At 41.2% G+C, this 1008945-nt stretch overlaps 14 protein-coding genes and 2 long non-coding RNA genes across 62 annotated transcripts; 7 read left to right on the top strand and 9 right to left on the bottom strand.

Annotated features, from left to right (window-relative positions):
* Positions 1-4525: 4525 nt before the first annotated feature.
* Positions 4526-11019, bottom strand: BORCS6 (BLOC-1 related complex subunit 6). The gene is given in 2 exon segments (XM_030491165.1): positions 4526-10665; positions 10668-11019. Coding segments are annotated over 2 exon segments (1200 nt in total). The 5' UTR covers positions 10999-11019; the 3' UTR covers positions 4526-9796.
* PNRC1 (proline rich nuclear receptor coactivator 1) lies at positions 10845-13315 on the top strand. The gene is made up of 2 exons (XM_030491167.1): positions 10845-11482; positions 12135-13315. The coding sequence occupies exons 1-2, from the start codon at positions 11054-11056 to the stop codon at positions 12573-12575; spliced, it is 870 nt and encodes a 289-aa protein (XP_030347027.1). The 5' UTR covers positions 10845-11053; the 3' UTR covers positions 12576-13315.
* Positions 13316-34098: 20783 nt separating this feature from the next.
* On the top strand, positions 34099-49826 carry PM20D2 (peptidase M20 domain containing 2). Of its 6 annotated transcripts, none has more exons than XR_003991874.1 (8): positions 34103-34628; positions 34712-34860; positions 37528-37670; positions 40598-40752; positions 42061-42196; positions 43780-43915; positions 46346-46453; positions 47253-49826. XR_003991874.1 is itself a non-coding variant. In XM_030489792.1 (7 exons), the coding sequence occupies exons 1-7, from the start codon at positions 34167-34169 to the stop codon at positions 47453-47455; spliced, it is 1356 nt and encodes a 451-aa protein (XP_030345652.1). In that variant the 5' UTR covers positions 34099-34166; the 3' UTR covers positions 47456-49826. The 6 variants fall into 6 exon arrangements, 2 of the variants coding, with proteins under 2 accessions (XP_030345652.1, XP_030345653.1); XR_003991873.1 differs by having other exon boundaries at positions 44375-46453; XM_030489792.1 differs by lacking the exon at positions 43780-43915 and having other exon boundaries at positions 34099-34628.
* A 5574-nt stretch (positions 49827-55400) lies between these two features.
* On the bottom strand, positions 55401-83460 carry LOC115609481 (gamma-aminobutyric acid receptor subunit rho-1). The gene is made up of 10 exons (XM_030489794.1): positions 83339-83460; positions 69687-69740; positions 68118-68224; positions 66680-66747; positions 63184-63407; positions 60270-60352; positions 58951-59091; positions 58335-58487; positions 56657-56853; positions 55401-55847 (listed from the first exon to the last, which is right to left on the bottom strand). The coding sequence occupies exons 1-10, from the start codon at positions 83458-83460 to the stop codon at positions 55560-55562; spliced, it is 1437 nt and encodes a 478-aa protein (XP_030345654.1). The 3' UTR covers positions 55401-55559.
* Positions 83461-104088: 20628 nt separating this feature from the next.
* Positions 104089-129934, bottom strand: GABRR2 (gamma-aminobutyric acid type A receptor subunit rho2). Its single transcript, XM_030489791.1, has 9 exons — positions 129807-129934; positions 126529-126635; positions 119475-119542; positions 116949-117172; positions 114629-114711; positions 112919-113059; positions 112522-112674; positions 110999-111195; positions 104089-107291 (listed from the first exon to the last, which is right to left on the bottom strand). The coding sequence occupies exons 1-9, from the start codon at positions 129917-129919 to the stop codon at positions 106983-106985; spliced, it is 1395 nt and encodes a 464-aa protein (XP_030345651.1). The 5' UTR covers positions 129920-129934; the 3' UTR covers positions 104089-106982.
* A 617-nt stretch (positions 129935-130551) lies between these two features.
* On the bottom strand, positions 130552-158138 carry UBE2J1 (ubiquitin conjugating enzyme E2 J1). Of its 2 annotated transcripts, XM_030490180.1 has the most exons (8): positions 157941-158138; positions 148923-148996; positions 147343-147474; positions 146604-146688; positions 145020-145125; positions 142536-142665; positions 138527-138658; positions 130552-133068 (listed from the first exon to the last, which is right to left on the bottom strand). In XM_030490180.1, exons 1-8 carry the CDS (start codon positions 157969-157971, stop codon positions 132799-132801), a joined length of 960 nt encoding a protein of 319 aa, XP_030346040.1. In that variant the 5' UTR covers positions 157972-158138; the 3' UTR covers positions 130552-132798. The 2 variants fall into 2 exon arrangements, with proteins under 2 accessions (XP_030346040.1, XP_030346041.1); XM_030490181.1 differs by lacking the exon at positions 138527-138658 and having other exon boundaries at positions 131853-133068; positions 157941-158110.
* Positions 158139-168772: 10634 nt separating this feature from the next.
* Positions 168773-189532, bottom strand: RRAGD (Ras related GTP binding D). Its single transcript, XM_030489524.1, has 7 exons — positions 188794-189532; positions 181587-181882; positions 180973-181172; positions 179876-179990; positions 173991-174133; positions 172152-172300; positions 168773-170133 (listed from the first exon to the last, which is right to left on the bottom strand). The coding sequence occupies exons 1-7, from the start codon at positions 188939-188941 to the stop codon at positions 169982-169984; spliced, it is 1203 nt and encodes a 400-aa protein (XP_030345384.1). The 5' UTR covers positions 188942-189532; the 3' UTR covers positions 168773-169981.
* Positions 189533-192517: 2985 nt separating this feature from the next.
* On the top strand, positions 192518-288341 carry ANKRD6 (ankyrin repeat domain 6). Of its 14 annotated transcripts, XM_030489513.1 has the most exons (20): positions 193074-193413; positions 202966-203005; positions 237068-237250; positions 239447-239594; positions 252475-252731; positions 262810-262908; positions 265286-265624; positions 271089-271187; positions 271856-271954; positions 275458-275556; positions 276557-276655; positions 278393-278491; positions 278728-278805; positions 279343-279447; positions 279695-279835; positions 280202-280378; positions 282391-282543; positions 283119-283232; positions 284581-284923; positions 286068-288341. In XM_030489513.1, the coding sequence occupies exons 7-20, from the start codon at positions 265331-265333 to the stop codon at positions 286637-286639; spliced, it is 2472 nt and encodes an 823-aa protein (XP_030345373.1). In that variant the 5' UTR covers positions 193074-193413; positions 202966-203005; positions 237068-237250; positions 239447-239594; positions 252475-252731; positions 262810-262908; positions 265286-265330; the 3' UTR covers positions 286640-288341. The 14 variants fall into 14 exon arrangements, with proteins under 14 accessions (XP_030345382.1, XP_030345379.1, XP_030345378.1 ...); XM_030489518.1 differs by lacking the exons at positions 202966-203005; positions 237068-237250; positions 265286-265624 and adding exons at positions 192764-192855; positions 240312-240477 and having other exon boundaries at positions 193281-193413; XM_030489515.1 differs by lacking the exons at positions 202966-203005; positions 237068-237250; positions 239447-239594 and adding an exon at positions 192764-192855 and having other exon boundaries at positions 193281-193413; positions 279698-279835.
* A 2611-nt stretch (positions 288342-290952) lies between these two features.
* On the bottom strand, positions 290953-293385 carry LYRM2 (LYR motif containing 2). Of its 2 annotated transcripts, none has more exons than XM_030489506.1 (3): positions 293364-293385; positions 292284-292606; positions 290953-291361 (listed from the first exon to the last, which is right to left on the bottom strand). In XM_030489506.1, exons 1-3 carry the CDS (start codon positions 293368-293370, stop codon positions 291281-291283), a joined length of 411 nt encoding a protein of 136 aa, XP_030345366.1. In that variant the 5' UTR covers positions 293371-293385; the 3' UTR covers positions 290953-291280. The 2 variants fall into 2 exon arrangements, with proteins under 2 accessions (XP_030345366.1, XP_030345367.1); XM_030489507.1 differs by lacking the exon at positions 293364-293385 and adding an exon at positions 292822-292907 and having other exon boundaries at positions 292284-292424.
* A 541-nt stretch (positions 293386-293926) lies between these two features.
* Positions 293927-394009, bottom strand: MDN1 (midasin AAA ATPase 1). Of its 4 annotated transcripts, none has more exons than XM_030489502.1 (102): positions 393833-394009; positions 387869-388095; positions 387029-387253; positions 385356-385463; positions 385088-385280; positions 382937-383149; positions 381462-381593; positions 379736-379839; positions 377443-377557; positions 376092-376285; positions 374941-375022; positions 374145-374240; positions 373033-373145; positions 372332-372480; positions 372180-372240; positions 371421-371632; positions 369678-369781; positions 368558-368702; positions 367086-367182; positions 365387-365500; positions 364570-364717; positions 364275-364385; positions 363377-363528; positions 362712-362890; positions 362144-362352; positions 360907-361053; positions 359978-360119; positions 359716-359850; positions 359500-359638; positions 357707-357845; positions 357492-357622; positions 355869-356013; positions 354636-354765; positions 353862-354089; positions 352835-353032; positions 351199-351407; positions 350500-350622; positions 349276-349473; positions 349077-349184; positions 347685-347873; positions 346174-346263; positions 345811-346071; positions 345393-345663; positions 344615-344774; positions 344206-344322; positions 343154-343362; positions 342441-342586; positions 341563-341765; positions 340338-340558; positions 339210-339323; positions 338250-338382; positions 337481-337590; positions 336679-336812; positions 336061-336221; positions 335607-335727; positions 334290-334500; positions 333924-334155; positions 332661-332787; positions 331574-331744; positions 331214-331428; positions 330735-331116; positions 330444-330553; positions 328614-329310; positions 328077-328238; positions 327336-327609; positions 326104-326339; positions 325362-325457; positions 325064-325158; positions 324225-324349; positions 322913-323059; positions 322536-322645; positions 322041-322114; positions 321657-321852; positions 320015-320174; positions 319711-319857; positions 317662-317788; positions 316598-316703; positions 315368-315483; positions 313662-314141; positions 312892-313118; positions 312346-312492; positions 311945-312117; positions 311363-311524; positions 311093-311230; positions 310741-310882; positions 309661-309830; positions 309284-309427; positions 308440-308575; positions 307516-307838; positions 306426-306587; positions 305937-306038; positions 305575-305776; positions 304901-305074; positions 303237-303394; positions 301365-301454; positions 300540-300655; positions 299803-299977; positions 299081-299154; positions 298873-298987; positions 297837-297900; positions 295980-296122; positions 293927-294877 (listed from the first exon to the last, which is right to left on the bottom strand). In XM_030489502.1, the coding sequence occupies exons 1-102, from the start codon at positions 393932-393934 to the stop codon at positions 294689-294691; spliced, it is 16719 nt and encodes a 5572-aa protein (XP_030345362.1). In that variant the 5' UTR covers positions 393935-394009; the 3' UTR covers positions 293927-294688. The 4 variants fall into 4 exon arrangements, with proteins under 4 accessions (XP_030345362.1, XP_030345363.1, XP_030345364.1 ...); XM_030489503.1 differs by having other exon boundaries at positions 309661-309827; XM_030489504.1 differs by lacking the exon at positions 382937-383149.
* Positions 394010-394215: 206 nt separating this feature from the next.
* CASP8AP2 (caspase 8 associated protein 2) lies at positions 394216-418000 on the top strand. Of its 9 annotated transcripts, none has more exons than XM_030489488.1 (10): positions 394216-394730; positions 396296-396371; positions 397474-397554; positions 399445-399545; positions 400749-400823; positions 402050-402165; positions 404784-407299; positions 409820-412775; positions 413825-413924; positions 415268-418000. In XM_030489488.1, the coding sequence occupies exons 2-10, from the start codon at positions 396323-396325 to the stop codon at positions 415322-415324; spliced, it is 6051 nt and encodes a 2016-aa protein (XP_030345348.1). In that variant the 5' UTR covers positions 394216-394730; positions 396296-396322; the 3' UTR covers positions 415325-418000. The 9 variants fall into 9 exon arrangements, with proteins under 9 accessions (XP_030345348.1, XP_030345345.1, XP_030345346.1 ...); XM_030489485.1 differs by having other exon boundaries at positions 399427-399545; XM_030489486.1 differs by having other exon boundaries at positions 394216-394738; positions 399427-399545.
* A 297-nt stretch (positions 418001-418297) lies between these two features.
* On the top strand, positions 418298-431599 carry GJA10 (gap junction protein alpha 10). Its single transcript, XM_030490362.1, has 3 exons — positions 418298-419315; positions 422923-424282; positions 430250-431599. Exons 2-3 carry the CDS (start codon positions 422939-422941, stop codon positions 430286-430288), a joined length of 1383 nt encoding a protein of 460 aa, XP_030346222.1. The 5' UTR covers positions 418298-419315; positions 422923-422938; the 3' UTR covers positions 430289-431599.
* A 3930-nt stretch (positions 431600-435529) lies between these two features.
* Positions 435530-624193, bottom strand: BACH2 (BTB domain and CNC homolog 2). Of its 8 annotated transcripts, XM_030489499.2 has the most exons (9): positions 623486-624193; positions 581990-582076; positions 537931-538039; positions 519069-519221; positions 514771-514912; positions 483242-483496; positions 455168-456712; positions 445544-445750; positions 435530-439719 (listed from the first exon to the last, which is right to left on the bottom strand). In XM_030489499.2, exons 6-9 carry the CDS (start codon positions 483482-483484, stop codon positions 439240-439242), a joined length of 2475 nt encoding a protein of 824 aa, XP_030345359.1. In that variant the 5' UTR covers positions 483485-483496; positions 514771-514912; positions 519069-519221; positions 537931-538039; positions 581990-582076; positions 623486-624193; the 3' UTR covers positions 435530-439239. The 8 variants fall into 8 exon arrangements, with proteins under 8 accessions (XP_030345359.1, XP_030345355.1, XP_030345354.1 ...); XM_030489495.2 differs by lacking the exon at positions 514771-514912 and having other exon boundaries at positions 623486-624192; XM_030489494.2 differs by lacking the exon at positions 514771-514912 and having other exon boundaries at positions 537935-538039; positions 623486-624192.
* An 89740-nt stretch (positions 624194-713933) lies between these two features.
* On the bottom strand, positions 713934-761484 carry MAP3K7 (mitogen-activated protein kinase kinase kinase 7). Of its 9 annotated transcripts, XM_030489336.1 has the most exons (18): positions 760773-761484; positions 749867-749977; positions 748160-748225; positions 747218-747263; positions 746447-746585; positions 744995-745119; positions 743312-743440; positions 740238-740368; positions 739758-739839; positions 738418-738569; positions 737624-737783; positions 734972-735052; positions 728456-728523; positions 722702-722810; positions 720702-720788; positions 719810-719871; positions 719152-719267; positions 713934-717148 (listed from the first exon to the last, which is right to left on the bottom strand). In XM_030489336.1, exons 1-18 carry the CDS (start codon positions 760860-760862, stop codon positions 716968-716970), a joined length of 1935 nt encoding a protein of 644 aa, XP_030345196.1. In that variant the 5' UTR covers positions 760863-761484; the 3' UTR covers positions 713934-716967. The 9 variants fall into 9 exon arrangements, with proteins under 9 accessions (XP_030345196.1, XP_030345187.1, XP_030345189.1 ...); XM_030489327.1 differs by lacking the exon at positions 720702-720788; XM_030489328.1 differs by lacking the exon at positions 720702-720788 and having other exon boundaries at positions 716076-717148; positions 728456-728520; positions 760773-761455.
* A 94656-nt stretch (positions 761485-856140) lies between these two features.
* Positions 856141-859939, top strand: LOC115609307. Its single transcript, XR_003991805.1, has 4 exons — positions 856141-856293; positions 856607-856769; positions 856869-857052; positions 859776-859939. It is a non-coding gene; the product is annotated as an uncharacterized LOC115609307 (long non-coding RNA).
* Positions 859940-901662: 41723 nt separating this feature from the next.
* LOC115609305 lies at positions 901663-904537 on the top strand. Its single transcript, XR_003991804.1, has 2 exons — positions 901663-901777; positions 902695-904537. It is a non-coding gene; the product is annotated as an uncharacterized LOC115609305 (long non-coding RNA).
* The last annotated feature ends 104408 nt before the right edge of the window (positions 904538-1008945 follow it).

The raw sequence follows: 1008945 nt of genomic DNA, 5'->3' as shown, positions 1-1008945 counted from the left end.
GCTCTACAGAAAGTGCTGTTCAAAAATCCCTTTGGGGAGGAAAATCTCCACATAACCTTCCACGTACTGGGAGTTAGATCTGCTAAAATGAATTTAGTAGTGTATTTTTTACTATAATTGGATACTTTGTCAGAAACCTGCCATGTGACATGTTCTAAGGGGGAGACTTATATCAGCCTCCATGGACCGTGACTCAGGCCCTACCTATCCATGTCCTCAACACAGAGAATCAGAAAAACATGCCAACAAACAGTGGTACACAACAGCAGAGAGTCACAAATAGAACTAAAGTGATTTATTAAATGTAAATCGTTGAATGGTGATGCAGAGAGTCTCAAATGAGTATAAACAGTATGGACACGATGCTCATTATGCACAAGGGGATGCTGGTTTAAAATAGGAAGCCTGTTTTGACTGCATCTCAGATGGAAAATCTGATTACCACAGAGGGAGCAGCTAGAATGAAAAGACGAGGCAGTTTGTCCTGAAACACAGACCACTTCATTATTTTCTATTCTTCTCTACCCTGCAGTATGTATCAGCTTCAAAATGGGTAGAGCTGTTGCTAGGTAATGCTCTTTACCCGCTCGGTAGCTGAAGTTTCAGCCACACGGGGAAGAGTATTTATATATCTAACAGCATAAAATTAAAATCTAAGGCATTGTTTAATGACTGTTTCCAGTACATCCCTGCTGCTAGCTATGGGCCTCTTTCCTGGGAGCAACCCAACCACCAGCACAAGCAACGCGCTTTTGTAGGCTGTAGGTCAACATGATTTAAGTGGCAGCAGCTGCAAGCCCTCCCAGAGCACTCTCCTTATCTGAGATCAGGCTCGCACACCCTTTCTTCTGCCATGTTGATTCCTCCCCTGTGCTGAGCCTATGCGGGGGAACAAAGCAGGGAATCAGTGCGGACAGAAAGCAAACAAGCTTCCCCCTCCCTCTTTGCTGGGCTCAGCTGGGTCGAGTTCCTCGCTCTGGTTCATGCAGCTGCATAGGCAGGATGGATAAACTCAAGAGGGAAATGCAGTAGATGGTCAGGAAAAAACGGTGGGCAGGGCAGGGGCAGGAGAGGGGCTGTTCATGCTACCTTGACACATGCCTGGTATTGCCACCAAGTATCAAAACATAGCCTTGATTCCTCTTAGATTTGTGATCTATCAAGGATCTGAAGAAAATTTGGGTCAGCTTAATGTGTAAAGCTGAACTAATAAAAGTACACAACCAACATTATTAATTCAGATCTTGAAATAAACATTTCAGTCATAAGAGAAGAGAAAAAAAAAAAAAAGGCATGGGAATTTTATTGCTGTATCTTTTTTAAGATTTCCAATGTGGAAAAGACCAAAACAAAGTTAAAATTCAGGGCAGCTCTTGGAACCAGAGTCAGCAAACGCGAGTTACATCTACCGTTGTTCCTGCTCTAGCTAGGTTTTTTTCCATCTGTTACTGACACCCACTGTCAACATAAAGAAGCTTTTTTACCTTTGGGTGGCAAAACCACACGTACAAAAATTGGCAATTGCTTTCTCTTTTTTATGGGGTGTGAGCTACAAGGATGGTTCAATTACATTCATCATCTATTTAATGGTATTATTTTCTTCTACATGAACCATGGAATCCAAAAGCGTAATAAACAAATGTGTATCCAGTCTCGACAGTATTAATCACCTCAGAGATAAAGTAATCTGTCACTGAAGGAGACAGTGGCTGCAGTGAGTACTTGCCAGCTCCACAGATCCACACTGGCAGATCTCTGGCGGTACAGACAACCTTCCACCTAACCTATTTATTCCTTCGTACTTCTGGACAAGCAACCTGGAGCCAGGCTTGCAGAGTTCCCTGTGGGATCTCTGATCCTTTTCAGCCCTAGGGGCATGCCACTTCTGCAGCAGCTCACAGAAACACTCTCCTGCAGTGAGAATTCACTTTTAACCATGCCCACTACCAAACAGGTTTCCAAAATACAGCAAGTATTTCAGCCTGCTAGCACACTGGCTGTGCCAGCATGATGTATGCACAAACTGTTTTTGTTGATTTACTTTCCTAGAGGTAGCTTAAAACACCAGTGCAAAATGATCCACTAACCAGAAGGAAAGCTGGGAATGGAAAAACAGGCTCAGTTGTGGCACTCCCTGAAGGAACTGGTGAGAAATGAAAAGGGATCACAAGAAAAAAAAAAGCCTAATAAATAAAATTATGTAACAGAGAAACCTGTTGATATGACTCTCCTGAGCTTGCATCACCCAGCTCCCTTTTTACAGAAGTAATACGTAACATTAAAGATACACTATCTAGCAGGAAGCAGTGATGAGTCATGCTGCTAAAGGTATGTTGTGCAACAAGAAGTTGATTGCCTATGTTCAACATAGGAAAGGTTTTTTTCCAAAGTATTATACAAATGACTATCAGCAAGATATTTATAAATTAAAGTCTCGCTTACAGATTCGTAGAGAAACAAACACAGGTTTGTCTCAGTCCTTGTTTTGTCTGTTAGTGAAACGGGACTGTTTCTGAGACAAAGTGTTCATCCCTATCTGGAAGCGCAGCTCATGAATAACCAAGGACAAACACTATGTACATGCGATTTCACAACCCCAAATGCTGACGAATGAACGCTGCAACCAAAAATTTCTCCAGTGCTATGTAAATTCCAGTAGTCATCAACAAGTTACACAATTTTTCTGGTTTGTATTAACACATATGGGAAACATGTTCCTTGACTCCTACTTCACTGAATGTCCAATCAGTTACATCACTTACTTACGGTTCAGAGTGTAAGAAAGGACCCTGATGTTTGGCTGGGCTGAAGTCTTTGCAATCCTTGCTGATAGGTATTTTAATAATACTTATTAAGAACTACCTAGTTCACCATTATTAAAACTTAAATTTTAACAACTTTTAAGCTTGATTTTTTACAGCTATTCAACTCAGTACATCCCAACATTAATTTTTAACACATTTTAACACATAAGTAGAATTAGTCCTTTGGTTATGACTTGCATTTGTCCATTGACTGTGCATCACTGAGAGTAAGGGAACAAGAATCTTGTTAAAAAGGAATTTATTTGCCATACTAAATTATGTATATGAGAATTTTGGTGAACAAATGGGAGGAACTGGTTTGGCATATCCTGTACTCCTAATATTCAAGTCCATCCTTCTTTAGCACTGTTCTTTTCCAAGGTTTGTTGCAAGTAAGAAATATAACACATTCTATTAAGTTTTTTAATTTCCACATAAATATATACAGCCCTTCGTAAAGTCAGTGAGGGCCCTGTGTGTGCGCAAGCAAAAAGGCAGGCGGGGAGACCATAATCCCATTTAGCAGTAGCTTTACTCCAGTATTTACTTAATCTTTCTATGATTAAAAGGACAAACAACACAGTTTGCTTTGGTGTCTTGCACATATTTTACAAATATTGCATCACCTCACCATGTCACATGGTATTTGGTATTCTATAACCCCATCTTCAAGAGCCTGTGTAAGCAACAGCTGATTGATTGTCCCATCTCTGACCAGATACATCATAGCACACATAGTTATACTGGCATTATTTTGCAAGTAGTTTGCTCAGTTGTATTTGCATTTGTTGGCATATTATTAAAATAGATCAGAACCAAATAAGACAACTGAGCTTTCTTCTGTTATAGATGTTTAATTTTTCTGTAATGCTTTCTGTTTAGTGTAGTAAGTAGAAATCTACTCTGTGGTTTCTGACTTGCTGAGGGTTAATTTATAAATTCCTGAGGGTTAATTTATAAAACAGACAATTGGTGGTGCATATTCTGGATGCAAGGAGCACTGCAAAAGACAGCAGCATGGAAATCATAGCAAAAGAAAGCATAAGGTAATGTATGGAGATATTTTAAAGGATAAAGGAATGGGTGACATCAAAAGAGAATAGGCCAGGAAGGCAGCAGAAGCAAGCTTCAGCCAGGACTTGCAGACAACCATTTTGAATTTGAGGCAGAATAGGGATGGAAAACAACAAGGGCAGCTGAAAGAGGACATAACTGAGCCAAGTAAGAAGGCTGGTGTCTTAGTGGTATACCACCACTGATGTAGCAACTCATGCAACTGAACACAGAAGGTAAGTGGGATCAAATAATAATGCTGAGAACTGATGAGGTCCACAACAAGGTTTTCCCAGGGGAAAGGCGGTACAGCTGGTGGCTGTGGAAAACGGTGAGCAGGGGGGTGACACCGTTATAACCTTCCAGTTGCTCTCAGCAAACAAGAACAAGCTGATGACAGAGGAGCAGGAGAAATGAAAGGCTTGTAGTTGCACATCTCTTTCTTTAAAGAGGGAAGCAAAACCAAAGTAGATCCATATCATTAACTATAAATGGCAGGGAGGAAGAGTTTTGGAAAACGGAAAATCCCAGTGTTGCTCAGTGGTAAGAAACTCCCCTCCCCTTCCAGCTGAGGACACGTCACTGGAAAGTCCCGGCCTGGGAAAAAAAATCCACCAAGTAAACAAACTGCTTAGGCAGCGAAAACAGAAAGAGAACACAGCCAAATGTTCTGACTTTAAAGGACTTTATTTTCAGGTTAGCATTTCCTTGCATGGCAACAGCTCAAATTCAGACAAGAAGAATCTCATTAGAGTGAAAGTGGCTGGTAAATGTCACTCCTGATATTATGCCATAGACAGAAGACTAATTTATTAAAAAGCTAAGATTTCCACTTGGAATTTTTTGGATTTTCTGCTAGTGAGTCTCATCAAACAATCCCAGTGACAAACCAGGTACCCAGGATTATTACATCACTGTGAAGTTAGCAGTGATTGGCAAGTTTGCAGGGTTTTTTGCCCCTTCATTTACATGTACTTCTAGACAAGGAAGCTGAACTTAACAAAGTGCTTCCTAACCACTCGCTGGGCATGGCTCTTTGTCTCACAAGCAAGTTCAATGCTGGGAACTTTTCCAGCACTGCCCACAAAGAAAACAAGGAAAAACCGTGGTAGGTCACACCGAGACAAGAAATGCAGCTTGGACAAAATCCTGGGATCCTCCCCTCAGTAACTAGCATTTATGAAGATAAAAATATTGACATAAATTATTATCCTCCTTTGAAATAAATCAACTTTCAAGAAAAGGTACTTCATAGTAGTTACAGCAACATTAACTCGAATTCTGGAACCAATTACAGTGACAGCGCTTTCTAGCTGTAATCTAGGAAAACAATCAAGATAGATAGTTTTAACTCTGCTTTTCTGCTCTCCCAGTTAATGAATGTTGCTGCATCCTGACCAATGCACACAGCAGCCCAACCCTGCTAACAATAGATCCCAGTTTTGTGAGTGTTGTGTAGACTGCCCCATCTCCAACCCTATCGATACTATAACTAAAATGTAGTATTTCATTTTCTTAAACTCAGGTTCTCTTAAGTCTCACCAGGATTCAACACTACTGTGGAGGGCATCTCAAGCACATTATCCTCAACGGCCAGTATCTTATTTACGAAACTGCCAACCTATTTACATCCTTTCAGATTTGCAAAGAGGGATCAATCAGCGGTCTTGGGGGCAGAAGGGGAAGGGGCATTATGGCTTTTTAGTTTGGTTTGGGTTTTTTGCATTGCTTCTAATGTTTAGGAGGGAATCAGAACAGCAGGAAGCTCTGAAATTTTGATCCTTTATCATTTTTCCTGTTACAAGATAAGGGCCTAATGCTACAGTTGTCTTAACAGGGTGTAAGGTCAGGGCCCAAGGCCACTGATCACGTCTCTATTCCTGGAGCTCTGAATAGCAGATGCTGACGATGACAAAAGCCTTCCCCAGGCACCAAGCTGGAGCAGCAAACGTGAAATGCAGCTGAGTTTCAGTTCCAGCATCTGATGCAATACTGTGGTAAGCTTTCTAAAGGAGACGTCATGGATCTCTCTCTTCCATGTGTGCTCTTACATGCATGGCAGGAGGATCCAGGATATGTTTCCTGGACAGGGCCAGGAGACAATATTCACAAAAACGTACTAATTGGACCCAGTATCATTTTTAAAGGACTGTCCTTTTCTCAAAGCAATTTCCTTGCAATAAAAGCAGGTTGTGACAGTAACAAAAATACAATCTACTAATCCTTTAAAATTGTTCTCAGGTCTACACTCCAGTGTTGATCAGGACAAGGCATCTGACAGCAAGAACCTGTCTTATGTCAGATGACACCTATTGCAAGAGGCCTCTATCTTCAAGACCTTTCAGTTTCAGCTAACAAGGTTTGCTAGCATTGCTGATCTCCAACTCCTCTGGAAAGCTGCTGTTAACTTTAAAGCTTTTAAATTAAGGGTTTTGTCTTCTGGTAATACAGCCATACTATTTAAACCCATTTTAAAATAGTTGTGTGCTAAGAGGTATGCTCTTGGATTCAACTTGCATGCTGTACCTCATACCGGTAACTCAGCCAAGACCTTACTCATGGGTGTAAGTACCACCATAAATCTGGGCATTCCAGACAAGGACTTACATATTTTAGAGTCTGGCTGGCAGAAAGACACACACAAAGTTGATATATTTACTTACTGAATACCTGATGCAATTAAATAAGGTTGAAGAAAAGCCTTAAAGGTGAAATGTCAGTGATGTTCGTTCCTGCTTTGGGTGACTGATTGGGGTTTTTTTTCAGCTGCAGTAAGGTTTTATCTGGTAAAGCTCCTTTAAATAGCATGCATATGGAATTGATTCAGTCAGGGAACATAAAGCCTCATGAAAGAGGGAAGGAAAAAAAAAAAGTCGTGAATGAAGCAGAACCAAGCACTTCTTCATCAGAAAAAGGACTTTCATGGTCAGATCTGGCACTTTTCCTGAAGGAAAAGAAAATAAGAATAATCAAACTAACCTAATTCCTAACAGTCACTGGCGGTTATCAAAGCAGGGAGGTCATTCCTGGCACACAGCAAATTTTGTGTCTGGCTCTGCTTAGTGCTCTGCACATCATTTTATTTTGTTAGTTTTCTTCTTTGACCTTGCCCACCTTGCTACAATGAAAGTTCACTTGGCAGCTGACGAGGAAAAGAAGACCAATTGTAAAGCTGAGTGACTAAGCAAGAAAATACATGCAAACCGATCTGAAGGTCTTGGAAAACCCAAGCATGGGTTTACTCTGCTCAACGACAGGTTAAGCAAAAAAGGGTAAAAGAACCTGAAAGCTTTCACACTCAACATCCAGAAGTTGCAAGTGCCAAAATTAACAGCACAAGAAAGCCTGGACTAGGATCAAAAGGCAGTACAGAAGCTTCTCGCTGCAGAAGGACCAGGCAGCTATGTGGTAACACACCAGTATCGACTGCGGTGGCACAGAACAGGCTTGCATCATTTCAGCCATGCCTGCCCCAGGGATGGCAAACATAAAAGTCAGACACCTGGGAACAGGAGCCACTTCACCAACCTCAGGGAAGTCTGCCCTTCAAACAAGCTGAAGCATTCAGACAGATATTAAAAAACAAATTCAAACAGTGTAATTACTGCTTCCTTCATGCTTGTAATTCACTAGTCATCCCTTTTTCATCACATGAATGACATCACTGTCAGAAATTACTGCCTGAGGGCCTAGACTGAAACCGGCTCTGCAATCACATTAAAGTGTCTCTGTGCAGATGCAGGAGCAGAGTTTAAACTAGCTTTCAAATTATTTTACCAAATAAGAAGAGCAGTAATTAAGAAGTGAAGCACTTCAACAACAACTAATCGCTACCAATTGAAAACATAAAAGTAATCATTTTATTCTACAGACTTGACAATTTTAGCAGGGAATTAGCACTGAACACAGGTGACTAAATGAAACACTATTGAAAACCGACAGCGTACTGGAACACATCTGCTTTAAAGCTTCACCTCAGCCTGTGTGAATAAAGCATAGCTGTATGTGGCTGTACAAACAAGCTTGCCAGTATATTTCAACAATACGCACAAGTTAAGCAACATCAAACTTTGGTTTTCACTCAACATATACGAAACATACTTAGCAAAACTACTACATCTCCATGATAGAAAAGTTCAAACTTTCCCAAGAATAACACCCCAAAACTATTAAGAGTACAGCTGTTGCAGTGGTGTTAAGAAATCTTTAGTGTTTTCCTAGGCCCATGGGCAGGGGCACTTAAGTTCTCACTTTTCTCTCTCAGCTAATCTCTGTAAGACCTCTGGTCCCTTTCTGGAGCCACGGCTATGCCCCAGAAGACAGTACCACAAGAGCTGTGACCGTAAAGAGCGTGACCTTGGCACTGCCCACTTCCAGCCTTCTCCCGTTGGTAGGGCTGGAAGGTCACACATGAAATACATCTTGTGCTGAGGGAAACACACGGCCATATTGAGAAACCCAAAACAGGCCAGAGACTGGTATTATGCTAACCAGGGCGGCATAAAAACAAATTATTTTGTTACAATTCAATATCGTCTACAAGCAGAAGCACCGTCTATCACAGCATCCGCCCCTCACCCAGTGTTCCTCATGAGATTATGGTGGCGTAGCAGCTGCACCCATCGTAAACCTGTCTGCTCTGCAACCCAAAGTTACAAGACTTGAGTAGTATTTCTGGCTGCCTTTGCCCCAAGGTTTTTAGGAGCCACTGGTCACTGAAAGCACCACTATACATACATAAGATCACAGTGATCATTTCTCTGCTGAAATCTTGTTACAAGGACATTTGTGTCCTAAACGCCTTGCTAAGAGTATCATGTAAGAGGCTAGTTGCATAGGAACAATAGCGATCAGAGAATTTGGCTACTCTCAGGCCTCAGAGGAAACACTTACTGATACAGCAAGATCACTTCTGCATACAGTGATGCATATACAAAAGCTTCAAGTTATACATTCCCCCAAAGTACCCATTTTATGTCAGTCATACACCCCTGTCACATATTCATGTTCCTCATCTAATTAAATATATTCCCAACTGAAAAAAAAAACAAAGCCCTCAACAAGATCACAAGATCATTTCACAGTGATGCCATTTGAACTCTTACACTGTGAAAACTGTAGAGACTAACAGAGGCAAAGCACATTTTATCTGAGGGCTTTTATTTAGAACTTTGCATGTGGATTTGTTATCTGAATCTCACTTATATTCTATGGATTTTATATTCTCTGTAACCAAGTGTCTTTGTTATATATATTAAATTTCCTCTTCTCTTAAAACTGCGTCCTATAAGAGACAGCAGTGTTCTGTGTGCTCATGTGCTGTAACTGCACAAGGGAGAATTACTCACCAGGCACAAAGTCAATTACAAATAAGCACGTATGCCTGTAAGCAGCAAGCAAGTGTTCACAATCATTTCAAATCTGTTTAAAAAAAAAATATTACCAGCTGCTCTTCCTTAAGATTGGTTAGTTTTTCCTAGCCCTCAATAAATAGAAAGCATAAGGCATGTGGAATCCAAATTCTTTAATGGAGCTGAAGCTAAGCAGCACCGTCTGCCATTTACCCCGCGACTTCAACTGGGACCTTTTCCTTCATCAGTTGCAAAAATCTCACTTCCTCCAGATTAATACCAGCGAACTGGCGACGGATCTCGGCTGGTCACGTACGGGGCACAGAGGCAGACGAAGGCTGTACAGGTAGACAGCGGGCCCGGCGGCGGGGCTACCGGGGCGGGAGAGCGGCCGCCTGAGGGAAGGCCCTCGGCAGCCCCGGCAGGGCCGGGCAGCCACCGGGCCGGAAGCGCCAAACCCCGTCCAGCGCCCGGCGCAGGCCCAGCGGCCGCGCCACTAGCACAGCAAGGGCAGGCCCGGCGGTTCCTCGCTCAGCGTACCGGTGGCAGCGGAAGGGCGGCGGGGCGGCGACCCCCGCCCGAGCGGCGCTACTTGCAGAGCCCCTCCAGCCGCTCCAGAGTGCCCTTCATGTCGCGGATGCGCTTGGCCAGGGCGGGCACGGGCTGCATGGCGCGGTCCAGCTCCTCGCAGCGCGCCACCAGGGCGTACATGGCGCGGATGCTGAGGTCGGCTGCCTCGCCTAGGCTCTCCACGCCGTCACGGTAGGTCTGGATGCAGCCGACGCTGAGAGCCGTCAGGGCCTGCAGCCCGCAGTGCACGTTGCGCAGCAGCTCGTCCACCTGCGCCGCCACCTGCCCGGCCAGGGCCACCACGTCCTGCAGCGCCCCGGGGTCGATGGCGGGGATGGAGCCGCCGCCTCCTGCCGCCGCTGCCGCCGGGGGCTCGCCCCGCGGGGCGCCGCTCAGCCGGATCCGCCGCTCCAGATTGTTGGCTACGAACTGGGTGAGGCGCCCCTCGCGCAGCACCGTCCCCTCCAGCTCCAGGGCGCTCGCCAGCGTCGCCCGCCGCCCCTCCGGCAGCTGCTGCCGCGCCACCGCTGCTGCTCCGCCGCCGGCAGCCAGGCTCAACGCCTCCAGGCTGCGCTCGTCCCGTCTCCGCCCCGCCGCCTCGCTACCGGGTCCCTCCTGCGCCACGGCCGGGAGCCTGACCACCACGGGCCGCACCGCCGGCACCTCCATGGCGGGCGACGCGTGCCTGGTCGCCGGTGCGCCGCCGACCACTAGGGGGCGCACCACCGCCTATTTACGTCCCCCTGGATTGGCTGCGCGGCTCCCGGGGGCGTGGCCGAGGTTGTTTGTGTGCCGCCCGATTGGCCGGCGGCGCTCACAGGGAGAACCGCCCGTCCCGTCCCTGCGCTTCGCACTGCGGGCCCGTGACTCGGAGACTGGGGCGTGCCGCTGTTTGTGTCAGCTCCGATTGGGCTGCCTGCGGAAGCGGGCGTGGTCCCAAGTGTTTGTGTCGCTTCTGATTGGCAGAGGCGGGGCCAGAGAGGCGGCCGTTCCGCCGGGATTGGCGGAGCGCGGTAGAGGGGCGTGGCGCTCGCGCTCTGCTCGCATGGCGATTGGTGAGGTGTCGGAAGGGGGTGTGCCCTCTCGGGTAACAACACCGGGGCGCTGCTGGCTGCTCCTTTCACTCCCCCGCCATGTTCTCCTAGCAGCGGATCCGATTGCGCCACCATCTCAGCCCACAAAGCCCGGGCAGACACTCCCCAGCGACCCGACCCGCTCATCCCCTCCTGGGCTCGACCCCTCTCCCGGTACAGCTCTGGGTACCCACGTCCCACCATGGTCACCACGACGGCGCCGCCGCCCTTCCTGGCTCGGATCTCGGCAGGCACCGAAGACCCCAGGCGGCTGCCCTCCGCTCTTGTCCAGCGCCTCAGGCGAGGGGACAGCAACTGTGAGAACCAGCCTAGCTGCTGCCTGGCGGGCCCGGGGGGCAGCGCACGGCCCGCGCTGAGAAGAGTCCGGCGGAGGAAGGGGAAGATCCGGCCCAGCCCCGCGGGGCTCCTGCCCAGCCGCTACCAACAGTACCAACAGCATCGCGCCGGCCTGGGGAGAAGAACCCCGCTGGGCATGCACGGCGCGGGCGAACTTCGCGCTCCCCCTGCGCCAGCGGTCTCCGCCGCCCCTGGCGTGGTAACGGCCCCCGCAGAGGAGCCCCCCGCGCCCGCCCCCTCCAGACCCGCGCCCAGCAAACCCCTCAGGAAGGAGGTAAACACGGGGCACCGCTACTTCTGATCACTTCTTCTCCCCCTTCCCCCCGCCGCTTCTCCCGTACTCCGGGAGGCGGCTCTCCTGCCCGCCGGAGGGGGGTCAGGGGGCGGCTCGGCCCCTGCCTGCGTGTGGGGGGACGGGGGAGCGCGGGGACGGAGGGAGGGGGCAGAGAGTTTCCGTTACGCCCGCTCGGACGGGGCCCGGGAGGAGGGGGGCGGGGGGGGGGGGGAGTGAGGAAGCGCGGCCGGCGATTGGCTGGTCGGCGCCACCAATGGGCGGCCGCCGTTGCGCCCAGCAACAGCCGGATTTAGCCTGCTGGCCGCGCGCCCGCCGCCTCCTGCGCGCGCAGGGCGGGACGTGCGCGGGGCGCAGCGCCCCATGGCGGCTGCGGAGGGAAGAGAGGCGCTGAGCCGTTGCCGCCGGCGGACGGGGCTGTGGTGTCCGCGCCGCGGCCGTGGTAACGGAGGAGTTGTGCAAGGCGTGCAGCGGGGGGAGGCTCCTTGCCCCCCCTCCGCCTCTCCTGGGTGAGGCGGTCCCCAGAGCCGCCGGTGCTTGCGGCCGGCAGATGCCCCGGCGGCGGTGCTTTGTGTGGGGAGGTACCCCTTGAGGAGAGGGGTGGCGCCTTGACGCGAGTTCTTTGTCTCCGCAGTTCTTAAAGAACAAGATGGGAAAGACTGAGAAGGCTGCCATCCCCTACAGCCAGCCTGTTCACAGTTTACATCTGTGTGAACAACCAAAGATTAACAGGCAGAAGAGTAAATGTAACGTGCCGCTGGCAAAGATCACCTCGGCAAAAAAGATAGAGAACTTTTGGCAAGACTCTGTGTCGCCAGAAGCGATTCAGAAGCAGGAGAAAAAGCCACTTAAAAACACAGAGAACTTCAGAAATGCCAAGTCCAAGAAACCAATCACCCTAGCTGAAGCGAGCCAAAAAGAAAGTTACGCTGGGGCAAAATTCAGTGACCCGCCATCTCCCAGTGTCCTTCCAAAGCCCCCCAGCCACTGGGTGGGTGGCACAGCTGAACTGTCTGACCAAAACCGGGAGCTGATGGCAGTCCACTTGAAAACTCTCCTGAAAGTTCAAGCCTAGTTTCCAAGACCTCTTTGAATAATTGGCAAACTCAACTCCATCCAGGAAACTTTTACATGCCTTGTTGCAACTAAATTTGCAAAAGATTGTCAAGTCTTATAATCACATTTAAAAAAAAAAAAAATTCCTTGTATTATATTTTTTATGGTTGTGTAAATAGTGTATATCATGTATTATGTGTATATTCTTGTTCATACTTTGAGAGGTACATTTTAGTTTTGTTATGAAAGGATGTATTTTGCACTGCCTGAATGGTAGATGTCTTGTATATAAAATATGGACAATTTTAAGTGTGTTCTTGACACATGAAGACTTGACTTGATTTGCACAAGGTAATGAAAATTTTGGAAGGAGAGTACAGCTTTCTGATTCTAAGGTTCCAGATCAAATGTGAATGTTCATGCACTACTGACAATAGTTTTACATTCTGTGTCCCAGTCGATACCCAAACATGGAATTTTCATACAAATGTGAAGTTTTGCTCTCTGCTCTGGAAACGGTATCTGGAATTCCTGTTCATCTGTTTGTTTTTGAAATTAACTGGAATTTGACCAAAATTCCAACCCATCAATTTGAGCACTGCTGATTTCTTTAAAGAAGTAAAAAAAAAAAAAAAAACCCACAAAAAAAACCCAAAAAAACCCCCCAAACCCCCACACCAACAGAACATAGCAGAGCTTTCTGCCAAAAATCCAATTGGTTACTAAAAAATTAAATAAAACAATTTGGCCTCCCCTTAAGCATGTCTCTTTTTCTTTTGTGTGTGTGTGTGTGTGTCAATTCAAGTATGTGAGCTTAAAGTACTTGGTTGTCTTCTAGTGAACAGCAGGAATGTTTTGTCCTTGGCCTTTAACTGTGGAACTAATTAAGAGCTTTGGTAGGTCATTAAGAATTCCTTGTCTTTTTAAAAGATGTTTTCTTTGTGATACGTAATTTTAGCTTACTTACCGTTTTGTTTCTTGAGAATTCAGATTTTAAGGAAGTTGGGCAGTTGCACATTCAGATTCATGCTGTAGTGCTCCTAACTATTTTCATAGTGAGTGGTTATGACACCAGTTGGGACTGAAAGGTGGCACAGAAGGGTATGGATGGGGTAAGTTATACCTCATAATTTTCACCAGATCTGCCTCTTGCTAATAACTTGCTAATAAATTACATTCCTCTGATCTAAAATTTGTAAAGCATTGGACTGTAGCTCAGTCTGATGGGCATGTTGAGGAGAGAACACAGATTTGCAGTTATTCCACTAATCTAGTCTTCAAATAAGATTAATAAAGCAGGAAATATGTGGATTTTACCTAAGATAGTAAAATATTCTCTGGGCCCTAGTATTCTAAAAACAATACGTAGGAAGACAATGCCAGCAGCCGGGTTGCAGCTGAGGTGGTTCCTTACCCTAAGTGGTGTTTTCAGGGGTTTAGAATGAGCGATGTTGGTCATGTTTGTGCCATGTGCACTGCTGCTTCCAATCCATCACATCGCTTTGTTGGTCAAAAACTAAGGGACAACTTCTTTGCTTTGTTCATAGAAATTAATGATACAGGCAAAATTCTTCATTATAATGGTTTTAGGCTGTTTATGTTCTAAACTAAGAGTTTGTATGCAATTTTTGGTCCACCCCAAAGACGTCCACATTCACTGTCTTTCAGAACAGGTCTGTATTGATTAATGTTGGTGTGTGCTCAAGGTAGATCTGTGGTTTCACCAGCCCAGTTTGCTGCCTAATCTGAGTATCATGTAGCATGCCCTGGCATGTCTTCTAAGAACTATCAAACTCCCTCCTTATTAATAGTATTGGGGCACAAAAAAATTGTAGCGGGATCTCAGGATGGCTCGAGTCCCAGTTCGCTATATGTGGTATACGCTATGTTGATCTTCTGTTGTGCCTTTTATTTTTTTTCCCCGCTGAATGTCATCAGGCACAAAGGAAAATGCCTTTAGCAATTCCTTGTAGCTCTAGGCAGTGGTTACTTTTGTCAGCTGAACTTCTAATCTTGAATCTTGATAACTAGCTTGACAAGAGCTAGTTCCCATCAGCCATGCAGGTTGGCATTATCTAAAAGGCGGTATCCTTTTTTCCCCCGATTATTATCTCTCTAATCATCAGCCTCTTTTCTTTCATGCCCCATAGAGCTGACACCAAATTACGTAGTTCAAATGTTAACTCCGATCCTACAGAGTAACATACCTCTTTGTTTCTACCCTGATCTTCCAACACATCCGTGGGGATTGCAGAATTCATTAATATAAGTGCCAGTAGTTCTCGGCTCCTCAGTCAATTCTTTTAAAGCTGTTCAGATGAGACTTCTGAAGTCTTGAAAATCTAAAACTTCCCATACCTTCTTGGAACAGAAGGGTTTTCAGGGTAAGATAAACGTTTCATTGGCCTTTCCAAAGGGTGCAAACCCCTCCCTTACTTAGCTTACTTCTGGGTCAGTATCGCTCGTCCTGTGGTGACCTGGCAGAAGTGGTGGGGCACTTCACAGTTCCATTTTGAGATTCTTGGGTTGAGTCCCTTCCTGGCTAATGGGCTGGTGTATACAACTAGGCCTACATGCCACATACACTTCAGCAAGATTGCCTGAAAGTCAGGGCAGCGTCATCTCTTAGGACTGTATTCTGAAGCCAGTTTGTCACTTCCCATAATTATTTTCACTTTCAAGATTTCCTCCACTTTGACCAATTTCTCCTCCCAGTTCCCTGAAGGCAAGGCATTGTATTAGATGAGCATACTGTCGGTTGAGTTTAGAGCCAGTAAATGAATGAAAAACACGAGTGTCATGTTTGGAGGACTTCTTGCAATACAGCATGTAGTCTTCTGAAGTGGACAGCCCTTATGGAAGAGAATTAACAAGCTTAGTGGATGTGTTATCATCAGCTGGTCATGTGTCTGCTGTACAGCAATTAAATGAATTGCTTATTAAGTCTGACTTCAGTCAGGGTAAGGATACTGAACATGCTGCATTTTGGTTAGATAATGAAAATATTTTCCGTTTAAAACCTTCAGTGCAATGCTGTGAGAACTGCAGGGGAATCAGCTGTGTGAGTTAACTACCAGCTTACTTTTAAACAGTTAAATGTCATGTGGTGATGGTACTGAAAAATGAGCTTTCATGGAGCACAGAAATATCTGTTGTTGGGTTTTCATGCGTGGCTGAGTTTCAGCCCATCAGACAGCTCAGTTAATAACTCCTGGCTTGGTGCTCTACTGAAGCTGAAATGCTTCTGCCTCCCAGTGCAGCAGAAGCTAGAAATCCCACGTGCATTTGAACTCCGTTACACCAGAATCTCTGGAGAGATGCTGCTAAATTCTTGAGTAGTCTGTGTATGAGGTGGTAAATTTTTCCAAAAATCGAATTTTGTTTCATCTGATTAATATTTTGTCCAAGTAGTGTCATTTTAAGCAGTTGTCCTTATTTTCAGGGGGTACTTTTTAAGCTTTTACATTATAAAGCATTTGCTACCTGCCATGTTTCAGGATTTTTTTTTTCTGCTTTATCCAGTCTTAAGATCAAATATGAAGCCTATAGATTATATGAAGCCTAAAGATTATAGATTGGTTTTCATTGTAGTTTTAGAAATAAGTTTACTTTTATTTCTGCATAGAAAGTCTTACCACTTCCATCATGCAGTGAAACACATCCCTTATTTTCTTCTACAACTTCTTGTACTCTTTGAATTTTGATTTCAAAATGCATACTTCATTTTTTTTTTCATATCATATGTCTCTCTGACTGTTTAAGGGGAATTATCTTCTGTTGTAATTTCTAAGAAGTTTTTATGTTATGAATAGGCTTGTCCTTACCCTAAAGAGGCTAGGAGGTAAACAAGTAAGAGATGAAGATTGTAAAATGTTAACATTTACTGTGAAAATCTGATGATACCTTGTAGAACAGGAACCACGGTGTGAGATATTTTTGGTAGCAGGAAATACTTAGCTGCTGATTCAATAGAAAAGTCTAATAAAGGGAACATCCATCAATTAAGGAGAAATAAATTATCCAATAAAAAGACCTAACTACTGAAGTTGAGCAACAGAATGTTAGCAGCAGTGTAGAGAACTTTTTTGCATTAAGGGTACAGAAGAATGTTATCAAAGCAAAGACAGGAAGGCCAAGAATTCAGCTGAATTTGGAAAAAAAAATCCTGAGGAATTAATTTGCCCAGCGAACACGCCCTAGCAGAGGTATTTCTTCGCCTGTGTTGAAGTCAGCATTCCTCTCTACCCTTTTCTCCGTGAAGTGAGAAAACCTCAGTTGTTCAACCCCCAGGAAGCAGGCCTTTAGATGTTACAAAGCCCTGACTGTTGGAAGCGCTGCATTGGTACTTCTGTTTAACATTAGTTGGGTGACATTACTACAAGCTACACGTACTCAGGCTTGTGTGTGGCAGATGCGGTCGCTTAGTCCAAGTAGTTCATAAGCCCTTGTCTTCAGTTCAAGAATCACGCCAGTTATGTGCACTTATGCTGTAGGTTGGCACTGGTGAGCAAACTGGTGTGATTTCTGGAATCTATACCTGAAAGAGGAACTATTTGAGGATCAAGGACTTTTCTTGTATTTATAGGGCTTTGCTAAGTCTTTAGTTGTAGTTCAGTATATGGTTGTATGTCTTTCAAGAAGCGGTGTAATTGTCATTGCCATTTTGCCATTCTTAAGGTCATGAAGCATAAAGTTTTGAGGAGATGTGATTTCTATGAAAGATGTCATTTACTCCTTTAATGAAGCGGTGTGCTTTCATCAGGTAGGTCTATGAACCTTAATTTCAAATGTCCCTGTAAGTGGTGATGGCAGCGGCCATCAAAATACAATTTACTTTGTTTTTACTTCCCTGAAACAAGACCTAGAGCTTCATTCAGTAAAGGGCTTAGTAGATAAAGTCAGGCCTTTCTCTTGTTTTTTCTCATCACCTGAGTCTTGTGTTCTTTACTGCCTGGTGGCATAGCTGCATGAGAAAGAATAAAGTGAGCCCTTATTTAAAATAATATATAGCTTGAAATCTGTAATTTTCTTTTATATAAATATAAAGGAATCTTCTGTAAGTTGCATTCCTAACATCAGAATATTCAGAACTTGCATGTTGTCATATTTAGAATATCAACAGGTCATTAATGGCATAGGAATTAATGGCGTAGTAGATTGATAGACCTTGCCCAAATCTTAGACATTCTTTTTATGCCAGCACTGAATAAAGTGCTGATACATTTTTATGTCCTGTACTAGGAGTGATAAGATAAAAATAATTGATGAGACAGTTAGGAAAAAAACCCTGAAAAACAAGGTCAACTTAGAGGTAAGAGAGAAGCGAATAGATATCACCATTGAATTATGTGGGAAGGAATGAAACTGCAAGAAAAAATTACCTCCCTAGGTATCTGATGTTGCTGCAAATTTAGGGAATTTTAATGACTAGATGAAATGCAATTTGCTACCAGTTCTTGACTGGGACTATCTGGGGAAAGACAGTATGAGCTGGCAAGTCTTGTAACTGACTTTTTCTCTGTCTGATCAGTACCTATTATTCATTACTAAGAATTGTACCTTGGTACAGCATTCCTAATGGCTAGCACTGCTTTAGGTATCACCAAATCCTGCACAAGTGGTTACTTCTCTCAGGTTTCCGCAGGTTCTTAGAAGTGGTCAGGTGAAGTACGTACGTGAGTGATTGCAGCTTTTATGTTTTACAGCTGGAAAAACAGGCATACAGAAGTAAGCTGGCTTGCTTAAGATCACTCAGTAGATGCTTCACTAACCCAGGAAGAGAGCCACAGTTTCTGGAGCTGCAGCCAGGTTTTCCCTTTGCTAGTAAATGTGGTTGCTGTGTGACCTACAAGTCTTCGTCATCTCACTGTGTAGTATGTAAAATGGAATTAATATAATGTTTTGCTCTGAAATGTTTGGCATTTGTAGTCATTGATAGGGCTGGTAGGATAAATCAGGCTGCATTCAGGTTTTGTGTTATGTACAGTTTTATTACACAATAGCTTTAGTAATTTGCACGTGAAAGATGACTGTTACACTTTTCTCCACCCCTGCTTTTGACCCTTTGGTACGATATATAACCTATAGACACCACTGTCGTTTCCAGCTCATTCTCTCTGTCCTCTCCCCACAGCCAACAGTGGGGAAGGCTGATGGTAAAGAGTTTCTGCTTGTTGGCCACTGCTCTCCACTGCTGTGCAAACATGCTGCAGCCAGCAGCTGGCTGAGGGGGCCATGGGTGTGCACTGTACCCTCGTAGTCTTGTGAGTTTACATTTGCTTTATCTTTTGGCTCTCATTAGATCCTGGAAGACAGAAAGAGGCCTAGTCTCTCCCAAGAGAGAGGATCTTCATACAGCAGGACAGAAGGTGAAGTTCATGAGTGACCCAGTCTCTCTCTGCCACCAGCCAGTCCTTCTTAAGCAAATATCCCAAAAGTTTTAACATGGAACCAACAGTTTTCTCCCATTTTTGCCAAGGGTAGAATTTCAGATTTATAATAATAGAGATCAAATTCAACAGCAGCCATATGACTTCTTGCTGCAAGTAAGTTAACTTCCATAAAGAGAAAATGGCAACATAGGTGCCATTACTTTGTCCTCCACACAGGTAACTGTGATCAACTAACTATGCCTGTGCAGAATTAAATGCCTATTTTCACAACTTCTAATTTTCACTCCTTATTTTTCAATAATTTTTGTTTCTTTTCTTTCACTGTATGTTTTTTTCTGACTACCATGCTGTTCAAGATAAACGTCAAAGCTCTGGAGAGCCATAGCTGAGAATGAACAAGAATGAACAAGTAACATACTCATTGAAATTCCTGCCTTTAGGAAGTGTTGGGGTGAAGAGAGGGATCAGGAGAGAATCCCCAGTTCTGGTGACCCCCATCTGAATCACGCAGTCACCATCCTCTATAATCCTGTGAAATGTGCCAGAATTGATGGCAACATCTTGGTGTATTTCAGAGCATTCAGAGAAAGCAGCCTTCCAACAAAAGGTGGTTTTCCCTCCACTGCCCCAAAAGTAGCACCCAGTGGGAAGGCAACCTCCACACCTAAATATCCCTGAGATGAAACAGAAACTTATGTACAGGCAAGACAGGCTGGTTTTATTCCTTCCCCCTGTGGCAACACTGAAGAGTTAACCTGTATTGCTATTATAGCTTGCTGTTACTTGCACTCTTCCAAACTGTTGCATTTTTATACCATTTTTAACACAAACATGCCCTACTTTTCAAATACCGTGGTGACACAATGTGAAAATGCGGGGGGAAGGGTAAAAGTAATTTTAATCCAATCTTGCAGTCTTGATCCAAATGCCAGCTTAGTCACAATTTTCTTAGGAAGGGCTTCACTTACATTTAACATTACTGAGACGGTTGTGTGGGCTGAGCCCTGAGGACTGTGAAGGATGGTGCTTTCCCTCTGCGCAGATACTGAACAAGGTGAAGGAGCAGAAAACCAGTGTGTGATGACCAAAGGAAGGAGCTCTTTGCTCACTGAGAAACCTTTCTCCATGTTGTCTTCCTCAGTTCCATCCAGCTTCCTTGACCTCACCTTTTAAGGATCTCTAGGAAGTCTCCACCCTTCCCCAATTTCCTACTCCCAAGTCCCCCTCTTTTCAGAAATGCAAGGAATGTGTTCTACACACCCACTAGTGACCAGAAGCACCTTCGGTAATTTTTTGGTTCATTTCCAGAGAGCGTTGACACCACACAGACAAAGAAATGATGAGGAAAGAAAATAATTGAGAGAAAAAGTTAAAAAACTACATTACTACTAATATAAAAGATGAAATGCATCATGTGCATGTGCGATACAGAAGAACACTGGTACATTCGCTTTAACAGATGGAGTTACTGTGGCAGATTTCTTTAAAGCGTATGCTTTAAGTACGCATATGGAAATAACTTAAAGGTGGAAGTTGAGTAGCAGGGAAAGTGCAGTGCCAAGGCCTCGTAGGTCATAGGCTGAGTTCCCTCTAGTGGCTTGCTTTGGCATTTCGCAGGGGTGGCACAGAAAGGACCCGTTTCGGGAGCAGCAGGCCATCGCTCCTCACTACAGCCTTTCCCAGAACCCATGCTTATATAAGGGTCCCGGAGGGTATAATCACTGAGTAATTCCCGGTGAGGTCCTAATTGCAAGTTAATTTTAAGTGAGTTATGTAAACAGATTAAATCAATCCTTCCCTGTATTTATTTTTCATTAGTTCACGTGCAGGCAGAACCACCCTTAAAAATTTTCTATATCTCCTTTACTCTGCTGCTTCATTGAGTTGATGTCCACTGCTAATACTTACTGTTGCTAATACCTGTGTTAGGCAGAGGCTTTGTGAGATCCCAGTGAGTCAGAATAATCTATGGGATGTCATCAGGCAGTTTGGGGGAAAGGCTCTGCAGATGGAAAATGCAGCAAAAGTAGCAGCTTGAGTCTGTATTTGTGTTCAGTGTAATACACTTGTTTTAAGTGAACATCAGTCAGTAATTTAGTAGGACAAAATATTGTTGAATTATTGTTATACTGTTGCATTAGAACACTGAAAAGATAGCAAACAAGAAAGAATAGAAGAAAAACAGTTGATGTTTTGGGTTTTCTTCAGCTTGTGTTTTATCAAAAAGGCAGCTGGAAGATTAAGACAAAATGATTAGACAGGAAGCCTCCGTTTCTAAAAGAAAACATCCAGTGCACTTTTGGCAGATAGTGTAAAACACAGACTTATGACATATTAATTACTGTGTCCCTGGGGTTTTAAAAATACAGAAGAACATAATTCCTACTGTGAACTTATGAACTTTGGAGGAAATTGCAATAACTAGGAGTAAAACTGTATATTGTTGCTCTCCATCCTGTGTTTTTATCGTAGGATACAGTGTAGAATATGTCATAAATCGAGGGCCTAAAAGTTAGACACTTCTGTCTAAACCTCATCCTCAACAGTCATCAAAATTTCCGTAATACTTTTAACTGAAGAATAGTCCAATATTCCTTATTTATCACCAAAAATAATTATCCATTTGGTCAAAACCAAGCCGAGGTTAAGTACAAAACCTGCTACCGGCACAAATTCTTTCCCAGTGTTTGCCTTCTAATGCAACGTACTTTCAAAATACAGTTATAATATAATGAGGACACCATTCAGGAGTATGTAAAAGTGAGGAGTTCAGGTACATGCCAGGTTTCATTACAGCAAAATATGACTTTGTATGCATAAATGCATTTTTTAGTTACCTTTTTAAACAGCATTTGTATATGAGATGCCATATGGATACTGTGTTTTACCTGTGTGTTCACTTAACACAAGCTTTTTTTCACACCCTGTGAAACCAGCCTGACTATTCATCTAACCTGGATGGGCTAACTGAAGTTCAGAGCATGGATCAGGCTGGCCTTTTGCCAAGTTTGCTATTTTTTGGAATCACCAAAGCTTTTAACAGGTTTCTGGCAGTTCTGGAGGCACTCGTGACATCACTTCTATGTCACAGGCACTTAAACATCATTTAGGTACAGAACATAAGAAACAGAAGGGAACTTCAGTTTGTACTCTGATTCCTCACATGAACAATCTTAATGGAGTTCTTGCAGCATCACTGTGTCAGGCCAAATTTTCTCTTGCCAGTGGACAGACTTAAGTGTAAGTCCAAATTTAGAGTTCTGAGGACATCCCCTTCAAATGAAATACCAAGTATCAGTGAGATTCTTCATTGTATTCATTTGAAGACAGCAAATGGGTTATCATAAGGTTACTAACTCTCAAACAACTTTATAATCCATGATGTTTTATCCTCCTGAGAAATTTAACTATTTGAAATGGGTGTCAGTCATCTTCAGATGCCAGTCAATAACCACCTTCATGACAGAAACTGAGAGGTGGAGAAAAAGAGAGAATTTTGATGTTGTAACATTTCCTCACATCATGCTTTACTTTGAATGTCAGTGTGTTCCTTTGGGGAGACTGGGATGGAGGTCTCAGCACTGAAGAAGAAAATATTTTGTTCCTGAACTGAAGGACCATTGTCAGGAGCTTGAGCCTGGTTTTTCCACATACTTTGATTTTCCCTTAATGACTCGGACTGTGACTTTGTCTTTGATCAGTCTCTTGATCTACAGCATCTTGGAAGTGATCTGGAGTGCAACTGAGACTGGCTGTGAGAGTGTTGTCTAATCTCTGACTGGCAAAACAGATACAGTATTATTACAGCACTTCTTCAGTAAAGCTACAGTATTTTAATTGCAGAAATTACATCTTAGGCATGTATCTTTGAGCTATCTTGTTGATTCTGTGGAACAGTGTTCATATTTATCACTTTCCACTTTGAAATCTATTGAAGCATAAGGAGCTTGGTCTCATATCTATCTACCACACACCACCATTTTTCATATTTAACAATAGTTTCTGCATTCAAACTTCTGCAGTCTGACATCTCTGGATTTGTGCTACAAAATTAGTCGTGTGAAGAATAAAAAACATTGCTGTGAGTTGAGTGATATCATCAGCGAAATAAATGTAAGAAAACATTTGAGAGACTGTATTGCCCCTACCATCTCCTCAGAATAAATTAGGTACCGACATCTTTTGTGAATGCAGGCCTCTGTTCAAAGTGATTTCATAAGACCTTTTTTCATACATCCTGCATGCAAATAGAATATTCCTGTATAAGCACAGAACCTGCAGGAGATAAAAGCAGAGGAGGTAGGCAACAAATGAAAATTTAGGGCCATCTTAGCCACGAAGCTAAATAAAGCTTTGTTAATGATTTAATCCCTTACGACACTGGATGAGATAAATTCCCCCTTACCCTGGGACCTCTACTTCATGTCCAGACAGGTCTCCTGCCCCGGCCACTTCACAGTGTGGGTCTCCTGTCCAGACAGCAGGGCTTCTGCAGTGCCCAGGAGCGAGCATTCAAAGTGCTCAGAGAGGCACTTCCAAGAGAAAGCAAGTGCAAAAAATGCACACCATATGCAGTCAGTCTCAGAAGATGTCACTGTAAGGCCTCAGGCCTGACTCTATGGATACTTTCACACATGCTTATTCTTTCTATTAGTGAGTGGACTTACTGAGGTGACAACTCGTAACAAAATTAAGCACATACTGAACTTGTTTTCATGCTCAGGGCCTTAGCATGTTAACCAGGAAGTTACTAAAAATTTCTCCATAAACGCTATATATGCCTTTATGATTTTCATTCTCCACATATGTAGTTTGTATCCCACAATGAGCACTATGGAGACAAATGGGACAGATGGTGGTCACCCAATGGACAGGGGCAAGACCTGCCCTGTGAGAAGGCTGTGAAGAATCACAAAGAGATGTCACAGCTGTTGTAGGAAATTAGACATATATTTTTATGATATCTATGAGTTACTTGAGGAAATAATTTCGTCTTCTCCATTGAGGCAGATGTGTGGTTCCAAGGTGGGATATCTGAGGTGTTTCTCATGTAAGCTAAATAACAACACCATGGGGAGACCAGCAGGTCTATCTGCACTGGTTTTGCAATGTTTGGAGGTTTGGAAAGTGCATTTAGCACTCCAGAAAAATCACTTTGCTAAGGTTCACCATAGTAAAGTCTAATGCAAAGAGTAGTTCCCAATATCTGACCATGATGTAATCCAAGCTGGAAGGGACCTCAGGAGTCCTCCAGGCCATCCTGCTGTTCACAGCAGAGTCAGCTACAGTCTACTCAGGGTCAGTTCCAATCATCTGAAATGGAGTCTGGCAGAGGCTTGGATGACTGAGTGCCTTCAACCACTTCTTATCATACAGGATTCTCCCTGTCAGAGTTTAAATATAGCTCCATAATGCTAATGGTTTGGGAAAGCTTTGACATCAATCTGTCCCTGTTTTCTGCATGTTGAGTTAAAAGGTCTGAAAGATACAAAATGTTTAAGAATGAGCAGAAGGATTTAAGAAAATCACAATGGATCTTGTGCGGAGTGTTTTAATTCTGCAACTGCCATCTAAAAACAAATTGATATTTATCCTAGTGTCCCTTGGGAGGATTTGTCCCAGATTGGTGGGAAAGCATATCCTTATGTTACACACAGGCAGCCAAGCACATACTCTGTACTCATAATTGAACTGGATGTTTATACGGATTTAGATTGTAAAAATTTGAACAGATGAGAAAAAGCAAATGATCTATACTGGATAATTCATTTGTTACATTGTTTCACAAAGAGGATGCTCAGCAGGCTTAAGATAACCTATTCTGTTTGCCTGGTGGCAAACAGTAGTTCTGCATTAACTGCCCATAAAATCAAGTGGATACATGCTGGTACTGAGTTTCACAAGCATGTTACACAACAAGCAGAGCTCAGTAAATTACCTGACCTGTTCATACATTGTGTCTCACAGTATCACATTTTATCCAAGTTTAATTTTCCTTTATACTTTTGGAAGGATTTATGTGCTCTTTGTTTAAGGAAAGTTCTGGAAAAGGCCAGATATAATAGTGAAAATAGGTGGAATTTACAAAACAGCTAGTGAGGAGAGTGAGGACGCTTGATGTTACAGGAATAACACATTTTAGAGATTTCCCCATTGAAATTAGCAGTAGTACTAATAGATGGTGTATACCTTACAGTAACTGTAACAGGAGAGTGGAAAAATCTGACAATTACTTTTATGTCTGTGGTGCCAGTCGAAAGTACTGGGCTGGTTTTTTTTCTTTTGGAGAATGAAGTCATTTTTTCTTAAGTATCTATTAAAAGTAAAAAGCCATACTGTACAATCAATACCCAGCCTGACTCCAGCAACGATATTGCTTGGGTTGGAGATTTCATTTTGCTCTTTCAAGTCACTCAAACCTTGGACTTTTTGCCAATCTGCAAAGTAATCATGCTAGAGAGGCACCTGCTGCTAGGGAACCCAGATTAATATTACCGGCACATATAGAGTAGGCTACAGAACAGCCAGCACATACTAATGACGCCTGGGCTGTGAAGTCAGCTGGCAGCCTCCAGACACCCCATTGCCAGCCCCACAGCCACCGCAGCTTCCCACTACCAGCACAGGCAATCCTCGCCAGAGCAACTTTAGCCTCTCTTTATTTATTTATTTATTCCAAAGTAGGTCACTCTGTGCCATCTGTTCACACTTAAAAGCCACAGAAGTTTCCAGATTCCCTATGGTATCCTGCAGTTTAATGTGTATTTTTAATACGCTTTTGCTCTACCTAGCTGTTGTATGTAGTGAGACTACTAATCACAAGAGCTCATGCAATCAGGTAATGTTTTTAGCAACAGAGTGCAGGTCTCGGAGTCATATTCTAGAGGTGAGTGTAAGTGAGTGGGGAGGGAATGCAACAAGAAGGGTGTAATGTTTTTGCTGATGGTGAATCCTGGGCAACACTGTGTTCAGCAAAGAGGTGATCATGTCTGTCTGCCTACCGCCTCTCCAGCAGCCTTGTTGAAAGCTGAGGGAAGTGATCAGTCCCAGACATGGGTCTTGTCAATCTCCAGTTAAATTTGCTTCTTTTGTTCTCTAATGGTGAGCATGTGAAATAAAGAGCATTTCATGTCCACATGAATGCACAGCACCCTCAGCTCTTTCCCACATGCCTGTTCAGCAGGGATTACCCACACACTGCAAGGATGATTTTTATTATATTCTTTTAATAGTGCTCTTGACTTCAAGTGTTGACATTCATGGGCAGATTTCTGGAAAGGCGCATCTCTGCATGGGTGAATAGGGGATGCATCACTGGCATCACACACAAGTCCTAACAAGTGCCTTTGGTATGTGATACGGTAAGCAGCATTGCTAAGGAGAGGGGAGGTCACATGTGGTACAAAACATACATAAAACATACTACAGAGCACACAAGTATTTGTTGGTGCATGAATATTGTGCGTGAGAATGTAGGAGATGCACTTGCTAATTATAGGAACTGGCCCTGGCCACCTTTCTACTAACAGGATGCTGTTTGAGGTATAACCATCTTCCTTCTGCTAATGTTGAGCCACCTCTGCCTCTTGTTTCATGAAAAGATTTGGGACAGTAGAAACAGAGTCAAATCTCTGTAAAGTGTAATTGCACAGACCAGCTCTGAGATTTATAATAAACTAAGAGAAGGTAATAAGGTTACGAGGTACTTGAACAAATTGCAACTCAGGGTCTCTATGATGTGCCTAAAACCAAAGTAGCTTAACTCTAGGCAGCAACGAACAGGCTAGGGTAACTAAAGATCAAGCTCTCTCGGACTAGAAACAACTAGAACACATTACCTAGGTTTGCCAGATGTCACTGTGCAATGCATGACTTCACCTCAAAATCATTTTAACCATTAGTTGAAACAAAAATGGATTCGACTAGCTTGTTCAGTACTGCAGTTTGATCACAGCTGTTTGTGGTTCTCAGTACTTTTTCACAGGTTTCTGGATATACTGGATGTCCTAGTTTCCTTAGATTAAAAAAAATAAAAAGCCATATTGGTTCCATTTCACAGTGATTACTGTGCTCTGATATATACTCAAACAAATCTGCAAATTCACTATACTCGTAAACCTCTTCTTGTCATCAGTAAACCCTGGAGTATATGTGGCTAATGCAAATATACTTTGAGTTTACTTGAGGGTATGATACCACATAAATTAAATAAAGACTAAAAAATCATTGTGTGTTACAACGGCTATTGCCAGCGTGTTATTGCTTTATATATTCCCACTGTGAATAGATAAAATATGGGTTTGCAAATGTTTATTTTGAAATTAATATCCCAAGCAAATAATCATTATTAATGAACACCCGTAAGGCTTGTTGTGTTTGTATTTGCATGATTGGTACAAATCTGTTCAGTAATGGGAGCAAAAATAATGACTCTTTTTAATGTAATTTCCCAGGGTATTATGGAAAATGTCAACACTTAATACAAGTGTATTTATGATTATGCAATATATCATACTCCAGATTTTAAAAAATTAATAACAAAAAAGCTTTGGGGGTAAAGAGATTTGCAATTAGACACAGCAAGCTGCTGGTTTACTGTCTCAATAGCTCCTCAGTACCACTAAATCCACTACAAAGTACTTAATAGTAATTTGTGAGGCCTAACAGAAGTAATCCATTTAAGATTCCTGTGGACTGTAAATACATCATAATTTTGCTGTCTATCTGCAAAATAGTATACTCATATGGAACAAACTAGAGGCTTTCACATATTTTTTAATGAGACAAAAATCTCCATCTACAGTTAAATTGAAATTTGACAATAGAAAATTGAATATTGAATTGTTTGAGCGGTCATCTTCTGTCTGTTTAACCCACAGATAGATACTGTCTACGAACAAAGAGCTGTTATACTTCACAGACTCAATGGATTCAAAATAAAGACCTGTAAGAGCTGCAAAATACTTTCTTCCTCCAAGGGGATAAAAGAGCTGGGGCCTGACTGTGGTTCTGTTTGAATCAATAGCAGAATTAAACTTTATTTCCAACAGTATAGGATGTCACTGTATATAACTAGTGGCATACATATGTTAGTAAAGGGGCGTTTGAACATCAGGAAAGATCAGTTTGTTTTTTTCATTAGCACAGTCTAGTTTTCATTTTTCACTTATATTTGCATTATCATAAATATTGAAAATATTATCAATCACTTTTAAAATTGGCAGACGAGAGGAGCAGTTAAATGCATAGAGATTTGTGCTACACTTTTGCTTTCTCTTTAGCTCTTTAAAGATTTAACAGGGGGAACACTTGGTCTCATGAGTATGGAGATGTATTAACTCTCTTTTACAGGTAGTGGGGGGGAAGTTAGCAACGATGGGCAAAGAGCCTGCAGGTTTTGATCATTGTACACCTGCCTGTTTTCTGTGCCCTTGTTTTCTGTGCTGCACACAGCACAAGTGGTCCGTGAGTCAGCCAGCGAATGCACAGCAGGAAAGCCAGCAGTAACTGTTGATGTGCATGCTCCTGTCCCTCCTGAAGGTAAGGTAGCTTACTGCTCAGGCTGTAGAGAGGAGCTGGCATCAATAGAGGCTTAAGCTGTTCGCATCTTATGATCACTTCTTCCTTCCACTCTGGGCTATCTGTGTTTATTGCCCAGTTAGTAAGTCATGCTATGAAATCAATTGCTGAATTTATCTGACTTTAAGTGAGCAAAATCTGCCTTTTAGAGGGAGGAAGGAACTAGACATATAAGACACAACCAAATATAATATAACAAATAATACAACAATTAAACAAATATAACAAAAAAAGGCTCATAGTGTCAGTAATAGAGCTGGGTTAGCACCAAGTGTCTTGATGGGACATCTATGTGATCAAGCCCTTTTCAGCACGAATCTTTTCAAGCTGGATAACATTATGACCATAACGATGCTGCTACCACAGAAATGATACAAGTGTAACAATTGACCTACAGTCTAATGTGAAATACATGACCATATTAAAGTACGCACGTAAATTTAATGGTGTAAGAAATAAAAGAGCATAGTTGAGCCAGGATTTTTGTATTAGAGGAATGGGAGGGGTTCAAGGCATTTTTCTCCAAGATATGATGTCCAATATTTGATGCTTTTCTTGCGTCTAAGAAGTCTGAGTATCAAAGAGAGAGCAAGCAGTCAGTAAGTTTTGCATGTTAAGTTTTGGATATCAGTAACACCAGAGACTTAATTCTCTGTTTACATTCTGCAGTACAAACTTCAAGGAGCCCCATAATAGCTGATAACTTTTATGTAACTCTTCAGAGAGCCAAACCAAAGAAAGAAATGCGAGTTTATCCAGCCCTGTCTTTTAAACAGCTAGTTGCCTTAATTGGCAATGCTTAAATCAGGAAGTTTTCAATCTTTTCTTGGAGCTAACTGATGTTTCTTGTTTAAAAAAAAAGGCAAAAATACAGAATACAACTGAGCCCTCGCTGCATTCTTGCCACTTTCAGAGCACAGATGAAAATCTGCCCCAGATAGAAAAGCACTGTTTTGTTCAAGCAGTCTAAAGCTAGCAAAGCTCGTACCAGCCTCTGTGGGTAATGGCGCATGAAAGTGATTGTTTTGAAAATAACTGTGTCAGTTTAAAATATTACTGCCTCTCTCCCAGAGGATGCCACCCACATTGTGGAGTCAGCAGACTGAAAACACAGATAATTCTAAGGTGCTTCAGGAGAAAGCCCAGTGTTTAAAGCATAAAATGCCAAAGGGGTCGGGGCAGCTTGAGTTGAGCTCTTGGACTTTACACTGCAACAGCTCGGAGGCACTTAACGTCTCATTCTGCCATGAAAGGCAGGGCAAGCAGCTTTGGCAGGTACAAAGAACTGGGGGCAGTAATGTCTCAAATAGCCACAGCTGCCTTCTCAGTGAATGTATCTGAGCTCTAAGCACGGCTTTTACCTTGCCCTTTTGGGTTACAGGTTCACAGCGTTTGGACAAATGTTGAGGTCTTAACTGCTAGGTCAAATAGCTAACACACAGCTGGCAGAGAAAGGAAGGGGGAAAAGGTCCTGAGGAATAAACATTCTGTGTGAAAAAATTCAGATTTAATTCCAAGTTTTGTACATGATGTAACCAAATCTAAAGGGAACATTAAGCTCCTATTTTCTGACTCAGTCTGCTCTGGATAACAAAATTTTGCCCACACTATGATTAACTGTTAAGTGGTGGGAACAGTATGTCTACAGGGAGAAAGCTTTGCTTTTCTGAATCCACCTATCCTGCATTTCTTTTCCCTTTATAAGAAATGTACAAGACATAGTGGCATCCTTGAACCTTTCATGGTTAAAGAAGACAATACGCTTCAGTGACTTAGACCATTTCTCTTCCTGAGATCTTTAAAATTCTTCTGCTCTGTGACAATATTGATATTGTAATCTGATCAAAGAAGCCCTTATCACACGTTCTTTCTAAACATACAATCCACTTTTGTAGCATTTATATCTGGATACATACTTCCTAATATAAAGCTATTTGTAAACCAGACTGGAATGTTATTTTAGGCAAGCCAGTGTATAGCTCCTACACACAGCAACAGCCCACTTTTGTTTTTAATACTCACTGTGCTATTGTTTTTAAAGCTTTGGATTTTGGCTTGAAATCCAGGCCACCCTGAATTTAACAGTAAAACTTTCAACGAGTTCAGTCCGATTTGGATTTCAGCATAAATACCTAATGTTGCTAATGTGGGATGTGGTAAACTTGATCATCAAGTTTTTTATGGCCACAACAGATGTTCCTTCTTTTAGACCAATGGAAAGCTACCGAACCTCATCCACCCTCTAAAACAAAAATACAAGCATTTGTTTACAGCTTGATTCCAGGAATATGAATTGAACTAGCAGCTGTGAAGCTTGTTCTTGTTTACTTACAAATAAATATATGCACAATTCTTGCTTTTCCCAAAGAACCATGATGTTGTCTGAATGGTATTTACCCTATATAGTAACAGTATTTTTAACAGTCTAATACTGCATTATAATTTGTTTAGCACACTCAAAATACCAGCATAGTATTGCACAGTGATTTTTCCTCATCTACATGAGACAAACTGAAGCACATTCTCTTTTGTCTGCTCTATCCTGTAATGAACACCTCACACTTTTGCAAGAGGAAAGAGAGATTCCACATGTCACAGGGTCATTGTAAAACATTAGCATTCCCAGCATGGACACCTGCTGAACGTGTTGTATTTTATAGGTTTGGCATTTTTTAAAGTCAAACGCATTTTACACTCTAAAATATTGTACTTCAGAATGATCAGTTATACACAGATATTGGGAAAATTGGGATATAGCACAAATACATGTACAATACTAACCATAGAAAATTATCTTGTACACAGAGCATGCAAATTATCTGAGGTTCTGAAGTGGAATATACCAAAATAACATACCCATTATTACATTAACTGATGTTAGCACTAATTATGATACATATTACCAGTTTTCAAACATGCAAGTTGGAGCTGTCAAGCTGACATAAACTCTGTAATGCTTCTTTTTCTTTACATTATTGGATATCTTACTGATGCATGCTTCACAAATCCTCACGGCAGACAAAAAGGATTGAGAGTATATCCTAAAGGTTAGTTTCAAGTGATTAAGACTGTGGTCACGCAAGTAATTCAACACTCTGATTATCTGAGATGTCTCAGTCGGAAAAGAAAACAGCAAGCTGTGAGCAGATAACATAATCCCTAAAAGTAATTTCGCTGCTCCCCATGAGTGGTAAATTTTCCCTGGATGAGCCAGAGCTAAGTTTGTCTCACTTTTAGACGCCTGCATTCCTGTGCACTCCCTGCTCCTTCTTCAGCTCTTCAGACAAGCAGCTGGTTTTTTGGAGCCAGTTGCCGCAGTGCAATTTGCCCCGTGGCCAAGCCTTGCCACTCCTGTGCCCGTTAGCTCAGGCTCAGCTGTGGCTCTAAGACTCAACATCCTCAGCCATAATGACAAAGCAGCCTAAGCCAGTTCTAGACTAGAACCACTTTGGCTTTGCCCTTCATGTCACAGTCACCCTGGCCATGTGTTGGCATGTCCTCTGCAGTGCGCTGTGCTGACTGCTCTCATACAACCCCATGCAAAGCCATGTCAGTGATCTGGCAGAAAACTAACTCAGCCAAAAAAGCCCCTTGTTTTCAATTGTCAGATCACAAGCTGCATCGTATGGGGCATTCTTTTCATCTGGTGCAGGTGGAGTACAGACTGCACAAAAAGCACAGGAGAGGCAGGAGCAAGAAATAGAAAACTCTATAGTGAACAGTAGTGCCTCAGGGAGCCAGGTACTTAGGAAGAATAAAATGTGTGTGGTTTTTTTTTGCCCTCCTCACTATAACTTAGGGCAGGAGCCAGCTCTTCCCATGTGTCCAAAAGTTGTTGGGTTTGATGGATGCTTAGAGTGGTTCCCAAAGCACGCTGGCACTACCTTCAGGAACACCTTGCTTGCTCCAAAGGGCTTCCAGTCCTAGAAATCCTTCAGCAAACAGACCTGAACTACGTGACCCCTTTGCTGAGTATGTACTCCCTCAGCTGCTGGAAAATAAAAACTGCATGTACCCACATGGTAGTTGAAAGTTCAGCACATGTATTTTTGGGTGGATGGCTTTATTCCACTTGGAAGGATTCAGAGTAGAGGGAAAGAACTGGCCACAACCACAATACTTGCCAGAGTGGGTTACAAGAGTAAAAATAGCTTGTGACAAATATAAGGCATGGGAACCTGAACTCTGCTTGGACTGACCAAGAGGGTATAGGGTTTGGGTGCCACTAGGAAAAGAACCTCTCCCATCCTATGTGGAGAGGGGAAACCTGCAGTTTAGCAAAGCAAAGCACCTTCCAGGTGACAGAGAAGTCGTGGGGAAAGAGTACAGTGGATAAACCATGACTAAAATTAACAAAAAGTGAATTGCTGGTAATTAAATGGATACGGGAAAAACAGCAGAATTTGTCAGTTTGTTTCTGTTGACTTCAGGTATGGGTTAGTTAGATAGGCAAGGTCCCTGCTATCTGGCTTGTATCTAAAAACTCCCGCTGAGCACTTCACACCCATTCCAACTTCTGATAAACCATCAGCAGTGATACACGCACATTTTAGACAAATGCCCTGTTGCACAACAGCTTCGGGAAAACAAAACACAAAACCATGCATCCGATCATTATGAAAGCCAGCAAAACCACAGGCTGGTTGGACTTTTACTGGATTAGTGGCTGGACTTTTGTGGACAGAACCGTGTCCACAAGCCACGTGGCACACGGGCAGCAAGTCCAAGGCTTCCCTAGAGAGCTGAACTTTCTGCACTTGGATGGCGCAGAGGTTCAGCCCTCATGCTGTGCATGCAGTGCTGCAGGTGGCATCAGCTTTACCGTGCTTAAACGAATCACAGACTCCACTAGGTTGGAAAAGACCTTTAAGATCACCAAGTCCAGCCCTTACCCCAGGACTGCCAAGTCCACCACTAAACCATGTCGCTAACAAACAGCCTCATCTACACGTTTTGAACACTTCCAGGGACGGTGATTCCACCACTGCCCTGGGCAGCCTGTGCCAATGCCTGAGCACCCTCTCTGTGAAGACATTTTTCTTATTATCCAATCTAAGCCTCCCCTGGCGCAGCTTGAGGCCATTACCTCTTGTCCTATCGCTTGTTACTTGGGAGACGAGACTGACCCCACAAAGCAGGAAACAAAATCCAGGCTGAGAGGGCTTCTCGTTGAAAAAATGAAGGAGCTGATGGGGAAAATCGGGCGTTGGTATACAAGCCCTGCAGAGTTAAAGCAGATCTCGCACTTGAATGCGACCTCTGGAAACCGGCACACAGGGTGCAGGCTGAATTCAGCTTGGTTGATGGTAACGACATGTGTGTGCGAGACGCGCGCCGAGCCCGCGGCCACAGTACAACGACGAAAGGTGCGAAGCGCTCTCACGGCGGCCGCCAGTGCCCTCAGCACAGCCTGAGGCGGGCCCCGCCTCGGCGGGCCGCTGGGCGCGCTGGGACCAGTAGTTCTAGCGGAGCGCCGCCCGCGGGTCTTGCCGGGGTAACGAACTACGCTTCCCAGCGTGCCCCGCGGCGCGGAGGAGGCGATAAAAGGGGGCGGTGGATACGCGGGGCTGACGCCGGCGGGCAGGTCGGTCGCGGTGGGGGCCGGTGTTGCGGGCAGGTGCCTCTGGGGCCGCTCCCTCATGAGGCCGCAGGACCCGCCGCAGGGTGGCCCCGCCGCCGCCGCGCTGCCGGCGCTGGAGACGCTGAAGCAGCGGGCGTGCGAGAGCGTGGAGCTGAACGCGGCGCGGCTGGGCGAGCTGAGCCGCGACATCTGGAGCCGGCCCGAGCTGGCCTACGAGGAGCACCAGGCGCACGACACCATGACCCGCTTCTTCTCCAGCGGGGAGCTGCCCGGCGCCGCCTGGGCCGTGCAGCCGCGCTACAAGCTGGGCACGGCCTTCCGCGCAGAGTGGGGCACGGCCGCGCCCCAGGCACAGGGCCCGCGCCCGCTCCGCGTCGCCTTCCTCTGCGAGTACGACGCCTTGCCCGGCATCGGGCACGCCTGCGGGCACAACCTCATCGCCGAGGTGGGAGCCGCCGCCGCGCTGGGGCTGAAGGCCGCCCTGGAGAGCCTGCCGCAGCCGGCGCCCGCCGCCGTCCAGGTGAGAGCCCCGCCGGGCGCGGAGGCTGCGACCTCGGTCCCCGAGGGCCGGGCGGGCCCTGACTGTCTGCGTTTGTGCTGCAGATCACGGTGCTGGGCACGCCTGCGGAAGAGCAAGGAGGAGGCAAAATAGACCTGATAAACGCTGGAGCGTTTGATGGCCTGGATGTGGTTTTTATGGCACACCCCTCGCAAGAAAACGCAGCTTACCTGCCCGATGTGGCCGAGCACGAGTGAGTGAGTGAGCAGGGTCAGGTGGAACGGGCTCGCTTGTGACTAGTCTTTTCTCTCCTCCTTTAGTAAGGGAGCTGCTTTGGAAGGGGCTGAACGTAGGGCTGGGGACCTTGCAGGTGCCCTTCAGGTGAGCTAAGTGCTTGCAGTCAGCTAAGGAGCCAGGTTCTGGACACTCTGAGCCGTTCTTCCGAAGTGCAGTGTTCAGCTTAGTGTTAAAGATCCCTGACTGCACTGGGATAGTCTTGCATGTGTGCCAAAAATCCATTATTTCTTCTGATGTTTCTGGGTGTTTCTTTTTAAAAATATACTGTCTCAGCTGTTAAGGAAAAGGAAAAAAAAAAGTAACTGGAGGGAATCTCATGGATAATAGTTCCTTTATTTCTTGATCATCAAGTCATGTAGTCATCTATGCATTTTATTTTAATCAGTTTTGAAAGTGCTTCTGTTACTGCTAAGTTTTTATGGTAAAACAGGTGAGGTTAGGAACACTGAGTCTTCCTTACCCAGCTGTGTCTGTTACATTCCATCACTGTGTTTCTGAAGAGCCTTAACTGGTTATTGTAATCTCCTTCCAAGAGTTATCCTAACTTGCTTTTTGGTTACTGTACCGTAAGACTGTATAATTTTCAAAATGCAGTTTTCATTGATAGTTTTGTCTTTCTGTTCAACTCTTGCAATAGCCTTTTGAGTTTGATCTAGTAAGATTCAGAAATCTCCCTTCAAAGGTGATGAATGTGGGACTCTGCTGTAGAATTTAAGTCCTAGATAACCTTTAAACGGGAATATGGAGGCAGCATGGAATTGAAGTGCAGAGTGAAACAACTTACTACCTCCAAAAGCTTGGAATACTGAGTTTGTCATGATTTATGTAATTACGAGATTCCAAAGGTACAAAGGCTGTTTTGGTAGTTTGTAATTGGTCTTTAGTTGTTTCCGAGGAATTTACTCACTAAATTGCTAGTACTACTGTATCTGCAACCTCTGAAAGTTGGCTTGTGTCTGAAGTAAAATTAGCACAGTGGGGTAATTGTGGTGGTTACCTGCCAGAATTTGCTGATTCTTTTTTCCTTATCCTTCACTTAATCTGCCTATGTATTGTTGGTCAAACAGGATCTAGATTCTTCTGCTGATACTCTTAGACTGGCTTAGGGTGGTTTTGTTTTCACCAAAATCTGTTGGGTTTTTCTGAGAGTATGTGACATTTGTGTAGCAATAGAAGGACAAGAAAAGGAATGCTGAAAGAACTTTTTTTTTAAATAAGAAGCACAAGTTTCTTGTGAGGGGGGAAAAAAAATTGCAGCATGACTTTCTGCTTGACTTTGCTGCCTTCTCTCCCTTTTTATTGGAGAGTACCCAGGGATCTGTCCTGCTGCCTTTGTGAGTTGATTTGACAGATTGCAGTCTAATACTTGGGATTTTAATAGATAAGTTTTCTATCTTGATTTCATAATGATAATAAATTTTGAATAGATCTCATGCTTTACAGAATAGGATGTATGGATGTCTTGGAGGATGAGGAGGAATGGAAAAGGGCATACTTAATTTGGGTTGCAGGCAGTAGCAGGAGGTGTTTTCTGCTGCAACAGTGCACTCCATTGTGTCCCTCTTCGCTGTCCAGTGTTTAAGTTCTGGTATTAACACAGCATGGTTCACAGTGTGAGGGGTCAGATCAGGATAAGTGGCTAAGTTGGCATTTGTGCAAGAGAAGCAAGTTAGGCTGGTCCTCTCTGGCAAGAGACAAGTTGTGGGGAACTCTTTGAGCTTGAAGATGGATTTATTTTTTTATGTGAAAGACTGGGTATTGAGTACAAAGAGATTTAGTTAAAATCTCTGCTACTGGTAAAAACCTAGTAGTTGTGTGTTTGATAAATAGCAGTATCTTATGTAGTGATCAGTATTTAATATTTGCCTTTCATGTAAAAAGTTTTCATCTAATTTGAAATATTAAATTGTAGGGCTAATATAAATGGCCCTCAGATGAAGCAGAGCATGAATTCTTACTGTGTATGTTTAGGTGCAGTATTTTGACTTCTATGAGGTCGGAGGATAGCCTTTACATTAGATTTCTTTCCACCATCATTTTTGAGGTGTACAGGGAAAGAATATCTTTGCTGTAGCACAGTAATGTGTATTTTATACTAGTCTTTGCTTTTACTACACTTTTGGACCTTGACTTTTGTTATTTAGACATGGATATGTGATGTTATTAATGTACTTTTGCTGCCTTATATACTGTACACATATGTATGTTTGACAAGAATTAAGGCAACTTCTAATTTTGATTCAGAGAAAAGGGTTTGTTATCCTCTGAGAAAAATGTTAGTAACTTTAAGTCTCAGAACAGTCAGGCAGTATAAAAAAAAGTGTTGGAGAAATTTAGTATGTGAAGCCTGTACTTCTCAGGAAGAGGCTGTATATGGTGTATTACTGGTAACTTTTGCCCGATTGGCTCTTGGTGGTGTTACATGTCATTGGTTTTCTAGAAATCTTTCAGCATTTTCCTGTGCTCAGAGGTGCTTCAACTTTACACCAGTGTAGTGCCAGGCAAATTGTTTGGTGTTCTTCTGCACAAAACTTAAATATTTCTGTGAACAAAAGGAACTTTTTATTTTAGAGGGTTTTTTCAGTGAATGGAAAACAAATAAGCAATGCCTTTTATTTCCTAGCGTGACTGTGAAATACTATGGAAAAGCTTCTCATGCTGCTGCTTATCCTTGGGAAGGAGTTAATGCATTAGATGCTGCTGTTCTTGCATACAACAATCTGTCTGTTTTAAGACAGCAAATGAAACCGACCTGGAGAGTTCATGGTGAGATCTTCATTAAATCTAATGTCTAGCAAGTAAGAGCTTAGGCTGTTGAAATACTAACTTACAAAATCCCACAGTTGAAAGTATTGCACTATTGCACTATATTATTATAGTCACTTCAAGTATTACGAAATAGCACAATTTCTTTTAAATAGCTTTCTATCGCCTTTAAAATCATGTCAGTGTCCAGAACTAACTTCTGAAAATAGGTTTATAGGTCGGATTCCAAAGAGGACAGTGGTACCTAGGTAGATGCTGGGCAATTTTTAAGTCTTTGCACTTGGAAGTTGCAGTTCAGAAAGAAAAAAAAGAAGTGCTAAGTTTATCTTGGAACATGGCCTTGAATTCCTTAAAGTTAATGTACATGTTTTTGCAAAGGTGTAAGATTAAATGCTTCTGAAAAGGTGTTACTTACTGCATAATTTTTTAAGTAGACGTTCCATTAATTATATGATATTTATTGAAAGGGTGCAGTGGTTTAGAGTGACTGAAATTTATTTGCTGAAGTACAAAACCAAGTGATGGCAGAAACCTGTAGTTCTAGTTAGTAGCCCAATCAACTAGATGTTCACTGGATTCTAGTATTTAATATCTGTTAGACTTCAGAGTAGAAAAGTCTCTCTTGCAATTAGACATGTTAACCATTAAGCTTCACTTATACTCCTTCAGCATCACGCATTTCTTTTTGTACAGTGAGAAAGTTTCAGAAGTTGACATGGAAGCTGCCCTTCATCTGTAAACCCAGGTTTCCCTTATTGCACCCAACACAACTTTTTTCCAGGTTCAAATTAAGAAAGTTTGCCATTTCTGCAGGACTTCTGAATGTAGAACTGTTCATTTGGAATACTTGTTGTGAGCTTAAAACACATACAGAAGTTCTGAGCTAATAATTATGCCTCTTGGTGCTTGTGCTGTATAATACATGTGTGTATTTCTCTCCAGGATATCTGGATGGAGTCTGAAAGCCCTAGCTGTTTGCAATTCTGATGTGCAGCAATACCCAAATGAATCTCAGACAGCGGGCATAGCCTCTCTATCCTATTGCTTTGTAGGAAACAAGATACTTAATTATGAGTTCTGGTGTCTGAAAGCCATGTGTTGCAGGTTTAAGGCTGGAAATGCTGAGTCTTCTATTGAATCTAAGCATAAACCCCTAAATAATTTCTTCATAGTTTCTAAAAGATACATGGATAAGGTGGGCAAAAACTTAAGTATCTAAACAAGCCTCCTAGAGGTAACCCTTCCCAGAATACAGCAAAACTTAGATTACTGTGTCGATACATCTGCTGTCATAAACCTGGTTTTCAAACTGGAAATATTTTAAATACTTTTGGGAAGGTATAAGCAGCCAGGATGAGATTCAATTTTAGGGGTGCTTTCTTTACAACAGTGTGTTGAATATCTCATGTTATAGACTTCTTGTAACAGCAGTGGCTGACTGAAGTGATCCTAAAAATCTTAGTTTTAACCCACTAACAGAAACTGAAATAATTTCCATTACTTGAAGTCTGGAATTTCTAAGCCATGTTTTATGTACCTGAATATTTTTGGTTTGAGTTTGTCTGATACTTCATGAGTAAATGTTGCCCTCTTGAAATACAGGAATGTAGATTTCTTTTTCTATTTAAAAAGTTGTATTAAACAGGTTGTGGGGAAAAAAAAAAGTTCCATCTGGAACGGTAAACTGTGTGCTATTAGTAGTGTGCAGGCAGTCTACTTTTAAGCTGGTTAAGCTGCCCAGTCCATATTGCAGCTGCTTTGAAATGTAAGGGTAAACATACTCTTAGACTCTATCCAATTCCATTTACAAGTGAAAGTTATTTACTCATTGAGCTACTTGTTTTGAGAAAATGTTACATTTTCTCATGACAATGTGTCATGCAAATTTGCATGATTGCCTGCTAGTTCCTTTCCTGTGCTGTTCCTTCTGTTATGGACTAGTACTGATAGTGGTTTAAATCAGCACTTTGTTTACTTTTACTATATTTGAGAGTGGAAAAGTTTTACTTGAGAGGGAGTTCATAGTCTTTATAGCTTTCCTGCACCAAAAGTAAAGATTTGTTGGCCATTTGCCTCCTGATAGTACTGTTGTTTCAGGTTTCAGCAACATGCATCAGTAGCTTTGAGCAGTATTTCCATTTAAAGTAGATAGTTTCTCAGGTTCTACAGAAAACAAGTCTTACTCCACATATATAAATTGAGGGTAGGAGGCCAGGGAACCAAGCACCTGTTGAAAGCAACTAGCATTTATGTTAATGCATTGAAATCTAATGTTGAATTGAAGTCTACAATGTTTATTGTTGAAATATTTAGACTTTAAGGCTCTGACATAATTGAAACTATGTACTTGGCACATGTTTCATTGAGGGAATAGTTTCAGCTCAGACTTCACTCTGGAATAAAATACCTATATTATACGTTCCAATATTTCTGAAGAATTAGTACGAGGAATTTAATGAACGTTCTGTGCACTGCAGCATGCACATTGTTCCAGTATTGTTGAGCAGTGCAACTTACTGAATTTCTCTCCAAACTGGCAAAATAAGTTGGAAACCTTTAAAAGTTGGAATCAAAGATACCCTTTATAACCAAATTTTCTTTCAGTGGCAGCCATCTTGCTTTATGACTCTGCATTGCATTTCAGGGGATTAATTACAAATGGTAGTTTGGCTTTAAGGTTTATAACAGATGTCTAACCAAAGAATGCAATGAAATTGTGCTGAAAAACATATACATGTTCCACTTAATCTGATGGGATGAAGAAACTTTGTCCACATACTGTATTTTTGACATTCCTTTTATTTCATGCTCAGCTGATGTGATTTTTTTTGTTTATGTATTTAGTTCTTTAGCAAAGAGTTTCATGACAGGGCTGAAGATCAAGCAGCTGTAGTTAACACTGATAATGTGATTTTCCCTTTCTGCAGGTGTAATAAAAAATGGTGGTGTGAAACCTAACATCATTCCTTCTTACACTGAGCTGGAGTTCTACTTGCGTGCCCCTTCAATGAAAGATCTTTCTGTTCTGATAGAGAAGGTTGAGAACTGCTTCAAATCTGCAGCGCTGGCCACAGGATGCAGAGTAAGAATGTATTCATGGTCATGTGTTTAATATATGAAGATAAGGTAGGCCAGAATAGGAAGTTGAAGCTTAACAGCATTTGTCTGCACGGTGTTTAGCCGGAATATACTATTTGTTATTTTGTTGCTGTGTGTCCTGAAAGCAAGCTGTGGTTTATAAATAGAATGACACAGCATCATAGAAGAATCTAAGCTGGGAGAGACTTCTGGCGGTCATCTAGTCTAAGCTGCTGTTTGGAGGAGGACCAGTTAGAGCAGTTTGCTTGGTGCCATGTGGACTTCTTAGCATCTCCAAGGATGAAATCCCCCAACCTATCTCAAGTGCTCTACCCACCTCATGGTGAACAAGGTTCTTCCTGATGTTTATGCTGTGGTGACTGAGCACTGGAGCAGAGTTTGCCTGGAGAGATTTTAGTATTTCCATCCTTGGAGATATTCAAAAGCTGCCTTGATATGGTCCTGGGCAGCCAGCTCCAGGTGGCCCTGCTTGAGGAGGGGAGTCGGACAAGATGATGTCCAGAGGTGCTTTCCAGCTTCAACCGTTCTGTGATTCAGTTAGCAGTCTTACTTTTTTCTTTCAGTAAATGGAAGTGTCTCCTGTAGCTAGTTCCAGCAATATGATTACCTTGCAGTGTATTGCTAAGATACGTGGTTCTACCTGCTCTGTAGTTACAGGTTTGATTAATACAGCTGTGAAGAGAATGTCTGTGCTCATCAGAACAAATAGGTATGGTGTATATGAATCTGAATTAGTGAGATTTAAGGTCTATTTGAGGCATTGCATGCTGTTTACTAGTATGGCCCCTCCACTCTAGCTAGAAAAGGATTTCAGAAAGTTAAGATCTCTTTTGAAATTTGATGTTGATATGGGTTTTTTACATCTGTTTTCAAACTTCTTGCTGGTGTGAAGTCATTTATGAATAGGGCTGTAGTCACTGGACATGTTCTAAACAATAGTAAATTAAATTTAGTGAAAGCCTAAATTGATTTCTGAGTAGTTTAATAATACCTGCAGTGGAAATTATTAGTCAGTTACAGGCATTGCCTATTTTCGAAGATGATATCAGTGAAATTCATGCTTCTGAAATTTGGCTGTCTAGTGCAAGCTTGATAGAACACCAGCTGTGTTTTGATCAAGGGTAATACTTGGCAGAATGTTGAATTTTTGAAAGAAACTTAGCATTTATGTCTGGTTTGACAGGGGGTTAAAGTATTGATATGTACTTGCTTATTCTGGTCTTTAAATTGTTTACATTAAACTGGCTTGAGTTAGAGAAAAATTTCTAATAATACCAAGTTTTTCGTCTAGGTGGAAATAAAAGGTGGTGAAAATGATTACTACAACGTGCTTCCAAATAAGAGCCTGCAGAAAGTTTACAAGGAGAATGGAAAGAAGCTTGGAATAGAATTTATATCAGAAGACTGTATCTTGAATGGTTTGTCAGGTAACTCCATCTGGATTTTTTGTTACGACTTAAGCTTAAGTTGACCTACTCTTAAATGTATAAAAGAATGGGATAGAGCTAGGTTAAACACAACTTGGTCAGAGGAAAAAGCCAAATTAGAAAGTTGAAGCTCTGTAAAAGGATCATACCTCTGGCCTGTGTTTCTGTATTCGTTGTAGAAGTTAGGAAGCTTTCCCAACAGTAGTAATTTTCTGATAATATTTCTGAAAATATTTCAAATAAGAAACAGCTTGGTTGGGGGGAGATGTGGGAGGATGGAAAGCTAAGAACAGTCTTACTTGAGAGCATTGAGGATGTGTAATGAATTGCAGCCCGTTCTGTTGTTTTGAAATACAGGATCTTAGTTTGCAGTGAATGGAGATTGGACTTTGTTTTCATGAACGTTATTTAATAATATTTCCAAGCTTACATATAAACAAATTGGCTAGCATCTGAGTAATACTTGAGAGGGAGTTTTTGAAGAGACTTTAAGTGGAAGTTTAAGCATCTCAGTAACCCTAATTTAAACCTCTTTCCATTAACAGGTAATTTTGTGCCTCTAATTCAAGTTCATGAGTTCAACAGATTAGTTTTCCAAAGGGTACTGTTGAAGTAGGTGTTCACTTCAGGGTCTTGACTGTGTCTCAAACTATTTCACTTTCTTGATCTCTCAAAGCTATAGTAACAGGAATGTGAATTCTTGAAAGCTCAGGTGGGTTTCTCATTACCCATAACTTGTTTTTTTGGAATCTTTCTGCAGGAGTTCTATTGGAAGTCTTAACCTGCTGATGATATTTTATAATCTTCGCTACTGGTCATAACTGTATATATAAACATTTTTACTCCACTCATGTCAAAGGTTTTTCTCTTTGGTTAGAAGGAAAAGATTGCTCTCAGTAAAAAATTGTTACTCTAATTAGTTTGATTGCAGTACTAATCTTCTCTATATTAAATGCAGATTATATTTGGACAGTTGAGATCTTGGTGTTTGGGGACAGAGTTCTCTGTAAACTTTTTTCTTCCATGTGGTGTGACTAAGATTTACTACATTGCTCATTTAGCCTAAGAAAGGGGCTGAGGAATGTTACAATGTTTAGTGAAACTTTCTGGACCTCTGATAGTTGCTTCCTTCTAAACATTGATTTAAGGGTGAAGATGCTGAATACTGGTGATCTTGCATTCAGAGGGCTTCTAATGAACTTAGTACGGATACCTAATTGTAGTAGTGCCTTCATATGTAACTTACATGATATGCAAAATGTTAACTGTTAACTTGGTTAAACTGAAACTCCCCATGTGCCTGTCCTGTCCTTAAATTGCTTGTCAAATGTCAAAATGTGCTTGAGCAACCGCTTTTTTTCTCTCACCCTGCAGTAGGCTTTACTGAATTTTCTTTCCACAGCTGCTCCTCTGAATTTTTGCAGTGGGGCTTCAGGAGTGATAACAAAGCACAATCTCTAGAGACGTAGGAGTGGAATTTTGTATGCTACCCTTTTTGGGGGGGGGTTGAGTGTTTTGTCTCATCTTTTTCAAGACCTCTATTTCTGTTTAGTTTTCATATGGTTTTCAATGTTTTCTTTTAGGATATCAGTTTCTTCTGTTGAAAGGGAAGGAAGATAGCTCAGTTGCTTCTCCATGTCTGTGCAGCAGAAAAGTCGTTAACAGATGAGCATACTCGCTGCCACCTCTACATGGGTATTAGTATCGGTCTGCTCACAGGTATCGCTCTAGGCAGCTAAGCATCACAAAGAATTCCTTCAGTCCATCAAATCGTACTACATTATGTGTGCCTTGTGCACACTCCGCTCATTTGGCACACAGACATGATGATGTGAGATAATGTGAATCTGAGTTAGCTCTGACCAGGTGCCATAACCTGTTTCTCCTTCTGCTGCGAGGGTGGCTCAACTCCAGGGTATTGATAACCTCCCAAAGCAGATGGCTTAGTTTAGCATGCCTCAGTTGAGGTACCCACTCTTTTGATAACTTTATTTTTAGCATTCATGGGCTTCATTGGCTTCCTGTGAACAAGACTGATACAGATGATCTTAAGGAGCCAGTATATTTTGTAAATACCACTTTTGAAGTTTGAGGCTGTATATAAATGCTTCATAGAATCTTCTGCATTTTCCCTTCCATTCATGTTTGTGGTAATACTGACTTCCATTACATGCTCAGTGACTTGAAGAGGCTTCTGTGTCAGCTTCAGGATATATTTTTGAGAGGCTGGAACCTCACTACCTTTCTGTTGAAGATAGTGCACAAGTCTATATATTGCATTGATAACTGTGCAGTTATTTATGCCTCTAGAAGGAATACTGATTGGTACATCTCTAGCAAGCGTACAGTTCCAGATGTTTGTATGGAAACCACTGGAGTACCTGATGTTTTAAACATGGCACTAGGTTAATACCACCAAAGGTGTAACATTTTTTTCTGAAAGAAGGGAAGATTTGGCTGTCACATTTTTATGAAAAGCTGTGTGGATTTTGGCTTGGTAAGCTCTTCATCCTACTGGAAAATACCAAGTTTAAATCCTTTACATTCAGCAAAAGTAACTTGTGGACTAGTAGTAGATTGGATATGGATATAAATTTAAGTGGAATTACATGACCAAGAGCTGGGATGCACTGAGATTTCTAAGGCTTCATTTGCTGAATGAGAGCAGGGAAAAAGGCCAACAGAGTCTTTCCAGCAGTTCGTGTATTAGGACTCAGTAAAGCAAGTTTAGAACTTTGGCCTAGTCTGGAGTAGGCAGAACTTCTAGACTTCTGGCTTGTCTTTCCAGACTGTCCAAAGAATGAAACAGTAGTGTAGACTACTGAAAATTCAAATAACTTGTTGCTGTGCCAAGAGTTGCCTACTGAATTTGTGGGAAAAAATAATGGGTTTGGACAAGCATTGCTGCTTCCATTTATAGGCAGAGCAAAAAGCGAGCTAGTCTTGTCCTCTTTGATCACATAATGTAGGCTCTGTGGACTCACTTTTAATAACTGTATGCTTCCAAGTAAAATCTGTATTCTTCAATCATTTCATTACTGAATCTTAAGGCATTAGCAATATCTTCTCTCCTTAAAGTACCATGATACGGAGGCTACCTAATGTGTTGAAAATAACTTTGTATCTAAAGAAAGTGACTATATAATGCCATTGCTAAAGGAAAAAAAAATATCTTGCAGCTCTGATTGGCCTGAAAAAATGTTCAAGGAGATCTTAGTTGGTCATCCCTATTTTCCCCCACCATGAAACAATGCTTCTTTTGATATCTGAATTTCACAGTAATTGATATGTTGATTTCTCTATTTCTCTGGCTTCTAAATGTCATTCTAACAAACAGTGAGTGGGTTGCCTGTTTGGGTAAAAAAAAAAAAGGGGAGATGGGGATGCTTGCAAACTCTTCATGATTTACTATGAAGAATCTACTGCTTCTGGACGAAATCATTAGAAAAGGCAATACTGTGAGATAGGTACTATCACTAGCTAATACCAAAAATGCTAAGCATGAAAGCATTAAAATCTGCAGCATTGCTATCAAGAATTTTATGTCTATAAAGCACCTGCATCTTGTCTGGAGTTTAGTTCTGATCTTGTTATTTCAAGAGTGTTTGTGCTGCTGAGGTTTCCATAACTGAGAATAATCAAAAGGCACAGGAAGAAAACACTTATTCTCAATCTGGTTTTGTTTAAAGATAGATTGTTCCTACTTCAGAGTCCACTATCTAATGCTGAATATTTGCATACTGGTGAAAAGTGGGCTGTAGCAGGAAAATAGCTGAACTGCCTGAAACTCACAGGGTTTGTGGCTTTCATTGTTTCTGAATTAACAGCTTACTATCAGGAGATGCTTGATAAAAACTTAACAGTAAATGGAATAGGGACATGCTGGTAAATCTTCCGTGCAGTTCAGTAACTGATTATTGATCATAAGCACAGTGGAGAGCAGCATCTGAAGATTACTAGTTAGGGAAAATATCTTGGTGATGGGAGACTTTTGTATGGATGACTCACTAGAAATGCTTTTACTTTAGTATTTGGGGTAAAGGATATTCCATTTTAGATATGGGCTGGAGATAATATCTATCATACATCTTCTTGCAGCATTCAGAGCTCTTTAACATTTCATTAAGAAAATTTCTATGCTGCTTCTAGGTTCCACAGACTTTGGAAATGTTACATTTGTAGTCCCTGGGCTTCATCCTTATTTTTATATTGGCTCCGATGCACTGAACCATACTGAGCAGTACACAGAAGCTGCAGGTGAGTGGAAGCGAAAAGGGCTACAGGTTTGTATTTGGAACCCTTGTGCCTTGTAGGGGCTGGTTCCTAACTCTTCACTACAGCAAATCTGGAAATTATTTGAAGTTCCAGAGGATTAAAGCTTTCACATGCTTCTGTGGTATTCAAAGATACTATGTAGTAAATGTATAAAAGTGTAAGTACTAGATCTGAAAGTGGCTACATGTGAAACTGAGTTGCCTTCTTCAAGCATGGTGGGATCTGAGTTGAATGTGGACCCTGAAACAATTAACTTGGTGAACTGTAGAGTTGCAGAAAAAAGCTGACAAAATGTAGAATTTCTATTTTTGTGTTTAAAGCTAAATGTATATGGGAAGGATGACCACTCCTTGTACTAAAAGCCTGACTTAATATGCCATCTAGACAGAAGAAATTAGAATGATTATCCCTAGCACCATATTCAGAAGAGCTTCTAAACATGAGCCAAAAGGTGGAAGTAATTTTTACTCCTGAAGCACAATACTCTGGAATGTAATAGAGATAATAGTATAAAACTCTGCATTTTCTAAAAAGGAAAATGTGAACACTTACTTTTCTGATTTCAGTCTTAGTTGTTTATGTCAGTAGCAGAAAGTTAAGTACTTGCATGTGAAAATTTGTTTTGAGGCATCAGAAAATAGACATACTTCCTGCAAGTAGATTTTTAGGAAACTGTTCTTGCAATTGAAACTTGAAGATCTTATAGAATATGCCTTATGCTAGTGGTCTGTGTCTAATAGTAGTAGTCTAACCTGAAATTTCTCTTACTACTTTTCTGCAGGGTCACAGAATGCTCAGTTCTATGCTTTGCGCACAGCAAAAGCTTTGGCAATGACAGCACTGGATGTCATTTTCAAGCCAGGTCTTCTCGAAGAAGTCAGGGAAGACTTTAGACAGGTGAAGCTAAAAGAAGAGGGGCAGATAAACCCAGTAGAACCTAACAAAGAATCTGGAGTTGGCATAGGAGCATGTGCATCACATTAAACTTTATTCAACTTCTCTCAGTAGGATTGACTTCATGGAGATGCTGTATTTAAATCCCAGAAGGGGCTGGATAAACATGTAGCTGAAGAAATGTCGAATTTTTTGGGGAAGCTTTAGGAGAAGCAAATAGTATCATTGCTGTCAAAAATGTGCAATTTCATCTAGCTGTAATGTTTGCTGTATTCAATATGGGGATGAACTTTGGAGAGAGATGTCAAATATGTTGTCTTTAAATTGCGGTGTTGAATAAAAGATAGTGTTTAGATCCTAGTCAGTTATTTTCTATGTATTGTTAAAGTAATATCCTTTATAGGGGAAATACGACATCTACCTGGAAATGTTGGTTCTAAAATAAGCTCTGTTCACTTGGTAATTAAAGGCTGGATCAGATCTATGAAGCATTTCTATCTGGCCAGTCACTTTTTCTTGAGACAAGATAGAGGCTTAAAATCTGAGCTGATTTCACTGGAACGAAGGTTGTATGTTTGGAAGCTTGCCTGGTTTTGACAAGAGTAACTGCTAGCAATGGAGGAGAACCATTTGTATGTAAATGGCATCTATAAAGGTTGATTGTCCTGAAATGCATTGACCTGCCTCTTAACAGTTTTGGAGGTGTGGAGAAGTCATTGATCAACAAATTGGAAAGCAACTAAATGTTTATTTGTTTAACATGTTTAAACCACTGCAGAAAAATGCATGTGCTCCTTTTTTAAGTTGTACTCTAAGGCAGTACCAGTGTGCACACAAGGTGTTGCAGTAGCCTAACTCATCTGAAGGATCTGTATAAATCTACCTAACGCAATGGGAATCTTTTCCACAAAGTTGCATGCCTGGTACTGTGAAGCAGTAAATGAAGCTAACCTTGAACTGGTTGTGTGCAAACCACATAAGCTCTTGAGAAGTTTGCACTGAGGATTGCTTGTGCAGGAACTGGCTTCTCAAACCTGTTCGTTCCGATATCCCATAAGATAAGTAGATGCGTTAAGTTGTGCCAGTTGTCCTTCCTGTGTGTTAGTCTGTTTAAGCCTTGTTATTTTGCTTCCCAGAAACACTAATGTTGCAGCTTTTACCTAGGTTGGTGTTCTGTGTGTCCAAACGTTAGGAATTTTTTTCTAATTCAGTTTTTAAAGGATCACTTGAATACATAGAGAAGAAACTAATCTTTTGTTCAGATACAAATTGCTGAGTCAATGCACAGGCTGAGTGAAAAAGCAGCTTACTGGCTAACATTTTCCTAGGCATAGGTGTTACAGTAAGCTTTTGAAAAGAAGTCAGGCAAACTGTATTCCCCAGGAAGCTGGTTACCCAAAATGATTTCAGAAATGGTGTTTTTAACAGAACCAGTCTATAAATGGTGAACTCTAGAATTCTAATCAGAATTTATATTCTATTAATTTCTATATTCAATTTCTAATTTTGGAAAGAAACAGATTCCTTAGCTTAACTGTGCACTCCCTCTGCATTTCTGCACACTTATTAACATGGATCTCCAGCTGCTGTTTAAGAATTCTTTTAAGACTTTCCCTTCTTAGAGGGGAAAAAAGTATGACTATACGGCATCTATGTGTTGTGTAGACAACAATTTGACAGTTTTTAGACTTTCTGATACTTCAGCCTCTGTGCTTGTACTAATAGGATACAGACTGTCTGTCAAATGTATTAAATGTCTTTAGAAAAAGTAACTGCTTATCTAGGAACCAGAGGCACAGTTAAAGGGGTTTGTTTTGTATTACAAGCCAGTTAGTTGAAGAGTTGAGCATGACTGTAAGTACTCCAGGTTCCAAGATGATCCGTCCTTACACCAGTGTCCTTGCTTTCAGTAGCAGGCAGGTTTGTCAGATGAATACATGAAACAGGTGAGGGTTGGACTCTTGAGTTGTAGGTATGTCCAGAATCATAAGTTGGATACTAAATCCAGCTGAAATTTGGTCCAAGGTTTGTCAAAGGAACTTTCTCTGCAACTTTTAACTTAACTTGCCAGTTCTCAGACACAGTTACAGGTCATTAAGTTCTGTTGGGTTAACAAGCTGGTTTGTGAATTTCCTTAGCATAAGTGTCTTTTTATTTCCTTCTGCATGAACTGCTTACCTTCTTGCTTTGCTATTTTTAAGATGGAGTGGTGTGATCTTAGTGATTGCAATACATGCTGCATTGTTATTTCCTACAGGCTGATGTGTGTTACAGTCTTCTCAGGTCTCTTTGTCCAGACTAGCTGGCTGTTGGCTGCATCATGCCCAAGATCATTTAATTAAGCATTTCTGAATTAAAATCATGTCCTCATTTTGTTGTAATCATTGCTGGAATTAAAATGAAACTAAAGTGCTGATTAAAGATGAGTTGATACCAATAAAGCAATTTAATTGTCACTGAATTTTCTTGTCCTTTGATTAATACTGGGATGCTGCATGACTTCATTTGAATAGCGTGTTTGATTCCTTCCCCGGTTTGGTATGATTATGTAAGAACGAGGGTGTGTAAGCTTTCCATTTTGGTCTGCCATAGCGAGCAGGGTTTTTTGTGAGGGTCAATACTCTTCAAATACAATATTTAATGGTAGTCTTTATAATTGTAGGGCTGTTTTAACTATTAAAACATAGTGGAATCTATAGGATAATAGGAACGGTGCTTGGGAGGGCTCTCTGGAGGATCTCTGTGAGGCTAAACCTGGTCCAGCCTCCATCTTGAAGTGGGGTTGTCACCACTGCTAGGTCAGGTGAGCTTGGCTTCATTCGCTGGATTCTGGAAGCCTTCAAGGGTAGAGACTTTGGGCTTCCTCAGGCAAGTTGATTCTGATTTGCGTCTCAGAATGTTTGTTCTTTAGATCTAGAACTAAAGCAGTTTGGGACTTAATGTTAGGATTTTACTATCACAGTGATACTATATATGAGAGAAACTTAATTCCTGTGGGAATAAAACTTGATTTTTGGTAATTTGTACTCATAAATCTATGAAAATATCCAGCATGGTTTTTAAGTTACCCTAGCTGCAGTCTTCCCTAAGCTGCCTGTAACTTAAGAATATTGGAATATATGTCAAGAATAGTATTTTCAGCAATGAATCAAAATGTGTAGGTAATAAACTGTAATTGCTGAAATGGTTCTGAACAGCTGAATGTGAGTCACAGCTGTTTAAGGATGAGGTGATATGTCTAGACTTTGTGAACAACTTAAAGCCTCTGCCCTATCAAATACAGTGCTTCCTTACTTAATGTCTTTCCTAGAACTTGAGTAAAATATAGGCCTGGCTTAAAACAAAAAATAAACCATGAAATGGGATGAATTACTTTTCTTGAGGAGATTTGAAGGAGAGAAGTTGTAACCTGCTCAGTTGAGCTAGCTGGTGTAGAAGGGTCCAGCAGCCTTTCTTCAAACAGTAAATGGGAAGCAGCTTTATGTTCTTGTGGATCATACTTCTGTAATCAGTTTATTGCCATTGAATGCCCTGTACCTGATTACATTTCTTCACAGGAACAGTCTTGCACTGTGGCTGCAGAACCATAACACATTAGCTGTTGAAGTGAGTCTTTGGCTAGTATTCATTGAGTGATCTCATAACTTGCTAACAGCATTCTTCAAAACAGATTTTTATTTAGAGCAAAGTGTTAAGATTAAATAATTCTAAAATAAAAAAAGTCAGTCTACATGATTTCCTGTTTTTTCCCAAAGGATTACTATTTCCTGGTCCTGAAAGTAACAGCCATCCACAGGGCCTTTGTCCACCAGCCTGTCCGGTTGACTGTTGCTGGCACCTACATCTTGTTTTTATTAGCGAGCAAAGGTGCATCCCTCTAAAGAGTTATTACCCAAACTCTCTACTAAGAAAACGTTGGTAAGATTGCTGCAATTTTAGATTCCTTTAAGCACTGATGGAAGCCAAAAGTATCTGACAAACTCAGCAAGGATTTTTCTCAGCCACAACTGCATTTGAAAGTCCTTATTTAAAAATGCAGTGAGAAGCCAAATGCCTCAGTCTTAGGAAAAGATGAAGTCCACATGGCTGTGGATAGTCTTAACAGCTGTTTATGCAGTGCTATCACCTATGAGTGCTCTAGTGCACCTATACAAAGTAACCTTTTCAGCTGTTTAGTCTCAAAGGTAATGGTCAAATGTAATCACAGCCCATCTCCTAGCTTCTTAAGACCCTATTGAAGGATAAAAGCACACAAATGTAGTTCATGTTCATCAGAATTACACTCCTGGAGCCTTGTTTCATAACTATTTAATAAGTACTTAAAAGTCATCAGGAGTTGTAATTTTCCTTAGTTTTCCTGGTTTTTATATATACACTTTTGGTTCTTGGAGGCTGAAACACACTTCACACCCTACCTTTTGACTTTCATGTATTTGTTTCAGCGTCTGAACAGCCCTCGTGTTCAGACACTGAGCTACTTGTGTCCCATTGTGGGACCTGCAGTATGGGTGTCTCGCAGCTGCTTTTAATTTCTCTTTGCTGCTGATTCAGTGCTCCACCAACAACATATGAGCAAATGCAGGAGAGGGGAGTCCTGGGGGTTTGTACTTGCTCATCAGGGCTTGCAGGGAGTTTGGATCTGGTTTGTACTGAGAGAATCACTTTCTTGGGCATGCAGCATGGAGAGAGGGAGATGCCTGATGATGTGATTATTATGAGAATATCCTGTTACTGGGGAAGGAAAGACATCATTGATCTTTCTTCATGCCTTCTCACTATTCTAACACTGACTGAAATTCGCCTCCTTGCTGCTTCACCCTATCAGTAATTACCAGCATCCTTAAAGACTTTTAAAAGGCTCCAAAGCTCTTAATTGAGACGTGCTCACAGGCAGGTCTGGAGTCTGTCCATAATCCACAGAGACCTGCCAATACACTTCAACTTCTAAAAACAGGATCCTCCCAGGCTGGGCTTTGGGTTAATCTCCCAGAAATTGGTCTGAATCATATTGTGAAGTATTACCCTAAGCAAGAAGAAGGAGGGCTGTTACGTGCACAGTCTGGGGTGGAAAGCTTCATATCATCTTGTCAGTGACTTCGAGTTTGCACATGTGCTTCTTGACAGTGCCCTGTCTGTGGAATCCCAGGGCTCTACAGCCCTACCAGTATCACAGGAATTGGGGACATTTGGTGTTTGACCAGATCAGGTCCTGAGCAAAAACGCTTAATGTACATATATAATCAATCTCATGGAGATGAAAATACACAATGCTGTACAAATGTGAAGTTTTATTATGATTTTGAGTGCTTCTAGAAATAAACAAAACCAAACAAATCACTGATTCCTTGTGGATTTGTAAAGGAGCAGAGTTTGATGATTGGGTACAAAACCCATGCACTGGAAGGCTAAAAGACAAAAAGTGGTGTATGTAAATATGTTTAATGAGTACACTTGTTGATAGCAAACACTGCCTGTATATGACATATCCTGTACTTATAGAATACATCTATATACACATTTATATAAGACTGAAAAGGCACTAGAGTTTCCCAAAATAGAACACAAGTAAATTAACAATGTAAATCCAAACGTGGTGGTTGGGGAATCTGTTCAGGTTGGTGTGCTGGAAGCGAAACTTTGAAAATCACTTGGGAAGTTGGAAACCAGTCTCCCATTGGAAGCCATGGAGTTCAACACGCTAGCTCCCATTTTTATCTTCAGAATCGCCCTTATACACACACTGGTCAGATGCCAAATAACATACGTAGTATGAGATTAAGGAGTCTATAAAGGAATGTACAGTACTGCAGCAAACTACATAGCATTAAGCTTCTTATGAAGCTGGAGAGCTGACTATAAGATCTGGCACTCCTGTTCATGCTCTTCTTAAATTGTAGGAATAGATGGGTTTTTACAATACTGAGAATCTAAATGCATTCCTGTGCAAGTAGCGCCCGAGGAATCTTGGAGCTCTTTGTGGGGGAAGGCGCCATCGTAGCAAAGAATAAGGTAGGGTGGTCAGTCTTTCCTCTGCTTTCGCCAGAGTGACCTTGCTACCTTTGACTGAAACATTTATGGTTTAAGAAAATAGACTTTGTTTTAATTTATTGAAAAAATCTACTGAAGAATAATATGATATGAAGGAAACTAGATAAAATGAAACTAAGATAATGTGTGTATGTGGAAAAAAAAAAAACAGCTATGTAGAAATGAGTAATATACTATCTTATGGATGGCTGTGTCTTAATGGCTTTTAGCTTTTGTGATTTCATTGCCTTGCCTGTGGAGTGTAGGCTGTAAGGGCAAGATGAGCATAGGTCATTTTGCACATCATGATTTTAGCAGTTGTAAGAAAGGCTGCATATGTTTACATGATGTTTATTTACATAGGAAATTAAAGCAACAGCCAGCAGCGTTCAGGTAGCTGCAATGTCTGTGTCATGAGCCTGATGGCAGAGCGGCTGATCAGTCAGGCCAGGGCAAATCTCATGTCAGAAGATTCACCTTCCCTTTAGAGACACAACTGCTTTGGTCTGATTCTCAGAGCAGCTCCACCTGTAAGAGACAACAGCAGCTGCTGTGCAGGGAGTAATGGATTTGGTAATTGCATGCAAAAGTGTGCATGTGTTTAAAGTCCTGTTAATCCAAACCCTCAGTTAGCTTTGTGGATGTAGGTGTATAGCACGTGGCAGCAGACCAACTGAATGATCACACTTTCTGAGACACCTTTGGTGCTCCTCTTATTGTAAAGGCCCCTGATTCCATTCAACTGATTCTTGTGTTCCTGAACTATTTTATTACTTCTTCATTACAGATTTTGCCTTTTCCATACAAAGTATTTATACTGACTGGCTGCTCTGTAGAAACCATGATGGAGAGCTGGGACTTACTTAAGTCAATGACGAGAGCCCCCAGCTCCAGCTGTTCTCTTTGCTCCTGCCCTGGAAGATGCTGAGCCCACTTTAAGGGCACAGTGGGCTGCAGAGTGCCAGGGAGATGGATGCAGAGTGAAAGCAGAGTTGGTTACTTATACCTGGGTCTGCAGTAGAGCTGCTGCCTTGTGGTGGAAGCTCCTTTTTACTTCACTCTGAAGTTTTTGGCATGGTATCTTTAGTAACTCCAATATAAAGTCCTTTCTACCACTTTGTCACCTGTTGAGAACCTTTCTATTATGCTCTTACTAAAAATCAGATGAACTAGGCTTTTCCTGGAAGCAAATACTACTACTGGTGGCTTTACAGGCTGCAACAGGTTCTTGGGCTGTACAGACCAGTAATGCCCAGACTATCTCAGAGAAAAGAGGCTTCTCCTGGAGTAGTTTTGCTCTTTGTAGACACCTGGTTGTCTTCACTGGATCATATTGTAGAGACACCTGTTTCCTTTCCCAGGAAACTCAAGAGGAAAACTGCCACTGACCCAAATAAGCAGATCCAAGGAGAGCTTGTGTGTTTCCCAGAGGATTTGATTAGCGCTGTTCCTTAGTAAAAGTACATTGCAAGTCATACTTTAAAAAGATAGTCAAAACATCTTAGAAAGATTTCTTTGTTTTAAATATAATCAGGACAAAGCACAAGTCTGAAAGTATTCCTATGTGGGCTTGCCAGTGCAGTACTGTGAGAGCAGCATGCATTAAGCAGTGAAAGCAAGCTATAGCTAGCATTAACCTTGCCAAAGTGTTTTCCAGTACTGGATGTTTTGTGTTTGTAATGACCGTTTCTGACCTCATCCTGCAAACATGCAAGTATTTGCATATTCTTGCATTTACTGTTATTGAATGTGTAGAAGTCTGCTGAGTTGAAAGATGCATGCACTCACACACTCAGGTACTTAAAAAATTAGGATTTCAGGGGCACAAAATGGAGGATGCACTAAATATAAGCAACTGGCAATTATAGTCACTTATTAAAATAGTTTACAGTGGCCTGTGAGGCACAAGAAGGAACATAGCACAGCTTTAAGTAAGTATAAAACTTTAGATTGTATCACCTCTATTTTGCTGAAATGCACAATAACTTGCACAATTATTTATGCCACAAGTGAGTTTTATCTAATAAAAAAATTATCTAATAAAAAAATGCTGAAAAAAATCAATCTTCCTTCCACTTAAAACAATTCTCCATTTTCTCTGTTAGCCTGTGAGACTGTACTTTCATTGAATGTCACAACGCTTTGTGACTACAGGAGTTAGGTTTGTTTATGAAAAAATGGACCAGTATATCAAGTTAAATAGGATGTATGCACCAGGGAATATTATCCTGGAGTACTTGTCAATGGCATGAGTGTCGATCCGCATGCTGACGTATCTCTGGTTCTTCCTCCTGCCCGAGCCCCTCTCAGACCCCAGCGCCAGCTGCACCATCATTCGGTCTTGTTTGTCCCCGTTCTCAGACATGTAGTGCCCCAGTTCGTTCACATCCCCGTCGTTGTAACTGCCGTCCATCATCATGGGCCGGGGCTGAGGTAGGCTGCACGCACAGGGAAGCTGTGGACACAAGTGCGGGATGGCTTTTAGTAGTGACCAGCTATACACAGATATCCCTTTTCTCCTTACAGAAATAGAGGAGGAGAGAAGCCTGGGGAATTCTGGCTGCTGGAACACAAAAGGGAGAACTAGAGGATCAGCAGCTTTTTCCTTCTCCATTTTTGTGCCCGCAAGACACAGTGTAATCAGGGAGAGAGTGAGGCTGTCTGTGGAAAATCTCATTTGGCTTCATCCCAGATACCAGGGTGTAAATAAATGCTGGACCTGTACCTTGAATCTGAGAAAATCAGAGAAAAGGACAGAGAGAAATCACAAGGAGGAATGTGTGAGGCCTGCCCCATTTGAAGAGAAGAGCTTAGGCTGAAATTTTAGGTGGTTATAATTAAATGTAACAAAAGCAGAAGGGGAAAATTTGGACCATTGTGTAGGTTCAGACTGTGCCTGGAGAAAGGTTATATAAAGCACAAAATGCAGTATCCGTCTGGTGCTATTCACAGGTTTGGATCTTCGGTATAAAAAATCACTTACAGGTAAAATCCTAAAACCCATCCCATTTATACAGGTGGTAGAGGACTATATGGGGGGGGGTGGGGGTGTGCAACTAGCATCCTCAGACTCTAAAGAAAGAGCAGTGAGCTTGGGTAGGGTTGTCTATAACCTGGAATGCCTCACTGCTGGTGTCTTTTTGCTGCATTCTCCCCCGGCAGCTGGGAGCAGCACACTGTAGTTGCAGGCTTTTGGACATTCCCAGACATTTGCCATACCTTTTCGCAGGGGCATAAAGCTGCATCAGAGAGAGAAAACGTCACCTTGTCCCGCAGTTTCCTCTCTTTCCGCTCTTGCACCGTAGTCAGATAATTCACAGCCGCATATTCCAGCACCGAGAGGAAGACAAACACAAAACTGACCCACAGGTAAATGTCCACTGCTTTGATGTAGGAAACACGAGGCATGGAGGCATTCACCCCAGTGATGATTGTGGACATGGTCAGCACAGTGGTTATCCCTAGGAATACACCAGCAAAGAGACCATAAGACTCTTTCAAACCAGACTCTTTATCACAAATAGAGCTGTTGTTACAATCTCCTGACACCTGAATTTACCTTTGCAGTATTGTTTTTCACAGCTGGGTGACGGGTGTCACTGCCCGAGAGGGTCCAGGCAGCCCTGATTTCTAACTTGGGTTTTCTTGCCTTTTCGGTGAAAACAGCTCTAGTTCTGGTCTTGGGGTGTTGCCAGCCTGGTTCTTCGCTACACCACCAGGCTCCTACCACATGGCCAGGCAGCAGTGCTTTGACCATGTGCTGGCTGCACCCCATCTCCAGTTTCAGGACAGTCTGTCCCTGGAGGGGTACAAGTACATTGAGTTGGACTCAGTGCTCCTTATGGGTTCCTTCCAACTCAAGGTATTCTATGACTCTATGATTCTGAGTATCTCTTCTAGTTCAGCCCCTCCACAGCATGGGCACACATGAAGCCCATCTGCTGCTGCTACTGCTTCCACCAGTTTCTGCAGGCCTGTATTTTCCATCTGCTCCTAGGAAGTCCTGCTTTGCGGGAAGTCACTCACGCCTGGTCTGTGCCTTCCCCACAGCAAGAGCAGAGACTAATGGGGTCCAACAGGGCAACACTGCCCTGTGTTACACCGTGGGTGAGCACAACAAGCACATCAGCAAAGGCAAGAACCCCTGTAGTTCAGTGTTATCGCGGCTCTGAGGGGGGCTTTCTGTGGCCCTCTTATTTCAGTGGCTAATTATGTCATATTTATGATCCCTTTGAAAGTTGAAATGATGTATATAAGCATAAAGGACTGAATTCACAGAAGTATCTGGGTGCTAAAAAGTGCTGCTAAAGGCAGTGCCTATATCTTCCGAAAAGCCATAGCTCAAACCCTTATGCTGCTTTTAATGAGGTCTCAAGGCAATGGATGCTGTTTCTAAACACAGACATGGATAACTACCCCATTTACCATCTCTGTTATGCCTCTATATATCCTCTCCACTGAGGAATAGGATTTTAACAATAAATAAAATCTGAGGTGCGTGTTGCCTGGAGTAAGCAGAAACAAGCCTGGGTCTCAAAGTCTGCAAAAACAAAAACAGCACTTTGCTAAGGGCAAGGCACCTGCTTTGGAAGATTTATATCCATATCACAGTTCTGCTCCCATGGTGACTCCTCTGACATATGGCTTCATCTGTCTGAAAGATGTTGCAAAAGCTGAAATGTGAAGGATTCAGCTGAAAGCTGAATCCCTCACATTGCACTGTGCAAGCAGGGAAGGTAATTTGCCTGGTACTGCAGGGCAGATGGAGAGTTTGTACCAGGGCCAGTCCCCTGCATGGGGCACACATGTGTGGCATAGCTGATTTCCGTGCCACAAGGCAATGTGGGGGCAGTGCTTATCACAGGGGATTTCATCTTGATGGTCAAGACTGCAGCTGCAGCAATTGTCTCTCAGATCTGCTGACTGCAAGGTTGTTTTTTACCTAGAGGAACTCTGGCAGGAACTGCTCGTCGATCGATCCAGAAGGACACCCAGGACAACATGACCATGAGGGTGGCGGGGAAGTAGGTTTGGAGCAAGAAGAAGAAGATGTGTCGGCGTAAAGTGAAGTTTATATAGAGGCGATTGTACCACCCTGTGTAACAGAGAGAAGGAAAAAGAGAAGTCACACTGATATCAAAGTCATTTCAGTAAGGTGATATTGCATTAGGGGGATAGTGCCTCATTTGCTTTTAGAAAAACACTGTTAATGACCACAGATAATTGCAGAAAGGACTCCTTATGGAACCAGCTATAAAAGTCAAAGCATCTTTCAGGACCATAACTTCCAGAGAAGACAATATAACCTGTTCACTTGAAGAGTTTAATTCGCGTTAAGGCTTGGTGTGATCTTGAAGAAGGATTATCTTTCCAGACTATGTAACTATCAAGATAGAAGTCTGTGGCAGGGACAGCAGCCTCAGCATAGAAAAGAGGCAGGCCTCACGGGCCACAGGGAGAACTCCCAGTGGAATAATCCTCCATGTCCAAGGTCAAGAGGGACAGTTTGCACCCCTTCTTCCCCCAGCCCACTCTCTGTCAGACGCTCCGGTACCCACCTGTGCTGCTGTAAAAGGCAAGCTTTGTGGTGGTGTGAAACTCCTGGATCAGGAACTGGGAGAGTGATATCCTCTCATCTGTTTTTAGGGAATCGTTCCCGTTCTTCCAGTAGAGCATAAGGTCATCTTCAGTGTAGGCGTCTAGGGGAGCAAAGTGAACCGCAGTGCAGTACACTGAGCCAGCTGCTGTCACACCACAGCCCACTGTGTCCCCACACACCTTTCAGGCTACCTGTGAGGTTCTGGCTGAAAAGGCCAAATGCCACCACCTGAGAGCTGTGCCAATGGTTGGTATGTCTGTGGCAAGGAGTGGACTAGCTCCTTGTCACAGCCCTCAGGCCTCATGCCTGGTGCATCATAATTTCACACACATCATATAGAAGTCAGGTAACCCACCACATCAGAACTTGAGAAATTGTCCCTTCTAAACATCCTAAAACCAGAAGCAAAGGAAAGGAGCCTTAGAGGAACAATCTATTGATGGTCTGGGGTAACAGGAGGAACAATCTATCGATGGTCTGAGTCACGCAGGAGGAAAAATCTCGGGTAAAATTTCTGCCTGTGGTGCACACATGAACATTGCAGGTCTTGCTTTTGTAATATACGTGGAAATATAGTAATGTTAATCCTTTCAGATCTGTTTAGTAGCAGCTCTTCCCAGACAGGAAGAAAAAAAATCACACATAAATATTTTAAAACAGAATTAAGATTATAATTTCTTACTGCAATCCTAAGAAGGAGAAGAAAAAACCTACTAAAAAGTGAGAAGTTTAAAATGCTGCTGTTTGAAATCTAGCCAATTCATATGTGCATCATACCTGGGACAAAGGAGCTACATGTGGGTATAAGCTGCATTTGTCTCTAATAGGTGTATGAAATGTAAGAGAAAGGTGACTAGTGTCAGTGCCCCATCCTGGTTTCTGCACCACAGATGAGCAGATGAAGGGTGTAGGGCCATTTATTTATGTGCTTGAGGGCACCCAGGCAAGTGGATGCAGCTGGAGACTGCTGATGTGCAAGGGAAGTGGCCCAGGTCCCCTGGGGATGGGGTGGCAGCGGGGCAGCCTGGCTTTCAGGGACAGTGACAAGCTAGCGCTCACAGCTGGTTTGTCAAAGCAATGCATTGTTGCGAACACCACCTAATCTCAGTGAAAAAATATGGGCAAGGAGTTTTTCTTAGTGTTGAAGTGACTTTGGTGAGAGCTCCCCTGAATGGTACCAGCAATTTAATTGTTGGTATAATTATTGGTATAATTAAATACAGTTTGGGTGCCCGTGGGGTGCAGCCCTTGTCTCCCCTACACCTCTGCTTTACTTACAGCTTTCAATCTCCAGGGAACATGTCTGTGTGTCCAGGGGGAAGCGACTAAAATCCATGTTGCACATTGCCGTTACCGTAACTCTAGGAATAATAAAACCCACTCCATTAAAACCTTGTCTTCTTATGTGACTGTAAAATGATAAAGCCGTGAGTTTGGTTTTTTTTATTAACTATCTAGCCAGTAACAGTCCACTGCAAATAAACACCTTCCACTCAGCTAAAGACATTCTAATTTATTTAAAGCCATTTCTTCGTCGCAGCAAACCAGTGTTAGAAGAGGCAAGACTAGAAAGTTAGGCCATGGCAAATTGCTACTAGATGACAAAAATACTGGAGGAGAAAATGGGAAAGGGCAGAGAGGGCACTTCTTCCTCTTTGACTATCAGCAAACATCTGTCTGCAGAGATTTGTGCTTTCAACGGATGCTTTGTATGATAAAATAATTTCCTTTTTTTCAAAGCCATCCTAGTGGCATGAGGGATGCAGGTAGGTTTTTTTCTCTGCGCTCTCTGAATTTCCAGCTGCTCAGTGAGAATCCAGTGACCACACATGGGTATCAGCCACCAGAGGGCACAGGCAATACTGGAGCTCGTTTGCAACAAAGACCACTGAAATACTCTGCCCCATCAATCAAAAGCTCTGGTCTTGCTATAGTCTGATTATCTCATTTTTAACAGCATGATTTTGTGTTTGCACTGGAAGCACCCATAAATCTTGTCTCAACTGGCTTGAACTCCAGGGAAGTAAATGAAGATAGAAGTATCAGTCATTATGAAGAAAGAATTAATGAATTATAGCAGTGCTAATGGTAGACAGACATCTGTCACATAATGATAAAAACACAGTGTAACCCTTATGTTAGTAGTCCTGCAAGTGCGGACTCTCACTGATGTTGCTTTCCTATCATCTGGATAGTCTTTGAGTGAAAGTGCTTGGCTCAGACTTGTTGTTTAGGTGCCAGTGAGGTCTACAGTGGTTTCCAAGACAAGAGGAGACAAAGTCTGGTGAAGAACCTTAAAAAGGCAGACATCAAGGAAAAATATAATCTACAGGCAAAGGCATTCAGCAAAGGCAGGCAGGCAGCAATGACCCGGTTGCTCCTAAGGGGAGACCAGCATTCATACTTCCCCAGCATTCATCAAGCACTCCAACCTTCAGTTGCCACTGAATGAGATAATTAAACTCTGACAATTTGCTATTCAAGACGTTCACCACCATTTTTTAAAGGACAACTGTTTAAGCACAAGACTGAGTAGTTTCATCTTCTGTTCCCATCTTCTTTAGGCACTATAAAGGCTTGCTGCGCAGATGATTGGTATCATGCAGCAATATGTCATTTTATCGTCTTTTGTATTGTAGTAAGGACCTGAGCAAACTTTGTAAAGGACCAAGGAATACCTGAACCTTGTCTAATATGCTGAGTGAAGAAAAAGCTTTAATAAGGAGAAGGTAGACACTGTTCAGGCTTTGAACTCCAACGAACATGAAGATAAAAATGTCAGAGAACAAGAAAATTCTTGTCAAATTGATACCCCACAGGGAATCAAGGACTTATTTGCCTGCCTTCCTTTCATAAAATCATAAAACACCTCAGCAGGCTGGGAAGATGATCTCCTCACTTCATGGCAGGCTCAGCTCTACCTCTGCCGCTCCTAAGGTTGCTGCCTAAAATGCACTTAAAGATCTCCACAGCCTTCCCAAGCAATGTGTTTTGCAACCTTATCATTAGTTAAACCTATGTATGCATCTTGCTGATACTGACCTCCTATCAGTCAGATTTTCATTCTCTTTTGTCCTTCAGAATATATTATCTGTCATCTGATGCTTTGTTTATTTAGCATGTATTTTGCTACTCCATTGCTGCAGAGGCTGTTGACATTCTTGCATCTGAATATTGTAGAGCAATTTCCTCCCTAATAGGTTCTTAAGGGTCATTTGGCAAGACTTGTTTTCTAACTGGGTGGAGCTGCAGCCAAGAAAAACTGAAACACTGATTTTAGTTTCTCTTGGAGGCTGAAAAATGCTCCCACCTAGTATAAAAGTATGAAAGCTCTCCAAGTATGAAAGTGTTTGTTAGTTATCAGAAAGAAAAAATTCCTGCTTTAATAATGTTCAGACTTAGGTCAGCTATGTTCCTCTCAAAGCTGATCGACCAGTTGAAAAGGAAGGGAGAAAGCTGGGATTGGGATCACCCCTCAAACTAGACGACAAAACAAAGTTTACCCAAAATGTCCCCGTCGAGGAGCTTTCATGCATTTCACATGAAAAGCGAGCAAAAAGCAGAAAGAGCTGAAGTGTTTGGATTGCTTTAACCATACATGTGAATCACCTGGAGCCATATACCCTTGCTCTGAAGCTTGTCACTTCACATGCTGAAGGATGTTCTACGTGCTTTGTTGCTTATCATAAAGCTCAAGTTGTACTCAGTATAATTTATGTTTCTTCATAATTACCTGTAAGAATAGAAATTGCACATTTTGCTAGGCCCAGAGACTTTTTTGTATAGTGGATAACTGTAGCTGCATTGGACTTCTTTTTATCACCAGAAATTGCTCTTTTCCAGCCTTGCCTCTTCATCAGTGTGCCCCACAGCCCCCTGGTCCCCGGTGAGATGCCCCAAGGGGACTGCCACATCTGGCCACAGCTTTCTGACAGAAGGAGCAGGGATAAACATGCACAAAAGGCAAAGGGACACCGGTGAAAGCAGCAACATTGGCACTGAAATTGGCTTCCTGCGACAGGCGCTTAATGAACTTGCATAGGGACTCAGATGTCGGTGGATAGTCAGCACATTCATTCTTTTTTATGCTTTTTTTTAGTATGAAGTCATGCAAAAACACACTACAGGAATCAGTTAAATTACTTTCTCTCTCACTCCACTAATAGCTCCCATTGACTGAATGCAGCTTTACCTGAGGCTGTAAAGTACCTTCCCATCTGGCTGGACCCGCAGCATAACATTGTCTGTGGTGGTGTCGTGGATGAAAGAACGCTTGGAGTGGACAAAGAACATGTCAGGGACCCAGATCTTCTTCACCAGCCTGCCATCAAAGGTCATGCTTTGGTTGTTGGTGCTGGGGAAGGACAGTCTCTCATCTTTCCAGTAGTGCCTTAGGTAAAGCGTCATGGTGAAGTCCTGCAACGAACAGGCTTGTGTCACAGCATACACTTTATCGCAATAGCAGTGATTTCTCCTCTCTGGGACAAATCACGAGCTGAAGGAACATCCATCCCCTGAGCTGCAGGGGACACGACTAGCTGCAGCTTGTTTATTCCCCAAGTCAGACCAACTTACTGGATTCAGAAATCAGAGGCCATCCAGGCGGTGAATCCACCTCTGAAACGCAAACATTGCATTTTGATGTCTGCAGCCACTCCAGAGACCAAAAGGCAGACATGCTGAGGCAGCAGTAGGTGGAGAGTGCTGCCGACCACTTAATCCCACAATCCCATAGGATGCCGCATTTCTGGACCCAATTGTGAAGAAGCATTTGCTGCCTGCACTGCCCTTCATGCTGCTCCGGCAACTGCCATCCCCCAGGCAGCTGGAAGAGTGTGTTGTAATGAGAGCTCTTCCTCCAGCACTGAATTCTTTTTGACTTGGTATTTGACCAAAATAGTTTTTTCTGTGGTGTTTCTCCTCACACATTGTACTCTTAGATCTGAGGCATGCTCCTTCTCTTTGAGCTCTGTTGTATTTGGAGTCAGACCGCAGAGGCACGTACACTTGGGTTTGCCTTTTTCCTTGTTTCAAAGGAAGCCCCCACGTTTCTGAAGATAAGCTCACACACAAGTGTTTATAAGCACAATTTCTGTGTAGCATAATATATTGCTCATAAACTGAGGGAAGTGTCTAAGACTCACAAGTCAGCCCTGGTGTCTCAGGTAGAAGTCAGATGGGTTGGGGGTGTTGGGGTTTTTTTTAATTATTTGACATTTGAATTTTTTCTCTACAGCACTTTCCAAGCATTTTGAAATATGGGGGTTTGTGCAGTCTTTTTTCAGTAAAAGTGGTTTGTTAGTTGCAGCCTGTGCTATTGTTTTGCTAGAGGCCAATGTAATTCTTGGAAATGATTTATAAAGATTAAAAAAAAAAAAAAGTAAACCCCATGGATTGAGGAGGTTAAGCATTGAAATAAAGTAAAATTTAATAATAATTGAAAATGAAAAAAGAGAGAGGAATAAAACCCCAGAAAGACAAGTGATACACAATGCAATTGCTCACCACCCACAAATGGATACCCAGCCCGACCCGAGCAGCGATCTGGGCTTTCCGGGTGACTCCCCCCAGTTTATATACTGGGCATGACGTGCTGTGGTATGGAATAGCCCTTTGGCTAGTTTGGGTCAGGCGTCCTGTCTCTGCTTCCTCCTGGCTTCCCCTCCTCCCTGGCAGAGCATGAGACTGAGAAGTCCTTGATCAGGGTAAGCATTACTTAGCAACACCTAAATCATCAGTGTGTTATCAGCGTTGTTCTCAGACTAAAGCCAGAACACAGCACTGCATCATCTACTAGGAACAAAATCAACTCTATCCCAGCTGAAACCAGGACACAGAGCCTCTGGCCCATAGAAGATATTTATAACTTTTTAAATCTGATTTTTAACATCCTTATGAAATTTTAGAATGTCCTCAATTATTTTATCACTTTCTTGCAAATAGTCAGAAAGGAGGAGAAAAAAAGGAAGCATTGATATATTTAACTCCTTAAGCCTAAATTTAGTGCAGATTGAATATCTCTCTCTGTCACTGCTCTCTCTTCTTTAAAAAGCAAGCAATGGTCTTGCAAAAAACTATGGCCCTTTTCTATAAAGCTCCACGAGTTAAAATGAATTGATTCTGACAATATAAAGTCTTATCCATCATTATTTTGTGAACAGCCAAAATTGACCCAGAATGGTTTTTTTACCTGAGGCCATACAGTGTTTTTCCCATATTACTGGATGTTTGCAGCATGATGTGCAGGGGCAGTATTCAAAAACCAAGGGAAGTTGTTCAAAATCATAACACTTGCTTAAAAAAATGAGTGGGTTTGATGCTTTATTTTTACTTTAAAATCTTCAATGTTAAGTTCTTTCCCTTTGCAACTTCCAAAGATTTTCAGGGGCTCTCTGGCCACATTCACAAGCTTTCTCTTCAACCAGAAGGGCTTGGACTGTCCCAGGAGAGGTGAAATCTCAGAGTCCCCATGGCTGGCAGTCAGGATGCCAAGAGCACCAGAGACAGAAAGGACAACTGAAGGGCTCCCTGGGGCTAGTGGGAACGTGCACCCTTATGTGCCTCAGCATTGCAACCCTGATGTACCCTGCAAGTCATTGGTTGACTGTAGATACCCAGCTCACTCAAAAGCTGAAATAGCTGTTCCCCTTCTGTGCTCCTGCTCTTCTGCATAGGCTGTTGTTTATATGTCATGAATGCATGGAAAATCTTCCCATGGAAAACGTCCTGCAGAAATAACACCTTTGAGCAGTGTTTTGTGATAAAAAAGCCCCTCCAGCAAAAGTCATCAAGACCAAAATCTGCACCACTTTCAGAACCTTTGAAAACTGGCTGGTTTTACACTACTAATTGTATGGTAGGAAATGAAGAACAGAGACTCAGTACAGAATTTATCCTATGTAGAGACCAGCATTAGTCCTGCATGCCCCTCAAATCCTACTTCAATATTAGTGTGAAGATACAGTATACATATATACAAGATAGATATAGTAAGAATGGAATTCATATCAAAAACCTAATAACCAACAGAGCCTTATGCCGGTCCCCAGTACATGGCTGGGGTGATGTCATGGTATAGCTGAACCCAGGACAGGTGATAAAAGTGCTAATGGACCAGAGGCAAGTTCTGGAGAAACTTCTCCCCTAAGAGCTCATTCTGGCTGCCCTTTGAGAACAGGACTTAGCAGTCTGAATGAGTGCTGCCCTTGGGATGGCTACATGACGTCTGGTTGGGAGCCAGCTGGCCCCTGACCACCTCAGAACATGGCTGAAGTGAGCCTGTGTCTGCAGTATATCAAAGTTCTTTAAAACCAGCACATTAATTGGTCTTCTCAGAACTTTTAAATGTGTTATCACTTCTTCAGAAAATGTAAAAACCCAAATCCTTTGCGGCAGTCTTGGCGGTGTTGTATCATTTTGTCTTAGAGAAAAGAAAATGTCAGGTTTCTGCCTTCTGCTTAAAGGCAGATGAAATGGTAGCGTGAGGTCAATAGAAGTAATTGTCAGTAGATTCAGATCAAACATGAATCTGCCTCTCAAAGGCTGTGGAGTGTTCATCCTTGGAGGTACTCAAATCCCACAGACACAAACCCAGGCAGCCTGCTCTAGCTGGCCCTATTCTCAGCAGGGGTTTGGGCTAGGCAGTCTCCAGATGTCCCATCTGACCTTAGCTCTTCTGTGACTCTTACCATGTCCACCTCAGAAATGCTGTCCAGACTTTCAACTTGGACATCCACCCCAACAGGAATTGCAGGGCCTGGGGGGAAAAAATTAAAAGTTTGCAAAATACAAACCTGGTGAGACAAAGTAATCCTCTGGCTTTCATATCTTAGAGATAAAAATAGATGCTCAGTATGAAATAGAAATGACAGTAAACCAATCGGAAGTAGGAATGATTGGAATTCATAGCAAAAACCTAATAACAACCAAAATCAGCTATAAGGTTGACTTATTACCAACTTTGTCTTTTTATTGTGTCATCCTACATGTGTCCCTTAAAAATTTAAAAGCAGTTTTCATTGCTTTTAGCTCTAGCGCTCACAAGACACGTGCCTGGCTGAACATCCATTTACATGGACAGCAGTGTTGGCACAGCTAAGGGAATGTGGGAGAGTTACTCCAAATTTTTCCCTCACTTCTGCTTCCCTCTCTGGCTAATAACACCCCTGAGAGCTAGCTATTCTGTGTATTTGGCTTTCACATCACCCATTGCTCAGCTGTGGAAAAGACAGGGTGACAGGAGAGGATGTGTTGCAGGACACAGGCATGTGCCACTGAGCCTGGGGCTCCCCAGGATTCTGACTGTGACTCCATGTAATAGGGATTTTGGTCTTTTTTCCCCTCCTCAAGGCTTTAACTACCCCTTGTATGCTTCTGGCAATTACAGTAGGGGAGATCTGTCAAGACAAATAATACTCACATTAGCAGACTGCTATGAAACTGAAACCTTTTTAAATTAATTGAACATGCTGGTATTTGGTATATTGAGCATTTAGCACTAAAATCTTCTTCCATCAGAGTATATAATGGTATCCTGGATTTGAATGGCCATCTGTCAGCCAGAAAGGGTAGATAAATTACAACATTTCTCTAATCTGATGGGCTGAAACAAAATGTGTTCTCCTTCATCCATTTCCCTGAAAGCTTCGGTTGCTCCGCCACACAACCACAAAACTATGAGCAAGCATTAACACATGGCAGTAAAAATATTTGCTTTTGAGTTACAAATGAAGCGGCCACGTCAGTAGACATGGTAAGTTCTTTGATTATGCACACACACCACTGTGGTAAGGTGAAATCTTAGAATTTCCCATCATCCAGGAATAAACATAAGGTGTATTTGCAGATTTATATCAGAAGAAAGTGTCACTGAATACCAGGAATATTATATTGTCTGTAATCACATTTCCATGCCTTTGAGCACAGTAGTTGCTAATCCAAGGAAGAAGGCTATACCACTGCATCCCTGTAGTCCCAAGCACGTCATGAAGTCACAATGCAAAATGGCGAAAATTAGAGATGTAAAATGCTCTGCTTGTCAATCTGCTTGTTCACCTGAGTACGTGTTACAGTATAAAGAAGTGACAGTGTAAAACAGGAACAATGACAAATGTGCACCTTTCATACCTCCAAACCCTGGTCTCATGCTGAAGTCATGGTCATCTATTCGCAGCAGCTGCTCTGACTTTGTCAGGGGAGATTTGGTGATGTCAGGGCTTCGTTTTAGGATTAGGCTACCAGGAAGAGAGAAGCACAGCTGTGAGCCCTGAGCAGTGCCTGTGAGAAGTGTGTACCCGCCTCGCTCCATTACCCCTCAGACCATCTACCGCATAGACCATAATCATGCTATTGCTTGCGGTGGCTGACAGTGTGTCACTAGTAAATGATTCCTGCAGTCACCATACAGCTTAGGCACCTGTGGTAATTCCGGCACTGAGAAAACATTTGTTTGGTGACATTTTGTCTCTGTAAGATTATGCCTGCTTATAGCACAGTTTGGAGACAATCATTCAAGGTGTGGGCTGGAGGAACAGTGTGTGTGGGTCAGTGGCGAAATGGAAACAAGGGGAGGCATTTCTGACATTGAGTTGTGATGTGCCATGAGGCCAGGAATTAGGGAAACAATATACCAAATAAGCTACTGGCTGTTGCCCAGGAACAAAATGGAGACAGGCTGGGAACCAGGCCAGGAGGCAGGCCATCCCCTAACTTGGGATAAAATTATTAGCTCCTGCCCCAGATTTCTAACGAGGATAAAAAGGAGCATAAAGAGCCTGGGTCATTCCAGAAACTGTTGGAGTTGCACCAAATGCTGGGCAGAGGATGCTCTGCTTCTCCTCCACGTCCAAGGTGCAAAATGCTGTTCAACTCCCCCAGTGTTGGGCTGGAATGGTGGTGGCAGCAGCTTCTTGGTTGCTCCATCACGTAGGGGAAGTCTTGTTGCCCCCAGAGCAAGCTGCATGCGCCAGCCACTTGGGCAGCAGGAGGGCTCAGAAACAGGAGGAAAGGTTTTGCTGGTTTAAGAAAAGATGGCGGGGTCGGAGAGGCACTTGTCTGAACAAACACAAGACAAAACAGAAACAGATCAAATGAAAAAAAAGCAGCTTGATGGGCAATATGTTCCTGAGATAAAGCTTCTCCTAAATGAGACTGCTTTGCCATGCTGTACTTCTCACAGACTCTTGGGCAGTTGTACCACAAGAAGCCAATATAACAATTTCCTAACAAATACTTAAGAGGTGTTACCAGTGACTCCTCTCTCAAGCCCAGAGTTTTGTCTGGACTATGGAGTATCTTAGAAAGATGCTCAGTCTCAGTTTAATAATTCCTAGGAATAGCAAGTCGTCTACCTCCATTAGTGAGTTCTAGTCATGAATCAACCCTCAGGCATTTTAAAAGGTGTCACCACCTTCTGCTTTAGGCTTAATTTAGCCTCTGCAAGACCCATAGGCATTGTGAGCATATACTGGGGAAGATTAATACCCTGCTGAGGTGAGGGAGAGATATTAGCAGGTCACTGGCAAAACCTTTGTGAGCATGTGAGCAGGCTTGACTGTACTCAGGTGCTTTTTCCCTGGCAGTGGCAGAGGGACGAGCGATGTGACGGAGAGCCCGTGGGGGGGGGGCTCAGCTCTGCAGAAGGGATGCATGGAGGGAGGGCTGAGCAGGCAGCAGCCACCGGAGGGTCTCACCTACCTGCCTTGTTTGTGTCCCTCGCCGTGAGCCTCCCGTCGCTGCCGCTGCGGCCGGCTGCATGGAAACAACAGGAAAAGGGAGCGCTGAGACAGGCAGTCATGGGCGGGAGGCGAGGGCATCAGGAGGGAAGTGCAGCAGGAAGCAGTGGACCCCATGGTGTCACTTTCTGTCACATGTGTGAAATGGCTCTTACCTTTTTTTACTTTTTTACCAAAGACAAGTGTCAGTCGTGGCATGGCGGAGGGTGTGGAGGGGGAGACGGGCAGGGGGCTTGCGGCTGGACAGGGCATATGGAGGGGAGTGATGAATTTGGAGGGTGGGATGCCACTGTTTTTGACTGCCTGGCAAAGGACCCAGGAAGGCAGCTCGCCTCCCTCCTCCCACAGCCACGGCTGGCACCATCAGGGGCCCTGGAATGAGAACACGCTGCACCGGCCAGGGTGGGCTGCCCAGGAGCCTCTGCCAGTGGAGGGTACAGAGCTACATCCAGTCACCAGAGGTGGCTGCGTATGTTCATGAGAACAAAACCTCTTCAAAGTATTCTGGGGGGGGAAAAGTAAAAACCTTGTTTCTGGTTTCATACTGTCTCCCAGCTGGCTGCTAAGAAAACTCCTCTCTGGTGTTTGGCCAACATTTTACTTTATCGTTACAGGAAAGATTATTGCTTTTAGCAATGTAAATGCTAGCTTGAGCAAAAGTAACGTTTTAAATATTTAACAGTTCTAACTCATCTTTAATTAAAAGTTAAAAAAAATTAGCTTCTCTCTGTAATTAAAACTAACTCTAATCAACTCCACTAATGAGACTTTTTGCCCATTAACATACATTTCAAATCCCTCTGAAGATACAGGAGCAAAACTCCTTTTGTGTCACTACCTTGAGCACTTTTGAGCACCATCATCCCTTTGGTGAGCAGTGGCCAAACCCAGGCTATGCAGAATGATTTCTCCCGGGGCTGGGAATGCTCTAAAAGCCGATAGCACTGGAGGGAAATTCATCTTTCTGCTGCACAGAGAAGCAGACAAGCTCCGCATCTCCCAGACTAGGGGTGGGCACACTGGGCTGTATAATTGACTGAAGTGAAGCATTGGCCAAGTGAGATATTTTCTGCTCTTCCCAGAGGAAAGCTGGGAAGCCCACAGGCGGAACACATGGCCCTAGGCCATGCAGCAATATTGCTATTGCGAGGAGCAGCTTCTTTGGCACTCTTGGACCTGGGCATCATGCAGCAAAATGCACTTGCAAATGCAAAATGCACTTTCTGGAATCTTCTACCTTGTCAATATGCCCTTGGACTGCTGCTGACATGTCTCGCTGTCGCCTGCTTCTCATCCACTGTCTGTCAGGAAGTAATTTCGTGTGTTTCGGGGATAAGCAGATTCTGGCAACAAGCTGACCGACTTACATGACTTTAAAGTGCCCTAGTAAACTCTTGGCTGTTGAGGAATAACATTGGTATTCAAACAGGGATGAAGCAGGCGTGTTCTTGCCATTTCTAATTTTAATTTCTCTTTGTAGAGCTTATCTAATGCTTCATGTTGGCCCTGACCTTATCCTGCTGTTGAGGGAGCTTTCAAGGCATTGCCATCAAGGATTTGTGGCTAAATCCTCCCCATCCTCTGCACCCAGCAACCCCAGGTGGTTCCCCTTATTTCTTCCTGGTCATTCTCCATTGCCTCTAAACTTTATTTCCTTGTCACAAACCACGATAAATAAATCAGGGACTTTGACAGGCTTGAGAGGTGTACTTGTGCGAACCTCATGAAGTTCAATGAGGCCAAGTGCGAAGTCCTACATATAGGTCAGGGCAATCCCAAGCACAAATACAGGCTGGGCAGATAATGGGTTAAGAGCAGCCCTGAGGAGAAGGGTTTGGGGGTTTTGGTAGACGAGAAGCTCAACATGACCTGGCAGTGTGTGCTTGTGCCCAGAAAGCCATCAAAAGGAGCATAACCACCAGGCTGAGAGAGATGATTCTCCCCCTCTACTCTGCTCTTGTGAGACCCCATCTGCAGTACTGCATTCAGATCTGGAGCCCCCAGCATAAGAAGGACATGGACCTGTTGCAACTACATGATCTTTAAGGTCCATTCCAACCTAAATCATTCTATGATTCTATGACAAAATGCCCCCCACATTCCAGAGAGTGTGTTCAGTTTTGCTTTGGTTCATATCCTTCACTTATTTTTGCCAGTCCCATTCCCCTTGTCATAGCTCTGAGGTTACCAAGCCTTCCCCACTTTCCTGCCTCCTCCTGTGTCAGCAAAACATTCTTTACCTGTTGACAGTCATTCCCCAGTTACTGCCTTTTGAAGCCTCATTTCTTTCTATTCAATAAATAGCTTTTCTGGTCCAGTTCCTGGGGAGTGGTCAATGGCAGCGGGCTAAGTGGTCAATGGCAGCTCCATCATGGAGCCCATTAGCCTGCCCATTCAGGCTGTGAATCAATGGCATGCCACTACGACTTGCCCTCACACATCTGCTGTCCCTGAGTGTTTGTGGCAGCTGTACTCGGGAGATTCGGTCCAGGTATTGCTCACAGATTGCTCAGCGCAACTATTTGCCACTGCAGCCACACAGTGTGACAGTATCGCTCCTGCCTTTGCTGGGGTGACAGGCTGTCTTTAGAACTAACTGATAACTCCTGAGGTGAAGTACACTGAACAATGAACAACTTTTTTTCCTACTGCTATGTCAATATTTATCTCCCAACAGATACAGTGCCGAAAGGCATTTCATGGCTCATGAACTCACTGAGATGCTTTATGAAAAAGCAACAACTGGAGTGGCATTTATTTTATTCACAGTGCTTCCTGTGCATTGCTAGAGCATCAGCTCTCAGGCTGCTGATGGCAGCTGGGGTCATGCAACCTCTCCAAAGCCATCATTATTCCTCCAGGTCCCCCTCCCCACTGCTTCAAGGGATCATGAGATGCTTCTGCCCCAGAAGCTGAGTCTTGCTGGGACTGAGGGTGAATGAAGTGACTGAAGCTTTTTTTTTAAAGCCCAAGATTTATTATAGCGCTTATAGCCGCTCCAACAGCAAAAAGTGTTGCAGGGCTTCTCAGGACATGTGCTAGAGGAGTGTCAGGTCCACACTTCCAATGTGCACCAGAAAACCCACAGTATTCTCCGTCTTTAAAATAAGAGCTTCTGGAAGTAACCACAACAATTGTGAGAGAAGTCACTATCAATCTTAGCATTTTAGTTTGTAATTAGTTATGTAGCATACTCTTCCCACCTATAAATCATACCCTCTTTTCTCTATGGGAGGCGATATATCTGTAGTAGATGGTGACCTATTCTACACTCTTATTAGAATAATCTCATTAGGATCTGAGAACGTTTCTTCCTTAGGGAGTCAAATCAAGATACGGTTTCAGTTCTTCAGGAAAAAAACAAGATCTGATGTATTTTCCTCAAGAGAAAAGTGAAAGTAACTTGCTGAAGTAATGGAACCAGATTCACATGGTCTTTCCTGGGTCCAAGGGATGACATCCTTGAGGAGTTGTATTGGTGGGTTTGGCAAACTGGGCTAATACTATTATTATTATTATTATCATTATTATTATTATTATTATTATTATTAGCTTTCATGAAGTTCTTAGCCTGTCCTCTCCATCCCTTATGGTAATCTTAGGATGGCAGATCAGAGAAGAGATGTCAGAACAGATCCTGTCTCAGGAAATATCGTTGACATATGGCTGTGGCATAATCTCTGTCCCTTTGGTTACTTGCGTCATCAGCAATATTATGGCTGGGAGCTCTGGCAGCAACTGACTCCGAACCTCCACCCTGAGCAGAGGTGCCTGCCACCCCAGAAAGCTGACAACTGGGGTAGAGACACCCAGTGCCTGTTTACTCTTTGCTTATCTCATGCTTGGGTGATGCCTCCACCCCTCCTCTGGTGCAGAGGCTGTGGACTCTCTCCCCCCATGCTCTGAAACCGCCACATGCTTAACTTTGTAGGTACAAGCTCTGCAGCTCACACTGCATTGTGGTGCAGTGGATCCACAGCCTCTCCTGCCACTGACGCAAGGGAAGGGAGGGTGTGGAGCTTGCTGAGCCAGATGTCAGCAGGATTTTTAGTTGGAAAATAATGAAAATAATGAAAAGTTCCCCATCCCTGTCAGGTATGCCATGGTGCTCAGCTTGGGGGTCTCTCTTGCTAGATGGAAACTGCTGGGCTGCTTGCATGGTGCCTCCTGTCCTGCACCCACTGTGCTGCACAGCCTTCATGCCATGCTGGGCAGGAGATTGGCAGGAGATGTTTCCTCAATCTGCCCATAAAATTATGGCTAGTCAAGGCCCTGTTGAAAAGCTGCCCTTTTACCCAGCAACATGCACTGCAGGAGACAAGATCTGCTGTGTAACATACTCATTCCCAGGGATAATGTAGGATAGAAACACACTGATTTGTACTCAGATTGGGAGAGTTACAAAGTTGTGAGCTGTGAACAAGCCACTGAAAACTCAGGAAAATTAATCACAAAATGTATTTTATCTTGACATTTGGCAAGCCCTTGTTTACTTGTAATTATGTTGGGTCATGTGTCTTTATGATTAGCAGGTTTAAAGATGGTGAAGAAAGGTGACCCATTGCTATTGTAGGTGTTTAAATCTATGAAAGGAAACGGGGAAAGAGGGATATTTTTAATATTCACATCACAAAGTCTGAGAAACAGTGGGATTCAGAGCTGTTCTACCATCTGATTTTTGATTGCAACAGAAAATTCAATGTGAACTCCATTTTAATCCAGTAATACTTAAATATAGATCAATCTCAGAAGGCAAAACACGCAGGGGCAGCAGATGTCTATACACCCTTTACATTTTGCACTTTCTCTGTTCTTTGCCTGGGCATAAACACTGGCTAAGGAGAAAAAAAAAGAAACAAACCTACACATATAGATTGTTCTCAAAAATGCTGTGCCACCGGTGGTCTTGGCACTGTACCTGATCTTGCAAAAATGAAAGGCTCCCTGTGTGGCAGAAATCGCATACAATGGAGGTGAGTTTGTTGGGTTTTGCGTTATACAGGTTGAAAGGAAAGGTCAGAGGGAGCAGAAGGAGCATGACAGAGGTCCATCTTGCCAGCTGAGGAGGAGACAGGTGTGGTGCCAGGGCTCAGCTAAGTGAACTGGAGAAATGGGTGAAGGGAAGGGGAGCAGCTAATGGGGCAATGCAGAATGTGCTGGAGGGTTTCATGTCTGCCCCGGTCTTTGAAGAAAAGTTGACTTATAAGCAGATGTCAGCACAATGCAGTGCAGATCAGGGAAGGGCATGTTAAGGAATATTTAGATAAATTGGAGTTATTTTAAGTCAACAGAAGCTGATGGCGCTTCCCCAGGGGCAGAGGGAGCACCAGTTGTTACAGTCTCTGACCTGTAAGTGGGTAACTCTGAGGGCTCCTCACAGATGGGTGATGTCCCTGAGAGGGGGTGAGATGGAGCACAAAACCTGGTTTTAAGCAGGGGACAAAAGAAGGATGTTGGAGTTTTGATGTTTGGAAAGAAAATGGGACAAACTCACGATCCACTTGTCTGCTCCCCCCAGGGATAATGAGATTATAAAGATCACTCAACGCGAATCCTTGCAATAATTGACATCAAACCAGTCTAATGTCCTTTCTGACAGCGTAACTGGCCACCTTAGTGTAAGCAGGAGGAAAAGTAGATTTGAGTGAGGCTTTTAATATTCCATTACTAAACTAGGGAAATATGGTTCAGATGAAACTGTGACTTTGAACATGGTTGAAAGATCATGGTTAGAGTAACTGCCATTAGTTCATTTTTGAAAGACATTAAATGACATTTCACAAATTTCATCCTGGGAACTACTAGTCAATGTTTTCAATAATAATGCAGATGGCAGAATTATAAAACTCATGCATGGAAGAGGAACAGACATTTGGGTAGTAGGATCAGAATTCAAAGCAGCCTCAACACACTGGAGAAAAGGTTTGATGTCAAGAAGATGGATTTTAGTAAAAGAGAATACGAAGAACTGTATGGAGTACCAAGAAAGAGTTGTACAAATAGAGAATGGGGAATAACTAGCTAATTATAGAAACTGTGCTTTTCTTCCTTACTTACAGCAATGAAAGCTCTCTGTCTTTATAAGGACAATCAAAAACTTTAGCAACTAAGGAATTTGTCTGCACTACAAAAAATACAGAATTGCAACAATTCTGCTGTTGGGGCAATGTTAAGAAATATTCATGACACAGCACTAGAGGCAGATTTAAAATAAATGAAGTGAAGAGTTAAAAGTCACCAGGCTTTTACCCAGAAGAAAGCCAAGTAAGAAACTGTTGAACCAGCATTTAGATTGTCCTTGGTGTCGCAGGAGGGGAAGGTGACACCTTTCCACTTCTTTGGAAAAAATGCTCCAAGTGGACTCCTTGAAGCTACGGAGTGCTCCACCGGACAAATTAGCTACAAATATAGTAAAAACCACGAACAGTAAACAGCAGATAAATATATATTGAAGAAGAGTGAGAGGCAGTTTGACTTTCTTGAGGGATGTTATGCACTATAAATACAATAGAATTCTCTGAAAAGTTAATGACCTTGTAGATGAGATGACACAGATGACACAGAGCACCTCCATTTCCAAAAGTGTGTTGGCAGCTCCTTTCCAGAGACTTCTAAAGAAATCGAAGAGTCACAAAGACAGAAGTTCCCCGCATGTGAATAGTTACAAAATAAGAAACAGAGGAATAATTGGGAGTTTTCACTGTCAAAATCAGAACTATGGGTCGAGAATTACAACAGAATCTCATGATGCCAAGTGACTTCAGACAAATTCAGTGTTACTAAATTCAGAAAAGTGTACATTGCTTTGTATCTTTAAATTTTTCCATTGCACTTTCAATAATGACAGTCTCCAAATCAACTATTACTGCTTAGGAAGACTGTGTCAGTATCATTGTGGCTATTTCTTGGTAAACATCAGCTTAATGTTCCACAGTACTCAAAAAGGCAAACAGGAGGTTAGGTGTTACTGGGGGTGGAGCAGCAAACAGAACAGAAAGCATTTCAGTGCTATTAGTAGCGCCAAGGCATGTCCACATCTCACATATCCAATGCTCGTAGTTGGAAAAAACAGAGCAGAGCAGGAGGAGAGAGCGAGCTTGGCGGTGGGGAGGGCTTCAAGGCAGCCTGAGCCAGGCTCTCTGGGTGGGAAAGGAGACAACAGCCAAGTGGTATGGTGCAATGATACAAAATCAGGAGTGGCAAGGTGAAGGTGACAGGAACCTCTGGTTCAAGACTTTCCATAACACATGACAAAGAGAAGAAATTTGAAAGGAAGTACACAAACACGGTATGTCATCATGCTGTCATATTCACTCTCATCAAAAAGATTGCTAAAAGCTCAAGGGAGTTCGGAAGGTGGCTGGGCAGTTATTCGAAGAAAGACCAACAGGAACATTTCTGTTGTGAATCCAACCCCAAAACCAGAAAATCAAACAATTTATATGTACTCAGAAGGGAGGACACTGCCTTGCAGTATCCTTGGGTTTGGTTTAGTTTTAGGGGTTTTGTACGTGGTTTGTGTGTGTGTTTGTTTTGTTGGGCTTTTTGGTTGGTTGGTTTTGGGTTTTTTGGTTGGTTTTGTGTTTTGATTTTTTTTTTCTGGGCTGCAGATAGGATTTTGAAACCTGTTATGTCTCCTCATGCCAGGTCATAAAACACGTTGGAGTAATGGTGGGCTAGAAGACAATATGAAGCTGCTGGTCCTGAGCAAGTTACATAGTAGCAACATTGACTGGGTATTGTATCATCAGTGGGCCAGTAAAGTGGACCAGTACATGGGTGTATGAATGTAGCTGCAGAAGTACCAGTAGAGACTATGCTCTGCCATGAATCACCAGAGCAAAGATAGGAAGCTATGTGAAGTGTAAACCCAAAATAAGTTTTAGAAAGGATGAAAGGAGATGGGTGATACTGATGAAAGTAGAAAATATAATTTTCAAAGCATCTTCATTTGCAATGATAAGCAGAGAGAGGACGCTTTTGGTTAAGTTGTGAGAAAAAAACCCTCAAGATTTCCAAGAAAAGCTGTCCTGCGGAATTGAAGTTACTTGAAAGAACAACAGGGGTGGAAAGGCAAATGGGAGAAATAGCAAAGCAAAAATGAAAAATACGCTAATGTCTAACAGGATAAAGAAGACGGGCACTGTTGGACAGAAGAAAAGGATTTCTGGAAGGTGGAAGAAGAGCTAAGACAGACAGCAGCAACAGCTGCTGGAATATAGAAGGAAGTTACAGAATAATATAGAGTTAAAAGCAATAGGAAAAAACTTGGCAGAGCTGTGTGACAGGGGCAAGAGATTTGCTTAGGGGCAAGTAACCAAGGCAGGTGAAGAGAAAGGCAGAGAAAGTCAGGGACAACAAAAGAGAAACAGCAAATTGGAGAAGAGGAAGAACCTTGAATAGGGGAAAGAAAAGGAGTCAAGGAGATGGAGGTGAGAGGAGGAAAGGGAAAGGCAAGTTACCAACAGAGAAGATGGAGACACTCCAGTTGCACTGGCCTGAAGCCCACACTGGGCCTCTTGGTGTCCTGAGGCCCAGCACTGCTGGTACAAATGGTGTCAAGCCTCAGCACAAACTGCTGATCCTCAAAAGCAGTGCCTTGGGAGCTGCGGTGCTCCTGCATCGCTACTGATAATGTGCTCCTATGGGCAATGCTTTCAACGGGCATTTTACAGGCTTATTGTGCACTCTGAAGATCTGATCTAAAGACAGCTTGCGTTAGTAAGCTTTGTTCATACAAATAAATGCTTTCAGGGTCAATCCTGAAGATAAGATATGGCACCAAAACTCTAGGACAAGAGAATGGCTTAAGGGTTGCTGGGAGGTAAAGGAAGAAATCCTGTTAGGGATGAACTTATAAAGCCAGAGGAAGCATTAGGAGGGCAAGAAGATAGGAGCTGCCCTACTTGTAAGAGGCAGTCTCAGTGAGGATACCAGCACAGCCATGTATGGTTTACAGAGCTCAGATATCTCGCACACAATGTGGCCCGGGTATGGAGGAGCTGACAACACAGAACTCCTATCCAAATTCAGCAAAAGCAAGGGAAGGTAGCTAATATTGCCAATGTTCAGTATGAACCTGAACCTTTGAGAAAGGACCAGGAAGGAACCATGGCCATGATGATGCAGGGTGGTTCCTGTCACTTAGGAAGATTATCAGTACTTGTAATCACATCTGAAAATGCCATAAAGATCTTTGGCCATGAGAGAGACCCTGTGATAACAAGCGCAGGGCTTATTGTAGAGGATGTCATTCAGCTGCTGTGAAAGATAGCTCTTACTGATAGAAACATGGACAGGGAGCTCTAGAGGAGTGGAAAATGAGTTGCTGTTTGGAGACCAGAGTGAAGCAAAATGATTATAAAATGTCCAGGGAATGGTGGGACATGACTAAAAACATAAAGCGAGTCCCTTAGCTAAGATTAAACAAACATGATCTGTAGATCTTGTACAATGAAATCTCTTCTGCTGAGAGCTGTTTGTCTGAAAGGTGGTTATAATGCTGTCCAGGGAGATTTTAGTGTTAAAAGAGATTTTTTTCCCAGCAGTTAGCTCTGGCAGAACAACCTGGGCTCAGCTCCAGGCCAGTTCTTTCCCTATTGCTCATCCTCTCTAGCAGATTCTGCAAGTCTAATTAGCAACACAGGCTTTGGCATAACGATGTTGTAACCTTTAGTGACCCTTTGTATCCTTCTGGTGACCCCTGTGCAGCCTGGTGCGTTTCCATGAGCCTGAGCAGTTGGGAAAGCAGCAGACGGCCCTCTTACCAGTGCTCCAGATCTCAGCTCCTTCCTGTAGGAGTTTTGGCACTGTGGATGTAACAGGAGCACAAAGCTCTGCAAACCCTGCAGGATTTGCACATGGCTGACTGCAAACTGTGAGCAGGTCTGCAAGGTGAGGAAGGTTTTATTTTTATATTGCTGCTCTTTGAAGTGAAATTCCTTTGAGGCGATTTGCCCTGGAGATTAACAGAAATAAGTAGCTGAGTCTTTGACTGGCACACAGACATTTTTACAGTGAATTACAGTATTGGAGGTCTCCGAAATAAGTCCCATGTAATAAAGCTATCTACTTTGCTGTTTTCACTGTGGACTGTCTCATCCTAGAATGGCTGCCTTGGGGTACCTGCAGTGCCAAAAATTGTGACAGAGAAGACATCTGACCCTGCAGGTCCCCATTCATCCCACTCACCATATCAGCAGGAGTGCAAAGGCTGTGGGCTCTGCTGGATTTGAGCAGGTGAAAGGACAAGCCCTGGGGCTGAAAAGTGCAGAGTTTTAATTTGAGAGCGAGTGAGTCTCCTTGGAAGAAACTAACACTTGCAAAACACCACCACCCAAAGAAACAAGTTAAAAGCCTATATATTTCCTCTGCCAGCTGCACCATGAGGAGCAGGAGCAAAGCTGGACGCGTCTGTCAGGGACAGTGGGATGCTGGCAGCATACCCAAGGTGGCAGGTCTCTACAGCAGGTGCCTGTGCTGCCTGCCAGCACCAGTGGCTGGCACTGAGCCCTGGCAGTAGAGCAAGTGGATGGTTTTGTGCTCCTAAAGAGCTTCTGGGTGCGAATCAAGCCACCCTGAGCATCCTGTGGTGGTGTGGAGCCAGCCTTTTCCACTTTGAAGAGGTTTGCCCCAGCAATCTCAATGGAGGCCTGTGGCTCTCTTCAGAAGATAAAAGGCTGCAGTGAAGGGATGGTTTTCCATCCTGGTCCTTACCCCAGCCTTATGGAGCAAGAGATAATGGTGTTTAGAGAGGAGTAACTAAGTCAACTGCTATAACTTCTCCTGCATAATGGATATTCAGGACCGAGTGTTGAAGGGAGGGGAAACAGAGTCAATATAAAAATGTTTGGGAGCACCCTTCACTGCAAACTTTTTCTGATGTTATATAGCATCCCCTCTTGCTCTGTTTTCCTTCCAGGACCTGATTCTGTGGTGGGAAAAGGTATTGACTTCGACTTAAATGCAAAGCAACCATGCCTACTTCAAAACTGTCTTATATGATCATCATCTTAATGTATAGGCACCCACACATGAGACCAAAGAGGATTGGCTGTATCTCTAAAATGAGGTGTCTTGCCATACACAGATAACCTGTCATGTTGGGCAAACATGATCTCTCATTGCAGGGCTGCAAAGGAGACCATGACCACAATCCTAGGAGGCTGACAGGAGTAACTCTGTGTACAACACCTACATGAGGATCGTACAAATACTGCACTCTGTCCTGATGTCAATCTTGAAAAAGCAGTGAAGGGACAGAGGAAAACAAGAAAATGACTGAGCCAAAGCTTGGGAAACATCCTGAACTGAGAAATATAAGAAGCTTAACCTTCTGAATATATCTAAGCAGAGATGAAAAAGGGGCTTGATCCACCTGTAAATACATGGATGAAGAAGAGACAAGCTAGTATAGAACAGGAGCAAATGGGTGGAAGCTGAAATTAAAAAATACTTGTGATCCTATTCTGAGTTTATTTGACACTGAAGGTTATTATCATAAGTTAGAGAGTCAGCGTACAATTCATGCAGAAGGCTTTGTTGCTTGTGCTTAGCACAAAATCAGACAGATGACCATAATCTTCCTTCTTCACCTTACAAATCATAAGGCTGTTAAAACCATTGGTCTCTCACGGCCTAGCCCATCACAGGGAAAACTAAACACTGTACTGGGCACCATGCCGCTGATGGACAGCCCTGCAGCCACATGACAGCTTTGCTCCTCTCTCCTCGTCAGCCCTCCTCAGCATCTGTACTGCTCTACTGAGGCAGAAATAGGCCACAGATTACCTCCAAGGCCAGTGTGGGCACACTGGGAGGGAGGTGGGCCCAGCTTCTCAGGGCCACAACACCTCGAGGCTTTCTGATGGGTTTGTCCTGGCACAGCTATACTGTATATACAAAGCATGGGTGAAGAGGCAGTTCCTACATGAACTGAATAGGTATTTATTTTCTATTTTCACATATTTTTAACACTCTGCTGCTGTGACTTGTTCTACTGTCAACTTAATTGCACTGGCACTGTTAAGCGTTTGGTACAATGGGATTTTCTGTTAAAGATGCTAAACAAGAACATGGCTGTGTGTATGCATTCCTCTGCTGGACACTCTTCAGGTCAAATGGCAGTACCTTGCTTCTTACCACTTTATTTTGCTACAGCCAGCATATCACGTCTGCTGCCACTGTCATGAAGCCTCAGTGAAAATAGAGGTTTCATGGCTGTCTTGTATCCATACTGTCTCTGATAATGCCTGATCTGGGGGCTGATCATGAGCAGAGACACTGCATTCATTTTGTCAGTTTTACCTCCACGAAAGAGGTGTCACTGACAAAGCCATTTCCTATGTATGAAATGGCTCAGAGGTTTCATGGCTGTCTTGTATCCATACTGTCTCTGATAATGCCTGATCTGGGGGCTGATCATGAGCAGAGACACTGCATTCACTGTCAGTTTTACCTCCACGAAAGAGGTGTCACTGACAAAGCCATTTCCTATGTATGAAATGGCTCATGGACCCCCAGGCACCGACTGGGACACTGCAGTCACTCTGTAATGTAGCCCTGACTTGCTACAAGAGGCTACAGGAAAACAAAAAGGCGCTGCAGTTGCCATCCCTTCCACCTTTCAGTCATTTGTCCTGAAGGGTAACAGGAGTGGTTTGAATTCCTCAAGACTGTGACATTCCTGCATTTCCAACCCCATACACTTTACAGTATTGATGATGGCAGAGAGTCATTATAGAACAGAAACAGTGACTATAGCAAAGCAGAAACAGCATAGGTTCAGTCTGTCACAAACAGAAGTACACAGCATTCGAACAGAAAACTAAATGTGTCAGCTATATTCTCAAAAAAAGTCCAATGGATTTTTCCTCCAGATGCCCTTTTTGTTATGTGCCTGAATACAAAAATCCGTATGCAAAGTTCCAAATACTCAGCAAATAAAATATAAGTAATCAGAGATCAGTTGTAGCAAAAGACCTTCCTCAACCCAAAACCTCCTAAAATGGCTGTCTGCAGATAGTGAGAGCAAAATGTCACAGTCTTTGCATAAAAGAGAGAGAATAGAAATATTTTAAATAATTTTTAGTATGTTAAATCAATACTGAAAGCTCTTTTTGTTTCCTCTAATAACTGACCATAGCCTTGAAGTTTGCAGAAAGGCTTTAACTTTTTCCTCTCAAAAACTCTATAAAACAAATGGTATGGGAATAATAAAAGAAATTCTGAATGTTTTCTTTTGAGATCTCAAGTCAATCTAATCTTCAGTGAATGCAACAGTCCTCATGGACCTAAATTTCCTCTCCGCTTTCATGTAAATACTCTACCACATTTTAACCACAGTAAATATAAATGAATGCTTCTTTTTCTGCACCCTTTCAAACTTTTAGATACCTCACAAACCTATTTTTGGAGGGAGGAGAGCAATGATTTTCACTGTAGAAAATGCATTAAAAACATCCATTAGCAAAAACAGCAACAACAAATATTTTTGACAGAAAGATCGCAATCTGCAAATGCAAATTTTAATTATCTCTTAGCCATTATATCTTCACCTGAAATGTTACATTTGTCCATACTGTAGCTATCTGAATGTAACAAAATGAGACTTACCTGCCTTTTTTGTATACCTCATGTATTTCTTTTCCTGGTCTGTGGGCTCTGCATTCAGTGGATAAAACCCATCCCCACAACAGGAGGAAGATGCTAAAATGCATTTTATGGACAGTCAACATGTAACCTGAAGGTTCTGTATCCAGAAATAGTCCATACAAAAAGAAGAAAACCAAAATGTAGATCCTGTTCCTCTTTTTAAGACATTATCGGTCTGATCGTTCTTGGAAGGATGTTTACTCATACAAAAAAATCATCCTGCAGTATTTAATCTGGACAGTGGGGAAAGCAATTTCCACTAAACCTATAAATCCTTCTACGTCAGATGGCAGGGATTTTCTAGCAGTGTTGAATTCACGTATTCTCAGAGAACAATTATTTTTTGTCCAAACAGACTATTTTGTTAATTGGTTTAAATTGAACCCTTTTCAAGTACCTGTGGGGTATGGCATATATATATATTTCTGCCTGGTTAACCGAAGTAGTGAAGTCGGTCAGGCAGGTGTCATTAGTCAGACTCTAATCACGTAACTTATCTGTGTAGCAGTGCTGTTTGTTACAGACATTGCAATAGATTGAAAAGTGTTAATAAACATGTATCAGTTTCCAGCAAAAACTCATTTCCATTTAGCTCTACAAGCAGTGTTTTGATCCTGCGTGTTTCTCTACATTGTTATACAGTGGTACTGTGACTGGAGTGGTCAGTGCTTTCCTGACTTGCATCACGCACCTCACTGCTCTGCTGAGCAGGGTCTCTGGGAAGTATCCTAGTATGCAGAAGTGGTGGAGGACAGAATGGGCGAGATAGCTCTCCTCGCTGCACAGGGCTGTTTGGAGGGATGCTGCTAAATGAGAGCAGTACACAACAGAGCTGCGGGATCGCTTTGGGGCCTCGTGTGCTGGGTCACAAAACCCTCATTGGTGCTAAAGAAAATAAAACAGCATGGGCAAAAATACACAGTGGAGCCAGCCAGGGGCACTGCTCATCTCTTTGGAGCTCACCCCTGCATTACCTACAGCTCCATATTTACTCTCCCTCTCCTCTGCATCTCTGCAGCTCTGGTCCCACTTGTGCCTTACCATGGAGATATTGCCCCGCAGATGCCACCAGCCTTGTCTCTGCCTGTTACCTATGGATTTCTATTTTAGATCAGTGTGTCAAGTCACCTATCTCTATTCATGAAAGCCCTTTCTAAAAACCCTGGGGAGCAGATTTCTACCTGGTCTAAGCTGCTGTAGCTTTATTGACTTCAGTGAGCATTTACTACACTGCCTCGGGATCCACAGGAACAGCACATTGAGAGCCACTGAAATTTCATTCCACCAACCAAGATTTATCAGAAAGGATTAAGACAGATATAGCTGATCTTGTCTTCGGACCAAAAGTTAGTCTACACTACTTCTCGGTGTCACTTCCAGAACTATTTCTTCCTGATTCTTCCAGAGGAAAAACGGTGGAAATTTGGCATATGACAATTAGAACAAATGTGAAAAATTCAAATACTCAGGGGTGGGGAAAAAAAAAAAAAAAAAAAATTATAAAAGGTGTCTCTGTGCCTTATATATGAAAAAAGAAAAGAAAACAGAAAAAATGAACAAAATATGTTATTAAACATTGTCCTCAGGTTTTGCTTAATCTTGAGCTTGAGTAGGTGGAGAGTGAATTTTGCCTGCATCCTCCATGAGAACGACTGTATGTTAGAGAAATGGCACTATTTTCATTCAGAAAACAGAAGTCTTCTGGATACCAAACAAGAAAAGAATGAATAATTTGCAGGAAACAGTATTTTCAACAAGTTTGTATGTTTTTACAGTTTGTAACCCAGCTGTGAGCTGACTGATGTCTCCTTAAATGACTCTAATACTCAAGCTTATCAGCTGATACATCTGGGGGCAAGGTCCTAGGGATTTATGTAAAAATATTTTAAATGTTAGTTCTGTTTTAGTTTTATTTGGTTCAATGATCCCTCGGCATTTTTCCTGCTCACCCATCAAGTGAGTGTTCACAAATAGAAAATTAAAGATACCCTCTGCTTTCCAAATTCGCAACTAGTAATAACAGAAGTATTCTTAAGTAATAACAGAAGTATTCTAACCACACCTGGCAACATTCACCAGATCTCAGAGTAAATTTTAAAATGTGAGTTGAAATCTACAATATTGCTGACTTTCTAACTTTCCCTTGACTTTCCTAACTGTAATACCAGCTCTACAGGCAGGAGTCAGCCACCCAAATATAAAATGATTGTGCCAAATCCCTTGCAAACAGTCAGTAGCTGATCCATGAACAGATCAAGATGTCGGGTGGACTGTAAATATGAAGTCAAATGAGCAATGATGAGTTTCACAGTAGGAAAGACCAACTATGTCTTTTTTATGGCTGAAGCCATCTTTCCTGGAATGCTCTTGTGCTTGAAGGGGGATACCAGGTTTATTTGTGGTAGAGTAGGAGCTGAATGAAAATGATAATCCACAAGAAAAACCAGAAAACCCCCCACATCTCAGGCAGCTGAAACAAATGATATGGAACAGGAAAGGTAAAAAATGTAGAGTTCTTGCTCCAGCAGAAATGAATAAGGTTTGACTCCTTCGTGTTGGAAGGCAGCTGCCCCTGGCAGCCTCTCCCCAGGGATGTTGCCCCACGCTTATGCTCAGTTTAGGGGCCTGCTCAACACCCACCAGCTGGTGTTGCTTTCCCTGCTCCAAGGCTTTACCACTTGGTCACTTAGTTCCTCAGAGGAGTTCAATGGGACCTTGGGCTTTTACTTAGTTATTGAGGTTATATAAATGAGGTTTCCCAGGCTGCTTGAGACTAGAGTCCCATATTTCCTGGATTTTCATTAACAAAAGATGATAAGAAACCTTCATGAAAGTAAACATTTCATTCCATTTGACCCAACTGTATTATTATAATCTGTTAAATAAACAAGTTTTGAGCCAGCCAAAGATACATTTTTTCCATTTGACTACAGAAAACTCAACCGTTAGACCAGTTCCATTTATAACCCATCTATCTCCAAAATGAGGACATAGAAGCAAAAATAGACTTCTTCATTTTGCCTTTGAGTCAGCTGCATACTGAGGTGCTGAACTTGTAAGGAGCAGAAATCCAGTCTGAAGAAACAGCCACATAAACCACCAGCCACCATAGGAAACCAGGAGTACTTCCAGTGCCCAAGAGGACAAGGCACAATGCAGTGTAAGCATCTGCCACAGCAATAACTCCAGTCAAATCATGAACCAGGCCTTCTCTTGTTTAATTAATTACCCAAAGCTTCAAACAGAGCAGTAATACACAGTATAAACTGTGTAAATACACCTGTAGCTATAATCAGACTGCAGCAGCCACACATAAAAGAGCCCATAGAATTTACATTTTCTAATCTTTTCCAAATGGGTGTCTGCCTTTAAAAGCTTTTAATGTAAATGTGGATGAATATGTCACTGTACCTTTGATGTGATTTATGTTTACAGGAGCTGGAGGAGCATGTGTACATGTGTGCCTGATAGGACGCTGTTTGACTTCTGGAAAGTTATTTCCCCCATGCAGCTCTGTCTCCAGGACGCAGTGGTCAGATAGTTTTTTACTTTAGTGCCTTCAACCATGGGTGTTGTTAGAGACTTTAAAAATCAGGCTGAATGTGGAGTTAGTGGGGTTTCTGAATGTATTACTTGTGTCCCTTGTTAACAAGTATACTTCCATTCTTTGGGACTTTCACAGGAGATCCATTCTTGCCCTGTGTAAGGTGAAATATGTCACCTGGATCCTTCATGTTTGTTGCATATAGCACCATCTCCAAGGAGGATATTAGTACAGATGATTAAAAGAATTTAAACAACTTAGAGATAAGTGTCATATCCACTGAGTTTGACTATGATGGTGTCAGCAGAGCTGGTTGCTATTCATAGCACTCGTAGCTCTGGTCTTTGCATGACTTGAAAGCAAACTTTCCAGGAAGTTGAGAGGACGAGAGACGAGATTACACTGGGATGATTAAAACTAAAGGATCCCACACAGAAAGGGAAGGAAAACATTTCCTCTGCAGGCACAAGAGGCAAATACACTTTCCCAATCTGTAACTCGATGTACTGCGTTTGTGGAGAGCAGAGATCAGGAGCTGTTGGCAAGAGTGGGGAAGGGGAAATGTCCAAACAAGAATGTTTTAGTTTTCAATGTTAAAGATCAATGTATGTGCTGGCATAAGCGTGCACCAGGGTAGGAATCCTGCCACTTTATACTGGCCAAGGATTTTACTGCAAATAGCTTTTGTGCTTTGTTATCATATTTGTTTTTATGCCCCTGCTCCTCTCTGGCCTCTCTTGCACCCCTTGCTTATAATATTGCATCAGAGCAGATTCTTCGTGGCAAACCCTGGGACTTCTCCAAATAGTGATGAGGACATTGGTGGACCTCAAGAAATCATAAACACTACTGAATAATTAGATTTCCATGCAACATGAATGACAGGAAGAAGTGGCAATGAACCCATGACCCCAAGCCTTCTTATCACAGAATAAAAATCAGATAGAGGCAAGGCACTGCACATGTGCCTCTAAGCTGCTATAAATCCCTAAATGGATTGTGCACTGTATGAAAGGCAACGGAAATAGGGCAAGCCTGCACTGGACAGAAACCTGAAAGGCTACAGCAGGCAATGTGCTTGAGTGAATTGCAGTGCTTCAGGATGAATGCATTCAGCTGCTGTTTCTCGCTGCTGAAATGAATAACAATGCTACAGCACCCCAACCAGGCACATCTTTAATACCACTCCGGTTTCATTAGAGCTCTTTCCTCAGGGGTGTCTTTGTCCACGGAATGCTTCTTTTCTCCCCACAAGACGTGTCGTTGTGCTCGTGGAGACATATTTGAGTTCGGGAGTGTCTTTACGTGCCCTCACACTCTGCCTGAGAGATTATGTGGGTTGCGTGCTGAGCTGTGTCCTTTTCTTTCAGTCAGTTCTGCAATTCCCTGTGGCTGCGTTAGCTGGGCTGGGGGGCTTTGTGTGCTCTTGGCCATGGGGCACCGGACATTTTTACATGGATGTTGTGCTACTAAAACTGAGGAAAAAAAAAGATCTTTTAGAAGTACAGGATAAATGCAAGATAAAAAGACACCTTTAGAAGGATACTTCACTGCTAGCAGTTTAAGAGAGCTGAATTAAAATATTGAAACATGCATACGAGTGCCTAGTGCAGCCTGTTGGAAAGTATTTTTGTCTGCTACTAGCAGATATACTAGAGGAGGCAGAAATGGGATGCTATGGGTGTTAAGGATTCCCCTGACACTCCCCCATATGTTCTAATTCCCAGAGCACACAGTACACATTTACCAGGAGGGACTGCTCTCTTAAAGGGTGTGAGTTTAGCTCTGCTTGGAGATCCAGAACCAAATGGTATGAAAACATTCATGGATTGAAATTACGCTCTGTACATCCTGGATAGGGACTAATTTCACTCCGACTACTGGACTCTGGTCCTCAGCCCTCCTACCCAGACCTTTTTTCAGTAAGTACATTTCTTACACACACAATCCTAGCTAAAAAGGGCTTCCCAGTTTCCTCTACAGTTCTTGCAGTGCGTCTGCATCACTCCAAGGGGAATTTCACCACTAATACACTAAGGGCCCCTGCCTGTCAACCAAGAAATAATTCAAAATGCTTTTCAAAAGACAGCAACAAAATGGAAGGAAACAGGAGGGTGATGAGTCAGAAATTCTTATACGCAAACACTGAGACTCCAACAGGGCCACCTCGAGGCAAAAGCTAACACAGGTGTGAATAACAGCTACAGAACTGTCAATAGCAATTCAGAGAAGGCTGAAGTGCTTAATAAGAGAGTTGTTCTGCCAATATTCATAGGGGATTAAAGGAACAACTGGAGTAATTACAGCCCTCAGCCTGACACTGATCCCAGGCAAAATATTGGAATGGCTGATATGACACTCAATAAATAAAGAGTTAGAGGGTAATTTAATTAATGTCAATTAGCATGGCTTAAAAGAAAAAATAGATCTTTCCAAGCTAATCCTTTTTTGATTAATTTAAAATGTGTTTGCTGGAGGAAATGAAGCTATTCAGTTTGCTTCTGTAGGGTTTTTAATGTTGCACCACATGGCATTTTGATTAAGGAACTGCAATAATACAGTGTCAAGATAAAAATAAAGAAAATATTTGAAAACTGGATTAAAACTCCTCGTTGAATATGACTGTAAATGACAAATCTTCATCAGGTACTGCAAATATCTTCCTAAAGAGTCAGGTTCTTTTTCCTGTTCTATTCTAGTCAGTAGGGAAGAATAAAACACAGACTGCTTCCTGAATAAGCCTGCAGTGGCATGAAGATCAGAAAAACAGAAGAATCACTGACAAGGAGTAAATAGAGTATCATAGGGAAAGGTCCAGACACTAACGCTGTTTTTTGACTACAGCTTACTGCAAAACTATACAACTGTCAAGAATGTGGGTCTTAATTTTAGGATAAGGAGGAGAAATTCTGGACATAGATGGAGAATTTTCTTGGAAAATTAGCCAAACAGTGCCTTTCCATACCAAAAGTGGCCAAAATTTGCTAGGGAATATTGTAAGAGTATGAAGGTTATATTACTTCTGTACATGATGACACAGACTGCCTGAATCTTGAAAGCAAGAGTTCTCCTCTATCCAGCTAACTGGCAAGATAAAAATTTATTAAAACAGCTTTATTAAATCTGTTACAAGATTCAGTAGCTGGAAGACCCCAGAAGACAAATTTGAAATAGAAATACATTAATTTGGGTTTTTTTTTTCCTAACAGTAACTATGAAGTTTGTTTCTCTGCAAGTGTCAGTTTTAACTGAAGATAGTATGATTTTCTGAAGGAGACAGGCTAGTTCTCAGACAGGGATAATCTGGGGAAGTCCAATAGCCAGTGCTATTGGACTCATAAGGAAGAGCTGATTAGACAATCAAATAGTCAACAAGTCAGGCTCAGAACCATCAATTATTGGCACCAGATAATGTGGCAAAATCTAACAGTGCTTTTGAAAGACAAATTTGTTTGGCTCTGACAACCTTTGCTGAATTTGGCAGTGATAATTAACTTCAGAGGGCAGTATGTTACAACAGTTTTATTTAAGTATTGATCAAAAAGAGGTTCTTAAATAACAGATTATTATAATTTATATTTTTTAAAATAAAGACAAGCAAATACTGTGATATTCTCTCTTGGTAGATGTACTCTGAGGTATACAGTGGTTTTCAGTCAGCTGCTGCTTGGAATCACCCTGTTTGCTGGGTAGACCCACCACCAGCAAGCCACAAATGATCCGTTTGGCCAACTCCCACGGGACTCATACATTTCAAATATGGCTTCAGTATCACTTTTACCTTTTTCAGCTGAACACTAGGCACCTGTATAGCTTATCTTGGATTTAGTCAGGGATGAACACATGAACAGGACAACTGAGAGAAGCATTTTTGAGCTACATAGTCTACTAGGAGCTTCTGGATTATGTCTGAAGCACTCTGCACCTCCCAGAAGAGCTGGGGGACTCACCTGTCCAAATTCCTTACTTACAGCATAGACAGCTACATCAAGTCAGCCATCAGGGGCTGCTGGGGAAGGGTTTCTAGGAAACAGTACATCTTATCCGGATGTAGCTGTCTAAGCAGTCAGGTGCATTGCCTTCCAGCAGAGGCTGTCTCGCTCTTGAGGGCAGCAGCCCAGTGCAGCTGGCTGGTATGCAGAGAGCTGTGCCATGGGATCCTCCTCATGGGCTTGTGCGAATATTTTTCTAAGTGTGCAGAGTCAAAGATGTGATTCCTGTCAGCAAGTCCCACCTTTCTATTCTTATTTTGTTCTCAGCTTACAGGTTGAATGCCCATGGACAACCTGTCCCAATAGCTTCCTACATGTTTCCCCTCACTGGAGTCACTGCAACTTTTTACTTTTGGCACAAAGAAATCCAGAAGCTTTCATTTTCCTCTGTGAATATCCTGCAGCATCTCCAGCTCTGACAATTCTGAGATATTTCATGGTTTTGCACTAACATTGGAACATGACTCAGATCAGGGCAACTCTAATAACAATATTCCTTGAATTTCTGTGTTAAAATTATGGTAGTCTGACATTCGGATGTACTGAAGCTCTGTGTATTGTATATGGTCATTTGGAAAATTACTGGTTGGCTCCTTCTCCTTTGCTACTGATCTTCATCACTATAACACTGATGCATCAAGCAGCAATAAAAAACAAACTGAAAAGGTATTTTGAACTGCACAGAAACACACAAGGAAGAGAACAGCAAACAGGAGCCACAAATCTGTAACACGCAACTCTGATTTCAGTGGCCAACTTCTAAAAGCTGCTAGATGGGTTATCAAAGGTAAACTTGATTGACACAGTTTCCCCACCACAGCTGGTACTGTTTACTGCCTCTGGATCTCAAATTGCCTGCAGTGCTTCTAGGTCTTGAGATCTGTGATGAAACACAAATGCCACAGCAGACTATCTCTCCCTTAGGCTGTTGCTGGTAAGTGTAACCCTGCTGGCATTCACTTGTTTTGTCTTCCCCATGGCGGGGGGGGTTGGAATTAGATGATCTTTAAGGTCCCTTCCAACCCAAACCATTCTATGATCCTAGGATGATTTTGGACTGTTTTCTCAACCAGTTAGTTCCCTGTCAAGAATTCTTGTACTGGTACAGCTTGGATTTAAACTCTTTTAAAAAAAGTATTATTCTAACTGAAACGATTGCCTGCTTTATTGTCTCTGAGGTTCTTAATTTAGGAAAACATTCACTTGCTCAGTTTGTCTGACTGCTGTTGTTAATGTCTTTATACAAATAGTGGGCTGACTGCACAGCGAAGCACGTTGGGTATCGCCAACAGCTTAGCTTCTGTCCTTTGTCTGCAGATACCATATGGTGTAACATGGAAAGATGCAAGACTGTAATTAGTAGAACATTAGTCTGATAGGAATATTTATCTAAAATAAAATGCTAATAAGAGGTCTTGTTTTGCAGTAAGAGACTGCAAGTGTACAGGAATCAACAGATGATTATGTAGCATAGAAATCACTGCCATTAGCAAATGAGCAAGCTTAGTATGTCTGTAGAGCTTCTTGAGTAGTAGAGTTTCATGATTATTAGAACATCCTGTTGGTCTCTCTGCAGAATGAGGGGGTTCCTTGGGCCTCCTGAACATGCTGTCACCGTTACTGGGTAAAGCTGTGCGTCCTGCACTGACCTGGGAGCAGTGATTAAGCAGGGGACATCCAGCTCAGCCACGTCAGAGAGGCCTTGAACTGCCATGAGCAGAAACAGCATGGGAAGAACAGTGCCAGATGTTGAAAACGAAGGGGTACAGTGTTGGGGTTGTAATGTGACAGGTGAGCTGCATTACACAAAACCCCATTTTTTTTGTTTTGTCAACTTCCCCACATGGTTTCACTACTGTTTCTTCTTTTCCTTTCCAAACCAGGCCAATGGCAGTTATGTGAATCTGTGTACATCCCCCTAATGCGGTCACATGTGGGGGCCATTGAAAAGAGCCACTGGAGTGTATGAGCAAACACGAGGCACAGTGCGGGGAGGACCAGGGCACAAAAGGTCTGTCAGAAAGGTCTCAGCAGCTCAGTGGGGCAGAACAGATGGAAGAGGCAGTGTTTATCTTATATGGCTCTATATTCAGATAAAATAAACTGGATGTACACGTCTTTGCAAACACACTAGCAGACTGGTAAGAGTTTAAAACATATAAGATACACCTATAAAAGAGAAAAGCCTCCACAAAAGCACAGACATAATTAATAGTGGTTTTGCTATGGCCATGTTGGGTTCTCACATTGCTTTCTGCACATTTGTCCTCTTCCTGCATGTTTGTCCTCTTTAACCTCTCACAGCCAGCACCTTACCTTTCTAATTTAATCTGCTCTCATTTCATTGCACATTCAAGCCAAAGTACTCAGAAGCAAATAAGCCGTAGCAGCAGCAGGACAACACAGCCCTGGGCAGCTCTCTGTCCCCAAAGACAGACACATTGTCCCACATCTGGAGCCAGTGTTGCTGCCTTTTACTTGTGTATCACCTGGAACTGGCCTTTGGGCCCTCTGGGGATGAGACAGGATGGTAGGTGGGCCTTATAGCCAGCACCGAAGTCTATGGATGCTTCTGTCATTGCAGCCCGGGGAGCCTGCAGCCCAGGACTATCTGCAGTTTTCATTTCCATTGGGGTGCAGGGACATAGAGGATAAGGAAAAGAAAGGCGGCAGCAGCGCGGGCAGGCTCCCACCTGCTGGAGGCAAGCAGCTCCACAGCTACTTTTCCTGGCTGCCTGGCAAGAGGGCTCCCAGCGGATGGGGGCCTGGCAAGGATGTTCACACCGTGCAGCTCCAGCACCATCACCCAGGGACCAGGGTGAGTTGGGGAGGAGAGGTTTGGTGAGCAGCTCAGAGCTGGCTGCATGTTGGACATCCGGAGCAAGTCACGGCAGGAGTAGAAAGGGAAGGAGGCATAAAAGCAATACATAAAACTCTTCCTAAGGGCAGGAGTAATTTTTTTCCTGAAAAAACAAAACATGACCAGGAGACTCTGCTTTAGTACATGTGCGGTTTTGGAGGGTCTCGCTCATGCAATTTGGTGTATTGGGGGAGTTTACTCCAGCATGAAAAAGAGATTGTAAGCAGATGTGTATTTGTATCTGGAAAGAAACGACACCTTCTTGGTACTCCCTGGACAAGGGAGAAGACTGGGGAGGTCCCTCGTGGCCAATAAAACTGCCGAGAGTGGAGGAAGTGTGAAAAAATCCAGGTTGCTACAGACCAAAGCCACCCTAACACGTGGATAGCTGGAGACTTCAAGGGAGCCAGCTGAGCAGCTCCCGCAAGTGGTAAAACTCACCCAAAGATGAAAAAAAGCACCAAAATAAAATGTATCTATCCTTTCTTCCCCCTCCCTCTTCAAAAGGCATCACTCTAATTGTGGAAAGCTGCCTAGCATTAGTGGGTTTGTTTGTGGTTTTAGTTTGAATGGCTGTTTCACTGAACTCTCAGGAACTTGAAAACAGGCTCTGATTTCTTAGGCCAAATCCTTTCCCTCCCCTGTCGGGCAAGAGTGAATTTGTTATTGGAGGCTTGATACTAATAGCATGTGAATGGTTTATCCTTAAAGGAAAATAAAGGAATTTTTTCAGAGAACAGAGCTGATTGATTGATAGAGAGGGAGACAGTGGTTTGAGATGCTCTGGGCAAGGACCCAAAAAGCAGACTGTGAGCATGCGTAGTTGCAAGTTTATGAGTTTACAGCACAGCATGACGACGTTAGTCCAGAAACAGTCCAGGAAAAGCAGAAATCTGCTCTGGAAATTTAGCCCATGGTATCTAGGAGTACAACGGCTGAGTTTTGTGCTGAATATATAAAGCATAACATGTCTGGGAAAACAACTTGCCCTTGCCAAAAGAAAGAATATTCTAGTATCAGACTTAAGTTTTGATTTTAACAGGAAGAGAACGTTGCTTTTCCATGATCAAAAATGGAAATATGGCATGATTACAGTCAGCCATGGATTATAAACCTGCAAGCACTGCAGAAAATGGAGCTGCTTGTTTTTCCAAACACAGACAATTTCAAAGGGTGACCAAGAGACTTGGGGTGTCTCACTGGGTTACTGAGCGTACCCACCACTGTGAGTGAGTACTCCTTTATGGAGATACTCCGCTCCCCTCTGCGTGTGGTGTCAGAGGAAGACGACATTTCTTTTTGGCTGTTGCACTGGGTAAGAGGAGACTCTCTATGGGACAGACCTGATTTCCACTGCCAACAGTGCACTGCAGGTAGGAGCTTTATATTTCTGGCAGAGAAAAAAAAGAGTGCTATAAAAATATCTGGGAGCCCTGTGCAGAGCAGGGAGATGTGGAAGAACTGCCCCACATGCCTGTGAGGCCCCAATGCACACATTACCATCAGCAGTCTGTGCATGGTGTCATGCTACCACCCAGAGCTGAGCCCCGAGAACGCTGCTTCTCCAACACTTAAAAAATAAACCACAGGGGAAAAATACCACAACAGAGAAAAACCAAACCAAACCAAAACATAACCTCCTAGAATCATCTTCCCCTCTCCATTAAAATATTTCTGTCAGCTTTTTGAACGTTTTTCTTTTGTTCACTTCCTTATTTCCCTAGCTTCTTTGAATAGTAAGACTGAGCAAGGACATGAAATAAACCCAGAAAAATTACAAAGCAAACATTTCTAAAGCAGCATGGTTTGAGATAGAAAACGTTTGTGAACTATTTTTTAAGACCTGATTCTTTGAAAACCCCAAAATCCAAGAACATGTTGGGATTTCTGTGAGACATTGTCTGTTCTTTTTTGCCTTACTCTAGTGCCAGAGCAAATTAATAAATGGTTGTTATTAATTTCTACATGCTTTTTGCACATGGCTTCTGCAGCTTCGAGAGCTCATCTCTCCATTTAGTATTAGAGGCATTGTCCAGTATGCCAGAGCCTAAAAACCCATTAACAATCTCCAGGCTGGCATCTCTTTAACAGCAACTTCTTTCATAGCCCAGACAAAATATTAAAAAGCATTCACCATTCTTAAGAGATTATTAAGATGATCTAATGGGGCTGTTCCATCTCTGATGTCAATAATCAAATGTTTTCATCTCATTGCTCACTTTGTATTGGTGCCACAAAATCTTCTGTTGGTTATAAATGTGGCCTGTAATTTCCATTGCAGCACATGCAAAGTCACCCATGAGTAAAAAGCAGTTGAATTTTGCTTTGTACTGAGAAGCGTAAAGCTGCTCAAGGGCTTTACTGGTAAAAAACAGGTGTGTGAAAAAGGCTTAGAGAGGGGGTGATAACCGTTTTCTCTCAGTACCAAAGTCTCATTTGCACACCTGGGTACCATCAGCTGACAGCCCTTTGGTGGTCATGGACATCTGGAGATGTCTTCCCTGGGCAGCATTAGCCTGAGCAGCAGCCCCATGGTGTTCCTTTTCACCTCTCTCATCTGCCACAGTAGTTAGTTTAAGCCACAGAGCAGTTTGGCCAAGCTGCTGCATTGGCAGCACGATCCTCAGCAGTGGTGCCCCTGCTGTCCCATCCCCAGGACTCAGGATATAGAAAGCCTTTAGGGACAACGTCATGCTCCCAGACACGAGCACAGGGCTCTTCCAGGTCCCCTTAACATGAGTATACATGAACGTCAGTAACTCTAAGGAATCACTTACATAGAAATTTGCAGCATTCAGCTTCGTTCACGCAGCCTGCAAACCTCGCTCCAGCTGCACCGATTAGTTGCAAAGCTAATTACCTGCTGCGTCTCTTTTGAAGTGTCTGCCTATGACAGTATCTCTGCTGCCAGCCTTTCTCCCTGTTTGAAGCCCTTTGCTTGCACAGGACTTACTTTGTTCTCACACTTCTTAGAGATTTAATCTGCTTTCCACAGCTTGGCACCACTGTGGAAAAGCAAGGTGAAACGCGAAGGAGACGAAAGAAAACCCCAACATCTGAGAGATCCCATTTTGCCTCCTGAGGACCCATGCTGCTCGGGAGCCATGAGTCTCATGTCATCTCCCATTCACATGTCACAGCTTGTAGGGCTTCTCCTACTTCATATACATTTATTCTGTGCAAGTCAATATGCTGTAAAATATAAAATGCTCAAGTAAAATGGAACAATTCTTGTTTCAAGCCATAACTAAAATTCTTTCCAAATTTTTTGTGTGAGATCATCGGTAAATCAGTAGAAAGATTTCTATCAGATCATGGTAAAATTAAATATAGGAAAAAACCAGTCCTCACAAGTACAAATCACTTTCCTATATGTGAATCTGTTTTATCATATCTTAGGTCACAGGATAACCATGATTTTTCATCTGAACTCGTAATTATTGAGACTATTTATTGATGTTTCAGTGCATTTGGCCTTCCAGTGAGTTTTGGTTTTGACATCATGGCTTTGGGAGAATATCTCAGATCCTCTGCTGGGGTGGGTGAAGGTGCCTGCGTACATCACCCCTGCAAGGATGTATTCTGGCACAGCCTGGAGAGATGGTGTCACCTGCAGAGGAGCCCACGAGCCAGCTCCTAAATCCTAAATACCTCAAGGAATGTCTTAAGGGAGGGAAAGTGAGTCAGTGTGAAATGCATTGCTTTCCTGCAAGAGGAAATAAAGGTCCCAGGAGCCTCCTGATGGCTGCAAGGCTGAAAGCCTATGTGTGTGCATCCACCATGACACTGTCCGCTGGGATCTGGGCAGCTGTGCAGTCCCCTGCCAAAACCCCTGCTGCTTAAGCTGGGTTTAACCTCCTGCTTTTCACAGCCTGTTTCCTCGTGGCTGCTGGAGCGTGAGGGCTGAATACCCTGGCCCCACATGCAAACACAGCCCAATACACCTGCACCCCTGCTCCTTGCACCTTCCCAGGGAGAATCCGTGCAACCCAGCATGACCTGACACCCGCCAGCCAGCCCCAAGCACCCATGGCTGTGCCCAGGGAGTCAGCATCATCCCACCCAGATGTGGGGGCCCTGGCATTCCCGGGGCTGGACGAGGCCATCTCCTGGCACAGGATCCATGCAATGCTCCCTTCTGCCTCCCACTGCCTCCTCCGCCACACCTGCATCAGCAGGCTATGGTGCAACATATTGTACTCTTTAGAAAACAAGCTCAGTGCTCCTGGAATTAGGATCCGAGTGACGTTGCCTGAATCATAACCTTTAAAAAATAGCAGACTTTTTCTGTGGTCTATTTTTCCCTCAGTGGAACAAAGCCAGATTTAAAGGTCTGCTGTGGGTGGATGATTGCAACCCCTGATTCTCAGCCAGAAGCATTACATTACATAAAGAGTTTTTTCCTTCATTAGGAATTAATCTGTGCTAACCAACTGTCAACTGCTGGTTACGACCGTTTATTAACATGCTGCCCTCCCAGGACGAGGGTCATTTAGCTGACTTATTACATTAGATGTAATATGAAAATGCACTTATCCCACGCACACATGGGGCCCAGCTTTCCTCCTGCCTGCCCACGCGTGTGCTGGCGCAGGGGAGCGAGGGCAGGGCAGGGGTTCAGCCTTCCTCCTACCTCTCCGCTGCCCGGCTGCGGGACGTGGCTTCTGCTTATCAGATCCTCCCCACTGGAAAGCTGAGCTGATAAGAGACACGTCCTGTGGAAGTCCTGCTTTGGATTCTGCTTGGGGCATTATTTGCCACCATGGCAGGAACCAAAGTTTGCAGTGGTACAGAAGGCGTGGAAAAGCACTTGTATGCATTTATGGCATGCGTGAGTTTATCGATGATTAAGTCAGGAAATGGGTTTATTCTGCCGGGTAGAATTTTTGGAAACGTTCAAAACTGATCACTCTTGGGCTGCCAGGTAATCTGAGCACGTGTTATGGAAAAAATGGGGCTGTTGTTCATGGATGAGCAATCAGCTGTATGCAGTATAATGAGACATTTAATGAAATAACTGAAAAACATTAAAAAAAAATCAAATTCTAGTCTCAAACCATGCCACTTCTTCTGCAGAAGGAAATGGTGGGGGTGAACAGGGCTCATACATCTTGGTTGCATAAGGCTGCTGTTAGGCTTTCCTGTAAACAAACTGGGGGCTTCGAGGAGGGTCACAGGCAGAGTGGAGGTCACCTAGTCCACAGCAGTGAAGAGCAGAGGAAACCTGATATATATCTGCACAAACTTAGAAGCATAAACTTTCCTTCATATCTACTGCAGGTAACACAGGGCATTAACAGACCCAGGTCACAGCTAGGGACGTTCAGCCTGGCTACCAGAAAACACTTTCTAATTTTAAGGCTGGTTAGCCACTGGCATAAGCTGCCCAGGGAGGCTGTGGGGTTTGAGAGCATGCTGCACAAACATCTGTCAGAAGCGATTTAAGTGCAGTTGATGCTGTGTTTGATAGCAGAAGCTGGCTGCTGGCCTTCTTGCCAGGACCGTTTTGCTTGACTGCTGTGCCAGCATTCAACATGGTGGCCTTGTCCTGGTGGTGGGGGCATGCCCCAGGTCTACCATTCCTTGGCTAGCAAGTGTCAGTGTGGGACCTGGTCTGAGCCTCACTGAGACCTCACAGAGACCTGGCACATACCAGCACTCTGCCCAAGCACCCAGGGACTGAGCTCGTCAGCTTCACCCTCTCCAGCCTTCCCATCCCTTGAGAAACATTTTTCAGCCTCTTTTCCTCTCCTGCAGCTGCCCTCAGCTTGTTTCTGGGCATTTCCGATCTCGTCTTGCAGTATCATGGGGAGCAGAAACAAGGGTCAGGGTAGACACCAAAAGGTGGCTGAGGGGTGTCTGTTTGGCAGCAAGTGCGTGTGAAGTCTGCAGGAATTGCAGAGGCTAGGCTGCAAGATATGCGAAAGGTGCTCAAGGTGTTGAGGTGTGTCCAGGTTCAGGGAGGCAGCTGGGAAATGTCACCGGGGCAGTTTAATACCACAGTGCTGAGCAGAACTTGACAGCCAGCAGGGTGGGTAAGCCTGAAAGCTCATAAGATGTGAACATCAAGGCATTCAGCTCCATACAGGCTGAGCCAGGGACCAGGGCCATGCCTTGGAGCAGCCACAAGTCTTTGGGCTAGCCTCTGTCCTGGGAGCAGACGTGCCTGAAAGCAGCTGTGAGCATTTTAAGGGCTTAGATAGCAGCCCAGTAGCACTGGAAGGAGAGACTGAAACTCTGGATCTAAATTGTGTCCTGGGTGGCTGCTCCAGTCCTGGTGCACTGGTGGGTCTTCCTGAGGACCTGAACACACCAGGCAGCTGGGCCAGACCCCTCACAGCTGTGTGCTGTGCATCTGCACCATGTTTCTTGGTAGCTGATGTGAGGGTAAGCCTTGGATTTCTTTCTGAGGCTGATTCCTCCTCTGTCAAATCAAACAGATTTTTCTTTCTTTTTTTAATTTGTACCAGACTGTTTTACCTCCTCCCAGTTAAACTGCTTCAACTCACTGGTGTATCAGATTCACACGGTAAGGAAATGATCTTAGGGGCAGCGTTTGTACTTGTAAAACAGCCTCAATGATTTCTTCCCTTGGCAAAGCACCAGCACAAAGGTGGTTTGTACTGGAGCTGTTAGTCATTTATTTTCGTGGCTTTTTTCACCAGCTGAGACGTGGGAAGAATATCGACACGCCGTAATGTTTACATCAGCTGCCAGAGGACTAAGGAAGAGAAAGCACAAACACTGCCGCCACGACTGAAGAAAAGCTGGAGAAGTGAGGAGAGGATAATGGCTTGGCAAAATACTTCCTTTGGCACAGTCACAAAAATGCTTTGAAGCAAGGGCTCCTCCTCCTCCTCTCCTGGGCCACCACTTCAATGAAAGGAAGCTCTGATGTGACAGAAATCTGACAGGAAAATCCTGCAAACAGGCATCACATCTGCAAACCAGGGCACTGACCTCCCCCATGGACAAAACACACATGGAGAGCCCTCACCCCAGCCTCTGAGGAAGAGAAACATTTCCTTCAGTGTGCCATCCTGGGGACAGATCAGAGCTGTTTGGGGCAGGCCAACACTGACCCTACAAAGAAAGGGTCTCATGGAGGGACCAAGCCCTGAGGAAACATCCTTTGTCACCTTCCCTGGGGTGGCAATTTGCATCCGTGTCACCATCATGGCTGGGGTGATGGTTAGGGTGATGACCATCTGAGATGGTTAGTGTGTCCAGGTGTGGCCCAAGCCGGAGTTTCCTTTTCTCCCCACATAGTCTTACAAAGTCCTCCTCAGCACCACACCTGAGCACCTAACAATATGCATTAGATGCCAAGGCTTCTATCTGGTGCAAATGATATGGCCTTGTCTCCTTGCCTAACAGCTAAACAACTCTGCCTTTCCTGTTTTGTGGAATGGCAGCTCTCCTGAAACTCTAGATTAAAAAAGAGCAGTAATCTTACTTGGAGGCTGCTGCAATTACAGCCTGCGCTCAGCATTGAAGGTCTCCTCCCAGCCGTACCTATAAAAATGTGGTCATTATGCACCTTAATAAGAAAAGTTTAAAATTTCATGGTTGAAATTAATTTGGACCCTAATAAAAAGCCAGATAAAATGCAAAGAGCCAGGAGGCTAGAGTTTTACAGCCCTAATGTTCTGTCCCATTTCCCAAAATATATTTGTTCAAGTAATACAAACTGTCGTTACAATTAACTTGTCCTTTCATTTCCCCCTCTGAATTCCCTCTAAGCTAAACACACAATTTTCTTCTATAAATCTGCATGACAAGTAGAGCAGTAAAATCCTCTTCTTTTTTTTTTCCTCCACATCATTTATATGCATTTTGCGTGGATTGAGATGCCAAGCACTTTTCCTAAGCTAATTTCTGTGGTTGCAAGTGCACAAATCCACACTCGGACACCCCTACAAGACTTGTGAGAAAAGTCCAGTTTGGACAACTGGCCAAGATAAGTCTTATGCATTTTCTCAAAGGCAGGAAATCTTAAAAATCGGGCACCATATTATCTGTTAAGGGCTTTGCTGCTTGCTCCAAGGAGTGGGTCATGCAGGGCTGTTCTGGTTCCTGGGTCCCTTGCAAAGGGAGGGCTGGGGGATGCCTTTCGTAGCATGCCAGTGATATAGCCGCCATCTCTCCGGTGCTGGCAGGACAAGTTGGGAGGTGGGGGGACAGCTGGGGGCTGCACATGTCTCCTTGTGTTGGTGTGGAGGGGCCTCTGCCTGGTGTTTCTTTGCCCTGGGCTGCAACAGGCACGTGGCTCCCGCATGAAACCCTGGCTAAGGACCAGCTGATGACACCCATGGCCAGAACTGAACCCGAACCTCTAGCCAAAACAGCTATATCACCTGCACCGCACCACCCCTCATGACTGCCTCACGGCTGGTAGGGGTGCCAGCACTGCTGGCAGAGGATAGATTTTTCTTGCCCAAAATCAAGGAGTGCCACATGGTGAAGTGTGATGCCCAGGCACTGAGTGTCTGGGGACAGGGGGGTCCTCTAATCCTCGCCTCTGCAGCAGACTCTGCTCAGCCTGGCAGCCACCCCTGCCCCACCACAAGAATTGGACACTAACAGCAGCACCTTGCCCCCTGCTCATGCACAATGTCCCTCTCAACCCTTTGTGCTTCATCTGAAATGGTAATTCCTCTTGACCAGGAAAGTAATGGCCCTGATACATTATTTCAAATGTCATTTTTTGCAAAAGAATTAATCAGCTTAGTGTGAGACTGGATTACATTTTAATTTTAATAGTGCTAAAGTCTTGCTGTTTTTTAAATACATTTTTCTGTTCTTTAGATTTCAGCAGGGCAAAATCTCACTTAGTTAGACTGTACCTTGCTGTAATCTCTCCATTGTGGAAATCTGACAGACAATAGCCATTATTCAGTGGTCTGGGTATCAGCCTCACCCATGCACATTTACTTTAGTCCTGCATTGTCTGCATTAGGCATAATAGCGGAGATTGGGCAGCCGAGACCTCAGAGCCCTTTTATCTTCAATTGGTATGTGTGGAGAAAATCTTTTCAAAAGCACAAAGGGGGAATTATATGACAAGTTCTCATTTATAGTCAAATGGAGATTGAAATACATACCTGTCATTTGGGCTCTAGAAAATGTGCCCTTAAATGTAATTATTAAAATTTCTCCAGTTGTGGGCTGAAGTTTTCACAGGTTTCTGAAGCTTATAGCTGTAATTAACGGCTCAGTTTTCCCAACGAGCCTTGCATACTTCAAAGTACTTGCATGCTTCCACTACATTTCTTCCACCTTTTGAGATGCTTTTTATTTCAAATCAATTACAAATGAGGTGTTTATTCAAATCCTTTTTCCCTGGGCATTAGCTCATAGGTAACAGATCTCCAAACAGAATTAAAATACCATTTTAAAGTTCACACCATGAAATGGAGTCTTCTCCACCCTTTCCATCTGTTATTTTATTACCAGGTTTGATTGCAACCATCAGCACAGTGGATTGAACCTACTGTACAACAAGTTTAGCATCAGCCTTTCTCGCAAACTTTTCAACACTTCCTTTTCAGAAGGAGAATGTGAGAGAACCTGTAATTTTTGCCAATACCTTATTTCTTGGCTTTTGGCTAGCAGTAAGAGCCTTCTTTTTCTTACTTCAACATAGTAAGTCTTCTGGGCATAATAAATAGTAATTTATAGCCAATACATTACAATTTCACATATGTACAGTATTTAATATAGGTACATGTCCCAGTGTCTTCCTTTGTTATATGCTACCTGCATATATGTTATACATGTATGTATATATCTATACATGGAGTTGCTTTCTTTCAAAGACATGCTTTGGTTAGAAGTAGAAGTACAATGGAGCCAGATGCAGAATGAGCAGGGCCGACATTTTCCCTTTTCACAATTGGACCAGGTTATTCAGAGAAGGTGTATTCATCAGTGAGCTTTATCCAAATCCCTTGGGCGCTGAAAATCCTGTCCTTCAGTAGATTAATTGTCCAGATGCTTGAAGCTTCACAGAATTGGGTTGTACCCATCAAACAGTGTTCAGAGCCTAGCTTCAGGAACTATTTCTCTAAACATTTGTTGGATCTTGCAACTAGAAGGAAGGCAGTGCTCATGGAGTCTCTTGGAATCCAGGGAAGATGAAAGGTGAAATACATTCTCACCACAATGCTTCAAATATTTGTCCTAGCTTCATGCCTAGCCACTCTTCTTTCAATAAGCAGAAAAATACAATTCATATGCTGCCTGAAGGAGATGCCTTGGGTTTATTTGTAGCTATACTTTTCATCTATTGTTTTAATGAATAATAAGTGTAAGTAGTGCCTAAGAGAGAGAACATTCTTTTCCCTTTAATGGAAAAATACCCTCCTTGATGGTTTTATAGGCTGTATAATTGTGTCTGATAGAAACAGACATCAATCTCTATCAGCTATGCACAGATGCATATAAAGTGACAGGTAGCCTCTTCAAAAGATGTTCATTAGGTAACATTTAAACAACAGGCAGCTGAAAGCTATTAAAAAGACGATAGGATGTAAAGGACTGTCTTTGTCACCACATAACTTCTAAGGGAACAGGAAATGGAATAAAAACAAACTGCAAAGTAAACGCTAGGATATCTCCTTTTTTTATGCCAGGAGGCATTATTCATTGACAGTGCTCACTTTTTGGCTACATTTGTCTCTGGTTTAATATCATTATAATGTGGAGGAGATACACACTTTCTTCCAGCTGGGCTGATTCAGAGCACACATTGAAGAACTCATTGGTAACTTAGACAAAAACCTTTGAATTCCCACTGGCCGTTCTGCTCAGAAATCATAACCGTGCCACACACACATGCTAGTTAAGCAAGTTAAGCCCCTTGCACCTCATGAGGTAGGTAAATGTTATTGCTCCCCACTTTCCAGGTGGAGGAGATGAGGCACTGAAAGGTTAAATGGCACGTGCCATGGGTAATGCAGAAAGACTGGCAAAACTGGGGGCACAGGAACCCAGTTTCTCATTCCCCACATCAGCGACTTCATGGTGCAGTTCTGCTGCCTTCCCCCAGCAAAGGTCCTTTCCCTGCCATGTCCTGCTGCAGCGTTAGTTTGTTTTACACTGCTAATGCTGAAGAACACACACTGGTATGTCCAGGCTTTAACCTCTCTAAAGGGAAGTGGTCTATTTCTTTAATGCTTTTTTGTGTCTTTGGTATAGTGATCTTCACCTCTTGATGTGAGAAGTATCTGGGTTTCAGGTCCAAGAAGAGTGATGTGTGGTAAATGGACTGACCTAGTTGGCGGCTCAAAAGGATGGAAGTGGCAGGCTGGGATACAGGGCAATGCTTCCTTTCAGACACTGTTCTTCTATGGCTCCTCTTCTTGCCAGCGTATTCAGGGTTGTATTTTCTCACTTTTATGACCAGACAGACCTTCATTCATGTCAGTTATTATCATGGCTGATTAAAGGGCAACACAGTTGCTAATTTTAGATTCTCTCATCACTTTTTTTTCCAGTAAATCAGTGCAACCATCAGTGCAACCGTCCGACTTAGGCAGCAATATTTGAGGTACAAGGGAAAACCTGGGTATTGCTGACAGCCTGGCGTTGACACCCTCTACCATCTTCTACATCCATTGAGATACAGGACATAAGAATTACTGCTATGGTAAGCAGAAAGTTCCACATGCCAATAGTTACGGTTTTATTACTATTTTCGTTTGCTTTTCCTTTATTCATGTGAATTATATGAATCTACATGGCCCAATTCCAGTCAAATGTACAACTTAATCTTATCGTTGTGTCAGCTTCTAATCTCAGTCCTGGGTCTTCATGCTTCAGGCTCTGCCCACTCTTCTGAGTTTCAGCCTGATAACCAAATGTTTTGGTTAACATAATCTCTATCACAGCCAAAATGTCATGGTGTTTTCTAAAAACAAGGAGCACACAGACCTGGACATCGTTGTCTTGTTGCTATCATGTTTCTACATTTGGGTTTTGCTGTCAGTGTTGTCAGCAAAGGAAAGGAGGATATGACAGGATGAAAAACGGAATGCCAAGCACAGAAGATTGTTACAATGCTCTCCAGCAGCTTCAAAGGACTTACGCTGACCTTGGACCTCACAGTATTATTCTTGGCCATTTAATCTCTGACGTGCCTGTGTTTCTGCAGAGAGAGATTCTGGCAGACATCTCCCTCTCTTGATCCAAAATGAACAGAAGGAAAGTGTATTGATTGGGAGAGACACTATGGGATATACAGTTTCTTTGTGGGCTGCACTTTCCTCACAGGGATGAGCAAAACTCTTGAAAGCCACCAGTGCTGCCCTCAAAACTGTTTTCAGCTACTGGAGAGAGAAAATGGTGGTCCCAGAGATACTGCCCATTCACCTTGTGCTGACTGTACATGCTACACATCAGCTTCCCATCTCATTTTAGAGGGTGGATGCTACATATCACGTGCTGTGCTCAAGTTATATAGAGGACGCCTGTGTAAACCTCCCTGTTTTCATTTCCCATGTACCCTAGGAACCATCTTCTGTGAGTCTGCAGCCTTCTTTGCATCATCCTCACTCCTTAGTTCTAATCCAGAAAAATCATGACCACCAAATGAAACATATGACCTGCACTGTGTAACCAACCCAGCTGATCCTGGCCAGTAGACTGCCCAAATGGTATCGATTGAGATCCTATCTGGAGAAAGCAGAGTCTGGTCCCTAAAAGGAGGTCATCTTTAAAAAACAATGCCAAAGAAACATAAAAAAGCAGAGATTTGAAAAGGAAAGGCCTCATTTAGTTCCCTTATAGGACATGCACTGTCCAGACCTTCTCTTGCAAGTTGCATTTGTCTAACCTGTGACAGCCCATGTGAACACTGTCTCTGGTTGTCCATCGCACAGCAGGCAGCACCAGTGTGGCCGGCCCCAAAAGAACATAGAGCACCTTTGGGGTGAATGGTGAGCACATATTTTCAAGTATGAGAAATGACACGTCTCATAAAGCAAACAGGAGCTGGGGTGTGGATTGGAAAGCAACCAACACAGCAGGTTCCTCCGTGATGCCTGTGCATGGAGTTGCCTGCTGGAGGATGTGTCCTCCCCTTTACCCTCCGAAGAAGCAATAAAGTAGTCAGTCTTCTGGCTTCGCATCCAGATTAGGCTGAAAAAGAATGAACAAAAGAGAGTTCTGTAAATGTCTTCTGCATCAGTCACTGCAGTGCCAGCATGCTTAGCTAAAGACAGACCAATATATCAAATTGAAAAATATATAGGTGCCTGGAAATATTAATCTTGAGTATTTATCAATTGCATGAGTGTTCTGGATGATAAGCAAGCCCACATGGCCCTTCAGGCCTCTCTTCCTTGATGAATTAGATTCATTGCTCATAGCTAAGTGCACAACCATCTTTTCTTGTTTTTCTTCCTCTGGGACCATCTGGTTTCTTGTATATCCTGCCAGGCTGTTGGCATCAGATTCACTGTAGTTTCCATCCAGCATCATAGTTTTTGAATGAGGTATTCCACACGTACATGGAAACTAGGAACATAAACAAGAAATATAGCTGAACTTTGGAAGAACACATTAGCAACAGAAATTATGTCTTTTTATTAACATACGGCTTGTAAACAGTTGAGCTTGAAATTTTAGTTGAGATACTATAAGTTTCTCTTTAAACATTAAAGTCACTTGGGATTTTTTGCTTGTGTTCTGAAAGGAAGAAACATGGTTTAGCTACAGTGCTTGGACAAGCATCTTCAGAAAACGTTAGAAAATGCTTTAGCAGACATAAAAAATAGCTAGAAGGTTTTATTAGCTAGCTCTGTTCAGCCTTGCTGGCTTGAGATTCCTTATTCTGCAGTCTCTCTGTTTATAAACATTCAAGGACAAGATGCATATTTATCCATGGAAATGGCTTATCTAGTACATGTTATGGGGAAAAAAGGGCCAACTTCTAGTTTTGCAGGCACACGTTTTCTTTGTAAGTCTGATTTTAAACCAAGAAAAGGACCAAACTAAAAGCCTAATGTAAAATCCCAGTCCTGTTGAAGCTAATGTCAAAACTTGCATTGACTTCAGCATCACCAGCATGCATTCTAGAAATCTAAAAAAAAACCCCAATAAATACAGGTAGAATGTTGAATAGCAAATACTGTCTTCTACTGATTAAAATCTGCAGGCTTTCTGTCCCAGCAATAGGGATTATATATCTGCATATATGGATTCTAAAACCTCCTTCCTACTAGGAGCTCCTGCCTCTGATCCCCCAGAAGCTGCTTTCTTTACCAAATAATGCTTTGCCCCCAGTTCTCTCCTCCATCAGCTTTGATGTGTGGGTTTTCCAAGGACTTGTTTTCAAGGACAATTTCAGCTAAATTAATTAAATATATATATACACAGAAAAGTATATATCCTGAATATATAGATACAGATATAAAAATGTATATATGCCTGAACACGTAATATTTGGGATGGCACTGGAAAACTCCACACTCAAGGTTTTTTCTTCAACTTATTTAACCAACAGATCACATCATTTACTGAAAACCTGGAAATCAACTTAAGAATTGTTTTCTGTGTTCTAGTCATAACAAAATGATTTGGTATCAGCAGAGTGCATGCAGAAAAATATGACAAGTTTGCAGCCTATTTGCTCTACTTGTTAGACCCATCACTCCAGGAATTTCTTGGAGCACTCCGTGAGTACAGCTGAACATCACTTGGGTTCAAAGAGGTATTTTATGCTAAGCAGGTGTACCTCAAAAAATACCAAACTAAAACCAAAACCACCACAACACCAACACAGGGAAGAATTACATCAGGCTCTTTATCATCAGCTGATGACAATGATGACAGGTCCAGGAGATAGTAGGTGGGTGGGTGGAAGGGAAAGATGTTAACAGCAAGAAACTCATTGCTGCAGGACCCAGCAGAGAAAGAAATTCTGCAGATTTACTCCTAACCCCTAGGTCAAACTACTGTTCCTGTGGTTTCATGTATGTGTGATGACAGTAACCCGTATGAACAAGGGAGCCTAACATACTGGAAACCCACCTCCACAGACTCTTAAATCACCTCCATCTTCCCATAGGTGCATACGTGCAGAAGTATGCTACATAATTTCACCCTGCAGCAATTTTAGTCTATGTCTACACTAATAAATTAAACACTGCCAAAGAGCCTCCCTGGGCATGGGAACTCAGCTGACAATCCTATTAAGAGTGTCAGAATTGTCTCTGGCCTGAATGTCCAGGAACCAAAAAGTTCCCATGTACAATTTGGGAATAAGCACAGACCACAGACTATTTGCCACAGACAATTCACAGCAACCTCTCTGATTTTGAGGGAAAGAAGGTTTACTTTTAGATACTGAGGTTTTAGTTTAAATACTCCTTGGTCCCGGACACATTTAATTTTTCAATGTAGACATACATAGAGCCTTTCTCTGTGCAGCCTAACATATTCATATTAAGATTTTTGGGGTCTTTGATAGGGGAGTAGCATTGGCTGACAAGATCTACATTTACAGTGAGATATGTCTCTTTTGTTTCTTCAAGAGCACTCACCTACATTTTGCTTCAATCCTTTCAAACAATGCTGCTTATTATCTCTGTTCCCACTGTCACCACTGAGGATTAATATTGTCATATGTTGAAGACTGGATAGAATACTGTACCTTGTGTAGTAAAAAGGCATTTGCTGAATATAGGATTCAATGTCCAAGACTCAATAAAGGGCAGATTTGTGATACAAAAAACAAGCTATGCCACCACCGGATATGTGGAAAGGTTCCTGAAAACTCTGCAGAAGAGTAACACACCCTCTCAATTCATCCCTCCAATACAGTTAAAGACAAAGGAGAAGGGGGGTTGCCTATAAACACAAAATAAAAATGCAGGTTTATTCTAGGCAAGTCAAACTTAGAAAGGATGATTTTTGTTATTTCATGTGTACTGTCAAGACACCGTCTTCTTTGCACATGGGAAGTCTGAGCAGGGCTGGCTAAAAGGCCACAGACCACTGCTCGTGCTCAGCAAGTAAGACACACTTGGCCCACACTGCTTGCACAGAGCATTTCCACCTTGTGTTGCAGACAACTGCTGGGCCCTGGATGGGGACTAGGGTGGGGGCACAGATAAATCAAGCTACCCAGGACCTGTTGAAGTAGCTTTCCAGAATCACAGTTGTTGAGAAGGCCTTGGAGAGAGGTAAAATTATGTCACAGAGGTCTGTTGAATTTATTCCAATCACTTTTTACTATGTATCTAACTAAATTTTTGCTGAGATGTCAACTAGGAAAGGTACTGCGCTGATAGGTTGTCTATTCTGTACTTCACCAAAGTCACAGGAAGAAATGCAAGGGGAAAAGAAGGACTTGCAAAGCCAACAGAGTAGTTGAGAGAGGGAAATGCCAAATCGTATGAGAGTTGATGTCTGCATTGGCATTTATGAAAGGCTGATACCAAAAGTCGAAGGCAGTAGGTGACTAATGTTAACTGGGAACTAACGTGAGGAGTCCCTAACTGGAAGAAAGAAGCTTCAAAACATGGTGACATTCTGGGTCTGTGAGGACTTAAAAATTTTGGTCCCAAGCCTTAGTGTTAGTGTTCAGAAGGTGCTGGTGTTTAATTGCAATAAACAGGGGCTCACAGATCTGTAGGATAATGCAGGCTGGAAAGGACCTCAGGAGATCTCTAGGCCTATCTCCTGCTTACAGCAAAGCCAGGCTGCTCAGGGCTATATCTGGTCAGGTCTACTCCAAGAATGCAGGATAAGACCGATTATAGTACATTAAAAAGTACAAGCATAAACTTGGCTGAGTGTTGTTTGTGTTTGGTAACGGAGAACAACTCCACTATTACCTCCACTGGATTCAGTTTCCAGAGTAGAGCTGAATGTAGAAGGAGGAAATTAATTTGCTCTGAATAACACCTTTAGCTTTAAAATACAGGAATTGTAGCAGCTGCAGTGAAGTATCACATTTGATACTTTCCTCTGTTGTCATCCCCACACAGTTCCACGTTGCAGTCTTCCTCAGTTCAGATCACACTCTTCTTTCTCTGAAGTTTCTATGAAGACCTATGAGACCACCTCCTGTTTTTCTGATGTTAGCAGTTCAGTCTGAGGTGGAGTGGCCTAAGATCCAATTATATACACACTGATGTCAGTGTTTCCCATTTGTAGATACAAATATAAAGACCAGATCAACTGTAAGAAAAATAAATATGAACAAAAGTTCTTCTCACCCTTTCCCGCAGTTTCCTCTCCTTCCGTTCCTGCACCGTAGTCAGATAATTCACAGCCGCGTATTCCAGCACCGAGAGGAAGACAAACACAAAACTGACCCACAGGTAAACGTCCACTGCTTTGATGTAGGAAACACGAGGCATGGAGGCATTCACCCCAGTGATGATTGTGGACATGGTCAGCACAGTGGTTATCCCTGGAAAGAACCAAGAGAAATAAATGTTATGGACTGATACAGTCCATAAGGCTTTTGTCTCAAGAAAAACAAATGCTCTAAAAGATGTTAGATATGAAACAAATTTGTTCTGCCAACGCAGAACTGTTCCACTGCTTTCACTTCTCTGTGCAATGATGGGTTTAGTTTTGAGGAGAAATGGAGCAGCCATCATTTTGATAGGAACTACATTTAACTCCCTCCCTAACCTCTGGGGTTTTAGCACAGTGCTTAAGGTCAGGTCCGCTAAGACCAGTGGTGACAAGGACTCCTGTTTCCTATCTGTACCAATCTGTGTTACAGGCAGTGCTAGAAAGCAACCTGGTATTGGCTTTTGGTTACAGCTAAAGAGGATTTGATCTAAATCACTGATCTTAAAAGGGAAGTGCAATTAATGATAAAATGTTTTGCATGAAACCATGGAAAAACAAAGCATTATATTTTTACCTCTAGGAATATTTGTCTACAGTTCAAGCTGTGGGAATCAAAGTTTTGAACAACAGCTGTAGAATTATATATCTAGATGTGTCCATGTGTGTGGGTTTATAAACATCTATGTATGTATTTATGTTTATATACATATATGTGTGAGAACATGTATATACATACACATGTGTATGTGTATATATATTTAGACAAATAAAGATAAAATCCTGCAAAATAGTATATACTTTGGATCATCATGGAGAGAGAAATATTTACAAGTTCCAAAAGCCACTTAAATAGAGAAAACAGAACCAAAAAGCAACCATAGCTCCTTCAGCCATTTCAAAAGCGAGCACTGTAAACACAGCTACTGTTGTTCACCTTGCATGAGGATCTAATTTATTTTTTTAATAATGTCCACTGAACACATTTCTTTCAGTGGAGCAAGACTCTCGACTGCCTCTTCTCATGTGATTGCTCAATGCATAGCTCCCTAAGAGAGACAAATTTGTGGGCTAAAATACTGTATTATTTGCACTGTGAGTATTGGAAGCCTTACATACTAACATTCAGACATTTTTCCTATTACATTTTTGCCTTCCTCTAACCTATGCATGGAGTGATAAACGAATCAGCTCTTTTTATGCTCAGCTGAAAGATTTTCCTCCACTCCTGATGTAAACAAAGCTCCTCCTGATGGGCTTTAGATGTCCAGATATGCCGAGAGAGGCAGATTGGTGTTACATTATATTAATCATCAGATAATACAAACATGCGCTTGCCCAACATCTTTAACCATCAAAATGAACAGTTCCCTTTCCTGCCAAAACTGTCACATTCAAAGACTTTCACACAGTCATGTCTTGTTGCAGTTGTTCTCACCCAAAGAGACTCTGGCAGGAACTGCTCGTCGGTCGATCCAGAAGGACACCCAGGACAACATGACCATGAGGGTGGCAGGGAAGTAGGTTTGGAGCAAGAAGAAGAAGATGTGTCGGCGTAAAGTGAAGTTTATGTAGAGGCGATTGTACCAACCTTTGAGACAATAGAAAAGCCAGAATCAGTGAGAACAGCCTGGCTGGAAGGCACACAGAGGAAAGATCTTTCTATTGATCTGTTATTTCTAACGGGTAGCAAAAAGAGAAACTGATCTTTCAAAACATGTACTGTCCAGACCATGAAGACTACATTTCAGTGACATATAATTCCAAGAGCTCTCTAAGAAGTAGTTAATACAGCATTAGGCTTAGCAATAGCATTAAACAGAAAATGCCAATACCTGTGCTACTATAGAAAGCCAGTCTTGATGTAGTGTGGAATTTTTGTATCAAAAACTGAGACAAAGAAATCTTTTCATCGGTTTTCAGAGATTCATTCCCATTTTTCCAATACAGCATCAGATCTTCATCAGTGTAAGCATCTTAGGGAAAGAAGAAACACGATGTGACGTAACTTTAGCTTGGAGGGGGGAAAAAGTTAATAGATTCAGTTAAATTAACAAATACAAACGCAGAGAGTGGATTCAGACCAGCCCTGAGGAGGCAGCCTTGGGTGTGTTGGTTGACAAAAAGCTCAACGTGACTGGCAGTGTGCGCTTGCAGCCCAGAAATCCAACCACATGCTGGGCTGCATTTGATTTGCTGAGGTGAGTAACTCCAGAGCGCATGCCTTCAACACATCCCCTGTGGGGGATGGAACTAGATGATCTTAAGGTCCTTTCCAACCCTAACCTTCTATGATTTTATAAAAAGATGTGTGACCAGCAGGTTAAGGGAGATGATTCTCCCCCTCTACTCTGCTCTTGTGCTCTTGTGTTCAGCTCTGGGGCCCTCAACATAAGAAGCACATGGACCTGTTAGAGCGAGTCCAGAGGAGGGCCACAAAGATGCTCAGAGGGCTGGAGCACCTCTCCTATGGAGACAGGCTGAGAGAGCTGGGCTTGTTCAGCTTGGGGAGGAGCAGGCTCCAGGGAGACCTTAGAGCAGCCTTCCAGTACGTAAAGGAGCCTACAAGAAAGCTGTAGAGGGACTTTTTACAAGGCCATGTAGTAACAGGACTAGGGGTAATGTCTTTAAACTGAAACAGAGTAGATTTAGATTAGATACTAGGAAGAAATTCTTTACTGTGAGGGTGCTGAGGCGCTGGCACAGGGTGCCCTGAGAAGCTGTGGCTGCCCCATCCCTGGCAGTGTTCAAGGCCAGGTTGGATGGGGCTTTGAGCAACCCGGTCTAGTGAGAGGTGTCCCTGCCTGTGGCAGGGGGTTGGAACTAGAGGAGCTTTAAGGTCCCTTCCAACCCAAACCATTCTATGAGTCTGTGAAGTGCAAAAGGATGAGACGGTTGTTTGTAGAGGAAAATTTCAGTTAAATGGCTGGAAGTACCTCAAAACAACTAGATGTTAGTCTTGCCACACCCTGGAGAAAGTTTACAGAACAGCCACAAAAATCTTACTGCTTACATCACTTTCTCCATAGAACAATTCCTTGCCCAAGAAGCTGAGCCCAGGTCACAGTGTTTGCAGGATCAGAATTATACCGTACATAAACCACATTGGTGATGAAGTTTAGAGAATATCAATGATCGTTACAATCAACTGCGACATTTGTCTCACTTTCAAGTGACATTGTGGTACTTGAAAGCACCACCTTCCCAGCAGAAACAATGAACAGAGCAAAACTTCTCCCTCAGATTTCTCATCAGGAAGCTGCTGAGAACCAGTATATGTTGAACATTTCTATTGGTGGGTTTGAGGTTTTCTTTTTGAAGTGCCATTTCCTAAAATTAATGAAGGATGCTTTCTTTGCAAATTCATCTGTCTTGCAGCATAAGGGCTAGATATACAACACAGTAAGTCAATAGGAAGACTCTTAGTAACCCTGACGAACTGTCTTTACAGGCTCTAAAATAGACTGTGTTCTGAAATGTATCCAGTCTTTGTTTGTGCAGCCACCCATGGAGCACATTTAGCTAGAAACACAGGTACCACGTACAGCTTTCCAGCTCCAGAGAACACGTCTGAGAATCCAAAGGGAAGCGGCTGAAGTCCATGTTGCACATTGCTGTCACTGTGATCCTAGAAGTTGAAAATGAGAAAAGTTGGTTTCCATGAGGAGCAGTAAGGGAGAATGTTATCATAAAAAAAATTATTCTGCAGCTTTAAAGCCAGCAATTATGCCTAATGTTAGCATAAAAAGCCCAGGAAAATGCCCACCAATTCTCCAAGACCAAGCAAGATGTATTATGCAAAGAAACTCCAAAGGAAGCTGTAATTTCAATGTCTATCAAGGAACTTAAGCACTATCTTGGATATTAAAATAATATTAATGTCGGTACAGATACTTCCACTGTGTTTTATATCCCACTATTTCCTTACAAGGCAACAACATAAAATAACATCACCATTTATATTCAAGTTCTCTTATGATCACTTTAATCAAAGTTTCCTGATTTTCCCCATGTCTCAGTTCCTTCCGTAGTCACGACAACAATGATCCAAGCCTGAGGAACATGACCATCCTTATTGCAAGCCACAAAATTCATCTAGTATATACATTATTAAGGCAAAAGCAGTTTCTTTCAGTCCTTGAGCAAATTCTTTTAATCTGGGGGGTGTACTCCTGGGGCAAGAGGTTAAAATGGGTGCAGGTGTCTTTCAAAAGGTGAGATTTTTTTGCCTCCATTAAATTCGTGTCTTAGCTGAAGAGCTGCAGCATTATTGCTCCAGTTTTTAAATTAGTCCAGTTGTGCACAACGTTACATAAGTTTTCCAGTGGGTCAGTGAACTTTCTCTTGTGGACAGATTTGCAGTGGAGCTCCTGATTTAGTAGGGGCCAATCAGCTGTGAGTCATCGTTTCAGAGCCTGACATATGTATGTTGGCTGTGACCGTTTTTTAAATTCCTTGCAGATGTTGTCAAAGAACTTTTCTTTTTTGAACCTTCTTCTATTCAAGGAATTGTGATCCAAATCCTACTCTGACCTGCACACTCATCTCCCCCAAAAAGCACACACTGTTCATTTTGACTATAACACTAGAGCAAAATTTTGCCAGATGAATAAAACTTAAAGAAGCTTTTTGGGGATCTGCCCCAGAAGGCATTCTGTAGCAATGACCTCTCCTAGTTGTGCAGCATTTAAGCATCATATAACTCAGTCTCATTACAATGTACTATTTTCTTTCCTCAGGGTCACCTAAACTGTGGCATAAGCTGTGGTCATTAACAGTTTGTTAGTCAAGAACAGCATAGAAACTCAACTCATCAACAAGATATTCCTCAATCAGAGTACAGCATTCAGGTGGCCTTGAAAGCCCAACACACAAATGAGGAATGAAATGTCCCTCAGCCCAGTGCCATCCCCGTGCAGAGATCTCAAAACACCTGAGAGCATCCCATAACCACTGAATACCCATGCTTGGACAGCTGGATCATGTTCTGAGTGTCCTAAACACCACATGGCCCAAATACAATGTAGATTCTCATTCTCCTTGGATTTTACGTATCAAATTGTCCATTTAACTCTTGTGCAGTCAGCTGTGGTTAACTCACATCTTTGAAACTGGAGACTGGCCCACTTCTGGGGTTATATATACACACACACTTTATTAACCATAGGTGTACTTGCTAGTGGTGATTTTGTGGTAGTTTACTTCCTAGTGGTGATTTTGTGTTATTTTTGGTAATCTGTGATAAGGTAGAGAAGTTCAGAGGATTAAGCCTTCATGTCCTTGTGTATTACAGAGTCCTGCAAGCCCGCAGTCATGATCTGTGTACACCCACAGGTCAGGTAACCCTTCAGGTCATGACAGATGTGCCTCAAGATTCTTCCAACCAACAAATCTGCTAGAGAACCAGGGAGTATAGGGTGTCTTTAACAGTCATTTCAGTTTGGTAAATGTAAACCTTTACATCAACACGCAAATGCCAAAAAAAAGGAAAAAAAAGTGTTTCTAAACAGGAAGCAAAATAGGATAATTATAGAGGTCACCATCTGGTATATCATCAGCTTCCAGTTTAATCACACACTGACCTCAGGACGAACATTCCTGCTCGACTAAGCCCTCCTCTGACTGCAAACAGTTGGGGGGAATGCTTTCCCTGCGAGAAGATTATCCTGTAACTGCCCACAGCATGGTTTCTTGCAGCTTCCTCTGGAGCATTTGCACTGGACATGCTGGGAACAGGCCTCTGCGCCAGCGGTGGGAGTAGCAGGGTTGGCAGTAGCAGTCCTGGTGGTCACCAAAGCCATGCTGAAGGAGAATTGACAAGGAAGCCCTGGGGGATGCTCGGGAGCAGAAGGGCTGCACCATTACCTCATGCTGTAGAGGACGTGACCATCAGGGAACACACGCAGCATGATGTTGTCCGTGGTGGTATCGTGAGTGAAGGACCTTTTGGAATGCACAAAGAAGACATCAGGGACCCAGATCTTTTTCACCAGCCTGCCATCGAAGGTCATGCTCTTGTTGGTGGTGCTGGGAAATGAGAGACGTTCATCCTTCCAGTAGTGCCTTAAGTACAGAGTCATAGTGAAATCCTTCACAAAAAAGGAAGAGAACCAAAGGGAGGTCTGTCAGTGTTTCTTTCTCCATCCAGGAAACACCAGAAAGAAAACTCACTCCTACCAGGTAGATGAAATCCCTCCCCTCTAAATTTCTGTTTCTTTCTTGGTCTTTGGGATAGATTTTCCTGACAAAATAATTTCAGCCGAAACAAAACATAAACAGCCAATCAATGTATTACAGTACCCAGTAATGTTCAGTCCCAAAAGGAATATAAATAAGCCCCAAGAGAAGCACTGCCCTGCAGAAACAATTCTTCAGTCCTGGCAAAATTATCTTGAAGGACTATGATATCAATAGCATATTCAAAATTAGCTTAATGGTCAGGCTAAACACTATGCAATTTATCCCCAAAGGAACTAAATTGTTACAAAGACCAACTAAATGAGAGAACTGCTTTTCCTATGATACAAGTGTATAAATAAAGCTTCTTTTTAAGCTCATTGAGGGGGCAGGAGCTTCAGTCACACAAAGGAAAACATCTGTTAGTTGATCCCAATCTGGCAGCTGCTTGCTTTCAGAGCTGAATCTACTCTGTCATGCTGAGAGGTCAAATACACTTGTTTTCTTTATATTCCCAATTAAGCAAGTGGTTATGGGAGCCACAGCTGCCAAGTCCAGGCAGGCAGCAACACAGGCTGGGATTTCTTCCTAAACACACAACAACTGCTCTCTGAAACCAGATTTTGTTTTGTCAGTGACAAACCTTCGGTTAACCTGGCTCTCCATTTCAAAGGGCTGCCTGGCAACAGTCTCACATTGCCGATAGGTTTTCATGGATTTGTCAAAGAAGTCTCTATTGACGGCCCTCAGCTTGCTGCCCTGCAAGGAGCAGAGCAGGCCAGACACCTCCCTCTCTGACCAAGGCAGAAATACAGAAATATAATCCTAATAATAAAAGGAAAATAGAGAGAGGAATAAAACCCCGAAAAGACGAGTGATGCACAATACAACTGCTCACCACCAGCCGACTGATACCCAGCCCAACCCGAGTAGCGATCCAGCCTTCCAGGTGACTCCCCCCAGTTTCTATACTGGGCATGACGCGCTGTGGTATGGAACACCCCTTTGGCTAGTTTAGGTCAGATGTCCTGTCTCTGCTTCCTCCCGGCTTCCTGTGCCCCTCCTCACTGGCAGAGCATGAGACTGAAAAGTCCTCGAACAGGGTAAGTGCTACTGAGCAATAACTAAAACATCGGTGTGTTATCAGCGTTGTTCTCAGACTAAAGCCAGAACACAGCACTGCACCAGCTACTAGGAAGAAAATTAACTCTATCCCAGCTGAAACCAGGACAGGCAGGCAGCTGAAATGGCTCTGGGCAGCTCCATCATCAGAGAACAATGGGACAGGAACCAATGTGGCATCAGCCAGGCATCCCTTAGGAAATAAGATTTATAAGAAACTGAGAGAACGGCGGTACCTGCTGAAGCACAGCAACTGAGCATACACAGGTGCCCAGGCACTGCCTTGTGTGCATCTCCCAAAATCCTCTCTTTCAATATCCAGGCAGGATATTCTTGTTTTAATCAAGATGTTCACCACAGTAAAAACCATCAGCCTAAAGCTCTTCCTTTAAGTTTTCATGTTTTGTGTAGACTAGTCCCTCCCCTTGCTGAGAACACCTTGAAACCTGTTGAGGGTTAACAGCTGCATATGTTTGTTCCTCCTTTTTAATTAACAAAGAAATAAAGATACTAAGTCACAACTGAACTTAGTGCAAATTTCCCAAACAGCATCATTGGTGACTGAAACACCACTCTCCCACACCAAATTCCACGTTGGCAGAGGCAGTTCAGGCACTCACAAACCCTAGTGAAGTTACTGCCAGTGATGGAGAAGCTCCTTCTTGCTTATGTTGCCAACTGAATTTTCTAATGTGCCTCCCAGAAGCCTGCATTTTAAACAAATGGGCTCAACGGTTCCCTAAGGAAGAAAACTCTTGCAGTAGGTGTGGCTCATGTGAACTTCACCATATACCTTCAAACCTTCCTAGGCAGCTGTTTATATTTTTGGTTGTGATAGATCCTTCATAGCACTGATTATTCTTCCCGTTAAAGTCCCTTTTTCTTTCATACTTTTGATCCTTACCTGAAGATACAGAAATGAGCCTTGATCACCTGGTTTTATCAAGTATTTGGTTCTGACTATCAGCCTCTTTGAATTCGCCAAATGATGCCATTACTTTCATCCAACCAATAATTTGACACCCGAAGGTTTCAAGTGGAAGGGACTTTTTATGACTAGAAATAATTGAGACTTAAAAGAGGATTACATACCATGTCAACCTCAGAAATACTGTCCAAGCTTTCAACTTGCACATCCACCCCTACAGGAATTGCAGGGCCTGTAGAAGAATGAGATTGTTATATGTAAATAACTGTTCTTTTACATAATCTGTGTTTAATTAGCACTATCAGGTGGCATGCCAAACATTTCTGTACTTACGTTATACATTTCTGTCCATGATTCTTCATGTGGGGGCTGGTGGAAGAGTCAGTGAATAAATATGTAAGGCCCCTTTGAAACAGCTATCTTCCTGTTGGCATGTGCTGCAACGTTGACACTCTGCCCAGCTAATGCAGAGCTTGGATGAAATGTTTGCATATGTTTGTAAAAACCGAGCCATTCCACCATAAATTTTAGGCATTTATGAAAAAATTTAGCCCAAGAACACGGGACTGAGAAGAAGAAACTGCAAGAAATGAGCTCTTCCTTGGGGGCTTCTCGTTTCCTATCAACAAGGCAAGTTACATTAATCTTTGCAGAGCCCATCACCATATTGATTCATATGCCTCATTGATGATGTTATTACTTTTACATAGATTTAAAATTAGCAACAAAGAGTAAATAAGCAGAAAATAACCTATAATGAATGCACACTCCTCTATTACTAGAAACCCTGTATCAGAATTTCTCTGTAGAGTGCTGCTCAGCACCAGCTATACCAATTTAGGTGAGTGTTGTCTCCAGCAATGAAACCAAAACATGGCTAACCCAGCACCTTTAGATGACTTTTGTAGACTGTATAGCAGCTTTCAAGTACTTGAAGGGGGCCTACAGGAAAGCTAGTGAGGGACTTTTTACAAGGACATGTGGTAGGACAAGGGGTAATGGCTTTAAACTGAAACAGAGTAGATTTAGATGAGATATGAGGAAGAAATTCTTAATTATGAGGTTGGTGAGGCGCTGGCACAGGGTGCCCAGAGGAGCTGTGGCTGCCCCATCTCTGGCAGTGTTCAAGGCCAGGTTGGACAGCAGGGGGGTTGGAACTGGGTGATCTTTAAGGTCCCTTCCAACCCAAACCATTCTGTGATTCTATGACTCCTAGATGCTTACAAACACCCTTGTATCACATTCAGACACACAGTTCTGCACTTCATGCTTGAAAAAATGCCAGCGAACATCTGCTCATTCCTATTGCTGTCTTGGTGGCGTCTGTCCAAGCTGAAGGGTGTTTGCAGGAAGATTTGCTTGGGGAAAAATTCCAATTAAATAGCACTGGGATGTTTCTCAAGAGCCCAGAGACTTTGGTAGGATTTTTCACTCCCGCGACATAACCCTATCTCGCTCCCTTTCAGTGGCTTATTTATTATAAGGAATCAATGGAGGCCAATGAAATTCTCACCCTGTTAGTGTTCACTTCCCCTTCTTCCAGATATTCCCCAAAACTAAGAAAACTCACAAAACCCCAGTCAGCGCCCACTGATGAAATGCAAGACAGGTTGTTACAACCATGTCCAGCAGCGGGGCTGAGAAGTGCTGAAGTTTATTTTCTTCTTACACACAGGGTTTCATAACCCAGGTGTGCTTGTTCAGGCAGGCGAGAACAGTCCTCAGCCCCCTCCCCAAGCTACACGGGGAATGACTTTGAGCAAAGGGTGAAGCTGCATAGAGGAGCAGACTGAAATCACTGTGGGACCCTCTGTAAGACTGACCCACCAAAAATTAACCCAGCCAAAACCAGCAGCAGCAGCAATTGGGCTGTTTACTTCCAAGACGGTGACTTGAATCAGCCCAGGAAAAGACCTGTCAGGTGGCCAAGTATGTCAGCACAGCCAGAGGAGACAGGCAGGGAGGGGGGTGTCCGATCAGAGAGCCCTCTGCCTTTGGTGGCACCAGTTCAGCTCCTGGGACCTTAACCGCCTGGGGCTCCAGCTGCTTTGCCAAATTCCCCATCAAATTCCACTAGGGATGAGCAAACAAAAAACTCTTTACTGAGAGGAAGGTGTGAATGGGAAGGGAAAAGAAGGGAAAAGAACAGCCGAGATGTTATCTGACACACTGAATAGGCAGATAGAGCACAAGTAGCCTAGATTATAGACAAGTGGCCTAGATTATAGCATTAAATGTAAAAAAGCCCTCATCGGCTAGCTTTTCCTTGTCACAAACAATATTTTATCAATATTAGTTTTTTCTTCAGAGAGATCAGCTTGAAGAATTACAAGCAGCAAAAGACCTGAATACTGTAACACTGGAGAAATCTCAAAGTTCAGGCTCCTCTTCAGGATGTTCACTGCTGGATGGGAAGGTAAATGGATCCATGTGAAAGCTGTGGGTTTGGCTGAGAAGAGGAAGCAGTGCTGCTTTGCGCAAAGACTGCAGCCCAGCAGAGCTTTTCAGCTCATACTTCAAGGTATCTGAAAAGTGTCAGGCAAATTCATGCGATTATTCAAATTAAACCTGAGCTCAAGTATTTATAGATCATGGTCTAGAGAGAAAATGTATAACCTTCAACAGAAGTATTTCTTCCAGAAGCAGAAAACATGTCAACATCCATTATCTCCATCACTGTCATAGCGATATCTTGCAGAACACACATCCTAATTCATCAGGACCGATACAACCAGAAAACGAACCCTGCACTCTTAAAGAACTTCATAAAAGTCACAGAATTCCACTTGCAGCACAGAAATGAACCCACCAATAAACTATTCCCCTTGCGTCTCAGGTGCAGCACAGTGGCAGCTTCTAAGCAAGCTCAAGACACTTGCACAGTCATTAGTAAATTTGATGATACAGAAACTGGAAATAGAAAACAGGAGATTTTCCTTTTGAAGGAGATATTTATATTTGCATTTGAGAGAGGATTTAAGTGACCTGAAGCACAATCTGGGGCTGATGGGAGTGTTTGTGCTTTCTCTTTTATTAGGCAGTATGCGTTAGCCCCACAATTTCTGCATAAGATTTACCTGTGACATGATGGGGCACCCTTGCATCTTCTCACTGTAAAGGTACCGCCTGCCAAAACTGCATCAGTAAATTCCTGCATGTCAGTGTCCTTGCCTCAAATCAAACTGCGGTATTAAAAACATACTTAGGAACCAGCCTGTTACGGTGTTTGTGGGTTTATATGTCCTTATTCCTTTGCCAAGTTCACAACATGGTGTCCTGAGGATCAGCGGCAAGAGCACCCCCTCATTTCTCTTTCCCCTGCAGTAAGCTGCTCTATTTTGTGACAAACTTTTCAGAGAAAGCCATTACTCATTCAGCTTAGGTGCTGCACGTAGAAAAGATGTCATTCAGAATACCTTTAGAGAAGACCCACTTTGCATCTGCATTCAGTGGTTGTACAAGGAGAATAGACAGTCCCAGCAAGTCTCCATTTTGAGTGGGTTATGACACTGTGAAGACTTTGTGGCTTGTTTCTCCTTGCAAAAACTCCAGTTTGAATACCAAACTCTGCCCCAGGTTAAATAGGACATCTGGTCTGGGGATAACCCCTCCAGAGAACCCAGGAGGTTTCCACAAGTCCTGCTCAGGAATGACTGCATAAGGTGCCCAGCATTAAAGCTGGTCACATCCCAGTGTGTCTTGGCACCTAAACTCATCCACTGAGGAACAGCATGAAAGCTGCAAAGAGTGAATCAATTCCCAGACAGAAACAGGTATTGGATCCAAGCATGGTTTTTATTTTTAACAACGGAGCAGGCTTTGGAAGATAGGGAAGAGCGTGTACCGTGGAAATGCCTGGAGTCAGTTTTCCACTCCAGCTCTGAGACTAAACCTTTGTGACATCTCTCTATTTTTTCTCTTTGGCAGTGATTTCAAAGGCTCATTGTTTCCTCTGAGACAGTCTCTCTGTCCTCTTCATCTATCTTTGAAGGAGTGAGGCAGATGTAGGCCCTGAGATAAAAATATCTGTGTGGGAAACAAGCAGGTTTTTGAGACTTCTTTGCTGCCAGATATTTTGTGTGCACCCAGAGAGGCTTGTAAGTGTCCATAAGAGGCGGATCCTATCTGTAAGATCCCATGTCTACAAGCTGCAAAAGTCTTCAGTGTTTCTGCATGTATGTGTGTGTTTGTGTACATATTTCTTTTTTTAATGCATGTATATATGTTTAGGACCTGTTAGGTGTGGGTGGCTTCCAGGCAGCCACCACCAAGATGTGCTCATTAGCTGCCACATGACTGCAGAGAGCTTCCTTCCTGTGCATCTCACTGACGGCTGGTCATCCAGGGAGAAGCAAGCTTTATTCCGGCCCTTGATTCAAACACTAAGTGAACTACATATGCTCTGTTCACCCCAATATTCGTCCATCCTGACAAAAATACTGCCCAGAAAGGGCAGCAAGGACCAGCTGACGTTAGGCTATAAGGCTATGAAGAAATATAATAAAAGTGCAGCATTAGGCTGCTCCTCAACAAAGAAGATACAGCTATTTTAAGTATCAACTAAAGCTGCTTATTCACAGGCTCCCTGTAAAATATGAGATGTCATAGATTAAATGCTTAAAATGGATGTTTAAGGAAGGCAGCAAAACAAACATTTACATAATCTTTAAATATTAATATTTGTGAATAATACCTGAACATCTGCTAGCTAGAACAAGGTCACTGACATGGAGATAACTCCCTAAGGGTCAAAACAACTGCAGTCTATTTTAGCATATGGAGGCAACTTTGAACATCAGCAAAACAAAAAACTTTGTCATTACCACTGTACCCAATAGCCTGTCTCTAATGGGCTGAAAGCAGGCAAGACAGCCATGCTTACTGGGTTGTTAATAACACAGCTTACACAACATTTGCTTGCTCACTTGCAAACACACTTTTTCTTGAAAAACCCTTCACCTTTCTCTAATGTTTTCCTCCGTTTCAGCTTGCATAACCCCCGCCTGCTCTGTCCAGTGCTCACAGCTGTGCGGGGCTGGCAGCTTGCTGACTGTCCTCTGCCGACCAGCAAGAGTCACCATGGCCACCATAAAGCAGCTATAGACCCCATCCCCCTTTTAGCTTAAAGCTCAGTGGTGAAGTTGTGGGCTGGTCCGCCACAAATCTTGAAGGTTAACAGATGCCCATTATTACACTAGACTTGGGAACCCTCATATTTAGAGTACCGGGTTTCTTTGAAGTCTAATGTCATTCACAATTTCCTTATGGTATAATTTATGTTTTCCAGAGCTGAGCTGTCTTTTCCACCTGCACCATAACATCATGGGCCCAGTGAAACCACATGGGGCTAGAATCTCCGTTAGACTGTGTTCCTCAAGCTGCTCTCACAGGGCAGCGACCAGTTAGTCACACACATCCCACAGGTTCCTCCACTCTGCTTCTGCAGTACAAAAGCCTTTTCATCCTACGCAGATCAGACCACATCAGTTTGACTGGCACTGCCGCGGCTAAAAACTGGAAAGACTCACAGTGCATAGCAAATCACTGTGACTGCCTGAGGAATAACATTACAGAAGAGGATTGCCTCCTACCAGACTTTTGTTTCCTTTCCTTTATGTATTTTTCCACCAGGCTTATAATCTGTCTCTAAAACTACACTACACTGCACAGTTCTGCAGCTCTGCAAGACCCGTAGCACCAGAGCTATCGCTGTGCCTGTAACTCACGCTTTCCAAGGCTGGAGCCTCAACAAAGCCATAGTGTTCCTTATCTCATTCAACTCCAGCACGGCTTTGCTAATACCCCACCTTTGTCTCCGATAGCTCTGAAGATAGAGAGGTTTTGATCAAAAATTAAAGAAACACCGCATTTTTCCTTTATAAAGCCACCTTCTAATTGAAGGTTCTTAGAATATCTTTCAATAGTTTTTTGGCAGAGTGGTAACAGCTCCACCAAGAAGAGATCAGCACTTCCAGTCTGTCCATGTTGGGCATTCAGAAGCCATCAATCAAGCTCAAAAAACCTGAAGTTGGCTTTAAAAAATAAAATAAAATCTGAAAAGCTAACTCAGCACCCTCAACTTTAACATTTTGGGTGTCTGAGGTTTTTGAGCCATTTGCTTTGCAGCTTTTCTCTGCTACCTAGAGGACCAGCAATGTTCCCTCTCTGACACCAACACTGATTTCTGCCTGCTGAAGGAAAAGTCTGATCCCTTCCCTTTGGGATGAGCAGAGTTTGTCACTGACTTCACTGGCTGGGAAAACCATTTACTGTTAAAACCAACTCTGTTTAACCTAAAGTCACCAAGACAAATAAGTGGTGCTCTCTCTTAGAGCTGCCTATTTTTCTCTGCTTGCTCTATTCCCTCGCAATTTAATGACAAAACATGGTTTGGATGTCACCTTCAGTGAGACTAGTTTAGTAGTGATTGCCGTCTCATGACCTAGCAAGAGGCAAGTATTTGGGATTCTCCTCCTTCCCACTGCTATAATTTCCAAGCTGTGCATGGTCCTTCCCATTCAGTGCCTGCAACTACATGCAACGCATGCTTTATCTGTCCTTGGAGCTAGCTGGGATGATCTTCAGCACCAGAAACACCATCTCTCAGGAACACCAGCACCAGCCTTGCAGCAAGAAGTGAAAATGGTCAGAAGACAATGTGTTTGCAGCCAGGTTATTACATGATAGTGGCTCCTATCTGAACATAGAAGAATAAAGCCAAGAGAAAGTTACTTCTTCAAAAGCAGCCACAGGAGCTTCCCAGGCTGCTCTCTTTAAAGGCCATAGGGAGAGAAGGACAGAGAATCTACAGGATGGCAAGTAGTTCTTTACTTTGTAGTTTGATCGTATCGGCTGAAATGCTCATTGCAACATCCCAACGACAACGTTAAAACCTGCAGCCTGTTCATCTTCTCAACAGAGTGAAGGACTTACTGACACAACCTGAGCTCTGGGGAACACTAGCCAAAAGAAGAGCCAACTTCAGCAATAGGAAGGAGTGTAGGAGCTGTACAGAGCATGGAGGGCTTTGAAGTGAGGATGAGGCCTCTCTGAATTACCTTGAACATCTCCTAAAACCACCCAAGTCCTTTCCCTTCACACTGGTGCACCTGGCCAGAGGTTTGGTGTTTTTTTTCTCAATGAGATTATTTTTCATTGGCTAATAAGATTATTTTTAACTAGATGAGCATGAAATCAAGACAACCGTTTTATTCTCACCTCCAAAAGCCGGCCGCATGGTGAAGTCGTGGTCGTCGACTCTGAGAAGCTGCTCTGTCTTTCCTTTCCAGGTTTTGGTCATGTCACGGTTCCTCTTGTAGATGTGACTGCAAAAGACAGCAGTCGCGTTGGTCTGACAACTCTGTGCCTGAGCAGCACTCTGCAGCCAACCTCTGCTGGCCCGATTTTGCCTTGTGGGGCAGCCCCAGCGAGGAAGCAGAGTTGCTTCCGTATCAGCAGTTCATGTGCTTTGTCTTCTGACTTTAAGCAATGACAAACCCAGCCATTTCCCTCCACAGCAGCAGGAAAAAAGGGGTTTTATCTAAGGAAGGTGGCAAGATCTGCAACCCTTCACTTTTCTGAATACTAAGGGTGGAAAAATTCTAACTTTTTATTTGAGAGATTCTATGATAACAGTACAACAGGAATGACAAGAAGTTTAACCAACAATTCTGTTAGTTATGAGCCCCGGATTTCATGCACCATTTGTCAGCCTGTACATCAGCAGGAATGCCCTCAACTTCATACAAATAGGTGTCACTAATATCCTTCACCCAGTTTTGCAAAATAAATGACAGAGACTGTATCCCTGGAAAATGTGAAAAAAATGCTACCACCAAAGTACAAAGCCAGGAGCTGTTACTCAATGAGCACACTCCGATTTCCCACGCAAAGCCTGAGCTCTCCAGAGCGTAGCATGAAGCTGCACCAGGCAATGACCATGGCAATGATGCACAAGGGCAGTTGTTTCTTTAAGTCATACCTCAATTTGTAGAAGAGTTGTTATCAGTGAGGTGGGGGTTACAGGAGTAAGGGGAAATTAAACACGACAGTTTCTAACTAAGCAAGCATTACCCATTCAGCACACACAGTGAGGTACCACTCATAGAAAAAAATAACATGTTGCAGCTCAATATTAAGGTAGAACAAGGGGAGAAACTAAGGATGCACAGGCAGCACTTAACCTGGCACTTCTTAACTTGGGTTCATACCTCCACAGCCCTAACCTGCCTTTTGCCATATTCCTTTCCTATGCAGGCACAGGCTCAACAGCTTCTCTGTGTGCACTTGGCACAGCCCAGTCTCAGTGGCTGCAGGACCAGGTCTCCAAGCCTTCAATGCAGCATTCAAGTAATGAACTGCAGAACTGAAGATGTTCTGCACTTGCACAACCCAAGAGAGCTTCTTGAAATCAATATAAGTATCTTTAGATCAAGTTGCTGTATCACCTTAAAGGACACAAAATATCAAACTTATCTCATGTAGATTCCCAAACATAGAAATAAATTTTCTTGGCTAATACGTTTACTGTAAAATTTACTGTACTTTTTGTGGTAAGGCATCAAGAGAAATACTAGCAGAAAATGTGATGAAATTATTAAAAAGGACACTCTTTTCATTTCTTTTACAAGATTAAAAAAACAGCATAGGAACTGGTTTTGATTTCCTTTTACTAGAAGAGTCCACTATTTACTGCAGGTTTAGACACAACTATATTCTTCTTATATGTAACTGGGAATTTAAAATATCAATGTCACTTCTCCATACACATTTTTGTTTTGTTTTGTTTTGGTTTTTAATATCGCAGAATTCTCTGTGTTTAAAATGTCATTCATATTTCTTAGAATCGTAGAATGGTTTGGGTTGGAAAGGACCTTAAGATCATCTAGTTCCAACCCCCCTGCCATGGGCACGGATGTGCTAAAACTTGATTTCATACACTTTTAAAGAAGTATATTGCATAGGAAATGTGTATATATAAATAATGCTTGGGTATATATAAGGTACATAGTTTGTCAGATTCTACCTAGCTCTTCATTAAAGCCATTATTCCACAGGAAACCAAACAGTATCAGTTATTCTTTACAGTAAATTAATTTATAGAAATTATTTTAGCAGTGCTTTGACTTCCACTTTATCACAGCTTCATAAAAGTAACAGCACTGCAGAAACTGTAAATTATTTTCACAGTGTTTAAATGAAGTACAAAATATTCAAACAGTTTTAGCTCAGAGAATGGCATCATTTTGGGGCAAAGTCATGGTTAAAAGAATGATTTATACTATTTTGTTACGTCAAAGTAGATGAGCTCTACTACACGTGAATGGTTTGCAAGAAAATGCTACTGTTGAATCTCCTGCATTCCCCAGAACAGAGACTTGGAAAAAACTTCAGAGTTAAATCAAAGATCAGTAATGGCAATTCTGTGGAAATCAGTGGTAAAACTTCAGTTGGCTTTAGGATTTTGGGGATCAGGCTGTAGCTGTTTCAGCTTTATAACATTTACGTCACTAACAGCATATGCTACTGTAGATTCTCAATAAGTAGTATAAATCAGAGCACATTAAGTATTGCTTTCAATTATATCACAACATTTTGTTGCAAGATGTTCAAGTAACAACACTCCCTCTAAAAGTGTTGAGTATTAAACAAAACAAAAAACCCATAAAATAAATGAAAAGATGGAGGTTTACAGCCACAGTGAAGCCACTTAATAAGATGGATTAACCCAATTTTATTTTTGAGCCCTTCAAACAATGAGCAGTCTTGTAAGATATAACTGCAGCTGGATGACACAACTACAGAAAAGGATAACATACTCTGGACTGTCTGACAGGTTTGGAAGATTATCTTTCCTAATGTAAACTGCCGGTCAAATCTCAGTAATAGTAAATCTAATAAACTTTACTAAGACCTTTAACTCTTTCTTGCGTCTTTGCTGGACTTTAAAATGTAGTTCTTCAAAATGTATTTCTCATTTTACAATCCCAGGGTATCCTCCAGGGATTTCTTTGTTATTGATCAGTGACATACACGCTAACCATCATTCCCACCTCAGATTGTTAGACAATAACAGGCAATTTCAAGTGAAATAAGTAGCATGGATATTCCAGCAAGTAGGGTAAATAACGTGCTCATGAAACAGTGCTGAAACAATATGTAGATTTGAACATTGCTATTAATTGCAGTTCTCTGAATTCTCTCAGTAATTCACATATAGGGCTAAGAATATATTGACCACAGTCCACGCTGAAGTGGTCAACTCCTCTGCAAAAACCTGCCTCATTAAGAGTTAATTAACATTAGCATTAAATGTGTCCATTTACAGTTAAAACTGGTTATTCTATCCAGAGACTATTATAAAAGCATGATCCTTAAAGCTGTTTCCACATATGATGCATACAAAAAGACATGGACAGGGCAGATTTTCAAGTCTGTGTAGTAACGCATTTATAAAGCTGCAGGAAAAGAAACACAGGTGGTTTAATAACCCTTACCTTGCCCTCTGCACCTCCAGCTGGCTTGTCCACCTCCTCCTCCTGTGCTTTCTGCTTTCCACGAGAAGAACTAAGCAGAAGATTAATAAAAGCAGTTTTGCGAAATAAGGCATCCTGCTGGAAACAGGAGCCGGGCACTCTGCACTCCAGTAACCTCCTGCAGTACAAGTCCCCCTGGCTTTAAACATTGAATCAACTCTAATTCTGGCGTCGCGCGTTCGCCAGCGATCAGCAGCAGAAGTGCTGCCTTCCCGACGTGATGCTTTTGACAGGGTTTCAGGGGCTTCTCACTCACAGCTTTTCCCTCATCACTGCTTAACGATTGGCCATTACTCACGAAGTTTGCCTCACCAAACATTTCCACTGGGTCCTAAAGGATATTTACTAAAGCCGTTATATAAAAAAAAACCGCAATTCAGCATGCCGGCTTTTTGCTCAATCCCCTAATCTCAGGACAGGGCTATCCTCCTGTCAGACTGCAAAACCAGGCTGTCCCTGTCCACCAGGATTTCCAGATTTTCTGCTCCTCCACATGGAATCTTTTTCAACTGGAAAGCACACGTGCCAGATTTCAGACGTGTGCAACTGTAAGATGCATGTGCTTTGATGGTTTTATAGCAGTTCAGATTTTATTTTCTGATTCAGTCTGGCTTTTTATGCCATTGAAGATTGCTACCTTATTTACCATTAACTTTAAAAACACATAACCCCCGAAGTATCTATACATGCAATCGACTCTCTACAAAAAATTAAGTCACCATTAATGTTTATTTTTTCAAATAGGTATTTGCACAATCAGGCATTTTGACTTTTATTAGAGAAGATGGAAACAAAAAATGAAGTTACAAAGCAGTTTCTTTAATCACAAAGAGAAGGTTGTTTTCAAAAACTATGTAACATGTTTTCCTCATAGCCGCTTCAAAGGGTAATGCAGACTGCCTGTGGGTTTTGTGGCTTTACTAATAGCCAGTGTGTGGAAGAGGTACAAGAGCAAAAGTTCGCACGGCCCGGCAGCGGGGCTCTAGGAAAATAAAAGCACAATCAGAACAAAGCTTCCAGAGGAGCAAGTCAAAAGCCAGCACAACTGTCTCTTGCATCAGATCTCTTCCAGAGCTGTCTTCTGTGAGCCCAGGTTTGCAATACTTGAATAGAACGGGTATTCAAGCAACGTACCAATTAGGAAACACGGTACTTGCATTTTAGAGGCTACAGGCTCTGAAGAGGCATTTTGGGGGGCTTGGTGTGTTGGTTTTTGGGTTTTAATTTTTAATGAGATGAATATACAAATTAGATAAAAACATCAATATAAAATATATCAATATATTGACATCAAATTGTTCTGCAGCACAATGTGCAAGTAACCGCTGAACTGGTTGAACAAACTACATACTTTTGTCTGACCTTCTTTCTTAAGAAAACTCTTTTTGATTTTTGTTCCATTGTACCTGCAAACAAGATTATAAACGACGCACAAGAAGTGCTAAAGAAAGAACCTGGGTATTGTTTGGATTTTCTTTTTTCTTTTCCTCATTTCCACACCACTCTTAGACACACAGTGGGCTTTCCTGATTTTAGAAGTTGTTATAGCTACTTTAATGTTTCAAAACACCAGTACGCTCTATATTTAACAAAATAGTTTCTGCTAAGAAACAGGATAAGAATCTCACTTAAATCAGTGTTGTCATGTTTCACAGCAATGAAATGGAAGTTAGCTAAATTTCACTGTCTTTGAAATACACATGCTAGAATACATTTAAATCTGAACTATAATACAAGAGGAAAATTATCCCACTGATTGCTTTCTTCTGCTTCACTGCCAAAAGCTCTCAAAACCCAAACAATTGTAGGTCTATTGCTTGTATATGTGCTTTCACAGCATTCATGAATATTGCCAGTTCTTTTTTTCATAATCTAATAATAAGAAAGCCTTTGGGTCCAATATTCATTTTAGATTAAAAAAATAAAAACACAAACCACAAAAAACAAAACATTCGGGGAAAAAACAAAACACACACAAAATAGGCTATGTGCTACTTGAAACATATCTGAAGAGTGGCTTGAAACTGTTTATTACTACCAGGGTTTTAATAAATATTTCTTTTAAGCATGTTCATATATATGAGTTTAAGTATAATAATGTTCAAGTATTCTTTAGTAAATAAAACCACATATGAAACATTCAGTTCAACACTTTATGTATATTTCTGGTATAATTAAAAGACAATAACTCTGGGTAAATAATTATATTACATATTTATAACTATTGCAAGAATAGACATGTTTTATATAATCTTCAAATTTAAGAAAACAAGATATACATTTGAGAATATTAGAAGAGGACATTCAAATCTTGCAGAAGATTATCCAATCTTTCTTCCAAAAAATAAAAATCAAAATAATACAAGTAGCTTTCTGGCCTCTTCTTACTCCCCCTACAATCCTTTCCCCCTTTCGCACACACAAAACAGCATCACAACCAATTTGCATGTGTTCCCCCTCTAGAAATGTGTCATGGTAAATAAAAGTGGTTACAAAACTGTCTCCCATCTAAATGAAGAGTTCACTGGACACAAACACACAATAGTGTTTCATTTCGTAATTCCTTCTCCGCTGTCCAATCTTACACCTTAGACAACATGATTAATTGCATTTATGTTCCATAAAAAAAAAGTGAATCAACCACTTCTTTTAAGTTGTCTTTTTCTAGTTGATAAATTACTCAAATTGACTCCCCTCCCACATGCCTTAATGATACCATTCCACTGCCCTGTTTCTCCAAGTATCTAGTGGGCACTCAATTAATACTTGTTGTAGTTAAATGTCCAACTTTGCTTTTCTTACACGTAATGTATCTGTAGGTACATTAACATTCATAACGATTTAAGCGCAAATACAAAAAGTAATCTTTGTAAACAGTTCTCATGTCATACCAAATACCCAATACAGAATGTTCAATGAAGCATTCAAGTCACTGCTGTTACAACAAACCACCTTATAAGTCAAATATATACTCGTTAGCCAAACATATTCTACGAAATATAAGAGCTGCCAATGCAAAAGTCAGAAGGACAATCAGAACAGTTGATCCAGTGTGGTTCATGTTGACTCTTGGTTGCTGTACCCGATTAAAGTCAGTTGAAGATGGAGGCCGTCTCTGACTCTGCTGCTGGGCACGGCGCTGCCGAGGACTCATAGATGTGTTAGGGGACACAGAAGGAGTATGCTCTTGACTGGCTGCTGCACTGCTGTTCTGGGTTTCAGGCTAAAAAGGAAACATGGAGAGTTGTGAGGCAAGACACTGCATAAGATCGGCAAGGCACAAAATCATTAGGACTAAAACATACTCTTCAGATAATTGTTAATACTTGAAAGCCTGATAATACATGTCGCTAGTAATTACAAGATTGTTATAGACATCATTTTGTCCAAACACTGTCTTGAGAAGTCTATTTCAAGCTGCAAATTAGCAGTTTTAAGGACTTTCTTCTTTTAAAGGAAGAAAGTCTGTCAAACAGTACTTGAATTCTAGATTGTTTCCAAATCAAGAGATTTCAAGTATCTTTGTCTACAATTTGCTTAACTCTCTGCAGTTCAAGAAATCTTTAATAATCCTTCAGATAGTTCAGCCTCTGAGGATTTGTATTGTCACCTACACTGAAAGGGAAACAACTTGAGAGAAGTCCAGAGAACTGTAATTAAACACTGCTGCACTGCTTACTGTGGACAGCTGGGTCCAAAACTCTGTTGTCATCACCACCATCAACGTTGGAAAAACAAAACAAAAATCCTACATATTTTTGTACGTAGGACCTACACGATCCAGCAGGAATTTTTGAGTACTGTACTTGTTCATGCACATACCTATTGCCCTCTACTGGTCAAACACTGGTCTGCCATTATATGTAGTGAACAAAATAGACATTGGCAACTGATGTTCAGCTCAGGGAGAGTATTATTTAAAGCAAATAATTTTCCAGTTTGCAAGGTTGAAACTATGGGTTCCAACATTCCACCGTCCTAATCCTCCTTGCAATACTAAAAGGCTCATACTCCTGACATTTTAATATTAAAAACAGTGACGTAGCACAGTTGTTGGAAATAAAACATTTTGCCAAGGTTCAGTTTTAAAGTGTTTAGAAAATAGTAAGTCTGACAAAAAGTTGTTAATTTGAAGTCATCCTTTGACTTCTCAGAATAGTTTTCAGGTATTCCCTGCAACTATTTTCCAGTTAGCTTTCTCCCCCCTCCCTTCTTTTGAAAGATTATCATTACAGCAGGTAAAACTAGAATTCTGGACATTTCGTATTTACTTCCAAGCAAAAGCCTTTTAACAGATACGATATCCACAACCCTAAGTTCTCTTTTGGCCAGCTACTATATCCACAAAAGATATCCTTTCCACATGGCCAGATAGGGAATGTCCTCAACTGCGTACCAGACCTGTTGATCCACAAGTGAGTAAGTGGCACATGGTCCTATTGTGACTCTTCGGCCACATATTCTGCGTGCAAGAGAAGAAATCCAAATTTTCACCTAGTTAGTATTTAACTAGCCCAGGGAAGAGACCTTCTTTTCCTACCTCCTCATCATTACTATTACCCACTGTTTATCATCAGCGTAGAAGCACTGATGTAATTACTTGCTGCATTTGACAACTTGCCTGTTTACACAGGTTTCTTGCCTAAGCAAGCAAGCAGCTTGTGTAGCTTCAAAGAAAAATGTTATTTTATCAGCAGAGACAGCCAAGAACAACACCATGAGCAGCTTGCCGTGATTTCCACTACACTGCAGGAGAAAGTCATCCTGCTTCATACTGAGCCCACTTGGAAGCTCCTCATGCCAAGGAAAATAAAGACTTAGGGAAACTGAGCCTTTGACGAATGAAGTTCCTAGATTCATCTACGCTCCCATCTTTCAGAAGGGGAGAGGGAGAGAAGTTCATTCAGGAAGCAAAACCTGCAAAATTCAGCAGGCAAAATGTCGTTATTCTTAAAGCAGCTTTAGAAAAAGGAATAAAAAAGGAGTCTAGAAATATCCCTGATCCTTCACACTTACTAACGAAATTAGCACTGGCTGTCACACACCTGGGTTTCTTCCCAAAATTTTAAATTTAAAAATAAACCAGAAAGACCCTGTTCTGAATGACACATGGTGCCATACACTGACATGAATGAAATTGTGATTCAAGAGAAACCTCACTGACAATTGCAAGGCTTGAAATTCTTTTTTGGAGGCAATTACATATACACATCAGGACTGCAGAAGACTGACTGCTTCACGCAAAGCTGAGCTAACCCACTGCCTTGGCATTCCCAACATAACCAATGACAAAGTATTAGCAGACATGCAGAAGCAAGTTAGATAAAGAAGGAGTGATCACTGCCTGATATAAATTTGTGACAAGATGCTACTGTATCTTAAATCATAAGAATCACAGAATGGTTGAGGCTGGAAGGGATCACAGGAGATCATCTAGTCCAACCTCCCTGCTCAAGCAAGGTCACCTACAGCACATTACTCATGTCCAGATGGCTCTTGAATATCTCCAGGAAAGGAGACTTCACAACCTCTTTGGGCAACCTACTTCAGTATCTGTCACCCTCATAGTAAAGAAATTCTTCCTCATGTTCAGGTGCAACTTTCTGTGTTTTAGTTTACGCCCACTGCCTCTTGTCCTAACACCTGCCACCTGCCACAAGAGTCTGGCCTCATCCCCATAATAGATACATTTAGATTAAGATTTTTTTTGTTTGAAGACATAATTGTTAAGAATCCCAAAATGTAAAGAATCCCCAAAATTGACAGATGAACTGTATTATATGTTAAAAGAATTAAATAAAATCACAATCTTCTTGTCTTCACTCAGGCCAAGTTTTTAAATTCTCCTTAAGCAAAAATTTTGAGATTTGAGATTTTTAGACTAACACAAAACCTCACGACAACTTCCATCCAATTTTAAGTCATTTTCTGCCACACTATACTGAAAATGTTGGTGATGAGGGCTTAATAGACTAAAAATAATAATAATTCAGTCAGAGCTACATTGTAGCCACCTTTAGCATCTGATCTTTACAGTCACTGAATATGCACTTAATGTGCCACAGTATTTCTGCAGCTTCTGAAACTGCTAGGACTGGTAGAAACCTTTGCTTCAGGGACATCCAAGTTTGATGAATAAGGCTAGCTCAATAAAATGAACATATATTAGATTTAACAAAAAGTTCTATTGTATAACAAAACACAAGTAAGGAAATTTACTCAATGTTCAGCCTACTGAAGAACGGTAGCATTCACTGCATCACTGATGTCTGCAGGCCGTTATTTTAAAAATTTTGATTAGAATGCTGGAAGTACTAAATAATCATCTTAGAATGGATGTTTTAAAAATACAGAAGCTCTAGGAACTCAGAACCATATAAACCCTCTGGGTTACTGAAGCCTCTTTCAGTTATACTCACGATCTCAGAGAGACACAGAAATAAGACAGAAGGACCAATGAAATACTTGTTTGTCCATGTAACTTCCAACTGAAGAACAGCTGAAGTTTGACACAGCATGGCTTAACAGCTAACAAGAAAAATATCTTGAATTAATGAATCAAATGAATCAAAGTTGGGCTACGTACTCCTGAGTGCCAAGACATTTAAAATTGTTGCTGTAGTATTAGGAAACTTAAAACACAGCTTAATAGTGATAAAAGGAAATACTTTTTCACAATATTTCATTCAGAACATATGATCAAAAATAAAGGCTTCTATAAATCTCATGTATCAGAACATAGCCTCATTTTCTTACAGAAATGTCCCTCATCAGTTCAAGATTAGTTGACTTCAGTTACATTGTTTATTTCATTGCTCCTCATTATCACATTTCAGCCAGCCAATACATTAGTGCAGTATACACTGCTAAACAAGTGTTTTGAGGTTTAATGTATTCCCAGGTTATCAGAAAAAAAAGTCTAACCACAGTTTTTAGCTCATAACTTTATAATTCTTATCAATTATCAGCTTTATTCATCAACTATAACCACCAAGGTGGGACATCATTCCACACCAATACACTAAATGTAGGTTGTGACAGGGTGGTAGGATTCAACACTGGGTCTACTTCTGCCCTTTTTGTTCTCAAAGGGAATAAATTTCAAGTTCACAAGAGCAAATTTTCTACAGTAGCTTTTAATTAAAACACACATTTGTAGAGTAAGTGGTAAACACTTTATCCAAGAAATGGAAAAAACAGTTTTGATGTTGCCTGCATCCAACACTTGAAAGTTAGTAAGGTAGAATTAAGTCTTTACACAAGAACTAACCCAACAAACTGATTTTACACATGCAAGAAGCCAAGCTGAGTAGAAAGGATCTGAGGTTTGCATACATACTCTTTCATGCCTCTGGCCCCCTACTTTGAGAAGAGTTCTATTTACTTTCACATGAATAAGAACACAAAAATAGATCGCTCAAATTCTTTGAAGTAGTCTTTCCTGTTACACAATTCTTTATTCCACTGTGTGGCTTTAAGTTTTCACTCCCCAATGGCTCCAGAAAATACCTAACACTCAAAATGTGGCAGCTTAGAAACACAGGTATTGCTTCAAACTCAAATTAACAGTCATGAGTGTAACAATCTGCCCCCTTAAAACATGAATCTACTTTTCATCACTTGCAGTTTATCCCATATCTTTACACAAATTTACATGTTTAAATGTCTCATTTCACTTGGGACTGTTCTGCTGAAAATTAATCTTTAATTATTAAATCTGCATAATTGATTAAAAGACATTTCTTAGAAATTGTATTAAAAAAAAATAAATAAAAATCAGTCTCTTTCCTCAAGCAGATGCCAGCAATGCCTTGGTATTTTGGTTAGTTCTACTATATTAGCCAGGATTTGTAATAAGAAGAATAAAATAAAATGGTTTATTAAATCTTGAACAATCTGGAAAAATCCTTATTGTAGGAAAAAAGTACGCTATTAGCATGTTTATATTTCTACATAGCTAGAAAATATGTTGCAAACATGCAACAGATGGTCTGACGTTATTTGACGTGGTTTGGTTTTTAACCGATCTGCAGCCCCATCCTCTCTAAAAAAGACAGCTTAGCTGGGATTTGCCTGCAATTTAGCAGTGAATTTAGATTGCATTTGCCACAGTCATAACGGCAGCTGCCTTGGCCCACTACCAGGCTTTGGTCACTCCCGAAACCTTATGTAAGCCCTACACCTACCAATATTAAATCATAAGTGTCATACTTCAAATGGTAAGAATATTTTTGATTCACTTAAGAGGTTATAAAAAACAGGAAGATATTATTAATTAATATTTAAATGCTACAAATTATCACTGAAACATTTTTTGCCTCTGGCTAACAATTCTAGTCCAAAATCTTGTATTATGCAGATGGCAAATTATAGTGCTTCAGACACCATAATATTTTAATGAACTGTTAACCCATATATTAAAGGAACTACTGGGAACAAGAATTGCTAAAAGAGCATTATTTATTGTTTTAAGAGAAGGAAGCAAAGAGATCACTATTTCTAAAAGTGATTCAGCATACTATTTGCTAAAAGTTTACACATATAAAAGTATGCAGAAATTCTAAAAGAAAGAAGTACAAACTACATATTCTTGATGAAGCCTCCAATCAGCTTAATAGTACCAACTGCATGTTCAGACTACGCCAGAACTTGCAGTGATAAAGCTCAAAGACGGACCGTACCGTTGTACTTGTTGGATCCTGTAATGCTCTAGCTGCACCACCCTGCTGGGGCTCATGTGAAGCGGCAGAGTGGTTCAATCCTGATGTGTTTGAGGGTCCAGCATCAGACTTCCTGGATGAATTGACTTCTGCCTACAAGGAGTACACATGTAGGCTTCAGAGACAAGATCAAAATTGCTCCAAAAAGGTTTGGCTTATTTTGGAATGTGTATTTTAACATACAGAGAATATGAGACTTACTGAAATGCAATAATCAAGTACGCCAACTGCATTTCAATTACACACCAACAGGCTTTAGAAATTCTCTTTAGAAATAAGACTATAGATGCATAAGTTTCAGTAACAATTTTGTCTTCATGTAACAGGTATAACATTCAAGAAGCGCACAGATGTATAGAGTAAAAGAGAAAATTCTTTAGAAGATCCAGGACAACGTTATGCCAGAAGTAACACCATTTTTTAAACCTTCTGTTTCTCATGCCCCTAAATGAATGCTGACTACTACTGTTACAAGTGAACTAATATAGCCTGTTTCTCAGCAGGGCTAACTACTCTCTGGTAAGTGACAACTTAATGCGGCTATACTGGTTCCAGTGCTACAGTTGCCTGACAGCCAGAGCGGGCATACATACAGGGCACTACACTGTGTCAGGCAAAAGAAACAAAAAACCAAAACCACCCAAGTCCTGTAATACTGCTTTTGTGCACATTTATAAAATGTCTAATAAACATCAATTCCCAGAATTTACGTTTCATGCTTTTGGAAATTTGAGACAAGAGATCAGCAGTGAAGTGTAGAGGATCATGAAGAAACCTCTTGTTAAAACAATATATATGCCTGCAATAACCCCTTGGGAATAGAAAAGAACATGGCATCATAGTCCTCAACTGAAACACTTTTATATTTATACATTGAAAAAACCATGACCAGATTAATTTTTATCAGCAAATGTCTGATATGTCACCTTCCAAGTCATGTATCTGATCTCAATTTGTTATAAAGATGGCAATTTCAAATCTAACACCTGTCTTCAAATGCAGATATAAGTAGTGGTAGTAGTAGTAAGAAATACAAACAGTATATTAGGAAGCAAACAGTTATGGTGATAACAAGCTGATAAGATCACAATATAATAATATTCTTTCATGATTCTATTTTGTGTGAAATTAATACACATCAAGAAACTGGGAATTTATATCGAGAAGCCAAAAAATATGTCACTGAAACAACCTGAAGATTAAGTTTTAAAAACACAATCTGACAACACTGCTTTACTTTTGCACTTGACTATTCTAACTCTAACATGGGATAAGACAAGTTATGATTCAAATATGGACCAGCAATGAAGTGACACAGGATTATGAATAACTGAAGCTGGAATGGATCTCTAGATGTCACCTGGTCCAACTCCCTCATCAAAACAGAGTCATGTTCAGCCATCTCCAAAGCTGGAGATTCCACAGCTTTTCTGAATAGATCCAGCATCTGACAAGCTGCAGGGTGAATCTTCCTTTCTCATATCCTGTTGTACGTTCCCTCCCTGGAACCTGTGACCACTGCTTTTCATACTTCTGCTTTTTCCAAGAGTTCAATCTCTATAAAGCACATACACTACATTCATTTGATTTATTTTCGCTTATGAAAGTACTAAGTCTAGTGCGCCAGACTGAATTCAGACTAAAATTCAAGAAAATAGAGCACTTGAAAGTTCCCAAAACTCAGATATCCTTTTCTGTCACCCAGTCTATTTTCTTCAGCCTTTACCTGTGCTTCCAGAAAACTTGGAGACAACACAGTCATCAAGGGGGAAAAAAAAAATAAAAATCAATATATTTAAATGTAATAATGAGGGTAAGTGGAGAATTAGTTTCATGGCAAAATGTGCCTTGTGATGGCAACATGTAGGTAAACGATGTTGTTTTACAGTAATGCATATGCTATTAGCCATCTACCTTCCCTTTTTTGCTTTTAAGTGGAGTGGAGCACCCAAAGTGCAGAAAACAATTTGCAAGTCAATGTAAAGCTGATTTGAAAAAAGTAATTTTCTATTAACACAGTCAGGAACAAAGGTGAAGGCTCACAGAAGCAGGAAAACTATAATGAGGAAATGTGGTTTGTTATTTTTTCTGCTGAATTTCATATTCCTTCCTCAACAATACACATGGGGTTTTTTTAAAAGTTACTATTTTGCTTAAACGTGAAATGATTTCTCACAATCCCAGGATCATCTAGAAAAAGTTAGGAAATCTCTTCTTCACTAGCAGTGATTGCTAGTATGTTTGCTAGTAGAGAGGTGCTCTCAAATTATACACTCAACCAGCTATCTGATGTTAGAATTTACCCCATAAATTGACATGGAATATATCCAAATGATTCAAACCTTTTGTACTCCCGGCTAGTAATTCATACCAGTTTACTATAAACACATCAAATGAATGCCTCAGCCTAACATCAAACAAACAAACAATAATAAAGTCAAGCAAAGCAGAGAAGCAGGAAGCTTAAAAGAACCCAATCCCTAAAAATTAATTTGAGAAAGAGACAGAAGGTGCAACCAGAGGACAGAACTGATTCACCTTGTAAAAACCCCACAATGGACTGTAAAAGGCTGTAGAAACCTACGGTTTTTGTTCATTTTTCCTTTGCTTAGTGCTTGTAATTGGGATGTGGAATTAAATATGTGGATACATGGAATACACCAATATTCTTTAGAGATTGATGTCTCTAAGTCTTTCATTTTAAAACTGAAAAGGGTATGAAATGTAAGAATTCTTCCAAAAAAAAAAAAAAACCAAAACAAAACAAAACCAAAACCAAAAAAACAAAAAAAAAAACCAAACCAGAGAGAGAGAGAGAGAAGTATATACTCTAATATTTCTAGAATTTCTGTGATGAAGATTAACAGTTCTTAAGTACAAATACAGCTTTTAACCCTTATATATTGTGAAAAAAGCCAGGAGCAGGCAGTCCACTGCTTTTCCAAGTATCTCAACTTTAAAACTCTGTTTCCTCATCTTTGAGAATACTTTTGAGATGTTTTTACCATAAGCATTATTATATACAGACCCAACCATGTCAATGTGTCTAGATGTGAGATTGCACAGAAATATGTGGATCCTGCAAAACTGGCAGTAATGCTCAGTAGGAGGCAATCTTTACTCTCACGGCACACAGGAAAAATAAAAGTACTCTTTAGGACATTGTTAGGAGAGCATTGGTGATGTATTAGCACCCCTGACCTTAGTCAGTATCTATCCTGCACCAGTGCCACATTGTGATAATATATTTCACTGCAGTTCCCTGCCCTCATGCACAGCAGTCTTCCTTAGTGGCTGATTTAAGAGTTTAGTGGAAAACCCAGTGAAAAACAACCCTGTGCATGCAAGACATGCAATTTTCTAAGGCACGTATATGACTGAACAAACCTTACTTTCAGTGAAACACAAGCTATAGAACACATTTTTGGGTAACAGCAACTTCCATACCAGAGTTCAACTTTCAGTATCTTCAGCTGCAGAGTAGTTCAAAAGAATTTGCAATCATTTTTCAGTAGGAATATGTTTTATTCCTTCCATAAGCCAAAAGGGAAAAAAAAAAAAAAAAAAAAAAAGATCACAAAGGAAAAAAAAATTAGGTTAGCTTTGCCCAAAGTTTCCTAATACTTTTATGATAACACTAGTTCTGGAGAATATAATCAAGTTATTAGTGACTGAAAACAAGGAAGTAAAAGTGACATAGTTAGGCAGTTCTTGCCACTGAAATTAAAACTAACCAATTAGTGCTTGAGATGCACAATTTATTAACTGGTACATTGCAAAAGATCCACTTGTATTTTTCTCTTTCAGACTGTTCTAAAAAAACCCAGATTTCTGCAGAGTAACTGATGAAGCTTTATGAAATGATGAACGTTTCTGCAAGTTACAAGGCTTTTCCTCAATTATGTATTTTTTTATTTTTTTTTTTTTAATTCTACACAACAAAGATTAAAGTTTAAAACAGTGACTTCACCTTGAAGCTAATTTGTCTGGCAAGTTCTTTAGCCTCCTTGTCCGCCTGGCTTGACACTCTTCCGGATGTTAGTGGTAAGAGGGCTGTCTTCATAGATGTGCCACACATTTCACAACAGAAGTCTTGTGACCTGGCCACAAATGACACAGCTCAGAATAGAGTGTTCTCATTATGTTCTTGTGTGCTTGTCTGAACAAACTATTTGCAAAACAACCCACAAGCGGTGTCAAGAGTAGTTGCTTAAAAGCACTTCCCCCCATCCCAAATCATCATGGAAAAATACATTGAGAACTGTATCTATACATATCCTCTCATGTCATTTAGAAAAATATTTGCAATTTACTTACACATTGTCATTATCTATATTTATTAATAATTTGTTACCATTTTAAAACTTTGTATCTGCAGCAAATTAAAACTGTTAATTATCAAGATCTAACTATTATCACAAATATTAAATTTGACCCAGGAGCTTGCTCTTCAAATCCAGGAATTTCAGCTTCTGCAAGAGCATTACCTGTCCTTTCTTGCACACGTAATTTGTCTATAGGGCACACTACAGGCAGCTCTCCAAGCCAATAAGAAACCACACAGCCTTGATAGAACAGTATCAAAACCAACCCACCAAACTCTACCTCTCAGCAGGGTTTATTAGCTTTGACTCAGTGCCATGCTAACAGGGAAGCTGCAGCTTCTGATTGGCCCTGAGTACAGGCAGAATAAGCTCACATGTGCCTGCAAAATAAGGTACTGGTTACAATTTGGAATACACTAACTACGCTTACAAGATCAGGATATGGTCTTTCAAATACCTTCTCCTCCTCAGGTGGGAAAAGGAGAAAGACCAAATACCCCACAGGTCTAAGATTTAATTTAAGGATAATCACAGAATAGATGAGGTGAGGAGTGACCTCTGGAGATTATTTAGTCCAGCCTCCTTGCTCAAAGTGGGGACAAGCAAAACACATTGCTCAGGTCTGTTTACAGTTGTATTTTTAACACCTCCAAAGATAGATACTCCACCACCTCTCTGGGCAACCTGCGCTTTGACCATCTCCACAGTAAAAAAATGTGTTTTCTTGCACTGATCGAATTTTGTGGTTTGTTTGTGACCACTGCCTCTTGTCCTGTCACTGGATGCCACTCAGAAGAGCCTGGCTCTGCCTTCTCTACATGTTCCTTTCAGATATTTGTACAGATGGATGAGATCCCCTGAGCCTTCTCTTTTCCAGGCTGAACACTCCCAGCCCTCCTAGCCTCTCCTTATATGAAAGATGTTCCAGCTCCTCAATCACCTTCATGGAACTGCATTGGATTAGCTCCAGTGAATCCATATCTTTCTTGTACTCTGACCTGGACACAGCCCCAGCCTGAATCCAGCACTCAAGATGTCTCACCAGTGCTGAATACAGAGGAAAGATCACATCCCTCTACCTGCTGGCAATGCTCATCCTAATGCAGCCCAGGATTAGCCTTCTCTGCAGCAAGGGCACGTTTCTGCCTCATGACCACCTTGGTAACCACCAGGACCCCCAGATCCTCCCCTTCCAAGCTCCCTTCCAGCTGGTCGGTTGGTGTTATTCCTCCCCAGAGGCAGAATTTTGCTCTTTTCATTGAGGTTGAGATTCCTCCAGCCCGTTGAAATTCCTCTGGATGGCAGCACAACCTTCTGGTGCATCAACCACTCCTCCCAGATTTGTACCATCTGCAATCTTGCTGAGGGTGCACTCTACCCCATCCTCCAGGTCATTAATGACACTGAAAAGCACTGGCCCCAGTATCAGCCCCTGGAGCACACCAGCAGTGACTGGCCTGCAGCTGGATTTTGTGCTGCTTACCACAATCCTTTGAGCTAGGCAGTTCAGCCAGTTCCTAATCCACTTTACTGTCCCCACTTACCCAGGCTGTACTTCATGAGTTTCTTCTCTAAGAGGATGATAAGGAAGGCAACACCAGAAGCCCCTGTGCACTAAGTTAATCATTTCATCATAGTCACAAATCTAATTTTAAGTTAATTTCCTAAAAATCATTCAGAAGCGGTTGCTTCAGATTTTTTTGTTGCCGTTGTATTATTATTGCCTTAAGGGACATGATGCATCATTGTCTTGGTTGTTTTCTCCCCCACTTACACTTACTATTAATTTCAACATACTCATTTTCCCTCCATGCTGCAATTACTACTGTATCACAATGTTAATTACATCTCTAAGCCTGAATTTCAGATGAACCTCTAGCTTGATCACACAATGCTGGAAGGAACACAGTCCTCTCAAAGTATTTTGTTTGACCATAAGTTCCGAGTCTGCACAATGTTCAGAAAAAAAAAAAAAAATATATATATATACACACAGAAGGCAGAGAACTTTTTTTTATATTTGGAATAAATGCAAGAGAACAGACTGAAGCGACTTATTTTCTACTCAATGCTTAACGCTAAAAGAAAGTACAAATATAGGTACCTACAGTAACAAACTTACTACTTACTTCTTCGCAAGAGCTCTCCTTTCTTCTGGTGTGTAATCTAGAGATCCTATTGCTCCTTCACCTTTGGTTGGCATAAATCCAATAATGGCTAGTAAAGCTGTTCTTACTAAAATGGGAAAACAGAGATACACACAAGATTGGAGAAAAAACTGTTATGTCATCTCACCCTACACTCAATATAGAAAAGTTGCAGTTCTGTCTGCAAAACTTCATTTTGTCCAAGGGAGAAATCTGAATTTCACACAAGCACCTCTAGGGTTTTTTTGGTAATAGCAAGGCTTTGTTCATTTTTTAAACTTCACATTATATATGAAACGCTTTATTCTTCCATCAACCAACACAGAAAGGAAAAATTGTCACAAAAATATTGCATCAAGATTAGAGTTCCAGACTTTAAAAATGGGTTCTGAAGAAAAAATGGTAAGACAGAATTAAAATATAAATGGGGGGGGGAGGGGTGAAAGGGGGGAGAAAGAGAACAGGAGGATTCATAAGAGGGTTTTGGGGTTTTTTTTGGTGCATTTTCTTCTATTAGACATGAATTCTGTAATTTAGTGCTCACAAGCTCAGTGGTTTTCTTCTATGCAATGTACCACAGAATGTGTTCCTTTTATGTTATCATGCCAGGGAAGGAGCTTAAATACTAATAACAGCTCGTAACAGAACTGTCATCCAAAACATCTCTGACAATGTCTGGCCTTCAATTTTGTTTTATGTAGTCAGGAAATTTAAGAATTCAAGATACCCTGCGAGCAGATTTAGTAAAAAAGTATCACATGAAGATAAGTACCACAAAATAGAGATAGGGTGTTTACACCCCCTACTTAGAAGACAGTATCTTCTATTCTTTAAAAAAATCATAAGAGACTTTACAAAAGTTGAAGAGCGGTCTGAAAGAAAATTCCTAAGATCTTGTCAACATGTTTTAAATGTGCAACTGATATCCAAAGAAGTAACTGATGTACTGTACTCAGCAAAACTAAAATTACATAAACACAGAAATATTGCCTTGGATGAACTGTGCCAACTCTCCATTTCTATAACAATGAAACATAAAAAAAAAAGTCAAACGTAGAAACATTCAGTTATTCTGAACTCAGACAATGTGTTTTTCCTCTTGAGGCTTTCCTCAGAAGTACAGCATCAGAATTAAAAGCTGACCACACTCCCCTCATCAATATCCAAGCTGGTTTTAGTAATTATTCAAAAAGGGGGCAATTAGGATTTAAATCATCTTAATAAGAAAAATAAAACAAAACCAAAAACCAAAAAACAAACCCCAAAAACACACAACAAAACAAAACCAAAGAATATTTTAAGTAATCTGAGAATTCTTAATGCTTGTGCCTCCAAGTAAATAAGAGCTTAGCATCCCCCTCAGTTTTTCAGCCCTTTCACCCCACTGTCATTTAATATCATTCCCAAATCCTCCTGTGTCACTCTTTCATGACTTGAACACTCCCACACTTTCACTCCCTCAAAATCCATCTCCTTTTCCACTATAAACATTCTTTGTGAGGTTTTTTCAGTTTAAAGATCTAGCTGCTTGTTGGGGTTAACATTTTCCAAATAAGTGTTACTTACTACTCCATGAAGGCTGCCATGTTTCAGGATGATGCCCTGAGATGCTTAAACAAATTTTCTTCCCCACTTCAAACCTGCCATTGGCCTTCAAAGGAAGAAGGAGGATATAATAAAACATGCTGGAAGTTAGCTCTTGGGTTTTGATACAAGTTGTAAAAATCATGATTAAACAAATCGATATGCAAACAATACTTGATAATTACATTACTGCCAACCTCACAAAACTGGCATTCAGCTTTCTGAACAAATTCTGCCATCTGCCTCTATTTGTGCATGAAGAAACCCTTAACTGGTACCTCACATGGCCCAGTGCGACATGGTGGCTTGCCTGTCGCTCCTGTAACCCACATAAAACATGTGGGGAGCCTGAAAAGCTACAGCTCTATGAATCCACGCACAAATGGGGGCCTTTGCCCCAAACTATAGGTCTGCCTTCCTACATGTGACCAATGTCTCCAACAGAGACCAAGCAGGCCCATAGAGAGAACAGAAGATTACATAATGACATCAGCAATGTCATTACTCCTGAAGAAAACTTACATTTATTAGGTACAAAGCTATATGCAATTACAGAATACCAAAGTCACCCCGAAAGACTTCTGGTCATAAATTGGCAGCATTAACTGCACTAATCCACCTTTCTTACAAAAACTATCTTAAATTCCAAGAATCTCCCTCTCAGACACCTACAGGTAAACAGATGATGTAAAAAAGAAAAAAACCTAGTAAATATGCTTACCGTCAGCAAAATAATGCTGGGTGGTTTCATGGGATATTCAGGTGGTAGTACTATTCGCCCGTGGTAAAACCCTCCATCGAAATCTGAATCTGGAGGGCCTCTAACAGTAAAGTGCCATTCAAAAAGATTATCCTAAAACACCCCCAACCAAAGGGAGAAAACAAAATAAAAAAAAAAAAGAAAGAAAGAAGAGTATATCAAAGAAGAAGTAGACAACTAAACACCATCTTCTTGAACAAGGACAGGTTAAAGAAACAGTGCACAGCATAAATTCTAAGAAATCAAAATCAAATGAAAAGCAAGACAACCAACACAGTACTAAGATTCTGGTTAAGAGGATAAAATATTGTGAGTTTCTGTTAATTTTCTTACACAATGGCTTTATTGAAACCCCCAAATTCATTATTCAAGATCTTCATTCTAGTTGTGTTAATTATGACAGGAGTTTTATTACCCAACAGATGGAAAACAGAGTCAACTAAGGGAAAACTAGGTCTTTGCCCTAGTGAATGATAATTTCTGGGGAACTGAGGGAGACCCATTCAAGAAAGAACATTAACAATAGTCTCTCCAAAGCTCTTTCCATGCCCAAGTCAGCACTGGGACTTGACTAACAGCACAGGGACCCCAGAGAATTCCCATCCTCTTCTGCTTCTCCATAAACGATTTTGAAACAGCCTTACTGCACAACAGGTACACTGAAATTTTTGATAGTATTTCCATTGGACATGTAACTAACTTCTCTTTGAGCATTATTTCTCTGGAGTTTTGCTTTGTGTATCAGATCTCATGCTGCCCACACTGAATATTTACAAGCAGAACAACTCCTACTGTTAGGACAGGAGTGCAAATGAGGCTTGCTGTCAGTGAATGAGATCTCTCAACTAACGCTGAACACTGCTATCACAGGGCTGTGACTGCCAAGCTAGTTACAAGTTTTTCAGGGATGGGAGGTGTCAACATTTCCAGCATTTCCTTTCATCTGCTGCTGTTCTCTTCCCAGCAAGTCACTGTTCTAACCCAGAAATAAGACCTTCATGTAAGTTTCAAGTAATAGCATGAATTAAACCTTACATTTCTCCACAGGAAGGGGAAACACAAGGTGCAGTCAAAAACTAGTCAATAATAAAGTACATTCGGTAGCACCTATTTTCCATAAGCATAACACATTCCATATGTGCTATGCATTTCTATGAACAGTTAAGTCAACCCCCAAACTGAATATCACAGAACACTGCCTTTTTTATTATTCCAGGGAAATTAGAAGGGGTTTCTGCTTAAGCTTTTAGCCACCAGTCTGGTGGCAGTCTCAGGAAGCAGGAGGTGGAATAAACGTACTATAAATGTGCAATAAAATTACTCAGATGCAGTGTAAAACTGATATTATGTACTTTCACCAACAACCTGGAACTACAATATCATTCAAGTGGAATTTTGCTGCTAATTTCCATCACAGGAAAAGAACAGCTGAATCAATGTTAAAAGGTCTGCTAGTATTTAAATATGTACATTTTAAATGCATGTGCATACAGAGAACTTAGCCTAATTACAAGCTCTTGCAAATACATAGAGAAACAAACCTCCAAAGGCTGGGCATGATAATGATCTGTAGGATCCTTCAGTTCTGCAGCCTCCTTCATCAAACGTTTGACAGCTAAAAAAGAGAAAGTTTAAGACATGAAAATAAAGAAAAAAATTTACATGCATTGCATACAAAAATACATAAACAGTTCTCGAAGAGCTCATTTCAGCTAACTAATCTTTTCCAGCACATACCAGCTTCTGCACTGGAGTTATAATCCAAGACACAATACAAACTACTCACACTGAATAAATCTTAAGTGAGTTACACAAGCACAAAGTTATGAAACATATGTTGCATGGTCACAGAGTTTCTCAACAATGAACACTGGAGCTAAAGTAGTTTTACATTTACTGACACTCACAGAAAGGTTTGTACCCAGCCTACCAGCATAAAAGTGAGCACGGGTTCTTTGGCAGTGCACATCGGATTTGTCCCAAAAGAAACAGCCTTTTTACCACATAGCTCCAAGGCTGTACCCTGGGTGCTGAGTGCCAGCAGCTGGCAGGCAGAAACAGAGTCAAGAGTTTGCACTGAGAAGTAACAGAGACAGCAGCCAGGTGGGGACAACCACCAAACGGGCTCCTGTTAAGCAGAATTTTAAATGGAAGCAGTTTAAAGTATATGTTTTTGCAACATATTTTTGTATTTAATTGACAGTGATATTGTATGTATTTTTCCATAGCATTAGCTTATTATCAAGAAACCAGACTATAGATATCTTAAGCCAGCATAAAATGCTGAAAGAATATGAAATATCATTCCATTCTGAAAGCATGAAATACAGCAAAATATACAATTTAGCTTTAGTGTAACAGAAATAACTTGCTTAGAAGTAGTTTTCAGTATTAAGCAACCTAGGGTATCTTAAGAAAAAGAAGCACAAGTCTATGAAGAAAGGCTGAGAGGGGTAGGGTTGTTCAGCCTGGAGAATAGAAGGCTCCAGGGAGACTTTACTGGGGCCTTTCCATACTTATGAGGGGCTTCTAAGACAGAAGAGAGACTTTTTACTACAGCCTGTAGCGATAGGACAAGGGGCAACGGTTTTAAACTGAAAGAGGGTAGGTTTAGATTGGACATTAGGAAGAAATTTGTCACTATGAGGTTTGTGAGGCGCTGGCACAGGGTGCCCAGAGAAGCTGTGGCTGCCCCATCCCTGGCAGTGTTCAAGGCCAGGCTGGACGGGGCTTTGAGCAACCTGGTCTAGTGGAAGGTGACCCTGCCCATGGCAGGGGGTTGGAACTGGATGAGCTTTAAGGTCCCTTCCAACCCAAACCATTCTAGGATTCTGTTTCCACACTGCTGAAAAATGTCAGCTGACAGGATGCAAAGAACAGTCTGAACCAATGAAAGTTCATTCTGAGAATGTGTGATCCAGTGAAGAGATCATTAAACTGTTCCTTCTTAAAGCATAGCTGCAGCATTCATGAACACAGCCCCTTCTTTGGCTAGTGAAAACTGCAACAGATTAAAAAAAACCAACCCAAACCCACCACAATTCACAAAGTCTGCCTGCAACAAGTACATGACATTCTTTTCTAAACTTCATTAAAAAGAGCTTTGATGCAAAATACGGTATTTCAACCCACTTAAAATCACACTGAGTCATCTGAGTAAACATTCAGCAATGGCAATTCTGAAAAATAAGAACGGTTTGGGGCCATTCAAAATGATGAAATATGAACTGTCAATAAAGTCAGAAAGTATCATTAATTCAGCCAAAACAAATTTCAAATCAAGACATTATATTTTTCAAAGCCAGGTTTTAGAGACAAAATAATCAAGGTATTTTTTTATGTGGCATGACAGTCAGCAGGAAACATAACCATGCTTTCACAGGTACACTCGGCAACAATTTATCATAATGTTCACTGAAATCAGATACTGAGGAAATTGAGTTTCTGGGCTGACTCTGAAGAGTAAAACAGAGTTCCTGCCCTGGGAGTAGGTGTGGGAGCTCTCCACTTCTCTGGGGAGCAAAACAAAGAGCGGGTACTATGGGCCAGAGGCTCTGTCTGACAATCTGACTCCTATATTACACCAAATCTGTTGCAAAATGTGGATGTTAAAAATCTGAGAATCAAATTTAAAGCCACCAACTTGCCTAAGGATTGAGTGGTGGTGGTGGCATAACACAATTAATGAGCAAAATTTGTGTAATGTATGCATGTATGATTTGTAGATTTATTTCTGTCAAAAACTGTCCCCTGGTCAAATCCTACTTCTTATTAAAGTTTACCTTAAGCTATCCTGACATTTCTGTTTAACTCAACTGCTTCTCTTGGATAACAGCGGTAGAGGTGCGGTAGGTGACACTGAGATCAAGTTAGGAGGTTTCAGTTCAGCAAGGCTCAGCCCCTAATACTTCATCACACGAAGAGGCAGCATTTTGTGCACACAAAGATGACTGCAGGATCATCAGTGAAACAAATTCATATTTAAGTGATATGGGTTGTGTGTGACAGCATTTTCCTCAAATGGACACCAACCATTCCATTCTACCAATTTCCAGTTCTTCTGTTTGAAAAAGGACATATTAAACAAAGGAGCCCCAACCAGCTGGCATAAAGCTGGAGACCTCCTAATCTTTCCAAGTTGGCTTATCTGATCTGGAAAAAAAAGGAATAAATGAACTTGACAACTTTTACTGTTTCAGCAAATGCTTTGTGCTTTTTTCTTTTTTTAAATGGATGCTACTTCTTCTCCCCCCCCCCCCCCCTTTTTTTCCCCCTTCATTTTAAATAAGATTTAGAGGTCTACTAAGGAGAAATACAGAAAAAGTAGTAATTTTGTCCCCCATGGCTGACCAAAACAGCATAGGTAAGGATACAACTACTTATCGAATCCAGGTTTTCCAAGGAGTTAGTGAAACTCTTGCAAAGTTTCTCTGGGATAAAGGGGTTTATAACTACTCAGCCCACTTAAGCTATTAGTAAAATACAAGTCAAGTTCATTATGTGTTTGTCTATTAATAACACTACTATCTACAATTAGGAAAAATATTAGATAATAATATTAGAAAAATAAAAAGTTTGAAACCCCACGATGAATTTGAGATGAGCATCAAGGCCTTTCAATTAGATGACACATGTCATGGATGACACTTTGGGAAAGTCTTTTTTAAATCCAGCTGGCTTTGGGATTTCCCCCTTTGCTCAATACCCGACCACTGAGCCAAGAGTCTGTGACGCATGGTGGGTGTAACCACCAACAGATTTCAGAGCTCACAGTGCACAGGTCACCTGCTGAACCACCACCACCACCACCAGCAGCAGCTCTTGCAGCAGCCCAAAGCACCTGGGAACCCATTCAACCAAAGTGCCTGTATTTGCATTCAAAATAAAATCCCTAAATTTCACGTAAGGGGACAAATAACAGGGAATCACAGTCAGTCAGCAGTTCAACTACACAAAGACTGGACCATGCAATTTAAAATAAGTCAGGATTCAGTTATGTGTAAAGTACATATGATTTCTTGTAAGACAACACCGATGAGCTTTGACATTTTAAGTCAAAGAAAAGAACCAACTCTTTAAATGATGTGGTCACTAAAGCATGCAGGAAAACATTTAAAGCAAAGAGTCATAGTAGGGGCTTCAGCCAAAAGTACCCTGAAATATAAATTAAAATCTTTTAGCAGAATAGAGTGGCAAATGGTATCTATTCTAGAAATAAGCTCATGTTACCAGACTTTCAAGTGAGGTCCACATTACCAATGCTCTTCTCCTCCACCTCTGCATTCCTTGTGTTTATTCATTTTGCCCCACCTTTCTTCACCTTTCTGAGTTCACATCTGTCTTTAAATAGATTTTTGAGTTCCTGTATATATTTCTGTATGCCATTTCACAAAAATATGACTGTATTTTCATAAAATTTTGCATAGCAGTTTGCAGTCACTTAATCATCACCACATTTAAAGTTTCATTAGGACTGAGATACCTGATCTTTCAAACCATATGTCCTAGTCACATCCATCCAAAATAAAATCTCTGAAGACAGATGAAACTGCCAATTAGGCAGGCCCTTAAACCACTGATGAGGAGAACATACTACATATTCCGTTTCTTTAAAGCTTTTTTACAAAGCATTCCCTACTGCCTCTGTCTATGATGGGACAGTGGGCTATACTAATCTTTGCTCTAACAACTCAGCAACGGGGTATGTAGGAACAGTCATACTTGTAACAGACCATGCAAAGATTTCCAGAGTTTTCAGTCTTCTGGAACTAGGAAGCCAGCAGTGGAAGCAGCCCATAACACTACTGTTCCTTCCCATGCCACTAGTGACCACCTTACCAAACCTACATCCTCCAGCACTAGAGGAATGGGCAAAATCAAGAAGAGTTAAAACTTCGGTTTCGAGTGATCAGCATCATGATTTTAAAGACACCTCTATCAAAATCCATCATAGTTTCAGTATTCCAAATAACATAATCTGTGGAACACTGTTTCTCCATAGTAGGGAATCACTTTTCTGTCTAAATAAATGCAAATGGAGACAATGAAGTCCCTCATCACTCACTGCTTTTGTGATGTTTTCCACTAGTCAAGTTCCCATTTTATGCTGATCTCGTGTAACAAGACAAAACACTTGTTCTTACAAAACTGAAGCATATGATGGCAGAACTATACCAACTGCCTGGGCCAGCCATGGGTTCCAAAATTGCTTTTATTTTAAAATCTGGTTTGACAGTTCTTTTGACGTGGCCAAGGGCCTTTCTCAAGACCCACAAACCTCCTGAATAGCTGCTTTACATCTTAACAGCCTCACGTTATCCTTTTGGATGACCCACAAGCCTCCTGTAATCACATAAAGTATTCACAACTGTAAACAACCAACTCTTAATTAGTCCATTCTCTCTTTCCTCTTACTCTCAGAAATGACAGACCTTTAGTCCCCACTTCCCTCAGAGCAGCAGTAAGTACAGTACTCTTCCTGTAGTTAGAATTCAAAACAACTGTTCAGTCAACACAAAGGGAGATGATACTTACACATGTAAAGCATTTGTTGAATGTACCAAGATGTAACAATGTCTTTATCCTTAATCAATCTTTAACATCCACTCAACTTTTTATTTTTACAAAATCTATCTTTATTTCACCCATGGAAAGTACTAAGCAGCACAATACTTACTGGCTATTTCCTACTAACCATTTTTTAACAACAAAGAACTGACGCATTCTTGTTGACAAGGAACACTTCTTACTTGTATGGCGTGAAGAAGTAAGTATAGTTTGTAGGAAAGGCAGTAAATGTCCTGAAGATGACAGCCAAGAGGATCACAATCTCAGCACATTATGGGTCAAGATCCAAAAGCACTGTCCCTGGGCAGCAAACGCAGGACACGCATGCCATGCCTCCCTCCACATGCTCTCCCCAGACCTCCAGTGCCCTCACTAGTCAAATTCTAGGTGAGGAGGTCAGCTGAAAACAAAGAAAAAACCCTGCCCAAACCAAACTAAAACAGCACTGCTGTTCACGGGCTCTACGTGAGTCACTCTAAGTGGCTGTTGGCAGTTTTTCAGTAACGGTAATGTCCTACATGAAAGAGGGAAATTATTGCTACAAAACATTGACTACAAGATTTGGTGGCTGATCTTGCAGCAGGCTAAGGGTCACAGCTTTGGGGGAAAAAAGTAAAGAGATTATTCCAAATAGCTCTCTTACAAATTTCAGAAAATAGAGATGTTCCTGAAGCATGAAGAGGATGAAGTCTGTGCTTTAGTCAGCCAAGCTTTAATATTGATGGGAGAGGTTTATCAGCCATATGGTAGCAGGCTGATATACATTGACTAATCCATTTTGAAATCCTAAGACAGAAAATAGCTTGCCCTTTTACAAGTGCCAAAAATACAAATAAAAATATGAAGCAACAGCTTAAAAATCTTTGCCTTATTGAAGCAATACAAAGAAGCCTGAAGCGTGGAGTTTGAAAATTTCTTCCCTTCCAAAATTAATGGTCTTTTGGGGAAGAAATAAAAGACATTGATAGATGGTGTGAGGAGACGGCTTAAGGTGAATGTCACCGTACCTTCTTGCTCCCACAGAGGGTAACTGACAGAACCCATCAGCAGCTTAGCACACCACCCTCGCCAAGCCCAGACCTGCAGTGGTGACAACGTGTACCTACAGTAAACTGAGACTTGCCAAGGGCACCAGCTGTGCTGCTTCTCATCAACAGAGACACAGCGTGCAGGGGAACAACTTGCTTCGTGTTGTGGAGAGTTTCCATCTTTTAGATATGTTTGGCTGAACTAACATTAGCTGGAGAAAATGGAATAAGGAAGATGATGAATATATTGACTAGGAGCAATTAAAGCGGAAGAAAGCTGTGTAGGAACACTGCTCTTTATGTGGTCTGTTTGAAAGCACAGAGAGAGAAAGGCACTAGAGTGCCTAACTGATCCTCATCAATCTGGTATAGCACGCCTACTCACGCAAGAGGGATCCATGTAGCCATGTATAATCACAGAAGAACTTCAGCTCCTGTCATTGCTCTACAACAGAATTTGGCTTGAAAGGAAGATCAATAAAAGCACATGAGTCTTTTAACAAAATTTTCCAATTTAAAATGTGTTTTCCTCTATGATAAAGCCTAGTATAATCATTAAAACACCTTATACTAAAACTGAAAGTAGTATTTGCTCTTTCTACTGAGCAGACAAAAAGTCACCATCTGCAGAGTTTGCTTAAGCCCAAAAGCAGATTTGAACAGGAGAAGCTTCTTGCGCAGGTACAAAACAATGACTTTTTTCACTCTGTCTCAAGATAGCACATTCCAAATCCCTAAAGCTGACCAGGATCTAAAGGTTAGCAGCTTGATTCTTCCTCTATTCAAGTCAGAGCAACAGGAACAGGCACAAGGACAGCTACCAGTTCTAAAGCCTTTAGAGGGCTCAGTTACCAAAATAATCCCTTCAGTTCACAAACCACACAACCATTTGAAATTGGAAACATGGTGGGTTTGGCTCTGTGTATTTCTGTGTATTTACATCAATTAAAACCACCTTAATATCAGAATGCTCTAAATTTCCATCTTAAGCCTTCAGTTGAGTGGCAAGTGTAAGATACCATCATTAAACTGCACATGTAACCATAACAAGATAAAAATTTGTAAAACATATACAAAAATATGAAGTAATTGCATTTGCTTATCTACGTGGTTAGCAAGAAAAGTGCTGCACTAAAAGCAATGGCTATACATAATTACAGTCAACTCATTTTAGTGGACAACAACTGCTGAATAAACTATTTATTTTAAATTTTTTTGGTATTTATTCAATACCTCTCTGCCCATCTTTTTTTAATGAAAAATTTCATGCATATCGAGTATTGAAATGAGTGGTTTAAATCACGTTATAGAGACTTTAAAAGCGATTTAAATAATTTATAGATTTTCAGCATCCATATGGAAAGAAATAATTCAATACATTAATATGCTATAGAGCATGTTTAATTTGGGGAAGCAATATTGACCCACTACATGAATCATTCATCTTTGCCAAGTATGGTTCAATTTGATATGGAACAGCAGAGGTGCTGAAAACCAATTCCAGTAAAGGTAATGTTCTCTTTAAAACAAGGGGGACTAGTAACAACAGAGGGGCAGAACATTTCTAAATTAAACCACAAGTATTTGCCCTCTCCACCCAGAGCACTTGTCACACAGCACACCTCCACTATTTCCAATGACACGGCAAACCACACCTAGTGAGCATGTTCCTGTGGCCTTGTGAATTCACATATGCAACATGCCCAGCATGTCTCCCAAAACCAAACAAAAACCCCCAACAAAACAAAACCAAAAAAAGCTTCCTTTCTGATATATTAAACTACAACAAGTACATCATTTGCTTTGTGATCCTTCTTATCTTTCAGTTATGCAACCTGGGAGTGACGGCAAGGGACATAATTTAGCAATAGATACATCATCCATGAAGCATGTTTTGTAAATGAGCATGTCATTTACATATGTAAGGTGCAAGTCATCTTAACACTCAGTGTCTCCCCACCGCCCATGCTAGTAATAGAACAGCGTGATTAAAGAATAAAGCCACTATTCAACACAATAATATGAACGTGTTAATACCTACTTCCCAAAACTGGACTGGGGAAAAGCAGGGGCAGGACAGCGACCGCCATGCAAACCCAAGTGGTGCTTACAAGCTATGGAAGAGGGTTTACCTTTAGCAGCGACAGCGCGCAGCTCGCAGGACATGAAGCCCTGTACAGCTGGTGAGGGGCCATGGCTCCAACACAGCTGTATGGGACAGACCCAACCTGCCCTCAGTTTCTCTTCTCAGGAAGTAAAACCTTCCCTCCCAGTGCTATTTCTCAAGACATCTGCCACATTTTGAGGCATCTCTCTCACTTCAGGGATTCAACAGAAACTCCAGGAGTTATAAGGCATGAATTTTAACACTGAATCCCATAAACACACACACGTACATGTAAATGTAGTGTGTACAGTAACACGTAAAACAAACTTACGCAGCACAGACTAAGCTATCGTTGGCACTCTGTCCCCTCACAAGCACCTACTTGGAAAGGAGGCGATACCCAGGGGAACAGAGTACAGCCACCTGACAAGTTCAAAGGTTCTGCTTCCACGAACCAGCAGACAAGCCTGGCCACACGCACGCACACACAGCAGGTAGCCTGGGCAGGCTAAACCGAATCACAGCTCGCAGGGAGTTTCCAGTGCCATCGCACTGTGAAGCAGAAGCGACCCAGCCGGCCGCCGCCTGAGCGCCGCCACCCCTCCCACGGCCATCGCCGCGGCCCAGGGCCCCGTCCCTCCTCCGCACCGCCGCCTCGGCCCGGCGAGGCACCTGTGCCGCCGCGCCCCGGGAGGCGACGGCCGGCCCGCGAGCCCTCCGCGAGCAGCAGCGGCTCCGGGTCGGGCACAGCCGCCCGCCGCGAACGCGGAGGCCTGGACAGCCTGCAGGGCACAGCCGCGCACCCCCGCCCGGCCGCCGCCGCCCTAGCGCCCGCCGGGGCCTGCCGCGCCGCCTACCCGGGCTCTTGAGGTTGTACCGGGCCTCCATGGCAGCGGGCACCGCCACTCGCTCGCTCCTTCCGCAGCGTCTCCAGCAGCGGGGGCCGGGGCAGCGGATGGAGGAGGAGGAGAAAGGCCGGGCCCGGCCCAGCCCGCCTCGCCTCGGGAAACTCCCCTGACGTGGCAGCGGCGCCGGCGGCCCCGCCGTGACCGCGGAGGGAGGCACCTGCCGCGCCGGCACCGCCCCCGGGGCCTCGTCGTCCCGCCCCGCGGCCGGGGCTGGAGCGGACGGTGCAGCCGGCGTGTACCGGTGTGGTTGTATCGCTCAGGTTAAGATGCACAAGCCGCCCGCCCTTCTCTGTTGTAGTGTGGAAGCAGCAGCCAGTTTCCAGCAGCAATGGGTAACACTCGGGCCCCACGGCAGAACAGCGGCTCCGGCCGCAACCTCTTCCATGCCACAATGCCAGAGGAATACTTGTTTGTAGCTACACGTTTGGTTTCTTTGCCGCCTGGTTACAGCCACACTACACTTGGGATAGCACTTTTAAGAATTCGTAGTTAAGGAAATATGTAAATTATAGTGGTCTCAGCAGTCTCTGTTTCCCTTTAATTCAGTACAAGCTGTAAATAAGAATTATTGAGCTTTTATATTGTCTTCAACGATATAAGCTTGAAACTCTTGTCTCTACTCATGAATTCTTGTCTCTAGCTCCTTAATTTCATCTAAGTTACATTTATAGTCTTCCTAGTCATCTTTCAGAAATCATTTTTTCCATGCTTTGATATCTTTGTTCTCTTTTCCTTCTTTGATTGAACAGCAGCGGAAGACAGTTGTGACCAAAAACATTTCTTTCTTTCACCTCTTCATGTTATCAGAATTGCAAAACAAGGCATTACCCTTCCGTTGCCTATTCTGTTACATAGTGATGTTGTGGTAACGGCAATAAATAAATAAAGCAACTTTACTCCACCTTAATAAGTAGATGAATTTTCAAAGGGACAAAGTGATCTTCCTCCTAAGGAAGGAGCACTAATGCATCTTTCATCCTAGGACAAAGCACTAATGTAAAGCATAAGTAATGTATACAGCAGAAAGGAAGGGATGGCATCAGACCTTGGGGTTGCCTCTTGCACCAAAAGCACCCCAGGGAACATTTAATGCCCAACAATTCTTGATGACATCTCAGCATTTCTGGCTAACAAGGGCTGATCCGACCACTGGAGATGGTGAGCTGCAGGTGCTGGGTGTCATGTTTACAGGTATGTGGGTCATTCTTAGCAGGTATGTCCCATCTTTCCTCGTTTGCCAGAGCCATCATGCTGTGCAACAGGAGAAGGGCTATGGGACCATCTGTGATTAGGCCTTGCCCTTGCCCAAAGTAGGAGAGCAGTATCTTGCATTTGGAAATCTGGTTTTCCATGTAAAAAGTTCAGGGATCTATTTTGGTGGAAGATAGTTTTTAAAATGGTTATTATAATGTGAATAATGGCATGAATTGAGAAGTGATAGTTATTATGAACTAGTTAAGAGGAATGTGGAGTTCAGCTCTGGGCTGAACCTGGGCTCTGGCCTTTGACCCTGGCTGCTCTTGAAACGTCATTTTGTATATTGCAAGGAGGAAGCACCTGCAGTTAACATAAAACTTGGGCTTTTAGCTAGAAAAAGAAATAACGCAGTCACTGTCACTACAGAGCAGCTAAGCACTATAATAAGCTGGAAATAAGCTGAATAGAGTTAAATTGTAAGTAACTCAAATTCACTGATAGGAGGTACACATTTTCCCCATTTAATTAAGCTACGTTGTGGCCTGGCTGGGTGCTGGGGCCATCGCCTGGTGGAATTGTGCAGAGCTAGCAGTACAAGACCGCTTTCATTGCCAGCTGTATTGTTAGTTCAGCTCAGAGTGCAGGAGGTGAATGCTGCCAGGTGAAACCACCAATTCCTGTGAGGTAGTCAGTGTGCAGGTAGAAATCAGGATTAATTCCCAGGAGCAGGCACTGCAGAGCTCTTGCCCAGTCAGTGTTGCCAGTCCGGAGCAGCAGTCTTCCTCCTCTTCCTGCTTGTAGCCAGAAATGCCCTTTGGATTTGTGTTTTCATATGCCTTTTGTTTAGGCTTTTGCACGGAGAAGCCATTTTGTGCTAGACCTTGTGGGTTTTTTTTAAACCTAACGCCAAATATAGTAGCAAAATTGCAGTCAAATTGTACATGCTGGCAGCGCTTCATGTAGCTTGTGTATCCTGTCATATGATCTAACTTGGCGAAAAAATAAACATGCTCAGCTGAAGCATATAGAAACTGAAAGTTTGCCTGAACACTGCTGCAACAAAGGTTTATTTATGCCACACTGAGTCCTTGCAAAAAGGTTTTGTACAACTTCACCAAATTGGTTACAGGACAGCAAGAATCACCAGTTTTGACAACTCCAAATATTAAAAAATGTGTGGCTTTAGTAAATGTTTTACATTGAAGTAAGGATTCAGTTTGACAAAAAAAACCCCACTAAAAATTTCTATTTTTTTTTTTAATGTCTGTTTTCCTAGAAGGTGGTTTTGCTCATGTTTCTACATACTTTTCTGCAGATGTGGTACACTGATTTTTTTTTCTTTTGGATGAAAAGAGACTCTGATACAGCCACTTAGCTTCAGAGCAAGGGAGTGTATAGGCCCTCCTGTTGCAAATAATATTACAAAATTAATGACAATCGTAAAGTTTGATAAAATGCATAATTCTTCAATTGCAGCCATTTCTACTATGAAAGAGGCAAAATCAGGTAAACATATGGGCAGAATTCCATGTACAATTGCAGACTATGTATATACATTTCTGAGCCGATTACCAGAGGCTCACTTTATAGCTAACGGAGAGGACCAGGAGCTTTTACAGCAGAGTTCATCTTGGCTGGAATAGATGTTAGCTGTAGATCCAACAAATCATGCTTTAAAAGTTCCTGAATTTCTCTGTTAGTTGCAAAGCGGGATTATGCTCAGTCATCTGTGTTCTAGACTGTCCTAGTTATATATTTGCATATGCATGTATGGCTGAATTTGGTATATATAGCTCTCTATATCTGATACAAATGCATCATGCATTTCCCCTTAGTTTAAAACAAATGTTTCAGTTGATAGAGACTCTTGTTTTTACAGAAAGACTCTTGATGAACTAACTTTAAAGGTCCAAGAGGGGAGTTCAGCAGGTAGGATTTGGAATGGGAGTTCAAGCATGCAGAGTTGGAGGGATGGACACCAAGAAGCTTCCAGCAGGAGCCCCCAAAGAAGGGGTTACTGCAGAAACCTCCCCTTTCTCTTGAAGGCAGGACAACTGTGACACATGGGTTCAGTTTTTGCACTTGGGTCTGACATATCAGTGCGCATATTCTTGCAGATCTCAAGGAATTAAGCTAGGTAATGTGACATTAAACTGTTATATATTTCTCTGTGCAGGGCATATAATTGTGTGAGGTTAAGTGTTTTCCTAAAGTCAGTTCAGAGTGGGGTTTGTATGCTTTGTAGGCTGTCTCATAAACTCAGCTACAAATAATTTCTTCTAGAGAAGGCTTGAGATCACAAAAGCTTATGAAAATACAATAGTGCTTTGTACAAAGCTTTCACACCCTGCTTTCACCAATTCAGAAAATGTAGAGTGGTTTGCTTCATTTACAATGCTACCCTTTCAATAGAGACAGTTTGGCTGCAGAATTAAACTCTAATAGAATTAAGGAATCTAATATTAATATGCCTATATTGTCAGTGGGAACAGATATGACTCACTTGGAAGAGAAGTCATTATTGTGCTCATTGGTGACTAATACAGTCTCAGCTTTTAAAATCCTTTATGTGAATTCAGACCTGGTAAATCTGGATTCAACAAGCGCACCTCCTCCTCACCAATAAAAACAAGCGTGGCATTGTGTAACCGATGCCCTGTAGCAATTGCACAGATGCGTGGTGCTTCTCAGGAAAGCAATTACTGTCTTTTCTTCAAGCTTAGTTCTAAAGCAGCCGTCTCACAAAATGGGTGGCTTTGCCAGCTGACTTTTAATTAGTGCTATTTCAGAAATGGAAGAAAGAGAATGAGGGAAGAAGTTCCCTGACTGCTGTAACTGCCCAAGTGAGTGCCTGATCTGGACCATGAGTGCAGTTTGTGGGACATCTTGCAGCAATGCACATTATGTGAAGTCAAAATAAAGGTACGTATTTTTCACCTTTTTTATTCCCCTGAAGAATGTGAAGAGTCACGCCAGTCACTCGACTCACATCCCTCTGGCATCATTGTTGTAATGGTTCAGATGGTTCCTGGTTCAGAGGAAACGTGCCAAGGCGCAAGTCAGAGCTGACACAGCTGACCCAATGACAGCTGTTTGTGACTCTGGACTTCCCTGATCTAGTTACTCTATCTTTAGCAACTACATATAATGGCACGAGTTTTCTCTGGTGCATATTCTTCACCGTGCAAATTGCAGAGTGCTGGATAGTTGGAGAATGGTTTGTGAACTATTCCAATTAAAACTTTTTTTAGTTTTGCTCCTGTGCCACTATTTAGGGAGAAGATACCAGGCATGGCCTTTGACTCATGCAGCCAGTTTTTCATACTGCTCTCTTCAGGCCCCAGATTTTCTTTTCGGCACTTTTTGCTTATGTGAGCTGCTCCCCATGCCCCTTCACTTTAACTTACTCCCATCAGCTTCCTTCTGGCATGGGAGCATCTGCCTTCACAATTACATGAAAACCAGAGGGAAAGCAGTCAGGATTATGTCTGTTGGACTGCCATCAAGCAGTATTTCCGCCCCATACATTCCAAAAATATTACTCAGGACTCTAACGTGAACTTGCATGTACCTGCTTGTGTACAGCTGGTTGCATGCAGCTCATACTGAGTCAGCAATGGGAATAAAGGATTTATGAGCAGGCTCTTAATTTAAAGCCCCTCAAAAAATGTTTTACAATTGGTGTAAGGATGATTAAAGCTTACTGTGTTATTAACCAAGATATATTGAGTTACCAGTTGTCTCTGCCAGTCCCCTGTGGGTATCCGGGACACCCAGGAGTTTCTCGGATGGTTAGTGGAAATCTAGGGCTTGATTCACTTGCGCACACATAAACATCTGATGCCTTATGAGGTATCCTAAGGTAAGCCACACATCCATGTGGAGCAGAAAGGTATGATATGGAATACTGGTGCTGTTCTGAATGAAGCAGTAGTTGAAAGCCAAGTGGAGTGCCTGTAGCACCTTCAGTGATATGAGGGACCCATGTGGGCAACTGGACTAAACCCCTGATCACAGCACTTGAAGAGAGCACAGCGAGTGGCTCTGCTGACCCAACATGTCTATGCTATGGCAAACTGCATTGCTCTCTGGGCTTCAGCTGACCATATTGGCCAGTCTCCACTGCCTGCTGGCAAGTCACCTCCCTCTGCAGTTTTGGCTGCTTGGGCTCCACAGACCAGCCCTGGTAGGGTCCAGCCCCGTGCCTTGGTTCAGCACACTCAGGGCATCAGTACCCCATGAGAAAGGGCTGCACAGCAGAGCCAGGCAAGGTGTGGCAGAACCAGAGACAAGAGGTAGGCTTGTTGAGATGAGGTACAGGAGAAAAACACTAATGTGAAAAGGTACAAAATGGTGAAAGGAAAAAGCGGAGAGTCAGACGATGGCAGTTTGATGACACTGGCCAAATGAAGACTCACCTGATGTTTTGCAGGTGAAGGTGAGCATGTTGATGCTTAGTCTAGTAGCTTGTTAGTTAGCTTGTTAGCTCTATTAGCCAATAAATTAAATAAATTATTACTCTTAAATTGTGTATATCTGCTTGCAGGGTTTTTTTGTAGATCATAAAATGTATCAAGCAAAGTGACTCATGGGGTGCAGACTGGCAAGAGATGCAGGCTGCAGGGGATTTTTGTTTATTCTGAAAGAGAAGTAAAAGCTGTAAACAATTGTGCAGTCTGGTGTTGTCATAACTATTCATATTACAGATTTATAGCTTGGATTTTATGGGGACTATTAGTGTTAGCAATATAAAGATGGGAGAGGAGAAACAAATTAACTTCTCCCATCCTGAGGAACTTTTAAGGATGCACTCAGTTCATGAGAGCAGGAAGGTTTCGTGGGAGAGGGTGTGCTGAGGAAAGCAGGAAAGGCATTTGTGATCTGTCCAGAGAACACTAAATTTAAAGCCAACACTCAAGTTTCTGCATGAAAAGGCTTTATGAAGAATTGCAGAATTTGGAATGACGGCTTCTGCTTTAAAGAAAGAAAATGTGGAACTGAAATATGAAATTGCTAAAGGAACAGGACTGGAAACAGTGCTGAGCAAGCGGAACAGGACGGGTGGGGGTGAGCTGATTCGTGTGTGTCTGCTGCAGAGCTTGTATTCAGCACTTGGGATGTGAGACTAGACAGCATGATGAATGGCATACTGGCAGTCAAAAGAAGTTCAAGCAGCTGCGAAGGGAGTATTGAAAGAGAAGCAATTTGTGGATCAGACCATTTGGCTTGCCAGAGGATGATTCAGTCTTTGAAAAGGGCACTGCAGAATAGCAGAGTACGGTTCCACCTCTCAGTGCAGGGCCTAGAGACAAAGATGTTGGCCCCTGGGACCTTTTGATTTGGCTCAGTCCATTTGATTTGGCTTTGCAGGGTTTCCCAGAAGTCACACCCCTGTTCTCTCTGTATGCTGCTTTGAAAAAGGAGTTGAAACAGATTGTGTTTCCCACAGCTCAGATGGCTCTCGTTGTTATCAAAGTAGTCCCCAAAGCCGATGGGGATGTGCATGAACAGGGGAAAATGCAATCAGTAGTTGACTTAATGTCAAAACAAGTAGGAATTGTATCACAGATGTACACCTTTGAAGGGTACCCCTGCAAAGTGGATGGTGAGGCTTCTAGAAACCCCAGGAGTGATGGTTAAGGATTTTAACTTTATTGCAGACATCCGCCACTCTATCTGATCAGGCAGTTTTACCAGCAGCATTTGAGGAACCCCAGCTGCAGCACTGGGTGTGAAGGAGTCTGAAAGCATTACCGGCTCCCAAAGTGTCGGATGGTTGTTTTATCTGGAATAACAGAAAGTTGGGGAAGGACACGGTTCAGTGTACATACGCGCATCCTGTTGTGATAAACCCATCATTATTTCTTGGCCTGCACGTTGTGAAAGAAAGCAGCTTGGAATATACTATGAAATGTTCTGGCCTACACACTCGGCCGCTCTGTTTATTTATCTGTGTCTCTCATGTTTGCACTGATCTGTGAGGTGATTAATCCCAACCCTTCTCCATTTAGGCTAATGCATGTTTAGTTGTTGGGTTTGTGTTGTTTGTTTGTGGGTTTTTTGTTTTGTTTTATTTTACAAAGAAAGGACATCAGTGGTTTATTTCTCTGCCTTCTCGTACTCAGCAATTCTGAAATAAATAAACCTTCCTTCTCGTAGCCGCTCCTGCTATTATTAAGGAAAACATTCAGTAGAGTATCTCCTCTGACTAGTCCCCTGAAAATCTTACACCTTATCAAAACCATGTTAGTTTAGTCCAAGAGACATGGTGACAGACTGCTGCATTAAATCAATTTTTTTCCCTGGATGTATTTATATAAATGAATCTCTTATTTTAAAAAATGTTCTGGAGATGATGAACTGTTTAAAATCTGACTGCCAGCGTGAACTGTAACTTGAATATGAACACGCATTTTATGGTGGGCATACATACCAACATTACATAAATATGTTGCATCTTTTTAAGGATGTTAGTAGCATGTAAGGGATTTTATGCAAGTTAGCTGTTTTTGTACTCAGTATTTTTTCAGTAGCTTTTTGCTCAAGCCCTAGCCTGTAGCTCACAATGCTTATAAGCCAAAGAGAATAGGCTGGCATGAATCAAGGAGACTGGGTATCATCTGACCTGTTTACAACAGAACATGTACACAGAGATAGCAAAATGAGAAAGGTAACACAGAAAATATCAGGGAGAAAACAAATGAAAAGGAACAGTCTGTTAGAGTCTTTTTTAAATGTAGCCATTTGAAGATGGTGCATAAGCTAATAAGCAAATATTAATACAGTGGGAAATCAAGTGGGATGTCAACCATATGCCATCATATGAGAAGAGCCCAAAGAATTTCCCAACCAAGCTTATTTCTCATTTTCCACACAGCTGAAATGGGTGAAGTTGATGTGTTTGTCTGTAATGGAGTAAATTCATATGTGGCCATAGATAAGTATTTAGAATGTGAGTAAGAAATTTTGGTGTTCATGAACTGATTTCCCCATCAAACAGAACATAGATAAAGCTGCAGCAACAAAAATCACTATGTAATAATGTTATGCACATCATGCAGGACAAAAATGGGAAAACCTCAATTTAAGAAAAAAATATTCTGCAACGACTATTGCAAATGACAGGGACAGTAAGTATGTTATTAAAACAAACAGTTGCTACTGTATATGATGACATGTTAAGGGTTACTTTCGTTAATTCTTCAACTTAATCTGATGATCATATAAAAATGGAGGGAGTTTATAGGTTCTTTAAAATTTGTTTTAAAAATCCCCACAGTACTTTCAAAGAGTGAACCCCCTTAGTACAAAACTTTATCACAGGAGTGCAATTTCACATGCAAGAAAACCCAGAAGTTTTGTTTTAATGAGGAAAAAAGAATTGTTCCATTAGAAAACATGAGATCTCAAATAATCCATCTGAATTATGTTTTATCAGAGTAGTTTGCTCTTGTCAATTACACTGCCATGCTAATGCACAGAATTTCAGAAAGACATTCCAGCACTGTAACGTTTTTAATAGCCACGTTCCAGTGCATGCTCAAGGATGCATTTTAACTCTTCAAAGAATCCGTTATGTATTCTGGGCTGCTGCCTACTGAATTACTTACAGAGATTTCCTCAACTGCAAGTTGTTGGAACTACTGTTTTATAGTTATTCAGCGCCTGACTTTAAAGCATCTATGGGATACTACTAGTCTGGGTTTATTCTAAACCAGTGTTTTAAAGAGACATGGCTAGTTCAATAAAGGCGCCTACCATGTCTAGGCAACTCCGATGATAAATAAAAATGGAAACTCAGTAGGTCAGGTATTTTGGAAATACTGCACTGTTTGGGAATTGACTACAATTTCCAATTTCAAAAAAAGTATCTCAATGCTGCCTTGTCAGAATTGGCTCTTGTAGCATATGTGGTATTTCATCCCTTTAAAATAAAAACTAGAATCTCAATAGAATTTAAAAGAAAAATCAAGAGATTTGAAAGAATAGGTTCTTTAAAAAACCCCGGCCTTGCATGCCGCACTCGGTGCTCAATCACTTCAGATAGAATATGAGAATCTGAGGTTCCAATTAGAAAGTGATTACTCAGAAGTGAAACATGCGAGTCATCACCTAAACTGAAAATATCAAAGTTAAACAGTAAAACTAATGCATTCTTAATGTTCTTTCAGTGTTATAATTAAACGCATTTGAAACATAAGTGATCTGATAAAAATTGTGCTTACTCTGATAATATCCAATTAGAAATTTTTATATGCTAGCAAAAGTCACCTTCACTAAATTGTGTAACATAGTTTGTGCCAAATTCTGAAGGGGACTACAAGAACTAACTTCATTGTGTTAAAGAAGTTAATAGTCTCTAAATACAAGGGCATGCAAGACTACGTAGAACTCAGGCCAAATATATGCAAACTACATTCTTTAGTTATGATTCATATCATAGCCAGTATGATATCTTATTTAAAAAATAGTAATTTGGAAAAAAAAATTATGAAGTGTCTGGTCTAGCCTGGTAGGTGCTCTTTGTCTCAGTCACCTATACCTGAAGCAGTAAAGGGAGAAGGACATGTGACCCAATAGTGGGACTCAACAAAATGAAAGACAAATGTGGAGCCAGGAATTATGACAGTCCTTCAGTGAAGTTCTGTGGACTAGAGAGCTGTCTGAAGGTAGCTCTTACCCACCATTGCTCTGGTGAACTCTGAAGACTGCTTTGTGTTACTTTAACTGAGGCGTTGGTCAGAAGAGCTGTCCTCACCCAAGATGACAGGTGGTGACAGTGCCAAAAGGAATTTAAACTCTGTATTTTTGAAGCATTCTTCTTTGATTACAGCTACTATCATTACTGTTCACACTGACACAAGGACTGGTACTTTCCACTATTCTCAGTGTTTCTCACCTTCCTGTGCACCTAGAACTGCATTTCTGCATTACTTATCAAGTGAGTCTTGATGGGAGCTGAACTCCATCTACTGACTAGCACCTTTTTCTAAGAACTCCGCACGTATTCAATAGACTCATGCCAAAAGAGACGATCTCTTCAAAAAGATAAGTCATGTGCATCAGGCAGCAGTAAAGGGTTTGGAAACTACTGGTCTCCCTTTTAGCAGATATTTGTATAGAGAGCCTTTAGGATTCACGCCAACTGGCTCTCACAGCTCCTGTACTCAGTATATTTCTACAGCTTCAAGATGTGCCAATATATAAGCATACAGAAACTCTGCATTTGCATTCAAACTGCAATGGAATTTAGATATCCTTAGCCCAGGTTAAGCCCCTCCTTGTTCCACAGGAGCCAGCAGACACTGGGGGTCTTAACTCACTGACAGACATGCAGCATTATGCCTTACCTTAGCTAAGAGAAAACTTTCAAATTCCATCCACCCATCTGTCTCCAGAGCTATCTCAGCTAGGAGCACATCAGTTACGAATGAGTGAGGTATACCTCCCCTTACCTGTTTCTGGTGTATGGCAAGCTGCTTCCCATTTAGGTCAAGCTCTTCCCACACCCAAGAGCTGCCAACACCACTGGACCGCACATGCAATTGGTTTGTGGAAGGACTGGAGAAAAACAAGAGCTGCTCTTCTGACTAGAAACTATAATTTTGTATCATTAATTAAACAAAACCAGTGAATACAGAACTCGGAAAGCAAGTTTTACTTCTTTTAGGTTTGAGAGTGCTCTGCTGTCCTGGCTGATCCTGTGGTAAGTCTACCCATGTTCAGTATTAAAATAAAACGTAGTGACGTTCGCCGATTACTACAGCAGGTATTGTCCAGTCCTCGTTTTAATGGTCTCTTCTTGATTTCAATCACAGACGTACCCCTATTAGAGGGAATCAGAACCCAGCGCTCATATCTTTAGGGCTTCCTATCAGTACATCAGAACGTCAAGGTGGAAAAACATACAGATTCTTCACTGCGCCAAGTGCAGATGTGCAGGCTCTCAAAACAAACTTAGCAATGTAAATTCAGCCTTTCAGATAGGACACCCTCCTCTGAAACCTTATAAAAATACCAGTGCAACATAGAGCCATTTTACAAAACAAATATCTTTATAGAAAAGTATTTTAGTGGTATATGCTGAGGTAAATAATAAAAACAGACCCAACAGAGGGCATGACCAGTGTTATGGAGAACTCCGGATGAGATTTGGCCAAAAGGCTATTTGTTTTATAAAAGCTAATATTTACCTACCAGTTATGATCCCTGGTAAGGTGCTTATTGCTATAATACTTCAAAATTATTCTTCAGTTTACAAATTGAAAAATATACGAAATTAGATCTGTATGAATGTTAGGTATTAGCTGTCACAAATTTTAAAAGGCATTGTACCAAGTTTTCTTAATTGTTTACTAACCAATTTGATTGTAGCAGGTAAATAAACTACAGCATACATTTTACCTGACACCATGCATCAAAATCACCATAAAAACTAAGTTTGTCAAAGTCCAACTCCACAAGGAAAACATGAAAAAGTGCAAATTATGTACCCAGTATTTCTGTCACAGCTGTTTCTTCTTAATATGGCATGAAAAAGGTTTACAGCATATATTAAGAAAATTCTTACAAGTGTTCACCTCAATGCTTATATATACAACATTTGCTCAAAGTGCTCACTATATGAAAAAACTGATTGGATAAAAATATTAAACAGTGCTTTCTGAACGTTCAGGGAAAATTCATATAATACATCAGTCCCGTTTGTTTTCCTCTTCACTCAGTGCAAGGAGATGCAGAAGTCACATCAACTTCATGAAAACTCTGCTTGCCACATTGCCAGAAAACCTCAGTTACAGTGGCATTCTTGGTGTCCCATTGGGAGTGGGTCTTTTGTTTTTTTGCATGTGGCTTTGATGTTTTCGAGATCTTACTACTTTCATTCTTACTTCAAATACTTCTTGTATGGCTTTTCGAAAACAATGGAAATTGTAGTCTATTAATCCTACAGAGACATAAATATTTTTCATATTACTAAAGACATTTATACAAATTAGGTCATGAAAAAATTGCTTATGTTATGTTCTACATTTAGTGAAATATCACACTGGAGGTCATAATCAGTGAATTTTACAGGCATTTTTTCCTATGCTAAGCAAAAGCTTGTTTGATAAATATACATGATTTAGTGACCATTACAGTTCCATACTATGTCTGATATTAAATATACTTATTAGCCTTCAGGAAAAACAAACAGAAGTTCGCTGGCAGATAATGAAGTTTAACTTAATAAAGACCTTTGAAGAAGTGCTCAGCATCCAAGAAAAAAAATGAAATCTTTCATAGAATATGGTGTCATTTTGTAAATTTGCTTTACAGAATAACTGTGATAAAAGTAAGCAGCATCTAGTAATCAAAGGATTTAGTGCGAGGACTTTAGTGCGAGGTGTCCCTGCCCATGGCAGGGGGTTGGAACTAGATGATCTTAAGGTCCTTTCCAACCCTTACTATTCTATGATTCTATGATTTTAATTTTTGACAATGCATAAGCTTTGAAATGGATACTTGATAGAAATATTACCCAATAACAGCCAGCTATACTTCATATTACACTGTAATTGAAAAATAACAGGCATGCTGTTAGATTACGTATGTACATAACAGGCACATAACATTACCACGTGAGTGGGCTTAATGTGATCCCACAGAAAAGCTGTAAAGCCATACTGGTAGTCACTAGGAAGACTTACTGGGTGTTACAATTGTGTAACACTGCAATACAATTTTAGAATTTCAGTACTGAGCTTATGACCTCATTCAAGGTTAACGTTAAAGCTTTCTTAACTCAAATACTGATGTGGTTTTTACTTCAATTTCCCTAATAGGAGATGATACATATTTTAAGTGGTTTAATTCCACCATGTTACACTTTGATTTTTTTTTTTTCCAGGAAATATCTTCCCTCTTACCAGAGTTCAGCAAAATATTATGTGGAAGTCACCTGGCACCAAAAGTTAATCTGTATAATACCAGAACTGTACTGTTAAATAATACAGGCTACAGCATGAAGTGTCCCAAACTATGTACACACAACAACCTGATACAGTTTTGGACAAACCCTAATGGGTGTTTATTCAACATGGTGTCTTTTCTGAAACAGTGTTGTTAGTAGGCATGTTGAAGTAACACCTCTTAAAAAGAAAGTGACTGTGTCTAGCATTCATAGATAATAAAGGTGGTACAGGTACGAAAGAGAAATTTGACCAGTTGAAGTTCTATAAAATAAAAGCTAAATAGCCTGTCAAACAGCCATCAGCCATGGTGCAAGTACTGCATTCACACACCAACACTGACTGGTGAATTAGTATCACGAGATGGGGACACAGACCAGACGATCACTCACTCTTCCACTGCTCAGTTCTGGTCTCAGGGCATTTCTCTAACACCAGTAACTCGGAGCAAGCAGAATGATCACAAACTAAGCTTTCAGTATTGACCTTGGCCAGGGTCAGAGAGATAACCAAGAAATCTTACGCGTTTTAACTGCAAAATATGAAAGCCACCTAGGTACCAAACATGCAGCTTTTCTAAAGCCTCTTTTCAGAGATGAGAAAAGCAAGAACATATTTCTTTCTATCAGCCAGTTTCAATAATTTCGCCTTGGTTATGGCATGCAAGCTGTCCCAAATGTGCCTGCTGGCGCCCACAGGTACAAATCAACGTTAGCCAAGAAAAACTGACACATTCTCCTGTTGCAGATGGAAGCTTTACTGCACTGGATGTAAACTTTCATATGCTTTCATATTAGAAAGTTGTCAAATATGTTTATGATTTCATCTTATCTTAATGCCAGCACAAATACTTCATGCCTTTCAACATGTTATGTAAGCTCTATCAAACTATACTTACCTTTAATATTTGGGATACAGCTAGAGACTGTTATCAGCTAATGGCAACCACAGTTATTCATTAACTCACTAATATAAAGGAAAAGTAAAGCAATACCAGAAAAGGGAAAAATACCTTTTCTCTCGAAGCTTTCTTCTCTGACAAAACAAACAAGAGCAAGGAATTTTGTCACCTCTTTTAAATAAAGGACAGTTGTATTGTTCAGTTTTATGATTGCCATTGATTCTTTGTCGTAAGGAGTTCCAGTGCCATCATCTTTAAGCCTAAAGAACAATATTCAAACAAATGAACAAACAGGAAAAGATAAGCCACCAGATGACCTAACAGAAATACTCCCACATTGGCTCTTTCAGCAGATAATCTCAAACTTCATAGAATTCTCATTTTAACCTTTCAGGGAGACTCTTCTTCAAACTACACACAATGTAAACTAAGAAGACATAAAGATTAAATCATTTACCCTATCACACACCAAATCTTAGATTTGGGGCTAGATATCAGATTGTTTGATTGCCAAGTGCCTGAACTGGAGCCTTATTTTACCTTCTGTTAGTTACCAGACATTTACCGCAAGGTTCTCTTATCACTGTGCTGTATTACGCCTTTATCTAAAACCTGTGAACCATTAAGTCTGTACTGGTAATTCCACATCCAGTAACCTTGCTTGAACAGTGGCAGCTGACTGATAGTTTAAGCCATCATGAGACTTTCCTCATGAGATGTTGGCTTTTGCAACATCACATTGTGAAAAGAGATTTCTCCCTAACAGATGATGTGTCATGATGATCACTGTATTAGTTTTGTACGTTGTAATTTTACTCTCATTCCTGAATACACACACAGATCTTATCAAATGGGTTATCACCAACCTCCCAGAACAACTAGTATCAATAATATATTAATGTAGCAAGTTCCACAGATGCTCCAGGAACAGAGGACAAGAAATAAACTGTAGTACCATGTCTTTAGACTACAGCTAAAAACATGGCAAGGAGATTTCTGGTGATAAATGCTAAATGGTTACACAAAGACAGTGGCAAGGTGACATTTTGTTCTTGTACACTTACTGAAGTGACTCAAAAATCTGAAACACACAGTAGAATGTATAAACTTAAGAAATTTTAGAAAGCTAGTCAACAATTTGTTGTTCTTTTGAAGTTCTAATGCTTATTGCACAGCTGCACTAGGATTCTCCCTTGTACTCTCCAAGTGTGCAAGAAGTCTGTCAGTGGGTAAGACTGCAAGACTACCAAAGTCTAGCACATTTTAAGCATGCTGCAGTTTAGCCTCCAAGTCTAATGCATCTTAATGCACTACATCTTAATGTGTCCCTGCCTTTCCCAGGAGTAGCTCACATTACATTTGGCCAAGAGCCAAGCCATTTAAAACGTAACTTGCAAGCAGATGTACATGCTACCCCAGGAGATCTCCAGTTGCCAATGTATAAGGAAGGAAAACTGAAAATAAATAAATAAATCAATCAATCAATCAATCAAACCACAAAGGTCATGCAGGGAAAAGAGAAGAAAGAGAGAACTGAATGAAGAGTGAAGCAGCATTCTGAGGCTAGCAAGGGCCACTAGCTATTAAACAATGTGGCCCCACTTTATTTTTTAATGGGAGGCATCATTCTGTTGCCTTTGTCCCTGGGGAACAAAAACATAATGTTTCCTTTTTTTTAAGTGGGTTACTTCCCACTCCTTCCTCCGAATAAAAATATAACCATAAAAAGAGGATAGTGTTCACAAAAGAGGCTGGGCAGGGGAACGGTGCTTGTTGCTGGCAAGGGATCTGTTCCTCTAAGGCCTGCCGCTTCCTCCTTCTCTTCTGTCCTGACAAATTACTCTGGCAAATTACACCTTCTCATATTGTTTGTACCCACATCACTCTAATTTTGGGGCCATTCAGATTCTAGGTACAGAGTTTTGTGAAAAACATTAACAATTTACTTACCCATATATACAAGAAATGTCAATCACAACATCTATCATATCACAGCAGAGTTCGTACGTTTGCATATCCACTGGAGTACTGTCCGTTGCAATATAGATCTTACTGACTACATCAAATAAAAATGCTTTTTCAATCCCAGAATTCTATTTAAGAAAAGAAGAAAAAAGAATAAAATAGAAGCCATGTCTTCAAATGAATACCAAGCTTATTGGTTCCCCAAATTGCCTGTTACACAAAAAAGCTATGCTGAAGAAGTGGAAGTTAAACTGCAATCGAGCTCATTTTGAAAGAACTGTACATACAGCACTGCTATTTGTAGCAAACCTTGATGCTCACAAACCTTCCAAGTTTCTGCCTCTGAGCAGACATAACACCAACTTACACTCCTAAACTTCCCCTGTCTGGAAAACATCTGGAGAGATTACATTTATTTTCAGTGGAAAATGCAGGGGGGGTTGTAAATCTTCCAAGATCAAGCTTTAGGGTTTTTGACTGTAAAAATGGACATCAAAAGAGAGCTGTAGTTTAAAGGTATTCTAGCTGGACATGTAAGAAGATAGAAAGAAGGAAAAGAAAAAGTTGATGGACAAAGGCAGCAGTAGTGTTTGGGAACTAATTTCTCAAGGAAATTGAGAAATTGCCTCATCAGGGTCTGTAGCTGGTTTACTGTCTGACTCCTCAGAACCTCTTTTAGGATCACAGGAGCAAGCCCAATATTTTGATGGTGCTCTTTCAGTTTTCATGTAGCATTGGTGGTTAAGGGCATGCTTATAATGCTAAGGCTTGCTAATGTGATGACAGCTATGTTCCTGTCATCCTGCCAAGCTGATTAAGACTCTCTCCATACTGGAGATGTATCACATTCGCAGCTCTCAGAGGCTAGCCAGGAATGCCTGCTCATACTCTTTGCGTGGATAATGTGAGATGCCATCAGCCTCTGCTTCCTGGGGGAAAACAAAAAAAGAGGAAAAATGTGTACTGCTTAACTGGGAACAGCAGATTTGCTTGCTGATATCAAGGGATTGCACCTGGGCACCTGTCCCAGCATGAACACAAAGAGCAATTTCCCAGATTGCTAAATCTCAAGCTATAAAATGTGCTTCAGAATCCACTTACACAGGAAGAAAAGCAACTTTCTTCCATCAAACCAAATTTTCTCCATATATGGGCTTCCCTTTTTAATATGGTTTGGGACTGCTGCCAGAGCTACCAAAAAAACACACTGCAACCCCCTAACAAGTTTTAGTAGCTTTGGCTTCCTTTGTAGTTACAGAACTTTTCCTTTTTTCTGCTTTCTTTTCTAAGTCAACTATTCAACACACAGTTAAGAGACTAGTGTGACCCTCCCACTTTCCAAATTTCCTGAAATAGGTAGAAACATGTCAAAACTAGGTATACTATTGAACAATGGCCAGCAATATTTGGGGCATTTTCTTCTTAAAGAGGCTTAATTCTTCCACCATTGCACATACAGCTAAGGCTGGAAACATCCATCAATGACAACAGAGTATAGAGGTGAATTTCTTGCATTTCATTATAGAAAAGACTTCTTGAGTGGCGTATTTCAGTAAGTCTTTAGTAAAAAAAAAAAATATTCAAAACAAGTATACATTGTGGATATATTAGGTACATGGGCTGAAGCACATGATATACAAGAAAAGCCTCAGAGAACTGGCTTTTTTCAGCCTGGAGAAGGCTCGTTGCTATCTACAAATACCTAATGTAAGGGTGCTGAGAAAACAGAGCCAAACTCTTTTCAGAGCTACAGTGTTGAATGACAGGAGGCAAAAGGCACAAACTGGAATTCTGACATGATTAAAAAAAAAAATAAAAAATTAGCATTAGAGCTGTGAAGCACTGGGAGCATGCTGACCCAGTGCTTGTAGACTTTCCATCGTTGGAGATACACAAAGCCACAGCCATGAGCAACCTGCTCTAACTTGCCTGACTCTGAGCAGGAACTGACCTCTAAAAGTCCCTTGCAGCCTACATGGCTCTGCAAGTCTATGTTCTCTGAGCACCAAGAACAAAAATGTATGCATATGTATTTTGGTTATTCTGGCCATATACAATAGTTTTTAAATAATAATTCTGACAGCACCTCACATACTTCAAAAGCTGCTGTCAAATAAAATTAAGCACAAGATTCACCTGTAAATACAAGCATATAGCCGTAATTCATTGCCAAAATACATATTTGAAAATACAAGTCCTTTTAGACAAAAGAAGTTGGAACTCAAGCCCTGTGCTGTCATTCATGAGGGCTTAATTATAAAATTATGTATGATACAAAGAGAGAGATAGTGATAATTTCAGCTGTACAGGTAAGATGTAAATTATTAAGATGCCAGTGACAATATAGTAACATTTAACAATGAGAAGTGATTTTTCTATCTCAGAACTCCAGCTGCTACAGCCTGCCTGTATTTGCAGTGACAGTTTAAAAAGTTTTCATCTTGAGAGGTTATGCCTGCTGGTAAGGGCAGAGCTTGGTGTCTTAAACTATGCTCATTTTCAATTGAAATTAATACATCATGGTAGGACAGGCTGAGAAACTTACTTTTGTTGAATTTTGTATGGTGACAGAAACCTCTGTGAAAGGGTAGGATGGACTACCAGGAGTAGAAACCACTAAATTGTACTCACATGACTTCAAAGATTTAATTTGCCAGAGTTTTTAGTACAACTTCAACTGAAAAAGCAAAGGATTTGCCAGAATGTTTGTGAGGAAATTGCTCGAGGGAAAACAATACCAGTACAAACAGGTCATAAAAAAACAGGAAACAGTGGATAAAAAATACTCTTCAAAGAGATATTACAACATTAATGCTCAGTCAGGGAAAATGACAGTAAGAAATCAGCTGTTTCTGTTACTAGAGCAGGAGTGTTCCTTATTAGAGAAACAAAGGCCAACAGCTGCCTTATGCAATTGAATGAAACGCTGCCATTGATGTCAAGGAGAACAGGGTCAGAATAAGCACCAGTTATGTCTGACGCAACCCTACAGCTTGGAAAGAAGATGCAACATGTGCTAGAAGCTCTATCAATCACTCTGAAGCGATGTTAAGAGTACTCTATGGCTTATCTGAACCAAGACAGTCATTGCGGAAAATGTGTAGTGACTAGATGGGATTTTATTTTGGATGGGTAAAAACCATGACGTAGCTCAAATTCAAACCATGTTTCTCAACTATACTGGGTGTGGTAAAGTAGGCAGTTTCTATTCTTTAAATGGAATGGGTTCAGTAAAACTGGTAGCATTACTCCAATTCCTAGGTTAGGTAAATGGGCCTATCTTTTTCCTTCATGAAAGCCTTAAGAGTAAGCCAGAATTTGGCCCTAAAAAGTAATTTTTAAAAGACTTTACAGAACATCACCAGTTACTTACAGTTAGGAATGAAATTTGGACAGTTATTTTAACAGATCTTACAGCAAACAGCAGATTTCATGAATGAATTTTAATTTTAAATACTACGTTTGATTTTACATATTATTAGATTTAAATAATTAAACAAATCTGTACTTAATTTTATTGTTACCATGACAACTCATTGTTTGTTTTTAACACATACTTTTTAATGTTCCTCAAAAAAATAACCAACAACCCTAAAATTAAAATCCACATTCCTGTTTCACACAACTTCATTGCCTAGTAAGGTGACAGTAATTGAACAATAGACATCCTTCTATACGAAGTGATAAGAGTGTTAGTCAGGTGAGATTTACATGGGTTTTGAATGCCAGATCAACTACTATTTTATGATTTACAAGCATTTATGTTAAAGAATGTAGAAGCAGTATTATCACACTGATGGTTCCTCAAATGTACAAGCTAACACACTGTGGCACTACAAAGTTAGGCACAAACCTGCTGTGAACTCAAGAGTGATCACAGATCTATTTTTGTAACCATCAGCTTTTTGTGTTTCAAGTCTCCATGGCATAAATGAAAGCACATCCTCAGGAACATTGCTGCAAAACCCAAACTAGAACACCAATACACCCACACTGGCTTCCTGAGGTAAGGCATGACCAAAATCCATGTCAAGATTTGTTGTCACAAAGTTGCTAAAGTAAAGAGGTTCCCACTAACTAATTCTGGAGAATGATGTTTACTCTTCCTGTGGTGGCAAATAGTCATTCTACATCTCTTGTCTACGGATAGAAGATACTTGTAAAAACAGACAGCAAGACATAGTGATGCAGCTACACCTTGCTCTAGGTCATTAACAAACTGGACTTCGCTCTCTTTGGAGTTAAGAAGCAGTCTGAGACTCTTTCCCGTACCAAATAGGGCAAATAGTGTACCTCTCTCAGTTATTTGGACTGCCCATTCGTTTAAAAGACTTGCTCTTCCTCACAAATTACATCTGCTATTCTAGATATTATTGGATCTGGATGTTCAAGAAACACAAATAACTGTCATCAGTCATTCAGGAAGCAGCTTGTGTTTGATTCATCTCATCGTTTGGTACAAATTCTTCTTCAACTCCAAACTGTGAGGAGACCCCATACAGAGATCTGACTTGCAGTATGAGTGACTGGAGTGACTGGTGCAAGGAGGACTACCATTCAGGCAGCTTTCTCTTTAAGACTCTGTAGCATATTCAATATCAAATTGCTCCAGAACTGTTGTCATCACTCTTTTCATTACCTTACCATCCTAAGTTTGAGTTTGAGACTCAATGATAACTGCTATACAGTCCAGCCATTTTGGTACAAACAGATTTTTGTAACAAACTATTCAGTATGAAATAGCATAATTTGTTCTTCAATAGTAAAAGAGTAAGTTTTGGACAGATTTTCCTCTCATCCTAGCTCTCCCTTTCAGCAACACATCCAACTTTTTTCTCTCTCCGCTTTCACAGCCTACACTGAGAAACTGTGAAATCTAATTTTATCTTACAGGCTGTTGAATAATATTAAGTAAGTTCATTACATCAAAATCACAAAAAGGCACAACAAAATACCATGATTGGAAATTGGAGCTTGAGAAATTAATGCTAAATGAAAGGTGCAAAATTAGAATACTGTGAGAACGCATGCAGTTCAGGAAGCTGCTATGACCTGACTTAAGGACCACCAAAACAGAGAGTTCCTCCTTTTCACAACCTCCTGTGCTCCCCTTTGCTCATGACCACATGTTCCCAACTGTTATCTTGTGCCAAAGCAAGAGCATGTCTGACTCCTCCATGACCTGCTTTTAACTAAATTAAACAGTGCATTAGCGCGTGTCATAGTGACTCCACGAGGGATCTGGTGAGTGTCAGTCCCAGTATGAAGGACACGAAGGGATCACACATACAGGAACAGTGGAGCAACCAATTTACCTCCACAGTGATAACAAGCCACTAGGTACACAAAGCTTCCTTAACTGGCCTTCAGAGTAACTACAGAAGCGGTGAAAGTTGTGAAGAACTCTACCTCTAAAAATGTCAAGACAAGAGAAGGGGTAAACTTTGATACAAAGTACAATTAATTCTAGGAAGCACTACAGACAGCTCTACACAGGAAGTCAGACTAGATAATGTTAGATAATGTTCCTTTAGGAATTTATTTATCCAAATTTTAAGTACTACTTAAACAAATGCATGCAGCGCAGACCTTTGCAACATTCAGATTAATGTATGAGCAGAAAAGTGATGACTGCTAACCCACTTTATGTGATTCAGGAAATACTGGGAGTATCTCAGCAGCACAGCAACACTGTTTCACAGACAGGGAGGTGAGGCCAAGCGGCATGTGCGTGCATTTCAACTAAGTTCTGATAATTCCTCTGAGAGTTCACATTGCTCATTATCTCTGAGAAGGCAGTGAGCAGAGTATCTGAACATGCATGTTGGACATAGCCGGATCTACAGACAAAGTATATAACAAGTACTTACTGAAATAAAGATGTTAAGCAGGTTTTCCAGTGTTGGGAGCTGTGGAATCAGTTTCTGTACCACTTTGCTAAATGCTTCAAATATAGAATGATCATATATGCTTGTCAGATAAAAGCTGGAAAAAAACGTCACCACATTTTCCTTTTAGCCACATACTGTGAACATGATGTACCTTTCATAATATGAGTGAAATGAAATATTGTCAAACAGCAAGTGCCTACACTTTTGCAATTACCCCTTGTGATCAAAAATCATGTTATGATGAAAGCATAGGACTTCATCTCTGTTTAAGAAAAAAACAAACTAAACACTGCAAACTAGACCACCTTGATGTAGAACTTCATGATGCAACTCCCACCTTGGTTTTCTTATGAAAATATTTTTCAAATTGCAGGAGAGGAATATTACTGAATATGTCTGGTTTAGTATACTTTTTAAAAGCTGTGGACCCACTTATCAGTGCAACGATGCAGTCAAGTAGTTAAGAGCAGTAAAGAGCTAGCATGTTCACAGAGCAAGTCTCCCTTTTTAATATATTTGTACTTGGCTTTAAGTGCTAAGAAAGCCATGACAACTTGATGTCCTCTAGTTCCCAGTCTGCAGAAATCCATTAATTTTTCATTATTTGCTACAATAATCTGCTTTATCAGCAGACTTAAGGCAAAGATGCAGCACCTGTCTTCTCAAGTGGCTCCAAGCAGGCTGCAGCAGTAAGGACTAAAGACTGGGAGGGGATTGGGAGGCACAGAGGTTTCAAAGAAGGCAAAAGTAATGTAGGTGACGTATACACTCTACTGGCTGATGTTCTACTGGATGCTGCCACTGTCCAAGCAACTTATTTCAAGACAGCAGCTGCAGCAAAACTGGTAGGACTCTGGCATATTTGTCATCTGGTTTTAAGCATATCTCTCCATCTTTCTCTCCAAGACAGCAATCAGAAATAAGATACTTTGGTTCAGGTCAAATGCAATGTCTCTGCTTATCCTTTTCTTTCACATATCAAAAGCTTGTAGCCAGCTACTTTAAGAGAACAGAAAATGGTAACTTGTCAAATAAGCTGCTTTCTTTAGGATTCTCTGCACAGCAGCTTTTCTCACCTGAGGTGAATCTTCTCCAATCCAGCATCTGCAAGGTCATCATTTGCCCTTTGGTGAATATCTCTTTGCGTTTCAATCTTGTGATCATCAGATAAACCATCCACTTTATGGATAAAGATTTCAAAGTTGATATCTGGATTCACTTTATAGGCTCTGGTAACAGTAAGATGCAGCCGAGCTAATGCTTCCATATAATCATCCTAATGAAATAAAAAGAAAAGCTACAACTGTGGGAAAGTTCAAAAAAATATATATAAAACTTTACAATACTTACTTTTAGATAACGCTACAGTTCAACAACAGCTTAATTTTTTTATTTCTTGTAAGTAGAAGCCTGAGCCTACATCCAGCATGTGCACCAATCTCATGCTCTCAGCAATCAGAAATATGAGCAAGAACCTTGAGATGTTAAAGCAAATTAGTTAACTTTTGAACATACTGCAGAGAGAGATTAAAAATAACCAAGCAGCTCTCCAGACTCTAGTGAGTTTCTTTCAGTGTGTGTTTGTGATATAGGTTATTTATTTGTTTTGAAAAAAAATCTAGGCTTTCCAACCCATTTGTCTATTGCTGAAAGAAGAAAAGGAAAAGGTAGCTTAAAGCTCCTTTTTTACCTGAGAATCAATAACAAATATCAGTGCTCCAGTGCCTCTGAAAATCATCTCGTAGTCAAATGTAGGGTCAAAGAAGTCAATCTGCCCAGGAAAATCCCATATCTGAAAGTTGACAAAGGAGCTGTTGGAAACATCCTCTCTGCAGATCTTGTTTGTGCTCTCCAAGAAGAGAGTCTCATTCGGCGACATTTTGTGAAAGACAACTTTCTGAATGGAAGACTTCCCACTTCTTCTCAATCCCATGAGCAGGATTCTTGGCTTAACTTCAGTACTGAAGGGATCATTGAAATCCAAAACTGAATAAAACCACACAAGAAGAAAAGTAATATACTATGGCAATATAATTAGCAACTGCCAGATAAAATGCATTTGACATTTATTTTCATGACATTTTGACTTGGATGTATGCAAATGTTACCAATTTCTAAGCTTATGGAGCAGTGCTATCGGCATTTTAATTTGAATTATTTGCCCCTTTAGGCTATAGTATCAGAAAACCTACTTCTCCCTTGTAAGACAGAGACCGGAGAAGGCCTATTTGCTCAGTTTGTACGTGAAAAATGTGTTATCACACACAGATATCCTAAACCAGCCAATTTTACTTTAACACTATCCCATATACATTCTTCTTTAAAAGAGTATCATCTGTAACAAATACCCTTGTCAACTGATAGCTACATCACACTGCTGGAAGAAAGGAATGTTTGTGTTAGTTACATCTGTGTCATCTTCCTAAGGCTATATGAGGGCTTCCTTCCTCTTAAATAAATAAATAAATGAAGTAAGTAGATAAATCAACAAACCCCCACATCCCAGGAGCTATAGGAAGAGGACAACTTAACAGGCACACAATTCCTCCTTGTTGAGACTTACAACCCAGTACTGAGCTCACAAGGAGTCCTTTTCTAAGATGGTTAGGATTTCACCTGCTGTTGAATAATTTGCGTTATGATCTGTAGAAGTTTGTTTTCTAATAAATAAGATTACAGCATATCCTCTGCCTATTTGCAAAACAAAGGCCTGGGAACACAGTGACATCATTGTGTTACGTACCCCAGTTTGAAACTGGTATCACTAAACCAGAACATTTTCTAGTGCCGATGAAGTTATATTAGCATAAAGGTAGTTAAAGAAGTAAACTATACTGTTGTGTAAGGACATGAATGCATAGCTATCCCCACCTGTAAGCACACCGACTTCAGTTTCATGTATCTGTAGTAAAAACAGCTACAAGAGTCTAAATTGCTGCATTTAGTTGGCCTGTAACTTTGAAAAGTCCTTTGGCGCTGAGCTGAAAACGGTACTGCACATAGATGTAAAAAGCTTTCAAACACCTCTGTGATACCCTATGTGTGGTGTCAAACTCAAGCAATGCAAAAAACCTGAGTTGTCAATGAGCTGTCCATCTGCAGAGTGGTCAGGTTTAAAATACTGATTAGACAACAGGCTAAGCACACTAGCTGTCAGGCAGACCTTCTCCCACCCACTGCAGTAGAGACTTTTCAACATAATTCAGAGCACAACATCATTACACTTCTTTCTCTTTTTCTGCTGGGATAAATGTTGAATTAGACAAAAACAACACACATTAGTTCATATGCGTCCTTCCTGCACACGCCCTACATATGTTAAGTGATCAACTTCACACCAAATGTAGGAAAATCCAAAACAAGAAACCTCAGCAACAACAATTTGAACCTGTTAATTTATTACATAGCCTTATGGGCTAAAAAACATGGAAAGCTTGAAGGAATCCTTTACCTAGGGGCATGTTTTGTACCTCGGGGTGGTGATCACACGTGTCGTCTTGTGTTCCTCAAGCCTCACTCACCACTTTTAGAAACACAAGAGCAGCACATACCTGCCAGGAGGGCAGAGAACCTTGTCATAGTCTGTTTGTGCCTCCTGAGCTTCGGTTAGAGAATTAGGGCTTCTCAGCTGAAGGCCTTGCAGTGTTAGCATGAAACATCCCTTGGCACCATCTACTGGCTCCTGAGTGGTTATGCCACTCGGTGTGGGCCCATGTCACCACAGTGACTGACAGGAGTTGAAAACTCATTATCAGTGGGATCCTATCCATGCTACGTACATTTGAAAGGCCTTGACAGGTATTAGCACTTACTGTGCTCTTGTCAATTATCACACATGAAACACTGCCAGGCTGGAGCAGTGTGCAGATGAAACTCCAAGTGGAATAGCGATAGGTAACTCATAAGAATCTCATCCTCCTTACACAGTCATGGCCAACTTCTGCTGATCCACAGACAACACATTTAGGAAGCAATAAACTGCTGCTCTACTCTTCCTGTCAACCTCAACAGTGATAGTACCCTCCTGTGTCTGCAAGAAACGTGTCCACAATACTTCACACCTATAGAGGAATAGTAAACATCTGCTCTAGGCTGACATAACAATATTTTATGTTTGGTGGGTACAGTCTTGTCAATAAAGCAAACCAAAGGTAAAGGAATTAACAGTTTCCTCCACCCCACTCTCTTCTTCAATGCACAGTTTTTCCACAGCTGCCAAATGTATAGTCACAATTTCATTCCATATGTCATGCAATTTGCATTTTGGCTATAAGAAGGGAAAATAATTTATTCAAAGCTTTATAATAACTTTATAAAGGCAGGTGAAGAACAGTCTTCTGGTTGAACCCTTATTGCATGTTTCAAAAAACTGAAAACCCTCCCATTTGCTCTGTACACAGCAGATCTTGCGAAGTCTAATTTGCTGGGGATTTGCACTTTGTGTCCCCTTCCTCTCTCCACCACAATAACACCAACTTCCCCCTGTATGTCTTACAACATATCCTCCAAATAACAGATATGACATGCTGTGGCTGATCTGGAGCTCAACACATAGTGGTTGGTTAGTCTGTTCCTCAATGTAGTACACCAGTTTGCCAGCTGCTGCCACAGAGAATGCACACATCTGCTTGCCTGTCCCTCTGAGAACACTTCCATTTGGGACTCTCTTCTGAATGCCAGTTTTCCTAAAATTTGAGGGAATTTAATCATCTTTGAGACATCTTTCATTCAAATTTGGCTGAAGGTAGACACCAGTTTCCAAGAGACAACTTCAAGACAGGCTACCTACATAACTCCCTTTTCTTTAAAAAATATGCTGAAAACTCACACCTATCTCAAAATACATTCTAAATAACTTGGGCTTTTAACATCGTTGTTATGTTAAATTATTCCAGGCTGTAAGATCTTTATGGACTGTAGTATTTACTAGAAAGAAAATGTTTTATATATATTAAAGCAATACTAAAAAAACCCCAACAGTTGCAAGTGCAAACACAGTTACTGATGAGAATGAACACAACCTCTTCTGCTAGTAAGACTGTTATTTAGCTGTTGAAATCCTGCCAGTTCAAAAGACAGGCAAATGTAAATGAGTATCATCCAAACCTGACTAGATAGCAAGGCTGCTCTAGCAGTTTCCTCTGAGAGAGAGTTAAGAGATTACCTTATATGTAAAGGAATTGGACGATGCGCTGCCTGCCCACATTCCTTTGCAGAGTGCATGACAACTCCTCCTTTAATTTGCCACAGAAATGCCAGTAGATGTATCACTGCAACTTCCCAGACTAGGTTACTAAGTGAGATCATAATATGCTTAAGAGAAACATTAAACTCTCCTCTATTCTGTATATGGGAAAGATAATTTTCCCTGTTGTGAGATGAAATGCATTTCCTGCTTCATTCACTTTTGCAAAGAGCAAATGTTATAAAATGCCAGTTTCTAAGGCGTATCAACAGCCCTTCCTATTTCAACTTTTCTAAGCAGCCTTACTTGAAACTGCTGAAGAGTTGCAGAATTCTAAAGAACAGAAGTCATGGTGGTTAGAGGCTGCATCCTGGACTCTTCATTAGGGACTGTAGTGATACGACAAGGGGCAATGGGTTCAAACTTAAACAGGGGAAGTTTAGGTTAGATATAAGGAAGAAGTTCATTACAGTGAGGGTGGTGAAGCACTGGAATGGGTTGCCCAAGGAAGTTGTGAATGCTCCATCCCTGGCGGTGTTCAGGACCAGGATGGATGGAGTCTTGGGTGACATGGTTTAGTGCAAGGTGTCCCTGCCCATGGCAGGGGGGTTGGAACTAGATGATCTTAGGGTCCTTTCCAACCCTAACTATTCTATGATTCTGTGAAGTATTCACAAATTAAACGTAGCAAACCCAAAAGCACTTTCCCCACAGAGAAGCACTTGATTCCTTACAAAATTTCTATAATTGCAGTTGTGTCCTTGCTCAGGGAGTGCCATTTGCGTGCCTTGCAACATGCAGAAGAGCCCAGCTCCGAGGAGTTAATTGAGAACTGCACGTAGCAGTCCTGAGCTGTCTCACCAGAAAGCACAGTACACAATGAATATTTTAATATCTCCTTCATACTATTAGAGATATTAATTGATAACTAATTGATGCCCATCCTGAATTCCACATCAATCGCAATTAATTGTCAAAGCAGGGGACTATCAGTGCTTCACAGGCATGTGTGATGGGGATGCCACAGTGGAAGGTGCATTTGTAGATATCACCAGTTTTCAAACATCCAAATAAAGCATTGCAGTTCATCTGCTCAAGTGACTTCAAGACAAAAGAAATTATTTTGCTCATGTTACCATCTGTAAAGTAACAAGCCTCTAAGTCTAGTTTTAAACTAATACAGCTTAGTTTTGTTGTTTAGGGTTTTTTCCCACTAATACAATTATGTTATTTTTAAGTTTTAACCTTTTTGTGTAAAGGAGGATTGGCAGTCTCAAACTTTCCACTTGTGTACCTTTGAGCCCATTGATCTCCTAGCATTTCCAGTACTACTGTGACTGTGATATTTGCAGCACTTTGGAGTGCTGTCAAGACACATACAGTGAACATCTTCAATGCTAACTGATGGCCTGAGCCAAAAATGTTAACAGAAAAAGCTTATATGCAATCAAGAAAGCTGTTCAGCTACTATGGGTTCATAAACATTGCAGAAATACCTAGTGGAAGAAAATTCTTGTGGCTAAAGAAAAGACTCAGAACCAGAAGACCTGGTTCTGCTCTGCCACAAGTGCAGCACTCTGCAATGATATGTCTTAAAGCTACTTCCTCGAACACTCTGCAGAGGGTTTCCCCACTTCTGAATACTTTTTAATTGCATATATCAAAAACATGATTAGGCTTTACACGAACTTAAGCACTCTAAGGTCTCTGAATATGATCCTATGTGTAAAGAAAAAAAGATTAAGAAGAGGACAAGAGCCATGGGAGACAGGCTGGAGACAAGAGACCAGTATAGGGTGAGCGACGACCGGTACGAAGTTTTGAAATCTCCTGCATGCCTACAAGCACAAATTATGCTTTTACTTTTAAGCCTGGCTTCTCCCTTCACTTTCAACAGCCATGGATTGAAGCTGCTCTCCTCATGTTGCCCTTTCCATTGTTTCTTTGCAGAAAAGTGGAGGCTGTGGCACTGCATTTTGGACTACTTACTGTACAGAACCAGGAAGAGAGAGGACAAAAACTGGGAAAAGGAAAGCACCTTGCCCTGCAGCCCAGTCTTAAATACACAAAACACAGACCTAAATCCTAACACCCTCCATTAGATATGCTCTATGCTCCTTTCTCCAGAGAATTCAGAATGAAAGACAGGGGATCTGGGCTCTTAAAATGGACCTTTGTTTTAATCCTGTATTAAAAAAGGTCCCTGCATGCACTGTCTTCTCCTGCTATTCAGGGTGTAAATGTTTGTTTCTGTCATGTATGACAGTCTGGTGTCACTGTGAAGAAGCAACTGAAATTTTTAGCTTAGTCTTACAAAGTTCCTATTGAAAAATATCCAAATCAATTCCTCTGAGGACAGAATATGGATTACTTCTCTACAGAAAATGCTAAGTTAGTTTAGCACAAAAGGAATATGCTAAAAATATATTCTCTTTGCATCGGAATAAAGGCAATTCTTTAGCAGTTTCAAGTAAGGCTTTAATTAGTCTCAGCTACAGCTTTTACACCCTAGCATTCCCACAGCCTTTAACCAGGAAGGCTTATACTCAAAGCACTGACACCCCCCCCCCCCCAAACTGCATTAGTCAGGGTGATAACTCTCATGGCAGCTTGTAGGACTGGGCCATTAAGGAGAAGGGTTTTGCATGCTAATAAAAAAAGTAGCCTTAAAACATGTGGCCTTTTATTATGCTCTTATAGAAAAGCAATTCTTTTTCATCCTGAGATACTGAAAGTTCTCCTAGCTCCTTTGTGAAATACGTCTTAGAAGAATGAATTCAGACTCTGAATGAAAGCAACAGGCTCTGAGCTGGCATTGCCTATTTTTACTGAATGAGACTGCTTTTCCTGGTGAGCCTGTCCTTCCCAGCATCACCATCCGTGCTGACACAGCTATGCAGCGAGTAACGCTGTCCTCATACACACAGACAGACAGACAGACAGCAGACGTTTAGTGGAACCTGCCACTGTGGGGACAGACATTCACAGCTGCAGAGCAGCCCTGGACACGGAGCTGCGTGCTGCCACTGCCCTTTATAGCCTGACACCCAACCCCGCCACCTCCCTGGCATATTCCAGTCACTCCATCAGGCTGTGGCCGCTAAGAACGAGTAACTCTCACCCCAGACATGGAAAATACTGAAAGGAGGTTACCCGCACACGCACTGTATGCACTCCTTTTGCTTCCTCCTCCCTCTTTCCCAACCCTTCCTGATACCTGTCAGCCCTCACCCTGCTCCTGCCTCAGAGCTCCCTGCTCACCCTGACCCCACGGTCGCACCCTGTCCGCGTCCCGTCCCCTCCCATGGTCACCTCGCAGCATCCCCGCTCAGCCCGACCCCTCGCCCCGCTCACCCCCGGCCCCGCCGCGGCCCGCCCCGTCTCCCCCACACGGCTCTCCCTGGCTCGCCCTCGCCGTGCCCCCAGTCCCGCGGGGAGCCTTGCCTCCTCCCTGACCCACATCCGCAGGCAGACAGGCCCGACCCCCGGGAGCCCGACCTACCTCCCCCTCCCCGGCCGCTGCCCCGCTTCACCCGCATCTCCGCGCACGCGGGACCGGCCCTGCCCCACACCTCCCCTCCCCCCACACCCGCACCCGCTGCCCGTAGCTGCCCCGCAGCCCCCTCCGCGGCCGGGGGCAGCCCCACGGCGGCCGCGGCGCCGCTCCCCGCCCGCCGCTGGTGCCGGTGTGGTCGCCGCGGGTGGCACTCACACGCCTCATCGCCGCCGCTCTCCGCGTCGCCGTCCGAGAAGGACTCGGCCCCATCGGCGTAGCCCGCCAAGCCCACGATCTCCTCCTCCTCTTCCTCCTCCTCGTCCCCCTCTTCCTCCTCCTGCAGCTTCCTCGGCACCTGGCTCATGCCGGCCGCGCTCCCGGCGGGGCTCGGAGGGCCCCTGTGCCTCCGGGCAGGCTGGGGGCCGGGTGCCCAGGCACCGCGCTGCCGCCGCTCCCCGCCGCCGCTCCCCTCCCCCGCGCGGCGCAGCCTGCCGGCGGGGCGGGAACCGAGAGCAGCGGCGTGACCCGCGTCACCTGACGCGGCCGCTCACGGGCTGGTGGGGCCTCCGCGCTCGCCCAGGCCCGGTTCGCAGGCGCGGCCCCGCCGCCGGCAGGCAGAGCCCCGGGCACTGCGGTGCTCCCAGGCGGGCTTCGGGGCCTGCCGGGCGCCGCCGCTTCCCACCGCGGGCCTAGAGGCACCCGTGGGAGTGGCGCGCACACGGGACGCTGGCCCTGGCGTGCGGGGGGCGGGTGGGCGAGGGGAGCGGCGGCCTGCAGCACGGAACCTGCTGCTGGCGTGCTTGTGACCGGCAGCCCCCCCGCGGGGCCTCTGGGTCAGTCAAGCCGTGCGCCTCACCCCACACGGAGCCCGAAAGCGGCCGTAGGGGCCCTCCGGCATCGCCACACACGCGCCTCTGCCTCAGCATGGGCGAGACGGCGGGCCTCGGGCCAGCCCAGCTCACGGAGCCGCCGTGCCCGCTTGGCACTGCCTGTGGGCTGCCTGCCCCGTGCTCCTTCCGTGCCGACCGTGTGGTCCCATGCCCAGGCTCAAAATGCTAGGGCAGGCGCTAAACGGTGGGTGCTAACGTATTTGTAATGGGGGTGAGAGATTATTTCAGAAATAATAATCTGGATGAATGAGGAAGACTAAAGAAAACCGTAGGAGTAAACCTCGGAAGAGGATGGGGTTTTGAAGCCCCTGACAGGCTGAGGTGCGCTGGACTGCCTGCCATTGCTTCCTCCAGACCTGCACCGTGCAGACAGACCTTCTGCGCCTCAGCCAGGCCCCTTCTCAGGAACTTCCAGTGCTGCTGCTGTTGTCTTGCACCAGTCTAAGCACCAGAGCATGTGCATTAGTCACTGGCTGTTATCCCATGCTGCCCACTGTGGTGACTGGCAGATGAGTTCCTGATTCTCCAGCAGCACATTTTCTTCTGTTTCTGTTTCTCTCATACTACTTTGTCCTGTCCTGTCCTGTTCTCCCTCCCTGCATTCAGTGTAATGGTTGGGCTTACGTTTGGAGTCTCCACGTGTTTCCTGCAGGTGATTATTTTCCCACCTCTACACTGCATGATGGTCTTCTCATCAGCAGGCCTTCCAGGCTGCATTAACCCACTTGAGATAATGGAGGCATGCTTTTGTTCAGGAGAGGGAGGGGGAGAAATCCTCCTCTGGCATTCCACATAGTGACTGATCTACTAATATGCGAATTTACTGAAATGCTTTTCTTTATTCTCAACGGTTTGGAAGTTTTGCTCTTACAGATTAACAATGTACCAAAAGATTATGGGAAACATTTCAAAATTAAATCCCTTACAAGGAATTAGGACTTGAGTTTGGAGCAGGACGTTTTACCACTCATGTTTTCAGCATTGTGTCTTGGACCAGCCCTGGGGAGGGCTTTAGTCTGTTGAAAACTCCTTATGGAAAGAGGAGGAGAGTTTCCAGGTCTGTAATGAAGGACCATTCATCTCACTCACCGGCTGACCACATCTGTGCAGAAAGGGCTTAAGTTTCAAGGCCAGTTATGGGGAGTGCATCTTGCCTAGAAATGACTATCTGTATTAGTTTTCTTTTATGCGGAGAGGTATGAAACATCACCAGTGAGAGACAGAGACAGAATAATTTGGAGATACTTAACTAGTAAGTCAGGGTGTAGAAGCTCAGGAATGAAAGGACTGGTTACAGTGCAGCTCTTGCCACAACAGTGATGTCAGCAACCTCCTGCTTGACCACAGCTTTGGCTTCGAAGCCATGCAGACGCTAGGCCCATCGCCAGATAGGTTTTTAGAGTAGGGCTGAAGCGCTTCTGCCAAGCCCTTGGCAATATAATCTGTCACTGACTCTACATAAGCTTCAGGACTTGTTCCTCCTTTGTCCCTTTGCTACGAAGTTGTTCTCTGTCCCCTCTGCCTTTTTCTTCTTTCTTTTTCATCAGGTCATGTAACTTTTGAAGCCAGTTGCACATAATGAAACGGTACGCAGCCTTCAGTCACAGCATTTGTAGTAGGGGCAGGTAGGCAAGGGGGTGAGTCTTTGAATATGCGACATGTACAGTACTAGATGTGACTGGACTTTGTCTGTGGGGAACTGCGGTTCATAGACGTGACATACTTTCTGTTTCAGGTATCCAGGGAATCCCCTCATGAATTTCTCTTCCCAACGGTAAAAAATAAATCCAGAAGAATACAAAATTAGCTGTCAGGATTAAAAAAGGGAATTGTCCCACTGACATCCAGACAGTCACAGGAGCCTGCCAAGAAAGTGTTTTTCTGTAATGTGTTAACATCCTGTTTCTCAGTCGTAATGATCAAACATAGCCAACGCAGTCCTGCAAAAATTTACATATCTGGAACTTATTTAACATACAGCTGAACTGTTACACAAATACTTCAACTATACCAGAATTTTACACAGTACCAAGTAGAATAAAATTCCCATGAAGCAGGCCTATCCTGAACGTGGAAATGAGCAAAGACAATGATAATCTGTGAGGAACAAAAACATATTTTTAAGTATTTTAGCAGTTACATTCCAATTTCAGTAATGACACCAGACTTCAGACAAGTGCTGTAGTTCTGATAAAGCTACAAAGCTGTGCGGAGATCAGAGAGGTGTCAGAACACAAAATTCAGTCAGTAAATCTCTCCCGCAGAGCACCAAGGATTTTGATGTGAATCTATGGCGTGACGATCGCCACAGAATGATGAATACTGTAGTTTAGTGTAATACTGTAGTTTAGTGAAAAATGTGTAAGTAGAATCATCTGCAAAAAAAACATTCAAAAGAATGTATTTGTCGTGTAAGTAGGTGATACTTCAGTGTTTTGTCCGTGTAGGGCATCATCCTGAGAACGCCCCTGAGCCAGAGGGATGGCCTTTGGAAGCAACTTGCACTGGATCCAAGACACTATTTGTTGTAACATTAACTTCAACCAGTACTTTAATAAAGGCATTTTTATCGTTTCACTCACCCCGCTCGCACAAGCTCCTCTCTCCTGTACTGGTGTCTACAGATGGTCCATCTAGTTTGCCTCCCTACCAAACAAATTGGTGTTGGTGTGTGAATTGCCGACAAACACATGTAATTGCCCCAACACGCGCATGGCTTCGGTGAACCTAAGGGGTGGGTGAGTGCGGTGGTGAGCAGGCACAGCCAGCTTCTATGTCAGCCCTCTCTGACCTTCAGCCCAGGCTTCAGAGCCCGCTGCCTGCCTCCCTGCTGGAGGGCATCTGGTCTCCGCGACACTGGGTTTGCAGCCCTCCTGCTCCTACACAAACTATTACGAGCTTCCACAAGTAAGCTGTGAAGGACCTTCGGTTCAGAAGATCACCCAGCTCTCCAGGAGCCTCGCCACGGCCGCAGCCAGGCCTTTCCGACCAGCAGGGTAACTCGTCCCGCCCGAGGCGAGGCCGGTGGTCAAGACCATCCTCCGCGCCGGTGCCGGGCAGAGTGGCCGCGTTCCCACGCCTTCCCCGTTTCCTCGGTAGGGAGCGGCTGCGAAGGGGCCGAGCCGGACCTGCCCTGTCACGGCCCTTCGCCGGGTCGCAGGCGGGGCGGGCTGCCGGGGCGCTGTCCGCCCGCCCGCTCGCTCGCCGCGGCCGCTGGGTGTCGCCCTCGCAGCGGGCACGGCGGTGGCGGCGCCACCTCCGGGGCAGCCCAGCCCAGCCCAACCCGGCCCGGCCCGGCCCAGCCCGGCGGCGGAGGCGCCGTTGGAGACGGTCGGGCTGTGCCCGGCCCCGCGCCTGACGGGGAGCGTGTGCCGCGGGGGGAGCGCCGGTGAGCGGGGCGCCGCCGCCGAGCACGCGTGGGACTCCAGGCGCGAACCCACGCCCTCTCAGGGGGGCTGCGTGTGGCTGTGGTGGGGCGGGCGGGCGCGTCGTGGCGGGCGGCGGCGGGCTGGGGCCGGGGGCCGGGGGCCGCGGCGGGGCGGGGAGGTGGTCGCGGAGGTGGCGGGGCTGCAGGTGGGTACAGGCCTCGCAAAAGCAGCGCACGGTGCCCGAGTAATTAAAAGTGTTTCCCTGTTACGGCCCCGGAGTCGGGTCCGGGGAGGGACCCCCCGGGGAGAGACCTCCTCCCTTTCATGCACACACGAACTCTCCGGGCTGCCGCAATGATACAGGATCCTGTGCCTACGTAGGGGTTTAATTGCAGGTTTGAGGGTATAAACGAGGAGCCTTACCGCTCTTGTTCCAACTTTGAAGGCTGCGTCTGATGAGAAATGGACATCTGGCTCCAGGTCATCCTTCCCGATATTGACATCACCTGAAAACTCCACTGAAAATATTTCCAGTAGTTTGCTGCAAACACCAGCTCCCTCTGAAGACTCGACACCTTGTGAGTATAGACTGGCTGACGGGAGAGCTCTCTGGTTTTAGAAATCCATGGCTACAGTGTGTAATTGTTCTGCAGTGTTCATTTTATTGCAAGCATTAATAAAGGGCTTATCATGCCCTGGGGTGTTGTGTGCATTACAGCAGAGGCTGTAGACAGTGCTTTATTTTTCTTGAAAGGCATAACCAATATCTTTTATAATTATGTGTGAAGTGCTTATTTGGGTTTCTGTTTGATATTTCTGCAATAAACATGACCAAAAGGACATGTTGTTTTCTACTGAATACTGTTTTCTACTGAATACTTTTTATTCACAGGGAAAACACTGAGAGGGGTAGAAAGTGTCATGCTGGCAGGTGAATCAGTGAATCTTACCCCCAAATTAGTTGTTTAAATGAATGTCCTACCAATAGTAAAGAAGAAATCTATTGGAAAGATCAGTAAATCTGTCTCTGTTCAAAGATGGAAAAATGTAAGACTGAATTATTCTGCAGCATTAATTAGGCATGGTCTGGACCCTCTGTAGGACTGTTTAAGTGTATGGCATATTCTGAGGAGAACGTTATTTACTTTACTTGCTTGCTTTCAATGTGGCATGTCCAGGTGTGCAGCTAGTTTTACAATAACTTATTTTGGCATGCTCAAGTTCCAAGTGTTGTGTAATCTTCATTCTCTAGATACTTGGAAAACAAAGTGTTTCTGGAGATGTATGATTATGTGTAAGATCTGCAGTTGTGTTGCAGACCACAAGACGTGGCGTGCTTCAATGCAGAACTTCGTAATAATTTCTGAGCAGAAAATACTAGTTACATCTACTAGTGTACCAAAACTGCAGTTGGCTGGCTACATAACGTATCAGGCATCTACCTGCCTTTAGATTTCAGTGAGAGGTTAAGGGTACAAATCCTTATTTAGATGCCTGGTATGTAGATGATGTATGCCTGTTTGTGTCAGTGAGAACCTATTAGTCTGCCAGAGTGGATGGGAATTCTGTAACAGTAGTAATCTCATTGCTTCTTTCCCTGTTGTTTGTTTGAAAAGAAATTGTAATAAAATTCAAAAGTGGCTTTGTGATAGTGCTCAGCTGGGAAAGCTTTCAGTTTCCCCTATTTCTTGATACATACCCAGAGAGTGCTATCAACCTGATGTAGGAGGCTGGCTTTGAACATTAAAAATTAAATGATCAGTAAACGATTGGTAAAAATAAAGTGATCAACCTCCTGATCATCCATGTGCTTTTCTTCATGCTTTTTGCAGAGTTCTTTTCTTTTTTTGAGGAACAGAAACTGTGGGAAGCTGGATCCACAAATGGGGCTTCAGTGTTTGCTGATACCATGTAGTTGCAGCACCTGGATTAGCATCCTGCCCTGTCACAGGTGGCATGTTCTGGAGTTTGGACTGTCAAACTTATGATGTTCTTGGGCTTGACAAGATGAATGATATCTTAATAAGTCAGGTGCTTGTACGGTATGGTAATGAGCGATTGAGCCTCGAGCTGCGTTTCTCTACCTCTGACTTTGCCAGTGAGTCATTTAATGATGTAAGAAGGAAACCTTGCTGCCCCTTAGTCTCTGAGTCTGTTTAATAGGACTATCAATATCTATCTGCTGGATGGCAGGGGTAGCAGTGAATGTTTGTAAAGCACTTCTAGGTTCTTAAATTAATTATACTATCTGACAACTATGTTTTATTTATTTATTCTCATTAGTTTCAGATTTGCAATTCTTTTTCTCTCAACAGTTAGGACTTTGGATGCACTTCCAAAGAACTCATATGTTTTCTTAGAGATACATCAGTGCAACATGTCACTTAGTGGAAGTATTTTATTTAAAACCACAAATGAGGTACCATATTTCACTGGCAAGATCGGCCTAGGGAGATGTTTGTCAAAGACACACATGAGTTGTAATTGCTTTGGGCAAATAAATTAAAATAAGTAATTTTAGCTCATTTTGTTTATTAAGGAATGAAATATGTGACATCTTCAAAAATGATCCAACCAAAAGTAAAAAGTGTAGAGCTGCACTTTGGCAAGACTTCAGTCTGTAGCAGTGTAGCAAGGGGCTAATTTTCTTCCCTGCCTCTTGTCCAGCTGTTTTGACCCCCAAAATCTCCAGAATAATTTCTGAGTCCAATAATAGCAGATATTCTTGCATTCCATTGCTAGCTTGTGGACCCTCTAGGAAGATCTAGTTACTTCTGTCTTGACTACTCCATTCCCTGTTAGCAGATGCTGCTGAAGACCACTTTCTTACAGTATATTGATAGCAGTTTTGAGAGAGAAAAGTGAAATCCTGAAATCCCCTGCATCTTGCTGTGACCTTTCACTGAATTATGTGTGATGGCTTCTTTCTAGTTTTTTTCTCCTCCTCTTGTCTGTATTTGGTTTATCTCATGCTTCTATTTAAAAGAATATTGGGCTTGTGAAGGCAGGTGTTCAAAAGGTAGGAAGAGCCAGAATAAACATTTGTGAATTCCTGGCTTATTTGTTGCGTAGGTTTCAGATGCATGCGTGTCAGGATGTTCTCTGTACATTGCTTCCCTGGAGGACATGGTTATACATGCCACAGTGATGCTCTGTATCCAAGGTGGTGCTAGTTTGGCCGTAGAAGTATTTTTGCTGTTTTCTGTAAAACCCTTGAGGTCCGATTGCAGATGTACAGGTCTTGACAGTGAAGCAGGAAAAGATACTGTTGGTGTGCAGTAGTTCAATACCAGGGCAAAGAATGAATGATGCAATGCGTACGTGATAAAACAGTAATGAAATGGGTAAGCGTCAATTTAGGACTTGTTTTTGAGAAGTGTGTGACAAGTGAAACATTAAGGCTGCACAGGATTTTGAGGTTAACAGAAATCTAGCCCATTACTACTAATAGTTAATCTGGTATATTGAAAGAGGAAGATGTCCTGTGAAAACAGTCCTGTTGTGATAAATGAATCCATGTTGGGTGGCCTAACCAATACTGTACAACAACTTGAGTTCTTGGGTTATCTGGTTGTGGAGGGGTAGTCTTGGTAGCCTCAGTGATGTACTTCTGATGCAATACTAAGAGCGTAGCTAGCTCAGAATATGGTGCAGAACTGTAGATTGCTGGCTTGTTCTTGCACCGTTTTACTTTTGATCCTTTGTCAGTGATCCATGGGCACCATAGTGGGTTTGCCTTAAGAAAAATTTATTTGGCCTATACCAAAAGAGTCCAAGCTTTTTTCTTTCTCTCTTTATATATATTTTTTTTTTTTTTTTTTTTTAATCTTATGTTGTGATCCAAAGCATATTTTGGAGTACTCTTCATATCATGAAATCTTACCTCCTTCAAATCCTGGTTTAGAACAAGCTGCTTCTAACAGTCTATCCTTTACTTTCCCTTTCTCTGTCGTGACTTGCTTTCGTCTCCATCTGTTTTTGTGAAGTGAGCCGCTGAAGATAAAGTTTTTGGGTGCAAGACCTGGCATAGTGTTGGATGAAAGCATTTTCATTTGCAGTATGAAAAATGTATTTGGATTTGATGGAAATTAATTCTGTAAGGGTGTGTATCTTCATTGTGTCTGCATTGCAGTGGGACCATTTCCTCTTCCAGTTTGAGATGCCGATTGCTTTAAGCCAGTGAGGTTATTTTCTGTTACTTTTAACAGCATCTGCAATGTGACATCTTAACAAGACCTGTTGCTAGTCTATTTATATTGTGCTCATATACTTCAGAGTCAAAATTCCCCAAATTGTCTCAGATGGGTCAGTCACTGAGGAGATTGCCAGCTTTATAAAATAAAAAAGCACCATGAATGTGTGGTAATCATGTATCAGCTCAATATTTGAGTAACGTTTTAATAGTGATCACAGTGAATCATTTTAGGTACGTTTTACTTTTAATAAGAGTTTGATGTCTGTGTGTGTGCTATGGCTGCAAAAATTGCAGCTAGTTCAGAGTCTTGGGCAGGATGTGATCTTTTCACCATATCACTACTGTCTCAAATAATTGCACTAATATCTGCAAGGTATACCAATTGCTAAAGTCAGCTCATTGGTGTATTGTAAAGCTTACATATTAGTAGTTTTCCTTAATTTTCTTTCTGACCACTTTTGTGGTTAGACTGTGTCTGGCTAAAGTCTTCTGAGAGGATTTAGGGATGGGGGGACAGGGGTTGTCTTTATTCTGGCTGTGGAATTATCTGCCTGCCATCTGCAGTCTGTTACTGACATTATTGTTCTGGTTTAAATCCAGATTTTGTAAGTGCAGCACTTTCTTATCATTTTATCTTTTCCAGACTTTACAGCAGCTTCTGATTTCTTTCAAGTGTGGGTTTTTTTCATAGCTTTTCACAGCTTCTGTGTAAAATCAGGCCATGCTCTTTCCATGTGCTCTTTTTTTTCCCTCTAAGTAGAAGTGATATTGGTCTTAAATCTTTACATTCTTCCTCTTTTGTTATACTGTGATATAAGTTTAGCCTTTGACTAGCCCCCAGGATCTAAAGTTTGCATGTGTGGAAGCGCAAGAAGTTCAGATAGATTTCCGTTGGCAGCAAAACTGTTGTATCTGTGTTCAGTCTCTGTTCAGTGTCTTTTCATTGAAGAGTGATGGATGGTGGAGTTGCAAGCAGATGTCACAGCAGATTCTGACTAGCTTGTTTTTAAATTTCAGAGTAAGAATAAGATTAAATGTTATGCTTTAACTTGTATCATGTTATCATTTTTGTGCGCTGTCGTATGGTGCCCTACAGGTAAATAGAGTCTCTACCCCAAAAACTTGGTGGCATGGAAAAAGCTCAGAGGCGAGATGTAGTTGGAAATTGGTTTTCCTCCTGCCCCTGTGTCACGCTGCCTGCAATATCCACTTCTTTCACAGGTTTAGGTTCTCTTAGACATGCTGAAATCCAGTCTCTGGACTTGTTAGGTTTGTCGGATGCCCCCCTCTCCTCTCTCCTTGAAAAGAGATAGTGGAGGATCACATGTTCCAGCTATTGAACAAATATAAATTTGCTTCAGCACAGGAGATGGTACCCCAATTTTAATGTGTGATCATTTCTTCCTGAGGTGTGCTAGTTTCCTCCAGGAACAGATGTTCAGCATGGTTGAATACCCTGCATTAGTGCAGCTATGGTTTAAGTTTATAGATATGAATGCGAGACTAGTGTGAAGTAAGCTGAAGTGTGAATTTAAAATACAGTATTTTGTTACTGAACAATCAACTACTAAGTTGGATTCTTTAGTTTCACCTTGAGGTTAGGCTGAATCAGTTTGGAGAAGCCCAGGCTTAAGAAATCCTGACCTGGCATGCACCGGGTGAGGCCATCATCCATTTCACTTTCTCTGATGTCTTGATGGGCAAATGGAGATGCCTCTGCAGATGGATGGCTTAGCTACCAGTATGCCTTGTAAAGGAATAAAGGAGGACAGCTGGTAAATGAGGACAGCTCAGTGAACAGAGGGAGTTGGTGTTAGCTGGTTTAGTTGCTACTAGCCTCAAAATAAGCAAAAGCATATCTAATTTATTTATATTCTAATAAGATAAAGAGCTTTCAAAAACTTACCAAGTGATACAGATGCTTTTGACGTAGCTTGGAAAAACAGAGTACCTAACATTATCTGCTTCTCTGTGCAGCCGTCTTCATGAATCACATTATTTCGGTCAACTTAAAGGCAGGGAGAGGTGGACATCTCTCGCTGACTAGGACAGGTCTGTCCATCTGGGGAGATTTCTTTCAGTTCTTCTTGCATGGTGGCCAACAGCTAAGCAAGTCATATGCCTTCAGATATGATGGGCCTCATTTGGAGGTGTAGGTGAACACTTTCATGGTCAGTCTGGCTAATTCTCTCCATTACATTGGCTGCATTTTATTTGCAGGGAAAGATGGCATATATTCTCTTTAATGCTTTTTTACTCTTTTAGGGCATCCATGTCAGTGGCTCTCCCTGACATGGGTGCCCTGAAAGTCCTGAGGAGGGAATGTGAGCAAGTAGGAAAAAGGCTGAGGAAGCCAGAGGAGAAAGGCTAAGAAGATGACAGCTTGAAAATTGCTTCCCGAGAAGAGCCATTTCTTCTCACTTGTTTTGAGCCTGAGATCTGCTGGTTTAATCTGATGCTTTCTGGTGTTTCTCCAAACTGATTTCCCTCTATTTAATTATGTTCTGCCTTTGGTTGTCTTATGTTCTCCTTCCTTGAAACTTTTCTAGTTTTGCTAAATGTTTTCTGAGAAGAGAGGGACACAGTTATAACTTTCAGGATGCAATTGAACTTTTTAAACAGTCGAATAAAGGTGCTTTTGGTTGTATTCTCTGCAGTAATAATTTATATCACTCTCCCTGCTCTTTAACTGTGCTGATGCTTTCATAAGAACAAGGCACTATAAATCCAAAATCTCATTCCTGAATCATCCAGAGCCCATGATTATGCATATTGTTTTTTTGTGTTTTTTCCCACCATGATTACCAGTCTGTGTTTAAATGGTACTGAATTCTGCCATTTTAGAGGCTGGTTATTTGGTGTCATGAAGTCCTTCCATATCTCTTTGCAGTCAGCGCTTGCCTTTCTCCTTAATAATTTAGTGTTATTAGAAAGTTCTGTTGTTTAACTGTTGTAATCTTTACCTGCCCCCTCTGTGATTCATTAGTGGGTGTGTTGAATGCAGTATATTCCTTACACAGATCGTCATGGGACTGCAGGGTTAGTGGCCCTCCGCTATGAAGACAAAACGCTGTTTCGTTGTACAATTTATGTCCTGTCTAGCTGGTTCTCCACACAGATGAGGACTTTTCCTGGTTTTGTAATATTGATTTTTGAATTTTTTTTTTAAGCATCATTCATCCTTTTGGGGGAATCTTTGGGGACCAGACACGAGTTACCATGGCTTGAAGAATAACTTTACATCAGCAAAGCTGTGGTAACAGGCTGTGTGCAAACACACCACAAATGTGAAATAGCTTAATTTAAACCTCTTTCTTGTGTCCAGACAATCAGCATTCAGCTCTAACTAGGCTACATTACAATCAGATCCCAGCTTGCTTCATAAAATTTTAAGCTTCAGTATTCCGTTTGGGATTTAGTTTTGGTCAAATAGCATGCTGGGTGAATTTTTTTGACATGTCTCAAATAAAACTTCAGAGTGATTTCTGCTTCTGTTTCTTTCTACTTGTCAGACTAGGTTGACTATTTATACATTTAAGCAGTATCCAACCATTTCTCAATGAGAATTTTACATCTTGTTTATCTGGAAGCAAGATGGGATCCAACGTCCAAAGTGAATGGCAAAATAAAAGAGTGGTGTGAATTCTTGCACCAAGCAGCATGCCACACCAATGATTTGAAGCAGGTAGGTATAAGCTCTGGTCTCTGGCAGAGTTTCTTAACTGGAGGAAAAAAACCCCAAACTCCCAAACCCAACTATTTTTAAAAATTATGCCCTATTCCATTGCGTGCCTGCAGGAGTAACTTAAGTTGAAAAACACAAACCCCAACTTTTTTCTGACTCTTCCAGTTCCCCCTTATCCCTCCCCACCAACACTTGTGTTTGAGAAGTTTTAAAATCAAACTTCTGGCTTCCATAATCCATTAGTCTTTCAGAGAATCTGACCTTTCACATCTCTCTGCAGACACACAAATGAGGTTGTTGTCGCTTCAGTTATTAGAATCATATCGGGTTTTTCTTCTTTTTGTTTTTAATCCTCAAAGTGGAATAGTTGGCATGGAAGCTGGAAACATATTTTATTCAAAATCTAGCATCCAGAATTTGTATTTCAAGCTTTTAAGAATAATTGTATTTGCAATGCTGTATTACTGTGAATTTGCTTATGGTTTGTATGTGGGTTTGTACATCCAGCGAGTGTCTGAATATAATTACGTGGGATGAGCCAGTTTTGGTAACACACAGGCAAACCAAGAAAACAGGTAATGATGCATTCAGTAGAACCGAGCACAGCACTTCAAAAAGCAAACAACATTTTAAAAGTTTATTTGTTCTCCTTCTCATAATTTGAAATTAAGAAGCTCTCCTTGACTAAGCTGAAACAAGTGTTGAGCGACTCATTAGGCTGCGGTGTAAAGCCGGTTTACCTGACACCTCGTCTCAGTGTTTCCCAGAGATGGAGCAAAGAGTGTCGGTGAAACAGAGATCTCGCTCTGTCTTTCAGGCCTCTGTAGCTCTCCTAAAACTCTGCCTTAGTGGAAAAAACACTAAATGCACTTTTCAGATACGCTAAGTCAGGAAGGGTTGGCAGAGTAGAGTGATACTGTGATGAAATTTCTCACCACACTATCAAGTGTGTGCTACATTAAGATGATGGGTTTCCTGATCATTCTAGGGAGCAATATACCATCATCCTCCCCCATATACAAAGATTTTGAAATGCATTAACCATACAGGCAGTGTCACAGTCTGATTGTTATTTATAAATTCACATTTTAATACAGCAGGCAAGCATCTGTTGCATGTCTATGCTTTTTACTTGTAAAAAACAAACAAACCCTCACTTGATTAGTTCTCATGATTCAGATCTTGAGTATTCACTGTTCTGCTAACAGAGAAGTTTCTCATGGTTTGTGTATTAAACTTATTACTTCTCCAAATATACACAGTTTTTCAGGAAAAACAGGATAGGGCAAAAACGTAATGCAAAAGCAGATTTTACCAGGTACCATTAAAAGAATCACATCTCATGCTCTGTAAATGGGATTTTCAGGCCTTGCTTAATTAAAGATCAAAATAAAATGATACTAAAATAATTACTCATCTTTTAACGAAATTCTTTTTGTTTATACTTGAATAAGAGAGGTAATTATCAACAACTAGTGTGTAGTAAAATTATAATTAGTTTACTCTATTAAATCTTGGAAGAGTAGACCTGAAAAACAAAACCTTCGACTAGTCTTTGCATTATTAGATAGTTTAAAGCCTATTATCCTGGGCTTTTTAAAAATTAATTTTTATGCTGTGTTTTGTAACAGTAGTGCTGAATCAAACCTGATTTCCCTGCTTGTGTGACTGATCTCATTTAATTCAATGACTGTTTATGTGAATAAGACTCAAAAGAATGTGGCTTTGTATGAAAAACATCCTCCCAGAGGGAGTTGTAGTAGGCTTACAGTTAATGTAAAAAAACCCACCCAAACCCCCCAAAAAAACCCAACAAAGAAAAGGAAACCAATGTTTGTGTATCCTTGTCTCGTGGTATAGTGATTTTCAGTGAAGTTTCATATTCCATGAAATTAAATCTGTAGCCAAGATGATATGATATTGGACGATTTTTATAATTCAGCATCCAGGTCTGTGCTGTTGAAACAATAGGCTGAGTGTTTTAAGGTGCAGATAGCCTGACTAAAATAACACGTGTTGCGAAAGAAGTTGCAGTGCATTTTCAATAGAGAACATTCAGTAGAGGGATACTTATCAGCTCTGTGTGGTACATGACAATCACAGGAGTAGTTAACAAGATAAAGAAAATCTCAGCTTGCTTTCTGTGTACAAAACTGGCCTTTCTGGAAGGACTGGAAAACAAGAATACAATGTGTAATATGCTTGCCTTCTCTTTCTTTCCCTCCTTTCTGCCTCCCTGTACTGAGCCAGAAATAGATGGGAAGACGAACTATAAGAAAACGACACTAGAGTAAGTCCTCCTCCTCCTTAGTTTTCTCTCTCTGTTTTATACACTAACGAGGGTGCCGATAGAGCAAAACTGTGCTGTAACTCTTCCTTAATCATGTCGCAGTAGCTGCAAGCCCAAGGGTGGATGAGCATAGTTGGGGAGTGATCTTGTCTACACTGAAATGACAATGTGTTTTAGTCATATTAAGGCCACTCTTGTGGTTTTAAGGTAATGAACATGTCCTCGACCTTTTCTTCATTTCATTTTCCCATGCAAAATTCCTCTTCATCTTGTGCTGCTCCCAAAAGCTTCTCTCTATTGTTCCTCACCTTTGTCTTCTCCTCTCTTTTGTCCAAGAGTGCTCTGGCATCCTTGATGTGAGAATCATCTGAGTTTCTTTGATCTGTTCCTCATCCCTTACAAATCTGTTGTTTTGCCAGTTGTTCTTCTGACAGTGGTTAATGAGTGCTTTGAACCCAGATGGGCTATGAATAGAGTAAAAGGTAGTTTAACAAACTTTTAAAGAAGAATTTGCCAGAGTGAAAAAGGATCCATGTCCGTCTCTCATGCTCTTCTAGGTGCTCTTTACCAGATTGGTTGTTGTGTGACATGTCGTCTGAGTTTTTCTAAAAGCTCTACATTCAGGATTTTCTTCCTCATCCTCTCTTCTAGGCTTTATCTGTTTCACTTGGCAATCTTGTTTTTTCTGCTTTCACTTCAACTTCACTAGTGTTTGGGGTTTGGGGCATATTTTTCCATCTCTGACTTCTTTGAACTCTGTCTACTCCAACATCAGCAGCTCATGGGCTTTTCTGGTTCCTCTTCCAGCTTTGTTAGGCTTCCAGTCCTTAGTAGTGCAGGATTTTTTAGATAACACTAGTGTACTGTGTTCGTTGGTAGGAGTGATGGTGAAGGAAGATCTATGTCTGTCTTATCGGACAGGAACTGATGCCTCCTTGAGATTTTTGTTGGGCTTTTTTCCTATATGTTGTAAAAGTGGGATCTCTGGAAAGTGTCCTGGCATATAGGAAATACAGACGTGCTGAGCTTCATGAGGGTAGGGAAGCAGAAGACCAAGGGGGGAAATCCTGGCTGGTTCTGGGAACACAGTCCAGGAACACAATGTCGCTGTAGCATAATCCTGCCCTTCTCGATTATTTCATCACCAGATCAGCAGTTTTGTTTTTGTTTTCCTTATTTCTATTGAGGAGCTGGGCAGCCTTTGTGGGCAGATAACGTGAGTACTCTCCATGTATTAACACTATCTATCTCGCACAAGCTGGCCTCTTGTAAAGCATAAAGAAGACTCAGATATGCTGAAGTTTCAAAATACTTATTAACTACAAAGCAGGTACACTGAACTGCATGGTCCTCTTCAGTACTCAAAACAAGGCTAAAACATCAATTTTTGGCTGTAGAGAAATTAGAAACATCAGGAGACTGGAGTGAATGCAACAAATAGTGTTATGCTCCATTGTTGATCATTTGGGTTCCTGTGGGGCCCATGAGCATATGGGAAAAGGTGGGAGAACAGGAGGCAGTGAGCAGGAGTGGGGGCATTGGTGTTCCCTTTGCTCTCACAGCTCCCTGTACTTGACATGAGTACAGATATTTCTGGATGATGAACCTGGGACGATTTCTGTGCAGCCATTAGGGCAGAGTCTTCACTGGGAGCTGAGATTCTGCCCTGTAGGAGGAGCAGCTTTCAAGAGATCGAGAGATGCAGACTCTATAGCATAGACTCTTTAATCACCTAAAATGATGTTAGTTGTGTTCCTTTTTTATCTGTGTGAAGAGGCTGCTGGTATGGGAGATTTTTATTTTATCTGGATGGGTATCCCATTTCGATGAAGCAGATGGCATGTGTTTGACAAGTGCCCCTTGGTAAGAGAGTAAACATAGCAAGAATACACCCTAACCCATCAGTATTTTCTTAGGTCTTTTGTAACATCAAAGCACCCTTGTGCAGTGCTCATTATAGTTGCCTGATGCAACAGCCAAGGTTTTATGATACCTACTTTCTTCTGTTGTTCCTATGCTTGTACAGCTGGCAAGATTCTCAAGAGATATATGGAAGAGCAATGTGATACTCTCGGTGAGTTGTGTTAATCGAGCTGTAGCCTGCACTAAGAGAGGTTACGTGAGATTAACTTCACTTACTTGACCTAACAGTAGTTTGTGTCAACACTTAGCTTTCTAAAATTAATTAATTAATTGCAGTATAAGTAGAATAGGACAGGAACTTACAGTTTTGTTTATTTTGAGCTTGGTGTGGAGGCGTTACAGATGCCAATCTGAATGTAGTGGACTTTTGCTCTGCATGGCCTTACTCTGCTAGAACAAAAGAGGAAGGACATTTTAGGAACTGTGCTGTTTGATAGATTGGAACAAAAGAGCCCTGGGATAGGGAACCATAAGTCAGATTTCTGTTACCTGACTGACATTCCCACCACTGGACTCTTGCATGATGTGGGGAAGAGTCTTCTACAGAATTTCCAGAGAAGTTAGCAAGTATTAAAGAAAGCATAGAGGGTGCCTACAACCCACTGAGAGCTCCTTCAGCTCCATGTCTGCTGTGGGATCAGGCAGGGCAATCAGGATTTCCAAAGTATTGTATGTCATGACCTCTTTGGAGATACAAACATCACCTACACAGATACTGCGGTGAAAGGCAGCTTGACTATCCATCAGCCAGAAAAGATCGGAAAAAGAATTGCTCTGCAGCTGTTGTATAGCATTACAGCTTCATAGTGGGGATAGACTACCTTTTACAGATACTGTTTCTTATGATAGTCTTCCTTCTGAAGAACTTGGAGCGTATCTGTATATGCGTTGCATCTCACTTTTCCTACCTCTGACTGTTTGTTGATAATGGTGAGTGCATCAGGCACAAAAGTCTTGTTTCTCTGGGGATTCAGGTCCCCAGTCCAGTCCCCCATGTCCAGAACTTGTCAACCTTCTCGACCTTTTCCCATTTTTTACTTACTTCTGACATCTGCCTTCCACCAATACTCTGTAATTACCTAGGGGTAAAGGTAAGCTGTTCCTTTCTTTTGTTCCAAGTACCCAGTGGGAGGGGCTTCAGAAAACCTTCAGGCTGACACAGGACATAAAGCAGGTGTATGTTCCCTCTCTGTAATTTGCAGGTCTCATCCATATGCTTTTCAGACTTTTTGAAAGGATATGTTTTTCCTAGTTCATGACAACCACACTGATGGGTGATTTGCTACACCAAAGCAGGTTATTCACTGACTTTAAAAAAGAAGAGCAAACTGATTTTTTTCAGGTAGTAATTTCCAAGTTTATCTCTCTGTATAGAATAATTCCCATGGTGATATTCTGCCTTTGCAGCTTTAGTGATAAACCCTGTTTCAGTTTTAATTCTTCTTCTTTGCATTATTATTTGTATTATCTTTTTGTTTCAGTAACAAAACCTTTAGGAATTACAAATCCAAATGTAATCCTATTGTACTTACCGTCATGGCATTCATTGTTAGGTCCTTCAGGATGATGCATTAAAAACCTCACTGACAAAATGAGTATATAGGAGGAGAAGAATCATGGAGTTTTAGACTAGTGCCCCTGTTCTCAACTACCTATGTTTATTTTACATCACAGCATTGCATCCTTGGATATGAACAGTTGATGAGGCAAATAAAATTTGATATGCCTACTAGAATTACTGATTCAGTTGTGTTTGCTGCAGAGAAATAGTCTTACTTGGGCATGGATCAGATAACCTCAGATGTGTGTGGAGAAGAACTACCAGTTTATTCATCTTGATATACCTAAAATCATAAATCCGTGTAAGTCACTGAATATATTTTAGATGGATCATAGAATCACGGAGTGGTTGGGCTTGGAAGGGGCCTCTGGAGATCACTTGGTCCAACCCCCTGCTTGGGCAAGGGCACCCAGAAGTGGTTGCCCAGGTTACTTAGTTTCTTTGCAGTGTCTTGTATTGGTGTTATATATCTAAATGTTTGAATGTTCTGTATCGGAATTCATGCACCCATATCTTAAGGCTCTGTAATGCTTAAGAAGGATATTTTAACTTCTTTTGAGTTGAAAAATCATTGAAGTTTTGCAATGAACAGTGCTCCATTAGGCAAGATTATATGTCAATTTTGGTACTGTACAGTCCATAAAACCTGTAGATAATGAGTACACAGATGGCTTGATTTAATAGACTGGTTCATAAGCACGGCTGAGAAGGATGGAGCTGGAGGGGCTTGAGGAAGATGTTTGTCTTAAGAAGTAATTCTACGGGCAATGTATGTTTTTCGTGGTTTAGGATGTTACTTAATACTTGGTATCTGAAGTATTTCAATGTAAAGCAGTGGGAAAGGACTGAGACCTTGGTAAACAATTTAAACTTTGCTGATCCCGTGCAGAAGGTGCAACAAGAGCGGGCATGACATGAGATGGGTCAGTGTGGCCGAAGGCCTTTTGCAGATAATTCCTCAAACCTCTGTTGGCAAGGTTATTTACTCAATGGTGGGACTGTCTTCAGAAATAAGTGTGTATTGCATAAATTAAACTTATTCCTTGACTCTCAGGTTGTAACGTCTGAGTCAGCAAATGTGTCCTACTGATGTATTCATCTCAGTACTAATATATTCAGCCCAGTATGTTTTGATGAAGTGAAGATCTTGTGTCAAAACCCTGCTGCTGTCATTGTCGTGCAGTCTGTCCCAGCACACGCCTGTTCTCAAGCATAACTCCCTCTTCTCCTCCCAAAATCTGCAATTGTAAAGATCCTACTGGCATGTCAGAACATGACTGCAGAGAACCCGAGGGGCATTTTTAATGAGAATAGCTTTAGAATTCCTGCCTTGATTTATGAAGAAAAGAAAAGAAAAAAATCACAGAAACAGCATCCTCTTACCTATTAAAATGTTTGCCTTCTACTTAATGGTTATATCAGCTTAGCTTTTGCAGATGCAGATTGAATAACCAAACTGTTTTCCACTTAGAGGTATAGACTCTTTCTCTGCTTAAATGCAATACAATTCCAGAGAGGGAAGTGGAAAGGTAAAGCACTGGAGGTCTGTGTTCTAAATTATGGAAGAAATAAACATTCAAGACTTAAGGATCACATGTTTTCTGCAAAATTTTCCTGTAACTTGTCTGTGAGAAATAAAGCTGAAAGTATTTGTAGCAGTTTGCTGTACTGTTCTAAGGAGGGTTTTATGACTTGTACAAAGTGAGACAAAAAAGGCAACAGGTCTTTGCTTTTAATTCCCATTCATCAACCCAGCTGTTTTAATGTATGCATTTTATTTTTTTGTTTGATTTTGAGCAAAGCTTTAGGTTACAGCCACAGAAATAATAAAAGTACAATCATTGTGCATTATTTATATTCATGCATTCAAAATCATAATTCATATTCATAATCATGTTTATGAGTATAGAAACCCATTCCAGCCCGTGCTGAGGACACCAATTACAGCAGGTGCCCTAAGTCTGATCTGCATCTACATTGCCTTTCAGAAAATGCCAAACCCATTCTCATTTATGCTGTTCCCAGCCAGTAGACATCATTTCTCACTGTTCAGTAACACCTCCCTCTCCTCCCTTCCCCCCCGCCCCCCAAAAAAAGCTTGACTCCCAACATTCCTGTCATGTCTGTGAATATTTGTGCAAGTCCTTGGCAAGAAGCTGACTGTTCCTCACCACTAGCCAGTCTGCTTCTGCTGCTTTGTATGCCTGTGTCTTCCAGCACTTACTCTGGTAGTTGAAGTACCAGGGGAGGTGAGGTGTGTACGGTGGCTTTAAACACCCTGAGTACAAGTGGATCATTAGCATAGCAAGTAGGATGAGAGAATGTAGAGGCTTGCGGCGCTGCTGGATATTCGTTTTTCCGTAGCTTTTATTTAAAAAGGAAATTAAACATGGAAAACCGTAAGAAAAGAATGCTGTGGTGTGAACCTTAGCGATGTCACGGTGTCTGTGTTACTCTGTGGGAGACATGCCTTGTGTGGTGCACAGGACAAGCAGTGACTGGGCAGGGCTGGAGAGAGGTAAGAGTGTGCTTTTGTGTGGAAGCTGTGACCTGGAACCCAAGAGCAGGCTCTCACTATCAGGAACAACGGTTGACTAATTCTGGCAGTTCCTGCCCTCTCTATGATTTGCTTTTCAGCTTTAGTGTTGTATTAACTCCTTCTCCTCAGTGTTACACTGGCTCGGGGCAGGCGTGTTCCTTAGGTTTCTTGTTGCGCTCCCAAACTAACACATTCATCAAAATAATGCAGGATGGTTTTGTGTATGTCAATTTCTTTTACTGTATTCTGTTGCATGAATTTACATGGCACATAAATCTGGAAAAAATGTGTTTCAGGATTTTTGTTTCCTCATAATACCTGTCACTGTAGTACTGTAGCAAGGAGCCGGACCTCTGTGGAAGTTTCTTTGCACTAGCCTAATGATGGTCAGTTCACATAAGTTTAAATATCATAATGACATTTTGCCCCTCATCCTAAGCAGAACTGTGTCTGGAAGTGGAGAGAAGGTATTCTTTGAGAGGAGACTGCCACTCTGTTGCAAAGGTTGCCCAGATGCCAGGTCCAGTACTTGATTAAGAAATTTCATGCTCCTGTTGGTTCTACAGACATTGTTTCAATCTCTTCATTGCTTTTTATAAACTTTGAATCAAAGCAAACTCATAATAATGATGGTAAAACCTCCAGTAACTTCTGAAGTGAATTCCTTGTATCCTCATCGTAGCAGGTCTGTTAGTAAATCAACATGCAGTCTAACAAGGAGGAAACTTTTCAAGTAGAACTTTTGCTAAGCAGATGAAATACACATCTCCAGGTCTCATCTCCAAATATGGTTAATATATAAAACTTCAAATGCCTTTTAAGAGAACAGCTGCAAATCTGTTGATGTAAAATTTCAAGTATTGTTCTCTTGTGTAGTTTGTCAGTATTACTGGAGGTACCAAAGCAGAAGCTGTGCTCACCAAGGGGACAGTCCTGCTCTGCTTGATGGTTCTGGCAAAAATCATGTTTCAAAGGACAGGAGCAGGATCAATTTCAGATTCTTCATTTCTTTAGCCTTTGCTGCTTCCTGCTGAACTACCTTCCCCCCCCCTTTTTTTCTTCCCCAGTAGCCTGGAACACATTCCAGAAGTGTCTGTGTGAGGGAGAAGAGTAAGAGTGCCAAGGCTCCTGGTGAATAAGAGACTTTGTGATGAATCTTGTAAAGTTGGACCTTTTCATTCAGAGAATGGTTCTCCATTATTGAGTCTTTTGTTGCTGCCTTTTGAGTTGGAGGGGAGAGGAGGAGATGCTAAGTGTTGTGCTGTGACACTTCCCTCTAGTCTACCTGAATTACCAGAGGGATGAATTGATTTGACTGCGGGGGCGGGGGGGGGGGGATAGGGGAAAATGCAGAGGAGGTTGATTCACTCTGTTAAATCTGAAGGCGCGCCGGTGGTATTACTTCAACTCTAAAACTACCCAGTTTTGAGAAATTTAAATTTACATGGGAAGTTTGATTTTTAATTATATTGATCCAGGCTGAGAGAGAATAATGAAAACATTCAGGTTTAAAATCATATTTTTAAAATAGACATTCAAGTCTTGCTGACTCCCATTTCCTTGGAATACATCTTTCTTGAAGCTGAGTGTTTCTGTTTTAGTCCTAAACTATTTCACAACAGTGTTGTAATTCTAAGATTTGTTTTGTTAATACATCAACTTGGAGCTTCAGTACAAGGTGAATTTGGATTGCATGTATATTCAGGCTATGTCAGAATTCCAAACATGCACGTTTTCCCTGCTGAACATACCGTATTTCTTACAATTTTTCTGCTAATAACAGCTGGAGAACTACAGTGGCAGTTTCTAATTTAACTAGGGGACATGTTGTGCATGGTCAGAACTGCAGCAGCTGTGTCCCAGGAGTACACCTTGGTAAAATTACTCATCACACCTCAGGTGATAGAATCTGATTACTAATAGGTAATAATTAATATGTAAACATAGGTGTGTGAGCTGTCACTTCAAGAAGGGACAGTGGATGCAGTGGAGAAACTGCATGAAGAGGTTGTCTGTAGTTTGCCAGGCTTAGGAGTCCTTGCTTGTGAAAGCTTGCACTTAGCAGAATTGAGTCTCGTAAACTTGCATTTAAACCTTAATTCTTCATTACGTATGGCAGGGTATCACACAAAGGTCTTTGGAATGAATCCATTATTTCAAACTTCTGTAGTGGTTGTTAACTTAAACACCTTTAGAGAGAGAAGTGCCTTTTAATAGTCTGGCACTTTTACCCCTGCAATTATTGCAGGAGTTCCTATTGTATCCATTTGTGATGTTTCCTTCTTTCCAAGTTGAAGTGTGCAGCTCTGTTGCAGCAAACGCTGCAGCATCCTTTCAGCACTGCCGCCAGAGCTGTCAGTCTCTAGCTTCAAGGGAGTTGCCCTGTTTCCACAGGTTGCTTCCGGCTTTTTATGTTGGCTCCTGGTGTGTTGGCTTGGCAGTCACTCATCTGGGAGAGCGTTTCAGAAGACTAATCCTTATTTCATATAAAAATCTTCTGGACAAAATGCCTAACTTGGGAATTAGGCTGCTGCTTTTGACACTGCATCCAAGTTCTGTGTTTGACTTCTTTATAATGCGCGAGGGGTTTGGCTGGGAAGGCTGTGCTGCCTCTGTGCTGCTTGTCCTTCTGAACAGTTGCAGCAGCTGGCATCTCTTCAGATCTTAGGAGGAGACCTTGTAACACAGTGGCAAACATCTAAATACTTTTAGTTCTTGGGGAACCTGCCCTGGCAGGGTACTTGTTGGGGAGCATAGCAAGATGCGGCTAGATGGGACCTGTTTCCCTCCCTTTCCTTCCCCAAGCAAGAAAGAGAAACCAAAAGTGGGTGTAAAAGCGAATCCTTTTGGAGGCAAGCCAGCCTCTTCTCCTCATACCTGTGAGGGTAGCACCCAAACAGCCTGTGCCACCAGCTACACCTGATGCAGAGGTGCACTGATGCCTCTTCCCTTCTCCCTGCCGACTGAAGACGTCAGATGCACTCTCCTCCATCCTTGTTGGTTTTGTTGTGACAGGGCATCCCAGGAACATAGTCCTTCTGAAGATCTCCCCACATATATGTGGGCAATACAGGTCTGCCAGGCTCATGTACCACAAATGACTAAGTAGAATATGGTGAACCTGCTCCTGATTTCTAGCGTGATGGTTTTCTTGCACTTGCTACAGAATGGTGCGGAGCGGCGGATTTTTCTGCCCAATCTAAAGGTTTGGGGGTTGTTTTGGGTTTTGTTTCTTTTTTTTTTTTAAGCATTGGGCTGTTGCCTGGCGTTATTGCTACAGATCTCCAAGACCTAGCGTCAGGACTGAACATGTTTTGCAGGCTTCTCTGTTATCTCATCACTGCCCTCTTCTGCCTCACCCCAGCTTGCCATTTCCTCATCGATTTAATGAAGACAGAGGGTTCTTTATTATATGATACTCAGCATGCAATATGGTAGTGTTGCAGGAGAGCTAGCGGTGTGGTCATTACCAGGTGTTTGGCATTTTCTGTTTCAGGGAGATCTGTTGCTGTAAGAATGACTTCAGTCTTACTCAGTCCCTATGCACACCGGTTGTGAATGCCTTGTTGTGTGGCACCATCTGTGCAGCCACAGGCCTTCCCAGGGAGCTGCAAGTAGATGTGGATGGTGGTGTGAGTTGGCTCCTTCTTAGCCTCCTGCGGAAGATCACCACCTACTGCTTGAACAGAAGTGAATGTGGGTCTCACAACACGTGGAGACTTCTGAGCTGGTGAACCAAATAGATGTGAAATCCCATACAGAATCTTCAAAAGAGCCAATTGTAGACCAAGTTTTTTCATGAGAGAAATATGGGGAGATCTGTTGTCATATAAAGGCATCAGGGTATTTTGTCTCTGGCACCTCAGGAAGGAAGAAGCTGCAGTTTTACTGTAGGATGTGCTCTTAGTTTGCTGGCCAGATCATCTGTTTCTGTTTCACCTTCTGTTTTACTCCAAGTGAGCCTGCGCTGATTACAGTGTTGTCTTTTCTGGCGGGCAGACAGTAAAGCAAGACTGATCCAATTGTTGTTTCATAACTACTTCTTGGAAGACACATCCATCATTTTGTGGACAAGTTCAATAACCAGAACATGTTTTCTTCATTTTTGAAAATGTGGCTCATGAAACACGTGTTATTCTTTGGAAGTGAAGTGCATTTTAATGTGCAATAAAAGTCTCTGACAAAGAGTACATGCATAGCCTACAGGGAAAAGTAGCTTAATTCTCCTGTCTTTAAAGATTATTTTCATTTTGGAGCGTCTCTCCCAACAATATGATTAAAATAAGGCACTGCCGTGGTTGCCTTGGACACTTGAGCCATTAAGGCAGTCAGGATTTGAAAGGCTTTCTCAAAATGAGTTAATAGCAGTAGCAGCCTAACATTCTCTCAGAATTTTCTGCTATCAAATTGTATATAGATATTTTAAGAAGGCTTATTGCAAATATTCCCTTGCTGAAGGAGAATTCAACCATTATCAGATGTGATTATATGAAACCATCCTTTGGCCTATTAATATATTGTATTTCTTCTGGCAAGTAGAATACATGCAACATAAGCCATGGAACTGAATTCTTAATACAGTCATTGTACAAATGTCTTTTCCTATTCTACCAGTATATATGCTTATTAATATTCTGTGACCTTGTTCATATCACATAATAGTTGTGTTTGGAAGGGACCTCTGAAGATCTGTGGAAGCTGCACACTTTGAATATTAGAACAGTGGTTTAAATACCCGAAGGGAACTAAATCCTCGTACACTGTGCTATTCTGATTGAAGATGAAAACCACTTTCAGCTGAGAAGCTTTCAAATGTATTGCTGATCTCCCAACAGTAGCATACTGCTATTGATTTTGTCTCTAGTAATCATTTCAGAGTTGCCCTTACATCATTGCCATGGTTTTGTCTTTCACCTTGGCTGAGCTTTTGAGCAGTGAGCATCTGGTGAAGGTGATGACTGTGATGAAAAGGTAACCATTCAGAAAAAGGCAGAAAGGATGTTTGTACTAAAGGGTTTGCATTGGGCATTCAGCTTCACAAGTGAAGCAGTGAGATTTCAGCAGGTCAGTTGTTCTGAGAGTGATTGGAAAGAGTCACCAGGCTTTGTGACTCTTTTTGCAAAGTTTGTTTTCACATTATGAAGAGAGGTCATGCTGGTCAAAATTTCAAGCTAGTAAGTAGTCATCTCTTGATTTTTGTTTTAAAATGGGGTCAGCCCAGCATTCAAAAGCTGGGCTCCAAAAAGCTAGCCTCTGAAAAGCAAGCCTTTCCTCCACCTTTTCTCTCATTACTAGATGATGAGTTGGCAGTTGACTACCCTGATGATCCTCATCTTGTCTCTCTTTTCTCCATGGCAAACCTACAGCCTGTGTGTACTTGAAATGATGTGCAGGGCTCAGGCCTCTGCAAGCATTTCTTCCTCTCTTGTCTTAGTTGCTTTGCTATCTGTCAAATCACTAATGGTCAGACATTTAAGGAATGAGTCCTTGGTGGATTTTAAGAGCTTAAGGCAGCCCCACTGAGTTATGGCTCAAGGGACAGTGTCAGACACCAGACCAATAGCTTATTTCTAAGTAATGGCACAGTAACAAATAGAGATCAGTAGCACAATTATCCAGGTTGAAATGACAATTATCCAAATCCAGTAATTCACCATGGGCTAAGCTTAATATCCAGGTGAACAAAGACTTACGTGCCCACGGTGAACAGGCAGGCCAGCAGGAAGCCAGGCATGGCTGTTTTCCAGGTGAGGAGCAACTTGAGCTAACCGAGGGGCTCAGGACTGCCAAATTCCCCAATCGTATGCTGTTTCTTTACTCTTGAGTTGCAGAAGCAGTACCTGGACTTGTTAACTAATGACCGTGTCCTGCCTCTGCTCCCGCTCTGTGCTGGTTCTATCCTTGGTGTGCACAGGTGTGGAAATACCACATAAAGCAATACTAGCCCCACGCTTACACCTCTGTTGGCGTGGCTTGTCAGTTGGGAATTGATTATTCTGATGTTGGAAGGTATGGGTGGTGGTGCTGGAGGCAGATGTTTCCCTGGTGTCAGAGGTAGGTTCTGCTCCCGGGCAGCTGGTGGTTGTTAACGGATGAGCTTTGTCTTTACTGTTCATGGAGAAGAGATTTATTTCACATAAGTGTACTCAGTTTTCTCACTTCTCATTCTTACACTGGAAGGCAGGCAAGATTTCATTTCTAACATTTTAAAGGAAAAAATAAGTGAGAGAGTGAAGTGGGCCATTTAGTCAGGCATGGAAATTTGGGGGACAGGAGTAGGGTGCCCAAGGGGTGCCAGCCAGCTCTAGACGCCCAGACTTTTCACACAAGTGCTTTTGACTGTCCTCATATGTTTTATTTCAGGAGTTTTTAATGTTAGCATCCTGAAGGCTAGGGCGTAAGTATCAACCATATGTTTCAATTCCCTTAAGCTGGAAGGAGATAAAGTTTACAATTTCCTTTCTCCTTACTTGCCCCTTACTGGAAACCGTTGATGTATTTGTTTGTGGCTTTCCAAAATGGACAAGGAGAGGGTGGTACCCTCTCATGAGGGTTGTTGTTACTTCATTATTGATTTTACAGCCTGTCCTGTGTATCGTTACCCGAGTTCATTTGGATCCAGCTGTAACTGAAATATAAGGCTATTTTTCCATCTGTGTTCACCTGCCTAAAAAGCTACCCTGAGCAGAAAATAGAGAAATACTTTGAATCTGTTGGACAAGTTACAAGGGCTGTTCAGTCCTGTGGTAATCATCACTGTGAGCATATGAGAACTGAAATAATAATTGTAATAGTCCGTTTTCTTTTAAAGCCCCTCAAGGCAAGTGCTTGTGATTATTTGCTGTTAGATACAGGTCAGAAGCAATATGTGTGTTAGGATTTGGGAACCATTGCATTAGCCTTGTGTAAGAGGGAAAGAGGCCTGGTAAATTTCCTTATACTAAGGGAATTTCTTGCATTACCCCTTATCTGCAGCATAAATGTCATGAGCTATTTAAAAAAGATCCCTCCTGAAAAAAAAGTTGCTGAACATCCATATTTAGTCAGTAGATCAGAAAGGCATTACTCTCTTGTACAGCTTTTGCTCCAGTATTCTGCATAGTGCTTTACCCTGCATAGTCATTCTGCTGGTCAGCAGAAGGTGCAGGAGGAAGGAGGGTCACTGTGTGCTATGAAACCTCTCTTCCAGCCCTGCGTCAGCAGGCTGCTTTTTTCTGGCCTGTGTAGTAGCTGATAGTTGCCCCTTGCAGCATTTTAGTGCATTTGGCACCGGTTCGTGCTGCAGCTGAATTAAACCAACCTAAACCTGTATGTAAGATTTTTCCCTGGTTAGACTGACCTTGGAAGTAAACCTGTTTGCTGGGACTATGTCTGGTTTTATGCGTGTGCTGAGTCAAAGAATTAAGTGTTAGTCAAAGTTGCTAGCTAGTTCACGGTTTGTTAAAACAGACAAGCTAACACTGAATGGACTGTGTAAAGCTGTGCTCATGTTCTGTTTCCTGCCATGCACGGGGACCTGACCTCTTTCCTCTTTCCAGTGGTTTTGTATACAAGAAGCTTATAATCTCACTTGTCAGTAAAAACAGCTGTGATATGAAATACAAAAGCACATCTCACCTGGTAAAGAAAAATATGCTTTTACCCTATTGTGCAGAACATGACAGGACAACACAGAAGCACAACCCATCTGCCTAACAGAAATGAGTAGGTCAACTCTGAAACTCTAATAGATGTTGTTTATTGACCCATAATGGCTTTTCTAATCTCCTGACCATGTCCCCTAGACAGTTTGGAAGCTGCTTGGTGCATTAAAGGATGGCGTCAGACCTAGGATGGTGTTTGGTCCCAGGCAGCGCAGCTGCTTTTGTGGATGCAGTGTGAGCTGTGCTCCAGTTTTAGGACTCCTGTTACCCGCACTGCAGGGGTAACAGCAGCTTCTGGCACTGGATCCTGAGCGCCTACAGCTGTGAGTTACTTCTAGCCTTGCCTCTTCCCTCCTGTTTGGAAGTGGTGTACCGTCTTCTCTATGAGAGAGACAATGGGGTTGGGAGGATTCCTTGTGGAGGTTGCATCTGCTTCTGCTCTGTAACTCCTTCTCTACCCAGAGTGGCACAACTTTTTGGGGCTGCTGTGCTCTGCTTTTATCACAGCAGTCATTGCTGTGCCAGAAAACATCCAAATGAGCCCTTCCACCCTTTTCTGGCTTCCTCAAGACAGATCAATTGCACCCTTGAGAATAATAATAAATATGAGTCTGAAATGCTGGCTTTATATGGCTTTTTAACTTTTATACTTCGTCCTCAGTGTTTCAATTAAGGCAAATTAAAAATTAATCATATAACAGAGTATGTGATAAGGTCATGCAAGTTAGCAATATAAATTCATTGTGTTTGATGGGAACATAAAAATAAAATGAGAGATTGCAGGGGTTCTTACAATCCTAATTCATTAGTGGTGAACAAAATAACAGACTGAGACTTCCTAGGCTTAGCAAGATCCCAGTGTAGACTGGGATCCCAGGTAGACATCCAGACCTGTGGATGGTTAGACCATCCCTATTACATCGCCTTCTCTTTGCCAGTGCAAAAACCCCACCACCCAGACAGGGACAAAATGTCATGTAGACTTCCATGTGTATGACCATGTCTGCAATAAGTATCCTGTGCTTGTTTCATCCAGGTGGTCCGTTTGCTGGCTGGAGGTTTGTGGCTGGTTTCAGCCTCTGGAGGCTGTGACATTGGCACCACTGAATATCTCTTTGAACAGATAAACTAAATGTTACTTTTTTTTCTTTTTTTTTTTTAATTTGAGGCAGTCAGCCATCATCTTAATAATAATGATAATGTATTTTTGTAAAGTATCTTATGTCATTTTCTAAAATCAAAGCACTGGGGCCTAAATAGCTGAGCTTCATTAAGGAGATGAAGTGAACGAAGAGAGGCATCTGGCAGAAGAACGGAGGACAGAGTAAAAATAGAGGCACATGTTAGTTTGAGTAGCATTAGTCATTTCTGATATTATGTTGCCTGTGAACCTCTGCTCCATTCAAAGTGGAAGCCTGAGCCAACAAAGCCAGTTTTCAGGACATTCACACAGTGTTCCTTTCTTCCTGAAAATAAGCAGCTGAAGCTTGGGGAAATTGGAGGTGCCTTTTGGCCAGCAGAAATCTTTGTCACAAGGACAATTTGACAATGTATCCTAAATAAATCTTCAAAAAGCAAATCAGCAATTTTTGTACCGCACTTAATTTTTTTTTTTTTTTTTTTCCTTCCAATATGCTGTTTTCTTAAAACATGTGCCCTGATTCATTGTGGTCAGTCAATATGAGGATCCTGGAGAATATAATGTAAATAAACACCCTCTTTAGTTTTAGCTATTTATTTGTATAGCCTGCAAGAAGAGGGTAGCTTGCTTTGTGCTGGATTGCAGAGTTCTTGCCTTAGGCTGTAACATGGCTAAACAGAAACCTGTATTTCAGAAACATTAATGATTTTTCACACTTTTAATCTTGAGTTAAAGAGTCAGTTTCAAATTTCTGTCTTAAACTGTTTCGGTTTTTTGTTTGGTTGGTTGGGGTTTGTTTTTTGTTTGGTTGTGTTACTCTTAATTTTGTCAATTTCTCCCTTGCACTTACTTTTTCCTATTCTCTATTTTCATCTTTTATGTTCCTTCTAAGAAGCATAGCTCAGTGCAAACAGTAGTACATTACTTTTTGGAGTACCACGGTATGTCACAGTAAATCTGGAATCAGCATCTCTATAGCTGGTAAACCAGACGTGTATAGAAATAACTGTCTCAACAGCACAGAGAAAGCTGCTATCAAACCTTGGACTGGAATATAGGTGTTCTGGTCACACCACTCGACTCAGCTAGACAATTAGACTCAGTGTCTAATTGCTGCTTTATTTGTCTGTCTGGCCTTTTGAGCTTTTTGTTCTAAATGTTTTCCTAATTTGAGCTCTTCTCCTCTAGTCTAGCTTGCTTCAGGCTTGGACACTCTGGAGGTGCTTTGGTATACATGTTCACCTGTCTCTTCATAATGCTTTCCATCATGGTAGTAACATAGGCAGGGTACTGTTTCTTCTTATAGCATAAATATGATGAGTAATAATATGGTGGGATACAGATATAATACTTAATAAGAGAGACTACAGAACATGTATCTGTTGTTATCCTATCCATGGAGAACAGGGACTTCAGGATGTTTTCTGATTTATATAATTGTGTGCACCATTATATTTAGAGAATGAATGTTTCCTGACGTAGAGAAAACGTTTTTGGCAGTTTATTGAAAATTCCCTTGTGTCACTGACTGTATTGTACAAATAATGTAGTGTAGTGAGCAGGGGGTTATGTTTGATGGGAAAAACACATTTTGCTTTAATACTCAAAAGTGCAAACAAGAGCAATGCAGTGTAATAAGGGATGGCAGTTGACAGTTTGCTAAAGGGAGTTTCTCACATTGGAAGATTTTAATAGTATTAAATACAATAATCCTATGTGCTGAATGCTCCTAATTGTGAAATAAAAGGCACACCAAAACCAGATTTCTTATGTACAGATGGTCAAAATTTCTTTCCAAAATGGAGAAACTATTTAGCTCTGTAGAAAGTGGTGAGACCTGTGCTGGTGTAGAGTAGACCAGGAGAGGTTCAGCACTTGCCTCAGCCTGCTTTTCTGCATTTCCAGTGAGCAGCTACAAACGCTCAGCTTTTCATGCCCGTTTTTAAAGTAATTTGGTTAGCAGAAATGGGATGATGTAGAACTTAGAGAAGAAATTCACTGGCGAGGTTAACTGTAATACTGTCTAGTGTACATGCAAAATGATTTAAGTGAAAAAATATCAGTGTTCATACTTCACTTTGTCCATTGTTGAGGTGGAGAGATCTGGAGGAACATAAGTAAGTTGGATAAGTAGCCTAAAATTTCTTTATCAGGCTATGCTAAATGAGTTAAGCATGGGTTACTTTGCAACAGCATTACTTTATTTTTTGCATCAATTTAATTAAGTTGGTTTTAAATCACAGCCAAAGTCACCCTGGCATATCTTATTCACACAAATGAGTATTTTTCTTTTGCCTACTACGATCCACAGTTCTCCAGCCACTACTAACATGTCCCAGCCGGAGAGGTATCTTTTATACTTCAGCATGGTATTCTTTATTTGCATATAGTTTTTTATTCACTGTGTCTAACAAGTGGTTTCCTTCAGTACTACTGCTTAGGCAGTTTGTTCCTATTTTTGCATTTGTAGAGTTGATTATTCAAATCTAAATGTGGAACTTTGCACTTTATTGATTGCATCTTTTTTATTCCAGACCATTTCTGCAATTGGAAATGACTTTGAAATGTGGATCCTGCCTCTCTTTAAAGGACTTGAAACTTTACTCATTCTGATGTCAGGCACAGATTTCACAAGTGTCATCTCTGTTCCCTTGGTCACAGATGGGACTGTTGAACGAAACTGGATCCAGAATAGACATATACGGGATCCGCTTAGAAATTGCTGGACAGTTTGATAAGGAAACTTTGATAACTACTGAGTTACTGTTTTTTCTAAACCACTGTGTTCTTTTAGTTTTTCTTTTTTTTTTTTTTTTTTTTTTTTTCACTTTTTCAATGACAATCTTAACGTTCCTTTGTAGACTTTGTGTCTTTCCTCTTCTCAGTGAGTTCCTAAATATGAGCCTAGACAGGTTTAGGGCCATTGGTTGAGTGTTTTGATTGAGATGATTATTTTCCAAAATGTCCTGACTTCCCCCAAATTTTTTCATGGTACAACAATGTTCTTTGATACAACAAGACAAGGCAGGAAGACAAGTGGCTGTACTGGCTCAGCTGGACCAAAAACTCCTCTTCCACCTTGCCTCAGACAGTGATCAGAAGTGGATGGCTAGGGAAGAGAAAGGGAAAGAAGAAAAATCAGCAGAAGTGTTATTTCCTCCTGTGCCTCTCCAGGATACTATCAGCTCTAGGACTTTAAAAGCTAAATGTGGTTTTGTGTATATGATGTCCCTTGGTAGATTTGTCTTCCATGTACTTGTCTGCTCTCCCTTGACCGCATACGATCTTTCAGCATCTACAGATAAGGACTTGCAGGGGTCTTGCTCTCCTCTTGCTTGTTCCCAAACTGGCTCCTCCCAGTTTCCTGTTATGTTTTTCTTTTTTCTTTTCTTTTTTAGCTCTGCCCTCCGCCCCCCCGTTTTTTTTCTGAAAGGGGGGTGCACAGTTCATCCATGTACCACCTATGTTGTGTTGCCCCAAGTCACCTCCCTGCAGAGTTTCCTCTGTCCCTTTCTGAGGAGTTCTGGATCATCTTGACAATCCTTTTGTACAGTTTTCATGAGCTCTTTGGAGTCTGAAGACAGAGAAACCACACTTGGCAGTTGAAATTGATGGCTGGCTGGCTGAACACATTTGCACCTCTAGGACCACCGCTGTCCAATGAGGCATTTCATTATTAGATATAACTCTTCTGTCCTCCAAACAAAGCCAGGGGAGATCCTCCCTCCCTCTCTGTGCTCCCTCCGTGTCTGCAGGTTCTCTTGGGGCACAGCCTCGCATCACACCAGTCCTCCTGGGACACAGGACCTTCCTACCCTGCTGCCACTCCTCCACATTATGCCTTTTATTTCCTTTTTGCTCCTAAGAGCATACTGAAGAAGAAAATGCCACTCTTCGATTTCTAAATCTCTCTCTCTGCATATTGCCATCTCAGTGTATTTAGGTTTTAGGCAGTTGCTTGTTTAGACAAGCAGCCTTTGAAAGAGGGAACAGGGAAAGAGGACTCCAGCAGCAGATGCCTCGCTAGCACGTCTCGTTGTGAAGGCTTCAGTGTGTGTCTGCAAGTAGTGTTGGTGATGCTGCGTTTTGCCTGCGCAAGGTAATGTAATACTGCTGCTTTTCCTCTATCCAGCAGCTCTGGCTGCAGCACGTGTATTTGGGGGGGGGGGGGAGGGCGAGGTGTGCATAAATTATTTTCCTATTTTGCTTTGGGAAGAACCACTGGAAAATTTGGAACTAAAGTTTTTTTACTCATCAAATTGTTGTCTGTAGTATGTTAGTTACAGGCTTTCTCTGGATAACATGGGGTTGGATAGCAACAACCTAAGCTTGATTTCTTAAATGAATGTTTGTGTTAATTTCTGAAGGTAGAAGAGTTCTTTTGCTGCAGTGTAGTTGTTGCTGAATATTTCATCAGGCTACATTCAGATAATGTTTATGTCTTCAGCAGAAAACTCCTGTTATTTTTCCTGATACTACCCTACACTGCTATAGCTTCAGGTAGTGGTTTTTTATCATAAACTGTGGCATGACTTCAGAAGGGTATCTGGCATAGAGAGTTGAGGCAAATACTTATGTATTGTATGAGAAGTGAATGACTGCAACATTATTTTGGGGAGATGAACATGATTGATAAGTTCTATCTAAAATGGTTAAGAAGCATTGTTTATATTTTGAATAAACCCAGTATGTTGCTTTAGGGAAGGGTGATGAAAGAAGGATAACAGATTCAGGTGGAACAGTGGAAACAGAGGAATACAAGGTGTAGGATACAGGTTCAGTACAGCTGGGTGAATGTACTGAAGTCATGGTACTTTAAGTTGAGGTTCTTTGTAAATTTGTATAGGTCTTAGAGATTAGCCATTGAGATGTAAATGACAGTGTTGCTTTTGTGTTGTTGTAAAGCTGGTGATAGGGAAGGTTAGGCTGTGTGAACTGCCCACCAGGTCTAGGAATCACACCACTTTATTTGCTTGTGGTGCACCTGTGAAGGAAGAAAACTGTATATATGTATATATATAAACTATATATACATATATATGTATATGCATATGTATTTCAATTATACACGCAGCAAGCCTAAAAGCTGTTTCTCCATAGCAGTGTTTCAAACACTGAGGTCTTCTCTGACTCTGTTGGAGGTCTCCATGGAGGACTAGCATGGTTAGGGTGGGAATTTACCCAGCTGTAGGCTGCAAACTGGGATGATGCAGGAAATGCTTAGGCAATTATACCAAAGTGATGTATCCGTCTGAATATAATCCAAAACCAAACAAAGTAACAAGAAGGATTTTTCCTTTCCTTTGGCACTTTTTCAGTGGTGCTTATTTATCTGACATGGTCTTTCTGTCATTCATGAGACATCCCAGGAGAAGCAAGACACAAATTTCTAATATAAGTAATAAACAGGAGCTTTTCCTCTTCCCACCTAAATATGTATTTTAATATTACAGAGGCACAGGGTAAGTTTTCTGTGGCAGGTCTTTCACGCAAGACCAAAACACTTCACTGACTTAAATAACACTGTTACAGAGATAATTAATAACACAGAGAGAAATTAAGAAGCTCAGGCTAGAAAGGAAAGACACGTTTTCTCCTGGGGTTTGATACGAGTTGGAAATGAGATGTGGCAGGGAGGTGCACGGAGGCTCTTCCAGATGACACGAGCAGCACAGAGTTTTGCACCAGCAGCGCTAACGTGATTTTGGATGGGCAAAGAAGAGGCCTGTAGCACTTGAGCCAAGAGGCAGGAACATCCTCTAGGGAAGAGATGGGAGCAGGATCCCAGCAAGAGGGATATGGAGGCTCAGCTGCACAATGGAGCCGTCAGGCTCGTGTTTTATGTGCCCTATCTCTGTCCTGCATGGATACCTCTGGTCATGCAGGGAGCAGTGCCAGAACAAAAGGTGGCTTCCTCTGAGTTGCTTACAGATGAGGAACAAGTGCATTGGGCCATCATGTTGTTTAGTCTCTTTAAATTTTTTAATGCATAATAATGTGAGAATTTAACAAGAAATCCCATTCTTTCCCACTTCTCTCTGTGTTGAGGCTGCTGCCTATATTGTTTCCTTTCTTCTTTTCCCTCTTTCTCTTCTAATACTCACTAGACATCTGGCATAAAGGGGTTTTTCACTTCTACAGCAAGTGCAGCACCTGCCATGTGAAATCTCTCTTTTTCTCTTTGAGTGAAAGCTTTAAGCAACACTTCTCCCAGACAGAGATTAAGGCCTGGGTATTGCTGTCTGGGCTGGACATTTGATTAATACAGGGTCCCTTTATTGTCACCCTGCCTTTCTGCTCTTCCTCATTAGAAATCAGTGACTCTTCCCCCAATTCATTCATGACTGGGAGAAAAGAATGCCTAATGATACACATAGATAAAGAAAATGTATAGCTTGCATTCAGCTGGTAGAATGAGCTATTTTCCCACGTGGAGAGGGGATTAAGCATGGGGTGCATTTGCCTCTTGCAGCTGCTAGTAGAAGCCTCTGACAGAAGATGGCAATGCAATATATATGCATGTGTGCATGTATGTACACATGCATGTGGAAGAACTTAGCTCAGTTGTTGTTCATATATACTTTTGTGTTTTGGTGAAATGCTGTGGTGGCCTGGAGTCTTTTTTTCCCCTCTGAAGGTTGCAAATGGTTTTGCTCCTGTGAGCTGCTGAGTGTTTCCATTAGCCCTTGACAGCACCCTGTCAGCAGGGACAATATTTGTTTGCTGGGGTTTGTCCAGGGAGGAACTGCAAGGAGGGGTGTGTAGGTGTGTTTTGGCCAGAGTATGGTGTCCTGAGGACATAATCCTTCCCGTAATGAATTGCACAATTTACTAAGTTAAGAGTGGGTACTTGGAGAGTTTGTTGTAACCCTTTTAGCACAGAGTTTTCTCCGCTTTTCAGTGATGTAGTCCTTCCAGACACAGACGGTATGAGTACGTGCAGCAGTTCACCTGGGAATAGAGTTTGATGAGTGCGTTTTTGCTGTCCTTTCTCTGCTGCCTCCCAGCTGAGCTGCCCGTGGCTGTGCCAGGGCTGGCATTTATGGCTTCCTGGAGTTCCCTTCAGCCTTCAGGTGGGACCACAGGCCAGAGAGGTGCGGTGCAAAGCCCAAGACAGCAAGCTCTCCTGGACATGTGCTGATCCTGCGCAGGATGGACTGCTGATGCAGAGAGGTGGGAGTAGTTCAGAGGAAAGATGTCTCAGGTCCAGCTGTTACTGAAGGGGATTTGATGGGGAGCAGAAGCTTTCTTCTGTTATGTGCTGTGTTGGTGGTGAGACCAGTGTGGCCTGGGCTTGCCTTACTCCAGGGCAGAGAGGGCTGAAGGGTTTGGAGCTGCAGGGGTACATGGCGAAGGTGCCAGAAGCAGGGTTAGCGGGTCCAGGATGGTGGGAGGTGTTACAGAACAGAAGAAGGGAAAGCTCACCTTAGATGTCATAAACCATAATGTAGAGTGTAAAAAGGAATGTAGACAAACCTAGATATATAGAAACATATATATATATGCTTCTTTCTGAGTAAATTCAGTTTTAGGAAAGATCTAAATGTTACACTGAGGTGGCAGTGAATTGTGAAAAGCTCCCTAGCTCTAGGCAGCACAGGAGGCAGCAGGAAGAAGGGAGCTGTCAGCAAAGGAGCAGTAAGGCTGGCAGGAAAGGGTCATTTTCCTTCTGTAAGTACTAAATAAACTTAAATGTCTGTGGGTCAGAAAACTAGTTGAGATGAGGCTTGTGGGGGCTACTACTTTAATGTATTTGGAATAAAGTAACTCAAGTTTGGGTCTTGGTAATCTTGTGCCAGTTGTGGGAACCCGTCTCGATGTTCTCAGGATGTTCTGTGGGGAAAATAAATCCTGGCTTCATGTGGTGCCAAGGGATCTATTAAGGGACTTTGTGGCTGTGTAGCTGCACTGTGGTAATACACAAGTTTTTCTTCGAGCCTGTTCCTGAGAAATGTAAACCAAAGCATTCTTAGGAAACAGAAATATTTCACGGTTACATGTACCTCATGCATCTGTGTAGATGTCAAGGACTTAACTTTTGAGAGTCCTGTGTAATGTGGTTGGGACACTACTGCTGCTGTGCATTTCCTTCATGCTCAAGCTTGATGGTCTTGCATTTTTGTGAATCAGGTATCTGTCAGAGTAAGGATCAAAAAACCCAACAACTCTGGTTCAAGATCAGTTCAGGTGAAATGAAGAATGTGGATGGGGGCAAATGTACTTGAAGAACAGGTGCTGTGTGAGTGCTTTCTCAAAGAAAGATGCGTTGGCAGTGTACTGCCTCCAAAGCGTACTGGATTCACCCCAAATAATAAGGTGGCAATGGCCATAAGTGCCTTCCTTTATCTTGCGGTTGGTTTTACTTTTGTTTTTAATGTTTTAGCGTAGTAAAGCTTTTTATCCTACCAGCACCTGCCTGAGAAACTTATTCTATGGCTGTATGAACTGACATGGTTAACTCAGTTTCTTTTCTTCCCCCCCCCATGCATTAAGTTCTGTGGGTACCTGAAACTGGCAGCTTTCTTCGGCGGTGGTGCTATGGGTCAAGAAACCAAAGTCAGACCTTTGTATTGAGGGTATTTCCACAAGCATACATCCTCAGCACAGGATGCGCTTCATTCTTGTGGCTTTGGCAAATGAGCTGTGATATGCTCTTACTGATGCTGCTGCTGCAAGTAATCAGCTAGAGGTTACTTTTCTGGGTGAAATACATTTAAACAGCAGTGAAGGAGAGGACTCTGATTTGTTTTGATTGGGTTTCCCCATGATATTTGCATACTGCAGTATGTAATATGAGCAGCTATATATAATGATTTTTTTCCTCCAAATCACACCATAAATCAAGAGAGAGGGAAAAAGAAATTGCTTTTAGTGGCATTGCATTCTCTTCTCAAGAACCCAGAAGGAGCTTAGATCTGGATGGTTCAAATGAATGTATTATTCTAATTGTGTTGATCATAACAATACATTTTTGTGTTGGGTGATGTATCTGTGAGGCAAATAAAAACCATTTAGAATCATCCACCTTTGTTTTCATTCTCATTCCCAGCTCAGTGGTAAAGAAGTAGTTCTAAAACTATTCTTCAAAGGTTTTGATAAACATTTGTCTATAGCTGACAGAGTGATTAAGATGTAATAACTTGAGATAAGCTTGAGAAAAGACTGTTTCATAACATAGTGCTATACTAGCTATTACAGAACAGCTCTATTTTGTTTCTCCTTACCAAGGAAGTTAGAAATCAGGGTGTTTTACTGTGCAAACTCAGTCCTTTCTTATGTTTGTCCTCATTTAAATTGACAAAAACATGAAAATAAATATGACAAAAATAGGTATAATCACTAACAAGTTTGCATTGAAAGTTTGTAAGTGTGGATTGGGGGCACAGATGTCCACGTAAAGAAACAGAACATAAGCTTAGTCTATAGTCTGTGTGCAACAGGCTCAAATGACACCAGTTTAAAAAGTATGACAGCCTTGGAAGGAATTTAGGCGGCAATTGTAAACTTGACTTGCTCCCTTGCTAGCTTGCGCACGCCTGCATGCACATCTGCTTGTTTTTCAGATGATTGTGCCAGCGCAATAACAGCTCTTGTCTGGCACCACAGCACTTGAGTGCACAGAGACTGCGATGCTTCTTTCATCCCAGCATCTGGTGAGATTAAGTATTAATGCTGCTGTTAATGAACAGTTTGCGGATGTGAATGAATATTTGGGGTTGTTTTTGTTTCCTCTGGTTTGTAGCCAACAAAGCCGTCGGGATGAACAAAGCCTTCCAGGCTGCCTACTATATAGATTAATTTACAGCTGCCAGTTTATATTAGTTGTTCTATTTATTCTGCTTGGGTGCTTTTTTGAGGAAAGGAGTATTTCTTAGTCAATTGTCTTGCAAAGAGAAAGGAATTCAGGCAATGTGAGGCAAACAAATTCCCGCTAATTAGGCAAGCTTTTGGCAGCTGAGGAGTTTGCTCCCTTTCCTTATGATTTTATGTTACATGAAAGGACTGAAGTTCAAAAACAAAATTTAAGTTGGGGTATGAACTTTGTCTTTTCCCTCCTGCACTCTGTATTGGTGATGCTGAGGCTCGGTGAATAGCAGCTATAACCAAATTTCTTGTCTGCCTTCTTAAAAGCCTGGCTCTACTGAAGGTCTTGACAAGAGGAGCAGCATACATCTCTTGCTTCTGCGGCTCCAAAGGTGCCATAGGTTTATCAGGAACCCTGCATGCTCCCTTTTTTTGTGATGTTTCCCTGTCATTCTCCTCCTCTCTGTCGCTGTTCGTGCTGAGTCCTGGCTCTGTGTGCCGACTGCCTGACGTAGGGACTGCTGGCTCTTGCTGCTGGGGATCCGAACCTGTGCACAGCCCCTCACCCTGAGAGGTGACTCTGAGCATATGGTGGTCAGTGAGGGCGTGAAAGCAATATCTGAGAGTTTATCCAAGAGCCTTATGGATATGTCTGGGTATGGATAATACAGACTGGCTGATGTTTTTGTCCGTCTTCTAAAATAACTGCTTTGGAGGACTCAAGTAGTTCAGAAGGGGATTAGTTGGTTTATTTGTGGCAGGATCAGGCACACCAGGAGATGTGCCCTTCTTCCGCACACTCACTTGAGCTAGAGCTCTTTGTTGCCCAAATTACTGAGAGGGGGATCAAACTGGGCTAAATAAAATCTTCCTTCTTCCCCTCCTCTCTCCTGGGTTGCAGGGTGGGGAATAATGCATTGTGGGCCTGTTCAGAAACCAAGTGGAAGGCAGTGAGATATGAAACATCCCAGGCGTTAAGAGGAGACCTTGCAGGGACAGGAGCAACTGCTCTCAGGACCCCACAGTGTCAGGAGTGCTTACTCTCCACCAAGATGTCCCAGGTGAACTGTCAGCTTTGAGGTGAGGCAAGGAAGTAAAGTCTTTTTGTCTTTCAGAAATATTTTTCCTCCTGCTCATAATGAATGGTCCTTTCTATAATTCACTTGTAAACCTTTGCAGGTAGCAATTACAGTATCTCATGTATTTTGATGCAAGTGTGTAACAGGAGAAATACCATGCATATATAGCTATACAGGCATATATATAAATATATATTAAAAAAAAAAATATATATTAAAAAAATACACTTTTTTTTCTGGTGAGAAGGTGGTTTTGCTCCATAGTATGTGATCGGTGGAGGGCATGATACCTGTGCTGTGATCTCTACTTTCTTCTGTCTTGGCTGGACTTTGGGTTTGGAGCTTGCAGGTGTCTAACTGTGGCAATGGTGCAGGTGTTTGCTATGCAATGTGTAGCTTCATTTGAGAAATACTTTCCTTTCCTGTTTTGGTCTTTATTCCTTTGAAGGTTTTTTAATTGATTTGGAAATACCAATTTAATGAATGCTGTTCTTTTAAGTGTTTCATATTAGGCATTAGAAGTATGTGTGTGTTCCATTTAATAAGAATTTGTGTTACAGCTGAATAAAGAATCAAATTTCTTCATTAACTACTACATGCCATGCAGCAATCAGAAAACCTTAAGACCTGCATAGATGAGAGAGCACCAGAGAATTTTTCAGTACTTGGCTTCTTTATTCCATGTAGGTTTTTTCTGTGCTCTATTTTTGTACACATCTAAAATCATCACACTTATTTTGATTATTATCAGTAAATTTAAAAGTCTTACAAAGAACTGCAGAGCTATGTAATTTCCTTCTTTCTCTTTCATTCTGGAAAACCATCTATATCTCACTATCTATTACACCATCTAAGTCAATAGAGGCTTGATCCTCGTCTGAATGTGAAAGGGAAATTACCCTGCTGTACAGGTGAACAGAGTACAGGGATCATTCAGTATCTCCTTTAAGCTTCCTCAAACATTTTTAAAGAGTAAAACCTTTGACCAATTTTGTGGTTAAAGACCTTTATGTCAAATGGTTTTCTTGGGTTTCTTGATTTTTCTTTCATGTGCACAGATGACTTAACAAGAAGAATGACTTTTGACTGTACTATAGGAATATATGTTCAGAGCATACATCATTAATAAGACCTTGTAAAGTAATTGGTGGTGTATAAAAACCCACAAGACTTGAAATTGCATGTATTTTTTTTTTATTTTGAATGTTTTCTTTTCAACTCCTGTTTTTTTTCTTTCCTCCTTCTGGTGTTTTAATTGGAGCTGATGACAATATTGTTTTAAGAAGCAAATCTTTTTACTCACAGTTTTCACCATCACATGTATTCATTTTATCGAGATCTGATGGATTAACCACAAAATAGTCTGCTTATTGGTTACTCTCAGGAGAACAAATGAAGCATAAAATCTTTGGGACATTTTTGGGTTTGTTCTGCAGATATCCCAGTTGTAGCTATTGAGTTGTGTTGCCTGATTTTGAACCTGTCTCCCTTTTATTCCTGCCACAGATGGGGAAGCAGGCAGTGCACTGAACAGGAATTCGTTTGCAAGTACAGCGAGTGTACTTTGGGGCAGATGTGTCTGCCTGTCCGGATGTTATGTGTGCATCTGCTCTGAGCTGGATCTCTTATGGGGAGACTGGAAACGAGTCAGTAGTGGCAGTGCAGTGGGAACCACCACTGAGGCTGAATCCCATATTTGTGTCTCAGTATCCAAACCAGAAATGGGACTAATCCAGTGTCCTCACATACATACATGAAAAGTATGCATTTTAGTTTGTTAGGAGACGAACAATAATTCCTGTATTTGCTAATACATTTTAAACATAAAGATTTAGAATGAATGTGAGAAAGATAAGCAGGTCATTTTCTAAGGTCTTTCAGGTGTTGGTGAAACATCAAGCCATTCAGATTTGGACACTTGGCTCTTAAGCCAAACTGTCTACCTTGGACTCTCTTCTAGTGAATGGAAGTCACAGAATAGAATCATAGAACAGTTTGGGTTGGAAAGGACCTTAAGATCATCTAGTTCCAACCCCCCTGCCATGGGCAGGGAAACCTTCCAACCCTGTCCAGCCTGCCCTTGAACACTGCCAGGAATGGAGCATTCACAAGTTCCCTGGGCAACCTCTTCCAGTGTTTCACTACATAAGAGAGGTATTTCCTCCAGAGGAATGTTCAAAATCTCTAAATTAAGTGCTTAGTCTAGACTGTCTCTCTTTCTGTTTCCATAAGCATGCTCTGCAGTCAGTGAAGGGGATGGGGTTGGGATAGCTGTGGATATGCTTCCCCGTTCCTTGTCTGTCCCACAGGGTGGTGGTTTGGGTTCCAGAATGGTGGTGAGGGAGAGAGGTGCAGACAGCAGGTTCTGCACTTGAGAGACATAGGTTAGGGGGGAAATTTGACAATTTGTTCATTTATTTGAATTAATTCCCTAAAACTCCCCATATATTAGAGACAACTGAGTAAGCGACATTTTGTAGGCTAGCAATTCTGTTGTTATCTAGAGAGCTCTTCTGTTTTCATGTGGAGTGCACCTCATTCCCACAGTCATACTGCTCCACAGCTCGTTGTTTATCTTTGCCTCTTTTTGCCGCTTTTGGATGGAGGGGCATAAATCTCTTTGAAATGTCTAGCTAAAATGTCAGAGTACTTAATGAAACAGTGATGCAGCTAGTTACGTTCATCATGAAGAATTTAAACAGAGAAAAATAAACTAAGCCAGCAAGTTCATAAATATAAAGGTATGTTTTCCTGCAAGAACCATAACAGTTCTGTGGTGTCTGTGTATTGTAGACAGTTACAGTATCTCGTTTTAATGTGTGTGCCTTACAGTGACTGTGCAGTTAGCTGAACATTCCTTTGACAGCCGTAACTTCGAATTGACTGACTTTCATGTGTTTAAGCTTCCCCTCTAGTATTTCTCCCTTTTCTCATTCGATTTCCTTCTGAAAAGCAGTAAAGAAACTAGCAAAAAAGGGGGAAAGAAGACACAATGGAGAAACGCCATAACTGAGTTGAACGCATATTTGAATTGAGAAGACCTGTTCTTTTTTAAATTCATGGTTTGGAGTTGTATTGCAGGCTGGCAATCCTGTTCGCTTCAAAGAACATGTATGGATTTAAATAGCAGACATTGCACCCAGCAGAAAGATTATTCAGGGTGTTGGTTTGTAGATGGAAAAGATCTGCAGATTAAATTTTCCAAGATCCCCAAAAGATCTTATATTCAGAGATCAAGAAAAAAAGTATCTTAAAGATTTAAATCCATTTGTAAATATGAACAGTAACAAACCTTATGGCTCTCTGGGTATCAGGAGCTGGAGTGAGATCCAAATGCTATCAAAATTAACAACAAATTCCCTGTGACTTAATAGGGTTGAAAATCATACTTAATGGTTTGCATGTGTAAGATTAGATATACTCAAAGTGGCACAAGGAATGCCTTTGCTGCTTAAAGATGCTAAATGACAGATAATTGAACAGTGGTTAAAAGGTGCTGGGAATCCCATGGCCCTCAGATTGGAACACAGGGCTATAATTACAGTTCAGAAGACTACAAATAATTTCTAGCTGTTTCGGTAAGAAAATGAAAGCCTTGACATAGCAAAGGTGGTTCTTCAGTGGATGGCCAGTTCGTTGTTATGTATGGGGTTCACACCATCTAAGTAGAGGTGTGTGAAAATTAGAGGTGAGCTACCTTTGTGGTCAAAGGGGCAAGAAAGAACCTAGGACACTCATCCTGTAACTGCATTATGGCAGTTTCACTTTCTCCATTGAATGTAGAAGGAAATTAAACTAATCTAAATCAAATCTTTCCTGTCACCTCAGGACAATTAGGTGACGTGTATCCAGCATGGTGACTATTGCAAGGCTTTGAGAGGAACATGCATGCCCTGTCATTAACCTTCACTTTGGTGAAAGAATTTGAGGGAATGGCGAATGTATTGCCTGTAAATTGTGTAAAATGGTGGGAGGAACAGGGAACTGTGAAGAATTGGCTGAAGTGTCCAGGGTTGTTTCTCTTCCCTTCCCCCTTGCTCCTGGGTGGATCAGTAGAAAGGAAAGGCAATTGTGTAATGGCATTTTTGCCCATCACTGTGTGATGTTAGTTTGACACATGCAATTTACTTGGAAAAGCTTAAGTAGCCTTAATAACAGAAAGTCCCAGCAGAGCTGACACTAATGGTCTCCCCGTTTGTCAGTCTCAACAGGGAGATTAAGAACTGAATGAACAAAGAGACCAAATTACCATGTCCCCCCTCTGGGTGTTGCTGCATGAAAACAGGTATGAGCCAAGGCAGTGGGTCTTTGGGCACAGTCTCCCGGTGTGAGGGGATGTTGCCTGTGCTTTCAGTTTAGCACCATTACTGAGAGCTGCTGCAACATTATCCTGTTTTTACACAAATAGTCAAGTCCAGTCTTCTTGAAAGAAATTCAGTATATCGTGCCCTGATAATGTGTATTATAGAATACTCTTCAGACACTAACCATCTGATACACTGTGTTAAACCTAGCCCAGCTAGCTCTACTGTTTTTTCTGCCCAGTTTTGCACAGGCAAATCGTAATTTCTTGGCCAGAACTCTCAGTTAGGTGTAACAGTGCGGCTCTGTGGGGTGAGTGCCCAGAGATGGATGTGTCCCCAGTGCATTGGGTTGGACTTGCAAAAATGTCTCAAAGGAAACAGAGCATCTGTTTCTGCTTTCGTCCAGAGCTTGGAGAGACTTAGTTAATAATATGAGCACAGTCCGTGAATGGCTAAACACTTCCCTTTCTGAGTGCTATTCCATGAATATATTATAAAGTACAGTGCCAGCTCCCTTTTGCTTGCCTTCTCTAGGACAGGTTTGTACAATCAGTCCAATGTTCAGTTAAAAAAAAATTGCTGCTGCCTATATTTTCTGTCTGGGTTTTGTGGCCACTGTGTGGAAGGCTTTAATTGCAAACTTGCTTCTAAGTAAGACTGACTGGCCTTTTATTGGGAGCATTGCTCATTTTCTATAGAATGGCAGAGAAATTTCTGGCCATTAGCAAGTAAACCAAACGTGTTTCAAGAGAGGTTTAGGTGGGCTTTACCAACACAAGCTTTGATCCATGATGATGACTGTTTGTGAAAAGTAGACTCTACGTTATTCAACCTCAGTACTGAGGAAAAGTGGATCACCTTTCTGTGAACAGCTGATTTTCTAAGATACTGTCGTGTTGACAGATCAGTTGTTAAACATAACCCAAATATGTGTCCCCTGGATTTAGAAGATTGAAAGCTAAGCAAGAGTTAGGGCATCAGTATCAACATTGTCTAGTCTTACCTTTATAACTAGTCTTTGCTTTATAACTCATTGTATTTTCCAGCATCACTTACACTTGGCCAAGTATACCGGGTGAATGGTGGAGCTCAACATACTTATATTTCAAAGGCAGTGAAACTGATGCTTTGCATTTTATTAACTGAATGTAGGTAGATGGTTCTATAGACGAACAATCCTCTTATATAACGTAATAATTAATATTTAAGCTGTTAAAATATATTTGAGGCATAACAAGTAATGTTTTCTGCTAAAAATGGATTCGTACAGCCTAGTTTGTATGTTTTTCTATGTGCATACAGCATACAAATGAACTCTGTACATCAGATGCGTGTGATATTTAATCTCAAGTGGAATGCTTGACACTTGTAGCGGCAGTTCAGAGATGAGGATAGCTTTATTAGTGTTTTAGTCACGCTGTCTTAAATTCAAGTTCTTGTCTTACTGTGGTTAATTAAAGTTTCGTTGTTGATCTCCAGCAATTAGGATTTGCTCCCTTATGTGTCACAGTTGCAGTGTTGTTTTGTAATTGATTAGTGCATGCATCAAAAATGTGGAGGAGGAAAAAAGAAGGAAAAAAAATGTTATTAAACTTCCTTAACAGAGACTTGCACGACTGATACAAAAGACAGGAGGACGTAAATCTTTTAACTCCTAAAGAAAATTAGAAATACCTTCTCCTAAGTGGACTGCCATGCATTTTGGGAAATACCTATGTGTTTCTTGAATCATGGGCACTAAGCAAATCTGACAGTTCATAAGGATGTAGTAATTTAATATTTACTTAAGTATGGCCTGGATTGTTTTCAGAAGGCAAATGCAATGAGAGTGAAACAATTCTATGTTATGCTTCCTGGAACCCTGCCACTGCATCTTTTGTCTTGTTTGATGGGCTGTTGCCTTGTCTAACTTTCCAAGGAAGAAAAAGCAATGTAAATATAAGCAGAATTTTGATGAAGCAGAAAAGTGATTTGGTTACTTTATAAGGGAGGATTTTTTTCTTCCTTTGCAAGGAAGGAACATGGTAGACTTGCTGGATATTTTTCTCTGAAATAAACTTACTCTATTCAATTTTAATATCTGGAAATTTATCAATAATCACTAATTTTAAAACTTCTCTAGTGTATCGCTTACTAATTTTTAGAGATACTTTTGTCTAAAACAGTGAACCTGGAGAAAAGTGGGAAGTGGCTGAACAGTACATCTGATAGTGCAGTCTGCCAAATAATGCCTGCATCTTTTAGCTCTCATTATGTTGCATAAATCTTCGTTGAGTGAAATATTCAGGTTTCCCAGAAGGCCACATGAGGGCAAGGACTTAAAACCTAACATTTCTTAACAACTTGTGAGCAATGCTGTGCACACGTCAAAATAACATAATTTATACAATTGACACTTTGGGGGTATGTTTGATTCTTAACTGCATGCCAAGCGTCATTCCAGCATTTGTTTAAGAATATGCAGGAGTATGTATTTTCTTCTGCTGTGTCTTTTATCTCTTTGGTGAAATAATAAAAGAATCTGTTCTGTCATTCCTGTAAGGTGCTCCTGGGCTGGCTTTGTGCTGATGGCAACGGCTCAGTACCAGGCTGGTTTCCTGCGGTTCTGGTAGTATGGTAGCCATGGGGTCCCTTCAGCATAACTGCAGTCCCTCTCCATAGCACCAGTGAGGTTTTTGCCAGGTTGCATTTGTCCCTGGGGGGTTCCCTTTTTCCTCCCTCCAGTTCTCTCTCTGTGCAGGAACTCAGCAATGGTTCTGAAGAGAAGACTGGCAGAAGATGTTTTTTCATTGCCTGTGTTCTCTTCTCGCTTCTTACAAACTTTCTGTTCTCCAGCAAAGGCAGAAGTTCTTTGCCTGCCCTCTTTTGCTAACCCCTCCGCTTGCCCTGCTCAGTCTTAATCATTCACTGCTTTTTCATCTCTTCACTTAGCGTCCACTCTCACCTCTTGTTCCTCTGGTTTTGCTACCAACATAAGCTGACTTGAATCTCTTCCAGCTTGAAAAAAGGCCAGGCCATCACCAATTACATTTGCACTTTTAAGTACCCTCTGCAACTCTCTTCTCTTTCTTGTTGCTCAACACGCTGTCAGTAGATGTTGTGCCTCTTTCTAATGCACCCATGCCTTTTCCAGTCCAGCTTTGCACACTTCATTCTGGGCAGCATCTTTACTGAAGTCTTCCTCATCGAAGTTTACAAGTTGCTCTGCCTCCTCAGCCTTACTTTAGCTGACAGCTGCCTCATGTCCCCAGTGGTGTTCTTGAAATCCTGCTCCTGCTTTTGTTCTCTGATTATGTCCTCTTTGGGTTCTGCCTCCTCAGCGATTTGCTTGGAGGATCCTCCCCTGTCCAGCTTTTTGGTAATTGTTGTCTGTGGTTGTGCCCTTGGTCGTTTGTGTTTCTTTTCTGAGCCTTGTGGATGATCTTACCTTGAGACAACATCAGCTCAACTTCTGCCTCTGTGCTGAAGATTTCCCTTTGTTGCTGTGCACCCCCAACATCTATTCTGTATAGGCCAGAAATACCTGTCTTTCTTTCCAGCAGAGTCTTGTGGACGTGGAGATATCAAGCTGACATTTTTCTATCCCATCACTTCTGATTTTTTTCCCCTTTTCCAAACTGTCACCAGCAATTCTGTATTTTGGATCATTTGGAAAAAAGTTATCATTCTTCTTGCCACTCAGATTCCTGTTAAGAAAATCTTTAATTCAGGATTCCTGTAGGTGATTGTGACCACACTGTACCTAAAACTTGCCAAATACTTCTGCATCTCTATCTTTTGTATACTTCTGTATTGCTAAAACTGTGTCCAGAATTTTGTCTCATAATTTGTGCATCTGTTACTATAACGTGCTTCACTGATGTTGGTAATGTGAGGATTTCACCCTGTTGCTGCTGCTTTGCATACCCTGGCAGAGGTTGATTTCTTAATCTTAGGAGTTTGACCAAAACACCTTCCTCCCCATGACCATCCCCCTTTTCTTTACCAGGGTGAACATAAGGTGGTTGCCATTTTTTTTTGGGGGGGGGGGGGGTTGGAGCCTGTGATGACTTTTGATCTCTCATTCAGTACTAAGATCTCAACTGCATCCCTGGCTGATTCAAGACGTCTCCTTCTGTTCCCTCCTTGGCCCATTTTGACACGAATGCTTGTGCCAAGGGAGAACTACTGGATAACATCCACGGTGCTGCCCGAGAATCCTCACTCAGCGCCTCCCCCTGGCTTTACTGTGTTGCCTGCAAAATTCAAATGGTAACCAAGATGCTGCTACCATGTCTGGGCTGTTACACTGTTCACTGCATTGTTGATGAATCCCTCCAGTTGCTGCCTCTTAGTTTTTCCTCTCTAATTTAGGTCAGGGATCATCTATTTCACCGTCTGGACCCTTTTCTTTGAACTAAGTTTCAGACTGTAACTAGTCTTTAATAAATAATGTGTAAATTAGCAGCATGTTGTGGTAATTTCATGAATTGCAGTCTGCATTCTAGACATTAATTGCCAGATGAACTGTTTGTGTAGATGTAAAGTTAATTCTGCTAGGATATAGTTTTCAAGGAGTATAGGTAAGAGATAAGATACCCAGCTGTGAAATAACACTGTGTTCCTGCTGAACCTGATGAGGTAAACAGAATGATACAGCTAATCAAAATTAAATTGAATTAGACTTAATCAGGTTTACAGCAGTAATGTTTCTGGGTTTTTTGGGTTTTTTTTAAAAAAGGAACCTGTTATTTTTCCAGCTCCCAAATGCAATTATAACAGCAAATAACCTGTGTTCCTTGTATACTTTCTGGGACTTGGGAACCTGTTTTCAGGGTACTCCATTTGTTCCTAAGTAGAAGTACTGTGTAAATTCATCCAAACTGTAAGAATGGATTAGATGAGCTCTGGAGATGTCTCTCCGATTCCCATTTCAGTGATTCTAACTTTAGGCTACATCTTTTTGCACCTCATCTTGAACATGATATATGAATAGTCTACCTGCAGTTTAGATACAGATTTGGGTGAGGTTTTTTTCTTCCCTTTTTTTTTTTAATATATAAATATTTCAATTGCTATTTCTAATTAAAATGAAACAGAAAGGTTTATTTTCAAGCAATGACATTGTCATTGACAACATAGTCAGCAAAACAGTACCAAAAGGTCAAGTCACAGACATAACCAGTGGTTAGTCTTCCAGTGCCTTTCTGTATTATCTTTTTTTTCTTCTGCATAAACATATCTGCTGATCTGAATGTGTTAGGAAAAAGGATAAGAAAAGCAGCTGAATTATGCTGAGATGTTAATTAGTATGAAAGAGGGATGGTAAGGTCTTCCAACAGCATTTTCTAATTGAAGTCACTGAACTGGCATTTCAGCAATGATTTCTGCTTCAGAGATCAAGAGAGATTCTTCTTAGCAGTTTTCTGTCTGCAGCTCTCAAAAGTTCAAGCAGGATACAGGACTCGCAACACCGCTGAACAAGCAGTGACATTGGCGATAGGTGATAATTCAGCACATTGTTTACTTCTATGACTTGCTCTGTTTTACCAGCAGCCCAGTCTCTGGCAGATCCTTTGCCTCTACCTCAGGGATTTTAGGAGGAGGGTAAAGGTCCTCCTTGTTAAAGTGGCAGCTGCTCTGCCTCTGTGCCCTGGGGAAGCTTCTGTAACTTGCTTCTCTACAGATGTACGAAGCTGCCATTTTACCTTTGGAAAGGAAACCACTGCGAGTCCCCAGCCCCTCCACCTCTGTGTGCCTCAAGGGTTGAATTTATGACCCAGGAGTAATAGAGACCGGCTTTTTTTGGTAGTGCAGGCCTGTAAGTCTTTCATCTGCTCACGAATACTGCTAACATGGTAGTCTCTCTGAAGTTTAGAGGATATCCTGGCTTCAGAAGGCATGTAACAACCTGGAAAAACAGCAAGAATGGGGAGCTAGTAGAGTAGGAGTATTTGTGTAAAGAGTATAAGAGAGAGATTACAGGCTGAGAACGGAAGCCTTAATGAATATGCCTAGTAAGTTCCCATAGCCAGAGAAAAATTTACTCGCTTATGTCCACCTAGGTGGCATGGCTGAAATGGGATATCTGGGCTAGGGTGACAGTGAGATGTGATAGGGAAGATATTAGAGAACCAGGACAAGGCCTTTTCCTGATTTTATCGATTTGTTGCCTGATTTCTGGGAAGATACGAAGGTCTCTGTCTTGTTTTCCTTGTTTGTATGATGATGCAGCTCTCACTGCTTGCATTTTTCAGAGATTAGTTAGCTGGGAACCAAACTGGAGAGCCATAGTTTGAACTTGTTTTGTTTGTAGTGGGAAGCGGGTGTGAAAACCTCAGCAGGAAATGGCTGGGTTTGCCCAGATGGATATAGGCAGCTGAATGCTGCAGAAAGCACCGGTGTTAAATTTCTGTAGTCCTCAGTCTGCTTTGACGCTCCATTTGCGATGTGTTTCTCCTGACACAGGAGCAGAGTACCATACCGTGGTACAGAGACTCGCTGTTGCTGTCAGCACTGGAAAAGACTGAAGCTGGCATCCCTGTTGTTCTCAGCCAGAGGTTGCCCTGCAAGGCACAGCTGTAAAATGTTCATCAGAAAAAACTGATCTTTAAAAGTGAGTAAAAAGCAAATCTGACTTCTAAAATTTTTTGTCTGAAATGTTTAAAAATAATGCCATGCAGAAGTGCATTTGGAAACGCACTGAAGTTCCTGGGTAAATAGGGATTTCTAAGGACTGGTGGCTCAATGCTAGTGAAGAAAAGTGTCAAATGTCCTACTGAAATGGGATTTCCCTAAGCAAGAGGCCGGCTCATAGGAAGAACTGCTTTGTCAGGGAAAAGGCCGCCTGGGAGGGACAAGCTGCTGGGGCTGATACGAAGGCTGCATGGGGAAGTACCTCGGCATCTGTATTGGGAAGGATGTCCTGTTTTGTGGGCCATGTTCACATGCTCAAAGAGCATTGCAGGAATGAAGAGGATGGCTTCCTGATCTGCTTTCTCCAGGACACAGGTAGCCAACAACAGTTTCCAATAGCAGAGACAGAGACCATCTTGAGGATGCTTGCAGTTTTCTCAGTGATTTTTAATTGCCTTTTACTTTTGAATAGTGAATGTCTATGTTCAGGAACTCACTGCAAAGCAACATTCTTAGCTGTTTTGTAGGTTGTAGCTCTAGACTGTAAGAGATGAACTTGTAGACCTGAAGAATCACATATTCAATGGGAAGCTACAGAGTATGAGGCATTAGCTGGGGAGGTTTGGAGGGAGGCGACTCCAGTGTCCAGGCCTTGCCCAGGCATTTGAATCCAGGTACCACTCCTGCCTTTCCACAGCTGAAAAAGGTCTGCCTGTGGAGCCCATCCCTTGAGACGCATCACCAGTGCTCTGCCCAGACCCAGCTGGGAGAAAATGCTTGAGATTCAGTGACTGGTTTCCCTCAGAGCGGTCTGGAGAGTTTCCTTTTGTGGAGTGCTTGACCAGCCGTGATATTTATCTAAGGTATATACAGTATTGGTTATTAGTGTTTTATGTGTGGTGTAACAGTGCTGTTTCATGAGCCTTGAGTGAAAGCAAGCTGCGTGTCTTCTGGTGCTGTCTCAACAGCAAATATGTTAAAATGAAGTAGTCCTGCTTGACATATTAAGGTACTTCCTTACAATTCTGATATGTATGAAAGAACAAAACCCAAATCAATCTTTGCTAAAAATGCCATAATTAAAGCAATGTCAGACTGAACAATATGTTGTTAGAAACACAGATTACAATTACTTGCTTTATTTATTCCATTTTCTGCTGCAAAAGGAATCACAGCTACATGAATGCTTCAGCAGGAGAAATGCTCAGGTACAGGAAAGCATTGTGAGAGACTGGATTTTCAGATAGGCAGAGCCTGTAATGCTTTCTGTGGAAGACTGTTTTTGACAACTTGCACGGATGTATATAGAGTGCCTACCACTTCCCTGGTGTGCAAACCAGGACAGTAGTGCTGCATGGAGAGGAACACGAAAGACCAAAATCTGGAGACATAGTTCCTTAAAATCTTTAGCCTCTTGAGTTGTCAATGTTACAAGCCCAAACTCTTTGTGAGAATGCACATAGTTCCTTAGAAATGAAATCTATATTTTTTACATGCATGTATGTACATGTGTCCATATGTAGGTATGTGTGTGTAAAATAGTATTTTCATCTTCTAAGCTACATATAAAAATGTATGAGTGGACAGGGAGGCGGAGAATTGTTTTACTGGAGACAGAATGACTGAAGGATGTAATTCTGTAGTATTATTTAACTGTTAAATTGCTGATGGATATAGAAATGACCATACCTCACCCAAATACATGCTTGTGCATACATGTAAATGTGGTATATGCAGAGAGAAGAAGTAACTTAGCTTTCTCCAGTTAGCCTATTTCACGTGAGAGGGAGTTGAATGTAGAGGACTCTGTGATGATTCTGAAAAAGGTTCGTGTTTGATGTCGTATAATGTATTTGTTCCTGACCTGGTTGTGTACAGCATATTGCAGTAGTGCACTGTGCACCTGCTGGGGTAAGGTTTATGATGATGATGGGGTTTTTCAAGAGAAAGAGACTGTCCCACTAGAAAGCCCCATCCTCGGCACAAGGAGGGGCTTTCCCTGTGCAAAGCTGTTTCATTGTTTCTGGGAAATAAGGCGCTGGAGAGTGAGCCAGGCTTGTGGGATCGTTGCCAGAAGCAGATTAGGGCTTAGAAAATAAAACCAGAGAGTGTGGTGTGATTTCTAAAATCCATGCAGAAGACTAGTCATTAGTGAGATTTGCTAATACTTTCCGCACCAGTTGTTTTTTGCATTTCTTTTCCAATATCGAGTGTTGTAATGCTAAATAAATCACAGTGATTTACCACTGACAGGAGATGTCATGGTGAAGTCAGGCAGATAGAAGTCCTTTAGCAAATTGCAGAAAACTGAGTGTTTCTCACAGATACTGTGGATAGGATTCATTTAATCTAACTTTGGATGTTTATAGTGCAGTATCTGAGATGGTGCTTAATGAGGTAAGTAATTTTGGAGTGTCATTTATCTGATAGTTGAAATGTACTTCAGGATGACGTGGATCATGTCCTTTGTTGACTATAAAGGGAGCCTAGCTGAGTAAGTCAGTGGTAGGTGTCTGCACTGTTTAGCGAACCTTATTGTTTACATCTGATGTCACAGTGCTGTCCAGAGTGTCCCTGAGTTTTGGAGAGTTCCGAAAATTTGCATTCAGTCATCTGTGGTCAGATCACGCAGAGCAGAGGTGGTGCCAAACACTTGGCAATCTGTTTGGTTTTTGTTTTGCTCTCACAAATCTGAGATTTGGCTTCAGTCGTCAATGACTGTCTTGGGAGGAACATCATGTAATAAAATGGAAGTGATAATTTTTGAACTGTAACTGTAAATCATAGCTCTGTGGTAAGACTTTCACATGAACATCTTTAAATTTAAACAGGGGAAGTTCAGGTTAGATATAAGGAAGAAGTTCTTTACTGTGAGCGTGGTAAGGCACTGGAATGGGTTGTCCTAAGAAGTGTTCAAGGCCAGGCTGGACAGAGCCTTGGGCGACATGGTCTAGTGTGAGGCATCCCTGCCCATGGCAGGGGGGTTGGAACTAGATGATCTTAAGGTCCTTTCCAACTCAAACCATTCTGTGATTCTATGTCCATGCCATCCAATCTCTAAAATAAGAATTTATGAAAATACAGCTGTTTTTTGGATGGATGGTAAAGGAATCCTGATGTTTCTGGCTTTTAATCCTTTTGAGAAGATGTTTCAAATACCACTGAAGCTGGTGTGAACCTTATTGTTTCTTACATTTATTTGGAAAAACCTTCCTGCGTAGAAGAGGTAGGGGAAGGAATGTATGAGAGTGATCTGAATGTGCAGCACACACTGGCCATATGGGTGGTGGGCATGGTCTGGATATTGGTTCTGGAGCTCTCTGCATGTGAAAGGAAGCAGAATGCACCGAAGAAACTACCAAGGAGACAGTAGACAAGCATGTTGGTATTGCTGAGAATAAGCATGAGTGTGCTCCAGGGTGGCGTACTGCAGGAGCATCCCTTGCACTAAGTATGCTGTCCTGCTGTCTCGAGTCCCACTGGTGAAAATCTCTACCTTTCCTAATCTCATTCCAAGAGAAACTATTTAGATTGCAAATGTAATGAGTTAATCTGTTGTGCAAACTATTCTGTGAGTAGCACATACCCTGCTGTTTTATAGACTTTCCTGTTCTCTGGATGAACAAGTAATTTCCTCTTCTTGTGGGGTAAACCTTTACACAATGAGCATGTGTGCAGTTTTAAACACGTTCATTCCAATGGCTTCAGGTGACTATTGCTTCATAAATTTTCCAGCAAAGGGCCACAAAGGGACTGGAGCATCTTTCTTATGAGCAAAGGCTGAGAGAGCTGGGGCTGTTCAGCCTGGGTTAAGAGAAGGCTGGACAGAGATAAGATAAGGGAGATCTCATCAGTGTACAGAAATACCTGAAGGGGAAGATGTATCCAGACTCTTTTCAGTGGTGCCCAGTGACAGGACCAGAGCCCGTGGGCACAAACTGAAACACAGGAGGTTCCCTCTGAATGTCAGGAAGCACCTTTTCACTATGAGGGTGACTGAGCACTGGCACAGGTTGCCCAGGGAGGGTGTGGAGTCTCCATCCTTGGAGACATTCAAAAGCCGTCTGGCATGGTCCTGGGCAACCATCTCTGCTGTGGCAGGGGGGTTGGACCAGATGGCCTCCAGAGATCCCTGCCAACCTCAGCCAGTCTGTGATTCTGTGGGTTAGATACAACTGGCTGTTTGTCCCTCACAAATGGTTGCCAGCCTTCTTGGGAATTCTCATAAGGTTGTACAGGGCTCCTGGCCAAGGGTACTAAACATCTGCTTAATAGCAGGCTCCCAGAAAAACATTGAAAATGTGGCTGGATATTAGGAAATATTACCATGGTGACACTTCTGTGTTATGATGTTGGGTCAGATGGTGAAGTCAGTTAAAACTGCCTTTGATAGATCATATATGGAGTCAGGGCACCTGATTCATAAATTTGTAATGGCCCTACTTACACTAATTATCAGTGAAGCAGAGCAGATACGTTAGAGCTATTATATTCACTGCAGCAGGAATGGCACAGTACTCACTGGCATCAGCTTTTTACATGTAGAATTAATTGTGCAGTTAAGCTGTTGTTTTAAAATGTGTTTCCTCTTGGTAGTAAAAGTATTCGTCTGTGTAATACTGAAATTCTGCTACTAGATAAACCTAGAGATTCAGAAGGTGGTTCGCAGTGTGGTAGATGTGGTATTTTTAAAAGATACTGATAATTATCCAGTTTTCTGGACCCATTCAAGAGAGTGCCCAACCAGTTGGAGCAGTAACATCAGCCTCTCCAGCTCCTTCAGGTGTAGCAACTAGATAAGAAATCAAGACATCTGCAGAAAGCTTCTGAATTGATTTATTATCCTCTTTGAGGAAAATATATTGAGGCAATCGTGATTGATGGTTTTTCACAACTCACAAATAGATTTATGAAGCAAGTAGTACTTGCATATCCTTTGCCATTTGTTCGGCATATGTTTTCCTTGATGGGTGTTATACATGAAGGGGCCAAACCCTGAAGATAATCAGTGTTCATTTTACTACCTGATAACAGGAACATTAAAATCAGGGGCACTGTATATGGTGACAGGCAGGATGACATTACATGAAGAGCAGATTCTCTGTTCTCCCATAACACAAATACATTTATTGGCATCTGAAAATACGCGAAGTACCTCAGTCTCCTTCCCTGGCAGAGGAAGATGGCCACATGGGTGGTGGGACAGAAAGGACCGTAAGCTCTGCATGAGGGTGGGAAGGAGATGCACGAACCTCAGGAGGAGAGGAAATCCGTGGGGATTTGGCTCCAAAATCTAGATTAAACTCTGCAGAGGTGAGTGCCAAGCACTACACTTGCTTGGCTGCGAGAGTGGATCTCTGCTTCCTACAAGGCAGGGAATGACTGGTTAAGCTGCAGAAACAGAGTTTGGAATGGGCTGGGGAGTGAATTTGATCTGTGTGATGCGGCTGCAAGGAAAGGCAAGCCTGGCTCTGGGCCTCTGGGATGCAGAAATGGAACTGTGGAGGAGATCACAGGGAATTATTGACTGGGGAGTTGTCACAACCTGAAAGGTTACCTGGCCTGCAGGAGTAAGGAGATCACGACCGTGTGTTTGCAGGGATTCTGTAATACACAAGGACATGAAGGCTACTTCTCTGCTCTATTAAGTTTACCAGAAATAATACAAAATTCACAACTAGCAAGTATACTTGTGATCAATACAGCGAATATATATATATCAAGCTATAATAAATTATTAGCAGCAATCAATAACAGCAGCAACAAATATATATATATTACAGGTTACTACAAACTTATCCCTAGTAAACTTACTGATAAAGTAACAGCAGATATACTTACGGTAGACTACTTACTTGCATATGTATGTATGTTCATCATATTGCTGATACCAAGTGCATCAGACAAATCCCAGAAAGAGGCCAAACCATTCCTGATGTGGGAGGACAAACTGAACTGACCCCATAAGTGGGCCCAAGAAAGTAACAGGCAGAGTCTCTCTTCAAAGATGATCCTTGTCATGGAGTTGGGAGTCAGCCAGACATCCCTGGCGAGGGTCCAAGAGCTTGTCTAGAAGATCTTGTAGAAGGTTCCTGTAGGGAGCTCAACCTGTTTAGGAAAACTACATGCAGTACAGGAAATTCTCAGAGGGAAAAGCTCTGTTTTGGGTAAAAACTAAGAAGTCCTTTCTATAGCACAGAGACATAAAAGGGCATAGGACACCATCCGTGAAACATCCAGTAGGTGCTGTTAGTTTCTGGTTTTCACCTGCGAGAGCAAATAGATGGTTTCTGTTCTCTCAAACCAATTTTTATTTTCCAGACTGCTTTCCTGATCTTGCACTTAGAACAGCCAATGGCAGTTACTGATCCTTTCTTTCTCAGGGTGTTTTTCCCCTTTTCCAGACTATTTTTCACCTTTTCAGACAATAAGTTGCTGTTACAGTCCCTTGGTTTTGTGCTCATTGATGCTGTCTCAGAGTGCCTCCGGCTTCTAGGTATCCAGCTGCACTTCAAAGACCGTGGCCGTGCTTCTAAAGGATGCTGCTGGCACCAAGGCTGGCAGTTCCCAGGCTCACAAGACAGCAGGCATTTTCTCTGTCAGTATTTCAGCAGATATCTTCTGCTGCTCAGTATTTCTCCCCTTGCAACCAGGTTGCCTTTAGGGCTGCTCACATCAAGAGTCCTCTGCAAATAATCTCTGGGGTTTTGAGTACCAAGCCCCAAAAGAAATACAGCAGAGGATGAACAAGCAAGAGAGCTGGAAAAAGTGATCTAGAGGGAAGGGGAAAAAACCCTACAGTGTGTTTTATCTAGAACAGAAAGCAACAACGGAAATGAAAGAATGGAGGGGAACAGGGTCTTCCATGCTTCATTGTATTTGTTAGTATATTAGAAAAATATTGGAGATCATTTTGATAAAATAGCTTATTTTGTGGGAGACTGTGGGATCACTTGTGCTTGCAGGGAGGAGTGTTCAGATCAAAAGTGAGGAGGAGACCTCCACACACCACCATGGGGGCAGCAGGGTCCCCAAACTGAATGGCAGATACTGCCCATGCTATAGGTAATTTGAAAAGCAGTGTCTCTAAAACCACTGTGCTGGTGGAGTAGGGAGATTGGAAGGCCTTTCCTGGCAGAGAAGGATGTAACTTGGAAGTAAGAAAGGAGGAAAGAGCAGTGGAGGAGCAAAGGGAGTTTCTTATGGAAAGAATTTTGGCACCTTCTGCTCCCAGTGAGGTGCTGCAGTCAGCTTCGGTGGGATCTGTGTGGTGTTTTAATTGATTCATGTGTGGCTCCTGCACAGAAGATGATGGTGAGGGACAGTTCTCCCATTCAGAAGCCCCACTGTGTGTGAGCGTAATGTAAAACCCTGCTCTCCCACGAGCACAGCTGCCTGCCTGCTTCATTCCCAAGGTTGGGCTCCAGCACTTCTGTTAAACAGCACTGAGCTGGAAAGACCTCCTAACTGGTTTTATGCAAATGGGAGCCAGATATCTCATGCATGTGTATTTGCACACAGACACTGTCTCCTGTCAAACAATAGATACTGTTTTGTCATGTAAATAGTGCTCAACTGACTGAGGGCTTGCTGAGAGTTCAGCTCCCTTGTCCTGAATGGTTTTGACATGTGTGTACAGGCAGGTATTGAAAGAGAGGGCAGGGAAAGTAATAAAGTTGTGAAACTTGAATGAGATAAGCCAAATAAAATCATGTTATATGGGAAGTTGCAAGTATATAACCTGCATATTGGATGAGTGGAGTCAAGGCGACGAGGTAAGCAGGAGGGGAAGAAAACCAGTTGTCTTCGTACAAGGATATTAGTGATGTTTAACTGATGACTTGAAACAGCCTCTGATCTTCATCGTTCATCTCCATGTGCCTGTGCCTCTCTCCAAAAGCATTCTGCTTGGCAGGTGCAGCTTTGGAGGTTGGTTCCGGTGGTAACAAGGCCACCAGCTGCGGTGGAGCAGTGCCATCAACCAGTCCAGTCTGGTTGTGGTGGGAAGCGTGATGAGCAGCTGTCATGCAGATGCTCCCTGGGAGGCTGCTAAATAGTCATTGTTGGAGTAATTAATAGCAACAAGTGGTGAAAAAAAATAAAAGCCCAGGAAGTGTTTGCACTGATGTCCCACCAGGCCGTGCTGATACATCAGGGTGATGAATCACACAACTGTCCGTATGAAAACTGGATAATTTCACTTGGTATGATAAAATATGCGATGAAAACAATAGGAAAAAATGCAGAGAGCAACATGTAAACTACCAGACTTTTGTGTAGGTGTCCAGTTCAAAATGTTGATTGGTATAAAATCTAATTCCAAAAATAGTATTGATGATGTTGTCAAGAAAAACGTGATCCAAAAGCACATTGTTCTGGACTTGATGGGGCTTTGCTGTTTTCCAGAAATAGCTGCTACTGGTGTGGTTTTCATGACGACACCATTGACTGTCCTGGACTTCCCTCTGGTTTTTAGAAATCATCTTTCCTGTACTTTTTTGGTGATAGAGCTGCTGAAGCAGCCTAAGAGCAGTTTGGAGGGGAAGGAGCTGGGGAGGGGGAAGGTGCATGAGGTGTTTTTTGTCTGCTCTGCCAATTGCATGGGAGAGAGGCCAGAGCTGTGAGCTCTGAGACCCTGCCGCCAAGCAGCCAGCTGCCCGCCTGTGCCTTGGTGTGCCATCCTGGCCAGACATCTCCTACAGCATCCATAGAGCAGTGTGACTCATTGAGCTGCAGGCAGCATCCATGGGGATGCGACTGGACCTCAGCACCTGGGGATGGTGCCTCACTGCTGCTGGTCAGGAATGTTAATCCGTGGTCAAACTCTCCTTTTCCAAGCTCTGCCAATGGGGTGAGCAGGTTATTCTCAGAAGGGATTGCCTTGTGGTGGAGCAACTGAGCCTGTGGGATTCACACCTGGCCAGCTTCCCTGGAGAGGCTCAGGAAGTCTGTGTTGCTTTCCCAGCCTACCCCAGGTAAGTGATCTTAAAGAACGGCTTATTTAACATACAGATAACAAAACAGAGATGGCTTATTTAAAAATACATTTAATGAAAATCCTTTTTTTGTTGTTGTTTTGAAGGCAGAGGACTTGAATATTTCTGAGCTCTGTGCTTCCCCTGACCTCCCTGATTTGGGGGGTGATAATAAGGGATTTAATCCTGGAATCAGGTTCTGGCAGCAGGGATATGATACAGCACCCGTAATTGTCTTCTTTGGTTCATTTTGCACCATCTGTGTGTGAAAGGGGCGGTCAAGCTTTTAATTTCAGTCCTTGGGCATCTGGTACCCTCCTCCTTCTGCTGGAAGGAGAGGTAGGGACATGATCAAATAAAGATGCTTTGTGTGTTTGCGGCATGTAGAGAGTTAAAGCTGGCAGGGAGTGATGCCACTGCTTGTTCAGCCACTGGGCTGGAGAAGGTTCCACTGGGAGGGGAATGAGAGGGTTCTTCCCCCTCCTTCTCCTGCTGGTCACCCATCACCTTTTCCTACCAGCTCAGGAGAAAAGGAACGTTGGTCTTACAGTTGTCTGGGCTTCCTATCCTAATCGGATCCACTTTTCTGAGTTGCAAATAATTTCAGCTAAGGTGATGTAAAGCAGCTGGCGTGGGGAATATGACCTGTTGTGCCAGTGTCCATCTGTGAAACAGCCTGGAGCAGGAGCCAGGCTTGTGATGTGACTGCCCTACAGGAAAGGAGAGTGACGACTGCTGGAGACTTGGTCAATGTGGGAGACATCTGTAAAAGACCAATAGCTGAATCAGCTCCTTGCTATGCTTTTATAAGTAATCCAAGCAGTGGAAGAGGCAAGAAGGCAAACTACATCGCAGCCTATCACTCCAGTGTGGCAGGACATGGCAGCCTGAGGAGGCTTTTGCTCCCTGGGGAGGGGGGAATGTACTGCAGTGATGGAAATGCAGTGAGAAAGAGGAAGAAAAATTCAAACTAGGGAGTACGATTTCCAGCATTTACCTTGTGCAGGTACATACCTGTTAACTGGGTTTTTCCCCAGCAGCACTAAACTTTGCACTGTTGTGAGTCAGTTGATGTATTCAGGTACATTTCTAGTGGTGTGGCTAAGATGTAATGAACATCTGCAGCTTCTGTGAAATTGCTCAGAAATGTCAGTGTGTCAGGAGAATATTTCCATTGAGATTTTCACAGTGAATATAGAAATCTCTCAGTCACAATGATGCTACTGTTTAGTTTGGCTTTTTATTTTTAATTTAAGAGGTAAGAAAACCAAGCAGGGTCTGACCACAGATGTTTTAAGATGCAGAGCTGTCATTGTATTGTGCATGACTCTATCTAAAGCATAGGCAGGCCAGCTTAGGTGTAAGGATGGGGACAAAGAAGTGATGGTACAGTTCATCTGGAAACCACTGCTGCACAGCCAAGGGCTGGCACAGAAACGAATCACCCCACTGTCTGAAAAGCTCACAGAGAAAGATCCCTGTTGTAAGGCTTGCCCTGCACTCCTGCGCTGGAGGGAAGGAGTGGGAAGCGCTCCTGGATTACAGAGGTGCTGCTTTGGGATGTGTTGGGAGCAAGGGGGCTGGGCTCAAGGGGGTTTAGCTTGCTTTAGTACCACGAGTCACTGGAAAGCAAATACTCAGGGGGGTGATATTAAAACTTGGGTTGCTTTTCACAGACCAAACTACGAAGTGTAGTTCATCTGTATTTCTTGGCTTTTTTACATGGTTTGTACTGCACTGTGCACATCACTGTGCCAGAGCAGCAGGATATGATGTGTATGGTGCTGGTGAAAGATACAAAGGGTTTTTCTTCTGTCTTCCATCTTTTCCATATTACCAGGGTACTAGGGTGTCCAGACCGTGTCTGTCACAGAGAGTGTGTGAGACCAGTCCAGTGGCACCGCTGCTGCTGTTCTCTCTTGTTGCGCTGCCTCTGAGGCCCAGAAAGTTTGACTTGTTTCTCTGAATAAATGTGTGGTTATTTCCATGTTGCTCCAAACATGTTTACACTTAGAAAGCAAGAGGAAGGTGAGGAAAAGCTAACCTGAATATTTTACCTGGAACTAGTATTACTTAATATATATAGAAATTAGGAGTCAATTATCTGGAGTTACTTCCTGTCTCTGACATAACTTTTCTATTAACCTTGGAGAAACCAGTAACTTTCCTGTGCTTTCAAGGGCCTTTTTCTAAAATGCATGTAATATTCTTGAGCATATTATTCACCTCAAAAGGTGTTATAAGAATTACTGCTCATAAAGTGTTTTAAGATTCATTAATCCAAATTACCACTGGAGTGCAGATTAAATTCTGCTAATATCATCTACTACTACAAATTAACCAGCATGGTTTTAATATACATGACCAAAAATGTTTAGTGTACATCAATGATCCTGCAGGGTCCAGGGACTTTGGATACCTCTTTGGTGACACAGGAGATCACAATACCCTATTAACTATTTAATTAAACAGGGCCACAGCATCTTTTTGTTGCAGAAAGGATACTGGTGGATGCAGTCCTGGAACACTGGAATGATGTTCATTAAAAGGTCTCACCCCCAGTATTTAAAAGACGGGGAGTTCCCGTGCCACAGCCACCCATGCATTTTCTCCTTGTTGCTGGGAGTGGCATCCTGGTATGAGGATAGAAATGAAATCTTTCTGCTGTTCTGCTGATGATCTCCCTGCTGAAGCTGTTAGCAAAAATGTCAGTACTCTGAGTGGTGGGATTATGATGGGGAGGATTTTGTATTATCAGCTAAACTGAGACAAACAAATCAATTTAGGGGGGCAGCAAAGCCATTAAGCAGTAATAGCTTTTAGTTATTGCTGTTTTGAGATGGATTCAAAGGGATAATGTAAGGGTGAGAGGCATTGTATTCTGCTATCAATCTCCAAGATCATCTAGTCCCTGTAGCGATTACTCAGACTATGCAAAGCCTGTAATACTGGCAGCTGATAAGGAGCAGTGCAGTGATATTTCAAGAGAGAGAGAAAGATAAATCATCTAGATACACACTGGCTATCTCGAAGGTGTTTTTCCTGTACTGAAACAATTAAACACCAATGTGTGAAAAGCACAGATAAAGCTGAAATCCTCTTAGACTGGGCAGGTTCTGGATCCTACAGCTTGAAGTGATCTGTAGATACACTTTCTGGAATTATGTCACAAATCCTTTTTCAGCTCTGATGGCCCCTTGCACAGGCCAGTGGAGCCCAGGCAGCAGAACACGCTCACAAGTTTGCGTGATGAGTGCTAAATCTGAATCGCTGCTGGGGTCAGTGGGGCGTGATGTCAGCACTGCAGGGGGAACATCATTTCTCACTGACAGCAAAAGTCAGTGTTTCCCAGTTGCAGGTCATGATCCCTCCCAGAGGCGTCCTTGGGAGAGGCTGTGAAGCATTTTGTACTCATGAGGGAACAGTCAGCTGCCTTTAATTACTGACTGCACTCAGTGCTTCCACGGCAGAGGTTTGTGTATATGTATCACCAGCCAGTAACTATAACCTATTCTTGTTTCTTTGGCCAACACAAGCTGAGCTACTATTAGCAGTGGAGAGAGTTAACGTGTCCTTGGCTAATTAAAGTCTGGGAAACCCAGGGGGATGGACAGAATGAAAGGGGGCCACACAGGTACAGGTTAGGCCAAAAGCTCTCAGGAAGTTTAAGGATTTTTGTCCCAAACTAGGGGATTGAGGGCACATTATGTGGTACTCTCTATATTCCTCTGCATTGCAACTGAAGTACAGTGTCTTTAGGAGGCTTTGAGGCTTTTTTGTGACCCCCTTCCAAAGCAATGCGAAGGCAAACATCCAGTGAGGAGCTGCTGCAGTGCTTCTGTTTCTGAAAGCTTGCTGACAGCAGTGTTGTTTTCTGATCCACAGGTCCAGAGGATGGCATAGCAATAACATCACTGTCCAGGGAGCTGGAGTCCTTCCTCGCCTGTCTGCATGCTGCTTGAACCGATCCCAAGCCTTTGTTTTTGGACCGAGGAAACCTGAAAACCTTTCTCTCCTAATTCATGAGCCAGCAGGATGTGGTTGCCGTGCTTTCAGAACGCCTGCTCGTAGCTGCCTACAAAGGCCAAGTGGAGAATGTGGTGCAGCTTATCAACAGGGGTGCCAAGGTAGCCGTTACCAAGGTAACAAGAGAAAAACGCTTTGCGAAATCCCTGGGAACTAACATAACTCCTAGACCATTGTCTGGGAAAATGCCCTTGTAGCTTTACCAGTCTGAATGTGACTGGGGTTAGTGCCTAGATTTCCTTAAAGTTTATATTAATAGCTCGTGAATTTACAATGTAGTGCATGTCTCGTATTTACACACTTCCCAGAAGACGCAGCTGTGGTGAGCGCCATGTCCTTAGAAATGTGGTGTGTCGATGGAGGGGCAGCGATGTTTTTCAAAGCATGCAGTGACTTTTGAGCACTGTGTGAAGTGATGAAGGGAGCGATTCAGCACTGCCGAGGAAAGGTGGTTCAGAGCGCCCATCTTCCTGGGTGAGGGGATGGGGGAGCCGCCTGTTGCATATGGGAAAGGCATGTAGAAAGCATTTCTTGCCACTGAAGTCTCTTGGTACAGCAGCCTCTCTTATACCTGACATCTGCGTTGATTTGTGCTGTGGAGTCCCCAGTCAGTTCCAGACTTGGGGGTTGCAAACTGTGTTCCCTGTACCTTTGAGATAAGGTCAGCATCGCAGGATTTCTGCTTAGACATTAAGATAGTTCAAACGGATGTTCATCTATTTCTGACTCTCAACATGTTATAAATAATACTAGCATATAAAAGAGGAGATAGAATTGGCTGTTGCATAGAAGGTTTGATCAGCAAAAAACCTTCAAAAGAATTAGGCAAGTTAGATCTTTCGAGCTGTAACATAACATTTGGGACATCCTGTTTTGATGAACTATTGTTTTCCATCATATCTAGCTTTATTTGTATTTCCATATTGGTTTTGAACATTATATATATATATGGGAGCTAATATTTACAGTTAGAAAGCAAATGTGAGTACATTTGATAAGTAATCTGCCTTTTCCTCTTCTTATCTGTCAGTGACAGTTGTTTTTCAATCCCTTTGCAGTGCTTGAGTTATAGGTAGTATTTATTTTGAAACCTGGAGTGATCCAAGGACAACTGGTGTTTGTAGGTTTTGTTTGACAAAACTAAGTGGCCTGTTGTTGGTAGATACAAAGCACAGATGTAATAAACATGAATGGTCCCATAAAGATGACTGTTTGGCTCTGTTGTCCAAGCAGCTCTGTAGCTGATGAACAGCTGTTAACAACAGTCAATAATATATCAGGAAATACTGACTTACAGAAGTCTGAATGGTAGCTTGGGGATTTGTGGCTGTTTTTTGTTTGGTTGGGTTTTTTTAAGATCATGAGCTTTGAAACTGCTGAGGAACCTACCCAAAATGATTGAAAGGATGCTATGCTTTGCATAGATTTGTGCATTAATGTAATTTCAAATCCAGCTTCCACACCGTTTGAATATAAAATGTGGTGTCCTTTGTAATGGTTGGCAGAATAATCATGCCACTGATTTAACTGTTTCATGGAATTAGTTGCCATGATCCACAATTCCAGTGCAAAATTGACACTTTCTCATTGTTAAGGTTGTTTATTGCGCAGCAATCAATGCCTTCTGTTAATTACAGTAAGAAGCAAATTGTGTAGCTCTGACTTTCAAATGCCAAATCAGGTTAATTTAATAAAATACAGAGTCACTAGAGTTGACAAGTTTTTCTTTCCTGCATGGTATAGGTGGCTTCGTGCTTCTTGTGCTCGCTTTGTTGTTCAACCCTTGTGTACAAAATCAAAGCAAAGCTCATTTGGCCGCAAAACTGCACTCAGGTGCAGCGTGTTGGTGTTTCTGTTGGGAAGCTGAGCTCGCTGGTGAGCTCTGAGGCCATCATTGCAGCTGACCTGGTACTACAGGATTGTAGCTATTTCCTAGAGGTTGTAGGTCATCCCCATGGAACCCAGGGAGGAGGATGACAAAAGCTGGATGCATCCCGGCACACCGGCAGACAGCACAGATGAGGACTTGGGTAACCTGGTGACAGGCTCTGCCCAGAAGAGAAGGCTGTGGAGGGGTGTACACAGGAGTAGAGAAGCTCTCACAGGAGCATCCAAGGCTTGCGTGCGTGGGGTATTTTGGAGGCACACACTCATTCCTTCCATGCCGTGAGCCAGATAGAGGTGAGGTTAATGTCACCCAAGAGGTGTAAGACCAAGCTGCTGCCCTCATCACAGCCAATCAGTTCAGGCTTAGTAATGTCCTATGCAGGTCTACACAGCATCCAGTTTGTATCTGGCTCTCACGCAGCCAGCTAGCTGCTCAGGGAGAGCATGTGCATATTTGCCTACAAAAGGCTGTATAAACATACCCTGCAACAGCTTGATTTGCTAATCTGGTGACACACAAAAGCTGGAAGGAGAAAGAGACATTTAAAGTCACAACAAGGTTGTCACAGGAGCAAGCATGTATAAATTAGCCTCAAGTATATTTTAACTGGAAATTTAAAGGGATTTTTTAGCCATCAGATATCCAGGTTCTTGTGCAGTCTTGCAATAAATGAAACAGGTGAAAAATAAGAACTACTTTCTGGATAGAGATTGTTAATTTTAGGATGGAAGTTAGATGGCAGGCTTTTTGTAGCAGTAAACTATTGATCAAGCTTTTGCATAAATTGAAACCCAGAGCCCTCTCCCCTCCTCAAGATAAAACTTATTGCAAATGATGCATAAAAATAAATTTACTCATGTGCATGCCTTAGTTGTGTTTTACCTGTATGTCATATACTTTTATTCATAGTTTTCAGTTTGTTCTGTTAAACTGATTTTAAATTCTAGGGATTTGCCTCAAAATAAAATAAAAAGGCTTTTGTACTTGTCAGCCAGTGTTCCTGCTGAATTATATCAGTTTTACCGGAAGAAGACATGCAGAGACAAAGCTCTTTGAAAGGAGAAAAAAGTTCCCCCATCACTTTAGGCTTTAAATGTTTTTCTGATACACATCTATAAGCTCAAACCAATTCTTGTGAAAAACACCATGCAGAGCCACAGCTTGAAGTGACCAGAATCTAGAGTTAAGTGCTAGAGAGTTCTTTATTCAACCAGGATTGAGCATAGCTGAAGGAAAATGAAGGATATTTTCTGTAACCAAGTACTGTTAAATACTGGATAACTGACAAGTTCATCCAGTTCTAATTTTATTGTATATATGGAAGGTCATATAATGTGGTTAATTGCTGCTTCAGTAAACAACAGTTCAGTTGCAAAATGGTATTTAATTCTTGTCACCTCCAAGTAGATGATTTCCTTAAGAAGAAGAAGAAGATGAAAGAAACGAACTTCATTGGAGAATCCATGTGCCCAGGTGCTCACTTCAGCGTTTGCTTAGGGATACACTTGTTTTGGCATCATTACTAGGAAGGCACCTGTGCAGGCGAAGTTGACATGGAAGTGTGCTACTCCCCTGACTCCAGTGGGGGACACCGGGGCTCGTTCCAGATTTGGGGCCTTTTAAAACACGTAAAAAAGAGCTGATGGCCACGAGGTCACACTGCTGTTGTGATCTGACATCAGGAAGGCCAGAGGGGGAGAGGGCTGGCGGCACCGTGTTGCACATACATCAAGCATTTGTTCTGCTGCTGGGATGTCTGCCACCACCCATGTGGGGTTGTGGCCAAGGAAGAGGTGGTTCTAGCACTCAGCAGAGGCTTCACAGCTCGAAGGTCTAATGGATGATTTCCATTTTTGTATCTTTTTGTCTGATGTTCTTCACAAGTGTGAAATTTATAGCATTTCTTTATGATAAGGGCAAAAAATACCCCAAACAATTGATAATACAAATTGCCTGATCCAACAAGCAGGTGCCTTTATAAAGTATTTTGGTGAACATGCTGCAAAAGCCAGAAAATTAAAAACTGATCTTTGTATAATTAAGTCTTTTCTTCCAAGCAAGAAAGCTGGTCTCTTCCTTTAGTGCTTTTGTAGTAGAGCTTTCTTTCAGTAAAGTTACTGACAGCTGCATCTTTGACATAAAAGTGCTGGGCCTATTGCTGAGCTGCTCTGCCTCGTTGTCTTCCCAGGATGTTTTTTTCCTGGGTTATTCTTTGATTTTGTGAGTTGAGGTATATTGGGGAGAGGGCTGTGGACCGCTAGGAGTGGCACAGGAGGAGTGGTGGTAGTGATGTCTCAGATCAGATCAGCTCTTCTCTTGAGCTTGTCCCTGGAATGGTGCCTGGAGCATGGAGAGAGGTGGGATTTCACCTTCCAGGCATCAACTGGATGAAACAAGGCACTTTGGGGAATGGCAGCCATTAACGTCAGGTTGCTCAGTGCCTGGAGATGAAATTTCCAGGTCTGAATCTCTGCACTACAGCTCACCAAAACAGAAGTGTTCCTGGGCGTTGCGTTTCGCTGGGGTGTTGCAGCACAGTGTGGAACACTCAACAGCAGGAATTAATAAGGCCAGAAAAAGCTGTGTATTAACAAGCACATGGAGAGGAGTGTGCTGCTTCTCTATTAAACATGAAAAATATTGGCGAGAAAGCCATAAAGGTAGTACAGGCACTTTAAATGTAACTTGTACAGCACCATGGGGTTTATGAATATTTTTTCAAAGGGAAGCAGAATATAGCTTTTCTTCAGAGCATAGCATTATGATCATAGCTGTAAAATTGAATTCTGTGGAGAAGGGATGATTATTTGGAAAAAACCCATAGAAATGCAAAAGGTAGTGCTTCTGTTTTGATTCGGTAATTCTGTTTGTTTGATTTAATGTTTGAATTAGTAGCATTACAAGCCTACTATATGGCAACACCTTTATAATGCTGAGCTACTTGCAGTCTTGCCATCAGGATGTCAACTTCAGAGCATGTTGAGTTCTTTAAAACAATCGCTTTTTTTTTCTTCTTGAAGTTAAGACAGAAACAAAAATATATGTTGGTGCTTTCACTTTTTGTGCTCCTTCAGTTTGAAAAACTACTTGTGTCTGTTTTAAACAATAAAAATAACTGAAAGGGGGGCCAGCGAACCTTTAGGGACTTACCGAATGCCTCTTGAGGTCAATGAGAAACTTTCTGCTGACTTGAGTGAGCAGGTTATTCATGGAGAACAGTCTTAAATCATCAGTGTGACAACACTTGGTTGTTGTTTTCAAGCATTCTAATAAAAGGTGGATAGGAATGTTTTTGTGTAAGTGCAGAATGGATGAATAAGTAATAGTCCTTGTGCAGCTCAAGAGCAGGGTGAGATAGAAAACTGAATGTACTTGCGTAAAGGTAGCTACAAATAAACACAAAGAAGGATCATGTGGCTCGTGGTGCTGAGGCCCCCCTGCCTAGATTTGGTTGCAGAGTGCATACATTGGCAGCTGCTCTAAGAAAATTCTGCTTTTAAATGGTATATATCAACAGCTGCCTGTCAATGCCTGGAAGTTAGGCTGCAGATTAAATACAACACAAGCCCTACCCTTGCATTTTACTGCTGAAGTTCATGCGGCTGTTTACTGTGCTTGGCTGCAACCTGATACTCCCCATAGCTATAGCAGCGTGTCAGGGTTGTTGGAGTTGCAGCCTTAGTGCAATGTAGTCCCATTTATTTTGTCAATAAGCCTGTGACACAGGAGCATTTGTATGATTTGTTGCCCGCTGGAGCATTTCTATACGTTTGAATAGAAGTCCAAATTGCATATTTTTTATATGAATGAGTGCTTTATTGGTTCATTAATCCCAAGTTGCAGCAGTCTCTCATTTGTATTTCTGTAATAACCTCCAAGCTGTTACAGTTGATATTTGGAAATGCTCAGAAGCTTTTAAGTCAGTAATCTGCATATTAAGCAGTCCCTGGGTTTAGGGTTTCCTTGCAATAAGCATCTAGGAGACATTTGCATATTCTTGTTCAGGGAGACCTTAGGGCAGCATCCAGTACCTAAAGGGGGCCTACAAGAAATCTGGAGAGGGACTTTTTACAAGGGCATGTAGGGACATGACAAGGGGTAACGGCTTTAAACTGACAGAGGGGAGATTGAGATTAGATATTAGGAAAAAAATCTTCACTATGAGGTTGGTGAGGCGCTGGCACAGGGTGCCCAGAGAAGCTGTGGCTGCCCCATCCCTGGCAGTGTTCAAGGCCAGGTTGGACGGGGCTTGGAGCAACATGGTCTAGTGGAAGGTGTAGGGACACCTTCCACACCTGCCCATGGCAGGAGGGTTGGAACTAGATGAGCTTTAAGGTCCCTTCAACCCAAACCATTCTAGGATTCTATATGTTTCCTTTCCCACTAGGACCCACGTGTGTATTCAGATGAACCCACTCTTTGGTGCTGCAGTGGTAAGTGTGAAATGTGTTTGAGGAAGAGACATGCAGAGCGAAATTTGTGTGTCTGCCTTCATCTCTTTTGCCCCTAAATATTTTGGGTAAGATGCATTATTGTGAGAGTAAAACTTTGTGGGCTGTTGGTTTGACTTACAGACATGAAGACACAAGTAGCTCTGACTGTTGCTGCTGGGGCTTCCTACTGTGGCCTGGAACCATTGAACATTTATCTCCAAAGCTTGCTGTGCTCCAGGTTTCTTATCACAGCATGAGGGGCACCCAAATTACCTTGCCTCTCCCTCACAGTTTGTTCTGGATTAGTGTATGCATGCTGTATGTACTGACATACCTGTGCGCATGTGTGTATGTTGTGTGGGGAGGTGGGTGGGAGTGTTTTTCCAGTGTTTGCATTGCCTGTACTGGAACACTGTCCAGCTGTAGTACCCATCTCTGCTCTCATTTTGATGTTACTGGGAAGAAAAAGAAAATCTGGCAGTGTCAGTTCTTGCAGGGTAATGATTAATCTTAAGATGATCGGTGCTTTTCCAAAAGCCCGAGCCTCTAATCAGTGTAATGTGCTGGAATTGATCCTCCTTCCCACTCTCCCATCCTCATTACAGTCAGTTTTCATTTATAGTCCCTTTGTAGCGGGAAGAGCTCAAGGACTTCAGGTGTGTAATAGCTCTGGTCTCTGAAGGTCTTTCTCTAGGGGTCTTCAATAGGTGGAATGCTTCTGAAACTGTTTTTGGATAGAGAATCTCCACACAAACTCTCTGCAATAAAAATAATCCTTTATTTTTCTGTTTCAGTAACACTTTTTTTGTAATCTTTTTTTTTTTTAAACAAAACCCTGGGATTTGGGAACTTGGCTGAAGTTACTGAACACTTGGGGATGATGGTAGAGGAAATGCACAGTTAAGGTGAATCTCTGTTTGCTGAGTGACAGGAACAGCCAGGTGGCCCTTGCTTGCAGCTCTCCAGCAAGTGCTCTCTCCTCCTCTGGTACCCATCTCCAGTGGCTGGCCATGAGCATGGAGAGGCTGCCCATTGAGGATGGGGGACGGGTTGGTCCTAGTGACAGGAGAAGTTGGTGCTCCCTGGGGCCTCCTTCAGATAAGCCTGTTCCCTGGGGTGGCTTTATTTTAATGTGCCTTAAGGCACTGAATGGGCATGCGAAGGTCGTGTGATCCAGATCTCCTTTTCTTGTGCTTCCTAGGCGATCACTCTTTGTGGTGATCGCCTAGGAAGGTGTCTTGGGTGAGGAAAACCTGTCCCTCGTATTGAAATATACTCTGTTTTCATAGTTCACTTTTAGCAAAGTACCTTTGGCTGCATGTCAGCATTTTTTCAGTGGTTAGAGATGATTATCTTATCAGAAAGTTTCCCTGCTGGGATATATTAATGTTTTCCTTTTAAAGTACAGGAGCTGGCTTCAAGTTGGGTTTCCTTGGGATTTTTTTCTGCTCTGTGCACAGATGGCAATTATTTGTTTTCATGATATATTAGTAACCTGCCAGAAAGTGAGAGGCCTGGATTAGGTGATTTACTTATTGCCATTAAGTAATGTGGAAAGTCAGAACCCATAACCATGAACGTGCTGGAGCACATATTCATAATCCAAACATATTGTTCATAGCCCGGAATGATTTGTCAATGTGGATTGCCTTTTTTCCAACCCCCTTTCTCTTTTTCCCTTTTTCCCCCACGTTGCCTGGAGACTTTTATACCTCTTGCTATTGAGTTACCCAGAACAGTGACACAGCCCTGGCTCTCCTCCAGGCCGATGGAGAAGGAGGTATGCTCAGTGCGGCTCGGTGCCCTTCACAGAAGGGGCAGACATTTAGGGACCTGTGACCAGGTCAAGCAAGAAGCCCCCAGGCAGCAGGCTGGATGGCACCCAGGGGCAGTGGTGACAGCCAAAAGTGAGCTCTTCCCACGCCTTCAGCAGGGCAGGTGTGGAAGTTCCCCAAATGGGAACGAGCTTTTGCTGCTAACAAGAGCCAGCATTGGGGTTTTGAGACCCATGTGTCAGAGTGGGTAAGGACTGTCTTAGATTTGTCCCTTCAGATGGATAATGTAGGACAATTAATCAATGTTAATGCAGGAGAATTAATCAACGTTTAATGTTTTCGAAGCATTGCACAGCTACTCAATAATGACACGGACAGTCTGTTCACAGCCTTTCTGTGGGTGCACTGGTTTTCCTTTTTGCTCTGAAGAGGCTGAATTCCCATGGCTTTACCAGCTATGCAAGTTTGGGATTTGCGGTGTGAATGTAACCCTGCCTTGAGTTTGTGTTTTTATTTACCTGAAGAAGCTTTCCTGCTGGAGAAGAGCTTAAAACCTCCGAGAGTTAATGGCTGCCTTCTACTTACTTCAGGCCACTAGTAGTCAGTCAGCTCTTCAGGTGTTTTCTCCTTCTGTGGGTGATACATTAGGGCCGATTATCTTCCTTTGCAGGGTAAATCATGGAGTCGAAAAACAGAAAATAGCAACAGTAATGAAGAAATCAATATGTAGAATAGATACAGGTGAAGAATAATGTAACTCCTCTTTATCTCATAAAATTCCTAGTGGAGAAGATGGGATTCTCTGTGAAGATACTCTGATTTTAACAATGGCTGGAATCCCATTTTCTTAATTGCGATGAAACAAAATTTGCAATGAACAGTTTTAGAGTGTTGCTGTTTAACAGTCCTTAAGGTGTTTTCACTTGCTTTTCATGTTGATGTTTTGAGATTTCATCTATATAGATACATACACATATACACTTCCTAGAGAAGGACTTAGTTCTTGATCTTCCTTTGTGAGTTTTTCAGATTGTATGGGTTAAATGTTTAGGGAATGGCTTTTTGTAGTTCTTCTCTGTTGTCCAGACTGCCTCTTAAAATCTCTTCCCTGTCTCAGTCTTAATTCTTATGCCTTTTATAGGAGAAGCAACATGTTCCCCGCTTCCTGAAATATTTAATTCTAAAATCTGTCAAAGGACGATCAAGTGGTGCTCAGCTACAAGTAACTATTGTTCTTCTCATTTCACTTAGATTTTTTTTGAACCCATTTGTTGGGGGGATGTTGGTTTGTTGGGGTTTTTTGGTTTTTTTTATTTTAATTGATTTTACTGTCAAATTTCAATCTTTGTTTTTTCTCCTAAAACCATACAACATGTATCCATCTCATTAATGAAAGCATTTCTGTCCTTCTGTTTATTAGGGAAAAGGGTCCTTAATTACACTATAGATTGAATTTCTCGTGACTTTTTTATACTCTTAATTTCATGTGGATTAGGCCTTTGTAATGTTTAAAAATAACGTTTGTCTAAAACAACCTAATAGATCTTTGGCAAAAGGAGGTTGGTTGTAGTACATGTGAAGTCACTGGGAGCGACTGCAGATCTTCCATTCCTTTTAAGGAGAGCATCCGTCATACACAACAGTTCATCAATTCTTATTTCTATTGCAAAGATGGTACCCATTACAGTATATGAATTAGCCCGCTGCTATTGCAACTTGGTCCTACTGGGTGAAGCTGAAAGTGGTTGACAATTTTGCACTCCAGAGGAAAAGAAACAATGGGTCATGAATTCTCTTTAGGCATGGATAACAAAGCCAAATCCAAATTTGTAAGGGAGTATCCTTACATGAATATAATATCCCTTTCGTGGATTATCATTGGGGTAAACTGAAATGTTAGAGAAGGGGGAGGAGGAGTTTTCAACATACACAAAACTAAGGGAAAGCCTTTGGTACACTAATATGTCAGTTGCTGCTATTGCAGGTTTCAGAGAGCGAAGTATGAACAGAAGAATGAGGAAAAGCAGATAAAAATTCTGTTTAACTACCATGCATAAAAATTGATCTGAAGTTGCTACTATTTTCTTCACGTTCATAGCATGGCCGGACGCCCCTGCATCTTGCTGCCCACAAGGGTCATCTCCACGTTGTCCGGGTTTTGTTGAAGGCAGGTTGTGACCTGGACATTCAGGATGATGTAAGTAGATACAACCTTCTTGCTTGGGGCGGAGGGGAGAAGGTAATTTGCAAGTAACAGTAGACTGTCACTTCTTTGAAGTAGGGTTAAATGAAAACAAAATCTGTTTCTCTATTTTCTAATTTGGAGATGTAAAACTGCATGGGAGACAATGTAAAATGGGGTGGTTTTCAGTGAATAGCTTGGTCCTCTTGCTCAAGCTGCAGAGCTTTATGAGAGCGCTGGTTGTGCCAGGCGGGTGTAAGTAGCAGTGAGAGTTGTTGTCTGCCACTTGGTGTAGGAATGAAGTAAGACCTTACTGTACTCTATGGGAACTCCCTGGAGGATGTCAGGTAGGGGACATGATCTGTTGTGATGTTTGCCTGAAGTGGGAGATGCTTTTGTGTAGACACATGCTGCAGCAAATAGAGTATTGAGCAGCTGCCTGGAGCTCTGTGCAGTGTCATAGGGAAATCATCCTGTTGGCAGCCGTACTTGAAGTGGGGATGGTCGCATCTGCGAGACTGTTTTGTGGTGAAGCATCAGCACAAAGGAAACAGCTTTGAGTTTAGCAAATGGTAGTTTGTTTTCATTTGGTAAAATATGTAAGTTATTAGAATTTCTCAGTTTTCTGTAAGAATGGTTTTGACCTTGGACCAGGCTTAAAGGCACATTGGAGGGACTAGTAGCGTGGTTTTAGTTACCTCACTGTGATGAACAGAGGTGTAGGCTGAAATACACAAGAGCAGTTGAATAACCATGAAACCATGACTTCTTCAGACTCGTTGCTAACTTCTGACAGTACGCTGGAACAAGTTCGAGGAAGGCTTGCTTTTGTTCCCCCTGTAATAAGTAAGGTGAAGATTCTTCAAAGGACCTAGAGGTCCAATGGTGAGGCACTTGTATGACTGCTAAAATACGCTGGAAATGTCTAGGTGCCTTTTGAAAATCCCCTCAGGCATTTGTTTGCATCTAGAGAGTCTTAAGTATCTGTAGAAATTGGAAAACTGGTTTTCTTCTCTGCATGGCTAGCTGCTTCCCTGTGAGATGTGAGCAGTCTGTCTGACAAGCTTAGGACTGGCGTACTGGTGCAGCCAGCTTGCTACTGGGAATCTTGTTTTTCTAGGAAGAGACTTTGCTTCCTGTGCTCTTTATTCTTTCCCTATGCGTGAAATGGAGCAGATTTGCAAGTGTAATGTGAGTATCAGTTTATTCAGATGTATCCTGAGTACGTTTTTTGACTTCTCCCTGCAAAAATGATTCATCAGGTATTTAAGAGAAATTGCAGCTGGTTTACAAGTAGTGTCAGTTTTCCTGAGAAAAGCAAGTTGCTGCTCTAAGAATGCAAGAACTTACACTGATTTGGTCAAATTGGGTTTCTGTGAAAACTGTTTTTTGAGTAAGTCTGAGTTTTTTGTAATCCGCTAGGAATAAAATCTGGGCTGTTTATATGTAAATGTGATAGCCGTAATGGAGAAACAGTAAATCAGTATATAGAATGATTTCGGTTTAGCAAAGAGTCTTGCACTAGAGAAGTACTTAACTTGTAGAAGCCCTATTTCACTTGCCTTGCAAGCTTTGCAGGGGCTTTGTTCATAGCAACTGCATACTGTTTCTAAATGTGGTGACTAATCTGAATAGAATAGATGCATGCTTGATTCACAGATGCTGTTTCTTTAAAATGTATTTAGATTTTAGCTCTGTGTTTAGTACCAGTAATTTGGTTGGCTTCGAGGGAGAGCCTCAAGAGTTGCAGAGTCTCAGAGACTGTGTGTGGATTTGTCTTAGAAGAGGGGGAAGGCTAAAACTCTAAGTGAAGATTTTTGCTTGTGAAAGGTATTAACTAAAATATTTCTGCTTTCCTTTTACCTAGGTCTTCAAAAAGGTTTTGTATTTATTGTTTCAACTTGTAAAATTAATTTTTACTCTTTATTTATGCCCCACAGAATATATTTGTATTCTATTTTAGTTGACATCTATTGATGATGCCTTCGGTCACTTTTACTGCGTGCTTATTTGGCAGGGAGGGCATCTTGATTTCAATGGTGATTAACATCTATATGTTTAATTGCTGTTTTTCAGGAATACAGATCTAGGTTCAGAGACTAAATCGCTCACAAGAGTGGGTAGTATCATATTTAATTGAAAAGTACATTACTTAGTTGATTTTTGTCTGTGGCATTGTTGTGATAACATCTCCAGTTTCTAAAAAGATGACCTAGATTTTGTTCTTCTAAATAACAAGAGAAACCTAAGCACATTTTATTTTGGAGTTGACTCTTTTTAGCTAATGGATGAATGCAAGATTATCTTTTAATCTGCCACATGATAAGCAGAAACTTGTTGGAAGTTGCTAATTGTTGTGGAGAGATTAAAACACTCACTTCATGTTCTGCAGATAAATTCTTTAAACCACGTAAGAGCCATAAGAGTTAGTTGAAGAATGACCTCCAGTGGCTTGGAGTGGGATTATTATGAATTTCAACCGGTGGAGTCCAGCTCTGTAGAGTACGCCACCCCGGGAGCTAACTCCTTCCTTCTCCCTGCCAATACTGAAAACTCTTACTGGGATCCCAATGCTATTTCTGAATGGTCAATGAGCATCCACACAGCACACACCTCAGAAATAGTCAAGGAGAAAGTTGTGCCGGTGAAGGAAATCAAGGACGAAAAAGATAAGAAAAACCAGAAGAGAAAGGCTAGGAAGGAACCTAGAAGATCAGAAAGAGAGAAGGAGGTTAGAAACCTTGTGCATCAACCCTGCCTTGAGCTTGATGTCTCGCACGGCTGCATGCTGCGAAACCTTGGCCCGGTGGTCTGGCATGACCGAGCTCTTCTGCGATGCATGACTGCATGGCAGGCTTTGCGCTGGGTGCTGTGCAGCCTCTGCTCCTGCCCTCTATGTGCTCTCTAAAAATCTTAACTGGGAAAACAAGTTGATTTAAAATACAGGCCCGAGGCCCTGAAACTTCCCTTCTGGAAGCTCCAGTTTAAGAAGCAGAAAATGAATTTCACATGGAACAGTAACCCATGGTTCATAATCATTTCTAGCTGAATGTAAATATGCAAAGTGGCTTATTCCTGTACTCCCATTTCAGTCTCATTTAAGCTGTAATCTGTTTCATTTGTGATTGTTTTTTCATGCCTTGATCACTTCTGCTGGTCATGCATCATCATTTATCACTCAGGGTGAAGTAGTTCTTACTGTGTGTCGTGACGGCTGCTTTTCTTCAGCAGAGGAGGAGGAGAGCAGCACAGTGACACTGGGGAACACTAGGACACATGATTCAATTGCCTTTGTGCCAGCTGCTTCAAAAGGCCCATGTATGCTTGTATGCTCCTGAGAGGATTTAATGCTTGGCTGTATTTTGAACTTTCTACCATGAATTTAGTGGTTTGATTTCATAGTGTAAGTGCCATCCTGCACTTTGTACTGGCGATTGAAGGCATGAGTTTGTTTTGGTGCAATTCTCCTGTAGCAAGACAGGGGTTTTTTTTGTGATTTCTGCAAACATGGAAAGACAATGAGAAGGCAAAGTGTGACCCTGGAGAGGGGCTTTAAAGGAGATTGTACAACTGATGGATGCTCTGGAGAATAGGAGTGTGTAGGAAAACAAAATATGGTGGTTATAATATTTTTTTTTTCTTTTTAATCGGAGAGAGGAAAAGGTAATATGTATTACAAACCAGTGTAAACCAAATTTCATTAGATTTGGGCAGTAGAGTCTATAATAGAGACTCCAGTAACCCAGGATTGCTGGCAGAATGTGTAATAGCTCCCTGAAACCCCTTTGTAAGTTGTTATTTCCCTTCCCTTGGGGTCAACTTCAGATGTAAAATAGATGCCTATCCAGTTCCCGGGTGCCTGGTCCCAGTGGCTGTATCCACTGCTTTCATTTAGTCAGTAAATGAGGAAACTTGAGGAGGTAATTGCAAATACCAGGACACTGAGCAAGTGCCACCAGCCTAACCAACATAGAAGTGCTACAGGAAAGCGTAGCACCATAATCTGTAGAAAAGGTCAAGATGGCAGGAGGGTTGGAACTAGATGATCTTAAGGTCCTTTCCAATCCTAACTGTTCTATGATTCTATGGTTTAGGTATCTGCCTTTCTTCAGAAGTCTCAGCCTGTAACCCTCCCCTGCAAGCAGGTGTTTAAGCTCTCTGTACAAAGCATGGTTTCATCCTTTGGAAACGTACCTGCTGGTGCAATGGACCAGTTACAGGTAGAGCTCTCAGGATGTGCAGTCTCACATCCACTGCAACAGGGAATTCAGATTCCTATCCCAGACTTCTAGTGTCTCCCTCTCTCTAGCCCAGTGAATACCAACATTTTTCTTAAAAGCGGAGCTCTTCCAACAGTACTTTCAGTACCGTTTCAGAAGGCAGTACTTTCATGGAAAGTCAGACTGGGCGAGTACCATAACCTCTGGCCTGCTGCAGAAGAGCCAGTGGCCACCTCCGTCGCCACCTCATTTCATAGGGTGGTGGGCATACCTGCAGCTTGCATGGAGCTTCTTTGAGCAAGCACGAAAGAAGGGTGCTCACAGAGTGAGAGAGAGGAGGGAGATGCCTGCATTAGGGGCTGCCGCAGGGTAGGGTGCGTGCTACGTGATGATCTCATTGGTGCCACCATGACCACAGTGACCTGTGCAAGCTGAGATGTCTGGGGCATTGGGGTGAAAATGCTTGAGTTTGAGTTGCTTTCAAGGCTAGGAAGGGGATTTAAGGTGCACCAGTACAGACTTAAGTGCCTGACTTCTACCAAGCCTCACTTAAGCACCTAAGTGTCTTTTTGGCTTCGGGCCCACACCTACATTTAGGCAGACTGTTGTTTCTGTCAAGGTCATGTTTGCATGACACAGCAGAGGTGTTATCTCTCTCCATTGCTACTGATCTGCGGTCTGTTCCTAAGGAATAAATCACTTACAAATAGCATCATAAATTGTGCCCAACATAATAGTCTGTGCAGTTAATACACATTTACCGATGTAATTGCGCTCTGAGCCTCTGCAACAGCCCCCTAATGCTTTGCTAAAGGCAGAATTCCGATGAGTGCTTTCAGAGACAGTTATTTTAGCAATTAATAAAAAGAGTCATTGATTACACTGACTGAAAATTCACACTGTGAAAAATATGTCATCTGTTTTCTCTGACTCTGTAAGAGGCAAGATAGGGGTTTGCTCCTCTGCTGCAGGGGAGGCATGGCAGGTTAGAAACACAGCGGTGCAGGCAGTGTTATTTATAGGTGGGCTACTCTGCCTGTGGCTGGGTGCTCAGTGACTCACCTGCAGAGGCCATCACAATCTAGTGGCTCAGCTTCCACAGCACCTTAAGCAGTTTAAGGTTCATGTGTGTGCTGAGGGGCCTGAGGGTGTAGGGACCTTCTCCAGGACATCGATACCTGCCATGTCTTCACTGGGAGGAGCCTTTGTGCAGGTGAGGCAGGGTTTGAGATATCCTTTGACACTCCTTGTTACATGGATGAGGTGTTTATTTAGCAGGTCAGTGTGCTGGTTGGATCTTACTCCTAGGTGCTTGGCTTCCCCCATACTTGCGTAGGGAGGATGTCAGCAACAAAGCCCACACCTGGGCAGGAAGCACCTGAGCCTGCCATTTGTGGGACTTGTTTCCCTTCACCTGCCTGAGCTTCCATTCTGGGGACCAGAATATAGTATGGGACAAAGCCTGGGCATGGCTGAAGCTGTCCCCGTGCTGCTCGGCAGGCCCAGTGAATGGTCCCCCAGCACATGGGCAGGGCTCCCCAAGGGAGCAGTGAGGTGTGCTTCCCGCTTTCCAAATGTGTGCTTGTTTTTAGTTTAACTGAGATCCCATTAGACGTAGCTGTCGTATTGACAAACCCCAAAAAGCTGAATGGCCTTTGACCTCGCTGCAATTACTGTGATGGGGTTGGGCTAACAACAACAGCCTTTAAACTAGCCCAGCAAGAAGACCCTTAATTATAAACTAAATCCAGTACAGTCTGTTCCTGCCTCCAGTTTGGTCTTCTCCACGATCAATTTTCCTGACTTTAAATAAGTAGGAACCAACCATTCCTTGTTCAAGCTCCATCCATCACAGTGGCAGATGTTGTCTTGTTTTAGTCTTTATTATAATATTTTCTGTAGTTTTGCTGGTGCAGCAGTACCAGTTGGCAGGGATAAGTTGATGGATTACTTTCCACTTCATGGTAGTCAGCTAAAATGACCTTTGCACTGTCCACATTACCCATTGCTGCAGTAGCTACTGTCATCAGTACCATGCATTAGCAAAAAAGGGTTATAAGTTCTTCCCCAGCTTGTTAGCAAGCAGATTTCTGTGTAGTTAATAGTTACTGGAAACTGACGCTTCCACTTGTGAGATGGTATAATTTGGACATTTTCCATAACATTTTGGTTAGCTTTAAATGTGGAATAGATGCACAAGTTCAGAGAACTTGCAGTGTTGTCAGTTCTCCAATACTTCGTGTTTATCTGAAAGTCCCAGTTCCTGCAACAATTATTATCTTTTTGTTCAAAATCTCTTAAAACACATTTCCAGTCTTAATAGGGACAAGAACAAAAATAAGAGCATGTAATCTCTAGAGACAACACATAGATAGCAAATTTAAAGAAAAACCCTTCAACACAATTTTTTAAATCAACTTCCTGATTATAAGCCAATTTAATGTTTTACTGGTGGTGGGGGTTGGCATTACAGGGGTTCCTGAAAGGTTGTGGTTGGCAATGCTAATTTTCGCTTATGGATTAATAACTATTTTGGTGTCGTTAGCACAAAAGAACCCCACCAAGAGCAATTTTGAAGTCAGCTGTTAATTGCCTTTGAGAACAAATTATTCAAGTTATCCAGTTATCTAAAGAGTTGCAGACTGTAGGACAGAAAATACAGAAATTCCTTTAGTTTTAGTATTTAATATAATGTGGTGTCATCTGATAAAGACTTGTAGCAGAGAAATTCTGAGTCTATTTAGGACTAGCTTCTTGCAAGCTTTTCTTCCTCAGGATACACTGCGTATCTCTGCCCTGTGTAGGTTTTTGGTGACCATTATCTAGATCAGCAGAAGTGGATTGGATTCCTACCCTGTTTATTCATCCCAAAAAAAGGCTGTGTGCAGCTTTGAAGCTAAGTCTTTGTGCCTGGACTCAGGCTGTGCTTCAGCATTTCAAGTTCAAAGCATCTTCAAAGGAAAGCCAAGGCCGGTTGTTGTGGCAGCAGTGGAGCTACTGCAGCTCATTTTTCCATTGGTTAGTGTCTTACTTACAGGCTTACTTATAGGCTGCTGGATAAATCCTCCTATTCCCTCTCTTTTATCATGGTCTCACCAACATGCACATAAAAATACATAGATAACCCCAGACAAGTAGGGCCAGTAGTTTGTGTCTCCCTAGTGTTCAGGTTCTGGAAGGCTTGTAGAAAATTAATCTTCAGCTTTATAGCTCAGCAGATGAGCTCAACAGTTGTTAGGGGGGCAATAGATGGGCAGTCAGACAAGATGATCGCATCAGCATCATTTCTTTTGGGAGCTTGGCCACAAAGGAAATAAACTGATGTAAGAAGCTTGCTTGTTGCTGTTATGTGGCCAGTCAATGAGAAATGAAAGTCGTTTGGACCTCAAGATTGTTCAGTTGCTTGAAGTTGATGGTCTTGCAGTTGTGGTCTTCATCATAAAATTGCCTCCACTGTTAGCACTAATTGGTAAATTCATCAGAGGTGCTGAAGCAACCACTCTTATCTCATGCTCCTTATCCTAAGCAGGGCTAATGGAGCAATCAGAGCCAAAACAGGAGAGCCTCATCCAGTTAGTGAAAGTACTGGAGGATCATTATGATGAATTACAGCAGCCTGTAATTCCCTTTAGTTCCCTATAGATACTGTTGATTATTAGACACGTTGCGCCAAATGTGTTAGATTCACTGCCTTCTAATACTACCATGGTTTTAGTGCACTTCAGAGCTGTATGTGGGATTGTGATGACTTGCAAACTTCTCTAAACAGTTGGTTTGCAGCTCTCTAATACTTTCAATAACTTCATTGATCTTAGAAACTTTAATGATAGTTGTTTACAAGGACTGTTTTCAAAGGCAGCTTGAATTGAAACACTACCCCTGTTGAAGATGCAGCCCCTGTGTGTGTTGTACGCATTTGTGTTGAGTGAAAATGCGGTGGGAATGGTACTGATCACAAACTTGCTGCTTTTGCAGGGTGATCAGACAGCATTGCACCGGGCTGCTGTTGTAGGGAACACCGACGTTATAGCAACTCTGATTCAAGAGGGGTGTGCTTTGGACAGACAAGACAAGGTAATGGGCGAAAGCAAAGCGCTGTGGGATGGCAGCCTTACCAGCCAGTAATACTAAGGTCTCAGAAATAAAGCTAAGATTTATACTCCTGAGTAAGTATCTGATGCTTTGAAAGTAATTGGAACAGTTACACTGTAAAAACACTGTCCATCTTTTCAATGTGAATTACTGATTTAGTTATTTTTTTTTATATCAGGCTGATGGGCCTTTGAGCAACCTGGTCTAGTGGAAGGTGTCCCTGCCCATGCAGGGGGGTTGGAACTGGATGAGCTTTAAGGTCCCTTCCAACCCAAACCATTCTGCGATTCTATGGTAGTTTTTAGTTTAAGAGTCTGTTCTCAGCTCCTTAAGGGAGAAATGAATGTACAACCATACTGTGCCCTACATAAAACACTGCACAGTTTCCCTTGATTATCCTAGAAACTGAGAATCCCAGGCTGTAAATTTAGTTGTGGAGTAAGTATAGGTAATTCCAAGTTCCAAATGAAAGAAATAATATTTTTACCCTCTTGTAAAAATAAAATAGAAAATGAACTGGTAGGAAAGGAAAATGTTTTTATTTGTAAAGAGAGCAGTGGGGTGTGCAGCTGCTGTGCTCTAAATGTAACGTTATTTTGCGTGTGGTGGACGCAGTACACTAACCTTCTCCTCGTGTGTGTGCTCTGCAGGATGGGAACACTGCTCTTCACGAAGCTTGTTGGCATGGATTCAGTCAGTCTGCCAAAGTGCTCGTTAAAGCAGGAGCCAACGTTCTTGCCAAGAACAAGGTGAGACCCATGCAGGAGGAGCTCTCAGTTCTAGTGCACAGTGGCTGATGCTCAGCCCTGGAAATGTCTGGCCATGGCATTTCTCAGTAGGTGGGGGACATACTGAGTGCGATTCTTTTTCTTCTGTTTTTGCATTTACTACGCCTGGATGGTCCCTCCGCAGGCATTGGGGAATTCATATTTTGACAGCTGATGCAAGAGGAACTCAATAGGGTGTTGAATGATGCCTTAATTACAGCTGAGGAACGCTGCGATTCCTGTGGAAATCTCCGTGGTGCTCTAATTTATACCAACTGTACTCACGGTGCTTGGTGTGATTTAAAATGAAAATGAATTGTACTAACAGGAAAATGGCTTTCAAAATCCAATACTTTTTTTTTTTTTTTTTTGGAAATTAGTCAAAGGAATGTAAGCCACAGAGGGGGAAAAAATAGTGTATCTTTTGTTAGAAAGTTCTTCCTGATGTATTAGTGTAGGCTCTTACCAAAATCTTGTAATGAACCTGGATTATGTCCCTTTTAGTATTCAGGATACCTTGAGAGCGGTTTAGAGGAAAGAATGACAAAGCCAAGAGGTTTCAGTTCCGCTCTGATTGTAAAACCTGTGGAGACTTCAAATCAGTAATTCAGAAATTAGTGGAATAGTCTAGGATATGGCAGTAGCAGCCTGTGGTGTGAGCTGAGCTGGGGTTTGGACAACTGTGCCGGCAGGTCAGTCAGATTGCATGGTTGGCACCGTGTCCGTTGCAGGTGAGAGGGCTTTGGGCTGGCTGTGTGGGATCTCTGGGCATGTCTTGGTAAATGTGTCTCTAAAACAACAACTGAGAGGGGCTAGTAAAGAAAGGAGACAGCTGGCCAAAATCTTAAGATTTTGAGTAGAAAGGCACATTACCTGGGCATAGTGTTTCTGTGTGTGCACATGTATCTGTACAATCATGGTCGCTCTGTGGTCTGTAATTACATCATCTTTGATATTGTTTTATGTGTGTTCCTTCTTTTATATTGTTCCAACTCCCAATTTTTATTTTGTGTAATTATTTTTGTGGTAATGTTCACCTAGTTTTGTATCAAAGGTACTTTAGGCAACTTCCCATGCTTGGCTTTATAGACTTGTGAACCATTATACTCCCATCCCTGGATACCCTTGTCTATGTATATGTGTATACTTCTCTACAAAGGTGCAGGCTTAAGATGCAAGTCTGGTTACCAGGCATGCTTAGGTGCCTCCAGGTAGTAGAAGCCTTAGCTTGCAGTACAGCCTATCTCAACTGGAGACAACCTCTCTCGGAAAGCACGTGCACAGCATAGCTCAGCAGGGTTGATGTCTGACTGGCAGACTTTAATACTGCATGACCAGCTCCTATGCTGGTCTTTGATATCTTACCCACGGGGTAAGACATCCTCTCTCTTTGCATTTCACTGTTTGGGTATTTTTTAATGGACAGGATCTTTTCTCAGGAGCTGCTGAAAAATGCAGGAATCGTGCATGCTTGCACACATGCACGTGCTTCTATCCCTTTTGATTTCAAGACAGAAGAAGAGCTTAACTCTATTTAATCCCAAAATGTTTTCTCTGGTCTCTCAAATTTTTTTGTTACTGATGACTAGGCATAATCTTTCAGACAGCTTTTCTGGCAGCCAGGGCTGAGTGTCATATGCAGGATCACCCTATAGGCAGGTTACTGACTTAGACCTGAGCATCATGCAGTTTTTGACTGGATGGGACAGATACAGGCTGCTAGGCTTGCCAAACCCTGTTAAGCAGCAGAAGATTTGAGCCTGTATATTCTGTAACTCCTGGCTGATATGTCCTGGGAATGCTTGTACAGATGCACTCCTTGCAGCACAGCACCTTGAGCACAGTATATATAAGAGCAATGCAACTGAAGATGGCTCCGATCTTCAATTTCACTCACTGAAGTGAAGTGCAGAGGCCTGACAGGACACCTAGGATTTTAAAGGCAAGTTTTAAAAGCAAGTCAGGCAGGCATTAGAAGAAGGGACAGTGCATGAGTAACCCACCTGGGTAGCCGTATTCCTCAAGTTGGCTCATTAAACCCTTCTGCTGTAGTAGATCGTCCCATGAGGTCGGTTGTAGCCTTCTCTGTAGATCCGCCATCAGTCTGTACGTTCTAGTGAAGAGTCAGTTAGACCAGTGAAGACCCTCAGATTGGTACAACTTGGCCCACTCTCCCTCTTAAGGAAACTGGTGAGAGATTGGTCACTCTGTGGGAGAAGAGCTATGTGAGGCTGCTCTGTGAGCCCTGGCCCTAGGCACCAGCACCATGACTTCTCCCAGTGTGGAGCTCCTCGCCCCTCACCTACTGCACAGGAGCTCTTTGCCTTCACACCAGGGCCGACCTTCCAAACACCAGGTGATAAAGACATTGCAGAGGCAATAAACCCAGGAGGGAAAAAATTGACACTTAAATGCAAGTTAGCTAAGAAAGAAAATGTTTGTGTCTTCTGCAACAGCTTAGAGACTACATTCAGGCCTGAAACAGTCTGTAATGTGGAACTGAAGACCTAAGAGCACATCTAAGAATTGGCTGTTTGTAATTCAAACCTTGCAGCTTTGATGTGTGTCTTGAAAGCACAGGGAACAAGTTGAAGGACATAATCAAGGTGAACAGGCAGCCTAGTAAGCATGGGAAACCTATTTACCTGAGCTGATTTCATTTCTAGCTCCCAAGAGCCAAAAATCCCAAACAATTTCAAGCCAACAAAAGCCAAACGCTGCCAGAAAAACTTGTCAGACCGATAAAATGCTTCACAGTGCTAGAAAGACAATAGACAAGCAAACTCTTCTTTGATTTCTGCCCATAAAAGCTGCATGTTTGCTGCTTTCAGGAATCTTAGCATGTGATTCTCTGGGGTTTGGGTGGCTTTTTTCCCCCCCTTCTCATCTTGGCTGAAGACTGGTGCGCTTTCTGAACATTGAAGCTTCCCAATAGCTTAAAATCTGCACCCTGGCCTGTGAGAGCCCCTGCAGACCCACCAGACTTAGAGCTGGTTTGTGCTGCAATCGTAAGGAAACAGAAATGATTGTAACCCTCATCTGCCTAACACCTTGCAGCAATCACAGCCAGCTCTGCTTGAGATCAGAGATGCCCTGCCATGGCAGTGTGTTTATTTGTGTGTGCATGGGGGAAACCCTAAACACAAGAATTATCTTTCATTAAGTGAAATACTTGATTATGTTGTTTGATGATAATGAACGAGACAGTTTCTAGAGTCTTTGCTTCCTGCAAACAGACTTGGCCAATGCAGATATCATTAGACTGTCCAACTTCTGACTTTACTATATCCCACATAAATAATTCACAAGATGAAGAGAGTCTTTCAGTCTCCAGGTTCATTCAGTTCATGTCTTTGGGAAAATAACAGCGACAGTATCTTGCTCTTGAGTGGATCTTCTTATGGGAAGAGCTGTGAGGTTTCATTTTTTAATGCTCGTGTCCAATTTCTAACCACGACTTTTATATTTTCCTGTGTTTCTCTAAGGCAGGTAACACCCCTCTTCACCTGGCTTGCCAGAACAGCCATTCCCAGAGTACTCGTGTTTTATTACTTGGAGGATCTCGAGCAGACCTCAAAAACAACGTGAGTTTTGAAAAGAACGTGCTCATTTTTGTGTGCCTTTGTTATAGCTGTTACTTTAACTCATGGAAATACTCAGAAATACTTTCAGCCATGTTCTTTATTACAAATGCTATTGAAAACCTCCACTAACAAACCATTGTATGCATCCTGCGCAGGAATGGTTTTGATAGGATTGAGCAATGCACTGCTTGTACCCCCATCTCTTGAGCGGGGATGGAAGAAGCCAAAGGGGATTTTGCTGTTGCACAGACCGAGGCAGCTGGTCCTTTGCTGCTTTTCAGGGTCGTGATGGCCTGACCCATACACTGTTGTGCAGTTCTGCAGATGGGTTCCTCTCTCAAAAAGATGGAAAACTTAAAAGAGGTTTATGCCAGAGTAGTGAAAGTCTTCAGACCTGCTCTCATTGAGACACATCGTGTGTAGTGTGTCGGTCTGTCAAATGAGGTAGATTGAAGGTGACTTCAGTTTCAGACAGTTTTCCTCCTATTTTGTAATGAGAAGGAAGCGAGATGTTTTTGTCCCTGCCCGGTAGCAAGGTGGGCAGAGGCACACAAAGTGAAACCCGTGGGGCTCTGCTCCCAGCGCCAGCTGCGCATGTGCCACCCCTCCTGGGGACACTGCTCTGGCCCCTGCTCCCATGTTTATTTGTTATGTACAACACCATCGAGCTTCCAAATCACATTGGTTTGTGGTTCAGAAGAACTGATTTAATGTAAAAATGCTTTGTAGTGCAGGAAAGCAGCATTTTGTAATTCCAGTATTTCCCACCAGTGGTTGAAGAATTTGTACCCCCAGTTTGCCTCACCCCAGCTCTTGCTAAACCTCCCCACCCCTGATAGCAGGTTGTGTACTGCAGAGAAGACAGCATTGCTGTTCAGTGGAGGTGTGTGGCACTTGCTGCTCTCTTTGGTTTAATAGGATTGTTTCATCCCTGAACGCCGTGACAAGTGCAAGCTTTTCTACTGCGATTACATGCTCAGAGCTTTGTTTCTGTTTGCAGGCAGGAGATACCTGTCTGCATGTGGCTGCTCGTTATAATCACTTGCCCATCATTAGGGTGCTGCTCAGTGCTTTCTGTTCTGTCCATGAAAAGAACCAGGTCAGTGCATGAACCTCATTGTGACTCTGTGCCCTTTGCATACGGCTAGTTGTTGGGAAGAGGGATTCCTACCCGAGTAATCCCGCTTCACTCTGTGTTTCACTGTACCACCAAATGCTTTTAAGAACAGCCTCAAAGTAATGGCATATCAGTGGTTTGTTATTTTGCCATCTCATTTGCATCATTTTCCTTAAAGCATTGCCTATTTATGAGGTTCTGCAATTGTATGTTGGTATAGGAAGGGGGTCTGGGACAGTAGTGGCATGGGGTTAGGAGTTGGTGCTTTTGGGGCCTTATCAGTTCTGTGCAGAATGGGACTGGGCAAGAGACTCAGTTGTTTTATGGGGGCCCATTTTCTCTTCTGTAACTAGGATTTAATGATCCTATGGCCATTACAGAGACATTGTGAAGCAGAACTCACTAACACTCAGATACTACAAAAGTGCAAATTCCTCTGAATAATTTTCTTTGCTGCATTTTGCAGTAGGGGGAATTGAAATGACATAAAAGTGAAGAAAAATTATGCTGTAAATTAAAAATAATGGTCAGTCTAACCTAGGATTAATCATCCATAGTTGTTTTATAGAGAAGTAATTGATTTTGTACCTATAGCATAGCCTAATTGGGTGGTAGAAGGGAATGGATTTAGTACATTAAGATGTATTAAATCTGCTAAATAAATAGCTTATGTGGTACTTAACCACATTGTCTCATGCTCCTGGGAAATTTTCCATGTGTAGTTGAGGATCATAAAGATGTTTTCTGATCTGTACATTTAATCTTGTTTCTTAGATATGAAAGATTACACCAAACAAAAAGGGTTTCAGTATGTTAAATTTACTGTGTAATTTTATTTGGAAATGAGTTTTTAAACTTGCAAAATGAGCTACTGAATACTAAGATTAACCGATGTGAACCTGGCCCAGAGAGACACCCCTTCCCTTCATTCCCCAGCACTACCCAAAGTAGTTCCATATTTGCACGTATAATGATTTTATTTATGAATACACCACCCAAGTCAGCAACAAGCAGTAGACATCCACTAGTCTCAAGGAGACCTAATTTTCTGAAGGCAAAATGCAAGGCAAAGGGGACAGGAGGGCATTACATACACGTGTCCAGTCTCCTTTGAACAGCTGCTGGCACTGTTAGTGGTGCCTGAATCTGATTGCAGCGTCTTCACGTGGCTGCAGTGGCACAAGGGCAGGGCAGTGTGTGATGCAGGACCTGGATCACCTCCTGGCTTTCATCCAAAACCTGTTATTCTTGAGGAATCTCATGAAGGGAACACTGGCCACCGCACTGCTTGTACCTACCTGGCTGGTTTTGAGTAACGTGACACTTGACCATCTGTGCACCAAATAGTCAAACCTGGAAAAAGAGAGAAGGATGTGGTGGGAAAACCGGTTCTGCCCTCAGATGTCGTATCCATTTGCTGGCAGTAGAGCTGGGCTGCCTCCAAGCTGCATCGTGTATCACTATTTAGTTAAACCAGATCACCAGTGCCCCAGCTGCTTTTCTCCAAACCAGGCTGAAGCAGGTCCTTGCCCTGAAGTAGCTCCTGCCCCCTCCTGTCCCCTTCCTCCTAATTCTGCTTTTGTTGTTGACCAGGCCTTATTTAAGCTCATTGAGTGCAGGTCTTTAGAGCTCTGAGCCTCTTTTAGGGAGGTGTGATTTCTGCAGGGTGAGACCCAAAGACTTGCGTTACACGGTTGTTCTCTGCTTTCTGACTTGCAGGCAGGGGATACTGCGCTCCATGTAGCTGCTGCTCTCAATCACAGGAAGGTGGTTAAGCTGTTGCTGGAGGCAGGGGCTGATGCATCCGTTGTCAACAATGTAAGCAGCACATGGAGTTTCGTTGGTAATTTATATTAATGCAGACTCCCTTCAACGCTTTTCGTAGTGTTGGTAGAAAATATTTGGGTGTTAGAGTTGAATTAAATCTGGGTAAATGAAAGCAGTTAGTCAACTTTACTTATGTGCACAGAGCATGTACTAACCGTGGGTGGAGAAATCCCACATTTCCAGTAGCTTCTGTTTTGAAGGAAATGCCATTTTCTTTTTCCTCTCAGGCAGGTCAGACCCCTCTAGAAGTTGCCAGACAGCACAATAACCCTGAGGTTGCGCTCCTCCTCACTAAAGCATCACAGGTACGTTACAGATCTCTCCCCAGCACACACATACATGTGGAGCTAAGGCCAGTTAACCTTGAGAGGTCACATCCTCTTCTGCTGTGAAAGGTGCCTATGTTTCTGCTGGAATTGTGTGCTGGCCTCGGGTCTATTGATGTGGAGCCTTTCAGCCCCAAGCCCAGCAAGGTGTGCAGATTAAGCCTCCACAGCATTAAGTGCTGTCAGAGGTATGAGACTAGGCACGGTTGCTGCCCTGCTCCTCCTTGTTACCTCTGAGTGAGAAGGGCTGGGCTTGGCTTGGCAACCAGCCGCAGGACGCCAGAGGCGCTTACTGCTCCAGGGAACAGCAAAGTGACCTGATAGGCTTGGCTTAGCAGTGCTGTGTTTTCACAGCTGTCGGCACCCACGGTGCTTGGCCCATCATTGTCCATCTGGCAGCGTACTCTCCTTTACCCGTTGCCTTTCAGGCAGAGGTGATAAGGTTTGCTCAATTACTTGGCCTCTGTGGTAGGAAAGAGCATGACATCACTGAGTAACAGTGTGGTCTGTCTTCAGGTCTCACGCTTTAACCGTGGAAGAAGCCTGAGGAAGAAGAGAGAGCGACTGAAGGAGGAAAGGCGAGCTCAGTCGGTACCACGGGATGAAGTGGTACAGAGCAAGGTACAGCCCCACATTACCAGCCACGTCTGCTGCCAGGGGGGAGTGTAAATAAACCCCATCAGGACCAAAGCTATTTGGACCCATCACGTGTGCATGACCACAGCAGCTGTCTGAGGCAGTCTGTGGTGCTGTGCTGCTAAAGGGTTGCCCACTAACGTGCGCAGAGCAGCTTAAAACTGGGCAACTGAAGAAAAGGCACCTTTTCCCATCTCTGCAACTGCTCTGAACTCCCTGTCTTTGCTTCAAGCAGGGCAGCATCTCAGCTGCTGATGACACACCAAGCAGTGACCAGCCACCACAGAAGAAGAGCGATCTGAAGGATGAACCCCGGTCAACCTCACCAGATCCCAAAGGGAAAAAGAGCAAAAAGAAAAAGCCAAAGGAAAAGGTACGAGTAGGTTTAAAACAGCAAAGGGAAGGGATAGTTGTTGAGCAACAGTTCCGTTGTCCCTTCGGCATGTTGGTGAGTCGGGGCAGCAGCCCTGCCATGCTCATGGGCAGAGGCAGTAGTCTTCAGACCGAAACAGACTCCTGGTGGGGAAATTCTGCTGTTGGGCGTCACATGAACCAGCTTTGTGTGGAAATCTGGCGGTTGTGCCAACAGACATCAAGGTTGTGGCCAGGCACTGCAGCTGGAGTGGTGTTTTAACCAGGTTTTTGCTGTAATTGTCACAATGGGTTTGTCCTCTTCCCACCAGGAAGAGTTCACGAGGGGGCTCATGAACTGGGCAGACATTGTGCGTATTTCATGCAGGTCTCGGCACTCTCAGACCCCATCTCCCCAGCTGATCAGCAGACACTGCCCCGGGCCCAGCAAAACGTGCCTAAGCGCAGAAGTAAACATCACTGCTTCTCTCCACCGCCTCCCCACGAGGTCCGAGCCTACCAGCTCTACACGCTCTACCGAGGGAAGGACGGGAAGGTGATGCAGGTGAGCTGGCCGCTGCCCTCCTGGAGTGGGAGGCGGGGAGCAGCGCTTGGAGTCAGGACACGGGTAGCTAACAGATAGAGAATGCGCTCAACTAACTGCACTCTCAGGGGTACAGCATCATGACTGTGTGTTTGTTTTCCTTGTCTGAGCTTCAGCAGCATTTTGGCCTGAAGTCTGATAAACAATAGTCTGGGTTTGTGCGTGTCAAAGAACACATACTTCACTAGTTTTGATCTACAGAGTACTTCCTATTTGGAGATACGGTGTGACTGATGAGTGGGAATGACACTGGAACTTTGAGGATACACTTTGAAACATTAAGATTGCAAAGGCCTTTTCTAAGGAAAATAAATGAGAGCAGTGGGTGAGGACTGAAGCTCACTACCTAAACCAAGAGCTTCTGTTCATTGCAATGTATCTTTGGGTATCCTAGAATTACTGGAGGCAGGAGCTGTACAGAAACTGATTCACAAATAAACCTGGAGTTACCAGCTCCTGGGCATTTATTCCAGTTTAGAGCCTGATTGTCATTTTATTATGCAAGTATTTTAGCAGTACACATTTATTTAAAAAAAGGCATGAAACCAGCAAATTACCCTGGAGATGCTGTACATGTCCATATGGTTGTGTTCTTGATGTTGTCCTCCTGTACCTCTGGGAGGTCAATCCTTCCATTTCCTTAGCTTCTTACAGCCATCATCCAGCTCCATCCCTTGCTGTAGTTAAAAAATTCAGCAGATTCTGAAGGTCCCTCAGGGCAGACTTCAGAGGTTTTACTGGCCATATATTCCACCATCTCCCTATGTAATGCTTGGAAAGTTTCCACATGGGCACTATGGGATTATCCTAAAAGGGAATATGAAATATATGTCTTAAGAGAGATTATGAAAGCTCCTCCACCAGGAGCTTTTATATGTTGAAAGGAGTATCTCCCTGCCCCTGAGATCTGATGGTAGGAGGATGGGCTGGTAGGAGGGACTTGGGGAGCAGGAATAAAGGTGCATAGATCAGATAGGATTTGTGTACAAATGTAATCTATTCACAAAGATTAGCTTAATAGAGCTAGACACCCTCACATAGTATTTCCTGAAATACACGACACGGCTCTCTCTGGTCTGTCGTCTTTGATGCCTTCAGGCCCTGAAGAGCAGACAGATTTTCTTGAGTACTTGTATTTCTGAAGCTTTCTTTAGTGCTCGGCAAACCACTCACCTTCTCCTGCCAAGGGAATAACCCCCCATTTGTGAAACAGTACTGCAGGGCCAGAGGAGAGAGGGAAGGAGGCTCCTCTGCAGACAGATTCAGAGCAGCTGCTTTGGGCTCCTGACTCACCCCCTGAAGGAGCAGGTTTCAGCCTTCAGACTGCAGAGGACGCCAAAGAGAATCAGCTGTCCTCACTTAAGGGAGCCTTTTGTGACCATCTCCCTGAGAGACTTAAATGTGGTCATGCAGCTCCCCTTGCAGAAGTGCTTTGGGACTTGAGACAAGTGAGTCAAAGGCAGTGGTGTGCGCAGCAGGCAAGGGTCAGCTGAATGTCAGCAGGGTGAAGGCAGGCAGGAGCAGCCACACAGCACCAAAACAAACAAAAAGAGCACATTATTGGCATTAGGTTAGAAAACAAATGCACACAAAACCACGCACATCCACAAAACCTTATTTTTTTGGTTCAATTCAGAACTGCAGCATCAAGACACGGGGTGTAGGCCTGTGATGTGGTGTTCCCTCACACAGCACACAGTACCGGGGCATATGTGAGCTGAGCCCATCGCTGCTTGTAGCCCCAGCGAAATCAATGCTGTTGTGTGTTAGGCTGCATCCATACACATTAGATCAAGCCTTTTCTAGTCTGTGCTTTTGCTTGTTTGTTGAGCTACTGTAAGATGTTATCAGGAGGGTGAGATACAGCACATGGTACAGAAGAGCCCGTGACTGGATTGGGGAGGCTGTGGTAATGTTCCAAGTGCACCAAGAGGACAGCGGGCTGTAGCCAGTGAATGTATGACTCTTTTCAGGCACCGATAAATGGATGTCGTTGTGAGCCCCTGATAAATAAACTGGAGAATCAGCTGGAGGCAACAGTGGAAGAGATAAAAGCTGAGTTTGGGACGGTACAAGATAAGATGAATATTAAGCTGGGCCAGATGGAAACCAAAACTCAACATCAAGTAAGACTATGACCTGGAGGTCTGCTTGCCCATATGAGAACATATCCTAAGCTTAATGAACATTTTCATTGTCATGATTCATTTATTGCTTCTTGTGTTGTAAAACGAAACTGAAATGTAATACTCAAGCCAGGGAACTGTGATATTCCACAGGGATCTAATGTTGCAAACTAGAGTCTTGCAAAAACCACATTTAATGTGGTAAGTGGCTTCTGGTGCTGCTTTAGACAATAAATCTAAACTGCTTGAGGCCCTAACAGGGAAATTTAGAGACAGAAGGCAGTCCTACAGCTCATCAGTTTATAATTGTAAAAATCCCTCTTGCTGAATTCTGTTTGCACTGAGATTCAAGATCCTCTAAATTATTTTTTGTTTTTAATGTAATTGTTATTCATCACTGCTTTTGTGATTGAACCTTTCTGCAAGCTACATCTAGTTGTTGTTGGCAGCATTCCTAGAAATGAAGACTGAAAGACAGACAGCAGTTTGACTTACAAGGTTCACGGTTGGGGGAGAGGTTGGTTGGTTTTTAACATGATCATCTCTGCTAAATTATGGTTTGTTCCCTCGCCCAGCTCCGTGTGTTAGACAAGCTCATGGCTGAGCGGCTCTCGGCAGAGAGGACAGAGTGCCTTCACCGCCTGCAGCAGCACACTGAGCTGGAAAAGAATGAGGGGGAGAAACGGCAGGTAGGGCTTGAATCACCTACTCCCTGTTAGCCCAGATGGATCAGTTCAAGAGTTTCGTTCCAGCAGGCAGAGGGAATATTGGAGATTTCTCTGCTGAAACAGACAAAAGAGCTTCAAAGACCAAATTATTCCCTGATGTCACCACCTTAATCTCTAAACCAACTTTATAAAGCTTTTGCATTAGAAGTGGGGAGCGTGAAAACCACTCTCTCTGTCAATTTAATTTGGTGGGTCTGAAATACAGGATGTGTAACAAAACATCTTTTTTTCCCAGCAGTGCTTTGCACAAATTCCTACTGCTAAATTTTTAACAGTTGTGCTTTCAGCTTTTGCTTCATTAAAGGATGTCCGCAGGAACATCTGCAAATAGTAACAGGAGCAAGACCTGCGTTGTTCCTTTTAACAACCATATGGTTGTGCCCTGGGAATCCCTCCGTTCTTCTCTGTCTGATCTTTTTTTCCCTGTGTATTAAAAGGCTGCAGTTCTTCCCTCTGACTTTGGCAACACTGCGACATCTCCAAGCTGTGTGTTACTGCCAATAGGCAAGTTCTGTTCACGTGCTTGTTTAACCAGCATGGCAAGAATTAGCTGTTCCTGTAGAGATCCAGCTCTTGCCCTTCTAGCTTCTGCAAAAACTCACCATTCAAACATGATAAGAAATTTGTGTTCCTGTTCTGTTTGGTCTAAATGAAAGTACTGGAAAAACTTCAGTTGGGCTTTACTTTTTTTGAGTTGGGTCCATGTGCAGAGAAGGGCCAGACCTAAATTCATGATGTCATATGAACAAGAGGGTAAAAGAGCTACTCATAATTTAAATGCTCACTGGCAAACGCCTCTGCATCTGACACGTACTAAGCACCTTTGTAATTTGAAAGCTGTTAGTAATTTATCATTTAGTGGGACTCATCTTTACCACCAACAGAGGTTGGCAGTGGTACAAAGCGGTGTCCCAGAAGTGTCTAATTTGAATTTCACTCTTTAAAAAATGGCAGCTTTGACCACACGTGATATTCCTTAGAAAGTACCATTGACTGTATAATTAAACAATCATCCCTGATCAGAGGACTTAGTGTTGTGTTTGAAGTAGCACATTCAAATCTAAGAGGTGGTAGCTCAAACTAAGGAGGGTGCCTTTAATTCACTCATGCCTAGTTCTTCATCTTTTCTCATTTGCAGTCCTTTAAATATTCCCAGAGGCAGCACATGCATCTGTACACGGAGTCTAAGCCCACAAGCCGAGTGTGGACACTCAGCTTGCTTCTCTTTGTCCTTGCCATTTGTCCACAGCAGCCCAGGAACCACTGGATCTCATCACAGGATCATCTAATTACAGTCTCTTTCTCATAGATTTCCTTGGTCGATGAGCTGAAGACTTGGTGCATGTTGAAGATTCAGAATCTGGAGCTCAAGCTCTCTGGAGATTCCAGGTCATCAAGACCAAAATCAACTTTGTCCACTTGTGAGTCTCTCACTGAGACCCTGGATACTGAGAACAACCCCCACAGTGCCAAGGACTGTAAAGCCAACCAGCCCGTGCTGCAGTCAGAGGGCTCCCACCAGCATTCCTATATCACACTTCCAGATAGCCTCTCGGAAGATGGGGGAAGGAACAGAGGCCAGATGCCAGAACAGAACTTTGGGCAACATTTTTGCATTCAACAGGATGGTGCATCAGGTGCAACCTTATCAGGTACTTAGATGTCATATTCATTGGAAGGCGAGCTAATCAGCTGAAGGATACTTGTATTAATACCGCACGTTAGTTCTGGCTGTGTGCTCTTCCCCTCCCGTATGTCTTGGGGTTAGAATACACTTCAAGGCAGCCACTGGGAATATTTTAAGACACAGTTCTCTTCACTGACTTCCTGATGCTTCCATGTCATTGTGTCTTTGGTGCTCTGAATAATTCTGTTTTCTGAAATTCCTCCAGCTTCCCAGACAGAATTGCTCCTACCCTGTTGTCTGGTGGGAAGGTGTGCAGATTATCTGGAGTCTACTGAAGGAAGTGTATTTAGTGCTTTTCAGATGCATGGAACCTATATCAGCAGGGTGCAACAATGTAAACCTAAAATACTCATTTCCCTTGAACCAAAGTCTGTTTAATTACTAGTTCATTTGACAAGAACAAAAATAGCTGAGAACATTTCAGCCCATTCAGCGAACAAGGCCACCCAAAGATGCATTTCAAGCCTCCTCTCTGTGCTTGACCAAGGAAGCTTTTCAGGTAAAAATTAGAAGGGGAGACTGGCCAGGTCTCCACAGCCAAGGAGAATGCTATCAAAGGCCTGGGCTTCTGTAAAATACATTGTATATTCCCCCCCAAACACAATGCAAAGTGAACAGACATGGCACGGATACCCCATCAGACTAGAAGGGCAGACAACCACACTAGAAGGGCAGGAGATCCTATGGTAGCATGGGCTATACTGCATTGAACAGTTCAGAAGCATCAAAATGCGTTACTTTTGCGAAATCAATGGGGCTTCAAGTTTTATAGGAGCAGGGGGTTCATAGGTATCAGCAGATATAAACTACTTTAGGAATGTAGCCTGGTCTTTGTCACACGTCCTTCTCATGAAGTCCTTTGATTGCTGTCGGTCTGTAGTCCCCCAGCTGCAATGCAGTGCTCCCTGCCCGAGCCAGCTTTTCTCTTTAATGACTCTTTATTGTGTGACCTGACTGTGAAGATGTGGTAAGGTAGATAAGCCTCTACAGTGTACACACAGCACGGTCCGTGAGAAACTGCATCATGCATCAAACAACAAGGATTTCTGGATGCCAAAATAAATACCCAGAGCTTTTCTAAATATCTATGTATTTATTTTATTCTCTAGGTACAGAGCAACAGTTAATCACTGGCGGACCGGTGTCTTCTGCCCCTGCTCAAGATGTCAGGCCAAAGGACAAAGCTGTTAGTGCCAGCACGTTCCACAGGCTCCAGCAGGAGCTGCCCTCCTCTGAGGTTTTGGGCTCCAAATTAAGACACGTTAAGGTTCAAGCTGCTTTGCAGCCCTTGACTGAACCTGCAAAGACTGAACCACAGAGTGGCTGCTTCATTGACAAAGGAACGCAGACGAAGAAGTCCAGCAAAAGCGGGCAGTCGAGGCACAAAGCTGTGCACCACGCTGGGGCACATCCGAGCCAGGAGCAGCAGCCCTCTGCCCTGCCTGGGGGACAGCCGCCTGCCCCTGCGCTCAGGGACACCTCCCAGGCCCTGGAGATAACGCAGTACTTCTTTGAGGCGGTTTCCACGCAGATGGAGAAGTGGTATGAACGGAAGATAGAAGAAGCCCGGTGCCAAGCTAACCAGAAAGCACAGCAAGACAAAGCTGCACTCAAGGAGCACATTAAAAGCTTAGAAGAGGAGCTCAGCAAATTAAGGACTAAGGTGCAGAAAGAGAGCTAGCGTCTACCAAGCAGGTACAGACAAGCAACAACAGGACCCATTCTGGAACCTGCCGTAATGGAATCTGGAATACTGGTATATATATGTATTTGTAGTGCCTGTTACATCCAAACAAAATCCTCTTTTTCAGGAGTAGAACTAACTTTGGAGACTCCAGAACTGAGGAGAATTCATATGCAGACTACTGATGACAATGAGATGCTGCACATTAGTTCCTTTCTTTGTTATTTCCAAGAGTCTGTTAAATATTGCACTCTCAATTTCCAGGTGCTGCTTGAACGCAAACTGCATTAGAAACCAAAACTGCTTTCTGAAAAGGGAATGTTCTTACTTCCACAGAGGTCGTGTGTGGCTAGAGGGTTCCACTGGATGCTACATGTAAATACGTGGTGATACCAATACTGAAATAAGTCCAGGATGTTTGAGGGAGCTTTTGACAGAATTCTTTAGTGACGAAGGGCTATCGATACTATTTTAGATACTCCCCACAGGCTCTCTCTAGTCAGCTACAAGAACCAATTCCAATTCCAAGCCCATGCAGGTGACAGATGCAGGCTTCCAGCTGGGAGAGGCCAGGTTCCCACTGAGTGAGATACACCCCATTAGGTGCAGAGGCTTCAGTTGCCACTTTGCTTTTCTTTTGGTTTTACATTATTAAAACAAATGCTAAATTAGATTTGTCCTTTTTTTACAGAGTCCTCCTTGCAAAGCTCCTTGTGGTTGCACAGTTGGTGGGGCCATACTCCAGTAATTTGACAGAGAAGTTTTGTCTAAGGATGGCACATATTTTACCATAACCATACTCTACTTGCTAGCTATAATTTTTATATAGATCTCTTCTTCAAGCAGCAAATGGCTGAATTCTCCACTACTGAAGAAGCTTGAGAAAGTCCTTTTATCTAAAGAAGTGAAAGCTTCCCTGTACTCAAATGTTTCTTTTTCTGCAGTCAGGATTTTCTCAGACACCCTGCCCTTTGTTCTTCTCCTTGGTTTTTCCCTTCCTTGTATCTCTAAAAAGAGAGGCCAGGCCTTGGTAAGTCTGCAAGTCTTAGGACTGGATTTACAAACACTCCCACAAAATAGAACTCAACAACATCTTAAAGTTTTTATGGATGCGTTTTGTTATAAAATCAAAACTTACAATGGCCAACGGATCCGGGCTGACACGCTCCAGATCACCTAGAGGCACTGTTGCATCTGCACCTCTTTAGGGCCCCTTCCTTATCCCTCTGAGACGGCTTCATCAGATTCTGTTAGAAAAGTTAACAGATCATGACAGAACAGTTGTTCAGAACCAATTCAAAGACAGGATAGCACTGTTGTGCCAAGGAGAAAGATATTTTTTTTTCTGTACTGAGGAGCCCTAAAATCAATACAAAATACTTTACAGTATTGAAGACACCACTGACTAATTAGTGATTAAGCTTTCTTCTTAGCAGATGTATAAAGCAAAGAAAATTGTATTATATAGCAATATTTTTAAAGTTCCTATTAATGCACTATCAAGACAAGAAAAGTGTATCTGCAGTTATGGAAACACTAGTTTTATTGCTCTGACTTCTGTAGTCTAACATAGACACTTCCATATGTTTACAGTTTTGTTTAAGCTACCGTAGGAACGCAGAAGCATGCTATTTAAGTTTTGTATCATCTTGATAAAGTGAATGTTTTGCCAAGCAATTAAAATAAGTGTTGCTCAGAAGTCTGTGGTGTAATGTTTTCTAGCCAGAGAATAGACACGATCCCCTCACTTCACTCAGAAGGGGGAGCAGAAAATGGGACTTCAACTTCTAAGCTTTTGTGTTTGTGGCTATGAAACACAGAAACCAGTTCTATTGCCTGTGCCGCAGGTGGCTGCAGGGGCTGCCTGCCATTTGTTAGCTGGTGCACACCCTCACCATTTCAGCAGTCAGGGGCACCAGGCTGAGTGTGCAGATCATGGCACACACATCCCTGAGCTTACACAAGTGCAAAAGAAATGGAAAGGCTGTGGCTTTAACCTAATCTATCTGCTTCACACATGAACTGCACTACCAACGTAGCCATTGGAGCAGTAATTGAAGACGGTAACTTGACTGCAAAGTACTGATTTTAGAGGTTTTCTGATGCTAACAAGTGTACTATAAAATAAAGGAAGGCACTTGCTGCTAATTCCTTCCTTTCTACTCCCTTTTGTAGTCCCCCGTCCTTCAAAAGGAGTAGCCAACTGTATGCTGGGCTGCATTAAAAGGAACATGACCAGCAGGTTGAAGGAGGTGGTTTTCCCCCTCTACTTTGCTCTCACGAGATCCCACGCGGAGTACTACATCCAGCTCTGAGGCTCCCAACACAAGAGGGATGTGGACCTGTGGGAGTGAGTCCAGAGGAGGCCACAAAGATGCTCAGAGGGCTGGAGGACTTCCCTATGGAGACAGGCTGAGAGAGCTGGGCTTGTTCAGCTTGGACAAGCGAAGGCCCCTGGGAGACCTTATAGCAGCTTTCAGTGCCTAAAGGAGGCCTACAAGAAAGCTGGAGAGGGACTTTTTACAAAGGCGTGTAGTAATAGGACAAGAACGGCTTGAAACTGAAAGGGGAGATTTAGGTTAGATACTAGGAAAACACTCTTCCCTGTGAGGGTGGTGAGGCGCTGGCACAGGGTGCCCAGAGAAGCTGTGGCTGCCCCATCCCTGGCAGTGTTCAAGGCCGGGCTGGACGGGGCTTTGAGCAACCTGGTCTAGTGAGAGGTGTCCCTGCCTGTGGCAGGGGGTTGGAACTAGATGATCTTTAAGGTCCCTTCCAACCCAAACCATTCTGTGATTCTATAAGAGCTACAACAGTTGAAGGACTTCACAAAATACCTGTATTATCTACTTCACAGCACACACTTGGGAGTATATCTACTTACCCTAGCAGACTATACTTAGACACCTAAAGGCTTCTGGCAGGCAATTTTATCTTGACAAGCCAACAAAGCAGTGGCGATCATGGGCTGCAGCACTCATGGGGCACTCCCTGTCAAGAACTATTTCTGATTATGAGGTCACAACCTAGAAACATACAAACTGGAGTCAAAGAAGTAGTGCAGGCTCAGGGCTGTGAATGGAAAGCACTGTGGTGAGGCAGCACGGTAAAAATCTCCTAAATAAGGAGCAGAAATCAAACCACTGGCTCAGGGGAGGTTACATGTGAGAAACAGCCAACATTGATTACGGCTTTGTTTAGCCAGAATTCCTTTCTAACCAGCATTTTCTGGCAACATGAAGAATCAGTCCTCAACACACTAATGTTCTGTGTATTCTATTAGAAAATGTTAACAAAATTTAGATTTTTAACAAAACATTTAGACACACATAAGTTCGAAGGCTTCTGTCTATACAAATCTGAACTCTTCAGCAGCCTCACTGGTGGCCTGCACAACATCCTTTCCTGCAAAGCTAAATATCATGGCAAAGGACTCTACAATGACTTTCAGGAAAAGAATTTATGGGGGGGAAAAAAGCATTCTTTCTTGTTAAGCAGAAGCTTTTGGAGAAGCAACTTTGCTGATGTATGTAACTTTGAAGACCCTTTGTTTAGCTCCAGGAAGCAGCATTCTTCCTTCCCTCCCATAGCCTGGAGGGGTAATACTGGCCTGTCCCTTCCCCTGTGCCAGCAGTGGCACTTACCAGCATGGTGGCACTTACCAGACTTGCCGTGAGGCTTTCCAGCTGCGAAGCGGAGGTGGCTCCTCAAGTGACCTGTAATAGAGTGGGAGAGGGAAGGGCTCCTGCATCTCTTGAGACGACGACTGAACTGCAAGCAGCTACTGGATAGTCAGGAATCCAGCTACTTTTGTCTGGCCTTTTTTATGCCGAGAAAATCTCAGACTCACCTTGGTGTTTTCAAATGATATAGAAAAAGAAGATAAAATGCAATTCACAGGGAGGTAAGGACTGTGAGCTAACAATTACAAGTGGAGTAATGTAACATTTGGAAAACCAGACCGCAGTATTTTTGGTTAGTATTTTCTATCTGCAATTCTACTTTATATTGACTTTTAAATACTAAAAGTTGAAGGTAGTTCCTGTTAACTTGGTCATAACTGTTTCAGGGGATAAAATCGCTCATTTTCATATTTAAAGACCTGCCCTTTTAAGTTTTATTCAGTTAGGACTGAAAATCTGCATCTACACAGAAAACATTTGCTTTATGTTCTATCATGTTTGTTTGCTTTGGGCCTGTTTATCCCAAATGTTTGGGTTTTTTAATCCCAAATTTTGATAAAAATCCTTGGCACAGTACAGAAAGAGCCACTGCCACTGTAAATGTTACCACTTAAGAGCTGCCACAATAGAAAACAGACAAAATAATCTGGCTTTTATTTATTTTCCATTTCCCTGCTGTAACACTGCTGCAGTAGTTTTTGGTGCTTTCTGCTTTTCCCACAGCACATGCTACATCATCCATTCAGGTCTTTCAAATCCTTTGTGTCTCAGTGATTTCCACATGGGAGGGCAGCCAAACTGAGATAAGGAAGGGGAATAAACAAAACCCCCACCGTGGTAGGTTCCACCTTCAAGCATTACCAGGTTGCCAGCAAAGGCTGCTCCTGTAACCACTTTCTGGAAGAAATGCTATGCTTGTTCACAGCAGATGAAAGTCCAGCTGTCAACAAACTTAAGATCAGGATTTGGCCAGCTTAAGTGTTCTTTGAAGTTCCTGAAGTTGCATGTTGCCTTGAGTAATCATCATCCTGATGGCATCCTGTAAAACAAAATGCAATCTACTGACCCAAACGTCTGTACACAGCCCAGGTTTTACACAAGCACATGGATTTTAACACATTAAAATACATACAATTCTTACCAGCGCTATTGTGATCTATTTCTTTGTGTGAAGTTAACACTATAATCACTGAGATGGTTAAAAACCAAGTGAACAAATGAATTAATTTTCTCTAGTTCCTTAACGATGAATTTGGGGGCTTGTTACAGCTTTGCTTTAAAACTCAGTTTTGAACTGGATTCAAACTCCTAACGGTGTTTTCTTTATGCCTCTGTGTCTACTGCCTTTGCAGGCCAGTAGTGACAACTGCACAGAGGCATTAGGCAGACAGGTGTTCTACACAGCAAGGGGATGTTTCTCTCAATGTTATTTTGATTCAAGTCCTGTAATACTTTGTGTAATTCAGCCAGCAATACCTTGAGCACTGGCTAGAAAAAGGATCAAACTAGAAAGCAGAGGACAGGAGACATACAAGAAATGTCAAGGTTTCTGCATTTCACACATGCTTCCTATGCACAACCACCCGATTGTGTTCAGCTTGAATATAGTTGAAATTAAAGATGAAAAAAAGAAGCTACAGAAAGCTTGACCATTAATGAGTATGTTAGTTATCATATTAATACAATCTTTCTCATTTTTTGAGTTAGGAGCATTTGTTTAGGTTTTAATTCCAGATTATCATCTGGAAATTAGAGAAACATTACTACTGCCAACAGGGGGATAGATTTAGAGATGCTGAACTCCTTCTTCATATAAATGTTCCTTAAGAGAAAATAGTACCAGGAGACTCTCACCAGCCTAGAGGTGACACCTACAAAACAAACCCTTGTAGGAATTGCAGGACAGCGCATTGACCATTCCCGATGGCAGGCAGTCAGGGTTGGGGGCTCTCGATCCTCACCTCATCTGTAGCATCTTTATTTCTCCTGAATTCCTCTCTGGCCCAGTCCTTTAAATAGCGGCGATCTGCTTCAGCAGGGACCTCACGAATAGCCCTTAGGATCTTCCTGTATAACTGAAGAACCTGCTGTCGCCTCAGGAACTGAGAAGAAGAGAGGGAAGTCCATCTGCTGTCCCAGGACACTGCTGCGAGCCTTGTGGGACATTCAAGCAGCCGCAAAGTTCCCCACCACGCAGCACTGCCCACGATCCCAGTCCAAGCAGCTTGAATTTCATCGGCAGGGGCATTCCAAACGTGGAACACGCCGCGGTGCCTGAGGCCAGCTGCACCCAAGCACAACATGCAGCGTTACCCGGGCGAGGGCCAGCTCACCCCCAGCCACCCCGCAGGCCCGCCCGCCGCCGCGGCCCACCCCGCAGCTCCCGCGCACCGGCCGCTTCCCTCAGCCTCGCCGCTGCCATTCGCCACCCAGGCCGGGGGCCCTGTCAGCGCTGCGGCTGCCGGGGGGAGCACCAGCCGCCCTCCCGCCCGCTCGTACCTGCTTCAGGTTGAGCGCACCCGGCGGCAGGCGGCTGGCGGCCATGACGCGCTGCTCCGCCTCTCCCGCCGCCGCCGTGCCCGCCGAGCCCTCCCCCGGCGGGCGGGGCGCACTGGCCGCCATTTCCGCGGCCGTGGGCTGTCTGCGGCCTCCCCGCTGTGGACGCATCGGGAACGGGCGGGTGCTTGTGCCCCAGAGCTCCGGCGGGGACCTGCGCCGAGCCGGAGGCCAGGGCTCCCCGCGCACCCGCTCGCGGTCGGTGCCTGGCGGGCAGCCGGGGACACCAGAAACCGTACCGCAGTAACCAGAGGCAACCAACCAGAGTAACAACAAACTGTAACGTGCATTGGAAACAGATCCTTGCCCTCTTGAGAAAACTTTCGGTTTCTAAAATATTTTCTCCAATTCCTACAAATATTCAGTAAAAGTCTGAACTGCATTCTGGTGAACTAAAACCACCTACTTCCACAGTTAAAGCATGCAAGTATTCGTGTACACTTATAAGAGATCTAAAGAATCTTGGCAATGCAGACCAATAGTACCTGACATTTCACTGCTAATGGGATGGAGTTTCCGTGTTAAGTTTGCAGTTCCGAAATTTGCTTATCATGAATAAACTGTGGCACATGATTCAAGCAACACAAACAGCCTTGCTGGGACATTCACCTCTGGGTCTTGTCACTGCTGCATCTGAGAACAACCACAGCAATACTTCCAAGTATGGTTTTCTATCTAGAAGCCAGAGAACAATCACATCTTTGGGCATGCCCCCACATTTCCAAACATTTCCTGAGCAACTCCCGCACCACTAACAATGAGACACCTTCAATTTTTGTACAAAAAATCGTCAGAGAGATTAAACCAGGGGCATTTAAACAAAATTTCCTTCAGGTTTTCACTGAGAGAAGTCAAAAAGACTGGACCCTGAATGAGAGTGCTGTGCTGGCATTATCCTTATGAAAGGAGGATAAGGTGTTGAAATTACACAAATTACAATACATTTTCCTATGAAACTGCGTATTTGTGCACTGCTAGAGAATGCACAGCATTTTCCATCTGGCAAATTTATTCAAGCTTTGGTCAACTGAAAAACCAGACATCATAATTACAAACAATGGTACCTCTTTTTATTAGTACAGATAATATAAGATGCATAGCTTTTGAAATGAACAATCATGTCCATGCTCTTAAAACATTGGATTAATGAAACATCCTCAATCTCTGCCTTGGACAGAGGGGCAAACTTCACAGTGTAAACTTGATAAGATAGGGATGATCGTATGGCATTATTCATAAAACTCCCTGTTGGTATTGTCAGACAAAAATCAGCAATAATTAAGTAGGATGTGTTAAATTGCAAAATAGTTTCAAGTTTTCCAGTACTTATTTTTTGGTTGTTTAAAACCATCTGCTTCCCCAGCTCCTTCCCAAAGAGGCACCGGCCACATGGGTGAAGCTAAAGAATGCTTTTTTGCAAAGACACCTGAAGTTCTTCTAATGCAGAAATGCTTTCCCAGAAGCAATACCACTGTTTCTTATTGCAATAGCCAGTGGCAGGAATAATTTCCACTCTGTGAACATTACACACTTTTTTTTTCTTTTTTAGAAGTAAAAAGTTATTACAAGGGAATTGTAATTGACAATAGGCAATGAAGGAAGATGATGGTCTCACCATTGCATAACTGTCCTCTGACAAATGTGGAAGAATGCCCCTAAACCATTTTGTTCTTACCCGGTCTGACCTGCCAGAGGGCAGCTCCTGCACATTAATCCTAGTCATAGAGGCTTTATGAACTCTCCGATGAAATGCCGTTTCATTTATGCCAGCGGCTTAGCAGCAATCAGGTACTGACTTTGTCTACAAAGTCTACAAAGTGTCTGAGGCAGTCACCAGCTCAAACCACTGTCTGAGTGCGTCACTGAGAGTTTCTGGAAGCGCGTTCACATCCCTAAGGATCATGTAGAATGGGAATGGGAATTCTTCCATGTAAGATCTGATTTCAGGCAATTCCCCAGGTCCTTTGAATATAGGTACTTTGATGTCCAAAATGGAATCCTGTAAAAAAAAAAAATTATGTTACTATTTCAAATAGTTCTAATTCCTCCTCTGTTAAATTAGAAGTTAATAAGAGAGTTCTAAGATTAAAAGCCCAAATGTTCGATGGTAAATCAAATCAAAAGCTGAACACAAAGCAGTTAAGTACTTTTGTCCTTTTAGATAAAAGTGCTCTAATCATCAACTTACAGGCTACAAGAGACTAATCTTGAGCTTCTGCAAAACCCAGTTCCATAAACAAATCCCATCTTTCTGTAGTATTTTATGATTTATTCTATGAGTTTACTGTTAGCACTTAAGTTTTATACATTTGATGCCTTCTCGACAGTCTGTCATCTGTAAGCTCTTTAGGGCTGAGCTCAACTTGTATCTGTGCAGTGATACAAGATTCTTTTGCGAATTATAGTATTTCAATACTACAAAGACAAAAATCAGATTAAACTCCAGCTTGCAAAGCTGCTTGCAAAGTAACTTCTTAGCTGCCCAGCGTAGCAGCTCAGAAGATTAATAAAGCTTATGAAGAACACATTTCACTGTCCAGAATTTTCGCTTGACATTACAGCCAGGTTTCATGTGAACCTCATAATTGTCAGCAACAAAACTGGTGGTACCTGGCTTTCCCAGTTTGAGTACTAAATAACTCTCCTATACTCCTTTCTGTCTAATGTTTATTTTCACATTGGCTCCAATTGCCATATGAAATGGAGACTGCTGTCAGACATGATCAATTTGAATCAAAACTGAGATGGAACAAAGCACCTCTAAAACCCTGAATTTGTCAACCTGCCAGCTACTTCTCTGGTGGCCAAAAATCTACAACCTTTACATTTGAAGACAGGACCTCGTAGTTAACCTTTCTGTGGCATGGAAGCCAATTTTTTTCTTTTTAATACAAAAGAGGATAAGAATCACAGTAGAGAGAAATCACAGAAGATCTGACAGACGTGAAAAACTGAAATTGAGCTAAATATCTTTGAGCTAAATATCTTTGACCTCTGCAAAAGATAAGATGGCTGTATAGCACTACAAAAGACAAGAAAAAGATTTGTATCAGCTTCTCATTCACTGCAGTTGAATACTTCTCCCTTGTTCACTTACTTACCCGGGAATTAGGATTGTCCAACACTACAAAAATAACAAAGATATTGGCATTCTGAGCTGCTTGAACTGCTGCTGTCACTCGTTCCTTGCCTTCCAAGAAAAGGCCTCTTCCATCAGATACAATCAAAAGCAGCTGCGCTGTTTCTGAGCACAAAGAACATTTAAAATTACAGTAAGTTAAGAGTAATCCATTTAAAAGGCAAAAAGGAGTATTTTGTTCTAAGCCTAGTGGGTATAATGGAAAAATGAGTATTCCTAATGAAATTAAGTCTTTATCGAAGAGAATTCTGACTTAACATTAAGCTGCAGTTACCAGTAGGTCAAGAAAGAAAGTTTTTTCCCACAGTGTGAAACCATTGGGATTAATGGGAAAAAAAGCCCCAGTCCATCAGTACCATAATCAAGGATGAAAGTGGAAAATACCTAATGAACTTAGTCATGGCCTTGTCCTTCATGCCTGGTAATTGCCTAGAAGTTAAATATTGGCTGAATTACAAGAGTCCAGCCACTAGATCACTACCTCAGTAAAGCAGCAATGAAACAGAGTCCAAATCTATTCCTCCAGAAGCAGGTACTTACGGGTGCATCTGTGTTAGTGTTTCACCTTGGACTGTGCTTTTGAACATGTTTCCCTCTTGTCCCTGCTTTAATGGGCTTGGCTTCCACAAGAGCAATCTTGGACTGCCCCAAATAAGTTATTTTTGGAGAAAACTAATCCAGAAGATAAGTTCCAGAGGCACAGTCAAGGCAGTACAAGCAATACAGGGCATTCTGCCTTTGGGACCAGACAAGCTAGTTTGAAGTAAACCTCCTAAACTTACACAGCACAGATGTTCCTCAGCACCGACCATTTTCTGGCAGCATGTTACTTGACCCAAGTTGCCCCCAGAGATGTATGCCTCTAAAGGGACATTCTAACTAAGTTATGCATCTATCGTCTTTTAATTACAAGGGAAATCACAGTAATTACTGTCAGGAATGCAAGCCCCTCTCTCCTGTTCCCCATGCAGCATAATGGCTAGGGGAAGGATGTAGAACGCTTCCTCCTTTTCTGCAGACAGGTCCCAAATATGACAGGGCTTGGTCTTTTTACAAAAGGGGTGATGTATCCTACTGCCTTTTCTTGTGCTAGCTGCCTGATTCTAGGGAGCTGATTGCTGCTCCATCCCAGCCTAGTTCAAGACGACTGGAAGCTGCTCCCACCCAGAATATTCTGACAGCCTGGCAAACCAGCTGTGGATTATAAATCCCAGATTGCCCATTTCTTGGAGTACTTCAAGAACTTTTTTCGAATCTGGGTGCCACCATGACAAGCTTTTAACTATCACAGTGCAGCCTTTTATGCTAACTATGTGTCAGCCATGAGGAAACAAGCTTTCCAGCTTTTCTGGTAAATCTGAGCAGCTCACAACCTAAACTTGCCCTGCAGTGAAAGGCAAGTAGGAGGCAAACACCCTCCTCAGAACAGTGTGCTTCTGGATATCTACAGAAACCAGGCTCTCGAGCAAGAGCAGAAGTGCCTACGGAGTCAGGGTTACTAGGAAGCTGGACAATGCTCTAAAGCAGGCAGAGTCTAGGACTTAAAAATGATCTGGAAACATGACGTAAAGAGAGGCAGGTAGGACATGCCTTTTTAAAGTGTCTTAACATTTCAGTGAATTACTGACAAAGTAGGTGTCTTTTGGGTTTTGAAGTGAATTTCAATTAAACGTTCCTTTTGACAAAGCAAAACCCAAACCCTAAGGCAAGTGATGTCTCATTGCTATGAGTCTTTCTGGCAGGATATTGCTTCAGGATGTAGTGAGCATTCTGCTGCCATGGCAACAAGCATAGTAATAAAAAAAAAGAAGCAGCTCACCCGGATTAATATTTTGAGACAACTGCTGTGCTGCAGCAAACATATTTGCTGATGATTCTAGAAACTGCAGAGGAAACAAACAAGAAGATTAAGTTATCTCATCATAAAATAACAAAATTAATAATGATAACATTTTTAAAGAACACATTTCTGTATTTTAAATGCCAAGATAGGTTAGTGTGACCACCTACACAGATACAGTCCTTGGCATTTTCTTATATTAACTCTTCAAATTTAGTAAGTGTTTTTGAACTGGAGAATCTTCAGAAAAGCCTGAAATCTGGATTTCAAATTTTTCCAATACTAACAAAGCCATCAAAACCTCAGTGAATTGTTCAGGTGATTAATTGCATCATTAAAAATATACATCCTATCTCTAGGATGTTTGGCTTCAACTTACCAAGTATCTAGTTACATATTCCCCATTAAAATTAAGAGCATCAACTGTCAAGTTGTTCCAGTTTTAGAAGGACTTTGTAAGATTACCATCGAGCTATTTGGGTCTCCTCCTCTTCCATTTAATGTTAATGGAAGATCTTTTTCAAGTCTGGAAAGGTAAGACTGCAAAAATCTTCCTAAAAGGAAGAAAACTTTGTAGCTATCCAGGAGGTATTATTACGGAAAGTTATTTTCTTCAGGAATCAGTCAAGTCTGACAAGCATACAGAGCTCTTCCTCCTCTTCCTTACAAGTGGAATCCATGGCACGAAAACCTCCTAAACTCCCACAAACTCTGATGGGATTTGGCTTTGGGGTACCCAATAGCTTGCACCCAAAATACTGTTTAAGACCCAGTATAAACAGAGAAAGATGAATGCCTGAAAGTGGCATACATCAGGCCTGAAAGTGAGAAAACACTCTTCCTATTACAAAATTGCAACCATTCTATTGCTTTGTTCTCTAACCAGCTATCACACACTCAAATATAAACAACCAGTAAAGGTTACAAAGTGATCATGAAAGCATGAAGCTGCTGATGTCTCTCTCATCTGGAGAAGATCTGCAGACCTGTTGTCCCTGAGGCATTTCTTGCGTACCTGAGCTATTTTTGTTTTCTTCTGCTGAAACTTGCAAAGACGCAATATCCGTGTCCCTGACTGGTCACTGAACTGTTCATGGAATGGGTGCAGCAGCTGAACAGTCTCTCCAAAGCTTGAGAAAAGATGAAAAGATGAGAGTGTGAAACTGGTACTTACATTCTGCTCTGAAGTTTTGAAGAAAAGTCAAGATTTCAAATCAACTCACCTACACACAGCAATTTGTCCCACTTCTAGAAGAGTCAGTGCATTTCCAATAACCGCCAGGGATTCATAGGCAAGCTAGTAGAGAAAAAAGTTACATCAAAAATGGAGTATTCCAAACTTTACTCACAGCTCAGTATTAAAATATGAAGAATGTTACTGAAATTATTTTTCGTCTAGTGAAGTAAGTGAAGAGACTTCCTATCTTTTTTTCTGTTGTAGTTATACAAGATAGTCATTGCAGTAAAGATAGATATACTAGTTCTAATTGAAGGCTTCAGCTGACTGATTCAGAGATACCACTTTAGGCAGGCTAATGAAATAAAACACTGAAATAGCTATTTAGAAGGAAATACATTTTTAATAAATGAAAACACTGCAAGTGAGCTATGATGAACTAATATTCAATCCTCCAATGACCTGCGTAGCTAAACAAGTTTCAGCCTGTTGTAGGGAACAGAAGATAATTTTCCAGTGGATATGTACACTTCCGTCTAACAAATTAAACATCTCCTCCTTTCAGCTAACTTTCATTAATCTTTTAGTAACAGATCTCTTAGGCATGAAGTGACAAGAGTTAGAGTGCATGGACCAGAAAAACAGCTGCTGTAGAATCACCCAGTCAGGCTTTCCAACAGCCACCAGCTGGGTATGAAACAAGTCAGCAGCTGACATACTCATCAATGACAGGTAGTCTCTTCGCACTTCCCCAAGGTTTTGTTTTACCTGTTTGGAGTGATTGTCTATCATACTAGAGGAATCATCAATAGCCAAGCAAATCTGGTACTGTCGTTTACTGGGCTTGGTCCTTCGCAACCAGATCTTATCTTTTCGGAACTGACTGGCAATATATGGAATCACTTTGCGCATGTTCAGTCTCTTCCCTGTTCTGTAATCTCCTCTGAAAGTTAAGAAAACAAGACATAGTGACAGGCATTATCAGCAAATATCTCATTCTGGAAATCCTGGCCTATGCAGCATATGCACCAAAATAACAGAAGAGTAGTTCTAATACTCTATTTAGGTATAGAGCAAAAAAACCCTCACATTTTTAAAGCAAGATGGATATTCAGTGTTTTTAAAGGAAGTTCTTAAATCTGGGTGCCTAAAATAGAAGGCAGACCTTGAATTTAGACTCTTCCATCTTGAAACAAGTCTAGGTCTCTAAAAAAAAAATAAATCACTAAATATTAAAACCAACATAAAACATTTTGACATGTAACATAATCTTTGACTCAGCTGCACTGAGTCACATGTTTAAGTTGATTCGATCACCTGTTGCACAGAAGAGAACAGAAGGCAGTATCCTCAGGATGGGTACCTACTACTACAGCACATTTGCATTTCATAAATAACCTAGTGTTCCCATACAACAAAGAGCTGCAGCTGTACAAAGGTTAAAGCCCTCCTCCCCCAAACCAGGAGTTTAAATAAAATAGAAGCCTCAGAAAGGCCTAACTTACTTCAATTTGGCTGCCTGAGTGGGTTCCAGTATGAGTCGTAGCTGTTCACAAAGCTGCTGTGATAGAGGAGCTGTCAGTACTAAATACCTCTGCCACAACTGCGCTGCTTCCTTCTCCTAAAACATCATACATCACAGAAAGAAATAAAAGTGAATTATGAAGAAACAACAAGTTGGGAAGCTGAAAAAAGAAAACAAACCTCAGTTTACTAATGAGGAGTTAGTAGGTAACTATCAGCTGAAACTGTGAGGATGTCTCAAGATCAAAATTTAAAATTTATTAAAATTCAGCAAGATTGTTAAGCCTCCACACTGGCAATTTCATTCAGGGATTGCTTCCAAATATGGTTTACAATTCATGACTAGAGGCAAGTGTCATAGTCTGCTTCTGCTGTTGGTCACCTCAAACTCCGCCGCTGCAACTGAAGGAGATGTTGTCTGTTGATCATAGCTTTGTGAAAGTGGTGTCCAGCACTTAACTGCAGGTGACAACTCAAAATGGAAGGAGCTTGGTAGGACTGAGAAAAATGTTTCTAACTATGCAAGTTTTAAAAGTCATTACCAACAGAGTAACTTTCTGCCAATAGCACACAGCACATTCAAAATGAGACCTGAAATGTCATCCTGCTTTAAGAATAATGTTTTTGTTGGGTTTTTTTTTCTCAGTGTAAGTTAAACATAACAAAATTAGCACCTAAATAACACAATTTCAAATATTTAAATTCCAGCCTGCTTGGCTTCCTCAATGCTTCAGCAGTAAAACAAGATGCAATAGTGCAACTGAAGGATTCTTATAACAGTTTTATATTAAAACAAGGTCACGAACCTCATCTGGAGTTCCAGACTGCTGTGTCTGCCAAGCTTCCAATTGCCTCTCAAGTTCCCTTCTTAGTTCTTCAGGATCTCTAACGATGTGCTAGAAGTGTAGTTATGAGATTTATGAGACAGAAAAATCAGTTCACACATCTGGTGTTTCCCCAAACTACAGCAAACTATCAGGAAGTAAAAATGCATTGCTCTTCTCTTTTTAGACACAAAAATACTGGAAAAAACTTAAATAATCTAAATCTCCTTTTTTTTAATAGCTTACATGTACAGGAAGGATAAATACCTCCCCACAAAAACCTGCATCTGTGACACAATCAACTTAGGAACAAAGCTAGGAACATCTATAATACAGATACTATAAATAATATAGAACTTCCAACAGAATTCAGTGTAATGATCTTGACAAACTCCAGATTTAATGACAGTAAAATGGAGATCAAACCATTAAATAAAACCTATCTAATATGATCCAAAATATAATATGCTTCACTTAATTACAGTTTTTTAAAAGCTTCATTCAAACCACTTAAAGAATTGAATGACATCTTCCTCTTCACCTGCCAGCAAATGCTATTTGATAAGCCATTCTGTTCAAGTACATTCAAGCTTTACTACACTTCTTTTACTTTTATTGTGCTTTCAGTGAGAACTTCTGTTCCTGCCTTGTAACACCACAATCTAGCCAAAGAGTAGTATGTGGTCTGCATAACCTGCAGGTTTATGGATTGAGGAAAATAAGGCTATGAACGCGAACTCTCAAATAACTTCCCATTCCTCAAAAAGCAGCAGCAGTCCTTCTGGTCACCTACTGCAGGTTTAAAGAAGGGTGAAGGAGTGTACATGGATGGAGCTGCTTCCCTTTTCCTTTTGCTGGAGCGTGGAAACTTGCTCGTTTCCCCCAGCAACGTGTCTCCCTTCCTATTTAACTGGTGCTGCAAGAGCTCCCCCTCCTGTTGAAGGTTTGCATGTCAACGGAAAAGAACCCACCACCACGTTTCCGAAAATGGGAGAACTCTTGCATTCAGCAGCCTTTTTCCAAAGAGCTACACCATTTGGCATTAAGATGGAAATACCACGTACAGCTGGCACGCAATCGTTTCCATGTTGTGCACAGAAACAGTAAAATACTGCCTTCCAAGTATGTAATCAGGACACAGTATTAGAAGCATGAAAGGTCAATACTGCTGAAGAACAGACACTGAAAATACTCTTACTTTATTAACTGACTATCCGCTGTCAACTGCTTCTATGCCATAACTCCATGATAAAATGTGCTTTTTCACAGCTAGCAGTCTGCACTGGGAAACTATGAGTGCTACATGAAGATCTAGGATTTTCTAGCATTTTTTTTCTAGTATTTTTTCTAGTATTTTTTGAATTGAGACATTCATAAAAGGCACACAATCAGCTTTTTTAAGGAAGAATTATACTGTGATGAATTAACTGAGGTGAATTCTTTGTCCACAATGGTGTTTTAAATTCATTGATGCCTAGCTCTCTCTTCACTCTGAACCCTTTATCTTCAGGGCACACACCTTTCCACTACCCAAACATCTGATCAGCACATTCATCTGAGCAAAACAGTTCTTGACAGTTAGAAAAACAAAAGATTTCTTTTAAAAAGAGTGAGGATGGGACCGTCTCACGTAAGGATGGGGAGGAGTTGTCATTTCAAAGTCATTATTCAGCTGCAGGTACAACAGTTGGTTGTGTGTTACTTCTCATTCTGCTATTAAAGAACAGCAAGCTACTGAGTTGTCTGAATGAAAGGAATTCTAAACTTTTGTCTTCAGAGTGCCATTAGCATGGGTCAAATAAAACAGACTGTTTCTACCACTGTAGTTTTAAGACTACACTTTGCATATCATACCTGGGGAGCGTCCATCAAAAACTGATGGGCTGTATGTATGGTCGAGTCCTTGCTTCTCTCTGGCTTCTCTTCAGTCACCTTTGGTAGCTTTTCTGCTGTCGAGTCATTGACATCCTCGGAGTCAAAAGTTTGGATCTCTGGCTCCACTTCACCTGGTCCTACAATCACGAAACTGATTACTAACTTTGTAGATCACACATAATACAAGAGCTCCTTTACTCACAAGCACTGTAGTGCAACCCAGGCTTTTTTTTTTTTTTTAATTTCATTTCAAGAGAAGTGCACAAATTCTAAGACAGTCAGTTCTAGGAATAGGATGAATACACCTTGCTACTCACTAAAACAGATAAATATGCATTTCCTTACGCAAACAGTTTTTCTCTCTTATAACCTTCTTGCCACATGAGCAATACATTAGTGAAAAGGCGTCTTTAACACTTGAAAATTCCACTGGTGAAGTACATTTTTTGAGCTTCATAGCCTATCTGACAGTGACAGGAGGTATAAAGCATTTTGAGAACATTCAGAAAATCATCATTTAAAAAAATTATGGCAATCTTTTCTTATCTGATCTTTTACTCTTGAGTTTTGTAATGGAACAGTTTCCCGTAACTCTGAAATCAATTTACAAATAAAAGAATGGGCTGAAGTTTTTCTTTTACTGTTGTTTCTAGTACATGACACTGTTCAACTTGTTTTTTAAGAATTATTCCAAGAAAAAAAAACAGTCTGACATTGCAGGAGATGTTTCAAAGATTCTAGTTTTTCAGAACATACTGTTAAGAGAATCATGTGGAAAAACAGGTAAGGCTGATTACATGCATGCCTGTGCCATAAAGCTAATGAATCTAGCAAGAGATTTAAGTAAAGAGATTAAACCTGAAGGGAGTGGGAGGTAAGAAAGTTAATCAGGCTGGTAAAACTCTTGTCTCCCTCTCTAGCCAGCTTTTGTGTTACCTGATCAGAAAACTATTCAAAATTCCAAGTTACTGTGTTGTTTACTTAGATTCATCAAAATTAAATACTTATATTGCAATTGGCAAGAGATATTTATTTCTATCTAGCTTATTTTGGTTTTTGGGCTGTGTAGCTGACATGTCAGACCTGTCTTCTCATCTACCAACCATTTGCACCTGATAGCCATTTTCTGTTAAGCAGCTCAGTTTTGGTTTGTTTCATTCTCACTTCAGGAAGAAAGCAGGGCAACAGTGACACTTCAGTGCCGCCTCACACTGGATGTTGTTCAGACCAGGTCCTCAACTTCTTGATGTTTTGTCAGAAATTACACATAAAAAGAAGAGTTGTGTGGTGCCAATGCTGGTGACACTGGAATGCAGTTACGTGCCAATTAATTAAGCAGACTGGCACTGTGTCTAAAGAGGGAAAGTGTTCGCCTTTTACTTCTTTAAAGATGTGGATGAAGATTAGAGACCATTAACTTGAAAGAAAGCTGCAAAACCCTCTGTCACTCAACCAATTTAGCAAAGGCTAATGCTGGTTACTTGGCAGGAGTAAGAATACTGCTGCAGAAAAATCAATTAAGAGCAGATGCTTTAGTCTTACAAAGCGTACACTCATCTACCATATGCAAAAATAAATACCTACATATACATTTAAAGATGCACATCAGCATATGTTTAGAATGTTTTTTTAAGTTAACATACCAGGAGTTTCAGTGGCAGTAGAGTTCTTCTTTTCTGGCTTCAGCTCCTCTGTGTCTACTGCTCTGAGATCCTCGTCGTTCTGCATTTGTGTTTCCATAGCTGCATCTTCAGAATCTCCCTCTTCCTTTTCTTCAGGGGGCATAATAGGTTTCTCTTGTTCTTTGCTAGCTACATCTGTACAAAGGCAACAATAGTTATTAAGAGGAAAGAGGAAGAAAAAGTAGTGAAGTTGCAAATGTTGCATTGAGCCCACTGCATTATCAGTTTCAGTGAACTTCAGAAGATATCTGAGCTATTGCCTCAAACCTCAGTTTTATCTTTCACTGTGCTGTGCCATTTTGTGTTAATGAGCTACTGCCCTGAAAACCCAATGAATGAAACAACAGACTAGTTAGTTTAATAGAAAAAAAAAAAAATATATATTTTAAATGTTTATTAAACTAAAATCCATTTTTATGAGTCAATTCAGTATGTTATAAAATGTTATCATTAGTATGAACCTGATTGCCAAAGAGTAGCACGTATTATAGTGAAATGGTTCTGCATCTTAAACCAAAGCAAGGACTGTTAAACATAACTTGGAAAAACATACTGGGAAAAACTACAGTAAATAGGAGTGTTTCAGGATTTGCCTCTGCAGTAACAACTCTTTACACCCAGAAATATCACCGTACCATATGTCTGTGCATCATAGCTTTCAGAGCCTTGTTTAATATGTTCAAATGCATCAGCCTCCTCCACATTTTGTTTAGGCTGAGTTGTATTCTGCTTGGCTTCACTGCTGGATTCTATGGTTCTCAGTCGCTTGTGGATATGTTCATTGTGATCTCCCATTGAGCGTTCATTATCTGCCTGACCAGGTTTCCTCTTGAAACTCTGAAAGAACACCATGAACTTCAAGTGAGTTGCAGCCAAACACTGATGATAACAATGGTTCTAACAAGGAGAAACTGAAACTATTTGCTGGTTAATATTAAAACATTCAAATTAAAAAAATTAATAATAATTAAAAAAAAATTAAAAAGAAGAGATGAACCTGGGTATTTTTTCTGCTCTGCTTCTGAAAAGCCATCCGGGCCATGCGTGTGGATTCATGGCCTTCTGACTGATTTGCACTTGAAGCTCCACTTCCACTTTCCTGAGAGACAAAAAAAATAATTCCAAAATCACAACTGTAACTGAAAATGGCAACTGTGGTAGTCAAATTTCAGAAGTTACACTGCGATGCTGTGCTGCTTTCTCTTGTGAATGACAAATGGCTCACAAGTGCAAGTATTACTCTTGTGGAGAGCAGACGGGACAGTTCTGCAGCTCAGCCATTAGCCTAAACTTACAGTTTTCACTGCTATGAAATTTCACTATGTATCTATGTGATCTTAAATGTTTTCAGTGAATTTATAATTGGTGTTCTAAAAATTGAATCTTATACACAGTTCCTAAAAATACAGCAGCAGTTCCTAGACTGCAGCTTGAAAACATATTCACAAGTTCAGCATTTTTAACTTAGACACTTCCAGTATTTTACCTCTTTAGACTGGTCTCTTTCTGAAGCCTCTCCAGCCAGCTCAACAGCACTGTCACTCTGCAGGTTTTCTTGCCCAGTCTGCCCTTGTGTTTCATGCTCCATTCTTTCCTCAGGCTCAGGGATCTCTTCATCTATCTCTGAATTATCTTTACCCTCTTCTTCCTGAAATAACATCAGTGTAATTTAACATTCTAAAAAACATCGGAAACTTGGTACTATTGAAATGCACTTGAAGAATAACGCCATCATCAGGCACAGTCAGCACTGGTTCACAGGGGGAAAGTCCTGTTTAACTAATCCGATAGCCTTATATGAGAAGGTCATCGGCCTAGTAGATGAAGGGAAGTTGGTGGATGTAGTTTTTCTGGATTTTAATAAGACTTCTGATACGGTCCCTCACAGCATCCTTCTGGATAAGTTGTCCAGCTGTGCGATGAATAGGTTCATGGTGTGCTGAGTGAACAACTGGCTGAAGGGCAGGGTACAAAGGGTTGTGGTGAATGGGGCTACATCTGGCTGGTGACAGGTCACCAGTGGTGTTCCTTGGGGTGACCTCATTACTCTCTATAGCTTCCTGAGAGGAAGTGAAGAGGGAGGTGCTGAGCTCTACTCTCTGGTATCCACTAACAGGATGCTTGGGAATGCTTCAAGGCTGTGTCAGGGGAGGTTTAGACTGGACTTTAGGAAGCATTTCTTTTCTGAGAGGGTGGTCAAACACTGGAACAGGCTTCGTAGAGAGGTGGTCAATGCCCCAAGTCTATCAGTGCTTAAGAAGCATTTGGACAATGCTTTTAACATTCTTTAACTTTTGGTCAGCCCTGAATTGGTCAGGCAATTGGATTAGATGATCTATGTAGTCCCTTCCAACTGAAATGTTCTATGCTAACAGAAGGCCAAGGAGGTAACAGGAATACAGATGACAGAAATACACCAGTTTAATAGTAAGCACATTTCTGTTATCTTGATGAAGATTCTCATTAACATCACACCTACTCAATGTCAAATCTGTTTCAGTATCATAGATGCATCCATTTCTTAAGTCTTATATAAGGTAATTAAAAAAAGAAAAGCAGGCTTTATCACTCTTTACCTGAGGTTGAAGGCCTTGATCAGCAGCAGGGATTCCCTTATCTTCAGCAGATTCATTTTTTTCCTCATCAGATGGTTGTGACTCTTCCTCATCCTCCTCTTCTGCTGCATTGTCAGTGTTCCCTGAATTTTCTTCTTGATCATGAGCATCTTTGTCCCCTTCATCTTCCTTCTCCTCTTTATCTTCAGAAATGCCTTCTTCAGCTGGTTCTGCATCTTGATCATCTCGCTCTGTCTCACCAGTATCCTGTTCATTCTGTTCTTCTGTTTTCTCTGCCTCATTTAAATCAGCAGGTTTCTCATCTACTTCAAAAGCATTTTCTTCTGGATTAAAAACAATCAGAAAGGTATACAAAATGTTCAGTGAAGTACAGAGATAGTAAATATTACAGTAAACAAAACTGCCCAGCCTATCAAAAAATTCAGATTTCTATACACAGAATCTATGATTTTCTATAGCAGAGAATTCCTTTAAGTTGCAATTGGTTTGTAACTAATGATACAGCAAGATGAATTCTTATTAATTCCCTTTAACCTAACAGTCTTGAGAGTGAGTTGCCTTTGAGTACAAATGCTTGCAAGTATCATACTAAAAAATGAAACCATAAAAGCAACTGGACAATTAACTAAGGAGCTTCTAGTGGAAGTTAAGAGTGTGTCACTTGGATAACATGAGAAAGCCTGCTCCAAAGCGTGCGTGAAAGATGGGTAAAGGAAAATATTGTAATGTTGTTAATTATTATCTGGCCTGTATTTGATATGTTGATATTTTGATACAGAGAAGTGAATGTGCAGCTTCTTATTATACAGAATCCTACCACCACCTCTTTCCCTTTCTATAGAGAAGAAAGAGCTCATTATCTGTCCCACCCATGTTTCCATTTGGCTTTCATCTAGGAATCTGTAGAGAGATTTTCAGCTGTACCTTCACCCTCTTCTTCCTCATCACTCTTCTCATCATTCTCTAGGTTCAGATTATCAGGAAGGTCCAAAGGTTCAACTTCAGGCTCCTTTTCCTGGTGGCCATGATAAGGATCTGTTTCGTTCTCATCATACTCACGCTATCAGCAAAAGAATGGGGGGAAAAAATAACAGGTATGTAATAAATGGGAGGAAAGGCAAAGATAAGAAATAAGATGCTACGGAATTCTCTAGGACAGAAATACTGGGTGCAAATATTACATTCTGACCAGTTAAAAACGAATTTCCAGTGGTACACATCCTCATGCGTAAAAAGCAGAAAAAGATTAATTTTGGCAAATGCATTTACATAAATAGGTATTTCTTAAAACCAGCATGTTTTATGTTCAGAATCCAGTTTTCCTAGCTGAAAGATTCTTAACAGAATCTGCGTTCTTGCAGATGGCAAATGCACTCTTGCATAGTTTGCAGAATATTCAAGCATAATGCACACACGTTTGGGATGAGTCCCACTGACTTAGTGTTTCTGTTGCTAAACAAAACAGAACAAGAATTTTCAAGCTTTGTCCATCAAAACATCAGTTCAGTGTAAAGCCTGTTCTGGCAGCCGTTACAAGTTCAGGTTAATGCAAACAAAAATTCTTTTTGGATTACGGATCAGAAAATACAGGTATGATCAAATGGATGCAATATGGTTACTTTCAACTCTGAAATGAATCAACCTTATTTTTCCCCCAACACACTTCACTATTAAATAAAGACCATTTCAAATTCTTAAAAATGTATGATATGAGCAAGAGAATATGGTTTAACAGCAAGATACTCTATGTAATCCAAATCATTTTTACCTCATCAATCTGTTCATGGATTTTCTCTTTGTTTCCCCCGTCCTCTTCTTGTTGCTCTTTTTCCTCATCCTTGGGAGGCTGTTTTTTATTATCCTTGTTTCCTGTGCCAGAATTGTCATCTTTTGCAACAAGCTCTGACTCCTCCTATTAACCAACAAATCCAAAAGAAACTCAGTTATGCTACCTGCTTCTCAAAGTCTCAGTGACAAGACACCACCTCCTACAGAAAAAAGAAAACACTAAATAAAACTTATGATATACCGAAATTATCTCTTTCCTAGACCAAGAGCTATATAAGTGAGTTCACAGTGTAGGTCAATCGAGTTAACAGAGTTTAATTTCTTTGATATTCTTTTTCCCACCTCTTTTCTCTTTACCTCATCCATTCCTGGTCCAGTTTCTTCTGTTTTACTGCTGTCATCTTCATCCTCATCTTCATCTTCATCCCCCCAGAGCCTCTCATCCAGTTTATCATCAGCTTCAGCATTATCAAGATTTCCCATCTGCTTGTCCAGCTCCTCCTCTTCGTCTGAATTTTCATCATTTTCTGTGTACAATTCAGAATGCATTTCAGTACAGAAGAGATAAAGCTAACTTTTTTGTTAACTTCAGAAACAAGCAGTCACAATTAGCAGCTTAATTTCATCACCCTACACAGTTAATTGAGAGGTGTGGAAAAAGACACACATTCAGTAACACCCAGAAGAGCAGGGTCATAATTATGTGGTTCAGAGTGTTCTCTTGGACATATGGGGACACATAGCATTCTTTCTCTCAGATTAACAAGTCTCAGCTGCAAAACTTCGATGATTTAAACCTGTACTCCTTACCCTCTCTGTTCTCCATTTTCAAAACGTTTTGGCATTACTGGGATGGGGAAGATCAATTCCACTTTATCTGTTTATTAGTTTGGGAATTTCCCTTCTTGTGCAGATGAACTTATTCTCGGCATTTTGTCAGAGATTTGGAAGTAGATTAACATTACCAAAATTTATAAGCCACGTTAGTTTAAGACGTTCAAGCTGTTGCCCTTTAAAGTGAAGAACTGCTACCTTTTGGGTGAGTAGCAACTTGAATAAATCTACCAAATGTTGCTATTTTTTCCCATTTAAAAAATGTAAAGTTAATTTTTTTTAATCGCTAAAAAGTTAGCAATAGCTTAATTAGTCATGTTTTGAAATTAGTAACAGCCATGTTCTCAAGTATTCTGTGACCTTCAACAGCTCCATAAAGTCAGTGATTAATTTTAAAATGCATCTATAGGTCAGCTCATGAGTAGAAGAATAGGCTCCCTTCATTCCAGAGCCAACACAGTGAAAGATAAGAGACAGTATTTGGCACTAATCTGTTGTTGAACACTGACTTTTCAGTATATACTTCATTATATAAAAGTAACAACCATTACTTTATTATTCTATAACATTTCTTATAAGTTTGTGATAGTGGAAGAACCAAACCTTTTTTCTCCTGCTCCCCATCATGCATTTTTCCTTCAAAGTCTTCTGACATCTCAATTGCATTGTCTTCTCCTTCAATGTCTGGTTTAGAATCTTGATCCTCTTTCTCCTTCTCTTCACCCTTTTGAAAACTGTCTTCTATCTGAATTATTAGTAGAGCCAAAAATTACAATGGATCTTGCCTATATATTAAAGTTTACTTACTGTTGTTATTTTAAGTTTATATGCAAAGATAAAAGCCAACCTAAACAGGAGACTGAAAGTAACTTCATGTTTCTTTTACCTGAAACATCCACAACATGGACCTCAAAGGCTTTTTCAGTTTTACTTAAACAAGAACAGTGCCATTTACCTGATCTTCACTTTCTATGTTGTCGCTCACATCCTTCTTGCCTTCCCCATCTCCAATACCACCATCCTCGTAATCATGAAACTGTGTTGCTCCCTCTCCAGCTTCATCTTCAAGTAATTCTTTTGGAAGGCAAAACCCCTACAAAAGCAAACAGAAACTCAAAACTTTCTGTAGTAGTAAGTACATCTTTTGGCTTAATTTCTACTTAAGACTTTTGTATACATTAAATATGTCCATACCATATATCCACTGTTATCTCTAATAACTTACCTTTTGGGCAAGCTCTGTAAAAATGCTAGTTAGAACAGAAAGCAATTTTCCAGTACTCCGGTGAGATGCCAGTGAAACAGTGAGGTAGAACAGGATAAGGTCTGAATACTTGCAGAGCATGGGCTTTAGACGCACCAGCAGATAGCACGACTGGTTGAAGAACTGCAGTTAAAACCAAAGAACAGCTGTCAAACATGATTGCGTACATACTGACATGCACCTCAGAGAGGGTGATGACAGAGACTGAAAACAGATGCTCAAACCAGAAATACCGGTTGGTGAGTTTACAGGCATGTAATCGGCCTTACGTTGTTTTTTAAATAGAATTTCTAGGGTTTCTCAAGCTTTTTTTTTTTTAGATTTCCACACAAAAACCACCCCTAAAACTTAACTCTTCCACCAGCTTTTGCACTGCAGCTTTTGCACTGCAGAAGAGCACTTATATTTGCCCACAATTTCTCACATGCTTGTAGTTCTAAGCTACTGGACAATAAGAAGCAATGTACGTGCAACTACTAAAGGTCACAATTCCAAATCTTTTGAGACCCCTAAGCCAAAAACTCTCGAGAAGAACAATTTTACCTTATGTTTATCTGAAGTGTAATCTTCCCCATAAGATTTCAGGTTCTCCAGGAGTTCTGAAACCGCCAAAATTGCCTTCTGCACATGCAAAGAATCCAGATCAGCAGAGAGATCTTCATCCAAAAGCTTAGTTATATGTCCTTCTTTAATCACGTCAAATGAGGCTGCATCCTCTTTGTTTGAAATACATTTAAAAAAATACGGAAATCAAGTTAGACATCCTAAAAATGTTATAGGAAGCAATCTAGAAATACCCATCCTATCTGCTTAAATAGATGACTTCTATTAAAACAGCAATTCCTTTCTGTATTGGTACCTCTGCTAGACAACAGTTTAAGGAATTTTTAGGTTTGCATAGTTTAAACTCTCTTCCTCTACCTTAGGTAAATGAACAAACTTACCATTTTCCTCTGGAGATTTTTCTTCCTCTTTTCCATCTTCCTGTTTTCTCTCTACCAAACACTGGATGGCATACAGAACAACACGGATAACGTTTTCCACTTTTGCTGAGAAGTGCTCCACAAACTCTTCATCTGCCCATTGATTTCCTTTTGAACCATAACACAGGCAGTTTTACACAGAAATACATTACATTACAGGTTACTATGTTTCCCCTTTGCAAGGAGCATGATTAAGCACTATGCAATTTTTACTACATAATTCTGTAAAATCTCCTTGCTAATCCTGCCCTGCAACTATGGTGTAAGATCTGTCATCAACAGTGACTAAGGGGGGGAGGGAGGGAGAAATAAATTACTGCATAAATTAAGTCTGGACTAAATTTTGCAAGTTTGAATTTAATCAAGTGTTTCTGGGTATCTGGATGATTTCATCAAATGTTTCTGGATATATGAATGAACATGGAGCCATCCTCTACAAAAACCAAACTAATGAACTCTTGTATCTTTATCTGAATTACAAAAGGGGCAGAGAAGAATTGTCCTTACCACTGCACTCTGACACGGAAGCAAGAAGCTGTGTTCTCCAGGCTGTGAAGTCTGAAGATGTATTATTAACTTCTTCTTGTATATAGTTTAGGCTCTTGATTAGGGCCATCTGATTTGCAGCTTGCCTGTCTTCCCCAGTTGGAAGAAACAAGGACTCTATGCCCTGTAACTGAGCTGAGACTTCCAGCAAACAACTCACAGCTGATGTGCAAACTTCAAAATCCTTCCTGCAACAAGAAATCCCATAACACTTAAAGAAGAACAAACCATTCAATATAAGATCAAATCTTTTCTTGGGGCACAGATAGGGGAGAGGCAGCTGATCTCTATCTTGAACTTGTTAAATAAGAAGTCTAACAACAAGCAGATATGCCATATACACTGTCTGAAGTGGGGACAAATGAGAGGGTTATTATTAAATAGTCTACAGATTTCTTTTAAAATTAAAATTTCTTCATTAAATTGACGTTTGAAATTAATTAATTGACCCCATTAACTAAGGAGTGATGGGGATGAAATCCCAGGAGACTAAGACAAACTGAGAAGCTGAGATGGACCAATTTTTTTCTGACTTGTTGGGGGAGTGTAGAAGACACGTACATTTGCTTCAAAAGCCAGGCATTGCATTTTGCAAGAAAAACAAATAGAAACAAGCTTCAAGAGCACCTGAACAACTTTTAAGATATGCATAGGCAAAGATTTTCAAGATGATTCCATCTTATATGAACATAAAACATAGAGACTCCATTTTGCGCACATAGAGAACTCACCAGGAATAAAACAAGGTCTCACATGACTGTTGTCTTATTTTGTCCACTTCTGCTTTCATTGCCTTCACATTTGTCAGCATTGCAGTCAATTGTGCAGCTACCTGCAGCCATAACTGATCCTTATTTCGCATCCTGCATCCAGGAGGCAGTTGCTCAGTTGTTACTGGAGACAAGTATTTTAACTCTGAGGGAATTAGATCAGGTATTCCCATAAAAACATTTTCCATTTCAGGTCCTGAACTCTGAGGAGTGTTTGTTTTGACATCTGTCCTTTCACTGTCACTGCACTTTGTTAACTCTTCTTTTGGGCAGCACTGTATAAACCAAGACAGCTCCTCAAGAACCATCACACACTGCATGGAAAGTTGCTGCAGTTTGTCAGTCCAGTGCTGAATACTGTCTTGAGGAGGAAATGCTACGTTATATTCTCTGTCAGCAGTCAACCTAGAATCTATTTCTTGTATACAACTCAGGAGGTTCCTAGTTACGAAGAAAGAAGGAAAAAAAGTTACAATCACTGAGTTTTATCTCATATTTCCCTTTTAAAAGCTAAACCTTCAGACTAAATTCATAGAAGATCTAGCTAATATGGAATTATGGAATTAGTGGAAGTCAAACTTTTTTCCCAAGAAAAAGCTTTGTTTAATTAGTGAATTTAACTCTGTACTGCTTATTTTTGAGAATATATGTCCTGAAAACAGGGATTTCTGAGATTTTTCAGAATCTACACCATCTTTTCAAACCACCCTTAAACTCCTGGCCTGTTAGTCAAATATTGTTCGTTCTCCTCCATTGTAAAAGCAAATCAGATTCTGACACATCTTCATTCTCTGATGTGCTGCCTAACAGTCAGCTCATAACAAACAATCTGATTTGCAATGAAAGTCACAGCAATGCAGGCAAGTGATTCATTATTCTCACAACTGTGAAGTTAAGGACTTTGTGTTTTGGGCTTTTGGTTGGTTGGTTGCAGGGTTGTGGGGTTTTTTGCTTGTTTTTCCAAATGGGCTAGGGTTAGTAGAAATTTTGCATCAGTAATCTCCAGTCTATATTTCCTTCCCTGTACAAAGGAAATAGCTCCTGACCTAACTTCAAAAAGGTTTATGTATTACATTAGTGATGAACACAAATATGCAGAACAACAGTGGAGTTTGCAGTGAAACTGATGAGTCAAGCAATGGGGTGAAAAAAATCACAATAGAAAAGATTTTCTATGTTCTTTTTCTTTTACAGTTTTGACACAAGATCTAGCACCTCCCACCTCTTTAGAGCTTTTCATTGTAAACTGTTGAGGTTTTGTTCATTTTGGCTAGAAGTGCCATCCAGATCATTTATTTACTCAAGATCAAACCAACAACTTGAACGTAGCCAAAATTAACTTAGGCCAATACCAAAAGAGGGAGATTTAACAATTGATAGGTTTAATGGTTTACCTGTAATTATTTCATGGTCTTCATGTGTGTCTAATCTATTTTCCCAAATTAATTTGATTCCAAACTATTGGGTGCAATGACAGGATAAACAATATCTAACCCCTCCACCGCCCCGGATCTTTTCTATCTAGGGTTAAATGAGGGGAGGAGAGAAATGGGGAAGCAGGGGGCAAGAATTTTATTTTCTTCTACTTTACTTTCCATCTTTCTTGAACTGAATTGCTTACTGTCAAACTCCTTCCCAACAGTTAAAGGTTGGAAAATGCAAAATACCTCAGTAAGATCCACTGTTCTGTCAATGTAGTCAGAGATCGCCTCTGTCTGACAAGCACCTGCATGAGGTGGGCAGTGAACCCTTTGCATCGTTCAATGCTACCTAGTCCAATATCCTAAAGAAAACAGATGCAGAAGAGGTGGGAGGGAACAGTTAGATGAATAAGCAGACAACGACATTCTCTGTGCCTCCACTTCATTTCCCTGAGCAGGTTGAAAGGTTATGGTTTAATTGAACAACTTAAAATGCAGACAAAAATCACTGTTATTACAGTTTCCTCATCTTAATTTTTCTGCATCTTCCATATATGCTGCTCACAAATTTGATTTTCAGGTAGCTTCTGCAACAACAGTGGTATTACATTGCCCTCCCCCCTGCAGCAATTCTTATCAGGAATTTAGTTCCAATAGTAAAGCTACCTTACATAAATTATGATAAAAATCTAAAGAGGTAACAATCTAAAGCTTTTACATACATGACCATTGCTAAAAATCACTTCCACAATTCTTTTTACCAGCTTTACTGCTAACTATTTTCACTCCTTTCATTAGGAGGGATCCCATTTTAAAGCTTAGAATAAATGTTCACAACACAGAGCAAAACGGATCACAGCTACGTTCTGTTATTTATGGCCATTATCAGCTGTGATGTTTGACAAGATCATGTTGTAAAACAAGGGGCAAAGCACACTGAAAGGAAGAGAATCTGGAAGAGATCTTTTTTTCCTAGAATATTGAAAAGGTGATACTGATTCGGCAGAGCTCATTTGTTCCCTCTTCTGATTTTAGACCAATTTTTAAGCAAGGGAATATACTAGCGCTTTTTGTGTTAAGACTCAGGGTCCAATTATGTTAAATTATAAATCTCAACCGATTTTTTTTTTCATGAGCACCAACTAATCATAGCTTTTTTCCTAACAAGTTTTGATTCATCATTTTGGAGTTCCCTTCATGAACAAAAAGTAGCAATTTGGGATCTGCTGGGATGAAAGATGCTGTACATTGAACAGATCACTAACTTAATTCACTAAACTGAAATTGCTCATTCATAAAACAACAGGTTTTAAAATGCTGCATTTAATGGTTTGTCCTAAAATATCATACTTTGTATCCTACTACAGAACATAGCATTATCTCACATCGACTTTTTACTATGAAAAAATTTCAGTCCAAGGTGGTAAAGTGAAGTTAACAGAAGTAGAATTTCTATTTTTACTGTGGTGTTTTTACCTTGGCAGGTGCTAACAACGCTGTCTGAAGTCTAGAGTGGCGTGCAAGTGACCGATAGAAGTACTTCTGGCATCCATCCCAGGCAGAAGAAATCTCTGTCATCAACCTGACAAAGCACAAAAAAGTCTAATATTAGAAAGCTGTATCATTTCAGTACCTCAGCATACTGGAACCACCAAGTCAGCTCTTCAACCTAATGCATTTGCTTACAATTTGTTATTTTGCAAACACACTGATCTTGTAGTTCTTCATTTTCTTCATAAGTATTCTAGTCTTAAGAATACATTTAATTTTTTAAATAAACTCTAAGGAAACACTAAGCAATAGTGGCAAAACATCTATCTTTGAATATCATTTAACACTTAAATAGTGATATTTATTTTTTCTTCTCCCCATGCAGCTAAATCCGGCTTGATAGGCAAGCCTTTATTTTGGCTTTGATGAAAGACTGTATAAACTAAACCCTTATGCCTGAGGAAGACAATAAGGAGCATGTCTCAATGACAAAAATCACTTGCTGCCAAAAAAGCAACATGGAAATACATGAAGGAACATTGTTACTGTAGATAAGTTTTTCCAGAAATGCCCATTTTGAAGTCTATGTATTTTCTCCTGAAATATCCCATTATTCAATGAAAACAAAACAACTAAGCAGTCCCTGTAAATTACAATTTATCTTTAATAAGATAATCAGCAGTCTACTTTCTAATATAATGCTAGCAAAGCATGCCAGGCAAAACTGGACAGCAGAAGGCTAATTGAAATCTAATCCACAGAAACAATGAAACTGAGAGTAAAGTTGTCAAAAGTGCAAATTAGAAACAAAAAACAAACAAACAAAACCCCTCAAAACAACCAAACTTTTGCTCAGTTGGACATGCTAGTACAGTACGTAAAGGATTTTCAAACTGAGAAGTAATGGGAGGAAAGGAACGCAAGGGAATATGTAAAATCCTACACGAATTACAGTCCACTAATTCCAGTCTAAATCCACATGCAAAAAAATTCTATATATTATAGCTGCAATTCATACGATCTAAGGGTTAGAAATACTGTGTACATACGTGGCATCCAGTTCACATGTATGATTTACTACACCTAACGCGCTATGCAAGTCCAGTGGGTGGAGGTAGAGTATTTCATGGTAATCTTTAGAACGGGACCAAGATAGACCTTTCCGGTATGACAAACCTGGAACGACATTTGAACGCAACATCCTTTTATGCCTCATTCTTTTATATGAGAAATGTCACTCAGACGGTTGGCATTAAGATACTAAAACATCTGATGTAATTCTTTTCCTCATGCTGTCTGATTTTGACAAGTCTTCGAATATGCTGCAAGTTTCGTAATGTAAGAACACATCGCTGTTAGCTATGTACAGCTGAACACAGCTGAAATAAGACAAACATAGACCTGTGTGTATAAACAAGGTTGGTGGCAGTGGTCAAGAGGAAAACCAGAAAGCCTTGAACCTGTCAGGCAGGCTATAGCCAGAGAAAGTTACAGCTATGTACTTTTAAAAAACTCTGTTTAAAGTAACTCTGCTATTTTAGCTATTTTTAAAACTGGATTAAACATGCTCATTTCTTTAAAGGCAATTAGAATACTTTCAAAGCATCCTGAAGGTAAGCAGAGCTTGTAAGAAATGCTCATTAGCTATTTAGGTTACATTGCCATTTTTCCAAACAAAATGGAGAACAAGTCTTAAAAGCAACACTTTTCACTGCTTTGCACACTTTATGAAAGCTGAGGTAGGAATTATCACCTCATTTTTAAGACTTGAAAAGGCTGATGAATGAGGAAGGTAAAGGTGTCACCTGAAACCACAGAGAGCTCAGTAAAGAATTCAAATCCCATGTGTTAATTAAATCATCACAGTATGTCACTCCTCCAGCACAAACTTCACAGGGCAGCAATGACAGTTAATTCCTTTGGCACCAGTGGGTGGAAATACACAGGAAAAGTATATGTGCTGGAAACCTCCCACTTAGATTCACCTGTCTTTGCAGTCATCTAAATAAGAAAGGACCTCAATATTCTGGAAACTATTTACTCAGTACACATCAACTTATTTAAGTAGCATAAACTGCAAACACTTGAAACTACACCTGAAGCCTCCTCGCCCTCCCAGAAAGCATTTAGGATGTTTATGTTTTCATTCACTTTCCAAGTGTGACACTCCAGCTTTTTATCAAAATCATGCCTTCTTGAAACCCTTAACTTCATGTTTCCAAGCTTCCTTCTGCACCTCTGAGGAACAGAAATCTCTCTCTTCCTCCTCCTTCTCCCTGTCTCCTCCCCCGCAAGAGGTTCTTAGCATCACTGCAGGCCAGAAGCTATGGCTTCCAAGAGAAGCACCAAAACACTAAACTCCATTCCAAGTGGGGGGGGGGGAAGGGAAGGGGGAGAAGCAAAGTTACATTTATTTCTATTTCTACCTATGACTTAAAAGAATGCTGTCAGACAGCTGCTTATTTAACAAGACTGCTTACTTCTGCTGGTTTCTGAACTGCTCAGTGAGCAAGAACAGTTGAAGAGTAATTCCATGTAACACCAAAGTAAAAGGCAACAATTAATAGTTTGGGTAGGTCCTTTACTGTAAGACTAGCAGGGGGAGCAATGGAGACTGGGCTGCTGAATAGGGTGCCTCCAATGATTCCCCATCCATGCAGTCTCCATGGCTCAACCACACCTCTGCCAATCTCATCTCTGCCAGTCTGTCAATCAATGAGAGATGGGCTCTCATTCTAATCAGCTAACTTAAACTCAGTTCTGGATCAGAGAATGTTTACAAGATAATGAGCTTCTTTCTTGTTTCTAAAACGTGGGCAGTGACTTTGGACTGGCGATAAAGCAGATTTCTGCTTCAGAAAAGCTACTGTTGTATACCTAATGGAACGTAAGAAAAATAGAACATATTTGAAAGGGCAACACACTAGGCCTCACAGTCAACAGACGAAGAGAAAGAGAGACTTAACTGCTTCTACATATTAGTGGCTCAATGACTTCAAGAATATAGTATTATGGTGGGTTTAGATGGATTGGCAAAAATAGTAACATGCTTAGGACCTTTGTACTTTTAAACCAAGCACATTTTAGCCAAAGCTCACCTGTTTTAGCAAGGCTTTTGAAGAGATCTGACAAAGCCCGTTGCTTTTGCATCTGAATATGCTTTGCCTCTGATTTCTGCTTCTCCTTAGTTGCTGTCTGATCAAATGTTAAATTTTGCAGTTCAGCTACAGAAACAATGATACCACCTGCACAGAAAGGTAAGAGATGTGAAAATTCAACATATACAAAGCTGCCAGGGGAAGATAACCTGGGAAGGGAACTATATATCTACACTTTCTCGTGATCTCTTGCCTTTATGTTACAGAGGGCAATTATGGTATGGAAATCTCAAGAATACTTAACCTGTGAACTGCTCAAGATTTTCCACCAGACTTAAGAGTGAATTATTTTCTGTAACTGTTGAACACATTTTCTTCATTTTTTTAGTAAGCTTAGGCAGACGGTACTGCAGAGATTCTGCATGGAACGTAATGCCATCCTGACATTCTTCTGGGAGTGCTCTCTGAGAAAAATAAAAAGAAAGAAGATTATACACACGTGCCAAAAGCTGTGTTATTTAACCATCAAGAGAAATTGTTGCAAAAATAAGGGCGAAGTTCTACATTCATCTGACACCACAAAACAAGTCCATGTTAACAGTTCAGCACCAGCATTTAAGGAAAATCACAATATATGCATGTCAGGCATACATTAGTTTTGAAAGCAGCCAAACAAATGGAAGATGCTATGATCCTACTCTCTTACGTGCTTGTTTTATCACTGCTTCAGGTCAGCTTCTTCAGCCTTCCAAGCTCAAAGTCACATTAACCTCATAACCTCATAACCTCATAACCACATAACCATAAATCACTAATGCCCTCATGGCACTGGATAAGAATATCACCTACTTTCCAGTTTTTTGCACTGCTAAACAACAACAAAACCAGTATGCAAATAGAAATTATTAAGTAACAGAACTAATCCCCCAGCATGTCCAAACCTAATCCCCAGGGTTTGTTCAATTTAGGATTGCATGCATCTTTTTTAAAGATGCAGAGACAAGAAGAAACTGCAATAAGTAAAACTGATAACCCTGTTAACTATCAGTAACATGCTTACAAACAAAGAAACCACCAACAAACCAAGCCCACAACTGAACACATTAGATTTTCATCAGTTTTCTGCCTCCTCACTCTATCCTCCTGTCACAGGACAAGAGCAAGATCAGCCACCCTCCTGGTCTGAAGAAACTGAACAAAGCATTGGAAGCTGAGAGTAACTGAGCATTTCCCACTCACCCCCAAATTCTGATGAGTTACGATTGTCTCCTTGCATCTTATTAATAAAAACTAACAGAAACGAGTAGGAATCTATTTTGGGAAGAAAATTACTTGACTTCCTCTCTGAGCTGGAAAATTTAAGAGACAACTGAACTGTATGGCATGTAGAGTAGGATTAACCGTGTATCAGCTAGCCCACAGTAAATGTTCCCTGCACACACGCTGTCAGCCAACAGCAAACGTAGGACAACACAGTGCATTCCCATATCAGAATTCAGGCTCAAAGTAATTTTATATTTAATCAGAGCTTATATATGCACAAACCCTACAGCTACACAATCATTTGTCTTGGACCTTGCTTAGAAGAAAAAGGGCAATAATAATTTCAACACCCAGTCCATATCACTGTACTAGTAGGGAAGGAACTAATTGCTGCAGACAATATGCAAGCAACTTGGATGATGAAATGTGTAACTGCCATCATCTTTATATTAGAGCACAGATACTGTGCCAAATCGATACAGAACAATCTTGTCTTTCCATGCTGCATTCCCACCCATCTGCAGTGTTTCATAACACTGAACACAAGACAAACCAAGAAACTGATGATATGCTCAACAGATTTGACACATAAGATTTTTTTCTGCATAAATCAATGAAAAGCAACATACAGATGAGAATAGAGAAAATATCCTTCCAACACTTAGAATAAAGAATACAGTCACCTTGGCAACATCTGTTCTAGCAGACAGAATTTTTCTTAATGCGGTGTTTAGCCTCTGAACTTTGGTCTCTATGTTCTCAGATTCTTCCTGCTTTTGCAAGCAATCCAGCTGCTCTTCCTTACCAATTTCCACCAAGGCAGGCCGACATGGCTCACCCAGAACAACTTCAAACTTCTTCATGAATTTAAAGAGGGTCCTAATTACCAAAGCAAAGCAAAAATGTTACTGGGTTTTACAATCCTGGAAATCTCTCAGTGCTAGAAAGAAATGTTTCCACTGTGTTATGAGCAGAAAAAACATTCTTGCATTAAAATGTAGCATCACAGAGGAATCATCTAGAAGGAAGGTTCCAAATAAGGAACTTAATTTCAAGCTCTGAGTTACCTGCGTATTTTTTCAACTGACTGTTTTACAGCCCAGAAGCTGACATCATTCCACTTTGAAATCTTCACAAATTCCTGTTAGGAAAATAAATAATCAATGCAATGAAGTATTTCCATATAAAAGATCATCTTTAAAGCAAGTTAGTCATGATGATCTGGCAGTCTTAAAATGCAAGACTGTAGTAGGTGAGCAAATTATTGCATAGGCATCTTAGTCTATTAACATATGTGTTTATGCTAAAACTGCTGCATAGCCAAATCCTATGAAATCCAAAGGGACTTCGCTACTGGGTAGAAACCTCCATGGCTAAATGGAACTGACCAAACATTAAAGACTTCAACCAACCCCTCACCTCAAAAGTAAATTCTTGCCAAAGAAAATATGTAGTAGGGATTTCAGTGGCCAACGGAGCGATTATATACAAATTCAAAAAATATCTGCTCTGCTGTTCCTTTGATTAGATCAGTAGATTGTTTGAGTGAAGTTTCCTTTTACCTTAAGTTCCTTTTCTATAGGTTGACGAAGTTCAGTGATTCTGGCCTGAACACACTCTGAAAACTGCTTATAATAATTGTATAGGTTCCACAGGATGCTGCACAGAACATCTGAAAGGGACAGACAATAACAAGTTTCTTTTAAAAATGGGATACTTTTCAGTATGAAGAGGAGATTTTTTTTTTTGTAATTACGAAGTTTAGCAACACCAAAAGTTGGGGTAAACTGATTGACAGTATTCTTCATGGAAATGGGAAAACCAGCAGCATAGGCTTGTGTTGTATTTATGAGCTTAGTGATCTATGTGGAAAGTCATGAATAGCTGATTGTCAGGTTGTTGTAAAGAAGACTCAACACATGCAATGCTAAGAACTTACCCTTTTCTGCTACTTGAGGCATCAGCAAGACATGGCAGTGGAAAACCAGTAGTGCTTGGAGTCGTGCATGAAACTCTCCCAGTGTAGATCCTTCAATGAAAGCTTGTAGTGTGCTCAGCAGTGTTTTCAGATCCATATGCTCTGTTTCTGAACATTGCACCAGAAATTTAGAAAGAAAAGTGGGAGAAAACAAAACAAAACAAAAAAACCAAGAAACCAAACAAACCCAAACCAACCCCAAAGGGGCAAACCTCTACATAAAAATTGCTATGTGCTCCTTGTAAACTTCCAACTAAATATCAGGTCTCTATTAGGAGAGGTTCAAAACAAAATAGAAAAGGGTAGAAGAGAATTCTAATTTAATAAGTAAAATGAACAAACACTGTAAGAAAAGAGAGAGGACGAGACAGCATTAAGGTAGCGACCGAGCTGACCAGCTACATGCCCAGCTTCAGAGTGGATCAAGTGTTTAAAGAATAGTTGCTATTCTCTATAAATGAATGGCTTTTTTGGTCATGATGAACCACACTACAAATTAGTCACTGCCAGTTCCTTAATTCCTCAAATCATGAAAACAGAAATAGATCTTAGAAGAATCTGGTAGAGAATACAGTGTCTTTAGAGCACTAACTATGGAAGAAGACAAGCTGTCCATTTGGAAATGTAAAATAACCCAAGGATCTGAAGCTTGTCAAGTGCATTAATTAGCCATGAGATTGGAAGAACTCTGCCTCGTGCCAGAGAATGTCACTTTCATCTTTACACTTTCACTGCGTTTTGGGGAGGCAAGGGACTGAGAACTATCTTCTTTCCTCTGTATTATGTAACATAAACACATGCAGAGAGATTTACTAAGAACAGCATGTACCAAAACATACTTAGTGTAAGAATTCTTTAGGCTTTATACAGAATGTTAAAAGCTGTTAAGCCGGAACATGAATTATGCCTTTTCCAGTTGCAGATGGAGGCCTCCTACCCTCCAAATCTGTTTGAAACGTTTATATGTGCATGACATACACAGTTCTACTTTCTTTTAGATGCTTTTTACAGATATCTTTTTTAATTCACACCACCTACAGTGTTGGCCCTATGAGAGACACAGGTGACTCCAGAAATAAATATCAAGCCGTGAAGTTCACTCTGTATGGAAGACACTATACAGCCATGGAATTTATTGTAAGGCAAAGAGAATTTATTGTAGGGCAAGAACTACACCTGAAGGTGCACCAAACTCTGGGTTTTAGGACCTTAATTATGCATCCTTTGTAATTGCTGGAACTGCATCACACATTCATATAAGACCAGCACTTACCTTCTGTGTTTGCCTCTGTCTGTTCTTGAACGTACTTCTCAATCATCTGATAGATTGAGAACCAGTGCTTTGTGGATTTCTCTACATGCTGCTTCATTATATTGTCCAAACTTACCGACCAGCAACTGGAAACAATAAGGAAGAGAAAGAAGAAAAAAATAAAGCAAAAATATTGTGGGTAGTTTGGGCTCCAAAACATCATAAACTTTATTCTCTGTTTCTGCTAAACTAATGGAAGATTTTACAAGGTGGAATAATCTGCAGGTATGCTTAATATACACAACTAACTCTTGAGGATCACTGCTTTGCCACTATTATTAAATATGAGAGAAGTGCAGGAACTAGGGATGATAAAAACAAAACCAGTCAGAGCCAAGTTCAGAAGTTTCTTTTCATGAAACTTGAGGTAGACTTGTGGAATTCCTGATCATGGCATACTGTGGATATAAAGATTTTACATGGTTTTAACAGGAGACTAAACAATAATTTTTAAGGGAAAATTAATGGGGGTTGTTAGACAAAACACTGCAGGCTCAGCAAACCCTAGGATGAAAACAGAACACTAGGAAAATATTAGGACCAAGTACTGTAGCTATCTGTTCTGCTTCTACTCCCCCTGAGGCATATACATAGGGTCACCATGGGCTGGACATGCTCATTCTGAGCCCAGTGCAGCTGCTAACACTCTTACTAGGACAGCCACATGCACAGAGAACACACTGGAACATACAGAGAAGCATGTTCCATGATTAAGGCAATTCTGCATGGAATGTGTCTCTGTATGGAGGCAGAAGCTTACAGTATCTAAGAAAAAAGCAGTAGGGAAGGACAGTTCTTACTTCAACTCCAGTCTACGCCACTGAATAATCAGCTGTGTGACCAAATCAAGATGTTTCCGCAAGGACAAAGCTCGACTAGCATTTTCCTCCCAGTCCTGGGGAAAAAAAAACCAGCAAGTTCACCTTTATACAAAGCCAGAAATCAGCCTTTGCAAGACAAGATTCATGCAGTACTCTGGATTACATTCCTGCTCGTTAAACTTATAGCGTGGAGCAAATTCACTTCCCCAAATCCTGCCAAGCAGACAGTTTTCAGTTGTTTTTATTGTGGTACCGCTTCCCTTAGCACTTTTCTTACCTGTGCCTTTGCAAGAAGAATTTCCAAGCCATTCAGGAACTTTGAGAGAGGACTAGAGAGTGGAAAACTCCAGATTCTGTCCATCACAACTAACAGCTGCAGAATAAAAAACAAGCATTCAACCTATAGTAACTGATCTTTAACAGAAGCAGTCATGAAGTTCACCTGATTTGTATTAGCACAACCCTCCCCTGCAGGAGATAAGACTATATATATACATATATATATGTATGTCTTTAATTTTAAACTGCTTCCTTGTTTTAGTATAACCTTATTCAGTGAAGGCCAATGCACTCAGGGAAAGTAGCACAAATGACCTAATGCAAAGAGTTCCAATCGATTCTGTGTTTCTGCATTAGTCTAAGAAATACAACCTGAGGGCCACACAGGCCCCATAACTGGGACCAAAGATATCAATTTTAAAGCACCATGAAAGAATTTTGGAAAAAAACATCCAGGAGCCCAAACAGCAAAACACCTCAAGAATCTCTGAGGTATGGCAGACTGAAAGGTGCTTAAAGCTGTAAGATCGGAGTAGGCAGTGAACACCACTTAACATTTCATAACTCAAAAAGAACAGTTAATAATACCTAATGACTTCAAAATATCTGCATAAGTAATACAGACAACATCTAGGCAAGTGTATGCCTACATGTCTATGCATGTCTATACACATATTTACACACAAATGCAATTCCAAAATGTTCCAGTTTTCCCCAAACACTTGCTGAGGTCTTTTTACCTGCACAAGTACTGGATGCTCCGGCCATTCCTGCAGTAGCCTATTTACTTCTTTAGCAAAGCTATCAAGTACAGGTTGGCACTGTCGGACTTGCTGAATATTAGGATGCTGGTAGAAGTCATATGGACCATCTTGCTGCAGCACAAGATCTGAAGTTAGTTCCTCAAAAAATGTATTGTGAAGAAGAGTGCTAGCTAGAAGTTGGCTTCCCAAAAGAGTATCATTCATTTCAGCACCTAGGAAGCAAAAAAAGGAAGACATCACATATGCAAATAATTCTTTCTTCAGTTGAATAGATGTGGGGGATTTTCTTCTGTATCCCAAGCCTCAGCATGTTATGTATTACAAGGATATAACAATATGCCAGACATAAGCAATAAGATGGGAGTATGGAACAAAGAGATATACTTAAAGTTTACATTCCCTATTTTATCAAATTTTTGTATAAAACTAAAATCAGCATCTTAAAGGTGGGCTGTGATCCTACCAGGAGACCACAGTTCCTCTGTGCGTAAATTCACATCAAGGAGAGTTACAAGAAAATTAGTAGCAAGGCTCAGTGAAAAAGTAATCCAACACATGCACAAAAAAAAAAAAATCATATATATTACACCTCAGGTATGAACAAAAACATAAGGTACTGTAGAAATAGCAGACGTTATCTGCTTTTTCTTAACTGCACACATATACATTTATTAGATTAGAACTGAAGTACAGCTCTGCTTTGAGAAGCTACGATCCTGAGGTCTCAAACATTGTTATAATGATTTACACATCAAGTGTGCCAAAGGTCAGGGGAAAAAAAGAATTAAATAAAAAACCCAACAGTTGGGGTTTTTTAATTATAGAAGCTCCATTTAAACCAATTCTATTATGAATTCAATTGCAAGTTTTACTTCTGGGAAATTTCTGCAAGTACATAATCTTCCACAGGATTATGCAGATCCAAGTGATCAAAACGTCTCTAGTAGATAATTCAATTTATTCTTAAACTGTGTTGGTCTTATATATTAACAAATGGAATTAAAAGAAAAAAATCCATAAAAAGAATAAAAATCAAAGCATTCCACTGAGACAATTCTGAACATGGGGCAAATTCTGTAGAAAAAGGAAATCTGGTTTTATGCACTCTTCCCATAAAAGGCCTGTTTCATGACCTGCAATATGATTAACTTGAAACAATTAATTACAAAGCTAGACCTGCACACCTGAAATATTGCTAGCAATCTTACCAATTAAAGGATAGAATTGTGAGACCAGGCATGCACCAGTCTGATAGCAGGAAATAAATGCACTGAAATAATGTTTGGCTTGATGAGAAGGCAGACTCTGTTGATACCACAGGGATCGAGCAAAGTTTAAGCACAACTGTTGATGAACCATCATTACTGTTTGCATAGAGCTCTTGGACAAAAGGGCTCTATCAACTTCCAGCTGGTCTTCCAATGGATCTTCAGTTTCCATTTTTTCTTCAAGGCTTGGTTGAGCTGTGATATCATCAAAGTCCTGCAAATTACATGATAATCAAAAGTCAATTATAATTTCTTCCTTTAATGTCTCTCCTCCCCATCAACACAATGACACACAACTGACTCATGGCTTTCAAGGAGATCAGCCCTCTTCACAGGTAATAAAACCCTAAATGACCCTACTTGCTAAAATGAATCAAATTCCAGAATTTTACAACACATAACTAATTATATTGTCATTCAGTTATGGAATTCGGGATTATTCACCCAAACCACAGTACAGTTCAATTCTGGAAATTAATTTCAAAAACTTCCTACAACCAGAAGGTATAAGAAACTAAAACCACAGTACGTGATACTGTTCTATCAAAATCTACCCCATATTTTTCTTTTGGCTGAAGAGAAACCTGTTTTATTTCTCATCTCATTTTACTTTAAGCATGTATTTTCAGGAGCTACTTCAGACATAATTTTGGGGTTTCTTTCCAGAGTGACAGTTGTTACCTTTTCATGAAGAGGAAATCTCCTCCTAAACTCTTCTTCTTCCTCCTCTTCCTCACTCCGTCCTTTCCCATGACTTTTACTTCTATATCTGTACAGACTGTGTTCCATTGCCTCCCGCTCTTGGGCACGGTGTTCCTGTTCATCCCATTCATTTACGATTGCCTAAGGAAACACAAAGCATCATGCTTTTACACAAAATCACCTCGTATTTCATCAAAGGGGCAGTACCTATCTTGTTCGGCTTTTTCCTCCTCTACAGTGTACAACAGTATAAATCAAAGCCATCTAACTTGAAGGAAGACTTGTGACTTCTTCAGCCAATGAGGAAAAACCACAGAAAACAGAATGCAACAGAAAACAGAATGCAACAGAGTGCTTGGCCAAGTTCTAGTCTCCTTTCTTAATAATTTTGTAAATCAACTCTCTAAAAAGTCTGGTTTTGTTTTGTTTGGGTTTTTGTATGTGTGGTTTTGGGTTTCGTTGGGGTTTTTTTATGTAAACAAAATCTTTGGTAACCATTACCGGCTATGATGTTACCTGACACAGATGTCTAAAAAGCTGCAGGGATTTCTGGTCCATCTCTCCCCTGGATAGTACATGGCATTGAAGATGCAGCAAAGCATTGACAAGGAGCTGTTCCAGAGTTGGGCAGGGCTGCTCTACTCCCTCAGATTCTCCTTCAGAGTGCTTTAGAGAAAACTTTTTAAGTCCATGAAGGACCTCAACTGAATTCACTGAGCATAAAATTTCTGCACGAGCAAGGTAATTGGGGAAGGCACGGCCAACAGAAGGAAATGCCAACAAAGAAGTGAGGAGGTTGGTGAGGTCAGCTGGACGCACAAATCTTTTGAGCATTGCATAAACTTCAGAAGCCACTAATCGCATGCCATGTTGCAACTGTAAGATGGCAGCTTGCAGTGGAATGATGGCATCAGGGAACACAGCATAGTCCTCTGCCAGGTGTTTTCTAAACTGATGGTGTGATTGTTGCCAAGATGCTTCCTCATTTAACAGGTTTTGTATTGCCTGGAGTGATTTAGGTCTTTCCCCACGGAGGAACTGTAGAAGGCGGGCTGTAAGATCTTGGACTGAAGAAACCTGTGCTATGCTGTTGATGTACTGGTGAGCCTCCTGGTATAAGCAGTCATAGGGTGGAGCTGGAGGCCTGAAGGCCTTTTTTCTGGAAAGACTGTTTATTTGCTCCTTCAACCTTTGCATTCTTTCATGCAACAGCCTGTTAAGAAATAACATGGACCAGTTTAAACATATAAACATATTTCATATAAACATGTTTATATATATCTAACCTAATAGTTAGATATATAAAAAAGATGCATCAGAAATATTCTCCTAGTTTGTATGATACAGCAAATAAGGAAAAACCAGAAAGTGACACCCATATAGCATGCACATGCACTTCTCTTCCTCACTCTCTCTGCCATTTCAACAAACTTCCATTACTTTTTTGCTTGCTACCTGACAGCTCTGTGAGCACTAAAGAAAAAGTAGTATTACTGGAAGCAATTGGTAAAACTCAGCCATTCAGAACTTGCTTTCAATGACTATTCTTCTCTTTAAGCAATGGCATAGAATTATCAGATCCCTCTATGTGTATAACATTGAAATAAAAAACTTCCATAATAGGGGAAAATCATGAATAATACTCAGTTTTTTATCTCCATGTACAAGGAACACCTGGAAACCTGCACAAAGGAGAAGTCTGTCCACTTAAAATTTCCTCAAGGTCCTCAGATAAAAAAACAAAAGCAAGCAAACAAACAAACAGAAAAATCACAACAAAACAACGGCTGCAAATTCTGAATTTCAACAGTGCACTCTATGTGGTAAGAAATCTAATTCACCCACAGCACTACAGGCAAAGGCTGGTGCTAAAATACGCATCTGGAGATTTCTACCGAGTACAATCATTCCAAGAACTCTGCAAAATTGCACTGGCCTCTATCGAGGCCTTGAAGGATGACAGTGATAGACACACATTCCATCTTATTTCAGTTTGTTAATAACATTGTCACATGTTAACAAAACTACCATAATTTAGATGTACGGTTTTATTTTCACTTCTCAACATAGCTTCAATTTTATCAAGATGTGAAGGCTGCTGCTTTAATTGTTGTATTTATAGCAGTACAAAGTGTGTACAGGCACTTCCTTAGTCACTGCAAGTAAAGAGAACAGCTCCTGTGTTTTTACCACCTCAATATCCAAACCGATACTTTAAAATCAGCAACCTTTATTTCCATAGAAAATACAAAAGTTGTAAAGCTGTGGAGAAAAGCTTTGAAACCCAAGCATCTGAAGATGAAATTTCCAATTTAAAAGAGAAGAGTTAATTTTCTGAGATGTTACCTGAGATGGGGATGAATATAGTTGCTGACTGCTTCATCTTCGATACTTTTTCCTGTATGCAGCTGGGATGAGAAATCATTTGTTTTCCATTCACACTCCAGCTGGTGTAACTGAAAAGGAAAGAATAAACCATTCTGAGGTTCTGGTGCATCATCTTAGACATTAAAAGAAGTTTTAACTGTATAGTTTGAAAATCATGACCAAATATTTGCCCAAGAACACCAAAGCCAAACTCCTTTGCATTGATTTTATACATTACAGAGGTAGAAGCCAACTCGGCTCCACACTCACCTCTTCTTTTGCATACTTGAGCTTGTATTCTCTTTTAACAGCCGGATCAAACCTGGTCTGTGGAAGCCACACCTGGATCTGCAGCAAACCAATATTGACCCAGAGGCTTCCTCGCCAAGCTGTCTCTGGTAACTCCTTAAGCCCTTCTCCAAAGAACTGCTGCAAGCAAGTGAGCAGGAGAAACGCGAATTCTTTAGGAAGTAACTCCTGATCAATGATGCTTTTAAGTATCTTGAGTAGGTACTCATATGCAACAGGATCCTTGAGATAGAGCTTCTCGCAGCACTCCAAAAATTCTCCTTGAAGATCCATTGGAACCAGATCTACCAGGGCAGAGAGCTGTCTGCTTAGCACTATTCCCTGTAATCTAGCATCTGTGTGCCTGGAGGCAAAGGAAGGAAAAAAGTTTACACATAGTAAGTAAGCTTGTTATAACATGCCTGATTTAAATAAAATACGTGCAAGAGACGTCTTAATACCTAAAATCTGCTGTTGAAGAGAGAGCCATATTGGTCCACACTGCTGTGCTGACTTCATGAAGCTGCTGTGCTCTCTCCATCCATTCTCCCAGTGTCACATGGGATGATGACAGAACAGGAAGCCCACTCACATCCCACTGGCTTGTCTTGCTGCTGCTAGTTAGAATTTCAAACAAGCACTTTGAGAAAACGGCTCGGGTCAAAATACCTGGGCCCTAAATTAAGAGATTAAGAGTTAGATTGTTCAGATACAACTTGCACTGACTATGCTAGAACTTACAGTATTGCTTTAGAAAGCTGCTGAATTACTAATAAAAGAGTATTCAGCCTAATTATTTGATTAGGTCAGAAGAGACAAACCTTCATAGAACAGTTCATATGGGATTTAGAAAAGTTCTTTTCCTCTGTTGCAGGTAGCGGCCTCCAAGTCAACCAGTAGTCTGGGTCCATGGCAAAAGTACTGCTCCAAAAAGAGGCTAACACAGCATTAACTAGTTGAGATGACAGAATAGACGTTTCCTCAGGGGATATCTAAGGAAAGAGAGAGAAACCTAGAGCTGAGAATAATTTACGGGGAGCAGAAGAAAATCAAGCACACACACGAAAAGTATGATACAGTTTTCCAGTAGGGATAGTACAAGATATTCCTCAAGATCCTTTTCAAATTCACATAGTGTTTGCTTGCACCTCTTCTCAAAGAGCAGAATTCCTGAGGTCTGCACTGCCTCCTGTGAAACATGCAGCGTGTTTACAGAGCAAGCTTTCAGAAAAAAGCCTCCAGTCTATGATTGTGCAACCTTTTGTTACAATACATGAGGTTGCATAAGCATGAAACAGACAAAACTACCCAATGTTCTGCTCTGAAGCACTTAAAGTGAACTTGATGGTTTACCGAGCTTTGTGGGAAGACAACCACCACTGTACCATAGCTAACATTAACCAATCAGAATTTCTGTGACATACTACGTGCTCTACAGAAAAAGCATCAAGTAACTGTTTCAGTCTGTCTGATTTGCAATACAGACCCAAAAAAAAAAACCAACAAAAAAACCAAAAAACCAACAAATTTAGAGACACAGGAACAAAGGAAAGTATCTTTCAGCATAAAATTACTTTGAATACATAAATACAACCAGGCTGACACCTGCCATTCAGTTTTCTGTTTTCATTAGGTCACAGGTGGATGAATAAAACAACACTAAGAAACCAGACCATATAGAACTATGTTATTTAAGACTTCATTGTGTTTTATTTATGTTTTAATGTCATGTTTTAATTACATTTTTTGCAGGCTCACAGTTAATAACCTTTCTTATTAAAAGAAGAAACAATTACTGTCAGGCACAGGTAATAAAACTGCATGTCGAAAGTCTTACACAGATAGACCTATTTCGAAGAGTCTGTTGAAAACTTCTGCAAGACTAATTAAACCAGAACTTGTTCTTACTTCATTAAGGTGTAACAAGTGCCACAGTCCAGACAGTTGGTGAGAAGCAGCTGGGGTCAACTTCAGGGAAAAAGTTATAAGCTGAACTAGATCTGAACATACGCTTAGTTCTTGACTGCAGGTCTCCCTGTGGCAGGTGAAATAAATACAACTAAGTAAGCGGGGTGCATGAAATAAATCATTTGGATAGTAAAACAAATTGAGAATGGCAGGGGAAGTCACAGTAACTAAGAATCCCTGAAAGGTTTTTCAAACACTGAAGAAGAACAAGCCCTCAAAAAACTTGCATCCTTCAAGGCTGGCAAAATCGAAATTCAACAAAAGGGGGAAGAAGTGGAATCTTCTGTAGCTATAAGCTACATGTTCAGCCAAACATACAAACATTTGGAGACAAACTGTCTTCCAGCTTTATAGTTCTTCTGAGAAGCAGAACTTGGCTGAATTCAAGAGCGAATCAGTGACTGTAGGAGTCTAACTGTACAAAAAATTACTTTCACTGATATCCATAAATGAAGAGCTCTCTTTTAAGGAATGGTAAAGCAGTAAAGAAATAAATACACTTGCCCCCTTAAAACAACACTATCACTTCTTAAATTAATAATGTTAATTTAAACTATGAGTACATGTGTGCAGTTTACACAAAAGGAAGCATGCCTGCTAGTGTACCTTCTCTATCACCAGGTCCAATTCAGTCTTTCTACAATAGTCTCCAGAAATATGGTGATAAACATCTTCATGTTAATTCCTAATATGAAGGACTGTTCTATTTCAGACAAAGGTAAATATTATGTATCTCCAAAAAGAAAATACTATGTACCATTCACTAAATACAAGGTTTTAGTTTTCATCCACCTATAATCCATTCTACCATTAATAAAGCAATTTCTGGAGTCCAGTATGTTTATCTGAGGGGACTTGGACATCAGCATTCCTATATTTGCATCAATAAAGTTAGAAAAGAGGAAAACTACTTTCTCAATATAACACTAAACCACTCTTTTGTTGATACCTTTTATAGCTGGCCAAGTGCAATTCCACATGCAGACAAGGAGGATTATGTGTTTATATACATAAATATATATAAACATACGTATGCACCGCATATACCTACACATACATACTCACAACTATATACATAATACGTATGTACACACACACACAGATTTACATACAGATGTAAGGCACTGAAGTTACAGCTTTTAGCTAGGGATTCTGAATCTCATGAAAGGAACATAGGATTTCTTTCTCCAACCTTTCTCTCACCTTCTTGCACAAGCCTGGGCCACGTAATCTGCTGTCAGTTTGTACTGCCAGAGCATGCCGATGTATTCCATCGCAGGCCACAGCTGAACCCGACTGCAGAGCTGGTTTAACAAGGCAGGGTCTAACTGATTGGAGATGGTATCTTCAGTATACCTTTCTTCTGAATGACTGTACGTAACTCCTTCTGCTCTCAGTTGTGAATGTACAGATTTCAAAAAAATCTTTAGTTGACCTGTTTGACAGAGCACAAGAGGCACATAAATTCATGTACTGTATTTCTTGCCAGTGAACATTTCACATCCTTCCATTTTTATAAAAAAAAGACTGGAGATGGCAGGAATCATCCTGTTCAAACGTGTTACCTACCCAGACTAACATCTTCTAAATGATTTGCTCTAATTATCAAGCCATCAGCTTGCAGCAATGCTTTCTTCATCTTCCATCCAGTAGCAGCAATTTTCAGACAGCACATTTTTTCCTGCCATCTACTTTCTCCAAAGGCCAACCTTAGTTCCAAGATGTTAAGTGGTTTGCTGAGAACTTTTAACCGAGAAAAACATTCTATGCCCAGTTTATCCTGCAAATGTGAAAGAGACAATTTGTTTCAACAGCTCTAACAAAACAACAAAGATCCCTGACTGCAGTCAAAACTAATATTTAAAATTTACAAACACCTGACTGAAGTACAAGTATATATAAACTAACTTGCAACAACAACTTAATTCTTTTGTATTCCTCCTCAATACAGCAGGAAGAACTAAACTGAAGTAGTTGGCCACAATTCCTCCTTGTCAAGTTTTGGGTTTTGTTTTTTCTTCCTTCATGAAGAAACTATATAGATTATACAAACAATACTTCAACATGGCAACTTACCTAAACTAAGGGCACTAAATACACAAAATAATAAAAACGCCAGAAGCTACCATCACTTAAAAGAAACTGCAGTTTACACCTGCAATTTGAATACATTTGGATGCCTAGAAAAATCTCCCAAAATTCTCAGTAAGCATTGAATGTTCTTCAGAGACCCAGAAAGTGCATTTTTGAACAGCTGATATCTTTGAAAGATAAGGTCATAAAAACCTAGATCCCATTACTAAACACCAACATGAGCAACCTACATGACTAGTTGTGCCCTGCTTTTGAAAAGGGATTTGTATTCTTCAGAAAATTTTATTGTGAGATTGTTTTTAAACTGAATGACAACAGTTGCTGCAATAACTTTAGAAATAAAAATCCCAAACTGTCAAAGTTAAGAGGCCTTGTCTTTGTAAGTCATAAAGCATCCCTGGCCTATCCTGTATAAAAGGAAGTACATGGTCTAGTCTACATACACATATATTGACTAAATAAGCAAGTGGCATACTGATATTCACAAGTCTCCAGAGCAGAGCAAGGAGTAGTATTTTTATGCTTGGGCACCACCCTGTATTAAATGACTGCTATCTATATAAAGCATAATTAATAGTAGAAGTGCTATCTGGATAACTGATAGATTTCACACACAAAAAAAGATGTACATTAACATATACTGAAATTGTCTTTTTAATCAATCTAACAAGTCCAAAAGCAATGTATTTTTGCTGGCCTGGAAAGCAAGTGCTGTAAATCTTTATGGTCATTTCAAAGCATATTTGGATATTGCTGGAAATACAAGTTTTTCTGTAAACAGAGTACTGATACCTTAAAAGGAAGAGGTCTTCCTAGAGACTTCTGTAGTATCTTCATATTGGCAGAAATACCAGTAGGATTGGCCAAGCAGTTCTGAATGTGCTGTGAAACAGACTGAATTTCCCTGGAAACCCTTATAGATAAAAAAAAAAAGGATGTGGGGAGAAAAAAGCCCGCTTGGTTAACTCAGAAGTTTGAGAAACAAGGCAAAAGGATGCACAAGAAAGTCCCTTCTCTTATCCAGCCACAAAAGGATAACAATTCTAGATGATCATTTGGGCAAGCAGAAGCCCAGTGCCAAGAAACCTGAATCTTAAAAATGAACAGCTATTTAATACATTGTACTTGCATCACTAATAGCACACAGTTTAGATGCTAATGCCAAACAATGCTAATTAGCTATAATACTGAAGAAAACAGTAATTTATACAGCTGTTTAACAGAAACACAAATCAAAGCCACTCACTTGTGCTCATCTGATCCAATAAGCATCTGAGGAATTCTGTCAATTAGATGCTTCATAACCCAGTGCCAGTGCAGAGACAGAAGTGACAACCCTGCTGAATCCACTGTCAGAGTGTCAGAGACTGCCCAGAACCTGTCACGCCACAGCAAGCAGTATAATATCTAAAAAAAAGCCAAAAAGGTAACAGTTTTCTCAATGCTGCATGTTACAGTACTTAGTACTTCAAGACTTAGTACTTAGAGAAAAGCCAAACCACCAACGCCTGCATTAAATTCAGACTCACTCAACACTTTGTGTTTAGTGGTACACAACCAGTCCTCAGCTATATGTTCTCTAAAAATACCATATGGCTTACTGGCCACGCAATTCTTGCACCAAGTCTACAGTGTTATTGTCAGATCTCTTCAAGGCTCAAAATCTGCATTCCACACAGAAGAAATGAGAAGACGGAGCACAAATACAGCTACTGAAACAAACATGAATGTTTGCGTGGTGTCAGGCATATTCTGAATGCCAACAGAAACACTGTGGTTTACTTCAAGGTCCCTGAAACTAGTGTTCTGCATGCAATCTCATTTCACCTAACTTCCATAAATGTACTACAAAAAGTCTACTCACATCGTGCATGTCATCATCATTTAAGGCCACCTGAGTAGACTTCACCCAGTGAAATGCAAATGCATCCCAAAGTTCAAAGAAAGCAGCAAGATTGACCACAATTGCATGAGGAAGACAGTTGTAACTTCCTGGATCTGAGGTTTGGGGAAGAGGGAAAGAAAGCGAGAGACTTAAGTATTCCAGCCATATCACATAACGTAAGGGTCAATTTCTGATCACTAAATTCTCTATGGTTGGGGAAAAAAAAAGCCTGAGAAGATCTAAGAATTGAAGTAATAAAAGTAGACCTTCACTATTTGCAAAATTCTATTACCTCTATACATTTAAAGTAAAAAAGAAAAAAAAAAAAATCCATAATGAGGGAAGCACTGATCAATTGCTTCACATTATGTGTTGCAACACATTAACTTCATCACTAATTTTTTCCCCTTTGTTTCAGGAGCAAAACATCCTACTCGCATAAAACATTAGAAAGAGGATTTGAACAAAAGTACATCTGAAGAACTTAGCTATTCTTACTAGACAAAGACAAAACACTATTGAAATTTCTCCCCGCCATCATCCTAAAGTTTAGATAATTAAGAAGGAAATTACATTCACTCATTACCTAGTAGAGGCTGGGCATAAATGCTGTAGCATAAGGTATATGATATTAGTCCTCATCTGACTGCTGTACATTTACACTATCTTTCTTCACATATTCAGGACACACCATATTTAAAGTACACATTTCATAACAGTGCAAATTAACCATATTTCAAACAGAGCATAGGACCAAAAGGAACAGTGAAAATCAACCCACCTTTGCGGAAATCTAGAGACATTCTTAAAACACTGTTTCTTGGCTTCTTGCTGGCAATCAAATTCTTCTCAGTGTAGCTTCTTTTTTCTCGGTCAAGAAATAATACTGCCCTGAATTAAAAATAAAGTTGTTAGAAATTCAGTACCATTTTAAAGCCTCTGCCTTACGAGAATGCTGAACTACAAAGTGACATTTCATATTTCACTGTATTATGAAACAAGACTCAAGTGCAGCATAACTAATTGCTTAATATGGTTTCTGCAGAAGCAAGCTTCACAAAGAACAGATTCCTGACTTCAGCAATCACCAGGAAGGAAAAAGTGGTGAGCTAGTAAACAGGTGCAACACCACCACCTGTAGGATACGCAAGCAGCTGCTCCCTTATATTGTAACTGCAAAATCTATGTGCTTTTTGCTCTTATTAGCAAAAGCAGTCCAAATCCAAAAGCTGGGCAACTATTTATATCAGAGATTTCACACCCCTGCTTCTGCTTCTCTTATGCTTTATCCTACAGTTCTGCTCTGTCCTTGAAGTATCCCTGCCTATATGGAACGCTGGGAGCTCTGCTCCCTATATTAAGTGATTGGGTTTAGTCTGCATCTACAGAGAACAGAAGCAAAGAATCTGAATACTTGTGCAAAACATCTGCCTGGTATTTTAGATCACATCTATCAAAACCTAAAAACACACGTGGCGGATACCACAAGTGTTTATACAGCACTGATTAGAGTCATTGGGCAATCTTCACAAGATTTTTTTGCTACCTACCGATTTGCTACAGACTTCAAAAGGATTAGGAGCTGATCTGTGTGTTCCATTTCTGTATCAAAATTCATTGAATTCCTAATGATATCCAAAAACTGCATATTCCACCTTGGATCCAGAGGCATCACATGTTCATCTGGTAAGGCAGACAAGACAAGACAGGACAAGAGTTAAAGACTTTCCTCGATCCCCCTGCCTATGAACATTTGGGAAAGAAAGAAGGAAGCCTAAGAGGAAGGAAGGCAGAGACTTAAGCTCACTTGCTCCAGATATCCAAACAGAAAAGCATTAAGTTGACTGCAGGTTCTGTAAAACAGAACAGTGAAAGTAAACCAACCAGTGGTCAGAGTACCCAAAAAGACAGCCTGGAAACTGAAGCCCAACTCCCTTTTCATTCACAGTCCAGGTGAGACACCTAGGACCACCCATAAGGGTCCAGTGTCACTGTATGCAGCTTTCAATACCCAACAAGCTTGCAGAGGAAAGCATAGGCCTGAGCTCCCTATAAAACAGTGAGAGAAAATTACAGGCCTCAACATAGGTTTCAGATGGACCAACACAATAAATGCCGGCAAAAAACAGGATGCCTAAATATCCAGTCAGAAAGGCAATAGGTACCTGCATCACTCTTAAGTACCCCACTTAACTCTCAGCTGTAGGAATATACCTGGGTCACGGATATGCAATCAGGATTCATAGTCATAGCACTTATATCTAATTTGCATAGGATGGTGACGTGGTATAAGCCCAGCCGGTAACTCAGAATGAATACATCTAGTTTCCACATTTGCAGTTCTAGACAGCAAGAATGGCTTTATTATTATTTCTTTTGCAACAAAAGCAATGTATAGTAAGAATTTAGTCTTTGTTTTGGTACACACATTTCCTACGAAGAGTTACGCTGTGTGCAGAGAACAAATAAAGGAAGCACTAATGTTTTGTATCGATTTTTTTCAGAAGTACCTGTCATAGTTGGCTGTAGCAACTTGATCATGTTACCAACTCCAGATGAGAGAGGACTGGCATAGAAACTACCAAGGGCTACAGCACCTGCTTCCAGCTGAATCCGCACTGGATCTGTAGGTGAAGGGGAGAGAACATAGGTGTAAAAATCAGAGCATTTAGTACAAATAAATGACTTCAATTGAGTCAGCACAAGCAGCCTCAATCTTATCTGTGCATGCACTTTGGACATGTTGATTGCTCTTATTTTGCATTAGCTCTAAGAGGTCCTAAAAGGTGTCAGAATATTATGGCCAAAGGGATAAATCCATTAAAAGAGTTCTAGTTAAACTGGTAATACTTCATGAATGATATTAAAAATACGGTTTGTGAAAAATCCATGAGTTTATACCTTCAAATCTTCCTCTCAATACATCTATTTTTCATCTTTTTTTTCGTCCCAGTTGAAAAAAAAAGGCACACCTGTCATTAAAGTAACTTTCTAGGTATTCTCCAGTTTATAAACACACCTGCCTGGAAAGACAGCAAGATCAAGGGAGAGCAATCCCATTCATCTAGGGACAATAGAGTGTGAGATTTCACACCACACAAGGAAGTTAAGTGTGTGAATTACATGGCCTGTCTAAATTCTCCATAAGTTTAATGTGATTAATGTAATTAATCTCCACCTCAGCTGCTATTCTGAATGTTCAGGGAACACAACTTCAGGAAATCTCAGTTCTGCAGTTTCCTGGCTTTTTAGCCATTTATATTTTAACACCATATAAACAGAAGGTATTCTCCTGTTTTTACTATCACTATCAAAAAAAAAAAAAGTTAGTGAAGAGAAAGGCTTATTTGCTTACACAGACTAAGAGGTATCCAAAAAGCACTGTAATTCAGAAGCAGAATAAGCTAAATACATGCTTGAATAATAAAAGGCAATGTTTAGCCCAAAGTCTCCTGTTGTCCCTAATATGCATAACTTGTTTTCGCTTGGAACCTCAGTGCTCTTGATTTAGTGTGGATAGTTGCGAACTTTTATATAAGATCATTTCAATGGTTTAGATGTTTTCATAGAAGACTTATGATTGTGAAAATATAATGAATCAGCCCTTAGGCAAAAGAAAAAGTTAAATGATTACATACCAAGCACCTGTGGCAGACTTCTGGCTAAGGAGTTAAGCCATTTCACTCTCAATGTCCAATCTTGATTGGTTGCCTTTTCTATGAACAGTTTCACTGAAGCCTGGAGAACTTCCATTTTATCCATCCAGTCTGCATCTATCTCAACAGCACTGAATTTGAGACTCTCGGGATTAGTGGACTGCATCATTTTTTGAAGATCTTGCAAAGTCAGTGGTAATGTCCTGAAACACAAAGAAAAAGTCCAGCAATCCAGGGCTCAAACTGCCAGTTCCAAAATAATATCTCCTCTTTATTTAGCTTTAGTTTCCAACCTCAAATCAGTTAGGGGTGTCTACTACTAGGAGCTCGCTATTGTCAAAAAACCATGCAGTGACAGAAGTGAATATGCACAGCTTTTCACTGAGAAATTATATTTGATTTGTGCACTACAATGATATGCAAAGGTAAATTTCAAAAACAGACAAATAGGAGAGAGAGAGAGATTGATTAAAAAAAGCCAGCAAAACAGCACAGCACATTGCTATGGTAAACATTATATCTTAGTACTAACTTACACAGCTTGATCTTTCACTGGAAGCAAACCACAGTACCTACCCACAACAGGTCATTAAGCAAAGCAGGGAGGCAGGAAGATATTGCACCAACGTTGTGAAATCAACAGTTATATTGCAAAAGAAATCATTATAAGAGTTTTTGCATATGGCCCCTGCACATGAGACTTCTTTCAGGCAGCTCTGTTTGAAGGAGGAAATTTGGGGTTTTTCACCTAAAGCTACTGGATCTAAAATAACCGATTAATAATTGTTTACACGAAAGCAAGAAGTACAGAGGATCATTGTATATTTAAAACCAATGAAGTACTAATTTTTTTAAAGCTGAGAAAGAAATCAAAGAAGGAAATTTTTGGGGCTCTTATTACCTTTTTTACCAGTGTTTGCATTCACATTTTTTGCTAAATGCCCAGTCCTAACTGGTCAAATGGGTCAAATGTACTTATTGAATATTGAATAGAGCATTTTGGTCTGAAGAATAAAACAGTAAATAAATTTGTATTTGTAGCAGTTGCATGGAAAGGTAATAGGAGGCTCAGCTACAGTGTGATGACCCCGGTCTCTACCCACGCTATTTGCTCAAGACAAAGTTTTGCAGGGAACAATGACATGCCACCAGTGTTTCACACATATCCTGTTTCTTATTAATTAGACAAAAAATGTTTCTTGCCTACCTGCAGTTTTTAAGGTTTAGTCTATTCAAACAATACATTAGGACCTGCGCATCACTCTGGACTGTCGAAAGAAGCGAGTCTTCAGCTGCAAACAGACCTGTAGGTAGGCAGTCTGGCCACAGTCCCATTGCTAGCAAGGAGTCACCCCAAGTTTCATGGGAAGCCAGAGATGAAGCATGCTTTGTAACTAATTCTAACACAACCTACAACAAACAACCAAAACGCAGTTTAGAATCATATTCAAACATGTATTCAAGCACAATAGTGCAGAGAACTCTTTAATTACATGTCTTCATTATGAAATCATTATAAACCAAATTTTCTATAAACACTATATAACCTACATGATAAAAGTACCAAAACATTCCAACCCTAGGTGAAATATCATACTGTACAGTTTAAAATGGGTAGTGAATATTGTTATCTCCAGGTGACAGCGTGCACAGTGTTTCAAGCCATAGATTCATCAGTCATCCCAAAGACTCAGCTGAAGCTGAGAAAATATGTCAAGAAAAGACAGGTGACAGCTGAAATTCACCGTACTTCACCATCCAATACCAAAAAAACCCAACTTCTGGAGCTTCAACTGATCTGTTAGAGTAAGTTACATGCAGAGCTGGACTGCTTACACTGGAGCCAAAAAAGTGTCAGAATCTGACACAGAAAATGTACCAGTGTCACTTAGCCCCTCTTCTTCATCACCTGACAGATGCCTGAAAGGACATTTAAAATAATTTGATTCATCTCTCCAAGAACACCGTCTTTATCAACCCCTTGCTCAGGCACGTCAGAAACAGAGGATCTCAAACACCTCATGAAATGGTATTTTTCACGTATCTAGATGATGTAAGAAAAGCTTTCAAATACAGGACTTTTACCTGTTGGTTAACCTGCAGTTGTTGTGAGCGGCCATAAACTTCCCAACACGCTCTGTAAAAAGACTTCGCTAATCCAAGGCCTCTTTGTATCTGCTGCACAATTAACACAGCAGCCTGAAGCAAAGGTGATAAAGACAACACAGAACCTGAAAAAAACACAGCATTTAGTGTGATATGAATGTTTAGTAATCGTCAGACCTTTAACCCTTTGAAGACAAACACCACTTTAGACCCTAAGGAAAATCCAAACCAAATTAATCTTACTGTGTCCTGAAATTTTAACGGGTTCTTCCCAAGATTAGTAAGAAAATCTGTCAAGACTGTAAATAACAGGTGACCAGCTCCAAATAAGACATCAAGCAGCTGAGATGAATGAAACTCAGTGTCATCTTGCTTCAAAGAACAACCTGAAAAGGCCTTGTGCAAACTCTTTATTTTGCTGATTTTCACTAAGAATATATTGCCTTCCCTGTATCGATAGATAACCGATACTTGCCAGTGGCCAATGTCTCTGCACAAAGCACTCCAGTTACCATCTTTTTACGATGCAAGAACACAAAAAACCCAACCAAAAACTACCCGATTATACTTATATGCCTTTACTTATACTGGGACACTACACAATAAAATAACCAAGCTTTAACAGTAAAGAGATAATTCAAATATATGTACTGAGCCCAAGTTGTTAAAAACACTGAACAGACTTCTTTTACCTGCTATTGCTGCCTTCGTTTCTGAATGCACAGCCATAAGTGCATCACAGACGCTATCTCCCACCAAACCCAAACCATGCAGGAGTAACTTCAAATCCAGATTGTCCAATACATTTCCATCATTCTCCCCAGGAATGTAAATTTCAATCCCACGATTCCGCATGGCTCTGGATATTTCCCCATGAACAGGATCCATTGAAAGAAAAAGCCTGTTGGATATTAGAATATAATACTTCAGTTGGAAGTGACCTGTAATGATGATCTAGTCCAACTGCCTTACACTCTTAAGATGTAACTTAGGGCTTTAAACTACCACTCTGGAAACCACCAAATCTGCTCTTCCATAAAGTAAATTCATCTTCATAAATACAGGAACACTGATATCTAGAAACCCAGAGCCATCTAATGAATTTAAATAAGGAAACTGTATGAATAATTATACTTTGAAACTAGCCACTGATATATTGCATTATTTTTAACTCAGTTATATATGAGCTCTGTCTATTTTATCATTTCCAACTTACAAGAAAAAGTTACACTATGCCTCTGAGCTACAGACTTTTAAAAGTCTTAGCAAGAGCTTCAGATAAATCTGTGCTGTTTAAAAAACAAAGCATCCAATACCCAAGTAAGTTAATACTATCAGTAGAGATCTCTTAAAAGCAATTAAAAAACCACTTCTGAGATACAGTGCAGCAAAAACAGGTTTCCAAAAAGTCCAAGATCTTGTTTCCAATTCCGTTACAGTGAGACAGTGAAGTGCTGAAATCCTAACTTAGAAATGGAGAGTCAAAGCAGAGGTATACTGCTATGAATTTTTCATTGCAACAGTCTGTGTAGCAACAGGGATATAAAGCCAAGCCTCTTAAGCTCTCTGTCGTATGCTCATTACAGTGCAGTTTTCTTTCCTGCCAGACAGACAGTGTCACTACAGTACATGGCAAACTGAACAGCATTCAAAATACCAAAAGACTGGCTTACTGCAGACATTTTTTTTTTCCTAAACCTGCTATTTGGTATTGGGGGGAAAAAAAGGCAGAAATGCAAAGTACCTGAAGTTTGGATGAGGAGCTATTGTAGGAATTGTGCCATCTATCACACCTCTTTCACTCATGGTAAGAACGCCTCCTGGTTCAAGTAGAGCATTCAAGCGGTCCAGCACAGAAGGGCTACATTCAAAAGAAACTTATATGTTTACAAAAAGGTAACAGTTTGATCCCTTTCTGATCTGAAATCTGAAATGGTACCAGTCTTAAACTAAAGGCCAAACAGCTGATTATGTCATAAGGTAACAGAAAAACTATCAACTGCTAAGCTGTCCAAGAAGGAAGACACTTCCAGAAAATGTAAGTTACTGCTCCTATGCATTGTTATCAAATGCAAAATATTCAGTAAGAGGTAAAGTCAACTAGGGAGGGTCAAGGAATTTATTCAGTGAAACAAAGCCACAAAGTCTCTTACTTGCAGAAGTTAACATTGTCCATCAGCAGCCAGTCTCCAGACTGCAGGGCCTGAACCAGCATCCCATCCACCCACTCGAACGTGCCATGGCTGTTACAGTCAGCAGCCTGGGCCTGCTGCAGCTTGAAACGCCGGAACTCTTCTACCAGGTGAGCAAACTCTGAAAGAAGGTATGTCTTACATCAAGGCTTACATTGCTGAGGTGGCTTCCTGCTCCAGTCAAGACATACCCTTTTCCTACTTTTTAGGGGAACAAAACAGTAGAGGCTCCAATTTTTCAAGTAGCCTCCCACACTCACGAGGACAGAGCAAGTTTGCAAGCACAAAGAAATATAAACTAGACTGACACTTTTCTCCATCCTTTCTCCCTCGTTAGGGGAAGTTTGATGGATATTAATACCATATAGAAAAGCAACCCATACATTATTCTGCTGACATTTGTAAAGCTCAGCTGATCAGTGCTTCAGAGAACAAATGCAAGAATAGAGTATCCAAATTCCCTTTCTCAGGAATACAAGATATAAGCTGTACTGCATCGTATGTCAGGAGAATTTCTACCAAGTGTAACTACACAAAAAATAAACCTGAAGAACTATCACCAATGTAACTTTTTCAGAAGCTAAGCTGTAGTAAAAGTATGTAGTAGGAAACAACATACAAAAACCTTCAAACCACCCCCCCCCCAAGTTTTCTCAAGATTTCACTGCAGATGAAAATATTTTTCTTATTTTCTTCAGAGGAACATACAGTCTTACTTCAAATCTCCCACCATACATACCTGCCTTTGAGTAAGAATTTATTTTGTTGTTTAGTCGCTGGGTAAGTACAAGTATTCCCTCCAATTTGCTCACTAATTCAGCTGTGACACTTCTACTTCCTTCACCCAGAGATTTGGGTTTGTAATTCAGGATGAAACTGCTCCAAGCACGCAGCACAAGTTCAGCATCATCTGCACAAATTTCTGTCAGGAGAAGACTATCCCTTACTAGTGTGTTCACAGTATTCTCCACTTTTTCCAACAGATTCTGCCACGGCCTATTGATATCAACCTGCAAACATGCCATTATGGAGTTAGTTCATCCATAAGACTGTGGTGCCTAAGGCTCCATTTAGTGCTTACATACTATGACCACAGTGGACTGGCCACTGTTACATATGAAGGAGAAATGCTGCCATACTACCAAAGCATTATTCACCTGCTCAAATCCACCCAGGAGTTCAGTTGTATCCATCGCACTGTTCATTGCCATGATTTTTAGTCGATGGCCAGTCAGATGGGCCAGCAGCTCAACAAGACTGGTTTTGCCAACAGCTGCCGGGCCCACCAGGATTACCATCCAGCTCATGTGCACACATTTCATTATGAACTCAAGGGACTGCAGTGAATGATGCAGAAGAGAGAGATTTCTGCCAGGATGAGGAATATAGTTGCCACGAGAAAGAACTGAATAACCGATCTGGAAGGGATGAGAGACGCATGGATGAGTACTCAAAGAGGCTCAGCTGCGCAAGTAGTCGCCTTCTCTCTCCACTCACAAAATCTCTTGTCAACAGCTTACCTGAACATTATATGGAGTGATGTGAAACTCTCTGGTTCCCGTATACACATCAGCCTCCTGGCCAAAAATGTCTCTGAATATAGATATAACCTAAAAGAGTTGAAAGTGCAAAAAATAAAGACTTATCAGTCTTAAGTTATCCACTGTTATAGAAGATTTACTTCTAAAGTAGTCTTCCCTCTCAGCTCCACAGCCATGCGATAGTAACTAACAGTTTAATCACAAGTGCTATTTCATTCAAAGCGCAGCAAGCAATTTAAGTGTGTGAGCTGTTTGCAGCAACTCCTTCATTAACCATACTTTCCTGTGACTTGAAATACTCTAAGTAATGTTTCTCTTTAACAAAGTACTGGGAAAGAAGTCACTCCATAAATTATCTATTTGATAACACATAAAGCTATAATAATATTACAGGAAGGGGAAAGTAAACCCATGAGAAAAATACCCAATCATACACAGTCAGTACATTCAGTCTTGCAGTCTGACTGACTTTTAGTTTAGTACCATTTAAATGTTGTGAAATTAAACAAAAGCCAAGGATTTCTAGGCAAGAAATGGATAAGTGGTTGCAAAGGTGGAATCACAACTGTAGCAAGTATGATTTATTAGAGGAACTTTAAGTAGCAAGTTTAATAGAACGAGGGGAGCAATCTGACAGGTGCAATTTGACAGGCAGAAGAAAGAAGTGACAGATAAAGAAAAGTCAATAAAAGAAACCCTGTCAGGGAAGGGCAGAATTACACGACATTATTTTTATGTACTGTACTGACACAAATACTTTCGAACCATAATTTTAAGAATCTCTCCATATCTCGGTGCTCTTTCTCTTTTCTGCCGCATGTCTTCTCATGCTTCCCAATAGGCATGCAATCATACTTCTATGAGAACATTCTTATATAATAAAGAATCACACAAGAATATGTTGCATTTTGCTCTTTTAAAGTCACAGAATCATAGAATAGTTAGGGTTGGAAAGGACCTTAAGATCATCTAGTTCCAACCCCCCTGCCATGGGCAGGGACACCTTGCACTAAACCATGTCACCCAAGACTCCACCCAACCTGGCCTTGCCTTGAACACTGCCAGGGATGGAGCATTCACAACTTCCTTGGGCAACCCATTCCAGTGCCTCACCACCCTCACTGTAAAGAACTTACTCCTTATATCTAACCTAAACTTCCCCTGTTTAAGTTTGAACCCATTACCCCTTGTCCTATCGCTACAGCCCCTAATAGAGTCCCCGTCCAGCACCCTTGTAGGCCCCCTTCAGATGCCTTCATTTACACCAGCTTTCTGTTATTATGCTAGTAGATAATTAAACTGATATTTTAAATGACAAGGGGAGCAGGAACATATGTTAAACTTCAAAACTCCAAGCAAACCTATTTTTCTTTTGTAAGAGGTAAGTAATATCTATGAATGAATTGCAGGGCATCTTCAACTTTTCACTTGGATTTCTAGGAATACTTCCTGACAATCTGAAGAGCAAGGAAGGAAAATACATGGCCCACCTTCTCTTTGTCTTCCCTGCTTCTCATTCTTTCGCCATATACCAAAAATACATGCTGGCCTGGATCGTAACACCCTGGTGACTGGTCAACAAGCATAAGCTGGCACCAGCGGAAAAGATCACGCAAGTTGAACTCCCAGGGTCCTCCTTTCTGTCCCCACTTTTTTTCAACCATTACTTCTTTGTCAATCTAGAAAAAGTAGTAATTGAAAAAAAAATTAAAAATCTTTTATTCCACACACGTGCTGGTCTTCAAACGTTTTTTATAAAATTCAACTGAACTTCTGTCTTTGGCACTGCTTACAAGACAGAGGACAACAGAAAGAGCAAGCTGACTCACTTTTCTGAACATGTCATGAACTAAAGTTTGGTTTAGTTTGCCTCTCCTCTCCTAATTCTCTAGCACTCGGCTCAATTTTAATTTCTACTCTTACAATTCAATTTTAGTTTCTACTATAAATGAGTATTCAGTAAGATGCTGCCACAAAAGATCTTACGTCAGGCCACAGAATGCTATTTTCTTCTAATACTATTCCACTTTCAGTTTTGTTTCATGACATGAAGATTAAACGGAATTTCAGAAGCATGACCATAAATAAAATACTGTGACTTACATCCCGTACTTTGCATAAAATGGCAGCATCTAAGCCACAAAATAACTGTAATTTGATCCCCTGCAATTAATGCTAGTTGAAAACCTTTTATACTAGTAGAATGCTAGAGCATCTCTGAATCCTTTGCCAGAGACAAATCCTATCAGGAAAGATTTTTCCTTTATTGGTCTTAGCGTTCCAGAAGAATGCTACATATCATTACAAGCTTCTGCTTCTGTAAAGACCAGATGCTGCTTTCACTAACAACATTCCATAATAAACAGCAGATTAAAAATTCAGACCAGAATCAGAAATATACACTTCAGTTTTTGGTTTGTGCTTCAAGAGAAATCCGTATGTGGAAAACATTATTTTCTCAACTCACTTTACCAAGCTACCAAACCATAAATGTTTCCACCTTTTGTAGAACAAAACCTTTTTTTTCTTTTTTTTTGTGTGTGTGTATATATATAGATATCTCTAAGCCATTTAGAGATATATATATAAGCCTTTTTTTTGTATGTGTATATATACACAAGCCATTTAGATATATAAATATACATATTTTATCTTCTGTGAAATAGCCTCTTCATTATCAACCAAGTATCTGACTGTAGTGGTACAAGAATTCAGGTGGGTTTTAGTGGTGTACTTCACCTTCTTCCGCATGTACTTCCATTCCTCTTTTTTACCCACATGCTTCTCTAAAAATACTTGGAAATATAACATTAGACTTAATATTTTTAGTCTTCCTGCATTCTGCCTACTTACACACAAGAGAAATTAAAGTATGCATTTACCTTGTTATTGAAAGCGACCATTTTAGCAATAATACTTTTATCAATAGCAGGGAACAGCGTATTCCCAATAAACTCCATATCTTCTGCTGACAGTGGATCAACATACACCTGTAGAATAAAGAGCATGCCAAGCATTTATATAATCAGAAAACTACAAGACAGGATCATGACATAGTTTAAATCAAAAAAATAAGCTTGCCTGTGTAAATCTATTAAGGAAAGACTTGGGCAGACCCTTTCTTCCACCTCCTTGTCTGTATGGATTCTGGCATCCAAAAATCTTAGTCGTCTTGTGCTGTACATGGAAATTCATTCCCAATTCTGGAACATAAATCTCTGCTCTGTGGTCAAAGCACGCATTTAGCCCCTCTAATACAGACTGAGAAGCCAAATTCAACTGAGGAAAGAAATAAAGATACAATATTAAAGTTCCACAGAACACTTTTGCATAATCTCTAGTTTAACAGTCTGGGATACACAGAAGGTAAAATTCAACTTCTTTGCTGTTCTAGCACTGTCATATGTCATTACCTCCAGCTAGACTGTTACTACTCTGGAGCAACTAACTAACACTTTTCCTTATGTGCACTTTCTATCTGTACTGTGTTTCTACCATCATAACAAAACAATTTTCCATTGTAAAATCTGCATGTTCAAGATGTTTCTTCTAAACGTATGTTCATACATCTGAAATATTCACAGTGTTTTGTTTGTTTGCTTGTTTTTTAAATGAAAGCAGTCTGGGTTATTTAAATATAATGCTTGTTTAAAGTGGTACCCTTCACAATGGGAAAAACAAGGTATAGAAACAGCTAAAAAATTTAAGATTTTGCATTCTGCAATAATTAGAATGCATGTTGTCGAGAAGTGAGCTTGGTGCATGCATTTGCTTGAAAGCACTTGCTACATGGTGCCTGAACAAATCTGTGGTGGCAGGATAGCTTATACTGGCAAGACAGAACTCTTCTTCACCTCAATTAAATCAGTACCCAAACAGTGCATTATTCCCAACAAAATGGCTTCTATTTTAGTGAAATTATTTCCATGTAAGATCATGTGTACCAAAACTTCTGCTGACACTCTTTCCAAAAACTTTCAAATGTAAATCAAATCTACCCTTCGTTTTCTGCAGTAATTCAGGCTGGGATTCAATCCTTGGCCTCTTGTGTAAAAGAGGTCTAGTCAAAGCTGGTCTTTTACACTACCTCTGTGGAGGGCCAATGGGCAGAGGGACTTAGCAGAGGGAGATTAATTTTCTCTTAAGCGGAAAAATCACTTTCAGTGTGGCACTACATGCACGTAACAAAGCAAGCAAAATTTATTTCAGTTATCAACTCTTGAAGGTATTTATCCCACATGCCAAATCACCACCTTTGCTCTTCCAGAATATCCCATTTTATGTATACCCCAAAATAGAATTTACCTCATCTAATACAATCCAATGTCCAGCCTTTAATGCTGCTAGTAGTGGTCCATCACGCCAGGCAAATTCTCCTCCCTTCCCACCTTCAACAGGCAAGTCTGTCCCAAACAAGTCGGTCACATCCTTTGAGAGTAGAGAATGTGACATGAGGTAGGGGGGAAATTACAAAACTCAAATAAATATTAAAAAAAAAAAAAAAAAAAAAAAGATTTTCATAAAAAGCCTTTGTTAACTATACTTCACATATTCTCCCTCCCATTTTTATACCTACATTTTAGCTCTCTTTTAAAAATTTCAGTAACTGCAAGGTGCTAAAAGCTTTTCCATGATAGAACTCCAGCACCCACCTACTATATTCAACAAAAAGAAAAAAAAAAAAAAAAAACTGGAACAAAAAAGCTAAAGAGCCTTAAAGCTGTTTTTAAGTAACTTTGTAGAAGCCAAGAAAAATACAGCAGACAAAGATACACATGTCTTCACTTGAAAAGAACAGAAAAATCTGGCAATTGGCATTTCGCTCACAGAAGCTCACTGCTCTTTCTAGTTCCCCCTTCCCATTCAGTTTTATCTTGAGACCAGGAAGGAAAAATTGACATTTCAAACTCAGTGCTAAAGTTAAAAAGAACTACGCTTTTTAAGTTGAGCAGAATCTCCCCCCTGCCACAAACAGAAAGTTACAAAGATACTATTTTATTCTACCGTTTGCTCAGACAGGTTGATTCGAACGAGACAGTTTCCTGAGGCTTTTGCCAGGGCGGCAACTAGACTGGTCTTGCCCACTCCCGGTGACCCCTCCAACAAAATAGGTTTGTTAAGCTGTAGGGCTCTCAACAGTCTTTGTGCATTCACTGCTGTAGTCCCGGCATTTAGAGCATAATCTGTAATGCTGTTCCTCTGGAGAACCGGGCCTAAAACAAATGAAAGGTAAACCAGGAAACAATTAAAGCACCAGGCTGGAGCTGCTGATGGAACAAGATCATTCCACCTGTTAATTGCTAATCTCTTTACAGCAAGCAACAGAGATCATGTCTGGATCCCATTCTCAGAGACCAGGCACATAAACTTTCTGTTTGACCCACAGCTGTGTCTCAGCCCATATCCACACATTTTTGTTGAATTTTGCAAAACCCTTATGAATATATAATGCATTTTTCCATGTGACACCTCCTGGTTCATGACCCAAACTAGAAATCTGTCACTGAAAAATCATAAATCTGTCCCTGCGCTTCAGACATGTAGATCTAAAACTCAAAACCAGCTTTTGAAAATTTGGCACTGAATGATACAATTCAGTCATGTTTTAGAACCTCATATTAATCTGTTTCACAAACTGCCAGTTCTATGATGGAAGACTGCTTTAATTAAAGCGTGCTTCTAGGCATATATTTTCTTTACTGTTATTACGACATACAGAGAGAAGAGACTATAGAGCTTGTCTGCCGAATTCCAGCCAGTATAGCTCTCTGGGACATCACTCCCAAAATCCTGTAATACAGCATTGCTCAGGTATACAAGATATTAATCACCATTTTATCTTACACATCTTGATACCTGTTTAGTTTGAAAGAGATCCTTCCTTCTGTGACCTAATCAGCAGAGGGAAACTAAGCCATTTACAAAAAAGCATCACCTTGTACAATTTCACGCATGACTAATACAATCCATGGATATCAAAATGTTCAAAGATGAACCATTAATATAGCATTAGGAGCACACAGTTGCATGTACTAAAAACTAACCAGTTGAACTAAAAAGCTCATCGTCATCACTTTTTAGTCCCATCCCTGTATTTTAAAGGTAGAAAGCAATATTTTGATTTTTGATTTGCATTAATTTGTCACATGAGGAACTGAAATGCAGGACTAAATAATTTTGCAAATATTACAGCAAATCTTTGAGAGGCTACAGCAAAGTAGCATTAGTCTCCGTTCTGTACCCAGGACCCCTGCTTCCCATGCTTTCAACAAAGGCCAGAATGAGCTGTAGCTTTAGATGGCAGAAGTCAGCAGACATTCTGACCATGCAAAGTCATAGAAAATTACCACTGAAAATGAAAGAAGCTTTGTTACACCAAAAAGTCTACTAAAATTAGCCATTAACCAGTAATTTAAAAAAGTCATCAAAGAACACAATTAAGAGATGTGTCTTAATAAATGTGATCAAGTTGCAATCAACACACTTGGAGGAAGAAAAGGCATTTTTATAAGGTTTGAGAATGAACTATAAATTGTTTTGTAATGGTTCAGGTATCCTACTTAACATTTAGTGGATAACAGAACTACAGGGAGTAAAACCCACAGAATAAATGTCTACCCATTCCCCCAGTATCTCTTGCCTCTTGGAATAAAAAAGGGCTGGATTCCCATAAAGTTGTCCATCCACACAAACTCTTTCTCCTTTGTTCTATCATAAATCTTTAGCTCATTCTTCTGATAATCAGTCAGCTCAAAGAATTGGCTCATTTTCTCACATAAGAACGTCAGGCATTTTTCACGAGCTAACAAAGCCGTATCAGCTGAGCTGGATGTTGTACCTGTAATTAGAAAAGTTAAGCATGCTTCACAAACATAACTGGGCACATTCATCTTATGACTAAGAAACTCAATTCCTTCACAGATACCATTTTTGTACACTGGAACTAGATGATCTTAAGGTCCTTTCCAACCCTAACTATTCTATGATTCTTCATTTCTTGCTAGTGCTTTTGCTTGTCAGTGCTTCCAGTACTATTTACCACGGACGAATTGTTCTGTGAGCACGAGAATTAAGGACACCTGATTCCCAAACCTCTTTCTTCTACAATTACTATCGTCCCGATCCTTTGCTATAGTTCCCCTCAGCCTTCTTCCCCTGCCTTTCCTGTGTCTTTTTACTTTGTCCTCATTCCCATATCTCCTATTTATCAGCTGGGCCAGTAGCTAAACATGCAAAGATGCGTTCTGAGCTATGCATATGATACAGCGTAGCATGCGCAAATGCTGACATGTGAGGTGAGAGACAGAGAATAATATGTGGTCATGTGATTAAGTACCATACCAGCTCAGAAGACGCAATAAAAACCACAGGCTTTCTTAATTTGTCTGCTAGCCTTTGCAATATTATTACTACTCCTAATTTACTTAAGCTTGCTGTATTATTCAAACTCCTGCTACTGAAAAACGAAAAAGGCATACGAAGTACAGGATCCTATTAAATGGAAGTGAAAACTTCTCACAGAAGAGTTCCATGCTGCCACAAAGCATTCTGATTGCATTCTACTGCATTCTACTGATTGCATTCTACTGACTGCATTCTACTGAAAAATATTAATACAAATAGATAACTTCATATTTTCTGCTACGAACGGAGCACTGTAGACTTACCTGATCCTATTCCATCAATGTACACCAAACATGCAGCATGGATAAAAGACATCATTGGAGAAATGTAAGAAAGGCTGTATTCCTTAGCAGAATTTTCATCCTCTACCATGACATTCATAAAATTAACCCACGATAAGATATCTCGCACACTGAGAATACACTGGCGACCAAACTCTTGATTAGTCAGCCATTCAACAAAGTCCATCATGAGCTCTGCTATGTCTGTCCCTGAAAAGAGAGTAAAAAAGTCAATGGCGTTATCAAATAATTTTACTGGTCACATCTACTACATTGTTGTATAAAAGGCATCACTAAAGTAGGCATAGCTGTAACGTATGAGCAACATAGATGAGTACTCTATATCCGAAAAGGCAGGATAACTGAAAACTCCATGTCTGTGCTGTCATTATAGATCCTTTTAAATTCAAGTAATAAGACAGAATCAAGTGATTAATACTAACAGTGAAGCTGCTGGCAGAAAATGAAGTTCCAGTTCTTTCAACACCTTACATCGAAACTAAGATGGGAAACTGAAGGGGATAATTCAACTACTTGGATGGTGAAACCTTGAACTTAATTCTGGCTAGCCACAAAACATACACAGCGAGGGAGGAACAAAGTCCAAAGTATTTCATAACTGTCATCAGAGAGAGATGTACTTATGAGAAATAGCGACATTGTGGTATAAATTCTGAGGAAAGTTTAGCAGCCTCCAAACTGATTTATTTTCTTAACAATGTTTGAATACCAACACACAGAGAAATACCCACCCACCTTGATAGTTTATCCCACCCAGAGACAATCCTGGATGAAGATTGTGTTTTACAATCTGTATCAAATCATCACGGCCATTGCTTTGTGGACACCATATTTCTGTAAATCTGTTGCGCAATGCAGGAGAAAGCTGCAACCAAGCAGAATGACATTAGCAACTCAAAGTTACATTACGTCATATTACTTAATATTGCAATTAAACAATGGCCTTGCAGCCACAGCACTTGCAAGCAACAAACCAAGTGATCAAGCTAGACCTTTCCTTCAAATTTTGACAGGGCCACTTTGTAACAAAACCTTTGAGAGAATGTGGATTTTAAGATCTCTAGTTCCACATCAATGCAGGAAAGGGCTGATAAAGTTCAAAAGAATATGGGAAGACACCGAGCTAGTTTGAAGCACCAAAGCTCCATTTCATTCTAGGACACCATATATCAAGTAATGGCTATTTAATCTGCCTTTGCTAAGAGGCAAACTACCAGGTGGAAATTTGCCTTCAGTTACAACTCATTTCTGTATTCCTCTCTTCCTCTGGCTGAATTAGTCAAAAAAATATTGGCACAAACGCAATGCAGATATGATCCCCTTTTAACACATGGCTTTACAATGATCTGTTCCGTACTGTAGAAACCACTTGAAACGGAGTACCCATCTTCTTTTGGGTAAAAGAGCTTGCAGTTCTTTTTTTCAGTCCTAGCTCCCAATAGTGCTTAAAAGTTTTGGGGTTTTAAACCTATCTTAAGTTACTTGAAGCCAAACTTCAGAAACACGTTTTTTCATTTAATGAGAAAGGTCTTTTGGGATGTGATGTTTGTATTCCCTGAGAAGAACAAGATGACTTCTATCACTTTCTGAACAGCACTAGGGAAAATAATCTAACATGCAACTTCACACTATTCTAGACTCGTGTTGGAACTGGATTCAACTTGCTTCACAAGCTACATTTCCTGTACTTGAAGTATGCTATATATCAAGCCTACCTAGAGTATTTAAAGCCTGAAGTTTTCTTTCACATTCGGCCAATTATTGACTGATATTGTCAAAATGACAGCACACAGAAGTGATGGAAAACAGATACCTCCTAATTCTCCTTTAGAGTGATGAAGCAGATCCCTACTAGGAAGCACTGGATGCCAGAACTGGCATGGTGCATTTCTGCATTGCACCTCCATCACTAGACAGTCAAGATGACCAGAAGATCCATCCTAGACTTCCAGTCACTTTGACATTTACCTCTTTTTTCCCAAAGTCACCTCCTGGGTTCATGGTCGCAAGGATACGAAATTTCTTTCCTGCAACTAATAGTTCTACCTCATTCTCTTCATCATCTTGACCACCTTTTTCAGCAAGTACCAATGTCTTCTCAGCTTCAAGAACACTAGAGAGAAGGTTAAAAGAATTGTTTACTTTAAATTTTGTTTCACAATTCAAAAGGTAATTTAAAAATGAATTGGCCTGATTAAACTTTCATTGCCCCAGAATTTGTATTAAAAATTTAAAATCTGCTCATCCTCCCCAGTTGAGAGCATTTCTGACTCTGTTCAGTGGGAAACCCTACCCAATCCTGCTGAAAAATTTTAGCTCAAATGATCTGTCAAAAACCTTATCTAATAAAGTATGTATCTCACAGCTCTCTTTACAAAAGCAATGGCAAAACTTGTATTCACAGGAGCTAGATAAAGAAATCTGCACAATAAACCAGTCTTCAAGCTGACAGAATAAATCCGAGAAGCATTCTACCAGGTTTTTATGGTTTTTCATTTGTTTTATTAGCTGTTCTTCACTGTACACTATACGCTGTAAAAGTTTGACCTGTTACCTGTTTAGAAAGACCCTGCTTAGTACCACTATAATACGAAGAGGTTAATTGAACTTTATGAAAGAATGATAGCTGCCATGATACAATTACAAAAACAAAAACAACAGCTTGCAACAGAGAGGGTTTGGATATGGTACAAAAAATAGCTGCTAGTCATCTCAATATAATGGGTAATAGAAAAGGCTAAAATGAGGGATACTGCTGCAAGCAGATAAGGAAATTATTTATTTATTTTACACAAAGGAGGGAAATAACTAGATTGTTTCTGGGATTTGACAAGATGCATTATTTTCAAGAGCTCACTAACAGGCTGAAAACACAACACTAATATTGCAGATGGTAAATTGGAGATTGTACTTTTAGTTTTATTTTCCAACTTAACTCATGCTGTAAACTGTCTTCAGATACTGTTTAAAATGTTTCAACTGAACTAGGGTTTATGTTCTTGATTTCTTTATCCAGGGGCATGAACTATTGAATAAAGAAAATTCTTTCATCATCTTATTTTTGTCCATGAAACAAATACAGCAATTTGAGTGCAGATCAGTCTGTAGCAGCACGATAAAGCCAAATGGAAAGTAACGACACCAACTAAAACCTTGAAAACCAACATAATCAGTGTACCAACATATGTCAAGCAAACATATACATATCTGCTTTTCAATCTAAGCACCTTTTATTTTTCCACGCAAGTTAAGACATTAAGACTTCAGCAAGACAAGGCAGTTTCATCTTGTCTTACCTGACTACTTTTCCCTCAGCTATAATTAAAATTTCAAACTGTGATTATAACTAGCACCTCTTTCAGATGGATGACACATAGAAAAACAAAGCAAACTGTCACAGAAGTTGAAATATGAACGAGGCCAGACTTATTTGGGTCATTCTCCCCTTCAGCAGGAACTATACGATTAAGAGAGCAGCTCACCCAGGCCAGGAAACAAACGTGCCTAAAAGAAACTAGACTTACCCTGCTCGTGTTTGTATAGTGAATAGCATTAAGTATCTTCAATGTGTCTAACACATTCGAGACATACCTGTTAAGTCGCTCTAGTACTGAATCATCAGCTAAAGAAATCTCATCAAGAAGAAAAAAACCCTCTTCTTTCATTGCTAAAACAAGAGGTCCGTCACACCACTCAAAGAGTCTAGAACCATCAGATTCCTCCTAAGAAACGGAAAAGTCATTAATAACTGCTGCTTTTTGCTTCCATGGTCACACTATCAGAACTGCTATCGATGTAAGACAAACCTGGTCTTTTGACCTCTGCCTGACTGGTCGCAATCCTCCCAGGAAGTCTGAAGTCTCCATATGCAAGTGGCAATTCACTGAGTACAGCTTCTGATTTCTTAATGCTGCAAAGATCTGGCAAATGGTAGTTTTACCACACCTGCAACAAAGCAATTTAATTGAAATGGAAGAATAACAAAAAACCCCCACTCAAATCCAAACAATCAGCTCATTTTGGACAGGATTCATACTTTCATTGAAGAGCTATGAGACAAAGGCCCAGCTTGCAAATTTCCTTCTGATCCTTTCCATGAAAGAAATGTATGCAAAGTGAAGCCATTTTTGGCACAATAACTGTTGCTGACTTGCACAAGATGGCTTTAATTAAATCAGTATCTACACTGATGAATTTCTGCAGGTTTATAGTCATATTTATTTCAGCCTGCTCCTACAGGTACTCAGATAGCCTGTTTCACTAAACTGGAGATGCTACATGTCTAGACCAAGCCTAAATCTGAGGGAATAAACTGCTGAGTACCTAGAGTTCTCACTTATTACATGAATAATTTTACTTCTCCGTTTCCCTAGCCAGAAGGACCAGGGAAGTAATAATCCCCCTGTACTCAGCACTGGTGAGGCCAACCTTGAACACTATGCTCAGTTCTATGCCCCTCACTACAAGAGAGACATGAGTTGCTGGAGTGGGTCCAGAAAAGGGCAATTAAGTTCATGAAGGGTCTAGAGCACAAGTCCTCTGTGGAATGGTTAAGGGGACTGGGGGTGTTTAGTCTGGAGAAGAGGAGGCTCAGGGGGGACGTTATTGCTCTCTGCAACTACCTGAAAGGAGGCTGTAGTGAGGTGGATATCAGTCTCCTCTCCCAAGTAACAAGTGATAGGACAAGAGATAACGGCCTCAAGTTGCGCCAGGGGAGGTTAGATTGGATATTAGGAAAAATTTCTTCACTGAAAGGGTGCTCAGGCATTGGAACAGGTTGCCCAGGGCAGTGGTGGAATCACCGTCCCTGGAAGTGTTTGAAAACTGTGCAGATGAGGCCCTCAGTGGCATAGTTTAGTGGTGGTCTTGGCAGTCCTGGGGTAGAGGTTGGATTGATGATCTTAAAGGTCTTTTCCAACCTACCTGATTCTATGATTCTAGTGTTTTTATTCCCTTCTCCCCTACAACAATTTACTCTTCACATGTATAACCAGCACAAGACCAGACAGCTCTACTTCCATGATCTCCTTTACAACATGAGGCAGTGGCGGTGGAGGAGAAGTAGTAGCAAGACAATATTCAAGCTCTTAAAACATCAAGGCCAGGTTGGGTGGGGCTTTGAGCAACCTGGTCTAGTGGAAGGTGTCCCTGCCCATGGCAGGGGGTTGGAACTAGATGATCTTTAAGGTCCCTTCCAACCCAAACCATTCTATGATTCTATGTGAAGCGAATATGCTCTCAAACAGAAAAATGTCACAATTCCCCAGAAGCAACCTCTCCAGTGACAGACAGTGAGATTCTACAGGGCATCTTGTAAAAGGTGGGGACAGAAGTCAGTTTGTTTCAATTTTACTACTTTCTTTATAATTTCTATGTAGTTATACATAATGCAGATAATCCCATTAAAGACTTGTGCTGAAAGAGATGCAGTTGCTTCCCCTCAAAAGCAAACTGTGAAAAACAGCAGTTGCTAGTCTGCCGTGAGAGAGGCTTAAATGTCCCAGATCAAAAAAGCACTGAAGCCTACACAATCCCTTTGTGTCTGACTCAGTGTCTGGCATAGTACTGCAATGAAGTGCATCATAAAAAGCAAGGTTACCCAGTGTCTCCCACCAACAGTACTGGTTCACCAAACTCCAGGGCTCGTCCCACCAAAACAGCAAGTCTCCTCATCCCTTGAGTCCAGACAATATGGTTAAAATCTCTGTCCATCACTGACATCTGCATGGAGGATTTAGCTGCACAACACAAAGCAATCCATCAGCTTCAGTCACCATCTAGAGAACTACCAGTATGGTCCTTCTAGAAAACTCACCCAGCAGCTTTTTGACGCTTTCTCCTGAGAAGAGAGACTCAGGATATATTTCTTTCTTGAAGTGTTTTTCAAGGACACTCTGAATAACATCCACCTCCTCCTGTTTCCTGACTCTGCCTGCCAGAAGCATAAAACCTATGAAACAAAGGAAGAGAGAAAGCAATTACTACCTGGTTATGCAGCAACAAAAATTTATGCTTAAGAACTAGGGTTAGAAATCAATTCTACAGACATTTAAAGAATCTGAGGTAGCAGGGCTCACCATCATTTGCTAAGTGCTGAAGCCAATCATACTCCTTCTCCAGCTGTTCTGCCAATCTGTACCTTTCAGCCCAGCGAAACAGATCCCGCAGGGTAATGAACCCATGCTTCCCAGCAAACACCGTTGAACCTCTGCGGTAAGACTGTCATAAGAACAAAATGTGAGCCATTTTTTCATTAACCAGTCTGAATACTTAAAGCAAAGCTAGTCAGAGCTCTCTGATATGACACTTCTTCAACCAAACTGTATTAAGAAAAGTCTAGTACTGTCATGACTCCCAAACTCAAATTACCTTTAAGCAGTTATTTGATAGGTACCATGAACAAAATAATATAGATAATAATAGATAAATAATAAATAATAGATAAATAATAAATAAAAGTACTGAGAAGAAAATAGGTACCTGGAATAAAACAAAACCCAAACAAAAATTAGGTTCTACACCAAAATATATTTTAGCGCTTTGAAGTGTCCTCTGGTTTGTGCTACTGCAATTAAAATAAGAGACTGCAATTTAAATATGAGACAGTTTTAGCTACATACTGTTACATGTGTGTTAAACACAAGAGTGTCAGAACACACCCAAAATTATTACCTGAAAATAATACCAAATTTAGCATGACCCAAAACCAGCTAAAAATCCAATACTGTACTTGGATCCAGAGCAAGGGATTATTTTACACATCAAACCCAAAGACTGTTATTAATTTTTTTGCTGATACCTTTTCCTCAAATCTGACATGACCTCCCTTATTCTCTAACTTAACCACCAAACTAAGTACTCTGGTGTGTTCTCTTCCATCAATTAAGGTTTAGGTTTTTAAATATCAGTTAGCAACACCTCCCCCCTCAAAAGAAATTTCTATTACTTTGTACTGAAATATGTTTGCATATTTTGTCTTCTACAAAAAGAAGAAAGACTCTCATACTTGCAGGTCTAACATGACTTTGACAAGCTTGCTGCAGTAAGAAGGTGGCAAACTGCACCGTTTGTGCAGGATGGTTTCCAGCTCGGCACTTGGCAGTTCATCAAAATGCAGTTCCACAAAGCGATTTCTGAAGGCTCTAGACAAAACCTAAAACATGAGAACATACTATTGTTTGAACTTTTTCCTTTGATATTCCTCATGTTATCTACCTTCCCCTACACATTCAAAGGAAATATGGATACTGTCATAGTGTACAAATTGGCACATCCACATAACCATTGAAAGAAAATGTAAGAAACAGTCTGGATGAGGACAAGAGCTTTAAAACATGTTGTGTTTTAACTGTGGTAGGTAGATAAGCACCAAACAGCCACTTGCTCATTCCCCTACAATGGGATGGGGGAGAGACTCAGAAGGGTAAACGTTAGAAAACTTGTGGGTTGAGATAAATACAGTTTAATAGGTAAAGCAACAGGAGCATGCACAAGTAAAGCAAAATTAGGAATTCATTCACCACTTCCCATTGGCAGGCAGATGTTCAGCTATCTCCAGGAAAGCCGGGCTTCATCATGCACAATGGTTATTTGGGGAAACAAATATCGAACATCTCAATCTTCCCCCTACTCCCCCCAGTTTCTATTGCTGAGCACAGCACCATATGATATGGAGCATCCCTTTGTTGAGGTCAGCTGTCCTGGCTGTGTCCCCTCCCAGCTTCTTGTGCACCCCCAGACTACTCGCTGGTGGGGAGAGAAGCCAAAAACATCTTGACATTGTGTAAGCACTGCTCAGCAATAACTAAGACATCCCTGTGTTATCAACACTGTACTGGTCACACATCCAAAACACAGCACCATACCAGTCACTATGAAGACAACTAACTATTCCAGCCAAAACCAGAACAAACTGGACAACCACAGCCTAAGTCAAATATCTTCTCCAGTGCTTTCGAGCAATAAACGCTGAGTCAAATATAATATACCTGAATTCCAGTTCCGTAAAACACTTAAATCTCAATTACTTTAAAATAATTAGAAATTTGGTACTTTCAAAACAAGCAACTAACCTAAACAGAACCCAGCTGTACTGAAAGTTAGTCCACAGCCACCTCAACCCTCTACCTCTTAAGAGTTTCATACTAATTCTGTTATGCATCAGAAAGTTTTCACATCACACTTCAATACATGAGAGAGATTCATCCCCTAGCATCATAGTTACTCGAAGAGCTTATACAGACCTTTCTGCCACCATAGAGTCCTGGAGGATTCTGTGTAGCAAACAGCATGAAACGAGGGTGAGCTTTGACAACTTCTTGGGTCTCAGTAATGAACAGCTCCCTGTTATCATCCAGCAAGCGGTTGAGAGCCTCCAAAACATCAGTGGGAGCCAAATTCAATTCATCTAGAACAATCCAGTAACCTTTTCTCATTGCATCTATGAGAATGCCTTGGAGGGAACAGAAAAAGTCCTAGGTTAAAAACCTAACAAATTAAATCTAACAGAAGCATGCATTCAGATACTTTTAGTAACCAGTTTTCACTCGGTACAAATGCTAATCCAGAATCAGAAGAAACAGTGTTCTTTAAATTGCTGAATTATCTTTTTTATGTCCAGTAGGATAAGTATGAGACAAACATGAGCTCTTAAAATTCACTGAAATTCACATAAGTGATTATCATTAATATGCAACTACTAACTTTATGACAGGTTATCTCTCCACTGTAATAAAACAGACAAGCAGAAAAGAAGAAAAAGCCCAGTGAAACGAGACAGGAATTTGGAGTAAATATAATATGCTCACCCACCTTCCTTAAACACCAGCTTCCCAGAGGCGTCTGATGTATAACAGCCAATATATTCCTGAATGTCAGTGTGCTCATGATTGTTAATCCTTACACAATGATTCCCAGTAGCAGCAGCCAACCAGCGAATTAAACTGGTTTTACCAACAGAGGTCTCACCTTGAATCAGTACTGGGTGAGTCCTAAAAGGCATAACCAAAAGAGAGGTTTAGAAGCACCAGTCATATCTTTCTCCTATACAAGATACTGACATTTGAAATTTTCACAGATCTGTATCACCAAACTACATTACCAAAACATCACCACTTAACTCATTTGGGATATCCAAGATCATACACTAACAGGGGAACATAAGTAACTTTACTCCCAAGTGCTAACTGCTACCCATGATGATTTACATGGCAGTATGAAATAAGCAGGTTATTCTAATGGCAAATTTCTAGATTATCATTTAAATAAAGCTAGGTACTGCAGTAAGTCAGTTTAAGGAGACAAGAAATGCATGTATAAATTCAACTCATTGTACAATGAAAAGTTAACCGTAAAGAAGAGAAAAAAACAGACATTACTCATGCCAAACAACAAAGGGCTAAACCGGCACTAACACTAGAGGCCCAAATAAACATCTTTAATTCAGTTTTTTAACGATAACATTGAAACAGACTTACCCTGCAGACACAACTCTGGCAATGTCTTTCAGATTAAGCTTAACTGAAGGGGTTAGCACATAAGTCTCATCTACAGTAGGTTCTTTATCGCCAGCTGAAATCCAGTATCCTTCTACAAGTATAAATCTCCCTCCTTGGGGTTTCGGTATTTGCTAAGGAGGCATGACAGAAATAACAGATTATACAATTGAGTTTCAATTTGCTAATGAAGACAACTACTGCTACACCACTGCAACGTATTCTGTAAGAAGTCATTTGAAATTAATCCCTGAGCACTCCTGCAGTAAGCCCTGTGCCCTTGTCACAGAATGCAAATTACAGGAAAAGACTGACCAGATTATTTCAAGGTCATCAAGCAGGAATCTCTGGCAGTGCCATGAAGATACAGAAAGTCTCAAGAGTCCTAGCACTGAATTTTGAAGTGTGCTTCCAAGCAGGAAACTGGCTTTTATCTTTCCATATTCATACATTTTTTTCTATACAAAGGGTTTTATTGCAAAATAAATACCTATGTCTTACAGCTGGCTCCCCCATCCCATCTGCCCAATCCCCCATGCAAAATCATGCTGAGCTTCCAGCATTAGTGAGATTCTTCCTTTCCGATTAGAGACAAAGCACAGATGTTTGTTTCATACCCATATGTTCTGCATTCGGAGTCTAAAAATAAAAAGCCTGTGAAAGCTTCCTTATTTTGTCATATTAACAAATAAACTAGCCAACATATGGGCATTTCAAGCAGTACAAAATTATGAAGGAACAGTATAATTTTTTTTCTAGTTCTTATCTTTATAACATGAGAAACAGGACTGTGAGAAGGAAATGTAGAGGAAAAAAGGCAGAAAACAAAATAAATTCTACTCTGAATACTATATACCTCTATATCAGCTTAGTTACATACCTGCTTGAGAAGGCTTTTGATGTTGCCAGAGACTATATGCTGGCAAATTAGCTTTTGAACTACTGGGTGAGAACTTCTGTCAAGCTGTGTCAGGAAACTCAAACAGAAGCCCTAAGAAGAAGAATTATTTTCAGTCGTAACATAAAAAAAAAAATAATCAAGGCGGGGAAAAAAAGGAGGGGGGGGAGAAAAATAATTTCTGTTTAATACTGCGCTTAGAAGACAGGATTATCGTTTACCCAAACAGTCTTTGTAGTGAATACACACTGGAACAAACCCCAACAAAGGTAATCACCTCATAAAGTGAGCGTGGTATGCTGCTACATGGATTAGATGCTGCAAATCTCAATGCCCTGCAAAGTGTACGGAGACTATAGTGAGGCCTGTGGCCAGTTCCATCCACCAGCTTTGCTTCTGCTTCCTTTCTCACAGATAAATAAAAGCTGCAAAAATAAGAAGTTACATAGTGTTGTTACTGATCAGACCATAGAATGATAGAATGGTTAGGGCTGGAAAGGACTTTAAGAACACTGCTCTAAAATATTAAACCCAACGTATGAACACTTAAGCTTATCTCCAACTGTCGCTTTTTCTAAAAGCTCCAGGTTAGGAAAGCCATGCCAAACTCTGCCATCTGTATAGTCAGTGAAGCTAAGCAACAGAATATTTTAGAACTGTATTTTTGAGAAAGCATGACTGTAAATTCAAAGTATTCTAAACACGTAATAGTTCTTCAGGTTAATGCAACGACATAGTACACTTTAAGGGAAAGAAAGATAACTTGATAAACACACAAGACTTTCATTGGTATGATCTACAGCAACAAACCATTTCAGTCTCTCAGACGGGAATGAGGATTGCAACAACAATGCTTTTTAACTGGTGCTACCAATAAAGCAATCTGAGTAAGTAAATCTCCTCCACCGAAGTACAGAAGCCTTCAGAACGAAGAGGATGGATGTCTACCATCTTCTGTTTCCTAAGACTATGCAAACCACTGTGCAGGGAACATCACAGTGTTTCCCAAAACAGTCTAACCACAGACTACATTTACATACTTTCTTTTTGTGACTTACTCCATCAAGGATTTAAAGAGATTACAAGCAACTTACTTCACAATTCCTTGTACTGTATTTTTGTTCACATTCAAGCCTCTCAAATAATCCATGATAAGAATTTGCAAGTCTCCCTCATGTCTCAATTCTTCCACATAAAGTTCAGTAAACCTATAAGAATCAAATCAATCCGTAACAATTCGACATCTGACCATAACAAAAAAAAAATGCCATATATGATTCTTATGGTATATAACATCTAAAATTTTGTAAGCAGCAGAAAACTGACTTGTCAAATTACCTTCAGACTCAAGAACTAGAGTGATTAAAAAAAAAAGGAAAAAAGGTATTACTAATACTTTCAAGTAATGTAGCTGAATTATTTTAACTTAGTAGAATGAAAATGAACTATGGGACTGTGTTTTTTAAGATTTTAAAAAATTTGCAATAGATATCCAAAAGTTATGGCCTGAACACTGGAGTAATGACGCAGCAGGAGCACTTTTCAAAAAGCAGACTCTCTAATGATCTCTATTTTAAGAAATGAACACTTATCACCCATTCTAATTTTGTTATGACTAGCATATCTAAGTTGTTTTCTACTTTTACAAATATCCAGCTCAGCAATGAAATGAGAAAACTTGACAATAAGCAAAAGAAAATCACCAGCAAAACATGTACTCAGTGAAGTTCTGAGTATCTTTAAATACGTCAACAGTGTGTCTGACATTTAGAACACTACACTATCAACTCATAGTAGTGAACATATTTTCTAAACATTAATTAGTCCACTTTATTTGCATTAGGTGCTGAATATGAGTCTGCAGCCCTTCCATACCACGCATTACAACTGCAAACAATAGCTCAGGACACACCATAGCAAACCCAAAAGAGCTGAGCAATACCATTAACTTCAGAGGGGTGGACATTTTTGACAAATATATGCAAAAAATGCAAATGTAAACTCATTTAAGCTTAACAAGCCATGCTGAAGCTGAAGTCTCCTTTCTTCTGTATTAAACTGACTTTCACTACTAAGCCAGGAGAGCTAACAGCAATAAAACCTTACTTTACCACTAATAACTACAAATGAGTAGTTACATATACTTAGTGCATCTCTACAGCCTCGCACAGTGTTTATGAATCTGGTAAGGAACTATATGTTTGACTTTTGGCACTCCTGAGGGAAACTGCATGAAACACAAGCAGAAAATCTTTGCCTTCAGGAACAGGTAGTACTGAAGAATGTATCTGCAACAACTCCAATTTCCTGGCTGCAGTTTAAATGTCTGAAGGTCACATATCAAATATTTTGAGTATCACAAATCAAACTTTTTTGCAAGGATCATCAACACTTCTGAGTTACCAAGAGAAAGGCTGCTAGAGAGACACAAAGCTCTCGTCTTTATTATCACCATCAGGAACATAAACTGCTGTAGTTTATGTAGTTTCCCAGACACTGACAGCTTAATTGCAAAGAATGATCATTCTCCTACCCTTAGTGATACCACTCTACACTATGGCTAGACCATTTGCTTATGCTCAGCAACTTTACAGAAGTATTTTCCTGATGTTATTTTCATGAAAAACCTTGACCATGATGTGGAAAGCACCTCTCACAGGAAGTTAATTTGAGTTTAGACTTACATCCTCAGGCTTCAAAGAAGACATTCTTCACTGGGTCAAATAACAAAGCTAATTAAACTCTGAAAAAGGCAGTGACTAAGTATTTTGTCACAAAATCACTATTTCCTACCTGTTTCTTATTCCTGGAGGAAGATTTCTCTTTCCAACATCTGTAGCTGGATTCATGCATGCAAACAAGCGAAAATCAGGGTGACGAACAAGAGGCTCTGAAGGAAAACAGAAATGAGAAACAATGTTAATACTCAAGACAGGATATTTATTATGTTAAATGAGGTATATTTCATCTAAGCCAGTTTTCTATTACTGCACGACTACATTTTCTTAAAATGCCAGGGTGAAAAGTTTTCAGAGAATGACCTCACGTAATTGTATCAGAAGTATCTCTGCATCTTCCCAACAGCCACAAGCAAGTGAAATCCCGACTTTCATTTGTGCATAGCAGGATGTTCTAACAATACAAAACATTTCAAAAATTACATAAGCCCTAAACTTGAAACTCCTTTTGCCTCTTTCAGAGCAATGGCCAGTGCTTCCCTCTGGCAGGAAGAAAACCCAGCCTAGGAAGCTCATACTACATTTGTCTCTATTTGTATCTCCAGCAAACAATATTCAGCAACTGCATTTTTACCTTTTACATCTGTACTGCATCTGGCTAGGAAGGAGTTAACTTTTTTCACAACAGCCCCTGTGGTGCTGTTAAGAACACACCAATATTTCGCTACTGCTGAATTGTGCTGGCACAGCATCAAGGCTTTCTTTCCCCTCCCCATGCTGCCTTCCCTCCCCCAGCAACAGGCTAAGAGCAAGCAAAAAGTTGGGAAGGAACACTGTTGAAACTGTTGATTCAAACTGGCCAAAACAATATTCCCTACCATGTAACATTATGCTCAGCAATAAGAACTGGGGTAGAGGAAGAAGGCGGATGCAGTTTTTGCCTAACAAGGTGGCTGTCTCTTAGAGACCGGCCGGACTTTGGTCTGCTTGTGGGAGCTGGTTAGTGACTGCCTTTGCATCACTCGTTTCACATGAGTTTTCTTGCTTTTGCTCTTCCTATTCTCTCCTCTCATCCTGCTGAGTGGTGGTGGGGTGGAAGGAGTGACCGAGCAGCTGTATGGGTGCTTAGCTGCTGGCTGGGGTCAACCTACATGGACTCAGAAAAAGCAAAGGATTTGTATGCATATTTCTAGCTGGATAGTATATTCACAGGATCAGTGAAAGACAATTACTACAGTAGCAACTGAACCTCATAGCCATCAAGCCACCTCAACTTTATTTAAAAAAAAAAAGAAAAAAGGTTATACTCCTTGAATTGTCTTTAGAGACAGCAATGCTTACTGAGGACACTAGAGAGATCTGCTTCTTGTAGAGTTTGAAGAGGCAAAAGCTACAGTTCCTGCATGCACAAGTCTCCTGAGCCACAGTGAACTACAACTCCCACTTTTTGTGTAAAGAACACATTATTTTCTTCTGTACACATTCATTTTAATGGTAAATGTTCTTAACTTATTCTGAGCTATATAGGATAGGGAGTTCAACTAACCGGATAGCAAGACATTGCATAAGCAAGCATAGAAATAGTACCTGTGTCTCCTCTGTCTAGTAACACCAGCGACCCAGATGATCCTTCCAGTAAACCACTCAGGCACTCCAAAGTCTCTGCTGCAGCCAAGTTAATCTCATCCAATAAAATCCACTCACCCTTTTTTACTGCTTGTGCCAGAGTACCCTAAGAGTAAGATCAGTTTGTTAATCACATCACCAGCAATCAAGTGAAGCATCCATATGCTGGAAATACTTGTTCTGCAGTCTGTGGGTTGATTACATAAATGGCAATTCCAACTTTTAGAGCAATAGCAGTTTTACTGCTCCCCCTCAGTAAAAGCAATTATTTTGCAAGTCACAAGTCAGTTATCACCATTATCAGGTACCATTTAGACTGGCTCAGATACAACAGAACAAAGCTCTCTTGATTTCTGCGTCATTATGGTGCATAAGCTTCACTGACGCCACTATGAAAATAAAGACAGTTAATCTAAAGAACTCCAAACTAAAACACAAGCAATCTTATGTTCCTCAGGTAACTGTATCTTATTGATTAAAACTACAGTTAAATCTAAGGTTCTCCAACTATAATACAGTAATTTTTTTGAAAGAGAACTGGTCAACATTTTACACACATAAAATTTGAAAGCATATATTCAGACTAACTGGGTGACAAGGAACAAGCATGCGTAAACCATCATAGTTTCTCCTAATCACTCTTAATGTCATTAGAATATTATGCCATGGATTTGAAACACTTCCAAAAAACCACTTCTAGATAAACAGCACAGATTCTTAATATCAAATCCTTCACAAGAATCCCTACGCAGGAACATGCCATACTGGAGATTGGTCAAGATGTTTTTTTAATCTCATAGACTTTAAAAAATATGACATACTGCTGATATTCTTTTTATCATACCAGTCCTAATTCCTATTATACAGCATTAAATTAATGTGTTACAACAAAACATTTTCCCACACCCCATCCAACAGCCACCTCCTTGAAGTACCACACTTCATTCCACAGAGTTATCATGGAACGAGTTTTTCTTCACAGCAAGATTCTTGCCAGGAAGTTATTTATATAATACTGATTGCAACGTCTTTTAAATGCTTCCTTATTCTTCCTAGCACCAAAATGCAAATCTCCAAATACCTCAACAAATGCAAAGAGAAGAGCATTTTCTGTCATTTTCATCTGTTGATGAGCATGATTCAGTTTAAGACCAAATGCTTCCCACTTTTCCTTCAGTAGTGAGCCTGTAAGCAAAACAAATTTAAGCTTGTACCATCAGAACAATAGCACCAAAAAAAATACTTAACACCAGTATTTTAATCAAACTGTTTCAAGCACAGAGATACAAAAGTAAGCTTGGCTGAGCAACAAAAACATTCAAGTTCTACAGATGACATCCTAATGCATTAAAAACCCAAAAATTTGCTGGGGTTTTTTGTTTGTTTGTTTTGATTGTTAGTCTGTTTTTTCATTTAGCTGAACACTACTGACATATGGGTACAGATAATTTGCTGTTCATTCCAGCATATCCTAGCTTAGAAACAAATACTTATGCTGCACTTGGTTCCAGCATGGCTGTTACCACTCTCTGATTCCCAGAGATAGCTCAGAAAAATAAATCCAAATTCACAAACTTTATGACAGATAGACTAACAATGAACACTTCATTATCAGTAAAAACATGTTGCTTATCAGTTATGACATTATTTACTATTGTGCTTATTTCAGTTATTTGTTTAAAGTCACAGCCTGAGGCATGTATATGCAGCAGCATAATGACTTCAATTGCTAGATTAAGTTACAGATTTCAGCTTTTCTTTATTTTAGGATTGTCAGTGATTGAAACAAGTGGTCTTTCAAACTTTTTTTGTTTTAACATTTGTGAGAATTTATCTGCATATTCAGAAGAACCAGTTAAAAGAAGAGAGGAGACAAAGTTCATAATTAAGTTCACTTGGCCCATGCTGAAGGAAAGCTACAGCTTTCTACAACTTCAGTTGTTCAGCAGGTCTAGAACCAGAAACCACACGATGCAAAACAAAGTATCAATACTGTCTCTGTTCCAAATGGGTTGTGGAGTCTAAAACAAGAAAACCTGTTGTTTGGAGACAAAACCACAATGAAACAAAGTAAAGCACTGGGCAAGTCAGCATCACTGACAGCGAAACCACGTCATTACTACTCTAAGAGTTGCTACTTTGGGTCTGGTTTGTTGTTGTTGTTTTGCTTTGTTTTTAAAAGAGGATATATTTGTGAGATGTAACAAAGTTCCAGGTCTGAAAGAAAGTATGAATGCATTATGAGGGTGGCGAGACACTGGCACAGGTTGCCCAGAGAAGTTGTGGCTGCCCCATCCCCAGCAATGTTCAAGGCCAGGTTGGACAGGACTTTGAGTAACCTCGTCTAGTGGGAGGTGTCCCTGCCCATGACAGAAGGGTTAGAATTAGATAAGCTTTAAGGTTCCTTCCAGCCCAAACCATCCTATCATTCACGTAGAAGGCTGACACACAAACAAGGAGGACAGTTGACCAACACAGCAAGTGCTGAGTGGAGATCAGATGACAAGGGCACCATAGATCAGACAAGTCAATGTTCACATTGCAAGACATAGCTAACAGCAGTGATGAGCTAGGAAAAAAAACCCTACCCCAACAAAAACCCAAAACAGAAAAACAACCTCTTTTTAACAGTATTTTGAATGTCTCATTGTAGACAGAGACTGCATTTTTCAAAACCAGGAGAAAGGATGTAACAAAGAGGCATTAAAAACAAACAAACAAAAAGCAAACAAAATCCCACAAATTCAACAAACAAAAATTCAGCAGTATCTGCCCTCTGCAATGGTTAGCACTAATGGTGTGTTTGATCGGTCTGAATTCTCACCAGATGCATTTTCTTTTGCTTCCTTATTAATAGCAGATTTATGAATATGCTGCATTAGTTTTAGCAGATCATGCCAGCGTTTCTGCCTGTAGCAGGTCTGAATGTGTCCCAAGAATGTTTGGTTTTTCTTCCTAGAGAATGTCTGAGAGAAGAGTTCTTCAAAAGACTCTCGCAGAGGTAGCCAGATCAGCTTGCTATCTACAGGCTTGTAACTGAAGAGAAGCAAAAGAGTAATTACTTATTTGTGACACAAAAGAGGAACTAGCATTTGTGAACTAAAAAACCCCAGTTACTGAAACAACAATATCGTGCATGAAGGAACCCTGGTTTCCCAAGTTTTTTGCTCAAGTAATGAATGATGTAAAATTGCACATATTTAAATGCACCTTTTGAGGCACTTTTATAAAGACAGGACCACCCTGATTAGAAAAGTATTTTCGCTACTACCAACCAGTACGTCCAGTGAATATTACAACATATTTATATTGAACAGCTTAGCAATTTTTAAAGAGACGTTAGGTTGTGCTTTTAAATGACTTTATCACATATGGTTGTACACACAGTTCAGTGAAACTGCCTCTGTCCTTCCTGAAGGACAACAAGGTGCCTGCATGCAAAAATGTTTCTTCAGACATTTATGCTCCATGAAACAAGTATGTGTCTAAACACAACTCTCGACAACACAATTACACTTGTTTTAGAAGCTTGTTCTCATACTGCCAATTTGTTACGCTGAACAGACAACTGTTAGTGACTCACCCCCCTAAGAGATCTGCAGTGTCACTTTGTTGGTTCATGTTGACAACCCTCAAACGGTGTCCTTGAAACAAAAATATAAAGCACCATCAACTTGTGGGGTTTCTCTGTTTAAATCATTGTCATGTATGTTACAGTCTTCACACTTGATTTACCTGTAATATGAGCAAGGTACTGAACCGTTGAGGTTTTGCCAGTTCCTGTTTCACCAACCAAAAGCACAGGCTCTCCTTTGACAACACAAACTGCAAGCTGTTCAATCAATACTGCAGATGGCCGTGTGGCAGCAAAGGTTTGTTTTGCTCTAAAAAAACAAAGGAAACAACCCAAACCCAAGATTTACCAAGGAGCTCATTTGAATTTTTTCTTTATTTTTTTTTTACAGCAGTGGTTGAATTTATGATCTTCAATTAAAATTACAGGTTTGGAAGAAATTAGTTTCAAGATACCCTTATATGACACTTATTTTTCTCAACACGCAACCTAGAAAAAAAAAAAAATCAGGATTTCCAAAGAACTTTCTGCCAGCGGAGTTAGTGCCATATACTACAAAAATCTCCCTTTACAAAGATGGAGTCATCAAAATCTTACTATGACAGCTGTGGATCCACACTGCTTTAAAGAAAATCTTGTCCAAAACCAGCTGAAAGTCTCCATGCTTTGGCTGCAGCAGTACGACACAGACAGCCTTAAAGATACACAAGGTAAAACTCAGACTACAAGAACTCATTCACGTTCTTCCCTTAGAGGAGAATGTCCAATTTGCCTTTTTTCTTTTTTTTTTTAAACCTGTGACTTGTAATCTATTCTATCACCCAATATATTGGTTCATATGGACTACTACAAGATATTCTACCTTTGTACAGTGAGAGCCTGGATTTGTTTCTTCATTAGATGCACTCTTCCAACAGAGACTTCTTGTTCTTGTACTAGAATTTCCGGTTTATAGAGTTCACAGAAGAACTCCACCTGTGAAGGAAGCATTAACATTTCTAATACTAATGTTGCCTACAACACCACACTAAGAACACCCATGCTATGCTACCAGAATTACTTTGCAGCAAGCTAATTTTTCATGGTAAGATTTTATATTTTTCAGGTTTTACATACTCATCACCTGAAATACTGAAGAACCTCGGAAGTGTTACTGTCTGTACAAACACCTTTCCATTTAATAATTTGGTAATGGATCTATTTATTAGAAGGAGGTCCAACGATCACCTCAAAAAAGCCTGGGTGAATACTTCTGTGTAAACAAGGATACTTTGCTACTGGCAGAAGATAATACATGCCTGTATTGGAATAATATAAAGAATGAAGGACAAACAGAAAAATCCATAGAAGTTTCAGGGATCCATCCGTCCAGCCAGCTGGCAAGTTTTTATGCCTTTAAAGTAAGAAGGGAGGGAACTTTCTTTGCAATCAAACTTCTACAGTCAGAAATAGCTGACAAAGTAATGATTTAGTTTAACTCAGCCGTTTATATCACACACTATTAATACAGAGAGTTACAAGGCTCTAGAAAGGTGCTTGATTTTGGAACCAATGACTACAGAACAAATAGTCAGGAAAATCTCTCTAATCTCCTTGTTTAGGTGATTAAAGTTCACTGTAACCACCAAAGAAAAACCATATTCTTTACTATTCTGTGCATCTAGCAGCACCATGTGCTTAGGAACCTGTGCTGTTCCACCTGTGTGATCTTTCTTTTGCATGATGAGGCCACCTGCAATCTGCTCTGAAACAGAGCCATTGGAACTTTCAGAGGGGAAAAAAAATAACCACAACTGAAAAAAAAGAAGGAAAACATAGATCCTGGGATAATACAGAGAGCAAAAAATGTGTCTGGAACAGAGATGGGCATAATTTTTAAGAAAAATAGCAGAACACATTTAAATTCATCACTAAAAAAATTGCAAGTTATAGAATATTACCAATAAGCATCATGTTAATCATAGCTCAACATACCTTTTTTTTTGAAATGTTTAGTTCACTTCCAATAACTTTTGCCATTTTCATTCTGCTCCCTTGGCTGGACAGCATACCTGTGAAACAGTCCAATGCCTGTCAAGGAGAAAACAAACGAACCAGGTTCTTCAATACAAATTCTGTATGATATAATCTGACAAGCACCATCTTAATTTACATGAGCTTGAATCCAATCCAGCCATAGTAAATAAAATTATTTCATTGCCCAAGGATTGAGTCAAGCAATGGAGATCAAAAATATGCTACAAGAACTTCTAAATGCTGTAGTGGGGTTCAGTGAAAGCAAAAACTTTCAATGCCCAGTCACAGAAGTTATTTTTAGATAAATGGACCAAAATGGAGAAGGAAGTAATGCTACAAGACCTCACATCTTAAAACCTCTGACTGATGCACATCTGAAAAATTCCAAACCTGGAATTTAAATTGGTGCATAAGGAAGTAGGAAAGAAGCCTCATATTACAAGAAAAAGGAAAGATTTCAAAACTTTTACTCTCAGTCATACGCAGTTCCAGCTCAGATCAGTTAAAATTATGTTGCAGCATGCTGTTTGTATGACAGCAGTAACTCTGGATTGGCTTTCAGCACATTACTGCAAACAACCTTCCTAGTAGCCATGAAAGCCTCCAGTAGATGGATCACAAACATTCTAATTACAGTCCAATTGCTTCAGATAAAACAAAATTCCCATCTCTCATTCCTAAATAGAGTATTTTAAGATTCGTGAGGCAATGCTAGAATTTGGGTAAGCAATTTCTGGATCAAGTCTTACCGCACCTCCTGAAAAATATTCACTGCTGTGGTTGAGGAATTACTGTCAAAGTTGTAAGCAATCCTGCTGCACCAATTCAGTAAGTCTCTAAAAAGAAACATGAAAAGAGTTGGTACAATTAAACCAAAATGCATAGCACCTTCTTTCATGTACAGCTTAGGTCATTATGTCATCTTCTGGCAATTGTACACTTAGTTGTTGTGTAAGCTGCACATGGGAAGACATATATATAAATAGAGTGCCAATTCTAAAGAGTAGCTGAGCACATAAAGACCAATACCATTGCTTTCAGATACATTGCTTATAAATAGATAATACATACTCCATTAAACCATAAATTCATTACGCAACTGAAAACAAGAAAAGCAGCAAGCTTTTCACCTGGAAAGGTATAAACCTCCCTGTTTTTTCAAGATACTGATTTCTTATCAACAACAAAATCTTTCAAAAGGTAAGAAAAAGCAACATGTGATTCTTGAAAACCGACCGCTGTTTTAAAATTGGTGGCATTCTTCTGCTTCACAAAAATATGAGGTACTACTCACACCTAGTATTTACTGGCTAATTCACAAAGCACTACTGGTTACAGAAATTCCAACAGTAGAATTGACATTTTGTATGAGAGGAAGAAATAACTGAACATCAAGCTGCATTTCATCATAAAAATTCTGAAATTAATAGTACATTACAGATCTGGTTATTTTCAGCCATCTCTAAGTTAGAATGCTGTGTCTAATATGAAATTATCTAGATAAGCACATATATACAGTTGCTGAAAATGTTATATAATAGCTATTGTGAGAACATTATACAATACATTTCAGTTCTTAACTAGAACTGATATTCTGTGTTAAAATGAATTGAGAAGTAATCCATATGGCGTGACACCAACTCAGCACTACATATGACAAAACCCACACTTTTTCCTTTAAAAAAAAAAAAAAAGGCAAATAAGAAGTCCTAAGTATTTCAGATTAAACTTTTAAAAGATACATTATATTGACTTTCCCAGTTTTTATGAAATTCCAGTTTAATTATTCAAACTTCTGTCACTATTAAAAAAGAAATTAAGAAAATAACAAAGATATAGCCTTTCCTTTCTGCAGCTGACTAGCTGACTAAATTTCCTTCTAATAAACATGTAAGAAAAGACAACCTTAGAGATAGCTCTCGCCCTTCCAGATTTGGTTTCTTAGTTTCTGATCTTGATTCTGATGAATCTTCTGGTATGTGCCTGGAGCCAGAAGCACTGTTTTCTGATGCCTGATACTTGTCTCCCGTAAGGTGAATGTAAATGTCTAGCAAGTGATCAGTTACAAGAGCAAGGTTGGGGTATCTCCTTTGAAGAACCTGAGGGGGAACACCAAACAAACAAAAAAATCTTTAGCATGGGAAGGAAACACCAAGCCCCCAAAATCTAATAGGTTACATTTCAATAGATACTCAATAACAAGCTGCACAAAACCATTGTCTTGGAATCTCTCATCTGAAGAAAATAAAGAGTTATTGTGACTGGTGCAGTATTGATTTGGACGCCAAAAGTGAATTTTGCCAACTCAACTCTACTCCAATTCATTTAATACATCCGCACAAATGCCAACAGTAAGAACAAAAGGTACATTCAACTGTATCTAAACTCAAATAATGATCATACAACTTTACAACTGATAACCAAAATTCTTACCTCCTTTCCTTTCTGTGACAATTCAAGTTATTTATTCACTATGCTGACAAAGACACATTAAAGGGCTAATTTTTCTTCTGTGATTTCCTTTCAGCTCAGTTCTCTCCACTAAAGCTTGCTAACCAAAATTATTGCTTCTGAAAATAAGCTTTTCACAGATAAAGACGAGGAAGGCCGGCCTTACCCTGCCAGACTGACTTTAAAGATTAAAGGAAGGACATGAGCCCATCTTCAAGACAAGCACGTGGGGGTTTTCTACCGCTGTCTCTTCTACTACTACAGAATTTTACAGTGTTTAATTTGTGTATTTCTGTGACTTGAGCTACAAAGTTACAAAAAAGAACAGAAAGAACCTAGTGGTAAATGACACACTTAGCACCAAAGCTTCCTTTTTTCTTAAGGTTTTGACAGCCAAGCCAATATTCATCCTTTCTAGATGTCATTTTCAACATCAGCTCGCCAGGTGCTAACAAAAGACGTCAATAGAAAGTGTTATTTGTAACTGATAACTGGCCAACTATTTTTCATCTCAAAGCTTAGAACTCAGGATTAGAGTAAGCTCATTTTTTCATTTTAAATCTCTGTGGGCTACAAAATGGCAAAGAAAAATGATTCTTAGACCCATTCAAAGCAGAACTGTGTTTGCCAGGGCAAGTTTCAGGAATCTTTGTCCAATTCACTTCAAAGGATAAATCTGAAATTATAAGGGTGTATTGTGGAACTTGGAGATAAAAACAATGACCAAATTTATTACTGAAGAACATTTGCTACTCTTAACTGAAACAACTATTCACATGCCACGATAGAGCAACACACACCATACCTCCTTGAGTTCTCCTTTGCTCATGTTATCCATATGTATTTTGGTCCAATATTTGTCCAAAAGAGCAGCATGGCTGCTTTGCTGCCTGTACCAACCTCCGCCACAACTGAATATCCTAAATCAAAACAACATGAAGAAACACAGCATATTGTGGAACTCAACCTTTTCAGTGCATTCCTGTGCAAAGAACGTTACATACCTCTGCTATAGCATAACACACATGCACAGATCACGCACTGTTTGCCACTGTACTGTCATGTAGCCTACCGTGTGTACTTCTGCTTTTCAAATTATCTGTTATCACAGCGTTTTTCCCCCTGTAGTGCAAAATCTCCCTAGGGATACTTGCAGAAAGATGACTGACAATAAGTTAAGCCTATCAGAAGAAACATACAGAACCCTTTGTTAGGAGAGGACTAACCCTTTGTTAGGAGAGGAGCCTGACAGAAGTGGCCTGGAATTACCTTGCACAGATCCTAAAGGATCCTGACGGATCTGTGCTCTATTGCAGATGCAAGAAAAGCACCTCCAGTGCCTGCCTCTTCCACAGTCTTTCATGATTATTTTTTCTCATTCTTTATGCTCAGAGTCCTTTCCATCATATATTTTGCCCATTCTTCTTTTGTTTTACTGCACAAATAACTATTCAGCCATGTGCTATACCCACTGCGGAAGTAGCCTTGCACATGCAAAGCATTAGATACTGGGTTGTGGTTTGGTTTTTTTGGTTGTGGTGTGGTTTTTGTTTGTTTGTTTGATTGGTGTTTTGTTTGCTTTGTTGGGTTTTGTTTTGTTTTTTTTCAATAACATTACACAGCTGTAAACTGCAACAGACTTACTTAATGTGTCCAAAAGAAACTATAACTTGCTGCTATACAAACTGTTCACCAATGTGCTGATTTTGGCTGGGACAGAGTTAATTTTTTTCATAGTAGCTAGTATGGGGCTATGTTTTGGATTTGTGCTGGAAACAATGTCGATAATACAGAGATGTTTTCTGTACTGCTTAGCCCTGCTTACACAGCCAAGGCCTTGTCAAGGCTTTTTCTGCTCCTCACACCAACCCAACCAGCAACTAGCCTGGCAGTGCACAAGAGGTTGGGAGGTGACACAGCCAGAACAGCTGACCTCAACTGACCCAAGGGATATCTCATACCATATGGTGTCATGCTCAGCATATAAAGCTGGAGGAAGAAGGAAAGCAGGGGAGGGGACATTTGGAGTGATGGTGTTTGTTTTCCCAAGGAATATGTGTGATAGAGCCCTGCTTTCCTGGAGATGGCAGAACACCTGCCTGGCCATGGGAAGTAGTGAGCGAATTCCTTGTTTTAATTTACCTATTAAATTGTCTTTATCTCAACCCATGAGTCTTCTCACTTTTACTCTTTTGATTCTTTTCCCCCATCCCACCAGGGAGGAGTGAACGAGTAGCTGTGTGGGGCTTAGTTGCCAGCTGGGGTTAAACCGTAACAACCAAATATACAGAAGAAAACTGAAGAGTTGAAGAAACCAAAAGAAAGCTGAATCCAAAAAGACTCAATCCCACAAAAAAATTGAACAGATAAAAAAAAAGAACAAGTTTATGGAAGGAAGACAAAAGCAGGAAAATTTGGTAAAGACTTTGAAGTAAACTACAAAACATGTGAAAACTATGTAACCATTCCCCTTCTAGACAGCCTAACCTTTAATCTTGATACAATATTATGTCTTAATATACAAGATGACATTTTGACATCCGAGGCATGGGCCATTACTAAAATGAAACCATCAGGGAGAGTACCTTAAATCTTTTTCTGTTTAGAAAACAGAAACTCTTAAAAATACATCTTCCAAGGAATACATGTATACAGCTTCTCAAGGAGGTAAAGGAGATAGAAGGAAAAAAAAAAACCCACAAAACCACAACACAACCAAATCCCAAAAAACTAATCATTCAGTAGTCAGACTACCAATTACCCCAGGATCAGCAAAACTAAGAAATATTTTACAGAGGTGCTGTTAAAACCAGCAAGCCAAGACACCTTGTGAATATCAATCATAACCTTCTTCACACAGTAATTCCCAAGAGTGGCGTTTTGTTTTGGTGATGGGTTGGTTTTGCAGGGCTTTCCCCTGCAAGTTTCATATAAGGCTGCTCTAGAGAGAAAAAATTCCCCTTTACAATTTCTATGGCTTCTACTGCTTGTTAATGGAAATTGCTAAAAAACTGCTGGCCAAGTACCTCGCAGTTCCTGTCTTTGACTTAAAACCAGGATATCCATACTCTTAGCCTCATTTAATTTTACAAGCTTACCTCCTGGTCGCAAAAAACTGGAATCCCGATGCTACTTTTAAACAGTCACCACGACCAGGAATCAGCAACTCTTTTTTTTCCAAAAGAGGAATGAGCACAGAGATCTGGAGAAGAAAATAGATAAAACGTTTTTTTTTCAGGTGAAATTGTAACAGACAGCACACCCATCCATGCTCATTTCACACTTGAGCTGCTAGAACATTTCTGCCGAGCACCACTACATTGTCAGCAGCTATCGTTCCCACAGATTGCACTTCCAAGTGATGCTAACAAGAACTGCAGAGTCCCTGGCAATTTTAATCAGCAGTGGAAGTCACAAGTGTAATGTTTACCTATCTTCATAGAATGGTTTGGGTTGGAAGGGATCTTAAAGGTCAACTAGTTCCAATTCCCATGGGCAAGGACACCTTCCACTAGACCAAGTGGCCCAAAGCCCCATGTATCTTTCTCCAGTATCCAGGTTTAATGATGAGAATGGAAATGACAGGCTTTACGCTGCAAGTCTAGATCAAAACTATTTATTTTGAATTGTCAAATGAATTATTAAACACTTCTGCTTCAGAATCCTTATTTTCTTTATCTGCCTGAACAAAGATGACCTGCATCTCAAAGATGTCATTCTCAATCATCAAAACTTTTCAGTGTATACCCTGCTACCCCCCAGGAGAATTTTCTATCTATTTAAACAATCTATCCTTCCATGCAGAAGCACAGTAATAATGGTGGAAGGAACAAAGGAAGATAGGACCACAATGATCCCTCAGCACAGAGGGAGGCAAGCATGGAGGCTGTGATATGGAGAAAGGAGATGGGATGCATGAAGGGGTGACCTGAAGAAAGGGAGAGATGAATGCAGGATGCTACTCAGGGCATGCTTATGATGAGTGCAATGAGCTGAGTCCACAAAAGCAAAGGAGTGCATGACTCTCTGGCAGTGAAAAACTGTCTACTATATACAAGCAGTATTTCTTGGCTTTCTTATAAATTCCCTATATTTCAGAAGCCTAGAACCCAATAAACAAGCTGTCAGGTTATTTAGTCACACGAAGGATGCTTTACAGAACAGATATGAAGAAAACAACTATCTGCAGAATGTCCAGCAGGCCTATACAGCAAAACATCTCTATGAGATTGTTCTTTCAGAAGACATGCTGCTTGCAGCAGTCATACTTCAAACAGGAAGGCTGACTGTCTAGCTAGTCATTCCGGAGCTGTGTACAGGAAATCTGTTAAAACTTATACTGCTTAATTTAACAACACATTTTTAATATCCAAGCTACAGGTAAGAAATGCATGATTAAAAAAAAAAAAAAAAAAAGGGGCAAAACAAAAAAAAATCCTACACAAAAAAACACTCAAAAAAAAAAAAATCTTATTAACAGCACCACTCTAGTACAGTGACGATATTCTGTGGTGTCTGGGGCCACATTTGTTTTCAAATATTAAAATATGATTCGAAAGGCACATAGCTCATTATTAGCGTCAATTCAAACCCTCAGAGTGAAATTTGGCATCAGTGGCAGTGTCCTGACTACTCTAAAACAATGACAAAACTAATATGGTGTGCTAATGTGTGAATGCGGACAGACAGGTTAATTCCTTCTAATCCCTTTTAAAGGGGCAGTATTTTCAGCATGTAGCTGCAGAACTCATGGTGATTAGACTCCAAAAATTGCTAGCATGGGCCTTAAGACAAGTACCTTACAAAAACCATGAACCTACATACCACATCCAGAGAAGCATAATCAATATCCTCCAGAAGTATCCAATGACCTTTGGTAACAGCTTGTGTCAAGGTTCCAGGCTGCCATACAAACTCCCCTGGTACATCTGTACAGCGATACATGCCAAGCAGTGTCTATGATGGAAACAATCCGTAAATTAGAGACCTGTTCATTGCATCTTTTAAAAACTCAGAATGAAAACTTACCAAAATGACTGAAGTTGGTATGTAAGTAACACTTGGCCTCAATGTTACTAAAAATCCATCTGGTAGTCTGTGCCCACCATTACACATTTTTAATCACGGGGAAAAAAAAAAGTTTCACCCATCCACATCTAGAATAATCTAACTGAAACGCAGTAATTAAAATGATCCAAGTAATTGGCAGTGAATTTACAGAGCTGTGTCACCATAATTAACAAACAATCAACAGTGCAACATACAAAACTGTATAGGGTTGCACTGAACTTTATTTTACATTTTTGAGAAATCTGTGACTAAGCTAGCAAGAGGAATTGTAAAGCAAGTTACTTGGATACAAAACCAGTCAAGTATTGTTTCTCTGTAAAGTTCTAACCTCCACATTTAAGTATTCCTTCAACAATTAAGTTAATGCTTTCACTGCTATATATTTTGTACCTTGAACTTCAACACTTTTTCTCAACATGAAATCTTAATACGAAAAGATACTCTTGTGGATAACAGTTGCGAGATGGTGAAATCAGCTGTTCTACACAGGTAAAGAAAGTGTTTATGCATCTTAATAAAAATCTTCAGATGACACTTCTGGAAGGTACTAACCACCTTGGAAAACTAAATTGAGCCAAACAACAGAAATCAATTCGAGCTCAAAAGTTACATATGCAAAACCAGAAGAATGTGAAATTATCTTCACCTCTGGTTTTACTTCTACAGGTAGAGCTAAATACCATTACGTAAGTGCAAGTGTCCTCAACATCACAGGATCTTACTTCATCTCACCTTTACCACAAAAAACCTGGAATCGGATTAAACTGACGTTAGCTCACTTGAACTGAAACATAAGTGTCCGTTCAAGACTTTGGCACCAGATTGAGTAATTTTAGAATCCTTTTCTCCCCTGACGAAAGGATTCTATTATTTTCACATATATATATAAAAAATATATAGATTCTATTATTTTTATACATATATAATTTTTTTATATATATATATATAAATTAAAAATAGGGTGCTTCCACATAGAAAAACTCTGATAAAACAATCTGAATGAAACAGATACAGCAAAATTATGCACAGAATTTTAAACCTACTGAAGCTTAACTGTGACTTTTTTTCACATTTATTTATTCTCAGCAATAGTAAGAACAACACTGCAGAATTGGGGTTGTGGGGTCTTTGGGCAACAAGTTAAATATTATCTTATTACAAAATTAAGTCCATGCCTTAAGTAAAAATTATGTCTGATCATTCAACCACAAAATACCTTCATCAGTTACCTTACTATCAGTTTGATCCCCAAGCTGGACTTTCAAAATATGAGGGGGCTTTGCTCTTCCTGTGACAGCTGCTAAGTATTCTATTAAAGAAGTTTTGCCACATCCTATTGGTCCTTCTAATAAAACAGGAGTCTGATATGCTACAGCAATAGCCAGGTTTTGAAGATTCGTGAAGGCAGATTCAACCATAACAAGACGGCTGGTGATATTTTCCTGTTCAAACATAAAATTTGAGTTACTATACTAAAATTGTTACTTCTTTTTTTTACAGGTTGTACAATACAGAATGATTAGGAAAGTGAGTCTGACAACTTGAAAATTTTGGCCTTCAGATCTGTCAACACATATGAAATAAAATAAAGGATTCTAAAGCTGTATTTAATGACAGATATTAAAATAGATTTCATCAAAACCCTTTTATAGGTGAAATACTTAACAAAGTATATGTACAATTTGTTCCCAAAAGGAGTTCATACTAAGTTGTCTGTACAGACATAGTAACTATTCAATCATAACACATGTCAATCAAATACAATTTGCAATATAAGTGAAATAAAGTCATCAGAATGGATCCAAATGACAGGACAAATCAAACAGCAGTTAGATTCAGATGATGTAAGTATGAATATTAACTGTTGTATTTACTTCTTTCTGCACAGGCAGATCAAACTCAGTGCATGAAGAAAGAAAAGAGGTGAATTCAGTAACATTCTTATTTTTTCCAAAATGCAATGAATGTAATTTATTGAATGGTAATTAATCAGTGTTACAGACTCTCCAAATATTGTGACTCTTCTACAGTCACCTATACATCAGTATATGGCAAAAAAATTAGTGCTTTCCTGCCAAAATGCACAGAGAAAAGAAAGCAAGAGTATAAACTACACTGAAAAAAGCATTTTGAATTTAAATTTGATCTTTCCAGCTACAGTTTTATGTACTTCTCTGGTAACAATGCTAGTTCTTAAGAGTACTTGCTTTCCCCCACAGTTTGCTCCTACTTCTTCATCAGACCTCCTCAGCTGTAAGTGGAACCTCTCCAGCATAACTTGAACTACACTGTATATTAGATAAATGAAATACCTGTGGCTATTAAACAAAATAAAAGCATACATTTTTTGGAAGTTCTCTTCTCCCTTATAGAGAAAGAGTATCCTTTCACAGCAATGCAGTTTATAGCATGGCACAGCTGCAGCAGCAATGACGCTGGCCCAGGAATAAGAATCTCATTAAAGAGCTCTACAGTTTCCCCTGCTGCAATGAAATTCAAACCACACACTAAACCCCATAAAAAAAAGATAGAATACAGCAAATTCAACTGCAGCAGTTTGGGGGAGGGTGGAAGGAGGAATTTGGGAAGAAATTCCTCTTTCCTTGTTTCTGCTATTAAAGAAATTCTGGACATAAGAAGTCCATTCATTTCTTTGTAGATCAGTGTCACAAAATTAAACAGAAATACTCAGCTGAAACTGTACCTAAATGAGAAAAACAGTCAACAATACTGGCTGCAGCTACAAAGAACCTGAACAGTTCAAGGTGAACAGCATTTCAAGAGAAAAAAGGTTAAATTTTGTTTGCTCAAAAATTCTGTTTGCTCCTAAAACTGTAAGGCACTACATTCTGCATTATACTTCATTCGAGCAGAGAAAGCAAGCTCTTACTTCCTTTCCCCTTTTTCTGCCTTCTAGAAGAGTAAGTAGCAGCCTTGTTTCAGAGAAGAACTGAGAATATGTTTGGAGAAAGGCTGTTTATTATATGTCTGCATAGTACAAAAAACTACTTCCTGCAGGTAAAAGCAACTGGACCAGATCCTGGCTTTACTCAGCCATGGAATATCTTAACTTGAACTGGAGATACTATGTAAGGCTGAATAATCTTTTGCAGTATGTTCGCAAGAACCATTACACGAAGATAAAGTTAAAACCACTATTACATCTTCAACGCTTCATTCCACCACAGAGCTTCTTTGCAGTGTCTACATTATGCAATGCTAGCTTACAGCACACATCAGGAAAGCTAAAGATACACACATTACCCGTAATATCTCAATACCATTTAAGCAGGGCACAAACTCAGTTCACCGAATTTAGGGATTCTTAAAGGACAAAAAAAGAAAAGAAAAAGGTACACACTTCAGCCTGGGTTACATACCTGCTCTTCAGAAATAAGCTGCAGCCTCGGCAGCACAATACCACACACAGCTACTACATTTGCACAGAGGTCGCCCGACACTATATGTCCTTGTGTGTATTGCAGTTCTTTCTCCTTTTGCCAAAATGAGGAGTCTGGATTGGCCAAAACAAGGGCTTGTTCCACATTTTGCAGCCGAGATTCTTCTAGAAGCCTGTGAAATCCATATTTATTAACTCAACTGAAAGCCATAAACAAAACCAGTGTTCAAGATGTTAAAAGTTCTTACTTTAGTCTGAAATGTATCAGCTCCTCGGGATTGAATATCTTCTTCAGGAAAGATAATTTATGCTCGTCATTCATGCATGTAACCAGAGCAAGACAGTTTGAAGTATACCTAAAAATTATATTTAGAACAAATGTCAAAACATAGTCTTAAGAAATCTAGTTTGACAACTGGCAATTGCAAAACAAAGTATCAAGTTTGGAAAAACACGCAGAAAACTTTCTTTGCAGAAATTATTTTAGTGCTATGCTTAACATTCTCTAAGAGTAAAGAAATATCTCAGAACTGAGAAAAGCAATTCTATCATGGCATACTTCATCATTTATATACCAACTAGCTAAGCTTTCTCTGAAGGACTTAATGATCAACAGAAATACAGTAAAGGAGAGCACTTTCCCAAATAAATGGATGTTAACATATCAGACAATGAAAATCCAGTTTTCTTTGCCTGGTTTTTTTTCTTCTCCTCCTACCACTTCCCTTTCAAAATTGCTTTCTATTCCGTGCTATTTCTAAAATAACCCTAACACAATGACTCCAAGACTCAGTGCCAAAAGAAGCCAACAACTCCCACTCTAGGCAGCAATGACTTCATTACTACCTAAAGCTGTCTTGCAACAAAAGAACATTTGATACAAATAACAAAAATTTCATTATTATAGCACTGGTTTTACCTTCCAAGTAAAAAAGCTTTCAATGAGCTTGGTGTGGTGGTGGGAGCTGTCAGAAGAAGGTTGGTTCAGGACAAAATTTAAAAGTCCACTGATTCACTTACTTAAGATTATTAAGTGAACACCATGTAAACCCATTCCAGTCAATGAATCACAAATTCTGTTTCTTTTTCTAAAGACTATCTAAGTGTATGTCATCCTGAAGAGACTCATAAATGGCTGATAGATTTCACAACACTCTAGTTCCTGCCCTTCCTAAAATATACACCTTATTTCAAAATTGTGTGTTACAAATATAATTCTGAATTTATGTTGTTGGTTTTGGGTTGTTTTTTTTTTTAAATGAAGACTATTAGTGACCTTTTCTTAAGTAAATATAAGGCACTATCAATACTACCAGTCACATAAATAAGGTAGATCATGTGGCTAGGTTGAAGCCCTGCAGGCAGACACCTAACATAAAACATCTGATCAAAAATACATGCGAAGTCTGCAACAATGCCAATGAAGACGCTTAGCTTAAATAAGCCAAGCTTTACAGTACCCAAGATGTCTATATACAAGCAATAGAAAAAACCCAACTTGTTAATAGTATATCAATGCAGAATAGCATAATATACCATTGTAATGTAAATCGAAGAAACAGTAGATTAATCTCTCCTTTTTTCTAGGATAATGTGCTACAATGCATGCAGTATACCAACAGGCTCACAGTAGAAGTGAAGTGATAAATTCACCATCTTCCATTTGGTAAGCTAAAGTTATCTGAAAAGATTCTCCAGACCACAGCTTTAAGCACCACTAACAGCCAGCCTAAGTTTCAGCCTGTGACAGATCACTACAGCTTTCAAAAGATCAGGTAAGAAGCACACGTACAGATACCATCAGTACAGATTTTTCTGGTATTATTTGAAGATTTTTCTACTTGCATTTGAACATTGTTAAAGACAACCTAAGATACAGATACATCTTTTCAATGGAGAAGATCTGGGGGTATTAACTTACCAACGGACTAAAGTGTCATGACTCCTTAGTAGTGGAATACACACGCTCCAGTCCCACAATTCCCGGAAAATTGATTGCTCCTTTTGTAAAAATCTATAGGCTGCCTCCATGAGGTCCCGTAACTTCATTCGTCTGCGCCCATATCGTACTGTGTTTGCATCTGAGCTCTCCAGGAAAAGCCTCTGGAAAACTGGTGATGTATTCTTAAAATATCTTAAAGCAAATCTTTAGAAGAAAGAGAGAGAAAAAAAGATGGAACACAGACATCTAAGCCAGAAGAAAGGAAAATAACCACTAGTAAAAATGTCAGGACAGAAGTCCCAAGACTGTCATTGACAGCATACTGAGAACTAAGGCCTATGTTTGACTTTGTCTGCACTAGTGAAAGGCAACTACTTCAGCAATCAGCTGACAACAGATACTTTACAAAAAATCATTACTGAACTATGAAGGGGAAACTGTGCTGCCTTTGTTGAAATCACTTTGAATGCTCTTGTTTACTGAAAAAGTGATACTGAATCCTTCTTATGTAACTTTGTATTCTACTGGCCTACGGGTCTAATCTTAAATGCAGAAATTTTGGTTGTGAGTAATTTTCACACCACCTGTTTTCTCTTCTTTTGATCATTAAGATGAAAATCACGTTAGATCTAACAACACAATTTAATCTAAATAAGCTGTGTTTAAGACCTAAGTTTTCTAAATAATTCTTTCAATTCAAAACACATTTGTTATGTGAGACAATCCAAATTTTACCACCATCTCTCTTCACCAGTGAACACTGACAGGCACATGCTCCGTATGTTCAAACACTGCACAAACTGACACTACGTTACTCACGGCAAAACATCAGGGTGGTCAGCAACCAGCTTGCTCATCGCTACACACAGCCTTTCATGCCGATCATGGTTGATTTGGCCATCAGCTTTAATGGCTTCTGCATTTCTTTCCAACAAATCCAACAAGATTGGCCGAACTTGACGGCCTATCAATAGAGTACATTCTTTATCCAGTAATAACTGCGCTAAAGCATCAAGGATGCATTGCCGATCCTGCTGAGTCCAAATCTAGAGGAATAGAAGGTAAGCACAGGTTAAATGGGAAATGATTTTGACTTTTAATTTCAGAACTATTCATGCTGGATTCACAGTGAATTTTACAGAACGAATCTTTCAGAAATTAGAGTCCAAAACTCTCAGTCGAAGTACTTACTTGACACAGCTCTCCATAATAAGAAAAATGGGGAAACAGAATGAGTAACATGCAGAATGATACACTAAATAAGAATTACAATAAAGTCTGAAATTCCTAAATTGTACTGTACAGCTAAAAGATAAAGTGAATAATTTTAAGAAATAAATTGGGGAAAATGTTATAACAACTAATATATCTTTGGTAACAAAATTCTCACTGGTGTCAGCAGCTCAGTCTCACAAGAGCCATAAAACCTTTAAGAATTTGAGTTCTTAAAGTGAGTTGTATCATGTTTACCATCTCTTTTCAAAAAATCAATCACGATCACAGCCTTATTTCTGTATTTCTGATAGCAATTATGGAGAGAAATGCTCTTGACAAGAAGCAGCATGTATCTGCAGTTTTGAAGTTGAGATTTTTTTTTTCCTACTTTTATATAAAAATGGTCCTTTAGTGCAAAACAAAATATTATACTTTAGAATAGATGGAAAACATTCACACCTCCTAGGGGGAAAAAAAAAAAAAAAAGAAGAAAAAGAAAAAAAGACCAACCACAACCCCCATACATAAAAACAGTCCCTCACACCCCCCCCCAACCTTCCTAAATCTGTTCCTGAAGAACAACAACCCATTTCTTGTGTCTTATGCTTAAATTTCTCTGGTTTTTGAGCTCACATTTTTATCTAAGCATCACTTGGATCACTTCCGTGATATGTAGCATATAATGCCATACAAGTAATCTTGATTTGTGAAAAATCGGGATTATGAATTTGCACCTTGTGGCTTTTGCTCTTCACTTTGATGCTCCACTCTCCTCTCCCTCGCTGAGTGAACCCTTATGCTATCAAGACCATTTCATCTTTCTCAGCAAGGTCACAAAAAAACACAGTTAGGCCAGGCAGCTTTGCAAACAAAGCAAGCACTTACTAAACTCCTACAGAAGCATTCTGTGATTCAGGCAGTCTTTCATTTTAGCAACACGTGCAGCCCATTTCTCCTTCACCTAGACTTTTGTTACTTTTGCTCGTGAGCCTGCAGATGGGACAGTTTCATTGTTACAAGATACATAGACTGCAGAGGTACTATGCGTTGCCTTTCAAAGGGTGACCTCCTAAGGTTATACCACTGTCAACATCCTTCTAGAATACATGTGTGCTTGTTCAAGTTCTAGACACTCATTCCCTAACAGCACATAAGAACTCAGGGAAACTGCGCTCCATACACTACAAACATCAAAACCATCAAATTAATTGCAAGCAGTTTCTTACATGCTTTGTGTTTATTTTTACCAAACATGACATGAGTTTATCATCTTCCTCTCATCTATTAGAGGAGCATCAAAAATAATTTTAAAAAAGGAGCCGAAGGTCTGCATTCATCACAGAGCAAGCAAAACACTATTCCTTACCGGAGATCAGATTTTGAGTAGCAACATGATTGACAGGCTGCTCAAAGGCAACATGGCTCAAAAGAACTGGAGACAAACTCCACTGAAAAATAGATGAAGTACCTTCAGTTTTGAAATCAATTACATCTCTGGCTACCCAAACAACGCACAACCAGGGGTGCTTAATTTATTAACCAGAACTTTCAACACCAAATAAACGATTAAAAATAAAATAGCAAATAAATAATGTGACTCAGTAAAATTCTGTAGTTACATGACTACTGTACAACAAATCCATTCCATTATCAATTTTGAGAGAGCAAGCAGGTTTTTAATCAGTGTGTAGAGTACCCTTAGGACATATAAAACTGTTCAAAAATCACAGTGGCAACATTCTCATCCTACAAAGGAACCGTCTGTTTGATTTCTGAGCTTTTCAGAGTCTAAATTAAAAATTCTGTGGAAAAGAAGAATACTGTCAGAGGGTTTGCTAACTAAAGGTGGCTCTGTGAAATACCCAACTTCCTCAATCAGTAGCAAAGGACAGCTGATCTGAAAGCATTTAATTCTAGTGTTCTAATCTGGGATAGTAAATCCATGCCCGTGGTTCCAAACAGCTGCTTTAAGAAAGCATTGCAAAAGACTGTCCCTCCAAATACAGAATATATACATACACACTGTGCGTTAATAATGAAAGAGACATTAAACAGAAGCACAGCTAGGAGTGAAACCTGGAGCCAAACATGATCCCAGCTGCTCCTCTAGCAGCATGTTGCACACCTCCTTCCCAGCCTGCATGGTACATTTACTCAGTGCTCCCAAGGTACAGAAATCTTTAGTAAGAACTAGCTTAACCCAAACCCCAAGATTACTAAGAGAAAGGGTCATGGCAAGGAACAATCTGGGCCGATGTGAAAGCCTCATTTCTGATCGTGGCTCAGAGGTGCTTCCACTGAACCTTACACCATACAGAGATTTAACAGTGTGATACTTCCAAACAGGGGGAGGGCATAAGGGCTGCATGTGGGAAATCCGTCTTCCTCTCCAACACAAGAACACATGCTCTTGGCTCCATTGCATCACACAACAGCTCTACGGTTATACGACTGTGCAGCAATCAATTTGGCAAGATGATCCAAGTTAATCCTTCTTCCTGTCTTCCACTGTGTGAGAAAGTTGAACGGATTTCCACATCAGCACACTCATTGGGTTCAGGATAAAAGCAATAGAAAGGTGTGGCTTGGCCTTGGGAACAGGCAAAAAGAAAACAGAGTAGGACCGCTCTTTTTGGCGGCTGTCCAGGTCCGTAAGATAAAGCAAAACATGAGCCTGACCTCTCCCTGTAACCCTCATATATCAAGGAAAAAAAAAAATCAATTAAAAAGGCAGGGGGGTATGCAGACGCACAAGGAGAATAAGATAGCTTCAATTACTACCAAAGCAAGGTAGGGCTCCCTACACCTCCTCCAGCACATCGTATTTGATAGAGATGGATAGACTGTTCCTTCAAGAACAGTGATAACATTCTCTTTGACTTTGTATCAGTGTATTTATTAACATACCATTTCCCAAGAATCACAGCTCTTCAAAAACTAGATGCTGAAAGAGATGAGAATACACTTCAAGATGGAAGCAAAAGGGCAATACATCTTCCCTTATTTACAATGCTACACGATGTAAAGCCTAATTAATCTTTCAAATAAAAAGCAGATGTCACATTTTAGGGGAAAAAAACAAAACAAAACCACAGTCTACCTTAGTTGCCAGGATGTCAGGGCATTTTTCTTGCAGCCAATGAGTAGCTGGGTGAATTTGGGACAGCTAGGTCACCTCTTTTTTTCCTGCATTTATTAAAATAAAGGCACCTCTCAACATCAAATGCTAAGACTGAAGGGCTATAAATAAGAAATCTGAGTTATTATTAAAACAGTTTTTGAGTTTTTGCTGCTGCACAGGAAAATGAAAGGGGAAATGAAGGATGCCAAGCTAAAACACCAACAGAGCAGGAGATCCAGAATGGTGTGCACAAGATCTCCAACTTACTTCAGACAGTTCCACAGATTAAATAGACGAAATATCCAAAAAGGTCGGGGTTTTTTAGTTTATATCTTTCCACATATGCATGGTGGCAGATGTGAAGGGCAGAAACAAATAAGGGTATTTTTGCTCTAAAGTTCCATTCCTACTAGCATTTTAACCTTCACATTAATGAACTTCTCTACTGAAATTGCACCATTACAGGGAGCCAAAATGAATGCATTTGCACAAAATCTGCATTAGGAATTCTATGCAGGAAAATGTTCTGATACAAACAGACCTTTGGTAACACACTGAACCAAAAGCACATTCCAGCAGTTTGGAATTCTGCATTGATACTGCTTATACAGTTTGCTTAATTTATATACATTTAAAAAAGAAAAAAAAAAAAAAAGAGCCAGGAAACAAAGACTGTTTTAGAAAGCTTTTCATCCCATTTCCCTCACTAAAACCACAGAAATTTGCTCAATTGTTGCAGAGTTAATGGTATACAAATACTCTACTGAAAAGGCTCTATTCCTGTCACATACTGAAGCACAGGGAATGAGACCTTCCATCACCACATGAATGGTGCCTTACTATGAATCTCAAAAGACTGTTCCTTACTTAGCAGTTGTGGGCAAGTTCCATTCCATTATGGAATGCTGAAGTCACCAGAGGGACACAGTTGAAGCTGCAGAGCACAGAGTTTTCTAGATTTCCGGAATCCAGAACACATACAGTTACATACAAAACAACTGGTAGGAAATCAGGTAGGATGAGTGGAACCAGTCGGTGGTTAGCGGCAAGACAAGCCTAGCATACCCCTAGATCTGTAGCTTTGAAGCTCTGAAATAGCAGTGCCATTTTCAAAAGAACATGTAATCGTTCTTTCATGTGCTGTTCCAGACTCCATGTCTATAATCACTTTTTAATAATTTCCACTTAGCAACACTTTTAAACTTTAAGTATATCTCAGAACAGTCACCAGAAGGGAAAGGGCACAGTCTCTTCCCCAATCTCAGATCTCAGTGACTCACTCCTGGTTCACCACTCCATCTGTCTGCTACAACACATATTCGCATCATCCCCATCTCTATTTCTCAGCTGTTTCTTTATCTTCAATAGCAGCTCTTCATCACTGCTTCTCACCAATTAGCACCACCTCTCCAACACAGGGATATATGTTCGTGTCAATTTTACTTTGATCCTACGATTTGTAGTGACGGAAGAAAAAGCCATCTGTCTACCAACAGAGAACCTTGACTACCCGTACAAGTCTTCCCCAACCATAACTAAGAGGTAGTAATTCAGTCTAAAAGCCAATATTCCACAAAAAATACGATGACCTAGACTTTTCATATGCAAACAACTGAGCCATTTCCTAGACAAACATGGATTTTGAGCCCCAAAGTGTGCACACAGCTTAGAGGCTTCAAAAGCTCTATCATGAAAAGTTATAATAATGTAACATCTGATGTGCTGATATCCTGTCATTACATGTCTTTGAGTGTTTCAGAGACAGAAATTAGCTAGGCTCAACTCTCCTAGAAAGCAGGTATGCTTTTCACAGTGAGGGCAGCCAAAGCATTAAAACAGTGGAAACAGGAACACATTCCCAGGATCACTGTGATGAAAAAAAGGAAGCAAACCCTAGGAAATCCAGTCCCCTGGATTTCAAGTCCCCTTTGAACCCACAGGCTGTTTTAACGCAAACAGCAGCAGGGTAACACGTTGCAGTTATAGGACCACACGCTGTCCCGGTGCTTGTTAACAACATACCACCTCTCACCATCATGCTTTCGGAGTCACCTTAAGGGATAGGCAGGACACTGGAGATGTTAACTGCGGGGCAAAACGCCTGCTCGGGAGGTGCGATAGACGCGGCACCGGGGGCAGGAGAGGACCTGCCTCACAGGGCTCCGCTCCCACAACCCCGAAAGCGGCGGGCAGGGGAAGAAACCGCAACAAGCACACACGGAAAGAAAGAGAGAGGAAGAGGGGAGCGAGCGGCGAGCTGCTCCGCGGAGCGGCCCCGCCGGCCGCACAAGGGCGAGAGGGCGGGACGGGTCGCCGGGTGGCACCCACAAAGCTGCTGGGAGGAGATGGCGGCGCGGCGGGGGGGGGTGTGCGTCCCCTTCCCTCCTTATCGGCCCCTGTGAGACCCGCCCGAAGGGAGGGAGGGAGGGAGGCGGGCGCCCGCTCACCTGTTTCGCCAGGAACCTGCTCAGCTCCGCGCTGCTCTTCTCGTTCCTGCGCGCCACCAGCTGCAGCGGCCCCGCCACACAGAACCGCAGGTCCGCCGCCATCCTCCTGCCGCCGGCGGGGCGCGGGCAGGGCTGAGGGGAGCGGCGGGACGGACCGCGCAGCACGTGGGGCGCGGGGCAGACGCGCACCTCTCCAGCAGCTTCCGCTCCGCCGCCCTCATCCACCCGCGACGTCACAGCCTCCCACGTGACGGACCCCTCACCTGCCAAACTACATCTCCCAGCGCGCACCGCCCCGCGCGGGGCACAGCCGCAGGGGCAGCGGGCGCCCGGTGCATGCCGGGAGGTGTAGTCTCCCAGCACGGGCTGCTCCACGGGCGGCAGGAGGCAGCCCGTCCGGGAGCGGAGCGAGCGTGTCGCGCTTTCTCACGGTGCTGGGCATCCTCGTCCTGCCCCGTTTCCTGCTTCCCAGAGAGTGGCCGCCGCCGCTACTGCCGGGCTTGCCGACAGCAGGCCGGGCCAAGGGCCGCGAGCCACAGTGCTCGCCCCGAGGCCCTTTAAATCTAGGTCACGGCAGCCGCCAGAGCCTTGAGCGTGGCCGGGCGGTGACTAACGCGGGCAGGCGGTTCAGGCTCGGGAGGAGGAAGGCCGGCACTGCACTAGCATTTATTTTTACGTCAGTCTCCCCGCCGAGCCCCCTCGCCGGCTGCAGCCAGCTCACGGAGCCCCAGCGCGGCTCTGAGGCACTAACGATGTTTCCGGCCGCGTTAGACAGCGGGCTCGCCGAGAGCAGAAGCCAGATTTAAACCTCGGGTTCTCCGGGGGAGCCATCGGAGCTGCCTCACGCCCGTCCCGCCGCGGCAGCGGGGCTCGGCCCTCCGCGCCCAGCTCGCACCAGGTGAACGAGTGCGCTCCTCCTGCCGCCGCTCCGCTGCTTTACCCTCTCCACAGCCTTTACAGGAGGGCTCGGCGGCCGCGGCGCGGGGCGGCGTGACCAGCACGGTGAGCTCCGGGCCGGGGTCACCGCCACCTCCCGCGCTCGGCGCTGAGGCAAGGGCCGTGCCGGGCCCGGCCGCGCCGGGGGGAGCGCGGCCGGGAAGGGGCGGGGTGGCAGCGGGGAGGCGGGGCGCGTCTGCCTCGCGCTGCTTGCTTTGGCGCCAACTGCTTCAGGCCGGGGGGCGGGGCTTGGCTGACGTCGCGGCCCGGGACGCGCTGTGCGTCTGCGGCGGTTGGCTGCGGCGGCCGGGAGCCCCGCCCCCTCGGCGCCCGGCCTGCGGGACCAGTGGCGGCGGCGGAGCGCTGCGGGAGCCGCGGGTGGCGGCGCGCGGCTGACCGGTGGGTGAGGGTCTTGCGCCGCGTCTGCCTGCTGGGTGGCGCCGTTCCCTTCCCTTCCCTCCCGTCCCTTCCCGTCTCCCGCGGGGGGCTCGGCGCCGCCTTGCCCTGCGCGGGTGCCGTTCCCTTCCCCCATTGCCCGTGCGCCGATCTTGCCGCCCGGTTCGGCTCGTTTCGTTCCGGCCCGGCCTTGCCTGCCCCGGGCTCTCACGGCACCCTGCCGGCCCCTCCCCGCCCCGGGCGCAGCCGGTCCGCCGGCGGTTGCGGCGTCCCACCCGTGCGGGACAGCTGGGCCGCCATCGGCGGCTCTCCCGCCCTGAGCCCCGGGAGGTCCTGGGCGCTTCCGCCGTGGCAGGAATTGGGGCGGGCGGGAGCCCCTTCCCGCCCGTGCAGGGCGGGTGAGGCCTGGGGAGCGGGCAAGGGCCGCTGCCTCTGGGCTGGCGGTGTTGCTGCTCAGCACCGGGCAGTGCTCCTCTCGCCCCGGTACCCGAGCTTCGCCCGTGCTTCTCTTCCTCACGCAGAGGGTCCCTCAGTGTGACAGGCTGCTGCTCTCTCTTCAGAGGAGCTTGTATGTCAGTGCCACAAGCGTGCGTACTGGTAAAGTCCTTCCGTAACAGTTGTCGTGGAGGATAGTGTACGTCGTGTGGCCAAGCATTGCTGTATACTTTGGCAGGTAAAATGTTACCTGCCTGTTACTGCTTGTTACTGGTTTAGCTGGTGGTGTCAGACTTGCAAATTTGCTCTTAAATGGTCAGCAGAGAAGATATCAGACTTACCAAATCAGAGTGTTTTAACTGGTTAAGATATACCTTCAGATAACCTATTCATAGAATGCATTGCTTGTTTTCATACCAAAATTTCTTTATAGGATCTTTGTTTGATACATATGAATAAAATATACAGCTGAATATCTTCTTTATAATGTTTATTTACAGGACAGATGATTTCTTACTTTTCTTGATAGAGCTTTGTTTGTTATCTTGATGTAAGGGTTTTCTCATTCTCGTGTTGGATTTTGTTGAACAGCAAAGGCCACAGGTAGCTCAGGTGTAACTGGCATTTCAGGATGCTTCCGTTTTACAATGTTGTTCTGAAAGTGTCGATCTGTTATCTTCTGATATTTACTTGTAGATGGGGAAGCCATAGGAAGTTTGTATCATGGCAACAGGTGAGGATGGACTGGGGCTGTTTGATACCCACTATGGCGGTAAGATGTATTATTTTGTGTTCTGTTTTGCAGTGAAATACTACGTGCAGTCTTATGAAAATAAATAGGCCCCAAAATAACCTGGAAAACAAAATGGAAACAATTGAAGCTGGGACAAATACTGATGAGCTTTAAGTGTAATTAAATGGCTGCGGCACAGTCTCATAGTAAGCCATATCCCATTAGTAAGTTTGGATTTTAAAACATAACTGTGTACTTTAGATTTCTAGTATGGTTTCAGGGCGTGTCTGGAGCTGGTTTCTCCCCTATATTTTACAGCATATAACCTTCGCTGTCTGTTAGTGAAGTGTGTGTTTGGACGGTTCAGAGGATTGTTCCTTTGCTATGTGTAAAAGCAAATGCGATATCATCTGGCGTAGGACCAGCAATCAAGGTACTCTAGCTTGAGTACCAACTCTGCTGTTGATTGCTCTGACATGTATTGGTGAGATTCCCAGCCTCATGAGGGCTGTGGATGTTGATATTGTTCTTAGTAGAGATTCACACAGGGGAAACGAGAGTGATAAGAGGTATTGGAAAAAGACGTGAAGAGAGACTGAGGAGAATTAGGTTAAAATACGTTTACAGAACCAGTTAGTGTGGGAATAGACAGCAATACTAAAGCAAATTCTTTGAACTACAATACAGACTGTTACAATACTTTCTGTTTAGTGACAAAGGTTTCTTTTAGCAGTAGTGGTGTTATCCTACTAATTCTTTTATTTTTGTTTCTGAGTTGTATAACTTTTGTATTCAGTGTGTTCTATAAAATAGTTTGAAATTCAGATCAAGTTGACTTGGTTTATAATTTTAAAATTCTTTTGTACTTAAAAGACATAATTTGCTTTATGCAGAGTTCTTGTATTTAGGAATTGATTTTACAAGACTATCTTTGCTCCCTGGTGACTAAAGATCTTTTCTCCAAAGTAGCAGTAGCTTCCCGGCTAAAATTCCCCTGTGTTTTACTACTCAGTGTTATGAGTTTTACTACTCTCTACTGTTCTAGGATCACAGCTATACTTAGTTCATGGGAGAATTAGAGGTTTGAGTTTACTCAATGTTTACTTTGGCCTGTTCTTTTTTTTTTTTTTAATTGCTTTAGCTGAAGCTTCCCCCTTCAAGGAAGGTGATGAGAGCTCAGTTGATATTTATGATGGCTTGGACAACAGTTTGACAGTTCCTGGTAGGTTGATTGTATCTTGCTGCTTGGCTTGGAGCGTTATAGTCTCTGTGCTTCTTAGACTGGTTTCAAGGAAAACAACAGTTAGCTTAAAGTTTACATTTAACTGGTGCAACATGCTTCAGTAAGTTACTTTTTTAAATTCAAGATGTATGTGTTGCAGTCTGTATAAATACACCATGTACAGCAAATCTATTAGCTGAATGAGTATAAGATGGTTTTCATGTGATACTGGCTAAGAGTACCTAAGAGACTTGGTCATGTAAAGGGGGTGCAGAGAAACCTTAGCTATTCTATCTGTGCCTTGATAAAGGGCATTTTACCTTGAAAAAAGCACTTTTATTTTGTGTTTTTTAAATAGCTTCAGGATCAGAACTAGTAGTTGCTGATCACTAAATCTCCAGTGAGCGCTCCAGAAAATACTTTCTAGGTGATACAGTCCATTCAGTAGGTCCTTCTAACCTGTTCTTACTTTCTCAATAATTTCATATACTAATGTAAATTCATTTCCTCTTTTAACTTCTTTGAAAGTAAGAAAGAAATGGACCCAGCACATGTTCTTTCTGAGGAATCTCACTGTACCATGTAACAAAATGCTGTTTCTAATATTTAAACAAGTATTTCTCTATTGACCGTACTACTGTAAGGCCATTGAATTTTTATGGAAGTATTACACTATATCCTACAGACATGAAGCATCTATATATCTTATTCTCACTTTCCATTCTGTATTTGTTACAGTATGTAACAAAATACAAAACTGTTTTTAAATAAGTAAGAGTATTCTCTAAGTCCCTGTTTCACATGCTGAGGTGCATTGTTCAGTCAATGTTATTCCTCTTTGCATATTTTAAAACACAATGAAAATATTTTATATAGGCTAGTTCTGACGGATCTTGGTTTTTAAATCTGAAAAGAGGGTTATTAAGATTTTTGCTCTATACAGATAAGATGTTATTTGCATGTTATCTTGCATTGTTTTAATAATACTCTTTGCATTATGGTATTGTCCAGAGGATTGAAGCACAGCTTTGATAGCCAACTTCATTTATTTGTTTGGAAATTAATTTGTATTTCAGAGGAGTCATAAGTCAGGTCCTGTCAGTAACACATGTTTGGTGAACAGAGCACACAGGTTGATTTGAGGAAAAGCACTATTATCTAAATAGTTGGGCTGTTTGGGTGTCGGGCTGTTTTTTTGTTTTGTTTATTTTGGTTGGGGTTTTTTTTTTTCTTCTTTCATTTCTTTGAACTAAAGGTAGGGCGTTTACATTTGTGAGGGAATATAAAGCTGCAGAGAACATTTATTCAACATAAATAGCGTGGTATTCAACCCCATACCAGGTCTACAATAACTCTGTTTGATTCTGATCAACTGGTCCGTGTTTGTCAGTCCATGTAGGTCATTGGCATCTCAGTATTCTTTTTCTCAATAATTTTTCTCAAATGCAAATGTTTACAAGGTAAAGCCTGCCTAAAAGCTGAATGAACTGTAGGGTGCACATATTTATCCTAGCTTTCTGCTATATGTTGGCTTTGCATTGCGAAACCTCAAATCACTGCTAAGGTGTAGCCCTTCTTTTGTTGTAAATTAGGTAGATTTACTGTGAGCTAGCTCTCCATTGACTTAAAACAAATTAGACAGTCATAAAATGCATCCGTCTTTGTTGCTGGGTGTCCTGCATATCTCTTGATTTTTCCAACATTGTGTTTTCAGTTGAACTTTAATTTTCATTGTTAGCTTTTATATCGAAATAAATTGGATCAAGTATTTCCAATAAAACTGCATAAATGCTGAAATTCAAGATAGAAATGTCTTCAGATAGATTGTTTTGTGTCACTGAGGAAAACACATAACCTTTTTTCTTTATGTAGTTAATTTTCTTCCTACAGACAATTCTGCTCCAAATTCTACACCAGCCGGAAACAGCTTAAATTTATTTGATGAGATATTAATTGAAGAAGGGACTGCAAAGGAAGCATCCTACAACGAGGTGTGTCTTAATGTGACAAAACCATTTCTGGTATTTTGGAGGTTTCTTGTATGAAGTGCCAAAAATGTATGCTCACTTTATTGGAAAAATAGGGAAACTGTTTTTAAATAAGTAAACCCAAGAGTACGCTAATAAACTGTTATGTCCACAAGTTTATCAGGGTAAATGGTTCTCTCACACTGTGGCATGTTCCGTTCTCATTTCATAGTCCTTGGCATGTGGTTCATGTACCAGCTACCCTATGGGAAAATGTACCTTAATTTCCTTTTAGTTAAATACCTGTTCAGACATCTGATACAAAACTAGTCTTGAAATTTCTCCCAACAGATTTTACCAGACTAAAGTAGATAGGTCATGGATTAAGCTTATCTGTCATTAAATCTTGTGTTTGAGAATGAAGACAACCATGCACTAGATAACTACTTGTAGCAAATTAGCACAACGCTCATGTAACATCACCTATCCTGCTCCCTAAGACACATCTCCGCTAACTTGGGCTTTGGAGTAAAAGGGACAGACATCCACAGATATAATGCTCTATAGAATAAGCAGAAGCAAAACCTCCTAGAATCTATTAAGTGGTTAAATTGTCACCTTAAAAGTTTGAAAGCATTTGTCTGCTAAGTATGACAGTAGGTAACTTATGAGTGAAAGTTTTCTTGCCACCTACTTTGAAGGGCTCATGCCAAATGTATTTCTTTTAATGTTGTGATCTCAACAGGAGCATGTCCTTTGCAGTCTGCATATTTTTTGCAGTTCAGGTTTGTTTGTGGTAACTTTCTGGTGTGTTTTTTCCTTATCTGTTTATATAAGATCTGACCACCAAGTCCCCATCTCTAGGGCTCTTAGAACTCCTGCTCCTTGATAATTGTGTCTTTAATTTCACAATAATATGGCTTCCTGTTACTTTCTAGCCTATTACTGTTGGGCAAGCACACATGGAGACAAGCACCCATAGATTTCCTATTATCTGAATGTTTGTGATGTTTTAGAGGCTTGTATAACTGTTGGAGTATATTGAAGCTTCTTCTTTTAATATTGCTTTAATATGTTACTTTTGGAAAAAAGAAAAAACACCACCACACAAAAACCAACAGAGCTTTGTAATATACATTACTGTATTAACTAACTAAATGTAGATGAGTATCTTTTCTGTGTAATTAAGTCCACTTCTGTGCTCTGATTCTTCTCTCTTTTTAACAGCTGCAGGTAGAATATGGAAAATGTCAGCAGCAAATTAAAGAGCTGATGAAGAAATTTAAGGAAATACAAGCACAGGTACAGGTTCAAAGAGCAACCTTGTCAAGATTTATGTAAAGCAAACTGAATATTACTTTGAGGGTTAATTTCATATGCTTTCCACAATTGATCCATCACATGCATAGTTTGTGAAGCACCTCTCTGTAGGTGCTAAGAGCTTGTTCTGCCTGGGATAGTTGCTAAGTTAGTCTACTGACAAAATCAGTAGGTAAATACACTTGTTTCACGATGTTGCATGCAGTAAGGCTTTAGTTCCTTAAAAGCTATCTTCTGTCTCCTTAATTAGAAAATAACCATGTCAAATGAATAGTTATCAGAAAGGTATCCAGTTCTCTTGTTTGTTTTTTGAAGTAGGTCTTTAATGCACTAGGGAGAGGGGGGTTGCAAAGGTCCCTGAGCAATTAGAAAGCAAAAGCTACTTGAGTTATTAGAACTGAAAGATCATGCCTGTGTTGCTTTAAGCGTAGTGCCCTTTTGGTAAGGCTGAACTGCTCTTCAACTTGAGCTAGTATCCCTATGCTGTGCCATTCTATATAGGTAGATTATCCTGGGCAATTGTGCAATGTGCTCTACTGTGTATTACAGATAAGTCCCAAAGGTTCTGTGCTTCGCAGTGGGAAGCAGCTTCTGCCCTGTGCCACTTCTATATTGTTTTCTGCAAAACTTATCTGCCTTTCTGAGCAGGCTTTGCTGAGGGCAATTATTAAAAAGAAAGTGTGATCTCTCTAGGATTGACAGGTAGGGTTCTAGAACATCATATCTGGAAATTTTAGAAGTATAGAGCACCCAAAGTTGGTCTTGATACCTTGGAATACAGTTACCCTCTTTCTCTGAAGGTGCTTAAAAGCTACGTCTCTCATTTGACACACTGACCATAAAAGCAATAAAGTGAATAAAAAAATGATGCAAAGGGGAAGATTATAATTTTTTTTTTTTTTTTAGCTGTATGGTTATTTGGTTTATGCCATATTTCCATTTCAAGAAATTATGTGCTTAAAACATCTTAAGTAATTACTAGGAACACAAACAGAAGCATAAACTATTAAATAATTCTGTCTTAATTCTGACTTCTCCAGAACAGTTTCTGTAAGTTCTACTGTCAGTTGGGATATGATGGGACTTTTTCTAATGGTTGTCTTGCACTGGTTTTCACTACGTTTGGATACCCAAGCTAATTCTTGTTTTGTTTTTTTTTTTTTTTCCTCTCTCTCTTGCTTTCTTTTTTTTGTATACATTTAAAATAGAATGTCATTCTACAGAATGAAAATCAAGCTCTCAAAAAGAATATTTCAGCACTTATAAAAACAGCAAGAGTGGAAATTAACCGTAAGGATGAAGAAATCAATAATCTCTATCAAAGGTACCACTAGACCGTGGAACTGAAAAAGTACTTTTTTTTTTCTGATCATGTTTATATGCTTGTAAGAAACTTCTGTAAACCTTATGAAAAAAGTTACTTAGTAAATAATTATGTGATTTAGTACTGATAACAGAGGAAATAGGTAAGTATCTTCCTTGCTTGATGAAGTCTTTTGGTTTCTAGTGAAGAAAACATGGAGGAGTCCCAAGGGTGACCATTTGCTTGAATTCCTTTTTGTTTTGTTTAGTCACCCATTTCTGGTGGGTTATCTAACCATCTTGCATATTTCAGAGCATTAATCTTACACAGTTCAGCTTCAGAACTAGTCTGTTTTATGGTCTCAGACATGAATTCCATGGAATTTTTCAGATAACAAATGAAATAAATAAAGATACTGTATAAATGTTTTCATGGCAAGAGGTGAAAGCCGTGCCTCCAATAGTTGGGGATAGCAGCTAGAAAATTCTTGGTAATTTCTGTGCGGTACTAATCTTACTGCATGGAGTTGAAAATATGAAAGTATGGATGTGAGAGTAGCTGAATGTAAGGTTTCTGAGCCACTTGAAATGAGAGCAGGAGTCCAAGATTCAGGACCCCTACCGTGTCACAAAAGTGACAAGCAGGTGACCTTGTGATATCAGCCACATAATTGGTTTGTTTGTGTTTCAGTACGACCATATGATATTTTCGTGCACCGAAAGGTGTCATAAAGGAAGTTCTTTTGACGTTACTGTGCTTAAGTCTATATGCATATTAACTGGGAGGGAAGGATGTTTTGTTTTCCAAAATACAAGAAACTGCCAGATACGATCTGATAAAGGTCAAGAGGTTTTAAGGTGTAATTCTTTCAGTTGATTGGCTTTGACACAGTAGCTGTCATTTTCACACCTTTGAGTGTAGTATTCTGGGTTTAAAATTAAATTGAAAAATACTTTCTTGTTTTGAATACTCGACCTCACTTAAGAGTTTACAAACTCATTTTAATACTCATTTCAATCAGTGATGGTGATGAAAATTTATGAGCAAAGTAGTTCATCTAGGTATTTTGAAGGCATCTATCATGAAAATCATGAGGAAAGTGGCACTTTGAGGTCTTAGAAGCATGCCTTGTCTGTTGCATGGTCTATAATAAATTAGTTCATTTTCAGCAAACTGTCTATTTGTAAAGACTGTTTTTTGAGGAGAATTGTTAGTGCTTATCTCAAAAAAAAAAAAAAAATCAAGCCAAACTAAAAATATCAAAGAAGCCACATGGATACAATTACATTCATCACACATGTATTCAGATTTTGTAACCAGCCTAAAGCACAGCAAAAACTTATCAGTATAATTCAAAATTGAACAGAAATATAGGAAAGGGGTTTATATTACAACAGCTGCAACATTGTTTTGGTTCAACATTCACTTCACATCACACTGGCACATTTTTGGAGTAGATCCAGTTGTATAAGCTGATTGTTACATATTTAAATGTACTTTATCAGCCCATGGGAAGTGTCCAGTTTTATAAAGCAAAACCAACCCCGTTTTGTATTGGAGATAAACACAGCATTATTGTACACTTAAACTGATTCCTTACAAGTGGACACCAGATCAATATAAAATGTCTGTGTATAGCAGCCACTTCATCCTTGACTCTCTAACAAGGAGGCATGCATCTGGTGGTTTGCTGCCATCATTTGTTGGTGTTACTTTTACTTTTCTTTCCTTAGACACAATAATTCTTTTTAGATAGTGGAGAGTATTTAAGAAGGTTGTCATTGTCCTTAATCATGTCATTTTAATGAAGTGTTTTGTTAAATATGGCAGAAAATGTCTGGATTTTTTTGTTGCTGGTTTGTTTGTGAGGTAACTTCGAGTTCTGTCAGTAATGAGTAAGACGGGCTACATATGCCCTTTGTTTTTTTTGGTGAGGCCACATGATGTTCGTCTCATAATACAGACAATTGAAAGTAGCTCCGAAAAAAGAAACACTTCGTATTTACTTAGATACCCTCCTGAAGAACTCTGCAATAATGATACTTGTACAAGTCTTCTGAGCTATGACTGATTATTGCAATTTACTACTTGTTTTCTCTACCATGCAGCCAGTTCCAAGCATGGTAGCTTATTTTTGCTCACTGGGTGGAATAAGCACAGTTACATTATACTAGTTCTTTTGATTGCCAGTTTGCCAACCAGTAAGCTATTGACTTGCTGCTCTTTTTTTTTTTTTTCCTTTTCTTTTTTTTTTTCCCCTTTTAACCACTAATGCTGTAAAGACCAACTTTTTTCCTAAGGCAAGGCTCTTTTTGAGGCTGGACAATGAAATACTAAATTGAATTAGTGAAATTGTTAATTACACCCAGTACAGTATTTTTCCACAGATCTTGCTTTTTCTTCAAATGAATTTCATTTCGAAAATATGTATAGAAATTATATTCTTTTGCTGTGTGCTAATGGAAATGATTAAACTTCTGGTTTTATCCCACTTTTTTTTTTCTTTTTTTTTTTTTCCCTACTTTGAAGATGGAAGAAAGCATAAAATAATTTTAGATGTATGTATTCATTGCAATTCGGCTTTAGTTACATTTAAATAAATTTAAAAGTAACATAACTTTTTTTCGTTCTATAACCAGGCTATCAGAATTTCCCAGTCATCGTGGTTTCACCAGATCATACCTTCCAGGATCAACTAATGGCAGGTGCTCAGAGATGTGTAAAACAAAAGGTTCCAAATTCAGACCTTCTGATTTAGGTGACAGTGTAAAGATGGAGCACAGAATGAAAAATGACTGTTCAAAAGATACACACCACAGTTACTCATCTCATAATACAGAAAATGGGAAGTCTAGCTCTGAAAAAAGAAACACTCCATATTTACTGAGATACCCTCCTGAAGAACTCTGCAATGATGATACTCATATATGTCTCCCAAGCTATGACCATAGTTCCAACAAGGATAACAGAAAGGAAAAAAAAGAAATTAAAAGTAACGAACAATACAGTAGGGGAAATGTCAACAAGTACAAAAGAGAAGTGCATCAGAGCACTAGAAACAATGGTGACAGTGAAGAGGGGAACTCAGATCCTCAGCAAAAGCCGAAAACCCTTTCAGAGAAGGCTAGTAAAAATGAGTTGCAACAAAAAAGTCAGAGTATAAAACTAAAATGCAGTCCTAGTGTAGAAAGAAGAGTAGAAAGGGGTGTTTCTTCCTGGGAGAAACAAACTACTGATAAAGACAGATTTCAAATAAGAGGTGAATTGTATGCCGATGAGAGATCACAAAATGTATTAAGAAAGGATATTAAAACACATGATAAAAATGAAAAAAATGCTGGCCAAAAAAATAAACCAAATGAAAAGCTACAAGAGCAGCCACGGAGGTCTGGTAGAGGAAGTAGTCCACACTCAAAGAATGAACATTCAAAGAATTTTCATGAATCACATAAATGTCGCATAGAGGAGTCTAGAAAAGGAAAAGACATTGACTGCAAGAGAGACAGGGGAACAAATGATCATATTTCTCGAGAAGGAAGGACTTCACCTTCTAATTCCAACAGCAGAGAGCATAAATACGCACGCTTGAAGGAAAATAGTAGTAGATATGAATGGGAAACAGCACATTCCAAATCAGAAAAACACAGAACTGAAGAAAAAAGGAAAAGAGAAAGAGAGGATGAAAATAGACATTTTAGAAACGAAAGAAAAGTTACTAAAGAGATAACTCACCAGTCTGTAAAAGAATCCAAGAAAGGTATGGATGTTACAAAAAGTGAGAGAAACAAGTCCTATAAGCCAGAAGAAACATCCAGGGTAGCAGATAGCTTAAAAGACCATAGAGTTCCCAAAACTAAAGGTGATCACACTGGGTCAAAAAGTAAAGACTTAAAACTTAGCTTTATGGAAAAACTAAATTTAACTCTTTCTCCTGCTAAGAAACAATGTGTCTCTCCAACGGATGGAATTAAAACACCTTCCCAAAAGGCCACTCATGAGGGAAGTACAGAGCTCACATTGCAGGCAGAACTGTTAGATTCTGCCCACCCTATGAACTGTGGTCCCACAGAGCAAACTAATTCAACACTACAAGTTCTGGATAGTGCAGCTCAAAGCAATGTGGAACCAACAATGCCTGTTCCTGTCAGTTCTGAAAATGAAGCCTTAAAAGTAGCAGCGGCAGATCCAGCACAGTCTGAAGAATTGCCATCAGTGGCAAGTAGTGAACTGAGCTCGGAAACCTTACCAGAAGCAGAAGTGGTTCCGGTACAGCCCCAAGCCTTACCAAGAGCAGCAGAGGTACTGGTTCCTGATGAGATGCAGGCTGAAACATTGGCAGAAGCAGCAGAGGCTTGTGATCTGGTTGAATCAGAAGCCTCCGCAACAGCAGTGGCAGTGATGGATCTGAATCACCCTGAACCTTTGCCCCAAAAGGTGGCTGGAAGCATGGCAGAGCCTGAAAAGTGGTCTGTGACAGTGGATGTGATGCAGAATGATAATGCACCACCAGGAGCAGAAGTGGCACAACCTGAAGCTGCCAGTGAAAGTATGGGAGCCCTTCCAGAGTCAGCAGCAGAGAAGAAAGGAGAAGATAAAATATGTCTGGTTGCTGACATAGAAAGCTCAGCAGACCAATGTGGCTCTCAAAACCTTGTGTTGGACAACTCTGAAGCCAAAAATTCTGGTGACCTGGAGTCCTGTGATGTCAGAGATGATATTGGCGAAACAAAACCAGACTCCTTAATGGAAGCAGTGAAGGACAATGACCACTTGGCTGCAGAAAATGCCGAGTGTCCCACTGATGAAAAGGGTATTTGCAAAATAGATAAGAGTACGTCTCAGTCACTTGACAGAACTATGTTAACTGATAAGGATGAACCATTAGTTGACCAGAATGCTTGTGATCTGGAGCCAGACCTTACTGAAATCAGTACTGCAGCATCTTCTGTTAGTGGTGAGATGTATCCTAGAACTAAGGGAAGAGAAACTAACCCAGTTCCTGTTGATGATGACAGCTCAATACTGAGCATTGATCTCAATCACTTGAGGTATATTCCGAAGGCAATCAGCCCACTGAACAGTCCAATGCGCCCTTTGGCTAAAGCACTTAAGATGGAAAGTCCCTGCAAAGGTCTTGGGAAGAGTTATAACAAAGGTATTATATATGTATTTTCCAATTTCATTTCTATATAAAGGCTTAGAAGATCTGTTCATGGAAAGCAGAAATGACTTTTAACTGCTTTCTCAAAAATACAAATTATTTTTTAAGCTGTCTTAAGTACTTAAGGTTTTAAGTAAGTCTCAATGGTCTTTTTTATTTGTAGTGGAACCATTTAACAGTGCAGTCAAGATCGTAGCCAACTGACCATTACTGCTTTAAAAATTGGTGTTCGTCACTACTGACAACACTACTGACAAGATGAGAGGTTGAAATAAGAGTATATGTGCTAACTTCTAAAAAAATACATATAGGTTTCTTAATTGCGGTTAGTTCTGAGTAGATCTCATTGGATTTTTCTCTGAAATTGTAGAGGCAAAAGTTACTTAGGATATATTCTTCCAAGTATTTATTTCTGGGAAAGCTAGAGAGAGTACCTGAGAATCTCTAGGAATGTCAGCTAAGAGAAGGCTCTGCTCTCTATCTACATGCGTTTCAGAGTGAATTTTTGTAGATATTTTATAATTGTGAGTCAGTGGCAAAAAAGGAACAAATAGGACATTAGGATTTATCATTAATGAAGTAAGACCCTACTCCTAAATAAGTTGTCAGGGAGATAAAATATGAGAACAGCATTCACAGGAAGAATAAACAGATGACTCAAAGTTTAAATTTTTTACTTGTGTGAATTTAACTTCCTGTAATGTCCTGCTGCAACTAATAGAAAGATTTCTTGGAACTTAGATTTCCTGCTAGAAGAGGAATGGTGGAGTGGCATTTAAATCCTTTTCATGTTTTGGAGTATAATCCTGTTGTATTTTTTCAAATCTGAGTGTGGTTTACTCTGGAATTCTCTTGTGCTTGAGACAGCTACTCTCTCAAGTGTGAATTCCTTTTGCAGTTTATATTTCATTCCTGCAGTATTTTACATTCTTTGGAATGTTTGAAGGAACATGAGAGCTTTGGGATCTGAGTAGGAGACCATCAAATAAAAGTATTTTTTCAATTTTTTACTGTATCCCTGAGTTACTTGTTAGAGTTCCTGTCCAGAACTTGCTGCTGAATTCCAAAGCAGTGATTTTTTCAGCTCTGATATTTCAGCTCTGAAGTTAGATGCCTAGTTGTCTTTGTGATCTGACTAATGATATGCATGTCAAATATTTTGCATCCGTTAAATTGACAGAAGGCTATGGTTTCTCTTTGCCTTGAAATTCAGTACTCGCCTTTTTACTGTTCTGCAGGACAGGGGTACATATATTACTACTATATTTTGACCATTTTCATTTTATGCTTTAGTTTGGCAAAGTATTTAAGTAGTTTGAGAAAGGATTGATCTTTCTAAAACTGAAATGGAGGCGGTGATGAGTATGTTTTTTGCTCTTGTAGAATCTGTATAAACATTTTCAAATGTTGCTTTAAAGCGTTAATCACAAGTTCATTGTTTATGGAGATCAGTTTAGATATGATCTTTTATAAGATTAAATGTTTGTTAGAGGTCATTAAGCAGTCTAATCTCTGTGTGATTGAACATAAGAGTGCTTTATTAACTAGAGTGCAGAGCAAGCTTAAAATTAACTGCAAATCTTGTTAATCAATACACATGCACTTCAGTGGCATTTTTGTACAATGGAAATGAGCTTGGCTTTTCATCTTTTGTAACATGCTGCTTCGTAGCCAACTGTAATTGCTTATTATTCTTAACAAAATAGCATTTGCTTTGAATTTTAAATAATGATTAAATACATATTTAGTGATATCTCAAAAATATAAAACATTTAATAAACTTATTTATGAGGCAGAGTCAGGCATGCTACATTTGGAAGAACTTTAGCCTTTTCTCTCACTTAATCTCATTCCTGTCATTCAGGAACCCAAACTTTTGGTTTTCTCCAAAATTTATAAGAAAAAAGGTTTTTATGCCGTTGTGTTCAGTTACAGTGCTGGTAGTCTTAAATGCATCAAACCCTGAAGTTTGTCATGTGTGTAGTGCCGAATACTCTTTTTTTGTTTAGTAAGTCAGTTTATTGAAAGACTCAAAGAACCTTTTTATCAACCCTGGAAGAGACAGTTGAATGCAGCACTAGCAGGTCATTTGTTCTTCTCATCTTGGTTTTGTTGTGAAACTGTTAAAAGAAAAGCCACCTGTTGTATTTAAATGGTAGTCCATAAGTTAAAATTTAGTTTGTGCAGTGTTCAGAAAACTTGTTAAAGTAAACGGAAGGAAGTTCAAAACTGGTGGAAACTGCTAGATTTTTCTGACTTCAGTGGCTGTATTTGTGAGATAGATCACATGTTTTTTGCTGAAATGTTGAGGTCTTATTTGCCCTTTGAAGCTCAGAAAAAATCTTTAAACCAGCAGTTGTTATAGACTTGTTATAGCTCAAACTTCGTGAGTCGTCGTTGGCAGTTTCAGATAGTTCTGAATGGTCACCTTACAGAAGAGACCAGGATTTTCTGAAAATATCTGTTTATAATGACATTCTTTGTGGTGATTAGGAAACTCTTTTCTTTTTATAGATTTAATTCCTGAAAGTGCGGTTGTTGTCTGTCCCTCGAAAAATTTATCAAAGGAGGTAAACAAAGAAAATCAAAAGCCAGTTAGCATGTCTGATGAACACTGTGAGATGGAGTCCCAGCTGAGTATCTCTTCAGATGAAATAGAAGAAGGAGAAATTGTAAGTAGTGATGAAGATGAAGAAAAAGCTAAACCAGAAAGAGGCTCTGAAAATACAAAAAAGTCAAGACCAAAAGTTTCTCCTGAGACACGGAATTTGACCAGCAGTCCACAAAATCAAAAGAGCAAAGCTGTGCGTTGCAATGAAGATAATGGAAAATTTGTGTCTGTGAAAGTAAGTACAAAGAAGAACAGAGAGAGGCATAAAAATCAGACTTTCAGATCTTTGAAGGATATGAAGAAAAATAAAACTGTGAGCATTGCTTGTCTTGAAAAAATAGTACATGTTATTGTTGAACCTTCAAATATACAAGAAATCATGCAGATGCTAAGAGCTATACGAAAACAGATGAGGAAAAATTATATGAAGTTCAAGGTACAGTTCCCAGTTCAGCATTTTCACAGAATAATAGAATCCGGTATCATAAATTTTACATCATTAATAAAACAGTTGAACTTTTCCAAGATGTCTACATTAGGTGAGACATTAAAATTGAATATCTGTGATATTGTAGAGTCCAAACTGAAGCAAGTTAAAAAGAATGCAATAGTGGACCATCTTTTTGAACAGCAAGTATCAGATATGAAAAAACAGTTATGGAAATTTGTAGATGAACAACTCGATTACTTATTTGAAAAGATAAGGAGGATTATAATAAAACTATGTAATGTGGGACATATGGGAAATGAGAGTGAGGAAAGGAAGTTTGAAAGAGTGGGAAAGCAAAAACACAAGATCAGTCATAAAAGTGATATGCAAAGGTCTAGAAAAAAGTCCCTGAAAGTCCAGTCTCAAAAGCCTGAAGAATATATCCTTTCAAAACAACATGTGGATTATCAACGAACTAAGTGTCACCATGAGAAAAATAAAACAGACATGCCAAAACCTGCCTTTACCAAATGTCTCAACTCCATTGATAATACTAGGAATTCCCAAACCAAAGTGCACATCTCTAAAGAGAATAATTTGCAAGGCACCCTCACTCCATTGAAGGGTGTGAAATATGAAAAGGAAGGATTGCAGCTATCCAGAGATGCTAACAAGTCTGATCTTAGTTATGAGCTTCTCACAGAACAACAAGCGTCCAGCCTTACGTTTAATCTTGTAAGTGATGCTCAAATGGGTGAAATTTTCAAAAGTTTATTGCAAGGTTCTGATCTCTTGGAAAAAAATAGTGGCAATATTGACAGAAATGAATGGGAATTCAGGACTCCAGAAAAACAGTTTTTAGATGGTCATAAATGTAGAAGTAATGTTGCTGAACTGGTGCAAGAGATTGCTCCAAAGGAGGCTTGTGTAGAATCTCAACCAGTAGAGGATATTAAGTGGCCTGTTGTTTCACCTGTAAGAGCTCCCTCTTTAGCATCTAGGCTTCAGATGTCTGTTGATCCTGATGTGCTAGATGAAAGCTGTATGTTTGAGGTTCCTACAAACGCAGCTTCGTGCAAAGAAGACGAATGTAATTTACAAAAGAATAAGTCATTTGTTTCTTCAATCCTCCTTGAAGATTTGGCTGTTTCCTTAACTATTCCATCACCTTTGAAATCAGATTCTCACCTCAGCTTCCTAAAACCTGAGAATAATTCTAGCTCAACTCCTGAGGGTGTTCTCAGCGCACATTACAGCGAAGATGCACTGCTGGAAGAAGAGGATGCCACTGAACAAGACATTCACTTGGCTTTAGAATCCGATAATTCGAGCAGTAAATCGAGTTGTTCATCATCGTGGACGAGTCGGCCTATTGCTCCTGGTTTTCAGTGTCGCCCCAGCCTACCAATGCAAGCAGTAATCATGGAGAAATCCAATGATCATTTTATTGTAAAGATTAGGCGTGCAGTGCCACCTACCTCACCAGCATCTGATCGGGTGGCTTCAGTGAAGGAGGTGCGGGCATCTTCGACCAAGATTGAAAAACAAACAAGAAGTGGGGAAAAAGAAAGGGACAGTCAGAGTGCCACAGTAGCTGTTGTGCAAGAAAGTGTCAAACCAGGTCTGGTTAAGATGGATCAGTTGCCTCATGTCAGCACTGAACAAGAACAAAATCCTGCCTTACCTCAGCTTCTAAAGGAATCTCGTAGTATTGGAAAGGAAGAAACCACTGGCTTGCTTGGACCCTGTAGAATATCTTCAAACACGGAGAGCCATGATGCTGAAAGCACAGATGAAGGCTCTGAACAATCTCAGGCACACAAATTGAAAGTATCTGAAAATGGAAATGAAATGGGTGTTAGATCTCAAGTTTCTTTTCCTGCTTCCTGCAGTATAGAGTCATACATAGACTTAACAGATGATATGGTTAGTGAAACTTCATGTTGTGTGGTGGAATCCACTACAGATAACAGGACTCAGGAAACCTCTACTGGAAACTTGGAAATCAGTGTTAAAAAGGAAGAATTGGAAGAGTGCTCTGATGCATTTATCGACTTAACAGAAGACCTTTCCAATGAGACTGTAGCAGGTGAATGTAATCTTGAAACACAATCCACATCAAATACTGAAGTAGGATGCCAGATAAGTAGAGATGATAAAACTGGTAAAAAAAGGAAAAAGGAGGCTGTCAGAGAGAATTCCAACTCAAAAAGGCAACGAAAAGAAACTGAATCAGCAGGTGAAGGGAGCGATGCAAGTGATGTGAAGCCCGAAGAGGTAAATTCAGCACCCAAACAGTGTTCCAATCAGAAGAATGAATTGCAGCAGAACAAAGACTCTTCTCCTTTGGCTTCATCTGCATCATCACCTAGTCTGTACGCCAAAAACATCATTAAAAAGAAGGGAGAAGTAGTAGTTTCCTGGACGAGGTAATTTATGATTTGATCTGTTTGATTGTTTTAGGTTTTTTTTAAAACTATGTGATAAACCGAAAAGTGGGAAGAAAAGGATAGTTAGCTGATGGCTGAACTTACTAAGTAGCTCTACATCCTTCTGTGGACAGTGGAGTGTGAGCCGCCTCTTATCTGTGCAGGGTGGCTTTGTGAGATTGATGTCTTCTCTTAAAGTACCATTAAAAGGTGCCAAAGTCTATTTTATCCTTTTTGTGTAACAGTTGTCCAGGGGAAAACAAATTTAAGAGATGAAAGATGAACTGATTTCATGTAATCCTGTTAGCAGCATTTGGACGAGAACAATTTTTAGTCATTTCTTAGGTAGGTTAAATCAGATTTGCCTTAAAGAAGGTGGCTTCCATATGTCATAACTAATTCCATCACCTACCTAAATCTCCCAAAACAGGATTACTTTCTGCTTTTGTTTTTAAAGCTTTATATGCTAAGGTAACAAGACCTACTATATTGCACTGCCTATAGGTTTTCTTTCCCCTGCCCATTTCCATTCCTGTGCAAAAAGTCCAGCCAGGCTTGGTAGGGGATGGAGGTCTTTGATGTTCCTACAAGGCCTGGAAGCATCAGTGACTGGGTAAAGGAGAGCAGCTTAAGATTTCTCACGCTGAGAGGAGACATGAGAGCACACAGTTTTTCACTTTTGGGGCCTATGCTGCTCAATCTGCAGAAATGTACTAGGCCACCATTCAGCCCATATATTCCAGTTAGCATGGTGCGGGCAACAAATGAGATGAATGTATGTATTGAAGATACCTGCAAAGTTATTGTGGTTTATTCTTATCCTCAAGAAAGTAGGTTTTGCTGCTCTTGCTACAACTTGATACAATCAACACTTTAGAAAAGGGGCTTCTAAAATTTTCGGCACAGGCTTTCCTGGACTATAGTTTATACTCATGTTCTGTAGTTTGGAAATACTTAGGATTTTATATATGCCTTATGGTTTGGTTCTTGTTTGTATGCATGTACACATATAAATGTATTAATATTTTTAAAATGCATTTTTGCTATAGAAATGATGACAGAGAAATTTTACTGGAATGCCAGAGAAAAGGACCATCAAGCAAAACCTTTATTTCCCTAGCCACTAGGCTGAACAAAAGCCCAAATCAGGTAGGTGCTATCATTCTTATAATTGATAGACTATGTTGCTACATTTATGGTTGCAGTTGAACACAAAACTTCAGAGATCTACTAATTTTGAATTGTTTTTTCCTCATGTCTTTTGTTGAGGGGTTCTTGAAAAGAGAATCTTAGATTCTTCCAGTTGTAACTTATTAAAAATATACAGTATAGGGATATTATGGTCCAGGGATTCTTTAGTACCTGTTTGATTGGTACCCTGAAACTGCTGTCTCTAATCATAAGCCAGGGACCACAGGATTGTTTCTATTGTTGAATCAGCACTTAAAGGCATTTTGGAGATGCCTCAAAGCCTTTGTACATATTTAGTAAATTAGAAAAGGTTTAAAACTAGAGCTGGAAAAAAAATACCAGGATTTTGCAGAAAGGACATATTTCATGAATGTTTTTTCTTTTATTTTGTAATTAAGAAACTTCAAAAGGCACAGATGTCAAGTTGATGTAGAATATTTCCAGAGGTTTGAATATAACTTTGTACTTGTCTTGAATTGCTATTTTAATCTCTATCCTACAAATCTAAGAAAGGAGAAACACCCATTTGGCTAAGTTAGGAAATCCTGTGTGCTCAGGATTTGGCTTTTAGGATGTCGTGTTATATGGTTACAGAGTCTTTGCGCGTTTTAGAAACTGTTGGGGCGAGTGGTTGGATAAAGCAGCGTTATCTGTGCATTTATGTCACTCTTCCCAGTTAGCTATTTGGCAGATGATAGATAGGCTATAGCAATATGTATATAGCAATAAGAAATACTAGATTGCAATTGATCAAGGTCTCTATGTAAGCTGTAGCTATGTTCAACAAAAAGATGTTTGACTCTCATCTACAGACCACTTTTGTAAAATTCCAAGTAGGCAGACGCCTCATGATGAGCCATAAATAGCAACAGTTGTACCAGAGAGTAGAAATAAGCAATAAACTGTGGTTTTTGTGGAGTACAAAATAAGCTTTTGTCCTTACTTTTTTAATCTTGCTCACAATTATACCTGGGAAAATTCAAGTCTAAATGACTTTGAAGCGCTCATTTTTTCCCTCCTGTGTTGTAAACTGGTTCCTCCTGTGTTTAAACAGTAGTTAGCTCTAGCTCTCTGTGATTAACCTGGTGGGTATTTCAGATGTCAAAGGTATAGGAAGACTTCCTACATTTAATTAACCTGTTGATGGTGCTCCTAAAATTCTACTGGTAAAATGTATTGGAAGCAAATAAAAAACAAAATAGTGGTGGTCTTAAAAACTTCATGCTGTCAGATCAGTTTGTCTTGGCAGTTATGGAAATCTAGGGCCATAATGATACGTCTCTTTTTTTGTCCTCCATTAGGTTTCAGAAAGATTCAAGCAGTTAATGAAGCTGTTCAAGAAATCCAAGTGCAAGTAAACTTAACATGAAGTTACTTCATGGTTACAGGGTTTAGCTGTTACCAGCAATGATGGACTAAAACCACTACATTCATATAATGGGGTTAGTGGGAGGTATCCAGGTCAGAATATCAAGCTTGGTAAATCTGATGCACTGTTAATTATTTACTTCCCTGTCCATGTTGCCTCTGAAGTGCTTTATCAGAATAACATAGAAGGAACTTTACAAAGAAACTGACTAGAAAAGAATGGGCACATACAAATGGAGCAGTGTCATTTCAAGGGGGTGACATCTCCTGTTGGTTAAGTATGTTCTACAAGTGACAACAAGGGCATGCCGTCACGTGAAGGTGGTGGCTCATGCTTAACTTGTTGGAAGTACTGCATGTGGTGACTTTGAACTATGATTTTAAAAAGTAAGCGTGCTTTGGAATCCAGTTGGTATTCCCGGAAAATGACTGGTAGGTCATCTTGGTTACATTGAAACATATTTTAAGAAGTTAGGCCTTTTTCTTTTAAAAGAAAGCAGGGCAATGATAATAATGATTCCAAAAGCTGCTTACGTAGTAATTGCGTTCTGATGTTAAGGAATAGGTGGTTCTTGCTGCTTTCTCAGCAGCCTGTAGTGGGTTACAAGGAGAGAATCTGGCACTGAGCATAGGGTTCGTCTTCAACTTTAAGCACATTATCATTTACAACAAACTGTAGTTAAAAACATTTTGCAGTTCTGAAGGTATTTTAAAATAATTTTGAATCGTTGGGTTTGGGGTTTTTTTCCCATGAAAAGGGTATTTTTCTTTGGAAAAGGCAAACAAAAATTCTGTTCCAAATTACATCTAGGAATGGTACTTAATTTAGGTCTTCAACATAATAAGCGTACTATTTTGTTTAAAAAAATAAAAATTGACAAGTGATTTTTTTTTTTTTTTAAATTAATTTAGAAACAGACCTTTACAGTTTTATAAAATGTGACTTTATACTTTCTAACCAGGAGAAAAACTTTTTTGTAAAAACAAGCAGTTTCAAAATCTTGTCAGCTTGGCATGTTTTGACAGCAGTTGTATCTATCTTTACAAATTGTTTAGTACATTAGAAATTCATTATGTTCTATTTTAAAGAACTCTTATAATTGCTTCCAGTTTTACTAGCACATAGTAAAAGTGTGTATGTGTACATATGTATACACACACTTCTCATTTGCTGCTTTATCCCAAATTTCTAAAAAAGCTTGCTTTTTAATTTTTTAATTCCCTCTAAGAAACATTCCTGGACATTGCACAGATTTTTCTATTCTGAATTTGTTGATGTTTGAGGTTTTATTCTTTATTGAGGATCAAAATTGCTGTCATGTTTAGTCAGTCAGAACATCTACTGAGTTATTTAGATTTCATTTAAGAGCCCTACCAAAGTGCATTACCTTTCAACTTGGATTAAGTTAGCTTTTTGTCGGAATCCAATGACCGCGGCTTCAGTTTCAACATAATGGTTTTTTGCTCCTTCCCCAGCTAATGGGACAGAGTTCTCATTCTAATAAACCATCAGATAATTGGTTGGTGATATTGCCACTGACACCTTTGGAGTATTGTAAATGTGACCTATGGAATGGATTGTCATGCTGCCAAACAGTGCATCATCCTCATTTTAGGCAGTGCTCTGGAAACTGTTACAAGGAATGACTTGAGTAGGCGATGATGTCAGTTCTGGCAGTCTTCCATCTTATGTACTTACTTCTAAAGCATTTGCTTTTGATGATCAAGTATCATCTTCCATGCTACGCCAGCATCACCTAGTGATTTCAGTGGGTGATTGGTATCCCCCACCCATGCTTGTTCTTGACATTGATGACAATTGTTTACTTATTGGGGAATTAAATCTAACTGAAGCTGTTCTCACAACTGCCAGTTGGCAGAGTAGCTTTCATGTTTGCGGAAAACCGAACTCTGCTAAGAGTACTCTTTCAACCATATCCTTAGAGATCAAAATGTGCACAGTACTGAAGGCACTGGGGGAAGTAGCTTCTCTCCACTCAAGTGCTTCCTCTTTGTCTCAAAAAAGCGGGCAGTATTTTATTACAAAGTTGTTTATTCCTTGTCTGGTTATTTACTTTCTTATCTGTACAGGTGGTGAGGGAGGGCTGGGTTTGACTGGTTAGGTTCCGACTTGGATTCCTTTTTTTGTAAATTATGAAACTTTTTTTAATGTTCTGTCTATTGTAATTATGTGTACAGGTTCCTAAATGTAAAATATCTGATGGGTGTATATATATAAATATATGTATAAAAATAGAGAGAGCTTTGTTTAGCCAAAGATGATTTTTTTAACTATATAAAACTCCAGGTTTATTTTGTATAAACTACACAGTTTGCTTACTGTAAGAGTGATGCAAAGAATAAAACTGTAAAATTCATACACATACGCTCTTATTGAACAAAGGTTGGCTTGGACTGGTTTTGTATTGTTGTTTGTAATTTATTTCTCCAAGAAGAATTTTGATACATATATGCAAAATGTACTGTATGTAAATCTACAGGATTACTTGTGAAACCTCAGGTAAATGAAAACATCTTCTAGAACTGTTGGCTAATGCCTTCACAACTACAAATGCTGTGAAGCAGCATTAAAATGGAATTCTGTTAGTTTGTATAAATGAGTAGCTATGTTGATGTTCCAGCCAATAAACATGGAAGTAAATCAGCTGCTGCTTTGATGCTATTACTGCTCCAAACACATACTGCTTATTTCTTAGTGGACAATGACTGGATCAGAAATTGGACAATTTCACAAATTACATGAAATCTTTAAACCACTTAGGAATTAGATCAGACAACTTTCCTCTTTTTTTCTAGAATCATTGGGTTAGTGTTGAGTGCAGTATTACAAAGAAGAAAGACCTTTTATATCCAAAGCTTTTCATTAGAAGAGTGTAGCTGGCAAGCCCTATGAGAGACTTACTCCAATTTGCTACTGAAGAATATGTCTGCCTCTATCCAACACACATATTTCTATAGGATTCAGTTTAAAAACTCTTAGTGGACATGAGTATTAGAAAATTTTATAGAGTGGGAATTTGAGGAGCAGGGTTTATGGGGATGTGCATGGTAGTGAAATTGTAGAGCATTGGGTATTGATTTTTGAGGGATTCTCTCAAAGACATAGTCTGTTGCCAGCTGTCTACCTAAAACAGTTGACTTGACTAAAGGCATTTCTCTTCAGTGTCAATGCAGCAACCTATAGCTATTTCCATTAAGTCTTTCCTCTAATTGTCTTCACTTTAAAACCAGCTGCAGAATAATCTTTAGCAATTTGTCTTCATGCAGGGAGGCAGCAGTAATAAAGCATGCCAAGAACAGATTTCAGGACTTCTTAGAAGAATCTGTGAAATCAATGAAGAGGCATTGCAGGAGCAAAATTGGCTTTGATGGGAAAGATGGGTAAAGTTTTGGTGATGGCTGGTCCCTCCTCTCCCACCAGTTTGAAAGTACAGCGTTGTGCCACCAAAAGCAAACCCATCTCAAGTCTCTGGGGAGGAGAGCCTGAAGTGGAAATCAGTCACAACCTTATATAATGGAAGAAAAGGTCAAAAGATCTGGACCAGGAGAGGGGGGAAAAAAAAAAAAAAAAAAGGATATTTGGGATTTTCAGAAAATTCAGGCCTGCGCAGGACTAGGCAGCAGAAGCTCTTGGTATCAGAACCTGAGCTCTGGTGACCCTGATTTCTCAGAAAATCCCATTTTGGTAACTCACCTTCCTTTTTTAAACCTTGTCTCTCAGACATACTAATTCTGAATGGGCTTGGGGTGGCTCTTGAAACCAGCTGAAGAAGGGTTACCATGCTGAAAGCCTGTGTCTCTAACTGAAGACGTGAGTCTCAGTTCCTGTGGCTTCCTTTTCAAAGACTCGGTCTAACACATCCTAAATTAACTCACCAGGCAACAGAGTATGAAATCGGACATGACCGATCGATCCTTGGGCATTGATTCAAAGCGAAACTAATGGAATGTAAAGAAAATGTAAGAATCTATTGTGCTGTAAAGGCTGCCTATTTAGCCATTTTACAAAATAAAATGTCATTTGGGAGCTGGGTGGAGGTGTAATGTTTGAAGAACCGACTAAAACAATGCGTAGAGACATTGCAAACTACTGCTGTACAGATTGAGCCTTGAGGGAATGGCTTTGTTAGATGCCACTGACTAAAATAATTGCATGATAATTTTGGCTAGAGGCACCATCCTATCATCTGATGATTTTCAAACCATGCACGGATAGTTTAGGCTGAGTGATCCGGCTACAAAGATCCGAGAAGTCTGCTCAGCCTACCACGTCTATGTTTTGGCTCTTGGGAGAAAAAAAACCATGTCCTAGCACTGTCGAAGGAAGGTCTCTGAGCTACAGTAATCAGCAGCACTTCATGCTCCTCTGCAATGCTCTAAGACAGACTAACCAAGGGATTTCTCCTAAGGTAAGTGGCAGAAAAATAATTCTTACCAAGACAGTATGAAGCAGACAGGTCCCTGTCAGACTTGAAGCAATGCAAATTAAATCCAGGAGTATTTGCATCTTAGCGTTTAACTTTCTGTGACCAGAAATTTAAGATTTAACTCTGCTTTTTCAAATCACAGGCCTGGCATAAATTGAGTATAGAAGTAATTTGAATAGTGGCAAATAATCAAATGAAATTTAAAATAAAGAAGTAAAAAACCAGGAAATAAAGAAACTTCTTCCAAGAGAAATAGTGGATTTCCACCTGGTTCTAACTGATTATTTGCATGCTTTTTTGTTGTTTGAAATAACTATATAAAAATATTTGGACAGGCACAAAGCTAGTCAGTATAATGAGAAATGTCTTGGGTATGTACTATATCTGTACTAAAACCGGTATATACAAGAATACTAGAATTTGTAGTCTACTAGTAGGCAGGAAATAATTATATTATTGGTATTTGAGATTACTCTCTTACAGTAAACTGCAATTACTCTGTTACACAGAATTCAAATAAGACCAGGGAAGGGAAAGATGGAAAAATTGGAAGCACATTGCTATGACAAGGTTGTAAATTAGTTTGGGCTGATTTCTTAGAAACTCTGGCTTTTGTGGCTCTAGACTAACTTCTTGACCTTATACACAACATTCATCATGTCAATATTTATACTGTGGTTCTGTCAGTGTGGGTTTGAGGGCAAGTGTCTTAGAGAGTGAATCAAACCACTCCTACAATTACCCTCCCCTATCGGCTGTTATAAAGGAAAGCTGAGGTTAGAATTGTTTAGATACTGGTAGAAACTTAAGAAACAAGCACCTGTAGAGCCAGTGACATGTTTATACTCCTGTTCTTCTTATACTCCTGTTCTTGTCTTGTCTTATCCCATATAGTTATATGCACTTTCTGTAACAAAATGGGTAGTGATAATTCCTCCTACTAAAGGAATGCTAGCATTTAATCTCTGGGATTAAAACATGTCTTTTTTTCCCTTTCATTCCTGCATTTATGTTTTTCCATCTCACTTGGGTTGGGTTTTTTTTGTTGTTGGAGTCTGTCAATTTCAGCGAGGGACCAGCCATTTGCAAAGCAGCTAATATGCCCAAAGCTCCTTTGGTTAACTCGTGTGCTGCCATCAGAAGTGGCACAAAGCAATCAGTGAGTGTCACCCACTTGTACTTGGTGTCTTGAGTGCTCTGGGTTTGGGATCTTGCTCTAAGTAAACCTCTACTTCTCACTTTACTGAAGGTGAACTATTCCGCATCAGCACTTCCAAGCTTGGAAAATCAGGTTCAGCATTGTTAGCATGAGATGTAATGTTTTCCAGCAAACATTTCAACATATGAACATTTTTGCACTCATCCAACCTGCGACATTGCAACAATTTGATATCTGCTTTGAGTAAAATCCATGGGAAGTCGGAAGAAAGATCTCACATTGATCTTTAAAAATGAGGAAAAGACTACGATAGTTATTGCTGACTTCCTTTTTTCATGTATCTTGTTTCAGTGATACACATGGGAGGAAAGGAGTGAGCAAAGAAGATGCTCCAGGTGCATCAGAGCACCTAAGAAGTTGTTTGACTAGCTAGGTTTCCTCAGCCAGTTCCCTGTGTCAAAAGGGAAGTTCATTGTGAAAATTCAAATCCCAGCTATGTTAATAATAAAGACTGTAGGATGCCTGTGCAGAGAATGACTGCACTGTTGGTTACAACTGAAAATCTTTACTCTCAGTGTGGTTAAACACATCCCTCAGGCAAAATTGTATGTCATGGGATGATATCATAAACCTTAATCAAGATATATTGATATATGATATGGTGATATCACCCAGCTGTACTGTCAGTTAAAATGGTGCAAGATTTTGGGTGCTGCAACCAGCCACTCTCAGAGAAAGCTTAGAAAGTGCATTTCACTAATGGTTTAGTGGAATCTGTGTACTTGAAAGTACAGTAACAGAAAAAATCAAGTGAAAACCCTAAGGTAGATATGATCCCACTTGCTTCAATATTTTATTACCATGTTAGCAGAAAATATTCTAGGGACACAATACTGAATGTGCAGTGTATTCATAAATAAACAGACAAATACCTTACATTTCAATTCCCCACATTACCTGAAACTCCTGAATAGTTTCTAGAGAAGCAGCTTGGAAATCAAGCATCTGGCAGCAGCATCTGGCAGCAGAAGGTGGATCAAAGAGATTCTAGTAATGTGGTAGTTAAAAAGATCATCTTACACTCACAGCTAAAAACGTGCACAACACTCCGTTGTGTAATCCCTGATTTATTTATCCCATATGTTAAAATTTACAATTAAGTCAAAGTCTTGGTGATTCAGTAAGACTTTAAATGCATAAAATTACAACTATTAATCCTAGAAGCACTCTTACTTTATAATATCATCCTAGAACTGAGACTATACATGTACAGCTATATGTAAATTAGCTATGTATTTGTAATTTTAGGAATCCAAGCAAGAAACCTGTGGATTGTTACCCTGGTAGAGGGGAAAATATTGGATAGATGGCACTAATAATCCTACCACCTTGGGGTACAGAATGAAACAGTTTTCTCTCACAGTTCTAGGATACTTCTCAAAACTTTTTCAATTTATCAAAGCCATGAACATTATACATAATGGCAAAACTATGGCAAAGCCATAGTGGAATGGCGTGGGTGTAGAATTAAATTGCAGCTGGTAAAGGGTTTGCAAAGTGAGAAAAACTGTCTTCTTTCATAGTGGGAAGAAAATAGTGTAAAACTGTAGGCGGATACAAAGTACTGTGGTTTACAGCTGAAATCAATCTCTTTTATGCTTAGAATAATCTCATGTTTGCATTTTTCACCGGTAATCATGAAGTCTGCATTCAGTTAAAGACCTGGTAAGTAGCAAATAATGATGAACTTCTAAGAAGTTCATCACCCTGCTCTGAAAAGAATGTATGTGAAAGGTGGTTATTTTAGCAAAACAAAACAAATCAAAACAAAAAACAAACCAAACAAAAAACAAACAAAAAAAACCCCCAAAACCAAGAAACAACCCCAACACCCAAAACCAACCACTAAAGAGGGCCATTTCTAAAGGAAATCCAGTATTGTATTAAAAGTAAATTTTTTTTTTTTTTTTTTTGCATTCAGAGATGAACTTGTGACCATGGGGGACTGGAACCTGTTGGGCAGCATCCTTGAAGAAGTGCACATCCACTCCACCATAGTTGGCAAAATCTGGCTCACAATCCTGTTCATATTCCGGATGCTGGTGCTGGGAGTGGCTGCCGAAGATGTCTGGGATGATGAGCAGTCTGAGTTCATCTGCAACACAGAGCAACCCGGCTGCAGCAATATCTGTTATGACAAGGCCTTCCCCATCTCTTTGATCAGATACTGGGTACTGCAGATCATATTTGTCTCTTCTCCATCGCTAGTTTACATGGGCCATGCACTCTACAGGTTAAGGGCTCTCGAGAAAGAGCGACAGAAGAAGAAAGCCCACCTGCGGGCACAGCTAGAAGACCTGGAGCCCATGCCTGAAGAACACAGGAAAGTGGAGAGAGAACTGCGTAAGCTAGAGGAACAGAAGAAAGTGAATAAGGCACCCCTGAGAGGGTCCCTGCTGCGCACCTATGTCCTACATATCCTGACCCGGTCCGTGGTTGAAGTGGGCTTTATGATAGGTCAGTATCTTTTATATGGGTTTCACATGCCCCCCCTTTATAAATGCACTCGCCCCCCTTGCCCTAACACAGTGGATTGTTTTGTGTCCCGACCCACAGAGAAGACCATCTTTATGGTCTTCATGAACAGCATTGCTGCTGTCTCTCTGTTCCTCAACCTCCTAGAAATCGCCCACCTGGGCCTCAAGAAGATCAAGAAGAACCTCTACTGGAGGTCTCTGCAACCGGCGGGCCCCACCGAGGAGGAGGCCAGCCTCTACAACTCCAAGAAGAGCTCCGTGATGCCGCCGGCCTGCCCGGCCAGTGACGCCTCTCCGCCGCGCCCCGCCACAGCCCCGCCGCCACCCGGCGCTCCCGCCACTGCCGCTTCCGCGGGGCCACCTGGGGTGCCACCGGGCCGCCAGCACCGCGGAGAGCTCCGCGGCGCGCCGCCGCCCCGCCGCCGGCACAGCGCGGGGCAGCACCACGGACAGCAGCCGCCGCCTCCGCCCTCGTCCAGCAGCGACGAGGCGCCGCGGGCCCCCACTGCGGCGGCGGCAGCCAGCCGGGCGCCCCGCAGGCACAGCCGGGGCAGCGGCTGCCGCGACCGCGATGAGGAGCGCGGAGAGTCCCCGGACAGCGGGCACTGCCCGGGCACCCGCAACTCCAGCTTCCTCTCCCGCGTCCTCACCGGGAGCCTGGCGGGCAGCGACAACGAGAGCGCCGCCTCCCGCGGCAGCCCCGGCCCCGGCTCGGGCTCCGGCTCCGAGGGGAAGCGCCGAGAGGAGGACAGCCCGCCCAGCAGCCCTCCGCCGGCCGCCGCCATGGGCCGCCGCGTGTCGATGGCAAGTAGAGCCCTGCGGCCCCTGGGGAAGCCCGCGGGAGGGGGCGGCGGCGGATCCCGGGCCGGGGCGGGCGCCCCCGGCTGCCTGTTCGGGCCCCGGGGTGGAGGGGGCGAGCCGGGGGGCAGGGAGGCTGGGGCAGCCCTTCCGACACCACCCTAACGCCTCGCACCCTCCCAGATAAACCCGAGCTCCCGCACTTTCTGTCCCCTTCTACCGTGAGAGCAAAAACATCACTAAGAAGTGATTGAGTCCTGAGGACCATTAAGTCACCGAACCTGAGCTTCTTTATACTCACTACATCATCCCAATCAAATTCTGAGGACTGTGCCAGGGGAAACTTGTTCAGCTCCACTGACACCGTGAGAAAGAGGATCCTTGATTGCGTTGAGTGGTTAGAAGCAGAAGGCACTCTTACACATTGCTTATCAAAAAACTGTTCACTGGTTCCAGTTTTCATGGAGTTACAGTTTATGGAATATATAGCTAGCATAAGCCATGTTAAATTGTCACTTTAGATGCAATTTAATCACTTTTCATGCCAATATCTCTAATACAGTGAGAGGGCTTAGAGTCCAATCTGTCTGATCTGCTGGTTTTTGATACTCAGCTGAGAAGGCTCTTCAAAAAGGTGAAGTGCAAAAGGTTATTCAAGCAAGACAGAATTCCAGTAGCACCCTGCCGAGAACTCACAGAAGTTGCCTGGCAGCTTTTACTCTTTAATGACAACGATGGTATCTTCCAGGGGAGTTCTTGCAGAGAAATAGAGGCTGTTTGCAAAGCAATGTCATTACTCTTGAAACTAACACTCTTCTGGCATGCTGCCTTTGGGGATCATAATGCGTGGGACTGCTACTAGCATTTTAAAATGAGACTCATGTGGGTATGCTACCTGTTTGCTACCTGCTTACAGCACATGATATTTTAAAGTAAAGGTGCTTCTCTATACAATAGAGTTAAGATTTTGGCAAATGCACTTTACTTCTAGCATTGCTATGACATTTAATGAATAACAATTTCAATACACAAATATGCTGGTGCATCACAACAATATTGATTTTGGACATTAAGACATTCATATCCGTCTGGTCTGTACTTCCCAAATTCTACATTTCATTTTGGTTGTAAAGGGCACTCAGCATTGGTTTGATTTGTTTTAATTTGACTTCCAGGAGACAATCATCATGTATTAATATTCAGATAAAAGAAAATATGTATGATGAGATTTATCTGCATGAAAGGAGCATTCAAAAATTAGTGATTCTATCTAAAAAAAAAAAAAAAAAAAGAACTTAAAAGGAATTGTATTGAAAAGGTTCCAACTGAAGCACACAGAAATTATTATCTACTGCCATGCCTGGTCAATAGTGACTTGCAACAGTAATGCAGAGAAAGAACAAACACTTTTTAACATGACAATGAATCCACATGCACAAACATTTTCTGAACAGACAAAATGCAGTCTGTTCTAACCTGCATTGTACTAGTCTAAGCTGGATAGCCAAATGGAGCAAAATTGCAGTGGAATTAATGCTGTTCTTCAATTTGCTTTGATAACTTGCCCGAACTACCGTTTTTAGTTCCTTACTGGTTTGAATGTTTTCTCTTTCCCTTCTTCCATATCATTCTGCCAGAACTTGTTTGTAGCATTCCTTGCATTAGCTCAATGAGAATAGAGTATCAAATCAACATTAAAAATATCACTTTTTATACCTCAACAACAATTCTAGCAACCTCCAAGCAAACACATACCCACACACTGTGCTAAGATAGCAGTACAACTGCAACTGCCCACAATCACCACAGCTTTCCTAGCTGAAAGAAAATCTTAAAGCTACATAAATTCAATCTGTCTGATACTGCACGAGTCTGAATACAGGTCAACCACATCCTGTGAATCATGGCATTGAAAGCACTGAACAGATCTAATAGTACAGTTATGGATACTTGACTGTCAGACATTGCTGAAATCTTTTTGAGCAATATTATCAATTGCATTTCCACCAAACATGAGTCTTTAACAGATAAAGAAATATTTTTTAGGGACAACTAGATGTTCTAAAAGTTACCTCTCATAAAGAATTGCAACCTCTTGATCAAACCATGAAGACTAGGTTGTGGATAGTAGTTGGCCAGGTCATGATCAAGAGATTTTTTCTAAGGAAGTACAAAACTGCATCCCTCAGAGAGAACAGGAACTTCTTAGGACTTCCTCTTTGGAGGAAGGGTTACTTTGGACCCTTAAGAGAGAATGCATTCAGTCCTTCACTGTAAACCCTCATGAACAGCTCAATAGGATATTGAATACAAAATGCACATTTGGCATGGGGATACCTCACCTTTTCAGACTTCAGAGCAGCTGCATATACAACAGAAGAAATGCCGTTTCCATTGTTAGGATTTGTACAGACCAACCATATTGGCCACAATGCAAACTAACAAAGCTATTTAAAACTTCCTCATCTGAAATTGGTGGAGGTGAAGAGCCATTTCTTCATTTCATGTTCAGCTGTGGCATAGAACCTTGAAAAAAATATTTATGCTCCAACAGTTTAGTTTTACACCCAAACCACTCACTCTTCATACTCTATTCAGTTTCTTGGTCATTGCATTGTCCAAAGTTATCCGTTATTCAGATCGAGAAGGCAAAATGAAAGAGGCAGAAATCTTGAAAAATGTATTAGGCTAAAGGCTTCTCAAGAGACTCTGTTCCATTGGGAAATACACCTTTTCCTTGAGCCACTGCTGGTCAAACTTTACATCTGTTAGGTTCTGAGGACAGACCACCAAAACTGGACCTTTATTGCATCAGGGAAAACACATGGCACAGCACAGGAGGAGAGAATCACTGCATGGCATGAGCATAATTTCCAACTCATTTCAGTCCACCTAAACACAATGACTAGAGTATCACTGACAATACTGGTGAGCTTATCTCAACTTGATGGAGACCTGGGATAAACAACGTTACAAAACTCTACACTGATAGGGGAATTTAGCATCTGTGTACAGCTGAAAACAGGCTATCTGCAAGCCTCCAAACCCTTGGTACTGAGGAATGCAGTCAGCATGCTTTGAAGTGACAGCAAACGATCTGCTCACTGATAACTGTCTTTAGATTAATCATTTCCAAGGCTCACTTAGAGTATGCATCTTAGAGAATATATGGTATCTTATCTTCTAAGAGATATTGCGGGCACACACATATTTCTGCCCTAAGTTTTGCATCTGTCTCCACATTTTAGCTTTTATTTAAGGGGAGATACAGCTATGGAGCAAAAAGGCACCTTTTGCATGGTTCTAGGCTGCCAGCCTCCCTTAGGCAAGCAGGCCTTAAATGGCTGCTTTTCACACACGCATCACTGAAAAGAGCTGCTCTGAATTTAGTACAACTAGAATCACAAATGACAACTGGGAGTTGGATTCACAAAGGTCTGTAGGAATTATGCTGCTGTCAATAGGTTTCTGCACACAAATGACATAATGAGAAAAAAACCTCCATAGTTTGCACCAGTCAGGCCCTTGACTGGTGCATAATACATTTCTAAGTCTGATAATATTAATAGGCAGTCAAAGGTCAGTATATAACTAGTACAGATACAATCTGTGCTCTCTTGAAAATAGGCAGGGCCAGGAATTACAGCCTGTAATAGGCATCTAGCTCTTGGAGCATTGCGTTAAGGGGGATTGTCTCATTGCATTATATGTGCAAGACTGTGTGAAGCCATTGGGACCACTGAATAGCTCTTTTTCTCTCTGGGGAGATAAAAATAAGATATCTGAGCACTCCAACTTAACAATTAGAGAGGGAGAGAGCAAAGACACCCTTTGCCAGAATCAAGCAGTATTCCTCCTCTGCCATTTTCTACAAATCAAAAGAACGATTGCAGAACACCAGAATACTCAGCTGAGCATGGCCACAGCCTGGCATTGCATCTTCAGAGTGTTACAGTGTCATCAGAATTTGACAGCTGAAAGCAGGAGGCTGTGTAATATTTCATTGCTAGCTGCAATTGAAGTCTTTTGTTAGCTGTGTCTCCCCCACCTTTCTAATGCAGAGGACTTCAGCTGCATGCTACCTGAGCATGTCTAGCACCAGTTCTCTTTGGCCTCTTATAATAGTTTTCTAAAGAATTTTAAGGCGTGCTCTAAAATCTATGAGATCTAGTCGGGTTAATTGGGATTGGGAGTATTTACACGAGACTGGTATCTCTTCTTATTAAGGCACCATCTTTCAGATGGCTTGGAACCAGGTTATCACATTTTCACCCTACTCCTAAACCTGCATTGAGAGAACTATTGTGCCAGTCCTCTCGCTAGAGTACCAATGACATACCAATAAGATGCAGAGACTTGACATTATCTTCATTGAGCCAACACAATTTCTTGGAATCACAAAATAAAATTGGAAATCATTAGAAGATTTATGATATTCTTAACAATATTTTAGCTGTACCACTCTCCTGGGAAACCAAAATCACAAGATCAAGATTTTCAGAAAGAATTAGTGCATTTTAGGCACTCAACTTCAGATTTTTTTATATTTTTTTTTCAAGGGGTGCTGAGTTTTCCTCACCCTCAATCCTCTCTTTATTCTCCAGCCCACCATCTCCTCCAGAGAGCCCAGTGCTTTCAGTGTCATTTCTTTAAATCTGTATTTTTGCCTACAAAGTAAACAATGTATCTTTAAAAGCAAAAGATATCCTTACTCATGGTGAATGAGTGGGATAAAGCTGATAATGAAGCAGCTGGTAAAGCTGATACCCTCAGCTCACAGAATTGGACTGAGATGGGGCTTCTGATTTTATTCATTTGCAGAAAAGAAAGTCTCTGGGGCTGAAATCCTGGCTCTGCCAAATTTGGGGAAATACTACGATCCACTGGGTCCGTTTTGCCTTACTGCATTGCTCTTTTATTCCTCTGTGGTGTTCAGCTCTTTTTCTACTTCTCAATTCTCCATTCAGCTTGGAGCCTTTTACCCAGTGGGAGAATACTCCACAGTGAGCAGGATACAAAAAAGAGAACTGCTATTCAGCCTGAATGCTTGCAGTCTTCTCCAGAACAAGGCATGTTTACTTACCCTTTCAGAAACACTTGAGGAAAAAATACCCACTCATTTAACTAGCTGCTCACCCGCTTTCGCTCTTGGGGCTGGGAACAGTTTGATAAGAGTGAATGTACAGTGAAATAACAACCCTCATAACTGTGAAGGAGTTATTTAAACAGCTGAGCTTCACCTGTAGGAAAATCTACAGTTGTGGTAAGGGACTGGTAAAACCCTGTGTTCCTCTAGAATGTCTGAGAATCCTTGAAGGTATTAATGTTTACACCTGCTGGTAACTACTGCTGGTTTTGTACAGTTTTATTCTGCAAACACTTCTTTATACACATATATATGTATACATATATATGTATATTCCACACTAGTTGTATTTTATTCTGCTCTGGAGCACTCAGGAGAAGCTCATGGTGATGACAGCCAGTGTATGAATTATCCTGCAAAAGCTAGATGGTCACCCCAAGGTAGCCATTTGCCAGTTGCACAAACAGATAAACTTTGAGGGTCAGCAGCAGTTGACAACCAATGAACCCTCTGAGGATTTGTGCAGCAACGAATACATAAGCTGGATTTTAGAAAGTGGAAATCACTTAATTGAATCCATCTTTGTATGGTTTTAAAGCAATCAAAAATATGCAAAACCCCTTTATGTGTAAAACAAGGGCTCTAAGGATGTGTCCACTGTTATCAAACAAGTTACTGCAAGGAATGATGTGTTGATTTTGGTTCCCTTCTGCCCACCCTCTCCTTACCACTGAACAAAGCCTGACAAGGTAAGTATGTTGTCAGCTAAACACGAGATTCCCACCTTCCCAACTATGTATGTGTTGGGGATAATTACAATGATAACATTTCTTTTTCTCCTTTAAGCCAACTCAGCTTCATGTTTTCTTTCTCTTGTTATCTTTCAGAGCATGCTCCTAGAACTATCGTCTATCATGAAAAAGTAATGACATTCTAAGGAGAAGAAATAAAGAAAGGGATTGAGCGCAAACTGCCTTCAGCAGAGAGATAAAAAACAGGTTATTTGTTGCTCTGTTCCCTTCTCCTGCCCCTATAATGTTAAATTCATAATACAGTTTCAGAAAACAACCACTTTATTCCTTCATTTTGCACCAATCCCAGCCATACCATACTCTAATTGCTGGTGTTAATGGGTATCTCATGCCACGACTCAAGATTTTTCTCATGTAGACTGAGCCAGATCTGGCCAGTGTGTGCTACCACTGCAGAAATAGCCTTGTCTCTTTGGGAGAACATTTTGGGATGTACAACTTGTTGTGCATGATAGTAGTGTTCATATCAGAAACCAGCCTGATGCATAGACCTTCAAGGTAGTGGAAGACCCAAAGCACTTACAAGAAAGGGTTAGTTTGATTTGAAAGTAACCTGGAGGGCAGCGTGGCCTCTATCTCCTCAGGCTTCAGCAGCTGATGAATAAAAGATGGAAGAAACACTCAAGGAATCTAAAGGGACCGAGAATTTGAGAGAGAGAAAAAACAAGCTGAAGAATATGTTGCTGCTCGCCTGTGTGTGCTAATGCAGTCGTCAAGCTCTGATGGAGACTTTCCATGCTAATGTGGCCTCATCATAGCTAATACTCTCTGCTTCAAAATTGAAACTAAGTAAAATTGGACAATTTATTTTAATTGCAAAATATCTGTGCTTTTCAGTTTGCTGTTCAAGAAGATCTGCAAGCTATGACCTCAGGGTCATGAAAATCTTATTCCCTTCACTGTCTCATTAGCTCATACAGAGGAACTGAAAGACAAGCAAAGCCCAAAAGACCTCATTTTCAGTTTGCCAGGACAGACTAGCTCTGGAGGGTTGGATTTCTGGGCTGTATGCGGCCCAAGAAAGCAATCTTTCCACTTGTGTTTTCAGAAAATAAAGCACTTTGACTGTCCCTGACCCTATTTCTGGCCACATGCTTTTGGCTGCTTGTATTTGTCAAGCTTATCATAGCTTACATTTGCCATCACCTCAACAGCAAGTGATGCTTGGAACAAGCTCTTTTGCTATGCCAGATTCCCTAAGCACAAAAATCCTCTTTGACTTGGCATCTCTAAAGCAAGGCTAGCAGAAAGAGGGAAAAAGAGTCAAGCATAAAGATTGCATGAGATTACAGTGTTTTTCTTCTGGTGCACATGATTTACATTTATATTCTGCCTCACTATAAACTCACTGACAGTTTGCCTGTGCATTTGTTTAGTATTTTAAGGCAAAAAAAAAAAAAAAAGGGAAATACTTCAGATGGTGGCCATTAAGCACCAGCAACAACCGATCAGGGATGGAGAAACAGCTTTGCTAAAGTACATTCTCTACTGCCAGGCTATGTGTAGTTGTGGTGGATGCTACATCTTCTGACAGATTTGAGGGGGTGAGAAGCTTTCTTCATATATGCTCAACAGGAAGATTCGGAAAACTAGGTGGCTCTGGAAAGTAACATGTTTCAGTTTTGGAACTGAAAAATCGCAGGCAACTTTCACTATGGCAGATGGAGGAGCACACAATTCGCATCCTGAAGGATGGTGGCCCAGGGCATGCGATCTAGGGTTTCCTTTCTTGTCATAAAAAAGCCTGGGGACCTCCCTCTAGCAGCTTGGCCTCTTCCCTGCTCCCCACAGCAGCACACCAGCAAATGTGTGGGCCAGGGTTGGACAACTGGTCATGCCACTCCCCCCTTCCCAGCTCTCCTCCTGCTGGGCTGTTGAGCAGGTTCTCAGGTAGCATCCAACCCAAGGAGCGAGGTGGCTTCCATGTGTTTGGGAGTCACACAGAGCAAATACCCCCTGCTAGAGCCCGCACCTGGCTTGTGACAATAGCTCCTAAGGCTGTTCTAATTTCTTTCCTTTCTGCATCTTCTGCAGTATAAGCGACGCCAACGGTCCACAGAACAAGTTCTTAATTCGGAGAGGAACTCTACCATATTTGGCTTACACTCAGAGATTTTCAGCTGTATTTTGCTTCTACAGAAACCTCTCAATTTCTCTCAGGTTTTCTGTAAAGGGGAAACACACCTCAACCTCTCCCCTTGCCTCACAACATGTACAGAGGCACTTTAGAAGACCAAAACAAAGACTTAGCAGAATTGCCTTAAGTTGAGCACTAGGGGAGTGGGTACAAATACAGCTTATTTGATCTTCCAAAACAACTTATTTCATCTTTGCAATGAAATACCCTCAACTGTTCCTGCAGCGGATCAAAGATAACTGGATCCCTGGATCAAAGGTGACTAGTGAATTAGCAATGGGATCACGTGAGTGGAGGCCTCTTCATCAGTCCAGAGATTCACCAGGCCGTATCAACCCCATCCAACCTACCCTCCCAAATCTCATCTCCAACCTTTGCATTAACCGAGCACTGCAACATCAATTTCAGAGTCAAGAAGAGTCGATTTACAATACATAATGATATGTCTTTATTTCATCAACAGAAATGGTGTCTAGACAAAATTCAGTTAACACTAGCAATTCAAATGAATGAAAAGGGTTTTTTTTCATTTTTGTTTTTTTGCACAATACTGTATTTACAATGAGTAAATGACATTTTAAATTCATTAGTTCATAGCAATGCTTTCTTCCAAAAAGGTAAAAATTCTTAGTAACAGAGAGTAAGCATCAACAGCCACCTCATTTATTTATACAATAAAAATCACAAGAAACCACAGTCACCTAGAAAAAAAATAAAGACAAGCTTAAGAACTAGTACAATAAAATGATGCATTGAATTAAGTTACATTAATCGCATAGAATTTGTGTAAAAAGTATGTAGAAAAAACACCTGATGTAACCTGTTACAGTCATTGACCAGTTATGAGAGGTACAGAGGGTTATACAGGTAGATATGTGTGAAAACTGTCCATACTGTTTGACCTGGGGAGGAAGAGAAGAGGGGTTGCACCCCCTTGCATACACTGATAAAACCCTGTTTTGAATATGGCCTCTGAAGTTTGTAAGGCATATATTAGAGGTGCACTTGTAACCAACTGGTTCTGGAACAAACTCTTAGGGCATCCCCACCGTTGAAATCAAAGGTGATGCTTGGAACTACGAGTAAACAACCATGCATTGAGTATCACCAAAGTGTTTAGTATCATTCCTGCTGGTCTGAGGGATCCAGATAGCTTCAGGCAGAGCAAAGGCAGTAGTGAGCACAGGACTGAAACCATGCACGCTTCCTTCTCTCAGTTACCTCCCAAAAGCAGGGTAACACTGGCCTGGGCTGGGGATCACAGCCCCAGCTCCTGGCGTGGGGTAGCTGCTCCCTCTTCTGCCCACATTCCTGAGGGTGGGCTCCTCTGGTCGCAGGGATGAGCCCAGCCGGACACTGCAGTCCCTGCTCAGCTCTCTCCAAATGGAGGGGTTGCTTGGGTTCGTAGCCTGGGCCCCTCTCTGCTTCTAAGCAATCAATGAAATCAAACACTGCCAGTTGCCATTTCTATTTTAGGATGCTATTTTCTTTCTGCATGCCCTTAATTAGGCAAAAGGGACAACAGTGGCACTGCATGACCCACGCAGTGACTTTCGCCTACAGAAAGGGCTCTGCCCACAGTCACTAAAATTCGTACAAACACAGGAGTCATCTAACATGCTTTTTAGCAGTCGCTTGGTTGGGGTAACGACCTTATAAAAAGGTATTTTTAGCATTCCTTCCTGCCAAAAAGCAATCTTATTTGCAAAAATGGGAACGTTATCTGTCTAATACCGCAAAATGCATATCAATATTTGACTTCGATATAAATAATACCTATCTTGGTGGAGTGTAGGAAAATACTGTACACTTAGTCTTTGCAAGTAATGCCATTAAAATTTCGAGAGAAAAGGGAATAATTATTCTACAGACCACCAACAATAGATCTTTTAAATATACACACAGTATTTGAACATATGCATATACACATATATTGTATGCTACAGCATCAGATCTGATGCCTGAGTCATGAAATACTCCAGGGAGTATTATAAATATACATATATGTATTATAAACAGGAAAATACACAAACACGCACTCTGACTAGAATTATAGATGTATGTATACATACATACACATATTATATATATGATGTAAAATTAACTTGGACTGTGTTGGCAGAGACAAAACTGAAATGAAGTCAAAATCTGTTGAGAAATTTTCTAGCAGGAAAGAGAGCATAAGCTCTTTATGTTAATAGTTTTAGTTTCACCTCACTTCCGATAAAAATAAACCACTCCATACTTAGCAGATCCCCTCCTTATGCAAAGCTATCAGCTCCACTGCTCATATTGAGCTAAACCTTCTTTCTCTAGGCAGCCCTAAAACAGAGACTTTTAAAATGCTGCAGCCATGGGCTACAACATTCACCTGGAGGCACCTCCAGATGCATCTCAGACCAGAAAAAATGAGGTGAAAGCAACACTCCTCATCGCAGTGGTAGAAGACATGAAGTGGAGCAAAATGTGAGCTTCTGGAAACCTGGAAAATGCTCACTTTGTCTCACTGCAAAATTCCCTACAGTCTATATTCTGCAAACCCATCCCTCTCTCTCTCTTCACCACCACAGCAGTGGATTACAAGACATAAGCGAGGATGTGTTGTTGATTTTGGGATTGCAGCGTTTCACCGTGCTTTCTCCTAGTGGATCAGATTCAATTTTATTACAGGATTATAGTGATTCCAGCATGCAGATTTGTTTTATTTATTAGGCAATCATAAAGTTACATGTTAAAAAAATCTAACTCTATATCTAGGCATTTTAACTTCTATTTAAGCGCTCTTTAGAATACAGACTTGACAAAGTGTTGGACTCCAGATTAACAACCACCCTATCAGCATTAATGATTTCTCTGGCAGCAGTTAATCCATTTAGCAAAGTTATGTATCTAGTTCCCACTCCTTTTTAAAGAGAAGTAGCAGTTAGCATACTAATCACTGTGGCTTGCCTTTGCAGCACATTTTACTTCCTTGGGAAAAAAACATAATACAAGGATTAGATCCAAAAATATAGTGCATCTTAAAAGCAGCATATACCCTTAGAAAGACATTTAATAAATTACTTGTACAATATATAAAATAATAGTTTTATACTGCAGCATCAAACTCTGACGCCTGAGTCATCACGTTAGGAAGTCTGTGATATAAATACCGGGATCTCCTGATAACACAGCCAACATTTTTGCTTTTCTTTTGCTTGTTTTCTCTTTTGTTTTCTCTCCTTTTTTTTTTTTTTAATTTTTTCCTTTTTTTCCCCACTACCTTTTTGTTCCAGAATCAGCTTGCAATGAGCTTTAATTGTGTTCAAGGCACCCCCAGAGAACGCAGAGAAACAAACACATTATATAGTGTAGTACTCACCTGACAAAGCATAACAAGCCTAAATGAAATGAGGTTTCCTGGCAATACAAGTATAGCAATGGCAAAGGAAAAGGAGGACTAGATACAGACTGGACAAAGTTTCAAGGACTCACATGCCCATGAGAGCGCTGCAGCGCCTGGTGGGGAGATGGGGTCTCACCATGCCATTCCCAAGCAATGCCCAACGGGACTGATGCTGCATGTATCGTATCCTCTTCGACAAAAGCAAAGAAATTCTTAAGATCATGGTGACCTCTGGCCAAAGTCTTTAAAATCCATAAATACTACAGTCAGTTGGGTTTGTTTTCTTTCCAATAGTATTCTTGTGGTCAGTTGTTTTGACCCCATGAGACAAGAAGGGTTGGGTATGTGAACTGGAGTCCAAGTCTGAAACTAATTCTCCCAATGTCTTCCTTTAACATTAGCCCAGTAACTGTTTTAAGAGCCGCGTGATTCGGAATAGCAAAACAACCTCAAAATAAACTAGAAACAAAAACCAACCACCACCACCACCACCAAAAAAACCCCACTGAAAAACCATGATACATGTAAATATAGGAAGCAATGACACAAAACCAGCCACTTCTAATGGGAAAGAATGAAATCAAACATCCAGAAAAGCTTGTGGGGGAGGGGAAGAGAGAGAGACGAGAGAAAGGTTGAGGAAGAGACACTTATTTGAGCAGTGGTTTTAAATATCAGTTCCCAAGGTAGAGGAAATCAAGAGACCCAGCACCAGTATGAAGCCAGGTCAAACCTAAGAGCTGCAGCGCAATGGGTTGTGTGGGTGGGTTTTTTAAACCGTTGGAATGAGGTCAAGAGTACCAGTTGCACATGAGTTGTTAGTAGAGTAAATCTTCATGTCAGGAAGCAAGTTAAAACTTGGTTTTATACTCATAAAACATTCTATCTATTCATATATATAGGAGGTCACTTAAAAATAAAAAAGGCAACAGAAAAAACATCTTTAAAATACTGTGTCAGTTGACCCTTCCCTCCCACCCACCCCCAGCCCCCCCCAAAGTAGCTATGACTCTATAATGTGATTCACATTTAGTTTTAAATTCTAGCTTTCACCATGGTCTCATAGAAACAAAACTTCTCTGCGAAGCACAGAACTGCTTTGCAACGTCAACGAATTCAAAGGAAAAATCAAATCCCTCCCGTGCCACCAAAGAGCTTCTCAGTCAGTTACCTGCAAGAGATGGCTGGGAGGGGGTTCGGATATTTTTAGGTTAAGCTCTTTTAAAAAGAAAGGACGACTCCTCCTCCTTTTTCAACTGTGTGAACTAGGAGTTTATGGCATTTGTATATTTTTGAACATTTAAAGGTAAGGATTTTGTACAGTAATGATTAATACTTAAACATAAATATTCTCCTACATTATATACTAGTTTTCCTTTGTACATGCGGGGAAAAAATGTATTTTCAACAAACATGGCACATGCTATATGCACTTCCTCCTCGGTAGCTTGGCTACAATAGTTTGGGGGAAGAGGATAAAAGCAAGACTTTGTGGCGAGTGGGCGACGGTCCGTGAGCACAGTCTGAAGATGGAAGAAGTGGAGAGAGGGAGCTGATTCCTCCTCCAAGGTCAAGATGCTGATCTACTCAGTGCCTCAAAAAACCACCAGCGCACACCTCTAGTGTAAACGTTAGCGCAGAAGACCACATTATCCTTTAGTGCTTCTGAGAAGCTGCTTCCCCACACTTGCTTTGTTTTGTTTTTAATAGGTGTAAACAGCTGGTCATTTTTTTTCAGCGAGAACAAACAATATCAGCCAGTAAAGCACATGACAGTTGTCGTCGATAAAGCCACGCAACCTGGCACACGTAAGGCAAAGAACCACAAATTAAAAACTCAGTACACTTAGAATAATAAGAATAATTATTAAAAAAGCATTAGGAGGATGTTTTTCTGTCTACACTGTACATACAGATGTTATGCTTGGAAAGCTGCTGTCTCATACAGTCATAACATGAGTCAACATTGCTTAAGATACAAATCCAATACAGTTACAACTAAGCCAATTCACTGAGTAGTCTCCTTCAAGACAGCACTCTTTTAGCTGCGGTTTGTGCTGAGGGCAATGCTGCAGGACGAGAGGATCCTGAAACACAAGAGTTTGATGGGAAAGTGACCAAATTGGGTGTTGGCAGATGTATGTTTTACTCTTAGAGGAGACAGTGCTAACTTGACTTCTGTAAGGAAACCAGTCAGCAACTAGGGGTCTGGTCCTGCAACTATGCCTACCCAGGCAGGATTACTGACTTCACCAGACCCACCTCTGCAGCTCGGGTCTGGTGAGGAAAACAGGTAACATCTGAGGACAGCTGAGGTGAGACTCTGGGGACTAGCCGGAGCAGCAGTTGCTTCCATGAGTAAAGGATGTAGAGCAGGGCTGGAGAAAAAGCCCCCTCCGAGTGTATTGATGTGATCTCTGTTTGCTTTACTTCGTGGAACGTATGATGAACCGATCCAGTTGTCAAATACTTTTTTCTCTAAAGCGTGAAATATACTTTCCCCTATAAGATTCCAAAAGCATCATTAACAGCACTTAAACTTGGTTTGTGAAACAGAAAGAAGTCTGAATATAAAAATAATTCAAGCAGATTCTCTTTACAAATTGTATAGTGAATTCAGTATTTGGCAAGACCGTTTTGACTACATAATGAGCTCCTGAGTGTTTGTCTATTAGCTAAAACTTTCCTATTTTCTTTAAGCCATAAAGCAAAGAAAACCATATACTCAAGTTATACTGAAGTCACGACTTCATTTATGAAAAGAGGTTTGACCAGAAACTCAGTGCAAGTGGCAAAGTTGACCATTACTGTACAGTATCTGCAAGAAAATAAAATAATTCCACATTGCTCAAGTGGCACGAAATGCCTGTGCCAAAAAAATTGTCTATAATAAAATCTCAAATAAGTTTCCAACATTAAAATTTTATAAATAAGTACAAATCGAATGATATTGCTGAACTGTGAACCGAGAAAAAAAGTTATCGTGTAACAAGTTACCAAACTAGTTCTAGCATCGAAGACAGAAAGGAATGTTGGAACTTGTTTATACAATAGAAACGAAAGCTTCCAGTTTGTAGGATGAGAAAAATTGAGGCATGCAGGGACTTTTGCATATGGATATATATATTTTATATATATTATATATAATATGTACAGTTTAGCTATAAAACTTTGATGTGTAAAGAAGCTGTCTTCAATGAAAAATTGAACATTCAGAGGAAATTCCTGAGTTAGGGTTTTGTGACATGGGCCACTGAGAAAAAAGCTGCGGTTGGGTCCTCAGAGGTGTTATGTCCATCCCTGTTAAGATTGAAATCAACATACAAAAACAGTGTTGCCACTGCTTCGTTCCCTGCCTGAGCAAGGGATAGCACCATTGTGAAGAGAACTCCTGCTTGTAGAGAGGAGGGAATACTTAAAAACAGTATTGCTGCTAAGACCACTGTAGTGTGCACCAAATACGTTCTTCTAGACAACAAATGAACACTGCCACTGGCTGACTGAAGAACACCTGACCAGGTGTAACGTTAAGGTTACAAGTCACTAGGTGTAATCTTTCCTAGGTTGTTCATCTGTTGTACATTTATCAGTCATTTCCTGACAGAAGTCTACCGTGACTGTCTGGCTGCTCTGCTCTGGTGGAAGCTCTCTCTCGGGGTAAGTGCCTGTGTCGGCTCCATCCAACCCCCCACCAGCTGAACAATTCTCTGAGATGTTGTTGGGCAGCCAGGGTGCTCCCAATTGCACCGAGCCTTGCTCTGAGCAGCACTGCATGCTCTCCCCGACGCACTGGGAGGTCACCAGGCTCTGCTCCACGCCAGCTGGGGAGGGGCTGATGGTGGTGGCCGGCTGTAGATCCATGGGTCTGAGAACAGGGCAGTATCGGTGGAGAGCTTGGATCTGCTCTGGGCTCTGCATATCTCTACACACTTCTTGGGAAAGACAAGAGAAGTTGTCTAACAATTCTCCCATGCTTGCTTTCAGTTGGTTCCTTTCTGAGAGCAATTTCTCCTTCTCACATACCTGAAAAAGAAAGAAGGTATCTTAGGTTGAGGAAGGGCCATCCACGAGCTACACAACCCAGGCAGGTATGCAGAAGAACACCAACACATCACAGTTGTTTTTATATGGGTAAAGGAAAAGTCACAAAGACATCAGGTATTTGACCACCATGAGGTCTGTGTGGACTACAGCTTGGGAAACACCTGGACTTAAACATTTGACCTGGAAGAGTATAAAGTTACGAGTTATTCCCAAGAGACTGTTAGATCCCTTTATAGACTAAGGCTGCTTGGATGATACAAAAAACACTCCGAAAGAAACACTCTGATGAAGAAAAGCCATTACCCATCTAAACAGCAAGAAAATAGGGTTTAGTTCTTGAAGTTAGGATATGTTGCTAAGTCAGTGGTGAGTGCTCTCCTCCCCGTACTCAGGAGGCAGACTGGGAGGGTTAGGCACAGAGCCAGACCCAGCCTGGAGATACACCTCTAAAAACTGCTGTTGACTCAGTGCAGACTGACCGGGGTGGTCCTGGTGCATCATTTTCCGTCCCAGGAAGGTAGGCATACAGCTCAAGGGAGTGAATGAGATTTTGTAGAAGACCAGAGCTATTTCTAGAGCTGAGCTGGCCCCCAGAGCAGCGCGGTTGTGTACCTCACCTAGTAACACTGCTAAACCCAAGCTGCCTCAGCATCTGAGGTGTGAAAACTCCACAACTCAGATCATCCAACTATGGGTGGTTGTTGACAGCTGATAGTATTGCCCTGGGTCTGAAGCCTGCACTAGAAGCACACAGCTGTGTGAATGAGAAAGAGAGCAGTGCACATGAAAAGAACCAACTGCTAAAATATTGATATATCTATCAAGAAAGCAAAAAATAATAAAAAAATAAACAGATGCTCAAGTACATCTTGAGATAATGAATTATGGAAGAGAATATGCTGTGAATTTGCAGGGAAAAAAGGGAATGTGAGTGGGTAGATGGATAAGAGGGAAAGCAGGCAAAAAAAAAATACCGATCAAGCTCAGAGGATACGACCATTACACTCACTGTCTGCTGTGAAACCATCTGTGTCAAGAAGATGGGTGACTTACAGGAAGTAAGTGCAGGGGGAGAAAAGGGTCTTTCATAAAAAAGACCCCACCGAGTGAAAACCCCTTAAACCCCAGTACCACTACACAATTCAGGAGACTGGAAATTACTGGTCACAAAGTGGACAGAAGATGACAAAGGAATTTCCAGTGATGATGTGTGAAGTCAACTGGAGTTTCACTGCTGGCTCTCCTATGAGGAAAAATATAGATCTTGAAGCAGACTATCTGCTTGGACAGGATGCGTATGGAGGGAGGGCAGGAGTGCTTGAGAGGCAATGTTGAAGTTGCATGAGTTAAATTTTGCAGCTTTGTACTCTTGCACACCTCCCGTCTTTTTTTATGAATGTCCATTTTCAGAATGATGCACCAGCTCCCATAGAATCCCACAGAATAGTTTAGGTTGGAAAAGATCTTTAAAATCAAGTCCAATCATTAATCTAACACTGGCAAGCCCACCACTAAACCATGTCCCTCAGTGCCACATCCACATGCCTTTTAAATACTTCCAGGGATGGTGACTCCACCACTTCCCTGGGCAGCCTGTGCCAATGCTTGACAACCTGTTTGGTGAAGACATTTTTCCTAAGGTCCAACCTTAGGACCTCCCCTGGTGCAATCTGAGGCCATTTCCTCTTGTCCTATTATTTCTTGGGAGAAGAGATCAGCACCCACGTTGCTCCATCCTCCTTTTAGGTAGTTGTAGAGGGCAATAAGGTCTCCCTTGAGCCTCTTTTTCTCCAGGCTGATCAACCACAGTTCTCTCAGCTGTTCCTCATAAGACTTACTCTCCCGACCCTTCACCAGTTTCATTGCTCATCTTTGGACCTGCTCCAGCACAGGAGCATATCTCTCTTGTAGTGAGAGGCCCAAAACTGAACACAGTATTCGCGGTGCAGCCTCACCAGTGCTGAGCACAGGGGTACAACCCCTTCCCTGGCCCTGCTGGCCACACTATTTCTGACACAAGCCAGGATGCTGTTGGCATTCTTGGCCACCTGGGAACAAGCTGGCTGATGTTCAGTGGCCTTCAATCAGCACCCCCAGGTCCTTTTCTGCTGAGCAGCTTTCCAGCTTCTCTTCCCCAAGCCTGTAGCGTTGCATGGGGTTGTTGTGACCCACATGCAGGACACGGCACTGAGCCTTGTTGAACCTCACACAATGGGCCTCGGCCCATCAATCCAACCTGTCCAGATCCCTCTGCAGCACCCTCCTAGCCTCAAGCAGATCAACACTCCTTCCCAACGCGGTGTCATTTCCAAACTTGCTGAAGGTGCACTCAATGCCCTCATCCAGATCACTGATACAGATACTAAGCAGAACTGGCCCCAGTACTGAACCCTGGGGAATGCCACTGGTGAATGGCCACCAACTGGAGTTAACTCCATTCACCACCGCTCTTTGGGCCTGGCCACCCTGCCAGTTTTTTTCTCAGCCAATAATACACCCATCCAAGCCATGAGCAGCCACCTTCTCCAGGAGAATGCTGTGGGAAACGGTGCCAAAAGCTTTACTAAAGTCTCGGTAGGTAACATCCATAGCATTTCCCTCTTCCACCAAGCAGGTCACCTTGTCATAGAAGGAGATGAGGCTAGTCAAGCAGGACCTGCCTTTCATGAACTCATGATGACTGTGCTGGATCACCTGGTTATCATGTATGTGCCATGTGATGGCACCCAAGGTGATTTGTTCATGACCTTCCCTGGCATCGAGGTCAGACTGACAGGCCTGTAGTTCCCTGGATCTTCCTTCTGGCCCTTCTTGTAGATGGACATCACATTTGCTAGCCTCTGGTCTGCTGGGACCTCCTAACCAGGTCAAAGTCTGCCCTCTGGAAGTCCAAGGTAGCAGTTCTGCTGATCCCTCTCCTTACTTCTCCAAGAATTGAAAACTCTTCATCATTTTGTGACTGCTGTGCCCAGGACAGCCTCCAAGCATCACATCACCAAGTACCTTTCTGTTCACAAACAGGTCCAGCAGGTACCTTCCCTAGTTGGCTCACTCACTACCTATTGCTACCTACTCAAGTCTAGCTTGTTAAATTCAACATTTCTCTTGAACAATTCTGCACCTTAAAGGGGTTTTGATTCCTGAAATTCAGTAGGGATCAGGACCACAAGGTCACTCATACACTTTTCATTCATTTCCCTGAGATGTGTGTGTGTGCTGGGGAGAGAAGGGAATTTAAAAATATTATTTTTGCCTATAGACAGGATTGAACATGTTAGACAATAACAGTAACGTCACAGGATTGCAGAAAGCCAATGAACCCAAATTAATTCTCAAGTGAAGGCTACAGGTGAAACCCCACCTTGATGCTAGTCCAGCCCTTAAGAGTGGTGCTCTGCTCTGAAGAACAAGACACATGTCTCCTCCCCATCACCAGACCAGCCAAGACTGGACCTGCTTCTCCTGACAGCCTGGACAAGGAGTCACTCTTTCACGCTGCAGAACCTCTCACTCAGCCCACATGCACTGTGGATTATGCTCGGTGCAGGAAGCAGTTGATCACTATTTTGTTTACCTTTGGTGTTTTGTTTGTTTTGTATGAGTGGAGCACAACTCTGAACAATGCTTTGATCTTAATTTCTTCCCCCTCCTCCCACCCCCCGACTTCAGCAGCATGGCACCTAAAGGCTTCACAAGCCTTGATGATTTAAGCTTCCCAACCAGCTTATGGGGTCAGTGTCACATCCCTCTTACAGAGGTGACACAGACAGGCACAGGCAGTAAGTGAGTAACCCAAAGTCATGTGGCTTTCTGCTGTTTGTGAGGTGATGGCAACTCAGCTTCTTCCAGCAGATGCCTCTTTCATACTACATTTGCTACAGCTTGTGCAGAGAATGAAGCACAACAAAGCCTACACTAAAGGCCACTATTATGGCAAGAACAAGAAGTACCTAGCTTCCCAGACCCACCATGTTCAACCTACAACAGAGCATGTTTTAAATGTGCTCATAGACATTTAAATCAAAGACTCCAAATAACCTTTAATTTTATGGAAGCTGGGTACACAGACATCTCAGTAAGGAAATCAACTCCTTTTGCTTTATCTCTGTGAATGAATTAATTTGACACTTAAACCTTTGGATATTCAAAGGCTGGGTCTAATGCTAGACTCTTAAATCTGTGCTCTGTAACACAATTAAACTGTCCAGTCCTGCATGCTGCACACTCATACTTCTCATAACAGCTGAACTGGGACTACTACATTATTTTTGATGTTTCAGAAAGCTCCTAGGACTTTCAAACAGATGAGGAGGTGCTAACCCATGTTGAAGTTCCAGTGTTGCATTTCTCCTGCTAAGTGACGCCCATGTAGACATTTCTTCCTCCATGACCCTTGCCTCAAGCCGTTTTTTTTTGCTGTGTATCATCTTGCTTTCTCAATGGATAAAGGACGTCAGGGCCCTCAGACCACAGCAGCATGGTCACAAAGGAGGGGAGTTTTTTCAGACAAGGTTCCTATAGCTAAGATGTCTACATCTGACACAGCTCTCCAGGTGATCTTATTTACAAATGGAGAGGAACGGGCACTTCTGGGCTGTATGTCACCTTCCCTACTGCAGGATGAGACAAATAAGACTTGACATTTCACTGAGTATAAAGGAAACCAGGACAAGCAGCTCCAGTGCAAGTGTCTATATTGTAGACTTCTCTGTGTAGCCATCCAAATCACACCTGAGGTGTCCATACCATTACTGAAAGAGAGAGGAATTTCCTGAGCAGCCACTTAGCCTTGCTCCAGTCAACTCAGTCCTTCAGATTAAATGTGGTAGCACTGTCCATTGATACCTTGGCACACAGGAGACCTGTCCCCAGATGTACTCTGGCCAGTGACCAGGGCATGCTTTGCTCTTGTCTCCACAGCAGACTACTGCGAGAGACAAACGTCAATGAGGGTTGGGGAAAACCAGCAGTTACCACCTGAACCAGGTACACAGGAGATGAAGGCCAGTGCACTGTGGAGTGGGAACATGCCTTTTGTGTTAGATGGTCCTTGAACCATGGTGTGTGTATGTGTTTCAGTCCATGCCAAACCAGGAGCATTAGAGGGGAGAAGACAGCAGGAGCAAGGAGGAACATACCCTTGCCATCCCACTGACATACACCAAGGGATGCCCACTTGTCAGGATATTCACATTCCCGGCTTTTTAGTTCCCTTTCAATTTATGCCATTTGCTCAGTAAATGAAAACATGGCGAGCTGAAATGTCCTGAAAACACTGACCTGCCTTCTAGCACACCAAAGAGAAAGAAAACTTCTGTGTAGAGATGAAGCTGGCTCTGCCACACCAATGTTTGGACCAGACAATCTCTGAAGTTCTCTTCACACCTATCTCTTTTGAGCACTCCACAAATCCCTGACCAACAGATTGTTACGGTATTTAGGCATCGAAATGGGGCTTGGATGAGGAAATGCCATTGTGGAGGCACTGTAAGTACTGGGAGTAACTTAAACTGCAAGAAGGGAGCTGTGATACAGGCTTCCCTCCTCTTCCAACTCACTCAACAATTTCTTCTTGAGGTATCAAAATAAAGAGATATCTAGGCCACATTCCACTGTGTTTCCCATAGATATCATATACACACATATTAATATATTTTTGTACATTAAATTTTCATACTAATGGCTCTGCTTACTCATGTACAAACTGACTGAACCCACTGAACTCTGGACAGGAATTGCTGTGGGTCCCGTGCAAGCTGCAGTGCGAGGGCGAGCTGGGTCACAGCAAGAGCACACAACTCACCAACTTGCGGATTTCACATTCTAGGTTCTGAATACAGTCCAGTTTCCTCTTGCGGCAGCGCTGAGCTGCAATTCGGTTCTTGCTGCGCCGGCGGACATCATGGATGAACTCGAGCTGCTCTGAGGTTAGCTTGTGCATCTTTATCATCATCTGGAAATCATTCCTTGGAAGATCTGTGATTTGATCAACAGGAAAAGGAAGTTTCACCTAAAACAAACAAATAGAAAACAAGAGCAAAGAGTCATATTTTGCTTGCTGAATGCAAGCTGAACAACAGTGAGCAGAAGGATGAATACCTATGCTGCCGAGCCCTAAATAAACAACACACCAAGTTCTACATTGAGCAAGTTTTTAACACTCCCTTGTGGCACATTGTGGAGGTCCAGCTGGTAAGGATCAGATATAATTATACTGAAATCAGCAAAACAGATGAGTCCCAGGTAAAAATGTCATCATTCTAAAAAGCTCTAACAGATCTCCTTGTATTAAAAGAAGGTTCTGTCCACTAAGAGATGCAGCCTTTTGAAAACAGTGAGGTACCTCACTGCTATTAATTTCAAACTAATTTCAAGGAATGAGCTATTACCGCAGCCAGAAACCTGTCTCTGCATGGCCTGCAGGACTGCAATTCTGATTAGATGTGAGGTTAAAAATGCAACCTGACACCTCAAGTGGATGAAAAATACCATATTGCAATTAGGCAAGGTTGTCTAATCAGCATTTCAACTGAGCAGTACACCATATAAGAAGAAAGAGAGGAGTGTGATGCGATTTATCCTATCCTGCTAAAACATATGCACTTTGAAATAAACCAGTATTTGCTGATATTCTAATATTTTTGTAGACTGAAGAGCACCCAACTTGCATTTCTTGAAAAAAACCCTAAATGGTCTAAAACTTCAGTTACTTGCAGTAAACCTTTTTTCCTTTGGGCCACGAACTGCCATCCCGTTTTGACCCAGGCCACGCAGCAGTAGTAGCTCTAGGTTCTGACGTCAGCAATTCCAACCGTCTCTCCAACTCTTACTGATTATGCATTAAAGCAAAGCAAAACACAAAGCTCCTGACAGCTTGGAGCAATGAACATACGCTGCCTCAAAACCTGGAGAATGGTGGACACACTCAAAGACTTCTGCTAACTTTCTTCCCCAGACCCACCAGCTTGCTCAAATCAAAGCGAGCAGCTCTCCCTACAAACCCTGCTTCACATCCAAAAAATGTTCCTCGGTGGACTGCTGTGTTTGGTGGTCAAACAAGAATTGGCTGACAAGGCTGAAGGAGATGACAACTGAGTATGATCCCCTTTCCTTTTCTGAGTCATACCCACACTGCCCAAAAGATGGCAGTAAATATTTACATTTCTGTCCTGATTTGGTACAATCCAATCTCTCAAACAAGAAGCCTATTCTGCATGCAGGCTACCAAAGAAGATACAACTTAAGTTGCTCCAGTCAAGCAAAAGATATGGCTTGAAAAGGTTCATTTTTCTATTTAAAACATGGTTATTGTCTTTAAATGGTGCACTTTAACTAATTTGGAGATAAAGAAAATAGCGTAGATTAGAAATAAGTTATTTTCACTGGAGAGCTGAGTTTGTTTATGCAGAACAGTTTGCTGAGGACACATGCACACAACACACAGCAGTGGCCTCTGGCACTGACAGTCATAAACCCTTGCTGGGCACCCGGACCTGCCGACACCCAGCAACTTGCCTTGCTCATGACCTTGTATTTTCTTACACTCTTCTATCATTGCTCCATGCATCTCGAAGCCTGGGCCATGTGAAACTCAGTGCATCCTTTCAGACGGTTTCATGCCCTGAACCTTGTCCCTCTGCCCCATGTATCCAGGCACCACTTTGTAACACACTATCTGACATGTCAATTGAAACCAGCAAGAAACACCAAACTGCCCCAATCCCCCCAAATTCCTGCTTGTACACACAAAGGCTGACCTTAGGCATGGTGATGTGGACTGCCTTGTTTACAGACTGCTAACTAATGACATGAAACCTGTTTGCTTTCCCCTCCCTACCCTTTGGACGGTCAACATAAACTTGGTGTCACCTGCTTTTCTCTCAAGCTTCAACCAGGGTCTGAAAATGAAAACACCTTGTGCTCTCCTCTGAAAGACACCACAGTTTCGCTGCAAAAACAGTCCTTTCACTTTCCCAGTTTTTCCTTATTTTCTGAAGTCAAAAGCAGAAAGCAATGTTAACTTTATTTCTCCGTCCCTCTCCTTTCAAAACATATTTACTTGCAAGGAGGAGACATGCTTGCAGCTGGAATAGGAATGAAAGGGAAGCAACTTACATCTGTCAAGTAGAAGTTATCAAAGTGAAATGGGAAAATAGATAGAAACAATTCATTAAAAAAAAAAGGATTGAAAATAAAACCATCTACACAGCAGGCGAGAGACTGCTATCAGTAAACCCAGCATAATCCCACTCCTGTCACAAGCAGCACTGCGCAGGATTAAAAACGTGAAAGGGAGAGTGGAAGCAAGTCAGACTCATTTCCTTCACCATTCATAGCATTTTTATTGCCTGTCTCCCTCTCCAAAATCTGCTGTCAACTGAAAAAAAAAACCCAACCACCAAGCCTTTGGCACAGACACAGTGAATAACTGCACCAGAGTACTGCTGCCATGAGAGGCTAATGGTGTTTTATGTTGGCACAGGGCAAGACTCTCAGCTGGCATTTATCCTAACAGAGTGGTAAGTCGATTTTTAAGAGCCAACCACTGTGGCATGGGTGGGATTCATGTGACCCACTTAGAACTGTCTGAAATGATGGTTTCACTAGCTGGCATCGAGGACAGAGAGGCCTTCAGATGGCAATGCATCCCGCATTGGTTCTCCCTCCTCCTGGCTGCAGGAGGAGCAGAGATGAGACTTAGAGACGATGCTGCATCTTACACTATCTAAGGTAGGTGAGAAAAACCTTAGCTGTGGTGTCTGAAAAAGGACAGTCAATCTTTTCTAAGATGTGTAAGAAAGCCCCAGCAAGTATGTTTTCTTGTAAAATTATCTTTTTAATAACTATGAATTTTATACAGGAAATGACTGTCTACTCTTTGGTTTGGACTATTTCAAACTAAAAATATAAGCTGGATCCTTTCTCCTTCCAGGAGTTACTCCAGCCAGAGCTAACCTCATAGAGCTCTCAAATCTTCCCTATCAGCACAACTACTCTTTCCCTGCATTTTCACACCACCAACAGCAGCTCTGTTTCCACCACACTACAAATAAACTGGCACTTTCTGCCACTGCTTGCAGCCTCTACTGCCCCTGGATCTGGCTAATGCACTCCTGAGAGGACAGCCAACCCACCCTGGTGAAAAACAAAAACCTGTGTATGATTTCATGGCACTTTCCCTCCCCTGTATTAACTTAGGATGCCAGTGTAAATGTTGTTGCTTTGAGTGGCTAAGTAACAGCAGCAATCTAGACAGATGGGGACAGCCATTGACTCAGCACATGAAAGGCCCATATATAACCAATTAATTCCTTCAAGCTTCACTAGTTAGTGCCAGTTTGGATCATATGCCAGTTACTGCTGTGCCACTCATGTACTGTACTAGTTACTGCTGCTGCTGCTGTCCCCCCTCTCCTTTTCTATGGAATAAAGGGAAGGACCAAGACTCCATATTCCCTCACATTAAAATATAAATGTCAAGTGTTGGGAATTTCCTTATTTTACGAGTAACATTAGCTTCTCATTCTTTATTTATATCTAAATTTCAACATCTTTCTTGAGCTGCCAAGTGCTAATAAAGACAATGAACTTCCGAAGCTTGGTTTAACATCACAGTAACTAAAAGGATATGTGTATTAGGCATAAGTTATCATTATGTACTGGGCATGGGAGGGTGGCACTCAAGGTATCAGCTTGACCTTTATAAATGGAAATGGTTCAAAATCTTGGTCAGTGCTCCAGAGTTGTAAAAAATAAAACTGTTGCCTTAATGCCGTTAAATCGAAAGCCAGAGTGATTGAAAACCTCTGACACTTAAAATTGCCTAGCCCTTGGAAAGGTATCAGGACTCACCCAAGCAATCTAGCACAGGGGCAGGGTTTTTTTATATAGCAAGTGGTAATTTGCTTTACATAGAAGAGCCCAACACATTAATGCTGCTTTTCCCAATATCTTCCTTAGCATGCAAGTCTGTCTTCCACAAATGCTCAGGAAGCAATTCATCTTGGAACAGGAATTGAGGTGTGTCAACCTGTGTTAGGGGCTTGATCGTCTACACACTATTTCAGGCACCACTTGTGGTCCTACAGAATAAGGACCTACCTGATTTCACTTGGACAGAGGCTATCTAAGAAGCACAAAGCCAGTGGGCCACACCGTGTAAGAGAGAGGACAAGCAGGATGCACTCTCACTCGTTTCCTCACTCTGCTGTCTACTGGCATAGGTAAAACCTTCAAAGAACCACTTCTTTTCAGGTGTCAACCACATTAAGATAGAAGATGACTGCAAGAGGAGAATGGTGAGCTCCGGCAGTGAAGATCTACTGTTGTGTCAACAAACCAGATCTGAAATGGCCTTGATCAGCAGGTCCCACTGCTCGGCCTGTCCTATCTGCCACAACACAATTGATGGCCATGTAGTTGCCTGGAGTCAACTCCAGCCTCACTTCCTGAGGGCCACAAGAGGTGTTTGGGTCAGCAAGTGCTGTCTGAAAAGGCACTGCTCTGCACTTAGTGGAAGGTAAACTTTTGATTTGCCATCTGCCTGACAGAACTGCAGGAAGGGGCTGGTCCCATGGCTGCAGGCTTTAACCCAACAATCAGGAGATGTGGACAGGCTTCTCACCCTTTAGCCTATGACTTGGACTTGTGTTCAGATTACACACCACTGGTGCTTAAAATGCTGGGCTGACCTCCTCCTGTTTACTGCTTGAAGTGTCTCCAGCTTCCAGCCCTTCAAAGGGTGCAAGAATACAATACTCCTGCCCATTAACAGGCTTTTCTGAGTCCAGGGATAGCACAGAAACCCTGAGAGAAGACGTAGGTACATTTAAGAAGGGCAGATCAGGCAGTGAAATGAGGAGGAATAAGGTGCAGTATTTCCCTTAAAACTCTGCTTTTGCAGAAAAAAATTCAAGAACTGGAGAACTTCAAGAGCTCCAGAAGGTCTTCAGCTTAGGGCTTAACAGAATTGACTGTAGGCTGCAGTGTTTAAAAGGACCTTCCTGAAATGTCAAGCTTGTAATGGAAAACTCTTAATCTCTGCTACCAGCATGGATACAACTCCTACTGAAGAGATGAAAGAAAACAAAACTGCCATGAAGTTTCTCTTGCAAGAAAGATGTTTGACAAGACTCCATTTAAGCAGATGTTGCCAAACACAAAATTCCCAGTGCTCTGCTGATGCCACTGAGGATCCTGGTCAGGGGACTATCCACCAGAGAAGAGTGGGGAGAGTAAGTTTCTCATTTTCAGATTCGTAAACCCAGTAAGATGAGGAAAGCTGGGGTGACTGATCACCAAATTCTGGGGAGGAACTACATACAAAAGCAAGTTAACACTTTAACATGTATTTTACATGGTCTAGTGTGAGGTGTCCCTGCCCACGGCAGGGGGGTTGGAACTAGATGATCTTAAGGTCCTTTCCAACCCTAACTATTCTGATGAACAGAGAAAGAATGGCTGCCTGTCGCTTAGCATGGAGGGATCTGGACTCTCACAAGGTTACTTGCCTACAATATCCTCAATGGTCCAACTGCATTAGCTTTGCCTTTATGAAAATTTCCTTTGAAAAGTGAGTCACTAACCCAGGCGGGAAATTCTTTTGAAATACAAATGAAAGACACATTGAATGCAATTCTCCAGATAATAATAGTTCTTGGAAAACTCCACCTCTTACCTCCTCCTACCCTTGTTTATTCTTTTCCTAAGAAAACTCACTCATCAAATTAGACTGAGCTGATTTCTTTTTATCTAGTTTTGTAGTACAATATTTTTTACAAGTTTTCTAGTAGAAAAAAACATAGATATTTGCTGAAGAAAAGAAGTATCAAGAAAAGTAGGTAGTGCTGAAGTTTCTGTTCCTAAGTAGGTTAACAGATTGACAGACTACTTCCTTCTCAACAATTCATTATTTCAGGGCTTATTGTCTTGTTGTTGCTATTTTAAGCAGGATTGTCAGAACTTGCCTGCAAGCACCAAGCATAAGTCTTCTCTCTAGTATTATACCCCAATAATTGATTTTTAACAACCTGTGGAGGCCTGAGGGAGCTGGGTGAAAAGAGCAACACAAACTGTTAAATATTTCTGTAAAGTCCCAGCAGCTCAAGTAACAGCCCCATTCCTGCAACTCCGTAATAGGGGGACACCCCTCACTGCATTTGCTGCTTCTATCACAAAGCCTCAAGAAAGGGAAATCTTCGAAGATTCTGGGTATTCCTTAATGGGAAGAAAAATGAAAGGCAAAGACATCCCATGAAGGATTTACCAGTGGTGTCATGGAGACTGCCACCTCCTCTGGCACAACAGACTGCAGTCTGCATCCCCAATGGGACACGGGGGGCTGGTCACGGATTGGGGTCATCTTCACCCACATGGCACTCATGTCAAGCCCTAGCACCCCACTTTTGGCACCAAACAACTTGGGCATATGCTCCTGAACGGCATCCATTTACAGGAGAGCAGAGTGCCCCAAAAAAGCAGAGAGAAGAAACCTTTCACCTACTTCACACACAATCAATACACTGGCAAATGATGTTTTGTGACATTAATTCTGGCACCAACTGCACTCCCGGACCCAAGTCAAGACCAACAAGGTCCAAATTCCTGGGGAACTGAGAAGCCTTGTGAGATAACTGAGGGTCAGAGTCCATCAGGCTTATTTCCACCACTCAAATTAAAGTTCACCCACGGCAGACCACCTCTGGAGGGCTGAGCACCTGTGTGTCGCCCCAAGCTATCTTATCAGTGCTTTTTTTAAGAAGCCCAGCAAACGCTGTCTGATCTGATATGGCAGGGGGCAAGGGACCCATCTGGGAAGTTGTTAGGACAGCACGGGCAAACTGACAATTTCTGGAATGGAGAAAGATTCCCATGCAGCTTGCAGGGAGGTGAAGGACACAAAGCAATCCATTTCAGACTGCTGCTAGTCTCTCCTGCTGTTTTAATGGCAGCCAAACTGCTAAAAGTAGGTAAAGCAACTTATATGAGACCTTTCTGCTGCTATTATCTACTGCCTGGTTTAACACATCCTTCACTGAGACTTCCACAGGAGGATTGTAGGATACATCCCCCAAGTTGCTGTATAAATACAGCATTGTTTAATGAGGCTGCAAGGTCCTTTATTCTATTGGTAACAACCTTTACAAATTCATTTTTCCGACAAAATCTGCAGTGAAGCACCAGTGTGATTTGTTTACCCTTGGCTCGTTCAGGATGCTGCAGTGCAACTTCATGGAGCATTAATTTCCTCACCACATTTTTAATGCCTAGCAGTCCTATTTAAAATGCCCTGGGGAAAAGGTAAAAAAAAATAGGGGAGAAAAAAAAAAAAAGGAAAAAAAGAGCCCTCTCAGCAGTCCCAGGGAGAAAACTTGCTCAGCACAGTGCAGAAAATCTTCCCAGGAGGAAACCAGCAGCAAAAGTAGGAGTGCAGCAAATCCTTCCCTAGCTCTGCCCCAGAGCCAGACACATCTTCCTGCCAGTTGCGCACCCAGATGGCCTCCCACCCATTTGCTCCTCTTGTGAATGTCCCTCCAGTCATCCACTGTCTCCTGCACACATTCGCATACTTTTTTTGGGAAACCACCACCAGCCCCCTATAACCTTCTTGTTTGACTCTTACAGGTTTTCTGCTGCAGCATCTCCACACAATTAGCCAATTACAACAGCTAATTAATCATCAAACCCCAAAAGGCTAACCTCCCGCCCTCTTTGCTGCCTCATGCTGTGGATTAGCCCTTGCTGAGCAAGCAGCACATGTGGCTGGAGATCTGATGCTCCCCCTGGTCCCAATCCCTGCACCCTTCCACCTCTCGTAAAGGCAGGACTTCACCAAATAACCTTGGTATGGCCAGAGAGGTTCTGCCAAAGGGTTTCCCAAGCAAGCTCCTAAACACAGCATCCCAGGCAGCCTCCCAAGGAGGCTCCTCTCCCCTCTGCACTGTCCCCAGTTCAGGATATGGGGCCAAACAAGAACTGTCCTCTCAAAATCACCAGTACAGCATGACAGGGATTGATATACCTGAGGATCCCAGACCTTCCTTAGAGTTAAGCAACTTTTGCCAAGAAAGGTTGGACCAGATGGTCTTTGAGGTCCCTTCCAACCTGGTATTCAGTGGTTCTATAGGAACCACCCACTTCTGCCTGAAAGGTATCTTCCAGAGCTCGGAATGTATCTGGGATAAGGATTGAGGGATAAAATAAAGTTTGCTCTTTTCATCCCTAGCCCACAGCTAAGGCCACCTGCTTCTAAAATATGTGCTCACAGCACATGAACCTCCCAAAACGTGCACTCACTGCTCCCCATGCTGAAGCACAAACTCTCAGTGGAGAATTTCAGCATTACTAGAGGAGCCAGATACGTGACTTCACCCAGATGCTCTCCAGGTCATGCAGTTTCCAAACGAAATTCTATGAAAACATCCAGTCTTTTTTCAGTTTCTGGGCTCCTCAACACATGTCCATGATTTAAGTTTTCCTTCAAACTAGGGACTTCATACAGACAGTTCATTTGATCACGGTTACCCAGTTCTTACTGCAGCATCACCAGCTGGGCCATCTCTAGTTTTAGAGCAGGCCCTCTTTCTCCTCCCTCTCACGGGAGATCCGCATGGAAATTCACAGCTTGCTCTTCAGCCCCAGACTGTTCCCCTGCTGTTCTCTAGCAGTCCTGGAAATTAAAGGATAATTTCTCTTTGAAACCCTTTATGCAATGGCTGCTAGAGCTCACCCCCAAACAAAGTGGGGCCACAGGCATGAAACACCATCTCAGTTGTCACTTAATGGAGGCAGAACCCATCACCTGCACATGTGAGACACACACACACACAAAGGGAAGACTACTTGAATACCGTTCCCACAGCTGAGAGCGGGCAGCTATGCAACTGCTCAAGTCATTTCACACCTCTATCTCCTCCCGCCCCTCTCTTCTCTGTCTGCCCCCTCTGTTTGGGCTGTTAGCAGTATGCAGCAGGGGCTGTTGGAGCAGGCTGCCCGGCCCTCGGTGTCAGTGAAGCCACGGTGTGAGGCTGCTAAAACACACCAGCAGCAGTAACAAGCGGAGCTGGAATCACCTCTGCAAATGAAGGGTGAGGAAGGGTGCTTTGTGCCCTGGAAGTGGGTGAGGGAGGGAGGAGGACAGGACACTGCTAGCATGCTCCTAAGCACATCAATGCGCTTTCATCATTCAGCAGTTTGCTATTGTCCCATATCCAAATTCTGGTAAGTGCCAAACACCTCTGAGGTCAAGCAGACCTATTTACGTGAAGCCAACCATGCACACTCAGCTGATGAGGGAATAAACAGAAGTTACTCTTTGCCTCTATAAACAAAGATAGTGCTGGGGAAATGCCGAGTCATTTGAAAGGATCAAGGGGCAATTAATTGGGTCACAACTATTGCGATATATGTACTTATCTTGAATCCCTACCTCATGCCCTCTGTCTTGCACAGGACATGATTCACTGTCTGCTTCTGAGAATGACCCAGACTCATCGCTGGAGTTTGTTCCATAGGATGGCTCACATTTAATCTGGGCTCGGACTGGGTTGTACAATCCATCCCCCACCACACCAGGCTCCTGGTGCTCGGGCGCCAGGAATCGGGGGCCTTGGGAGCAAGGGGAAGAGGAGAGCTCGCAAAGACGCAGGCTGCAGGGAGAGCCGCCGCTGCCGTCCTCTGCATATGAGTAGGAAGAGCATGAGCTGGAGGTCCTGGTTCTGGTTTCCAAAGGAGGAGAGCGAGGGCAAACTTTAATTGGCACCGGACAGCTGGTGTTTGGCCGCATCCTTCCCGGCAAGTGATCAGCTGTCAGTCCGCTGTGCGAATAGGTCTGAGAGCTGGGGAGAGACTGGCTACTGCCAGCCCACAGACCCTTTGGCACAGTCTCAGTGAGGTCTTTGTCCAAGCTGCTCACACCAGAATATGAATGCACCGAAGTGTTTACTTGGTCACAAGCATTTGAAGAGAATATAACACTCCTCCTGTCCAGTTCCCCTTCTTGCTTACAGAGAGTTTCAAAGCCGGGCCCCCTGAGTGGCGATCCCACTGTGAAGTTGGAAGCATCCTTCTGCATGGCATGGGACTGTCCATAGTTCCCTGTGAAAGGGACGTAATCAGTTTTGTGGTCACCCTGAGATGTCCCTTTTTCAAAAGGGCATGCTGGACTCCTGCCAAAGTGCTGTTGGGAAGTGCTGGGGAAGCCAACCAAATCGATGCTTTTTGTTCTATTGAAGAAAGACCGCAAGCAAGAAGGAGAGGACCCACTTTTCGGCCTGTCAACGCAAGTGGGGCTTGGCTGTTTCCTGTCCATTTCAACATCCCCTTCTTTATCCCTGATGTCAGGTTCATCTCCAGACAGGCAAAGTGTGATGCTTTCTTCATCGTTCTCCTCATTTTGAGGCTCGCTTTTTATCTGCCCCACAGCAAGTCCTGATTTGAGGCCATTTCCAGAGCTCTCTTCACTGAATGTGCTTGCAAAACCTGAGGTACTGATGTGTGATGTGTTGTAGACATTCTTGGTACAAGCAAGCTGGTATTTCTTGTATCTGGGGTACCGTGTTACTGCATCTTTGTCCAAATTGTCCTTGCTATCTCTCAGCATGTCAGAGTCAGGCAGCATCCCTTCGCCTTTGTCTGCTCCAGCAACAGTGGTTTCAAAATTGAAGGGCTCTTGGTGCATCCTCTCTCTGGGGCAAGATATCTTTGATGTCTCTGATTCCATCGTCTCCTCCTCATCTCCATCCGAGTTCTCCTCATCGTGCATGCGCTGACAGGTGGTATCTTTTTTGCACAGGAACAGGCCATCTTCATTGTTCAGCAGTTGCGTCTGAAGGAAGCTGAAGCAGGAGTCCTCCAGGTTGTGCATGCGCAGGAATTCAGCGCAGTGGATGACTTCCTGGATGTTTTCTCTGCTGAGTAACAGCTTAGCAGTGTAGGCAAACTGTAACAATGGACCAAATCCCCTGACAGTGACCTGCAAAAAAACAGACAGGGAGATTGCCAGTGTTACTATCAGCTCTTGCTATCATCCCAAGTCCTTCATCACATAGTTATTCTACCACACCAGCAGTGACGCTACATCCAGTAACTAGCACTGCTCTCTTTCTGTTGCTCCTGTGCACCATTACAGGTCAAGCTGAGCACTGTTTTTCCAAAATATCTTGAGGACCTATGAACTAAGCCTCTTCTCTAATGAAAGGCTGGAAAAAAACAGACTGGTGTGGACACTGCTAATTCTTAGATGGATCTTACATTAGCTGTGATGCAGCACACTAACACGAAAATACCAATTCAATTTTGATTTTTTTTTTTTAATACTTTGATTCTTTTTGCTGAAAAAAATAATAGGTAAGTACTGACTGCACACTTCTTTTTTCCATTCCATGGAGATTATTCTCATACTGTTCCTGATTTTAGTGAGTCTAAGCTACAGCTAACAGGAAAGAAACCCACATTCATAGTTCAAACGATACATGTTAGTCTGAGTGTCAGCCCAGTATTTGATTTTTCACCATTTTCTTTGTAGAAAAGAGTAACAAATGTTTCCAGGACAGTGATCTCCAACCAACTGTTTCAGGTCTGAGTAATGCACCACTACTTGTCCTTTTTTCTCATCATGTCATCTATATTCTACATTCACGTATCATATAATAAAAAATACATGCTTCCCCCCCCAATATTTTACAGCAATATCTTCACACATAACTATCAAATAACTTGCCAAGCCACATGGTAAACTATAGATATAGTCTATTTTTTGACAAAAATGCATTGGCATTAACTTCTGTTGCATTTTTTCCCTCAATGGGCAGGAAGCAAAGGCACTGGAAAAACTCTATTCTTCATGAAGCAGACAGAGGCTACTTCAAAACCTGGGCTCACCATCAAGGATAAAGGTTTTTCCACAAGAAGGAGATTCAGTGGTTTGGCCACTAAGTTGAGAGACCATAACTCAATTTCCCATTGCACTAATCACCTTCTACGTGACCCTGAAAAGTAATTTCAGTCTTGACTCACAAAGATGCCTTCTTGCCTCGCTTGCAAGTGGTGTTCACAAGTCTGAGTTCCCTGTGCTTTGCATACAAAGGAAAGGCATTTAGATGGGATTCAGAGCAGCCAAATGCCTTCATGCCTATGTGAGGTTGGGATGCACCCTCCACCTGGCTGCAGGCGTCTCTGGTAGGTGTGCCCAGCTCAATTTCTTCTTTTAAAACCAACAAGAAGAAGCAGCACTGCTATCCCCTTTTCGTAAAATGGCCTAAAGATCAGAAGAGGGACATAGGAAGTAGGAGACCAGGTCCCTTTCCCAGGAATTCAAACTCACATTTCCCAGCTCCTCAGAAGGATATCCTATCAGTCAAGTAGGAATGGGATACACTATAGGTGAGCTGCTTTTCCCTGTCCTTCCAGTTGAACTCACGCGACTGTGCAAGCAGCTGCTCAAGAGGTCCGTGAGACATCAGGCCACGAATTAGTGATGGTCTTATTTGTGACAGCATAAATCTGAGTAAATGATTTGGTTCATCCCAATTAAAAGCCTATAAATTGCGTACATTGCCTCAGGACCAATGGAAGAGCTCACACATTTTTACAGAAAATCCTGACTTCCAGAAAAAAGCCTTTGTTATTCATAGATCTGTATTTGTGATGCTGGATTATGAAGACACCACAAGCGGTGCAGACTCTGATGGAGAGAACAATATTTTAAAACACCTCTACAATTGCTCCCAGTAGCTTTTCCATACATAATATTACCGCCATATCTGCTATTTTAAGAAACAGTGCATTTTCATGCAGATACTTACACACTTGCACATCCTTTTACAATACGCCTCTGGTACAGAATTGCCTAGATTTACAGCTGGCTATTAAACGGATCTCTGCTTTATCAGTGTTACACTTTCTGCCTATTTGTTAGATTATCAGCTCACTATAAAGGCCTATCTGCATTTTATCTATGCAGCATGATTAACAAAATTGCTTGGGAACTTAATGAGCTCCTTGCAGGCTGATGTTTCTCTTTGATAAGATCTTCAGTGTGGGGGCTTACATATTCGTACACATCTTGCAAGCTCCACAGCAGCACAGTCTGTAGGAGAAGCCATAAATACTGTCTGGGGTTTTTGGGTTCCTTTTGATGAGGAGGGACTCTGGAGCACCAAGCCAGCTCTCCTGGCAGTTGTGTCACTTGGCCACTAGGTGGAACGACTGGAAAGCAAATGACAATCATTTGCTGTGCTGGGCCAGAGTTCCACCTGCCAGCCTGCAGCCCCAGCGCAGGCACTCTGCAGAGCCTCGGGCTGACGCAGACCACCCCACAGCACGGCTGTCTCCCACACTGACTCACTGGTTTTTGCTCCCAATAAATCACCATGATAACAGCAGCAAGACAGCTGTTACAGCTGTTCTGCGCTGGAGGTACTGGAAACAGAGCCTGAGACTGCACCATAGGTTCCCAACAATGCCTGGCAGATACCTCAAGCAAAGGATGATGAAAATGTCAGTGATGAATTTAATCTTACAATATCTTACCCACTGACACAACTTTCCTCACTCTCACGATCTTCAGATCCAAAGGGGGAAAGTTTCTTTTCAAGCTTGTCATTGCCCTCGGGAAGGAATCTCTCAAGTGCCAATGCTTGAAACTGCACAAACAATAACTTTGGAAACAAACAGATGCAAAGCTTGCTGCCAAGTGTGAAAACCAGCGCAATCTCTGCTGCCTGAAGCTGTCTAAATATTGATTTGGTTCCCGTGGCGGGTCTCCTGCCTCAGCCCCACCAGCTTTGGGACCGCCCACATCTGATGCGTTCTGGCAGGATGGCTGGAATCGAGGCGCTGGAGCGTGGCTATGAGCACCGTATATTGGGAAAGAAAAGGCTTTGAAGCGCGTATATTACCATCACACATTCATTTCTGTAGGAAGAGGTAAGAACAGACTTTAAAAATGATTTGACCTGACTGATGCATCCCAGTGAAAACAGTTACTGCAACCAAGTTGATCTGTGTTTGCAGAAGGAAACAGATCATTTCTCTAATATAACAGTCTCCATTTACACGTGAGAGAGACCTTTGCTGGATGAGTAAAACACATGCCAGCAACAATCTCAGTTTATTTTTTTCCCCCTACTGTAAATAAGATGCCATATGTCCAAGACTTGTTTGCTTTTAAATTTATTTTCCATGTAAATTAATGTTTAAGTAGGCAGGTCAATTTGTGGGAATCTCCACCAGGCTCCTTGTCCAAGCCCATATGCCAAGTCACTGCTTCCCTGCCCTCCAATCATTTGCCTTATGTCAATTTCTACCCAGTTCTGTTGTGTAAATGGGTACAAGAAATTGAGGCATAGTAAAGGTAAAACATACATAAAAACAACAATGCACACACAGACAAGAAAAGCAAAACAGAGGTTCTCAGAGACTTGCCTTCCCTTACCTTTAAAGGCAGGCCAGGAGAGGACTTCTCTTGTGCACATGAAACATGCCAAACACCCTGCCAAGTCTAAGGATGAATCACTTTGTCTTGCTTCTGTCCCCAGCTGGTCTTGTATGTGTTAAAACCCATCTGCACAGCAGTGCACAGAGGACATGGGTACTGCAGCCCTACCTAAGCCATCTGGCACCTCTTCTTGCTCTACAGCAATCTCAGAGATCAAGCACCAGGGATATACGTGCATCTGTGCTGCTACAGGTACACCATGCTCAGCATGCGCTACGGAGGTCTACGTCAATTCAGCATTGTGGTTATAACAAGCCTGACCACTGCTAAGGTGAAAGAAAGTTCTCCAGCCCTTTATGTGCCGCTTATCTTTCAGATTGAGCTAGCCGAGCCAGGGGATGTGTTTTGCATGTCCATGCCCTCATGAGTTCATGATACTGAGGAACGGGCTGGAAACAATGCAATGATATAATCACCATCAAGAGAGTTGTTAATCAGCATTAGCCATATTGAATTTACCAGCAAAATACAGACAGCAGCCCTGCAGAAAATAAGCATGCAAAATCAATTTTAATTCAGTCCGACACTGCTTTCTCCTTACAGAGTCCTGTGGAGTGCAATGCTCTGGTTAGTTTTAATTGATTTAAGACACCAGACTTCCACTACTTCCTTTGGGAGATCACTGCCAGACTCTACTTAAAACCTCCCTGTGAGGAAATCTTCCTTCCCTTATTTTCCTTCATCATCTGTCATTACATTTTCTCGATGCATTCCGGGTAATGCTTCTTCCTTTTTGAACAAATATTTGTATTGTTATACTCTCCACCTTCCCTTCTTCTTTGGCTGGTATTGTATCATTGACGAAAACCTGGCTAACTCAAGGAAAACAATATTGATCACTGTCAGATGGGAGAATAAGAAGCTGAGACGAGAGTCAGCAACGAGAAATGCTAGTAAAGAAGGCAGCATTACAGATGCAAATATAGAACACTTTTAGCACAGCATTTTTCTAAAACTGGGCATGAGCTATTCTAAAATTAGGAGGAGGGTTACCTCACTTTCATGTTAGCAACATCGTATTTTCGTAAGGGACTTCTATGGCAGAAATTCTATTTTAAAGGCAGTTGTACACACACCCACAGGCACCACAGGAGATACAGCACTGTGGGTGAACTCCCTCTGGCTCCCTACTGTATGGGGTCCTCCATGACAGCCGATCAAGCGTGGAAGCCTCTGCACTGGCTGCGTTGCCCACACAGGGGATGTGGCCCCCGAGCACATGCAGAGGTCTGACATTTCTGAGGATAGGCTGGACTTGCTGTGCGCTGCCGAGTTCATCAGTACTTGCTCATTAGCTGCTGCCCAGACTTCCAGATGTCTCAAAATCCCAGACAAATAGACAAAATCCTCCAGTTCTGCACAGACAGTATTTCTTACAGGGGGAAAAAAAGGTTATTTCCAAGGGAAACATAGATGTCTGGTAACCCTGCTCCGAATGGCATCCGTATGAAAAGCTGCATCTGGAGTGGGGAAGGTCAACCCCTGCAAAATGCCAGCAAGTCTGAGTTCAATTTAAAGAGGGGAAAAGTGATTAAGGGCAAGGAAAGATCACTGTAAACATGTAGGAATGTAAAACTTGGCAAGGCAGTATCTAAAATTGAGCAAGAGAATGTTTACAGTAATCTGATGCATACGATCACCAAGAACAGAGAAGAATTGTCTAGTTTGCTACGGGGTGCTACTGCCGATTGCAGAGAAGAAACTTAAGAATGAAAATGCAGGCGTTTTCTTTTGACTCTTAGACTAACAGTGAGTTCAATGAGATCTTGGAAGGCTTTCCAGGGAAGATGATGGATACTTTATGTATGAGTACTGCAAGGCAAAACTAAGAAAGCGCAACCTTGTTCCGGTGAGGTGGGCTTTAATTTGGTAGGCTTTTCCAGGCCTAATTTACGTGTTAATGAGAGCAGAGTGCTGATGATCTTCTAGAAAACAGCATCAAAGTGAATGTACATGCAATTGTTTCAAATAAAGCATACCTAGGCTATATTCAAAGAACAAGCTAATTGGTGGTGGTGTGGGAGGGCAGGGGCCCCTCCTCCCCTCAATCAATGAGATCTGCAGAACATTAGTTGCTAAATCTTACCAAATTGCGGGTAAATTAGACCTGCAGACCCACTGAGAACGCAGAAGTCTTGACAGAGCAGCACAGGCACAAGTTTATCTTTATGCATTGGAGTAGTCTTGTTGAAATCAATAGGAGCAATGATGGGTTTTCTGTGAAGCATGCGAACTGCTTGTAGGATTATGGATTATATTTTTAGTATTCTGATTTTCAGGTTAAATTCATCACCAGGCACCTAAAAACAGTTGGAAAGCTTCATCTGTAATCTCCAAACATCAATTTAATTATTGGGCCATTTTGTGGGGAAGGAAGAAAGGAAAATTGAATCAAACCTCACATGCTGAATATCAAATCCCAAACTAAATATTGATTTAGAACAACTGGATAGAAATATAGAAGTAATGCGACCGTTTCTTGCAGAAATCAAAATCAATCTGTTATTCTCATATTGTTTTGCAGTGGGCCTACCGTGGTACCCACTTTGTTAACCTTTCAGTGTTGCTATTGCAGTCTAAAGGCGTGTGTGGAGACCTTCCAAATCCACCTCAGCCCTGAAGTTTGTCTAATAAACCCAAGGATATATCAAACAAACTACTAAATTCTCACTTGGCCAGTGTGTTCCTAACAGCACAACTTATATAATCAAACACATGCTGGAAATAGGAGATAAGATTAGTGACAGTTAACTGCTGCTATTTTTTTTTCACAGCCTGAAGAAGGTCTCTGGGATTAAATATTAACTCTAATCTTATTTGCTAAAATTAGTACACACTGTATTCTTTTTCTTTTACAGCCAATTGCAAGTATAGTGCAAAAGTTATTTTCAGAGTGTAATCTGATAACCAAAATCAGTCACCAAAGCTGTTATTCCATTAAGAGTTAAGAGACTTCCTGGCTATTTACTTAGTTATTTTCACTTGGGATGTTGGAGCCTGGCAGACCCTGTTTTTCCGAGCTTGAAGTTATTTGGTTTTGGAAAACTCTGAAATTTTAAATATATTACTAGGCTCAAACAGGTCAGTCACGTGTGCAAAATCAATGGTGCTAGACATCATGGTCTTTTTCCTATATTTGCACAAAGTAAGCCTGCACATAGTCAGGAATTATTTTGTAACTATGATCCTTTTATACAAGGTGAGAACATGCAGGAGGCAGGAAGAAGTCAGAAAAAGACATAATAAACAGAAGAGTACTCTTGTAAGCCAATGCCATTCCAGTATTTTACTGCATTTTCCCCTCTTTAATTGAAATGTTCTCTCACCAGCAGCTTATGGATGTATTTCCCTTATCCGCTCGTAAATCCGTGGAGCTCCTAAAATGAGTAATCACTCTCTAAAATCCAGCTTGGGTGAGAAGTATCAGATGCAGGTATTTGTATTATCTGAGCTTTTAACAAGATAGGAATCTACAAGTTGCTGATGGAGAAGACTGATGAAGAGAGGCCTTTGTTTTCATTCTAAAGCCACTTATTAATTAAGCAGATACCCCGACGGCCCCAGCTTAACATTCTGCCACTTTGGGTAGTACGTACACACTTGGAGAGAAAAGTGACCCAAAGCCCAAGTGACAGTCTGACATCTCCTGCATCACATTGCATCACATCACATCACATTGTAGGGGTGGAAAGCCACCGCACCGCCACCATGACAGACACCCCTGGGCACAAATGCATGCCAGAGGATGGGAGAACCCAGACACGCAGCTCCTTTCTTTAAGAGGTTGTTTTACCTACTTTATTTTTTTATTTTCTTTAGAAAAAAGTCCCACTGAAAAAGCTGCCACTGAAAAAGCCACACCAAGGGGCATCCTGGTATCTTTCCAGTGTGTTCTTCACAACAGCCTCTTGAGGCGTCAGGCTGAGAGCTCCAAGGAGATGCTTAACAACCTTTAGCAGCACTTTTACGAAAGATGCCACATTGGAAATGCTAGTCCGTCTTCCAATTTTGTGCCCAATCCCCACACAGCTTCAGCTTTCCCCCTTTAAAGTCCCAACTTTTGGCCAGATGATGAATTTACACTGGAAGCCCTGTGAGAGTATTTACATATCCAAGGAGGAAAGCAAATTACTTCTCACTGTCCTCTCCAGCCTAACACATCCAGGAGCAGCACTTGAAAGGGCCTCCTCCCTCCCCACTTGAAAGGAAGGAAAAGACCTATATTTCTCAGTGTCCATGAAGCATCATGATGCTCCTGGTGCGATGGGGAGGAAGGAGAGGTTATTCATGCTAGACTCGCCTCGACGATGGGGAGCAGCAATTGCAAACTGCGTCCATCACCCCATGAGAAGTGCGTCAGTGCTGACGGCGGGGCAAGTGGCTTGGAATTGATTGCCAAACGTAAAGATGGCATAAGCAGCCAGCAGATCGATGCCCATATTATCGGTTATGTCAGCGTTTGACTGCACGTGATTTACGGGTGGAGCGTAAATGTTAAGGCACCCACATACTTGGGGTTTTCTGAACCAGACTCACTGTGGTAATAGCCCCAGTTAAACACCAGTTTATTAAGCCATGAAGGGTACACTGTCTGTGGTACTATGCATCAAACCAGAGGAATGACAGTTGAAGTACCACTGTCTGGACAAAATATCTTAAAGAACTTGAGCAGAACACTTTTTTCTTAACTAATTACACAGTTTGTGGTATGTTGTCAATGTTGGAGGCTGCCCAGGGCAGCTGAAGAACATAGAAAATTCAAAATTACGGCCAAGAGAGTATCTGCTGGCAAGAATAGGTGAAAAAATTGGAGAAGAACTTTCAAGCTGCTGAGGTCAGACTCCGGGTGGAGGTGTTAGAAACAGAATTAGAGATGAGGATGTTTCAAATAACCTTTTCTCTGAAGGACCACTTGGCCAAGACACGACTGAATCAACAAAGAACACATAAAAACCAGTGGCACTAATTAGCAGTTTAAACACTCAGGCATGAACTGGAAGATAAAGCAAAGGGAAATACTGCTGTGATGTCTGGCAGTTTGCAATACATTTGTTTTTCCAATGCAACTTGCACCCTAAGAAACCTGAAACGCAGTAACGAGGGATGACACAGGAGAGTGGCTCAGCAGAAATGCTACCTTCTCTCCTTGGGTGCCCACACAAGCCATGCTCAAACCATCGAGGAAGAAAAGGGCAGAAACGAACAGATTTTAACCCAAGAGCATCATCAGAATTGAAGTGCAACTAAAATTTAAAATTAAAATCAGTCCCGTATTTTTGCAAAAGGGAAACTAAACTGACCCACAGATTAAAAAAGAAAAGAAATAAAAAAAGAGAAAGTGTTGAGCAGTGAGGAGGGGGGAGGAGGAAGTGGGAAAGCTTTCACAGAATATAAATTGTGAGAGAAGAGTCTGTGAAAGATCTGTTTAGGTGCATATCATGAGCCAAAGTGGGGAGAAAAAGAGAAAACAAAAAGCAGTTTAAGAACTTCTCGAAGGAAGAAAGAAACTCTAGAAGCCTCCAAGTTACATTAGGAAATATTAAAATAGGCAGAAAATTAAGATGCATGTAGAAATGCGCTAATTCAGAGGGTGCTTAGGGGAGCGGTTCAGAGTTTCTGAAGCTGCAATTAATACACAAGCAAACACAACAATACAGAAAAATTACAAAGACTGTAAATTACACCAATACTCCTCTTTCCAAAGTATGGCAGAATCCATTTATGCGAATAAACTATGTAATACAGTGTATTAAATACATAGTGCATTAAAGACACTGTAATTACTTTATAAAAACAAGGAATACTTCACAGCAAGATGTCTCACTACAAGCCCTACTATTATACTTCGCGTAGTGTAGGATAGAAAGAAGCAGGCTCTGTCAGATATGATTTAGGAAAACACAAGGCTGCACCCTGAGGAGAACTACATCAGAAGACAAAGGAGCTGGAGAAGAAGCAGGCTCAGGAGACGGTGCTGACTAACATCTGATGCAGCTCACGGATGCTCTGCTGTGGGTTCCACAGGGCTGATGGTGCCAGCACTTCCAGCCCTACCTGTGACCATGCAGCACCATGGCACAGCATATAAAATCACTGGCATCCTTAGGCCAGGGTAGCAGAGAGCACAGCCCAGCAAATACTGGAACATTCAAAATCTAGAGATGCTTCTACTGGGCTGTGGAAGGAATTGAATATCAAAGGCTTTACTATTGCACTTCACAAGGTAACCAGGCAATTACAATTATTAACTGGTAGGCTGAAACCCTGTATAAATAACCTGGCTTCCTGCAGGCATCGTATTTTTAAAACAAAACCTGCCAAATACTGCATATGTTCCAGTTTTCCTTTCCCTCCTCCCCTGCCTTGCCTTTTAATTTCTGGTATTTGGACATGCAATTTTTCTGCATTCATCTTGGGTTTGTTCTTGCATGGCTACTAGCAGATCTGAGGATTATGGTGGCTTTTGTTCCACTGCTTGGTGTTCACATTTCATCAGTGACGTCCACTCAGCTCAGCAAAGCATGTTTGCAAGGAGAACCAGCCACTGCTGCACTGCCAAAGTTCGTCCCCTCCCATCCTCCATGAGGAGCAGTTAATTCCTCCTACAGTGGCCCAAAAGGTCAGCTAGCCTCCGTAAATCCCACCAGAAAAAATCAGAGGTATTTGTTTTCTTGCTGAGATTACATCTGCTGCGAGAAAAGGCAAATGGCTCTTTCAGTCCCTAAAGAAGCACAGGTTCAGCAGGAATGCCCCGCAGCAAAGTGGTCAAAGGAAGGGAAGGATGGGCAGTGGCATTCCAGCCACAACCCTGCACCCAGCTCTGCCCTGTTCCCAAAGAACTGACTTTCTCCTTTCTGACCTATACATGAGATTTTTAAGATCCAACCAGAAAGTGAGGGATAGAAAATGCCATCTATGCTAGAAGCCCTAGAAATACTCTTCACGTAGAAAAATGATGGCATTTCCAGCTTGACATGTGACTTCCCAGGAGGGTGGAAGTTGGGACTTTACAGCTATTTGTGTGTGTGTCTTTCTACATATGCTCACGTGCACCCACGCATGCTAGTGTGAGAAAGAGACTAGAGAACGTGAACGTGTGTGAAAGGGGCTGAATTAGCCCCATCTGCTTCAAGAAGATCATCTTCTCCTTATACTTCTGTTACTGTCGTATCATTGCCACACTAGAGTGCTTCTAAAAGGCTACAGCTCTGGCAGCCAGCATCATTACAGCTTCTCAGATTATTAAAAGTATAAATAAAGTCTCAGAGACACTACTAAGAAAATATTAACTACAATTATCACTGTCTGATAAAATAATGAACAGTGAAGTGTTATTCTGCTGCCTCAGTCACCAGCACGCATTTATGTGTGCCTTGAATAATGAAGACCAGTTTATTTGCATACTGAATCATTCTGGAATTGGTTCTTGCTACTTTATTTTGTTTCTCTTTCTCAGGGTCAAGCAGGCTGAAACTCTGTGTTTGCAGAATTCAGTGTACCTCACCTCCTTTCCTGCCCTATGTAATCCCATTAATTCCAAGTGAACAGAAAGCCATGCCTATAGCCATGCACACATCTGTCAGAGGAGGGGGACGGGGCAGTGTGCAAGCTACCAGCAGCAACTCTAAACTTCCTGATGGACTTTTATCCTTGGACCTTGTTGCTTTTTCTCCCTATATGAGAAGCAAGGGCTCTCATGATGTCAATGCTGTGTTTGCCGTGTGGATCCTCCTCGCCTTCGCCTCTTCTGCTGGCCTGCACTGCTTTGGCTTTGTGAGCTTGTTTTTCCTCACATTCCCCAGTGATACTGGGGAGTACCGCCCCTTCTTGACAGCAGTGGGGAACTGGGCTTGATTTCTAATTAATAGAAGTTATGACTTCCCTGCAAGCACCGGGAGAAAAAGTTCTTAACAGAGCTCCTGGTGCTGATGGTGGCTGACACTGCCCGAACAGAACTTCTGCGAAAGAGACATTTTCTCTGCCAGGGCTTGTGGGAAGCTGATGACTCGGAGTGACAGCACGGTGACACAGGTAGCTGTGGAACATCATCAAGCTGGATACCCAAGCTGGGCTGTTTCTGCTGGAGTGCACAAGGCTGGCCCAGGGTGACAGCATCTGTCAGGCTCCCAGGGAAAGGGCCACATCACGGTCAGGTACGAAGGAAAATTAGGAAGATGACAGAGAGGGGCAGCAGCAACTAAATGCGGCCAGAAAGGAAGGCAAAAATACAATGCTGAGTGAGAGAAAAGTGAAGAGGTCATTTTCTAAAATAGCTTCCCTCAATCAAAACCCCTGCACAGTACCTTTGGTGTTTTCATCCCACTGTCCTTTCTCTGTGCCTGTTTCCATCATTTCTCCAGCATCTCATGCTCCCTTGCCTGGTCTCTTTTCCTCATCTACAAACCTTTTGTTCCACCAACCCCCACTTCTGTGCTGACTGCCAGCTCTGAGCAGCCAGCCACCTTTTGATTTGCACACCCCAGGGCTCTCGCTGCCTGCACTGGTATGACAGTGACAGAGGACGAAAAGTGGGGTGCAGAGACCAGAGGAAACACCATCTTGAAGCACTCCCCTCTGCCGGCTGTGAGGGAAGGACAGCTCAGAGGAGGCAATTTTCTCCCTCCATACAAATCACTGCTAGGATGACCCTCTGCTCCTGGGAGACAGAGAGTCAAGCTGCAGCCTTCCTCTCTATTTTCCCTCTAGCATTCTCCCTCTCCTCATTCTCCACAGTTGGCCTCTTCTGGCCACTAAAGCAGGTTAGACGTGGCATGCCCTGAATAAATGACCTACATTAATTTTTCCTCTTTAATTAAAGAGTTATGCGAATCAATTTATGAGAACTTCTTTGCTACAGGAAAAAGAACAATGTATTGTTCCAGACACATTTACAAAGACAAACATGATATTCCCAAATGAATTTTGTTCCCTAAAAAGCCTTTATGGAAGGCAAAACACAGAGAATGGTAAAGGATTCTCTGAAGAAGTTCATTTCAAACCAGTGTACCATGTACAAATGCTGTCTTACAAATAGGATTATTTAATTTAAACCTTAGATGTGTCAAGTTCCATTACTTCAAATGGAGCCTGTCATTTCTTGACTCATTATAAATCAGGATTATATTACAATTTGTTAGGTAAAGTCACTGCTTCGATAGGAGGCAGTGAAAAAAAATTACACAGCAGTCAGTATATAGAGCAAAGTCACTGCACTGTTCTTGAAAGGCAAAAAGTCATCTTGCTAAATGAGGGTCTGAACTGTCCTGTACCAAGACTGTTCCTAATAAATAAAAGACCTCTGGGAAAAGTGCTGAGCATACGCTGGATCTATTTTCAGCTAGCATCAGCAGCTGCTGCCCCTGGGATCACATCTTTGCTCATACCCTACACCATATGTAATCACTCCAGTGCTGCAACCAGTAAGATAATGAAAGAGCATGGCATAAATCTATACTTGAGTAGAATGCTAAATGAGAAAAATAATACAAAAAAGGGGGAAATAAACCACATTTTCAAGTCATTAGGAAGAAAGACTTTGACATATGAAGTGTTGCAACCATTAATAGCACTTATCATATACAGAGGAGACAAAGAGACAAATTAATCAAACTGACAGAACTGGGACATTTTATGCTAATGCTGGCTCCTGGGTTTTCGTTTGTATTCCTCTGTGTCTGGAAAACTGATACCATTACAGGGCAGGAAATTGCATGAATAACATGCAACAGATCATAAAAATTCACACACCAAGTGCAGAAACACTGCCAAAAGCACTGTAAAAACAAGGCTAGAGACCTCAACAGAGGAACTACCAACAGCTAATGAATGCAAATCAGACAGGAATATTTCCCATCCATGCATAACAATGAGACATAGGCTGTGACTCCGCAGTCTCCAAAGTGTAGGTAAAATAAAGCCTGGAGAGCGAACACACAGATAGCTGGGGCAAACTGCTGGCCAAGCCAGGGTCTGTGTTTGTTTGCAGTATTGCAGCCAGCAGTTTAAAGCCACTGGAGAACTGGCATAGCCAAGTGTCGCCTCTGTCTAAACGTACCGCTATGTTAGATTTAATGAGTCAGGTAGAAGAGAGAGCGGGAGGAGGATGAAAGAAGAAATAAAACAAAGCCATGAAACAGCACATAATCACACAAAACAAAAATCCCTCAAATGTGCAAAATCCACAGCACGCAGTAACAACCCTCACAGATAAAGACATTTAAAACATAATTCATTTGGGAAATACAAAACGTGCTTGCTGTCCAAAGCCACAGCCATGTTGTAAGGGGCAGGAAATGGCAAGAACTACAGGAATGCTGGGCAGGGCACGGTGTAACACAGGATCTTGCCAAGGTTCCTTCATTTGCTGTAAAGGCTTCTCAAGGACCTTTAAAGAACCCTGGCAAACCAGAGCACTGGCAAAGTGCAGAGAGCTCATAAACACCAAATGACAAATACATTCACTTGATAGGCAGCCCCGCATTTCTCATTGCTCTCCATTTTTAATAAAGTGATGCTTCTGCCTTGTGCAGTAGCTACCATACAAACCTAAGGTGAGGACTAACTCTGGGAGGTAAAACGACTAAAGCTGATACCTTTTGGAGCTGCATCCATTTCAGTTGCTGCTCTCACCTTCCCCAGAATAGAATGATATGCAGCTGACAGGACTAAGCAAGAGCATTTGCATGTCAGAACCACATGCATAAAGAGGGTGAGGAAATGCCAGCCTGCCCAGGGGTGGTTACTTCCCTGAAGAACAAGTACAGATCAAGTCCTTCCCATATTTGCTGCTGTAGGACCTTGTGTTCAGAGGTGGCAGGGCAGAAGTTGTTTCCTCCCAGCAGAGATGGGCATGGAGAGCATACAATAGAGAGCCCAGCTCTTCAGTAGACTATTGTGCAGGTTTTACAAAGTTTTGGTCATGTGAATAGGATTTATCTCCAAACTTCAAAATCTCCTTCTGTTTCTCCGATCACTACTAAAGTCTCAATGGGGTGCTTGGCATGGTACCAAAACATGGTGTGCACACACAAAGGCAAGCTGATCCAAAAGCTTTCGAAAGACAACGATGGTGTAACCTTTGTTCTAAGGGGAGAAATAAAACCAGGCATTCATTAGTTCCTGTAAATATACATCCATCTGACAGATGGACAAGGGTTGCAAACTGCAAATGGAACAACTTTCTCCCTTCCCTTAAATAAACAATAATATGAAAAAAATAGCACAGGCAATAAGTTACAAAAAGACCTCATGAAAACCTTTTCTTTAAGGAATTTTAATATCGGGAAGGAAACAATTTGGTCAATGTTGGTTTCTTCTGCTCTTTACAACAGCAAAGACACCTCTGAAGTCTCTCAAGAACACATACGACACCTGACCCTTTTTTTACCTCTACCTGCAATCAGAGCAGCTTGGGAAAAGAAAAGCCTAATTACAGTAAAACATCCTTTCATGAAAGAGAATATTTAGAGAGGGCTTTACTACCACCTTACCATTCTACCAAGAAGTACAAAGCACAGTAACGAGAAATGACCATGAATTCTCAGACCCCTTTAGCTATGCAATTCCTCTGCAGAAAACCAGTTTCAGAACTGGACTGTAAACTCACCCATAAGCATAAATTCTGCAAGAGAAGGATTAGGCTCGTCTTTGAAAAGGAAGCAAAGCTAAACCAAGCCCAAGATAGCTCTTACTGGGTGTTCTCCTCGGTCCTCCAACTGCAAGATACATTGAAGACAGGGAAGGAAGAAAAGGAGTTATTGACTGAAAAGTTTCTGCTAGTACTGAAAGCCACGGTTTCTGCGTTCTGAATGCTTTGATGACTTCGTAAATGTGAACAAGCTGCTTTGTAGCATGCCCCAATGCCTATATATGTCATGGACACCTCTTCATTCTTCACTTCTTGGACAATGGTATAGATATTATTTGTCCTTAATGGCTACTGCTTATATAAACCAGATAAAAATGACAAGAATAAACGGCTTTTACAAAAGACAGGAAACTCTATTTTTTGAGCCTTGAATTTGACAAATTAATTCAGACATTTAAAACATGGCCTTAGTCTGATGTGTCCAGTCTCTTGAAAACTAACAAGTTCAAGGAATAGACAGAAACTGCTTGATTTGGCTTTATGTCCAGACAAAAACACCATATACAGAAAGCCATCCATGGGGGAACATGGAAATCTGCAGTCAAATTAAAATAAGGTGAAAAAAAGTAGTTCAATTCAACAGGCAGATGGAATGGCTGGAAACCTGTCCTCTTCTAGTCCAGTTTCGCCTTGTGGAAGCAGAAATGAGCACTTGTCCTCTGTGGAAAGCAGAAGGGAAGTTGTCAGGATTTGTCTTTCCCCAGCTTTTTCCTGTCTTGAAAGGTTACTGGCTCCTACCCTGTCCTTTGAGAGAAACAGGAAATAACTCGAACTTATTCTGTTTTTATTCGACCAAGAATCCCCTGACAAGGAAATTTTCTCTGAAGGCTGCCTGTGTATCTGAGAAGAGAAGTGGCTAGGCACGTTGTACTACTGCTGTGTGGTCAGAGATGGAAAGGTATTTTGCTTTCAGAGTTGTTTAAGGCTAGTTTCTTAGTAGCTGCAGGCCCTTGAAACAGAGGACCACAGGTCTGAATTTCAAAGGTAAGCAAAATCCCAAAACATTTCCCACAAGCAGAAGCTTTACACAGCCAAAAACATAGCCTCAGCCTCTTAGCTGACAGTTGGATGAAAATCCTGGACCACTTCATCAAAAGCATTTTCTCCTGAAACTGAGAACTGTACTGGTAAAGTTTGAATGGACTTTTTTTTTTTTTTTTCTTTAAATCTACTTTTTTTACCTTGAAACACTACCACAGACTGCAACCCCACCCATCTTGGGAACATAAAGATGTATATGCACAGACTAGGGAATCTGGTCTTATCACAAGCAGATTTCAAGTAGAGGAGCATTACTACGTGTTTGATGCACAATACACTGGATGCCCACATCTCTTTAAAATATTCGCACTCTTCAAGTCCCTTTCTGGGTCAATTCTTTTACTTGGCTGGTCTCCTTTCTATTTTACTACCCCCATAGACCCACCTCAGCCCCGGCTTCAGGAAGTATATCTGACCCTGCAGCAGCAGAAGGGAGCACTGAGAATACACCACCACCACTGAATCCATCCTGGGTCACACCTGTGAAATCTCTCTGCAGTCCTACACTTCCATTTCTCTAAAGTGTTATTCTGAAATGATGAGCAGCTTCTGCATGGAATGATGTGGACCAGGTGCAAAAGATACCTAACTAAACACCTAACTTCAACACCAAAACCAAGATGCCTGGGTTTTGAGGTCCTGAAAACCCACAGCTCCCATCTGCCCAGACTGATTAACTCTCTCTGGAAGAGATCAGGTCTTGCTAGGTACCTGCTTTCCTACCGTTTGGGATAAATGGGATGCCCCCAAATTACTATACTACAGGAAAAAGCTTTTACATCTTGCTCTAAAGTATCAAGGTTATTATTTTTAAATTAAGAATTTCTTCTGCAACAGCTCAAAAATTCCTAATTTAGACCCTCAAAGTGCCCCAGTCTCCTGGCGACTGGAAGTCTGCAGCAATTCTCAGCCTCCTGATCTGCTCCATGCCTCCACATCTAGTTTCCTCTTGGATGTGGTAGTCTCAGCAGCTGTTATTGATGGCACTGCACAGGACCTCAGAGGTGACGCAGGAAGAACAGGTAGAGGACACAGCGTAGAGCCCATCAGTCACTCAGGACCAATTGACCAGATAAGGCAGCAAGTGGCTCCATTCTACCCCAATTATCTTGAATAATGCTGCAACTAGTCTGAAAATCCCCTCAATGTCTCCTGCATGCTTAAAAGATAGAGAAGGAAGAAAATGAGACTGAAACTCTGGCTGAGGAGTGATAAGCTGGAAGCTCTGCATTTAGATACATGGGCTGCTCTGGGACTAGCAGCTGTGCCAGCTGTGGGTCAGTCTGTTCACCTCTGTGTGAGGTTAATGTGAACCAGAGTATTTAGAGAGGTAAACATAGCTGAGTGGTTCACACAAGGTGATTTAATCATCACTGACCTGATGCACAGACCTGTGCTTGTAATTCCCATCTGATGCACCAGCTTCCACCCCAGCATTCGCAGGGAGGTGATAACAATATTTTATTTGTTCACAAGAGACCTCAAAAATCTAGTGCTGAAGGTTTTATGTTACCATTTTTTAACTTCAGAGCTGATACCTCTCAATTCCAGCTGTTTGGTGACACCTTGTTTATGTATTGGTTTTACTGAAAGTGCTAGTACTGTGATTCTCTGCTGTTCTCAGCACAGCTATGGCTATTTTAACTGCAGACCCCAGCTAGCAGCAGTCTCTGGGTCACAGCAAGAAATTCACGGTGCCATATCAACTACAAATTAACCTTCTCTTCTCCACAAAGTCTTGTAAAGCTTCCATCGCCGACTCTTAAGTGACCCAAAAGACACATTGTGCAAACATTAAGCAAAAAAACCCCAAACAGCCCTCCCAAAATACAAATTGTAAGCTAAAAAAAGATACAACTACTTCTTTGTTCAGGAAACAGACAGTTACACTTAACCACACACTTTGGTGCCATCCGCTCTTATAAAGTCAGATTAAGCAAAGTGACGGACAAAAAAGTTTATTAGCAAATCCGATCTATGTTATCCTAGGATCTTAAATTCCACTCAACTACATCTGTACTGAGCACCAAACTTCTTTGAGGGGTGTCTAAAGCTCATCCCTTTCCAAGGCCATTTGCCTTACAGTTATGAAACCATGTCCAGTCATACACATCACTGGGCAGTTTGTGGCTAAAAACACGTGCCAAATTTTTCAGTTGATTTTAATCTGGCTTCAAAACAACTGCCAGTGGCTCTCATGGTATCCTCCCCCAGTAAATTAAAACATGCTTCCCAGAGATATGCCTGATACTTTCTTTTCATTTAAGTCTTTAAACAACCACACAAGCCTCCTCTCAAGCTCTTCCAGAGAACTTATATCTCATTTTTAAAACAAACCAAGCCCGAGCTAGATAGATCTGTAGTTTGACCAAGTACAGCTGCTCCTATTTATTTATTTTATCAAAGTAAATAAAGTGCCAAAGGACACAGCTTGTAGTAGTGTTAGACTGTGCTGGGACTCAGAAGTGTTTGCTGTTGGTCCCCCATCAAAGTGGGACAGATGAAATTCAGGACTGCACAAAGTCCTGGAATAAACCCACCGGTTTTCTCTTCAGAGCTTGCACTGAACATGTAAAAGAGAGTAAGTCTACTTGTTCCTCTAAAAAACCCAACAGCCTGCCTGTAAAATTCACAAAGAGCATCTCATTCCCAAATCCTAGTACAATTCAATTGCCTTCTTGCTCACCTAAACCCCGTATTTCACTTCCAAATTGAACCATACTTCCTAGCCTTAATGTCTGTTGACTGCTGTGATGCATCATTTGAATACATGCCATATTCTGCCCTGTAACATGCTCAATTTCACTAGTAGCTGAGAAAAACAGTCGATCTGACATTATTCACTGGGGAATCCTTGTCAGACAGTGCTGTATGGAGATAAAACCTTATCTTATTTGGGTCTTGGGAATGCTAATGAAACAAAGCTTGGTACTAGGATTAGAAAGTACGTTACAGGCTGTGGTCTCTGAAGTGAAGCTGAGGGGTGTCTTATCTGGGCCTTATCTGCCTTATCTGTTTATTCAAATGGCAAATGCTCAGCCTATATTTCTGGACTCTTAAAAGAGCAAATGCTTAGTTTGCTGGCATTAAATAAATTCAAAGCTTTTTTAGAGAGAGAAAAAGCAAAGGTAAGAGATTCGAAGGTGGAGGTGAAGAAAGGGAGGAGATCTTTCATTCTGCAGGGCCAGTGTGCTCACACTGTTGAGGCACAATCGTGGCTCAGCCACCTCATTCTCCTTCCTGCTCACATACATATTTGAATACAGAAAAAAACTCCAACAAACCCAAATTAAAAACAAACAAACAAAATATACCTCCTGTTACACATCCTTATTGCTTCTGCTCATGCCCTTACTATATTCTACCTCTAGGACTTACTCTTCAGGACATCTTTTACATTTTAGATTGCTTGTCATGTTTGAGAGAGAAAGTTTCCACACTGCACACTGCCTTTTCAATAGCGAGTGCAATCACAGTCAATCAGCCCAATTTAGCACTAACAGCAGGCAGGAGTCTAACAAAGGCAACGAAATTGAGTTCACTTATCGCAGTGGTGAATTTCATTCGTCGCATTCACCTCCACATCCCCTTCGACAGTACATTTTTATATGCTTACTAGAATAAATAAATAAATAGCACAGCTACCGCCAAAGGGCAGGAGAGGAGTTATTGCAAGATTTTCTCTCCTTAACATGCATGTATGCATGGCTTTTGTTTTGCTTTTTTAAACCTAGCTCTCCCCACAACACAACAGAAATGTTTTTTGCTTTTCCCCACTGGAAAAGATCAGAGAAGCATCATCAACAGCAAAACAGCCCTCATCAGAAAATAATGGAAGTTACACCACACAGAATGAAAAGTATGCAGCTAGTTTCTTCATCATACTTGAGGCATGAAAAATCAGGCAGTGCCGGAAGTTCCGCAGCAAGACAGGGACTGGAATTTCATATCACATCTTGATGGTCTCATTTCTGTTTTATCGTTCACCTGTTAGAAACAAACTATGTCGTTTGTACCTTGTATTGTGCCACATACCCAACTCACATTAAGCAATGTCCATTTCTGTCTCGTGGGTTCTCCTGAATTAGTATCATGTCATGTAAGACCTCAAAAAAGTACCCAAATGTTCAGTTTTACTCTCACTATAGATCTGCAGCCTCCAGTCATCCTTCTGTGCAGTCAGTGTCAGCATTGTGAATCAGCATGAAAAATAACACATTCTTTAAGAGGAATTTAGGAAACCAAAGACCTAACTTCCATTCATGTGGACTCACTGAAGTGGCATTGCTGAGGCAAGGTTGAAGTGGAAATGAGTTTGAAGCCTGACTTTAGTGGAAGCCTGACAGATACAAACTCTTGCCACTACAAAAAGCTCCATGGATGAAGGGGGTGGTGGTTTTCAGGAAAGCTTGCAGATCATGGGTGCCCCCTGAGCCATGGCAGAAATAATTCTGGCCAGTGCTGCAATCTGTGAAGAACATCAATGGCCGATACAGTCATATAAAGAGAAAACCACATTAATGTTTCTATTCTCTAAGAACTAACCTTAGCTATTCCTAATATATCTCTGGGGTGCCAAAGAAAAAAGGGCTTTTGTTGTTCCCTACTGTGTAATAACATCCCCCCAGCTGGGAAAGAAACTTTTTCTTGCCCTCTTGCTCCTGTTTCCCACATTTATCACCTCTTCCACTTGATGCTCCTGTGGAGAGCACTCCCAGCTCAGTCCCTGCATTCCTTAAAGACACTATATTCACACATATACACAGTACATGGGAAGGAAAGCGACAAAGTAAGAGAATATGGTTTATTTCTAGAGAGATAAAAAGGAATAATAATCACCTTTAGCCAGCAGGGTATGTAATAGCTGACCTCCTGCATCCTGCCTTTGATTTTCTCCTCATTGCAATCATCTTTCATTGGCTAATTCCCAGCATTTTTCCCTCAGGCTGGCGGGTTGGCATGGATGGTTAGCAGCTGCCAGTATTTCTCCTCCCTGTCAGCTACAAGCCATACTAATGTTAGATGCCTGGCTCAGTCCCACCCCAGGGTGCCGCATGCCTTCGCTTTCCAACATACTCAGCTTTTGCCAGCCTTGAATCCAAACTGAAGTCCCGTCCTGCCTTTCTCCTTGCAAAGATTAACTGTGTGAGGGAGTTAACTCACATCAAGCGAAGAAGCAGATGACAGATTTCACAGGGCTAGACCTCGTGGGGAAACAGCAGGTTTGGCAGCAGCCGTCAGGGAGCAGTAAAGCAGTAAGAACGTAGAGAAATTCAGCCCGTGGTGTGTGCCAACATCTACTTTGAACATCATTTTCTTAATAGCAAAGAAAAGAGCTGTGTGGATAAACAAACAAAAAAGGCTCCCCAAGCACATCCCACCGCCTCTTCCTAAAAGAGATGCTGCTTCCCTTTGCCCCGTGGAAGACCTGTAAGGCAAAGACAACTCTTTCATCCTTTTGGAAGGCAACATTTCCAGCAGATAGTTCACTGCACTAAAAAAAGTCACCAGTAACCACTTTTTGAAACAGATTCAAGAAATTCAAGGTTACAGGTAAAACTAACCAGCCTACTGGAGAATTAAGTTAGTTTTATATCAGAAAGGACAGTATCAGACCAGTGCTAGAGAAAGCTCAGTCTCCTACTTTAGAAGACCCGTGTTTAACTTCACCAGAGAGAAAAGCATTTGGTGCTCTCACGGCTGGAATGATGAGGCGAAAGTGGTTTCAAATGTATACCTCAAAGTAAAAAAAAATGCAAGCAAGATCAGGAATCTCATTTCTAAGCTGTAGGAATCTAATGCGACTGAGGGGGCTTATTTGTTGTTTCTGTTTCTGTCTTTTACCCAATTAACTGCAACCTCAGCTTTCAGAAAACCAAATGAATAAGGTGTTTGCACAGAATGCTCCTCTGTCCAGTGCCCAGCTTTCAGCTTGCCCATATAGACTCACTGTACACTTCTATTAGCAAAGCCAGGCAGGTAATAATAGCAAATAAAAAGGCTATTTGATGAAGCTCAAGTAAAGTAGCTTGGCTCCTTCTCAAGTAAAGTAGAGTACCACTACAGCATGAATGACTCAATCATCTACTCAAGAGCTATTACTTGCAGCAATGAAGCAATGTTAATTGGATAATGGCCTGCTGCCAGCTAATATTGGCATGACCTACAATACCCCTGGCTGACAGCCGTGTCTCTCTCTCTATCACACCTTTTTTTGTAATCTGGATGGGAAGTGGAACCATTAAAAAAGCCTCATAAGTGCCATTTAACTTCTTATTATGAATTAAAAGCTTAATTAAGAGCCTTGTTAAAGGAAGGAAGACCAGTTTTCGTGATTAAATAAAACAAAACAACAGTTAGGGGCATGAAGAGAATTATTAACTTTACAGCTTTAAACTCAGTTTTCAGAAAATACTAATTTTGGGTTGCATTTCACAGCACCTGCTAGAGAAACAAACTGCACAACTGCTAAAAAATACCCTCAGTCAAAAGCAGGTGAGGTTCTACTTGTTTACCAAAAACTGCCAATGAAGAGAAAAGCGTAGAAGTTAAGAGCTAACGGGGTCCTTTTTAATTAGCTGTAGTTAGCTGACACACTCCATTCCTCTAACTCTGCTCCGAGGGCTGATCACACACCATGGCCACATCTGAGCTCTTGTTATTACGTGGCTGTTTTTCCAAGTGCTTATCTACACACTAAAATCCATTGCTTTAACAAAAGGTGTAGTACAAAATCAAATTACCGAGGCTAGCACAAAAGGGTTTATGGAAACTCTTCAATCAGTGCAGAATTAGCTCCATACTGACTTAGTTTAAGTTGATTAGGGAAAGGTTTGAACTGAGGCACATTAAGTCATGCTTGAACTGATTTGAAATGTTTAATGCAAAGTTTTGCAGTGGTTTTAAACCCTGTGAGTTCTACCAGTCCCAATTCTGAGTGTGCACAATGTCTCCCCACTGAAATGACTGGTGTATCATAAAGACTGCTCTCGCCTGTAATTGGATATAAAGAAGAAATAATGTAAAAAACATCTGTTCACTGTTTAGCTAGACAACAGTTAACAATGTCTGGATGCCAGATTAACAAAAAGACCCCAACATGCTATGAAGTAAAAGAAAAGTCTGCAATTTAGACTTCAGAGGCAGATTTACTGCTTTGAATAATCAAAAATAAGTTCTTTTGTTTTGATGCTAAGCTCCCTCACACCAACATTACATGAGTGTAAAAGCTTTAAAACAAAGCTTTATTCAGCTCCAACATCAGACCTTTAAGAAATTATAATAATAATGCCCTTTCTCCACAATTGCACACTTTAGCAGTTTTCAAACCATGCCAGAATTTAAAATGCAATGCTTGCATTGTTGACTTTAAAACAGCTTTGTTAATTTACGAGTGATCATCACCTTCAGAAAAGTTCTGATCTGTGAAGACTGTATTTAAAAATGATATGCCAACATAAATTGCCTCTAAACCTGAAAAAAAGTATTGGCTCAAGACATCAACTTTCAACTTCTGTTTGAAATTTTTCCACTGGAGGAATAACTCCGTACATGACAGATTAAGTCAGTTTTCACAGATACCTTTAGCAAGAGCTCATGGGCTCTCAGAGCTCTGCAGACCACAGACTGAAAAACAACAAAAGCCTTGGGAAGAGCCATTAGCTTGTGAACTGAGAAAGACCCTGCTAACTTCTTTTAATGCAATACAGCTAAGATGGTGTTTCCCCTGCTCTATCAGATCTTAAAACCCAGAAGTGTTTTAGTTCCTTATGTTGGGAGCTCCGACACTGTTCTTTGTTGAAGGCACTTCCCATAACCATGCACAGGCACCTACCAAAGTGCCTGGCAGTCTGGAGCAGAGCCATGCCAGAAGCAGAGATGTGCATCTTAACCAAGGAATAACTGAGGAATAACAAAGTGCATCAGGCAGCTCTCTTTACCCCAAGTGACTAGCATTTGTGAGGAAATTACTTAAATGACCACCTCTGCATTGAATCTAATTTGGTTGGTAGCTATTTTGTTTGACATGTTAGAATCAATGCAGTTAATCTGCATGCGGAAAATATCTGTACAAGTAAGCACTGATAACTGTAGGTATCTTTTTTTAAAAGGCTAAGAGAATTATCTTCCAGGATGAGAAAGTTAAAGCCCTGGTGCTCTGCAACTAATAGAAGCACGTGGCAAAGTAACAGTAGTAGTCTTAGGTGAAGTGTTGTGAAAAACCTTCAGAACTAGATTCACTGTTTCTGTAAATCCACAGACTTCACTGGACCTGTAGCTACAGCCAGTATAACCTTTAGGCACTAAAACGTTTTGATCTTTCATGAGGTATGTTCTAGAATTTGAAACTCCAATACTTCATTTATCCAAAGGGGATTCACGTAAATAGAAATAATTTCTGGTTGGACTGGAGGAATATTTTTTTTATAGTATCTCATGAAACACATAGAAAGACAAAGCTTTGTGTTTTAAAACTTTAGTGTCATATGAATATAGGACTGGGTCACCAAGTGCATACACATTATGATCCCTATACCACCCTGCTCCTTCCACTGGCCTGTAGCTCAGCACCCCACCACTGCTGTGCTTAGAAATATGCTAATTTCCCATCTACTTTTACTAAAAGCCAGTTGAAACCAATTAATGCTTGTGTCAACACTGTCTTTTAGTATTAAAGAGAAATTCCTCCTCTCAGGCATTTCATGTCCTCTGCGTACAGGAGCTGTAGCAAGTTTCAGTTGTCACGCCGGTAGTATGAACCTGCTATAGCCCTGCCTTCTCCTCCTTCTTCTGAACCAGGCCACGTTCCTTCTTCTGAACACTTCAGTCACTCTTGTATATGCTTATGTGAATTTCAGTTAAATCTCTTTATCTAACAGGACCTGAATCATACACAGAGGTCTCACCAAGGCTTTATAGAAGAGTGCTGATACTCTCCTATCTCTTCATACCTGTGCACCCCTGGGCATGTTCTGTCACTTCTCTGCTCCCGCCCTAGCTTTGCAGTGCAAAAGCTACGCGACACTGACTGAGAGTTCATTCTTCCACTGGAAATTATTAGTAGACACTGCAGAATCATAATGCACATCCTAGCGTGTCCTCTGCGATGCCTCTAAACTCCTATGCAAAATGTCTGGGTTGAAATTTCTTCATGAGCAATATTCAGTATCAAGACTCAGTGAAATTACCCCAGTGACCTACTTCTTCTAATGCTCTCCAACTTGTGCCGTGACTACATCACGATGCCAGTGAAGTTTCTGGAGGGTTAAACTAGAGGGCAAAAAGTGGCGTGTGACACTTTGGGATGCGTCAGCATTTAAAACACACCATGCTGCTTCATGGGCGGTAAGCAAATGATGGTGGAAAACCCTCTGTATGCCAGAGTACCTTCCCACTGAGTGACTGCTGCTTTGTGCCCTGGCTACATTGCCACCCTTCTTGTGCTTGCCATCCCAGACAGAGGCACTAGGCAGGCAGTGCTGAGGTGCTGGTGATGGCAGCCTAGCCAGCAGGCACACATATCCCTTCTGTGAACAGCAAAGCCACTGGCATGCCCTACGGTAGCTGTGCTGTCACGGCTGTATGGCTGTGAGGAAATTACAGTGGGGGTGGAAGCCAGCCAGTGAGATTTTGTGGTAAAATAAAGTAAACTTTCCAGTGAGGTATGTACTTTCTATGTCCCCTGGCTTCCTGCTGCGGGAACCATGCTGCATGAGAAAAACCCTGCTTTTTGACAGACTGCTAATGGTTTTTCAGTGGAAAACACATGGTCCAAAGCAGTTAACCCAAACTTGTTCTGAGGGGAGGTGAGAGGAAGCAAGGCTCAATGAGGTGCAGGAGAGGGGAAAGAGGAGGACAAGGATATGAGCTGCCAGAGAGGGGGGGACAGCAGTGTGATTCCCAACAACGTGACAGCTCAAACAATTTTTCAACAACCTGCTGTCTAGCAGCCACATCACCCCTTTCAAATTTCCTGTCTGGAAGAGCAGAAGACTATCGAAGTCCTGATAATGCCCTGAACAAAGCTACGGTAATGGAGCATTTGGGTACAACTCCCTCGATGGCAGTGACAAAGGTGAGCTGAAGCATCTTAAAGCTTTGCCACCATAACCTCTAGGAGTTGTGAGGAAGGCTGGACTGAACAACTCCATCCTTCAGCAATTTGCAACCCATCTGAACAGAATAAACACATTCAGAGCAGTGCTGGGGCAGGCACCGACACCTGCACCACACTCGCCTTGGCCACAGAGGTCTTCCTAATTGCTCAGGATGGAAGGGGCTTGTGTTTATGGTGTGGGCACGGCGACATACTGTACCTCTTCCGGTAGGCTGACCACCAGGTCATTTTCCGTCTGCCCGACCAAGGCCTGCAGGAAGTACTCGCTGCAGGCAGCCAGCACAGCCCGGTGGGCGCGGAACTCCTTCCCCTCCACGATCAGTGTCACGTCACAGAGAATGTCCTGCTTCCGCTGGTCATTTAAGCAGAGGAGAATATTGGTACAGTGCACCGTTGACTCATACACATACATGGGGGAGTCAGTCTTCTCATCCACAGACATGCCGTTCACACCCTGCAGCAGAGAAAGGGGGAAGAAAACACAAACAAGGTGGTGAGGAGCAACATAGCTGCTGGGCAAACACAGTACAGTGGGATGCTGCCTAATTTCTGGATACCGCAGGACCATGGCCAAGTAGCCCATTAATTCTTAAATCCATGCAAGTTGCTTGGCAAAGATATTGGGAAGGGTGTTCACTGCCACCAGCTTTCACTCCGCTGTGCTTCAATTACCTGCTCACCTCCCAACTTTCCCCTTCAAAACAAAAGTAGGGTTTAGATGAACTGCAAAGTGCTTTCCCTCAACCACCTACGACGCACCTAAGATTTTCAACTGAGTAGAGGCAATAAAATAACATGGAGATATTGGAAATTTTAGATTTTAGCAAAAAAATGAAGAGTAAATGTTGGGTAAATTTTCTTCTAATAATTAAAAAAGGGCTTTGTGCTTGCTTCTTTTATTTTCCTATTAAAGGAAAAAACCCTCAAAACCCCAGTCTTGTCTCCAGTGGACAGGCAGCGCTGCATGCTTACACTGAAGACCTCAGCTCAAGTGAAAGGCAAGGTGGAACTATACCCCGCAAAGACAACGAAGACAAGCCACTAACTACAGTGACTTCAATTCTCAATCAGAATTAGTGATTTTAAGACTTAAGGGTGAGAGAAAAATGTTTAGTGGCTTCAGAAGAAATCTGTTTCCAGGTATGGCTAAAGCAACATATCCTCACCAGTGGTTTAATATCATTTACAGAAAAGGGCAGTTTCTGAATTCCAGACCCACAGACACAAGAAAATCCCTTGACTCATGTGGAGGCAGCAGGGCACATGTGGGTGCTGAGGCTGCTCCTGCCTCCAGGTAAGTCTCCCCCTCCTTACAGCAGAGCAGAGTTTGGAAGGATTTAAGACACCCATTACGACCATCTGAGCTAGGAAGTTCTCTGCCTGATGTTCTGCAAGTTCTGACACACGTAGACCTGGCAATGCCCCTGAACATGGGGACTGGACTTGCAGTGGAGATGATGGCGGGCATCAGCTTTCCCAACCCTGCGTGAAAACCTTTGCACTTGAACATGTTGAAGTAATTCTTTTACCCAAAACGTTCTGCCCAGCACCAGACTCTTTACATTATTTTCCCATTTCAACTCATCTAAGTAGAAAAGCATAAAAGCCTGTGCTGCGCCTGAACACACTATATACCGCCAAACAAGCTGAACACACTCCTTTTAGAGCTTACCTGGGAAAAAAAGGTTATTTGTATGTATTATCGTGTCTGCTACTGAAAGAAAAGTCATGCAAATGCACAAACTTCGAATATTTTAAGCAATTATTTTTCCTTATTGAGAACAACAACTGCCCTCTGAGAGGTAAGATTCAGAGGCACACAGGGCTAAAGGCAACAGAAGGTGGTATTTTGGTATAATACTGCTGCACTATAAATATCTGACCACTGTAGCGAGTAAAAGCAAAATTCCTCCTCCGCTTCTTTTTAACATGGATCTTTGCAGCATTTGCCTTTGCTAGTACATTGTACAGGTAGATAAGTAGAAAAAACATGATTGCAAACTGTTTCTCTTGCCATGATTTCAAACCAGGGTGCCATACAGTGTCATCTGAAAGACAGTAATAATCTAGACAGGAATAGACTTAAGAGGAGCCACTTGTTACTTCTAAGTATTTTCTAGACTTCTCAGTGAACTCCATCTTCGCGCTTTCATAGGAGTATTTTTAAGTCAGTGGCTATGATGACTCTTTCAACAAAACAAGTATTTTTGCGAACATTGAATTACTGGAAGTATCAATGGGATGCTTACGGCTTCACTTTTACTGGTATTTTCAATATTTACTACTGACTCAGGCTACACTTCTGAGTAGCCAGCTGAAATGCCTACATGAACAGAAAAAAAGCAACCAATCAATCCAAAGTCACTGACTTTATCTCTAGAGAGAAGATACCTAGCTGCTTATTGACCTATATACAGGTAGGTGAGGGAGACACCTTGGGTTTTATTATGCTAACAGTTGCATTTCTTAACCAGAAGAAAATTAATTTTTTTTTTCTCCTCATAAATTGAGACTAACAAGAAAAACTGACAGCCATCCTTTTGTTAGCACTCCAGTAAGGTAAAAGAGAAAATGATACTTAGCTCATCCCACTCATAGCTTTCTGTGTAACTGAACTCTGATGATAACAATAGCGTTATAATAATGTTCTAAGTGGTCACTCTTGCGTGCTGTGAAATGCAAGAGTTTACAAGAACAATCTAGGGGAAAAATCTGAGAGTTGCCAATGACAGTGCTAAGGGGAATAGTGTTAATTTCTTTTTTTCCTTTTTCTCAGCCATGTCGTATGCCTGTAATGTCTCAGTGATGAAAAAATGTACAAGAAACCTGAAACCTGGCAGGTAATTAACAGAACATCAATTACATTTTCAGTGCCTGTAAAAAAAACCAACCAAACCCCACTGTTTGCCTGAAATAGCAATCCTTTTTTACAGTAATAGTGCAATTTGTGTGAATCAAACCCTGAATTACTTGGTTACTAATTAGTAATTTCCCACTTTTTAACTACAACTCTCATCAAGTGTATTTTTTTAAAAAACTCATTGCATGCCCTGTGAAGTGCTGAAAACACCACACTGTATTTCCCCGCTGGCGAGCCAGCCTGCCTTCTATGCTAGGAAACCTGACCAAAGTGGTACTGAGGTGCTGGGGCTGTAAAGTGCACCATCCACACTCCAGCAGATCCCTAGATACACTCCCAGGAAGGACCTCCACCCAGCTGCTTGTATCACCATGCTTTCCCAAGGTTACTATTGTGACTCCAGTGACTTCCCGAAAGCGGATCCACAGCATATCTCTTCCCACAGCCACTCAGAGTCCATGTGGATGCCCTGGCCGATGGCTGCAATCTCAGCCCAACACAGACTTCCCCTGGCCAAGCCCCTGGCTGCTCCAGGAAGCACCCTGAGCCCTGCATTGCGCACAGGGAAGCCGGGGATGGGCTACAGTCAGGACCACCCATTTATCATCTTTTAATGTTTCAACACAAGTGATTTATGGTCTTCCCTTTTCCACGATCTGCCATCGACTGAATGACCTCCAGGCACGAGGTGTTTCCTCTCCAAGAGGACTTTATCCTGCCGGACAGGAGCAAGATGGTGCAACCCTGCACTGGGAAGTAGATTGTTCATTTTCACAGGGAAACGGTTTAGAGTGCAAAGAGAAAAGGTCACCATAGGGCTTTGGCATGTTGTAGGAAAAAAATTAGCAGAATTCAACTTTTTTCCTCTCCTCAGAAGAGAAACACAGGGATTGGGTATTAACTCTGAACTGTGAGGCAAGCTGGGCTGGAAGTCTTTTATATAAATGTTAATTCAAACCATGTAATTTTTTGCTGAATTCAGTATTATGCTGAGTTTGCAGAACCTTGTTCATGGAAATCATTGCTACACACTTGGTATTTCTTCAAACCAAAGAGAGAATGTCTTAGCAAGCCTTTCTCTGGCTCAAAAGAACATGCTGTGCATTTGTTTGCATATAGGTCACCATACTGCCAGAAAAAGCCTCTTTGAAACAAAAGTTCCCAGAAACTGGCACGAACTACTGTAGGCAAGAAAAGCACCACTGAAACCTTGCCAAAAACCAGTTGCTGGTAAAGGACAGCAACTGCAGTGAAGCAAACTGTTGCTTACACGGTTCTTCCACAGCAACGGGTGGGAGATCCCACCGAGCCCTTGGCAGCATGGAGGAGGCATGCAAAACCTCAGGAGACAAGAAAGTTGCTCATGGGACATCCAAATCACTTTGGTTTGCAGCACGTCATCTCTACTAGCTGGCGCTCACCCAAAACTCTCCAGGAACTCATAAACACACTGCCTGAGCTGCTACCAAAACCATTACCTATCGCAAAAAAACCAGCTCTCACCTCACAAGACTAGAGGGGAGGCAATGTGAAGTCTGTTTTTAAAGGGAAACATTAGGGGAGAGAAAATCTTATCAAGGCAAACCAGAAAGTCCTGCATTAGAACTGGGTTAATTATGTGAAAGGTAAATCTCGATTGTGGCAGAACTACAGAGCACTTAACCAAGCAAATTATCATTGTGACAAAGCAGCATGGCTTCTGCACGGGGAAGTCATGTCTCTGATGGGCTCTATTAGAATTCCTGAAGTGTGTCAAATTAGCAGTGAGGAACACTGGTACGTGTAATTAGTGTTGACTTTCAGAAATCCTTTGACAAAACCTTTACAAAAGGTTGCTAGAGAAGCTCACTTATAATAAGAAGTTGCATCAAACTGGAAATCACGTATGTTAAACTGTATTCAACAGAGAAAGGATCTGGGGGCAATTTTCAGCAGAGAAATTCCTTCAGAAATACAAGAGCAGCAGTACCGGCTCACATCTGCCTATGGTCACACCATGCAATATGCCTGAGCTTCTCTGACCTCTAAAGCTAAAGCAGGGTTGGGCACACTTAGTACTTGGATGGGAGACTGCCCGGGCATACTAGGGTCTTAGCAGCTCTCCTACAGTGAGGTCATTGAGAATATGGATCCAGATACTGGAAGCAATTCTTAACAACAGAGGCTTTAGACTGGACATAAGGAAAAACCTGAGGAACAGTTTGATGGAGAGGTTGTGTCATCTCCATCCCTCGAGGATTTCAAGACCAGACTTAATACAGCACTGAGCAACCTGCTCTGATTCCAGAGCTGAGGTGCTCTGAGCAGGAGGTTGTGCCAGGAACCTCCTTAGGTCCTTTCCAACATGAATTATTTGATGATCCTACATTGGTTAGTGACCTAGAAGTCCACAGACCATGACAGGGAGATCAAAATTAGTGAAATTAGTTCAACTGTCAAAGGCAATACGGATTGTTGGGAATTTAAAAAAGACAATATAAAAACCAATTAGACACTAAAGAGGTGACACAGTAAATCCAGGGCACTCCGTTATACACAGGTGGCAATTAGATGAAAAAAATTGTAGAACGGTTGTGGTCAGAGAGGAACTCTAGCTACCATCTAGTCCAGCCTCTCTGCTAAAAGTAGAGTGTCCTAGAGAAGGCTGCTCAGGACTGTGTGCAGTGGGGTTTTGACACTCTTCAAAGGTGGAGATCCCAACCATCTCTGGCCAACCTGTTGCACTGTTTGACCACTGTCGCAGTGAAACAGGAACTCATTGAGCTGGACTCTCAATTCCAATTTGGAGTCTCTCATGAAAAAGACAGACTGCATACACACTGAGTGTCATAGCATAGAGACAGATTTTAGAGAGAGAAATATTTTAATAAGGAGATGTATTTTCTAGTTACTTGTGGTGTAGTATGCTGTTGGGTAGTGTCTGCATCTGATTACTAGTGTTGAAACAGGGAGAAAAGAAATCCTGAGGAGAACAACGTAAAAGATTATTGGCAAGAAAAGGGAATAAGCACTCCTCGACATGTATGATAAATTCAATAAGCGCTATACAAATAATACAAAATAAGAAGGTCAAAGCAGCACTGATATTTATTGTTTCTAGTGTTGCAAATAGGAGAGGACACTGAAGTAAAAGAAGCAAGACAAAAGTAGAATTTGTAAAAAGAAGAGCTGTCATTCTTGACTATAGAAATGAACTGAAATTGTACTCTGTACTCATAGGGAGATGCTTGGGTTGTTCTTACTTTTTCCTGAGAGATTTCTCAGTCACTGCAATTAACCATTTGCAGAACTGACCACTGCTGCATGTTACTGGGCAAAGAACTCACTATATTTGTAAAGGAATCAGTCACTCCTAATAAAAATATCCAGGCCCACACTACTCAGGGTACAAATTTACATGGGATGAATATTCACATGCTCCAGCACACTGGCCAACAATAAACCGCCTGGACAGAGGAACGTGCCTGTATTATCTGTCTTTCCTAACCTACTAACCATTGTCTCAGAAACAAATTCTTTGATGGATCAACACAGATGAACCCCCAAATCTATCACCGCCACACATGCTCCCTAGACCCCTTTTACCCTCTGTCTCCAACTGCAGGAGACGGTGACGGGCATGCTGCCCTGCGCTCCCCTCTCTTGAACGAGCACTGAAATAGCATGGGACCAAGCTGTTGAGGGCAAGCAGTAGAAAACATCTGTCCAAAGACTACATGTGGTGGGTGTCACTGATACCAGGGGCTCCTGCTCCCACTGGCTCCAGCAAAGCGGTGGGTTTAGGACATGAAAAGCCATCAGATGTTGAGCTCAACTCAGAAAAGGCACACAGTCTACAGCAGAAGCATCTTTGTAGCCTTTCCATGGCAAAACACCAGTGAAGAAGGGGATCATGGGAAAAAAGGACCTAAAGGCATCATCTCATCCCATCAAACAAAAGCTCACTTGTATCCCAGGAGGTGTAAGCAGGACATCAGATCTACAAAAGCACATCCCATCAACTTCACGGTAAAGGCCTGAAAAGGTTTGTCGATATCTTCTCATTATGCCTGTAACGATGTGTTTTAGTATGGAAGTGAGCAGTTAATTTCTCATTTAAAGAATTGCAGAACCTGACCTGATGCGAAATGAACTGCAGGTTTGGTTTGGAAGCATAAGCTGGTGGTCACATTATATCCTGATATACAAGGTGACTCCTGGCTTTCTCCTGATCATGTTAAGAGAGGATCAATACTGAACTGGGGTTATTTTTAGTTCCAGTTCACATTCTTCTAATCAGCTCCGCCGACAGTATTAAAAAGACAATTAGGAATAACTTGAAGTGGTCCACCTGAATGCATCTAAGGCTCTTTGGCCAGAGGTAGCTAAAGAGTCTGTTCCACTGTAAATGTGTGACAATATTTTTGTTCAATAGGATGCAGAGTAAAAAAATGCTCTTTTGTTCTGAGTTTTTATATTTATTCCCCCCCCCCCCCAACAATTTAGCAAAAGGTACTGGGAAAAGAATGGGGAGAATGATGATAAAATAATTAAAAACCTGAGAGGAACTTCTACTTCTGACAAATGGCAGCAAAAGCACATCAGACTTGACAGTTTTTAGGGATAAACATGCACTGGTTTTAAGTGGCAAGTGGGAGGAAAATAATTTTCCAGGCTTCCTTCCCCATCTCCTAATATTTTTTTCTATGAAAAGCCTCATTCTGTGTAATCAACGCTTTGGTTTTAAAGAAATTTATCAATAACTGACACTTCAGAGCTCCTAAAATGACCATCCTTATAATTGGTTATTACGATCTCTCAATTATAGCTATAACAACAAAGGATATGATTATATTGTCACTGCTTTCCTTTAAAAAGAAACTATTGAAAGGCCTAATGATTAATTCACCATTTTTGAGAGCTCATTGTAATGACAGAAGACTATATACAAAGGTCTCTTCAGTGAGCCCATTATTCAATTAATAAATGCTGAATACCAAGCAGTCATAGTCATATGAAACTCCCAAGAACTGTGTGAATTTTTAACCAATTAATTATCAATTACAACATCATAAAACATCAGCACAAAAATAGAAACAACGAAATTTAATTATACATTATTCTTCTTCGTTGCTGCAAATACTATACAAGACTGATTTTGATTAATAATTCATATGGCAATAAAGTATCAGGAAAGATAATTACACTGTGCCACAATTCTCACACTGATTTCTGTAATTACAGATTACAACAGTGTTAGCAATTTAAAAAGGTTAGGGAGCAGTAGTAATTTGCTATGTCATCCTCAGCAATATTAATGTCTTCTTCTCTGAGCACCCCAGATAATTGAAAATAGACTAGCGGGCTGCCAGGCTACACGGGCTTGTCTCCTGCCAAACATACTGTGGGTGCCAGGGCCATTAGCAAGAATGTCTTCAGAAATGAGCTTTTCACATTGTTCAAGTACCTTCTGCTGTAACGTAGAAGATACACAGACAAGAGGAAAAGATACCGTAGAGCATTCCTGGCCGGCAGCCTATGACGTGTTGCTGCTGATAGTGCTGGCTGGTGCTTCTGACCCTACTGCCTCAAAGCAAGACCTTTCTTTGACCATGAGTAGGGAAGGCGACAGCTAAGAGAAACCCAAGAGAAGATTCAACCATGGGCCCTCCTCATGTGTCTGGCTGGGCACACAGCAGAGCCCTGCAGACATTTGGACATTAATGTTGCTGAGGAGGTCCCATGGCTCCAACACATTAAGTATGGGAGCACCGTTTTAATTGCTAAACAGCTGCATGCAGTTCAAGGGCCACTAACTGGTCCCTGACGAACTACACCACGTGCAGTGAGTAGAAGCATCGGTGCCCGGGCTGGCTGCAGAGCTGGGCCATGTTTCTGTACGTCCAGCTTTACATGCTTTCCAAGTAGAGATGAGAATACTGGAAATTCATTCCTTAGCTTAAACTGACAGGAACAAGGATGCGTCCTCTAGATCATGGAACTGCTGCTTCTGCACAGCGCATATGTTGTTACAGCACAGAGGCTCTGATGGGAAGTAAGTCCCACTGCAAAAGTCACTTAGTGGCTTCATTATACTGAACCCAGACCCTACAGCATAACTGGGTAGAGATTGGGGGCGGGGGGGGGGAAAGGAACTCTGATCCTGCAGAATAAACAGAACTGCTGAATATAACTTTTGTCTGTCACATTTTGCTTACTTACAATGATTTCACTATTGGCAGATTGCACACACGAACAGAAATGTACCACAGCTCCATTTCTGCCATGGATCTTGTTTTTCTGTTTGTTTGTTTTTTAAATTAGTGTCAGGGTGCCCATAGTCTCCATGATGAATGTTTGTTTAAACCCCAGGTGTCTACTCTGACGAAATTGCGCTTCAGGTTGTTCAGAGATTGGTACCATAAGGAGGCAGGGATTCCCAGCGGAGGCTGCTTTGAAGAGTCCAAATAGATTTGTTCTAGATACAGATAAAACCTATTTCCTGACTTCAGAGGGTTGTGTTGTTACTGTTTTTTGAGAGAGTAACCCTGCTGAACAAGGTAATGATAGTTCACAGTGTTTAGGGACGTGAGTTAACATGCAAATGTTTACACATGGCACATGCACTGACATATACATTCTATACAGGCCTACTAGGCAAACTATATGAATACATCTTTTTATGACCCAGGAAAAATTATATAATTAGACTATAAATTGTCCTACGCTCACTAAGTCAAGCTTAATTTAACATGCATTTTCAATGTCCTTTAAATATAAATGATGATGTCTTCAGGAAAGAGGCATGTAGATGGGGTGGGGGAAGACACACACCAGGTAGGAAAATAGGAGGAACAACAGAAGAACTGTCCTCTATTCCCGTTTCTCAGAAGAACTCCTCCCCCATAAAAATCTCTTCTCATGGCTTTCACATTGCTCTTTACAGTAGCTGACTATGGTGAAGGGGACCGGAACCAAGTCTGCTACTCAGAATAGCTTATTCAAAGCAGAATGGGGAATGCCCAACACTGAAACAGTGCCAGGAAACCACCAAGCAAAACAAACAACATATCATGTTTTTCTGAAGCGGTCAATGGCTTCAGGACCTTGGAGAAAAGACACAACCTTTTGGGTTATTCTTGGTAAGATGGATTGCCAGACTAAAGAATCAGAGAAGGAAAAATGAAGTAGTGATTTGTTTTTATCTTGCTCTCCAGCTTGGTCAGCTCTCTGGAAAGGTTTAAGGTCTCCATGCAAATGGAGGCTAGAAATTCTGGCAAGGGCCCACCAGATTCAGGCCCTGCCTTCCTTGCTTTAAATGAGTATTTTGGTTGAGGAGTGACACAGTGATATGGTTTTCCTTCTTTTCCTAAACCTTTACATAATTTATGTGTACTTCTATGGGCATACGCGCACTTCTATGGGCATATGTGCACATGTATGTATGTGTAATTTGCACTATGATACCATCTGAAATGCTGAAATTGATGAAGCATAAACAGTTTGTCAAATATCCAGGCCACTTGCCAGTATGACAATACATCAGGATAGTAAAGAATGTGTCTCCCTGTTTAAAATCTCTTTTGCTAATATGACTATGAGAACAAAGGCCAGGCTAATATTGACCCAATACCACCAGTATTTGGAACGTACAAATTAGTAGCAATGGCACTGTTCTGCTCCTTTTATCAGCCTTTTAATGTGAAAGATTATGCCAGCAAGTTCAGTAAAAGTTATTAATTTTTCTTATGTTTTATTCCCAAGGAAGCCCAGCCCTTAAAAACTCCAGTAGAGTTCAGTGCTGAAGCTCTGTGCTTGAAATTTCTAGTTTCTATCAAATGAGCATAGGTTTTGATTTATTTTTTTTTTTTTTTTTACAGAGGAAAACAGAGTTGTCTCTCAAAATTATGTCTCCTGGTTAATTTTCTCTTCACTTACCAATCTATACTAAGTACTGCTTTTCCAGCCTATCTGTAGAACTGGTGGAAGAAGTTCTGTCTGCATGGGAGGCTATGGCCAAAACCCCTGCTAACATTGACTACTCAAATTGTGCAGGTTGCAAAAATGACAAAAGCCCATGTTCTCTTGTCAGACTACACAGTTGTTATGGGAAAAATCTGCTCTTTTTTCTTTCCCCTAAAATGCAAGCTCTTCATCTCTGCTGCAAGTTAGCAGGTGTTCAGAATATCCTTCATGTTTCCTGAGGACACCAACTGGTATGTCCTTTGGAACATGTCTGTTGTGATTAATGTGTGAAGAGCAGGAACACATACAGTAGGTCACTGGGTTAAATTTGGGACAGAATTCTGTAGGGTATAAATTCACATGTTCTGCTTTTGGGAAAGTATACAGGTGTCACCTTCTCTTGGAGACTGGGCTGCTGTCTGCTTGTGCAGCGTTTTCCACAACCAAACAGATACCAATAAAAATGGTCTTCTCTGACAAGGTAGTGAATGAAAAATGTTTCCTTATGGCTAAATCAGAGATCTTTACTAATCAAAAAAATAAATGAATAAAGAAATAAATTTTAGTGACTGCCTATTGCATTAGGATCCACATATTTATAAGTGTGAACCTTGGAAGCCCTATCAACACATACAAAACCCAATTTTCACATGTTTTTCTAACCATCAAATAATCAGCAGGTCACTGAAATGACTATCTGGAAACTCTCACAGCAAATGCCAAGGGGATACCTGGATTACACCAAGGGATTCTGACAGTGTTTTTGACCCTGAAAGGATCTGAGACTTGCCATTTTATTATCAGAAGGTTTAAGCAAGAGTTGCAAGCCTTCCCACCCTCAGTCTGGCACATGCCTAGATTCCTATTTAAAGTCCCTTTATCCATGGACCGGCCCTTATTCTGGAACTAAACTGCCTTTCCTGTTGTAGACAATAAATCATCCCATGGAGAAAGGCGCACGGAAAGCAATCAGTTCTGCTGCCAACACCTACTGGGCTACAGCCGAGGTAAGGAGAGGATGTAAGACAGAAATAAGCATTCTGACTAAGTGCAACTGCAGCCTGAAGGAGCTCAGAGAGGAAGAAAAGATTTGACACATTTGGGTCCCAGTTCTGAGGGTAAGTACAGCCACATAGCATCTGTACCTATAGTTTCTCAGAGGACTGCAAAGACAGAAGAAGGCAAAGGCAAGCTTTCCTTCTCCTGTAAGATCCACAGGAGCTTATGAAAGCTTTTTTGCCATGGTAAAGAACGAGGGATTAAAGCTGCAAAAGCTGCTATAAGAAGAACTTCGATTTTATCTTTGTTTGAGGATACTTTCATTATTTATTGAGCTTTTCCTGCAGTTTTTGATGTCTGTCTGGTTTCTTTGGCCCCCCAGAACCACAATTAAAGCTGCAAAAGCCATCAAATCGAATGAAATCAAATAGGAGATTAACATGCAAAACCCAAAAGTAAACCACACTTTATCCCAAGGAAACAGAGTGGCTTGATTATTTCTGTTAGAATTAGTGCACTCTGTCATGGGAGTTTTAATCTCAGGGCATTCCTTATACTGTTCACAAACCCAAAAGGCAGAAGACACCACCTAATCTGGCCTCATAAAGGCAATATCAACAGTTGCCTTTATCGCGCAGACTCGCAATCCTGATGGAGCAAAGAAAACCAGCAGTTTGTTTGACAAGCTCTCTCTTCAACTGTTACTGGAATTATCTATACCTTTAGCCTCCGAGTTCTCTCTTGACAGATCCTGAAATAGCTGTTCCGCTATTTTACCCTGGACTGACATCAAGCTAAACTAGCCTTCAGTTCCGCGGGACATCCCTTTTATCTTTCTGAAATATTGGAAATACATCTGGCAGCCCTCCAATTTTCTGGAATTTCCCCTGTTTCCCAAGATTTATTATAAATTAACAGCCACTTAACGGAGCTTTTCAGCTACTCCCTTTAAGATTCCTGGATGTAAAAGTTACTAGGATGTGAAAATATTTAATTTCAACCACTCCTGCCTGTCTTAGATCCTCCCTTGTTATAAGCAGCAAACTTTCTCTTCTTTCCACCTCACCGCACAGGATGGACACATCCTCTTCCACAGTTTCAAACAAGAAAAACATCTAGGGCACATTTCTGCCTTTTCTGTTTTCCCTTTTTTGATATTCAATTTATTAATGTTTTATCATGACTTCTATTTCTTCATTGAACCAGAATGGCTTCTCATTAGAGTAACATTTTTTGTTATTGATGGCAGTGTAAAATCATAATTTTGAGCAGCTGGCAGAATATTCTTCAACAATTCCCAGTGCGTTCAACGCTTTTTACTTTAAATGTAATGTTATGCCAACACAACAGGTTCTAACTTTGGAAAACATCTTTTTCAGTTTTGAGTACAGTGCGGGCATAAATTTATAATCTCCTGGTAGGTGGTGTACTCTGCTTGCACAAGGTCACCATACGGGATTTGAGGCCCCGTGATTAACATTATTAAGACTGTCCACAAATAACAGCGTTTGACAAACTGCTTCCCTTCTTGCTTCATTTTCTCATGCAACAAGCTGTAAACCTTTATTTTCCAGCCCGTATTTAAGAGAACCACTCCCACTGAAACTCTTCTGGATTCCTGCTCATGTGCCACTCTCTTCAATACCTCTCCCATAATGCTAAGAACCTGGCTAATAAAAAGCCAAACAATGTGATTGTTGTACAACCCTAATGGTTTAGAGTTACATATACCGAAAGCACCATACAGCTGGTTTATGTGGTTGGGTATTCACTGATGTCACCCTCTCCCTCTATGGTTAGTTTACAGCCCTCATTTGCTCATTTGTCTTCAAGGGGAATGTACTATTGGTATAGAAAGAGGCCACCAAACCCAGGCATTCCCCGCAGTCTCTGCAGACCATAGCTTGGAGACCCACAAAATCCCAAGCCCTTCTCCACCCTCAGCAGTGTGGTGAGTGCAGCCTCCTGCTACCTTCTGCCTTCCCACTCCTCTCACAAGGGGACCTGGCTGTAACTTATCTGAGGGCAACACAAATCAAATCAGAGAGGACCTTGTCCCTACATTGCCACGCTATTTCAGGACCATGGCAGGTTTGCTCAGGGCTGTGTTTCAGGCAGCTGTGACCTATGGAAGCTTTTCCTGGCTGATGAAATGTATCCCATACCTACAGTCTGGACAATCTTTAAGAGATAACAGTATTTGACACACAAGCAAATGCTTTTTTTTTTCTTTTTTTCTTTTTTCTGAGAAGAAAAAAGTCTGTGTGCTTTTTTCTGATGTGAATTGAGAAGCTATATTCTCCATAGATCTTAGAGACATGCAATTAAAGACTGTCAAATTTGCATGCACACAAGGATCCAACTGAAGGCTGAGCAGGCGATGTTACAACATTTCTCACTTGACTTGACAACCTTCTATTCTTTTAACAGCTTCTGTGCATAATTTCCTTACCTTAAACAAACTAAAGGTGCCATTGTGTAACCTGGCCCTTGAGCCCAGGGAGCCACCAGATTTCTGCTTCCCAAGCAGCACTGGCTGACCATCAATTGGTCTGCAAAATCACAAACGAGCAGCCAACAGTGCTGCACCAAACATGGATAGAGCGAGCAGAGCACAGCTCTGCAGTTCCTGGTTTGTCAGAAACCAGATTTCCGAGACAACATTAAGTAGAAGCCATCAGCTGGGCTTTCTTTTCCAAAGGTTCTGGCTAGTCAGATGCATTTCCATGGGAATAGCAATGGCAACAGCTACACCTGTGGCCCCAAACCCACTCTCCAACTGAGATCTCATGTCTTTGCTCCACAGCATGGGGGCACCAGAGCTTCAGAAGAGCTCAAAAAACATGTTGAACATCGGAAAATCAACACATCATTTCAAGCTTTATTGTCCTTTTTACTTCCCCCTCAGCTGAAACACTTTGGTCGTGGTTTTCCAACTACAGGCTGAGAGAACATCACAGCAAGAAAACTGTGACCTTGTGCAACTGGCAAACCTACCGGGGTTCAAAATAAGGCTTTTTAGAGCAAAATGACAAGATAGAAGGCAGGCAGTCCTATCTATCATGCACATGTAGGGTGAGATGCACTGGGAGGTCTACATGCAACAGGACTTAGCTGGCACATTCCAGCACTTACTTGGCAAGGTGTTGAGTGCCTTTAAGCCATGCCTTTTAATGAGATTTTAGATCCCCTGCAGCAAGCGGCATCAAGCCTTAAAAGCATGAAGACAAGGAGATTAAACTACAGATTAATAATTATACAGTATAAACAACTTGGGATGAAATAAAATGCTTTTGCTCCATTGGAGACTGACATGTTTATGTATAAAGCGGAGAATCTATAAAGCTCATTGATTAGTATTTCAAACGAAACTAATCTAAAAGCATTCCTAATTATTAACTAAAATATGTAGTGAAAACAGCGTGCTAGGAAACAATCTATACTTCCCAGTGCTTGCAACCCCTTACGGCAATTTCTGCACTAAAAGGAGGACCAGCCTAGATGGCAAACTCCAGTGCTTGCCAGGGAGTTTGTCTCTCTATACGCGTGTAAAACAGAACAGTCTGCAAGCATACTTCTTTCTTACTTCTGCCCCTTCAACACCTGCCTACCCTACCTGTACCTAACCTATATTGCAGGCTGCAATAAAAAATACATAATAAAAAAATCACTCCACAAATCTTCCAACTAAATCAAAGTACTCTGTTTCTTGGGCTGTCAGAAGAATGAAAATATTGTCATGCAGGACCAAATCCAGTCTTTTTACACAAACTTGACCACATAGTGACATAGCTTCAGGAAGGAAAAGACAATTTCCCAGTCCCAGATTACATGAAGATTTTGCCAGTAGAACAACTCAAGTCTTGTAGAAATATGCACAGTTAATTTATATTTCTCAGAAGTCAAGATCAGGTACATATATAGAATCCTAGGATCATAGAATAGTTTGGGTTGGAAGGGACCTTCAAAGGTCATCTAGTCCAACCCACCTGCAATGGGCAGGGATGTGTTCAACTACATCAGGTTGCCCAGAACCACATCCAGCCTGGCCTTGAATGTCTCCAGGGATGGCACAGCCACCACTTCTCTGGGCAGCCTGTTCCAGAGTATTTTACCACCCTCATTGTACAGAGTTTCTTCCTCATCTATAGATTCATAAGTCCTAGTAAGACATAGTTTGGTTATATGCCCAAAGGAATGTTACAATGTTTTAAAAAATACTTGTTGCTTGATGTCACTCCTCTGCTATGAATGTCATGATGCTTTTTCATCAGAGCATGCTATGCTCCAGTGTTGTGTCTTAAAACCAGACATGTATGTGCATATAGTTATGCATGTGTACATATGTACATGTATGTATACAGTACCTATGCACTCATTTACATAATGATTATTATCTCTCAGAAAAGAGATACTGTTATTATTGCATTTTCCTAGAATAGCCCATGTTGCCTGGCATGAGCTCTCCAAACATTAAAAGAATGACATGATCTCTTTTAAAAGGGTCCTTGAGCCAGTTCTATTAATAAAGCTACCAAGCCTTATATCAAGGAGGAAATGCTCCTTCAATTCTGCACAAATGGGTGGTTCAGTATTATTCGTAGCCATTACTCCATGCACTTCTCACCTAAAGTACCTTTGCACATATGCATTCTTCTCTGCTGTACGTGGCAAGAATTTTTCCAAAAGGAGCATAAAGAAGAAGAGAAATTAAAATCCTGAAAAGGATGTTTGTGCAAATATTTTTAGTAATAATAAAGGAGGAAAGAGATGTCTGAAAAAAAACCTCTGAAATGGGACTAATCCAGAGGCAATGGTTAAAAGTTGAAGAGATGGCGAAGAGCCAGGAGCAATAATCACAAGGATGCTAAAAATTGCATTATTATGGATGAATGGAAGGGTTCAAGATAAAAGAAGGGAAAGGACTAGGCTTACCTTGGAGAAAGAGGAGGCTGAAGAGGCTGGGGGCTTACGGATCAAGAGTTACACAGAAGGAAAGGTGCAGGAGGGATGGCTGGAGAAGTTTCAAGGAAGAAGGGTCTATCGTAAGGAGGCGGGAGCTCAGTCCTGGCCCCGCTGCCTCCAGGGGAACAGAGGGGCAGAGGTGAGAACAGGGAAACTAATCATGGGAAAGAGTGGCTATTTTCCAATGTTTTCAGTGTGCAGAAAGAAACTGAAGAAGCCGGAGATAAAGCCATGGCACACTACATTGAGTATGTAAGGACGCGGGGAGAGAGCAGAAAAGAATGGGCAGGCGGCAGAGAGAGGTTCCACTGCCCAGAACAGAGGGGAACAACTGCCAAGAAGCTTTAAAGAGCAGTGCAAATGGAGGCAACATCAAGGAAAAGGTTCCTGGAAATTGTCCGTTCCCTCACTGGGGGGTGGGATGATGCTGGGAGGAGAGGGCAGGCAAAATTGCAGGCACTCTGAGAAGCAAACAAGGAGAACTGTCAGCATGGAGAAGAGATGAGAGAGGTAATCGCGGGTGAGAGGCTGGAGAGGGGGTGAGGACACGGTGCCAAGAGACGATAATCCAGCCGATTAGAGAATTAGGCACAAGAGATGTCAAGCGAAAGGCAGAGAGCAGAAGAGGCTACGGAGGTGGCAAGCAGAGCATGAGCTTAAAATAAAACTGTCAAGTAGTCTGAATGCACCAGCTGTACGTTTCCCCTCTGCCTGCCCCCTCTCTCTATCATACTGGAGCAAACAAAATTCCAGCCACCCTCAGGCTGATCCTGGAGAGGTAACAGAATAGGGAAGAGGACAAAAAAGCTGGCTGACAATAGCTGCCCATGGATAAAAAAGACGGGGTTCAGCACAGCTGTGTGGCTATATTTGATTTACGTGGGTTTCTTTATGCAAAATAGAGGCACAGCAGTGCAAATTGCTTTCTAAAGAAAGCAGTGTGGACAGAAACTCCTGTACATTAGAAAGAGAGAAAGGAAACACTGATATCCTTGGCTACACTGGAGCTGGGGGTCCTGGCTCCAGCAGCCAGCACAAAGGCACTTGCATTGCGCCATCCCCATGGAAAGCAGCGCTACACCCAGCAGCATGAGGACTGAGCCCTAAGCGCTTTCTTAGACAGCTTACTATTTTGAATTTGAGCTTGACATCCCCCTGTAACAAAAAGGCTTGCTTCCTTAGCAAAATGACTACCAAATACTGTAAAAATCTTGTGACAAAGAAGTCCACTTCCAAATTAAGCAACAAATCACAGTAGCCCTGATTGCACACTACACATTTTTGTAAATGGTCTTTTCTAGTAGCAAGTAATTAATCCTGTGTTAGAGCCTGAAAAGTCCCTACTAGTTTTTGACTAGTTTTTTTCAGCTGCAGACAGCTGGAAAATGCCTACTTAGGCTAGTGTGCACATCTTTGAGTAATTCCTACTTGCTAATTACTCTTCCAGAAGCTGCCAACAGCAATTCTTACATTTTGCTAACTAGGGAGGGATATCACATCACATTATCATATATCATGTGAATTAACAAAAAGATGTTGGTGAAGCAATGGGATAAAAATCAGACAGTTGAGAAAGAAATTAAAGCTAATCAATGCACTAAAAAAAAATCTGCAGTACGTAAGCAGCATTTCAGAAACAAAGGACACGACTGGGGAACAAAAACCAAAAGTGCAACCAGCATTTGCTGAAGTTGCCAGAGTAGGTTCCTTCTCTTGGTGACAGATGAGATAAGACTGAAGCCCGGGACCCCTTTGCAAATAAGAATTGTTAGCACTCCACTAACCCACTGCAACCAGAGCAGTATTCCCCTCTGCAACACAAGAAACGTGATTCAAGCTGGCAAGCCCTTGCACGTAAAAGCACGACGCTTTCCCCTGCTCGATGAGGTTTCTGCAATATTCATCACAGTGGCCCAGCGGGGATTCCAGCTTGTGGTGTGCAGAAAGCTTGCCAGTGCTCTGGCACAGCAAAGCAGACCCCCCATGGCTAAAGGGGCACTGAAGGGCACCAAGTGGGTGCCATTGGAGGAACCCTCTTGGGATGGAGCTGCTGGTGGCACAAGCATCCCATGCAGCCCTTGAGCCTGTGGGGGGAGGCAGGCTGGAGGGAAATCAAAAAGGTACCTTTACGTATGTGTGTGCACATTAACTGCAGTGCTAACACAGGATTTGCAATAGGAATGTCTGCTCTGAAAATGGCAAAGGCAAGTTATTATCAGGATGAACATCCTTATGCAGCATCTCAGGGGAAGCTCTGGCCAGCTTTGATCAAATGCTATTTTCTTGGAATGCTGTTATGCTGTAGTCATCAATCCTATTTAAGGGAAGGGCAAAAAGGCTTTGTATCACTGCTTTCCCTCCTCACTCGATGCAACATAAAATACTGGCACATTAGCACAGGCAAAAGAGACAGAGCCTGGCTGATAATGGCCAAGCTCACGTGTTTATTAAGTAGCCTGGGGAAGGAACACCAGGCACAGGAGACAACTATGCAGCTCATTCATTGAATGCAGCTTCCTGCTACCGAGAGGTTTCCCTGAAATCTCTCCACAAATGCTCTGCAACCGAAGTGTAGAAGCAACCACTTGCCTTGCTCTGATTGCCCACCTGAACTTTTCAAGAAGGTTGCATGTATTTACCATCGATCTACAATACTGTGTTGCCAACTGAATTGCAGTGGAAAAGGCTGCAAAACCTGACTGCAGTACTTACATGATCCACACACTGCTCTGCCTCTACATCTCAAAAGGGCATGTAGGGAGATACAGCAGTATCCTCATTTACTGGCAGGCTGTAGGGGTACAGGCAAACCACCTGATTTAGGAGTTTGTGCTGCCACTGCCAAGGCTGTAGGTAAGGGAGAGATGATGACTTCTTGGCTACTTGTCTAGATTGGTAAAATCAGTCAAAGGACAAGGTGAGTTTCCTGATCATTATGGCCTAGAACAGGAGCTGGAATTTGGCTTACGCTGGTTGTTCAAATGCTTCACTACTGGGCACTGCTACAGGGTTTAGCATCGCTGCCTTCATTATCTCTCTGTGGCTTCATCTGTCTGTGCTGTGTACATATAAGCATACATGGATCATGAGACTCACAATGAACTCTTGTAATACCGGCTGTCAGCAGCTGACTTGGAGTCAGGAAAAACATGCTTCAGCAAGAGGTCGTGTCTATAAATATGGCAAAACTAATTATCCCAAGAAGGGTTCCCCTTCCTCTTAAAATTAGCAGTGTATACATTCAGATATCTCAGTGTAAACATATGGCTCTGAATTTCACCAGCTTCACTATTAAGCACTGTTGCACTGCTATGGAAGGAAAAGTATGAATCCTGTTTGAAGTCTCTACTACAACAGATACTAAACCTCACATGAAGAAAGTTCTATTGCAGAGAAAAAGCGTGAAGCCTAAAGCCAGCAACACGACAAAGATTACAAGAGAAATGTTAAGCAAGTGGCCCTGTAAGAAATGGAGATACCCGAAGCCCCTCCTGTGACCAAGGCAGTGGGCAAGTTCCAATGAAGGCTCCAGGAGAGAAAAGTGGCTGGTAGTTGTAAAAGAGGACAAGAGAGCTGATGCCATCCTGGGTTTGAAAACAGGAAAGCTTTCCAGAAAAAGTCTGTAACATATTGGGCAAGAAAAAGTCCTCAGGACCGACCAGATCTGGTGACTATGTAAACCAGAAGAGCTCAGAAAAATCCTTCTTGTTGCCTGATTTTTTTACTTCTTTTGTTTTCTTTGGCAGTTTTGCTTCATTATTTCAAGTCTAGTTTTAAGTAAATATGTCTTTAACCATTAAAGGTATCCTTAAATTTCATCTAGTTGCTCAGTTTTTCAGAGACAAAAGCAGAGCACTGCGTTCCCTCAAGTATGGCTGTCTCTCAAACTGGCAAACAGGACACCTCCTGCAGTGCAGCACAAGGGTAATGAGATGCATACACCCTTGGATTTAACAAAGAGGCCTGTATGAAAGAGGTGTCTTCCAGTGACCACTGCTAGACCAGAGAGCCCTTTAGCATGCAATAAGAGGGTGGTAAGAAAGGCTGAATGAATTTTAAGTGAGCAAAAAAGGCTGTGGCACACCTCCATGCTTTTCTATTTCAGCTCTATAAAGTTCAGCTATGTCCAGGTGATGCTACTAGAACGACTATCCAGACTGAGAGAAGTGAGCAAGCCTGAATCCATCCGATTCTATCTAAGAATTGAGCAAAATCCCACAGCACAACAGAGGATGGAGATGTTGTCATCATTTACACAACAATAACAAAGAAAGGTGAGTCCAGCAATCTTATCCTGAGCAAACGAATAATCAAGCAAGCTTCATCCAGTGCAGTCACTGGGAGGAAAGGTCAGGAAAACCAGCCAGATTTCCAAGCAGAAAATCCACTTGTCTCCCTAACTCCTTCCATGACCCTGGGTGCAAAGGCATTGCCAGCTTCTGCAGAGAAAGCCTGCCCTGGAGCCTCACAGGAGTGGAGGGTGGGAAGTGACATAGGCCAATCTTCGCAGCAAAGGAGCATCCACTGCTTAACCAATGCAAAGTGACAGCCTCAAATGCATGAAACATCAGCAAAAGCCAAATGGGAGATGAACAGAAACATGCTCTCACATCCAGAGCCATCTGTCCCTTTTCACTCGTTTTTGTTGTTTTACAAATTGACCTACTGTTCCAAATCCCAGATTTTCAGAAATAGCCTTGGCTGAAGGTATTACCAGGAAAAACGATCAGTGTCAGCTAACCAGCAGCTGAGGAATTCTTTCCAGGAGGCTGAGGCATTGACGACAGAAGCTGGAAAACCAAAATCCCAGAGAGGGGAAAGCAGAAGCCACTCGAATAAATAGGCAAGAAGCTGCAGGACCAACATTTACAGTGCAAGTGATGTTCTCTTCTGCCAAAAGTAGGGGAGAAGTTTAACAAAGACCATTCCTGTCTTTTGGTACAAACAGTGCATTTCAGAGGACAACCAACCATCCTTTCCCTGCTTTCCAGACTGGCCTCGGAGTAAAGGAAACCAGAAAACCCAGGAGATTTGTAAAATCTATTACTGTACCAAATAAATAGCTAGTATTCTCCCATGAACTGACAATCCCTTCAACCATTCCATAACAATTACTGCCTCCCCACCACGTACAAAGATAAATTTCCTCTCCAAGGTAATTTTTAATATCATAAGTAGGCCTGGTAATGGCAACTCCATTAATTTAATATCCTCAGAGACCTCTACCATCTTTCCCTGTTGAGGTTTTCCACAAAGCACCCATCCTCACAATTTTTCAGTCTTTTGAGCCTTAATTTCCTGCTAGACTGGCATGTCTTCATTGGCCTGACTGGCTTTATTGTGTACTTTAATCGGTGGTAAGTGAATAACCCCCTTACAAGGCTTTTGGGGGGATCTCCTCCCAGTGCTGCCAAAGGAGCCACAACTTGCCGCGTGTCCTCCCCCACCTCAGTGCTCCCTCTCCCTTTGAAATGGGGAGAAAGGAAAACTAGAAAACACAACAGATGGTCTGAAATCCTCTTCCTGCGAAAACCATCGCTACGACAGCTAGCTTAGGCAGTATTTCAAATATTTCCGCCTGTGCCAACAGCAGTATCCATGACTAGGGAAGACGAGGAGACTAGTTGTGAAACTCCCCCATAGGCACACTGTTTGCAACAGCCTAGTCCTCTTGTTGAAGGCTCTCTCCTTTTCCCTACTCTAAATCCAATGAGAAAACTAATCTTCTCCAGATTTAAAGCTGACAGGTGGTACATGCATAATTAAAGATGACCTAACAGAGAATGCTCTCATTTCTGGCATATTATCAGACACTTAAGCAAAGCAATTATCAGTAGGCAATCTTTTCTGTCAACAGAGATTGGATGAAACATTTTGCCAGTCAGAAGATATTGTAATGATGATACATATGTATTTGCAAACACTCCAGCAATATAACATAGACTTAAATCTCTCATCTCAAAGAAATGTCTTCATCACCTACAGAGGACTACCTATGGAGTAACCTTTTCTCACATTTCCATGTTCCCCTGTGCTATTTCCACAGACTTGCAGTACATACTACATAGACTCCACCCTGCTCCTACTCATGTCAACCTCTTCACTCAACCCATCTGCACTCTCTGTAAGTTCTCTGTTCCTCCCCACCTCTTCTTACAGTTCTCTCTGTCTCCTGCACCCCTTATACCTGCACTAGCTGGTAGATGGTTGATCTGTGCTCCAGGAAACCTTGTCCTTTCTCTTATTGAAAAGCAAACAAAACCCCAACTCCTCCAACAAAACCCAACCAAACACCCTCTTCTTCACCTGCAGGTAGTGGCTACCTGTGGTACGGCAGGTGTTGGGCGCTACAGTGCTCTCTTTTTCTCTTTCCTTATAACTCGTGTCATGAACATGCACGGGGAGGAATTATGGACCTCATACATCATGATGGACTCTGTCTGTTGTGAACAACCATGTCTTACTCATTGAGGACCATGAGCTAAACACCTTTCCCTGGAAGCTGTGAAGGTGGAAGAGGTGAGTGGCCTTGCTCTCCCCAGCTTATAGAAGGGGCAAGCGCAAGCAAAGATTTGTTGGGAATTTTATGTGGAATCAACCCAAAAGTCTATGCTAGAACTAGGAACATCTTTCCTGCTTTTTGGTTGAACAAGCAGATGGCACTGCCTCCCAAAATAGCAATGTCACCCATGCAGTTTGAAAGAGGCAGAAACTTTTTAACCTAAACTCTTAAAATGTTGCCTTCAAGCAGTGTTTTGCAATGAATCCAGAAAGTGTTCTGTGCCTTTATTTTTCCTCCTCCTAAGAAGGAATTTTTAAAAAAGGATATTTTGTGGAAGAAAAACAGAGAGAACAAAAAATAATTAGGAAAAGGAAAGCCTAAAGAGGTGAGTAGTTTTCTTAATTTTGGGGAAATTAGGATTGTGAGAAGTATTATAAACCGCAATTACATATACACACGGGACTGCACTTTACCTTACGAAAGAGCTGCTCTTAGGGTATAAAATTGCTTTAATATTGCACTAAGACAAGTGTTTTAAAAAAAATGGCTTATGATAATGGCTTTCAAAGCAAAAGTAAAACTGCTTTTCCCTGAGAATAGGGCTTTAGAGAAGGGAAGCTTCACAATGCCAGTGGTGTGCGTTTTGCTGCATTTCACAAGATCTCTCATTATTTAAATTCCAATGTATTTATGTCATACATGGATAAACGATCTTATTGTTCAGAACATGTCTTTATATGAACATCTCTGCTGTTAGAGCTAGTGTTATTTTGCTTCCCCAACCCTCCTCCCCCCCCAACTCAGAACAAAAGTCTCTTTTACTGCAGTTTTGGGAACTTCATGCAAATGGCAGTTTTTACACATCAATCGTCAGTTTAATAACACTAATGATAAGAGGGGAATTAACGGTAATGGGCTGACTTTGTGGCAAGCACATCAGAGTTTATATAGAAGTTTCTGCTATGTCGAACTTCACAGCCCTGTGTTATCAAAAGAACTAGCAGTGAGAATTAAGATTAAACCATTGACTCGCTAGCAAGCTGGGCTTACTGAACTACAACTTTCCTGCACAAAGATTGATTATTTCAAAATCCATTGTACCAGATAGGAGGAGATAGCGATAGTCTTCTGGGACAGCAGGGAGCCATTTACATGACAAAATACATTTGCCAGGGGATACAGATCTGTCTGAGGAGGCTCAATATCTCTCTCAGTTAAAGTAATACTGGTTAGTCTCTCAGTCTTCCCTAAGGCATGGTTTGGTCATTCCTTCTCCCATTCTACCCCACTCCTGCAATCACAGTACTTTGCAGCATTTGAAGTCCAGTCTTGCATCCATCACTCCCATGAGTGACCCTGGTGACTTCACAGGTGCTGGTTATACACATTCATGCTGCAGGACCAGCACGGGAAGAGGAAAATGGCATTATAGGGATGGCTAGGGCAGCGAGAATAAATAGGTCTTCTGTGGATTGATGAATGACTACAAAGAGCCACATTTTGCAAACGTGGCTTGAGCATGACTACAGGAATGACACCGAATATAAGAAAAGCCATTTGCTTTCCCAACATGCAAACACCTCCCCCCAGATTTGTCAAAATGCCAGCTTTTGACAGAAAATACCACAGGAAAAGTGAGTGACAGCACATTTTTAATAATACTACAAATGTGTGCTTAAGCAGGCATAGTAGTTTCCCATGGCAATTACGGTCTAAGGACAAATGTGTCATCTCTTACATCTTAACTCTCCTTTTTACCCAGACAGACAGACACAGTCCTACACCCTGGGCCACTTTAACCTAGATCTAATGTGGGAAGTACAGATCCAAATTACACTTTGCTTCCTCCCACTCACCTTTGGCTATGATCAGGACCCACTAATAAATTGCTTTACAATTGAATCCCATCCCACGTAGGGCGTCTTCTTTTCCACGGATGCCTCACTGTCTTTTCACACTGCCTGTAGGTTTGATGCTATGGTTTCCAGCTATGGGCTATTAAGGACTGAATCCTGCATCCTGAGGAAGATGAGCCATTTCCATGGAAGCATTTGAATCACAACTTTCTGCAAGTCAGTACCCTTCAGTTTGGCCATATTTCCTGTTTCATTCCCCCACAACTTTAAATGGTATTTCCAGGTAAAGAAGCCTACACCAAGGACTGCTAATTTAGCCGTGCTGCATGTCCATCCTCCTGCCACATGTGGGCTTTTCTGAGAATCAAGTTTTGGAGAGGAGAAACGAAGCCTGTTCCCTTATCATTATTTACAGCACGCACTTTCAGTGATGCTTTCCATGAGTAGGCAAGTGGAAAAATATGTTTTTAAGCAGTACAAAGTCTGCTGAAGTTTTACAAGAAGCTCCAAGGCAGGCCACTGCTTATTATGCTCTGCAGGAATGAAACAGCATCTTCGGGGAGAAGCCGTTTTATCGCCAAGTGACAGCTTGGGAGAACTGTGGGAGCTGAGCTGTCTTACCCATGAGCAAACTAGGAAATCATAGGAGCTTGTAGGTGTTGTCTGTGTGTGAGGTCAGAGGCAGAGGATCAGTTAAACCCTGTCTCTGAGGTACCGTCCCTGTGAGGGTGGATGCCTACAAGAAAGCTGGAGATGGACTTTTTGTAAGAGTGAGTAGGGATAGGACAAGGGGAAATGGCTTTAAATTGACAGAGGGAGATTTAGATTAGATATTAGGAAGAAATTCTTTACTATGAGGGTGCTGAGACACTGGCACAGGTTGCCCAGAGAAGTTGTGGCTGCCCCATCCCTGGCAGTGTTCAAGGCTAGGTTGGATGGGACTTTGAGCAACCTGGTCTAGTGGAAGGTGACCCTGCCCATGGCAGGGGGTTGAAACTAGATGATTTTTAAGGTCCCTTCCAACCCAAACCATTCTATGATTACAGGGAAAAAAAAGGTAAGAAATAACTATTCCATTCAACACCATCAATGTGGCTGGGGGATACAAGGTGGCATTAGCAGTGGGTTTGAGTAGGCAAAGAGCAAAACAGCACAAGGGACATATACATATGATGTACCAGCACATGCAAACTGAAAGGGATAAAGTTGCTGGATTTTTGCTGCACTGTCACCATGACATCATGCTCCTAGCTGTCTGCATCACAGACCTTGCCATGCTGTCTGAGTGCCTCTAAATGAGATCATGAAGTTTGTGTCCCATTATCTGCTGCTGCTCACCACAATCCAGCCCCTGACACTACTAGTGAGAATAGTAACAATCCTCTTCTTCCCACAAACCTATGCCAGAATTATTCCATAACCACAATCTAGCCCAAAAAGCAAGTCCTCAGCCAGATGAAGCAATGCATAAAGATTGGTGCTGGAACTGGGAACATGAGTCGATTTCTTCCAAGTCTGAAGGAGTCCCAATTCCTACTGAAAAAAATGGGAGCTGTGCATCCTTAACCTTTTGCTGCAGGCTGGTATTCACTCCAAATACCATCTCAAAAAATACTACTGCTTCATCAATACCTTTGTAATTCAACCAAAAAAAATTTAAAAAGCATCTGAAGAGCTTTGCATGGTAAACATCAGAAAAAAACTGCTTTCCAACCCTGCAGCCAGTTGTTCTATAATATCTTCTGCTTTGTGCTGACATCCTTTTCTCCCTCCAATCATTCAGACACAATGCCTTCAGGTCTGTCTAAGTAATGTAATTTACTGCAGTGGAATTCCCTTGAAACCTTCTGCAGCACTCAGTGACAGTATCATTTATACTCTACACTGTCATGCCATGACACTGATACATTGGCTTTCATCCCTCATTCAGCACAGAGGGTGCAATTTCACCTTCCATTGTGCCCTTTCACAGACTGCATGTACAAATTCCCTCCATTCATTCCTAATTACAAACCTCTGCTGAAATACTCTCATTAGATTTATATTTCTCACTCCAAAGTGTCAATCTTATTTGAAAATTCCAATTTTCCGGAAGATTCATCCATTAGCAGCAACCTCCAAAGCATTCCTTAACCGAGTGCATTAGAAGTGAAGCTGGCAGAGCAGACACACACTTAAAATACACCATTACAGCAAATCTCCACTGCTAATGTTTTTGCATTATTTGAGCACGCAATAAGGAGACTGTGACCAGCCAGCTCTCTTCCTTCAGCAAGCCAAAGGCACAAGCCAGAAGTCAACTGCTATGTCTGGCTCTGCTCCCATTGTGAGGCTGCGTCACATCCCCAAGCATCTCCCGTTCCCCCTGGGTGCACGGGTGGGGATCGCTGGCTGACTGGGATCTGCTGCTGCTGTCTCAGAGGACCTCCCGGTACATCACAGAGAGCAGCAACAGCCAACGTGGCTGATTAAAAGACTCCAGAAACTCTGAGCCATACAAAGAGTTTAAAACAACTGTAAAAGTGCCCAATTGAGGCTTGTTTGCTGTGGGAAAGTTAAAAATAAAACAAGCTGGGGGTTTCCTGAGGTAGCAGATCTTCTGTGATACAACCCAACAGGTTGTTATAGCTCTTCAGACGAAAATCTCAACAGCATTTGCTTCAGTCGCTTACGCTAATCCTAACTTAGTGGCCACCTGCAGGACTGTTCCCTTTAGACTATGTACAGAAAACACAACTCCACAGACTCCACAGATCAGCTCTGGTTAGAAGAATCAAAAAGAGATCTGTCTACCTCTTCAAGAGAAAGGTAAACACTTTAAAAACCTCATCACCATACAAGGGAAAAAATGAAGAGCCCGGCAGCGAGTACTGATAGTTGCACAACGCGTCCTATGTGCCATCACTAAAAATAGCCTGTGTGGTGATACCCCTGGAAAAGACCAGCATGTCTCATCCAGCTGGAAAGCGCAGCAGCCGTGAGCAGCGTGAGTGCCATCGCCGCATGACGCACTCTCTCCAGCCGTTATCTTCAAAGCCATCAGGTTTGAACTCATCTGCATTGGGCGCAGCAGCAAAAAGAAGAGGAGTGGGGGGGGAAGACAACAGAGAAAAAAAACACCTCTACATCTGTACCAAAAAGGGAAAATTCCACAGAAAAAATAACAAGCACTTATGTCACTTGTCAGCATCTGGTCACCTTCAGGACCGAGACATCCAGGCAATTTTAACAGATGTAATTCCCTGCAGCAACCACTGCTGTGGAAACTAATGATTGATAAAGTTTTGCCCATTCCCACCTGAAATATTTAAGACCTTGATTACTGCATTAGCTCTCTTGTCTTTTGTACTCTGTATCAAGGCAGAAGCCGGTTCAAAGGGTGCGCACAGACATAAAAGCAGAAATGCATGTTTCAACAAGAAGACAAAAGTAAGGCAACAACGACAAGCACCAAGCTCTCCTAAGAAGAGGGGGAGGGTTACACTAAGCTAATTTAAAGGAATTTCATATTGCATAATAAAAGACTCACCGCCAACTGCATGGCTATTCCATGGAACAAGCACGTGTGCCTCTAAGTGCTCCAGCACCCCACATCCTCCGCGCCACACAGAATTACTCAGAGCAAAAATCTATTGCCTTGTGCAGCCCGATTCTCAAGATCAACACCTCTGCTACTCTGTCAAGCCTAGAAAACCTGGGAAGGTCACGAGGCAACAAGAAAGCGGTGAAGCTCGAGCTGGCATGCAGCAGAAAGCAAGTTTTCAGCCTCTACCTTTGGTTCTGCAGCTCTTGGATAGATGCTTTCTCTACTCATCCATTGCAAGAATGACATCAAACCGAAACACTTGACATGCACCAGCTCACTCATTCTCTGGAAATGCCATGGCTACTTAATGAGTGAAGCTGGGACAGCACCAAACCTGACACCATGAAGTTACGAATTTCCCTGCATACATCTCGTTAAGGCTTCTTTGGCCACGAGCTGACATATCAATTCATGTAGTCAGAACAGATTTATTAGCTCAAGATATTGCAACTAATTTAGCAGATTCCTAACTAGATTCCTAAATTTACATTTCCTATGTAAATACCTGGAAAAGCTACTGAGAACATATTTCAATACCATCACCCTAAAAACCAAATCAAAAGGTTTTTATGTGCCAGAAGTTAACCCTGAGAACTTGTTTCTTGATTCTCAGCAGATCTGTATAGATTTCCTTCTTCTTCTTCTTTGCCAGAAGATGAAGTTCTGGATCAACAGTTCAAGTTACACCAAGGAAGTTTTGAAAGGCTGATTTTAAAGATCTTTCAGTCTTCTCCAAAGCTGCTTTTTCCAGAGAGCAGAACAATCCTGCTTCCAAAATTCTTTCATCACCACCTCTTACTTACGCACCGAGCATAGCTCCTTTTTTATTTTTTTAAATAAGAAGTTGATGAATTAACCCAGCTAGACCACACCACAAGTAAACTCTGCCTCTCCTTCCAACACCGACCCATCCACAAGCATTTAAGCCTAAGACTCACCAGACAGAGCCGAAGTTGCAGGCAAGCCACTCATCAGAGCTAAGGGAACGATTATGCTTGCTCTACAAATTCTGAAGCATTTGAATCTTATTTTTAGTTGTACACAAAGGGCAGTAAATGGAAAATCTTATTGTAACCACCACTTTTTCATGGCCACCCACACTTCCAACACCTACAGCAAAAGTATATAAATGCAAAAACCCCAGAACTCATGGCTCATCTGAAGAAGGGATGCAAACTAGCTAATTGCTGCTACTTTTTTTCCAGTTTGCATTTAGAGTGTCATTATATTCTGTTAAACAGCAGGGACAGCTATTCGCATGCAACGCATACCTACTGTCTGGGCTCCTGCTGGATTTTCACAGAATCATAGCATGGTCAGGGTTGGAAAGGACCTTAAGATCATCTAGTTCCACCCCCCCCGCCATGGGCAGGGACACCTCACGCTAGACCATGTCGCCCAAGGCTCTGTTTTCACACATTTAACCAATTGTTTTCTCTGAGTTACCTGGGAGAGTCCTTCTCTAAGTTCACTGACCACTGACCAATTTTTAAATGATGAAATGGAGGAGATGCCTCTCCCTAACTCTCAGTTTCTCCCCCCACTTCCCAAACCTACTGAGGTACAAGGAGTTAATGCTTCACTTACCTGTGAGAAATTATGCTGAATACTCTACCCAGAAACTGGCAATTAAAAAAAATCCCTTTACACTCATAACAGTAGAAGAACTTCAAACAAATTGCTGTCAAGGATGATTTCATTGTGTTTAAATCCACTTTACTTCAAGTCGCTTTGCAAATTACTCTTTAATTTTATAACCCAAAACTTTCAGGTCTACTATGATGCCAGTTTACTCTCTTGTCTGTCCTGTGCCTGATTCTTTCCATCTACCAAAAGCAACACAAGCATGAACCTAATTATCTTCAGAAAAACCTGCAGAAATCTAATTCAGTTAGCTGAGTAAAAAAGAAATAAAGAAAAAAGGTCTATCTTAAAACCAGACTCAACAAGTGTAAAGGTGATGCCATGTCTGGGGATGGAGAAAGGAAAGGCAACAATATCATGCCATTAATTACCTTGCTGTCTCTGAAAACTGAAGTCATTATAGCCAGAAAAGCATCCACTCCAATACTTTTACTTCTCAACTCATTGCAAACCACAACAGGAAACACATCCCATAACCTAGCCAACAATATTTAACAAAATAATCTAAGACAAAGGGCCAGCTCTGGAAAAACGTACCTTTACCTGCCCTTGCTCATTAACTGCCCACTAGACCCAATGGCTCATCGCCTTCCCTCAGCCCAGGGCCAGCCCAGTGCAGAGCTGGCTGCTCTCTCCCCATGCTGCTGAAATCAGTGTGTGCTTCTCTGGTGAGGATTTAGGTCGTAGGACCCATGTGTTGAACGCTGCAGAAGTGTGGGTATCTAAATAATATGAAAATAAATGGGTCATACACCACTGAGCTAACAACCACACCATCCCCAAGCCAGGCACTGAATGACTGTGCAGGGCTCTGCCAGAGGGAGAGGATAGGTTGAACCAGCAGTGAAAACAAAACTGATGTGGTGAGATGGATTTTACTTTTCACTGGTTTGGGTGACAGAGAAAGTTGATCTCGCTGTCACCATCTCTCAGTCTTTTCTGTAAAAAGAAATAAGACACAAAGCAACATGCAGGGGCAGGTAAGCTGTCCCATGGAGACAAGCCGGCACCTCCCCCCTCCTCGGTAAGGGGAAGTGCCACTGGCCCTGGGTGAAGGGAGAGCTGTGACTCAGTGCCCCGCAGTGTCACCTGCTGCAGCGAAAAATAAAACGCCTTGCCACAACATGGCGGCCACGTGGGAAACACCGAGTCAACAGATCAATGACACCGTGTGCCCACGCAGCCCGGCGCACCGCTGGGGTGACGAACAAACAAACCAACCTGTGGTCAGTGGCAGCAAAACAGTTCAGTTTCAAATAATGTGCTATACTGCCACAAACACTACTGTCCTCCTCTGTTATACCAGCTACACACAGGTAAACACAAGCAGGATGCTCCCCCTGGCCACACGGCCCGGGGTCACCACACATACCTGGATGGGGATGCCTTTGGCATGGGGCTCTTGGTCAGAAACATCCAGAGAGGGACTTTAGCTCACCATCTGCTCTACGTGTGCACATGCAGACGCTGTGTGTGAAGTTACACCAGCGCTTTTCAGACCATACTGATTATATCTGTCCAGACATATATATGTATTTTGATTATATACTTACATATATATGTCTATTATATATAGATATACTTCATTTATACACACACGCACAAATGTGTATATAAATAAACCCCTATACTTAATCAACAGATATATTTGCAGCAAACACCTACCAAAAGCTGTTCCCAGCCACCCACGCTGGGGGTGCAGCTGGGGGTGCCCAGGAGTATCTGATCACACCAAGGGACCAATGCAGTGCTGGCAGTGGTCAATGGCAGGGGGGTCAACAGGAGTAACCGGATTAATTAGCAGCAAAGAAGATTTACTCTAGATCGTAGGAAAATGCTTTTTGGCATTTGTGAGCGCTATGCCCATGACAGGATGCCATGGGAGGTCATGAAACTCCCCAGGGTGGGAGAAGCACCACGAGACGGTGCCTGATGTGCAGAGCCCCGACATGCCAGTACCATAAAATGGGTAAGAAAATGCCTTCTCCACTATAAAAACAGCACTCCTGCAGGAAAATGTGCTAGAAAAATGATGAAATCCAGACACACCCGTATCTTGCATCTAAATCCAGTAGGATAAAAACATGATGTCCTCAGGTATGGCCATGGCCCTTGGGAACTGGGTTTGGTACTGAGCGTTAGGAGTGCTTGTTAAGTCTGTGTTCAAAGGGGTGCAACTTTGCCTCCAAAAATCCAATTTCCTTCTTAATTGAGCCAAGTTACCTGACCTTTCAGTGCAGATTTTTAAAAGATACATTTTTCCCAGGCTGTGGTAGGCGGGTGACAGACATTTAATCACCAGAATCTGTATCATAAAATTTTACATTATTTACATCTGCCTCCAGATGGTTGTAGGACAGATTTCAAGAAATCTGTTTTAAAATTTTTGAAACATTCTGAAGAATTCATACCTTGCAAATAGGAAATTTGTGTGCAGACGTTTCTGTGGTTTGGATTACCTTTTTTGTTTTTCCTGAACAAAGCACTTAAAGGCCTTTGCTGAATTCTGAACACTGGATAAGCAGCACAAATCAGGACAGTTTATTAGAGGCAGAATGCGTTGATGGGATGTTATTTTTGCTGCTTTTGAAGGAAAACACACAGGGGTAAAAACAAATGGAAAAATGTGAGCAGGGTGTGGAAATTGCAAGGAATCACGACCTGTCTCTGCTGGGATGCCAGAAGCCCTGCCCCAGCATCTGCTCCAAGTCACAGCCACATTCCCAGTGCCTGAGCAAAGCCCCATCCATACTCTGCCACGAGCGACTGTCTGGGATAACGAACTGTGAGTTGCTCAGCGAAGAGCACAGCTTTTCCCTAATTCCTGTACTCCCTCATTATCATACACATGGTTTAACCTGCCCAGGATTAACTCCCAGGGGACCTGGAGAAATGTTTTTTTATCTCGGCACACACACCATAACTGGGTTTTGCAATCTGCTCTGTCAGAATAAGGACAATCCCTTTTGCTTTGAATTCAAACATCAACACGTATTATTTTTATGGAGATCATACCAATCAGTATCCTAGTAGTTTTATAAAAGCTAAATAATAAATGGAAGGAGGCCAGGGGAAGGCATACTTGTTTAGGAAACACACTGCACCCTGGAAAAAGCAAGGAGAATACGGTTGCTACCGCTGGGTCAACCTGGTGCAACTGCTCTTTCTGACGGGGCTAATGAACAAGAGATAGTTCGCTTCTTTCTATGGGAATTGCTATAGCAAGGTAATTGTTACAAGCAGAGTTTGTTATCAAAACAAGCCAGCCAGTGGGAGACACTGAGACATTAAGAAAGCAATCAGCAGCTTGCCCTCGCATCTACCTCTGCCAGCATGGATCTCCATTTACAATGGCTACAACCCAGCCAACAACCTAACAGGTGATACATGTGTTTCCTATAAGATGATAGAGCACACATCACCTTTTAAAAGTTTGACGTATCTTGAGCACAAGACTACAGTTTAAGGAAAGCATGTATTTGATGACAGCTCCCATATCCTTACACTGGTTTTCAAGTTTATTTGGCCCTCAGACCTATTTTACTGTTGGAAATGGAGACTTCTGATTATTCGCAGCTCAAGAAGCATGAAGACAAACTTCCTATGCTCTTCTTGGAATTAGAGGGTTTTTTTCTATTTATGTCCATTCAGTTTCTGGTTGTTCTTTTCAAATCCTCAGAAGGATGCCATTTTTAAAGTTACTTCCCCTGAAAGGGTTGTTAATAATGAATTTACAAGATGCCTAGTGATAAGCTTTCCAAATATCATGAGAAAAGCCTGCAAAAATTTGTGAATAAGGCTTCCAAACCTCATGGGAATGGTGCTAAGTAGGACTAATGAACAATGTGTTGCTTCTGCCTGCCTAGCTGTTAACAACTCATATTTTCAAGTTTTCTTCTCATAAGACAAGCGCTAGAAATAAGTTTCAAGCCAGATCCAAAACTTTCCTGTAGTCAGATGATTCCTGCTATTGCAGGTTTGATTAATAATTTGCACCACATATTGTGAAGCTCACAATGAAACGGCAACGCCTTTTTCGGAAAACAAAATCAAACCAACAGATTGTAAGGCCTATTTGACAGCAAATTCCATTACTACCCACCCTATCTCCACTGCCTACTACTTCGTTATTATTTTTCCTGATACTAATTGCACAATATTTTCCCCTCTCTTTAAAAGACGAATCTCCATATGCATTAAAAGCCCTGTCCTCCTTTGCAATAGATTTTTCTTGTTTTAAATAATACTTCTGGTGTCACATAAGCAAATAAAGTAACTTAAATGAAGGTGTATTTCCAATATAAGCTCTTCAATTCCAAAATACTCCTATGTTTTTAGAAGTAGCATTACAAATCGGTTTCTAAATTACCAACTGTGCAAGCATTCAAGAAAAACTGACCAGCAATGAGTGCTATGGCCAGCTTCACTGACCTGTGCTGATTAATTATTGAAATGCCTTGTATAAATTTGTTACTGCAGTTAATGAACAAGGGCAGGAACATGCACAGTGCCACACTGTGAACCATGACTTTGTATTACCTCTAGCTCAGGCAGCCTTTTGCCAGGCTGCTCTACCCCACCACCTGAAAGATGAAAACCTGCTAACCACAACGAGATCTGCTTTTATTTTAAAAACGAAAGCAATAAAGTTGTGTTCAAACCTTTTTCCAAACTTGGCAGCTCTGAGGTGTCCCACCCTCCATACAGCACATCTATGCCATCCTTAATTGTGCAAAGAACTTCTTCCACCTGCAGATCCATCCCAGAATGAGGGTGAGAACCCCAAATAAGTTAGTTAAAAAGGATCGAACCTGTTTCCCCCCTCTAGAATAGCTCGCCGATTTGGTGCCAGGCTGATGCTATGTGAGGTTTCAGAGAAGGATTTAGCCACAATGGGAGACAAAACATGTGCACAGCACTACAGCCGCTCCCTGTCTTGGGAGGAAAAATCAAAGCACACAACACGCACCAGGAACTACTAGCCAAGACTGAGGAGAGAGTAAGAGGTCTGCAGCTCCCTCTATCCCCTTTGACCCTAGCAGATCTGTGCATGGCTTTCTGCACCCTCCTACAGCCAGGTGAAGCAGATAATTCCACATGGAGGGCACTGGAGGTGACAAAGAAGATACTACTAATGCTTAAAGGGCTTTTCGGGGCAGCAGGCTGAAAGTAGAAGCAGCACCAGGGCTCCTCCAGGGGAAGTATTCTGGAAACTCCAAAGGAGGAGGATATGGGTTTTATAATGGGAAAAATTCTGGGATGCCTGCAGTCCTGCTGAACAAACGGTGTCCTCCAAACTCAAGCAGAACGCATGCTTTTTTGACACATCGCACCATGGTAAGTGCACACACGTTTACGCAGTTGAGGAGAAAAACAAAGCGTAGTTAGGGGGGTGGGGTGAAGAGAGCTATTTTAAGTACTTCTCGCTACAGTTTACTATGGTAGCAGAACACTTAGAAAAGCCTTCAAAATGACAATCACCATTTTGGTTAAAAAAGCAAGTAACTACTTCAATAACAATTTATTCACCACCTAATGTTTGATGCTGAATTACAGCTTTTACAGTATTTTTCTAAAGTATGATGTTTACTGCCTCCACCTTGCCAGCCCAAGACCCTTTTTTTTTTTTTTTTTTCATTTAAATAGAAATGAATTTGAGTCATGACTTACATGTAACTTTTCTAGGTTCTGTGCTGGCTAAAGTGTTCTCACGATGCAGGGAACAGGATCAGTGGAGAAAGTAAGAGACCGCAGCAATCCATTAAGAAGTGGCCCTCCAAAGCTTTGTAGGGCAATGCTCTGGCAACTCAAGTTGATAGCAACCTAAAATAAAATAAAGGCAGGCATTAAAAAATTCAAGCGCTGGATCTTCACAAAACTTTTCTTTTCTGTTCTTTGCTTTGCTTTGCTTTTTGCTTTGCTTTTCCTTTTTTTCTTTCTATTTCTAAAAACAGTTTGGGAGCTTTTTTTCTTTCTTTTTTTAAACAACAGAAGGTCTTTATATCAGATATAACAATTACATTATGCCCATTACATACCTCCTCTTACATTTAAGCTGTAGACGCCTTATAATAAAGATTGTTCTTCTCACATTCATACAGCACCCAGACATATAAGGCCTCTGAGAATGATTACAGAAAAACTAACACTTCTGTGATTATTCTACTAGATCATACCACAGGTATGTGCATACTTACACACACATTCTAGGAAATTCTTTATGACAAGAGTGGTGAGACACTGGCACATGCTGCCCAGAGAAGTTGTGGCTACCCCATCCCTGGAAGTGTTCAAGGCCAGCTTGGATGGGGCTTTGAGCAACCTGTCCTAGTTACCGGGTTAAAACCTAGATCAGCTTTGAAGCTCAACCCAAACCATTCTGTGATTCTATGAAACTGCACATCACTCCAGAAAGGTGTTCCAACAAAACCAGCAAAATTATCAAACAGACTTTAAGTAACAATACTGGCTTTGTCAAAGCTTTGTTTTGATTTTAGCTAGGAATTTAAATCAAGAACACCAAATTTGTCCCTTTGTTTCCACTTTATTCTGGGGAGCTTCAGAGAGGAAACACCATTAGCGTAGTTCCGTACCGCCAGGTCAATGCAATGTGTGTCATATTCCCCCCATCCACCCTAAAGCAAAGCTGCCTGTCACGCCAATCTTGTTAAAAGAAAATTGGAGAGGGAATAAAATGTTAAGTGTGCCCGCAGCAAATTCATGGTGCTGTCACTGCCGTGCAACGGGCTCGGGGCTCAGTCCCTGGAAGCGAGACACTCTGGGACAGGGAGAGCTGGAAGAGGGTGACACTCCTCCCAGCACCCAAGTCCCAGCATCCCCACACAGCCCAGATCCCACCCAACGCCCAGCCACAGCTGACTCGAAAGGGCATCCCCCATCTATCAATGAAGGGGTCACACTCTGAAGAGTCTGGGGAGGAGGGTGGGAAGGAAATACTTGTGGAAGGAGAAGTAATTATTTTTAAGTTACAGGGGTTTTCAAGTTGAAGTTTTCAAGTTGCCAGAGCCCAACACTTTATGGTTTTACTGGGAAAAAAAACCACCTGAATGCTTAACTACTATTGACTTTAATAAAGTTGTGATTGGGAGTGGAAAGGAATATGATTTTCTTTTGAACAGAAGGGGACAGCAGCAGTACAAGCAGTGGCATTTATTTATCTTCCCAGGATCACTGCAAGTGCTGTGTTTGCAGAATGACCACAAACTAGATAAAGCTAGATAAAGGAGCGAGGTGAGAGGAAGGAAAAAAACCCCTACTGCTATTTTTCTGAAATTTGCAAAATGAACTCTTCAGTAAAAACTTCTGGTTTCTCAAGAAATGTCTACTGACTCCATAAAAAAGTCAAAAAATAACACAGAGCAGAGCAAATGAAAGAGGTTTGGTTGTTGTTTTTTATAAGCATGTTATAGATATGCTTATATATATATAAATGTTCTATATATATATTGAACATATATATATGTTCGATACTTTCTGAGCACTGATGCTACATCAATTTACTCCAAGCCTTCTACAGAACTGGATCACTTACGAGAAGTAGGTTATTTCTTCTGGATGGCATTCTCCTAGATGATTTACCAACAGATGCTCTAAATACTGCTACATTTAAGGATTACCTATACGGGTACTTGAAAAGAATCATGAGGCTATGCCAGGAACACAATGCTTGTGTGCAGTTAGTTTATGTAATTTCCTCCAACGGGGCATAATATTCATTGACAGACTGTTAAGAGGACCAAATATTTATAGTCACAAATATACATTATCTAAATTGCCTATAAAACTGAAAATATAAACTCCGAATCTGTTCAGTCATAAATCACTGGTAGAACAAAAATAACTGTTGCTTACTCAATGGCAAAAGGAATAAAACCAGAGAAGGCTCTGTGCTTTCAAGGACAAGTCAGTTTTGTGAGCTAAAGTTACACTTGCCACACCATATCAGAAGGAAAAGAGAATAAACAGAAGTGGGGAACAGGGAAACAAGAAAAGAAGGTGGGGGGGGGGGGAGGACTTCCAGTGCTATGCTTTTCTGAGAAGATGTGATTGATGTTCACTGCTGTAGAAATCATGAGGCTACATCCCAAACATTTCATTCCCTTCTGCAAATGTCTCACTCCGTATCTCACCCCATGTTCCCTAGATATTCTTGCCCTACAAAGGATGATCCAGCCAGCATCAGGTTTTACACATGATCTAAAACACGAAAGCAGGAATCTCTCTCCCCAGGGGTCAGCTTAGGGTAGGATGAAACCCAACTCCCCTGCCTATGCTCAACATGGGAGCTTCTTCACGCTCTCCATTCAATAAAAGAATTTTCTTTCCAAAACGGGCAAATTGTTAAAAGCAAAACTGTTGCTACAGCTGTAAACTTACAAGCAATACATGAAAACTGAACTTATACAAAAGGCAGAGCCAACAATGCATTTACTGAAGAGGAGTTTCAGCATTTTAACATGCTGACCAGCCACGTGTACAGCATGGGAAGAGCTGGATCCTAGGCAGGAGAAGACGCACTGTCCATTCCAAGCCTTGCTCACATCAAGATCTCAGCTCTCAGCACAGACCTCCATATGTGGGCAATCAGTTACAGAATCACGAGAAGCGACAAAATCACTGTTCTATGCCAACTTGCAGACCCAGCTCCCGAAGCCATGAGGGGTGCCAGGAAACCTTATCTTTATTTTAAAAAGCATTTGCATTCACAGCTGCAGGGAAAGCTAGAAAAATAACAATACTTCAAAACAGACATTGTAAGATTTTTTTAAACTTACATTGTTTAACGACTTGTGTAGATTTTTTGAATCAGGTTGCCTTTTTTCCCCTTTGTGAGGGCTTCCAGTACTGCTTGGTGGCTCAAATTAGCACCGAAGAATGCAAATGTAAAGGAAGACACACCAGACACCACAACTGGCAGAAGGAAGCATGAAGCTTAAAAGGTATTTACTTCACAAGAACACCTTCCAGCTTGGATTTATATTAAACAGAGGGTGTGTTTCAAAGACAGCTTTTGTTGTTAATGCAAAATAACACGAGCTTTGACGTTTAAGAAGAGGAAAGCTGGTAAGTTCTTCAGTTTACAGTGAACAAACCAATAAAGATGATGAGAAGAGCACAATGAACGTAGCTGTGTATTACTCCAATTCACATGAAAGATATTTTCAGACACATAAAATCATGCAATCATGCTCAAGAAAACCAGAGAAGCTGGGTGGGCAATGAGGGAGGCGAGCAACAAGTATGCAGTGGGGTTTGAAAACACACTAATGTTCACAATGGGTGCATAAAATCAGGGTAAGTAAAATGAACACACAGGACAAGATGAGTTGGTGAGCTTCTCACGAATGCGGCCTGGAGAAAACAATATGTAAAGAAAGCTGTGCACCAGCAAGCAGGGAGAAGTGAGCACTGATGTGCAAACAGAGCTGGTGTTTTCTGAAGTGACACCTCACTTGGTGGACTGCAATGCTTCTTACACAAATGTGCAGAAATTAGTCCCAGTGAAGTCAAGGATACCAGTCTGCTACATGCAATACCATCACAGGTTAGCAAATGTGTTTTCTTTATACTTTGTGTGCTTTCGGGTGAAGCTGAAGGATATTTCTTTCTGGTTGAAACAGCTTCATTGGAACATTTATAGCTTGCAACTGCTTGAAGGATTGCCTGAGGCTGAGAACGCATTTGCAGTGCTCTTGACATCTAGAGCAGGATCTCTCCCTTAAATATCTAAATTAGACCCAGGATGTTATTGATACCTATGTCAGAAAAGACACATGGCCTGCTTCACTATTAGTGCATTTAATTTCCTCCTAATAACCTGCTTGGTTCTTCCAAAGAGAAGGAACATGCTCATCCATCACTTCTCATAAGCTCGCATGGACTGTTTGGTCAGAAGCAGCCAAAACCAGGAGTCTGAAGGGGACAGAAGCTTCTTCCGTAGTACCCAGGGGTGGGATGCAGGAAACCACCACAACCAGGGAGGTGTGGACCAGATGCAGGGAGGTACCCACCCAGGATCACAGGGCCCGGCTCTGCAGTGTGTCCCTATCTGGGTGACCTGTGTCAGCAGTCAGTGGAGATGAGAATGGGCCATTTCTTCAGATAATCAGGAATCAGTCTGTCCAGAAACCATGACTGAAGTCATCAGGAGAAGCAGCAAGATCACCACCGCTGACTGACTGAAGGGGAAGGCAGCTGCTGCCATCCTGCAATGACCAGGGAAGCACTCCAGTGTCTGCAACTGGATTTTCCCCAGCTACACTTAACAGCACTAACTGGTCTTAAATGGAAAACCCGCAGAGTTGCTGAGGCATAGGCATGGGGGGAATTTTCCACCCCCTCTTGTCCTCTGGTTGCAGTTAACTCTGACACATCAACCATGTTGGGCTAGGAGAAGTGGGAGACTGTAGTTCAAGAACATCACCACAGGAACTCGCAAATCTTTTTATGTAAAATCTGAATGACTTTATCATTGGAATATACTCAACCGTTGAAAATAGTTTATCTTGGTGGTATGACTCATGAAGGAATGGTTAGGTGTAAAAGGAACGTTATCAAATGACACAAGATGAGTGTGCGCCACACAGTAAAACCAATACAAAGCAAAGTCACAGCCTAATACTTTGTGTCAGATCTGATGAAAATTCAGATATCTTATTTCTCCTTAAGGGCTGGAAATTCTGGTTAATACACATGCAAACTGGAGAATATAAGATGGTTCAGTGATGAGGATGAAATTGCTGTTCCTGAGCCTGGCATCTCAGAAGACAATACTGGACTAGTCAGTGCTGGGTCTCTTGAGTAAGGATGCTTCCCAGGGCAGCATGCAATGAAGCAGCTCACTGGGTTCAGGCTCTCGGACTCCTGCCCAACACATGTGAACCACAAGAATGCATGAATGCCCTGCTGAAAGGATATTCCCACTTTGAACAATTATCACAGTCAGACTTTTACTGCTGATTTCTTTTTAAAAATGCAAATCAAGAAAACAGTTAATACAGAATGAAAGAACGGGCCACAGTCAACCACAAAAACTCCCCATAAGGTTCAGCATGTGGGAAACAGATAAGTAAATGCTGTGAAAGATGAACAATATTTAAGTATTAACACAAATGTTTGTTTTGGGAAGGTTTATCTGGCATCTTTACCGGTTTTCCTCCAAGCTCTAATACAAAAATAACTATGTCTAACTGCGACTGGGAGACATGGCAGCAGCTCAACATTGCTCCCTTTTTTCCTATGTACTCAGGAAAAACCCCCGACATCTTACAGCATCAGACAAACTAATTTTCAGGTGATTTCAGATCAGAGTAAGGTCAGTGATGCATATGCAAGTTCAGAAAGTTCAGTCAATGGTCTCATTTTCATTAGCCAGTGAAATGAGGACACAAGCAAGCAACACAAGAGCAGGTATTATCCTTTAGCTCATATAAATGATGTATGCGACAATTGTACATTGACTATGAAGAGAGAGCCCATCTACCATGAGTCTGCACAAGCTGTGGTGGGGCTGAGTGTTGGCCAACGCTGCATCTCATGTGCAGGAGCTGCCTCTTAGCTTCTCCGTCTTCACCCTCACACCAAGCACGAGAAAGTCAAAAGACCTAAACATGTTTTGTGTGTTATCTTCACTGATTTTAAGAAATAGAAAAAGAGAAAGGCAGAATCCTGATGGGAAAGAGCTTCAAAAATATGTTCCCTGTTGGGTGAACTCAAGTCTGTTTAAAAAGAAAAGCCAGAGAGGCCACGCACAGTAATGCTGAGAAAAAGGAAATGGTACTTCATTTTCGCCAAAGTCATAAATCTTACCAGAGAGCCTCTACCGGCAAAACGTCAGGCAGGGGAATTTTTATACACAGATAATTAGCTGAGCTGATATCGGGTTTACTGTGCTGTGCAGCGCCTTCTCAACCTGCAAAACACCACGCAAGGCTCTGTCTGCCCTGCTGCCCCTGGCTTCACTAGGAGGCGTGTGGTTGAAACTGCCAGAAAACCTTACTACAGAAAGGTAGAAATGGGTATTTCTGCTCCACATAAATCTCTCTGAGATGAACCCAGAAAGATTTTTTTGATGGGGGAAATGCACCACCTTTATCAAATCACCTCCGGTCTGCTACAGGGAAGATGGACCAACAGGACACCTTCTCCCACCATTAGCACCCTTGTCTCCTCGGGTACAGGCACCACTCATAGATCCTGCAGAGCAGGCAGTTCAGTCAGGGAAAAAGGCTGACCCACCAAAGCAGAGAAAGAAAATGTGGTCGAGGAAACTCCTTAGCCAGAAGCAGCTGCGGAGCTGCGTCTCAAGGCCTAAAGTCAATCGGGTGTTCCCACCACCTGTGCTGGGAATAAGGCAGCCCATCCGCCAGCACTCATTCCTCGACATCTCGCTCTGCTTCTGAGCACAGCCAGTGACTTCCACTAGCTACAGACATGAGCAAAGACTCTACCACATCTAATAGACAGACCGCAGTTCCAGTCACAGAAAAGCCTCTTTTCGGTTTCTAGATGAGAAGGTATCCAGGGGACACGTGCCACAGCACACCGGGCATATTAGGTGCTGGCGAGCGCCCCCAACACTTCTGATGCTACCTTAGAAGAGACCAATTTGGTCTAGAGGAGAAGGTCTGGAAGCCTTCATCCCCCAAAGATGTCTGACTTAGAGAATGGCCCAGAGAGGACAGAAGCTTGCTGCTCTACAACTGGCCGAGAGACACCTCGGTGAGCAAGGAGAGCCCAACCCATTTGCAGTAGGACCTCCAGGACTATAGTCCCCACAGACTGCCTTGGTGCTCCTAACTACTTTCTGCCCATCTTCTATTCTCTTTTTCATCTCCAACCCAGTGCAAAAGGGCAGATACACCGCATTGCTCAACTGCACTCCTTTGCTGCTCCAAAAGAGCTGGAGGCAGGTTAAGGTTATGGGGCGGACCAGCTCCACCACCTGCTCAAGCTTCATCTGCATGGGGTTAAGCAGCAGCTCTCTTGTCCAAGGCTCAGTTATCTTGCTACCATACGTTAAACTGAATGACCAATCTGTATTTACTGCACCAAACTACAATTATGGGGTTTTTTTCAAACATTCAGCATAATTGTATGCAGCTGTCACAGAAATCTTTGAACACATCACTGGCTGGCTTTGAGCTGATTAACCAGATAAGGAACTGTAGCCAAAAGACATGGGTCCAAATTTCAAGCTCTCAGCTGAGCAACGAATTTCATTCGAAGGACTGTACAAAATGAGAGGTGTGTGCTTCACAACACAAATGAAGGTTTTGTTTACTACTGATATAAACAGGTGAAAAACCTTCTGTTGCTCAGTTTAAAAATCAATGCACACCAGCCTCAAAGTGGTGCTGATGGGTATTACAGCTGCCACACCAGCCTGTGTGGATGTCAGTACTTGTGTCGTTTTTTCTTCTGAATTGGAACTGAGAGAGAACCTGCCAATTAACTTTACACTGAAGAAACCTTGTGATCCTGAAGAGCTCCAAAACCATAGTCCCTTCGCCTGAACTGCTTCTGTTCAGTGCATTTCTTTGGATAGCATAGTATTTGTTTTTTTTAATCCAAGACAGCTCTGTGTATTTGCTTTTATTTCTAGCATAATGTTTACTATTCCAATCAGAACGTTCTGTAATCTTGTCTAAATGTTTTACTATTAATTGCTGCACCCCACACCCCACCCTTAATAATTATCCTCAGGAGAGGTAAACATTTCAACACGACTTACTTTAGTTAAAGCCATGAATATGCAGTATTTATTTAGGTAAACAGCAATTAAGAAAAATCACCCAGACTGTCTTATCTTTCAAACAAGCACTACTTCACCAGACTTGCCATGGGAATTCCAAGTCCCTTAAACACGTACACTACTTTGTACACCTCCATGGTGATTTACACTTGTGAGCCTCAGACCATGTAGCGGCTGCCAGGAAAGCAGTCCCTACATTGTCCAGGGCCGTGCAATGGGCCTAAAGCATCCACTCACTTTCAAGGATGAGCAGCATGTGTCCAGAGTCCAGTAAAGAAGAAAGTAGCAACACCTTGGGTGCAGGATGAGAACCAGAACGCTGCTATCTATTACCCAATATGCTGATTTTTAAGTTTTTTTTTCAACAAGACCACCTCTATTAGCACCAAAACACTCATGACCCTCTATGCTCTCATTCCACAGACTATGGGGCTACGTCCTTATAAACCAAGGGGCTGTCACCAGCACAGCCTCTCCATGCCAAGCTAGGGAGCAGCCAGCTCCAAACTAATGAGCGTAGGGTGCCAGAGCAGTCATATAGCCCCATATGCTGTATAAATATCAAACCTATGCACTGGGTAATAAGCAGCTGAGTGACGCCACTCAATTCTCCTGGACTTCCTCCTCAGTATAATCGACCTCAAATATTACAGCACCCCATGCTACCTAATACTTCCACCAACTTTTACCACATGCCGTGACAGAATCAGGCAGCGCCACAGGCAATGAAGCCACCTATAGGGAACTCATTTTTTTAAACCAAAAAATTAAGACATGTCAAGACAGTCCTGACATGGTTGATCATCCAACCTAAAGATCACACCAGAAGTGCAAGAGAGGAATGAAAATGTCTCCCAAAGACAAAGGGATTTTCGCAGATCTAGAATTGTTAAGTAAATAGATAAAACTGCGGTCTGGGCTTTGTTTCAGTTTTCAGAGCTAATTTCCGGCCACCGTTCAGAGAAATACTTTGCATTTCCATTTCTGACTCACCCGTTTTAACAAGTGCGCTTGCTGGAATTACTGAGCACGGGATCTGATGAAAACATTTCGCTTTCTGAATCAAAGTGCTTTCCAATTTTGTTGATGTGAATTTATCTATCAATTTAACGTGGTGGCTGACAACACCGGTGGTGTGCGCGTACAGCCTGTGTGCGCGATGAGGTGGGTCAGAGGATCCCTCTCCCACCTGGTGTCCCACCGAGGTACAGGGATGCCTCCCAGATTCTGGACACCTTCTCGGAACATGCTGACACTGGTCTCTTGCATCCCGATCACACAATGATGCACGCTCCCAGAGACACGTTTAAACGTCAGGTATGAATGAAAAGCATTCCTGAAAAGAATCTGTTATGAAACCGAAAATCGGAGATCGCTGCAGTGCTGTGCCTAAGTTGAGTCATCAGTTCCCTTTACAGCCTAATAATTGACACTGCCTTGATCAGAATGACTGATCCGAATGTTGCTTTGTGTTTGTGGTTTTTTTGTTGGTCTTTTTTTTTCTTGTTGTTGTTTAAAAAAGTAGATTTCTTATGTAAACAAGCTGCCTGTCATCTCGCAGGAGTGTTTGTATTTGCCAGATCATGGGAAACATCTGTCAAAAACAGATTTTGCTCTCCTCAGACAACTCGGTACAGTCTGAATCAGTCTGAATCAGACTGTACTACAAAGAAACTAAAACCAGGTCTTGTTATGGAAAAAATACACTGCCAACTCTCAGTGGAAGCATTGATTTTATTTCATTTTCTTGGGATTAAATGCTGCGAAGATTATCAGAAGAGTTCCCTCCTTCCCCTGAGGGATCGATCTCTCTCCCAAAGGAAATCCTGGGAACATAAAAGCTGCTTTTCTCCCCTCTTCCTGTGCTTTTCCAAAATGAAGTACCTTCTAGGAAGAGACAGATAGGAGAAGAAACAGCGTTCAATGAAACTTCAGAGCATGCCGATTTCCCACCTTTTGACACTGGTATTTGGGTAACGGCGTGATTCCCCTCCTGATGCTTTCAACAAATGCTCCCACACGTCCACATTCTTCAGATCACACCTCCCCAAAACGATTCATTAAGTATTTTCACATCTTCTAAACAGAGAAAGATCAAGTGAGGCTGCAACTGCCTCTAGTGGAATTTTCTGAAGAAAAGGTGACACAAAACAGGGTGGTTGCTACTATTAGGATAAGGGTGATGCTAGACAGCCGTACCGCGGGTCTTCTGACAGGGAATCTGCCCTGGAATAGCAACATCATTAGGAGAGGAAAGAAAAAATAAAAATATAAATCAAAGGGAGAAACAGGTTAAGAGTTTAACAGAAAGAGCATTAGGCTATGCCATTGGCATGAAAATGGAGAGATGACTGGGGCAACCAGCACCAGGCTCAGTGGGTACCACCCAGGGCTGGGACTGTTAAATGGACCCATAAATTTACAGATTAAGGGGTCAGTATTTGAAACATTTAACAGTGGATACATGGTCTTATTAGAACTATGTCCCTGGATGGGTGAGAAATGAATGGCCATGTCTACATCAGCCGTTTTCTGTAGACCAAAATTGCCTGTACTGTGGAGCTGATGTGATGCCCAAGTTTTGGTTCTGCCTGGTGGTAATGCCAGCCTGACGCCACAGACTGAATGCCCAGGAGCAGCTGGAGTACATCTGCAGTGCTGATGGAGGCACAACTCTCAGCTTATACCAGTAACTCATGGATTACACAGCATGCTAACAATGCTTAAAAACAAGGCATGAAGATAGGAGAACTTCAATATACTTTGGAGAAGATGGAGAAGGACTCATCTAAACACTGAATACTGACAGTGATACAATGATAGAGTTTAAAATAAAAGGACAGACAAAATCCAATGCAGTGGAGGAGAAGAAATGATAAAACAAAAAGCATAAAGAAGAAAATTATTAGTGCTGAAGGTGACATTAGATTTTATTTCCCTGAGGTAGATACTTGGACATGAAACTAATACTTAGAAGTATTTGCAAAATATTATACTGTGTCTCCTTCAAATGGGGCAGAAGTGGATTTAAATTAAAGTCTTGCTTTTCAGTGACAGAAGTCTTCATGCAAGCAGTTTACATAGCTCTTTTGAAATCAGAAACAACTGCAGACCTACAGTTACAAAACAAACCTATGACAATACTAAACAAGACATAATCTCAACCGTGATTTAGAAATTAAGTACAAAAGCATATAGCATAGAATCCAATGAGTATCATCGAACCTGCAACATTTTGAGGAGGTTCTTGTATTTTTCTGAACAACACTTTTACCTGCTTCAGCTGTTTTAGGGAGACGTGGACAGCCACACTCCCAAAATGTGAGGAGAAATACTATTTTGGCCAGTTTTGAGAAGAGACTGTGCCTAGTTAGTGCTGGTTTTATCTGCCTGACCTACAATAACACATACTTTCAACTGTGACTTTCATAAACTCTTTGAAGTTTTATTATTCCAAGGTACAAGGCTGGCAACACCAAGAAAGAGGAAGCAGAGAAAAATTGAATGGGAATTAAAAGCACTTTGCACTCTCAAGCCAGCAAGCAAAAGAATCGTATTTGGCTTCATGAGAGCATTGCCAATACTAACAAACCATTTGCCGTCTGGAGTTGTGTACCTGCAGGTCATGTACAAAACGTACATTAGTGTTTTAGCTGCAAGCTAAGTGGGCAAAATTTGAAGTGCCACTTGTATTTGTTTTTTACTTAATTTTTCATGAACTCTTGAACGTCATGATGAAAAAAGGTATGGGAAACAAAGCAAAACAGGGTTCATCACATCATAAAGAAAGTTAACTAAGCCAGCAAAGATTCTATTTTAACTGTCTGTCTAGTTCTCCCTAACAGGTCAACTCAAACAGAAAACTTAGGCACTACACGAATTTCTTCTTTAGTTTCATGCCACCTGAAAACAGACGTTTAATATCAGTATTGTCACCATCCCAGTTAACTATCATCCAAAGCACTAGTAAGAACCAGCAAGCACTAGGCCAGAATCAAAGCCAACAATAACCAGAAAAAAAGAAAGATTTTCTTAGCAAGCTCCCTTCTCTGCTCTTAAACTGTGGCTATGTCAGCTTCAGGGATGTCCGGCATGATCCACACTCACTGCTTGGTCCTGTAAGAAAAATGTTCTCTGCACCCAGTAATTACAGTTTAATTTTACCATGTGAAATAGCCTATCTTTCCAATTCTCATGGCTTTTAGGTTTTTTTGTTTTGGTTTGTTTTTAACCCATACCACAACACCTCCCTGTTCTGCCTTGATTTTCTTGTTTTATTATTCTCTGTAGTCCTGGCATTTGTTTAAAATGATGTAAAAAAATAGGCAGTTACATCAAGAATGATTAGTACAGCACATGCTGTACCAAAAACGTTACATATTTTATTGCCTATGAAGTCAGTGTACCAAAACCAGCCAAAGCCATTAGTTTGATCTGAAAGTGTATTTTTCCTTTCCTGCTTGCAACAGGATAATTAATACTTGGAAGAAATAACCGAGAAAATAATCATGGTGGTAGGTAAGCAAATCCTAATGACATAAGCTCACACTTGGATCAACGGTTGTGGTTTGGGATGTATCCCAGTGAAGAAAGACTAACAAAGTGTGTGCCTCAGTGTATGACGAGGACACTCAGCACACTGTCTTGTTCAGCATCATCCCAACTTACTTATTACCTGTGCCAGTGTCCTTGTTGCACTGAAAAAGTCTATGCGATTCCCTGAAGCTCTACAAGCAAAAAATTAAATCTAATGCTTTCCCATTTGTTAAAGTGGTTGATGAAAAACTCATTAAGGAATACTTGGGCAAAAAGGCTCTCCGAAATCATACCACACACTTACAAAAGCCAATCCGCAATGGCTAGCAAATGTTTCTATGTAGAAATTGGCTTAACACAGCTTCCTATTTGGTAAATAGTAAGAGGAAATTATGAATAAATATTTGTTTTCCTGTATTTATTTCTACAGCAGGTGAGGCAAGACAAAAGGATGTTTAGGCACTGAACTGATTTCAGGTTTTGTTCTCTGTACACAATTTAGCCTGTGATGTTATAGGGCTTTTAATCTCATATACCCTATGGATCCTATTATTATCACCATCATAATGAAACCAGACACAGCCTACTTCCCGTGCCCCCAGCCTGACACCGCCAGAGCACGCCGAAATGAGAGTCACTCATGTAAAACTGACTGAAGAAGGCTACTCATCATTTCAGCTGCTTGGCTTCACCTGCCTATGCCAGACAGTGCCATCTCAAGCTGCCTCTGCCAAGGTGCAGAGCAAGCAGCAGCGTAACCATAAGGATCAGGAGACATCCAACTCAGCTTGTCCACAGGAAAGGTGGAAAACAGTCCCTAGCTGTTTCTACAATTCCTGTTGCTCTCAGCACAATTAGATTTTATTGAACCATAATCCTAGGTAAGTATATTGAATCTTACAGCTAAAGTCAATTACACTGCGTTAAATAGCCTTCCTGATTTGCAGGAGGAAAATCACTTCTTCAGTATAAAACTAAATTAGCTCAATAACTCGTTACTTGTAGCTTGGGCACAGGGTTGAAACAGCAACTGAGTGGTTGCCATATTTTCAGGTACCAGTCCTTTAGAAATATAAGCAGACTGAATTCCCAGTTTTACCAGCTGGGAAAAAGGACAACCATCGCAGGCAGAGAGGGGACATCCAGTGTCAGCAGCACCATGCCTCAAACCATCTTGTGGCAGGGGACACTGAGCTAACCAGCCTTGGAAGGGAAGAGACATTGCTTTTCCTGTAATTAAAAGTTGTCAGGGGTTTGGGCTAGATGCAACAGTCAACCTGGAGCTGCACTGTGTCTCTCCAAGTGAGAAGCAGGCTGGAGAAGAGCATTACTAATGTTTGGAGAAGAAAAAGAGTGCATGGGGCTGCACACCCTCTTCCCAGAGAAAAATATTTCCTGTAAGGGGTGAGAAAAATTTAACTATCAACCCACAGGAGATAAAAGGACACATCAAAAGGCACGTCACCTGTCATTTCTGGTTGCTTACTCAGAATTTGCATCATCACTGGGTGAGATTCATATAAAAATCTCTTAAATGAGTATCTGCATATCAGGGGCTGAATGGAGGAGCAGAGGGGCTGAAGGCCACCCTCAGCAGGTGCAGCAACACTGTGCCAGTGCACACCTTGCCAAGAGCTGGCAAGGTGACGGCTCACTCCCCAGTATCACCTTCTTCAACTGCTAGGGACGTCTTTGGTAACCTTCTGACCAGCTCAAGCATTCTTTGGTTTATTTCTCACACACAACTTTATTTAAATGTCAAGAGATCTCCACGTAACTCAGGAGATGACAGGAGCTGTGTTTCCAATCCCGTTGGGTTTGTGTGGGTCGTGTGTGTTGAGCAGACAGGAATGACTCAAAGCCATAAGTAGACAGACTGAGAGCAAGGCGAGAGACAGGGAATACTCCAAATGCCTGCTGCTGCACCAGGGCAGCCAAACTCCATGAGAAATAGGCCTGAAAGACTTGGAAAGAAAAAAAACAACCCTTTAGATCTGGAAATCGTTTCCTCTACTCTTGAACACTGAAATGCAAGCAAGCATGGATGATTATCCCCTGTGAGGAAATGCATCCCTCTCACTGTAGTCCCTGGGGTGGCTCTCCCCGTCACAACATCCACATCTTTCGCAGCATCAGTAGGCTTCAACCTCACAATGGATGGGAGGAGGATCATCACCGCCGCGCGAATGAGGAAGTTGGTCATGGGGCAGAAGAAGGAGGTTGCCTGAAAACGCACAGGAAACCTGTGACTGAGGTGGGGAACTGAACCCAGACCATGAGTTCCAGTTGGATGCCCAGTCCAAGCTGGGTGGCTCACGGATCACCTCTTCTACTGAGGCTCTGAAATTTAAGTTTGGTGGGTTTCCTAATGAATGTGGGTTGTTTTTTTTTCATTTGTCTAGCCACTACGTTTCATTTCACTCACACTTCTGCTTTGTGGAAGCTTTTTATTCTGCTTCTTTTTTGTTTTGGTTTAGAAAAACAACACAACTGAACATTAAACAGAATTTAACCTTCACGATTTGGACTTCTCACTACCAACATCAGCCTCTCTCTAGCTCTCAGTGTTAAGTGTCCTTTGTTTGTGCACCCTGCACTCACAACTATGGCTTCATCAAAGCACAGCAGTGATATTTAGTAGGAGACGTCTTATTCACAGCTTCAAAGAATTACAGCAACTGCTTATGCAAACATCAGTGTTGTAAGGCAGCAGAGCAGATCGGGTGGGAAAACCAGAGAAAGCAGATGCACAAAAAAGGTAAGTTAAGTTCTGAAGTAAATGCTCTGATGCTGCTATGTATGACATCAAAATGAGCAATCGGCTGAAGAACAGCTACCAGTAAGCCACTGCATCAGACAGCCTAGAATGTTTTACTGGTTCAGCTAATGAATCACTGGGCAAACCGTAGCAATGTGCTCACAGCCAGGGTAGTCTTCACAGCAGTGAGAACATTGTCTCTTTCATTACCATAATGGTCTGCGGTTTAATTGATATTTGAAAATGTCTTAAGATCTTCCAGTGAAAGGCACATAATATGTATTTCTAAGGCAAAATTCTGTGGCATTATACTATTTGAAAGGAGGTGCAACAAGTTGAACTATTACTTCATAAAATATTTCACACTGGCTGAATCCCTTACAAAAGATCTCGAGATCTTGAGAGGGAAAAAACAGCTAATTTCCACCTGTGTAATAATAACTAATGCAGTGAGAAAGAAAATGCTGCAAACCCACAAGCTATCAAAAGCCCAATATGATATTTTCAGCTTATCTGGATGCAGCCCAAACTATCCACAGCTAACCAAGGTACATCAGAGGACTGACATCATTCCACTTCCACCACAGGTTTTCAGTAACTTGCGCCCACTGTGCATCCAAGGTTGTCAAGCCCTACAAAATAACATAAGACTTTTACACTTAAAGCAGCTGAGCAGCTGCAAAAACAACCCTCTGAAAATATTGAATACTTGGTCCCACTCAGCAGCTGGACATACAATTATTGATTGAAAAATTCAGTGTTTGATATTACTTAATAGCTGGGGAAAAAACTATTTGTGAATCGTAATTAATATTTATTTAACTATTTAAAAGCATGCATCTACTGTTTGAGACTTCACAGAGAGCCAATATGTGGCCTTCTGGCACCATTAAACAGACTAATACAGTTAAATTGGAAGGATACGAGGCAGAAAACCATGCTGGAATAGTGAACCCTTCAAGTAACTAGTATAACAGAGATGGTCTCAGCAGCATGTGCCCCACAAAACCAGGTCCGAACCTGCTCTACCACGTAAGTAGCAACTACCTTAGGGCAAATTAAATCAACGCACAGCTCCTCGTGCCACAGTGATTCAAACACCATAATATAAACCGGATTTAAATCCAGTACTAACAGCAATAAAGCAAGTAGTTCCCCTTGAAACAGCTGCAAGGCTTACAGGCAACTCCACAGTGGTGCCAGACCAGGCCAGGCAACAGAGGGGCACCATGCGAGAAAGGACCAGAAGCACTCATCAGCCCTGGAGGAGCCAGGCTCCTGCCTCCTGCACCGAAAGTGTGACCGGCAGGGCTAGGGATGTGATCACTGCCCTGTACTTGGCAGTGACGTCACACCTAGAATACTGTGTTCGGTTCTGGGCCCCTCCCTACAAGAAAGACATTGTGGTGCTGGAGCATGTCCAGAGAAGAGCAATGAAGCTGGTGAAGGGTCTAGAGCACAAGTCTGATGAGGAACAGCTGGAGGAACTGGGGTTGTTCAGTCTGCAGAAGGCTGATGGAGGGCCTTATTGCTCTCTACAACTACCTGAAAGGAGGTCGTAGTGAGGTGGGGGTCGGTCTCCTCTCCTAAGAAACAAGTGATAGTACAAGAGGAAATGGCCTCAAGTTGCACCACAGGAAGTTTGGATTGGATATTAGCCAAAATGTCTTCACTGAAAGGATTACCAAACATTGGAACAGGCTGCCCAGGGAAGCGGTGGAGTCACCAATCCCTAGAGATATTTAAAAGATGTGTAGATATGGCACTAAGGGACATGGCTTAGTTGTGGTGCGGGCAGTGTTAGGTTCATGATTGGACTCAATGATCTCAAAGTTCTTTTCCAACCTAAACGATTCTATGAAAGCAATGGCGGCTTGGGTCAGGATATACATTCCAGAAGCAGACAGACCATTTACAGGCAGAATGCTGAAAAAACCCTGTTTTGTCTCATTCTAAATTTTTAATTATAAAACTTTCTTAGAACTTCTCAGAACTAACTTTCAACTTAGAACTTGAAGACTTTTCTAAGTCCTAATTTCCCCCAAGCAATTCCCTCACTTGTTCTCTGCCCATCTGCCATAGCTGAGGTGTCCATCACTGACAGCAAATAGGTCCTTTTTTGATGTCATTCACATCTACCCAGACAGGTCCAGCAGGCACAGAGCAAAGACAAAATGTCAGTCAGTGCAGATAATGCAGTGCATTATCTGCATCTGGCAGATAACTGCTGGCAGAGCTGAGCCAAGGATGTTTGTCCAGAACAAACTCACCTGGAGAGTGACCCAGGTGTGTCAGCTGACCACACAGAACAAGGATCCGCAAACAAGAAACCTATTCCAAAAGACTGACTCAACTGCTCTACCATTGGGTTTGAAGGACTTGGTGATGGGATTAGCATATATATATATATGTGGGGTTTTTTTAAACTGGTTTACGTACAGCAAATGTAACCAATAAGGAATATTTTGCAAGGTGCCAAGGGGTGTGAGCAGCCTGTATAATACGTTTAACTGAGAGATTTGAGCCCTAAGTCACTAACTCTCCCACCCTTGCTCTCTGAAGAGACCGTATTATTAGAGGCCATTTCAAGGGAAATGCACTTAAGTCGTAAATACTTCTCATATCATACTTCTTACAGCCTGCATCATCAGCAAAAGAAAACTGATGGCAATATAGAAAGAAATAGAAGTTATAAAATTTTAGGTCACAAACATCCTCAAATGGATTATGCTTTCAAAAGAAACCGTATAAATGACATAAGGTTGTCTTGGTGTACATCTCAAAGTTTTCTAGGATGATGTTACTCATTTTAAGCGCAAATATGTTCTTACATGCCATACTCAATGAAATTGGCTTGTAACCTGAAATGGGGTCTTTTTCAACAACACTGACTCATCATGGAGATAGATGCAGCTGACCAAAGTCACTGCTGTTCACAACCTAGTGAAGTTCCCTAGCTATACCCACAGCCTGACCAACAAGACAAACCAGTGCTTTTTTTGGATCAGTTAGGGCAGCTATTCATGGACTATTTCAAATTGAGTTAGGCAGATCATAGTTTATGAAAACCTCTGCAAAGTATTTGCCCTAGCAGGGCTATATCAGCATAGCTAAAATGCTGAAGTGCAAAAATGCAGGCTGGGATGAACACTCAAAAACCATGTATGGCACAGAGTGAATGACAAAATAGATCAATACGTATTTTGCCAGTTTTTGTTCTGGGCTTACATGTAGCCACCTGTTCTCAGAGGTGTTCAGGTAGTGTGCTGGGGAGTTTTAGAGCAAGTCATTAAAGAGCCTTTCAAGTGCTTTAGCTCTATGCTATGAGAATGCTTGTGTTCCCACATGCATTGCTACTGTCTACTACGTTAGAGTAAAACTATGAAATCATAAAGATCAAAATGTCTAAAGAACAACCCAAAACTGAATAAACCATTTGATGCTGCTTTTACAAAAAGACTTACTTACAACACAGCCCTGGAAGTGATTTCCAAGCAAGCCAGCTGCTGCTCTAGACAGGTTACTGGATGGTGTGGCTCAGATCTTTCATACAAGCAGCACCTACAGTTATATCTAGAAAAGGAAATAAAACCAAAATTCTTTGTGAGCAAATACGCAAATAAAGTCATCTTTCTTTTTAAAATCATAACCAGCTTAAAACTAGCTTTAGCAAGACTTGATACCAGTTCTCATGCCAAGCTTCACGTGTGCTGCCCACTTACAGGAACAAGCTCCAAGACGCAGTCAAAGCCTACCGATGGTGCTGAAGTTGAGAGTGACTGTGCTTGAGTAAAAAGCCCCATGCCGAGCATATCAAAGCAGCAAACAAATGCACGCAGCTGTTTTTCTCATCTAGTTCTACTTTAAAACACTTGCAGGAAACGCAAGACAAAATACTGGTGTTGGTGCCAAAAAATGTAGGTGATTTCAGCAAGGCCAGGAATTCCAGGCACCAATTTCTTTTTACTCCCTCTTGAGTGGGTGTTCACTTGTAAGTTGTAGACATGTTAGCAATTGAACAACTGAGTGAATTAATGTTCAACTTCACAGTCATTGTTAGGTTGGGAGGTTATTACTGCTTGTTCTGCTAAAGTGACAGGTTAAAATAGGTTTGTATCTGAAAAGTTGTTTTCTACAATACATATTCTCTGGCTTTTTGTACCAAATAATTTTCTTCCATCATGTCAACTCTTACTGTATGATCCGTCACTGCCAGTCCCACCACAGCAGCTGGAGTGGGCAAGGAGAAACAGCAAGGGGCAAGCGAGGAAGAGAGAGCACTCAGCCCCCATCATTTCTCTTTGGGCTGCCATCTTATTTTTTTTCCCAGACATTTTATGTCATTTATGGAAGACTTCTCAACAAAGGAGCATGCTCACATTTGCCAGACACATTCTGCTTTTAAAGCAAACAAGCAAGCAAAGGCAAAACCCAAAGCAAAGAGAGGGCTCTACTTCACCTAGCTATGAGCCTGAGAAACCTGCCTGCTATCAGGCACTACTTGGTGCATGAGATGGAGAGTTGTGGTTTCCCAACTTTGCAGGTGATTATATAATTAATGGAAACTCCAAATTTTCAAGGTTGAGATGCCTGGTATAGAGGTGAAAAAAAATACCACATGTTGAGCTTTTGCAGACTCAGATCCATTTTGTACTAGTAAACGAGCTTCTATCCTTCCCTCCTTCACTTTGTTTTTTTCTTTCAGGGTAGCTCACAAGCTGCTACAACTCACACTGTACTAAGAGCTGTTCACACCGCACAAAGTGTTTACCACTCACAACTGATGCTAAAAATTAATTTACAGCACCGCTACACCAAGCTTTGACAAATTGTCATGTGTTGACACAGTCATAAGTTGTTGGTTTAAAAAAGTAACACTTCCCTCTTCTGCCACCTCATGTTTGAGACCAGGGATGGGCACATTATGCAAAGTTTGAAGGTTTGTAAGCTTCACAAATGTTTGGGCTTCACAAAACAAGCTTGGTTGTGAAAGTTTTTTCTCTTACAGTTAGGCGTGTGTTTATTCCCAAAAAGACTCTAGTAAGGGGGAAAAAAAAAAATCCTTTCCCATCTACCAAGATCTGTGTGTTGTGCAAAACTAGGAGAAGAGGCTGTAAAATAAATAACCTTGCATGATACTTGTTCTAGATAAGATCAGGCCCTGTATCAACTACTCACAGCTGCAGACACCAACCTCCTACTGTAGAAAGGAAGGGGAAAAAATATAGCTACAAGTAAGAGTTTTAATTGTTCTCAGCTGTCACACAACGTTATCTTAAGCAAGCGCATTTATTTCTCGATTCTTCTGTACAGCTCTATATGGGAGGGGTGGGGGAAAGCAGCAGCATTCATCAGACAAGGTCCAAATAATTGATTTCCAGATAGTAAGCACTAGTCAGTGCTCATGCCCACAAGTGGCAGCTCTTGAATTTTAACTCCTCCTCTTCTTCCTCAGGTCAGGATAATCTGTCTAGTTTAAGCCTGGAATCAGTAATGGACACAAAGGTGTTGTCAGCTGAAAGGAGCAGTGTTTCAGTGATGATGCTAACTTAAAACATTAGCTCAAAACTAGCCTAAATCAAGGTAAAGAAACAAAGCCAAGGACTGAGAGAACCAAACCAGCAGGAGATAACAAAGGCATCCATTTGGCTGAAGTATCAACAACTTCAAGTTATCTTTGTTTTTCTTGTCTTTTGAGGTTTAAATTCCTCTGCACTTCTGCAGAGACACCCATGTAAGCCAGGGACTGCAATCCAGCAACCAAACCAAGTGGTCAGTAGGTTTTACCTCCAGTGTTGTTGATGGTCAGGACAGGAAGACTGCCAATACAGGAGAGAAAGGGAGTCAGGCTTGGCCCAACCCCAAGCAGAAATTGAAATGCTAGCTATAGTTCTGGGCAGCAAAGCACAGTACTGCAAAATGAGTATCTCAGAGCCTGCCAAATAGGCTTCATGAGTAGCACTTAAAAGCCACTGCTTTATGTTGTGCACCAGTGATATGGACCTCAGTTCTCCAATACCTCTCCCTAAGCTCTACCACTTCTCAGTGCACACACCACACAAGAATGCAGAGGAAATTCATTCAGGAAATTAACTGGGCAATACAAGGCATTGATTTTCTTTTCCGCCCACTCTTACACCTTGTACAAAGAATCATAGAATAGTTAGGGTTGGAAAGGACCTTAAGATCATCTTGTTCCAACCCCCCTGCCACGGGCAGGGACACCACACACTAAACCATGTCACCCAAAACTCCATCCAATCTGGCCTTGAACACTGCCAGGGATGGAGCATTCACAACTTCCTTGGGCAACCCTTCCAGTGCCTCACCACCCTCACTGTAAAGAACTTCTTCCTTATATCTAATCTAAACTTCCCCTGTTTAAGTTTGAACCCATTACCCTTTGTCCTACCACTACAGTCCCTAAGGAAGAGTCCCTCTCCAGCATCCTTGTAGGTCCCCTTCAGATACTAGAAGGCTGCTATGAGGTCTCCACGCAGCCTTCTCTTCTCCAGGCTGAACAGCCCCAACTTTCTCAGCCTGGCTTCATATGGGAAGTGCTTGAGCCTCCTTATCATCCTTGTGGCTCTCCTCTGGACTTGCTCCAACAGCCCCATGTCCTTTTTATGTTGAAGACACCAGAACTGTACACAATACTCCAAGTGAGGTCTCAGGAGAGCAGAGTAGAGGGGCAGGATCACCTCCTTCGACCTGCTGGTCACGCTTCTTTTGATGCAGCCCAGGATACGGTTGGCTTTCTGGGCTGCAAGTGCACACTGAAGCCAGCTCATGTGAAGTTTCTCATCAACCAACACCCCCAAGTCCTTCTCTGCAGGGCTGCTCTGAATCTCTTCTCCGCCCAACCTGTAGCTGTGCCTGGGATTGCCCCGACCCCCGTGTAGGACCTTGCATTTGGCTTGGTTAAACTTCGTAAGGTTGGCATCGGCCCACCTCACAAGCGTGTCAAGGTCCCTCTGGATGGCATCCCTTCCCTCCAGCGTATCAATCGAACCACACAGCTTGGTGTCGTCGGCAAACTTGCTCAGGGTGTATCAATCCTATTGTCCATGTTGCCGACAAAGATATTGAACAAGGCTGGTCCCAACACCGATCCCTGAGGGACACCACTTGTTACTGGTGTCCAATTGAGCCACTGACCACAACTCTTCGCGTGCAGTCATCCAGCCAATTCTTTATCCACCAAGTGGTCCATCTATCAAATTGATGTCTCTCCAGTTTAGAGACAAGGGTGTCATGCGGGACAGTGTCAAACTCTTTCCATGAGTCCAGGTAGATGACGTCAACTGCTTTGCCCCTGTCCATCAGTTCTGCAGCCCCATCATAGAAGGCCACCAAATTGGTCAGACAGGATTTCCCCTTAGTGAAGCCATGCTGGTTCCGGGGCAAGGCCTGTCGAGGACCTGAGGCTCCCCCAGTGGCTCTTGCCACTCAGAATTGAGGCTCCTGGATGCTGTGTTTACCCCCGCTTGGGTGTTGAAGGTGTCCTCTCTGGAACTACTCACCTTGGCAAATGCAAAGAGATGCTTCCAGTGGTTCCTAAGTCCTGAGGAGAAGCAACATTGCGCCTTTGCAGAACCGATCTACCCACCTCATGCCTGCGCTGATGCAAGAGTGATCCATGTAATTTCTCTACAAAACTCAAATGAAACAGAGCTCCCGCAAAACATGAAATTTCATAGACTCTTCACTTACTTGCACCTCTCACACCCTGTACAGAATTTCTTCATCATTTGAGATGTTACTCTGACAAATACATTACTCTCTGATAGATCTAATGGAAGCAAAGGACATTTACATCATTATAGTCCGGACAGACATTACCTTGTGCTGCTGACTGGAATGATATCATCCATGCTTAATTAGCTTAGATTGCTGTACAGTTAGAAAAACACTCCAGTGGCAACTCCTACCTCCCTCCCTCAAAATAACAAAAATTTATAAATATTTTCAGTGCATCACATGAAATGCATTATTTTACTGGATTCAGTCCAAGAGTTGATGAGGTTGAAATAAAGACTGTTCAACTATTAAGCCAAAAACTTCAGCTGTGTAACTACCAAGAAGGCAACACTAAATTTCCTCCCCACCTTGAAGGAAAACTAGTAAAATCTTAAGTTTTACCATAAGTTATCAGAACTGCCCAAATGCATTTTTACTTCTTTGCTGTATAGAAGGGAACACAATGAACTTAATCTTCCCAATTCTTACTTTGCAATGGAAAAATCCCCAGATATCCTCACTAACCCAATGAAGAAGAATATTAGGAAAAAAGTGGGACTTGGGGTTTCCTGGTGTGGGGTTTGTTTGTTCGTTTGTTTAGTGTTGGGGGTTTTTTTGAGAAAAAGTACCTCTTTACTTGTGTACAAGTTTTTTCCTGATGGATCCAACTTGTGAGTGTGAAGAAACCACCCACAAGCAGAAGGGTTTTTCTTGCCAAGTCCCTTGATGTGAGCTTGTGCCTGCTCTAACCAAGGTAGGACAGGCACAGTGTAGGAAGAACACTGACGAAATGCAGACCAAGGATCTCTTGCATCACACCTCTCTGCTTTGCCATCAGGTTTCACCACAGGGAGGATGGCAGAGTCTTGGCCGATCCCACAGCTGCACTCCCTCCTGCTGTCATTTGCAGGACATTAGAAGAAAGCCATAAGGATGACATTTGCCCCCGCAAGCCCTCACCAAGACTTCAAAAGCAAACGGGAACATACGAAGCTCTCTTGATGATGCACACATACAAACAAAAGGCTAAATCTACATCACAAATATATATATACCGAGTACGCACTGGGTAGTCACTGCCTGCATGGAGTGCCCTAGGCACCACTCTTCCAACCAGCAAGGACAGGAGGCTAACCCAAATGCTTGAGCTGCTGGGGTTTAAGAGCAGCTGTTCCTCTCCTCTCCCAAGGCAAGTGGCACCAATGACTAACTACACCGTGGGCAATTTTCCTGTCTCTTCTCTACGCCCATCTTCACGTCGCTGCAAAGGTCACCACATCATATCTGTTACACAGAGATCTGCCACCCACCAGCAAACAGGGAAGCAGCTTATCTGGACAGTCTGGCAGGATCTCCTGCGAGCGTTTGGGGGTGGGGGGGAAACCTTGCAGCTTTCCACTTCTTTTTGGTGGTGGTGGGGGGTGTGCTTCAAAAATGGTTCTGGTTCTTAAACCTTAAGAAGGGGCTGAAATGCTCAAATTGCCTTGAACTGAAAGGATCTTGCACAGCAAGCTTTGCTCAGCAAAGCCCAGGTCTTAAAGAAGTCATTCCCTTCCTGACTCTCCCTTCCCAGTGCAGGGGAGGGAGCAATAGGAAGTGATACCTCTATAACCTTGAAATGGTGAGAAAAGGCATTAGATCTTTGTCCATGCCTCTCTGGAGCACCCCTGCACTTCCAGCCCTTTCAAGAAGATGCAGCTTGGAAGCCCTGTGAAGAGTTTAATCACTTGAAAGCCAGCATCCATGTTCTCCCTCTGTCGCTCCACCAACAAGAAGTGCAAGGACCCCTCAGGAGGCAGATTGGGAACTGCCTGCCCTCCCCACCCCAACCATACTCACACACGTGGGCATCCTTTGCTTTACCATTTTTTCTAACTGTATACACTAATATATTTTTCCTTACTTCCTTAGCATTACACCCACTGCATGGTGCATAACAATCAATGCCAGCATTACTTATAGCATTAGCACAGAAACATGTAATTCACTGAAATAGGACTTTCTTCTTCCCCAACTTCTCATAGCTGGTTTTGTAAAATAAATTTGAATTCTTGCTTGACTTTTGCCTATTCAGATCAAATCTTTATCAAGGCTAGAAGCATTTTGTTTCTAACAAATGTATTCCCATTTCCCAAATAAAATCTCTACTTTGGATGGAGGCAACCAGCATTTAACTTTTACTGTAGTGCAACGCTCCAAACGAACTTAAAAATTCAGTTAAATGGCAACACATGGCTGAAGGGCTCTAGAGCTGTATCTATCACATGGCAAAAATGACACTTTGAACATATTCCTCATGTCCTCTGAGGCAATTTTTTTTATGGGGTGTTCAAGGAGCCATCACCCTCTTTATCAAGTCTTCATTACTTCCCCAAAATTACAAAAGCAACCCAGTTTCAGGAGTTGCTGGGCCACAGTGAGGATGTGTTCAAAGCACTGTCTGTTCAGTAACAGGGATGCCACAATTGGCAAAAAAGCATTGAAGAGGCATGTGGGAATCTGCAAAAATTTCATTCAGCGCAAAGCAAGACCAGAACACAAGGATCCTAAATTAATCCGGTTCCTGTCTTCCCAGTGATTTCCCTCACTATTGGAAAGACTTTGGTTTGGATTTTAGTCAAGTCTGGTTTACAGTGCTCAACTTTGGTTGTCAAAAAAAACCCCAGCCCTGCTGGAACGCCTTACTCATTACGCAGCCTTGCAGAAATTATTAGCTATGTTACAAGGCATTTCCCTTTGGGGACCAGAAGGGGTGAAGAAAGGGGATGGAGAGTGACAGTCTGCGGTTTCTAATGCAGCAGCAAAAAAATAAAAAAGTAAAAGGAATACAGGATATACCGTGTTTACATTCGTCAAAACAAGTTTCCTGGAGACACAGAGGGTTCATGCTGCTGAGCTGTCACTTGTGCTTGAAACTGCTGCCTCATGCTATCGGGAGGTCAGTCACTGACCTACTTTCTGATAGAACTGAATTAATTTGCTACTTCTGTACACAAACGGGGTTTTATTTTTTTTAAAGGAATACTCAACAAACCCATAAAAAGCTGCCTTTTATCCAGCCTGGAGCTTCAACTGATGCTGTGCAAGGCTATTACATACCCTGGCATGGGGCCCAGTGTGCTTGGTCTGCTTATTCTTTTGGAAAAATCTGTACAGAATATTTTTAATGACTTGATGCTGCAAATAACATCTTTCCTTTCTGAACTCCTACATTACACTAATACCAGCGATATAACCCACTACAGACAGTAACAGAGGCCAGCACTTGAACATGTTGTGCTTTGTCTAGGCTGCTCCTGAAATAGATGCTTACTACAACAGGATTAGCTCCCCAAATAGACAGATGAATAGCACAATATATTTATCGCATTAAAACACACAGTTATTAATAGAAAACAAGATGAGCAAGTGAAACTTATCAACTAAACACCTATTGATCTGATCGCTCCCCACACAGGGCCAGTTAACAAACATCTGTGACTATCAGCAGATTGTGGTATGGTAGGAGCACTACCTAAAACTAATGCATTAAACTCAGAAAGTGGCAGAAGTAGTAGTAAAAGAGGTGCCACCTACTTGCTCTCTTTGTTTAATAGCTACATGTACATAGCTCTAGTGTCACTACCCAAATCCTTTCATTAAAACCATGGTTGAGGGTTTCACAGATCTTCCAAATCCCTGGACATCAAAGTATCAGAAATCAGCTCTTGAAACCATCCTTAGTAGTGCCATAATTGCAAGCTTCACTGCTTGGGTGGACTCACCTTTCCAGGTCTCTCGTGGGTAGCAGCACTGCTGTTTGGAAAGAGAAAAGCAGTGTATCGACACATGAAAGGAGGGCCATTCCGCATTAAGGCTCTCGACTAACATTTGCAAGATGAGAACCCACCAACTAACATTTGCGTCACACTTCTTCAGCAACTTGGTCCCATGCATTCAGTTCACCCTCCGTCTGCAAAGTGAAGGTAAGGATCTTCTCAAGTGCTTGGCTTGCTTAGTACCAAATCACTGTGGAGGAGACTTGACTTTGCTTTGCATTTCCCGAGGGTCCAATCTAACAATAGTGGAGGTAGTACTAACTGCCGTAATACAAGACAACTGTTGGTATCACAACAGATTTATGATCACTCGAGTTCCTGGACTTGATGAGGCTCATGTTGCCAAAGATAACTATGCCAAACCTAGCACTTGAAACTGCAAGTGTATTTTTGTCAACCTTTTTAGCTTTCATCTGTGCATATTTACAAGCCCTGAATCTGAAGTTCAAATAAATTCAATAATTCACTCAAACCCACCAGGATTTGAAAACATTAGGGAAGTGTCAAGATGTCATCAAGCTTGTTCTGCAGAAAAGAGTGCTTTATAGTTTCAGAAAGAAATAGACAAGGGAGCTATTTAACGAGATGGTGGCATATTGAAACATGGATAGATAGGTAATTAATAGCTACCTTCTCTAAGTGAAAACTTTTCTGAGTGAAAAATCAGTTTATATGAAAAACTAGAAGTCAATTGCTGCCATTTTTGGGTGGATAAGAACTGTCATGCACGTTAGCATCTCCATTACCATGAAGGATTTTACTCCTTTAAGTAGCTCACAAAGACCTTCACTTAATACAGCATGTGGGAAGCAAGGAACTAACAGAAGGAGACACCAAAGAAATGTTGACGTTTGTAACTAGAATTCTAATGAAAAATGTTATCAGGAATCCATGAAAATGGGAGAGAACTTCTACCATGAGAAGTCAGAGCTAAGACAAGAGGCTCATTTTAGTCCCTTAGGAGCAAGAGTAATAGCGCAAGTGTATAGGTGCTGTCATTAGGATACAGAATATTGGCCAACCAACTTTTTTATGTTGGTAGCCCACAACATTTTCCAATTAGGAAGGTCCAATATTTTACCAGTAGATCACCTAATTCAGAACCCTCTTAATCCTGACATGTGGGTTTCTTTACCAAATTTCTATAGAGCTTCAAATGGAACATATGGCACCTTAAAGTAAACAAAACAGAAGAGAGGAAGAATAGTCATGATCCAAGAAATAGGATGTATAAACCCATTAATTAAGCATTTCATTCTTTTTATCTATCCCTCATGTCTGTCTTCACAGTTTAAAGTCTCTCTCGGCAATCAACCAATTTTGGGATTCACTGCTGTCATGCCAGTCGTGGCAGTACTTCAGCTAAAAAGGCACTGTCAAACATAATGAAGTTTTCTTTCAGCTTGTACCCACGCTGGTGCTGTGCACAGCACACATGCTGCCTGGTGAGCGAAGGTGGGGGATAGGGCTTTACCTGCCCTAGTTCCCAAGAACTGCAGACCAGTCCTAAGTGGCAAAGACACAGCTGCATCACACTGGTGATTGAGACTACATGCCATAGTAACAATCTTGCACCCTCCCAGACATGTACAAAGAGCACCCAATGGGCTTTGAAATATATTTGAGATTTTTCAGTTGTTTTCTTGCATTCTCTTTCCAACTTAGTGGTGGACTTGGCAGTGCTAAGTCAACGGTTGAACTCTGTGATCTTTAAGGTCTTTTCCAACCTAAACAATTCTATGATTCTTTTCCAACCTGCATGTCTCAGACTAAGGTATACTATATAAACACAGAAGAATTTCCCAGCACTTCACTCTTACAGCTCAGCCTTTCGATTGAATTCATGGACACCACTCCCTGTCCTTCACCCAAGGATGCTGCGCACAGAGCATGGGAAAGGACAAGGCAAAGGGATTCCCCACTGGGAAGGAGAAAATATGTCTCTCTAATTAGTATTTCTATTTCTAACAGTTTGTGTTCACACTGGTCCTACTGGTATTGGTGTTGGCAGAGACTAAATAGTAGGCCAGGGCTTATAAAGCTTTGCAATATATAACAATGGTTATTGACACAATGAGCTGTGCATCTGTATCTGCTGACTCAGGCGAAGAAGGCAGTACTGAAGTCCTGACTGCAAACTGCATTTACAATGCACATTTGGCTGCCTCACCTGAATTATCCCTGTTTTATCTATCCCTGGTAAGCTCTGGCCCAGCAGCTGACACTCCCGAGCAGCTGGTGGCAGTGGCTATCTGAAACCTTTACACCGAGCTGCTGGTTCCTGGGGCAGAGGCTATCACCATGCATTCCCCCAGCACGTAGCATAGCAGGGCCCCGACCTACTCGTCCTCTGGGCATCACTGCGACATAAATGAGGATAACCCAAATGCCAAAGAAGGGCAAATATTCAGGCCTGGAACAACGGCATGCTTTACAGCGAATGCCTTGCAGCCCAGAGCTTGAAATAGAAATTTATGTGACAAAACCATCACGACGTTAAAGCCTGTATCAAAAAAACCCAGCAAGCTGCACTGTTTGGCATCTCGGTTTCCAACCCTTGTGAAGTCCAAATAGCTCAAATACAAATCTGCAATATTGCTCTCTGAGTAAAAGCTATTTTAAACCAATTTTGGCAGACACTAAAAGTCGTAACCAGGATGCCAGCTGTATGGTTTCTTGCCTCCTTCTGCTGGCTCTGACTGGCCAGCAGTAGCAAGGGGATACCCGCCTGCTCTGCTAGGGAAGCTCTGATGCCTCCGCTTGGGTTCCTGCAGCGAGGAGAGCCTGCCTATGCCGCCCCATGAACAGATGAATAATATCACCAATAAAAATCAGAATTTCCAAAGTTTCAAAAGTTCCTTTTCCATAAATCAAACCTTAGACAGAGAATAACTGATAATGAGCTGCAAAGCCCTGCTTTATAGGCACTCACTAGAGATGACCCGCATAACTCATCCACTTTGCCACTTAACATTTCCACACTCCAAGCTTTTACAACCATGCATGACCACATCACTTTTCTGCTTTCTGTATAAAAGCGCCTAGTGTATTTCTTCATTTTTCAGCAAAAATGAACGTCTCCGCACAAATATGTGGACTGTAATATCATTTTACAAATGCTTGAACGTCTAACATTTGCTGATCCCAGTCACTTCTGTGGTCCTCTTTACCTCTGCCACCAGCCTCCTCTGAAAAATCTGAACATGCTTCAGCTTTCCAAACAACAGCCAACCCAGAACTGCAGCTGAAGCACAACCTGCCATTTAGCAGAACTTCTTTTCCCTGTCTCCCCAGGCTGCACAAAGCTCCTGTCCATTTCCCACCTGGAAATGCACAACGGGAGGGTAGGATTAAGCCTCGTGATCACACAGCACAGGCTAAGATACATTAAACTGAATATAACAAAATATTAAAAAAAAAACAGGGAAAGGTCCACAATAAGTAAATTCTATTTTTCCAGTGCACACTGCAGAAACATATACATCCCGCAGAAGGGATTAGTGTACTACTGCACCTGTGTTGGATGAAGGAGCGGGGAGAGGTCAAGTCAGGAAATTTGGGAAGCAAAAGCAGAAATATCTGACATCGAAATGGCACTGCAGAAAGAGGGGAGGTAATTTGTTTGCACAACTACCCCAAGGCCTGCAGGGACAGGAACGTGCAGGGGAAGCAGTGGGGGTGGGAAGGGATGCTGTTCAAATGGCATTGCTGGCAGAGCGTGAGGTCAGTCAAAGGAGGTCACGTCATTCCTGCAGAAAACCCTGCTGCAATTATCCTACTGGGCAAGTATGCTCATCCTCACATAAAGAGCGCAATGCACAGGCTCAGTCAACCTAAGTGACCCAGGGCTCAGGCTATGGAAAAACAAATCCCAGGAAGCAAGGCCGTTCCCGACAAACTGGACACAGATAGACTGCAGCTGCTGAAACACATAACTGGAGTGACATAATATTAGAACATATTTTTATGCTTACTAAGACAACAACAAAACGAAGCCTGAAGCTGTATTTTGGGCACACTAGCTCAAACTATCTTTAGACAGGAAAAGTGTGTGTGTACAGATGTTCCAGTAGGCATGGAGAGCGGAGAGCTGGAAAAAGCGCTCACTCACTTCCGAGCCTCATAAAAAAATGCCTGTTGTAAATAAGGGTAGGAATAAATACACCAGGCAATGCTGGAACTAAAGGGAAAAAAGCAGGCAAGAAGCCAGCAGCTGGTCAGGGACTGGTGAGGTTTAGCAGCTACACAGCTCCCCCAGCTTCTCTTCTCCCAGTGGATGTTTTCAGGTGTTACCCCCTACTGCATTCCCCCCCCCGCCACGTTCTACTCCTCCTGCCAGCTCTTTCATCGTGCTTTCTAACTATCTCACTTTCACAGATGCTCTCTTGGAAGCATGATTGAAGCTATAAATTCACGTCTACACATCTGTAACAAAAATAGTTTTTCTAAAAGCTATTCTTCTTCCCTATCCATGGTGACACAAACGATAGAGTTGCTGGCAATTCAGGGGTCTCGCTGCAGCGTTAAACACCAACAAAGACAGACAGCAATGCTCTCTCTCACAAGAAAAACAGCAATAATGGATCTTTATATATAAATACAAGAAATGGCCTCAAATCTCTTGTTCTGTGGAACAACTATTATTTTTTAAAATAAAACACAATTATCACCTTGCTCCAGAAAAAACCCTCGGAGTCCATCAGTGCCAGGACTGATCTAATTTACTACCATCAGTTTGCTGCAGTAGAAGGATGAGGGGAGAAACCACACAAAGTACAATTTAGGCTCCCTAGGAAAAAATGCTATATAAATAGGATGTAGAAGATTGGGATGCTTCCTTGTAAGGTTGAGCTTTTAGCCCTGCTTTTAGCTGAGAAAACCTAACATGAGGTGACAAAGAACTGAGTTACACCTCAGGCACAGAGGGCCCTGCACCTGGTGGGTTTTCTGCCACAGGGAAGACACCTCTGCTACAGCCCACAGACCCAAGATCCAGCCACAGCAAGAATAGGTCCCTGCATATGTTGTGCACACATCTAGATGCATTCTTCCTTGTCTCTCTCTGGATGTAAAGAAATCCTTGGTGTCATGACCCAAGCAAGCAACGTCTGCAAGGTCTCTAGAGGTCACCCAAGCATACTAACAGTACAAAAGCCTACGGCAAAGCAAAACCTCCAAAGCTTGTGCTTTGGGCAAGATGCAGAAGCAACTGTTCCTACAAGGAGTGCTTGTACAAGACAACTGTGATCTGCATGGAGGTGCATCTCCTTTGGGCTCAACTTGATTTGCCTTTATGGCAAATAAATTAGACATGGGCAATCACTGGGTTAATACTGGCACAGCAAATTCCAGGCACAAAGACATGGGAGAAGCAGCACAGCTTTGGGTGATGGAGACAGGCGACCAGCCTGCTGGCGGCAGGGTGACAGGGGAACCAGATAAAGGAAAACAAAAATGTGCCATGAGGAGCATGGAGAGATATCAAAGGGACTTGGAGGGAAAAAAAAAAGCCAAAGGAGGGAAGCTTGGCAGACAGGGACAGTGCTTGCAGAGGAAGCTTTGCATGGTATACTTGAAACAAGGGCAGGGAAGCAAGAACAGAGTTTAGCACTGGACCTGGAAGGGATTGGACCACCCTGGCGAGTGCCTCTACTTTCACGAGAGCCCAGGAGCTTTCCTGAGCTCTACGTGCACCCAGCACAACAAAGCTCTGCTTGCAATGGGTCTGCGGTGCCACTGCTACTACAGCGTGACAGCAGCTTCCTAACATGTAAGAGGATGACTGTAATTCTAGTGCTGCAATGGTATTTGCCATGACTTTTGTTAATGTTTTCATATTTAGCAAAGCCACTCCTGTTTTTATTGAAATTCACACACACAGTGCTTGGGAGGTGAGGGGGAGAGGAGGGAGGGAGAATAGAAGCTGAATTGAAAGTTCAGCTTCTTTCAGCTGAATTTGTTAGTAGGTTCATCATCATTTTCTGACAGAATAATCTTTCCATGGTGAATTATTTCCACTGGAAAAAATAGGAGACCAACAAATTGCTGGATATAATTTGTGCCTTAAATAATAAAGCAATTAATGGCATTTTAGCAGGAACACATTCTTCTCTCCAGAAATAAAACCCCAATTTCATCTCATATAAATTGCTTGGTCAGCGTCAAATGAGTGCAACATAAATCTCCTTCCCATACTGCTTCTGTTATCTATGATAAAGGGAAGAGACAGAAGGTAATCCTGTGCTCTGTATTCACTGACACATCATTTTCATGCTACACTACACTGTAATTTCTTTCTAACAGGATAAAGCTTTTGCAGTCTTCCTGCATTGTTCTGCCACACACATATCCCCAACTGGTACCAAGATTGTGGGACTGGCAGGTGCAACACCAACGGACCACGCTTGGTGGAATTGGGATGTCTGCTGCACATTTCAGCAGTGCTACAGCTGTGAAAATAAACAGCTAGACTGTGTAATTAAGGTATGCTTTTATTCCTTCCCACCCACCGCCTCCTGGAAGCGAGGCAGTCAAAGAGTACGTCACTTTTCAGTACTTCTTGTAATTGCCAACTAAACTTTTAGTTTGTCATCTAATCAGTTTGAGACAATCCAAAAAGACATGCAGAGCCAGAAGAGATTAAAGGACGTGGAAGCCAACTGAAACTGAAAGTTCTTGCAGTCTTAACCATAACAGAGATACTGCTTCATATGAAGCAAAATATCTTTAAAGCTCTTTCAGCTATCCTGATCAAAATGAATACAAGAAATAAGCCAAGCTCACGTATGAGAATCAAGGTGGGGCTCTGAAGCATAATACATGAAGTAATTTTGTTTACAACCAACATTTTCATAAGATTTCAGAGGAGAAGAAGAAGAAGATGATGATAAAGCCCATGACGTTATGTTTATAAAAGCTTTCTTCAAATTAAAGAAGTCTGGACTTTGGTCCAAACCGAGGATCCAGTTGTTCTTGATGCAAAGGGAAAGCTACCTATAATGTCCTTGTCATTGCAGGAAGGTTGGACTAGATGACCTTTGAAGGTCCCATTTTTCTATGATTCTATGTTTCTGCAGAAATTAATATACATTTAGAAAATATCCATGCTTATTTGTAAAACATTTTTCTCTGTTAGAATGTGCAAGACTACCAAGGAATACTTCATCTGCTGTCAGTTAACAAACAATATTATCAAGCACCATGACTTAAAGAGACAAGCATCTCACTACTACTATGCCTTTGACACCCACCTCTCTACTTCAGCTGATTGCTATACTCGCATACAGAGTACACCTTATATATAAAGTAAATATTATCTAATTAGCTAGCTACTATTTATCTAGCTATTTCTATAACCCCATCACTTCAACATTTTACAACAGAATTAATCTCATCTAATTCAGACGCAAGGTAGAAACTTGCAGCCGAAAGACTTCTTTTACTGTTGATGCAAAGTGACAGTCCCTTCCAGAGCACATGTCACACTGTTTCAGGTACCCATCTTTGGGGAGGTGAACAAACCCCTTTGCTGCCTACATTAGGGACTCAGAGCTCTGCTGTGACCATCTGCACAGGGACAAATCCCTGCTCTATGGGGGATGGAGCAGGAGATCTGGGTCTGCCCTCCTGGGCTAAGGTCGTCTGTAGAGCGTTTCAGCAGCTTTGCCATCTCCAGCTGAACTGGGATTCTCAGTGCACCTGCGTAGGACGGCAACAGCAAGAGCAACTCTGCAGAGAAGGCAGCATAAGAAATCTAATGCCAGGCACTGGCAGTGGGATTGCAGCTGCTTTATACTGCTTCTCACTGCAGATTATGAATCTGCCCTGTTAGCTCTGGTTTACCAACAGTTCGCGCTTCAAAAATTTGACAAAATACCCCAAAGGCTAACTCCTGCTGAACTCCATCCCCGCTGCCACGATCAATTTGTATTACAACTTCGTTCTAGGGATGTATCTGCAACCACTTATGTGAAGGGCCCAAATGACTTGATTCAGCCTAGCTAGGCAGGCAGTGCTGCTAACATCCACGTTGGGTCATGAGGAAAGAGAAGCAGTGTCAAGAAAGCTGGCTACCAGTTTAACAGGGTTTCCAGCTGAGATCCTGCAAGCTGAGCTCCCTGCAGAAGCCACTGAGCAGCCTCACCAGATGCTCTTGTGGCTTTGTGGAGGACTGGCCAGGAAATCCCTCGGGCATCCGGAGCTCCCCCCAGCAAGCCAACCCAGCTCTCACTACTGGTCTCTGCTGCATCCCAACCTTCCTATGGGGTTCGGTGCCAACCTGTATTCTGATGTCTGCTGATGTCCAAATTGTAAATACAGCAGGTCCTATGCTCATTTAGGCTCTTCTCATCCAAAACTCCCTCTGAAATGCAATCCAGATGAGCTCCTTGGCGTGGATAGCACATGCAGCGGCTGCCTTTACTGACTGCAGCCCCATTTAGCAGGCTGTTTTCAAAAGGGAGCAGAAACATTTTAGATAGACTGCCTTTCACTGTAGCTGGAAAGAGGCTCCTTGATCACGATCCCATGCTCAGACCCTGGTTTCTGAGCATCTGTGGAGAGGGTGGGCAGCCTCTCACTCACACCACCACCAATGCAGAAAAATGCTGTGCCTTTACTTAGCTGCTTGTGATGCTTATGAGTTCTCAGAGGGAAAATGCATGACTTAGCTCTTGGGTGGCAAATAGATGACTATACTTTGTCATCCAGGGGCTCTAGATACAAAGGATTGTGCCACATGGAGCATGTCTGTGTACCTACTGTCACAGCTCACACTGCTGCAGAGGTGCTCCAGGGCATGGAAGAGGGCAGGCGAAAGCAAACCCTCGGAAGCGATGCTCAGCCACAGGCATTACCAGGAGCCGCTGCTACCCTACAAGGCTATTGAGAAAGACTAGTGGAGGAACAACCAAAAGGCTAAACCTGGCTAGTTGGGAAGGTCACGGTAAACGGTAATAAATGCCATGAGCCATGTGCATGTAAAACAGCAAGACTAAATCTGGAAGGCAGGTGTTGAGATTCTCACTGGGAAGAACCCTATGGCAGAAAGTTTGGGTTTGGGTGCCGAAACCACCTCCCCAGGCACAGGTCTGGGATGTTCTTGCCTCAACCTTTTAAAGCTAGGCTGGATGAGAAATAATAGGAGGTTGGCAGGGAGACTGGGAGCAGATGATCAAATAAGCCTTTTCTGCCTCAAATTTCTAACACTCTGACAGATCAGTGTCTCATCCAACAGGCTGATGACACTGCTACTAGGAATAAAAATGATGTCTGTTTGTACCCAAGTGTAGATGTCAAAAGAGCAGCAGAGGTGAGGTAGCACAAGCGGCCTAGCAAGAAGCATGCAAACTACTTCAACCCTGACGCACATGAAGGTGCAAAGCTGCAGTGATTATGGCAGGGAGAATGAACAGGGTCTGATAACTTTTCTGTGAAAGCAGAGTTTGCATAAAGGAACCAGAGTTACAACAAACAACTGAAGTGCTATTTGTAGAAATGAAGAAAGAATAAAAAAAGACCATGGGATGTTATTTTTGCCCCCATGTTCTACAAAGTGGTCTAAAACTCAGTAACCTAAACATTTTTTTTACTGTAGTAAGTGCCATCATCTAAACCACCACATGAAAAAAATGCAAAACTATACTAAGTCAAACATGCAAGCACCCATAAATGAGGAAGGTAGGGGCTAGTGTTCACCTCTGAAGATGATCTGAAGCTACAGTTACATCATTTTAGGTCACTTTTAAATACAGCTACAAGCAAATTCTTTACTTCCAGTGCAGTGTGTGAAACACGTGCTTTTATCCTATTTCTACAGCAACTTGCTTCACCTACCAGCCCCTGCGGACAGCTGGGAAACCAGAGAAACTAGTGTCCACTGTTCCTAATTAAAATCCCATAGTCTTGTGGTCAGAGAGCTCTAGAGAACTGGTGGGGTCGCGTGATTTGCTTGAGGTCAGACAGAAAAAGCACGCTAGACCCGCGATGACGATCTCTTGGCTCGTGTGTGCAATGCTGCACTCTGCAGCTGGGGCCAGAAAAGCAGTCACTGGGAAGCTCTGGTTCCAGTAACCTAACCTTAAATAGTCTAAATTTGCAAAGTGCCCTCCTCAAGTGAACCAAGAGTAACTTCTTCCCCCAGAGCCTTTTTGCACCCACAGATGTTGCCTGGAAGCCAACGCAGCTCCACCATCTGTGCCGATCTTTAGCTGCTCTCTATAGTTTTTCTGTATCACTGAGTGCCAGTAAGCGTTCACACTCCAAGTAGTATCTGCTCTGACCATTTGTGTGTTCCTCCAGCTGCTCAAAAGCCCATCTGCTCGGACAGGCTTGCCGGCTTCGCTTTCAGCGCATGACCCAAGTGTTTCTGTCACTTACCCTGGAGAACTTGGGGGACACACTGGTGACAAAGTGAGAGATCTTTGCATTTGTGACAAACTCGCTTCCTCTGTTACCTAGTATTTTCCCCAGGTATTTACTTCTGGAGGCATGAGGCATCTGTGCCTTTGGTGAGTTTCCTACACTCACATCCACATGTTAAACTGGAAATAACATCTGAGTGGAAGACTCCTAGTTTGGTCTTTACATTTGTAGTTTCAATGACTAATTTTGTTTAAGTTGGTAAACGCAGCTGTTGCCTTGCCAGTTGGTGACATTTCCTTTTGGACTTCCCCACTGGTTGGTGTGTTTCTGCCAAGACATGTAAATTGACTCATTCCTTGTATTCCTTTGCCTTTTTATATAATGCTTCAGTGCGGATTTGCTGAAGGTCTCCCGAGATTTGTTCTCCTAAGTAACTATTAGTCCTGCAATGCTAGACAGTCTTCACTTACATGTTTTCTGAATCATCACTTCAGCATACCATGCTCAGGATGCTCGATCTAACTGATGGAACATTTCACTAACTGGTCATGTCAACATCAAATCAACAGCAACCATAAGGCGGGGACAGAATGCATGTTGGTTTTGCACCAGCATTATCCACGATGAACCTCCACTTACTTTTTCACTCAGCTCTCCACTTACTTCAGTGGTTCGAGCTTGTCAAGACTTTGCAATTATTACAACTACATACTTGAAAATAGTAGATTAATGGTCTGAAAAAGATAACAAAAATACCCTTACCCTCCTGAAGAACCCCAAAGAAACAACTGCATGAAAGTGGCAGGGTATCTGCCTCAAGCCAGGGAACAGGAGAAGCTATCAAAAAATCTGGTCATTCCTTTATTTCCTACATTGAAATGGCCGAGCTGAAGCTGTAAGAGAAAAAATTAGAATCTGTGTTTTGTTCTGGGGTTTGGGTTGTTTGGTTTGTTTTGTTTTTTTTCATTTTTCATTACTGTACCACTGAAAGAAATGGAACTTCTCTTCAACTGTTGCAACCGCTTATATCACCTTTCTAGGATACTTTAACTGGAATGCAACTTCTCCATCAGTCAGAATATTACTTTTTTCCTACTTCCCTATTTCTTGAAGAACCTGACAACTATTCATTCAATCATTTTTCAGCAAGGTCTCTACCTGCAGCTTCTCCAAATTTTGTTTTTAGTGAGCTTTTCACATCCGCCTTTATGCTGTGAGACAGCATCTCTACTTTGGCAAAGTCATAGTGCTCCTCCTGTCATCATCCTTCTTTTCCTGTCACTAAACAGTTTTCACATGTTAACCTTGGACAGGCACACTGGTGGTGGCAGATGCAGACAACAGTAGAGGGGATAGCTTTTTCGGGAACGAGATTGGCTATCTGCTATACTTCTCTTGGGCCCCTCTACTCTTGTTCTGACACAGACTTTCCTGTTGCTTTTGCTGGATGCATTTAAACATCCAATGTTGGCTTTGGTATTTCCATCACTGGAAAGCCCATTATTTGGGCTTGCTAAGCTGAAAAGCAGTTACATTTTTAGCAAACTACACCTTGTTCAGTTGGTAGTAAAAACAAAAGAAACACCTCTTTTACTAGTTCTCCTCTGGTTGTTTTTCCTTTTTGGTCCTGTCACAAAAAATATCACTTCGATTGCACATGGAGAACTGCTGAAGATATGCACTGTGTTTGCCTCCAATACCCTCAGACCACAACAATTCCACCGGCTGCTCTGGGGACACCCTTACACCAAGCCCACACACCACCAAGAGCCTCAAGAGCAGGCAGAGCTCTGCCAGGCCCCGCGTTACTGCTTTGGAGACAGAAGATGACACTCGGCTATCGATTCCTCCATTCTGTCACTGTCCCTAACCCTGAGAAGGAAGTCTCCCTGTTAGTAAGCAGATGTTGGGCTGAGGAATTTGGTCCAAATTTGCTGATAGCTCTTATCTCACCATAGTAGTTGTCTGTTGGTAACACTGTGTAATTGTCATTTCATGTAATGTGTTTGAAATCTAGTTCAGAGCAATCGACCGCTAATTGGTTCCCCAGTCTATGAGCTATTTTTCTGCCTTGGAAGTCATAATTAACGTTACTCCCTCTGAGTTATAATCATCTTGCTTTGTGAATATATTATAGCTTTGTTTTCATTCTTAGATTGCTCTTCATCAATTCCTGGTCACAGGCATTTTGCATACTCAAAGGATTTTACTTAATGTATTTGTCCGTCTCTTTCACCTGCGCCTCCTCTGCTGTTGCAGTGTTCTCCTCTCCTCCAGTGTTCCAGAAACCTACTTTCAGTGCTTGGTTGTTGTTCTTTTTTTCCAAAATTTTCCCTGAAGAACTTCTCAGAGGTTTGCCTGTCTCACGGTTTTCAGCAAAGCAGGTTGTAGCATTATTTCACCCACCTGGCACGTGCTTTGTTGGAACAGCTCCCTCGCCATCCTCCTCTAATTCACCTCTTTTCCAAGGACAGATTTTTGCCTATAGCTGAACCCCAAACACAGTATTACTGCTTTTCATTCTCAACTATGTCATTTGGCCAGTTTGGTTTGGATCATAAGACTCTACAACCTTGCCCTCAATGAGTTCACCTTGTTTTGGTCATTGGGTTAGGCAGTACCCATGCACCATGAACTGCTAAGGAAACACAGCAGTTTTCCTGTCACCTACGTTCTACTTGATAAGGATGCTGCAAGATGAAAAGATTGCAGAGTACTCACATTTTACAGTAACAGCAGCCATTTCAATACCTGGCTTAAAAAAGAAACCACATCTTGTATCTCAGAAGCAGCTGTGTTCTGTTTCCAGAGCTGCTGTGAATTGTTCATATCGTCTTCAGCATGACATTTTGCATTGCCTCCCTCCCTCGTCCCCAGCATTAATATGTTAGTAGTTATCACTACCCAAATCTTCTGCAGGTTCACATTAGGACTCCCTAAATACAGTGTAACACAGAATCTTAACACCTACCAAAGCTGGGAGAAAAAAATTCAGAAAAAATTTTTTTTTGGCTACTGATCTAGCTCATATTCTTCTATACTTATGGTGTTATTTGGTTCAGCAGATGGAGAATGAAAAGGAAGGTCCCTTTTGCCAACAATTTATACTACCTCACGTGAGAGATGTTACCCACATTCAGGCCCCATGTGACAAAGTCATTCTGGATCTGAGAGTGGGTAAACTGTAAGGGAACAGCAGGCTTCGCATGTGGATGGCCAAGCCACAGACCTGAAATATTAACATTCAAAAGTCAGGATTCAAGAGAGAGCCACAACAGGCAAGCAGTGTTGAAAATAAGAATAGCTCATCATTGCAGAAAGCCCCGTCCTTGAGGGAGACAGGCTCCAGAGAGGGAGGAAATTTAACTCAGAGGACCAGTGTCTAGGACTTGCTAACTTACTTACTCAGAGCAAAATTGCAGAGGGTACCTATCAGCCAAACAAGAGATGTATACCAAACCAGCACATTATGAGCTGCTCTGTAAATCTGCAGGATGGTCAATGGATCTGCACTGTCGGTGTCATCCTTGGCATCAGCCAAGTTAGTGAATGGGGTGGGAGACAGGGGAGAGAAGGAAGGCTGGGAGAGGGGAAAAGCAGAAAACAGAGTTCAGGGTTAAAAGAGAGTCTTCTGGTTAAAAAACAAGACAAAAATGCTGTTATCTGTGGTACTCAGAAACCGGTGTCAGCCTTTTAATCTTGCCAAATGACAGAAGACACAAACTCGGAAGAAGAGACATTCTGAACATCATAAAAACTAGAGATGACAATGATACTCACAGATAACCAGCTCTCAAGTAGTATAAATATAGACCAAGCAAGCGTAACCAATGTATAGCTTGTCTTAAAAAAGACAAACCACCCACGTCACCTCTTCTTGTTAATATACTGTAACACACAAACAGCCATGTAAAGGCTAAAGCAAACGAGAAGGACCTAGGTTGTGTTAAAAACCTTCTTATATAATCCCCAGCAACTTCTTTGTGCCTCAGCTTACACGTGTAAAAGCTGTGTACGCTGCAATGCGACTGTAAGATGGGCTTAATTAAAATTTGGTGGTTAAAGTACTGTTCAGTGTAAAATTCTGAGGAAAGTTCAGTAATTTTGCCACTTGCAGTTATACATAATTTCTCCTTGGAAAGCACAGCTTTTTCCAAAGAGCATAAAAAGTGCCCCATGTTCCTGAAACTGGAAGAGACTCTTCAGTCCACTTGATCAAATCCAGACTTTAAAATGCCTTAAGCAACACTCCTGGGCTTTCTGAAATGCGGACCATCACGCTGCGGAGTTACTCTCTGCTGAGAAAGAGCAAGCAGATACAGGACACCGCCGGTACCTGCCTGTGCTAACTCCCCACCAAGTCTCAAGGAAGGAGAGAACCTCCAATGCACTTTTTTCCTAGTGAAGAGCAGGTGTCTGAGTGAATACAGGTGTCACAGAAATCTGTAGCTATTAGGTCTCCAACAAAGAAAAGAGGAAGTTGAAGGAAGACTTAAATGACTATTTCAAATTTTCAAGAGAACAGCTAGCTTCTGTTGCCCCAGGTAATTACAGTACTTTTGCTTTGATTATGAATTTTAATTTTGTGATACCTAACTTTCTTTGCTTGGCCTTATAATGGCTAGACAGCAAATCTACATGTGACTGTGCTGCAGTTTCATTTCTGTCTCTTGACAATTAGCCCTCTTTGACAGAGCATGTTTTAATACTATCTGTACTTCCAGATAAGCCAGGCTGCCGCTGCAAGGTTCCATTAAGATCAGGTCTGTTGTCAGCTTTTGATTTTATTGCTTGTGGAAAAAGCAGTAAGTACAGATACAGAAAGGCAAGAACTGAAGCATCACCCCAAAAGGAATGGGACCCAATCCCTGTTCCCAAAAGCAAGCACTTGAGATACTTGGGAAGCCCAGAGAGGACAGAGGGCCACCTCCTTAGTTTAACTCCTCCAGTTCTGCAACTCCATTTTAGCACCTGTTGAGCAGACAGAAGAAGAAATACTTGGGGAATGAATGCCAAGGGAAGACTTCCTTGCAGAATATTTTTCTCGGTCTTCATTAGCAGGTGACAGCCAGACATACCGACGCGGGTGAGCACATGGGGGTTTCATGGACGACGTTCATTCCCAGGGGGCTCAGTCTCACTTACGTGTCACCCACATTCACACTGCAATCACAACTGCACCAGCTACAGTCTTGTTAGAGCCTCTCCTCGCAGGATGCTGGTTAAAGAGATTCTAAATCCCAACCCCATCTCCCATTATCGCAAGCCTTCTGACAGCAGACTCAAACTCCTTTATAGTAACAGAGGGCTTTACCACTAATATCACGTGCCAAGGAGGTACTTTTTGTTAAATGTTTTAAAATATATCAGTTTGATATATTACCCTGATTATTTATTCCTTACCAACTTCATAAAACCACCAGCACTGAAGACCACCAGCAATACAGGGGCTTTTGATGTTTGCAGCTTGCTTACAGGACCCAAATCTAAGAGACAGCATCACTGCATCGAGAAATGTCACATCAAGGTTTCCAGTAGTTTCAACATTTCCCATTTCATTAAATGAAAAAGGGAGTGGAGAAAGGAGGAAACCATATTTCTGCTCCACTTACTTGACGAATGCAAGAAACTGCGTATAGAAGAGATCATCTGACACTACCTCTCTGAATCTTGCTGAAACACACAAACAAAGCAAGATCAACCCAGGCAACTAGAATTTGCTTCCATGGTTTAGACAAACAGTTTAAAAACCAAAAGTTTCTGGATATTTTGGCTGAATGCTTCCAAATAATGACTACCCACATGCAAGTATACTTGCCAGTAAATCGTAGGTTTCAGAATTCAGCTCCTATCCATCTACTTCAGCCTTTCAACAGATTAACTCCATATGACAACTTAGCTACAAGTCTCAGCCTGGAAGCACTTCCCTCCCCCCTCTACCTAAATCACAGTCAGAAATGCTCTGAAGGGGATTAGTGAGACGATTTTGCAAAGCATAAAGCACTGACCTAAATGTGTTCCCGTTTAAGTAGGCAGAGGTTCTAAATTTGACTGAAACAGTAACATTCAGTCCAGCACTTTGTGTTTTTCAAGGTCTGTGTAAGCTTTTAAAGCCTCTCATTTCATATAAAGCAGGTTTCACCATCACTATAAATGTTTTCTGCTCTTAGCCTAGTTTGCTGTAAACATACTGACAAATTGCACACACACATACTCTAGAGAAATGAGAGGTTTTGTGCTTCACCTGCTAGCTCTGAAACAGCAACAGCTACAGGCGATGCTCTGGCTTGTGCCAGCACTTGGTAGCAGTGCTCCACCATATGAGGGGGATGGCTGCTTCATCAAACAACGTGCTCTGTAAGCTTTTACACTAGGCAAGGAGATCCTAAAATATAGGCCAGCCATATTTCCTATTTTCATCCATACAATGTTATTAAATCAATGGGATTTGCATGGATTAGCAAAGGACAAAATTAGCTCATTTTAGTAATGGTAAAATGACATTAAGATTATAACCCATCTCACACTCCCAAGACTAATTACCTCCCAACTCAAAGTATTGGAATGCTCTTTCTGCCTAACACAGTCATGTCAAATAAAAATAAAATAGTTGTTTTTCCCCTCTTTTTTTTTCCTTTTCTCTGTTTTAGACATATTTTAAAACTGAAAGGGCTAATAATTTTCTTTAAAGAGCAAAAAAGGAGCACAGGCTGCTATGCTGCTTGGTTTGAAACACCAGACTCAGAGACTGCTGCCAACCCACTGAATCCTGAGCTCTGACATCACAGCTGGCTGTGACATAATTCCTTTTGGAAGATGGAGCCCTCACACATCAGTGAGGTTGCTGTTCCCCCCAGCTGCTCCTGAGATTCTCACCCATCAAGAACAGTGCCTGTATGGGAACATTCAGATAAAATGTCACCAAGGTTTTGAAATGATAACCAGAAAATACTCTGTGGTATTAGTTCTGCTAAACATTATAAAAGCTTGAATTTTAGTTTTTATTAGCCTTTGCAAGACTGAATTTCCCAGAATGATGGAACTGGTGTCTCAAAATCATCTGAAAACGGTTTCGTTGTCCTCACAGTAAAGCTTTACATCTCTCCCCCTCCCCTCCCCAAGATATGTATAAAATAGCTAATTTGAGAGCAACTCACACATTGGTTTTAAAGGGACCTAAATATAAAATGGGCTGAAGGATACCTAGGGTAATGCACGCAAACACACTTTGCACATGTCAGGGACACAAACACTTTGGTATCACTAAGAAATCACCAGCCACCACAGGACTTGCAGCAGCTGCCCATCTGTATGCTGCTCTGGGTGCACGGCCACCACAGCTCAACTCAGCCCAGTTTAGCCTACAGCTAAAGCGGGTGACCCCATTTGTAGCTGCTGACAAACGAAGGAGTTATTTGCTTTTAATGCAGTGAAGAAAGGCAACAAGTTTTTTACACAGAGCCCACGCAGACACTTGTTCAACAGTCACCCTTCCAACTATCTGGCCTCAAGTGCCGGTCCGGGGCTGTACACGCAGCTGTGGCAAGGCCGAGGGTGGCTCAGCAGTCCCAGTGTGGGTCCACACATGGCTTAGTGATCCCATGATGGGCAACTCTGACAGCATCCCGAGCCGAAACCCTGGCTGTCATACATCAAGACTGATGGCTTTCATAGCATTTTCCTCCTGAAGGCAGTTTATTCTGGCTGCTTTGTTTCAAGCTGCTCACATCCATCGCTCCCTGCATCCTCAGCAAATGAAGGGCTGATTTACAGCCTCTGTCCTAGGGACTGCATCTCAGCAGGGCTGCATGTGTGCACTACAATTTAAGTACTTTGGGACTGCTCAGAGTGAAATGCATAAAATGCTAATGTATTACTAGACTCCTACAATATTTTTAAATAGCAACTCCGGTATATGGAACTATTTTACAAGCAAGTCAGTGTTCTATGACACCAAAGATTTTTATTTTATCTTTTAAAGTTTAAGTATCACAGAAAAGTGGGTGTTGATAGGATCTGCCAGCAGCACAAACAAAATGTATGAATCCAGACTAGAAATGAAATGATCTTTCCACAAGAGGGAACTTAAGGCAAAACAACGCGGGGGGGGGGGAAATCCATAATATACAGTGGCTTAGAAGTATCAAACAAGCAAGTAGAACAAAGATTTCAAAGCACATTTGGACATGCCCTTCTTCAGGCAACATGTCAAAACCACTACTTCTCCTCCCCTTCTCCTTGACAGATGGTCTGACTGGGCCCGAAGCCACACCACCAAGCTGTGATCCTGGCAAAACCTACAAGGTAAATAAGGTTGGGCACAAAGTGCAACTGGATGGGAGGCATGTGAGTGCTGAAGGATGAGATGCTGATGATTTAGCAAGCAGCACAAACTGCTCTGAAACAATGCTTCAGCACAGTGCCAGGAGTGCTCTGGAGGTAAATGCTACATAGCCAGGGTTGTATGCATTTCCAGTTCAGGCCCTCATGTGTTTAAAAGGTTAAATGCTTCAAGTTTCCTGGGCAAATCCCAATTCTGTTCATTTTTCTTCAAGCTACTAAAAAAATCCCAACAAACCCTTGATTATCCAGTTAAAATTTAGTGAATTTTGTTTTCTTCTGTGCTGCTAGTGTGGCATGAAGATGCCAGAAAGTGCTACCATTCTCATTTGCAAGACAGAATATATTTCATGAGTACCAAGCCACCTATATGTGTGCTTTGTAAAAGCAGCTGATTCTCTCAGAAGTAAAAAACAGAGGAGTTGCCAAGTCACATTATTTGGGCATTTTCTTTTGTTTTAGCATTGTATAGCAGAACCATCTGTGTGAGACCCAATCAATAATCAAAGCCAGACGACAAATGTCCCTGCTTCTGCAGGTTTAAATGTCAAATTATCAATGCCATTTGAATTCTGTTTGGCTTTTAACTTCAGATCAAAGCTAACATAGCTGGGAAGACAATGCTTCCTACCCTCCACTTTACCCCCTCCTTGTTGCTCTGAAATCATCTGTCTCCAAGCCAGAAGTCTAAATGGAGTGTAGGGCGAGTTCAAAACAGAGAAGGTTGATGGGAGTCTACTGCCAATTCCGCTCTGCAGTCACAGCTTGCTCCCACAGCTCCATTAGCTGCCTGCAATCAAGGGCGGCCGACTCAGTCCTGCTTGCTGTCCAGGTTTAATAAGTTCAGCTAGTTAATGAGCAATGGCTAGATTGCATTCCAAGACTTCACATCATTCACAAAGCAATTAAGTGTACACTTCTGGGTCTCCTCCAGGAGCTCGAGAGCAGTGCCTTGTTCTACTGAGAGGATAAATGCAAGCCACGATTTTCAAAACTGAATAGCGTGACACAGTGGAAAACAGTCAGAATATTCACCTTCTCTACGCATCAAGCTGAATGCATTGTTCATTTTCCACAAGCCTCTGAAGGGCTCCCTTACCTGTACACCCCTGGTTTATAGATTGCTCTTGCCAGATGAAACCAAGAACTGTAAGCCACTGGGAAGCACTTCAGTGAGCTGCTGACAAAGCAGGCTAGGGAGCAGTTGTGTTAATGAAACAGAAGATATTTAATTTGAAAGCCACTGCAAAGGCAGGGGTACTTTTTGCATGTATACTTTTTACAGGTTCCCAGCAGAGGACTACAAGGCACCTTGCAAACACTTAATCACTGATCCCCAGATTCACAAAGCTCACAGAGTGACTTGAGCCATTGGGCATCCCTTACAAAACCAGGACCGTGTCCCTAGAGGATGAGTCTACCTCCAAGGGTAGAGCTGGCGGAAAAGCAATGGTTTTTTGACTGTCATATGCCCATTCACCCCTATGCTCTTACACTACTTTACTGCCACAAATGTATGTACCATAACGCCCCTTCCAAATGTTTGTAGCTTTTCCTGCTCTCACTTCCAGGGCAAAGACTCTACCCTTATGGGGGGGAAAGCGACTTCTATGGCGGTACAAAGGATCCTCAGCCTTAAGTGGTTGATTCACAGCTGGACCAAAGCTGGATCCTCAACATGCTCTGAAAAGACAACTCCTTACATGTGTAGGCTGCCTTTTCCAGGCTGTGTAGCTGAACCCCAGGGAGAAAGGAGACCTGCTGGCAAGGACTTCCCTGTCTTTTCTCTCCATGAAGGAACTGAAAAGACATGCTGCTTCTCTCTTACACAAATGTTAAGATCACAGAGCTAGCGAGTAGATGGCAGCCACATCTAAATAACAAGGGAAGAGAAGCTGATCATACGTTCTTCTCATCGTACGTCCTCATCACACTCACATACGGGGTTTACAAACACCTGGACACTTAGTGGTTTATAACAGCATTACCAAAAAGAACCACAAAAAAATCAAGATCCCTTCACAACCTATTTCTGTAAAACCAGTAATCAAGTCTATCTTGGACAAAGGGATATTTTAAATTTTTAGGAATCAGAGTACCCAATCACTAAACCCACATCAATTCAGTTTCTGAGTGAAGACACACAAAAGTACCTGCTATCTAAACTGGAGATGAGTTTAACAGTGTTGAGGGGGGAATACTCCTTCGCTCATTTACCAAAAACCTCATCACTAAACTTAAAAAAATACTCGCACAATAACACAGACTTGTCTTTTTACTCTAAATGCAAAACTTTGTTATGGAAAGGAAGCACAGCTGAAGGGTTATATAAGTTTTTTCTTCTATTATTCTCCATTTCCTTTGCACATGCCAGTCAAAACTATAAAATACTTGTGGGAGAAATGCAGGAGGCACGGTTTCACATTCCAGATGATCTATTTCCATGTGCTGTGTACAAGCCAGGCGACCACCCAGGAAAGTCGGGCAAACATGATTTGGCCCACCAGTGCTGCAATCACACAGTAGCAGCCTTTCTCCATCAACGCTTTGCCCTGTATTTGCTATGAGAAGTAACCACCAAGCCTTACGAGCGGCCGAGCCTGTGGCAGGATCACCTTTATGCCAGCTCTGAAACCAATACTAATGAGCAGCCCTGCATTTTCTCCTCTTGAGGAGCCATGCCAAGCTCAGATGCAGTGCTAAGGTATTTTGATAAACTATCCATGAGGAAAAAAAGTAGATAACCTTAAAACAGGAGCCTGTAATATTAATAGCTCTCTACTTCTCAAACCCTTTCACCCGCTGTCCCTTTGCCCTCCATCACAACTTTCACCTCAGTTTTACTAAGGAAAGGAGAACAAAGGTGGGTCATCTGTAGTCTTGGTAAACGGCATGAGACCTGCTGTTTCCTCTCCTTAGAGCCCATGACTATGTTATTTTCTTTTCACACGTTGATCACAGAAAGATTTGGTAACTGTTTCAGAGTCACTAAAAAGGAATCAGTCCCCCAGAAGCCAAGCTGGTTGAGAAACTCTGCTGGCTGGAGCAACAGAAGTAGGCATGACTTGCCTTTAACAAAGTAGAAGGCATTTGTTTTTAGTTAACTGGGTAAAGGGCAGTAAAACTCGGCCAAGTATTTATTTATTGGACTGGAGCGCCTGCAGCGAGAGAGGAGGGCAAGATGTGTGTAAAGTTTTTGTAATCCCAACCTTGGCAGGGAGGTAAGTGAACTTTGGTTTCACTGTTGGAATAAGATAGCACAGAAAAGCTTTTGTATGTGATGTAGAAACATTGATTTATAAAAGGGACGTTCTGGGGATGCATGAGGAAAAACCAAAAATAAAGGTCTTCAGAGCTTTCCCAAGATGATACCTTTTCTACATCTGTTGGCCATTACTTTCTGCCAGTTGAAGACATTCGAGAGCATGAGGAGGAATCAAACTGCTACTGAGATCGCTGCTTTGCAGGAACGATGCTTTCATTTTAGCAGTGAGGAATGTTGCTTGTACCCTGGGTGTCGCTGGAGCGTACCCCCCGATCTCTCCAGCGGGAACACCAACTAAATATAACTAAAGCAACAAGTATTAATGGAATCTTACTTAGTATCGACCCAAACCTACACTTGGCAGTGTTACTACTGGATGGTACTTCAGTACATGCTAATATGTGGCCCCATCAGCTGAGGGTTACATAAGAGGGGTGGGCCATGAGATACCCTAACTCTGGATTCCTATCAGCTCTGGCAAACATGACCGACTTAGAGATCACTGGAGGGAAAAAACATGTGGAGGTCTTCCACCAGGTATGGTACCACTCAGGGATGCTGCAGAGGCTTGCTGGATGCGCGTCAGGGAGCAAGAAACAAATATAAAGAGGGAAAAAGAGATGAGCTTGCAGTGCTTAGCTCGAGCTGTCAGGCAACAGTTAATGCCGAGGAATCTTGCAATTCTGTTTATATTATTTTGCCACAAGCAGGTGCTGGGAAGCCCAGGATGGGAGGGGCATGCAGACAAAAAAAGAAAGAGGAACTACTTTTTTTCTGATGTGCGTGATCTATTCAGATGAATCTTTTTTTACTGACAGGCTCTTTTCCTGGAATCAGCACGGACACCCAAGTGTCACTGCTGGGCCCTTCGATAAACAAACAGCGTACCTGAAACATTTAGGTTATGTTACCTGTTTGTGGTACAGGTTGACGTGGTTTTGATGGGAGTTCTGGGGAAACTGAGTAATTTTTAACATAGGCATTATTAAAACCTCCGGGCTTTTTAAAATCTAGACTAGTTTTGCTGGGCTTTTTTGTTATTTTCATCCTGTTATAGTTATGTGCTGTCATGTTTACCATTTGCAAATTGATGAATAAAGGACAGATCTCCACTGACATCCATCTCATTTCCTCCCTTGGTCACTGTGCATACGATTTTTACACTGATGGATTTTGTACAGAGAAATGCTCTGACGTGCAGATTTCCCCCCACCCGCTGCTGCTCCTTGTCCAACACACCAGCCACCTTGCTCTCTCCTTTCTTCTGCAGCTCTTTGTTGCGGAATGTCAGGGTCATCAGTGCCACCAGCTGACATGATTAGTGTGGCTGATATTACACCACTGCTCTAAAGGAAGCAAAGCAGAGGACAAGGGGCGGGAGGAAACCAAACCAACCCAAAACCCACACCCAAAACAAAACCTGCAGCCATTTTAGGCAGAAGGAATCAGGCTCAAATAGACACTAGCAACGTCACTCTTTCCAGTTAATGAAAAGGTCCTTGCACCACACTAAATGTATGCAGCATTTCAACGTGCTCCCATGCTTGTAAAATCAGTACACTTTTGCATGCCCCAACACTTATCCTAGAGGTGTGCTCCAGTTCTCAGAGACCAAAGGCATAGATTAGAGAGCGGGGGGAAACAAAATGGTTAAAGAAACCCCCCAAAACCAGCATCGGACAGGAGATAAAGCCTGACCTGTGATTCAGCAAATTTGAATGCTCAGAAGTACAACAGCCTGCGTGCTACTGAAAGACAACAGCAGTCCATTACATGTATTGATTTGCAGCACTTTGTCAGCACTAATGATGTTACCTCATTAAAAGAGATAAATGCCCTACTGTTCTACCAAAAGCATCTGTTCCTTCCTCCTTCTCGCCTGTTCTCCAGCAGGGCCCTCAGCAGCAGCAGCACAGTGAAATCAAATCAAAATCCAATGCTAAACTCGCTTTGAGCCGCGTGCTAAGGTTGCTTTTCTGTTATTCCTTATTATTTTCTTTTAAATGAGGTTATTCTGTGTTTCCTACCAGGTATCTCTTCTCTTGACACCAAATGGGCACATCAAAGGAAAGCAAAGCACTGTGAGGCACCACAGCCCTCCTGCCAGCAAAGGGCTTTTCAGAATATAAACGACGGTCTACCTTGGATAATTCATTCACTGTTAGGTAAAACGATACAGGCTGCTACTTCGATCACAACAGGTGAAATAACAGGCAAGGTGGAGATAATGACTTCTGTCCGTTAACACCCCACGATGTGCTGCCGCACACAACGCGCCAGTTTTGTTTCAACAGATTTCTCGTTACATGCAAAGGTAGCAGTTTACTGTAATGAATGTTTCATGCATCATTCCTTTGTGTATAGGGTCTCCAAAGTACACATTATTAAAGTCTATTAAACTCTCTATTTAGCAGAATTACCAATGTGCCTTTGGGGAAATTACTACAATGAAGCCGTATTGGTATTTAAATTTCAGTTGTTTAACAATCTTCTCCTAATCACCAATCCAGGTATCTACATTAAAGTGCAGTCAGACTTCTTCCAGCATGGCATAAACCTGTCTATGAGCTGCTTATAGAAATTCATTTTAAAAATGAGTATTTCAGCTTGGCATGTTTTTCATAATTAAGCCTCAGACAGCTACTGCTTTAAAATAATAGGGACACCTTCCCGATCCTCTTCACCAAGCAAAGCACTTCGCAGTCAATGTGGTTACAGAAAAAATTAACTACTTCCAGCCATACAATTTATATCAGCATATCAGTATCTGCAAGACACCAGCCTATTTAAGGAATATTTGGCCAATAACGACCCATTCTGTACAAATAGGTTTGCTATTAGAAAGAACCTGTCCTTGCAGCCTATGGATTCAAGGATGTAGCAGCCCAAAAGCTGCTTAAGCTCAGTGTATGTCCAGATCCCTCCTCTGGTCCAGCTACTAAACTCTCCAAGTTGTATGTAAAGCAACAACAGAGCAGCTACTAACTGTTGTTTGCGCCCCTCAGACCATTTCCCCTTTTAATATTGCACACAACAGATATAGCTAGCTGTAAGTATGTGCCTCTAAATGTGCATGTTTTCGTGGTAATGAGTCTTAAACTTGGTTCAGAATTTGTAAATGTGTGCCCATGCCTCCCGTGATAAGAACAGATATTTTTCCAGTGGGAAGAGTCTCATGTTTCTCAGGGGAAAGGAAGTACACTTCCTCATGCTAGACATCACAGGATTTAGCTTCCTGGGGTGGGGTGGAAAAGACCTAGATCCCAACCTTTCAGGTTTCCTCAATGACCTTCAATAAATCACTGCGCTCCTGCCTGCATTTCTCAACAGTATGAGGGTGCCATTTTATCCTCTTTGAGATTTACCAGGAGAGGTTTAGATTGGATATTAGGAAAAATTTCTTTACCAAACCACTTCTCAAGCTTTGGAATAGGCTGCCCAGGGGAAGTGGTAGAGGCACCATTCCTGGAGGTATTTAAAAGATGTGTAGATATGGCACTTAGGGACATTGTTTAGTGGTAGTGGACTTGGAAGTGCTAGGTTAACATTTGGACTTGATGCCAGGACAATAGTTTAAAACTTCAATGCCAGTTCAATTCTCAGTCACCTTCAATGACAACAACATTATTAATGTATTGAAAAAATGCTAACAAAAATCTTTTGAAATCAGTGGGCACAGAAACAGAATATGAGCAATGAAGACAAATTGCTCCACAGGGCCTCACATCAAATGAATATGCAGAATTTAGGCCACCATACAATTGCATGTTTTGATATGCCAGCATTCAAAGTTTATGCCCAAGTACAGACAAAAGGAGGGCTAAAGTCATCGCTGGAAGCTAGTACGTAAAGGTTCCTCTGACAAGTATGAATCAAATACTGCCTGCTCTTTTTGGCTCTAAGGCAAATTCAATGCCCTCTGGCAGACCTCCACAATGAAGCTGTTTCCATCAAGACCAAAAGTCCTTTAAAGAACAATCCTTTGAAAAAAAGCTCAGCAAATGGGTGGGCCTAGTTTAGCCATACACTACTTTCCCACAAATCAATGGACAAAAGTGCTTCCTTTCTCCAGTTACAAACCCTGAGCCGAATCACTACCTCTGTTTTACAAATGCAACCTCATTGACTTTGCTGAAGTTACACATGCACCACAGACCAGATTTTGTCCTTGCATGCAATGGGAGGCCAAATCTCCCATAAATAAGAAAGGAAACAACCTGTTCATCTTAATTTAAGTGGGATGAGGAGCCTCCCTTTCACCTTTAAAAAGGAGACATATGTCTAAGAGGCAGAATGGAAAACATCATTCATTTCTTCAGTTTGTCTCTCCATTAGGAAAGGCCTGTATGCTTAGAAAGGACATATTTTTCCAGCTTTTAAGGTTACTTTATCTGATTGCAGATCAGAAGTCCAAGAATATCAGATGTTGTTGGCTTAGAGAAGTCTCCAGCATCTACTTCACTATTTATTAAAGAAGTACCTCTTCCATCCTGTTTGACGAGGGTGGTAAGATCAAGGGTGCGACTCTACTGCAGACTGAAGCCACCAGTCTGTTTTTACTATCACTTGCTCCTTTGCCTCAACCCTAGCTTTATGAGCACAAGGTGAAATGGTTCTGCTAAGTCACACAAAACCCAACCACATCTTTAGCTGAGTTAGTTGTTGGACTGACCCCATCAAGCAGCTCATGATATGGTTACATAAACACCAACACTGGTGCAAGAGGGAAAGGGGAATGTCCTGGCCAAGGACACTGTGGGACAAGAAAAAGAATGAACAGCCATAACAGACTGGTTTAGGCTGCCATGAAACCTTTAGTCCCTGATGCCTACTAGTAGACATCATAGAAACCCAAGACACAGTCAGTAGTGTGGCATTTAACACTGGCATTGCAATATGTGTCGCACATTCCCATCATCCTAGGTCCTCCTGTTTATCACACCAGATGACAGACCACACAAAAGCACCTGGCACTACAATGCCACTTTTTTCCCAGGGTATTGGGTGTAGATATGGTGCGGCCTTCACTTGTTATTGTGGTAGGTGGACAAGCAGCTACCTTAGCCAAGCTGTCGCTTTGTCTCTCCTGCCACCTACTGTACCGAAAATCAAAATATGTGTCACCAACTCTGTGCTTCTCCACTTCTGTTTGGAAATACCAAGCTTTAGTTCTTCTAGAAGTACCACTGCGTGCATGTGGGAACTCCCCGCTGTCATAACTCCTCCAGCGATGCTATCCAACACAACCTGATGAAAGCTAAATGCAGCACTTTGAGCTCTACTTAACTCACTGCTGCTTCACGGTTAAAATTAGCATTAAATACTAAAAATTCTCCAGAGTTTAGGGCATGAACTCCTCTTCCCCCCTGCCCCACAGAAAATTAATCACAGAAGACTGATTTTCAACAGTGAACAGGCCATGATGCCCCATAAACCTCTGACCCTTTATTTGCTGTTATTTCCGATGACAACACTCACAAGGGGCAAAACCCAGCAGAAAAATAACTTCCCACTGGGCGTGTGACTGTCGGGCCGTGGGCAGGGGTGAAACTCTTGCTGCACTTGAGCTGCGTAACCAAATGAGTGTCACCCAAGAACAGACCTGCCAGATGCCAGAGTCTGCTTCAGACCGTGGTTTACCCTTGTCCTTTTAACCTCTCGCTCTCAAAAGCACAGCTGAGCAAGTCTGACTGTGCCATGCATACCCTCGTGCAGCAGCACAGTGCTACCCACCTGAGATTGCCCTCCCCAGGAGCAGCATGTGGTCCTGCTGCTTTCAATGTCACCAGGTTGCAAAAGAGGCTTCACTGATGCTTGCGCTCAAGTGGCGCATCCAAGGAGAAGACAAGTATTTTGTCATCACCATCTGTGTTCTGCCATTCATCCAGACACCGTTAATCACAGTGAATGGCAACGAGAAGGGCAGCAACAAGTCTGAGCTGGTCTAGCACAGTCCAAGCCAACTGCGGGGCCTTCAAACGCCCATTCCTGGCACTACGTGGAAGCCAATAAGCAATCAACCCGAAAATGAGAAGACAGATATCCCACGTTAATTATTTATGCCATCCTCCCAGAAGGCATGACAACTTTATTTTTTAATATTTTATTATTAATTTCAAGAAAGTATTCAAATAGAAAACAACAAGCTGAACTTGCTAAAGAAATCTCATTATTTTCCAGTAAGAAGCTACTTTGTGGGTGCTGGTTTATTTTCCCATATATGGCATTCCCTTTTACCTAATCAACATCTTGGGGCTCTGTGACAGCAGATATCCTTGATAAAAGGAGAATTCTGATGAAGGAGAAAGACATTCAACATTTGCATGATCAAGTAAGCTATCAAATGTATTTATTTATGCTGCGACCATAGTAATCAAGAGGTATTAAATGTGGAACTGAGCATCAGTTAAATGCATTTTAAACCTGATTTTTCACTGGTTGAAGTAAGGAAATTGTTGACTAGCAGGACTCTTAAGGGTCTTTACAGGCTGCAATTAGAGAAGCAGATACAGAAGATAAATTGCTCTACTTCTGCAAAAGCAAGTCTTAAGATGAAAGGCCCACTATCACTTTCAAAAGTAGCATTAAGAATTTGATCAACTGAGAAGAAAACATTAATATAGTTCCACTCACTCACAGATAAACATCTCTGAAAAATAAAGACAACTCCTTTCCTTAAACAAATCCAACAAGACTATAACTAAAAATATTTGTGTAACACACACAGTTCAGTACGGACACAGGAAAACAACTGGTATGAGTAACCACAGTGTCTAATCCCAACTATGTGGTCACCAAAATGCCTCAAGAGCTGTGATACATCCACTTGAAGCCAAATATGGCCCGCAAATATCTACTGACATGAATGAATTTATCAAGAAGCAACAGTATGTTCTCATTAATTGCACAAAGGCTGCAAACAGGTTAAAAAAAAGATCTTTTTACAGCATGTGATCAGAAGCGACTTTTACCAACACCAATTTAATTTATAACAGAATCAAGGCAAAAAAAAAAAAAGGATCATGTTAGCAGTTAGTAACGCTACAGGAACTATGAGTGAAAAGCTAATGGAGTGAACAGAGCCTTAAAATAACTTAGTATTTTTTAACACAGACTTGAAAAACCTGCTACTGCAAGGGCAGTGTCAGAGGGTGCTCACACATCCTTGCTAGAAACTCTCAGACAACTCTCAAGGATCCCTAAGGATGCTCCAAGGGAATTAAAGAAGCCAATTTTATACACACTGTGCTGTCTGGATTGATGTCTCACTAAACCAAAAGGCAAAGTTTAATCTCCAAAAGGACTTCTACCTCTGCTGCACTCAACCGAACGGAAGGGAAAGAGATTTAAGCTTGTTTGGTGTAAGGCCGACGGAGACTTTCTAGCAGAAATGGAAGTCAGCCGATGAGCAGGTGATAAGCTGCTCCCAGAGTTTCCCGTCCTTTGAGAGGAGCAGAGCGGCTGGGAGATTTTCGGAGCAGATTCTCCAAACAAGCTGTTAAGAGAAGCCGCTATCCATAAGGCTCGACAGGAGGAAAAAGGAAGCAGGGAAATCGCAGTTAATGGGATTTGGCCGCAACCAGAAAACAGCTAGGTTTCTGAATACGTTACAAATAGTCCCGTACTTCACCGCTGCACCAGTTCATTGCTGGATGAGAAAAATTTACAGATTTAATGCCTTCAAAAGCTCCATAGAAATTTAGATTAACCTAATTAGAACAAATCTCACCTCTCCCCTGGCATGCCCTGTAGATGCATACATGAAGAAGAGGAAATTGTCACCACTACACCATAACTTCTATGATTTTCTGCAAAGAGGAAGCTGTCAGGCTAGAGATTTATTTGTTTTGAGGTTATTTCTTAAGTCCCATAAACAAACGTTTGTGACACAGGGAGGTTACCACCCCCCTCACCTTAGGTATCACTGCAGAGACTTATAAAGTTTGCCCAAGTTTTCTGTGGGAGGGAATTGCTATCTGATCCTGTCAAGCAGGATAATTTGAGCTCAAATGTAGAGGGTTGCCTCGCTCCCCGAGCTTCTCTCCTTGGCATAACTTCAGATCAAGGAAGGTTATACAATTTGGGCAGAGAACAAAGTGTTTGGAGGGAAATATAGCGCTCTCACACCTGGAGGAAAGCAAGCAAAACTCCGGCTATGGGTTGCATCGCTTTGGAAAGCGCAATGTCAGCAGGAGGTCCTTGATGCCTCCCTCTGCCACCTTGGTGAGGGAGGCACTGAGGACCTCCTGCTCATTCTCCAACCTCAGTGGAGAGAGAGTTGGTTCCTTAAGGCAGCAATGAAAGAAAAATTACCATAGATGATGTACTCTACCTGTGCAAATTGAAGCCAAGCACAGGACATGACACAACACGTGCAAACTCCAAGCTTATCCTTCCCCAGATCCCAAAGGAGGCAGTGCCACAGTATGTGCAAGGAGGGAAAATGCCAGCAGCAGAGAAATTTCTGGTCATATCATGAGATAGAGGAAGAGGCAGTAGGAGCAGAAGAATAGAAACCATAGGAGAAGTGAGATAAAAGAGTTATAGGGCTGATAACATCTTATAGACAACACACTTTTAGAAGAAGGGGAGGAAGTTGAGCCGCCATTAAAGAAGGGAAAGGAAGAGTAAGGTTGATTTTCCCGACAGTCAGGTCATGAACAGTTCCCGAAACCTGCCTAGTCAGGCTGGTTGACTGACATAAAGATGCAAAAAGCTGCACATGCAGCATCTTTGGAGTGGGAAAAGGAGATACTGAGGAGTGGGGCACTGCAGGGGAATTAAAAAAAACCTACAAGTCTTATAAGTGCCATACACAGAGATGAAGCTATTGAGCTCTCACTTGACAACGAACGTGAATAGTTAACAGAGGAATTATGCAGAATTGTCCACTAAAACAAATATCTTTAAAACTTTGGCTCCTCACAAATGTCTTTTGGAAATTGCACAGCCGCTGCTGGGAGATTAGCTTTATAAAGTGAGAATTTAACTGGAATTGCAGCTCTGGGTAACTACAGGACATGTTGCTCACAGCAACAGAAAATGTAGAATAATTAGGTATTTTGGGGAAGAGGGAAAAGAAAGTTACAGTAACTATGCAAGCAGAATCAACAACAGTGCTGTCCTTCTCTGGGACCCTTCCGAGGATCTCAGAGCAATCTACAGCTATCCCTCATTAAAAGCTGCTTGTCACAGCCACAGCTCATTGCATGACCCAGGTCCCAAACCCGGCTGTACTTCTCATCCTCGTACTTTTACCCCTCTGCTGATTCTCCCCCAGCACATCAGCCATAAGCTGCGGGCAGGCAGGGACCCTGTTGCAGGTTTGTATAGTGTGGGACCCCAGCTGGGACTCGGGGTGCTGCCAAGTGCTCCTTCAACATAATTAACGAGGCAGCCCAATCAAGCCACAGAGAAGACAAAAGGTTTCCATCAAGTGAGAAAACTCTTAAGTGCGAGAAATGGAGGCTCTCCCCATGCCAAACGTGCTCAGCAACACAGCCCAGCAGGGCAAGGGGACTGGGAAAGCTAGCTGTCTTGCAGACAAAGATGTAAAAAGAAGGAGGAGAAAAAAGAGAAGACACGGTCAGGCAGAGGGAGACAGGCTCCAGACAAACCCTCCCCAAAGAAAAGCAACTCAGCGGACATCGCTGTGGAAGATGCTGCTCAGCAGGGGAAAGGGTCAAGTTAAAATACAAACCCACATTTACATGCTCCCACGAGTTCCTTAACTGCAGCTGAGAATTTAATGAAATGTTTTACATCAGACTTGTTTGATTGCACGTGTTTTCCACCAATTTTCAGTTCCAGTTTCCGCTCCTACTCTGATTTTTAATCACCACTGGGACAAAACACTAATATTCAGATATTGCCTCACTGAGAAAACTGGAGTAACTGGAAGTTATGTTAACAATATTTAAATACAGTCCATGTCTATTTAAAGGCTTCAACACAACTCGTTAGAACACTGCATAAATTAACCCAACCTAATTCTCCGGGATGCATCAAGATCTGAAAAGCCCCAAGTTTGATGTTCTCTCTTACCACCCACTTAAAAAAAACTAAAACCAACATGCTGGGGTTAGCTTAGGTTGCAAACGGTAACCAAATCAACATTCAACTGAAAAAACGCAATCTACTCCCTGATGTAATGAAGATCATGCCATAACCAGTTCAAAACCAAAACAAGAAGAGGCTCTCCCCCGCCCCCTCCATGCATACACATCCCCATTTTTGCTGTTATTGACGCCCCAACACAGCCTGCTCGCTCGGGATGCTGCATCGCTCCCTCCATCCCTCCCCACTGCCTGAAACCATCCCTGGACGGTGCAAAGCACACTGCTGCTGCTGCCGCCGCCGCTGGACTCCCCGTCCCCACTGCCCTGCTCGCGCTGGCGGACAGACAAAGCAAACTCCGGTTGCATCACAGAGCAAACTCATTTTCCAGCAACCTCCCAGCCCGGAGTTTACCGCTACTGTAATCCGGTGCTGTCAACAACGCCGCCTTTGTTGCGCACCCGTGCATGCGGCTTGCTTGTTGCTTGGGTTGTTGGTTTTTATTACTATTATTATTGTTGTTATTTATTTTTAAGGAGAATTTTTGTTTTAAATGAGTAATCTGTTTTCGAGTGATTTCTCCTCTGTGCTGGCTCCACCCTGTACTGTAAACGAGACATTACCTTATACAAGAATGAATCTGCTGCATTCCTCTGTCTAGCTGCCTCGCAGCACATTTCCTACGCTCGCAGCAGCCCCGGCAGCGCACGCTCTCCCACCCTCCTTCCCCCCCACCTTTTTTCTTTTTTCTTTCCGTTTTTTTTTTTTTTTTTTCCTTTTCACTGCCTCGCTGTGTTTTTGTGTAAATGATCTCACATGACTCAACAAATCCATCTGCCTGGAGCAGGCCAAGTTTGGAGCCTTCCCAGGAGGGAGGAGAAGAATTGCTTTGTGGAAAGGACCTGGAGCTTTGCCCTTTCTCTGGCTCAAATTACCCGCCTGTCAGGCCTGATGGATTTGGCTAAAAATAAAAGGAAGCGGGCCGTGAAAAGGAGATGAATGAGCTCAGCAGTTCCTTAGATAACATGGGTCTGGTGTCGCCCAAAGATCCCAGAGCAGGAACTTCGGATGCTGGGCATGTAAGTGAAGTGCTGCAGCCTAGGTGAACTTGGCTGCTTGGGGACCAAAAAAAAAAGGCACAGAAAAGGGGCAAAACCAACCCTACGCTGTTGGAAATAAACAGATTAAAGACACACAGAACAGGAAAATTGTCTGCTGTAGGTTTTGAGCTTGTAAAAGAGGAGATTTACTGCACTCCCAGTGGGAAAACAAGGCGTGGGGAGGTGTGGCGGGGGGACGCACGTGATGTCAGCCTCCCACCCTGCCTGGGGAGCCTCAGCATCCTCCCTGCAAATGCCTGCCCAGCGCCCGCAGCGGGTATTAAGCACTTAGTTTGGCAATGTAATGACACACTGCAACAATCTGTAATGTGAGGCAGTCAGCAAAGCCCTGGCTCGCAAAGCTCTTTCTCCTAACCATTAACCATATGTTTGGCTCCGCCGCCGCCCAAGCGAGCGGGTGTTCCAGCGCACCATCTGGTTTCTATCCACACAAGCAACTGCAAAGCACAGAGTATTTCCCTCTGGAGCTGTGTCTTCCTCCCTGGCTCCCCCTCCCCACCCGGCCCCCCACTCCTCCGCTCCTCGTCTTCCTCCTTCACCCCACTTCAGCAGCAGCCTTACCTCCCCACTGTGATGCCCAAAGGCTGGGGACCACGGCTGCCCCACTGAGGGTATGGCAGAAGAGTAGGGAGAGAAGAGATGCTACATTGTGCCACCCCCAATGAGCTTGCACTCCTGCACATGCACACAGAGGGATCACAACCCTCATAACCGATGCTTGGGGTACCATGTCAAAAACATAGGTGTGTTCTTGACCAGTCCAGGAGCCACCGCAGTGCCCATTGCATCTCACTCATGCACACATGCGCACAGGGAATGTTCAATTTGGATTACATCAACTCCCTGCCGACACTGCAGAAGGACTTCAAGAATGAACCTAACAACAGGAGGACAATTAGCAGTGTTATCTCCTGCTCCCAAGTACGGCTTTTAGGCACATTAGGGGCTGGTCCCCAATCCCATTAAATTAAGAAGATTCGGGGGGGGGGGAAGGAGAAAAAGAGAAAAAGAAAGAGGAATGGAATGAGAGAGCTCTGAAGAAAAGGAATGAAAATATTTACTTTTCCTGTGATAACTAAACAAGCTCTATCTGAAACTATAAAAAAGCCTTCAAGTGTAATATTTTAGAAGACCTTGTACCATATGTTTATGATTTTATGAATTCTAACTACTATTTACGTTTTTTTGAAGCACTTCCATCCTTCTGTTTATTTCTGAAGTCACCTATGGGAGATCAGCAGTAATTTTCCTCTCAGGTTCGCCAATTTAAGATTAATCATGACCTAATGCAAGTATTCAGGGAAGTAAGCAATAGGATATTAAGCAAATCCCCCACTTGCTCCTTTAAAATAAGTTTATACTCTGCAATGAGTCACACATACAGTGTTTATCCAAGTTACCAGTGCTACAAGAAAAAAAAGCCCATTACATTTGCAAATACATACAAACTGCAGCTGTAAGCACCCAACTGCTTACACCAGGACTCATTTCTATGACTGGATATTGATTTTTTAATAATGTGTGATTATACCAATGTTGATACAGCAACTATCTTCCCAGAGTATGCAATTTAATACTAAAAAGAAGCTGGCTCTAGGAAATATCAAATGGGTGTTTAAAGCACCCATTCACATGCTTTAAATGTCCTTCTTGGTCATGACAACAGCAACGCAAAGCCACAACTGCATTTTTCTCACTTAGAGCTAACAAAGAAAATGCAAAGGACTTGCCAGTTAAAACCAGCTCAGTCTAAGGCAACTAGCTCTGCTGATCTGCTTCTCAGTAAAATACTGCAGAACTTCTCCAATCAGCGCTGGAAACCAAGAGGCTACTTTGAAAAAGATGTTTGTTTTCCAAATCTCCTCATATACGTGAGAAATCAGCGCACAGAAAAGCAGACTGTAGGCCCTTATCCTAGAATCAAATACATGTGGGGAAAACCCATATGCTTGTGAAAAATCCGATGACTTCACTGGGACTGCCTAAGAAGTTTGAGGATAGGATCTGACCCCAGTTATGAACGTGGAGCGCAATTAGCACCGTAAACTCCCCCCACTTCATCTTCCACTACCCCTCAGTGAGGGAAATAATTAAAACAATTAAAAACGTAAGAGATGCATTTTAGCTAGCAACTTACATTGCCTACAAAACAGGATCTAAATATGTTAAAGTTCATTATTTTAAGATAAGGTTGTTACAAACACATTAGTAGCATGCTTAAACATTGCACATTAGGTTTCTGTGTGTCTTCATTCACACAGAGAAAAAACAACCAGCAGTATTCCTCTAAAGCATTAAAGGTCTAGGTCTGGGTCTTATAGCAGATAATGATCTGCTCTGACCCAAAAATCTTTTAAAAGGGGGAATTCAAGGGAAATATTCATAGCTTCAGAGCTGTGCAGTCTGAAGGGACAGCTAATCATTTGACCTTCTTCCACAGAACAGACATGGAGCTTCCCTGCCTGCACTGATGCAGCTGTAAGAGGCTGAATTAGAGAATCTATTAGGGTAAAAAACCTTATTAAAAAAAAATAAAAACAAACAAAAAAACAAGCAACCATCTCACAGTCTCAGATTCAACAGCCGGACATAAGGAAAGAAGCTACTGCAGTCCCAGCAACGTTGTCCTATTCAGCAATCACCCATGTTGTGGGAACACTCACACCCTGTCGCCTGGTCTGAATTAATGTAGCAGCCAGCCACTGTGTCTTGTTATACCTTGTCACGTTTCTCTACTTCTCAGTCCCTGACAAAAGGCCACTGTCCGCCTGAAACCTAGACAGCTTTTAAAGCATAACAAAAAGCAGTGTCACATTATTACCTGAATCCACTGAGTCCTCCTGCCAATGACGATGTTTACACAATCACATTTTTCTGTTTTTAAAAACTTCTCTCTTGCCTCATCGCTCTGTGTGAAAAACAACACAAAAAGAGAAAAATCATTAGCTGCACACAATTATCTATTATTCACATTACAGGGGTTGGCTTTCCCAGCAGATATTTAGGTCTTCCGTTTTCTGCCATGTTTCATGAAGACGTTAAACAAGCAAAAAGTCCTTTTCCCAAAATTCTCATTGACCAAATAGAAGTGACAGAGAAAAATTTGGAGGGGCAGACAAGGTACCACAGCCCATCACTTGTAAAGCTACACAGGACAATGCATTTCTCCTGCACCTAAATGCTCTGCCCTCTCCTGCCTGGCAGCACCAGGACCAGCGGCAAGCAGACACTCAATGCACTGAAAGCAGAAACAAGGGAGAAGAGAGAGCTACTTAAGCTTCTTTCCGTTTCAACAGCAAATACACACCACTAATAACTACAACAGCAATGTAAAAATACTTGCAAAATTACATCGATTACTTAATCTACAGTTTCCCCGAACTCTGCACCTACAACACTATTTCAGTAGTAACTCCACTTAAAATTCTTGAAAGGGTCTGTGTTTACTCCTCACTTCACATATTAGTAGTTTTAAGTTTCAGTGTCAAATTCTCCTACCCATACACCAATAAAGCAAAATGTACACCTCATATAAGAAACTTCCACACTTAAATAAGGAAGAAAAAAAAGCCCATATGGTAAAAACCCAACTGAAGATACAACCTCTAAAAAACCCACCAGCCTCTCTGAATGGCCAAAAGACACATCATAAATAAAGAAAGAATGCCAGTGGATTTTCAGTACTGGAAATGCCATCAATGTCAGTATTTCATTGATTTCTCTGAAAGGGAACAAAACAAACCACATAAGGAGATGCAACTCAACAATCTGTACGTGATCTCTTGCCCACCTTCAGAAGGGCACATGAATTAAACACAGCCATGCAGCATGGGGTAGGGGATATGGCTGTGACACCCTTCCTCCTATTTCAGGGCTCGGGCATTTGGCATACTCTGTCCATCATCAACATGGATGTCTGCCAGAAAGTTCTGTTGCAAGGTTTCAGTCACAGGGGTGACTGAGCTATTCCTGAAAAAGTGGTTGGAAAGACTCAACAAATTCTGGCAACAGAGAGTTCAAACTTTGGACTAGGTGCCACGCAAAGCAAACAGCATGGTCTAGTCCAGGGCTGAGGAGAAGACAGGTAGCCTTTGCCTCTGGCATCTGCTCCCAACTGGGCCAGGCCATTTCCGGAGCAAGGACAGGGACTGAAGCTCCCTCCTGCTCCAGGTGACCTGCTTGCCACAGCCCCAGCAGCCCGGAGCCATCTACACTCAACACAGAGCAGACAAGAAATGGGCCAGGGGGTGGTAGGGAAAAATATATCAAAACAAGAAATTTCACTTAATGGTGATGGAAAATTGGAGGTAGGATAGGGAAAGAACAGCATGGAGGGCTGCACAGTGGCTGTGCAGCTGCAGCACTGCCAATGAATTGTATTCAAGCCTCTACAATGCTGGTGGACACTGCTCACCATTTGTTTGCTTCCTGCCTTTTTTCTTTGGTCTACAGAGAGAACATTGATGAGCTGAAATGCTGAAAAGGGAAGAAAATGTGGCGGGCAAGTGCTGCATACAGCGGCTCCCTTCACCCTCTCCTGCCACACTCGACACATGGGACAGACCTGAGCTGTGCATCAGGGCTATCAGATAAAAGAGCAGGACAACTCTGACAGATGTTGACAGTGAAGACTGCAGCCACCCTGCCGCTCCCTGCCACCCCTCTCAGCACTCGGGCAGATGAGCCATGCCTTGGAGAGCTGCCATGCCACTCCAATGCAGCACCGTTCCAGTCATTTAAACCCAGCATTTCCCAAGTGGCCATTAACGGCGAGTTCCTAACCAACCTGAAATCCTGGCTTCTCTCAAGCAAAACTAATGAACAGTCACAGCAAAAGAGAACCGTATTTCTGGCACGTGAAAAACTACGTGGTATGGACACATCCCAGCAGCAAGGCTGTAAGATCCTCAAGATCCTTTATCCTCTTGTTTTAACTCTCTTCCTGTAAAGATGTGGCAACACTTCCCAAATAATTTGTTAAACCCTCAAGCCTGACACTGATAAACAGAACAAGTTTGTGAGGAAATGACAAACTTCTTCAGTTTGTGTGTAGTGTGCCGTAAACAAAAGCCCAGGGCTAAACACAGAACAGTGGGGAAAAACCAAGATGCTGAATAGGGCATCTGCCCAGGGCTACAGCTCTACACTCAGTACTAGGCAAGGGACTTCTAGGAAGAGTGTGATCACATATTCAGAAATGTAATAAAAAACTGTCCATGCATCTATAAGACTTAAAATTAGGTCTGCACAAATCCTTTTTATATCTCACTGAGTCACACTCTGACCTTAGTTATTATATTGTAATGTGTCTGTGTATGAAAATAAAATTAACAGCAAATAGCTGAAACTGTCCTAGATATTATACTGCCTTAGACATTCATAGTGTATAACAGAGCACAGGTCTACAGTCAACCAAATGCACAACACTGAAAGACAGACCTTAAAGGTAAATAATTCAGGGCTTGAATTCTTTAAGGTAAATAATTTAGGACTCTGATGAACTCGCTGACTGTAAATAGGGAGTTCCACTGTTAGGAACCCTCCAAACTGCCCTACATCCAGTCCTCAGGAGTGCAGTGCAGAAAACTGTCAGTAAAACATGCCTCAAATATTCCTGGCTATAGCAGCAAGGACTCTAACACAAAAGCAGTCTTGGGTAGGAAAAGGCAGCTTCACAGTTTGGTTCCAGTACTCTGTACTGTTCCTATGAGCTGAAAACACCACCTGGGCAAGCAGTGAGATGGTCTGTGAAGCAAGGTAGTTGTCTCATGATGTGTCTCATTGCAAAAACCCTTCAAGGGTAGCCAACAGAGAAGTTTGGCCCAAAGGTGCTAAAAACACACGTGGCTATGGGCGAGGCTATAACCTCTTTGTTAAATAAGGCAGCCCACAGATGAAAAGCAACCAAACCCCCAACTCCTCCTTACTTAACAATCTTTCTTTCCTATCCTCTTACAAAAATTGGCTATGGTCAGATGCTTTTATCAACACCTGGGAATTCCTGTGCGTCCATCAAGAAGCATCTCAGCCAAACAAAATCCATCAACAAAACACAGTATCAATCCTTACTGATTCTTAAACTACCAGCAAGTCTCAGCCTTCCCAGCGTACATCCTCTAGTTCCAAGGAGTCATTCACAAGCAGCAACTATTCCTGACCAAGCAAGGAAAGTGTATTAAAATGGAGATACAGTGAACTGCCAGTTATACAATGTTGCTGCTGCAACAAAAACTCCTGAGGGTTTTCATGCTGTCTCACACATACATAAAGTAGTATGTAAAAACACCCTGGAGTTGCCACACACCCTCATATGAGACCTACATGAAACCAGACCGTGGAAGAAAACCCCGCCTTTCGCCACCAGTCACGTCAGCAGCAATAGCCAAGATGCTTCAAAGCTGCTGATGAGTCTGGAAACACCATACAGGAGCACGCAGCAGTTGAAAATGTAACTACTGTTCCTGCACCATGCCCAGTGGAGATGAGATCTCATGGCCAGCACAGATCTGGGTCAACACCACGAAGGTGGAGTTATCTCGGCACCATCTTCTAGGTAATGCTCCCAAAAGGGGAAACAAATCTGTGGCAAGGTTGCATCCAACAATATCCTGGGTGTTAAAACAAAAGCCACCACCAGTGGTTGCTTTGGTCCCTCATGGTAACATCCGATGAAAAAAAGCCAACAAGCATGTCTTGTGCGCAAATTATTTTGCAGAAAGAGTTTGTTGTAAATATGAGGTTCAGCTTGCGGTGTCTCAGGAGCTGGCAAATGCATCTCAGTTGCCAAAGTCTGCCTCCTGAACACCAGGCTAAAAAGTACTTGTTTGCGTATCCTGAACTTCAAAAATTAAAACCCTAACATGGGGACGGAGAAAGCAAGAAAGGCAATGAAGTATCAATTTTAAACCTGTGATGTTTATGAAAAATAAACATGCTGAGTCTCCACGTAATCAAGTAGCTGATACCTATTCAGGCACAAGACTGAAAACCAAACCAGCTTTCCAAGCTCTGCTAACCAAAGGTTTTACAATCTTCCTGTACACCATTTCCTTGTTTACGTCTCATGGCACTAGAGTTCAACTTTTGGAGAAACATGAACGGTGAACCTAGAAAGTGAAATGTGATATTATTTACAGAATAAGAGAGCACGCTGTTTGCAAGAATCCGTAGCCGCACACATCCCAAGCCTGTTCCTCAGTCCAACACCCACTCCTGAAATCCTGTACCAACCAGATTAGCCGATGTGCACATGCTTGGGCTCTTGCGGAAACAATAGTCTCTTTCAGCCCGTACAGTTTTCTGAAGAACCAGGCGAAAACGTCATGGGAAAAGTTAGGAAATATCTGCAGAAAACAGTCCGCAAGATGAAAGGCAGAACAAGCCTTTTAACTTCTATGAAATACATAACATGGAGGAGAAACACACAGCTTTGTTACCTAGTCCCTCTGCCAAAGAGCTTTTTTTTTTTTTGCTTCCCCAGGATGGAAAAGGGGGTTAAAACAACTTTGGAAAATAAAACACTTGGTGGAGGAACAACTCCCTTACAAACAGAGCACTGCAGGCGAAATCCAGCTCAGGGAGCTGCGCAGCAGATTGGGGAGCTGATACCCGCTCCCCTTACACGCGCAGCTCTCCTGTTGACAGCAGGGATCTTGCAGGCAGGATGAGTCCTCCTGCCCCCAGTGCACAGCGCTACTCCCTTCGCTCCCCTCCCAAACAACGCTCTGCTGCTGTGGAGGGCACAGCACTACTTGTTAATTAATCTAGAACGAGGTTTGAGCTGCCTCAGGGTTAAGCTAAACATCTTCTGTCTTTAACCACTACGGCTGAAGTAACTATAGAGAAAAACACTCTGCCATAAGGATAGAGAATTGAGGACAGACAAGATGCCGCAACAGAGCCGCCCCTGACCTCTCAAAATTTTGCCTCCAGAGGCAATAAAACAAGAAACTGAAATTTTAATCAGCAGGGAAATGGGGCAGGGCAACTTGCTCTCAGTAACATTATGGTTGGAAATATCACATAGAAGGTGTTCTGGAGTTGTACCATTCACCTTCTGTTCCAAACTGCAGGTCTCCCAAAAACCTGTAAGAAAAAAATCCCCCCCCCCCCCCCCCCTTCCCCCCACAACAGCACTAAGCACTCGGAGACATTTAAAACGAATACAGTTCTACTAATCCTTGTTGCTTCTCTTGCAAGGGGCTATAGGACTCCTGCAGGAAACAAATGCTCCGTATCAAAGCAGATTTTCTCTGCATGCATTCATGGTGCCTGTTATTTTTTAATTGTCTGGTATGCATCTTCCTACAGGATTGCTTATGTTAAGAGAAATACTGACATTAGGTCCGCAAAAAACAGTGTCTCCTGTCCTGTGCAAACACCACAGAGGTTAATAGCAGCAATCATAGCTTGAACTCTGCCTTTGCCTTGTGCCAAGCAGACCATACAACTGCTGGCATCTTACCTCTCACGGGTGCTTCTCCTCAACTCACGCTCACTCTCTGCAGGATTTTACTAAGCAGTTCATCTAAACCTGATGGTAAGTACTTTTTCAAACTGCAGGAGTGAGTCAAAGTATAATTTGATGTGTCTAATTGCACAGACACCGTATGAGAATATGAGAGCTGATCACAAAAGAATACAAGTTGCTTTTTCATTTCACAGTTCCAAGAGTCAAAAAGGGTGTGTAGGACCCTGATGTATACCAGATGTTTTAAAGTAAGGTGGAAAAACTGGTGTGGACACATTTGTCCATTGTGAAAGCTTCCTGACAGCTACCAACTGGCAATGCTGTAGCGAGCAGCCTTGCTCTGCCTGCAAAAGATTACAAAGCCTACTGGAACAGGAGTATTTGCAGCTTCCATGCACGTGTATAATCCTGCTCTCAATCCTGCTCACTTTTCCTGAAAATAAATATGGCAAGCCCACCAATACGATGTGAGAAAGCTTCAAAACAGAACTCATTTTGTAACATACATTCTTGTACCTATTTAAGAAAAATGGATTATTTTGTAGAAAAATAATTTGTTCCACATTCAACACAAGAAATGGAAGAGCAAAATTTTTCCACTTGTTTGTAGCGAGTCTTGAGTCAGTTTCCTTCAGAAATTTTTGTTCAGGAATTTTTGTTTGGATTTAAAAAATAAATTAAAAAGGCTTTCACCTCAGCTCCCAGGGACCTCAGCTACTACCCTCCCTGCTCTAGGAAAGCGCTGCCTATGCCAGCCTCAAGCTCAGCACTGAAACCACTCATTCCCGCACGGGACCGTGGAGATGATACTTTGCCCATTAAGTATCCCACTGTCTTCCTTATTACTCCAGAAGGATACAAGTGAATGAACTGCATTTTTTCTGAACACCACTTTCTGCTTTTATTGAGTATTTCAGTTACTGGTTCCATCTGCACCTCCTTGCCCTTCGAGGCATCAGTTAAGGTTGCTGGGTCTAATTTCCGACCTCCCAGCTGTAAGACTCTTCGACAAAAAAAGGTGGGATGCTGTTAGCCCTGTGAGAAAACATGCATTTAGTCCATAATCATGGGCTCCTGAAGCACAGCTGTTAAGTGCAAATCTCCGTTTCTGAAATTTCTTGCTGTTGCCTCATTTTCTTTACTACATCCCAGCAGAAACCAGAGTCCCTGCAGGCACAGGGAGGAAGTCTTTACGCTTCCAGCTGCATCTAATGCTGGCTAGTCAACCAGATGCAAAATGTTGCATCAACCTGATGTTTCACTTCAAAGTCTCAAAATTTTTCTCTTACTGCTGGGACTAGGTGCTTGTGGTTTGAGTTACCACTGGGGAAATGGAATCTCACAGCCAACATTTCAGATTACTTCCCAACACCACCAAGCTACCCTCAAAAGAAAAAACAACCAGAAGACGTCAGACACGAAATGGCTTAAATCAGATACCTAGAAAATGTGATAAATAAAGTTAAGTGCAATTAATTGAAATGAAGGCTGAAGCCGCCAGCAACTCATCATTTTAATCTTAAGAGTAGGATAGGACTCCTAAGAATTAGCCCTGGCCAAAAGGTCCAGACCACTAAATTTAATCCCGCAGGTGCTGACTTCATGCCGTTGCTGTCTTCCAGCCAGACCGTTCCAGTTAAGCAGCCTTTAATATTTTCAGCAGAATCCATAGACTGAAACTCCATTTTTTAAGTATAGTCATGCACAGGGGGGAAAAAAAAATAATTTCAACTTGCCAAGGAAGAACAGAAATACCAGATCAATGTGCATACAGTTTTAGAACTATAACTCTAATCCCTCACTTGCTAAGAAATCTCTTTCGAAGAAATGTTTATGTTAAAATTTAAAGTTATGTTCAACATTAATCTTAGGGAATTTTACAGCAGAACGTACCAATTTTAAAAGGATTCTACAGTTTTAATGAATTCCTAGAACCCATAGACAGAAATTAAATGGGGGGGTACAGTGTTGGCTAGACATATTCCAATATTTGTTACCATAGAAACAAGCCAGCAGATTTAGGTTTTGGAGTTATCCTTGCTATAAAATATTAAACTTCTTACAGTTTTTGCATATGTATATTATGGCAAGAACACTGTCAATCCTGATAAAGCCCAAAGCATCTTAATTATTTAACAAGATTTTTTCTTTTTTTTTTTTAACAGAGTATCTTTTATTTTTTTTCTTCAATAGACTGTATTTTAAAATCTTTCAACACTTTCAGAATACCAAAAGAGACACTTCTGGCTGACAGAATAATATACAGGAGATGCATGGGAGATAAAGACTTATTCCTCCACAATGCTGTGGAGAAGCGATAGATAAAAGGCACATATATTCCGACAAAGATGATTCAACAGTAATGATAAAAATTATACCAATTAGCAACTGTGATAATTGTACTTGCTAAAAGTACATTAAATATCATATTTCATTTGAAAGAGTGTTCATACTTCAAATTTGGTATTTTGTTTTCAACCCAAGCAATGGGGAAATGCTGAAGTACAGCATTTAAGTGATTGAGATAACATCTCAACACTTCAACGCTATGAAATACTCCTGGCAGATGCCTGAGAAATGAAACAAATGCATTGTCCTTTCATGCTTCAGAAGAGCATCAACAGTTGTGTTCAACCCTCAGTGCAATCAGGAGATGGAAGGATCAGCAATTCAAACAATGAGGAAAGACGGAGGTTTACTCCAGCAAAACTCCTTCGAAAAGGAAGGAGAAAAACCTTGTTTGGAAGACTGGAACGATGAAGGGGACTGACAGCTCAGCTTGCCATCCAGAGAGTCCCGAACATCATTTGTTGTCGGGATGCAAGCTCAGCCCGGAGCAGTGGGAAAGATCAAAACTTGGGCAAGCCCAAACTCACCACTGCCAGGACTGGATGTGTGCAAGTGACTTTGACCCCTGATTTCACAGCCAAAACTGGCTGTATGTTATGGCCCTCACTTTTTGTTAGGATTCAAGAAAATCTGTTTACTGGAGGCTTCCACATGATGAAAAAATGAAAAACTTGGGAGTAAAAGTCATAACTCACACAGTTGCTTCAGTACTATATTCCAGCATTGAAGTGGACCAGGAAAAACACCAACAGAAGCAAAGCAAACCAGAACAAAGTAAAGAAACTAGGCAAGACTGAAACACCTTCTTCTTCCAAGAATTAAACAATGCTTTTTATGAAGTGTAAAGATAAGCAGTGGGACTACCATTTCCTAATGCTTCTGAGGTCAGTCCTCAAACACAGGTTCTCAAATAGCCAATTAAATGTACGCAGTCCTTACTCACATGAATACCATCATGTTAGAAAAGTCTCCTAAAATAGCTCAAGCCTCTTAAAAAAAAAAAAAGGAAAAATTTATTCCTGAAGGCTCGCAAGACAAACCTTTAACTAATGGAAAAATCGTCAACACTTTAAAAGAGAAAAATGGTTAAGATGGCTTAATTTTAAATGAGTAAAAATTTAAATGTCACTTCCTGCATGTGACACGGATTTGAAAAACCTTGCATTTTTGTTTTCTTTGGTGTGGTTAACGGTGGAATCTTTGTAGAATACATTTCTACGGCATTTACTGTTGCATGTTTATGTTCAGCAACTGCTTTACATAACTCTGAACACAAGAAAAGCAGAAAGTGATTTTTCCTCCATGAAGAGAGAGAGATCTAAAAAGTAGCATGCTACTAGGGCTTTCAAAGAAAGCAAGGCTGGAGAAAAACTATCCCAACACTCAAGGGAAAAACACATTCTCCTTTCACTGACAGCTGCAGCAAGGCACAATGAATTTATTTTATCTGAGCAGCTATGTATGCACATTAAAGGTAGAGCAATGCTATGTACTGCAGAGAATTTACCCATATGAGTCTACAAAGGGCACCACTATCAACCTGCAGTCAAGAGGTGGGAAGTTATTCAGATGTCTGAATAAGTTCTGGAATTACAAAAGATGCAGGCAGCACAAGTTGTCAAAGATACGGCATTGCATACACTCATTCAAACGCAGAGCTATAAGCCCACTCAACACGGTCCCTTGTAGACTCTTCAGGCCAGGTTTGTCCCTTAGGGAGTCGTACACCACTGGACACAGGGCTCCAGGGTATTAATTTCCAACTGCTGCTGCAGGTATCAACACTTCAGCACGTCCCTTATCCTCTTGACAAACATTTTGCAAGTCAGGGGCTGGTTTGAAGAATCACTTAAGAACCGTGACGTGGCTTTTCTAAAGTTTTATGTAGAATTCATGTATACAAGTAAAATAAAGAAGGGAGAAGTCTACATATGTGCTGCAGGTGTATCCTGGAACAAAAGTGCTATCATTCAATCAGACTGCTCAACTGACAGACTGTGCTGTGTCACAAAACATAAACACCCCAAGAAACGCATCCACACAGCGATGGCTTTTAAATCATTTGATAAACACCTCTCCAATTTAAGTGACAGATTGCTGCGCCATTAGGAATGGCTTGGGTTGCCCTCCTGTGGTGGCAGGACAGCACGCCCCATGCCTGGGCTCTGAATGGGGACACCCCAGCACCAGCTGCCTAAAGGAAAGGGGGGACAGAAAAAACCCTTGCACCAGCACTGCTGAACTGGAGGAAGGTGTGCTCCAGTTCTGGGTAACACGGCTCCATTTGGTCTGCTCAAAATATATGTTTTAGAAAATAAACTGGAGACATAAAACAGGAGATGGTGTTTCTCTGTCTTGTTACGCAAGAAGAAAACAGATTTCAACCAAATATAACCTCATAGAATAATAAAATGGTTTAGGTTGGAAGGGACCTTAGAGATCATCTAGTTCCAACCCCCTGCCATGGGCAGGGACACCTTCCACTAGAGCAGCTTGCTCCAAGCCCCGTCCAGCCTGGCCTTGAACGCTGCCAGGGATGGGGCAGCCACAGCTTCTCTGGGCAACCTGTGCCAGTGCCTCACCACCCTCACAGGGAAGAGCTCAGCACATGTAAAAGAAAATACTCTATACAATATGCAATTTACCCAATAGTAATTCATTCCCCTTTATACCAGGGAGGCCAAGAGTCCAGTTGGATTCATGGGACACGAGTTTCCCATCTCCTCAAAAAAGTATATAAACATCTCATGCTCCAGTCTCCACCCAGTAATTAAAGGGTAAAGCCACCATAGGCTGTTGGGACGTTGTATTTGCCATTTGAGGCAGAGCAGGAGTACTGCTGCCTCCTCCTGCATCTTGTGGCTGGTCACCAAAATAAAGAAAGGAAATTGTGGTACATAGACAGAGATCTGAACTGGCACAGAAATGCATACAACTTTTTTAATATTGGAAAATTAACATGCAAGAAAGTTGATGAATGGGAAGGATTAAATATAGAACTAAAAATAAGCAAAATGATTAATTGCTAGGGAAGGGAATTGATGATTTATGAAAGAGAAAATCAGTAAGATTTAGGAAAGTAAAGGGAACCAGCAGCGGGTGAGCTGCAGGGTGGGACCATCTGGTGCATATGAGCCATGGGCAGTACAGGGCTCATGCCCCTGGCTCCGGCTGCCCCTCTCTCCTCCCAGCCTCGGCATGTGTGGAGCAGACACAGCCAAAATAGGCGGCGTTTAGAGGTTACTGGCTGAAAATAACCAACTTTAAAAACAACAAGCTGCAATTGGTTTTAAATAATACCCTATAATCTGAAACAAAAGAAACTGGTCTCTTCACTCAATTAAATGCTTCCATGTGGTCTTGCAGCGGGCTGGTAGCACTGTTGTGCTCACATTCTTGTATTCCAGTGCTTTCTAGAAATTTGTAAAAATAAATGCATAGTTGTTTAATGCTGTTTTCATTTATTTTAAGAAGGGATAAGTAGTAATGGAAACGAAAGGCATTTTTAGCATATTTAGTTTTAATTTGGGGTTATAACATCTCAACAGTAACCCATGCTTTTTGTCCTATGTTTCTTTGCTTTGCAACTATTAAGATAATTGAACTCTTCTGCAGTCGGCACACAACCGACAGGCACCCCAAAGCAGCATAAACCCCAGCAATAATCCAGATCTGAAAGTCTATTATGATCAGCCACTTGCTCGGTGTCTTCAATCCATTTGCTTTTGTGGGGAATGATAATACAGAGGAAAAAAACCCACCCAGATATGCTGTGAAACTGTAAAAGCAGTTCTCATTTTAGCATAACACCTGCTTGATTTTTTTTTTAACTTAATGCCATTTTTAAATCATGTACAAAAACACTTTTTTCAGTTAAAAAAAAAAAATGATATAACTGACTACATCCTCTTTGGGTTACGCTCATGAATGAGCCACTGTGTGCATTAGAAACAAGCACCTGGATCAATTCATGGGCATCCAGCGAAGCCCCTTGGTTTCCTTTCCAAACACTAATTTACAAAAGACACTGTCAAATCCCAGCCTGTGAGAGGCCTCACTATAACATACAAAATCTCAGGGGTGGAAGCGATGACGTGCAGGAGGCAGAAGGGCTGCTCACTGTGCTGGAGGCCAAGGCTCTGGCTCGCAGCAGCCATTGCATGGGAAGCAGACCACTCCCTTGCCCGGAGAGGTTATTAAGACACCAAAGCAAATAGTTTTCATACTTTTCTGAAGGTCCATTATGAAATATGGTGCTGAACACTCATTAAGGAACAATTTTGCGCTATCTTTGGGAGATCTTGCATTTCCTCATACAAATCTTTATGTGGGCTCATTCCCTTCACAGCCAAATACTTTCTGCACGGGGTAAACAGCAAGACGTGGATTCACACAGCCAGCCAGGAATGAAGTTGTCTGAGGCTGTGGGGAAGCATCAGCACATTTTGGTTCGAGCATAGCCATCTTACTAAACAAAACACTCAACATTTCATCAGGGACCCTTCCCACCACCCTTAATTTCACCTGGTTCAGCTCCCACACACCCTAGGCAGAAGTTTCCCATCCTTCACTACCCAGAGGAAAGGACAAGCTTGGAAGAGCTGTCACTGCATTGCCAACACACCCTGGGAGACTTCAAGCTCTGTAAGAGGGCTGAGATAAGACTCACCACCATCTATGCAGCTTTCTGTGCCTTTCACTCCCATCTCATAGTGCCTTCTCAAGTTCTACATCATCCTCTCTTCCCCCCAGTCCTCCAGAGGACATTTTGGGGGGTTTTCCTTTTCTGGACATGAGGACAGTCAACATTGCTCCCAAAGACTCCAGCAGCTCCTCCTGCTCCACTGAAGAAAGATTCAGAGCCAGGATTTAAGGAACACATTACCTTGATGCATTTTTCTTGATGAGGTCCAGTTTTACTCATTAGCCTTTTGAAGGAGCACCTTTTCATTCATCACCAAAGAGCATGCTGAACTCTAGGCCCTTTGTCCTATACAAAGGGTAAGATGTAGGGGAATAGCACACATTATCTGCTGTGACAAAGTTCTTCATGAAGAGGAGTAACAGAATTTTTTGAGAACCTAATATATGTAGGAATCAACATACAAACATCAAGTTTCAAGAAATGCACCACTCTCAGTTTACTGCTGTATGCTACAACAGTGTTTTTTCCAGTCAGTAGTGCTATACAGTTTCCCTATTAACTAAACAAACTTCCATATTTGATTTAATGGGAATCTGTTGTTCTAAACAAAATACCTAAGTCAAGAAGGTTTACTTAAGCTGCCAAGTATTTAAATGAAACTGAAAAGAAAAATCAGAATAGGCGTAACAGATTTCACAAAAGGGCAGCTATAACAATACTTTAAGTTGAAGTGACCAGCAGATGAAGCAATAGAAAATTGGAAGCAATTAACACATAATATTCAAGAAATATTAAGTCTTCAGTGAAGACTCAACACAGCATTCACACAACAAGACGTGGTGATGAAGAGCACATACTTTGCTCAATCAGCAAGAAGGCATTTCAAACATAACCATCAAAACAAGAGACCTGTAAGGTCACACTGAGAAGAGCTGGCTGCAGAAGAGCAGCCCTGATAGCTCAGGTAGGGAGGGACTGGGTACATGTGCCTGTGTGTCAGTCTCACCACCCGAAGAGGAGATAACAGCTACGCACAGCCTTTCAGCTCTGCTGAAGGCTTCCCAGGTGGCAGAGAAGTCTGCTTGCTGACAGCCCAATGGGTACTTATGGCTTTGACAAGTACCTTCCCATGAAGAAACACCTCTTGGTAAAACCAGAGAACCACAACCTGTGCAACCAGCAGAATCATAGCCCCTGATCAGTGCCCACTCTCGCTGCCCTGGGGAGCCAACTGCACCCTCTAGGTTTGTCTTGACCAAAGTAGGCACCAACATCAGCCTCTCTTCTGACACCTCCTGAGGCCACCCTCCCCAGTGGCTTCCTTCAAACTGTGACATCATGGTCCAGCTCCCCAGGTTCCCAGACCAACACTGTCCTCTCAGGCTCCTAGCAGGCTTAAGCACATGCTTCGCCAAAACTCAGGCTGAACTCCACGTCTGCAAGTTTACTTTTTCCAAGGCTCAGAGGAATAACTGAGACCTATGGATGGATTTTATGTGGGCTCTAGAAACCAACTTTTACTTCAACAAGTACCAGACGTGCACAGCCAGACAAAACAGCAATTCCCTACCTGCTCTATCCTTTCTTTCAGCTGACGCAGAGGAGCATACCAGCAAGTATTCTTTGGACATCACTTGCTGGTCCAGAATCACAGGGCTCCTCCTCTGTGTCAGAGGCCAACAGTGTCTGCCCTTCCTGCCCTACTTCTCACTTCAACAGTGAGCCCCTTTACTACAGAACCACCCCTGGCAGCTCCTCTCTGGATTTACGCAATTGCTCACACATTCTTCCAGAGCCTCTGCGAGCTGGAGAGTCCCCGTTCATGCTCCAAGGGAAAAGCAAGGAGCTTGCCAGCAGCATTTGAAAGAGACAGCAAGAAGCCTGGTAATAATGAAGTTCCGGGGTTTTCTGTCTCAGCTTCAGGTAGAACATCAAGATGACAAAGAAATCATCCACCCCATCACAGATGCAGACGCCAAGAGAGCCTTCTCCTGTTTTTCTCCTATGGTGAATATTTCAAAAGCATGAAATAATATTTTATTTTAACTGAATTGTCCTGTGCTTTGAAGTACCACCCCGCTTACAGTGTGGGGCCTGGCAAACTCAGATGAAAATGGTCGATGAATTTCAGATATTTTTGTTTTGTTGTTCTTATGTTTGACGTTCACGCTTTGGAACCTCAAAATGTTGGAATGTGATTGCTAGTCTTGCATGATCAGCCCTCAAATACTGCAGGGTTACACACACCACGCACAGCATTATTACCTTATTGTATCAAGCCCACAAAGTTGCTACTTGGAGAAAATTCATTCCTGCATGGTAGTTATTACAGAACATTACTTTAATTTGCACAAGGAAAAAGTCTGTTCTCCCCGGACTTATAAAATTATCTTTTAATATTTTGTCTTCTTAGGAGGGATGAGAAACAAATATTTTAAAAAATAAAGAGAGAAGGAAAACTGAGGTAATGCGAGAAACCAGCTGATTTTTAACCAACAGATTCAGAGCTCACTGGAAGGCACAGATACACTTGGGCATCCCTTCTATCTGCACAGTTCAGGAGCTTCCTGTACCCCAATTTCAGACCCTGCTCTGTTGGGTATTATCCAGCCAAACTACATGGTGTTAAAACCCAGAGGATGCGGCAGGCAGGAGAACCAGCTGGAGATACCACCAGGACTCTTACGCAGATGATAGGGTAGCTATAAATCGGCAGGGCAGGATGGGGCTGCAGCCAGTCACTGCAGAGGCAATGGGGACTAACAGGAACGACACAGCTCACAAGGAAAGAAAAGCACTCAGCTAAGTGGGAGAGGCAGGCAAACATTTGTGCCTCTGATTCTGCTACGTGAAAGCAATCTGTCTTGAACCAGGGCAGGTAGGCACAAGGCTGTGTGATGGAGCCCAAAGGCAGCATCCCTCTCCTCAGGGCTTGTGCCCAGGGAGGACACAGGGACATGCATGCCCAAACCAGAGCTCACCCTGCAAACCTGGCACGTGCATCTCTCAGGTGCAGTTTGTTTCTCATAAGCTGATTAAAGCCAATAGGTTTGTGCTCCTATTTACTGAAACACCCCGCATATTTTGCCTCTGCCTGTCACGCTCTGCTTGCTTTGAAGAGCAGGCTGCAGGCGCGCCACAAGTGCCAGCCAGCCGCATGCAGCCTGGGTCTCCCTGTGGCCACTGGTGGCCTTCCCTCCACCCCACGCAGGGGCTCTCCTGACCCCATCCTCACCAGCTAATGCTCCTTGCTCTCCAGGAGCACCCTGGTGCCTCCTCCCTTCCTGTCTCCATCAGAGCAGACATACGTCACACCACCCAGCTTAGTGCTTCTCCTCTCCAAAGCCAGCCATAAGGAGGAACTAATCCTCTCTAAGCCCCAGGAAGGCAGGTAGCCTCCATTTTACATGCACAGAAATGGAAGAAGGGGTGAAGAAGTTCAGCCTGTTTCGTTCAGTACATCCCTGAAGATCAAGCAGAGCACTGGTAAGCACTTTAGTTTAAGCTCTTAGGCAATACAGGCTAACCTACCAAATAAACCTAACAAGCAGGCACTGAATATTTATGACATATTTGTTCACATGACACACAGTAAAATTCACTCTGTAATTTCTCCAGGTAGTTCACTGCTCTGTAAGCTTGTGTGTGCTCACTTGTGGCTTCATCCTCTCTAATCTCCAAGCTAATTTCAGCCAAAGAATTGACTGGAGGCAACAGGAGCAATCCATGCAGTCGTGTAAGCTTCCTTCAGAAATCTCTGCATGGACTACACAAGCCACACTGCCCGTTCTCCCAGCCTAATCGCTATACAAGAAAAGCAGGAGGACGAACAACAGCTGGAGGATGCCATTTGCAGAAACCCTGAGGTAACCTGCTGCAAACCTCCCCAGCACAGGAACTCGCCAGCCCACTGCCAGTGTCACCACTGGACATTCCATGGATTACCTGCTCTCTGGGCTCCTCACACGCATGGTAATTACGTAAGGTCATATGCTCCGACATGTGTGTTCCTCGAAGTGATGGGCTCCCTGGACTCTGTCCAGAGGATCAAGGAGAGCTTTGAGAGAATGCTGCTGTTCATCAGTTGTATCCTGTTCAGACACTTAACGAGGATGTCCCTGCTCTTCCACGAGGTCCAAGACATGAGTGGAGTTAATCAATTAATGCAGTGGAACTGCACACCTACGTTACATGTCACAGGATAATGATCTCCACTACTGACACTGGTAGATATTATCCAGATGGAATATGAAAGTTGCTTTAAAAAGACCTAAACCTTTTAAAACCACTTCATAATGTTAAGATTTTAAAGTGACTGAATAAACGCTATCTGCTAACAACATTTAAAGTGGGTGGCAATCCTGGGTCTAGCATACTGAAGCTTTGCATCAGGACAAAACTATCATAAATTTTTTAAAAACTACAGCAATATGCAGTTGACACCCACGTATGTTATACTGGTGCCCAAGAACAAATGATATGTGTATAGTATACCTCAGTATGCTCCACGTATTAGCACTGTTAAGAATAATGCAAGTACTCAAAATCTAAAAAAAAAAAAAAAAAAGTCTAATGCAGTAGGAAAAGAAAAGTATGTAAGTTTGTCTTGCACACATACATACTCCTCTGTGTTCTCTATAAGATATGTATTGTTTACTAAAACATTCTTTGTGTAGATAGCAAAAGATCAACAAGAGATCATCAAATAAGAGAATATAAATGAAAGCATATTTGTAACTGTGATGTCCTCCAGTCCTTGTTCCCTATGTTCTTACTGTAATACATATGCTGAAAAATGAAAATAGATGTCATATTTATAAATATGATACATGGTCACGCAAATATCAGCTGAAGCACAAAATATTAAGCTGCCAGGCATAGCTTGTGAATAACAGTGATGCCTTTGGATATTCCAAGTAACTGCAGTAACAGGAAACCAACAAACAAAATCACCTTGGTCAGGAGCAGCTATGCTTAATGGCAATAAATAATAAATATTGATTTGAAAGAGTGGTACATTATAAAAACCTTCCCTCTGTTTTTGCAAAGAATGAAGTGCTGCCTGGCTCTTCACCTGTAGCTCCACAATACAGTTATTCTGACAAACTCAGCTGATTTCCAATCTAAAGTTTGCTTTACCTCAATCTGCAGAACTGCACAGATGCTCCTCCCATAAAAACGAAATCCAGCCTGCTACAGACACTTCCTTAGTAATCCCAAGAGCAAGAACTGTGGACCCTTTACAGATTAAAAGAAGTTATGCTTTCCTGCTAAAACCCGAGCATCAGTTCTGACCAAATCCTACATAGAATCATCCGCCTTGCTTGACGAAGAAAAGCTCTGCAGGCTGTACCCAGCATGCACCCCATCGTGCTTCCAAGCAGCCCCTCACCTGCTGGTGCAGGGAACCTGCTAGGGGAAGGGTTCTCTGACCTCACCTGTGTGCCAAGGGTTTGCAGAGCATCGGCCGCTTTCAGGAATAACAGCCCTTCAGCATAAGGCGCAAGTAAACAATTACCCCCCTTCATTATTTGTTTTTCTGCTGTAAAACACACTCCAGCAGGTGATGCTGCCACTAAATTTCTCAGCATTTTAACTACCTACAAATATATTAGCAAAATAAAGGAAGGTGAAATGGCATTTCAAATGTCAGTTTCCCTGGGACTCTTTCTGCCACAGAGGAAAATTTCCCTAAGAAAAAAAACCTCTCCACATCAGTGTTTCGAACTAAACAGTTGGACTAAACCTTGGAAATAAACTCGGACAGGAAAAAAACATGTCTTTCAGTTTATTAAGCGAATTGATTATTAGCTTGTACAATCCCAAATTTTCCTCTGTTTAAACAAGGCATTCAGGACAGAGCATAGGCAAAAACCCGATACCTACTGGGACAAAAAAAAACAAAGGCAAAAAAAGAATCTTAGGAAGACCATTAAATGCACGCAAAACCCCTTTTCTCAAAGCCTAACACTTATTTCCCCTGCATTTATTTTCCCATATTTAGCAGATAATTTCCCTAACACCCTTAAAAAGACAAAAACTAATTCTAGGCATTATTAGTGATTGCAGACTACATTTCTTAACTGCAATAGTTGTAGGCTTAACTTCACGTAGTAAACATTGCATTCCACAGCCTGACGAGCCAGCTTTCACATAAACATGCTTGCTTAAATATCAAGTATTAACACCCTGTGGCAATCCCAGTCCATGCACAGTGACTCAGTGCAATTATTCCGAGTGTAACAATAAGTGGGCAGTCATGCGGATTTGTAACTTATTGGTTTAAGCATGAAATTAAACAAGAAAGAAAAATTAATGAAAACTGTTCAATTTTAGACCAGACTGGGTACAAAACATGAGTAACTATTATAAACATGACATAATCTCATTTAAAAAGACTGTATAACACATAGGTTTTACAAATATTTACAGACATTAATCTTATTAAGTTGATTTCCAGAGTTTTATTCAGTAACAGGATTGATTGGCTGGAGAAATACACGCTCAGACAAAACAAAAAACAACAAAAACCCAACAGCTGAAAGCTCTATTTTTGTCAAAATGATGGATTCTTTTCTTAAGTAACTTGTTTTGTTGTCTTTTGTTCCAAGACTATAAACATTATTAGCAGTTCTCCAACTGGCAAGAGCCTGAGATGTTTTGTCTTCACCATTCTGGATTGCTTTTTTGTTTTCTTACACAGTCCAAGAGTCAGGGAAGAGGCAACTATGATTTTCCCTCCCTCCCTGTAAGATCACTGTTGTCTTGCCCACAACTTGATCTTGCCTCTGAAGCAGTGCATATACATCTGCTCCACCAGCTCACACTTGCTCTGATAAGAGGTGGGTTGCAGATCCTGATAAACAGAACTATTTCAAACTACACGAGTTTATATATCTGACACAACCAACATTAACATCCAGTTCCCTGTTGTTTATTTGCTTCCCATCATCGCTGACTTCCCACAGCCAAGCTTCCATACGACTTTCGTGTGGCCATAGTTACTTCTGTTTGTACCAAGAGGTCACTTTGTACGCTGCGAGCAGAAGGGATTCTGCTTTCTTTTATGACTTCAGGCAGCTTTTAGGCAACAAAGATTTCCTGACCCCTTTCCAACTACAGGCAAAGGTCAGAGAATCTAACAATGAAGCACAATGTTGTAGCTCGATATTTTCGTGCTAAAAAATTTACCCACAAAAGCAAAGAGGACAATTGTTATATAAAATTCCATGCACAGTACCCAAAACACGTCCTGTCCAAAACATGTGCTTGCAGTCCAAGCAAGGATTTGTACCCACTAAAACAATACTATTATGTATAGGTTTTCCCAAAAGACCATATGTTACTAAGCAAAGGTCCAGTACATTAAAACTGGTACATGGTTTTTTGTAAAAAAAAAAAAAAAAAAGAAAAAACAAAAAAAACCCAACCAACCAACCAAACCCAAAAGTACTATATATGCAATATGAACTAAATAGGGTACCTTCCTTGCTGGACTCAACGGGTAATGGCCATGTTCATGCTTTACTTTCATGTTATGACCTGCTCCAACCCCTCTGCCATCCCCTTGACCTATCAAAAGCATTACAGCAAAGAGATGATTTTTTTTACATCATTGCTAGCCCAGTTATCCTCCTCTTTTCACTAATAGGGCTGCATCTGATGTACCATCCTACCTCTACAGTACTCCTCATGTGCAGGATCCAAAAAGGGACATATTGGAACAGCTTTGCTGTAAGTTTTTCAGAGAGTATAACACTGTCCAGAGCACCAAGACCTCACTACATATTTATGAGCAGCTGATTTTCAAATAACACCCTTCCCAGGCAAAGAAAATAATCACCAAAAAACTACATTGAATATTGCTTCAATATGTGGGTCTGAGCTTACAAGCATGGTCTTAGCTGCCCCATACAGATAATGGCAGCTCTTGTGCTAATGTCCACCATAGCTCCTCTTCTCCATTTGGCCCTAAATCTGCACTGGTCAATGTGGTATACCTATGACCCTGTAAATCAATGGCAGGCCCCTTGTCTATTTCACTGGATACAGCTTAGTGGTCTGCCAGATGTAATACACTGCATTTAGTTATTCTACTTTTCATTTCTGCAGAAGCTAAGTATTCCCCCCAGAGCTGAATTTTTTGTTTACACACTTTTTTATAAGACCTCCAAATGTATTATTCAGAGGAAATACTGGCAATGTTTAATAGTAACTGTATGATAGTAGTTTATACTGTACACAAGAAAATGCCTTCTCAGATCACACTCATGGTCCACCCCACCATCAGCTTCAGACAGCAGAGCTACAGAAGCTTTAGGGCAAGGTGCAAAAAAACTAGCACTGGTCAATCACAGGAAAACTTACCCTATCCTGTCTCTTCTGTTCCCCTGATCTGCTGGAAACCAAGCTCTCTGAAGCTCTTTGAAACCAAGCTTATGCCCCAAAGACTGCCAGCTAATAACTCTCTCCAATAGCTTCCATCCTGGAAGGCCTCACTCCTTTAAGCTACTCACTGGGATGCAGAAAAGGCTCATGCAAACCTCTAAGGCTTCTTCCACATAAATGAAGCTGAGCCACTTTCTCTGTCCCAGACATTTAGGCATGCTTCGTTCTACATGCTCTGTGATGAGCGTGCAACCACTCACACAAGCTCACCATGTCCTGTGCTCACCACAGTAGTTCCCAAACTAGTCAAGCATGGGGTAGAATAAAGACATACGCAGAACAGAAATCCAGCTGCTTTTCCTGAATGGCTTCAGTGAAATTAAAACCCTCCATCTACTCACTGACTTCCTCCATTTAAGACAATTAGTTAAAAAGACACATGCCTGTAGAAAACAGGTGTGTTGTACTCAGAGGTTAGAGGAAGACAAAAAGTATTTACTACAGACTGCCTGCATATGAGGAAAACAGACTGATAGAGTCTGAACTTGCTCATGCATCAATAGCCAAGAAAGAAGAGTTAGGAATGAATGGGGAAACTTTCACAGTTGCCTCTTCAACCAGGCAGAAGCAAGAAGGGCCTCTGGCAGGTTGATCAGATGACTTCTCTTTTGACTACTCTCCAAGTAAGGAGAGATGCAGTAAAGGAAGTGTAAGCCCTACTGCCAGAAGAGCAAAGGCATGCTCTTCTTGTGCTCCAGTCCCTGTAGAGCTGACACCTGACCTGCAGCACACCATTATTTTTCAGAAGTCCTCCTTCTCCCTGCTCTTGCTCTAGAGGGATGTTGTGGTTCATGCTCCAACCCTCTGTCTCCACGTTACCTGTGCAGCCCCTCCACACCTTGGTCAGAGTAGCACAGGAAACAAGAAGGACAGCTGTGTAGGACTTCTAAAGCACCTAGGACTCCTTCAGTGGGACCTGGCAACTGGGAGTCCCTTCTCCAGCCCAGGTGAGCCACCGTGGAGTGGTGGCAAGGTTCCGTGAACCACCAGAAGGCCTGCCAAACTCAGCCTCCACTCCAGCACAGCATTCCTCTGCCCAAGGGAAATTATTTCCCCTATACTGATTCACTGATTTACAGCTTACAGGTTAAATACTCCCCCCACCTCCTTGGTGAGCATGCACACATTCACGAGCACATGGTCTGCAGCTGCAGGGAGCAACCCCAGGAGAGGCAAAGCTATTGATGTGCCATTCATGGCCTGCCACCAGCTGAGAAAGCTCCCATCTGAAAGGATAAATTGCTTATCTTCAGTATCAGATGTTCTTCACACTATCTTAGATGATCAGTCCCATGCCTAAGCCAAACCCCTCCCTCTCCATAAAAACCACACAGATCCATAAAGGAAAAAACTCTGATTGCAACAGACTGTGCTGCTTGGTCCGTACGGCACTTTCACCCTTTACTCCCTTTCTCACGCAAGTGCCAGGAACCACATGTTGTTACCTTGGGTTTCTCCTCTCTTGAGGACAAAGGCAGCTGAAGAGTTGTTCTTCCTATGGCCTCTGTTTCAGCGTGGGACAGGTCTACACTGCTGTGACAGCAGCTGCAGCAGCTGGGACCACCGGAGCTCTGGGCATACCTAGGCTGCAAACCTGACTCCTACTGAACAGCATTGTGGACAGACTCCTGCGGTACTCAAATCAACCAGTCCTAAGTTAGGCTGGCAATTTCAGTGTAATGCTGCTCCCCATCTTCACTGGATTCTGTTTTCAAGGAGAGGGTGATGCTTTATGTTGTAGGGATTGTTTTGTGCCAAAGCAGAGAACAAAAGAAGCGATGGTAGGAATGGGACAGAAACACTCAACCTACTTGACTGGTGGAGTCCAAGGATAGTACACTGGCCCACATCCTCACAGCCAAGAGGAGACCTGCTGGTTGAGCATAAATTCTAGCATTTCTGGAGACTACTGATCAGAATGACAACAGAAAAGAATGAAATAAAAAGCTAGGTCACCGAGACTACTAAATGCCACAAGGCATGAGAAACATATGCAGAAAGCCTCATTAATCACACAATACCATCATCCCTCCCTCCTGCACCTTGCATTGGGGACCCAAGACAAACACTGGAGTTTTAATCTCTTTTCAAGAAATTAACCAAACGACATCAATCCTTCATTTCTCCAAGTTTGGGTTTCTAGGCAGTAAGACTTTAGTATAATTCTATTCCACACCAGGTAATCATTTTAAATCGTTTTAAAATGGACCTCCTTGACATCTGATGGTGGGAGGTCTGAGATACTTCACATGACCAAGTAAGTCTACTTCTCTGAAGACGCTGTGGTATTCCCCCCCCGCTTACATGAGAAGCGGCTGCTTCTTTTTGTTGTTGTGTGTTTTTAATGCACTTCCCCTTCTCCAGAAAACATTCCCAGGGTTTTGTGGCACCCTGAGAGTAAGCATTGCATGGCATCTTCTTTGAAGGGAAAACTAAAGTTCTCTCCTACAGAGAACTGAGGAGACGCCACAGCCAGGGTCGTCCCAGAGAAGACCAGCAACATGCTTCCAGGGGAAAGCAGGGTCCAGGAGCTCAGGTCTAATCTCAGGATTTTCAGTTTTGCTACCTAATAATAACTGTTATGCTAGCACACTACATATCTGCAGGTCTGAGATGTAAAAATAAGGTCCCTACAATTAAATGCTAATGTAAGCTATGGTGAACAATCTAAAAAGGAGGACCCAGCTACATCAGATTTTTGGACAACTGCTCCAAGTGGGAAGGTCCTTATGTAATGCCTAATTTTAAGGTATGATGGTCACACAAGGACATAAAAATAGTTATCTCTCTTCCTTTTGCCCGTAATGGACACTCCACATAGAAGACCACCGTCCCCAGGAAGCAAATGGCATTGTTGCAGACTAAGAGGAGAAAACAACACTGAAGAGTGCAGACACCACTGTGTGTATATGCAGCAATGCTAGCTCAACACACCTTCATCTTCCCCTGTCTGCTTGATCCATTTCTCCTCTACCACAACTCACTGACCCCTTACTTCTCCCACTTTAAATTTCCTAGCCTTGCTTATCAGCAACACAGTAAAATGGCTGAGTTTGAAACATTATTTTAAGAAGCTGTCTTTTTTTTTTTTCCCCTCTAACCAGAATGTTTCACTGATAGGAGTTTTATTAGAATCACAAAATCATTTAGGTTGGAAAAGACCTTTAAGATCAGTTCCAGCCATAAACCTAGCACTGCCAAGTCCACCACTAAACTACGTCCATAAGTGCCGTATCTACACGTCTTTTAAATATCTCTAGGGATGGTGACTCTACCACTTCCCTGGGCAGCCTGTTCCAATGCTGGACAATCCTTTCAGTGAAGAAATTTTTCCTAATATCCAATCTAAACCTTCCCTGGTGCAACTTGAGGCTGTTTCGTCTGGTCCCATTGGCTGTTATTTTGGAGAAGGAACTGACTCCACCTCGCTACAACCTCCTTTCAGGTAGTTGTAGAGAGCGATAAGGTCTCCCCTGAGCCTCCTTTTCTCCAGACTAAACAATGCCAGTTCCCTCAGCCATTCCTCGTAAAACTTGTGCTCCAGACCCTTCACCAGTTTTGCTGCCCTTCTCTGGACCTGCACCAGGCAACTCGGCATCTTTCTTGTAGTGAGGGGCCCAGAACTGAACACATTATTTGAGGTGCAACCTCACCAGTGCCAAGTACACGGGAATGATCACAGCCATAGTCTAACTATTAATAGCTGTTCTGGTGGAAGTGGATGGATAGTAAATGGTTGCAGAGAGGAGAGGGTGAAAACAGGAACCTTGAAATGGAAAACTTCGGAGTCCTCTGGAGAACCCTCACGTGAACCCACACTTTCAGCTTAAGTTACCAGCTGTAGATGACTGCAAAGCCATGAGGTTTTGTCTAAGCCCAGCACGAATAGGGCTGTCCTACCTATGGCTTTTCAGCAGCAGGTATGATGGTGACACACAAGGCATGTTAATGTGCCACCAGAAAAGTAAAGTGTGTGATGCTCTTAACTCTGGCTGCTGCCCATAAGAAGTGCTGTCTGATCAAATGGCCATGGAGCAAAGACATAGAAGGCCCTTTTTTCCCCTGCTGGAAATCTACTGAATAACCACCTCATGAAGGGTACTGCAGAAACTTTGCATGCTCACTGCTGATGCCTGCACTGTCAATGCTTCTGACTCCTGGTGCCCTGTCCACAAGTATTTCAGACAGGGCAAAGGAGATACCCTTATTTTAGTGACTAGCTCAGTTATCGATACAAGCACGTTGTCTGTTCATCATAAACCTCCTTTGTATCTGCCAACTACAACCGGGAGTGGAAGGAGTAAAGGGGGGAAGATATTCTGCATTTATGTTTCCATTAATTCATCAAGAGAAATAGATCACACGTTCATTTATTTTGTGTTCCAGGACACTTCTCCTAGACACTATATATAGTTTCTCAGATACCAGTGTCTCCCTCACCTACATATTCACACTAATCCATATAAAAGTATGAGTCATTACACAAAGTTCCATCCAGAAGAGAAAGCCATTCATCCTTCGTGGGAGGAGGAGGAGAGGGGAAATTAAGAGCTGTTTCCAATTTAATTGGCAGACTTTACATTTTTGTTCTGCTTCCACTGGAAAGTGTGGTGCTAATTTTTCTGCCACAGCTTGCAACCACAGCGAGATCTCGATCTGCTTCATTTATGTCTACGAGCAGGACCTCTGAAAAAATAAAACAGATTAGAACTGTATTTGCCATGTGCCTCTTGTCAGTATGCAAGTGTGTCCCCAAAACAACACTTGTGTTGTTTTGGGGACTCAAATGTTTTGAAACTCCCTGCAACTGTTAAACCCCATTTCCATCAAACGGATGGTAAAATGGCAAAGTTTGAATGGCACACTGTAACTCTCACACCAACTGCTCAAGCCTTGCTGTTGTAGCTTGAGAGCACAATACCTTCTGAGCTCACTTTAGAAAAGGGTGAGGAGTAAGATGGATTCACTCACGATGCTCTGAAGCGTACCCTCTCCTTTTGCTTTCATACAGTAAAGCAGATATGCCCCACCCTGTCTTTTTACTGTACCTTCTAGTCAAAAATATGGTTTCCTGTATGCAAGCAGCTCTTTCTGGGGTAATTTTGAAGTGAGAATGCATAGAAAGTGTCAACTTGGAACAGGTATGTGCTTTAACTCCTACATCACCTATTCCAACACAGGAGTTTTAATTAAGTGTTGCCCTTTCCAAAGTGACAGAGGACGGCTTGGACTGTCTTCTCATTTTTTACTCTTTGTGTAATTTCTGATTTTTTTCTCAGCTGCTTCTTGGCTTTGCACTCATTTTCTAATCCAATGATTCCAGCCTGGCAGCTGCATGCAACATTTATGGCTATTTCAACTCAACCTCCCTCATCTTGTTCCTTTTTGCAGACAGCCCCTAAATCAGGGTGGCCAGTCCTTGCCTCCCAAGCTATTTAGGGCCCATTGCCATAGACTGCATCACCCAAGACGAGCAAGGGCTCTGCTGGTGAGGGACTGGCCATGAGCCTGCTGGGTTTGAGATGGGTAAAATCCACAGCAGCTGCTGAGCCCCAGGACCACCAGTAAGGCAGCCCCAAGGAAGCACTGAGCAGCAAAACCCCTGCAAAAGGACTGGCACCTTCTACCTGAGCTGCTCCTGAAGCTCCTGTAGCACTAAAGGGGTGATGCTCGGGAGACCCGATCTATTCAAGAATTTCAGCAATCAGGCTCCAGGGTTACAGAGGCTGGCCACCTCGAGTCCAAAGCAAATAATACACAAGAAACAACAGCTAGGAATCTTTCTGCAGGAGATGAACTTGAGCCAAAGTGCTATGAGACTTTCAGCACCTTTTCCCAAATTAAATGAATTTAATTTTGTATGACATTGCTAATGATCCACAGATCTCGGTACATCTTTGGGGGGCATTCAATTTCCCTGCAGTTACTCCTTTTCAAAACATGTATCAATCCTTAACATTTTCACAATGGTTGCCCATCAACACTTTCCAAATTGTCAAACACATAGTCTACAACTACTGTGGGCCCCTTAGTTGCAGTCTCAATTAACGACGAGATACAAGGTGGCAGGGACATCAGAAAGACTGCTCTACACCTCTGCTAGATATCTAATAGCTACATTGACAGCTCATCTTGCTCAAGCTCCCCTGGAGCAGAGCATTTGGAGCTCCTGTCAACCACGAGCCAATGTCAGATACTCCAGGTAGGGGAAAACACCCTTCTCTTCAGTAAGAAGAGGAGTAGGTAAACTCTGTCCTGCTCCATAGTGGCAAACAACATAAACTGAAAAAAAAAAAAAAAAAAAGGGTAATCGGTAAGCACTAAAGCTGGCCAAACTGCTAAAAAAGGACTTTACATCAATCAGATGTACTTATAGGTAGAGGTGCACTCCCTCCCTTCCCATCTCCTCCCCAAGCCAGCACATGCGATTTCATCTTCGCCATTAGCACAATGGCAGTGTAGCTTGCTAGGCTACAGTGTTTCACCTGAAACATAAGGGAATATGAGCACACATGCAATAACACATTCAACAAATATCCAAGGCATTAAGCAGCACCTGAATAGTTAAGGAAAATTACAGGCCCTCAAGTGAAGATTTCAAAATAACAAGGAAACAAATCTGTACTTGCAAATGTTAACTCCAAGCTTCTTGGGGTACGGCTGCAGAAGAAAAGCATCTCATCTAAAGAGAGTGTCTTCTTGCAAATTTCAGGTACCTAAGCCTTCTTTTACTTAGTTTTAAGGCTCACCAACAGTTCGCATTAGATGTTTAAACCTCAAAGGCTATGAAACTATTTAATCTCAAAAAATGATGGTTTTTTTACAGGCAAAAAATGCATACTTGCAGCTGATCAGTAACAATCAGGGAAAACTTCTTCTAAAATAAAGTTACTCTTCTTGCCTTCTGAAAGTTGTGGAAACTTGGTAGAAAAGGCTAAAAAAAAAAAGGAAATAAAAAAGGAAAAAAGAAGAAATGTAACACTAGATAATTTTAAACACTTTGCATACCTAAAAAGGGCATATTAAACCACAACCTTAGTCATAAACCTACAGCAGCAAATCAGTAAGGGCAAAGACGCAGCACCGCAGGCGCGACCTGCAGCCGCCAGGCTGTCGGCAAGGCAGCGGGTTGGAGCGCACGACAACACACGCCAAAGGAAGTGGGTGTCGTACCTCGCCCCGAGCATCTCCTCCTCTGCCCCACACCCTCCTCTGACCACCTGTAGCAGCCTCAGAGGAAGCAGACATGCTCCCACATACTTTCCAGCGACGCTGCCCCAGCCGCAAAGTACGCACGCAGCCATCGGCACACGTGTGAAAGCACATACATGGAGTACCAGCGCCAAATCTTTCTGCAATGATTAACCTACTCTGCAGGCAGGCAGGCTTTCCCTTCTCTTTTTCTAACTTAAAGGAAAAAAACAAACCAGAAAAGCAGCCCAAGGGGCAAGAAGGACCCCTCCATCCCATTCGTGCCCTTTCCCCCCCACAAGCACACCTACTCACACCTACACAATGCTGGAAAAAGGCTGTAAGCAGAGTATTATCACTAGTGTGTCCTGGGTATTGGGAGCTGTGGTTTTGAGATTAAACACCCAGCAAAGAAATTTCACCCTTTAGACCAGAATTTTCCATAAGCAATTGAACACAGGTTAGGAAAATAAATAAAAAAAAAGAGAAAGAAATGTCTTAAATTTCCTCTTGTGCTCAGATGTCACAGTATGGTTGAGATCACTTCTCTGTGATAAGCTAAAATTAGGGTAAAAAGGGCACATACCAAGTGTCCGAGAGAAGGTGCCCGGTCATGAGGACTATGCTGCTGCGGACACTGGGAGCTGGTGCCCGGGTAGCAGGACCTGGCTTGGGGACTCTCCTTGCAGGCACCAGAAGGGCACCCCGCCTCCACCAGCTTTGAATGCTTTGCTATCAGTATCTTTTCATCTGTTGTCAGCCTTAAAATAATAAAAATAAATGCAATCCCCACCAAAGCAACCCAGCTGCCACAGAAAAAGCAGCTTTATCCCTGTAAACCCCAAATAAGAAAGCAGCAGGAGGGAAAAAGTGGGGCTTGGGGAAGGAAGAGGTGTGGGGTCTCTGCTGTTAAGAAAGCAACTTGCTTTCTGAAGGTCATCTGGAAACTCTTGGGGGACTTTGCATATTCTGCAGCAATGATTTTTTCCCTCCTTGAGCTGTTTCAGCCTCACCAATGTGCCAGGGGAGGCACCCATGGGTAGGGAAGGAGTTAAAAATAAAAACAAACACTGAAAAGCTATTTGTAAACTGTTTCACCCCGTGATCAATTCAACTCGTGGTTTCTGTAACTGACTGAGCAGTGCACCTGCAGAACGAGCCAGGGCAGGAGATACCTCCCTGTAAATACTCAGGCAAACCCTTACCATCTGTGCCTCATCGGACACCTCTCTGCACAGGAGGGTGACACTGGCATCCCACTTCATGGGAATGTCCTAAACTTTACAGTCAGGAAACAAATGGAAGCTGGACAGATGGAGGGTAAGAAAAGAAAAATTCCTCAGATATAAATACCCTGAATCCAAGTTCAGTTTTGCAAAAGTCAACACTGCCCTTATCTGGGTTTCAATAACTACAAGGGCTTGGGTACCTGGTCATCTCTCCTTCACCCCACAGCCTCTTAACCAGACAAAGAAAGTGGCTGTGCCAGGTGTTAGACCACGTACGGCCATAAATCCTGCAGTCTCCTCTGCCCCGTCCAGGTGACCTGAAACCTGAAGTGCCAACCCAGCAATGAGGTAATGCCCTGAACGCTGCACATCCCTGTGAAAGGCAGATGCCCATCTCCAGCACCAGCTCAGCACACAAGGTCTGTCATGCTCACTGGAGGTGAGACGACCTATGGGATGGGGGAGAGTGGAGTGGGGTTTGGCAGCATCTGGCTTTGCCGACCGGCACTGATTAGTAGCTCCCTCTCCACTGAGCACAGAAGACTCAAAGGCACAGCCACATGCACCACCAACCACATAGGGCTGCAACGTGCAGCAGAACAGCCTCCATTGGGTCAATACCTCCTAGGAAGGTGGAGGTTTTGATTTTAGAAAACAAAGGAGTAATGTCATAATATGCTAAACTTACAGCGAGAGTTTCTGAGGCTATTCTGGTACAGCTCTGGGGTCCCTCCACACACGATCCTACATGGTTTGGGGTTTTTTGTGTGAAATCAGACACAGGAGCAGCACTTGTATGGGTTGGCTCCTGGACCAAAAGCAGATGAAAGCTCAGGTCACACTTGAGCCAACTGAGCAGCAGATATATCCAAGAAATTTTCAAACTCCAGTCCAGCATTATTGCTAAGAAGTAAAGCTCAACAGCTGAAACTAAGGCCAAGCCAGAAACATGTAATTTTTGAAATAGCTGAAATCAGTCTAAAGAGGCAAGTGCATTAATTAACACTGCTGATGTTGGAAAATGTGCATGTAATCACAATGAGCAAATCTCAAAGGCTGGTGTTCAAATAAGCATGCCCAGTATGGCTGTTTGTCCAAAGCTTAACCAACCTATTCAAACCTGCTCGTCTGCAAAGTCAGGCTGCAAGGAAAAACCTTTCAGAAGCCGCAGTTCTTGACACTAGAACATGGCTACCAGGACACAGACTGGAATAAGATTATAGGAATGGGAAAACGGATCTTCCCCTATATTTTCCTCAAGACGAAATCATATTTTTTATTCTGACAACAGCAGAGCATAACAGACTTCTGCTATGACCTCGTTACAGGGCAGCAGGAGGTGGCCATGGGCTGCCTGCAGACTGCACAGCCAAAAGCTATTCCTTCCCATCCACCGGCTTCTGCATTGCCTGTTTACAGAACCGTGGCACTGATGACACCCTAAAACCATCTGTACCACAGGATAATCATACACAGGGACAATGACTTCACTGCAAGAGATGGACTGAAGTTGTGAGGGGGGATGACAGGTGCCTGTGGAAGAAGGAAAGCATCAGGCCAGGCAAAAACCCCTTTTGGTACCCATGTTTACCACCTCACCCTACCCCCCGTGCACACGCACCCTCCCCACAGCACTCAAGTCTTGCCTGCACTTTGAATTCCTTTGCTGCTGAGTGCGGCAGTCAGCCCTTTCATGTTACGTTAGAGCAGACTGTAAAGACTTCGGTCCTGTAAAGTTCTCCCATGACATTACTGACCTCCTCGCTCTCTATGCTACTCCAGTTTCCATAAGAAAGAAAAAAGTAGTTAAAAAAAATCCTCAAGTGATTCAAACAAGTACTGTGTTCACCTTCAGAAATGACTGGCATCACTTTGAGATCAAAATATCTACCCGATTGCTATAGGAAGGCTTTATAGCTTCAAGCTCTATATAGATAACACTTCAACAGCACAATCATTTATTTTTTTCCACCAAAAAGAATTGTGAAAAGCACCAGAAATATTTGCAGCAGGCCACTAATGCCAATTCCAGCTTTCCTTGCAAGCTATTTTCACTACATTAGCCTTGGTAGCATCATAATTTGTTGAGGTAGGGAACAATATAAATTAACAAAGTCCTGGCAGGAGGAGGAAAGGAGGGAGGGAAATAAGGAGGCAATATTTATCTGTTGAAAGTAGGAGTTGCAAAGAAAAACAAGCATTACACTGATTGAGTAATACACAGGTTGGTGTATAACAGAACTTATGCCTCACATTTGCAACCTTGTGTTTTGCTTTAATAACTGGGACTAAACAAAGCAGCTGGACTGTAGCTGTACCACAATGCATGCCAGACCTTACTTGCTTTGATCTTACAGAATGGTAAAAATTTTGAAGAGAAAGTTTGGAGACGACTTCAATGATGCTCACAGCTTTTTAAGCTTGGAATTTGGTGGTTACTGCATTAAGCATTACTCACTTTCTGAACAAAGTGGAAAGTTAACACAAATTGGCAGATGACTAACTGTCCAAGAAACAGATTACAGAATGAATCACTGACTCTACTTTTAGTCTAATAATAAGGCAAACCAAGAGGAACAAGAAGGGAGGAAAGACCAACAAAAAATTTCCTTTCAGAGTGCTTACATTTGCACTGCCCGTGAACTTCCAGCTACAACAAACTACGCAACGATTGTACAATTTACCATGAGTTTTACATTGGTCTTAGCTCACTGACATGCCTCACCATTACTTCACACCATCAATTAATTTGGATTTGTGTAAAAAGAATTCTGCACCACAATTCCCCTCAGTACACATTTAATAACAGCTACAGGAATAAATTAAGGAATTGGAAATGTAGTTAAATCGTTGAGTAGAGTCAGAAGCATTTGGCAGGTTACAGGTTCAACACATGTAAGTACTTCAGGCACAGGAGATACCTGAAGTTGAACTGAAGCAGAATTTAGGTTTCCCAGCCTGAGAGCAGGACCTAACCAAAAGTCTGCAGACACTTTGATCTGTGCTAGCCAAATTCTGGCCAAAAGTTTGCCTAATATACATGGCCAGCACACAGCTTTGCACAAAATCACCAGCTGTGCTGCTCAGGAACACAAAACGGTGGCAGTGCCATCCCCCCTTCCAAACAACCACCAACTGGCTCCAGCAGCCACACAGGGTGAAGCTACGCATGATGGCTTAAAGTGATGTGGGTTTGCCCCTTTACAAAGGCCCTGTGTCCCCACTGCTCCCCCATCCCCCCAGCCTTAGCTCTGCTGCTCTTCAGACCTCTGGTCTCACTCATCAGATTGTCTAGAAAATTAGCCAGGGCTAAGAAAATGGTAGATTGACATGTGCTAGATTGGAAAGCTGAATCAGGTCAGCAAAGCCCAGCACATGCACGGCCAAGCAGGATGCCCTGCGTTCACCCAACAGCACAAGGCATTACCGCCTCCTCTCATTACAAACAATAAGGTTAGACCCCCTCCTTCACCTTGCAAATGCAAGCACTCTGATCATCCGGTGAACCCATTACTCAACATCTCTAAGTGCACATGCTTGCCATCCCCAGAGTGATAAAAGATTGCAAGGAAAACCTGAGGGTCTAGGATCACAGCCGTCTGGCTCAAAAAACTCTCCACAGTCAGCTCATCTCAGCTATAACTTAGGTTTAAAAATCTAAATTCACGAGAGCTCATCACAGCTGGGAGACAGGTGACATACCAGGTCACATCAGGCCAGGAGCAACCAGAATCAAGTCGGAATAACACAGTTATTTGAATATTTGCAAAAGATAGTACTTTTGCATTTTGCTAATGTAGAAGACTTGCTTGACTGAGTTCTGTTTTCTTCTAACGTTTCTTTCAATTGTCCATTGCAAACACAAGCCAAAATTAAAGGGCCTGAACCTCTCATGCCCTGGCAGCAAGCTCTTATGGCCAAGCTGCAGGTTAGACTGGGCACAGGTTTTTAGTAGTGCCACCCCATTGCAAAAGCAAGACAAGAGTGACCTTCAGGAGATGGGGAACGATGCTGTGATGTTCATTTGCTCCTTGGGGGTCAGGTGCCCAATGGCGAGCTCTAGGTCTTTAAACAAATTCTGGTTTAATTTGATCCTTTACCCAGGTCCTTGCCAGACTCTGCAGTAAACTCAACCAGCAGAAAACTAACCCTACACATGAAATGAATAATCTGTTGCCAATTTAACCCTCAGGCCTGGCCCACTGTGAGATGAGACAGGTGCAAAGGCAAGTACAAGGCAAGGAGATGATGCAGAGCTGAATCATAGTCTCAAAATTCAGTAGCGACAGTGTCTGTTGCCTTTCACAGGTCCAGCCCTTGGTGACTTTGGACACCAAGTCTCATTTCCAACACGGATGAGATGTAGACGCATTATTCACTCATCACGACCTCACGACACTCTAATGGCAATTATCTTCTGAAGACAAGCTGAACTCAGAGCGCTGAACGTATGTCCTCTTCAACTCTGAATAACCACTGACACCTTATTTTGCAGTCCGTGCTGATTATCATTTGTGAGCTTCAGTAAGAACTGTCCATAAAGGAACACCTTAAGTTGGAAATTAGCCTTTTACTGCTACACAGATCTGAAAATCTTAAAATCTCTCTTATTGTTGCCATGTAACAAACAACTGGATTTTCACATGTTTCAAAGTTCCATCTCCACAGGCTTCTACGCCTCTATTTTTAGTGTGCCTCTCCCAGTAAGAAGCTACAAAACAAAGATTCTCCATCACAGTCTGGTTATACAAGAAACTAACACCACATCCACAGTATTTCAGCACAGTCCAAATTAACTACATAAATATACTTAAACATTTAGCGGTAAAAGATGCCTGCTGACACTGAGGGAGCTGGGATATCTCTAGATTTACTGAGGATCTGCCCCAGAATAGATGCTGTAAAAAGCACACTCTGCTTTTAAAATAGAATAATAAGCAAAGACCCATCACATCCTTATAAGGAATAGCTTACTAGTATAAATATTGCAACAACAGAGAAAGTAAACAGAGAGGTTTCATAAATGTTGGAATTTTCAGTCTTAACAGGGAAGAAAAGACTAGCTCTGCCTCATTTATAGTCTTTAAATCTTTTAACAACACAGGCAACTTGAAAGCAGGCAGCAACACACTATATATTAATGAAGCAGATCAGGAGACACTGATTGGACTTCTATTAAAATACCTCACACAAAAGAATTAAAATTTTATATACTCCTATTTGATATAGAAGGGCATGCTCTGCTTATATGAAGACAAAGTAACCTCATGTTCTACAAGTTACAGTTTCAAAAAAGTGTAGTATGTGCTAGGGGTTGCTTCATTGCACTGAAGACAGGGCAGAGTCTTTACAAAGAGATTTCAGCTCCATAGGTAAACAGCTAAAAGATATTTGAAATCTATCACTTTTCAAAAAAAAAAAAAAAAAAAAGGAGAGAAAGAAAAGAATTTAATAGATCACTTTCTGATTTGCCCTTTTGTCAGTATCACTTTCAGTACTGGAAGACGTGCATTTCCTCCTAGGTACTGACAGACACATCCTGCAGTTGTCATTTATTCTTCAACTCCTATTTTCTGTTTACTTTCCTTTCCGGATCCTATGACCCCAACTCAAGCAATACAGGTCACTCAGCAATCTTACTGTCCTCTCTTTAACACACTGGAAGAGAGGTGGAGAACAGCAGCTAGGCAAGACGAGGTAGCGTGCCAAGTCTTCCCCCACTCAACATAAATAGATTATATTTTCCAGATGCACATCTTGCACATCGAAACTGAACATCAGCAATACTCACTGCGGTGAAACACCAAACACTGAGGAGACAGGAGAAAGGAAGATTTTAGCACCGCAAGCAGTGGTACGATCAGGGCTTTTTGGAGGGTATGAGATCTTTCACTGTTGCACAGCAAATCACTAAAGCTTCCATAAATTTTGCCCTTTTTTTTTTTTTAAAAAAAAGAACAGCTCAAAGTAATATTTTCCAACCTTTCACTAAGAGTAGGGGCCAAACCCATGTGTTTTAAAGGTCTTCCACAGTTTTATTATTAGAAGTAGAAACCCTACTGATACTGATGAGTCATTCGTATTGGCGGAAACCAAGAACACCCATTTTCTTCATGTGTTACAAAGCTCTCAATGTGGTTTTCTATTCATTACTGGTCGAAGTAGTTGACTAAAAACAAAACAAGTGACAGAAACTCACCTTATTGTTATTAAAGCCGGGTTCATACCAGCTGATTTTGTTTATCACACTTTTAGAGATTGCTTATTTTTCGCACCATTTCACAAAAAGAAGAATAATACACAAAAGGCGACTTCGAATCTAAACTCTGTGACAGTAAATCCAGAACCGCAGATGGATAATTCACGCCACTCCTGCAAAGGCTTTTGTGATCGACTAAGAAAGTAAAAACAAAGGAGGGAAGAAAACAAACAAACCACAAGAAGATCAGTTAAAAATCATCAGTCAGCAGAATCTATTATTTTAGGATCCTTATGAGTAATCAGAACAGAATCTGTAAATAAATAAGCAGTTGTACAACAGTGCAAGTTTTCATCTTCATGCAAATGAAGACATCCTTTCACGCTAATGGCCAGCAATACTGCCACACAGGAGATAAAAAACAGACTAAAGAAACTGCAAAATTCTGAGAATTAAAGATAGCTAAAACCAGGTTGTTAAAGTTCAATCGGAATTCCTTGCTGGCTTTAAAGAAGATTTCTGCCATGAAAAGAGGCTGAGGGTAGGGGGCTGTACAGCTAGCAATCATCAAGGGAAGATACAATTCATATGCTGGACTTGCCATATCCAAATTGGGAACAATGCTCAGGGGGATTCTTTTTTTGTAACATCCCATTCACAAAAAAAGAAAAAAAGAAACAAACTAAATCCCAGAGGTTTAGTCTTGCTAAACACCTGTAGCATCTAGAATCACTTCAAGCATAACCTCCACAGCGGCGCAATGAATTTCTACTTCGCACTCTGCACCTAGCAGAACAGCAGCCTGGCAAAATGACAGTGTATTTTGATATTACTGAGGAAGAAAACCACAGCAAAGCAGTGACCGGAGAACTGAAAATAACCTTTGAACAACAGCTCAGCATTGATGGTCTCTCTGCCTGCGCCTCCTATTGTGGATAGTTTATAGTGAGGGTAGCTCCAAGCTGCACCAGACACGTGAGTCAGCAAGAGCAGCTTGTAGGAAACTGCTGACACGTTCAATTGCTCTCACATACACTGAACACACCTACCCACTAAATAAAAAACAGGCTGCATGCAAATCGGGGTAAAGGAACACCTCCACACCTAAGGTTCCTGTTTTCCTAGTTCAGGTTTAGGTTTTAAAGCGATCGCTAATAATGAAAAGAGAAAACCTCAGTGGATGTCAGCTATAATAGTACCTCTGATTAAGTCTCAGGGGTCATTCTGTTTATTTGAACAGACGTAACTGCTTTTCTTCTTTTCAAAAAAAGAAATTGCTGCTCCACAGCCCAGAAGCCCTGCACAGTGACAAGCAATAAACAGTTCCTGTTTTTCTTAGTGGGGAGACTCCTTTTGAACCTATGCACTAAAACCCATCTACCCATCACAGTCCAGCTGAATGTTTTCAAAGCTCAGGAACAACAGAAAAAAAAAATATAAGCTCCCAGCTTCCATTTCAACTCCTACTAGGGGTAAACTGGAAACTCCCAGGGTTTTCATTCCTAACAGCTTTTCAAGCGTCTGTTCAGCTGATACAAAAGCAGAGAAAGTTGTATGCAAATTATAGGTCTCAGGAATAAATCTAGGAGGATCTGACCCTTTCAGGTCACGTTTCACATTAAAAAGAAGAAGAAAATGGCATACCTCAGGTCCCAGTGCCTCTTGCCCACCACCACCACCGCCGCCTCCTGCTTCTCTTCTTCCTTTGACGCACTTAATCTAAAGTGTCCCAAAGTGCTTTGAGGGCAGGTTTGCACCATTAGGTGTAAACAGCCAAGAGGGAACCAAGGCACAGTAGATCAGGAAGGGACGAGGGGTTACACACAGAGGGGCCACATGCCTGGCAGCCCCCTCAGCCACCCAGTTCAGCCCCTGCCGCATTAGGAGCTTTTCGAAGCAACCCGTTTCGAGCCAAAAAGGGACACATCTATTGATCTGCTGAGATACCAGTGCAGCATAGCTGGTATTCTTCAGGTTGTTGCTGTGGCTCTTTCTGCATAAAGATCAATACAATCAAGCAGGGGAGTTTTCGAGCCCGATTTTTGACAGATCAAAGTTCTGCTGTACACGTAAACTTTCAGCATAAAGGTTCTCCCAAACATATTCCCCAGTTCCTTTTTATTTACCTGTTCTGAACATACGGTTGCCCTTCAATCAATACCATTAGTTCTAGTAACTCAGGGGCTTCAAGTCCATCACAGCCACAGAGAGATTTGTATACATTCCACCGCTTGCCTGCTCTAAAATTGTAATTCATAGTCGAAGAGTAACACAGTAACTAGTGCTCTTTTCAATCCACTACAAAGATGTTCCTGCCTAACTAAAAAGCAAAATGAACACATTGCAACTCAGCTGGCTATATTCATGCATTTTACATCTTCTTGATACAAGCTCCAAATGGATGCGTAATATTCAGGCAGCTGCCAAGGTTAATATCTTTTGACTGAATTTAAAGGAAGGATGACCATTTACTGCAAAAAGCTGTATAAGCAGTTTGAGCACTATTCTGGAAGACCTTAGGGAGTTACTGGGGGTAGAAAACCACTGCCCATTCAGCTACTACAGCAAAATCATTTAAGCAACTACTCAAATACCAGTAAAGAACTGAAATACCAGAAAGACTCTCTTCCACATTCTCTTCAAGTATCTGTAGTCAGGAGAAACACTGGAAGCAGCAAGACTAACTCTGATTTTATGAAAGCTGCAAGTTTAAATCTAAATATTCTTCCACACATTAATGGAATGACAGGTATATTTCCCCTAAGAGTTCAACTCAGAAACCACTAACATAAGACCATCATACCCAAAATAAGCCGAGCTGAAATTTCAGACCCAGAGGTGAAAGACCGAAGCATGTACACCTTCAAATGTAAGTCAGGATCTGCTAAACACTTAGAGGTATGTTCATGCAACTTGTAAACTAAGAAGCCATTCAGAGAGCATTCCTTTGAGTAAAAAGGCATGTACATTTTGATTTGAATATATAAACCGTGTTCATACCACCTAAATTAAAATCACAAGAGACTCTGTTCACATCACACAGAAAATGCGATTCAATTTACACCAACAGTTTATTACATAAAAATGTCATTACTACTGAAATGATTACTTCGCATATATTAATGTTACACATCTCATTTTTCAGCTTAGTCCCATAAATGTCTTTTAGCTACGCTCTAAGAGGTCTCCTCTTTATTTGTGCGTATGTGAAGTCCTACCCAAAAAGAATGTCAGAGGCACGCAATAAGAAAACACCTTTTTTATTATTATTCTTGGATTTAAAGAAAAAATAAAAAATGCAATTGATTTTTTTTTTTTTTTAAATGCCTGGTGGTATTTTTAGAGAAAACATTGAGGAAAATGACTAATCGGCAATCATACTGCAGCCTATTAAGAAAAAAATAGCTATTGCACTTCAGAACAGAAAATCAAGCAATGAAACTTTTAAAATAAGGAAGGGCAAGCAACTTCTGTTACATATTCCACACCACACATCATGTGTGAGGGTTTTATTCTCAGCTCTCTTTGTCGTTATTATGCACATGCAGAAAGAGATACGCGAGACTGCTGTATAGTATGGAGATTTTATTAAACTCATTCATTTCAACGAGCCTCTGAGGCCTTCTACAATGTCAAAGATTTACCAGTCTCCTTGTATTAGAGGCATCACGTCAATAATACTGCCTATTTATTGGCATTTGGACCATTATTCTCAGCTGGAAACTCAAGTGCCATCTCTCAACTCTCCTTCACGCTCAGCACAGAAGAGCGAACAGCTGATGTTTTCTTGCTGCAAAATGAACGATAGAAAGCAAAGAAGGAAGGAGAGGAAGACGTCCCACCTACATCACCAGCGCATCCTGCCAGCGTGCACTAATACCAACAGATGTTCCAGATGTGCCTCCAGGTCAGAAAAGGACTAGAAATACCTGTCCTAGCACTGTTTCCCTGCGTAGGATACCTGGGCATAACAATTGCTGATGATTAAGCAGTTGGGATCCATCAGCACGTGCATCAATTGTCTATCTGCTGCGTGCAGCTTTCCCATCCGATCTTTGCAATTGTAAAAGTTTTCAGAAATTTTAATTGTTTAACCTGTAAATTACACAGCAGAGTTGCCCAGCAATGCACACTCTGCTTCTGCAGAGCATTTCTGCAAAAGATCTCTTAAATATCCTGACAATCACCCTATCTCTACAATCAATAGGGACCTTTCTTGCCTTGTGCTTGACAGCATACATCTGTCTGAACGGCTCATCCAGTGTTAAGAGAGCAAACTAGCAGGAAAACTACACCTATGTTCCTGCTTTTTCAATCCTCTACTTTTCCAATTAGTCACGGCTTCCTTCCACTCCTTGCAGAGACCTTCAGAACAGCCTTTGAAGCTGGAGGGTCAAATGTGAGAAACGATGCTGAAAGCACAGGTTCAACACACCACAGGGAAGTACGACACCGATCCATTTTGCTGCACAAGTGCCCAGATCCCGGTGACGGGGGGTGGTGGGCAGATATAAAAGACAACACTGGCTTTTAGAAGAACAAGCCCACATCTGAAGTGGAATCTTATTTCTATTTGTTAGACGTAAAGGCTCCTAGAACGCTAGTGTAAGGCTGTTGCTACAACAGCCCCATAGACAACAGCTTAACACACAACCTTATCGCTTTATTCCATCCATCTCATCAAATACAATTATCTCAAATTTCAGTATTTACATACCTGAAAAAGTCAATTTACCTAAGCACCACCACCCTCTTCAAACTGCAGAGCATTCCACCATCTACAGCACAATCTCAGACAATTCCCTGGCTGAAAAATACCGACTTGTTCTAGCTCAAGCCCCAGAATACCAAATTAAAATATGCACAAGTTTAGCGACAGTTCCAAAGTCTTTGAAAATGGGCTTTCATCGCGAAAACACTAACACGGCTTCAAGTACAGCAAACAGCAACACTGTCATTTGCCAATCTTTCTCCAACAACGTAAAGAATATTTCTAATAAGATTACATCTCTGCCGTGCGTTTGTTAATAAAGAATGAAAAACAGAGTTTACTCCGGAGCTGCCGGGGCTTCGGCGAGCGGGGCACAACGATCTCACGGTAACCGAAGCGTTTCAAGCAAGACATCCCGCCGCATTACAAAAATAGCCCGCTCCACAAAAGGAGAGGCACGATTTCACACTTAGCGTCTTTCATGACAGCCAGCGCCTTCGCGGCGCGCTGCCTTGCCTACACGCTACGTTTCAATGATCCAAGAAACTGTTATCGGAGTTCGCATCTCGCTCCGAACCCATAAAATCTGGGGTGGGGGGACACAGCGGGCGGGGGGCACATACACACAAGACGGTGCACGCCCGGGGGTGCGGCGCGGCGCGGTGCCCGCCTGCCCCGAGCGGCTGCAGGTGGCGGCGGGGCCGGGGGAAGGTGGCGGCGGTGGCGGGACGGCCTTTGGCGGAGGGGCTGCCCCGGGCCTCTCGGCCCGCCCGGCGGCGCGGAGCGTACGCGGACACACGCGCGCTCGGGTGCCTGCCGCGCACTCGCCGTTACGCAACGCGTGCGTTTCCCACTTGAAGGAATAAGCAGCGAGCGCTCCTCCGGCAGAGCCCGCGGCTGCCCCGGGGCTGGGTGCAGCCCCCCGCCTAACAGCTGCTCGGGGAGAAAGAGGAAAGCCACGCTGCCCCCCCACGCCCCCGGCCAGCCTCCCCCAAAACTTCACCACCGCCCCCCCTCCGCCTTCCCCCTTCCCTTCCCCAGGGGGGCTGCCGAGCCGCGGAACAGGCGCACTCACCTCGCCTCCGCGCAACTTTCGGGGGTCGCCCCTCGCTGCAGCCTTGGGAAGGGGAAAGGGGGGGGGTGGTGGTGAGGCGGGGTAGAGCGGGCCCGGGTTGGGGGCGAAAAGGCTGTTATGGCTGAGGAGGTTTGGGGAGGGGGGGGGTTTGCTCTTGTTGTTGCTGCTGCTGTTGTTTCGGAAATTCTTATTAGTATTTCTCTGCGGTCAGAAACCTGCACCCTCCCCCCCCCCAAATGAAAGAGAAAAAAATCCCGACCCAGACGCTCATCACATGGCGATTGCTTTGAACCAGCTGCTTCCAGAGCCAAAGTCTTGCGGAGAAAAATAAAGGGGGAAGGGAGGGAGGGAGGGAGAGGGCTGGCAGGGGGGCCGGAGGAGGAGAGAAAGCCGCAGCGGAGGGAGGGAAGGAGGGTGGGAGGGAGGGAGGGAGCCGGGGGAGGGGGGGGGAAGCGGCACCGCGGCGGTTGTGTCGCTGCCGGAGCGGCACCGGGGCCAGCGGCAGCCCGGCGGCGGAGGAGGGGAGGGGAGGCGGCGCGGCGCTACGCTGCTGCTGCTGCCGCGGCCGCTGCTGCCCGGCTCTGCCGCCCGCCGCCGCCCCTCAATCGCTACATTGTTGACATTCGCAGGCTGACATCATCCTCCCCGCCCCGCCGCCCGCTCCATTCACAACAACGCTACGCCAACGGCGCAGCGCCCGCTCCCTCGGCGGGCCCGCACGCTACGCACAGAAAGCGGCGTACGGCCGCTCCGCCAATAGCGGAGCCGCTCGCGTCCCACCCGCCCGCCCCTCCGGCCGGGGGGCGAGCGGCGCATGCGCGGGGCGGGCTCGGGGCCTCCGGCTCGGGGCGGGCTGGGGGCCGGGGGGGGGCCAGTGTGAGCCGTGTGTGTGTGTGCGCGCGTGCCGCCGGACCCCGCGCTGGGGCTCGCGCGGGCGGCCGCGGGGGTCTCTGGGAGCCGTAGTTCCGCCGCGAGGGGCCGCTGAGGCGGCGACATGGCGGCGGGGGTGGCCCGAGGAGGCCCCGCGGCGCGGCCCGGCCCCACCGCGCTGGCCACGGCCGTGGGGGTGGCGAGGCGTCGTGTGGTGGCGTGCACCTCCCTGGGGGGAGGCCGCGGCCCGCCACCCCTGGTGGGCCTGGCCGTGAACGAGAGGGTGAAGGGCATGGTGAAAAATGCGCACCCGGTCACCCCGGGCTGCCGGCACAGCCTGCGTGTTGATGGTGATACGTTATGCGCTCCGCCCCACAGAGAAACCTCGTCCTACTTAAAATGCCGACCGCAAGCGTCCAGCAGTCATGAGTCAGCCCTGCCGAACATCACAGGAATAGATAAGTGCTCCCGAGACCGAAAACAAAAACAAAACCCCACCAACCATTCCCAGCGCCACAGCGTTGGTCATGCTTTGCCTCATCTCAGAAGGTGCAAGGTGCCCTCTTTCCAGCCCTTTCCCACCCAGAGGCCTGGCGCTGTGGTGCCTTTTGGCAAGTAGAAAGTTGTGGTTCCAGCAAATCATCCTGATGATACCATCAGTCAGGGCTTCCGAGCAAGACCCCAAATGCCATGAGACATGAAAAGCAACGGGGGGAACTAGTAAATGAATAAACTGCGTTCTGCAAGCCCGACTTACTCAAGTTGGGCTAGGACAGAAAAAGATGCAGGGCGGCTGAGGAAAAGGAAATTTAGAAAAGGAATTATTCACAATAGGGGTCGTGAGTGAGATTATCTCTTGAGACATCTAATTAAAGGGTGTTGGATAACCAAGGGGGTTACATTTTCCTGGGTCAGTGGTCTTGAAAAAGGAATTGCGGTTGCAGTAAATGTCAATAAAGAATGATAGTGAGCTACTGCTAACAAATGCGCATTCAGTCATTAACATGTGCGTGTTTGTTATTTTGTCTGGGTTTATGTCAGTCTTCAGTGTACATTTTCATACTCTGTTTCCCCCTTTCACTGCAGACAGATGATATATAGTGTTTTACATATCTTTTAGAGGGAGCAATTTCGGTGAAGTTATTTTGCTGATGTCTTCCCCTGAAATTGCAGCAACTCTATCGGGCTAACTGCGTTTTCAAAGCCTACTAAACTACAGAAAACTGTGCAAATCCTGTGTGCCAACACAAAATCAACTCTTTGTATGTAGCAACAAATGTGTTGTCACTTTTCAGAAGCCCTGGCTTGCATTTTGCACGGTTGTCTGCTTGTGCAAAGTGAAAAGCTCTTTAGTTCAGTAGTATTTACCCCTTTTGCTTTTCCTAGCTACACATGGCTGCGGAACAGCACCCCACTGGAGAATTTGACTCATAAACTTCACTTTCCCTCTCCAAGCAATGTTCATATAAAGCCTTGCTCACCAGTGCCATTTAGGTTCTGGTTCTGCAGACATATATGGTGCTAAGAATGTAAAAAGTGCCACAGTGTGTAAGGGGACTTGTCATGTGTTTAAATGCTAGCAGACTGAGTCTCCTCATTGCCTTGTTTTTCCTAGAGACACAAAAATAATTTTGTATTGGCGTGAGAGATAAAAATACTGTATTGACAAGGACGGAGAGATAAAAATAAGCCTTGCAGCATTTGTAATGCTTTAGTTAGCACACTACATGCCCATTATGCCACGGCATTCAAAGTGCACATATTCTGTTATTTACAACACAGTGTGGGAGATACCGCTCCAGGTAGTCAAAGCTAGCCAAATAGAAAACTCAACAAAGCACTCTGGATACGCCTCTGCCCGTAGCACACATTTCTGAAAGGCACAATAGTTGCCATTTATCTCACTGGCCGACATTTTAAAATGAATGTTACTATTGGGCTTAAAGGAAGCGTAAGTGAAAACATCCATTTTAGATATCATTATTATTATTATTATTATGTTTACCCCGTGACAAAATTCACAGTGACTTTAGTGTGAACCAGATCCTGCTTCTGTTGGACTGAGATTGGCACAGATGGAAAGAATCTAAAGCCAAGCAGGGACTGGGCACACAGGCTTTGTGAAAACTCACCCAGCACCTCTATGCAGGATTTGGTACCCAAATACTATCAATAATTTTCTGACCTGCTCATAATAGAAGACAGGGTTCAGTTTCTTCTGTATGATTCAGATTGTGATTTTATTATGGTCTATCTCTGTCTCTATATAACACTGGAAAACTGGAGAAAAACTGATGAATTGATTTTCAAAGGCAGGAGAAATATTACACTAACAGAATGAAACCTACTCTTTAAAAACGCTATTTTTATATCACGTGTCTTACATTTTAACTCATTGGCTTCCCAATTCATTCCCAAACTGCTTATATGCCAGCAAAAAATCCAGTCTGATCCTGTTTCTATTGCAATCAACTATCTCCACATCTCAAGTTTTTTGTGTATAAGTAACTATTTCTGGACCATTTTTCTTGAAGTACAGCCAAACATATATTCCAGACAAATATGAATTATCGGAAGAGATGTCATGCACCGTCTCTCAAAATGATCGACACTTTGTCAAGCAACAACAACAAAATAAGGTAAGAATAAATGTGAACAGGTACGATTCAGAAGTTATCCCATGAATACTTCAGGGCTAACTTGCTGCGAGTGCTACAACGCTATCCTTGAGAAGAGGAAAAGGCTACACCCGCACATTCAACAGCTGGTTTTAGCTCGACTCTGTGGGCAGATTTCCTGGCTACACATTACCTTTACTAATGTCTTAATTAGGCGGTTTCTCCGCACTGCCGTGACTTCATCCCTTTTGAGAGAACTGCCTGGTTGAGCTTATGGCACTTGACCTACTTTTCAGTGTTTTCTTTATGGATAACACGAAACTTTCCAGAGTATCTGCATTATGAATATCTATTTCAATCATACTTCATATGTAAATTTAAAAGATTTTAAATGGAATCCAATATTGTAAAACATGTCCCAACATCCCTTTCTGAGACCTCATTTGCATATCAATCTCGTTACTTGAATAGTCTTAATAGTGCCACTTGTTGGAGAGCTCTGTGTATTGCAAGGTATTTCAATCACGTATTTATAAAAACAAATTGCTTTTTCCTGGGGATAGGTAATTCCCAGTTTAAAGTGCTAAGGGAAAAGATGAAAGTACTACACAGAACAATTTTTGTTGCTGTCTCAGCTTCAACCGCTCTGACTCGGAAGACTGTATGAATGAGTGACATGTTAGTGGATCTTATGCAACTTGATTTTTACAATGGTAATGGAGAAGTGAAAAAGGAAAAATGAGGACAAATCTTGCAGGTTTTAATTGACGCAATGGTAACTTCCTTCTGAAGTACATTTTACCCTTCAGCATTTGGGTGAAAAAGATCAGCTTCCCTGGATCAGCTTCCTGGTCCTGTGCACAGACCTACGTCGTTATCAATAATTATGCACATATTCTCCTGGGTTGTGCAGGTAGAATTAATGAAATTGCATCATTTTCTTTGCAGTGATTAAGAAATTCACAGTTGATTACTGATTATACCACAGGCACCGCGTGTCGTTTCGCAACCAGATTCTAACACACCCCAGGTACATTGCATTTCCAGGAGCACTTGACAGTATGAACAGCACGCCCTGAGTCAGTGGCTGCAAAGAAGACATTGTCATGGTGTGTGGTATCAAAGATCCACAATGTAATGTCTCCGCAGCATGGCTTGACATCACATCAAAAGCTGCACAAAGGAACATTTGCCACGCACACAGCATCAGATCTCCAGCATGGTATTTTGAGGAGCTGGTGAGATGTAATATATGAAATATATTGAAGTATTACAAAGTGTTGTTGCAGGGACTAAAATTATACTATCAGGAAGCAAGGCAGGAAAAAATGGCAGGCACTGACCTTTAAAAAAGTAGATGCAGATGACATAATAGAAAGGGAATTTAAAGAGCTGTTGACTTGGTATGTCAAGAAGTCGAGGGTCAGGAATCATTAAGGTTTATGTCTTATGTCCAAAACATGCTTTGTGGTCACTAAGTCAAAAGGTAGTGTCTTTGCCAGTGTTCATCTTCTTCAAAAAAAGAGAAGTAAACTGCTCCGATCGCCTTCTACCTGAGGTTGCCAGACTTCAGTTTGACATAGTAATATGGGAAAAGTAATTGCAACACCTATGCTAGACAGGTAGGATAAGTGACCTCAAGATTATTCTTTTCATTGGTTCTAAAGGAGGTCAAAATTTGTCAGCCCCAAAGCTAACACAATCCTAACATCCTTCTGGTCTCTTGAAGTTCAGTGCCTTGAGAGGCAGTCCAGATACAGCCCACAGTGAGTCCTGGAGATAGCCAGCAAACACAAGGCTTTGTCCCTGCTCATTTTGTCTCTAAACCAGTGCCACCATTTGAGATCTTCATCAGCTTTATTACTGCTCTCATTTTATTTTTTTTTTTAGTTAGTATATTTATTATTTACAATTTCTGAATAACTTTTTAGAATTTGTATTTGGGATTGTATTTTAAAATACAATGTAAAACTATATTATGTTTTTAGTGTTCTCAAGGTCAAATCTTGCAAATTCCCTGATTCTGCAGGTCAGGATGATCCCAGAGCCTGCTTGCAAAAGCAAGGACATCCATAATGACGTATTTAAACCTCACTTCATATTCCCCTATCACTAAGAATCAGGCAAATCAGCTCCAAAAGTCGTTTGAGGGCAATTGTGGACAAAGCTTCACCTTGTTTTAGCTCAGCTTGCTCAAAAGCCTTGTAATATTTTTCTTCCCCCCCCCCCAACAACCCTTTGTCTTTACAGCTATTCAGAAAAGTGAAAATATCCACAGCAAACTGTGAAAGTGTGGACAAAGCATCTGTGTTGGCAACACGGTCCTTTTGCAAACAAAGAGATGCACAAGAGGGTTAGAAAAAAGCTCCTTTCTCTTGAGCACTGCTGAGGGAGGGACTGGAAAATAAGTAGGGCATGTGGAGGTTAACCCAGGTGAGTCGGAGCGGTGTTTGTGCTCTAGATAGTAAATATCAGGCACGAGACATTCAAGAGGACAGAGATATCTCTGAGCAGTCCAGGTCCCACCTGTGACGTGTTGCAGAACACCAGTAATCTGGCAAGATTTAATTCAAAGTCATGATTTTGGGAAGGAACAGAAGATGGGTAAGAAAGAAAACCCCAACACTATTCCATGGGGAGAATTTACTATTTCTGAGGAGTCTGTACTCCACATAGTCTTTAACATCAATGAAAGTTTATGTACATGCATCAGTGGCTGACTAGACCCAAAACCACTAATTTAGAGTAAAAGCCTTGAGGTAATTATTACTCACAAACAAAGATACTGAGTTGGTAACAGCTCAGACTTTCTAGCGCCGGGATTCTGCTTTCAATGGATAACTGTAACTGGGGCTTTGTGCAAATAGATTTCTTTCCCTCTAGGCTGGACTGTGCAGCCACAGCAGAGGACATCATGCTGTTGATGCAAGGAAGTCACAAGGAGTTTCTTCAGAACTGGCAGTGGTGGTGGGATATCTGACTGGATGCTTGGCTTCCTCTGTGCCTCTGGCGACCTCCCCCTTGGTCCTCAGTGCCGGGCTGCTACCATGATGGCTGCTCCCTTTGCCTCTGCAGGAGGAGGCATACTGCTGAGCATGCTGCTGCTTCAGGTGAGGAGGTATTTCTGGTGACGGCTCATGCAGGATGTAGCAGATAGTGAGAAACACAAAGCCATGAAGACAATGCAACGCTGGTGGGACTGGGAGAGGAGACTGAGGCTCTGGAGGTGGTCATTGGAGATGGAGGGGAGGAGGAAGCGGAGTGCAAAGCCACCACATTCGGCAGAGCCTAGCAGTGGTAGATGCTGCTGTGTTATGGGGCACGGCCAAGGTGTCCGTCAGTGTGCCTTTGGAGGCGAGGCTTTGGAAGTGACACACAGCAACATGCAGGAGTGTAAAATTTAAGAGGCCAGTCTGATCATTGTGTAGTTTGATAATAACATGTGCTTCATGTAGCTGAAACTTGACTGGAGCATAAGAAGGCTTGTGAAGGTTGGGGATGTTCGTGAGACCTCACTTGGAGTACTGTATACAGTTTTGGTGTCCTCAACACAAAAAGGATATGGAGCTGTTGGAACAGGTCCAGAGGAGGGCCACGAGGATGATAAGGGGGCTCAAGCACCTCCTGTATGAAGACAGGCTGAGAAAGTTGGGGCTGCTCAGCCTGGAGAAGAGAAGGCTGTGTGGAGACCTCATAGCAGCCTTCCAGTATCTGAAGGGGACCTACAGAGATGCTGGGGAGGGACTCTTCCTTAGGGACTGTAGTGGTAGGACAAGGGGTAATGGGTTCAAACTTAAACAGGGGAAGTTTAGATTAGATATAAGGAAGAAGTTCTTTACAGTGAGGGTGGTGAGGCACTGGAAGGGTTGCCCAAGGAAGTTGTGAATGCTCCATCCCTGGCGGTGTTCAAGGCCAGGTTGGACAGAGCCTTGGGTGACATGGTTTAGTGCGAGGTGTCCCTGCCCATGGCAGGGGGGTTGGAACTAGATGATCTTAAGGTCCTTTCCAACCCTAACTACTCTATGATTCTATGATGTTGCCTGGCTGAACAGAAGCCAGAGAAGGACAGTCAGGAGAGAAGGTGGGGAGCACGGAGGGTGCAGATGTACTGGCACTCGGGAAGTACGCAGTGACTGTACTGACACAGTGGCTTCCACTGCCTCTGATAGTATTGGAGCACACGTTGGAATATTTTGGACTTCTTATTCCAGGCTAAATCCCTGACACTGCGAAGTCCTGAGGGCGGGTTGGAGTGCTTCATTACTATGCTGAAGGTTTTGGCTTTTGCTGGGGCAGTTTGTTTTGCTTTTAGCTGTAATACTAACCAAAAAACTTGGGACCCCAACAAATTTCTGGGTTTCCACTCACATAACTAACAACTGCTTGATTTATTTAGTTCTCACATCCATTGCTTTTACTTTTTTTCAAAAATGCCACAGGATGTTCTTGCACTTTAAGCAAGGACTGGGACAGGAAATATATTTCTGTAAGGGTGAAGATGGCGCTCTCCATGCAGACGGATTTATAAGCTGCATTCATATGTTTTTTTATTAATAGATAGTGTTACTGAAGTGTTAGCACTTAAGGCAGAGGTCAAGTCTCTGTTATTTTTCTTTCTTAAAGGTGAAAGCAGAGTGCATTGGCTTTCAGCGTGTGTGTGACTATTATTTTTTTTGTAGCTACAGCAAATAATTGTGACCCCTGATTACTGGAGTGATTTAAAACTGCTCTTTGCTATGTTAACTTGAAGTTGTGAACTACAAAGGTCTGCTGTGAATAGCATATGAATAGAAAAAGGACTCTGTTGGAACTCGCTATTATGTTTGAAGTTGGTAGAAACTAGAGATTGAAAAGACCCACTAGTTCACTGAACGGATTCATTGCACATGCGAGACAGAAACTCCTTGCGCGCGATATCCTCCCTGTGTTTCTCAGGAAAAAGAAAACATGTTGAGATGTTTCTGGAGAAAATGCTTTGACACAATGCCATCCATTAGGATGTCTGCATTTTGACCTGGTCTGCCATCTAGGTAATTTTTGCATCAAATTTGCAGTGGCAGTTGCAGAATGGCTAAAAAGTTAAAGCTTCATGTAGAACAAAGATGATTTATTGTGTATTTCTCTTTTTTACAGTGGAAGTAAATGCTATTCCATAGCTACTGCAGTTCTGTTTTTCTCAGAAGAGTTGTCAGTTTAGTCTAAATGTAAATGTTGTGAACACATAGTTGAGACACAAGGTTGATAATATTTTGTTTACTATTTTTAAATATAAGCCCAACAAAACATTTTAAACAACTGGCCAACCTGCGATATCTGAAATTCAATAACAATACAAGTAAAAGCTTGAAAGCGGCTGGTAAAGAAACAAAAATTTGGTAATATTTGATGGTTATCCCAAGCAAAAAGAAAAAATAAGCAAATGCTGTAAAGAGTGACAAGCAAATTCCATGAAAATAAATGTCAGTCATCTAATAATTGAAGTTAATTTAATTTATTTAATTTAACTAGACACGTAGGGCAAGAAACCTTTTTCTTTTCCTTTCTTTTCCTTTTTTTTTTTTTTTTTGTATTTTAATGGACTTTCATGGGAGTTCCTCAAAGGAATAGACTTGCTAGCTGCAATTTATGTGTGGTACAGCCTACTTTTGTCTTTAGCTTATGAAATTTGGTCTAGTTTGTCATGACTACTTTCTTTGTTAAAAGGTAAAATGCACATTGGGCAAATGTTCTATGGCAATTTGCATAAAAAGTGATGACAAAGAGCAATTAATTCCTCATTATTATGCAGTGAAATGCTACTTTGCTCCTAAGTGACTGTAGAGGAGGGTTTTTTCTCTGTGTGTAAATCTGTTGCGGCATTGTTCTAAAAATAGTACTTAAGAGCCCTCTGCACTCTTTATAAATCAGGGTCTTTGACACTCCATTCGATTCTCCGCAGAGAGATTGTTCTCACACATGCTGAACGCTACAAGTATCTCCCCAAATGTTCATCGCAATAATAAGCATCAGAATTTTTTTAGATAAAGCAAGATAGAGGCATTTAATATTTTGTCAAATTAGATCTCTATCCTTTTTATCTGGAGATCAGTATTCAAAGTACACTCAGATCACACACAAATAGAAACATATTCCTACCACACACAGCTAGTCTGTACAGAACAAAGAGTCAAGATATCGTTTTCTATGAAGGCTTGATTCTGAGTACAGATTTCATTACCAGCTCACCATAGGATAATGAAATTCCTTCAGGGCAAAGATGAGGTACATCAAAGAGGCAGCATGGAGAGGCAGACTTTGTTAGTGCATGCTCTGTCACCTGCATTACTGGTCCTTGCCTGCCTTTAATTTGTAAGGAAATGCTAATAATTCAAACCCTTTTATTGGACCAACTTATATTTATATATATACATGCATATTTGTATGTGTATATGCACACGCACACAGAAATACGTATTTTTCAAAATACGAAACCTTCTGGAAGTTGTGTGACTTCTTTGCAGCTGAAACAGAATGAAGAAAATAATTAATTTCTTGCTGGCAAAAATGACCCATGCAGGTCCTAAACATATCTTTGCATTTAGTAAATAAATGCTGCCTGCACCATGTAAATAAATAACCTTTCATGCAACTTTGCTTTTCTCTTTCTGTAGCAATTCAGAGTGACTTTAGTGCTTATGGAAATGAGAGGTCAATGTGTGGTAAGACCAGGAGCTGCTGAAGACATGTATCACTAAAGCTTTCCCACAAAGCTTTGCCAATACAGGAACAAAAGGGTTGCCCTACAGAAACGCATCATGGGTCTATCTAGTCCAGCACCCTGCCTCTGGCAGCGGCCAGTAACTGATGCTTCAGAGCAAATCAAAACCACAGCAAGCACCTAGCTAATTATGAGATGCTATGCGGAGAGCAAAAAAAACGTTGATCCTGACTCACAAGAGAGCAGTTTATGCCCTGAAGCATGAGGTTTGATTTCCCCTGTATCCGTTTGCTTAACTCACACAGTTGCAAATACTAGTTATGCTTAAAAGAGTTTCTAATCCTCTCTTGGATCCTAATCAACAATCTGCCTCAAATAACCTGAGTTACCAGGAAGTTCTTGGGGCTGAGCACACACTGTCTAGAAGCTTTGTGCTTTGCTAGTTTAGGGAAAGCTTTCCAGCTTTGGCCTAACACCCACTGCCCTGAGGAGCAGACCTAATTGTCTAGATGAAAAATACTCAAGCTACCACTCCCTTCCCCTTGAGTCCTCCCTAACTGAAGCAGTTAATTCTTTCCCAGCCCCCACCTGCAAAACTATTACTTTGAGTAGATTTATTTTGCTGGCACAGGGCAGTGGCTCCCGCTTTCTGTCCTTCTAGGAGGTTTGGGCAGGTTCCTCAGTGCGACTCACCTCAGTACGCTAGAGGTCTGCCTGCAGGCAGAGGATGCTGCCTGGCCATGCTGTCTCCCACAGTTGCAAAGGAGAGGGCAGTGACAGGCAGAGGAATGGGGCAGAGGAGAGGCTCATGGAAAGCAGCAGTGGTGCCAGATTCTTCCTGCTCTTCCAGCAGGAAGAGCCCTCTGCACTCTTTATAAATCAGGGTCTTTGACACTCCATTCGACACACTCATGAAGCAGCAGGAGCTCCTCTTGGGCTACTCTGTGAAAACATGCAATGCCTGTGAGACTCCCTCTGCTTCCCAGCTTACTCCAGCTTGCCCTCCCAGGCAAGAATGCAAGCAACGTTTTCAAAGCATCCTTTGATGACCTTGAATGACATTGAGCATCACTGTGGAGTGATCCTGGCTCCATTACAGCGGAACGATAATCCTCTCTGCGCTCTCCCCCGTTGAGTGTGGGTTTCTTCTGTGTACATCACAGAATGGTTATTTGAATCCAACACATGGATCTTAACAGCAATACCAGAAGGTAAAGAAGATCCAAAAAAGGCTTAACTACTCCCCATGGGGCCTAACTGCTTAAGCCTAAAGGTGTGACCCTGAGAGAGGTGCCTCCTAAACAAAGAGGTGCCCAAACTATGTAGGTTTTAATCTCAAAGCTTTGCCTTCATGACCTGAGGCTGTCATTGCTGCACAAGCACAGACAAGCCTTGGTTTTGATGGTGGCAAGTAGACTGCTGCCTAAGGGTGTGCTTCCGAGACAGCTCCAAACAGCCCTCATGGGCACTACTGCCATCCCACTCTTCCCTCTGGCTGTGTTTTCCCATTTCTACCCCACTACTTGCCCCTTCCACAGGCACTGGTGTTTGTCTGACACTGCAGTAAGCCCGTTGAGGAGCTAAAGTGGCTGCACATTTCTTTGCAGGATTAATTTTCTGCCAGTTTAACTTCCTGAACCAGCTGACCAGGAGATCAGAGAAGACCACGACTGCTGCAAAGGGAGGATGGGAATGGGAGGCTGGGGACAGAGCAGAGCACCCCACACTTTTGTGGACCTGCAGCCTCAAGAGTCCATCAGTGAGGCACCTCTGCCCCAGCCTGGCACCCCACAAGAAGGTGCTCTGCCTGCTTGATACTCCCCAACGTGGAGGCTCACCAGTATCTGCTGTGGGACAAAGCCAGCAGCACTTCTATTTTAGTGAGGGGCAGTGCTGTAAGACCAGAGAAGAGCTGCAGGTCAGTGAGGTGGGGAAGGGAGGAGCTGGGGGACAAAAGGGCCGGGCAGCAGACTCAGACTGTGAAGAAAAAGTGGTGAGTCTGGTGGCTCATCATAGGCTGAGAGATGGAAAGCTCTCGAGCCTCATGAGCCCCTTTCATGCAAGGCAGGGGCACCAGGCAAGTTGGGAGCACAGCGAGGGCTGGAAGCAAGCAGCTTGTAGTGGGGATGGGCATATGCGTGTTTTGCTGGATAAGGCCCATTTCCCTTCATGCTTTCTCCGTACCTAATGTTACCCATGCTTCTGTTTCCATCAGCTTTCCCACGGTCTCTTCAGCTGTCGCTCCAGCTATGGCAAACAACAAACAAAACCCAAATCAGAGCCCTTGTTTAGCAATGATCTCCACATGGGGGATACTGCCTGCTAAATACAGAGGTCTGAAACTGCCTGAGGTGTGTCAGTCTGTTTATCTAGCATGGCTTGTGCTATTTTATTTGCCTAAGTGTCATTGCCTGCGTCCTGGGAGAGGTGGGAGGGATGCCTACAACAAGCTATAATGAATTTTCCTGAAACCACCAAGCAAAGAGAATGCCATTTCACATCATGAAACTGTTATTTCGCCTACACACGTTACGTTGTAGTCTTCAGACTACATTTTACATGCCTAGGGTGTATAAGCATGATCTGCTGAAATCGCTCGCCATCTTCCATAATTTATGCTGCCCTTCAGTCTTAGCAGCGTGCATAAACTTCAGCGACACATTGTCGCTCCTCTCTAAATCATTGTGAAAAATCACCCAAGGAGCAGAACCAGACCTGGGGCATTCTATGTTTCACTTGCTCCGCTTTCCAGACCAGGCTATGAGGTGGCAGGATGACACAGCAGAAGAAAAATTGCAGCCAGAAAGGTGTGAAATAAAGTCCCTGATAGAAAGAAATTAGAATGGATAATGTGTTAGCACGAACCTTGCAATGGCTGTTCAGCCTAGCAGTGTCATCCTGGCGGGTGGTAGACTTAAGGAGAATCCCAGCTTTCCTGAAGGTAAATGTTCCCCCTTTTCTTCAGGCAGCCTCTTCATAAAACCTCACAATGAGCAAATAGATTTAGTGGAAATGGAAAGACATGAGGGTTAACCTTCAATCACCAGGGGTTTAGCATTTACCATTGTAACTCAGGGCTGTACTGAGATTATTTGTTTCCTATTGCTTAATCCATTTATAACGCATCATACTAATTCACAATTTGTCGTGTGACCCATCGCTCTGCTATGAGGAGCTTTGTCAAAAACTTTTTGAAAGCCTGCTGACACTTTCCACTTCCTTAATTCACTGGGACTTTTGGGGAGGTTTGAGGGGAGAGACCTGCAGCTGGTCTGATCCTGCATGCCCAAATTAAGCTCATTCGTGATTGCACCCTCGGCCCTGGGGTCAGCATTACCTGTGTTCAGTTCTGGCTCATATTTTGGAACAGGGAAATTCTTTAGCCTTGGGAAACACCCTTGTTTTTCAGTTGCATTGCAGGCTCTTGCCAGTCACTCTGTTCTGAAGTTCAGCTTCTGAACACTCTGGATTCTTTTAACTTCATCAGATTGGGTTTTCTCAACTTGCTCCAGTACCTCTTCTTCGGAAATGTTAATCTTTACAGTATCAGTTATAATTTCAATAGATTTCAAAATGTTCCACTCCAGTGAAGACAAATATAAGTAATAACTTCAGCTTCTTGAAAATGTCTTAATCTTTGTTAATTGAGTCCTTAATTCCTTAATGACCTGGAGGGCCTAGAGAGACACACATGCAGCTTTATTTATGTTTAGTCTCTGAATGATTATGTATTGTTTATCTTAATATCTCTGGCTATTTGCTCCTTCTCCTCCCTCTGAATTACTATCTATTTACGGTTTACTTGTGGCTTATGTTGAGCTGGTTTGGGCAGAATTTCTAACACATCTGTGTGAACTCCTGGTGTTGTCCTGGAAGCTACATCTCTGAAGTTCACAGCACCACGCTCTTCTTCCACTACAGCAACTCCTGTCTTGAAAGAGCCTTTAAGGTTCTGGAAATTCTTACAAAGGTTTTGCTTGCCTTGATTCAGTATGATAATACAGTACAATGTGATAATTCAGTGAGGCATTTGATTTTTTAAAATATTATTATTGTTAACAATTACATTAGCCAGGAGAGCAACTTTAGCTTAAGGTTGTCAGATAATTTCCTCCTGTCAGCTGCTCATAAACTGCCCCATTTTAACCACTGCAGATGGTTTTTCTATGCTCCATGTCAAACCCATCTATTAAAAATGTGGGGTTTTAAGAAAAGGAGTGGGGATTTTTGAAAGGGAGGTGGGCTGGGAAGTGAGGGAAGAGGTGAGAGAGGGGCTGAATGAGAAGCTGGTGGGAAATACTGAGACTGCCTGACTTGAGGACCACAGCTGAATCAAAGTACCTGCACCCACCAGCCTCTCTCAGCTGCCAATGTGGGTGACTTACAGTGTGCCCTCTTGGAGCTTGCGATTTGTACAAACAAGACTCAGGACAAGATTGCAAGCTTAGCTTGTATGTCTGGTGTGAACCAGCACTGAGCCAAACCCGTAAAGATGCACAGTTAGTTCACTACCTTACCCAACCAATTCTAAACAATTTCCATTTTAACTCATCACTGAGAAGGTCTCGAGAGAAAAAAAGCTTTTGACTAAGTTATCTTTGCCTTCTTTTTGTGGCTTTGGTACAAAATGGATAAATTAAAAAGGAGAGAAAATTAATCTCTTCTTTTCTCTCATCATGAGAACCACATGTGCTGTGTAAAGCAGAGAGAGAAAAGAAGTGCTGTAAGTAGTGGATTATTTTATGTACTTCATGGGAAAAAATTGGCCAGCTTATTTCAAAGCAAAGTATGCCTACAGTACTTTAAAGGGAAGAAGGAGGAGATAAGAATAATTATATCTGAATTGGCTTAGGGCTAAATTCTGTAGATGAATATGGGTGTGACTGGGCAAAGTGTTGTCTTGATGTTAACCTGAAAGAAAAATGAACCTATCAAACACAGTCAGTTGCAAAAATTGTTATGTGTGTGACTCTATATCCGGGCAAGGATATCTGATCTTTTTATTTTCTTAGCTGAGTATGCAAATTAGCTTGCTCCTTATTAGCCTGTGTAGGAGCATATTCATATGAAAAAGTATGATAATTTCAGTATTTCAGTCTTAGAGATCCAAAATGGCCAATGTAAATGTTAGCAGGGAAAAGAAACAAAATAAATTAATGAACTGGGTATTTGTGGGTTTTGCTTTTAGGTAAATGGGAAAATGAGTAAGGACCAAGAAGGGGAAAGACCAGCAAGCTTATCTTTATCTGTGGAGTTAGTGATATCTTTAAGGCAGATAGGATTATGTTATTGATCAAGGCTAGTAGCCATGGTCATAAAGAGTAATAAATAAGAAATTTATTAAAAGGAGCTTATCACAGGAAAACTTTGATAAGTGGGGCATTATAAACAAATTGAGGAAGGACTAAAGCATAAACAGAGTCCAGTCCTGTTGGTGGAAAAGAGAGCTCTGCTGCAGCTCTTAACTATAGCAGTCCTGGGGTTACTGAGAAGCAATTTTTTTTTCAGCATCCAGAAATGTATGAGTTAAAAATTCTTTCTCAACTGTCAAGGGCTCAGCTAAACAGATCAAAAAGAGAAGGAAAACCAAAACACAAGCTCAGAAGTTGCCTTTGCCTTGTACCAGGAGTCGGAAAGTGTCAAAAGATGTGTCATATCTTAAAAGGCTAAATGAAAAGTTATAGTTCCTCAGTACATGAAGAAAAAAAAGCTTTATTGAAATAGTTCCTTTGTTGCATCCTATAAAAATATTATGAGGACAGTGTATATAAAAGAGTAAGAAAAACAGAGGTTACTGGAAATTCATGTAAAGGCAAGCTTCTCTGTTTTATAGCGTAATGATAGAAAGCCATCACTCCCAATATTAGTGTTTCTAATTATCCAGTATTTTTTTTTTTGTTACAGTTCTAGACTTTTCTCCTAAAAACCCACGTCAGTTCTTGAAAACACACTGTTACAGATGTTACCAGAGTAGTTGGATAATCCATCCATCTTTCCTAACTCAGATTAACAAATACGACTATTCATATTTGAAGTCAAGGGACGAAGTTTTCTCTGACGGATTTTGACAGAGCATCCAGAGTGGCGATGTACCAGCAGCCGCTCCTTCAGCGGCACCATCCAAAGCGCCCTCCCCAGCCACGGGATGCGGCTGTGGCTGCAGAGCTGTGTGGATGCTCATCCACGCTGGGGCTGCCACTGCTGATCCTGGACTGGTTTTCTGTCAAGCCAGACCTTGAAAAAGGCTGGAGAAAATAGGTTGGCTCTGGCATGAGAATCCTTCTGCCAGCTGCAAAAAGCTGAAGTTTCATTAGTTCCAGCAGTTCATCTTCCAGCCCCACTCGCTGAGCTGGTTCCTGCCGGGTGCCAGGTCTGGAGGAAAGTGGTTGATGGAGTTGGCCTGTACAACACTCTGTAAATCCTGGAAATTTTCTTACTCCACTCCTTGCCCTACTGGAAGTACATGGGTAGGGCTGAGAGAGCTGAATGAAACTACCTTCAGTGCTCCTTTGGGAGGCAAGCACCGGTATGTTTTCCACTGAGGCACAAGTTACAGGTGTGGGCTAGAACATCAACACACAAAGTTGATTTGTTCAGTTGATTTGAAACTTAATGAAACTTTAAATGTGTGGCAAAAAGGTAAGTAGAAACCATTTAATCCTAAATATCCCAGTTGAGTCTAAACCTTACTTCAAGAGGGTTTTGGATGCTACTGTTGAGGCCAGATTCACCAAAGAACTGGGGATTCTCCCTGAAAGTTGTAGTGAGATGAAAACTGATGGAGTACGGGTGTGTTTCTGAGCCTGTTCAGGGCTGCAGTAACGCTGGTGAGGAGAATGGCCTTCATCTTTGTGCATGGTGTGGCAGCCTCTCCCCTACCAGCAGCCTCTGCAGCCATGGTGCATGATCAGAGCTGGGTGGATGAGGAGGCTTACAGTGTTTCTTAGAAAAAGCCCAAGATTGCTACTAGAAGGACATACAGAATTTGTACGCTGCAGAGCCCAAATTTAGATTGAATGCAAACACAATAAGGATTTTGGGGAGTTAGGACATGGGTGTCCTCATGAATCCCAGCTCAGATACAGAACAGACCCCTTTCCTGACCTATGACCAGAAAATACCTCAGTTCAGTTAAACAGGGAGAAGTTCTGCCTTCAAATTGTTCTTGGCTTTTTGCATCACTTACTCACTGATACCAGTGCAAATTGGTCATAAGTCACTTCTGGAATGAGAATGATATGTACCAGCCATGCACCAGAGAAATGACTTTGCAGCCCACTGGAGACCCTGTCCCATTGACCTCTCTAGGAGTTATGTGACTGTAACTGGGACTGTTGCTGACGCCAGGTACCCTGATGGACACCATCCATTTACTCCATTGGCTGCTATGCTTTGTTAGTTTTTGCAGTGAGACTAGAAAACAGGACAGGACACTATAAAGCCTTATCCAAAACACTGTGTTTCTCCTGTTTGTCTAAGCGCTGCAAGCTCTTCTTTTTTCCAGACAAGAAAATACTGCTACAGTGCATAAGTGAAACCAGGTATTTCTGCTATTTTTATGCTACAAATACATACTCTGAATTGCTACATGTCCTTCTCTGAGCTGAAAACCAAGTAAAAGCAAACCCTAACCATAGTGCTGATAAATAACTATCTATGATTTCTGTTAACAAAGCTTTTTTATTTCTTTTTCATGCACCGTGGAGAAGCAGCAGACTGGGAATGTCATTAGCAATATATTGTCTTCTCACTATTGTTGGAGTGGCATATCATCACCTCATTTTATTTCTTCCATCTGTTTCATGCCAGGTTTGCTATAATGGTACTTTGAGAATACTGCATTCTTTTGTTTGCATTGATATCAGAAATAAATATAAAATGTTTTTGAAGGCACCATAAGGATGGAGAGTTTGATGGGATTATGGGTAGAAGCAAGGAAGCCGTGAACAGAGACACAGACTGCTACACGATACAGAATCCATGGAAGAAATGAGTAAAGAGGTTATTAAATGGAGAAAGAGAAGAAAGATGTTCTTGTGATCAAGGCACTAGACTGATACTAAAGAGGTCTGGTCTTTGTTTCTGGATGCATTATTGGATTCCTTTGCGACCTGTGACAAGTCACTTAATCTCTTATTGCCTCAGTTCTTCGTCAGTAAAATGGAAGTAAATAAAATTTCTTTACCTCACTGATCTACTTCATAGATAAATCCATTCAAAAATTATGAAATGCTCAGCTGTTAAAGTGATGAGCACAGGGGAAGATTAGTAAATCAATGAATTCTAACTCTCTGCTTGTAATGAGTTTAGCAAGTCATTTCTCTGGCCAGTGAACCTGATATGAACGAAAACACTGGCTTTCTCCTAGTCAGAGAAACGTCAATGACCAGTGTTTTGTGTGAAGTCGTAAGGAGGTCTGAGATACTTGTAATGATAATATGTCGGAAAAAAACAATTAAATAACCCCCCTTTTTTCTTCTTACATCAAAGAAGAAAAGACCCAGGAAAGGGAATTATAGATATCTCCTAACTGCATAAAATGAGAGCTTGAATAGAGGAAATGTACAACTTTTCTATCACTAGGAAACTTTTAAATATTAAAACATACATAAGCTTGACTTTTCACTGCTGGATACCTTGCACAGTCAGTTACATCCACTAATAGTGAGAATAAAATGCTTCGTATATAGCTGGTTGTATTTTATATTCCCCTTGCACCTGTATAAATGACCACACAAGGCTCTACGCATGGAGAATCCATTTCCCATAGATTTCCAGCATATCACAACATGAGGATGTTGCTTTATTCTTCAATCCATGTTTGTCACCAAAGCTACAGAGATATGAGGTAAATGCTATCCGTGAATCACACCCAGAAAGCTTCCTAATCCTAGATAACTACTACGTGATGCTGTATGTGTTTGGAACTGATAAGGAAATCTTTTAAATTTCCTATTATCTTTGATTAGATATGGGTTTCGGTTTTGATTTAGTGTTAGGCACCTACTGTGAGGAACAAAGGAGGTGTCACATATAACGGAGAGATAATTGTTTTAAAAAGTGAGATCCCTAAGAGAATAAAAAGCAGGTCGTTGAATTTCTTCTCATTTTATTGATTATCCTTTCACTACGATTACCCATCTGCGGAAACATATGCTTTCAAAGGAGATAATCTTATCTGTGAGATGACTAACATGCATCTAAATTTTCCATTGTTACATACCAGTGACACGTCTTTAAACCAGACCCTTCTCCTGAATGTGTCAAACACCAATGACACTGACTGGTTTTCTTTTAGGATACGGACAAGCAGTTTTCTTTGAATCACTGTGTTCTTCCTTCATGGCTCACGTGTTTGAAATTTATTTGTAGGCAGATGCTGACAATTTCCTGAAGAAACTTCATGGTTCATTAACTCCCTTTATGATAGCAGCAAAATAAATTGCTGTAAAGTCAGTTAATGTGATAGAAAATGTTCAAATTTGCAATAATAATAATAATAAAATCTCAATCCTGCTTTCTAAACTCTTCCAAAATACTTTCCAAATCCCCTCCCCTTTTGCATCTGTACGCAGATATTGGATATTACTTTGTGCTAAGTAGAACAAAGCTTGCCTCTGCAATGCAAACACCTTTGGTTTATGATGCAGCCTAAAGAGATTCTTCAGGAAAAACAATGTGCATAATTCAGGATGAGTGGAGGAGAAACAAGGAATGGGGCTTGTTATTGTTCTATGTATTGCGTGCTAGGTCCCTAATAGGAGCTGGAATTGCAGCAAACAATGGAATATTGGTTAAATACATGCTCACATTTTCCCTAAATAGGAATGGGCCTATATCATATGATAATCATATAGATATTGTATATATTCTGGTGATCATAAAATGAATACAGCAGGGAATACAGTAAGCAAGAAAGAATAGACCAACAGGATTTTCCAAATTCCAGTGTCTTTGCCATACTTGATAGTAATGCTATTTGGAAGTAGCTGTGCTGGTTTAGGTTCTCCTGAGTGACCTGGTGGCTGGGTTTCCGAAGAGGCTTTAATTGAGCTGACTCTCATGTTCAGAGGGAAATAGTAACAGGGGTGCACTGGGGCTTGCTCCTGCCGGTCAGGAGCGGGATTTTCTCCAGTGCTAAGCTTGGATTCTGGACTTTGTTGGCACAGCCCTTGTGTATTATCACAGCTCATAGATCTCAAAAGGGCAAAATGCAAGGTGAAAAAAAAAAAGGAAGCTGCAAGGGGGAGAAAGGGGAGTGTTAACTAAAGTGGGTTCCCTTGATCAGCACAGAAGATGCTGCACAAACAAAAGGGGACCCAAGACAGGAAAATGCTTTTGACAAATCAGTGCTAAAGAGCTTGCATGGGGGTCAAACAGATGTTGTCTCTCTATTTTGAATGATAAAGAGACAAATTCCGTAAGTAACGGTGGCTGCATCCAGAGCAGGCAGGTGGCTATGAGCTCTGTAGTGTATGTTTGTATCAATAAAGCACGCAGGTAGCAAATCATGATCTCATAGCAAGCAAATCATTCTGCAGAGGAGATCTGCATCCTAAAAGCACGCCCTAAGCCAGAAGATAAGTATTCCAAAGCCTGTATTTACCACATGTGGCACATGTTTAACTGGGAGTGATGTGATTTCACTTACAGTTGAAGATTATAACCCCAGCTCAAATGCCAGGGGTATGCAGAGAGGAGCAGTGTTTCAAAGTGTGTGCCACTGGACAGACTAACCAGATGGAAGAAAGAAATAGGGTTTCTGGGGATCTGATGAAACAAGGGCTTGTATCCTGTTTCTTATTTTTCCATTAAGCCTGATCAGTAAGTAAAGGAATAGAATTCAAATGCAGACCTGTAAGTTCATCGCTGAGATGAAAGAAGACACTCAGCATGAAGGCACAAAGGCACAAGAAAGAAAGACGGGGAAGTAAAAGAGGAAGCAAAAGGCAAAACTTCAGTAGAAAATTCCAAAGCATCAGAATGGCTGATTTCAGCTTCAGAGAGTCGCCCTGAGCATACATTAAACTGGGTTCAGCTGCTCTATGTACCATCAAATATTTCATATTAATAATTAACAAGTCACTGGCTGTCAGAGCAAGATTCAAATGGATGGAAGGGGAGTTTGGGTCACCTTCCCTAGGACTGAGAGTCTTAATGAAGGGATAGCTTTACTGCACTGTTGAGGAATGATGATATACTAGGCAGAAGAATTAAGGGATATACATCCTGAAGGCTCCCTCCATGCTAACTTCCCCATAGGAGAGTATTTCATTTCCTCTTTTTATTCTTCTCCTTGATACACTGCCAATGTGTACACATAAAGGGCTTGATCTTGCCTGCCAGTGTGTGATGTACCCTAATGTACATGTCTGGAAAATTAGCTTGCATACATGCAAACTCAAAAGCAAAGGTGCTGTGTATCAGGGACATGACTGCATTCAATGACTGCTATAAATCAGAGTGCTTCGTGTGTCTTTGTTGGACACATTCTCATTTATCAAGCCGATTTTTAAACACTTGCCTAATTCCCATGTGTGAGAAATGGGAATTCACTGAAATCTCTTGCAATGCCTTGTTCTGGCTTTAGATTTTCTCTCCAACACTCTTGTTCACCTTCAAACCTACTTGAACATGAACATAAATGATAGACTACAAAGCACTGGGTTTATTGTCTTCCCATCGATCACTGGTGGGCTGTTGCCACTCATGCCATCACATGAACAGCTTGAAATGGCAGAGTCAAATCCCAAGTTTTCTTTATTACTCTCATGAAGTAGAGAATGAGTTCAAAGAGACACCAGAAGGCGTTTGCAGCCTTGGCTGCAGGACCACTGGTGACCACAGCTAAAGAGAATAGCCCTGCAGGAAGCAGCAGTCAGGATTTAAGAGAGAAACTGAGGAAACAACAGTCTTTTCAAGATCAGCTGGAAAATGTTTATGGAGTCAGCTGCCATTTGTACTTCTGGCTGGGATGAAAAATAGTTATAAAAGCTGTGCAGAATTACTTTTTTTCTGGTCCTACAGAAGGACAGACAGACACACTGACAAACTCTGAAAGCCCAGAATAAAAAGTGGCACATTTCAAAGAGCTAATTACAATTTCTTTCCCTTGGAGATTAATCCGCTGACTGTAATTAAGCTCCCTCTATTTTTGAGATCTTGGCAAGATCTAAGAAATACGCGAGTGAGCGAGGGAGTGCCCTTGCTAGCCAAGCAGATTTTTTCACTAAGCGCTATCAGCCCTAATTAATAGACCTTTGTGTAAGACCAACGAGAAAACAGATTTCCAATAGAGCTGAATCAAATGGCCTTGGCTACCTCTGCACACACAGTTTGTTAGGAGCCAGGCCACAGCCAGGATTTACACAGTCAGAGGATGAAAAGGAGTCGCAGGGGGGAGGCAGGATGAACAAGCTCCCCCCACCCCAACTCTTTCTTCTTCTTTGCTGCTGCTTTGTTCTGTTTGTAATCTTACCAGATGGCTAAGGCAGCCTAGAGAAGAGATTGCCTGAAACAGGCAGGTGATGAGGCCAGCAGCAGGGACTCCAGCAGCAATTGAAGAAACTGATACAGCTCTCTAACCCTTGCTGCTAACAAAGTGCTTTGTTATTCTTCTTTTGCTCATGGCTACGTTGCATTTTGTGCCTTTCTCAGGGCCAAGAAGGATGCTAGAAGCCAGATCCTCAGCTGGCACAAGTGAGGATAGCATCACTAACATCGCTGGTGCATAGCTGATCTGTGCTAACAGCAGCTTTAGGCTTTAATTGCTGGACAACCCAGCTCTGCTCTTCTCCTTATGGCTTCTCCTGTGAGTATGCTGGCATGCCATTCTCAGAGCAGGGAGGACCTAGCCCTTTCCCACAGCTTTACCTGGCAGACAACATGTTTTGCTTTCCACCCACACCAGGGTAATGCTACGGGCAAACAGTGGTGCAACAGAGACTGAACTGGGTCACGGAGAGCATTCAGAGATTCCCAGAAATCTCTAGAGAGGATATTGGCTGTGCCAACACCACCCTCAAGAGCAGACTTGACTATTTTCCATACTGCAAGTCTGTAAGTGCAGCCCCTGCCTGGGTTCAAGGTGTGCTCTCTGCAGCAGCTGTGGGGACCACGCTTGCCTGAGCTTGCTCCATGGGCTAGGATGCTCCCAGGTGCATTCAAACAGGCCAAGGGCAAGCTATTTGCGAGGCAGCTGCATGGACTGAAAGTGGGTGGGATGTGGGGCAAAACATGCTCACAGCCACTCTGGGGTTGGTTTTCAAAGCCACCAGGTCTGTTCATGTTCAGTGATCCTTTGTAATACAGATCAAAAACAAGGCACTGCCAGGAAAGGTTGAAGCAGCTCATTCTCCATTTCCATTGCAGTTCCCAGCAATTCAGTGTGAAGAACTAGCCCTTTTAGGCAAAACCCCCAAACTGTTGGGTATTTAATTCCATGCAATATATATTCTGACCTTAGTCTCATAAACATTAATAGTGAAAATCCTCTTGACTTGAATGGGAGCAGAATTGGGACCTATTACTGCACTGATTTAGCTGTAAGATCAGAACAAGGCTCACAGTGGTTTCTAGTTACTGTACAGTCAAAGACCCAACTTTGTCAGTTCTTTGGTTTGTGGATCGTAACAACATAAATTAGTGTACATTTGAAGTTCCAGTATTCACACACAATGAGCTAAACAACAACAGAAAGCTTGTCTTTGTAGCTGAAAAGATAAACTGAAAGCCACAGAACAAAAGTTGAAGTACCATAAAAATAAGGTAGGGATATTTTTCATAGCTGAACTATATGCAGTATAAATATATTTTGTCCGATTTTTTTTCTTTCTGGAGAATTAAACATTGAATAAAAAACGAAGGAAAAAATATTCTACTATTTCTCTTCTTAATCCTTTTTATAATTATTGCTTAATCCTTTTAAAAACTTTTTTTCTAACAGGGCCTTAATAGTATCAATTTCTCACTCTATATTGTCAAACACTGCTAAGACGTTTTGTGTGTTTTTTGAAAGTGGAAGCACTTCTACTAGAAAAGTAGAAGTGTTTATTTGAGCTAGTAACTCTTGAAAAAAGATAAAGTTTGAACACAGACATCTCACATAGGAGGTTTTTGTCTGGGAGTTTGAGAGCTTTCTTCTACAAATGCAGTGATCGGGATGGAAAGACCATTACCAGTTCTTTTGACCTCTACCACATGTCATATTTGCTTCTTACCAATGATCTCCTTGAAGTGGGAGCTACCAGACCTTGTGCAGAGGAGAGTTAAAGGTCTTAAGATAAAGCTGATCATCTTCCAAAAGGTCAGAAATAAGAAAGCTTTTCTGAAAAGTTTTCTTGATCTGGGCAGTATTATAGCAAATCTTTCAAGCTTTGGCATTGGAGTTAAGTTGCCCACGGAACATGAGAAACAAAGAAAGAGGCAATTTGTCATGACCAGAAGCAGAAGAACTGGAACATTATCATCATGTCTGGAGGTATCAAATCACCGCCAAATGCTGAGTCAGACATCTGAGTGAAGAACCTGCAAGGACCAACTGGAAGAGACATGCAGGTGGTGGTCTAGGAAAGTGGGAGATGCTGCTTGTCTCTAGCCAGCCAAACCTCAGAAAAGCCCATAAAGGTCTCCCAGCTGGTACCAGTCAAGACAGACAGTGCAGGTGGTCATCTCTGCAATGCCAACCCAGAGAGGCTCGCAGTGCATATGACTCTTGGAGGCACAGGTGGATCCCACAGCAGTTTTCCGCTTTCCAGAAGTGAAGGGCATCATCACAATAATAAAGGACACTCATGTGAGGCATCCCAGACTGGTATATTTGGTGGGGATCTAGAGAGGTTTAATGAGTTTCACCTAAGGCACTGTCTATTAAGGACATTGCTACTTTTTAGACTGTTACAGATCGTGACAAGGCTCTCTGAAAGGTTATAGACTACACTTTCAAGTGGTGAATTAAAAAGACGTTGGTGTTGGCGAGCATTTATTAAAGTGCATCTAATCTTACGTGCTCTTAATCTTTCTACATAATGTGCAGTAAAACTGCATTATCCTGTGCACCTTTCTCTCAGGACGCACTGACTAGACTCCTCTGGCCAGTAGCAACATTTCCTGAGTTTCCAGAAATGACGAATGGTTTCTTAATGCAGAAGTGCCATGGCTTTACTGCAGTCACAAAAGTGGATTAAATTAGTATTGACCTCTGTGCTGCAGTAGCCATGCGGGTATCAGTAGAACATATGACAACTCCGCATACTGGTTCTTATTCCGCTTGAGGAAGATGAGATCATCACTGACCTAAAAATTGGCAGCTGCCTCTGCGCCAGTGAGAGCAGCTTGGTTTCATTGACCTTGTAAGAAAGTACCAACATCCATCACATATATTTGGAACTTCAAAAGGGAGAGTTTTGCAAAAACTCAAACCTTTTGCTGACATAACAGATTTGCACTGTGGGAACCATTACGTCAAACTGAGGATTATTTCATGCTATCCTACTGGCATCCCTCAGCCTTGGTTCTGCAGCCACACAGGGAAGTTGTGCTGCCAGAAAGATTTCCAGGGTGAAAAGGTGGATGGACAGTGAAGCTAACAACTGTAAATAATGCACAGTCATGTGGAGAGCTAAAGGAATTACTCACATAGCTTGGGATTAAATGGGCAAAGGCAGTAAGAAGGTATTTTTGTCATATTAGGAATAAAAAATTTGTAGGTCAGGTAAGGGTCCACTGCTGCTTGCAAATGGTGGATGTGTAAACTGGATCTTGAAAAGGCAGATACTTTCAAAGAGATTTTTGTGCTATAGGTGGGGTGGAGCAGGAGGATATGACCAGCTCAGACAAAGTTATAGCCAGAAGCTGAAACTCTCATGTACAGAAAAAAAGTGCATGAAGCAGCATCTGCTAAAGATCAAAATTTTCAAGTCAGCCTGTTCAGATTATGCATAGCCAAGAGGCTGAAAGGAGTGAGCCAGGGTGCTCAGAGCTTGAAAAAACTCACTTAAGCAAAGAGTGAGCAGTGTCATTCAGGGAAGTGTAAGACCCTGGTGAAGATCTTGGTCAAAATAATAGAAAAGTGATATCAGGACTCTTGCAAACAACAAAAAAAAGCTCTAGTTACATCTAAAATTCTAGCAGGTGTCAGTCAGTATGGTTTCAGGGACAGTACCTCTCGTCACACAAACCTGTTGCCCTTTTTTAAGAGGACTACTGTCCCGCAGATCTGCCTCAGCATATACGCTTCTACTTCTCAAAGCCATTTGGCTTAATACCACATTAGCTATTGATTGAAAAACTTGCACAGAATGAGGAGCACTTTCTTGGAAAGTAGTACTGAACAGAAGGACACAGGGGTCATTGCAAATAATTACCCAACCACAAGCACTTAACGCAATGCCGTGGGAAAAATTGGCCAATGCAATCCATAGATGTATATTAAGGGAATATGAAGTAAAAGAAGGAAAGTGAGTTTGAATTAATGACTGCTATTACGATACTTTGTCCACTTCTCATTTTCATGCTTCAAGAAAGATGTGAAATACTGCAGAGAATTGAAAGGACAGCTACAAAAATGACCTAAGGGCTGGAAGGCAAGCCCTAAAAATAAGGCTCATGCAGGCTGAGAGGTGACTTGATCTGTGTTTATAGATATTTACGCAGAGAAATGAGATCTAGGGTAGTGTTTTAATGCCATGTATAAAAACATAACAAGATCTAACATCTGTAAGCTGAAGTTAAATGAATTCAACCTTGAAATAAAACCAGCTTCCTAGCAGTGGTGGTAAATGAATATTGAAATAGCTTACCACATTGGTGGTGGGCTTGACATTGCTTCATGTCTTTAGGGTGAGATCAGTAGCTTTCCGTGCAAGCAAGCCAAGGCTCAGTTTTATGCTACAACTAAGCTGATGCAGCCAATACCTTGAAAATACCCTGCTACCTGTGGCCTTTTGTGGTTCCACAGCTCCTTGCACCACTACCAAGTGGGGTTTGCTGACCTGGCCCTGCAGTGACCTGGTTAGGGCAGAAAGACAGCAGGAAACTAACCCCAGAAGACAAGGTGAGATGCTGCCTGCTGGTTCAGCTCCTGCACTGGAGGACCCTGGCCTCATGTGAATGCCAGCACACTGGAGGAAGGAGGATACAAGTAACTCATGGGGATGATGATGAGGTGTAAGACCACTCATTTTGGTGATGGTTTGCCTTAGGTGTGATGTCAGGTTGTGCTGAAAAGCCACATGAGTTCACCCATGCCAGCTACTACCCTCAGAAGAAGACCTTGACATCACAGGGAGGATTTTCAAGGCCCACAGTTCAAGGAAGGTTGAGAACAACTGGAGTAGGTGGTATTGTCCTGTCCTTTCCAGTCCGACTTGGTGTGCTTCTGTGGTAATGATGGAAATACATCAGCCAACAGGAGGATGATGCAGATGAAGCATGGGAGCAGAGGCAACAACATGTTATGTTGGTGTCACATCAAATATTGAAATGTTTAGCCCTCGCTTTTGGAAATGGTACCAAATAGGATTTGTCCCAGTCTTCATTGCCTGGCATGTTGTGGACAGTGCAGGCTCAGCTAACTGAGTTCCTCAGGGGGGTTCCTGAACAGCTCTGCTTTCTTCCATTATTTGTGTGTTTTGATAGTGTTTATATTCCATATGTAATGAAAAAATACTCTAAGTAACTGTTAAAACAGTTCATTATGCAAATGACCTGTGTTTTTGCAGAGAGCATTCTCTAGCCCTGAGATGGTTAGATTATTGATACCAGGTTTTTTAAAGAAGAAAATAGAATATTAAAAACTCAGATTAACATGTACAAGCTATGTGGTATTATTTTTTAAAAAGCACTAAGACAGGTGCTAAAATCAAGAATTACGATCTTTTTGCTCAGTCACCAAGTTCAGGATCGATCATGTTTTTGGACAACTCATGTAAAACACTTTTTCTTCTCCTGTTCAAGGAGCGCGTGTGTGTTTTGAGTGTAGGTCAAGAGTCTAGGTCATACATCTATATGTAGTCATATAGATTAGGTCAGAGAGGACCTAATGGTCCTAGTAGACATATAGGCTATCAGACATAGCCGCTGCTGGATCTGCCCTGTTTGTCAGCAGTACTTATATATACGTAAACACAGAAAGACAGCTTGAGACATTTTTCTACCAGGATCGTAAATTTATATTAAAGTGCTTTTATTATAGTCTGTTTTTCTTGGCTTGAAAATACCAGAGTATAATTTAATCCTCCCCTCTCACTGCCTCTGTTTTCTGTTCCTCCCCTGAAGAGAAGGAGCTTGCCAGAGAAGTAGTGGCCAGAAGATGCCCCGAGGAAAGCATGGTCCCCCGTAAATAGGAAATGAAACAGAAAGCTGCAATCATGAAAGAAGGGGCTCGGAAAGATTTTAATAACATTCTTCAAAAGGTGTCTTGTGAACACTCACCACAATTTAATCCTTGAGCGTTTAAGTGCTCCTGAAACATTACATCTTCTAAAGGGGGGAAAAAAAAACCCCCTTTATTCTCTAGTGTTTCTAAACCCAGTGATTTTTTAGCAGTACATTTTCTCATAAAGCTGGTGTACGAGAAAAGGAGAACAGTCCACACCCTCTGCAAAAGGTTTGCACCAACACCATTCCATGCGGTTTACACCATCACAATCCCATGCTGCTTGCAGTTGTTTTTTGTGTTCCCTTCCTAAAGTCAGTCAGAACAGCCCTTGGGCACTGACTGCTCTTGTCCAAAGGGCTGACTGGGATACTGGTACAAGGCAAGTGTTGCAGATTTGGCTGGTTGACAATTTGCTGGTAAAGCTGCATAGCCGCATTACACCTCTGGATATGACCAGACTTGCTGAGTAAGGGCTCGTTGTCTGAAAAATTAACTTCTAACCCTGAGCTTGCTGCTCTCCCAAGGACGCACATGCTGGATCTGAGGTGAGGGTAGCCAGTGGGCTATGGTGCCTTTCCCAGCCCTGAGGTGGCCAGGGATCTGCAGCTGGAATTGTCCTGGGAGCTGGAATATGGACCTCTCTAGACTCCCAGCCCTGCAGTGCTGGGCACTTCAGGAAAGCAAAGCCCTGCAGGAAAGGCACACTTCAAAATATCCGAGTGAAGAAAGACACTCTGCAGTGCAGGAAGCAAGCATGTACTGGTCAAGGAATTAGATTACTCAAGGTGGTGACTCACCCAGTAACTATTCAGTGTTTGTGGTTAAAAGGGAAACCTTTGCCAGAGAATGACTAAAATCCTTTGGCACAGGCTCTAAAGGAATCATGACTGGGCCTAAATGACTGTGTACGCAAGTGAGTTATTTTTCCGCCCCTTTCCACTGAAGCAAGGCAGAGGATAAAAAAAATACACCATCCCTGTTTACGTAGGTTATTACAGCTCTGGAGTCGCCTCAGGGGGCCTTTCCAGCAGCCGCTGTCGCTGGGGCCAGGTTCAGGCTTACATTTCCCTTTTCAGGCTGGGCTGTGATTTTTGTGTTCATTTTAAAGGCTTGAGTTGGCAGTGTACAGCTAGCTTCGGGGCATTCATTCTTGCTTCGTTGAATGGTATATAAGAGGAGAAAGAACAAATTCCAGGATCTTGCAGTTTTGCCACAGAAATGAAAAACAGAATGGCTGGCTTTCACAGGCTGCACGGCGGTAATCTGGGACTAATCTCAGCTCAATCGCTGCAAGCTGCCGAGTCTGGCCATGGCTTGTTGCTCAGCATCTGGCAGGATCAAACCAAAGTCATCTCAAGTTAACTCAGAGAAAGTGCCACTAATGTATGCAAAAAGCAAGAAGGACATGACATGATCGAAAGATAATTGAGATGCTTATTTTTCTTGCCTCTGATCTCCAGAATTGTTTTCATGTTACCATTTTCTTTGTTTAATGCTGAGATCCCCAATGCCCTGATTTTTTTCCTCCCTACAGCCTAGCAGGCCATATTTACTGTCTTTGTCAAAGGTCAGTGAAATATTTCAGTGGCACAGGCTGTCAGCAAACATGCTTAGAAGAACTTGAGAGTATTTGGTTGCTTTTGTCAGTTTCTTGTGGCTGTAAGGGAACTATGCAATCAGGGAATAGCCTGGCATGCACAGATGTGTATTTCCCTTCAGTAAAGGTTAAAGCACAGCCCTGGCATCATTCAGAAAAGCCTTCCCACACCTGCTTTTCATTTCCTTTTGCTATTTCTGGTAATGAAAATTGGAAGTGTTGCTGTAGATTTGGGGTGTAGAAGGCCTTTTACACATTTTCTTTTTTCTTAAAGGCAAGCTTGGGATTAAATGAATATTTAAGTCTCAAAAAGATTAAACCAGAGAATTTCTGGAAAGAGGAGAAGAACAGGGAAAAAAGCTTGCTCTCAGTTATTATTTTTTACTACTGATCCAGCTGGGAAGCTCAAGTTGCCTTTCGTCCTTTTCAAGCCTCAGCTGTTTTTGCACCAGAAAATCCACTGTTTGCCGGAGCTGCCCCTTTCTAGGGTTTAACATGGAAACAACAGAACTGCAGTCTGTTTTACAACAAGCCATTGAGCTTCCTGTAGAAACAAATTCCTTTCCAGCACTTTCTTCCCCTGCTTGCCAGTCAGCCTTTTGTTCTCTGTCTTTTCAAAGCTTGGCTGTGCTGCCTGAAGGAAAGGGGCTAGCCTAGCCAAATGCACTTTTTCGCTGCTCCTCCCTACTCTGACTGCTACTGAGGCAACCCCCAGTATACTCTGGCAGTAATTAGGGTGCTGTAAATCCTGTGGGAGATCCTTGTTCATGTCTCCCAATCCCCTCTCCTCACTTGGCTTCAGCAGACCTTTGGGTGTGTTCTGTTTTTCTGGGTGGGATTTCTCAACCCCCTGAGGGAGAGCAGCACCAAATTCCCATCAGCCCTGGAAGAAGAAGCTGCTGCCTTAATGGCTCTGTAAGCAGTGCAGATGAAGCCCTTAGAGCAACACTGTGTAAATTTGTACCTCACCTGAGGGCTTGGAGTATTACCCCAGAACACACAAAGCCCACTTGGAGAAACCACTTGCTGGGCAAGTTTTGGAAGCCAGCTCCGGGCGGTAATCCTAAATGGAGCAGAGGACGTTGCTGTCTTTGAGGGGCTTTGCCCAGTCTGCTCTCGATGCTAATGGCCACCCACTGTCACAGGGCTGGTTGCTCACTCCCCACTCACCTTGCCAACTTTCCAAGAGCCCACTGCTAGGCTTTTCATCGTCTGTGTGCAGCCTGGGGGTGAAAAAGGATTTCTGCCCTGAGGCTGCGTTTTCCACTGATCTGAACCACTAAGTCACACAGCGCTGAGCCAGGAGGAGATTTAGCCTCGGGCGCGCCAGCGCCCTCAGGCATGTTTGCAGATCTCATCCTATGACTCCAACCTCTTCTTTTCCTGACAATGCGTTTACTCCTCCAGGGTTTTTGGTCAAATGATAGCGATGTGATGTCGGTGCCCACAAGTGCCATTTTGAATACATGTAAGCATGCAGGTTCGAGTGTTTCATTTTGAGGTATGGATGAGATGATCTCCAGAGGCCCCTGCCTACCTCAGCACCTCTGTGTGATTTGGGGTGTGGAATTTTATATACGGAGTGACAATCCTGCCCTTCCTGCTCTCTCCACTTTTAAATCCCTTTTGGAGCCTCTCCATGCCTTTGCACTCCATTAAGGTTATTAGCAGACACTTAGGAAGAAAGAGTGTAGTTTGGCCTACCCACTCTGAAAGCATCTCATTTAAATGGGAACTTTATAGGCAGGTCTCAAACCCCGCAGGTCAGTTTACTGTTTTCCAGAAACTGCACATTCCCTTTTAGCATTCATAAAGCAGACTGACTTCATCACTTTATCTCACAGCTTGGAAAGAGAATCTCTGCTTGCCAATATCCTCATTTTAACATGTAGGACAGAATCCCAATTGCTGTATGCAAAGAGTGAAACCAAAGAAGACAGGACTTGAAAAAATGAGCAGGATCTGGTCCTGCGTTAAGTGCAGCACTGTGCTTAGCTCCAGGGAAAGCAGGAAGGATGCAGAAAAGTGATCTCAGCTGAGGCATTCCTTTACTACAGGTTTTGTATCTCATCTTTATTCTCTGTCAGGGTTTCTCCACCTTCTTTAAACCACAGTGGATCGCATGTGCTCCTTTGAAAGAAGCATTCAATTGTTAATCAGTATGTGTCATGCATAAAGAAATGTAATAGCCGAAGCTTTTGACTTTGGCAGTATCAAATTGTCCTGATTTACTCGTGGTCTTTTTTTACTTTTTTTTAAATTTTTTTTGGTAATATATGCTGAAAGTGCTCTAACATCCCCCATCACCGTAAGGATTCAGACTTTAAACAACAACCCTATCCTTTCTGCCTTTGGCACTATTTGCTTATTAACCATCTGCTGTCATCAAAGTCCTGGTGAAGAAATGTGTGCTCTACAGAGCTGAGTGGGTGGCGTTTGGCAATACCAAAGTGCAGAAATACCCAAAGCAGTGTCCATGCACAGGCCAGAGCCCCAGGCAGCGCACCTATCACAGGCTGGGCAGAGAGCTGAGGGAAGCACCAGGAACTCTGGGTGCTGCGAAGGGCTCCGGTGATGGCCGTCACCACTGTCCACCTCAGCTGTGATTCCCAGACACAACATTTTCCTCATGGGGTGCCGCATGCGATTGCTCTTCCTTCGGATCAAACCTCCTTGAGTATTACTGGGATATGACATCAGCTTCTGTGTCCGGCCTTTCAAATAGATAACACTTGCAGGAAATAATAATATGTGAGTATAAATGATGTCCTATCTGCTCTAAATTCTTAGGAGGAAAGATTACTGAACAGTCAAGAACAGCACCTGGTTAAGAACACTCTTTTGTGCCAATGAGGAAGCAGAAGTGCAGTGTTTGAAAGAGAGCTGACCTCCTGCAGCAGAGTGTTGCTGCTCCTTTGCTTCAGGCGCATGTTGGTTTTCATTTGCCACTCCGCTCATTATTTTTTACAAGAAAATAACTACCATTCGACCTACTCTAGGCAGAATAATAATGACAACAGCACATCCGGTGGACCATAATAATGCATTACATAAAGACCCTCTCTGTATCAGAAGAGACCCTAACAAAGAACATATACTCTCTAATTTTTTGGATTATGTACCATGCGCTCAACTTCAAATAATGGATCTGTGGATGAGAGATGTGGATGTTTCACTCAGGCACCTGCGCTGGCCCATAGGTAAGGAGGGGGGATGCTGGTCTGTGCCCCCCTGGCAGGGTGCAGAGAACACCAAAGCCTCCTGACTTTGGGTGGGCAATGACTTTTTTTGGTTCCAAATGCATGGCAAGAATATGGCCCACACCAGGCAGGGCTGTGTTTCGTGGGTTCCCTCTGATGCCAGTTTTCTCTCCTACTGCAGAATTACATAGGGTTCATGACAGCCTGTTTAAACACCCACATTTCAAGACCAAAGGATCTAAGGCACTTTCTGCATGAGGCTTACTCAGGATTCAGCTGGCTTTGGATTGAACTGTGGCAGCAATGTAATGATGTGCAGAAAAATAATGTAACAAATTGGGACAGAAAGGGGACACTTTCCCCACACCTGAAATTACTGGGAAAACTCTGGGAAAAAGAGTATTACCTTCTCCTTGGAAATCTGGCTCAAGCACAGTGTTTGTCACCCCTACTGAAAGTGCATCTGATTGTCTTTTTTTTTCAGTTTCTGGATAGCTCTGAACAAAATGTGTGTTGCACTTGGCTCTGTACCTAATTGATAAACATTTTCTCCCAAAACCAAGAAAACATAAAGCAAATTATATCAACAATACAACCCCTATAGTTACAGAACAGCAAAAAATCTCCATGTAGCTGTTAGCTAGAGAGAAAGCCCCAGAACACATGATGGGATGAACAAATACATGGTGAAAACTTAACACACTCCCTGAAGCTACAGAAACAGGCTCACAAATTTTAAACAATCCTCCAGTGTCCCCAGCACTCCTCTTTGGGACCAGTGCTTTTTTTTTGCAAGCTGGTTAAAAACCCACACATTTCAAGGCACGGCTGGGTGACAGTAGGGAAGCCAAGCAACAGAGACAGCTCCTACATTACTATACACAATAGTTATTGCCATTAGGGGATAAAGGGATGCAGCAATCGCCCTTAATTTAGAAACAAATAGGAGAGTGACCACTAGCAGCTGGGGGAGTCTGCATGCACGTGCACTAACAGACAATCTATAGCATGAGAGCAAGAGGATGTGTTTTCAAGATGACATGGAAAGAACCCACTTTGAAGTTCCCAGGCTGAGTAAAATCAATATCTGAATGCTTCAATGAAACATGTTTGATGTTGTCTACATGTAGAAACCCAATAGAGGCCACTTATTATTGAATAGTACTAGACTGAGCAAAGTAGGTCGTATTACAGCTTTGTTTGGGAAGCAGCATTGTACCTGCCAGAACAGCATCCTTAATGCATCGTATCTGGCACTGGAGAATAGGTAGGATATGCACCGCAACCACCTGCAAGAATGAGTGTGGAGACAAACAGATTTCATCTGTGATTGTTTTCTGAAATAATCACTGGTCAGATTGCCAGATTCTGTCAAGTGGCTACTTGAACCCATCTCACATGCCAGGCATTTGCAAAGCCTATTTATAGAGTGACTGTGACTGCGACTGCGGTGGTGCTGAAGGTCTGTCAGCATTTCCATTACAGGCTCCTATAACTTGGCAGTACGTTACCCACTCCAGGCTACGGCCTGACATGAAGGGTGGGATCTTGTCTTAAAACAAACAATACTTCTCCTTACCTTTGGGTTCCTTTCCCTAAATTCATTAAAATTTGTTGCTATTTTGCATTCCTGTTGCTTTAAACAAACAAACAAACAAAAATATAAATCTTCTTGTGTTTTTTTAAAACAGGTTTTTTCCATGGCTAAAGATCAAGCCGTATTTTCCTATAGGGAACACAGACATGTCTAGAGAATTGGAAATGGCAAGTGGCTGCCCCTGTGCGTTATTAACACTGTCACTGGCTGATGGCTGTATGTGTTCCTGGGGAACGCGTGTGACACTCTCCTCTAGCTATGCGTAGGACTGTCAGGTGTTCCTCATAAGACACGGAGAGCTGCTCCGCTGCTGTGCTTGACACCCTCTGACACCATCACATGTTTCGGGACACAGCTGTTCAAGCACACGTGGGTCTGCCCGTGGCCGCAGCTGGGCACAGCCCCTGCCCATGTGGACACCTGTTTCGGGGGTCAAGGAAAGGGTTTTCTATTTCTTGGGTCTCATTGCCTCCCTTCAATGCTCCCCGCCATCTGCGAGCATCGCAGGAGATGTTTTGCCAGCATGCCTTTCCCTGCTTACCACCTCTCTCTCGTCATCTGGCCCAAGAGGGATTGCAGTGCTTGGCAGCCGCAGCTCCTCGCCTGCTCTCATACAGAGTCTGGGCGCGCATTGATTTTTCCGCTTTTCTCAGACTGCACTCATCCGTCATTTTATATTGCTGGAGATACCATTAACAATAAAATAAAGGATGAAAGGTACAGAACCCATTAGAGTGCTTACATCATGTGTATGGGAGAGTGAGTGAAACAATTAAAAGCACATCAGCTTATAAACATGCTGATACAGATATTAGCACAGTGAATAACATTCAGAGCATAATACCAGGGGATAGAGATGAAATCTCCCCTTTCCTTTCTCCTTCCCTTCCTGGGAAGCAGAGGGAGGGATCTGATATTTCATAACCCCACTGAATGTATGTAGCCATAGGTATTGTACATGAGCAAGATGAAGAGAAGATTAAATAACAAAATCAAGGGACATTACACAAAAACCAGTCGGCATTTGGTTTCTATGTGAATGAATTTCAGACCCACCATGGTAAAACTAGAGTGACAGGAAGGTTAAATGTAAAAGGAAGAGGTAGCAACACCAACCTGGAACTAGTTTATAGTAAGCTGAGAAAAGCTTCAGCAAAGAAAAGAACAAGTTTGATTATTCCCATTCACGGAATGATTTATCCACATTGATACTCTGTGAGGATGGTATAAATAAGAATAAAATGTGTTTAAATATTAGATGACAAACAGGCACTCACCCAGCTTCCTGAACACTCCAGCATGATTTGCAAGGGAAAACATCTGCTGTGTTTGTTTTGCAGTCTTTGTTTTTATTATCTGCCTTTCTCTCTCAGTGACTTTGGGTGACATGCCTGGCATCTGGAGCCCCAGGGTAACTTCACTCCATTCAGCAGGAGTGAGCACACCTTGGTGGTGGTGTCAGCTATCCCACTTACTACAAAAGGTTGTGTGTTTGGTGCTTCTGTGGATTAGTGGTCCCTACTGCAGATAGACTTCTGGAAGTTCCAGATAGCATCCCAGGAGGTCAGGTCAGGCCAGATTAGGACCAAGCCATTTTAGAGGCTGATGATGCTTGAGAACTTGCACAGAACAGAAAGCTGTCGAATAACTGCAGCTATGTGGGACAGGGTTTTTTGTGAATGGTCTTTTTGATGAGGCCAGTGGTGAAAAAGCGTGGAATTCCTGTATTTTTATGTTTCTCTTCCCTTTTTACTGTGTGCCACTGTGCGAAAGAGAGCTCCTACTGTGAAAATGTTCTGGATGATGATGATACACCATAGTGGGGAGGGTGAGTCAAGCATGACAAGGGTGCGGAGGCGACACGGTTGGACCAGCTGACAGCACCACATGCAAGGTGAACCAGTCTGTTGCTGCTGATGCACCCTTGCCTCTGCATGATTTCCCTGCCCTGGGGCATGCTCTCCTTGGTCAGAGTCTACATGGTCCTTGGTCCTGTTGGTCACTGTTGCTACATGCTTGTGCCTAAGAGCTCAAAAGAACCAGTGAGCTAGCCAAACTCAGTAAAGCATAACCCAGTGGTGTCCACAAAGTGCTCTCTGGGGCAACCACCCTCCTTCTTTCTAGAAAATGGTACATGTTAGTATGGATTATAACTCTGCAGAAAGATGGTTGCGAGTAGTTAGGGAGTTTGTCCACACCCACGTCTCCGTGAGTTTAACTGTGTCAGTGCAAATCTCCCTGGTCTGATTTAGGATGTGGTTATATTCACTTACTTTGCTCTATGTGTAGAAGCTTAAGTCCTATAAAGGATACCTGTGCACAAAAATCTACCCCAGGTTCACTGAGCGTATGTATTCACACTGATCAAAACCTGCTTAATATCTTGCCTATAAGCTAAATGAGAACAACAGTGTGTTTACATCAGGCTTAGTAACTCTCTGTGGAGTGAAATCGTGGTGCTCTGATGCATGAGTTCAGTCATGTTTGTGCTTGACAGGGATACAGATGGCAGAAGCTGAAGGTGAAATAAAAGAGAACAAAAAATGCTCTCAAAGTTACTAGTTTGGTAACAGGGAATCACTGTGGGAAAACAAAAAACCCAACCAAATCAAACCAAACCAAAAACAGAGGAAAGGGAAATGATCTTCTCATTTTGGCCTGTGTAGTGTTTTAATCTTGCTTTGAATAACAAGCACTGCAGTCCTTCAGCCTCTGATTCAACACAAAGTTTAGAGTGGAGGTAGAAAAGACAAGATGGATTCTGCAAGCCTGAGCACGTTTTGAGAAGAGACATGGTGTCAGGACATTTCCACGGCCCCGGGGCAGATGGCAGGGTTGCAGCACACAGCCCTTGTATCCCCTGGTGAGCAGGAGGCAAGGGTGCACAGGGAAGAAGCACAGCTCTGGAACACACATACCTCGGTTCCCGTTGTGGGATCAGGAAGGAAATGCCGACTAACAGAAGAGCTCTCAATTGGGTTTTTTTGTCACTGATGTCGTAGCGTTAATCAACAGTGACTTTGCATGGACTGACTCATTTCAGATATCCCAAGTACGGAAAAAAACCTGAAAGATCCCAAATCCGTCACAAAGCTCATTTTCATTCAGGTATTTGCCTACCTAAATATCTAACTAGATGACACCAGAACAGCTGCGTACCCCTTCTGGATGCCTCAGTTTTTGTTCTTTTGGAAACTGCCAAATGCGGTTATAATTTCTCTTTCTTGTCTGAAGCAGCAGTGCCCAAACTGTTTAGGTCTGTAGGCCATGTGGCTTATCATAGTGGCAGACAAAGCAGTGCTGTGTGATGCCTCCAGTAGAGTATAGCCCTGGCAAGCTCCTGCAGGTGCTAAGCATGCTCTGCACATCCCACTCAGCCTGTGTGTCCCAGGGGAAAGGGCTTTGGGAGCCAGCAGCTCTTGCCCAAAGCAGGTCATACAGCTAGACGTGAACCAACTGCTTTCCCAGGTGAACAATTAGGCGATGGCATGAGTCAGATAATTTGGAGTGGCAAGAACCTTCCCTGTCTCCTTGGGATGCTGGAACCCCTCCCTGCTCCCCTGCCGTGCAGTGATACCACACAGCGACACCAGGGCTGTGCACCTATGGGAAAGGGGGAGGTCTGCAGCTGGCTGCTGTTGTCACAACCTAATTTGGCCCACTTCTTTGGAGTTCTGGGAAAGAGGGTGATTAGGCTGTGGGATGCATGATGAGGTTGTGGCCAGTAATCGGGGCACTGCTGATAAATGGGCTGTGCAGTGAGCAACCCCACAGCTCCTGTTAACATGGTCAGGTGCAGATTCTCAGAGGGGATTTCTGTTTGCCTAACTCCCAAGGGCTGAAAAACCTTGGTTAACTGAAAAGATCCTTTATTTACATTGTTTTCTTCTTCAGAACAAATAAGATTGTTGGAAATAGAAAAAATGCTAAAGAAAAAACCTTGTGAGTGGGAAAAGACAGAGTAAGAAACAATGAGAAGAAAAGTGTGAGAATAAGCCAAAGACACTCAGCTCTTTGCTTTGCCGCAGCTATTTCCTGACCTGTTTATTGCAGTAAGTGCCTATTAATGGGCTGACTCGAGCTCTCACATGTGTGAGCTCCTACCCCAATAGTTATGTTGTGGTAAAAACAAAGCGCGAACAACAACCCCAAACCCTCCACAACCAGTTCTTGGCATTGAAAGTGTTAGCAAGCGCTAATGTAGTAATTAAATGTACCCAATGCTTTCTGACTTCACAGATGACAGTCTGTGGTTTGCCTGCCCACCCAAAATGTGTGGGAGGGCAAACCCAAGTCTTAGAGCACCAGAGTGTCTCATCACTTTCCTTATCAAGATTTTCACAGTCACTGGGAAAGGGTTGCACCCATCAGCAGGAGACATTCCAGCGCAGGAGATGAGATGACTTTCCTACAATTCAAGTTGCACAGGATTCCTGCATAATCGTACTCAGTATCTCATCTCTTTCTGCTGTGCACCTTTTTTCTCCAGTGAATTCTTGCATTGCTTCTTCATCTGAATATAAAGGGAACTCACAGGAGAAAGCAGGAGTTTAAAGCAAAAAGACTACAGCTCCACAGAGACCTTAGAGTCATGGCCAAGGTTGTTCTACGGTGACCCTAAGTACCTGCACCTTCAGGAAACTTTTGACAAAATCCCTGACAAAAAGGTAATAAAACAAATAGTCACAGGATGAGGGGAATGGTGTTTGATGGTAGAGAGTCTAGGGCAGGAGCTGGCTGGCAATTCTCTGTGTAGCTAAGTGCTAACAAGGAGAAGCTCCAAGCACATTATCTAGAGCAAGTGTTTGAAATGTGTCAGTCTGGAAAGGAGAGGAAACCACTACAGCCACAAAGATGTACACAACCCATCACTGGTTCATGACTCAAGAGAGGGCAGTGAAGAGCAACAAAGAGACTTGAGGAGATAGAGCAAGATGACAGTAGGGAAACTGCTGTTGACAACAGTGGTGTAACACTTTTAGAAGCTTGGGTCTTCTGGGGCGCTTGCTTGCCAGCTGTATGGAGAGGTGAACTTTCCTTCTCCTGCTTGCTGCTGCTGACCAGGACTCTCACACTCTTTCTGACACCCACTGTGTTGCTTGTGAGGCCAACTGTGAAACTGATCCATCTACCTGATGTCCCTTGCTCCTGACGTCCATTTTCTTCTCATTTAGTGAGCTGCTTCAGCTCAGCAAGAGATCCAAGAAGCACTTCTGCTGCAGGATGACAATCAGTGCAACTGCATGACTGGGAGGATGAAGCAGGGCATCAGCAGTGACTCTGTCTGACTGCAGCTTGGTCATGGTGCCCCATCAGAGCTCAACCACCTCTGTGGCCCGTCACAGGGGAAGGGCTGGATTGGGTGTTCAGGTTGGTGAGTGCTGTACTGCTCTAGCCCAAACTGGGATTTTCCAGAGAACCAAAAGGATTTATGAGTATCTGTGTAAACAACAACATCCAGATGCCACAGATAGCTATTAGAAAACAAGCAAGATACTTCAGACAATTAACACATGAGTGAGAGGATACCATTTGCATCTGCAAAGGCATTACGAGCTAATCTGGCATACATGGTATACTCACTTTAGTGGTAGGCCACTCTTTCTACAGAGGATCCAGAAACCTGGCTATGGAACAACTAAAGTTATGGGAGACTCCTTAATGGAAAGTCGACAAAAAGGGGCTTGCTCAGTTACACAGGAGGTGAACAAAAGGGGATAGAGAGAAGCATCCTGTGGCACAGAAACAATGCATATAGCAATGCACAAGTTAAAAATTAAGTGAAACTGAAAGGTAACCTTTTTCAGTAAACGGTAAATACTTTTCCAACAGTCTGTCAAATTCTTTGCCGCAAGATATGAAGAAAGTAAAGGTATTAGTAGGCATTTAGACATTCACATCAATAAAAGGGTGTGTATTGGTGTTCTGTGTAGGATAACTGGAAAATCTAAGGGGGTAAATACATTGCAGATGATAAGCCACTTTCTTTTCCTGGTACAGGTAAATTGCAAACTATTTTGGAGAACATACTACTGCACAACTACTTAATAAGATCCTGGCACCTTTCTCAGAAACATCTAGAATTGGCCAGTCTCAGACAGGACATGAAATGCTATAACCTTCTATGGAAATCTTCATATTCCTAGCACAATAAAGAAATCCCATGTGAACACAAGTGCAGTGGATGTTGAGAGCTCATTCTTCTGACACTAAGAACCAAGAATGTTTGAAGGAATGGGTAATGGTGTGACCCCATACGGTCATCTCTGTCTCCAAAACCGGCAATTACGAGGTGCAGCGACAGCCTCTAAACAGCCATATAAAGGCACTTAGGGCAGAGTGCAAGACACATCCCCTCTTCTTTTTAGCTTTAACTCAAGAAATGTTCAGCAAATTGTGTAATCCAGAATTGTAACAGATTCTCTCAACAAATGGTGCTGCAGGCCTGTGTGATGTGAGGGTCTTCTAGCGCGTATGGCCATAGAGGCTAAGGGAAGAACAGCACCCACCCATGAACAGCATGAGCCAGGAAACTGAAATTAAGAAGCCTGTTTCATGTTAGATTAACAGCTCCTAATGGCTTTTTGATCTGCCATTCTGTATGAATTTATAGTAGAGAACTGAGTTGTTTTGGAGCCATAAATAATCATAAACAAATGTTGGACCAGATAATCTTGCTTCTCCACACAGAGCAGGATTTTGCAAACCTTTCAGAAACATCACGTCTTATTGCATTTGGGTACAGAAATTAAAGTTGCCTTGAGGCAGCTTTAACTTGTGTGACCGACACTTGCAAAGCGAATCACAGTAGGTTTTACTGACCTTGGCAAAATCAGAGGTCATATTTTCACAGATATAAGCCCTTTTAGACATATTCTCCTGACATATTCACTGCAAAAAGGTTTCTTTCTGTACCTCTACAGAATGTAATGCATGTCCTCACCTTCATTCTTCTCTCTTCAAAGTACTACTGAGGCTATCGAGAAGGAAATTAAGTTCCTTTTAGAACATTTCAGTGCAATAATTCAGGGCAGGATTCTCTGCCATGCTCTTGAGTATTTTTATATTTATGAGTTCTCTTTAGGGCTTTAATGGGGCAGCAGCCACAGTAAGATGGACAAAATAGGACTCTTAAAGAGACACTGGGTACATTAGGGGCTGATTCTCCTTCTTATTAAACATATAATTTTTAATCCTCTGAGCAGTGGCAGTGATTGCAATGTAACTTGTGTTTGAGTGAGGTACAACGTAGGTTGAATCCAGTTTCCAGGGTCTGACCCTTCCTTATTCCACTAAAAATGCTGAGACCAAATCAGTTGTTTCCTCCTGAAGAATAGCTGATGGACAAGGGAGGTTACCGGATCAGCATATCTTCATTTTCTCTGTAAAGAAAGCATCACTGCTGACATTTCAGGTAAAATAAGGAAGAAGACAAAAATGGAAAAATAATAAGGTCCAGAGGGTTTGCAAAAGCCTAATACCAAGTATTCTGCTTCCTTTCATGTGTTCTGTGAGTTGCCCATTTTACTTTGAAGTAAAAGTGCACGCAATGCCAAGGCAGGATGGAGTAGTACCATAACTGTGTGTGGGGTCTTATAAATTTATGGTAAATCTGAAGCAGCTGATGGAGATTAGCTTTCAGTGGAAAACATTGAGTTATGTCACATTTAGCACAGCCTGAGATCAGCTCCTATGGCTCAAATGATGCAGTATAAGAGGACTTTGACTGCCCAGACCAAAGCTTTAGCTAGCTCAGTACCCTATCTCTAACAGTGTCTGACAGTGGATAGGAAAATGGTTTGGGGGTGACACTGATACAGGTGTATTCCCAGCTTCTGACAATCTCTGTAACCTAGAAACTTCCTGAGCCAGAGGTGGCATGTCTGTGCACAATAGCTCAGGATGGTCTTTTCCTATGACTTTGTCCAATTGTTTTTTGGAACCCATGCAAGCTGTTGGGATTTGCAGCATCCCGTGGCAATTAACTCCTCAGTATAAGCTTTGCATTGTGATGAAGTGCCACCTTTGTTTTGAAACTGCCATGTGGTATGTTCAAAATTTGGTGCAGTGTCCTTGTTATATAGGAAGAGTGACTAATCATTCCCTATCCAACTCTTCCATGCCATTCAATGCCTGTCATCTCCCTGCTCACCTCTTTCTAGGTGTAAGACCTCTAGCTTGTTTACTTGCTTCTAGAATCCTTTTTTTTCCACAATTGTGTGTTGTGTGTCTGTCCTTTTTGTAATTGTATCATATTTTTTAAGATGCATGGAGGGACTGGAACTCCATAGAGGGTTCAAGATACAGGAATAACAAGGACTCTTGGTCTCTGTTCCTTTCCTAACAGTTCCTGAAATGCCATTTGCTCTTTTGGTGCTGCTAAACCCTGAGCTACCATGTTCGTAGAAAAGGCTGAATCGTAGAATACACATTGATGCAATGGCTGTTGTAATGCAGGATTACATTTAGGGGGGGTAACAGGTAACTCAAACCTTACCACTGTATCTCTGAAATTAAGGTTGCTTTTCTCTGTATGAGTAGATGTTGTGTTCAGACACCGAACTTTGCCTGACATCTTACTGCCCTGTTGCTTTGTACTATAGCATTGAATTGTGATTCTGCACAGTCATCACTCATTCTTACAGCTTCAGTGCCTTAGTATGATCAATAAACCTCATCGGCTTACTCTCTGTTGCCTTTTCTAGGTGGTTAGTAAATGTGCTTAATGACGGAGAAGCAGAATGGTTGTCCACAGGAACTTAAAGTTTATTCCTTCTCTTTGTTTCCTTTAATCCACGAGAGAACATTCCCCCTAGTTTAGCATCTGTAAGAGCCCTTGGTAAAGGATATTGTGAAACCTATTTGAAAATCCACTCCTACTTCATCAAGCAATTGAGCTACAGTTACATGCTCGTTACCGCCTTTAGAAAACTCTGGTGAATTGTGAGATATGGCTTCCTTGCACAACAGCCATTATGACTCTTCTCCATTATATCATATTTTCCCATGTGTCTACTTTTTCTATGCTTTTTTTAAAGTTTCTGTTGATTTGTCCAGTGCAGCTGGTGGTGTTACTGATAGGGCAGCTCCCTGCTTGCCCTGCCTTTACTTCATGAAGCCGCATGCCAATCAGCGATGTCTGAAACATAAGGAAGAGAAGCCTGGAAGATAGAGTCTTTCTGATATGTCCACGGGATGCGAAGATTGCTACACAGACATTTTCAGGCCTCCTTCCTGGAACTGCCATCTGCTAGCAGATATGTGAGCATCAGTTGCTATGGTAGCACACAAAATACTATGTCCAAACCCTGGAAACACAGAGCATGGGTCTAGAGCTGGGCTGTGGACCAAGAATCTCTGCAAGGTCTGGAGGATGAGAGTTTTATCCCCTTCCCGGCTTATGCAAAGAAATCTTTTTACTGTTGTGTAGTCTCAGTTGTATACTGAACTCATGTCTCATGGCTGACATGGATTCAGTAGCAGATATTGTCATCCTGGTTGGGAATAACAATATGTAGAGCTCCTTGTAAAACAAGCCTTACTTTTGTTTTGCAAATCTCCCAGTGGAGAGGCCTATATGCAGCAGCAATGGGCTGCAGTGAGACTTTTCAGTGACTGTTTCCCAGAAACTTATGCAACATTCATTGTACTTGTGCAGCCTGTTGCAAAAAATGGATGCCATCCCCAGAATGTCGGCTGAATATTGATTTAGCAAATGGGGAGAAAAAAAGAATTAAATAAAAGGCCATTGTAGCTGGTACTGCAGATAAATAGCTGGGAGGTTAATTTATGTTATTTATGGAAATCTGGAATACTGGGAATGCTCTAATGCTTATCCCAGCTAGACTATTAGTGCTGTTCAAGTTCTTATATGCATGCATCACCATGTTATCTAAATGTTGCTAAGCCCTCTTTAAAAGCAGTCAGGCAAGGCTTTAAACCAACTAGAAAGGGGACTATGAAGAAAAAAGTATCGTTTTCTGTAGCTATTTATAAACCTAAAGAATTCATGTAACACAAGTGCATGTAAGAAATGCTTTTAGTTACCAAACAGTAGAGAAAAGCTGCAATGACAGAAGAAGAAAAAAATTCTCCCTCTCCCAAAAGAACAACAGTTCAGGGTGATTTTTTAAAAACATTATATATAGTTCTTTCCTTCTTTTTGCTGCTGGAAGAAGGTTGCATGTATGACTAATGGAATCTCTCTGAACTAAAGAAAATACTTCAGACCAATTTATGTTCAACATGAATTTGCCTTGTACAAAACAGACACTCCTCACTCATTTGGCTATGCAAATAACATAAATTAAGAAAAGAAAAAAAGCAAATGGAATATGTATCTCGCTCTTAAGAGGATGGTAACTGCAGAACTTCTACGGGGGGCACTGTGATTTGCTCTCAAGCCTTCTTTTTTAACGGCTTGTGGAAAAGGTGCGACAAGGAGATCCAATGGGGAAATGACTGTGCTACATCAGCTAAAAATACTCCCTGGTCAAAGCAAAGAGCGGATGGGAATATGCCAGAGGTGGGGAGGGAGGCGAGCCTGCAACGTGTATAAACAAATGCCCCAGCGACAACCGGAATGTACACAAAGCCATTGTCAAAGATTTCCTACACCTTCAGGGGCTCATTCTTCTGCTGAGATGCACAAACATAGATGCTTTTCTGACAGGGTATCTCAAAGAGTGTAAAAGCAAAAGCCACTGCTAAATATAGACGGCTGTCACATGCTGCCTTTAGTCACATTTCAATTCATTGTAAACTGCAGCATGCCTTGCACCACGGTGCTTTTAACCTTGGCGACGTGTTTGAGGCACTTTTTGTTTGTGCATATACCTTTCCCCCCTCTAATTTGGAAGTGCAAATGTAGATGTGCAGTCAATAAACAGGCAGTTTTGATGGTCCTCTTGAGCTTCAAAATGTACAGGCATGTCTGAAACAACATGGAAAGTGCTGGTGAAAGGGGGAGTGAGTGGATGAGTCACTTTTAAAGCAAAGCAGGCAAACTGGGGGGAAAAAAAAAAGAAAAGAAAAAGATCTGTGTCTTGACTCAGTGCCCAAACTCTTATGCTGATGCTTCACTGCAGTCTCTGAAGTTCAGCTTATTTTTCCTCTCATTTGTTCTCTTATTTTTATGTCTTACATAATGGAGCTTTGATTCACAGAAATCTATTTATATAGTCTAGGATTTGGGCCAAACTCTGAAGTCCTAACTCTGTCTTTCCTCAGGCAAAATGGCCATTGTGGTTAACGGTATGAATGAGGTTTGCTAGGGCTGTGTGTTCAGAGCTGTATTCCTGGGGGGCCACACTTGATCACCCCACAATTTCTTATATTCCTGTTAGAGTAGTGATTTAGTTTAAGGAACTCTAGGCTCTATTGCAGCTGGAGGACAAATTGCCCAAGACTGACAAAATATTCCAGCTTTTATTGGTGAGGTCAGTATGAGCTTGTTCTCCCTCCGTATGTCCAAAGGCCACCACTCAGCACTCTGAGTCCCAGCTTTCTGCCTTAATCCCCTCCCTTCATGTCGGTCCTGCAGCAGGACAGATGTGGAAGCTACATGCAAGCTGCTTGCTGGGAAGGCCTTGTCATGAGGATGGGGATGTACTCCCTTCCCTATGGCTCTGGCAAGGCAGGTTTGCTGTGAAGGAGGAACAGCCAGACCATGAGGCACCACCAGCATCACCCCAGCTACAGTATGTCTTTTTGAGGGCTGCAGCTGGCTGGTATCTTTGAGGGCAGGTTCACAACTGAATGGGATCTTGGAAGCGGGGAGCAGGAGCTGGCTTCTCCTGGGGCTGCTTTGCTTGGGGCAGTTGGGTGTGAGCAGAGGACCCCATACCCTGGGTCTGCCTGAGGACCTGCAGAACCAGCTGACCTTTTATCTGACAAGCTGGCAGCGTGGAGACGGCTGCCAGAGAGAGAGCTCCCCGCTGACATCAGAGTTATTCTTGGGGCTGGGTGGAAAACAGCAAGAGATAATGCTCTTTGCCGTAATGATGAGACTGATTTCAAATGCTTCACATGAAAATAGCAACCCAAACCCACCTAAGTAGGTCAGAGGAGCATAACTGAAGGAGGTTTCTTCTCTGTGGCACCGTGACCAGGGGCTGGAGTTTCTTCTCTTTAATAAAGTGTGAACCCCCCAAAAAGCAGCTCTGGGGGCCGGACATGCCCAGGAATATTCTTAGCAGTCTGCTAATACGTCAGCTCACCGTCCAGGATTTCTTCTAGTGCAAATGCTCTTATAACCCTTTTTTAATTATTATTCTGCTTGTGAGAATGCAGCATCTTCGATATGCTATGTCTTGGTCATATTTGATGACACCATGTTCATACTTTTAGTCAGACTAAAAGAGATCACTGTAGTGATTCAGGGGGAATCAGGGAAAATGTTTTCAGTTTATGCTAGAATGCATGCACATACACATATTTCTATATAGCGCGCGCTCTCTCTGAATATTTGTCTTTTGACTAGTTTGTCACAGTTCAGAATACAAAAGCCATAGATAAAATACTCCAGTTTTTGGCAATTGCAGAGTAATGAAATAGCCCAACAAGGATTCCTTAGCCCTTCACTCCCTCAGCTATTATTCTTTGAATGTTGGAGATAAATGTCATTTGTAAATCCCACTCATTGCTAACATTAGTACTATGCATATGTACTTCCTTTGACAAGTAACCCTACCAGTGAAATCTGTAAGGCAGCAAACTTTGAACAGCTTTCTTTTAAGCATGGATAATTAGTAATTGGGGGCATCTGTCTCTGCTGAACACCCACACTTACTCTTCTTTAAGGTGTTCCAGGTTGGTGACTTGCAGTCAAAGAACCTTGAAACATTTGACATCCTTTCTCCTAATTATGAACTCCATTATCAACTTTCTCTTGCTGGAGTGGCTTTTCTTTTCTCTCCCTTTCTCTTTCATTTTGCAGTGCAAACTCTACTTATGGGGCTTGGGCTCTGCTCCTTTTGACTTCTAGCCCAGCAAACCAAGCTGACCCACAGCATCCAGGACAACCCTGAAAGACTTTAGCCCATTGGCTCAGCCACTGCTTGGCCTCCCACCATCTATCTGGGAGCATCACGAAGTGGAGAGCAGAGCAGCTCTTGTATGTTGTCCCATGCCAGGAAATCTGAGGACCTCCCTTGTGTGGGAGAAATCATCCCTTTTTCACAAGAAAGACATTGTTCCTCAGGAGCCTGTTTCCTCCAGGTTGAAGTTTTGTCTGGTTATATTGCTTCAGAAGGCACCCTGAGGGGTACAGCCCATGAGGAATAAATCATCCAGCCCAGTGGGCAGAGCTACCCTTTCGCTCAGCCCAGGGAAAAGAGAGCATTTTCTCCCTCTACTTCTCTCCCAGGCTTTACCATAACAAGAGGGAGGGTGATAATATTAACGGTATCTCAAGCTGGTGTCACTTGGCTCCTGCTGTGCTGGAGAAGACACTCCAGATCTGAAGTCTGTTAAGGTCCCCTGAACTGCCTTCTGGAATTGCCTTTCTTCTTCTACTGACTCCAGACAGGCCCTTGGAAAACTGGCCTCTGAAGTCAGCCTAGAGTGGAGGAGAAAACTGGCATTTGTGAATACCTCTGTTCCTTGGCCTCCCTTCCCATCTCATCCAGGTATCTTGAAACCTTGAAGCCATCAATCGTGAGGAAAGGATGGAACAGAAATCCTAAAAGGTACAAAGCATCTTTGCCTAAATTAAGCCACTTTGTGAAATTATTTCTCCAAGTATAGTGATGGCAATGCTAAACCAGAGAATTTAGGAAATAAATATGTTTGCAGGCGGAGATTTTTATAAGTCAACCTTAATACTCTAGTGAATACTACCACAATTGCCAAGCTATAAACTTCTAAATCCAGAAGTCAATGAAAGATATTGTCATTAATAGACATTTAATGGTAACAACACTAGCAGGCGGTGCAGCAATAATGAAAATAATGGCCCCTTACAAACAAAGGATGGGTAATACCTTTCTGTGATAGCCCCGCATCACGCTGAGCACACAGTGCAATCACGGCATCTGCACTTTCCAGTGGTTTTATGAAGAGCAGATTGCAATTCACTGATTACATTGCGTTTTGATTTCTGTATAGAAGTCACAAGGGATTCAGGTAAGTCTAAACTGAGGTAACCCAGGAGAAAATTAGGTTTCCTTAAGTTTGCTTGAGTCTCTCTCACTGTAATGATTTTTCTTCTTAACAAGCATCAACCTATGCAATGTATGTAGCATCTCAGCATCACAGAGCATTGCATCAGCCAGGCAGTTCTTCTGCCCTGCCCTGGCTAGTGAGTTCCCTGCAGCCCTGACAACCCCTGCCATGGGCCACATGGGGTAGTGTGGTGGCCCGAAAGGGACTCCCATGCCATGAGGACCTGAGTGCCCCAAGTTGTCCCTTTCCCAGCTCTTTCTAAGACTCCTATTGCAAGCAATGCACCATTGGAACAGCTGAAAATTACTTCATTGATCCTGGAGATGGATGGAAGAAGTCTCCAACATGAGTTTTCCAGAGCTAAATCAGGAGGACAAAGCAGGTAACCTGCAATAGGCTCATCTGTGCTGACATGATGCATGGATGTGAGAGCACGCCTGGCAGGATACTCCATAAAGTATGCCTGCCTGCCCCAAATGGTGACCCAAATGCATTTTCAACATCTATTCACAAGGTGTAGATAATGTATTTAAAAAAAAAAAAAAAAAAAAAAGGAAAAAAGAGAATGGCACTTCAGTGTTTGAGTAAAATTGTTTCCTGACCTGTAATTTGCCGATCTTTTAAACAGAAAACATGCCTGTCAGATGGGCAAAGCAATGCTTGCAAAACAGTTGTGCTGCACAGAGGAGGTGGTGGTTTTAGTAGTAATGGAGGGCTGCAAAAAAGCCCTACTTCCTTCAGACTCAGTGGTACCCAAGAGCATACACTTGCAGTGGCTGCCTCCTTCGTCCCAAAGCATAGCAGCAGTTCCAGGCAATTTTACTTTTGCTGTTAGCAAATCTGGTTGGTCCTATGGATTGCTACAACTGGTTGCTTATGTGAGAGCTCTTAGTGTGCGCAGAAGCTCATGAAAAAAGTAGCGTGCTTGAACTGGAGATATTTTTGTGAAGCTGTGACCAAAGTTTTCTTTATATGCTTCCGTCTTTATTTTCCACTGCTGTTGCATTTTTGTTTTACCCTGTAGTAATCACTGCAAGCTCATCTGTGATCCTAGTACTTTCTTTTCCTAACAAGGAGGAGTCAGTTGGTGCTTCTAGGAGGAGCGAAAGTGTTAAGTAGCATTTGGGGTAGGTAGAGAAATCCCTGCTGGGTACTTAACCTACATTTGTTTCAATTTACAGGAGTGTTCAGGTCTAAGTCTGCTGTTAAAGATGAAAACGAAATAACTCAAGTAATTCAATAGGATTTAGCTGAATTACTGAAAAGGCTATAGTAATAAAATTTGTAGTGTCTTTTCACAGAGGTCGCAAAGTCTTGAAACAGAGAGGAGATTACTGGACAAGTTAAATTTCCTTGAAGCTGATAGCCTTACCTTTTCCCAGTTAGCAGCTTATTTTAATTGCAAAGGAAAACATTCTTTGTTCCAAGCTCAGCATTTGACTGACAAATTCAACACCACGCGGGCAATATTAGACCCTGGCAGCCCTGCGCAGGTTGATGAGAGACACAAGTTCTGTAAAACAGGAAAACAAAGGCAAGTGGCAAGCTGCACAATGTGTTTTTTGTCCTCATGTATGTGAAGTTCATTGTCAGAAGCCATCTTTTCCTCCAACTGTGAAAGAAGGCTGTGATTGTGGAAATTTCCAACAATGGTTTTGAAGTAACAGGGTCTCTAGCGCATCTAGGCAGAAGTACTGGATGTTCAAAGAGACAAAAGGAAAGGCACTCTAAAGCCCAAGAAACTGGAGTAAGGAAGGATATACATGTGGTTTCTCTTTATAAAGCTGGCTACTGAGCAGCCGTGCTTCCCTTGTAACTCCTAGCACTTTAAACTCCACTGTCAGACCTGCTGTATCTTAAATTCAGTATTCGGTGCTGCATCTCATAACAAGGAACTGGTTAAATGCAGGGCAATCTTTTAAAATTCTCCTAAAGGATTTTGCCTAGGAATTGTCTGCTTAGGAACATTTTTGCATCCTATGGTCCTGTCTGTGCTTTCGATTTGAGTCTGTAGTTTCACATCTAGACCATAAGTACAGAACATCTGTAGGGCTGTGTATAAATAGTTACATAAAGAGCTGACAGTGGACAAAGCAATTGCTTCGGTGAATCAGGTAATCACTGGGCAAGTTACCCAAAAGAAAAGCTGACTCCTCTTTCCTAGGAAAGGCATAACAGTCCTTCTGGCATAAGGATTTTCAGATGTTAGTGAAAGGCAGCACTTTTTTTTTCTGATGACCTAAGTAATTGGTATTTTCTCTTTAAATAAGCATGCCAAGTTTATGTCTTGCAGATTTCTTGTTCATACTCCATCTACATATAACATTTCCTGGCTGTCTGCATGGCTTCTTAGCATCCAGCATCTTAACGTTTTTATTGCAGCAGGAGCTTTGCTGCAATGGTCATTTCCTTAGCCCATTGCTTGGACTACTCCATCATTGCTTTTTTTTTGCTGGCTCCTTTCTCTCTGTAGTGATCACATCCCTGTGCTGGGTCTCGTCTCTTTGTGACATCAGGCAGAAATAATTTCTTTTCACTTGCAAGCCCTACTAGAGCCTATCCCCACCCTGCCCATAAACCTTTGTTCAGTGTCAGGAGACTGCTTCCACCTTCATCAGCCACAAGCAAGCACCTCTGCTATTTTCTCCTCGGGCTTGGGAGGAACTCCTCATTAAAAATGTTCAACACTCTCTCCCTTTCTTGCAGCCTCTGGTTTTGGAAAGACTCTCCTTTGAACACTGCAGGTCAAAGTCTTGTCAGTCATTGTTGGACCCTGCTTAGCATGATGACTAAAATTGTCCTATGCTCTCTTGTGTCTCTGTCTCTGGGTCTAGTTTTTCATGTTTGTGTTGTAAGCAAGGACTCAAGGACTGCTCTTGTGCGCTGAATATTACATTGGGGATCCCAAGTCTGTGACAAGCACCAGTGACTCATTGTGTGAGAGCGTGCTTGGGCAGAGGGTGAGGAAGGGAGGGGAAGGTACACAGAAATTTTAAGAAGCTCCTTTTCCTCCCTTCAAACACTCTCTTTGATACACCTCGGCACCGTCCCTCTGGGGGAGTGCTGTGTAAACCTCACAGACCTTTACTTCAACCTCCAGCTCCGGCTTGGCTTTCTCCAGGAATGCAGGGAACTACACAGGATGCTTTCAGATATTGCATTACAGTCTGAAACCAAGGCAGTGCTTTCGAGTGGAAAACCCAAGTCAGCCTCAAAGAATTGGGAGTTTGGTTGGTAGCCAACTCCTTCTGTGTAGCTCTGGTTTTCACATCACCCTGCCCTCCCTTTTCCTCTAGGCTTAGTTCTGCGGAGAGTTAGGTTCTTGCTTTCTCCAAGAGTTTTACTATTCTGAACAGTGCAGTGTTTTACATTTAGGTGCATCCTCCCTCTGCGACTATTCCTAAGAGAAGCAGCAGCACATGCAGGGGAGAAAAGAGTGTTGTGAAGGACAATTTATAAATGACTTCAGTGGTGCAGAGTGATGTGTCATTCTGGCAGAGAGCCCATTAAAGAGGAAGCGCTGCTCTTGGATGCGTTCAGCTGGGGTTTCTGAAAACTCCTTTATACCCGCTCATTATCCATTTCACATTCTGGAAGTCGATGGTTATGTTTGCCTATGTGACGCAGATCTTAATAGTTTTCTGCACTACTACATCATTTAGCTCTCAGCTAATACAAAACCAAGCTAGTAATTAACATTAAATGCTGAGAAATGGATCTGATGTGATGAACATTCAGCACATAATGAGAACGATGTGATTTCTTACTTGGAAGCCATCGTGGTCTTACAACATAACTAGTTGTTACAGATGCCCAAACAGAGCTGGGATTAACAATAGGATCTGGTTACATTTGCAAACCTAATTGTTGCTAGTCTGGTAGAAGTTGCACTCTCAGGCTCCACTTCGACGGATAACAGCTCTGGCATCTATTGTCATTTCATAATGGTGTAATGCTATTTATGCCACAGAAATCCCAGATGAGCCATGAATTACACGCAGATCAGGCACACCACAGAAAACGCAGCTGTGTTGAGGGACTAGGCTTGCAAGCGACTGCTCTGCAAGGCCAACTCACACTGTGGAGTGGGACAACATAGGTCAGCATTCATAATTATTAATAAAATGATTTGTTAGAACAGCCATTAAAAGGCCATCAGAACTGGAACCTGAGTGTGCCAGACACTGCAAATCTAGAAGCTGGTTCTGCAGGACAAACAGACAGGCAGAACCAAGCCTTAGTAAGGGCTATGCTGGAAACCTTGCCCTTGATGCCACTGAGAAGAGGGGTGCCAGAAGGAGGTAAATATGCTGCAGCTCTTCTGACTCCTGATGCTGCCCAGGAACTGGTGGTGGTAGTGATTGTGAGGGCTCCTGTGGGACCATAGCCTCCTTAGGGTTGAAAACAAGGGGGGACCAGATGTCCTGGGATGAGCCTTAAACACAAGGGCATGTTCCCAGCATCCCATTTTTTCAGAACAAGCTGTGGAGGAGAGAGGCCCCACTTTCTTGCCCCTGCAACACTGCTGCAGGGCCCCAGCCTCTCCATGCTGGGGTGTCCAGGCCCCTTAAAAGCCACCCAGGGAAGACTTGTGATAGAGAACTGCAGGGAGAAGCTGTCCCTTGCTATGGGACAGTGACCTTCCCCTCTCTGCAGAGCCTTCACCTTCCCTGATATAGCTGCTGCTGCTGCATTTCTCTGACAGGAGGGAGAAACTCACTGGGCAGTGGTGATGCCAGAGAGCCATGGGGAGGAGAGAACCTGCCCCCGAGCCCAGGGGGTGCCCCATTGCCCTGTGTCTCTTCAACCTGTATGCTTGGTGCTTGTGGCAGGGGAGGAGAGGAGACACAAAACAATGTTTAAAAAAAAGGGAGAGTAGGGTGGCCCCAGTTGCCAAAATGTCTTCATCTAGCTCTGGACCCAGGCAGAAATAGGATGTCATGTTCAGGCACAGCAAATACTGTGATGGCAGCAAGCACGAAACTAATTGCATGCTTCTCGTGTGATTTGTGTTTTGGTTTTGGGGACACTCTTTTCTAGGGTTGTATCTCCAGTTGGGAAGGCACAATCCAAGTGGAAATAAAAGGCAAGTGGGAGGAAGGGATAAGGAATGAGAATAGGGGAGAAATAGGTGAGGAGAGAAGCAGAGAGTGAACCCAAGATGAAGAGATCACAAGCAATTTACATAGATTTGAAACAAAGAGCTGACCAACCCAGGCCAAAGAAAAGCCATCCTGTACTGTGGAAAATTTTGAGTGCACTGTATCAGACTTTAGCCTCACCCTGACCAAAACGTTCCACGTCCATGTCAGGCAGATAATCATAAAAGTTCCTATAAATTTCACACACAGTAGCAGCTTGGAAAATACAGTGGCATGGATCCTAAGAGTGTAAAAATAGATAGAGCACTGACAGATATTCACTCGGTTTACCTTGGAAAAATTAAGTATTGCATTGGTTCTACTAAAATTGGAACTTGTCTCAAACCCAAAGGCTGGATCACAAAACTTGCCTCCCTGGTGAGTGTGCAGCAATTCCTTGCAAATGGTCATTAACTTGTGGTTTACCTTATTTTGTCTTTTTCTGATAAAAGTACATTTTTTAAACTGCAGTAACCTGAGCTGAATAGAAACTTTTCTACCCGATACAGAATGTTGAACATCAGACGTGCTACTTCATGGCCATTTCTCTTGGGCTTATGCCTTTGCTTTGTGTATTTTTAAGATTTTGTGTTGTTTAGAATAGCCTGCAGTTGAAACAGCAGGCATTTGTAATATATCTACAGTCCCCTCCTCGACTAATTCAATCCTCAAAGACACAGAAAGAGGTTCTTAAGGCGGAATTCTTCATTCTACAGGCAGTCCTTCTTTTCTCTGTGCTTTTATTTTTCAGTTTTTAGTGTAAAAATGTCACAGTCATGATCTGTCTTGATTGTATGCTGGTAATTTAGTTTCCCAGCTTTGTTCAGTTCCCCTTGAGCTATTTGATCCAAAATGCACAAAGGAAAACTAAAAATATAGGAGTCTAGTGGGGTAAGGTCAGCTTTGGACCTGCAGTATGAATGGGGGAAAAGATAATATCTCTGGCAGTGTGTCTTCATGCACATTCTGCAGTGGCATATATTAATTTTTAATCTACTAATTTTCTAAATTATTCATGTCAGAGAAATAGAATAAAGAGAGGAAAAGCAATAGCAGTCAGTACGAAAAACCATCATTCCTGTGCAGCTAATGGCCTCTTTCCTTTCTTGGTATGTTCTAATTCTCTTTCTCTCCACCTTGGTACTCTTGTGGCATGATTGTGAATGGGCATATGTGACCCAGCAGCAGCAGAGGTGCCCATACCTGATCCTTTTGAGGCTGAGCTTTGCAGACATCCCAGTGCTGGTGTCAATGCCACCTTCAGGAACCTCTGTCCCACTCTTTTCCTCTCTGTGCAGGACTCTTTCCCTTCAGCTGTGCTGACAGAGCTGCTTGTGGGTCCATGCTGTAAATTAGATCAGGCATCAATTCTGTTTGAAAGAAAGAAACAAATGTGATTTTTTTGGGTTCCTAGGTCTAGAAGCAGGCACAGCCCACAAGGAGTTGTGTTGATACAGATGAGGAGAGGGTTTGCTGTGGTGTGAGGGTGGGAAATAGGGCAGGGCTGCCTTGTGCCAGTATTGCTGAAGCCTCTGAATTGCTACACCATAGCCCAAGTCCATTCCTGCATGAGAGTTGTAAAGCACCCAGACTCAGGGGTGAAACAGGCCTCCAGATGTGCAGCTTTCCTGAATATTTCTCAGTAGCTGGCTCACAGCTCAGAGGCCTCCACAGCATAAACTGTGCTGGGTTGTGGTGCCCGTGTGTGGGCTCATTATGTGTACATATGTGCAAAGAGTGGACTGAGGATTTTGAGTATCAGCTCAGGAAAACAGCCAAAACTCAGCTGTAAGTACTCTCAGAATGGATGTAATGCATGGACAGAGCTATGATTTGGTGAATCAGATCAAGTTTTTCTTTGATAACACCTTGTTTTAATAGTGTCACTAGTGCACGTGTGTACAGATAACACTGTGCAGACCTGGCCTCTGGCTTCTTCAGCCCTGTGCTACCTGTCAAGTGAGAGTTGCTGTTACCTCAAGAGGCTATACAGATCAAAAGCAGCTAGTTAAATATGCCTACAGATTTTCAGACCTGTATCTCTCTGTATTTGGGCAACACAGCACAACTGATGCTGATCTCGATTGCGCCATTTTTGCATTGCTGTCAAACAATGAAAGAGCGTGAGCAGCGTCCTCTAAGGTATTGCCGTCTGCGTGCACTCTCCCTGCTTCATTTCTTCAGGTCGGTAAGACTGTAAGAGCAATCCTCTGCAGGAGCTTTTGTTTTAAGTTAAAGATGCTACAAGACTATTATGTAACAAGGCATCATGAAAAATACCCTTTCAGGAGATCAAATTGATGCTTCCACCCCGTAAGTGCACAGTGCAATGGCTACACATATTGCCAGCGTTTGTATAGGCACCGCATAAGGTCCTTGAGGGCAGGCAGGGAGGCATTGCTTTGTTCTTTCACCTATGCTGAAAAAGAAAGCTATTGGTACGCTGATAAATCCTGCCACAGAGTTTTGCTATATTTGGAAGGGAAATAATATGATGTGTTACAAAGCCTGGTAGGTCATAAGAAAAGAAAAAGTTTGCTTTGCTTTGTTTTGAATATGGGTAGTTTTGTGTGTAGGCATCTGCATAACGGGATGCAGCAGTGATGAAGAGATTGATAACTGTGTTTAAAGACCTAAATTCCAATGCCTTGCTCTGTGCTTGTTTCCTCGCCATCTTCCGCGTGGTCTTCAGGTAAAACACTATCTAACAAACAGTGCCCCTGTTGGAAAATTCAAGGCCAGTTTTGTTCATTGCCCAGCTGCCCAGCTGTCAAAGCAGTGTACATTTCAGCTAGCATCTCTAGGCATGAAACCTGTAAGAAACCTGGCCTTATGTTGCCCTCCACAGTATTCACTCTTTGGAAGATGGACGGTGCTCTTCAATACCCTCTCCGGAGTGTGCTCTGAGTCCTCCTGTGTGCAGCTATGAAGCTGCGAGAAAACTGTGTGACAGGATTGATCATATCCCCATGTACCTTTCTGCAGTTTGCCTCCACAGAACCACCGAGGCATGGGCAGATTTATCCTGGTAAATGGCCTGGCTGGAGTCCTGTGTCCTCTTTTCCGTACTGATTAAGTATAGGATTGCTGCTTTGGAAAAGCCACCTGCAACAGCTACCACTGCATGGAGGTTGCTGCTGATGGCAGCAGGGGTTATGGTTAAATTCATGCCACAGAAAAAGGGAAGAACTGTGGAAAGCCTGCTGCCGGGCTAGGGATGGAAACAGCCCAGGAATGAAGTAAGGATGTGGGAAGGCAGTTCTGCCACAAATGTGAGGTGCTCCACATGGCATCTACTACTGACACTGCAGATAGCCTTGGGAGAGGTGAGTGGCTGAGGTGGCACATCTGCAGGGTTGTAGCTTTTCTTCTGACACAGCCACACCAATACCCAGCAGAGATCTCCAACAGCTGGAGCCAAGCCTCCACCCTGGCTTGGCGGTCTTCTTGTCAGGATTAACATGGTTTCTAATAGTCTTACAATGCTCAGGTAGACTGGACAGAGTCAAAGACGTCCTGGAAGTTGCTGAGAAGATGTGGAAGGAGTTTCATTTGGAGGAGATCTCCTGTAAGTCAAATACTTATGCAGTGGGCTGCATCTGGACTGTTAGTGTGATGAGGAAGACCCTGAGGAGTAGCAACCCAGGCAATCCTGAGGATGCTTGGCAGCAAGAACTTGACTGCCAGACCTTAGCTCTGTACCACCTTGTACAAGACCATGAAAACATAGCCATAGTTGCCCCCCACACCTCCTCAGTCCATCAGAGAGGGGTTATAAAGGCTGGTCTCACCACTGTGAGCCTGTGGCCTCTGTCATGGTAGCCCTGTCTGTGGGACATTGGCCTCAAAGCCAGGCAAGCGACCCGGCAGTGGTTTGCCAAGTTGGTAAAGCAAAGCATGAAAAGAAAAGGACCCGAGGGAAGACCATCAGGCTATTTTCTGGATTTCCAACCTCTTTGACTTTCTTTCAGTAAACTGTCCTGTGTCTGCTCTTTTATAGATGATGGTAACAGATCCACTTTACCAAGAAGATGGATAGCCCATAATCTGGATTTGAGACTTGACACAGTAAGTCAGAAAGGGATAGTGGCTCAGATTTTTTATTTATAGCACTTTTGCAGACTCCAAGAAAGTGCTAAAAAGGCAGACTATACTTTTTACTTATTTTTAAGGTTTTGGCCGCATTACAATTTTGTGCTTTCTGTTTTTCTGCAGTAACTTATTCCAGCCATAAACCAGTGACGGTCTAGGCGTGTTTAATCTGAGGGAATTCCAAATGGCTGTCGTAATAGAGAATAACCAGTCTTTCAGTGTGTGGTCTGTGGTTAATCTGAGCTGGCCTGAATAAAAAAGTGATATGAAAATACCTCTATAACTGTGGATTCCCCAGTGAGGAAGTCTGGAATTTTTTTAAAAGTTTTATTTTATTTTTAGTCATTAATGGCACAAAGCTTTTAAATGTGGACTGTTTTTCATGTTTATCCCTTGCCAGTATCCTCTCTGCAGGAAACCATTACAATTTTTTTTTGCATTTGAGGACAGAAGTTTTTGCATTTGACAATTGCAAAATATTTTTGCACTCTACAACATTTGCTTGTTATTTTGATTTAGGGTCTTGAGCAAACTTTTAGTTCACACACTGTCTTTCAAACAACAGTGCAAAAAATAACTGAGGTTCATGATAGGTACCCTGAACTTGACAGGTCTGAGCTTGGTGGAAGCAGACTCTAAAGATTTTCAGAGCTCCTGGTACAGGGGAGAACAGTCTGCCTGTGGCCCTGTGTGTTTGATCACATGGGTGGTGGTATTAACCCCTTTCCTAAAAGGTCTCTTTCTACACAACCATATCAGTCTGCCATGATCAGTGGGAAACTGAGGGCTGCAGGGGTTTCAACACCTCATGTGTCTACACTTCCAAGGGTTGGGATCGGAGGGTGTAAGAAATTCAGGCATGTCAGTCTGAGAGTGACCCTTAGGGGCCAGTTGTTTGGTCAACCATATCACTGGTCTGATGGCAGCTGCGATGCTCTAAGGGCTTGCACCATGGTGCTGGCCTTCAGGAGGGACCTCACCAAACCATGTGGGCACTGCCTCAACCTCCTGGGGCCTCTGCCATGAGCATAATGGAAGATAACAATGCTTCCCTACCTTATAGAGACACTGCATTTGTGTTTGTAAGGTTTTCTACAATGACAGGTAAGTAATTATCTAAGTAAGGGAAACTAAGTACCTAACATAAGTAGATGAATCTTCTCATTTGCTTTGCCTCATCTCTGGCTGGACTAACTCCAATCACTAATCATAATTCCCCCTCTCCTTAAAAAATCAATACTTCTCTAAATCATTGTCTTTTTCAAGTTGAAACACGAACATTTTATTGCACAATGACATCTACCTTAAATCCAGGCAATATTTCACCCTGAACACCAGTGAATTTTAGGGCCCAATATTTGATGATGTTGAAAATAGCATAAATGAGTTATGTTAGGTATTTTGGTCTACAGGTTCTGAAAAATACCGGTAAACTTGAAATAAATATTCTGTCAAATGCAGCACAGAGTCTATACTGATATGGCATAAACACACCATCTACTATTCCTGGAAATATGACATTACAATTTACTAATCTAGCATAAGGTCTCTTATAACTGATCAACCTGCACCATATGGGAGTCACCTGCCTATATCTTAATTACATCTTATAGTCTGACACCAGAGCCACCCTCACCATGCATCAATAAGCAGCCCATTTTCTAGTGCTGTCAGACCTTATCTATAGAAAGGAGAGGAAGCAGTGGAAAGTAATTATTATGTTCTGGCAGAAAGGCCAGAAAACAGTGGTGGGGACTTGTGGGATTACTGCTGCCAGGTTTCCATTGCTCAAGGTAGATGTACCTAGGTATGCTCCCATCGTGGGACTTGTGGGATTACTGCTGCCAGGTTTCCATTGCCCAAGGTAGATGTACCTAGGTATGCTCCCATCGTGTCCTGAGATGGGGCAGGACGGGAGACCAGGGTGGGAGACCAGTGTGAGTGCCAGAAATGCATCGGACTTGCAAGCTTGAGTTGGGTTGTCATCTGCCCCTGTGTGGCCACCACAGATGTTTAACGCACTGTAGGACTGCCGCTATAAAGGTTTAAACTAGCAGCACTGATCACTGACGGCACTGGTCCGGTGGCCCACTTAGAAGCTAAATGAAGCGTCCTTGGTATAAGCTATGTGACATGTTAGGACAGTGGCTTGTTTGCATCTTTATCCATTTCTTTATGCAAAGATGACAATTTTATTGAGTCAAATTGTGAAGCTTTTGTTCAGAGTGGTGGTGTCTTTACTTGAGGGGAGCTTTGCCAGAATAAATCCTGAATGAAAAGGAGGCAGGCCGTCAGGTTTTGGTGGAGCATTCTAACTGACATTTTAAGTTGAAGTATAAGTTGAAGCACATTTGTTAGGGGGCTTTGACTGAAAGAAACTTCTTGTGCTAAGTATAGCATTTTGCGATTCAAAAGAAATTGCAGAATTGTTGCCACATGTGCTGAACCTTACCCCATGCAGGACTCCTTCAAATTAACTTTGACTAGTGGAGTGGGTGAGATTAATAATGATTTGAATAATTTATATCACTGAAATATTTTTGTGGGGGTTTTGTACTTCCTGCAGATGTCTCAGTTGGACTTTTAGCCATGATGTCTAATAATTTTGAATACATGATTATAAATGCTTAAATGTATAACAACTATGTCATGCTTTTTCATGCTATTCACCTGTTACTAGACATCCAGAATAATAAAAGCTGATCAGGGCATAAGGCCTCCTTTCATAAGATCTCCTGCGCAAATATGAAAACAAAGGCATAATGAAGGTACTATTATTTTCTCTTCACATCACTTACATATGCCACAGAGATGGAATGGAGGAAATTCTCCTTACCAAATAAGGAGAAAAGGAAAGCTTTTAAGTGGGTCCTGAGTGGCTTTCTTTCCCAAATGGAGATTATTTGTCATGGCATTAACACAGAAGAAGAGAGCAAAGGTGGGATCTCAGGCAGCCCTGCCTTTAGGCACATCTCAAATTAACACTGCCACGTTACAGCTTTGTGGCTACTTGTACAGTGGCAGGGGTGGAAGATAAGACAACTGCAAAGACTTGGCCTCAAGAGGTGAGAGGAAAGCCTGCGCTAACTGCTGATGCCATGCAATACCCACCAATAAACCACATGGTAGCATCACGTCAGTGCTCCTGGCCTCTCACTCATAGAAACTGCCACCACCTGCGTCCTTGCGTGTGTGTTGTGTTCACATAGGATCATAGACTACCAGGTTGGAAGGGACCTCAAGGATCATCTGGTACAACTTTTCTAGGTAAAGCATGACCTAGATGTCCCTGCACCCTGTCCATCTGAGTCTTAAAAGTGTCCCATGTTGGGGAATCCACTACTTCCCTGGGGAGATTATTCCAATGGCTGACTGTTTCCATTGTGAAAAAATTTCCTCTTGTGTCCAACTGGAATCTCCCCATGAGTAACTTGTGCCCATCCAGATCTTTGGAAGAGGGATGGTTTTTAAAGGGGAGTAGTGTCTTGTCATGTTATGCCATGGTTCTCATGTTATGTCATGGAGTTTACGAATCCAGCTGCCATACGAGTAAAACCTCCTACAGCTGTTGATGAGAGTGGTAGTACTGAATCTGGAGTCAAAAAGGTAAAGGTGAAATGTGGACTGCATAAATGATGCTTCAGATACCAGGAGAGACCTAAATGTAAGAAGCCTCCTGCATCCCTGTGAGAGAGCCCTTCTCCCTTGCTGTCCTCCCAGTGTCTTGGAGGGCAGGGGAACCTTATAAGACCCCATGAAAGAGCTGAGTGAAAATGAACAGACATCATTAAAATGATCCAGTGGACCTCACTAAAAATGTACTTAGCAGTCCTGGCTGAGAGAGACATTTTTTCACACTCTAATGGCCACACAGCTCCCTAAGTGGAAGAAGGAATGTCATTTACTTCACAAAAGGGAAAAAAAAAGTCTATGAGATCATTTATAACATTACTCACAACCATTATCTATCCCAAATCATTCTTATGCCTTGTCTGTGATACTGGCTGCCTTGCAGTGCTCTGAGTCTCTCTTAACATAAAACCTTTTCTTACTCATTAATGGCATACCAGCTGAAATATTTAAAGCATTTGCAGACAAATGTAGCTAATTGTATCCTAGATGCAGGAAGGCCCAGGGGAATGCTAACTGCTGCCACAGTCACATTTACCTGCCCTGGGGGAGGCTGTTGTTTCAGTAAAAACCCTGTCAAATACAGGTTGGTTAATAAGAAAATGCTTTTCCACAAATAGAGCATATTTAGGCTCACATCCTGCACTGACGCACTCCTCTGAGTGATAAAAGCTTCCTGACCTCTCCCACATTCCACTGGCCCATTGCATCCTGGTGAAAGAGCTTCATCAGCTAAAGGGCTGGCAGCACTCAACCCACTTTGGACCAACCACTGAGGTCCCCTTCGCCTGAAGAAAGCTGGGGGGGCATGGACTAGGGTGTCCTACAAGAGGCTTCCACATTCAGACCTGGTCCTGAGTGCACGATTAAATTCAGGTGCAGAGAAAAAGACCTAAAAACTCACTCAGGAAGCTCAAGCAATGAAAGACGACTAGATCCTTGTTGCCCTTGAGGCATACAGTTTCTTGCTTGATTTGTACTCAAGTCCTGTTTCCCATCCCCACATGAGATCAGCCTCAATCCTGATGTGTGTGGCAATGGTTTTTCATGTGTGTCTCTAGTAGATATCTCTAGGCTCCAGCCCACCACTATGGCTGAGGTAGTGAATGTCTTGAATAGTTTCTTGCTTGCGCACAGTTTTTAGCAGTTGGACTAGCCATTACAAAATGATGCCCAGTTCACTATGTGCAGGGCTGGTAAGGATCGTTCACGATCTTTTCTTTTCTCACTTACTACCTTTAATTGTCTGGGAATCCTACCCTGCACTTTCAAAAGCATTTGTTATGACTCTGAGTCCATGCTGCAGAGCAGGATTGATGCATTGCAGGGCCCTAGGGGAGTATCTGGGGCCTCCCACCAAGCCATCATCATATTTTCTCCAAGCATCTGGCACAGCCGCTTTCTCTGGCTGGGGCTAGTGAGTGAGTCCTGTTTACCATTGCCAGGAACACAAGAAATGGTGATGTGCCTATGTGAGGTAGGGCATCCAAAAAGAAAAACACTCTGTGGTGTGTCCCACTGCTGAAGAAATTACAGCTATTGATAAGGTTCTCTGCAAACGACCCGTGAACCCAGCACTTTCAAAATGACCACCACACTAGTAAGACATTATTTGAATAGCAGACAACTGTGGAAACATTTGGCAAGAAAACGTGGGAGATAACAAAGCAATTGTGAACTTTGGCTGCCACAAAGCAGTGTGTTTGAAAATCCTGCCCAGAAAGTCCTGAGGTGAAAATGTTATGTGTAGTGCCCCAGATTATTTGTATGTATGAGACATTAACACTTTTAATGGTAATGACTATTGCTTTTCCCATGCTACTGGAAGTGCCCTAAGCTGATACAAGGGCAAAAATATATTGTCTTGGCCAGCTCTTGTAACTGTGAAAAAAGCACGCCCTGTTTTCCAGAGTAAAAGCAGTTGAATGACCTACTCTAAGAATCACGACTCCAGCTATTTAGTGGCAGCCATCTCAGGTCACGGCAGTGCAGCCTCAATAAAAAAGATAAATAAATTGAGCGGTGGGTGGAGGGCAGCTGAGAACACCATGAATGAGCATGGGTTAGTCCTAAACCTGGGTTAAGGCTCATAGCCAAAGAATAAAGGAGCTGGTGAGGAGGGAACATGTTGTTCTCGTTATCTGCCAGTGGTTGCACATCTGCACTAAAAGTCAACAAACGGGCATCTTTTTTTGGTACAATTATACATTGTGTAATAAGATAAAAATAAAACTAGTCCACATTTATCTAGAATTTCTCAGAATGGCTGTAGTCCCTGTAGATATAGCTGACTTTATAAAATGTGAAAGTCTGAGTCACACCAGCAGATTGCACATGGCAGGGAAACCAATCTGATGTAATAGAAATGTTTACAAGCCCAGTAACCCTTCTCCCTCCACCCTCCTCTGCTTTAAAAAGCCACGTAAGGCCATGGATCAAAGCAATGCAGTGGCAGCATGCTGAACACTGAAACAATAACAGCCCTGACTTCCTCAGATGTCAATAGTATGAGTTACTAGAGGATTTTTGCATTCACTGGAGAAGGAAGTAATATAATCATTTGCATCAAAGACTGGAAGTGGAGCTATAATACCACCAACTCTTATCACTAAAATATTGCTAAACATGATTAAACACGGTTCAGTGGAAATATCAGAAGCTGACTACCCAGTGGGATCAAAAAAGCAGCAAACAGTTCAGAAATGTGTACGCAGTTAATGCTTACCAGATGCAATCAATTTAGAGTAATAGTCAGTTCCAGTCCTTAATTCATATCTTTATGAAATGAGTACAGACACACTCCTCTTATGTCTGATAGATTTCCTGCCTCTATTTTTTTCTTTCTTTTCCAGGCAACACACCACCTTTGGTTCCCTGAACTCTTCATCACTCCCTGAGAAAGCTGGAGGTTCCTTCCAGATTTCAAATTTGATGTTGCTTCCTGATCAGATCTCAGGCTTGGTAAAGGTAAATGTGACGACACAACACATACAGGGGTTTGTAAGATATGTGACTTCACTGTGCACAACAGTGTGAAAATAAATAAGAGTTACAAAGTCAAAAGAGCCCATACTGAACAGGTTAAATGTTGCCTTTAAATGAGAATTTGTCACCCTGGGGATGTTCCTTACAGGGTCCCATGGGTTTTCTTTCTGGTCCTAGTGGAAGATCTGTAGATAACAAAAAAACTGGGAAAGAAGTATTAGGGATAGGTCAGCCAGAAAAATTGGTCTGGATTACTTGTTAAAGGAAGTATACACTTTGACAGCCGAATGAAAGACCATGAAGCTAGGGATAAGTAAAGGCAGCTTACCTACAGGAACAGGAGCTTTATTCTAGAAAGTGGTGGTTTAGCAAAGGATTTAGGTGAATAGGCTGGTAACCAAGACTACATGGGAGCTCTCAGGATAATTCATAGCATAAAGGCCAATTTGAATCTCAAAGAAGAGCAGCAATATATTTAGCTGCCCTACTAACGTGCTGGAGAAAGCTCAGACAAAAGCAACAAGAGTGATCAGAGGTCTAGTAAATGTGAACTCAGGGGTAAAACTAAAAGATGAGACTCTGTCTAGTCTGGAAAAGCAAAGATAAGACAGCCTTCAAATACAGAACAGGTAGCTGCAACGGAGACTGTAATAAAGTGTTGTCCATATCTGCTTGCAATAGCACAACAAGTAACAAGCTTAACTTGCAGCAGGAAAGATTTATGTTAGCCATCAGAAACGTTTTCTAATAAGGACCAATGAGCACCAGAACATATTGCAGATTACCATAGGACTAAGAACTGGTTAGGCTGGTGATTTCCAAGCTTTATTTTGCACCAAACCTCAACTGAGAAAACTGGCAGGTTTCTGCCTCCCATTGTTAAATAGCAAAATTATTTTGTTTTAAAACAAAGAACCTTAAAGCTTGAATATTGGAAGTAATAATGGTGATGATGACTACACACACAAAAGACACAGGGAATGCACCAGCTCTATTAAAAACAAAAGAAAAGTCTGCTTGAAAGTTAGACACCTTTTGTAATGGTCTTTAAGAGTAGGAGGGTGCTGGAAAACTGGCTGGGATGTGATTAGGGTTTGCAGGAGCTGATACAGTGGTAGAGGTTGGGAGGCTGTGCAAGAGGAGTTATTGCAGACAACTGTGATGAATCAGTCTTAAAGCAAGCAGGAAGTAAGTGGGTTTTGGGGTGAATTCAGATGAAGGAGAACTAAGACCTTCTGTGGGGTGGTCATGGGGTTATTGGCATGACACAGACCTGGGAGCAGAGTGGGCTTATGACAGGGACATGAGATGATAGTAAGGCAGAGGACACAGCTGGGGCCATTTACTGCTGGGTTGCAGCTGCTTTTCCTGCTTCCTTTCCTCCTCATCTGTGGTGACCCCACAGTGTACACCTCATTGGTGGGACTCACAACAGAAGCAGCTCTGCGCCTCTGCAGGAGGCTTAGACCCAGTCTTGGGGTGATGGTACTCAAGCAGACTTTGTTATGATTGCAAATACCTACTGAGCAGCCTTTGTCAGATACATTGCTCTTGCCAGGCAAAAAGTGATGCAGAGATGCCGACAAAGGAAAGGGGGGCATCCTTCTGTTTTCCGTGCTTCTTATGCTGTTTAAACTGTACCTGTCTGAAGCCTAAGGAAATGTGCACTGATGTAAATGTGTGTGTGAAAATGAGGAGGTCCTGCTTTGCTGGCAGATGCTGCCCTCAGTTACCCCTTTCCCTAGAGCCCAAGGACATGTCCTCATGTTGTGTCACTCCTACCACTGTGACCAAAATCCCTTATTGCTCATGTCTGGGAAATAGAGTCACGATCTCAAATGTTGTCACATCAGCTGAGTAGAGAAATGCTAGGCCTCCCACTACGTACGTGTGGGTAGCACCTTATCTTTTATTAGCTCAGAATACTTTCTAATAGGAGTTAACCTTTGCGACATACTTGAGGGACTGGCCTGCTATTATTAATCTTAATATCTGTATCTTACATATAGGAAAATCAGTACCAAAGCAAGAAAAACCTTGTTCAACATCATTCTCTAAATCATTGCTTGAGCCTGGAAAAGAATATTCTATTTCTCGCTTCCCCCCACAATGAGCTGCTCTAGTGATTAAAACACACTGCTAGATATAGAGAAGAAGCCAATCTGGAAATGCAACTCCTTAACAGTATCTGTACATTAAAGAAGGCTTTATTGCTGTTGTAAGCCCTGCCTGGACAGATCTCTACATCCTCACAGTTCATGGCCAGTGAGGACTTGAAATGTGTCTGGCTGAATTCGCAAAGGTCCAGTGCTGCCCCGGTTTTGTATACACTGTAATTCCTCTTGGAGGGAGTCTCAGCCCATGCTCAGCACCCAGAGATGAAGAAACACTCAGAACTGTAAAAACACAAATCACCAAGCAAGCTCAGTGAAGTCTGAAGAGCAGTTTTTGAACACCCTGATGTGGACGGTAAACCACAACAACAGTAACAGGAAAAGCAGCACCACAAACGAAAACCCAGTACTCCATTTGAAACTAAATTCATTTAATAAACTAGAAGAAATTGCTCAGCGATGAAAAACTTCAGCACACCACCCTGACCGCATAAGATACATGAGAACAAACAGACTTGTGGGCACACCTCAAGCAATGTCAAGCAATGTTTGGAGCCGCCTTCTCCAAAACAGTCTCCACATGAGCAAGGTGATCTCACTGTCTGGTAGAAATAACGCTCATCAGCCAACTGTAATCAATCAATTTCACATGAGTGCTTGCTATATATAAAAAATGAGGTTGTTAAAATCTACAGGACGTTTGTGCCAGACCACTATCTTCTGACCTCAATGAACAAACAAACTGAAACTATTTCTCACGGGAACCAGTTTTAGGTTACAGATCAGGTAGTAATTTGGGAACTTCAGCAAAGGACAAATCAAAGCTCAGCAAAACCTCCAGAAAGCATTTGCAGTGATGCTTTAGATTTGGTGGCAAAACTCCACTTGGGGTCATCTTTTGCAGAAGGGTCCAAGAAAAGAATTTTATTCTCACTGGCGCCCTGGCAAAACAACTTTGGAAGGTGGGCAATCCATGTTGGAGAGGCACTTCGTGAAGGGGATGAAGGTCTGCTTGTTGCAGTGGGTGGCAGGTAACCAGGAGCCCCTTTTTGATGCTCAGGCACAGGACCAGTTGATTGATCAGGGGAAACATTTAGCTTCTCTGATCATGAACAAGACTGTATGTATAGAACATATAGACACACAAGTGTTGTATCAGCAAATGGTAAATTACAACATTTCTTACTCACCATGTAAGAACTAATTTTCTGTGATTTGTATCAAGTTGATGAGTGGAAGTGGAAAGTCAATTAAAAGTACACAGATCAGATCTTTTGACATCATTTGCTATTAATAAAAAAAGCCCCCAGCTGCTTCAAATGTGCTCAGTGTTTTGTGGGGAAGGTTGAATAGATGAGGCATCAAAACAAGTTTTGTACTTACATTTAACGGATGTATTAAATAAGGGAAGTAGTAACTGTAGTTAATAGTGGACAGGCTCTTTCTGGTCACTGTGAACTAGATATTCAAAGACATAAGTTCTTGAAGATACAGATGAGCGCTTTGTGACGTTTCCCAAAGCATCTCACTGGAAATCAGTGACAGTTGTGTAAGGTGGGAACGCTACCTGCTTGAGTTGCAGTTTGGAAAATCTCACCCACATCCTTCATGTTTCTAAAATGAGTGTGCCTTGACATTGCCCACCTGTTTCTAGTCATAGGCTGGAAGAGGAAACAAGCTTTGCTGCTGCTTCCACTCTCTGCTGATTTCTTAACTGTGAATGAAAAGTCCAAATGAAGAAAGTGCCCTTTTCACACCCGTTAGCTAAACTGAAACCAAAAGTCACTACATGAAACACTTTTCTGCATAACAGAAACCAAAAGTCTTTGCATTTAAAAAGGGTAAATACTGAGCAGAGAAAATATTGATAATGTGATACATGATGTTGTAAACCAGCCTTCAGAGCTAGGATGGTATCCTCTTTTTTCCTGTGACTTTGCAGTTTGACTTGAAAGTCACTGTTATCAAACTGGCAAATCAAGGGCATCAATTGCTGGAGCTGGAGAGAAAGGGTTGTCTCCTACTTCTCTGTGTGACCTCTTCTGCTGGGCAACGTGGACAATCTCCACACATGAGCGGGGCCTCGTGGCACTAGGCCTTCTCGAAGTGTACAAGATGTAGCGAAGAGTTTAGATGGAAAGGATGAAAAGGACCAGGAATGGAGAAAACTAAGGGTCTGTGAGGTGCTGGGAGGCTGGGTGCATTGTCCAAGGCCACACAGAAATTTGTGGCAGGCAGGTGAACCAGCCGGCGGTGCCTGTGGAAGGTGTGTGCTGATTTCAGTGCCTCTACCCCGAGAAGCTGCCAAGGCAATGATATGAGGATTATCAGCAGTCACCCAAGTCCCCTCACAGTGACATTATCATTCATCAGCTCCCAGAAGAACGTGTCCACAAGTGACTCAGCAAGGAAAAAATGATCTTTTCTGCTAAATGACAGTCTGCAAAATATGTTGCACAAAGCAGGAGGTATAAGAATATCTAGCAAAAGGTGAAGCAACTGGAAGACGCCTAGTAATACCATCAGGATACATTTGATACCTAGCCAAAGCAACTCTTCTAAAGTTATTGACTAATTCAGCCCAGCCCAGGCACACACAGGCTGCTGGGCTGCACTGGCATGTGCAAAATTGGTTCTTAACACGGTAGACAACTTAGTTTTCACAGTTGAAGTAATTTGGCAGAAGATGCTGTAAATTACTCTGTCTCATGGTAGCTGATTAGGAAGGAGTCTCTATTTTGACAGGAGCTGTGCTACCAAAATGGGATGCTGTGAATCTTGACGCAAGCATGGACTACAGGTAAATAGCCCTAAGGGAGTTTTACCATGTTCAGAATGTTTGTTAGCATAACTACTCCTGGGCAGTTATTATCATTGGGTGGGGAAAATGAGGTGGAGAGTTACCTGCCTTTACTATGGCCACAGAGGTAGGTAGAACCAAATTCCTGCACCTTGTTTGTGGAGATCCCCTGGGTCTCTTTGTATCTTCTTCACACATGCTTCATAGCATCAAGGCTGGGGACTGGACAGATCCTGTAGGTGAACTTTGCAAAATAGGGAGCTTCAGGGGTTATTTAAATTTTACCAGGTTTGGGAAGGGGAAGTAGGGAATGAAAGAAAAACACTATATACTTTCCCCAGAGGGGTAGGGCAGTGCCCATGAATGGAAAATGGTGGGGTTTCTTTTGCAGCATGCATAAATCCGTACTCCCTTTCCTTACTCCCCACACCCTATCAGGAGCTTCTGCTGAATTGTAGCTCCCTTGACACAGCCCTCAGAGCAGTGTGTGGCTTTCAGCCACAGTGTTTCTAGCTCTCTTCGGGATACAAACTTTGGGCTTCATTCAAGAAAGCACTTAGGCATGTGTAATTCCTTAAATTTCAATGTGACTATTCATGAGCGTAGAGTTAGCACATATTTAATTGCCTTCCTGAATATGGGCCAAAACAGAGAGTATCCCAGGAGTGCATGGCAAGGAAACTTAGCTTTCATTGCTTCAATAGAGATAGCTGCTCCACTTAGAAGCATTTGCAAATGGTTTGGGAAAGTTTGGGACTTCTTGCTAGCACGTCTTTAGAGGGCAAAGCAGGCAACAACCCAACCCTACTACAAATGATATGAGGATCACCTGTGTCTGCACTACCCCAAGGGGAAGGGCTCACATGAGATTTGGTACTTTTTCTCTTTTTTTTGTGTCTGCCCAATAAGTGCTCTGCTCCAATGTTCTCCCCACCCATTTGTGAATTTGTCAGAGTTTATTAATATCCTTTGGGAAAGAGCTCTGGATTTAGACTATTCAATTGTGCAGGTAAAACCAGATAACTTCTCAAGTGTCTCATTTTTAAGACTCTGCTTTCCATTTTAAAAATAACTGGAAAGTGATCAGGAGAAAAACATGCTTTTTTTGTTAACTCTGATGCGGTAGCGAACTGGAGGTACAATACCAGCAATGATGGTACATTTCCTTAGTGCTCAATTTGCCATGTAGATCCCACAGACCTCCACTGTATTCAACTGAAATTGTTATTGAGTGTGAAAAACCACAAAAATCTTTAGTATTTAGCACCAGTTCTTGACCAAATACCCTCTTCACTTTTCAAAAGCAGCTTTAAAACTTGTGGTGTTGTTAGTGAGTAGTAGCAGTTTCCATTTGGTTTTTCAACTGTAAATAGTGAACATCTGAAATTGTTCTGAAATTTCAAAAATGAAGCTTTTTGCCCTAGACCTACAGTCATTTATCCGCATATGGGTAATTATAGCAGATACCTCCACATCCCTGATGAGATTCATCTCATCTTAAAATAGATGTCTTTTAGACATTTATTAGATGGCTAATCGAGGCTGAGAAGTCACCGCTTAGTTCTCAGACCCCAGTTTGCAACAAAAACTCACTTTCCTCACAGTCATTTTTGTTGGTAGCTTGTCCTGCGACAGTCATGACCCATATATGCATGTGCCAAGCAGGCTGAGCCACGCTGAAGATCAGCACGCTGACTTTTGGGTTTTGGGTTGAGTCATGTGTGGGTGGGGGTAAGGCTTTCTCCTGCACAACCAGTGTTGTTTTCACTGACTGCCTGGGCAAGATGAGGGAGGAAGGAGGTTAATCAAACAGCGTGCTTGTGGCAGCACCCAATGCGGCTGCTCAGCACGCTGGGGTTGAGAGCAGGTGTTTGGCCCCTGCACTGGGCGAGAGGCTGCTGAAGCCTGGAGAGGGTATGTGGATGGTGCCTTGGCAGCATGAGGCCCCGGAGTGCACAATAGTCCCGTGTTTGTGGAGAGAGGCACATCTGAGCCCTGGGATGGGGCTGTTCCTCTTCTACAGCACTGCAGAGTGTTGGGGACGCTGGGGAACAGCCAGAGGTGATGAGGGCTTGGTGCAGTGCCTCCGTGCTGCACCGTCCCACCTCTCCTCCTGCCCCCTCTGCAGATGAGCTCTCTTCATGGCGTAAAGGCTCCTTCACCTAAAGGATCCTGGGCCATTCCAAAGTTTGCAATGGGCAGAGCTGCTTTGGGCCACAGGGTGAAAGCAGATTAAGCCACAGTCCTTCCCTGCCATGTAGGAAATGGGGTCAGTGTGCACAGGAGCGTGTGGCTGATGATGCTACACAGCATAGTACATTGCTGATATTGCAATGCACTTCTCTGCCTGAGATGACACATGAATATCTCCCTGACAGAGGTGAGAGAAGTGCTTTTGAAAGACGTATGAGAGAACTCCAAAGATAATTTCTGCTTTAGCTGTTCCTAAGGAGAATGGCCCAGGAAAGGCAAAACACAAAGGCATACTCAGATTTACACAAAAGTAGATCTTTATATGTTGTCTGTGAGGATGGTGATCATGCATGGGGACAGGTAACAGAAAGTTTGCCCAGGAAAAATGCAGTTCTAAAGCAAGGCTGGCCTGTACAAAGAAAGCACACTGTAACTGAAGGGACTATTTTCAAAGTAGCAAACCTTGATGGTTCACTTTGGGATTAAAAAAAAAGAAAAAAAACTTATTTCTAAATATAAAGCCATGCTTACAGTGGCATCTAGTGGCCCTTGTGTTTATGGACCTCTCCTCCCCAGCATGGCTGTGAGAGTAGGACTGGGAGAGATTTGCAACAGTGTTTGTCCATCTTTTTGTCCAAGATATTGACTTTCCAGCAGCACTTTTCTTGTGCAGACTTTTTTTTTTTTTCCCCCTTAGAGTATTGTCTAATGGATCAATGCAAAGACTAACACTGAAGCCAGGGGAGTCTCAACCTCCAGGGTGAGTGTTGGGTTAGAGTACCTTAAAAAAAATAGGTGAAGTTCTGGACTCAGATCTTTATTTCAGAAAAATAATAGAATTTCATTATAGAAAATTAATTTGAAAAGGCGAAAATTTAGGGTGTTTCAGATTGGCAAAAGCTGTTGGCAACTCAGATCCAAGTTCCCATTTCATGTGAACTGTTAATGTTTCAGCAAATAGGAAATGCACACATACAGGTCTATCAAAGGGCAAGAGAGCTGGGTACTGGCCGTGCCTCCCTTCGTGCTGGCTGGTGCCAGAGTCAGGGCTGAGAGATGGGCCATGCTTTCTCCTGCTACCGAATCCCCAAAGCGGTTTGGGTTGGAAAAGACCTTAAGATCATCTAGTTCCAACCCCCTGCCATGGGCAGGGACACCTTCCACTAGACTAAATTGCTCAAGGCCCTGTCTAACCTGGCCTTAAGCAACCTGGTCTAGTGGCCTTTTCACCTGCTTTGGCCCATGCCTGCCTCTTCCTCCACCACATTCCCTGCTGCCCCTTTCTGCAGAGCCCAGCGGGTTTTGCTAAGAAAAACAGTGAGCTCTGCCATGCCTTATCTTCTGTTTGACCCACTCTTTCCTTTAGTCACAAGCACAGCTTTGACTAGCAACGTTATTCTGGGGATTATGGCCTCTCCTTCTTTGAAGATCAGACACAACAGCCATGCTTCTGCTACAGAACTCAACAGGCCAAGGGAAAGGACCTGAACAGTGACATATCATTGTCTATAATTAATTAACAAGGCAATTAATTAGCAAGGTCTCGGCACACTAGCACTCTGTTACCCATGTTGAGGCATAGTCCAGGACTACTCCTAATAGGCTACAGCAGCTGGATGGGATTACCTGTCTGGTGTGAGCGAGTGTGTGTCAGACCTAAAAAGCAGTCCCAGGACCATTTTATTTACTAAGCTAGCTGCAATCAGCATGATCAAAACTGTTATGACAAATGACTCATCGGCCAGAAGACAACGGCATCCTCACTGAATAGCACTCTGGTCCTCCCCTCTCAGCAAGCAAGAGCTGTATTTGCTCGGCTGTGCACCTCCCATGAGATCTGCCCTTCCTCGCTATGCCTGTTGGAAAGATGTTACAGATTTGGGGAAGCATTGACATGAACTCATGGCAGAAAGACACACCAAGGAGCTTCAGACCCTTCAGACTTTCTTCAGAGATCCCCAAGTCTCAGGTAACTGTGAGGTGAGAAGAGTGACTGGGAGAGGAGGATCACCTCATACCTGCTCTGCATCTGACATGGTTCCCTAAGTGTACCCCTCCGGCCGCTCTCAGGGATGGGCTGGATGTGCTCTCGGTGGCTGTTCCTTTTTGCTTGCCCTGTATGCAAGAACAAAAGCACTTTCAAGGGCCAGAGCTCTAAGGGTGGTGTTTTCTTCAGTGGGAGGACAGCTAGATTTACATACTGAATTGCTGTGTTAAAATAAGTCAGGCAACAACACAAGGGAAGACCTAGAGAACTCATGCGCTATGAAAACCCAAGGGAGTTTTTTCTTATGTGCATACCTTATATTGTAATATATGAAATATTGTAGCTAATGAGTCCTACTTACCTGAGATGTTAATACATCCACATCCTCTACCACTTTATCTTTTGACATTTTCGAACCTCTTCTTTTTTTTTTTCTATGGAAGCTATAATTTTCTTGAGTACACTATCATGAATTCATTTAAAGACCTAAAAGCTCAACTATAGTCTAATTGTGACATAGATATCTGTAATACAAAATTTGCTTTTGCAATGCAAATGTCTGTCTATTAGCAGAATCTTGTACATTTGATTCTGAGTTTGGAGCAGCAGCTGTTTATTCAGTTCGCAGGTTTCTTGCGGTTTGTGGTTTCTTGTGGTTTAAACATTTGCAGGGTGTAGACACTAACGAGAGCACTGAATTGTTTATGGTGATCTTTGAAGCAGCATTGCAGATTTGTCATGAATTTTTGCCAGGCCAGCAGAAACATATTAGCCTCTCCTTATGCAAAGCCCCATGTGTTCACTAATCCAGCGCTTTGGGACCATGCCACCATGCAGGTCAATGAGAGTTTATACTGCTGCCGTATGGCAGTTGATCATGTCCTTTCTTCAGCTCTTTCATTTGGAGGTTTGTCTTTTCCCCAAAATAGGCCATTCAGACATTAAGAAAAAAACCCAAAACAAACCCAAACCCAACCAATGCAAAACCTAATTTTAAAGCACTTGCAGCACAAGCCCATGTAAGATCATTGACAAGGGAGCAGGTTATCCGTCATCAATGGTTGATGAACTAGCTCTGTAAAGCTGGGTCTGTACCAGGAGTGCGTGAACAGGCCCTCCTAGTTGGAAACTCATCTCTTACAACAACAACCTCTTACCAGAAACTGTGAGGCAGAGCTCCCCTCATCTTTTCTGTGTACTTTTGTTGGCAACTCCATGCCGGTTCCACCACTGCTTATTTTCTGGTTCGGCAGTCAGCAAAATGACTTTCCAGGAGCCTGGTCAGTTTGTGCCAAGCTGCCCTGCACAAATTACTGTGAGAATAGTCTGGTTGTCCCAAACTCAGCTAGCAAGTGGCTAGACTTGTCCTAACAACTCCTAAGTTGATAAATATTGGTTGCAGAGTGGTCCACTAGATTGTTGTTGCCTCTATTGGGAAGGAGAGGAAGCTTAGTTGAAATAGGTTGGGCAAACCTTGGAGAGATGTAATTTTTGAAACAATATTGTGCTATGGAGGAATAGGAAAATTAATCTTGCATGCCCCTTCTACCTAATTCTTGACAACATGCTGTCTTCCTTAAGTACATGGCAAAAGGGAGCCCTCTAGGGTAAGAGTGGTATAGGAAGATCTCAGTTTTCAAGATGTTTCACAGTTGGTTTCATTTGGTACTTCAGCAGTTATGAAGGTTCATGAAATGCAATGATTTGTGTTGTAACCTTCAGTTCAAGGGAAACCCAAGCTGCTCACCCAAGCCCAGGACACTGCCAGCAGAAAAATCTCAGTATCTATGCCCTGCTTCTCTAAGCATCCATCAAAGACAAGCTGGAAGGGCTGGGAGTCCTCGTAATGGCTCAGACTGGCCATTCTCATGCTCCCTAAAAGAGAGGGAATGGAGGAGAACAGCTGGAAGGAGAGGGATTGATGTGGTATCTAAAAATGCAAGGAGATCTTTGTACCTAGCAAGTTAAGAAGTGGCTTATGGTTTATGTAGGGTCTCTTCCTTGCTATTGACTGAATGCAAGACTCAGACCTGCTCTGGTCCTGAGACCACAGCCCTGAGGACAGGAGGGTGCAACAAGACTGTCAGTGCCCAGTGGGATGGATGTCCTTCAAACCTGGCACAGCAGCAGCCCTCCCATTGCACCCAGCTTGGAGGTACCACATTTGCTGGGCTCCACAGCCTCGTGCTGTTTCCTCAGGAAGGATTTACTGTCATGTCCATAGTGTAATGATACTCCCTCCATTATCCCTGCCATTTCACTAAAGCACATGGCTATAGCTCAGGTAAATTACAGGCCTTCAACAGAAATTACTGGGTGTAACTGCCTGGCCTGAGTTAAAAGGATGATAGACCTGGGGACTGCAGAACTTCCTCCTGAGACTGAGAAATCATGAGTCGCCTTCTGAAGCCTGAGGCTTTGCACAATACTGCAGAGTCTTATTTTTTTCAGTCCATTTTGTTTGCCACCTCAATGGCAGTGATCTTACTGGCTCGGGCAGCTGCACAGCTAAAGGATCATATGACTGTATATTCTCTGGTCTTTCCTTCTAACACAGAAATACCATAGACAGTGAGAAATTCTTACTCAGAAATTGCTGTCAGGGAGGCAGTGTAAAGCATTTTCATTTTAACGGGATTTCCCAATTCTTCTTTTTTCCAACTCTCATGCCAAAGAAATGGGAACAAGCAGTTTTGCCTTGGGTGCCAGCCTGTGGCGGCTCCTGTGCCACACGCGGCAGCTCAGCCCTACGCTTCTGCTGGGATTGAGGATTCTGCACAGCACCTGACTTCAGGCAATGAAATATGAGGTGAGAGAGAGCAGCAGTTTGGGTGAGAAAGGCACTGCAACCCATGTACTGCTGTGCTTCTTAATATTGGACTAGAGCAAGGGTAATAATAGCAAAATTCATTTTTGTTTCTTTCCTGATCAGATGCCATGGCAGTGTCAGAGATAGTTATATGAAAACTTCCTCTCAGACCTCAATGCTGACCTGAAGTGTGCTTTAGATTCCAGGTTTTTAACTCCTCTAAAAGTTTCATCCAGTTTTGAACTGGCTTAATTGGGGGCCATCCCTATGTCAGTGTGCCCCTCTGCAATCTGCTGAGGTGTCATGAATGCGGTGAACTAAGCTTTGTTCTCTGCAAGGATGCTTCCTTCTGCCCACATCTCCTATAATTCCTCACTCTCCCATCTGACTGAATTTCTGAGGTGCATCCTGGTAATCACACAAGCAGAAGGGCTCCAGGCATGGGAGCAGAGCTCACGGGTGCAGGCAGGGCTCAAGATGAGATCCAGCTGGAAGAGAAGACAAAGGGAGCACTCACCAGCAGGGCAAAACAATTTCAAGAGCTATCATCTGGCACAGTACCCTTACCTTCCCTTGATGGGAACAGCCTGTCTTCATCAGAAAGGTATGAAGGCTTTGTCTTGGGTCACCAAATAGCATCAGTCTCCAAAAATACCTTCGTGCTTCTAGCACAAACCTAGTTATTGGGTCAAGTATATTCAAAACCCAGAAACTAAAACAAGAGTTTGGCTGTGACAAATGCTGATTGCAGAAGACTTCACCTGATAAAGAGCTGCTCAATTAGTCAATTTGTTGCTCTGAAGTAACAGAGAATGGCAAAAGACCAGATTCTGGGGAGTTGGCTGCCGCTTCTGGAGTGATAGAAATCAGTGTAAAATGCAACACACAGGCGAGTTTACAGTGTTTCCAGCCAAGGTCCTGGTCTCTGGACCAGAGAAGGGAGGTCAGAGCATGACTGACTTTCTTTTTCAAAAAGGCCTTTCTATCCCAGCAAACTCAGTGTTCCCAGCACTGAATACTTTTTATCCAAATACTCTGTCTTTGGAAAAAATCCTTTAAAAAGGATTTGGCCAAAACCCAACCAACAACAACCAAATAAACTAGCAAGCGAAAACTCCAGGAGCTCCCTCAGGACAACATTTATGCTGCCTCTTGAACTTTGGAGAGGCATTTCCCATGGTAAATGTGTCTAGGTAGCATGATGCCACTTGCAAATTAGTGTCATCCACTGTATTACAAAGAGTCAGACTCTGGTACAGACATTGTAGCTCCAGAGCATTTATGAGACAAAAGGATAACTTCACAGCTCCCAATTAGCTTCTAGAAAAGAATACATGGTGCTTCAGGTACTCCAAAAAAGCAGCGTGCAACTCTTCTGAAAAAGCAATGCTGCTAGTCCTTGTGATGCTTTAGCCTCCTGCGGTGCCAGATGTAGCTAGTGTTTTACTATTTCTTTCTTCAAATAGCAGTGCTCAGGGGGGATAAACTTTACTTAACCTAATTAATTTTAATCACAGCTTTCAAATCTCATACTGTGCAAAGAATTACAAATTGGAATACATTAATAGAAGCCATGGTTTATGCTGCAAGCTAATCGGGAAGTGTGCATTTACATTTTCTGCATGAGTTTGCAATTACCATTAAAATAAAACTCAGTTATGTCCTTTTAAATTACTAAAATGTGAAGAGCAGATTGAGCTGGTCCCATTTGTTGTAGAAAATGACTTGAAAATGGCCTACATTTCAAAGAATTAAACGATTCTTACTGAATAAGAGGTTTTAGAAAATTATTTCCAGTTGTCTAGAGTTAAGGTGCTTCCAGGCATTTTGGTTTAAACAATCTTTCTTTTAAAATAATGGATCACTTAATGTTTCCTACCTGCTTCAGTACAGGCTCATGGAAGGAACAAAGAGAGTTATTGAACGAAACCTCAGCTATATATTCCTTTAGGAGTAAACCAGAGAAACAACATCTCAGCTGACCACATCCAAAACATAACTCCAAGGTACCACAGCACTGAGCATCAATCAGTCCAGAAAATTTCCTTCCCAGTGGGGAGATTCCTCCTCATGTCATGAATAATGGGAGGTGGAGGTCAAAAATACCTTCAAAATATTAAAATGCAGCAGCTCTGGGGTTTCATTACAAACACAAAACTCTTCCATGTGTCTTTGAAATTATAATTCTCGTAGGACCAGGCTGAAAATTTTACATATACCAAATGACTTAAGAGCATTTGTCCCATTCAAAAAAAGAAATGTATGCACTTGGAAGACTGATCCCTTCAGCCACTGATGGTGACGGGGGTGCGTTCCCCAGTGCCCAACTGTGGGATTGCTGGACCACTCTTCAGGAATGCCCACTCATGTATCTGGAAGACTAGGTGCTAAATTTCAGTGGTCTGTGTCACCCCAAGTCCCAGGGCTTCAGTTCCAGGGGAGACAGTGACAACAGAAAGAGCACAAACAAGGTGGTCTTGGCCTTGCTGATAGATGCCAAAACAACCTGATTTTTTTTACAGCACTGTGATATGAGATCAAAATGGTTTGGCCAACTAGTGCTCATCTTCAAAAGCAGCTTGATCTTGTAGGCAATTAAGTTTCATTGACTTCAGTGGAAACTTAGGTATCAAGGTGCCAAACATCCTTCTGAGCATGCAGCTCAGATAAGTAAGTCACCTGGCTCTTTTGAGAAAGTGTTGTCTTTCCAGAAATGGCCTCGTTTGCAAGAAAATTTGAATCTTTCCGAAAGGAGTGTTGTCCTCAGGAGTGTATTCCATGTTGCAGTCTGACAGTACCCAAAGTTGGTTTTAATATAGTGTTCAAGACAATGTTGAAGAGAGTACAGCAATGTTTGTATATATTTTCCTGTGTAAACCTACTGTAACTTATCTTTTTCATTTTTTTAATTCAAGATCATATAAAGCGAGCAGTGCAAGAGGAAAACCACAGTCTCGTCGTAATTTGTACAGACAGAGAAATAGTTTACACCTTTGTATAGCAAAAAGGTCAAAATGCATGGCTTTGGGGAAAACAAGCAGATGTATCTATTATAGATGATAACCTTCAGCTAAGTTGTAAACTTCATGCTTATTAAATAATTGATAGTACATCAGAGCTTCAGGAAAGCCATGTTCAACATGCTGAGTTTAAATAAAATGGCTTGTGATAATGACTTTTCGTAAAACATAATATAAATTACAAACTGATGTAGAGACCAACAGGATGAAACATTCCAATTTTATTAAACAGATTATTATATTTAAAATAGCACTGAATTTCTGGAAGAGGAAAGTTAACTGTGTTTTCACTGTGAAATATCACTTCAAACTTGTATTTGCAACAGAAAGCTTGCTGAGGGTTTCTGCTCTTTAAAAATGCAGCTTAAATGCTCTGTAGAGCGCTCATAACCACAGAATGATATAAGCAACTTTAAACTATGAGCTGATTCTTAACAGATGCAAATCATCAGAGGTCTGTGAGAGTAAGCAGAAACCTACTCAATGGACAATTTCAATTTTAAATAAGGTACAGACTGCAGATCCACCAAAATAATTTCCATATACTTTCTTTAAATTGCAACAGGATAAGGAAAATTCACTTTTCTACCCCGCCGGTTTCCATAGGTGACTGTGAGACTACATGCTCATTTGGCAGAAGGAAATACAAAACCATACCTTGTTTTCCTTTCTGTCATGCTCAGGTAAACCACTGATAAGTTTAGAAAGGCTGCACTGCTGCAAAGAAACAGTCAGAGGGAGACTGTAGTTAAACACAGAGATGCCTCATCTCCAAGTGATTTGTCTGCAGCTTTTATGCCACCTAGGGGGATGAGCAGTGCAAATGCCACACTCCTGCCTTCAAAAGAGCCCTGAAGCAGAAGCTGGACTACAACAAGCACTTTTGGAATCCTTTCAGGGTTAAAGCTAAGAGGCCATTATGGGTATGAGGCTTATGCCAGAGTTTACCCATGGCAGTCACCACCTGGAGCAGGAGAGCCCCGCACTTGTCCTTCATCTCGTTGTTCGCAGCTGCACATACTGCAAGCATCCTCTGGCTGCTCGAGTCGTTTTGAAGGCTACTCTAGTAATTAATCTGTGTGACTCAGGTACTGTGTTATTCTTTTTTTAATTTTTTTAAATGTGGAAAATCTTAAATCAAAAGTATCACCCAAGGTGCTTATTAAAAAAAATAAAAGTTAATTTCTTAACTGCTAGAATGCAACTTCTTTTTTGTGTCTAAGCCTGTCCAGCTGCCATCAAGGTTAGCCTGGGTTTTAAGCAGGCTCTTTGTAGTAGCTGCAAACCCTAGCTTCTCCCTAAGCACACATTTTCTTTGCTCTTCAATTATTAACAATATCTAAATTCAGACACAAAACCATTTTGTACTCATTAGAGAGGCTTTGTGCATTGAACAGGCTCCATGACGTTCCTTCCCAACAATTCCAATTCCAGACCATAAGGAGGACACCATACCACTGCAATTCCCATTTCCAAGCTGTAAGGCAGCTTTCAGCACCACAGATGATTACTTAGTACATTTTAATTAGCTCAGGAACATTCCCAGGCCACTGTGTTGAAATGAAATGTGTGCATAACTGAAGACTCACTCATTGACAATCACATTTTTAAGTTACCAGCCCTGTCGTGTTCTCTCTGCAGAGCAGAGATGCTTCTTCAAAAGCAGTGATATTCCTCCAGGGGCAAGGAGAAAAAAATCCAAGCCATATTTTTGCATAATCATGGCTTTCAGTAGTACAAAATTCACTGCTCTGTGGGAAATGGCAAAACAAAAAGCCTCAGTAAGCACAAAGTCCTCAGTGCTCTGACTTGTTAATGCCAGGGAGAAATTGCCTTGCACAGATGAGACTATAAGGGCTATTTGGCACCATTTTTCTTTGCCAGGTCTTTTTTCAGGGTCTCATCACAGTTACAGAGCATAGTGTCATGGTTTGAAGGGCTCTGTGAGCAATGCAGCTCAAAAAAGCAGCTTTCTCCTGCTGCTCAGGCCTCCTTCAGCAGAAGTCCCTCCCACCTCCAGGAAACCCAGGTTATACATGATGTAATTTAGCCTGTGCTGGCAGTCTCAGTATTGTTTAATTAACTGTTTCAAATTTATGGTGGCTTCTTGCAGATCCAGCGTAAATGCTGTGTCTTGGCTACCGCAAAGCTGACACAGAAATTCTGCAGAAAAACTGTATGTATTTATTACCACTTACATAGTGAAAATATATTGCTCCTGTCTGCTAGCATGCACAATAAAAAAGGGAATAATACATTTTTCTTTTTCACTTTGCTTGAATTTAGAGGCCAATTTGTATCCATCATGTATTTCTATATAAGGTCAGTAAGTAGGAAGTTTATAACCCCTCTGTGCCCATGTCCAATCTTACAACAGAGATTACAAGGATGACTGTGTAAGACCTCTGCAGTTGCCTAAACTTCAGTGATGAAGAATATGGAAAAAAGAACCCTGAGCTGGGCATGAAGAAGCCATTGATCAAAAACATTGACTGATGGTTTCAATCGTAGTTTAGGGTACTAGTGGTGCAGATCTCAGGCACGCTCCACTGGACAGGCATTTGCCTTGGCTGGCTCGCTGGCTGTGGCTGGGCAAGAGTCCCCAGGGGGGTGGCAGCACCCCAAGCTGAGCATGTATAGAAATTTCTGCAAGACTCAAAAAAGCAATCCCTCCAGCAAGAGACGACAAGTCAGAACTTCACTAACAGCAGTGGCATGCTGAGAGCAAACACAGAACACGGTGCTATCCTGCAGTGTGCTGGGTTTTGGCTGTGCCCTCCTGAATTCAGCTGTATTTAGTGGATCATTGCAAGAAACTTTGGCACTAATTTTTTTATTTATTTAAAATAAAGAGGGTTTGGCCTCGTTTCTCAAGCCAAGTAGGCCACAGCTCTCTCAAAATGATGGGCCTCCAAGGAGCCAGGAGTAACTGAGCTAGTCAAGAGACTAGCAGTATTTATTATTATGTAGAGCTTTAAAGGCTTTCTCTAGATATAAGTGAAACATGCACTTATTTAATTTTTGCTTGCTCGCTCACTGGTGTCACAAGAAAGTAATGCTTTATTTATTTATGGCTATGCAGTCACTGCTGGATTTGTAAAAGGAAGCTGATCTTGCATTTCCTGTGTTCTACATAGTAGAAAAGAAAGAATTTGAGCTTGGTGGGAAATTCTTTCTTCTGATGAGCACTGCATGTGGAGATACAGCTTTAGGCACATTCTTTCCTAACCGCAGAACATTTTAATGTAAATAAGCACAGTCACTTGTAAGGACAATCATGAAGTGTATAGCATAAACAGATCTCTGTCAAGCTCTCTTTTGTCTTTCAAAAAAAAAGAGATACCGTACTTTTTAAAAACTTTTTCAGAATTTTTAACAAGTAACAATGTGTTTGGTTTAGAATATTTTATCCTCTCCCTGAATTATAAAGTTCTTTAGAGCATTACCAGAAAGTTGTCTGTTAGATTGCTGCATTTCGTTAAAAGTTATGACCCTGAGCAAGATTAAGCAGAGTCAGCTAGACTGTAGCAAGCCCCAAAACCATGGTCTTTAATAAAAGCTTTTTATATGTAGGAGACACGTTATCTCATATTAAGATGTAATTTCATCACTCTGTTATGCATATTCAGAAGATGTACCCATTCATTCATTGCTGTCCTACTTTCGCAACAGCTGACCTGGTTTGTAATTGGTTTGCTTCCATTTATATCAGTCTAATTATCTTAGCTGCAAAAAACAGGTAAAAATAATAATAATAAAAATAGTACCCAGTTAAAAATAAGAAGTATTCAATCCTTGCTAACTAAAAGGATGCACTGTCTGGCCAAGCTAGATCCGGGAAACCTCTCCTGAAATGTGCTGTTTAACTGATATTTAATCGGCGACAGACTCACTGGGGCTCACTACATAAATTACTGGATGAACAGGCAGGAAACTTGAATATTACTCCCACATTAGGCATGGACCTTCTAGAAGGCCAGCTTTGATCTCTTGGGACTCTGTTTTCCTGTAATCATGCATTTTGGAAAGTGATTTGAAGCTTTCAGGTGAGAAATACTTGGCAAGTGTTATACATCAGTAATAAAAGTAGGCCTAACAACCACAACTTTTTCCCTTGCAGGCTTCCCATGGGGCCAGCACCACCCATGGAGACTCTTCTGCAGCATTTTGCTGGTGTTTTTACCCTGTGAATTGTTGCAAGATAGGCTCTAGTTGCTGGTTTATCATTACAAGCCTGTACTGAGACTTGTGCACCTAAATACTGGTGAAAATCCAGTCACCGCTGTAGATTTTCTTACTACCTGTGCTCTATATACTACCAAATAAACTTTTGAGTCCTGGTTGCTGCAGTGACACTTTTTACAAGATGCTGCTGCCTGTGAGACCAGACGACAGTGCTAATGACCCATGTCCTCGTTCTCTGCTTCCCTTGCTTACGCCTCTTGTTTCTTCACACTCAAGTAAGGAAAGGAATTGAGGTTAATATTCCTGTCCTTGAAATTAAATCTATCCTTGCCCCACAGTGCAATTAATGAAAACAGTTTGGATACAGAGCCTTTCATCTCTTAAGTCACTGGTTTATTTAGTAGGAGTCAACAATGACTCACACCATTAATTTGTCTGCTGGGTGGTGAACACAGAACGAAGTGGCTGTGCTAGCCTCGTTTATAGGCATTCACCTTGCAAAAACACTGCCACAAGTTAACACCCCTGCTGCTCTTTGAGGCAAGGAGTTCTGGGGGCTACAAGACTTCTCCTTGTACCACAGGTCCTCCTGCAGCCTGCCTGCAGGCACACACCAAGGCGACACATGGCCTGTGCTGCTTCTCATACTACTAATTCTAGGCATAATTAGATACACCCAGCAATTATACGTCAAACATTAGCCTTCATCCAAATAACAGGGAAAGTTACGCTGTGCACTCTTACTGGGAGAACTGCAGGTCAATTATATATTTGGCTATTAAATGATTTTAAGGTCCAGAACATGTTTAGCAGCACAAACACAACAGATGTGTCAAATGGGTGTAGGTATCATCTCTGGTTTTCCTCACTGGCAGATGCTGACAAATAGTGAGTTCTTGGGTTATTAACAAATGCTAAAGGCATCTGAGAGTAATTTCTCCCAGGTTCACCTGTGTAGCGTATGGGGAGGCTAACTTGCCAGGCATACGCATGTTCTGCGTCATCCACTTCAGGACCCTAAATATTGAATTACTGTGGAAAAATACATCTCTCCCTTCTCTGTAAAGCAAGTAGGAGAAAGCATCTTTGTGAATGCTTCTACCACCCCTCCAGTTACCTGCTCTGAGGTTAAGCTCTGGGAAAATGGTCATTATGGGAAGAATAGCCATACACTGGGTAGAGATAGCACCATCCCTCTACAACCCTGATCCTTGTTATATTGAAGGCTGCATATCTTCAAGCTCACAGGAACTTCTTCGATTCGCAGGTAGGTTTTCCTGACAGCATACTCAGCTCTTGAAAAGAAAGAGAAACCTGTAGCTTTCTTTCCCATGTCTCTTCAAAGCAAATCAAAAGCCATCCCCAGAGTCATGGCTTGCTTAAAATCACGTTGAAAATTTTTGAACTCTGCTGTGCCTGAAAGAAAGGGGGGGCGGCATTAGTGCATTATCATCACTCACAGAACAATTACGTCTGAGCAGATACCATGGGGAGCATTAGTCCAAGTAAATACTAGCCACTGGATCATAAAGGTTCAGGAGAGCTCAAAGTGCTTAGCGTTCATCATCTGATTCTTAAGGGATTTGTATTTATGCCAAGTTAGTAAGTGAACATCATAGCCCATGATTCATTGCCATACTGTACAGCAATATTTTATGCATCTGACTGCAATAACACTGACGTTGCGTTCAATTTTTAACTGGCTTTTGGAGGCAGCCACTTTTCTCCTCTGGACACTCTCAGGCTGGAGCACAGGGCAGACAATGGAGCTGTGAGACTTGAGAAATCTGCTGTGATGATCTTGCAATAACCCTCACAACATAAAGTGCTGCTGTAGTGGCTTGAATACAGATGAATACATGCCTTGCCTGATCGCTTCTGTGTTTAAGGCATATTTTAGAGCTACCGCACACTTGTCCATTACACAGCAGGAGGGACACTGAAGCAGAACATAATCAGTCAGCAGTTTTAAACTTCTTTTAAGCACTTTTTTAAACATTCAGCTCATTTATCCTACAAGCAAAAAGGGCTCTTGGAACCTGGCAGCACTACAGATAATTTTATATTACAGTGGACAGCTCTTCTGTTTTAACAAGTTCTTAAATATTAATTTACAGATTACCTTTTAATTGTTTATGTTTGGGGGGGGGAATAAGTAATTCTCAGAAATGCTGTCTTTTGGTGCAAGAAGAAAATTCAACCAAAGAAACCTTAAAAGCAGCAAGTTGCTTATCACTATAAACCATTCCTAAGAAACTTGGCCATTGCAGCTGCTGTTGTGACATTAGTGAGACTTTAGTGGGAAATTTGGAAAAACATACCCTCTTCCTGCCCCTGCACACGCCATTACAGATCAAGGACTACCATTTTGGGAGCTTGTTGTTTGTTAAAGAGCAAAGAGCGCAATAGTGTCTGTGGTTGTGACAGAGAAAGGGTCTCAGCCAGGTATGGTTTGCTTGAAGAGTAACAACCTCTCAGACCAACTGACAGAGTTGGAAAAAGCCAATTTTTTGGAACACCATCTCCCTCCTGCAGGTGTGAGGGTAATACACCATTTGCTCCCCTACCCAGACAGTTATAGACATCTGGATTAACATGCCAAATTGACTGCAAATTCATTTTCCACACTGGCACTCTCCTTAATTTTTCTTGCAAATTTTGGAGACCTCTGCATTCTGTTTGATTTCAGTAACGGACTTTGTAGGTTCACTTTCTCTGAACCCAAAGCTCTGCTTTCCCCCAGCCACTTCAATATGCAGACTAAAGTAAGCAAAGACATAGCGCTGCTTAAAAACTTGTAAATCAAAACACCTGCCATTAGACTGATGTTCTCCCTAGTAAAGATACTCTGAAAATGACTCACTGCACTGTTACAAAATTTGCTCCCAAATAAAGCAAGTAAAGGCTAAACTTCTCTAGAGCCATCTTCTTTGTAATCAGATTTCATGACTTTATTCAGCAACTGCCTAATCTCTGTACATGAGCCTCAGTAGCAGAGGCTAGATTTGTAGGAGCTGAATAGAATACAGAAAAACGTGTGATGTGTTGTATCAGCTAGCTCCCCTTTTAGCTCTGAGACCGGGCACCGGGGAAGGAAAACACATCCCCAGAATCTGAGCTCTCAGACAATTAAAACCAAGTTAGATTCTTAATGTTCATCCCTTTTCACTTCTTTCATGATTTATCACTATAGGCTTCTATTAAAAAGAAATCAAGTTCTTAGCCTGAGGTCCTACTCCAGAAGTAGTCAGATTAAAAAAATGCCTTATGGAGGAGCAAATTCACCTGCTCCTCCACCTTGCTGAAGTCACTGACTTGGAGAAAAGAAGTTGCTGCTGCTGGTAGCTCTCACGTGAGTACACTGGCTCCTTCTGCTCTTGGAAAGGAATAGCCCTTTCAGCTGCACCTGCTCAAAGCCAGCCAAGGCTGAGGTACAGCCCAGAACGTGCAGGTTACATGGTCCTAAAACCGTAGAATTAAAGCAGCTGAGATTGAAAACTCCATTTGACCTATAGCACTTATTGGCTGGAGCATGCCATAATATGCCAAATAAACAAGCCAGCCACATTCAGAACACCCAGCTGTGTGGTGAGGCTTTTTCCTCTTTTTCAGGTCTGAGAAGCCAGAGCCATGAAAGCTTCCACCACACCACTTGTTTCACCGCATGGTTCCTTTGATAGTGCACTCAGAGGGCTTATGCCAATGCTAAGGGTGTGTTTCCCTGACCCAGAGATGTTGGGATACAGTGCACTCAATGATCAGCACCCTTGTTTTTTTTCCAAAACAAGTAGCATAAATCCCTCCTCAGCCATCTCTTGGTATCTACTGTTTTTGATGAGCATAATGATCGATCATTTCATCATGGTGATCATTTGGTGATCGCTTTAAACCTCACACTTTGCTACAGCTTCAGTGTGTTGCCAGCACTCAAGGACACCTGGAGCAGTGCCTGAAGTCCTCTAACAAAAGTCAGCAGCAGGACTCCCACCAGCAGGCCTGCTAACATTCAGCCATGGCACTGTGCTCTGATGTAAGGCACAGCTGCATGGACTAAAATGACTCCTTGTGCTGTCTCTGCCTCTTAGATCCTATCTGAGCACTTCACTGACAGAAGCAGTTTATGCCTGGCAGACCTCACTCATAGGACGAGCTAAATTAGCTTCACCACCTACCTCACAACAATTCCCAGCTATGCTCTAGACACATTGCTAATGATGATATAATAGGACTCCACGCGCCAGGTTCAACTTTTTGGAGACAGCTGTTCAAGGAGTCCTATGGTGATGGGCACAGGCAGGCTCCTTTGGAGTCTTGGAGAACAAAGGCATTCACAGGAACACTTCTGCAGTGGTGGCTTGGCAAATATGGACATCCTTGGTTGTCACGACACTTTATTCCCTCTCTTAGCCTCATCTTTGTAACTAAGATATATAATTACAAGTGAATAGTCTGAATAGTCTTAAACATATATTGTATTGACATCAGCAATGCTGCAACAACCGGTTCAGTGCAAACAGCTCTCCTCCTTTTCTTAAGCAGCTTTTTGGCCACCCCTCTTTTCACACTGCAGGAGCTACCAGGACAGTCACAATGGCTTTTTGTGCATTGCCCAAAGGTGGCCCAACAGGTGAAGTGCACCTTGCTACTCCTCATGAAAAATAACAGACCCAGATATTGCTCTTAGGCATATCTACCTCATCGTATGATCTTCAAGACTCCTACAACTAGGAATTGTTTTTTCTAATTTTCTGCCATAAGCTAAAATCATGCCCCATCCCACAAGCTGAGCCCATAGGTTGTATGAATGCAAGTCACTCCTTGGTCCTCTGCCTAAATACCACAGAAGAGCAGCCTACATGCAGCTGCTCCACAGCCTCTCCCATTCAGCACCAGTAGGAGGGAAAAGCGTGGCTGGGAAAAGGGAAAACTATGATAGCATCTCCACCAGCCTGCATGTCAGCGTTAATGGATTTGTAGTTACACAAGGAGCACCCACTGCTTAAGGACATGAAGAGGTCTTAGAGAAGCCAAAGCGCTCCACTCCGTCTGCTTCCAGGTCCCGCTTTCCCTGTGCCTTTTGCTTCACAAGGCTGGATAGGCTTTAACTTGCTTCAATGATCTGCACCTCTCTGTCCATCTGTAAAAGGCAACGGTTCCCAAGTATAAGAGTAGCTGGGCTGCCTTTGTCCAAGTTAGAAGGGAGGTATCAACAAAGCATGTGCAATTATGTGAACACAAGCCTTTTTTATCCTTTGGAGTATTTAAAATTTTTAGCTACTCAGTGTAAAGTACACAGCTATTAATAAAAACCTTTTTCATTAATGCTTGTTTAGGTTGAAGCCCCAGGATTGGCAGTGCTCTTCAAGTATTTTAAGATATAAATTAATTAATAATTAAAAACTTAAAGTATTTAGTCTAAATTCAGTTTTGCCCTTTCATTAAAGGCAAATCCATCATCTGCAATCAGGATACAGGTTCAAAGTCAAAACATTTGCAGCAAATCTGTCCAAGCACAGTGGGAGATACAAACCATCCCTGCAAGTAGAAAATGGTTCTACAGGCACAGCAAATAACTGATGCACCCTCATGTATGCGCACCTGTATTTATCTGCCTTTACAGAACTCGATCCTTACAGGCTTAGAGCGCCACTCATCTAGCGACATTAAAGCTAACTACAGAAAGCTCAGATTTTGGAAATAGAGACATCTATCAATTCTGATTTGATATATCCAGCTGTCTACACCTATACACATAAGTACGTAACAGCATGTATACATGTATGTATACACATACACAGACTTACTTTTGTAAGATCCTCCTCTTCAACCAGTTCACCACAGGGCAATCTGTACTTTGAGGGTTGCGTGTGCCACACCTCTTTTTGCACTTATCCATTCTAACTTCCCTGCTGTTTGGAACAGGGCACCTGAAACAGCAGAGTTGTTCAGAACAGCTCAGAACAGATTTGAAGCATGATTTTGTGTTCTTTGCAGGCAAGGAGACCATTAAGGGGGATTGTCTGTGTCTGTGGTACAGCAATGGAAACTCTGAAGCAGTAAAATCCATTACAAACAAAATAGGGAAGTTCCATGGAATGGAATTTGTCTGAACTGAACAATGAAAGATGAGTGCTTATCTTTTTGTGGAACGCATATGAAAGACGTCGCATTCTTAAAATATCTTGATACTCAGTTATAAGTAGGACTATTCATCCTACACCCTACTTCTGCACACAGGAAGGGAAGAGCTAATAGCAGAAGAATTTTCTTTCAGTGGTGGGAACAACTGCATGATGATTATCCCCCCACCCAGTGTGGGATTCCATCGGAGATCAAGGATGCCCTGGCAAGTGTTGGGGCATTACTACATGTTTGTGGAAGTCTCTCAGCTTTTATTAATTAGATTCCTGACAACGCAACAAAACCCTGTAGCAGAAAGCCACACTCTTCATTCCTGAATCATATGAAATCATTCACCATTTTATGTACAAGTTTTGAATTACAATCTTCAACTTCTTATCGGAAAAAAACCCCAAAAAGCCTAAAAAAAAAACCAAAACATTTTTGGCAGAACTGCACAGTGTACAGAAGCATACTTTCAATTACACAATATCTTACAGAACACATACTGTAACCAAAAGCAGAGCCTGCTACCTTTTCTGAGAAGGCAGTGCCCAGACAAAACTAGATGTTTCACCTCCATTATTAGAGGAACAGCTTTAACTGGACAAAAAACCAAAAAAAAAACCAAAACCAAAACCAAGAAAAAATTCCTGAACACTCCAGATACTTTAACAGCAAAATAAAAGTACATTTGTAAACAACTTTAAAACAAGAGCCTTATGAAAATAATAAAGGTCACTGAAAGTCAAGCTGTTAAAACTCTTCTTAGCCCAAACCACTATAATCTACCCTTATAGTATTTTTTTTTTTGTTAATGATACAGAGACTTCGCCACACAGAACACTTCACTGTGAAACCTGGGCAAATAATTTTTCAACTTTTGGTAGAATTAAGAAAGGGACAATTTGGAGGCAAAAGGTCAAACTCCAGATTCCCTTTGAAAATTTGAAGAAGAGCAATATAACCCAACTACTGATTGGAGCAGAGTTCAACAGCGCATGGTAGCACAGTACTTATTTTACAGTCTGAGACCCTTTTCAATGTAAACCCTGGCAAGTCATAAGCAACTGTTAGAACAGACTTTTGTATTATGTACCATTAAGTTAGCATTGCATTCATTACTCTAACTTTGCCATAAAGTGACTCTTCCTATCCAATACTGATTGACCTGAAAACAGTGTCTCTGTTTTACGACCAAGCAAACTGTAAAAACTGTCCTGGGAAATGATTTTGTGCATGTAATTATCAACCATGCATGTGAAGTTCAGCATCAGTATTTATGCTGCCCTACTTCATGCTTCAGCATACGTTAAATAAGCTGCTGATCACTGCGTGTGTCCATTTTGGTAGAAGGACAGATGTATGTGAACAGCAATGCTCTGGATAACTTGTGCTATTCCTAATACTACAGTTATTTTCTCTGCCAATTACATTTTGCTATAAATATGTGTGCCCTTAAGTTGATCCCAATATCAATTTCAGCTAACTAATCAAATTATCTGCTAAGGTTTTGGGAATGATAACCCTTCCTTTATTTAAATAAAATGAGGGAAGGGTTTCTAACTCCAAAAGGTTTGCCAATGATAAATTTATTTTCAAGACAGGACGACACTGTTCAGTAAACTGTTTGTCATCTTTCTTGTTCACAGAGAAGCACAATAGTATTGATGTTTTTTGTCAGGTAGGCAGGAAGAGGAAGAGAAAAATACTGTGAGGTTTTTACCCTTAACATTTTCCCAAGTTCTGCTCATGGGCTTTTGTGAATAATTATTCATTTGTATTAAGTCAAATTTCAGATTACTTCTCTTGTATTTCAAGAGCTCAGCAGCTAAATGCCAATTTTCTGTTTTCCTTTTGGAAGAGTGTTTGTCATTAAAACCCTGCCCACAACTGAGCACACTGAGAGCTTATGTAAGGAATAATCTCTCATTATATTTAGAAGTGCCTCATTTTTGTACCAGTTAAAAGTTAATTCATACTCCAAATAACCATTCTGCAATGTAAACAAGTAGTTATTTTCTCCCATGTAATAATAGTAAATAATGACACTGATCATTACATATTCTGTTTGAGTTCATTAAAAGCAATTCTTCAGTCATGAAGACAGCAGGCATTCTGTGATGGACTTCCTCTGAACTATGTTCAAATGAGTGGAATAACTGAGATTCCTGATGGAGATCTAAGCCATTTCCCTCATTCTCTTAATAGCTTCCGCTATTTGCATACTTGACTCCATTTCATAATTTGCTATTTAAAATAAATTCATTTCCCCAAACCCTTCTCTCCCTATCTGAACCAAACTTATTTACATTTATGGTAAATGCTTTTCAGCAAATAAGGTGTAAGAAAAAAAAAAACAAACCGAAACCCAAGAAGTGGTATAAAGGAGCAAGTATTTAAAGTTTTGAATTAATCTGCTTTCCGCATTTCCTTCCAAAGATGCTGTAGAGGCAAAAGCTTTCAAGGTTTAAAACAAACTTTCACACATTTTTGATTCTTTCTCTCTTATAGAAGGGACCAACTTTGCCCAGTGAATCTCCTTCCTGACTTTTGCCCAGTAACTGAATGAAACTGCATGTCATTCCCCCCAAGAAAGTAAAGAAAATACAGACTTTTACTTCAAATATTTTATGAAAGCAAGATTACAAGAAATATATTAGTCAAAATGCAGGGCTTATCAAGCACTGAACCAAGGTTGCTGGCATCAGTTTGCCTACCATTTTGCATGTGGAAAAAATACACTACGTCTAAAGGTAAAAGGCATTACTAATGCATTGTGAATTACTCTGGTCGGCCAGCATCACCTCTGCAGCTTGATGCATGTTTAAGTCCTGAAAATAATTGTCATATTAATAGTCTGAGATGAGACACTGGAACAAAACCATTCTTAAACAGGGAAGTTTTTGTTTTGCTCATATCGAGGTAATACCAAAAACTAAAACCAAGATCTTACAATTTAGCAGCCACTTTAACACTTGTTAGGCTAGCCTTCACACAAGGAGCATGCATACAGCCACTGTTCTTGCTTTAAATTGAGGGCTGTTGGTTAATTCAAGTCACTGTTCTCTCACCTTATTTGATTAACCCGTTGAACTGGATGTCCACCATAGGAAAAAAAAAAATTAAATGATGTTAAGTGTAGCAGACAAATACAGATCACACCAAGAAGCTAACACTCATGAGTTGTCATAATAAGGGATAATAATAACAATAAAAAAAAAAAAAAAAAAAAAAAAATCAGTCTTTTCTGTGCATATTTTTCATTTGAAAGGTCCCAGGAAATCATGACGTGCCTGGCCGTTTCTGTTGCTGATTTCTGATGACCTCTAATTGTTTTTTGCATTGCTGATAGTAAGTTGAGAGACTTTTGTTTTCATCTAACAGCTTTTTATGTTCTTGTACCAGACGAGACGTATTTTGCTGGTCTTTTTCATCCTGGTCCAGTTCTGCTATTAGCTCTTGTCTAAAATAAAGTAATAAAAAAGTAATTGTCATTTATAATCTATTTCTATTTGTGTGTAAGATGACTTCACATGTTTCAAATCAGTATTTGATTATCAGTCTGAACTCATGGCTGGTGATATTTTGTGAAAAAAAAAAAAAAAATCTTATTCTTTACTGTAGTCTGGGGAAAAAATTTTCTTCCAAATCAAATCCATATTTAAACTTTAAAATAGCTGCTTGTCATAGCCTCAGTCTCTGGAATTGTCCTTTATATAATGTCTTTCAGATGTAATTCTACAGGTCACAGCAAAACATCTAAGGATCCACACAGAATTTCATCGATTTATTCAACTCTAATTTTGCTGAACTACGTGTGTATTTAAAAACTCAAAAGGCAACTTAAAAAGACAAAATTGCAGTAATTTTGGTAACTTTTTAGTGAAGTACTGTTTTCTATTTGGACTTGAACTTCTTAAAGCAGTGGAAAAGCAGAATCAAACAAATTATTTTTGTAACTGTCATTTCACTTAATTTATGCCATAAGTGCTCAATATGTTTTTTTAGCAACAATTTGAGAGGAACAAACACACTGATAAACTCAGTCTAAATTATCCTGCAAAACTGATGTAGCAGTTTGTTTTACTATTTGTTTATGAGGTGACAAGAAGACAAGCTGCCAGCAATATTTTAGCAACAAAATAGTAGAGGAGAAAGTTCATGTTAATTAATTGTTGCCATATGGTTTGTAATTACAGTTAAAGAAAACTTAATCATTCTATAAAGGTTGAACTAATAACTACTTTAACCAGCATTAAATTTATCAATCACAACACTGGCTTTTTGTTTTAACACCTATGGGCAATTATGTTCGAAGAAAAAACAGTTTGGGAGAAGCATGTATGCAAACTTCCTAGAAAAAAAGATGAAGTAGGAATCTAAAGGTAACAAGTTAACAGTTTTGAAACAGAAATACATTTTAATGTAATTTATTGACCTTTAGAGACAACAGAAATAAAACCAAAATGACGATCTTCATGCAAACTTCAGCATCTCCTCATGAAGTCTAAAAATTCTAGTTGCACTTGAAAATTAAGGATGCTAAACCAAAAGCAAATAGATGATAGGTCGATCTCACAGTCACTTTTTCCCCCTATTCTGTGTGCTATTTCTAATGTAGAAGAGGAGAGGTTTATACACACATTTTTCTCATTAGCTATTCCAAAAACACCAACGCAAACTCCTCATTAACAACTGCTTGTCTGCAGTGGCTCAGACACTGGTGGGTAACAAGCTGGTTACTTGGTCTAGCATGGGAGTATATACGACCTCTCAGAGTTGCTCCCAAGCATCCGGAAACAGAAATGATAAGAAGCAGAACTGAAGTTCTGAAACAGCTATAACTTTGGCCCTAATCCAACAATACATGCAGTTGCTTCACTTATAGGCAAACACAATGTAAGAGGAAAGAGTTTATTTCTAGTGCACAAAGGTAAGAAGGTACATAACGGCTTTTAAGTAGTAGGTCCTAAGCCCCTGGTAGAAAAACATAAGACGTGTGTTGATAATATCATTGTAAATGTGATGCTTGAAGAAAGTCAGATATAATTGAGTAAAATGAGTAACATTGACATATTACTCAAAATTCTATAATCCATTAATCAAATGGTTATCTGCAAACTAAAATTGAAAATCTTTTACTGGACAGTATTGGAAATAAAATTCCAACATTCCTTGACAGTCCAGATTCTTCATTTGAGATGATACAAATATTACTAGCATGTTAAATACACAGATGTGCCACAGACTTTGAAGTAGGATTTGTCTAGAAGAGCCCTGATATTGATTAAAACTTCCAATTACCTGCTCTAAGCATCTTACCTGTACTGAGCAGCTCAGTATTTCTGAGATTAATGTTTCTATGAAATGTTACTTCATAAAGCCAGAAATAATAGCCACAGATAACCGACTTGGTGTAAAAGAAACATACAGAAAAACAGAAAAGGTTAAACACATTTAACTTACTTCCTCTGCAACAGCAATGCAATTTCTGTCTGAACTTTCATATATTCTTGTGCCATTTTGCAGTGCTGTTCAAACACAGCCATAGATTCTTTGGAGTTTGGGCACGGTGCTAGAGGCTGAAAATAAATCAGACATGTTAAAAACTAATGAACCGATATCCTAGTATACAGTGTGTTAGAATGTCTCTGCAGTGTATTTATAACGGCTTTTCAAAACCAGTAAGCTTTTAAAAATAAGTGTTAAACCATGCCCTGGAAAATGTTACTGCAATGATGTCAAAGTTGACTCAAACTACAGTCATTGACCCAATGGTTTCTCCATCACAAAAGTCAAAGTAGTGTTTAATCCCCCACACAATAAATAAAGTGTATACAACAATTTAATTCAGTAACACTCAAGCAAATTATGTCTTGTTTTGACAGTCAAACTCAGCTTACATTTGGTTTTAGGGATCATGTTTCCCAGGGCCTCTTTTTAATAGCTTGATCAAATCCGAGTCAACCAATCTCAGATTACATAATATACTTTTTTAGCCGTGGTCAAAAGTTAGACAGAATATAAACACAGGTAAATACGTGGCACTGTATTTTGCAGCCTAAAATTCACACATTAGAATGAAATACAAGATAAAGAATCTAATAAAGCATGTATTTATTACCTGTAATTGATGATCTAATGTAAGATATGCCATTGGGATGGAGTTATCTGACCCATTGGTCTCTGTAACAATACCAAGAAAATTGTAATGTATTTTGACAGCTAATTCTATTCTTAGAAGACAAAACCAAGAATTCTAAGTAACTTCACAGTACACAGTCTGAAGTGGAAAGGCAAATGGAAATAGCAGTGCTCCAATCCCAAGGCAGATGAATCACTTTGTTTTTCTGATAAAAGCTAAGAACTTCAAAAGTATGGTCTATCACACCACGAAGAAATAAAGATTAATGTTATCAGCCTACACTTCTAAAAGCCATGTAACAGCATACAGATTTTTCAAATACTATTTTTATACAGTTTGCAATCATGTTCTCTATTTATAAAAAAATTGTCATTTCATTCTTGTTTATGAAGGATCAGCCAGCCAGCCCATGCACCTAATGATTTTAAAATTAGAAGCTGTGCAAACCAGTTCTGCCAAAACAAAATAAGCACAACCTCCTGCTCAGTTTTGAAACCTGCTCCCAGTGAGGTCTGTTAGTATCTTCCTCACAACATGCTCTAGGGCATCTTTTCTGCTCTGTAGAGATACTTGTGGGTAGCAAGGAACCCAGTAACCAATCTATCTCCTGGGTCTGGCTGCTCTCTTCTTGCACTGCAATTACTCTATATTTCTCTAGTTCTTTCATTCCAGATTTAACATGGTTCTGTATTCTTACAGATCCTATCTTAGGATCTGTAGCCCACGATCTGGAGATCACAGGGTTACTGTTAAGCTTCAAGAGATATAGGAGTAAAGACACATGGAGAAACTACTGATTTTATAGCTGCATTATCGCTACTAGAGGATTATATGGAGGAGGGTAGGTGGGGAAAAAAAAGGGGCTGCTTACCCATACCCCAATAGCACCTGCCACAGAGTAGTCGTGGTAGAGAAACTAAGGTGTTGCCCTCAAAGACTATGCTATCTCCAAGAGCAGCTTCAAAAGGAAACAGAAATAAGAGGGTGGGAATGAAGAAAAAGTGGTTAAGCGTATGCTTGTAAGGAAACTGGAAGGTGGTAAAAAAAAAAAAAAAAAAAAAGAAATGGAAAATAACCCTAAAACCAGAGACTTAAACCACAGTATCTTAAGTGAGAACAGTATAAAAAGTCCTTCTCTACATGAGACTATTACCATATACGGAATATTGCTACAGCAAAGGAATTATTGCAATGTTTCAAATATACCAATACATGCAAAATACTTCAAGATGACATTCCTGAGCATTTCAGCACGTTGTCACAGAACTGTAATCCTGCCTGTGATTGACCAGATTCGGCCGCATACTCATTTTCTCATTTTGCCTCATTAACTTAAAAACATACCCTCTTCTACAGAAAGCTAAAATTATTTCTCTCTTTACAAATTCAAACAATTCTTTGTTCATAGATTGCATAAACTTATCAAGAAAAAATATATGTATGTGGTACATTTTGTATTTACCTGCGTATAAGCTCAGTGATTTCTGTGGGCCAGAAAATGGACCTTTTAGCTCTAGTTCTGTGCTGCACATAAGGCCAAAGACCTGGGGCAAACTGTCTTTGCACTGGCATACGATCAGCAACTTTCAGTTCCCAATGAACTGTTGACTGGGTAAGAGCATGCTGCTACGTAAGGCAGCAACTGCCGTAAGTGCTCACTGCCTAAAGCAACATAGGACCCATGCTACACAAAAGAGGGCATAGGGTGGGCTGTGGCAGTGGGCAAGAACTTTGGGAAATTATGAGTGACAAGGCATAGAGTGTGATCAGGTAAAGTGACAATTGACAGAAAGAAGCAAGCACAGAAAAAAAATACAAGAGTACGTTGCCCTCTCCCACTAAAACGGGGTTGGGGGAAAGTACACATCTTACATAATCATCTTGTATTTGGTAAAATACAAGCGTGCACATATATACACACACATACGTATGTGTGTATATATATATATGCTTGTGCAAAAGTCAGTCCACATGCAAGTTTCCATTTCGCAGTTGTTTACAGGAAAAGAATGGAAGAGTCTGACCAGCCAAAGATGAAGCAGATAACAAGAAAAAGATTTCAAAATTTGAGGCACTACGAGGTACCAGCTTAAGATTCAACACGTACATTTTAGAGACAAAAATGTAATTCTTCTCTGTATTCTAAAAAGGAATTTGTGGGGATCCATTGTTTTCATGCAGTACAGTATTGGTTCTTTTCATAATGGAGTGTGTGATGACTTTTTAAATTAAATTCTACTACGTAAATTACATTAATTCCTAATCCTGTTTCATAACAAAAGAACAGTGATACTATGGAAGTATTTACAACACTTCTGCAGACACACTTGTGTTAGTTTGTTTAAAACCCAGTAAGATTGTGCACGCGTGTACATTCTGCATAAGCAAAATTACAACACAGATCAAAAATAGAATTAACCAGCTGATACTCACCTACATAGCATTTCACTCCAGAATTCAGAGCAATGAAAGCTTTAACTGTGCATTCATGTTACAAATGCACAAGACTAAAATACTCTAAAAAAAAAAAAAAAATCTCTATTTCCTAAATTCCCCAAAACCACACTACACTCAAAAACTGGTGCTAAAAGACCTGCATTAAATACTACTATCACAGTATGTACAGTACTTTCTTTAAAGCAAAATGCTTGTAATTTTATGTAACTTAATATAATCTGTATAAAAAAGTCCTTCAAGCCAGTGTGCAAAACAAAGCAGTAATGTAATGTTTTAATTTAAGCAGAACTAAAATGGACTTTGACTTTGGCTGTGTAATTTTGTTAGATGTTTAGGCACACATCCCACACCATAGTCAAATACATATTTTATAGTTTTTTAAATGCAAAAATTAACTAATGAACAAAGGAGTACCTGCATCATCAGGTGTCCATGGATTACGAGTTGGCTTTTCAGAGGTTGGTCCCGAGGTAGTGATCATTCTCACACTAGGACTAGATGATCTACTGCTGTTTCTACTCTCCTGAAGTGATAAAATAGAATGACAAAAGTTAACAGAAGATTTTTTTAAGGGCTAATTTAAAAAACCAAAAAACCTCAAACCAACCCCCCCTCCCAAACCCAACTAAAAACCCCAAACATTAGTAAAAGAAAAATAAATGTGAAGAAACCTTAACCTACAGTCCTCCCAAATACTCTCCTCTCCAAGTTTTCACCCTGAAAGCTCTCCAGGTAGTTTGATAAACTCCATATGCATTTCACTGACAATTTCATCTCCCTTTCTGCTCCATTTTTACCATAAAAAATAAATGGATATGATTTTGCCATTCAGCATAATACAAAGCAGTGCTGAAGTTCAAGATCTTTATATAAATGCGTGACATGATGTCTAGTCATTTTCACACTACCATTCAGTGAAATCTAGCAGCTTTGTAACACAAGGAAGAAATAAAGTTTATTTCCAGTGTTTAATCAATGAATGGAACTAAATTCAACTAAACAAATGCATCTTAGTGACTATGCTAGACTGCAGAATATTAATCTACAGTTTTCTTGTGGTTCTTAAGTTAACTCAGAGGTTAGGTGATTCATCTTCAGAAAACATGAAAAACAGTGTTTAATCAATAAGGATCAAGAAATTAAAGCAAAGCAATTAGAAAATGAGTACATTCTTTCTCACAAAGCAAATTAAGAACTAAAATAAAATTATGTAGGAAGTTCCTTTATATACACAGCTTGACTCCTCCAATCCTTTCGTTTACCAAAAGTGCAAAAACATAATCATGAAGACTTCATTATTCTACTGAGCTGCTTTTTCAGAATCATTACTTACAATTTCTTGTATTTCATATACCCCTTCCCTGACAGTAACACAGTAAAGGACTTTAGACTACAAACCCCAGTGAGTTTTACAGAAAAACAATGAAGTAAAAAGATGCTATTAAAATACAACTATTTTCAATATGGTGTATTTATCATGAAATGATTAAAGGTCCTGTTTTTCAAAAGAACCACTCAAATATACATTACCTAGAAACCATATTTCTTCATGACTGTCATTTCCAAACATCCTATCTTAATTTGACTTCTAAAAGTCAGGATTTCAGGCAACTAACAATCCAAAGAGTAACAAGATTTTACACGCTGAAATATCCATTATTTCAACTGCATTATGCTTCTCCTGTAATTTTTATTAACCACTCAGTGTTTTATGTCAGTAGCCAGAAAAGGGCAATAAACTATTGTAGAAATAATCCAATGGATGATACTATCAGGATGATGGCATCAGACATTTTCAAAAAGCTTTTGCCTTGGAGTCTTTGTTAACATTAATCAAAGTTTAAGCTGCTTACTGTCATTGTCCTCAGATATGATGATAAACACTTTGCTGATGCGAGAGGTCAGAAGACAGAGCAAGCATTTAACAGCATGTAAATCCTTTAAGCAAAGATTTATTGAGTATCTAAAGTTGACAGCAAAGGGCACCTGAAAAGTACTCTAGTTACAGTAACTTCTCAATGCTGTAGTAGATTGCTTGATGTACCAAATTGTTTTGATTCATCAACAGGAGAAAAACCCTTTTCCTTGATAACATTATTTAGGCAAAATTACTAGAGGTAGATACAAAAAATTGGTACCCGAAGCATATATAAAAAGCATTGCAAAGTCCAAGGGAGGTTCCTCAAACTGAACACATTAGATTACAGCACTGAAGTGTGTGTTAAGTGAGTTGCTTTAGGCCTCCTAGACACCAGCCCCTCTGATGGGTAAGCCAGTGCCTGTTCTTCAGCCATCAGCTTCTGCTACCCTTTCACAGGTATCCTTTCACCCTTGCTTCCTCCAGGTGCCTCAATACACTTAACAGACTTGTTTTCAGGTTACTTTCAAAGCATCTTTGCCAGGCAGCCAAACCCACATGACATTGTTAGCTGCTTAGCTTTCATTTCTCAGACTTCCAGTCTTGAAAAGCTGTCACACTCTGAGGAATAATCTTGCCCCAGTTTAATTTAAATGGGCAACTCAATTTAAAGAAATCATTGTCACTAGCCCTCCTCAGCTGTGGATTTTATCTCGCTGTGAAAGGGGAGGAAAAAAAAGTGTATCTGTGACCAATTGTGAAAATGATGCAGACAGAATGATTCATCTGTATAATATCAGATCTCCTAAAATATCACACTTAGCCTGCATGCATGTGGGCATGTACATTCTAAACTTGCTTCTCAACTGTTCAATACAGTACATGTTTTTTTAAATATATTTTTATTCCATTTCAAAGTAAACTGTAAGAGTTATGAAGGCCCAGCAACAGCTACAAAAAAAAAAAAAAAAAAAAAGTATGAAATAGGACATAGTTTGGTATTAACTGTAGTGCTGTGGAGGAGGATGTACCAAAAAAACTAACCCAATGAAAGATTCACAGGCAAGGACACAGCTACCTTACTAGATACCTGATCACAACCTGCAGTCCTTGACTGATTATGCCAAATAGTATCTGTATAAAATACCAAATCCTGTAAAGACTCTATTCAGTGTAAATAGCAGGCTTTCTGTGTTCCTTCAAGCCCCCCAAGTTTTTATGGCTGCAGTTCAGAGTCTGCACATCTGCTTCAGTGTTACAAATGTGTTTAGGCAAGAGCCGTAGCGCTGGACAGGTGACATAATACAATGTTTTAAAATGCAAGTACAGGGAAATGGAAACGCAGAAGAAAGAATTCAGTGCAAAAAAAAAAAAAAAATTTAGGTGGAAAAATGAATAGGGCATCACATGGATGAAAACAAATGGAAATGTAGCATGTGACTGGACAGAGACAGTTGCATCAGTGCTGCTCATGTCACTTGGAGTAAAGTTCAGTCTAAGGTCACCAAGCACTAGAGAAGTCTGTGAAAAATCAGACTTAAACACATATTCTCAACACCAAACCACTCCAACAGCTCATCCAACGATGGAAAACCTTTGGCTTCACATATTTTCCTATCCAAACTGTTGATGTAAAAGGCTCGGTTGAGCAGTAAAATCATCTGCAAAGCACTTTTATTGTCTGTACTTGATAACATTAGTAAGAGCAATGCCTTAAATGTCTTAACAGTATAAAATGGAAAATGCCTTAAATGTCTTAACAGTATAAAAAGAAGTAATAAACAGCCACAAACCACCCCCCCAAAATTTCTTCTAACAGTATACAGAAATAAAATATATATACACACAAACATAAAACATACAAGAAGGTCAGATTAAAACAGACCAGCAGTTAAGCAGGGAAACAAGAGTCTTGGTCTACCCTTTCAGGTAAGCAATCCAAACTATGGTATATTTATTATTATTATTATATTATTGGTATTATAAGGTGTTTTTCTCCACCTTAAAAAAAAAATCCATTCCAAAATGGATTAATCTTCCGGATCAAGAAAAAAAAAATTAAAATTAGTTACTACAGAATCATTCTCTATCGACACAGCAGCAATTTTTAGGAAAATCATGTTTAATAAAAAGATTTCTGATCAGCTTTCTTGTGTTAGTCAAACAGTTAAAAAAGAAAAGTGGCACCACTGCAGTCCTTTAATGTTGAGCAGGATATGGGCTTACAAGGCTTGGGTGAGGGAGTGGATGCACGCAGTGCGGGGAAGAAGGATGTTTGCAATGAAGGGAGGGAAGGGGAAGAGGATATTCACATTAGACAGGATAACCTATATATGGTCTGGTGTCTATGGGGAGACAGGATAAACCCACCAGAGCTACACTACTCACAGATATTTTTATTGCTCTGGTTAGTAGCCTGCTTATATGGATAGCAGTTCAAGATTTTTAATAAATTCAAGGCAATGAGGTTCAGAGCTACAGAAACCCATAAAGTGTCATCTTAAGTCTTTTGCCACAATTACATCGTGCTTGCTTTCTTCATTTTTTTCCAATTTTTTTAAAATATACAAACCTATGTACATCAAAAGTGAGCACTAGTTTCTGCAGACTTTTTTATCTCTTCTCACACTAAAAAGGGGATGAAAATACATTGTTTGTTTATAGGGACAGTGCAAAAATTTCTTCCCAAGTGCATTTTTCATGCCTGTTAAAATACCATGTTTTCTAGATTTTATCAGAATGTTTTCCAAAACCTGCAAGATAGAAGCATATAATTGTAATTCCTACACTTAGATTTCCAATATGTACACAACAGAAACAAGAAAGTAGAACGTAATGCTAGTACCTCTGTAGAACCTCATCGGAAACCGGTGAGGTAAACAAAAAACCTTTTCTGCATCCTCCTAGTCACAAGAACAATTTAGCTAGAACATCCATACAAACAGTGGAATAGGTTTCAAACAAAGAGTATTATAATAGTTATTAAGATATAAAGTAAATGCTGAATTTATATATTTTAAAATATTAACTATTCATTAAAATTATCAGAATGAAAAATTTTAAATTAAAAAAGCTATAATTAAATATATTAATACATCAATCAGTGCCATTTGGTATAACTGATGTACTGTCACATAATTTTTTTCTTAAGTCTTGCATAATTTTAGTGCTACAATTAACTGAATAGGCTAACCTATTTGACTAAATTTTGCAGTTGCATTTCTTTCTAACAAACCTATATCCTCTGAAGATATTAAAATGTGTTTAGGACGAATTCCTTATTTTCTGATAGTTGTACGTAGTAAATTCTACCAATAATACCTGGGGGACTGATGGGGGACTGATGAGGTTTCTGTGGCACCACACTCCACAGAATTAAAGACGGATCAAATGTTGATCTCCTGATAAATACATGTATTTTCCCCAAAATTACCACGTATTTTAGATTACTGCAGAAGGTTGTTTAACATGGAAACCCAATTAACCTGATGAATATTCTGAGCTCTGGTTTTCTACATCTAAATAACAGTAGAGATCTCAAAATTACCAATTCACACTAATGATCAAATAGTCTCTGTGAATTACTGAAACAGACAACACAGCAATTAAAAAACACAAAATAGACACATCTGAATGAAGCATTAGCTGTACTTTTCTCATTTAATGTGTTTAGTTCAATTGTTCTTAGTTTAATCTCAATTTTATGTACCGTACACTATGTCTGTTACCATGGCAGTTACAATACCAGATAAGAAGTTATGTTGTTATAAAATATCCTATTGAGACAGTCTTTTTTTAAACAAAATTTTGTGACAGCATCCTCCTGTAAACCTTTCACAAGAAATGGAGAGATATACTATAAATTGCAATTCAGGGTTCAGAGATTGACAATAAAAACATTTCTAATAATGATGCACATGCTTTTTATTTTTATGAAAGAAGTGAGTAATGTACGTGTAACTGCTTCAGAAAATCTTAAGTACCAATTACAATTGTTTCCTACATGTAGACAGGTGAAGAGGCTTTCCTGCGTAACATCTGCCCTCTGCCAAATTAAGTGGTACACAAAAACTACGTATCCATAAAAATGCTAAAAGAGCAATACAGAAAACACTTCTCATCTAAAGCTCATTCATCAGATTATCCTCATGGAATCTCATTTAAATGCAATACAAACAACACTACAGTCTGCCAAGCTTCCACATCATTTCTACGAAAGCATCAAAGGTGAAGATTTCCAGACCACTCTCCCTGTACAGATTCAGTGTTGACTTTACTGAAAGATAAAGAAGAGACAAGAAAGACATTACCTGACTGGACTCTGTTCCAGCAACACTAAGATCTTGAATGGATCTACGCCTCTGCTGTCCGTTTCCTGCTGGGAAAAAAACAAAACAAAAACAAACCAGTGAAATCTATTCAGAACAAAATAAGAAGGGTGCGACTGTTGCAGAGGAGCTTGGAATTTGTACAAATCCACAGTGAGAAAGTGAGAGAGGGGGAGAGAGAGACAGCTGCAGAATTTTAACTCAAAACATGCTGGCCTGTCAACAAAAAGTATACCCTAATACAATAACCACTCCTACCACATGAATAGCTGCTGCACTCTACTCCACCATCTTCTGTCACATGTATTTGGTCAGGCTTAGTACTCAGGGCAGGAGCTGATGACGACATCTATTTCAAGTGCGTTACGTTATGGGGATTTCTAAAAGCTAGACCGCGAAGATAACAGGCTGCCAGCTTTAACCTGTTGCTCTTTGGCGTGCTTAAGGAACACAGCAAAGACTTCTGCCCACATGCCGCTCCCTTCACAAAAATTAAGCAGTGAAAACGCTTCCTTGTGGTCTCTGCTTCCTTCTATGTCCTATATTCATCCTCCAAGAAGTGTGAAAAGAGGACTGCTTGGCTAAATCACATCTCACCATCAACCTACTGAGCACAATGCTGTAATCTTTTCCTTTTCCCTTTCCACCTGTTAGCAATTATCCACCAGTGACAGCTACATAAAACAGTTTAAATTTTCACACTGACACGCAATCAAAGGCATTTCCAGGAAACAGTCTCCTTAAAAATAAAAGGAGATTATGCAACAGAATCCCCCTTGCTACTTTGATTTTTATTACGGTGATTGTTTATAGTGTCTCTTGAGAGCAGGTCAGCTGTCCAAAAGGAAACACCAAAACGTCCTGAGTAACAGCTGACAATGCTCAAAATTCTTGTTCTTAACTCTGCATTACATAACTTTTCTGCTGGTGGGGAGCATCTGAAACATGTACTGAAGCCGTGGCAGCCCCTCGCCCAGCGACGCTGCACGCAGCAACCAACCCAGCTCTAACAGGCATCGCATTTTTAACCTTTTAGATACTTCCTATCCGGCATCATTTCCATATGACTCCACAGCCTATCATGACAGGTGTCTTGATTTCCAACAGTTACTACTAAAATGTAAGACTATTTAATAGCAATCAATACATTTAATGGCATCGTACTTTAAATTTTTAAATATAGATACTATTACACGTAGAAACACATTACCACAAACCAGCAATACAAAATTCTCAGTGTCACTTTAACAATTGTGATGACATTTTGTAGTCTAAAATTTAGAGTACTATAAGAAACAAACATATAAGAAAATAAAAAAGGATTCTAGAATAGGAATATATTTCTTTGCTCTGACTACAAATAAATCTGAATTGCAACTTTTCTGTGGTCTTGATCTTTTGCTTCTGAAATTCAGGCTAATATATACTTACCTAAGCAACAACATCTATATTACGTATAATACTTTGATATTAGAGATAGTTTGAATGACAAATCTACATAAAAATTTCTGAACTTGTTCATTTGTGGTGAACTTTTTCATTACCTAATCATTTAGCAAACAAGACTATACATTTAATAGAATTCTGTGCTGTGGATACTTCATCTGGCTGCCACAGCTCATCTCAATATTCAAGATATGGGTGATCCACCCACGACTGATACAAAATTATGTGCACATTTCATTCAACAACACTGTTATAAAATTAGCTCAGCTGAAATAGGCTTGCAAAAATATCTGAAATTCTCATTTCAGATTAGCAACATTTGTGAATTTAAAGAACCCGGGACATGTGTTGCTGAAATATTAGACATGGCTGCCAAAATGTTAAAATAATCAGGGTGGGGTGCAAGAAAGAAAAGGAAATGCTTTGGGAGAGGGAGAGGGGGTGAGGGAAGGAGGGGCCAAAACTACTGTGTTGTAATAAATTAATACCTTTAAATGAAATATCTTCATATTAGTAGCATGAGAGAAGAGCAAGCTCTACTAGGCAATGCCATTTTAATTAGTATAACTACTGCAGACATCTGGCAAATAGCTTAGACAAAGCAGAAACAGACTATGAATCAACAAATACTTATTGCTCCAGATTCAAGGCAAATTTCAATTGAAACACTATATAATACATAATCATTATTTGTAATCCTGGAATCCTAGAAATGATGACTGCTATTTATCTATGCTCTTACAGTTTTGGTTTTGTTTTTACCTCTATGTCCACTTAAAACTAATTTTTTTCTCATTATAGAAATTAAGAGATTTGTAAATGCACAGAAGTTATTATATGGTAGCTTGATGCACTCTGTCAGGATTTCAGTAGTTTACAGGAGTTTAAGATTAAAAAAAAATAATTATAATCAAACATGATAAACATACTTCCTGGCCTCGGGGAAAAAAAACCAAAACCAAGCACATTTCACATACTGTTGTTTATTTTCTAAAATGAAATTCAAAAGGAACAAGAAACTTCTACCTTGTCTTGCACTATGTACTCCAGAAAAAACAAATTCTATGAGTTCTTAAGGCTTCTGATCACTCCCCCTGCCAAATATTCAGACTAGCCAAGAACTCTTCTCCCTGCCCTTTAGTAGTTATTTGCATCTCCTTTTACACTTTCCTATTTGTGCACAGTACTCTCTCTTCCTTATGCACCTACAAGACCCAAACTTCTCTCACAGTGCAGGATGATCAGGGAATACAACAGTGCCAGAAGACATTTTGAAGTTAAAAGATGGGTCTGAATTCCAGAAGAACGAAGTGATCTGGGGAGACAAAGGTGGGATTTCTGGCTTGTATTGATTTTAAAAGTAGACATAAAAATTACAGACCTAAAGTATCTATAATTCCTATCCACTATCTAAAGACACTCAACAAAATGTGTCTATTCTGAGTAATCATTTATGCAGTGTCGATGCTATAAAAATTTTAACGCTGTAGCACAGTTTCAGGTGACAAAATTACAAAGGCAAATGCATGCTATATGCATGAGATGTTTAATATTGCCAGTGAAGAAAAGGCTGTACTTGAAGGTGTATTTGCAAGATGCTGCTTAATTGGTTTGTATCAAAAAGGTGTTCTGATTATTTTACTTCATCATATTACGAGCTTTTTCTGTTTCCTTAAACATATACCTACGTAAGCCTTCTGTACTATGTTTTTCTTTTTCATAAATATATGTAAAAATGTTGGTGCTTATTATCCATACTATATATTAGATATACTATAAATTGAAAATCAATCAAACAAAAGATGATACTTCACTTTGCTATCTGGTTGCAGAATACCACCACTAAAAACTCATTTGCCAATTCATTACATCAAAACAGAATTAGTTCATCTCTTTTTCAGTTTCTAAGTTTTGTAAGCTAGTAACACAAAATAGCATCTTAAATGAATGGAAGTTCTAAAGAGCTTTAAATAAGGGTGAACAGAAAGATGATCAAATACATATTAAAAAAAAAAAAATAAAATCCAGTTCTGCCAACATTTTGCCTTCAACTGATCAAAATTTGCATTTTATGACCTCAGTAGCCTATCAGTTCATGGATGAAAAGCAGCTGAGGCACCACATTACAAAAACCCCAATGATAGCAGATGTAGTACTCATACTTCTAAAATAGCCCTGCCCCAAAGCAGCTGACTCATGGTAACATGCCTGTGTGGTGCCTCCCCTCTCTGGGAAGCAGCTGCTTTACCATGTGCTCAGCAGAACTTCAGGCAGCAGCAGAGATTAGGTCGGCATTTGTGCTGCTCCAAGGATGAAGATTAGCTGCTTGCTTCACTAATGGACATACCCAGGGAAGATCGGGGGAGCTGGGTATGTGGCAGAAGTGCTAAAGAACAAAATGGGGTGCGATTGAAATGTGCCCCTCTGGGGGTCTTGGAAGTATAACTAAAAGGGGAAAAGCATGGTAAAAAGGCCAAGGCTGAAAGCCTTGTGCTGAGAGTAAGGAAAGGAGAGGTGAGAAATAGGCAACACTATACTGTTTCTAAAAGAATAACTGAGCAATGTATTTCTGAATAACTGCTTTAAGAATACAGAAAAATATAATCTACTGGGCTGATGATCACATCCCTGGCCACATAACAATTAATCTCTTTTTTTCTGGCCTTGGGATTCTTATGGAAGCTGTTCTGACAACCAGAAAACTTTTCATATACAGCCCACAGTTATCTGCAGACAATTTACATTTTTATTTTTTTTTCTGTAGTGCCAGTACTGTCTCTTAGCTTATGTAGTTCTCTCTTCCTAGTCTTTGGCTGCAAATTCATCTATAGAAAATAATTATTAATTTCTCAGGTTTCATTCTGTGGGCTAAAAAAGCCATGCCTTCACATTCTTCTTTTTACACACCATACCATCCTAGTAGCTCTTCTTGCTATTATTTCAGAGCATACGTTTCTTTTATATGGCTGTCCAGAACAGTATGTTGAATTTCTGATGAAACAGCAACAAGGGCCTGTAAATAGTTTTAGTCTTTCCTGGAAATGAACTCTAAGATTTCGGTTTTTCACAGCTGTATTACATTAGTGGCTTATACTACTTGGGATTAATCTGCATGAGTCTGCGAAGGTCCCATGTTATCTTATTAAAAGAAATTGTTGCTAGTGTATGACCCACAGTGCATGACCCTGGATTTTACCCTATTTCTATTTTTTCTCCCCAGTCACAACAAAATTCACTCTATGTGATGCTCTAATCCTCCTCTTTATGAATAGCTGCTTCTCATAAAGCCTTAACGTTAAATTTCATGATTGCTTATGTAAGACTTACATATTTTAAGAGCAAATTTTGAGAAAAATCATTAATATACTTGATCCAATCCTATACCTTCTTTCATTTCTACAGCTTGCTATTTCTCTTGTATCTTCTTCCAAATTCACCTTGGAACTCTTATAGTCAAATTCAATTAAAATAATCCAGGTAAAGAATATCTAATTGGCTTTCTCTGCCTAAGTAAGTAAAATCAGTACAGCCTGTTTTGTGAAAACAACATGGTATTCCATTTCACTGTCTTTCTAATTATTTTCTAAAAGTTTCAAGGATTCTTGGAAGCCTCAGTGCTGTTATATGCAGCAGACTGCACAGACACGAGGCACTCAGCTTCTAGAGTTTATTTACCAGGCTCTCATATGTTGACACAGCAAAACTGGTTAGATCTCTTCACTTTGCTTGCTCTCTTAAGATCTTATTTACGTCATGGCAGGCCAGGACCATTTGAAAATTACAGTGGAAAGCTACACGGTAAACTAGTACACTAGTAAACTTCCTAACTGACTTGTTAGCCTTAATGCCAAGTAAGTTTTCTTTTCATGGGTAGTGCTATTGTTCTTTGGAATCTATTTTTTTTTTTTTTTTTTTTTTTTACATTCTCTGTCTTTATATGTAAACTTCAATCAAGTTATCTAGAAAATAAAATTATTTTACAGAATAAACTTTTGTAAAAAAATTATATTTTGCATTCTACTTTAAAATACCAAAGAATGTCAAGATTTACAAGGAAACTTCCTCAGATTACACCAATTTAGAATAGGGTGTCTACAGTTTTTAATGTATCTCTAGACTAGCGGTAGATAGTATTACTTGCATCTCCTGCCTCTGACAAATAATTTTGAAGCAACTTGCATACCGCTAATGGTATACCAGTCTGGGACTGATTATACTTATTTTCAGGCTTTGAGGGAAATAAATCCACTTGAATTGCAAAAACAAGAAAAAAAACCACCAACCAAAAAACAAAAAAAACCCCACCACCCCAAACAAAAAAGAAAAAAGAAAGAACGGGAAAGGAAAATGATATGCTGCTAACTAAATATAGACTTGGGATATATGAGAATTATTCATTAATGCCCCAACCGAAATTATCAGTTATGGTGCCTCATTATACTGATTTTTCTTCCTGACAGAAGCCTCTCCTAATAATTTTAGTTTGCATTAACTTAAATACAACAGAAATACCTCATGCAGACACATTTTAGCTCTAGAAAATTGTAGTCAAATATAAGAATTACATGGATTAAGTGTTAATTTATTTAATCACAAGTACGATGTGAATTTGAAGTTCTACATGTATTTAATATTTTTCTTCTGTTAGTATTTGATTAAAAATGGGTGCTTAAACACAACAAAGAGCAGGGCGAGATAATTACCCAGAGAGGCAATTTTCAACTTACTAGCCCATTTTCAGCAACTTTGGTATCGTAATAAAAGACTGCATGTATAGTTTTGCTCTGTAAGATGACTCTGAACACCAAGATCAGAAAGGAAAAAATCATTTATCAATAAAAGTAAAGTTGAACTAGAAGACTGAATCCTTTACTGATAAAAGTAGGCTTATACTGACATATCATGCTCCTCTTCATAGAGACATTATTGAAAAAAAATTATTGGGATAATTCCGAGTCCTGTCCTAGAGCAACTGGAGCAAGAAGTATTTTAGCAGTCTGATCATTATTCCTGCATCTTAACCAACTGACCCGTTCACCTGGTCTGCGATACCTGGTATGATGATCTCAGGGACATCCAGAATGTTGCCAAATGAAGCAGTTTTACGATGGCCTCGTTTAGGTTTGGAATAGGCTGAAAAAATACACATATACAATACACATGCAAAACACTAAAATAGCAATAGCAAAATTATTAAATTCCTAATATTGCATTTTTCATAAACTTGGTTAAACTATAGTTCATGCAAAAATGTCATGCAGAATAAACTGCATTGCCTTCCACTCATGCTTACACATAGTAAAGCAACTGTTAAAAAGCAAAAAAATGCAGAACTAGCCGTCATTACAACACTGTGTAATTAGTTATAGTTAGCAACACAAAAGTCAAACACAGAAAGCAGCATGGCAACAAGGAAGGGAAAACCAAATGTAATTATCCAAACAGAGAACAAATTAAATTATTTCAGATCACCTGCATATTAAGAATAAATTCTTGATTGCCTGAATTTATTTAACGTTTTCTCTTGAGTGTTGGGTACAAACTATTTTATAAACAATATTAATAGTTGGGTACTTCTGTTTCTTTAAATTACCTCATTTTAAAGGAAATCTCATATGTCTCTGCAAATGTGCTTACTCTAATTACATTTGACAATAATTCCTGCCTTTCATTCTTTTGACCTATTAGTGAAGATTTTTGTTTGATGTTCAAGGAACATCATATACTCTGTAATTAAATCTAATAATACATTTTTTATTTTTTTATTTTACTACTTGTATAGTTTAAGACAAATAGCTCCCATTTAGAGAAAAGTCTGAATACATCTCCCAAAGTTAGAATGTTGCAGCATATCCATCTCAAACTTAGTAAGTAATGGTGATATGCATTATGTGATTTACTTTTATATTTAGCAATAGATGGAACAAGATTAATTCTTGGCCTGATTTACTCTTAACAACAGCCCAATAGTCTCCCAGCCACACAATTTTTTTATTCAGGTTCACAGCATATTATTTCTGTCACACAGTTAACAAGAATTAAAAAAAACCCCAACAAAGCAAAACCAAGAGTGCTGTTTCAGCTCTTCTTGAAAAAGCTACAGTCAGATGGGTCTGACCTCATTTCTAGTATTCCACTAAGGCCTGAAGCGATTTCCTAAAAAAAAAAAAAACCAAACAACCAATCCCAAAAAAACACTCCTTCAATCTAGTGTGTTCAGTATATAATTTTGTTTCAAGAAAAAGAAACCCTACAGTAATTAAAAATAAATAAACAAACCTCAGCATATTCTGAAATAATAATTTCTATTCAGGACAATGTACTTAAGGAAGACAAACCAGGAAAATTAAAAATTCACACAAAGGAGGGCCAGGTTATCTCCACTAAGGTAAAAAACTTACATTGACTTTAGAGTGTCAGTGACCAAAGTGAGTCCTGACATATTGTAAAATAAAACCAGCATGTTGTTATTATCAGGTAAGTACACAGCTGCCTTCTGTGTTAGGAAACCTACAGAGATATTCATGGTGAGATGTGCTACGCAATCATCCAGTCAAAGACTGACAATACAAAAGACAAATCTTGAGAAAAGGCTTTAAAATAAGAACATAAAAGTAAAAAGTGTTTAGGGCAAGATAAATATTATTTAATGAGTAACTTCAGTATTTAGTAAAACAAGATTCTGGAGTAATCATAATACAATGAAGGACAAAAATAAAATAGTTGTGGTGCACAAGAAAGCCAGAATATGATGTAAATTTCCTTATTCCTGCTCCTTGATTACCCTAATTTTCAGATTGGTAAGAAAATACTAGAACAGCTAAATAACCCTGGACTAACCAAAGAAATTTTGTTTGCTTATTTAAATCTGTGGTTATACACCATAACAAAAAAAAAGTTTCATAAAAGAAACTTATCACCTGGAGTTTGCATAGATTAACAAACAATATATTTGATGAAGAAAAGAGACAAGAAAGTGTTTGCCAAGTATACACATTTTTATTAATTCGCTCTTCTGGGAAGAATAAAGATTGTTTTCACCATAAAAGCATGTATTTATACTTACACATCTATTCCAATTCACTCAAGGATTCAATGTTTAGACACAACAGTTTATAAATATCGGAAGCAAACCTGGCAAAACACCTGTAGCTTTTGTTTTGTTTTCAAACAAAAGATATCAATGCTTTGTTAATCTGACCACGAAAAAATTTAACTATGTTTCTCTTTCTGAAATCTGTCAAAGTGAATTTTAAAACTTATTTGGGAACATGCTGAACTTTAAACCCACCTCAATTTCAAAATATTATAGGAATAACCTTGAAGGAAATGTTATTTTAGAAATAATTACCGTAGCAGAGATGGAATAACGTGATTTCAGATACAAAGGAGAAAGTTGTGCATTTGAAATAGGACTGATATTTAGAAGTCTCATAATGATTTTTTTTAAAAGGTGAAAGTCTATTTCAGCAAACGTAATCTCTTCCACAATCTTAAAAGTATCCAATTAAAATACTCAACCTTGTCAAGTATACAACCATGAATGAAGCCATTTTTCCCCACAATTAATAAAGGACTCTAAAGACAATGTGAAAAGTGAATGGTATTAACATTCTGGACGATTATGCACGTTTTTACATCTTCCTTTCTCTTTTCCCTCCTTCCAATTCCTTAGTCTATCCCCCAAACATCCTTTAATTTTACCTGTGATGGAAGCTATTCTTGCTTCTATTTCAGACATGTCAGCACTCATCCTTTTGGCTTCTCCTGAAACAAGGGCTGACTGTGGTCGTACACGAACATCCGACAAACTCTCCACACTGCTGCCACGAGATGGGGGTAAACTCAAGCGGCCAGGATCACCCTGTTTCAAAAGTTACATTTTTAAAAAGAAAAAAAACCCCAAACCTGCAGAAGCCCCTCCATGATATGCATAGTATGTAGGTTAAAATCTATTTCTATAATGTGCTGCTTAAAAGTGACAAGATTTAACATTTATAATTCAATTAATGGTAATAATATAACTATTAGTGGCACACAGGAAGCAAATATCTGCAACTTTCAGAAAAATCTAACTTCATGCAGATAAAAATAGAGTAGAATTAGGCTGATATTGTCACAAGAGAATCTTTGTATTTTTTCATCCTACTTGAAATAAACCACAGCATTTTCAAAACTCACATAACTGTTTAATCCTTTCATATTATACTAATACTTTCATTCTAAATTAATGCAGTGATTTTCAAACATATATATGTATATTTTTAACCTAAGGAATCCCTTTAAAATTAACTGGGTTTTTTTATTTCATTTGAGATGATGTTAGAGATTTTCAGTTTACCTTTTTGAAATCATTCACTATTTTTCATCACTTTTCATGTTCTTTTCTTATAACTAACTGGCTCCAATTTTGTAGTATTTTTGAAACATGTTACAACACTTTTGTCCATCTTTGTCCATTTCATTATTATGGTTCAAAACTGCATGTGTTGCCTTACCGGCTGCTTGGCTGTATTTTTCATTTGTTGTGCCAATTTTGACTCTAAACGTTTAATAGTGTCATTTGTAGAAGCTCCTTGGAAGTCACTTGGTTCCATATTAGCATCACTCTTGTTACTTGTGTTTGTAGAAGTGATGTCCATGAATGAACCTAGAAATCAGTAACAAAGAAAAACATTTGAGAATTTCCAATAAAAATACTAAAATGCATCTCTTCACTTGAGCATTCTCAGAAGCCTAACTTTGCTTTAAAGCATGACTTTTAAGAACTTTTAATGAAAGGCAAACTGCAAGACTGCAACAGATCCATTAATGTAAAAAGAGTAAAAAAGAATGCGTAAGTACTATGATGACATTCCAAAGTCAATCTTTAGCTTGCTCTCAAATTGTTTCAGTAGATGTTATAGTAACAACACAACCAGCAATCTAGTTCACAATTAATGACAAAGTCCATCATTAACCATAAAGGAGCACAAATACCTGAAAAATAACAGGCAATATATATTCACAGTTTCAAGAGGTAAATTGTATCTTGAAGTCACCTACTGAGGGGTGGAGAAGAGCTAGCAGAGTCAGTACAATGTTACAGGTGAAAAGATTTTGAAATAGATAGGTCACTAAGTTGCAAAATAGCCAAGGAAACTTTAACAGCAATTTGTTTGGAGATTGGGGGGGGGGTGGGGGGGGGTGGGGCACAACCAAGCACTGGAAGGTAAAGACACGTATGATTAAAACCAACTGAAGGAGGAATACTCTTATCTAAAAAGTGAGAAGACAAAATATTTTTTATTTTCTATTATTAAAAGCATTCCTCTGAGGGCAAGGCTACCTGAAAATCTATAACGCAATTTGTTCCTTTCTCCTTCCTAGTGATTTCCTTGCACTTTAAATTTAAATTACTGCATTTCCTGCATCTGAACATAAAATGACTGCAAGTTTAAATTGTGGAGAACATAATTGAAAGCAGGTGCAGTTTTCAAGAATGGCAAAAAGTTTAAAAATGCCAATTCCTAAACATTACAAGTGAATGAAATTGTGTCAACTGCTAGCAACCTTCATGGAGGGGGTGTGGGGGAAAGGAGGACCTGGACATTCAGAGACAGCTTTTATTATATGTGTATTCTCCAGTAAAGGTACACTTCAGCAAACCAGTTGGCTGAGAACACTAAATATGATGTGGCATGAGGTCTTGGGAGGGGGGGGGAAGTGATTCCTGCCAACGCTTAAGATTTTTGAAAGGTTACCTTTCGCAATTTGAGTTCAAAATCAGTATGAGAATGTGCTTTATAATCCATCTGCATAATTTCATGTTGCTGTTCTTTTATATATACAAGTGTACCTGTACTAGTGGCAGAGTTGCTTTGGCCTTCATCTGAATACTGGCAAGGATACTGCAGAGGTTCATCAGCTCCTGGAAAGTACTGTGAAAAAACAGCAATGATTTGATAAAAAAAGTAATTAACAATTGTTTTAAAATTATTTAAATAGTAACTCATAAAATAATTTGTAAATATAAATTACAGCATAACTTATTTAGAAGAGAAAGAAATTTAATTATTTTTAGTAATGCATTTAAATACATCTATGACTCTTTTTATTAATTTCCCAAAATCTGTTATGATTTAGTATACTTCTCCCATAAAGAGAGGAATTATTTCCCTTTTCTATTGTAATAACTTGATAATCTTTATCAAAAAGATAGGAGACAGAAAATATGCAAGCCCACCTTTCGAGTGCGATAAAAGGCATGCCCTTTATAATTCATTTCCAAACTTCATAGGTTAAGAAACTATTAACATACTAAAATAAATTTTTATACCCGCATCAAGTGTGTCATTATTTTAACAATTTCCTCCATGGATGGTCGTTGTGAGGGATCCTTGGACCAACAACGGGTCATGAGACTCTCAATTGGTTTAGGTAAGTTTTTGATCAGTGGTGGCCGAGTACCTGTAATTTAAATTAGAAAAAACACTTAATTTGTTAAACAGACTCTAAGATGACTGACAGTGACTGATCTCTCTCTGGTATTTTGCTAAATAAATACACGAAAACAAACAATTAATTGTAGTCTGAAAGAATTGGCCTGTACTTGATTTTCTCTCTTACAAACAAAAAACCGGCAAAAAGTTCGTTTGTATTTCATACAAGTTACAATTACTACAAACAAATAGAAAGAAAATTACATTTTCCTTCAGTAATGTTTTGAATAAACTCATGGACTGACCAAATACAACGTATTACCATGGCTAATGAATAAGTTATCACTTTCTAAAGAATAAGGGTTTAGACCAAACTAGGAATCAAGTAGTAACTTGGTTCCTAATGCTGTACTTGTGGGGGGGGAGGGGGGGAGAAGGGTGTATTTTTAAAGGCTCATTTTGTTCTTAAGAACTTTCTGAAAAATTATTAAGCACTGGAAGTACCAATTTCCAGTCACCAAAAAGGGTGACTTTTTCATGGCCTATACACATTTTTAGTTTTCTTATACAACGCTTAAAGTAAAATAATATTCAGCTGTGTTTTGGTTCAAGTTTCTACTCTTTTTACTATTTCAACGAGTACAATTACAATTAGTAGACATCCAGTTGTGTTCGATACATGAGATGTAGTGACATTTTGCATAGAAAGCAGCAAGTATTTAAAAATTTATTAACCATAACAAGTAATACGGAAAGAAAAAAAAAAGGGGGGGGGGGGATAAAAAAGAGAAAGAAGTTTTTAAAGCAAGAATAGGGACAGAGAGGTAATTTGTCTTCTCCTAAAGGATACTCCCACACCTTATTACAGCTTTCCAATTTATGACTACTACATTTATGCTTCCTTGCACAGGTAATGTTTTTATGCAAGGCGCTCATCACTCTTGACCTCACTGACTTGTACCCTTGAAAAAGTGAAATGGAGAATCTGTTCTTTCATTCAAAAATGCCATTTGCAAACATCTATCTTTGTTTATTATTATGACTATAATGCTGATCCAACCTATCATTGCCTGCCTTTAATGGTGTGATCCCTCGCCAGCCTGATCTTTATTTCCTGTAACGCCACTAAGGTGATAACCACCAGTGACAGTCATATTGGATGCCTCTGGTCATGATGGCTGCAGCTGACTCAAAGTGGATTGAGGGGAGACTGGTAACACCACAATAGCCAAAGGCTAATTTAAGCAATGCACCCATCTAACCACAGTGTTGGCCAAGGTGCAGCTGAAGTTCCAAGTTTGGAAGAAACCAACATCTGTAGTCAGTATGCAAATATGACTAAGAGTCAATCATCTTACTCCATACGTAGTGGACAGTCCAGGGCTCATTAAGCTCTCATGCATGGCAGAGGGCTGCGAGCCAGGATCAACCCTTGAATAAGGATGCCTCTCAAGGTTACTCCTCGAGGTTGAGAGAATCCTTATATCAGATGCTTGACAAACTAATTGGGAATAAGTGTGCTGAAACTTTTGAAATTTTAGCTAAGTGATATAAACGATTCATTATGCACATATAATCTTTTAGACATAAACCACTGACCAAGTCTGGATTCATCTGCACCTAAGCTCCCCTCTGAGAAGTAGTTTAGAATACAAGGAGGTCCTTTCTGAACCTTGTGACTCAATGGAACATCTCCCTGACAATTTTGTCTGACCCTGTCCCTCTATGCAGTACGTAATCAAGTGTACTTTGCAAGTGAATCTTGTTAAACCACTGTTGCATTTACTATCAAACTTTGTTAAAGAAATAAACTGGTTATATCAATAAACATACTGCTATTTCTCTCTTATGAGGGAAGTGCATCATTCCATCTGCAACACTGCTCCTTTCTCTTCTTCATCAAACAGGATGCCTGTGCTCACCTTATGCTTTTATCATTTAGAACTGAAGCAATGACACTTAGGCAGAGTACAGGCCTTCACTACTTGTTTGTTAATCACATCTTCCAAACAAGTCTGTGCTTTCTTTGATGTTGATTTCACAAATGGCAGAAACTCTTTGCAGACATTCACTGAACTACTTCACTATTATTACTTTTCCGAAAACTGCTTTGCCATGGTACCTAAAACCACACTATTAAGAAAGTTACGCCACTAGCATGAAGATAACTACGGTCTATTATTCTGACCAGTGTTGTATCAGTGCTTTCTTTTGTCCATTTGACTCCAACAATTGTCTCCTGTTTATATTCTAAGCTTCTGAGAATCTATTCTGTATAGTACCTAGCACAGTAGAGTCCTGCTCCATGACTGCAGGTACCTAGATAAAAAGGTAAAACAATTCAAACAGCAGGACAAAGGAAAAAGCAGATGAAAAACAAAGTAACATTTTCAATGCCTAATGGTCCTGCAGGAGTTTGACACTTTGTAGCATTTCTAAAGACAGGTCAAGTTACTTAAACTCACACATTTACTGCAGTTGCCCAATTAAAAAAAAAAAAAACCCACCCAAAAACAAGCAAACAAACAAACAAAAAAAAACACCACCGAGAAACAAACCCCCCAAAAAGCCCAACACCCACAAGAAAGGCGGGGGGGAGAAAAAAAAGACAAGGCAACTTGGCTAATAAAAATCTTCATCCAGACAGAGGGGTTGGGGGATTTTTTTGTAGCACATGATTCAGATCACATTTAAAATGTAGTGACATAACAAAAAGAGCATGGCCTGTTTCGATTATTTGCTCATACACAAGTTACATGGGTGGGAAATACAAGCACTATAGCAGCCAAATAACATAAAACACATACTGACACAAAAGTGGCAGTGTCTAACCATTTAGTCTTTATGACAAAAATGCATGTTTTAAGTATAAAATAGAATACCTAGTAATTTAAAGCCACACAGTTAAGTGTTTAGCAAATGTATAGGTTAAATACACAACTTTGAATGCAATAAAGTATTTTCAACTCACCATTGTGAACTGCCCACATTATGCGGAAAGCTGGACCACCAATCTCATCAAAAGGTTTCCTACGGGTTATTACCTCCCAGAGAATAATACCCCAACTGAAAACGTCACATTTTTCACTGTAATTGCTACCTGGAAGAAAGCCATTGATATAATTTGTCTCTTTTCTATATAACACATTAAAAAGAAGAACAGTTTGAGCTGATAAATAGTTCTATATAGGCTTCCTTTCACTTCACATTTGTTTTGCCGAGAAAAAATAGTTTTCTAAAGATGGCTGATTCACGCTAACTTAAATCTGAAATCATTTAACCATAGGATCGTTAAGAATGCCTCTCTCTGGAAATCAATCCTTTTCACTTGGAGTTATCCTGAAATGATAAAATCCGTCAGTTTTCTTATATCATATTTATAATATTCATTAAGTTTCAAAGATCTCTTGCATTTAGGATTTAACTGACTATGCTTGATTCCTCTAAATATTCATCAACTCACTTCTTCCATGTTAGTCACAATATGCCAGCCAACAACATCTCTGTCATATCCACTGCTCTTTATTACAAGTCTCTAGCAGTACTAGCAAATTACCATATGCACAAACTGGCAGATTCCTCAATTCCTCACCATCTTATTTCCTCCCTTTCCTGCCTTGCTGAATTCAAAAGGTGGAGTTCCAGAGGAAACACCTCCTAAAACTGTGTATAGACATACATAACTTGCTGCTCCTTTCCAGAATAAGGACAGTAAAAGAGGCCACTTAGATCCAGAATCTGGGAAACGGCTGCTGCACAGAGGCACTTGCCAAATATTACATCAAAGCCAGGACACCTGCTTCCTAAAGCAGGAAGATGGCTTCTCCAGGCCACTCTGCTAATTGCAGTGGTAATTTAAGGTACTGACTGGCTAAAAGGTGTTTAATTTGCAATCTAATATTGACTAGATTATTTCTCTTATAATCATGCAGCAATTACACCTATCTAATTATCAAGTGTCATCAGTCTTCCCCAGCTACACTCCAAGAAATAGCTTGTTTTCCTACTTAACTAAATTAACTGTTAATATCAAGTTCCTCAGTATGTAGGAAAGAGGAAGCACATCAAATCTCTAGATTACACAAAAAGCAGATGAAGATGGAGTTACAAGAAAGCAGAGGATGGAAAATGAAGTCAATTATGTTCAATTTAGAGACACTAACAGGAAAATTCTGAAGATAAAAAAAAGCTGATCAGAACAGGGAGTTAAAATAATGACAGTATATTTAAATGTCAGAAGAGTTTGAAATTACTTAAGAATCTCGGAAACAGCACAATCATGGGGAAATAGCCCTCTGGCTATGTTTTACTTACTTATAAAATGAGAGCAGCTGTCTAAAGGTACTCCTTATGTAAATCTCAGCAATAACACAAATAAAAGTTCCACATGTTCATGTAATTAACTGTCTAATACTAACACAATAGAGTCAATTCAGTGCTGCTCTTCAAAACTCTGCGTAATGATTTGGCAATACACAATCATACAGATTTGTAAATAAATTCTGCCAAGACTCTTTCAGCTTTTACCTCAAACTTTAATACACTGATTGAAAGAAAGGAAGACTACACGATGAACTTATTTCCTGCACCAAATTAATTTACAGTTGCATCCCTAGAAAGAGCACATAATATTGACACTGTAAATTATTGTTACCTTCAAAAACTTCAGGTGCCATCCAAGCAGCACTTCCCTTATTGTTGGTCATGTGTGTTTGAATATCACAGGCTGTACCAAAATCACAGATTTTTAGAACTGTCCCCCCAGCTACCAAGAGCAAACTGTCAAAGAAAAATAAAAAATAAAAATTTTTAATCATAGGATTAAATAATCTGGTAATAAACCAAATTTCTTTATCCCAACAATTATCATTCTAATACAGCTGAATATCTACAGCTTTGCCTCTCAATGCTTAGCTTTACAATTTGAGAAAAAAGTAAGGTCACTTGTGCCTAATATGAACAGATGACATTTTAAAATAATCAAATATGTTGTAATTTATTAACATTTCTACATGCTAGATTTTAAGTAAGTATCTTTAGATACAGTACACCACTAAGCATAAATTGACAAAATTAGTCTTTCTGGTGCCAGAGGTTGAAAAACAAGTGCTGTAACAATTTTACCAAAAGAAGTGCAATCAAGACTCCCATTAATGTCAGTCAACGTAGCTATTTATTTAAATGAAAGCACTTGAAGTTACATGTTAACAGCTCTCTAAATCAAAACTGGGAACACAAGAAAGAATTAAAGTGTGGTTTCACATTGTAATTTTATCTAGTAATATCTGCAGGCTACCACCAAACGGGAATGACCCTGCTGATCCCCAAATCTGTTCCCACCTAATCTGTGGAGCCAGATCTGAAGCTGTAAAATGAATCAGATCAACGAACTGCCTGGGCACAAAACTATTTATTTTTGTTTTGGTGGAAAATGATGGGAGATTCTGGCAGGGGCAGTGGAATAGGCTGACAGAGAGGATTGAAGAGGATGTCATATTGGGAAAGAGCTCTAATATATCAGATTAAATATAACATTAAAACAAAGCAGCCAAAAAACTGCCCCCACCTAACATTGAACACCACAGCCCATTGTAAATTTGGGGCATTTTAAATGCCTCTGATTAGAAGCCCTACCCCTATCAAAATCTTCTTCCATGATGCAGGGCAGAAGCAGGATGTTTTTTGTGTTTAACAGAAAGTAACAGTACAGTTCATTTCCTGCAGTGTGCACCATCATTCTGTAACTGAACTTTCAAATGCACAGCTTTCATTTAGAATACAGAATCATAGAATGGTTATGGTTGGAAAGGACCTTAAGATTATCTAGTTCCAACCCCCCTGCCACGGGCAGGGACACCTCCCACTAGCCCAGGTTGCTCAAGGTTCCATCCAGCCTGGCCCTGAACACTGCCAGGGATGGGACATCCATCACTTCTCCAAGCAACCTGTTTTGTTGCTTGGAGTGCCTCACCACTCCCGCATACATATAGTACATCCAAAAAAGTTAGTATCAATTAAAGGTATTTCTTTCAAATGCAATGAAATTATTATAAATGATCTTAAATTCCAATTGTAAGAAAATATGAAATATGAGACATAAACCTACTTTGGTGGTTTCAGGTCTCTGTGAATTAGAGCCTTTGGTTTCATACTGTGGAGATATGCCACTCCTTGGGAGCACTGTAAACACCAACTCATGGCGTGTGCAGCAGTATAATGAGGCAGAGGTTCAGCACCATGCAGCACTGCAAAACAAAGGCACAAACTAAAAAGAACTTTATTGCATATTACAACAGATACAATGGAGTTAATAACATATCAGTCAGAAAGCTCTATGGAATCTGAGTAATTATCAATGCCTCAATACTGAAGCTGAAAATAGCCTTCTGCAGACTGTTAAAATAATAGAAATGTCAAAATATTTTCCATTTAGTATGTTATTCATATTCATTTATGTTAAAATTCAGTACGAAAGGAGCTGCTTGTTCTCAGCTATCCCTGGTAAAGTCAATATTAAGCAGACGCTCAGGGCATTTACAAATTAAGAAGGAATCTTTTCAGATGTTCCACTGGAAAACCTTAAATGACTTGCATAAAATATAACAAACTGGTATCAAGAAAAAAAATCAGTGGACTCCATTCTCCTTAAAATTATTTTAAGAATTTCAAAGAACCACAGAATGGTTAGGTTTGGAAGGGACCTCTGGAGGTCCAACAAGCAGGATCAAGCAAGCCACCTACAGCTGGTTGCCCAGGACTGTGTCCAGGTGGCATCTGAGTATCTCCAAGGACGGAGAAATATGTATGAAACAATGCATACTTTAGATCATGCTTGCCCTAACACTAGCAGAAGTCACTATGTTGAAGTGATACTCACCATTGTATAGAGAACCTCCTTCAGCATACTCCATAACAAGACACACCTTGGAGGGGGGGACAAAAAAAAATAGGAATGTTTTAAATGTAGGGGTAGAAAACAGCTTTTCTAAACTGAAAGGAAAAGTTCTTTATGGGGAACTGCAAAGTCTCCATATCTAAGCTAATGGAAAATTTATCTATGAGATAGAGAGTCAGTTTGAATGGTACATATTTACATATAAGAAACAGAAATCAGTTTTATACTTAGTACCCACTGTAAGTTAAGAAAGAATGACCTCCCCTCAGATTTGAAAAGCAAATGCCGTCTTCAAACGGCAATTCATTTGCCTATACTTTAGTGGCTTACAATAGATTTTAAATACTATGTCAAAAGAATTCCAGTAGTACTAAGAAAAAAGGGATGCAGCATTACTTTAACCAATTAAATCGCCCATACTAGAATTAGCTAAGGATACATCTGGTCTGTCACAGTCCTTGCTTTTCTGCTTTAAGAATTTGTGGGACTGTTTGCAGCTGTGGTAGAAAGAAAGGAAATCCTGAAAATTATATACGTAAGAATAGGAACTGATGTACAAGCTATGAATCATGAGTTGCTAATGTATTTTCAAATTGCTGATTTGCAATTAATAGGACTGCAGATATGAATGACACTACATATGTAATACACCAGATGCCATTCTGACAAATTGAAGTATAATTGGCATTTAAAAATAGCTTTGGGGTTTTCTTGAAAGAATTTACTTCTTATAGCAGGGGAAAGAAAAAATAAAACCCTGAAAATATCAACCAATCTGCGTATCTGTACATTTCCTTATTACAGCTAAAACATACTATATATATAAAATATACATTTTTTGTATATAAAATACACATCTTGTGCAGTGGTGCTTGCATGTGCTAAACTAGTCACCTTTGACATACTGACAAAGATATAACTTACTGGGTTTAGACAGGCTCCATATAACTTGACAATATTGGGATGGTTTACTCGTGACAGTTGTCGAAGCTGCAATACAAATCACACTTCATTTCAAACCATGGGAAAAAATAAGGTTAATGCTTTATTTTCACATCTGTAATTCAAACATCATAACAGCAGTTACAGTTTTATACATTTGCATAACCCTAGATGGTGATTTTAGGTATTACTATTTGCACTTTAATTTATGTAATTAGGGTTGTACCTAACTGGAACTGTATTTGAAAAGAAATTCTGAGGAAATTCAATTTAAAGAAAGTATTTTTTTCATGGTGTAGTAAAACCACTCAAGCCATAAGCACTGTGCAACTATGACCTCTATGAGTTCTGTGTTCTTCCTGGAGCCTCAAATTTTGGAATCCTGATTGTCTGACTACATAAAAAATCTGAATCATATTGGCTTTCCTCACAATATAGTGTTTAAAAAAAACCCAAACAACAGACCACAAACCAAACCATCCCCCCAAACCCAAATCGCTGTAAAATAAGCCAGCCAGCTTAATATTAATGTGACAGTTCCAAGAACCTACTGCTGCACGTACTAATTGACAATCCGACTATTTTGCGGTGAATTTTTCTTTACCAGTAGGTAGTAGACAGGAAAAAATTCAAAAGAAATTTTTTTTCCCCTTTACACAGACTTCTGAGGCAGCTTATGCGGCTTATTGTCTAGTGAGCTAATGCTATTTTTTCTGTATACTTCGTAAGTTCTAAAAAACGGAATGGAGTATTACAACTGATGCTTGCACTGTGTACAGCATCCTGAATGCCAGTAGTTACTGAAGCATTTCCGAGATTATCTTCTCAGATCTCTTTCTAACACAAAAATGGTAAGACACTGATCAGATCCACTCAGTATTACATTAGACTCAGATTAGTAACATTAAAAACTTTCCATGGTAATGAACATATAAACATTCACACAGAAAGGTCTATTACAAATATGCTTCCTTTAACCCTTCAGTGTGTTACATTTTTAGTCTCAAAGTTGAGATTTATTTTTAACATATTTTGTGTATCTTGAACATCCTAGACTCTCACTGACTAAATACCAAGCAGCATGTCATAATGTATCTCATTTAAATTACATGTCTAACTTTTGATTCCAGAAAACATTGCATATCTTCAGAAGTTTATCAGTATATCTGAACTACTCAAGTTCTTTCTGAAGTAGACATTCAATGAAAAGAGTGATTGCCTTTAAGTGAGTTACATGTATTCATGAACTTATATGTAAGAAAAAAGAACAGAATTATTAGAACTGCTGAAAAAACAAAGAAACAGTTTCAAGTATGGGCCTGATTATATGAAGACCCCATGCTATAGCCCCTGGAAGTGCTAATCAGCTCTGAGATTTTGGTGAGTATTTCAGCTGCACCCCGACTCTACACTGGGACATAATCTAGGAACTAGCATTTCCCCAACTGTGTGCCCTGCTCTCTCCCGCCTTGCTTTCCAGTTTTTATGGGAAACAAACTAAAGGAGCTGCAATGTGCTCTGACACGTGTCCTGTTCTGCAAGACAAGGGGTCCAGGACTGTACTGGGTACCACAGGCTGCATTTATCTTGTAATACAGACAAGATAAATGTCTGTAGGCGGGTGTACCAAAGGCACCCATGAATTTAAGAAAATACCACACCTTGTATTTTTTAGCAAACTTACTGTACCTCTACAATGAAGGCTTTTCTTTCAGATTCACTTTCTATTTGTTTAATGGCTACATCTTTAGCTCGCCATTTTGCCTTGCAGACCACACCAAAGGCTCCTCTTCCAACAACCTAGAACAAAATATGAAACACTTGAGTTATAACTTGAAATGGTTTCATTTGCTACACAGGACTTCACGAACGGAAAAGAAATTTAACTTAGAAATAGTGCTTAGCTAAGCTTCCTCCAGAGATAACTTACAGAAGAACTGGAAAACACACAAACATTTTATTAACGTGCAGTATTTCAGAAAAAAATGATTTTAATTATTTCAAACAAGATTTGCTCAGGAGAAAATTAGGGGAATGATGGCAAATTTAGTTTTATAGATTTGATCTATCTACTGTATTTTTTTATTATTGCTAGTAATAGGAATTCAAACAATTGCACAAGACTATGATGAACTCATGATGAGGTGCTCAGTGTGATCAAAGTTATTCTTATAGGCTTACTACTGAATTCACTCCTTCCCAGGATGGCTTCTTAAAAGAAAAGTGATTTGTAGGAGATCAGTGAATGACCACACATTCCCAATGCTGAAACAATGCCAACTGCCTGCTGCCTGAATGCTTATCCTTTGAGGAAATAACATTTAATATTTTATTTTTAATGTCCCCCAATATAGTAATAATCTGGAACATAAATTAACACTGCTGATCCAGAGAAAGCAACTCAGTAGCTAGGAATGTACAAGCACCAGACTGTACTTGTCAAAGCTCCATGTCAAAGCAAACTGACTATCATTTACGTAAACCATGCTTGGGTTAGGTTCCCACTACGTGCTTTCCTAATGAATGAATAAATAAATAAATAGTGAAGCTGATTTCCCCTGGGAATGGGGTGGAAAAGTCTGCAGGTGCATAGCTCAAGACCTGCTAAACTTTCATGATGAATATGAGGAAGTCTGCAGTTAAGGGCCAAATTCGAAGAGGGGTAAAAAGAAAAACTGAAAAAATAATCAAGAATTTGCATTAAGATGATAAAAGAGGAAGTATGCTCAATATTTCTGAATACATATGGATAGGAGAGACGCTGCCCAGCAATGGCTATCAGCAGCATTTTCCTCTTCTGGTTTCCTCACTACACACGAATAACTATTTTTCTCTTCTGTATTACAGCATTCACTTAGCCTTCCAGGAGTTCTTGACTTCTCACCTTTACCCTCCGTAACACTGGTTCATAGACTGAGTCTACCACAAGATATATACAGCAGATCCACAGAACATGCTCCATTCTGCCCCATGTAAAAAGGCACCTGCTGAGTGTAACCTCCTCCCCCACCTACAGTAGAGGGCCTCGACTCTTCACTTGTATAACACACACCAACTATTTTCTTGCAGTCCACAACTGACGTTGGAAACACCAAGCCATATGAATGATCGTCAAGCAGCCTACAAAAATAGTACATACAAACAAATTGGAAACAGTGAGTCACTGGAAGACCTAAAAGTCCCAAGTACAAGTAGTCTCCCTTGGCATTTCCTCTTCTCTCTCAGACCACATTTTGAATAAAATTGCCCAGTTTCTCGGAGTTGGCAAGGCCCCTGCCCCCAGCACAAGAATTGCCCATTACAACCCCTCTATCCACCTCACACAGAAAATGACCAGCCTACAGTTCAAGGAAAATCTCGTCACTCTATGTCTGTGCCGTATGTCTGCATTTCACAGCAGTGCTGATTTACTGATCGCGTCCACCGTGTAAGCACACGTAGCTCAGAGAGCACTCTGCTCACACCTGGGAAGTACTAAGAATGGACAGTTAACAAGAGAAGGATGCCACAGAGGAACTCCGGCAGGACGAAGTGCACTGGTAACAGCAATTCAGTTCCAAGACAGCTGCTCCCCTACAATATGAAGGAAACCAAACGGACCAAGTACCCGTGAAAAACTCTCCCTGCCACTTTGGGAGAAGGAAGTGCGCATATAATGATTTATCCTAGCTAGATACAATTGGCCTTAAGGTGCAAGGCTGAGCAAGACTCCTGTTAGAAGGCTCCTTTTCTTAATGTACCTTTTTCCACACTCTTTCATGGTTTTTGACTACAGCTCAGTTACATTTAATCCAGTGACACCGGTTTGGTAAACCAGGGGTCATGAGTTGTCCTATGAAGCCAGGCTGAGAGAGCTGGGGTTCTTCAGCCTGGAGAAGAGAAGGCTCTGGGGAATACCTTAGAGCAGCTTCCAGTATCTAAAGGGATACTTGCAGGGATAGGACAAGGGGTAATGGCTTTAAACTGACAGAGGGGAGATTTAGATTAGATATTAGGAAGAAATTCTTACTTATGAGCATGATGAGGCACTGGACCAGGTTGCTTAGAGAAGTGGTGGATGCTCCATCCCTGGAAGTGCTCAAGGCCAGGTTGTATGGGGCTTTGAGCAATCTGATCTAGTGGGAGGTGTCCATGGGGTTGGAACTAGATGAGCTTTAAGGTCCCTTCCAACCCAAACTGTTCTATGATCCTATGGTCAAATTCAGCCCATAAGCCAGTATAATCGCATACTGTTCCCCTTAAGATGTACCCCTGACTATTTGAAAGTTTAATACTAAGAAATAATAGATGTATTTCCAGTTTATATACTAGAAAAAAACCATTATTTTCCAATTTTGATGTATTTTTAAATAACATTTCTATTCAATGAAGAAACTAGATAAACGAGTATACACCCCAATGTAATGTTTTACATTGTGCCATGAATGTCACAATACTTGGGCTCTAGTTGAAAAGTATAATAAATTGCAACAATCAGATGCACTTTATGAAGTCCTGCTGACGACGGAAAATAAAACCAATAATAATAATAAAATAACAAAACAACAATATATACAACAACAACAATAAAATTATCAATGTCAGGCATCAAGAGGAAGAGCTTACTAGGCAATCTAAATCTTAATTACATAATAGAAAGTTGTGAGAGACCATCAGATATATAAATTCTATAGTTGGTGAAAAGAGCCTGATAAATGACTGTGCAGTCAAGGTTTCATAACAATTTATCAGTGACTTGGTGCCTGCTTAGGCAGAGGATTGAACTTGAGAAGAGGACACGAATGCACTGAATATTTACCTAGGATACAGGGAAAACAGAGAAGAGCTGATCCTCCAGTAAAGCAGCTCAGTTCTTGGACGGCATACGAAAGAAGCAACCGTCAAAAGCAATGACGGATCCAACCCAAACTTGGAGTTTACCATGTGTGAAAGCCCAGTATGTCTTTCCTACTTAATCTGGAAAAAGTACCTTACTCATCATAAAAACATCCCTTATAATTGACAGACCACAGCTTATGGTGGATTTCACTTACATTTCATTTTCTTCCTTTAAGTTTTCACTGAACTTACTCCTTTAAAAAATTAAAAAAAATAAGTCTTAGAATTTGTCAGAACAATTTAAACACTACATACACTTCAACGCCGTGTACTGGAACTAAGTAACTTAATAGCACAGGAGGGAGGCACTGCCTGAACTTTAGTTTCTTCATGCTCATTCCTTCTTGTCCCCTGCTGTTGGAGCCACACCATATGTTTGGGCAGTAGTGCATATTCTGAATTATATGAAGCACAGTTAATGGAATTATTGACACAACAAATCAATAAACAGCAGTTGATCTGTAGCACTGTGTATGTTTGGAAAATGATCTAAAAATAAACACATTCTTTTGGTAAAAGATTTTCGCCCTCTAAATATCTTCTAGGAGAAAAAAGGGAAATACAGGGCAGATGACATCTTTAGAAATAGAACACCAGTGCTTCTACTTTTCCACAGAACAGAAATAAGTTTGTCAAGAACCACTCAGTTACTACACGAAAGAGATACATTTTAAACTGGCAGAAATGCCTGAAGAGGTTTGAAGATTGAAAAGTATATACAAATTTATTCTTCTCCCTATAAAACTCACACCAATAAAAAGTTATGTTTTACTGTGCAACAAAGTGACATGGTGAAAGAAAAGTGCATGTTTTCCAGATAATGTATTTAAAGTCTTATTTAAAGAATATGAACCATACAAGAGCCCTGGAATCAACATTACCTCTGCCTCTGTGTACAAATAGTATCAAATGCTGTACATAAACAAAGATACATTATACTGACTTGCAAGTATGTAGACTATACTGACGGGTAAGTATGTCGACTAGAAATGCAGGAAAGACTGCAGATACATTAAGATCTTAGGATGTATTTTGTCCTAAGGGATGTGACCAATAATATCCGCCCCCCAACAACAAAACCGCATCCGTTTATTCAGATGTACCCTATTCCCCTATCAAATGTCGAAACTCAGGAAGAATTAATTTCACCTTTGCATTAACAGCACAGGTTTAGTATTCACCCAAAAAAATGAAGATGCAAAGTTTACATCCCTATCCATGAAGTTTCCATATTAGTTAGCTCTGCATGCTGGATACCTAGTGCTCTTCATTCTAAAAAAACCTTGCTGGATATATAAGACAGCAATAAAATATAATAGCTCCCTGGTTAGCAGATTCTTTGGAGAATTACCTTCCTAATTTGCAGTATCTACATGCCATGTTTGTTCACAATTTTGGGAAGCAAGACAAGCAGTTAAAAAAACCCCAACATAACACAAATCAAACAAAACCCATGCTTCCCAAAAGACAGCAGTCTCTAAGTTATCTTTATTATCTATGTCCCTTTGGTATACTTGCAAATGAAAGGTTTATGCAAACTGAACTTCGCTCAAAAGTAAATAGATACTAGTAAAAAAGTAAATAGATAAAAAAATTCTACAATGCTTTGTAAAACCAGAAACTATTTTTAGTTTCTTCTATTCTTTCGACCTACCAGAGTTCAAGCAGTACCAATATAGCATACTAATATTATCAGTTTTTCACACGTCTGCCTGTATAACACATGGAAAGGATATAGATAAAAAAAGTGCCAAAAGAAGTCATGAACAACAGTTTACAGCCCCTAAAAATACATGCCTACATTTTCTACCATTCATTCAAACAGCTTCAAATTCCAACTTTGGTTCCTCTGTGTGTGCTATGCTTTATTAAGCAGGGTGAAGCAAATCGGCCCCATGCCACCAATGACTGTGGCCAATACCCTGGCAGCACTTTTAGGAAGGAGTTCAGATCTGGCAATTCTTACAGCTATGTTCCTTGGTTAAATTTATTTGTACATTTCTAAATGTTGCTCTCCCTTTCTGGGATTTATACAGCAAGAAAAAAAACTCCAAACCCCAAAACTGTCTGTTGTCTCCCCCCAATCCATAAGCAGTCCCACTAATTTTAAGTAAACTAAATAATTTAGTTTAGATTGAGTTTCCAAGTTTCAACTTCAAAGTTACGCAAAACAGCATAGGAAAAAAAAAACAACCAACCAACCCACATTTCTTGACAAGAAAACCCAGTTATTAAAAAAAAAAAATTATATTCTCAACAAATATATGTAACTTCTGCTTGCCACAAAGTAATAGAGTTGGTCCATACTTAGGGCATCATCAGTTAGGGCACAGCACTCTACAGTTATTGTTTAGCAACTTGGCTATCTGAATGTAGTTCTGTTTTAAGAAATCGCTCTCTATTCAGCTTCTTCAGAACATGTCATAGAGCATCAAAGTACCATCATATATGTTCCTAAAATTATGGGTGTTTCCAGGAATTCTTCACTTGCTCTAAACACATGACCAATCCCCCTTGCATTGATAGCTCAGCCATTCTAAGAAACATGTGCATCTCAAGCGAAGATAACAATTTATCAAGGTCATACTTCCATTCCAGCTTTTACACACCAATAGCCTTTTACACATCTATCTTGAGTTAAAAACATTAATACGATACTTGCCTCATGTTCTAGTATGAATCCATTTGTTCTGCTACAGCAGCCAGACAAGATCCTAGTTTAAGACACAAAATATTGGGCAATGACGCACTCAGGGTGAACGACTCCAATACGAGTTGAGCTTATTGGGCTGGTACAGTCTAAAAATACTGGTCTTTGAAAAACAAATAACCATTCTGCAGTCAGTCAGTACAATACTGCTAGAATCCACTGGGTGGGAGAAATAAGGGACACATGGAGTTTGTTCTGTTGTTTTAGTTTTTAATTAGGGAAAGGCCTTCTACCCCTGTCTCTGATAGCAGTTAAATGTCACTCAGTTGTGATCTTAGCTGCTGCATTAGACATGGCACTTTATTTTCTCATAAATAACACATCTTGTTTTCATCACTGGAATAGAAAAGCCTGTGAGGTTTCTTTCACATACATTCTTTATGAGAGTAAAATACAAGTTTATTTTACAGGATGCAAATTGGTTCATTGAATAACTCTGTACATGTAGAAATAAGTGTGAAGTCTTACGTTAACAGTTTAACTAGCTTATTAGCCATCTTCTAACACTTATTGCACACTAAATTTCATCTGCATGAAATTGGTGTTGTGTAACTGCCACTATAAATTCACATTCCAGCTGACACTTCAGCTATTTTTCATTGTAGATGAATGAAGAGAATCTTCTACTGGTATAACTAACCTAAATTTAAATAGTGATTTCAATTAAATCAGAAATGTATTTAGAGTAAAATCACAGAGGATTCTGGAGTACATTTTCACCACATACTAACTTTTTGCCTTCCCTCCTGGATGCCCAACTTTGCATCTTGAAGGCTTACTTTCTGAAAAAAGGCTGAGAAATTGTAGAGGTGACTGACTTCAAACAGATTCTTAACAACCACTGGTGGCTCTTGAAAATCAAGCCTTTTGTATTGATGTCAGATATCCAAGAATATTGTCCAGATCTCAAATCACACCTGTGGTTCTCATCAGAACTTCTTCAAGAAGATTGGTATTCTACAACTGGACACAATCCCCCAGGATGTAAAAACAACGGAGGTGGTAACAACTCCATGTTCTGCAGCAGCTTAAGCAAATGCACATCTGCTTTACCTTGTAATGCAACTGACTTAATCAGTCACTGCATCTCATTAACTTTTTAAAAATTAACTACTATAAAGGGGAGCAAATACCAGTTGTCTCAACGTATTCCTCATTCTCTTGTCTCTGAACTGATCTGCCCCCTAATTGCAAGGGACACATGCAGTTCTCAGCACGCTTCTCAGACAGTTAATGAAATTATTCAGCTGTTTCAAAAATGTCTAAGGTAGGAGAACATGCCATAAATTGCATCTCCTTAGTTGCTGGCACCTTAAGCAGGGTTTCTAAAACAAATATTTAGAAAGCTTGCCTGCTCATCTTAAAGAAAAAGTTACCCTAAACCCCTGTACAATTAACTAGTGTTGTTCAACTAGATTGTTGCAATAAATTTCAGTGTATACTGGAATACCACAGTCTACCAGCAGATCGTTAAACAACAGTTTTCAACTAATTTATGCTTTCAGACTGTTCAAAAGTAACTTGCACTTACACAAATATGGCAACTGTTTTCAGCCTGGTGACATCAGAGAGTGATGGGCAGGGCCACAGCATACATGACCAGACATGTATCTTCTGGCCATGCAGTCCAAGGCATACACACATCATGTGATAAAGAGGTCTGCGTTTTGGTCATGTATGGGATTGTTATCAAGTTACATGACCGAGGAAGGACTGTGGGATTTTCAGGAAAGAGTGGCAGGGAGCAGGTTGCCAGAACAATCCAAAACCAAAGTCTGTTCATTGCTTAGATGTGAAAGCTCCTCTGGGAAGAAAAGACAACAGTTTTTAGCCTAATTTAAATACGAGATTTTAAAATACGGCTGATAACTTGATTTCAGTGATATTAAGTTTTCAGATAAATTCTGTAGTTTTATTTATGCAGTTCCTAATGATTTGTCTATCTAATACCTGAAAACTTCAGAAAGGACATTCTAACAGTCAAAAATTTCCATGGTAAAGTAGGGTTCATTTCTGTTGAACCCAAGTTTTATACTGTTTCTCTCCTTCTAGTTTTGAAGATGCTCCCACTGTGTCACACTGATTTTGATTTGACTCCAACTCGTTTGTAATAATTATCTCTATATTTTACTTCAATCTAAGCACTTTAAATAATGAAAAGGCAGCTGAAAGTTGGGGACATGTTTGGTGGGAAATAACACTACAGCACAGTTAGTCACATGCATGGTAGCTAAAACGCAATATGGTATATTCTTGGTTTTATCCAACAGAGTTCAACCAAACCTAAATGAAAGCACACTTCTAGATCTCACATTTATTAACAAGTACTGAGGGCCTGCAACTATTCCAGAACTTCAATATCTATTAATAAACCAGTGGCAGAGTGGGACTGCTATCTGCTGACAAGACAGCCTTGATAATACAACAGCAAAACTACGATTACACAAGCATTCATTAGAGTTCCCAACAGTGTAGATCCATTGACAATCCATTTTGAAACACCTGAAGTTTGCCAAGCATACTAAAATCTGACCATTTTGAGTCCTTACAGCCATTTAAAAGTCATTGAAAACTTCCAAGCCTGAAGTGAGAGCACAGAAAATCCTCAGTAACTACGTGGTTTTTTATGACTGCAAAGTTGACTATTTGTGCTGAAACTGTGTTATAAGTAAGAGGTCAACATCCACAGTTGAGAAAAGTAAGGTCTAAGTATGGTCTCCAATTCACCTGTTTTATTGTTAAAGTAGATCTTATTTCTTCCTCTGTGCAATGACTTATAGACTGTATTCAGCACTGTGGTATCCCTGTTGCCTACAAGAATTTCTGGTAAGACAGGTACGCTGAGTGTAACTTAAAATGCTACATCAGCTGTCACCAGTTTCTCATGGAGCAAACACTTCATCAGAGCTCCCCTGCTTATATCATGAGTTCTGTCATCTCCACCAGAGATACTACTTTGAGGATAATGCAACAATCACATTAAATAAAGCACAAGTTACTGTTCAGGCATTGTCTCTACATACATTTTTGTGCATATAGCCCTGTCTTTGAGGGTGCTAGACAGGTATGCAGGATGCAGACAAGCTCCAAACACTAAGCCTTAGAATGATAAATTCTGGTTACACCAATTACACACTATGCGGCCCCACATTTCCTGCATGTAAAATGGCAATATCATCCTTGCTAAGAGCCTTCCCAAGGGTGTCATGAGGATTAAAGATTTGTATAGCATTTTATTAATTCAAAGTGCTATGTCTAACATATTACATTTGCTACTCTGTTCTACGAGCCATCACTGGGCACCTTTTTTATGGTGGATAAATTCATATGAACTTTATTTTCTTCTTCGTGTGAGAAATGCCATTTCTCTCAAAACATGTGATTTGATCCCTGTCCATTAATAAGTGTTGCAAAAACATCAAATGCAAAAATACTTTCAGTTCCCAAACAGTGGGAAATTTTCTCACTTTAGAACAGTTTAATGCATAAAGGGAAGATTAGACTTAGAATCAAAAATTGCCGTGATTGCTATATTCATAGAAAGGGGAAAAGGCAATCTTTTGGAAGACACGGTCTTCTGACAACTTTCAGTGTCTGCTATGGTGAAAACCAAAGTTTCCACAACACTACTTGAACACAACCACGTGCCCTGGTGTTCTATGAAAATATTGGAGATGTTATGTTCTGTGAACTCTCCCAGGCCACAGGAGCCCAACACTGTAATTACAAACAAATAGTGTCTCGCAAACCATTTTAAAAATGTGAGACGCTGGTTGTCATACCTACGAAGCCTACACCTCAAAACTAAATTCACTTCCACATAAACTTTTTAAGAAAAAGAGGACCGTTATTAATGAGAGAGAAATATGTTCATCTACAAATCAAAGCACAAAGACAGTTTCAGCAGTTTTGGGTGTCTGTTAGGTCCAGAATCTACAAGCTGGCCTCATCTAATTCAGTGTGGATTTTTGATTTCATCAAAATCAGGATCTGTGTGAAGCTACATCATTCCTGTAGATGACCTAGCAGGGGAGGAAGAAATTCAACAGCAGCAATTATTTTTGTGATTCTGAGAGGTAAACAACATCGTGATATATGCATAGCACTGAGCCCATAGCATAGTAAAGCATGTAAGCTATCCTACATCACTCCCATCCTACTTTCACAGGAAATCCATACAGCTGACAGGTACATCCATTCTGTAGTTTACCAATCCCGTTCCAGCCTCAAAGAATTTAAGACAGTAACTTTACTACGAAACTTTCCACAGAAGAAGAAGAAATACTTGCTTCTAACTATGTTACACGACAACTGAATGTCACTTCCTGGGTAATATGCAGAGGTCACAAATGAAAAGTTACAGATCCATGACTGCAATATCATGAGGCTATATTAAGAAAAAAATAATAAAAAAAATCTCTACATCCTTACAGCTAAGAGACCTCTAGATTTAGCAAATAATTAACACTGGTATGATGATTATATATACAATGATCCAGTTATGTGGCAGTAGGAGAAAGCAGGGGCATACAGAAATAGAGATCCGAAAGAAGCATCAGAATTAACAGTTCTCTCTTCTGTCAGCGTTTGACAACAGCTTTTGCCACCCATACTAAAGTAGATGGCAAAACAGGCGTCAAAACTTCAAAATTTAGAAGTCCCGAATAGATGTACCTCGCTTAAACAAACCCCTACAGTATAGCACCCAGCACCAGGGCTAGCAGAAGTAAGCCGGCACCTCGACTCCCAGCCATACCCGCCTTTGTTCTCCGGTGCCAACTGCCGTAGCATCCGGAGGACAAGGGAACCCTCATGCAGGTATACTGGGGGGTGTCCCGGCAGCCCCGCACACCCAGGAAGGCCCCGCGGCCCCTTCCGCAGCGGGGGCCGGCGCTGGGGAGGGCCACTCCGGGGGCTGCGCGGGGGCCGGGCTGGCCCCTCTGGCCCACCAGCAGGGCGCGCCCGGGGAGCTGGGGAAGGCGGCCGGGCTGTGGGGCCCTCACTCACCTCTTCCACCTCGATCTCTTTGTAGTCGATTTCTTCGAAGTTGAGGACCGGGGGGGTTTCAATCATTTCAGCGGAGGCGGCAGCGGACATCCCTCCTCTTTCACCTGGGGGAGGAGAGGCCAGGGCCGACTAGGGGCGGAGGGCTCGGCGCCGGGCAGCCGAGGGCCTGGGCCGGGGCTACGCGGGACGCGGCGGCGGCTCCTGCCCTCCGCGCGGGCGCAGGTCAGGGGGGGCCTGGCCGAGGCGCCGCCTGGGCCGCCGCGCGGGGCGAGGCCTCATTCGCGGCGGCCGCAGGCCTCAGTGGCGGCGGGCGGAGGCCCCGCCGGCAGCGGCACCGCTCCGCATCCCGCGCCCTCCCGCACCCCCGCGGAGCGCCGCGCCGGCTGCCCTAGGCCGCGGCCTCTACGGAGCCTGGGAGCCGCCTCGGCCGCGCGTCGCCGGCGGGGAGAAAGGGGCGCTCCCGGGGCCGAAACCGGCCGCCTCCGCCAGCCCCGGCAGCGCCAGCAGCAGGTAGGGGGGCCGCGAGGGTGCGGGAGCCGCTCAGAGCCGCGCCGCGGCTGCCGCCGCCGCCGCTGACATCAGAGCCGCTTCCTGCTGCCCCGGCGGGGGAGGGAACGCCGACGAGGGGGCGGGAAGGGGAAGCGCGGCGGCAGCGGCTGCTACTTAGGCGGCCGCGGCGGGGCCACAGCCTGGCGGCGGCGGACACGCCCCCACCGCGCCTCGCCCCGCCGCCGCCAGGGGGCGCAGCCGCCGCCCCAGCCGCGTTTCCTGTTCCTGCTCCGGCCGCCCCTCGCTGGCGCCAGAGAGGTCCGGCGGTCTTCGCAGAGGCGGGCCGGGGCGAGCAGCGCTGCCCGACCCGGGGGCAGGACAGACGCCGCCGTTTCGGCGGCAGATCTTCGCCGGGGCGGGCGGGGCAAAGACAGAGAGGGAGGCCTCCCCGCGGCTGCACGGTGCCTCCGCTCCGCAGGAGGCCCGCGGGGGCAGGGGGCCCCGGGCGGGCCCAGCCGAGCGGTCGCCCTCCACGCGTTACCGCCGTGCGGGTGTGGGGCCGCACGCCTCAGTGCTGAATATACCATTCCGTAATGCATATTAAATGCGTTTTTCCAGAGGAGGAGGTATACGTGTGGGGGACACACGTCTGGGAGCAAGGTTTCTCTAAAGGCAGAAGCGCAGCCTTGTGTGGCCTGTGCTCTTGAGCAGCTCTTTCTCGGGGTGAAGTGTGTGTAGGAGGGTGGTCTGGAAGCTGAGGGTAATTAAGCAAGTGATGTAAACACGTAGCGAAGGGGATAGGACTCGGGAATGAACGTGTATGTACCTTCACTGCTTCACTTCTTCAGTCCCCAGTTAATGGGAATTTCAGCCCACTTTTCCAGCACTTCGTGCCTGCTTCCACAACTGGAAGCCTGCTTCTGCTGGAGCAACGTGTTAGTGCTTTGATGGTAAATCTCTCAGGCCAAAGCTGAAGGGTGACCCACAGTGCGAAATCAGTGCTGGGGCAAGTGGGTAGAGCTGCTGTGTTTCACTGAAGCAGCCGTGCTTTATTTTGATATGTTTAGCCTCAGGGCTATATATAGAAAGTTATTTATTGTAGAATACTATTAATAGTATGTAATTTTAGTAGATCTGTATGCTTTCCTAGATTTCCCTCCACTAAAATGCTAGTGAACGTCTGTACTTCCCAATGCAGTCTCATAAATGGGAGATAGAGCTGGTTTGCAGAGCTAGCCTGAGAAAGCCGCTTAAGTAGAAAAGAGAAGATCAAGGATGAACGTGGGCAGTGACCTGTCATGAGGGCTCAGCTGCTGTTAGAAAAGCTAAAGTGAAAGTACCTCTATCAGAGCTACTACACTTTGACAGGCTGTTGTTTGGGGTTGTTTGCTCCCCTCTTGCCTTTTCTTGTCAGCTTCAGTGATTTGACCAGGATTTCCAGATGGCTGGCAATCCAGAAATCCCAGACAAGTAGTCACAGTACATGGACCAGTTGACTCTGTTGCGTGCAAGATGAAACTAGTCTCCGGAACAGGTTGGGTTGGTGCAATTACATTGCCCAAGCGATCTGTGTGTGCGTGGGGAGCAGACTCCTCTCCTGAATGCGTTGAGTTCCTGTTGCTTTTTGATTTCCTGGTATGAGTTGGTCTGGAAATATTTCTAGGGGCTTCTGTTAGACATGGGAAGGTTTCAGGTACCATGAAATCTGCTAATATCTGCTTCATTCAGCAATGGGATTATTCAGAGCCTCTAGTTTCTCAGAGGTTGTACGTAGGCTTGGATGTTCATATTGACCCTGGTGCTCTTCAATCTCTGGAAGCACTGGCTTATACCCAAAGGTGTGTTGAGTTGCACTTTCATGAAAGGCACCATTAGTGCACATCTTGATCATCCTGCAACATGGAGTCACAAAGTGCCGTGTTTGTACCTGGGCCTGATGAATTCTTAAAGGAAAGCATATCTCTTCTCTGTAAGCAGCTGCTACTGTCTCAGCTGCTGAGTGTGCAATGTACTGATTTTTGTAAGATGAAGAATATGGATTTCTGAGGTATGGAGAAACTGCAGATCAGATCAAAACCAGACTCAGGTAAATTCATAGTGCTGGATGAATTGCTTCAGTTTTTGAAACACTTTTAAGATTCAAGGCAGCCAACACATAAAGTCGACTGAAGTCAAGGAACAGGAGTGAATGAAAAGAAAAAAGGACGTGCAATTCTATCACTGCTGGTCTTAATACCTAGTTGCAATCTTGAACATGGTTTCAGGCAGAATTCTGAACTTAAAACTTCTCCTTTTCTTTTTCCTGTTTTAGACGTGTTATGCATTGGGGAAGGTGAACTGCATCAGTGCTTTTTAGAAAGATAGTCAGGTGGGTGGTGGTACTTTAGGTGGCAGTTGGTGATCTCTAGTAAAAGTAACTTGAGCTTTTTGTTATGTTTTAAAGACCTTTCTTGAGAGTATATATCAGGCAAGTGACAGTGCATTATTTTATATTTTAGTAGTGAGATTTTTCTGTTACCTTTAGGTTTTTTTTTTTGTTGATGAGAATTAAGAGCGCAGAGGAGAGCATTCCAATTATAGTTGCTTGTAAGGTTCATTTCCTTTCAGAAATTGATATAGAAATATGTATCTCAAAAATAATGAGCTCTCTCTTCTCAAAGGCAGAATCATCATCATTATCAAAATGTCACTTTTGTGAAGATCAGGTAGAGTTTTAAGGATGTGGTAATTTTGATATTGCTTCTTTTTGGGTTTTTTTGACTGAAACAGACTGGATATAACTTACACACCTCCAATATAGAGTATTTTAAATATCTGTTAAACACATTTGAAGGGTGAAGGAAAAGAAAAGCTGCATCTGCCACAGGTTGTGTTTATTTTGGAGGAAAGCTGCTTTTGTGTTTAGAAGAAAACCCTAGAACCTGGGAAGCCTGTGTTGTGGGTCTCAGTTGCCTGTCTCTTAACAGTGGAAAGAGGTTACACTGCCAAGAAGGTGACCACTTAAAGACTGTTGGAAGTCTCACAATACCATGGTCAGAGCACATGCAAATGCTCAAACCTGAGATAATTGCTGCGGAGTTGTTTATAGCTCCTGCCATAGGGCAGGTTTACGGGCTATATTTTTTTCAGAAGATGAGGCCATAGATAAACTTTAAGTCTACACGGTGAGAATGACAGACCTGAGACTTAGCCCTAACATCGGTATATCTTTGCTAAAATTTATCCAACTTACAGAGAATGTTACGGCTTAGAGTTTGGGTACATTTTCATGAGTACTGACAAAGGTACAGATATATTATCCTGGCTACCCTCTATGTATATCTCTTAAAATCATTCTGTGTAACAGTTGTAGGAGTTTTTTAAGAAGAGCAAACCAGCATTATTTTTCTCCAACTTGATTTAGAAAAAAATATTTCAACTTGGGTTGTATTTTCAGTATATGCAATTTTTTATTTTTTTTCTGTTGATTAAAATATCTCGAAGCAATGGAAGAATAATACTAGAAAACAGCAGTGGAAGATGTTGGATGGTGTCAACAACTGGCATACCTACGAGAGAGGTTTCCTTCTAGTTCTCAGCACAGGAACAGTTCAGGTTTCTGACAAGACTTTTTATCTCGTTAAATATTGTCTTGTAAGTATGAAGTTATATCCTTTCAGTTCATGGGAACCCTGTGTGATTGAAGTCCTTGACACAAGCAGCAGAACTGATTACGAGTGATCAGCCACATCTCACCGTTTTGTTGGAAAGTGTCTGGTTGCACTCTGTTCATAGGAAACCTGCAGAAATTAAAAGGAGAGGAATTAGTCTGGGTGATAGAGTCACAAGAACTAGTGGGTGAACTGTCTTGTGCACTGCCAGCGCAGGTCCCTGATGACCAGTAGTATGGAGCACACCATAAAATACATGTGCTGTACAAATTCAGGCCCCAGCCAGGATGGACCCCAGAGAAGCCCGCTTCTTGTTCCATGCAGGTAGAATATCTCATGAGGACAAATCACCATGATGATATTGAAAGGTTTCTGTTGCTCAGCGTGGCACAGTTGTTGCCTAATCCACTCTTCTCATGTAGCTCCTTTGGCTCTTGTGTTAAGATTTCCCAAGAGCAAGTTGCAACGTTTTGTGTGTCAGATTTCATTATGAACCTCAAATGATTTCACCAATTCTGTCTTCCATTAGCGGTCTGCAAACTCTTGCAAAGCAGCACGAGAGTGCCTTATGCCAAATACACTGAGATAGCAGCCCCAAAATGCTTTGTGTTTTCTTATTTATTTCTTGCCTTTCTGGGAAGACTTCTCCATGCTATGTAAAGTCTTCTAAAAGGCTATGAGTTCTTTCAATTGTGGTGTGTCTTATCATTTTTAATAAAATGAATATATTAAAAAAAAAATCCTTGCAAAATAAATTTATGAGCTACTTTGGTAAATAACACACACAGCCATATGCAAGGAACTGTACTCAGTTTGCTAAAAGGAAAAATAAGGTATCTTGTATGAATATTACAGGAACTCAGATGGTTGCAATTGTTTCTGAACCTTACTTTGAGAGATATAACACACCTCAGATTAGGAGGTAAAGTTTTCCATCAGCCTGAACCACCAAGAGAGCTAAGAAAGAGAAGTAATGCAGCCACTGTGCAGAAGGGACAAAGTAAAAGTGAGAGATGATCTAAATGCAGTCCTGAAACCAAACTAAGGTGTTTCCTCTATTGCAGCTATCAGCAGCTGGGGTCGATTAAGTGACTAGTGGGAAAAAGATACTAAAAAATGTAGCACACAGAAAAGAAGGGGAGACAGATGGCAGTAGACTGGCCAATCTTCAACTGCGAGGTCTGAAAGACATGGTACATGAAGTTTCTGATACAAGATGTGTTAGAGAAAGGCAGAAATGTTACCAGGTAACTATAAAGTAGCAAATGTATTTTAGAAAGGTGCAAAAATTGATCCAGGCATCTAAGTATGTGTTGGTCTGCTCTCAGTAGTCTCTAAAATGAAATGTCTAGGAGAAAATAATGAAGAGCATGGAAGTAAATGGAATGAAATGTCATATCTTTTTAATCAAAAGTAGATTATCTCAGATTAACAAAAGATCATTTTTGATAAATTCTGTGATATTTTTAGGCAAAGGGAATGGATAGAACTGTCTTGATTGTATTTGATATATTGCCTTGTGGGAAATTATTAATTAAGCTGGACATGATAAGAATCATTAAAAGAACTGAAAGTGGGTAAAGAGAATAGGGGAGCAGTCAGAAGACGATGGGGACTATCAAAAAGGAAGTGTTGAAATGAAGTTACTAATAGATTCTTGTTAAGATTGAATTTTGAGAACAACCTTGCTAATCTTAATAATTTCATTAATGATGTTGATAAGAGAATTAGGAAAGTTACAGTGATTTTGGTGACACGAGTTTAGACAGCATAGTTAATAGAAAGGAGGATAAGAATATCAAATAGGAGAAATTAGAGGACTTTGAGGACAAGAGAAATAAAGTGGCTAGTACTTAAAATATTAGAGTGCAAGTTCATGAATTCATTTGAGAACTCGTAAGATCTTGCTATCCTATACCAGACTTACTGGGAAGAGATAAAGAAGAATATAACTTAACTTGCATGTTTTGGCTGGTTTTAGGAGGACTATGAGTCTTGTAGATAATGCACCTAAAAAAAGTGCAAGCTTATATACCCTGTATGATGTATCCAGTGAAGCGATACAATGTTATGCAGACCTCATTTGAAAGACTCTACAGCACTGATTATCTTCTTTCCAAGAAAAATGAGTTGAGATCTAACTAGCAGAGAAAAGTGACAAAGATGGTCAGGATAAGAGAGGGCTTACTACAGAAGGGAAAATTAAACAACTTGGCATGTTTAATCCTGCAAAAGAGAGACAGAGAGGATATATGGTGCCTCTTTTTAAAGAGATTGGAAAGTTAAAGATATTGGGTAAACAGTACTGCTGAAAAAGTGATGTTCAAGCAAAAGGAACCTTCTTTTGGCACAAGAATCCTGTTGAGGCATGCAGATTGGAAACCTGAAAGATTTTTCTTGCCATCAGAGCAAAAGTCGTTTCACTGAATGGTGCCTGATCAGTGAAATTGTTTATCTATCGTAACTGTCTGTGAGAGTGGAATACTGTAATCATTGCCTAAGGAGGTCTCTTCCAATTGTATGTTGGCCAAATGCTATTAAAAGTGTAAATAATACAATGAATTCTTATGGTCTTTCTTTAGCTGGGTATACAATGAAATGAACTGTTATGTTTTTAAGATGAAGTAAAAATTATATTGATCGAAGTATGTGAGTAAGGCCTTTTTCTGAAGCAGCAGGTGAAGTTTGGAGGAAGGGAGGATTTTCATTTTTTTTATTTCTTGGAGAAGGAATATCAATATTTTTTATCTTTTAAAGCTTCACACTCGTGAATCGGAGCGAGGACAGGTATTACTTTTAAGCAGTATTAGAAAAGGGAAATGACAGCCTTGTGTGTTTTGTGCAAGACACCCAAGTGGATGGAGTACCACAAAGCACTGGAAGCAGTCGCTTTGAAGTAGAGGGGGAGGCTGTTCATGACTTTCGGCATGTAATGAGGGTAAAGACTAATGTAGCCTGAGTGCATGTACACTAAGGCTTCTGTGGATGAAGGACTTGTCTTAAAAATCTTTGCATTCTGGAAGATCTATTCTTCTATTTAAATGAGAAACAGGAATAGATGCTCTGTGTGCTTAGTTTCTGGTTCATGCCACCTAGAACTGACAGAAACGAGGAACCTGTGGAGCTGTAAGTCAAGTGGAGAACCTGCCCTAAGAGGAAGGTCTGAAGGAGAAAGCTCTTTTCTCCCTGGGGAAGAGAAGGCTCAGGAGAGGACCTTATCACAGTACTGGAGTACTTAAAGGGTGGCCTCAAAGAGGATGAAGGCTCTTTTCATCAAGAGCCACATGGAGAAGAAAAGGAGCAATGTGTACAAGTGCTGGGAGAGGTTTCATTTTGATTCCATAAATTTTTTTCAGTGAGAACAATCATTCACTGGAACAACCTCCCTAGGGGCTTGGTGAAATCCCCATCACTGGAGATTTTCACAACACGACTGGACAGGGTGCTAGGTATTCTCATCTAGCCTTCCTTTCCCACACAAGGTTGGACCACATTATCTTTTGAGGTCCCTTCCAACCTCGGCTGTCCTATGTTTCTAGGAAATGTGCTAGCAGGCTAGAAACATCTCCACAGAAAGCAGCCTGATTCTTGTGTGGTTCTCAATAGCGTGAGTGCAGAACACAGACCAGCAGCTCCAGCCTGGCTGGATGTGTGTTTGGCAAACACACAGTCTATGTATACACATGAAGGACCCAAAGACCTCACAAAATAGTTGTATTTCTAATTCATATCAGATTCACATATTACATAACCAATATGCTAAAAGTCGGTGTTTTGAAATGTGAAATAAAAATGGCCAAGACCTGGCTCTTTTTAAAGAGGTACTACTTAACGTGCTTTCCTGTATGTCATTAGGATGATATATGTTTCTAGAAGGTATCCTAAAAAATGGTCAGTCAAAACCATCTATAATCAAGATAACATATTCTCACCAGTAGAAAAAGAAATCAAATATGATCATAGAAGAAGGAAGGAAGGTGTTTATATCGTTATACCCCTTGTTTGGTAAGGAAGTAAGGTGTTTTTATCCTTATACCCCTTGTTTGGTAATGAAATCTTCTGATTTACTGCAAGCACAAGACACATGATGCTCCCAATTAAATGAGATCAAATAGGAGCAAAAGTCACAGTAAAACTGGAAGTGACAAAGCACCAGAAATTTTCCTGTGCCCCCCCTAGAAACTTCCAGTCAGGTGGTACTTGACCACTGTCAGTAACTGAGTGTTTCATAAAGCCAGTCATTCTTCAGGCCATTTCTGTAGCCATAAGTTCAACAGTCAGATCACTGTAATAGAAGTGCTGAGCCAATTAACTTGCTAAGACCTAATTTTTGGCATAACCTCAACAAGTTCTAGTATCTAAGCATATAATTCTTCAGTGAGCATAAATATATCTATCTCTTGGTATCAGAACAGTAGGTTAGATGTTAATGGCACTTGAGAGATTTTTCTTCTCAGTGAAGGTCAAGCTGCTGAATGTAAAATCATTATTCTCTTTTATACTTGGTAGTTCATAAATTTACTCCCTGCAATAAGGCTCAATTTCTTTAAAAATTCCAAGAATTTTAGCCTGCAAGATGCTGCCTTCTAGTGGAGAATCCAGCCCCAAAGACACTGAATGTTTTACATGGGAGGTGCTCTCTGTCATTCCCCTTGTTGCTTTTCCCCCCGATATAATCTGCTGTTTATTGAAGCAAGGGAAGGACTCCCAAGAATGTGTTGTTAGTCCCTGACTCAATTGATTTTTCATTTTTTTTTTTTTTACATGAAGTGGAACAAGAGAGGATGAAGAACACTCAACTCATAATGCACTAAAAATGGTATTTAGTGACATCTTTGGGAGATGAATGTTTGTTGAATGTTTGAATCCCCTCAGTCAGAGGAAGGATTTGAATAGTAGTCTATTACACAGTGACTGAACTATTAGACAAGAGCTTGTAACAGTGATACCTACTTTTCTTCATCTCCTGTTGGTCATTCCAGCACAGAATTTGTTTTGATTTTCTTGCAAAAAACCCTATACCAGAACATTAAAGCTGAGCAATTAAAAAAGCTGAAAATAACACAGCATGCAAAAATTTCAGATCAGTGGCTAATTTGTCAACTTGAGAAGCTTGTACTGCCTCGTGTTGTGTGAAGGAGGAGAAGTAGAGGTGCAGCAATGAATCCCCTTCACTGCTTGGCTGCATGGTGCTTTGCAGCTGTTCTCTTGCATCCAGGAAGAGTCTGCATTGAAATGCAAACTGATACCACTGCCCACATCACTTTCTGCTGGAGCTAGGTAGATCAAATTCTCAAAGGCATTTAATTGTATAATTCATTTACCTGATGAGACTTGGAGGCCTGTGCCCTCTTGGGAATCTAAATCTGTGTCCGTTGACCCCTACTTCTGAAGAGGAAAGAATAGAAACTTTTGTAAAAAGATTAAATAGATAGATGTCTATCACATTCTCTAGTGCCACAACAGGCACTCCAGTGTAAGTGTGCCAGGTGATGGCAGTAGTCATGGCTCTTGTAGAATGATACCTACTTCTGGGATGTGTGACAGATTCACCCTGATAAAGACTAGGGCTCTGGAGATTGAACTTGGGGAATGTGGAGGAGGCTGTGACTTCAGGTTGTTAGTTTATGGAGCTGGAGAACATGGTGAGAGGGAGGCATCAGTTTTGAAGTCTTTCTGCCAACTGAAATGTGTGTTTGGAGAAGAGAGGTGTTGCCTGTGTTGGGAAGAGCAGAGGAGGTGGGTCTGTAGAACGTGGTATCCTAAAAGAGCAGCTGGGTGCAGAGGCATTGCTTCCTGCATATGAACACTGCCTGGCAATCAGACCACGGTTACTGCTGCTGATTAAGGCAGGACTCACTACCACCACTAATGATGGGACTCGAGCTGACTTTTTGGTATCCTTCTTCTGAGGCTTGTGGCATCATGTGTACGGTATAGTTCAAATCACATTTTCCAGATCGTATGTACGATGTGCAACCTGGAATGTATTATGAGGATGCAAAAATAGGGAGAAAGTCTATAATCTGTTGTACATATATGATAGGATGTGATGAATTACTATTTGGAGATGTCTCTTTGTCTGCTGACTGTAGATGGAGTCTATATGACAGACTTCAGTTAGACACCTAGGGCTTGATTCAGCTTCCCACCCATAGCCATCTGGTGACTTTGGAGGCCCACAGAGATTTCAGAGACCTTTGCATGAGGCTGGTAAATATGACGTAGGTCATAAGCTGAAGGTCCAGGAAGCATATCCTAAAGAATCTTGAGATGGCACTAGATAGGTATGTATGGGTAACTGGATTGATTGCCTAATTCCTGGTTACTTTAAGTGAGGTGAGAGGAATCCCATCACTGGCATCTAACCCCAAACCAGCTAAAGCCAGTGTCAGTCTCTCAGTAAAATATAACTGCAGGTGGATCACCCCAGAACTCTGTATGTCTAAATTCACAGCCTAGCTTTGTGTGAAGAGTGAACCTCAATAAAATTTTGTTTCAGGTTTGATCCTGCACTGTTTCCATTAATGGAAGATTTTCCACAGTGTGAATGCAAAAAGGTTTAAACTTTATTTTTATATTGGGCGAAAAAACCCCAAAAAACTAACCAAACAAAAATTCTCCCTCCTGTCCCCAATTCTCCTTCCCCTCATTGCCTTCTCCCTCCAACATTATATTAAAGACTATTATACATACTTTGGCACAGTTTATCCCAATTTGACCTGACTGTTGGTCTCCAGCAAAAAATACCCCAAAATGAAATGTGGGGAAGAGCTATGTTAAGAGTGCTGCTCGTTGGTAAAATGCAAAGGGAAGCCTGCCTGTTGGTTTGGCCAATGCTCAAACCACTTAGGAAAGAAAGAACTATTTGCTCTGTTTTATTGGTGGCATTAAATTCAGAGATGCCTGTAAGAAGTTATATTTGAAAGTGTGAAAATGACATTTAATAGAGCTCTTAAAATATGATGACTAGGCAACTGTTTCTTCTGACAGCCAGCAATTACTTAATCATACAAATTTCTTCCACTATGTGAAAGAAATGGAGAAAAGCAGGTGATAGTTCCCTTTGGGCATCTGAGGATTTGATAACCTTATTTCTTCAGATGTACTCAAGAATATTACTGTCTCTAATCTCTACATCAGTTACAGAAAAGCAATAAAAAAAATCTCAAAGATCGTGGCATTAGTCTGTTTTTGTCATAGCCTTTAACTTTATGAAGCATTTTGTGGGGGTGGAATTTGACATGCCTGATGCAATTGTTCTCTTGATCGAGTGTAACTAGAGAAATAAATTTTTCAGCAAATGGAAGTCAAGAAAGGAATGCAAACAAATGTAAAATGAGACATTTTTCTTCCAGAAAGTTTTTACATTAGACTTCTGAAAGATTTTGGCTGGAACGTGGATTCTTCAAAAAAGTAATTTGACACTGGGTGAAATCATGCATCACATAATGTTGCTGGTAAGGGAGTCTGTTTCATTTGGTTTAGAATTTTATGTTATATGATGGGTATTTCCTGAAACTGTGCAGTGCAGGTCAATACTGAGGCCATTTTTATTTCCCCACAAGGTGGTACTGTGGTACTGACTATAGAACTCTTGTTTCGGCTGTAGTTGATTTATTTCTGTAACCCTTCTGCAGATGTTTTAAGGACAGATCTTTGTCTGTGAATACGACGGTTTTGTTGTTAGAATCAAATTTCTTAGTGGAAGGGTCTTAAGACTTTTTTGGTGTGCTTTCTTTTAATCACTTTTTGTCTCATTAAAAATAGATTTTATTGCAAGTTGCAATTGTTAGAAAAACTCCATTTTTGCTGTTTGGGCTTTTTCATCTTTTATTGCATTTCAAAAAAATCTAATCAGTCTATTTGAGACTCCCTTGTTTTTCAAACTAAAACAATAGCTCTTGTAAGTTTATTCAGAAATTCGTCTCTTCCTTCCCCCCCCTTATTACATGTAAGTGAAGAGAACCTACAATTAATTACAGAAACTAAAATAAATTAAAAACATTAAATATTCAGGAGAATGCAGTTTCCCCCCTGAAAACAGACGTAACCACCATCAAGCACAGAAATAAACATAATTAATTGCTTAAATCAACCTGTGTGGCAGTACATGGGGTTCTTCCAGTTGCTTGTGGAGGTCTGTAATATCTATTGTGAACAGCTCCATCGGTTTGCACACCCACCATTGCATTTGAGAACATGCATTATTTCTGTGGTCGTGTCTATGCTACTACACTACTGTAATTTATAGATGATATTAGAAGATGTAATAAGGGTAGAGGTCTGAGCACTAGTATGGGGGTCTATATGCTGTTAAATGGTTAGCATGGTCCTTGACAGGGCTTTGGCCCAGGACACCAAATACTCCCTCAGATAGGGTTTATCAGGCTCTGACCCTAGTGCTTTACAGGGAAGAGAGTTAATCTATACTGATATGTGCTGTGCAGTGATTATTGGTCTCAAGACTAGAGGACAGGGTCTGGTCCATTTTATTCACTGTTATCAATGTAGCCACTAGGACCTGCTGAGTTGTGCTTGTGCCTCATTTATCAAGGCACATTGAATGTCTTGAGTCCACAAGCAGTCTAGCAAGCCTTTTTTTCTAATGCCCACAGCCTGCTCTTCCTGGTCTCTAGGTCAGAGGATAGAGCTGGTCCTGCGGTGGTGAAAACAGGATAGAAGATACTCCTCTTTTTAGGAATATGTGACTTCCCAACATGGACATGAGGATATGGGAGGCACAGGAACGGCAAATAGGGGCTAAAAGAAGAGCTGAAAGGCCACTAGTCCCCTGGCAAAGTATATCAGTGGGGTCTGTTGTCAATATTATGGTCATATTATTATGCTGGAGGTACAGGATAGGAAGAGCTACACAAGACACTTCTACTCACACATTCTGTACACTCCACAAATAGGAACCCTTTCTTTAGACATCAGATGCCTAGCAAAGAATTTCTCTATGATTATATCTTCTCAAAGCATAAAGCTATAGTCTATTAGATGCCTGTACACCCTACCTGGAAAATGACCTAAGAGGATTTTCAGCTTTTGGCTCTGCTTTTGGGCAATCTCCACCTATTATTGTTGATAAAGGCTTCTTTCTTCCTACTATTTTCCTCCATTACAAAGAAGTCCCCTGAATGCTGTGACTTTCCTGCAAATGTGCATGCTTAAAATAACACTTTCTGTGGGTTCTTTTAGATTTCCATTTTTTCTTGATGGAGCTAATTAAGAACATTAATTCTACATGAGAGAAAAATGTATCCAATGCCCTGTGAAGGTGTTCCGGACCTGGGAGCAATGTTTCAGATGTGTTTGAATGAGATCTGACACAGAAGAATGAGCATTGTATGTGTCCTAGGTGGGCTTTTAAGGCTGCAGGATGGGAGAAATAGGCTTGAAGGAATCTTGTTGAAGTGCTTTGCCGGTAGTACATAGATAGGATTGCTGGTAGGGATATTTAGTAACATGGGTATGGTTCTTGTTTCCAGGACTTAGAGTTCATAAAAAACAGATGAAAAGAGATTAAATGCTTCTCTGACACCATTTTTTCATGTCAGAATTTGCTGTTGGTGCCACAAGTCATCTTTGCAGGAGAAAAGCGAGCTACGTAGCTGCAAGCAGGAAGGGAGGTGTGTGTATGCCCTATAACTTGAGAATCTTGTTTCCCATGACACTGAATTTTGGTAACAGTATTTCTTTGTTGTAAAAATGCACTTCAGAAATTGAATCAAAGCCATACAACACAATTTTAAGAATCGTACTTGTGAAAGCAGAAGAATATCACACGAAGAGTAGCAGACATTGAAAATATTTGCCCTGTGGCTTCCAGCTTTTGTTTCTGTTCCTAAATGCTCCTTCTCTGAAGCCTAAGAGAACTGTTACGCTGGACTCACCTCTATACAGGCCAGACTTAGCTTATGTACACTCTGAAACATCTGCAGACTCTGATGTAAAGCAACCAGAAACCCCAGTGTTTTATGAGCCATTTTGGGCTTTAGGGAAAAGTATGTAAAGCACAGCTTTGGTATTACAGAAAGAAAATTAAGGGTCGCCAATTTGAGATTGTCACTAAAGGGGATGGCAGGATCAAGATTATAAGAAACCTTTTAAGAATGTGCTTAAGAGGTAACAGATCCAAAAAATGACCTTTTTAAAATCTCTTATTTTCCTGTAATTTCTTTCTCAGTTGTTTTTGCCAGGTATATCTACATGGTGCTCTGGGGTGAAGTAGCTGATCCTCAAAGTTTGGGAGTCCATGTACTTTCCTCTTCCACTGCTTTTATAATTTTTTGAAAGAATTCAAACATATATTCTAGTCACCCACAGAAGAATGGATTCTGGTTTATCTAATAAATGATATAAATTGCTGGTCCATTCTATCTGGAAATGAAAAAGACCTCTGATAAAAGCCTTTATTAAAGAGCCAAAAACATTTTAGCTCTCATTTGGCCTTCATGCCCTACTCATTCCTCCTCTCTTTATCTAGTGGTGCTTTGCTGATACAGTTATTATCCTTTTCGGCTACTCTAAACATGTATTATTAATTCTGCAACTGGCTTTCTACCTCCAGCCTTTTAAATAGTAAGCTCACTAAAATCCTGTAAGGCTATATACCTTAGGAACACCCTGCATGTTTCTTACTTGAGTATATACATACTCCAGTTCTCTCTGAATGGCTCATTTGGGCTGTCCCCTTCTTGCTCTGTTTGTTCCCTTTCTCCTTCCTGTGCCTCATTATCTGCACCCCTTCTTCTCTCGTATCAGGTAAACCTCTTTGTCCTCATTTTCTGATTTTTTTTTTCTATTCATCTGGAAGCAAAAAAATCAGGGAAGTAGGTGGTAAGATGTGTAATTGAATCCCCCCTGTGAAGTTGGTTCAAGACCTAGGTTGAAATATTTCAGTGAATGTCCATTTTGAAATAACAGCCTGATTCTTGCATCATATAAAATGGTTGGCCTAGGCTATCGTAATGATCATATTGGCTGGTTTTAAAATCCCTGGGCTCTTCTTCAAAGGCTCACTTAAATAACCCACCACTTCAAACCATTACTTCTCTCTTTCTCGTTTCATTAGTAATCCCCTCACACGCTCTTTGCTACAGTGTTGTTTCATCTTGTGTTTGTTTGTCCTAACTAATTTAGATATTAAGTCCTTGGTGACTGACAGTGTGTCTATCTATGCAAAGCACATTTAAATAAATAAATTTAATAATAATTAATAATAAATATGCCATCTGAAAGCTGTGGATCTGAGCTAGCAAGGACAACACTGACTTTGATGAGTTTGGTTTCAGGAGCAGTGCTTGCTGTTCCCCTGCCATAGTTCTTTGGGAAGCACTGTTAATAGCTGCTGCCCTCTGAGGAGTGTCAGGTCCCCTCTCACAGTCTTCCCCATCAGAAAGCATCTCTGCCTTGACTCTCATCTCACACCAATTGGAAGTCCAGCCTTCAGAGCTAACATTCTTCTAAAGGTGTTCAAAAACCATGGAATCTGTTTTGGGGGAGAGGATCCTGCAAATCCCTGACATCTCGCAAAAGTCACTATTCGCAGCTAGTAACAGTGCCTTACAGATAGTAAAATTTGTACATCTTTATTCATCCTTCTGTGCATGGCAAATTAATTTTTTCTCTCCCCCTATTTCTCCCCCCCTTCACCCTCTCCTTCCCCAGTTTCCTATATGCAGAAGGCTTGCAAAGCAAGTAAGCGCTTTTGTGAAACAGGCTTCTGTAAACACTCAGGAAGAATCATTGAAGCTGGCATGAAAGAATTCATGTGGTGTGCATTAACAATTGTCTAAGATAGAACACTATTTAATCTGTTATTCCTGGTGGGCACTACCTTGTAGAAAAATAACATTATTACAGATATAATCTTTCAGTTAGTAATAAACCTCAGGAGTGGTCTGCAGAGAATGGGGAGAAGTGTGTCCTTCCTGAGCAGAGGTAAACTGGGCAAAATCTGCCCTTCATGTGTCTGCCTGAAGAATTGTAACTTCTGAGAGAAGCAAGTTAGTCACAGTATATATTGCCTTTTGATTTCATTATGGGAAGAAGGGATTACTTTGCATATACTTTCTCTGGCACATTGCATAGCTAGAACTGCAATAAAAGTCAGGAAAAGAATAGCTGAATAATATGTAGCAAATGCAGAAGAATTATTATAATTTCTATTATTATTAATCCATCTGAGCATGACAATTTTTATCAGAGAGGGCAATCTACAATGTGTCCACTGTAGTAGCAGTTTTACTGCCATCAAAATCATAAAATATTTACTGCCATGAGTAACGTTTGTTACTTGGGGTTTGTTCTCTCAGTTCACCCCTGGGGAAGAGGGGTGAGTGCTCATGATCTTTAGCTATTGTAGAAGGTTTAATTTTTCACATAGGCACCTTGGTGGAAGTGGTGGGATGCTCTGTGGGATTCAGGAGCTGCAGACTACGCCACAAGGCAGTTCTTTCTCAGGCAAATAACTTTTCTTCTCACCCTATAAGGCTTCATTTTGACAGAACTTTCTGAGGTCCGGGGAGTACTTTGAATATAAACACTGCAATCTTGAGCTTAATTCAATATTTTGCGGAGTCAGTGGAGAAAGTAATGTAATTTGTTCACCGTAATCAGTTAGTAGGCGTCTCTGAAGATCTGATTGCTTCATGTTCAAATAAAATGCACTGTTACAATCCAGATGGGAGTTAATGATGGCATATATAACTAAGATGGACTTGCTTAGGGTGGAGTCTTTTAACCAATCAGAGATAAAAGAAAGCACTATCAATGGATACAGCTCCTTGGGAGCTTGGTCTGAATGAGAAATTCAAACCTAAACTAAATACTGTGGGCATGCAGTGTCAAAGAAAGGATATTGCACAGTGACTACAAACTTTTTGAAGTCTGCGGCAGATCCTCCAACATAACCTTCGTGTCTCTCAAGTTCCAGATTGTCCAGTCATTTTTCAAATACGAGCTACTTTTGGCTCATGTGGTGATGCCAGTATATTCGCCCTCCCTGTCTCCCCAGCTTTTTCCACAATAGCAAAGTGTGGCCATCCATGGCATCCTTTATACTTTATAGTGATGTGTGGCTCATAACTGGTTTGGGGATGCAGTCAGTGCATTAGCCATCATTCATGTGCAGCTATGATTGAGCAAAGAGTGGGGATAAAAAAGGCTATGCAGTGCTGTGTGTTGTCGATGGATTGTTGTCTTTTCAGTTCATGTAGTCTGACCCCACCATTTCATGGCTACACTTAAATGCTGACAAGGCCTTGAGAGAGAATTGTTTCTTGCAGAACTCAGTTTTTAAGAAGTCTATTGATGGACAAGCATTTTTCTCATTAGTACTTGTTTGGTGCTTCTAACCGTGAAATAAGCAACTTTTTTAGCCTATTCCTCACGATGACATTCTCTTCTAGGCAGGAGAGCAATACCTGTCAGACCCTTTAACGGATTACATTTGCAGCTTACCCCAGGATCTCATGCTCCCTATATTGAAGATCCTATGAGCTTTATGTGAAGCAGGGAAATGCTACATAATGGTCTTCTAATTTTTGTTTCTTTTGACAGCTGAATACTAAGTCATTGTGAATGAGGCTCATCTGCCCAAATGCAGCTGTCTGCAGCTGAACTAATCACCTTCATTAATTAATGAAGAAAACTAGGCTCTTCTGGGATGCAATTTGTTTTATACCAAAGTAGATACCTCAAACACACAAGAGGTGCTGAGACCTGAAAGTTTCACAATTAGTGACCTAAATTAGTTCAAGCCAGGGGACAGGCTGCTTAGGCTTAAGGGACAACAGATGACTATTTATAGCTTTACTTATTGAGAGGAATCTCGGTAATCAATATTGCCTTGTTTTGCAGTACTTTACAGGAATTTTATTTCTCTTCATTTCTGTCTTTTTATGTCTTTGAGAGAGAAGAGCTAGGATTCCTTTCTTTCCAATTCAAATGTGACTTCCATGATATTTTTGAAGGGCAATTCTACCCAGGGATCCCTTAAAATGAATGAGCTGAAACTGAAAGATGTGTGACTCAAACAAACAAATGCAATGAGCTCAAGACAGGACTAACTGGATGCTATTTTAAAAGCAATACAGAAGGTCAGATTAAATGATTCTGTAGTCCCTTCTAGCCTTAAAATCTATTAAAAAACCTGAACAAGTTCAATAAAAATGTAACAGCAGTTTACAGAAATGACTCTAAAACCCCTAAGAATCAAACAATAGTCATTAATAGCCTTTTAATGATGTTTTCACTATATATTTCTAGAGCTACAAATCCTATAGAGAGGGATATATTTCTCTTTAAATTAATGATGTATTGGGGGAAAAAAGTCCTCACTTGAAGAATCAGCCCTGGTATAGCAAAAAAGCTTGTTTCCTAGTGTGGACGCCTCATATGCATTTGCAAGTAGGAAGAACAGTAATTTAGAAATGGGAGGGGGATCTCATTTTAATGTGAATTTTCAAAGCATCACTCTGTGTCATTTAGACAACCTTTGGCTCTGACGGCTGTGTACAAATGCATGAGCCAGTGTGTGTGGGCAGCGTGAGTCATTCAATTTTCCTACTATATAATAATAAAAAAACAAACAGTGGTGAAGCCAGCATTTAGGTCTAGAGAAGGAAGCTGTGATAATGCCATGAATCCTTGCACTCAGGGATCAACAGGGATGGCATACAAAGCAGACACAATGACAGGCAGATTCTTGCTTAACGGATGTTGATCTGAGCCACAGACACATTTATCCAATCTTATTTTCATCTTGCAGCTCCTGTACCCTGACTAATACCTCTAAGAAAATGAGTGATGCTTTACAAGCCTATAGGAATCAAACACATTTGAAAACAACTTAATTCATCCTGGTTAATATCACAGATTTCTGGACTTCCTTCCTCTTATTCCCCTCAGTTATATCTGCTTTACATTTTAATGTAACATATTGTACTGTAGAGACAGTAGTTTCAATTCATGCTAATGAAAAAGAATAGAAACCCAGAAATGCTGCAATACCATGTGCCTTCTGGGGATCCCTGTAGCCAAATGCGTCTGGAGAACTTCCTTCATAGGATGTAGCTGCTGCATTGATCCTAGTAAGAGGCATGATTAAATGTCCTGTGATATAGTTATATGCTTACTCTGCACACATAAACAAGTTTGTCATGACAGAAAAAATACTTTTTATTGTTTTATTGCTTTTATTAGTTTTATTGCACAAAAACTGGACTAAAAATTGTTCTTACAAATTTTATTTGTGGCAAGACATGGGTATTTAAAGAAGATCAAGTGTGGAAAGAGAAGATGATTTCAATAATTTTTAATAATCAGACCATCACATTCAGGTTTATAGTCTGGTTGGAGATAATGTGATAGTTCAAATTAAGAGAATTGAGAATGATGACTGCCAGAAAGGGAGTATTAAATAGACAGGGAAAGAGTCAAGCCTCTAATTCCATTACAGTATTTACAGATAAAAAGTAGCCAATTCAGTGGCACATAAAACAATGACATGTTGACTCTAGAGAAACTTGGTGAGGCCATTCACATGAGTAGAATATTAATTCTGATGGCAGAAATTGTGTATGTAAAATTGACTCAAGAAAGGGCTTCTGAACTGCTCAAGACTCAGAAAAAAATTTGGGTCTCTCAAATGCTTTTGGGGTGAAACATTATTTTTGTGCATATATAACATACTGAACTATGGAGACTCTAAATGCTTGCAAAATATAAGTATTTTTCTTTCAGTGATGTGCTGATGGTGATGCTTAATGATGCAAAGAGAAATGTGGATGTGCAGGTAATAATACTCTTGCATAATCTTTTCCTCCATATAAAAGTGATCAGAATGTGAAACAGAAGTGTGGGTATGCCATAGCAATGCCCACAGTTCCTTCCCAACCATGCTAGGCTTGAAATACTATAAATATTCCTGTGATACTTTGATGCAAAATGGAGGACAAATTATGGGAGGGCTGAAGACTGTTTACTGCTGCTGGAGCAGTAAGATACAAATTAATAAAGAAAGCAGCAGCAACAAAATGCTGCCAGTCACAATTTATGGTATAAAATTAAAGTAGACAGCCCAAAGGAGCTAGTGATAATAAGTGAATAACATTTACAGATATGCTGGAGGGAAAAAAAAAAAAAAGAAAAAAAGAAAAAGCAAGAGAAGCAGTCAGTCTCTCAGTCTCTTGATAGATGACAAGGGTAATAAAAACCAGAAGGATGAGGCTTTGCACAGTTCTCTTATCTTTCTGTCCTTGTTCTCAATCATGCATCCTAAGCTGGAAATGGGATCCTCTCATGTCTAATGGGAAGGGACATATGGTATAATATAGTACAAAAGAAGTAAGAGCAGACATATTCCAGTGCCTTCACTGCTGCTTGTGTCAGCTTATCGCCATACGGGGTACGCAAATTCTTCAACCCTGTAGCAAAGCTCCAGCCTAGCTGTCTGGCAAGGCTCACAACACCGCAGGCAAATCCTGCTTTTCCTGCTAGGTCCTGCCCTCTGCATCTTCCCACAGCACCTCCATCCTGGTATAAATGAACCCATCACAGCCCTGCCTGGGTGCTCCAGGACCAGATGGGTCACAGACAGCAGCTCTCAAGCTTCTTTCTGCCTCTGCTCTAGTTCCTCAGCAAAGGTTTTATCTGCCTTTCTCCTAACCATGTGCCCCTGCACTGCTGGTTATCTAAAACTCTTCCATATCTGCTAGAGATATTCATCATACAAAAAGGATATGACGCACTTGAGTGACTTCTTTCGGCTTCCCAGATTCCCTCCTCTTGTAGGTAAGACTTTTTCAGGGGAACAAGCTACCAAACCAGTGTTCCAGTCCTTGTATTTCCCTGCTGTGGTCTCTCTGGGTGCCTTGACATCAGCCATGTACTCCAGCAGGCTCTGCCAGGATTCATGTCACAGCATTGCCACAAAGCCTCCTTCACCAGTCTGTCTTCAACACCGTTTTCCCAGCAGCTCTCCGTAACAACTTTTCCAGGACTCACATATTTCTCAGCGCCGTTCCACTCTCCTCCCTCCTTCTCCTTCCCCTCCATTTTCCCAGCAGCAGCAGCCCCTGTCTCAGTGCCTTGGTGCCTCTGCCTTGAGTTCAGTTGTTAACAGAAATCACTGGCGTAACATACAATTACATGGTTATGGATTATGGGGCTCTATTTAGTAATCAAATCTTTGCTTTTCTCTAAGTTGCAGAATACAAGTAAACTTGAAGTTTTACCTTCCATGGAAGTTTAACGGCTGAGGCAGGGAGCCACATCTGTGTGAAAAGGAAACTGGAAAGGTTTATGGAAGGAAGGTAACGAGAGCTTGACAAATAGGGAAATTATCCCATAGAGGATCTCTGTGCTCCTCCGACTGCCTTCCTCAGAGCTGAAGTAGCGCTGGCCTCCAGGGCTGTTCAAAAGGGTCTGCAAACCCACAGCACTGCAGGACCGTGACAAACGCAGCCAGAAATATGCTGGCAGCTGAGATCTCCCTGGGCCTGTAAGCTGCTTCTAGCGAAAGATGAGTGGGATGGAAGGGCAAAGGGAATAACATGGGGGGAACTTCAGATGAAGAAGGTGCTTGGGCTGGCTGCGTGCACAACCCTGGCACTGTGTACAGATGGAGCCCAGGGAGGCTATCCCACTCCGAGGAAAGGGGTTGTCCAGCAGCTGGGCTTATGGGCTGCCTCAGGCAGGGCTGGCTCCCCTGGACCATCAGGACAGAGAGGGCTCGCTGTCCCGGTGAACCTGAGCTGCTGTCTGTGGGGACAGCCCCCACGAGCCTTTGGAAGGGAAGATGCACGGAGCTGCCTGCAGCCCCACCAGCCTCAGTGGACATGTGGGAAGAGGAGTCTTCCACACTAGCACACTGTGTACACCGTTTATCCATCTCTCGCTGGTAGGAGCCTAACCTGGCTACGCTGCTCTTGCTAACATAGCAGATTTATTCAGAGCAGATTGCCAGCGTGTGGCCTGGGTTAGCCTTAGGAGCCTGCTCAGAGAGTGAAATTTAGGAGAGCAGTGAGTGACCCCGGCAGCTGGCTGTTCACGCGTGCATGGGCTGACACTCTGTGGCCTCCATCACCTTCTCTCATCACAAAGTTTGGAATAATCAGCAAGTAAAATGTGTAACATGCTGAAGTAGTTTAACTAATGCAAAGTGCTTTTCTACCCCGATGCAATTATGAGCTATTGCTGGTTCTTCATGTAAATAAATACATTATTTTTTTCCCCACTAACATCCAATACCTACGACTGCTTGTATGAAAGCTCTGGTTTGATCATGCATTCATGTTCCTTGATCATGTGTTCAGAACATATATCACATATGCAGTGCTTCTGTCTGTATATAAAAGAAAGATAGAGAAATAATTGTAGTGAAATGCAGTGAAGAATTCCATAAAATGAAATTCCCACAGCAATGTTGCTGAGCAGGACTGAGAGCACACACTTAACCTGAAATCCACTCCAGAAGAAAAACATGTCATATGTATTATGCAGTATGATAATGCTAATACCTCTCTTGGAATCTTAAGCTTTGGAACTCGTGATTTTTGTGTGTTTAGCATTTTCAGACTTTTTGTTGTGATAACAATCTGTTCCATCAATTTGCCATCTAGTTGCAAAAGCAAAGCGCTGCTTTTGTTTTGTTTGTTTACATTTTATTTACAGCATTCCTGCTTTACCAGAGGTGTGTTAAATTATTAACAGGTTATGTCCATGTTCACAGAAAAGCTAAATTGAATCCAGTACAATGTGGGTTTATTAAAAGACTGGCTAACAGATTCGCTTTGCCCACAAAACTCTGCACTGTGGTCTGAAATATTCCTTTTCCAATTAAAGCTATTTATTTATTTTGGTTTCCAGCAGTCATGGTGAATTCTTGTCAGTGGTATTTTTTTCCACAGAAATGCTCTGTATTTTTGCAGGAGTGAAACTGCATGTTTAATTGGTTATTTTAACACCTTTAGTGCAATATCTCCATGCTTTAATAGGGCTATAATTTTTAAATGTAGGTCTGTTATTTTCTGTGGCATGAACATTGGCAGACTTCTCAAGTGTCTTTCTTCTAACTGGTGTCTCTGATTTCACATTAAAATCCCTCTTTGTCCCTTCTTAGTCCCTGCTGATGCCCCTTATTAAGCAGAAGGAATTCTAGAGCTGAAAAGCTTATCAGGTTAGAAAGGGGCATGTTACAAAAATGTGTTTTTGTCAGAACTTAATGTAGCCGTCAGGATAAAGACAGAAAAGCCTATGGTGTTGCACTGGGCTACCTGAAGTATAATCAGCTATAAGTTAGCTGATTTTTTTCTAGGCATTTTTTTCTGCTGTGATGGGATGAAGCCTTAGAAGCATTAAAGTTTTATTCCACTAAAGGGCATCAACTCTGTTCAGTATCTTGCTTACCTAGCACTTGACTGAGCCTTCATGTCAACAGGTCAGATCTCATAGATGGTGAGAAGCAGGTAATCTACCTGCTTTCCAGATATGTTTGGGGGAAAACTCAGTCAAACTCTTGCCCTTTTTCTGTCCTATCTGGTAAAAAAGGATGTGAAGGATTGAGGGAGAAATAGGTGCATGAATGGCTTGTGCTGAATGCATGAGACCAAATCTTGCATTGCTGTCAGCTGGTGTCATGCCATAGGTTGGCGAGATGTTGGTTGCGACCTGGCTCTTTGAGTTATGCCTCTTTAGATAACAGAGTTTCACTGACTGAATCAGAACATCTCATGTAGATTTGCAGAGCTTCCTATAAGTAAATTCAGCAAAACTGGGCCAATTATGGCAAGAAAAATCATACTATTATATCCTAAAATGCAGTGTGACTGAAAAAGGCTAGGGTTCATAACATACTTAGCTACTGAATGGGGAACTTGCTGGGAAGTGCTAAGGACAGAGGACAAACAAAATGTTTTTGTGTGTAGCGAAGAAATACCAGGTATTCCACATTGTTCAGTGATGGGGAGATATTTACCGAAATAATAATAATTCAGGCGAGAATATCTTCAAAAAGGATACTGAAACCCAGGGAAATGTCACTGCCCTCATCACAAACCTTTCACCAAGGTTTAACAAAAATAGTTTCAAGTCTATAAACATTCCATAAATTTAGACACGTAAGAAGATTGATGTATTTTGATTCTCCAGGAGGAGATTAAGGGGTGAACTGCTTACCGTTTACACTTGAGAAAGATATTTGTGAAGATAGGTCTTTAATGCAGTGGAAAGCCATAATGGGATCCAACAGTCAGAAAATATGATGGACAAATGTGTGGTTTTACTATTGAGGGTGATTAATCCACAAACTAGTTTAACTTGCAATATGATGGCTTTTTAATTGCCTGATGTCTTTGAATCAATAGTGGATATTTTTCTCAGAGATGGGCTATAGGTCACTGGGGCATTATAGACTTGATGCAGGAGTCAGTTGTTAAAGCTCTGTGGGGAAAGGAAAGGTCAGACATATCATATCATATCATACCATATCATATATAATATCATAATCTACCCTTCTGATTTATGAATCAATTGTGTCATCTTGACCAGCTCTAAATTTTGATTCCTTTTTATCTGACCTACATTTGGGTATAGAAGCTTCATGCACGATTGGCTATAGTAAAGTCAAGGAGATGGTCAGCAACATTTCTTGTGAAAATTTGTGAACTGCTAATTTTTCTGCTTTTCCAAAATCAGCTGTAAAGCAAATGGACCTTGAAACCCTCAGTAGCCCCCTCCTGCTGTCCTGACCAAGATCAGCTGGCACATGATAACTCGTGGCTGGGTTCAGGGTCCAGTGTTGCAACTATGAAGAGATGCAAAGACATTTTTTCTCAGCCTGGACCCCTATGACAGTTGTTCAGGCTGAGCAGAGTATACAAGAGGATTTGCATTTCTTCTCTATTTAACATTTCATTCCTTTTAAAGTATGTCCTCTTTCAAACAATACTATAAGGGAGGACTGGAAATAGAAAAGATCAATATTAGAAGGGTTTTTTTCTTTGTATCCACTTAAACCAAGAACATAAGTGAGGATTAAGCTATCTGAACAAATAGAAGGCTGATTCTCCATAAGTTGAGACATGAATCAAAGGAAAATGAAAATACCTCCTTTGCAAAAGTATGTTATTATGTTGCTGGTGCTATTGAAAACACTTGTTTTATTCAAAAGCCTTGTTATAAAACCTTCATGGAAGTGAAGAGATGGCTGGGAAGCAGTCCCCATAAGCCATAATTGGAGAATCATAAATGTAACATATTTTTCTGCTCCTGGAGTCTGTACAATTTCTTTCTCTCATCAAGGATTAAAATAATGACAAAATTACAATCATGTTGTCAGAGCATGGTTCATACTTTAATTCGAAGTTTGTGGGCTAATCCTGACAGTGGTATAACTACAGTGAAGTTTACTGAAGTTACTCCACAGAGGGATTAGATGCTGTTTGTGTCCTCATGCTTCTGCTTTCCTCTCTGATAAGATGCCTTTATGTAATCAGTAAGTTTTTTTCAACCATGGGTGAAATATTGACTATAATATTGGTTTTATCACTTCAAGCTGCAACTTAATTTTTATTTTGTTTCAGTAATATTTTTGCCAATTGGCAGCAAACTGTGGTATGTTAAGCTTCTATTTAGGCTGCAAATGTGTGATGAATGTATACTCCCTGAGTAATCAGAAGCTGAACTCTAGTAATTATGATTAATACTGTTTGGAAATAAATGGTGTTAATTTAAAGCTTGATGAAATTCCAATGGTCGAATTTACACTAAAAATTATGCTTGCAGGATCTTGAACCAGCCCCCGTCTATGATGAATTCATTCACATCACAGTGCTCTTGTTTCTGTGGAAATCTCAGCTTCATTTTGCTGCGGAATATAGTTTATGACATGAAAAAACTACGGTCTAGAACTGTGCACTTCCCCTTTCCAAATGGTTAATTAATACATGCTTTTTGATATGCAAATAAGCAGGAAAATGGAGGAAAAAAAAAAAGTGTGGGGGTATTTCTAATTCTAAAGGCTTTGACATATTACCAGTGAGGAGAAGCAGTATGTTCTTACACCCCGAGCACAGTAATATCTCCTGTGTTATCACGTTACAGAGGGATTAGATATTTAGGTATCCTTTAGGGAATTTAAGAAGAAATGCAAGGCATATGTCATGCTGCTCTTAACCTTAAGATACAGAGGCACCTAGAGAAGCCAAACTGATAGCTGTGTGCATTTATAGAAGTCTTCTGATGCTTGGTAAGCTATGCAATAGTGCAACACAGAGCGAGATTCCTAGAAAACATAACTCCCCTGAACTGTTCCATTTGCAGCACAGAGTGTGCACCCTCCCAGTATTGTCTGCAGGAAGTGAAGTGGCCTTTCTGGGGCAGGCTGGCAAGTGTTTGCTTAGCTCTAGGTGCAGGTGCACAGTAACTCACCAGAGTGGGAACAGGGGAAGGAATGAACAGTGTATGGCCACCACTCTGGCCATTTATGTGTTACCTTCTTCCACAGGCCAAAACTGTAAGGTGCGAGAGCAGTTTTTGTTGGAGCAGTGTTAGAGCACACCATCCAAGCAAGAAGAGGAGTGTTACCTGACGATGGAGGGATAGCAGGGAATGGTCCCTTCATCTTTTGCAGATGAAGGGACCATTGGATTTTTGAAGGGACCATTGGATTTTTCCCGACACCTTGGAAATCTAGTCATTAGCGGATGGAGAGTGAGATTTCCAGCTGTTTGAGACTGTATATTTTCCTGTTTGTATAAATAGCCTTTAGTTTTGACCCAAGCAGGATCTAGTTCCATATTTGTAACACTTGTGGCAATTATAGTTATTTAGTATTTGATTGTATAAAGCCCATCTCAATGAACAGCAAAACTCCCATGGGTGTCTGTAGGATCAGGTTATTGCCTCTTATTCTTTGGCTGCTCCCGGTTAAATGGTGGCTCTTCTTTGCCTGTGAGACAGCTTCCAGGCTCTAATGGTTACTCTAATAGCTACTGAGCATCCCCCAGCCAAGGAGCATTGTTTACCTTTCCTGCCCTTGTGTCTTATTTGTCTCAAGCTTTTCACAATGCTGTCTGTTAGTGTGGCGGTTCTGTTTACTCTCTTCTGTGTTTCCCTTTGAAAAGAAGAGAAGGACTTGGAATATAACTCATCAAAACCACAATTATGAAAATATGAAAACCTTTATCTAATAAATTGTATGTAGAACAAAAATAAATTCAATGCAGTAACTGAATGAGTGAAGTTTTGTGTCACTGGGGAAGTGTTCTTTAAAAGCTGTGACAGGGATGAGCAATATTTATTTTTGTTGTTCTCATGTTTCATAGTTTCTCAGACTGCAATGCCAAAAAGGCCTATTAGTATCATCTAATCTGGACTCCTCCTGCATAAATAGAATTTCGCCCAGTAATTTCTGTGTCAAGCCTGATATTTCTTTCTCTAAAGATGTATTCTTTTAGCAGCTTTGTGCTTCTTAATGGTTATTGATTTAAGCATCCTCCTTCCTGCTCTTAAAAATACTTTGTTTAGGGGAGGAAAAAGTACACTTTGTTTCTTGTCTGAACAAAATAAGCTTCTTTAATCAGTGTGGCATTTCTCTCCTTTCTCTATAAGGAGAAAATTCTACATAGCAGCTCAGGGCATTTCAGGGAATATTCTCAGTTGTCAATGGAAAAACCCTATTGATTTCAGGTAACAATTGGAGAAAACAAAACAAAACAACAACAACAGAAGAAAACAAAAGAAGATGTGAATACCTGGCATATGATTAGCAGATTCAGCAGCTTCATTCAATTCTCTAATTATTGATAGACCAAAGGACAGGTTGATAGCAATCACTCACTTCTTCCAAAATAATTATACTCTCCATGTTAGCTTTGTTTATCCTCCCAAAACAGTTTGAAGAGCTGACTTCCTGAAGTATTTATTCCTCAGTCAAAAAGACAGGAAAAAACAGTGATGGTGGTATGGCATGAATTTTCTGAAGTACGTTTAAGGAACAAACAGGGTGAACTGGAAGTGTCAGCTCCCAGAGCTATGATACCATTGGTGTTAGGGAGACTTGGTGGAATGAGTCCTACTATTGGAGTGCTGGGATGGAGGGCCACGGGCTGTTCAGGAGGGATAGGCAGGGCAGGCGAGAAGGATGTATTGCACTGTAAATAAGAAGTTTGATTGCACAGCCCTTTGAGTTAGTAATGCTGTAGTAAAAAGCCTCTGGGTAAGGATTAGGGCGATGGAGAACAAAGGAGATGTGATAGTGGGTGTCCACTACTGATCACCCAACAACTGATGAATTATTCTATAGGCAATTAGGAGAAATTTCTGGATTGGCAGCCCTTGTCCTTAGGGGAGATTTTAACTTCCCAGACATAACTGGAAATATCATGCTGATGTGACAAACATGTCTTGGAAATTCTTGAAGTTTGTAAGACATAACTTCTTGTCGGAGGTACTCAATGAGCCAACTAGGAAAGATTGCCCTCCTAGGCTTGTTATCTGTGAATAGGGGACTCGTGAGGAATGTGAGAGTAGGTGGCTGTCTTGACCACAGTGATCATGAAAAGGTTGATTTTAAAATTTTCAGTGTAATGACAAAAAAAGACAGCCGAGTTGCTACCCTGCCCAGAGTTGCTGTAAGCAGAGTTGCTTACGGCAAACTGTAAGCTATTCAGGGAACTATTTAGCAGAGTTCCCAGGGAATCTGCTTTTGGGGGCTTAGCAGTCCCTGAGTGCTGATTAGTCTTTAAGAACCCCGTTTTTAGAAGCACAGGAGCAGGCAATTCCACTGTGTCATAAGTCAAGCAAGCAGGGCAGAATACCAACTTGGCTGAACAGGGAACTGTTCATGGAGATCAAAAGAAAAAAGAAATGGTATGATGTCTGGAAGCAAGGTCAAGCTTCCCAGGAAGAGTACAGAGCTGTGATTCATTTATGCAGGGAGAAGACATGGAATGGCAAAGCTCAATTAGAGTTGAAACTGGCCAGTGTTGTTTCAGATAGCAACAAGGGCTCTTTAAGGTATGTTAATAGCAAGACAATGTCTAAAGAAAACACTGGACTGATCGAAACTTGTTAAAGATGGTCATCTGACTAATAGTGATGAATTGTGGGGACACTCAATGCGGTTTTTGCCTCAGTCTTTTATAATACTGATAAGACTTTGGTCTGCCTGGTCCTCTGAGTTGGAGGATCATGAGTATGGGAACATTTGGACACTGAAACTGTAAGAGACCAGCTTTATCAGCTGAATGTGCTCAAGTCCGTGGGGCCTGATGGGATTCATTGCAGAGTACTGAAGGAGCTAGCGAATGGCAGGACTCTTACTGATCATCCATCAAAGGTTTTGGGAGTCTTGGGAGTCTGGGGAAGTCCCTGCTGACTGGAAGCTAACCAATGTTATTCCAATCTACAAATGGGTGTAGATTGGTATCTAGTGACAGGACGCATGGGAACAGTTCAAAGCTGCACCAGGGGAGGTTTAGACTGGACATTAGGAAGCGTTTTTCTACTGAGAGGGTGGTCAAACACTGGAACAGGCTTCCTAGAGTGGTGGTCAACCCCAAGTTTGCCAGTGTTTAAGAGGCATTTGGACAATGCTCTTAACGACGTGCTTTGACTTGGTCAGCCCTGAATTGGTTAGGCAGTTGGACTAGATGATTATTGTAGTAAGTCTCTTCCAACTGAAATATTCTATTTTGTTGTATTTGAATAAAGGTGGCTAAGGGAGGATGCTATAGAGGACCTCCTGATAGAGGTAGAGAAAAGAAGGGGCAAGGACTCTCCCATGTGTGCCATGTACACACAAAGTGTGTGATGCTCTACTTCAAATGACTGTTTAGGAGGTTTTATAAATGCTACAGTGACAGTGTTGCTGGGAAGCACTGTATGTGCCTGCAAGATATTAAACACTTTGCAAGATATTAAACACTTTGCATACACTGATGAGTGGCAGGAACGGAAGTTGGGAAATGTCTTTCTTAAAAAGGACCAAGCTAGCATGCTTCAGCAGTCTAAATAGTTCAGGTCTGAGTTCTACATTGATGATTATTTGTGCTGCTGGTTCCTGTACCCTTGTAGGCAAGAAGGTGGAAGAGACAAGGAGGTCCACAGCTCTAGTAAAATAGTCTGAAAGAGAACATAAGGAATGGAGAAAAATGGAAAATGTACATTGTGAATACTAGAGGCTTTTATAGTAATAAACATTTTCGTACAGTTCTTTGTATTTCAACTCTCAAGCGGCATAATGTTTCAAACTAACCCGCTCTGGGGTTAGTGCAAAAAAAAACGCAAACCAAAGGAACAGCGAAGTAAACAATGCATGTGGACAGCTGTACTGCTTATGTTGACCTTTGGTTTTACTTATTCAGTTACAAATGGGAAAAGAAAAGAACACAAGGGATAGCAGTTGGCATAAGGCATACCGTTCTCCATTCTTCATTGCTTATTTCACGTCTCTTGGTAAGGGTGCACCAGGATTGGCAGGAGCTGATAAGCAGGAGTACTGTACAGCAAAGGAGCCATTGATAAGTGTCAGCACTGCATTTGTGATTGAATATCGGTACATGTGCTATCGTATCATGAGGTGAATGCTGTCCTGCAGATTTGTACCTGACAAACAACATGAGAGCAAATGGTTGCTGGTAAATACATCTTAAATTTCAATAAATAAATTTGCATGTATTTGTTACATTTAGAATTTGATACAGATCATGTAAAGAATTTGATACAAATGATATCTCCATTATGAAGATGAGATTTTATTTTTCTGGATATGCCCAGTTAAGTCATAAACTACAAACATCCAGTGTGGATATGAATGGCAGCAGAGCTCTAAGAATTTAATTTGTTTTCATTTTGTGGCCATCTGTTATTTCTAATATGTGCTTCTTAGTTTTCACCTTTGATCTTTGCATTTTCCAGGTTTTTAAACATTTATAGTTCATGATTATATGTTTTAGTGGTGTCAGTGAAAGGATATTATCACTTTCAGTGACTTAGTGGGAGCTTATTATTAGTTTACTACCTTAAGAATTGCAAATAAATAAGCCAGTAAGCAAAAATTATGGAGGGATGGTTGTGTCTTCATTGTTGTGACTAATGAGGTTGTGACTAACTCTGTGTTTCAAAGTTGATTATAACGCGCTCCCTTACAGGAAAGTTCACTAAAACCAAAGCAAGACACCTAGTAAATCACACATGAAATGTCTTACTGGAGGTAATTCATCGTGCAAGCTTTGAGGATACTCAAAACAAGGCTAGGCTGGAGTACAGCAGCAGTATTTTATCTCTTTATATACTCAACCTTTTTTTTTTCTTTCTTTCTTTTTGAACTCAAAATTATTTTCTTGAGTAGTGCCAAATTTATGCATGTAAACTAATGCAGAATGAGTCACTCCTGCAGTAGTGACTGGGGCACAAAATAATTGGTGGGATAGCAGTTAGCACTCAATCTTCTTCTCTCTGTCACTCCCCACAATTCATTTTAAACTAATCATATTCCGGAAATGAAAAACATACTCTCCAGGAAAGGGCAAAGCAAAAGAAGGTGTATTTATCTATCACACTTTCATTGTTCTTTCTTAATCCTAGTCTTCACTAGATCGTATTTCAATATTCCTTTATCACTAGTTTATATTCTCATTCACATCACTGTGGAAAATGCTTCAATTGCTTCTTTTTTGCCAAAGAAACTCCCTTTCAGCCAAGCCCAGCCCAAACCACACCTGCCCAGAAAACATGCAGCCTGGATGAAACTATGCTGAGAATATCTCCCTTTCTTCTCTAACCTCTGCCTGGGTCAAAACAAGTTTTAATTCACTGCGTGATGCTTCAGGACTCTGCCTCTTACATCACTTCTCCGCAGATCCTGACACAAGGAGGAAGGGAGTGGGTTTGGAAATCAGAGCACACTGGAAGAGATTCTTCTGGTCAGCTGTACACAGCCACAGCCCAGGTGTCTATGCCTGCCTAAGCTGTGTACTCTGCTTTTACAGGCAGCAGGAAGGAGCAGGCACATAGAAGGTGCTGTTTATTTCACCTTAAAATAAATGGAAAATAAATCAGATGACTCATGTCTGAAGGGGGCCAGTCCCTAAAAGGAGGTTGGGGTGACTAGCTTGGATGTGCACAGCTGCTGTAGGTGTGACTGCTCCTATGGCCGCTGGTGTGTAAACACAAAGCTCTGCAGCTCAGATCCTCCATCACTCAGAACAAAGCAGAAGGCACCATTTTGCTGCTATATCTTTGGTGAACCCTGTTTTTGACCACTGCGTGCAGTTCTGGCCCTATGTCAAGAAGGACATCAGGGAGTTAAAGGAGATTCAGAGAAGGACGAGTAGAATAATTAATAGTGTGGGGCAGCTGTGTAACGAGGAGGGATTAACAGCTGTGGGATTCTTCAGCTGGAAAGGAGAAAGCTGAGGAGGTAGGGGTTTCCATGTTACACCTCTGTGGGCTCATAAGGAATTCAAGCCATTGGGATCTGTTCGTACAACAGTTTTTGGAGTAATCTGCAGAAATGAGCTGTGCTTGTGAGGACTTGATCATTCCATGAAACAAAAACCTTAACCCTGGGTGACTGGGGTGTCGTGGTTTAAGCCCAGCTGGTAACTCAGAACTACACAGCCGCTCGCTCACTCTCCCCCTTTTTCCTCCCCCCGTTCCCAGAGGGATGGGGAGGAGAATCAAAAGAATGTAAGTCCCACAGGTTGAGATAAGAGCAGTCCAGTAACTAAGGTATAATACAAAACCACTACTGCTACCACCAATAATAATAATGATAAGGGAAATAACAAGGGGAGAGGATGCAATTGCTCACCACCCGCTGACCGATACCCAGCCTGACCCCAGCAGCAATCTGAGCATTCCAGGTAACTCCCCCCAGTTTATATACTGGGCATGACGTGCTGTGGTGTGGAATACCCCTTTGGCTAGTTTGGGTCAGGTGTCCTGTCTCTGCTTCTTCCTGGCTTCCCCTCCTCCCTGGCAGAGCATGAGACTGAGAAAGTCCTTGGTCAGAGTAAACATTACTTAGCAACAACTAAAAACATCAGTGTTATCAGCGTTGTGCCCAGGCTGAAAGTTAAAAACACAGCACTGCACCAGCTACTAAGAGGGAGAAAAATGACTGCTACAGCTGAACCCAGGACACTGGGGTTTCCAAAATCACCAAGGAGTTAGAGAAGGTAAGGCGGATATGCTGCTATTCACCAAGGCCTATGCTGCTGCATCGAGGGCAGTACCAGAGGCAGGAATGTATCTTCTGACACAACTACAGCAACAGGGGTTGCTGTGGGTGCGGGGGGTACATGAAGAAGAGCCTGTAGAAAGCAGCCTGGCTTGTGGTTCCTTAGTAGTGTCTCTCTTCTCAAGTCAGAGGCATGATACTGGGTTAGATGGGTTAATGGTGAGACCCAGTGGGGTATATCATAACATTTCCCACCACTGACTGTGTAAGAATTGAAAGGCAGCTGTGTTCCTAATTTCTATTTCTTGGCAATTAATATTGTCTGGCATCAGTCCCAGGCTGGGTGCTATGGAAGCAGCTACACTTGATGTTGGTCTGACTTTGTGGACCACAAGGGTCCATCAAGAGCTCTGTCTTTACTAGTGAGGTTTTGTTCATCAGCTTAAATGACCTGGGAGAGAGCAAGTTCTCTTTCCTCATAATGAAATCAATGAGAATTACGGGTGCTGAGTGTATTCCAGCAGGTGTTCAGCATCCTGCAAGGTCAGGCACTTGGTTAATAGACTGGAGCTGTATAAAATGGTGTATTCTATTAGCGGCCAGGGCAAAAATCAAAAGGTAGAAAAGGACATTGGGCAGACCTGTCAATTACATATTGGAACAAGAAAAGAGAAAAACTCACTGTAGCACTTAGAACAGAATGGTTTAGACAAAATAGAAAAAAAAAGGATTAATGTTTATTGCTATCAAATTTATCCTGCCTTTCAGAATACTAAGTATATTTAGTAACGAAATGTATTAAAGAAACAGCAGTGCATAGTCACATTGCTCAGGGATACTGAATCCTAACTTGCTTCCAAGTTTGAACATATTCAGGCTTAGGTTAGCCTTACATATTTAGGTGAAGTTGACATGATTTTGAGTGTTTACCCGCACAAAATAAGCAAGTTCTAAAAGTCTGGTCAACTCAGCTGAAAACAACAGTCCAAAAAGCTTTTGAAATGACAGCTTCATGGAGCTGGTAACCTCCATTTGACCATTCACCACACCAGTCATATTTGCTAAACTTAATTTATAGCATCTATACAAGCCTGTATCTCACAGTAGTGTAATTAAATTCATAGAAACTTGTCATACTTTTTAACTTTGCAGCTGGATGTAGCATTCAATAAATAATACCAATCTCATACCACAAATTGACTCTAATGCAAACAGATACAAAAATCAAGCCTGTTCAGAAGAGGTTATTAGCCACATAATGGAAACAATAACTGACTTAGAATTGCTCAGCTAATCAGCACATTTTATTATCCCATTGCTTTTTCCTTCAAGTTCTAAGAGACCAAATTAGAGGTTAAGTTACCAAGTTTAGTTTAATTCTTCTTTAACAGAAGCTTCAGCTCTGAAGAACTGCAAAGTCCCATACCATGCCTTGCACTCCAGAGGAGGCTGTGCATCCCATGTAGGTATCAGGACCTCAATGCAGTTGGTAGTGCACTGATGCGCTCAGCATCTGATAGCAGTGGTGGAATGCTGTCAGCAATATTGTTCTCCTAGAATCAATTACATGAGAAATTCTGGCAATTAGTAACACAAACCCTGATATTGTTATAATTGATTTGGCAAGATATTAACATTGGTAAATCTGTAGTTCTTTCATTAAAAGTGGCTGTGAAATGCATCTACCTCTTCATCAGGACTGTAGTAGTAGGTTCGGGGTTGCTCTGCTCTCCTCCTGTACACGGGGGAATGTTTTCCACCCACCTCAAACCCTCTGGGCCAAGAAGAATCTCCCTTAGATCTCCTTCATTTTAACTCTTCACGGTATTCCTTGCACTGTTCTGGGGTAATGTAGCTTTATAGTTTCTCAAGATCAGGCAAGTTTTCCTTTCTCATATTTGATTACTGAGCCTGTGAACACTTCAGGGCATGCAATATCCATTGCCCTAGCACAGTGGGTTTTTTCACTTGTGCTGAGGCTGCTGGGTGCTTCTGCAATAGGAAAAAGATGATATTTTTCCAGTTTTCTAATCATCTGATATTGCATTCTGGTATCAAAACTCCCCTGAAGTAATTGTTCATCCTTCTGATCCCTAATTGCATTTATCAACTCAGTATGAAACCTATTGCTACCTGGAGCTTTGTCTTCCTTTATCCAAATATTTCCTCACAACTATTTTCATAATCTGCAAAAGCACCTACAAAATATATCCTCACAGGAGGCACTGTTAGTGTTCTTCTTAAGAAATACAGAGAAAAAAAGTCATTGAGTTTTTATGTTACATTCAAAATTGCTGTTAATATGAAGGAATATTACTTTTCAGCATACAAATCCCATGCAGCACTATAGGTTGTGAGATAAAAATTGTTTGTATATTATTAAGTTCATGCTGTTTTGAACTACAGAATCATTTTGGTAATATTTTTCCTGGAAAATCAATTATATATGAAATTGTGTAGCAATTTAGCGACATAAACCCAGGTAATAATATAATTAAAAAGAAAACATTTACTTGCTGCATGGGGTATTTTGTATGCATCTTAATTATGTACCTTTGCTTGCTGACTTTTATTATGTTTATAACCTTTGGGTAGGTTTAGCATCAGGCAGATAAGAAAATAATAAAAACTGATACCATAGTTAGACTATTTGTAATTTGAGAAATTGTTGGTATCTAGATCTTTGCTGCCAGTGGCACTGTGAATTAGTAAAATGGATAGAAAAAATATTCCTCAGCATGTAAATCTTACATGATAGTGTGAGGGATCAGACCCTAGGCACCCAGTTGACCACGTTTTAAGTATTTTAGTCCAGATTGGTCTAAATGGTGTAAATAGTTTGACTCTAGCAGAGTCATATTCTTCATAATGTTTTTCTGCTGTAAGTCAGCTCTGAATTTGATCCTTTGTTTTATTGTTCATTTTAATTAAAAGAACTTTGGCAAATATTCTTTCCAGATGCCTTACAGCTGTCGACATGAACAGTGAGAGATTCCATTTTTCTTCTTTTATCAGAAGTAATTTCTTTGGTTTCTATATCAGAAAGATCCTCTTTACACATCTTTTCCTTGGGCAAGCCGTTTTATTAGGAGCTGAAGATGATGAAATCACCACAGTCATTCTCAGCATCACTGAAGTAAATGAGACAAGACTTGGCCAACTAGCCAAGTGAGGATCTCAGACAGATATATCAATATTCGTCAAAGTATTTACAGACTTTTGGAGTCTTTAATTAGCTGTTGCATGTTGAGGATTCGGTTCAATGAAGACAAACAGGCTGTATTCCCTTCAAAATCTGGATGAGGTTTACTGCAGTACTTACTTGAGGATTTGTTCTGTGTTGCAAAACAAATCAAGCACACTGTGATTATAGCTCCCAATTAATTACTTTCTGCATTGTTTCCTTACCAGCTCTAACAAGTTTTTTCTCTAGGACTTTTAAATTAAGTCTAAAATCCCTCAAGGGTGCATGTCTTCGCTACTCAGAGAGCTTGGGTGCTTTCATTTTAAGAAATTAATTTTACCTGATTTTAGGTGATGTCCACTGCTGAGTAGATGCCTACTTTCCTGTTGTTTTCACTCCCATCTAACCAAGACCGTCAATGCAGTTTATTCATCTGAAGAAATGCAGGTCAAATAGGTTGGTTTCTGGACTCCCCATGTAAACTCAGATGTACTCATCTATGCGGTATACACCTAAATATGAGATGAACGCTACTTTTGGTGCTTAAAATGTAGTTGAAAGTCAGATACCTAAGTTAGGCAGACTTGATCTTTAAACTTTGTTTTTATATGACGTAGCCTGTGGTTCAGGGATATAAGATGAATGCCTCATGTTGCAAAGATACATCTCAGGTGTTGGTGGAGTTTGCTGATGTTGTCACATGCCCTTTTACTCATTTTGAACCTACTGCATTTTTAAATTTTGTAAAGTTGGTGCATTATGGTTTCCTTCTGTCCCTAGGACCGGCAAGCCCTACTGCTATATTGATGTTCATGTTTTCTTCACTACGTTTCTCCAGTCTTACATCCTTACATACATCTCCAAGAAAAAAAAAGGTTTGCTTTATACTTTACGGTCCTACCCTTTCACGAAAGAGAGGGAAGGGAGAAGAATTTTTTGTGACCTTCCAGAAGCAACACAATCTCCCCTAGAACCTGTTTTTTTATAACTGAATTCAACTTAAGGTCTCTGTGCTGTTAGAGGCCAATGACCATTATTCACTCTTCTATATTTATACTCAGCTGAAGTCAGTGTCAAATGCTGTAGTTGGGCAACTGCCAGGGCTGGCAAGTCCTTGTTTCCTGTGGAGAGTCCCACGTATGGTCATCATTTATCAGAATGACAACTGGCTGCTTCTGCAAGTAATATTGGATTTCGTAGATGCTCAAAAGGAAAGTTCCCCCCTTAATAATGAGGAACCCATTTTATCTAGAACATCCCCCTGTGCTCTGGCAGTCACTGTATTGTGTAACAAAACTGCTGTTACATCTGACAACAAAAAAAATCAAGCGAGAAGACGAATGCTTGCTTTTAAAGTAAGTTGGGGTTTGAAAACTCTCCCCTACTCCTCCCCAGCCCCACCCCAAGTCCTGGTGGGAAATACATTCCTGTCTTTTGACAAAATCTTAGCCTGCATCATAGCCACAGAAAAAAAACCCCAAATAACTGTGGTGGAGGTGGATAGACCAGAAAAGTGAGAGGTCATCTGGTCTACATCTCATTGTCATCTCTGTGCAGGGGGTTGTTTTATCATCCAGTTCAAGGTATTTGGGGTGGCTTGCCAGCAGGGAGCTCTGTTCGTGGAACAGAGGCTGCTGGTGGGGTCTTTTCTGAAAGCTGCGCTGAATTGACCCCTTCTTTTTGCCTAATGCCTTTTTTCAGGCTGTGATTTTTTTCACTGGTAGCTTCTTTTATTTATACGTACCTGTAGCACTCTGGTCTGAGGTGTTTCGTTGGGATCTAACCTGAGAAATTTCTGCCAGTTTGTTCAAACTCTTCCTAAAAGGTGGTGGCTTGAGCTGTAGTCTGACATATCTTTCTTTAAGCTTTAATATTTGAAATGGCAAAGTAGAGCCTAGACCTCCTACATGCTTTTACTGTTGTAGGTATTGCAATATACCTCCTTCTTTCCCTACCAGTGTCAATCTTACTTTGATTTGTTTTTTTTTTCTCTTCACTAAGCATAGTGTACCAATATTAATATCCACCTCCAGCTGTACTATTTTTAAAGTAGTTGTTATTGGATTTTCTTCCTTTTTCTACGGTGCATACTTGTGTACTTTCTTCTATGCATCTTACTCCTTTTTTATAGTCACGTAACTGCTGGGTTGTTTTCACTTTTCCCCTCGGACCATTTGAGTCAGCATTAAGGTGGCTTTAAGATCCATAATGGATCTTCAATTGAGTTGAAAGGAAGGAAAATAACTCACTATTGCAACATTTTGGGTAGGTCAGCTTACTTCCTGATGGCTACCTACAATACAACACCTCTATACTTACGTAGCCCTTTCTAGTACATGGTAAGAATAGATTAGAATTGGTTAACCAATTGCATATGCTTAACAAAAAAATGAATGATCCCACCATTATATAAAAAAAGAGAGGTAGTAAATTTTGCAAACAGTAGTTCTTCCTCTTTAAATCTCTATTTTGATTCCACAGTGTGCTGGTTTCAGCTGGGGAGAGTTAATTTTCTTCGTAGCAGCTGGTACGGGGCTGTGTTTTGGATTTGTGCTGGAAATAGTGTTGATAACACATGGATGTTTTGTTTATTGCTGAGCAGTGCTCACACAGTGGTCAGGGCCTTTTCTGCCCCTCATCCCTCCCCACCAGCGAGTGGTCTGGGAGTGCACAAGAAGCTGCGAGGTGACACAGCCAGGACAGCTGACCTCAACTGACCCACGGGATACTCCATATCATATGGCATATAAAGCTGGGCGAAGAAGAAGGAAAGGGAGAACACTGGGAGTGATGGCGTTTGTCTTCCCAAGTAACTGTTATGCATGATGGAGCCCTGCTTTCTTGGAGATGGCAGAACACCTGCCTGTCCATGGGAAGTAGTGAATGAATTCCTTGTTTTGCTTTGCTTATGTGCACGGCTTTTGCTTTACCTATTGAACTATCTTTATCTCAACCATGAATTTTCTCAGTTGTACTCTTCTGATTCTCTCCTCCATCCTGCTGCAGGGGGAGTGAGTGAGAGGCTGTGTGGGGCTTAGTTGCCTGCTGGGGTTAAACCATGACATACACCTTATTAGAAAAAAACAGCTAGGAAATGACTTTTGGTTAAGATAAACAAGTACACAAAAATATTCTGTATCTCTTTGTATTCACAGTCAAAAATTCATATTTAAAGATAACAGAAAAGCTCCACACAACAACCTGTGACAACATAAACTTGCTTTTTGGCCAGTAGAAAAGTAAGTTATTTTTCTGACCCAGAGGAAAGAAGAAAGACTTAATGCAACCAAGATAGATACCAGGACATCATTTAAAATTCCAGGACATAATTTTAGACCCTGGTGAATCATTCTTCAGATGTCACTGAATAAGAAGAGTATGATGATGACCCGTTTCTCTGACCTAAACTAGAATGCCAGCAACGGTAAATTCACCTGCGTGCCCCCATTTTCTGTCTGCATGAGCAAATAGTCATTGAACGTGTTTCAAGCGGTTCTCCAGTATCAGGCAGTTGGGCAGCACAGTGTGAAATCACAAAATTAGGTAAATATGATAGATTGATGCTGAAGACATTTAGGGTGAATGAGATCTTCTAGTTTATACATGAGGCAGCCAGGTAAATTAATAAGGGAAATTGACAATCATTTATACATGCCAGCATCAGCAGGCGTCTCAGCAAAACTGCTGGTGAAAGGTCACAGCTCATCTGCCACTGAGACAACCAGCAGCCAGGCTAAAAATTATTCATTTTCAGACATTGTTTAGGTACTTTGTGTGCCGTGGAGGCAGAAGAGCTTTTTTTTTTCTTCTTCTTTTTCTTTTTTTTTAGCAGGCAGAAGCAATAAATCAGATAGTTTAAGAAGACCCAGCTAGCCCAACACAGATCAATTTCATGGGGAAGTCGATGGGTTGCTAATAGAATTACAACTACCTGTCAAAATAGGGAAAACATATCTGTGACAGTGACAAAGGGCAAATCAATTGAAGAAGTGTTGTGGACTCTTTTTTTTTTTTTTTTTTTAGACATAGATGCAAACTACATGTGTGTCTGGCAAAGCTGTGAAAAACAGCAATAGGTTTATCTCTTTATAGGAGTCACCAATCCTGCAATACTGAATTCTGCGGTCACTTTATTTCTAGTGCAATCATGAGGCTATTCCTGTGAGACAAAGCTAAAGAGCCACATCCAGAGCTATTTGAGCAGTTTCTCATGTATTATGAAAGCTATTTAAATATGTTTTATTAACAGCTGTAATAATTTGCTCCAGGTGAAAAACCTTGGTGCATTTTGTTTACCACAAACTGGGTTTGTTTCAATTACACACACGAGTCTGCCAGTTTCAGGTGGTTTGTAGTGTTTGCACAGCTCAAGCAGAAAATCAGTTACAACAATATTGTTGGCTCAGAAATTATGTTATAATTTGTGTTAATTAGATAAAAATTGAGTTATTGAACTGTCGAAAGTTGCCATTGTGCTGCAACACTATGCTCCTGCCTGCATAGCTTGTATATAACCTATGCCCTTAGTACATTACGTATCTACATTAGAGATCAGAAAAGGTAAATGTAGTTAAAAATGTAACTAAAATATGTACATTCTTATTGATGCCACAGTTTGTGATGGCTCTGCAGATGTCATGAGTACTGAAGTTGTGAGATATTTACCATGTCATGCCGGCACAGGCTTCTGCTCTGCTAGTACAGCCCCAAAATAATGAAGAAATACTACAGGAAAATAAGAGGGTGATACTCCTTATTCTCTTGTCATGGCAGGCCCTTCTGGGTCTAAAGCTGCCTCTGACTTTCTATAGAGAAGACCACATACCTTTATGAATTTTGTATACATGTGTGAATGATGACTTTGAACAAAAGTGTAACCAAAATTAATTATTGGGAATCTTTCTCTTATAAGAGAAATAAATACCATATTCTTTTGGTATATAAACTAAAGAGATAGATAGAAGTCTTTTTGTTTGTTTCATTTCTTAGCACATACCAGTTTGGACAATGATTGGGCGCCAGCAAACTGTACTGCCAAAATCAAAAAAGCAAATTTCTGGACAATTTACTGAGGTTTTTTCAAATATACATGTATATACGCGTATACATATATACATGTGTATGCCACACATTTACAAAAGTAATGACAGTTGCATTTAGAGCTATCCTGCCTTGTTAAATAACCTGAGGAACAATTGTGGTGATCTGTTTTGCACTGCCACCTGCGTACAGGCCCAAATTACGCTGATTTGAAGTATCACGTACAACTAAACTGGGGAAACTTCCCTGAAATCAATTGAATTTACATTTAAATAGATGATAAAACTTCCATTGACTCCCAATGAGAACAGGATTTCATACAGTGTAATTAAACCAGACTGTAAGAGGATTTGGGGTTAAAATTCTCAGACCCAAATGTCTTGCTTTTCTTTCATTTCTTTGCTTGCTTTGTCTATATAAAATCAGTGCCCAGTTGTGCTCTTTATCATGCTGCAACTTCTGTCGACTTTGTTGGGTCATTCAGGCTTACATGAGTATGGCAACAATGTCTCTGGAGGCAGAACTGTGTTTTAAATTCTTTGGAGCAAGGAATAAACTATAACATTAATCTTTTTGTAGAGCATTCTGTGCATTTTTAACACTGTGATTTTTAATAGATAGTAATAATAGCAATTTTGAAGTACCCTGCAGATTCTAGTAAAGGACTTTCCTTCAGAAACACTATCCCCTGCTGCTAGTTTGCAAATCTTCTAATTCATTGCCACATGGAGTGTCCTATGTGCATAATGTTTTTTTTTTTTTTCCAAAACAGATAAAACTATATATTTTACCAACAAATGTTCCCCAACAGCATGTTACCATTTTTCCTGTGTGAGACTACAGCTACTTTAAATCATTTCAAATAATGGCAGTGGATAGTTTAAAGATCATGAATAAGTCATTTATTTAAATTAAGCATTTAGATTAGCCACCTGTAATTCAAAGTTTATAGATCCGTACCAAACCAGTATATTTTTCCTGAATAGTGTTTTCATGTTGTGGGTTATTTAGTGCATCACAGTATTCGTCAGACAGTCACATCATCCTTAAGTTATATATATCTGTGAGAAGTGTCTTTCCATCCTTGGCACGATGTGGCTGTGGATCTTTGTGCTGTATAGACCTCAGGAGCCCAGCAGGGAATGGCTGGGCTGGCGGTTCACAGCTCCTAAGGCAGGGAAAACAACAGGGAAGCTATTGCTGAAGCTCTCAGAACAAAAGGTATGAAGTTAGATCCAAGCACTGAGTGATGACAGAGTAAGTGTCTCTCTGCATAGACCACGGCTCTTTCTGGAGCCTTACTCACTTCAAAAGTAGCGGGAAAACTCCAGGAAAGAGGACAGATGTTCCTGTTAGTTTCAAACAGATCTATAAAACCCTGGGTAGCCAAAAAGGGTTTAACAACAGCTATGTAATGAAACTTGGGAAAGAGCAAGTGGCTAGGGCTTTGTCATCATGGCTTCAGAGTCATCTGGCTTATGCAGCCTGATTTGAATAGCGTATGCCGCTTTAACTTTGATCTATATTTCATAAGTAAGGCTTAAAACTCAAAGCCTTAGGTGGGAGAGTTGCCATGAACTTTTAATGTCTCACAAACAAAAAAGCTTGAGAGAGGGTTTGTTTCTCCTGAAGTGCCAAAAAACCCGGTTATATGGGTTATATGCATGGGAGAATGGGTTATGGAAACAATGAATCTTAAAATACTGGCACATCAAGCACCCTGCCACCACAGGTCTGTGTCTTTGTGCCAGGTTGTACCAGAGAGACAAAGCTACTGGGGACAGAATGTGTAAGCACTGCTTTCTGCTCAGCATTGAACCACTCTTATAGTTGTGTTTGGTCCACTTTTGCAAATGGTGTTTTAATATGCATTATGGACACTTCACTAACAAAGGTATTCACTTTTCTCAAATAGAATTTCAGTGAAATATGTCTTGAGAGGATATATGACCCTTTTAAGGCAGGAGCAACTATTAGTTACTATAGAAGCCTAGAAAATATTTGTTCAGTGCTCTCTTAAGCATGCAGCCTGAATGCCTTGCAAACGCAGTGTCACCATTATAAATTAAACAGAAACAAAATGCTTGACTCTCTTCTATCGTTTCAGTTTGATACACAAAGTCCTGTGAACTCCAGAGCTTTTCTGTAGCATCACATCAGTGTAACACAGTAGAAAATCAGATTGGAGGGTTAGTTTATTAGCACTTTTGAGAAGAGATCGTGCTTCTACCCGTTTTGAGAACTGTGCTTACTAGATACTCTTGTAAAAGGTCTAATGTTTAATGTTGTGCTTTAACATATATGGCATATACTGAAAACATTCTAAGAGTAAAAACCCCCCAAATCGGCTTTTAAAAGACATAATTGGAGCCCATACTTGCACCATTCATGCCACTGAGCGATTAAAGGAGTGCTGGCTCTCTAAGGTACTCAACACTTACAGTGCAGTGCCACCAGAACTGCAGATTTCCACTACATTTTAAAGGAACTGAAGAGCTCTGTGTCTATTCGGGCATTTGACAGGTGATCTAAAATGACCCTAAACACTAAATAATGAAAAGTACAGCTGAAGGCTTTTAGGCATCTTGTATGCTCATTCAACTTTTGGTCATTTCATTGCAATTTTCAGTTGAAAAGAATTTAAAGAAGGTGAAAGAAAATGAGGAAAACATTAATTAGCTACTAAATTGTTCAGTTTTAGTGCTTCTTACTATGAAAAAAAAAAGCCTTATTCCACTGAAATAAGATTTAAAACAAGCAAAAAAGTATCAAAATTGGAGCAAAAATAAATAGGTCCCTTCAAAAAAAGCCCAAGCCCAAAACAAGGCAAAGTCATTCTAATTAATATAGTTTAAGCCCTACCCACAACGTGGAGGATTTATCTTCTACAAAGCTTTCACTCTAATTCATTAGTTCCTTCATAGAGTTATAAACTGCATTGTCTTCTGTGTAGAAATCAGCACTGTTACGAAGTTCTTGAGCAGATGTGATACAAGAGAGCCTTTTGATTTTTTTTTTTTTGTTTAACTCGGAGAGTAATGACACTGCAATATCATGTGGTGAAGGAGAAATAATTTGATAAACATTGTCTTTCCATTAGATTAGAGCAATTAATCTGATTCTAATTTAGCTGAAACATTACCATACTGGAATCCCTAGAGCCCGATGAATAATCTCTAAACACATTGACACACTCAGCAGACAAACATTATCTCCACTCATACTGTTATTCCATATGGTCTCCTCCCATTCTGATGGAGGGCACCCTGCTGTTTCAATCAAATAAATGTCAATTATCTGAGATAGATTTTTTAGTTCACAAGCACAGGCTTACAATTCGGCAACAGCGGCTGTAGAACAATTGTCTGCAGTTCTCCCCTGATTGTTGCTGCCTCCTTTATCAGCTGCAGACCTTGCCGGATTGTTGTCAAACTTTGTGGTATCATGCACAGTTTCAAAGGCTCTCTCTTGAAATTTGTAGGCACAGAAAATCATTTGCACCTGGAGAGAAAACAACAAAACATAGAAGACATGGCAAAGGGTTTGCCATGTAGACTTCTTTACCCGGTTAGTTGGGATGGTCTTATTGCCTTTTCTATTTGTTGTTCTAGCGGGGTGCCAAAACTCTATGTGACTAAAGGCTGCTTAGATGATTTGATAGGATCTTACTCTTCTAAGGCAATGGCATCCAAGCCTTTTGCTTCAATGGCTTATGAGCACACTCACCACTTCTTACAGGCCACACTGCACTTTTAATTGAAAACACTATAAAGGAAGACAGGCTGAAAACTGACAGGCCTTGCAAATCATACTTTTGACCACTGCTTATCCAAAATATCCCTTTTGCATGGTAATCAGACAGCTTAGTGTATTTGCCTAATGTAAGCCTCATGGCTACTATGGTGTCTAACACTAAGGGAGTGATGTGCAATTCAGGTTACTTACTGCCTAATAACATCAGTAGAGAGAAGTGGGCAGAGCACCCAATGGAGATCCCATTCAGTGGTGGTCAGCAGTTTGCAGGCTGAACTCATATCATGTATGGCTCCTATTATTTAGGGTAACAGTTTTCTTCTCTGGATGTGCTATGTATTTGCCATTAGGCAAATTTGCCATGCCTAATTGCCATTTGCCAATAGCCATAATGGCTATTTGCCATTAGGCAAATACACCCAGTGAGAAGGAAGGATGGATACGGGAGATTTTGTTGAACTGTGCCCTCTTCAGCTTTCAATTGTTTGGATGCTCAAAGTAATACAGCATTACAGAGGGCATCTGTATATCTGTGTTGAAAAGATCACTTGGAGATCTGAAACGGAGAAAGTTTTACAAACTGAAAATTTTGCAATATTTTAATGATACTTGGCATTCCTCTTGACCTAAATGACATGGCCATTGCAAGAAGAAAAGTTGGTTGAATTTGACCTGTGACCTGTGCGGGAAACTGCTCCTTTGATAATGTGTGTGAGGGCCAGTATGGCATTTCTCTAGCTGAGAAAACCTTCGGCATGAAGAAGTCCTTTTAGGTCCAGTATACTGAGATAATTAAGTACAGTGTGAATGGTTGCTCAGCAGCTTTAAGTCGTGCCTGTGAAACTGGCTGTATTTGGTTTGTGTGGCAAAGTTTTGGGAGGGTAGGAAAGGTGGCTGCAGGGGTGGCTTCTGTGAGAAGCTGCTGGAAGCTTCCCCTGTGTCCAATAAAGCCAATTTCAGCTGGCTCCAAGATGGATACACTGCTGGCCAAGGCCAAGCCCATCAGCTATGGTGGTAGCGCCTCTGGGATCACGTAGTTCAAAAGGGGGAAAAGTTACTGTGCAGGAGCAACTGAACCTGGAGAGGGGAGTGAGAACATGTGAAAGAAACAGCTCTGCAGACACCCAGGTCAGTGGAGAGGAGGAGGTGCTCTAGGTGCTGGAGCAGAGTTTTCCCTGCAGCCCATGGTACAGACCATGGTGAGGCAGCTGTACCCTTGCAGCCCAGGGAGGCCCATGGTGGAGCAGATATTCACCTGCAGCCCATGGAGGACCCCACACTGGAGCAGGGAGATGCTCAAAGGAGGCTGTGATCCCATGGGAAGCCCACACTGGAGCAGGCTCCTGGCAAGACCTGTGGAGCTGTTTTGAGAGTAGCCCACACTTGGAGCAGGTTTGCTGCAGGACCTGTGACCCTGTGGGGGACCCACGCTGGAGCAGTCTGTTCCTGAAGGGCTGCACCCTGTGGAAGGGACCACCCTGGAGCAGTTTATAAAGAACTGCAGCCTGTGGAAAGACACATGGAGAAATTCATGGAGGACTGTCTGCCATGGGAGGGGCCCTGTGCTGGAGCAGGGGAACAGTGTGAGGAATCTTCCCACTGTGGAGGAAGGAGCGGCAGAAGCGAATTGTGATGAACTGACTGCAACCCCCATTCCCCATCCCCCTGCACTGCTGGGGGGGAGGAGGTAGAGAATTCAGGAGTAAAGTTAAACCTGGGGGAAAGGTTTGAGTTTATTTCTCATTATCCTACTCTGAGTGGATTGGTAATAAATTAAACTAGTTTCCCCAAGTCAAGTCTGTTTGGCCCATGATGGTAGTTGGTGAGCGATCTCCCTGGCCTTATCTTGACCCATGAGGTTTTTGTTATATTTTCTCTCTCCTGTACAGCTGAGGAGAGTGATAGAGAGACTTTGGTGGGCACCTGATGTCCAGCCAGGGTCAACCCACCACACTGGCCTATTTTGACTCACTCACCTATAGCATACCTGCTCTTCCCAGCTCTCTTCCCACTTGCCTTCCTTACCGGGTTCTCTTTAGCATCTATCACATAGACATGAAATGCTGTAATACCTTACTGCTTAGAAAAAGCCTTATTTTTTCAAGATACTGGCTACCTTCCCCTCTTCCTAACATCAAATGGGCTCCCAGATAATTCAATACCTCAGGAACAAATTCATTCATCCCCTTTCCATCAGATATTCCTCTTCCCTGGCACAAGCAGCTGGAAAGAGAGAAAATCTGTCAATAAAGTGGGGTGATTTGTGTGCAGCAGTTATCCATATATTTCAACAGAAGATAGGGCTTTCAAGCACAGCCATATGGTTATCAGTTTCTAATCTAGAATTTTAGGCTATCTGTAATTGTACGTTATAGAAATAAAAAGTGTCTCCTGCTTTGGATTTGGACATTCTGTCACCATTAATGTGCCAATAAAGGCTTTGCTTGAGGACATTGTGGAACAACAGACTTCTGTTAATGTTGCTCAATAAAACTATTAATACGATCAATTTGATTTGAAATGTCTCTTGTCTTGTAAAGTATCAGATCATTAACTTTAACAATGTCAGAGAATTCTGACTATCATATTCGACTAAATTAATGTCCAAGGAATAGCTAAGAGCTCATTTTGCATAATGGAAAGTATTAATGTGCCATAGTGGAAAGTATTAATGTGCTACTGGATGTAAATAAACTGAGCAACCTTCAGATGCTTCAGGAAGGATGTGGGCTTGCACTAGTACATGCAATAAAAAATAAGCAATGAGAGACAAGAGGCAAGGAAGGAAACAATAATGATTCTTGAACTGAAGATATGAGATAAAGAGAAATGGTACTGAACACCTGAAATTCTCTTGTAATTACAGGGATATGTTGATTCTTGGGGTTTCAGAATAAGGCAAATCATGTTTGTAGTGGCAAATCATACAACAAGGGGCAACAGCCAGAGACGGCATTCAGGCTTGTCATCAGGAAAAAGTTTTTGCTGTAAGTGCAGCACTGGAGCAGGTTACTTAGAAAGATTGCATAATCTCTAATGTTGGATATTTGCCCATAGTTGGTGGCATCTGCAGGTCTCTCCCAACCAACACTGTTATTACTGTAGAAGTCTGTGAACCAGACTTCAGTGCATATTAGGGGAATTACAAGATGAGTAGATTTGTTAACTAGAGTATTTGAATTTGGCCTGGCATAGCTTTGCAGAAGTTCATAGGTAGCTTAAGCTATATCACTCACTGGGACACCAAAAGTCTGTAGCAGTTACCTGGGGATAGTCTGTCTCTTTGTGTCTAAGATTTCTTAGCAAGGAGAGGGGTAAAGCCGAGGCAAAGAAAATAGGAGGAGAGTCTTGGGAGCCTTGAGGAGCCTGACTTACCATTGCTGAGAGGAATTGTGCAATTCCAGAGTAGTTGCTTCTGGAATGAGTCTTCTCATTCTCCCACACAAGAAGGAGCTGCTTCCCTGCACATTTCCAGCTGCAGTGACAGTGATGGCTGATTTCCACCTTGGCAGCCTGCTGCCTGAGGCAGCTGCCTACATCACCTCACCTTGATGACTAGCTTTATTCAAGACTTGCAAACTTGCTCCAGGGAACAGAGCAGCTGTATTCAAACTATTGAGCAGACGTCTTCACCTCCACCTCAATACTGAAGGCTTGCTTGTCCCTCCCCGTGGGATGGCTCAGTGGTACAGGTTAGGAGCAGAGACAGGTGTCAGCATGGCCTTAGTCAGACATCTAAATTTTCACAGCTTTGCTGAGATACTGGGAGATAAAGCCACAAGCTGGCCTCAGAAATGTCACGCATATGGAAGAGCAACTAGATGTGACCCACAGAGGCATAGTTGAGCAGGTGTCTGCTTAAAAAGCAGCTGCCTGGGTGATGGCTTTTCTTCACTGCCTATGTCAGTTTTCTCATCCAAAGTCAATGGGATCAGTGACATTGGAATTACTAAGTACATTTTTTCAGCTTTGATTTTAAAATTTAAACTTTTGTAATTGAAACCTTTTTCTTTCAAAATACATTTTTTTCTGGATTTTGACTTTTATTGATGATGTTTTGGTTAACTGCATGATTTAGATTGTTTTTCTTAAAAATAGTGACTTTTTTGTTATTGAGTTCCTTCCTCATAGTTTTGGTGATACAAAAGAAACTTTCTGTGTTGTGACACTGAAGAAGCAGGCTCCATTCACAACACAACAGTCTGTTAGCAAATGGTAAATATGACCTATGGATGTAAGAGTCGAAATGGATTTTTTTTCCCCTGCTCTATTTTCAAGATGTGACAAAATTACTAGGTAGCCTGTGTATCCAAAGTCAGAAATACACTGGGAGCTGAATACTGTCAACAATACCAGAGAAGCCTGATTTTATGTCCATTGCAACACAGCAGAGTTCTGCTTTCATGGTGCATTAATTCAACACCTGCAGGTGCTCTCTTTCCTTGCTGAAATTACAGGCTGTCTAGCGGGTAGTTAAAGCTTTGGACTGGAGTGTGGAGTAAAGTCATGCAGTCTTTATTGATCCACACGGGGCCAAATCCTAATAGCGTGAGGTAAGTTACAGATGCTCCCTCATGTTGCCTAAAATGGAGACAAAGGATGAAACACAGCTGAGATATTTTACTGGCATGTCCAGTTTTTACAGTTCTTCACCTTTAGCCAGTCACCTTCAAAATAGTAGTTTCTTTAAATTCAAAATCATGGTGCTGGAAAATGATCAGTATTCAAATCTGTTTATTTACTTATCATTTGAAAGTATAATTTAAAAACCACCTCAGCCTCTCAAAAAAGATTTTGAAGCACAGGACCACATGAATCAGAGAGAAGCCAAATCAAAAGCTTTGCTTTTGTTGTGTGCATTAATACATTAAATTAGAAACATTAGAGAAGCTTAATTTAAAGTAGGCAGTTGACAGCATTATTTGGCTGTTGGACTGTTGAACCACTTTGGCTGCTGTGCTGGTAGGAGGGGCTGGAAGAAAGAGGGAGGCTGGAGGGAAGCCATGAATAAAAGACATTTAATTCAGTATCTTGGTTGAATGTTTAACAGTCATAACGAGACTGCTGCGGGGCAAGTTAATATTCTCCAATAAGGCAACGTGTTGTTGTTTCTGTGTTTTCCCTAACATGGCAGTTACTTTGTAAGGTCTGCCCTGCAGAGTAGAAAACAGGGATGTTTCTGAACTCAGCGAAGAGCGAGAGCTGCTGCCTCAAAGCTAGGGGAGAACCCACTCCTCTCCCGTGTCTGGAACAGCAGTGCTGCAGGGTTCCTGAAGTGCCTCGTACGTGACATGCACTGAGTTATGTCTCTTGTCTGGTTTCTCACCTTCAGGCAGACAGTATCTCTTGTGGCACCGTGCCTCACCAGAGCTTTGAACTGAGAGCTGCTCCACCACCGGCAGCGGGTGCCTGGTGGTATCTGGTTTCAGTTGTGGAAGATCATGCTGAATTCCTGCTGGTGTTCACAGTGAGCCAATTACCTAGAAGTCTTGATGCCATTTAGTTTATCAATGGAGGTATGCATATAGCTGCATACATTGTTCCACTCTGAGTGGTGAACAACTTGCATAAAATTAATGGGAACTAGTTGTATGTTGTAAATTTGGGACATAAAAAATCAGACTGTAAGAGCACTGAATAGGGTTGTACCACATGGCTCTCTACCTTTCTGTCCTGTCCCTGATGGACATCAAAAGAAGATGTCCAGGAAAGAGTATAAAAACAGGGTGCATGATACATGATACTTCCCTGGGTACTCTTCCTGCTTCCAATCATTTGCAGCTCAGAGATTTCCTGACCTGGAGATATTTCTTTGAATTTATAGCCTGAAAGTATTTTTGATCTGTGAACTTGCCCTGCCTCTCCTTGAATCCATGTAAGCTTTTTGCATCTGCAGCATCGTGTGGCATGGAGTTCATCAAATGCACATGCGTTTCTAAGGTCACAGCCTCAGAGGTCAGGCTATATTCAGTCCTCATTGCCATCACAGCAGGATTGTGCTCCAAAATCAGCTCTTCTTCAGTACCCTCTCTCTGTACCTGTTAATACACGTTAATACTGATTAATGCACTCGCCACATATGGTGTAGGCACTTGTCTTACTCCCCATCTACCTGGGATACACATTAATCAACAGTACAGCATGGTATAGTATGTCATGTCTCATTGCTTAAACATTTTCCTACTCCCTTATGTTGTTTTTAAATTGAAGAAAACTAAGTGCTCAGACAGAAGTAATAGATCAGTATAACTGGATTTGTCTTAATACACCCCAGGTGAATTGCCCAGAAGAGTTTCGCAGAAAATCTTCTGGCATACAAAATCTTTTTGAGGAGTTATATCACTGAGGATTGCTTTCTGCAAATGCAGTAAAACCCAAAAAGGCCCTTTGTTCTGTTCCTGTGTCTCCCACAAAATAAAGATATGCTTTCTCTCCCTCCCCTTCCCCGTTAAAAAAAATAAAATATTAGATTACTGGCTTCAGAAAGACAGCATTTCAGCTTCCCAAACTTTTAGTTTCCCAAGCAGTGCCTTGTTAATAGGTTATGGACTAAGTACAACTCTGTTGTAGCTTAGGTCAGTTGAGCCCAATGGTGGTGGCACTCAGTTTCCCTGATGTAAGTCACCACAAATCAGGTGCCTAATCTGGGTGGCTGGTTCTGTAGTGGACAGAGAGATGGGTGCCTCCTAAGAAAGATTTATTTTACCCTGTGGTAGGTGTTTAAAATCAGTCTCTAGAGATGTTTTTTCTGCTCGATTGATTAGAGGTTATTGATTCATTGTAAAATAGCTTAGACTACACATTTCTTCTGGGAAAAGTTAGACTCTGGGACCTTCAGCTTAGAGGACCAAAGCAGCATGATGGAGAATCATTTCAGTTGTGTTTGGTTTAACAGGCTTCAAATATATAAAAATTCATATTCAGTAGACATAAAAAAAGGAAAACCCCCAAGTTTTCATAGAAGTATAATGCACAGAACACAAGCTAAAAGGGCTTATGGAGCAAACAGCAGGTCCTTCCGGTGTGAACCATTACAGGTGTGAATTGCTCTGCTATGGCCATATGACTAATTTCAATATCTAACCTATCACTGAATCAATATTGTTACTGATCTTACTGTAAAGTGAGGTGCTACTCACCAAGAGCAGAAGTGAAGGAAACTATTTTTATTTGGTGTGTCAGTGACAATAATGGAAGACCAAGAGTTGAAGACAATCACAAGAGGTTCTGCACTCTGCGCTGTACTGTCCAATCTGCCTCTAAGGTACATAAAGTTTCTTTTCTGAAGTACATAAAGAGTTTCTGAGATTATAGACACAAACGTGTCTTTTATTACTTAAGAAATTTCTGAGCTCATCCAGAGCCTAGTAATTACATGCTATATTTTAACATGATTACACAAAATGACCAGGTTATTGTTGCTCATGCAGTCCTTACTGTACCATTTTATCACTTCTGAGTGCAAGTTTCATGGTCCATTAATATAGTTTTTGATTTTTTTTTTTTTTTTAATCTGTCAAATAAACCTGTAGCTTCCTTGGTGTTTTTATCTTCTAGATCTGTGAAGACCATTATCAATATGTCTTGCAGACTACTGGTACTGTATGAATACCAGTTAGAAACTATGATGTTCTTACATTGACTGCAAATCAGCTACTGTGAAATAATGGATACAGTCAGACCTTCTGATCATTGCAAATGTAGCTTGTGATGTGAAGAGTAAGTTCAGAATAACTTTGATGCAGGAAGTATTTTGATGCATAATTGAGAGCTTTTTCATGGAATGATACTTTCCAGAGTATTTATGCAGTGCCTTACATCTTTAAGCAACCGTGTAAAGAATAAATAATCCTCCTCATCAGTGTCACTAAAAAAGATTATCCTGCAGCCTTCAATAACAAATGGAAGAAGAAGGATTTCTTCACTGGCTTTTATGAAGTTTTCAGTAGTGTTTTGATTTGATTCTGCATTTCTGATAGTGGTGGAGTGTTTGTCTGACTACCTCAGATGTTCAAAGGCGAGCAAGTTTGTTCACAAATCCCACAAGCGTCTAAAGGACTTCAGCAGCTTGCTGGGCAGTTTGGTAACTTCTCTGCAATCTGCCTCTCTCCAGGGTACGTCTGAAACAGTACTTGCTTTGAAACCTGTGTCAGGACTGTCCATAGGAATGCCTGTGGGATGAAAACAAGCCAACCTGCTCTTGCTTTAACCAAAAATTACTCACCCAGGTTCAGGGCAGCTTGTGCAGCTTTCAGCCATCTCAGAATATTAGGCAGCATCATTTTGTGTCTGGCTACACATACCTACTTAGACATCCTATGTCTTTAGATAAGTATACAACCCTCACTGATGTATAATATGAATAACTCCAAATATTAAACTATTACCTAGTACTCCCTGTGAGGTAAGAAGCTATCGGAATCGTAATTTTACAGGTAAGAAACTGAGGCTCAGAGGCAAGGTTGTTAAAGATACTTTTGTATCTTTCTGACATAGATAGAATGGGAGTCTCTGAATGCTAGTGAAACTCTTAGCATAAAAGATGCTAATAATTTCACTTAAAGGAGCCCGTTGGACGATGTCAGGGAATGACCCCTCCTTACTAGATATCTGGAATCAACTTTATTATCCTTTTCTTGCCTTCAGTTTAAATCACTTAGAAGGAAGGGAGGGAAACTTGTTCAGTAAAAAAATTAATGTTAATTATAAATCCATTATTATTCTTATCTTACTTTTTTTCTTTGGTCTACAGATGCCTTCATGCACTTACCAGTGAAAGTGCTGAGAACCAGCCTTCTTCAGCAAGTACTTTTTGGCTTCAGGGCAGAGGGTGACACAGGAGGTGAGTGCAGTTTTCAAGAATGAATAAAGAGCTCAGGGCTCAAGTTACATTGCTGTTCCTGTCACTGGGGCATGGTACTTGTTCTGTTTCTCTTTATCTGTATGCTCCTTGTGGTGGGATATTTTGTTTCCCAGCCCTAGGAAACTAAAGTACATGGAAGAGAAACTCAAAGCTCAACCAAAGGAGAAAATTGAAAGAAACACTCAATGATATCAATCAAAGAAGACATGCATAACCTGAAGGAGAGGTGAATTGTAGATTCCCACATTCAGAGGACACTGCTTTCCTTGTACCTTTCAAACTTGTTAGTGCAGCTGCTGATCCAAGCAGTATTTCTGGCAATTCTCATTAGGGCTCTCCTTCCCAATGTCAGTGTGCTGCCCATATCATACAATACAAGGACTAAACCCACCTTTGCACTGCATATGCTAAAAATGTGACTGAAATGCTACCCATTCATAAGAGGTGAAAGGAATCAACAAAATAGCCTGTGCAGGACCTAGTCTGATGTGAACTCCTTCCATGACCTTTATAGCATGAAAATCTGATACTTCTGAGAGGAGTAACCCAAAATGTTTTATAAACATTTTTTAGGCATTAATATATAAGGGATAACTTCACAAGAGCTCCAAACATCAGCCAATCCCATTGCCTTTTGTTACTTCTAAAGGGGGTTTTTATAGAAGACTTTCGCTTCCTAATTGATAATATTTTTTTAAGAGAAAACAAAGCAAAAGATGAACAAAAACACTAGATCTAGAAATGTTCTGATTTGTTGCGACAGAAAAGACCTCCTGTGCTTTAGCAGAACTATGTTTGGCTGTTATGCTCCATGCTTTTGTCATGCTTTGTCTCCCTCTGTTTAAATTAAATCCCGTAGCTACTGTTAGGTTGATTTCTGGTAGAGCACAAATGGCATAAAGCCAGTTTTTCTTGGTTGAGAAAATACGTTCCCTCTGTGATAGTGTCTTTTTAAAAAAGACACTATCAGTAAAGTAATCAGTGAAGTAAGAAACAGCAAGGTAGATCCAATAGTCACACCAGAGGGTCCTTTCATGTATAAGAAAACTGCCTGCTTCTCATAACACCACCTTAATAGTCCATAGATATTTTTTGGTTTTAATTTTATGGCAGTATGAGCTCTGCTCTCTATACACAATATCACCCTCTTTGTACAAAGTGGAAATGACATCTATCCAAATACACTGGCTCAATGAGCTTTGGTTTTGATGACCTTATGCCTTTTTGGTCTTCTGGTTTAACTATAGTACTTTTCTTGCTGGCTTTGAAGCAGTTAAATGTAGTCTGAAAGACTTTTCTTATTTCCTGCTTCTTTTTTTCTCTTTCTTCTCCTCCCCCCCCCCCCCCCCTTCTCGTTGTATAAAAAATATCTACTATGTCAAGGGCAAACACGTAGGTTATGGATTTTTTTTTCTCTTCTATTACTATTTTTATTACAAAGCAGCCCTGAAGACCTTTTAATTCTCTTGATTGTTTAAAGAGGCTTCATGAAAACATGACATTTCAGATGTGGAGATAGGTATAATTGAGTGCAAAATTCTGTTTGCCAGGTCTCTACTACAGTAAGATCTTAAGGAATTCAAGAAAATGGAAAGGGTCAGTAAGGGTTTAGTGGAATTTGATAGGAGGCCCCATACAAATATTCAGATGAAACTATAGCAAATTATTCTGTGCCAAATATTATGCCGTAATGAAAATAAAATACCTGAATTTAATCTTTCATTCAGAGTAAAGATTTGTAGTATAATGACCTGATTTAGCTAAAAAAAGTAAAAAATAAGTAAGTCTGACAGCTGAGAATAGAAGGGGGATTAATCTCAGAAGTTGCTAGTCTTTGTTTCCCATCCTTTCATTACCGTGCAATCAGAGCAAAAAAAGAACTAGCTGCCCTGATAAAGCTCCAATTGCATTGCTTAGAAAAAGGGGGAGGCGTGGTGGAGAGAGATTTTCCATTGTTTACAGACAGATGTACTGACAAGAAAACAGAGAGAAATGGAGCCTATTGGTCTGCCTCTCAGCCTGCCTGGGGCTTAGGGCAGGAGCAGGCTACAGGAGATGAATGTAGGAGTGCCTACGTTCATCACCAGCACAGCAAGGGTAGCTGCAGGTAGGTGCAACAGGGTGGGGTGTCTCACAAGGTGCAGTAAGCCCACTGAGTTCATAATTATCCCACTTTCCAGTCTTATATTTGACCTTCAGTGTCCTCAACAAGAGGAGAAGGAGGCAGATGATGCTGTGGTGTACATTAGAGTTCTCTCTGCTCTTCTGATCACTTTGTCAGTGCCTCTTGGCATGTGACATGATGCCAGCTCTCATTCCACTTGTGAATATTTACAACACCAGCTCCACTATGCACCACCAAATGCCAGTGGCTGCTGCAAGGCAGGCTGCTCTGCAGCCACTCACTCCAGCTGACCAGAATGGCACTTGAAAGTACAGCATACCCTGTACTTCTTACCGCCAGCTCTTTGAATTAATGCTCAAGTTACCACATTCTCAGTAATCACCACATTAAAGTAGCAGGGAGCAGAAGAGCTAGAAAGAAAACTTTCAACTAGAAACAAGACAAAGACCAAGGAGAAAACTGGATTCACTATTAAAAGAATAATAAAATAAGCTGCCAAAAGATGAGGTTGAGATGGTTGACATGTTTAGTGGCTTTCCTCACTAAAGTGGTCGGCTGAGCTCATAAATTTAACAAAGCTAACCTCAGATGAAACTAATAAGAAAGGAGATAGGCCATTTAGAGAATATTTAACTCTTGGATATTTTCAGGAAGAAAAGAGGTTTCATGTCTCAGGAAATTCACTGTAATGTGAAGCCTGGCAAAAGCAACCTTAGACCTATTAATGGTTATCATCTTTGATAATTCCTGAAAGATGCACAGGCTTCCAGAAAACTGCAAAAGAGAAACCATGGTTTGAAAAAAGGTGATATAATGAACTAAAAATTGTAGGGTTTCTGCTTAGCTTTAATTTCTGGAATAATGTTGGAACAAGTATTCAAAATATTTTTAAACACCTGGAAGATAATAAAGAAATGAGTTAACAGCCATTATGGATTTTCCAAGAACAAATTATGTCATTTTATTCTGGAACTATATAATAACTGCCCTTATACATAGGGAAGAAAGAGGCAATGACCTGCTGCTTTCTCCTGATAAATTCTGATATTATCTTTCATGACATTTTATAAACTAGCTAAGAAAGCACTCTATAGATATAATTATCATAAGACTAGTGTGATGCTCTTTGGAAAACTGTATTTAGAAAGTAGTTATCAAAACATCACTATCACATTTCAGTGTTTTCATGAACTTTCAGATGATACCAACATTTAAGGAGCATACTGGAGAACAGGATTAGGCTCCAGTAAGTGTTTGACAAGTTAAAGATGCAGTCTAAGGCAGCACAATGCAGTTCAACAAGAATTTCAAGATATTAGGTTTGGACAGGAATAATCTTCTTACATCAACACAGAGAGAGAATAAGAGGTTGGAGAATTGAGTATTGGAGAATAAGAGGTGACGCTGGATCTCCTGTCACAGTGAATCACATACTGAACAGGATAAAAAAAATAATTTTGTTGTGAGTTAGTAGGATAGTTACCCAGGAATATTACCTGTGGGGTATGTGAAACCCTCTCCCACTCTATTAAGTTTTGGTAAAGGCTTGTTTGGAATATTATGCCCAGTTTTGTGTACTAACTTCTGAGAAATACCTGGCTCAACTGGAGAGATTTATGGAAGCAGTAGCTGTAGGAGTAGAAAATGTGGTTTGTGAAGTAAGGTTTAGGAAATTGGGATAAGTAAAAAAGGGAGAATATAATTGGGAAACATAAGTTGCACAACTTAAAGGAGGGGGGAGTGGGAAAATGTTCCCTTCATATTCTGATAGAACAAGAAAAAACAGGCTTTAATTGGAGCAATTAGGATTCATGTTGAAAGTTAGGAATAATGTAATGAGAGCAAAGACAGGAAAACCGTAAGACAAGCTGTGAAAGGTTGTAGGATCTCTAACTGAGGAACTCCTCCATCAGGCATGGCTTGGGTATAGTTCCAATCCAATCTGGAAGTAGGATTGAGGTCACTCTAGTCTAATTTTCTGTAACTTTTTGCTTAGTCTATTTTTGTTTTCTGTTCAAAATGAGGTTCATCGTCAAGAGTGACTGTGAAGTGGACGACATGTTATTTAGCAGTAAAAGATTAAATGGACTTGATATGCACTTAGGTGCTCAAATATGTGCTTGTGATCCCCTTGCACAAGCTCAAAATGGGCTTTATGCATCCTGTGTGAGCCCGTGGTGTTGGGTGAACCTAGCAGGTAGATTTCAAAATAATTCTGCCCTACTTTCAAATGCTTAACAAGTCTGATGAGGTTTACTGTATACATGAGACAGAAGTCAGCCATACTCTTTTAAAAAATGTTCACTGTTTTAGAAAACGTCAGGATTTGGTTCATCTTGAGACACCCAGTTGCTCTAAACCAGGCTCTGCAGCAAAATGGTGCATGAAATTTGTTGCCATTTTGGTAAGTGTTGCCTTTGCTCACTGTATTTCAGCTTCCAAAAGAAAACTTCAACCGTCCTCACTGTAACCTTCTTACTCTTACAGTTGTAGGCTGTATATGCATTGGCACCCAACCTATGATCCAAAAGGTTTTCTTGTTAATAGATTTTCCTGTTAAATTTCAGGGTTGTAAGGTCAGGTTCCAAACACTTGGGAGTTTTTCTGTTTCATCAGAAGACTCTGAGCTCTGTTATTAGGGTTGTTGATTTTGGCTTGTAATTGCAATCAAAGCTTAATAATTAAAAAAAAGCAGCAGTGTTTCAAAGTGATTACCAGTTGTAATTACAAACCAAAATCAACAATCCTGCAGCCTACTGGCACCGTCTGCTTTTTTCTGCTCACTGCAACTATGCTTCCCACATTTCCTCTTCTCACTCAGCACTGGACACCTTCCGCTTGCTGCTTGACCCCCCTTGCAGGGTATCAGAGCTGGGATCTTACAGGGGGCTGTTGTTAGCAGGATGTCTCCTGTTACAGGCGTTCTGTCACATATATGGGGTTTGTCATATTTTCTCCCAAGAAACTGTCATATGAGAAATGCCTCTTGTTGAAGGAAACATCAGGTAGCCAACTGAATTGATTAAAAAAACCTTTGATTTTTGTTTGTTAAACTGACAGTTGGAAATTGATTCTCAGTTAACAGTTCTAATTTCTATTACTGTGTATCTAACTCCTTGAAAAGAATTCAGATTTCTCATTTAATAACTTGAATATATTCTTTTTGCCTATGTGTCATATCCTGGATTTGCATAACGAGATTTGAAAGCATGTCCAGAGGTAAATAACCCCTAAAATAACCTAGATTATGAGGAAGGAGGCAAGGAAACATTAACATATAGAAGCCAGAAAAGAGTGAAGAATAGCTTTTTCATGCTGTGAAGTATTCTGCAAGTTTCCAGTTCTCATCTAATATGACGTTTCATCATGGGCTACAGAGGTAAAACATTCATAGCATAAGATGTTACAAATAAATAAGCCCAAAGTATAAATACAGAAGAAGCAAAAAGGAAGATGATAGTTTTTAATATTATTATTCACACTGGTCAGGGACCAGAGTGTAACCTCCTTCAGCTGCCCAAGTATCCCATTCCTAGGCCTGTACCTAGTTTTTTAGGTTCAATTTTCTGCTTTCTGGAAAAAAAAAAAAAAGGAATTGTAATAGTTTCCAGTAATTTTTCACTAACTCTGTTGATGTAAGATGGTAAGAGGTATACTTTTTATCATGTTTAAATCCTTGCAGAGATGTCCAGGAGAATGAAGTGACTAGAGAACCACTTAGATTTTCTGACATTCAGCTCCATGAATTTCAGTACTGCTTTATGAAGAAGCTGCTCACAAGTCAAGATTCCCCTCTCAGGAAAAAAGTATATAACAGGCTTGTTGTTCAGTATAATCTATTGAAATATAAGACCTTACCTGTAACCTCTTCAGTTTGAAAGTGAAGCAGCAGATTACCAGACCCAAGCCGCAAGGCTGCAGGTGGTACAGAAAATTACTTTGTTAAGATGAAAATGAACTCCAGAACTGAAATGCTGATGGGGTGAAAGGAACATCATCTCCTGTATTGCATAGAATTTGGGTGTCATCTTCTGTAATCCTTCATGAAATGTCTAAGTTTACTACCTGATGTCAAGAAGTGGCTGAACACCAGGCAGGGCATCAATATGTCTAAACAGACCAGACAAATTGGTGTATTTTTAGTGAGCACAGTTGTATGTATTTCAGCCGTGCCACCTTCCTGTTGTGAAAAAAAAAAAAAATCAACAATCAAACCCAATATTTTCTTAGGATTAAACATTCTTATTTGCTTTCCTTTTTATTATATGTTAGGAATTTTAACTTTTTATTCTTAAAATCCTATATTAAAGAATTGGCCTAATAATTTTAGTAGCATGGTAGAGTTTAACTTACTTGATATGTTCCATGGCACTTTTTGTTGGTAGAGATTAACTTCTTTGATATGATCTGTGGTACTTTGTATTCAAACATTTTCATAGTGGAGTATTTTCTTTAGTGTTTGCTTTTGTGGGAAGAAGTCAAGAAGGGTGCATTGTGCTTGTGGGAACAGTGTGTTCTTTTCTGTGTGTGTGCTTTGTATTTGATGTGATCGGGAAGAAACAATAATAATGAGGTTATATTTGATAATTTCATATAAGTGATGAACAGGGGCCCACATACTTTCATAATAAAACTGATTGAAATTCATTCTAGTTGGCTCCCATTAATCTTAATTGCAATTCCATATTTCACTTTAATAGGTTGATAAATTTTAGGAAGCTCTGTTATTGTTCTTATATACTTGGTTAATTTTTAATTCACAAAGTTTTTCTGACTTCTGCATCTGGAAAGAAATGCCAACATTTCTATTTTCTATATGGGTGTTTATATGCTAAGCAGTATCTCTCTGATTCAAAGCAGCCAGAGAAAATGCAGAAAGTTCTGTTTAAAGGCAAACTTCTGTACCTGGAATAAATTCGGTGGAAGGCTTCTTTTTGTAGTTCTGCTTCTAAAACAAAAATAAATCTTTCAGTCCACAAGGAACAGGGTACCACTGAAACAAACTGACCACATGGCACATGCATTGCTTCAGAAAGCTGTGCTTGCTTTTTTAATGTCCAGAAGGAAGACCTGGCATTTGTAATGCAGTACCTGGGAGGACAAAAATCTCAACCTTTCACTGACTTCAAGGAGACTTGAGTGTTCTCCACACCTTGCAGGATTGAATCCTTTGTAAACTTGCTTATGATTAATATATGTTATGAATATCTATTAAATGTTACAGTAGGTTGATAACACCCAGCCATATCACTCATTTATTAAAAGAAACTGTTCAGTCACAGTCTGAACAAAAGGGGGTGAGAGAGCAACTCAACTGCAGTTAGATTGATGATACTTCTAAAAATTGTCCAAGCATGTGCACAAGAACCTGTCAAAAGAAGAGTTTAATAAATGAGAAAGTGAAGGACAGGTAGCTTTCCCAATATACAAAAGTTGTGCACATGCACGTGCATGCTTCATTTATTCCCTGCTCCCTAGCAGGTAAACAATACAGAAAGAGAGTCTGTTTGCCATTTTGAGCTAGATTGTCCAGAAAAGAAATTTGCCAAGTCAGTTATTACTGGGGTTACAGCATCATGCTGTGTGCTATCATTGAAGAACGCATTCACATCAGCAAATTTCCACCAAGCTCAGTGGAGCGGTTCTTGCCTGTCACTTCCAGAACCTGCTCCAGTCTTATGGACAGTGTTGGCATAGCAGGATTTTCCCCCTGGGAGGACAGGTGAATTCTGCAGAGGGGATGGGGAAGGCGGGGTGAGGAATCAGGGGAAGACACAGACCTGAGATTGGGGAGCAATTGATGCTATGGAGTTGCCTACTCCAGGCAGCTCCATCCTTCCTCCGCAGCATCAGCCGGATTTCATAGGAAATTCGCACTTTCCAGAGGTCTGTTGTCCAGAATAATTGCTGATTTTGCCTTTGTTGGAAACTGTCGCTGTTTACATCAGAGTTGGTGAGATACCATGTTACCATAAAACTCAAAGACAACAGAAAATGTGAGATAACAAAGCATTTTTGCCCCTATCCATAGGGGGGAAAGTTTCCTACCTTGAGGTGCTTGTGGCGAATATTTGGTAAACTTGACAAGGAATAAATTTTGAAAAACAATATGGCTATTATAGAGATTGAAAGCTACTTTTAGGCACTTACCTTATGTGGAACAGACACCATCGTCTTAATTTTAGGCTTTGATTGTGTAATTCTCTGACAACAAAATATAAAGCACTTGGAAATGGCGCCCAAGCAGAAAAAGGCTGTTGGCTGAGCAATTCTTAGTGCCTGATCACTCCATAAAGAGGGTCTTTCCTGTGCAGTCATCTGCTCCAATTGCTCTCTCATAGCTACAGAAATTATTCCATTCACGATTACAGTAAGGGGCTTGACACGGTCCACATTTCTAATAAACTGCTACAATACCTCTTTATCAGATAGTTTTATTCATTACTAACTTCTTGTTTCACAATGTAATTCATATGTAAAGCCTCTGACAAGTTACTGAGTAAATATCTGGGAATACAACCTCCTCTGTATTCCATGTTGTCATTTTGACATTATTAGTACTTATGTGATTGCAGCTCTGGCATCTTTTCTTAGTAAGTGGGGTATGGGTTGTCTATGGTAAAATGCTTTTTTGCTAGATTTTGGGGTTCCAGGATTTTGTTGGAATAGAATTGCAAAGACTGAGTGCTTTAATCTCTGTTTTTGAAGCTGTGATTGATATCTGGCATGTGATTTGGTATGATGTGATACATGGTTGACAGAAAGCGCTACCCTCCAGATGTTTGTGATGGCCTGTATTCTGGTGTATGTACCCTAAGAAAGCATCCTGGAAGCTGGCTGGCTAAACTTGCTATTTGCTGCCCTTTGAAAGGGGAAGGATGCTACCAGGGCCATAAGGGCGCCCAAATGCCCCTGTTGCCATCGCCACCCATGCATCCCCTGCCTATAGACAAAGAGCCCCATTTCAGTACAGCTCCCCAGTCCTGGCTGAGCCCTGTTAGGCATTGCTCTGTTTCCTTGTGCCTTGGCTTCCTGATGGAACTTTCTGGAAACATGCAACACCTATGCTCCATTCAGGTCCCCATTCCAGCCTCCCACTGTTCCCGAAAGGCCTTCCTGGATGAACCCCAGCTCTGACTTTTTCACCTTGTCCGATAGTCATCAGCGGTTGATAGCTCTCACAATCACCAGGCTCCCTCTTCTCAGACATGGTGAGTCAGCATTCTGGTAGGAAAGGACACTGCCTTTTTGGCTTCCATGGGCTCCTCTTCCCCCAGGAACAGCCAACTCTCCTCAAGGTGGTATTTCCTGCCTCAGTGTGCTCAGGCATCTGGTCACTATATAGTGACCTCTTTGAATAGCCTGCCCCAAGTCTTATTGGCAGGAGCAGGAGCCTTTGATAAATCCAAAATAGATGGGGGTCACATCGTGGTCATGGTCAGGTTGGCGAGGAACTTCTGCTTCATCTAATGGCATGTGGTGCCTTCTATGGCAAAGTGGATTTGTCCGGGCATGTGATGTATTTAAAGAGTGTGAGTCACCAACATTTGTAAGGACTTTAGTGCCCTCATGTTGTGTGCTTGGCGTTGGCATTAAATATAAGAAGTGAAGACAGTGTGTTGAGCCATGTTGGAAACACTCACACCACTGTGCCCACAGAAGCATTGGAATATCTCAGCAATTACTTCTCATGGCTCAGTTTGCTCCTCTGAGAGTGAGGAATAATAACTTATTATCAAGTTCTGTGTGATATGAATAATGTGCAGTTCTTGCCTGTTCCCTGCATAATTTCTCCTGAAATTGCACTGTGATTTTTGCTGCACACTTTAATGCATGGTAAATTAAATTTATTTCTGAGAAAGGAAAAACAACCCCAAACCAAACCCACAGCCCTCAAACAAACTGAATGAATTGTTTAATAATTTACCTTGGTGGAAAATGCACGTGGATGGGAAAAAATTGACCCATCAGGGAAAATAGTATCAGCAAGTAAAGAACAGTAATCAGTGTGAAAAAATTACCACAGTACCCAGTTCTTAGTCAAAATCCAAAAGGCTGCATCAAGTCACAGCCTCGTCCTGGCAGGATATAGGTCACAGTGTGTCACTTTCTGTCATCTTGGCATAAACTGCATAATATGAGTTAAGAAATGTAATGAGGAAAAAAAAAATGACTGAAGTCCAAGTTTGGGGTATGTGCCATTTGTAAAGAAAGTATCCTATTCAGAAAAATTACTCCTATTCATGAAGATTTAAGCCAACACTAGATAGATTTTTAGTGTAGGTTACATAGAAGGCTGTACAATATAGTTTCCTCTCCTAAACTGAACAAACTTTGCATTCATCAATATGGGCTTCTTGGCACACAACTGCTATTCAGGACAGCACAAGTGAGAGGAAAGGTGGGTGAGAATAGAGGTGAAGAATGAGGGGAACTTGGCACTGACACAAATGATACCAAAAATGCTGATTTAGGGAGGAAAAATGTAAATCATTTTTAATATCTTTTGAAGAAAGGTGCCCAAGTTAAAGCTGCCTTGAAGGCATATGACCCAGCCTGACATTGCTTTGACAGCAGAATGTGAAGGGTGTGTATGCAGAGATGAAATGTCCTTTGATGAAGCGTGCTTACAAACAGCCTTTCTGACAATGACAGCAATGCCAGAACCTTTGAAGATCCAGTTATTTTTTCTGTCTGGACAAAGAGAATCAGGTACAATTTATGAACTATGAAGCAAAATGGATCTAATTTTGCCTACATGTGTGTTTTGTCCTCTCATTTCTTCAAAACCAAGGAGGTTAACCTAGCAATAACTCTGAGCAGACAACTACTTCAAAGCCTTGTTTTTTCCTGGGATAGGAACTGATACCAAACCATCACTTTGAAATCATTATACCCAGTGTGGGACTGAACCAGCAAATAGTTACCACTTTGAAAATACTGAATTGACCATGAAGTGACATCTCTGCTGGGGAGTTATTGAGCACAGAGTCTGCCTGTACCTGATAGGGTATACATGGCCACATCACAGAGAGCTTCATCTGCTCCTACCCCTCCTCTGACTTTCCCCACCATGGATTTCCCCTGTGTGGGCAGGAGAAGCCCTCACTTCTGCACCACGATACAAGTCCATGCTGCTTGGCAGATGCGAGTGGGTACTTACTAATATATGCACATATTGTGCTCACTTAGGTATGTCTTTCTGGTCTCCCTTCTCTTACAGTAGGGAGCAATGCATTTGTTTACAGCAGAGCCCTTTGTATGTCTTTTGGTCCTTTGCAGTCCTGTGGGGTACATCACTGTATAAATGTGTATGAGTTTCTGTACATGTGTGATGTAGTGTATAGCAGAGGGGTTATTTTTTTCCTCTCTTTTCTGCTCGACTTCCACAGCACAGCAGCACCTGCTCAGCGCCACAGTTTCCATCTTCTCAAGGCAGATGTGAGGAGAACAAGGACCCTGTGGTGCTCTGCTGCAAGTGCAAAGGATGCCTGTGCTGCAGGGAGAGCAAGGACTGTCCCTCTGGCTGAACTGCGCTCTTAGGTTTTGCCTTTGTCATGTGCCCATTCCTATTTTTAAATGCAGTATTTTTAAGTGTTAAATGCTGTGAGGGATTGCTGGACCTAATCATGATCTGTTATTGGCCTGAACTGAGACTCAAACTAGAAGGATTTTAGTCCCAGTTTAAACTTGAACTAAGGCTGGATTGAAAACATGCTGGTTCAGCTCCCACCCGCAGGCTGTTTTCATTTCTGAAATCTGTGTCCCGCTACACATGCTCAAACCTCCAAAGGCTGAAAAGCAGCTGCTGGTTTTGGATAGGTCGATTATATTCTGCAGCAGCAGTTCCAGCCTGAAGAGCTTTAATTTCTCCCGGTGCTCTTTTGTGCAGATTGAAAGCTTCATGGACTATCATCACCATCCACAGCCATGGGAGCAGGAGAATTAGAAATGGGCTCTTTACAGAGGCTACCTGGGCCCTGCTTGGGGAACAGGGTGATTTCAAGGTGGAGAAGAGAGACTTGATAGCTCAAGAGTGCAGTGGATTGCTGAGGAGGCGAAGCCTGGGACTCGCAGCAGTTGTCCTGAAGGGCAGGACGTCAGTTTGATATCATCTTACAAGAATAGAGGCATTCTCTTCACTAATGCAGAAAATTCAACACTGCCAAGTTTACCTGTGAGCAAAGAGCTCCCAAGAGAGGCTTAAGCCTGCTGCTTGCAGATGCACTGTTTTGTTTTTTTGGATCTACCCACTGTAGTTTCTTCATGTGCTGTGTTCTGGGTAAAACTGACCCCTGAGGAGGTAGCCTGAAGTCCATGCATAACTTACCTCTTTATTTAACCTTGTGCTGACCAGTTACACAGGAATAAATTGAATCCCTCCTGACTTCTGCTTTCCAATATGTGTTTTTTAAAAATCCAAATGAGCTGAGACCTTTTCTCTTTTGCATAAATCTTAATAACATTTCATAGCCTCTAAATTCTTGGCTCAGAAATCTGTTTTCTTTCTGAAAACTTTTCTTACTTTGAATAATGAAGGAACTGCCTGCCCCAAACAGAGAAATACAGCAAGACTTCCTTTTTTTGTTGCTTATTCATTAAAAACTGGTCCCTAAAAAAAAGGTTAATAGCTTGTGACCTGGGTATATCGACAAGGAAGCTTACTAGTGCCATTTGCTTACTCCTAGGTGGAAACAATTTCTTTATTTATCGGTATCCTACAAAAGGGAAATTTGTAGAACCTGCATGGAGATTTAGGGAGATGTTCATTGCCTCATTGCCAATTTAATATTACCATTTAATGTACACAGTATGTGGGCTTCTCTTCCATATTTTGCAATGGATGCAGTGTAAGAATCACAATATATCACTTTCACAAGCAATTTAGCACAGCATAAGGGAGCAAATGTAGCTGTACTGTCTTAGTACTTATTTTCTAATAAAATTCTAATAGATTTGGGGTTAATGACACAGAAGATGACATTTATGTCCTAAGTCTTTTTTTTAAATCTGCAGCAGCGCAATGAAGCAGGAAGTTACAAGACCAGATGATAAGATATGCGCTGCTTGCTTGTGTACAATAAAGTACCCTTATAAAAAGCTGGCTTACCTTTGACTCTTAACTAATGTCTCACTGTGAGATAGTACCTGTCAGGCCAAAGTCAGTAAAGCTAGTTAGGCTTTCCTTCACTAGAGATTGATTTGCTCCTTGAAAGAAGATCTGCTTTAACCCTCCAACAAGGATTATCAGACTTCTTAAAGAGAAAGGCAGAGAAACCAACATTCATTTTTTTTCTGTGGTTAATAAAGGAAGAAGATTAAAAAGACTCCCCTGTTGATAAGATCTAACCATTTATGTTCCTGTGTGATGAAAGGTGAATACCTATTTAAGATTTATTTAGTATTTTGTCATCTATAATGAATCTAAAGGGCACAACAATTTGTCTGAACATTCTGTAATGCAATGAAGCTCATTTTAACAAATAACTGTATAAATAACACATTTACCAAGCCACTCGGTTGACTGATCTTGTGCTTGAGCTGTAAAACATTTATAATTGATAACTGAGTGAAGCTGAAATAGCAGGATAATTCTTTCTGTATAGTAGAATTTAAAAAAGAGTGTAAGGCACTCATAGCTACGTGCGCATGTTTCTGTAAAACTTCATATGCATCTATGCAGGGTCTTATTACATGCTTCTCAAAGTAACTGTGACTATTATCACTGATTGCTTTGGACATGACCATGGACAAAATCTAGTTTGAAGCACAGTCCCTTCAAGTTCTTTACAACTTAAATGAAGCAAGCACCACAGTATTTCTCTGAAATGCCATAATACTCTCTGATTTCCAGAGGTAGAAAGAAGAATCCTTGTTTTCTTATCCTTCTGTTCATTTTTTTACTCTTAGCCAATCCTGCTACTTGGTACAAAGAATGATGATCTCTGTACAACAAAAGTAAAATAATATTGTGGGTGGACTGTGCAGCCAATCAGGAAACTTACACCTTAGTGCTATCACTTTCTTTTCAGTCCTCAGTTGCTGTGTTTCAGTTCAATGTATGTGATCCTTGATCAGGTTTTTCTCTGGTTTTGTGAGTCACTCAGCTCATTTTTGGACAACTGAGAAACAACAAATCAATAAGAACATGAAAATACAGCATAAAAATATGCCCAGTGGAAGGATTAGTCAAGCTTCCCACACAGTCATGCCAAAATATCTCTATTCTGAGCTGTGCCTACCTATGAAATAAGTGTGAGAGTAGAAGATCCGAATTTTAGTTTCTGGTGCAGAGAATATGCTTTCTTCAGCAGTTCAGTTTGGCTGCACTGGAGTCTAGAAGGAAGGAGCATAGGCACTAGGCTATGATATATAACATTTCCCTTCCAGAAAAAGCCCTGGAGGACATGAAAAAGGGACCGTTCATGTCAGTAAGTCTGCTTCAGTAAAACAGGTCAGCATGTTCTTAATTAGCTTGATATATCTGAAGAAAATCTAGTACTGTTACTTAAGTTGGCTTTGGGCGAGGCCTAAATATTTTTTAAGTGTGCAATATCAAAATAATTCAGCTGACCCTGGAGGATGGTACTTCTGCAGTATTACCTGACCTCTTTTGTTACCTCTTTCTGAAGATGAAAGGGGTTGCATTCATGCCTATTTCTCTCAACAGACTATAGAAAGTCCAAACAAGTAGCTCAGATGTAGACATGTAGTTGCTGAGGCCTAATGTTAAGTGTCTACATTAGAGACTGTACTTAGCAAGTCCATTTTGCTGTGACTCATACTGAATCTGAACTCATTTAGCATTTAATTTCCATTAAAAACATTTTCAGAAGTAAAATATATGAGAAAGAGCTGGAGATACAGTGCTGGAGCATTGGGAGTGAGGGTCTTTTATGATAGAACTCTAGGGGATCCTCTAAGGGTCTTCTGCTCTGCTCCTCTACATGCTTTCTTAAATGAGGTATATTCATTTGTTAGAAAAAACAGGTTGAGTGCATTAACCAGGACCTTTTCACTCACCTTGTCTAAAAGTCTCTGGTCTCTAATGCCAGCCACAGTTCTTTGCCTGCATCCGTGCAGTATGTTTTAAAAGGAAAAGAACACAGCCAGTGACCAGCTGAATAAGTATTAAGATTTTGTTATATGTTGAAAGCTCTTCGGATGTTTAAAGGAAATAATCAGAATTCAGAATGTATATTAAATTATCAACTATCTAATAAGTGTGCTACTTCCCAGCTGGGATCCTTCTGGTACGTTCATTCATCTTCAACCGGTGTAATTAAAGATGAAAGGTGTAACACCGACGATCCTTCTCTAGAGATCTCATCAGTTTAATTCTGGAACTATCAATGGAAAGGGAATATCATATAAATTGTGCAGACTTAATTGGACACCTGCTGGAGGTCAAGCAAAACAACCAAGGTCTACTGAGATAGGGATTGCCTTCAGTAATTCAGTAATTTGGTAGGAGGGAATTTGGCAATGCAACACACTCTTTGTCTCATAGCTGTTAAAACTAGATTTGGCTAGCAAAGAAAACACTAGGAAAGAAGCAGAAAACAAGAGCAAAAAGGAATGTGCTTAAAATCTCACCATGAGAACTGATAACTTCATGCATGCAACTGGTGAAGCAAAACCTGCAGTTTCGTGGTTGCATTAAATAGCTTCTTACTGGTGCAAAGAGGGTGTGCAAAAGTATTTCTGGTGTTATGTAACTTTCTAATAACCTTCTACTCAGAAAAAGTGCTGTAGCTGATAAGCAAAAAAGAGTGTTTGTTTGTCCTCAGTTGTATTTTTAAATCACATCAGTGTATTTTGATGTAGTAAAAAAATGAGCATGACTCCCTTTAAAAACAATTTTTCATCCGGTGCTGGCAAAAATCATTTTTCATTGTGGTGATGTCACCAGACCCACTCGATCTGTTTATAGCTGTTATTTAAATTGCTGTTTCCATAAATGTATATGACTGCCCTGAAGGTGGCTATATTTGTTATAGAAGGTGTCTCAGGAATCTTGGAGCAATCTCCCAATCTAATTAAGAGTGCTATAATTACAGGATAAAGGGCTGTGTTGCTAATACTAAAGGTTCAAAAACCATTAGCCAGGCCCTGTAATTTGAGGCTAGCCCCTAAATGTGAATATTTGCTTCTAAAAGAGTATATTATGTCTTAGACTAGTTTTTAATTTTTGAACTCCCTCTGCCCTTTGCCATGGTTTGCGTGTGTGCATGCATGCATGTGTAGGTGCACGCCTGTAAGCTACTATATTTCTACCAATAATGCTACCTTTTCACCATATGTTTAGGATAAAGCAGTGATAGTCCCTACTCTTATTCCTCTCTACCTGCTTACCTTTTAGCCCCTGAAAAAACTGTTACTCCATGGATCCTCCTGTAGTACCTCACGTTATTCACTCCTTGAGAAGGGGACAAATTGCAGTGTGTGTTCTTCCCAAGCCTGGTAGGGAAACAGATGGGAAAAAGAAACAGAAGGAGTCTTCCACATGGGCAGAAGGGGTGGATATCTTTAGCTTCCGTTCTCTTTTCACCTCTTCCTCTCTTTGCTACTCAGGTGAGAAGTTTATCTCCCTGGCTTTCCTTTTCCTCACAGGTGGGGAAATACATGATAAATGCAAAAAATTCTGAATTGGGACCACACACTCTCTGGATTTATCTAGAGATTAAGCCAGAACCTTCCTTGTCCTGACTAAAGGACAAAGCTAAGATTTGGTGATAACTGTTTGAGCCCAAGTGCCACAGCAAACAGGGCTTACTATGCAGTGTTTTGCTTCTGTCAACATTGTATTTAATTTTGGTATGTACAAAAGGTGCTCAGCTACCACACTGGTGGGTACAATATATGTCCGTCTTCAAAACAAAACAGAATGGCGGGGTCTCTGCTTGGGTAAACCAATACAAAAGTTAATCTCTGCTTTTCTTACCAGTTTGCTATAGTTTAGCTAATCCCTGGAATAATTTATTCCAGTTATCCTTGGAATTTCAATTAGTGAATTACCATAGAGCATCACCATGTCTTGCAAGGTAATTTGAAAGTTTTGCCTGAGAAATGGCTGCATTACAACTCCATAGAGGAGCTGCTGCCTGTGGATGGAAATATTTTGTATTTGCCTCCTCATGGCCATGTCACGTAAAGTAATCATGTAAAGTAAAGAAATCATCCAACAGTCCTGCCCCACCCAGCAGCAGGGAGCTGCCTCACCACAAAGTGTTCTTTGCTGTGACACTTCAAAGGGGTATTGTACTAACTGAGATGGATTTTTTAAAAAGGATTAGAAGCTTTCAAATATTCTTTTAGAGCCCTGTAAATGTTTCCTCATACTTCAACCTTTGCCTCATCCTCTGAATTACATGGCATCATCGCATATGCTCTTCTACTTGCAACCCTCCTTCAATAATTTATCCTTTTTGGATCAGCTGGGTTCTTTTCTCCCTTTGTTTAATATTGATAACTTTTGACAACATTATCTAGTAATGACTAATGGGAAAAGCGAAGTTTGACAAGACATTTTCTCATTCTAATAAGTATGTCTGCTACTTCATTTTCTCTCCCCAGTTTTGACTCTACTGAGTGGTGCTGTTTGTATATCATCCATCCTTGTTGACTGGGCCAGTCACAAAGACCACATATCCCCATTCTTACCTCTTGTATGCACATTGTCTACATTGCACGTAAGCAGTGAGGTTCTCAAGTAGCGTTTTGTAATTATTAAGGATTATATTTTTAAGCTGGAGTGTTTGGGTGTCATTCCATAGGACTCTTGCTGTTCTTTTGCATAGTCTTTTGGAATAATGCAAAACTAATACCAGGATAGGGACCCCTTCAATGTTATCTAATTACAGGGAAGTCATCTTTTTTTGTCATATAAGCTCTGTCTGTAGTGATAAGCAGAGAAACAGGTACCCCAGAGAGTGGGTCATTTTGTCCTAAAAGAGGAGTCTAAGATAAGTAGGAGAGATTGTCCTCTGCAGGTACTCATAGTCCTTCCCTCGTATATGGCGGAGCCATGCTGTCTAGTTCACATAGCCTAAATTTAAAAGGCATGTCAGGCCTATGCTTTCACTATCTCCATTTCTTACGCAAAGCAAATCCTCAGTGAGTGTAATGGAGCACCAAGTCTGGGATCTGTGTTCCCAGTTCAGCTCCTCCTGTCTCACCAGTGGCGCACACCAGGTATCAGGTCTCGGAGATGTTTAAGGTGCTTTATTGACTGAGCTAGACAGTGCTCTGGAGCCTGGAGCTTCATCTCATTTAGGGAAAAGTATCTTTTACCTGGATCTATTGCAACTTATGTTTTGTTCTTTGTTCAGGATGCAGGTGTGGAGTAGTATGTCTTCATTGGTGTGACATTCCCGTTTCATCAGCCTCCTGTAGAATGGCATAGGGATACTACACAATTCCCTCAAGTTCCGCCAACCATAATGCTTCAAAACTTAAATGATATTCTGCTACAAGTTTGATTTTTTTTTCCTTAATAAACTCAGACAAACCCTGAGAACCACATATTAACATATTAACAGTAGTGGGACAAATGTATTGCTAAGCCTTGACAGCGCATGAGTTGTGATTAAACCTTTTCTGTTAACATTCCTCAGTTCCAGAAATTTCCCTTGTACTGACAGTTTAAGGAGGTGAATTTGTCCTTGAGAGGACACAGTTCTTCCCTCCAGACTTCATACATTTTCCTAGAGCTCCCCTACTTTATTCTTAGGTATTTCAGCGTTACAACGTATAGCATCAGCTCAGTTCAGCAAAGCTACTGAGTTATCGTACTGGTTAATATAGTGAAATTTATACAAGCTTAATCACATTTATTATCCCTGACAACAATGCAGATGTTCTGAATGCTAAGTGATTTTTTTACAAAGAATATAATTAATTTTTCAGGCCCTGACCAAAAATGCTTAGTGGTCAGTTCTGCCACTGAAATGTATTTAATAATATGTAAATCTGGCATTTTGAGAAGTAATTAAAAATAAAGTTGCTGTAATTTTAAATTCAGCTAATATCTGTATTGCTCCCATATAAAGTGGTACTAAGATAAGTGCTTGAACTAATCGATTTTTAAAAGGGTTTGGTTAGTGATCTCAGGGGAAATAAGGGAGGTTGTATGAAAACATATTAATTACAGAGCCTTCTTTTTTAATGATGCATGCCCTTTTTAGTAGCAACTTCTTCAACTTAAGTCATCCAACAAACCTTTCTAGTTTTGTCTCATCTATCTTGATTGTTCACTATATTTGTTATAGAATGAAAATAAGATTTTAGATTTTAATTATTAGCTATAAAGGATTCCAGAGTAGCTCAATGAATTAATTTCTTTGTAAAAAGTATACAGCTTCAGGAAAATTTTTGCTGACTAGGATATTGGCCTTTCTCAAAGATTAATATTACTTGCCGTTTCAGTATGTCATATTTTGCTCTTGAGTGTACAGAAAGCTTATTCATGAAAAAGTTTTTGCTCTTCTAATAATATTTTAATTAGTTTTAGAATATGCCTGTTGCGGTCTTGTTTGAAGTGAATCAATATTTTAGGATTTATTATTAAAAAAAAAAAAGCCATTGAGTTTGATGCAGAAATAAATGCTATGCCTAGCTCCCAGATTGGAGTGAAATAGCAGATTATCTGGTGCAGAGAGGATGGGTGTTTACCTGCAGAACGCAGGGCAAGGCTGGAACTGTTTCTAGGTAATGGGAGCAAATTTGTTTCTCATGGGCAGGTCCTTTGCTGGAGGAAGCTTGCAGTCATGGTGAGGCGTGAAAGAAGCTACTCTGCAGATAAAAGGATGCGATGTCAGGATTTAGCATGGGAATAGCACGGGTGGATAGCAATGGGCATAGTCTGCTGATCTAAGCGCGACATGATGCACAGGGAGCTGGAACGCTGAGGTGGGGCTGTCTGCACATTTCTCCTCCAGTGAGCACTAAAGGGCATTGAGTATCTAAAAGCTTTAGTTTACTGGAACACAGCTTTGAAGACAATAGTTTTAAAACTGAGATAATTCAAGTCTGCTACATAAGAACAAAAAAGAGAAGCTTTGAAAACAACTATTTCTCTTAAGCATTGCCCCTTGACGGACAGGTCTTTTCCCCCAGCTCTGCTCTCAGTTTTAGTCTCTTCTGAGGTTATAGCAAATGCTCTATAAAAAATCTGGCCTTTGGTCTGACCTCTGGTTGTGTGTCTGCCCCTGCTTCTCCGGGTCTCTGTTTTCCCCTTCCTGGGATCTAGAAGGTCATTGCTCTCAGAAGCAGCCCATCACTCCCTACAGAGAATTTTCTTTGACCTCACACAAATCAGATGGACAGCCTTCCCCTCTACCTTCTTAATAAACAAAGCATGAAATACAACAGTCAGTGAGCTGTAGACCAACAGATAAAATAGAATCATAGAATCTTTTAGGTTGGAAAAGACCCTTATGACCATTGAGTCCAACAGTAGCCCTAACACTGCCAAATCCACCACTAAACCATGTCCCCCAGTGCCACATCTACACATCTTTTAAATTCCTCCAGGGATGGTGACTCCACTGTTTCAGTGCTTGGCAACCCTTTCAGTGAAGAAATTTTTCATGAGATCCAATCTAAAAATCCTCTGGTGCAACTTGGGACCATTTCCTCTTGTGCTATCGCTTGTTACTTGGGAGAAGAGAATGACATCCACCTTGCTGCATTCTCCTTTCAGGTAGTTGTAGAAAGCAATAAGATCCCCCCTCAGCCTCCTTTTCTCCAGGCTAAACAACAGTTCCCTCAGATGCTCCTCCTAAGGCTTGTACTCTAGACCCTTCAGCAGCTTCTTTACTCTTCTCTGGACATACTCCAGCACCTCAACATCTTTCTTGAAATGAAGGGCCCAAACCAGAATACAGTATTCGAGGTGCAGCCTCACATATAGGGACCAACTTTCCTGTTTTGTGTCAGAGATTCTGCAGTAAGGATCAAAGGGTGTGTTTTGGTAAAACTGTTTCTTCAGACTAACTCACTGAAGTAGGATTCCCTGACTTTTTTTGTGGGGGACGTATTTCAAAGAGGACGTTAGTTTATTAATATCTCCATAGCAAGGTGTGATCCTGTGCTGTATTTGTGACAAATGAAACCACTACTTACACAGGTAGAACAATATTAGTCAGGCATTTCAAATATTTTTAATGATCTTTGCAGCTAAGAAAGAGAATCTTGTGTCATGGGATTGGTCGAATTCTTCACAGACAGACCATCAGAGAATGTAGCTTTCAGCTAAAAGAAAATGATTATGTGAATATTTATATCTGACTAATCTGTCAGAGAGAGAGATGTGAGCATTATGAGAATCCCAGTTGATGATCAGACAATAGAGTTTTGTTTGCATTATATCAAGATACCAAACTTGAGGTGTTTGCCTCAGCTTAGCAAGGTGGTGTCTGGAGAGTGGAGTACCTGGAACATATCTGAAGATACCCATGTCATCAGTCCCATTTTTAATGTTGGGATGTGGCTGACAAGAAATGAGTGTTTCAGAAGATGGTTGTGTTCGTTTGTCAGCACGGGAGATCCTGTGCCTCCTCTTGCCATTGCACTCCGGCACTATGATCCTGTATGTTTTCTTTTGCTGCCTCTGAAGCCAGTGTGACCCGTTGATGAGACATATTGGCTTATTAAACAGGCAGAAAATTATCTCCTTTTTTGCTTGCTGAGTGAGCTGAATTGACTCATCAAACTGTTGGAGCGAGCACAAAGGAAGTGGTAAGTACACACAGCTGGGAGGGAGAAAAAGGGGAAAGCTGAACCATATTTTTAGTGGTAGGAAGCTGTTAGACCAGCTCAGCACTCTTGTGAAAACTCATTCTCAGTGAATAACTCCTGTGTCATATTCAATCTGCCTCTGGTCGGGTGAAACCTGAATATGTTGGCTGCTAAGGTTGGTGGTTCTGCAGAAGCATTTGCCAGAAGAAAGGTTGTTTGATTTAACTGGGTCCCTTGGGGGAGATGTCATTTGCAATGAATATTGATGGATTGGAGCTAATTACTAAGTCTTGGTGCATAACCTTTTAGTTCTTATATGTATTTTTATAAATGTAAAACTGGCTACAATTTGTTGACTCTTGCAAAAGATTTTGCCATTTGCACTTCAAAAACATTCATGGAACTCCAGAAGTTTTTGTTAAAACGACAGATGTATCCACTTACTATATCTGTTAGTCACATGAACATGATGGGAATGCCTCTGAATCTGCGATGCTAAATGATGTGAAACTTACTGAAGAGAGCGCTTGCTGGAAAAACATAAAGCCACAGAGAAGTGAGCTTATTGGAGAGGTTTATTTTTGTCGCTGTAGACGAATGCTAGTGATTATGTCCGGATTTTCAAGTTTTACAGTGTTCAGCAGCCACCATAAAAAAAAAAAAAAAAAAAAAAAAAGAAGCAGATTCTCTAAATAAACCAGCTCCCATCTTGGCATTAAATAAAGGGAAAGATTTTTGAAACCCTCACATATGGTTCTTCTGGGCAGTTTTCAGACATGGCCAGCACTAAGATTTCAAGTGCTTCAGAAAATTTGGCTTAAGGTCTCCATGCCATGCTGAACAGCATCCACACAGAAGTAGGGCAGAATCAATTACTCGTTTACCACAATAGAAAAAAAATTATATATCCAGATTCAGGCTTGAATGGATCAAAACAGTAAAAAAAAGACGACTTGGGTGACCTTCAGTGAAATGTTTCATTTCCCTGTAAGGAGCTCAAAGAATGACAAAGTAATAAAGATTAAATCATGGATCAAAACCGGGTGTTTTGAAAAGGTTTTTTTAAGTTCAGTCTCAAGAAGACATTCATAAATACTTTTCTTCGTAGATGGATTTCACCTGAGCAACTGGGGTACTTAGGTTCTGATTTGTGAAAAGGCTAGAGGGGTTTTAAACTGTAAAATGACAGAAGATGACTCTCAGAAACTTGCATAGTCTTTATACAAGATTATTGTTACTACAATAATATATTACAAGTTTCTTAAATGGATAAATGGATATCAGGAATTGGGAAAATAAATAAAAGAAAAAGGAACTATTAATAGGTAAGCATTGGGTTGAGGCTGGTCACAAAGGAATACATGAAATAGCAACACAGGGAGTGTGGGTCAAAAAATGGAGGCATTAGAACTGCTAATGTACAGGATGAAACTGAATATCACAGAAGAAAGAACGCTGGCCATGGCTGAAACAGTGAAAGATATGTAAGGGTTAAATGATTAGAAAAGTCAGAATCAAATGCCTTCACTCAGTATTTAGCCATGTGATTGATAAACTCTAAATGAGGAAAAACCACCAAAACCAAAACCCAAAGATGGTGGATAAAACAATCTCAGAGTCAAAATTATTTTGTAGAAAGATGATAAAAGCCGTAATACTGACAATGGACCATCAGGGCTGGATTTGGTGATACCTGCAGATTTGATATTGATTTTACAAAGATAAATAGCACTGGAAATGTATTTATTTAACTAAATATTAACTTCCCAAGGATAAATTAGAGAACAAAAGCTGTGAGCAAGTCCATCACCACCTTATTTCTAAGAATGGTCTTCCTAAATTTTTTCCCAAATGGTCACTGAACTAGCAAATGTTGACGCTATTTTGAGCTTGGTTTTACATGAAGGGAAGATGATTGAGAGAAGAGTATAATAGAAGATTACTTTGAATTGAAAGGCCCTGCTGCCTTTCATTCTGAATGAAAGGACAGGCAAAGGACAGTCTGCATAGTTCTCAGTCTGAACAGGAGAAAAGCTCTTTCAGTGAAGGGAATTTGGTTAGGGAGAGCAGACATAGACTTGTCTGTGGAGGAAACTTGGAAATAAGTGGAACATGGAAAATGAGTTTAGAATTTCAGTCCCATGAAAAAGGGGAAAATATGTTGGAAACTCAGCTGTGTTCATGTTCGCTGTAAGGGATACCCTAGGAATGTCAAATGGCCATATGGAACCATTGACTTACAGTGCCATGACTTCTAGAAGTCAGCTGGTCCAATCTGATCTCAAAGCATGATCAGCTAAAGCAAGTTGCTTAGGACTTTGTGAAGTCAAGTTTTGAGTATCTACAGGGACAGAGATCCCACAACACCTCTTGGCAATCCTCCCAGCAATAACATTCTCTTCCTTAGCCTTCTCTTCTTAAGGCTAAACAAACCCAGTTCTGCCTCTTCTCTTACATCATGTGGTCCAGATGACTTGAAAGAAATAGCCTGCAAAGAAAGAGATCTTGGAGCTCATGTGAATATTAACATATGGATAAAACACAAATTTCCAAATCTCAAGCTGAAGTAAACCTTGTAAAGAATATTGGAAAGATGGAGGTTGTTAATTTAACCATGTATAGAGATGACCAAGAAAAATAGAATCAAGGCTCACCAGGCACAATGAGGACATTAAGATTACAAAAATCTAATGCTATGCCCCAAAAATCAGTTTAATATTCTGTTTTGTGGTTGGTTTGGTTTTTTTTTTTTAAAGATAACATAGCATGAATACAGAGCTGGATAAGTAAGAGGAGCTGAATACAGAATAGACTTTTCCATTTCCAGAGTGAAAAAAACAGACAATTTCAAGGCAAAAGATTGCAGAATTGTGAAAGGATCAACTCCCAGAAACACAGATCCAGTATCAAATTTTTCAGTGGTTTTCTTGATTTTAAAATGGTTCTATAGTGGGTATAAGATTTGTTTATGAGGAAAAGTAACCTAACAAACCTTCATCAGTTAGCTGAATACTTTATAAAATTCAGAACATGTTTTGAGAGAAAGAATAATTAAGGGCATCAAAACAAATGGGAAACTGGATAAAATATCACAACATTTTATCAGAGTAGAAATCTACAAGCCTATACACTCACCTTGTGTAGTATAATGAATTATTTTCTAGGCAAAGGAAATACAGTATACCTAACTAATCAGAATGTCAATAAAATAGTACATTAATTTCCTGTTAGTTAAACCTGATAGTGAGGACAGTAAACACCCCACCCTCTCCCTCCTCCCCAGATCTGTCAGGAGAGGAACTGGCTAAAAAAAGAGATAGCCATAGTTATGATATAGGCTACTGTCCTGATTTTGGCTGAGATTTACTGTTAGACTTCCTCTTGAGAAACTATTGAAATGTATCTGTCTATCTATCTATCTATCTCCTACAATCTTTTCATTAATATTTGTGTAAAGACTCAATATTTAGAACACAAACAAATTTTGCTGATGGTATAAAGTGGGGAGGCATCATTAATGAAGAAGAGGTTCATAATATGACAGTGGCAAGACTAGCTGACCTTGAGAACTGTGATCACAGAAATGGGATGGAATTTAAAATTCAAAGTACAAGGGTCTCATATAAAGGTTTTCTGCTCTTCTTTGGGAGCTCGCTATTAGAAAAGACAGAAGAAGAGAGCTTTTTCCTTGATCAAAGAATAATACAAGTAGCATGAATGATGCAATGCTACAGTAAGAAAATTCAATTCTAGGATGTGTCTGCTGAAGAAGTTCTAACAGAGGGAGGGAAGAGTGGATGTAACTAGAGGAGGAACATCTTCACTATTGTTGTACAACCCTAGTGACCTGTGTTTGAGAAAGATAGCTGAAGCCAGAAAAGCTGCAGAGAAAGGCAAGAAAGATGACTGGGGGAGCGGGGAGCAAAGAAAAATACCTTGTCTTTTTTAGCCAAACAAATTGAAGGCTGAGAAAGTATTTAGCATAGGCTTGTATCTCTTGAACATGTAGTCTTCTGAGACTGCTAAGAATGAGACTCTTCCAGTCAGATATTCCTACATCTGCTGATTTTGGTTTCTTTACTACTCACCATGGAATTCCTCTTAAAATTCAGCAGCTATTCAGAGAGTAGGCATGGGGAATTAAAAGAATTTAAGTAAAATAACATATGTCTAAATGCTTTCATCATGTCTTGAACTGCCATTAGAAGCATTTAAGGGGAAAAGCTGTGGAAAATATGCAGAGTGAAATCCTGGCTCCGGTGAAAACAATGGTGAAACTGAATGGTTATGGTTTCCCCCAGCAGTATACCTTGTTTGAAAAAAAGTAGCTCAGAGAGAAGTACTTAATTTTTACAGTCATCTGATCTCCCAATTGTTCACATTCTTTGTTTAAATTTAGAAGTGTTAACATAATCGATTTTTAAAAAATAAAAAGCTGGGATTATAAAAGACTAATATTCCTGGAATGAGAGAACCAAGACAAGTCCTGTTTTTTTTAATCTGAACAAATAATTGCAGGAATTAAAAAAAACACCACATGTTCTTCAGCACTTTCTTTGGAATGAAAAGTTCTTAGATTATACAGAAGAGGAGGGCTGTAATTTTGCAATGTCTTTCACTGTCACTCAATAAATTTCAAAGATTATTGGAAGCAGTTTCACACAAGACTCTGCTATTTGTCTTTCGAAATGCAAACAAACTCTTAGGACAGTTCATCTAAATCACTTTGAAACACCCAGCAGCCTGGTACTGTAATGCAAACAGAACAATTTTATAAATCAGTCAGGAGAGCCCATTCTTTAAAAGATATGCTACATTACTGGAGGCAAAAAGCTCTCTGTTTTGTTATATAACAATGACAATAACTCAATTTAAGTGTATAATGACCCAAGTCAGCAGTCCAGAGCAACAAAAATTTAATAGGAACCTTATCTAGTTTGCTGACATGTTCTTCTCTAGAAGCCATTATAGGCTTTTCAGTATAAAAAACAATTGGCTCTAATCTTTAATATTGCTAAGCCGCAGAGGGCAAATCGGCATTTTAGCACAGCCTTGCTTTTTATAAACAGCATTTAATATGTTCACATACTGTTAGGCATGGAGCTGTATGGCAAATATTTCTGAAGTTTGTTCATTAGAACAGCTGTCTTGAAGTACAGAAGCATGTCTGCACTCCCATGATGCCCTTTGGAATGGATAGGTGTCACTGCGTTGTGAAGGCGGAAGACTCCAGTGTAGGTCTCCTTTGGGAAGAGCGTGGTTTCTATCTCCCAACGTAAATGAAAGCCATGATAAGATAGACGGGCTCCAGAGAACCATTATAAAGAAAATCACTCTATTAAATACAAATCCAAATGTAATTTTGTCCCTATTTCTTTCACTAGTTTTTCATGTACTGTGTTTAAAGAGTGCAGACTAATGCCTATATTGAGTAGGTTGTAATGGCTACTTAGTTTATGATATGGAATAGTGTTATTGGGGTAGAATAATTAGAAGTGTTATGATATGGAATAGTACTATTTGTGATATGGAATAGTATTATTGGGGTAGTAGTGCTGAGACAAGGACAGCAACAGACAAATAAACTGTCCAAAGAAAACCGCATTTGCATCTCAGAATGGGTGTTCAAAATTCATTCATTGTGTTAATTTAAATGCCTTTTTTACTTTTACAGTTTATGAGGACATTAGTTACAAATATATGTTTTATGATTCTGGTAGCGCTGCAATGCTTTAACATTATGTATTGGTGCTCCATTAAAGAAGTTGGAAACTACTGATTGTATAAAATACAAGATTTTACACAGAAGGCACTGCCTGAGTCATGAGTCCTGTCACCTGCCGTCACAGATTACTGATTTTTAGGTCGGAAGGCTGTATGGCAGATGTGCCTCGCACACCATCTTGCACTCAGGCCCACAAAAATCTTCCCAGTACCTTTTAAGACAGTGAAAGCCAACAGTAAAGGAGGAGGCATTCTTAGAGGAGAAATGGGAAAGAAGAGTTCATGTCATAAAAGGAGCTGCGATGAAGGAGGCATTTAAGGGATATGAATAGGAAAGACTGGAAAATCTAGAGCTAAGAAATGGAGAGGGAAGTGTTTGGATATGCTCATGAAGGCCCAACCTCAACTAAGTCAACACCATGTTTGCCATGGTGTCACAAATGTCACAAATCTGAAGTGAGGTTTATTTTACCTCAAATGTTTGTGATGTAATCCATTATGCCTGATCTAGCCAGCCTAATCTCACTTTATCCTAATAGAGAAAAATAAACAATTTTAAGACAAGACCAGTTTCCAACATGCACTTTAGGATGGGATGTGTTGGGCCATAGAAGTACTTGATTCCTTCCATTGAGTCCTCCGGGTTTTTTTGGTTTAGTTTTAATTTTCATTCTGTGCATGAGAAATAGATTCTGCTAGTATGAACGATTTCTGTCAGAAATGTTATTGCAAGACACATCATCTATGTCCAGCTAGTGTAGGCATGGAGCTGTCCTCCCATGCATAATGATATGGTCGTGCGTGATAAGTGCTGTCAGTGCTCTGCTGTAATTGCTCTGTTTGCCTCCTCCCTTTCTCTCAATTGCTCAGCTAGCAGAATGAGTTCAAAAGGTTTGTGTGCATGCAGTCAGCGGTGAAGGGAGTAGAAAACCAGGAACTTTGTGAAAAATCATCCTGTGGAAGGAGGACTTTTGGAGTTTCATTCCATTATATTCTGTTATTCTTTTCAGGGCTGTTGACAACTTCCTATTTAGTAGTGCCAATCTTTTCTAGTGTTTCTTTTCTACAGAGCTTGTGGGACCTTCTTTTTATTTTATTTTTTAACTACCAAATAGTCATCTGACACCTTGTGAAATGGGGCCTGAGGACTAATCAAGCTGAAAGAGTGTGTCATGCAAGGACACTCTTTGTCAAGACAACAGTCCTGCTCTAGCAGCTTCCAGCAGCCAAAGGAGGCAGTTCTGCTTTTGCATTCCCTGCTCCATCCCCATTCCGAGTTTTCACTTGGTTCAGCACATTGAATGGACAAAGCTAGCTTAGCAAAAGAATGGGGAGGAAAAGAAAAAAGAAAAAGAAAAAACTGAGGAAAGAGGAAGAGGACATAGAGCAACAGGGCTGCTGAAATTGAGGATGCAGGACTGTGTGTGCTGAGGGAATGAGCCTGCAGAAAGGAGGAGGGGGAACCTTTCCTTCCAGCAGCAGCATGGTGCTCCCTGTCTTACCCGAGGGTAAATGTAATGATCATAGCCAGGAATGTGGAGAAATGAAAAAGAAGCTGCAGTGACCTAGGAATGACAATGTTTACTGAGAAGCAGGTCCAGGCAGGTGGGTTTTGCTGCATACAGTCCTGAGGTAGGGCTTACCTCACTCTGCTGGTGCTGGAGACACTGGGGGTGTACAGGACTTGAGGAAGAGCTGCTCAGGTGGGTTTGTGGTTTTGCTGTGTGAGCAGGAGGCTTAGATGCTAAACCTAATGTTATGAACTGCATTTAACAAAATTGGTAAATTTTGAAAGAAAGGAAGGCTTTGGAGATTACTTTCATGTTCTTATGAAACCAGTCCCACTGTGTTTCCTTTGGCTGTTTTTCTGATTCCTCAGTGGTGACCTTTAAAGGTTAGGAAAATGCCCTAAATTATAGTGGTGCGCTGGTACCAGATCCTTGAGTTGGCCTTAGGTCTTACTCTCTATGGTTAGAAAGGAAACTTGCTTTCAATGCACTAAAATGCCGAAGGAGAAGTTGCTACTCTTTGTCCACTTCCCCACCATGACTTTTATTCCAATTAAAATGTCTTTGGATTTTCAGAAAGATTTAACACTTTTTACTTGTTTTTCCTTAGGAAAAGTAGCAAGGTCCAGCACCCCTGCAGAGAAGGTGAGCCCGTGTTTGATAGAGAGCTATTAGCTATCAGGTGATGAAGCGTGAACTCGTCGTCTCACTAAGAAAACCAACAGAGTCAACATCTCATTTTCCTCCCTGTAGCAATCATTGTAAAACAAAATGTTTTTTGAAGTCTTGGGAAAGAAAAGTTCCCATTAAAGTAAGTCTTACTGATTTTATCATTGCTGACCTCATAAGTGGCTGCTGATTAACTTTTTACCAACCAATAGGAACATTCCTAGTTCCTTTAAAAGAAGTGAGTTTAAGAAACTGTCTGTCATGGACCAAAACCATAGCCTCAGAGGATTTGATATTGTTTATTTCTCTCAGAACTCACTCATTATGTTTCCTAGTCTTTTTGGATTTCAGAGGTTTATTTTGAAAAATGAACAGTTGAACACTGATCCGTGCTAAAGCAAACACAGGGTACATCTGGTGGATTGTACATCTGTCCTCAGACAATAGTAGGCAATTGGACATTCTCCAAGATGGTATTATGCCATAGGCAGTGCTTTGTCTTGTGTCTTACTAGAGGTTTCAGGCTCTCTCATTTTTGTAGCAATGTCTTCATTTAGAGATGTTTCATTTTTTAAATTTCCTCTTAGCATCCTTCAGGAGGTTTTATCTGTGTTATTATACAAACACAGACTGTAAAAAGAAAACATAGTATAACGCCAGAATCCTGTAGTTGATTCAAATAGCTGATTGTGGGGTTCCTCCTGTGCAGAACCATTTGAAGGCTCAGGGCCCAGATTTTCAATATCTATGAAGACAGAGATTGGAGAAGACTAAATGATTATATAATGATGATTAAGCACCAAAGCCTTTTTCTAATAAAGAAATGAGGTATGACCTAATTACTACTGTTTGCTAGTAAAGATCGATCCATTTATCATTTCACTCTCTGTAATGGTTAAAATATTTTCCCCCAATTTTTAATAAAGTGGAACTTTTGAAATATTTTCAAACTTTAAAGTTTAAGGGAAAAGCCACATAACTTACTGGGGCTTAAGCAGTCACAGTTAAATTATGATGACCTGAGAAGTTATTCTGCCACAAGTGCCTTTGTGCATTTAGCCCACCTCAATAGCAAAATGCTATAAGTTTAAGGCTAAGCCTTAAGTTTGCCAAAGTTCACTCTTTTTCACTGAGAAGGAAGTTAGCAGTTGTGACTGGAATGCACCAAAAGCATTCACATTATGGACTAGTTTGGTTCAGTTGAAAGAGTAACCCATGAATCCATTGAAATTTGGTCATGTTTCATCAAGTGCCAGAGTTTCAGCATTCCTCTCTGATGTCCTTGGAAGAGCAAGGGAAAGTTGCATTCAACTCCTTGGGATGTCCCATGAGCAATGATTTAAATGTGGAGATATATCTGCTCTCCCCAGCTGCCTTTGATGGTCATTTTATGTGTTGGCAATAGGAGAGCAATAGCATTGTGGTGATGTGGGTAGTGGTTGAATTAGATGACACACTCTCACTTTTGTTTAAGAAGGGGTATTTGTTTTAAAATATGATACAGGTTAGATAGTAAGGTGTTTGACAGCCTTGTCAGAATTCAGACTTTCCTTTCTTGGACCAACTGTCTCATGCCACTAGTGTTTGTGATTCATGTAGCATTTACCTGTGTTTGGATGAGGATAAACTTGGATCATGCGGAGGTGCTCATATTTTCATGGAAGTGTAAGTGGCTATTTCAGACCAATGGTGATGCTATGGAGGTGCTTTGGGCTGTATTACTCCCATGTCAAACCCAAGACATGGCCTTTTCTGTTGAGGTGGCTGTATTATTCGTAATGAGGTGGCAGACTACTGCAGGACAATTGTCTCTGTTTTTGCTGATGCATGCCAAGTTTGCCTGTGTCACCTCTGCACTGTGGTATAGCTGAAACAAAGTAAAAAATTACTTGGAAAGGGCCTCTGAGGCAATCCAGAGGAATACTTGGCTCCTGCATACTGCCTATAGATGTTATTTCTGGGGCTGGTCTTGTTTCTGGCTGGCCGGAGAGCCTTCCCCTGTTACTTTGAGGTCTGCACAGTAGTGATTTACCTGTGGTGGGTTCCTCTGCTGCAGAGTAAGAGTTGCCCTGAAACAAAAGGTGGGTATCAGCTGGCAAGCTGACAAGGAGCTTTTTGCCATAAGCCTGGATCAGCCTCAGACTGCTAATGAGCAGAAAGTGAAACATCTTTACTATAAAAACCAGGTGAGGCACTGTATGTGGAAAGGTGAAGGCTTCACATGTTTTAAACTTGTAATGCCCAGTGCTTTCCAGAAGAACAACTCTATAATTACAGTCCTCGCTTGAAGTTCAAACTCTTTCAGTAGACCTGTTTTTGTTTATCCAAGCAGTTAGGGTGGAAAAGGATAGTAAACAAATAGATCAGATGATTCACCTGAAGAGTTTGCTTTCAAGTTGGCAAGCAGCACACATGAAATGTGCTTATTGCAATTTCACCAGCAGACTCAGAACATCAATGAGACAAACACTGAAGCTAATTTCCACTGCTCCCATGGAGCTGTAGTGTCTGATCATGTGTGTTGAACTGGCCTTTGGAAAAACGTAACAGAGTAAATGACAAAGTGCAATTGCGGGTTTTGATATTTCCCAGTAAAAGGGAAATTTCTGATCAAAACTTCATTAAGACACTTTTACCTCTTTTCATAGCCTTTGATACTGTCAATAAAAAATGCTTACTGCTGTCACTGCTGATGAAGGCATATATAAAAAAGAATTTTACAGTCTTTCCTTCAGCATTGCTCCTTTTTAGTTTGAATTTGGTTGAATTCAAACAAGGATGAATATATGGACTTGTGCATACCAAAAGTATATTGCTTTGTGTAGTTACTGTTCCTAGAAGACCTGAGTTTTTGCTAACAATTGTAGTGAATATGTTAGCTTCATTTTTCTGAAATGGGAAATGAAATGGACTGATAAAATGCGAAAGCTTACTGAGAGAAATTATAGGAATTATTTTACTCATTGCAGAGTTGTTTCCCTTGGTAGGCCTGGTATTGCTTGAGCAGGAAAAGGAAGGCTATAGGCTTTTGGTCTGCTTCTCAGCTGGTAGTCTGGTAGGTATGTGTCCTTTCTTACAAGGAAGCCAGGAGATTTCTCTGTCTTGCCTCTTCTTTTCTGCTCTGCTATGTCTACTCCTTTTATCTTTACCTCTGCTGGTGCTGGAGTAGATCAGACGGTGCTCTTGATACTTAGAATTTTAGAAGATGTTCAGTTTAACTTTGGACTTAAATCTTTCAACTAAAACTTTAAATAAAAGATGCTTATTGTTAGATTTTTGGTCGTCTGGAGAGCTGAAATTCATTGCTCCATAAAACTGTACAACTACATCAATAAGGTGCTTCCTACTCCTCTCCTTATGCTATAGATTTTACGATTTTGCATCTGCAACTGTAGAGCCTCCCTTTTATTTACCTAGATTTTGTCAAGAGATCTTTGCAAAGGATCCTTTATATCCTCAGAGAAGACCTCTAGTTCCAGTTGTTTGCCTGTGCTGTTCTCCTTTACCATGTCATTATATTGCATAGGGTCACAGAAAGTTTCCTGGTTCCTGGGTCCAGTTGGGCCCCACATACTCATTGGGCTTCAGGGGGCATCCGTGTCCCTTCTGTATTTGAATTTGTGTTTTATTGAAGTGGGTGAACTGTTCTTGTTTTTCCCAAAGAAGACAAAAGAAGGAATGAGGAAAATAGCAGTAAGTTCCAGCATTGCAACATATCAGTTGGGCTACTGCAGGAGAGGTCTGTTTCATTCATCACCTGCAAGATAATGATGCGAAAACTCTATTTCTATTAAACTGTAGTGTCTGTTCATTAAAGCAATTATTTCTAGTGTTTCTCTGACTGTAGCTACAATTCCTCACCACTGATGTGAGGACTGACTTTCAGCGGCCTCCCACAGACTTTCTCCTTGCAAACATATTATTCTTTTCCCTTTTCATTTAGGCTAAACACAACAGAAAAGACCATGCTTTTGTAGATCTCTGTGCCTGTCAGACACATGCACTAGGAGACAATGAGGCTGTATATTTTGGAGCAATGAAAAAGAAAAAAATTCTATTGCATCTGTTTGCAATATAATTGATTTTCATACATTTTAAATGTATAGTCTGTAAAGGGCTGATTTAGCATGTTATAGAATATTAATCATTTTCCCTCAACCCCGTCCTGCAATTCTGATTATATTTTGCATGTAGAATTGAGTATTCAGTTAGGCACAAAGCTATGAAAGCAAATTTTCCTGTTTCTAATTGCACTGCTTGCTTCAGTTCCCCTTGTAATAGTATTTAGAATGACTTGAACGTGTAATTTGTCTTGCATGTTTAACATAAACTACCTGAAAATTTAGCTCCATATATGTATATACACATATATATACATATTTGTTGAGTTTTGCAATGATCAGATGCTTGATTCTAAAATGTCAGTAAGGCCGAAAGAAGTAATTACAAAATTTATGTTTGCTAGCATCCTTGTATTTATTTTATTTTGTAAGAGATTCAAGGCAACAAGCAATTCAAGTGAGAAGAGCATTGCAGTAATAGAGAACAGGAGGTCACTGTTGAAAGTTTAGAAGCAAATTTCAAATGCGGTAGAGAATAAAATATTTTAGATCACTTTTTTTTCTTTCAAAAGCTAAAGAAGCCTGACACTCAGCAAAAATCAAAAAGCATTAATGCATTTAAGTATCTCCTGCTTAGGGTCTCGGAGTAGCCATTTCTTATCATACACAGTTTTCACGTTGTATAAACCCCCCAATCATTCTAGCAGAAAAATAATGCTCTTAATTCACTGTTATGACCCTCAACTTCTGGATAAACTCTGACAACTACTGTAAAACTGCCTGAAAGGACGTATATTAGCTCCTGGTACATGAGTAAATTTTCCTGTGAATCTGAAGGGTGTTGGTTTCTGTGCTCACTTCACAAAAGGGGCTGTGGGGAGAGCAGCTGAAGCTGCTGGCAGTGGCTTGGAGCTACAGGATGCTGCCGCAGCCTCTGCTCCTGGCTCCCTGTTCTCCTCCCTGGGGGAGGTGCGGCTGCCACAGCACGTCGCAGAGACGTGAGTTTACAGCTGCTTGTTGTGGCCAGGGTGGCGTGGGGCAGGCAGAGCGTTCCTGTGAATCTGGCCAATGACCTTTTTACAGGGTGAAATCCTATCCTTGTGAAATCAATGGGATATTTGCCATCACAGGGCCAGGGTTTCTCTCAGCAGTTCCTCATTGTGATCTGAGATAGGCAGGCAGGCATCACTGGGAGCATAGAAAAAAATGCTTCGACTTGCTCTAGTTTGTTCCCGTTTTTTCATTGTCTTGTATGTGAAGTTTAATTTTTCACTGTGCCTGAGGCCTGGCAGCCTGGAAATTAGTTGGGACTACCTGCTCTCTTTATCCTCCCCCAGGCACCAGTTAAAATTGCAGGAGGGAGCCTTTGGCTCAGGCTGTTCCAGAAGGCTGGGGTGAACCATAACCGACACTTCACCTCCTGTTTTTCCTCCCCCAAATCCTTTCCTCTCCCCCTGGCTATTTATTTGCACGGTGAGGGTGATACAGGAGGTCTTTTCCTTCCCTCGTTCCTCTGGTGGTGGTGCTTCTCTCCCCTTTGGTGCGAATGAGAGGGCTGCAGGGGAGACGGGCAATAAAGGAAGAAGGACAGGGTTTTCAAGCACAGTGAAGCACATCTGTTGTTTCTCAGATTAGAATTGAGCCCATAATAGTTGCCTGACAATTTGCAAGTTGGATTTATAAATCTGCCTTTGTAAGAGGCTGAGTTATAAACGCACTGTGCAGTTTATAGAACGTGCCAGCAAATCTTAACTGCAAACTCTTGATTTATACACCATCCTTTTAAACAGTGTTTTTTCATTTGGTTTTTACTAAAGTATTGCAGTACATGGCAAGTTGGAGAAAAAAGTTCATATCCTAAACAGGATTAACAAATCTTAAATCAGATCTGTAAGTCCTACAACAGATTTACAAATCATACCAATAAATCCAACATAAAACCTCATCTCCCCCCCCCCCCCTTTTTTTTTTTTTTCCTTCCTTTGGCTTACAAATCCTGATTTTGCAGCTGGTTGGTAAGGAAGTGATTTATAAAGCAAGAATTTAAAGTTCAACTGTCAGCATGATCAAGTCTGAGAGGTCTGGCTCCCACATCTTATCTGAGTGCTTTGATTTACAAGCTATAGTCAGGCTCTCTCTATCACAGATTTTCTCCTGAAACTTGAAGTTGTTTATTGTGAGATCTACACAAGGTTATAGTCTCTGTATGCCACAGTTTGACTGGCCTGGCAGTGTTGTGGAAAAGGTGATACCTAATCAGATTGCAGCTGGCAAAAGTGCCCTGCATAACATTTGGTTGTCAGAGAAAACAAACAGCAGCTGAGCAGTAAATTCTTGAAATGTTAACAAGCGGAGATCCCTGGCTCTTACTGCTTGTGTGTATCTGTAAAGCTCAATGCACACCTTCAACAGCTACAACAACAGAGGTGCAGGTTCGCCTGCTGCTTCTTTGCTTGTTTAAGTCCCATTAGAGGTAAGATTAAACATAGGTTACATGCTTTGCTGACTATGGAAGGATTTAGGCACATGCTTCAGCTTGTATTTTAGTACACTTCTGAACAGGATTGTAGCTAATTCTTCTTCAGATTTGAGATCAGATTTTCCTTCTAACTCCTGTCAATGCCTGGCTTTGAAATTCATACAAATAAAAATGACAGAAAATTAAAGCGACGTAATTATGCATTCTGGAGACTGAAATCAATGTAATAAGCTGTCTCCTTCCAAGGGGAAAAAAAAACCCCAAACACCAACAATCGAAAGCAGCTCAGTGACAAGAGAATATTTAATTTACATAATATTTATCTGAATTTGTTTCTACTTGACATATTAGCTCCCTCTAATCAGATAAGTAATTTAAAAATAACTTTCTATGCTCTAGAATGATCATTTAGTGTCTTTTTTCTTTCTCGATAGTCATGATTTTCTTTCTCTCATCTAATGTGTTTTCCTTCTACCTATTCTTCTCTTCCTCTTTATTGATTTAACACCAAGAATCTTTACATATGAAAGAACTTGGCAAATAGTGTGTAAGAAGCCTGCTTCTGCACTACTCTTGGATTCGCTTGCTGACATGTGCATACAACACCTTGTAGCTCAGAGGTTGCTTTGATTGTTGTTTGAGCTCTTTGAGAGGTTCTGGGCATCTGCAGCCAGGAGACAGAGTGGCAACCAAGTTATAACACAACTCCAGATGTGTGTTAATATTCTGGTCTTTTTAATAAAGTTAATCAGTATTTGCCTAAACTCAAATGCAAATGCTTTGTTGTGCTGTAGGGATTTAAAAATGTGTTTAAGATAATACATTAAGTGTTGGAAAATAACTGAGTCTGTACAAATAAAATTGGAAGCTGATTTAATAGTATAAAAGAAGATTATTTTAGATTTCTGACTTGTCTGCCTAATATGATTGTTTTGCCTAGATTTGAAGCAGTTATTGCTTCCTGTTAAAACTTAATTGGGACCGGCTATTTTACACACAGATGTATTTGTATCAAGCAAACATCTACCTGCCAAACCCAAATGATACTCCCTGCAGCTGTCAGAAAGGTGTTTAGCTGGGGCCGAATATCGTTGCGTTATTACTTGATTAGTCTCATATTCCTTCCAAGGCATGAAATGGGCTGGGGGATATAGGCAGTCAATACTGCTCTGTACTCTGTTTCTCCTGATGCTGCTTAGGACTTTCATGCTAAAGTTCAAGACAAACCTGACATGTTGCAGCAGAATCCATGCAAAACCAGAAAGTCCATTATAACTTTCTAGTAAATTCACTGAAACTCCTTAAAAAGTGAGCAGGATGCTTCTGGTGCAGCTAAGCATCTAACATTTAGTGTGATAAACATTTTGATTTGCAGACAGCTACCTGGATTTGAAGAGATGAGATCTGATGTGCTGATGCCTACTGATTACACAGTGATTATTTAAATCCTTGTTTATTGTTGGGAGCTGTTTACTGAACACAGCAACCCATCAAGAAGAGACTTCCCAACCTGAACAAATAAATTGTGTAATCCTAATAGCAAACAAAGTGTTTCAGAAATAATGAAAAACTTGAAGGAGGGTGTGAGGGCTGGAGCGTGAATGAGTAACTTCGTCAGTGCATACATCCTTCTCTAGCGCCTGCCAGTAAATTTTCAGAGACCGAGCAACTTCCTGGCAGGGCAGCAGGTTGTACTGATAACAAGATGATAGTATGTAAAGATAAACATAATTACAATAATGGGTCCATGTCTTTATTTTTTTTTTTTTAACCCAATTATGATAGTAGCATGGTTTTAATAACGCATGGAGCTCTTCCAGAATAAGCAAGTATCTGTTACTGCTTAGGAAAACTGTTTTACTTTACTTGTGCTTTACTTGGTTTTACCGAAGCATACCAAAACTACCTCAGGAAGAGCTATGGGATTTGAAAAGCCATATGACCTATGATAAAAATGAAAACAAGAATTCAAAAATTTGCTTTGTGGCTTCTGTGGCTTAACAAATCAGAAGAAATCTCATATATAAAATGGCATAAATATATTTACTGTTCTACCTTGGAGTAATGGGCATGGAAATCTACTCAAACAAAGCTCATGTAGGTCTGGGAAATTGTGAAGTAGAAGAAGAGGTCTTTGTTTTTATTATTGCAGTTGACATACATACATACCTAAAAGGGTGTTTGGATTTTCTCAACTACAGATCAAAATGTTCTAGATTGCCTTGAAAATCCTCCCCTAGATAAATTGAAAATCCTGAGATTTTATGAGTAAGGGCATAGTGAAGAATTTAAAGTGCAAGGTCTTTTCTTCATGGCCCTACACTGAGCTGGAGCAGCGTTTCAGCATCCCAGGGACCTTATGTGAAGTGCTAGTGTATTGTGTCCAGAAGTGCCAATTATGGAACTCGAGGATGGACTTTTTATGTTCTGAATGTAAAGTGTCACTTGAATGGCCTGGAATTTGGTTTCACAATTGCATGCTGGGATTAATCCCAACTTTTACTGGAGTAAATGTGTACAGATTCAATTCTGTGATGTAAATAGTAGGGCTTATCAAAATATGTCTAGTTTTCCTGGAAAATTCTATTTTTTCCTTTAAAACCACGAAAATCCCTAAGTGAAAACAGAAAGCTAATATTTATTTCAAGTTACTCCAATGTCTTGGTTTATCTAACTATGCCAAGAGGTTTCATCCTGGGGCAATTTGATGTTAAAAAGTGTAGTTTAATTTTTAATTATTTTTTTTTTTAAACTGCAGATTACTAGAGCACCACTGTGATTTTCTTGTCATTTGAAGTGCAAATAACTCATACATTATTATCCTCATCGGGTCAGCCTTCCCTGCCTGTAATGCAGCACAGATTACTTCAGGGACTTGTTGCGGTGCAAAATGGGAGCCATTGTTGTAAAGCAATTCAGAGGAAGTGGGTTGCTTTGGGAAAACGCTTTGAGGGTGTTTGGCTCCTAAAATATAGTTCTTATGAAGCATTGTGATGGCTTACAAGAATCAGATTGAATATTGAACTGAAGCGAAGCATTTGCTTATAGGACTGCTGAGATGTTTTGCTTCAGCTGAATGACATATGTTCATATTTCCCTGCAAAAATCTTCACCCTTTGGCTGATATATTTTTTTTCTCTTTGCTTTCATGTGTTTGAGGTCTTTTTCCGCTAAAAGAAGTCAAAATTATATGTGGAAATATGACATTACTATTGCAAAACTACATTTTGAGAACCTTCCCACGTGTACAACTATTTCTTCATGGAAAAAAAAAATTGTTTTAGTCTATGCTTTCCACCATCCTAATGCACAGTTTTGCAGCTGTATTCACACACAGGCATGTGCAAATATAAACAGCCCTACTTGGCTGATGTACTCAAAGAGGTTCCAAGTATTAAAGATAAGCCATTGCATTTTACTCTGAGTTATAAACCACTAACAACCATTTCTCAGCACGATAAAAAGAGATGGGTAAATGTGTTTTGTATTTAACTTTTTGGGTTTTCAGCTTGTTCTGGACAGGAAATACTTAAACAATATGCTGTTGTTGTCTGTTCTCAGCTCTTCCCAAGCCTACCTCCACACTCCCACTAGGAAAGAAATGAAGGAAAAGAAGAAAGCTCTCTTTCTGGGTAGCTGGAAGGTGGAAAGGCTCCATAGTGAGACAAGAGAATAGCAACCCTCCATACTATCTTCTGTGTGTGAGAAGAACAAAGACTGTTTTCTGGCCCTTTGCCTTGCATCCCCCTCCTTCCCTTGGTGGTGGAAATCATGTAGCTCTCACGTCCCAGCAGTCCCTGGCAGTGGGGAGGAACAGCTCTGACTTTTCTCTGTGTTAAGTCCCCTGTGAATTAGTCTCAGATTCAATAGCGATTCTCTGTTTCTCAGAAAAAATGCATGTTATTGGAGTGAGTTTGCAAATGTGCTGGTTTACAGAGTTTAAAATTATTGTTAATATTTTGTGGGAAGCCCGCAGAAGAAAGAAAGGTAACCTTTTTGAATTGATACAGCTTTTAACAGCTCCCTAGATGAGTCCTCATATCAGAGGAGAAGCAAAGAAGAGAAAGACTACTGATGGGATAAACCTTTTCTTTTGTCTTTGAATTGCAGGTCAGGCTTTGCTTTTTAACAATGAAAAGGAAATCAGAGCAGGTATTGACTTCACAATGATGCAGATCAGGTTTGTGTACCCATGCAGACATAAATGAGAATTCAAAGCCAGACACCATCTCACAGAGGGAAGAAATGGAAAATTAAACCTCTTATTATTGCATTGGAAATTATAGGATTATATCTATCACCCATAGCATATAACAAATGTTGTAGCCAGCTTTGCTGAGTGGATTTGCAAGACTTTGAAAACTAAAAATTTAGAAATATTAGTTAAAGGATGAAATAGAAACTGCAAGCTGCTTTTTATCTTTGTGATACATATATATAATTTATAGCTTTCTTAAAAGGGGAAGAATTATCTCTTCAGCGTTATATTCTTTTTAAGTTAGATTTCATTGTGGACTGAAGGAGCAGCTTAATGAGGACCGTATCCTTAAACATCTGCATTCATTTGTTCAGTAGATCAAATCACTGCTTCCCTTAGGTGTATTTGACCTGACCCTATTCTTACTGGCTTCACTTGCAGCAGGGATTTAATTCATAGTGTTTAGTATCAATTCTTAATACTTATCTATACTGTCAGTTTATTTAATATTAATTAATTAATATTAATCTAATTCAATGGGATGATGTTTAAAACTGAGAAAGTTCTGCTTCTTTTCTGCTACTATTATAAGTTGTCTGGAAAAAGCAGAAGATTATATCAAAAAGAAAAAAACCCAACAGTGGCATTAATAGTTTAGTAGTGAGCAGCACACAAGCTGTCAAATGTTTTTCTTTGACTCCTTGACACAATAAAAAAAGGCTTAAAGATTTTTTCCACTGGAACTTACATATATCCTGGAGTTAATGTGTGTATCTGAGGAAGAGAAGAACTTGATCTAAGTGGTTACTTTTACTGTTTTGGATTCTTATACATTACAAATGTGAGTACTTCCAAACATGATGGGCCGTGGAGTGTAGCCACATCTAGGCAGGGTGGGTGCATTCCGGTTTCTCAGGCATCCATGATCAGTGAATGGAAGGAATTGTTAAACCGTACTAAATAAGAACAAAAGCCCCAGTGAAGTATTCCCTTACTTAGAAGCAGCTTTTTGTTTCTATCTCTTTATTCAATTACATCATGGGATAATATGCAGGAGACATTGAGCCAGAATCACTTTAATCAAATAAAGAAACTGAAAAGGACTTCTACTCTCAGTATCATTTTATTGAGACTAATATTGGTATTGTCTGCAGTGTCCATATCGAAGAATCTGGATTGATTTAATCATCACAGGCAAGGTTACACAGAGTATCCTCAGTACGTGTCCATCATCATATCTTTATGGAGATCAGTGCCCTCATACTGATTTACATCAGCCCAGGGTTTACCTGGTAACTTCAGACCCTAGCTCTCTCAGTAAGTTTCTGGATAAACTCTGACTGATTCATTGTTCAATAATCATGAAAGGGAACACCATTATCTGAAAAGATGTGTTATATACTTTTCCCATTTCAGTGCTGTACGCTTCTTACCAGGTGAGAGGTGGCAAGAGATTCTGTCATTGCCCTTGCCCTTTATGGTGGTGTTGGTGCCTCCGTTGCCAGCACAAGACTGGACCTGTTTCTGTGCTTGGGGAACGCAGAGGGCTGCCAAGAGCTGATGACTGCCAAGGATAACTGATTACTAGGAATGCAATGAGGTAAGTAAATGCTTCTTGGTTTTCCCCCTCCTCTAGTACACCCATATGTGGTCAACCACAAGCTGGACTGAGTACAATGTTTGAATCAAGCCAGATTCAATAACCCTTAAATCAGCCTGTGAAAAGGTGAGAGAGAAAGGAGGACGTGGTTGCTCTGGTTTGACAGTGCTGTCTTGGTGGTTCCATGAAAAGTGCTGCATTTTAAAGAAATATGAATGGACTGATTTAAGTCATTGCTGTAATTAGGCCTTTGGTGATCCTAATTAGGGGTTCATCTACTAATACAGAATGGTGTTTGAGAACATATGCTTAGGGTCTGAATGCCAGAATGTAGATGCTTGGTTTGTGTATCTGTGTTAACAAGCTGTGTGAGAGGATTTTCATCTGCAACATGTCTTCTTGGTAAGCCTTGTGCTCAGTGGCAAAGACGAGGAAGGTGGCATGAACAGGGATGTCTTACTCTTGCTGCTCAGTCTTCCTTTGTTCAAAAGACTTCTGTTACCACATCAGAGGAGAAATGATAGTATACACTTATTGAGCTACTGTGATGTATCAACAGCAAAGGTGAGATTGAATCTGAGCATTATCTGACCAGAACATCATCAGAAGAGATGGTCAAGGGCCTTCACGTGCCAACTGTCTGTCCAAGTGTCTGGCTGATGTTTGTAAATGTCAAATACATCCTCTGAAATACACATCAGTTCTGCAACAGTTTTCAAAGGGGAACAGGTCATGAATGACTTAACTATTGCTAATAGTGCTCTGTAATTATTACCTTGTTAGGCCGTGTTCCTTTAAAACCACCCTCTGGGTGGTTTTAGCAACTAAGCAAGGGCACATCTTGGACAGATCTCCCCCTACAGATCTCTCTGTGGGATTATACCCTTGTGTTTAGCCTTGCTGTTAAAATAATCAATTATGTTCATCTTTTAATTAATGAACTAGTATCCGTTTCATAGAATGTGTTCATGCTGTAATTACTGCAATCGTGTTACCAGTTAGCACTCGAGGAATGAACGTATATAGAGTGCTGTTGAGCTTGAATTGCACGCTGTGGGGAGGCAAGGGTAATGTTTCCTCTGCTATTGAGTGGATGGTTTGTTTGGGTTTTTTTTGTTTTCTTTTAATGCGAAAATACTGAAGAATCGGATCAAAATACCACTAAGGAGACAACATATTTTCCTCTGGTTTACTGTGTATTAACCATACCTTTCTTTTTTATAATCAGAATTTATCTGTGGGTTTGTTTAAGCATTTATCTTACCTGCAGCAGAAAGTCTATTCTGCACAGTAGGGAAAGTCTTCAATGTACTGTATATGGAGAAAGAAAAAACCATCATGCATCCTTCCATTTTTTCATAATATATTGTCAAACACTTCTGTGTATAAGGTTTCAAAATTCCACAGTATCTTGAAAATCTTTAATAAAAAATAAAACATCAATATTAAACATGTCTGAATAAAGGCTTTATGGGAAGTGAAATAGATGGACAGTTTGATTGCTTGGAAAGTGATACTTTCATTTGAAATGTGTTTACCTGATAATATTTTAGCCCTTATATCAATTAAATTCTATATTGAAAATTGGAGGGAAAAAGGATGTACATAAAACTTTATTAAAGCCAAGTAGACATGCTACAGTGAGCTACTGGGGCAGTTCTTAAACTGGTGTAAATTGGCCTGGCTCCACTGACTTAAGAAAAGACCTAGCTCTTAAAGTTCAGCCTTCCAGTGAATCTAAACATGACTCATAAATACATACATGTACATATGCAATTTCTTTTATTTGTTTCTAGGGCTGGTTATAGAAATGGCTCCTCTACGTTCCTCCTGGAATCTGAGAATAATGGTCAGATTTATTTCAGTGAATCAGAACATATAGCAACAAAAAGTAGTTGGGAGGATGATGTAAGGGGCTCTTTAAATGGCTAGACTCTTACTACACACCTGTCAAACCGTGAAATAAAAAAAAAAAAAGTAAAGGATTTGTTTTGTGGGGGTTTTTTTGTGGGGTTTTTTTTTTGTTGTTTTTTTGTTTTGTTTTGCTTTGCTTTGTCACTTTTTCTCCATTCAGTTTCCTTATTATCTTTTGAACACCTTAGACCAAGTTTAAAATTTGCATTTCAGTTGGTTATACTACTGGTATTTATTTGCATAGCACCTCTTTGCTACTGATCATCTGGTGGAGGAATGTTGCTGTATGCTTAACAAATTAATGCTCTGTGATGTAGATGATGACAGAAAATATCTGCTTTATATAATTACAGTTTTAGACAAAACAAGAAGAAAATTACATTAATAGTTTATGCATATGATAATCAAAGCAAGTTATATTCCAGAACAGAGGCAGTATGTAATAATTTTCTAGAAATTAAAGTAAGTCTCGCTTTGGCTTCCTCATGCATTTGTGTGCCAAGTTTCAGCCTGAAGCAGATTTTAATGGTTGCATTGTGAAACTCTCAAAGTGGCTGTGATGAAGACACTGACAAACTGAGCAATACTGGTGTTGCTCAGTTACATTGCAAAAGTTACCCACAAGAAGTTATATGAATCATTATGCAGTGGATATATGTCAGGTGCCAAATGATGGGATTTGAAAGAAGATCCTGTATGTGCAGCTTATTCCAGAATTTTCTTCTCCAATGTTTCTTTTACCTGTCAGTAAAATCTCTCACTTGTCTTGTTGTGAGTATGAATATTGAATTAATGGACTTCTATTTCAGGAAGTTTCTTGATGGAAATTCCTTTGCTTTGGAGTGGCTAGCTGTACCAGTGCTTTGAACTCTGTGCCTCAGCAGCAACTCACACAGAAATGGCACTTTAGAAACCTGTGCTGGCTTGTGCTCTTCCTCTTCCCCCTGGATCTATCAGGAAAAAACTTTCTCATGAAGAGGCATGTGAACACTCTGTATGGAGTTGTGATGTATTACAGATGCATAGTAAATTAAATTTATGATAGCTATCTTTGACCTCCTCCTATATGCTTTACTTATTAATCACATCTCTTATGGGATTACTTCTGCTGAACGGCTTCCAAGATTTCCACGTTTTTAAACTAGTCTGTCAGAGGTGTGCATGAATATACGATGCTCCTGAAGGAGGAAGGAGACGTGAGTCAGAGGCCTCATCAAGGAGAAATGTTTCACTGGTTTGGAAAACTGAAGAAGAATGGAGGAAGAGGAGGAAAGTAACAGCTCTGAGCAACGCTAGATTAATGTCAGCTCATTTCAATGGTGCTTCCTCTTGACTATTATGGTGGTGGTGTGCTCATACACAGACAAGTGTCTAATCAAGATTAGCATACAATAGCCAAATCTCTCCCACATTTTGATCCATTTATGGATTCAGATCTTAGATGATAGGTCAGTGAGGTCAACCTCTGTGATACCCTCTCCCATGTCCCCATACTGACACTTTCACCCTCAACACAGAAGTTGTGGAAAGGGGTCCGTATAAATTCACTCACAGTGTCAGCTCTGGGAAACTGTGCTCCTTCCTTTCATGTGCCAGTGAAGATAAAAATACTATCCCACCACCATCCATTAAATGCGTTCTCTATATATAGAGAATATATTAGGATGATACTACGGATATTGAATTTATCTTCATGAGATGGGGATGGTCTCATCAGTCATGAGTGTCACAACTAAGCAAAGACACGAGTGAATAATGAAGCCACCCTTATCGAGTACAGATGAATTCAATTTCCTCTGCACTATAATGTCATATTTGATTCAGTGAACTATAACATCTACTTTTTATGTTTAAAGTTGCCCATGGGTTCTATCTTTTTCTCATTCTCTCTTTCAAACTGTTTTTGCAATGCATTTTTCTGTTTTTACGTATTCTGTATGTCTTTTTCCTCTGTCTGACATAACAACTCAGTTGAATCATAAATGGCATACACAGAATGAGAACACTTACCATGTCAGGTGCCTAAATTCCCTGCTCCTACAAGCTTTCTGGAGGACCTGTCACTGGGAGCTATATTGACAATACTTCATTCACAGAAGTGCAAGCCATGGATAAATGTGCTTGTTCTGGGATATCTGTAAGGCTACATTCTCTTCTGATTTTTGAAAAAGTGTGTATGAGTCTTTCCATCCTGATAGACAGAGCAGTATGAAGGAACTAACTGTAGGAGTGGCCTTGGTGTTAAGCACCCATAACTGTTGTGAACACAGGCTGTGAAGAATAAACCAAATGTGTACTAGCAGTAGGTCATGTGCAGAAAAGTCCATGCAAAAACAGAGCAGGGAGCAAACATTTCTATGGCCTTCCTCTTATCAGGACAGTTCTTGGTATGAGTACAGCTGATCAGAAAGGGTGCTCCTCTCCACACCACCCGCCCTCTACCCTTTTCCCTAGAAAATGCCTTTACAGTGTGCTGCCTATCAACCTGCCCACTAAGCCGCTGTTTCAGGATACTTTGGGTGCACTGGGAACAAATGCCACCTGCAAGGCACTGCCACCACCAGGCATTAGGCAGTGCAAGAAGCGCACAAGGACAAAGCATATTCAAACCCTTTTCCATTTCCACTGTTGAAGTTGTGTTATGCTGGCTACAGACAATACTAGATTTGTTTTCAGTCAATTTAACCCTTAGCATAATCCTACAAAACAGATACAAACATCTATCTATCTGCTTAGGTAATAGAATGTGCCACTTAAGCTACCAAAGGCAGAGTGTGACACTGTCCCTGCGAAGAGCTGCTGCTGGCTCGCACAGCAGTCAGCAAAGTGGAGGCATGGCCTCTGGCTCAAATCCCAAGAGCTTGCTGTAGTTTTTCTTCTTTGCAATACAAGGAATAAACACAACTGTGTTGCGTGAGCAATGCAGGTGCTGCATTGACTCTGAGCACAGTGCTATTTCGTACCTAGACTGTATATTCTATATTGCTTAATACAGAAAAGGGCACAATAGCTCAATTTCAAGCTAATTATAGTGGTAGAAGATTCTGTGGGAATGCCTCTCCAGGTTTTACCAATAAACTCCTTAGAGAAACAAGGAGACGTATTCACATTATATTTACCTAATAGATGAGATTCAGTCTATTAGATGAGATATGAAGTAAATTAAATTCCATGGCAGGTGAACACCCTGAGGGTACTGTAGTTTATAACACTATATTAATATTCCGTAAGACCACTGCATGAGCTTAGTACAGCTAACTTCAAAATTAGCTTTACAGGCCACCTGCAGAATTTTTTCTGGTTGCTTTCATAGTCAGTGCTGCAATCATAGATAATTTAACATAAATATTAAGTAAATAATTGGCTCAGAATATTTCAAGGTTAGGGACATAAATCTCATTCCCATTACATGAATGCAAACCATAAAAATACAAGGTGGTACTTAACCTGGCAATTTTAGTTTCCAATGAGCCATATTCCCTTCCATTTTTGAAAAATAGAAAAGACTTAAACAAATTCTACAGAGTGCAGTTACAGAAGGTGCAGAAGAATTATTATGGAAAGGAGATATTAATTCAGAGCTCTATGTAAAAAATGCTCGGGCTGATAAGATGATTGTAATGAGCACTACTAAGGTTTTAGAGTGTATTTGCATTGATTTAGTGATATGAATACAGACTGAAGTTATTTTGCTATGCTTTTCTGAACGAATAATTTCTGAAGCTGAGCACTGGCTGAGGTAACAAGAAAGAGGTAGTGGGTGTGCCTCATTAAGACAGCTATGGTTACAAGATGCTTTCTAATTAACTGCTAGAAGCTTACAACTTGCAGGTTAGCCAGAAGTAGTCATCACAATAACTAGGTGATCTCTTAGGTAGAAAAAGACATTTACATTTTGGAGGCAGTAAGCTTTTTTTCTAATGCAGTTCTCTAGTGCCAGAGCTTAGGAACAAGATCAAGAGCAACTGCTTTTGGATGTCAGACTTTTAGCTGTTTCCAAAAAAATCTTAGCAGTTCACAACAGTGATACTTGGAAAAAAGCCAGCAAGGTACCATGTCTATTGTGTGCCTTTTCCCAACATCAGCAGACTTTTATTTTTTTAGATTCTTGTTTGATGCCTTTGTTCCTAATTTCTTGTAGCTTAAGGGTACAAGAAAGCTTGTATTTTAATCATAGCTTCAGAGAGTAAATTAGACATCCATTGCTTTCCAGATCCTTCTCAAAACATTTGCTCTCTGATATTATTGCCAAATTGCAAGAGGTGGCTGAGGAAGGAAAGCTGCAGGTGTCCCTCATAGACCAGGTGATGCCTGTTAATACAAAATTGATCTGAAGAAGTAATTTTATCAGCACTTGTCACAGAGAAAATTGTAATCAGAGAATCTGATTTCAGAGTTCAGTTGTTGGCTTTTTCCTGTTGCTTCCTTACTACATGTTGCAACTGCTTTAGGTTTAGTAAGATTTTTGTGTGTTCTTTTTATTTTAGACCATTAAATGTTGAATCTCAACAAGCTAAGTCTCCTTTGAGTGATTCCATTAGAAGATACCTGCAGAGGATACCTTCTGGCTGTTCCTCTGCTGCAGCAGGGAAATCTTCTGCAGATACAAAATTGGGATAGCAAGATCTCTCCCTGGCCTTTCTTTTGAAAGGCAAATATGGGGAGGCATTGGCTTTGGCGTGGAAGGGCACGCTTTGAATCTTCAAGTCATGGTAACAAAATCCACTAGAGACAGTTGTTGAGATAGCATCTGAATATTTAGTAACTTATGCAACTATAGAGAATGTTGCTTAAGAGTAATTGAAATGGATTAAAAAGGAGTCAAAATCCACTGAAATCTGACAAGAAATCTGAGACTTTTTAGGCAGAAAGGTTTCTGCTGTCTTTTCTCGTATGTCTAATAGACATTCTTCTTCCTGTATGCCCAGAAGTGAGGACATGTCAGTGTGAACTTCTAATTATTAAGCGATGTATTGATTTGGACATTATTTCTCTCTCAAAATTGAAGTATACTTGTGTGAGTATAGTGCAAAAAGATACGTTCACATATGAAGGTGTGAACCAAAATCAAACTTGGAGCAGGAAAACAGGATTGAAATTGAAGGCAGAAGGATGTAAAAAGAAGGCAGGGATTATCTTGTTTATTCTGATAATTTTCACCTCAGATTTATTGAGGTACTAAGATATGTCTTGATTACATTTCCTGTATCTGCTAACATTCCTGACCTTGCATTTTGATACTACAAAGGCTCACGCCTACCATGAAACTTCCATGACTGAATAATTTCAGTAGGCAAAAGTCTGCTGTATTAAAGTGCATAGAAGTTAAATAGCTAAAGTCTAAGGCAGACATATGAGGTAATATAGAGTGTAACTTTCTATATTCTCTATTCTTCTTACTATACCCTAGAGATACTGGGAGACAATGGAGACAATGTGTAACGAATGACAGAATATGTGTGTAAAAGCATTATATGGTGAATAAATTAAAGCCTTTAGTCATAAAACCAACAAGAGGAGAATCAAAAAATTAAGAAGTATAAGCAAGGGAGACAAAACACCTAGCAGAAAAAATAGATATAATAATTTTCAAACATGTCAGCTTGAATCAACTAAGGTAAACAATCAGAGTGTCAGTGCATGCCTCGACTAGGCAAGCTTTGCCACTGAGTACCGTAAAATGGAAAGGAGTCATAAACTGTTGGAGAACAGAACAGGAGTATATGTCTGACCATTTATAATATTTTAATCAAACATGGAACCCATAGCTAGAGTCTGGTAGCTTTGGAGACTACTTTGTCTGTGTATTCATAGATGATTCATAATGCAGTGAGCCATAAAATGCTCTCTCACTTTCTTGCTTCAGCAGTTTCAACACCTTCCTCTGGGACAAATTTCTCTAATAACAAGAGGTAATTCAATTTTGTTCTTGCTTAGTCCTAAGCAAACAGTTCTGGTTGTTGTGACTTACCAGCTATGTGGAGATTGAGCAGGGAAGACAGCATAACTGTTGGAAGCTACTGGGTGCCCTGTTAGGCTATAAATTGAATGTTGTATGGACTGTCATGGATATCGATGCTTTAAAAACCTGAAAGTATTGTTGTGTTTTGTGGCACTGTGGAAACCGGTGCCTGTTCCAAAACCCCCTCATTTATAAGAGTGCAGTTAGGTGAGCCTGGGACATGGGGAGCCCTGGCTTCTGCTGCGGGACATAGAGGAAGTCACTATCCAGAGGGTAGTATGGTGAGACTATTTCTGGTGGTGGCAGTGGGGAAGGCAATTTTGATGCTGGCAGTAGGGTCAGAGGTGGAAGTGGTGCACTCTTCTGCTGTGCATGGTAGGGATGGTGGAAGGAAAGGGCTCTAGGAGGGGCAGCACTTTCCTGCAGCGGCCAAAGTGCCTTCTTCTCCCTCCTGCTATGTCACTGCTTACAAGCTTACCTCTATGTATGTGCTTTTCTGTTTTGGGGATCTATTGAACAGGTAAGCTGAATAACTCTTCATTCTTGCATTTCCACCACAGATATAAGGCACCAACCAGTAGTCGTGCAATTCAGGGAACAATTTGCCTGTTTGAGTATTCACTCACTGTTCTAGCTTGGATTTGTATCTCTCTTTAAATTTACAAATCGGGAAGTAACTTTAATTTGTGGAACTGTTGTGTTTGTGAAGAATACCTCAAAATGGTTTCTTTACCCATTTCTTTAAGATCTTGTCTTATAAAGGTTTTAGAAAATACACTTGTCTTTGTTTTACTAACAATGAGCACTTAACCGACTTGTATTTATGTTGCTACAGAGAGAATGCACGTAGTTATAACAGGGGCATGAAAATTGATTTAGAATTGTGTAAGAACCAAGCATTGATTTATTTGGGTTAGTTTAAAAATTAAACAACAAAACCCTCAACAGACAGTTTTTCTTTGCAATGTTTCTTGGGCCTTCCTTTGAAGCAGCTGACCCTTTTAGAAGGATGATACCAGACAACCCACTGGTGAGATTTGTCTTGTCAAATCAAGTATTTTCTTCCTGTAGATATTTTAATTTCTAACCTATTAGTTTGAGGCTCATCTGCAGGCCACATGGTACCAAAGCTCTGGTCTTGTCATGTACTGACTGGTGTTTCCCTTCGCGTGAGGGTTTGGCAGAAAACATCCTTACTGCTCCTGAGGATTTCCTGGTTGAAGAGGTTCTGAACTCTTCTCTATTTTAACTATTTTTCATTTAATTCCAAAGCAGCTGGATTCGCCTAACATTTTCCTATATTTTCCTTTTTTCTGCTCTAGATGGCAATGTAACACTTTTTCATTCACTGGGAGCCTCATGCTTCTGTAAAATTTGTATAAACCTAGTAAGCTAGCAATAAATTTATCTTATTATGTGTGTACAGTACTAGTTGTAATGGCTCCCCCGCCATTCAGCTGTGACTCTCACCCCATCACTTGTATCCACCCTCCTTCCTTGTCGTCCTTCTGTCCTTACCTCACAGGCTTCATCTCCTGTTCTTGCCACTCTTATGCTACCAGCTTAATTTTTTGCCTGCATCAGGTAAGGATAACTGTGAATGAGACAGCCTTGTCTTCTGTTTTCTTCACCACTTTTGTGACACTGGCCCGAATGTTGGCTTTCATACTCTTATGTTTCCACCTGTTCCTTCATGCCCCAATTACTGATTTCACACCTATCCTGTCTGAGTAGACTTTCCTATTTTGCCTGTGAAGTAAAATGTGCTATAATGTCGATCTATATTACTAAAATTAGGAACAGGCTAATAACATGTATTTTCAGCTATTTAAAGGTAGCTGTACTGTATCAGACTAACACCTACCTATTTCTCAACCTGAAGAGTGGCCAACAGTGGATACTGAGGGAAAGAATATTAGAAAAATGATGTATAAATTCCCTTCAAGTGGCACTCAAGACTTGAAAGATTTCTTGAGCCAAAGGTTGTTGGTTTGTTCTATAATTGAATTATAGAACATACATAAACAGTTCTTAATTTTCAGATGCTTTAAATCTGCATTTAAATTAAATATTGTATCCCTAGTTATTGTGCTATAAGACATTATGAATAATTTTTATCCTTATTTTTGGGGGGACGAAGTGAACTGTACACTGTGTAACGGAGTTACATAATGATGCTGTCTGTTTTGCTCATTTTTCCTTATTTATTGGTCCCCAGTGGTTCATTTTATTTTTTAATCTGCTGCTGAGCATGAAGATGATGTTTTTTGGGATCAGTACAAGATCTCTTTGAAAGGGGTAATAGCTAATTCGGAACACATTGTTGCATCTACACTCTGTGGTTATTTCCCTCTCCTGTTCTTTGCTTTGTATTTATTGACAGTGGATTTCATTTGGTGTGCAATTACCTGTTCACTTAGAAACACGATATCTCCTGCAGCTTTTCACAGTTAGCGTGCACATGAGTAATTTTGAATAATCAGAAAACTTAGCTACCTCATTCATGAATATGTTGGGGAACATAAGCTTTAGCACAGTAGAAGACCATCACTGGTAACCTTCCTGAAATGTGAAAACTGGCCATTTATTCTTATTGTTAATTTTATATCCCTTAACTAATAATTAATGCTTGATATTCTTGAAAGTACCTTCATTTTATCCCAGAAGACCTTAGTTTGAGAGTCACACTTGGTGAACCTTGTAAAGGGAGAGGTGAGGAAGTTAGTTATCCTCTGGATTACACTTTTCCATATGCTTTTTGACTCTTTCAGAGAACTCCAATACATTTCTTCCATGGAAATCATGCTAACTATTGCATTAGCAGAACAAGAAAACAGATTATTTTTTTTTTTTTGAAGTAAACTTAAATGCAGAGAAGTATGTTCAAGGTGGTACTAATGACACAGACAGAAAAAACAAGCAGTGACAAAGCCTAACAGGAAGAAAGCCATCTTTGCAAAATGGTGAGATCACCATTGACCTGGAACATGCATGCACATGCATGCACACACCAAACCTGTGAGTTAGATTGGATGTCGAAGCATGACTGTTACAGAGAATAATGGGAACGTAGGGACGAATTAAAAAAAGTCAAGGCTGACAATACAAGGCACCTGGCAAAAGACATCAGGAGTTATAGGAAATCATTCCATGTATATGTAATCGGTAAAAGCAATACCAATGAAATGGGTTTGTCTCTCTCCTGTGCAGTAAAACTGCAGGCTTCAGGGGTTGTAATGTCCTTTTTGCATTGTTCTTTGTAGAAAAGACTGCTTGGAGGAACTTACCAATTGGGTACTGGTACAGTGGGAAGACCAAGTTAGAAAGTCCTTAGGAAGGCTAGATGTCTTAAGGTGGATGGGACTGACCAACATCATCCTGGGATATTTAAAGAACTTAAAAATACTAGCTGTTATGTTCAAAATATGGAGGATAACCATAACACTGGTTACCACAGCAAGGAAGCACTGAAAACATAGAAAAGGTTTGTATATGTAAAGGAGAAAAAGAGGCCTTCATTTAGGTTCCAGGATAATTCTGGAACAACTGAAGACAAATTGTGCTGCATTTACTTTGAAGATAAAAAAGGAGTTAGCAGGGAAAAAAAAAAAGTCAAAGACATCTGGTGTCTTTGTGTGATAAGATGGCAATCCACATGGAGATCCACAGGAAAGAAGCAGAAAATACATCTCTTCTTTAGATAAACATGGTCTTCACGAAAGTTCAGAAGGGAGGAAGTGAAACTGGTTGATAGCCAAATCTAGATAGTAATTCTTCGTGGTTATGGTCTAAATAGAAACACACAGTGCTAGCCAGATTTTTTTTGGGTCAGAATTTACTCAGGACTTTATCAATGTTCTGAACTTGGCGTTGACATGAAGCTGGGAGGCAGTGCAAATCCTCTGGAGGACCGAGTTGGAATTCAAAATCATCTCAGTGAACTGATGAAATGGTTTCTAATATAAACCTGTAAATCAATAGGGATATTCAGTTAGGCAGTGATAATCACCTACACAAATACGGGATGGGAAACAACTGATTAAGCAACAGTCCTTCAGGAAAGAGTCTGTGAGTACAGTGATAACAACCTGAACATGAGTCAACAATGTCTTGCTGTTACACAAGGACAAACTTCATAGTGAGAAGTACAAGCAAAAGGAAGTTTGCAAGTCATGTGACATCTTTTTGCTTGACTCAGCCTTGGTAAGGACACATTGAAGAACTATGACTGGTGCAGAGAATCTCATTTCATGATGAATGTGGGATTATGACAACAGACTTTGGAGATATGAAAGCCTTCTTGCAAAAGAGTTAGGGAATAATCTGTTCTCTATATTCAAGGTGTTGGTGATAGGCATGAACTGCAGCAAGAAAAGTTAAGGTTAGGTACAAGTTCCTAAGAGCAAGGAAACTGAATCATTTGAACAATGTGATTTCCTAATGCAACAAAAGCTGTATCATTTGAGGCAGCTTTCCCACTACATCTGTCAAGGATGATGTAACACCTTATAGCTGACCCAGCGTTGGGGCAGGGGATGGACTGAGAACATTTTCAATCCTGTTCATTGTTACCTCTCGCTTTATCTCATTCCCCTGTCTCCTCTGTTTTCATCATTCATAAGCTGCTTGCCATCTGATTCAAGGCCTTTTTCTTCCTGTTCCAAGTTTATTTTTTTTCAGTTTTACCATGGAGAGCTAACAAGACCAGTGACAGACTTGGTCAGACCTCACTATCCTTTCACTTTTCCAGATCATTCATTAGTTTATTGAACAACATTGATCCCAGCATTGATTTTTGAGGTACCTGTGTTGGCAATTTCCCCACCTTCTGAGAATAAATAAATCATTTGTTCCAATCTATTGTTTTCTGTCTTTCAAACCATTATAAATGCCTGAAAGGTCTTCCTTCTTATCTTGTGCCGCCTTAATTGCTCTTCAAAACTGTTGCTGAAAGACCTTATTTAAAGTGTATGGTTTGGTTTGGTTTTATTTTGAATGCATACTGCAATATATCTACTGAAGCACTGTTTTCTCGCTATGTCCTTTAAATCTCTGTTTCGAGAATTATAAAAATTATGTTTATTCTGCCCCAGTATGTTATTGTTATTCATGTGTCCACCTGTTCTAGCTTCTATTATATTTTATGCTAATTAGCAGGCAAACGAATTTTCTGGTATGTTAATCAAACTCATTAGTCTGTAATTCCCAGAATTGCCTCTGTAGCCCCTTACAAAGCTTGGTCTGATATTTATCTTATCTTTTCTCACTCTGCTGGAAAGTAATAGAGCTTGCAACAAGCAGAAGGAGAAGTATTTCTGTTAGTTATTCTGCAGTTTCACAACTGAATTTCTTTAGAACTCTTTGTGGGTATGACCTGGCCCTGGGTGATGTATTGTTCAATTTTTTGGGGTATGCTTTAAAATTTCCATTGATATTTAACCTTGCTCCTTAATCAAGTTCTCCATAAAATAATGGCTCTATACTCTATTGGTGACAGTTGATGACTCTGGTATATCTGATGGTTGTTTTGAATTGCATATACTGTCCCACCGATTTTTATTGCTCTAGAAATGCAAAGCAAGTGTGAACTTAGCTATGGGCCTAAGCTAGTTTTGTGGCTGCTTCATGTCAAGGGAGTGGAAAAGCAGCCAGACCATGCTGGTTAATATGTCCTACCTATGCAGGCTGGCTGATCAAAAGGAGGACAAGCATTTTGGGATTAGAGCAAATCTGTGATTTTTTTTTTTTTTTTCATTCCTCTGCCAAAGGCAGAATGTCGTGGAGCTTCAGTGCTCTGATGTGCTAGCAGATAATAGGTGATGAACCATTTTTAAATGGTGACAGCAGCTTCCTTAAAAAATGTGAACTCTCAAATGTCCTGTGTCAAGTCTTATCCTGTGCAGTTTCTCCCTTTTCTTTAGCTTTTTTTTTAATCATATCTGCATAGCTAGATGTTGTACCTCCCTTCAAAGTAATTTTTCAGCAGATTTATGCTGATATATTATTAAAGATAAATATTTCAAGTGATGCAAAGGTCCCTCAACTTCTTTTGAACTGTATTTTTAATATCTAGGAAAATTGATGTTTCAAATCCTGTCTGATCTTAGTGCCCTAGGGTTTGCAAAACATCCCCAGTATTAATGAATGTAATCTGAGGAAACCATTTTTCAGAGGGAGCTGGGAAAGGGACCATGAAAAACGTATTACGTAGACTGGAGCAAAATGGCTAACCTTCTGATTATAAATCTAAAATATTAAAATAATGAATTCACAGAACTCCAATTAGACATCAAAGCTCGCGTCTTATTGGGGTATGCTTTTAATTTATATACCCTCTTTCAGGCCAAAAGCAAACCTGATAAATTGAACAGCGAATTCCTAACCTGATTGAAAAAACCTGACTTTGGATCATTGTTGTCAATAGAAAGGAGACTGTGCAATCTGAACTTTGCTGAAGTAGATGCCTGTGGTATAATTTAATGGCACATTTTCAAACCTTACAACTTTTAAATACAGAGTTAAACTTTCAAGCAGCAACTTAGTAGCCCTTATGCTCATTGCTCTTTTATCTTATTTCAGCTTGCTTTGTTTCAGAAGTCTGCAGCAGAGGCAGCTGTAGGAAGAGAGAATTTAAGTGCTTTCAGTTGGCAAGAGCAACCAGTGTTAAAGCTAATAAACTTGATGTTTTTTCTCTTCCTCCCCCCGCCTTTTTCCATAGGAGTGAGGAATGCACTGAAATGAATATGCAGGCAGCTCACAGTCTATACTTTACCCAAACCCAAATCTCGGCTTAGGAATGTTTAAGTACTCTTCATTATATAACCTTCCCTTTTCAAAGAAAAGTTTAGATTTTGTTTTATTTTACCTAGAAACACATTAGGATTCCAGACATGACAGATAAATATAGTAGATGAAGCATGTTAAACATCAGTAGTGAGTGCACGGGATGAGAGAGAGTGAGTGATTACAGTGCTAATGTGAGATCTTGGAGACCTGCTTTCAATTCCCTCATCCACCACAGGCTGCCTTTCTGACCTGGAGCAAATTTGTCTCTCAGGCTTAAATTTACAAATGTGTTTAGGCACATAACTGCCTCTGTTTAAACAAATGCATTGCTGATGAAATGAATGGTAAGTTATTGATCAGTGCATTTGGTTCCCTAGACTTCTACTTTTGCTCTATAAAATTGGGGGTGATGTTGCTTCATTTTAGCTTAGAGTTGCACTGGGAGCCTAAATGGCTCACTGAACTCTTGGATGCTGATGGTCCATCAGAATATCTCATATGATTATGGCCCGGTATGAATTCATGTTGAGTTCCTTTCTGATATTGCATTCAGTTCTGATCAACCCATCTCAAAAAGCCTATAGCAAACCCAAAGAATAGCAATGGAAATGATCAAAAGTATGTAACGGTTTCTGCATATGGAGAGGTTGAACAGAATGGGGATGTGATAACAATTAATGGAGTTGGGAATAGGGAATTACTGAAAGTTTCTCATCATATAAATGCTGTAGACTTGGTTTTTTATTCAACATACAATTAAATCACAGAACGCTTATTCAAGGGGTTTGTGGGTGACAGAAGTTAGATGGTTTTAAAATAGATAATAGAAAATTTTCTGAATGAAAAGTCCAGCCTAGATTATATATAGACCTAGGGTTCAAGAAATTCTGTAGGCTCAGGCTGCCAGAGGCTGTGGGGAACTGCTGCCTTCTGTTTATTCTCATGTATTTTGGGCATGTTTGGTACTGGCCAGATCAGACAGCATTCTAAGACAGATGGATGTTTTGTCTTGCCTGACACTACCATTTTTACGTTCTTCCTTTCTAAAGGGAAAGAAATATAGACAAATATATTCTTCTCTGTAAATTGTTGTGTTTCATTGATTCAATGACAGATAGTAGGTGTGCCCTTTGGCAAGAAAGCTGAGGGGGTAATGATGAAAATATTTTTTTTGCATTTATGTTTTATCTTCTTTCCCTGAAATGAGAGAAAAGGGATTCCATTTGAAGAGCATGTTCTCTTTCAATGGCTGAATGTGTCTAGATTGTACTTCAGAGTTTAGTATTAGTGAAGGTCAAACATAGTGACAAACATATTAGAAATGGACCAGAGAATCAGCTGTGACAGCCTTCTGCCACATGCCTTCTTTGCTCTAGATGGGGAGTAAACTACTACTTTCACATGATAGCTTTCATCCTTCCCCTACCCTTGCCCAGTTACTTCTGGTTGATAACAGAAAGCAGAGCCAGTTCATCTGTGGCTCTTTGTTGCAGGTAAAATTCTGAGAGGTCAGCAAAGCATGCGTAATTTTCCTACCCAAGCCAGCTGGTATCACAATCACAGGAGAGTAAGGGGGAAGTTACTCCTTTTGGAGACACTCAGTAGTAAAGGGAGGAATGATTTGTTCTACCCTTGGGTGTTTTGAGTGTTTTGCTCCAGAGGCAGATTGTGAACTTTTGAGGAAAGGCAGGTCACAATTTGAGTATGGATGTCTCCATTTGCAGCAAGGCATTCTTCTAGGTGAACTGAAAGACAGGCATCTCTCTCTGTGAGGTTTATTACCACTACTTACCATGCAGTAATAGGGCATACCCAGCAGCAAAACTTACCACTTTCCTCCAGCAGGACTGTAATACAGCTTCCAGGCTTGCCATAGCCCCAACAGTCCTGAAAGTGAGGAACTGAGATGAAACAGTTTATTTGCAAAACAGAGAGCTGTATTGCTAGCAATGAACTGAAGAACAAACAGAAGACTTTACACAAATGTGACACTTGATCTTTTCAAATTACTGCCCTTGTATTTTCACTACAGATGAAAACCAAACAAGATGCTCTGTCCTGTTTCCCAGCTTACTTAGAGACTCAGCTCAGCTTGGCTGCATGTAGATCAATTTGTTTCAAGAGATCAGCATTTCCTTTTTAACCTTTTGAACTGTAATTCCCCATAGGATCCTGATGTTTTCATCAAATATATATTTTCATTTTGTATTGGTAATCAATAACACTTTAGAACGCTAATGTCATACCATACCTTTGTCTTGGGCTAGTAAGTGAATAACAACTAAATAATGCATTTCAAACAAGAGAGCAAATGAATATTCTCCCTCCAGCGCACAAAGAAACATGCAAAAAAAAATCACTGAACAATAGGACATTGATTTCTGTGGCTCCAAACTTTCTAGCTGCAGGCAGAAAAGACCAGAATAGAGTTCTAGTGCATTATCTTACTCCTGAAGTTGCACTTGGGCATAAAACTTCAAAATGCCTCTGATTTTCCCAGCATTACTGTTTGATAAAGGTTTGGTGCAGACCAGGGTAATGCTGAGAATTCACAGTTATAGGACTCTTTGGAAAGCAGAAGAAATGCTTGCAGTCCCAGCATTGTTGACAAGGTCTTTTCAAACACTATGCATTTTCAACAGACAAAGCTTTCAAAGAATTACGTCTGGAAAACAAGGCTACATCTGTACTAGCAGACCGGAGAGGGCTGGGGAATAGTCTCAGGCTCTGGTTTGCAGTCATACATGCTGTTACACTGTTAGCACAGGTTTTGTCAGAATTTTGGCTGGAGCACTCTCCTCAGCAGTGCTGGAGTGTATGTAGATTGGGAGTTAACGCTCCCGGCAAACAGCTTGAACATCAAACCCCTATTTTGGGTACAAGAACTAGGCTGTGCAGACCAGAACTGTTCTGTGTCAGCTAGTCCCAAAACGGAAGAGCAGTCTGTCTCTCATTTCGTTTGCTAATGTAGACATAATCAATGGGTACTAGCTGTATTTGGTAATCTTGCTACCAGCAGCAGAAAGAGAATCTCGTGGCTAAAGTGTTGGTCTGGGACTTGAGGTCACTTTGTCCCTCTGTGCTTCTGGTTTCACTTATAAAATGGAGATAATAGAACTTTCTTACTTGAAGTATGGTGATGATGACATGCGGAAAGATGTTATACAGGGATTGTAACCTATTTAATACAGCAAATGTCTCTTACTAGAAGTGTCTAGAAAACTGGGGAGTTAATCTGACAGAGAAAAGTTTCCTTTTCTCCCTTCTCCCCACCTCCCCTGTTTAGCTCAAGCATTGAGGCCTCTGGAGGCCCTGGAATCTGGCTAGGTTATTTTTGTTTTCTGTGAATTCAGCCCACCAGTGTACCAGAAAGGGTTGAACCCCTGCTTGGAGTCTGTCAAAATATGTTTTGAGCCTGAAAAGTTTAGCAGATGACAGGCATATAGTGTTTTCTAAGTAAAGTTTGTGTCTCTGGAAAATTTGGGACCAGCTGTCAGTGTCTAGTTGATACAGTGCTGCACCATAATCATAATAATAAAGAAAAATAATGATAATAATAATGATAATGATAATAACAAGAACAACAGAAGTGAGTAGTGAAAAACTGTTACTTAGATACACAAAAGAAGACAGTTGCATTTTCCACCCTGATTCAGGACAGTGCTGAAACTTATCCTTAATGATAAGCACACTTAAGCACCATTCCCAAATAAAGACTGACATAATCTGCTTTTGGCTACAGGAGTGCATGACACTCAATAACTCTTATATCCAGAATAACATCCAAAACAAAGCAAATACTCACTTGGACAAGTTTCTCTCCCAGAATCAATATTCTGCCTGGTGGTAACACTGCTGGAGTTTCCCCTCCATCAAATTTAACGTACTGCTTTCTATCAGTCTTAGTTCCTTCTCTCCTATTTGTTTTCTCAAGAGGCAAGCTCCAAGGTTTCTCTTCAGAGAAACTGAACTGCATTTGCTAGCATGATGACTGAGTTTTTGGGAGTACATATGCTGAGTATGAATGGGTTATCACACAACACTTTTTTTCACTTATTGCAATGCCCTGTCATGTGTTCCTGATGCCAGCCAAATTACAGTCTCTTGCAACAGTGGAATGAGCAAAGAACCCTCATTTGGGATATATTCGCATATATTGTACCACATATCCAAGATCCTTTTTCTTTATTCCTTGTCATAGGACAAGAGGTCTTCAGCTTTACCTGGATATGCTTTGTCTGCTGACTTTGCAGTATTTAATTATTTTTTTACATTTTACATTGTTTTATGTTTTATGTTTTAGTAACTTAATTTTGAAAATGCAAGTGAAGAAATTTCTATCTATCTTAAAGTGTATTAAAAGGGAACAGTTCAACTACTTCACTCTATACCTTATTTCTCCAAATCTGTCCCTTTTTTATGCAGAAGGTTAAATATAATTTTAACAACTGGTCAGCAGCAAATGTCTGAAGCTCTAGGAATGAAGAATACTTTATAGAATCATAGAATCATAGAATCGTAAGGGTTGGAAAGGACCTTAAGATCATCTAGTTCCAACCCCCCTGCCATGGGCAGGGACACCTTGCCCTAAACCATGTGGTCCAAGGCTCTGTCCAACCTGGCCTTGAACACCGCCAGGGATGGAGCATCCACAAGCTCCCTGGGCAACCCATTCCAGTGCTTCACCACCCTCACTGTAAAGAACTTCTTCCTTATATCTAATCTAAACTTCCCCTGTTTAAGTTTGAAGCCATTACCCCTTGTCCTACCACTACAGTCCCTAAGGAAGAGTCCCTCCCCAGCATCCTTGTAGACCCCCTTCAGATACTGGAAGGCTGCTATGAGGTCACCACGCAGCCTTCTCTTCTCCAGGCTGAACAGCCCCAACTCTCTCAGCCTGTCTTCATATGGGAGGTGCTCCAGCCCTCTTATCATCCTCGTGGCCCTCCTCTGGACTCGCTCCAACAGCTCCATGTCCTTTTTATGTTGAGGACACCAGAACTGTATGCAGTACTCCAAGTGAGGTCTCACAAGAGCAGAGTAGAGGTGCAGGATCACCTCCTTCGACCTGCTGGTCACGCTTCTTTTGATGCAGCCCAGGATGCGGTTGGCTTTCTGGGCTGCAAGCGCACACTGCCGGCTCATGTTTCTTTCTCTGATTCCATGTGTTAAAATGTCTAGGGTCTAGACAATCCCTTCTTTTTTATGCTCTAACAGTCAGAACATGCAGTAGCATGTTAATTTGTCTAGAAATCCTTTCTTTTCCAGCTTCCTGTATATAACTCTAGTCTCTGTCAGTGTAAAAGACATAATTTTGTAACAAGTCTTTCTCAAGACTGCCCCTTAGCTTAAGACAATCCTTGGCTGCTGGAGGGCTTTCTGCCCCAAAAGATTTATCTGTTCTTCCTGTCACCTCAGACCTGCACGCTAGCACAGGTGGGAACTGAAGAGATTTTCCAGCAAAGCTTTCTGTACAAAACCCATTAAGACTTCTGTGCAGATGTGGGTAGAGAGGGGACCTGTTGAAGTGGATATGCTTCTTTTAATCTTGACTACAATACAATCAGACTTTTCTATTGATCTTTGATCTGAAGTACAAAATGTCCCTTAAGCCAGGGGAATTCAATGTATCTATTGAGTTATCTATCTATCTAGCAACAGTAGAGTAAATTTTTAGAAATATACTTACTGTATCATTTTAATTATAGTATTCGTGTGTCTGACATACATCTTTGGTTTTCAGAAGTTTGGAGAAAATTTCATCGTCACAGATATATACATAGTGGAGTTACTTTTTTTGTTCAGGAGCTAAATTTTATCCTCAACACCTACATGCTCTCAATTCATCCTACTAATGTTACCAAGAGTCTTTAATTTCAGTAGGAGTTTGTTAGGCCCTAAAGAAAGTTGGCATCAGCTACAAAAACCATCAAAGGACCATTTCTACTGAGAAATTACATCAAAATATCCCTCTTCAAGGATTAGAAAAGGCATCGTGGAAAGACTTACAAGAAACCAGCTAAAATTATATAATTAAATACCTAACATCTTAAGCAATAGAAGTTTGTACAGTTCCATATTATTTAATTCTTTTATTTATTCTCTGTACAAAATAGAATTTAGCAAAGGTAGTGCACCGATGTAATTCTAAGTGAACAGCATCTTTCTTGTGGATTATAACATAATTTTTTCCAGTAATGAAACTTTCATCAGCTACAAGGCCAGAATAAGTAGAATCTTCTGAAAATTCTTTTCCACATTTAATTTTGAAGTTCTGAGAATACTGAAAAATAACTTAAGTCCCCAGGCTTCTTCAGGGCCCAGCTTTCCTTATCATTCTGTCCTGGTTTTGGCTGGTATAGAGCTAATTTTCTTCCTAGTAGCTGGTGCAGTGCTGTGGTTTTGACTTTAGTCTGAGAACAATGCTGGTAACACACCTATGTTTTAGTTGTTGCTAGGTAATGCTTACCCTCATCAAGGACTTTTCAGTCTCTCATGCTCTGCCAGTGAGGAGGGGCACAAGAAGCTGGGAGGAAGCAGAGACAGGACCTGTATCCTGTTATTGCTTCTGTAAGAAAAAAGATCTGTTCTTCAAAGAGGTGAGAGCACTATCTGTGGCAGTAATGTGGGAATGAAACTTGTGAGAAGACATCGTGTTTCCATCTGTTTTCAGCGTCTTAAACAATGGCCAAATCTGCCACCAAACCTCTGAAGTGTGGTTTACAATGTTTTATGGCCTCTGCATTTGAACTTATGCATGCAAGTCCAGAACAATTGTCTGTCAAGTGCAACCACCTTTGTGTACGGATGTGTCTGCACTGGAGGGCACACACAACATCAAAGGTCTGCTGTGGCAGCTGACTTTCATGTTGGTTATGTACAAGATCCCATATGTGCTGAAGCAGAGAGCACCTAAATTCTTTGTCAATCTCTTCTGTTTCCAAAAGTTGGCTTCAGGGTGTATTTAACAATAGATATTTTAAAGAATAAAATGTGATAATGCGAGTTTAACATCTTGAGGTACCTTTATCTTTTTTTTCCATCTGTAAGTTGTCTTACGGCACTTGTATCCTTTTTTCCTAACAAGTCATATTGTCTCCAACCTGTCCAACTAACTGGTAAGTTAACATCGATCTTTGCAGTTATTTTGTATTCTCAGTTTGCTCTTGTGTGATGTCGGCTTTCAGGGATGCTCAGGTGGGTGTACCTTTTTTAGGGACCAAGGTTAGCTAAAGAGCATCAGAGACTAGCCTTTAAACTGAGCGGCCACTTATCCCTGACAAACATTAGTCTGGAAATTGATCTTCCTTTTGGTGTTGGTGGCAAGGCATTGCCTGTTAAATAAATGAAAATAAAACAGTATTTTTTTTTTTTTTTTTTTTTTTTTTTCTCTTGGAAATGCACTCAGAAGTTTAACAGACTCAAAGTCCAATGCATCTGGCCAAGTCTGCCATTACCTGAAGCCTGGCTGAACTTCTGCCAAGTCCAATGAGACTTTGGAGTAGGTTCTTACACAGACGATTTCTGGAATATGTCATCTTTTAAAAGCCCACTATTTTCTTCATAATCTTTGCTGATAAATCATACCATAGTGAGGCACTCCTTTAAATTAGTGCCTGTGAGACACTTAGTGAAAAAGCCTCCTTGGAGTCATCAGTTTATCATCTTGGAGTGCATCGTCCCAGCCCAGTAGCTGAGAGGGGAATGGTGTGAGTTCCAGTACAGTAGTTCTGCACCAGCAGGAGATTTCTCTTGTGAAAGGGAAATCCTCAGGAGAGAGATGGAGAAAAGGATTTGAATCCTAAATCACCTGTGAAACCTTGGGAGACCTGGGTGAGAAGCTGGCTGAGTCTTCCTCTGCATAGCAAAGGCAGCCTTGCAGGACCTAGCCCATCTGGCACTGGCTAGCACACTTTGACAGGATCAGAACAGGGCTTCTCTGGTTTGCTGAAGTGGGGGCGTGACATCAAATTTAATTTTTGTGTTATTAAAAAATATTTGTCTCAGGTTTTCACCTTAAAAACGCCCTGGCAATAAGCAGGTTTTATTGGAAGGCATGTGTGTTTTATCTAGGAAATCCAAAGAGAAGTTTTAAAAAAATGTGTCTTCAAATCAATGAGAAGAAAAATGAATGGTAATATTGTGGTCTTGTAAAGGCAATAGAGAAAAAGAAAGAAAGGCTGAAACACTATGCAGTGCTTATGACATTTCTTTTGCTTTTTCAGGATATAGGAAAAAGACCCCCAAAAACCCTGTGTAAAGGCATATTAAGAATCAAGGAAATACCTACATGAAATAACCTTCCAAACTAATGGGAATGGATCTCTTGTGATTTTAAATATATCCCAGTACTGTGCTAATGCATGCAAAGGATGAAGGAAACAAGTTACAAATGGAGAGTGTCAAATTTTCAAATCAAGACAGAATAATTCACCCTAAGAGATAATTTACACCAAGTTGTCTGCGGCTTTGGAGATCAGCTTTTGGCATGTGTTTCTCTACAGCTTGCACGGTGGACCACAACATAGTATATACATGATTCATGGACTGGAGACTTTCTGCACATGCAAGGTCCAAGGTGGGGCTGGCTCAGCTACAGAACAATTTTTGACATTCCTTTGCACCTTATGCCTTGGGCTTTTTTTCAGTGGTTTCAAACTCTAACTTCTCAATAGCTGAACAATATATTAACAGGAAAAATTACTCACTGCATGTAGGCAAATTCAGAAGAGATGTGACTTATGAAAGCAGTTGTGTCTCTTTCATGCTTAAACTCCAGCTATAAAGCTAGTAAAGATGACAGTAGCAATATTAATGGGGAGAATATGTTACTGTTAAATAGACTGCAATTACTCCTTTATTTAATTCCAAAACTGTGATTTGCAAGTACTGACTGCTGACCCTTTACCCTGCAAGAAAGGAAAAAAAGAAAAAGAGAGAACCAGAAAATGCAAACAGGATTCTGGCCAAGCTGAGCAGAGAGATGCAAGTAATGTCATGACTCTTCCCTGCCACCACGGGTAGGAGGAAACACTCAAAAACTTTTTTATAATTATGGTTTTATAATTATTATTTTTTAAAATAATATTTTCAAAAGAAATTTTAAATAATTTGAACAGTTCATATAATTTTACAGAAAGAGTTTGATAACTGTTCTGATAAGTGATATTAAAGATCAGATGAAAAATTAACAGTATCCCCTTATACCAGTAAGAGAAGAGGCTGAACTTTAAAAAGTTTGCTAACATTAAAGTCTGCAGCATTTAAAATATCCAATAAAGCTTATGATGATAATTCTCCATCCACTGCAGCTCTTTCTTTTTTAATCCGTTTTTGCTTTCCCTGACTGTTTGACCTTCTTGAATGATGCTAAAATTTACTGGAGGGTCAAAAAGTCACAGGGGCCCACATGAGACATAAAGCAAGACAAATGAAGATAGGATTTCTAGGCAAAATCAACACATTTCTAAAGGCTACTTCATACTGTGAAAAACACACTAATGCTGTTTATAAGAAGGGTAGATGGAAGTTTGCTTTATACATATTAAAGGTGGTTTTTATACTCTTATGGGGAGAAACTTGTTTGCAAGCTTTGCATTCCAGAATCTGTAACCAAATGCCAAGACTTTTCTGATCTGCCAAGTTCAAAATCTAAGATTTCAGGTCCACTTGCCAGCTCACATTTTCCATTTGGCAGCAGCACTCTCTCCAGCCCTGCCAGTAGCTGGCCCCCGAGATGCCTCCTTACAAGGCCTGGGATTTAATTTAGATTTTTGTTTTTCAAACATTATTGCCCCATAAAGATGAAAGTCCAAAATTTCAAGACAAACCCATGCTAAGCAGAACCCATTTTTTCCTGCTGAAATGTCTCCAAGACAGTGCCCACTTCGAGGAAACCTTGGAAATGATAGCTGACTTAGCCAAGGGAGTCCATTTGTTACCTGCAGTGATACCTCTTTGTGAATACCCATTTGTCAGGGGAATCCTGTTTCTTTACTTAGACAGACCAGGATTTTTTTTTTCGTTTTCTAACTGTGCATGCCTAATTCCCCTTACTGTTAATGAGAGTTTAATGTTCTCTTTGAAATGAAAGAAAAAACTTCCATGCAACTGATAAAACAGAGCTTAAAGAGGCAGGGTGACAACACTTGAGAGTGGGGAAACAGCTGTCTGGCTGTGAGTTTAATGCTTTTCTGCCACAGGAATCAAACCAAAGAAAATTGGTGGGGGTTTTTTTTCTTCCTGTTTTTTTTCCTTTTTCTTTTTGAAAACAATGCTTGAAAGGGAGAGAAAACAGGAATGGGCTGGTAAAAGAACTGTGCAATTTAAGTAGCTTCAGTGTGTGAGCCATGCATTGATGCCCTAAAATAAAACTCTTCAAAACAGGGTAGCGAAAAAAATGGTTGGCATAAATTGTACTGGCATTTCTTCGGAGCTCATCCCTTTGATGTGTTCTGTTCTTATTTTGATGGTGACCTTTCAGACCAGATCTGGATAATTTAAATCTGAAGAATGTTTTTCCTCATCGTGCCACCCTCTAGTAGTCCATTCATTCAAACTTTAAGGAAATTTTGTGGCAACAAATCACCGTGACATACTTTTTATTACAACTCCCCTTGTCCACCCTTAGAGAAGATCCATGACTCCGCATATGAAGTGGATTACCTTTCACCCCAATTAACGTTTTTATAATGAGTACCAAAGGAAGTAATAATGTTTTGCCACTTGTTATTGAGTGTCGCTGGGGCAATCTCTGAAGCTCAAGACTTAGGTCATTGACAGCACTGACATGATGGCAATCATGCTGCTGAGGTTTAAGACCTGCTACAATGATGAATAAATGGGTCAATTTAATTTCCAGTACTATCAGTCTGAATCTTTGAGTAGCAGAATGAGTGAGATACGAATGTCCAGGAGTTTTGGCAGAGGTTAGTCTTGAAATTCTAACTATTTCTGAGCCTATTCAAATTTTACTTAAAAGAGAAACAATGAAGTAATAACATGAGACATTATAATTGTATTTTGTCTGGGAACTGGAATGACATGATTTTTAACTGCAGAGATAAATATTTGTTATATTATTGTATGATAAGACTTAATATTGTATAATAAATTACATTTTGCACCTTGTCAGTAGGTTGATTGCATTGCACAACTTTCTAGCTGGCAAAGTTCAGTGGTCTCAGTTTTAAAGTATGGGTAGTATTTGAGATGTTATCGAACAGCCAAATCCTACCCCTTCTTTTGTTATCTTTTGAAGTAATGCTTAAACATTAAAAATACCTGACAAAGATGCAAAGGCAGTTGAAAACCACCTGACAGAAAAAATGTTTCTAAGTTGTTCTTTGCACTTCTTATACAAGGAGAATTAAGCTGTTTCTGGAAAGCCTATTCTTTAACAAGAAGAAGAAGTGTCTTGCATAGAATTTCAGGAAGGAGCCACGCTGACTTACAAATGAAACTTGTCTTCTTGAGGTACAGTGGCTAATAGCACTGGATGGCTACTTCTACGAAGAATTGCCTTCTTGCAGTCTATACTTGCAGCCTGTTCTTTGTTTTGTGTTGGGGTCTTTTTTTTTCTTATTGAAATTATAAAAGTTGTTTATACCAGCAGCCAGTTCCACCCCACCTCAGAATAGCTTGCTTTCTATGTAAAGAAAGGCAAAGAGAAGATTGGCAAATGAGTGTGTATGTGTGCATTATGACTTCTCTTCCATTATCTTGGGTATTAATGTTATTTAATACTGTTCATTCATTTCTCAACCCCTTCTTTATAGTAAGGAAGTAATTTACCCCTTCTCTTCCTTTGGAAGAGCTTCATTAACCTCTTTTGCTCATGATGGTTGGGCAAATATCTGTTCAATGTCCTCCCATAGGGAAAAACAGGGGGTCACATCAGTTGACAAAAAGGTGGTTTTGGGAGAGGAAAGTCTTCTTTCCAGTCCCTGTGTTACGGGGGGCAGCTGCTCAGTTTGTGCCTAATTACCAACTTGGAAGTTCCACATTTTGGATCCTGATGAGTACTGCAGCTACATCTGACCGCCTTCTGGTATGAGGGAGGCTGGGACCGCAGCAGAAAGCCTCCCCTGCAGTACCTGGAGGAGGCTGGGGCTGCAATGATCTTCAAATTGTTGGTGGATCTGTGCTATGTCAGGATGGAGACTATGTGCCTTTATGTGTTCCATCCCACTGGGTAAGACTGGATGCAAATTTTAGTCTTTAGGTTTCAGTTGCCTTCCCTATAAAAAGTAACATTTACTTTGCCTCTTGGAATTTCCATGCACTTCTAATTATTTGACTTCAGAAACATTTTTGTGTTGATAACCTTAGACAGAAAGATTATGTAAATGCAAAATACTGTGTTGTTACAAAATGTCTCATCTTGAAGAGGTTCTTTCAAGGCTGACAGTTGTAAAATTTCAATACCCATTAAAAAAATTACTTTTTTATTTAGATTAATGCATTGCCATAACACATAAGCAATCACAAGAAGAGGAGTTGTTTTCTCCATGGCTGCATGACAAGATGTGACATGACAGCTCTTTACTCTGTGTCTATGTGTCTGTGTGTATTTTTGTGGAAGGTAGGCTTTGAAGTACACTGAGTGTTGGTCATTTTTGTGTCCAGACATCTGGAAACTCATACATTGCGGTTCGCAGCTGAGTGCATCAGTGGGCTGGCAGGCAGGGTGGCAGGACGGCATCACACGGCTGCGCTTCCCCGCAATCAAAACCAGGAGAAATCGAGTCAGGCTTATTTTAGGAAGCACTAGTTTTGAAATCATCGTTTTAAAACCTTATGGCTCACAGGTACACTTGCATCTGCAGCTCTGTGGGCAAATTTCTGTTCCTTTCTGCTCTGCATAATGAGTGACTCAGGCTCAGTTCTCTGAGTCGGTTGTCTGACTTTTTTACACATCTCTGAAATTCATCCAGCTTCACAGACCTGCTTCCTACCTGTGTTCATATCAGAAAAGATGCCAGAACAGCTAGGGGATGAATTATCTATTTATTTATTCATTACAAATATTCCTTTGACCTGGTGAAATGTGGTGAGCTAGAAAAGCTTTTTTTTTTGTCACTCATGTTACCTCTTATCCTCCACAGGAGTCACAAAGGATTTAAAGGTCATTTGAAAAGCAGCCTTTTGCTCTTTGACAGTCCTTTCAATATTAGCCTCCAGTTCTGTTTTACAAAGTCATCATTATTAACTGCATTGTGGCTACTGCTGTTTTCCTGGGATTGCCGGGAAACTTGAGATACTAATTGCAATGAGTTAATTTGGCAATACTGTGCAAACTTCCTTAAGGCATTAGTTAAGAATATACTTTCCTTTACACAAAGAGTATTTGAAATAGAGAACAAACTGCAAATGCAGCAGAAGGTATGCTTTTGTATTCCTCCCATACTTAAGAGTAGATGGTATAATTAGCTTACAATGGTGGTTGAATGTATTTCTCAGAATGAGAAGAGAACATACAGAATTAAAAAGTAGGTTTAGCTTAATGATAATTAGCGATAATGATGATAATAATAACAGTACTTAGAACTTTAATGCAGAGATTTGCATCTTGAAAGTGCTATGCAAAACATTGATTTAATTACTGTCACCTCTTCAGGGAAGGTAGGTATTATTGCCCTGACTTAATAGATAGGGTAATAGAGATATAAGGAAATGAAATGACTTGCCAAAGGCTCTGCAAGAGTGTGTACAGGGATTCAAACTTTCCAGGTCCCTTTACCGTATGCTCCCTTATACCAGCCTAATTATGCACATTTTAGGGCTGCTCTGTGCTTTTGGAACTGGAGCCAAAGTCCTTTGAAATTAAAACTGTGTGTAACACATTTGAAGGTTGTATTTTTTAATCAGAAGGTGATTGGAAAAAATACTTTAATGTGATTTTCTTCTCTGAGTAAACCTGAAACATATAGTTGGAGTCAAAATTTTCATTTTTGTTCTAAATTTTTTTTTTTTAATTCTTTTTAAACAGATCAACTTCTAAAAGAAAGGTCAAAATTCTATACAGAGTAATTCAGGAAAAAAATTTTTTTCTGAAATTACTCAGCATTAGTTTGGAGGGGTGGGTGGCCTGAAATTATTCCTCAAATTCCAGATTTATTATTTTTTTCTCTGACAAACAAACTGCTTTTATTTTTTTTTTGAGTTTGTATCTGTTAGATGTATTTTGCCTGCTTCTTATTAAAATCACTGTGAATCTTTCTGCCCCAATTATTTCTCCTCACAAAAGGACTGAGATCAGTCCTGTGATTTGGTAAAAGTGCATGTTGAATAAAATGGTGTGATGTTAACATAAACAGCTTTCTGACCACAGCCACAATTGAAGGTGATGATGAGATATTGTAAGATGAATTGTATTCCATAAGTATAAAGTGAAAACATCAGCTTCTAGGTGTAATTATTTCCCTGTGTGAAAGACATTAAAAGTAGACTAGACGAATGAGTTTCGCTTTGGCTGCTTTTGCTATGTTTTTAGCATAGATCTTATAGGCTTTGTGGTTCTGGTTAATTAAGTCTGAGCCATAGTTCACTTCTTTGATAAGAAATGTAGTTCCATATCTGTAGAGCATAAGGCAATAATAAATGTCAGCGTCTGCGTTTGTGGGATTTAGAAGGAGCTTTTGATAATTGTTTTCTCTGCTTCCTGCCTTCTATCACCTTTGCTTACCAGCAGATCAGTACACACAAGCTTACAGGCATTTAAAACCTAGATGTGCTGAGCACCTTTCTGTGAACAGGGTGAAATGCCCCCCTATTTTGCGAGCCTTTCTGGACACAGCTGGTGTTGCATTTATGTGTTTTGGTACCTACAGGGTGCATAGGCATTTGCTGGTACTCTGAGGGGACATGACATCCGTAGGTAACAACTTCATGTAGCGTTATTGATTTTTGCATTGTACCAGCAGTCATTTCTGGGGGTGTAAATCCCTTGCGGAACCTCTTATGATAGTCTGACCTAACGCTTCAGAGGGTTTTTGTAGATGAACTTCAGGAACGTTCTCCCTGTTTCCAGAACAAGATAGATGAATTCATTCAGCTAAGCAAAACATCAAACATTTTTATCCAACAGACTTTAACCAGGGTTTTCATTAAAGGCTTTTGCTTTTTTTTTTTAACTTTTTGATATTTTTTTCATATTGTCATAACTGAACATAGCAGCAGAAATGAGGAACATCATTGAAAAAACAGTAGAGAAACTTTCTGAAAGACTACCTTTGTATTTGTTTTCCACAAGCATTTTACATTGAAACCGAAATGGTTTTCTAACAGTCACAGTTTTCCAGTCAGTTTAAGAGTGGACAAACTGTTTCTACAAAGGGGAAATAGGCCATAAGACAAAGAGTGGCTAGTCACACAGTTCAAGTTTTGAAAGATGTTTTGTTTGTTTGTTTGCTCGCTTGTTTGTTCTTTAACAAATTGTTTTGAATGGATGATATGGGCAAAAACTGTTCCCAGGCATTATTTAGCAAATCATTTCCAGAAAGTTATACATTCAAGTGAACCACAATCTAACTGTAAGCTGATTTTGAACAGAAATGTGCATTCTTTCATATAATTGGTAAGACTTATTCACTGCTCTAATTGTTAAAACTAAGAGGCTTTTTCGGAGGTAGAGCATGAATGAAATATTAAATTTGGTTCATCCTGACAATCTATACTAAAATATCAGAAATGAGTTGTTGTCTCCATATAGTTTAATTGGCTCTGGGCTTTGAGTAGTACTAAATAAGACTCGAGACCCACTGGAGTGGAATAAGAAATATGCACGTGAAAATGAAATTGTGCTGTAATATACGTTCATCACACAAGGTGGCAGAATGAGCTTAGGGCTGCCCCTGAAATAAGAGGCAGTGAAGCATCATTTCTGTCAACAGTGTACCCTTGCTTGCCCTTTGAATATGTCAAGTTGCTTCTGCACATGTAGAGGGATGGAAGAGAGCATTATAATACAGCATTTTTTGATAATTATCCAAGATCTTCAATTTCCTTTGGAAATTTAATGGAAACTGTTAAAAGCTTGTGGCTAACTTTGGAAATTAATAATCATACAATGCTGAATCTGCTCATATCTTCAGTTTTATTGAAAGCACAGTTTACTTTCTATCGATACGTTGATTCTCTATGTGGGGCCGAACTCTTCAGATGAAGGACAGCTACAAGAACAGGCACGTAAGGGAACATTTTGCTTTTTATTATTGATTTATGGCTAAATTCACTTCTATTGTATGCGAATGAAACTCTATTGACTTTCCTGGTGTTGCATTTACTTACTGAAGGCCTGAGCATAGCAGGTAGATATATGTGGCTGAACTGAGGGCAACCTAAACAGCAGAAATTGAAGTCCAAGGCAAAAAGAAGGGATTACTCTGCAGCAATTTCCATGCTACTGCTTTGGCCAGTGAGTTGGGGAATAGTAGCAATATTTCTTTCCACACCTGTGCAGCTACCGGCTGTTCAGCTCAACCTCTGAGCCTGCCCTTGTAATGCTCACTTCCAGGGGCAGGGCTGAGTTGCATCACCAAAGGAGTCTTTGGGTGCAGGTTGCAAGTGAGCTCTTGCGCATCCCTGCTCAACTTGCCTCTTTGGAGCTATGGGGCAGCCAAACATGCAACAGAATGATGGAAAATATCAGCTATGGTGAGGGACTCCTTCCCGTCTTATAAGCTCCTGATGTAAATTGCACCAGTAACACATAAAAGCAGGTTGTGTGTTGAGCCCAATTAATGGTTGCTTGAAGAAGGAGATATGTCACTGTAGAACATATTTTAAAAGTAGCTGATAATACATCCTGAATCTGAATTTACTCCTGCCTGTAACTGAATTAACTGACCAGTATAGTCTTATAAGTAAGGGTTTAAGGACTAGGATCTCTTCATTGCTCCTTATGCAAGACATTTCTGGAAGCTCATTAGAAGCTATCAGGACTTATTCACCCTTGCAACCTTTTCAGCAGATGTTCAGCTGTTTGTTTTTTCCTTTACTGCCTTAAGATATTTGGCTAAGCATTAAAACAAGACTGGAACAGGTCAGGAAAGAATTTATTTCCCAGAAAAATAAATTAAGTAGTAAAATAAATGTCAATTAATTAAAAAGGTTAACTGTAATTTATTAATGAGAACTGGAAAACAAAAATTAACTGAAAATTTGAAATTTAGAGCTATAGCAAACACAGGAATTGCAACCTTTCTCTTTGCACAGACAGGAGGTTACAAAATGATAAAGAAGGAAAAAAAGAACCAAGAGAAAAAGGCAAAGAATAAAATAACATTAAGAGGTTTGGAAAATGTGTTTTGCATCAGCTGCATTTGCCTTTAGCCCTTCAGTCATTCAAGGAAGTTGCAGTCCATGGGACTCACAAGGCTTCCTAAATGAACTATGTGTTTTTAGCCCACACCTGAGTGCTGGGCTTCAGGCCTGAGAGCACTCTGGCCCCTTGTTATTGTTACTCTGGCCCCCGTAGTCGTGTCCTGTCTTTCATCTATTAGCTGCCGTCTCTCAGCTGAGCCTCAGCACTGTGTGATATCTCCTCCACCAACCCACTGCAGGGCCAGGGAGGTTATTTTTAATTGCCAGTGGTTTTAACTTACCTACTCTAATGCACACTGTACAGGCCTGACTCACTCACACATACTTCTCAGCCTAGATCAGGTAACTGAGTGGAGATAGCTCCTCAAAATGCTTCTCTGCTGTGACTGCCTGTGAGTCCTCCCTCTTCTTTTCAGTACAAAGCCAGGCACTAACAACCTAAACCACTGCAGGGGATGCTTTGAGTTAAACTGCTAGCCTTGTGCTGAAATGGGCAAAAATGCTCACTTATACCTGCTCCTCACCACCTCTAAAACACTAATTACTGCCTTTTGGTCTGATTTGCTTGGTGGCAGTCTGCTGCTGTGGATGAGGCTTACCTAGGAAAGTGGAAGCTCCCTGGGAGATCCAAGCTGGGGGCTGCAGGGTGGCAAAGGGTAACGGTAGGGATGGCTGGCAAGCTGGGGCACGCGTTTGGGCTCAGAAAAGCCTTCTAGATGCTCTCTCTCACAGTATATCAAAACCCATGTAAATGGTTTAATTCACACAGTCCAGTCAGAGAGCTGCAGTGCAGTGTGAGAGAGAGGACTGAAACAGGACTGAATACACTGAATATACACAAGATGTAGGCATCAACCTTTATATAACAAGTAATTATTTCATGTCTGAAGAAGCATTAGAGACTGTCTGCATCGTGGGAGAGTAGCTTGGCAATGAGGCAGCCCTGGCTGAGCCAGAGCAGAAACGCAGAGCTCTCCGATGAGCAGACGATATGGGGCAGCTTCCTTTGTCACTTTCCAAAATCATAGCACAAAGTTATGTCCACAAATTGGTTAAATAAGAACAAGTGATTGCATTTCAGTCAATATCTTAACAGTCTCAGTAGTCTTAGCCAGTGCCCCTGGAAAGCAGAAAGCAAGCAAAGGCAAAGCAGTACTGAGAGAGCTGGCACTGAAAGCATTGTGGTGGGCCAAAATATCAATGGCAATAACACAGATGCTCCTACAGACTCCATCCTGTTACATGCAAGTGTTGTTCACGCCTGCACAACACACATGAAAGCAGAGCACACTGTCTTTGGACACACATGCACATATGCACCCACAGGTACATATATATGCTACAGAAGTGATGTGTGGTTGAACAAGCTGGTTGGGATAGACAGTGCTGTGGGATTCATGTGGTCACTGAAAATGTTATCATTTGAAAGTGCTGTTGGAAAGCTCGCAGGGCAAATACATATGGATGACTCCAGTGTCCGTAAAAACATGCTGTGGCACTGCTATATTGAGCTGGAATCTACAGATGGTCCCTGACAGCCTTTGTAAAGTGATATGAAGCAAAATACCTGTGAGAGTGAGGAAATCATTCTGTGTTGATTAATGCCAGTGTTGTTGGTATTGATGGTTTAGCCGCCTGTACAAAACAAATGTGGACAATCAGTTCATCTTGAAATAACTTCTACAGCTGAATGAAGGATGTTGTTGCCTAATCTATTTTATACTAATTGCTCCATGCCACAGATTCAGGGCCTGATCCAATTTGAGTTGACACTGAAGAGAGATACTCCATTTACTGCAGTAGTGTTTGGATCAGGGCTTCATTTTAAGGGGAGCAAACAGCATGCTAAATTAGCATTCATCTGAGTTGCCACTATCTGTTTCTTGAGAAGCAGACAGGTTTGATGTTTTCTGTGTAGCCAAATGAGTCTTAGCACTGCTATGCTGGATTGCAACCCAGAAAACCAGCCTGAGCACATAAAAGTTTCTGTAAAAGCCCGTGCTCTGTAGGCTGCTGCCTGCGACAAACCGCCTCAGTCGGGTGTCTGACATGAGGCTCTCACTGCTGCGTTACCACACAGAGTCATTTTCCACCCAAAAAACACTTAGTGCTTATAAGACATTTTTCAAAAACCACACTGGGGCCATACCTGGGACTTTAGCTATTTAAACATCTTAAAAAATCTGTCCCTCGAGAGGATTTAACTCAGCAGGATTTAGGCTGCTAAGGCTCGCATCATCAAAGGGACCAAAGTGTCAATCCATGTCTTTTCACGCTTAAGGACATAATAGTACCATGCCCCCTCCCATGAGGGGGTACTGCAGAGAAATTTCCAAGCTCTCAGCACCCAAACTAGCTAGCTTTGGAAGCAGATGGAGTATAATTATAGCAGTGTTGAGCTGCACCTGAACTAATTAGCTCTGCTGAGAAACAGGGATTGAATTTAATAATGCATGTTCTGCCATACCAAAAAGGCTAGGCTGCCTTTGAGACCCATGCGAGTGTCTCTGCATGGTGCTGTGCTGAACTCTGTGGATGTACTCTGAAAGTCAGCTCAGAGCTTTTTTTTTCCACCATAATCCACTGCACAATGTAGATATCACCTTGTCCCAGCATTCAGGTACCATTGGCATAATTGCTCCTTAGCTGTCACTTACCTCCTGACTATTAGTTTAGCATGTTAAGTTATGCATATGCTCAAGATTTTGCTGTCCAAACTCACCTAAATATTGAGGTCTACCTCAAGGACTGGCTAAAGCCTTGAAGCCTTCAAACTGGGACTGTTTTCATGATGGGCTTGATGTTACTGGCATGGTCAAAATGTGCTCAAAGTAAATGATGGCTGTGAGAGAGAGGTAGAAGACCCAGGCTCAGATCCCTGCTCTGGAGTAGTGATACCTATCAGACATGGAATTGAACTCCCATTTTAGATATGTTTCTTAATAGATCTGGCCTCAGTCCTCTGCATAGCAAATTATTTCTGCAGAGAGGAGTAACTCTCGTGTTGGTGACGGATATATTTTTCCCACTCCACAGAAAGCTGGGTGTTGGGATGCTGACTTGCAGCGCTGGTTTGAACTCCAGCTCTGGCTGAGATTTGAGCAGAAGAAGTGGTTTGCCCCTGTCTCCCAGACCCTCAGGGGGTGACTTAACTCCACAGCTGTCAATTCTCCTGGCCTACCACTATTACCCTTTAAAAATGGAAACCTGAAGTTTTGTATTATGCAAGTGACCAAGATTATTTAGGAGCTTAATAGTTCTGAACAGAGAATGCTGGACATGTATAAGAACTGCCTCTTTTTTGCTGAAATACATGTCTTGCTAGTTTGGTCCACGTCCTGCTCAGCAGTTTTCTGTTGGCCCCACACTTAGGTGCCAATCCATGGAAAATTTGCACGAGTATTATAAGAGGTAGGATCAGCACTATGAGCAAGGTATTGCATTGCTTAATTCTGTAAAGCCTAATTACTACCTAGGATATGCAAATGGAAATTGGACCCTTGAATTACTTAAAGTCTTTGAAAATTTAAGTCATGGTTCATAACATTTGATGATTTTTTAATGTAGTTCCTTTAGACAAATTTAATGACTCTGTGTGCTGCAGACAACAAATTATAGCTAGTGGATCAAATATGCACACAAATCCAGAGATAAGTCTTTCAATTGGTTCTTTGATTTTAAAAACGACAGCTTTCAATGTTTTGAGACAAAGAAGATTTTCGGTAGGTAGTAGTGATGGATCTTGCTGGGTCTGCTGTTGCAGAGGTAAGGAGTTCTCTCATCAGAAATTCAAAATGCCTCTGATTTTGTTGCAGAATCATTCCTTTTCCTGCCATTCTGCTGATAGGGTCTAAAATAAAATGCTTTAACGAGAAAAAGATCTGATTTACAAAATTTGTAATTACTTGAGCAGTAACCATGGAAGTCCATATTTCCCCTCCTCTTCCTCTATTTGCTCCACAACAAATTTGGCTGAAATAATCTGTTTCAGCAAATACTAGTGGTAAGTGGATGAGTGGAGGCATTAGAAGCAATATTGCATTCATAATAAGGGGAAAGGGAGAGATGTGAAAAGAAGAAGAAAAATCCCGAGTCTGAGATCTTTCCCCATGCTTCCCCTGGCATGGTGCAGAGACAGGCTGCCTGTTATACAGGGGAATGACTAGAAACGCAACCTCTCCCTAAATAAGTAAATGAATACTTAACCTGCAGGTTTAAAAGTTACGGTATATTCTAAACCAATTATGTTTCCTTTGGATGAAAAGGCTGAATTACCATTCAGCTTCTTTTGTCATCTGTATGCATGAGTTTGGAGCAATTAGTATGAATATGTTGCAGGTGCAGTATCTCAGAAAGTTGCAAGAAGCTGTGCTGTGTTTTTGTACCACAGAGGAGTGCCGGAGCTATAACTCTTGGAAGAGTCGAAAACAGGAGAGATGTGAGCATCTGAAGCGTGATTTTATAATCATAACAAGCACAGATAACCGTCTTTATATTAGGCATGAAATGAATGCCATATTTTCTCAGATTGTACTGCTACTCATTTAATTTAACTGAAGACTGCAGACTATTTAATTTTAGGTTGTGGATTACCTTTCTCATGTGCCCAGTTTATCTTTCTAACTGTAGGTAGAGTTTTTTGAATGGTAACAGTAGCAGTATTGTGTTAGCTTTGATGTTATTTCCAGACAACATCCTATTCCAGTGAAACGCATTTCTGCATCTTCTCTAAGAATAACTACTTGGGAATTCATCAGCCCTGAATTTTGTTTGGTATACTTTTGTCATATCTAATTGTTCATGTAAAACTGATACTTACAGCAGACTTTGAGATGCTGTTTCATTTTACGTGCAAGTTCCTCATAAATTCAGGTGAGCATGGTAAGATGAACACTTCCTAAAGTCAAATCTCAAAGTGGCATAAATGTTGATTTTTTTTTTTTTTATTTTTTTTTTTTCAGTAGAGTGGTAGCAATCCACATCTGCTGAGGATTTGACCCTTAGAGTTACCTGACCTGATAACAATTTCTGCTGATGCTCCATTTATATGAGTAGAACAGAAGGACCTCAAAATCCACAGCGATTATTCGTATATGAATAATGGGTTTGATGCCCTTTTGTTCCACCGCAAATGTTTAAAGGAGCCATTGTGGTAATAAGATTCATGCCCACCATTTTACCTATGTGAAATCACTGACTTGATGAATGATACTGATATGGAACATTTCCTTCTTTGCAGATATGAAGGTAAAAATTAATCCTGGGAACTTCAGCACAAACCCCAGTGACTTTAACCAAAACCATTTGCACATGGAAAAATTTCTGATAACCACTATCACACACACGGAATGACACACGGAATGTCCACTTTAACTTCTGGGAAGTGGCAAAAGAGGAGGAAATTCAAGTACCAGATCAAAAAAACAGTCTGTGCAAAAAAACCCAGTTTTCAGATTGTCAGCATGGTGAGTCATCTGCACAGTGTTTGCATAAATACGACACCACCAGTGACTACCCCTTACTTTTAGCTGCAGTAACACACACATACACTTCACAGGCGTGGGAGGAGGTAAGAGGTCTTACTCTGAAATGGAAATAGCAGGAGAAGGATAGCACATGAAACAAACTCCTGGAGCAGGCAAGACTTTCAACAGTATAAAGATTATTTGTTCTGTAGATAGCAATCCTAAAAGCATGGTTGCTTTGTGGGGTGTTACATGAGAAAAAGATACGTATGAAAACTCAGTGTCGTACTGCGGCATGCACGGATGTTTTCAGAGTGCTAGGTTTTAATGCAGGAGAACAGGACAATCTCAACTCCCCTGTGAAGTTTTAATGCTAACAAAGAACTATTTTTTTTTTTTCATATAATCTTAGTCTGAGAAAACCCCTTTTTCTCTACTGGTTATGAAGTAAGAAAACGTGTGGGCTCTGTGGCACTACCCTTCTCCTCTGTCTCTGGCTTCTCTGTGTGCGTCTGTAGGTAAAGTGGCAATACCTGTCCTAGATTTCAAGTGTAGCAGGAGGCCTTTTGAGCAAACTATCATTTAGAAAAGAGCTAGAGATTGCATAGTCCCCTGTGGCTCTGGGAAAATTTAATGGAGTTGGAGACTAATCCCCTCACCGTTGCTCCATAGCGCATGGAGAGCAAATTCCCTTACCTCCAAGGAAGAAGTCAAATGTTCTCAGAGGGGAACCTCAGCCAATTTTTCTCTTTCCCTCCCTCTCAGGTAGTTTTTGTGGGAATGACTGAGGATTGACCTATGGAAATCAGAATTTGAGAAGACCTATTATAAAATTGATTTTATTTCCTTGTCACGGTAAAGTTGTTCCCTATAGCACATTCTCTAATGATTTATCCAGGAGTTTCAAACGTTGTAAGTACCAGTGGTTCTGTATTTCCCTGGCCTGTCTCACTGATGGATGGCACAGAGATGGGGATCGCAAGATATAGCAGAGATGAAAAGAGTGATAGCCAAATAAGATAAAAATGAAATTTCTTTTTTTACTGTAGGAGTAAACTGATTGGGAGGATCAGGAGTGAGACCAGCAACATTTGTGGTGTATGTTCTGGGTGATATAGCAGTTTAGGTCTAGGCTATGTTTAAAGACAGTGATACTTGCCTCAGACCCAAACCCAATCCCTTTTAAGGTTATCTATCTCCCTTTAAATATACTGAAACTTTCCCCCACTCTTTTCTTGTAGTATGTTTGCATAATATCTCGGAGGAGAGCTTCTTATTCCTTCTATCTTCCCCTCCATTCTTTTATCAATGCCTGCCTCCATGCAGCCCCCTGCCCACGCACGCTTCTTGGGAAGCAGATGTGATGAAAAGTGCTGAAGCAAAATGAGATATGATATTCTTGAAGAATCTCTGATCTGCTGAGCAATGTCTAGAGAGATTTACAACTCCAAAAGTTTTACCATAAATAAATAACACCTTTCAACACCTTACAGCTCCTGGGAAACAAAATCCAAAACATTCTGAGTTTCACTTATCACTTCTTATTACCAGCGTTACTGGCGAGTTTGCTGTCTGTTAGGTCCCATTGTGCTGTCCAACTGTCTCTTGCATTCTGTCCCAAGCAGCCACAGCAATATCCTTTCTTTTCTGCTAGTCATCCATCCAATATAGCAATGCATGGGTAATGTAATGCTTGAGAATAACAACCTGGTATCTTTTCTGCCTTCTACATATGAGATGTGGTATTTGCTACTTTTTTGTCTATTTGGTATTGACTCTGAAAACTCTTATGCAGACAGCAAATGTAGTTGTGAATTCAATCTCCAGGTTTCTCTTTTCAGGGGACACCTCTTTTCCTTCATTGCTTTTGTTTCGTTTGTTAAAATTAAATATTTATTGCATTTTAAAGAAGAATGAACTTTCACTACAGATAATAAAGGAATTATCTGATGATAAAACATGTAAATTTTTCCAGAAACTTCAGGAGGATTTTAATATTAATGCAGATCAAATATGGAAATATATGCAACTTGTGAATAGTTTTATGGAAACAGGAAGAGCTGTGGAGTCAGTGTAGGACTAATCCTTATTAGGATGAGTTTCTGATATTGATAAGACAGAAATACAATATCTCAACTTTTTCTCTTGCTTAAATCTCTTCACTCTTTTGTGAAAGGACAGAAAAGAATGACAAGTCTGTTTTTAAAAATAAACTGCTGAATAAATCATAAGAGAAGAAAATACAGGGAACAAGTTTCTAGTGACAAGGAAAGAAAATCCGTTGTGTAACAGGTCTTCTCAATTTCTAATTTCCAGAGGGTCAATCATGAGTTCCCCTATAGAAAAAAAAAAAAAAGATTAATTCTAGATAATATTTTACTATTTTTAATATTTTAATAAACATGGATATCCCTCCTCCTGTGGTGCCCTCAGGGTAACTCTTCCTTTCTTTTAGTATGAATTTCAGCACAATGAGGGACTAGTACTTTGTCTTCCTAACTTAATACAACATTCTAACTAAAATTAATGCTTAAAGTACTTAAGTTTTTAAATCTCCCATTTACTCTTTTAAAAATATCATTGAAATCATGTAATGTACATACTCAACAGCAAAAAAAGAAAGAAACAGAATGGTAAGTTTGGAGAAAAATGAGAGGAGAAAATCAAGAGGTAAGATACAGGTGAATTTTTGACACAGCAAAATTCTCAGGTATTTTTTCCAATTTTTAGATTATTTTTCAAGACTGGATTATGATATAGATAGTAAAATTTCATAGCTCCCATTATAACCATAAAGGAGATCATGGAATAGAGGGATTTTGGGGTTCCTGCTTCATGCCTAAATGGGATATTCTACTCTGGCATTATCTGATCACCACTTTTATCATAGTGACATCCCAGTTTGCTTTGGCTAACTTTCACACATGCTCATAGATTCCACCAATCAATTTAACAGATCTGGACATGATTGGAGAGATTTGTGATTCAAAAATTCCCAACAAGATCAAGGACTTAATAAAATACAATAGGATTTTCAGAAAGTCCTCAAGGACCTAAGTAATTTGCTGCGTGAAGTCCCACACCAAAAATATGCTGAGTACAGAGTATTACAGAGGAAGGGTCAGTCTACATAGGCTCTACTTTTCTATGTCTCTTCTTTGCAGACAGCTTCTCTTAGCAGGAAATCCTCAAAGATCCACAGTTGTGTTTACGAATATGGGGTAGGTGCACAGCCCAGAGATCCAAAGACCACCTTATTCTTCTTACACTTTCTTATAACATTATCTCAGTCTTAACAGTACCATTTTGAAAGGGATTTCAAATTTGCCCAGCATGATGATTTTGCATGTGAAACTCATTTGTACTGTGCTTTAAAATTTCTGAAAACGCCCTGCTTGTATTTATCATCCAACATGCAGATTTCTTTCACTTACTGTGTTCTAGGACATGCTCCCAGTTAACTAGTGAAAAACCTCTGCAGGATGTTTTCTTCATTAGAGAGCCATTTTGATGTTAAAGAAGTATTTTCTTTTTTGTTTTAAAATGTCTCATTCAATAAACAGTATACAGATTTTCCTGAGACATGCTTTGAGCAGCTTGGAAAATGAAGGACAGAGCCTTCAGATCTCTGAAATTAATGGGAAAGTTCAGTGAAATTTGGATTAGACTCTGATGATAAAGCAATCTGAACCAGAAACATCATTAAAAGATACTGGTAATGGAATTGTGAGTTTATTTGTCTGAAAAACAGCTTGCAAGGTAATAAGTAATGAATTATTGTTAAGAAGTACATCTGTCTCTGAAGGGAAAAATGTTTTGTTGAATGCATTGTACATCTGTACTGATGAAATTATTAAAAGAAGTACCTTTGAGATAAAAGGATGTACTATAAAGGCAACCAAGCAAACAGAGGGCTTGGGGGCTTTTATGCTAATTAAATGATGGACACAGTGAAGAGACAAATTGTTAATATATGCTAAACACAGAAAATCTAGAAGACCATCTGATACATTCTGTCAGAGAGAAAACATTTCTGTTTAATTAAGAGCTGTAATATTGCATGCATGCTTGCAGGCAGAGATAAGGTAGCTAATCTAGCTTTTCCTGAGGTGCACTCTGTCTTTTTAGTGCTTAAATTTCAACCTTAAGATTCCCTTAATGTTGCTGTTTGTATGGGATTTTTTCTCGGTTTCTGGCACATAACTGATTCCCCGAGAGATAGATGCACCTCCAAATAATGACTGCATGTCAGGAAGATAGTTTTTCATACCTGGCTTTAACGCAGACCTTTATTTTACAGACAGGTTTCTGAGAGACTCATGCTGTCTTATTTTTAATGGATAAAAAAAAAATAAGGGTGAGTGGAAAATGCTGTCATGCAAACATTCCAGATGAGACTGGGACAACATCTCATTTGAATAACAACCCTCCGGATCTGTCAAGCTGAGCTGAGACATGCCTCAGCAACCCTGACTCCAAATCGAGCCCTTGGATCGAGGGTGGGATGCAGGAGTGCCCGCAGTCTGTGTGTGCCTTGGCTCCCCTTGCTCAGTGCCTCTGCCCAGGAGAGCACTGGCATGGGCAGAGCACAGTCTTGCAGAGGAGCTTAATTGTGCCTTTGCTGTACTATACAGAAACATATGGCTCAAAGCCTGCAAGAAAATATCAGAAGAGGAATTTTGCAGCAGTAACACAAACCTTATTTTGCATGAAGTAAAATCAATATTTGAGTGCCTTCCCAGGGTTTCAAAGCCATGCGCTGCTTGATTTCACTTAGTTTGGGGTATTTGCCTCCATTCCTTCCCCAGTCTACAGTTAGTTTTAGGGGGAAGCTGCATTTTCCATGATTGTGTTTCTGGAGTGCAGTGTATGGATTTTGCTCCTAATCATTGCCCATATAAAACATTGGGGCATGGATATCTGTCCAATGGAAATTCAAGTGCCACAAATTCAAAGAAAACCTGGCATGATGTGTACCTCCCTCACAAAGCTCTTACAATTTTTTTTTTCAGTTGAGTAGGTCTCAGTAGGACCAAAACAGCCTCCCATAAGCTTTGCAGTGGTAAACCTGTACTGGTAGTGACAACTGTTCTGAGACATGTGAATTGTGAAATTGGTGCAGATAGAACTGAGATTCATTTCTCACTTTTATTTTGAATGTCCAAGTCTCAAGAGAGCACCAATGTCTTGTGGGTTCTTGGTGTGGAGCCACTTGCGGCTAGTGACTAAACCTCCAGGTGGGTCCTATGGAAGAGTTCACGGAGCTGCGCCCAGTGATGGGCAGTTACCACCGATGCAGTCAAACTGATATGACTCTCTTTGTGCTTGAGCTATAGATGTTTTCCCAAACAGATTAACACTGATTAGCAACGAATTATCAAGTGTAAAATGAATTTCTTGGCTTCTAGCCACTGGATGCATACAAAGAATGGATATCAGCAGGAGGAGGAAAATGAGTATCCACAGATGAGTAAAATGCTTGGCAGTATTTGTTGTTGCAGGTTATTGCCAGCTTAGAATAAACGTGGTTATTACCAGTTAAATACAACACCTCTGTCCTTAAAGATTTGTTGTATTATTGTTGGACTACAGAAAGCACATTGTTTTGTACAAACAAGACCTCTTAAATTATTTCCTTTCTGCTTATCTGTGATTTTTTAATATATCCAGCAACACAGTATTTGAGCATTTCTGTCATGCAGAAGCAATCTGCTCTTTAGATGGGGCTGCTCTCTTAAAATGCTGATTTTGATGATGCTGAAAACATGGGGTGAGGGAAAACTCAGGTACCATCTTGAATAGGGCTGCAGGCACTGGTTTGCTTTGAGAGAAGGTAAAAGATGTGTTAAGCATTTAATAGCTATTTAAAGGACGAGTAAGCAGTTGGACATTTTCCCTAAAAAAAAAGAAGCATTATTGGAAAGGGAGAAGCTTCAGAAAGTGGTGAAAAAGAGGGAAATTGGTCCACCTGATGATAAAGAAGAGAGTAAGCAGTAAAATGGATGGTTTATTAGTCCGTGGCCTCGCTCTGTAAAATGGGAGGACTCTTGTTTTATTTCACTGAGGATAGGATGAGGTTGTGAGGTTTCTCTCAGCAGAAGGAACAAGCAGCCTGCTCAACCATTCTGCCGGTTTGTTTTAGTTATTCTGAGCAGTCTGATGTTAGGCACAGTATTCCCACAGTTAACAGGTAGATTATCACTTTAATTATCTTTAACTACGAGGCGTGCTGTGATAGTAGGCATTGAGAGATTCAAATGTACAGTAGATCTGCTGAAAACTGTTTGTCTTGAGTGGACTTAAGTGCTTGAGTTTTGCACATAAGAGCTAATGTTTGTTACTACCACTCATCTTGGCTATACATGCAAATTAATATACGAGCAGTCTTATGATTGGCATCTGAAAAAGAAAATAATGTAAAAATACAGATGATGTCCTACATTTGCTTACCAACAGGAGACTTTTATATCTTAAAAAGAAAAAAGCTAAACAAATATTTTTAACTTTTATCATGAAACCAGACAAAAAAATGAATAAGACACCAACCATGTTTTCTTATGTGAGGAACAGAAAGGCAGATATTTATATCTTATTTCTGTATCTGTGTGCCTATAAATCGAGTGCTTGCATGCTGATGGGACAAAGAAAGGGGAAAAGGTTACTGAATATTTGGCTTTTTGTTAAAGAATTTTGCTTTTCCTGTTGTCTATTGAAAGCAGATGTTATTACAGAAATTTGACTGAATAACTCAAATCTATATAAACCCAGATTTCAAAATAAATTTTTCTAATAGACTGATGTATATCCTTTATATGATATATTCCTTTAGGGCCCCCGATTATTTAACAATTTCTTATTATCTTCCATTTTTTCCATTCTGTATTTTATTTCCTTCCCTTATAAATTCTTGTTATCTAACACACACTTACTCATCTGTGTTTCTTCTCTTTATGCAATCATTTTCCATGGCTGCTTCCTTTTCCACTTTCCAAATATTTTCTTTTTGTTTTTGTTTGTTTGTTTGTTTGAAGCTGCTCAGAAACATGTGTCAATAGTATTAACTCACATCTTAAAACCCCAGCCTCCCCATGCCTAATTCTTAAAAGCAATGGTCTAATGAGAAAAAGATGCCTGACTTCAGCTTTTATTTATTTCTAGGCTCATTGTGAATCCTAAGCCATGTGATGCACCTGGGTATGCTGGCTTTACTGGAAGATTCATGGAGAGTTACTGTAGTGGTACGATGTTTCCAGACAAACACAATATATTGCAGGTGTGTAGCACTGTTTTCACAGTGGTTTCTTGAAGGGTTATAAAGAGTATCCATGTTGTGGTGATACACCAGAATTCAGACATCACTGAAGTATTCAGACATCAATGGTTAGCCCTTGCTTGCCTTTAAGTGAATCCATTCCAAGCAATCTGTCATCTTTCTGTTTCCAGCAATATTAAATACACAGACTTGCACTGATCTCTTGACACAGAAGAATGTCTGTACTTGGAGCAGTGTGTTCACTGAAGGTATTTTTTTCACTCTTCAGCCTTGTGTGGATCTTTAATGATCTTCTCTATGCTGCTTCTTTCTCTAGTCTTCTGAGGGAGTCAGTAGGCACAAACTGTACCGAGAAAATTACACCATAACCACACTGAAACTGTGAATTTGATTCTAGCTCATCTGGTGGGACTGCTGCTAAAATTCAGCATCTAAAGAAGCAGCTCATTTGAATTCTGGGTGTACACGTGAGTTAATATGAATGTATTCAGAGACTGAAGGCTGATATATCAAAGGCGCTGTTCAACACCACCTCAGGAGTGTTCCTAATAGTGTGACTATTTTTCCCTTTCACTTCTGTCAAATTTATCAATGTCTGATGCCATTCTTTCTCGAAGAGAGAGCCTATTAATATGTATAAAGCAAAAAAAAAAGAGTTCATCCCTATGCATTAACATTTACTCATGGCAATTATGTCTGAGCTCATTAAATTTGTATACTCCCCCCCCCCTTTTTTTCTTTCTATTCCACCCATACAGAAAGCAGCACCAGATCTATCAATTTTTACAAAGCTGTGTGTATGTGTGAGTGTGCATACCTCTGCACATACATTTATACACGTGTATATATAAATCTTTCTATATACCTCAGTACTAATGACTGAATAATTTTACCCACTTTTTCTATCTTTCTGCTAGATCATTTCCAAAGAAAACTAATGACTGCTTACCTGGAGCTAGACTGCGCTATTAGGCTGGCACACAACCGCATTGCCCGAGGAAGTATACAAGGAAGGAATTGGACCTGAGAGTGGCATAGTTTGTCTTGCCTCTCCCTCCTTGTTTGTGAAATGAAGCGGTAATTTACACTCCCCCTTTTTCATGCGCCTTTTTCTGGTGCAGGTTAATTTTCCTATACAGTGAGTCAGGGAGTAAGAGAAGGAGCCAAATGACTCTCACCTCTCACAATCTCTCTTATCCCTGCAGTCTCTCTCCTGAGCTTGGATAGTCCTGTCCTGCTGGGCAAGCCCTGGGGATGCGCTTGTGCCAGTCTGTGCCAGAAAAGGGACAGTCTGATAAATATTCTCTGTACGGGGAGACAGCCATAATGTTAAAAGCTGCATGTTGCCTTTCATGAAATGTTTGCCTGTGTTTGCCCAGATTCTCCCTAAGAGCGCCAGCTCTCAGTCGCTGACCTCTGCTGCTCTGTGCTGCTCTGTGTGGGGAGGGGGGGTGTGGGGAGGGGTCTGCGTGCCCACTGTGCCGTGCCACCTGGCTGCCCCTCCATGAGTTCAGTACACCACAGTTGGTGAACAACCCGGCACCTGTGGGATGTGTTTCAGTGCTTTCCCCAACCATAGCAGGAGGAGGTTGCGTCATGAGCTGGGGTTTGCACAGGTTTTGATGGAAACCATCACTTGTTTTAGTCTGTGAATGAGGCATGTAGGTGAGGAGGTCCTATGTAGGGTGAGATTTTGCTGGAAATGAAGGGAGAGCTTCAACCACCTTCTCAAGAAAGGGGCTGTGACACCGGTTCACATCCTTCGTTTGATGCAGTCTGCAACTTCTCCCCTTCAGCATGGCTGGCCAGTTTCTGGGGGGCTGGAGCAGCTGAAGTGAAATGGTGGTCAAAAGGCAGAGGAGAGATGATTTCTTAATTCTACATAATTCTCCACACTCCTCCTCCTGCAGGTGTATTTATAATACAACTAAAACCCCTTCCATCCCTTTCCAGTTCCACACTGGGACCTGGAACTTTCAAATAAATGAATCTTTGCAAGAACTTTAAATTCTAAGCTTTAGGTTCAGGGATAAAACTGCCTTCTACATTGTGACAGGATAGGAAGGAGGAGGAAAGACCAGAGATTCTAGACTCCTATTTCAAGGAGTAATTTCAGAGTTATTGGCTCAGCTGATCAAAAAAGAGCTGCTATTGCAGTAATCACAGCAGTACCTAGAGGCTATAGTCAGAATTGGAAGGATGTGGCTTTGATATTTCCTAAAATAAATACAAATATTCTTTGCTCTTTTAAGCTGAGTCAACAGAAGAGCAGCTAACTGCTCTGTTAGCCAAAAGCCCCCGTACTATTTTGGTCACTTTTTCTTCTGCTGTGCCTTAAACCACAATTTAAACATTATCTCCATTTGTTCTCTTAGTGATCCACTGGAAATTAGACTGCAGAGGGCAGAAGGGAAACATGACCCATGGCTTTAAAAATAAGACGTTGGTACCTGTTGAGTGGGCTTCAGCCTGCTCTTGGTTGCACTCTCAACACTTGCATTTGCAGTTGCTCACAGTGAAAGCAGCAGCCGTGTCTGGCAGGTAGCTAGTCAGAGTGGACTGCCATGTCCCTAGACATCTCCCCATCACCTCAGGACAGCCACACTTGTCTGACGTCTTTGTGCTGGTGACTCCTCAGCTATCTTACCAAGTCCTGTTGGCTTTCCTGGGTTCAAGTGAGATGTTTCAAGCCAGCAGCCAACTGTCATCAATAATAGCTGTATTTATCATGTCAAAATAAATTAGTTTTCTTCAAAGAAACACTGTCTATGTGTTTCTGTTCATGTGACTAACAACAGAATTAACTTCTACTGTGATCCACATCTGCACAGCCACTGAAGCCCCTGCAAGCTGGGTGATTTACAAGCCCTGTGTGCCTCTTGCCTGTCCCATTCAGTAGGAATCTATAACCCAACCATTTCCTTAATGGGGAAAGGAGTAATTAATCAATAAAAAGGGATTAGTTAATATTCTCTGCACGTAAGTGCCAAACATCAGAATAATATGCTCTTTTGTGGCTGGCATCCCATCATTTTGTGGTTTATCTGAAAAAGGAAATTGGCAGGACAACCACAGAGTACATCATGGGATTGCTCTGCAGATCTGGGGCAGTTGTTATATCTGCTGCAAATAAATATTTTCTCTGCTGAATGAGGTTTTTTTTTAATAGATAGAAAAGTTAGTCAGGAGTAAAATTTTGCTTTCTGTGGTTTGGGAAACTTTCTTCCCTTATTTCAAAGACTCAAGTGGCATGGGGGAATCCCCTAGCAACCGTAGGCCCTGGGAATTAAATTTTCTCCATCTGTTCCCTATTCCCTAAGCAACATAGCACAAATCCTACTATCACCTATTTCTCTAAGCAGCCTTCTGTGGAAAGAGGAAGACTTGATTAGTGCGTGTGCATATGGTTGCCTGTCCACATTTGGAAAGTCGGCCTCTAAGAGAAACATCGGCTTGATATTCATTACCATTCTTGAGCTCTCTGCACCACTGTGTACATGAAAAGGTAACATTTCCATTGCAGGAGGCAATACATGTAGGAAACAAGCACTGAGATATTCTTACCAGAAACTGAATCAATTTGTTTGCTCTACAATTCTCAAACCAGTCCTTGTTTTAATAAAGGGCTGACCTGAGTTCAGGAGGATTGTGGCTCTTGTGTATCACCAGTGCTCTGTCAGTGATCTAGAATAGTTTTCTGGCAGGTGCAGCCTTCTTAGCAATACCTTATTTTCTCAAACCATTTCAATGCTATTCATAAAGCAGTAGTATGTAACTTTGTATTTCTTCATCTTAACTGTGAGTTCCTGTTGACTTTTCTAACTGAAATTGTCTTGAATTTTTTCTTCAGCTACTTTTTTCAATTAGGAATATATTTGTTTTCCAGAAAATGCTATTATAAAGTGAGCTTCTCTGATTTTTCAGCTTTCTGATGAGTAATTAAAACAGACTCTCCAGTTTTCTCTCTGTTTTCTGCATGAGGCTGCCATGAACTTAAATCAGGTTTTCATCCCAGGCTGTTTTGTCTCTGTCTAAATGCTAATGTTTCATTTCCTTTCACAAAATACCATTTTTTCTGGAGCAGAGGTCTTTCTGTTACACTGAGTTTCAACAGACCTGGCCTTGCTTATGCCTGAATATGGATCGTTTTGTACCTATCTGAGACCATTTGGTACAGTGGTGGGTTAATTTTAAGTTCTGGTACTTCAGAAAAAGCTTTGCAGGATGTGGCTTCATCCTATGTTCCTTATTCACTAGACTGCTCTTTTTCATTCACCTTTGAAATGCCTATAATATGGTCCATGTGTGGACTATGACCATGTTTTATGGATCAAGTGAATCGGCAAATTAAGCTGCCTGGCTATGGAATTCAGTTCCTTGAAGTGCAGTGCTGAGTCTTTAGTTCCAGTACAGAAAGGGGAAATTTATAACAGACGTCAATAGATTTGAGATATTGCAGGACAGTCACTTTCTATCAGTGGTGCACTAATAATGAAGAGTTTCAAAAAAAGAACTTTACAATCACCATCTGGACACAGGCTGTCCTAGCATTTAGTTAATGATTTTGTTGGGTCTTTTAGGGACATGGCTGAACAATGAAAAATGAACTTAATGAACAACCATAAGAAGTTGAGGGTCTGAAGCTGTTTTGTACAAAAGTTCCTAAAGGGCACAGTGAATTTTTAGATTAGTAAATATTATTATTTATTTTAATTTTGATCAAGGATGGGATTTTCAAATGATGTAAATTAGTTATAAACAATTTTCATCTAGAGCTGTCTGTTCACCAATATAAACTTAAAATATTTTATTAGAGCAGTTTCGATTTTAAAAGTTCAATTAAAACACTGCAGTATGCTAAGCAATGAAACATAGTTATGATTGTTTTCAGGTAAATTCTGTGCTAAAAACATAACTAAAATGCCAGTGACTCTAATACACTACCTTTGTCTATGAGCTGCTTAGCAGAAGTATAATGGGGAGTCTGCAAACAACTTTCTGTAGGATGTGTGTTCAAATCGGAGAATGTGGAAATTTCTCTGTCTTTTTTCCATTTCTTACTTCTTTTAAGTGACAATATAGCAAGGTTTTTCTGAGCGAAAAGCAACATATGCATGATCATCATCATTAATAGCAGAAATGTAGTGTCTTTGATCATAGAATCATAGAATGGTTTGGGTTGGAAGGCACCTTAAAGATCACCTAGTTCCAACCCCCTACCATGGGAATCTAAGAGGTGAAGAGATGCTCACTGTGCTAAACACTACACAAATGCAGCACTGGTATAAATGTAGCTCTAGAAAGCGCACCCTAACTTGCTCCAAGCAAGTTGAGCATGCTGGCAATGATAAAATGGCTACACCATCATCGGTTAAACTCTCCTTTTCTGACAAAGTGAACATTGTTTTTTGCCACGAGAAGATTCAGTGTGACCTGCAGTTCTGTAGAGGTGTGACTCAGCTGTCCAGTCTTACCATGCCTGATGGGCTGCACTGGACCTCACCCAGCTTGCTGGTTGCAGTTTTATGGGCCTTAAAGTCATCAGCAAAAATATTTTCTTTCCTCATGATAGTAAGCTGTTTCTCAATTGTCTGTCCTCTTCCCCTTAAAATTTGCAATGAGTTTTTAAAAGAAGAAGATGGCAATGTAAAAATTACTTGGAGGGATTGTTCTAGTAATAGCTGGTAATATATTTTAATGATTCTTTTCATTTACTGAATAACATTTCAGGTAAAAACTAATTCCACACACACATAGTTCTGCTATTAATGCCACAGCTGTGTTACAGCAACTTCTCATAACCAGATATTATTTTACGAGGGTAGGTTCATAAGAGAAGTTTGTTTTTCATTTTCAGTTTGTTAAATTATAGCTGTTTCTGGATCTGATGGCTAAGAGATGAGAGCCTTTTATTTGGTACAGTTTTATATAACTACAGTATTTATGAAAATAATCATTTCTCCTTATAATGTATCAGGGAATAGTCTGCATAATCCCTAGCTTCTTGCAGAAATCAAAACATGGTTCATTTCCTTTTCACAGGTTTTGTTAGTGTAAGAACATAACAAAGCTGCTTCTTCAAAACACAGCCTCTGAACCCAGAGACAAACTCGACCTCTTCTGAAGCACTTGTCCTTTGCTTGGGCAGACTGATCCACACAGACTGATGTCAAAGGAAGGTACTCAGGGCCCAGGGCCTGGGATGCTGAATATGACACTTTTTCAAGGTGGAACAGCAACACAGGAGAATATTTTTATAAGTAAAAATACTTGTCTGATTCTCCTATCACTGCTCAATGACATACATTTATGTATACTATTTAAAGCTGCATTAAATGCATAAATGTGTGTAGTCTGTGACACTCAGCTCAACAGATATTAAAAGATCCCAGTCTGTGGTAATCATTTAACTTGCTCTTTAAGACATTTGCAACTGCTTCGCATTTTCTATGCTTTTTTAGTGTGTGAGATGAAAGCCGGATCGTGGTGATGGCTCAGACAGCTACCCCTTCCTTTTCCTTCCCTTCCTGCCCTTTTTTTTTTTCTTTTTTAAGAAAGAGGACTGGTTATTTTTATTATTATTTTATACCAACACCAAGTTGAAAACATTTGTAGTTATTTAAGTTCTGAAGGAGGATCTGCTTTTTACCTCAGGGTAAGACAGTAAATTCTTCTGCATGTTGACTTCATCAGTTATCCCTACAAGCTTTTCACATGCCTGAGGGGTACTTAGTCAGATGGACTCTCTCTGTTCTAGAGAAATCTCAAGCAAAGGTCAGCCAAACCAGCAGCACATACTCAAGAACAATGTAATGGGTGTGTATGTGTGAACAGGGGGTCAGTGGCATGGTGCTGAGAAAAAAAGTGAGGGTATCCCTTTCTTTTTCAGCTCCTGCAGAATAACCCTGGTTTCAGAACAGAAGAGCTTTGCTTGCTCTGCCATCTGCACACCAACCAGCAGTAAGGAGGTCTTTCCTCAAACCTGATTTGAGGTTTTCATTCTCCAGACCTTTTAAAGCATCATCTTTGCTAATTTCTAAGGAGACAATGGGGCAGATCTTTTAATGGGGGATGATGTGTCTGGTGGGTTCACTCAAATGCTATCTTGCAGAACGAGAGTTTGCCATCCAGTGGGGCTCTACAGACAGATGACCCTTCAGGGTTGCATTTCATTTCACTCCCCTCTTGACATTCATCTTCTCCACGAATGAGGCATCAAATTTGCTGGCAGGTGGACATGAGCAGTCCTCTACCCAGCTGCACCTGATATGTACAGTCACAAGGTGGGGAGCTGGCTGCAAAGGTGGACATATGAGCCCGTTTTTAAGGGGAGGAGGGCATTTGACATGGGGAAAAATTGTGCAAGTCACACAAGTCACATTGAACAAATGCAAGCTACCTCTCCGTATGGCCTCTGAGTGCTATGAAAGCTCTTGCTAACCACAAAGCTCAGTATTCAAATGACAGTCCTTCCCTTACAACTAATTCACCTTAACAGGGTTATACATGTGAATAGCCTCACTGGGATCAAAGGAGTTATTTACCTGCATGCAGTATCATGCATACACATTTGCAGAATCAGGCCCTCTAGGCACATGGCAGGTTTCATTGCCCTGCATGTTGCTAAGTCACAATCTGATGTGAATTCAGGAAAATGAAGAGAAGCATATGGATACATGGCAAGAGTGCTGCAGAATGGTTTAAAGTGTTAAAGGTTTAAATCACACCAAGGCTATAAAAATCAACTTTGTTTATGGAGCGGTGCAGAGACCTATTGTACTTAATATCGATCAATCCATTGAACACCTGATTCAAAATGTTCAATTGAAAGCTGGAGAAAAGTGCTAAATTGAACAATCTAAATAACCTGTGAACCTGAGAGTCATAAATCAATGGCAATGTTACACATAGTTAACCCTAACTAGTTAGCAAGTTGTCCCAATTATTAGCTGGGTTACCTGGTTAGGAGCTGGTTTACGCTTTCAGAATTTTATTAATATAGAAAAACTCTTTGCACTGAACATTGCTCAGTGAACAGAGCACCAGGCTCACTTAAGCCTGTCTTAAACTTTTCTCCCTGATTCTATGCCAGATAAATCTTGCTTGAATACCAGTATGGAAAAAGGACATTTGAAATTAAGAAACAGGCTTACAAAAAGACACACTTTCAACTTCAGGGGACTTAAAAGGTGTTGCTGCAAGACATAGGATCCACTTTTTAAAGGTGTTTTGTTCTGCATGGAGGGTTATTCACATCTGCACAGGCCTTGCCAGACACTGAATCTTTCTGATGCCAGTGCAGTTTTGCTATTTTTATCGACAGGCTCCTTGCAGACTTGGAAGGACCATAGTTTGTTGGCCCATCTTGTCTTATATATGCCTGGCCACATTTGCCTTTGTTTATTTCCTAAAGACAGTAAAAATGCTGAGTTTTCCAGGAAGGCTCATAAGAAAGTCTCGTTTCTGTTAAACCATTTTGTTTGTCACTAATTGTGTTACACACCTTTAATTTTTTGTTAAATTATTCACCCATTAGCTTTTGCACTATTTTATCCTTTCAGCTTGGGCTGAAAGTGTTGTAATTGCCTGGGTTACACATATAACTTAGAAAAAAAAGATATAGGTATGATGTTACTTTTTTTTTTTTTTGCTGTCTGCTGGGACTTCTCCAGTGTTCTCAGACTTACCAAAAAGGAATATTTATGGTTTTGAAATTTCTTCATCCAGCTTTTGTAAAGCTCTTGGTTACAAATTATGCAGGCCTGCTGATTTAAGTTGTTATTTAACATTCTCCTGATTTACTGCTGGAATGAACAACATTGCATTGTCTTCTTATGACAGAACTGATTGTGTCTGTTTTTTTCTTCAAACAGAGATCAAATTTATTTACAGAACATACGGATTTTTGCATATATTATTGACATGGCTACAACTTCTGTGTAGTCAAGAACAAAAATCTTTCTTGTCATCTTTAACTCTGATGAAAAAGCTCACTTCTTGCTTCCATCCTCATCAATTTTCTGTAGTCCTTATCTTCTAATACTCATGATTTCTGATAACGACCCTTTTTTTCTTCACAACTATTTTGATTTATATAGCTGTTTTCACTTTTATGCAAGTCAACATTTAGGCTAGCTGAGCTTTCATTCTTTTTTAAAAAACTCTGACAAAATGTTTTCAAACACTTTCCAGTTATTATCCACATTTCCTGTCTAATTTCTTTCTCCCAACTGATTTAGCTCATAATTGTTTTCGGCTTTGCAAAATTGGCTCTTCCAATCCATCAAGTATACATATTACTGGTCTGGACTTAATTCTGATTATATATAACAAACAGAAGCAAATCATGATCACTTTTATCTGTGCTACTGCTGATTTCTTTAGTCTAGTTCTCTGATATTTAATTTTAATCTATAAGGATAAAATAATGCAATACAGCGTTCCAAAAGTATTGGATGCAGCACTTTTTAAGGAGTTCACCATTTATGGCATATTCCAAGGATACATTAATTTGGTGGCATGAAAACTCCAAACCATGCTATTCAGATTGAAGTGCTGACATTGCATAGTTTATTTTTCTTCTTGTTTTATGGATGCTTACTTAAAGATATAGTTCTTCTCTTCTTTTGGTAATTACTTGCAAAAGGCAGTAATGACAGAAAAAACTCCACACATTTTTGTACTTCTTTTGTAACACACCAATCTACAGATTAAGAATTGCTTACATCTTTGAGTCTAATTCCTAGCTTTGTCCTATTTCTTTTACTTTATTTTGGTGATGTAACAGAATTTAGAAAGTACAGAACTGGTTTCTCACAGAATCTTTCCCAAGGGAGAGGAATGGGTTGGAAGTGGAATCTGTTTAACAGCTCCACCCCAAATGGCATTTTAAGAAGACATGGTGCCTGTCTTAGCTTTTTATAATTTCTTGGTGCTTTCCTCAATAGATAGATTGCCAGATGGTAAAGCGGATTAGAGAGCCAGGCTTCAGTACAAAACATACCCTAGAAATCAGAAAATGGGCTGTTGAGTGGGAGACACTGCTAATTTCAGTGCATCTAGGTTCTGGCTCTGTATTGTAATTGTTAATGGACAAAGTTAGAAATAACAGTCAATTTTGCACCCTGAGCTAGGGAAGATGATCTCATTTTGAGTATGTTCTTCATTATGTTTGTTTCCTGCTAGGGATCTTTTAGAGCATTTTGCAGCTACCTCATTTATGGTTCTGTTCCTCTTTGGTTTGTTTATGATGTTAAACACTGAAAATACACTTTGTGTAGTTTTTAATTTGAAACTTTTTTTGGTGCGGTTATGATTCCATGTTTCAAATTAGGTCAATGTTCAATAGAATTAGCCAACATACATTGTCAAAAATGAACTGCATTTCTCATTGAAACCTTCTGCTTTTCATAAAATGACCTTTTTGCTTTAGGACTATTACTATAATTAAGAACAATAAGATGATCTCTTTCTATGGCCTCTAAATGCTCAAGCAAATGCATCTCTTGGAAAATACAGATTTGTGAAATGACTTTTTTGATGAAAAATGCAGACTCTCTAGTGCCAAATGTTTCATGAATACATTTCAGTCTTTGCCACATTTTATTTTTGTTGCTTTCAAAAAGCTGAATATAAACCATTCTGATCCTTCCAAAATAACAGGTTTCTATTTATCTGTTTGAAGCAAACTCTTCTCCCTGAAAATTTTTGGTATTATCATCTCTTCTATCAGAAGACTAGTGTGCTTGCTTAATAATGCAAATGTGATTAACTGAAGAAATGGTAATGTGACACGTCCTCTCACAAGCATCTACCAAAATGAGAACTGGGCAGACCAGTTATGCTACTCATGGTGGCAATGTTGTGTCAGTGGACATGGAGTGATAGATGGGTGATTGACAGGCAGAAAGAGTCAGAGTGGTGAGGCAGCCACACTTTTCTGCAATTGGGCCTGAAAAGCTTTGGTGACTCTTGCTGTACTTGGTGATGCTGTTCTCGAAAGGGAGGGCGAGAATTTAACACACAGTGCCTTCCTGAAATCAAAGAACTGCAATAAGTTTTAAAAGTTCAGGTGGTATCAATATTAAGTGCTTCATTCTGAGGGGCTTCTCTCTGGGTTTAAAAATGTTTGTAGGAAGCACTGGGCTGCAACTGATTAAGCAAAAAGAACTGTATTTTTTTCATTGCAATATGGTGGTGTTTAAAGTGTGGTTTTAGATGTGGGATTTCCTCTAATGATGCGAAAAACCATGTTAAAAAGAGATGACAGAGACTGCCAGTGGATCAGAAAAGTTTTTCTGTAGGACAGCTTGCTGAACACAGCCTTCTCCAGCTTTCACACTCTTGCAGGAGAGAAAAACCTATGGTTCAAATTTAGTAGAGCAGCCAAAATGAATTTCTGAGGATTATTTCTAGTTAAAAATGTACATGATCATTTCCCTGTGAATGTTTATCAATCCCCTTGTACAAGTCCAACCTGTGGAAAGCAGGTACCTTACAGGAATGAAGGTCTGGATTAAAGGTAGATCACACTGGGAATAATGACACTCTACTGGGAAGTGGCCACAAGCTCACTCTTCTTGCACCCAACCATCCCCTTGTAAGAGATGGGTGTTTATGCTGGTCACATACCAAGTCAAAATGTATTCATCCTCAGAAAATAATATGCTAATACAGTTTAGGAAGAGATTAACAAGCTGTACTGGGAGTTAATTTTCCCCATTTCTCTCATAGTGCTGTGCTTTGTGTTGGTAGGTAGAAAGGTGATGGTAACACACTGGTGCTTTGGCTACTGCTGAGCAGTGCTCCCACAGCATCAAGACTGTATCTATCTATCTCCAACATCCCCTCCTCACCAGTAGGCTGGGGCTAGGCAAGATCTTGGAAGCAGACATAGCCAGGACAGCTGACCCAAACTGATCAAAGGGATATTCCATAACATATGATGACTGCTCAGTAAGAAAAGCAAGAAGAAAGGAGCAGGAGAGGGAACATTAGTTTATTATGACATTTGTCTTCTAGAGCAACCACTATGCACACCAAAGCCCTACTTCCCAGGAAGTGGCTGGACATCACCTGCTGACGGGAAGTAGAGAATAAATCTTGTTTTCCTTTGCTTCCATGCCTGGCCTTTGCTTTTGCTTTATTAAATTGTCTTTATTTTGTTCCACATGGTTTTTTCCATCTTATTTCATTCCTTCCCCCTCCCCCTCTCCCCGCCCAGTTCCATCCTGCTGAGGAGAGGAATAATATAGTGGCTTGGTGGGCACCTGGCATCCAGCCAAGGTCAACCCAAGTCACCACACCAGGTCTGCTTGCAGTATGCTAAAACACAGTCGTTGTGCTACTTGTTTGGGTCGGTGCTACTAAAGGCTTGCTTAACCAAATCCCCTTCCAAAGGCTAACTCTGCTGACTGCTATCATTTAATTTCTTTTTCCTTGGTAACCCATCCTACTTCACTCGCCATTGGATTTAGAACAAGAAGATGTAGAGAGAACACTGTAAAATCAGAGAATAATGTGTCTTGAAAAAGTGAAGGATATTCCATAAATAAACATCTGACTTATGTAAGAGTCGGTCTTGCTATGGGATTTAAATAACAAACAAGTCATGTCTGTGTTCCTTACTGGTGGCTGCAGTAATCTTCTTGATTGGTCCAAAGAGCTGAACCTAAATAAGATTGTCACAAAGTGTATAGTGTGAAGGAGAATTTGGCACTTGGGAAAACAAATTTAAAGCAAGCTCAGAAGTATCACTGTGAAGTTTTCCATTTTCAAATGCTGCCACAGTTGGCAGAAAGGAATCAAGAGACTTATTTACAATTTAAATGTGAGCTTGGTCATAGAGGACGTTTTTTGCAGGGAGATGTAGATCAAATATGTCCACTGGGTAACAACGTTGAGACCACCCAGGTTTTTGCTAAGGCTAATGTTTACATAAAAAGTTAGAAACAAGCTTCTCTCTAATTAGAAAGCCAATATCTAACTAGATGCTAACTTGTTATATACCCTGTAGTCTAAAAGTTAATAGCTTTGACCTCTTTCAGTTTAATCTTAATCTCCTTGACAGAGCAAGTGAACTTTGGGTTATGCTTTACCAAATCGCCCCTTTTGTTTTCTTCCCCCCTTATGTTTCTAGCAGTGAGTATGTCACATATTGCAGACCCAAATGAAAGCCTGTCTTCTTTTTCAATCAGTCATATCACTAAGTATATAAGCAGAAAAACCCTTGTGATTGACACTGCTTCAACAAAAGCAGATTCAGTTTGCAGACGATAACAGGCAAAGTCATACAAGCAGTGTTTACAAAGCAGTGAAGGAGAGAAAAAAAATTAATGATAAAAGGACTAATCTTATTGTTTTACTAGATGAGAGAATGGCTCTTTGTGTTTGCTCTAGCAGAAGCCCACAGATTGTCTCCCACCTCCCTTGTACACTTTTGGCAGCAAAATAATTTCCAGACTCTGTATCAAATGCTGGCTGGTAGATTAAAAAAAGGCTCTGGAATGCCTTGGAAGCCTCAGAAAGCAAAGGAGTGCCCACACACGATAGCACAGGCATGTGCTACCTACAACAGCTATATAATTGAATATCATCTGCCTTAAGAAGGGGGGATGAGGTATAAGAGCAAGGGGAAAAAATGCCTTTCAAAGAAAAGCAAGCTATGCAAAGCTATGCAAAACCATGCAAAACCCTATTGAACTGGCCAATCTCATGTGTTGTCTGTAGTATGGCAATTTCACTGCTATCAGGAGAGTTCTTCCCTCTAAGAGAGACCAGACCCAGGTCAGCTCTTATCAAAAAGAATGCCAGTTTTCACCCCACAGTCCTGGTCCTGGAGTGCTTGCATGGTACCATGGGCAGCACAGGGCACTGCAGTACCATTTCCATTTCTTGGTGCCAAATGCTGTATGGGGATGACTGGGACAGATTCTTAGATTGGTGTAGTTTATGTTGGAAGGCACCTCTGGAGGTCACATGGTCTGCCCCCTGCTCAAAGAAAAGCCAACTTCAGAGTAAAATCCAGGCTGCACAGAGCACTCCCAATATTCACTACCGGAAGGCATCAGAGTGGCTCACTGAGGCTTTTTCAGGACAGAAAATCTGTTTTAACCTTGTGTGATGGCCACTATTGACTGCGCAGGAGGCAGGACAGAGAATTAAAATCCAGGACAATCTCAACTGGCAAAGGGCAGCATAACCTTGCTTTCCAGCTCTTCTACTGTTCATTAGTTTCATGGCTTTATTCCTATCTCTTGCTAGCAGGGCCAGGCAGCTTTGTCCTTTCAGCAGCTAAAGTCACACCGCCTTGCCACCGTTCACCAAAGGTTGCTGAATGAATGTTGCCAATTTCCTTCTCTTCAAGATGAAGCTTGCCAGCTCAGTTATGTCCTTCATGAATATCTAGATGCAAAATGATCAGTGGTCATCACAGTCTTTATTGAGATATGATAGATTGCACATAGAGTAGGTGAAACGATGGAGGGCAAGACTGGACTGTTTTAAAGATCCTCCCCTAAATGCTTCTATGGAGTATGCTCAGTGTGTCTGTCTAATCTAACTGTCCCCATAGGCAATATGAGAAACAGCACTAGCACTGAGGGAATAACCCAAACCTCAGGTTTCATTGAAACATTTAATTTCATCCCATTCGGCCCCACTAAAAAGCCATTTCCAGTTTTAAAGTACATTACTTGAGTTAAAGATAGGAACTCTGCTGGGAGTTAAAAATTGACTTAGCAAGTGATGAAACTCAGACAATTTTAATCTTATCCAGAACAATTGCAAGTAATGGCAAATAATATAGAGCTTTTCATAGTAAGAAAGAGCAAAAAAGGCATTTTGCCATGTACTTCTGAATCCTGTTCAAATCAGTGGTGTTTAGCAAGTTATCTACATAGCTTTTAGCTTATGGAAAATGTGAATGTACTTTGTTTAGTGTAAACTTCTTTCACTATATGCTAAGATAAGCCAACATTTTAAATATAAATATATTTGTTGCTAGTAGATGCTTGCCTATGGATACATTTAACATCCCCAGCACAGTTCAGAAGACATACAGTGATTTGTTAATTTGTGGTAATGTGATCAGATGGCTGAGCTCAATCTCACATTTGTGCTGCTTCACACTCGTGACTTATTTTTGCAAACTTCCACGAATTAATAAATAAGGACTCTGGCAAACTAACCCTCAATGATTTTTCCATGGAAACATCTGCATTAAAAAACAAAGCTGAGAAACATTTTGCATTGTCAATTCCTAACTCTTACAGTGCTCCTCTGGTACATTAGTTACAGTAATTTGGGGTTTAGAAAAAAAATGAGTAACTGTAACACAGGCACACACACAATGAGTATCAGGGAAATCAATCAAAGTGCAATAAACTTTTATTAAAAAAAGACATTGCTCTCTGGCAGTTCATAAAACAAGTCCCCAAATCTGTATAGGCAGTACAAATAAACATAAAATGATTCTTTAAGGGCATAATGAAGGGTTCTGTCAACAACAATAAGAAAACAAAGCATAGATGTATGTTTGAGAAAGAAATTGCACATTTTCTGTTGTTCAGAAAGCCTCCAGCATTTCTTTCGGGGAAAACAACAAAAAAAAGAGTATAAGAGGGAAGAGATGAGTTCCCCACCTGAGCAATGTCTTTTTAGTCTCTGCTTCCAATTCTATGAAGTGTAAGTTTATCATTGCTCCGAGTGGGTCTTAGTATTCTGTGAAGGTTTTGTCTGGAACTTGGCCATATACTTAAGTTCAGCAGAGTCCACCATATTCCTAGTGGATTACTTCTGAAAGATAGCGGCCTCCTTGTTGTTTAAGCAATATATTTCAAGCTAACCCTTCTCCAAAAATTATAATTTTTAATTCTATGAAATATTGCTGGTATAATGTATGTTATTAAAATAAATGTTATTTATTTTGTTTTCTTTCTGAGTTCCTTTTAAGTATAAAGTTACCAAAACCCTACATCATATTTGGGTCAAAAGATGATCAGTTGAAATGGGATGTTTATTTAATAATTATCCATGGAAAATGAGTATGAGGGCAGAGGGGTGAATTGCAGGTCACTTTTAATCAGAATTTGAGCCTGATATTGATTGGACACTTGGATTTTGCTCCTTACAAGATTGTGGCTTTTGAACTAAAAGGACCTAAACGAATTGGAGTCTATTATTTTATACTAGGATGTATTTATTTTAGAGCAGGCCCAAACCATAGGGGAAAAAACCTCCATCATGGAAGAAAAATGAGCGATACCTGAATATTTGCTGAAAAACTGAAGGCAAAAACAAAGCTTAGAGCCCAGCACTACAAAGTCCTTGGTGCATCTTCCATCTGGACCACACTGAACTCTGTGCTGCTGAAAGAGAAGTTGCAAAAGACCTACCTGATCATCACATCAATGCCTTTCAGATACATGGTATTTTCTTACATTCTCTCTCTCTCATCCTCCTTCCCTCTTGCCTTCTTTTCTTCCTGTTTCCTCCTTTTGAGCTTCTTTTCCCGTCTTTCTTCCACTCTTTTGAATACCTTAATTCTCTTTGTCAAGATTCAAGCAAGAGGGCAACTAAAAGGCATTTCTAATGAAAAAAAAAGAATTTTTCTGAGAACTTGTTTCAGTTGCCTACTCAACATTTTCTTCTGATCCGTTCTTCCTGTAACAGCTCTCTGGGTGACTGCAGGCAATTTGTCTTCCTTCACTGTTCTGAAGCTCTTGAGAATTTCCCCTTAGTAGCTACATAACAGTTTCATTAATCCCCAAATGTTTTCAAATTTTTGTCCACATCCTCATATCCAGGTACTCATCATCTGCATGTGATAGTTCCCTCTACACAACAGATACCAGAAAGCGCAACCTTCCTACTTCAACAGTTACTGTAAAGCCACAACACCAGTACTCTGTAGTTTATTGAGAAGACTCAGTTTTCTTGTGTTTAACAAATGAATAAGAGCATTACACAAGAGTAAAATTGTGGTCTGCAGTTTCAAATCAGTCTGAAAACATTAAGTGCCAAGTAACTGTTAAATACGTAAACATTAGCGTAATTGATCTCTAACAAATCTTCAAACATAAGAGCTAATGTACGTAAACACACACCTGTCTGTCTGCGTGTTTGTATTGCAACTCAGTTCTTAATGACCCTGGCTTTGTTTCAATAGGAAATTCTGTATTTCTTGTGAAACCTTAACTCTGGTAATTTTTGAATAGCTAATTGGGCCATTCTCCTCCTGTTTTTTTAATAGTATACCCCCTGCTACTTTTAATATTATTATTGATATTATTATAAGGCAAAGATTAGCATTATTATCATTAAACACAATGTGAACATATAAAGAGGTTGCCCTACCTTCAAGGACAGACCCAGAGACTTAAAAAAAACCAAAAGAGAAATTCATGTAATCTTCTAAATCTGAATGCTGTTTGAAATTCATCAGAGCCAAGAGGTACTCAGTACATTTAAACTCAAGGTGCTTAAATATGGAATTAATAGCTCAGTATGAGGCAACTCTTTTGAACACCTGAAGGTTATAAGAAATAAGGACAGGGATCTAGAATGCAAATTGTTATGCTGCTGCTGTAATAAGCAAACTTTATTATTATGTTTGCCAGGTAACTGCAATCTTTATAGAGACTAAATGTATCCAGGGTTTATTATTGTTGTATTTATAATATTAAGGATTGATAGAACATGAATTAAGATAAGGCATTTGGAGTAGTAGATAGGGCTGTATGTGAGAGAGCTTGGAAGTTGATAAATCAGAGCTCCTGCACTAGACCTTGCAGACAACATCTGTGGACTTGGGATCCAAATTTGCCTTTGTTCCTTAGAAGAATGGGAGGTCAGATCTCCAGCTGTTTACTGGAAGCTGCATGGCTTGTCCTATGGCCAGTGACAGAAGAGCCCAAGAAGACTTACAGCCAAATACTGTTGGATTCTATCATTGCTATCCATGTGAATTCTCCTGCTCTTGGTTTGTTTTGGTGGCATATGATTGTCTTGTGCCTAATCCTTGGACAAGTCCTCAGACCTGCCCTGCCCTTCTCCAGCCTGCTTAAACCACGACAGGAGAAAATGAATTGACCTCTACTCGTGAGACATTGATGGACAGAACTTTGAAAATTGTGAGTTCCTGCTAGACTCTAAGGGGCAATGATTTCCTTTTCTCTGTTTACATATTCCTTTGTGCCAAAATGGGCTTTAGTGTCAGCAGCACAAGTTTGTTCAGAAAAAGTTTCTACCTTATCAGTACTGAGTTTTGATACTTTCATCATACTGTTTGGATACTGCAGATTCAGCAGTGTGCTTCACAAAGCAGAACAAGCCCCTTCAAAGGATTGCATTGAGAGAGCTGTGGGGTGACATGCCAAACACAGACAGCAGAGCTTTGGTGACACAATATTCTTTTTTTGTAGCTGAGGACAGTTGGGTAGGTTACTTCAGCTTCAGAGATATCGGGGAAAACCAGGTACTAATTTTTCACTGTGACATCTTGGCAGCAACAAATTCTTGCTACTTACTACAAATTGATATTCAGTCCACCTTCTCAGGGGTGACTTAAGACAACAACAGAGCCAGGTGCTGATAAATGAACATGGGAGCCATGGAAAAGAGGTTTAAATCTCTCTTGGGATGTGCTGCATCATGTGAAAAGGTGAGAAAAACATACTCCATCTGTGAGGTGAGGAAATAAACATGGCACTGAGCTGCTACTGCGAGCCTGTGTGTGTGAGAAATATATTAAAACCCTGTCAAGCAAGGGACCTTTTGTGTGTAAAGATGCTCTGTTTTCTCTCCTTGCCTAAAATGTCTGTAACCCTAGCCCCTAGTTGAGAAACTCCAATCAATGTGACAGTGTTTGAGGTTTACAATGAAGATGTGAGAAAATCACAGATGAGCCTAAGGATTTTATTTTTAATTTTTATTAATTATTTTCATAGCTGTAATTTTATTAATTAGCATACCTATAAATGTACAGGAACATGTATATAATGCATTTCATTGCTCTCAATCATTTCTATTCTCCATCAAGCCTACTCTTTCTTTGAAAAGTATGTAAAACCTTGATAAATGGTCAACTATTTCCTAAATTATAGCATTACTTCCTTGTAAATTAGGATATAGGTCACTAGAAGGTCCTGTAAAATGAGTTTAAAAAGCACCCCATCTAGTTTAGAAATGGTATCAGGGTAGCACAAAGTAACTAGCCAATTCAATTATAACTTTAAAAGGTTAAACCCTCATAATATGAGGAACTGATAAAAATTCACTGAAGTGAATGGAAAGACATTCATATCTGTGGACTTTCAGGTACAACCCCAAAAGGGAATAATTTGAAATTTCACTGAAAATGCATTATACCCTCATTTAGTATGAAAGAGTTTAGAAAATTGTTGATCTAGATCACACTCGTTTGTATAGAAATGTTAAGTGATGAGCAAAGAAGTGTGTATACATATTTAGGTATTTGTGTTCTTGTTCCTTGTTATAGGTTTTTTAGATTACAGCTTGTAAGCTATAGAAGAGAGGAACTACTTGGGGGCTGCTGCATTCCCTTCTTCATACATATGATGGAGGTGTAAGCAGAGCTTTGATGTTGTTCCTTACATACATGTGCCCACAGCTTCATTTGCTACAGCAAAGGGATTAAAAAAAGTTCTATCAGGAATATGTTCTGCGTAGGAGAGAGGAAATGTAGAAGCACATCTGCTTTACATAACAATGAGCTGCTCTCCTGCTCACTTGTGGCAAAGCCATTACTGAGCTCTGAAACAGCCATAGCCCTCAGTTTCTTAAAGCCAAGGTCTGAATCAAAAGAAATATCAAAATTCCCTCAGACAGTGCTTCAGTGTGGATATCAGATGGTCAGTCTAAAATCCTTTGAAGAGCCCTCCCACATTCCAGGGTAGCAGTGCAGCCTAATAACAGTGACAGAGATGAAAGGTTGGGGAGGTTTGATTCAGCAGCTGGAAAACAAGTTGTACTGTGTGAGGTTTACCGAGTTCAATCTCTTCAGCTTACCTGACAGAAGACTGAGAGGTGGCTTGATCATTATGTCTAAGTACTTACTCATGGAAAAGAGTTCCAAAGCAGGGGTTTTCCAAGCTTGTTGACAAAGACCTGACAAGACCTGTGGCAAAGAGTTACACAAATCCAGCCTTGAAATAAGTCATAGCTTTCTAGTAGAGAGCATAATTGAACAAAGTAACAATCTCCTAAAGGGGTTGAGGGCGCACAGGACAGCAAGGACTCAATATGGATTTAGATCTTTAAAATAAAATTCAAAATCCTTCTAGGAGATATAATTTAGTCCACTCTCTGGGAGAAATTCTGTGTCCAGAAGGTACAGAGGCTCAGGTGGAACCATTGTGGCCGTCCTTTCTGACCTTAATGTTTGTAAAAATACGTATGTCTTATTCATGTCATCTTTCATGGACCAGGGAAAGGATAATAAGTTATGCACAGCCCTTAGAGTGCCCATAACACCTGGAACCCTGTGCTAAGGCAACCACTGCAACCAAAGCTTATCAAGACTTCAGGGGATCAGTGAAAAGATTTCCATTTTGCACTGAGCAGATGTATTCCCAGGGCTCGTCTTGATTTGCCTTTATTTCTTTTTCACCTTGTTCAGAAACATCAGAGGTTGCTGCACCTGAAGAAAGGGCAACAGATGGGTAGGCTGAAGAGGCTGGATTCTATTTTCCACTTATTTACCCAACAGATTTTATTTTCTAAGTTAAATCAGCAAACAACTTGGTTTTTACCGGTTGCATTTCTGGAATTAGTTTGAAATACTTTGAATATAACTTTTAACTGGTTTCCTGACCAAAAGTGTTTGGTTAATTGGAAGCTTTTTATATTGTCCTTCTCAAACTAATTAATGAGCCCTTCCAATCTAAGTAGAGAAAACCCATGAAATACCATATACTTATAAGAATAGATTACTAAGGTGGAGAAGATGGGGAGGCGATGCCACCAGAGCAGTCTGTAAAGAAAAAAAACCAACCCTCTGAAACAAAAAGTGACATGACTCTTTCTTTGAGAAATAAATAATTATCAGAAATGCAAATCAAATCTTACTTTAACTGTGTGGTAGTTTTATTCTGGAAGAGGAAAACTGCAGGTATGCTTGCTCTGGGAAGTGCCATTTTATCTGTACCTAGTTTACAGTGAGAGACCAGGGCTTCAGTTTATTCAGCTGAAAGGAGTCAAAGGACCCCAAAGGGAATCACGCTTTGAAGCAAATCAAAGCAAATAAGCACAGTGACACACAATTGAAATCACTGAACCAAAATCCACAAATTAAGGAAATGGAAAACTCCAGTGCTGTCCCATGCAGTGAGCAAATCCAAAATGCATGCAAATGGAAATTCAGTGTCAGTGACTGTCAAAAAGAAATAAATTATGTCCAAAAAAAAAAAGTAATTTCTGTTCCTAGAATTCAGCACTCCACTAATGTTTTAAGAAGCAGCGAGCTGCTGCTCAGCTCTGGCTTGCTATGAGCTGCTATTCAGAAGTCCAATTCCTGCATTAAGATTTCAGGATCTCCCAGATTCCCATCACAATTTCCTTTCCCATCAAGGGGAATGCACTCCAGTCTGTGAGGAAAAAGGCGATACATTTTTCATTTAACAAACTTTTATCTACTTTGCCTCTTAAGTATGCAAAGTCACACACTCAGGTAAGGTCACTAACCTCGTCTCCTCTTTCTGAAAGCCACCCTAAGATGATACTCAGTTCTGTCATCATGCCCCTCTGGGAAATCAAACATTAACGGTGTTAGGCAGCAATAGTTGATAGTGTCTTATTTATTATGTATGAGACTTTTAAAGAGAAATCACAAGCATTAAGTGCACACATCTTACTTAATTTCATTGAGATTTGGGCAGCAAAGTCTTTTAGGCTCCTTTAAGAAATTCAGCCTGTAATGATAACCAAAGGTATTGCTAGAAGAGGAAACTTAATAGCATGTTTCTGTTTTAAAGACCCAGATTTATTACAGGAATGTAGGTGCAGACTGCCACATATAGCAGACTAATACTTTTCTTCAATTCTTTTCCTAATCACTGCAGACTAAGAATTAAGTGGCAAAACTGGAAAAAAAAAAAAAAAAGACACACATTTGGAGTGCTGTAGCATGTGTGCCTGTGTGCATACGTTGCAGAAAGTCATATGCACTTTCCCAGCCAATATTGAAAAGGATGATCTGGTCTGTATGTTGATTGTGTGCTGAAAAATTAATGTTCCTTTAAAAAAAATTAAGATCAAAATAAAGGGAAAGGAAGACCTGGGGTTCCTGTGATCCTGGAATTCTTGGAGGATTTATTTCTGCCAATTCACAAAGACTGAAGCCCCTTACCATGGGCACAAGATTGGGTTATGGACTTTTAAGGAGGGCAACTAAGCTGTCTGGTAACTTCCCCAAAAAGCATTCCTAAATCCTTTTTAGTCAACTCTGTGGGCTTTTGGTGTCCATGAAATGTTTGATTTGGCTCCATCTGCAAAGAGTTCAGCCCAAGAACCAGGCACAGGATCCAATGAACTGGCTTAGCACTACTTGCCTTCTTGCAAAATAAACACCCAAAAGAAAAAAGAAACATACGTGTATATGCACACACATTCTTCTCAAAAGATAGTTGTCAAAGTATATCTAGTATTATAAAAGCAGAAATTAAAATTCAATTGTTCAAGAGAATCTTCTGAGTATTCTCCAGTAGCAGTGCAAGTTCCACTAAACAGGAGGCAGCCTGTGGTGAAATAACTTGTAAAGAGAAAGGAAAACACCTGTGGGAGGCATTGCACCTCAGGGGGCAATGTCCTTTGGAAAAAATGGCTAAGTTGGGGTAACCATGTGTTTTCAGTATGAGGAGTGAGAGGAAGGGTTAGAATTAATTTGACATAGGCACAAAAGGCTTGGCAACACTATTCTGTTTCAGAATAAATTTGTAAAAAGCCAGCATCTCATGCCAATATTGGGAGGCTTAATGCTGCTGACAAACGTGAACAGAATTGAGGAAAAGGTTGAGTGATACAGTGGGAGTCACTAATTTCCACTCCCTAGGCACTCATATTAGATAAATACTAATATAACTCTTTTATTTTATTCAAACATTCATTAGAGTTTTCAAAGATATTTTCATAGTGCCAGAATGAATCAGTTATTTGGTTGCAAGAACTCTGAGAGTGTTTAAACCATAGAGTTTTTGAACTTATGTTCCTAAGGATGGTCCTTGTTCCATCTCCAAAAGGGGAAATTCTCTAGGTTTAAAGTGTTAGACTGTTAGATCTGTTTCTCATGGTAATTAAATCTTTTATAAATATCTATGACAAATGTAGCTAACACACATAAACATGTCCATTACTTAAACGCACTAATTCTTCTGTAACATGATATTGAAATCTCTTTTTCCACTGAGAAGAATAATGGCAATTAGTTGCTATCTGACTGGAACTACATAAAATATAAAAATGTATTTTTTTTTTTCATTTCATTGGCAATCGTGTTCACACATTGCCTAGGACACAGCTACGTTTATTCAAAAAAGTTAGTGTTGACCACACAGCACAGAGCAGAGATACTGGCCCAAATGCACAGGTAGGTCAAATCTCTAATAGCTGTGTGACTTGGACTGTCCTGCTTTTAGCTTTCTGACCACTCTTAGGTTAGGTGCTTCTGCAGCATACATCATGATTCGCTGCACCATGAAGAAATATGCAAAGGCAGGGATCAGCAATCTCTTGCTGAGAGACCAAAGACTTTATGAAAGCAGATGCCGAATGGCAGTCTGCAAGACTGGGAACTGAGTGCTGCTTCATCTTGAGTCATCTGTAAATATTATCTAGCTCTTGGCTTTCGCTGTGTTTTACACTCAGACACAGGAACCTCTTTGTTACCTACTGTGTCTCTTCCAGTTTTACCACAGAGTGCTCAGTAGTTCCCAGATCAAGAGGTGGAGGCTGGAACAGCAGGAGCGTGCCATCACATGGGAGCGCTCTGCTGACAGTTTGTGCCTCTAGCCAACACCATGACTTGTCTCACATATACCATGAAAGAACGTTTTGTATCAGGGACTGTACTCTGCATTGATGTTTACCCTCTGACTGCAACCAAAGAATAGTCATGCAGTTTCCTGCTGCTGCTGACACTGGTGCTGTTGATGCGCAATCAATTTGGGATCATATTGTGAATCTGGAAGGTGTCCCACAGCTAGGATACTTCAAATTTCCTGTCTTCAAATGGTGGTTTTGGACAAGGTAGACCAGCACTCTATGGGAAGCTTCAAAGGCTGCTTTTAGCCTGGATATACAAAGCTTTCAGCTAAAATGGGCAGCATCTGCTGGGAAACAGCACAGCCAACCACAAAGTATGGCCACATGATCACTAGTGTGCTCTCAGCACATGTTGAAGGTGCCATAGTTCTGGGTGTGGTGGCATAACCTTTCCATGCCTGCACCAGTCTGAACAGCAGTGTTGGTAATGATGCATGCTAATGTTTAGACTGCTAGTGATCCAAATGCCACCGAAGATAGGAATTTTAGAGTTTGGCAGTTTGTGCCTGGATTTTTATGTCATGAGGGAAGCTGAAGTGTAAGCTGATAATTTTCAGTGTAGTTGGCCAGAGGAAAAAATTCCAGAGGGAAATGGGAAACATACAAATGAATGTATCTGCACCCAAAGCCATTAAATGTTTGATTGGTGCTTTTTAATGACTGTCATACTTCTGATCTGGAAAGAGAAAGGGAAAAAATCTGTTAAATCATTTTTTGTCTGATTTAACAGTGTGCATGTAGTAGGCCAATTAAAAAAAAAATTAGGACCCCTTATTTTCTCTAGATGCAATTAATTCCATTAAAATAATGTAGAAAATATTTTATATTGATGTTGAACCCAAATGCCACTGAATTCAGAAAAAATTCATTTATTGTCAATGGGTTTTGCTTTGAAGCTGTAAAGAACCTCAGAGGTGAGCATATATTTTTAGTCTAATTTACACCTTCTCACCTTATTATGCTTTGTTTTATTCCTGAGGGTGCAATTATGTATAAAGAGCCTAACTTTTACCTCTTATAAATCAGTTTTGGATTTAACCCAGAATTGTAATAGTCTCAAATTATGTGTGTTGTGTTAAATGTCAGAACTCAATTATAGTATAACCTTTGGAAACTGGTACAAAAGGGATGGTTGTGTCTAGTGCCTGGATTATTTATGTAGGTAATATCATAAAAGAGAAGAAAACTCACAGAATTTGAGCTGAAAAAATGAGTTTGGAAAAGCATCACAAACCATTTAATGTATAATCTACACTCAGAATCTATACTCAATATCCAGCTTGAAATCATAAGTTTTCTAATTCTTTCAGGTTTCGGAACTTTTGTAACTGAGAAGTTACACCACTTAAAAAGTTACAATAAATTCTACTGTTTCTTCTCAGTGGTGGTCAGTTAATTGCATTTGTCTTGTATCAGAGACCTAAAGACCATCAAATAGAGGACACATACTGTGCAGAGACCTGTATTTGTACATAGATAGGTTCTCTGCTCTGAAAGAACTTTAGAGAAGAAAACTGGCACATTAAGAGGAGGAAGGAAAGATTCACAGTAATGTGCACATATGCATCTTCATCCTTTTCTTCTTTCCATAAATATATGTAAATATTATTAATTTTTATATCTTCATTTCTCATAGATATTGCTTTTAGCCGAAAGGTCCTTCAACATATCTGTTATTTCTCCAAAGAATGAGATACTTCATAGTTTTATGCAGGCATCTCTATGTGTGTTTATAGGATTTGAGATACTAAGAAGGCTTCCATTTATTGTTAGCATGTTATTTCACTTTGGTTACATGCATTTGAGCATGAGATTTGTGGCTTAATTCAGTAAAGCCCTTTGAAACCTACTCTCAGCTACACTCTATTCTTTTTAATCCTAAAGCTTCAGCATTCTCAACTGTTGTAACGTTGTGTCATCACCATTTTTACCAAAAAATGAGTTAAAGTAGTAACAGAGATAACTCTGCATTCTGACAATAAATGCAGATGATAACAAGGACGCTAAATTAAGCAGTCATTGCTAGGCATAGAGGAGTCTAGGGATGTGGTTCGCAGTATCATTCTCAGCAGGTGACACCTGCTAGGCAGGCAGTTCTTCCTATGGAGTTCTGATTTACCAGATGTACAGACTAAAGCTTCATGTTCCCATAGCTCACATTTCATCCTATGTAATGTCATCAACCAGGCACTACAAAGCCATGCCAATCTTGCAACTGTAGACAAATTCTGATTGAGACATGGGTTTGAGTTAATTCTTGGGAAATGCCACTTTTGAGCCTGTTTGTGCAAAGGGGTAGAAAATGTTCTCAGGCTTTTTTTCTCTGTGTTTTGCTCTGCAGCTCAACCTTGATTTCATGAGTCTTATGTTCAATGGTCACTTACTCCCTAATACCTCGGGAGCAGGCAGAACGTTGTAAGTGAAATTGAATTGAATAAAGCACCAAAGGGTAAGGCTGTCAGGCGCAATTGCTTAAAACTAGAAGAATAGACTACTTAAAATAAGATCTTGAAGCTAGAACATAAGGTAGTTATTTAATTTTTTGGCTTACAGTATCAACCTTGTCATTACTCTTTTAGGAAAAGTCTAAGAAAATTGTTGAGTACATGAAAGTAGGAAAAGTAATTTTATTTGATAGAAGAGGTTGGTGCTGCTAAACAGATACATTCATTCAATGCATTGTTAGCCCCAGAAAAGAATTATTGGTTTCTGTCCAAAATAGACAAAAATTCTACTAGGAAAGGGAGCTGATCACAGCCAGATGAACTAGACCTATTGTCTAAAAAATGGGAACTTGTCAATTGTGATAAATTATCATTTAAGATATTGGTGAGCCTGCTAGGAGACATTTACATATTTGGCATTTACATATTTACATATTTACATATATGGCAACACAAACAGAATCACTCTAGCCATAAGAAGTATTGCGAGAACTGCATCCCTCTGCCACAGGTCACGCTCACACAGGTGGTGAGATACTCCGTGTCCTGAGATGCCTCCAACAGAAATCAAAGAGACAGAGAAAGGAAGTAAAGCCAGTGTCATGCCCAGGTTTAGAGGGAAGTCTTGCCTGTTCTCCAACAAGAGGGCTGTTTTCCAGAACACAGCATGGAAAGTGAGCCTGCTGAGTACAGACAGATATCTAAAATGGGCCGAAATTGCACTCTACCACAAAGTTTGGATGAAAAAACAGGGACCCTTGGTATTGTGTCAGCACTGTGCAATAATGGTGCAGAGGGTAAGGAAGGAAAGTGGGGGATTCAAAAAGAAGAGAGGTGGAGACAATTCTTGAGAAGTTATGAGCCAGCATAGAGCCAGCTGCTTGAGACGGTAACAAATTCAAACTAATTTTCAAAAGAAGCAGCAAAAGAGAGGATCAGCTTTTGATAGAGCACAGCAGGAAAAATGTATAAGTCATCTGCAATCGATAATTTTGCCAAAAGGCTAAGCTACTTCCATGATAAAGAGCTGGCTTTGATGTCAAAAGGAGCAAGTGCCTGTAGGAGGTCAAAGTTTGAAATGAGATTACTCACAAGGATCAGAAAAATAATCAAATCTGCCCACTTCTGTGGCAGTGACATATCAGTACAAAGGACTCAAGTTCTAAATAGCCACAGTTAGGAATGAAAAAGGATAAACTGCAAAATCCTGATGAGAGGACAAAAGGGAAGAATGATTTCTGAGGGCAATTCATTTCCGACTAACTTGAAAGGACCAAGCTCACTGGCCTGTTAAATGGCTTTTGCTGTTCGGTTGAGAGGGAAGTGGAAGCAAGGACACTCAGACTCAGATACTCTATGGATCTTGCAGGGTTAGCAACTCTTGTGGTTTTAAGAGTGGAGTACATGGAGCCCAAGTGAGCACCCATGGCCCTGTGCAATGAATGGAGAAAGTGGACACCGTGCCTGGGAGAAAGCCAAAGCTATCCAGAAACAAATGTTCAGAAAGGAGAAATGTGTCAGCAGTCTGTTTAACTTACTAGTGTGAAAGCAGCACTGGTGTTTACATACGGGTACATGCTTGACCTCATCACTGGAGCTGTGGCCTCCTTTCCTGACTGAGCATGAGCCCACGCACATGGGGGTGCTGAGAGGGTGCAGAGGGGGTGCTGAATGTACCAAAGCACCAGAACAGGTTTGTCGCATGCTAACACTGAGATGTCTAAGTGGGCTGATACCCCTTGGCATCCCATGAAAGGCAAGACAAAATGGTCTGGGTTAGTCTGGCTGAGCAAGGAGAGTACCCTGGTCAGCCTACTCAGATGATACTGGCAAAACAAAGTCCAAGATAAGAGCATCAGGACCATCTTTGTGAGCCCAGAATGGCCTGTTTGTAACTTGACAGCTGCTATGGAGCCTGAGAACTTCAAGAAAAGGTGTGTTTCCTCCACCTTTATGTATCTCTTTTCCCTTTTGTAGCCATGTCTGTCTGTTTGTTCAAAGGCAGGGAAAGCAACTATCATTCATAGCTCATACCTGAACAACAGAACCAACTCTTTCATCCCAGCAAAGAAAGATTACTTGGCAGAATCAGAGAGTGTATCCAAAATCCTGTTTCTGAAAGAAGGGTTTTGATACAGTTTGATTATTCTTTTTCCTTCATGCAGAAACTCTATTTCAGTTTCAGAAGACTTTATTTTGTTTTGATTCTTTTCCTTTTGTGTATCTTAGTCAATAGATGTCCAGACTTCGGCACTGATTTCTCACTTTGTTTGTCGTGGCAGTCCCTATTGTACAGACCCTGAACCTTGTTTTACTGTTTGATGTTTTTCAGTAATGCAAACACCTTTTACAGACTGGGATTAATTATTCTATAAAAATTAATACACCATAATTTTATTAACTGTTGTATGTAACAACTAATCAACAACATTAATAGAGCTCAGGTTGTAGTTTTGTTGTACCTTGTTTCAGCAGAGCTGACTAATGATCGTAATATATATCTTCTTTATATTTATCTATAAGGAATAAGACTAACAAAATATTGCTTTTAATTTTAAAAATTAAGTTGATTTCAGGTGATTGCTTTGAATGTCACTTCTGCATTCTGAAATTTTACTGAAATGTATATATCTTGCAATATATATTTGCCACATGCTTCTACAAGGAAAGCCTCCTCTACTATCCCTGTCTTCTGAAGAATTTTAGGCCAGTAAGCCTGGCTAGCAAATCAGTTATAAACTCAGCAGCTACAGCCATGACATTTTCTGTCCTGCCACTAAATGTTTGTGGAGTTTCCTAGGCAGCAAGTCAAGGTTGTGTACTCCTGAGTGGCCCTGTTACAGCCTGTCGCCATTCTCCTTGTGTCTTCTGGAGAAGCACAGCTGTTCCCCTGCCTTTGATGACTTGTGTTCTCAGCCACTGCACAATTTGTTCTCTAAAACGCTATGCAGTTTATATGAAAACTACTTCCAGAAAATGATCTCACAGTACAATTTTGCACCAGTTTCGTAAGTCCTTCCATACCCTTTCTTGATGCCTTCAGTAAATGTCTTCAGTGTTTCTATCATCTTCCTCATTGGTAGTTTACAGTACCTTGATCCTTTGTGCTTGGCACTCATGCAGATATCTATTTAAAATTACATTTTTAGCACAGGGATTTAGCCATCTGATTCCTATTAACAGTAATGGGAACTGCATGGCTAAGTCAATTACCATGTACTGTGTTAAACATTTACCACTTAGTACCTTCCCTCTGTTTTCCTTTCCTTTTAAGATGTACTCTAGCCTTTCTAAAATTAATGTACTGATCTGGGTATTTGAGCTAGGTATGGGTCACTAAAAATCTTGCTTATATTGATGTGTATTTGTTGTGTGCACTGACAGAAGTGAAATACCTCTCCTAGTATTGCATGGCTTCAGCAATAGACTTTGAGCCTTTGATTTTGATGCTGCTTCAGATTCACCTACAAAGAAACAGAGGAATAGTATAAGTTGGACCAAGGGTACCACCAGAGGACTCTCGCATGAGAGCTCTCACTGAGTGTACTGTGGCACCTCTCAAATTCAAGTACCCAAATAAGAATATAAATGACCCTGAGCAAAACTCTAGTATAAATGACACAAACATTTCCCTTCTGTCTGCTGCTGTTTCCCCCACTGACAAGTACAAATAAAGGTGACACTGAGTGAATTCAAGAGGGTAAAGCCAAGTTTCTCAGTGAAAGGAATATCTGGCAAAAGAAACAGACATTTGGAAAGATCAATACTACAGCACTAATCAAGCTTGTGTGTGGTCTTGACATCCCAACACATACATTTTTGCTTGGGGAGATGGTACTTTTTGCTGAAAGTATTTTTGTCCTCTTTGTCTCACAAAGAGACTTTGTCCTTTCTGTTTAGATAAGGGCTTACTTAGTATGAGCTACATTTTCATCTTGCCACTGTAAAAAGAGAACAGGATTTCTGTCAGAATGGTTAAAGAAGGCAAAGAAAAAAATATGACAAAACTTCTGTTTTATTTTAATTTCAAGAATGAGACATTTTTCTATTTTTCTTTGCAAACAATTTTAAACAAAGTAAAAAATGGGCAAAGAAGTAAAGATGTTTATCAGCTTTGTCAGAAATTATTTAATTTCATTAGCTCTGGTTCAAAGTTTCCCAGACATGTAGGCAAAATTGTATGAGGGTAAGATAACCTAATTAAAATGAAGAGCTGGAAGTAGACTTCTAGGTGTGTGAAGAAAGACACAGTAAAATCTCCTTCTGTCTCACTGTAGTAGCTGACACCTTCCTCAGCAAAAGCAGTGGTGATGAGAGAAGAGGGCTGTATGGATAAAACAGTACTGTCTTTCTGGATGGTACCCTGTTTGAGCAGCTTCCCTTGGATTTTATGAGCAAAGCAGGTACTCTTTTATCTCTGCTTCTTTGACATATTCAGTTGTTTATGCCTAAATGTGGATCGTCTGAAGCAGTTCACCACCAGGAAGAATATCTGGCAGCACAGTTATTCACTTCCTTCAGATACGTTTGTCTACCGTTTGCTTATCCATCCACCAGGAAACGTAGAAATACTATAAAGCAACTGGTCTCTTGCTGAGATTAGTATTCGTGGTTAGCTTAAAACTAGCATCTAACAACATAGAAATTTCTCTGTCTTGTTTTACTGAACCAGTAATAGAGTGAACCTTGCTATTGAAATCTCTTAAGTAGTGCTGTTATTAATTTGTATTAAAACTGCTCTCTCTAGTACCTTCGATGGTCATTCTTTGAGTGACCTGAAATCATTAATTTCATGATAAAATAGTGTAGTTGGCAGGATCTTAAATCAGATTTTGCAGGACTCATAAAACAAGATGCATGTATTAAAGGTTGTAAAGGCCCTGATAACAATTACATTTAGTTAAATAATTTTAGTTAGCACAACTGACAATTTCACACAGGAGAACTTTTTTATTCAGGAAAAAATTGGCCAAGGAGCTCCCATAACAATTGATTTTGCTTCTTAGCAAATCCTGTAATACTGTGGAAGTTGAGATTTTGAAAGTATGTGCTGAAAAACAGTATCCTGCTCCTCTGAAATCAATCCTGACACAGTCTTGGTAAAACTAGTATGGAATGTGTCTGTCATGAATTAAGAAACGGTTATATAGTTAATGCCTGCCAAACAAACCTTTAATGTAGCATAATCAGCTTCTCTAAAGCAGTAGGTTTAACACAGTATTTCCATGGGCAAGTATAACTAGTTCTAATCTGCCATAAAACTAATATGAGAGATAAAAAGGCTTTAATTGAGAGATGAAAAAAACCCCAAACAAAACAATAGAAGATTTAAATGCTATCTGAAAATATGGTAGATACTGCATTATGGTGGGGTACAATCCCTCATGAGCCTGGCTCATACAATTGAGGCATAAGGTACAATTCCTAGAAAGGAATGCATATTAAGGAGGGTATGATTTCATGCTTTTGGTATGAAATGAAACATGTAAATTATACTGAAACAAGTATTCATTTAAATTTCTTAACAGAAAAAGAATCTGTGAAAATATGAACTTTTTCCAGGAAAAGAAGTAGATTTTGTTGGAGACGATTTTTTTTTCTAGTAGTCATCTGAAATGAAGACTAATGAACTCTATCTCTAAATGTTCACAGTCGTACATTTAAAAACTGAGTGTAGATCGGTATTCCAGAATGAGAGACTATATCCAGGAATGCAGCAACACTGGAAAGTGTCCGGAGGCCAAGAATATAAGCAGTTGCATCTTTGCTTTCAGTGTGATGGATTGACATAAGTCTTGGCTGTACAATGACAGGAATATCAGCTAAGAATAGTAGGTGTTTTTATTTTTGTACACTACTAATGATACAATAACTGAAAAATAAAACATGACCATTTCTGATGCTGCAGTTTAAAAAGCATTCTGAAAAAGTAAGAAGCATTCAAAAAAAGCTAGATGAAAGATTCTGGGTTTGGAAAAGATATTTTGTACTGAGAAACTTAAGAACATCTACTTGTTTTGTTGAAGAGAAGGTTAAGGGATGGTTTGATCATGGTCTGCAAGTACCTATCTCAGGAACAGATTTCTCATGGCCAGTTCTTTAATACAGCAGTAAAAACCATAATGAGATTCAGTGGTTGGAAGCTGAGGCAAGACAAATTTAGATTTGAAACACAAAACTAAATTTTAACACTGAAGGTAGTTAAACATAGGCATAACTTACCTAGGAATGTGGTTGATTCTCCACCATGTGGACCCTCTAATTTAGGATTGAATGTCCCTCTGCAACATATGACAGAGTTCAAACACAAATTAATGAGAGGTTTCTGTGGCTATGTTCTGCTGAAAGTAAAACAAAATAAGCTTTTGAAGGTGGCCTTTCAACTTAAGATTTATGAATTTTTCCCAAGCATGTAAAAATACAAACTGAATATAACCACTCCTAATGTCTATCTGAGACCACCGAAAACATGAAACCTCAGATCTGAAATGCAAAGAGCATATTTTTAAAGGAGTGATCATTCACCTGTTCATAACTGTGGAAATGTCAGCTCCTTCACTCCCTATCAAAACAAGAAAAAAATGAGAAGAACATTCATATTATTAGTCTTTAAAATCTGGCTCAAGCAGTGGGTCATTAAAGCCCCATGTAAGTATATGTTTGGGAATTCAGTTATACGTGCCAACTCTATGCAAATGGGGATAAAAATCCTTGTACTGCAGCAGATTGCTAGGCAATTAGCTTTCAGCATAGCTTCTACAGAAAACTCATTCTGAAATCCTAATACCTAAATCACACCAGCTTTTTTTTTCCAGGCACCTGTCCTCTTGGTTGTAATGTATTTTCTATTGCATCTCTGTAGCTTCGACAGTCAGGCCAGATGCTCTTTTACGCTGGAACTGATATGAGGATGATGAGCTCTTTGACAGTACTGTGTACTAGTGCTTGACATTGCCAAAGGATCAGTGACGTTATCTGTTTAATCATCACATCCATCCTATGCCTAATGTCTTTAAGAAGTTACCTGGCCCATGACTTTTTCTGGACTAATGCAAGTTAGCTGTGAACTACAAAGCTGTGAACAACCTTTATTTTCCTTTGGCAGTTTTCAGATCTGCCAGTGGGTTTTCTTTTCCTAGGGGAACCATATATATATTTTAAAGAACCCTGGGAAGTCCGGTAGCTTTGAAATGAAACCAAGCAAGCTTGTGAATCTCTCTGTGAAGGACTTGGCTGTTTTTGGGGTGAGAAAATGACATTGCCAGTATATCTTAGGACCCAGTCAATGATACTTCTAGTGGTTGTAGTTTTGCATGGAAGTGGAAAAGTCAAACTGTGCAATTTAGGTGTGGTTGTTAATCAGATTTTATTCATCATCAGAATATTTTTTTTTAAAATCACTTCCACTTCTTATTCAACTTGTCATTCCTTTCTAGCAGTAATAATGGGACTCCCTCCCAGAAAACATAATGGTATAACCTGGCATTTAGTTTAATCTGTGCCATGCTCACTCGATCTTGGCAAAAGGTGGAGTAAAAAGGCAGTTAAATCTGAAGGTAGGATTCTTCAGTTTAAGTTTTATAAAGTTTGGCAAAATTGGGATGAATAAAGAAAGAGGAAGTGAAGAAGAGTTGGTAAGAGAGGTGACAGAAAGGTAAAGGCAGTTTGTAATTTGTATTTTATGGATGAAATTAATAGAAAATATTGTGGAAGTAGAAAGGGTGTTTGGTATGAACTGAGCCTGTGTTTGGGCGATAGCTGAGAGATAAATATATTGTGGAACTTGGCATGGATACACAGATGCCTGAGCAGCTTCTGGAGTCACTTCCAGTATTCATCATGTACACCACAATGGAGCTGTTTGAGAGACATAAATAAATGTGACTCATGAATTTAACTATGTCATGCTAACAAGTTGCACTAAACTAAGTAAAATAAGGAAAATCTGATAAACACAGAGTGCTGCAGTATTACACAATAAATGAAACACAGCTCATGTCCCCACCTGGAGGAGCACTTGTGGCTTATCTTCACAGGTTATTTGGGAACAGGTTGGCACATGTGCCCCATGAACGCTTGCAGCAGGCATTTGCTAAACAAGTATAAATCACTGAAAAACTGAGTAGCTGTATTTCTGAAGTTAACAACCAAGGCACATTTCCATTGTATTTTCCCTTGTCTCCCCTCTCTCCATGTCTCTGTTTTAGTTTCTGTTTTTCTAGAGGAGGCAGGACCTGCAGCACTGACCAGGGTTGTGGGAAAGTTCAGCTGCAAGCTCGGAGTGTGTCCAGCTATACAAACTTGAGCACATTGTTTCATTTCTCTTTGCCTCTATTCTCACATAGCCCCTGTCTTTATATATTTTCTTCTTACAAGCTATTGGACAAGATGTACAAACTGCAGCTGGAGTGGGGACAAGAACTTAGGAATCTCACAATCTTGTTGCTGGGTGATGGGAGAACTGTGATGCATAAATAGGCTGATTTATGTGGGCCTGGTCCAGTGACGAGAAGAGGTTAAGACCTCTGGCTATGTTCCTTCTTGGATGTTACAACACAGCTTATGAAGCATATCATGAACTATTTTAAATCACAGAGATGGTCACTTAAAGAAGATGAAAATCAGAGCTCAGTATGATGGTCATCCACATGTGGTGTTCTTCACCGAAGCTCAGCCATTGCTTGGAGGGTTGCTGGAGGAGGGAGGGTAAGCTGGTTTGCTCCCACCCACCTTACCCTGCCCATTCCTGTCAGCCAAAGAGCCTGCCTTCCCAAGGGTGTGGTCCAGTCCTACCTCTCGCTTGCCAAAAACTTCGTAATTAAAGGCCTTTCCCTGTTAATTGAGCTGACTTGCTCTATTGTGATTTTCATTGAACTTGAGGCTAAGTAAGATGTCCTCAGTCTAACAGCGTGTGCTGAATTGCATGTGGGAAACTGCTTAGGCAATTGTCCAGGGAACTTTTAGAGTTTGTTTTTTGGGGTTTTTTTTGTGTGTCTAGACATTAGTACTTGAACACAATTAAGGTACTTGCTGTGATTGTTTCTCCTATAGAAATCTACTCTTGGAGAGATTATTTCTTGGAATTTCCACTCCCTGACCTTTGAGGAGGTGCCCTTCATTTACTGGGGCTTTATAGAGGGTCAGATATCTTAGCCTTTAACTTTTGTTCAGACCAGCATTTTAAATGTGCAGCAATTTAAAAAGTTTTGTTCCAGCCCTGCAACCCTTCTTCATTAAAGAATTATGTTAAGATCTGCTTTGCGACAGACCAGTAATTTTTGCTCCAGTCCTATAAGTCACCATCGGTTCTAGTGAGAATTTGGCTTGAACAACAACAGTGGACTTTGGCCCAGGAGAAAAAAAATCATCCTTGAATATTTTGCAAATCACAGGAAAAAGCTTTGTTGTTGGAAACCTTTTTCTGGGGGTTTTTCTTTTAAATAGCACTGAAGCATAGTTGTCAGAGTTCTCATATTTTGTCGATCTGACACTCAGGATATATGATTTTATTTTTTCCTTTTGTTACAAGAAGCATTTACTTAAACCCTCTCTGTACTGATATTTATTATTATTGTTTTGCCTGTTTATTATTATTTTGCCTATTAATACTGTTTCCACTTGGAACCCTTTCTAAGAACAGTGTTTTCATAATGCATAAACTGATGTAGCCAACAAGCCCTGGCCAGTCAGAAGATGGAGAGTAGAAATATCACTAGTCATCTTCCAACCATCTTCTCTTAGTAATTTGTAATGATAAGGATTGAAAATAAGATTAAAATTCTTTTGTAATTTCATTATCCTGGAAGACATTTTATAGCCTGCTGAGAATTAAATATTGAAGTACAGCACAGTATACAAAATAATTCCTGTTTTAATACATTTTTATGGCCCTCTGAGGAGCAGAAGCACAGCTCAGCTCAGTATTAGCCTGTGTATTACTCAGATTTCCAGGTCTTTAATTCAAAATGAAAATTAAACAATATTCTTTTTACCAGAGTAGTTCATCCAGAACTAGCTAAGAAAATAATTTTTCATTTTGAAAGGCTCTTATTCAAACCCTTTCAAGGTGGATTTTTTAATTGTTTAATCCCAAAACTGAAAACCCAGAATCCTCTGTGATAAAAGATGTGGAGCACCTATGCACTAATTGCATTGCCTGCTTAACGCCTGAAATAAAATTCACCTGGTATCCAACCGTGATGAATTTTTCAAGAGGTTCTGCTAGACTTCCAGGTATCTATGTGAATAAAACATTAGTATTTAGGATTATTTTGATAATTCCACTATTAAATCCTAACAAATAGCAGATATCATGTGTTTGGTTAACCCAGTTTCTGACCTCTGCAGCAAATGTAAGATCAGACAGTAGTGGACTTGGTGCTGAGATCACTGCAGGTGGCAAGAAACCAGTTAGAAAGGGACGGTTCAGCTGATACATGAGAAGCAGAGAGCTGCCTAACTTCTTTCACAGGATTTTCTCTTAGGGGCTCCCATGAATCCAGCCCAGAAATAAAGGGATCCCTCCCTAGTTAATCCCTGAGCTTGACTATGACTTTCTTCTTGGCCTCTCACTCCCCATATCCCTCTAACCCCTTGACAATAGCACAGCACAGCTCCCTGTGCGCATGATGGCTTTGTCTCTGATTTCTCCAGCATTGGGACCTTTCAGACTCTCTGGAACACTGTGCTGTCTTCTCTGCCCTTGCTCTACAGCCTGTGGCAACAACAGGACCAAGGTTTAGGAATCGGCTTGAATATGATGCATGCTAGTAGAGGCACCTGAGAAATAGTTGCCAGCTAATGCTGCTGCTCTGCATTTTTGGCTTGAGGTAACCACGGAGAAAGCCATAACTAATATCCTGTCCCCTTAGTATATGCTGAATGCAGCAGAAAATTTTACTTCTTTTCTGAACACTAACTCCTTCTTTGTTCTATGATTTTTGCCTCCTCTGTTTTTGCTTGTTTGCTCATTTTGGATATTCATTTTAATTAATTTGAAATGAACGCAGCCACCATTCTTTTGAAACAAATAAAGATATTCCACGATCCATAATCTTCACATTCTCTGCTGAATCCAGCATTTTCAGTGTTAGCCCCAGCAGCAGTATCTGCTACCTTTGAAGTCTTTGAAGTGTCCACAGCTCAGGTTGAAGGCATTCAAAAGGGAGAAAGTATCAGGTTGGGGGAGGCAAGAGGGAGAGGAAGGATTTTTTTCTTTACCTACAACTGCTCTTTACACTGTGAATGGTAGAATTAGAACACTCAAAAAAATAAAGCAATCCATTGATTTTCCCTTCAAAAGAAGTTTCAGCCTAAGCCAGGGGTATTTGAAAACTTTCTTAGGTAACAGACAAAGTGTGACCTGATAAGGCTGGAATCACAAGTGCCCATTTAGGGGTAAAAAAGAAAGGGAATAGATATTCTAAAGATTATATTATTTTCAATGTTTTAAAATATCCTGGATAGGAATCATAGTGACTATATATTTTGGGGGAAAACCATGGGAAGAAATGCACTATTAAAACAGGTTGTAATTTGCGCATCACTGTACTGCAAATTTGTCTTGCTATTCAAATCCTCAGGTTGGGGTGGGACAATGAGTGGGAGCTCTCTGGTATTCAGCTGATGCCATACAGTGCAGCCAAAGGGTAGCCATGGTGCAAGAGAAAGATATGCAGGCAAACTCACATTGATCTGGACATGTCTGCTCTGAAATCAGGGGCAGGGTACATACAACATGAAGCTTCAGCTAATAAACCCAGCCAAGAGGATTATCTTCTCAAATGTGACACTGTGCTAATGTGGTCACACTGCTTCTGGACCCTTGATACATACTTTAGGAGATGTGCATAACATACCAAGTTCCTGAACAGTTCCCAACCTGTCGATGCAAAAGACTTTACAGTTGTTAAAAAAAATATTTGGTGCAATATTCCTGAAATAAATTCTGAGAATGGAGAGCTAGTGATTTATTAAAAAATACCAGCTTGACAGCTTGAGTTAGAGGAGGACTAGAAAGATTTTTAATATTGTCACTGTCTCATTCAGAGCTGAAAACCTGATATTTTTGTAAGAGTGAAATGAAAATCCAGAGGGCAGAAATATCAGATCGGGTCTGTCAAAATGTTTCCTTTAGCTAAGTTCAAGATTTTTTTTTGTGATTTTTCTCATTTGGAAACATATTTTTCTGTTAATTTAGTTATCTCCTAAAAGACATTTTGACCGGGAAAAGAGACCTTCATGATCTTGAAAATGTCAAAATAGAATTTAGTGAAAATTGCAAACCTTTTAAAAATGGTAATGAGAAAGGGTCATTTCTGAGGAATTATGTCAGGAAAGGCTGGGACTAGTTTTACTGATGCTTTCTAATAATTTCTTTGTTGCTGGAAAAATTGCAATGTGCTTTAGGCAGAGTAAAGCTGAAAGCAAGCTGTCAGCTCTAATGGAGACTGGAAAAAAGTCCCTGAGTCAGTGAGGATCATGCCTTAAAATTAGAGTGTAGCCTGTGTTACTCATTACCATAAGTAATTGCATTCATCAGGTAAAGATAACTGTGATCCGAAGAAATTGACTGTTGGATACATTCTCAGGGCAAAAATAGCAAAAGGATAACTATCTTTGCTATCAACAATGATGACAAAAGCAATTCAGAAAATTTGCCTGACAAGTACACCAGAGTTTACTCTAATATGCTCAATCATATTTCTTTTCAGTGTTAGTGAGATATAACAGGACGTAGAGAAACCTGTATACATATTATCTCCAGTGCAATGTTATATTAATAGGAAAGGATGAAAGCATGACAAAAAAGAATTTCTCCCTACCTTGTATTACAGTATATGGTAATATATGCAGTATCATTGGATGCGTGTTACTCCTTTGGATGAAAATACAGCAATGAATAATAAAATTATGCTAGGTCTGTGCAATGCAACTGTTTTTCAGCAAGGTTAAGGGTACTGAACTTCATGTTTATGAAATGGAGTATCTTAGTTTTTAAAACAATAGAAATGTAATGATAATATAACGAATAATAGAAATATAACCAAACATAGGAAATGTTCCCTAACACCCCAGTTAGGAAACCACACCCTTCTGTTTACTGGTGAAGATTAGTCCTATATTCTGTATTGGCTTGTGCTTTTCTCGCATGGTGGTTGAATGCTGACATAATGGACCTTTTATTACTTCAATTTGGGAAACTTTTGTGGTTGAATATGTCTTTTACTGTCACCCCATTTGGAAGCCTGTTGTGTAAATTTATTACCTTAATCTTATGCAATCCCTGCCATGTTTAATCCCTTAAATAAATAATTTATTTCACCACTTAAGGTTTTTACTGTTGCCCATAAGCTTTATATATGCTATCTTTATGCTTTCTTTTCTATCATAGCTTTTAGTAACTCGAATCTTCTGTCAACTAATTCCTAAGTATAACTCTCTTGTTGTAATGTGATGATGATGATGATGCAGATCGAACCCTGTTTCTGAGGCATGGTGAGAGAACAGAGAAGGGCCTCACAGACTCATGGGTGTATTCTGCCCTTTTTGGTTTTCTGCAGAGGCACACTCAGCTTCCAGTATTTATAATTTCTACATTTGAAATTTGTTTTTGTCTACCTGACTTCGAACAAAACTAGTCTATTGGCTGTGAGCAGCCTTAATAGGTTTTAACTTGTTATCCCCTATCTGCAGTACGTGTTCTACTTTCCAACTGGTTGATTTAAATTTATGCATGTTGTGAGAGGGAACTCCAGGAATTGCAAAATGGTAACATAAATATTTTCAGTGGGCACATATAATCACAAGTAAATAGCAGATATTGGCTTCCCTTGAATAGTCTTGTTAAAAAAATCTCTCCTGCTAATGTGACAGAAAGCAATGTTTCAGGTACTGTTTTTTTTGTGATACAATATTTGCATTAGCATCTTACCAATACAACATTTTTCTTTGTTTTCTTGCAGGGTTGTTTTTTAAACTAATGAATCATCCATCATACTCTTAAACAAAAGCTAGCCTTTTGGCCAAATAAAACATGTTCAGACTTTGTTCAGCCTGTCAGTTGCAAAAGGAATTAGTGTCATGTAGAAAAATAATAATTACTTTCCTTTCTGCTTACATGATATTAAGAGGAATAAAATTTGGCAGGCCTGTTGGGCAAACTGAATTTTTCTTGTTCCTAAAATCTTTTACTTTTTACATTCTGCATACTGCTATAGTCTGAAGGAGTGGAGGTTTTTGATATCCACATTTATATTTGTCATGCCATTTAATATGGCTTTTGAGCCTTACGAAATCAAAGATTTTTCAGACATAGGGAATGCTAGCATTGCTTTGAGGACCTGCTTGTTGAGAGCCAGTTTTAAAGTTATGACCTCTTAATGCTGGGTTTGTATCTCCTTAGTGTGCAAATTTAGCCTTGCAGATGGGAGAGGTACAGTCATGCCAGAGACACCGTATGTGCATCTCTTTTGATCATTGGGATCTGCATGACTGTTCAGGAGTTACACAAGCAACGGAGGTTTTCAGGTCTGCAACACCTAAGGTGACCAGAATGAAACTATCTTTCTTCAAACATCTTTTAACATTAAAATGAACAAACAATCATTCGTTATCATATAAAATTAATGTGTGGCTCCAGTGGTGCTCTATATGGAAGCAAGATTTTTTTAGAATAAAGCCCTTATTCCCAGGCAGTGCCCTGGAGGAGTCAACTATTGATGTCATTCTAACTTATGAAATCCACCAACATTTTCAATCTGAGTTTTGATCTAATTGTTGTAAAAACGTCCTATACACTAAAAGCTACTGATGACCTTCAAAAGTAGCTAACAAAGGCTTGTTCTCTGCTTTAGCAGATTCAGTATTTCAACTACTTTTCAAAAAGGTACATTGGATTCTTCATATGATTGTGGTTGATGAAGCGACTCTGAGGGATAGCTCTACTCTCATTTGTCCATTTGTTAATACAATGTTTTTCTTCAATAGCTAGACATTTTTTTAAAAACCCCAAACCCTATACATTTTCAGATTCCCTAGGGGTTTCTATTGCAATTTATGACCTTTTGTCCCCTTACCTTCCAGTTTTGAGTGATTTTTCTCTCATACCTATTTTTATTATACTGTAAGAATTGATTGTGATTATCTTAAAACTATTACAGTTCTTACCAACTGTTTGTGAAATTGCTTTTCTAAGACTTTAGACTTAAGTTGAAAGATTTCATATTTATTTAATTGTATAAACTTTTTCCTCCTATCGGTATTGCTGATAATACAATTGCTTCCATGATACACATTTGGAAAGCCAGAAGTCTTTGTTCTCATTCTATCTCTGGAGCTATAATAAATGCCACCAAGTTGCAGTTCATCTTTGTAGAAATATCTCTGAGTTTAGATAACACTGGATCAAGTTCTTCTGAACTGAATTAAGAGAAGTTATAATAAGGATTAAGTTGTCCCACTATTTGTAGCCTAAATTAGTTCTGGGAATTTCTGTCCTACATATTGTTTTTAACCAGGATGCCTATTGACCATGATTTCCCTTCTTCCTAATTTGCAGAGAATGGGAGCTATGACTAGCAGAAGATTTTACCTTGGTTTTCCTTCTCTACAATACTCTCCCATCTTCTCATTTTAGTTCGATGTGGTGGGATAGGGAACAGCATAACAAAATGTGGCACCTTCTTTGTGTAATGGATTTAATCTAACATACCATATGGAGCTCCATGGTAAAGTTTAAAAATAAGAAGGAAGCAGGGATAGACTGTAGAAGTACAGTAAAGGAGGAAATATGTTTTAGATCAGATCAGAAATAGATGAAGAGTCATCATTCGCTACAGGATCCATTTCAAAGTTGTACTATAAAGAAGTTAAGGACACTATGCTCATGAGTTCATGATAGATGATGAACAGCATGGTCTCTGCAGACTGGCGCTATGAAATCTGAGGCTTGGCACAGCCACAGAGGAAGCAGGAGGGCTGGAGGCATGTGTAGGAGCAAGTCTGGAGAAGCAGTAGATTGATTCAAGTTGTCAGAGTTCCCATCACAGCCCCTTCTTTAACACATGCTGAGCCTGCTGCAGGTTGACTGATAGGCACAGCACTCCTTTCCACATCTTATCAGACCTGGAGTTAATGCTGGGAAGAAGGGTAGCTGGCACAGTGAATGTGTAGGCTTACTGTACACAAAATCATCCCACTGCTTACCAATTTTCAGCTATCAGCAGCCCAGACTTGGTTTTGATGTGAAGAATTCCAGCTGCATTTTGGGAGATGACAAGACTTTTCAGAAGAGGAAAGCCAGGATTCTCATGGTAGGCTGGCTAGAAATGAAAATGCCTGCTTCCCATCTGGTGTCCCCATGTCACAGATTTGATCTGCTGCCTGGAGAGAGACTAGAGTTGTCCATAGCATGAGGAAGGCCAGCAGAAGGGGCACCAGTGATTTTGTCTGGAGGAAGCTTTGCTTTCTCCAGTTTGGAAGACACATGGTCAGCCTGATGCTCCCATCAGGTGTTCCTCTTCATTCAGCACTGGGGCATGCATTCCTCCAGCTAAATGTTTACGGCGAGAACCACAGTAGTCCCAGGGTCCCAAGAGCCGGTGAGGGAGAGAAAATGTCAAGGAACGAGGATGAGGTTCAGGAGAGAAACAGAAGCTGGCTAGTTGATGGCAACAGCTAAAAATTAAGGAGGTAATACCATGTTCCAGCCAGACAATGTCAGGAGCTTACTGGGAACAGGAACATGCTGAGGAAAGAATTAAATATTGCAATTATAACTTAAGCGGTAATAAATATTTTCAACACAACTTAAAGGACTGGTTTTATTTTCTGGGGCAATCAGCAGATCTGCATGTTCTTTCCAGCCATGCACATCCCAGCTCTGTTGTTCTAGAGACCTTTTTTCACTGATGCTATTTACACTATAGAAAAAAGTAAATACTTTGGTTGATCTGCAGTCAGATGTTCCCTTTCCACAGCTCGGCATAGAGATGGTGGTGAATGCAGCTCTGATGTTGTTGGCAGATAAAAGGGCTTATCAGAAGGGGAATGCCAAAGTGACAGAAGGGTAACCCCTCCGTCTTTCTTTGTAGGATGTTTCCCAGTGGTGAATAAAGTTTAAATCTGGTGTAAATCAGACTGTACTCAATCAAAGAGCTTAAATCACTTACAGATTTTGAGCATTGAGTATGGGTTTACGGTTTAATTTTCTTGTATGTAAAAAATTCTAATAACTATAGTTCCCCAAGCTTCATTGTCCCATCAGATAATCATACAGGAACTTTTCTTGTTACAATTATGATTGTGGTTATTGCTATATTTATTGCTTTGTGTCTACTTATTGTGTCTAAGGACTTCAGACATAGATGCTGTCGACTGATGGATTTCCTTGGTTACACAAGATGTGACTGGTTTATTGGTTTCAAGCCAAGTGCTCTGTGTGCTGAAAAGTTGCAGAAAGACGTGAAATGTGATTTTGAGATGGAGTGAGAGCAGGACTTCCTGGGCACAGAGTCGGCTGGGCCTGTGCAATTAGGAACTCCTGTAGAAGGAAAATGCCTGCTGTTAATGGCTTTTATTGAGTTAAGCTTGCTTGGCGTTCTGTTCCCACTTTGTAGGTAAACAAAACAAATGCAATTGCAGGGCTGATCTGTGCTACTGATTTCTCAACCAAACTAAAACAAATTGGGAAACTACAACCCTGCCCACCTCCACCAATCAAACCATGTGAATTATTATGACAATGGTGTTTTAATTCTAAAACCTAAATGTTTCCCTGAGAAGTGAACATCCTGTGTGCTGAGAAGTGACAGCAATTGAGCTGAATAAAACACCTGGCCTCCCAGTTCCTCTCTCTCCGAGTACAGACTGACATCCCCAGACATCTCAAGCATCTTCATGTTCCAGTTTCAGCAGGGTACATCCAGCTTTGAATTCAGTGTTTGAGCGAAATCAACCTTCTGCAAAACCTCTTCAAAAGAGCCAGGGCTTTCTAGCCTGTCACAGAAGTGATCATTCTTTGCTGAAGCTTAAATGGATTGAAAATCTTCCACCCCTTTCTCAGCCCTGCAGCACAGGGCTGCATTGTTGTCATCGCATCCTTTTCCCCAACCCTGTAGCAACATAAGCTAACTGAAGACTTTTTCATTTCAGACTCCTATTTGCTTCTGAAACAGATGAATGTTATTTAAAACTCCATCCCACCCACAACGTGAAACTAATAGATCTGCTTAATTATGGGAAAATTATATGTATGGATATTAAGGAAAAAATCCTGAGAAAATGTTTTTTAAATGCTCATTGCTAATGAGATCTAATGATACCAAACAGAGTGTGCTGCTCCAAGAATTTCAGCATGATAAGTATTTTAAAGTTCTCCCAAAAGAAACACCGAAATAAGTTACAGTGCCACTTAGCAAGACACCCTTGAGCGAGAATAATAGGCACCAGGGAGTATTACTTCAGAAAGTGGGCCCAATTACACGTTACATATATATTTCCTTGCAAACGTATTCTGTCCTTTCTTCTTAAACAGTCAAAATTTCAAACTGGTTTCTTTGGGAGTTACAGCTAAGCAGGAGTAAGCTTCATGTTACAGTTAATGTCTGCTTTCTGCGATATATGAAAAAGACATGTAAGGTTGAAAAAAAATGCTGGTACCTCCTGTTGCCTAAAACACTTGACTGATGAGAATAAAATGTTAGTGAATGACGAGAGTTAAATTTAGTGATGAAGCATTTTAAAGGTCTGAGAAATGCTTCAAGCAGTTTTATGTGATTGAGATCCTTATAGTCCCATGAGATCCCTGGAGCCAGACATTTAACAAGGCTTCTAGAGGGATATTCCCAGGCAATGGTTAATGCTCATAGAAAAAGAGGGAAGATCAAACCACATGTTTCAGCAGAGCTGCTTCAAAGCTTCACAGTGGTGCAAATAAAATCCAAATATTGTTGCTGAAGGAGAGCAGACTAGACCCTGTTGGAGTAACACTTTTCCCACTGTGGGAAGCAAAGGCAGAGGAGGGCCTGGAGATCTGCGATACTAGACCTCAGTCCTTTACCTTTCAGAAAGCAGCAGCAGACCTAGGTTTGCACAGCAGTACCCCAAAAGCAATGCTCAGAGAGTAGGGGAGCCTGCTGCTGCTGACACCTCATAGCCTCCCCTTCCTGGGGCTCTGGTATGGCCAATAAGCAGTGGGTTTGTTTTGCTGCCACTTGCAAACTACTTTTTCTTCAAATGGCTAGATAGTTTGGCTACAGAGAGAAACACAAGGGGGAAGTAGAGTGATTTGTACCAAATAGCTCTTGTTCTAAAGAAACACCAGGAATCAATCATTGCTGTCCTTCTCTGGTGGCAGACTTCTATTTTGCTTACAGCAAAGACCCACAATTCACTTAGTTAAGTATTTGTGTATTCTTTATTACTTTGGAGACACAAAACATGAATAAATCTCTGATGCTTGCATTTCTTAGCATGACTTTTATTTATGTATATATAGAAATATTTTAATAGTGTAAGGGTTATCAGGGCTAGTGGTGTACTTGATGAAATCTCCAGCAGTACTTATCTTCCTGCTTATATCCAGAAGTACTCCTTCTTTGCCTTATTACCATCCAATATCATACTTTACGTCAGATTTTAGAGCCAGAGAAGACCTCAAAATCTGCAGTATGTGAAGGATTAATGTAATGCAAAATCTTCTAAATGAATAGGAAACAAAAATGATTACTATGATACAGTGAGCATCAAAATAGTCTGAACCAAAGATCACTGAAGGTATAGGAAAGATTCTCAGTTACCTTGACAGACTTTGAATAGGATGATGTTTTATATTGAGAACTCTGAAGTGATTATTTCCTTTGTGTGCTTTTCTACTTCCTTTCTCATTACTGTATTCTTTATCCAGTAGGGATTATAGGTTTCATGGATAAATTCTTGAATACTCTATTCTTAAAACATCAGTGGTATTTGAAAGTACAAGTTAATATTAAAAAAAATTCCTAGAAAAATACGTCTTAAAAACTTGCTGCACTCTAATCTTCCTCAAAGAAAATGAAAAGGCCAATTTTTTGGTTGGCAGTAATAGCCTTTACCTAGTACCCTTACCTCACTGAGCTGCCACAGTGTCTTATGGGAATTTAAAGTTCAGGTGTATCAGACACTGGCTTTTTATATAAGCTGTGACTTTTTTAGACCACTCATTGTGTCCTGGTATGTCTTTGGAGTGTGAATAAGTTTTTACTCTTGATTTTATTTCAGAATGACAACATATGACTGAGATTTTCCATGGGATATGAATCCCACTTTTTGACGGATGAGTCCTTTTATAGAGAGGGTGTGGAATCTGAGACACTTTGGGCTTTGATCCCCAACCCTGCAAAGTATTGAACTCATACTATACTTTCAAAACAGAAGACACACAAAAAAAACATCTCCCCTGTAAAACAGGTAATTTCTTGTTTCTCAAGTAAGTGGAAACTAAGAGTAACCAATATTTTATAAGAATGGGCAAAAACCAACAAAAAGTCTCACAAAAAACTCCTGTGAAATAATCGGATCAATAAACTGAAGTATATAAAGTACAACACATATTACAAATCTAAAAATCCACACAATCAATCCTAGAAACAAGAATAGCATACTCCTGGGCGCTTTATAAAAATACACACTTTCTATCCCTTAAATAGTTAATGTTTAGTATGTTTATATACAATAGTTTTGCAAATGCATCTTCATATATAGGTAGCCTGTTTGTGGTTTCAGAATTGCAGATATAGTAACTGAAGGTCCACCTTTATGTCCTGTCCCCAGCCTTGGAACACCAGCAAGGCAGGCTTACTTATATTTCTATTTATCACTACACAGAAGTAATACTTCCATCAGTTTTCTAACCTAAAAGCACGAGCTTTCAATTTTATGTAAGCTAGCAAGACAATCTCCTGTATCATGTTGTTCTCTCTAATATATTGTTACAGTATTTTGTATCTCTTATAGCTTGTAAGAGTATTTTTGTAAAATAACACATAAGCTTTTTCTCTCAATGTTTTCTTCCTAAAAGAAAAGGCATACAGCTAATAGTGGCTTGCCACATATCCTTCCAATTCACTAGAGAGATTTGCTGTGCTTTCCCTTTTTTCTTTTCTGGCCATGCCTACACTGAAAACAAAAGAAGAATAGCCCTCCCCAAAAGCTAAAATATATATGAAATATATTAAAGTTAATTCAAATCCTTTATGCAAGTGAAAAAGATGGACCTTCTGTCTTACAGACTGAAACACTCGGGATTCTTATCTGCTCTATTCAGCAGTGCTACCAGCTCTGTTTTTTGATCTCCTCCTTATTCTGCAGTGCTTAGTCCAAGCAGGGTTTAGGTCTCAACTTGGCTTCCTGTAACAATGATGGCAACAGCAACAAATAAACAAAAAAGATCAGTGTTTTCAATATCCCTGGAATAATTTTCCCCAGTTACTGAAAGTAGCCAGATCTTTAGTTAATATACAGAAGGTAGTCTTCCTTTTTCACTCAAGGTGCTGATCATTAGACTTTTCTATTAAAACACAAGTAGGAGACAGAAAACTAATAACTAAATAAAAGGTTTACTACCTGAAATATCATCATAGCTGTTGTACTTAGAATGATTTTACAAATACTCTAATAATACAAAATGAAAAATAAAGCCAAGGTAAAAATTATTGGGAGTGTCCTATGACACACAAACAAAAACAGTGCAAAATTGCTCACACTGATTTGTGGAAAGAAACAGGCATTCCTAGGGTTTAATTTATGACATTGATAAGTAACTAAACATCTAAATCAGGTCAAATGAATTGTGCATCATAACTGCTATTTCTTTTCACAGAAAGGAGAATATCTAAGTGAATAGCTCACATGTAGACCCCTATGTGGCATACTAAATTTACACACCTATCTCATGTAACCTAGCGAATCAGGAGGGGTGCACAGTGTAACATATTGTGCATTGCATTGCACCACACCTAGAATGATATATAATAACATCCTGCCATTGGTATCGGATGAAAAAACTGAGTAACCAAACAAAATAATAAATCATTTGAAAAGAAATAAATGGCAGTAAATGTCTGAGATCCACTTGGTATTCAGTTGTTAAAATAGTAATTTTCATTTCACTTTCAGTGAAGACAAATCCTGAAATAAAGAAACAGCCTGAAAAACAGAAATGCTACATTTTTACTGGCTCTACTAATAATAGTCATAGAGTAATAGGGTTGATACCATTATCACAGGGTAAGGACCTCCATTCAACAAAGTCCTTCTGTATAGAGTTATTTTAAGTACAGGCTTAAAATTCCCTTGACTTTTTTCCTTGGCCCAGGGCCTAGATGAATTATATTTTTAAAGTAGTATGCCATGTGCACAGATATTGATACAAAAGATAAAACTCTAGCCATCCAGAAGTATTTATACATTATTTTGAGGTTACCTGAAATATATTCAAAGTGAGTTAGGGTAGTAGAAAAATATATGCTTAAAGCAAATACACAAAGAAAATAAAATCAGATTATCAGTATCATTCTAAACATTAATGTACTTAAAGAAGATATTTTGCCACCTGAAAATAAGTCATTGGTTTGAACTAATTTTTTCTGAAACTAGTCATTGTTGATTATATTAGAAGAACTTGAGAGTGAAGAGTAAGATTACGTTGTCTCATCCTCCGTTTAAAGTTTCTGAACTGATTTTACGTATAACAGGATGGAGGAGAGAAGAAATTTGACTTTGAAATTTGCTTATTTTCTGCTTAAGAAAAGAGATGGCATGTGCATAAATATCTCCCTCTCTTTACATTGTGCATTTTTTCTCTAAATAGCAGTAGAATTTCCACTTCTGTGATTGATGGCCCTTAATCAGTTTCTATCAGGTGACAGATTCATATTCTCCATTTGTATGAAAGTGTCTGACATAAATGCTTGTTGCTTCCATAGTTATATTCTTTTAAAAAAGTGTCTGTCACAAGAGAACTTCAGGCATCAGAACTGCTTTTTTCCCTTCTTCTTCACTGATATTCTGTATTACTGCACTGATGTCTCATTATACCTGTACAAGGAAGGCTATTATCCCTCATACATTTAGCTGCTGATCTAAATGAAAGTACATTATCTAAGTAGTTGAATCAAGAAGCATACAAGTAAAGCTCATTTCGGTCTGATCTGTATTTCTTGGTGCTTTAGCAGGTTAACAGCTTCCTGTGAAATTACTTTCTTCAAGGGTTTTCACCATAATTTGGTCATAATGTGATCTAGACCAAATGGTAATAAGAACTTGGAGAAAATCTGCAGCTCATTTTCATTTTATGTTTCAGGAGGAAAATGGGTCTTTTCTAAATAATTCAGAAATTGCTTTCAGAAACAATATGCACATTATCAAGGGTAGGTCTAATAGGGAATTTATCTAACAGAGTGAGTATTTAAAATACTTTAGCACATGAATATTGTGATATTGAATATCATTCTATTAATATTAAATGGTCAGTTAGTTAAGTCTCTGCATGTTTACAGCAGCAATATGGGAAATAACACATAAATTCAGTTCTTTTTTGAGTGTGTGCACTGATTTCATGCTCTCAGAGGATCTCACTGGCACTGTAATACTATTCTGTCTATGCCAGCATATGTTATTATCATTGTGGAAGTTTATACTGGAGATCATTTTGTCATTAATCTAGGCTTCTGGAAAACTTCAGAACAGGAAGAGCATGTCACGGTAGAAATCAAACAAATACATCATCTAAAATGAACAAAAGTGGAATTCAAGTATGCGTGCTGTATTTCCATTCCACATGCTGTTTTCTGGTTGTGACATTAACGTTTGTACATGATGTAGGCTGAAAACATTTAATTGGCTTTTGAAGGAAATTAATCATGTTTCACACAATTTTGGGGTATTTTTTCTCTTGTGGTTAAAAACTTCATATAACTAATTTAACTTGTAACAGCTTCAATGTTGCAGGTAGATTAAAAATGAGAATGTCCATTGCAATGTTTTTTCATGTATGCAAAGTGCATCCTTTTCACCATGAAGGTTCAGGAAATTTATCCAGACCTGATATATCCTTAAAAATAAGCCAGATGCTTTACCTTTTCAGAAATCAATAAAGGAGTTTATTCTCTCTGGTTACCCACTTTATTTCCAGTTTTCCCACCTGTTTAACTCTGTTATATTAAGGAAATATGGATTATTGTTAATAGTCTTTTGAAAAAGCATGTACCTCCTCCTTCAACACAGCAAAGAAAAAAGAACAGAGATCCTTACCCTCACATAGGCCTGAGCTGCTAGGCCACAGAGAAGTGTGAAAGATGGGGGAAGAGAGGCAAGTATATGAGCAACTTAACCAGCAGATCTGAAGAGGCCATAACTTCTGGTAGGGCTATATTTCATGGCTTTCTGAGCAACAGCTTTCTTTGTGCATGATGGAGTATGCACGTGCTGGCCCCAGGGAAGTTCTGTCTGCTAGATGGAGGCTTCAGACCAAAAATTGTTCAGTTGACACTTACGCATGTTCCTGAGTTGAAGGTAGTCTTATGTGTGACAGTTTCAACATCCAATTTTTTTGAATTATGGATGGAAGCTTATGGTCTTCTTTTAATTATGTGACTCTACTTAGCAAGTGGTTGCAGCGATAGTAAGAAGAGAATAACAGTGCTTGGTGTTACTGTATCATTACAGAAACAGGAGAGGGATCTGAACTGGGAATTTAGCTTTTCTTACTCTCTGAAGTATGTATTTTGTTAGAGATACCTGAACTTGCTCTGAACAAACTGGTGTGGCTCTCTAGCATAGCTCAGGCATTAGCTCAGGTCTGGGAAGCAGTGAAACCATGTTATCTCAGCATGCCACCCTGGGGAGAGCATGTCTGGCTTTGTTGCTTCCAGTTTTGGAACAGGCTTGGTTGTTGCGAGCTTGGGAATCTCTGTGCCACAGATGTTCACATGCCCTGAAAAGCAAATCCAGCCTATTATACTGCATACATCAAATCTGACACACAGTTGCTGCCCTTATTGCCATCCTAGTCAAAACTATAAAAAATTAAAAATTACTTTCTTATTTCATATCGTCAATCTTTCTTACTTGCCGGACTTGCTGGTCTCCTCTCTGACCTGTAACATAATTCTCATGTTGGCGCTGCAGAACTGCATTCAACATTTTGAACTCTTTCTTCACTCGGGATATCTGCCTTTCACTTTTAGGCTAGGTGCTTGTTCTAGTTATTGCACAGGCAAGAACGTTCAAGTCATAAGCTTTAGTTTTCTGCTTTTCCAACTATCATTTTCAATCTTACAGGCTGAAAGTGTTCACCCATCTGGTACAGCCAAAGTTCTTTCCATTCTTGTTTCTTTTGTTTGTCTCCCTACCTCTCTGTCCAGACTTGTCTCTTTCTCACTATGCCTTTTCTTCCCACTTCCATCTGTCTTCTTTTCACTGGTCTGTTCCTAATTTTATTTTATTTTCTACAGAGCTTGAGTTTAAAAAACTCACCTCTGACTCATTCCCCTCAAAATGTATTCAAAGAAATATCTTCATTCCTCATATTTCTTCATGACCCCTACAAGCGGGTTTTGTTTCTGAGGTTTTGGATAGATATTTCACTTCCATGACAGATATTTCAGGGTTCATATCACTGCATCAGAAATATAGCCAGTCCAGACTCATAAATCAGTATTACTAAGGTGTATCTGAAGAACTGAAACACTTTTATTGCAAACATCAGTGATAATATGGGCCTCAGAATTGCCCTGGAATATGGATGAGTACAAACCATTTAGGAACAAATATTCTGGCTGATAACTGACAGCCAGCCAAAAGCAGCCCCTGATAAAGATAAATAACCTGTACTCAGGGAAATTTTTTGCATCATTAAACATGGTGAGCATATTAGCTAGCAGGGGGTGGAGCTGAGTCCCTAAAGAGATAAATCTAAATTATATGTGCTGCAGTGATCATAACAGTAATGCACCATCTTGGCTAACTAGCTGACATCAACGGGGAAGGGAATTTTGGATTTAAATGAACCAAGCTAAAGAGCATTGCTGTACGCATACAGATTAATTGAAGAACATTCATGAACTTTTTTGCTTTTTTCTGTGGTCTGTTTTCATTGGTGCCAAAGCACAAGGAGTTTAGACTTTTCTTGTCAGTCTCTGAATAATTTTTTATTTTCACTTTCTTATGTGGTTTGATTAATTACTCCTTTATTTGCCTTCCATTAATCACCTTATACCACAGTTGTATCAACTCTTGCCAAAACCTTATATATGGATAAAAGTATAGTGGCTCTTTCTGTAAACAGGAAAGAACACTTTTAGTGATTGTACACTTAATATTTCAGAAAGGGAGAACTCTGAAATCAAAGCAAAGAAAACGTTTAGCTACACAGACACATCTGAACAATCAGATTAAACTCTGTTAGAAGAACATAAATTGGATGAAATGTTTTCCTCAAAACGCATGAAGTGTATTTTTAAAAGCATATCAAGTGTATTTTCTTAGGATGAGGAATGTCTTAGTAAAAGATAATTGCCTGCTTTTAAATATTTGTCTTTTTGTTTTCCAATAAAAATTTGGGTTCAAACTGCTAAAAGGTTCATGGAGTAAAAAGATGAATACTAATTGGCTGAAACTGACTTGGTGTAACTTGCAGCTCAGTATTATTAATTGAGTCCATTTATTTCCTGTTGACATGGCTAGTAAGAAAATAACTGGATGTAATGAACACATTTTTCACTCAAAATAAATATGCATTTTCATGAATAAATGCTTCTCTGGCATGTTACTGTCCTGCTAGTAAATAAATCTGTTGAAGAGGCTCATAGATAAATCAGCGGTTTTCCCTCTTGTATATAAAGATCCATTTGCAAATGTCTAAGCATATTTGATAATGTGGCCTGAAAGAAGCATCAGAGTACAGAAATGTGGCCTGCAAAGGGCAGTGATTTTGACCCATTCCTCTCCAGGTGTCTGCTCCAGGGCTATGATTGCAGCTAAACAACTCCGATGTGTGTTCCTGGGCATCAGACCTGCAGTACCTAACCATTCGTCAGATTGCCATGGCTGTTCCTCCCCATGGGGTAAAAACAGTGGAAGTCAGGAATTGCTTACTTTGATGGTGGCAAGGAATTTTTCAGCTGGCTCCCTGTGAGGCTTGTGTTCCAACTAGGAGGGCTGCATCTGACTGTGTCCAGGATACATGGTTGGTGACAGCCAACATGGCTTCACTAAGGGGAAATCCTGCCTGACCAATTTGGTGGCCTTCTATGATGGAGCCACTGATGGACAGGGGCAGAGCAGTTGACATCATCTACCTGGACTCGTGCAAAGTGTTCGACACTGTCCCGCACGACATCCTTGTCTCTAAATTGGAGAGACATCAATTTGATAGATGGATCACTCAGTCGACAAAGAACTGGCTTGATGGCCGCATGCAAAGAGTTGTGCTAAATGGCTCGATGTCCAGTTGGAAACCTGTAACGAGTGGTGTCCCTCAGGGATTGGTGTTGGGACCTGTCCTGTCCAACATCTTTGTCGGCAACATGGACAGTGGGATTGAGTGCGCCCTCAGCAAGTTTGCCGACGACACCAAGCTGTGTGGTTTGGTTGATACGCTGGAGGGAAGGGATGCCATCCAGAGGGACCTTGACGCACTTGTGAGGTGGGCCGATGCCAACCTTATGAAGTTTAACCAAGCCAAGTGTAAGGTCCTACACCTGGGTGGGGGCAATCCCAGGCACTGCTACAGGTTGGGCAGAGAAGAGATTCAGAGCAGCCCTGCAGAGAAGGACTTGGGGGTGTTGGTTGACATGAGCCGGCAGTGTGTGCTTGCAGCCCAGAAAGCCAACCGTATCCTGGGCTGCATCAAAAGAAGCGTGACCAGCAGGTCAAAGGAGGTGATCCTGCACCTCTACTCTGCTCTTGTGAGACCTCACTTGGAGTACTGTCTACAGTTCTGGTGTCCTCAACATAAAAAGAACATGGAGCTGTTGGAGCGAGTCCAGAGGAGGGCCACGAGGATGATAAGAGGGCTGGAGCACCTCCTGTATGAAGACAGGCTGAGAGAGTTGGGGCTGTTCAGCCTGGAGAAGAGAAGGCTGCATGGAGACCTCATAGCAGCCTTCCAGTATCTGAAGGGTGTCTACAAGGATGCTGGGAAGGGACTCTTCCTTAGGGATTGTAGTGGTAGGACAAGGGGTAATGGGTTCAAACTTAAACAGGGGAAGTTTAGATTAGATATAAGGAAGAAATTCTTTACAGTGAGGGTGGTGAAGCACTGGAATGGGTTGCCCAGGGAGGTTGTGGATGCTCCATCCCTGGCGGTGTTCAAGGCCAGGTTGGACAGAGCCTTGGGCCACATGGTTTAGTGTGAGATGTCCCTGTCCATGGCAGGGGGGTTGGAACTAGATGATCTTAAGGTCCTTTCCAACCTTTACTATTCTATGATTCTATGATTCTATGATTCTACGAAATGGGCTGCTGCAGAACAAGGAACTTCAAAAGCTTTACCAGTGGCCAAAAGGGGCTTGTCCCTTAGAGAAGCAAATAAAAAATGGCAACTAGCATTTTACGATGCTGTTGTTCCTTGTGGATATACTTCTCAGAGTGGCTGCATTGTAGTTCACCGTATTTAGCAAAGTAAGAACTGTATCAAGAGAGGTGATTGAGTACACTTGCTAAAGAAGTCTCTATAAGGTAAAACCCAGAAAAATTACAACTTGGCTGTCTGCTGAAACTGCTTAGCTGATTTCCATTACTGGGCATCCAGCAAAGCGGACAAAGGGCAGGAAATCTCTTGACTGCACAAAAACCTCCAGCTTTCAGTCCTGATTCTGCAGAGCACCTCAGCAGGTACTGTGGCCCTCCTGGTTCTACTTAAAGCTGAATGTACATGTTTTGATATCTTGGGGCTATACTGAGGAGGTAGGCAGCAGGCACTTTCGGAGAGCTTACTGGAGCACTTGTATGCAGGAGAGTGGCAAGGAAATGACAAATAACTCCTACCTTGACTCTATTCAGATTAAAATAAAATGTAAGCCTAGGGATGATGGTACTGTTCAAGGTCTTCCTGTCAGTGTTGCTGGGTATGACACCAAGCCTCTGGGTTCAAAATGTGGTTTTAACAGAGAAGTTGTAAAGTAGTGATTTCAAGTCAAATTTTTTCTGTCAGGAAGCATTTTGACTGGGTTCAGCAAATCAACTGGTTTTGATGCTGAATGGCAAAACCCAAAGTGAAAGACCTTCTCTAGGCAGTCTTGACAGAAAATTGAAAAAAAAAAAAGGCAGAAAAAAAGTGGGCAAAAATAATGTTTTCATACAGTTCTTAGTTTTGTCACTATTTGGCTGAAAATTTATGATCAATTCTGTATTTCTTATATTGTTATGGATGATCCAGTCTCATCTCTGAAAACAGTGACTATTACCACCACTCTTGAGAAAGCTCTGGATTTAGAACAAGTAATGTTTGCCAGGTTCTCTAAGTACTCTTTGCTGTATTGCAGGCATTAATCTATTTTAAAATGTGGCAACATTTTAGTTTGATATTTTTGTATCCAAAAAGGGTGCTGCAATTGGACTTGATTAAGGCTTGTGAGCTGTAAAAATGTTTTCCCAGATCGGTCCTTCTCATTATCTTTTGCTCTTAGAGGAACTGATTCAGTGAGGTGTATCAGCTGGGGTGTAACTAATTTAAATGTTTGAATGGGCCTCTGATTTCTGTTCCTTTACTCATGTGTTTAAAGCTACAGACTTGCTTGTATAGTATATTAAATTGAAGGCTTGTTGTCTTCCAGCTACATTCATTTGCTCTTTTGGTTTTTATCTTTTCTTCTTTTCTGTGATTTTTTCTGTCTTCACGTTCTTGTTTTGCTCATGCTTTCTGTTCCAAGTTGTCTCTTCCTTATTTCTTCTCTTTCATTTTAATTTCATATAAAGGTTCCTAATGGAGTAAAATAACTGAGTAAGATAGAACAGTAAAGCAAAATCAACTTTAAATTTGAAGGCTGAGCAATTTCTCTCAGATCCTGATTGAATATTAAGTTTCATGAGACTCAGAAATTTTTTTCACTGTACAGAGCAAGTCAAAATCCCTTGATGTGAATAGAAATTTTTCTACTGACTTCAGTGACTTCTGTGTAGGGAGTAGTCTAATATCACTTCAGTTTTGGGAAGAGTCTAGAAATTTTAACAATGCTATTTAACTGCTCGGGGGAAAAAATAAAACAAACAAAAAACGGCAGTGCAAAATGTTGTATTCCTTGTGTTTTCTACGCCTCTAATTTTGCAATGGCCATGATCATGTAAGAAAGATCCATGGAGGAAAGATTAGTCCTGCCATCCATTTACTGAAGGCAAAAAATGCTTTGATATGTTTCAAACTGTGAGTTATAAAGCTTTGTGAAAATAGAGCAGAAAAAACCTCAACACCCTTGTGATAAAATTCTGAGTAAGCAGTTCCATGCGGACTGTCATTTTCTTTCCTAATTGCAAATGCCTTCTAACACCTTTCCATCACTTTATTCAGCATTTTTAATAACCAACAGTAAATGTGAGTAAATCACATTGACCTGTAAGGTCCATATATAGATCAAAATAAACACACACAGATTAAACACGTTGTTGCTTTTACTGCAATGATATGCAAACAATTATATACCAGGTCAGTCCAGGGCACCATTGATATTGCTTGCCAACCAATTCATTTGTGAAACCTTTGACCCCCTTTAATGTGGTTCTTCAAAGAGGTAGACCTAAGAGGCTCTTGGTTATGACTGATGGAATATTGGCATGTCTTTTTTGTTTTTCTGACTAGTAAAGGATTTTGAATATTTTTTATTATTTATTCTAATTTAAATGAAAGGTAAACTGATGTCAATTTACCATCTCTTTCTGAGATATTTAAAAACATGTAGATTTGGGTTCTGAGGAAATACTGAAATACACTACAAAGTGTAATAGACTTTTACAATTTTCATCCGCCTTTCCATTGGCCATAGCAGAACATGTCTGTCTGCTCTTTCAGGCTATGCTTTAGTATACTGTCTTTCTTACAAATGAGTAAGAGTGGGCATCAGATAAAGTGGTTTGGGGTTTTTTTAAGACATTAACATGTGATTATTGCTGTCATTATTGTAACAGAATCACAGAATGGTTTGGGTTGGAAGGGACCTTAAAGATCAGAATTTTACATTTAAATCACCAATACATGATTTGGAAAGGGGAGAACAACTTTAGAGCCAAATACAAACCAGACAGCATAAATCATGGCAAAACATGAATTTACTAGGGTTAAAAACCGATTATATTTTTATATAATGCACACTATCCTCACTCTATCCTCAGTAGATTTATAAGAGAAGTACACACAATACTGGATTAAGAAAATGCATTCATTAGGATTCAAAAAGCAAAATTAAGTCTTCTAATGTCAAGTATTTCTAACAATTTCTAAATTTAATTAGTGAGCAGCATACTCGATATCAACATATTTTGGAACATGATTGCATTCTCAAAAATTATAAAAACTAAGACCAGCACACCATTCACCTTCTGCAGAAGGTATAAAGTACAAAGTTGTATGTATTTATTGTTCGATTTTTCAAAAGTTACCATGAACCCATATCTTTTCTTTGTATGCAACCGTTTCCAGTTCTAGCTCTTGACCTTTGTGCATTGTTCATATAGAAACAGAAACACGAGCAAAACCATGTTTACATTTGTCTGCTCTCTTCTAATAGCTCATTATGTAATTGACTGAGATTTTACAACATCCTGAGCAAGACACTTTTTCTGAGATCAGCACAGATTGTCCTATTGGGTTTTTTGTTGAGGTTTTTTGATACATGTTTTCCCTTAGGAGCCAATTTATCATTGTAGTTCATGATGTAATTGTGGTAGGTGGGTGCTGATCCCTTTTAAACGCTGGTAATATGAGCCAAACCTCTGAATGGTCCATGGAAGCAGGCTGGAGTGTGTGAGATGATAAAGGGGGAGCAAAAAGTGCTTGCAGTCAGGAAAAGGAAGCCATCATCCTGTATTGCCAGCCACAGATTAGTAACTGGCAACTCCTAGTAAATTCAGCAGGCTCTGAAGGCTCCACAGAAGCTTGATGACACAACATAAAAGAGACTGCATTTGTTCTGGCTAGGAGAGGAGTTCATTAGTCCAAGCAGCTCTTTGTAGCCTGTCTGAATGGCACCAGCACCCTAGTTTTGCATTTATAAAGCTGGAATGGCTGTTTGTCATTAGGGTGCTGCTCTCTAGACATTCAAAACATTGATGTATAGACTAAGGAAATAGCAAAGGCAGTGAGTTGCCCTGAAGGAATTTTTGACCATGGAGCTCATGGCACCAGTTTGTGTTTGGTGCAAGTGTCAGCTGGAGCTGCTTAGCTGGCATATTGCGAGCCCAAGGGCTTGAACACTTTTTGTGGACATGTTCGCAAGTAGGCATTGACGTGTGTGTGTGTGCGCACATGTGTGCATACACACGCATGCACATTAAGCCCTGTGGTTTGCTCCAGACACATCATAGTGCACCTAAGGTAAGACAGTGACGTGCCTGGCCTGTGAAGGGTGCAGTAGTACAGCAGCTGTGGGGTGCACTTTCTAGGGTGTCTTCAGAGAACACAAAACTTTGACAAGATGACAGATGTCACATAATGTTTGACTTAGCTTGCCTAGCATTCTCTAATTATTGCCTTAGATACGGAAAGCTAACGGTGAAGTAGTAGATGGAGAAGATCTTTTCTGCAGCAGAGACAGGTTTCATCTCACTTTACTGATCTTAGAAGCTTAGCACCTAGTCAAAATTTATTTCACCAACTCTCCTTGGTAGCCCAGGTTGAGGAAGAGGCAACCATAGAAAGCAGTTAATCCCTGGTGTGAGATGAATAATTTTTTTGTTTCCTCCTTCTTTCCATTGACTACAGAGGCAGCGAAAACGACTACCTTTCAGATAGATATCTGTCTGAAAGATAGCTGGAAGTATGTGAGATGAAGCCCACCTCAAGGACTGAGTTATTATACCACTCTTTGATATTAGTATCTGAAGTAGATACTACTTGTAGCAACGAGCATTTACATTGCCTTTTGTCACGTATCTATCACAGCATACGGATCACGAATGTGTCTCCCAGATCTGGTTCATGGTTCATACCATAAATATTCCTCGCAGCTCTAGGCTTCTGCCTGCATGTCAGATTAAATTGGGGTGAAGAGGCAATTAGTGTCATGAGATCGAGTTCAGAATTTTATGCCATAGTGAGCTCAACTGTGGATTCAATTGTGGAAAACAGGCTAAGAGTTTTGAGTGGTATTATTACCTAATTACACTTACCTAATTTAATTTTAATTAGGATGAGTAGCCAAGGGTTCAGTATTCCCAATAAGAAGAGGCTTCTGCCTGAAGGAGTTGACAGGTCTTTGGAAGGTATTGCACAGGAAAACTGGTGATTTCAGTCTGCTTTGGTTTTTATTACTCTTTCCTGTCATTTTCTGTATTGATAAAGAATTACTCAATTTTAAGTGTACCTTAAATTCTGTAAGAATGGATTGCATTTTTACCTCACTCCTATTTTCAAAAAATTATTTTGCTGTGGGAATGTGTTCACAGACTGACATTTCATAGAATCTTTACAATAATTAACACAAAAATGAAACATGGACTGTGATACCTCTGCATATATTCCAGAGAAGATTGTAGCAAAGTCTATGACTTTGACCTATTCAGTGTTTTCAATTTGGTGTGTTAGCTGTTTCCAATCTCCTCCATTTCTAATTCTGGTACTTTGTGAGGAGGATGTAAAATAGTCAGTCCATCAATACATGTAATAATGAGAAGGTCAAAAATGTTGATGTTAGTGAAAGGGAAAATAGCCTTGTTGGAAGCCTGGCCACCTCCAAGTGTGCTTGTACTCTGAAAAGTGATATTGTGAAGGTTTATGCTTATTGTCTTTCTACTTCTTTCTAAGCAGATTTATTCAGTTTATCTTCTTAAGAAGCTGTCTTTTATTCTAATTGCACTACAAATGTTTCTCATGTTAGACTGTTATTTTAAATACTAACATCACTAAGAATAAAAGTTCTTCATTCTGAAGCTATGACTCTATCTACTGCAACTGAGACTAGTAACCTTTTTTATGATATTTGACTGTTTCACTAGCCACTAGTTAATATATACTCATGCAATGATTTCCCTGGAACTGCTTACATGCTTAGGATATAATATGTGTGTGTAGTGAATATTTCTAAATTGTCCCTCAGTTCACAATATTTTAATCATATGCAAGTCAGGATGAATTTATTTCTAACTTTCTGTATATGCCCCAGATTGCAGTTTCATGGGAATAAAATATACTCTTATTATTCAGATAAGCAGATATGATGACTCAAAACACACAAAGTTTACACATCTGTTGGATAAAGCACTTCCATGTTTATACAATAATGTTCTAAAGAGGAAATGTGCTTTAATCACTCATGTTTTTTATTTCTCTGCCTGATGTTCCCAGAAGCAAGTTCTTCTGGGCATCACATTAAAGCATTGAGAGATCCTAGTCAGTGGTGCTGCAGCATCATTCCCAGCCATACTTTGCCTTCTTTTGCTCAGATAGTGAACAAATCAAACTGTGATGTCTAAATTCTCACGAGAAAGAGTGTAGTGAGAGCCAAATGTGAGTCCAATAAGAGACCAAATGAAGGCTACAAACGTAAACATAATCTGGTTACCGCCCTACAACTGACTTCGCAGACTTTCCTGCATACTCTGTCTTGGATCGTTCTGTCACCAGGCATATGTACTTAATCCAGGATCCTGCTGTTACAATAAAAAAAACAACAAAACAAAAAAAGTTGCATGGGATTCTATTAAAGAGGTGTTGGTAAAGCATAATGACAAAACAGTACAAAGTGTGATTCAGTCAATTATATTCAATTGATTGCATAAATCTAAACACTAAAAGCTTCAGAAAGAATTAAAAAAAAATCTATTTTACAGAAGGACAGAAAGAAGAAACACATTGTTCTTCAGAAAACTGTGTTGAAGGATCTTTAACATACTTAATATCAAGGGATTATGATGATAAAAGCCCTTTGAACATTTGCTCACTCTAGTTTGTTTCATCTTGTTCAGCTGCTCTCTCAATGTTAAGCATTAAATATATATTTTGAAAGGATTAGTGCCAGAACATGTTTGTGATGATGTAAAGGCCATAACCTTTTCAGTACCTCTTCATAGGATGTTTGCCTTTAATTATTTCCATCTTCAGTTTTTGAAACTTCAGGTTTTGATTTCAGGAGGAGTAATTTCTGTAAATGTGTTCTAATATTTTCCCCTATATTATTGTCCTGTCATTGAAACAGATGATCTTGACAGAAGTTTAGCACTTCTGTTTTTGATATCCTTACTTTAGAGCAGAAACTCAATGTATTACTCAAGACAATGAAGTTTAAGGTGAATATAGAAAAGATACTTTAATATTGACTACCACTCATTTACATGCTGAAGGATGTCATTAAAGTTCTTATGCAAAAATTTGCATACCAGATAAACACAATATTTTCTTGTATAATTGCTTGGTCTTCATACTCCTTTTATTCCACTTCTGCAAATTGTTTTGTTTGTTTTCACGACTACTGTTTGCGCATCTTCACATAGGTTCTTCAGAGGTTGTTTTTTTCACTTTGTTTGGCACATACATTCACTTCCTAGAATCTGCTAAAATATATATAAGAAGTCTTCTTTCTGTACATACAGATTTTTCTGCTTCAGACTTCAAGGCTGTCTTGACTAGCTGCCACGTTTCCTAAGAGTCCTCCTAGCTAAATATTATTGACACTTATTACTCAAAACCTCACCTAGCACAGTTTTATTTGATTTAATTATATCACGACAGCTTTAACTTTTTTGGTTGAACTGTTGTTCCTTCCAGATGCAAACCAAACCAGATGTGCTACTTGCATCAGGCAAGAGTTCAGTGAAGAAATTTGGGGTCTTCATTAAATGCAGTGCCTTTTGCACAATGGTTTCTGATATGAGTCAAGAAGCAGGAGATGCAGAAGGGCAGCTGCTTCAATAGGAGGAGGAGTGAAGCAAAGAAACTGCTGTGCTCAGTGATTGCTCCTTTAAAAAAACCACTAAAAGTCTGTCTTTTTGCTTATTAAAAACAGCTTTCTCCTTCGTCTCACAAAGAAAGGGACAGAGGAGAAAGAAAACTCATTCATCGAAAAAACATCCTCCAAACATCTCTCAGAAATTACCAGCTATTAACCTTTGATGTCAAAATGCTACTCTACCATGGTGGCTCCAGTGGCTTGGGACATTAATTATGAGAGAGAGTTGCATAAAACGCTCTAGATGTCTTACACATTTTGATATGGCATTCTGTTATTCCATTACTTGTTATTTTATGTTTTCTGTGCACTGAATGATGGCTAATTACCATATAGACCTCATGCCCATAAAAATAATCTGGCTTTAAATCAGAAAAGGTATAAAAACTCTAGTCCTCAACATGCCAACTGTATACCTGATACTTTCTCCAAATTCCCTCTCTAGCATTTGTTCCTTATGGAAAGTTTTATGGAGTCTGTTACAAGGGATAATTCTAAATCTCCATAGAGAGAGAGGACTTGTTAAATGTGGGTGTGGAAAAGAAGAAGTTGTGGGGAAACTGCAGAGTGCTGGAAATCTCAGGACTCACTGCAATCTAAGATATTTCTGGGAAAAATCCATGGATTCTAATCTTGATTTTTTTTTGTTTATTTTTTTTTTTTAAATGAGGAGAATATATCTCCGGAGAGGAGCCTTCAGCACGGGAGCGAGGGGAAACACCGCGCCCAGGAGTTTCAGTTCTGAGCGGCGAGATCCACCGACGGAGCCTCCAGCTCTCGCCAGGCCGTGCCCAGGAGCTGCAGCTCCGCTGGCGCGGGCAGGGAGGCATCGCCTGAGCGGGGAAAACCTGCCCCGGGGACCGAGGCCCGGTCTGGGAGCTCTGCTCTGCCTGCGCCGGCGGTGGCAGCGGCGGCACCAGACACAACCGATGAGAGGGGAGGTGGCGGCGCGGAGCTGGGCGTGTAGAAACCGCCTCCACTTGTCTCTTAGGGCGAGAGTGCACAACGGACAGGGCTGCACTCGGTGCACCCGGGTGGAGGTCCTCCTGCAGCAGGGGCTGAGCTGCGGGACACTGTCAGTAGCTAAAAGATGTCAAGAGACCTGAGAGGGAGCTGGACTGCTTGCTCCAGGCCCAGACTGTGCAGGGGCCACAAGCGACCACCATAACGCATACAGAAAGGAGGAGGGTGTTAATCCAGGATGCTGGGAACTAGTAACAACATAAAACCAACAACAGAAAAAGGAGGAAGAGGACAATTAAAAGCAAGGGGCTTCCTCCAAAATCTGACATCCCCACCGAGAACCGCTTCACAGTTCTGCAGGGGGCTGACAAGGAAACACACACCTTGCCAAATGAACAACCTGCTGATGCACCAGTAAAGAAGATCACTATTGGTGCCTCCAGGAAAAAGAGGCAGGTCACAGTAGTAGATAACTCTACTTTGAAGGGCACAGAGGCACCCATCTGTCAGTCTGACCCAGTCTCGAGGGAGGTGTGTTGCCTGCCAGGGGCTCGGATCAGAGATGTTGCTGAGAGGCTGCCTGGTCTAGTAAGTCCTGCTGAATGTTACCCACTTCTTGTGGTCCATATGGGTGCTAGTGATACTGACAGCAGTAGTCTGGAGAACATTAAGAAGGACTACAGAGCCCTGGGAGAAGTGATTAGAGGCTCTGGGTCTCAGATAGATAGTTTTTTCATCGATCCTCCAGGTCAAAGGGGAGGACCTTGAAAATGTCAGGCAGATTTGGCAGGTTAATAAATGGTTAGAACAGTGGTGCCATTGTCAGGGGTTCGGTTATTTAGAACATGGGACTTGATTTGAGAGGCGAGGTCTACTGGAGGCTGGTGGAGCTGGTCTGACAAAGAAGGGGAAGAGCTGCTTTGTTAGGAGACTTGCCAGGCTGGTCAAGGCAGCTTTAAACTAGATGTGTTGGGGGAGGGGGGTTTCAATCCCTCCCAACACTCCCAGTCAGTTGCCAGCACCTGTAATAAATGCTTGGAGCAATGCAGAGCTATTTCAGCTGCTCCAGCCAATGAGTCGGCTTCATTTGGAGCTTGGCTCAGATGCCTCCACACAAACGCCTGTAGTATGGGAATAAACAAGAGGAATTAGAGATGTGTGCATGTCTACAGGGATACAATATCATTGGCATCACAGAAACATGGTGGGACGGCTCCTATGACTGGAGTGTTGGAATGAAAGGTTATAGGCTTTTTAGGAAAAACAGGCCAGGAAGACGGGGAGGGGGCGTTGCTATTTATGTCAATGGTAGGCTGGAGAGTATGGAACTCTGTCTGGGGATAGGTGGTGAGTCAACAGAGAGCTTGTGGGTCAGGGTCAAAGGGAGAACAGCGATAAGGAACATCACTGTGGGGATCTGTTACAGGCCGCCTGATCTGGAGGACTCTGTGGATGAACTGGAGCCTACAAGGATGCTGGAGAGGGACTCTTCATCAGGGACTGTAGTGACAGGACAAGGGGTAATGGGTTCAAACTGAAATAGGGGAAGTTCAGGTTATATATAAGGAAGAAGTTCTTTACTGTGAGGGTGGTGAGCCACTGGAACAGGTTGCCCAAGGAAGTGGTGAATGCTCTATCCCTGGCAGTGTTCAAAGCCAGGTTGGACAGAGCCTTGGGTGACATGGTTTAGTGCGAGGTGTCCCTGCCCATGGCAGGGGGGTTGGAACTAGATGATCTTGCAATTGGACAAGAAGTCCAAGGGAGGTTTATACTGGATATTAGGAAAAAATTCTTCACTGAAAGGGTGGTCAGGCATTGGAACAGGATGCCCAGGGCAGCGGTGGGATCACCATCCCTGGAAGTGTTCAAAACATGTGTAGATGAGGCTGTTTGTTAGTGACATGGTTTAGTGGGGTGGAGGTTGGACTTGATGATCTTAAAGGTCTTTTCCAACCTAGTTTATTCTATGATTCTATGATCTTAAGGTCCTTTCCAACCCTAACTATTCTATGATTCTATGATTTCAACTGTTCAAAAATAATTATTCTTCAATTTAAAGAGTTTGATGATAGCTAGTGATGCAATGCTCTGTGATTTAACCTGTGAATTAAAAATTACATTACAAAAATGAGGAGGGAACTGTTTAAAAATGTAATAAGTTCAGCTTGCAACATATTTGAAAATATTGGGAGTGGTAGAAGGGTGACCTAGGTGTGATTCCTAGTTCAAGAGACCAGTGGTTTAAGCCATAGAATCATAGAATCATAACAGAATGGTTTGGAGTGGAAGGGACCTTAAAGATAACCTAGTTCCAACCCCCCTGCCATGAGCAGGGACGCTTTCCACTTCTGCCTGGGCATGTTCTGCTTCTGGTAGCAAGATTGTCTTCTTTGCAACTAGCTTCTACTCTGGGCTATTTCCAACAGAGATGTTAACAGTCATATTAAACCATGGAGTAATACTGTTATATTTAGTACTGAGAAATCATGAAGACAGTACCGGAGTAATATCCATTTGTGACCTAAGACAAGATTTGCATATGTGCAATTTGAACAAAGAGCAGCCTATACAAAATTCAATGGGAAAATGTGTTCCTGAGGCAGTAAGTTTATAAAAGGTTCATCAAGGATTTTAAGAAATGAATGGCTGACTGATACCACTGTTATCTTACCACTGTATTCTTAAGAAGCAGGAGCTGTGTAATTTGATTTTTGAATGGAAAATTTCTAAGATAGCAAGAGAAAAGGACTAAAGTAGATCAGGACTAGAAAATATAATGGAAAAGACAGAAATGCAAGACACTGGCAAAAGCTTTGAGAAATATACTGAGTGGAGAATGTGAAGACTGAGATCTTGTCTGTTAAGCATCTCTTTCTAAAAAGAACAATATGGAGGGGGGAAAATCTTTAACTTCAGCTGATGTTCACAAATAGTCCATTTCATCTTCTTTAAGGCCATGTAAATTAGATACAACAGAACTGTTTGCAGTAGAGCAAATTGTTGAAGATCAGTGGAAAAATCTTTGCATTATTTACTGTCCATATGGAAAACAGAAATCAAACCTGAGCTTTCTGATCATGAACTTTTTTTAAAGAGTTCACAAATAAAGACTTGGTCTTTATTAAATAGTAAATATCTTTATTAAATAAGTATTACAAATAAACACATCACACAGAGATGGGTCAGTGTACTAAGGGCAAATGGGTTTTAGCTTGTACATACATGACTGCTTTTAAAAAATCAAGCATTTTTGATGAGAAGCTTTTCTTTGATTGTCTGGATTAGGCCAAATGAGATGTGCATTCTTAGTCCAGTGCAGTCATATAACAGTTACCAGAGGAGATAGGCAAATCTAAACTATTTATATATTTTACCTGTGCAACTGTTGCACTGTTAAGTTCACATAATGCCACCAGACACAAGAAACTTGTGAAATATATAACTTTCCCCAGAAACCGCAACACAGTGGGAATTTTTATTGTTGATTTGTTAGGACACACATATCCAAAGGGACTTTTGACCCACTTCAGAACTATATATAGAAACCTCCACTAAAAGCCAACACATAAGACTGCATCAGTAAAACATATTTTACCAGATATTGCTGAAAAAAATAATACAATTCTTTTTTAATGTGAAACTATATGTTCTTTTTTCTTTTTTTTGTTACAACAGATATATCTTTGTTATAAAGGTCCAAGAATTATAACATTGGAATGGGTAAATACATAAAAATCAGGAACATTAATCACAGTAATAGAAAAGAGGCAAAATTCCTTTTCAATACAAGAATAATGCATTGCTCTCATGGCAGTCTTTCATTATGACTTTGATCATCATAGGACTGACTTCACTCAAAGCTGGCAGTAACTCCAATGCTTGCAATTCATGCTGAAATAAATATTGCGTTCATTCTGTCTGAACTGAACCTAACCCAAAGTCAACAACAGTTATGCTTCCATATTTACTGAGTTGAGGGTCAGTTGATATTGCCAATATACCCTTTATTTTTAAAGGTCTTAACTTGGATTTTGCTTTTTGTTGTGTTTATTTTAGGCTTTCTATACTTAAAATATTAACTGCATGAAACCCACATGTGTATGCAAAATTAAATATGCATGCCAAAGAAAAATCGTGATCCAACTTTAAAATACATGGTTTTTCAGTGCCTGGAAAGGAAAAATGCAACCTCCCACAAGGAATAGCCCAAAGTAGACTTGATCTGAAGATAGCAGTCTGTGTCCTAGAGCTGATTTCTGAGAACCAGGTATTTTTGACAGAACTCAGGAAAGTAATAGTGATTGGAGGCTTAAAAGTAAAATATGAACGTCTGTTCTTGTATGCATGCCCACACACATACACAAACTCAGATAAACAGATGATATCACTCTGAGTTATAAGTATGCCAAAGCCAGAGCATCCAAAGTTAGATATTTTCATTCACAGCACTGAAAGAACTGGAGTTATCTGAGTAATAATCTCCACTCATATACCATAATCTCCACTCATTCCCCACATACCAGCTCATTCCTTAACTCGTGCCCAGGTGTATCAGCACAACAATGTTGCAGTTGAAGCTGGTGCATAACTAGCAATCCAAATATTATAACGCAATATCTTTTGCGAAGATTTGAAGTATAGTGCACTGGATGTCATTTGAATGTAGGAATTGCCTTGCCAGTCTGGCTGCAGAGCCAATACAGAATTGCTGAATACAAGGAATGCCCGAGGATACTTAAGTCAAAACCCTCCTGGTCCATTCTGGTAAGGTATGTCTAAATTAGTATTGGATACACTTCTATGCCATGACCATCAACTTGAACCAATCTTTTCTAAGGTAATAATGCGACCTTTATTTTGAATTCAGTTAATCCAGCTGATACGGTTAGAGAGAAGATTTCCATACTGTTTTAAAGGACAGCTGGTGTGTGCATCAGGCTGAGTTGTAAAAACGTTACCTATGAGTTAATAATTACAAAAGAGGTGTGTACATCATTATATCAATGCTACAGTCTTCTGAATTCATACCTATATTGTCTTGGGACAAGTTTTTCAAATAATTTTGGGAATATGGCAGTATGATTTTTGTAGGATAATCTGACCCATAATATTTTTTTAAATTTTGCGTGTTGTTTTTTCTTTTTTCTGAAAAAACACACCACTTTCATTTGTTGACATTAATATAATTTACTCATATTATTAAAGCAGGACTTTCCACATTTCCATCTTTTGCAAGTATTGCATCAGTTTAATAACGGTCAGCAATGCTGTCCTTACCAGCATTGTTTAAAAGGAATGTCACTCATCAAGGATTTTTAAACATAGAGATGCTCTTTCCTACTTGTCTGGTAAAAGCCTCAGCTAGATAAAAGCTGTGAGTGTCTTTCCCCCTTTACTTGGTCCTACACAGAAGAGGAACCCAGAGGGATATCTGTGTGGAGGTAGGGGGCAAGCAAGCCACCTGCCCATGGAGCAGGTTAATACAGGCTCGGAGAGCTGGGCTTGGAGTGGCATAGAGGGCTATATGCGATGATCTGCCTTTTATGTGAATTCCCCAGAAGACTGTGAGCTGGCTAGAATACCAGTCTTTTTGACTTGCTATGCAAGTCTGACCTGTCATTGAGATTTTACTGCTTGCCGAAAAGAGCAAAAGTGGTGGGAACTTTGCCTGGCATGGGAATTTGGAAAGTCCTGTCTGTGCTCACTCCAATGGAACTGCAAAGGTTGAGCAGTGAGATCTAGGAGCAGTGTCCACAGGGCTTATTTCTCCCCTGACTTCAGAGGAGTGGTGACAACTCTTCCTGGCTGAAATGCCACACGGGAGACGTTGGAGAAACAAGTTGCAGGACTGAGGCCTATTTGCTGAAATTCTAGCTGATCAAGTCCTCAGCCTGAGTGAGCAGGTGTTAGCTAATCTCAGCATTTGCTGCAGCAGTGTGAATTTCCCATTGACAGGGCTGGGCTGGAGATCTGTAGCGATGATTAAGCGTACCTACTGAATCACTGTCATTTTGATTGTCATGCTGTTGGCAGTTGTATATGCAGGGATACACCACAGGTTATTTTCAAGTCTAAAGCTTGAATTATTATCTTGGTCAGAACAACATGAATATTTTCTAATCCCTTAATTTGGTGGTGGAAGGAAACTGGGGTTCATATTGCCCCCTGTGGCTCTTCTTTTCTCTCTATTAGATGAAGGAAATGAAGCAAAGCCAATTCCAGTGAAGCTCCGAGCTTTTGAATGAAAAGTACAGGAGGTCCAGCAACCTAAATAGGAATGTATCAGCTGAAAAAAAAAAACCCTCCCATAAAAGAAAAGAATAATGTTTAGAAAGGTACAGACAGGAAATTACTTGTGAGAAATGTATAATGCTAAGTGATTTCTTTTTTAAATGTATGACGCCAATTTAGTGTTTAAAGCTGCTCAATGGCTGAAATACAAACTTCTTGTGAAATATATTAGGTGTTTAGAGTCACTTCGTGGTTAGTAAAAAAACCTCCTAATGAAACAATGTATTAATTGCTCAGGGCCACTCAAAGGAAACACACATAAAATATTTAGATGTCTGGAGATGCTCAGCAGCTTGATAACCAACTTTTAATAAAGTCTATTCAGTGTTTAGAGTTGATTGGCAGCTAGGAAAATAACCTATGCTCAGCAGTAGAAATGCAGGGCTAATAAAATACAGAGCTGCTCAGTGGCTGCAGCAAGGTTTTTAAAGCTACACTAAAATTAGGGAGACTAAATTAAGCAATAACAGTGGAGGCACTGGTAGTTCCATAGGATTAATGGCTGGCTGGGATGAGTTGATGGCCTGTGGCTACATTTCAGGTCATTAACCCCAGCTGGTCATTAGTCCCCAGGAAATGCCCAGCACTGAGGTCATTATTACTATTGTAAGCAGTTAAAAAAACAAACAAAACCAAACAGCTGAATAAACCCAACAGTCCCTCCACAGCCTTATATATTATAAGGAGAGATGTACATATTCATATTAACATAAATTTTCTCTAGAACAACTGCCGTGCCTTAGAGTCAGAGAGATTACTGGGAAATCTACTTCCATTTCCACTCAGTACATGAATCAAACAAAGTTTTGGTGCTCTGCACCTCCTAGTTGATGCTGTCTGCCATCCTTAAAGCCAAGAAGGAGCACCTCAGCTGGGATACTCAGTGTGGCCTCGTTTGTGTTAAGTGGAAGCCACATTTGGGAACACTCCCAATGCCCTGTTGTCCTTCGCATAGAGACCTACTTTCCCTTTCCTTTTTATGAATAGCAGAGTCGCAGCACTACATACTGTTATACTTTGCATTTTTATAGAAACATGTACCCAAAAGGATACTAAGGAACTTCTCGGAGACTCTACAAAGATTGCTGGAAATGCAGCTGCTGAAATTCTCTCCCTTGGGAGAATAGCAATCCTTTCTGGGACAGCAATATTACACAGTAGTGTTTTAACAGGAGGAAGTGAAGATAAAATTAAAAAAAAAAAAGTCATTTTACAATTCATTCTGATTGTCCAGCCATGAACACATCCACCCTGTCATGGGTTTAGCATTTGCCTTAATTTTCTCTGTTTAATCATTTACGAATCATGGCATTTAGCTGCCATGCTACACATTCCAGAACTAAAAAACATAATTGCAGCCTGCTTCTACTATATAGAGAAGGATTCTACATTTCAGGACTAGGATATCACTTTGCAAATCACCAGGAGACAATGCAATTGTTTAAATGCTATGAATTATGCTCTGGATTATGCCTATGAGAAATTTCTTCTTGTATCTCCAGGTGATCAGAGGATTAACCTTTTTTTTTTTTTTCAGTTCTCAGGGTGATCAAAGTGGATTCACACCTCTCACCCTTGTTGCCTGGGTTGTTATAATGACCCTTTACTCTTCAGAATAAAATATCAAAGTAAGAAGTATGAGAAACTGAATATGAACTTATGTGTTGAGTTCTCATGCTATTACTACATAAGGGTCTTTTCAGATTAATTTATTTATCTGTCATTTGTATACAACAGAGGCCTGCAGGCATCAGCACAATTCACCGATTGACCACGTCATTGTGGGGTAGGAAAAAGGACTCTTATGTTACGGGCATGAGGAAAAATCTCATTCTATGAAGATAAAAAGTCTTGCTCACATCCCAGCAGAATTGCCACTTTCTTTGAAATGCTGTCCTTCAAATTTATAGCTTAAATTCAGTCTGCACTGGAATTTGTGTTTTGTTGCTTGAGTTTTTTGTTCTCTACCTGAGTTCTTATTAAAATGAAATAAATTAACTAATATGTTAAAAAGAGATGATGAAAAGCACGACATCTTAGAGCCAATTTTTTACATTCAATCATATGCTAGGTTCTTCAGTTTTTAAACTTGGATGAATCTGGCATCCTTTCCTGTGTCTGTTGGGTCAGTGTGGCATCAAAGCATAGGCAGAAATAGTGTAATGTACTCAAAATTTTGTTATGGGCAAAATGAATTCATGTATTATATGTAAATTCAGAATTTATGATTAGGATGATTAAAATCATATCATAGCAATCAAAGAATTATTATTAGTTCAGATCTAATTATTGTAAAGAAAAGAAAGAAAAAGGAATTAAAAATACTATTGTACAGGAAAAGTCTCAATAGTAATGACATAGCTAAAATTGCTATACACAGTGTCATGGAGAACCGAGGGTGGGGTGGCCTCAAGACCTGAACCACACCACTTACTGACATAAAATTTAAAACTGATTTACCAAGTGGGATGGGCGTAGCAGGTGGCTAATGATTTCTATTCCAGGATTTCTATTTTACCATAAACACACTCTGCAAAGACATTCACACCAACCAGGGCCCCCGCCCCTCTCGTCCAGTCTCAACCTGCACCATGGATTGGAGAAAGCAAAAGGCTCACTCCAGCTTGTCACCATGTCTAAGCCTTGACAGGTGGCCTGGCTTCCACACACAGCAGTGTTACCTTGGGCTCAGCTTTCTGCACAGTGCTGGGCATTTGCAGATATGTTCTCTCCAAGGCACTATCCTCTTAAACACTTATTGCTTTCTAGGGTAGATGGCCAGCATACGCTGTGAGTAGCTTTGTTGATCATGTAGCTGCAGGCCAGTCTTTTTCACTTTCTCTCTGTTTAAGACTAAATTAGTGGTCATTACCTTGGTTTCTATCACTTTGTAGCCTCTGCACCAAGCACCTTACAAGGATGTATGTTTAACAGTTCATCTGTGATAATTACCTCTACCCTTTTATTTTTCCACTGCCTACCAGAATGATCTAATGAGTTAGATCTGTGCAGAAACAGCCCAGACGTTTTATCAGGTTCTTTCAGGCAGTCCTTGTCCTATGACAACACATGCTTTCTCATTTCCCAGTGTTATTCACTCCCTTCTATTACACCTCTGCTGTCCACCTGGGGTGTTTATATCAGGGTACAAGCCACTAGCATCTTGAATCCTTTCCTGGGACAACCATGATGTTGATATTAATCGCTTCTTCTTCCTCCTCTCCTTCCTTCCTTCCTTTCTTTTTTCTTTCTTTCTTTGGATTAACTAGGGTCTGGTTTTGTATGTTTTCTACATGCTGTTTTATCTTGCTTTTTCTTGGTCTACAGGTGGACATTGCGTCTAAATTTGTGGTGCATTCTGTGTTAAATTTTTATTCTTTTGTACACCTAAACCCCATTTTGTCCAGCTCCATATGTGTTTCTTTAACTGCCTGGTGGTGAGCTATTTACGCTCTTAGGGTATCCGGTGCTAGCCAGTTTCTCATCTCTTACTATCCCTTGCCTACTCCTCTACCTCATATCTTGCGTCCCTACTTCTCAAGACTTCTGCTGTTGCACCAGGCTTGTTCTCCTCTACAGTACATGGGTATATTAGAGTCATAAATACCTAATTCACCACAACAAAACTACTTGGTAAGTGCTGGTCATTAGACAAACTTCTCTAACAATTAATAAGTGCTTTATTAAAACAGAATTCCTGGTGGCTGAAGAAAGTTCATACAAATTACACCTGAAAAACCTTGGCCTTGAGGCCTTGCAAACTCAGTGAAAAACCTGTGGCTCATTATTAGCAAAGGCAATGTCAGCACAGTATTACTGGCCTACAAGGCTACTCTGTGAGGATTCTTCTCCTGCAGAGAAGTCCTACTTCCTGCAGGTCTGTGGAAGATGAGAAGGAAAGCAAGGTAAATTCATCTTTTTCTCCCTTTTTTGTTTACAGAAAACTATGTATAAATTGTGCCTATGCCAAAACCTTTTCAAAGATTTGAGCTGTTGACCTTTTGCATCTTGCAGCTGCAAAGCTGAATAATTTTGTCCTAAATTGCACACAAGATTGCAGTGACACAAAACATTAACTGCTGATGAACCCATTTCATTGCTTTTAATAACATTATATCTGTGTTTGTCTGCTCAATGCAGTGATAACTTTGTGAAGGAGAATTAATTTCACATATTATCCACATAAGCAATAATGAGGGAAATCAGTTTCTACTAGAGTTGCAGAGAGAAGTTTAATTAAATTTGGGTTTGGGCCAATTGATTTCAGGTTGGTCACTCACTTTCTGGCTATTGGTGGGATCTTAGGTCTTGAAGAAAGGTGCAAAATCATGTAAATCCATGGGTGAAAATACCCATGGCTGAAGCAAGTCTTCAGGACGTTAAAATAAGGACGAAAAAGCAGTATTTTGAAATTAACTACACAGAAGACTTTTTTTAATGTTGGTTTTCTTAATCTTCTACTCTGGAAGGGCTTTGAATAGCTATGAACACACACGTACCTAGCAAACCATAGAGTAGTAATATTGGTTAACAGAAAAAAATTGTATAATGTAATTTATAATTGCTGGGATATTCTGGTGTTACACATGACAAGAAAAGCAATATACAGGCAGGCATGTAGTAAAGATAATCTCAGACTCTTGAGTAAAGGGGCTTCATGTTTTATGTACTCAGACTAAAATGATTAGCAGAATTGAGTACTTACTGCAAATGAAGCCTGTTTCACCACATCCGCTGTGTTCGGGGTGGGGACAGATGCAGCGGGCACTGACTGGGTAGCTGAACTGAGTACAGCATACTATAACCATGCTTGCTTCTCATGGAACCAAATCTATCTGAACACCCAATAATTTAAATACAGGTGTTGCTAGTATCTTAAGGAATCAACCTGTATAATTGGCTTCTTTAAATAAATAAATATATTACTTTAAAATGACTTTGGGATCAGTGAGTTCTGAAAAATCAGGTGAAGTGAATAATCTATTAATTAAATATTGAATTGGCTGGAGAAAAAAACAAAGGTTGTGATATTTCCACTTTAAGATGCCTACAAATCAAACTTCAGGTGATACAGTACTACTGATCTGTAATAAAATAAATTACTGAAGGATCCAGGACTCATCTCCAAACTTCCCAATATCACTGGCTGTACCAAATTAGAAAAGCTTTGGACAAAGGTCATGGGGATGCTTCTATGAAAAAAAACAGGAAAGACATAGGGAACTGTACCTGCAGCTGCATAATAAAGTTGTGGGCTCAATCCTGCTTCAACCTAAAGGAACAGGGGTTAGGCAGCTGACTAAAGTGGGTGCAAGATCAAGCTACAAATCATTTGTGTGACCTTCACTTTATCGTGACTCACTTCCCAGTTCAGGGTAAACCCAGAATCTGTCTGAGAGTATTTTTGTTCCTCTAAGAAAAAGGACAATTTGCAACCTAAATGCTGAATATTGCCAAGGGGCTGCTGTAGGCTCCAGGAGCTGGCAAAAGTGGGAGCGGAGGAGTGAACTTGTGGAGGAATGAGCAGATTTGTTAAAGCTGTATGAAGCTGTTACTGTTTATTAAATTCAATTTGTCAAAGGTGTAGTATAAATTGCTCTATCAGTTGCTTGTAAATGGCATCATTCTGTATGGGAAAGGGTAAAGAAAGGGTAAAGCAGTGTATTTAACTTCCAATAAACATCTAAAATACGTCATCCTAGAAAGCTGGGACTGACACATTCACCAATACAGAAATGCAAGTGCTGTGCCTTCCGTGACCTTCCCCCTCTTCTTCCTCCCTTCCCACATTTCTGGGGCAAATACGAAGTCTGGCCAGACGTGGCTATGAATGCTTGGCAACATTTACCGGCAAGAAAGAGCTGAAATTGCTATACCAAGTCATCATATCAAACTACCGGGAACAGCATTGTCAATAGTAAATTGCTGTCGCAAGACAGCAGGTAGCAGAAGAAGCTCCTAGCAGGAAGAAGTGGATCAGAGATACAGCAGCTTTCACCCCACCCGAGAGGATTACAAATGAAGCCCCAAAAGAACATGAACAATTTCATAAAATTAGGACAGAGATTTTAGCAAAAAGGAAAGAGGCATTTTCAGTGAAATCCTCCCGTCCAATGCTAAACATGTCAGGTGAGAGTCTATGTTATGCCTCTAGGAGATGCAGCACAGACCTCAATGCCAAGAGTCAAGAGGGAGAATAATGACTTTACATTACCTTTGTATCCTCGTAATTCTGGGCTGCTCTGCAAAGCTGGCCTGAATTTCTGCAGCTATGCGCTGCAGCCATACACCCAGAACATACATCCTATTCCAGTCTGGCTCTGTCTCTTTCTTGCCCCACACTCAGCAAGAGCTTGGAAGACTGATTATACAAATGTGTTATCTACAAGCAAATTCATCTTGACACAGATATGTGCTGTGAAAAAATCTCAGTCTAAATGTTTAAAGCTAAGCAAAACAATAAATGAAGAGGCTAAAAATAAGAGTCACAAAAGACTGAACAATATTTTAAGTTGTTTTGGGTGGGGGGGTTTTTTTTTTTTTGTTTGGTTTGGGGGGGGTCGTTGTGGCTTTGCTTTTTTTTTTCCCAAGACTGTATTCTGAAGTCCTCACGTAACTGTTCCTATATGCAAAAAAATGAACAAAATTTGGGTAGTTGGTATACCCATTTGCTTGACAAGCTATCCCCGTGTCAATCATGGTACATAGCGAAACCTTAGATCTGTGAATTTTTTTTAGGAAGGCTTCAAACCTGTATTATGTTTTGTCTTATGACTGTGTCAGGTAAATGTAGTGCTGTTATCTTTGCAAATAGTGGTGTGATACCTCTCTGTGAGTAAGTATTTTTTAATTAAAAAAACCCCGAACCAACCACAAAATCTCCCAATGTTAAGGAAACATTTTTCTGCCCTACAACTTCATTCAGAAATTAACATTTCATGTGTAGACATCATTTTTCACGTTTTCCAAGTGGCTAAACTCCCATCTCTCCTGTCCTGTTTAATCAATAGAGCTACAAAGCCAGCTATCTCTCACTCCATGGTTATCTTTCATTGTACAGTACACAATGCTGCTAGTCCTGCTGATAACAAAGAGTGCGCAGAGGGAATGTGGCACGGCATGTTTGTTATCTTCCACTCAACTAAACATACCTCTCTTTTTCTCTTGGCTCTTATCAATGCAAAAATGCTGAAAACAAGTTACTCCCAGTGTTAACACTACACATACCCATTGGGACTGAGATTTTTTGCCTATCTTAAGGCTGTGGTTTGCTTGCACTACAAAGCCTGTCAGTTTGATACATCCCCTTGTCAACCCTTAAGAAGGCAGTGCAAAGCGGTACCATCAGCTGCCAGCCTTACACAGATGGCGGAAATACTCTGAATACACTGAGAGCATAAGGCAGGGAGGTTGACCCCAAAGCTGTTCATGGTTGACCTCAGACCTGCAAAAAAAGAAGGTAATCCAGTTCTATTCTTTTTCATTTCCTACAAAACATGAAAGCTGATAAGCTTTGGTCTCTCTCAGGGCAATAAGAAAACAGTTAAATTGAACCTTCACTTTGGTTAGAGAACAATCAAGTAGTTTCCCTTCTCACAGGTCTGCCTCTCACAAAGGGTGAAAGCACCTTGCCCAGAGAAAGAGACCATTTTTATGTCTCCCCTGACATAAAACACCCTGATGGATGTGGGTCCAGTCACTCTCATCTGGAGAATTTTAACCAAGACATTTTTTGCTGGTGCCTCCAACATACACAGGAGAATCTGATGTTCCGCGGTTAAACAGAACGATGACTGTGTATTCAGACAAAATTTGACAAATGCTAGCAATTTTTCCTTTTGCTCTCATTGTTATGTGCTGGTTGATCCTTGAAAAAAAGCTTAAACGGATGATTACTGTTTTCCACAGTATCTTCCTGTTTGCTTTATTTCAAAAGAAAAGACTAGAATGGGATGAAATCCTTGTTAACCAAGACTGGTTTGAAGAAAAACACCCTGTGCATCTTTATATCTATGTAGCATATCCATCTTTAGAAGTGTACATGGAACATAATGTTACATATTTTGCAACATAACTTTTATCAGAAGTATGAAATCTTTGTAAATATATATGAAACACAGAACTATAGATTTGCTTCAGTATTGGATGTCACTCAAATAATCTCCAAAGCACAGTTATGCTTGTGTTGAAATGACTTCAAAATTTGTAATTTCTATCAGTATTCTGAACTTTTAGATAAGAGATGATCCTACAGTGTGGTTTATGTCTTGCTTGATAGCATGACCTTTGATAATCTGTCTTAGCAATGTAATTCAAAGCTTTGCATAGTATTTGTGATGTGTTCATAACCCTATTACTTCTAGCTCTAGGCAAACACTACATATCTTTATTCAGATTTTAAATAAATTTACTTCAAGTGTGTTGATATAATGCTTGGGTCTGTTTTCTGCAAATATTCACCAAATGAGTAGGACAAGTGTGAAAAATTTGAGATAAGCAAATTTACTGTCTAATAATCAAATATATTTTTGAAGCTGGTATTGGATTTTGTGCTGGATTCTACATTTTGGAGTTCCTTTATGTACTCTGCTGATTAGCTAGAAAAAAAAAAAACCCAACAATCCAAAACCAACATAAAATTACTTGATACACTTAGCCAGCCAACACAAATATCTGAACACTCATAGTGAACTGAGCATCTGTGAAGTAAACTAATTCTTGGGAATGTTTTTTCGTATGATTACCCTTGCTAAAACTATCCATTGCATAGTTTTAATTTGATTTTTAATTAATTTAACATTAATTATTTTTTATTGTAATTTAAACCCTAGTCTACAGAACTAGATAAATTAACTCTCAAAAAAGTATATGCTATAATACAGGCAGCTCAAATGTCAGTCACTTATAATTGTTTTTTCCAACAGGAAAACTCTGTGTATAGTTGCATGTAACAGTGTCAAAATTAAGTCACTAAGTTCAAAATTTTCTATACTGGTTACCTGTATTTGCCTGATGGGAAGAATTTTGTATGTCTCTATGTTTGTGAATAAGTAAGCAAATATGTGTATATTTTTATATTATTGTGAAATTAAAGACTCATTATCAAATTAATTTATAAAGTATGCGGACTCTGTTAAACTGGAATTTTACTAAAAGATAGAAAAATAAAAACAGTTGGCAGTGCATTCATCAAAGTCCCTTTTGGAAGTATGCACTTAGATAGTATAAAGCCTGAATAATTTCATTAATATGTGTCCCATTCATCTCTTTCCCAATCATTTACACATAAAAATATTTTTATAAACTAAACTTAAAAAAAAAAAAAAAAAAGTAAAAAAGTAGATATGTATAAATATCTTGGAGACAGATTCTTAGCTGATGAAAATAGTTCCAGTTCCCTAATCTCTAAATGAAAGCAAAGTATATTAGCCAAGTGATGTAAGTCTGGACTTGAGTACAGTATGTGTTAGTTGCAGTGAATCCCAGTGTTTATTACAGAGATCATCCCAAATGAGTACCAATAATATCTTTATATCACATATGCATTTAAGCTATGTTACAAAGTTAACATAAACAGTATTTCAGAAATGGTTCAGAAGGTTTTATGATGTTTTTAATTGATGCTGTTATTGCACTTCTTTCTATATTAAAGCCAAATTAACTTGCTATTATGAGACAATTACATAAGCCTCAGAATGTACTGATAGAGTTCTGAACCTCTAAATGATTTTAAGCAACTTGTTTATAAATCACTGTGTTCCACCCTTAAGGTCTACTGTATGCCAGCATATCCAAGCTAGAGACATTTGCTAGTTCATATAGAAAAAGCTTCTTACCATCTTTTTACCCCTGAAAGAAATATGCTTCTGCATTCTTGAGGATAAGGAGAACCTCAAACATCTCCCTGCTTCCAAAGTGAGTATTGCCCATCTTTCTCCTTATCACAATGTAATTTGGAGAGGAATTTGTGCATTTTGTGGTGAACAAAAAAACCTTTAGTTTTGCTTTTGTTTTCTTGGGTTTTATTCTGTTCCTTTTGGTTTGTTTTTTTTTTCTTTTGCGGAAAAATTTTAAAAAATAACAGGTGCTTCAGAGCTGCTCAGAGGTTAAGAGTGCTAGAATGAATCCTGACAGAGATAGATTAGTAGGCAGAATGCAGGTGAGGCAGTCAAAGGTGCATATGTAATTTATCACATGGATCTGCAATTTACCACATAAATATCAACTCCACCTTTGTCCAAGTCTCTCGTCTAATGTGGTAAACCCTTCCCCTGTATTTTCATAACAAATGAGACTAGTTAATACTATGTCTCATGACCAAGTAATTATAGTATTTTCCCCTTGATTAGTAACCAGAAGAAAGCAAAGTCAATTTAAGGAGCCTTAAATTAGGGAGAGATGAATTTAAGTGGAAGAAAGGCTTGATCTGGAGTTTTGCTTTCCATGTAAGTGCTCTAAACATGAAGAATGGACCCATAAATGGACTTATGACGTATTAGGGTGTGTGGTACTGCAATACGGGTAAGTTATGAGGCCACTTAAGAGAATGAATCCAGATAATGCTGATAAAACTTGTGAGTGTGTGTGTCGTGGAAGTCAGAGGAAGCTTTCTGCTGTGTCCTTTGGTGAAAACCTAGGATGCTAAATTGCACTTGCTGCCTCTGTGGTTGATCTGGTAGGCTTTAGGTGCCTGAAAAATGCCAGACTCTCTGTGATACTCTTGGAGAAGTTAGTACCAGTCTTGGCATCACCACCTCAAGCTGTTTTTAAAAACTAAAACATATTGAAGGAAATATATTAAAAATATAATCCCTTAAGTATGTGTTGCTTAAAGGTAAGACAAAATATGTATAAAATACCGCTGTTAGCTATGTGCTAAATGTTAGATGGACAAAGGTACCTTGCTGCAATTCGGAGTTAAATATCTAAAGGTAGGAAATATTAATTCTTCATTTATAATCTCATCAATTATATGCTAGCCTTGACTTGTGGCACATGGAGCTCAACCAGTACATGAGCTAGTTGAGTCTTGCTGAAAGCGCCTCACTTAGAATCACAGAATCATGGAATGGTTTGACATGGAAGAAACTTTTAAAGGTCATCTAATCCAACCCCTCAACTTGCCCTATGCACTCCCTAAACAACAGCCTACCTGCTGTTTGAGGAACCAGGCACTTGAAAATTAGACAGTTGAAAATCTCTCCTAACTGTCTGTATAGTCCTGAAAATAAGTGAAGGAGAAAGCATCACCACTGGGGGAGTAAGCAGGGGACAGGTGGAGCCCAGATGTCCTACTCCTGGGGTCATGCCTGAATCAGTAGGTCCGAAACATCTCTCTGTCATCTTCACCTCCAAATCATCCCTGCTTTCTACATTGTGGCAGTACAGTGTTGGTGGTAACTTAAAGATAGTATTTTTAATTTTCCTCTACTGTCTGAGGAGAAATCAAAGAGCCAAGTCTTCCATGCCTGAAAGTGACACCGTGGAAAAACAAGAAGATAAAAATAAAGAAAGTGCAAGGAGGCAAGGGACTCTTATAAAGAGAAATGGAGGAAAAAGAGAAGGCTGTGATGACAAAGCACAAATGGGAAGAAGAGTGCCCAGGGAGGGAATTATTAAAAAAAGAAAAGAAACAGAACTAAAAGGCACATTAAAATAATAATACCAACATAGTTTAGCTTTGGGGTTAACATTTGTAAAATTCACACTTTGGGGAAAATGTGTTTTCAAAGGTAACATAATTATTTCGCAACCTTGAGAACTATTGGTATTTTCCCTACTAGCAATAAATACCCGTGGTTCATGACAATACAGGTAGGACTTTTGTTTATATTTATATGCAAATAGTGTTATTTACAATAGTACTTAATACTAATATTGCCATCCCAGTTCAAGCTTATTGTCTAATTTTCCTCCAGCTTCACTTTTTACAGTAACAGTATGTTAATACATTTCACCCTGAACTGTGGCATATTAATAATGTCATGCTCCCATAGCAATACCTACCTATGGATTTCAAAAGACTTTGCAAACTGTGAAGCAGATGCATTCCTCAATCTGTTATAAATCATAAGCCATGGAATAAAAAAAAAAAAAGAAAAGGTCTCTTTCAGGGATTTGCCTGTACCAAGAAACAAATTAGTAAAAGAATAAGCTAGGCTTGTATTCAGAGCTATCTCTTTTTGGCTGCTGTTGGTATTGTTCAATGCAGATCACGTGGTGGAAATATTTTCTTTGTTGAAGGTGTGCTTGCAGAATGGAAGAAACAATCCAAACACTTAGACATACCTCAATCACACTTTCCCCAGCATGGTTTTGTTATTTTGGACCTAAGCAGAAGAAAAAAAAGTGTATTAGACGAATGGAAAAGAGCCACACAGGGAGGACTGACTTCTTTACCTGTGAATGGTCAGCAGGCATAAACAGACATTAGCCTACATAGACCACCACTGCTACCAAAGGACATCCTTGAAATCATGAAATAATTAGTGACAGAGGTGGTAGCAAACTGAGCTTCAAGAGACATTGAAGTGCAATATAGAAAGATGAACACTTCAAAGGAGGGAAATTCTTTTCCAAAATATCTTTTTGCCTGGTCACTGTGGTGGCAATGTTATACATAAATTCCAATCCCCTCAGTCTGAGAAGGGATAAAGAACTGAAATCTGCCATCTTTCCTCCAGGGCATCCTGCCGTCCTTTTGGGTGAAAAGAAATGGCCACCTCTGACTGAGGCTGATATGAAATATTCTGATGACTATTTCTGAGAGAGGGTCTATGTGGGACTGGCACAAGAAAAGAGGCACAGCTACTTTCTGTCAGAAGCATGTCCAGTATTTTTAGGATAAGGCTCTTGCCTGCAGACACTGACATCTAAGAAACATCTTTGGGGCAGTGGCTGGAGCAGAGGTCCTGTCCAAATGAGCATTTTCCTCATGGAGCCTGATCTGAAGGAAGCTATGGTTTTCAGAGGTTCTGTGAGACCACCTCTCAGCTCACTGTTTATAAGAGCTCTCACAGGAAGATGCCTTTTTTCTGCATTTTAGAGGGACTTAGTCATAAGTCTCTAGATAAGCACCAGTATCAAAAGCAGGCACACTTGGCAATACGCAACACACAAACCCAGAGCTACTGCAGGGATGTGGAATACATTAATGTAGAAAATGGAGTCAGTAATAGATTTTAGGTATATCCAGATTTGGGTGGCAGCTGAGTGAGGGTTTTAAGGATGACAGTTTGGAGTATAAAGGTCTAAACTCCTTTTTCCTATAAATCTGACTCCCAGCTGGTTGTCTCCTCTGCCCTGAATTGTATCGAATTGCCCAGCCTCACAGCTTAGGCTTCCGATGGGAAAGTAGATGTAGTAAATGGCACTGTAGAAAAAAACAACCAATGGCTGTTATAATGCACCAATTCTTTTGTACACCTAACCCTAGGTGCCTAACCTGAAGCAGTAATTTTTAATAATCTTGGCTCAAGATCCAAAGGATACACTGGCCTTTTCTGACATACAGGTGCTTTAAGTCTAAATTCCCTGAATATTACCATCAAAGCTTCATTTTATGTTGTTTCTCCTTGCTGTTTAAACAGTTATCCTGGGCCACTCAATGTTTAATTTTATCAGTGATAAGGATTGATGGGGAAGATGAATATGAAGAGAGGGATTTTCTTTGAGGTGGCTGGTAAGATTTACTTGTTAGTAACGCTAACAAAAAGGTTTGAAAGAAAATTCTACTTGAAGGGTCTTAGAATCAGATTTTGAGAGACTTTTATGTGTTTTCAATTTATATATGTGAATCTATACAGCTAGGCCTGTGCACGCCTTACTTTGACATGTTATTGCTTTCCTGGTATTTTTCATTAAGCTTGATGCCAAAAGCTCCTGAGTTGCAGATTACTGGAGGCTGGAAGAGTAACCTAGGCAAGCATCTTTATGTGCTTGCCCTCATCTTACACTTTTTATGAAGCACTTAGGGAATTGGGTACTCTTGGAGACAAAATGCTAAATTAGCCTGACCTTGTCTCTGACCAGGTACAGCTGTTCTCATGTTTCTTAAAAATGCTGACATTTAGCATTTGAAAGTAATTTTTATAAGGCAGTATTACACCATTTCCTTGTATAAAATGTTAGATCAATATTAAATTCATTCCATGCATGATGTAATGGAAACGTCTCTTATGTTGCAGAATGTTACACAGAAAAGCCTGCAGCCTCCACGTGGTACTGGAAAATCAGGGGAAACTACCTGTATTTTCATATGGACAGTTCATGAGCCCATACCCTTTAAAAGACTGGTGCCTTGGGAACAAGTCTTCAGATAATTTGGTGTGGCATACTAGAAAACCAGAAGCAGAGTGAATGTAAGGAGAAGAACAGCAGACTTAGGAGACTGGAGGCAGGGAGCCTGGGTGAGAGCAGTCCTCTTGCACTTCCCACATGCTGCTGACTTTTTTTTGTCTACATGAAGACCACTCGCTATTGGATAAAAAATATGGCAAAACCTAATATTTTGAGGTTCTCATTAGTTTATAAAGAAAAAGACTAAAAAAATTTAGAGCATTTTTTTTAGATGGCAGTGGTCTTAATAGTTAGATGTATGCACTGACAACATATAGTGAACTTTATGAAATAGCTTTGCTGCTTTCAACATGGAGTGCCACGTGTTAAGAGAATGTATATTTTAGGAATGGATGGAAATACTAATTTTTTACTTTACTTATTCAAACAAAATTTCAGTATGTAATGCACTATGAAAAAGGTCACCTAATTATAAGTTTTTCATTAATTCACCTGATTCCTGCCTGTACATGCACAAGCCATTCATCAGGTGGTGTAGCCTATTAATATACCTCAGCTTTAACATCTGTACGCACAGGTTCAGCAATAATGTTCTGCATCTACTTTTATATTTATTGCAAATATCTTTTTAGGAGATTCAAACCAACACACAGAATAAAGCCACCCACAGACTGTTTCTTAGGTCTTCCAGACATTTATCCAGATGTTGAACTTTATATATTTGAAATAGTTGTTGACATTTTTTCCACCTATTCTTTTAATGAGAAATGGCCTTTAAAAAAATAAATAAAATGAGCACAGAAAGTCTGCAATATTTTCAAAAGGTAAATAAGTACAGTATCTGAAAAAGAACATTATTATATATTTACTTATATTTGGTTTGTGTGGCAAGGTGTTGTAGTCAGGAGGGCTACAGGGGTGGCTTCTGTGAGGAGGTGCTGGAAGCTTCCCCTATGTCTGATAGAGCCAATGCCAGATGGCTCCAAGATGGACCTGCCACTGGCCCAGGCTGAGACCATCAGTGATGGTGATAGCACCTCTGGGATCACGTAGTTAAGAAGGGGAAAAAACTGGTGCAACGGCAACTGCAGCTGGAGAGAGGAGTGAGGATATGTGACAGAATCAGCTCTGCAGACACCAAGGTCAGTGAAGGAGGGGAAAAGGTGCTCCAGGCGCTGGAGCAGAGATTCCCCTGCAGCCCATGGTATAGACCATAAAACTAATTTCCCCAAGTTGAGTCTGGTTTGCCCATGATGGTAATTGCTAAGTGACCTCCCTGTCCTTACCTCAACACAGGAGCCTTTTGGTATCTCTCCTTTTGTTTTCTCTCCCGTGTCCAGTTGAGGAAGGGGAGTGATACAGCAGCTTTGGTAGGCACCTGGTGTCCAGCCAGGATCAATCCAGCACATCACTTTTATCTTTTTCTTTTCACTTTCTTCTCACCTCTCATTTTACTATTCCAGACTGGGCCACCACTGTGTCTGTTCAGTCTGTTCTGTCTGTTTTACTCTTCATTGACCTGGGATTTTAGGGATACAGAAATCCCATGGTGGGACAATGACAGCCTTCAGCCTGGTATAACTGACCTGGAGTGCAGCTTCAGGATGACAAGGAACATCAAGCTCTGCAGCAGTGGTTTTTACTGCCTATGCAGTAACAACACTGCCTCTCAGTTTCTATCCCTGTCCCCAGGGTGGAACAATCTCCTTTTTAGGGTAAGTATGACAGCAGGGTGCAAGGCTTTCTGAAGCATCACTAATTTCTCTGATGTTCCTAGAGGGATTTTATAATATGACTTCCCTAGACAAATAAGAAATCTGAGTAAGATCTGTATTCCCATGTAACATCCATTTCAAAAGTCTTAAGACGGCACGAACAGTGAGAAGATCTGACTGTGCAGGCTGTCAGGGACTGAAAATGCTGGTAAGCACCATCACAAATCACATCAGGATATGATTGGAGTTGGGAACCAAGAACAACAGTAGCCTTATGAGACTCCTGGCTGATGCCTGGGGGTTGAGTCCTGCTGGGATCATTGAGACACTTTTCATCAGGTGCAGTGGTTGAGGGCACTTTTGACTACAGATGACAAACCCACTTCAGAAAGAAGTGGGAGCGCACAGCATTGTGGCCTGCTCTGCCTTCCCCAGCTTTTATGAAACCTAGAAAAAGCTTTTCTGTAACTATGTTGAAATGACAGGACTTGTATCTCCAAGTCGTCTTTGCTCTATTTGTCAGAACTGGAAGATTCTGGCTTCTGGGACTGAAAAACTCTTTGGGAGGCTAGATGAACACATACTCCCTGTGCTAATGCCTCTGCCTCATGGCCATAAACACATCTGCCTTCCCTGACTGCAGCAAGCAGGCTTCTTTCCCATGAAACAAGCTCATTGTCTCCCTTCAGGATAGTGAAACTCCATCTCTTGTGATTGTCCCCTCTTTTCACTGCCTTCTTCAAGATCTGTGAACTAGCATGGAAGGAAAGGTTGATTTTCCAAGTTCTGAGCAAGTTATGCCTCAAAAGACCTACTAGCTTCCAGAACAAAGCTTCCATTTGATGGACACTGCCTTAGTGCTGGCAGCTTTCTCTCCCCTGCAAAGATGAGTATCTTTCTAGTGCCCTTCATCCCACAGAAATGCAACTTCTGTTGAAAATGTTATTTTCATGTTGCTTACAATGGACCCAGTCCATGCTTCTCTGCTGTGACAGGGCACAATAGCAGAACGGAGACAAACTGAAGTTTTAAAGGCCTCAAAACTCCTTAGGCTGACAGCCCCAAATTTGTATTTAACCATGGGGGAGATGAAAAAATGGGCTACCTAAGGCAACAGCCAAGACTTTTCATAGAAGCAAGTAGCTCCCAATTACTTAGCAAAACCAGGCATAGCATGCAAATCGTCAAGGAGCAGCAAACAGTAGTATGAACATAAAGGAATGCCACTGACAAAACAACACTGAAAGCATAACTCAAATCTTCTTGTGAAGACAAGATAAGGTCTCAAACCTCTTGGAGTGCTTCTGTGAGACTGTTACCAGTAAGTAGCATCATATACCGTGTCATTGCTGGTGGTTCACACATCCCTGCATGCAAGTAGTAGAGGTGCCTGATCCTATGTCCTTCTCTTCCTGTCAGGTTAGAGCAACTCTTCAGCAATAGGTCCAAGCAGCCAAAAAGCTGTTTGCACCCAAGCCTGTAACCAGCAGCTATAGCACAGCCTTGTGTCCAGGCCCAGGCGTCTCCTGGAGCTGCCTGCCTTTTCAGATTCCTTTTGCTGAATTTATACATAAACCTCGATTCAGTTGGAGGCTGAGGCCATTTATTCCCGGTTGCAAGAGAGCTAGAGTGGGGCCCAGAAGCGCTTGCGTAGACAAGTAGTGGAGCTGGGGCAGGGAGACAGCAGAGATGTTATTGACAGGCGTGGCTGAACTGTTAAACCTCTGTTAACAGCAGGTATGTCCTTTAATTTTGAGTGGATGTGGATATGAAGCTCACTTTGTTTTAATTTCACTGAATAACTGGAATTTGTAAAATGGAGTCTAGCTTAGCAGTCTGTGGAAAATTGATCTGCAGTGATCGGGTTTGGATTTCTTGTTCCTGTTTACTGTTAGCTGGAAATACACAAAATGTCCGATGGCATCGTTGCAACGATGGCAATTGTTTGCAGAGGCATGATGGGAGTTCAAGATTATCCATATTCGTTTCACGGCAAAAAAAAGAGATTTGTTTGGGGGCCTGCAGGGCATCCTTCAGGTGTTAGGTATGTGTGCCTGAAAGCTTGGTTCTTTTTTCTATCTATCTATTTCAGTCTAATAAAAGATTTTAGATCTCCTCGAATCTTTGACTCTCTTTTATCCTTAGATCGTAATTACAAAAAATACAGAGGCGAAAATGAAGGACTTTAAAATGCCTTAAAAAAGAAAAATGAATTCAGGAAGGGCTATTTTTAACATGTTAGGCACAGATTTTTTCCACTAGAGATAATTAATCTATAACTTTTCCCACAAAATAAATGTACAGAATTAACCCCTCTCCCACCAAAAATAGGAAGCTTTAAGAGACTGAAAAAGTCACAAGACTAAATGATTGGTACTTCACATTAAATGTCTTTTTCATAAACCAGCAAGCAGCGTATCTACTTCACGTCAGTTGTTACTACATCAAAGTACTCAAAGCAGAGTACAATTATATTGAGAAAAAGAAATATACTTTTTCTCCTTATGAAAAGAAAGTTGTCAAAAGGAGGGGGGAAAAAAAAAGAATCTCCTGTGAAGACAGATCCTGATGAGATGTATGATCTTTTTTGTTCTGGAGAGGGGCTGGGAGAAAAAGAATAGAAGAGAGGAAACAGAAAAGGCAGCCCCAGGATAACAAGCTTTGTGCGAAGCAGAAAATCATACCCTTTGAGGGTCATTTTCTTTGAGTTGCTGCCTCAGGGAGATGGGAGGCAGAGATTAAACATTGGAGGGAAAGACCAATGTTTGCTTGTGAGACATTGCTCTGCCCTGAAATGCTCTGGCAGTAGAGAGTCGTCTCGGTTTTCCTGGAGCTGTGCAGATGCCAGCCAAACAGTTTGCATGGAATTTTGGAATCGTGCCCTTTTCCTTGAACCCACCGGCCCGAGATCGCAGAGGAGTGGCGCGACCGATACGCTCCTATGCGGCGGATGCAGCTGCTGAGCGCAGGGGCAGCGCCGTGGTGTCTGCCCTTGATGAATAGAGCTTCTCCAAAGGGATGTGTGCGCCCAGCCGCCCTTCCTCGGGGTGGCCGTGAGCTTCCTGCGAGGCTGCCCGCCCGCAGCGGAGCGGGGCTCCCCAGGGACTGTCACCTCTTTCCCGCTAGGGGGAGACTCCGCCTCGCGCTCCCGCTCGGCTCAGGTCTGCCGGAGAAGGGCTTTCGGCGGTGTCTGCCCAAACGGCACAGAAACCTGAGGGCGTTTGAAGTACGTGGTGCAGGAGGGTCACCGGATGCTTATTTCTATTACTATTCAAATTTTACAGTGATCCCTGTTTATTATGCGTTAAGCCAGACAGAGAGACCACTGCACCCACAGGACGCTCCCTCATGCTGCTGGTACCAGTATATTGGTTTTTAAATCAAGTTGCACTTAAATTACTGCAAGCTCCTAAAACAAACAAACAAACAAACAAGCAAATAAACAAACAGACAAAGAGATAGATAGATAGATAGATAGATAAATGGCTCGATGTCCAGTTGGAAACCTGTGACGAGTGGTTTCCATCAGGGATCGGTGCTGGGACCTGTCCTGTTCAACATCTTTGTGGGCGACATGGACAGTGGGATTGAGTGCACCTTCAGCAAGTTTGCTGACGACACCAAGCTGTGTGGTTTGGTTGGTATGCTGGAGGGAAGGGATGCCATCCAGAGGGACCTTGACACGCTTGTGAGGTGGGCCGATGCCAAGCTTATGAAGTTTAACCAAGGCAAGTGTAAGATCCTACACCTGGGTGGGGGCAATCACCAGCACAGCTACAGGCTGGGCAGAGAAGAGATTCAGAGCAGCCCTGCAGAGAAGGACTGAGGGGTGCTGGTTGATGAGAAACTGAATATGACCCGGCAGTGTGTGCTTGCAGCCCAGAAAGCCAACTGTATCCTGGGCTGCATCAAAAGAAGCGTGACCAGTAGGTCAAAGGAGGTGATCCTCTACTCTGCTCTCGTGAGACCTCACTTGGAGTACTGTCTACAGTTCTGGTGTCCTCAACATAAAAAGGACATGGAGCTGTTGGAGCGAGTCCAGAGGAGGGCCATGAGGATGATAAGAGGGCTGGAGCACCTCCCGTATGAAGCCAGGCTGAGAGAGTTGGGGCTGTTCAGCCTGGAGAAGAGAAGGCTGCGTGGAGACCTCATAGCAGCCTTCCAGTATCTGAAGGGTGTCTACAAGGATGCTGGGGAGGGACTCTTCCTTAGGGGCTGTAGTGGTAAGACAGTGGGTAATGACTTCAAACTTAAACAGGGGAAGTTTAGATTAGATATAAGGAAGAAATTCTTTACAGTGAGGGTGGTGAGGCACCAGAATGGGTTGCCCAGGGAGGTTGTGGATGCTCCATCCCTGGCGGTGTTCAAGGCCAGGTTGGACAGAGCCTTGGACCACATGGTTTAGTGTGAGATGTCCCTGCCGATGGCAGGGGGGTTGGAACTAGATGATCTTAAGGTCCTTTCCAACCCTTACTATTCTATGATTCTATGATTCTATAGATAGACAGACAGATAGATATATAAATAGATAGATAAATAAAATATGTAGCGGTAATGACATTAGTTGAACTATTGAACTGCTGGACATGAGGGGCGCTGTTTCAAAGTGTGCATACAAGAATCGAAGAAAAATGTTGCAGATCTCCCACCAGGTTAAGCTGCTCCTATGTTGTATAAGTGGAATTGTGTAAGTTGTACATCCTTGATGTGGAACCACGGGAAAAAAAATAAAAAGAAAGAAAGGAAAATGTGGATGGAAGGCAACTGCAAATGCAGGTTTAAATAATCGGGCTGGAGCTCATGCTTGTGTCGAAGTTGGTAGGTCAGACCAAGCCCTTTGGCTCACTCTGAATGGGTTAGCTGGCAGTTGCTGAAAACCCTGCCCAACAGTTTCATTTCCATGGCCTTTCTGGAAGAGGCACTTTCTTTGCTTAGCACAAGAGTTCTTCTCCCCAGCGTGTTCTGAGTCAGGAGTGACAGGACTGGCTGGACAATGATGATTGTGTAGCATAGTAGCCTTTTAGGTTTCAACCTTTTCTTCTTCATGAGGTCAAAGATAAACCTCTTAGGTGCTTTGAAAAGCCTGACCCCTGTCTCTGGAAATAACTGAAGTGTCCAGCCTGGATCAAAGACACCTTTCCTTCAAAAACATTGTCAAAACTGAGATTTTTTTAAAAGCTTTTGGCTCTGATGAAAGCCGAATGATGAAATCGGTGTGTATTTGATGGGAAGTGTTCCAGCCAGCTCTAATAAGAAGCACTACTCAGTATTTTAATGACAACCTTCAATAGCAAAACTCTATTTTGGCTCCTTTATGTTCCTACCGCTGTACTACCTGGGCAATCTCCCAGTCTTTAATGTATTTTTACCTCACAGTATACCTGGAAAATGCTATTGTCCTGACTTTACAGATCAGAAATGGAAGCACAGGAAGGTGAGGCAACTTACTGAAGATCGTACAGTCAAGTTTGCAATGGAGAAAAAAAATCATTTCACTTGTCCGAAATCAGAAGTTAGTGTTGTGAGTTGGAATTCCTGGTCCTATTTTTCTCTTATATGACCCTAACCTCCTCATTCTCAAGTTATGCAAAACTTGAGAATATGCATAACCTGAGAGATCATTTGTTCCATACATAAGAACTTACGTATGAGAGAGATCATTTGCAGGTGAGGTTTATGGGATACTCTGTTTGTTGTTGGGCTGCCGTGTAAAAGTTGTTATTTATTTACAAAAAAAGCCAACAACAAACCAAACCAAACAAACCCTATTAGAAAAAAAAGCCTTTTATTGTTGTTTTTTTCTTTCTGCTCCCTATTTCCACTCTATTTCTGGGGCTTGCACACTTCAGATGCTATCTGTAAACTCCCTCTTCTTTTTCTGTGAAGCTTTTAACAGGTGGGAAAGTCTCTCCAAAATGGATGAAAATGAAAGACACAGGAGACAATATTTGGTTCACTAGAGAAAAACATCAGTTTCTTACAGGAGGCAGAGGAAGCAACAGAAACGATACATAACTGGAAAAGAAGATCGCATTTGCTTATGTTGCTTGAAATCCATGAATGTCTAATTTGGTACACTTTCCTGAGATGTCAGACCAGTAGCCTTTTATAAGTGAGGGTGCTGATATTTTCCACTAGTCCTCAGTTCAAAAGCAGTGACTGGATTTCAAAGGGAGAAAGATAAATGCCGTTTTCTAGTGAGAAACAGAGTCTGTAGTTCAGAAGAAATTGAGGATGCAGGAAAAGAATTGCAAAGGCCAAGTGTGAATTATCAGCTATTTAATTATCAGATAAATTATCAGATAATTTAATTTTGAAATGAAATGTACAAGTGATGGTGTGGTGTAATGTATGTCTCTATATTCTTTGTTTATATGAACTCCTCTGTCATTTTGCAAGGTGAATTAATGACTTTTCCGCTTTCTTATTTAATCTGATGATTTATGTGGTAGGTTTTGAAGGTGATAGAGCAGTGCTTTTGGTACTCACTGCAGTCCTCATATATATATCTGATTGGGATTGACCCGTTCTGGTGGTCACAAAGTCATGGATCGCCATGGTCAGATATGAGCCTAATAGTATGGGGTACAATCTGCCAGGCAATTTCTTAGGGACAGTAGTACGGAAGGGTCCAAAAATAGGCCCAGCTGTGAGCTGTTTTATGGGCCATGGAGATGGGCATACCCAGCTTTGAGCTGGGCCGAAGACCTCCTGAGGTCCCTTCCAGCCTGAGTTTTCTCATTACGATCTGGAGAAAATTCTTTGAGGACTTCCATCCTCTTGCTTGTTCTCCAGAGCCCAAACTGCTGCTGGTTTTGTGCAGGCATGGAGAGTGCCAGGAGATCATATTGTTTGTTACTGATGTAAGAAAGATGTACACTGGAGTTGTCCATATACTGCTGGAAACCTAGTTAATCTCTTCCCACAGGTACAGGTAAAGTTTGAATAGTTTGGAGGAAAGCATTCTGCTGAGGGTTTTTGGAAATGGAGCTACAACTTCTGCAGAGAAGGTCTTGAGAGACAGAATGGCACTTCTCTTTAGCTGTGGGGAGAAACTATATCTTTTACATGTTAGTACTATGCTAGTGTGAGGCTGTGAGCTTACACAAGCACATGCTAGTTTAGGCGTATGAAATTGTGGTGTTAAATATAATTCCTATATCTACTTTTATTACTGGAAATCTTTGCCTCTTCCTTTTTCTTAAACCTTGGGAGTATTTTAAGTATCTGATGGTAGTGAGGAAACTGAAACTAATTCATAGCCTAAGAACATCCTTCATCACTTCTTGCTTCTTGTCAGAAAAACATTTCGCTGCCACTGGAAGCTTGCACCAGGAATTTCCGTGCAGGCCTAAGTTTCCACCACCTTGGAACATCAAAATGCCAAACTCAGAGTCTTTAGAGAGAAGTTTCTTCTCAGACAATAAGAAAGTCATCTTGAATTAGTTGGTTGGTGTTTTGTTGTGTTGTTTTTTTCTTTGTTGTTGTTGTTTGTTTCTTTAAAAAAAAAAAAGTATTATACAATATGCACCTTTCTCCTTGCTTCTCCTTTCTGCTGCAATTGCCTCTAAAAAGGTTTTGATGCACTTCCTTGTTGTGTGTACAGCAGCTGCAATGTGTGTATGGCTCAGCTGGGGGTAACTGTAGCCAAATAATGTTTGTAAATATTTCTGTCAATAAAGCTTACTGTCCTTCAGCATCTTATTCACGTGTCTGCACAACTTTGGTGCATGAGATTTTATTCATGAGTATATTTGAAGGTAGGAGTATCAGGAAAACCAAGTAACTTTTTACAGAAATGTTTGTACAAAAATGTTCTCTCAGGATAATCTTTGAAATGGTCTTTCTATTTTGTTGGTGTAATGTTCACTGAACATAGACGGGGATTTTGCAAATCATTTCAGAGCAGGAAAACAGGATTCTTCCTAGGTCACCCAGTTCTGGAACAAAAATAGTCCTGTGTGGTTCACAGGGTTAGTCATAATGAGTACCCCTCCTAAATAATGAGTGTTCATTCACCAGTTTGTGGATAAACCCCAGGCTAAAATGTAGTCATTCATTCATTAAACAGTACAAAAATATCACAGCATATATACAGATAATTTACTACTGAACTTTTCAGGTAATTAATTTGTAAAAATTAATTTGATTAGCTTTGATTTGTGGGCTAAGTATCTGTCATTAAAACTTCACTGTTTCATTTTATTGGGGATTGTTTTTTTATACTGCCATCAACATTATCTATAATCCATTGTTTAGCCAGATCAATTATCTGTTATCATTGATCCATTACCTAACCAGATGACTCCCATTCTCTGAACTATAGATTATTTAGTTGTGAGTTTCTCCTGAAAAAATACAATCAATAAATTGCAAAATTGAGCTATAATCCTTTAGCGTAAATTGTGATAGAAGATCTATCTGCAAAAAGACTTTTTACCAAATTCTTCTATTAGAAATGCTTGTGGCTGTGTGTAAGTAGAAGTAGGAAAACTCTTATCAAATGGCAGTCCAAATTCCAGAGAAGAATTTAAGCCTAGCAACAGTCAGATCCAAATTTTAAAAATTGAATGCTAAGTGTTTTTTCATGAAAAATGTTAGTTTCTGATAAAAGTAAAATATGTTCATGAAATAGAAGATGTTCCAAACTGCAGTATTAAATCTATAGGATGAAATTATTTTTTTGTAGAAAATATGATTTTCAGAGTCCTTAAAAAAAAAGTATGTGAAAACTAGGGGGGAAAAAAAAAAGACTGTTTTCTCTGGGAAAGAAAAAGATTGTTTTTTTTTCTCTATTAAGCTTCTATAAGGAGTGTAGGGTTACTTCAAGTCCTCATTTTGCAGAGACTCTTGCTGCTTCTGTAGATGCCCCTTCTACAACTGGGAAGTGCTGTGTTCTTCTAGAAAGCTTTTGAAAATTTCTCAGAAAAGATTTCCTGGTAGCTTTACTATTTGGTACAAAACACTTCAGGGCTGCAGCTGTGAAACAAACAATCAAAAATGTGTGGCAGGATGAGGAGGAAACTCTAGTTTCCAGTTTAAAAATGAAATAACTTCACAGTTCCCTACCTAAATATTTTGTTAGGATGATACAGTGCCCCTAAAGTTACATTTCACTGTTTACCTAGAGTCTCAGAAAGCATGTAAGTGTATGGCACTGTAAGGTTATCTTCCTGGTTTCTAAAACCCACTATCCTTTTGTAGCTTCATAATCTAAGTTTAATGTTGCAATAACGCCAGAACGCAGTGTGACAACTACAATGACTCACTGACTGTGGCACTTGCTCCTTAATGGGGCAGATTAGGAAGGACTCCTAACTCAAAAAGTTTTTCTGGTAGTCATCAAGGGCATGTCTTCCATGGGGAGCAACTGATTAGTTCTCAGGATCTATGTGTCACTGTGCTTGTAGTATTCATGAGTGGGTCTGCAGAGGGGATGAAGAAAGAGGAGATAGGTCCACCATGAGAATGCAGGCAAGGAGAAGGCCTTGCCTTCTCTCACATAACTGTCATGGCCTTGGTCTAATGTGACATTTTGCCTTCCCACGCAAAGGCCAGGCAGCTGTGTTAGTCAGAGGGACCTTGGGAACCAGCACTTCCCACGTTTTTAAGTCTCCTGGGTCTTTATCTGCTGCTGAAGCTCCACTCTTCCCTCCCTCCCAGACAAAATGCAACAAGACAATGTCTCTGGTCCTCTTGAGAGGGAGAGAAGGGGGTGGGAGAAGCATTGATAGCTCCCTGCCAAGTTAAAGAGATGGCCAGGGCCTCAGGCCCTCGTTCCCAGGCAGAAGAAGAGTGAACCACGCTCTCACACATGTCACTCTTTCAGGGGGGTGGGTGAAGGATTGCTGAGAGGCCAGTCCCTTCCTACAAGACAAGAGGGTCATGAACCCAATATGACTCTCATAGAAAAAGTATTAAAAACAAGCTGGGAAAAAGGCTTCCTAGCATTTGGCTTGCAGAACAGAAAATAGCATTAGTGCTGGAGCAGAAGCAAGTATGAAATCCCAGAAAACACTCATAAACACAATATATTTTTATTAAAAGTTTTAGTTTCCACTAAAGCTCCCATGACCCAGGTCTCCATTACCATGTGACAGTGTAAATGCTGTTAAAGCCAGGAGTGTCATTTGAACAGAATAGATCAAGCAGATAAATACCCACTGTATTGAATAATGAATGTTCAACTGCATTTGATATAATGTGCAATATATTCTTCAGACTTGCTGCACATTTCACTTGAACCAGAGGTCCCTATGCTGCATAGTATGTGTTCTGGCACAAATTTTCTGCAGAGTTCCAGTGTTGTTTCCTAACTGTGGTTGTGAACAAAATTCCACAAAATGCAAAGCACTTGAGAGAACAGATCAGTGCCATGGTACCCATTTTATGGAAGAGAAAACTGAGACATAAGCTTGTGAAGGAATTTGTCCCAGATAATGTGGAAAGTCAGAGATAGAAACCTGAATAATACTGCAGGCCCCCGAGTTTTATTCTCCTCCTTCTGTTAAAACAGCTTCAAATAAAAACTTCTTGATAAAAAAAGTGATATGATTTAGCACCTGGCTACTAAAATTAGGATGTTTTTCTGCTGTGTGATTTTCTTGAAGTAAAAAGAAGATATTTGATTGAAATGAAAAAAGATTATTCACTCAGCTGGGAGACCAGAGATCTCACACAGGCATATCTACTTATTATGTTACTTTGCATGCCACGTATCCTGTTGGTACTTCTTTGGCTTCTCTCCTCCTACTTGGTGAACTCCATCAGGAAGGTGAAATATAGAGTCAGGGCTCAAACGTGTGCATTAGGCTGTGCTAGACCTAGACTGAATATGTTTTCATTCAACAATGAGAATTTTATTGAAGCAAATGGAGGCACTGGTGAGGTGGGAAAGCTGTTCAGCTCCAAGCTGAATCAGGTTATGTGTGTAGTGATCTAAATTTAGTAGGTTAGGTAAAATATTAGCAATTTCAGTGTTCCTGCACCCACAGTAACAAATGGTTGGCAATTCCTAGAAAAGGAAAGAAAACAGAAACAAACGCCTGCAATGTTATTTTAGATTATGTGGGAGTTTGCAGCCTATCTTATTGTGCTAGGTGAGTTCTGGTGAGCCTGGGCCGGATGTCAAGTATCTGACTTTTATCGAGGCTCTTTGTTATAATGTCAAAATTATCTCTTGTGTAGATAGGCTGAGAGGGAGAGATCACTCATGGGCACAGCACTGCACTGGGTAACGCCTGTTTTCATCCCCAGCTAGGATCTCTGCATGAGGAGGGGCTACGCTGTGCTGGCTGAGTGCCACAAGCACAGTGTCAGGAGGCTCTGCATCGTGCTCTTATATGATGGATATGAGGTCAAGCACCAGTGGAATTTCTTAAATCATGCTGATTCCTGGAATCAGTGACAATGACAAAACTCCTGTTGACTTCAAGAGAAACAAATTCAGACCGTAAGTCAGGGTCACAAAAAGGCTTGTGACAGAGCTGGAACAGAAACTCCCAGATTTCTGTTATTACCATAATAAAAAAATCCATCTTTCTCTTATGAAGTGAAACTCCTCCCCTTCCAACACTTTCCCCTGAAGTGTTTAGGGCAGTTTATTTATGGTCCCAGTTTACCTGAGTAGTTTGAATACTTGCTGATTTCCCAGGAAAATTTTCTTACTTCCAGTGATCCACATTATAAACTGCAGCTATAACAAGGACCTTCTAGGGAACGGGGGAAGGTAGAAGGAGATAAGGTTGTTCATTTCTGTAAAACAACAAAGTGAAATCATAGTTTTTATTACACTTCATTTTCAGCCCTTACCTTTCTATGGCCTCTGCCTCCTTACTTCTATAAATGAGACCATTATTGCCCTAAACCCTTAAACTGTCCTTTTAACTGGAGCTGCTTCACTATCCAGCCTGCACAGCATTCTCATCAAATCCAGTTCGTAAACATTCCTGGGGCACTCAGGGGACAAATGAATATATGTTTGGAAACACATTATAACATATTTTATTTTCTATAAATGAATGGAAACTTTGGATGTTGTCCTGAGAATAACTCATTTGACAGTCTGAGAAGTCTTTTCACCACAGAGGGTGATGTGTTGAGCATCAGCCTAGAGTGTACTTTGGGTTGCATGAGGCTTTATTTCCTAAAAGCCTTGGAATACAAAAGCAGGTTGGATTAGACGTGAAAAAAATACATTCTTTACATGGGCATATTGGATGTGTCCACTAGTGTGAAACTGTGGTTTGATGTGATCATGCTTTTACAGGGCAGTTCTGATAGCCTGCTGACTAATGGCCGGCTAAAGGAGGCATTGATGTCAGCCAGGGCTGTAGCTGTTTAGCTTGGAAAATATGAGGCTCCCATTTCAGAAGAGCGATTCTGGAACTTGCAGAAGATGTTCCACCCCATGAGAGGTTGTGGGAAGAGAACTAAGTCATGAGGCTGCAAAGACAGTAATATCTTGTTTTCTCCAGTGAGCCACCATCCTTTGTGTGCACTACAGATTTTTTTACAGATAGAAATAAACTTATATTCTCTTAAACCATCCAAACTGCATCATGGCTGTTTAGGCATTGTACTTGGACCACATGAGGAATTTTCTTATTAAATGACTTGTCACTAGAAAAATGCTGATTCCTCTATACAAAGTGTTTTGCAAAAGAATATCAATGCTGTGAACCACTGCCAAGACACAGAAAGCCTTTGATAGAAATTCACCTGCTGGGCAGATTCCTTGTTACTTCATCTGCTGTACTGCTAAGAGAAGAAGATCCATAAAGAAAACTATTATCCTGAGTGTTCATTCTTACTGCATTGAGATACTCTTACTGGAAGACAGAATTAGCCGGAAGGGCACATATATAGAAACAAGTATATTTTTTTAACCTCACATTTTAACATCTGACAATGGATAATAATTTAATATGCATTAAACAGTTTTCAGTGACGGATAAAATACACTAGTGAAAAATGCCATCTGTAAAGTATTAGCTAAATGTTTTGCTAAATTAAACTCTAATGCTTCCCTACATGCATCTAATGATATGGCATCAATGAAGACGTTCATCCACCTCCGTGACCCTGAGTGATTTTTGAAAATTTTGTTGCTATGTTTGTCCAAGTTTATTATATTTCTGTCTTTCTCCATATGAAGATTTCCTTGTTTGATCTCAATCTTGGGATGCCTAAGAGTGTAACGGTTCTCTCCAGTAAGGACATTTGTTTTTCACATGCTTCTGGGTGAGAACCTGAGGTACTTTATTTATTTGCTATTCAAAGACCCTAAATATCCTGAACCTAAACATTTTGACTGTTCACAGGTGAAATTACTGTATTGTCACATATACATAGCTTAACCTTTAAGGCTCTGCCATGATTTGCACCTGTTGGACTGATTCATAGAATCATAGAATCATAGAATTGTAAGGGTTGGAAAGGACCTTAAGATCATCTAGTTCCAAGCCCCCTGCCATGGGCAGGGACACCTTGCCCTAAACCATGTGGCTCAAGGCTCTGTCCAGCCTGGCCTTGAACACCGCCAGGGATGGAGCATCCACAACCTCCCTGGGCAACCCATTCCAGTGCTTCACCACCCTCACTGTAAAGAACTTCTTCCTTATATCTAATCTAAACTTCCTCTGTTTAAGTTTGAACCCATTACCCCTTGTCCTACCACTACAGTCCCTAAGGAAGAGTCCCTCCCCAGCATCCTTGTAGACCCCCTTCAGATACTGGAAGGCTGCTATGAGGTCACCACGCAGCCTTCTCTTCTCCAGGCTGAACAGCCCCAACTTTCTCAGCCTGTCTTCATATAGGAGGTGCTCCAGCCCTCTTATTATCCTCGTGGCCCTCCTCTGGACTCGCTCCAACAGCTCCATGTCCTTTTTATGTTGAGGACGCCAGAACTGTACGCAGTACTCCAAGTGGGGTCTCACAAGAGCAGAGTAGAGGGGCAGGATCACCTCCTTCGACCTGCTGGTCACGCTTCTTTTGATGCAGCCCAGGATACGGTTGGCTTTCTGGGCTGCCAGCGCACACTGCTGGCTCATGTTAAGCTTCTCGTCAACCAACACCCCCAAGTCCTTTTCTGCAGGGCTGCTCTGAATCTCTTCTCTGCCCAGCCTGTAGCAGTGCCTGGGGTTGCCCCGACCCAGGTGTAGGACCTTGCACTTGGCTTGGTTAAACTTCATAAGGTTGGCATCGGCCCACCTCACAAGCGTGTCAAGGTCCCTCTGGATGGCATCCCTTCCCTCTAGCGTATCAACCGAACCACACAGCTTGGTGTCGTCGGCAAACTTGCTGAGGGCGCACTCAATCCCACTGTCCATGTCACCGACAAAGATGTTGAACAGGACCGGTCCCAACACCGATCCCTGAGGGACACCACTCGTTACAGGTTTCCAACTGGACATCGAGCCATTTACCACAACTCTTTGCGTGCGGCCATCGAGCCAGTTTTTTATCCACCGAGTGGTCCATCTATCAAATTGATGTCTCTCCAATTTAGACACAAGGATGTCATGTGGGACAGTGTCGAATGCTTTGCACAAGTCCAGGTAGATGACACCGACTGCTCTGCCGCTGTCCATCAGTTCCGTGGCTCCATCATAGAAGGCCACCAAATTGGTCAGGCAGGATTTCCCCTTAGTGAAGCCATCTTGGCTGTCACCAACCACCTCGTTGTTTTTCATGTGCCTTAGCATGTTTTCCAGGAGAAACTGTTCCAAGATTTTGCCAGGCACAGAGGTGAGACTGACTGGTCTGTAGTTCCCCGGGTCTTCCACCTTCCCCTTCTTGAAAATGGGGGTTATATTACCCTTCTTCCAGTCATCGGGAACTTCACTGGACTGCCAGGATTTTTCGAATATGATGGACAGTGGTTTAGCAACTTCATTCGCCAGCTCCTTCAGGACCCGTGGATGGATTTCATCAGGTCCCATGGACTTGTGCACGTTCAGGTTCTTAAGATGGTCTCGAACCTGATCCTCTCCTACAGTGGGCCTAAGGTCTTCATTCTCACAGTCCCTGCATTTGCTTTCCAAGACTTGGGTTGTGTGGTCAGAGCATTTGCTGGTGAAGACTGAGGCAAAGAAGTCATTAAGAACCTCATTCTTCTCCAAATCCATGGTAGCCAGTTCTCCTGATAGCTTCTGGAGAGGGCCTACATTGTCCCTAGCCTGTCTTTTATTTGCTACATATCTATAGAATCCTTTCCTGTTATCTTTTACATCCCTTGCCAAACTTAATTCTAGCTGGGCCTTAGCTTTCCTAACCTGGTCCCTAGCTTCTCGGGCAATGCTCCTGTATTCTTCCCAGGCCGCCTGTCCTTGCTTCCACCTTCTATAAGCTTCTTTTTTCCCTCTAAGTTTCCTCAGCAGCTCCTTGTCCATCCATGGACGTCTCCTGGCCCCCCTGCTGCACTTTCTTCTAGTTGGGATGCAACACTCTTGAGCACGTAGCAGGTGATCCTTGAATACCAACCAGCAGTCTTGGGCCCCCCTGCCCTCTAGGACTATATCCCATGAAACCTTACTAAGGAGGTTCCTGAAGAGGCCAAAGTCTGCTTTCTTGAAGTACAGGGCAGTGAGCTTGCTGCACGCTCTTCTCACCGTCCTGAGGATCTCAAACTCAACCATCTCGTGATCACTAGAGCCAAGGCTGCCCTGGAGCGTTACATTTCCAACCAGTCCCTCCCTGTTGGTGAGCACAAGGTCCAGCATGGCACCTCTCCTCGTCGGCTCCTCTATTGCTTGAAAGAGGAAGTTGTCTTCCACACAATTGAGGAACCTCCTGGATTGCTTGTGCCGGGCCGTACCGTCCCTCCAACAGATGTCAGGATGGTTGAAGTCCCCCATGAGGACCAGGGCCTGCGAGCGTGAGGCTGCTCCTATCTGTCTGTAGAGCGCTTCATCCACAGAGTCCTCTTGATCAGGCGGCCTGTAACAGATCCCCACCGTAATGTCCCCCGTTGCTGTTTTCCCTTTGATCCTGACCCACAAACACTCTGTTACCTCATCACCCATCCCCAGACAGAGTTTCATACTCTCTAGCCTATCACTGACATAGATAGCAACGCCCCCTCCCCGTCTGCCTGGCCTGTCTTTTCTAAACAGCCTGTAACCTTCCATTCCGACATTCCAGTCATAGGAGCCATCCCACCATGTTTCTGTGATACCAATGACATCATATTCCCGTAGCCTTGCACACATCTCTAATTCCTCTTGCTTGTTCCCCATACTACGGGCGTTTGTATAGAGGCACCTTAGCCGAGCTCCAAATGAAGCCGACTCAATGGCTGGGGCAGCTGGAACATCTCTGCATTGCTCCAAGCACTTATTACAGGTGCTGGCAACTGACCAGGAATGTTGGGATGGATCAATGCTCCCCTCCCCCAACACATCTAGTTTAAAGCTTTCCTGACCAGCCTGGCAAGCCTCCTACCAAAACAGCTCTTCCCCTTCTTTGTCAGACCAGCTCCACCAGCCTCCAGTAGATCTGGCCTCCCAAATGGAGCCCCATGTTCTAAATAGCCAAACCCCTGACTATGGCACCAGCTTTCTAACCATTTATTAACCTGCCAGACACGCCTAGCTTTTTTAAGGTCCTCCCCTTTGCCCTGGAGAATCGATGAAAAAACTATCTGAGCTCCAGAGCCCCTAACCACCTCTCCCAGGGCTCTGTGGTCCTTCTTAATGTCCTCCAGGCAACTGCTGTCTATATCTCTAGCACCCACATGGACCACTAGAAGGGGGTAATAGTCAGCAGGACTTACTAGAGCAGGCAGCCTCTCAGCAACATCCCTGATCCGAGCCCCCGGCAGGCAACACACCTCCCTCGAGACTGGATCAGGCCGGCAGATGAGCGCCTCTGTGCCTTTCAAAGTAGAGTCCCCTACTACTATGACCCTCCTCTTTTTCCTGGAGGCACCAGTAGCGATCCTCTTCACTGGTGCATCAGCAGGATGCTCATTAGGTGTGGTGGGTGCTTTCTCATTAGCCTCCTGCAGAACCGCGAAGCGGTTCTGGGTGGGGACATCAGATTTCGGAGGAAGCCCCTTGTCGTTAATTGTCCTCTTCCTCCTTTTTTTGTTCGTTTTTCTCGTGACTAATTCCCAGCTTCCTGGGTTGCTGCCCTCCTTCTTTCCTATACGAGCAATGCTGGACGTTTGCAGCCCCTGCGCAGTTTGGGCCTGGAGCAAGCAGCCCAGCTTCCTCTCAGCTTCCCTGGCATCTTTTAGCTCTCCAACAGCCTCCCGCAGCTCAGCCACCTGCTGCAGGAGGACCTCCACCAGAGCGCACCGAGTGCAGCCCTGTCCATCGTGCACCCCCGCCTCACGAGACCAGTCGAGGCACTTTCTACACTCTGAGGTCTGCGCCGCAGCCTCCCCTCTCATCGGCTCTGTCTGGGTGCCTACGCTGGCCACCGCCGGGGCAGAGCTCCCAGAGCGGGCCCTGCTCCTGAGGCGAGTGCTCACCATCCCGCTCGCTGCCCGCGCGAACTGCCGCGCAAACTGCCGTGCCACGCCCTGTTTGCCCGCCCTGGTCGCCGGGCTCCTGGTCGCTCGCGCTCCCTGGGATGGGTTTTACCCACTGAGGGCTGGTGCGGTCACTCCTGGCGCCGCCCCCTGTCAGTCAGCTGCTCGCGTGAGCTGAGCTGCCGGCTGCTGGGCAAGTCCTGTCGAGGACTTGAGGCTCCCTCGGTCGCTCTTGCCGCTCCGAACTGAGGCTCCGGGACGCTGTGCTTCCCCCCGCTCCGGTGTTAAAGGCGTCCTCTCTGGAGATACTCACCTCGGCAATTGCTTTTAAATTTGGAATTACACTGTACTTTATTTGCTGTTTCTTAAAAAAAAAAAAAAGTTTGTGTTTTCAAGACTGTGTTTGTCTTTTTTTGTGTTTCTACCCAAGATACATGCCTGTCCTTCGTTAAGAATATGTGCTTGAGCTGCCACATAAAGTCAGCTTACAGGGCCCTGGCTGCTCTGGAAAAAACAACAGTAATTCAACTAGGGACTGAGCATCCCTGAAACATGAGAGCTCAAATGTCTCCTGTTATCAGCTTATCAAGCTCAGAGGAATCTATTGTCCTCACTAATTTATCCAGGTTTGTATTGCAGTAGGTGTACTCGCAATGACAAAATCAACCCTTTCTGAAGGTTTCCCTGCTCATTTCTAATATACCTGCATAGAAAAAAGCATTAGAATTTATATTTTCCATGTTTTTCTTTAATCAAAATTTTACAAGAGGTATTTATCAGCTTATGATGATACAGTTCCTTTTATTGTGGAAACATTTACAATGTGTTGGGACTTTAATGTACTTGAAAAAAGGTACATGGTAATAGTGAGTCTCAGGAAAGTGGTACAACCTCTGAAAGAGCTATCTATCTAGAACAATGCAAGCAAATCTCAGGGGCAGTTGTGGCTCTCTCTGCACCTTGCCTCTTCTTCCCTCAGTCTGTTCCTGTTCCCCTTCCCTTGCACCTTTGTTTGACAATTGCCTGACACTACAGCAATTTGGTTTAGAGAACTAAATGAGTAGAAAACTGTTTGCAGTCTTGGCAGGTAGGCTTTCATGGCTTTCATGTCGATGGGGAGGGCAAGTGAGAGCCAAAGCAGGGGCACAAGGGGCAGGGCAGGAACATGTGGCAGAAGGAGGGAAAAGGCAGGAAAGGTTTATCATGAATTATATACAGATACTTGGGATGATATGCCTGCCTTGTGTTCTGCTCTTGTTGACCTCTTTCCTGTGGTCCATTTGGCACTGCACTACCCCTCAGATTTGGGACAGACAGACCTCCAGCTACCAGGTTTTCCAGAATACTCCCTGATCCCTTTGTCACCCACTAAAGCTTGATGTTTGTACACTGTTTAGCAAACAAAGTCAGGTAATTTCACAGGAAAGATGATAGTGGTGCCCAGCATCAGTTCAACTAACTCATATCAACCCCCACAAGCTGCTGGCTCTTGACCTGCATCTGGGAAAGATGGCTATCAAGAAGCACTTACAGGACCTGTTCTTTTGGCACCAAGTTTTATTTCAGTCCCCCAGCTATGTCTGTACTAGTTAACTAAACAGGACCACGGTGCTAACCCAAACACTACATCACAGTTTTCCAAACTGTTAAATTTCTTCCGTGTTCTTGGTGTAGTTTTGTCTGGTATTATTGTAGAAAATGCCTGGCCACAGTTGAAGGTCAGCATAGGCTACACACCAGAATTCCCAGTGTGTGATGAGGATGAGCCTGATGTGTTTCTGAGGGCGATGAATGTGAGCTGCACCTTGCAGCTGTGTCGTTCTCATGACTACAAAAGGGGTCATGCATGGCCAGTTTTAACCACAGGTGCAGCCTCTATTTCCTGGGGAGGAGAAAACAATGTGTCCGTGAAGATGTCCTGGCTGGCACAGATGAAATGAGCTCACTGCTCCTGGGAAGCACCAGAGCTGCCGCACATGTGCAGGTTGATATCTCCATTGGTGTCCACTGCTGCTGGCTCTGTGGCAGGAAAGGGGTTACAGCACACAGCCCACCTCCACCTCTGTGAGTGATGTGCCTTGCTAATAGCACTTTCTCCTGCCATAATTTTAAATGGATTTTCTTTTTTTTCCTCTTTTGTATGTTTAATATAAAGTCAAAAGATTTTTCATGGTGATGATTGACACATGACTAAGCAGTTTAGATCTCTGTACTAGAAATCTCCAACCTTCTTCAATTCCTTAATACTATGACAAGAGCGTATGAACCCTTTTCTGCCTATAGGCCTATTTATGCCATTAAAATTAATACAAATGGTCTTGGGAGGCTGCTTAATGTAAATACTGAGAAGTATGACTATTTTATAGTGTCGTGGTTTAAGCCCAGCCGGAATGGTGGTGCCATAGTCAGGGGTTTGGCTATTTAGAACATGGGACTTGATTTGGGAGGCCAGGTCTACTGGAGGCTGGTGGAGCTGGTCTGACAAAGGTGGCGAAGAGCTGTTTTGGTAGGAGGCTTGCCAGGCTGGTCAGGAAAGCTTTAAACTAGATGTGTTGGGGGAGGGGAGCATTGATCCATCCCAACACTCCTGGTCAGTTGCCAGCACCTGTAATAAGTGCTTGGAGCTATGTAGAGATGTTCCAGCTGCTCCAGCCATTGATTTGGCTTCATTTGGAGCTCGGCTCAGATGCCTCTATACAAACGCCTGTAGTATGGGAAACAAGCAAGAGGAATTAGAGATGTGTGCAAGGCTACGGGGATATGATGTCATTGGTATCACAGAAACATGGTGGGATGGCTCCTATGACTGGAATGTCGGAATGGAAGGTTACAGGCTGTTTAGAAAAGACAGGACAGGCAGACAGGGAGGGGGAGTTGCTATTTATGTCAGTGATAGGCTGGAGAATATGGAACTCTGTCTGGGGATGCGTGATGAGTTAACAGAGTGCTTGTGGGTCAGGATCAAAGGGAGAGCAGCAATGGGGGACATTACGGTGGGGATCTGTTACAGGCCGCCTGATCAAGAGGACTCTGTGGATGAAGCGCTGTACAGACAGATAGGAGCAGCCTCACGCTCACAGGCCCTTGTCCTCATGGGGGACTTCAACCATCCTGACATCTGTTGGAGGGACGGTACAGCCTGGCACAAGCAATCCAGGAGGTTCCTCGATTGTGTGAAAGACAACTTCCTTTTTCAAGTAAAAGAGGAGCTGATAAGGAGAGGTGCCATGCTGGACCTTGTGCTCACCAACAGGTAGGGACTGGTTGGAAATGTGATGCTCCAGGGCAGCCTTGGCCGTAGTGATCACAGGATGGTTGAGTTTGAGATCCTCAGGATAGTGAGAAGAGCATGCAGCAAGCTCACTGCCCTGGACTTCGAGAAAGCAGATTTTGGCCTCTTCAGGAACCTGCTTAGTAAGGTTCCATGGGATATAGTCCTAGAGGGCAGGGGGGCCCAAGACTGCTGGTCGATATTCAAGGATCACCTGCTACGTGCTCAAGAGTGTTACATCCCAACTAGAAGAAAGTGCAGCAGGGGGGCCAGGAGACGTCCATGGATGGACAAGGAGCTGCTGAGGAAACTTAGAGGGAAAAAAGAAGCTTATAGAAGGTGGAAGCGAGGACAGGCGGCCTGGGAAGAATATAGGAGCATTGTCCGGGAAGGTAGGGACCAGGTTAGGAAAGCTAAGGCCCAGCTAGAGTTAAATCTGGCAAGGGATGTGAAAGATAACAGGAAAGGATTCTATAGGTACATAGCAAATAAAAGACAGACTAGGGACAATGTGGGCCC

The sequence above is a fragment of the Strigops habroptila genome, chromosome 6, assembly GCF_004027225.2.
Source record: "Strigops habroptila isolate Jane chromosome 6, bStrHab1.2.pri, whole genome shotgun sequence".
Lineage (NCBI taxonomy): Eukaryota > Metazoa > Chordata > Aves > Psittaciformes > Psittacidae > Strigops > Strigops habroptila.
The sequence above is the reverse complement of the archived record's forward strand: the minus strand, read 5'-3'. Positions and strand labels throughout refer to the sequence as shown.

Excerpts from the sequence above, each read along its gene's own strand:
- PNRC1 (XM_030491167.1), top strand. The coding sequence starts at position 11,054 with ATGGTCACCACGACGGCGCCGCCGCCCTTCCTGGCTCGGATCTCGGCA. Across the intron at positions 11,483-12,134 it reads GCAAACCCCTCAGGAAGGAG|TTCTTAAAGAACAAGATGGG; the intron begins GTAAACACGGGG and ends TTGTCTCCGCAG.
- PM20D2 (XM_030489792.1), top strand. The coding sequence starts at position 34,167 with ATGAGGCCGCAGGACCCGCCGCAGGGTGGCCCCGCCGCCGCCGCGCTG. Across the intron at positions 34,629-34,711 it reads CGGCGCCCGCCGCCGTCCAG|ATCACGGTGCTGGGCACGCC; the intron begins GTGAGAGCCCCG and ends TTTGTGCTGCAG. Across the intron at positions 34,861-37,527 it reads CCCGATGTGGCCGAGCACGA|CGTGACTGTGAAATACTATG; the intron begins GTGAGTGAGTGA and ends TTTATTTCCTAG.
- LOC115609481 (XM_030489794.1), bottom strand. The coding sequence starts at position 83,460 with ATGTTGACTGTCCATAAAATGCATTTTAGCATCTTCCTCCTGTTGTGG. Across the intron at positions 60,353-63,183 it reads AAGGTACTTTACAGCCTCAG|AGTTACGGTAACGGCAATGT; the intron begins GTAAAGCTGCAT and ends TATTATTCCTAG. Across the intron at positions 56,854-58,334 it reads TCCTGCCAGAGTTCCTCTAG|GGATAACCACTGTGCTGACC; the intron begins GTAAAAAACAAC and ends GTGTATTCCTAG.
- GABRR2 (XM_030489791.1), bottom strand. The coding sequence starts at position 129,919 with ATGCCTTATTTCGCAAAACTGCTTTTATTAATCTTCTGCTTAGTTCTT. Across the intron at positions 117,173-119,474 it reads GTATTTCTGAGGTTGACATG|GATTTCACTATGACTCTGTA; the intron begins GTATGTAATCCT and ends TTTTTTGTGAAG. Across the intron at positions 112,675-112,918 it reads GGCTTTCTATAGTAGCACAG|GTTGGTACAATCGCCTCTAC; the intron begins GTATTGGCATTT and ends ATTGTCTCAAAG.
- UBE2J1 (XM_030490180.1), bottom strand. The coding sequence starts at position 157,971 with ATGGAGGCCCGGTACAACCTCAAGAGCCCGG. Across the intron at positions 147,475-148,922 it reads ATCATGCCCAGCCTTTGGAG|GATAATCTTTTTGAATGGCA; the intron begins GTTTGTTTCTCT and ends GGGGTGTTTTAG. Across the intron at positions 146,689-147,342 it reads CCAGCATTATTTTGCTGACG|GCCAATGGCAGGTTTGAAGT; the intron begins GTAAGCATATTT and ends CTTCCTTTGAAG.
- RRAGD (XM_030489524.1), bottom strand. The coding sequence starts at position 188,941 with ATGAGCCAGGTGCCGAGGAAGCTGCAGGAGGAGGAAGAGGGGGACGAG. Across the intron at positions 179,991-180,972 it reads TTGGAGAAGATTCACCTCAG|CTTTTATCTGACAAGCATAT; the intron begins GTGAGAAAAGCT and ends GTTTTTTTCCAG. Across the intron at positions 174,134-179,875 it reads TGCTTAACATCTTTATTTCA|AATTCTGGGATTGAAAAAGC; the intron begins GTAAGTACTTGT and ends TTTCTTAAATAG.
- ANKRD6 (XM_030489508.1), top strand. The coding sequence starts at position 260,564 with ATGATTTGTCAATGTGGATTGCCTTTTTTCCAACCCCCTTTCTCTTTT. Across the intron at positions 271,188-271,855 it reads CTTTGGACAGACAAGACAAG|GATGGGAACACTGCTCTTCA; the intron begins GTAATGGGCGAA and ends TGTGCTCTGCAG. Across the intron at positions 279,448-279,694 it reads ATGAAGTGGTACAGAGCAAG|CAGGGCAGCATCTCAGCTGC; the intron begins GTACAGCCCCAC and ends CTTTGCTTCAAG.
- LYRM2 (XM_030489506.1), bottom strand. Across the intron at positions 291,362-292,283 it reads ATAAAGATGCTACAGATGAG|GATGCCATCAGGATGATGAT; the intron begins GTGAGGATCGAG and ends TTTGTTTTACAG.
- MDN1 (XM_030489502.1), bottom strand. The coding sequence starts at position 393,934 with ATGGCGGCGGACCTGCGGTTCTGTGTGGCGGGGCCGCTGCAGCTGGTG. Across the intron at positions 357,846-359,499 it reads CTGTTGGTGGGAGACACTGG|GTGTGGTAAAACTACCATTT; the intron begins GTAACCTTGCTT and ends GCTTTGTTGCAG. Across the intron at positions 335,728-336,060 it reads ATTGGATCAGATGAGCACAA|GGTTTCCAGGGAAATTCAGT; the intron begins GTGAGTGGCTTT and ends TTTATCTATAAG.
- CASP8AP2 (XM_030489485.1), top strand. The coding sequence starts at position 396,323 with ATGGCAACAGGTGAGGATGGACTGGGGCTGTTTGATACCCACTATGGC. Across the intron at positions 412,776-413,824 it reads GTAGTAGTTTCCTGGACGAG|AAATGATGACAGAGAAATTT; the intron begins GTAATTTATGAT and ends TTTTTGCTATAG. Across the intron at positions 413,925-415,267 it reads TGAACAAAAGCCCAAATCAG|GTTTCAGAAAGATTCAAGCA; the intron begins GTAGGTGCTATC and ends GTCCTCCATTAG.
- GJA10 (XM_030490362.1), top strand. The coding sequence starts at position 422,939 with ATGGGGGACTGGAACCTGTTGGGCAGCATCCTTGAAGAAGTGCACATC. Across the intron at positions 424,283-430,249 it reads TGGGCCGCCGCGTGTCGATG|AGCATGCTCCTAGAACTATC; the intron begins GCAAGTAGAGCC and ends GTTATCTTTCAG.
- BACH2 (XM_030489499.2), bottom strand. The coding sequence starts at position 483,484 with ATGTCTGTGGATGAGAAGACTGACTCCCCCATGTATGTGTATGAGTCA. Across the intron at positions 445,751-455,167 it reads TGCAAGACAGAGGGCATGAG|GTGAAACTTCCTTTTCCTGT; the intron begins GTAGGGATTCAA and ends TGTTTGTTTTAG. Across the intron at positions 439,720-445,543 it reads AATGTGAAATCCGCAAGTTG|GTATGTGAGAAGGAGAAATT; the intron begins GTGAGTTGTGTG and ends TTTCTTTTTCAG.
- MAP3K7 (XM_030489336.1), bottom strand. The coding sequence starts at position 760,862 with ATGTCCGCTGCCGCCTCCGCTGAAATGATTGAAACCCCCCCGGTCCTC. Across the intron at positions 743,441-744,994 it reads GGCACCTGAAGTTTTTGAAG|GTAGCAATTACAGTGAAAAA; the intron begins GTAACAATAATT and ends GCTTTCTTCCAG. Across the intron at positions 717,149-719,151 it reads GCATTGCTGTTGCAGAGGAA|ACAAGAGCTAATAGCAGAAC; the intron begins GTAAGTTAAATG and ends ACTTTATTTTAG.